This window comes from Dipodomys spectabilis, unplaced genomic scaffold (assembly GCF_019054845.1).
Source record: "Dipodomys spectabilis isolate Male_0828 unplaced genomic scaffold, ASM1905484v1 ptg000004l, whole genome shotgun sequence".
Lineage (NCBI taxonomy): Eukaryota > Metazoa > Chordata > Mammalia > Rodentia > Heteromyidae > Dipodomys > Dipodomys spectabilis.
This window is the reverse complement of record NW_024870681.1, coordinates 11445497-12598929: the sequence shown is the minus strand read 5'-3', so window position 1 is coordinate 12598929 and position 1153433 is coordinate 11445497. Positions and strand designations below refer to the sequence as shown.

General features: G+C 43.8%; 13 protein-coding genes, 1 long non-coding RNA gene, 5 other non-coding genes and 2 pseudogenes across 26 annotated transcripts; 7 read left to right on the top strand and 14 right to left on the bottom strand.

The window, feature by feature from the left end:
- Positions 1–7408: 7408 nt before the first annotated feature.
- On the top strand, positions 7409–59919 carry Myh13 (myosin heavy chain 13). Of its 2 annotated transcripts, XM_042691476.1 has the most exons (40): positions 7409–7612; positions 9882–10025; positions 10116–10272; positions 11361–11388; positions 11724–11835; positions 13667–13759; positions 14358–14421; positions 14511–14609; positions 14712–14815; positions 17791–17929; positions 19714–19832; positions 20498–20647; positions 20759–20929; positions 21908–22217; positions 23395–23400; positions 23981–24054; positions 24153–24240; positions 25524–25641; positions 26372–26495; positions 27410–27546; positions 28892–29147; positions 31184–31426; positions 31943–32119; positions 33211–33356; positions 33467–33557; positions 34621–35010; positions 36941–37067; positions 37158–37276; positions 39157–39353; positions 39952–40135; positions 40911–41076; positions 41714–41838; positions 42847–43155; positions 43252–43455; positions 47569–47694; positions 47994–48164; positions 57176–57280; positions 57409–57504; positions 59272–59406; positions 59820–59881. In XM_042691476.1, the coding sequence occupies exons 1-40, from the start codon at positions 7409–7411 to the stop codon at positions 59832–59834; spliced, it is 5823 nt and encodes a 1940-aa protein (XP_042547410.1). In that variant the 3' UTR covers positions 59835–59881. The 2 variants fall into 2 exon arrangements, with proteins under 2 accessions (XP_042547410.1, XP_042547400.1); XM_042691466.1 differs by lacking the exon at positions 23395–23400 and having other exon boundaries at positions 59820–59919.
- Positions 59920–121019: 61100 nt separating this feature from the next.
- LOC122119702 lies at positions 121020–145049 on the bottom strand. Its single transcript, XR_006149604.1, has 4 exons — positions 145040–145049; positions 134641–134650; positions 122212–122216; positions 121020–121103 (listed from the first exon to the last, which is right to left on the bottom strand). It is a non-coding gene; the product is annotated as an uncharacterized LOC122119702 (long non-coding RNA).
- Positions 124089–331779, top strand: Gas7 (growth arrest specific 7). 3 transcript variants are annotated; one of them, XM_042693708.1, is made up of 14 exons: positions 124089–124332; positions 251269–251389; positions 279358–279438; positions 289299–289384; positions 299517–299570; positions 307406–307495; positions 308466–308581; positions 310650–310724; positions 315822–315900; positions 322825–322953; positions 323332–323455; positions 326035–326114; positions 327503–327601; positions 328949–331779. In XM_042693708.1, the coding sequence occupies exons 1-14, from the start codon at positions 124150–124152 to the stop codon at positions 329060–329062; spliced, it is 1431 nt and encodes a 476-aa protein (XP_042549642.1). In that variant the 5' UTR covers positions 124089–124149; the 3' UTR covers positions 329063–331779. The 3 variants fall into 3 exon arrangements, with proteins under 3 accessions (XP_042549642.1, XP_042549650.1, XP_042549659.1); XM_042693716.1 differs by lacking the exon at positions 124089–124332 and adding an exon at positions 234424–234511; XM_042693725.1 differs by lacking the exons at positions 124089–124332; positions 289299–289384 and having other exon boundaries at positions 251279–251389.
- A 10194-nt stretch (positions 331780–341973) lies between these two features.
- Positions 341974–352467, top strand: Rcvrn (recoverin). Its single transcript, XM_042693990.1, has 3 exons — positions 341974–342429; positions 348331–348442; positions 352303–352467. The coding sequence occupies exons 1-3, from the start codon at positions 342049–342051 to the stop codon at positions 352416–352418; spliced, it is 609 nt and encodes a 202-aa protein (XP_042549924.1). The 5' UTR covers positions 341974–342048; the 3' UTR covers positions 352419–352467.
- Positions 352468–358569: 6102 nt separating this feature from the next.
- Positions 358570–414238, bottom strand: Glp2r (glucagon like peptide 2 receptor). Its single transcript, XM_042694568.1, has 13 exons — positions 414074–414238; positions 407095–407182; positions 406686–406790; positions 401635–401756; positions 396697–396803; positions 394334–394487; positions 391524–391683; positions 387569–387629; positions 386229–386298; positions 375187–375275; positions 368310–368448; positions 361116–361157; positions 358570–358896 (listed from the first exon to the last, which is right to left on the bottom strand). The coding sequence occupies exons 1-13, from the start codon at positions 414236–414238 to the stop codon at positions 358570–358572; spliced, it is 1629 nt and encodes a 542-aa protein (XP_042550502.1).
- Positions 414239–417210: 2972 nt separating this feature from the next.
- On the top strand, positions 417211–431055 carry Gsg1l2 (GSG1 like 2). The gene is made up of 5 exons (XM_042694557.1): positions 417211–417520; positions 427239–427286; positions 428621–428773; positions 429950–430061; positions 430797–431055. Exons 1-5 carry the CDS (start codon positions 417211–417213, stop codon positions 431053–431055), a joined length of 882 nt encoding a protein of 293 aa, XP_042550491.1.
- A 5212-nt stretch (positions 431056–436267) lies between these two features.
- Positions 436268–447305, top strand: Dhrs7c (dehydrogenase/reductase 7C). 2 transcript variants are annotated; one of them, XM_042693914.1, is made up of 6 exons: positions 436268–436427; positions 440658–440770; positions 441830–442040; positions 443955–444047; positions 445661–445816; positions 447050–447305. In XM_042693914.1, the coding sequence occupies exons 1-6, from the start codon at positions 436274–436276 to the stop codon at positions 447256–447258; spliced, it is 936 nt and encodes a 311-aa protein (XP_042549848.1). In that variant the 5' UTR covers positions 436268–436273; the 3' UTR covers positions 447259–447305. The 2 variants fall into 2 exon arrangements, with proteins under 2 accessions (XP_042549848.1, XP_042549853.1); XM_042693919.1 differs by having other exon boundaries at positions 436274–436427; positions 441827–442040.
- A 22460-nt stretch (positions 447306–469765) lies between these two features.
- Usp43 (ubiquitin specific peptidase 43) lies at positions 469766–518782 on the bottom strand. Of its 3 annotated transcripts, none has more exons than XM_042694167.1 (15): positions 518273–518782; positions 509343–509474; positions 504973–505076; positions 499932–500024; positions 498387–498522; positions 495112–495247; positions 492926–493061; positions 491060–491171; positions 487121–487224; positions 485812–485889; positions 484399–484525; positions 483915–484263; positions 480117–480275; positions 478565–478732; positions 469766–471265 (listed from the first exon to the last, which is right to left on the bottom strand). In XM_042694167.1, the coding sequence occupies exons 1-15, from the start codon at positions 518780–518782 to the stop codon at positions 470196–470198; spliced, it is 3414 nt and encodes a 1137-aa protein (XP_042550101.1). In that variant the 3' UTR covers positions 469766–470195. The 3 variants fall into 3 exon arrangements, with proteins under 3 accessions (XP_042550101.1, XP_042550110.1, XP_042550118.1); XM_042694176.1 differs by having other exon boundaries at positions 483930–484263; XM_042694184.1 differs by lacking the exon at positions 518273–518782 and adding an exon at positions 518097–518164.
- A 2737-nt stretch (positions 518783–521519) lies between these two features.
- On the bottom strand, positions 521520–559645 carry Cfap52 (cilia and flagella associated protein 52). The gene is made up of 14 exons (XM_042694545.1): positions 559576–559645; positions 549153–549352; positions 548428–548564; positions 546175–546303; positions 542975–543074; positions 541575–541691; positions 536964–537064; positions 532938–533108; positions 531664–531812; positions 529128–529273; positions 526432–526583; positions 523765–523867; positions 522236–522347; positions 521520–521695 (listed from the first exon to the last, which is right to left on the bottom strand). Exons 1-14 carry the CDS (start codon positions 559643–559645, stop codon positions 521520–521522), a joined length of 1863 nt encoding a protein of 620 aa, XP_042550479.1.
- An 840-nt stretch (positions 559646–560485) lies between these two features.
- Positions 560486–812509, top strand: Stx8 (syntaxin 8). Of its 2 annotated transcripts, XM_042692741.1 has the most exons (8): positions 560486–560582; positions 564745–564844; positions 571432–571526; positions 578842–578952; positions 603263–603387; positions 620190–620282; positions 707196–707297; positions 812327–812509. In XM_042692741.1, exons 1-8 carry the CDS (start codon positions 560566–560568, stop codon positions 812395–812397), a joined length of 714 nt encoding a protein of 237 aa, XP_042548675.1. In that variant the 5' UTR covers positions 560486–560565; the 3' UTR covers positions 812398–812509. The 2 variants fall into 2 exon arrangements, with proteins under 2 accessions (XP_042548675.1, XP_042548684.1); XM_042692750.1 differs by lacking the exon at positions 571432–571526 and having other exon boundaries at positions 560506–560582.
- On the bottom strand, positions 565901–566007 carry LOC122120475. Its single transcript, XR_006149703.1, has one exon. It is a non-coding gene; the product is annotated as a U6 spliceosomal RNA (small nuclear RNA).
- LOC122120676 lies at positions 699315–699420 on the top strand. The gene has a single exon (XR_006149766.1). It is a non-coding gene; the product is annotated as a small nucleolar RNA ACA64 (small nucleolar RNA).
- Positions 726959–727829, bottom strand: LOC122118799 (annotated as a pseudogene).
- Positions 812510–817436: 4927 nt separating the features above from the next.
- On the bottom strand, positions 817437–995348 carry Ntn1 (netrin 1). Its single transcript, XM_042694495.1, has 6 exons — positions 994280–995348; positions 882232–882420; positions 868329–868478; positions 864266–864319; positions 834319–834393; positions 817437–821271 (listed from the first exon to the last, which is right to left on the bottom strand). The coding sequence occupies exons 1-6, from the start codon at positions 995295–995297 to the stop codon at positions 820943–820945; spliced, it is 1815 nt and encodes a 604-aa protein (XP_042550429.1). The 5' UTR covers positions 995298–995348; the 3' UTR covers positions 817437–820942.
- Trnaa-ugc lies at positions 939754–939822 on the bottom strand. The gene has a single exon. It is a non-coding gene; the product is annotated as a tRNA-Ala (tRNA).
- Positions 995349–1042913: 47565 nt separating the features above from the next.
- LOC122120570 lies at positions 1042914–1043020 on the bottom strand. The gene has a single exon (XR_006149740.1). It is a non-coding gene; the product is annotated as a U6 spliceosomal RNA (small nuclear RNA).
- An 813-nt stretch (positions 1043021–1043833) lies between these two features.
- On the bottom strand, positions 1043834–1043939 carry LOC122120510. The gene has a single exon (XR_006149712.1). It is a non-coding gene; the product is annotated as a U6 spliceosomal RNA (small nuclear RNA).
- A 3934-nt stretch (positions 1043940–1047873) lies between these two features.
- On the bottom strand, positions 1047874–1076898 carry LOC122119383 (Golgi apparatus membrane protein TVP23 homolog B). Its single transcript, XM_042693455.1, has 7 exons — positions 1076706–1076898; positions 1067985–1068067; positions 1065324–1065468; positions 1058116–1058205; positions 1056280–1056411; positions 1050682–1050810; positions 1047874–1048032 (listed from the first exon to the last, which is right to left on the bottom strand). Exons 1-7 carry the CDS (start codon positions 1076715–1076717, stop codon positions 1048012–1048014), a joined length of 612 nt encoding a protein of 203 aa, XP_042549389.1. The 5' UTR covers positions 1076718–1076898; the 3' UTR covers positions 1047874–1048011.
- On the bottom strand, positions 1069004–1071558 carry LOC122120231 (annotated as a pseudogene).
- Positions 1076899–1080000: 3102 nt separating the features above from the next.
- On the bottom strand, positions 1080001–1121859 carry Fbxw10 (F-box and WD repeat domain containing 10). Its single transcript, XM_042694534.1, has 14 exons — positions 1121720–1121859; positions 1120090–1120607; positions 1118682–1118853; positions 1116369–1116565; positions 1116145–1116272; positions 1114159–1114281; positions 1111264–1111373; positions 1107773–1107973; positions 1105067–1105188; positions 1099559–1099707; positions 1097688–1097830; positions 1090441–1090599; positions 1088370–1088635; positions 1080001–1080815 (listed from the first exon to the last, which is right to left on the bottom strand). Exons 1-14 carry the CDS (start codon positions 1121857–1121859, stop codon positions 1080031–1080033), a joined length of 3213 nt encoding a protein of 1070 aa, XP_042550468.1. The 3' UTR covers positions 1080001–1080030.
- A 7532-nt stretch (positions 1121860–1129391) lies between these two features.
- Positions 1129392–1148430, bottom strand: Trim16 (tripartite motif containing 16). Its single transcript, XM_042692944.1, has 6 exons — positions 1147757–1148430; positions 1140681–1140776; positions 1137273–1137506; positions 1133888–1134053; positions 1133081–1133176; positions 1129392–1130069 (listed from the first exon to the last, which is right to left on the bottom strand). Exons 1-6 carry the CDS (start codon positions 1148252–1148254, stop codon positions 1129486–1129488), a joined length of 1674 nt encoding a protein of 557 aa, XP_042548878.1. The 5' UTR covers positions 1148255–1148430; the 3' UTR covers positions 1129392–1129485.
- Positions 1148431–1153433: the final 5003 nt, after the last annotated feature.

The window sequence follows — 1153433 nt, the reverse complement described above, 5'->3', positions numbered from 1 at the left end:
GTATCAAATATAATGTGGAACTTTAACATGCAAGCTCCAGGTCAATTATACTTAGTAGCTCAGGGTTCAGGTCTGATGCCTAAGAGTCAGTTTTCATATACTAGCTAACGTTGCTGACCTTTGGCAGACCTGTAATCCCCATATCCATGCAGCTATGACTTTGCTCACAAGCAATGCTGAAAGAGTAAGAGATTGTTCAAACTTATCCATGATGTAATAAGAAAACACTTTTCCTCAAAAAAATGTATTTATTAGAAGTAATTCTAAAACAGAGGGACCTGGACAAAATGACGTTAAGTGAGTAAGTAAGGGAATGAGTCAGCCTCAAAGAGACAGTGGACATATTTCCCCTCATATGTGGAGGTTTGATCTTAATCATAAGTATATATGTAAACATATACAGGATCGTATGCATATATGTGCAACCATCAACTAAAGTGTAGTATGTGCAGAGGAAGATTCCAATTAAGTAAATTCCTTTAACAATTAACAAGTAAATGTCATGAAGCTGGAATTTGTCATGTCTAAGGGAAGGGTGAGGAGGAAAGCAGTAGATGAATGAAGAGAGGGAAGGTAGGAGAATGCAGTCATAATATTCAATGTACATATGTGAAAATGGAGTTAAGAAAATTTGAGGAGGTGAATGGGGCTGGGAGAGTTGGAGAGAATTATGAAAGAAATGAAAATGATCAAAATGCATTATACGCTTAAACTGAGAAGTGGACAGGAAACCTTCCTGTTCCAATACTAAAGATAATTTTTAAAAATAATAAATTTAAAAGAGAGGTCATCCTAGGCGAATTTTAACCAAAGAAACCGAAATATCCTTGAGTTGTAACCGCACTGTTGCTGACACAATGGGATGGCTGAGAAATTCCTAGGAGAAGGAAGACAGTCACAGGCAATATTGGGAACACAAGGGAAAGGGGGAATGGAGGTGAGGTGGGTATGAGCAGCTATGTCAATTAGAAGGTCCTTAGTGACAGGAACAGGTAGTGTGGGTGCAGGTCGTGCCGATAAAAGAAAAGTGAGGCCAATTAAGGGAGATTCAGATGGTAGAATGCAGTAGTCACCATGCTTCCTGTGCCCAAGGAGTTAAGTAATCTCTACTCAGGTAAAGTTCTCCAGCCAAGAATGAATGGTTTGACCCTGGGGTTTCAACACCTAGCTGCCTAAGTATATGGAGAAGACTTGTGCCCTAGCAACCGCATGCACTAAGAGGATTGAGGGGCTTTGCTGCCCAGTGAAGGGTAGAGTGAGTCAGCAGAGTGACATGGCTGCCAGTGGGCGGTCACCACCTTGGCCATTACACCTAGGTCAACAGAGGTGAGGACACCCTCTAACAGGGGACAAGATGTGCTTTGGATATCATACTTAAAGAGATTAGCAGGAGCAGATTCAGGGGAGAGTGGCCAGGACAGTAAAGGTGATTCAGAAGAAGCAGATGAATATAGTACTGGTGCTATTTAGTGTGAAGAAAAGACATTAAGGAGGACACCGAACAGCCATCAGATGGATGAAGAGTTGTCCCCTAGGAAGAGCTGAGTTTGTCCTTTTGGAATCAAGAACTATGATGAGGACTGATCATCTGAAGGTTCCAGAGAGCTAGACTGTAAACTAAGCAAGAAGTGTCTTGAGTTTATCAAGCCTACTCCAACTGGAAGGGAATTGTGCATGGAGGCTTTCTACTAGACTGACCATTACCTGTGCAATTGCTGAGATAACTCAAGCATCACTTGGGTAATATGTTGAGGAGGCAGACATTGGGCTCTGTGTCATGGCTAAAACACATTAGGTGGAAGGAGAGAAAAAATCTCTACCTGAAAATTAATCATAACTTGAGTCCCAGATAGAAAAGTTTAAGGTTTTTTTTTATTGTTGTTGTTGTTGTTGTTGTTGGGTTTGGTTTTTGTTTTGGGTTGTTGGTGGTGGTGGTGGTGGTGGTGGTTTCTTTTTGGTTGTGGGGCTTGAACTCTGGGCCTGTGTGCTGTCCCTGAGCTCTTCAGCTCAAGAAGAGCACTCTAATACTTGAGCCACAGTGCCACTTCCAGTGTTCTTGTGGTAAATTGGACATAAGAGCCTCATAAACTTTCCTACTTGGGCTGGCTTTGAACTGTGATTCTCAGATCTCAGCCTCCTTAATAACCAGTATTATAGGCATGAGCCACCAGCATCCTGGTCAAAAAAAGTTCAGCTTTTAAGAAAGACTGAAAATAGGGCTGGATGTGTGGCTCAATTGGTATAGTACCTGTCTAATAATCAAGAGAGAAAGAAAGAAAAAGAGAAAGGAGGGAAAGATAGAAAAAGGGAGAAATAGAGAAAAAGAGAAAGAGAAAGGAAAGAAAAAAAAGAAAGAGAAAGAAAGAAAGAAAAAGGAGAGAAGGAAAGGAGATAAAAGAAAAATGCGAAGAAAGAAATACAACTAACCATCAAGTATTGTAGTCTTTCCCCAACTTTAGGCTTGATTCTTATGTTACCATTACAAATTTTACAATATCTAATTTAATACTAATTTAATTCAATTATTAAGTGAATTTATAGTACTAGTATTAAATTAGTACTATAAATTCACTTAATAATTGAATTTACATGGATTCTTTTTTCCTTTGGTTTTGTAACTTCCCCTTGTATTCTTGCTGTGAAAGTGTGGATGTCAATATCATCTGAGAAATTTATATAAGATGTTCAAAGTTTCAAGCTCCATCTCTGAAGAATATGATTGGATTTATAAGTACATTAAAGTTTACGAAATACTGCTGCTGAGCCAGGTACCGGTAGCTCATACCTGTAATTCCAGCTACTCAAGAGGCTGAGATCTGAGGTCATGGTTTGAAACCAGCCCAGGCAGGAAAGTCCATGAAACTCTTATCTCCAAATAAATCACCAAAATGCTGGAAGCAGAGGTGTGGCTCAAGTAGTAGAGCACTAACCTTGAGAATAAAAGCTCAAGGACAGCACCTAGGCCTTGAGTTCAAGCCTCAAGACTCACACCACACACACACACACACACACACACACACACACACACACACACACACACACACATACACATACACATACACACACACAATTACTGCAACTGAAGAGTCCAGATGGATTCTTATATAAATTAAAGTTTAAAGATTACTGCTTCATATCACTAGTAAAGACAAATGTAATATACTTCCTAAATCAGCCAGTTTTTCCTTGAGACCAAGTCTGTCTATGTAGCCCAGTCTGCCCTCACTCAACCATGCCCAGCTATCTTGTTTTATCAGTTTCAACAAAACATTACCTCTGAAATTGAGATACATATCTGTGAACTGAATATTCTAGTTCAAATTAGCTACGTTTTTCTTTGTTTATGGGATATGCAACTTGATGCCACCCTACATTTTAATAAAATGTTAGCAGACTTTAAAGTAAGTGTCTAGTTACTGAATTAAGAAATATTCACCTACAATCATTTTGTGCACAACTGGTGAGACTATACTGTGATCTTGGCTTTAAAAAAATGAAGTCATCGGTCATGGTGGCAGCTACCCATAATGCATATATAGGAGGATCTTGGACCAGTTTGGACCCAGGCATAAGCATAAAACCATATCTTCAAAATATCTAATTCAAAAAGGACCATGAGCATTGCTCAAGTGGCAGAGCACCTACTTAGTAAGTTCAAGGCTCTGAGTTCAACCCCTAGCACCAACAAAAAGAAAGAAAGAAGAAAGGAGAGAAAGGAAGAAAGAAGAAAGGGAAAAGGAAGGAGACAGACAGAGAAAGCAATGAAGAAAAAGGAAAGTAGCCTGAGAAAATTCAAATAGTATTTAAAATACGTAACCCGCAGGTACGATTCTGAGGCTCTTGTGAAAGAATCCAATTCCATGGGCTTAGAAGCAGATTCTGCTGCAGATGGATTTGATGTGTGCTATCTTCTGACATCATTTTTGAGTGTGGTGCACATCTCTAAGTCTAACTAAATAACAGAAGGCTGTTAACATGTATTCTGCCAAGATTCCAACATGCTATCATGTGGTCATTCTCAAACTGTGCCCCATGAACCCTTAAAGATAACTCAAAAGATACTTGAGATTAAAACAATTTTACAATAACACCCAGCTATTTGTCAATTTTACCATGAGAATGATCCAAAAACAAAAGTAGATATGGATAACTCCATTGGTGACTTACTACAAATCAAGTGATATTCCTTTTTTTTTTTTAATGCCTGTCCTGGGGGTGCTGTCCCTGAGCTTCCTTTGCTCAAGGTAAGCACCCTACCACTTGAGCCACAGTGATACTTCCAGCTTTTTCTGTTTATGTGGTACTGAGGAATCAAACCCAGGGCTTCATGCATGCTAGGCAAGCACTCTACCACTAACCACATTCTCAGCCAGGAGTTGTGATATTCTTGACTTCTATAGATTGGCACCAAGAATGACTTTTAAAATTTTAACAAAATTGCTAATTTGATTTAATCTCATGTTTTTCTGTGCTGGTTCTGGGGCTTGAACTCGGGGGGGGGGGGGGGTCGGGGCTGTTGCTGAGCTTTTTTGCTCAAGGTTGGCACTCTACCATCTGAGTCATGGCTCTAATTTCAGATCTCTGGTGGTTAACTGGAGATAAGGTTTCATAGACTTTCCTCCCCAGGCTGATTTAAAAGTATGATCCTTAAATCTCAGTACCTAGATTGTAGGCATAAGCCACCAGCACCTGGAAAATCTCAATTCTTAAATGTGCATCTTTTTGATAAAATTGAAAGAATACTGCAGTCTGGTGATCATTTCAGGGGAAAGCACATGTGCAGTTGTAAGAATTAAGAGCTGAAATGGCCACTTCATTAATAAAGTACCATTTTCACTCGGAAGATCAACTAACAAGCAGATAATGGTTATTCAAACTTGGATATTTGGCAGCAAATTCTCAAAAGGTAGAAAGTATGATTATCATTTTGAGGAAAAAAACTGACAATATACTTGTGAATGATACATTTGAGCCTTCAAGCAAGAACTGGAATATAAGAAAACATATATCCTATCACCATTCTCTTGGCAGAACCCTAGTACTTCATTTTTATCACTATCTTGGTGATGATACTCGTGGTTGTGAGTTTTTTATATTGTATAATAAAATATGTGCACAGCTGGAAGTTCAATGTAAGTCAGAGAGATAATACTTTCCAAATGGCCACTGTACAATACACATGTTTATTAAAGAAGATATATTTAAAATGCAACATGGAAGACAGTATTGATAACACATGTCTGTAACCCCAGTCCTTGAAAGACAGGGTCAGAAGGATTATAAATTGGAGGCCTGCCCAGGTTACATATTAAGATTTTGACTCCAAGAATTAAAAAATTAAAAATGCAATGGATTAAAGTGCAATGTCCAGGAAGTGGAGGTGGAGATCAAATGATAAACTGGCAGACTTGAGTGGAAAAAGCCAAGGGACAGTGCAGGTCATTGAGTTCAAATCTCAGTACTGGCACACAAAAAGGTACCATATCCAAGTTGTGGGCTTGGATATTGAGAAAGGTGGGCATCCTCTCTACCTGGAGAAGAACCCTGTGTTATTCCTAAAGGCAGGCAGGACAGCAGTGGGAATACCTCCGGCCATGGATTCCTGTGGCACAAACACACTTACACACACTGGTACTCTAATATGGGTCTACAATTCCTTTTTATTTTTTGGGGGGTCCGGTCATGGGGCCTGAACTCTGGGCCTGGGCGCTGTCCCTCAGCTCTTCAGCTCAAGGCTAGCACTCTACCACTTGAGCCATAGCACCGCTTCCGGCTTTCTTTTTGCTTATGTGGTGCTAGGGAATCGAACCTAGGGTCTCATGCATGCAAAGCAAGCACTCTACCACTGAGCCACCTTCCCAACCCTTGGGTCTATAATTCTTACACCTAAGGTTTTACCTTATCCAGAATCTGCCTTCTCCCTCTTCAGCTTAATTTTAGTGCATTTAGTTAATTGGGTTATAATTGTGGATCTATTTTCAGAGTTCATGTTGCAAATAGTCTTTGAGAATCTACCACTTGTCAAGTTTGTATACAGCATCAGAAAAAAAGCTACTATGTGAAAACATGATTAACATAATCTTTCCTTTTCCAAGTTACTTTACTATGTAAAGATCTGGGCTATTTTTATATTCACTTTCGCCAATAAAAATGTATGCCAATAGACTAAATACAGAAGCAGACATGAAAATCCACCTGTCTTTCTGTGAGGCAGACATTAGAAATTCACAAAAATGAAAAACAGTGTCATTCTTTCTCAGCAGTATTTGGAGAATATCACTTGTAAAGGAAAAATATATTGTTCATGCTAATCTGTAAGGAATTGGGTAGTAAATTTTTTAAGAATCAGTACCTTTTGCTCAATTTACATTTTACTAGATATGACTGACATAAACAAAAACTCCTTAGGTTCTTATAATTTACTTTAAAAAAATGTAAAGGGTGCACACCTATAATCCCAGCATTCAGGAAAGAGAAGCAGGAAGATGATCAGCTTGGGCCAACCTGGGGTACATAGCAAGACTCTGTTTCCAAAAAAAAAAAAAAAGAACATTAAGCAGTTAGGCAGGGTTCTGACATCACAGAGTTGGATAACTACTAGTGTAATAAAAACCACGTAAGCCATCACACTAGAGACTGACTGCCCTTAGGGAAATGGAAGGTAAAAATTAATTATTAGTGATTAATTCTTTCTACTCTGGCAGGTAGTGGAGCGATGGCTCAAGTGGTAGAGTACTATCCTTGAGTGGAAAAAGCCCGGGGATAGTGTCCAGGACCTGAGTTCAAACCCCAGAACTAGCACAAAATAATAATAATAATGATGATGATGATGATGATGATGATGATGATGATGATGATGATGATGATGATGATAAAAGTCTTGTTTCGTTACCAAATAAACGATGCCCACATCATTTACTTGTTGCTAGACTATCTGAAATTTCTATTAGGAATTACTGCCATTGTGATAAATATTTTCAGACTTATAGAAAATTTGGGAGTGGTGCTGAGGGCAGCAGGCTCAAACCAGATGTCCACTTGACAAGAAATGCTTCCTGCTGCTTCCTTTTCTCCATTCACGCTGGCTTCATCTAGTTGGTTCGAAATGGTATATGCCAAACTAATTGAGGAACCAAACTAAGACATTCTCCAAAATAATACCCAGCTTTCATGCTTTTTTCCCCTCTCTTAAAGTAAATCATTCCTTCTCATTTATCCGCATATGCCCACTCTGTGCTTTAGACTTCGTTATAGATACCTTGGTCTATAGGTTCATCTCAGGAATCTTTAAAACCAGGCCCGGTATTTGGATGGAAATCACAGGTGGGGTAGATGGTCCTGTAGAAGGAGCAGTCATCCACGCACAAACCCAGCAGTGTCCTCTTGCTCTTCCCAGCCTGTCGTCATCATGAGCACTGACGCAGAGATGGCCATTTTTGGAGAAGCAGCTCCCTACCTCCGGAAGCCAGAGAAGGAGAGAATCGAAGCTCAGAATCGTCCCTTCGATTCTAAGAAAGCCTGCTTCGCAGTGGATGATAAGGAGATGTACGTGAAAGGCATGATCCAGAGTAGGGAGAATGACAAAGTCACCGTCAAGACCCTGGATGACCGGGTAATGTTGAGCTCCGATGTCATTGATAAGGGGGTGGGGTTCCTTGGCTGCCTTGGGAGTAGAATATAAGAATCACATGCTGGTCCATAGGAATCTGAGGATCAAATAAACTTACATGTACTGTTCTGGGGAGAGAGGGTAGGGGAAAGCTGCTATTATGTATACCTTCAGTCTTGCCTTTCTCACTCCAGAATTTTGGCTCTGTGGGATTTCGTGGTGTTTGCCTTGGAGGAAAGGAGAAAGGCAGAACAGTTGGAACAGGGTGGATTATTTAAGGAGAAATTGCTGCTTATTGTAAGCTGGGGAAACCAAATGCAGTCTCTGAGCCACACTGGTCTTACAGAGGAAGCTCAGAAGGATGAGACTATCTCAGTGTGGATAATCAGCATCCTTCCATCAGATCTATTGGAGCGTGGTGGTCATTTTGCAAAATCTAAGCCAGTACTCTCAAGCACCTTACTTTCCCAAAAGTTGCCATCTTGCAGAGCATTGTGTATATGAAAGATCATCTCAGTTCACAAACTCATGCATAGGAGAAAAACCTGGCTTTTATGTATTTCTATTATTATGATGATTGAACTTGACCTTATTGCCAGCCCCTTTTCACTGGGCTAGGAAAAAAATGTCTTCTATCACTCTTGGAGTCTCACTGGCCCCCTCTTGAGAACAGTGTCACAACTTTGGAACTTTATACCGTATGACATTGAGGCTTCACTGCCTCCCTGGAGGATCTATTAAGAAATGTGTCAAGGGGCACTCAAATGGTGTAATTCCTTAGAGAGGTTAAGTCACCATCCAACAAAATAAACACTAGGAAATGGGCTCTCAAAAAGAGTAGGATCAAGAGGAGGGGGGTAGACAGATGAGGAGAGGAGGAGGAAGAGAAGAGTACAGTCATAAAACCCAATGCATATCCTACAAAACAAGATGATCAAGGGAAGGGATAAGGTGAAGAGAGAGGGAGAATAATGAGATGGTTGGCATTGAGCAAGATGCATTGTGTTCATAAACTGCTTTGTTCAATTTGTTCAGCTTCCTTTGTACAACTACTTAAAAACTTTTTTGGTGTTGATTTTGTGACTTGAACTCAGGGCCCGGGTGCTACCTCTGAGCTCTTTTGCTCAAGGCTAAGCTCTCTACCACCTGAGCTACAACTCCACTTCCAGCTTATCTGGTGCTTAATTAGAGATAAGAGTGTCACAAACGTTACTGCTCAGGCAGGCTCCAACTTCGATCCTCAGATCTCAGTCTCCTGAGTAGCTAGGATTACAGGTGTGACCTACCAATGCCTGGTTCATTAAAGATACTATTTTAATGAAAAAATGAGAAATAAGTGTCAACACTTAAAGATTGACTACTCTTGGCTACTCTGAAATCTAGAGCAGTGGGAGAGGAAGACCTCTCTTCCTGGAGAAATTTAGTCTATACCAGCAAGTTTTAATCCTTTTACATTTTTGGTAAAAACTTCAAAGCTTTTCTATGAACCTAGGTTTAGGGGAAGGAAAAACAAAGAAAACTGTACAGGCATATTCCCTTTTCTGTCTTCGTTTCTATATCTCCTAAACAAAGGAAGACGCTATTGCAGGCTAGAATGTGAGAAAAAGGTGTAAAAATTATAGTGGGGGGAGGGATTCAGTAATTGTCTCAAAATATTATCCTGTCATGAGGCAATTCCAAATGTTTTAACTATGAAAGCAAAGTTATAAAGAGTAATTGGAGCCTTGAAGAGACTGAGGAGAGAAACAGTGGGTTATACAAGGAAGGGGTGATTGAGCCGAGCTTTTATGTTGTCTAGACACAATTTCGATGAAGATATACTGGACAAAGGAATCCCCAACAGCAGGACTATTGAAGTGGAAATGCAGCAAACACATTGGGGCAGTTCATTCCTATTTCACAATGTGTTATCATCCCCATGTTCACAGCACATAGGGTAAACCAAGGCAATCTGCCTTGACATTGACTACCCTAAAACCCTTCTGGCCACCTGGAGGCCCAAGTGTTGTATACCTCTGCATACCTGTAGCCCTCTTCCAGTACACACAATGGCAGGCTGGCTCAGGGAGGGTCCCAGGCAAGAGCTGGTTTATACAGTTTTACAGAATCAGGTTCATCAAGGTCAGTTACCCTTGGATCATTGCTAGACATGGAAATGCTCCATTAAGTTACCATAACGACGAGATACTTGCCACAGTAGCTCACAACTTCATTCCCTCCAGTCAAGGGAGGTACACAGCACCCATCACCTACTTTTTCTCTCCATGCTTAGGTTCTCACTCTGAACAGTGACCAGGTATTCCCCATGAACCCTCCCAAGTTTGACAAGATCGAGGACATGGCCATGATGACTCACCTGCATGAGCCTGCTGTGCTGTACAACCTCAAAGAGCGCTATGCAGCCTGGATGATCTACGTGAGTGTGCTTTGATTTGCTCCTATTGCATTCATCTCTCTGAGTTAAAAACAAGATCCAAATATGGCATGTAGTCTGATTTCCCCACAGACCTACTCTGGCCTCTTCTGCGTCACCGTCAACCCCTACAAGTGGCTGCCGGTGTACAACCCCGAGGTGGTGGCTGCCTACAGAGGCAAAAAGCGTCAGGAGGCCCCGCCCCACATCTTCTCCATCTCTGACAACGCCTATCAGTTCATGCTGACGGGTGAGTGGTCTCTGATTCTTATTTGAAGTGAATAGGCTCTGGTCATCTAAATATTACAGTGATCAGCATGATATGAAAACGTACATTTGGAGATGAAAGAGTCAAAAGCACAATGTCTTTCATGACCAGTCAGGGTGTGTAGCAAGCCATTCAGGGTCATAGCTGGAGCCATACTAAACTTATAGCTATTTAAGAGGGATTGTGGCATGCCTTGCACCTGCTCCCTATGCACTCCCTGTGTAGGATATCTAGAAAAGGAACTGCATTAGTAACTACTGAGGAAAAGATGTCATTGAAGTTGGTTCTTGCTGGGGACTGTGAAGGTGAATCTGTTTGAGGCCTCTCACTAGGCTTTGGTGGTTTGCCTGCAATCTTTGGTGCTCCTTAGCTCTCTTCATTTCATATAATGTTCTGTCTTTCTGTCTGTCTTTAAATGCTCTTATATTATGAAGACTACGGGCATATCTAATCAGGGGATCATTCTGCTCCAGGGTGGCCTCCTTTGGACTAATTACATCTGCATCCTATTTCCATCTCATTTTCAAATAAGGTCATATCCTGAAATAGGAGGGGTTGGGACTTCAATATATAAAGTATAGAGAGATACAATTCAGTCCATACGTTCTATAAATGTAAAACAAGTATTACTTTCCAGAAGTAGAAAAGAAATTTATTGAAGAGCTATAGCTTGGTGATAGAGTACTTGCCTGGCATTTCAAGGTCCTGGTTTCACTCTTAGCATCATACTCTTTCCCCCCACAAATGCAATGATGCAAATTTTGCAAAATGATGGTCTCTCACCAGCTCTGAGTATGAGACTTGCTTTGTTTGTTTAGAAGAGAAGTGAGAACATGTTAGAAGGTAACTGAAGATCTACAACATGAATAACTTACCTTATTCACTTCCAAGGAGACCTGTGATACAGTTCCCCCATTTAGGAAATCTGCATGAATTCTCTCCAAGAAGATTAAACGTGCCCATATCTCACCCCTAATTTGTGCCAAAGTCAAAACCATGGTCTGTGATAGCTAACTTTTCCCCAGTGCCACCCTGTTTTTGTAATCCTGTCTGATTTGTTCTGTTTCTAGATCGAGACAACCAGTCCATCCTCATCACGTGAGTAATATTTACACCATGATGACTTACAAGCTAATACTGCTCCTTCACCTTTCCTTATACCATTTATATTTTGTCCTGGTTACTGGGGCTTGAATTCAGAGCTTCATCCATTTGTTTGCTTGCTCACGGTCAGTGCCCTACTACTTGGACCACTTCTCCAGCCTGGCTTTTTTCTGGTTAATTGAAGATGAAGTATCTCAGATCTTTTTTCTGCTTGGAATTGCTTGGAACCATGATCTTCCAGGTCTCTGCCTCCTGTGTAGCTAGGATTACAAGCATGAGACACCAGCACTCTGTGACCTTATCCATCCCATTTACTTATAAATCCACAGTGGAGAATCTGGTGCTGGGAAGACTGTGAACACCAAACGTGTCATCCAGTACTTTGCAACAATTGCAGTCACTGGGGACAAAAAGAAAGAGCAGCAGCCTGGAAAAATGCAGGTAAGCAGTGGTGTGCCCTCAGATTTGTCAGAATACATATACCCAAAATACTGGGTGAGCACCAAGAATTTGCAGGGTATATGCTCAGCAGAGATGGGTAAATGGGTCATACTTCTTGTCTTCCCTATATCCTTATATAGAACAACTGCTTGACTTAAAAAAAAAAAAAGTCCTGGATTTTTTCTCCACATCAGACAATTCTCTAATTCTCTGCAGATACCACTCAGGATCCTGCAATGCAACTGGATTCAATTGTAACACTAATTAGCTAGAGATAGCATGAGATCCAACAGCATAAGGACACAGTCACACATGATTACCCTCACTTCAGATGACAGTCGTGGGCCCCAATTTGTTCTATCTATCCTTCTGACTAAATTGAAAGTTCTTACAACCCCACCCACCCCCACCTCAGGCTCAACTATTTGCTAGAATAGTTCACAACATTTAGAGAAATGTGACTTATATTCACTGGATGTAAACTCAAGCACAGTCACAGAGAAGAAATATAGGATAATGTATGAGAGAAGGGTATAGAACTTCCATGCCTTTTCTGGGCATGCTACTTCCCAATATCTCCATGGTGCATCAGTCTGAAAGCTCTCCAAAACCCTTTGCTTACAGATTCTTATGGAGAGCTCATTTGGTTGGCATAACTGACTGAATCATTGGCCACTGACGATCAGCTCTGCCTTCAGCTTATCTCTCCTGACATCTCAAATTCTCTAATCACTTGATTGGCTCCCTCTGGCAACCAGCCACCAGCCCACCACCATTCTGCAGCCACCATTCACTTATTAGAATTAGGAAAGACACTTTTCACTTCAGAGCTCCTAAGAGGTTTAAAACATGTATGCTTGGAAACTGGATGAAAACCCAAATGCACATTTCTTACTCTATCACAAGAACTCAGTGGAACAAGTCAGGAGTTGGTCCTACGGATGTCCACTTGGGGACTAACTTTACTTCTATCAGCAGTAATTCAGGGATCCTCACCAATTCCACATCCTCCTCTGGAGAAGAAATGGTACCATCAGAGATTTCCACACTGTAGTACACATCAGAATCAGCCGAAGAGCTGTTAACAAGGAATTGTGGGATCCCACCCAAGAACTTCTAGTTGAATAGGAGTTGGGCAGGACTTCTTAGTCTGCATTTCTAACATATTCCTAGGAAAAGTTCATACTGCTGATCCAGGGACCAGACTTTGAGAACAGGTTTCAAACTGCTTTAAACCGTCCAGGCAAAGTAATCATGAGAGTCAGAACAAAAACCTTAATGTCTGTGGCAGACTTCTGGGCATTCATTCTCATGAAAATATTGCTACTTGACCATTTTTGCAAGCCTTGGTTTCTGCTGTGTGCTCTCTTGGGTTAATTATATTGCTAATGTTCTTCTGCCTTCTAAACACCAATGTCTATGATCTTAGGTGGATCATGACACATTGTAACCAAGAGGTTACAATTTTCTTGAACAGGATGTTCAAGAAAATCTATGGTATATAATGAAATGGGACCAGAAATGAAAGGCAGTATGCATGTCAAAATGATGGAGACAGAGAGTGTTCCAGTCTATATTTAACATGACTAGATGTTATTTTAGTGTTGTCCTACCTAATAAGAACTTCCCTAGGGGAGGAACTAAGACTCTTCCAGTATGGGGACTGTGTGTTCCTCTGTAAGTGTGCCCTGGCCACCAGGTGGTGCTGACCAGACACACTCCTGGACCCTGCTCAAAGCACCCACACTACCTTCTAGTTGCCAATAGTCTACATCAGAAGTAAGTCCAAAGTGTCCCCCTCCCCCCCCCCCCTCTCTTTGTTCATCCTTAGGGAACCTTGGAGGACCAAATAATTCAGGCCAACCCTCTATTGGAGGCCTTTGGAAATGCCAAGACTGTGAGGAATGACAACTCCTCCAGATTTGTAAGACCCAGATCAATTTCAGTTATTGTCTCCCCTGCAACCACACCAACCTCTGAATGCTAGCTTTAGAAAAAATTCCACAGAAACTCAAGTATGGTGGATCTCGTTCTACCCTCAAGAAATTCAGATCAGGGGCTGGGAAGGTGGCTCAAGAGGTAGAGCGCTAGCCTTGAGCTGAAGAGCTGAGGGACAGCGCCCAGGCCCAGAGTTCAGGCCCCACGACCGGACCCAAATAAATAAATAAATAAATAAATTCAGAGCAATCTGCTAAAATAGAATATCTTAATACACCTTGAAGAAAGTGTTGTCTTATTAATTACAGGAATAATACATGTGTATAGGAATATATGTATGTGTAGCTCTTCCGAGCTGTAGGAAAAAGACCAGGTCCTCTGGATAAAATTACCTGAGCATTGGGTAATCCAGCCTTTGAGGACTCTGAGTGCCAGGCAAATAGAAAGCAAGAAAGTGCTTCTGCTTCTGGCTTCACATCTCCCAGGATTATGCTCCTCACCTCTCAGTGGTAGCACTTATTAGAGGCCAGCAACGAATCATATAAATCAAATGTCTGTGGTGTTTTCCCACCTGCACTGGATAGGGGAAGTTCATCCGGATTCACTTTGGAGCCACAGGGAAGCTGGCATCAGCAGACATTGAAACCTGTGAGTCAAAATGCTCTACAAATAATCTTGGCAGTTAGTCAAAGGCATCTCTCAGCAATCTGAAATGACATGATGTGTTGTTACCTTAGATCTGCTGGAGAAATCCAGAGTGACATTTCAGCTATCCAGTGAGAGAAGCTATCACATTTTTTACCAAATCATGTCAAACAAGAAACCAGAACTAATTGGTAAGTTCCCAGGATGTGTTTGTTTAGCTTCCAAACAAGCAACCTTGGAACAATGACCCAAAGTAAGTCACATATGGATGTTAAAGGGATTGTCTCCTTCAGATCTGCTTCTGATTTCAACCAACCCCTTTGACTTCCCCTTCGTGAGCCAAGGAGAGGTCACTGTGGCCAGCATTGATGACAGCGAGGAACTGCTGGCAACAGACGTAAGTATATTTATTTGTTTGTAGAGAATTAAGATGTTTATTAAGCAAAAGGCATCTTTGAAAACTCAAGGGATAATAAGGATATAGAGCAAATGAGGGAGAGGGTGACAGTGTTCAAAAAGAAATATACTCAATCCTGACTTATGTAACTGTAACCCCTCTGTATATGACCTTTACAATATTTTTTTAATCAAAGGACACTAAATGATTAGACTCGAGATCTCAGAGAGACCAAGAACTCAGAGAATAGCTATAGGCTACTCCCAGGAACCTTTCAGCTCTATTCCAGGTCATTTTAGTTCTAATAAAATAGTCAATTTACGATATTTGTAATATAACATTTGTTGGAAGTTTTCAAGTTCCAAAACCATCTACAACTCAAAAAAAGTTAGAAAAAATACAAAAAAGTACAAAGTAAGAAAAGAAAATCTCACTCTGAAATGGCCACTCCATTTTTCCTCCTCTCTGTTATCTCAGTCCCTTTCCTCTTCAGTACTGTGGTTTGTATCTTTGGGGAGCATCTGCAAGGTTAATAATCATAACCCGTAATAACTAAATGTGTTTGGCACTGATATGGCACTGAGACAAGTGGCTCTATCTGCCTTATATCATTTAAGTCTTAAAAAATACTTTTGGCTAGTAGCACGGCTCACATGGTAGAGCACTTGCCTAGCAAGCACAAAGCCCTGAATTCAACCCTAGTACTGTCAAAAATGACTTTTGACATAGGTAGCACTATTACCCCATTTCAACAATGTGAAAACTGAGTCTTAGAAGAAGACACATAATTTTCCTGAAGACACAACATCCATAGAAGACTAAGTGTTCACATGCAATATGCGAACCTAGAACTAGAGTTCATTCCCTCCTCTGCTTGCTCCACCTTTACAGAAGTTCAAGAGCTATGGAAAGAGGTCTTACCCTTTATCCTAGGGACACGGCCCAAGTGCTTACCTTCTTAACCTTTATTTTGTGACATTTCCAGGTGGTGTTATTTGTTTTAGGAAAATAGAAAATTTTCATGACTAAAAAAAGAAAACTACAGTCTAGCTATTATATAGTTTTAACAAGGCTTCCTCAGTCATTACTAACTTATCAGAACCACAAAGGGTCAGCCTCCAGGCCCAGAGAAGGGACCTCTGAAGTGCAGTCACAGATTTCATGGCATCTGTAGGGAATTTGTTCTGGGATATCCTTTGGATACCAAAAATCACAGATGCTCAAGTATTTCACATACACTGACACTGTATTTTCATATAATTACACATTCTTCTATAGACTGCAAATCATCTCTAATACAATACCTAATACAATGGAAATACCATGTCAATAGCTGTGAGACTACATTGTTTTGACAATAATGACAGGATAAAAGCCTAAATAAGTTTAGCACAAATGCATTTTTTTACTCCTTTCTTTTAATTTATAGATGGTTGAACCCACAGATGAAGAATCTAGGGGTAGTGAATGCCAACTATAATTCTAAAAGTCACCAAGGTGTCTCCCATGCACCCCATAGCTCTCTTACTGCCAGGGGCTCCATTCCCCTCCCGCTCCTGGTATTTCTCCTTAATGTTCTGAGTTTATGACTTAGGAGGAAAAAACTTCTTGGGATTATATTTTCCATGAGGATCCTTAAGTAGTAATGCTTTCTTTGGTTCTTTTCACTTACTGAAAGATGATAAGATAGATAGATAGATAGATAGATAGATAGATAGATAGATAGATAGATAGATAGATAGACATTCCTTAAATAAGATATAGATTAAAAGGATGGCCATCATGGCCCCATAATCTCTTCTTTTCTGTTAGCTTCTGATATGGTCACTTTTTCATGTCATCCCAAGAGTGTCTCACTCTTTGATATCATCCTGCTGACCCACTTGGTCTACTGGTCCACCAGACATGTTTCAGCGCCTCTGGTAGACATTGGGTAGGCTCATGCTGCAACCCCTATTACATATTCTGTGTGTGTGTGTGTGTGTGTGTGTGTGTGTGTGTGTGTGTGTGTGTGTGTACCCCAGAGTAGGATTTTTCCAGTTGAAAGCTTTCTGATAGAAGATGGGTAAAGAGGCTATGACACTAAGCCAATAACTATTATAGGCTCTAACTCAGCAGTGATCCAGCCTAGCTCTCACCATTGCTTTATCTTAACTTTGAACTCTTGAAAAATCTACGTAACAAGTTTTTCATGTAAATCTGATAGCATAGAACCAGTGCATTACCAGGAAAATTTGGAGCCCCAGAAAAAAGGAGAGATCTGCAGAGTTTACCCCTTTCTCATGTGGAGAATGAAAGTATTATTTTTTGAAGGTCTCCACTTCCAGACCTAACATTCTTTAATGAATTTGCTTGTTTCTGAACAACATGGGAATTTCTAGATTACAATGACAAACACTCAGCTTTCAAACACTATTTCTCCATCACTCTTTATACATATTTGTTCTCTCAAGATCACACTGGTGGGGCTGGGAAGGTGGCTCAGTGGTAGAGTACTTGCCTTGCATGCATGAGGCCCTGGGTTCGATTCCTCAGCACCACATAAGCAGAAAGAAAAAACCGGAAGTGGCGCTGTGGCTCAAGTGGTAGAGCGCTAGCCTTGAGCTGAAGAGTTGAGGGACAGCGCCCAGGCCCAGGGTTCAGGCCCCACGACTGGGCCCCCCCCCCAAAAAAAAAAGATCACACTGGCTCTGAATAGCCTTACTCAAAAAACAACTTATATATAGGAAAAGGATTGTGCTGATTTCTTACCTGATGGAATAAAACAGGAAGTCACACTTTCTTCCCATAATGTTTGGACACCAAAGCAAGCATGTTTTTTAAATGGTTTTTGATCTTTAATTTACTGCCATCCACTTACTTGGGTAAACATTGTGTCATGTACTATATCAAAATGAGGTAAGAACTCTGCTAAGAGAAAGCTGCATACAGGCCCCTGACTCCTACTGAAACAACTGTCCTTGTTTTTCTCCCAGAATGCCATTGACATCTTGGGCTTCAGTTCAGAAGAGAAAGTTGGAATCTACAAGCTGACAGGCGCAGTGATGCATTATGGGAACATGAAGTTCAAGCAGAAGCAGCGAGAAGAGCAGGCAGAGCCAGACGGCACTGAAGGTAATCACCTCCAAGAAGAAGGCTGGTCTGACTCTCCACCAGTGTTCATGTAGGCCAAGCTAAATGACATTCAGCTTAAGACCTACTCTTCTAAAGTGGCATAAACTGCGTTTGAGTTGTCTGAGTCTCACTGAATGTGAACTAGGTAAATCAATTCACTGGGTCAAGAACTCTACCCTGGTGAATCTCCATTCACTCTCCCATCAAAGTTTGCCCCCTCTTTAAGGCAAACTCTGGTAGATGAACTCCTGTCTTGCACATCATCACTCATTGAAAAATACTGTCCTAATCATTTAAACCCAAAGACTGGTAAAGTAGGAGTCAGATTTTCTTCCTTCTTTCACTCCTACCCTGACATTTGTGAACTTGAACCTCATTCAAGAACTGGCAAAAAAAAAACCACAACTCTTCTCTCACCTGGTTGGTACTATGATCACCCCTCTCTGCCTTATTCCCAAGTAATCTGGTAATAGACCTGTAGGAGGGAGGAAGAATTAAGCAGTGTTACTCATTGGATTTATCATCTTTTATGAAACACCCTACAAATTCCTTGAGTAAACAGCTGACAACATGGGTCTCTAATACCTCTCTACCTTTTGATTATATCCCCACAGTGTGTTTTAAATTCCCGGGTAATTAAAAAGAACTGTAGCCATGGGTTACAAGTTGGGAAAATCTACATTCATTTTTTCTTGTACCATAGGTCTCGTGATTTGGTTAGCCATACCTGAGATCATCTTCTTCTTCAAATACCAAAAGCTTTTCATCCCATATATAAAAAGGTGGAGGTGCCAAGTTTAGTGGCATACTTTTACAAACCTAGCAACTCAGAACGCTAAGGCAGAAGGGATCATGAGTTCAAGGCTACACAGCAAGCCCTTGTCTCAAATAAGTAAATAAAATAAAATGGAGTCAAATTCGCATATAATCTATACACATCCTCTAGTATACTTTAAGTTGTCTCTAGGTCTCTTCTAATACCTAATGCGATGTAAATGCCATATAAATAATTGCTGTACTGTATTATTTAGACACTAAAAACAAGAAAAAGAAGTCTATATGCATTTAGTATAGATCTAATATTTTTCCATTCATAATTCGTAGAATCTACAGATTCTGTGAGAGGAAGCAATGGATAACCAGGGTTAACTGTACTCCATAAGCTATATGAAATTGCTGGCGTTCCTCTGCTTTTGACACCTCCAAACACTTGAAAGCAAGATATAGGCTTTATATTTTCTTTCAGTGATTAGCATAGAAGTTGGCATAAATTTGCATAAATTTGCCTGATATAGGTTATTAACTGTCCAATTGTGCCTCCTTTACTTATTTACCTTTGTAGGCATTATTAGATTTTAATATCATTACATAATTAATATCCTTTATGAAGCTGAAAAAGCAGTAAGTCAAGAGCAACCAAAAAGCTTGTCATGGGGGCTGGGAAGGTGGCTCAGTGGTAGAGCGCTTGCCTTGCATGCATGAGGCCCTGGGTTTGATTCCTCAGCACCACATAAGCAGAAAAAGCTGGAAGTGGCACTATGGCTCAAGTGGTCGAGCGCTAGCCTTGAGCTGAAGAGCTGAGGCATAGCACCCAGGCCCAGAGTTCAGGCCCCACAACCAAAAAAAAAAAAAAAAAAAAAGCTTGTCATGGGTAAAATACACCTCTAGAAAGGGGAAGTGGAAGTTTTTTGAGATCCACAGGCCTGGAGAAGTTCAATGGATGGGTAGTTTGCAGGAAAAGTCTAGGCCTGGTGCCTGTCACACCATCTCGCCTCTTTCTCCAGTGGCTGACAAGGCGGGATACCTGATGGGACTGAATTCTGCAGAAATGCTGAAAGGCTTGTGCTGCCCAAGGGTGAAGGTTGGAAATGAATACGTCACAAAAGGGCAAAATGTCCAGCAGGTAATAGAGATGCTCTGAATCCAGTTGGGTAAGGTTTTTTTTTTTTGTTTGTTTTGTTTTTTTTTGCCATCTGTTAACCATCTTTTCAATGTTCTTCCTTTCGTAGCACTCAGAAATACATGTGAAGCTGTGCCTTGGGATTCATGGGGAGCTTATTCTCAGGGGAAGCCAAAATATGCAAATTAAATAGTGCCCCCTAGGTGCCATGAGGGCCTTATCCTCTATTTCCTGTTGGACCTTAGCTAGATAAGCTTTCTTTACTTTTCCTGCACACAACCCCCTCAGACATTTCAAGTATATTTTTTGTATTTTTATTCTCCTCCTGCAATTCCAGTGTCTTGATTCTAGTTCCAGATTCTCAAGAGAGACACTTAATTACCCGATGTGGGTCAATGGTCTTCCAATTTTGATGAAGTGTACCCAGGGCTATGGAGTCCCATAGTATCATCATGGTTCTTAGGAAACTGTCTTCAGCAGTGGATTTGTTCTCACAGAAAGGAAAGGTCACAAGTTAGGAAAATTGTCCCAAGAAATGTTTACTATATAATGCTTCACCGTGTGAAACTGACAGCATTCAACAGCTAATCATCTACATGACATCAATTCCATGCGTTTCCATTGCATGTGCAATGCTTTGAGTATTAAATGGTTGCTCCCTCTTCAAGGTGACCAACTCAGTGGGTGCCCTGGCCAAGGCCGTCTACGAGAAGATGTTCCTGTGGATGGTCACTCGCATCAACCAGCAGCTGGACACCAAGCAACCCAGGCAGTACTTCATTGGGGTCTTGGATATTGCTGGCTTTGAGATCTTTGATGTGAGTTAGTTGAAGCAAGTGGTGGGCGTACTTTGTGTTTGCCTTGGCTAGATTTCCAGTGAACTTTTCTCCCAAACTTTCTCAAATGGCTTGGTATTTAAAATAACCCAGTTCAACAGTCTGGAGCAGCTGTGTATCAATTTCACCAACGAGAAACTGCAACAGTTTTTCAACCACCACATGTTCGTGCTGGAGCAGGAAGAGTACAAGAAGGAAGGCATCGACTGGGAGTTCATTGACTTTGGGATGGACCTGGCTGCCTGCATCGAGCTCATCGAGAAGGTAGGAAATTTCAGATGTTCTTGAGTTGGAACCCTCACCTTTTCCCTCTCCTCTGCTAGTCCATTGCTGTCCCTAATCTCCTTTCCCAAGGCTGTGAGGCTTCAGAGCACTGAATTGCCTCATACAGAGGGGAAGCATGTAGAAAGCACCCAGATGTCTGTTCTCACAGCTAAAGAGATCCATGGAAGGTCAAATTCTAAGGCTCGGCTATCCTTAATATGTGAGCAAGCTGGGCACTGGTGTTCATGCCTGTAATCCTAGCTACTCAAAAAGCTGAGATCTGAGGATTGCAGTTCAAAGCCAGCCCAGGCAGGAATGTCCAAGAGACTTTTCTCTCCAATTAACCAGCAAAAATCTGAAAGTGGAGCTGTGGCTTAAATAGTTGTGTGCTAGCCTTAAGCAGAAAAGCTTAACTCAGCACCCTGAGTTCAAGCCCTAGTACACACACACACATACACACACAGAATGTGTGCAGAAACTCAGCAAGAACCATGACATTTCTTATCTATTTAACTTTCCCAGTCCCAAAGAGGAGAGACTAGAGCTAGTGGGGTTCTTGGTAGGACATTATTATGAAAACAAGTGATAGCATTAATATTTTAGGCACTAATCAGTGTCTTCCCAAACTAGCAATAGAAAGTCCAGATGTTGCTTAACCTATGACTCAAATGAATTCACAGTTCTCTATGTAACTTCATGTTTGAAATATAGCTACAAGTGCTACATGTATGTGTGTATAGTGTGTATAAACTCCACCCATGTTCTTTTGTCCAACAAGTATTAAGCACATTCCCTTTATCCACCACTGTATAGGTGTTGCACCAAACACACTAGGAGCCTTGCCTTCACCATGCTCACATTCTAGTGCTCTTAGCACTATGGTGATGTCATCATAGAAAGTGTCATTGGCTTCTCTACCAGGGAGCCATTGTAAATGCACTGTGATTTGTGATACAGTCTCTGTTACCTGCCTTCCAGCCTATGGGCATCTTCTCCATCCTGGAAGAGGAGTGCATGTTTCCCAAGGCAACAGACACCTCCTTCAAGAACAAACTGTATGACCAGCACCTGGGCAAATCCAACAACTTCCAGAAGCCCAAGCCTGCCAAAGGCAAGGCTGAGGCCCACTTCTCACTGGTGCACTATGCGGGCACTGTGGACTACAACATTGCCGGCTGGCTGGACAAGAACAAGGACCCCCTGAATGAGACTGTGGTGGGGCTCTACCAGAAGTCTTCACTGAAGCTGCTTTCCTTCCTTTTCTCCAACTATGCTGGTGCAGAAACAGGTGAAATTCCATCCTTTCCCCTCCACTGTGGACAGTTCGATATAAGTACCCATATCCTAAAGCTACTCATTGAGCCAGCAATCAAACATGAGCTTCAGATTAAGCTTGATTTATTAGTCTGCCTTTCCTCTCCATTTTCCTTCCTTCTACTCTCATTTCTCCTCTTCCTTAAAAATTCTGTGGAGTAAATGACTCTCACTGGACAAAGAAGACAATACCCTATTGTTAGTTTTTTTTCAAAAGTTAAGATATAATTCATATACAATAAAAGGGATACTTTAAAATATTCAGTGGTGTTCGTCAGGCACTAGTGGCTCATACTTGTAATCCTAGCTCCGCAGGAGGATGAGATCTAGAATTTTTATTCAATCCCAAACCAAGAGGTAAAGTTTGTGAGACTCTTATTTCCAGTTAACCAGCAAATAACCGGGAGTGGAGTTGTGATTCAAATGGTAGAGCATTAGCCTGGAGCACAAAAAGCCAAGTAAGAGCACAAGGCCCTGAGTTCAGGCCCCAGGATCAGTATTCAAAAAAGAAAAAGAAATTCAATGATGTTTCCTAATACACAATAATAGGCAGTCAGCACCTTTATCTACGTAAAGAACTTTTGTAATATCCCTGTAATCAATGAGTAGGCTCTCCCCAGTCTTTGACAACTGCTACTCTACTCTCTGGCTCTGCTGAATTTCCCTAATCTAGAAATTCCATGAAAATTGAATGAAGTATTATGTGGGCCTCTGTGTTTGGATCTTTTCACTCACAATGATGGTTTCAAGGTCTGTCCTCATTGTAACATGTCTCAGTGCTTCATTCTATAGGCAAATAATATTAGATTGTATGACCAGACCAATATGGTCTCCTCGTTTAGCAGTTGATGGACACTCAGATTGTCTCTGCTTTCTGGCTAATGTGGAAAGGCTTTTGTGTCCATGTGGGTCTTGGTTGTCTATTCTCTTGACATGCACCTAGGAACGGAGCTGCTGTGTCAAGTGATAACTATGGTTAACTTTTGAGGAATAAAACTCTCTTTCCAAAGTAGTTGCGTGGCTAATGTCACTTTTTAAGTTTATTAGCATATGTAAACTTTAGATGATCACCAAAAAAAGAGATTAGAATGGTAGAGGTTCTGGTTTCTGTGGGTTGTTCATTTGGTGTGAGGTGGCATCTCACTATGTAGCTCAAGGTGGCCTGGAATTTCACGACGAAGCCCACGCTCTCTTTAAACTCTGTCTCCCTCCCTCAGCAGATGTGTACCACCATGAGGTGCCTTGTGTAATGCACACTAGTAACCTAACAGTCAGGAGGCTGGCTCAGGAGTATTGAGAGCTCAAGGCCAGCCTTGGCTACATGGTGAGGCGCTGCCTAATAATAATAATAATAATAAGCCAGAACCAAACAAAAATAATAGAAAAGAAATAAAGTCCTGAAAAAAATCTATAAGCATTAAGAAGGATGCTTCAGTCTTGCCAGTTAATCAGTTCACTTTCCTATCTGTCTCCTAGAGGAAAGTTCTGTCCTCATCTAAAAGCATTAGTTAGATTCCCAGCCAAATTCCACCTGACACTCCATTAACACAGTGTTCCCCGATGAGAGTATTTTAGAAGCATGTCACAAACAACCAGACAAACAATACTTCTGGTCCTAAAGTCTAAAAGCAATAAAAACTCGCCTTTCTTGGGGGCGAGGAAGAGGTGGTTCTGAGCCCTTACCATGGGTGCTGTAAGCGGCATTTGACCTTCAGTCACTTCTGTGTCCATCTCCAGGTGACTCCGGAGGAAGCAAGAAGGGCGGGAAGAAGAAGGGTTCCTCTTTCCAAACCGTGTCTGCTGTGTTCAGGGTTCGTGACTTGTCAGTTTCTACTTTTCAGTTGTTTGTTTGCCCTTGTGACATGGCATATGCTTAGACAAGGGTGTTTTGATTTGATTTGTGTCTCAGGAAAATTTAAACAAATTGATGACCAACCTAAGGAGCACACACCCTCACTTTGTACGATGCCTGATTCCCAATGAGACCAAAACTCCTGGTGAGTAGCAAGACAATCTTGCCATTATTTTGGACAGAAAAGGACACCCTGAAATGTATGTGAAATTCTGTGGGTGTATGGAAAGGAATAAGATCTCTATCATTTCTCAAACTAATCTACTAAATCTAGTTGCTCGATTCAGCAAATACAAATACCAGATGCATGTTAAATTACATCTTTAGGTAAAACAAAAAAAAAATTGCTCAGTAAGTATATCAATCAGGCAATGTTTGAAATATGTTCACTAAAACATATTTTTATTGTTTATTCTGAAATTACAATGCAATTGAATGTGTTATATTCTCTCTGACCCACTATGAGAATGATCTCATAGCCAAGATACAGAGTGTGTGTGTACATACAGAGACTTGTTCAATCTATAACTTTCCAGAGTGTCTTGAAGGAAGGAGGATCCAGATGACTTCGAAGGTTCTCTCTACAATATTCTGTGGGTTTCTAGTCCATTTTCTCCTTAGCCTTAACCAGATTTTCTTCAGGGAATTCCTATCCACTAGAACTCTGGCAAATGATGGAACTGTTATACATCTACCCTATTCTATATGGTAGCCACTGTTTTTATGAGATGTACCCAGGGAAGCAAAGAAATTGAATTTGTACTGTTGATGAATTCAAATGTAAGCAGCCTCCTGTGGGTCTAGTTGCTGTATTGGACAGTGCAAGCCAAAGCTCTGAACGTTGTATGGTTATATGATGATCTTCTCTCACATCAACCAGGGAAGCTCATGAGCACTCTCAACATTTTTACAAGGTTAAGACAAAAGCTAGCCTTACTTGCCCCTCTCCTCAGAAACACAGGGATCCCCAAAGAAGAAGACATCATATCACCACGGTACCTCCCCCTATTCCCTTACACAGAAGAGTCTCAGACCCAGACCCAGCTTTCCAGAATAGGATGAATGAATGACCTTCTTTTTCCACAAAAGGCACTAAAGTATTCCTATCCTTAAGCAGAAACAGGAAGCCATCTCAGGTTATCTAATGGGATAATGCCTACTGCCTATTCCCTCTGCCCTCTCTTGTAGCCTTGCTAGAACCCAGGGCCACCAGTAGGATAAAGATCCAAATGCTGGCTTTCATTCATTCTTATAGTTAAGTGCTATTGAGCCTCCCTAAGGAGGTTAGGATTCTTTCCTCTGTGGGATTTCATCTGGTACTAACTCTTTCCATTCAAATCCGGTTGTTTTGATGCATCAAGTCATCAAAGATAAAAAATAAAAAAGTTGGGTAAGCCAGAGACATAGATTCCTGGCATCTCCCCCCAGGTGTAATGGACCACTATTTGGTCATGCACCAGCTGCGCTGTAACGGGGTTCTCGAGGGCATCCGGATCTGCAGGAAGGGGTTCCCCAGTCGGATCCTCTACGCAGACTTCAAGCAACGGTGAGCTTCCTTCTCTTAACATCTCTCTCCTGTTGAGGACAGCCAAGGCTCACCTGGCCTGGGTGGTTGGTGGGCTCACCTATCTCCCAGGGTTTCTGTAGACTTCTTCATTTGCTGGAAGGATGACCCCATGTCCAAAGTGAGTGCTAAGCCAGCCCAATGTGGTTCCAAGGCCAGTGGCCAAGCCCTGTAGCCCAGCTATGAAGATGTGTCAGTTCTGATTTGATGGATGTGTAGGAATGGATAATTCTGGTACCAAACCATACCACTCACCTTCAAGCTGAGCGGCTAAAAAGAATGTCTCAGACAGTGTCCTATGTCCCCCATGGGAGCCAAGTTGAGATCTGCTGTCTTGGACTACCTCTCTCTTCTAAGATGCCATCTTGTGAGGAGTCTTTGTGGCCTTGACCTGGGTAGAAGGAGAGAGCGCCCTCTAGAGGCATAAATCACAGCTGACTTCAGGCTCTTCCAAGTCAGATAAGAGCCATTTCCTCTAATGGCAAAAGCCCATGTATGTATGCACTGGCTGGACTTTCTTCCTTCTTGCATCTCTCCTCTCTAGGCCTCCTTGCCTAGTTAGAACCCATCCTTGGATTGCATCCAGACCATCTGTACTGTGCAGAATTCTGCTTCCTCCTAAGGCTAGTGCAGGAGAAGTTTCTAGAAGGTGCTGATATCAGGACATTCTGGGAGATTGAATCCACTTAAGAAAGGTATCCCTTCTCCTCAGGTACCGGATCCTCAATGCCAGTGCCATCCCAGAAGGGCAGTTCATCGACAGCAAGAATGCTTCCGAGAAGCTGCTGAACTCCATCGACGTGGACCGAGAGCAGTTCCGCTTTGGCCACACCAAGGTGAGAAGTCTTGTCAGAGGAAGATGAGGGGCTCTGGAAGCTCAGATAAAGGGAGCTCTACAGCTGGGTGGAGAGGGATCTGGCTCTTTAAGTGGCTGAGAAGAAAGCAACGGGCAATTCAGAGTGTTCCAGAAGAGACATCCATAAAGAGGAAGGATTCTTTAGAGAAGAGAACAAAGTTTTGTTTTGGTTTTTTAAAAAGGGTCTCTAGGAACAGTGCAGGAAGAATAATCATAACCACCCAAACCAACCAGTTCCTGAGTGCATGTGAATGCCCTTGTCAAAAATAGCCTTCCAGATATATTTAACTGTCTTCTCACTGGTGACGTAGGGATGATGGTGGTAAGGATGGGCCCTACCTAACTGAGTTCCTGGGCGAGGCAGGTCCATAAATCAGGTAAGGACCAGTGAGTGCCAAAAGCCATGTCCCAATCCTGGCCAGACTCCCAAGAGTAAGGCAAAATAGGGTTTCCAGTCTAGAGTCCAGACAGAACTGTTTCCTTGGATGTCATGGGTGGAGAGAGGGGAGATGTTCTGCTGTTCAGAACTGCAAGGACAATGGGATTCAGGGTGGGACAGAGATAAAAGGAGTCATCTGTGACTTTCTCCTAACCTGGGCGTAATTGCTCTGTGGTTATCTTCAGGATTTGTCTTTGCCTTCTATGTGAGTCTGTAGGAACTCAACCACGTGGGTAGATGCGTCTAGAGCCTGCTTTACAACAGGCTGCCTTGCTGTCCAAGATGTGCAAGTGCAAAGAGAAGATCAGCTGGGAAGTGGATTCTGGGAGCTTGGTTGCTGCTGGTCCAATTCAGTGCTTGGAGACTTGACCTAGGATTGGGTAGAAAGAGGCTCCCGTGAGAGCCGATGGAGCACCCACTGGGGACCAAGCAGGATCCATTTCTCCTTCACGCAGGTGTTCTTCAAAGCTGGGCTCCTGGGACTTTTGGAGGAGATGAGGGACGAGAAGCTGGTGACCCTGATGACACGCACACAGGCCTTGTGCAGGGGTTACCTGATGCGGGTGGAGTTCAAGAAGATGATGGAGAGGAGGTGATACAGATTCTCACCACCACTCCCCCCCCACCCTCTTTACTGAGCTGCCCGTGGTCACTTCCTGCTTCTAGTCTGGGGATCCTATCATTCATTCTTCATTCATTCATTCATTCATTCCTCTAGTGTTTATTGAGCAGAAGTCCTGTGCTGGATAATCTGCTTGAAATTAGGGACACAGAAATAAGCCCTACCTTAAAGTGGCTCACAAAGCTCTCTTCACATTTGCATACATGGCAAATTTTAATAATTGCAATGATAAGGTTGCAGTCAAAGGCACAGAGGCCTGGGGCAAGCAAATCCTCAACCCAGATGGTTGAGTGGTGGCATGGAGGGGTCAGAAACCAAGAATAGCTTCCTGAAAGAAACTTTGCCTGATCTGTAACAGGATGATCTGAAGGTGAGGGTGATAATAAGATCACGGTTACTTGTGGTATGGGGTAAAATGTGGGCATTGGAAGACCCTATGCATCATCTTGAGGAACCCAGACTGTCTCTGGTGAATGGGGAGCCCTGGGGAGCATGTAAGAGACCAGTGATGGTCTCTCTGGCAGCTTGGGGGAAAGTTAACTTGAGGGGTGGAGAGGAAGAAGATTTCTAACAGAAATCCAAATGAGAGGTGACAAGAACCTAAATTAGAACAGGGATGAGACAGGACAGAGTAGCATAGAGGAATCTCAAAGACTCTGTGTGTATGTGTGCGTGCATGTAGGTATGTGTGTATGTGTGTGTGTGCACATGCACACCCATACTGGGACTTGAACTCATGGCCTTAGCTTTTTCACTCAAGGCTAATGCTCTGCCACTTGAGTCTCAGCTCCCCTTCTGGCCTTGTGCTGGTTATTTGGAGATTAGAGTCTCAGGGATTCTTCCATCCAGCTGGCCATGAACCATAATCCTCATATCCCAGGTTCCTGAGCAGCTGGGATTACAGGCGTAAACCACCAGTTCTTGGTGGAGAAGGAATAGCAACATTGACAACTAGTTATGTGTGGGGATTTCTAAGAAAGCAGAACTGGGGTCCCCCCCATTGGGGGTTAGGAATACCTCCAACCTTTAGCTTCACGAAGCCAATTGTGTTTGGTGAAACCAACACAAAATGGGGAGGGAGTTGAGGGAAGAAATCCCCAAGAAGGGGCTAGGTTAGGGAAAATTGAAGCTAGGTTTCAGATATCCCATAAATGTTGTAATGAGTTGTATAAATGTGGAACTCTGTGTAGTATTGGGAAGGGAGCAAGCAGTAACATAGGCTGGAAAGGAAGGTTCCAGTACCTATGGGGGTGGGATTGGGGGGATTAGCTAAACCTTCCGTGGTCTGTTAACCCAAATCCTAACGGGTGCACAGGGAGTCCATCTTCTGCATCCAGTACAACATCCGCTCTTTCATGAACGTCAAGCACTGGCCCTGGATGAACCTGTTCTTCAAGATCAAGCCCTTGCTGAAGAGTGCAGAGGCAGAGAAGGAGATGGCCACCATGAAGGAAGACTTCGAAAAGGCTAAGGAGGATCTGGCCAGATCTGAGGCTCGCCGGAAGGAGCTAGAAGAGAAAATGGTCTCTCTGCTACAGGAAAAGAATGATCTCCAGTTGCAGGTCCAGTCTGTAAGTACCTTTGTTCTGAAGATGCAAAGCATAAGACCCTGAAATGACCAAAAATGAGGAAGAGAGAGGACCCCCAACCCCCCACAAAGGTGTGTCTATTCAAGCAACAGTGGTGACACCATGTGGTTATACAGCATATTGCAGTATTACCCTCTTCATAGAAAGAGGGCTGGCTCTGGCTTCCCTGAAACTAAGTGGACCAAAATCAGATCTGCAGAGTAAACTTGTGTGGACTTTCATTTGTCCCTGTCTTCCCTAGCAGAGTTAAACATATTTTACTGTGGATATGAGAAATGTCTGTGTTTTATCCTAATCCATAGCTGTCACAAGTTCACCAAGTCTTTTTAAAAAAAAAGTTCTATCAACAAAAATAAATCATTCAAATTAAATAACCCAATCCAAAAACAGAGAAAGTAGTTCTTCCATGTGATGTTCAATACTATGATTATACTCAACAATGTTTCTGAAAATGTTTTTGTGTGTGCTGGTTCTGGGGCTTGAACTGAGCCTAGGCACTGTCCCTGAGCTTTTATGATCAAGACTAGTGTTCTACCACTTGAGCCATAGTGCCACTATTGGCTTTCTGGTGGCTAACTGAAGATAAGAGTCTTGTAGACTTCTCTTCCCAGGCTGGCTTTGAACTAGATCTTCAGATCTGAGCCTCCTGAGTAGTTAGGGTTACAGGTATGAACTACCAGCATCTGGCTTTTGAGTTTTTTTTCTTTTGTACACAAGGTTAGCACAACTTGAGCCACAGCTCCACTTTCAACTTTCTTGGTATTTATTGGAGATAAGCATCTCACAGACTTCCTACACAAGTGGGCTTTGAACCATGATCCTCAGACCTCAGTCTCCTGAGTTGCTAGAATTACAGGTGTGAGCCACCTGTAATTAATGTACTTCTTAATTAAAAGGAGAAACAAAACTACACCAGCAGGGCACAGCATTCTTCCACCCTCTCATTTCTTGGAGTTAAGGTATTTTTAATTTCCCCATCTACATAAACTTCTTCATATTTCCTTACCTTTTCGCTACATGCCCAAAACATTTTCTCTTCACTTCACTCTTTTCCAGACATAGTGGGCAAGGGGACAAATATGAAACCAGATTGCTGGGTGTGTGGTCCTCCATATAGGAGCTGTGTGCCCACAAGACAAGTCACTTCCCTCTGTGTCTTGGTTTTCTCATCTGTAAAGTGGGCAGAGCAATAGCACTCACTGATGTGGGTGTTGGGGAATCAAAGGGTTTAATGCATATTGATCTTTAGCACATGGCTTAGGTTTATAAAACTTTTACCCCGTCTCATCACAGCAATTTCCCAGCAAGGTATTGCCAGTTCTGAACATATTTTTAAAAGGGAAAGATGGTTTGATTTACTGAAAGAAAAGGATTTACTAGTTTTGGTCTTGCCCTAGAGATTCACTATAATTCTTCTGGCACTAATTCATTCACTTGTTCATTTGTTCATCTGTGTGTGTGTGTGTGTGTGTGTGTGTGTGTGTGTGTGTGTGTGTGTTGTCTGTCCTGGGGCTTGAACTCAGGGCCTTGCACTGTCATGGGGCTTTTTCACTCAAGGCTAGTACTCTACCACTTGAGCCACACTTCCACGTCTGGCTTTTTGCTGGTTAATTGGAGATAAGAATTTCACAGATTTTCTGCCCAGGCTGGCTTGAAACTGCAATCCTCAAATCTCAGCTACCTGCGTAGTTAGGATGACAGGAGTGAGTGTCCAGCACCAGACTTCTTGTGTGCTTATAATGTCTTGTTTTGAAGGTTGAGGCAGCTTTTTTCTGTTAAAAGTTATATAAGGTAGCCATGTTTTACAAATACAAGTCAGTTTAGCTTGACACAGAGTGAATGGCTTGTTTGTTAGCTGATGGTGGTACCAGAAAAATGATATAATCCAATAGGCAAATTCAGCAAAGGTGGAGGCTTAGATGCTGGGCTTTTATCCTTCTTGGGTTAGGTCCAGGCAATGGGCTTTTAGGGGTTTCTTAAGGAGCTGATCGAAATGTACAGCATCCTGGTTCTTGCAGGAAACAGAAAATCTGATGGACGCCGAGGAGCGATGTGAGGGGCTTATCAAGAGCAAGATCCAGCTGGAAGCAAAAGTCAAGGAGCTGAACGAGAGGCTGGAAGAGGAAGAAGAGATCAATTCTGAGCTGGTGGCCAAGAAGAGGAATTTGGAAGACAAGTGTTCCTCTCTCAAAAGAGATATTGATGACCTGGAGCTGACCCTGACCAAAGTGGAGAAGGAGAAGCACGCCACAGAAAACAAGGTGGGCAGTTGAGAATCCCACAGGCTACGTACCAAGGAAGATGGATGCAGGAGCCTCCTCAACCCAGCACCACCTAGAAGTTAGAGGCAGAAAGAAAGCAGAAGGGAAGGAGGGAGGGAGGTAAAGATAAAAAGGAGGAAGGAAAACTTTAGAGCCTACCAATTCCAAAGTAAAGATCTAATAGAGCAAGATAGAAATACTATTTTGAGCTGGGTAGCTCACACCTGTAATCCTAGCTACTCAGGAGGCTGAGATCTGAAGATCGTGGATCAAAGCCAGCCCAGACAGGAAAGTCTGTGAGACTCTTATCTCCAATAAACCACTAGAAAACCAGAAGTGGCGCTGTGGCTCAAGTGGTAGAGCACTAGCCTTGAGCTGAAGAGCTGAGGGACAAACCCCAAGCCCAGAGTTCAAGCCCCACAACCAACCAAAAAAAAAAAAAAGAAATATTATTTTGTTGTTGGAAGTTCCTGGCCTAAATGTTTCAATATAACATTGGTGCTGATGTTTTCCCAGGTAAAGAATCTTTCTGAAGAAATGACAGCCCTTGAGGAAAACATTTCCAAACTGACCAAGGAGAAGAAAGCCCTGCAGGAAGCCCATCAGCAGACCCTAGATGACCTGCAGGTTGAAGAAGACAAAGTCAATGGCCTAATCAAAATCAACGTCAAGCTCGAACAGCAAACAGATGATGTAAGGAGAGCTGAAGAGTTCCCATTCTGGAACCAGAGTCCAGAGTTCAGATCTCAGCCAATCCCCGATCCCAAATGTGGTGATAAGCAGGGTGACTGACTTTTAAAATCTCAGCTTCCACCTGAGAAAAAGGGATGCAAGCAGCTCTACCTGTAGGAGGGGGAGAGGGTTCCAAGGGAAACTCAACACACAGTGGGTGGCAGTTATGCACCCTAAAACAACAGGCACACAACACACCAATACACATTCACCACAGATCAATTGACATTTTCAGTAAAATATAGCATCATCATTATTATAATTAACATATGCCTGCAGGTTATTGGGATTCCCAAATCCCCTACTGTGTTCTAATACAGTGAAGATCTGGCTCCAGTTCAGTGGTAGAATGCTTGAGCAGCGTGTACAAGGCTCTGGGTTTGATGTCGGGTATTGCCAAAACAAAACAATATAATATAATGCAATACAAGAAGAAGAAGAATACTTCATCTGTGGCCATGTGTCTCCATCGTGGTACACTCTCATTCTTGGTGTAATATCTAGGTTTGAGGTAATCTGATTTTATGCGTTACTGTGGCTAGAATTTTTCTACGTCTCTAATCTTCCTGAGGCCAGAGTAGGTATGCTCCGTTCACACACTTTGCTTTCCCTGTGCTCACATGGACACACACTGACATGTGAACAACTCCTTGCCTAAATCTCCCCATGGTTTCTACTGTGAGAAGGAAAGAGTAATGGCAGGCAAGGTAGACCTCCTGGCAGTGCCCTTCCCACTGTGTATTCCTATCTGGGTAAAAGCACTAGTCTATGGGTGTTGACCTTCTACCACCAGGAATGTGACCTGGACAGGCCAACTAGGAATCAGCCAAAAGAGGCACCAGGAGGCACCCAAGGGATCCAGACTCTCCCCTCTCCAGGGGCTTTGCTAGAAGAGAGAAGAAGGCAAAGAAGGGAAGACTTGCTTCCTTCCAGGGATAACCTCTGACTATCTAGCCCTGAAGCCTTGGGCAGGTGTATGGCTCTAAGGGCTGAAGGGGGTCCAGCTTGCTTTCCCAATGAGTTCCCATGTCTTATTGCCCATGTCTTTCCAGCTGGAGGGAAGCTTGGAGCAGGAGAAAAAACTTCGGGCCGATCTGGAAAGGGTGAAGAGGAAGCTGGAAGGAGATTTGAAAATCTCCCAGGAATCCATAATGGACCTAGAAAATGACAAGCAGCAAGTGGAAGAGAAATTAAAGAAGTGGGTGTTGCGTTTTCTGCCTCTCCCTTTGAGCCCGGAAGCCATCTTGTTTGCACCTCAAAGGGTGATGGTTTGTGTCCTTTGATTTTTGGTGGTTAATCTCTTTTCAGGAAGGAGTTTGAAATCAGTCAATTGCAAACTAAAATCGATGATGAACAAGTTCAGAGTTTGCAGTTGCAGAAGAAGATTAAAGAATTACAGGCAAGTGCCAGCCCTGCCTAGTGAGGGACATCTGTGTGCCAGTATACTGCTTGCTCTTCTCCGGCTCTCTCTTGTCTGGTTTATGTGTTTGCATGTTTGTAGACAAAGTCCCCCTTCATAGCTCAGGCTGGCTTCAAACTCTTAATCTTCCTGACTCATCCTCCCAAGTCCTTGGATGACACTCATGATCCACCATACCCAACTCTCCCTTCGTTTCTTGAACATTTCTATTCCATCTATTGGAGCTAGAGAAAATGTCCTATCCTTTTCTCTATGCTTTTTGGTTTTTGGTTGGTTTTGTTGCTTGGCTTGGTTTTTGAGACAGGGTCTCACTGTGTTGCTCTGCCTGGATTTTGAACTCCTGGGCTCAAGAAAATCTTTCTGCCTCACCTTCCACAGTAGCTGGCATGATAGACAAGCATCATGCCTGGCTTTTCCCTCTCTTTAAAAAATAATACACTAACTTTATTGGTAACACATAAACATATCTCCTTGAAAAGAGACAAAATACTATCAGTAAGGCTAAATATTGTCAATAAGGGTGACTGACCACTATCCCTAAGCCTTATACCCTTCCAATCTTCTCAATTTCCCCTGTTTATGGATCCTTCCAGAACTTTTGCTATGTATTTACAAGAACATTTAAGACTCAAAGAAAGTACAGGTGATAGATGATTGATAGATAGATAGATAAATAGATAGATAGATAGATAGATAGGAAATTTTGTTCCTGTTTCTTTGTATTTTAGCATAAATATTACCATCTTAAACATATCATTGTACATTTTGTTCCTTTAATTTATCCACACATCTGCAGAGCTATGCCAGGGAGTTATGCATCAGAATGTAACTGCTTCATGGATTTCTAGAGCAAGTCCTCCATCCAGTTGACTTGACCATTCCCCCATGATGGACACAGATTATTTCCAACCTAAGAGTTTTCTCACTGATTCAATGTTATTCTTAACCTTGTGCCGCCTGCCTCCCAAGTCCTCATCACCTAGTCCCTCCACAAGTGGGCTGCTCTTTGCACGATGACCTCCCTGATCCATTGACCTTTCAGGCTCGCACAGAAGAGCTGGAGGAAGAAATTGAAGCAGAACACACGCTCCGAGCCAAGATTGAGAAGCAGCGCTCTGACCTGGCCAGGGAACTGGAGGAGATCAGCGATCGGCTGGAAGAAGCCAGTGGAGCCACTTCTGCCCAGATCGAGATGAACAAGAAGCGAGAGGCTGAGTTCCAGAAAATGCGCAGGGACCTGGAGGAGGCCACCCTGCAGCACGAAGCCACAACCGCCACCCTGAGGAAGAAGCATGCAGACAGTGTGGCCGAGCTTGGGGAGCAGATCGACAACCTGCAGAGGGTCAAGCAGAAGCTGGAGAAGGAGAAGAGTGAGCTGAAGATGGAGATCGACGACATGGCCAGCAACATTGAAACAGTCTCCAAGTCCAAGGTACAGACTCACCCTTTCTGTCCTTGGCCATGAGGAGCTCCTGAGCGTGTGGAACTTGATGCTTCTACACTCATTGCATGGTCTGCACTGAGCCCCTCCTCCCTCCCAAGTCCTCACATTCATCTTATCCATCTTGGGGAGATGCAGTAGCAAAAGACTTTAAGACTGGGTAAATTCCAAACAACAGTCCGGGAGGCTGGGAAATGCAGGATCTAGATTTTGTGTCTGCTGAGGGACCCAAACTATGCTTCCAAGATGGCAGCTTGATGCTATGTCTGCCCATAGCATCAGGGGTAGGGGGCTAGTGCCCATTTTCTGTACAGACTGTGACTCTCTGCAAAGGCTGAATCGTCAAGACCTAATCACCTCCCCAAACCCCCACTTCCCAGCATTTCACTGGGGATATCGTGTCATCGCAAGCATTTTGAGGTGACACACACGTTGAGACCCTTACCGTGCAAGTTCAGACAATGACATGCTGCCACTCTAGATTGCATTACAGAAAAGCTTCCAGTCTATCTGGAATATACCAGAGCGAATTCTATCCATGGATGATCTTCTTAGCCCACATTTCATTCCTGCGACAATTAACTCAGCCTCAAGAGACCAGATTCATCCTTTCCTGAGGTGGTGCCATCATGACTTAGTAGCCTCCCACTGAGGCGCCTACCACTGCTCAGCCCCACCATGGGGGATGGAGCAAGCTTCCTTGGGAGGTATATAAACCCTGGAAGTACAAACCACATCCAAACATAGAACTTTCGGACAGCACTGCAGCTGTCTCCCTCTGCCTCTCCTTCTCCCACTCTCTCCCTCTCTTTCCTTCTCCCTTTCTTTCTTCCTCTCTCTCTCCTATGTCTCAGAGTTGGTTGAGTTAGAAGAAATTCCAGCATCACTGACTGACCCAGTTAGGCCTCTAGCCAGCCCTCCTCACAGCCTCTCCACCTCCAACATTGCTTTCTGCTCTGTTTTCTTTTCTTGATTATTTTTAAAATATGATTGTATTGTTATTATAAAGGTATGGTACAGAGAGGTTACCCTTTTATAAGCCAGGTAACGAATACATTTCTTTTTCTATTTCTTTTTTTTTTTTGGTTGTGGGGCTTGAACTCTGGGCCTGGCCACTGTCCCTCAGCTCTTCAGCTAAAGGTTAGCGCTCTACCACTTGAGCCACCGCGCTACTTCCAGTTTTCTGAGTAGTTTAATGGAAATAAGAGTCTCATGAACTTTCCTGCCTGGGATGACTTTGAACTGTGATCCTCAGATCTCAGCCTCCTGAGTAGCTAGATTTACAGGTGTGAGCCATCGGTGCCTGGCTTACTAGGGTTCTTTTGAGTGGCATCTCCTCAGAGGTTTGTTTACAAATATTAAATACTTAACCAACCACAAGCTGTTGCTCTAAGCTATTCGTAATTAAGTAGCAATCACAAATCAAAATAAAACAAATCTGAAATGATTACAATTTTTTATTAAGTAGTTGCACTTCAATTCCAGAAGTCAACTTATGAGTCCAATGCATCTTGATCAATGTCGTTCTTGACCTTTCTTTCCCCATCTCATTCCTATCCTCAAGTTACGTATGGTTATAACTTTTATTCTTGTCGTTTGTGGGGCTTGAACTCAGGGCCTGGGAACTGTCCCTGAGCTCTTTTGCTCAAGGCTAGCGCTCTGCTTCTGGGTTTTAAGTGCTTAATTGGAGATAAGAGTCTCTCACAGACTTTTCTGCCCAGGCTGGCTTCAAACTGTGATCCTCAGATCTCAGCCTCTTGAGTAGCTAGGATTATAGACATGAGCCACTGGCACCCAGCTGGTTATGATTTTTTAAGCCAATCTAACAAGAAGCCACACTGTCAAACTGTCCAGTTCCATATTGTACTCCGGGAACCCATTTTTCCCATTCATGAAGACATTTTCTTTTTTTTCTTTTAAGAGTAATATAGAAAGAATGTGCCGGTCCGTGGAAGATCAGTTTAATGAAATCAAAGCTAAGGATGACCAACAGACCCAGATAATCCATGATTTGAACATGCAGAAGGCAAGACTCCAGACCCAAAATGGTAAGGATACGTGCCAGGGTCTAGGGTCCAGCCAGGCTGGTCTAGGAGGTTGGAGACCAGCAAGGCTGATGGACCATATCTTTTTGGTAGGGGAACTGAGCCACCAAGTAGAAGAGAAGGAGTCTCTGATCTCACAGCTAACTAAAGGCAAGCAGGCCCTCACCCAGCAACTGGAGGAGCTTAAGAGGCAACTAGAGGAAGAGACCAAGGTGAGGATGCCTCTTTGGGGAAATGGTAAGAGTTAGAGAGAATATGAGAGGCCAAATAATGCAATTGGACACATGGAGAAGTCTGGAGCTTCCTGTCTAGGCCTTGTAGAGCGGCACTGGATCTTCTTTCTCAGGACTAGGAATCCACCAGGGTGCCTTTCCTCTTGGTACCTCTGTCCCTACAGGATGGTCTGAGAAGTTTGCTCTTCAGCTCAGAGCCTCTCTTCCCCATCAAAGTACTAGACTGTCCATCTCAGTCAAGCCAACCAGCCCCACAACTTGGAATGCTTTCAACTCTTTCTTCTTTATCGAAATCAGATGTTTGTATCCAGAAAATATGTCGGCCCACTGTAGTAGCACCTAGTAGGCATAGCACCAGTAAACACCATAAAAGCTCAGGAAATGCCAAGAATATATATTCAATCATTGGAATAGTAATTTAGGGGCTCTTAAAACTGCATGAGTGGGGGGCTGGGAAGGTGGCTCAGTGGTAGAGTGCTTGCCTTCTATGCACGAGGCCCTGGTTTTGATTCCTCAGCACCACATAAGCAGAAAAAAGTTGGAAGTGTGCTGTGGCTCAAGTGGTAGAGCACTAGACTTGAGCCGAAGAGCCCAGAGTTCAGGTCCCATGACAGACAAAAAAAAAGGCATGAATGGAATTCTGTGGTTGCTGTACCCTGGCTATGAGTTACAGGACAATCTTCCAAGGGTATCCCAAGTTTCTTCTCTCTCTTTTGGAAAAAAAAATTAGGTTCATGTTCACTGTCCATCTTTCTCTTCTATAGTAAGGCATTTTGATAGAACTGGAATCAGGGAAAGTAGGTAAGAACCAGTGTTTGAACAAGTATTGAGGTGATCGCCTCTGTTTTGGTAGTACTGAGGCTTGAACTTGGGGCCTTGTGCTTGCTAGGCAGATGCCCTATCACTTGAGACATACCTCCAATGCTTTTTGCTTTAGCCATTTTTTCAGATAGGATCATGCATTTTCCTCCCCAGGCTGGCCATGGCCCACAACCCTCATACCTATATCTACTGTGTAACTGGATTACAGGCGTGTACTACTATTCCCAGCCTTACATATGTTTGTTTTTTCAAGGATGAAGATGTATACCTGACTACACTAGGGAAACAGAACTCTTTTCCTTGATGGTGGCATCAGAGGGTGCTTTGTGACCACTATTGCTAGAACTGAACTTTTACACTGTCCAGAGAGGAATGAAAGACAGGGGTGCTCTGGAGGGGTCCTCTCTTGCTTAGGAAGAGGAGGCTGAGCCCTGGAACAGCACAGCCCATCAGCAGGCCCTAGTGTGAGGACAGCTCATTCATGACACCAAAATATGCTCTATGTTTCTCATAGCCACAATCCTTTATCATTCCAGACCAAGAAGCAAGACAGTCAGTGCCTTTTTAATTCCATTTCCATACTTCTAATTATATTCGCGAAAGAAGTCTCCATTTGAACAACAGCTCTTTAGCATTATTTATTTACCTAACTATGACATCAACAGAGGATAGACCACAGGCCCAGAGTCACAGTGCGTAACCAACCAGACAGGGATTACGTTGCTTTATTCTCAGTGTGTTTACTTTTATGGCTACCTACTGTTTGGCTGTTAGCAAATGTTCATGGTATTCTCTCCAACATGGTGTCATGAATTGTGTTGTTTTTTTAATAAAGAGATTTAGATATATAATTTTAATATATTTCAATATATTCTAATGAAGGAGAGAACCTAAAAAATTTAAGTAGGTGATAAGCAAACATGGCCACATTTATACTTCAAGGGAATGCTTCAAGTGTAAACTTTAAAAAAAAAAATCACCTTAACTTGAAAAAGGGTCTCATCATTTTACGATTTGTCACCGCTGCAATTCTCCAGGCCAAGAACGCCCTGGCCCACGCCCTGCAGTCTTCCCGCCATGACTGTGATCTGCTTCGGGAGCAGTATGAGGAGGAGCAGGAAGGCAAAGCCGAGCTGCAGAGGGCGCTGTCCAAGGCCAACAGTGAGGTTGCCCAGTGGAGAACCAAATACGAGACGGACGCCATCCAGCGCACAGAGGAGCTGGAAGAGGCCAAGTATGATTCCAGGGTTACAACAAACATGGTGGCTTTATGACAGAAGCTAAGAGACAGGGAAGTGCTTGCTCCTGCCTGGCCAGAATCTCTCTTCCCTCCTTCTTAGTTCCTTAAGCATCCAGTGGCATCTTATCACCTCTTGGGGGGTCTCCCTGCCGTCCTCCTGTGAAACTACCTATCCTCCTGGCTCTCTTGAGGACTCCTTGGGGATCCCTTCCTAGCCACCAACCATTTTGGGATTAGTCAAGCAATACAGTCATGTCACTTAACCATGCATGGGGTATGCTCTGAGAAGCACATCTTTAGGAGATGTTGCCATTGTGGGAACGTTCTAGAGCGTATATGCACATACCTCAATCAATCTATGTGGCTTCTTCAAGTACTTTCCAGCACCACTGTAATTTTGTGGGCCCACCATGGGGTATGTTGCCTGTAACATGTTATTGGATAGCACATGGCTGTGCTAGGATCCTCTCCTCTCAACACACCAGGGCCTGCTGATTCCTTCCCAGACTGTTCCTTTCTATTTTACCCTAACAGTCATTTTCCGAAATAATCCCACTCTTGCCAAGACTCAAACAACATCTGGTTCTCTTAGGAAGAAACTGGCCCAGAGGCTCCAGGAGGCAGAAGAAAACACAGAGACGGCCAATTCTAAGTGCGCTTCCTTGGAGAAAACCAAGCAGAGGCTCCAGGGGGAAGTGGATGATTTGATGCTGGACTTGGAGCGGGCCCACACTGCCTGCGCCACTCTGGACAAGAAGCAGAGAAACTTCGACAAGGTCCTGTCTCTCCCCTCCCTCACCCCACCCCCCTGCATGGCTTCATGGAGGGGGTGGTCCAAGGGAGAGTCTCTCATGGCTGGGTGCATGAGAGGCCCTGCAGCTGCAGCCTCAACCTCCAGTTGGAAAGATCCTGAGTCTCTCTTTACTCTCATGACAGACCCTCCTCCAAAGGGAGTCTTCTTATTAGTCAAAGCTAATTCTAATTACATTGAGCATGGAATACAGGTCAAGTGTCTCTAATCCAGAAAAATAAATCCCAAGTCTGAATACTGGAGAGGCATGATGTATCAAGTGGAAAATTCCACACCCGACCTCATGCACCATGTGGCAAATCAAAACACAGGCATGCCAAAACTGTCCCGTGACATTACCTTCAGGCTAGGTGTAAAAGATGTATCTGAAACATGAGTGAGCCCATCTCCAAGTATTTTATGCCTACACAAAAGTTCAAAAATCTAACCAGGAGGAGGGCAGGGTGAGGGATCAAAGATCTGAAACATTTCTAGTCCCCAGTCATCTCAGATCAGAGATTCCCAACTTGTATCTTAAAGAACCTGGATGAACATTGTAAGGCCACCAGTTGGAAGCCAGCCTCTTTCTCTGGTCCATAAGAAGGAAAGAGCTACACTTTGGTATTGCTTCCAGCTCGTGTCTGAGTGGTCTCTATCCAGCCCCATCCCCCTCCCCCTCCCCATACCCCATCCCACTTTCCACCCCCCACCCCCCACCGCAGGGCTTTCTTCTTCTTACATGTCTCTTTATCATGTCTCAGGTCCTTGCAGAGTGGAAGCAAAAGCTGGATGAAAGTCAAGCTGAGCTGGAAGCTGCTCAGAAAGAATCCAGGTCTCTCAGTACTGAGATCTTCAAGATGAGGAATGCCTATGAAGAGGTGGTAGATCAGGTAGAGACGCTGAGGCGGGAGAACAAAAATCTGCAAGGTGAGCACTGTCAGCACCACCAGTGTGCAAAGTCTGTTTCTTTCTCTCCTCCTTCCAGCCCCTTCCCCAGTCAACCACGGCCTCCTCCCTCCCACTGCCTTTCAAAACCCTCACCCATCATGCCTTGGGTCTACCAGTTTGCTCCAAGGCCCAACTCCTCTTCATGTAAGGTGGCAGCTTAAGTCTCATTTTTGAGGAGCAGGAGTCTGCTCCTCTAACAACAGTTGTTAGAGAACAAGACCTTTCAGGGAGTCTGTCTCTAAATGTCTTTGCAATCTTGTGTTTGTCAATAAATTCCTTAGGCTGCAGAAAATTAGAAAACCAGACCAGACCTCTCTAAAGCCCCCATGCATTCTAGGTGATGATGATTCCATACATTTTTTTTTCTGGTTCCTCTCTGTGACCCTTTTGAGGTCTTAGGGTGATGGTGTTGTCTCTCTGTTACTACTTTCTCTGCATAGTTCAGGTGGAGTGACACAGCTGTGTCTGCTGACACCTCCAAGAAACCACTTCCCCACATTCTCCCCTATATAAATGTCATCAGTGAACCACCAGCCCCTACATCGCCTGGCAAATACCTCTGCTGTGAAACCAGAGCCAGTTGACAGAGATCCTAAATCAAACCCGTTCTTTGCAGAAGAGATTTCTGACTTAACGGAGCACATTGCAGAAACTGTCAAGAACCTTCAAGAAGTGGAAAAGACCAAGAAGCAAATGGAGCAGGAAAAGTCTGATCTCCAGGCTGCCTTAGAAGAAGTGGAGGCAAGTGTCATGTCTGGGATTCAGAATTTGGAAGCTGAAAGAGGGTGTGCTTGTCCATCCCTGTGGGGAGTTCCTTCCTGCCTGGAGGCAGACACTTCCCATCCTCCAAGGGGAAGATGATTACCTCTGGGGTCTGAAAAGGCTGTGCTCTGGTGTCCGCTCACACACATCGCCTCTTGAGAATACATGCATCCTCAGTAGCTTCCTCTCTGAAAGCAAAACAGCAATCACTTGAAATGGCTCCTGAAATCATCAATCCTGAAAATGGCTCCCTAGCCCTCGGTGGCTGTTGTAGCACAGAATCGCCTAGAACAGAGCACTTTGTGCTGTCAAGAATACTGCAGAAGCAAAATAGACCTAGTGTCATCCGTGGCCACGCAAGACCATTGGTTGAAACATGTCTCAGGAAATTTAAACTGGTGCAGAATAACAAGGGAACAGATGTTCTGTCAAAAACACTGCTGGGCGACACATCACATCCTCCACAAACTGTGGTGTGTGTGTTTGTGTGTGTGTGTGTGTGTGTGTGTGTGTGTGTACGTGCACAGGTACAGGGGCTTAAACTCAGGGCCTGCGCACTGTCTCTTCAGTGTTTTCTGCTCAAGGCTGGTACTCTGCCACTTGAGCCACACCTCTGTTTCTGGGTTTTTGGTGACTAATGGGAGATAAGAATCTCATAGACTTTCATGTGTGGGCTGGGGTCAAACTTTGATCCTCAGGTCTCAGCCTCCTGAGTAGCTAGAATTACAGGTGTGCGCCACCAGCATCCTGGATCCTAAACGTTTTGCCAATTCCCAATTCTGCTCTGTCTCCCTCAAGACGGATTCCTTGCTATTAACAGACACAATGTGTTGCAGTTTCATCACTGTTTGGGACTTTCGGGAACAGGTCAAATGCTCAAACCTCTGAGGATCATTCTCTCCATCTGTATGATGAGTTATTCTCATGCTATTTGTATTGGGATCGAAATATTCACAGTACTCCCAATAGCTCCTTTGCTCTAATCAGGGTTCCTTGGAACACGAGGAGAGCAAGATCCTGCGCATCCAGCTAGAGCTAAACCAGGTGAAGTCCGAGCTGGACCGCAAGGTCACTGAGAAGGATGAGGAAATCGAGCAGCTCAAAAGAAACAGCCAACGAGCCACAGAGGCCATGCAGAGCGTGTTGGATGCCGAGATCCGCAGCCGGAACGATGCCCTGCGGCTGAAGAAGAAGATGGAGGGCGATCTCAACGAGATGGAGATCCAGCTGGGCCATTCCAACCGCCAGGTGGCTGAGACCCAGAAACACCTGCGCGCCATCCAGGGCCAGCTCAAGGTGAGCCGCAGCCGCCTCCCGTGGAACCCAGGGTCCCCCAGCCCACCCAGCAGCTCTAGCTTCACTTCTGGTTTTCCCCCACCCCCGACCCGAAAGGATTCCCAGCTGCACCTGGATGATGCCCTAAGGAGCAATGAGGACCTCAAGGAGCAGCTGGCCATTGTGGAGCGCAGGAACGGCCTCCTCCAGGAGGAGCTGGAGGAGATGAAGGTGGCCCTGGAGCAGACAGAGCGGACGCGCAAGCTGTCAGAGCAGGAGCTGCTGGACGCCAGTGACAGAGTGCAGCTGCTACACTCCCAGGTGCGCACTCTCCTTTGGCTCTCATCTGCCTGAGGCAGGGAGAGCCCCCCGCTTCCCGTCTTCCTCCTGTCCAAGGAACACCCCCTTCCTCCATCCTTCCGCTCAGGTCCCACCCCAGGGGTAGGGAGAGCCTAGGTAGGGAGTTGGCAGGGAGTTTTCCATTCCTCCATTCTAGCAGTCAAGACCAGCCCCTTGCCAGGAAAACTCAGACTCTTGACTGATCCTTTTTTTTTTTAAGTTTCCAGTTATCCTAAAGAAGCAGATAAAAAAAAATCATATATGGGGGCTGGGAAGGTGGCTCAGTGGTAGAGCGCTTGCCTTGCATGCATGAGGCCCAGGGTTCGATTCCTCAGCACCACTAAGCAAAAAAGAAAAAAGCCGGAAGTGGCGCTGTGGCTCAAGTGGTAGAGCGCTAACCTTGAGTTCAGGCCCCTCAACAGTACCAAAAAAAATTTTTTAAAAAATCATATATGAAGCTGGGTGCTGGTAGCTGATGCCTATAATCCTAGCTACTCAAGAGGATGAGATATGAGGATCATAGTTCGAAACCAGACCTGGCAGGAAAGCCTGTGAGACTCTTATCTCCAAAAACTATCCAAAAAAATATCTGGGAGTGGAATTGTGGCTCAAGTGATAGAGCGCTAGCCTTGAGCAAAGAAAAAACTCAGAGATAGAGCCTGGACCATTCGTTCAAGGCCCAGAACTGCACACACACACACACACACACACACACACACACACACACACGTTGCGGGAGAATCAGGATGAGAAAAAATTAGTTGTAGCTTAAAGCACTGAAGGATGCTTCACAGAAGGTGTACATGTTAAGAATTCCTTATCCCAAATACTTACAAGTGGGAAGGAAGGATGGGAATACTTGGGACCAGACATGTTTCAGAGTTCAGGTTAGATTTTTGATTTAGGAATATTTACATATACAAAATGAGATCTATTAGGGATGAGATCCAAAGCCAAACATGAAATTCATTTGCTTTGTATAAATGTGATAGTCAGAACCTAAAATGAATGTTATATAATATTTGTACCTGAAGGGTTGTTTTTTTTTTTTGCTGTTGTTGTTTGGGATTTTGGTTTGGGGAATTTTTTAAATATATTTTTATTATCTTTAAGTTGTTTATTAGCTTTAAGGAGTCGCCATTCAACAAAACAGTTTATGGATACAATGTGTCTTGATCAGTTTTACCCCTTTTAACAATTTCACCTGTTCCATCCAACCCATGGGTCCCCTCGCTTTTCTTAATTTTGTAGGAAATGCATTTAATTTTGACTGCATCTCTCCTCCCCCTTCTTCTGTGATTTGCCTATCCCTCTCCCTTAACCCCATCCCATTCCTTTCAATTATCTGTTTCCTGGTGCATTTTGATTTTTTTTGAGACAGGGTCTTGCTATGTGGCTCAGGCTGGCCTTGAACCTGTGATCCTTCTGCCCCAGACTTCAGTGCTGAGAATTCAGGCATGCAACATTGTGCCCAGCTTTTTTTGTTGGTGGTGGTAGATTTTGTTCCCTTGTGGTGCTAGGGATCAACTCAAGGCCTTGAGCTACATCCCTAATTCTATGCTGGCATTGTCACTGAGAACAGCCACATGAGGTCAGGTGTGACCATTTCTACTTGTGGTTGAAGTTGATATACAGAAACTTAGAGATTTGAGAAGATTTTCAGATTTCAGGCATTCACACTAGGATGCTCAGCCTGGGCCATCTAAAATGAAATGTTAGAATCTTAGGATTTTCTTTCAAAATAATTATTTGTATTGCTTTTATGAAAGTTGGGTTTTATTTTTTATGTATTTGTTTTTTGGAAGTACTGGAGTTTGAACTCAGGGCCTTGTGCTTGCTTGAGCAGACACTCTACCAATACTAAGCCATGATGCTACACAACTTTTTTTTTGCACTGGCTGTTTTTGAGATAGTGCCTCACTTCCTTTCTTACATACCTAGACCACAATTCACCTAGATTTTGTTTCCTATCATAACTCATTGACAAGCATGAACCTGTCATTCCCAACTTTATTCATGAAGGTAAAGAGTCTCATGGGTTTCTCTGCCTAGGCTGACCCAGAAACTTGATCCTCACAATCTCAGCTTCCTGAGTAACTAGGGCTATGGGTGTGAGCCCTGAAACCAGCTAAAAGTTGCTTATTGAAGAAGAATTAGGGGGAGGAGGAGGAGGAGGAGGAAATAAGCAAAACCATATTGTTACTATTTAAGGGTCCCTCTTCTTAGATTGTTAGAATTAGACAAATATTGTATTTTTATTCACTTACATTATAGAGGGGGAGATTTTATTGTTGCATTTCCACATGTTTACAACACATTCTAATCAATCTCAACCCTTTTTCCTCCCTTCCCCTAATATTATATAAATATATATCAACCTTTTGATACACATATATCAACCTTTTACAAGTAAAATATATATGTTAGATATATATATATATGTATATATATATATATATATATATATATATATATATCAACCTTTTGCAAGCTACTAGTGTCATTTAACAGTATCTGGCGAACATATTTCTATCTCTTTAAATGATCTTCTATGATGTAATACTAATGGCCAAAAAGCAAAATGTCTAGTTATATATAAAGAGCTTTAATCAGGGCTTTGTGAGTGGATTAGATTGTTCCCAATAAAAAATTATATTACAGAAAGAGTCATAATAAATATCTTCACAAATATCTGATATGATTACTATTGTCTTACTATCTCTAGAAGCACTTTTCTAGATGTAAAATTTCAGGAAGAAACAGTGAAGATGTGTGTAATTATATTGTAATTACTATTTAACAAGGCCACCCCTATTTTTTCTCATTGGGAAACTATGTGAAGACTGGTTTATTACTGTCATTATTATTATCAAGTTTATTATTATCATTATTATTATTGTCAGCTTTATGTTGAATACACTTCATCGGGTTTTTTTTTATCATTGTTACTAAGGAATTGGATTCTCATCATTATTTTGTCCATTTGTATTTCTTTTTATATGCCTGTCCTGGGGCTTGAACTCAAGGCTTAGGTACTCTCCTTCAGCTTTTGTGCTTAAGGCTAGTTCTCTACCACTTTGAACCATAGTTCTGTTTCCAGATTTTTGGTGATTAATTAATTGTTTTCACAAACTCTCTTGCCTGGGCTGGCTTTGATGCTCCTCAGATCTCAGCCTCCTGAGTAGCTACGATTACAGACATGAGTCACCAGCAACCAGCCCGTTTGTATTTGTTTTCTGATGTGTTTAACCTACTTATACTTCTTACCTTTTTCTCATTGATTTGTCTTATTTATATGAAAGAGAATTTTCCCCATGATATACATTGCAAATGTTGTCCAGTTTGTCCTAGGTATAGTTTATTTTGATTGTTAAAATTATTTTTTGTGTTACGTAGTTATTTCTATCAGTCACTTCTGTGTTCCAATACTGTTTTGCTGAATAACCTAACTATACTCATATTTGAGATTTATCATTTGTTCAATTATTTATTTGTGATATTGAGATTTGAACTTGGGACCTTACACTTGCTGGGAAGGTGTTCTTCCACTTAATGCTTGCCTCCAGCCTCTTTCAGCTCTGGTTATTTTTGAGATAAGGGTCTTGCATTTTTACCTGAGCCTGCCTGAACCTCAATCTTTGTATTCACACTTCTCAAAGTAGTTGGTATACTAACTGTTGAGACAAGGTTTCACAAGCCTTCAAGTTTAGGCTGGCTGAGAACCTCCTGATTTCCACCTCTCATGTAACTGGAATGGCAGGTGCATACCACCACACCCAGCTGTTGGTTGAGATGGAGGCCTTGTGAACTTTTTTTTTTTTTCTGGGGTGGCCTCAAATCTGGATCCTCCATATCTCTGTCTCCCAAAGAGCTCGTATTTCAGGCATGAGTCACCAAATGCCTGGCTTCAATTTTTCTGCTTCAGGACTTGGTGTTCAGTCAAAAATGACACAGTGTCTCATAGGATCACCCCTGGGAGAAATAAGAAAAGGAACCTGATTATTATTTACCTAATTCCCCACTCCACTTGCTGTCTTCCTGTTGTTTGGATTGCCCAAATGGAACCTTCACCCCGATATCTAATTTTTCTTGTAGAATACAAGCTTGATAAATACCAAGAAAAAACTGGAGGCTGACTTGGCTCAGTGTCAGGCCGAGGTGGAGAACTCCATCCAGGAGTCCAGGAACGCAGAGGAGAAGGCCAAGAAGGCCATCACTGATGTAAGCGCCCTCTTCTCATTTTGCAGAGATGGTGACTGCAGATCAGAAACGGCTTTTGGACTAGGGCCCAGAAAGAGGGGGAACGATCCCTTGAGAGCTTACAGTGGCATCCTGGAGGGATGCCATGAGAGAAGGGAGTCATTGTAAAGCAAAGTGGGATGTGGTGGCTGACCCGCTGGGGGAGGTGGAGGCAGTGTGAGGCTCAGTATGGTGCACACAACCAACCTTACCCGCATCGTCCCTATGCCATGGGTGGGTGTGAACAGAGGCTCCACTGATTATCCTGTGACCCTAACTAGGCCGCCATGATGGCTGAAGAGCTGAAGAAGGAACAGGACACCAGCTCCCACCTGGAGCGGATGAAGAAGAACCTGGAACAGACGGTGAAGGACCTGCAGCACCGTCTGGATGAAGCTGAGCAGCTGGCTCTGAAGGGCGGCAAGAAGCAGATCCAGAAACTGGAGGCCAGGGTAGGATAGTGTGAGAAGGTTCTGGCCCTCCAAGTGCCCCCTCAGGCAGAGTCACCATCTAGAAATGTAGGGAGGGGTGGAGAGTGGCTGCTGATCAAGTCCCTGCAAAAGTAGCTTTAGATCACTTGCCAAAATCACTGGGGGCCAAATGCCCACCTATCTCTTTTCCACCTGTCACTACGCCCCGCCACCCACAAATCCATCTTGATATGCTAATACTTGGAGTGACTTTTTCTTAATATTTTATTTTATCGTTTTTAGTGTTTATTGAATGACTTTTTTATTGATGTGGTACTAAAAACTGGAACCCAGGGCCTCAAGCATGCTAGGCAAATACTCTACTGCTAAGCCACCATCCCAGTCCTTTAGTGACTTTTTTTAAAAAAACGTTTCTTTTTTTAAAATTTTATTTTATGGTAAAGATGCTGTACAGAGGTACAGTTCCATGAGTGAGGCAATGAGCACTTTACTTGTCAGTCATTGTTACCCCTTTCCTTTTGTTGTCCCACTATCTCCTCCCCCACCTCCCACACTCCTGCCCACTCCACCCCATCCCTACACCCGAGGTTGTAAAGTATGTTTCCTGTGGGTATCATTGTTGCAATGGGTCATCCTGTGTCCCTGTTTCAGCATTTTGTTATTCCCCTTCCCCTCCCCAGATTAGACAAATGTATGTACAAGATGCAGGGTACCAAAATCAAGTACAATGACAACAGGGGATATGCCATAGGGGGAAGAACATACAAAAGAAACAACCAAAAAAAGAAATCACATAGTACATTTAAAACAATAACAATAAAGGCAGACCTCTTGTGTCCATATCTCGGGGTTCATTTCACTTAGCATCATCTTATATGGACACATGTACATCGCTTTTGAGCTTTTCAGCTCTTCTGATAAGATTATTCTACACGTATACTAATTATTGCAAATAAGGGAAACCATGGGACCTAAATTTCTTTTGGACTGGCTTACTTCACTTAATATGATTTTTTTCCAAGTCTTTCCATTTCCTAACAAATGGGGCAGTGTCATTCTTTATGATGGAAGCATAGAATTCCATATATATATATATATATATATATATATATATATATATATATATAACACACATTTTCCTGATCCACTCATCTACTGCCCTCATCTTGGTTGGTTCCATATCTTAGCTATGGTGAATAATGCTGCGATAAATATAGTTGTGCTGGTAGCATAAGTATGGCCTTGTTTGTTTTCATTTGGTTAACTGCCCAAAAGTGGGATTCCTGGGTCATAGGGGAGCTCTATGTGGAGTCTTTTGAGGAACCTCCATATTGCTTTCCAAAGTGGTTGAACAAGTTTACATTCCCACCAACAATGCAGTAGGGGTCCCTCCTGTCCACATCCCCTCCAGCATCTGTTGTTAGATTTCTTGATTATAGCCATTCTGACTGGGATGATGTGAAATCTCAATGTTGTCTTGATTTGCATTTCCTTTATGGCCAGAGAAGTTGAGCATTTCTGCATGTGTCTCTTGGCCATTCTTATTTCCTCTTCAGAGAAATCTCTCTTTAAGTCTTTAGCCAATTTATTAATCAGGCAGTTATTTCTTTGAGGATTTGTTGTTGGGGGATTTAATTTTTTGAGTTCCAGATATATTTTAGATATGAGACCCTTGTCGGTTGTATGGCTAGTGAAGATCTCCCAATCCATGGGCTTTCTATTGATCTTGCTAGCTATGTCCTTTGCCATGCAGAAGCTCTGCAATTTCATGCAATCCCATTTGTCCAACCTTTCTTTGATTTGTTGTGTTTCTGGGTCTTTATTAAGAAAATTTTGGCCTGTGCCAAGGAACCCTAGATTTTCTCCTCTTCCTTCCTGTAGTGTTTTCAGGGTGTCTGCTTTGACTTCAAGGTCTTTGATCCATTTAGAGTTGATTCTGGTGCAGGGTGATAGATAAGGATATAGCTTTAGTTTTCTACAGGTGTTTAACCAACTTTGCCAGCACCACTTACTGAAGAGGTTGTCTTTCTTCTATACTATTTTTTGGCACCCTTATCAAAGATTAGGTGGCTATAGATCTGCAGGTTCAGTTCTGGGTCTTTGGTTCTACTCCATTGGTTTTCGGGTCTGTTCTTGTGCCAGTACCAAGCTGTTTTTATTGCTATGGTCTTAGAGTAGTTTGAAGTCTGGTAATGTTATTCCTCCATCACTATCCTTTCTGCTAAAGATTATTTTTGCTCTTTAGTGTCTTTTATTGTTCCATATGAATTTTTGGATTGCTTCTTCTATTTCATTGAAGAATGAGGTTGGAATATTGATAGATATTGCACTGAATTTATAGATAGCCTTTGGCAGTATTGCCATTTTCACAATGTTAATCCTCTCTATCCAGGAGCATGGGAGGTTTTTCCACTTGATTAGTTCTGCTTTAATTTCCTTTTCCAAGTTTTTAAAGTTTTCTTCACAGGAATCCTTCACCTCTTTAGTTAATTCCTAGGTTTTTTAAGTTTTGTGGGGCTATTACAAAAGGAGTTGCTTTCCTGATTTCAGGTGCACTCTTCTCATTGTTGGCATACAGGAAAGCCATTGATATTTGAGGGTTAATTTTATACCCTGCTACTTTGCCAAAGGTTCAAATCAGCTCAAGTAACTTGGGAGTGGAGTGCTTTAAGTACAAGATCATATCATCTGCAAAGAGGGAGAGTTTTACTTCATCTTTCCCTATTTGAATCCTCTTTATGTTTGCATCTTGTCTTATTGCTCTGGCTAGACATTCTAATACTATATTGAAGAGGAGTGGAAAGAGTGGACATTGTACCTCAGCTTTGTTTCCATTAAGTATAATGCTGGCTGTAGGTTTGTTATACAAGGCCTTCATTGTATTGAGAAATGTTCCCTAGATTCCTAGCTTCTCCAGATCTTTCATTATAAAGGGGTATTGGATCTTGTCAAATGCTTTTTCTGCATCTATTGAGATAATCGTGTGGTTCTTATCCTTGCTCTTGTTGATGTGATGTATTACATTAATTGATTTGTGCATACTGAACCAGCTTTGTATTCTTGAAATGAATCTGTTTGATCATGGCATATGATTTTTTTGATTAGTTGTTGAAGTCTACTGGCCAGATTTTTGTTGAGAAGTTTTGCATCAATGTTCATCAAAGAAATGGGTCTATAGTTCTCTTTCTTTGATGAGTCCCTGTCTGGTTTTTGGATGAGGGTTATGTTGGCTTCATAGAAGGAGTTTGGTAGTTAACTTTCACTTTCAATTTCATTGACTAGTTGGAGAAGTATGCTGTGAGTTCTGCTTTGAAGGCCTTGTAGAATTTAGCAGTGAGCTCATCTGATTCTGGGATTTTCTTGGATGGGAGGTCTCTTACTGCTGTTTCTATTTCAATGCTGTTAAGTTGGTTTAGCTCACCTGGTTTAGTTTGGGCATATCAATACTTGCTAGAAATTCTTCCATTTCATCCAGAGTCTCAGACTGGAATGAGAAATATTCCCTTATAATGTTCTGAATCTTGGTTGTTTCTGTGGTGATGTTTCCATTCTCATCTGAGTTTGTTCTCTTCTTCTTCTGGTAAGATTTGCTAAGGGTCTATCAATTTTGTTAATTTTTTTCAAAGAACCAACTCTTTCTTTTGCTGATTCCCTCTATGGTTTTTTTTTTTTTTTTTTTGAAGAACCAGCTCTTTGTTTTGTTGATTCTATGGGGGTTTTTGGATTCTAATTCATTTAATTCTGATTTAATTTTAATTATTTGTTTCTGTCTAATGGATTGGGGTTTGGCTTGTTGCTCTTTTTCAAGGAACTTCAGGTGTCTCGCTAAATTCTTGGTTTCAGATCTCTCCAATTTGTTGATGTAGGAACTCAGAGCTATAAACTTCCCTCTGAGTACTGCCTTTGCTATATCCCAGAGGAGCTGGTAATTTGTAAGTTCACTTTTGTTAAAGTGAACTTCCATGACCCACTGGTGGTTCAACAGAGTGTTGTTCAGCCTTCATGTGTTATAGGATTTTCTTTGGTGACTTTTGGAGTGGAATTCTAATTTTATTCCCTTGTGGTCTGAGAGAATGCAGGGAATAACTTCAGTGTTTCTGTATTTGGACAGATTTTCTGTGTGACCTAAAATGTGGTATATTTTGGAGAATGTTCCATGTGCTGATGGGTGAAATAGTCTATAGAGAGCTGTTAAGTCTAGTTGGTCTATGCACTTGCTTAGATCTGCTGATCTCTGTTGAGTTTTTGCCAACTTGATCGATCCAGCAGGGAAAGCAGTGTGTTAAAGTCACCAAAAATCAACATCTTTGGGTCTATGTGTGATTTTAGGGAAAGTAGTGTTTCTTGGGTAAATTTGGGTGCTCTCGTACTTGATGAATAGATATTTAGAACTGTTATATCCTCCTATAGGAGAGATCCTTTCATTAGTGTGTAGTGTCCTTCTTTATCTCTTCTCACTAATTTTAAATTGAAGTCTATTTTATCTGATATTAGTATTACTACTCCAGCCTGTTTGTGGGGGCCATTTGCTTGGTAGATTTTATTCCAGCCTTTCACTCCAAGAATATGTTTGTTTTTGTAGAAAAGGTACGTCTCTTGAAGACAACAGACAGAGAGATCCTGTTTTTTGATCCAACTAGAGATTCTATGTCATTTGATTGGAGATTTAAGTCCATTAATATTGAGAGTTAGGATTGAGAGGTGTTTGGTAATTCCTGTCATGTTACCTACCTTCTTAGAGGCTGTGTCTATATTAGGGGTTCTGTCTATGTTTATCTGATTCTTTGCTTGGGGGCTGTTTCTCTGCCTTCATCATGTTTTAGTTGGTTCTCTATGTGTAGGACATCTTTAAGTATCTTTTGTAGTGCTGGTTTGGTGGAGACATATTGTTTAAGGGTTTTTTTTGTTGATGTGGAAGGTTTTTATTTTTCCCTCATTTATGAAGGAGAGTTTAGCTGGGTACACAATTCTTGGTTGATAATTGTTTGTCTTTAGGATGTGGCATACTTCATTCCAGGCTCTTCTTGCTTTCACATCTCTGCGGAGAAATCTGTGATTCTCCTGACTGGTTTTCCTTTATAGATGATTGATCTTTTCTCCCTGCCAGCTTTAAGAATCCTTTCCTTGGTTTCTATTGATCCTGTATGGATTACAATGTGGTGATGGGATGTCCTGTTCTGTTCTGGTCTATTTGGGATTCCAAAAGATTCTTGTATCAAAATGGGCCTATCTTTTTGCATGTTTAGGAAGTTCTCTGTTAGGATTCTGTTAAATAAATGTCCTAAACCTTTGGCTTCTGTTTCTAGGCCCTCTTCAATACCCATTAGCCTTAAATTAGGCTTTCTGGTGGTATCTTCTCTATGCTGAATAGACCTATCATATTTTTGGATTTGTTTTGAATACTTGTCTGTTCTTTCTCTATAATATCTAGGCTGTCTTCTATCCCAGAGATACAGTCTTTTGCATGGTCTAGCCTACTCTCCAGACTTTCTACTTTGTTTTTTTTTTTACTTCCTTTCCTTCTAATTGCTCAGTTTTAATGGCTTCAATTTCTTTGTTGAATCTTTGCTTTAGATCTTGTATGGATTTCTTTTCCTCCTTAATTTGGTTTTCCATGTTCACTCTCAAATCCTTTAGTTAAGTGGCTATACTTTCACTGGACTCCCGTTCCTTTTGTTGGAATTCATTCAGCTTTCTGGTTGTGGATTCCATGAATTCATCTGTTAATCTTTTGTTTGCCTTATCATGCTCATGCATAGCCTTATGTAGACTTTCAATTTTTTCAATCAGCATGTTTACCAGTAGTGTTTGTAAAGCATTTTAAGAGGTGTTCTCTGGATTTTTTATTAACTGCTCTATTGCCTGTTTGTCCTGGGTGGGATTTGAAATTCCTTGACTTGCCATTTTTCTTGTTTTTCTGTCCTTGTTCTTCCCATTTGGGAATGAAAGCAAATCCAATTCCTCATTAAAACACAAGTACCAACCCAGAGCCCTGTAGTTGTACAGACTGGGAGTTTACAGTCAGCGATGGGTATTTTCACTCTGTCTCACCTTTTTGGGAGTGTGATTATATCCTATTACACACCAGAACACATGTCTAAGACTAGCACTTACCCAGAGCACTGTAATAACACAGACTTTTGGGTTTACAATCAACAATGGGAGTTTTCATAGTATCTTACTTTTGGGGGAGTGAGAGTATACCAATTACACATTAAATCACAATTCTAATACAAGCCCCCACCCAGAGCCCTGTAGTTACACAAGAATTGGAGGTTCACACTCAAAATGGGTATTTTCATTCTATTTCTCCTTTTTGGAATTGAAAATATTTCCACTTCACCACCAGAACACAATTTTATGGCAAGTCTGACCCAAAGCCCTTCAGTTGCACAGACTTTGGAGGTTCTCACCCAAAGATAGATGTTTTCCCTATATCTCTCCTTTTTGGGAGTTCAAAGTATATCTAGTCACTCACCAGATAAGCACCAACTCAGAGCCCTGTGATTGTGCAAACTTTGGAGGTACACAGTGCAAATAGGTAGTACACTCTATCTCTCCCCTATTGGATATGTAAGTAGGCCCAATACCAACACTGAGCACAGTTTTAAGACAAAATCCACACCTGGATTAAAAAATAAAGAAAAATTAAAAAAAATTATAATTAGGGAAAAAGGAAAGAGAAAAAAAGTATCTTCTATTTATTTGGGGGCTCTTATGTCTCCCCTAAGTCCACTTTCCAGTTCCTTGATGGCATCTTAAATTTGCTTTTAGTGATCGGTTTTCCCTGTTGCTTGGTTGGTTTCTCAAAGCATCTTGTTTGGGTGCACAGAAAAAAGTTCTGCTTCACAGGCTTGGGGACTTTTGACCTTCTTCCCAGACTAAAAAGCAGGATCTGCTTTTGTTTTTTTCTTTGAGCTGCTGGGAAGAGGTGTCTGGAGCTGCTGGGACTTAGCTTGTGCATGTCAGCGGTCTTTCCCAAAGTGGGGAGCTCCCTTTGGGTGACTATCCTGGATCCTCTCTTGTTTTTTTAAGCCTGTCCAGTTTTTATTTATTATTGTTAATGAATTGCTATGAGATTCCTGCAGCCGGCTAAGGTGCTGGTTTGGCTGAGGTATAGATGGAATTCCTTTGTTGCCTGCAGTGGGTCATGGCTGCCTGTCTGGGCTCACCAGGTAGTGAAGGTTGTTCTACCCTGGCCCTGTGAGGAGTTCACTCCTCCTGGACGGGGCAGCCTTCCCCTGGGCAGAGCCAACTCTCACAGGTCCAAATCCTTGCCCTGGACAGAAATGGTACCCCCTGCTGCTTTTGTGTTCCGAGTTCTCTGCTAGCTGTTATGGTGGAGTCTATGCCAGTATCAAATACGGCGTTCTTCTCTGGTGGCAGAGAGGGTAGGGCTGCCTTCCCTGAGCTGTTCTGTGAGTAGGAATGGGGATACTCACCATTTCCCTTGGCTTTTTGGCCCCTCCTGATCTGCACTGGTGGTCAGCAGGATGTGGAATTCCTGTCCACACTGGAGGTGGGTGAAGAGAAGTGTCCCTCAGTCTCTGGAGCATTTGTTCCAGCTTTGTCTGGCCAGTCTCACAGCAGCTGGTGGCAGCTGTGGCAGCCACTTGTGCTCAAATCTGTCTTCTGGTGCAAACTGACTGAGTGTTTCCTTGCTAGGCAGAATCTCTGTACTATTACAGTTCACTTGGTGTGATTTTCCCATAGTGAGTTATTCCTTGAACTGGGAAAATTGGTTTCTTGGAGAGAGCTCACATGTAACCCAGCTACATCTCCACCATCTTTCTCTGGTCCCTAAAGTGACTTTTAAATGTTGACTTTTTAAGGTTCACTTTCTGTGTTCCATGGATATTCCTGTCTACATACATAAGTGGTGAAAATACTATTTATCATCAAAACTAAATGTTTCCATGTGATTTGCTTCTAGAAGCAAGCTTTGTTTTGAAAAGCAAAGGCCCATCCTGCATAAAATTTTTCACTTCTCCATGGCTGCCCTTTTCAGATATCATCCCTCCTTATCTTTTCTGATCTCCACCTAAGGCCTGCCATTCTGATATATTTTCCCCTCCATCCTCAAAGAAAGGAAGAAGCTTGTGTTTTCTTCCTTCAAATCCAAATACCAGAAAAGATGGATTCCCCCAACACCAAAAGTCCTGCTTTTTTCCTTCATCTGGAAGCATACATATTTCCTATTTGTTCTGTTACTTTGCTAGTGGTTTCTTCATTTCCCTCTGATAGTTTATTTCAATCATGAGCATTTGGCATTTAGAGGAAGAGGAGGTGATTAGAATGTTTCTGTTGTCCTGCGGAGAGCAAAGACAAGAGTGGGTGGAAAGGGGGTGGAAGAGAAGAAGGAGGAGAGGAGAGGAATAATTTCCCAGCAGGAAAGTTCCCAGACATTTTTTAGTTTTAGTCACCAGGCTCAGGGTTCCTATAAATACAAAAAGAGTTTTGGGGTTTTTGGGGGGCAGGATTAAAAACAAGATCATAGACATGTGATTAACAAAAGAAACTGTAGGAAAGTTAGAACTTCTCCAAAAAGTAGTGCTTATTTTCCATTATTCCCAGTTTCTATGCCATTAAAAGGGGTTTAGACACATCTGTCCTCTGGATCCCCTACTGCTATCAAGGGTTCTTTGTTTCCTGGCTTGGCTGGGAGCCCTCTGCCGCCTTCTTCCTGGAAACATGTCATCCAGTCACACACACCCAGTTCTCTGAGCTCCACAACCTTTCCAGAGGTCAAGACAACAATCACAGGGGAAAGAGTGTTATAAGGCCTGCTAGGAGACAGTTTCCTGATCCATGAAGAAGGTGGGGCTCTTTTTAAGAACAGTGTTCAGAGTGAACCTATCCTAACTGTCCAAGGCCAGCATCACCCTCGCTGTAACCACTGGGACTCCCTGGGGAGAGGGGCAGGTGTCTCCCCACCATGGGTTGTGGCCATTGGGACCACAGTGGGTGACCATGATCATGAATGAAGGCTTGGAGATGTGACTTGACTTCTGTCTTCTCTCTGCTGTACTCAGGTGCGGGAGTTGGAGAATGAGCTGGATGCTGAACAGAAGAGAGGAGCTGAAGCTCTGAAGGGAGCCCACAAATATGAACGCAAAGTCAAGGAAATGACTTACCAGGTGCATGTCTCTCGACTGCAGTGAATGCATGGGCTCCAAATCTCATGGATAGCAGCCATGGACTAGTGGAGGGTGGGTAGGGCTGGGGGATTTGGAGGGTCCCCCTGACACAGAGGCTCTGTTCATAGGCTGAGGAGGACCGTAAGAATATCCTCCGGCTCCAGGATCTGGTGGACAAGTTGCAGGCCAAAGTGAAGTCTTATAAAAGGCAGGCAGAGGAAGCGGTGAGTATAACAGGTCGCCAGGACACTCTCACCCACCTGGGTATCCTAGGAGGCAGAGGTGGAAATGGGTATTGGGTGAGGACCAGCCAGGAAGCCTCATCCTTAATTTGCCTTTGTAGGTGTGAACACAAATACCTACCCTCAGTCCCTGCCTGCTCTCCTACCTCTGTGCCCTCTTATCTTGCCTCACATTCCCACACGCCTCCATCCCTTTTCAATCTGTCCACCTCAGTCTATCCTACCCCATCCTCACTCACTCTACCCACCCCAAAGCAGCTTAGACCACCCTATGGGCTTCGAACCACCCAAGCCTATCCACCAGGCTCCTGCCTGCTAGCTTGCACACCATCCCTCCACCTTCTGTTCGCTCTGGTCCCCATCACCTCCAGCCTCCAGAAGCCCTTCCTTCCCTCCTAACCCCCTCCCCTTGCCTCTTATCCCACCCCCGCTCATATCTGTGAAATCAACAAGAGAAAAAAGGAATAAGGTAAAGCCAGTGTCCTCCTCTTCCTTTTCACCTTTTAGGGTGGTTTACAAAGTGTCTTCTCTTGGGTCTCTAGGTCTGAGGGTTATGGATAGAGGAAAGCTGGGGTTGAGAGAAGGAGTGGCTTTTTCCTTTATTGAAAAGAAATTGTGCTGGGTGGGTTGGGACATGCCTAAAATCCCAGTACTCAGAAGCACTCAGAGGCAGAAGACTAGCCTAAGTTACATTCTCAAAAAGGAAGAAAGGAATAGAGGAAGGGAGGGAAGGATGGAGGGAAGGAGGGAGGGAAGGAAGGAAGGAAGGAAGGAAGGAAGGAAGGAAGGAAGGAAGGAAGGAAGGAAGGAAGGAAGGAAGGGAGGGAGGGAGGGAGGAAAGAGGGAGGGAGGAAGGGAGAGAGGGAGGGAGGGAGGGAGGGAGGGAGGGAGGGAGGGAGGGAGGGAGGGAGGGAAGGAGGGAGGGAGGGAGGGAGGAGGGGAAGGGAAAATTGAATTACATAAAGTTAAACTGGTTGCTTTAGTTCAAGAATTTCTCAATTAGCTCTCCAAGGTGGAAGAAGCATGCTAGAAAGTAGCACTTTCTGCACTCAGCTGGCCTTGGGAGAATCTCAGGACTAGTATTCTGAGCAACAAAAATTTAGGAGGCCCTGCCCCAGACAAATGACTAGCACTTGGCTCCTCCCAGTACTCTTGACTGCCCCTGCCCAAGAGTCTGGTCACTTCCATCCTAACCTCCAGCAAGCACATTTGAGCTGGTTAAGTGGAGGAAGGGACTATGCATGCTGGCTTAGTCCAGGATTGGCTGAGCAAGGGGATGAGGGAAGGCAGCAGGCCACCCAAGAATCATTAGATGCCCAGAATTCAAGCCCCATGACCGACAAAAAAAGGAAACATTAGATGAGCTTTAAATAGGCCCATACAGTGACCTGGTTCCACACAAGTAATGGGCAGAGGCATTGGACAAGGAGGACCTGAGCCATTCACTGGTGTTTGAGATGTCAGGTGCCTTGGGAGAGCTCTGGACTTGAATATCCTCCAAAGAGCTCTAGGAGTCATATGGAAGAGGGCTCCAGGGAGGGTGAGTGGTCCTTGGAGAGACAGCAGCACCTGCAAGGTGACCCCAGGCCATCTACATGAGCTCCCTGTCCTCACACTCCAGAGAACTCCACCTATCTTCCCTACTTGCTGGCAGAGAATCTAGAGTCCATATTTTCCTGGTCCTCCAACCCCCCAGAACTCTACTGAGAAGCTCCACAGCTTCATACCCCCCCCCCATATTCTACACAGGAAGAGCAAGCCAACACGCAGCTGTCCAGGTGCCGGAGGGTCCAGCATGAGCTGGAGGAGGCTGAGGAGAGGGCAGACATTGCTGAGTCCCAAGTCAACAAGCTGAGGGCCAAGAGCCGTGATGTGGGGGGCCAGGTAAGAGTGAATACCTTGGGGTGGCTTTCCCCCAGAGATCCAGGGGGGCCTAGGAACTACCCAGGAAGAGTTTGATCTCTTTATTCCTGCTACTGGATCACACACACACACACACACACACACACACACACACACACACACACAGAGATTCCCATGTCCCAGACTCTCACAAGAACAAGCAATGAGGTACAGGAGGAAAGGCATGTCATCCACACCGCTCAGGAAGCCCCTGCCTTTAAGAGGATCTGTTCTATTTTCAGTAGCTTTTCACAATCTGCGAAGAGAAACAAAGCCATTCCTTAATGTCACTTTCCTGAAGCTCCAAACTTTCCATCTGCTCCACTTCAACATAATCTTCAGCCTCCCATCAAGTTTGACTCATTTCCTGTGTACAATTTTTTTTCTCCCCACAGAAGATGGAAGAATGAGACTCTCCTGAGGCTGGTTGCTACCGGACACCACCAGGAGAATAGTGGGGAGATGTGTGAGAAATAAAGCCTCCTCCATACTCAGATTCCTGGCTCTGCTGTGTTTGTGATCATGATCTGCTCATGTTTCATAGACTTGCTTCTTAAATTCTTACTTGCAGGGTGGTAAATGTTTAGGAAGTAAGGCATGTGAAATGGGAGTCTCCATGCCCCAAGTAAAAGAGGTGAAATCCAACTCATGGCTGGGTAAATCACATTTCCATTAACACTGCAAAAATAATCACTGAGCTGAGATAGAGTTCAGTGGTAGAACTTTTACTGGGCTTGCGACAGGCTCTGGTTTTGAGCACAACAAATACAATAAAAAATAAAAATAGCTGGGTGCTGGTAGCTCACGCCTGTAATCTTAGCTACCCAAAGGAGGTTGAGGAGATCTGAGGATCATGGTTTGAAGTCAGCCAGGGCAGGAAAGTCTGTGAGATTCGTATCTCCAATTAACCACCAAAAAAGCCAACAGTTGCTCAAGGAGTAGAGCACTAGCCATAAGCCCAAAAGCTAAAGGACAGTATCTTGGCCCTGAGTTCAAGCACTGGCATAGAAGTTTAACTTAAAAAAATAAATAAAATAAATTCTGCTGTTTAAGGCAACAGGGATTTACAAACATCATGCTAAGTAAAATAAAACAGATGCAGAAGTAGACATTTTGTACGGTTTATTTGTGGGATCTAAAATAGGTCTCACAGAAGCAAGGATAAGAATGGTGGTTACCAGTGGCTAAGAGTTGAGGGAAATGGAGAGAAGTTGGCCAAGGGTATGGAGTTTCAGTTATGCAAGGTGAGTCATTGGAGACCTGATGTACAGCATGGTGGTTATGAGGCACTGTATACATGAAGCTTTGGAGCTCTGGGTTCAATTCCCAGTATAAACACACACTTACACCAATCAAGTGGTAGACCTTACGTATGTATATCACCTGTTTGTCAATAATACTTCAGTAAAAATGAAAAAAGGAGTACATGCTGGGAAGTTCAAAGAGGAAAGAAGGAAACTTTTGCATAGTGATACCCCATTTTCCATAACTTTTGCAAATTCAGTTCCCCATTTTCTCCCTAAAGTTAGAGAGAGGGACATTGAGATCCAGATAGATGAAGCGCTCTGACTTTAATTATGCAGGGCAGAGTAAATAGGCCTCCGACATCCCAGACTCCATGCATCCCTCTGGAGAGCTGTGTTACACAACTCTGTCATGCTCACACACAGTTTTTTTAAGAACATCTGAGCAATTAGTGGGTACACTCATGCTCACTCACCCTAGGCAGACAGAGGCTTTGGATCAATTAAATAGTGTGTGCATACCATCTTGATGAAACTGTTTTTAAAATTCATAGTTTCCACAACCTAGTAGTAAGAACTGGCTTACTACATGCCAGGCACTGGAATAAGACCACTAATGCCCTAACCACCTAACGTCCATCCTCATCAGCCCTCTTTCAGGTTTTCTAGATTCTCCTTTTCATCTTGTCACCAACCCACCCCCAAATGCCTTTGACCCCGTAAGTTGGTAGTTGAGGAGGATTAGAGCTGTAGTAGTAGCAGAAAACCATCCGGATATTACCTGCCTCTAACATGACCACCACTATCATCATCATCACCATTCTTTATCGCCATTACCATCATCATCAAGCCTATGATTTTCATTATCATCACCATCATTACCACCACCACCACCACCACCATCGTTATTATCACTGTTACCATAACCACCACCAGCATCAGCATCACCATCACGGCCATCACCATCTTCATCACCATCATGACCACATCCTCACCACCACCATCTTCATCATCCTCACCACCACCATCTTCATCATCATCATCACCACCATCAATAGTCTCATGATCCTTGTTGAAAGGCCATTAGAAATGACTGTTTTTTGTCTGAGAGAACTTAAGGAGAGACTTTGATGATGATACAGAGAAAATTCTGAATAAAATTGGTTTGCGATTTGTTTTTAATTTACCTTTTCAGTCTCATAGACAAGAAGGCCAAAAGGGAAAAGCCCACATTCTTGCTGTTTCCCAGCTCACAAACTCTAATCCACGCTCCTGCAAATTCCATGGTGCTCCCAATAAGAGCAATTATATTATTTTCTTTTTGAAAACATGGAACAATTTCAAACGATGCTATTTGTGCACTCGTTTTTCGCTTTACAATCCCAGCCTCCTGGAAGCCTGTCAATAGAGACCAGGAAGATACAATGCCTCCAGGTTCTGGAGTTCATGATCTGCCTGGTACTTCGTGGAGGAGATGAGCCTGCGGTGTTTCACCTCCCCGAACAATACAGAACCTCAGTGTTTGGCTGTTTCTCTGCCTGAGGATGCACTGTGGCTTTTTTTTGGGGGGGGGGGGTCCGGTTGTGGGGGCCTGAACTCTGGGCTTGGGCGCTGTCCCTCAGCTCTGCAGCTCAAGGCTAGTGCTCTACCACTTGAGCCAGAGCGCCACTTTTGGCTTTTTTCTTTTTGCTTATGTGGTGCTGGGGAATCGAACCCAGGGCCTCATGCATGCAAGGCAAGTGCTCTACCACTGAGCCACCTTCCCAGCCCCTGCACTGTGGCTTTAAGAGCCCTGAGTCCCCCTCTACCAGCATCCCCAACCTGCCCTTGCTTCCTCTCACTACCCAGGGACCAATCACTTTATGACTTAACCCTCCATTTCCTCACAGGTTAAATAAAGCATAGCAGATTACTTTATATGGGGTAGGGGGTGGAGCTGAGAAGTAAATGAGAAAATGAAGGAAGTTCCTTTGGTCTACAGCCTACCACAGGGCAATAATCTTTTATAATGGAGGGGAGGGTTGAGACATGGCCCCCAGGCTGGGTGAAAGACAAGACAGCAATCTAGCTGGACTTCAGTCTGGGGGTCTCTCAAGGGTTTGCTCTGTCATGAGGACCATACTAGGGGTCATAACAGGACCAATATGGGCTCACTCCTTCATGATACCCCCAAAGAACCAGATTATTCCCATTCCATCTCCTCAAATATTCTTCAATTCACATGGAGATCCTTAAGAAAAACTCACCCCTTAGTATCTCTTCACTTTTCCCAAGTAGTTCTTGGGTCCCCAGTCTCTGAATTAAAAGAGAAGAAAACATTCCTGAGTCCTTCCTTGTATCATATGTGGTGTAGTATCATACCCTGTAATATCATCACAGTATTGTATACTACATCATTAGCCTGATGATTAAATGAATCAATGAGTTTTTCATACCTTAATACCAGGTATGCTTTAATGAGGGTTAAGTATCTGAAGGTATTTCTTTTCTAAGGATTGGAGAAAAACAAAACAGAAGGAAATGAAAACAGAGTTCATGTCTTGAATTTTCTTCCCAAGACCTTGACCTTTGCCAAGGTTCAGCTGGCAGCTGGAAAGCAGATTTTTGAGCCCTGAGGCTGAGCTTGGTCCCTGAATCTCCTGTAACATTAAGCAAGAGGCTGCCAGACATCTACAGCTCACACCTGTAATCCTAGCTACTCAGGAGGCTGAGATCTGAGGATCAAGGTTCAAAGCCAGCTGGACCAAGGAAACGGGAAAGTCCACGAGACTTTTATCTCCAATTAGTCACCAAAAGCTAGAAGTAGAGCTGTAGCTTACGTGGTAAAAAAATAGCCTTGGGCAAAAGAAGTTCACGGACAGCCCTGAATTCAAGCCCAAGGACTTGCACCTAAATAAATAAATAAATAGGCAGTAGGGACCCTTCCTAGGATCTTTGACACTATGATACAGAGTAGTCTATATAAAAACAAAGTTTCTTGGGAACTGATCCCACACATCTATACTTTCCAGAAGGCCTTGAGCAAGCCAAGTAAATGCCACTGAATCTCAGCATGGGGTTGAACATCTTAATGAAACCTACCTCCATGCTGGGTGGCTAAAAAGCTGTTATGTGGTAGTGTGTCCAAATTGAAGGGACATAGTTGATGTTGTTTTACTAGCAATAATGACAATAATTTTGCTACTACATTATTATTAATTTTCATTCAGCAGTAAAATCTGGCCACCAAACCAGGACTTTAAGCTCTGTCTAGGGCTTTGGAGAGCAAAGTTTATAGCCCCCTGCAAAACAGAGCTTTGCTGCCACCTCCTGGCTGAGGAAAGACTTGCTCTTCATTATGCAAAGGACCCCGAAAATTGGATTCAAGTCTGGAATTAAGCATTCAGAGCCAGACATGCCCTTAGGAATCATGAGCATCTCATCAGGTTTTACAGATGAGAAAATTCAGATTAGCAATAGGCTCTGATAACCCCTCAAGACTCAATGTCACAGCCACATACCCCATGTATCTTGGCTCCCAAAGCAGAAATCTCCCTACCCCCAAATGATTATTCCTGTAAATTCTCAAATGGAAGGTCATCTGAAGGTGGAGCTTGGTGATGGCTCTGGCAACAGAACTGGGGCCATGGCCACAGATCTGTTCCACAGACCTCATTCTCCTCATCCAAGGACACTTGGCCAGGCTGGAAGAAAGTGTATGGGTCCCACAGGGGAAAACAGTACACCAATACCAACAGCTCCTGCTTCTAGCAAGCATGACCCACAATGTCCTGAAAGTCTCTAGAATGAAAGTGGCACATGGTACCCCAAAGCAAGCCTCCCCTGTCCCGTCCCTAGGCTCCAAATAGAGGAGCAAGTGTCCACTCTGCAGCAAGACACCAAAGCCAGCCCTGGGCCATTCCATCCCTAACATCCTTTCCACCTGCCTGCATCCTGCTCATTGTCACCAGGTTGACATCAAGGACTACCTGGCCCTCTAGCTTTGGGTGGTTCCAGCCAAGGGGGAGCTGGGATGGAACAGCAGAAGGAAAAAGGAGATTGAGCTCAGTGTTTATTCCCCTTTTTTTCCTCTCTGAGGTCAACGATCTCATTTCTGTCAGGTTCCAAGGTCCTCAGCCCTCTGACTCCAGGCCTCACTCTCTACTTAGGTCTTCAAGTGTAGGGATGCAAATGGAGGCCCAGGCTGTTAGGCTCTGCTGAATCCCTGTGGTTTCTCTATCCCAGTTCACACCTTAGGAGAAAGTCTCTTTCTCAAACACCCTTCACATTATATTCATAGGGAGGTGCTATCTTGGCTGGAAAGCTTGAGTGGTACAGCCCTTTCTGTGGAGAAACCAGTTGACCCTGCCAATAAATAACTGCCACCAAATAGCTACTAGCAAATTACAATGAGTTAGAAACTCCACTAGGATAGCTATTAAAGTCGTCAGCTCCAATCTAGCATAGTTTGTGTCTGTGTGTGTGTTATTCCATATGCCAAATGGTGGTAATGGTGTGTGTGTGTGTGTGTGTATGTGTGTGTGTGTGTGTGTGTTTGTGCTGGGACTGGGGTTTGAACTCAAGACCTAGGTACTGTCCTTTAACTTTTACTACTTGAACCACAGCTCCACTTCTGGCATTTTGGTGGTTAATTGGAGATAAGCATTTCATGGATTTTGTTGTTGTTGTTTTACAACAGAAACTGAGACTGAAACTGGGTTTTTAGATCCTGGGTCCAAAGTCCAGGAGTACCAATGTAAGTTCCAGTCTCTTGCCTCTATATGCCAAATAAAGAGAGGCAAGGTGAAGGGCAGAGAAAGAAAAAATATTACACTGCAGCTGTGGGAAGATAGCACTTCAGTACATGTTCAGCCATTGTTCACTGCCTTCTGGGGTTTAGACATTTGTCTTAGGTCAAACAGGGAGAATAAGGGTTGGGGAGAGGAAGGTGTGTATAGTTAACATAGTCCCAAGTCACAGATGTGTTCATTGGTATTCAGAAGTTGTATTAGATGGTGTGACAACCTGGGACAGCCTGTGGTTTCAGGACTGGTCAAATAGGGCTTTGTTAGATGAAGATGGACACCTGGCTCTTTCTGGATTCCAAGATGGCTGCACAGTGACTCCAGAAGACAATGGCTCAGGCCAAAGGACATAGGCACAAAACAGAGCAATCTAAGCCATCTAGCCTTTCCCCTGGTCCTAGTTTACTTGTGGACCCAAGTCAGGAGTCATTGTTCCTCAGCAAGAAAGCATTTTTTTTAAGTACTTCTTACAATTCCAGAAAAAAAGAAGAAAAAAAAGAAGCTCTGTAAGACTGAATCTCCTGAGCTCTTAACTGCCCCCTGTGGTCACACACCTTGCAGCCAATCATGGGGATGAGAAAATGCTCCACCACAGTTATGAGGTTCTAAGGTGGAGCCCAGGCCTCGCTCCTGTCTTCTCCCACTGGAGAAACCGCTGGACAATGAGACCCTGAAGACATCTCTCCCCCTTCCAAATGACATGGATACTAGGATGCATCTCATTTCCTCCCTAGCAAAACCCCCAAATTCCATGTCAAGTCTGTCACCACTGAGTAGAGGAGGAAGAGACACTCACAACCCCTGCTTCATAGCCCTGAACTTCCTGTCCTGGGAATCAGGAAATACAGCTCTGGGGTGTGGCCAGACAAAACATCTGGACTCAGATCTGGGCATGGCTGAGATCTGGACCCAGGGCCACGCATAGCAGGCTGGTGGCCGTACCAGGCTCCTTGTTCCTGTGAGAGAACATATAAAGATTTCATCTGCTCTGCAGTGAGTTCACTGAACATCTGCCACATGCCAGGAGCTGCTCTAGGTACCAGGAAACGGGTGAAATAAGGAACAAGAATTAGGAGAGCCTTCCTTTCAGTGCATCTCTTCCTGCCTCTCTCTCCCATCCCGAGGCAAACACACATCACTTTCCATTTGGGCCTTTATTTTGTTTTTTTTTTTTTTCATTGTGATCATTCATTTCCAAGTTTTATTCCACCGTAGGATTATCAGCTCCATGGAAAGCCAGCACTTCCTCATTATCTCATCTCTAGCATGGATGGCATAGTCCCCACATATAAATTGCCAGAAAAGAGACACATCCCTGGCAGCATTTTTATAATAATAAAATCATTAAAGTGCTTACTGAAGGAACTGCCTGGGTATAATATGGTAATAATTTCCATAGCAGGAGCGGCTAAAGTTAATTGGGTACATATAACAAGCTAACATGGAGCATCTTCATTCTCATTAGACCCCTACGCTGTCAGCTCCTCCTTTATTCTGCTTTTACAGATATGGCTCAAAGTTAAATGATTTGTCAATGACACACAGCTAGAAAGTGAAAAGATCTGAACATCTCAGCCACCATGCTACTTTTAGGGCTACTGAGAGGGTTACGTATAGCTGTAAAGGCAAAAACACCAATAACATTTGACTACACCAAGATGTACACAGGACCTACTAACAGGAATTAAATGAAAGAAGTCAAAGTTAATATATGCATACTGATGGGAGCCGGGTGAAAATGTATGGCTGTGTCAGAAAGGCCTACATTCGGGAAAATAGAATGGCGTCTCTAACCTATCAGTGTCTTCATTTCTCGGTGAAGTTGTATGTAAGCTTTTCCAGTTATCTACTGGTTAGTTTTTTGTCCTCCAGACTAGGTGGAGGATTCACTAATTTGATAGTGATGCAGAGATGCTAAGGAGGAGATGTTTGGTCCCTCGGGAAAGGCATCTTACAGAACTTGGAGAAACAGAGGTTTAGCTCAGGTTGGATTTGGGGAAATGACATTGGGTTTATGCTGGCCTGAGGGAGAAGGAGATGGGGGTATAGGGACAAGAGACTCAGAAAGACAGAAGAATAACAGTGTCATGATAGCTACTCCTATTTTGGTATTACTTCTAGCCAGTACTAGGACTTGAACTCAGGACCTGAGTGCTGTTCCTTAGCTTTTTCACTCAAGGCTGGTGATTTGCTATGAAACCACAGTTTCACTTCTGGCTTTTGATGGTTAACTTGACATAAGAGTCTTACAGACTTTACTTTCCAGGCTGGCTTCAAACCATGATCCTCAGATCTCAACCTCCTGAGTAGCTGGGATTACAAGTGTGAGCCACTGATGCTTGGCTTTCTATTTCACTGGTAAGAGGTCCATTCAAAATGTAAGCTAAGACAATGGATTTGAATGCACCAGCATAGAAAGAATTAGTGATATGGATTTAGATTTCACTGGCACTAACCTTTCAGAAACTACCAATGTTGTCCAGGCATAGTGATTCACACCTATAATCCCATTGCTTGAAGACTGTAAGTTTCAAGGCCTAGCCTGGGCTACTACAAGCAAGACCCTGTCTCATGACAAATAAACCAAAAAAAACTTGTTAATTTTAAATTTAGGTGTACTATCAATGGTGAATATCCATACTTATCTGAAAATCTATTAAATAGTCCTCCTTTCCTAACAGTATTTCTCCAAATAAGACAGGATTCTCCTCATACACTTGTGACAAATCAAGCAAAAGCAACACTCACTGCAATAGATTCAGTCCAGGAACACACATGAAAATCAACGATCTTCTATTAAGCCAGCTGTGGAATAGACGTACAGATATGTAACACACCAAGCTTCTCCTAGTCTTTTGTTGATTACATACTTTTTATCAAATATGTATCTATATATGTATATATATATATACACACATATGTGTATATAACTTGTTCATTATAATGGGTTAATTGTGGGACATTTTAAGGAAATTAAATATTTTTTAAAATTTCACAAGGTTTTGTTTGTGAATATCAATCAATTCTCCTAGGAGGGGTTCCATTTTAACATAGACACTTATGGATGTAATCCATGCTGGTTGGAGCCACCCCCTCCATCGATTTCTCTTCCCTTCCTCTTCTAAGACCAGTCTCAGCAAGTTTACTTGTTCCATTTTTTTACACACCTGTGCACGAAGTATTTTGACTATAGCCACCCTCTTTCTCCTCCTCTGTCTGCTCCCTCTCATAGTGCCCACAGTTGAGTGAAGGCATATTTCAACTCCTAATGTCTACAAATTGTTAATTGTATACATTGTATAAATTAATTGTTAATTGTTCGAGTAGGTTTTGCAATGGTGTCCCTCACCTGTATGTACCAATGTACCATGCCTTAGATTGATCATATATACATATACATGTATATTATATACATACATATACACATACGCATCAATCATATACATAAAAAAATATATATGCATATGATCCTCCATATATTTACATCTTAGGTCTGACTCAGTTTTATTTTCTAGTCCACCAACTATCAACTTTTAGAACTTCCTCCCCCGTAAACCAAAATTTCTTTTGTTTTTGTTTTTGTTTTTCGTGAGGCTTGAACTCTGGGCTTGGGAACTGTCCCTGCGCTCTTCAGCTCAAGGTGAGCACTCTACCGCTTGAGCCACAGCACTACTTCCTAAACCAAAATTTCTTAATGATCTCAGTAATTTTTTTAAGAGAGGAAAGGGATTCAGAAACCAAACATGTAAGCACCTCTCCCATAGAGCTTTAGCTGGACACTAGAGAAGCCCCCTGTGGCCAGAGCCTAGGAGAAAACAGCAGTCCCTCCTTCTATTCATCTTCTAGCCAGCATAGTCCACCCAAAGGAAGGCCAGCTCCCCAGACATCATGCAGGAAAAGGGAAAAGGAAAGTTTTTCTCACTTCCTTTCCTGTACCATGCCCTGAGCAGCCTCTCTAGGAGTACCCAGGGGACAGGGCACACTTTGCCCTCCTAAATGAACAGCTGTGGCGATTTCCCCAACACCCATAGTCCTGAGCATGTGGGGCCAGTTAGGGAGAAGAGAAGGGGAGGAAGGTCCCTGGAGCTAGCAACAAGGAGAACTGTAACACCCATATGTGGACATGGCTTCAATTAACAGCTTGGGTAAATGTGAATTTAGCTTCTGTTGGGACCTTGTGCTTTGTGGTTATAGTGAACCACATCTTCTTGTGCCCACCAAAGAGCAAGTAGATGGTGGAATAAAAAGAGAGCAAAAAATAAAACTGGGTGCTGGTGGCTCACACCTGTAATCAATCCTAGCTACTCAGGAGGCTGAGATCTGAGGATTGCGGTTCAAAGCCAACCCAGGCAGGAAAGTCTGTGAGACTCTTATCTCTAATAAACCACCAGAAAACTGTGGTTCAAGTGGTAGAGCACTTGCCTTGAGCTGAAGAGCTGAGGGACAGCACCCAGGCCCAGAGTTCAAGCCCCATGAACAACAAAAAGAAGAAAGAAAGAAAGAAAGAAAGAAAGAAAGAAAGAAAGAAAGGAAGGAAGGAAGGAAGGAAGGAAGGAAGGAAGGAAGGAAGGAAGGAAGGAAGGAAGGAAGGAAGGAAGGAAGGAAGGAAGGAAAGAAAGAGAGCAAAAATTAGTCATCTGCCACATGTAAGCAAGGAATGGTGCTTCCAGCCTTACAGAGCCTGAGAAGACAGGCCAAAACTGTGCTCTTGTTACTCTAAGTGGCTAGAATGAGCCATGCAAAAAAGATGGTTTTGAAACATTCAAGTCCAGATTGCTATGTTTCTTGGCTTTAAAGATTTATAAGTGAAACCATTAAGGGAGAAATAATTCCAAGTTCAACCAAACTTTTGTAGCAAAAACATAGCACAGATCCCAGCTCATTTAATGTCAAGGACAACCTCAACATCAAAGCAAAAATTATTGGTTGATGTTACTCATGAACATGGATGTGACACATTCTTAAAAAACAAACACATGGGAAAACTGAATCCAATGATATGCAAGAAAGGTAATAAGGTGGGTATGGTGGCACAGATCAGTGGCACTCAGGAGGCTGATGCAGGAGTCTGATGAGTTCAAGGCCATGAGGTCAGACCCTGTTTCAGCAATAATAATAATAAATAGTATATCATTAGGTTATTCCAAGACTAAGTTTCACTTAACATTACAAAGTCATGAGTGTTAATACATTTCATAAACAGATCAAAAAAGAAAATTCATATGATCATTGCAACACATGCAAAACAAAAACAAAACAGTTGGATAAAATTTACCAACTAACCCAGGCTTGGTGGCATATCTCTATAATCCCAGCACTTAGGAAAGAGTTTAAGGTGGGAGGGTAAAAACTTTGAGTCCAACCTGAGTGATTGGCAAGACTGTCTAAAACAAAACAAACAGTAACAAACAAATGAAAAATAAATCCCCCACAAACCAAGAATCTATAGAGGAAAGTCTTTCAAAACATCAGACATGAGCTAGGGATATTGCTCAACAACAACAAAATAAGCTGAATTTTAAATGGGCAAAAGATTTGGACAGACATTTCTCCAGAGACACAAGTGGCCAAGAAGTTTGTAACAGATGTTCAACATCATTAGGAGAATGAAAATCAAAATTGCAGGGAGACATGGCCTCTCATTCATCAGGAAAATAACAATGAACAATAAAGGAAAAGAATCACAACCAAGGGTTAGGCCCTAGGAAGGCAAGAGGTGTTGTTCAGAGGTAGAGTATTTTACTAGTATGTGTGAGGCCTTGGATTCAAGCACCACTGCCCAAACTAAAAATTAAAGGAAAAAGGAAGAGCGAAAAAAGAGGAGAAAGTAAATAAATGTCTCAAAGGATATCAGAGACAAGAAGCTTAGTGAACTGTCATTGGGACAAAAAGGTGGTATTATATTGTGTTGGTCATATTTCCCTTATTGGGACCAAATATCTGAGAGAAAACATTTAAAGGAGAAGTGTATTTGGCTCAAAGCATCAGGAATTGAAGTCTGGACCCATTTAGACAGGACAGCTTAGATCTGGGAGGGTGTGGTGGATGAGATTCCAAACCTCATAGTGAAGGAAGGAAAATAGAGAAGGGAGGCGGGGCAAGCCAAGCCTTCAATATTGTTCCTGGGATGAGAAAACAATATTAAGGTTTAAACTCAGGACGTCTTACTAACCCTGTTGGTGACTTTGTGGGGAGGAGTTGTTGTTGGATTTGGGTTTGGGGTCTCCCCTGTCTTCATACAGGTACAGTCCTGGAACTTGAACTCAAGGCCTGGGCACTATCCCTAAGCTTTTTTAGTCAAGGCTAGAGCTCTACCGGGTGATCCACAGCTTCACTTTCATGTTTGTTTGATTTGTATTCTGTTCTCTTTTGAGGGTCAGAAATGCCTTTATGAGGTCAAAGAATAGTGAAAACATTTTTCACATAAACAAACATTTGTGCACACAAACACACACACAGATACATGCAATTAGTGAGGGTAGAGAGATGAATGAGTGAATGAATGAATGAATGAGCCTTTAAGGCCAAAACAATAGCATTCTTTAGATGCCCCAGGCACCATTTGGAATCATCTAGTAGGAGAAGGCAAGGCCAAGGAAAACCAATGAGGATAAAGACACAGGCAATGAATGAGGACAAAGTCACAGGACAAAGCCACAGGCAACCTCTACAAGGGAATGAATTCCTAGCTGCCCAGGTCCAGGTGCCCAGGCTGTCATCCTGCAGCAGGGAAATCTACACACCCTGCACTCTCCTGCTCTGCAGATGTTTCTCCAGAGCTGGACTCACTGGGACAAATCAACTTAACACTAGCAGTTTCAGAATTTCAAGAGGCATTAGGAGCACTGAATAGTATAGCCAAAGGGGTTGGGGATGGGCACAGTTTCAGAGAAAGACTTCCTAGTGACTTACAATTCTTATCCAGTGCCAAGGATAGGCTGGGAAATCCTAAAATATGCCCTTTATTTTTTCCTCTTTACCATCCCAACCCTTCCCTAAACCCTAAGCATCTAACAAAAGCTGCCAAACTTCTCTTTTGAAGGGTTACACAAATCACACCCCCCCCCCATCCCTTCCTCCCCTGGGACTTAGGGAGAAACAGCAGCAATTGAAGGGAATGGGGGCCAGGGAGCCTCCCTTGACTGAGCAGGTTAGAAGGTAGCCTACTGTCATGAAGACAGGAGCTCAACTACTATGTCCATGTCTCCCCAGAGCTGGGGAGGGGATGTTAGCAGATGCCTGGGCTATGACTTCTCATTCCATCTACAACCCAAGTAGATGTTGCTGAGCCCATTTTGTAGATTGAGAAAACTGAGGTTAAAATTTGCCAAAGTCCCTTCAAGGAAAGAAAGCGAGCCTGGATTTTCCCCTGGGGTACTTCATCACATTGCCTAACAGAAGGGATGGCAAGGAGGAGAACAGACTTCCCAGTCTGGCGTTCTCTGGAGTATTATTTAAGGATCCCTGGTTGGAGCAGATAGGTTCAGAAATCCAGGGCTTTGTTTCCCATAGGCCTCTGGGGCAGTATCTGAGGACCACAGTCAACCCCTGCTTCTCATCCTATCTACAGTCCCAATGTGGGGAGACCACAGGAGGAACTTCATATCCAGCCCCTGATGCAGTGGGCTACAGCCACTCGAAGAAAGTTGTATAATGTGCAAAAGGCCCAAATGGCCTTCCTGGACTCCCCACCCCAGGCCCCTGCCCCATCATGGAGCTTCTGTGAGCCTCAGTAAATTCAAAGGATGGAATATGAGCACCAGTAATTAAGTCCAAATTTAGGGTAAGGCCTGGCCCTCCTCCTCTTTCTCCTTCAAGCACTCCACACCTCCTCCCCCTCCCCCACCCCAAGAGCTTCACACTTCAGGCTACAATGGCTTTCTTTCTTTCTTTCTCTGACCAGAACAAAGGCTTTTTAAGCCTTAGGCTGTACAATCATGGCCAGCTATTTCCAGGCATTTGGAAGGATCACTTTCATTACCAAAGGCTCCTCCTTCCTGCTGCCCAGACAATGGAGGGGAGGAGGGGAACTACAGGGCTGCTCTTTTCTCTCCTGCAGCTTGGACTTGTGCTCCTCAGACCCCCAGTGCCTTTTTCTGCTTTGCTCTCTGCTCTTTACTCCTTTCTTTCATGGGGAAGATTGATCTTGGCTCAGCAGGTTCTGTGAAGTTTCCTGGCACAAAGCTTTCATCCCCAGCCAGCCTCATCTTCAGCTGTTTTCATCAGAGTGCTCGGAAGGAGGGTCCTCCCCTTCTCCCACTCAGACCTGTATATCCATTGGGGCTCATCAAACCTGCCTAACCATGAGTTCCTACAATGAACTCATCTGTTATTTCTTTGGTGACTTTACCCTCTGTACAGTTTGTCCCCTCAAAGGAATTGGGTATTGGGCAATGTGCTAGGATCCAAATGGTAGGGCCTTTAAGAGAGGCTGATAAAATTTTATAAAGGGATTGATGTAGCCAGGAGTAGTATGCAGGCCTGAAATCCCAGCACTCCAGAGGCTGAGTTGGGAGGATTTTGATTTCTAGACCACTTTGGCTACATAGCAAAACCCACTCTCCCATGAATCAAAAAAGAAGGTGGCTAGGGATTAATATCTCTCTTGGAAGTATAAATTAGGTATCACTTGAAAGGGAGCCACGTGGGCTATTTGGGACTCTTCTCCCTCCCCACCCCCAAAAAATCTCTTTTCTGGACCAATTTCAAGGATCAGTAGAATTTTCTCTTTTTTTCAAAGATCTTAAGAGGAAGCAGAAAGAATTCTACAATCAAAGTAACATGAACAAATTGTAAACCTCGGCGTGGGTTTTGTTTTGTTTTGTTTTGCTAGTCCTGGGGCCCTGAACTCAGGGCCTGGGCATTGTTCTTGAGCTTCTGTTTTTGCCCTAGGCTAATGCTCTACCACGGTGTGCCACAGTGCCACTTCCAGCCTTTTCTGTTTATGTGGTACTGAAGAAGTGAACTCTGGGCCTCATGCATACTAGGCAAGCACTCTACCACTAAGGCACATTCCCACCCCTAACTGGTCAAAACTTTTGCCCTTTTAACTAACAATTGCTTCCAACCAAGTTTCGACTATTCATTCATTTCAAAAATATTTAATAAGCGCTTAGTCCGTTGTTCTGAGTTTGAGAAATAAAATCCATGCCCTTGTGATTTGATCCTAGGGAGAATTTTCAGTGGCTTCTGATATAGGTATGTGTGGAATGGTTTTTTTTTTTTTTTTTTTGGAGGGAGGGTGTTGTTGGGTTTTTTGTGTTTTTTTTTTTTTTTTGTCCTTGTGGGGCTTGGACTCAGGGCCTGTGTAATGTTCCTGAACTTTATTGCTCAAGGCACTCTACCACTTTGAATCACAGCTCCACTTCTGGCTTTTAGGTGGCTAATTGAGTCTCACCAACCAACTTACCTGCCTGGGCTGGCTTTGAACCATAATCCTCAGATCTCAACCTCCTGAGTAGGTAGGATTACAGGCATGAGCCTCCAATGCTGGCTCTGTTTTGACAGATGATATTATATTTGTAAAAAATAGATTGAATATATTAAAATTCAAGTTAAATCTAGGAATGCAGCTCAATGAGAGAGCACTTGCATAGCATGTGAAAAGTTCCAGGTTCTGTCCTTAGCACAGGAGGATAAAGTATCATCCCTCAAGCCAAGGGGTATTTAGGGTAGAAGAAATTAGGACAGCTCAGGAAGGAAAATGGTCAAATGAATCATTTCATTAACTCATTCCTTCTACTTCTGGCTTTCCATACCCTTTGTCCGGTCAAAGATCAGTCTCTAAGATCCGTGTTCTCACTTCTTTGTCCCTCAGCAAGACACTGGCAATTGGGAATATATTCAGCTGCAAGTATCAACGAACTCAACAACAAAGTTTTAAACGACAGGGATATGTGTTAGAAGGGGTCTCAGTATTTGTCTATTTTTTAATCTTTCTGCTCTTCCATTCCAGTGTATTGGCTTTTCTTCCATATGCATATATCAATACCATCCCAGGATGGATAGGTATCATAGCTAGACATTTCTTCTGTTTGCTAGGATGGGAGAAAGAATGGAAAGGGAGTGCCTCAACTTAGCTCATCTGACTTTTCCCAGAAGCCCCAAGTAGACTTCCTCTTCTCATTTGTTCCGATCAGGTCACATGACCATATCTAGAGCAAAGGAAGTTGGGATATTCTGTATTTAGATTTCCAGTTTTCACAATGGAAGCAGTAAGTGAAAGAAAGGGATTGGTGTTCTTCAGAAAGACTTTCAAACAGCAACCCCAAGCCATAAAGGCGATGCAAGCTATCTTAGACTGGGAAAGAAATTAACAACAACCAACGGAAGAAAGAAAGAAAGAAAGAAAGAGGAGAAGAAAGAAAGAAAGAAGAAGAAAGAAAGAAAGAAAGAAAGAAAGAAAGAAAGAAAGAAAGAAAGAAAGAAAGAAAGAAAGAAAGAAAGAAAGAAGAAAGAAAGAAAGAAAGAAGAGAGAGAGAGAGAGAAGAGAGAGAAAGAGGGAGAGAAAGAAAGAGAGAGAGAAAGAGAGAGAAAGGGAGAGAGAGAGGAAAGAAAGAAAGAAAGAAAGAAAGAAAGAAAGAAAGAAAGAAAGAAAGAAAGAAAGGAAGGAAGGAAGGAAGGAAGGAAGGAAGGAAGGAAGGAAGGAAGGAAGGAAGGAAGGAAGGAAGGAAGGAAGGAAGAAAGAAAGAAAGAGAGAGGCACATTTTAGCCTGAGTACAAAACTTGTGAACTGGGCCAAAACTAGGTCACAGTCAGTCTGGACAAACCCTAGGCTGGCTAGAAAGCTTCCTTGCTGGGTGGCTCAAGGCTGTGCCAGAAATTTAGTACCAAGAAAACCCAGGTTATCTTGTAGAATAAGACAGAAATGGAGGACACTGAGTAAATCATATGGCTTCCTCTGCTGTTAGGGATTAAATAAACAGAGGAAGACTAATCCCCATCTCAGCTGATCATTCAGGCATCAACCTTGGACACAGTTTTGTCAGGAATAAGAATGGGGCCCAGCAGTAAAGTTCATTTTCCCATCAAGTCTCTTTTTTTTTTTTCCCTAGCCAGCTGAATTGGATTGTCTCCTCACGTTACATAAACACTTTCTACCATCATTATTATGAGTCAAAGTGTCTCATTTATGCCAACTCATGGGGCTTTGGGTTCCCACACAAAGGAAGTTGGAAAGTGACAATCCAGTCAAAACATAAGTTTGGCATTGCATAGTAAAAAGGAAAAAGAAAACAAAAATCCAAACAAAGTTTTATGTGTCTCTGCACATGTGTCTGTGAGAAAACACACCCACACACAATGTCAAAAGGTCACACTGGCCTGATTATATCCTAAGCCCAGGCCTGTCCTTGTAGCTCTGACCACATTTCAGATGCTTTAATTTAACAAATGATTTCGGATTCCTACAATGCCTGCCTTTCATCCAGACAAGTTAAACCAAGTTCTTCTGTGAAGAGCATATAATTCAATATCCTGCTGCTGATGTTCATGAGAAAAGATCTTGGTAAAATGAGTCTAAGCCTCTGTAAACTGAGGATTTATCTATCTGTTGTTCTACCTACCCATCTGCTCATCTACCCACGACTGATCTTTCTATCTATATGGCTATGTACTCACCCTTCCATTCTTTGATCCATCCATCCATTCACTCATCCATCTCTTCCATTCATCCATCCATTCATCCATCCATCCATCCATACATACATACATACATACATACATACATACATACAACAATGATTCATTTTGTTGGGGCTTTCACTCTCTCTTCTTTCTTCTTCTTTGCCTAGTGGTAATATTCTTTTCTCCTGATAAGCCTTCACTTTTTACATGGAATGCTTTTTCCCTGCTGATCTTTAAAATCCAGTCAATTCTCTTCTGGAAGGTCTTCCTCTGTGAGAACCATGTTGTTTTCTGCCTTAATTCCTGTGTTTTATATTTCTGTTTTATGATATAATAACCTGCTCCCTTCCGCAATGCCTCACTGTTATTTTGCATTGCTCTTGTCCCTTGTGATTGAAATAGTTTTTATTTCTGATCTCTCCAATAGATTCTATGTTCACTTTTAAAGTCTGTAGGAAGCAAGATTTTTACTTTTTTGCCACTGCTTTCCACAGCTGCTGCCTTGCCTAATGGTATGCAAATCTAAAGCACTCGGCAAATACACATATGTTGATTGGATGCACAGTTTTCATCTGTGAAGTTGATAATGTTGTTAGAGAAATATTGTGGATATTAACTGACATGGCGTATCTAGTAAATATCTTCATAAACTGTAAACCCCTAAAGACGTTATTATTTATGATGCTTTATTTGCATGAAAATAAATAACAGGTGAATAGTCATTTACACCTACAATCTGAATAAACAAGGTATGTTGAATGCACATCTTAATAATTATGGACTCATTGGATCCTACACAAACCACTTGAGTTACAAAGGTAGATTGAACCTAATCTTGTCTTTAAGGATTAAAAGCTCCTGGTTCAGCAGAGGTAGAAGCAGAAGAGCCTGTGATTCATAGAAGTACATGAGCCTGCAGAAAAACATAACACAGACACAAAGTGCTCAAAGACTCTTAAGGGATTCTTTAATTCTGCCTGGTGAAATAAGGAACGAATTCACTGAAAGACTGTCACTTGAGCTGAACTTGAAAGGACTTAAAAGAAGTATAGTAGACACAGACAGAAAATGTGAATGTTCTATACAAGAAATGACATAGATGTGCTGGCTGTGCTTAGAGAATATGAAGCAGGATCATTCGGTGGTAATCTAAAGTACCTATAGAAAATAAGCAGAAGGCAGATACTGAGAACCAGGGCCTAGCCTAGGAGCCATGAGCTTATCAGGGGCTTTATAAACCATCCTGAGCCTTGAGACCTTGATTCCAATAACAATGCAAAATCACAGAGGAAGAAAATGATTAGATTTGTATTTCAGCTAAATGACTATCCGCAGCAGTGTTTTCCACTGCAAATAACAGAAAACTAATTAAAACTGACTTCAGCAGTGAGAGCATGTATTATTACCTCACAAAACTGGAAGGTTAAGGGGAGGCAAGCTGAGGCCATAGCTTAATCAGTCCCTCAAAAACTCCATGTTCCTTCTGTGTCTCCACTGTGCAAGCATTTGTCATTGGCTTTGATCCTACATGGTTACAAAATGGTGGTCTCAGAAGGGTGGAGATATGACTCAAGTAGCAAGCATGAGGCTCTGAGTTCAGTCCCCAGTGTTTTTAAGTGGTGGTCACGATAAAACATCCAAGAACAACCAAATTCTAAAACCATTCCCCCCAAGAACAGCTCTGCCCAGCCCTACCGTGTCTCCTTGGGTCACACCATCCTGTGACAAGACAGACACGTTTGTCAGGATTACAGTCAAGGACTCTGGGTCCTGAGAGACCAATGGAGAAGATACCGCTGACCTAAAGGAAGAAAACACAGACATGAAAGAAGACAGGATTTTCAAGATACATCTTGCATGTGAAAAGAAACTTGGCACCTCATGATATGTGAAGGAGAAGGCAGGAGTTGAGAATGTTCCAAGTTTCCAATCTTGGATGACAGAGTGACTAGTGTCCTCTTGCTAGAGATAGGTGTTTGAGTGGTCATTTGGCATGTCCCCTAACGCCTACCTGCCGAGGGCTGAAAGCATGACAAAGATGATTCATTTAACATCTCTCTTTCTCACAATCAGTGCAGAGATTTCTTTATTTGTAGAAAAAGGGATGTTTAATAATACCCCCAAACCACAGGTTCTTGTGGCCAGGGCTACACAGAGTGCCTTGCACAAAGGAAGGAATGCAGGGTTCTAGCCAGAGTTCAGTCACTTACTCACTAGATGATCTCCACCCTTTCACATCACCCCCACTAAGCCTCAGGTTATACCTCCTTCAAGTGGGAGAAATACTGATTCCTGAAATGTCTGAGATAATTGGATTCAAAAATATGCTAAGTGCTAACTAATATAGCACCTGGGTGTGGTTTTTGTGGACTATCCAGATGAGAGAGGCAAAAATCCTCCTCCAGAGAAGTAGAAAAGCCCACATAGTCTTCTCCACTCTCCAGAATCTGATGCATATACTGGCTGACACAGATGAGCAAGACATACGTGCTCCTAGACCCTCCCTGAATGAGGGTGAGGAGGGCAATTGGACAAAGAAAGGGAACAAGTAGTTTCAGGGATACAGTAATAGGCCATTTCAGAGATACAGTAATAGGCCATTTCAGAGACCAGAATTGCTATGATGACAATTACATGGTTAACACCACGCGGATCATGTCCAGGGTCCAGACCCAGGCCACAGGGTTAAGCACTGTACACTCTGGTCTCTAACTGTATTAGCATTGTCAACAAATAAACCCGTGCTGTGGCTTGATTTGTGTGTGTGTGTGTGTGTGTGTGTGTGTGTGTGTGCTGGGCCTGGGCATTGAGCTTTTTTTACTTGAAGTTGGTTCTCCATCACCTAAGACGCAGCTCTACTTCCAGCTTTTTGGTAGCTAATTGGACATAAGAGTCTCACAGACTAGCTTCAAAATGTAATCCTCAGATCTCAGCCTCCTAAGTAGCGAGGATCACAGGTGTGGGTCACCAGTGCCTAGCTTTTTATTGTTCTTTGATTGCAGAAGGAACATTTTGTTCCTGTTTAGTTGCTTCATCTGGTTATCTGATATTTCTCAGAAATCTCTGTACTACCTCAAAAGCCTTAAAATTGAGAAACAGTTTTCTTCTTTAATCAGCTTCAGCCATTTTATGTGCTTGTAGCTAAGCATCCTTACTACACAAGTACTTAGCCTAATGCTTTGCCACAGTGGGAATTTAATATTGGTTTTCTTTCCCAACTGGCTCCCCATTCTCAACTTCTTCCCTTCTCTGTTTTGTTCTAATGAAATGGTATTGTGATCATTTGGAAGAAAACCTTCTCATTTGCAAAGAAAACATGGAGTCACTTCCGTTCAGAGTCATTTGCTCAATCTGTCATACGGAAGGTCATTCCACACGCTAAGGAATGTGGAGAGAGAGAGAGACTGAGCAGCAGGGAATTTAAAACATTTTTAAACATTGAGGGCAAATATAGATCTGTTCACCCAACCCCAAGATATGATCATCAGGAGCCATCTGTGAATACGTAGAAACAGAATCTGGGGGACTGAGAAACAGAATGATTCATTCATGTGATAATGGTCTTTTGGATTGAGTGATGTGATGGAGCTAACTTGTAGAGTTAACTAACTACAGAAAGGATGAATAAAAGGATGCATGAGCCCCTGAAAGGTTTGCTTAATTCATATCTAATGGAATCTTACCAGGTAGTAAGGAGTGTGGGGAGTGGGAGGGGAAGGAGTTAGAGAGCTCATCTTCAGTATTCTTGCACGAACATGGCCACATTCTAGTATGGTTCAATAGTAACAGAGTGGGTTACTGAAGGAACACAGAACTCATTTAGTCCACAGGTTCCCTTGGACCCAACATAGGGACTTCACTCAGCAGCCTAAACACATAGTTAGCCATTAGCTTCTCAGTCTCTGCTTGAAGTCCTTCAGTGAAGAATCAAAGGACAAAGAGGCAACATGCTGACATTTCTTCCTTACCTGGGTGTTGTCCCTAGAAGATTTAGCTCAAGGCTAGCAATCTACCACTTGAGCTACAGTTCCACTTTCCAGCTTTTTGGTAGTTAATTAGAGATAAGACTCTCACAGAGTTTCTGGCCATGATTCTCAGATTTCAACCTCCTGAGTAGCTACTGGTACCCATCAATGTTCTTCCTTTTTATACATATCTCTTCCCTCCCCTCCCCTTCCCTTCTCTTCCCTTTCCATCCTTCCCTTCCCTTCCCTCCCCTCCCCTCCTCTTCCCTTCCCTCTGACTTTCTCTTCTTCTCCTCTCCTTCTCTTTCTCCTTCTACCCCATTATATGAAAATATTAGAGAGATCATCAGCAAAGTAGTCTGCTTTTCCTTGGCCATGCCATGTTCTTCAGATTCTTATTCCAGACTGGATATTCAGCGCTGTGACACCAAGACTTTTGAAGGACAGGTAGGACAAATTTTTCCTAATAGCAGGCAGTCCATTGAGATGTTCCTTTTATCCAAATCCTAGATGCTACTTCTCCTTCATCATATCCAGGTTTATCTTCACAAGCTACCCCAAATCTACCAACACCAACAGAAGCTGAGACCTCCTGAAAACTGCTATGTGGAAGTCAGCACAAATGATTTGCAGCCCCATCTGACATCCTGGGCACAACCTCACAAGAGACCCCAGAATCACCTCACTAAGATGCTTCTAGGCGCTAACATATTCACAGATAGCACATTTTAAGTTGTTTTAAGTTGCTAAATATTGAGGCATTTTTTAATGCAGCAACATGCAACTATTGGGCTTTTCCTATTGGATTATTTTTCTCTTTCTTATTAATTTATAGAATTTATTAAAATACTCCAAATACTAACATTTCTTAGCTATGAGAAACACAATTATCTTCCCCCAACTTGGCTTATCTTTTTTCTTTATTCATGGTACTCTTAGAAATAATACAAATTTAAAATTTAATGTAACCAAATCTACCAGCCCTTTTCCTTTCTAGTTGAGATTCTTTTAAAAATCTTTTAAAGACTCATTTACATTTTCCCTTAAATATTTTAAATTTTATCCTTATAAATTAAATTCTTTAATCAGTCTTGAAATAATTGAATTGATATAGCTAGAACTTCTCTTTTAGCATTCTTATGTATAACTTAATTTTAATATATAATTTGTTATGCATTTTTCAGTTTGAAGATTTATTATTGGTTCTGGCCAAGACAAGAACAAAACACTTACCAAGTGGGTTAGTAATGTTTTCTATTGATATAACAAAATACCTGAGAAACATAGTAAGAGAAGATTTCTTTGGGCTCATACCTTTAGTTTTCAGTTCATCATGGTGGAGGTATGGTAGATCAGGGAAGCTCACATCATGGTAGAAAAGGAGAGAGAGGGGTAGGAGAGAGAGAGAATGCTTGTGCTAGCAGGCTCTCTTCATTTTTCCCTTCTAATTCCAACCCAAGTCTATGGAATGGTGCTACCCCCATTCAGGGTGGATCCTCACCCCTGACTTAATCCTTTGCAGAAACATTCTCACAGACACTTAGAATTGTGCTTTGCTGATCTCCTGGGCACTTTTCAATTCAATCAAGTTGACAGCCAAGATTAACTACCACAAGTCCACCTTGCCAATTTGAAATCCAAAAATAGCTCCTTAAAAATCATCACACTCCAGTCCTGGTAACTGAAAAGCACCTCCATCTCATAATGCAAACCATCCAGACCACCTTTAAGAGCCCCCATTGTCTTCATAGGCTCATTATTACTAAGTCCAAGTTCAATCTCTCTTCTGACACCCAAGGCAAACTCTTAGCTGTGAGCCCTTGTAAAAATCAACATGAAAATTACATTCTTCATAGAACAGCACAGGGTAACCATTCCCATACCACCAAGGAGAAATGGGAGCAAAGAAAGGAGAGATGAGATCAAAGCAAGGCTGAAATCTAGCTGAGTCAGCATTAAGTTCTGTAGTGCCAAGTTTTACATCAATCCAAGGTCATGTAGTATTTTGATATAAGTTCCAACAGTCTTGGATAGCCCCGGCCCTACAACCTTGCTCATTGCACCTGACAAGGTCTCTCTTGGGCTGGCTTTGCTTACTGCCCACAGCTTTCATCAACAGACATTCCATGTTCCTGGCAGCTCTAATTTCTTAGGGACTCTGCTTCACCCTCCCAGCTTCACCCATCCTCTTAACAAGCTGCCTAGCATGCATGGCCTAGCGTCCCAGACCTTCCTTTGAAGTCTTCATGAAAGCTCCTCTGACCCTATAACTCTTCCATTTTTGTGTACCTGCAAAACCAGCATCATGTAGATGACAACAAAGTCTGCCACCAGCTGTCAGTAGAGGGGCCCCTTCAGGTCTCAGCTTTCATAGCCTCTCTGGGCCTGGTAAAATAAATCCTGAGAAAAGAACTTCCTAGGTAATGAACAAGGTGCCCTGGGAATGTGGGAGGGCTCTATTCTTGAGAGTCTTTTCAAGGAGTTTATATATTTTTTTTCCACCCTACAGTCTGTGATGAAGTCCAACCAGTCCTCATATGCCTTTAATTCAACAAAACCATGACTCTGGAAGAAGAGGAGAAATCCCTCCTTCACTGGATTCACACATGGATAGCTGGCAACTCACAGTGGGACTCAGCTAGAGGCTTAGATGAGCAGCTGTGAGCCCCTGGAGACAGAGTACTGTCATCCATCCTCTCCATTTCATATCAGGAGATTTTTTTTTGTCCTGTGTACAGGTGGACTGGCCCAGAAAGCTATGACAGGTGAGAAGGAAAAAGGTCTCTTGCTTGAGTATGGAGTAATTGAATCTCTGAAAACTTAACTGGGTCCAAACGGTCTGACACCTTGGAGAAAGAAACACTATCTCTGCCACCACCTCTGCCAGATTCAACATTGCAACCCAGTGCTACCCAGGACACCAGCCGAAGAAGATCAGCCAAAGGCCCAGTGACCAGGTGACACACAAAAACCCATGAGCTGGCAGAGAAACAAGAGGTCTTTCTCCTGTATGTTCTCTGAGAGGACTCTTGGAGCAGGCATGAGAGGCACCAAGGAGGAGAGGAATGGACAGCAAAGGGAAGAGCTGTAGATCTGATGCTTGAGCTTAGAGCAAGGGTCCTAAGCCAGATGGCCAGGGAGGATAAAAATATCTGAATGTTATGAAATGTTTACCCAAAATGAAATTCTTTTCAGCTGGAAGTGACTAGACAGAACTGATATTTATAAGATCGGGCTAACTTTAGGTTTTCCACTACTGAAGCCAAAAAGGGGCTTTTCCATAAAAAGGAAGTAAGTTACAAAAATAAAGAGAACTTCTTGTTGGCCCATGGTTAAGTGAGGACTGTTCAATCAAAGTGGCTAAATGAATAAGTAAGAAGACTTGACTATACTCTATCTCCTTTTGAATGTTGAAGGATCTGGGTCCCATTCCTCAAGACTTTTACAAGTACAAATACATTGTGTGTGTGTGTGTGTGTGTGTGTGTGTGTGTGTGTGTGTGTGTGTGTGTGTGTGTGTGTGTCAAAGCTTGAACTCGGGACTTTCAGTTCTTGCTTGACTTTCTTGCTCACATTGGTGCTCTACTATTTGAACCACGCTTTCAGTCCAGCATTTTTCTGGCTAATTGGATTTTAAGTCTCACAGACTACCCTTGAGCTATGATTCTCTAAATCTTAGCTTCCAAGTAGCCAAGGTTAAAGATGTGAGCCACTAGTGTCTAGAAGGTATTTTTCAATTGTCTAGGAAATCTTCTACTCTTTGCAAATATGAATCTTATCTGAGTCTAGACCAGCAGTGTCCTTGAGAAATTTCTGTGATATAAATAGTGAATGTCCATTGTATGTCATATATCCAAGTGATAGCCATTAGCCCTATGTGGCTACTGAGAGTCTGGATTTTAATGTGATTTAGTCATTAATTTGAAGGTTAATAGCTGCATGTGCTAGTGCTACCACATCAGATGATGTGATTCTAAATGGAGTCAAATATTTCTTTCTACCTGATTTTTTTCTTAAATCTGCTTTCTTGATTCTAGAGTGTGTCTTCTTCCTGTTCACTATTGCAAACTAAAATGTCAGCATTACTTTGGCTCTTGGTTTCTGGCTCTTCCCTGTCACTTACCAATGCTCTTAGAATCACATTTAGAATTATACCAGCCTTGGAAATTTTGAGTACAGATTGGATATATGATAATATTAGGGAAATTCTTAGATTTCATTCTGCATATTTGCAGACACAGCGATGCCAGGCTTACAACATGCGCTAGATAATAGAATGGGGAATAGATAGAGGAAACAGGTGAACAATTGTTGGACTTTCACAATGGGTTCAAGGGGCACTGAGACTACTCTCTTAATTTGTATATGGTTGTAAGCCATGGATCTTGAATGGCCTCCAAAGGCTCATGTGTTGAAGGAAGCTCCATCTCATGGCACGATTGGGAGATAGTACAACATTTAGGAGGTGTAGCCTAGTGAGAGGAAGTTAGGTCATTGGGAGAGTGCCCTTGAAGAAGATATTGAGACTCACTGTCCCTCTTCATCTTCCATCCCCACTCCTCTTTCACGACTGCCTTGAGATGAACAAGTTTCCCCCATCATGCACTTCTTCCACAGTATGCTAGTGTTACCACAAAAGGATAGTGCCTCAAGGCATGAACCAAAACCTCTGAATCCCTGAGCCTAAATAAACCTTTTTCCTTCTAGATGGGTTTACCCCAAGCATCTCATCAGATTGACAGAATACAGGTTCATGCAATACCTAAATGTTTTCATTTTTAAAAGCAGGAGCTGAAGCTGGGTGCCAGGATGCACATTTGTAATCCCAGATATTCAGGAGGCTGAGGCTGAGAACTGTGAATTCAAAGTCAGCCCAGATTTGCATAGTGAGACTTTGTCTCAAAATAAATGAATGGATGGCTGGCTGACTGGCTGGCTGGCTGGCTGGCTGGCTGGCTGGCTGGCTGGATGGATGGATGGATGGATGGATGGATGGATGGATGAACTACAAGTAAAAGTTCTTAACAAAACAGAAAATCTCTCACACTACAAAATTAAGTGGAAGAGAAAAGCAAGTTATATGCACTGTAACAAGGAATTTATGTACATGAGGGAAAATACAAGGTGCAATGTAGTTAGCTGTCCAGATGGCTGGGTTAAGTTCCTGGCTCTGACACTGCTGCACAATTTCAGGGAAATATTTTTAGCTTTGTTAAATCTCTGTCTTCTTATGTACAAAAGAGCCATGCTCTGTTGTTATACCTTTTAAGTCATTGTGGAAATTAAAGAGGATTATTTGTGAAATACCCAGGATACAACACCAACATAAGCCAAATCACTCATCTGTGCGGTATAGAATCGTGAGTGGGTACTCCTGAACCATGAGGTTATCTAAGTTTCTATAGGAAGAATTCTTTCCTTTTATGCTCTAGAAAGGAAATGAGAGACAGGGAAACAAAATAAAAAGAGAAAACTGGGGGAGAGCAAGAAAAGGGGTTTCCCAAAAGAAATGTACTCATTACCTGGCTTATGTGACAACAGCCCCTCTATACATCATCTTTACAATAAAACTAATTTTTTAATAAATAAATAAAAAGGCAGGAATCCTAGTGCTGGAAACACCCGTGCCTGTAATTCTAGCTACTCGGGAAGGTGAGATCTGAGAACTGCAGTTTGAAACCTGCCCAGGAGAAAAATCTGTGAGACTTATTTCCAATTAACTAACAAGCAAAAAGCCACGAAGTGATACATGTTCCCCACCTGTGTTCCCTCCTCCATTAGCTGGGGTAACTCACATGGTAGAGTGTCAGCCTTGAGAGAAAAAGCCCTGAGTTCAAGCCCCAGTAAACAAAAAAAGAAAGAAGGAATAGAATCAGGAAGGAAGAGAGAGAAGGAAGGAAAAGGTGGAAGGAAGGGAGGGGGAAGCAAGGTAAAAAGGAGGGATGGAAGGAAGGAGGGATGGAAGGAAGGAGGGATGGAAGGAAGGAGGGAGAGAGGGAGGAAGGGAAGTGAGGGAGAGAGAAGGGAAGGAAAGGAGGGAGGGAGGGAGGAAGGGAGGAAGGGAGGGAGGAAGAAAGGGAGGGAGGGAGGGATGGAAAGCGAGAGGAAGGGAGGGAAGGGAAGGAGGGAGGGAGAGAATGCTTCCTCTCTGACTATTTCTGTGTTTTGAGAAATTGTTAGCAAAGCAAACTAATAATTTATCTACTTAAAATGAGAGCTCCTACTACGTCTAAACAGCTGGAGTTCCCAAAGAAAATGTTTTGGGACTTTGGGGATTGGTGTCAGACAAGCATCCTCTGCACACTACCTCTGCCCCCAGAGTGGGTCTTGTCTCTGCAATTGGCCTACTTATTCCTGACCTCAAAGCTCTCCACGTTGAAGAACCTGATCTTTGCAATTTCCTCTTTCTGTTAAATTTATATCTTTGCAATAAAATATAGCCTTCCATTTTCCAGTTATAACTCTCCTTCCAAGTAGCAAGGATGTCTTTGAAATTCTAGTTTTCTTCCTCTAGTAACATGGACATCTTTCCTTACCCACCCCTCCATACCTTTGGGAGATCAGCACATAAGGCCATTATAAATCTAGTCCAGTTACTTCTTAGTTTTGCCTAAGAAGAACTGGACATTGTCTCTATCATCCTGTTTCTTCTCTATTCACAAAGAAGGCTTTGCATTTTACCCTCAACGATCAGTGAACATACTAATAATCAAGTAAAAAGTTCCTGAATGTGCTGTGATGCCACTGGAGAATGTCCTGCCCAACACTTTCTTCCATCGCTCTCCATCCTTTGCCAGCATATCCTAGGCTTTGGCCCAGGAGATGAAATCCTCTTCAACACCATCAACTCTGCCAGCTGCTCACTCCCAACGTCCTCCCTTTACTCTTCCAAAAGTCATAGCCATCACTAGATAAAAAGATGCAATACCATTTATGTTCCAAAATCCTTAGACATCCTTCTCAGAAACTTAGAACTTTCAGAGTCATAGTTTGGACTTTTTTTTTGACTACATCATTCAGCTGGGTCTGAATGAACAGAAATGGCAGTGGCTTTTGAGACTCAGTATAGAGACCCCACTGTGTCTTGGAGCCATATTTCAGAAACATGATACCCCTCTAAGACTGCTATGCCTGGTCCCAGGGAGGAATAAGCTTGCATGCTCAGGTTTTTGTTCCACCTGGCTGGGGCTGCTTTCTAGTACATGTGAAGATACTACTAGATGGATACCACTGCATATTCAGTGGTCATATCCTCTTGCCACATTTGCCCTCTTCCATGACCTTAAAACAAAGAAAACAATCAGAAAACTAGGCTAGAGATGTGATCAGAAGGGACTGCTGGTGACTTTACCTGTGATGTATTTTTAAGCTAGCTGGTGAGCATGTATTTGTGTATTACTTATTGACTAGCCTTCTGAACTATTCCATCCATTAACATTTTTTGCAGGTTGCAACTCAAACTCATAAACCCAAAAGCCAATCAGATTATTCACTCCATGGATGGGTTCTTTAAAACTCAATAAATAGCAGCCCAGCTCCTTAATGAATCTTCTGTGATACAGCCCAATTGTCTTTCTCCCCAAGTGTTACAGGGTAAATGTTTTGAATGCTCCAAAGTCCATGTGTCCAGAACTCCTCAGGAGGCTGAGATCTAGAGGATCATGATTTGAAGCAAGCCCAGGCAGAAAAGACTCAAGTTCCAAAATTACCAACAAAAGAAGCTGGTCTGGAGGTATGGTTCAAGTGGTAGCTCATCAACTGAGCAGGCAAGCTGAACAAGTTTGAAGCCCTGAATTTAAACCCTCATACTGGCAAAATAAAAATAAAATAAAATGTTTCAGTCAAGTACTGGTAGCTCACAATTGGTATTTGGAGGGTGTCAGTTCAAGACCATCTCTAGCAAAATGTCAGCAAGACTCCCATCTCAACCAAAAGTCTGGGCATTGAGACATTGAGACACAGTCAATCCAACTTATAAGGAAGGTATAAAAGAAGGATCTCAGTCCAGGCCAGCCTAAGCAAAAACGCAAGATCCTATCTGAAAAATCACTAAAGCACAATGCTGGGGATGTGACTTAAATGGTAGAGCACCTGCCTAGCAAGTGTGAAGCCCTGAGTTCAAACCCCAGTGTCACCAATAAAATAAAAATAGGTTTATTTTTGATGAATTAGTCCTAAGATAAGTGGTTCAGGAGAATAGGAAGTACTACTCCTCATGGTCACCACATTGGGCAGATTTTAGCCTACAGGAATGAAAAAGCAAAGCCAAAGCAGACACACAAGGATAGTTCAAGGTCCAGAGTAGGTCACACCATTTCACCAGCTCTACTGGTGAGAACTTAGTCACATGATTACAACTGCCAGGAATGCTGGGAAATATAGTCTTCCTCTGATCAGCCATGTGCCTGTTTATAGTTTTCTTACGCGGCAGGAAAGGATGAATGTCAATAAGCAATTGAAGCTCAGGGTTCCATTCTTCTGAATAGCCTCTGGTAGCCCTGACTCCTCTCTAGGTTAGATGTCCTTGTGCGCAGTTACCACTAGTGATATTATCTCAGGGTTTATGTTCTACCCCAGCTATATCCACACCTGCCCAGGTCCTATGAGCACTTGGGCATGGCTCTGTATCCTTAATGCTTGGTGTTTGCTGGGCATGAGATGCATGTTGAATATAAGTATGGAGGAATTTATGGCACCAAATGAAAATGCAGGGTCCAGGGGCTGGGAAGGTGGCTCAGTGGTAGAGTGCTTGCCTTGCATGCCTGAGGCCCTGGGTTCAATTCCTCAGCACCACATAAGCAAAAAGAAAAAAGCCGGAAGTGGCACTGTGGCTCAAGTGGTAGAGCTCTAGCCTTGAGCTGAAGAGCTGAGGGATAGCACCCAGGCCCAGAGTTAAGGCCCCACGACCTGACTCAAAAAAAAAAAAAAAAAAGAAAAAAGAAAATGCAGGGTCCTTTGTTCAAAAATGGGAAATTTAGTCAGAAGCCAATGACTTGTGCCTGTAATCCTAGCTATTCAGGAGGTGGAGATCTAGGGATTGTGGTTTGAAGATTGCCTGGACAGGAATGTTGAAAGGACTCTTATTTCCAATCAACCACCAAAAAAGCCATAAATGAAGGTATGACTCAAGTAGTAAAGTGCTACCTTAAGTGAAAAAAGCTAAGGGATGGTTTCCAGGCCCTGTGTTCAAGCCAGCCGTAGTACTGGTGAAGAGAGAGAGAGAGAGAGAGCATTTTAAAGTAATAGCAGGACATTATACCAAGCATGGAGTCAACCCAGGACCCTTTGCCCGTACATAGGTTGTTCACTAGTCCCAAGCATACAAGTAAATAAATGAGTCCAATTTAATACCAGGAATCACCTTCTAATAGGAAAAGCCACATATCTGTTGTGCATTCACATGCAAGAAGCAGAGCTAAATCAAATTATCCTTGTAAATATTGGGGAAGTAAATCTTTGCTGCCCCACAGGCTGAACTCAACAGAGGTCATCCCAAGGACAAGAACATTCTTCACTTCCCAGGGCCCTGTCATTTGCAAGGTAGGGTACAGCAATGCTGAGCTGCTGGCTTCTCAGCAGTCCAGATGTGTGACAGCTTACTTCCTACCAGGACTCCCTTTCAGCAAGTCATCGTGGTATTTTTCTTACAGTCTCAGAGACTCTCTGAGTTGGGAAGACCTTAAGAATCACTGCCAAGCACTCCTCCAGCATCTGCTCAGACACCTCCAGCAACAGGGAACTTCCTACCTCTCCAGGCAGCTCCTTCTGTCTTTGACAGCTCTGCGGATGGAACTCTTCTGGGAGCCAAAATCTACTTCCCCGTGACTTTCACCAGCTGGGGTGGAGCCACATAAGGAATTAACAAATCCACCTCCTGTGTCACGCCCATGTTTAGAGGACTCTGATGTCTCATCTGAAAGCCAACGCGGCCAACAAGCGCATAGGACTGGAACCCAACCACTGATACGTTTGGTTCAGGAAAGATTAAACTTCCGTTTGGGGGGATCAATTGGTAATGTTGAAAAAATCTGGAGATTCTATAAAGTGTAGAATTCAGGCTGCTAAATCATGGAAGCCCTGGACTAAGAAAATCTCACAATTCCATTTGCACAAAGGACACTAAAGGATAGATGTTGAGTGGGAGTCTTTCACTCTCCACCCAGCCTGCTGCTCTGGCAACTTCATATCCATACATTACTTAGGGTACGTCCACATACCCAGCTTCCCTATTGTATGAGTGGCCAATGCATTGTAAGCTCCAGTATTTATGTTGGCTTTGGGGTATCGTTACATAGAACAATTCCTATTTTATCTTTTCCTCTTCCTGTGTGGAATGCAGAAGTGTTGGTTAGTGCTCCAGCAATTGCACTATGACCACTGAAGATGGAAACCACATGTAGAAGTGGGAAAAGCAAACAGCAATATCCCAGGTCAATCATGATTCTAGATTTGCTGTATCTGCTGTATTTAGATTTGCTATGTGTAAATTAATCTGCTGTATCTAAGTCTGTATCTAGATTTGCTGATTTCATTCTGTCTGCCACTGAACTTCCTTTACTGGAAGTAAATAAGGAAAATGAAACAAATAGACAGGCTTTGATTAAGTCACTCTTGTTTCAGGCAATTGTTATCATTAACTAAACATAGTTCCTCTCTGTTAAATATTTCTCTGTGTGTGTGCGTGTGTGCGTGTGTGTGTGTGTGTGTGTGTGTGTGCGTGTGTGTGTGTGTGTGTGTGTATGTGTGTGTGTGTGTGCGCGCACGTGTGTGTGCACTAGTACTGGGGCTTGAACTCAGGGCCTTGTGCTCTAGATGGTATTTCTTGCTTTTGGCTGGTGCTTCATGCCTGAGCCAAGCCTCCAGTTTAGTTTTACATTTTGCTGGTTATTTGGAGATGGAGTCACAAAGGCTTTTCTGCCACAGCAGAGATACTCAGATCTCAGTCTCCTGAGTAGCTAGGATTATAGGTGTGAGAAACTAGACACCAGGTTTTGTTTTTGCCTCTCATTATAAGGAAGTTTCTACATCTATCAAAAGAGATTAATCACTACCCACAAAAGCATTAATTGGGATGCTTACCTCATATCACACATAGAAATTAATTCAAATTAAATCACAGTTTTATACTTTCAAAAGCATAAAACTCTTCAAAGAAAATGTAATAGTAGCCAGGCACCAGTGGCTCCTGCGTATAATTCTAGCTACTCAGGAGACCAAGATCTGAGGATTACAGTTCAAAGCCAAGCTGATCCGGAAAGTCCGTGAGACTCTTATCTCCAATTAACCATCAGAAAACTGGAAGTGGAGCTCAAAGTGGTAGACTGCTAACCTTGAGCAAAAAAGCTCAGGAACAGCACCCAGGTGGTGAATTCAAGCCTCATGACTGACAAAAAGAAAAGAAAATGTAGGAGTAAATCGTCATGATATTAGATTAGTAATGATTTTGTGGTTATGACACAAAAAGCATAATCTATTTTTTTTAAAGTAGATTGATCTTCATCTTTTGGGTTGAAGGCATGGTTCAAGTGGTAAAGCACCTGCCTAGCAAGCGTAAGATACTGAATTCAAACCCCTGTACCTATGAAACAAAAAATAAAAATAGTGATACTTCAAACATCACCACCAAAAAAAGAGAGTGTGAAAACTATTTCCAAACCTTACACTTGATAAGAAAATACATCCAGAATGAAGAAATATTCCAAAACTGGGCACTGGTGTGGCTCACACCTGTAATCCTAGCTACACAGGAGGCTGAGATCTGAGGATCAAGGACAGGAAAGTCTGTGAGACTCGAGGAGACTCATCTCTAGCCACCAAAGAGCAGGATGTGGAGGTGTGACTCAAGTGACAGAGTGCCAGCCATGAAAGAAAAAAACAAGTAAGAAGGTGAGGTCATGAGTTCAAGCCCAAGTACCTGCACAAGTAAAGTAAAGAAAGAAAAGAGGGGAAAGAGAGGAAAGGGAAAAAGAAAGGAAGAAAGGGAAGTAGGGAGGGAAGGAAGCAAGGAAGGTGGGAAGGAGGGAAGGAAGAAAGGATTTCAACAGAATGTTTAGAAATTCACATCTTGCGAAATGTGTGAAGGATTTAAAGACATTTCCCCAAGAAAATACTTACACAGTCCATAATAAACACAATACAGTATACTCCACATGATTAGCCATCAGGGGAAATGCAAAAGGAAAAGGGCAGCAAGAGGCTTCTTCCCCCACCCCGGCTAGGATGGCAGGAATCTCATTAACAAGTCCCTGCTGGCAAGGCTGTGGAAGGATTGGAACCCTGTGCTTTGCTGCTGGGAATGAAAAATGGAGCCGCCACTGTGGAAAAGGATCTGGCAGGTGCTCAAAAAGTTAAACATAGAATTACCATATGATCTGGCAATCCTACTTCTGGCTTGATATCCTCAAAGAATTAAAGGCAGGCACTCAGGTACTTTTCCACCAACATTCAGAGCAGCATTATTCACTCAAAAAGTGAAAACAACCTACCTGTCATTCGACAGAAGAATGGATAGACTGATCTATACCTAACAGGGCAGAGAATTCAGGGAAGAAGGCAAATGAAATTCTGCCCATGCTGCAACATGGTTATCTATGTCTTCAACATTATGCTAAGGGACACAGACACAAAAGAAACACACTGTATGGTTCTACTTCGATGAGGAACCTATAAGAGGTAAATAAAGAGAGAGAGAAAGGGCAGGGACTAAGAGGAGAGGGAAGGAAGGAGTCAATTGTTCAAAGGAGACAGAATTTCTCTGTTTGCTTTTTTATTTTAATTTTTTTTTGGACAACATCAGGATTTGAACTCAGAGTCTCATGCTTGCTCAGCTTGCTTACTCAGCTGATATTCTGTCACTTGCTTTCTAGTGGTTAATTAGAGATAAGGGTCTCACAGACTTTTCTGCCCAGGCTGTCTTAGAAGAGTGATCCTCAGATCTCAGGCTCCTGAATAGCTAGGATCACAAGCATGAGCTATGGGCTTTCAGCTCAGAGTTTCTATTTGGATGATGAAAGCTGTTGGAAATAGTACTGATGTTTAAAACAGCAATGCTGTTACAGTTAATGTCATTGAATTACATAATTAACATAGCTAAGGTGGAACATGTATGTTCTCTGTATGTTACTTTAGTAAAAAAAAAAAAAAAAAAGTTGGACACCCATGGCTCATGCCTGTAATCCTAGCTACTCAGGAGGCTGAGATCTAAGGATCAAGGTTCAAAGCCAGCTCTGGGCAGAAAAGTCTATGAGACTCTTAACTTCAATTAACTACCAAAAAGCTGAAAATGGAGCTGTGGCTCAAAGTGGTAGAGCACTGGTCTTGAGCATAAAAGGTCAGGGACAATGCCCAGGCCTTGGGTTCAAGTCCCAGGACTCGAAGGGAAAAAAAGGAAGAATGGGAGGAAAGAAAGAAAGAGAGAAAGAAAGAAAGAAGAAAGAAAGAAAGGAAGAAAGAAAGAAAGAGAGGAAGGAAGGAAGGAAGAAAAGAAAGAAGGAAGGAAGGAAAGAAAGAAAGAAGGAAGGAAAGAAAGAAAGAAAGGAAGGATGAAAGAAAGAAAGGAAGGAAGGATGAAAGAAAGAAAAAAGAAAGAGAGAAAGAAAGGAAGGAAGGAAGGAAGGATGAAAGAAAGGAAGGAAGGATGAAAGAAGGAAAGAACAAGGGAGGAGGGAGGGAGGAAGAAGGAAGGGAGGGAAAGAAAGAAGGAAGGAGAGAGAGAACATTGGTAGAAATGTAAAAACAAGCATCCTCTTTAAAGAACAATCTAGAACTTCCTCCAGTTGTAAGGCATGGAGTGAGTCACTCACAAGCATTCAATTCCACTCGTATAAATATTCAGAAAGGTTAAAATGTGCATCCACACACAAGTTTTTATATCAATATTCAATGTAGTATTATTCATAATGGTTCCAAAAATGGGAAAAATCCCAAATGCCCGTCAGAAAATGTGCTATACAGAACATTGAATATTCAACAATTAAAAAAGAAAGAAGGAGCCAGGTACCTGTGGCTCATGTCTGTAATCCTAGCTACTCAGGAAGCTGAGGTCTAGAGGGCTGAGTCTCCAAGCCAGCCAGGGCAGAAAAGCCCATGCCAGTTGTGAGAAAGCAAGTTAAGTGAGTATTAGGTCTTGAGTGCAAACTCCAATGAATAGGTAGGTTACCGGTTGGCAGGGACAGAGCTGGGAAGCAGAGTAATAAGGAATGACTATGAACAGGTATGGAGGGAAGACACGGTTCCATTTATTATCCTTTTACCTGAGCCTCCTCAGGAGTACACCATTATGCCCAGCAAGTATAAAGTTCCTTTGAAAGATGACAAAAAAAACATTCTAAATTTAGATTACAGTGATAATTACTTAAATCTCTAAGGTCAAAATCATCGAATTGTATAGTTTAAAGAGTCTTATGACACACTCATGACATGACAAGAAATCTGTTTTATTATAACCTTTGGAAAGGAAGCCTAGGACACCTGCTCCAACCTCAGTATTTGTGGTCATCTTCTTTTTATCCATACCCACATTTGCTCTTCCTTACCTCTATTTTATTTATTTATTTAGTCATTCAGTCGTGGGGCTTGAGCTCAGGGCCTGAGCTTTTCTGCTCAAGGCTAGCTCTCTACCACTTTGAGCCACAGCTCCACTTCCAGCTTTCTGGTGGCTCATTGGAAATAAGAGTCTCACACACTTTCCTGCCCAGGATGGCTTTGAACCAGGATCTTCAGAGCTCAGCCTCCTGAGTAGCTAGGATTACAGGCATAAGCCACTAGTGCCAGGCCTTACCTTTCTATTATTTTGAAGAAACTTCCAGATATCTTCTCACAGACAACACCAGCCAAGTCTACAATGTGCCTGGCTGGGTGCCTTGTTCCTGGCTGGCTCCACATTTGTTTCTCCGGCCTTCCTGGAGCTATTTCAAGGATATAATAATGACTGGAAGCAATTCCCTTCCTACCTAAGCTTCTCAACTTATGTAGCCACAGCTGGCATTGCCCTTTGGGCATGTTGGTCCACTGAGGGTGTTTTCATGGAGCCAAAATATGTGAGAAACAGGTCTCTCCAGGGTGACAGTGAAATGGAGGATGGGTCATTTGTTCCCAGGGGAAACTCAAATATTAGATAACTGGTGCCTGCTAATGAGATCAATCATATCAGTGTTTGATTTTTCTATGACCCCAGTTTCTGACTGTTTTCCCTCAGGAGAAACCTTTCTCCTTGCTGAAAGGTCATGGGTGAAAGCAGCATTTCCTCCTCCCTCCCCCCCCCCCCCCCAGGAGCTGCCTCACTCATTGCTGGCGATGGTCACTCATGTTGACTGGATTCTCCCTACCTTCTCCCTTTATCTTGAGTAAGTGATGTAGGCTCTAGCTCACCTTCCACAAAACTGCCCCTACCCCCTGCCCCGCCTGCTGCTTCCCTGATTGGTGTCTATTTGCTGTATCTCCACCACTGAAAGTCTGATATTTGTGACCCTTATGTTACCTGATTTCAGCCTGACCTCAAGATAGCTTTGAAAATGCTTCCCAAAGATCCTTGGGATCACACATGGCTTTACGTGTGTGCTCAGGCAATCCTCGTTCCAGAATAGCTCTTCTCTAAAAGTTGACTTCTACGTGGCTTACCCACAGCCTCTCCTGTTTCTCTTCCATTCCCTGTCTGTCTCTTTCTACAAGCAAGCTGTTCATGTGCCAGCTACCCCACAGAAGGTCTTTTATGGTAAGGGATGGAAGGCATCCTGCAGGCAACAGCCAGTGCGGGGGTGAGGTCTTTAATCTACCAACCTATGGGGCTCAGAATCCCACCAACACCCATGGCATGAGCTTGGAAGTGGATCATCCCTATATGGAGCTAGCCTGGAATGGAAGATCCTGAGCCTGAGAACCTGGTTAAACCTCAGCCTGATTCTCAGTCCCCAGAAATCATACTGTGCCCCTAAGTATAGGGGTGACTTATTATGTAGCAATAGGCCCCTGTCTCAGGGGTCTTCTTTGGTGGACCCTTAGTGCTTTAACCTTCCAGCTGGCCGTGCCACTACTACATCACCAGGGCCACCAGGCTGAAGGGGTTGCATCCATCAGTTTTTGCGTTACTATAACAATATGCCTGCAGCGACTAACGTTATAGAGAGAGGAGATTTATTCAATTCAGTTTTGGAGGTTTAAGTCCAAGTCTGAGTCCAAGCTGATCCCATTGCTTTGGCTGGAGTATGTGTAGGAGGGAGTGGTCCTATCTCAAGCTATGGAGCAGAGAGAGGGTAAGGCCCCTCCCACGAGTCTCCACTTCTTACAGATTCCCCAGCAGGGGATCACGCCTCCTTATGTGGACCTGTGGGGAAATTATCCATCTTGAAACCATAACAAGGAAAATGAAACATCCCCTAAGGGGACAATGGTAGCTCACTGGTGGACACTGGTGGCTCACCCTAGTAATCCTAATGACTCAGAAAGCTGAGATCTGCGCATCATGATTCAAAGCCAGCCTGCATACAAAATAATAATAATAACAATAATAATAATGACTGAGACTCTGATCTCCAATTAACCAGCAAAACACTGGAAGTGGAGGAATGGCTCAGGTGCTAGAGAACCAGTCTTGAGCAAAAAAGCTAAGGGGGGGGGGTCAACAAGCCCCAAGTTCATGCACCAATACTGGCACAAAACAATTTATTAATTAAAAAATACGCATCTTCCCAAATAATTTAATACACAAAGATTCATTAAAGCATTGTTGCTGTGGTGAATGCTGGTATCCTCCCCAAAATTCATTCAGCGAGTCCCCACGCTGAGGGCATGCGGTTAGGTGTGAAGCATCAGCGAGAGCTCTATCCCTGTAATCCCTTGTATATGGTTTGGTGCACAGATAAATGGCTTTTAGGGCCCTGTCATTCTCGCTTTTGCCCCTCGCACTCGATCTGTGAAGCAGGAGACACCACACAGGACACAGGGGCCTGCCCACAGGAGGTGCTGAATCTGATGGGGTCCTATCTTTGGACTTGCCAAGGTCCAGAGCTGTAACTGTGTATTCTTTCTAACTCACAGTCTGAGGTGCTTTATTACAGCAGCCAGAGCCAGCTAATACAATCACTGAGGACATTTGCATTTCTGAGATCAACAGAAATAGGCTTAGTCTTCGAGGAAACGATTCTCAACAAGAGGTAATTTCATCAGAGCACCAACCCGGATCTTGAGAAGGAAAGAGTCTTACCTTTTTGTTGTTTCGTATTTTTTTTTTTTTGCCAGCACTGGGTTTAAATTTAGAGCCTCACAATTGTTCTGCTTGCTTGCTCAGCTAGCATTTTACCAGTTGAGTCACACCTCTAGCTTGACTTTGTGCTGGTTATTTCAGAGATGGAGTTTGGTAGACTTTCTGCCTAGGCTGGCTTCAAACTGCCATCTGCCTTAGAAGCTAGGATTACAGGTGTGAGCCACTGGCACCCAGCTTTTTATTCATTTTGTATAGAAAGCACAGGAATGGTGGTATCTTCCTATGATCAAAGTCTTGAGGAGGCTAAGGAAGAAGGGTCAAAAGTAGCTACTGTAAGTCTTACTTTCTGTGACTTACAACCAAGACTATCTGAAATAATTTAATAAGCTAAGGGACTCTTACAACACATACCACACTGTGACTATGTTCTCATTTCTCAAGTAAAGAAAATGAAAACTTACATGGTCATATGTTAAATGAAATGAACCCCAAGATAGGACACAGAATTTTTTTCTTGCTTGCTATTGTTTCTAACATATTTATAATGTACCATGTGATTTTTTTTTTTTGTTTCTTTGTATGCTCCTCCCCCATTGTATAACCTCTGTTTTCACTGTATTTGATGTTGGTGCCCTGCATCATGTATATACATTTCTCTAATTTGGGGAGGGAAAGGGAAAAAACAAAATGCTTAAATAGGGATATAGGTTGATCCATTGTAACAATGAGATGTACAAGACACTATGTTGAAAACGAACTTTACAACTTTGATGGTGGGGTGAAAGGGATGGTCGGGGGAAAACACAGGAGGAGGCAACAATGATTGATAGGAAATGTACTCACTACCTTGCTTATGTAACTGTAACCCCTCTGTACAGTATTTTTACAATAAAATACATACAAAAAAAGAAATTCAAAAATAAAAGAAAACTGAAAAGTAGTGGCTGAGGTTTTGAAGACAGAGTATCCCATTTAATCCCATAACAATGCTAGGAAGTTGCTTTTCTCTCCATTTACAGATTTCTTTACAAATTTAGGAGATTAAATAATGCCCAAACCTCACATAACTAATACATGTACAATATTCTAATCTAAGTATGGGAGCCCAAGCCTGTAGTCCCAGCTACTCGGGAGAATGAAGAAGAAAGATTACTTACAGCCCATGGCTTGAAATAGGCTTGGGCAATTTAGAGAGATAAACAAACAAGTAAACAAGTAAGTAAACTAGTAAATGAAATACCCCTTTCCAATATCCTTCGGTGGTACTTGTCAATACCAAAATCCCTCTGGATATTTTGTTTCACAGCTGGTATGGAATAAATTTTTAAAAAATCAGTAACCCTAATTCAGGTCAAATCAACCTGACTGTAATTATGTTCATTGCTTCAGAAAGAGCATTTGCTGAGTGCTTGTTGCACTGAAGGACGTGGCTACAGCTGAATGGATTTCACAGTCCTTAGACCTGTGTGTCGATGTATATTTCTGTCTACAGGCTCTCACACAATTTATATTCCTCATCCACCCTCCAATGGGTAATTACCCAGCGTCTGTTCTCTGAAAATCTTTTATTATTTTTTATTCTCTCCCAGATGTGGAGTTGTGCTGCAATAATTTCGGGGTTTGGGGGAGAGGTCCAGCTGCTGGGTTTGGGAAATCTTGTTTCTTTTCAATCCTTTCAACTTGAATTTATGATGAGGCCCTTCTTCCAGCCCTGCCCTCTTTGCATGTGTTTGAATCTGTGATATCTTTGGTTTAATTATTCGGATGTGTCTCTTGCTAGAAAATTTATGTAATGACTGTTGCCCAGATTCGGGAGCCAGGATTAGGGATCTGTGATTTTTAAATCCTTGACTTGACCCTCTGCAGTATGTCCAGAGTAAAATGAGGGGAGACCAGATAGCTTGTTAATTTAAAGTTCTACTGGGGTTGAAAATTTAGAAAGTCAAGATGAGGCAAGCCGGACACCGATGGCTCACACCTGTAATCCTAGCTACTCAGCAGGCTGAAATCCGAGAATTGAAGTTTGAAGCCAGATCAGGCAGAAAAGCTTGTGAGACTCTTATCTCCAATAAACTACTCAGAAAAAAAAAAAACGTGGCAGGTGGCATGTCTGCTACCCTTGAGCACACCGAGGCTTGGGGACAACACCCAGGCCCTGAGTCAAAGGCCCATGGCTATGGGAAAAAAAGATGAGGGTAACAAGGATGGAGATGATTGGGAGGGGGAACAAGGGATGGATGAATTTATTTACATCCAAAGACTACAGCCACTGCCATAGTTCACTAGGTTAGCTTTACTCGTTTCTTGGATTGTGAACTAGATTCTAGGTTCTTTGAATTTTACAAGCTATGCTAAGTATTTCTTGCGATGTTACAAATCATCCCAAAATGTATTGACTTATGGGAATATCCATCATTTTATTGGCTTTCATTGTTTCTGTGGGTCAGATATTTGCAAGGGCCTCGGGTGAGCAGTTCTGGACAGTAGTCTCATGCAGTTGCAATCAGAGAATAGCTGCACGGGTGGGAGACGGCAGCCCTTCTTTCTTTAAGTGGCTTCAGGGTCTCTCCAGGTAAGAGAGTTTGGGCTTCCTCACAGCATGGCAGCCTCAAGGGATACAGGACTTCTTACCATCGCTGAAGGGAAAATTCCAGGGTCAAGTAACAACTGCATCGCTTGTTCTGACCAGTCTTTAATACTGATCAAACAGGGGCAAATATCATCTACTTTCAAAGGAAGGAAACATAAACTCTACCGTTTGATGTGTGGTGTGGCAAGGTGACATTATAACAAAAACTCCTGGAAGGGAGAGACCATAGTAGCCACATTGTGCCCTCATGATTCTCTTCCTGTCTCACTACTGATTACTCGCTGCTTACCTCTCCCATAACACCTGCCTCTGAGAAAATGCCACAGAAATGCTTGATGAAGTTCAATACAACAAACTATCTATGCTGTGTATTTAGTGAGCACATGCTAGGTATCCAATACCAGGTACTGGATCAGGCAGAGGGATCGCCTGATGGACAAGACTGCCTATACTCATGGATCCTACATGGGCTCAGGGATAAAATAGCAACTCTTAAATAATCAAAGAAATAGGTATGGATAAATTGTATGAAGGTGAAAACAAGGAGTTCTAGATGGTTTATCAGGGCAATGTCTTGATCCCACATGGAGTGGGCAGGGCTACAGAAGGGTTACCTGATCAGTCCACAGGGAAGGGAGATTGAGAGTTGTGGAACAGACAAAGGAACTAAGAGAAAGCCAGGAAGCCTGGACACAGGGGACAAGAGTGCCCAGAGCTGGCTGATGATAGACACAACCAGCTTGGAAAAATGGGTAAAATCTAGGTTCATGGGAATCTTGTAGGGGATTTGGGGAGCAGGTTGGTCCCTGGTAAGTACAAACTTGTTGTTGTTGTTTTTAAGATAAGGGGATTGAGAATACAGGTCAAGAACAATGATGGCACATGGGTCTCTCAGCAGCTGTGAGGTGACGTCAGGAAGGTCACTCAGGAATGCTGAGGGCTGCTGTCTGGTGACTTAGCACTGCTGGATTACAATGGCATTGTCCATTCTTCTTCCTTCTGATTCTCATACCAGAGCCTCCCATGGACACAGTCTCACTCAGCATCATGTGAGCAAGGGATCTGGGAAACCAAAGACCCAAAGCATGGCTTCCCCACATGCCTCGGACCATAGACCAGGATTCAAGTGAGCTCAAGGAGACTCCCAGGAGGAGAACTGAAGGAGACACTCACTCCAGCCCTACATTTTCACAACCATGAGAGGCAGTGTGTGCCTCATACTTACTCCAGTGTAAGATGGATTTGGAGCTACTTCCTGACTGGGAAGAGCTGCCACTACTGCAAAGGCCTCAGGGTCAAGGACAAGTCTCTAAAGAGAGCATGTCTAAGCAGGGCTAATGCACGGAGGGGAGAAGTACAGTGGTATCTCTTATCCACGGTTTGTTTTCTGCAGTCAAACCACAGCCTGAAAATATTAAATGGAAGATGTCATGTATTAACTATTAATGGAATAAGAAATAAACATTTCCAGGCCTGGTGCTGGTGGCTCATACCTATGATCTTAGCTACTCAGGAGGCTGAGATCTGAGGATCATGGTTCAAAGCCAGCCCAGGTAGAAAGGTCCATGAAACTCTTATCTCCAATAAACTACTCAAAGAAAATCAAAAGTAGATCTGTGGCTCAAGCAGTAGAGTGCTAGCTTTGAGCAAAAGAAGCTCAAGGACAGCACCCTGAATTCTAGCCCCAGGAAAGAAGAAAGAAAGAAAAAGAGAGAGAGAGGAGGAATGAATGAAAGATAAAGAGAGAGGAGAAGGGGGAGGGAGGAGAGTATGTATAATACAAGTAGAATTCCATTGTTTCCATGGTTTCAGGCATCTACTTGGGGGTCTTAGAAGGTATCCATCATGACTGAGAAGGACTGACTGTATTCTAAGGAAAAAACAGTATGTAGAGAATTCTAGAGACCTAGAACCTAGTTCACCAGTAGGATTAAATAAGAGAAGAAAACTGGACGATTCTGTCAGTCACACTGAGGTTCAGCATTTGCTTGAGTTTTGTTTGTGTATTTGTTGTTGTTTATGTTTTGTTTTGTTATGTTTTTGTGGTACTGTGGTTTGAACTTACAGCCTTGTGTTTGCTAGGCTGGCACTCTACCACTTGAATCATATCCCCAGCTCTGCCTGTTGTTTTTTCTTAATTTTCATACATTAATCATACAAAAGGATTTCATTGTGATATTTCTGTGCATACTTTAATCAAATCCATCCCCTCTGCTACTCTTCCCCCACCCCTTGTTTTGGTTTTCTGAATGTGAAGGGCATGGACTGGCATGCTGGACCACGGGGAATGACTCCTGAGACTTCAGAATCATGGGTGAGAGAAGTCGCCTTTCTGCAGTGAGGCTGAAAGAGACCCATCCGTTCTTGTCAAGGGAAATGTGGAAGGGGGAAGGGGGTACTTCACACTGAAGGGTGAGTGGTTGTCATACCAACCTCTTTTTTTTTTCATGAGGTTTGAACTCAGGGCCTGGGTGCTGTCCCTGAGCTCTTTTGCTCAAGGCCAGTGCTCTACCACTTTGAGCCACAGCACCACTTCTAGTTTTCTGGTGGTTAACTGGAGATGAAAGTCTCAAGGACTTTCCTGTCCAGGCCAGCTATGAACCCAGATCATCAGATCTCAGCCTCCTGAGTAGCTAGGATTACAGGTGTGAGCTACCAGTTCCCATTACCAACCTTTTTGAACCATCTCTACTAACACCACCCTGGTTCATATGCCTCTATCTCTCCCCTGAATTAGAAAAACAGCCTCCTGACAGATCCTCTGATTCTGCCCTTCGCCTCTGCCAGCTACACAGTAAATATGACCATGATCCTGGCTTCCTCCCAGGCTCTTCAGTGGCTTCCTATGCACTTGGTGTAAAAGCCACCATCTTTTGAGTGGCCTACAGGCCCTGTGTCACCTGGCTTCCCCATGGGATGTGCCTGCTTGGCCCAATTTCCAATGTATGATAATATATTCCGAGTGCCTATCTCCTGTCCCCTCTCTCAACCACTTTAGACCACAATAAGGGAAGGGCAGAATTTTTGCCAACTGCAGCTATGAAGGAGCCCAAGTCTAGCATTGCCAGAACTCCTGATTTCCAGGAGAAACCACATATCTGGATTTTTTTTTTTAATGTCAGATCTGATGTTTAAGTTTGGGAAAATAATATTTTTTAATTTAACATGGAGCTGGTCAAATAAATCAGAGGCCACAGATCTTTAATTTGTGGCCTCTGGCCTTGTGTAAAGAAGCAGAAACCAGGCTTACAGAACTTTTTGTGGAATGGGATGTGGGGATGAAGATAGCTCTCAGAGGGCCCCTTGTTTATAGGCTCCAGTGCAGCCACCAGGGGGAGCTCAAGGCATCCTCCCTCGGACCAATCTGTCACCTTCCATCCATATAGAGCCAGCTACCTAGAGGACAAAGAGGATGCACATCTGGGGTGACAGGCAAAGTGGTCCAAGACTTTTGGGCCCACATGACAAGATCTCTTCAAACTCCCCTTGGGATTTCTCGTGGGATGCTCCAGTATCCAATTGCTCAGGCTCCTCTAGCTGAATTCCTGCAGCTCAATCCTATGGTGTTCAGGTGTACATGAGCAGCCCGCCCTCATCTGCAAAGCCAAGGAAGAATGGGTTCCATGGGATGAAAGAAATACCCAAGGATTCCTTAGATTTCCAAGCTTGAACCCTGGCTGGATGGGGATAACTTTGGTGTGAACTACCAGAAAAGGACCAGCAGCTAGCCAACAGCAGGCTGACTTAGAACCCTAGGCCCACTGTGGTCTGTATGCCCAATGTAATGGAATCCCCAGTGGGTTAGTGTTAAGAGGTGGGTCTTTAGCTGGTGACAGGATTTTGGAGAGTTGTACTCTTATAAGGAGGGTGAAGGCCCTTTTCAAAGATGCTTATATGCAGAGTGCAAAGGTACATCCCTGTAATTCCAGCAATTGGGAGGCTGAGGCTGGAGGATGGCAAGTTCAAGAGCAGCTTGCACTATATTAAAAATAATGATAATATGGAAGTGGAGGTGTGGCTTGAGTGGTAGAGTCCCAGCTTTGAGCAGAAAAATCTAATCAGGGTTTGAGGCCTTGAGTTCAAGCCCTACAATTGGCACACATAAATAATAATAATAATAGTAATGATAGACATCAGGGACTCTCTGACCTCTTGTACCATGTGAAAACACACAGCAGTTACCATCTCAGAAGGAGTGAACCTCATCAGACACTGAGTCTACAGTCTACTGGTGTCTTGACTTTGGAACTCCTAGCCTCTAGAACTACCTGAATTGAAACATAAATTTCTGTTGTTTATAAATTATTCTATGGTGTTTACTTATAGGGGCCTAAACAGGTTAAACCCAAGGCCAAACATTCTTCTATCTGTAATTTTTTTTTCCTTTCCTTTTCTTTTTTTTGTTCTGGTCCTTGGGCTTGAACTCAAACCTGGATGATATCCTTGAGCATTTTTAGTCAAAGCTAACCCTCTACCACTTGAGCCACAACTCCACTTCTGGCTTTTTTTTGTAGTTAATCAAAGATAAGGGTCTCACAAACTTTCCTCCCTGGGCTGGCTTTTGACCTTGATCTTCAGATCTCAGCCTCTAGAGTAGCTAGCATCACAGGCATGAGCCACCAGCCCTTGGGCTAGTGCTAGGAAGTGATTCAAGTCCAGGGCCACCTGGTGCTACGGCCTATGTTCTGTGTGTCCATTGGCTCGGCCCTCAAGTGAATGCAGTAGTGAAGCAGAAAGGTCCAGAATCTAGCCCAGGGACAAGAACAGAACTTTAGGTCATTGAGTCCCATGACCTGTTTGTTGGACATAAGACCCTTCTTTATGGCATCTAACTCCTAACTGGACACATAAGAAAGCTCTTTGGAGTCAAGCAAGAAGAGCCTCCCTCCCCTGAGGTCTCTGAGTCTGATTGAATCCCTTGTCTCCCTAAGCTGGGGACCCAACTTCTCATGGCTGTGTCATTCTTCCCTCCTCCAAGACCGCTTCACAGAAAAGAGGTCCTCCTTACTCCTCTGACACCTTTTATTTAAAAGGACCCCATCTGGTGAAAATCTGTAAGCTGAGATTGAAATCAAGGAAGTAGGAACGGAAAGCAAAAGTGAAGTGGGAGAGAGGGGTGGGGAGAGGGGTCCTTTGTCAGGGACCAGAGCCCGCCAGCATCGCTTACCCTAGTGAGGCCCAGCAGAAAGCCTGGCAGGAAAGGTTAATGCACCCCACTTCGGAGTTGAATCAGCAGCTCTTCCAGGTTCCAGAGCTGCCAGCTTTTCCTGGCCTCTCCCCAGCAGCTGAAGTCTCTCTCTCTCAGCTCTCTGGATCCTGTTTGCTCATTGGCTTGGCAGAGAGAGAGAGAGCAAGAGGGAGGAGAGAGAGGGAGGGAGGGGAGAGAGGGAGGGAGGGGAGAGAGAGAGACGGAGGGAAGAAGGAAGGAAGGAAGGAAGGAAGGAAGCAACGAAGCAAGCAAGGAAGCAAGCAACAAAGCAAGCAAGGAAGCAAGCAAGCAAGGCAGGCAGGCAGGCAGGCATCATTTGCTGGTACCAGTTGGAGAGGGCAAGAAGAGGCCTGTGCAGCTGTGCAGAGGTAGTGGATATGAGGGTTGAGGATGGGGACAGAGCAAGAGCCTCTCCAAAGCCCATTGGGTACTAGGAACTGGTGATTCACGCCTGTAATCCTAGCTACTCAGGAGGCTGAGATCTGAGGACCTGGGTTTGAAGCCAGCTGGGACTAGAAATACTTTTTTCTTCTCCAATTAACCACCAAAAATCAGGAAGTGGAGCTGCGGCTCAACTGGTAGCATGCTAGCCTTGAGCAAAAATGCTCAGTGACAGCATAGCATCCAAGGCCTGAGTTCAAGCCCCAAGACCAGCACACACACACACACACACACACACACACACACACACAAATATGTTGATTGGGATCTGGGATGTGGTACTTCCTTCCCGCCCCCACTCACTGCATTTAAACTCTTGTACTCAACTTGCCAAATAACACAAGTTCGGTTGATAAACCTCCCTCCAGAAAGTCTTCCAAGAGAAAGCCTTCACTGTGAATGTACTAATCAGGTCCAGCGAGAAGTCTTTCAGGCACCTTTCCCTGAAATGCAAGAATCCTGTTTCTAATTTACTGATTATGTAACAGAAAAATGTCTTTGCTAATTTTCTAAGAAGAGCACATTAGCCTGCTTAGGGATCTCATGTTTCCTTGTGAAATCATGAATGATATCAGTTCCCTTTAATAAATGGAACCCAGAAGGAACATCTAGAATAATTGCTTTGTTTATTAACATGCAGTGATTAACATTTCAAAAGTAATTTAAATAAATACAGGGTGAATCTGAAATGGGGCCCCCAAGGTAGTGATTGGGATGGATTAAGCCTGCATTCATTTGAACTTGGGATTTAAATTCGTGTTTTCATTAAGGCAGTCCATGGTGGTAACATATGCCTGTAATCTCCATGCTTGAGCAGGGTGATTGGACCAACCTACACTATATAGCAAGACCTTGTCTCAAAATAATAGTGATGATAACAATTAATAGATGAAATGAGATGCTGCCTTTCTAAGGGGGCTGTTTATCATGGAAATATACAACCAAGAGTCCCAGTTCATGGTCAGGAAGTTCAAGATCCCCCCACAGGCATCAAGACAAAGACAAAGAAGCTCCCCAAGCCCTGTCCTTTTACCTGTGTGCCTCAAACTTCTCATGGCTCTCTGGAGATGGAGGCAGCAGCACAGGACACAATCCATGGAGATTCTTGGAGTACCAGTTCTGAAAGCAGAAGAGAGAATTGGTTTTTTTCCCCCCAATTTGTTTCTGAGGTTGCACTGTATTTTCCCAGACTATTCTTGAACTTCTATGCTCAAGCAATCCTCCTGTTTCAGATTCCCTAAAATGATGGGATTACCACGGTACCCAGCTGAAGTCTTATTTCTTTTTATGCTTTCCAAACATCCCAGGTAGCTCAGACAAGCTAAATAATGGCATCCCCCTACAAGATATCTACATCCTCAGTCCCATGATATGTTACCTTGATCATCAAAGATAGGGGAAAAAAGTCTTTGGACACGCAATTGAAGTAAAGATTTTGAGTCAGGAAGATTGTCTTGTCCAGAGGATCCTAAATGCCACCACATGTATCTAGGACAAGAAAAACTTCACCACACACAGAAGAGGAGGCAATGTGAATACAGAGGCACCGGCTGGAATGAGGGGCCACAAGCCAAAGAATGCCAAGAGTCTCCAGAGAAGCTGATAGAGGAAGACAATATATTCTTCCCTTGAGCCTTGGGACAAGCACACATCTGCCAACACCTCAACTTCAACTCTTAACTAGTCTAATGTAACCGATTTCCAACTTCTGTCCTGCAGGACAAAGGTATTTTGTTGAAAGGCATCAGGTTTATAGTTTGGTTTTTTGGTTTGCTGTTTTGGTTTTAGGTATGAGAGATTGAACTCAGGGCTTCGCATTTGCTGGAAATGCAGCACTTGAATCATGCTCCTAATTACTTTTCACTAATTTATTACAGTCACTACTAGAAACACGAACATTGATGCTGGCTATCATTTTTCTTTCGTGCTTCTGAGCTAACACAGTTATTACTTCCATCTCATCCTATCAACACAGCCTGTGAAGTCACAAGTTTGAAGTACATAAATTAACTATTTAAAGCCTGGTGCTGGAGGCTCATACCTGTAATCCTAGCTACTCCGAAGGCTGAGAGCTGAGAATTAGAATTCAAAGCCAGCCTGGACAGAAAGGTCCATGAAACTTTTATCTTCAGTTAACCACCAAAAAGATGGAAGTGGAACTGTGGCTCCAGTTTACTCAAGGCTTGAGCAAAAGAGCTAAGGGATAGCGCTCAGGCCCTGAGTTTAAGCCCCAGTACTGGAAAAAAAAATATTAATTTAACATCATTTTATTTACCTGTATAACTGTCTATTGAGACAGAGTCTCTTTGTGTAGCTCAGGCGAGCCTTGAATTTGTAACACAGCCTGACCTCCAACACAAGCTGCTTCTGCCTCAGTATCTAAAGTACAGGGATTACAGGTGTGCAATACTAGGCCCATTTTCAGTATTCTTCCACATGCCCCCCCCCACTAGATCATCAGTGGAAAGACCCTCCCACACGCATATACACACACTTTGTGAAACACTGACCCAACTTCATACAGCACAGAAAGAATCCATGTTGCAGCTGGGCTTTCAAATTTCGCTTTCAAATAATCAGAAAAAAGAAAGAATCAGCCCCTTTAAAAATAGAAGCCATCACTCCTGCAAAATTTCACAGAGCCCAGGGTTTTAAATGCAGAATTTAGCAAACTCTTCAATCATTCTTAGTTGAGTAACTACCATATAGATAAGGACTCTTAAAGAGGAAGGAAGGAGCCATAGAATGTGCTGGGAAGGAGGTAGATCTGGTGGCAGACTAAACACCCAGAACTATACACCCCCATGATTTTCTCTTATCTCAGAACAGAGAAATTCACAAGTAATGCAGGAGTAGTATGGGGGGAAATGCAGAGGTAGTGTGGAAATATTATGAATTAGTTAGAGCTCCCAGCAGAAGCATCTGCCAATCATTAAAAAGTTCCCCAGGTGCATACCTGTAATCCTAGCTACTCAGGAGGGCAAGTCCTGAGGATTGTGGTTCAAACCGGCCCAGGCAAGAAAGTCTTTGAGACTCTTATTTCCAACAAACCATCCAAAAGCTGGAACTAGAGCTGTAGTTCAAGTGGTAGAGTACCAGCCTTGAGTACAAAAGCACAGATACAGTGCCCAAGGCCTTGAGTTCAAGCCCCGGTCTGGCATGCGTGTGCACACACACGTAAGTTTCCCAGGACTCAAACAGGAAAACAGGGAGAAAGTAACTCTCATTCTAAGAGTTGAAGCTGCAGAAATTAGCCTGGATTAGGATTATCCTGTTTCCAGCAAGCCAGGCCAGTCTTGCTTAAGCCTATAAGTGGATATGGGTGGGGCAGGCACTATGATTCAAATACATCACCCAGAGTTTCATCTGTTGGAAAGGGGCCCCCAGTACAACAACATTGCCAAGTGGGAGGGAGGTGACTGGGTCAGGAGAGCATGAATCTTCTCTGCACAAACAGAGAAGATTCGTGTGTTCTTGCAGGAATGCCTTTGTTTATATGAGCACACTTGCTCTGTCTCATCTTGGGATGCTTGGCTGAGTTCTAGTGCAGCAGGTAGGATCCTTCCAGGTGTGAATGCCATGCCAGCCTCCAGACCCTGACCTATATATACCTCTTTACTTTATAAATTACCCAGTCTCAGGTAATCTGTGATAGCCACAGGAATACAACTAAGACAACTAGCTACTGACAGCCATCTTTCAAAAGGAGGCAGGCCTGGATTTGAATCAATATTGCTCTACTTCTTTCTTTCTTTTCTTGCCTTTTATTCTTTTTTTTTTTTTCATTTTTTTTGTGGGAGGTTTTGTTGTTGTTGTTGTCGTCGTCGTCGTCATTGTTGTCGTTGTTTTCAGTACTGGGGATGGAATCCAGGGGCCTGATGCTAGTTGGACAGGTGCTCTACTACTGAACTACCCAGACTCTGTTTTAAGTTAGGATCAAGATTTCGCTCTGTCACCCAGGCTTGTCTCCTCCCGCCTTGGCCTCCTGAGCGCTGGGATTACTTCAACCTCCCATTTACATGCACACTGTTTCATCACAAGGCCTTACTGCATGCTTCAAATAGCCTTGATACAAAGGTTAGGGAGCAGATTCCCATGTTTAGTTTACACATTACTTCTACTGTTGAGAAAAGTGATACAAAGGTTAGGGAGCAGATTCCCATGTTTAGTTTACACATTACTTCTACTGTTGAGAAAAGTCATTTGAGCACCAAATTCTGTTTATTTATTTATTTTTTTAGTTCTAAAAGACAGATAGCTTGAGTGAGCACCAGTGCGTCATACCTGTCATCTGAGCTACTCAGGACTCTGCGATCTGAGGGTCACAGAGGCTGAGCTATCAGGATCGGAGTTTAAAACCAGCCCAGGCAGGGAAGGTCGTGAGATTCTCACCTCCAATAAACTATTTAGAAAAGGCCAGAAGTGGTGCTGTGGCTCAAGCGGTAGAGTGCTAGCCTTGAACACAAAGAAGCTCAGGGACAGTGCCCAGGCCCTGAGTTCAAGTCCCAGGACTGGCAAAAAAATAAAAATAAATAAAAGAAAGAGAAAGAGAGGGAGAGAGAGAAAGAGAGGAGGAGGAGGAAGGAGGGAGAGAGAGAGAGAGAGAGAGAGAGAGGGAAAGAAAGAGAGAGGAACAAAGGAACAAAGGTTGGATTTTCTGTTACTTACAATTTGAAAGTCTGACAATCCAGAGCTGAGTCACTGACTGCCTCTTGGGGGCATGGCACGTGAGCCTCTTGTACTCAGGCACATGATGGAAAGTTGCTTGCCTACTTTGGCTGGGTCATGCCCTTGGCGCAGGGAATAACCTGTACAGCCATACTTGGGAGGCCTGAGACTGAGGAAGATTTTTTTTTCTCCTTGAAGTAGCTCACTTCACTGCACTGATGCCTTGCATGGGGCCATCTTGAACCATAGAGATATTATAGATATGTAACCAACACAGCCAGGTACAGGTGGCTGCCACCTGTAACCTTAGCTACTCAGGAGGCTGAGATCTGAGGATCACAATTCAGTCAGCTCCAGGCAGAAAAATCTGTGAGACCCTCATCTCCATTTAACCAGCAAAAAGCTGGAACTATGGCTCAAGTGGTAGGGCACCGAACGTAAGTGAAAAAGCCAAGGGCAAGTGAGAGAGGTCCTGAGTTCAAGCCCCAGTACTAGAAGAGGGAAAAAAAAAGGTGTCACGGCTAAAGCAGTGTCACAAAAACGCCAAAACAACAACCTTATGGAAAGTTCTCATGTGGAGAAGCAGAGAACAATAGCCCACAGCCCGGTGAGGGTGCCATCTTGAAAGCATATCCTCTAGCCTTGGTCAATACTCAGATTATAGGCATGAGCAGCCAGGGCCATAGTCAGGAACAAGTTGTAATCTCATGAGAAATCTCGTCAGAATTTTCCAGCTCAGCAAGTACATTTTCACGATTCGTCCTCCTGGCCACCATCTTCCCTTCCAGGCTCCTCCTTGATTTCCTTGGACTGCCTTTTTCCTCTTAGAATCATCCTTGGGCTGGACACAGTGGTGGAGACTGCAGTCCCAGCTACTTAGGAAACTGAGACAGGAGGGTAGCTCAGTTCGGAGCCTTTCTGGGCAACATAGTGAGAATATGTCTTGAAAGAAGGAAAAAGAAGAGGAGGAGGAGAGAGGAGGAGGAGGAAGAGGAGGGAAGGAGAGAGAGGAGAGGAAAGAAAGGGAAGGGAAGGGAAAGGAAGGGAAGGAAGGGAAGGGAAGGGAAGGGAAGGGAAGGGAAGGGAAGGGAAGGGAAGGGAAGGGAAGGGAAAGGAAAGGAAAGGAAGTGTATCTCAATGAACAGGAAATTCCATGTTCCTTGTGAGTCTGCTAACTGTCCCCTGATCTGTCCCATCTTCCTAAAGTATAGAGGGAATAAAGTTCCCACATCTCTTTCCCGTGGAGAGGTCTGGGCAGTCAGAAGAGCCCCATGAATTCTGATTTTTCTCAGGGCTTTGGTAGAAGGGGGCTGGGCAGCAGTATGCCACCATTGTCATGGCAACGTGCTTCCTGTTGGGTCTGGGCTGTACTCCCAGGGAACTGGTGCCCAAGTAGAGTGGGCATCTGAAGGCAGAGGAAGCAGAAAGGGCCTGAGACAGTGAACATAGCAGGTGTCCTGCTCTCTCCAGAGGCAGATGGCTAGGGGGAGCAAAACCAGCAAGCCCAGCAACTAGAAAAACGAGTACACTCCACTGAGTGCTGATCAAAGTCATCCACACAGACAAGACTCTCCTCTGTCTGCAATGCACATAGATAATTCCATTCGGTGGCCATAACATGATCAGCTCTGGCCTACAGGTGACTTCTCATTTCTGACAATAAAACTCAACAAACCCTTTCATTCACTATGCCACTGGTCACAAAACTTAGCTGGACATTGAGATCATTTGAAAAAAATCTTTCTTTTTTCGTTTTCTATTATTTTTGGCAGTGCTAGACTTTGAGTTCAGGACCAAGCTTACTAGGTGTGGACGCTACCACTTGAACCACATTCACAGCCCTTGTTGCTTTAGTGACATTTTGCATAAGGTCTCACATTTTGCCCAGGCTGTCTAGACTGATGGCAAGCCAGGTGCTAAAAGGTGTGCATCATCATGCCCAGGTTTTTATTGGTTGAGAGAGGGACATACAGACTTTTTTTCTCAGGTTGTCCTCAATCTCTATGCTTCTGGCTCCAGACTGTAATCTAGCTGTCTAGTGACTAGAAATCTGGTGATAAAGAAATAGTAACGAAGGGAAGCATAGGTCAAGCAGTAGAGACTTGAACTCCATTGAACTCCAGGAGGTGGGGGGGAGATGGGAGGGCCTGGATTCAATTCCCAGGACTAGAATGAGGGTAGGGAAGATGAGAAGAAATGATATCCCTGAATTTCTGCCTTCCAGGTGTTCTGAAATCTCCAGGAAATTGTCACCTGTGCTGTAGCCAAGTAATGGAAAACATCACTCTAGGCCCAAGGTTCTGAGCTAGATCTGTGCATGAGAATCATTTTGGGGGAACCAAAAGAAGAATACAAACATCCCCAGAACCTCCTCACTACAAACTCCCTTAAGTTGATCCCATGTATATATGGTTTTGTTTTTCTTTTTAGCAAATCCAGCCACAGCTAGCATTGCCAATTTAGACCAACATAGGCAAAGCTTTCTGCTGAGAATGATCTGAGGAATGGAGGAAGAACTGGAGGAATTGTAGGCTGACCTGGGTATTGTTTTAGCTCTAGTTGGATACAGGTTGCCTTGAAATTATGAAGTCACAGTTATTATCTGTTGACACAATAGTAACCTGGCATTGTTACTTTTGTATGTCTTGCTCTAATACCACCTCACTAGGAGACAGCTGTTCCCAGAGGCTTCCCTAAAAGGCTCACAGAAAACTGGGGTCAGCATTCAGGGTCCTAAGTCTCAGGGATATTAGGCAGCCAGAAGGAGCCTTCAGCCTGGGTAAGGGAGTGGTGGGGGAGGGGGACTCATGAGAGCTTAAGTATGGGATCTGCTAACTTACCTGGGGAAGAGCCACAGGGACAGAGTTCAAGCCTCAACACACACACACACACACACACACACACACACACACACACAATTGGAGCTCACTATTGCTAAGATCTATAAGGAGGAAGTAACTCTCTTCCCTGCTTCCCATTCATTCCTGGCTTCTCCTAGGCGACCAGTAATCAACCACTTAATTTAATTTCAACCAGGAAATGAGCTGTTCCCACATAAATGAATTTGCCCAATAATCAAAATTGTTGATTTTACTTACAAATACTTGAGATAATTTGGAGTCTTTTAAACCTCTATAGATGAAGATCCTTAAAAAAATGCTATACACTGAGTTGTCTTTGTGTGTGTGTGTGTGTGTGTGTGTGTGTGTGTGTGTGTGTGTGTGTGCTTGTACTGGGATTTAAACTTAATCACTGGGTGCTGTCCCTTAGGTTTTTTTTTGGGGGGGGGGCACAAGACTGGTCCTTTACTACTTGAGCCACAGCTCCACTTCTGGCTTTTTGGTGGTTAATTGGAGACAAGAGTCTCATTGACCTTGCTGCTGCCCAGACTGGATTGAATTAGGATTCTCAGATCTCAGCCTCCTGAGTAGCTAAGTTTACAGGCATGAGCCACCACCACCTAGTTTTTGTACACATTTCTTGCTTTGCTTATTTGAAATTTCTTTTGTTCAATTCTCTCTGAATTCTCGATTCCTAAAGTAGCTAGCTTATTGGCTTCTGGGAAAACAAGATTTCCTGTACTGTTTCTCCCTGCTTTGAATACCCAAGGAGGATACTATCAGGTCCTTTTTGGGCTCCAAGATGATTACAGCCTGGACAGATTGCAGGGCAATTTGCAAGAACATTCTTAGGAGGCCTTTTGTCCAGTCACTAGATCCATGTAGAGTATTCCTGCTTCTAGGGTACTGACCTTCAGGTGACCTTAGAGAAGGTTTAGGAAACCTTTGTCTGTGAGCCTGTTGGAAAAGCTAAGAAGTTACCTAAGCCTGAATTCTCCTTTCCTCACCCAGCCTCACAGGCTTCAGAAAGAGAAAACAGAAAAAGCCCATGAGACTATTATCTCTAATTAACCAGCAAAAAGACCAAAGTGGAGCTGTAGCTCAAATGGTAGAATGCCAGCTTTGACTGGAAAAAGCTTAAAAGACAATGTGCTGGGCCTGAGTTCCAGCCCCAGTATCAACACAAAGAAGGGAAGGGAAGGAGAGGAGGAGAGAAGAAAGGGAAGGGGAGGGGAGGGGAGAAGGAAAATACCCATGCTAACTGGCTACCTCCTCACAATGCCAAGTCTGGAAGTTTCTATCTAGCACTCTGACTTTTTCTATCCAGCCAATGTCTTTTCTCCTGGTCAGAGCCCAGCTCTCTGCATTAGGCTCCCTGGACTTTTGGTAGAGATGACTCTTGACCCCTGACATCCTCTTACATCCTTCCTATGACCTTGGGCTACAGATGTCACCACTCCCATTCTGTGGATGGGAAAATGGAGGCAGACACACCAGAGCCACTTGGCCTGACCATGTGATTAGTAAGCAAAAAAGTTGGGATTCAGAAGGGCCTCTTCATTTGAGTTTTCATTAATAAACGGAGAGCTAATTATAGTCATTGAAGAGACTGTTCCCTCTGTTGTGATGAATTTCGAATTTATTTTTAGCCTTCAAAGAATAGAGACTAGAGGGAGTTTGTACCAAGAAATGGGCTATTGCTATAAATCTTTCCTTGGCCAGCCCTTTCTTTCAGGCAAAAACCAAGACTCTCCACCACACCATGCATTTGTAAGTAGCTTTAATTTTACTTTTATTATTTTATTTTGTGGAAGCTCCAAACTCTCCAAGGATTGAGGTCCTAAGCCACATTTTTGTGTTTGTGCTGGTCCTGGGGCTTGAACTCAGGGCTTGGGCACTGTCCCTAAGCTTTTGTGCTCAAGTCTAGCTCTCCACCACTTGATCGACAGCTCCATTTCTGGCTTTTTAAATTGTTAACTGGAGATAAAAGTCTCCCAAACTTCCCAGCCCTAGCTAGCTTCGAACTGTGATTCTCAGATCTTAGCCTCCTAAATAGCTACAATTATAGGCGTGAGCCACCAGTGCCTGGCTTCCTGAACAACATTTAACAAATACAGAAAAAAATAATTTTTACACCTTGATGGGGGGGAGCTGTTTACAGATGAAGACATCACACTAAGCCATACTGCTGGGAAAAGAAATTAGTGTAAGGTATATTAAATAGGTAGGTTTCATTAGGTAGCTGGTGAAGAGACCATCACAAGCTATTCAGGCAGGAAAAGTAGCTGCCCCCCGCCCGCTGTGCATAGTGGAGAGGCATGGCCAAAAAGGGGAGACCCACCCCCAGGGCCAGGACTTATTAGGAGCTAGCTTCTCTGGAGGGGGGCAAAAGAAGCAGAAGGAGTGAAATAATCAAGGCAATCTCTCCCTCCCTCCCTCCCTCCCTCTCTCTCTCTATAATAGATAGATAGATAGATAGATAGATAGATAGATAGATAGATAGATAGATAGATAGATATCCCTCTCTCTCTCCAAGTATGTGCAGGAGGTGTCTAACTTGTGTCTCTAGGCAAAGGAGATTCCAGGTCTGGAAAGACAAGTGTTTATAAACTTCTGAGTTGAGCTTTCTAAGCTTTTCTTCAGATCTCCATTCTCTGGGGGCCAAATTTTCCAAGCTTTAGATATGTTAATAGAGACCATCAAGTTGGAGTTGGGTTTGGTACCGGAGACTTTTTTCTGTACACGGTTTCTGTTCAGCAGCAGCCTGTTGGATAGTCCCTTGTTCTTTCCTCCCCAAGGGTCATCTGAAAGACTTACCTGCTGTGCAATAATGGAACCAGAAGGCCTTAAGTCCACACACCCTGGGCAACTGCTGTGCAAAGACTTCAGTTTTATCCTTTGATCTTTTTGTTTAGGAGCAGAGGATGCAACTAATGACCTCCTGTATGCAGGCCACTGAGCTACTACCCCAGCTACAACCTTCTACTCGTGTTATATTTGGTCCTAGAACTTAAGATCCTCAGAAGCATCTCCTTTCTCTTTTCTCCAGACTTCCTTCACAAGTGACAACTTTAGCTTTCCCTCAAGGGAGCTGGGGTGGGACCAGCCTTTCTCCTGGCTTCAGGGTCTGGGAGGGAGGGAAGGTGGGAGAATGGAAAAGTTGGACTCTGATTTCTCTTCCATCTCCTCTTCAGCCTCCCTTCTCTCCCTGTGCCCTTTTCTTACTGCATATTCTCTGTCCCTCTTTTTCCCTTATTTTCCTTTCTTCATTTAATCAATGCTTTGTTAGGTTAAAATTGGTTTCAGAGCCGGGCACCGGTGGCTCATTCCTGTAATCCTAGCTACTTAGGAGGTTGAGATCTGAGGATCGTGGTTCAAAGCCAGCCCGGGCAGGAAAGTCCGTGAAACTCTTACCTCCAATGAACCACCAGAAAACCGGAAGTGGCACTGTAGCTCAAGTGGTAGAGCGCTAGCCTTGAGTTGAAGAGCTGAGGGACAGCGCTCAGGCCCAGAATTCAAGGCCCTCGACCGACAAAAAAAAAAAATTGGTTTCAGACAGCTGGGTGCTGGTGGCTCATGCCTGTAATCCTAGCTACTCAGGAGGCTGAGATCTGAGGATCCCTGTTCAAAACCAATCCAGGCAGGAAAAAGTCCATAAGACTTACCTCCAGTTAGCTAGCAAGAGGCCAAAAGTGGAGCTGTGGCTCGAGTGATAGAGTACCAGCCTTGAGCCAAAGAACCAACGAACAGTGCCTAACCCCTGAGTTCAAGTCCCAATACCAGAACACACACACACACACACACACACACACACACACACACACCATGTATAAAGGCTTACCTCCAGCCAGTGGCACCACTGGGAAGTAATGTAGTCTCTAGGAGGTAGAGCCCAGTAGGAAGAAGTTAGGTCTTCATCTGGGTGCCCTTGAAGAAAATAAGGAGGCCCTGAATTACTTTCTCCTCTCCTCTCCTCTCCTCTCTTCTCCTTTCCTCTCCCCTCCTCTCCACCCCTCCCCTCCTTTCCCCTCCCTCCCCCTCTCCCCTCCCCCCCTCTGCTTTCTAGCCACCATAAGTGAGGTGAGCAGCTCACTTTGGTACACACTTCTACCATGATGTGTTACCCAGCCATTGGCTCAAAAGCACTAGGGCTAGTGGAACACAGACTAAAAACAGTGAGCCACATGAAACTTTTCTACCATATAAATTGATTATCCCAGGTATCAATGCAAAGCTGACTGCCACATCTCTACACGACAACAGGGTCACATCCCAGTTGAATCTATTCCAGGGAGGGGGATTGAGGGGTCAACAGATGGGCCATAAGGATGCTGTGATCAGCATAGAGGATGCTGGGTTCAGGTCAAATTTCCAACAGGCTTGCAGCAGTACACGAGGGCCCAGATATATCACATCCTCACCAATGTCTGTGTTTTCTGTTTTCTCTTTCTGCAGAGAGAGAGAGAGAGAGAGAGAGAGAGAGAGAGAGAGAGAGAGAGAGAGAGAGAGAGTATACCAGTCCTGGAACTTGAATTCAGGGTCTTTTGTTGTTACTTGGCTTTTATACTCCAGGTAGATGCTCTACCACTAGAGCCACAGGTCCACTTCCAGCTTTTTGGTGGTTAACTGGAGTTATGAGTCTCACAGACTTTCCTTTCCCAGTCTTGCTTTGAACCATGATCCACAGATCTCAGCCCCCTGAGTAACTAAGATTGCTGTCATGAATTGCTGGTGCCTTGCTATTGGTACCTCCTATGAGTCTGATTTGCTTCTCTTTACTAATAAGGTTGAGCATCCATTCATGTGTTCCTGGCCATTTGAATACCACTTTATGAAATACCTGTTCAAGCCTTTCACCCATTTTTGTTTAGTTCTAAATTGGGCAACCTCTATGATTTAAGTGTGTGCCATACCCCCAGAGGTTTACATCCCAGAGATGTAATGGTGTTAAGAGCTGAAATAAGGCCTACAGAGAGGTCACAGGGGACATGGCATTCAGAAGGGAATAATGCTCATCTCTGGGCTAAATTGATTTCATCAAGAGTTGCTGCTATAACAAGTTTGATCTTCGTGGCACCCTCTCCAGCTTCCTCTCTCATCTTGAGACCTCTCCTACACACACCCTTTCCAATCTCTATGATGCATGAAGCACCATTGCTTTAAGCCAGTGAGATTGTAGCTGCCTGATTACAGGTAAAACCAGGAGCCAAAATAAATCTGTTTGTACTATAAAATGTCCAGCCTTGGGTACTTTGTTACAGCAACACCATCATCCATCCTTACCTTTTTCTGATTTTTTTTGGAGGGGAGTCCGGTTGTGGGGCCTGAACTCTGGGCCTGGGTGCTGTCCCTCAGCTCATCAGCTCAAGGCTAGCACTCTACCACTTGAGCCACAGCGCCACTTCCGGTTTTTCCTTTTTGCTTATGTGGTGCTGAGGAATCGAACCCAGGGCCTCATGTATGCAAGGCAAGTACTCTACCACTGAGCCACCTTCCCGGCCCCCCTTTTTCTGTTTTTATTTTAGTTTCATTTGTCTGTTTTTTTAGGTAAGGTCTCATTTTGTATTCCAAGCTGGATTCAAACCCAGGATTCTCTTGCCTCAGCCTCAGAGTGGCAAATGCCTCTCCTCCATCTTTTCATTGTTGATCTGTAAAAAAAAAAAAAAAATACAATTAACTACTAGATTAATTATAATTATTATAATGAATTGGTGTTATCTTTACTTGGCAGTACTGGGGTTCAAACTCGGAACCTTGCTATGCTGATGTGATGCTGTTGAGCCATCCTTCTAGCCCTGGTTTGTGTGTGTGTGTGTGTGTGTGTGTGTGTGTGTCTATGTGTGTTGTTGTTGTTGTTGTTGAAGACACTGGGATTTGAACTCAGTACCTTGAGCTTGCTTGGCAGGCATTCTACTATTTGAGCCATTTCACCAGCTCCAGCACTGTTTTTCATTGAGCATTTTTGGGATAAGGTCTTCCTTCCCACCTGGGCTATCCAGGTAGTAAACTATCCACATAGTTTAGCTTTTCAACATCATCTGCTCACAGGTATGCATCACTGAGTCTAGCTTCTCTTCCATAGAGATAGAATCTTCAGGACTTTTCTGCCTGAACTGGCCTGGCACTAAGGTCCTCCCAATTTCAGCCTCCCATTTAGTTTGAGATTATAGGCGTGAGCCACCAACATATGAAAGCATTTTATCTATATCCCTAGGCCTGGGGTGCTGTTCAGGTTTTAATATGTATTAAATAGCTCTTTAGGTTGTTAAATGAACCAGTGCATTGTGAGTGGGGAGAAATACAATTTGGTAAAGAAGGTCTGTATTTCTTTTTTTTTTTTTTGTAATAACTTTATTGAAGTATAATTTACACATAAAATATGTTTGTTTGAAGTCAGCAGTTCACCAAGTTGTGCAATCATTACCATAATCTAATTTTAGAACATTTTCACTACCCCAAAAAGAAACCTTGTGTTTGTTTGCTTACTTCTGTCCCCAGGCAACCACGGATATATTTACTGTTTCTACAGCTTTATCTTCTCTGGACATTTCAGATAAAAGGAATCAAATCACATGTGGCCTTTGGCATCTTTAGCCATAATGTATTTGAGATTCATCTATGTAGTGGCATCTGTCAGGAATTCATTCCTTTTCGTGGCTGACTATTCCATCTTCTAGGTATACCTCATCTTTCTATCCATTAACTAATGGACATTTGGGTGTATTGATTTTTATTTGTTTGTTTGTTTTTCTATTTTGAGATAGGGTCTCATCTGTATCTCACCCACCCAGGCTGGTCTTGAACAGTAATTCTCTTGCCTCCACATCCCAATTTCTGGGGTTAAAGGCATCTGCCACCATTTCCAGCAACTGATCGACATTTGGATTATGCCTACTTTTTAGCTACATCGACAGCACAACTATGAACACAAATATTTATATGGACTTTTTTATTTTTCTTAGGTAGATACATGAGAGAATTGCTAAGTGAATTTATGTTTAAAGTTCTTGTTTTCTTTTCTTTTTTTTTGCAGGAACACTATATTTATTGGGTCAATAATTCATTTTTTAGCAATACAAGTACAGAATATATCACAATGCTGGTTACAAACATTCTTTTCTGTTTTTTTGAGACAAGGTCTAGGTATATAGCAAGCTGGCTTGGAACTCATGACCCACCTGTACCTCATCCTGAATGATGAGATTATAGTTGTATACTATCTCACTCAGCTATATTTAAATTTCCACTTCAATTATTGCCCTGGAAATCTTAGTTCAAGAGGAAGTGTTAGAATCAAGTATGGTGGTGCACAACTGTTATCAGTTACCCAGGCAACTGAAGCAGGAGAATGACAAGTTCAAGGCCAGCCTGGGTTACACGGCTAAGATCATGTCTCAAAAAAACTACCAGGATCACTGAACTAGATAGATCATAATAATTCCTAATACTGAAGTATTTAATATACCAGACTTTGCTCTAAACAGTTTATATGTGTTTAATCATTTAATCTGCTTATGAACTATATAATGTAAATAATGCTATATCATTTTTATAGTACTGAAGAGTGAATTCAGGGTCTTGTGCTTGCTAGGTATCATCTTTTATACACGATAAGGAAAATAAGGTTCAGAGAGGTCAAGTAAATTTCCAAGGCCATCCAGCTTGAAGGTGGCAGAACTGGGGTTAGGGTATAAGCAATCCAGAGCTTACAGCCACTCACTAGAGTCAACTGTCCCAAGTCTCATCTTCAGTACTTAACTTCCATTTATATTTATACCAAGGGGAGATAAGGCCTGAAGGTGTTGTGGCTAGTCTGGTAGGGATGTAAGTTCCAACACTGCCACTGTAACAACCTCCTTTTCTTTCTTGTCTTCCCTCCTTCCCTCTCTTCTCTCCCTTCCTCCCCTCCCTCTCTCCCTCCCTCCCTCCTCCCTCCCTCCCTTCCTTCCTTCCTTCCTTCCTTCCTTCCTTCCTTCCTTCCTTCCTTCCTTCCTTCCTTCCTTCCTTCCTTCCTTCCTTCTTTCTTTCCTTCCTTCCCCAGTTCATTACCTGGGTCTCCTGGGAGTGTTTAGTCTGCCTGTAGTTGAGAAATTTCCAATCTTCCTGACATCACAGGTGGCTGGAAAGTAAGGCCTAAGAATTCTGCTTGGCAGCGTGGCTGCAGAGGGTCCACACGGAGCCCAGCCATGCCATCAGATTTGACATTTTATCCTTTTCAGAACTTAGTCTGATTAATTTTAGAGGCTGTTTGTATATCAGAGATCGTGGCTCTGTTCTCTGTTTCATGTTTTGTTTGGGGAATCAAAATTTAGGGTTTCAAAGACACAAAGCAAGTACTCTACCACTGAGCCACACTCCCAGTTCTGAAATGGTCTCATTTTGCATTGTGACAAGAGTCTCACTGTGGAATCCAACTGGCCTCCAACTTGAAGTCATTCTGCCTCAGTCTCCTAAGTGCTGGGATTACAGGTGTGCACCACCATACCTAACTGCATCTGTGTCTTGAGTGTGGCCCCCTCATACAGGGTCAGTTGTGAAATTTTCCACTGGGGCATCGGATGGACACTTAAAAGTTTGGATTTTGGAGCATTTCGGACTCCAAAGTTCCAGATTAGGAATGCTCAATTTTTACTCAGAGAGATTAAAGAATCTCATTAATTACAGGTTAGGGATCGTACTTTAATTTTTTTCTTCCAGAGAAAGCTAACAAAAGACCTTTTACTTCTGTGCTCTTGCTTGGCGATCAGCATTTTGTATGTGTTTGCAGGTCCTGGGGCCTGACTCAGGGTCTGGGCACTATTCTTGAACTGTTTCCCCTCAACGATAGCTAGCATTCCACCACTGAAGGCACAGCTCCACTTTCATGTGTTTGGTGGTTAATTGAAGATAAGAGTCTCACACACTTTCCTGACTTCAGATCTCAGACTCGGATGCAGCTAGCATTACAGGCAGGAGCCACCAGCACAGAGCTGAGATCAACTTTTTCAGAGTCTTATCTTTGTAGTACCTGGGCAGGGAGCATGGTGGCCTCCTACCGTTTGTTGACTGAATGAATGAGTGTATGCTCCACAGCCAGTCCATCTGGATTTTCAGGAGAGTTGAATCCAGAAGGGGCCTTCCTTTTGTAGATAAAAGGGGGGGGGGGGACGCGGGTAGTGGAGGGGGAGACAGGATTGCTTTCACCTTTCACCTTTCCTGTTTAGTCCCTTGGGCCTGACCCCAATTCTACCAACAACTCCAATCCATCTTCCCCTCCCCTCTTCTCTCCTCCCCTTCCTTTCCTACCCGGTCCCTCTGGTGTGACTGGCTTTGCCCTGGGCTTCCCTGCTCAGGCTCCAGACTTCCCACCTGTCATTCACCCATTGTTCAGTTTCCGGTGAGTCAAGTTCAGCCCCAGGTTCGCCTTTTAGGATGACAGCTGCACACATTCCCTCATTGACACCTAGGAGGCGACGCCCTCCCACCACCGGCCACCCGGGCCCACGCGACCGCCACCCAGGGGCTTTTCCACCCCCTGCACGGGCAGGGGGGGGGTAGGGGAGACTCTCCCCCGAGCAGCGCACCCCCCCCCCCGCGACCTCCCTGCACACGATCTGCACGACCCCCGTCCCCCATCCCTCTACCCGCTCCCAGCCCTTGGCAGGCGTGGCAGTCCCGACCCGCCCCCGGCCCGCCCCCAGTCGCCTAGGACCGGCCCCGGCCCGGCCCCCTCGCTTGCCGTCCGCGGAGCTCCGCCGGCCACAGGCGGATGCTCGGGGTCCCGCCTCCCCGGGGAGCGACGCCCGTCTACGCGCCAGGGCCGATCTCCGCGGCCGCCGCCCGCGCTCCGCGTCCCCGGGAAGTTGTCTCGGGAACCCGCGACCCCCCCCCCCCCCCCGCCAGGTCTCCTCCCCCTGGGCCCCGCCCCCCGCCGGCCCGGGGGCGTCGCCCGCCCGCGCTGCCCGGCCCGCGCGCGAGTCCCCCGCTCGGCGCCGGTCGCGCGTCCCCTCCCGCCGGCCCGGGGACCCCCTGCGAAGCTCCCCGGCGCGCGGCGCGCGCGCCCCGGAGCGCGGGAGCCCGGGGGGGAGCCGGGCGCCTGGGACCCCGCGGAGCCGCCGGCCCAGCCCGCGCGCGGGCTCGGCGGGCATGCAGGCTGCTCGGTGAGCCCCGGCACCGAGGCCATGTCCGGGGCGCGCTGCCGGACCCTGTACCCCTTCTCCGGGGAGCGGCACAGCCAGGGGCTGCGCTTCGCGGCCGGGGAGCTCATCACGCTGCTGCAGGTCCCGGACGGCGGCTGGTGGGAAGGCGAGAAGGAGGACGGGCTCCGCGGCTGGTTCCCCGCCAGCTACGTGCAGTTGCTGGAGGTAAAGGGGTGGAGGGGGGGCCGGGACGCGGGGTCGGGGGGGGGGTGGGTGGGCCGGGGCGGGGAGACCCGGGCTGAGGTCTCGCGCGCGCCCGCAGACCTGTTGCCCGTGCTGGAGATGCTGTCCCTCCCTGTCCCGGCCCTGGCCCCGGGGAGCGGCCGCTGCCCTGCGATCTTTCCGTTCAAGGGGGCGGCGAAGGCAACGGGAGCCCCCTCCCTCCCGATCCCCCTGGAAGATGTGGGGGACACCGGCCGCCCGAGTGCGCGCCTTCCCCGGCCCCCCGCGGCTGCACGGGGGGCGCGAGAACTTGTTGCCTGGAGTTGTGGAGCGAGCGGGCAGGAGCGCTGCGGGCAGTGACAGGAGTCGCCAAAGGCTTGCGTGAGTCTGGTTGTGTGGTCTTGGGGATCCAGGAGGTGCCACCCGCCCCCCCCCAAGTCCCCGCGGCTCCAATCGGAGCCTGGTGGCTGATGGTCGGTCGTGCTGTCCGGGGTCAGGCTGCCTGGCCGCCCCTGGCAGGGGTAGGGTGGGGGGCGCCCCACCTGCCGGTCATCCGCATCACCAGTGGCCATCCCTGGCTCCACCAGCAATGATCATGACCCAGAGATACAGGCAACCCGCGTCCAGCGCTGTCCCCCTACCCGGGGCTTCCAATCCCAGCCTGAAAGTTGCTCATTCTTGGGTCTCAGGCGGGGCCCCAAGGCTGCACAGGACCTGCTGAGCCAAGTCAGCTGGCTGTTTATTATCTGGGTGACAATTGCAAGGCCTCGATGTCCTCTAATCGCTGAGCTCATGGTCACAGGCTGAGTGAGATCCGAAGTTTCTAAAGTCCTTTGTCTGTGTGTAGGGGGTGGTGGTGGTTCTTCTACAGCTGACACCAGCATTGTTGCAAAGACTGCATTAAAACTTATTCCCGATTTTCTGTAAATATTCTTAAATATACCGCTGCAGCCTGACTAGATCATGGGAGATTGTGTTTATGTCTTCACCCAGACCTATTTCACAAAGAACAGTAGCAAATATTGAATGAACATTCTTCCCTGTGACTCTTGGTGGAAGAGGTAAAGGGGAGGAGAGGGAGTTGGGGGTGAGAAGATTTTGGAATACTTGCCTGAGAAGTGTCTTGTGACTATATACACGGATGCATATGTATGATATCTATGGATATATCTACAGATTCACTTGGTAATCTACAAATTATATACTTTCTATCTCTAGATATTTGATATCTGTGGATGAATTTCAAATAGTGAGTAGCCTTCTAGAAGTGGTGATGTTTCCCACATCTCCTTCCCAAGTGGATGGACAGACAGCTTGGGAGTAAAATCTAGGGGGTGCCTTGGAAAGGTGGAAATGAGCTTCTATGGGCTTTTAGCTGAGTCTCTTCTGGGAACTCTCAGTTCTGTTTTGAACAGCTGTAGCCGTAGGAGAAGCTCAGGAGTGTTCTTTGGCTTTTCTCAGTCCCTTTCCTCTGAGACAGGTGTAAAAGAAAGCAAGTAGCCTCCTTCTTACTGGAAGATTCTAGCTCCAAAGCCCCAGGAGAAACACATATTGAGAGTTCTGATGGCTTTGTTTCTCTAGGAAATCCTAAATGTGGAAATGGGGTTGTTGGATATCTGTAGGGTAAGAAGGGCTCCTGGCTGGACCCCAGCCAGCTGCTTTGAGGCCGAATGGGTGTTAGTAAAGTCAAAGTGGCGCTAGTTTGTCTTCTGTGTGTTTGTTTTTATTTTTGTTTTTGTTCTTAGAGAAAGGAAGGGAGGGTGTACCAGGCCCCAGGGACAAAACAGAACTAGGATCTTGGAGTCCTGGGTGTGCCAGTCACATTCCCCAGATCATATATACTCAGGAAGTCTCTGGTGCTTCAGGACCTTCAAGACTTGCCACACAGTGCCCATAAGTGCTATAGAAAGGCTCCTCCAATTGGTTGAGCATCTATTAGGCACCAGGTGTGGTGTGTACATCATTATCAGTTTTCTTGTCATCTCTGTGCAGGGTGATGCCACTCCTATTTTTATAGATGAGCAAATTGTTCCAGGAAAATCTCGTCCCAAGCAGAGGAACGTGGACCACAAGGCCCTGGCTACGCAGGGTGTGGAACCAGCTACTCCCAGAAAAGGGATGAGGCCTGTGTTAGTCAGTAGGAGAGAGGGGTTAAAGAGTTGGAAAAAGCAGAGCTCCCAAGAAAGCATCCAGTGGGTAGAGTGGCCAAACACATAAAATCCTGAGACTCAAAGTTCCCAACAGGGGCTCTTGAAGCCAGGAGAGCAGAGAAAAGGCCCATCAGGACTGGAGCATTAATAAAGCCAGGGTTTCTACTGGGGTAATAAGGACTCCTCCCCCCCGCCCCCCCCCCCCCCCGGCTTCCTGGGAAGCACAGCTCCCTGTATATCCTGGTAGATGCACCTGGAGAATGGCTCCTCCAACATGCACCCAGTTTATTTTTCACCCTTTGATGGAAAGAGGGGTGGCAGGGATGTTTATCTTGTGGAGCAGTGTGAGACACTGAGAACAGTATGAGAAAAATGGCCATGCCCAAGGATGCTGTTCAGATGAAAAAGGGGAAGAGAGAGATGTGACTTTGTCGGAAGCATGGGCTGTGGTGGAGAGTTAGAGATGACTCTGAAAGAAACTTCCAGTTCTACCCTTGTAGCCAGCCATGTCCTCCTTTCTTCCCCTTCTCCCATATTCCCCAGAGGAGCCCATCATGGTGGAAGTCCTGATTTTCAGGGAGCTCTCTTTAGTTAGGATGGTCAGAAATTGTAGCCCACACCTGGCTTCCCATGGACAGACTCCAGGAAAACCTCAGCTCAAGCAGAGAAATGTGCAGTACCCTGAGAGGCGTAAGGACTCTGGCCACAGGAGTCTGGGCTACTCAGGGTATGACACAGTCCTTCAAGGGAAACCAACTGTCTATCCCTCTGACAAAAAGCCTGAGATTAAACAGCTTATAAAGAAGAGAGGTGTATTTTGGCTCATTTGTTTCAGAGGCTCCAATCCATGCTCACTTGGCCTTGTTGCTTTAGGACCTATGATAAAGCTGATCAGGAAGACAATGTGTGGAACAAAACTTCACATCTCATAGTGGCCAGGAAACAGAAGGAACCAGAATTCCCATGTCCCCTTCAAGAGCCTTGCTCCCAATGATCTAACTTTCTCTCATACACCCCACCCTATCTCCTAAAAATTCTACCATCTCCCATTAGTATCTCGAGGCTGTCGACTGAACCTGTAGTGTAAGTCTTTAAAGAAACATAAGATCTAAACTATAACAAAGCCTAACAGACAAGCCCCACAGTTGACTATAAGGACATTAAGGCCCTTAGATAAAAGGAGCTAGAAGAAAATCTTTCTGGATGGTATCTTCAGCCTCAAAGAAGTAGGAAGAGTAGAGAACTCTCCTATCATCCTTTGAAAGACAGGTTAGAGGAGGAGTGAGCTAGTGAAAACCTGAGGCCAGACAGATATTCTGGCTCATGTTCTATCAGCTCTAACTAAGCCAGGCCCTAGATCATCTCCATAGGCACGGGGGCCCCCACATGGGAGAAGATTTCCACTAGCTTTCTGGGATACACAGCTCCTGGGATAGGTAGTTAGATGAGGGAGGTTGGATCTCTAGTCAGGGAAGACTTGGAGAGTCAGACATGTATGAAAAGCGGTTGAAGTACTGATCAGGCCTGCTGGCTGGAGGTCCTTAATGGCTTCAGGAATCCCATGTAGCCTACTTTTTGACTGGAGGGGAGAAACGAGGGACCTACCTAATGAATGCTGTAAGACATCTTCCAAAGCACCTGGAGAGCTTTGGGGAAAATCATTTTGGAAGGGGCAATAATATTGGAATACACACCCCCTTCCTCCCCCCCCCCCCTCAACAGACCTTTAACTGGACACAGTTTTAGAAGCCATGATATCTGGCTGCCATGTTGTGCTGGTGTCTTGGTACTCATCCATGTGGCTTCTCTCCTCGTGGTAGCTCCTCTTCCAGGGTCTTTCTATGGAGAACTTTCTCTTCAGTGAGGGAGTCAGAGTTCTAACAGTTGGTGGCTGGCTTCCAAGAACACAAAAGCATAAATAATAGGCATAGATAATCCAGGCCTTGTTAAAGCTTTAGCTCAGGCCTGGCTCATCAACTCTGCTATGTTCTGTTGGTGAGGTATGTCACGGGACCGGTGTGAAGCCAATGTAGAAAGAGGTGGACACAGGTATGGAAAGAGGTGGAAGCATGCTTCACAGTGGGTCATGGTGACTTTTTAGGGTCATTGTTGAATCTTTATGGATCTTTCTAGAAACTTAAAATCCATATACCATAACCTCCTATCCTCAAGAGGTTAGGGAGGATGCATATGGGTCAGATGATCTATTTAAGGGGAGGCAGCAGTACCAAGTGGGACTAATGAGAGAGGGAGCCTCTAGAAGAAGGGACAATGTCAGAGATTTGGTCTTTTGGCTTGGAGATGCTCTACTGCAATCCTTGGTGAGTTTCTCCTAACCCGACTCCACAAGTTTATTTCTAGACATTTATGATATATAATGCGGCTAGAATATGAAATCAGATCTGCCGGAACCCAAAGCCAGGCATGGTGGTATATGTATATGGCTATAATCCCAGTATTCAGGAGACTGAGTTTGAGGCCAGCTTGTTTTCTGTTTTCTTTTTCAAAGATTTGCTCGGCTATAAAGCAGAGCCTGGGTTTGCCCATTACTGGATTGTCTCAATGGTCCAGCATTTTGAAAATAGCATTTTTGGTTGGCATGAATCTCTGTCTGCCTGATACTTGCTTGCTAAGACATACAAATTGATGTTAATATAGGGCCATTTCCCCCATAGCATGAAAATAACAAAATTGTGTGTGACCTTGACCTTCATTCCAAGATTTTTCAGGTGGTCATTGTGACTCTGTTCACACAAAGGTGTCATTAGGGCTGGTGACAACCATGATCTGTAATTGGAACTGAAATTGTCATCTTCACAAAGTCAACCTACCCTAAGGTTTGAAAATCTTCCACTGGCCACTGCTTGGTCTGTATCTGTCTAGCAGAAGCCACCCCCCCATCTCTACATTGTGGTCTGGTCAAGTGTCCACTGTCTGGAACTTTAAAGCAGTGAGCAGGGCTTCTGGGATTCTGTGGGAAATCCTGTGGCATCTTCACAAAAGTTCCCTTAGCAACAAAGCCCCAGGAATCCCTGACATCTATTCATCACCATATGAAACCCTCACATCTATTTCCACCTAGAAACATGAACGAGATGCCGACCTTCTTGTATTCTTCTAAGCCTGGAAAAGCCCAGTTAGTGTCTGATGGCTTAGTGGATTCTACCTGTGAACACAAATCCGGTTCCCACTTGGCTGATGAAAGGAAATAAATGTTTGGCAAACCAAGAGGTCTTGTGTGTATGTAAGTTCTGACTATTACCAGGCCACCAGGAGACATTGCTCTAGCAGCTTGCTTCCTTATTACTCACAGTAGCAAGGCAACTTTTCTAACAGAATGTTAGACTGATCTTCCTGTGCTTAATTAAGAAATTAGTGGATTGTTTTCTCCTTGTAATAGAGACTTCTGGGGTAGTATTTATACCTCTGGAGGAGTAGAAATGGTACGTAACAGGTGTGTCTGGCTTTTGCTTTTGCAGATCAGAGCATAGGAAGGCGATATGGAGAAGGGTTAGCTGTAACAGTGTATAAATTATAAGTCTTTCTCTCTCTTTTTTTTCATACTGGGGATCAAACCCAGGACCTCAATAAAACTAAGATCACACTTATCACTGAGTCACACCCTCACATTAGACAGTGAGAAGATCCACTTCCTTCTATCACTTTTTTTATTTTTGTGTGTTGGTATTGGAACTTGAACTCAAGGCCTTGTGCTCTCAATGGGCTCAAGGCTGACACTTTACCACTTTAGCCAGACCTATATTTTCTACTCTTTTGCTGGTTCATTGGAAATAAGTCTCATGTACTTCTCTGCCCAGGCTGGCTTTGAACTGCAATCCTCAGATCATAGTTTCCTAAGTAGCTAGGATTACAAACGTGAGCTACTGGCAGCTGGCTCACATTTATTTTTGTGCTGGCACTGGGTTTGAACTCTAGGACCTTGTATTCTCACTCAGATTTTCCACTCAAGTCTGGCACTTTATTTATTTTTTTTTTGGGGGGGGGGGTCCGGTCGTGGGGCCTGAACTCTGGGCCTGGGCGCTGTCCCTCAGCTCTTCAGCTCAAGGTTAGTGCTCTACCACTGGAGCCATAGCACCACTTCCAGCTTTTTTCTTTTTGCTTATGTGGTGCTGAGGAATCGAACCCAGGGCCTCATGCATGCAAGGCAAGCGCTCTACCACTGAGCCACCTTCCCAGCCCAAGTCTGGCACTTTAACACTTGAGACATACCTCCACTTCCATATTTTTGTCTGTCAGTCGGAGATAAAAGTCTCATAGACATTCCTACCGAGGCTGGCTTCTGAGATCTGAGGGTCTCGGCCTCCTGAATCGCTAGGATTCCAGATGTGAGACACCAGTGCTCAGCATCCTTGATCATCTTTTACATGTCCTCTCTCTATCTCCAGGTAAAAATTTCTTCTGTTAATGTAACTTCCTGGTTCACTGTATCTCTACTTTTCTCCAGCTACAAATTGAAATCCAGATTGAACTTCCAGATACTCATATTCACACATCAAAACTAAGCTCATAATCTCAGAGCTCTCTTCAATCTCTGGTTCCTCCACCCTCCAAACCTTAGTGGATATCACCACCATCTGTCTGTCAAGTCCCCTGACACTTCCACTGTCTTCCCTCCTCCCCTGTTCACCAGGTTAGCAAGCATTGCCCCTGGTCACTTAGAAGCCTTTTGTTTTTCTTTCAGAGTTTTCACCTCTGTACTTGGGTTTGTAAACCTTTTCTGGAAAAGGACAGGAAACATTTTAGGCATTGCCAGTCAAGAGGGAAGCTTGAGCCAAAGCTGCCTGCCTGTGATCTGTAGTGTGCCAGAGACAGGGAGAAGTGGGAAGAGCACCCTAAGGGAGCTCTGCCACAGCAACTCGGTCTGCTGCTGGAGGTGAAGCCTCCATAGACAATCCACAGACCGTTGTGTGTACTTGTGTTCTGACAAAACTTTATTCGGGTCTTAAGTGTCCTCCAAAGGCCCACACATTAGAGAGTGGGCCCCCAGCATGGTGCTACCAGGAAGTAGTGGAACTTTTAAGAGGTGGAGCCTAGTGAGAGGTCTGTATACACTTGAAGGGGAGTATGGGACTTTGTTCACTCTCCTTTTCACTTTCCCATTCTGACGTGAGTGGTTTTGCTCTGCTACATATTCCCACATGAAGTGCAACAGGTCTGCCCCACCATGCACTGGGATTTTCAAAACCATGAACCAGAGCTTCTCTTCCCCTCCTCTCTCTCTCTCTCTCTCTCTCTCTCTCTCTTTCTCTCTCTCTCTGTCAGTTATGGTGCTTGAACTCAGGGCCTGGGCACTGTCCCTAAGCTTTTTCACACAAGGCTAGTACTCTACCACTTTGAGCCACAGCACTACTTCTTTTCTGGTGGCTCATTGGAGATAAGAGTCTTACAGACTTTCCTGCCCTGGCTTTGCATCACATCCCTCAGATCTCAGTCTCCTGAGTAGCTAGGATTATAGGCATTATAGGATTATAGGATTGAGACTCAGATGCCTGGAAGAGCTTTTCTCCTTACAAAAGAAATAATAGAAGCTGGGAAGGTGGCCCAGTGGTAGAGTGCTTGCCTTGCATGCTTGAGGCCCTGGGTTTGATTCCTCAGCACCACATAAGCAGAAAAAGCCGGAAGTGGTGCTGTGGCTCAAGTGGTAGAGCACTAGCCTTGAGCCGAAGAGCTGAGGGACAGCACCCAGTCCCAGAGCTCAGGCCCCACAACTGACAAAAAGAAAGAAAGAAAGAAAGAGAGAAAGAGAGAAAGAGAAAGAAAGAGAAAGAGGAAGAAAGAAAAAAAGAAAGAAAGAAAGAAAGAAAGAAAGAAAGAAAGAAAGAAAGAAAGAAAGGGATACAGGAGGCCTCACAAAGGTAGAGTACCTGCCTAAAATGTACGAAGCCCTGAGTTTCATCCCCAATGACTCTCAATATGAAAGGGTAGCATACTGGTATGGCACTTGCCTATCATGTTTGAGGCTCTGGGTTTGATCCAGTGCCAATAAACAAATAAATAAATATATTGTTTATTGGAATTTATATTTGAACTTGTTATCTTCCTTATATGCCATGGAGTTCTCTGATGTGTGTATATGTATGTGTGTGTGTGTGTGAGAGAGAGAGAGAGAGAGAGTAATGTGATTTGAATTCAAGGCCTGTGTGCTATCCTTTCGCTTTTATACTCAAGGCTGATGCTTTGCCATTTGAGCCACACTTTTACTTCCAGATTCTTGCTGGTTAATTGGAGATAAGAGTTCCATGTACTTTTCCTGCCTGGAATGAATTTGAACTATAATCCTTAGACGCCTGAGTAGCTAGGATTACAAGCGTGAGCCACCAGGGCCCAGCTTGTTATTTATTTATGTATTTATATCATGAAAGACAACAATAATACATTGGTATGTGAAAAGGCAAAGCAGTTAGGCAAAAACCTTATAATAGAAGACATACAAAGTCACTTACAAAAATCCATCTCACTAGTAATCAAACGATTGTAAATGAGGCAGACATGAGGTGCTGATTTCAAGCTCCAGTGACACCCAAGGTTGTTTTTTGTTGTTGTTAATTTTTTATGAAAAGATGTCTTTACTCAGATGTGGTGGTTCAAACCTATAGCCCTAGCTACTGGGGAGGTGGACATGAGGGGCAGTTCAAGGTCAGCTCAGTATAAAGTATTTCTTGAAACTCTATCTCAATTATTGTCTGGGCAGAGTGACATGCACCTTTTATCTCAGCTACAGTAGTAACCCAGTGGCTTAGAAAAAATGGCACACACCTGTCATCCCCAGAGATACACACAGAGAAATGTAAATAGGAGGAGCATAGTCCAGTCCAGCTCAGGGAAAAAGTGAGACCCTACCTCAAAAATAACCAGTGGAAAAAGGGGATGGAAACATGACTGAAGTGGTAGAGCACCTACCTAGTATTGAGAGGCCAAAATCTCTTAAAAAATAATATCAAAATCATTTTAGAAAGTGTGTATTTTGGAAGTGACACTATGGCTCAAAGTGGTAGAGCCCCAGACTTAAGTGAGTTCAAGCCCCACAACTGACAACAACAACAACACAACATAATGTACAAAATGTGTATTTCCAGGCAACAGGAAAATCATGCTATGGTATTTAAAAGCATGAACAACACACATAGCCTCACAGTTGCATATCTAGAAATTTCCATTTAGGAGGCCTCTGCTAGGCCTCCTCATGTCCCTTGAGGGTAGAGATTGGCTACATCCTAAATACCCACCTGGGGGAACTGGTTAAAATCAGGCTTTAGATTTGTGCTTAACACAAATCTAGGTGTGGGCACATGCGCGCACACACCATACAACACAACTAAATTGAAGCTGAATTTCAAAACTAAAAATGCTGCCAATGATGCTGCCGATTCTCAAGAAATTGGCATCGTTTAAACTTCTTATGGTGAAGATAAATAGTTGGTGTTTTGTTGTGAGTAAACTGCTTTTTAAGAACAGGACTATGTGTACAGCACATTCCCTAAGTACAGGTTGAAAGACTACACTGTGGTCCCGGGCCACTCTATTTGAAATATCCCAAGTTAACAACAGGTTTTTGTTATTTGGGGGTTGGGGTAGGACATAAAAAAATTTCAGTATTCCTCTGAAACCAAGTCTGGTGTGTCTGTGGTGTGACTGTCTGTCACCTTGTCGTAGAAAGGACTTAAGGCAGCTTACCAAAAAGCATATGGCACATTCAGATAACAGCATAAATGTGTGAAATTCGAGGAAGGAGAGAGGAGAAAACAAGGAAAAGGAAAAAGATGATGGAGTGAAATTTGAGTGATAGGTCTTGAGTTAGAAAGGGTCGATCAGATTCAAGAGAGGTCCTCCCTTCAAATAATGATAGGTTTGGTCACTTCCCAGGGAAGAGTAACAGCAATGTTCCAAACACAGTCAGTCACATTAGGGGCAGAGACCATCTATCAGTCAGGATGTGTTAAAACAAGCTGCCATAATAAAACAATCTCAGTGACTTAAAACAACATAGGTTTGCTTCTTGCTCATGCTGTGTCTGATGAGAGTTAGTTTGAGGCTACACAACCTCAGGACCCAGGGTTATAGAGTAACCACTCTTGGAATCTTACTGCAGAGTTGTGTTAAATTGCACATTGTTTTAAAAGCTTTTGCCTAAGGGTGGCACATTATTTGATCTACTATTTCATTGTCTAAAGCACAGGCATACTTCACTTCAAGACCATGGTGGGATGCAGTTCTTCATCTGCCTGGATGGAGAAAATGAGCAAGCTTGCATCTTGGTGTAGATTGCCCTGATAACTACTGTGCTCCTGGCCACTCAGGATTCAGTGCTTCCCAGTTGCGTTCAGAGTGGTGCTTCTCAGACAGGAACCAGTGCTTCTAGAAAAGAACTTCTCACAGGATCCTATGGGCTGTAGGTTCTGATTCAGTGACCCTGAGATAGAGCCAGAGGCTCTCTATGTCTGACAAGCTGTCAGGCTCTGTAGATGCTGCAAGGAATTAGACTACCATGTGGACCTCAGGAGATACCCTGAGCTCTGCAGATCCATAGTGATGCCTATTATTCTTTCAAGTAGGCTTTGGTGGGCTAAGAAAATGACTCTCCAAGATAGAACCAAGGTCTCTCTGACCCCTTTCTCCCCACCTTTCATCTCATCTGGTTTTCTTTCTGAAGCTCAGGAAAGGGTTTTCTCTGATGCTTTCCTATCTAGCTAAAAGGGCAGACTAGTTCACAGGAAGACAGACTGTCATTGATATCCAAGCTATTGTCTATTGGCCCATTTATGACCTCTCAAAATCTCTCTTCCTAGCAGAGCACTGGTGGCTCATGCCTGTAATCCTAGCTATCCAGGAGGCTGAGATATGAGAATTGTGGTTCAAAACCAACCTGGGCTGTTATTATTTTATCTCCAATTTACAAGGAGAAAGCCTAAAGCAGAACAGTGGCTCAACTGGTAGAGCACCAGCCTACACCTAAGGGAGAACACCCAGGCCCTGAGTTTAAGTACCCTCCCATCTTTCTTCCTTTAATACTATGAACAGCTACAACTTTTCTTGCTCCCTGGGAAGAAGCTATTAAAACTATAACCATCTGGTCTTTTTGAGTCTGACTCTCATGTACTTCTATGTCAATAATTGTGTATGTCTTTTTTCTGGATAAGCTACTCATTACAGCTTGCTTTATAGACTCAACAGACCTTCATGGAGCAGAAAGAAAGTTGCCGTTGCCCCTACAGCTCCTTCCTTCCACAGCTACCCAAGAGTGCATTGACATACTAGTAGATACTTGGTCTATACTGTTTAAACAAATATGGCTATTTCAGGATCTCAGATTCCCTGCGATGTTCTCTCTTTGTGTGTGTATGTATGCATGTGTGTGTGTTTAACATTTGAGCACTGACTGTATACCATGCTTGCTTTCCACAAGACAACAACACAGCCAAGTTCAAGTTTTCTTTGGAGGAGGCCTTGGAGGATGTTCCCTTTCAGGAGGACCCCTTTCAAGAGACCTCAAGTTCATACTAGTTCATATGAAAAAACTCCAAACATTTAACTCTTTCTCAGATACCATCCTTCCTCCTTCCTTCTCACTAGCTTGTCATTAATCCTGAACAAGAAAAATAATTAAGTTGTAAAAGTTCTTTAGAGATGTTATTTTAAAAAAGACCTGCAAAATGAATTCTTGTCTTTATTTAATTATGAGAGTAGATCCTTCTTTTAGCAATGGTTCAGGGAAGAGAGTCATTGAGCCATTTGTTTTTGATTTGTAATATAATTTAGGCATCGAAATATGAAACCTCAACTTTAAATTTAGTTCAAGTCTACTGTTCTCATTTAGCAAGTGTTTTATTGATAAATAGCTACCAGCATTTATTGTGCTTAGAGGGGGAAAAATACAACCATGTTGAGTAGTTGATAATCGAGGACACATTCAGCAAAATCTAAGCCAGTTCTTAGACTTGGATTGTATTAAGAAGAATCTGGGTCCTGGGGCACATCAGAGTGTACCTGTACAGATACTTGGCTACAATGTCAGTATTACTTCAACACTAATGTGGATGCAAATCCTGGTGTGGGAGGTATCTCCTGAGAAAATGCAGATTCTAGTTTTGTAGGGTTGGGTTGATGCCTGGGTCTGAGGGAAAAATACCTCCCTGTTCACGAGGTACTATTTAGGTCCAAGTACACAGCACAGCATACTTCAGTGACTACCTGGGAGGGGTCTCTGCCCTATACTAGTTCTGCCACAGGAACTAACTAGGTCTTCTAAGATTAGAGTGAAAGTTTACAGCTTAAAGACTCCTACAAAACAGCCACATTATTAATGCCACCAATACCTTGCCTGGTAACTATATTGTTCCCTTCCTTTTCCCCTTCTTTTGTGTGTGTGTGTGTTTATGTGTGTGTGTGTGTGTGTGTACACTAGGGCTTGAACTGTCCACTCACTTTTATGCTTAAGGCTGGCACTCTACCTTCTGAGCCACAGATCCCTTCCAGCTTTTTGGTGGTTAATTGGAGATAAGCGTCTCATGGACTTCTCTGCCCAGGATGGCTTTCAACTGCCATCCTCAATTCTCAGTCTCCTGAGTATCTAGGATTATAGGCATGAGCCACCTATACCCAATTTTCCATCTTCATTTTTTGTGGGGTTGAGGATTAAAACCAAGATCTTGACTATACTAGGCAGGTGCTCTACCACTTGAGCCATGCCCCTGACCCTACATTTTGTCTCATACAACACTGAGGACCTGCATTTCTAATTTACTCTTACGGGAGGCAGCTGTTGCTGATCTCTGGGCCACAACTGGGGTTGCAAGACATTTGGTACTTAAGGTTTTTTGTTTTCTTCTTTAAGTTTGTCAATGAGACATATTTGATCCTGGAATTAGATTGGATATTAAATTTTGCTTTTTTTTTTCTTCAAATGGATTATACAAGGCTATGCAAGTTCATGGAAAAGAACACGGATTTAGGAATTAGGCTTCTGAGTGTACTTAATCTTTGGACAGAAATACATAGGACCAGTGTCTGGGATTCGTTTGTCTACAGTGGTCCCTGAGCACAGAGTCAGGTGGGTCTCAGGAAGTCTGTACTGGGCTGGGGGCCAGGAGCCTGGCTATGGAAGTGGTCGAGCCAGTAGCAAGGTTTGCAGTCAGCATGGTGTGTGGTATGAGGTAGCAGATGCAGGGCCTTGACTCAGTAGGCAAAGCATAGAGGTAGAAGGAGCCTGGATGATCTGGTCTGGTACCCAGAGTTTTAGGAGGTCTGTGCTGTGGGATGTGGTTTACTTGTGTGGTTAAAATGGGGCTGCAATCCTGAGCCCTGTTGCTATGCATAATGTTGGCTGCTCAGCCCACCCTCAGTGGGCATCTGAATCCAACTCAGCTCCCACTGCCTGTGTGGCTCCAGGCAAATTGCAGTGTCTTCTAAATCATTTTTAGGGTTTCTGTGAGGGTCAGGAGAACATGGGGGAAGAGGAGTGTCCCTGACCTTGTTCATACCCTCTAATGGGAGTTTACATTCTCTTATGCGATAATTATGTGCCCAGTTGCATGCTGGGAGCTGCCTGTGGATTGGAGGCAGGTTTGGGTGGGGGGGGCTCTGCCACTGAAGGAAGAGAGAGGCTCTCTCAGGGCCCCTGTGTGGACATCCTGTGGTCATGGGTTTGAAGTCCAGGCCTTGACTTACCAGTTAGGCAATCTGCCACTTGATCCTTTCTTCCTTCCCCTTCCCTTCCCTTCCCTTCCCTTCCCTTCCCTTCCCTTCCCTTCTCTTCCCTTCCCTCCTCCTCCCCTCCCCTCCCTTCCCTTCCCTTCCCTTCCCCTCCCCTCCCCTCCCCTCCCTTTCCTTCCCTTCCCTTCCCTTCCCTTCCCCTTCCCTTCCCTTCACCTTCCCTTCCCTTCCCTTCCCTTCCCTTCCTCTCTGTCTCTGTCTGACTCTCTGACTCTCTGTCTCTCTGTCTCTGTCTCCATCTCTCTCACTCCCCCTCTCTCTTTTGTGTATATGCATGCATTGGTACTGAGGCTTGGATTCAGGGCCTGAATTCAATTCAGTCCACTTGAGCCACAGCTCCACTTTTTAGCAGTTAATTGGAGATAAGAGTCTCATGGACTTTTCTATCTGGCCTGTCTTTGAACCTTGGTCTCAGAACTCAGCCTCCTGTGTCACTAGGATTACAGACCTGAGCCAATGATGCCCAGCTCCATTGGTTATTTTTGAGGCAAGTACTCACTTCATGACCGGGTCAGTCTGGGATTTCATCCTCCTACTTGCACTTCCCTACGTTATTAGGGATGATAGATACGTACCCCTGCCTTAGCTATTGTGCTTCCTCTATAGCTGGGATAAGAGGCATGTGCCACCAAGCCTAGCCATTTGTTGAGATGGAGTCTCTCAGATTTTTATGCTGGGGCTAACCTCGAATTGAACTGAGATCCCCCAATCTCTCTCTGCCAAGTACTATGATTGTAAACCCATCATACCCAGGGAGACTGTTTCTAACAAGCTCCCAGGGGCTGCTACAGGTCTTGAGTTGCATAACTATAAAGTATATGTTTTGTGTGGAGAAGAGTCCCACTGACAATGGTCAAACCTTCTGGTCCTTGCTAGTTTATTGGAAACTATTGCCTCATGATTGGGCTTGGATAGTTAGACTTAATTGCTTCTTACCAGGGTTGATGGGTCCCTGGCTTCCTGGGCAGTCCTGGAAGAGACTCTTGTAATGAAGATAAAGATTTTATTGGGAGAGGTCAAGTTCAAGAGATCTGCTAACAGATATTCTCTCTCTCTCTCTCTCTCTCTCTCTCTCTCTCTCTCTCTTCTCTCTTCTCTCTATCTTTTTTGCCTGTTTCTGGAGCAAAGTCTAGGTAGAGAACCCCCTCTCCCCAATTACCTGGTGGTACTGGGGATGGACCCCAGGGCCTCCAGCATGAGACAACTTTTTGCATGCCTCTGTTCTGCCAACCTAGCCACATACCTGCTCATCCTGAAAACAATTTCTTAAAGCACTATGTGGGGAGGGAATAGATGGAATCTTGGGCAGTGTTTTAGGGCTCTAAGTTGAAGATGATATCGCCGAGCTGATGTCTCCCGTAGTTCCTAGATGGCACCCTTGGGTCTCTGTTCTAGCCTTAGCCTCTCTTCCACTGCCAGTTACTGCTGTGGTCCCTGTCCAGAGGTGTGCCTGGTTTATAAAGATTTCTAGATGTTTATTCTTTGTCATGATGCTGCAGTGATTTTTCTAGCCAGTACGATCACCAAACTCCCCTGTTGAAGACCTTCAGGTTTTTTTCATTGTCTTTCCATTAATGTTGAATGACCTGATCCAAGAAGTTTGGGGTCTAGAGGGGTTTGGGGTTTTGCATATATATGAGGAGATAAGAGTTTTTGTTGTTATTGTTTTGTTGGTGCTGTTACTGGAGCTTGAACTCAGGGCCTGGGCATTGTCCTTTACCTTTTTTCTGCTCAAGGATGGCACTTTACTACTTGAGTCATAGCTCTACTTCTAGCTTTTTTGGTGGTTAATTGGAGTTAAGAGTCTGTAATCCTAACTACTCAAGAGGCTGAGATATGAACATTGCAGTTCGAAGCCAGCTTGGGCAGGCAAGTGTATGAGACTCTTAGCCCCAATTAACCACTAGAAGTGGACCTATGGCTTAAGTGGTAGAGCACTAGATGAGCAAAAAAGAGATCAGGGACAGCATCCAGGACCTGAGTTCAAGCCCCAGGATACACACACACACACACACACACACACACACACACACACACACACACACACACAGAGTCTCCTGGACTTGCATGTTGGGTCTGTGATCCTTAGATCTTAGCCTTCTGAGTAGCCAGACAGAGCCACCATGCTCTGCTAATCACATATCTTGGAGAAGGGACCCAGATCTAACTGTGAATCTGAAGCTCATTTTATTTATTTTTTAAAATATTTATCTTTGTGTGTGTGTGTGTGTGTATGTGTGTGTGTGTGTGTGTTTTCGTTGGGTTTGAACACACAACTTCTTGTTCTCACTTAGTCCTCTCACCACACCTCCACTTCCTTTTTTTTTCTTTTGCTGGTTCTTGAGAGAGAAGAGTCTCTTGGATTTGCCTGCTGAGGGCTGGCTTGGCGTGGTGATCTCAGATCTTGGCCTCTTGAATGAAGGCTGTTTTAGGACCGTAGTTTCCCTGAACTTTGTCACATGAGGATGTCTTGTGCTTACTCAGAAAGTTTTCAATGTTTGGAGCATTTCAGATTTTGGATTTTCAGATTAGAAAGCTCAACCAATGAGGCCCTTTGGGCTCAGGCTGGCTGCTCCCGGCCTGTTGTTCCACAGCCTTATCAAAACCATGTGGGACATCCAGTTCTTGGCCAGGATCTTGGTGTCTCTTGACCCACATCCTGGCACGTGAGTATCTTGTTCCTGAAGCAGCTCCCTCCCTGCATGCTCTCTCATCCCTGCTTACCCCTTTACTTGTGTTTAAAAAAGAATATTCATGGATTGTGCAGCTGTTGCCATGACTAATTGCAGAACATTTTTCATTTTAATCACCTGCCCCCACCTAAGGCAACCTGTGTCCATCAGTGGTCTTCTCTCCATTCTTCCAACCAACCCCAGCCCCAGGCGGCTGCTCTGGAGATTTCACATGAGTAAATGCAATCATAAAATGTATGGCTTTTTGTATCTGGTTCTTTTCACTTAGCAGAAAGGTCTTGAGCCTTGCCCATGTGGTAGTATGGATAAGCACACATTAGCCCTTTATTCCTCTTTATGGCCAAATAATATTCCAATGTGTGGATGTACCATATTTATTTACTGACCAGTAGATAGAATTTGGGTTGTTTCTCCTTTTTAGGTCATGGTGAATATTGTTTCTATGCTAGTATTTTTTTCAGTGCCAGGGAATAAACTCAGAGCCTTCTTCATAGTAGGCAAGCATTACCACTGAGCTACATCACAGCCCTTATATGGCTTCTATCAATCTACTAAGTCCTGGGGCTCAAACCCAGGGTCAGGGTTTTTTGCTCAAGGCAGGTGAAGTCACAGCTCCACTTCTCACTTTTTGGGTAGTTAATTGGAGATAAGAGTCTCACAGACTTTCATGCCCAGCTGGCTTCAAACCTTGATCCTCAGATCTTAGCCTTCTGAGTAGCTAGGATTACGGACATGAGGCACTAGCACCCAGTTAGCGAGTTTCCTGGGGTCCAGGATTGGGTCTCTTATCTTTTGCTTATGGCCTAGCATAGAGACTTGGTGAGACAAAGAACTATCAGAGTCATTCACTTGGACTGTGGTGCCAGTGAATATGATTTTGTCTTTGCCATCATGATAATTATTTGGTTTCACATGCTGAAAATTAATAATGATGTTTGCAGGGGACACAGATAGAATCTGTTCCCATTTAGGCATCTTACACATGGACTATGTGTTACAAGACTGACTGGGGAACAGGATGCATGACCCACCACAAAACACCCCTGTGTAGGGCGAATAGCTTCAGATCCATAAAAGACAGTATGTTATAGTTTCCTACTGGAGAGAGAAACAGGCCTTAAGGCAATCAGTCTCCCTTGGGATGGGTTTGATTGCTGGGTTGTTCTCAGAATGGGAGCTGTCTTAGCTTTCTGTTGCAATGACAAAGCACCTGAAAACCCAGGTTAATAAAGAGAGAGGTTCACTTTGCCTCAGGATCTTTGACCCTGTCACTTTGATCCTGTGACAGATGTGCTCAAGTGAGCCAGGTGCCAGTGGCTCACACCTGTAATCCTAGCTACTCGGGAGGCTGAGATCAAGCTAGCCCAGGCAGAAAAGTCTTAACCACTCAAAAACCAGAGGTGGTGCTGCGGCTCAAAGTCGTAGAGTGTTGGCCTTGGGCAAAAGAGCTCAGGGACAGGGCCAAGATCCTATACTCAAGCCCCACAGTTGACAAAAAATGAAAAAAAAGAAAGAGAGAGGGGGGAGGGAGGGAGGGAGGGAGGGAGGAAGGAAGGAAGGAAAAAAGGAAGGAAGAAAGGAAAAAAGGAAGGAAGGAAGGAAGGAAGGCAGGCAGGCAGGCAGGCAGGCAGGCAGGCACGCAGGCAGGCAGGCAGGCAGGCAGGAAGGAAGGAAGGAAGGAAGAAAGGAAGGAAGGAAGGAAGGAAAAGAAGAGCACAGTGGATGAGCCAGGGCTGCTCACCTTATGGTGGTTGAAAAGCAAAGAGAGTAAGAAAAGCATCCGTTTTACAATATTCCTGTTAAGAGCAACCCCCACTCCCATGACCTAATTCCCTCCCACTAGGCCATGCCTCCTGAAAGTTGTACCACCTTCCCGTAGCACAGATTTGGATCAGAGCCTTCCACACAGAAGAGGCAGTGTAGGGAGATGGTGACAAGTGTGGGTGTTCAGTGTTTCCTCACTGGGCAGATGAGACTTTGATCATGTTGTGTACTTCACCTTGTGCCTCAGTGTCCAGATCTTTGAATGAAAATAATAGGTATTCAAGAGTGGTTGTTAGAGTTTTCTCCTTTAAGAGATCTGCTCTGCAGAAAGCCTGGTATTGTTATTTGACTGATAGCTGCCACCTCTCTTCTTTTCTCTTCTTTACTCTTCTCTTGTTTTCTCTCTCTCTTTCTCTCTCTCTCTTTCTTTCTAGTTCTAAAGATGTTCCACTTATTTCTTATTTCCATCTATCATTCAGAATAACATCTAACTATTTGCCTTTTCCTAGAAAAAGAAACCTGCTTTCTTGCGTTCCCTCTGAAACTCAGGGTCATCATTTTCGATGATGACCTTGTCTTTTCTCCTTCCTGGCCACTGTCACCTTAATTCACTTTCAATCTTAGTCATTCCCAGTCACTTCTGTCTCTTCTTGCATGGTCATTGAAGATATGTTTGCCCAGGAAAATCCTGGCCCCTTCTGTCAATCTTCAAGTTTGTCTAGGTGTGTTTGGACTATAAACTTAAACCACAGCTTCCTCTCTGCAGTCTCCTCTCATCCGGAGTCTCCTTGCCCAGGATAAAGATGACACTCTGATTAGAATCTTAACAGGCCAGTAATTAAGGAGAATCTTATCTTGGAGCAGGTGACAGATAAACCAGCTAGTAAACATAGATTTTTTTTTTTTTCTTTTTAGCAACTAAAGGCCCTAAGTATCTCCTTGCCCCTGGAAAGGTTGACACTTAGTAAAAGGGTAAGTTCCCTCTTATGCTCTCTCTCTGTCTCTCTCTCTTTCCTCCCTCTTTCTCTTTCTCTCTTCTCCTATTTCTGTCTTTCTCTCCATCTCTTTCTTATCTCTCTCTTAAGCAGGGTCTCTCTATGTAGTCCAAGCTAGCCTTGAATTGGCAACCTTCTCCTCGGGGCTCCCAGCTGCTGAGATTACAAGTGTGCACTGAATCAGTAGGCTTTCCTAAATGCTGTCTGTCACTGGGAATCCTAGACTCCAGGAGGTTGTCAAGATGGGACATAGGAAAGGGGATGCTGATTTCCTCTTTCAGCTTTTCAGCTGTGGTCTTTGAAGCTGTCTGTGCTCCAGTTCCCATCCGCTTTTATCAGCCCCATCCTCTGACCCTTCAGTGTGGCACTTGAAGAAGATGAGCTCTCTGCTTTTCTGTTTCCTTCAGTTTCCTCTGTTAATCAGGAAACAGAGACATTTCACTGGGTTGGTGGCACAGTCGAACTCACCCCGTGTCTGACTCTCTTCTTTGAAGGCAAGAGGCATAGCTGTCTTCCAAGTGTGGTTAAAAAATAGGGGGTGAAGACTGTATCTCCAAGGTCAGCTTGCCCCCTAGCCAGAGGACGGGTCTTGCTGATGTGTGTGAGCTGGGGTTGTGTCAGGCATGTGCAATGTCTGAGCCAGGCTCTGCACCTCTGTGGTCCTGTAGAACCTGTGATGGGCATGGCTTTATATTTTCAGATGACTTCCTGTGCCTCACCCAGGGTGAGGTTCACCCAGGGTCAAATGGCCTGTGAGGGAGCAAAGTGAGGCTCCTTTATGCATCTGTGTGGAGTCCTTTTTGGGCGTTCCCTGCAGGTGTAGGGAGCCTTGCCATTGTATTGGAGTGTGGCCAAGGCATTGCACTTTGCCTGTGACTGGACTCCTGGACTTAAAACACAGTGACATGGGAACAAGGAGCAGGAGTGAGAACAAGGAGAGGGGAACCAACACTGAAGCCCTCCCTCTCCCAGTCTTGGGGTTCATTTGTGAACCTTATTCCCCTTAATACACTTCTTCCAGGCTACCATGGCAAGGGTCCTGCATCACAAGCACCAAGACCTCTCAGGCTCTGTGGGACCCAGTTTGGAAATCCTGTACTAAGCATTGCCCGTCTGCATGACGGTAGCACGTGGGTTGCAGGCAGGACCACTGCGCAGTTCTGACTCACTTAGCAGGGGAGGCGGGGTACTCTGTTACTGTGGGTGGCTGGGGTGCTTTATCATTAGTCTTGGGGAAATGAATTCTCAGAGAAGCAGGCGAAGGTGTAAATTATGCTTCGCTGCAAATCGTGAAGACTCTGTGTGTGTGTGTGTGTGTGTGTGTGTGTGTGTGTGTGTGTGTGTGTGTGTGTGTGTGAACATACATATTCTTAGGTACAGCTACAAGTCTCTTGAAAATGAGGACTGATGGGAGATGCAAGCAAATTGGAAAGGGTTACTGTGCACCCAAGCAGCTGACATGACTGATAACCAGAGTCACCTATATGTGATTGGAGGGAGACAACAGCCATCTTTGTGTGTGTGTGTGTATGTGTGTGCGTGTGTGCGCGTGCATGCTATTACTGCGGCTTGGACACAGAGCCTGGACATTGCCCTTGAGCTTTTTTGATCAAGGCAGGCTCTCTATCACATGAGCCTCAGCTTCGCTGTTGGCTTTTTGGTAGTTAATTGGAGATGAGAATCTCACGGACCTTCCTTTCCTGCCTTGTCTGTCTTCGAACCCTGGTCCTCAGATCTCAGCCTACGAAGTAGCTAGGATCACAGGTTTGAACCCCCAGGCTACAACCACCATCTTAGGGGGCTAGAGGGAGCAATTCGAAGACCCCTGACATCCCCCTGAGAGTGAGCAGTTTCTCTACATAGCCAGGTGCCCCAGCTTGGACATGGACATCAACAGTGTCCTCCTCCAAACTTAGTTCCCCTAAAATGGCCACTGGTTGCCCCTGATCCACGTTTCTAAGGGCTCTTTGATTGGACTCCTTATGTGTCCCTGTGCAAGCACCCTCTGGTCTCACTGCCTCTCTGCTCTCCTCACTCTGCTCTCCTGAGGAGGGAGGGTGCCTGCACAGAGGCCCTTTCCCCTCTTCTGGCTCAAACACTATGGCCTGGATATGGCTCAGGGGCCTCCCCCAAAGCTTGATGTTGTTGGGAGCTTGGCACAGCAGAGGAAAGGCTTGCAGCCTCCAGGAAGTGAGTGGTCAGATAAACACACCGAGCACAGAAAGGAGCTCCTGGGGCAGTCCAGAGTGAGGGAAAACTCAAGGCTCATGAAAGGCTCTATCTCCTCTGGATCCATGTGTAGACATCTTCGCCTTCAGGACCCCAAGATGTAACTGTCTTAGAGACAAGACCCTGAGGGAGGTAAGTTACAAAACAGTCAACAGGGCAGGGCCCTAATCTAACATAGCTGGTGTCCTTAGAAGAAAGAGAAATTGGTGTTGGTGACTCACACCTGTACTTTTAGCTACTCAGGATGCAGGGGCCTGGAGGATGGTGATTCAAAACAGCTTGGGCAGAAAAGTCTATGAGACTCTGTCTCCAACTAAGTAGCAAAAATCTGGGCTGGAGGTGTGGCTCAAGTGGTAGAGCACTAGCTGTCAGAAAACAAGCCAATTGAAGATATGAACCCCAGAGTTCAAGCACTGTTACCACACACCACAAATAAATAAATACCCAGATTGGGAAGACTATATGAGACAGAGGCCTGTTATGAGCACACACCACACATAAATAGATAGATAAGCAAAAAATAAATAAAATCTAGATAGGGAAGACTATATGAGACAGAGGCAGGTTAAAGAAGGCCCTCCACACACTAGGGAGAGGCCTTAGAAGAAAGCAACCTTGGTGGTATCTTTGTTTGAGACCCTTGGCTTTTTCAACCATGGGACTTGAACTCAGGACCTGGGCACTATCCCTGAGCTTTTTGTCTCAAGGCTAGTGCTCTACCACTTTGAGCCACAGCACCACTTCTGGTTTTCTAGGGATTAATTGGAGATAAGTGTCTCATAGGCTTTCTTGCCTGGGCTGCCTTTGAACCAGGATCCTCAGATCTCAGCCTCCTAAGCAGCTATGGTGTGAGCCACCGATGCTCAGCTTTCTGCTCATTTATTTCCTCGCTAACATTTCCTATCTGACAAGCTTCATGTTCGTGTGTTTACTATGTTTGCTATGATGTTGTCATGAGCCTGTGCACTCTGCAAGGTCACGGCTGTGCGTCCGTCTGTTCTTTCGTGTGGTCCCCAGAATCCAACACAGGCGAGGGCCCTTAGAGTCCCTCACACACACTGTGGGTGAGTAATGTAGGAATCCAAGTCCTGGGGTCTGATTCCTTACTCTGAGCCTAAATTCAGACTTGGTAATTAAAGCAGGGTGTCATCCATCTAGTGCTGCTTGGCTCTAAACACTTGAGTTTGCTGAGAACTCCGAGTTTTTTGCAGACCAGGAAGTAACCAGATTTTTGGTTACTTGAAAAATTAGACTCCAAGGGAACAGACCCAAGGGAGACAGGGGAGAGCCGTGTGTGTGTGTGTGTGTGTGTGTGTGTGTGTGTGTGTGTGTGTGTGTGTGTGTGTGTGTTTGTGTGTGTGTGTGGTGGGGGTGGAATGGGGGGTGGAGGTGTGTGCTTTTCTGGGCACATGGCTGTGGTCTTGTGCATGCTGTTTTCCCAGCAGACGTAGAAGTTTCTGGAAGGCAAGGACAATGGTGGTCTTCATTCTCACTGTAAGCTTGTTCATGGTGCTTCTCAGACACACATCTGCACACGAATGGCATTTACATCTGCACATACATGTGAGCTTTTAAACAGCCTGGCCAAATGAATTACCGGTCAGATAAAGACACTTAGGGCTCAGAGGATAAGCAATTTGGTCAGGACACACAGCCAGCCAGAGATTCCATCGCTGCTCAGAACAAATATTGTCTGCTGTTTTCCTTCCCCAGAAGGGGAGGTCTGTTTTTTTTTTATGTCAGATAAGAACCATGTGGCACAGCTTATTTTGAGAGATAGGAAATTAATCCTTATGCTGTTGGACCTCATTCATATTAGAGGGTTTTTTTTTTTGACACTTGGAATTTTCTTGTGTGTGTGTGTGTGTGTGTGTGTGTGTGTGTGTGTGTGTGTGCGTGCACGCGTGCGCGTGCAAACGCGCTTTCACATGCTTGCTTTTCTTTTTCATTCAAGGCTGGCGATCTGCCACTTGAGCCACACTACCACTTCCAGCTTTTTGCTAGTTCATTGGAGATAGTCCCACGGGCTTTTCTGCCTGGGCTAGCTTCAAATCGTGATCCTCAGATCTCAGTCTCCTGAGCAGTTAGGATTATAGGCCACCAGTGGCCAGCAACACTTTAGAATTTTCCAGTCAGGAAGACATTCTATAAAAGTTGCAGTGGCCCTTTCTATTACTCCAGAAAGTGAGGTTCCTCTTTCCTCATCCAGCTTCAGAGGTGCTCTGAAAAAAAAAGCAGGTTTCCCGCTTCATTGGGGGTGTTCTTCATTTACTAGCAGGTCTGACTTAAAGAGCCATTGTCAGGGATTCTTGGTGAAGGCACCCAGCCAGGTGGGAAGGACTGCCCAGCTTGGGATGCAGTTCTGGGTTTCACCATTGGAGCTCTGTGTTGGCCCAAGTTACTGACAAGTCTGGCTCTAGTTGCATCTGGCCTAAGAGGAAGCCTGGGGAAAGCTTGCCTGGAGAAAATTCGGTCAAGATGTTGGCTTCTGACACCTCTGGTTTTCTTCCAAGCCAGAAGAGGAAAAGATTGTAATTTACAGGAGAAAGGAAGTGCTAGGGTTTTCTATGAATGGAGTGAGCTCCCAGCAGGGTAGATGCTTTGCAACTCAGGTGAAACCACGGAGCCAAGCCCTCCAGAGTTGAGGGGGAGGAGTTGCCCTGGGCTGGTGTCAGGTAGCTTGCTGGGCTTTGACACAGTTTCTGTGTGGTTGGGGTGCTCCTGAGCTCAGAGATGTCCCTCAAAGTGATGGCACTGCTGAGCCTAAGGTAGAAGGTAAAGTGCACTCTCACCTTGGAGCCTTTTGATGCATGGGCAAGATCACTTCAGCACTTAGGAGGCTGAAGTGGGAGGACCTCAAGTTCTAGGCCAGCCTGGGATACAGGATGAGAGATTATCTCTCCTTCCCCAAGAAATGGAGAGCAGGATGCAACAGCTCATTCATGGAGCCAGTGGAGCCAGTGCTGGGGAGCTCTGCGGTGTGCCAGGTACAACCTGGGAAGTTGGAGATCCACAGCAAACCTAGCTCACAGAAACCTTTGCAATAGACAGACAAGAAAACTAAGCAGACAAAGCCAGCCACCCGCGGCTCATGCCTGTAATCCTAGTTGCTCAGCAGGCTGAGATCTGAGGATCCCAGCCCAGGCAGGAAAGTCTGTGAGACTCTTATCTCCTCCACTTAACCACCAGAAAACTGGAAGTGACACTGTGGCTCTGTTGGTATTATCCCCACCTCTGGTCCTCAGCTCTACCCAGATCTGAGCGCCTCTCAGCCCTAGAGTTTCTGCCCTACAGCTGGCCACTCTCTCTCTCCGTCCAGCCCTACCTTGCACTCATTTACTTCGCTTCTGCCCTCACTTCCTCCCCCCAGACCTGCCTGCCACCTGGGTAGGCAGACACCATGTGTTCCCTCTCCTGGGGAGATATGGGCTCCTCTAATAATAATAATAATCTGACAATAATCTTACTCCTGTGCCTGCCTGCCTCTGTGTGGTCCCCTGGAATGGTCATGAAGGATTCTTACAGGCTTAAAGTGATAGAGCGAGAGCTTAAGCAAAAAAGCCCAAAGACAACATCCAGGTCTTGAGTTCAAGCCCCGTGACGGACGGAAAAAAAAAGAGCAGGTAATGTGATGAGTTAGACTGTTTATAAGTTTAAGTGGCTAGGTAGACATCTCTTGAGGAGAAAATATCTGATGAGAGCTCTAGAAGATATGAGGGAGCAAATGTGTCGATTTCATGCACTCCAGCCAGAAGTCAGCAAGAACAGCACATGCAAAGGCCCTGGGTCTGAGTGTTTCTGGAGAGGAATAAAGAGGTCAGTGGAGCTGGAGAAGAAGTGAATGTGGCATAAAGAGTATTGAAGATAGAGCGGAGTGGCGGCTGAGGGGTGAGAGATACCTAGGGCGCGAGTATCTTGGGGACCTTCATGAGTCCTGACATTTATAGTAAGTGCTAGAGGAACCGTTATAGGAACTTTTGTGCAGACCAGTGACATGGTTATTCTTATAAGGCTCACTCTGCTGTATTATTGAGAGTAAATACGAAGGGAGCAGAGGGGATGGAGAGCAAGGGACAGAAGAATGGAGATGAGTGAAGAGTTTTACTGTAATAGTACAAGAGTTGGGTGTGGTGGAACACGCTTGTAATCCCAGCTACTCGATAGGCAGAGGTAGGAGGATCACCATCCAGGGCCAGCCCTGACCAAAAGAAAACACAAGACACTATCTCAAAAAATACTAAAAAGTCTGGGCATTGGTGGCTTATGCCTATAATCCTAGCTACTCAGGAGGCTGAGATCTGAGAATCATGGTTCAAAGCCAGCCTGGGCAGGAGAGTCTGTGAGACCTTTATCTCCAGTAAAACCATCACAAAACTGGAAGTGGCACTGTGGCTCAAGTGGCAGAGCACTAGCCTTGAGCTAAAGAGTCAGGCCCAGTGTAAAAGCCCATGACTGGCAAAAAAAAAAAAAAACCTAAAAAGTACAATGATTTAAAAGGGGGAACATGGCTCAAGGGATGAAGCAGCTGACTAGCAAGGAGGTCCTGAGTTTAGACCCCAGCACTGCCCCCAAACACCCCAAAACAGAGCCAAACCAAAAAGAACAAGAAATAGGTAGCCTTGGCTTTGAGCAAGGTAGCAAATGTAGACGTGGTTGTCACAGGTGGGTTTTGAATATGTTCTGAAGGTAAGACCAGTGGATTTGGTGATGAGTTGGGTATATGATGATGGCTGTGGTGTTGCTGGCTTAAACCCCAAAGAACAGAGCTGCTACATCTTGAAAAGGGAAGATGGATGGAAGAAACAACTTTGGGAAATCAAGAGTTTGCTGAGGGGCAGGGCAAAGTTAAAGTATGTGATAGCAATAATAGTAATTAAATAGTTTGAGATGAGGAAGATGGTACATGCCTGTAATCCTAATACTCTAGAGAGGCTGAGATAGAAGGATTACCAGTTTGAGGTCAGCCTGGCCTATATGTGGAGCCCCTGTTTCAAGAAAGACAAGTATTTAGAGAGATGACTTACGCACACATGTGCATGTGTATATGTGTGTTTGCATGTGCATCGGTCATGGGGCTTGAACTCGGGGCCTGGGTGCTGTCCCTGAGCTCTTTTGCTCAAGGCTGGTACTCTACACTTTGATCCATAGTGCCACTTATCGTTTTCTGGTAGTTAACTGGAGATAAGAGTCTCATGGACTTTCTTGCCCCAGCTGAATTTGAACTGTGATCCTCGATCTCAGTCTCCTGAGTAGCTAAGATTACAGGCACCCAGCTTTAGAAAGATGATTCTTAAGTTCAAGGGAGAAATTGGAGTTAGAGCTAAATTCAATGTCACTGTGCAACTGGTCCTCAAGCTGCCATATTGGCTAAGATGGCGTAAGGATGAATGTGGACCAGAGAAAGGGACACAGAAGAGACCTAGGGGCCCCAGCCTGGAAGTACCTAAAGCAAAAACATGAAGTGGGGGCCAGAGGGTGAGGATCAAATCAACCAATTCCAATAGGACGATGCAGTGGTGTGCCAGTGGCTCACGCCTGTAATCCTCGCTACTAAGGAGGCTGAGATCCGAGAGTCATGTTCCAAGCCAGCCTGGGCAGGAAAGTCCCAATTAACCATCAAAAGCTGGGAGTGGAGTTGTGGCTCAAGTGGTTAGAGCACTAGCCTTGAGCACAAAAACTCCCAGACAGTACTGTGGGTTCAAGACCCAGTACTGGCACAAAAGAGAGGGCAGGGGAAGCAGCCAGTGGATGAGCGTGAAAACCCAGGAGATCACATAGGGCTTGGAGTTCAGGAGACACTGACTTCAGGGACCTCTGACGTGAAGAACACAAGCATGCTGCTGGGATTGGGCCACAGTGTCTCTTCTGTAGCCTCACAAACATACACCTTAGCATGGCCCAGGCCTGTGTATTTGGTGCTGGGAGCTGACCTTGGCCTCACGGACTGCCCTGCCCACAGTCTTAAAGGAAGCATGGACTGTCCAGAACGTTTCTTATTATGCTGAGTATAGACCAGCATTTCTTCTCATTATTAATTTTTAATCACACGAGTACTATATGAATTAGGCTGTGCATCTCAAGTATGGTGACAGAGCCCCCAAATAGGGAGGAAATTGGTTCTTGGTTGGCAAAACGTTGTAAGACTTACAATGGTTTATGGTCCTCCCCTGGAACAGCATATAAACAGATCTATAGCATGTCTGCAGTATTAAAATTTCATGGCAGTGGAGAAGCGATTGGGAAAGAAACTTCTCAAAGGGCTCCATTGAGAGGATGACATGAAAATAAGACTGAACCATTTGAAAGTGCCTTTAACTGCCTTGCCAGCCCGCTGTGAAAATGTACCCGGATGTTTCGTGGGTTTGATTCTTCTCTTAAATAAATCACAATGAAGCATTTCCCCTGCTTCTGGCACTGAGGCTTGAATTCAGGGTCTTGTACTCCCTTGGCTTTGCTGCTCATGTTCGTTGCTCTACCTCTTGAACCATGCCTCCTAGTCTGGCTTTGTGCTAGTTCATGAGAGTCTCTTGGATTTTTCTGGCCAGATTGCTTTGAACTCCGATCCTCTGGCTCTCACCCTCCTGAGTAGCTAGGATTGCAGGCATGAGCCACCGATGCCTAGTTAGCCAATGGTTCTCAACAGGCTGAGTCTTGACAAAAGGGAGACAGAGCTAGATACCAGTGGCTCACACCTGTAATCCTATTTTCTAAAGAGGCTGAGATCTGAAGATCAAGGTTCAAAGCCAGCCTGGGCAGACAAAAATGAGAGACTCTTGTCTCTACTTGACCAGCACAAAAAAATACTAGAAGTTAAAAGTATTTCTCAAATGGAAAAGTCACACACACACACACACACACACACACACACACACACACACACACACATCACAAAGTCACAAAGCAAACTGGGACCTTCTTTTCACTCAAAAAAAAAAAAATTAGGCTGAGGGAAATGTCCAGCCCGTGATGGGGGGAGGAAAGACCCCAGGACACCTGAGGGTACATTATTAAGTAACTTTGGGAAGTTGGGAAGTGATTGCACATTTATAAAATCTGCAGCCTCTCTTTAGGAGCGTGAGGGCTTAGTGAGTCTTCACAACCCCCCCCCCCCCCCCATGCTGCTATCTGTATGTTGTGTTTGTAACCAGGAAGAGCTGCTGCTGCTCCTGGGACCCTACTTCACAGCCCAGAGGTCCTGAGCCTGATCCAAACCACTGAGCTCAGAGCATCTCCAGAGAGACCCGGCATGTGTCTGGGGGAGCCCAGCCTCTTCCCAGGGAGACCCAGAGGAGGAATCTTCTGGAATGCTAGGAAGGCACTTTTCTGAGCTATGCTGGTGTGCACTGGCCTGGTGTTGGGCCTCCTCCTGCCTCCTTGGATGCTTGGGGCTGGGACAGGAGGGCTTGTGGGATTTCAGTAGACTGAGCCTGCAGAAAGGCCATACAGAAAACCTGGGGCCTTCTCTTCTCACACAGAAGACCTGTCTTCCGGTGCTTGGAGAAGGAGGCCAGGGGAAACCTAGTACTGTGGGTATTTGTAGCTTAGTTTCTTGTATTCTCTTGTCCTATCAAGAAAACCTCAACTTCTTTAGGTCCCCGGGAACCATAGACACACTAGAATCCCAGAAAATGAATGGTTTGGATGGATGGTTTGGGTTTGGTTGGAGCCAGGCCTGACCTGGATTTTTTGTCACATTCCTTGTAGTAGGAGTGGACATGGGACCCTTACACTTCAGCCAGCTAAGCTCCTCCCTCACCCCCTTGGGTCCTTCCACTGAACAATTTGGGAAAGAGCTCCTTCCCTCCTTCCCTCCCTTCCTCCCTCCCTCCCTCCTTCTCTCTCAGTTTGCTAAAACCAAGAAGACTATAAACTTGAAGCCCCCATGAGTCTATGTGCTAATACTTGTGGGGGGGGGGGGCAGGCTCTGAGAATGAAAGTAGCCAAAAGGAAGATGGTTGAGATACTATTGACTGAGTATCTGGATCCATCAGTACTTGAAAGCAATATACTCCTGGACTTTCGTTTTATCATCTAATACATGCTGTTGACCCCGTGTATGTGTGTGTGTGTGTGTGTGTGTGTGTGTGTGTGTGTCTTTGGGGGCATTATGTATATGTCTGAAATTACTTAGCGTAGGTGTTGGGGTCTTGCAACCTACTATGTCCATTTAAAACAACTGTATGGAGAAATTCCCCTATTCTGGCAAGCACTGTATATGAGCCTGTGATTTGGTAGGTGGAAGGGTAAATGTGGTCATCACAGAAATGCAGGAATTAAACGTCGTCATCTCTGAACACCAGTAACAGTTTCAGCTCCACCACACCTGGCTTGTTAGTTGAGATAGGGGTATTCTAATTTTTTGTCCTGTGTGGCTTGCCCAGGATTGATCCACTTGTTTCTCAAGACAGAGTCTCACTATCTAGCCCAGGCTGGCCTCTAACTCAAGATCTTCCTGGCCAGGCTCTCATGTGGTGGGTGAGGTTATGGTATGTCCTACCTTATGTGGCTCTTTGTTGTTCTGTTTAATTTTAGTCATTTGCCTAAGTGTGTAGACCTTTCAAATTATGTGCATATGTTTTATCTTTGTCTTTTTGGTTGAAGATGTTTTCCCCCCACATTTTATTATGAAAAATGGAATGGTGCAGGAAAATGGAAAACATGTATCATCTATCTCTGTCATTATTGTTTTATGACATGACTAGCCCCCTAACCACCATCTGATTTTATTTGAAGCGTATTGAAGAAGGTCGGGAAGAGCAGTAAATAGCCCTCACCAAAGATCTTCAGCACATGGACCCCAACTAAAGAATGACATTTACAGTTTAGATTTTCCCTTTTTCTTTTGAAGTACACTTTAGGTAGCTATTATCTGAAATGCCTGGGGTCAGAGTGTTTTGGGTTTCACATTTTTCTGGATTTTATGTTCACATAGACATAATGACCCATCTTAGGGATGGAACAAAAGTCTGAATCTAAAAAATTATTTATGTTTTGTGTGTGTGTGTATGTGTGTGTGTGTGTGTGTGTGTGTGTGTGTGCGCGCGCGCACGATAATACTAGGGCTTGAACTCCCTTAGCTTTCTAGCTCAAGGCTGGTACACTAATACTTGAGCCACAGCTCTACTTCCAGGTTTTTGGAGGTAAGAGTCTCATGGACTTTCCTGCCTGGGCTGGCTTTGAACAGGGATCCTCAGATCTCAGCCTCCTGATGGGTAGGATTACAGGTGTGAGCCACTGGTACTTGGCCATCATACTTCCTGATGAGCAATGCTGCTAAGCACCTTGCCATATCATTTTATCCATTGTATTTCCTCTCTCATGGATGGTAGAAGGGTGGGCTTTAACTTTTGTGGAGGAGGATGTGAGGGAAAGAATCAGTTGACTGGCAGGGGAAGGGGCGGGACTAAAAGTCCTCATCTAGAGACCCATTAGCCAAAGATGAATTTTTCCAGCTGCAAAGCTTCCCAGTGTTGGGAGCAAGGAAATTCTGATTGGTTAAAACTTATCCAAAAATTTGATGGAGCAGCAGATTTTCTAAGCATGGAACTTGAAGCCTTATCTTCTCATCATTTCTAGTTATATAACTTTTTTTTTTCCTGATGAGTGTCAGCCTGCAGGAGAACTCGCCATCATTAGCAGATCTTGAAAGAGATCTATCCAGCCACTGCCAGAGGAAGCGTGGCTCTGAGCTCCCCACGTGGCTGTCAGACATGACTTCACACTGGAAGCCGAAGGTGTTGGTACCAAGAAGAGTGTTCTCAGGGAAATTGACAGAAATGGATTCTTAAAATAAAATAAAATTTCCCCCTGTCAGCTCTGGGGTTGGCAGGCCTTGAATGTTGGGCCATTTCTACACATTCACAGACCCAAGGTTTTGGATTTTTTGTGAGTTCATAACCAGTAAAGATTCTCTCCTTCTCCCAGCAGCCCTGGATATACCAAGAAGGGCTAGGTTGGAAGGAAAAGTGTTCTTATTTAGTTTTGTGTGTGTGTGTGTGTGTGTGTGTGTTTACACTTAGGCTTGTACCCAGGATCCTATATTCTTGCTCTGTTCTTTTGGTCAAGGCTAGTGCTCTACCACTTGAGCCACTTGAGCCATACCACTACCTCTGGCTTTTTGCTGGTTAATTGGAGGTAAGAGTTTCACAGACTTTCCTTCTGGGACTGGCTTTGAATTATGATCCTCAGATCTCAGCCTCCTGAGTAGCTGAGATTACAGGTATGAGACATCAGCACCAGGCTAAAAGTCTTTCTTTTGAACCTTCAGAGATATCAGGGTATTGTAATTCCTTTCAATAATGAGTCACTTCTAAGCTGTCAGACTCAGCAGTGGGGTCAAAGCATTTACAGGAACTTTGGGGATGTCCTTTTCTCTGGGAGGTTTAGAAATCCTAGTAATTGAGGTTGTCTGAGGGCCTGCATTAAGCGAGTATGTGTATTTACTTCCCTGGAATGTGATTGAACACAGACACAAATATGCCACCCTCTGCCCCCACCCAAACCCGATGTGGCTTTGCCTGAAGGGGTGACAACACCTATCTGTTTATGCAGAGCCAGAAGCCAAGCACAAAGCCCATACATAATGAAGAGTGAATGGTGGGCTGTGTTTTAAAGCTAATTGGGTAGGCATGGATAAATATTTTTGTAGCTAGAAAGAAAGAAAGAGAAGGAAGGAAAAAGAAAAAGGAGAGAGAAAGAAGAAAGAAAGAAAGAAAAAAGAAAGAAAGGAAGGAAGGAAGGGAAGGAAGGAAAGAGAAAGAGGAGAAAGAAAGAAAGAAAGAAAGAAAGGAGGAAAGAAAGAAAGGAGGAAAGAAAGAAAGATGGAAAGAAAGAAAGAGAAGGAAGGAAAAAGAAAAAGGAGAGAGAAGAAAGAAAGGAAGGAAGGAAGGAAGGGAAGGAAGGAAAGAGAAAGAGGAGAAAGAAAGAAAGAAAGAAGGAAAGAAAGAGAGAAAGAGAAAGAGAGAAAGAACAGGAAGAAAGAAAAGAGAGAGAAAGAAAACAAAGAAGCAACCAGGTGACTAAGCATTTGAAGAGGACTTTTGGCTTCCTTCTTGCTTCCCATAAATCTTGACTTAATAGATAAGTCTCAATTCACTAGGCCCAAAGGAGCCCAGATTCTGAAATAGCATGCTCTAAATGCAGGCATTTTTATTGTGTTCACTGCAGGGAGATGGGCATACACTATCGTGTATTAACTCTTGTTGCTTTCTTGGCCTGTTTTGTACAAGGCAGTTAGTTTTGGAGCAGAGCCAGCCTATCTTGTGGAGGGAGGGTTTCCATGCTGCTCACCAGGCCTCACCCACAGAGGGTTCAACATGCTGGGTCTGGATTGAGGCCTGAGAACCAGCATTTCTGGCAAATTCCCAAGTGATGCTCGACTGTGCCAGCCTAGTCTTTGAACAGTGGACCTTATGGGCATTTACTCGTGATCTCTGGAGAGGATTTTGTTTTGTGAAGAAAAATGAGATCAGTCATCTCGTGGAGGATGTGGTCAGGACCTGCTGTCTTTGGGGTGTCTTCTAGGAAGTGGATTTGAAGGGCTGATGTGGGTACATCACACACACACACACATATTTCCAGTATTAGTGTTTTTATTTTTTTAAAGTTTCTTATTGTAAAAATACTGCACAGAGGGGTTACAGTTACATGAGCAAAGTAATGAGTACATTTCCTATCAAGCATTGTTGCCTCTTCCTTTGTTTTTCCCCTGTCATCCCTTCCCTCCCAGTGTTTGAATTTTTGAACTCGGGGTCTTACCTTTGCTCTGGTTGCTTTTTGCTTGCTCACAGATGGCATTCTACCTTTTGACCCATGCCTCCAGCCCAGCTTTTTGCTGGTTCATTTGGAGAGATAATGTCTAGGACTGGTCTGCCTCATCCAGCCTCAGAATTATATATATCTCAGCCTCCTAAGTAACTAGGATTATAGATGTAAGCCATCAATGCCCAGCTGAAAGCAGTTGTTTTGTTTTTTCATACATACATTCTTTTTTGGGTGTGGAGTGAAGTAGAGTGATGGAAAGCAAGACTCAGGACCTCGTGCATGCTGAGAGTGTTCTACCACGGAGCTGTTGTAAACGCTGCACTTCAGTTTGAGAGGTTTCTGGTGCCATCTTGTGTGTGTGTGTGTGTGTGTGTGTGTGTGTGTGTGTGTGTGTGTGTGTGTGTAGAGGCTGTTTTGGAATTTGTCCTCATGTCTATCTGAAATCCAAAGTGCTCCCAAATCCAAAGTATTTGGAGCTTTGATATAGTGCTACAGGTGGAAAATTTCATACCAGGAAGTTCCATACCCAATATTGTTAAAGTACTATACTATATTATATATATATATATATATATATATATATATATACATACACACATACATATATGCACACATGTATACATGTCAAAGACATGTGCAATGTATGGGAAACATAAATGATTTTGTTTGGACTTGGGGGTTTTATCCCCAAGATATCTCAATAGATATTTGTAAAGATTGAAAATCTGAAAACATTAATACTCCCAGTCCCTTCCAGGGTATTTTGAATAGAGAACACTCGGCCTGTAGTGGTTTTCCAGGTCTTGTCTTACCTCATACTGGGGATAGGCAGAGATTATCCCTTTTCTTTGGGGCTGATCTCACAACTGCTATCATTGTTCCACACTCTGTGTGTGTGTGTGTGTGTGTGTGTGTGTGTGTGTGTGTGAAAGAGAGAGAGGGGGAGAGAGAGAGAAAAAGAAAGAGAAAGAGACAGGCAGGCAGGCAGACAGACAGAGACACGGAGACACTGACAGATAAACAAAGAGAATGTCTGCCCATGTAGCTGGTCCAAGCTGGCCCCAAACTGGATCCATGGTTTCTTCACACAGGACTGTTCCCTGCATTATGTTTATTTCTGGGATGTTGATATTTCTTTTTTATTATTGTGAGCAAAATTTAATTTGTTTTTCAATTGGTTATGGATGATGTATGGTGTTAGAAGGATCTAATAAATAGTCACATTCCTATCTTTAATGGGAATTCCTCCGGAACTTCCTCATAACACTGGTCCTGGCTGTTAGTTTTAGATTAGCATTTATATTTTCTGTTTAGCATTTTAATATCCTTTCATGTCTCTTTCTTTCTTTTTTTCTTTTTTTTTTTTTGGTGTCTTCATGGAGGGGATGAGATTAGCCTGGTCTTTAAAGTCACAAGTGGATGTAGGATTTTATCAGATGGTGGCATGCTGACATCTCTCAAAATTGTGTGTGTGTATGTGTGTACTATTAATACAATTAACAACAGCAATACTTTTTTTTCTGGCGTAGCAGAAGGTTGAAATCAGAGGCAACTCAATGGAAAGCCTAGGACAGACTGTCTGAAAGCTTAGATTTATGATCTAATTCTGTTCTTTTTTTTTATTTTTCAGTACCACCAGGGTTTGAACTCAGAGTCTTGTGACTCAGAGTCTTGTGCTTGCTCAGCTGGCACTGTATCACTTGAACCACACCGCTAGCCTTGCTTTTATTACACATTTAATTAAATTGCTTCACATTTATTAAAAGAACTATGAAGAAAAGTATGAAACGAGGACAGTAGCATGATCTCAACTGTTTTGGCCTAGTAAACCAAGAATCCATTTATTCATAAGTTCCCTACATAATCCAAATGAATCAACACTTTCTTACCTATGTCAGCCAGGTAAGAAATGCTACCATGATACTAAAGGAGTGAGGCAGAGAATGAGATAGCTTGCTTTAAATGGGGAGCTCATAGAGCACCTGGGGTGGGGGGGAGGGCATTTGAGTAGAGAACTTAATGCAGAGAAGGGGCGTGAGTATGGAAGTCTGAGGAAGAATAATGCAGGCCTTAGGAATAGGAAGTTAGCTGGAGGTGTGGCTCAGGCGATAGAGCATTTGCCTAGCAAATCTGAGGCCGTGAGTTCAAACTCCAGTACTGCTAAAACAAAACACAAAAAGGAATAGGAAGTTAGTGCGAAGGCCCTGAGTCTGTGGTGCATTTCGGGTATGGGAGTTCGAGGAGAGTCAGTTATTGTAGGGTGTCTTGGGCCATCACAGGGACTCTGTTTTGTCTAGGTGTGAAGGAGAGCCTTTGTGTGTGGTGAAATGATCAAGGGTTACTCTGGCTGCCGAGTAAAGGGATGAGCTGAGGTAGCTAGACATGGGGGATGGTGGCTCAGTCTGGGGTGAGATCAATGAAGGTAATGAACAGGAATTTGGGGTCTCTTTTGCGGGTGGTGTTGACAGGGTTTGCTGTCTTCACTTGGCCTGTGAGAAGAAAACATGTCCCTGAACCCTGTTGTCCATAGCAAAGGAATCTGGCCTGCACTCCTTATTGAAACCGGAGTACCCCCCAGCAGTTCTTCAAACACCAGGCCTGGACTGAAGATATTGGATGCCCCCGGGACAGTTCTGTCCTGTGGCTGAGCCCAATTGACCTCCAGGGTGGGTTCATGGTGCGCCCCACACACCCAGCTTCCCCTGGATCACAGGAGAGTGGCTCAGGAGCAGGAGGAACAAGTTGGCGTCCTGCCACACAGTCATAATCGGCATTACTCAGAAGATACTAGCTATGGGTGACATTGTGATGAATTAATAAAAGCCAGAGACACCATTTGGGAGACATTTGCTTTCCTTCAAGTGTCTGATCCTCCTCAGACAGCCCTGTGTGCGGTTCTGGCTTGGACTTCCAGCGGCCCACTTGCTAATTTATGCTCTGGCTCTTCAAACTCACTCCCAACTCTGGACCGGGAAGAGCTCTCAGTCTCCCTAAATAGTATTGTCTCCAGTCTCCCCTGCTGATTTCTGCTGACTTGAGTGCCTCCTTTTGATCTTTTGCTGGGAATTTTCTTTCTTTTTCAGTGTTTAAGCACCCCGGCTGAACATCGAAAACAGTCCCTTGGCCGGTGGCTACTTTATGTCCCCCACCTCTGAGGCCCATGGGTGTCCTGTGAGCTCAGAAGTGGGGCGTCCTGTGAACTCAGAGGTAGTGTCTGAGCTGTGGGTTTGTGGAAATAATAAGCTCACTAAGCATGATGTGGTGTCAGTCATCTTTCAGTCACTGTGATAAAATACTGAGGATAAACAGCTTAAAGGAGGAAAGACTTGTTTTAGCTCCTGACATTAGAGGTTCCATGCTTAAGTATATGGAGAGGCAGAACATCACAGTAAGGCTGAGGCAGAGCAGAGCTGCTCACCTCAGGGTGGCCTGGAAGCAGAGAGAGGGCAAAGGCCAGGGACAAGGTATGTCCTTCAAGTGAGCTCACACTTCAGTGAGCTCCTTCTGACAATTAGGCCCTTCTTCCTAGTCTCTAACAGTTCCCAAGAATGCCAGCAAATTATGAACCTACCAAGGGATAAATCTACCCAGGAGGTCACAGCCCTGATGATCTAGCCATTTCCCAAAGCTGCTACTTGACAGTCATAGTTTTGGAAACCAAGCGTTTGACACATGAGTTTGGACCTTTCATACCTGACATGTAAGATATCTTTTAGTTTGTTCATTTTCTGCCAGTCTAGGTCTTGTCTCTGAGCTCTTTTGCTCAAGACCTAGAGCCCTACCACTTGAGCTCCAGCTCTACTTCTGGCTTTGTGTGTGTGTGTGTGTGTGTCTGTGTGTCTGTGTGCTAAATTGAAGATAAAGGTCTCAGAGACTTTCCTTCCTGGACTGGCTTTGAACCACAATCCTCAGCCTCCTAAGTAGCTAGGATTATAGGCATGAGCCACTGGTACCCTGTTTACCTTTTAGGTTTCTTAAGATATAATACACCATTACAGTCTGTCCATTTAGCCTGTCAATTCCAGTGGTTTTCTAGTACATACACGCAGCTGTGTAACCAACTGTGTGTTGTTGTATGATCAATTTTAAAATATGTTATCACTTCAAAAAGAAACAGCATCAGTGTGTTGGTACCTACCTGTAATCCTAGCACTCAGGAGGCCGGAAGATTAAGCGTTCCATGCTAGCTACAAAGTGAGACCACATCTTAAAAAGTGCAAGCCCCAAACAAACAAACAAAAGAAAACTGTACACATTAGCAACCACCCACCCTAGACTTCATTACCCACAAAGTCGATTTTTTGTCTCTATTAGCCTCTTCTAGACGATCTCACATAAATGGAGTGATCCAGATTGGGTTGTGGTTTCTGGCTTCTTTCATCTAGAATGTTTTTGAGGCTCACACATGTGGTGGCATGTATCAGAAGTCGTTTCTTCTTCCTCCTCCATTGGAATGGACACATTGTGTTGTATTTATCCCAGCCTCAGTTCAGGAGCACTTCTTGGGCTATGTCAATTTGTTGGCTCTTAGGAATGACTCTGCTAGGTAGATTTTCATACATTTCTTTTGTGTGGACATAGGCCTTCAATTTTGCAGGATGAATATCTAAGAGTTAAATGGCTATATCATTCAACTATATAGTCTAATTATACTTAACCTTTTCAGGAACTACCACAGTATTTTTTGTTTGTTTGTTTTTCTTCTTGTTCTGGGACTTGAACTCAGGGCCTAGACATTGTCTGGTAGCTTTCTCACTCAAGGCTAGGACTATGCCAATTGAGTCACACTTCCACTTCCATATTTCCTTCCTTCCTTCCTTCCTTCCTTCCTTCCTTCCTTCCTTCCTTCCTTCCTTCCTTCCTTCCTTCCTTCCTTCCTTCCTTCCTTCCTTCCTTCTTCCCTCCCTCCCTCCCCCCCTCCCTCTTTCTCTCTCCTGGTTAATTGGAGATAAGTCTCACAGATGTTCATGCCCAGGCTAGTTTTGAACCACACTCCTCAGGTGTCAGCTTCCTGAGTAACTAAGATTTTAGACATGAACCACAGCCACCGGCACCCAGTCTTCTGTGCTGTTTTTGGCTTTTGGGGTGTTTTTTTGGGGGGGGGGTTGTTTGTTTTTTGGTTGGTCCTGGGGCTTGAACTTGGGGCTTGGGTGCTATCCCTGAACTCTTCTCAAGGCTCAAGGCCTAGCACTCTACCCCTTTGAGCCACAGCACTATTTCCAGTTTTCTGGTGGTTAATTGGAGATAAGAGTCTCACAGACTTTCCTGCCTGGGCTGGCTTTGAACTGTGATCTTCAGAGCTCAGCCTCCTGCGTAGCTAGGATTACAAGCATGAGCCACTGGTGCCCAGCTCTGCTGTACTGTTTTATATTCCACCAAGAGTCTGTGAGAGTTCCAACTCTTCCACAAACTTGCCAATAATTGTTATTATCTGTGTGTGTGTGTGTGTGTGTGTATGTATGTGTATGTGTGTGTGGTATATTAGCAGTACTGGGATTTAAACTCAAGGCCTTATGCTTGCCATACAAGCATTCTACCACTGAGTCATGCCTCTTTTTTGTCAGTCCTGGAGCTTCAACTTAGGACCTGGGTGCTGTCCCTGAACTCTTCAGCTCAAGGCTAGCACTCTACCACTTGAGCCACAGCACCACTTCTGGCTTTTTCTATTTATGTGGTGCTGAGGAATTGAACCCAGGGCCTTATGCATTCGAGGCAAGCATTGTACCACTGAGCTACCTTCCCAGCTCACCTCTAGCCCTTTTATTGCAATGGTTATTTTGAGATAGGGTCTTGTTTTTTGTTTTCTTTTCCTTTTTTTTTTTGGTACTGGTCTTGGACTTGAACTTATAGCCTGGGGCACTGTCCCTGAGCTTTTGTACTCAACGCTAACACCCTACCACTTGAGCCACAGCTCTACTTCTAGTGTGTGTGTGTGTATGTGTGTGTGTGTGTGTGTGTGTGTGTGTGTTACAGTTACACTGGTCACAGTAGCTCACACCTGTAATCTCAGCTACTTGGAAGCCTAGACAAAAACGAGTTAGTAAGTCAGATGTCAGTCCCTCATGCCTGTAATCCTAGCTTCCCAGGAAGCTGAGATCTGAAGATTGCAGTTCAAAGCCAGCCCAGGCAGAAAAGTCTGTGAGACTCTTATCTCCTATTAACCACCAGAAAATGGGAAGTGGCACTGTGGCTCAAAGTGGTAGAGTGCTAGCCTTGAGTAAAAGAGCTTAGGAACAGTGCCCAGGCCCTGAGCTCAAGCCCCAAGACTAACCAAAAAAGAAAAAGTTTGCAATACCTCATCTTAACCATTGTTTCTCACAGTGATGTGAGTCAATTACCCTAACCGTGTCGGGGATGTAAATAGGAGAGTCACAGTCTAGACTTGTAAATAGGAGAATCACAGTCCAGACTTTGTTGAGTAGAAACATGAGACCCTCCACTCCAAATAACTAAAGCAAAAAGGGTTGGGGGCTTGGCTCTCCTGCCTAGCAAGTATGAGACTCTGAATTCAACTCCTAGTACCACAAACAAACAACAGGCAATGAACACAGTTGTGCATTACATATGAGCAATAAGACAGAGTTTCATATTCTGGCCCATTGAAGAACATGAGGGAGGGCAGAGATGGGCCCCAGCTCACTCTGGAATGCTACGAACTGTGGGTTGCAAATCAAAGTTGATTGTATCAAGTGTAGGAGCCCCAGGCCTGGGTCTATCTGTGGCCATGAGGAGCCCTGTGTCCCCTCACACGACATGGCTTGGGCCTGCCTTCCATTGACTCCTTGGAGCTTCTCAGCAGCCAGAGGTCAGCACAGGGACAGCCAGGCACAGGGAGTAGTCGTCTGTGGACTCTGCAAGTTGTTTCTTGGCCTTGATTTAGGAAGGGATTTAGGGAATTATTTCCTCTGAAACCTCCACCAGAGAATGGAATCCCGGAGCATTGTGGCCTCCACCTCCCACGGGTGGGTTGGGTGATAGAACCGACCGGAAGTGCTGGTATGGGCCGGGAGGATGCATAGGGCCTGCTGTGTGACTCAAGCCCTGGCCCAAGGCAGAGTGTAGGGCTTGGCTCCCAGACCTGGCTGCAGTCCTTGGAAAATGGGCCTTCATTCCCTTACTGGCTTTGCTTCTCCTTTGAGTCTGCCCAGCAGATCGCTGGAGAGCAGAGGATTAGCTAAGCCCCAGATGTTTAGACATAGCACTGACTCAGTGTTTGCCTGCTCTGCAGAAAGCTTATGTGGCCTCGAGAGGTGGTCTTGGAATTTGCTCAGATCTTTGTGAGGGTTCTGGTGTTTAATCAGCATCTCTAGGGAGAGGCAAAGCTCTCTTCCACCCACCCATCTTAGGCCTCATCCCATCTACATAGCCTGCTTGGAACTTGCCCTGGGCCAGGAGTTCAGGGCAATTGGAGGTTGAGGTCTCATCTGGGAGGGGACCTTGTGCTTCTCCGTTCCAACCCGACCCCTTGACATTGCAGAATTCTCTACCATGCCCATCACTTCCCTGGTTCTGGTTAATGTCTTTACAATCAAATTTCTTCAGGTATACTTGGGCCGTCTAGCCTGGGCTCTGGCCCGAGTGTGGCCCTGGATGGCTGCAATGATGAAATACTTCCTGGATTTGCTGGAGGGAACTGTAGATACAAGAATCTGGGGCAGAGACAGTCTTTTATGTGGCTGCGCCGGCCCCTGGAACCATAAAAGCTCTCAGCCCTGACATTGAGCCCAGCTTGTAGACATCACTTCCTAAGCAATTCTCAGTCCAAGTTCATACTACAGGCTGGTAGAAATGGGGAGGGGTGCACAAGCAATGGTCTCTGGAAGCCAGGGCACCCCTCAAACTGAGGAGGGACTGAAGGAGGCATTGCTGTCTATTTCCCATGACTCCCAAACCACTGCCTGGGTAACTCCACTGTTCAGAGCAATACTGACACCCACAATCCCAGGCAAACCCTCCTGAGTGGAGCTCACAGATACAGGAAGCCAGCAGGTGGCTAAGACCTAAAGGGCTGTGCCCAGTCAAACCCATCAGCCAATCACTGTAAACAATTCCAGGCTGGAAATTTCAAAATCTCCCTGCCTCTCCATGTTGCCAAGTTAAGTCAAATCAAAACTAAACCACAAACAACCTGGTGTGCTGGCAAACCCCACCTGCCTGCATTCAGATGACAAAGTCCTCAATGCCCAGGAAATCGAGTTCTAAACACAAAAATTGCTCACAGCAGAAAATCCAGTATGGAGGTCCTAGACTTCCAGTCACTTGGCTGTCTTTCCCTGCAACCATCCCAGACTCTCCAGGCCTGGAAAAACAGAGCCCAAGAAGTTATGGAAAGTCCAGCAGCTCAGGTGGCAGAGCTTGGATTTGAACCGAGAGCCAGATGATTATCTAGAATAAGAGTGTGTTGGTTCTGAGTGGCACTCTGGTGGCATAAGCTCTAACCCCCAAGAGAGGGCTGAGGCTTCCCTGGATTATGTGGGGGAGGAGGGAGAGAGAGAGAGAGAGAGAGAGAGAACATGCACATATGTGCATGTGTATTCTGTCTTCTTCTCCTCCCACCCATTCATTATTCAGGGGTTTCCACCCTGAGAACTCCAAGGAGTTCCAGGAAAAGGGAGCCAGTTGGAGCAAATACTTTCCCCTGTCTCCCTTGCAAGAAAGGCGCATTTAACTCTTGCCCTTCCTTGTGTTTCTGGCTCAGTCCTTGTTAATGTTGGTGGCTAGGAATCCAGAATAGTACTGCCAGCCCCTGCTGTAAATCTTTCGCTTATTTGGGGGGTAAGTGGGGGGGGGAGGCTCTGCCATAGCGACCCCATGACAGATCTGAACTGGCTGTAGATGAGCACTCAGAGGTCACCCTGTCTCTACTCTGTCCAGTTCCTGCTGGCTCTGTGCTAGACTGAGGGTGTGGGGTCGGGGGAGTGGAAGGGAAGTGTTAATAAATAGGGAAGGGTGGAGGGGTTTCTAGAAGATTTACTAGCTAAATATTTTCCGGATGTTTTCATAGTCCTGTAAGGCCAATCCAGGGGAAGGCTGAAGAGGTCTTAGTGGAATCTCTCAATGCCTTCCCTCCTCCTCCCCTCGCTCAGTGGAGCCCTTGGTGTTCTGGCTTTGCTCCCAAAGCCATGCTGACCTCCTCTCCCCGATGTCCCTTCACCTTTTATGCCTCAACTTTATCCTGCTGAGCCAGAAAGGGGATCTTCTTTGTCTCTCCTTTAATTGCATTATACACCCAATGTTATGAACTGTCATTTATAGATTTATTTTTTTGTGGTGCTGGGACTCGAACCCAGGATCTCATACAGGCTAGGCAAGTACTTTACCCAGTAGGCATACCCTATCCTTTTCCTACTTTTTGTTCTTGTTTCTGTTTTTGGTTTTAAAACCTGAATATTATTTTTTTTAAGGTGGTAAGTAGTGTTGGAACTCAGGGTCTTGAGCTTGATGGCAGGCACACTACTGCTGATCCACGCCTCCAGGCCTCCCCCCTTTTTTTGGGGGGGGGGTCCAGTCGTGGGGCCTGAACTCTGGGCCTGGGCGCTGTCCCTCAGCTCTTCAGCTCAAGGCTAGCACTCTACTACTTGAGCCACAGCTCCACTTCCGGCTTTTTTCTTTATGTGGTGCTGAGGAATTGAACCCAGGGCCTCAGGCATGCAAGGCAAGCGCTCTACCACTGAGCCACCTTCCCAGCCCCCCTCCCCCTTTTTTGTACTTATTTCGAAGCGAGGCTTTGCTTCCTCCTAGGCCATGTGACTAAGCTATGATCTCCCATTGCAGCTGAGATGACAGGAACACATCGCCACACCCAAATTCTTTCTGTCAAGATGGAATCTCATGGAAGTTTCTTCCCTGGCTGATCTGGAACTGTGATCCTCCTGATTTCAGCCTTGTATGAACCCAGATCCTCCCATTTCAGCTTTCCAAGTAGCTAGGATTATAGACATGAGCCAACAGTACTCAGCTAAACATAATATCCTTCAGTATATATTCTAAGTATGTATTCTTAAAGTATATTTCTGTTAGTAACTATATGCACTGAGGTTTTGGCTTTTGCTATTAATTCATATCTTGATGAGCTGTTATTGATTGTGTTTAGTGATACACACTGAGGTTCCTTGTGTGTGTGTGTGTGTGTGTGTGCGCGCACGTGCATGTGTGTGTGTGTGTGTGTGTGTGTGTGTGTGTGTGTGCACCAGTACTAGGGCTTGAACTCAGGGCTTGGGCACTGATCATTAGCTTTTCTACTCCAGGCAGATACTTTAACCACTTGAGCCACAACTCCACTTCCAGCTTTTTGGTGGTTAATTGAAGAAAAAAAAAATGTTTCAGGACTTTCTTGCCTGGCTAGGAACCATGATCCTCAGATCTCAGCCTACTGAATAGATAGCTAGGATTACAGGTGCGGGTCACCTTTCTTTTTGTGGCTGTTATTAAATTCATGGAGGGTAACCTTCTCTATTAAGTTGTCCTTTTGCTCTGAGGCTAGTTTCCTGTGATGTGGTGTGTATTTTAATCCACACTGCACTCATTTTGTAGGTTGGACCCCAAGTACTATGCAAGACAGGCCTTCGCAGGCCTTTAAAGTGCTTTCTTAGAGACCAGCCAGCGGGAGGCCCGTGTCTGCCAGCAGGAGGGACCTTGTACATGAGGTGCTTTAGAATTTGCTGAGGAACTGTGTCCTGCAGGCAGTGCTGTTCCCCCGGGGCCTACCCCTTCAGGTCTCTGTAGCTGTATGTAACTGTATGTGCAAGTTGCTGGCGCAGCCTTGCTGGCATATATGAGGAAGAGCTGTCTAGGCTGGGCTTTGCTGGGCTCTGGACTGGCCATTTCCCAGTCGGCCTTCAGCTTGGCCTTCCCTTATTCCAGGTTTGCATAAGGCCCCGCCACGAGGGGCCGGTTGGAGCTGGAAGCCGTGTGGGGAGCCCTCTTGGACACAGTGATGGCTCTGTTCCCTCCTCTGCCTTGCCAGGGGCCCCCATTCACGGGAAGGAGAGTCATACATTCCCCCCTTGAGATAAGAATAGAGCCCAACTGTGCCCCAGGACAGAGTCCAGCTTCTTCAGCCAGCCCTCCGAGGGCTGGCAAGGGCTCCCACATGGTACTGGCATGAGTAGGCCCTGGCTGCCTGCCCTGCCAGCCCCTTGTGCATTGTGTGGCCAGGACACTGGGTGTAGTGTGTATGCCTGCCCAGGCCCCCTTAGGAAACCCACCATGGCCAGGATCTGCCCAGGATGGAAAGGCTTATCCTTAGATCAGCCCTCCCCAGGGCTCTGCAGTGCCCCCTTCTCTTACCTGTGGGCCTTGAGCTCCAACCTTCCCAGGATTAGCCTGGGCGGTGTTTTCCTGGAAAGGTTGGAGGGAGCTCCTGCAAAGAGAGAGAGAGACAGACACTAGAGGAAGCTAGAAGCTGGGTGCTGAAGGTCACTCAGCAGCCTTTTTGTGCAACCCTGAGAGATGAGAAACAGGACCCCATGAGGGTCAGAGATGATGGGCATGATGAGCAGGGTTTGGGTTCCTCCACTCCTGGGCCTGCCTTTGTTGGAGGCCTGGATGGAATAGCGTAGAGGTTCAAGAAAAAGTCCTGAACAGATACTACAAGGAGGACAAGAGGCACTGAGCAGGCGCTGGGCTGAGTTTGGCTCCGAGGTAGAGCATCTGTGAGGCCCTGATTCAATCTCCAGCAAGAAGAAGAACAGCAACAACAAAAACCCAAATTTAAAAAAATAAGGCAAATTAAAAAAAAAAATCCACAGTGATCCCTGGCTTTTCATGGAGTCATCTTGATGATGCTTCCTTCCTTCCTTTTTTCCTTCCTTCCTTCTTTTCTCCCTTTTTTCCTCTTTTCTTTCCTTCCTTTACCTGTTTCTCTGTCTCTGTCTGTCTGTCTGTCTGTCTCTCTGTCTGTCTGTCTCTCTCTCTCTCTGTGTTACTAGGTCTTGAGATTGGGGCCTATTGAGCTATGCCCTAAACTGTTTTTGCTTTTAGTTACTTTTTCGATAGGATCTTGTGACTTTGCTTCTCAGAGCTGGTCTCAGGACATGATCTTCCTCCCTATGCCTCTGGTGTCCCTAGAATTATAGATGTGAACTTCTATATTCAGCTTGTTTATTGTGATGGGTGGGTCTCACTAGCTGCTGCTGCTGCTGCTGCTTTTTCTTCTCTTTCCTCCTCCTTCTCCTCCTCCTCCTCTTCTCCCTCCATCTCCTCCTCCTCCTCCATTCTCTTTTCTCCTTTCCTGTTTCCCCTTCCCCTTCTTCTTCTTCTTCTTCCTCCTCCTCCTCCTCCTCCTCCTCCTCCTCCTCCTCCTCCTCCTCCTCCTCCTCCTCCCAATGCTGCCCCCAACCATGATCTTCTCAGTCTCTGTGTATGAGTAGCTATGATTACAGATAAGCACCAGTATATGTGGCCTTGCGTCATCTTTAATGCACTCATTAGCTTTCAGATCCCAAGGCATGAAAACCAAACCAAAACGAAACAAAAATCCAAGCCGTGTTTCTCAAAGTGTGGTCCATGGATGGGCAAATACCAGCATTACCTGGGAACCTGCTGGATAGACTTCCACATTCTCAGGCCTGAACTCTGGAGAGGGGCTCAGCCATGTCTCTTACAAGCATGCTCCCTAGGGGCTTCTGTTACATAGCCCTAAGAAGGGGATCTAAAAACAGTTTACATACTTTCCCAAGTCCATTATGTGACAGATGACTCTAGTGGGTGCTGAGGACTCTGCAACTCACAGGCATGAAATAAGCAAATGCAAACATTTCATTGCTTTAAACAGGGTTTCTCCAAGCCAGCCTTTAAAAAGAAACGCTCTGCTGACTATCAGTGGCTCTCACTACCCTTGTTTATAATCTTAGCTGTTCAGGAGGCTGAGATATGAAGGGTCAAGATACAAAGTCAACCCTGGAAGAAGAGTCCAGTGGATTCTATCTCCAAGTAGCCAGCCAAAAAGCCAGTCTGGAGGTGTGGCTCAAATGGTAGGGCACCATCTATGGGTAAGAAAGCTGACTGAGAGGGCAAAGCCCTGAGATCAAGCCCCAGTATTGCAACAGGGAGTGGTCTAGTTAGTTAAGAAGAGGGGTTAAGTGGGGGTGCTGGTGGCTCATGCCTTTTAAATCCTATCTGCTCAGGAGGCGGAGATCTCAGGATTGCAATTTGAAATCAGGCCAGGCAGGAAAGTCCATGAGATTCTTAACTCTAATATACCACCAAAAAGTTGGAAGTGGAGCTGTGGCTTAAGTGGTAGAACAGTAGCCTTTGGCAAGACAGCTCAGGGATATCTCCCAGGCCCTGAGTTCAAACCTCAGGACCGGGGCATATGCACACACACACACACACACACACACACACACACACACACATACAGAGGTATTAAAACCAGTTAGATGCTGTTGAACAACCACCAGACAAGGTGTCAGGCCCTCCCTTGGGGAGCTCCCAGACAACCCAGTGAACTGAGCATCCACTTGCAGAGAAGCGAGCAGTTCTTACAAGCCCAGGTTATGGTGGCATTGAGAAAGGGGAAACTTCTCCTGACATTGACCACCAATGAAAGACATTGTATAGAGGATCCTTGCACTCCTTTTTCCAGCAAGTTCAATGCTTTCACAAATCTTATGAAGCAGGGTTGCTCATTCATAACTGTTCTAGAATTAGTGGCCTCCACCTCTGTCTTTCTGAATAAAATGTCAGCTTCATGAGAGTGGAGGGTCCAGTCCAGGCCTGTGGCAAGCATTCAGTCTATTTGATGAGGGAATAAGTGAATGAAAGATCTTGAAGTTTGTTCCAGAAGCAGTGGTCATATCTCTTTTTATGGAATTTCTGGAGCTTGAACTTGGGACCTCATGCTTGCTAGTCAGGTGTTATACCGCTTAAGCCAGGCATCTACTTCCAGCTTTTCGCTGGTTAATTGGAGATGAGTATCTCTCAGCTTTGTCTGCGTGGGATCACTTTGAATCTTGGACCTCCAGATCTCAGCCTCCTCTAGCTCCTGGCTCTGGCCCCTGTTTTACTTGGCTATTTTTGAATCGGGGGTATTTGGCTTTTTACCTTGGCCTGCCTAAGCTTCAGTCTTCCTGCTTGTGTTTCTTTGTGTCTCTGAGGATGACAGGTGTGTATCACTGCACCCAGCTATTGCCCTTCCCGTATAGCAGGGACAATAGGCCAGCACCACCACACCCAACCATTACTTGAGAAAGAGTCTTGTAAACTGCCCAAGCTGGCCTCACACCACCATTCTCCCCCCAATACCCATCTCCATCTCCTAGATTTCCACAATTACAGACATGTGACATCTCCCCTAGTCAAACCTTGAATCATTCAAAATCAGTACCCATGCCCCAGCCCACCTGAGCTCCTGATTCTCCTCACCCCATCTTATCCCCCGTCCAGCCCTCACCTTCTAACATTCTGTAGCCATGAGTTATTAGCACACCTTCCATCTCCCACTGGAACGCATCCTCCTTGGAGGCAGAGGGTCCCTTGTGCCCCCAAACTTGATATGTACTCCACAGATGTTTATCAAATGAATGAATGGGTGGGGGTGCCTGGGCAGTACTTAACTGGTGCGATTTGTCCCTAGGAATTCCCCTGAGCACATTGGCCTAACAAGTGCAGAGTGTTGGTGTGTGCCGCAAGAGAGAAAGACCCACCTCCCCACCCCCACCCCCCCTACAGCCTGGCTGCCTGCAGTGGGCCTGTGTTGAGCACATGGCTTACTTGGCCTTGAAGTAGGACCAAGGGGCTACCTTGTGATAGCTCAAAGACAACAGAGCTTTCTGGAATCTCTAGGCAAGGCAATGCAGGCTGCAAAGGCAGGCTAGAGAGGCTGACAGGTGTCCGCGGAGCTGTTTGTAGGCAAGAAGTTTGGAGCTTGTGGTTGGATTGCATTCCTGATCCTGCCCCACTCCCACACAGGGTTCCCACCCTGGGGACTGTGAAGAGTTGTGCAATGGATGGCAAAGGTGAGATCCCTGTTTATTCCCTCTCCAATGTCTTGCTGTGCAACCAGACTTACCTGCTTACTCAGAGGTGGTCAGGGCTAAGTCTATACCTGGGAGAGCAGGTAAATTGCAGACCCTCAGGGTACACAGCTGGCCTGGATCCTCAGTCATGCATCCAGCGGTGGAACTTGACACTTCCACCCCAGCCTGCCCCAAACTAGATGCCCTGGCTTCTCCAAAGGTCCTTCCTCCTTTTTCCTAACTCACCTTAGTCAATGACTAGTTTCTCCTTGCAGCTTGTGGAAGACCCATAGCTCTTCTTTTCCCTCCATAGAGCCCCTGTTGGCAAAACAGATTTTTTTTTAAAAAAACTTGCTTTTTGGAAGAACTGGGGATTGAACTCCAATGAAAAGCTGCCATTTCAGCCATACCCTCAGCCCTTTTGCTTTAAGTTCCTTTTTCAGATAAAGTCTCCAATTTTTGCTTAGGGCCACCCTCAACCGATCTTCCTACCTCAACTTCCAGAATAAATGGAACCATACCACCAGGATTTTTTTTTAATTTAAATATATTTATTTGTTTATTTTTTATTCTTTTGGCTGATCCTGGTACTTGAACTCTGGTTCTGGGCACTGTCCCTGAGTTCCTTTTTGTTAAGGTTCTACCACTTGAGCCATAGCACCACTTCCAGCTTTTTCTGTGATTAATTGGAGATGAAAGTCTCAAGGACTTTCCTGCCCAGGCTTGGCTTTTGCACCTCAATCCTCAGATCTCAGCCTCCTGAGAAGCTAGGATTACAGGCTGAGGACCAGGGACAATGGAAATCATCTTTACACTGCTCCCCAGTCTGTCCTTTCAAATGATTAATCTGATCTTGTCACCTTTCTGCTTCTGGTATGGTTTCCTATGTCACATCAGCAGAATAAAAGCTAAGGAAGTTCTTGCCATGGCCCACAGGGCGATGAGAAATTCTGCCTCTCTACAGAGCATATACAGCCTTTCCTTCCTAATTCCCTGAGCAGTGCAGCATAAAATGGTTTCCATAGCATTTACATAATCAAGAGATGATGAAAATATATGGAGTTGTGTGTACTTGTATACAAATACTGTGCTCGTGTGTGTGTATGTGTGTATGTGTGTGCGTGTGTGCTGGTACTAAAGGTTGAACTCAAGGGCCTTGTGCTCTCACTTGGCTTTCTTGCTCAAGGGTGGCACTATACTACTTGAGACACAATTCTACTTCTGGCTTCTGAGTGGTTCATTGGAGGTGGGTTCCTCAGGTTTGTCTGCCCAGGATGGCTTCAAACTGGGATCCCCAGATCACAGCCTCCTGATATAGGCATGAGCCACTGTCATCCAGCAATACTATGCCTTGTATGTACAGGACTTGGGCCTCTGTTGATGGTGCTGTCTGTGGGGTGCTGGTTCTAGTCCCCAAAATAAGCCAAGAAACAACTGTATTCCCCGAGTTCTGGATTGCCTGTGTTTCAGGAACTCACTGGTGGGGGTCTTGGAACACATCCCCTGGCATACTTAGGGATCAACTGCTTTGGTTTTGTTTTGTGTTTCCTTCAGGCTACCATGGCCCCAGGCCCAGTCACACGGTTGATCTCTAAACCCTAGAGAGCTGAGTGTCTTCACCACAGGTTGCAGGATGCTGATCGCTTTGCAGAGTCCAGGTTTCTGTTTCTCTTCCTAGCTGAGTTCCTAACTGAGGGGCTTGGGGGAGGCCTCTCCTTTCTCCTAGGCAGGAACAACATGCATGGCTTGCTGCTTCTAGCATGGACTTAGAAGTGGCATGGAAGGAGGAGGTTTGCGATCTGCGATGTGGAATGAACTGAGAGGAAGGAGTGAGGATCTGCCCAGGAATGGGGGTCAGGGTCAGAGGTAGATAGGTGGATCTTGTCAACAGCTAACCTTTGTGGAGAATGGGGGTGTTTGGAAAAAAGGAAGGGCAGAAGAAATAAGAAAAAGTGTCAGGGTTAGGTGAGGGGGGGTGTGGATGGGACTCTAGGGTAGGTATTTCAGGCTTGGGGACTCCAACAGAGCCCTTGACAAAATAGCCAAGGAGGAGCCAAGAAAGATGAGCTTTGGGGGGGGGGGGGCGGGGGGAGAGCACAGCTGTAAGGGTGTCCGGTTGGCTTCTTGCTATCTTCCTGGGCAGGTGAAGTTCAAAATCACTTCCTGAGTTAGAAGGAGGTAGCATTTTACTCCTTACCCTCTACCCTCTTATTGATTGCTGGTGAGGCAGCCTTGAGTATGAACCTACAGTTGTGTTTTTGAATCGCTCCTCTGGCACCACCCTCCAGCCCCACCAGGGCTCCCCTCCCTCCCTGCCTTCTTCCTCCCCTCACTCCTCGGTCCTTCCCTCTACTGGCTGGTTGACTCACTCCATTCTTGTGCAACAGCCCTGGCTCTTATTCTCCCAGAAGAAGAGCTGTTTTCCTCTGAGCCATAAACTCCCTTCCTGATTTATGTCTTTTCATTTGGGTTAATGCTTTCCACATTTAGGTCTGGGGATTAATGCAGGGTACATTACTACAGCCACCAATACCCCAGTGCCCTGCTGGGGCCTGGCACACAGACAGCAGCCAGACATAGAAATAGAGAGGAGTAGCTTAGAGTTTCTTACACACACACACACACACACACACACACACACACACACACACACACACACACACACACACACACACTGTGTGGTTTGTAGCTGTCTCAACCTCCTCCAGCCTCCCTGCCTCCCAGGCAGAGGCAATGAGGAGGGGAAAGCAGACCCCTCCCTTGCTTCCCATTAGAGAGACTCATGGTCATGTCAATTTCCAGTGAAGAGCACACTGCACACATAGCAGTAGTGTGAGGAGGTGGTTGACTGCCCGCTGAAGAAGCCACGTAAGGGGAAGTGATAGGCAGTTGTAGGGTGTGGAAAACTGCTATCTCTGCGGCTTTCAAAGCTGTCACATGACAGTGTGTGTGTGTGTGTGTGTGTGTGTGTGTGTGTGGTTTTTCTCTCTTGCTTTTTGGAACAATATTATTACCTTTGTTGCTATGGTGGTGATACGGGGGTGGCTAATTGGACACAGCCCTGATGCAGGCTGCAGTTTGGTGTCCATAGTGACTATCAGACAGCAGCCATGGGACTTGCTTTGATTTCCTTCCCTGGAGGGAGAAGCTGGCAGAGAATCCTTCCATGATGACTCTCTAGGCTTTGCCTTCAAAGGACCACTGGGGTGCAGTAGCACCCGAGTCAGAAGTAGATCCCTGAAGCTAGAATTTAGGAGGAACACGTTTCTTTGTCATTTCCAAGGCTGGATTATAGCCCAGATTTACCGGCAAGGTGTTGGGGAATGTGTAAGAGGCCCCAGATAACAAGGAAGGATATGTCCAGAGCAGCGAGAGGGATCCATGTGCCCATGGCATCCTGGGAGTACAGGGTAGTTGCTACCCTCATCAGAGGCAAGCTCACTTGGTAGTTGCTTCTACAGCATCCATGGAGAAGTCTCAAACTCCTGGTTCAACATGCATGCACCAGAGTATACAGTTGTTTCCCTACTCACAGTGGAGTCAGTCCTGATAAACTGAAAACAGTAAGGTAAAAATACGTTAAGTACATCTAGACCCAGGCTACAGCCTTACTCAGCAACAATGCACTGCAGAGGATCACTGGCTTCCCCTGAAATTTTAGGCTGAGCTCCAATAAAATGGAGACAATCAGACTGTATGTTGCCAGCAAAGGAAAAATGATCAAATTTTAAAATTCTCAAATAATAAGCTTGAAGCTGGCAACTCACAGCTGTAATCCTAGCTACTCAGGAGCCTGAGATCTGAGGATCACAGTTTAAAGCTAGCCCAGGCAGGAAAGTCTGTGAGACTCCTATCTCTAATCAGCCACCCAAAAGCTGGAAGTACAGCGGTGGCTCAAGTATTAGTAGAGCTATTCTTGAGCAAAAAAGCTAAGGGTTAGCTCATAGGCTCTGAGTTCAAGCCTCAGTACTGGCAAACACATACACAACTCCTAAATGTAACTTGTATTGATTGCATAGTTTCACACCATCATAAAGTAGAAAATAATTCTAATCAGATCAATATAAGTCAGGGATTTTTCTGTGTCTTTGTTAATTTCATATTGAAGAGGTAATTTGCTCAAGTGTGAAAAAGAATGTAGAGTGAGAATTTGGACTTCTTCCACCTTGGTCCTCTACCTCTCAGTTCCCTTCTCTAGAGGCAAATAGTTTCTCGTGGGAACTTCCTGAAGTAGTCCATGCATTTGGAAGTTTATGTATCCCCCTGTTTTTGTGCTGGTTCTGAAGCTTGAACTCAGGACATGGGCACTGTCTCTTAATTTTTTCACTCAAGGCTGGTGTTCTACTACTTGAACCATAGCTCTACTTTCGGTTTTCTGGTGCTTAATTGGAGATTAAAGTCTCATGGATTTTCCTGCCCAGTCTGGCTTCAGATCAAAGCTATCCTCAGATCTCAGCCTCCTGCATAGCTTGGATTACTTGGGTGAGCCATGGCTACCAAGCTGAATTTTTTTTTTCTTCAGATACAGCCCCCTTCTCCCCTACATCCCTTTTCTAGCAAACATTCCCACCAGCAGCATGCAAGGATGCCTATATTCCTACATTTTTAGATTTTAAAAACTTCTTATTTTGGAAAGTACTGAGTTTGAACTCAAGGCCTTATGCCTATTAGGCAGATGCTCTACCACTTGAGCCATTCTACCAGCCCAGGTTTTCAAAATGTCTACATTTTCATTCAGAAATTTTATCTCTGTTGAATTGGTCTTGGCTGATTTTTCTCCCATATCTCCCCCACATTATTGAGACTTCCTGGGGCCGTGAATGAGTAGTGCCCCATCCAGAGGACCAGGAGATGACCCTCCTTTCTACAGGTCCTTCTGAGGGCTTGGCCAAAGCTTTCTTCTGCTTGCTGGATGATTTGGCCCACTCTTGTCTCAGGGGACTCTTCCTCTCAGTATTTACATTTCCTACTTGTGGTAACACCACCAGACTCTATTTCCTACACGCAGAGGTCTTCTCAGTGTCTCCTTCTTCCTCTCTCTACTTCCCCCCTCCCCCACTTCATTCTTGTGAGTCCTGGCTGTCATAGTGACTATCCTGTGCCTTCAACTTTGCATTTCCAGAGATCTAATCTTTCAGTGAAAAGCCAAACTTGGGCTGATACCTCTGGACCACCATTAACTAGCTGTGCATCTTGGGACACCTGCTCAAGGGCAAATTCCTGGGTGGAACTAGGTGTGATGTCAGCATTTTTCTCCTCCTGAGTTTCAGTTTTTCTAGGCAGGGGGCTGGCAGTGAAGCTCCAGCCAAGAATGCTTGGAAAGGTGTCTTAAACCAGCCTAGGCCAATAGAACCTTCTGAGAGGATGGAAACATTTTACATTTGTGCCATAACCACATGCCTGGTGGCACTGAGGATTTAGCTCGAGTAACCAAGGAACTGAGCCAATAGTTTATTTGATCTAAATTAATGTATTCTAATAGCCATATGTGCCCAGTGGTTTCTCCGGCATACATCATGGCTCTGGAATAGACACTTTTAGGAGAGTAAGACAGTTAAGAACCTCAGAAATAGAGCATGGGGTTTCCCTAAATCGATGTCCAATGGTAGCTCTTTCTCCAAATGTCACAGATCTAAGATCTGTTTCATTTTAGAACTCATTCATTTCCCTTTCTTAGAAACATAGGACTAGGCCATCTAGCTCTTAGGATGATCCCAAATTCCAAGAGAAGTTTTGCTATCCACTGATATCCGCATAGCCAGCACCAAGGACACAAAGCAACTAGCCCCGCCCCGATGAAGCATCTAGCACTGGCTTTCACACCTAAGTTCAATACCAATACAAGTGTTGTATATGAAGTCATGATCTTCAAGGATCAGTTCCTCAGTACTGCTATAACAGATCATAAGCTTTGTGACTTAAAAACAGCACATCTCCAAACTATAATTCTAAAGATCTGAAGTCTGAAATGAGTCCTATGCGGTTCCGAATCAAGGTGTGAACTGGCCTGCACTGGCCTGGCTCCTTCTGGAGGCTCCGGAGACTCCATTCCTATCCTTTTCCAGCTTCTAGAGGCTCCTTACTTGGCTCATGACTCCTTCTACTTTCAACTTCTTGCTTTCCTCTTGGAAGGATCCTGTGATTACATTGAAAACCTACTCAGATAATCCAGAGTAACTCCCACCTTAGAATCCCAAACCTGAAACGCCCCATGAAAGTGTTTTTGGTCATAAGATGAGCTTAGCAGCTTCTGGTTGTTAAGATGGGAATATGTCTGGGCCTGTTTTTCAGCCTACTCCAGGGAGGATGCTTCCAATACTTGGGGAAAAAAGGAAGTTCCTGCAAGCAAAGGAAGTAAGGCACTTCGGGGTGTTCTGGGGGTGGTGGGCATGTGCAGAACTTGAAGAAATTTGAAGTCTCAAATTTTCTGGTTGTCAGGATCACCTAGAGAACATGGAAACCTCACCAAGGCTAAGCCTCACATCAGTGAGATTGGGCCTGTGTGTGCTTTGCTAGTTCTCCAGGTGATTAGTGATTCTCAGCAAGGTTGCTGAACTAGTGCTGTAAGATCCCAGAGGTTATTTGTGTGCCTGCTTGTGGGAGGTGAGCAAGTGTGAATGCCAGGCTGCAGACAGGAAGTGCTGGGAGGATCGGAGGAGGGGCTAGTGTCTGCTGATGAGCTGCCACCTGAGCCACACCTGGGAGGCTAGAGAAGGGGTGGCTTTCCCTGAGAAGAAGCAAGGTTAGTGCTCCAAGCAGAGGCAGAGGCCTTGGCAGCAGCAGCACTGAGGTAAGTGTTCCTGTCTGGGGACACGGAAGCCAATGGATATCAGGGCAAAAGTGAGTGACCTGCTAGTGTTGACAGAGAGAGAGGCATGATTCTACCTGCAGTACCTTCCACGTGCAGTGGATGAATGCCTGGACTGGATGGCGGCCAAGGCAATGGGGAAAATAAGTGATGGTTGTGAGAGACTGAAGAGGAAATACATGTGTGATGTGGGTCTAACAATCCTTTAGTATTTACTGAGCAGAATGTGTTGAGAAGTCTGTTCCGTGTGCTCAAGAAGAGAATGCTGGCATGCAGTAATGAGTAAGATGAGCAAGCTTCTTGATCTCATAAGCATGCTTGGGGTGGAGTGACATAGTAGAATTGGGTAATAAGCAGACAAACACAAATAAACAAGAAAAGTATTAGCCAATGGTAAGTGCTCCAAAGAGTTGCACAGGAGTACAACTCTTGGGATTAGGAGCCACTGGGTAATTTCTTTAGATCAAGGGCTTGCAAAAGGAGAAGGTGACACTTTGCTGGTATCTACATGCCAAGAAGGAGCTGGCTTGGGAAAAGATTGGGGTGAGGGTGGGAGTCAACTCTCCAGGTAGAGGCAATCGCAAGTACAAACGTGTGAGGCATGAGCCAACTTGCTAGAGCTAGATAGAGAAGCACTGTCCAGTAGAACTTTTGCAGGATGTAGAATGTTCTCTGTCTGCACTGTCTAGTAAGGTAGCCTCTGGCAACTTGTGACCACTGAGCATTTGTAGTGTGGCTAAGAAGACAGAGGAATTGAATTTTGTATTTTAGTTGAGCCTGAATGAATTAATTGTGACTTCAAATTGTGGAAGATGATCAGAGTCTATTGTATTGGACAACACAAAGCTAGTTGCAAGGCCAAGGTGGCTGGAGGGGGAAAAGTTAAAATGAGAAGAGGTAGATTCCTTGTTTTGGTTTGGTTTGGTTTTTTAATTAGAATAGCTGGATTTTTTCTCCTTAAGAGTAAGTCAAAGTCTTTGGATGGTTTTATTTACAAGGTTGTTACAATCTAATTTTCATTTTTTGTAGTACTGGAAATTGAACTCACAGCCTTGTATTTGCTAGGCAAAATGTTCTATTGCTTGAGCTCTCCCCTCTTTCTACCCCCCCCCAAAAAAGTTATTTTGCCTTTATTTCTATAGCTTTTGGCTTATTTTTTAGATAGGATCTTTCCCTAACTATGTCTGGCTACCCTCAAACCTCCTACTTCTAACTCTAGAGTATCTGGAATTACAGGTGTGCACTACCACAGCAGCCACTATGATGAATGTCTTATAAGTTCCCTTTGGCTTCCATGTTGAGGATGAGTTGTAGGTGATGAGAAGCAGAAGCAGGAGATCATTGTAAGATGATGTGAGGAGTGTTGGAGATGCCTTGGGAATGGGGTGGCAGCAATGGAGAGGAGAAATATAGGTGAATTCCAGATGAGTTTTAGAGACAGAAGTGATAAGAGGTAAGAGAGATTGGGGGTGGAGTTGGGAAGAGTAGATGCTCCTACACTTGGGGAGTAAAATCAAGAAAGGAGAAGTCCCTTCTGTGCCTATTAGAGAATTAAAAGAGGAAAATGTTTAAGGTAAAAAGAGTATTTATTTGAAAAATGTAAAAAAAAAAACATGAAAGGAAGTAGCAAAGCTCTCCATCTGGATGGGGGCTTAAAGAGGAGTCCAATAGAGTCTTCTCAGAGGGCTAGTTTATAGTATGAGGCTCTTCCCCTATCACCTTTCCTTGATTTTGCTCTGATTGCTTGATGGCTTGTGCCTGTACCATCCTGGCTCTTTTCATTGGTTGAGTTGGCACACGGGGCATGATGGGAAGAAGAAGCATTTGAGCAGGAAGCCAAGGAACTATGGGAACCAGAAGTGCTATGATGAGACACACGTTAATCCATCATATGTTAGGTCCACCATGTCTTATCTCTGTCTCCCCAACAGTTCCCCTTTCTTTCTCTCAATGGTTGGCAATAGCATTTATTAACACAGAGAGTAAAGCACAGGCTTTGTTGTTTGGGGAAGTGAAAAAAAGCAATTTCTCCTTTGAGTTTGTTAGATTCTTCAGTGTAAGGATGACAAGAATCCAGGAAGCCATGGACCTAGAAAGCTGAGAGAAGTAAGGGCTCATGATAGGAATGTAGAGTCATTAGGAAATAGAGAATTTGTAAAGCTCTTTGTCAGGGTCAGTTCACTGAAAAGAGTGGACAGATAGAAAAAGAGGAGAGATCCCAGGGATAATACAATCTATTTGACATGAGTCCAGGAGAAAGTTCTAGAAAGGGAACTATGACAGAAAATGAGATAGGAGATATGGAAGCCAAGAGAAGGAAGGCATGTTGAATGTTGACTGTTGCTGGCTGCTTGAGGCCTGTGGCTTACTCATGGGAAATGCCCGTGGATTTGGTGAGACTGTGGAAGGGCTGAGTGGAAGGTGTAAAGAGAATGAGGAAAGGAACAAAGTAGGAGTCTTAACTGTACTCATAACACATTGGGTGAACATTTTTGCTCTTTGGGAGCAAAGAGTAAGTCAAGGATGGGGCACTGAGGTTAAGGGCTATATTTGTCCCATGGCTATTTAAGGAAAGAGGTAACAGCAGGCCACCTTTGGTCGGAAGAGAACACTTCAGTCCCTGGGTTGGAAGGGAACAATGACAGTATGGGCACTGAAGTGGGTGGGATCTGGCTGGTGAGTTGAATAGTAGCCATTGTTGGATGGCCCTTATCTTTCTAAGTAGTGTGAGGCAAAGGCATCATGGAAGAAATAAACCATTTCTTTGAAAAAATGGTAAAGAAACCCACGGGGAAACTGTAATAGGGTTGTGTGCTTCTCAAGCAGTAATATGCTAATAAATCACTTGGGGATTTGTTAAAAATGCAGATTCTGTATTTGTAACAAAGGTGGCATTGATCCTTCTGGTTCTCAGACCATGGTTTGGATAGCAAGAATCCCTAGTACTTCTTTTACCCCCCACTTTAAGTAGCTAAGAGTCCCCAGCATGTTTTGTGTGTATGTGTTTCTGTCCTGGGTCTTGAACTCAGGGCCTAGGCACTGACCCTGAGCTTTTTATTATTTTATCACTTGAGCCACAGCCTCACCTTCAGGCTTTTGGAGTAGATAATTGGAGATAAGAGTCTCACAAACTTTCCTGCCCAGACTGGCTTCAAACCATGATCTTCAAATCTGAGCCTCCTGAGTAGATGGACTACAGGTCTAAGCCACCAGTGTCCAGCTCCTTGGCACTTCTTCAATGGGAGGCACAAAAGGCACAGGAAGATGCAAGGCTTTCTAATGTGATATCCAGGATATACCTCACTATCTATCCCCAGAACTTAAATTTAGGCCAGAGAAGCAAGTATGGAGTGTCCTTTGAGATCTGTGACCATCTATTTAAAGCAATTCTTCTCAATGTTACCTGGGAACTTCAAGCAAATCAGCAACAAAACAAAACAGGGACTGGGTGTTTTAATAATGATTGAGATTTTGAATGAATTTATGGAGGGTGAGTCCCAGGTACCCTACTTCTTAAAACCTCCTCTGGTGATTCTGATGCTACCTCAGGCATGAGAACCACTATTTAACATTCCAGGTCAAGAGCATGACCTTGCAAGTAGGTTGTTAAGATGGAGTAGAACTGGGCTGCCCCTAGAATGTGTGGGCTCTTGTCTATTTAAGCAATTTAGATCACCTGAAATTAACATGGCAGGGCCATTCTAATAGCTTAATATTACATAGTCCCATGAAGGAAATGCTATGTTAATTAGCAGGAAAAATGTTGCTCTTCTAGAACAAATATACACACACACACATATATATATAGGCCAGAGCTCTTTGAGACATCTGGTCTACCTTATGTAAAAAAATCCATAAGGGGAGGGGATAGCTTTGTGAATCCAAGGTCTCTCAGAAAAATTTAAAGAAGGTCCTCATGGAATAGAGCTCTTGGAGTCATGCCATCTGGTCAGGAGCAAATATAGATGAGCAAGCAGCTTAATAACTTATAGGATGAACTCTTATCTGATCAAAACCTTTGCAAGATGGAAAGTCTCAAAGAGTCAGCATGACTGTACACCTAGAATTGTGATAAATCCACTGGCTCTTGTTTTCATGGAGTAACAGCCCAAACAATAGCTTAGCAGCAACAACAGAAAGTATGAAACAAAAGGATTTATTAGCCTCCCCAAGGGAAAAGCCCAAAGATACATGGCTGTAGGCTTGACCCCTTCTAAAGGTACATTAGATGGTCTCACAGATGGGCCCAGCTCCGCCCTCCTGTCTGTTCCCCATCCCTGTGTTCCTGTCTCCTGGTGATCAGTCCTGTATAATTCTCTTCCCTTGTGAGCAGGACCTGGTTACTTTCTTCTAACTACAACAGTCATGTGGGGAGAGGAGGCAAAGAGGGAGAAAAATGAGGGAGGGGTTAACATGTTAGGCAAGAAATGTACTCACTACCTTACTTATGTAACTGTAACCCCTCTGTACATCACCTTGAGAATAAAATTAAAATTAAAAAAAGAAAGTGATGGGGTGTTACTTAGGAGAATGGATAACAAAATGGCTGTCACTTCTTCTTTGCCTTTTCAACCTCTTGCTTTCCTGCTGCCTGGTTCTGAGGGAAGTTACCTACCATGTTGTGAGCTATTCCAGAGAGATACTCCTCTATTAAGGAATTTAGACGTTGGCAACCAGGTAAAGAATCTCCTGACTCAAGGTCTGCAAGTAGCCAATGAATATACTTGGAAGTAGATTTTCCTCCAGCAGAGTGCTAGCTACCATCTTGATTGCAGTCCCTTAAGGAATTGAGTAGACTGGGTCTGGGAAAGCTGGGTCCAGATACCTGGTCCCCAGGAACTGAGAGGGAAATGATTGTTGTTTTTAAAGCACTAAATTTTAGGCTAATTTATATATATAAATAATAATAACTGAAACTAGTAAATAGAGGACAGAAAAGTAATGCCATCAAACGTCTATCTCTTGCCAGGTGCCAGTGGCTCATTCCTGTAATCCTAGCTACTCAGGAGGTTGAGATCTGAGGATCATGGTTCAAAGCCAGCTTAGGCAGAAAAGTCTGTGAGACTCTTATCTCCAATAAACCACCAGAAAGCCAGAAGTGGCGATGTGGCTCAAGTGGTAGAGAGCTTGCCTTGAGCAGAAAAGCTAGGGACAGTGCCCAGGCCCAGAGTTCAAGCCCCTCGACCCCACACACACATCTTATCTCTTGCTTTACTTTGTCTTGATGTCATTTTCTAGTTGTTAGACTAGAAACATTCTAATGAACTATATTTTTAAAAAGAAAAGAAGAGCTAGGCATCTGTGGCTCATACTTGTAATCCTACTTAGGAGGCTGAGATTTGGAGATCATAGTTTGAAGTCAGATGGGGCAGGAAAGTTCATAAAACTTTTATTACCAAATTAACCAGCAAAAAGCTGGAAGTGGAGCTGTGGTTCAAGTGGTAAAACACTTGCCTTGGAATAAAACAAGGGGGAATGCCCAGTCCCCGTGGTCAAGTCCCAGAACTGCCCCTCCAGCCACCCTCCCCCCTAAAAACAAAACAAATAACAATGATAACAACAACAAAAACCAGGGTAGTCACTCCCCAGATTTTAAACAGAGCCTGAGGGGGCAGTATTGGGATATAGCATAGGATCAGCCTCATCCTTATCTAGTAGAATGAGAAAGGAATAACAGTGGTACCACCCAAAGGTAACTGATGAGGTAGGGTAGTGATGGAAGACTTGATATTCATCTAGATGGCATGGGAGAGATCTGTTCCCGCTCTCAGACAGGGAGGGAAGCCGAATAGTTAGAGCCACAGAAGTAGAGGGACAAGTCTCAAAGTGTAAAAGCAGAAGCTCCATGGAGACTTTAAGAGTGAGGGCTATGGCAGGAAAATGTTGTTCAGTGTTTAATGGGACACAGAGAGCATAGGCCTATTTCTATGCAAAGATATAAAGTAAGAAGAAAGATGACAAGGAAACCAAAACAGGCAGATATAGAATGATTTTTTTTTGTGTATCTGGCAGCAAGCTTTTGCTTATCTGGCCAAATAGGGCACAAGTTGAAGGCTGGGCTAGAAATATCATGAAGTCAACCATAAAAAAAAGTCAAGTTCAAGTCTCTCTTAAACCTGAAAAACTCCAACTCTTCACCAAAAGTTTTTCATTTCCTTCTGAGCCTTTAGAACTTTTTAACAAGAGAGGGGGGAAATGGATGAGTTTCTATCTCTTCCTTTCTTGTTTCTCTTTCCATTCTTGGTCTCCTGTGTAGGCACTAAAGAATTCAACTAATAATAAGCTACAAGATTCAGTGGAAGGAAAAACAGCCCTAGCCTTTCTCTGGCCCCGCTATATGTTTTATAGATGGGATGGGGGGGAATGGAGGCTGATACCATGTAGGGCAAGTTTGGGAGGAAGGGCTCATAGATTTGGGGTATACTAGCTTGCTTGAGAGAGTAGACTTGGTGAGGGTACAAAAAGACCAGTTCATGGAGTGACACACCCAGGGTGACTAGCCTTGCAAAGTCACCAGAGATCCCACTTTCTTTCACAAGAATTGTTGCACAGAGATACATTTGTATTGTAGCTGGTTACACCCTGCCTAGTATGAGTCTCTTTCCTATTCTATTGAGTAATTTCATCTATTGTATTGTATTACTATTAGTAACACTACTACTACTACTAATAATAATAATTTGGAGTAGGTATAAGAATAATGAAGCTCAGTTAGCTAGTTTTTAGTATATGCAGTACAAGGGGTAAGAAGCAAAGCCACCTAAAGCAAGAGAGAGATAAATGTCTTTCTCATCAGGTAACAAAACCTCTCAGTGGCATGAAAGGCTTACAAAGTCCAGTCCTACTTGGACCACAGCCAGCTTCAGGCAAAGCTGTTGACTTCAGCATTTATGATGGAAGTCTGGCAGGGCACCATGGAACCTGTCCCAGAGCTCAGGAATGAAACCTAGCTCTTCAGGGGTCTGAGGAGCCAGTGCTGTTTGGTAAACAAGGGTGTGGCCATGGCAGGGGCTGGATGGGTGTGTCCCCACCTCCCTCTGCACTCTTTCATGACTCACAAACCCATGCATGCTCTGAGATAGATCATCAATTCCTGCCAGCTCCTTTCACAAGATGAGGAATCAAGGCTTAGAGCAGTCCTGGAACTCTCAGCTCTCCATGCTCACAGCCACACTGGGTGCCTAAGTTCACTGATTTTGATGATCTGTTCTCAGAAGCAGGTGTCGGGCACTGAGAATGCACATGGTTCCACAGCCCTGAGCTGATCCTCCTATTACACCTCTCACACTTATGAGAAGCTATACTCCCACCTTGTTCTCCTCCTCTGCCGTCCTGGTGGACCTGGTCCACCATTGGTAAATAAAGACTCATTTTTCAGATGGGTGCCTAGACCACCCCATCTCAACCCATCCCCATGACCTGTTAGGTTGTGTCTACATGGTAAACGCAGAGTAAATATCTAAGTAGAAGTCATTAAGGCAAGCCACTCCTACCTGTGGCGGCTTAAAAGTGTCTTTTAGTGACAGCCCAAGGAAGCCACTTCCTGCTTTACTGGCCAGGCCAGTGAAGTGTGGGGACCCTCCAGTGTTTCTTCCTCACCTCCTCTACCTGGCTGTAGGGCAGAAGTTGCCAGTGTGTCCCTGGTGTGTTTGCTGAGGTTCAGATGAAAGCACGGAGCCCCAGTGAGCTTTTATAGCTGTGCTGCCACAAGATGAGGCAACTTGGAAAGGGGACCACACAGCTCAGGAACCCTAGCTTCTACTTGTACCTGTGCCTGAGTGCCTCATCTGACTGGCACACCCAAGCATTCTGCTGGTCCTCCAGTTTGGAGGCAAGCTGTGTGCTGTGTCCTGGGTCTTCATCTTGGTGCTACTGATCCTTCTCAGTCTGGGAACATGACGGGCTATGCATAAGGTCTGCGCTTTATGAGACCCTGAGTGGCGAAGCAATATGAGGAGCGTCTGACTTTTGCTATGCCATCTGCCTCCCAAAAATTCAGTTCTGGAATACTGCCAAGCATGGTGACTCATAGCTGTAGTCCCAGCTACTTGAGACTGAGTCAGGTGAATCCCTTAAGCCTAGGGAGCTCACAGTCAGACTGGGAAACGTAGCTAGACCCTATCTCATATTAAAAAACAAAACAAAACCTTTAAGCCAGGCACTGGTGGAGCATGCCTATAATCCTAGCTACTTAAGGAGCTGAGATTGTCAATCAAGGTTCAAGCCAGTCCTAGTAGGAAAGTCCGTGAGACCCTTATATCCAGTTAACCAGCAAAAAGCCAGACGTAGAGGTATAACTCAAGTGGTAGAGGTATAACTGAAATAAAGATATAACTCAGCTTTGAGTAGAAAAGCTAAAGGAGATTATAAGGATCTGAGTTCAAGCTTCAATACTGGCACATGCAGGTGCATGCATGTGCACCCGCACACACATACACACACACATACAAATATTTATTTGTTCCCTCCTGGCTACAAATATAAGTAACCTCCTGGGAAAGCTGCAGAGATGATAGTGAGTGGCTGTATCCAGTCAATGTAGCCTGCATTCTGTATTGTTATTGTTATTGTTATTATTATTATTTTGTTGGTAGTGGGGCTTGAACACAGGGCCTATGTGCTGTCCCTGAGCTTTTTCTCTCAAGGCTAGTGCTCTGGAGACACAGCATCACTTTGGTTTTCTGGTGGTTAATTGGAGATGAGAGTCTCATGGACTTTCCTGCCTAGGCTGACTTTGAACCACAATCCTCAGATCTCAGCCTCTTGAGTAGTGAGTATTATAGGTGTGAGCCGCTAGTACCTGCTGGCTATAGCTTGTATTCTTGTTGGGAACTGCAAACAAGTAATTGGAGTAATCAAAATTGAGAATGTTATAGGGGCTTAGAGGTGGGAAGAAGGGGTTAGGGTTCACAGACGAGGAAGCACTGGCCCTAAAAGGAAGACTAGCATGCTCAGAGGCCAGAGAAGGAAGGCAACCCAGGCCCAGGGATAAGCAAGAGCCAAGGCAGAGTGTTGATGGGACATGTGGGAACCCAAGTCATCTACTGGGGCTGGAACCCTGGGCCTGGCTTTGGCAAGCCTATGCTCCACCACTGGGCAGCCTCAGCCCCTGTCTAGTTTTTGATTTAGAAAATGTTTGGCCTGGCTGAGTTATAGAGCTAGGTGAGAGAATGAGAGTTAGTTAGTTAATTAGTGCCTCTGATGGGATCCTTTCTATTGTACTACAAAATCAGCCCCGTGTGGCTGCAGAAAAGAAGGAAATGATTAAGCCTCCACCATAGGGACCATAAGTGACATAGCTATAGGCCCCATAGGGTCTACGGATGTAGCTGTCCCGCATCAGTGGCTCACATCTGTTATCCTAGCTACTCAGGAGATCTGAAGATCGCAGTTTGAAGCCAGACCAGGCAAGAAAGTCAGGAAGATTCTAATCTCTAATATTCAGTCTCTAAGGGACAGAGCCTAGACTGAGTTCAAGCCCCAGTACTGGCACAGGGAAAGAGAGAGAGAGAGAGAGAGAATAGGAAGAGGGAAGGTGGGAGGAGGGAGAGAGGGAGAGAGGGAATGAAGGAAGGAGGGAGAGAGGGAAGGAAGGAAGGAAGGGAAAGAGAGGGAAAGGGAGAAGGAGGGAGGGAGGGAGGGAGAGGAGGAGGGAGGGAGAGAGAGGGAGAAGAAAAAAGAAAGCGAGGGATGGTTTTTCCATAACGTTCCAGTAATCTTGGTTTATTCAGTCCCACTGAATTGGGTGGCCATTCAGAACCAGGCTCTGTAGACAGATGGAATTGGCTAAGGGGCTGGATGGTGAGCTATAGTCCTGGGTCTGGGGATTGGGTGGTGTTGTACACCCCAAGAACAGAGAGAAGGGGCTGGTGGCTAAGCAGGTGAAAATAACAGGTTGACCACTGGGAGGGCAGACTGTTGAAGCTCCTGCAAGGACTTGGACTTGCGTTGTGTTTTGTAGACTTTCTACAGTTTCTGTTGTGGGACAAGAAGGTAGGCACCTCTTGCAGGCTTGTTTAGGCTCTATGCAAGATAAACACAAATATACACATACATTTTGGGGGCTGGAGCATGTGACGTGTGTGTGTGTGTGTGTGTGTGTGTGTGTGTGTGTGTGTGTGTGTGTGTGTGTGTGTGTGTGTGTGTGTGTGTGTGTGTGTTGGCACTGGAGATTGACCTCAGGGCCTACGTATTCTCCTTCCACTTTTTCACTCAAGGTTGGTGTTCCACCACTTGAGCCACAGTTCTACTTCTGGCTTTTTTTGCTAGTTAATTGGAGGTGAAAGTTTCACACACTTTGCCCGGTCTGTCCTTGAACCTTGATCCTTGATCTCAGCCTCCTAAAGAGTTTAGGATTATATGTCTGAGCTATCACCACTTGATTTAATCTGTAATTCTTAGACTGAATGTGGCTTGTGAGAAAATGGGGTCCGTGTGCAGACTTTAAGGTGGTCTCAGGGAGCCACTGAGGGAGGGAATGAGGGACCAGAAAGAGAACTCAGAGTGGAGGGAAAGCAGAAGTGAAAGGGGAGCCTCTGTAACAGCCTCAGGATGGACAGGAAGAAGGTGAGGCTGAGCAGGAAGGGGAGGGAGGAAGCAAGGCAGAGAATTCCTCAATTCTGCAACTGAAGAGAACCAATGGAGGCTGGCATTGGGCAGAGGAGGAGCTAGGCCACACAGTCAGCTGTGTGACAAACACAGCTGTGGTTCTGTTTTCCAGAGTCATCCAAATGTCCATGCAACAGATGCATGGTATTAGATGTGACTCTTTCCTGTATAGACCTGACTTAATCTTCACAGCAGCATAATAGCAACAAAGTAGAAATGATCTGATCGTCCATGGGCAACAAACATAAGGAGTAAAGACACAAATGAGATCTTATTTGGTAAAGAAAATTTATGAAAAACTAAGGCACTAAAAGCTTATACAACCATTCTGATCATGTCTCACAGAGTATTTGGAGAAATATGCAAAATGCTATCTCTATATCTTATATCTACATATCTATCTACATATGTATGTAAATAGATATATGTAGCTATATATACATGTATCTATGTATCTATACAAATATATATCTCTATGTATGCAGATAGCTCTATATAGATATAGACATAGCTACTTCGGTATGGTTAAATTATTAGAAGGCCAACAAAAGGCAAAATTTAGAAGAGCTAAGAATATGTAAGGGAATGAAACCATAAAGACAAGCAAAGAAGTAATTTGTTAAGAAAGTCAGGATAGCATTTGATTTGAGGATGGAAAGGGGCTGGGTCAGGATGGGACACTTGGGAGGCTTCATGGTGTTTATAATGATAAGGTCCTCATTGGGGCAGTTTTAGGAGATGGGAGCTCATGTGAAATATCTGTCTCATGGGGGTGGAGCCCTACAGAATGGATTAAAGTCTTTCCCACATGATGGGGAGAGTTGTCATGGGAATGGGTTTCTATAAGGTGAGGCTACATCAAAGTCTTGTCCCAAGTTTTTCTTTAGCTTCCCACCATGAGTTGAAGCAGTTCAAGGCCTTTACTAGAACTTGGGACTTCCCAGCCTCCAGAACCATGAGCCCCAAACCCCCTCTGTTCTTTACAAAGTACCCAATCTCAGATATTCAGTGATAGGAACAGACACCAGACTTGAAGCCTAGTGGCTTTGGTAAAATCCATAATTGCCAATGGAGCCCCCTTTTTCTCCCAAATAGTTCTTCTACTTGTCCAGATGTTATGGAACTCACATTGATATGGTGGAAAGGGGCCTGGATTGGAACTCATAAGAACTGGGTTTTGAGGTCACTGCCAGATCATTCTAAGACACTAAGACCAGCCACTTTATATTCTGTCCCTCTATGTCCTCTTCCAAAAAGATTAAAAAGAAAACAAAAAACCCAGAGGACTTTAATGAGCTTTGGAATTGTACAATTCAGTGATTTATACCAATGCTGGATAAATCGCCAGCATTTGTGAAGATGCCTGAACATCTTAGTGGGAAAGTAAGTGGATATCTTTGTGTTTTTATAACAGCTGGGTTTTGTTGTTGTTGTTTTGCTTTTTTTTGTTGTTGTTTTTTTTTTTCCCTACTCTCATTAGGCTCTGGTCATTTGCAGGTAGAGATAAATAGCTAGCATTTGGAAGCAAACAGCTTTCATAAAAGTTAGCTCATCCTGAGGTTTTCTTAAAAAAAAATCAAGTGTAAAAAAATTAACTTATTGGTCTCATTTGGGGTCTTAGGAGCCTTCAGCCTGACATCTTTGATGATAGTACACTGTGTCTGCACAATTGTGAGGTGTGCTGCAGAAATCTGTTCTCCATCATTCTGGCTTGTGTTACTTTTGCCCAGAAGTCAGCAAACGCAAGGTCATCCCTGCAATTGCTCACTCTGTCATCATAACTGTGTGGCATTGTGGTGTGTGTTCTTTCTTGATTTTCCACGCTGTACACTGAAATGCATTTCTTCTTATTTTAAGCAAAAGTAATCACATGCATATGGCTACAACCAAAGACAAATCATAATAAAGGCTCAGAAAGCAAAGCAACACCCTCGCGGCCATCTCCTTTGTCTTGGAGCCATGCAGCTAAGGGTTTGATTTAATTCTCCTGGTAGTTTCATCTAGAATCTTGAACGAAATACTTGTATGATTGTATGATTGTTTCCAATTTATTGACCTTGTGTGTATGTATGTGTATGTGTGCTGGTACGAAGATGAACTCAGAGTCTGGGTTCTGTCCCTTAGCTCCTTTTCACTCAAGGCTGGTACTCTACCATTTGAGCCACAGCTCTGCTTTGGGCTTTTTGGTGGCTCATTGGAAGTAAGAGTCTCATAGACTTTCCTTCCAGGTCTGGCTTCAAACCTCAATCCTCAGATCTCAGCCTCCTCAATAACTAGGGTTACAAGGATGAACCACTGGCACTCAGCTGATTCATTAACTTTTAACAGTACCTGTTGAGGCCCTGTTATAACAGATGAGGAGTCAGGTACTTGTACTATGCCTCAAGTGTGCTAGTTCTTTGTTGTTGCTGCTCCTCTGCTGAGAAAGGGATTCAGGACCATTGAACTATATACTCAGCCCACTCCTCTTCTTATTTTCACTTCTTCTGTGACCTGTACCTTCGCTGATGGCAACTGGGGCATAGGATCGACAGCCAGAAGCTGACCCTAAAATGTACCCCCCCCCCGCCTTTCCTTCCTCTTCCCTGGCTTTCTTTCCTTCTCTCCTTTTTCTTTCAGTACTGGAGATTATACTGAAACATTTTTCTCTAGGATCTTGTGCCAGATCCTTCTATTTCTGCCTCCCTATTAGTTAGGAATATAAGTGTGTGCCACCACATCTGGCTCTAAGGAGTCCTTCTTTTTTTCTGTTTCTCATGATTTGGTTGGATTATTATTGTCAAAATGTTCATATTGACAAAAGCAAAATTCAACATAATCCTCAGTGAAATTCCAATGACATTCATAGAAATAGCAAAACGAATCCTCACATTCATACAGAAACACGAACTATCCCAAATATCCAAAACAATCCTGAAGAGTAAAACCCTGACTACAGACTAGACTACAGAGCCATGATCTAAAATCAGCATGGTCCTGGCACAAAAAAATAGACACATAAATCAATATTATAGGATGGAAAACCCATAAGTAAGCCCACAGATTCATGCAAGTTAACTTTTGACAATGATGCCCAAAAATACATTAGTTCTTTTCTTCTTTTCCCCATCTCACTTTTAATAGTTTGTGGATTTTATTGTTATTATATATATGTACATATATGTGCATATTATATATGTACATAGCTATATATATATGCGTAATGTATTTTAATCATAATCTCCCTAACAAGTCCTTCTTAAGGACTTACACTCAAAGCAAGGGTTAAAGCAATTGGCTTATGGCACTCTAATCTATAAAGACTATTTTCAATTACTGTGGGTTCTTTTCTTGGGCCCCTTAGGATCACTGTTTTTTGGTGTTAGGACAGGAATAATTGTGCTTCTCTGGAGCAAGTGGCTTAATTTATCCTGAGGATACTAAAGCTCAGGTGGCCAAGTACCTGCCTTTCTTTTTCACCTTACCCTCATGCTGAATTTGGAGTTCATCTTTTGTGTTGGCAGTTTGGACTGAAGAGATCCCCAGGCCTCATCTTATGCTTTTTGTTTTGTTTTGTTTTTCTGTTGTTATTTTCTCTTTCTCTAGGTTTTTCCTGTGGATGGTTAGAGTATCCATAGTCTAACCATTCTTGGTACCCATATCTTCTCCTACCCTAAGAGTCTGAGAGAGGCTGGGGTTCGGGGAGAATACAGCCCACCCTCTCAGGCCTTTCCTGCCTGCAAGTCAGACCTGTGCCCTGCACATCCCTTCTCTGGACTTTCCCTTCCCTTCTATGTAAGAAGCAACCTGTCCTGAAGTAGAGCAGTGTGGTAGCCTGCCCTGTGTAAGTGAGGGTGATTTATTTCTCTGTTAAAGACACTGTGAGACTGTGAGGTTTTGCCTTGAATCCCTTCAGAGTGCTGCACTGAGGCTTATAAAAGTTGCCTGGCAATTAGGGCCGCGTGGAGCCGCCCCTCCAGCCCAGGCCTGCACAAGTTTAATGAGAGTCAAAGAGGGGCCAATGGCACAGGATGGTGGAGTTTCTCTTTCCTGAAATGCTCATTCATTGCCTTAGCAGAGAGTTTCAGAGTGAGAATGTTAGAGCCAGTGATGGTCACATACAGCTAGACCTCGTTGGGACCTTGGGCCCACCCCTCACAAGACAGATATCCTGTCTATACCTACCGCTACAGTTGTGCTAGCTTTCTCATTATTTATTCCTGTATTTTAAAAAGCAGCATAGCCGGCCGCTGGTGGCTCATACCTGCAATGCCAGCTACTCAGGAAACTGAGATCTGAGGATCTCTGTTCAAAACCAGCCCAGGCAGGAAAAACTGTGTGATTCTTATCTCCAGTTAACCACCAGAAAACAGGAAATGGGGTAGTGTCTCAAAGTAGTAGAGCACTAGCCTTGAGCAAAAGAGCTCAGGCCCTGAGTTCAAGCCTTATGACCAACAAAAATAAATAAATAGAAAATAATAAAATAAGCAGCACAGACTCCTTTCTCCCTTTACAGGTTGGCTGCCCGTGAAAATCTGAACCTTTTTGAGCACTGACATGATGATAGCACAGAGAAAAAAATTACTCCATAAAACGTGAGATCACACACAGAATTATGGGGTATACTGTATAATAGGCCAATATGAAGCATAAATAGATTTCCTGTTTAGACTTGAATCTTGCCCCTAAGACATCTCCTTGTATGTATGCAATTTATTCCAAATCTGAAACATTCCAATTGGAAATGCATCTGGTCCCCACCATTTCAGATGAACAGAATCAACCTATGGATACTGAAACCGTATACAGTAGCCCAGTGCAGCTTTAAGGGGAAGTGGGTTTGCTCTGCTTGAAGTAAGGGTGGGGACCCTGAAGATACTTGGTGCCCTTCACTCTTGGCCACACTGCCTTCCTCCTCCTCCTTTCTCTCCTCTTTCCCAAAGCTCTACCTCCTAGAAGGATGGACTTCCTTTGCATTTCTTTATACAAGATTTTTAAAGACTTGAGGCTGGGAGGAGAGGAGTAGCCAGACTGGAGAAGAACCTTAGAAGAACCCTACCTCTGTGCTAAACATGTCAGCAATGTTAAATCTCCTGTGGTCTTGTTTGCATAGGATAGGGTCACTTGCTAGTTGCATTCTGAGACCTCAGGCTTGCAGAGCCAGTTCTTTATTATCAAGGCTTGCAGATTGTGAGGAAGTTGCTTAAAACTTTCTTCCCTTTCCTCCTTCCCTCCCCATTTCCTCCCTTTGAATATAGAGCTCTTCTGGTCTGGCCTGGTTCTGAACATGGACCAGGCGGGTAAGGAGAGACACCTTCTTGGTACTTGACTCCCCTTCTCTGGAGTTGTGGGGTTTCCCCTAACACCAAGCATGCCTTTTTCTTTTCTACGAAATTACTAGTGGAGTTACAGCTTTTCCCTTTGCATAAAGAAAAATAAATAGATAAAGTAATTCTCGTAAGCCCTGGGTTTTCAAGGCCCTTTGGTTTGTATCAGTGTCCAACAGAGGTCTTTCGTGAAACTTGGGAGGTGGTTAGGTTGGCCTGCTGGAACCCCAAAGCTCTTGATTCTCTTTCTTATAGGAGACACGGGGGATACTTTGATATCTGTTGTGTCTGGCTCTATCTGCACCCACCTCAACTCACTTCAGTGTCTTTGACCAGGATGCATACCTCGAGGTGAGGCAGTGCTTCTGGGATATCTTCTGCAGGACTCTGCACACCTTTCTGAAAACATGCATTCCTGAACCCAGTCGGGCTGATCGCAGCATGACCAGCCCAGACGTTTTCTTCCACGTGCCACCTTTATGGTTTCAGAAGAGCCTTCTTAGGCAGTTCTCTCTGATTTCAACAGCTTTACAATGCAAGTTCATTCCCTTTTTGTCCCATGTGCAATTCCCTCCCCTGCCCTTGGCCTTTACTCAAACTCTGCCACTAAGCCCTCTAATTATTTAGATCGCCCAGAACAAGCCCAAGTTTCTTATAATAGACCCATCATATGGACCATGCTTGGAGCTCGAAATGACCCGGATTTTCAATCAGTGCCAGGTATTGCTGTGTGGGAAGGAGCGAGGCAAACTCCAGCTCTCAGATCACAGGGACCCCACTCATCTCCCTAGATACTATCTTTAAATGCTGTAAGGAACATTCTCTGGTGATTAGCTAATGACTTTGGATGAGGCTAATGCAATGCCAAAAATGTGAGTCACTCCATTACAGGTGTGGACAACTGTGAGCATGCTCCGTTGTCATGGGAACACGAACAGCTATTCATCTCCCAACTAGGAAGAATTTACTTTCAGCCCTGTAGAATGAGGCTGTTTGTGTTCTCCCTAAGGCTTACCCCTCACCTCTGCCCTCTATCCAGCCAACCATTGGTCTTTTAGTGGATTGTCTTGGCCCAGAATGTTACGTATTTGACCCCCCCCCCCCGCCCCCCCGCCCCATGTAGCCAATAGGAATCAGTCGCGATTCTGCTGCCTAATTTGAAGTTTCAGCAACTGAATATTCCTTGAGGTAAGGCAATAATGTTGAGGTGATAAAACCTTGGCTTTACTTATTTATTATTTATGTTTTTGTGCCAGTATTGGGACTTGAACTCAGGAGATGGCTTTTTTGCTCACAGCTGACACTCTATCATTTGAGCCACTCTTCTACTTCTGGCATGTTGGTGATTAATTGGAGCAAAGCATCACACAGACTTTTCTGCCTAGGCTGGCTGCAAATTGTAATCCTCAGCCTCCTGAGTAACTAGGATTGCAGGTGTGAGCCGCTGACATTTGGCTAAGAGCTTGACTTTCTGAGTTAGATTTTCCTCAAATTGTGGCTCTGTCACATGTCAGCTCTGCAGCTTTGGGGAAGTATATTTCTTCTTTGGTTTCCATGTCCTTATGGATAAAGTGGGATAATCCCTACTTTATCAGGCAATTGGAAGGACTAAATGAAAGTGTGTCCAAGTGGTGTTATCACTCAGTAAAAGTGGAGACTCTCTTCATTCTGTCTTCCTATGGCATAGGGGCAACTGAGATGGAGAAGCCCAGGATCCTGAGCAATTATCAAGGTATCTGACCTGCCCAGACACCAGTGCCCTGGGTTGTGAGGCTGGTGTACCTTGGGCTGGTTAGATGAGGAATCATTGTAACTTTCTCTCACCATACAAACCTCAGAAACTGATTTTGGCTGACCCTCCAAAAGTAGAATTTCTTGCACAGGTTCTGAAGTTTTGCAGTATGGGTAGGAGGCTGGAGAAGAGATCCTCAAAGCAGCCAGCTGCCAGGTGCTAAGCTGTGTGAGGCTACAGCACCACCATAACACGAATGATCTTACCACAAAAATGGCACAACCAGGTTCATTGGTTCATAGGGACAGACTCTAGATATGTGTGTGTATATGTGTGTGTGTGTGTATTTCTCTTGCTCATTATTTAAAGTATCTTCACAAGGCATCCAGAGTATTTTTCTCACATCCCGTGAAAGATGAAGGAACCCCAGGGATCTCTTTAAGTTTGTCATGGGTAGGGGACCCCTAGAGTAAAGAAATAGAGAAAGTGGGCTGGGAAGGTAGCTCAGTGTTAGAGTGCTTGCCTCACATGCACTGGGTTCAATTCCTCAGCACCACATGAACAGAAGAAGCTGGAAGTGGCACTGTGGTGCAAGTGGTAGAGTGCTTGCCTTGAGCTGAAGAGCTGAGGGACAGCGACCAGGCCCAGAGTTCAAGCCCCACAACTGACAAAGAGAGAGAGAGAGAGAGAGAGAGAGAGAGAGAGAGAGAGAGAGAGAGAGGACGGGGAGGAAGGAGGGAAGGCCTGGGTGTCCATGGATCATGCCTGGAATCCTTGCTACTCAGGAGACTGAGATGTGAGGCTTGAGTTTCTTTTTCTTTTTCTTTTTTTGGGGGGGGAGTCTGGTGGTGGGACCTGAACTCTGGGCCTGGGCGCTGTCCCTCAGCTCTTCAGCTCAAGGCTAGCGCTCTACCACTTGAGCCACCTTCCCAGCCCAAGGATTGAGTTTCAAAACCAGAATAAGAAGGAAAGTCTGTGATAGTGTGATCTCCAATAACTACCAGAAATGTCAGAAGTGTATGGCTCAAGTGGTAGAATGTTAGTCTTGAGCACAAAAGCTCAGCGACAGCACTTAGGCCCTGAGTTCAAGACCTAAGACCAGTATTGGGGGGGGAAGATATGGAGGAAGGATACTTGGCAATGAATCAACAAATGTCTGTGGCAGCAATGTTAGACAGATTTATGGTTTTTTTTTTCTTCTGGAAGTGAGGCACTTGAATGAGATGCACTTAAAGGACTATTTATTTATTTATTTAATGCCAATACTAGGCTTTGAACTCAGGATGTTAAGCATTTTCTCAGCTTTTTCTGCTCACGTTGGTGCTCTACTACTTGAGCCACACTTCCAGCCTGGCTTTTTGCTGGTTAATTGGAGATAAGAGTCTCTTGGACTTTTCTGCCTAGGATGGCTTCAAACCTCAATGCTCACATCTCAGCCTCCTTAGTAGCTAGGATTACAGGAGTGAGCCAGCAGTGCCTGGAAAACACTTTGATTTCTAATAGACTAATAAATAGTTCCTCCTCTGAGAATAATAGGAATTGACATTATAAGTCACCTCAAGTTTTCATTTTCCCCTAAAACTTACTGCTCCCAATATAGGTATTTAATAACCAATATTTTTGAATCATATAATGTTTAATAATATATAGAAAATGACAGATTATAAATACATCATATTCTAAAAACCAACTTCAATGAGCTATAAGTTAAGCATAAAATAGAATCCATTTTGTATGTATAGGTGACTGAGATGGGCCTCATGGTAAACATTTGTAATCCCAGCACTTGGGAGGCTGAGCCAGGAGAATCATGAGATTGAAGCTGGCCTGTATTACATAACAAGACTCTGCCTCAAAAAATAAACAAACAATTTACAACATAGGTGAATGACAAACAAATCATAGTGGCTACCCTTCCATTCAGTCAATATACAGCCATCCTTTAATATGCATAGGGGATTGTCATGGAAGGACTGGAATATGTCCCCTAAGTGAAATTGTATAGTGTTTGCATATGCACATCCTCTCCATGTTTTAAACCATCCCTAGGTAACCATGAGCTTACGAATGTAAATACCCTGTAAATACTTTTAATGCATATAAATACCTAATTACTTTAGGGAAAGATGGCAAGAACAAAAAGGTCTACACTTTTCCCCTGAATATTTTTGGTCGGTGAATCTACAATGTGGAGTCACAAATATGGACAGCTGACTGTATAGACCTTTTTCCAGAAAGTTCTCTTTGGCCTTTTGAGTCATTCTCATTCCTCTGCTCCAACCCCTCTCCCTCTCCCTCTCCCTCCCCCCTCCCCCCCTCCCCCCCCCCCCCCCATCATCTCTGGTCTTGTTTCTATCCTACAGATTAGTTTTGCCTGTTCTTGAATTTCATAGAAATGGATCAGGCAGAATGTTCCCTAAAAGTGGCTTCTTTTATACGGGATAATGTCTAAGATTCATCCACATTCTTCTTTTGAATTTTCTTTTGAATGCTAAGTAGAATTCTATTAGCTGCATTTACTACAATTTGCTGATTCTGTTGTCAATTGACGGACATTTGGGTGGCTTCACTTTTTAGCTATTATGAATAAATCTGCTGTGGGCATTTGTATGTGAATCTTCAGGGTATGTTTTTATTTCCTTGGCATAAATACCTAGGAGTGAAATTACTGGGTCATATGGTAAATATAAGTTGGACTTTATGGAAAATGGAAAAAAAAAAACTATTTTTTTCCAAAGCAACTGCTTCAAGTTTCTCATCATCTATATGAACTTCAAGTTCTACCTTTTTGCCAACATTTTTTTGTGTGTGCACAGATACTGAGTCTTGAACTCAAAGCCTGGGCACTGTCCCTTTACTTTTCACTCAATGTTGGCACTCTACCAGTTGAACCACAGCTGGCTTTTTTGCTGGTTAAGTGCAAAGTCATCTCACATATTTCCTGCCCTGGCGAGCATCAAATCTAGATCTCAGATCCTCAGATATCAGCCTCCTGAGTAGCTAGGATTACAAGTGTGAACCCTGACATCCAGAAAAATAAACAAATAAGCAAATAAATATTTAATCCATCCTACTGAGTATGAAGTGATTCCTGTATTTTCCTAAAGGGTGGTATTGAGCATTTTTTCGTGTGCTTAGCACTAGCTCTGGACCTGACACGTATTAATATTGGGCAAATAGTCAGATATAATACATTACTTGGCATTAAAAACCCTTATGTGTTTCTCTCATTCTATTTGCTTTTCTCCTTCTCTTCCTGGGGGTACCCACTGTTGTGTGGCTGGTATGTATTTTCCATGAAAATGTTTTACATTTTTATTAGTTTGTATACATCCAGATTGGTACTAAGTAATGTCTTGCGTGTTTCCAAACTTCCATGCAATGTACCATGCTGTGTTTATTCTTTGCAATTTGCTTTTGGAGTTTTGCAAGTTGATACATTTTAACCTGATACATTGTCTTATAATATGAAGACTCCACATTTATCCCTACTCATAGGCGTTGCAATTATTTACACTATGCTTGTCTCCTGGGGTACTTATGTGAGTGTTTCCCTGGGGCTAAATATCTCCAAGGGGAATATCTTCATCTCAGTATGCACATCTGGATTAGGCTAAATAGGGCCAAGTTGTTTCAAAGAGGTTTTGCAAATATATCCTGCCACCCACTGAGTGTCAGAATTTCCATTTGTCATTGCCAAGCCCATCAGACTCCTGATTTTTGCCATCTGAGAATACATAGTCATGCACCTCAGATTTGAATTGTATTTGTATTTCTCTCATTGTTAATGAAGTTGTATATGTTTGCACATGTTTATTTACCATGCAACATCTCCTGTGTCTTTCTGGGTCTCCTTAAGCTCTTTGTTTCTTTCTTTTAACCCCTGTTTCCATTTTTTTACTAATGTCATGCAGAAGTTTTTGCTTGTAATCTAATCAAAGTTATTAGCCTATCACTTAATGGATTTTGTTTTTTCTGTTTTAAGAATCTTTTCTTATCTGGATGCCCACATGCAGAAAGAGACTGAAACTATCTCTAAGAGGAAAAAGTTTAAAAACTGAAAAGAATTTTTTTCTTGGTCTGTGGGCTTGGTTCAAGTAGTAAAGGATACTTAGAAAGCATGAGGCCTTGAGTTCAAATCCCTATACTGCCCCAAAACTCCTAATGGTGCTGGGTGCCAGTCTCACGCCTGTAATCCTAGCTACTCAGGCAGCTGAGATCTGAGGATCACAGTTCAAAGCCAGCCGAGGCAGGAAAGTCCGTGAGACTATTCTCTCCAATAAACCACCAGTAAACCAGAAGTGGCACTGTGGCTCAAGTGGTAGAGCACTAGCCTTGAGCTGAAGAGCTGAGGGACAGTGCCCAGGCCCAGAGTTCAAGCCCCAGTACTGACCAAAAAAAAGAATCCTAATACTCCTAAATATATATTTGTATACTCATAAACATAAATAAATATATATACATACACATATGTACATAAACACAGTATATTTATACATAAATATATGGAAAACCTTGAATGTGACAAATCTTTGATCTATATGTGATTTTCTTTTTTTATTTTTTATTGTTATTATAAAGCTGATATACACAGAGGTTACAGTTGGATAAGTCATAAAAAGAGTATATTTCTTTTTTTTCTGCTTATGTGGTGCTGAGGAATCAAACCCAGGGCCTCAAACATGAAAGGCAAGCGCTCTACCACCGAGCCACCTTCTCAGCCCCCAGTGCAACTCTTTTTTTGGGGAAGAGTACATTTCTTATTGGACAGTGTCACCGCTTTCCCTTGCTCTCTCTCAATTTTTGCCTCCCATCCCACCCATAAGTTGTGTAGTTCATTTTCAACATAATGTCCAGTGAGTGCCATTGCTGCTAACTTTGTTGCTCCATTTTGGTGCCTCCCCTTACAATCCAATAACATATAAAAGAACAAACAGAACAAAAAAGAAAGAAAAAAAACCAGCTAAAAAAATCTCGTTTTCATTTCCTGGAGTTTATTTCAATAAATGTGATTTTGTATGATCAGATGCACATAGGCATTGTGCTTTTCTTATGATTCCTTTTTAATTGTTTACTAGAATTAATAGAGGTCAGGACTATGGATTGAAACCCTTGGAGCTGTGAGCCATGGACATCTTTCCTTCTTTATATTGTCTCAGGTATTTGATTACAGTGACAAAAGTCTGACCAACACATACTGGAAAGGAAAGGCTCCTTGATCATATTGAGCCTCCAATCTACAAAGAACTTGTCACTGCCTTCTGCTTTCTTTCTTCTTTCCTTTCTTTCTTTCTTCCTTCCTTCCTTGCACTGGTGCTTGAACTGAAGACATCACACTCTTGCTCTGCTTTCTCACAGTTGATGCTCTACCACTTGAGCCATGCCTCCACTCCAGTGTTTCGCTGATTAATTGGTGATAAGAATCTCACATACTTGGGCTGGGAAGGTGGCTCAGTGGTAGAGCACTTGTCTTGCATGCATGAGGCCCTGGGTTCAGTTCCACAGCACCACATAAGCAAAAAGAAAAAAGCCGGAAGTGGTGCTGTGGCTCAAATGGTAGACTGTTAGCCTTGAGCTAAAGAGCTGAGGGACAGCGCCCAGGCCCAGAATTCAGGCCCCACAACTGAACTCCGCCCCCCCCCAAAAAAAACAACAACAACAAGAATCTCACATACTTTTCTGCCCTGGGCTGGCTTCAAACCTTAATCTTCAGATCTCAGTCTCCTTAATAACTAAGATTACAGGAGTGAGCCCCCAGTTTCCATTGAAACTGCCTCTTTCTTTAGGCTTTCTTTAATAAATCTCAAAAACAGTTTCATGGGCCTGGAGGCACAGCTCCAATGTAAAAGTCTTTGCCTGGCAAGTATGGGCTCTGAGTTCAAACACCATTGCCAAAGAAACCAAACCAAACCAAAACAAGTTGTGATTGTCTTGTAGCTACATTTATTCATCACTAGCATAATTTTGTTGCTTTTTGGATTGCTTATTTACATTCTTTTCTGTTGATATTAATGCTCATTTTTATCACAGTAAATAGAATTTTCAAAAGTCCAATCTCCCATCCCCCTCACAGACCACCACCAGTAATTCTGCAGCTTTAACACTATTTTCTAAATAATATATTAGTGCTGTTGGGTCTTATCACCATACGTACCGATTTTCTTAGTTGTCTATTAGAGTTCTCATTACAGAAGATTAGTCCTGGCTCACCTATTAGTGCTTTATTCCTCTCTCCCAACTTACCTCATTTAACTACTCCCAAATAGTGACATCATGATCTATAGTCACCGCAGAGTCCAGGGTTTATTATTCTGTATAAATTCTGAGTTTTGTCTGAGCATCTACATCTTTGATGGAACAAAGACAATTAAATAAAGTCAAAGTCAACTTTCTTTTACTTCATGTCTTTCCATCCCATGCACGAATTCTTCTCCTGGATTAATTTCTCCACATACTTATAAACTCATGAGGCAACCTATCACACACACACACACACACACACACACACAAACACACACACACACACACACACACACACACACACATATATCATAGTCTATTACTTTTGTTTTTCGCAGTACTAGGGATTGAATTCAGGGCTTGCAGGTGCTCTACCACCTGACCCACATTTCCAGCCCCCTTTTGCATTGATTATTTTCAAGGGTCTCACATTGTATCCAGTGCCAGTCTGGGCTGCGACCCTCCTATTGTGTTTCCCCTTGTCACTGGGGGTGACAGGCTCGAGCCACCACACCCAGCCTCCCCTACAGCTGGGCTAGCAGTCACTCACCACCATGCCCAGCCATTGGTTGTGATGGAATCTTTCCAATTGCTTTTTGCCTGGCCTGTCTTTAAACCTTGATCTCTGGACCTTTCCACATAGCTGGGATTGCGCATTTGAGCTCCCACACCTGGCCTGATCAGGTTTGCTTTTGACCATGAAGGAAGGAAGAGTCTAATCTGATCTACTCCACAGTCAGCATTTTGACATCTACCTTCATCACCAGTCAATTATTTGCCTTCGAGTTTAGGGAGGGGGGGGGGTGGCGGGGGGGGGGGGGGTAGGGGCTTACATCTTTCTCTTTCTTGGTTTTCTCTTTTTTCTCTTTTGTTGTGTTAGAGCTCATCCTCCAGCAGAGATTCCTGAAAAGAAAGTTGCTCTGAGCTTAATCTGCAGCACAAAAGTATTTGCCTAATTGCCTATTTTCCAGTATGACTTGACATTTGTCTTCCAGGTATCCTGAACTTGTTTGCCTCTGGAGTCAAACGAATGTCCTTGCCTGTGGGATGGGTGGAATCACTTGGCTGTCCTGCTTAGGATCTAGGAAATTTTTCTCTCACCTGTGTTTTAAACCTCCACCTCAGTTGCTTGTACCTGTGGCCTACCTGGGCCTTTCTGAAGTTCCACCTTATAGTTCAGCTCATCTCTTTCTTCAATCCCTTTAAAGGTACCTAGGTTTCACTTTTCCCCTCTGTGCTAAGTCATTACCATGTATTCATTTGTTTCCCATTGTTTAAAATTTTGTTGATATATCTCATTTGTTGTTGCCTCTTTCTTTCTTCATCGTGTTTTTCTCCTTGTAGCTTCTTCCCTAATTTGTTTACAGTCATATTTAATTGGAAAGCATAGAGATAGATAATCTGCTTTCACTCACTCAACCATTTTAACCAGAAGTATTTATTATATTTTCTGATTATTGCTGATGTGTTGGCTTTTTATTTCTTTATTTTTTGTTGTTGTTGGTCGTGGGGCTTGAACTCTGGGCCTGGGTGCTGTCCCTGAGCTCTTGAGCTCAAGACAAGTGCCTTGAGCCACAGTGCCACTTCCAGTTTTCTGGTGGTTTATTGGAGATAGGAGTCTCATGGACTTTCCAGCTGGGGCTGACTTTGAACTGTGATCCTCAGATCTCAGCTTCATAAGTAGCTAGGATTACAGATGTCAGCCACCTGCACCCAGGTATGTTGGCTTTTATAAATAGCTCTTGTGCTCTTTTTATTCATTCTGATAGCTTATGGAACTTCTTGGTGTTTAGAGTATGCAATCACCTGATATAAGGATGTCAGCAGTTTCTCTTCCCTTCTGACTTTATTTATTTATTCATTTATTTTGAAGCCATGGTCTCTCTATGTAGCTCAGGCTGTCCCTAAACTACCCTTGCCTCCTGAATGCTAAATACAAGACAATGCCACCCTGCTTGGCTCACACTTTGTAATCCTTACATTTTCTATTTTGTTTTGCTGTAGGATTTTCAGTTACAGTATTGAAGAAAGAGATGGTAACAATGAATAGAGTTGTCTTATTCCTGACTTATTTTTTAACAGAAAAGCTTCCTGTGTTTGCTATTAAATATGAAGTTTAATTTTTGATTATGATGATTCATCATGTTAAGAAAATTCCCTCCTAGTTCTGCTTCCCAAGGACTTTTAATCACATAGGGATGCAGACTTTTTATCAGTATTGATTCTGCATGTGGATTATTCTGTATCTTTCCTTGTGTTGAATTTGACTAGTGGGCTCTCTGATGTTTTAACATCTCTGCCTATCTAGGAGTTGCCAATGCTGATTTCAAATCCTTATACTTTCATGGAGTTAGGCAGGCCTTTAAATTCCTTTCTGCTTGTATTCTTGTTCTTTGAAGTTGCTACTAAAATACTATGAAAGAGATTGAATGTTTTTCCCCTTAATTTCTGGATGAGATTTCTCAGATCCTAAAGCTTTGAGAGAACTCAAGATAGTCAAATCCACATAGTCTTTACATTTCTTTACGGTAGACTTTTGGCTGCCAGATCAATGCCTTTGAAAGTCATAGATCTATGCAGGTTTTCCATTTCCTCTTAAGTCAATTTGAGCATTTTTTATTTTTCCGGAAAATTGTTATCAATGATAGGAGATGATATAACCAGGTAGTTCCAGAACATGGGGAGTAAAATAGCATTTTTAGTTCATTCATGTCACCAACATTCAGAAGGTTGGAGGGAAGAGATGGAAGATGAAGTCTGTTGGGATTTTGTATTATTCAGAAAGAGAAAAGAACTATTGATTAACAGGGTGCTTGAAGTCAGGTGCCCATATTCAAAATGTCAGCGTAACCACCTAAGTAGTACAAATGGGCTTTCTAAATGGCAAGATTGTGGGAGGAGATGGGCCATAAAGAAAAAGCAATCAATCCCACAGAAAGTAAGGCAGGAGGGAGCAGAGCATGCACAGAGAACAGCCTGCTAAAACATGTCCTGAAGATGGCCCTTGGGTAGGTTTCCTCCCAGGAAGCCCTGCAGGATCCTTTCTGCTCTTTCTGCCTGCACCGTTAACATGGCATACATCCTGCACCTTGTGCCACACAGCTCACTCACCATCTTTCCCTCTTACCAGAAAGCAACTCTTCCTGGGGCTGGCCTGGATCATTTATTTGCATGTTCTCAGTGCCTGACATATAAATGTCCAGCAAACGTTCAAGCCTGTGCTAGGACTCAAACTCAGGGCCTGGACTCTGTTCCTCAGCTTTAGTTGCCCAAGACTAGTGCTTTATTGCTTGAGTCACTAGTGCTTTATTGCTTGAGTCACACTTCCACTTCTCCACTTCCATTTTTTGCTGTGTAACTGGAGATAACAGTCTCACAGACTTTTCTGCCCAAGCTGGTTTTGAACAGTGATCCTCAGATCTCAGGCTCCTGAGTAGCTAGGATTACAGGTATGACTCACCAGAGCCCTGCCTAAATGTTTGAATAAACATTGATGAACAAGTAAGCAAAGCAACTCCCGACTGCCATAGGGAGACATCTTCAACTGAAATTGTCTTGGTTGATCAGGGGAGTGAGGATCAGAGGAAAGACGTGTGGCCTTGAATTCAGGTGTGGAGAGCTCATCTGTTCACCTGAAAGTCCCTTTTAGTCTCTCATCTATTATGCACTTGACTTGCAGTTCCCGGAGATTCCCTGTGCATTGAGGGAGACAGTTTGTATGCTTGAAATGAGTGCTTCTCCGGCATTTGTGTGCCCACAGTTCATCCTTGCTAGCATGTGGAGCCTGATGGGAGAAGTCTGGGGAGGGGGTCTGTATCCTGTGCATATGACAAACCCAGTGTTGGCCTCTCTATGCATTCATTATACAGCAAGGTGCAAGCTGGCGCCTATACCCAGACTCTGCCCCAGATGCTTGGAGACAATACGCCAGAGAATAAGCTCCAGTAATTGCTCAGCCCACCAGCCCTACATTGGCCAGAGAGATACCTCACCTTTCATCTCTTACTGTGCATCATGAAATAAGCTGGCTCCATTTTTGCCCCCCCGGGAACCCAGGATGGCATGAGTGCCTGTGGTACTTGCATTCTGACCACATGCTCATTTTCTGGTTTCTCAGGCTGAGCCACACACAGCCTGTCCAGACATGTCGCATCTTGGGAAGTCCTTGTCTCGACGATTCTCATGTCATTTGTCACTGTTCTCCAGCCCCACCATGCTTCATCTGTGCAATCAAAATCCTATTCCCTGTGTCATCGCAGCCAGCCTTTACCTTGGTGTCTCTCTGGTCCTTGAGCCGGGGGGAGGGGGGGGATTGAGGGGGGAGGGGGGCAAGGAGGGGCATCTCTTGGTTTTATATCAGATACAGGCCTGAGAAGAATGACACTTTCTTCTTTCTTTTTGACTTCTTTGCTTTTAGGAAAAAATGGCATAAAATCAATGGGAAATGCCCCCCCTAATTGTGATAAATCACTATTGCTCAATCCTGGAGCCAGTCACCCCCATAGGCTTCTGTTCTCCACTGAACCTTGCTCATCAACCTCACTCCTTCCATAGTCTCACCCCTCAAACCTTTGCCATGTCTCAGAAATGAGACTGGCAAGGGGTAATTCCCATTCTTCATCTTAATAATATCGACACCTGTGGTTGGGAAGGCTTGTGGATAGACAGGGTTCTTTTAAGTAATGATGGGACAGTGATTTCTGAGGCTATAGTTTGTGTCCAATGTTATAAGCAAAAAAGGCCAGAAGAATCTCTTTGTATGTGTCTCTGTCTCTGTCTCTGTCTCTGTCTTCCTCTCTCTCTCTTTCTTGCCCCTTCTATCTGGTGGGGGTTTGAACTCACACTTACTAGGTTGGCACTCTACCACTTGACTAATAATCTTCAGCCCAGAATTTTGCTGGTTAAGTGAAGATGAAGTCTTAAAGACTTTTTTTTGCCAGGGCTAGCCTCAAATCAAGATTCTGTGAACCTCATCCTCCTGAGTATCTAGGATTATAGGCATAAGCCACTAGCACCTGGCTTTGAAACTCTGACATGGCAGGAAAACCTGAAACTGGAATGTTATTTGGGGATGACCAGGCCCAGGCCTAGGACAGGAAAGTCTGTCCTGGCTCTTTCCACAGGAACTCTTGGCCTTTGTAAGTTTCAGCCATCCCAGGGTGACCAGAGTTGTAGCCTTGTGAGAAAGTTAGGGATAGGGTAGGGACATCAAGCCAATTTGTTCATTTATTCCAGCAGAGATGCCACGGAATGGACTGTGGATAAACAGGGGTCTCTGGCCAGGTTCTGTGTGCTGCCTTTGTGCTGTGCACCATGGCCCTTCCTAATAAAAGAGCTCAGATGAACAAGCTGTGGACTGTGTAAGTAATCTGGGCCAGGTAGGTAACAGTGCTGAATGAGGCAGGAGAGACTAAAATAGGGATGTCCAGTGTCAACACATGAGAATCACCATGTTGGATTTAAGAGCATCTGGTCTCTGTTTCTCCCCATGATCCATGCTTGCATATTCCTAGGCATGAGAGTTTCTCTCATTGCTAAGGAGATTCCCATGGACAGCCGAAGGTGTGCAAAACACAGCAGCAAAGAAGGGTAGAAAAAGTGGGACATTTTTCCCATACTCTCTGGAGCAACTTCAGTACGGGCATCCTAAGTATTCAAGAGATAGTTGAAATCATTATGGTGTGGGTTTTGGTGAGAGCATCCCTGCTTTTTATGTTCACCACTAAGTCAAATACTTTGCAAAGCAAAACAAGAAGACTAATTTAGGCCTGTGGTTTAGTTTTCAAGCTTTAGTGTACAGTATAAGCCCTTGTTAGGGGCTGGACTCCATGAGATTGGCTGTTCTCTGCAACATGTAAGTGCCAGGGTCAGTGCCCTCTCCGGCTCATCTCCTTTTTTCAGCCCCCATCTCAGAGCCAAGCTCTGTAAAAATAACATCTACTGAGCATAGGCCTGGCCAATCTGCATCATCCCACAGAAATCCTATGTAAGGCATATACTATATTTGGTCCCATTTCTCATATGTAGAAAGTCACTTTCCTGAGAGGATTTGAGGAGCCAGAATCCCAACCAAAGTCTCGTTGCCCCATGAGGTGGAGCTCTTTGTAAGGCCAGACCAATAGCCTGGAAAGCTGAGCAGAGCCTCTGAAAGCAGGAGGTAAAAATGTTGACCTAGGGCATGAGAAGAGGCTGGGACAGCAGATCCAGTCTAGTGGTGGGGGATGGCTGGACTCTTGGGGTTTGATGAGCCTCGAAGTTGGAGAACAAATGTGTGAGAATGGAGGAAGATAAGGCTGGAATGGGCCTGGGGATGGGTCAAGGACTGGGTCACACAGGAAGCCAGTAGTTCTTGTTTGGCCTCATGAACAGGATAGGGCAGGTTATACACTACCTGTGTATAATGTTCCCCAAAGTGTTATGCTGAGGTGGATGTAGATAGATGCTGTAGTTTGGACTGGAGTGTGCCTTAAAGGCTCATGGATTGAAGTCTTACCAGCCCAGGATACTACTGGGAGGTGATTGAACCTCTAGAGATAGGGCATGTTCTTGAAGAGAATAATGCCTCTTCCTGTTTCTCTGTTTGGCATCCTGTGCTCCATGAGACAAGCAATTCTTTCCAACACTGGCCCCTGCCATGATATTCTATGCGGTTAGAGGCCCAAAGGCAATGGAGCCAAGCAACTACAGCCTGAAACCTGAAACCATGAGCCAAAGTACACATTTCCTCCTTTTCAGTTGATTCTTTTAGGTGTTTTGTCACAGCAACAGAAAGCAATCGTAACAGTCCATGGGAAAGACTTCAGTGCCAATGAGTCATGCCGAGAGAGAAGGGTTTTCCTTTTGCATTCTCTCTGTGTGTTCATGATTATGATGGGAAGAAACTTCTGAGTCGCTGAGTGACAGAGAAAACCTCAGCAGGTAGCAGCAAGGATTGAATATCCTTGCCTGGTTTTCTTAGGTGGTTATTTCTGCAAGCTTCTGGTAAATGTTAGTAGTTTTCCATTTGGAGATGACTAGAACATTTTCTATTGAGCCATTGTGTGTCTGTGTATGTGTGTGTGTGTGTGTGTGTGTGTGTGTGTGTGTGTGTGTGAATAAGAAAAGTGAGTCAACTAAAACTATTGGTAAACAAGAGAAAAAGCTATGCTGAAAATTATGATAGTGGTCAGGAGTTATGGAATGAATGAATTAAAGTTCCTTGGATCTTGGGTCAAACACACAAGAGTTCAAAACCCACTACCCTTATGACGTTGTACAAGTGCTAGCACACTTTTATGCTGTGGTTGAGTCCATTGTAAAACACTGATATTAAATGAACTTCATAGGTGTCAACTGCTTGGCCCAGTGCCTCACACAGAGTCATTTGCAGTGGTTGTTATTACGTGATGTGCTTGTTGACACAGAATACAGAGCACAGAGAGAGGTCAGCATTCCTGGTTTAATGACAGGCACCAGCCAGCTATAGGACAGGAAGCTTTGTGAGGGACTAAGTGCTCTGTCAGCAGAGCATTTTAGGAGCTTGTCACTATGAGGGATTTGGTGTCAGGATTCTGCCATTGGAGGGACCAGAAAGCAACGAAGTTCCTATCCAATGAATACTGGACAGCCAAGATGCAGACAGAGTTCACATAGCAGGCTGGTCTCTGCTCTCCTCAGGAAACGCTACCCTATCATGGGTGTTCTGGACTTTGAATTTGGGAAGAATTTCCACTATTCCCTAAATGACATGGTGGCCCTTCCATAAAACTGTTGGTGTGTATAATATGGCTTATAATAAATACCTGCTTTTCCACTGAGAGTCCAGAATTTGGGTGGGGTCGATGCCTACATGACTGGCTCCCAGTAATAATTCGAGAGACTAGATCTCTTATGAACTTTCCTGGGAGATGATGTTTTATATGTGTGGTGGCAACCTATTGCTAGAGGAGTTAACCATACCCTGTGTGACTCCACTGAGAGAAGATGCTCCCAGAAAAGGACTCCTTCAACTGGACTTGGATCTTGCTCCAGGCTCTTCTTGTTGAAATACATCTTAACCAGGAGGACAGATATATGCTGGATCTTTCAAGTTCTTCTAGCCAGTCATCAAACCAAGGGATGGTCATGGAGACTCTCAGCATGGTTTGTTGAGAATTAGCAAAAGGTCTCTTAGAGTAGACAGAGGCAAGAGAACTGGTACAAATGCTCCTGGGAAGAGTCAGCCTATCAAGAGCCTATGGCAGGGTTTCTGGGGATGCTAATGTGATGTCCCTTTGCTTCTCACAGAGCAGCTTGAAAAGTCTGAGAGGAAGTGTTGGGAATTTTTATGCATGGCTCAGATCTCAAATATAGCCTGTGCTAAATCTCTGAAAGATAGAGAACAACTTCACTTTTTTTTTTGAAAAAATGACCAGGATGAACACCAATGATTGTTGTCACCAATAATTCTAGAGACACCACACCCTAGTTTCTTTATAGTGTGTAACTGACCACACCCAGGCGGTGGTTGGAGTCAAGATTAAGGAATGCTGATATGGACTTCCCCCCTGGGGGATCTGACTCAGGGGTGGAATCTTCTTTTCACTCAATGTCTATTCAAACTTCCAGGACATGGTTTGTGACCTCTGATCCTACCCACCCTGAGCCAGGGTCAGCAGGCCACAGGAGAGCCTGTGGGCTGTGTTTTCAAAGAACTGTCCTGTTGTGAGAGATTACAGACATTCCTCCTGGCTTAGGGCTGGATCTCATGGTCTGGTTGTTCTGTTAATATCCCCAGAGACATAGTCTGTAGTCTTGCTAGCCTTTGGTTTGGACTCCATACTCCAGCCACTGGGGAGGACCATGAAGCTCAGGGGAATGGGGGCCTATGGGTGGAATGACAGGAGCTGGAATGAAGCAGTAGGCAGAGGACGCTCAGCTGATATAAGCAGGATGCTTGAAGCCATCTAATTTCATTGGAACAGTGTGTGTGTGTGTGTGTGTGTGTGTGTGTGTGTGTGTGTGTGTGTGTGTACACACATGCACGCATTTAACCTTTAACACATATACACCCACACACACGCAGGCATATACCAATACTAGGGCTTGAACTCAGGGCCTGGGTGCTATCTCTTAGCTTTTTCTGCTCAAGTCCATTGCTCTACTACTTGAGTCACAGCTCTACTTCTGGCTCTTCAGTGGTTAATTAAAGATGACTCCCACAGACTTTTCTCTCCAGGCTGGCTTTGAACTATAGTGCTCAGATTTCAGCTTCCTGAGATCACAAACATGAGCCACTGATGCCCAGCTTTTATGGGAACATTTTGTAAAGGATGTTGGTAGAATAGGGACTTAGGAGAAGATGCTATGACTTGCCAGAAGTATAAGCAAATACAGGCCAATTTTATTGCACTTATTTGTTCTTATCAGCCTATATCAATTGCACATATTACTATATCACATTGCAGTATCTCTCTACATATATGTAGTGTCCTGTGATCAAATTCACCTCCTCTGTTGGAAGGCTCATTTTCAGTGCTTTATGTACATGGGCTCATTTAATTCAGGGCAAAGACTTTGATGATGGTATTACTATTGTCATGGGCATGGAAATAGGACTCTTCCAGATTGGAGAAGGATTCAGTGGCCTACCTAGAAGATCGTGAATTCAACCCAGGCATTCTGGCTCCCAAGCCCATCTCTAACACTACATGTTGAGCAATTGTAGCCTCCAGCCATCCCCTCCTACTCCCAAATCCAATGACCCTGAGTAGCCAATAAAGGCAGTTCCTGGCCATTGGGGAAATTTACATGACGGCATGTAAGTGACATTGCAGGCTGTATGTACTAAGACTTAAAAAAAATAGACTTTTGTAATATGTGGGTAACTATGGAGAATATAAATCTCTTATGTCAGTCACATTATCTTGGACAGTGCCTGAAGGGTTTATCTTGGGGCTGCGTGGTTGTGGGAAACCCATTTTCTATGCTCTGGGGAGTCACACTTTTCTGCCTTGCTTTCTGAGCCTGGTCTATAAACCAGTTACCACTTTCCCTAGAGCTGTTTCTGCCATGTTGTGTGTGTGTGTGTGTGTGTGTGTGTGTGTGTATCTGTGTGTCTGTGTGTCTGTCTTTCCTGACAGAGCACTTCTACAAGGTACCCACAACTTCTAGCTCTGGTCAGCGTTGAACATGTGTCAGTAGTTTGTCTCATCTCTGTGTCCAATTTGGTATGATTAGGCTGTGTCTGAGAATGGCTCCAGTAATTGATTTGGAAGAAGTCTTTGCAGATGTCATTATGTTAAGGAGGTTGAGCTTGTCTCGGATTGTCTCTTTAAGCCCTGAATACACTCACATGTGGTTCCTCAGAGAAGGAAGCTGCAGAAGATTGGAGCCATACCTCTCCCAGAAAGGATGGCCAAGGAGGCAGCAGTGGGAGCCATGGGGTCTCAGAACCAGGAATGCCAACAGCCACCCAGAGCTGGAAGTGGCAAATCTTGAACTCTCCTCAGGGCTCCAGAAAGGAGTGTGATCCTGCCAGTACTTTGATTTAAGCTCCTAATACCGATCTCAGACCTCTGGCCTCCAGAACTGTGAAAGAATACATTTCTGTTGTCTTAAGCCATCAATTATGGAGTCAATGGTAATTTGTTATAGCTGCTGAAGGAAAGGATTTAGAAATGAGGACTCTTTGAGAGAGGACCTTCCCAAGTATTGGCTGAAAACAGGGGCATTGTGGTCTTTTGGCTTTCAATGTTTCTGTTCACATAATAACTTGGCCTTACCAAGAAAATGTTAGTCAGGATTCTTCCTGTTAACATTTAAAATTACGTTCAATGGAAGAAAAAGATGTTTGTAGATTAGTGTAGCTTAAATAGTCACAGAAAGTTCAGCTTCTGGCATAGTTTGATGTAGTGGCTTAATCAGTGTCATGACTGATAAGTCTGATCTGTCTCTGTCTCTGACTCCTCTTCATCTCCACTCTTTTCTGTGTTGGCTCCATTCTTGGTGAGGTTTCCTGTGAGATGGACAGATAACCGCAGTCACCAGCAGATAACCAGTAGATGTGTATTCTACCCTTTTTTGTTTTGAAGTTTGAATAACTAAACTTTATTCTTTCCCAAACTGAAATCGAATACCTGCTTTTCCTAACAGTTCCAACCAGAGTGCAAGGATTCAGCCCAGATGACTAACTTGGGTGGTATACCTACCCTAAAACTAGTCACTATATCCAGGGGGAGGGATATGCTAGGTTTAGCCAGATTCCACTCCAAGAAACTTGAACAGGGGAGGGAAAAGTAGTTCCCAAAGGCAAATCTGGACTCTCTCATTGTCAGAAGTACAGGCTCTGCGGAGCTGGGGATGCAGTAGGCTGCTTCTGGCCTGGTAGTTGCAGAAGTTGATGAGATGCCTTGGGAGCCACAGTGGTTTCTAGGCTGCTGGATTACCTCAGATAAGTTTGCAAATGACAGCACAGGCCTAGAGGCTGTCCCTCTGGCCCAGCCTGTGGCAGAGGAATCCCCTCTCTCACACACTGGGGAGCCTAGGCGAGGAAGAGAATTGAAATGATGGAGCTCTGAAGCTTCAGCAGCAGCTGCCACCCCACCCTGCTGGGGCCTTCTATTTGAAAATCCCATTATCAGAGAATCTTTGAACTTCAGTTGGCATTTACACAACTAATGTTCCATCTGTCTGGGGAGCTCTGCATTGGGAAATGGGGACAGGAGAGGGGAAGAGAGCTCCTGCTACAATGGGCCTCTCTTCAGCAAGAGGTAGGGGTGATTGTAGGGGTGATTCACCGGGGGCATCCAGGCAACAAAAGAACCATTGTGGCTGAGTGGGAAAAAAGTACTTCTTCTGTATTTTTGTCCCCCACTTACAAGTAAGAGCCCTGAGCCTGGGAGTCCTGAAGGAGGCCTTTGACCAGGGGAGGGTAGTCAGCAATTGAGCCCTGATTCCATGGTGGTCAGGAAACTGTGCCCTTAGACAGGTGAGGGCACGGGTAACCGAGAGTTACAGAGACAGATGTAAGAGGTTCAGCCTTCAGTGGGTGAGTTGTAAGAAGCATTATCTTGGACAAGATCATCATCCTGATCTTGACTCCAAGACAGTGATGGGACCAAACCTAGGTTTCCTCCACTGAGAGGAGCCTGAAGCCATAGAATCTGGTGGTTTCTGGTTACCTGCCTCTTCCATGACATTTTGTATATAAGTATAAAATGAGACTGCCTGGAAATGTTTGGAGCCAGGCCCCATCTTCATCCCTCTGAGCAAGGCCCTGTGTCTTCTGTCTTGCAAAGCAAGCATTTGTTGGAGGGAAGGACCAGAACCCTGTGTCCCATCAGCACACATGCTGGCACAGGTGATCCTGAGCCCTGCTTGCCTTCTTAAAAATCTTGTGAGGGTTTCCTTGGAGCTATGGTTCCCACACTTTGGAGCGGATGATGGCTTTGGCAGAAATGCTGAATGCTTGCAACAGACAAGTTAAATATGTGCCTCACTGTGCCCTAGGAAAGACTGGGATTTCAGGGGCTTTTCTGGGGTGCAGCAAGAGGGGACAGCTACCTGTGTGTCTTGGCACACACATGCACATGTGCACATGCACACACATAGGCACACTAACCTCCAAGCTTCTGGGAATCATTTTATGGAGGTGGGAGGAAGCAAATACTTCTTTTATCTCCATGACAAGAAAGTGATGTTCACAGGCCCTGCCCTGATGTTGCTTCAGGGGAAATCCCATGAAACCAACACACAGTCACCTTCTGCTGCCCCTTCCTGATCAACTCTGACAAACTCATTTGTTGGCAGGGTTTGTCTTTGCTGGATGAGGGGAGGGGCAGCCATCCCTTTGTGTCGCCCTCTGGTGTCTGCAGCTGACCAGGGACTCTAATCTCCCTGCCCTTACCCAGCCACTGTTCCTTACCAGAAGCCTTCCCCCACCTACTCTACCCTCAGGGAAGAGGATATTCCCTGGTTACCCATAGGATTCTGGGGGACCAGAGGGCATTTGTGGAGGGAACTGAGACCTTCAAGGCAATTGAAAATTAATATCAGCTGTCAGGGGCTCAGTGAGACCAGGAGAGAGAAGAAAGGAAGAAAAGAAATAATGGAGAAATGGAGGAACAAGTCCAACTGGCCAGTTCAGAGATTCAGGAGACCAAAAAAGCAACCCACTAGCAAAAGCAGAAATAGCTATGCAACTTGCTTGTATTCATAGGTTTCAAGGATCTCTGTCCACTGCATTCATATGGCTCTGATGGGCTAAACTACGTGCATTTTATATATTTATAAAGATTTAGATTTTCTGTGCATCAGTAGAGAATCATTTGAAGCCATAACATGAGAATTTAGAGAATCAACTCCAAGACCCTTAAAAGAAAGCTAGCCATTCCTGCTTGATCATGGGTCAGAGCTCCTCATGACCTCTACCTGCCCCAAGGGGGAATGGTATGTGTTGTCAGACCTTGTGTGTTGTCAGACCTTGTGTGTTGTAGAATATTTAGCAGTATCCTAGATCTTCATTCACTAGATGACGATAGTCCCTAAAAGCTAGGCACTGCCATGCATGCCATGATATTCCCAACAGACACGTATACTGTTCATTTTGGGAATGTGTGTGTGTGTGTGTGTGTGTGTGTGTGTGTGTGTGTGTGTGTGTGTGTGTGTGTGTGTGTGTGTGTGACTATTAAGTATTAAGGGTGCAGATAGAATGAAGGCTGCAAATAAGCCAACGTTGAGCTGGGAAATTATTCTGAATCATTGAGCTATCCCCAAAAGAATCATCAGGGATATTAGAAGAGAGAGATAGAAGAGGGAGGAGAACCAGAGAGATGGTGGTGTGAAGAGGGCTTCACCTGGCTTTGCTGGCTTTGAAGATGGAGGCAATCTCAGGTCAGGAAATCTGGGCCACCTCTGGCATAGACTTGGGAACAGGCTCTTTGCTGAGACTCCAGGGGGAACATGGCCTTGTCAGTACCTGAACTCAGCCCAGGGAGACCCACTAAGTGAATGACAGAGCCGTAGGTCAGATGTGTGTTATCCAAAGCCACTGACTTAGCTCTTAGCAGCCCCCTGGCCTCTCCCACCCCCCATGAGGATAACTAGGAGATGTCTCTAAACAATGTCTCCCATGGGAGAGAAAACCTATAGCCTCAATTCAGAAATGCTGTCTCCACAGAGTACCATATTGTTTTCCTAAACACAGAGAAGGAGTTTTCTGTGTTTTGCAATGGGATTGAGAGAGGGGGTACCCCAGCTCCGCTTGCTCTAGGAGGCAGGAGCTCATGGCAGGAAAGAGGTGGGTGCTGCAGCTTCCCCTCCCCCAGCTCCCCCAGAGGCTCCTGGAGCTGTCACACTGTCATTAACAATGCTGTATTCCTGTCAGTGCTTGTGCATCTGTGGATAAAACCAGAAAAAGAAGCCAAACTGTCTTCAACTGCATCATAAAAGAGAATATAAAAAACTCAATAAAACACTAAAATGTCAGTCACAGCAAGATTGCTAGTCAAGACCTCAGCAAAGATGGTAGAGAGTAGGCTGTGTTCCCCCCAGCCTCACACACACACACACACACACACACACACACACACACACACACACTCACTCACCAGCAGTGTTTGTGGGAGTCATGGATAAAGAGGTAAGGCCAGGGAAACCCAGCCCATACTGGGGGCCACCAAGCCTGGGCTCTGTGCCAAACACACGGACCCTAGTTTCTTGGGCCCAACCCTGATGCTGTAATTTCTGTTTATTTTTGTTGAATATGAAATCCATATGGTTCTGATTTCTTCCTTGTAATCTGTCATCTCTGGGGCTTTGGAGCCAGCAACCAGGCAAGGCGTCTTTGAAATCACTGCTCTGGGGAAAGGTAGGAACTTGTGCCTTGGGAATTGAGAGAGGGAAACAGACTGGCCCAGGGGGTTCTGGTCCTAAGCCAGAAGACTAGGTAGGCTTGTACCAATAGGAGAGGCGTTTGCAGAGCACATGGTATATTTGCACAGCCAAGGGTCTTTTTCTGATCCTTGACTTAGGGCCCAGGAGTCCTTAGATCCAGGTGTGTCCATGATACCTGCTGCCTCATATCGAGCTCTGGTCTATGATTTTTCCCTGCAGGTCAGAAGCTTGCCATATCTGGGGCAAGCTAAAGTTGGAGGTAGGGAATACAGAAAAGGAAGAGGACAAAAAATCAGGAGAAAGATCTTTGTCAGTGACTTTTGTTGTTGTTGATGATGATGATGATGATGATGGTCATGAGGCTTCAACTCCAGGCTTGGGCACTGTCTCTGAGCTCTTTGATGAAGGCTAGTGCACTACCACTTTGAGCCACAATGCCACTTCAGGTTTCCTGGGGATTAATTTGAGATAAGAGTCCCGTGGACCTTCCTGCCCAGGCTGACTTCAAACTGTGATCCTCAGATCTCAGCCTCCTGAGTAGCTAGGGTTACAGGCATGAGCCATCAGTGCCTGGCTGCCCATGACTTTTGATATGACAGGGACACTGGCAAGACTGTTGCATGATGGGACAGCATTGCATTTGAGTCATTTACCAGGAAGATTTGGCCCTTACCCCCGAATTTACATTTCTAGAGGTCTGGGTAGGGTTCTCAAGCTCTGTACATTCAAGCAAATTCCCAGGTGATACTATTGCCCCAGTTCCATACCACTTGTAGAATACTGATCTGCAACAATAACAGAACCCATATAGTTAAAATTATATTAAGAACAAATAGTTCTCAGGACTTGGCTCTTTGGGGATGGGAGGACTCATTCTTTGAATAGGCAAATGATACTATAAGGGACCTCATCTCTGAATTGCCCACCCACAATGTGAATATAATATTGTTTTCACTTATCCTACAATAACATTGGCTTCTTTTAGCACAGAGCTCTATGAATATTTTTTATTTATTTATGTGATTGTTTATATTGTTACTGGGTATTAAACTCAGGCCTTGTATTTTCACTTGGTGTTTTGCTCAAGACTGGTGCTCCATTTCTAGCTTTTTTTCTGGTTCATTTGAGATCAGAGTCTATTGGGTTTTTTGCCCAGGCTGGCTTTGAACCACAATCCTGAGCTCTCAGCCCCCTGAATAGTTAAAATTAGAGTCATGAGTCATCAGCATCTGCTTGTTCTATAATTTTAACACATACATAGATTTGTATAGTTGCTCCCTGCTGCTAGGATGCAGAAGTCCCATCATTCCCCCAAACTTCCCTTATATTCTTTCTTTGCCTTCAAATCCTCCCCTACTCCATCTTCTGGTGCCTTCATCATTTCCAGTGGCATCTGCCCTTCTGAGACTGTCATAGAAGTGGAATTATACAGCATGGAACTTCTAAGGGCCAGTTTCTCATGGTCCTGTTAATAGTTGGTTCTTTTGAATTGGTAATTAGTATTCCTCTGTGTTAGTGTTCCATCTTCCTCATTCCTTATTGATCTTTTGGAATTTTTTTTTCCAGTTATTAGGCCTAAAACTGTGGTACTAGCCAGCTCTCCGTTACTATCACAGATACCCGAGTGACATAACCTATGAAAAAGATAAAAGGTTTGATTCACAGGTTTGAAGGTTTCAGTACAGTATTGCTTGTGAGCTGTGGTCTGACAGACAAGCGTGTATTGGTGGGGCAAGCTAACGTTGGAGCTCCCCTCAAAACTGGGGTACATAAAAAGAGGAGGAGGAAGGGGAAGCCTGAGGTTCTATTTTCACCTTCACAGGCTTCACCTTTAAAAGGTTCCTTCACTTCCTGGCAGTGTCATGAGCTGAGCAACAAGCCCCAACACTTGAGCTTTGGGGAGCATTTAAGATCCAGGCTTTAGGAGCTGCTCTGATGATTCATGGAAAAGATTTTATGTGGATATATCTTTTTACTTCACTTAGGTACATAAATCCTATTTCTCTTGGGATTGCTGTGTTGGGTGGTAGTACATATTTAATGGGATAGGAAATTGCCACCCGGCTCTCCAGAGCAGCAGAACCAATTCGCTTTTCCTCCCACAATGCCTGAGTTCCAGTTGCTCTGGATCCCTGTCAACACTTTTTTTTACATTGAAGTCATTCTAAATTGCATTTGATCTCAAAACATAGACAGGAGTTACAGAAAAGATTCATAATTGTCCCAGGTCCCAGCTTCTTAAGTGTGACTCCTTTTGGACTCGAATCCAGACTTGCTGTCTTGAAGGCTCTGAACATTCTTGCTGGTGGCAGTGCCGAAGGATAATGATAGAGAATTATTGCACCAGCTGGACTTTGGAGCCAGCAGCTTCTATATTGTCCTGTGTGAACTTCAGCAACACCAAGAAGAATGTAAGAAAAAAAGGTGGGGAAAAGAAGAAGAAGATGAAGAGTCTGGAATCATAGAGGAGGAAAGCACTAAGCACCTTCTTTTCACCTCACACCTATTTGTTTCACTTTGGATGCTCAGAGAGGTTGGAATGTCATTCAGCTAGCTGGTGGCCCTTGGACTACTTGGACTGCAGGCAATGACAGAAGACCATCTTTGTTTCCAGAAGCATTCTTAGCAATCACCCCAGGGCTACAGGCTACATCCATGTGGATGCTGAGGAGTAGAATTTTTCTATCTGGTCATCACATTCTCCCTCTCTTGGGCCCACTCCAGGTAGGAGCTGGCATTCATGAGGAGTATCTGCAGGAATGGTGACCACAGCTGGAATCAGAAGGAGTGACTTAATGGGAGGAGTTAGTTCATGAGGACCAAGTACTCCTCTGGAGGCCGTCCCACCCATCCTCAAGGGGGAAAGGGACCAGCTGTCCTGGAAGGCTGTAGACATGCTTTTCCAATTGCAGAATACTTCTCTTTCATTTTGAATATCATTTGTTTGGTTGCCATGACAACATCAAGTCTCTATTTTAATGCTAACCTGCGTGGTTGCAACTTTCTATATATAAATGCTGCTTTGCACAGTGAATTAGCCGATGGCATGGGGAAGCAATGGATGTAGGGATGGTGACAGAAAATGACCAGCATGTCAGATTTGCGTGAGGACAGACTGCAGGGCTGAGGTGAGTGGGAACCCAGGTCTGGCTGATTGTCTTCCATGTAGATGCTACAAGCGAACTGGAGCAGGATGAAATGAAGTAACTCCACTCCTATGGACAGAGGAGACTTCCTTGGCTTTGCCTTGAAGGGACTTAGATGATTCTTTTCTTTCCTTCCAGTGTCTCCCCTCTTCACGACAGCAGGGGATCAAGGTTGCATGGTGACCCAAGGCTTTGCAAGTAAGGAAAAAGGGTTGGAGGTGATGGCCTCAGGCTTGCCTCAGTTTCTTGGTTTGGATCTTCCTCTTCCTGATTTTGCTTTGTCTTGGTTTCCTAGGCTAGGCAGTCCCTGTAGCAACAAAATAGCTCTAAATAGCCAGGCACTATTATTTTAGCTACCCAGGAAGCTGAGATCTGAAGATCATGGTTTGAAGTCAGCCCAGACAGGAAAATCTGTGAGACTCTTACCTCCAATGAACCAGCAAAAAAATAAGTAGAGGTGCAGCTCAAGTGGTAGAGCCCCAGCCTTAAGCAAAAGAAGCTAAGGGACAGAGTTCAGGCCCGGGGTTTAAACCCCAGTACCAGCTCTCTCGCTCTCTATCTCTGTCTCTGTCTCTCTGTCTCTCTGTCTCTCTCTTTCTTTCTCTCTTTCTCTTTCTCTCTCTCTCTCTCTCTCTCTCTCTCTCTCTCTCTCACACACACACACACACACACACACATAGCCCTAAATAGTATAGTAGAGCTGTCAAAAGAAGCCTGGAATCCATAGGTACAGTTTCCCCAGGCTCTGCAGGCTCTCAAAAAAGGGAGAAGAGAGGAGAGGCTGCTGGCCAGACATCACAAAGCCAGTCACGGATAGCTCTTCTGTTTGTGTTTCTGCCCTGAATCAGGGCAGCCTGAGGCGTATGGATCAATGAAAGGATCTACAAATGAAGACACACTGGACATTCTTGTTTGGGCTCCAAGTTGGAGGAGATATAATGCACCCCAGATTATGTAACAGGGTCCAGAAGCCAGCTAGCCTCTTGGAAGGAGCATGGAAGAAAACTTGGGATTCATGCACATTCAGCCACTTTCCACATGGGTGACAATTTTGTCAACTTTTCTTGATTTCTCTGTGTTTGCACCGTGTGTACTCAGCACTGTGGTGACTCGATATCACAGCCAGTGTGAATCTGTGAAAGTCTGGGCTGGGCTGCAGCAGGGGGACAGATGTGTCTGAAGATTATGTGCTTTATGACTTACAAAGTGTTCCTATAGCTGGGGCAGGAACTGGCCAAGCCAGTGTTGACCCACACCAAGGTTGGCCAGGCCAGCCTTGGATTTGGTTTCTTGTTATGGTGCCAAAGCAGTGCAATTATGATGTCATCAGAATGCCACATTCAGGCATCTTGTCTTCCCCTGTAACATAAAACATTCAGCAAGCAATTGAAGTGTGTTGGATCCAAATACATGAGCCTTGTTCTTTTTAGCTGTTTCGTTTTGTTTGAGATGGAGATCTCACTGTGTCTACCAGCTCATCACAAACTCTTAGGTGCAGGTGGTCTTCCTGATGCTTTCAGAGCCTCATGTGTGTTCAGCAAGTGCTCTGATACTTACCCACACCCAGTCTCTGTGTGTCCTGTTCTTGCACAGAGAAAGTTTGTGATTATAAGGAGAACCTGTAACTGGGATGTGCTCTACAGAGTTGGGGAGACTCAGAATATCGGAAATGCAAATCTACATGGATGAGCCAAGGAAGGGTCTCCAAGGAATTGGAAGCAGTCCATGATAGGATCTCTGTCTCTGTCTTTGACTCTGCCTCTCTGTCTTTGTCTCTGTCTGTCTGTCTCTCTCTCTATCTCATCAGTCTTATATTGAATGTACTCCAGGACTCATGATCTCATGATCCCTCAACCCTAGCCAAGTCCCAGGATTATAGGCATGCACCACCACACTCATCTTTCAAAGGAGGGCATACTATAAAAGGAGGGCAAACTTTGGAGAAACAATGAGTGAATGGAGTCCTGAGCTACACGTAGTGCATGCTGTCAGTGTCCACCCGCAAGGAGAAACAGAATATCCCCATGCCCTGCATGTGGCAAAGGTCCAGCATGGTTACAGGACATGTTTGCCTTGTGTGTTTTGGGGCCATGAAGTAAAAATGTGCTTTTTAACCATGAGTCAGAGTTGCAATTTTAAAAAAAGAAACACGAAGGACATTTGGAAACTGCTGGCTTTGAGTGGTGCTTAAATGAGCTTGAACTCTTCCTCTGAAAAAGGCCACTCTACTGCTTCCTTTCCTTCTGACATCCCGGGCAGGGGAGGGGCCAGGGTTTGCATGGGGAAGTCCTCTTGCAGCTGTATTTGGAGAAGCTGCTATGGAGGCACAAATGGGAAAAAGCTGAGAAGCTGGAGGTCTGTGGGCAAGGAGAGGGAAAGGTTGTGGCAGTTGCTCCTCCTAAGGCCTGGGGTCTGTCAGAGGATGGACTGTGGCTCTATGGCAACTGCTGTGTTTCAAGAATACCTGTGTCCTGGCCCTTGAAGCACAGGGTTCAAGTGTTCATTCCTCTCAGATCCCAGGAGGAGGTCCAAAGTCCTGATCCTACCCTGTCGCAGTCCTCTGGCTTCCTGCTCTCATATTTTTTTCCCCTTGTGAATCTCCATTCTGTCCTGTCTCCTCCTCCACACCTTCTCATCTGCTGCTGGGGTATGTTTGCCAGAAGCCAAAAAAGACAAGCTTTCTTTCCAGAGTCCTCCCTGCCCAGAAACCTGGTGTTAGGTTAGCCTGGGGAGTGGGAATCTGGGGCAAGAAGGAGCTAGCTGCGTGTTTGCAGTCCGTGTTGCATTATCTGCATGTGCAGATACCTGGGCACAAGCACCCAGCTGCCTCCCCTAACCCCATGTGTTGGTAGTCAGAGGTCCTGGCCAAAAGGATAGATTTTACAAGGTGGTAAACTGGCTGATGCTTATCCTGAGGATGTGATAGTTGAGCCTTTAAAACTCTAATCCTTGCTACTCAGGAGGCTGAATTCTGAGGAACGATGTTCAAAGCCAGCCTGGGCAGAGAAGTCTATGAGACTCTTATCCCCACTTAACAAGCTAAAGGCTAGAAATTGAGGCATGAGTCAAGTGATAGAGTGCCAGCCTTGTGTGAAAAGCCAAGCAGAGCTTGAAGCCCTTAGTTCAAGCCCCAGTATTAGTTAATTAATTAATTAAAATAAAAATGACTGTATATATAGGTACACAATCAAAAGCTACATACTAGTAGCCAGTGGGCAGAACCAATGCAGAACTATGTGTAACATTACTAGGGGGGAGAGGGGCTCTTTGTTTTCTTTTTGGAGGGTTTTTGTTGTTGTTGTTGTTGTTGATTTTGCTCATGGTTTCATTTTTAAACTTTTAACTTGGTTGTCAACTTTTATTTTCTTTTTTGGTGAGACTAAAGTTTGAACTCAGGGCCCTACATTTGCTAGCCAAACACTCTACTACCTTGAGCCAGCCCCCTCCCCCGACCCTTGCTTTTGCTTTAGTTAATTTTCAAATAAGATCTTGTGTTTTTGCCTGGGGCCGGCTTCAGACTGCCACAATCTTCCTACTTATGCTTCACTGGGAACACGCCAGGCTCACTGGTATGGAGTCTTTAACTTTTTTGCCTGGGCTGGCTCAAACCACAGTCCTCCCAGTGTCTGAGTAGCCGGGATTACATCTGTGAGCCACCACACTGGGCTGATTGGCAACATCTTGAAATCGGCACATTTCACATTTTAAAAGGTGGATTTCTGTGGTATATATACACAATGGAATTCTATGCCTCCATCAGAAAGAATGACATTGCCCTATTTGTTAGGAAATGGAAAGATTTGGAAAAAATTATATTAAGTGAAGTAAGCCAGGCCCAAAGAAACATAGGTCCCATGGTTTCCCTTATTTGCAACAACTAGTATATGTCTGAGACAAGCAGAAACAGTCAGATAAGTTGATGTTAGGCAAAATGAACCCCAAGATAAAGACTCAAATGTTTTTTTCTTTCTTGTGATTGTTTCTAATATATTTATAAGATGATTTCTTTGTTGCTTTGTATGTCCCTCCCCCACAGTATAACCCCTGCTTTCACTGTATTTGATGTTGGTATAATTTGTGGAGGGGAAGGGAAAAAACAAATCGTTTAAATAGGAATACAGGTGGCCCCATTGCAGCAATGAGATGTACAAGTCGTTATGTCGAAAAATGAACTTTACAACTTTGGTGCGGGGATGGGGGACGGGGAGGGGATATGGGGAGGAAAGGGATGGGAAGGGGAAACAAAGGAGGAGGCAACAATACTTGATAAGAAATGTACTCATTATCTTGCCCATGTACTTGTAACCCCTCTGTACAGTATTTTCACAATAATAAAAAAAAGAATGGTGGATTTCTAGGTTCTCTTGCAAAAGAGAACTGAGAACAAATGAAAAGCTCTTGATACACTGAGACTGCCATGCCATCCTGAATGGCCACAAGGTGCTACTGAGTGGCAGATTTCCACTTTGTCACAATGTCCACCCATCTCTGCTGCATGAGCCACCAGCCCAGAGGCTAGTCTGGGAACAACTGCCATTATTATGTCATTTCAGATCTTTTTTTCCCCTTTATAGTAAAGGAAGGTAAAGGTAGTTCTCTTTGGTGCTAGCGAGTCAAATCCAGGCTTTCAGAGTTCAGCCTGGAAGGGAGGGACTCCTAGCCCCAATAAGCATGAGAGCTGAGCCTCTAGCTGCCCCTGCCTCTTGGTTGGTGGACCAGAAGGGGCTATTTGTTGGACCACCTAGTGTTGCCAGGCCCCCAAAACAAACTGCTCACAGCCACTTGATATGGCAATCTGTGGACTTCCTGCTAGAGTGTTGTTCCGTCCTTGGGTGCCTGTCAAAGCTCTTTGCTGTGGGGTTTTTCCTACCCACCCACTTAATAAGCCCCTTCTTCTTGGCACTGCTCTCCAGTTAATGAGGCTCCCAATAACAATGAGCTGTTACTGCTTATCTTTCAGGTCAGATTGGTAATGAGGGGTTTGGCTGGAAATGGCTTCCTCAGCAGCCTCCTCCTGGAGTGTGTGCCCTGGGAGGCAGGACCCCTAGATGCCACAGCTGAGCCCCAAGGCTCCATGGAGAAGTCCAGGGTGAGGAGAAATTACCGCTAGCCTGGGAGACAGAGCAGCAAGTTCAAACTGGCCTAATTATAAAATGAAATAAGAAGTACTCATCTCCAGGAGTTTGTAAGGGTCAAATAAGCTATTATAGATCAAGTTACTAACCCACGATTAAATAGGGAATTCTTCAGCAACTAAGGATGGCACCAAGATCACATCTGATGGTGCAGTGCAGGCACTAGGGACTGACTTCGATGGCATCTGATGGTAGAGAAAAGGGGGTGAATCTAGCCGTCTTTTTTTCTCCATTATCCAATCTGTTCCTTTCTCAGAAGCTTGAAGTCAGTGCAGGCAAGGGAGGGGGTGGGGGGGGACTTTATTCTTGGGTGTACATGGTCATGGCCAGAGGGGTCCAATGAAGACACTCACAGGTCCTTTGGGGGGGTAGGTTGTCAGGAGCTTGTGTGGTCTCTTTGCATCTCTTGGTCAAGAATGGTGTTGGTCTCCTAGTCCCCTTGGCTTTCAGCCCCCTAAGTCCAAGGATCGTGGTAGCCCCAGGAGGAATGGCAGCCTCAACCCCATGGGTCTTACTGGCATCTTTGAATGCTTTTCTGATTTCTAGTCTTACCATATGATTGTTCTACCTCTTGTTCCTACTGCCAGCCTGGTCCATGTTTGGGAGGGTTAGAGCCTTATTCTGGTAAGTTCCATGCAGGTGATCAGGAAGCCCCTGCAATGGTGAGTAAGTCTCCCTGAGTGGCTTCTGCTGATGGCAGAATGACATCCAGGAACTCAATGGACATCACAACGTGAATATCTACCACCTACTGGCATTCCTGTATTTCACTGAATCTTTACAAAAACCTGTGAGATCCATGTTGTATTTCTATGTTGCTGTCCAGTGAGGTGACTTGCCTATGGTCATGTGACTAGGAAACCACCATTCGAATCTGATTTGAAGTTCTGTGCCTGGCTGAAGGTGAACAGCCAGGTCTGGAGGCAAACAAAGTTATCTGTGGCCAGCTGGGTTTTATCTGTCTCCCTTGCCCTCTGCCCAGTGTAATCACACATATGCTTTGTGTTGGGCATCTCTGTTGTATAAACTTTAGAAGCTTATGGACGATTCCATGTCACCTTGTTTGAATGGAGCTTTGCATCTGAATCAGTATGTGTGTGGCTGGGGTTGAGGGAAGGCAGGGGAGACAGGCAGAAGAGGATTTGGCAAGAGGGAAAATCAGGTGGGTTTTGGACTTCACTGTGTTGCCAGATGTTTCCTCCCTGGGCCTCTTCCCTTCACACAGCTCACTGGCCACAAACAGCTGTGGGTGACTGGAGGTTGGGTAGAGGGGGCTGGATGGAGAGGACTACCTTTCCCAGAGCAGTGTGGAAGGAAGTCTTAAACGGGGCTTGCCTTGAGCTGCACCGTCTGAGCACATGCCCATTTTCTTAACCATGGCAGTGGTTCCACACTGGAAAGTCCACCCAACAGCACAGTACATCACATTCCTGAGTCGGGAGTCTGTGTACACTGAGCAAGGACTGACTGATGGATGCGTTCATGTCCTGACTTCCCCACCACCTCCTCCCTAAAGCTGATGTATCTCGCAGTGTCTGAAGGCCAAATGGGTGGTGTCTTCCACACATGCCCAAGAGAACCTTCCCGCTTCCCTCTTAGGTGAAATATTAACACAGTGTGCTGGATATGCCTTTCTCAGATTGCAGAGTTTTCACAGAGAAACTCCTACTATGCAGCTCAGATTGTTTTTTATCATTCAACAAATACATGTAAGTGTATTTGTACTGACCTTAATGGGCCTCATTACCCATTCCAGAGTCAGGCCATCATCCCATTAAATAGTCACTGGTTCCTCATCATTCCACAAATATTTATTGATCGCTCACAGAAACTCACAAAAGAATGAACTTGTCTCTCCAAGCTCGGCCTCCGTGGGATCGTTTCTTCGAATGTTCTAGAAAGTTCCTCCTTGTCTCCCTCACTTCCTTTGTCCTTCTTTCCCTTCCTCCCTCTTTTCTCTCTCTCCTTCTCCCCCTTCCTCTTCCTTCTCCTCTTTTTCCTCCTCTCTTCCCCCTTTTTTGCACACGATGAAACCCACAACTTCATTTGGCTGGTGCTATATCAATTGAACCATGCCCTCAGCCCAGAATTTTGCTAGTTACTTAGCGATGGAATTGATCTGAGTTTGCTGCCCCCGATGGCTTTGAACTGCAGTCCTCCAGGTGAAGCTAGGATTATAGGCATGAGTCACCAGTGCCTGACTTAACTGAGCAATGTTCATTTAATGCCTATCTCATGCATTTTCTTCTTTAGGTCATCCCTTTTTATGGTGGCTGAGTTTTTCCATCCTGACTTTCTGTTCCTCTTTCAAAGATTCCACAGCTTCTAGCATTCAGGCAGCTTCCTGAGGTTCTTCTGAATTACTTTCTGTGATGTGCTCTGCCACTCTTCCGGTGAGACTCAGGATGGTGTTTCCTCACTCCGATTCTGTTGTGCCTCAGCCCTTCATCTCATTCATAAACAAGGTGGGAACAGTGGATGGGGCATGTGCCAACGGATGGAACCTATGGACTCCTGCTCTCTTGATACCAATCACATGGGAGAAGGTTGACTGCCCTTAGCAGAGCATGTTAAGTTTGATGATGCATGAATCTGTATCCAGGTCCTAGTTTCAAATTGGCCACCCCTTTGCGCTGCCATTTTTTTTTCTTTTTTTTGGTTGTGAAGCTTGAACTCTAGGCGTGGGTGCTGTCCCTCAGCTCTTCAGCTCAAGGCTAGCTCTCTACCACTGGAGCCACAGCGCCACTTCCAGTTTTCTGGTGGTTTATTGGAGATAAGAGTCTCACTGACTCTCCTGCCTGGGCTGGCTTTAAACTGCCATCCTCAGATCTCAGTCTCCTCCGTAGCTAGGATTACAGGTGTGAGCCACCGGTGCCCAGCTGTACTGCCAGTTTTTAATGACCTGCTTCTCTGACATTCCAAAGCTATGGAGTGCATGGGAAATCACAATTTCTACTGTTGTCCAGGTTTGGCCTGTGGATCCTGTACCTTTCAGAATGGTAAACAACTCTTCCAAGTCTCTTACCTATCCATCCTTCCCCCCTACCATGTTTCCTGAGAATCATTGATCCTAAGTAGACCATGGGGAAGGAAGAACATCCCCCATATCACATCTGTGCAGAGAGAACTGACTGAACTGGACACTGATAGTGCATACCTGTAATCCTTGCTACTCAGGAGGTTGAGATCTGACAATCAAAGTTTGTAGCCAGCCCAAGCAAGAAATTCTAAGAGACTCTTAACTCCAATTAGCCACCCAAAATTGCAAGTATAGGTGTGGGTTAAGTGGTAGAGTTCCAGCCTTGGGTGATAAAACTTAGGGACAGTACCTAGGCCTTGAATTCAAACCCCAGTACCAAAAATAAAATAAAATAAAATAAAATAAAAATAAAGAAGATTGACTGCTCAGGGACAAGGTCAATGTAAATCCTGCCCCCAAAGATTAGAAGCAAGGAATGGTAAAGGCACTATGCTTCTTTAGCTGGTCTCTGTTCTATAAGGTCCTCTCTATTAGCTCCACTCAGGTTGTATGTCCCAAGACTGTCCTTTTCTTCTTGTGGGTAGCCAAGCAGCAAGTTCATAGCAAGTTGACAGAGGCAGCCCCCCTTGATGCCTGCCCCACGCTCAACCCCATGGGAATCTTTGTGCTTCTCTTCACTGTCTCGTTAACTGCCCTGTGGTGATCCAGACGCACATGCCAGGGACCATATTCCCGCCACCATGGTGATGTGGTCAGGAGATAATTCAAGTTTGGGTTTTCAGGGATTATATAAAGAACCCTCAAACACATTTTGTGGGTGTTCCATCGTGTTTTTATGCCCAGCCTGAGATAGTGTTTCTCAAAGTGTGCTCAAGTTTGCACGGAAGGATCTGCAAGATAATTTTAGATCACGTTGAGGAGACAGTTTTAAAGTTACATTTATTTTAGCGTGTAACAGGAGAAAAAAATCGAAACAACCAAATCACATCCAGATTTCATAGATATTATTACTTAAGGCCAGGCTAAATTTAAATCGGTTATAAGTCAGTTTAAAAAAAAAATACTCATGAATGAGGTAGGAACACATCCATAACTCAGTAGTAGAGTGCTTGATTAGCATGTTCAAGGCCCTGGGTTAAATCCTCAACACAGCTGGGAAGTTTGGGAAGCACTGTACTAGGAAATCCCTTGAATTGGGGCTTCAAGGAGGTATATGTCTGTGCTGGTACCAGGGCTTGAACTCAGGGTCTCATGCTCTTACTGCGTTTACTTGCATACGACTGGTACTCTTCCACTTGAACCACACCTCCATTAACTGGAGATTGAGTCTTACAGACTTTTCTACCTGAGTTAGTTTGTAATCTTGATCCTCCAGATGCTCCTGAGCAGCTAGAATTACAGATGTGAGCCACTGGTGCTCAGCGTAGGAGGCCTTTTAAAATCAGTACCATTTATGATATGTTCATCTTTTATTAGAAATATTTTCTGGCATGGCCACATAGAAACTTTGGAAGGGAGGAGTCCGTGGACTCTGCCAACGTTGATACAAGAACTTCCACTACAAGGAGCTGTCCACCCAGTATGGCCCTAGTTCTGCAGCCAACCATTCTGACTGCCCTGTTCACTTTCTTGCCTTCTTTTATCATGGCAGCTTAATATCTTCCTTTGTATCCACATATGCACTATTTCCTCATATACCTGTGATCCATTTGTATGTCCATCTCTAGTCCCACAAAGACTAGGGTTTCTCTTTCCAAGATAAACAGTGACACCCTCCACACCAGTTCATGCTTTTGTGGACATTAACTACTTATTTTTTGAAGTAATTTGTTTCTCATTTGGCTTCTGTGACCAATTTCTAGAACTTGTATGAAGTATTTCCCATGTGGCCCTTAAGTGCTGGGCACCAGCACTTAAATGAAAAGGCTAAGGGACAGTGTCCAGGCCCTGGGTTCAAGCCCCATTATTGGAAAACACATACACACACACACACACACACACACAACCACACACACACACACAACCACACAGGAGAGGAAATGATAAACTCAAGAAGCACCAGGAGAGAATTGATTTTCCAAAACTCAAGTTGAACTTTCTCCCCAATTTCCTTATGGACTTTGAAGCAATCTGGAGATTTTACTACCTCCTCTGAAAATGCCACTTGTTCCATGAGCCACAGGACCAGACTGATCTCTATGGACCACTGAATACTTTGAACTTGGATCCAAAGCCAGGAAACTCCACACATAGGCTCCAAACTGGGTCCCACCATTGATAGATCTCTGGGATCCTGGTTCTAGCATCTCTCATTCCCTCTGGAAACAACCTCTCTCCTCCTGCCCTTCATCTCATCAGTCAGCTTCCAAGCTGCATATGCCTCTTGTATCTTGTCCCTGGCATTCTGGTCAAGCCCTTCCTTCATATTCCTGCTGTGAGGAAGATTCTTTGTCTTCTGGGCAGCCACTTCCCTCCATCTTCCCAGACACCAGCAACCCCACCCACCTCTGGATTCTGAAAAACCCTTCTGTCTCCTGACTTCTCTCCTTTGGCACTGTTACACTCAACCCTGATTGCTCTCTTTATTCGGTTGTTTATGACTTGTCTTCCAAATTTCAGAAGTCAGAGCTTATTGTAATACTTGCCTACAACTTCCTCAGAATACAGGAAGTTAGTAACTGTGGGTTGGTTGTTCATAGAGTCAAAGGGCCACCTAGGGGTTGGGGGTGCTTGAGACCCTGTACCCTGAGACTGCCTGGGCTGGGATGGTGACTAATCCTCTCTTCATGACTATAAAGCACTTAGAATGAGTCACCATCATATCCAGATGTTCTTTCTTATTAATTATCATCATAAGATAATACGATTCAGCCTACAGGAGGACAAGGGCCTGAAGTAAATGTGGCCTATTTGGTGGGTGGTTTTCCACTCCGTGGAAACAAAGAATAATCACAAATGGATTGACTTTATCTGGCTCCATTAACCTCAGGAAAATTCTGATCCCTGGAAATGAGTTTCAGATTTCTGTGTTCACCAGTTCCCTAATGACTCTTATGGGGATAGGCAGCCTGTAGAAACTTACCTGTTTGCAGAGATCATTAGTGTATTTTCACAGCCAGCCCAGAATTATTAATAAAGCAAAACTTATATGACTCCTGGATTGAGATGCTAGGATGAATCAGAAAGTCCATTATGGTATATTTGTGAGTCTATCACACCATGAGAGATTAACATTGAGGTACCCTATCTAATGAATACAGTATTTCTCTAAATAGTATGCTTTGGTTAGTACAGGCCAGAATACATTGGCTTCCTGGTTTATTGGGGCTCAGAAAGGTCCTTGTGTCCTGAGAGGGGTTAGCACCAAACAACCGTAAAACTGTCACCTTTTTGTGATGATAAAACTAGAAAGTCTCAGATTATGACAGTTGCCCGGGTCATCTTAATTCCACAATGTTTTGCCCTGCCAGGCAATGTGTTTTGGCTGTTACCTTCTTTTGGTGGGGTCCTGCTCCCAAGAACAGAGAACACCTTGGTCCTATATTGCATTTCTCAGCCTCATCTGGCCTTAGAGGTGTGTGGATCCCCCACCCAGCCTCTATCTAGTTCTACATAAAGAATGCCTAGTTCCTAGGCAGACACTAGTGGCTCACACCTATAATTCTAGCTACTTGGGATCAATAGGATCAAAGCTAGAGGACAACTTAGAAAAGTTGAGAGGTCTCACGGCTGGAGGCAGTGGTATACATCCTGGCTTTATGGGAGGCAGGGGTTGGGAGTAAAGTTGGGCAGTTTCAGGCAAGTTTAGACAGAAGTGTCTGAGAATCCATCTCTGCAGAGGGAAACTAGACATGGTAGCCCGCATGTGTAATCCCAGCAATGATGGAAAGACTAAAATAGGCTCAGGCACATGTCTGGGTGGAAGTGATAACCTATTCTAAAATTGACTAGCAACCTCCCCCCCCCCAAAGCTTAGAGGTATGGCTCAAGTGGTCAAGCACCAAGCTAGTAAGCTTGAGGTCCTGAGTTCAAGCTCCAGTACCATGAAAGAATATAATAATTTTATGTAAAGAATCAGTTTCTAAAATCTCAGACAGCAAAAGTGGAAGTATGTATAACTTCGAGCGATGTCTCTAGCTGTTCCAGCTGCTTTCTAAACAGAAAGATCAATTCACCAAGGATCTACCTCTCTGCCTATACTGGTGGGTGGAGTCCCGCTCTTGGAGACCGATCCTGTTTTCACTTGTAACTAACATGGAACAAGCAACTCTGAGATACACAATGTTACTTACCCCTCTTTTGCCCACTGCCCATTCAAGGTTTGAGAATGGTGAGAGTAGACTGGAGGTCAAGGCCAGAGAGCTACTACATCTCATTCTTCTGTGGGGTACCAGATGGCCAGGCTTGGATGTGTTTCACACAATGTTTCTTTGAAGGAACATTCTCCATCTTTTATTTTTATGTCCATTTTCATCTGGCCTTGGGTTCACACAGCTGGGACCCAGGCTGACGCCAGAGCTGTGTCTTAGAATTGGAAAAAAAGTTGGCTGAAACTTTCTTCAAGCAGGGCTTACATAGGCCCAGGAAATCGTTCTTAAAATTCAGTGGACAAAGCCACTCTTGTACACAGGCCTGGCCGGGTGGGAAGCATCTGGTCAGTGATACAGGCTTGGCTATTGTATGCTATGACCTTAACCAATTTTTTTAAGCTGAGAAAGGGAAGAAAATGAGGGAATGGGATGGGGGGGGGGGCGAGGAATGAAGTCCTCCAGAAACTTTGCATCTGGAAAGTTCAGAATGAGTTGTTGATTTCCCAATAGGCACTGGAGCAGATTTGGAAGGAACTATGCAATGTAGTGGGTTCTTTATGAAAGAACCACAACAAGGAAAGCCACAGAACATCCTCCAGGGGTGTCCGGAGTGCTGGCCCTGGTCTGGCTGCTTGCCTCAGCCTCACTTCCAACAGAGCTGAGCAGAGCATACTCTCACGAGGAAGCTGCTAGGATCTCAGCCCTGAACCTGTGGTTTCAGATCAGCCCCGAGTCTGTCCAGGGCAGCAGCTCCCAGGGAGGACTAGCTGATCGCTGATGGTAAGAGTCGATTCTGCAATCAGGTGCTCAGTGTGTCTCTGCATGTTGCTAAAATGCCTTCCAGAGTTTAAGGAGGTTGTCCTGAAAAATCCTCTGATATTTGTGTTCTGCTTAAAGTTCTATTTAGTTAGCCTCAAGGATCTAGGGACCCTGTGTGTTTGGGGTTACCTTTCATACACCCAAGCATGAGTAGGGAGAAAAGTCTTGGTCTGTTATGTGAAGTATCAGGAGGGGATGGGTTAGAGTTGAGAAGAGGTGTTTGTGGAGGGAAGGGCTCCCTGGGGTTGGTATTCAAGGGCATATGCTGAAGAAACTGAGTGTGTGTATAGGGATGCTTATATGCATGTGCAGGTACATGTGTACATGCATGTTACTGAGGCTTGAACACAAGGCCTAGGTGTTGTACCTTAGTTGTTTCAATCGAGGCTGGTGCTTTAGTACTTGAGCCATACACTTCACTTTTCTCTTTGCTAGTTCATTGGAGATAAGAGTCTTACTTTCCTGCCCAGGCTGGCTTTGAACCAGGATCCTAAGATCTCAGCTTCCTGAGTGAGCCATTGGGCCTTGCTGGACTAATACTCTTAATACTCCTTTACTTAACCCTTTCCCCCTGAAATGAAACGTGGCTTCTAGCTTCTTCCCAATGCTTCATTTCTACCTGGGACACACGGCGGCCAGCGGGGTGGTGGGGAGGGCAGCTATAAAACTCTTTAGGAAGCCAAAGGGAAGTTATTGGTGGCCTCCGTTCCACAAAAGGCAGTTAGTGATCCACTCACTCAGGGTACTATGGGTCCCATCTCCGCTGATGCTTTCCAACTTGATGGTGGCGGGGGGGGGGGGGGGGGGGTGCCAGGAAAGGATGAAATTTAGAGGCAGTAAGCCTGGTATGGCCAATCTGTGTGCCTTTAGAAGCTACCTTCCCCTGCTCAAAAGTCCACTTGTATTTGAAGCTCCAGGGGCCCCGTGAGACGCAGATCTGGTGGTAGGACGGATCTGGGACTCTATTTTACTTGTAGGCTGGCAGAGCACACCCGTGCTAAAGGGTAGGGATCCATCCTTGGGGAATTATGCTGTAGGGAGCACAGAGTGGCCCATCAATTTTCAGCTACCCAGACTCTGACTGTAGAGTACAGGCAATGCTGGTGGGTCTGGCTTGGTGAACCATGGGTGGGTGGGGGTTGGGGAGATGGTTCTGGGCAATGAGAAATGAGCAAAGAAGATGAATGAGAAATGAGCAAAGAAGATGAACACACGAGCCCAAGCCAGCATGTTGGCAGCAATGGGGCATTGGAACGCAGGGGCCATTGGTGGGATGTGCCTAAGCTGATGTAGAGTGCGTGTTTGGGTACACTGGGAAGAGTGAGCCAGGTGTGCTAACTTCAAAGTAGGCAGACACAGAACAATTCCACTGGAATCTACCTGTGGTGCGGGCAGGTGAACTGTGACTTCAGAGTGCCATAGAGGATGGACACAGAAACAGAAGCCCAGGGTACCAGAGTAGAAATCCAGGGCGAAAGCAACTAGAACTTAGACCTCAAGTGGAAGGGGTGGAAAGGCCCCATGGGAGGAGAGGTGGAATCCCAGGTGTTTGGGACTTGGGAAGTGTTACTTCGAAATCATGTATGCATTGAATTGGACTTTCATCCTCCTGCAAAAACAAAAACAAAACCAACCAAACAACAACAAAACCAGTACATCCTTAGCTGACTGCCTATAATCCTAGCACTCAAGAGGCTGAAATCCAGAGGACTGAGGTTCGAGGCCAGCAAGCATAGAAGATCCTGTGCCTCCAGGTTATCAGGAAAAAAAAAGCGAGGCTGGTGGAGTGGCTCAATGTTTGAGGAGCAGCCCTGAGGAAGAAAGCTAAGCTAATCTTAAGGGCCTGAGTTCAGACCCCAGTACTACCCTTCTCCACAAATGGTATTTTCTTAGGACAGACACACTAACACTTAGAATCGTTTACATGTATTAACAATAAGGCAATGTAGACTGTTAAGTTCCACTTTTAAGAGATGAGGAAATTGAGGCCTTCTGCAGAGATGAAGCCGGTTGCTTAAGATCTCACAGCCAGATCACGGCAACTCTGGGCCTGGACCTTGGGTCCTGGCTTATACCCTCTGCTCTTTGCAAGCTGACATCATGAGATGCTAAGTCCCAGCCTCCGCTCTGTGGTCCTTGGCTGCCACCCCTTCGTGTGCCTCAAGGATTCAGTAGCAGGAGCTTGATGGATGACTCCTGCTCCTCTCAGAAGCTGCTGCCACCCCCATTGGGTTTCATCTCCCTCTGGGCTCATGGTTCAGAACCAATTAGGGGAGGCAGAAGTCTTTGATTGGAGTCACTGGGTCCACAGGCAGCTGGCACTACAGAGTAACTGAAGCGAGTCTGCAGGGTGAGACTAGCTACTTCTGCTTTTATTTGGTGCCCGCAGGCCTCAGCAGCTCTCAAAGAGTGACCACAGAGCTGGGCCAGCTGGATGGCAGCCACACATGGTGAGCAAAGGCACTCACCTCTCCCGCTACTGAGCTGCCACCTGCCACCCCCTCTCCCTGAGGAAGCCTGCTTTGTCCCCAGGGCCTCTGCAGGGAACCACTACAGCCTTCAACCCCCATGAATATTTTTTCTGATATGTAGTCCCTTCCTATGCCATGCCACCTTTTTCTCAGGCTATCATGCCTGACCAAGAATCTTCTAGATGGGTCTCAACCCAACCAAGATCTCCCTGGAAATGATGCTCAAAGATACCCTTTGAAAGTATCTTCTTGGCCAGGATAAATAATCACCAATGCTGTCCATCCAAGCTTGCATAGAGATTCTAGGGGTAATTTTGACATGATTAACCTTCAAGGTTAGAAGAAGTGCTAAACTCAAACCCAAATCCTTGTTTGAACAAAGTGGGACTTTTCAATATTTAGCTGGCTGATACAATGACCTGTGAGGGGAGGAAAGGAGAATTCCAGAGCTGTACAGATGTAGGATCATGGCCGCAGTCTTACATCCTGGTCTGGGCATATGGCTGATGGCTGATTTTTGCTTCTACCACCTTATTGATGCCTTTGATACCATTTTGAAACTTACTATGTTGTTGTTGTTGGTGGTGGTGGTGGTGGTGATGGTGGTGGTGGTGGTGATATGTGTGTGTTGGTACTATGCCTTGAATTTAGGGTCTGGGTTCTTTCCCTTAGTTTTTTTTTTTTTTTTTTGGTCCGGTTGTGGGCCTGAACTCTGGGCCTGGGCGCTGTCCCTCAGCTCTTCAGCTCAAGGCTAGCACTCTACCACTTGAGCCACAGTGCCACTTTCGGCTTTTTTTTTCCTGCTTATGTGGTGCTGAGGAATTGAACCCAGGGCCTCATGCATGCAAGGTAAGCGCTCTACCACTGAGGCACCTTCCCAGCCCCCTTAGCTTTTTTGATTAAGGCTGGCACCCTACCACTTGAACCATACCTCCACTTCTGGATTTTTGCCAGTTAACTGGAGATAAGAGTCTCATGGATTTTTCTGCCAAGGATAGTTTTGAACAACAGTCCTCAGATCTCGGCCTACTGAAGAGCTAGGATGACAGGCATGAGACACCAGAACCTGGCTCCTTTGTAAGCTTTTATTCATTGTTTTTCTTGCTAGACATCAAATCCAAGGCCTTGAGTGCATTAGGTAAGAGCTCTACACTGAGCCACATGCCCAGACCATAGATTGGGCTTTTCTTCTACCAAGTTCAAGCTGGATTTGGCTAAGGAAAAGAAAAGCTATCTAGACCAACAGATTGGAGACCTCTTCCTCTTTAGAGCCCATAAAGAATTTGGCGGAAATATGCAGTAAGGAATAATAATGTTTTATGGACATTTGTATTCCTTGCCAAGGTGTCTCTGTTGCCTCTTTTGTTTATGTGGCGGCTGCTTTTGCAAGCTGAGCTGGACATCTAAATGCTTTGAAATATCCCTGGTGGGGGTGTCAGGCTCCACTACAAAAGATGTCCCTTGGGTCCTAGAACCTCCCCCTTGCCCCCAGTTCCCTTCTCATACCAATGAGGAAACAGAGGCCCAGACTGACCATAGAAAGGGAACACAGCACCTCTTTGTGTTCGAGCCAGTGTCATTTTTGCTAATGTTTTTATCATCTGAAATTGGGGGGAAGCTATCAGGATGGCCCATGCTATTCTCTCACAGCCAGGGAACAGGTAGGAGCCATGAACCCACATTCCTCAGCACCCCCTGCTTCCCCCCCCCCCCACACCAGCAAGCAGGTAGTTGAAGAAAATGACTCTGTGAGCCAATGGTTGGAGCTATAGTGTAGATATGGTTTGAGTGTGTCCCTCCAAGATTCATATGCTAGAAACTTGGTCCTCAACTATGGACATGTGGCAAGGTGGAACCTTTAAGAAGTAAGAGCTTATAGTTGGGTCATGGGTCAGAAAGGCTTAAGGCTGGTCTCACTGAGTAAGTTGGGATGAAGAAGGGTTGTTATAATGCAGAGACATCCCACATGCTTGGTCCCTTCTGGATTATGTCAACCTCCTTCCTGCTTCTCCACCATGCGGTCATACTGGTGCTGTGCTCTCTGACCTCCAAAACTGTGAGCTAAACGAACTTGAGTATCCAGCCTCAGGTGTTTTGTTAGAGGAATTCATAACAGACTAATACAGCTGGTGAGAAGAACCCCTCAGATTCTCTTGCTTGGAAAGGCAGATGCTGGCCTAGGCTACCAGGAGCCAGCTGCCTCACCTTTTAATTGTGTTAGAACACCAGGACCAGGTGGATAATAGCAGGATGATGGGATTCTTCTGGGGTTTCAAAACCCAAGAGTCAAGATGGAGTCAAAGTCCTCCTTCTTGAGAGAAGTCCTCTGTTTTCAGGAGTTCCCTCTCTAAAACCCAAGTCAAAGGGCTTCAGATATCAGCTTCGAACCACTATACGAGGCTCCACGAGTGACTTTGGTATTCAGTTAGGAATTTGATTGTGCCAGTTAGTTATTAATGAAATTTTTTCAAATGATTCAGAGGAGAGGGTGTTTCTCTGATCCCTGTCATGCTGTGTCATGATGCTGGGAAGAGCCACCAGCAGAAAAGACCAGCTATCTCAGATCGGAGAAGTATGTGGTATCCAGGGTGTGATGACTGATCTCGACTATGAACTTGACTGGACCGAGAGACACCTAGGAGATGAAGAAAGCATACCTCCAGGTGTGTCTACGAAAGGTTTCTTGAGGGCCATGATATCAGGAATGCTTTCACTCATCGATGGATTCAAAACCTGACTAGATTATTGGAAGGTAGGAGAAGAGACTAGGTCACTCAGGACATGTCTTTGGGAGTTGTATCTTTCTGTGACCTTCTTGTTAACTGCTCCATTCTGCTTCTTGTCCACTATGAGGTGAGGAGTTCCTCTACTGTGTACATCTGTTGCTATGATGTTCTGCCCAAAGCACATAAGGCCCAATGACCATGGACTGAACTTTTGAAACCATGAGCCAAAATAAATCTTTCCTCCCTTAAGTTGTTCTGTCAGGTATTTTTGTCATAGTTAGGCAGAAGTACTACACAGGGTCTTCTACATTTTTTGCATTGGCCAATAATTGGCCTACAGTCAGCATTAATTAGCCTTTCTGTCTTGGTATCTGAGGAGCAATGACTGTAAACATCTTTTCCTGTAGGCTTGGAGAAGTGAGGGCTCATGTGTAAAGGAATGTGTGCAAAGATCATAGAGAACATATCTTTTTGCTTTCTTCTTCTCCTAGACTAGACCCTTGAAGGATATGAAATGACTTCTAACCTAGGAGGAGGCCACCCCACACACATCCATATAGTTCGCAGGATCATTTATAAATCTTTTCATTAATTCTCCCCTCCCCTCTCTTCCCTAGAGACCCCCCCATGTTTTCTAACTTAGCAAATTTCCCCGTGATGGTTGACTTCCTGCCTCCTTAATGCATGGACTCCATTGTAATTGTGTTCATCAAAATTCCTGGCTGACCAGATCACTCCATTCCTTTATAGGGTTAGAAAATAGAGACTATTGTTCTGTGTCCTCTTACTGCTGGGTCCTGAAAAACATACCCAGTGGTTTGATTGACCTTCAGAGAAGCACTGGGGGCTTGCTAGTAGATATTTAGCATAATGGGACCTTCGTGGAACCTACCAGGAACTAGATCAGTCTGGAAATGTCCATTGGCTGGCAGATTTGTGGGTATTGGGAGAAAACTCCCCCTAGTGGATACTAGTGACAGCCTTTGTAGGGTTTCCTCCCACTACTTCATCGTGGCATGTAGGGTGGTGGGGAGATGTGGCTGATGTAGTGAGGAAACACAGAGGGGAAACACAGTTGGCAACCCGGCCCAGCACCCCAACTTAGGCACAGTCTTAGATGTGGTAGGTTCAGGGGTCTGAGTTGTGTAAATGGCAGACTGAAGCCAGTGAAATATGAATTATGCCACCCCATCCATCTACCCCATAGTGAAGTCTTAAATATGCTCAAATATGGGCCGGGGGAGACCTGTACATTCATGATTTAGGGCTGTGTTGAGCTTTGGCCCTGAGAATCCTGTGAGGACTTCTACAGACGAACAGGTGGGAGATCTGTGAGTTCCACCACTTCCTGCTGGGCTTTCCTTCAGCTTGCAAAGGCTTTTGGCCCCAGCCCATCCACCTCAGAGGATTCCAGAGCTTGAATTCCCTCTCCACACCTATGGCCCACAGTGCCAATAAAAGATGGTAGAGGTGTCTCAAAATACCAGGGCCTGTGTTCTCCAAGGACCCTTCCCAGATATTGTGTTGTCTTAGCTTGGGAAGCTTGATCTAGACAGAAGCTGGACGCCTATGCCAAATCATCTCTAGATTATGTGGGCTACTAAACCCAATATAAACAACATCTCTATAAAGTTTGTTAAAGGGTCTGGAGCATCTAGGGACTTGGGTACCCATGAGACTCTGGAAGCAATTTCCTATAGGTACGTGGGGACGTGTACTTTTACTTTTACTAAGAAACATCATCCTCAAGTGGTATTTCTGAGCCCTTGTCTGTAAACAGATTTCTGTTACCCTCCTTGTTATGGTCGGCTTTGCGCCATGTGAGGGTCCATCTCCATGAGGTGACTTTTGAGATGTGGCCACACAGACATCAGAGACCAGCCTTGTTTTTATTCTGCATTTTCCATCTTCCCACATAAGTGACTAGAGAAGTTGAGCTTTATCCGTTTTGCTCTTTTAAAAGCTGCTTTGTCTGGAACATTGTAGGACTAACCATGCTACACAGGTGGAGAGGGCTTGTTCCTAAATCTTTCTTATACTTCTGGAGCTTGGTACTGGAGCTTGAAGTCAGGGCCTAGGCATTGTCCCTTAGCTTTTTGTGCACAGGGCTGGTGCTTTATCATTTGAGCCATAGCTCCACTTCCAGCTTTTAATTGGAGATAAGAGTCTCATCATTTTGCTGCCAAGGCTGGCTTTGAACCATGATCTTCAGATCTCAGCCTCCTGAGTAGCTAGGATTACAGGCATGAGCCATCAGTACCCAGCAACAATTCCTTTTTGATTAGAGCCTAAGTTCCTGCCAGTATCTATTTCTTGGCTTGCTATTCTGCCCTCTCCTCACTCCCTTTTATTCTTTGCATTCTGGGAAGGAAATTCTCCACTTTGTTTTACTCATGACTAATTCACTTTTCTTTCTGCAATACAAATTCTCCATTTTATTGCAACTAGTGTGCATTTCCCTTCTGTTATAACTCCTACAACTCCTTCAAATTTCCCTATAACGGTTACCATTTCCTACTCCTTGTTTATGTAATTTTGTTTTCCTCTTCCCACCAAGTTGCATTTTTGGTTTTCATTGGTTTGTTCTTTCCTGACATCACTGATGTTCTGTCTTTCCGTCTCTTTTAAGCTTGCTCAGTAGTTTCCTGTAGCATTTCTCCTGAAAAAGTGGACTAGAAGTTTCCATGTACTTTCTCTAGGTGTGGAAGCTCTCTGCCTCTCCCTTCACTCCTTGTCTGGTGCATTCAGTCAGATCCACACTGAGCTAAGTTGAGCACACATGTGGTTCTGGATGTCACACTTTGTGTAGCTGTTTTGTGAAATCTCTTTGCAGCCCAGGTCCTACTAAAATTTCTAATTCCTTCCGCTTACTATGGATAACAGGGCAGTGCCCCTGACATCTTTGTTTGTTTTTTTTTTCAATGATGCCAGTATGGGTCCTGAACTCAGGGCCTGAGCACTGTCCTTTTGGCTCAATGAGAGTGTTCTACCATTTGGGCCATGGCTTCACTCCAGGTTTTTTGGTGGTTAGGTGGAGATAAGAGTCTCAGAGACTCTTCTGCCTGGGCTGGCTTCAAACCAAGACCCTCAGATCTCAGTCTTCTGAGTAGCTAGTATTACAGGCATGAGCCACCAGGGTCTAATGGCCCTTAGAAATCACATAGTCTTTTTGTGTTGATATGATGAAATCAGCTCCTCCCCCTTCTCTTCTAGTCTCCCTTTATTGTCTTCATCCACTTTCCCTTCATCTACCTCCTGGCCAATTTTTGAATCTCCTGTCTTATGAAGACACCACCAAGGACCCAGCCTGTCTCCTAGGAAACTACTTGCAAAGACCACATTCCTCAGAATACATGGAGCCACTGCCTGGGCTTCTTACTTCTTCCCTAACCAGTTTCTGGGAATCCCAATCTCCGAGTACATAGGATGGTTCCAGAGCTATAGCAGGGGGAGGGAAGAGACACAGTACTTTCCCCTAGATGTCCAGCATTCTAGCAGACAGACTTAGAAGTCACTACATCACCGTGGGAGGTAGAGCGACCTTGAGCAGCTGTTCCCAGCTCTGTGTATGCATCGTCCACCCAAACAGGCAAAAAGGCAGGAACTGCAGGTCATTGGCCACTCTCCTTTCCATCTTGGTCTTGCTGATGCTCCTTTGTAGCTGCCATTGCAAACTGACCTCTGCTGGGCACAGAAGTGGCAGGAGAAGCTGCTCTGGCCATTGTGATGACCCAAAGCTAAATAGTAATGAACTAAATTTCCAAGGGACCAAGATCTCCCGGGAACATCCAGCCCATACCCTGGCTACTGATGGGTGTCCAGGTGGCTACGTGGTTGAGGAAGGGAGAACATGTTGGTGAGTTCTTTGTGGAGGAGCCTTCAAGCAGTGCCAATCACAGCACTGGGCTCATTAGCAGTCATTGTCATGGCAACGGGTCTGCCAGAAAGTGGCTCGTTAGGCTGACAACTTCAGAGGTGTTATATATAGATCTGGGTGTGGGGGGAGAGAGGGTGCGGAGCCCTGTGGATATGCCTTTCTTTAGAGCTCCTATTGCTGCTGGTTTTGAGGTGTGAGAAGACGCAGAACAGGGACCTTAAAACTCTCTGATCTGGCTGCTAAATCAAGGGTCTGCCGGCCACTCGGTTTACACCTGCATACTTGTATTTCCTCACTGCTTCTGAAGGTAAGAGACAGGTGTTCCCAGAAAGTGTCCCGCAGATGGAGTTCATCCGAGGATGAACTTGAACTTGAACTTGAAAAGTGGCGGAGGCTGTGGGGACTTGAGTGTAGGGGTTGGTACTGTCTGGATGCTGCAGATCCAACCTCAAATCTTTCTTAAAATAGTCTGCTTGAAGGGCTTGAGGTTAGGGGAAAGGATCCTTCTCTTTCAAAAGTAACTGGGGCTTCACGCTGTCTTTTTACAAATTGCGCTTATTAAAATTTTATTTTCCCTCCTGGTTTCCATTTCCGAGGTGATGTTTTTTTCCCTAGGTGGCTTCTACTCGTACAGTACAACCACAGCCAGTGAGGGGACTCTCCCAGGGGTGTGGGCAGAAAATTCAGGTCCCCAGACCCTTGCTTGATTGGGAGGGGGAGTAGAATTGGGACAGAAGAATATGCACTTTAACCCACATCCCAGGTAACTGTTAGAGGTATACCAAATGGATCACATTTCCAAAAATACTGCCGTTGGGGAATTTGGGTTTGGGGGGCTTTGTTTCAGAGATTTTTTTTTTGTTATTAGTTTTTCAGTGTGTTTTCATTTGGTTTGCTTTATTTAAATTGGGGTGTGTGTATGTGTGTGTGTGCGTGCGTGTGTGTGCACACACACACATGTGCCAATATTGGAGCTTGAACTACCAAGCCTGGGCCCTGTCCCTTCAAATCTTTGCTCAAAGCCAGCATTCTGCCACTGGAGCTATACCTCCATTTGTGGCTTTTTGATGGTTAATTGGAGATAAGAGTCCCACAGACTTTCCTACCTGAGCTGGCTTCAAACCATGATCCTCAGATCTCAGCCTCCTGAGTGGTGAGGATTACAGGCATAAGCCATCAGCACCCAGCCTGATTTGCTTTTTGTTGTTGTTTGTTTTGTGTTTTGCTTTTTTTGAGATAGGGTCCCGGGTTGGCCTTACATTCCCAAGTGATGGAATTCTGGGTTGAATACCCATACTCAGCTGGGTTATTGGTTTTTAATCTCTGGTGACTTCCCTTGCTAAGCCTACTTATTTTATTTGCAAAAGTGGACTGGATTGCTACATTAGAAGAAAATTTTTCAGTTGTGTTTTAAGCAAACAGACACAGCAGTCAGCCTACAGCTAGGGAACGTGACGGCCTGCGTGAGGGTGGTGATATTTTTGCACATCTTCCAAGAAGGCATATGCTCACTTGGAGACTGTTAGATGGGCAGGAGGTTTGGGCCTGAGCTGTCATCCTCCTTGGGTGGGAGCTGGAGGTCAGGTGTTCCAGGAAAATGCATGGAGCTAATTATGGTTAGCTGAGGAGTGCAGTGGGGGAATGAGATGGATTGATGGAAACTTGGTTTTGACTGAGTAAAATTCTCTAGAACAGGGAACTGAGTAAAATTCTCTAGAACAAGGCTGAGGCATAGCCCAAGTAGTACTGCTGGCTTAGCAAGCATGCTTAGCACATATCAAGTCCCAAGTTCCATCCTCAGTAGCATTTAGAAGTTCTCTAGAGTAAAAGCAATTTATTTTGGTCTGATTGGTTGATTAGGGAGAGAGGGAGGGTATTAGGGACTTCACATATGCGAAGCATGTGCTATACTATTGAGCTATCGCTTACCCTGAAACTTGCGTCTTAAAGCAGTTTGTTTGTTTTACCATTTGACTTGCTTACCATACTAGACAAGTTATTCAAGATTGTGACTCTAATACTCCTTGTTTTTTTTTGGGGGGGGTTGTTTGTTTTTTGTTTGTTTGTTTGTTTTTTGGGTCGGGTCGTGAGGCCTGAACTCTGGGCCTGGGCGCTGTCCCTCAGCTCTTCAGCTCAAGGCTAGCATTCTACCACTTGAGCCACAGCGCCACTTCCGGCTTTTTTTTCTTTTTTGCTTATGTGGTGCTGAGGAATCGAACCCAGGGCCAAATGCATGCAAGGCACGTGCTCTACCACTGAGCCACCTTCCCAGCCCCTCCTTGTTTTTATTTCTTGTTTTAAAATGGGAATAACTGCCATCTGTGAGGGAGGCTAGTTATAAAAGATTTGGTGATTGTGTGAAGCTCCTCACCCAGGCTCTGGTGTGCTATACACATGTGATCATTGGTCTGAGTTGTTACTGATGGGTAGAAATGATATCTGACTGTGATCTTGGAGAACCCTACTAGGGTAGAATTTTGAAGAGGTCTAGAAATCTCTCAATATTATATAGGAAATTGGGTCAAATACACAAACTTGGCTACTAGTGTTTATAGTGACATTATTCATAATGGTCCCAAAGTAAACATAACTCAAATGACAATCTGTGGGTAGATGATAAACAAACTAGAGTAGCTTCATAGTATTCTGAAAATCTTTTAAATGATGTGTTGGTACAACGTGCTATAACATGAATAACCTTTACACCCATTTGGGAGAGTAGGCAGAAGCTTGGTAGGTTTTGTCACATTCCTAGAGAATAGATTATCATGTGTAGTTGAGCAAGTTGTTTACTCAACAAATAAGGGTAGATGGAAAGGACTGAAAACCCATCCTGATGCTCTGGTCCATGGATAGCTCCCCCTGGAGGAACAGACAGGATTTAATAATTCCAACAAACACTCAGGCATTAGATTCTGAGCATGTGAGCTAAAGGAAACTACCTCCAGCTCCTGCCACTGTATTCTGCCATCTCTGGTCCTGTTCTTTTTCCCTAGCCCCATGGCCTGTTTCTTGCTCCCTTGCTTCCTTAGAGAAAGAGCTGATAGATTGGAAGAGAGAAGGACCAAAGGAGGGAAGAAAACTAATTAGAAAGAAAGTTGGAAGAGTAAGATGTTTTTATTGTAAAATACAGATAACATAAAGTTGAGTTTTCATGATTTATATACTCATAATATTACATAACCACAACAATGAATTTTTCTATCCCCAGAGGGAAACCCTGTACCCTTTATCCCTTGGCAAACCTTAGTGTATTTCTATCTCTGTGGCTTTGCTGTTCTGGATGTTTTCTAAACATACAATGATGCAACATGTGGCTTTTTTTGTCTGACATATTTTTACTTAGTATACCATGTTAATGGCTTATCTATATTATAGTATGAATTACTGTTGTATTTTTTCTTTTCCTTTCCTTTCCTTTTCTCTCTTTCCTTCCTTCTTTCTTTTCTTTCCTCCTTCCTTCCTTTTTTTCTCTCTCTCTTTCTTTCTCTTTCTTCCTTTTTCTCTCTCCCTTCCTTCCTTCCTTCTTTTCTTTTTGCCACTAGTAGAGTTTGAACTCAAGGCATTTTACTTTAGTTCCAGCTTTTTCACCCAAGATTTTCATGTATTTGTCTTCAGATTTCAGCCTTCTGAGTAGCTAAGTATTACAAGTATTAATCATTGGCACCTGGTTTTTCTATTTCTTTTAATTTCTGAATACAATCCATTGTATGTGTGTACCACATTTTATTTATCCATCCACCCATGGACTAGAATTTGGCTTACTTCTACTTGTTGACCTTATAAATAGTGTTACCATGAACCTGTTTCAAGTTTCCTGCTTAGATTTTATCTTAATGCTTGTTTACAGTTTATGAGGTGCTACCCATTTGTCTCCATAGCATTTGCTTCTTGATTTGTTTGAGATCAACTAGCAGAAGGAATCTCTTTCTAAGAGAGAAGAGGATGCCACGTGCCATTGGCTCACACTTGTAATCCTAACTACTCAGGAAGATTAGATCTGTGGATCACAGTTCAAAACACCCAGGCAGGAAAGTCTGTGAGACACTTACTACCAAAATGGTTCTAAAAGTAGAGTGCTAGCCTTGAGCAAAAAAGCCCAGGTCCTGAGTTCAAGTTCCAGGACCAGCACCATCTCCCCAAAAGATGGAGAGGGGGAGAGAGAGAGAGAGAGAGAGAGAGAGAGAGAGAGAGAGAGAGAGAAACTTTAGTTGCCACTGGAGATGGAGGCAGTCAGGTGGCAGGCAGGGAAGCAGACTCATCTGACATGGAGTCTGTCCTCACTAGTGACAGAATTAAGAAATAGGCCATGTTGTCCTGGTGTGCCTTCTTCTTCCCATTTTTTGGTGTATCTTAGCATTCCTGGGCCCTGTATTTCAAGTACCTCTATGAAAGGTCCTAAATTTTGTAGCTAAGGAAGACCAGTGAGAAGTTACTAAATCTTCCTTGATCAAAGTGTCTTCTTATGGGGGCTGGGAAGGTGGCTCAGTGGTAGAGTGCTTGCCTTGCATGCATGAGGCCTTGGGTTCGATTCCTCAGCACCACATAAGCAGAAAAAGCTTGGGGTGGGACTGAGGCTCAAGTGGTAGAGGGCTAGTCTACAGCTGAAGAGCTGAAGGACAGTGCCCAGGCCCAGAATTCAGGCACCACGACCGACAAAAGAAAGAAAAAACAAAACAAAGTGTCCTCTTATGGAAACTGGGGCTTGTTCTGAGCTCACAGGGTTATTTATTATCTAGCTATCTATATCTACTTGAATGTATTTATTCTTACAGGGTTATTTAGATAAAGGAGGCAGAGTGTTTCTAAAGAGATAGCACTATGCAATTGGGAAGAAAGTCAGGCCCCTCTTGGTTCCTTTGTAAGTGGGGCCCAGGGGTTTGAAGGTCCCTGTCCACTCCCAGCCCATAGAGGGGCACTCCTCACTGCCTGTCCTTCTCCACAGAACCTGTCAGTCAGCACTTCAGGGTGTTCACTTTCCCTGCAGGTGTTGCTTGGGTAGTCTTGGAAACAGAGAAGCAACAGTTGCTAGTGACATTTTCAGTGTGAAGAGGAGTTGGAGGGGAAGTGGAGGGAAGGGCTATGGGCTTGTCTGAGCCTCACCTCATAGGAAGCAGAGAGCCTGGGGAAGTCTGATCTCCCTCAGCCCCCACTCAGGGGGATCCCCATCCATGGAGCAGCCCTGGTGATGTGTGGCTCCTTCATGTAGTGCTGGGTGTGTTAGTAGTGATCTGCGCAGCATCTTCCCCATTTCCTATAACCAGGCTGCCTGAGTCTTCTTCCTGCCCCTCCTCCAGTCACGTGCTTGCCTTGTGGTTGAGTTAGCACTGTCTTTGAAGTGTTTTGACCTTGAGGTAGAAGGGCTGTTTTCACTGTACCTTTGGGTCCCCCTGTCTGAAATCCATTTCTGGCCATATGAGTGTTTTTGTTGTTGTTTGTTTGTTTGGTGAGGAAAGGGTGTGTATTAGAGCTTGAACTCAAGAACTTGCATTTGCTAGGCCAATGCTCTACCATCTGAGAGCCCCAAACTCAGCCCTGTTTTGCTTTACATTCCTCCCTCTCCACCACCAGTACCAGGGTTCAAACTTAGAGCTTCATATCCTCTTGACTTTCTTGCCCATGATTGGTGCTCTACCACTTGAGCCATACCCCCAGTCCTACTTTTTGCTGGCTAGCTTGAGATGGAGTTTTGAATATTTTTTGCAGGGCTCAGTTTGAATGGCAATTCTCCAGGTTTCAGCCTTCTGAGTAGCTAGAACGGCCAGTGTGAGCCATTAGCACCTGACTTCACTCCCTCAACTCTGTACTCAACATTAGCCTCTGTCTTGTTTGTATTCTGGTATCTTCCAGTCCAGGGGAAGCCTGGGCAGTGTGTATGCTTGTGTTTAATGGGATGTTTTCTGTGGATGAGAAGGCAGCCTGGCAAAATCCTGCAGTGCTTTTGGCCTGGCTTCTATGCACTTAGGTCACTTGCTTATTTCAAAAACCATCTTTTACCTGGGATCAAAAGCAGCGCTGCAGGTTGGCAGGTGCAGATGGAGAAGACAGAGACATCTGGGGCAAAGGGGAAAGCTTTGAACGCAGTTGTGAAAATTCACAATGAAACATGTACCACAGCTCCACAAAGGGCTAGCAGGAAGCTGTGTTTACTCCAAATCCCTGGAGCAGCTAGGATTTACTCCTTGCCTCCTGATAATAGGCAGGCCGCCGCATGAGACAGAGACACACATGGTGCTGCTTGCTTCCCAAAGCAAGACAGAGCAAGCCTCTACAGCTCCCATAAGCAGTGGTCACTAGTGACCCATAGTGACCCATCTCTCTGGTCATAGCTCCAGGATGCTGGGGAAACTGGTAACCTTTCATGTTTCTTACAGTCTTCCACTTTGCTGAGAAATTCCTGTCATTCTCCTGTGGCTGGAATTCTCACATGGATCAATTTAATTTCTTCAAAATGCGCAGCAATCATGTAGGCTAATTTGAAGCTTCTGTCCTTATTTTTAAATGTTCTGTAGCTAAGAACTTTTGGTTTCATGTTTACTGGAGAAATTTTAGGTGGAATAGATAAGTAGAAAGAAGAGACTTAAAAGCCACCCCTAATTCCCCCATCCAGGAATCCTAGATGCTGTTTTCATATAGGTCCGTTTTTATTTTATTTATTTATTTATTTTGTTGTACTGGTTCTGGCACTTGATCTCAGAACCTGGGTGCTGTACCTGAGCTTTTGTGCTCAAAGCTCGCCCTCTACCACTTGAGCTACAGCTCTACTTTTGGCTTTTGGGTGCGTCACTGGAAATAAAAGTTTCACAGCCTTTCCTGCCCAGGCTGGATTAGAACCATGATCCACAGGTCTCATCCTCCTGAGTAGCTAGGATTACAGGTGTGAGCCACTGGCGCCCAGTTTAACACAGATCAATTTTACATCTATTTTTCTGACTTGCAGATTTTTTTCTCTGATTTTTTTCTTAAGGATCATATTAAATAATGCATGGCTAAAAGATTCAACCTGTAAAAATAAAAAAATTTGCATATATCAGTGAGCCCATGTCTAATTTGATGCCGAATCCCTAGTTCTCTTTGCTAGAGTGGTTTGGACACTTGATGGATCCCGCACACCCTGCCCCTCACCCAGTTTTTCATGGACCCAAGGCCTGATTATGGATGTTTTGCATTTCTCTCTGCCTTGACTTGCATTAATTACTTCTGCTCGCTTTGCACAGCGGGCCTGGGGCTTCTGCTGCTGTACTCCATGGGCCTGTGGATTCTCCACCACAGATTTCCTAGAGGGGTATGTGGAGTGACAGGGGCCCCTGGCAAGCACAGTCCCCCACCCTGCCATGATTGATTTTCCAGAGTCCAGCAATGTGGAGGAAGCCTAGCTCTGTTCTCTGCCTACCATTTCTCTCTGTGCGCTAGGGAGCTGTTCCTTCTGTGAGGGGCTCATGCAGGAACAAGTGTTCCTCATAGTGCATGTTTGTGTCACCTCTGAGTCTAGGTCACCTTGACCCGCCCCCAGGGAGTCCATGAGCCATGTTATACCCTAGCATCAAACAATTACAGGGTGGCTTTATGAGTCTCTGACTTTCTGGTTTAAAATCAGTTGTAAAAATGCCCAATGTGTGTGACCTTTCCTTTCCTCTCCATCAGAAGCCTGGAATGGTACCCCCTCCACCGGGAGAGGAGAGCCAGACCGTCATCCTTCCACCTGGCTGGCAGAGCTACTTGTCTCCTCAGGGCCGACGTTACTATGTCAACACGGCCACCAATGGTGAGTCTCTCTGGAGGAGCAGCCTGCTCCGGTCTTCAGTGTCTGTCTCTCTGAAGGGATGCTTTTCTTCTCCTCCCTCCACTCCATGGCGTAGGGACATTTTCTTGAGGAATCTTTGCCCTGGAGCTTTGATGGAGTTCTGGTTGGGCCGCATGGCTATGTGGTAGGGATCAGACTTAGGTCTGTAGTGATAGGAGAGGATCAGGAGGAAGGCTGAGCACCAAGGTTCACACCATCCCTGGACCCTCAAGCACCCTGAGCATCTTTGTCAAACCAACTGCAAGGTCTGGGGGCTGTGTGTTCCAAAAGAGATTCTGAAAGGTTTTCTGAGGGGATCTCAGAACTGGCTTATCTTACACTACAGCACATTTTCTTGTGCTTTAATGATCTTTTAGCTCCCAGTGAGGGCTGAGCAGTACACAGTCTCCTTAATTTCACTGTGATACCTTTTTCTCTTTCCTGAAGCATCTCCCTGACTACGTTTCTCCGCATGCCCTAGAGGATATGATGGAGCTTCATGAGGATGAATGACATCAGCTAGCACAGTGTTGGCCTGTGTTTCAGAGCTGAGTAGGAATGCGGCTCCATGCCTCTAATTATTGTGGACTTCCTGGGTCTTTCTATTCACTCCCGGACGCCAGATAGGGGGTCCAGTAGGTACAGTATACCCCAAGGTGAGCAGGACACTGCTGAAGAGGTGGTCATGGGCAGGACAGTAAAGATTCCTGGAGAAGGAGCCACATGACTCTCCAAGGAGGACTTTAGACTTTATCACCAGAGGACCAAGAGAAGCAACACAAACCAAACATGATACTGTACCCGAACCCACTTGTTGGCTCAACCTTGGTGTCTCTCATTCCTCATCTATGTCTGTCTGACTTCCCGGCCACCTCTCACTCCTTGCAGGTTGGGATGTATGGGGGGTTATGGTGCCATTAATATGGCTTGTGATTTTGAGCCTGCCCTAGGAAAAGGGCTCTTGGTGACAAAGAAGCAGCTGCTGTTAGAGGAGACGCAAAGAAACTGACATCTGCCGCTCTGCGTGGCTGGTTACTCCACACCCCTGGCCATAGATCCACTGGGGTGTTCTGGTTAAAGAGGCAAGCACAGCTTCTAGGAAAGAGGAAGTAGACCTAATTCTAACCGTCCTTATCTCACGCTTCCTCAAAAGAAACAAATGCGGCTCTGCCCTGTTATCGGAGACTTGGCTTTTTTTTTTTTTTTCCAGAGGATCATGTGTGAACGCAGTTCCCCATCTGTACTGTGCAGAATTTGGATGCAGGATCCTGACATCATCAGCAACATGAATCTGTTCTTCTCCCCAAAATAGCTACTCTGTTGCAAAGAGGAAAGGGAGGGGAGGAGTTTTCTGAAATCAGCATTTTTGTCTACCTTTCTAAAAGAAAGAAAGAATTAAAGGAAAGAAAGAAGAAAGAAACAAGGAAAGAAATAGCCAGGCATCAGTGGATCACACCTGTAATTTGAGCTACTCAGAAAGCTGAGATCCACAGGATGGAGGCTCAAGGCCAGCCAAGGAGGAAAAAAAAAAACAATCAAAAAACATCCTGGAGGCTCCATCTCCAATATAACCAGAAAAAAGCAGGGCTGAAGGCATGGCACAAATGATAGACTAACAACTGAACAACCAAGCCCAAAGCCCAATCCCTGTACCATCCCCCTACCAAAAAAAAAAAGAAGAAGAAGGAAGGAAGGAAGGAAGGAAGGAAGGAAGGAAGGAAGGAAGGAAGGAAGGAAGGAAGGAAGGAAGGAAGGAAGGGAAGGAAGGAAGGAAGGGAAGGGAAGGGAAGGGAAGGGAAGGGAAGGGAAGGGAAGGGAAGGGAAGGGAAGAAGGGATAAATAATATACTATCAAGGTAAAAATTTAATGAGTGTAAATGGGATTCAAATCCCATTCCCAGAGCTGTTTATCATATACAACCTTCCAAATAGTTGTATTCCTTCACTTCTAAACATAGGTATACTTACTCTTTTACAGTGAAAACTCCTATCCATATTTTCCTTTAAATTACTTCAACAATACCTTGTACATTTCAGCCTTACCTACTCCTCTGGTTTTTGTTTTGTTTTGTTTTATTTTGTCTTGTGCCAGTTCTGGGGGATTGAACTCAAGGCCTGGGGGCTGACCCTGAGCTTAGTACTCTACCATTTGAGCCATATCTCTACCTCCAGCTTTTTCTGTGATTAATTGAAGATTAGAGTCTCATGGACTTTCCTGCCCAGGCTGGTTTCAAACCACAATCCTCAGAGTTTGCCCTCCTGAGAGGACTAGATTACTGGTGTGAGCCACCAGCACTTGGCTTTACCTATTCCTCTTAATAGCAATGGAATAGCGATAAACATACAACTATTCACTTAACCAGCAATCTGTTCATTAATGGATATTTAAGCCACATTTTGCACCAATGACATCTGATAGTTTTTTTCCTAGGGCTCTGCCTTTAGTATATACCTACCAAGTCAGAGCTTCCTTACAGGTTTTGAGATCCTATGATCCCAGAGATGCTCCACGTTTTACAGGCTTTTTTCTACAGGACCAGGAAGTACATGCTTTAGGCTTAGAAGATGTAGGGTCTCTGTCACCACTGCTCAGTGTCATTCTCATAGCCAGAGAGCTTCCACAGACTAACCAATGAGTGTCGCTATGTTCCAATAAAACTTTATCAATGAATGCTGAAATGTGAATGTTGAGGGGAAAGGGAGGTGGTACTGGGAATTGAACCCAGGGCTCCAGCTTGCTAGGTAGGTGTACTCTACCCCTCAAGTAATTTTTATGTGTTTTGAAGTGTCATTTCATTTTTTTGGTTGGTCATGGGGCTTGAACTCTGGGCCTGGGCATTGTCCCTGAGCTTTTCAGCTCAAGACAAGTGCTCTACCACTTGAGCCACAGTGCCACTTCTGGTTTTCTGGTGGTTAATTGGAGATAAGCGTCTCATGGACTTTCCGGCTTTGAACTGTGATCCTTAGATTTCAGCCTCCTGAGTAGATAGGATTACAGACATGAGCTACCTGTGCCCAGCTTCACTTGATTTTTTTTAAACTTTGTTTTCAACCATTATAAAATGCAAAAGATGTCAGGTAAGATGGGGCACACCTGTAATCCCAGCACTCAGGAGACTGAGACAGGAGGCTGAGAGACTTGGCTACTTGAGAGTCCCTGTCTCCAAGAAAAAAAAAGAAAAGAAAAAGAAGCAAAAGATAAATGTAGTCTACAAGTTCCTGGGTGGTGGGATTGGCCTACCTGCTCAGCTAGGTTAGTGTCAAATCCAGCAGAATTGGCCTTGCTTCCTTTTCCTCATGGCTTTGGTAATCCTGGCTCTTTGATCTCCATCCTAGATGTGTGCCAGTCTTGTCCACCATGTAGTTGTTCAATCCATTGTGTTTTCATTTGTTTGTTTAGTTGATTGAGCCGCCGTACACTCAATACTTACTTACTGAATCCCAAATTTATATCTGGCAGTGTCTGTACCTTCAAATTGTTTGTTTTCTTATAATGAAAGCAGATTTCATTCTTTCAAGGTAAACAGGGTAAGTTTATTAGAAAAGAAAGGAAATCTGTAGCAAAATTCTCCTTCTGGAGGGGCCCCAAGAGGAGTCCAGTGGAATCCTGGAGAATGATAGCCTTGTGGTAACAGGGCTCCTCCCCGTGGCTTTGCCCTGATTGCTTGATGGCTTATGGAAGCAGATTTTAAAGTTGTGTGTGTGTGGGGGGGGGGGGGGCTGCTGGGGGGGAGGTGCTGGAGCCCAGGAACTTCTTTTATTTTTGTAATACCAGGAGTTGAACTCAGGATCTCAGGCTTAGTAGGCAGGCATTCTAGGGCTGAGCCACAAGACACACTTCTGGTCCTCTTTTAAACTAGTCACTTTGGTGGTAAAAGCCTTGATTCATGCCTTGTACGCTTATTCCTAGACTGCAATCCACCTGTTTTAGGTTTCCTGTGTAGCTAGGAAGACAGGCAAGCACCATCCTACCCAATGTTTGGTTGCCAGTATGTCTCACAAATCCTTCTCCCCAGGCTGGCCTCCAACTGAGAGCCTCCTGATTTTAGCATTATCAAGTTGCTAGGATCACAAGCAGGGGCCCCTACCACCCAGCTAAAACCCAAGGTGGTATGCACACTGGGCAAGTACTCTACCTCTGAGCCACAACCCCAACCCAGAAATGGATTTGCATAAACACCTGTTTGATTACAGTCGCAAGAAGTCTATGAAGGACAAGTCTGGGGGTGTTTGAAGATGATGTCAGAGAGCTTGTGGAATCAGGAAAGCTTCCTGGAGGAAGGGGCCTTTCTGGAGTGATTGGGAAATGCATGGCTGACCATAGTCCCCACACAATCCTTGAACATTGTGTCTAGGATTTTGCTCTTTGGGTTTAGGGAAGGAGTAAACAGATGTCTTTCTCCTTCAGCATCTTCTCTGAGACCTATTTTGTTTGGCTACTGGTCTGTTTTTATGCTTTTGGAGTCTGATGATCTTTCTACCTGTTTCTTATATTTGCATTCATCTCATCTCCTGGCCTCTGAGCTTGGGCCTCACTGCTGGACCAGCTGCCTCCCCACCTTTCTGACTCAACTCTGGAGTATTTTGTGCCGGTTTCCTCTTTCCAGGCAACAGTTCATCACCGCGCCGTCCCACCCTACCTGGCCACCCATTGCCACAAACCACCACGGTCCACTCTCTCATCACCTTGGTCCTTCCTTCTGCCCAATGCAGATGCCCCTGGCATGGGCAGGAGGCAGATTCCAGACCCCTAGATAAGAATCCTCTTGGATGCTCCAGCCTCTTACATAAGAGGGCACAGCTTTGGCACAGAACCCACTCACATCCGCCCATATGTTTTCCATCATCTCTAGATGACTTAGAAACACCTAACGCAATGTCAGTACTGGGTAAATAGCTGTTATACTCTATTGTCTAGGGAATAATGACTAGGGAAAAAAGTCTGCTAGAGTTCACTTCCCCTGAACATTTTCAATCCTCTGAGGCTGGTAGAATCCGCCAGCACAGAAACCACAGATATAGGAGAACCTGTGTTCTTTCTTATTACCCCTCCCCCTGTAATCCCCAGTCTCTTCTCTCCCCAGAAGGGGCTTGGGCATAATGGGTGTTCTGCCCCCTTGGGTCACACCCTATACAATAGTCATGCAAAAGCCTCATTTCCATTTGGAAATTCCCTTGCTGGCTAATCAGCTTATGTTCACATCCATTTAGGATTTGTGGATGAGGGCTGTCACACTGCTTGCCACTGAGCCAGGCTGTAGGCACACAAACATCAAACCAAACACCATCTCCGCTCCCTGAGACCATAGTTCTAATTGGGGTAGGAAAAAAAAAAAACCAGAATAGATTCCTACAAGCATTGGGGGCATTGCAAGAAAATGTGGGGGCTTATTTGTTAGGAAATGGAAAGACTTGGAAAAAATTATATTAAGTGAAGTAAGCCAGGCCCAAAGAAACATAGGTCCCATGGTTTCCCTTATTTGTAATAACTAGTATATGTCTAGGACAAGCAGAAAAGGTCAAAAGCTACGTACGTATGACCATATAAGATAATGTTAAGCGAAATGAACCCCAAGATAGGGACACAAGTGTTTTTTTTTCTTTTTTGCTATTATTTTTTAACATATTTATAATGTACTATGTGTTTTTTTTGTTGTTGTTTCTTGTTTTTTTGTTCCTCCCCCATGGTATAACCCCTGCTTTCACTGTATTTGATTCCAGTGCCCTGCATCTTGTATATACATTTTTCTAATTTGGGAAGGGGAAGGGAAAAAACAAAATGCTTAAATAGGGATACAGGTTGACCCATTGTGTCAATGAGATGTAAAAGATACTATGTTGAAAACACAGGCACAGGATTGGGGGGTGGGGAAGAGGTGGGAAGGAAGGAATAGTAGGGGAAAAACAAAGGAGGGGGTAACAATGATTGATAGGAAATGTACTTATTACCTTACTCATGTAACTGTAACCCTTCTGTACCGTATCTTTACAACAAAAAATACATATTTAAGTTAAAAAAAATAAATAGCCAGGAAATAAAAAGAAAATGTGGGGGCTTCTTTTTTTTTTCTGTTGGTCCTGGGGCTTGAACTCTGGGCCTGGGCACTGTACCTCAGCTCTTCAGCTCAAGGCTAGAGTTCTGCACTTGAGCCACAGCACCACTTCCAGTTTTCTGATGGTTAATTGGAGATAAACGTCTCACGGACTTTCCAGTCTGGGCTGGCTTTCAGCCATGATCCTCAGATCTCAGCCTCCTGAGTAGCTAGGATTATAGGCATGAGTCATTAGTGCCTTTGTGGGGGCTTCTGAGTGGCTGAGTCACCTTTATCTGGGCATCATGCAAGTCCCTGAGGAGGACCGCTGGATACAGCATTCTAAGCCCAGGTGGTAGGCCAGGCAGAGGTTGTGGCAGCCTGAGAAAGACATGCTAACGCAGTTGGCACTGATCAGGAATACAGAGGTGAAGGAAAGTTAGAGGTCTGACCTGCAATGCCCTGGAGATATTAGGAGGAGCAGAGTCTTTATCCAGTAAGCCATGGGAAACAGTGGAAAGGTTCTACACCCCATCAGAGCACTGTGACACGGTGCTTGTGCAGCAGACTGAAGGATTTCAGAACAGTGAGCGTAGCATCCGACAACCTAAATGAGAAGAGAAATAATGAGGTCACACGCCAAGCTCAGCAGTGGCTGGAAAGGAGGAGGCAGAATCTGTCAGACAGGGGGTGGCAGGACAGGGGCAGGGAGAACTTAGATTTAACCTGATTTTTTTTTCTCTTTTTCCTTTCCTCTCTTCCTTCTCATCCTTCTTTCCTCCTTCCCTCCCTCCCCTCTCCCCCCTTTCCTTTCTTCTTTCCTTCTTTTCATTCTTTTAGTTCTATTTTTTTTTTTATTACTGAGGCTTGAAACTCAGAGTTTGGGGCTTACAAGACAAGTGCTCTACCACTTGAACCACATCTCCAGTCTGCTTTTTCTTCTTTTTTAGATCATTTTGTCTTGTTTTGAGACTGAGTTTTATTATATAGGCTGGGCTGTCCTGGAACTCATGATCTCCCTGCCTCAACCTCCTGGGTGCTCGTGTTCCAAGTGTGTACCACCACACCTGGCTCTTTTAGGGTTTTTTGTTTTGTGTTGTGTTGTGTTGTGTTTTGGTTGGTGTTCTTTGCTTATTTGTCTTCAAGTAAAGTTTTGCCCAGGCCAGCCTTGGACCATTATTGCCCAATCTCTGCTTCTAGGTTAACTGGAATTATAGATATGCACCACCATGCTCAACCATTCTCTTGGTTTTCCACCTTTCATGGTAACATCATGCAGTGAGAAAGGGTATACCAGAGAGGAATGGATTTGGAAGGAAGGTAGTGAGTCAAAAATAAAAAAAGAAAGGTAGTGAGTCCATGTTTTATTTGTGGTTCCTTGTGGGTATATTTCAATGTAGCCTAAGATGTCTAACATGTTTGGATAGCTGAATCTGTGCTTAAAGGGATCTAGGATAAAGATGGAAGCTCAGAGAGCTATGTGTGTACATAGCGCAGCACTTGGATTTCACCACTACTTAATTCCTTGGGCTGATCACCATTGTGCAGTGACCTAGCTGTACAACCACATGCATTTTTTTAGCAGAGAGCTGTGACTATCACCCAGGGAAAGTCTATAGGAGAGAAGGCTGAAGCAAAGTGTAAGGCAGGCGCCAAGGAAGGGACAGTCAGAGATAGGAGGAATCCATGGGCTGGGAATGCCATGAACAGCAATGGAAAATAGATTGCCCAGACAGAGACAATCTGAAGTCCAGGACAGGTTTATGGTAGGGTGATCATTGAAAACACCAAGAGAGCTCAGATTATTTAGAAAACAAGTGAGATGGCTCCTGGAAAGTTCCTGTGGCTGTGAATGCAGTATCATTGCTACTGTTTTCATGTAAACTCACCAAATCCCACAAGACACGGTTTGTGAAATTTTGGAAGTCCCCACCTCCCTCATTTCCTCATAGCTTGTGGCTTTCCAGGGCATTTCATCATGCAGAATGGCCCCCAGTGCAGTGCCAAGAAGCCCAAGGTAATAGGTGTCAGAAGCTTTCTATATAGGAACTCTCTGTGCTCCTCATTAAGTTGACTGTGTGGCTAAATTGGGACTGTGTTTAGTTCCTGGAAGGTGAGCTATTTCCCCCTACTTTGAGGTTGGGCCATCTGACTCCCAGAAGCCTGTCAAAAAGCCTAAGTCCACCCTTTCCAGACTAATGCTTTATCCAGATCCCAAGTTCAACAGAGCATGAGTGAGTCCCCAAGCTCAACAGAAGGAGGCTCTTGATGGAAAGGTAAGGGAGAATCTAACACTAGTTTTCTAATGCGGCTACTCCTTGGGAACTGAACTCCATGCTGTGAACCTATCTGTCTCTAATGTCAGCTCTTGATAACATGGCTATTTACAAAGTGGGTTCATCAGCTAAATCATTTTACTCTATAGTCATCTGGGGGATGGGGGGAGCCATCCAAATCTTCTAACGCAGAGGATGTCAGATTGGGGTCTATGGATTAAATGACACTCACAGACTGTTTTTTGTTGATAAAGTTTTATTGGAGCACAGCTATGCCCTTTTGTTTACGTACCATCTATAGCTGTTTTGCGCCAAGAAGACTTGAGTGGAGTCCTTGCTACTGAGAACATAGCCACAAAGCCAAAGATATTTACTGCCTGATCCTTTACAGAAAGAGTTTGATGATCTCTGGTGGAACAGACAGAACCCATTCATTTTATAGAAATGGAAACGGAGTGCTCTCTGTGGTAGAAGATTTATTCCAAGTCATTTATAAGCAAGCATTTAACTCCTAGTCATCTGTGAGCAAACTATGGCTAGACCACACCTGCTGGTATTTTTTTCTTCTTCCTTGGTATTCAGAAGGTCAGGCATGGGTAGCTGTGATTTAATTTGGAATAGGGGGACTGAGTTCACGGATTAGTAGCTAAAGAAATTCATTGGAAGTAATAATTAACTTGGAGGCATACCTTCCCGTGTAACTTCAGAGTCAACTAAAACTCAGGAGAATTTTTAATTTGATTTATGTTTTCCATGTTTTTATTAGTGCATATTAATTGTGCCATATGAGGGACTTAGTTGTAGTATGAAAATTGTTTCAAAGCTCTTTTTGACAAAGGATCTATCTCTATCTGTTCATACTTTATTAGGTCTGTGAATGAAACTTGGCGTGGACTACAGTAGGGTTTGAGCTTCAGGACTCATTTGCCGAATAGTTTCCTTGATTTTTTGTTTTAATCTTTCCTTAACTGAGTGGATTTCTCATTCCAGCTTTATTATCCCAAGAATGAATGTGACTTTCTGGGCAAGTTTTCCAGAAGAACACTTTAAAGCCATTCTTCCAGCTTTCCTTTGTTACAAATAATTGCTTGCTTTTCTAAATCCCCAAATAGAATGGCCTTGATAATTTCCTGGTAATAAAAGTTGCCCTGGAAAGCTTCTACACCCCAAAACAGCAGTCTGTTTTCTCTTGTCCATCTGTGTTGACCAAATGTGAAACTAAAAAGATGTTTGTATCTGGCACATTTGATTGAACAAATTAAGCTGTGTGTATCTGCGCATGCACACACGTGCACACACACGAACACACTTATGTGCCTTCCTTATTTTGGCTTTATTATTATTTTGTAATGGACGCTCAGTGGAAAGCTGCCAGAGTTGAAAACACTGTTAATCTGTTTCAGGGCAGGCTTTGTTTTTCTCTTCTGGGGCATCCATTTTACCTTGTAATGCTAAGGTAATACTTATTTACGTAGCACACCCCTCATGGATCACCAGTTTTTAAGTCCAACAGTACTTTCACACTGCCAATTATGTTGAAGATCCACAAAAGCCAAATGACAAAGGAGATAGATTTTATTGCTTACTTGCTTTATCTTAGGAAATTGTGTTATTTGGGGAAAAGAAAAGGATATTTTATTGGTAAACAATGTGAGCAAATCACACTTCCTTGGCTGTTAGCCAGAGCTACTAATTAGCTGCAAGTATTATAAATATGGAAGTGGAACAAAAAGAAATGTATGGACTAGGCTAATCATAGTAGCCCACATCTGTAGTAATCCCAGCTACACGGAAGACAGAGGTAGAAAGATCATGGTATTAAACCACTTTGGAAATCAGTATGGAGGTTCCTCAAAAGACTCCACATATGGGCTGGGAAGGTGGCTCAGTGGTAGCGCGCTTGCCTTGCATGCATGAAGTCCTGAGTTCAATTCCTCAGCACCACATAAACAAAAAGAAAAAAGCCGGAAGTGGTGCTGTGGCTCAAGTGGTAGAGCACTAGCCTTGAGCTGAAGAGCTGAGGGACAGTGCCCAGGCCCAGAGTTCAGGCCCCACGACCGGACCCCTCTCCCCCCACCCCGAAAAAAAAGACTCCACATAGAGCTCCTCTATGACCCAGCAATCCCATTTTTGGGCACTTACCCAAATGATCACAAACAAGGCTATACTAAAGCTACCAGCACAACTATGTTTATCCCAGCATTATTTACCATAGCTAAGATATAGAACCAACCCAGATGCCCCTCAGTAGATGACTGGATCAAGAAAATGTGATATATATATATATGCTATATATATATATATATATATATATATATATATATATATATATATTCTATGCCTCCATAAGAAAGAATGACACTGCCCCATTTGTTAGGAAATGGAAAGACTTGGAAAAAATTATATTAAGTGAAGTAAGCCAGGCCCAAAGAAACATAGGTCCCACTTATTTGCAATAACTAGTAAATGTCTAGGACAAGCAGAAAAGCTCAAAGGCAATGTATGTATGACCATATAAGCTAATGCCAAATGAAATGAACCCCAAGAAAGAGACACAACTGGTTTTATCTTTCTTGCTGGTTTTTTTTTTTTGGGGGGGGGGTCCGGTTGTGGGGCCTGAACTCGGCCTGGGCGAGTTCAGCTCTTCAAGCTCAAGGCTAGCACTCTACCACGAGCCACAGCACCACTTCCGGCTTTTTTCTTTTTGCTTATATGGTGCTGAGGAATTGAACCCAAGGCCTCATGCATGCAGGGCAAGTGCTCTACCACTGAGCCACCTTCCCAGCCCCTTGCTGTCGTTTTTAATGTATTTATTTATATTTTGTTTCTTTTGTATGTTCTTCCCCCACGGTATAACCCCTGTTTTCACTGTATTTCATTCCAGTGCCTTGCATCTTGTATATACATTTTTCTAATTTGGGGAGGGGAAGGGAAATAACAAAATGTTGAAATAAGGATATAGGTTGACCCATTGTAACTATGAGATATACAAGACACTATGTTGAAAATGAATTTTACAGCTTTGGGATGGGGGAGAGTTGGGGAGGTGGAGAGGGAAGGGATGGTAGGGGAAAAACAGAGAAGAAAGTAACAATGCTCAATAGGAAATGTACTCATTACCTTACTCATGTAACTGTTACCTCTCTGTACAGTATTTTTACAATAAAAAAATATATACAAAAAAAGAAAGATCATGGTCCAAGTTTGGCCCAAGCAGAAGTGCAAGGCCCTTTCTGAAAAAAATGGACTAAAAATAAAAAGGATTATTGGCATGGTTCAAGTAGTAGAGCACTTGCCTAGCAAGCAACATAAACCATAAGTTCAAAATCCAGTACTGCTCCTTCAAAAAAAATGAATGAATTATCATAGCAATTCTCTTCTTAGTTATATGCCCAAGAAAACCCAAAACAGTCCATCCATGTACTCCTGTACATGTATTTTGGGAGCAGCTTGGCTCATCACTGGCAGAAACTCTGCCAGGCCCCAGAGACTGATGAATGGGGGCAACAGAATGTGGTGGATATACAAAATGGCATCTAACCATTCAAAAGGATGAGGTACTGGGAGATATATCTACTGCATGGACTCAACCTTGACACTATCATGCTGCATCAAGATGGACACAAACGGCAACAGACTGCATAATTCTATTTATATGCAGTGTTTGAACAAGCAAATCCATAGAAACAGAATAGATTAGAAGTTGCCCAGGGCTGGAGGATGGGTGACTGCTAATGAGTACAGGGTTGAGGTGATAAAAAAAAAAAAAAGGTGTTATAATTAGATAGTGGTAAGGGTTACACAATTCTGAATATACTCAAACCCACTGTACTATGTGTTTTTACTGAACAAGTTTTGTACTATGTGAATTATATAGCAATCAAAGAATGACTAAGCCTAGGCATGTTCAAGGAGGGTGGATATACATGTGACATTCTTGGTGGCCCACTGGGAGCACCAGTTCCTTACACATCTTGGTTGGGGATTCCTTGGTTGTGGTTACCCAACTTTGGTGCACCACAGAAGCATCTAGGATATGAAAGTTGTTTTAAAAGAAATACCAGTACAGGGCTCAGTTGATAGAGCGCCTATCAATGAATGAGTTGGGTACCGACTTTCAGTTCCAGTCTTGAACCAAAAAAAAAAAAAAAGAAGGAGAAATGTCAATACAGAGGTCTATCACAGACCCACTGAATTGGAATCTTCTATTTAGAAAGAGTGAATATTTTTTATTTTTTATCTTTTTTTAAAATTATCTTTAATGGGGGGGGATAGGGAGGAGGGAAAGAGAAAAAATGAGGTAGGGTGTAACAAGTTAGATAAGAAATGTACTTACTAACTTACTTATGTAATTGTAACCCCTCTGTACATCACCTTAACAGTAAAATTAAAATTTAAAGAATTATCTTTAAGTGTTTGTACAGAGGAGTTTCAATTCACCATGAGTACAATGCAGCTTTGTCACCTCTTCAATCTTTCACCTCCAACCCCACCTATCTCCTCAACCAGTTACATTTTCATAGAGATATATTGAATATTATTGAATATTATTCTTCTCTATTTTCGTCTCCCCTCCCCATAACCTCCCCCTCCCACACTTCCTTTTGACCTTACCTGCGGTGACATCTCAAATTCCAGCTTCTAATTTCCACTTTGTTAAGACTGTTAGGTTAGTTATTCACAGGTGATTGGTTATATTTTTAAGAGTTTTCTAGCACTCACCACCTGGTTTTTTACTTACAAAAAGTCATAGTGACAACAAAATTGGTGGAAATATATGATTGTGTTAGCTTTCTGTCTGTCACGGGGTCAGAAACAATCAACTCATAAGGAGGCTAATTGTTTTGGTTCATGGTTCAAGAGATTTCAGCCTCTGGTCACTTGGAACTATTGCTTTGGGCCTGTGGCAGCATGATACATCATGGTGGGAGCATGTGATGAAGGGGGCTGTTCACGTCATTGTGACCAAGAAGTAAAAGAGAAGAATGGACTGAGCTCCCAATAGTCCCTTCAAAGACCTAACTTCTCCTACTAGGCCCCACCTCCCAAAAGTTCCTTGCCTCCTAACAGTTCTACAGTATGAGGACCAACCCTTCAACACATGGGTCTCTGGGAGCTGTTTCCATCCAAACTATACCAATAGCTGCAAATCAAATATTTACAATATTGGTTAAGGAGCAAATTTAAGTCCATTTTTCACTATCAGAAATAAATACAGTGAGAAAATACACTGTTCTTGAAACTGCTAAGCACAAATCATAGTTCCAGGGCTAAAGGTTACATATGTATAAACAATTGTAGTTAAAATAGAATCTCAAAGAAGAGTTACTTAAAGACAAATAATTCAGTTTGGGGTTTGTTTGCTTGTTGTTGTTTGTGTGTTTTTTGTACAAGGATTGCTCTCTACCACTTGAGCCATACTACGTCCAGCTTTTTTAGTGTGGTTAATTGGAGATAAGAGTCTCACAGACTTCCCTTTTCTAGCTGACTTCAAACTGTGATCCCCAGATCCCAGCCTCTTAAATAGCTAGGATTATTGACGTGAGCCACTAGCACACAATTAAATATTTTAATTTTATGGTAACAAGATTTAGAATGCATAGTAAACTGCCAAGAAAGATCTTGTGACTTTGTTGACTTGCTTCTTCTTTGGTTAGGAAGTGTATGCCAGCAAATAGTCATTGTTCCTTTGTGGTTCATCATACTACAGAGCCCAGTGGCCTAGTAAGGTCTGGTGGCATCTGATAGCATCCGTAGGAGATGGGAGAATCTCTTCTAGTCATCCCATTGACCAGCATTCGTATATGAAAGAGCAAGGGACGTTCAGGATGATGGTATAAATTGTGCACCCTTAAATTGTGTACTACATAATTGTGTACCCTGGAATTTACATGGCATGAACTCTTACCAATGTGCTGGTTTTATCTAACAATCTTATGAATGGGAGTATATCCCAAAGAAACGAAAGCAGAATAACAAAGGCACACCTGCATGCCCATGTTCTTCATTGAAGCATTATTCACAATGGCCCAGGTATGGGATTAACCATTTACTAGTGGATGAATGGATAAAGGTAATATAGTTAATAGGGACAGTGGAATACTCCTCTGCCATAAAGAAGAATAAAACGTCCTGCCATGGCAGCATCATAGATGAGACAGAAGGACATTGCATTATGTGGAAACAAACCAGACATAGAACAATAAGAACTGTGTGTTCTTACTCATGAGTGGGAGCTAAAGAAGTTGGTTTCATGGATATAGAGAGTAAAGGGGCTGAGGGAATACGGTGGATAGCATTGAAACAAGTAGGTAAGAGAGTATGATTTATAGTATTTTATTATGTTTTTTATAATAAACTAAAAATTTCTCTAAGGACAATTAAAATCGAAACAAACAAACTTCGAAATCAAGAAATGTGGCTTAAAGTATTTTTTCATTGCAGGTAGCTGGCTGTCTGGGATAGAAAATTAGAAACTTCATCATCAATTGTTACTTAAATTCTATTAACCACTTTGAAAAGAAAAAAGAGGAGTTGGGCGATTACCAGAATGAAAAAAAAAATGGTAGTTAAGAAGATAGATATGCAAATTACCCTGATTTTGTATTGCATTTTATGTCTGTGTTGAATTATCAAATTGTAATCTCAACATAAGCACAATTATTCTAGAAATTAAAATAATGTCCAGGTCTGTGAGACTGAACTCCCACCAAAATGGCATTATTGTGTGTCATGTAGCTGTGGTGAGGGACAGGAGAAATGATAGCTAGGCATGACCAGTACTTATGGAAAGACAGGCCAATTAGTAGATGTCATAGTCTTGGTTGTCTTGGGGCTACAATGTGCTTACAGATATCTTTTATTCTGTGTATGCAATTCTTAAGAATATTCAGTTAGTGATAGGCACTGATGGTTTACACCTGTAATCCTAGCTACTCAGGATGATCAGATCTGAGGATGATGGTTCAAAACCATTTCAGGCAGGAAAGTCCATGAGATTCTTATCTTTAATTAACCACCAAAAAGCTAGAAGTGGAGCTGTGGCTCAAATAGTAGAATACCAACCTTGAGTGAAAAGGCTAAGGGACAGGATCCAGGCCCTGAGTTTAAGTCCAAGGATTGGCACACACACACACACACACACACACACACACAATTCAGTTATATTCTGTTAGCAGCCAACATTGAACATTGAGGAGATTTTCCAGAAGCATTTGGATGCTTTTATGAGATACAATCCTAGCAACCTGCCTTCTTGCATGAACACACCTAGCTGGTGAGAGCTGAGAAGATCGTTACTCGTGTGATGATTTTCTGCCTCGTTGGGCTTTGAGCATGTTACCTGTGTCCAGTTCTGCTGGTGTTAAGAGTTTTGGCTCTGTGTTGAGGCACAGGGCATCATGATTCTGTGTCAAATATTATAAGGCAGAGGCGGAGTCTGACCCAAAGTTAGGATGATATTTTATTTTAAATGCCTTGGAAATGGGAGAGAAAGGGTGAATGAGCACAAGCAATTCGAATAAAGGATGCAGGGAGAAACAACACAGGAATCAACAGTCATGAAGAGGGACCTTCAGATTCATCCCACACTCTGGCTTTTTGCTGGCGTTTTTCTGTGTACCCGATGTGTAGTGCCAGAGTATCATTCTAAGCCTGGGGCTAGCTAACTACTCAGGAGGCTAGGATCTGAGCATCATGGTTTGAAGCCATGGAATAGAAATCTATGGGACTCTGATCTCCAATTTGCCAGCCAAATGCAGGAAGTAAGGGTGTGGCTCAACTAGTAGAGTCCCAGCCTTGGATGGAAAAAGTTAAGGGATAGCACCCAGGCCCTGAGTTCAGGCATTACTAGTGGCACAATAACAACCATAATAACCACCACCCACAATAATAATAATAAACAACTTCAGGCTTGTGTCAGACTGCTGGGACCCAAAAGACGTAGAGGAGCTTAGGCTATAGCAGGATACTAGAGTAATGAGGGTACAGTATTCTGGGCAGATAGAAGCTGTAAATATTTAGAAGATTCAATTAAAGAAAAAAATTATTATTTTTGTGCCGGTCTGGGGGCTTGAACCCAGGGCGTGAGCACTGTCCCTGAGTTTTTCTGTTCAAGGCTAGCACTATGCCACTAGAACTCCATTTCTGTTTTTTTTTTGGGGGGGTGGGGAGGTTGTAGTTAAGGAGGTAAGAGTCTCATGGACTTTCCTTCCCCAGGCTGGCTTCAAACTTCAATCTTCAGATCTCAGCTTCCTGAATAGCTAGGATTATGGGCATGAGCCACAGATGGAGAATTTATCTGTAAGCTCTATTTTGATAAGCAAGTGGGCAGGGACCATGTGAATTGATTATCAAGCAACAAGTATTTAATAAATGCCTCGTGGGTGCCCAGCTCTAATTATCCACTTGGATGGCTTTTTGCAGGGGTGGTGTGGGCGAATACAATGCAAATGGCCACATGTTTGGGAAGACTGTAGGCTTTCTGAAGTGGATAGAGGTGGTTCAGTGGGACTTTCCTGGTGCATTGGCTTTGACTTTCTTTCCTGCTGGAATACACCTCTGAAGGTCCCTTCTGTCTCAGAAACTTTGTTGCAACCCCAATGTTCTCATCCCCCACAACTGCTGGCAAGTGTACCTCCATATGTAAAAACTGGCAGGACTTTCCTGGGATGAGATGTGTATTGTTGGAGGCAGATCTTGGAGTGGGGTAAGAGGTTTTTTTGTTCTTTCAATCTGAGTTGGATTCCAAAGTAGGCAGGACTCTTCCAAGAGCTGTGGGAGTAAGAAAAGGGACAATGAAGTTAGTTATGAAAGATGCTTGTGTTTCCTTTGTACCCACTCCCTCTGGGAGCACTGTGCCCAGCCCAGAGGGACACTGAGACCCTCAGGGGCCTTATCATCCCTTGGACCTTGGACCGAAGCTCCTCCTTCCTTCTTGCCTGCTAGACTCCGTGCAGATCTGCACATACCTCCATTCCAGAGGCAGCTGCTCCTGTGACAATGGTGAGTGGTCTCTCCTAGAGATGGGGCATGGGTACATAGCCCATCTGTGGGGGTCTGGGCTTACCCCTCCCCCCCAACTGGTTATGATTTAAGTCTTATTGGCTAGGTTGTAGAGACCTTATGGAGGATCCTGGTGACAGAGGTAAAAACCTCAAGCAGCTTTGACTGCAACGTGAATAGTTGGGAACCTGTTTCCTTTCCATTTCTCTCAGAGAACCAGCTGGGTTGGGTTTCTTGTTGATCTGGGCCCTTGCAGACCAACTTGATAGGTTCAACATGCTCATTCATTTGTTATTGCTTAGCGGTTTATTTTTAGTCTTTCAGAGGTATTTTTTGGTTTGTTTGTACTGGGTTTCAATTCAAGGTCTAGGTACGATCCTATAGCTTTTTCACTCAAGGCTAGTGCCTTCCCTCTTGAGCTACAGCCCTTCTGGCGTGTGTGTGTGTGTGTGTGTGTGTGTGTGTGTGTGTGTGTGTGTGTGTGTGTGTGTGTGTGTGTGTGATTAATTGGGGAGAAGAATCTCACAGACTTTCCTTCCCTGGATGGCTTTGAACCATGATTCTCAGACCTCAGCCTCCTGAGTAGCTAGGATTACAGGCAAGAGCCACCAGCATCTGGTCTGCCTTTCGACTTTTATTATTCAAAAATGCTTTATTTTTTTAAATTTGGCTTTGATTCTGTGCTTGCCCTCCCCCAATACTTTTCACACTGATTCTCTGCTTGTTCCTGTCACGTGTGCGTGGAAGTAGCCTAGACCCTGCAGATGGGTTTTCCTTAGATGGCTGCTGGGCAGGCACATTTGGGTGTCACTGTAGTCCTCAGATCTCAGCCTCCTGAGTAGGTAGGATAACAGGCATGAGCCACCAACACTTGGCTGCAAGATGCTATTTCTAAAGGCTCAGGGCAGCCTGAGTTTGCTAGGGTCTACGTCTGAGGAAAGCCTTGCCAATATGTCAAGTGTTTCCAGACACCATCCCAGAAGAGGAAAGAGAGTTCCTGCAGCTTTCCTTGGTACCACCCGCTTGGAGGAAGTGGAGTGGATAGTGGACACGTTCAAGTAAGCTGTAATTTGTAGGGCATTTTGATGCGTGTACATCCTGTCCTAATACCTACAGGCAGGTGTAGCATCTGTGCAGAAGGACCCCAGGAGAGCCTAGAAACTCGACCGACAAGCAAATTCTTGCAGATAGTCTGTAACCAGAGGTCAGGCCTTGTGATGCCCTGTGTTTTCACCTGCCTTCCAGGTGACCCCAGGGTACAGGGCAGTTTATAAAGCACACTTTGGAGGCTACCTTCCAAGGTACCCCTCTGCTCTCAGCATGCTGGCGTTCTGTTGAACATGTGAGTGTTGGAGGCCTCTTCACAGAGAGGGTTTGAAATCTGCTCCAGCAATTTCCTAAGGAATGCTGTTTCATTCAAGTCTAAAATGCTACCTAATTTGTCCCCATTTTGCATGGTCTTCTTTGTGTCTGATTCCCTTCTCTGCTGTTCAAGGCTATCCCGAGAATAGCTTTTTAGGGAGAGAATTTCTTCACATATTTTACAGTGTTGGTTCAGAAGAAAGACATGTTCTTTGTGTTTTAGGGGTACTAGGAGTGAGGGGGGGGGTTTCTTTGTCTCTGGTGCTAAATGGCCTCCCTCTAGAATCCCAGTGGGTTTGCAAATACCCCTGTGGCTGTCCAGAAAGCTGGCTGTTTTGATTTCCCAAAGTAATTTTAGCTCTTTCTGGCAATTTCCCCTTTCCTGTGAAAAGCAACACTCTCATTGATTTTGAGCATTATTTATAAAATCACACCTTTTACTGGAAAGTCTTCTATATAAAGATTAGCAATGCAGAATGACGGCAGTGAATAAATGGCAACTTTCTCAGAAAACAAACGACAGAAAAGGGTGACGTATAGGTAGAAAAATACCACTATGGGGGAGGGGAAGCTTACAAGCAGTTGAGAGTCATGATAGCCCATCCCCCTCCTTCAGACTTGTTAAGAAGCCATGATTTAGCAGGGTCATGGGACAATGCTCCACATCCAATCAAATGCCTCCGGAAAGGATTGACCATTTACAGGGCAGGATAATTTCCTGGGTGTCCTTGAGCTTCCTTGGTCTTATTATAAAACTAGAAACTCGTGCATATTAGCTTTTGTTTGTTTATTTGTTTTTTGTTTTATGTTTTTGTAGGTATTGGAGTTTGAACTCAGAGCCTTGCATATCCAGGCAAGTGCTCTACCACTTGAGCCATGCATTATCTTTGGAATAGGGTCTTGTGGTTTTGCCCAGCCCTGGACCATCATCCTTTTATTTACCTTTCCTGGGTAACTGGGATTACAGAAATGAGTCACTTTGTCCAATCTAGCCTAGGGACAGCACCCAAATCCTGAGTTTAAGCCTCAGGACCAGCACACACACATGCAAAAAGGAGGCGGTCATTTAACCAAAAACCATGAGGATAGAAAGCTAGGTGCTAAGGTTTTATGTCTCGTCTCATGTCTGAGATCCTGGGATGTCTTATAACCCCACCTTTCTTTGGGATAGCTTAGATATCTCAACTTGTCTTTCACTCCTCATGAGGCATTTGCCCACCTGCTGTGAAGATAGTCACTTCTAGTCTCCCTCTGTAGGACTCCCAATTGTTCCAAATAGCAGTGGCCAAGTATCCTCATTCTTAGTTTGAGCATATTTTAGAGAAGGCTCTCCAGCCCAGGTAGAAAATAGATGTGAGTTGTTAATGGTATTTTATAATTCTGATTTTCTTTAACTTAATTTGTATAGAGAGATAGGTTTCTTCCCGTTGAAGTCATACATAACCAGGTCCTAGGCAGCGAGTAGTCATATTTCACTTAGCACTCTTATGAGTGACTCTCTATTCCCCCTTAAAAGTGTTCATCCAGATGGAATTAAATTTCAGGAAACGTATGACAAGTAGACCTACCATAATAGTTTTTGCATTTATCAGCTATTTCTGTCTTTCTCCATTGCCTCTGAGAAGGACCTTCTGACCCTGTGCTGAATTGGTCTGCTCCAGTCTATTTCTCACCTGTCTTTTTCCATTGATAGTTCTCTTTATTTCTATACCAGCCTCACATACATCCCTGGTGGTCTATATTCCTGGTGGTCTTGAAATCATATATTGTAAATGCCAAACCATGTAGATGTTATATGCTTTTTTCATATGCGCATGATTTTTATTTATAGTCAGAATAAAATTATATCCAAATAGGGTGTACTAAAAAAAAAAATGTAATCATTTGCTGGGCACTAGTGGCTCACATCTATAATCCTAGCTACTCAAGGGGCTGAGGTCTGAGGATCCAGGCTCAAAGCCAGCCTGAACAGGAAAGTTTGTAGATCTCTTATCTCTAATTAACCATCCAAAAGCCAGAACTAAAGGTGTGGCTCAAGTAGTAGTGTACCGCCAGCCTTAAGTGAAAATGCTAAAGGTCAGCATCTAGGCTCTGAATTCAAGCCCTAGTACACACACACACACACACACACACACACACACACACACACACACACACACACACACACAGAGTAGCCGTCATTTTACTTTAGTTTCATTTTTAAGGATCAACCAGCATCAGATGCCGCATGCTTGCAGTCATTTGCAGTGCATAAACAAGCACACACATTTTGCTTACACTCTTTCATAAAGGTGAGGACTTTTGCACGCTTAGCAGTAGGCTCTCGAGATTGTTTTCACACAAGCACTGCAGGCTTACCGTCCTAGCTTTCACAGCTGCCTGGAATACCATCCAGCAAACACGTCATACTCAGTGCTCCGTGGGCAGACTCAGGCTCTTTGTGGGAGATTTCTCCCTCTAACAAAACAAACAAACAAAAAGATTCAGTCCTCCCCCTAAAAATATCTCTATCCTTATCTCATTGCATACCTACAACTCTTGTTTGCTGAACATTGTGCGCCTAGCTATCTCCAAATTGCCTTTCAAAAAGAGGCATTCCCTCGGCTTTCCTAGTTCCTTGCTAACTAGTGGTTGTCATTCTTGAAAGATCTAATTTATCCCTTGAGTGATAAAATAGTACCTGTTAGCTTGTCTCTGTGATTTTCAGTGAGAATAACATGTTTTCTTGCTTACTGATCATTTTTATTTTTTTTTGGTAAACTCTCCATATGAGTTGTTTGCTGGGATCAAATCTATGACCATGAGCATGCTAGGCAAGTGTTCTGCCACACAGAGTTACATTCCCAGCCACTTTGCTCTTTTAAAATTAGGCAGCTACTGGGGCTGGGAAGGTGGCTCCGTGGTAGAGCGCTTGTCTTGCATGCATGAGGCCTTGGGTTCGATTCCTCAGCACCACATAAGCAAAAAGAAAAAAGCCGGAAGTGGCGCTCTGGCTCAAGTGGTAGAGCGCTAGCCTTGAGCTGAAGAGCTGAGGGACAGCGCCCAGGCCCAGAGTTCAGGCTCCACGACCGGACCCAAAAATAAATAAATAAATAAAATAAAATAAAATTAGGCAGCTACTGATTTATAATTTATATCATGGGGAAGGAATCTGGACTCTGTTTGCCCTCCCTGGCCCCTTCTTAGTCTTTCTATTGTTCTCATTATCTTTCCTTTCATCTGAACATGGGCTTTGGAGGGGGTAGGGAATGGTATTGAGGCTTTACTTCAAGACCTGCAGTTTAATCAGCTTGCTTGTTCAGGTGGCACTCTACCACTTAAGCCATGCTTCCAGTCCTGCTGTTTTTTTTCTGGTTAACTGGAGATGGAATATCTCAGACTTTTCTAGCTTCAAACCTCTAGCATCTAGATTGGATTACAGGCAGGAGCCACCAGGCTGCAAATGATTTTTTTTAAAATTCAGCCATTAGCCACTACCAAAGTGAGTTCTGATAGTTACATTAGGATGAGTCTTCTGCTTGGTGAATGGGAAGGGAGACAGAGACGCGGTCCTTGACAGTGTCAGCCCTCAGAATCCATCTGGTGAGAGGGAGGGATAGCCCAGGCAGGAAGAAATCCTACATTCTATCTGCTTCCTGTCCCTCCTGTGCTCACAAAGTCTGAATGACAGTGACAAGGAACACCCAAGCTAGACTATAAGGTCATTCCAACTGTCTGTCCCCAGGCACAGTGAGAATATCCCCCACTGCTTCTCACTTCCTTCCCACCATGGCTCCCTCCACTTCAAATACCTGGGAGTGAGATTGCCAAAAACTCACTTGCCTTGTTCTCTACCCAGGATTTCACCACCAGGGCCTTAAGACTGGCAGGGAGATCAGCCCAGCTAGATCTCAGCTTCTGAGCACTCCCTAGAGCCTTCTCCCTGGATCCTTTTCCTTCTCCATAGTGTTTGCAGACTCTTCTCTCCTCATCCTTGCCTGCTGTAGAGACTCCAAGGACTTGAGCATGCCAAGGCTTTGTGGCAATATAGTATGGCTTGCATAGCATGGCAGGGAACCCAAGTAGATGGCAAAGCCTTCTGTCAGCAGTAGCTTTTGGAGGAGACAGATGAAGTGAAGCTGTGGCTCCTAGATGATTGGGATGGAGACTGTCAGCATGTTGAGAGTGTTGAGCGTTCTTTAAATTACCCTCCATCACCACCATGTACCTCGCCTCATCCTAAGTCTGACTACACCCCTGGGGTTGTCAAGGCTCTCTTGATCGGTGATGAGTTCATGATGATTCATGATGGAGCATGTAAATGTTCCCACATCTGGCTCATCACTGACATTGCTTAAAAAGATTGGTGACTGCCGGGTTCCAAGCAAAACCTCTACTAAACCCAGATCTCCAGGTTCGAGGTGGGAAAACCTGTACTTCCTGCAAATGGCCCCAGACACTCTGGGGAGGAAGTGAAATAGTGTTTAGGGTTTAGATTCTGAGCATCCTGTGCTTTGGATTGGAAAGGCTTTGCTTTCTGGCACCTGCCTGTGGTTTTTCTCAGTCACATTGTACATAAAGTCTATAAGCTGAGGCATAGCATCCAAAAGCTTCCCTCTCGTGCATGGGACATGTCTGGGGAATGAGCGACATCGCAAAACAATTGCTAGAATTAAGTTTGCTAGTGACTAACAGCTGATCTAGTCGGCTGCTGCTGCTGCACACACACACACACACACACACACACACACACACACACACACACACACACACACACACACACACACATACACACACACCTGTCCGCTTAGTGATGGAACACTTTTTTCCTATATTGCAGACAACCTTCCTTAGCTCTCAGTCCCCAAGTGGGTCAGGTGAGTTCTCTCTAAATGCTTAGGGATTCCCAGAGTTTTGTGGAGGAATGCCACAAAATACCACAGGGCCATCCCAGGCCCTGCCTTTCTGGCCTGCTCTGCCAGTCAAAGGCTCCCTGTGGATCACAGGGTTATTTTAAGGATCTTGTAAGCTGTGGAGGATTTGGGGACCCACTGACAGTGAGGTTTCCTGGAGCACTAGGGAACCACCCCCCCCCCAACATACACACAACAGCTCAGCTTTACTATGGAAAACTTTCTAATTCCCCTTTGCTCCCAGCACCATCAGAGGCAGGGACAGGTGAGGGGATTGGGAAGCAGAGGAGAGGATGGAAGGGATAAAGAGGATTTTATCACACATTACTCTTCAGGATCTGTGAGACTCCCGCTGCATTAGAAAGTAGGAAAAGGGGCCAGACACTGGTGGCTCATGCCTCTAATCCTAGCTACTCAGAAGACTGAGATCTGAGGATTGTGGTTCAAAGCCAGTCCACGCAGGAAAGTCCCCGAGACTCTTGTCTCCAGTTAACCACCAGAAAACCAGAAGTGGAGCTGAGGCTCAGACTGGAGGAGTACTAGCTTTGAGCAGAAGAACTCATGGACAGAGCCCAGGCCCTGAGTTCAAGCCTCATGGCTGACCAAAGAAAAAGTGCTAAAAGATGTCTTTGCCCCCTAAGCTCCTCTCCATGGCACCACAGACCTGGAATATGGCGTAGTCACTCATAGAGCATCATAAGAAAACTGAAGTTTAGTGGCATGGTCATTTGGAGATGAGGGATGTGCTTTGGAGCCGAACTGGTGTTTATGAGATGCCAGCGCTACCTCACAGCTGATGAAGGATATCCTTGACACAACAGCAGAGCCAGATCCTTGTTACATTCCTTTCCTTTCCCAAGACTATTGGGTCCCTTCTCCCCGGAACTTACCTCTCCTTTAGTGCCCAGACAGGCTCATTGGTCAAGGGTCAGTGCCTGGTTGGGTGTGGCTGCCTGGTGACTCCTGGGAAGTAGAGTGATGTCAGCCCCTGCTTCCCTTTCCTTCCTCTCCCTTCCCATCTTCTCCCCTCCCCAGGATCCACTCCTGTCACAGCTTCCCACCTAAGACCTTGGATCCTCAGGGCTCAGAGTCTGTGCTGGTTAAAGCTCAGGACATGGACTTGTGGGGAACTCTAGGCTGTCTGGGATGGACAATCTGGGTCAGCAGTGGCTCAGTAGCCATTCCCTTGGTGAAGGGACATGGCTGATCCTACAGTTCTGGGCTGGCTCCTTTCCAGCAATGTGTGGGCAGATGTTGGAGAGAAGCATTGTTGTTTCCCACTCTGCTGCACAGGGGAAGTAAAAGGTAGAATCACAGATCGTGGCAGAAGCTGGTATAGGATGGTGGTCAGTATGAAACTTCCTAAGTAGGAGTGTCTTTTGCAGCACTATTTCTCCTGGGAGTCACAAAACAATTAAGGAAATCAGCTCTGTGACCACAACATGAGAAACACAAGTGGAGGAAGCTGCTTCCATGTGGGGTTTGGGAAGTATCCTAGCCTAAGCATCTCCTTTGCAGTCCTGACTTTTTGAAACCACATGGGATAATAAGCATTTGATGTTTTCCACTGCTTAGTTTGGGGTCGTCTGAGATGTCGCAATAGATGGATAAAAAATAGCTTTCAGGCCTTTACTCAAATGCTCTTTTCTCAGTGAGTCCTATTAAAATGTCAGCTTCTTTATAATATATTCTTTATCTCCCTTCCCTGCTTTATTCTCTTTGGCATGTACTAACATTGGAGTCGACTAGTTTCCATCTTTATTATGTGTTCCCTCGTCTAACTCCTCCCCACCCCCAATGCACATTCTAAAATGAGAAGAGAATCTAGAACTTTTCAACATTTATTTAAAAGTAGAATGGTGGAAGTGGTGCTGTGGTTCAAAGTGATAGAGTGCTAGCTTTGAGCGAAAAAGCTCAAGGATAGTGTATAGGCTCTGAGTTCAAGCCCCATAACTGTCCAAAATAAAAAAAAAAAAGTAGAAAGGCATAATGTCCACTAGAATTGAAGCTGAGGGAAAGGAGGGAATATTTAACTATTATCTTCTCTGCAGTACCCTACCTTCATGTCCAGAACAGCCCAAGATACACAGTGGGCCTTCAAATTCGTTGAATGAATAATAACATTACCTCTGAGGATAGTTCTCAGGTAGAGATTTTAAACAGCACTTTTCTTTTTGTTTCTTTTTTTTTCTATAGTTCAAGCACCCCCACATAGAGCCTGGTAGGACATGTCTAATCCACAAGTGGTAGCTTCTATTGTCACACAAAGACTCAGAAATGCCATTTCTCACAGTGGCCTCAGTTTCTTATCTTACAGTGGAAAAGATAACACATATTTATTTCTTAGTTTTTGTTCTATTTGTGTGTGTGTGTGTGTGTGTGTGTGTGTGTGTGTGTGTGTGTGTGTGTGTGTGTGTGTGTGTGTGTGTGTTGGTCCTGGAGATTGAACTCAGGGCCTGGGTGCTGAGCTTTTTTTGCTTCAGGCTGGAACTCTACCATGTGAACCATACCTTCGGTCCCAGCTTTTTTTTTTTTTTTTTTTGATGGTTAACTGGAGGTAAGAATCTCACAGACTTTCTTGCCTGGGCTAGCTTTGAAACCACAATCCTCAGATCTCAGCCTTCTGAGTAACTAAGGATTATAGGCCTGAGCCACCAGCCCTTGGCAATCATCATTATTTTAAAGACAGATTTCTGTGCTTTGAAACTCAGATTTACATAGCTTTCAGCTTCTCCATTGCCCTCTCTCTTCACAGGTTTTGCTCTAGGGACAGTCATTGTAAACCACAGACAGAGGCCTGGCTTGCTCCAGAATCCTCCCATCCTGGCCTGGCTTCTGTTTCCATCCTGACCCTTGGCTTTGGTAGTGAGGATAGCAAACTCACTGCATCCAGGCCCCATCATTTGTGCACATCTGGTTGCCCTGGTTTCAGTGGACAAGGACTGGAGGAAGTTATCACCATTAAGAAAGAATGCTGTGGGTCAGCTGGGTTTGGGGTGGGGGGGGGGGGGTGACCCAAGGCCATCTGTGTCCTTCTACCCTGAGCTCAGCCCACATGGAGTCCGGGTGGCCATCACTCCAGATGACCTTGGGCCCCAGGGATGGAAGCTTAGAAAATACAAAAGGGCCTTAGTTCAGGGCAACTCAGGCTCCAAGCTACCCCTTCAAGTCTCATCCTGGCTTGATCCAAGAGCCTAGTACATTGTAAGTAGATCAGAGAATCTTCCATGGGAAAAGGCCTGGAAATGGCCTTCTTTCTGTGGGTGGTATGGTCATCAGTGGGATGGGTCCTGCTGCTGGTGAGGTCACCTAGCCAGAGCCATAGATCTTGGCCTAGCCTGGCCTGGCCTGGCTCGGTTCCATCCCTGCTTCAGGTTTGATTTTGTGTCCTAGCCAAGCTTCAGAGATCAACTGGACTGAGCCTTTTGGGCCAGCTGGAAGGTGGGGTAGGGCATATAGCACTTACTGGGATTCTACCTTCTGGGGTCTAGAGGTGACCCAGGCTAGCTAGTACAGGGACGGAAGCCCCATGGATGATGATGTTCTGCCCACAGCAGTGTTGCTGTCACTCCAATTTTCTTCTTTTTCTTTTCCTGCACCGGGATGGGATAACTTTTGTTTTGTTTTGTCAGTGACATAGGGATCTCACCACCTGCCTCAGGCTGGTCTCAAACTCACAATCCTCCTGCCTCAGCCTCCCAAGTGCAAAAACAAAAGTATTGTTTTTAATTACTAGATAATTTATTTTATTACCAGATAATTCATGGCATTGAAGTGGGGAAAGTCAAGCTGGGGGACAAGAACAGAAGTATGGTACTGGATTTATCTCTTATGGGATGTTTAGCTGAGTTTGGAGGAGGGAGAGGGGGCCAGGCAGAGGAAGCAGTCATAGGTTGAACACTGGGAAAATCGAGGAAGGTTTCTGCATCTCACAACCCCAAGGGAGAAGAGCCTCTTTCTTTTTTTGACAGCTCTTAGACCAAGCCTCCTTCTTGTGTACTTTAGAACCTTCAGGTAGCGATGGGCATGTGGGAATAAATGCCAGTCGATGGCTGGGATCCTGGGACTAGACTTTGAAGTCCCAGGGACAGAAGCGGACAAGGGAGTGGGAGGGTGAGGTTGGGTCGGTACCAGCTCTGGGGATGTTTCAGAGGATCCCAGCCAGAAAGGCACCTTACTCAGCCCATGGAGAAGACTTCTACCCCCACCTGCAAAGAGAAGCTGGCTATCTTGGAGACTGGTCGGGGGCTAGATGTGGGCAGGAAGCCAGGGTCCTGTGCAGCCGAGGTAAGGGAGGAAGGTGGCTGCGTGTCCCATTGGTTGCTGGGACACTCGGGGTTTCACCCTGTGGAATTCTCACTGTGGTTTTTCTTTTTCTTTGACCAGAGACCACCTGGGAACGCCCCAGCACTTCTCCTGGGATTTCAGCCAGCCCTGGCCCTCACAGGAGCTCTCTGCCTCCAACAGGTACCGTGCACTCATCAACTTTGGATAGCAACTTTGAGTTCTATGCCTCTATCATGGGAAAGGCCTGAAAGCCAGCTTGGGGGTCCCATCAGCCAGAGCAGGAGGGCTCGGGCTGGATGAGGACCCTGAAGCTGTCTGCCTGGCAGCTTGGTGACACCCGGCGATGTGGCTGCAGCTCACGTGATGTCAGAATGAGATCCCATAGCCCAGGTCCTGCCCGATGTAGGGATGGAATGGCTCCATCCCTACACTGAGGATTAGAAGCTAAAAGGATATGGAGTTTTACAGGGCAAACAGAATGTTCTAGAATTCTTGTGGAGGCTGTGAGTTCTTTGTCTGCAGAGGTCAGCACATGAGGCCTTTGAAGTAGACCTTATTTGAGGTTTGTCTGCGATTCCTTAGAAGACAGCTAGTGCTGATGTGCCAGGAAGAAGGCTGTGGGACTTACCCTTTGGGAGATCTGCTGTGAATATATCATGGTGTAGGTCTTTTGAAATGTCACCTTCCCTGGGGAGTCTTCCCTGATATCTGCTTAAAACCCTCACTTGCTTGCTGTAGAGCCATGGAGCATGCTGCTTGACTTCATTCAAGGTTCTTCTCCCTGTGATTACTGATCTTCCTTACTCTACAGGGAGTTCCTTGAGGGTAGTAGTTGCGTTTTTCTTACTTAATGGACACTTGGGGGCCCACACAGAGCCTGGTTGTGTTGCTGAGTGTCACAAATGTCACAAGCACACTTGATGGGTCTCCCCTTTAGAAAGTGAACTTGGTGCTGAAGGGTAGCTGGGAATTTAACTGTGAACAAGTTAAGAGTGAGTGTGGTTATCCCACCTATAATTCCAGCCACTCTACTCAGCAGGCAGAAGTAGGAGGATCGTCATCGAAGATGAATGCAAAACCTTATCTTAAAAAACAAGGCATGAGGCGAGGGAGGCTGGGAAGGGGAAACAAAGGAGGAGGCTACAATGCTTGATAAGAAATGTACTCATTATCTTGCCCATGTAATTGTAACCCCTCTGTACAGTATTTTCACAATTAAAAAAAAAAACAAGGCATGATTCAAGCGACAGAGCTCTAGTCTTGTAAGCATGAGGCCCTGAATTCATTATTATTCAAGTATTCAATTCCCAGTGCTGCTGTCAAAATTTATCTGTATGTGTGTGTGTGTGTGTGTGTGTGTGTGTGTGTGTGTGTGTGTGTGTACATACATCCAGAGAGAGAGAGAACTCAGCAGAAAGTCTAGCAGGACAAGGGTAGAAACACCAGCAAGAGAGGGAAGCCACCATCCTCAGCCTCTGGAGAGGAAGGAAAGTATTCTTATAAAGTTCTCGGAACAAAAAGTAGTCTGAAGATCTGCACAGATAACCGCAGAACAAAAGTTGGTAAGAGACTCACCACGTGGTGCTCATTGTCAAAAAGCAACTCATACCAGTGCGTTGTGAGGGATGGGAAAGTTGCTGGGAACTGGAAATGACAGTGACACAGTTCCTTAGGAGGAATCAAATGAGGTAACACTGGTGGTAGTGGGGGGAGGGGGTCTTAATGAAAGTTCTTCCATGTTTTAACTTTTTTTAAAAAATGTATGACATATGTTTCTTTTTACTTGAATAAAATATTTTTTATAAAGGACTTCCCTATGCAAGAGGAAAATAAGTCCCATTTCCTGAGGAGATGGTGCAGCCTCAGACCAAGTCCCCGGAAATGTTCCCCTTCAGCCTTCCTAGCTACATGCTAGATGACCAGAGATAGTTCCAAGCACACAGCCTTTCCTTCTGCTGCGACTGCTCCTGAGGCTGTTTTAACAATAGAGTTGCCAGCATGAATGATACGAGGCGGGACCCTGCTTTCCGGTTCATTCCAGACCAGCCAGCCAGATAAAGGGGGCAAAGCTCAACTGTCTTTTCTGGCCAGATGCTTTGTTCTTTCTCATTGAAGCTAAATATCAAAACTAAAGGATAAAGTAGTAACCACACTCTCTGGAGGAGCACTCAGTCCCCTCTTCCCCCATCTAGCTCTACAAACAGTTTTCAGAAGGTGGAATTTTATTATGGAAAGAGAAATCGATGTGGCAGGAATACCAGGTTGCTTTAAAACTTGGCTCCTGTCCTCGGGCTTCAAGAGTTTGTGGACTGCTGTCCTGGGGACCCCTTGAGCACCTGGATCTTAGCCTGAACTATTGTGTTCCTGTTTCTGAGAAAGCCACAGAAATGGAGTGGCAGCCCCTTTTATTCCTAAATATGTCAGCAGTGTTTCTCCATAATGGGGACATAGCCACAGATAGACAGGTACCATTTCTGGGGAGCTGAACAGAGGAGAACACAAGAAATGGGTCACATCCTTGCATAGGAAGGAAAGTGGGGCTGGGTGACAGAGGGTAACTAAGATCAGGGAAGGCCTCGTAGAAGAAATGACATCTAGGTTCTTTTAAGGACAATTCCAAGATGGATGGGGGAATAGGAATGAGTTCTAGCCAGGGATCTGTTACCGCAAAGGCCCTGAGGCAGGAATAACATTAGAAGATGTAAACAGAAAGTGGACCTGTAGGTCTGGAGGATGAGGTTGGGACAAGCTGGAGAATGACAGGAGTTAAAAGACTGGAGTTAGTGCAGGCAGAGCCTGCCAAGCCAGGTAAGCCAGAGGCAAGTACTGCAGGGAATGGGTGGGGGCCAGGGAGGGGAAACAGGTGCTACTATATGATGCCAAGAGAGAAAAGATGAGGGAAGGGCAGAGCAGGTTCATTACATGGCATTGACAGCCAGAGAGAGACAACGCTTCATTCCATCCTGTCTGTCTTTAGGGTATGGACATGAACTATAGGTTTAAAAGGACAAGGAACTAGAGGCAAGAGGCAAAAGGTATGAAAAAACAGTCCCAAGACTGGTTAGGAGCAGCCTGGTTCTGGGGCAGTGGTTATGACAGCCAGGTCAGGATAAACAAGTCATTGATGCCTAGAAGGTAGTGAATCTTTTCTAGCTTCCAACGTGCTTGTGAAGTGATGACAGGAGCGAAGGGCTCAGCAGAGCAAAGGGCACAGATACAAAATGGAAGATGGGATGTTGAACTTTTATCCTGCCTTTATGTAATTCATGAGCCCATGTAAAGAGCCAGTATGTGTGTGTATGTGCATGTGCATGCTTGTGCTTGCGTGTATGCACACACACACACACATGCACATATGCACAGACACACACATACACACATATGCTGGTCCTGGGACTTGAACTCAGGGCCTAAGCAGTGCCCTATTACTGAGCCACAACTCCACTTCCAGCTTTTGGGTGGCTAATTGGCAGTAGGATTCTTGCTGACTTTCCTGTCTGGGCCAGCTTTGAATCATGATACTCAGGTATCAGCCTTCTGAGTAGCTTAGCTAAGATTACAGGTGTGAGCCACCTGCACCTTCAGTACCCCCCATCAATTTCTCCTGTTGACATTCTATTGATTTGTCAAAATTAACATTATCCTACTAATACAGTGTTTTTATTCTCATCTCATATTTTCCCATTAATGTCTTTTTGTTAAATCGATGATCCAATCCTGGAAGTGATATCACATTTAAGTTTTATTTAAATCTGATTTGTTTCTGTGTACTTAGCCACTTGTGGCTATTGGCTACTCTATCCTACAGAGCAGATGCAGGGAGGGGTTTTCTAATCCTCTAGGCTAAGAATTGGCATTGAACTTGTATTTGCATTTTCCCTCAGGATAGAGAAAACCTGTTATCTGCTGGAGGTTCCCTCGTAGGAGTTTAGGAAGGGTGTTTTGGGAAACTTGGCTTTGGATCTGGCTGTGTTCCACCTTAAGGATTGAGCCAGCCAGGCATCATCCTTAGGCTTTTGGGAACCCAAATTAAAGGGGAGAGACAACCAAAATCAGGGAGGTCCTGCCTGTCTGTAGGAGGATGAGGAACCAACCAGGAGTGCTGGAGCAGAGAGCTGTGTCTCCCCTACACGGAGGCTCATGGGGAAGAGGCTGTAAACTCATAGCTTCACCTTGTCCACCTCTTCTTCCCAGATCCTTAAAGCCCTGGATGGCTCACCACTCCCATCCAGGACCACAAGGGGGACTGCCCCTCCTTACATACTGAACTACTCACCAGGCCCAGAGTGGCTCCCACACCCCTAAAACAGACCTTCCTTGTTGACGTCAGGAGATGCCCTGGCACCCATTACTAGAAGGAGGCTTGAATGGTCCTTTTTGGCTTGGTGTTCCTTTTGTTTGTTTGTCTTTGTTTGTTTGAGACAGTCTTGCCAAGTAGCCCAGGCTGAACTCAAAGTTGAGATCCTACTGCTTCTGCCTTCTAAGAGCTAGAATTCCAAGCATTCCTTTAGGAACCCACACTCCTGGGGGCCGAGGCTCCAGAGACTTTACAGAAACTTGTTTAACATTTGGCACCCCTGGAAAAAGAGCCTCTGTTTCCAGCCATTCACAGCCATAGGTGAAAAATGTCTTAGACAGCCAAGGCAGACAGTGGGAACCAGTAGTCCAGATAGAAACTTCTGCACTGTGCCCACTGTACCATCAGCATGCTGAGCTCAGAACTGGCTCTGGCTTCCTTGACTTCAAGCCCTGTGTTTTTGCAGCCACAGCTGTCTTTCCCAAGGTAGGTTCTGGCAGTCTTTGCTTTCCTGGCCCCACACGGGTCTGTCTCTGTGCTCACATGGAATGATGCGCAGTGCAGTCTTAGGAGGCTCTGGCTCACCAGTGGACAGATTTCATAACCTACTGTAAATATACAAATGTGAGTGATAGGGGCATTGGCCCCCAAGCTCTCTGCATCACACAACCCTGGCCTTTCCTTCAATGCTTAATATTTCTAATAAATACTGCCTAACTAAGGTTCTCAATAACACAGCTGAGGAAATAATGTATTCTACCTCATTTAATATATGATAGATAGGAAGGGAGGGAAAAAGGAAAGAAGAGAAGGAAGGGAGGAAGGAAGGAAGGGAGAGAAGGGAAGGGAAGAGAAGATGGATGGCTAACTGTAAATGGATGGAAAAAGAAGGACGCATGAAGTGAATGGATGAATGGATGGATGGATGGATGGATGGATGAATAAAAGAATGGATAGATGGGTAGATAAGTGGGTGTTTGGGTATATGGCGTGTGGCTGTGTGGATGGTAGGAAGAATGTCTGGAATCAGGTTTTGAATGGCAGGTGGAAAGGTGATTTTAGATGGATAAATGGAAGAAAGGGTGGGTGAGTGGGTAATTGAACAGATAAGCAAGGAAGGATGATGAATAGGTTAGTAGATTGGTAAAAGAAAGGATAGATTTCAAGAACCATGGCTGAAAAGGTTTCAGGTTTCTTAACCTGAAAAAGAAAGAATCAGGCAAGGATTGGTTTTCCTGTATTGTTTGTATCCTCCAGGAAATAGGAATCTGGGAAGTGGGGTGCGGAGAATGGGGCTTTCTGTGACAGGGGCAGGGCTGTAAAGGGGAGGCAGAACTCTAGCAAGGAAGAATTCCACATGGCAGGTCTTTGGTGCTTGGTCTCAGCTAGCTTTTTTGTTCCTTCTCTCTACTTTTGTAGAGAGATATCTAGATATCTGTCCCCTCCTCTTCCTATACATCTCCCAATCCCTATCTGACTGTGCATACAGCAACGTGTGTGTGCCTGTGTTTACGTGGACTTACTAAACTTACTAGATAACATTTTGTTTCTCTCTTTTAAAGCTTAACCCCTTCCCCCACTGAGTTGAGCATTTGACTTTTTTCTTCTATTCCCAACTTGAATCGGATGTATGAGTGGTCCTTAAGCAACTTCACTTCCCGGCTTCCTAGAAGCCCCAGGCAACTCCACTCTGGGACTCGTTTACTTTGCAGCTGATGCGTGGTGAACCAGGCAGGAACCCAGAGCACAGGAAATGTCTGTTGCAAAGGCTCCTGGGCCAGGCTGCCAGGATCTCATGGGCCATCTCGGTCTCCATCTCCACTGCTAGGGTTTCTGAATGTGCCCGGGAGCCTGAGACAGTGTCAGAGGAGAGCTGCTGTGTAGGGAGAAATGGTTGAATGGAAAACTCGTCTTTCTTTCCCAGTAATTGTTTTGACATGAGTAGTAATTAGCCAACAGCTGACAGACCAGAACTGAAGAGAGAACAAGGGACTGGATTAGGGGCAGAATGCCCGTGCATGAGATGGGTCCTGGCTGCTCTTAGCACACTGGGCTGTGAGCCTAGTGGGGCTGGGGCAGAAGCAGAAAGTGGCCTACTGAGGGTGCGCTCTGAGGTCCTGAGAAGGGGAAGTAAGGGCCAGGAACACAGTTTTTGCCCTCCAGAGCAATCTTGCTTTTCAGCATCCCCAGAAAGAGAGACCATACCTGTTCAGGTAAAATCATGGCTGGCTTCATTTTTCATCATCAGACTGAATGGTGTGTTTTCTTTCCTTTTCTGTGGTGTCTTTATTTGATTTTTAGGCTGAGGGTCATGTTGACTCTGTGTATTGACTAGGAGACTTTCCATTTGTTTCTGGGCTTGGGGACAGTTGCTGCCTGGGTATTCCTTTCTTGAGAATTTGAACAGATTTACCCATCATGCCAATCTGGGGCCAGAGCCCTTGGGTGGGGAGGTAACTTTTCAGATTTTACTCTTTGATGGGCAATTCTTGTGCTCCTTGAAACCAATTTTTCATGATTTGATTGTCTTTGAAGGTTTGGCTTTCAATAGTACAGAATTTGGAGCAAAACATTAGTGAATTTAATGAAATAACCCTGCTGTATTTATTGCGCCAATGTATTTTTTCCTTGATTCTTAATTCTGACCATTTGTGGTCTCTCTTAAATTAGGCTGGCTCATCTCTTTTTCCTATTGTGGTTCCTATCCCTGCCCCCCCATTCACCATTAATTGCTTAATTAATTAATTAATTAATTTCTGTTGATATTGCTTTCTTCTGTTTTTATTTGGTTTGTTTCTAAGACCTTTTGCTAAAATCTTAGTTGAATCCATTTATTCCTGTTCTTCTGTGTTTAGTAAAAGGATAATTAAGACTATAGATTCTGCTCTCAGTATAATCAGGTTTTAACCTGTTTATACTGGTTAGTATTTCCTCTTATTGTTTTCTAGATACTGTCCAAAAATAGTCTTAGATCCTCCTTTAACCCTACATTATTTCTTAACTTTCCAAGTATTTGGGACCTGGAGATTGGGACCCTTGTATATATGTTTATTCTTTCATCATTAATCTCTACTTTTATCTGTTTCGGGTTAAATAATAGGACTGAAGTTATTTATGACTTTCCCATTTATTGAAACTTTATATGTAGCTGAAATTTGGCCAGTTTTTAATGGTTCCTGGTTTCTTGGCTAAAGATGTCATCTTTGTGTATATTTAACACATCTAGCTCAGTCAGCCCTTTAAAATGAATTATTCAACTGGGCACTGGTAGCTCATAACTCTAATTCTAGCTACTTAGGAGGCTGAGATCTGAGGATCATTGTTCAAAGCCAGCAAAGGCAGGAAATTCTAAGAGACTCTTATCTCCCATTAACCAGAAAGAGGAAAAAGAAAAAAAGCTAGAAATGGAGCTGTGGCATTAGCTTTGAACATTAACCTTAAGCACAAAAAGCCCAGGTCCTGAGTTTAAGCCCCAGTACTGGCACAAAAGTTAATTAATTGAATTATTATTCATATCTTGTTCATCCTCATGCTTGTCTATCAACCAGTTCTAGGCCAAAAACAAAGTACTGAGGTTTTGCATGATTGCCTTTAAACTTCCATTATATCTATTTTATCCATTTTAGTTACGTGTGACATTACATATATATAGTGGAATCATATAGTGGAATCACTAATGACGTCACAAAGCCATTCAAAAAGTTTTTGATTTTGGAGCATTTTGGATTTCAGACTTTTGAATGAGAGATGCTTAGTATGTAGTTGCTGTTGCTTAGATACTTCCTCCTTTGCTTCCTGCCATGGGGCAGAGCTTTCTCAAGAAGAATTGGGGCATAGACATCAATTTGTGTGTCTCCTTCTAGTCCTGTGCATGGGGTCATGCTCTGGAATTCCTCCATGCCTGCTCTCCCAACCTCCAGTGCACTAGCCTGAGGTCCATGGGGACTACATTTAGGGACAAAACAGCAGTCTCCTGTGCCTCCCCTTCCCATTTCTAGTGAAGTACCTTATAATACAGAGGCCCCTTTTACAATTGTCACCTGGTCAGATCGTCCCTGTAACAAAGAAAGTGTGAAAAGTAGGGAAGAATTACCCCCCACTTGACAGGTACAGAAGCTAAGGGGAAACATCTCCCTAACCTTGTGGAACCTTATACTGGACAAGAGCCAGGGAACAGCGATGGTGTACGCCCCGGGATAATGTCATGATATCAGAAGCATTCAGAGCTGGTCACTGGTGGCTCACACCTGTAATCCTAGCTAGAGCCCAGGCAGGAAAGACCATGGGACTTCTATCTTAAATGAACCAACAAAAAGCCAGAAATGAGCCGGGGATAGGTGGCTCATGCCTGAAATCCTAGCTACTCAGGAGGCCAGCCCAGGTAGAAAAGTCTGTGAGTCTCTCCAATGAACCACCAGAAAATAGGAAGTGGCACTGGAGCTTATGTGGTAGAGTGCATGCCTTGAGCCTTGAGCTGAGAGACAGAGCACAGGCCCAGAGTTCAAGCCCCACAACCAAAAAAAAAAAGCCAGAAGTGGAGGAGTGGCTCAAGTTGGAAAAGTACTACCCTTGAGGGAAAAAGCTAAAGTGGCAATGCCTAGGCCCTGAGTTCAAACCCTAGTAGCACAAAAGAAGAAGAAAAGGAAAGAAAAGAAGAAGGAGAAGAGTCCGAGGGGGGGGGGGCGGGGCTTGAAGCTTGAAGAGACCATAGTGGGAGAGTTTATTCTGCAGGGGGGGGGGGGCGGAAATGCTACAAATGAGGGTCTTCCCTGACCGTAGGAGAGCGAGTTTATCTGCACCTATTGGGGGCGTGAGTTCCCCAAATGGCACATGTTCCCTAGGGATTGGACTCCTTTTTTTTTCTTTTTTTAACTTTCAGGAAAACTAGGACTCAGGAATCTGTGTGTATGATCACCAGTTGTGAATTGACAGAACCAAGTTTTATGGTAACTAGTAAACCCAGTGCTCTTTACTGCTCCACATCAGGAGCATCAACTTTTGAGCACTCACATGATATTCAGAAAGCTTTGGATGTGGAATCTTTGGATTAAGGATACATAACCTGTGCCAAGTCTATGCTAATATTTCATAATATTTCATAATCCTAAGTCTCTGAAATCGGAAACCATTTTTTAATGAGCCAGGACTGTGGCTTGAACTCAGGACCTTGAGCTCTCACATAGCTTTTTCTTTTTCCTCAGAATTTATGCTCTACCATGTGAGCTATACCTCTACCTCCAGCTTTTTGGTGGTTTAATTGGAGATAAGAGTCTCATAGATTTGTCTGCCCAAGGCTGGCTTGGAACCACAATACTTAGATCTCAGCCTGGTGAGGACCTAGGATTGCAGACATGAACCACCAGCTCCTAGCTTTAGAATCGGAAACAATTTGGATCCCATGTATTTTGGAAAACGGATGCTCAGCCTGGTAGCTACATCACAGTGCTCTGAGTTTGAACAGCTGATTTGTTTACAAGGGCCACTGGACTCCAACAGCTTCTGCTTCTGCTAAACATTCCTGAGGAAAAAACTTAACCCTTCAAGAATTTACTCCTCCTGATACTAGACATTAGAGAGAAATACCACGGCTGCTATTGATCGTTCCTCAGAGAGAGATGATGGCAGACACATGAGACCTCTCCCCATAGCCAGGGAGGAGGTGGGAGAAGGGACTCCGGTGGCGGAAGTCGAGGAGGCCTCTCTGGGCCCACTCAGCATCTGAGCCATGTCTCTGTCCCCGCAGTGAATGGATACCACGCATCAGGGACCCCAGCGCACCCTCCAGAGACTGCCCACATGAGTCTCCGAAAACCCACCGGTGATTCCCAGGTAAGGGGTCCCATTAGGGGAGGCAGGGGTAGAGCAGCTGTTGTGTAGGCCCAGGAAGGGCTTGTTAAAAATGGGTACATCGGGAAGCCAGAGATTTCAACCCAGTTCTGCCCCTGAGTAGAAAACCATTGGCTGAGTTCTAATGGGTGAGCATCAAAGGACTGTAGTAAGTTGGTTTTTCTGGAAATCCAGGTTGGTTTGGAAAAGGAGATGGGCTGACAGGAGAATCCAGATTTCTACCACTCAGGGTGGGAGTGAGGTAGGCCTCTGTCCTTTTCTCTCCCCTTCTGGCCTACCCGTAGGTTTTCCCCTAAGCTTTCCCCAGAATGGTACTGTTTTTTAATGCCAGTCCTGGAGCTTGAACTCAGGGCCTGGATACAGTCCCTGAGCATATTTTCTGGAACTCAGAGCTTAGATACTGCCTCTAGAGCTAAACCACTTATGCCACAGCTCCATTCAGGCTTTTGGTGACAAATTAGTGATAAGAGTCTCACAGGCCTTCCTGCTTCAAACCACAATCCTCAGATCTTAGCCTCCTGAGTAGTTAGGATTACAGATGTAAGCCACTGACACCCAGGCCAGAATGGTCCTTGATTAAAACTTGGTTATCTCAGTGCTTAGCCTGCATAGGTATAGCTGTCAGACAGAACATCTGGGAAGATGTGCCGGCTCATTCTCCGTCCTGGGTGACATTTGTGCCAGGGTGCAGGGCGGGCTATCAAGGTCTCTCCTGGATTGTGCACAAGACCACAGAGGCACAGACCCGTTACATGATCAGACACGTTTCCACAATGGCGCAAGTCAGATTTCACCCCACACCATGATGCCATACCTCCTGGTTCTCCGATTATGTTCAGCACCTTCTAAGAAACTGAAGATTCATCTCATTTACTGTGCTCACAGATGATCAAAAAGACACTTCCCATCTTGGTGGTACTGAGGTTTGAACTCAGACTTGCCCTTGCTAAACAGACACTCTGCTACTTGGGCCGCACCTCTAGCCCTTTTTGCTTTAGTTAATTTTCAGATAAGGTTTCATATATTGCTAACCCAGACCCATCCTCTTACATAGATCTCAAAAACAGCAGGTATTCCAGGCATGTACCACTATACACAACCCAAGAAGAATTTCTTTTTTTTTGGTCGGTCATGGGACTTGAACTCTGGGCCTGGGCGCTGTCCCTCAGCTCTTCAGCTCAAGGTGAGCGCTCTACCACTTGAGCTATAGCGCCAATTCCCCAAGAAGAATTTCTTAATGAAACCACCAAACTCCACCACAGCCTTTTTTTGAAATCAAAATGCCAGCCTCCGGGGGTGATGATGCTAATGATAATAACTATGATAATTAATGATAACACTGATGATAAAATAATAGCTGTTTATGTAGTGGCTTTTGTGTCCCAGTCAGCAAAGACCCCTATGTTCTGTTAGTACCATCAATTAAAATGTGACATTCAACTTCAACACAAGCAAGAGTGTTGACTTGCACATGTTTACTCGGTTATTCTCTTAGGAGGCTGAGTATTGGTTGGACTCAGGTTCAGTTCAGTCAAGTCTGGCAGAGAATTTAGATATGAGTGTTAACAGAATGTATGCTGGGCCTCTTATTAAAGAGTCTAATCCAGGAGCAGAACACATGAGATGTTTGTTTCAAGACTACCAGGGACCAAACCTGAGTAATGAGGATCTAGGCTCGGTCAATAGTACACAGAGATGTGTCTGATCTCCTAGTCTCCTACTCATGTAACCCTTCCTAAGTCAGACCTGACTCAGTATGCTCCATTTTTGCCGAGTCCCAATGAACCTCTTTAAGCACAGCTTCTGTTGATCTATTAGAATGTCAGCTCACTGGTCATCTGACTTGAGGAGACATGTTTATGAAGACCTGAACCTCTTCTGCTAGGATTCAACCTCCACAAACCACACGGCTGCCCTGAGCATCGTGAGAAAGTGTTGGAAGCAAGCTGTCCATTCATTCTTCCTTCCCTGCCGAAGCATGACCCTGAACAGAGCCGTTACTGAACCACTTTTTTAAAAATGTTGACGGGTGTAACTAACTGGCCAAATAGTGTATCATGAGCCTTTGACATGGGAAGGTCTTTTTCAGCATCTGCTTTTGGACCATGTTCAGGGATGGTGAATGGTATTCAAGGCTGCTCATTCAAGCGTCATTTATAACTGTACATTGTTGTCCAACAACGGGGGATGGGACCGTGGCCATGATGTCCATCCAGACAGTGGCATTATGCAGCCATAAAAATGCATTTTTAAGCTTTTTTTTCTTCAGAGCTGAAGACTGAACTCAGAGCCTTGTACTTGCTAGGCAAATGCTCTTCCATTGAGCCAAATCCCCAACCCCTCCTCCCCCAAAGAAAGTCATTCTTTAGGAGAAAATTTAATAATTTGGTGAAATGCTCATAGTTTAATATTGAGCAAGAAAAAAAAAACAGAGACTATAGATAGCCTTATTTGGAAACAGGAGAACTCTGCTTATGCGTGAAGAAAAATGACTGGGAGAAAAATAAGCCAGAGTATGTATGGTGGTACTAGTAGCGGGGCTTGAACTCCAGGCCCAGTGTCTTGCCTTGGCTTTTTCGCTCTAAGGCTGGTGGTCTACCACTTGAGCCATAACTCCACTTCCAACTTGTTGGTCATTAATTGGAGATAAGAGTCTTACAGACATCTCCTAGCCCAGACTGGCTTCACATCATGACCCTCAGATCTCAGTCTTCTGAATAGCTAAGATTATAGGCGTGACCCACTGGTACACAGCATCATTCATGGAGGTACTATGTTTGCAATTACAGTTCTCCATCAGAGGACATTTTTGGGGTGTCTGTAGATATTGTGATCCTTACACCTAGGGAGTGCTTAACTGGAACATAGTGACTAGACACCAGGAATGTTGCTAAGTGTCTGGCAATAAACAGGACATCTCCCTGCAGCAGAGACTCACCCTGCCCGGAAAGATGAATCACATCGAGGTTGCAAAACCTTGGTCAAAGACCATGAGTAATTTTTATTTCCTTTATTTTTTCCTCCAGATTTTCTCAAATGAATGCATTTTGCTTTTACAGAAGACGGACAGAATTTTTTTAATTAAAATAAAAAAGCTGGAAGGGGTGTACTAGTACTGGGGATTTAGAGAAAGCCAGCTCTGGAGACTAGTTCTGGAGAGACATTGGCTGCCTACACAGTAGCTCACTTGGATAATATTCTTAAGAATTTTTTCTTTTAATAAAAGTAACTTTTTAAAGCAATATCAGGAGGTGAATATATACATGCTTATTGATTCCCAGAACTGTAAGGTAAAATTTTTAAATTTTATTTTGTCTGGTACTGAGTCTGTCTCGGTTGGAACTCAAGGCCTTACATTTGCTCAGATTGCTTGTTTGGCTGTTATGCTACCATGACAGCCATTCTTCCAACCTGGCTTTTTGCAGGTTGTTTTAGAGATGGAGTTAGAGAAGGCTTTTATGCCCAGGTTAACTTTGAACCTCAGTCTTCTCCTCTCAGCTTTCTGGATAGCTAAGATTGTAGGCATAATCTACCAGCCATGGCTCAGAATGTTATTCTTTTAGGCTGATTCCACTGGCTAGAGAAGCTGCTCCTTTTTTTCCCCCTTTCCTAATGGTTGTAGGGCTTGAACTCAGGGTCTGCTCACTGTCCCTGAGCCTCTTTGTGCTAATGGCTAGTGCTCTGCCATTTGAGCCACAGTGGCACTTCTGGTGTTTGAGTGGTTAATTGGAGATAAGAGTCTTATGGGGACCTTTCTGCCCAGGCTGGCTTCAAACTGTGATCCTCAGATCTCAAACTTCCTGAGTAACTAGGATTACAGACATGAGCTACTGGCACTGCCAAGCAAAGCTACTACTTTTTAACCAACCAACTTGGGGCTGTTTATCCAAAGAAGCCATAAAGGCCTAAACAGGAGTTAGGAAGGCTTGCTAATTGCATATACTATTGCCCACAAAGGATGCCTAAGGATGTGCAGTACTTTTCCACATACAGGATAATCTACTCACCAGCTCAGGGTGTCAATCATAGCTCATAATAATTACTTCTACTAATAATCAAAACATGAATGACCGAAGGAAAGACCAAGTGGGAAGTGGGAAGGAAATGACCACAGTGACCAAAGATCTGGTTTAAAAGTCTACCTGCTATCTGCCCCTTGAGCAGGCTTCTCAAGAATATTTCACTAGGAGGGGGACTTAATTATCGTGGACCAGGAATACCCCTACCACAATGTGTCATGGGTAGGATCAATGACTTGGGTGCCCAGCAGCTCCTAGGAGTCCCGGCCCCTCCTCCCATCCCTGGGAGACCTGGATAGATGGGCAAGGGTAGTGGAGGTCTGGCACCACCCAGTGGACATTTATCTGGTAGTGCAGCCCTCAGGCCGACTGCTGCCTCAGTACCAGACAAATGCAACACTTCTGATTGGTAAAAGGATAAGAGATCAAGCGCCAATAGTCATGCCAGCTTTTGCAGAAGCAGGTCCTAACAGGTGCCCTTCCTTCCTATCTGTGCCTAGATCCTTTTTTGATCTTTCTTCAGTGGTTCTCGTTCCCCCATGAACTTCCCCAGGAAGATACAGGAGAGAAGGATAGGGAACAGGACTCAGGGCTCAGAAACCTATGAGATCTATCAAAGAATGGAGTTCAAGATGGAGAAAGCGCTAGGTTGCTGGATCTCTGCCATTTGTGCTCCCTTAATTGAATAACACTTCCTTGCTAGGCACTTGGACCTAGAAAGACACAGCCCTTGCCTTGGTGGAGGTTTATAACAGATGTGGAAGAGACATTAAACACATGATCATAATTCTGTCAGAGAGGAGGGGTGCAGGGATTGTGTAATAAGTGCCAGCCTGGAGGTGGTGGTGGTGGTAGAAATGTCAGAAATTGCTTTAAAAAGTGAGGGAGAGGGGCAGTAGTTGGGGTAGAATAGCAGGAAGGTGAGAGATGTTTCAAAGAATCCACAAAGACCATAGCCATGTCTGTGGTTTGCATCATTCGCTGGTGACTGAGGGCAGAGAGAAGGCCAGGGGTTGGGGAAAGTCTGCGGTGGGCCTGTCATGAGGAGCTCAGGTTTTGTATGCACAGAACTAGGGAGCCATGGAAAGACTTTCTATAGGATCCCATCCTCTAAAGAATGCTTCCTGGGGGTAGAGAGAGGGGACAGGTTGCCCAGCTAGAATCAAGATACCAAACTGGGAGAGGATTTTAAAAATAGAGGAACAAGGTCGTGGGTCATGCCTGTAATCCTCAGCTACTCAAGAGGCTGAAATCTAAGAACTGTGGTTCAAAGCCTGCCCAAGCCAGAAAGTCCATGATACTCTTATTTCCAATTGACCAGCAAAAAGCTGGAAATGGAGGTATGACTCAATTGGTAAAGCAACAATCTTGAAGCCGGGCGCTGGTGGCTCACGCCTGTAATCCTAGCTACTCAGGAGGCTGAGATCTGAGGATCGTGGTTCAAAGCCAGCCCGGGCAGGAGAGACCGTGAGACTCCTATCTCCAATAAACCACCAGAAAACCGGAAGTGGCACTGTAGCTCAAGTGGTAGAGCGCTCGCCTTGAGCTGAAGAGCTGAGGGACAGTGCCTAGGTCCTGAGTTCAAGCCCCACGGCCGACCAAAAAAAAACAAAAACAAAAACAATCTTGAGAGCAAAAGCTAAGAGAAAGTCCACGTACCCTGAGTTTAAGCCCCAGTATGGGTACACCCACACCCATCCATACCCACCTCACACATGTACACACACACACAGATTAACTGTCACAAATATATCAAAGGAGAAACACCATTATCAAATATAAAATCAATAATATCACTATATGTGTGTATAGATCTATAACATATAGATATATAATATATACATATATATATCAATATTCAAATTCCTCAGTTTTCTCTGGGATATCTGCTGTTTCTCTCTGACCCTGCCCGTCTCAAAAAAAAAACTTTATGAGACATAACTTAGAATATTATGCAATCCATGTACAGTTTGGTGGGTTTTTAAAATGATGTTCATAGAGTTTTATAATCATCATCCCAGTGAATTTTAGAACATTTTTCTCTCTCAAAAGGGATCACCCCAAACCTCAGGCACCGGCTAGTCTATTCTCTGTCGGTGGATTTTCTTCTTCTAGACATTTCATGTTAGGAAATTGTGCCGTGTGTGGTCCTTTGTGACCAGCTGCTCCATTCACACTGTTTTTGATGTCTGGGTTAGCGCGTAGATCAATCCCTTATTCCTCTGGCTTGGAAATGTCCCATTGTAAATAGACGATTTTATGTGTGTGTTATCTCTTTAATCCTCTTCATCTAGGTACTTTCTGAAGTGTGCAGGTCAGTTGTCTTGTGGGATGAATGACCTACATTCTTGGTCTACTTGTCACGTAGGATTGCCTGGGTAGAGGCTGGGTGGTTTGGTGAGATCTCTGTATGGGTCTTTTGGAGGTGGTTCTTAACACATCTCCTGATCGTAAGAAAGTGTACACCAGTTTTGCATCCCACCAAAGGGCTAAATTTGAGCTCTTGGTCAGCATGGCTATTGCTGGATTTCTCTTTGCCGGGCTCTGATTTGTTGGTGCTCTTCAGGGTACCAGCGAGATACTATGAATCATTCCTCTTTCCTAACCGTTTTCCCTTCGATACTTCAAACATCGGTGGTGATTTTAGCCCAGATTCCTCTTGACATTGGAGCTTCCACATGGCAAATTTCTAATTCCTGGTACATTGTGTTGTTGTTGGCATCTCCTGAGATGAAATGTTCCCCCTTTAGATCTGTTCAGTCATGGTCCTTACTCATCCTGTTGCTCCGATTGTCCCAAATGTGACCTGCAGGAGCTCCTTTAAGAGCTGGCTTCTGCTTCCTTACAGTATATTGTCATCCCTTCTTGCATGTTTCCTTCCTTCCGGTGAAATAAGATGTCCTAGGTCTACAGTGGATTGGAATTAGTCATTTTCCAAGGAGCCAAGGCCTGAGTTCCTATTAGGAGGGAATAGTATTTGGGGAAGAAAAAATGTAGTTAGTAAATATCACTGTGATGAGCTGGAATGTCATTCTTTCTAAGTCCTTTCAGAGAAGCACTGTAGGGGTGTGTGTGCGTGGGGGGTGGTTGTACACATATGTGAAGCACATATACTTAGATGAAGTTGGATGATAGCACACAACTCAGCAGCAGCAAAGACAAGAAGAGCTTGCAATCACAATACACAGGTATCGGTGGCTCATGCCTGTAATCCTAACTACTCAGAAAGCTGAGTCCTGGAGGATTGAGGTTCAAGGCCCACCTTGGCAGAGAGGTCTCTGCTACTCTGTCTCTAGCTAACTAGCATAATGCTGCACTCGAGACATGGCTTGAGTGGTGTGAGCAAGCCAGCCAAGAAAGTTCAAGGCCTTGAGGTCAAACCTTTATACTGGCAAAAAAGAAAAACAAAAGATGAGAGGGAGGGAGGGAAGGAAGGAAATGAAAAGGGAAAAGCAAAATACACATGTACCAGGACAGAGATGAGGAGTGAGTGGAGGTATACTCAATGGATGATATGCATTCCTGTCCTGGCCCAGGAGGAAGTGTGACCTCCCCATCCACTCTCAATACACCATCCTGTACATGGCTTTCCTGAAGCAAACGCTCATAAGTGATGGAAGTATTTTTTTGTCCCCTTCTTGCAGATACCCCTGAGAAACAAGCTAGCACCCCAGATCTCAAACTTGGAGAAATGAGGAATGAAGTATGTAGACTTAGACTCCAGTATCCCATTCCTCAATTTCCTAGCCTATGACCTTGGGCCATTGTATCTTCTGTGAGCATCAGTTTCACAGTCTGCAAACTAGACAGGAGGCTATGAGCCTTACTGGGGCTGTAGGGATGAAGGGAGAGTAAATATGGCAAATGCTCAGCCTGTGCCCGCCCGCCACACAACAGCCTTCCATGGATGGGGGCTCTTGCTGTGTGTTTCCATTCTTGGTAGTCTTCCTCCTCGGCCTTGTCATCCAAACAACAGCTGTATGTAAACTGAAATACCACAGCAAGTGCTGACCATCACAGCCACGTCCCTTCCCCTACTGGGGTAGGCTCACCATGGCCTTGATAATGAAATGTTTGTCCATGGCAGGAGAGACTGCAAGCTACAGAGTCTACTCTTCTTCCTGCCATGTATGCACTTGACTAGTGTTTGTGCATGGGAAGCTCCGGGTGTCAAGGAAGAGAACTAATAGCCTGGGAGGGTACTAAAGGGGTCAGATGGGTGCCCTGCTACTTGAAACATATCCACGGAAACCACAGTGGGCCACAAGCCTGATGTCACCCCAAAGCCTGCTAGGGTGCCCAGAGGATTTGATACAAGCAGAGGCTCCTTGGTTTAACAAAAAGATACTAGGGGAGATTTTAATATTCAGGGACGGATGGCTCATACCTGTAATGCTTGCTACTCAGGAGGCTGAAAACTGAGGATTGAAGTTCAAAGCCAGTCTGGGCAGAAAAATGAGAGACTGCCATCTCTGGTTAACTAGCAAAAAAGCCAAAAGTGGAACTGAGGCTCAAGTGGTAGAGTACCAGCTTTGAGTGAAAAAGCTCAGGGACAGTGCCTAGGCCCTGAGTTCAAGCCCCAATACCAATATTTATAGATGGTGACAGTAAGACTTCAGCAAGTTAGCATCCTGGGTTTCAGAGCTCTCTATGTAGTTTGTCGTCTGTGACATTGACGGCCCTTCAGCTTTGTAAAGACATTCTTTTCCATGAGTTGATGTTTACCAGATGCAGGAAGACTGGAAGGGATTGACTCAAACTGTTTTGCTTCATTTTCTGGAGGGGTTGGGGGCTGTCCCCTCTGCTGCTATTCAACCTGCCTGGTGGTCCAGGCCTGTGTTGGCCTGGGGCAGGGGTGAGGGGCTGCTGGTCTCCTGAAGTTCATGGGGGAAGCCCCTTCCTACTTCTTCCGGTCTTTATAAAGTGACAGCTACTTGCTTACACTTCAGTGCAGTGACAGGTCCAAAACACATGCGACAGTTACCCCTGATGCTTTAGGGGTCCGTGTGTGGCTCAGGACCCGGGACCTCTGTTATTGACTCTTGAACAGAACTGCTAATTGACCAGTGTAGGTTGGAACCAAACCTTGTCTTTAAGATGTGGTCATTTCAGCTGGCTTATCCTTGCATTTCTCCACCTGTTCAACCTTAAGACTTTTAGCATCTGTGAACAAGTGGGCTTCAAGTTAGTTAGGATTCTGGCTTTCTGTAGCTCTCTCTTGTCTCTTTTTGTACTAGTACTGGGACTTGAACTCAGGGCCTTGGCACTGCCCCTTAGCTTTTTCACTCAAGGCTGGCACTCTACCCTTTGAGCCATATCTACACTTCTGGCTGTTTGCTGGTTCATTGGAGATAAGGCTCACAGACTTTCTAGCCTGGTCTGGCTTTGAACCAAGATCTTCAGATCTCAGCCTCCTGAGAAGCGAGGACTTACATGTATGAGCCACGGCCCTCTTCGGGGACCCTGATTCTCTTGCTACCAACAAAACAAGACAGGGGGGAAAACATCCGGAGATGTGGAGTCCGACGCTTGCTTTGGCTCCAGGGGCTGATAGAGCAGTGCCTTAAGCATGCTCTCTGTGATTTGATATTTTGGACTTGGAGGGTTCAGAATAAGATGGGCATGTGTTGAGTCCTCAGTGCCAGGAGGCAGTGACCTGCAGTCAGCCTTAACTCTTCAACTCCCCTGTGGATCCCGTAGCACAGGCAATGAGCCACAGAACTGTTCACCAGCAGAGGGCAGTGGAGGGGTTAACTCCCCAAATCATAGACCGAGAGAAGAGGAGGGAGAGACCTGGTTTGGAGCAATTCTCTGAGAGCACAAACCTTCCTCCACTCTGCCGAGCGAGGGAGCAGAGGGGGCTCAGGGATGCTCTTGCTTGTCCTGCTCCAGGATATGGTGACTTAGGAGTTGACAAGCGGAGGTCCCCGAACTCCTCGCCACATCCTCCCTACCCACCCACCCTGCCCTCAGTGCAGAGATTTTCACTAATCCCTCCCGACTTGGGGGAACCTGAATGGAGGGAGGGGGACATAAATACATGCATATCCAATATGGAGAACAGCTTCGATGATATTTCTCACCTCTCTCTCCAGAACCTGGGCTCCTCATCACCAGGCAAAAAGCACAGTAAGGAAAACACCATCACTGTAAGTACCTTACAGGGGATGCTCCCAAGGTTGGGTGGCAAATTGGGGCAAACTGGGGCTACGGCTGGACCGTTGCCATGGTAACATGGGCCACCAAGCAGAAAGGATGCCCAGCCTGGAAATGGGAAAGGTGCAAAGCTTAGATGTGACTGAAGTTCCCCAGCCCCTCCCTCTCCCTCTCCTTCTCCCTCCCGGTCTCTTTCTCATTTCACCTCCCTCCACATCCTCCTTGAAGAAATAACTGTGGGGAAGGGGGGCTGGCGGTGGAAGCCATTTTTGTCGGGCGGGCAGGGGAAGGCACATGTATCAGAGCGGGTTGAAGAAGGTGGACCGTGCTGTGCGCAAGTGAGGTGACGTGTAAATTACAACACGGCAGGGTTGCTTTTGTGCGGGGGAAACTTCTGGAAGCTGTCAAAGTTAAAAAGCAAGAGATGGCACCCTAAGAATAGAGTTCCTGGGAGTTCCCAGTGAGATGCAGTCAGCTCCTGCTTAGAGCCACCAGTCCACAAAGAAGCCAGCACACACACACACACACACACACACACACACACACCCGCTCCTCTCTCAGCCCTCTGCTAGACTCAGGGTGGGGGCTGGCCATCAATGCCCCCTCCTCTTAGAGGAAGGAACTGTCCATCACCCAACATTTAGACTTAAGAAGTAGAGTCCTGGGTTTGCTATGTCTGCCCAAGCATGGGAGAGTTGGACAGGGAATGTCCATGATTCTACAGTGGGGAAATATCCTGGACTCCATCTCCTACCATGCTGAGCCCTTCCAGCCACCTCCATGGACATTAAATCAGGAGCAGGTGCCTTTCCCTGGCTCATCCAAGCTGACTATCCCTCTGTGTGGGAACAAGAGACAAAGACTAACAACAGCCAGCACCGCTGGGTGCCTCTCTCTTCTACAAGCAGAGGTCCATGTGGCTCCCTTTGCCCCCTGGTGGGTCAGGTGTTACTAGGATCAATACAGTACCAGGGTTGCTTGTCTGGTTTCTGAGGCTAGAATGTGGCAGGGAACTGCTGAGCTGCTCAACCTTTGGGTCCAGTGCCTCCGCTTTGCCTGCCTCACTGTCCACATCTGTGAAATGGAGAGTGGGTGGGGGTAGCTCCTGTGAGGAGGGGATGGGTGAGGACCCAATGGCTCTGTGTGGGTAAAGCACTTAGAATAGAGCCTAGCACATAGGAAGTGCTGGATGCCTGCCAGAGTGATTCTCACCCTGTTTGCCGACCAAGAAACTGAGGCACAGAACAGTACTGTGCCAAGGTCACCCAACCAAGAAGCATCAGGATCAAAACCTAAGCTCTGGCTGGGTTTCAACGGCTTGTGCTTATAATCCTAACTACTCAAGAGACAGAGATCAAAAGGAATTCTGATTGAGGGCAGCCCAGACCAAAGTTCTTAAGACACCCCCCACTATGTCAACCAGTAGGTGGGCATGGTAGCATGTACCTATCACCCGTAGCTACAGCAAGAAACTTAAATAGGAGGATCTAGGTCCAGACTGGCCCGGGCAGGGGGGAGGGGGGGAGGAGGGGGGGGGGAGACCATGTTATCTTAAATGCCTGACACTAGTAGCTCACACCTGTAATTGTAGCTACTCAGGAGCTAAGATCTGAGGATAGAGGTTCTAAGCCAGCCTGGGCAGGAAAGTCCTTGAAACTCTTCAATTAATCACAGAAAAAGCTGGAAGTGGTGCTGTAGCTCAAGTGGTAGCATAAAAGGAGCACCTAGGCCAAGTTCAAGGTCCAGGACCCGCAAAAGAAAGAAAGAAAGGAAGGAAGGAAGGAAGGAAGGAAGGAAGGAAGGAAGGAAGGAAGGAAGGAAGGAAGAAAGAGAGAAAGAAAGAATGAATGAATGAAAGAAAGAAAGAGGGAGGGAGGGAGGGAAAGAAGGAAGGAAGGAAGGAAGGAAGGAAGGAAGGAAGGAAGGAAGGAAGGGAGAAAAAAGAAAAAGTAAAAAGTAACCGAGCAAAAGTGGATTGGAGGTATGGCTGAAGCCTTGAGTCCAAACACTAATACTGCAAGGAAAAGAAAAGTCCCCAACGAGAAGAATGGAAGAATGATATACTTATTAGCAATGTAGAAGAGAGACAAACAGGAAAAATGAAGTTTTCCTTGGAACAGCAAGTCTTGTTCTCACCTTGGTGCCTTTCCTGTTCCGTTTTCTGCTCCTCTTGAGATGTCTGCAACGTGAGGTTGATATTCCAAGACACTGGTTTTAAAACGTAGGTAGAACTGTGGTGATACTTGCCTGTAATCCCAGAGACAGAGGTAGGAGGATCAAGGTCCAAGGCTGGTCACAGGCAAAAGTGTAAGACTCTCTCTGAAAAACATCTAAAGCGGAAAGGGTAGGAGGCATTGCTCAAATCATAGAGTACTTATCTAGCAAGCACAAACTCCAGTACTGCCCAAATAAAAGATATCAAATCAAATCAAATGTAATAAAGAATACAGATTCCTGAAAGATAGCTACAATTCAGTCTTTCTGGGAATAGAATATAAAAATTTGCATTTTCACCAAATGCTTCTAGCAGTCTGAAAATAAACACTTGTGCCTTGGAAAATTGTTGCCAGGGAAACTGAGCAAAAAAGAGGGACCGGTTGTAGATCACAGAGCAAACCAGGAGCACTTGAACTCGAGTCTCCTTCCAGCTGCCAGGCCAGGATACCTGGCCTCCATGGCCCCGTACGTCTCCAGGCTAAAGATTTCTGTACCACTGCTCTTCCCTCTCCCCAGCCTCCCCCCACTTTCCTGTCACCTAAGCCCTGGTTCTGGATTCAGATCCTCCAGAGCTCAGGGTTTCCTCAGGAAGAGGGGGCAGCCTGTTCCCAAGAGACAGGAATACGAGCTTCCATCTCCCTGGGGAGATGAAGCATACAACTTCCGACTGTATCTGGTCCACGCGCACACGCGTCCAGACCTGAACAGCACGGGGCTGTGTCTACACTGAGGAGTGGGGAGAGGGCTCAGTTCTGAAGCTTTGTGGCCTGGAACTGGTTTGGGAGGGCAGACACATGGGTGTCCTGGCAGCAGGGGCAGCGTTGGCAGCTTTGGCTGGCTCTCTTCCCTGGCTGTCATTACCGGTGCTGAGCCAGGCTGGCAGATGGAGCTGGCTTGTTTGATTGAGAGTGACGGGTGCTAATGGCCACTCATTGCCCTCAGCATCTAGAAGACTCCAGGAAAGATGACAGTAAAGCTACATGCCCACACTCCCTCCTAGAAGGGGGAACTTGGGGATCCTTCAGATCCTCCGGCAGGGCACCCTGGGTCGAGCTGGGCACAGGATGAAATGAGACAGTTCTTTCTTCTGTCCCCACCCCCAACTTGCTAGCTTTTCCTCTCACCCACCCTCCTGAACCAGGAGGAAGATCCAGGACCACTGGGTTGTCAAACCAGGCTCCACATTGCAAGCAGGTAGCACAGACAAGTGGCAGAGGAGACTACCCCACCCCCACCCCTAAGCCCACTCTGGGCTGGGCTAGAACAGGAGCAGGGCACCCTATCTCCCCACATCAGCCCCTCTGGAGGGGTTCAGTAGCTCTAACACCATGGATGCGTACCTCACTGCCTGCATCCATCTATGCCCTTGGTACCCCAAAATGTAGGGGGAGTATCTCCTGTGGTCTTGGCTACTCCTGTATAGAATTGGCCTGATAGAGCATCCTCTGCATGCTGGGTACCCCAGAAGGGGCAGGGTACATGTCTCTCTGCATGATCCTGAGTCTCGGGAGCTCAGGGAAGAGAGGGCAGGAGTGGCCAGAACTCCTCTACCCCAACAGGCCCCTCTCTTGTTTTCCGCTGAACACTGAGCCCCCTGCCTTGGGGTTGAGGGCCTAGCTTTGCTGTTAGCCTGATCTGGATTTAAATACTCTACTTCTGTGATCTTTCCTCATATCAAATGAGGCTGAGATTTTCAGCCTATCCTAAGCGTGCATGCCAAGCTCAGGGCCATGGACCCTGAAGAAGTGCTCTCCAGGAACCCATCAGTGAGGTGCAGTTCTCCACATTCCCGCCAGGGGGCAGAGAGTTTCAATTCCAGGACATCCCTTTGGGCTATGTGCCAGCAAGAAATCCCCAAAACCAGAGTTGACCGAGGTGGTGACTGTCACCTGGGGGGGAGGGGGGGGGTAGGGGCTGTCTAGGCCATCTAATTCCCCTCCTGTCTAGCCAGCTCTCCTTAGGTAGGGCAGCAGGGCCACTCCAGGGACCCTATCCAGGGACTGGAAGTCCCTGAGACAGGGATCTCTTGGAAGGTCATGCAGGAGCTTAAGAGCAGAGCTCTGGGGCTCTATTGGACATTAAGCCTTCTTCAGGTGGTACCCTGTCCCCACTGCATGGTTCCTGGATCCCCAGAATCTCCTGGGAGCCCTGGCTCCATCCAGACCTCCTGAACCATCCAGAGTGCTTCACATACCCTCCAAGTGACTCCAAGGCCCATATCAGCCCAACTTCAGGACAGAGGACAGGCCAGGTGGGATTTAGGAGGGTCCCTGCTGTTTGCCTGGTGCCGTCTCTCCTGAAGTTAGAGGGGTCTATCTTCCAGGACATGCTAGGCTGGGCAGATGTATCCATTCTCTGAGGACAGGTCACCACCTCTCATGGTCAGGCTCTTCCTCTATGAGAAGATGTTTTACCCATGAAAGACCAAGGCCATGGAAATTCTGAGTGAGGGGAAAAAATGGCTGAAGAGAGGGAAGGGTAGAGCATGAGGCATCTTAGGAGGCCATAATAACCTGTTTCTGAGCAGTCAGCACTGCATTCTCAGATTCTGTGCCTGTGTTCAGCCATTGAACATTGGAATCATTTTCTTAAATTGTAGCTGTACTGAGCATGCACAGACTTCTTGTTATTCCCTAAGCAATATAACAGGTATGTGGATAGTGTCTACATTGTGTTAGGTATAAGAAGACTAGAAATGAGCCAGGTGCCAGATGCACATGCCTATAGTCCTAACTACTCAAGAGGCTGAGATCTAAGGATCCTGGTTTGAAGCCAGCTTGGACAGAAAACTCCCTGAGACTCTTATTCCAGTCAAACACCAAAAATCTAGAATGATGATATGGTTCAAATGGTAGAGAGTCATCCTTGAGTGAAAAACCTAAAGCCCAGGGCCTTAGTTCAAGCCCCCAGATACACACACACACACACACACACACACACACACACATTTAGAAATGGCTGTGTAGGTTCTATGCAAACAGGATCGTTTCATCTAAGGAAGTTGAACATCCAAGAAGTTTGCTATCTGCCGAGTCCTGGAACCCCTCCCTGCCTCACATTGAGGGATAAACTGTACTTTCGTTCTGCTATTTTTATGTTCCTTTTTTTTTTTTTGGAGGGAGAGAGGTTGAAATAGTGTCTCCTTTTGCTGGCCTGAACCTTGCTATGTAGTCCAAGCTTTTGAGCTCATGACCTTCTACCTCAGCTTCCCAAGAGCTTGGATTATAGGCACGCACCTCTATGCCCCGTCAGTCAATATACTTCAAGATCAAAGTTCTTGTAGCATTAAATTTGATTGCAGTTTCCATGAGCTTCCATGATGAGAGCCAAGTAAAGATGATCTGTGATCACCATTACTGGTTGTGACAGGAGTGGATGGAATAGGAAATAAGGGATATACGAAAGCCCAGAAAACATCCCTTGTTTCTATGATTGCCCCCAAGCAAGCCCTTTCCTGAGGCTACAGTGAGAAGCTCCCTCCCACAGGCCACTGCAGGCCGGGCTCCCTGGAATGGCGGAGTACCAGGAGGAGGCCACAGGAAGAAGCCATGCAGACTTTCAGCCAACCTTGAACCCTTAATCAGAGATCACATCCAAAGCCCTTTGGGCTTGATTCAGCAGACAGAGGAGTTTGCTGGGAGCTTTGTTGGTTTATTATTATTATTACCTTTACTATTCTGTGAAACCTTTAATTAATTACCAACACTGAAAATACTGAGAGAGTTTACATTAAAAACCCAGCTTTTAGCTGGTCTCAAGTGACTACAAGTGATTTAAGTGGGTGAGTGTACCCCTGGGGGGAAAAAATCTCTGCAGACCTCAGCTCTGCCCTCTCCCATCTGACATCTCCTTGGTTCAGCCAGTTTTCAGGCTGCAAGGAGAGGTTACAGGAACATCTGGGCTTTGAATCTACTTCCATGCTGCACCGACAGCCAGGAGCACCTCAAATAGGCTAGTGCAAAACATGACAAAGGCTACTTAGCACTCTCTTTTGGCAAGGGCCAGCCCCAAGTATGGGACTTCACTATGATTGTTAAGCTGTTGTAGTTCACATAATGTGGATCTTAATATGGATCGTGACATAACCTCTTGGCTGTGATCTTCATCCACCTCTGGATCATTCCTATCCCTGATTCTGTTGTTCATCATCTTGGGAACAAATCAGGCCATCAGCTTCCAGAAATATTCTATACAGAAAAAAAAATCAAATGGATGTGTATTTAGTCCTACTTTATGTATACAAATGAAACATACTCTAATAATTGTACTCAGTGCCTTTCTTCCCCCTCCCCCTTTCCCCACCTTCTTAACAGTTCATCCTGATATATCAATGGTTAAGAGATACATCTGTAAGCTGGGCACCAGTGGTTCCCGGTGGCCTGTAATCCTAGCTACTCAGGAGGCTGAGATCTGAGGATCACAGTTCAAAGCCAGCCCGGGCAGGAAAGGCCATGAAACTCTTATTTCCAATAAACCACCAGAAAACCAGAAGTGGTGCTGTAGCTCAAGTGGTAGAGCACTAGCCTTGAGCTGAAGAGCTGAGGGACAGCGCTCAGGCCCAGAGTTCAAGCCCCATGACCAACACACAAAAAATAAATGAATTTAAAAAAAGAAGTGCATCTGTAGCCTGATGAAGCAGCTCACACCTGTAGTTCTGGCAATTTTGGAGGCTCAGATCAGGGAGATCATGATTCAAAACAAGCCCAGGCAAAAAATTTCATGAGATCCCTATGTCAATGGGAAAAACTGGGTGTGGTGCATATGCCTGTCATCCCAGATATGAGGGAAGTATAAATTGGAGGATCATGGTCCAAGCCTGTCCATGCAAAAAGCAAGACCCTGCTTGAAAAATAGAACAAAATCAGCCAGAAGTGTGGCTCAAGGGGTAGGGCTCCTACCTAGCATGTAGACGTCTGTCTCATTTTTGTCTATCCATTCTCTTCACAGAAAGTGGGGTCCTGGTCCAGCCTTTGGCTGACATAATATTGCTGTAGCATAATATTTCTGTAGTGCGGACATGTACACATGTCCCTACACTTTGGAGCAACTATATCTCTAGTATAGGCTTTTAGAAGTGCAGCTGCTGAAAGCCAGGTATGGGGTACTCACAATTATAATCCTAGCTACTCAGGAGGCTGAGATCTGAGGATCAAGGTTCAAAGCCAGCCAGGGCAGGAAAGTCCATAAGACTCTTATCTCCAATTAACCACCAAAAAGCTGGAAATGGCTCTGTGATGCAAAGTAGTAGAGTACTGGCCTCGAGCACAAAAGCTCAGGGAAAGAGCCCAGACCCTAAGTTCAAGCAGCAAGACTGGCACACACACACACACACACACACACACACACAACACACACACACACACACACACACACACACACACACACACACATACAGTGCACTTGCTGAGTCAAGAATCCAGATGTTTGCAATTGTGACAGAGCCCCCTTCTAGGGGGTCAAGTGAGTTGTGAATGCCTATGGCCCCCAATTTGCAACGCTGGTCTTTAGAGCATATCTCACGAGGCTGGACACAAGCAAACCTCTCTTGTACTCTGTTTTTCATTTCTATTCCTCCAGGAAAAGTATTTCCTCTCTGCTGCTTGCCTTGCAGGTCAACTGTGTGACGTTCCCTCATCCAGACACCATGCCTGAACAGCAGCTGCTGAAGCCAACAGAGTGGAGCTATTGTGACTACTTTTGGGTAGGTGCTATGTCAGGTTCCCCCTCCTCAGGGTCCCGATGGTCAGAAGTGCACATCTGGGAGAGACTATGGTGGAGGGAGGTCTTTCTTGCTGACACCTGGAGGTAGAGTCCCCCTGTTCTGAATCATAGAGTGATAATGAAAAACTACAGAGCTGGGCATGGTAGTGCATGACTATAATTTCAGCTACTTAGGAGGGCAGACCGCAGGAGGATCATGGTTCAAAGTCATCCTGGACAAAGGAAAAAAAAAAGTTAGTGAAACCGCGAGCTTGGTGTTGTGTCGTATTTCTACAATCCCAGCAACCTAGGATACATTGGTAGGAGGCTTGTGGTCCAAGATCAAGCCCAGGTAAAAACAGAAGACCTTATGTGGAAAATAGGCAGAAGTGTGTCTTTCTTTTCTACCAATTGCTTCCACATTAGAAGACACCCAAAGATGCTTAGTGCCCCACCACCACTAGGGCCCACCCAAGTCCCTCCCACTGTGTAACTATTCATAGGGCATGGAGTGCAGACAGGGCTGGAGAGGGCAACAAGGGGACAGTGAGCAGGGCTGGCAATGCATATGACTTTGCAGGATCTGGGGGCTTAAGCTGTTTGCAATAGGGAGGAACAGAGCTTTGGGAGGAAATCCGAGGTGATGTGGTTTCACCTGGGCTGTGCAGGCTCATGGAGACTGGGAGAGGTACGCGCAGGTCTCACTCCGCCCTGTGCTATTGTAGCCGAGCACTTGAGGCTGCGCCATCTATGGAGAACAGAGGGTTTATCTGGCTTGTGGCTTCCGGAGCCCAGGACTAAGACCCAGTACATGGGAGCTGGAGCCCCAGGTGAGACCATGGAGTTAGGTGCTCTAGCCATCCTTTACCAGCTGGGAGCCGGGTGGCTGGTAAATCTGCATCCTCTGCACTCTGTTCTCCCAGCTCCAGACACTCCCGTGGCTGATCACTTCTGCTTCCATTTCCTTCTAGGCTGATAAGAAGGACCCCCAAGGCAATGGCACTGTGGCTGGATTTGAACTGCTGCTCCAGAAGCAACTGAAAGGGAAACAGATGCAGAAGGAGATGTCAGAGTTCATCCGGGAAAGGTGATGCCCAAGCCCTCTAAGGCCCCTCAGACCCCGCCTAGGCCTCTGACCATAAACCCCACAGGGGAATGTTACCTTGTAACTCAGCTTCATGTGAGTTGCTGGGGAGAGAAGTATCCCCATAACCTCATTCTGATCTTCACGGGTTTATCTAAAGACAGATGAGGAAAACACAAATCCAGCCTAGTGAAAACAAAGGGAGCTACAGAAGGAAGTCCTTTCTCCGTCCTCTTCCTTCTGTGTCACAAACTCACACACCTGCATGTGTGTTGCTCACAACTTGCCAAAAGCTAGTGTCCCAGGTATACTGGACATAGTTACAACTAGTTACAGCAAATGGCAACATCTTTTTCACAGATTTTTCGTGTGTGTGTGTGTGTGTGTGTGTGTGTGTGTGTGTGTGTGTGTGTGTGTGTGTGTGTAGGTCCTGGGGCTTGAACTCAGGGTTTGAGTTCACTTCACTTTTTCATTCAAGGCTAGTATTCTTTCACTTGAGCCATAGCTCCATTTCTGGCTTTTTTTTTTTTTTAGCAGTTAATTAGAGAGAAGACTCTCACGATTTTTCCTGCCTAGGCTGGCTTTGAACCGCAATCCTCAATCTCCTGAGTAGCTAGGCTTACAGATGTGAGCCACCAGCACCCGGCTCTGTGCTCTTACCAATGTTGGGTTAGCCAGTGCCTGGGAGCTGCTATTTTAGGACACTCAGGCCCTCTCAGAGGAAATGCAGATTCCTGGAACTTTTCTCAGCGCACCCTGGAGTCTCATGGGAAGGGCCTCCAAGCCCAGGATTGGTGAGCGTCTAGGAGTATATAAATTGTAGTGTAACTGACCAAGGATGCAGTCATGCTGCCTGGGCTCAGGGAGGGGCAGGAGATGGAAGAGATGCGGGCTGGCCACCCACGGGAGGCTGAGGAGGCAAATGGCACCAGCCCCTCCTGTGCCAGTGTGTGCAATCGCCATAGCGACATGGCAAGATCTGGCTTCCAGAGGTTTCAGTCACAGTATGAAGTTGCAGCTAGCAATCCTCATAAATCCTGGTGAGGGAAGGTGGAGAGGAAGCCACAGGGGTGAGAGAAGAATGGGAACTAAATGAGTATGAGACTTGGAAGGCTTGATAGAGTAGCCAGAGATGGAGGTTAGGACTGAGCAGGGTGAGCGGTAACAGATCATGAATGTCTGTGCCTAATTATGCCATTATCATTACACAAAATGGGCCCACTAGACTTGTTATCCATCCCCTCACCACACCCTCTCAAGGCCAGCTCCCTAAGCAGTCAGGAAGCCAGTATTGCTGCTCAGGGTCTCTGGGCTTTTCTGATCACCACCAGAAAGCACAGAGGGGCTGTGGGGGTCCCAGCTCTGTGTGCTGTGGGGGTCCCAGCTCTGTGGCTACCTCTGGTGGTCATCAACACAGCCCCTCTGCCCCCACCTGGGCCCAAAGGAGTACTTAGGTAGTACCTGATGCCTTTGACACCCCATACTTGGCACACACGTCCTGGAGGCTAGCCTTAAACTTGTGTCAAGTGCTCTCCTCTCCAGGGAAATAGAATGGAGCTGCATCTCTGGACCCTGTCTGGTTTCCATGGAAACACATGTGCCCTTGACAGTTCCTGGCAATTAGAGACATTGGGGGTTGGAGGCCCTGGAGAGATCCTCTGTTCTTGTTTCCAAGGGACCAATAGCCATCAGGGAGGGCCTGAACTTAGGTTTGGGGGCAAGAACAAAAGGGGGAACACACAGCTTGCCCCTGATGGCCCATCACAAGTTGCAGTCATTTGTGTACAGGTTCTCATGTGTTCAGCCATGGGCTACATGCAGTGTGAGCAGCATATTACATCTTCACAGTCCTAGGGACAAGAGAACTCTTGTTGTTCAGATGAAGAAATAAGTTCCACTGAGTCAATATGAAGCCCCACTGTGTGCTGGGCAGAGAGATGAGACCAGGCCCTCTCCAAACCCCACAGTCTAGTAGGTGTGTTATGTTCCCTTATACAGCTGACACATAGCAAGATGGCAGGTCCCGTCCATCTATCAGGGAGCTGACATGTTGGGTTTTCTCCCTTTGCAGGATAAAGATTGAAGAGGAATATGCAAAGAACTTGGCCAAACTCTCCCAGAACTCCCTGGCTGCACAGGAGGAAGGGTGAGTTGGGAGGAGAGCGAGGATACTTGGGAGGATCAGGGGATGTGGAGAAGGTGGATGGGGCTCCTCATTCACCCATCACTCCTCTTGGCTGGTGAGTCTCCCAACGCCTGGCTCAAGATGGCGTCCATGTGTGACTTAGTGACTTGTAGCTGGAGGGAACTCATGACATAAGATGCCTCTGTGGTTCAAAGTTGGAGACCCTTGTTCAAGACAGGTAGCCAGGGGTTGTGGCTCAGGGCTTGGACAGCCACAGTCCAGAAAAGCACCTTCTCCTTGTCAGCTCTCTAGGCATCCAGGCCTCCTACTAGGTGCTAGAAGCTTCCAGAACCCGCCCCCCCCCGCCCCACCCTGGCACTGTGCCCTGACTCTGGATATACACCCCTGTTCCTCTTTCTCAGAGAGCAGGCTGGGAAGAAACTAGGTCTGAGGGGATTGTCTGTGAATGTGTGTGTATGTTTGCACGCGCGCGTGTGCACGCACACATGTCCCCATGCACTGGTACTAGGGCTTGAACTCAGGGCCTGGGCACTGTCCCTTAGCTTTGTTGCTCAAAGCTTCCAACTCTACCACTTGAGTCGCAGCTCCACTTCTGCCTTTTGGTAGCTAATTAGAGATCAGAGTCTCATGGATTTTTGTTTTAGTCACGTAGTATATAATTTATATGAAAAATCCAGAGTAAGTAAAGCCATAGGGACAGGACGGTTACCAGAGCCCAGAGGAGAGGGACATGGGAAATAACTGGGTAAGGGTGTATATTTGTCTGATGAAGCTGCCATCACAAAATAACACTGACTTTTTGCACCATATGGAGACTATTCTAAACGCCATGGGAGGATGGTTTGTGTTAGATTAGTTCATTTTATGATATGTGATTTTTTTCATCTCTGCGTAAAGAAGTCATGGAGCATCTCAGGAAATTAGAGTTGAAAGTACCTTCATTTTGACCTCGGTCCTGTGCAAGTGTGTTTAATCCCCCTGCAAGACAGGGGAAGGGGCGGAAGGAACCCCCAAGAAGGAAGACAAATCATTGGGGAGTTGTGGTTGTCAGACAGCTGGGATGCTAAGGGAATCCGAATCTGCCTTCATAGCGCGGAACCCTTCTGAGGATGCAGATTTTGCCAGGCAAATATGGCTTTGATTAAGGCTTTGGCATGGGCTGACCATGGAGGGGCGCAGTGATTTTCACTCCCCACACGGGCAATGGGACTGCCCAGCAGGGCTGCTGCCTCTGCCGCACATATTCATGGCAGGAAAAGGCTTCCTGATCCCCCATGGTGGGGTGCACAGGCTTGGGATGGGGCAGGAAGGAGGCTCAGAGGGAAGTAGCCTTGCTGCCAGGGCCGGGAGGGGGGGGGGGCGGGGTCTTCCAGCTCGGCCCCGTTTCCTGTAGCACTGTGCCACTCTGCCGTCTTCCGGCTTCTACCTCCTGGGGCTGGGTTCCTGCCAAGGACACAGTGTCCTGCCAACACACACACATGCTCCTATCTGAGCAGCCGTACACCACAAGCCTGGCCAGTACCACCATGCCAGGTACATGCGCATGGGCAAACACAAGCTCACATCCAAATATCAAAGCCATTCACCTGTATGTAGGCATCAGCCCCATTCACCACTGCATTCATAGGAGCCCCCCAAACATATACACTTGTGTGTGCATGCATGCACACACACACACACACACACACACACACACACACACACGTGCTCTGCTAACAGATACATAGGCAGTATCCACAGGGACTTCTGCCATTCAATGTGCAGTGACACTGGTTTGCATTTATATACAATTCTGGACATGTAACTTAGACTATGTTAAAAACTTTCCAAAGTAGGCTGAGTGTCAGCGGCTCATGTCCATAACCCTAGCTACATAAGAGGCTGAAAATGGGAGGATCAAGCTTTAAGGCAAGCCAGGGCAGAGAAATCCTCGAGACTCCCAATTCAAGAAAAGGGGAGTTGGATATAGTGTCTCCTAACTTCTTTTGGGGGGTGGCGGGTGGGAAACAAAGCCATTTAGACATGCTCTGTCTGGATGTAGCATCTGTTATAAAAGAAATTAATGACAAAAAGAAACACATGTATCATCCCAACTGTGACAGGAAGCCTAAAATAGGTGGATAGCAGTCCAAACACCCACCTGGACAGAAATAACAAAAAATAAAGTCAGACTGCAAAGCTAAGGCGTAGAAGTTTGGTACAGTCTAGGGGATGCTGTGGGAGACACTGGCTGCAGTAGCCCCCGTGTCCAGGTTACATGTCACAGGACATGAGCATAATTCAGTTATTTATTGAGTTTTTCTCTCCTATGCACGCACAAAGGAAATGAGGGTTTGATCATTTCCGGGTGGCAGTTGTGATGGTTACCTGCATTTTGATTCAGTATACCTTAAACTGTATGTTAGCATAGAATTGTTCTGAGCAGATACTTAGGACAGAATACACACACACACACACACACACACACACACACACACACACACACACACACACACACACACACACACACACACACACACACACACACACACACACCTTTTCATCGTGCACCTTCCTTCCTAGAATGGCTTTGTGTTCTGTTGGCTTTTCCTTTAGAGCTAGGATCCACCCTGACATTTGTACATATGGCATGAGATAAAGGTGAAGATACCTTCCTGTCTTGTGCATATACAGCTGTCTCAGTATCATCAGTTTAAAAAGTCTGTGTGAACCTGGGCACCAGTGGCTCACACCTATAATCCTAGCTACCCTGAAGGCTGAGATATGAGGAACACGGTTCAAAGCCAGCCCAGGCAGAAAAATCCCTATGAGACTCTTACCTCCAATTAGCCACTCAAAAACTGGAAGTGGCACTATGGCTCAAAGTAGTGGAGTTCTAGCCTTGAGCAAAAGAGCTCAGGGACAGCACTCAGGCCCTGAGTTCAAGCTTTACAACTGTCAAAAAAAAATAAAAGCTGTCTGAGTACAGAGAACTTTCCTAGCTTGTATGAGGCTCTGGTCCTCATCTCCAGTGCTTATACACACACACACACACACACACACACACACACACACACACACACACACACACACACACACACACATTGGTCCTCTCATTGACATACCTGGTACACCATATCTGTGTGACTCAAGTTTTCCACTTTTGCATGTTGCTGTAACAGAATACCACAGGCTGGGTAATTTATAAAGAAAAGAGATTTCAGTTCCCGAAACTGAGGGGCTCTCTTGCTGTACCATAACATAGCCAAAGGCATCTCCTGGTAGGAAAGCAAGTATGATGCCCAGCCAGCATGCATCATGGGCTCTGTTATTATCTGCATTAATCTCATCCCAAAGGTCCCACCTCTTAACATTGCAAAGACAAATGTCAGCACTGAGCCCCAGTCTCCCCCACCTCCTGCACAGCTCCTCTTGCGGGCTCTCTCCAAGAGACCTTTCTTTCTTTCTTTCTTTCTTTCTTACTTTCTTTCTTTCTTTCTTTCTTTCTTTCTTTCTTTCTTTCTTTCTTTCTTTCTTTCTCTTTCTTTCTTTCCTTCTTTCTTTCTCTTTTTCTTTCTTCCTTCCTTCCTTCCTTCTCTCCCTCCCTCCCTCCCCCTCCTTCCCTCCCTCCCTCCCTCCCTCCCTTCCTTCCTTCCTTCCTTCCTTCCTTCCTTCCTTCCTTCCTTCCTTCCTTCCTTCCTTCCTTCCTTCCTTCCTTTCTCTTTCTTTTTTTTTTTTGTCTGTCATGGGGCTTGAACTCTGGGCTTGGGTGCTATCCCTCAGCTCTTCAGCTCTACTGCTTGAGCCATAACGCCACTTCCGGTTTTCCAATGGTTTATTGGAAATAAGGATCTCACAAACTTTCCTGCCCAGGCTGGCTTTAAACCTTGATCCTCAAATCTCAGCTTCCTGAGTAGCTAGGATTACAGGCGTGAGCCACTGGCGCCCAGCCTCCTGGAGACCTCTCTTTGCAACCCAGACTCAGATAAAAATCACTCAGCCATTATCCACAAACACTCACCTGGTCCAGAGTCAACACTAGACAGACAGACCTGGACTGCGATCAGAGGGACAATGGCTGTTTGGTGGGCTCTGTTCTTCACTGCTGGGTCTGGAAGCTCGATGCATCCCAGCGTGCTATCTTTTCATCAGCTTTTGCCACTCAAGTTTAATGAATTCCCCCAGGGCAGGGTGGCTTTTTTTTTTTATTATTAAATTAAGTCCCCTAAACTTTCAGCCTGGCTTTCTTTGGCTGGTTTGGAGAGGTCAGGAATAAGGGGAGAGGGAGAGAGTATTTCGAATGATCAGTGAGGCTAGAGTTCCAAATAATGAAGCTTGTAGGAGTGGGGTCCTCCCTTTGAAAGTCTAGAGGATTTCTGGAAGTTTCTTCCATCTGAACTTTCTCCTTGGAGTGGAGCCAGGATGTTGCTTAGAGAGAATGCTGTGTGCTGTGAGCTGAGCAGTTAGCAGAGTTAGAACTGCATCTGGAATCTCTGAGGGGAGAAGCCACGTTCTCAGGATGGTGATCTAGAACCTTCTCTGCATGCAGCTGTACCCGCATAGTCCCTATACCTGACTGCCTCTCCCTATACCTGTGCCTCTCTTGAGAGCCAAGCAGCAGAGGTCTGCCTGTAATCCTTGGGTTACCAGAATACCTGTGCACCTTCGGCGGGAAATGAGGGAGACGCATGCCAGGAAGGCATCCGTTGTAGTCATTAGCTGGGTATCGAGTGCCCGCTCTGCACCTCTGGCTTCAGCTGAGGATTTTATTAGAGCTGCACCCCACTGTCTTGTAGATATTTCCTAGCCACCTCTCTGGCTGTTGTTGTCTGCTCTCTGAGTTCCAAAGAGAAGGTGAGCCCATTTTGGCTTTGGGTATGGCCTGGTGGGTGTTTTGTGCCTGGCCTCTGCCTTATCCTGCCTGGTCCATAGTGATGAAGAGCACAGACTTCGTCAAGACATAAAGTTGAGCCCTTTGTCAAGGGGGATCGTGGCTCCAGACCCCTGGTGAATATAGCCTTTCTGAGCCCCCCACCCCCGACACACACACACACACAAACACACACACACACACACACACGCACACACACACACCTCACAGTCTTCTTCCTGTTGCAGCTCCCTGGGAGAGGCCTGGGCCCAAGTAAAGAAGAGCCTTGCAGATGAGGCTGAAGTTCACCTCAAGTTCTCTGCCAAGGTAAGCACATCCTGAGGGTTAGTTAGGCCTTGGGCTGGTCCTACACAAGGGCATGCTGACCCAGAGCTAGGAACTATTTGTTTGTAGTGTTAGCCATTTCTGGTAGTGCAAATTTTAAGCTACACACATTAAGTCATGCCCCTAGATCGTGTTTCCATTGTGCAGATCCACTGTATAGTAGTCCTAGGAAGGTGTAAGTACTAGGTATGCATTACTATGTGTTTCATATTATGTATCTAATTACAAGTTTTTGCTTCTATGTTTATTTTGTTTCTTTCAAGTCAGTACTAGGACTTGAACTCAGTGCCTGGACTCTGTCCCTTTACTTTTTCACTCAAAGCTAGTGCTCCGCCATTTGAGGCACAGCTCCACTTCCAGCTTTTGGGTAGTTGATTAGAAATAAGAGTCTCACAGACTCTGCTGTCCAGGCTGGCTTCAACCCAAAATCCTCAGATCTCAGCCTCCTGAGTGGCTAGGGTTACAGGCATAAGCCACCAACTCCCAGATAGTTACGAGTTCATGTAATTTAACAATGCTGTGTTTAGCATTCAGGTCTTGAGAGCCAGTGGAAGCAGCCCCAGGGCACCTTTGTGGCAAGGACAAATATACCAGTTTCTCAGGCAAACCCCTGCGTACTGGAACCCCACTCTGTCTTTACCAAACTTGCAAAAGAACAGATCAAGTGCTGGTGGTTTGGCTTTGTGGTAGGGCTACTGACTTGCAAGCCCTAGGCTCTGAGTTCAAACCCCAGTATTATGTATATAAAAAAGAGACAGAGAGAGAGAGAAAGAGAGATCGTGTTCTCTATGTTTTTGGAGTCTACTTCCACTAGTCTCTGCCCAAACATTTTTGTTTCCATTTCCTGGAGTTCATTTTGATAAATATTTTATATGGTCAAGTGCACATAGGGATGCTTCTTTATATTCCTCTCCTTAGAGTATCCTCCTTTTCTGACCAAACATTTCATTTTGTTAGGTTTGTTACAAATTTTGGAACAGGTAGGTGAACTCCTTCTATTTGATTTTTAAGACATTAGCACGCAGACTTTTCTGAGGACAGGGAGTGTATAGCTCCTTCTTACTCCATCTCAGTAAGTAAGGAAGCACCCAGCTCATAAGAGAGGAGTAATAAGTATTGCCAAGTCGGGCGTCGGTGGCTCACACCTGTAATTCTAGCTACTCAGGAGACTGAGATCTGAGGATCACCGTTCAAAGCTAGCCTGGGCAGGAAAGCCCATGAGACTCTCATCTCCAATAAATCACCAGAAAACCAGAAGTGGTGCTGTGGCTCAGAGAGCTTTGTGAGGAGTTGGGGTGGGAAGGAAGACCCACACCATCACCATTGCTTCGAAAGGATGCTACTTTTTGTGCCATGAGCTGACAGCCAGATGTGAAAATTGGGGGAGGGGGCTCCCCACTTCTTGCGTAGCTTCCAACAGGTTATTTCTATGCTGGGGATCATGAAACACTTTTCTAGTTCCCAGAGAAGCTGAGCTCTCACTATCTGAGCTCACAACAGTGCCCTTCTCCCCATCTCCACCATCGCTGGTAGACATAGCCAGCTAGAGACTGGGGGGATGAATGGGAGGCTGCTGCTGTGCGCAGTGGGGCCATAAGCCAGATCAGGAGCTTCGGGAAAGTTTGGTGGCATTTTCTTCCCATGGCCAGGACCTCTCATTTACCACCATGTAGACTTTAACACAGGTGGCAAGATGTTCTTTCATTGCTAGCTGCTAGTGGCTCACACCTGTGATCCTAGCTACTCAGGAGGCTGAGATCTGGAGATCAAGGTTTGAAGCCAGTCCAGGCAAACAAATCGGAGAGACACTCATCTCCAATTAACCAACAGATAACCAGAAATGAGCTGTGACTCAAGAGATAGAGGGCCAGCCTTGAACAAAAATAGGGTGAGTGCCTAGATCCTTTGTTAAAGTCCTGGGACCAGCACATGCTCATTCTTGGTCTGTCTGTCTGTCTTGTCTGTCTGTCCTGTCCTGTCTGTCTGTCCTGTCTGTCTGTCTGACTATGTCCTATCTGTCCTGTCTGTCTGTCTTGTCTGTCTGTCCTGTCTATCTGTCCTGTCTGTCTGTCCTGTCTGTCTGCCTGTCTGTCTGTCTGTCTGTCTCTCTCTCTCTCTCTCTCTCACACACACACACACACACACATACACACACACACACACACACACACACACACACACACACACACAAATGCTCTCAGGTGCACAGGACAGGACAGAATTCATATCTCTTGACTTTATCATCCACATTACAAGACAGCCGCTCCACTCCACAAATGAGAAGGGACAGAGAGGATGTCCCAGGCCCTCTCCCACAACCGAGTGGCCCCAGTCACAGAGCGGGTAACAGAAGGCCCAGCAAGTGCAGGACTTGACCCCTAGGCCTTTGCTTCCTACAGTGCCAGCTTTGCAACCGTGGTGGTTAAAACACAGGACCCTGGGGCTGGAGATGCAGCTTTCCCATTGGAGAGCACTGGCTTCCAACTCCCAGACCACACAAACAGAATTGTTAACACTTGGCTCTTGAGGGATGCTCTGCCCTTCTGGGAGTGGCCACAGTGGGGTACAGGCTGGTCCCCCAAATGGTCAGGCATTTAAACCAGTGTTCACAGAGCAGGGTAGAGTTCACATTCATCCACTCAGAGGCTTATGAAGAAGGATCTCCAAATACCCCAACAGACTTGGCCATGGGAACTTCTGCTGCTTCTAGTCTCATTGTCCCTACTGGCCATCTAGTGGCCTCTTGGCAAGAGGAAGGGAACTCCCAGGATGTGTGTGTGCGTGGATATGTGTTTGTGTGCGTGTGCATGTGCACATGTGCCCTGGATCATGAAGCTACATACACATCAAAGCTGTTTTCAGATCTGCCCCCAAAAGACATATTGAAATTCTGCTCTGCAAGTTTGCCGTCAGGGGTAAAAGCTCTTTAAGAAATGTAATTTCGTTACGGCAATCTTTATGGCTTTTCTACTCTACCCAACCAAGCTATTGCTGATCGCAACAAGTGGCTGAAGAGATGAGATTGCTTTATTCCTAAAGAGCTTTACCTTGCTCCAACGGAAGGAAGGAGGATTGGAAATTTTCCTGCTGCTGGCTGGAAATTTAATTATGCGATACAAGCCATGCATGCAGTCAGATTTGCAGGGACAGGGGAGGGAGGATGAAGAGTTTTAGCTCAGCGCTGTCTCTAACAAGCTTTGCAACCTAGGGCAAGTCACTTAGCAGCCGCCAGATTCCATTTCTTCAGGTGTGAAATGAGAATCTTGGACTAGACTGTCCCATGAAGCTCACGGAAAGTGGCCCTTGGCCACCCCCAGCACACGTCGATACCCTTGTCACGCCCATGCCTGCTCATACATATTCATGCACATAGGTGGCAGAAACGGATATTTCCTGACCCAGGACTTAATCCTCTGCCTGAAATGCTCTGTTATCTTCTGTCCAAGTCTGCTCTGCTCTTTTCTCCAAAGAACTGGTCTTGATCCATTAAAGTGACTTCCATGCTCTCAGTCATCACTCAGCGTTTTAACAATGCTGGATGTCAGAAATCCCACCTGCAATTCTGAATTTCTCCTGTTCTTCTCTCATGGTGTATGATTGCAAAGGAGTGGAAGACAAGAAGAGCTGAAGGTTGGAAAGGAATCAGGCTCTTCTGGTACTGGGCCAGGCTGCTCACAGAGTCACACTGTCAGAAGGGACTTCTGACTAAGTACCTAGAAAGCAAAAGCTCTTGCAAGCTAAGAATGGGTATTAAAAGCTACCAAGCCAGCTTGTTAAAGAAAAAGATTAGATATTCAAAAAGTACTTAAGACGCACTGGATACCATGGCTTACGCCTACAATCCTAGCTACTCAGGAAGCTGAGATTTAACATCAAGGATGCATGCCAGCTTGGGCAGACAAATTCATGAGATTATCACCAATGAACCAGCAAGATGTTGGGACAGGGTCATGTCTCAAGTGGAAGAGACAGCCTTGAGCAAAACAGTGGAAAGTAGGATCTCTTGAGTTTAAACCCCAGTATCAGCACACACATGTGCATGTGCATGTGCATGTGCATGCTCATGCACACACACACACACACACACACACACACACACATTTATGACTGAGCCTGAGAGTTCTCATCATTGCTTGTGCAGTCAAATCCCCTCCATCAGATGGCAGCATTGCTTCCTGAGCATTATTTGGAATTGGGGGAAAGCCTTTTGTTACATTCACTGGGTTCATGCCACAGAGCCTGAGCTGGGGCTTCATGCTGGGCATCCTTCCAAGTCACTGAAGGGCTCATGAAGGTCTGGCAGTCACTCATTTACCAGGTTTTCAAAGAGAGCTAGAGTTTCTGAGTCAACAGCCGATTTAGCCTCCTCGCCCCAGGAGTCGGGAGCTGGTTCCCATAGCAACTAAATTCCACCACTCCTACTCAGCAGATGCCTCCTCTGTCTCTGTACAGAGGTGTAGTAGTGCCATGTCTGGCTATAATTGAACACCAGGGACTGGCTAGGTGATAAGGAATAGAGGTTCACTTAGATCACAATGGCGGAATCTGAGAAAGTCCAAGATCAAAGACACCTGGCGTCTGCCAAGAGCTTTCCCATGGTGTCATACATGGCAGAAGGCAACACATGGCCAGACAAAGCCAGCATGTAGGTTCAGATCTCCTCAGGGTCCCCTCCTGGGTATCCCCAGCCCAGCAATCTCATGGAATCCTAATTGGGACACGGTCAAGAGGGTAGGAAAGGGTGCATGTGCGACATCTTACAAACACCACCAGGTGGGGATATTCTCCTATGGAAGGGACGTTCTAGAGGCTCAAAATGGACAAGAGACATTTATAACCCATAGCAGGAGGAGCTCCCCAGCTGGAGGGCCAGCAGGCCTCTAAGACCCAGCAGTCTAAGCAGGTTGTCCCTGTTAGTCACCCCCAAAGCAGTGGTCTTCCCACCCTGAGGATGGACTGCTTAGACATCCATCACTCTCTGCAAGGAATGAAGGAATCTTACCCTGCTGTAGACATGGTCAGACACTGTCCCCAGTTAGTGGGCAAGCCAGCTGTGGCCTCTGGCCCTGGGTTTAGCCTACAAGCACACAGTGCTAGCCATCTCCAGGGGCAGGGAGAGAAGGACCCTGGAGAGAAGAAGAGAGGAGGGGAGAGGAGGGGAGAGGAGAGGAGAGGAGAGAGGAGTCACAAAGCCTCAGCTGAAATGGCACCTACTTGAAGCGGTGGAGTGGTGCTAATCACAGGCACCTTTGGGATGGATGGAGGCTAGGATGGGGACCCCTAGGGAGGATGGCTAGTAAGATTATAGAAGGCCAAGACCCAGGGCAAGGGTCTGGGAAGCTGGGTTAGGGGATCTGGAAAGCTGAGTGGATAGGATTCCAGGCTGAGTGAGAGCAGAGAGCTATGGGTTTGGGGAGGCTGAGGAGTAAGCACGCAAGTGTTAGGCTGTCTCCTACCTCTGGCTTTGATCAGAGCAGCCTTTCATTGATCTAGTTTTTGTTTTTGGGTTTTGGATTTTTTTTTGTTTTAAAGAATATATTTTGTCATCTCCGATTGCAGAAGGTCACATCTGTATTCGTAGCTACTGGGGAGGCTGAGAATGAGAAGATTGTGGTTTGAGGCCAGCTCCGGCATCAGTAAATGGGAGACTCTATTTTTAAAAAATAATAATGAAGGTAAAAGGAGCTGAAGATTTGGCTCACATGATAAGAGTACCTTTCTGGAAGTACAAGGCCCCAAGGTCAATGTCATAGAAAAGCAATAACAATCAATGAAAAATAAAATAAATATCATCTCACAATAACAACACACCTCCCAAAAATGTCCTAAGAACATATTCTCAAAAAGAGGTGGAGTGGGATGAGAAAAGGCGAAGAGAAGGCAAACAGGTATCAGTGGCTCCCACCTGTAACCCTAGCTACTCAGGAAGCTGAGATCTGAGGATCACAATTCGAGGTCAGGGCAGAACAGTCAGTGAAACTCTTATCTCTAATAAACCAGTGAAAACCTGGAAGTAGAGGTGTGGCTCAAGTGGTAGAGTTCCAGTCTTAAGTGGAAAAAGCTAAAGGATTAGCTCCCGAGTGCTGAGTTCAAGCCCCTCTACCAGCAGAGCAAAAGCTGAAAAGCTCAGTGCCAACCAACTCTTCTCAAAGCAGGAGTCTCTTCCCCTATCCCTCAGAACACAATACAGTTCCTTGGGTGGGGACAGACAGTGTACCTGTGCCCGGTTCCAGCTCCTTGACTTGAGAAGACCTCCCAGGGGTACTGCTTAGGAATTTGCCCTCATGAGTTCCCAACAGGCCCCAAGCAAGCACCCTCTATAGATTCCTAGAGATTTGGAGCAGGTCCCTGTCATCGGCCCGGAGAAGACAGTAAGCAGGAATTATCCAGGCTGTCACCTAACACTAACCTAATTAAGCAGAGTCCTTTCAATCACTATTTGTTGAGCTGAAGGCAGTGGTGCCTGTAGTTCCTGTCCCCAGAAATTCCCGGTTTCGAAAGTACAAGAGAGAGACATGACCACGCAAAGCCACTCGAGAAGTAAGTGGTTAGTCATTAGCTCGATGTAGCCAATTACCAGTGCATGCGTGTCGTACACCATAAACGTATGCAAGAGAAATTGAAAAGAGATAGATTTTGGAGAGGCAGCTGTTGTAGACACTTAGAAGAGGAAACATTTAGGTGATGGGGGAAATTGGAACGTTCCAGACTCACCTGTGTTCTTCCAAAATATGAATGGTGGGCCTGGGACCCACGGTGACATGTGTACACTGAGGTTACATAGCTGCCCCTGTCCCAGACCTTCCTGCCCTGCCAGGGATGGAGGCGTCCCTCCCTCCTAGCTGCCCATCCTGCTGCCACGGCTGTGCCCAGGCCTGACTGCGGCCTTCCCACCCTCCTCCCCAGCTCCACAGCGAGGTGGAAAAGCCCCTGATGAACTTCCGGGAGAACTTCAAGAAAGACTTGAAAAGGTGCGACCACCACATCGCCGACCTCCGCAAACAGCTGGCCAGCCGCTACGCCTCCGTGGAGAAGGTGAGGGATGGGACCGAGTGGCTGGGTCACACACGGAGGCTTTGGGGGAAAGCCAGCTGTGGTTCTGGGTACTACCCAGAGACCTTTGTTCCCATATGGCGGGATAGTGGGGAGGTCAGAGAACTCTCTTCTATACAAGTGGTAGGTGGGGATCACTGCCCTGGGAGCCAGTGGGAACAAGGAGAGGACTGCAGGTGCACTGGGGATTCTGGTGAGCACATGAGGCATTTTTATGAAGGATGTGGTGCTGGTATCCATGGGGCTGCGATGTCTGGGATCTCACCTGCAGGGGGAGCCCTCCCCCCCCCCCGCCCCCCCCCCCCCCCCGCCCCCCCAACACACACACAGCAGGCTCTGTGACCTGTCACTGTACCACAGGCCCGGAAAGCCCTCACAGAGAGACAGAGAGACCTGGAAATGAAGACCCAGCAGCTGGAGATCAAGCTGAGCAACAAGACAGAAGAGGACATCAAGAAGGCGAGGAGGAAGTCCACACAGGCTGGTGAGGCCCCTGCTACCCCCGGGGAGTGGCGGGGGAGTGGGGTGGCTGGAAATGGGCCTTCAGAAAGCTGGCATCTCTTCTGTGCCAGTTTTTTCCCTTCATCTCCCTCCAGCACCTTGTCTTCTCTCCTGTCTGTGACCAGGGATCTTAAAGGACAAGATGTGGGGGGTAGAAGGGAAGTTGGCCAGGCTGTTCCCAGGCCCTGGTCAGGGCCTCCTGGCCTGGCCTTTCTGCTTTCCCACTCTAGTTCTCTATCCAAGAGTGGACACATCCCACCTGCACCAAGAGTGCAGGGTCCTGGCTCTGCTAAGATCACAGAAGTGCACCCCCAAAACACCTGAACTTGCCCATCTCTCCAAGCAGGGATAGGATGATTAATCAGCCTTCAGAATCACCCACATTCCCCGCAGTGTGTTGGTTTCTGCTGCCACCTAATGGATGAACTATGTAGTACACAAGGAGCAGGGAAAGGGCTGGTTAGAACTGATAAAGCAATTCAGTGTGTGTCTCTAAAAGAAGCCGGGTTTTATGACATGTAAAGACAACACATATCTCTGGGATTCAGATGTGTGTTATGGAATTAGTGTTTGGATGACATTCAGGTCCCTTTCATCTTAACTCCTAGTGAGAGTTATAATTAATTTTGTTATATAACAAAGCAGCCACGCTACAGACATTTTGAAATCAAATGGAACAGAAATAAGCCAACCAAAAAAATGTGGTATAAGCATAAGCATTTACTGCATAGATCTGACAGTTCACAATGATAAGTCACTGGGTCCAGAGAATTATTAAAATCCATAATATAGGTCTTGGGAATAAGAAGGGGATCAGAGAAAGAAGAGGTTTAAGTTAGTTTTATTTATTTTTAAAAAGCTACATGCTAGTGTCTATGCCTGTGATCCTAGCGACTCAGGAACCTGCAATCTGAGGATCAAAGTCAGCCTGGGTAGACAAATCCATGAGACTTTTATCTCCAATTATCCAGCATAAAGCTAGAAACAGAGCTGTGGTAGAACACACCATCCTTGAGTGGGGGAAAGAAAGCTAAGGGACACAGCCCAGGCCCTGAGTTCAAGCCCAAGGACCAGCACTAAAGTGAATAGTCTTATTGCAAAAACAATGCAGGTACATGGCAAACATTTTAAATATTTTAACACTCCCACAATAATACAAAGTATTATTTGCCAGAAATGCTTCCTAACGTTTTAATTTTTTATATTACTTAAGTTGTTCAGAATGGATCATTACATTGTCTTCTGAACTAATTTTTAATTAACATATCTGAGAAACAGCCCTACTTAATTTCCTCTAGATCTACTTACATATCCATTCATTTATATCACGCCTAATTTTTACTTAAAGTAACTACTTTATTTAATTGCACATGTAAAAGAGCTGAGGGAAGGGATAACCTTCCCCCTCTACTCCCCCCACACCCCTCCCCCCTTCCTCCCCCCCCCCCCACATGTAGCCCCACCCTGGGACTACCAAAGGGCAAGGTACAAACGAGACCTATCATAACTATAACTCTGTGTGTGTGTGTGACAAGATCTGAATTTAGAGAGAATTTAGATGGCTCAAACGGTTTTATTCAGTTCAGTGAGTATTTCCAAAGCACTTTCACAGAGGGTCCCCACCGGTAATATTTTTGAATATCTGTTCCACAAATGCTTAGCACTGCCTTCTTGACAATCATTGGGCATAGGCATAAAAAAATACTTTGAAGCCAGGCACTGGTGGCTCATGCCTGTAATCCAAGCTACTCAGGCAGCTGAGATCAGAGGATCACAGTTTGAAGAGAGCTCAGGCAGGAAAGTCTGTGAAACTTTTCTCTCCATTTAAGCACAAACATGTCAGAAATGGAGCTGTGGTTCAAGTGATGGAGCATTAGCCTTCAGCAAAATAGCTCAGCTCAGAGATAGCACCAAGGTCCTGAGTTCAAGCCCCATGACTGGCACAAAATAATAATAATAATAGTTTGTTTTTTAATCTGCATTTCTCTATGAGCAGAGTTGAGCATTTCAAAACAGATTTAGAAAAGTGTTTTCCTTTTGTTTTTCCCTCCCCATTTTTTTGTTGAGTGGTTGGTCTTGTTCTTACTGACTAATTGTCAAAGATTATGCTTGGGAGATGAACTGTTACCTGAATTATAACTATTTTACTAAAGTTATATTTTATCTTATAATTTGGTTCTTTTTTGCAGTACTGGGGTTTGAATTCAGGTCCTAAAGCTTGCTAGCCAAGAACTTTATCACTTGAAGAACTACTTCAAATAATTTTGTTCTTTGTTTTTAAAAAATGATGTTTTTGTTCTTTATTCATCTAGTTTTTGTTTCTATTTTTCTGTCTAGTGTTTTTCTCCATGTGTCTCCATTTGGGGGGGAAGCCTAATAGAAAGAATTTCTTTCCAAGATATTCTTCTCTCTAGTCACTTTTTTCCTACATTTTTTTGGGGGGATGCAGGTGAGGAGGATCATCCCTGAAGAGAGGAGAGAGTGTAGACGTGGGCACAGGTGTAGAAGACCAGCCCTGAGGAGAATGGGTGGAATGCAATGGCTGCCATTTTTTTTTTCCAGGAGACGACCTTATGAGATGTGTGGACCTCTACAACCAGGCTCAATCCAAGTGGTTTGAAGAGATGGTGACCACCACTTTGGTACGTGACCAGAGATATGGGAGCATGCCAGTACCCAGGCTGGCACACAGGGAGCCCTGAACAGCTGGCGGTGTGCATAGGGAATGGTATGGAGGTGACCGAAATCACTAGACCTGTTCCAGTTGTTGGAGTTAAGACCTCAGTCTGGGCCTGTTCATGCATTGAAACCCCTCATCTGTCACCCCTGCTATATGACTTCCTTGGGGTGTCCACTGGGGAGGGGTTAAGGTTATCCAGAACTTCCCTAAGTTGAACAGATAGAGACCCTTTTATGACAAACAGCCAAGCAGTAGAGTGACCTCACTCCTACCCCTACCACTGCCACAGACAGATCCTTAGCAAGGGGGAATGTAAGGAGGCCTCTCTGATCAAGACAGTAGGCCTCCCCAGTGCAATCCTGAATATTCTATAAGAAGCAGTGTCTCTTGATTGGCCAGGACCTGCCCGCAAAGGGTATTGAAGTGTGACTGATGAGAGAGGAGACAGTGTGCCAGTTGCTCACCTTCTCACGTCACCATCCACAGCCACACCTGTCCATCTAACACAGGCCCAAGTGGCTGCCTCCCTAAGGAGCCAGTCCACCAGGGAGATTAGAGGTCTCCCCAAGGTCAATGACCTGGTTCTCCTCCATATTAAGCTCCCAATTAAGCCCCCTGCTTTACTCCCCTTCCTGGTTAATCACCTGGGCTCTGACCTAGTTATGCACAGCATAACAGCCTAATCCCCTAAATTCATACCAAAGACATGGAACCACTTAGAAATGAAAGGACAAGCCTCTTCTCTTCCCTTCCACACTGGGCTGCTCCACTCCCAGCCTGCTCTGAGTTCCCTGCCAGGTTTCTGCTCCATCCCCTAGCACTAAAGATGGGCATGAAGCTCAAGGTCAAGGAGTCTGAGCCACCCAGAGGCTCCCACATGTCTTCCGTTGCTCTGCCCTATCAGGGCTGGGGTTGTGCAGATGTACGATCGTCATTAAGAACACGGCAGCCCCTGGTTTAAGGCCTGGCCTTCCCATAGTTGTTCATCACTTTGGGAAAATGTTATCATCCCCTGGCTAGGAGAACAGGGCTGATCCCAGAAGCTCCCTAGGGAAACCCTAATGAGGTCATTTGGGGGAATCTGTGTGAGGCTTTTCATCCTACATTTGGCAGATCTCTCACATTGAGAAAGTAGTGTCGGTCCCCATAATCTTCTTCACCCCAGAGAAGGATTTCTTCTCCATCAGATCCCAGAGCCTCAGATACAATTGAGGGCTAGCAGATAGGGTCTTGTATGGAAGGCACAGCATGGTCTGAGACCTGCACAGGATGGTCTGGGACCTGTATAAGGGTCAGGCCTTAAACTTAGGGCATATGTTTAGGAGTTTCTGGTCTTTCCTGTCCTGGCAGGAGCTGGAGCGGCTGGAGGTGGAGAGAGTGGAGATGATCCGGCAACATCTCTGCCAGTACACACAGCTGCGGCACGAGACGGACATGTTTAACCAAAGCGTGAGTGTTCCTCCACCCCGCCCCCCAGGCCCTGGCCGGCAGGAACCTCTGGAGACAAAGGGCTAAGGGGACACCCACCTGGGTCCAGGCCATGGCACCTTAGAAGGCTGCTACAAATGAACCTGGCCCAAAGTAGGCAGCAACCAGCTGTTGCTGCTTGCAGATGACCTGTTGGGATCTACTTGCCAGGACTGTCCACCCTGTGATCTATCCTAGGGTGGAACATAGATGTCCCTGTGTGAGCCATTGCAATAGTTAAAATAGCTAAAAATGTTATTGCCTGCCATGGTGAATTTCTCCTTTTTTTTTTCTTTTAAAAACTATTTTATTGTTATTATAAAGGTAATGTACAGAAGGGTTACAGTTACATATGTCAGGTAAAGAGTACATTTCTGGGGCTGGGAAGGTGGCTCAGTGGTAGAGCGCTTGCTTTGCAACGCATGAGGCCCTGGGTTCGATTCCTCAATACCATATAAGCAAAAAGAAAAAAGCCAGAAGTGGCACTGTGGCTCAAGTGGTAGAGCGCTAGCCTTGAGCTGAAAAGCTGAGGGACAGTGCCCAGGCCCATAGTTCAGGCCCCACAACGGGACCCAAAAAAAAAAAAAAGAGTAGATTTCTTTTTAGACAATGTCCCCCCTTACTTCTCTCCCAGTTTTTCCTTCCCATCTCCACCCACAAGTTGTATAGTTCATTTTCAATATCGTGTCTAGTGACCACTACTGCTGCCTTTGTTCACCCTTCTGTCCCTCCATTTCTGTGGAGAATTTCTTAAAGGAAGGAAAAAGCGAAGCAACCCTGAACAACTACAACTGATAAATGTATTCAAAGCACCTAAAGTCATTCTCTTGGCCGGTGTGAAGACACACCTAGAGGCAAAGGTCACAGCTGTGAGTCTTTTTTGCCAGTCTTGGGGTCTGAACTCAGGACTTGGGCACTGTCCCTGAACTTCTTTTGCTTAAGGCTAGCACTCTACCACATGAGCTACAGCTCCACTTCCAGCTTTTCCTGTTTTTATGTTGTACTGAGGAATCGAACCCAGGGCCTCATGCACACAAGGCAAGCACTCTACCACTGAGCCACCTTCCCAGCCCACAGGGGCACATCCTTTAAAGCTTTTTGCCCTCTCATCCAGGCCTCGGATTTGCAGAGTGGCAAGCAGAATGAGCACCTGTCCTAGGCTCCATCCAGTTCTTGTGGCCTTCAGATGGGCCTCCCATGGGGCCATGGAACCTTCTAGAAAGGCTGCTCAAATCAGTGCTTGAGCAAGAGCAGCATGGTTTGGGGAAGACATCCTTAGCTCAATTGCCACCACCTCTGACGGTGTCCCCTCTTCTCTGTCCCTTGCAGACAGTCGAGCCTGTGGACCAACTGCTTCGAAAAGTGGACCCAGCCAAAGACAGGGAGCTGTGGGTCAGAGAGCACAAAACGGGCAACATTCGCCCCGTGGACATGGAGATCTAGACCTGCCTGCGCAGCCCGGGGGATCCTGCCTGGGAGAGAGGCTGGTGGGGCCCATGGAGAAACGGTGGTGGCTCCTGCTGGGTGGAGCTGCCCCTTGTCTGTTCTCCAGGGTCCACTGAGGAGAAGGGAAAGAGCTGGTGATTCCAGAAAAGCAACCTGGCCCAATAGGGGTGTGGGGGAGGTGGCAGTATATTCCCAGGCCTTGAAGATGGACCCACAGCCCTGCCCTTGTTTCCAAGACTAAGCCTCCCCAACTCCTGCCCTGTGCTTGTCATTCTGAGAACAAACTAAGGCTGGAACTCTGTGGCCCCCAACTCAGCTCCACAGGGGTGGCTGTCCCATGCTGGTGCTCCTGGATGCCCAATACTCACCCTCCAACTGGCCCCTTTGTCTCTAGGGCTTTGAAAAACCAGAGAAGTCTTGATCCAGCCAATGTCAGGGTCAGAATCGTGGCTAGAAGGCACCATTTCACAGCTCACAGCTCACATCCAGATTTTTTTTTCAGCCCTCTCCTATTTTCCCATTGCATTCTGGGAGCCCACATCTGGCTTTTCTCGGGTCACGTTTCATCCCCAGGGGTCTTGGGAAGGAGACTTGGCTCCTGTCTTCCCAGATCAAGCCTGCCTGGAAAGGGCAGGATAGGACTACCTCATTCGGCACATCAGCCCAAAGTCAGAGCATGGGTTGAATCCTGGTTCCTAGCAGATCAGGCATCAGCCCCAAACCCCAATCCACCCATCAGCTCAGCCTGCTAGCCTGCTCAAGAAAGCCTCCTACCCCTGCCCTGGCCCACTACCCTGCCCAGGCCTCAGCCAGCTGGGTAGAGACATCCTGGCTTGCATCAGAGGCCAGCAGGCACAGAGGGGCTAGCGAGGATCTATCTGTAGCCATGTCCCCTGCACCCTGAGCTAGCCTGGTCACCGCCCTCCCAGAGATGTCATCAGGCTGGGACTGTCCCCTAAGGGATACAGGTCAGGACACATCATTGTGATTCCCCAGATGACAGGGTTTGGAATGGCTGTTCCTTGTATCAGACTGTCTTAGGACTGCTGCGGTAGGTCGTAAACCATCTCGGGAGTGTCCTGCCACCTGGCCTCCAGCTCCTCCAGCTCCTAGCTCTGTGCTGGGCCCTATGCCTCCTTTCCTCTGCTCATCTTCCCCGAAACGTCCTGAGTCCCATGTAACCAGACATGCTTCTAGCCCTGGGCCCAGCACCCCCTTCCCCTTCCGTCTTTCCCTCAAAGAGTCTAAAAGTATTAGCCGAGGGGCCAGGCAGATGTCCCACAGAGAGCAAAGGGGTGGGGAGGCAGATGCTGGCTGCATCCTAAAGCCCAGGGATCCATCTTTCTTCATCTTTCCCATTGATGACTATGAATTTTGCCCATCCATCCCCCAAGGGGGCAGAATGCTACCAGCACCAGTGTGCGATCTTTCTCTGTCTGACATGTTAATAATGAATGACTTAATGAATCTTGAATCTTTCTCCACCTTTTCTGTTGAATCAGAATTGCTCTCCCGGTGGTTCCTATTAGAAAGACACCTAACATACTAAAGCAAACTAAGCCTTGTCCCTGATTCTTATTGAGATATCCCCAACCACAGAGACCAGCATGAAGGAAGGGTTCATTAAAACCAAGGGTGGGAAGCTGCTTGGAAGATCTAGGCTGAGCTCAGACTACCAATATACTGATATACCAGCTACCAATTTTAGGATATTATTTGTTGGTTTCTTTATTTTACAAAGGGTGCTCGTGGTCATTGTAGTATGGCTTTGTGAGCTAATTTATGGATGCTTGCCAAATACTCAAAGCCAGTGTGGCTCTGTACTTAATAACACAGCTGTTTTGAGGGCAAAGTGGCAATTGTGATATTGTCTTCTCATTCCTGCTAGAGGGGTCCGGAGCCTTCTGAGCTGCCTTGCATCTTCTGCCTCAGCCTGAGCAGCCTGGGTCTAGACCAGCCCATTCTGAGAACATTCTCTCCTCCTCATCTTCTCCTCGGCTTCTTCACCTAGGCCTTTCTGTTTTACTTTCTTCATTCTCTGGTTCATTCATTGAGCATTCACTTAAGGTCAGGCAATGTGCTAAGAAGACAAGGTACGGCTGGATCATCTGCGAAGCCCACAAACTCTTGATCCATGGAGACTTTCCTTCTCCAAGGAAATCTTGGTAGTTACCTTCACACTCTCTGCAGAAAATTTAGGTGTTCAGGGGTTCTCTTGCGTTGATTCAACTGCATTCATTCATGGTGGGGGGGAGGGAAGGGCTTAGGCTATGAGAGGATCTGGCTTGGGTTTCTTCAGGATGGGTGAGCATGCGTTGTCCAGGTAGAAAAACAGATGAAGGCCTTCTGTGTGTGCCCGCCTGGGAGACCTGCTGCACTTAAGCTTTGTCTGTGGGAGCCTGGTTTTAAATCTCGAAGATGAAAGCATTCAAAGTGAGGTCATTGCCATGACAACTGCTAGGCAGAGCTACTTGTTACCTTTCATTTCCTCTAGTGCTTTTGAGTAAGACTAGCATGCACAGAACAGTGGACGGTATGCATCACTGTGCTAAGTGTGGGTCACACCACCCTTCCTACTTCCACTTGACCACCTCCTGACCTAGGTCTAGAATAGGAGGCTCTGCACTATTCATTGGGACTGATTAAACTGCCAAAGCGAACAGACTGTACAAATTCATCCCCGGGGATTTGTTTCTATTTCTCTTGTGGACAAACCAGTCGATGACTAGATTTAGTAGATGGGGAGCATAAAAAAAAAAATCTTGGCTGAGCCAAAGTCCCCTCTTGGAGACATAAGCCATTAAAATTCAAAAGATATCAAAGACCCTGGTTTGTGGAGGTGATTTTACTCCCAGCAGTGAGTGAGCTTTGACAGGGAGAGTTTAGACAGGACTCTGGAGAGCTGTTCGTGCTGTGCAGACAGGGAAAAGCACTTTATAGTTGTTACGTGGAGACAGATGAGCAGCCTGTTGGCTTGGCCATCGTATTCCCATAGTTCTACCCACCCCTGCAAAGTTCACTGCTACCTTCTTTCTCCAGGGTAACTAATATACAATTTGCCACAAGTATTCAGTCAGTGACTTTTGACAAACTTAAGTGGTCTTCTAACCACCACCAAAATCAATACAATATTTCTGTTGGTCCCCCCCAGATACCTTGATATCTAAATTGTGGTCGATTCCTTCCTCTTACCTTACTGGACCAGCAACCCTGCCAAGGTTCTGACTCTATAATGTTGCCTTTCCTAGAATGCCATATAAATAGTCACTCTGATATAACCTTTGAATCACTCATGATGTTGTGTGTGTGTGAGACAGTAATGTGTTCCCTTCTTTAGAGCTGAGTTGTATTCCATTGCATGGATGGACCATACTGCTTCCTTAGTTTAAAAATGAGTCCTTTGAAGATTGCTAAGAGCTCCATCTGATTTGCACAACTGCATCCAACCTACGGTTCTCAGGCTTCTGTGCCCACCAGTGCTCCTTGAGGGGCGAACTCGCCTTTTTGGGCTCATGCTCACTTTGGCCCATGAAGAAAGCACAGATTGGAGAGAAGTAACAGGCAGGGTCTCAGTTGTTCTCCATCAGAGCAGGAAAATCAACGCCTTCCTGGGTTCTCCATTCAGTCCCCACTGACTTGGAACTCATGGAGCGCTGCGGAGGTAGCAGGCGAGAGGGAGGAGCGTGGTGAAATGGGGGGGGGGGTCACAAACAGGCTGACCCATCCCTACATCTATTGATTCACCTGCCCACTGAGGGCATTGGTTCTAGATGATCCCTAGGGGACCCAAAGAGACATTCTGTCTTCTCCCTTCATTTCTCCTTTGTATTCTATACAGAGCAAATCCAGGTGGCATCTGCACAGCTGTGCAGTTACCCAAAAATCCTCCTAACCAGACACTTCTTCATGTAGACGCAAAGGGCGCCAGAGTTTCCTGAGTTAAAAATAAGGTAGTTCCTCCTAGAGCCTCTACTCCCCCCACACACACACAAATAAAAGTTGTTGTCTTTTAGGTCTATGTCCTAAGAGCCGAGGCAGGGATAAAAAGAGAGCCACCACGCACAGGTCTTGTGAGCACTCACGCTGCGCCTGGCTTGTGTCTGTTCTCCACGAAGTGATAGCAAGAGACAGAACCAAACCCAGCAAAGGCCAAGCCAGACTGTGGTATGACCCCCTCCCCCACCGTACCCATCCCTCCAACCTGGGTGTCGATCCTCATCACCTGCTCCATGCAAGAGCAGCAGGAAACCCACTCCGTGTTGCACAGGGAACTTGGATTCGAACCCAAGTGGACATCAGGGGCCCAGAAGTCAGAGTTCCTGGGATCATGGTGACAGCTAGGGCTGCTGCCTAAACTCTTACAGGGCTGAATTGAGCCTGGGAGCACTCTCCAAACTCCCCTCCTCCCCTCAGTTCTATTAGGGCTTGCCTGCAAGGAGAGACCAAAACCTGCTGCGCGAGGGGAAGCAGGAGGGGAAGCTGGGACTGAACTGCTGCTCCTGGGCTGGGAAATGCGTTGGGTTGGGGAAAGGGGACTGATAATGGCACTCACACTCTCTCTCTCTCTGAGTAAGGGTGGGACATTGGTCTTTTGTGTTTGAAGGCCAGTGTCTGGTGGGATGTGAAAGGTGGGACCCACACCCTGTCCATCTCCCCATTGCCCTGTCCCCTAGCCCCATCTCTATCCGGACCCTCTGTGCGCTGGCTTGTCCATTGCAGCCTCTTCCCTCTCTGAAAATTCTTCACCAGATGTTCTGGGGACCAGAGACAGACAAGGGACACTAGCCAGCCTGGGTGACAGAGGTCGGTTCCCAAATCTGCACCTCTCCCTTCCTGAGGCAGAAGATGGCCACACATCTCCCCCTTCGTAAGATGCAACAAGCACACCCATAAACCCTCTGGAAGTGGAATTTTTTTTTTCTAACAAAATAAACCCGCTTGTTTGGTTTCTTTTCTGTAACTTTTGCTAAATACTTTATACATTTTTTTTTTCTGGTCGTGTGCTCTAGCGGTGGGTGGTGTCTCCTTGGCAGTATTCCTCAGCCTGGTATGAATGTGTTTATTCCATGTTGTAGCTCCTCCCACCCTCGGACTGCCTCCACCACTAAATCAAACCCATGTAATATAATTTATAAGTAACACTGTTGAAACTCTGACTCCCTCCATGGGGGCTGCAGCCCCCTTCCTCTCTACCCCTCATAACAGCATTTGTGTGTATTAATGCGAAAGAATTAAATGTTTCAAGAGTTTAAATTTTGAAGGTATTTGCTATAGATAATTGTCCTATGTTATTATAAAGCATTTTCAGGAAGTTCAATGCTCTTTTTTCCTTATTTTTTTTTCTCTCATCTCTGTGTACACTTGAGATGCTTAGATTTAACCCATGTAAAACAAACTGTCCAGAGACACTGGGTCCCCCAGGGCTACCCTCCTTCCTAGAGGGCTGCACGCATGAACTTTGCACTCTTCCCTTCCTCACCCCCACCCCACCTCCACTGGGGGTTCCCAGATCTGGTATCTGCTTGGTAACCTAAGTGGAGGGGCAAAAGGCACCTAATCATTAATGCCCACTGCTAGCCCCAGGTCTGGTCCCTCTGGTGTCTTCCTGTCTCTTTAGGTCCCATCCCTCTGCCCCCTCCCTCCACCTTTGGGGCTACTGGTTATTGTATCTGTTCTTAGTCATCCATTTGTTTATTCAGTTAAAGATCATTGAGTGTCTACTGTATGCCACATACTGGGAGCATATCAGTGATCAGAACAGAGCCCTGCCACCATGCAGCTAGAATTCTAACAGGGAGAGAAGGCCAGAAAGCTGGCAACAGCCTTGTATTCTTGGTGCAGAAGATGCCAGACATGTAGAAAATGAGGAATAGGGAAGGGGAAAGAGGGGAATTGGAATAGCAACCAGGGTGATTGGAACGGCCCACAGGGTTGAGAACATGACATCTGCTTGGTAGAGACATTGTTCTCTAAAGGAAGAATGCTCCAGGCAGAAAGGGGAAAAAAAAGCCAGAGTAAATGTCTGAGGTCAATGTGGCTGGAGTGGAGGGAGTAAGAAGGACAGAGCAGGTTTGCTTGGGGAAATAGAGACAGGGTAGGGTGGGGCATCCCTCTAGGGGACACTGGTGTCCCTGGGCACAATGCAGCATGTGACATTCTTGTAGATAAGGGCAGAGGAAGGGAAAGCTCAAATGCTCTCAGCAGGAAGTGCTCTGGAGTACCATAGGAGAGGAGATGGGGTCAGGTCCTCTCCTGGGGGGAACAAGATAGTGTTTTGATGGGTGGGAAGTGGGTTTGGCAGAAAGACAAGTGAGATCTATGATCTCCTTCCCGGTAGCCCAAAGGCTCAGTGGCCATTTGTCACAATGAGATTGGACATGGGGAGGGGAGGAGAGCATCTTTCCCTTTTCTGTGTCTCCCACCATTCCTCTCTACTCTCTCGGTGCAGACTTCCCAAAGGCAATCTTGGAGAACCACCTGGTCCTTAGCCCAGCACAAGGAAGGTGGAGGGGTGGGCTTGAGTGTCTGAGCCCAGAACTGCCAACCCTTAGCTCCCACCTAAGGGATGGCATAACCAGTCTCTGGAAAGCATATGCTGTGTTCAGTGAAGGTAGGGTCAATGTGGGAGAGACACAAATGGCCTTCTTACCCACAGCCAGTGGTCTTTGCAAGAGGGGGGTAATACCAAGTGAGTTTATGGCCCCAGGGCAGACTTAACAAATCCATTCACCATCTATCATCTCCAACAACTTGTTTGGCTAAGAAGCCGAAGTTCTCCGTCTATCAGGAACATGTTTATTCAGGTTTTCAAACAAACCTCTAGGACATTCTCAGCATCAACACAGCTGCCTGCAAGTCCCCTTCCCAGGTCCCAGTCCACAGGGGGCCTCTGGGCACAGCAACCTAAAGAATGTGACTGCACCAAATCTGCTCTGGCGGCTTCCTCCTCAGCCTTGAAAAAAGACAGAAACACCTGGGGACTCTGGTAGACTTCCCCCAAGATCCAGGGCAGGTTTCTCCTTCCCCAGGACCTCCCCTCTGGCTGTGGCGGCCCCTGGCCCTCACCGATAGAAATGGAACCTCTGGCATCTTTGTTCCAGCCCCTGCTGAAGAAAGAGGCCGCACTGAAAGCTCAAAATGAACATGGGCAGGTCTAGGCTCTCCTCTACAAGGCTTTGCCTTGTAGCAACCTGGGACCCAGGGATGGAGCCTCAGTTTCCTCACCTGTGCTGTCAGCCTTGCATCCTGTGCAGACTTGATGGGCACAGACCAACGACAGTGGGAGAGCTTCTAGTCGCCTCCTCTCAGGTCTTAGAACAAAGGCACCAGGCCCTCTGGCCTCCCTCTCCTCCCACTGTCCCCCAAGGATGCATCAGGAAACATGGATGCTTTATAAGTCAGGGTGGGTGAGTTCGCTTTTCGAGTTTGGTGACTGTCCCATTTCTAGTTACTCTTGAAAATAAATGTCTGATGCAGGACCATGAAAGAAGAGAAAGTACTCCTATTAAGAAATAATACTCCAGGGGCTGGGAAGGTGGCTCAGTGGTAGAGCGCTCGCCTTGTATTCATGAGGCCCTGGGTTCGATTCCCCAGCACCACATAAGCAAAAAGAAAAAGCCGGAAGTGGCGCTGTGGCTCAAGTGGTAGAGCGCTAGCCTTGAGCTGAAGAGCTGAGGGACAGCTCCCAGGCCCAGAGTTCAGGTCCCACGACTGGACCCCCCCCCCCAAAAAAAAAAATAATACTCCCTCCCAAATTATAGAAAAAGTTTTGACTCTCTCTCCCCCCTCTGTCTCCCTCTGTGTCTGTCTGTCCCTGTCTCTTCCTGTCTCTCTGTCTCTGCCTCTCTTTCTCTGTCTCTCTGCTCTCTCTGTCTCTCCCTGTCTCTCTCTCTGTCTCTTTGTCTCTCTTTCTCTCTGTGTCTCTCTGTCTGTCTGTCTATCTGTTTCTCTCTCTCTCTCTCTCTCTCTCACACACACATACACCCCTAAACTATAAAGTTTCCTGAGAAACATCAGGTGGTATCTTTGGCAAGGTTGAGTCAGCACTCTGATGTGTGACCTTCTAGATCCTTCCTGAGCAATGCCAAGGTGAGTTCTATGGTTTGGATAAAAAGGTCCCTCAAAGCCCATGTGTTGAATGGCTAGTCCCTAGGCCATGGCACTACAGGTGGTGGCACCTTTAAGAGGTGAAGTCTAATGGCAGGAAGTTATGTCATTGGGGACATGCCCTTACAGGGGATATTGGGTCTGGCCCCTTCCTGTCTCTCAGTCTCTCTAGCTCTCCCTCTCTCCCTCTCTTTCCCTTGCTCCCCTCCCCCTTCCTAGCTGCCATGACATGAGAAGCATCCTCTATCACTCGCTCCTACCATGGTATGCTGCCTCACCACAGGCCCAAAAGCAATGGGGACAATCATCCACGGACTGCATCTTCCAAAGCTATGAGCCAAAACAAACCTTTCCTCTTTTCAAATTGATTTTTAGTTGGAATTTTGTCACAGTGACAAAAACCTGACTAACACAGTGGGCCTGCCAAGTGACTTTCTCTTGCTTTCCCCACCAGTATCCTTTTAGGAAACAGGATCCAAACCCCACTTCCCTGCCTGGAGACTTTGGGGTTTTGTTCTTCAAGATCCTCATCCCTAGCAAAGAGGAGATAGCATTCCCATCCTGGAGGGCAATGTTGAGTTCCTCCAGCTTATTGTTTATCTGTCCACTCACTGAGCAAACATGTACTATTGGGAACTGGCTCCCAGCATCCTGCCAAGAGACAAACCTGCAGGCCGAAGCTGAGCCACTGGTACACCGTGTTTGGCCCACCATTAATTAATTGCCAAAGTTTAAAAGTTTTAAGTCACATTTGAAAACTTGATTTCTATTGGGTAATTTTTTTTAAGTCTTACAACACTGCTCTGACCACATAAAGGAAAAACAAACTCAAATTCAGCTTCCCTTCTTCCTGTCCAATCAAAATACAGGGCACTTCCATGACCCCAAAAGGTACGGAGGCTTCTCCCCACCAGCAGCACAGACACCACTCTGAGGAAGAGGCCAGCAATGCTGTGATCCAATTCGGTTCTGATCCTGTCCATTTGGAGACAGCATCAGAACCCCTCTGCTAGACTGAGGGCTCAGCCCTCAAGACACTGCCAACTTCCAAAACAATCACATGCCCAGACCTCTGGAAGCTCTGACTGGGTGCAAACAGGGATTCCCACTTGAGGCTCATTTCCTCATTTACTATAAAGAATCTCTACCCCCACCCCCGCTTCTATCCTTTCCTTTTCCTTTTCCTTTTCCTTCCTTCCTTCCCTCCTTCCCTCCTTCCCTCCCTCTCCCCCCCCCCCCCTTTCTTTCTTGATTTCTCTTTTCTCTTGCCAGTATTGGGGCTTGAATTCATGGCCTGAGCTCTGCCCCTTAGCTTTTTTGCTCAATGCTGGAGTTCTTCCACTTGAGCCACGGTTCATCTAGGTTTTGGGGTTTTTTTTTAAGGTTGTTTTTTTTTTTTTTTGTGATTAATTGGAGATGAGACTCCCAGAGACTTAACTGCCCAGGCTAGTTTCAAACCACAATCTTCAGATCTCAGCCTCCTGTGTAGCTAGGATTTCAGGCATGAAGGGTATTTCAGGGGACACAAAGAAGCCACCTGATGAATTGATGCACAGAGGCTGGCCTGGAAGAACCCCATCATAGATCTCACAGTTTGTGAATTTGGGATATGCCGCCCTCTTGGCCTCCCTCACCTTCCTACATGCCTCCATGTGTCTACCTTTGGGGTTTACATGGAGATTGCATTTGCCTACCGGGTAGGGAAACCTAACAAGGCTGTTTCTTCTAGGCAGCATCACCCCCTATTCTGAAATGGGAGTCTCCATGCTTGTCTACAATAAAAAAAAGGTAGGTCAGAGAATCCCTTATGGTCAGCTCTAAGACAGAAAGGCAGACAAAGATTAAGATCTGTTTTTAGCTCCCATGACCTGCCTTGCTGATGAGCACATCTAGTTTCTAGACCCAACCTGAGGAAGAAAAAGGAACAGATAACAGGCGGGCAGGTCAGAGAGAGACTTGGATTTCTGAGACGTAAAGCACCCCAACATTGTTCTAGTCCCTTTGGGAAATAACAAGAGCTTTAAGAGTTCTGAGCCAGGAATCACAGACAAAACTTCCAAACTACTCATTACACCCTCACAAATAGCCACATCTATTGGCAGCCCTTTCTAGTGGACTCAGGTCTCATTCCCCATTGCCTTCCCAGGCCACCTGCTTCCCTCACTGGCCCCTCTTTGTAGGCAGTTTACTTTTTGGTCCTTTGTGACTGATGACTATTAACAATAGAATAATACAAATGCACATGACTTACAATGGGGTTACATCCTGACAAAACCCTGTAAGCTGAAGCTACTGGAACTCAAAATGTGTTTGGAGACTGGGCACTGGTGCTCATGCCTGTAGTTCTAGCACTAGGGAGGCTGAGATTGAGGAGGTCATGGTTACTAGCCAGCCCAGGCAGAAAATTCCTCAAGATTCTACCTCCAAGGAGGTAAGGGGACATGCTGGCCTGTGCCTGTGATCCCAGACATGAAAGGAAGCCTGAAATAGGTGGACTGTGGAGCAAGTAGATTTTCACTGGGGGCAGTGAAAATCGCTAGCCTAACAAATACGAGGCCCAGATTTCAAAACCTGCAAAGCCACCTTAAAAGTGCATTTAGAGGCTAGATATATTATCACATACTTGTACTCCCAAATACTTGGGAGGCAGGTACCAAATGGCAAGTACAGTGGTTTACATCTCTAATTCCAACTACATGGGCAGCATAAATACAAGGGTTTTAGTCAAAGTCTAGCCATAAGCAGAAGCTTAAAACCTTATCTGAGAGATATGGAAAACAAAAAGAGGAACTGAGGGGAGTGGATCAAGTGGTAGTATGCCCGTCTAGTAAGTATGAGGCACTGAGTTTAAATCCCAGTACCACCAAAGAAAAAGCTTCACTCAGTTCAGCTAACTTTCAGAGCATCCTAACATAACATCACCCACCCAAAACGTGCTCAGAACACACGTCAGCATACAGTTCAGATGGGCAAAGACCTCTGGCACAAACCTGTACTATGATAATGTGCTGCACAGTTCATGTGATTTATTGAATACAGTATTGACCATGAGAAGAAACAAATGGTCTTAGGGGCTGCCTTCCACCCCATCATCAGGTTCAAAAGCTGTTCATGAACCTTCATGAAGTCAGAGTCTGATGTTTACCATTCATTGTATGCCAGATTTAATTTTGTGTGTGTGTGTCTGTGTGTGTGTGTGTGTGTGTGTGTGTGTGTGTGTGTGTATACATTACTGGGGCTTAAACTCAGAGTTTTGTGTTGTCACTTGGCTTTTCTTCTCAAGGCTGGCACTCTACTATTTGAGCCACACCTTCACTTCCAGCTTTTTGCTGGTTAATCAGAGCTAATGGTCACACAGACTTTTCTGCCCTTGCTGACTTCAAACTACCTGAGATCTCAGCCTCCCAAGTAAATACAATTACAGGTGTGAACCACTGGTGCCTGGCAGGTTTGAACCATTCAAAGCGTATTACACTAGTAGACTTAGTGAATTGTGCCCATTCACTAAGCAAATATTGACTGAGGGCAACTGAGAAGTAACTGAACATGACCCCTTCCTTCTTGGAGCACAGTTTGGAATGTGGTGGTAGCAAGGCTGAGTGGGGAGTGGGGTTGTGCTGTTGTACATAGAGTCATCGGTCAGCACAGGCCTTGCTGAGAATGGGACATTTCAGCCAAGATGGGACTGAAGTAAGGGATTAGGAAAGTGTAAGGGCAGAGAGAGGTTAAGAAACCTGCCTTGCCTGGCACCCATGTCTCACTCCTGTAATCCTAGCTACTCAAAGGCTGAGGCCTGAGGATTGAGGTTCAAAACCAGCTCATGCAGAAAAGTCTGTAAGAATCCTATCTCCAATTAACCAGCAAAAAAACAGAAGTGAAATTGTGGCTCAGACAGTACAGTGCCATTCTTTTCTTCCTTTCTTCCTTCCTTCCTTCCTTCCTTCCTTTCCTTCCTTCCTTCCTTTCTTCCTTTCTTTCTTCTGTCAATCATAGGGCTGGAACTCAGGGCCTGAGCTTTTCTGCTCCAGGCTACCACTCTACCACTTTGAGCCACAGTTCCACTTCTAGTTTTCTGGTGGTTAGTTTGAGGTAAGAGTCTCACGAACTTTTCTGCTTGGTCTGACTTTGAACCAGGATCCTCAGATCTCTGCCTCCTAAGTAGCTAGGATTACAGGCATGAGACACCAGAGCTGGGCTAGGGTGCCATTATAAAGCTAAAGAAAAGTGCCCAGGTCTTGAGTTCAAGCCCCACTATGGGTACAAAAAGCAAAAAAGGGGAGGGGAGGGGAGGGAAGAGAGCTGAGGGAAGGAGAAGGGGAAGGGGAAAGGGAGGGAGAAGGGGAAGGAAAAGGGAAAGGAAGGGGAGGGGAGGGAAAGGGAGGGGAAGGGAGGGGAAAGGAAGGGAAGGGAAGGGAAGGGAAGGCAAGGCAAGGCCAGGCAAGGGAAAGGAAGGGAAAGTTCTCACTGCTAGGTAGTTGGCAAAGCTGAAATTGGCACCCAGCTGTCTGGGAGCCTAGCCTCCTAAGCCCTGCATTAAGAGGCTCCATTCCTGCTCACAGTGGAGCACACCCAGAGACCATAACTGTGCCTGGAGGGCTGGCCAGGAGTCCTGGGGAGGAGACCCTGGGTCTCCCTTTTCTCCTGCCTTTCTTTGCACAGGCCTTTCTTTGAAGCGATGGGCAGCTCCCCGCTCTTTATTTTAATCTCCTGAGGGTTCTGGGCGGAGGCCCCTCCCCATCCAGGGACGGGGAGGAACCAGCTGCAAATCCCTATAATCTGCTAAGGGACCCCACTGTCCATCCCAGGGCGGCTCAGTGCTGCAAGTGACCAGGGAGCCCACAGGTGCCTCTGCCCGCATTTGCCCACCCGCCTTCACCATGGGGAACAGCAAGAGCGGGGCCCTGTCCAAGGAGATCCTGGAGGAGCTTCAGCTCAACACCAAGTTCACGGAGGAGGAGCTGAGCGCCTGGTACCAGTCGTTCCTGAAGGAGTGCCCCAGCGGCCGCATCACGCGCCAGGAGTTCCAGAGCATCTATGCCAAGTTCTTCCCCGACGCCGACCCCAAGGCCTACGCCCAGCACGTGTTCCGCAGCTTCGATGCCAACAGCGATGGCACGCTGGACTTCAAGGAGTATGTCATCGCGCTGCACATGACCACGGCGGGCAAGCCCACGCAGAAGCTCGAGTGGGCCTTCTCCCTGTACGACGTGGATGGCAACGGAGCCATCAGCAAGAACGAAGTGCTGGAGATTGTCATGGTTGGTCTCTGCACCCCTCCCCCTGCGCCCCTCTCCACTCCTGCCTCGACCTCCCCCTCCCTGCATGGGACACCCTTCCGTGGAGAGCGTGGATGGGAGGGAGCCTGTGTGGGGAGGAGGGGCTGTGTAGGGATCAAGGGAGCAGAGGGGCCTTCCTGAGACCTTAAGGCTTCCTAAAGAACAACCTGAGTCTGGCTAGAAGGTTTTGAGTTTCTTTCTTCCCTCCCTTCTTTCCTTCTCCCCTTCACATTCCATCTTTCCTTTCCTTTCTCTCCTTTTTCCATCTTCTTCTCCTCCCCCACCCCTCCCCACGCTTCTTTTGGTACCAGTTCTAGAGCTTGAACTGAAGGCCTAGACACTGTTCTGAGCTTTTCTTTCTTTGTTTGTTTTTCTGAAAGCTTGGGCTCTAACACTTGAGTCACACCTCCATTTTCAGCTTTCTGGTGGTTACTTGGAGATAAGAGTCTCATAGAGTTTCCTGCTGAGGCTGATTTTGAACCATGATCCTCAGATCTCGTCCCACTGAGTAGCTAGGATTACCGTTGTGAACCACTGGCACCATTGCTTCCTTCTTTCTTCCTTCCTCTCTTCCTCCTTCCCTCACTCCACCCCTCCCTTCCTACTTTCTTCCACCTTCCCTCCTCTCCCCTCTCCTCCCTTTCCCTTCCTCCTTTTCTTTGTTCCTTTGCTTCCCGCTCCCCTCCCCCTCCTTTTTCTTTCCCTTCTCTGCTCTTCTCTCCTTTCCTCTTTTCATTAATATATCCTTCAAAACTTTCATCAGTCCACATTCAATTGAAACACATAGCATGTCTCAAACCTGAAACAGAAAGAGGTCCCAGCTGGTGGAGGGAGGAGAGGAATGTAGACTCTGGCCCTAACACAACCATCACTGCACCCTACATCTGGGCTCTTCGGGTCAGGGGCTCTAGATGAGGCTCTAGAACCATGCCGACACTGTGTCCTCAGCCTCCTCCCCGCTCCTTACCTGAGGCTTCCTAAGTCACATCATTTGTTCTGAATATTTTAGGTTATCTTTTTCTTGCCCTGGTCCTGGGGCTTGAATGAACTTAGGTCCTGGAGCTCTCACTTGGCTTTTCCAATCAAGGCTGGTGTTCTACCACTTGAGCCACATCTCCACATTCAGCTTTTTGGTGGTTAATTGTAGATAACAGTCTTTTGGATTTGTCTACCCCAGACTGGCTTTGAACTGCAATCCTCAGACCTCAGCCTCTTGAGTAGCTAGGATTACAGGTAGGAGCTGCCAGTGTCTGGCTTAGTTTATGTATCTTTAAAATAGTTTTTGGTCTAACATGTAAGGGATCCATGCAATGTAGAAAGAGTCAGGGAAAAAATAAAATCACCTTCAATTCCTACATCCACAGAAAAATACAATTACCACATCTTTCCAGTCTGGTGTCCATATATTTTTTAAACAACTCTGGGATTACATATTTGCATCATTTTCCCAGTCTTTTTTTTACTTAGTAACTCTCTCATCATGAGTATGAAATACCATTACACATTCTTCCAGGAACATTTTTGTTTTGTGTTTTGCAGTGGAGTGTCACTATGTAGCCAGGCTAGGCCCACATTCTAATCCTTTCGCTTCGGTGTCCTAAGTAGCTGAGATTGCAGGTGCGTGCCACCATGACTGGTTTAAAAATATTTTTAAGAGCTACTTAAAATTCTATCCTATGAGATTGAGCATGGTGGCTCATGCCTGTAATCCTAGCTACTCTAGAGACAGAGAGTGAGAAGATTGTCTAGGCAGTCAGGGTAAAAAGTTCACAGGAACTTGTCTCAACTAATCAAAGTTGGGTGTGGTGGTGCACACGTGCTCTACTGGCTAGGGAAGTGTAAATAGGAGAATCAGAGTCCAGGCTGGCCTGGACATAAATGGGCTGGATAGATTCCTTATTAGAAAAATAGAACTAAGAAAGAGCTGAAGGCATGGGTCAAATGATGAAATGCCTCTCTAATAAGCACAACGTCCTGAGTTCAAACCCAAGTACTGCCAAAAAAAAAACAATCATACTATGGAAATGTTATAAAGTTATTAAAACATTTCTAGACTTTTACACATTAAGCGTTTCACTTTTCTATTCTAGCATGTACAGTTTCCTGGTTTTGAGATCTCCTTACTGGTTTTAAGCCACATGCCACTTGTTTTATTCTTAAAATTCCATCCCTATTAGAAATGAATACTTTTCTTCCTATTTTATATACTGTTGTGTGAATTTGCAATCATGGTTTTATTAGTGGAATTCTTCCCCCCCCCTTATTAGGAGAAATCATAAATAAAATAGCCAAGCATGCAACTGGAGGTCATCCTGAGAGGTCAGCTTGGGTGCCTGCTAAGGGAAAATGAGTATCAACCTCTCAGTCTCAGTACAGATTGCAGAACAAGCTCCTTCCAATTGGTGGTGGGCTGTCTGGGTGGTAGGGCATGGGACCTAAATGGGTGCTGGGCCCTGCAGAGGCATAGGAGTTGGTGCTCTGCCAGGAGGAAGGGGAAGGAGAAAAGAGGGATGAGAGGAAAGGAAGAAAGAAGGGAGAAATGGGGACTAATGGTTGAGACTGTGCCAGGTAGCAACAAGTCCCTGCTGTTCACTAGATCACAAAGTACATGAAGCAGGGCCCTGGTGTGGCAGTCAGAAATAATGAGTTCTAGTCCTAGTTCTGACATTGCAATGTGGCTATGGAAAAAAAGTTTATATTTTCCCTGGGCTCAGGGTGAGGCTTTGTTGATTTCTGTGGCCTTTCCCAGGATCTTCGAGATCTGCCTGCCACATACACACACCCCCATTAGAAGTAAGATGGGACAGGCAGCCAGCCACACACAACATTAGACATCATGCCTGTTTATCCTGCTTGGCTTGTAGTGCAGGACTGACTGGAACTTGGGGAGCCAACTCTGGGGGAGGTGTGCTGCCAAGCCAGGCTGCTGCCTTGAACCACTGGCACTGACTTCTTGGTCAGCATTTCTCTCCTACCATCAGCGGTCTGAGAGGGCTCTCCTCAAAGCTATTGATCTTCTAGGACTCCAAGCTCATTTCCCAGGCATTACTGGTTCTACCTGATCTGTTCCCGGGTATCTCCAGGGAGGCAGAGGCACTGAACAGAAACAAGTAGCCTCCCAACAACCATGCCAGCACAGCAGCCAGCCTGCATCTTGAGCCTGCTCAGCACTGTGACCTTGGTCCTAGGCTTGGCTGGCCCTGGTGTTACTGATCCAATAAAATTCCAACCACATGGAACTGGAAGAGCACATCAAGGCCACCTCATCTCCTGCTTTGATGTCTCAGTTCTAGAGGCATTGTGGGTTTTTCCCTCCATCCACCTGGTTTCTTGATTAGAGAGAGGAGAGAGTGGTAGGAAGGAGTCCTAAGCCCGAAGCTCAGCTGGATCCCTCTATAGGATAAATGTGGGCATACTGTACCCTTGGAAGATCTCAGAAAAGTCTCATGGATCTCTCTCTCCCCTTCTCTAGCTCACCCAGTATTCTCTAGCAGCAAAACGGGCAGATGCCTCTGTAACATACAATATAGGTTCTAAGGGGGAAAACCTGCCTAGGTTAGAATCTGCTTGCCACTGGATAACTCTGGCCATGTCTCAGTGTAAAAATGCTTAGAAAAAAATTGTTCTGAACAAATATTAGCCATTATGAACTAAGTTTTCAGTCTTGCTGGGGAGCTAAGATTAAGTACTACCTGGGCCTAAAGAAGCCATTTGGTGCTCTAAAACCTGGGAACTGTAGGGTCTGTGGTACTATAACCTCAGGACTGCTGTGGTTATCATCACTGGCAGGTTTTCTTTTCTTTCTCCTCTTTTTAAATAAAGGAATTATAGCCAGGTATGGTGGCGCATGCCTATAATCTCAGCACGAGGAATCCTGAGGTTTTAGGAATGTCAGTTCAAGATCAGCCTCTTTGGATAGCATCTACATTATCAGAAAATCCCACCGGTACAGAAAAGTATTCAGTAAGAAGCCCTTTTCACTTTTCCTCACATTCCCTATCCCTTACAAGAACTTCAAAGATCACAGATGCCCCAGCCCTGGCCCAGGAGTTTTGGTTCAGTGGAAAGGTAGACCTGGATCTTTGTATTTGGACCATTACTTTAAAGGATGACTGCTCTTCCAGTGAGTATTTGAACACTAAAGAGGGAATCTGTGTTGGGGGTGATCAAAAACATCCTCAATATGTTTTTTTTTTTAATTTTATTTTATTTTATATGAGAACATACTGTACAGAGGGGTTACAATTACATGGGCAGGATAATGCATACATTTCTTACCAAGCATTGCAGCCTCCTCCTTTGTTTACCCTTCACCTCCCTTCCCAGCCTCCCCCCTCCCCCCCATCCAATCATACCCTTTCCCCCCCCCCCCCCCGACACCGACATTGTAAAGCTGGTTTTGACATGACATTTTGTACTTCTCATTGTTGCAACAGGTCCACCTGAATCCTTAAACGACTTGTTTGTCCCCATCTCCTCCACATGTTATACTAACATCAAACATAGTGAAAGTGGGGGTTACACTGTGGGGGAGGGACATACAAAGCAACAAAGAAATAATCTTATAAATGCGTTAGAAACACATGCATGAAAGAAACAAAAACATTGAAATACATATTAAAGGGTTCGTTTTCCTAATATCACATTATCTGACCTTTTCCGCTTGACTCATACCTATACTAGATATTGCAAATAAGGGAAACCATGGGACCTATGTTTCTTTGGGCCTGGCTTACTTCACTTAATATAATTTTTTCCAAGCCTTTCCATTTCCTAACAAATGGGGAAATGTCATTCTTTCTGATGGAGGCATAGACCTCAATATGTTTTTAGTGTTTATACTGATTTGCATTTCCACCAACGGTGTAACTGGGACACCTTTTGTTCCATACCCTCTCCCCCACACTTATCACATACGTGTGTGTGTGTGTGTGTGTGTGTGTGTGTGTGTCTGTCTGTCTGTCTGTCTGTCTGTCTGTCTGTCTTTGTGTCTGTGTTCCCAGGGATCAAGCCTGGGACCTTGCACATACTAACAAGTGTTATACTCCTGAATTCTACCCCCAACCCCATCCATCTTTTGTGTGTGTGTGTATGTGTTTTTTTTTTAATAACAACCTATTATTTTAGTGTTTTTGGTAAGGGCATACCTTATCGTAGTTGGCTTGTTTTTGTATTGCTAGTACTGGGGCTTGAACTCAAGGCCTGGGTACTCTCTCTTAGCATTTTCTGTTCAAGACTAATCCTCTATCATTTGAGCCACAGCTCTACTTATGATGGCTAATGGGCGATAATAGTCTCATGGACTTTACTGCGTAAGCTGGCTTTGGACCACAATCCTCAGATCTCAGCCTCCTGAGTAGCCAGGATTACAGCCGTGAGCCACTAATGTCCAGCTTCATTGTAGTTTTGATTCGTCATGTCAAGCAACTTTGCATATATTTGTGGGCCATTTAATATGTCTTCCTTGGAGAAATGACTATCCAGGTCCTTGGTCCATTTTTTAAAATGTGATCATTTGCTCATTTGCTGTTGCTTATATATTTTGGATATTAATTCCCTTCTCAGAGAGACAGTTTGCAAATATTTCCTCCCATTAGGTCCATTGCCTTTTCATTTTGCTTTTTTCTTTGCAAATCAAAACTTCCTATATGTAATATAACCCCACTTGTCACCTTGACTTCCGGGGTCATGGCCAAGTAAATAAAAATCATTGTCAAGACCAATGCCAGGAGGTTTTGCTCTTATGTTTTCTACTAGGGGTTGTATATCATTGTATCCTAGGTGTACAGGGATTTTTGTGTATGGTATAAGGGCCTGAACTAACCCAGAAATGTCATCTCCTTCCTCTCCTTTGAACAAATTCTCTCTCTTGTTCTGGTACAGGCTATTTTCAAAATGATCAACCCTGAGGATGTGAAACACCTTCCAGATGATGAAAATACCCCTGAAAAGCGGGCTGAGAAGATTTGGACGTTCTTTGGAAAGAAAGATGATGGTGAATTCCTTTTTTTTTTTTTTTTTTAAATTTTCAGCCTAGGGATCCCAGCAAGATTTCTTCTTCTGAATTACAGCACTCAGACAGCACTGGGGTCATTGCTCACGACCAGGGCTGTCTGTGGGGGCTGGGGGAGGGAGGAATGACCAGAAAACCTGCCGCCCTAGAGCCAACACAGTGGCCTCATACCCCATCACTGACAAAACTCATGGGCCACGTGGGGTTCCTTGTGGAAAAGAAAGGTCCTAAATTAGGAGTGCTTTTGATGGAAAACATCTTTTGTTTTCGTAAAAATGATCTACTTGTTTAAGGGAGAGTAAAATGTAAAATCAATAAATTCATTAGCTACTAGTGCCCACATGACAGGCTCAGAGAAAGTACAAACCACTTTCTCTTTAAATGAGAGTCTATTTTCTAGACACTCCAGGGAAGTTGTTTTCACACGTACTTTTCTTCATAACAAGATCGAGACTACAGCTCAGCTTAGCCATGCTTGAACATTCAGCCCTAATAACTGGAATCTCAATGTGTCTGGTTGAACTCTAGGGAGTTCGTTTGGATCCTCCAAGATGCTGCACAAGCATGAGATTTGATTTAAATCACATTGCTAGGGATTTGTTGGGAGGAAGGCCATACAAGGAAATGGGGAGGCATCTAAAGAAGACTGGGAAAACCATTAGACTAATATTCAGATCTACTCCCTGTTAAGGAGAAAAGAAAAAGAGGGAGGGTTAGGTAAGGGATGTCTAGATTGAGATAGGCCGTGATGGCTCACACCTGTAATCTTAGCTACTTAGAAGGCTGAAAATAGGAGGATCATGGTTCAAGGTCAGCCCCAGTACAAAATTTGTAAGAGTTCTCAATTCACAATTGGATGTGTAGTGATGTGCACCTGTCATCCTAGCTTTGTAGAGGGGAGAGATTGGGAGGATCACAATTTCAGGCTGGCTTCAGGTAGAAAAGTTCTTGAGACTGAATCTCAATGAAAGAAGCTGGATATGGCACCACAGGCCAGTCATCCTAGTTACTGCAGAAAGCCTAAAACAAGCAGATCATAGACCTCACCCATGTATGAGCAGGAAGCAAGATCCTATCACAATAATAACCAATACAAAAAGGGCTGGAGGAAGCCAGGTGCCAGTGGCTCACACTTGTAATCCTAGTTACTAGGGGGTCTGAGATCAGAGACTCAGGTTTCAAAGCCAGCCCAGGCAGGGAAATCCATGAGACTCTTATCTTCAATTAACCACAAAAGACTGGAAGTGGGGCTGTGGCTCCAGTAATAGAATGCTAACCTTGAGCATAAACTCTCAGGCACAAAGCCCAGGCCAGAGTTCAAGTCCCAAGTCCAGCAAGAAAAAAAATTAGAAGGCTGGAGGAAGGTAGAAGTTTAGTAGTTAGAGTTCCTGCCTAGAAAGCATGAGGCCCTGAGTCCAAACCCCAGTACCTCTAAAAAAGAAAAGAAAGAAGATGTTTAAACTGCAATGATGTTCTAGGACAGTGTTGGCAAAGCTGGGGGCTGGAGGGTGGAGGGGGAAGGGTACCCAGTGAACTTTCTCTGCTCTGCTCATTGGCTGGAAGCTACCCAGGAGAATTGTGGGCTTACGCTGAAAGTAGTGATGCATTCCAGAGCTCATCACATGAGGCTGGGTGAGCCTGTTGGTCCATGGAAAGATGTACTAGAGAACTTGGGGTCAGGCAGGGACCACAAGCTCATAGGCCAAGCAGCCAGAATGATGAAAATGAGAACCATGGAAGGTAATTGTTCTAAGTGATGGTGACTGGTAAATAGTCATATGGCTTCCAGCATTTTCTGTGTGGAAATACAGAGCCTGTTTGATACCATATCGTCTGATTTCCTTTTTGCTGGTTCTAGGGCTTGAACTCAGGGCCTGGGCTCTTTCCTTGAGCTTCTTTTGCTCTATGCTAGCACTCTACCACTTGAGCCACAGCTCCACTTCCTTCCTATCACTTTGCTTTTTTAAAGGGAAGACAGCACCCAAGTGATGGACAATCAGAAGTGTCTCATTTAATAAAGCACAGCATGGCCAGACACATCTGAGGAGCCAGCATGGCCCCCCTGGGGTACTATCTCACCAGTATTCAAGAAGAAAGCCCCCAAATAGGACAGCAAATCAAGACAGACAGAGGTGATGGGCTGTTCTGACCAAGTCAGGGAAAGTCACTGGAGAAGTTAGGGAAGCATAAGACTTAAGGTCCTCCCTCTTCCATGCCAGCCCTGTATTCACATAGCCCAACCTGCCCAGACCCCTCTCTGGGTGCCTGGTCCCAGCCCCAGATGTGCTTCTCCCTTGAGCAGCTTTTCCCCTTCATTTGCAGGAACCTAGGCTACTTAAGAAGCCCTCCTGTGGCACTTCCTCCTAGCTCTTCAAATTCTCTAGCCTCTCTCCTAATCTTTCTTTGGGCATGTCCAGGTGTTGGCTTCTCTGTCCTGTGGTTTGCTAGTCTGAAAGCTCACCCAGGCCAGGTCTCAGGAGGGGACAATTTGGAGGACCCACACATTGCTCTTGCCACTGATGCATGCATTCTTGTGTGGCCCATCTAGAGATGGTGGGAGGCCAGGGTGGCAGGCTATGAGGGTGGGGTGGGACTTTCTGGATCTAGGCAATACTGGTTGGGGAGTTGGAACTGTAAAATCCAAATTTCATTCCCCAGACTTGTGCAAGGAACTGTGCTGGACCCCAATTCCCAAAGGGATTAAGCATGTCCCAACAGATCAGAACACAGATCAATAGAAATCAAATTCAGAGCAGCAACACCTTGGTCAATACCTACTATGTGCAAGGCACTATATGAACCTACTACCATGAACAGACAGAAGTACTTATCTAGACCTCTCTCTCTCTCTTTCTTCTCTCTCTCTCTCCCTCTCTTTCTCCCTCTTTCCTTCCCTCTATTCCATCTTCCCTCCCTCCCTCCTTTGCTCTTCTCTTTCTCTTTTCTTTTCTATCCTACTCAGTGCTTTTTGCCTGCTAGGCAAGTGCTCTACCACTTGAGCCACACCTCCTGCTCTCATTTTAGACTTCTCTCTCTATAGTCTTGTCTTTCCCTACCATATGCAGAACTTCCTGGACACGACCTTTCTATCCTTCCACCCTCTGCTTTCTGCAATGGCCTCATCCCCTAAGCTCCCTAACATTTGGCACACAGAGGAATGGTCCAGAGACATTTGTACAGCTGCATGGAGCCACTTGTAAAACCCTGGGAAGCTGGGCCTGGCTAAGGAGCAGAGCTATCTCTCTTCTATCCCTAGGGGATAGAGCAGGGGACATGGGAGTAGGTGCACAGGAAGGAATCACAGAGGAGTTGTAAGCTGGGGCTCATTGGGGTTGCCTGCATGCAACAAGGCTTCTCTGCATCTGGTGACCCTTCACCTCTCCTTCTCTGCCCACCCCCACAGGGGGAGGGGATGGTCCCTGGCTCCCTACCAAAGACTCTAGGCCTGTTAACTGGGTTAGTTACTTTGCTTAGTCCCAGAACTCTAGGCTTGAGACTTGAGGTAATCTTAAAAGTATCCCAAGGGAAATACCTAGCAGTATGAATTGTTTAAATGTGAGATGACCAGTAAGGCAGTGGGTACCCCCCGGGACACAAAGCACAGGAGTAGAATCCACAGCAGGGGTATCTTAGAGATTTCCAAAGTTCCAGTCATTTGCCTTCTTGTTCTTGGCTTGGGAGGTAAGGGGGGATTGTCTGAGGGTCTTAGGGCTGAGTAATGGAGGTATTGGGGGAAGAAGCCATAAAGATGCTGGGTATTCAGTAGTTTTACAGTAGATACAGTTACATTTGGCATTGTGCCTCAATGTCATTCTCCACTGATGGTTTTCCCCTACACACAGATAAACTTACAGAAGAAGAATTCATTGAGGGGACCCTCGCCAATAAGGAAATCCTGCGACTCATCCAATTTGAGCCTCAGAAAGTGAAGGAAAGAATAAAGGAAAAGAAACCCTGATGCCAACTGCTCGGACCTCTCTACCCACCCCTCAACTCAAACACCTGCAAGCACATACACGTACTCACACATTTACCTGTATGTCCACAAACACCCAGGACCAAGGGAGAGGCTCCAAAGCCCAGAGCAGCTCCCTGCCAAGCCAAAGGTCTTGACCAGTTCACTGGTCTCTCTTCTCTGTCTTTAATGACCCTTCCCCCATCATCATCTGCCTACCCCTCCCTCCTCAAGGCCCTGTGATAATCCCAGGATTACATAGTAGGAGTCTTAAGTGTTGTCCCTCTCCCTGTAAGCTACTTGGTGGGTTGCTGAGTAAGCAGGTTCCAATAAATGCAACAGGAGCTAGGCACACAACTGGTTGGTCATTCATTTTCTTTTTCTTTTTTCTTTCTTTTTTGGGCATGTATGTGGCGGGGGGGAGGGGAGGTGAGATACTGGAGCTTGAATTCAGAATCTTGCACTCTTGCTTATTTTTTCCAGTCAAGATTGGTATTGTAAAGCTCAAGCCACACCTCTACTTGCAGCTTTTTAAAAAAAAAATAGAATTGATTTCTTTATTTATTTATTGCAGTACTGAGGTTTGAACCCAGGACTTTGTACTCACTAGGCAAGCACTCTACCACTTGAACTATACCACCAGCATTTTTTATTTTTTAAGACTCACTAGAAGTGATTCTTACAAAAAAGAAAAAACAATAAAGCAGAAGCACTTCGTAGCTTTTCGCTGGTTAATGGGGGATAAGAATCTCCCAGGGACTTTTCTCCCTGGAGTTGGTTTCAAACGATGGTCCTCAGGTCTCAGACTCCTGAGTAGCTAGAATAACATGTGTGAGTCTTGAGTGCCCAATTTTAGAAAGCAATATATTGCAATTGTATAATGCTAGCCATAGTGTCTGCTTCAGGTCTGACTTCATCCAAGAGCTCCTATGATTCCTTAAGGTTCACTTTTTATCTTTTGTTTTGCTTTTTAGTATTCTCCTCATTCATAAGCAAGTTCTCCCCAGGCTGGCAAGAAATTCACTTCGAGACCCAGGCTGATTTCTTCCTGGCTCCAAATTCAGCAGAAATGAAAAACAAACAAACAAACAAAACCCTCTTTTGTTTGGAGTCCCAGACCAAGCCCCAAGTTTACATCTTGACCTCTGTTAGATTTTATGCCCATCTGCGACCCAGTGTCTGATGCCTGGAAGATAGAAGGCCTTGATTGAACAAGAAGACTGCTATGCCTATCTCTAGAGCTGAACATTGAGTCAGGAGAGCTCAAAAATCATGGCAAAGGGCTGGGAAGGTGGCTCAGTGGTAGAGTGCTTGCCTTGCATGCATGAGGTCTTGGGTTCGATTCCTCAGTACCACATAAGCAGAAAAAGCCAGAAGTGGTGCTATGGTTAGAGTGGTAAAGTGCTAGCCTTGAGCTGAAGAGCTGTGGGACAGTGCCCAGGCCCAGAGTTCAGGCCCTACAACCGACAAAAAAAAATCATGGCAAGAAGAAAATGAATGGCTACCAAGAGGAAATCTAGGGTGCTATAAGCATGTAGATGCAGAATTGTAACACATCAAATAGATATCCACGTTAGTGACATAGGGAAGTTACTTCAAATTTCCACAGCCCTGCTTCCTTGTTCACATGTCAATTGAAAGGCAGAAACAAATGAATTTCCAACTAAGAACAATTCCAGACTGCACTGTCCCATGATGAGACCTGCTCACACAGGACCTTATGCAATGCCCCTATGGGTATCTCCAGGAGGTGCCTCCTACACTATCACCAGTAAGTCCCTTGGTGCCGGGTGCCATTGCTGCTCCCAGGCACAGTCACTCCTACCACAGACACAGCTACAGTGCTCCTGAGGTGCCCAAGCTGTGTATGGATCCATCTGCTAGGGAGATTTCTACACTAGAGTCTCTTATAATGACCCCAAGGTTAGTGACAGGTGCCATGGAAACAACTCTTCTAGATTTGTTCAAGTTCAGCCATCGGCCATGGAGCTAGTGGAGTGATAGATGCCATGTGGTCATCCACTCTGCCCCCAGTTCTGTCCCCTTGGTAGTCACACAAATTTAAATAGATTTGTGTGTCAGGCTTGTAAGACCCAGCAGGGGTGCCTGTCCCTTATCAAACTACACAATCACCCCAGCACTGGAGAGCTGTGAGTGAGCTGAGAATGTTCTTATGGAAGAATTTCTAAGTTCAGAATGCTACTAGGGAAAAGGCTCAGCTCATCGGGGCTTTAGCATAGTATTGTTCATATGGAAGATGTCACCTGACTCATGCAGGGTCGAGGTCAGCCACATGAAATAATCACTCAAGTGACTTTGACATCAAAAACACAGACAATAAAAGGGAGATGAGGGGAGAATTGATAAATTGGACTTTATCAAAACTTAAAACGTTTGTACATATTTATTGAGAGAGCAAAGAGGGTCTTTCACAGACCAAGAAAAAAATATTTTCAAAGTCTAAGATTTGAGCAGAAATTTTTCTAAAACAGACAAAAGTGACCAATAATTAAGCTCACAAAAGATGGTTAACATCAGCACTCATAAAAAAAAAAAAAATAAGGAAATAAAGGCAGCCAGGCACCCGTGGCTAATGCCTGTAACCCTAGCTACTCAGGAGGCTGAGATCTGAGGATCGCAGTTCAAGGCAACCTCGGGCAAGGAAATTCCGTGATACTCATCTCCAGTTAACCACCAGAAAACCAGAAGTGGTATTGTGGCTCAAGTGGTAGAATGCTGAAGAGCTCAGGGACAGTGGCCAGGCCCAGGCCCAGAGTTCAAGCCCCACATCTGACAAAAAAAAAAAAAAAAGGCAAGTCAAAATGACAAGGAAAACCAGGTCAAAAGTGATTCTTGCTTGTAACCAAGCTGCCAAGGAAGCTAAGCTCTGGGAGATCATAGTTCAAAGCAAGCCCAGGCAGAAAAGTCTGTGACACTCTATTTCCAATTAACCAGCAAAGTGCTAGACTGGAGATGTCACTCTAGGGATAGATCTCCAGCTGTAAGCAAAAAAGCTGAGCAAGAGCACAAGACCCTGAGTTTAAACTCCAGTACCACACACATGTGCATGTGTGTGTGCGCGCGCACACACACACAAACACACAAGGCTTGTTTCATTTAGCATAATATCCTTCAGGTTCAACCTCTCCTTGATCTTTTTATACTGTGAAATACTCTTTGATCCTGTGGGAAATTTGGTTTATTCATTCATCTACAGATGGACACCTGATAGAGGTGTCCATCTATATCTCTCTCTCTGTCTCTCTCTGTCTCTCTCTGTCTCTGTCTCTCTCTCTCTCTATATATATATATGTATATATATACATGAGTCCCTGCATTCAAATTTGAGTATATTCCATCAGAATATCTTCATATATCATACCTGGCCACTGGTCTTTTAAAAATTCCAGAGGGGGCTTGTCACCCCAGATTGAGAACACAAGGTTGATTCCTCAAGGCAAGCCAGGGGAATAATCTAGAAAATGAGACACTTGCTTTTCCTCTTTGACCTCTGACCTTTGCTTCAGGCCCCTCCCCCTCTACTTACTGTGGTACTTAAGAAACCACAGTACAGCCAGCTGAATGCCACAGCCCTTTCTCCCCATGTCACACGTGAGAAGCCAAATGTGAAAGAATGGACAACGTGCAAATTAACAAATAAAATTTTAATCATTAGCAGAGCAAAGAGCGAGCAGTGTGGATAGACTACCCCATCTGTGGGACAAAGTGTGGAGAATGTATTTGCAACTGCCTTACAGAAAATGTTCCCCCCATTAGTGCCAGCATCCAATGTTTCTAAGAGACCTCATAATCCTGTCTCATTCAACAAGTGTGTCTAGACACATACCCCAAACCAACCCTGGTTTAGGCATTTGCTAGGAAAATGAAATATCCCAGGCTCTTTTCTCTTTCTCTCTTCCTTCCTTCCTTTCTTTCTTTTTCTTTCTTCTTTCTTTCTCTCTCTTTCTTCTTTCTGTCTTTCTCTTTCTTTCTTTCTTTCTTTCTTCCTGTGTATGTGCTGTTACTGGGTCTTGAACTCAGGGCCTTTCATTCTTCCTTGGCTTTTTTACTAAAGGCTGGAGCCTTACCACTTGAGCCATACCTTTACTTCTGGTATTTTGGTGAATATTGGAAATAAAAGTCTCATGGACTCTCCTGTCCCATCTGGCTTCAAATTACAATCCAGAATCCTGTGTTGCTAGTATTACAAGCATGAGTCACCAGCACCTAACTGGTCCCAGTTCTCTAGTTGCAGACTGGTTAGCGAGCCAAGACATGAACACTTGCAGAAAGGGGGAAAGTAGAAGGATATATATTTTAGTGATTGAAGTCTGGATAACCTAGACACTAAAAAAAAAAAAAAAATCACTCCTTGCTTCATTATGCACTTGCCTTTCCGTACTCATCCTGCAAACCAGAGGCCAGAATGGTATAAAATCTGAGAGGGCACCAAAAGTCTGCAGAGTCAAGAGAAAGAAGACTTTAATGTAATCATTTAAAAATAAAAATGAGTGTTAAAACTAATGCACAAAATACCAGCATTTTGGGTCAAGGCAAAGTCATTTGCTACTAACTCATCCCAGCCCTGATGACAATAAAACTTTATTTTTATAAGTGGCCCGTGGACTGTAGTTTATGGGTTTGATTTTCAAAGACTTCATTGCAGCATGGTTAACTTTGTTCTATGAGCTTTTCAGAAGTGATTGACTTGTTCTGGTCCCACTGCAAAGAACCCGTAAAAAGAGAGTTGTCAGGTAAAAGACAGAATGCAGAACTGAATTCAATCTCAAAGTATATCCTGTGGGATATACTTATACAAAAAGATTCCCTATTTTTCTGAAATTCATATGTAATTGAGCACCATGTATTTATATTTGCTAAATCTGGCTGTCCCACTTAAGAATGGAAACATCACTCCCTCACCCACCCACCACACACATCTCCAAGATAAGACTTCCACAGCCTCATACCCCACCCACATACACATACACTTCACACACATGAACTTAGTGCAGTGTATACCTGGACTGTTGCTCCCTGCATCTTCCTGTAGCCTCCTCTATAGCTTCCGTCACAGAGCTGGTTCCCATGCACAGCTCAGAATTTCCCATGGGCAGGACTTATGGGAGTTACCTTGGCCTCTTGAGGCCACCTTCAGCATGTCCAGCTTCGGCCTACTGCTTTTCAGTACCCATCAGAGGTGTTAAGGAGTAGAATTATTATCAGTGGGGACTGGGGATACAAGGGTTATATACTTCCAGGGCAGGAGGTTTGGCCCTTAAAAGGCTAATAGAGGTTTATTCCCAGTGAGAGGTATGTAGAGCAAATCAGGCTGGTGGAAGCCAAGCTCAGAAAGGCAAATAGATCCAGAAAAAGGAGGAAGGGACCAGTGAGAAGGAGGAGAAGGTCCCTGCGAGCTGGGGCCAACTTTTTGAGAAAGATGGCATTATGACAGTTCAAAGTTCTGCTGACCATACAGAGGGAACTGAGATGGAGAGAGAGAGGCAAGACTTACAGGAGAGGAGGGGAAGAGGAGCAGGAAAGTTGGGTCTCCTGGGTGACCTCGTGATAATACTCTGTCTAGGAAGGGCAGGTAGGTCACAGATCTCCCTTAATCCTCCTGGGTGACTCTCTGATTCCCTGCCCAGTGTTCTCCAAGGGAGGGCTTGGCATCAGAATTCCTTGCTCGATAGACATTTCCAGTTCCTGGCCATCAACCCAAAAGAAGTGTCTTAGTATCCCAGAGCTGAGCTTAAGATTCGGCAGTTTTGAAACTTCCTAAGGGGTTCTTATACACCTTAAATCCAAACTCAGGAGGAACCTATATACCATGATGGGAGAAGGAGGACACATTGATGGACTGTAGTTAATAACAGGCCTTTCATCCTGATGGGACTCCATCCACTTGAATTTAGGGCCCCAGATAACTGGTGGTTATCTGGGAAAAGTGTCAATATGGTGTGTTGGCCAACGCAAGTCGAAGCTGTGAGCATCACATCCAGCCTCATTTTTCCAGAACTGGAAGATTTTGGTGACAGACATCATGTGGAAATGGGCCTGGTGAATGGGAAGAACCCATCCTCCCTTAGCGACTATCCATTGTTGCTTCTCAGGAGTTCCCAGGCTGGAGAGCCAGAGTGATGAGCTCCCTACTCTAGATCTCACTCTCTTCCAGAATCTCCTCCATAGTATTGGCCAGGGTGAAATCCCCCTCACTGCTTTCAGACAGACTGCTGCCGCGGGGCCAGGCTGCATGGTCCCTGTGAGGCCGGGGGCCCAGCTCCCCCAGGCCCTGTGCAGCCAGGCCGGAGCTATCGGATGAGGACTGCAGCTTCCTGAGGGTCTCTGCGCCATCTTCCTGGGATAGCTTCTTGGGATATTTCCGTAGGAACCGGAAGTTCTTCCCCAGGACCCAGGCTCTGCAGCCTGAGTGGCGGGCTAACCAGAAGCGGCCCCAGGACTTTCGCAGCTCGGCCTTCACCTACCAGGTGAGACAAAGACAGGGTTAATAACACCTTTATCTATGTGTCTATTCCAACAGCGTTTAACAAGAAGCTACTGCACGCTCGCCTAAGTGATAGGAGCAAAGAATAAGACGCAAAACTCACTTATTTGGCCTTATGAAGAGAGAGAATTGCCAAATTTGCCAGCAAGACAGATTCACTGGCTCAATAATGACAATTTTGTTGTCTTAACCCTCACATGGTAAGGTCACCTAAAGGAGCCTGATGTTAATCCATCAGTTCTCTATCCATCTTTTTTCCTGTCATTTTTTTTTCAGGAAAGTAACTTAAAGCTTTTAGTCATTTATTTCTATTTTCTTAGGTCTCCATAAAATCAAATCCATTGGAACGAAATCTCTACCCGGCCCTTTGGAACAAAATGTTGCCTGATTCTAGAATTGCAAATGAAACCAATATATTTAAACTTGTCACTGCAGTTTTTTTGTTTTGGTTTTTTTGGTACTGAGAATTGACATCAGGACTTTGTACTTGCTAGGCAGGTGTTCTAGCACCTAGTCATTTCTAATTGAGGTAGGGTCTTTCTTGTTGCCAAAGCTGGGATGGACTAGGCTGCAATCTTCCTACTTGTACTTCCCTGCTTTCTGAGAATCTCAGACAATTGCCACTATACCCAGGCATTGGATAAGATGCACTCTTTATGCCTGAGGCTGGCTTTGAACAATGATCCCCTGATCTCTACATCTTAAGTAGCCAGGAATACAACCTTGAGTCATCGTGCCTGACATATTTTTTTATCTTTTGATGGGGAATTAAAAACTTGAGATACGGTGTTCAGGAAAGGATAACATAGTTGCATTTGAGCTAAAATATCTGCCTTTGGGACAGGAAGCCACAGTACAAAGACAGAAGCAGCAGTGAACAAAAGGAAGGGATCTTTGTTGACAAGAAGCTTATGTCCCCATGGAAGGAGAGAGAAATAAACATTAAAATCTAGAATGGCCGAATGCTGGTAGTTCTCACCTATAATCCTAGCTACTCAGAAGTCTGAGGTCTGAGGATTGCGGTTCAAAGCCAACCTGGGCAGAAAAGTCCGTAAGACTCTTATCTCCAATTAACCACCAGAAAACTAGAAGTACCACTGTGACTCAAGGTGCTAGAGGGCTAGCAAAAAGAGCTCAGGGATAGCATCTTAGGCCCTGAGATCAACCCCCATGACCAAAAAACCAACAACAACCAAAAAACCTTAGAGGGAGGGGAGAATGAAAGAGGGCTGGAAACTGACTCCTAAACTACAAGAAAATGGTTATTATGACCTTTGCCCCTCTAGTGCTATTCTTTTCCCAGGTACTAGAGCTTGATATGGAAGGCTGTCTCCAGACCACTGCACTAGTGGGAAGTGGTAGAACTTTCTGGAGATGAAGCTTATAGGTAGAAAGTTAGATCACTCTTGGGATATTAGGACCCCAACCCTCCCTTCTCTCTGCCTTCTGCTCATGAGGCGAGCAGCTCATTCATTCCATAAAACACTGGCCATCATATACTGACCACAGACCCAAAGGCAACTGGATCATGCAGCAATGAATGAAAGCATGATCCAAGATAAACCTTTCCTTATTTTTAAGTTGATAATCTCAGATATTTGTTGCAGTATCAGAAAGCTGACCTATACATAGGGAAGCAGAGAGCTGATTGGAGCCATGCAATTATAGTAATAAAAAGTATTGCTGGGTACCAGTGGCTCATGCCTGTAATCCTAGCTACTCAGGAGACTAAGCGCTTCATCACAGCTCTAAGCCAGCCCAGGCAGGAAAGTCCACTGAGACTCTTATCTCCAATTAACCAGCAAAAAAGCCACAATGGAGTTGTAGTTCAAATGGTAGAACCCTAGACTTGAGCCAGAAAACTCAAGGATAGCACACCCAGGCTCTGAGTTCTAGCTCCAGGACTCGTTTGTATGCAGCTTTGCAAACTCCAAAATTCCCAATTGTTTCTTCCATCAAACTTTAATCTAGCATGTGTCCAGTGGCTCCAGAGCCGGGTTTGAGCTTCCTCACATCTATCCTGACTCCTTTTCTCATTTGCCTCATTTGCCCTAACCTCTCTTAATCTGGGTGCTCAGTAGACCTTTCAATATATGCTTGCCACTGCTGTACTATTACAAGCAGAAACCTCCAGAGACAGGGAAATTCCAGTCCTGAGCTCACCAGAAGCTGGGGTGGTGGCATGGAAAACTTACCTCTCCATTGGCAAAGCCATACTGCAAGGCCACAAGGAATCCCTGAAAGGAAAGGAAGCTGTAGCATGAACTTTGACTCAGAAGATGTTTGATAGTCACCAGCAGCCAAGCCCAAGGAACACCCCCAGAAGACACATGAAAAGCATTGCTTAAACTCCCCAGAGTTAGCCAAACTGGCTGTGTGAACATGGATTTCCATGGAATCACTTATTTTGATATCTGCCACCTTATCAGCCTAGGTGTTTTCCTACGTGGGCATGGGTTAATGATGATTAAGTATGTCAATCATTCAATGATGCAACAACTGGGTAAGGTCCTGGTCACATTTCTACTGTGCATGGTGGTCATTGGCTAATTTATTTTACCCAACTTGCCTTCTTTCCTTTTAGAAATTGACCCTCCCTTACTTCTAGGCTTATGGACTAGCACTCATTCATGTAATCTCATAGTTTGGGGTGGCCATGACCATAGTTGACTCAAATGGGCCCATGCTCCTCCTAAATAAGGCCAGAGTTCTCATCCCTGGGAAAGGAGAAAGAATATAGTTATAACCTCATAGAGAGAGAGAATATATATCATCTATAGTATATATAAAATGCATCTATAATAATATATTATATATAGTTACAAATATATATACACTATATTCTCAATATATTTTTCTGCATATATTCTACATATATATTCCATATATTGTTGTAACTATACATATACATTCTAGATATATATCTATATAGAGAACAGAGAGAGAATATATACATATTCTACATCTATAAAATATATAATAATATAGAAAATATAAAGAGAGAATATAGAGAGAGAAGGTATACGAATATGTGGAATATAGAGAAAATATATAAAATATATATATAGAATATACAGAATTCTATATATAGTTAAAAGAATATATATATATATATATTCTATTACAAACACCTTAAATCTTAGCCATATAGTGAGAGCCCACTTGAGCATGAAGCCCACATGGAAGACCGGAAGTAGCAAGAGATAGATTACTTATGGTGTTGATGGCTTAACTCCAGCTATACCTGTTCCTGAAGTTCTCATTTATTCAACAAAATAAGTACTTTCTTCCTTTGTGAAGATATTTCTTCTGAAAAGATAATTTCCCACCAGTGGTTTCCCATCACCCATAGCATAAACTCTCCTAAGAATGGAAGGTCTCAGGTGACTTAGGCCCTGGGTCTCTGTTGCTTACTTTGTCTTACGATGTTTGGCCAGTCATCATCACCCCCACCCCAGGGTGGTCGTGCTCTCCTTCAAGTAAGAGTTTATTACCATGTTCTTTTTGGAGTCAGGCTAGAGATATCCAGGCTGACCATTACATTGACCAAATGCTCAGAATTTGCCCACAAGTGTGGAATTCCCCTTCTCTCCCACACCTAAATATTACATGGGCCTAGGTTACGAACAGAGGTGTGATAGAACAGTCAATCATTTCTACTTAAGAAGCTTATCAGAGGTGCACAGCTGTCCTATGTGTCTGGGTGAAAGAAGAGTTGTTTGCTGGGTATCACTGGCTCACAAATGTAACCCTAGCTACTCAGGAGGCTGAGCTATGGAAGATCAAGGTTGAAAGCCAGACTGTATAGAAAAGTCTGTGAGACTCTTATCTCCAAAATAACCAGCAAAAATACTGGGCTAGAGACATGGCTCAAGTGGTAGAGCACCAGCACAGCAAGCAAGTCGAGTGAGTGTAAGGCCCAGAGTTTAAACCCTGGTAGTAGCAAAATAAAAAATAAAAATAAATAAATAAGCTGGGCACCAATGACTCACACCTGTAATCCTAGCTACTCAGGAGCTGAGATCTGAGAATCATGATTGGAAGCCAGTCAGGGCAAGGAAGTCCATGAGACTCTTATCTCCAATTAACTACCAAAAAGAAAAGCCAAATTGTGGCTCAAGTGGTAAGAGTACCAGTCTTGAGAGGGGAAAAAAAGGAGGGGCAGTGCCCAGGACCATTGAGTTCAAGCCTCAGGACTGGCACCAAAAAACAATAGATAGATAGATGATAGATAGATAGATAGATAGATAGATAGATAGATAGATAGATAGATAGATAGATAGATAGATAGACAGATAGATAGATAGACAGACAGACAGATAGATAGATAGACAGACAGACAGACAGACAGACAGACAGACAGACAGACAGACAGACAGACAGACAGACAGACAGATAGATAGATAGATAGATAGATAGATAGATAGAGAGCTAGCTTTCAACTTGCCAGAATTCTTCCAAACAGGGTTAGGTAAAATAGTAATCCACATGCCACATGTGTCTTCTTTTCTCCCTTGAGTTCCTGCCACAGTGTTTGGGAATATCTGGAGTGTGGCTCTCATTGGTTAAGCAAGTATGGAGGATGGGGTCCCACAGAAAACAGGGCTCTCCCCTCACACAGCACCATCATGTGACAGTTTCTCCAAAGCCCATTGGTAATGGGAGGCTAGCAAAGTTTACCTGGCAGTAGAGTAAGAGGCCCTCCAAAGTAGCAAGAAAAGGCAACTGTTAGGGCCAGTGTCTGCACTTACTGGTTCCTGTGGGGGCATCACTAAGGTATGGCCCACTCCATCTGCCCAAACACATACCTGAGGGGCCAGGGGAGGGTTAGAACATGCAGTGTGGGGGTACTGAGAAAGTGGAGGTCTTTGCTCACACAAGTTTTCTGGCTGTGTTCTGGTCGCTTCCTTTCCTCCCATTCTTTAACAACACTAAGTGCTAAGCAGAGCTCCAGCTGAGTGCAGGATTATGATCCGTTGTGGTGGCTGATCGCCATAGAGAGCCAGAACAACAGCTAGCATAAAAGTCTAGCTATCTGAATGAATGTGCTCGACTGAGCCTTCAGATATTTGAAGTTTCAGCCAAAACTTACATGTGCCAAAAGCAAACAAACAAACAAACTAGACTTTGCCAGGCACTAGTGGCTCATGCCTGAAATCCTAGCTACTCAGGAGGCTGAGCTCTGAAGATCAAGATTCAAAGGCAACCCAGGCAGGAAAGTCTATGAAACTCTTATCTCCAAAAAACTACCAAAAAGTCAGGGGTGGAGCTGTGACTCAAGTGACAGAGCACTAGCCTTAAGCAAAAAAAGTTCAGGGACAGTGCCCAGGTTCTGAGTTCAAGCACCAGGACAAGCATACACATACATACACACACACACACACACACACACACACACACACACACACACACACAAAGACTATGTAGATATGGTGGAACATATCTATAATTCCAGTCCTCAAAAAGCTGGGGCACAAGCTTAAAGCTACCCAGGTTATGTAATGAGACTCTATCTCAAAAAACAAAATTATTATTACGTTAAGCCATGAAGCTTTAGGGTGGTTTGTTAAGCAGCAATAGATAACCAAAACATTCTCTCATGTCCAGGACTCTGAGAAATGAGGTTTCTCTCTTAGAAATCCATAGGAATGGCTCCATAGGAATATCCAGCCCTAAACTTGCCTTGAATGTATAAGATCAGCTGATCAAGGATTCACACTACTTGATTGTGTGTGTGTGTGTGTGTGTGTGTGTGTGTGTGTGTGTGTGTGTGACTGTGAGAGTAGCCACTCAATAGTATAAATATAATAGCTGTAGGATTTTGCTTTTGCCCTTTTTTGTTTTGTTTTCTAATTTAGGATTAGCTTTTAAAGAAGATTAAGACTAAGCAACATAGAAAACTCAAATTACTAACTCTTAGCATTTGAAATTCTCCCGGATTCAAACAAATTCAGTCATGCTTTCATACTGGAAAAAAAAAAGTTACCAATAGGCTTTTTGTCTTAGCTCAAAACCACAAAGAATTCAGCTTCAACAGGAGAGGGGGAAAAACTACCAGACTCTATCTGATGGCATAGGCTTGAAGACTCCATAACTAGGTGTCTACTAGTTATGATTTTTCTTCAAGGCATCCAAGAGTCCCTATTGAGAGCAGGAAAAGAGCCTGGTTAGGCAATCAGGACAAAGGCCCTTTCCCATAGAAGTTCTGCATCCCTCACCTTGAGCAGTCTGTGTGTAGACTGCTAGCTACCATGGCCTAAGTAGTCACACATACAGGCCCCTGGGCATCACCATGACCCTGAGCTGTTGCACATGCATCCTGGGCATTAAGTCATGTCCCATTGGCCCTGGAAGATTTGCATATGAACAGCAGATTAATTAAATCCCAGAGATGTGCACCTGAATGCGCACCCAATGAGAGAGTCTAAAAGGCGCATGGTGAGCTTATACAGGCTGCTTAGGGCCTCTGACTGGGTCTGCAGATGGATGTGGCCCACACACTGTCCAATGATGTTAAGAGTTACGAGCTCTTTCCTAGAGACACTCTATCCAATGTACCCCAGGGGGTGCCCTCCCTTGAGACCCCTCTTGTGTAGTGGGAGCTCTGCTTATTTTTTTTTGTCAGTAAATCTTGGCCATTTTACTGGGTGTATGGACTCATTCTTTAAGACAAAGGACCTGATCCAGGTGCTACAGGTTTTTTTTTTATTATTATTATCACTATGTGGTGTGGTAGTCACAGACAGAAGCTCAACTTCTGCACCCAAGGCACCATCTCAGTTCAGCTTTGCCCTGTCACATGTGTAAGTTCTCTGAGCCTCGCTTCTTGCGTGTAGTTGTGATCATTTCTCCTCTAGAGGAGGAGAAAGACCCAAGAGACTGAAGGAATTCCATATTAACCCAAGTTCACTGTGCTGTTTTCATTCATTTTGATGGTACTCGGGTTACATTTCCTAATAATTTTCTTTGTATACATTCCAGGGATGACAACATGAATCTTAACTTGGCACAACCAATTTCATAGAAATATAAACTTAATTCTGGTAAGAAGATCTCCATGTATTCATTCTTCTCTTGTGCTATTATTGCCATATAAGTTAGAGCTTTATAGGTTATAAACCAAATAACACAGTTAATCATTGCTATTTTATCACACACCATAGCTCTAAAATCAGCTGAGAGAACAAAAAATAAAAACCAATATACTATCCAGGCACTGGTAGTGCACACCTATAATCCTGGCTACTCAGGAGGATGAGATCTGAGGATCATGGTTCAAAGCCAGATTGGACAGGAAGATCCAATGGCACTCTTATCTCCAATTAATTACCAAAAAGCCAGAAGTGGAACTATGGCTCAAGTGGTAGAGCACTAAAGCAAAAAAGCTCAGGAATAGCACCCAGACCCTGAGTTCCAGGACTGACACCAAAAAAAAAAAAAGGAATCAATATACCAGTTAGTCTTTCACATTTCTCTACATGTCTACATTTTACAGTGCTTATTTATTTCTTTGTGTGGATTTTGGTTATTCTATATTGTCATTTTCTTCCAGTCTGAAGGACTTCCTTTGAAACTTCATTTTTTAAGGGTACAACTACAAATTACGTGCATTCCCTTTATTATCCATGGTGACACATAAAGAAAGAAATATAACTATAATCACATCTTAAACAGCAATGTCTTCTGTCTTTTTCACCCTACATACCACATTAAGCCTTAAAATTAAGTTTTTAAGCTCTCTACTATAATGGATTTCTTATCACTGAAATGTATAGCCAGGGTTTAGTGGTAGTAGACAGAACAATGACTGCAGAGACAAACAAAGCACTCCAAGACGCCATCTATATTTAACCTGCTGGTCTCAGGATAAACCTTGTGTCTGTGTTGCTGATTCCTGTAGTGACACCTAACACAGTAGTGGCCTTTGATCCTGAGTCCAATAGAATCATTGATTTTACCTCTTGATCTAACAAGTGACATATAACAACTGTTTCCATCCACAGGAAGCCTCTAGAGCTCTTGAGTTCATTCTGGATGTTGACTTTATAAATTTTTTTTTTGCATTTCCAAATTCCTTTAGTGAAGATCAATTATGGTCAATCCCCTTTATCTTCCATGTTGCTTCCCAAGATTTTGGTTATCAGCCTGAGCTATCTGAAGCAACCACCCCACCCTTCCACCCCCAGCCAAAAAAAAAAAATTCTTGTTGAGCAGTGAGCACTATTTCAGAAGACAGCCTTTGCAACTTCTTGTGGGAGCATTTGCTAGCAAATTCTCCCTGCCTGTTTTATTTCAGAATGTATTTTACTTCTTTTTTAATTTTCTTTCTTTAAAAAAATTTTCTTGCTGGTATTGGAGCCTGAATTCAGGGGTTCCCACTTGCTCAGATTGTTCACAGCTGATGCTCTACCACCTGAACCACACTCCCAGCTCTGCTTTTTGCTGTTTAAATGGAAATGCAGTTTTTCCAACGTTTTTTGCCCAGCTGGCTAATGGTAACCTGTTGCATTAGTGATCTTTGTAAATGAGCCATACCTTTCTGTATTCCCCTCCCCCTCATTCTAGGCTGGGCCTCTGACCTACTTGGACACAGAATACAAGAGAAAGCATTAAGATCAAGCTGCAACATTTATTTTGAGGCTCTTGGGAGCCCTGAACTGCCATATGAGCAGTTTAGTCACCCTATGGAGAGAGCACAGGAGAGGACACATGGAAAGTCCGAGACCCTAAGCAATATACCTGACAGTAAGAACTGATGCCCTCGAAATTGGACCCAAATGAAATGAGCCCCAGTTTAGGCCCCTACATGTGTGGAAAGAAGCCCTGGAAGCCCTCAAACCAAGATTTAGTAACAGTTCATGGTTGTCTTAAGCTTCTAAGTCACAGATAGTTTAAGCAATGGATAATCAGAATAGTCAAATAACCTAACCACAGCTGGTCTCTTGTTCCTAGTTCCAGCCCCCACATCTGTCAGGTTCAAGACTCATATCTGGACTCCTCGGTCCTTATCCAGTTGTGTGTGTCTTGTATTCACATCCCTTGAAATACAAAGTTCTCTTTGTACAATGAATGCTCTGCAGAGAATCCAGCAAAAATAGGCCCTTAATAAATGGCTTCATGTTACTACTCAGGGTTGATGGAATCATGAGTCACCCCACCTATTACAGCCCAGGAATGAGAGCATTTTTCCTTTCTGACTCACCAAATCACACTGGCAAGATCAAAGCCATCTGCACGCCTTTCTAATGTCAAGGGTCCTCACCAATAAAGCCAGCTGATGCTAGAAATCTATTTTCAGCTATGGACCTTCTCAATCCCAAGCCTGTTTCCACCATGTGCATTTTGTTTCCTCCACAGCCACAGGGTGCCATGGTCAGAATCTTACTTACATGGAAGGAGCTCAATGTCAACTGAATGAAGAGTCGTATATGTTTTGAATGTCCTTCAACTTGGTCATCAGTAATGAAAGAGAAGAGGATCTCATGGACACCCAGTAAAGGAATGAGGACCAGCGTTGATTTTGCCAATCTGTAAATGATAAATGACAGCCATGAGGGCCACAGTGGTACTAGGCAACGCTTCCTACTCTTTGGTAAAGACATGCCCATCCTGATAAGCAGTTGATTTTCCACTTAGTCATAATCCTCAAATCTCAGTTTCCTGAGTAGCTAGAATTACAGGTATGAGACCCCCGTGTCCAGCAACATTCGAGTCTTATCACCAATGAATTCCTATACATAGTAGATGCTCAAGAGACATGAATTGGATAAATGAATGAATGAATCCTTCCATGTAGGTTATCATAAGCCTTCAGATATTAACATGTTGTAGATTTCCATGCAGTGCTTACCACCCTGAGATGCTCCATCCAACCCAGGTCTGACAAGCTCTCCATCCTCTGTTTAGCAGGTGCTTCTATTACTTTCCTGTTCAACAATTCCAACCTCATAGAAGGAAGAGAAAATGAATTGTCCCAGGCTACACAGACACTAAGTGACAAGTCTCAGCCTGGAAATGGAGTCTGTGGCTGGGCTTTGTCCTCAACCCTCAAGCCACCCCTTGGCCTTATGACAGCCAGGGCTGCAGGAAATGGAAAGTTGACTCTCCTCATAAAAGTCCTATGTGGAGATTGACTTTGTACACAATCTACACAAGAAGACAAACATTCTTTTGTACCACCCACGTGTAAAGTGCACAGCTGGAGCCCAAATGCTCCAAACTGGTGGATTACAAATGTGGCAATTAAAAGTCCTAATAGAGCTTTTATGTATTTATGTTTTGGTGCTGGTCCTGGGGTTTGAACTCAGAGCCTTGGTTCTCTGTCCCAGAGTATTTTTTTTTTGCTTGCTCCACCACTTGAGCTACAGCTCCACCTACAGCTTTTTTTTTCTAGTCCTGGGCTTCAACTCTGAGCCTCAGCACTGTCCCTGAACTTCTTTTGCTCAAGGCTAGCACTCTACCACTTGAGCCACAGAGCCAGTTCCTCCTTTTACTATTTATGTGGTACTGAGGAACCAAACCCAGGCCATCATGCATGCTAGGCAAGCACTCTACCATTAAGTCACAATCTCAGCCCTCACAGAGCTTTTAGATCGCACAGTGGGTCCTGTATATGGCTTCTGCCTTGGTGGGACTGCAGATCAAAATATGTGTCTGGTGAGGCAATAGTAGTTCACCTCTATAATCCTAGCCACTCAGGGACCTGAGATCTGAGGATTGTGGTTCCAAGCTATCCTGGGCAGAAAAGTCCATGAGACTCTTATCTTCAATTAAGCAGCAAAAGCCAGAAGTGGAGGTGCGATTCAAGTGGCAGAGCACAAGTCTTGAGTGACAAAGCTAAGGGAGAGCATCCTGGCTCTGTGTTCAAGCTGGTATACACACACACACACACACACACACACACACACACACACACACGCACGCACACACACACACACACACAATGTGTCTTTATTGAATGCTTACACACTGTTCTCTTGTCGTTAGCCTCTAGGTAATATGATATTGCAACTACTGTGATGGCATGTGCATTGCTTTAGGTTTCAGCTGGAGGGCATTGACAGTATATAACAGATGCATAGGCTATATGCAAATAGCATGTCTGGTGGGTCCTGGAGCCAAGGAACAACTCTATAAAGCTTTCTGGACTCCAGTATGAACTCTTAAATTCAAAGCTCTAGAATATGGATCCTGAGAATATGGATTCTTGGCTTTTTTTTTTCCAGAGCCAAGGGCCACACTCAGGGCCTTGCACTTGCCTGGCAAGTGCTCTTCCATTAAGCTAAATCCCCAACCCCAAATGTAGATGTTTAAAGAACTACTGATAAATAGCCAAGTGTGGGGAATGGCAGCTTTTCCCTACTGAGTCATTTTTTTTTTTTTATTTGAAAGTAGCTACATGAACAAAAGTGACTCATATTTAGGGCACAAGCAAAGCTACTGTCTTAACAGACTTTGTGGGGGGGAGAGGGGGAAGGAATTTAAATGTAAGGCATTTGTAAGCCAAGTCTCTTCTTAAAGGGCCAGACTAAGAAGATCCCCCAACCCTCCTGAAAAAGATGTAGAAACTCAGTCCATGCGGTCCTCAATGAATCAGGTACGTAATTACTCTATCCGAGGGAGCTTACAGAATCCTGTGTCTGTGAGACCCCTTGATACACAACCAGCATTGACAAAACAAACCCCCTTACCTTTGCACCCCAGAAGGAAGTAAAATTGGGGAGAGGAAAACAGGAGGCACTTTACAGGAGGGACTCTACCTGGCTACATGGGCTGCATATACCAAAGCCTTGATTGCCAGAAGAGCAATCAAGGGAGGTGGGCTGCAGGCCCTGGATAGATATCTGTCCTGAATCAGGCTGGATCTGCTCCCAACCCACACTCAGCTTCCACCCACCCACCCACGTGGAGTCACTTAGTTAGGTACCACTGACTAGCTCCAGAAAAATAAAATTTCAAAAAGTGTTCTTTCTCTTCTCTCTTTTCTTTTCTTTTCCTTTCCTTTCCTTTCTTTCTTCCTTTCCTTTCCTTCCTTCCTTCTTTCCTTCCTTCTCTCTAAAGTTTTGTATTTTGTTAAATTTCCAAGAATGCTTTTATTTATTAAGTTATTTAGTTAGTGTTGGCCAGTTCCAAGGTTTGTTCAACTAGCTTGTTTGGCTGATACTCTACCACTTGAGCCATGTTTCCAGTCCAGCACTTTGCTGTTGATTTGGAGATAGAATCTCATGGACTCTGCTGCCTAATCTACCATCAAACCATGATCCTCAGACCTCAGCCTCCTGAGTAGTTAGGATTATCATCATGAACCACCAGCAGCCAGTTTTCCAAAAGTACTTCTAAATCTGTTTAGCTTAAAGATTGCAAAATTATCATAATGGGTTGGACTTCACCTACAGACAACATTTGCTTAAGGCATATTGTGATGTCTGTTTTTGGAGAAACCTTTAAATAGTGAAGCTATTTCAAGCAAAGATGTCCAATTTTCAGCTTCTTTTGAGATCTGAGAAGATATAATGACATGGGGCTTGAAGTCTTGATTGGTGAGCATCAATACAGCCAGATGATGGTTGTGGCTGTAGAGAGAATCTACCCACTCTGAAGAATTTCCAGGCCCCACCTGGCTTATTCTCCTCATCCACTGGGATGCTTGCTTAGCCCTTGCAGTGTTCAAATCTGTGACTCTTGCTCAAGGATCTTTTTTATCCCTTATTTTTGGTGATACTGGGATTTGAACTCAGGGTCGTGTGCATTGTAGACAGGTCCTTTACCATTGAGCTACCTGCCCAGCCCTTTTTGATTTGAGTTGTTTTTCAGATAGGGTTTCAAATTTTTGCCTAAGGCCAACCTCAAACTATAAGCTTCTACATTATCTGGAATGGTAGGCACATGCCACCACATTTAGCTTATTGGTTTAAAGAAGTGTTTGGGCCATTTAGTCCCTTGAGCTCCTCTGGGTGGAAGCAAGAAGAGACTCATGATTCATATTATTCTAACTTCTTAGACAGAAGTACTATTTGTGTCACAGCTCAGATGGAAAGCCATAAATAGCCATGGCCATTTACTCTGATGAGCCGTGTATGCACATATTTTTCATCCATAAAGCATTTGTTTATTTAAATGGTACAGTTTGTTGTAGTCATTTAAGTATTCAACAAATATTTATTGTGAATCTGCTCTGTGTATGAGAGAGAGCAAAATGGGAGAGAAATTCTGCACTAGGGTCAAAGACAGTAGGATTGCAAGTTAGCAGTGGGTCTGGGTTCAAATCTTTTTGTGTCTGCTGGTCCTGGGGCCCGAACTCAGGGCCTGGGCACTATCCCTGACTGAGCTTTTGGGCTCAGGGCCAGCATTCTACCACTTGAGCCACAGCATCACTTCTAGCCTTTTGGCGATAACAATATCACAGACTTCGCTGCCCAAGCTGGCTTGGAACTTCAATCCTCAGATCTCAGCCTCCTCAGTACCTAGGATTATAGGCATGAGCCACAGTGCCCAGCTTGGGTTCAAATCTAAGCATCTCTAATTACAAGCAATATGACCTTGGGTAAATTATAGCATCTGCCTGATATGACAGGGTGAACATAAGGATTAAACCAAAAATTTAGGCTGCACTGTCAGAATAGTTTGTGACACATGACAAATGATCAATAAACCTTACTTTTCTTTTTTGTTAAACAGTACTGGGATTTGATTTCAGGGCCTTGTACTTGCTCAACAGATGCTTTACCCCCTTGAAACATGTTCCCAGTCTTTCTGCTTCTGTCACTTTTCAAATAGAGTCTTACTTTCCGTTGGGGCCAGTGTGGACCACAGTCCTCTTATTTATGCTTCCCATCATAGCTGAGATGACAGGAATATGCATTTTATTTGTTGAGATAGGAATTAGGATGGGGGTGGGGGAAGCTTATCAACTTTTTTTACCCAGGCTGGCCTCCAACTAGGATCCTCCCAATCTTAGATTCCCAAGTAATCCCTGTGTCCAGATTAGTTTTCATTGTTTTTATTTTTTTTAAAGAAGCCTTCCCTACTTTTAAATTACTGTTTCAATCAGCTTTCCATTGCCGTGACAAATTCCTGAGAGAAATAACCAAAAAGAAGAAAATGTTTCTTCGGTTCATGTTTTCAGAAGTTTCCATCCATGGGTGCCTGTCCATATTGCCTTGGGCCTGTGGCAAGACAGCACATCATGGTCTGGTGCATATGAAAAAGCAAAGCTGCTCACCTCCTGGCTGTCAGGAAGCAGAGAGAAAGAGAAAAAGACCACAGTCCCAAAATCCCTCTCAAGGACACACCCACAATGACCCAACTTCCTCTCACTAAGCTCAACCTCCTAAAGGGTCTACCATCTCCCAGTAGCACCACAGGCTAAGGACCAAGTCATCAACACAGGAGCCTCAGAGAGAGCACTTCAAATCCTAACCCTCACACTTTTTATAGCTCCAATTATTCTGATCAATTTTGCTTCTCTTTATAGAGTTGCCATTGTCTTGTTGCTGGTGGGAATTCAGAATATAATACTCCAAAACAAGATACCTTAAGGTTCCACCCTACACTTCCTAAGTAAAAACTGCAGTAGGCTCACAAGGCTGTGCTTTGGGCCAGTTATAAGAGGGTGCTTATAAGCTGTCAGGGTGGGAAAAGTTGAAGGCATTGCTGAGGGTCTGAACATGGAGGAGGCCCCAGGAGTAATCAAGATGGGGCACAAGGTACCAACAGTAAAGGTTAGTCTCTGAGACTCTCAGGACTCATCCATTCCCTGTGTCTGTCTCGAGTATATTTGTGTCTGTTCAGTTTCTGGGCACATCCTAGTTTTCCATCCCTGGGTTGCAAAGAGGACTGCTTTCCTTGCACAGACCTCGCAGCTCTGCTTGGCCTTGGAGCTCTACCCTCTGACAGTGATAAGAGAGTCTGAGTCTTGGGAAAAGGAGCAAACAGACTGCTTGGCCACTTGGAAGCCTGACCAGAGGCGCCAGGACAGACAGCAAGATTCCCTTGGGCCTGGGTGAGGCCAGTTCCCCAGGGCTATTAAGAATATCTACAAAATGTTTGGACCAAAATTCCAACTAGTATTCCAACAGTATTTATTTGCCCATTCCTCAATAGGGTATGTTTACCCTTCTAGGAGGGAGTCTTAAGGAGATGGGGTTTGGGGTCTGGATACTGTGGGCCATCCATATCTCCAACATCCCTGAATTGTCCTGAGACGCAGGAGATGATCTTCCATAACACAGTAGAAAACAGGCCAGGAGAGGACCTAACTACCTGCCCAAGGTTAGTGAGGGAATGTAGGCAGTAGCCAGCCCTCTTCCCTCCTGTTTATGTTCCATGTCAATGTCCAGTCTTTACAAATATAGCATGCAGACTCCACTAAGCATTGCATGGGGTCCACATGGTGTCTACCTGTTGTTCTCAAGCATTCCTTAGATGTTTGTCAGGTTAAAAGAAAAACCACCTTCCCAGAACCTAGGAACCCTTAGCAAGAGTGAGAAAAAAGCCTAGAGTTGCCTTCACTCACACATCCTCCTCTGGCCTCTGTAATAGGCTAAAATTCCCACCTCAGAGTTACTCTTTGGTTAAAACACTCCCTCCCCGGCAGTCCTGTTGAAATGCACCTGCTATATGGAAAATAAAAAGCAAGTAGGAGTTGAGTGCAGTGGCTCACACTTGTAGTTCCAGATATGTGAGGAGTATAATTAGGAGGTTCTTAGTCCAGGCCAGCCCAGGGAGGTAGGGAGAACAAGACTCTATTCACAAAAGTAATAAATCAGGGTGGGGTTGTGTTTCAAGTGTTAGAGTGCCTAACAAGTGCAAGGTTCTGAGTTCAAGCCTCATTGTTGTTGTTATCATTATTGTTGTTTATTATCATTATCATTATCACTAAAAAAGAGTAACTTCCAATAGAGGGAGGAATGTGTCTTTTATTCTGTTGCCTTAAATCCTTTCCCAAGGAAGGTGACACAAACTTCCCTTGGAAGGAAGCGTTCTTTTCCCCATAAACAAGTCCTTCTTCAGAACATTTTAAAGGTCTCCTTCCAGAGGACTGAGAGTATCCTTGATTCTCTGTCACTGGTCACTGTCATGGGGTCAGAAGGTCATCATTGGGCAAGTCCCACCTGCTTCATAAATTGTTTCCCCAGACTTCCTAGCCATAGGAGACAAGTTGCTAACATAACCTGTTCCCCCTCCCCAGGACATTAGGCAACACCACCAGGAGTCTAAATAATGTTGTACTCAATAACCACCAAGTTGTGATTTCAGGCCACTCACCTGTATTTATAGTCTCTGAAGCACATCTGATGAGCTTTAAGTTTGGAAATGAGAAGCCTGAGGATTTTTAGGAAGATGAAGAAATTGACCTTGGAAACAAAAAGTAGATCTGACTTAAGGAAGATGTCATGCAGCTGTAAATACCAAAGTCTACCCTGAGTTTGGCCATCTGTAAGCCAGGGGTAAGACAGCAGTTAGCTGGTTCCATAGTAAACACTGACTGCAATTCCACTGTCTCACAGCCCTCATAACTTCCTAAGAGTCTGAAATGAAGCCTAGAGCTACATTCAGTTTATGGTTCTGCCTCAGGAAGGCCCAAAAGACAGGTGGATATCATTATTGTGCTTGTCATCATCATCATCATCATCATCATCATCATTCAACATTTGTTCAGTACTTACCATGTTACTTAGAACTTCCCATACAATATTTACTTAATCTTCATAACTACCCCCTGTAAGTCCTCATGACAACCCCCACACACACAATTATTTTTAATCCTCATAACATAAGGAGGAATAATGGGCACAAGAATGAGTATAAAGCTCAGACTTAATAAATGCCCCTTTCTTTAACAAAACACCAATCTCCCTCTCTTCTGTATGGAAGTCCAGTTCTCTTGGAGGAGGTCCTTCAACCATAAGGGAGGCATATGTTTTCCATTCCCTACATTATTTCCCACAAGTGTCATGGAATGGGCAAATCTATCCCTTCATTTTTCAGCCTTGGTAGAAGTTATAAAATATATCTGCAAATTCCTTGACATTCCTCTCAGAAAGCAAAATCTAATCTTAATCCCCTGTCCTGAATGAGCATTACATTTCATTACTTGAATTTAATGAAAGGACTATCGTGGGAATGATATAGTTTCAAGGCCTATATTCTACAGGCACCCCCCTTCTCTCTTAGATTGCTCAGTCTGGGGGAAAGGCAACCACTATGTTGCAAGGATGCTCAAGCAGCTTGTGGAGCTCTGAACAGAACCAATGTTGGAGAATCAAGTCATCGTGCTGACAACCAGCACTACTTGCCAGCTATGTATGTGTGAGCCACTTTGGGTGCTGATCCCCCAGCTCCAGTCAAGCATCCAGATGGTAACAGCTCTGACTGACATCCTGACTTCTAAGAGATCATGGACATCTGGAAATGTTAGAAAGCCAAGACGTTGAGCATGGACTGACTCCATATGAGCTTATAGAATAAGAACAGGATTTGTGAGGAGACTGGGAAGGGGAGGGAAGGCCACGTGACACAAGCCCTTTTGCCATCAAAGGCAATGGAGAGTCAATTAATTTTCAACAGGAAAGTGACTGAATCAGCTTTGTACTCCTGCAGTTAAGAAAGATCATTTTAGTAACAATGTGGAAAGATTAGCCGAGAGCCTGTTTTCAGAGTTCCTGGGGAGGAGGATGGGGAGGTGAATTCAAGAAGCTAGCCTAGACTTTCAGTGATGGAGAACAGTGCGTGACTTGACATTATTGAAAAGTTTGCGTCACATAAGCTTTGTTACAAGTTGAATGTGATTTCAAAGATGGCCTCAAGTCTCATTAGTAGATCTCAGATATGTGGTAATGCCATTCACCAAGTTGGATGGCACATAGAAGAGTGTTGATAATGGGAGGGAGAAGGCAAGTCTAGTAGTTTTGAACACAAAAGATATCATAAGGCAGTTGGCAGTTGAACACTTATACCTGGATCTCAGCAGGACACAAAACCAATAGAATGATGAAGTTACCCAGTGGTATACCATAAGTTGGAGAGAGAGGGTTAAGATTAACCTTGTAAAAGAGAACAGTAAAGTGGCCACAACAAAGGAAATTCCAAAAGAGTACCTGGGAGCTGGGCATGGTGATACACACCTATAATCCCTGCATTTGGAAGGCTGAAACAAGAAGGTTTTGAGTGCAAGGTCAGCTCAGAACAGAATAGTGTGGTCCTGTCTCAAAAATGCAAAAATAACTGGAAGTGTGGTTCAAGAAGTAAAACACCCACCTAGCAAAGCACAAAGCCCTGAGCCCAATCCCCAGTGCCACCAGAAACTAAATAAATGTAGCATAAAGAATAGCTAGGTCATCTTAACTCAGGAACAAGACAAGGATGTCCACTCTCTTCACTTCTCTTCAAGCTAGTATTAGAATGCCTAGCTACAGCAATAAGACAAGATCCAAACATAAAGGGGATCCAAATAGGGAAAGAAGAAGTAAAACTCTCCCTCTTTACAGATGACATGATCTTGTATTTAAAGAATCCCACAGACTCCACTCCCAAATTACTCAAGCTTCAAAACTTTGGCAAAGTAGCAGGGTATAAAATTAACCCTCAGGGGCTGGGAAGGTGGCTCAGTGGTAGAGTGCTTGCCTTGCATGCATGAGGCCCTGGGTTCAATTCCTCAGCACCACATAAGCAGGAAAAAAAAAAAGCCGCTAGTGGCATGTGGCTCAAGTGGTAGAGTGCTAGCCTTGAGCTGAAGAGCTGAGGGACAGTGCACAGGCCCAGAGTTCAGGCCCCACGACCGGTTCAAAAAAAAAAAAATTAACCCTCAAAAATCAATGGCTTTTCTGTATGCCAACAATGAGAAAAGTGTGGCTGAAATTAGGAAAGCAAATCCATTTGTAATAGCCCCACAAAACATAAAATACCTAGGAATTAACTTAACCAAAGAAGTGAAAGACCTCTATGATGAACTTTAAAAACCTGAAAAAGGAAATCAAAACAGAACTTAGAAAGTGGCAAAAACTCCCATGCTCCTGGATTGGAAAGATCAACATCATGAAAATGGCAATACTTCCCAAGGCTATCTACAAATTCAATGCAATACCTATCAATATTCCAACCTCATTCTTCAAGGAAATAGAAGAGGCAATCCAAAAATTCATATGGAACAATAAAAGACCCCAAATAACAAAAATGATCCTCAACAGAAAGAACAATGCTGGAGGAATATCAATACCAAATTTCAAACTCTACTACAAAGCCATAGTAATCAAAACAGCTTGGTATTGGCATAAGAACAGACCTCAGGACCAATGGAATAGAATTGAAAACCCAGAAATGAACCTACAGACCTATAGCCATCTAATCTTCGATAAGGGAGCTAAAAAAATAGAATGGAAGAAAGACAGCCTCTTCAGTAAATGGAGCTGGCAAAATTGGTTAACTACTTGTAGAAAACTAAAGCTAGATCCTTATATATCACCCTGCACCAGAACCAACTCCAAATGGATCAAAGACCTCGGAGTCAAACCAGACACTGAAAACATTACAGGACGGAATAGGAGAAACCCTAGGTCTCCTTGGCACAGGCCCAAATTTTCTTAATAGAGACCCAGAAACAAAACAAATCAAAGAAAGGTTGGACAAATGGGATTGCATGAAATTGCAGAGCTTCTGCATTGCAAAGGACATAGCTAGCAAGATCAATAGAAAGCCCATGGATTGAGAGATCTTCACTAGCCATATAACAGACAAGGGTCTCATATCTAAAATATACCTGGACCTCAAAAAATTAAATCCCCCAACAACAAATCTCCAAAGAAACAACTGCCCAACAAATAAGTGGACTAAAGACTTAAAGAGAAACTTCTCTGAAGAGGAAAGAAGGATAGCCAATAGACACATGAAGAAATGTTCAACCTCTCTAGCCATAAAAGAAATGCAAATCAAAACAACATTGAGATACCACCTCACCCCAGTGAGAATGGCTATAATCAAGAACTCTAATAACAACAGATGCTGGAGGGGATGTGGACAGAAGGGAACCTTACTGCATTGTTGGTGGGAGTGTAAACTTGTTCAGCCACTTTGGAAAGTAGTAGGGAGGTTCCTCAAAAGACTCCACATAGAGCTCCCCTATGACCCAGCAATCTCACTTTTGGGCATTTACCCAAAGGTTCACAAACAAGACCACACTAAAGCTACCAGCACAATTATGTTTATTGCAGCATTATTTACAATAGCTAAGCCATGGAACCAACCCAGATGCCCCCTCAGTAGATGAATGGATCAAGAAAATGTGGTATATATACACAATGGAATTCTATGCCTCCATCAGAAAGAATTACATTTCCCCATTTGTTAGGAAATGGAAAGACTTGGAAAAAAATTATATTAAGTGAAGTAAGCCAGGCCCAAAGAAACATAGGTCCCATGGTTTCCCTTATTTGCAATAACTAGTATATGTCTGAGTCAAGCAGAAAAGGTCAGATAAGTTGATGTTAGGGAAACGAACCCTAAGATATGTATTCAAATGTCTTTTTCTTTCATTGATTGTTTCTAACACATTTATAAGATTATTTCTTTGTTGCTTTGTATGTCCCTCCCCCAAGGTATAACCCCTGCTTTCACTGTATTTGATGTTGTTATAATGTGTGGAGGAGAAGGGAATAAAACAAATCATTTAAATAGGGATACAGGTGGACCCATTGCAACAATGAGACGTACAAGTCGTATGTCGAAAATGAACTTTACAACTTTGGTGGGGGGGGAGGGAGGAGGGTTGGGGGGATGGGGGGAGGATGGGATGGGAAGGGGCAACAAAGGAGGAGGCTCTACAATGCTTGATAAGAAATGTACTCATTATCTTGCCCATGTAATTGTAACCCCTCTGTACAGTATTTTCACAATAAAAAAAAGAGAAAAAAAAAAAAAGAATAGCTAGGTCACTTGGAGTGAATCACTTTATGAGACACCCACCCCTCCCCCCAAGAATCTCATGAAGAGAAGAATTATAAGAAAGTTTAAAGGCTACATCAAATTAAAATAATGTAAGATAGCATTTAGCTATAAAGAGCTCCATAGAAGAAGCTTCAGTGTAGAAAAGGGAGCCCAGGTCAGACTTCAATGCTTTAGACATTTTGTGGGGTTTTTGGGGCCTTTGCTTGTTTGTTGTTTATTTGTTAATTTTTGTAGTACTGGGGTTGAAATCACAACCTCGTATTTATTTGCTAGACAAGCACTCTACTACTTGAGCTTTTTTTGCTTGGGCTATTTTTTCAAAGGGGTCTCACTTTTTAGAGTTAAGCAGCCTGGACTATGGTCCTCCTATGTATGCTCCCTGAGTAACTAGGGTGACAGATATGAAGAACTGCACTAAGTTATTTTATGGTTGGAAAAGGTTGTTGTAGACTTTTGCCTGGGCTGGTCTTTAACTGTATCCTTCTGATCTCAATCTCACAATTAGCTAATATTACCAGGTGTGTGACCCAGTCTACCTAGCTTGCTTTGTTTCTCAATGAAAGGTGAGGGGAGATGGTGTAAACCGTTCAGGAGGCTTGTCTATAAGAATAGAGATAATGCCACTTCATTTTTATTTGCCAGACTGGAAGAGGTCTTGGTGGCAGTTGCTTTTTAAGAATGCAAAGATTTAAGAATATCTCCATGGGAAGGGAAAAAGAGCTGGCAGAAAAGGGCAATCAGGTGATAATTAATAGAATACAGTCTGTACAGGTGTTGATAAAGTCTCTCCATCACAGTAATAGTGTCCCTACCTAGAAATAAAATCCTATAGTTACATATTGAAACACAGTCCATGAGATCCTAGTATGTACTTCATTAGCCTAGATGGGGAAAAAAATCAATGCTCTGTAATAAAAAGCTAGAGTTTTAGGCAAGTGGCTATTTATCTAAAATGTAAGCCAAGAAGAATGATGGAGTTTTCCAGCCAAAGAATATTTAGTAACAGAAAACTTAAATACAAACTAAATGTAAGCAAGTAATTTATCCCCTTTAATGGGATTTCTGTTTTCCATCATAAAGAGAAAAGGCTGTGAGAAGACTTAGTGATTTGTTATTCTTATAAAGTAAGCAGGGGAAAGGTGGCATACTTCACTAAATGCACTTAGATAGGAGCTGTCTCCCAAGAAATGAAGGAGGTGTGAATTCACTGTGTCTTCATGAGACCAGACAAGAGAAAATGAGCATCCACCATCCACCAATGAACTACAGGAGGGAGGGATGGAAGGAAGAAGGGAGAGCTTCCTAGGGCCTATTGTTCTGGGATGAAATATTAGCCCCTGTTGTCCTGGCACCTGGGACAATCCAGAATTTCAGCAAGACAAAAGTCAGCAATTCCATTTGGAAAATGTAGCTCCCTGCCCAGATGTTACACTTATTTGTGTACCCCAGCATCTGTATGCAGATCTGGTACTACAGGTCGCCAAAGTGATGGCTAGCATGGCAGGATCTGGGGTCGGGGGCAGGCTAGCTTCAGGTGGAACTATTCCATCTGTTTGCAAGCCTGGATCCTCTGGCCTGCTATATGGATAAAGGGGCCCACATACCTTCCCCAATAGCCCAGGTGAACTATGATGCTCCTCAGGAGGTAAGAAGTGACTGGGAAAGGTAGAAGGAAGCCTTTGGCTCTTGGTATTCACATTCATACACTTTTTTAAAAGAAGGAAAACTTCTGTAATCATCTGTTATCTGATTTTCTTTCACTGTGGAAAAGAGATGATAGGATGCAGCAAATGTGTGTGATGTCTGCTATACATCTTCAAGAGAATATGGGGGTGAGGATATGTCTGGGGAGCCCTGGACCAGCCTGACTTTCTGGTGGGACACAGGAACTGAAGAGGGATCAGGTCCATGAAAACAATATGCTTTTACCAACTTCTCAGTTTTGCTACATTGTTAGAAGGTCAGAGGAGACTCCATGAGAATAAATGATGGCTTTGACACTAGGACTTCATAAGGTCGACAGAGGGCTCATTCAATTCATTGACTCAAAACAACCATTCAAGTCAGGGACTGGGGGCTCATGACTAGCTAGTACTCCTAGCTACTCAGGAGGCTTAGAGCTGAGGATCAAGGTTTGAAAACAGCCCAAGCAGTTGGTGAGATTCATATCTCCAATTAGCCAGCAAAATGTCAGAAGTAGAGGTGTGGTCACATGGTTAGAACACTACCCTTGAGCAAAAAAAAACAAGGGAGAGCTCAAGGCCCTGAGTTCAAGCTCCAGTACTGGTACCATGAAGAAGTCATTCAACCAGAAGTCCAATCTGTTAACTGTGGATCAAAGACCTTGTATAGCTGAATCATTTAGTGAGGTCATCTTTGAAGGATTGGACTAATCAAGGCTTTATCAATTTTCTACAGGGATAAAAGAGACTAAGACATAAAAATGTACCCTGTCCAATATGACTTAATTTACATGTTCACTCAGAAGTGACAGTTAAGTAGTGAAAAAGTATACAAAGAAAGAGGTAGGGGACAGCTGGGCACCAGTGGCTCATGCCTGTAATCCTAGCTACTCAGGAGGCTGAGATCTGAGAATCACTGTTCAAAGCCAGCCTGGGCAGGAAAGTCCGTGAGACTCTTATCTCCAATAAACCATTGGAAAACCAGAAGTGGGGCTGTGGCTTAAGCGGTAGAGTACTCGCCTCGAGCTGAAGAGCGCCCAAGCCCAGAGTTCAAGCCTCATGACCAACCAAAAAAAAAAAAGAAAGAAAGAAAAAGAAAGAGGTAAGGGAAAAGGAAGAGTGGGAAAAGGGAGGAGGAAATAAAAAAAAAAGAGGTAGGAAATAATTCTCTGATTTCTTTGTCTAGCCAAAGACCCAAGGAATATGTAGAGTCTTCAGACTGACACACTACAGGAGTGTCAGAAACAGAGGAAACATTGTACCAACACAGCAACAGATAATAATAGTAGCAGCAGCAGCAGCAGCAGTAGTAGTAGTAGTAGTAGTAGTAGTAGTAATATGATGTCCATTTGTCAACTCAGATATTGATCAGATACTGATCAGCCTGCAAGCTCTAGGAGTCTAGTATTCTTGGAACTGGTTTTAGGGCTCCCAAAACAGCATGTCCTACCCCCACATGAAGAGGATAGAAGGTGCAAACACAGGAATCACGAGTCTGCACTCCATGCCTGGCTTGTGATATGCTCTTTAGCAGGGTAAGTTGACTTCTCTAGTCTTTTATTTCTTTATCTTTCAAGTCAAAGTTGGACTGGACCAATGTTTCTCTACTAGGGAATGGTTCTGCCCATTGGAGGTATGTTGCCTTATCTGACAACATATAATTATCACAAACCAAAAGAAGAGACTGTCCTGAACTCTAAAGCATGACAGAGATGGAGAGATAATCAAAAGCTTTTCTCTGTGGTCTACAAGGATATTCTACCAATTCATTCTACCCATTCCATAGGTTATGGGGGCTTGAACTCAGCTTCTAGGTGCTGTCCCTGAGCTCCTTTTACTCAAGGTAACACTCTGCTACTTTAAGCCACAGCTCTACTTCTAGTTTTCTGGTGGTTAATTGGAGAAAAGAATCTCACAAACTTTCCTGCTTGGTCTGGCTTTGAGATCCTCAGATCTCAGCCTCCTGTGTAGCTAGGGTTATAAGTATGAACCATCAGCATCCGGCTCATGGTTAAATATTCCCTTTGACCAAAGGGCAATTTGCCCAGTTAGGAAACATAAGTATCTGGGGACGGCATCCAAACCACAATAATTTTTTAAAACATTCAGATAAGCAACTGGAAACAACTAAGTCTAAGATGTATTGACACACTTAGCTTCTGTGAGATTGTGGAGTAAACATTGGAGATACAGTAGAACCTGAACTCATCACAAAGAGAGCTATTCGCTTCTCTTCTTTATTCTATCTGGCTACAAAGAATCTACCAGTGATCACAGATCTTCACCAAATTCAACCATATGCTTAGGCTGGCTGCCAGAATGAATAAAATATACATATGTCTTACAATGACAGGGTGGTTTGGGTTTGGGTTTTTTTCTGTTTTTGTTTTTTCTGGTGGTACTGAGGCTTGAAATTTAGGTCTGGACACCATTCCTTGGCTTTTACATTCAAAGCTGGCACTTGAGCCACAGCTCTACTTCTGCCTTTTTACTCTATTAATTGTATATAAGAGTCCCACAGACTTTCCTGCCCAGGATGGCTTTGAATTTTGATCCTCAGATCTCAGCCTCCTAAGAGGTATGAGCCACCAATGCTAGGCTTCAAACAGGTTGAAAACAACTATTTGGAGCAAAATTCTGTATATGGTCTGAGAAAATAATGAGGTGAATGAAGTACCTGTGTGTCCAGGAACAGCAGGTGATACCTGAACTTAGAGACTGTGCAATGGTTTCACCACTGGATCAGACTAAGAATTGGGATCCTGGGGGGAACCTGAACCAAAGAACTATTGCCAAAAAGTCTGCAGCACTTGGCCTGACAGTCTCAGGCCTGGGAGAATAGTGTTTGAATGGCAATGCAGTGTTATGGTTATAGGTGCCAATGTCACCCCGTCAGGCCCTGTAGGCTGAGATCCAGCACCTACCTACTGCTTCTGTGACTTTTAAGAAAGGAACTTCTCATTTTCCCAATCTTCTTGACAAAAGATAAACAGAATAGCACCTCTGCTTTATAAGGCTGGTTGGGAAGTTTAACTGAGCAGTGGTGAGGGTGCCTCAGAGCATCTCCTAGGTGGGTACTGAAATCTCAGAGAAGAGGATGTGGAGAAGGGAGTGGTAGGCCTCATAGCATCATTAATGAGATGTGAGTCACTGGGGGAGGAGGGGCTGGCTTCATTGGATCATTTGCTCCCAGTCTGATCCCTAGTAGGAAGATACCAGCTACAGGTATGCCATCTTCTAGACTTCAGGTGATATAGCCCTGGCAACTAAGGGGCTCTCTGATGCCTTGGTTTTCCTGCCATTTCTATGCACATTTCTCCTTCCAGGTCACCTAGATTTGAGCAGGCAATTTTACTGACAAATATGGACAGTTCTCTGTGAAAAATAGCTGCCTTTTTTTTTTTTTGCTGGTCCTGGGACTTAAAGTCAGGGTCTAGGTGCTGTCCCTGACCTTCTTCTGCTCAAGGCTAGCACTCTACCACTTAATCCACAGTGCCACGTCTTTGAGAGTCTCACAGACTTTCCTGCCTGGGCTAGCTTCAAGCTGCAATCCTCACATCTCAGCCTCCTAAGTAGCTAGGATTATAGGCATGAGTCACCAGCACCCAGCTTAAAACCAACGTTTTTTTTTTTCATAAAATCACACTATTCACATGGACATGGCAAAAATGGGTCATCCAGAAACCACTTGGAGGAGTCATGATAGCACCAAACACAGTGCCCAGCACCCAGCGGGCACTCAGAGAGGATGGCACTCCAAGAAGACTTTCTGCCTCCCTTGTAGAGCCTGCCAATCCTTCCCACTCTGGAAAATTCCCTATGCCTGTGCTCAAGCTTCTCTGATGGATTCATTCTCATACACTATCCTCTAAAATGCCTAAGACTCTAGAGCAGTCATCTCTTCCTATCCCAAATATTCTGAGCTACCATGAGTCAAAATCTTTTCCTCGGGCTGGGAAGGTGGCTCAGTGGTAGAACGCTTGCCTTGCATGCATGAGGCCCTGGGTTCGATTCCTCAGCACCACATAAGCAAAAAGAAAAAAGCCGGAGGTGGCGCTGTGGCTCAAGTGGTAGAGCACTAGCCTTGAGCTGAAGAGCTGAGGGACAGCGCCCAGGCCCAGAGTTCAGGCCCCACGACTAGACCCAAAAAATAAAAAATAAAATAAAAAATAAATAAAAGTTCCTATCTGAAAATATATTTAAAAAAAAAAATCTTTTCCTCCTCAGAGTAACATCATCTCCTGATTCTACTACTCAGGACAGCTCTGTTTTGATATCAATTGTATGATTTTCATCTCTAAATGTAGTTTCCTTGATGTCTTCCTCCTTTCTGCTAATGATATTAAGCTACAAGCTGATAGTTCTGTCGTTGTTGAGTCTTTGCCTAACCAAACCTTCCCATATCCCCAGCACCTTGTTCACATTGCAGCCATTTAGTCAGGGATCACAGAGCTGGGCATAGGTCCCTATATGGCTATGAAGACCCAGAGAGAATGAGGTTTACAGTATTACTCTGAATCTAGTCCCTAACTAGCTTCTGACTCCTCATTCAGTAACTGCTCATAGTTCAGCTCTGCCTCATGGAAGGAAAGGATATTGAATTAATTTGTGGGGTTAAGAGATACGGGAGGGAATGTTCCTCAAGCTGGTGAGTTCAGGGAAAAGAGGTGTCAGGATTGAGCTTACTGTGACACAAAGCAGCATGGGTCCACGGATGATCCACCAAATGTTCTTGTTCTTGTTTGCTGCCCAGCACCTAAGGGCAAAGAACAGATAGGAGACAAAGTTGAGACCAACTTGAAGGTCAAATTCTCATGCCCTGTGGAAAACCTGTGCTTGCTCTTGCTTGTCCTCCAGCCTTGCTTTCTACTAATCATTCTCCCAAGAGGTGAGATAGAGAGAAAAGGACTAAATCCTTTGTACTGGTACTGCTGACTATTCTTACCATGCAAGAGCTCTTCAGTATTAAGAGCTCAGTGCATGAGTCCCTCCACATTTTTCTCCATGTAATGTAAATCTTTAATTGTGGTATCTTATTGCTTCACTAGTTTACTTTTTGTTTGTATACCCATACTCGGGCTTGAATTTGGGGCCTAGGTGCTGGGTAGTGTCCCTTAGCTTTTTCTTTTTCTTTTCCTTTTCCTTCCCATTCTTTTCTTTTTGGTCTGAGATTGAGATTCAAACTCAGTACCTGACACTTTTACCCATTGGCTGGCACTGTACCAACTAAGCCATGCCTCCAACCCCTGACCCTTAACTTTTCGCTCAAGGCTGACACTCAATCATTTGAGCCACAGCACCACTTCCAGCTTCTCAGTGATACATTATATGTAAGAGTATCACATACTTTCCTGCCTCCACCTCTTTTTTCAGGACTTTTATTCTCTAAAAGTCAAAAGATAAGAACTAATTTGGAGCCAGGCATAGTGACACATGCTTATAATCCTAGCTACTCAGGAGGCCAAGACAAGAGAATCAAAAGTTGAGTCCAGACCAGGAAAAGTTAGTCTCTCTCTCAAAAACAGAATACAAACAAAAGGCCTGGAGGCATGACTTAGGAGTTAAGAGTGCCTACCGAGTATGTGTGGCCCTGAGTTCAACACCAGTAGCTTTAAAAAAGTTTTTTGTTCTTTTTGTTTTAATAAAATGTTCTCATAATATTTCACAAAACAGGTATGCCACAATTTGAGTAATGATTCTCACACTGATGGGAATTCAGGTTTGTTTTTGTTTTTGTTTTTGTTTTCTGTCATGTTGACAGTGTTCTAATAACTATCTCCATGCTTATGATGTCCTTACATACTCAGAATCACAGCTAAAACTTGCAGCATATTTATGGTTATCTGCATGTGTGACTGAATTAGTAAGTGACTACAAGATTTTTGATTACTTATCTACATTCCAAATCATAGTCTAGATGGACACAGTCGGAAAGTTGGTTGCTTTCTTTGGGAAAATGGTGTCATTCTTTAAGCATTTCTGGGAATTACTGGCTCATAAAGGGTAAATCCAGATGAATTACTTACCCTTTGTTCTCCAGGTATGCACGAGCAATCCCCCAGGGGACAACAAATAGCATAGGGAATACTGTGAAGAAACAAGCAAGTTTAGTTAAAGACTGGTTGGCCAATGAGAAGATCAAGAATGAAATCAGGAAAACTCCATTTGCAATAACTCAGAAAAATAAAATACATAGGAATTAACCAAAAATCTGAAGTACCTTTATGGTGAAAACTTTAAAAGGTAAAGAAGGAAATTAAAGAAGACTTAAGAACATGGAAAGAATCCCATGCTCCTGGATTGAAAGAATTCACATTGTGAAAAAGGTAACAGTGCCCAAAGCAATCTACAAATTCAATGCAATAACTATCAAAATCCCAACATCATTCTTCAATGAGTAAAAAAGTAACCCAAAAATTCATATGAAACAACGAAAGATCCTGAATAGCAAAAGAAATCCTTAGCAAGCAGAATAATGTTGGAGGAAAAACAATACCAAACTTCAAACTCTTCTACAAAGCCATAATAATGAAAACAGCTTGGTACTGGTATAAAAACGGGCCTGAAGATCAATGGAACTGCATAGAAGACCCAGAAATAAACCAACAGAACTTCAACTATTTAATATTCAATAAGGGAGACAAAAACTTAGGCTAGAAGAAAAACAACCTCTTCAACAAATGGTGCTGGCCAAACAGGAAATCCACATGCAGAAAACTGAAACTAGCTCCTTATATATCAACTTGCTCCAGCATCAATTCAGAATAGATCAAAGACCTCAATGCAAGATCTGAAACTATGAAACTATCACAAGAAGAATAGAGGAAACATTAGGGCTCTCGGCCACAGGTAAAAATTTTCTGAAGTATAGCAATCAAAGAAAGACTTGATAAATGGATCTGGATCAAACTAAAAAGTTTCTGCACAGCAAAGAACATAGCCAATAAGCCTATAGAATGGGAAATTGTTTCCAGTTTCACAACAGACAATGGCCTAATATCCAGCACATACAGAGAACTTTAAAATTAAATCCTCAAAAGAACAATAACCATATTAATCAATGGGCTAATAAGCTAGAGAGTCTTCTCAGAAGAAGTAAAAATGATCAATAGACGTGAAGAAATGCTCAACATTTATGGCCATAAAGGAAATGCAAATCAAAACAATATTGAGATTCCACCTCACTCCAGTTAGATTGGCTATTATCAAGAAAACAAATGAGCTGGGCTCTGGTGGCTCATGCCTGCATTCCTAGCTACTCAGGAGGCTGAGATCTGAGGATCATGGTATAAAGCCAGCCTGGGCAGAAAAGTCCATGAGACTCTTTATCTCCAATAAACCACTAGAACACTGGAAGTGGCACTATGGAGCACTCACCTTGAGCTGAAGAACACAGGGATAGTGCCAGTCCCAGAGTTCAAGCCCCACAACCGCAAAAAAAAAAAAAAAATTGATAACAGATATTGGTAAGGATGTGGCCAAACCAAACCAAACCTTAATAACACTGTTGGTGGGAATATAAACATGTTCAACCACTCTTGAAAACAATGTGGAGGTTTCTCAAAAAGTTAAACATAGAACTACCCTATGGTCAATCCAGCAATAGCTCTCTTGGGCATTTATCCAAAAGATTACAAACCAGGATACATTAGCTCCACCAGCACGATTTTTATTGCAGCACTATTCACCATAGCCAAAGTATGGAATCAGACCAAATGACCCTCAATGGACAAATGGATATATATTTATGTGTGTGTGTGTGTGTGTGTGTGTGTGTGTGTGTATACACAATGAAAAATTACCCATTAGAAAGAATATTATATCATTTGTAAAGAAATGGAAAAATTATGTTAAGTGAAGTAAGTCAGGCCCAGAAAAACAAAGTATGCATGTTTTCCCTTATATATGGAAGCTATATTTAGCATACAAACATATAAGTAAATACATTGCATGGTATACAAGTGTATAAAAATGTATTGACTAAAATAGTTTCAAGGGAGAACTCAAATAATGTATTTCCTTTAAAAGGCAAAAACAAAACACCATGCACAGAATATTCAACCGGGGTGGAGATGAGGTCAAGGGGAAAAAATGTGGAAAAATGAAGAGGAGAAGAGGAGGAAAATGCAGTCCAAAATGTAACGTATATCCTACAAAATTAAGAAGAGTTGAGGGGAGGGTTGGGGGGTGGAGGAATGGGTGAGAATGCTTTTATCAAGATGCATTTATCAAGATGCATTGCATTCATAAAGAGCCTTGTTAAATGGCACTATGGGCATTAGAAAAAGCTCCTGAATCACAGGTTGTTTCCTTGGTATCCTGAAGCATCCAGTTCTCCAGGGGTTTGTAGAGGTGGGGAATCCAGATTTAGAGGCTCTTGGTCAAATTTAACAACAAACAAACAAAACCTCATCTTCAATGCCTAATGTTACATACTGAATGTCTGGGTCCTCCTAAGATTTATATATTGAAAGCCTCCAAGTTTGATGAAGATGAGGGCTTTACAGAAAACCATGTTTAGATAAAGTCATGAGGGTAGGGTCCTCATGATGTCATTAGTGCCCCCAGATGGAGATTAGCGTGCGCCACTTACTCTCTTGCTCTCTTACTCTTCCAGTTCGATCCGGCTGGATCCAGTTCGATCCAGTTTGATCCGGCTCTAACAGATTCAAACCAGCTGGATCCGGTTTGATCCGGCTCTTTCCGGATCAATCCAGTTCGATCCGGTTCTAACCGGCTTGATCCGGTTCTAACCGGTTTGAACCGGCTTGATCCGGTTTGAGCCGGTTCTAACCGATTTGAGCCGGCTCTAAACGGTTTGAGCCGGTTCTAACCGGTTTGAGCCGGTTCTAACCGGTTTGAACAGGTTCTGACTGGTTTGATCCGGTTCAAACCGGTTTGCTCCGGTTCTAACAGGTTCTATCCGGTTCAAATGTTATATACTGATTATACTTTTATAATTATATATTATTATATAATATATATGACAAATATAATTATATGTTTTAAATTTTTGTTTGTATTACTTTTAAGTAATTGTACAAACTGGTTACCAATTAACAAAGCAGTTTATGCGTATAATATATCTTGATCAATGGGACCCTTTTCAATATTCTCACCCATACTTCCCCTACCCACTCTTTCCCTCAGTCTTCCCAATTTTGTAGGATATACGTTGGATTCTTGACTGCATGCTACTCCTATTTTCTTCTTCATTTGTCTATCCCTTTCCCCTTGACTTACCCCTACCTTTCAAGTATCCATTTTACTGGTATTTTATTTTGCTGAACGTTGACTTTGTCTTTCTAAGAAAATACACTATTTTCATTCTTATATATTTTATTTATTTAATTTGTATAATCTATTATATAATATATGTAAGTGAAAGATAGAAATACATTTCATTCTATAGTCATGCTTTTTATAGTATACAATATAACCTAATATAAAGTATTTTATATACTATATTATATACTATATTTTATAGCTCACTCACTCACCATGTGTCTTCACCATGTGAAGATACAGCCATCAGGACAGCAGATGTCTGTAAATGCTCACCAGGAAGACAGCCCTCACCAGAACCCAACCACACTATACCTTTCATTCAGAAACATGTTTCATTCAGAAACATGAGGAACCAATATCTGTAGTTTAAGCCACACAGGTATTTTGTGTTAACATTGTGAGGAAACCAGTACAGTTGGAAACAGGGGAGAATTGTCATCTGATTCTACCAAAGACCTTCCCACTTCTCAATGTATGCATTGGGTCCACATCACTTCTACACATGCATGTGTGTGTGTGTGTGTGTGTGTTCTATTCTCTTGCCTCCTCCCACTTCTCTCTTCTTCTCTCCTCAGCTCTACTCTGCCCTTCAGAGACACCTTTCGGTTTGATTTCTAACTAACTGAAGGTTCTGTTGGACTCTCATACTCTGATAGATCTCCAAGAGAGGAAGCTAGAGGTCATGTAACTCACCCCAACCCACCACCAGGTATCTGGGCCACATCCGCCTTTCCAGAAGCACCGTGGGCTCCAGTAGTGCATGGAGGTAAAGGCCTTCGACCAACAGCCATAGGTGGTTGGCACCTACAAAGTAGTGCAGAAGGACCTGGACAGAGCGACAGGAGGTAGATATCTACAGGAAGAAGAACATATGATGGTGAGTCCTGGTTGCTTCCTTGGACCCCAAGTAGGAAAACAGGGCTTCACCAAGCATATCCCCTGCCCCAGACTCCCCCTTTTCCTGTACCCTTGGTAACCACTTGAGAGAGGTTGGCAATAATATAAAATGTTAATGGAGGCCAATCACAGTGGCTCACACCTATAATCTCAAGTCTTTGAGAGAAGGATCAATTAGATGTCAACCATGAGCAATAAATCAGCAAGACATCATCACAACGAAAGAAAAAGAGGGACTAGGAAGGTGGCTCAGTGGTAGAGCGCTTGCCTTGCATGCCTGAGGCCCTGGGTTCAATTCCTCAGCACCACATAAGCAAAAAGAAAAAAGCCGGAAGTGGCTCTGTGGTTCAAGTGGTAGAGTGCTAGCCTGGAGCTGAAGAGCTGAGGGACAGTGCCCAGGCCCAGAGTTCAGGGCCCACAACCGGACCAAAAAAAAGGAAAGAAAGAAAGAAGAAAGAGTAGGAGGGAGGGAAGAAGGAAGAAAGGAAGGAAGGAAGAAAGTAAGGCAGGCAGGCAGGCAGACTAGACATGGTAGCAAACACTTCTCATCTCAAGTATCAATAGGATTGCAATTCAGGACAGATTTGACCAAAATAATTCATGATACTATTTGAAAAATAACTAAAGCAGAAGTGGCTGAGAGTGTGGTTTGAGTGGTAGAGTTCAAACTACAGTTCTACCAAAAATAAATTTGCCCCAATGGAAACACCAAAGGGTTTGTCTCCAATTTCAATTCACTAGGCTACAAACCAATATCTAAAACCTCTTCATATGCTTGGAAATTATGAAACATTTTTTATGTTTTTTCTTTCTTATTTATTTTTGACAGTACTACTTACTATTTGGGTACTCTACTATCTGAGCCATGTCTTCTGGCCTTTGGAAGCTCTGAGTAAACTTCCAAGGAACCCCATGGATCCAAGAAGCAATTATAACAGAAATTAGAAAGCTTTCTTGAACTGAATGTAAAGAAAATAATGAATTCTTATTATATGTAACTAATACTAGGACTAGTATGAATGGACTAGAATGAAACATTAAAAAAGAAAAATAGAAAAAATAAAAGAAAGAAAAATAGAAAAAAATAAAAGAAAGAAAAATAGGGGCTGGGAAGGTGGCTCAGTGTTAGATCGCTTGCCTTGCATGCCTGAAGCCCTGGGTTCGATTCCTCAGCATCACATAAGCAAAAAGAAAAAAGCTGGAAGTGGCACTATGGCTCAAGTGGTAGAGTGCTAGCCTTGAGCTGAAGAGATGAGGGACAGCGCCCAGGCCCAGAGTTCAGGCCCCATGACCTGACCCAAAAAAAGAAAAGAAAAATAGCTGAGAATTAATTATCTTAAAATCATATCAGAGAAGTTAGAAAAGGTGAGAGAAAATTAAATCCAAAGGAAATACATGGAAGGAAATAATAAAAATAAAAGCAAATCAATAAAAATCAGTGGAAAAGAGAGCATAAACAAAAGATTCTCAATTATTGAGAATCTTCTAGGAAGGATAATCCAAGAAAAAAAAAAAAAGAAAGAGAAATTACAATCAATATCAGGAATAAAAAGAGACACAATCACAGACACAACAGACCTTAAATCATTTGGAGAATAAGAGTAGGAACCAGTAGGAGGGAGGATGACTAAGCACATATGAAAATATAATAACAAAAACCATTAAGCCTAATAGAGTGGATTTGACCAAAGTACATATATTCATATATATGAATATATACCACAATAAAATCTTTTTCTATAATTAATAAATGCCAATAAAAAGGAAGAGATGAAAAGAGAGTATCTTAAACAGTATTATGTGAAAGAATTTGAAAAGTTAGATGAAATAGACAATTCCATAGAAAAACTCACTACCATGGATGTAAGATTCATGATTAAGTCATAACTTAAAACTTTCTAAGATAAAGAGCCATGAGTCCAAAAGGTTCACTGGTATAATATCCCAAAATTTTAAGGAATAAATAATATACATCTTAAATAAATTCTGTGGGGGGAGAAGGAGAGGAAGGGCCACATTCCAATTTAAGAGGTCAACACAAACTTGATACAAAAGCTTTTGTATCAAAGCTTTTGATGACAAAAGCTTTATGAGAAGAGAAAACTATAGGCCAGTTCTTCTCATAAATGCCAACAAACTAATGCTATACATAACTTGGTATTGGCAAATAGAATCCAACAATATAGGAGATAAATAATCTGTCAATGCTTAATTTGAACTGTTCCAGGAATGCAAGGTTGGTTTAACAGGTTACCACATTACTAGCAGGATAGGAAAAATTACTTTCACTGTTGTAGAAGAGCCTTGTTGCTTTAAAAATGTGTAATTGAAAAAAATTGACCTGGTCCAATTCTTTTGCTAATAAATGAAAAAAAAATCCCTTCCTGAGAACACACAACAGAAGTTGTGTGCTCATTTGCATGTGGATTCCTTACCTGGCCCCCTCTTGGGAGGTTGTTCTAAGTCATGGGCTGATTCTCTAACTGAAAACCTTGTACATCCCTTTATCTTTCTGTTCCCCTCCCCAGTCCCACCCACCTTCCCTCTTCTTCCCAGTTCTAACCCATCAGGTAGGAGCCCCTTTTTGCAATGGGGCAGAAGACTACCTCCGACAGGTAGGACATCCATCCATTCTCATTGTCAGGCCTCTTGGAGTAGGAGTTGTAGAAAACCACATCCTTCACCAGCACAGCCACAGCTCTCAGGATGAATGAAGCAAACAGGTTCATGTGGATGTAATTGCGTGTGCAGTGGAGTTTTCTGCATAAAGAGAAAAACAAATGCCTTGCCTCAGGAAAGTGTGGCTGGGACCAGAACTCTGCCTGTCCTGCCTATGGATCCATTACTGAATGAAAACATAGGTACTGTGGTAGGCGTAGGGGTGGGGGTTATTCAAAGCTAGATGACTTGATTATGTGCCTTACTTCTTAGTGCCTCATTTTCCTGACTATAAAGTGAGGGTAACAACAGCTACCATCTATGTAACACACTGACCAATCCACATGAACACAGACTGTGGGTGTCTTTACACTTTGCCACTACAAGAGAAGTAGGACCTCTTGTTACCCTGGTTTTATGCCTAACAGAATTAAAGCAGAAGGCTTAAGCAACTTATCCAAAGTATCATGGAGGTGAGAAGAGCTAAGATTCAGATCAGAAACTCTGAGACTAGAGTATGGCTCTAGGAAGCTCTGCTATGTCTAAGAATACATTTCATCTCAAAAGGTTGGGGAGACTTCACCTGTGAATTCTGTATGAAGTCCATGTAGTCAATGCCCAGAAAAATGTCAGATATTATTAGGTATCCCCGGAGCCTCCTGCTGACTCTGCTAAACAGGCTGACAAAACACTGAATCTTCAGTCCCTCTAGCTGAAAGATCCTTTTCACCACTGTGAAGCCCCTACCTCCACCAATTTGCTTTATAGCTAGTATTACACATTTAATTTAAAAAAAAAAATGACTGGCACTGGTGGGGGGAGAAGTCCTGGTATATTATTACATACGCATCCTCCCTGGATAGGCCAGGAATATTTGAGGGGAGGGACTGGGCCTTGCTTTTCCCAAAACTCCAGACAAAACATACACCCAGTTAACCATGCTCAGCTGACATTCCTTTCTGCAGGGCTGAGCAATTATTTTTCCTGGGCTTGGTTCTGAACTTGGGAAGATTATGTGGAGGGAGATGTCAGATATGGGCACAAGAGGTGGAAAGTTCCCACCCTTCAAAGATTGCTCTTGTAAGATGATATGTGGTCATGACTTTGTTCTTGGAGCTGAAGCAGGTCCTGAGATTGGGGAGTCAAATGAAATGAAACCTGGGGCTAGCAAGCCCATGTAGAGATTGATCTGGAACTCACACTCAGATTTCCAGAATTCCCATCCTTGTGTCTTTCCATGCGGACTGCTCATTCTGTATTATATTTATTTCTGTTCCTGAAATGACCCAGACTTAGAGGTAGCCTCAGACAGCTCCTTAGTGGATCCAGAAATATCTCATTTGGTTGACTCTTACAAATATGATGTAGCAGCTAGATACTGGCACATGCCTGTAATTCTAGCTGCCTAACAGACTGAGATAAGGAGGAACAGGGTTCAAGGCCAGTCTAGACAGAAAAGTCCATAGATTCCATCTCCATGCAATAATCAGCAGAAAATCAGGCTGGAGATATTGCTCAAGTGGTAGAGTGACAGCTGCACAAGCAAGCTGAGCAAGAGCATGAGGCCTTGAGTTTAAATCCCTAGTACCACCACCACCAAAAAAAATAAAAATGACTCAACAAAATGCACTAGACTTTTGGATTCATAATGAAAACCCTCAGATTCTAGCCTGTGTGATTGGGATCCTGGCTCCATTACACACCAGCTCTGTGATTATGGACAAGTTCCTTCATCTCTCTATATTCCAGTAAAATTACTTATAAAAATGGAAACAATACTAATATTAATCTCTAAGGGTCAGAATTCATCTTATTCAAATTAGGAAGAGAGTGAAATGAATTGAGGCATACAAAGCACTAGGAGGAAGTACTTCAGTACTCGATAGTTTCCCAGGAGTTCCAGACCACCTAGGAAAATGTTTCCATGTCTTCTGTGAGAATGACACCTCTGGTGGAGCAGTGGTGAGAGGGAGCTGTGGTGGAATTTGGTGTAATCAGGGCCTAGACACATAGGTATTTCATCTAAAAGAGGCAAAGGTGGTGTGAGTTCTAGACTCAAGTTCAAGCTCTACACTCATCAGCCTTTATAGACCAGCAACACCTCAACAACTCTCACTGGAACTTAGACTCTCCTCTCTTCTCCTTATTTGCAAACTGGGATGATGGATGCACTTCAGATTACATCAAGTAGCTTTCAGCTCTAATGGTCCATGCCTTCACCCAGCTCAGGTATATAGTGCTTTCCAGAGGTTGTCATTGAGCAAATTCTATGATCCATGTCTGATCACAGGTGTGCAAAATTTCTACTCACCGAAGGAACAAGAAGAGGGTGAGAGCCAGGAAGAGGGAGATAAGGGACACGGAGTATCCCACAGTGTACATCAGCTGCAAGGTGGACAGCAAGGCATAGTGATCTACCTGAACACAAATAGAGAGTAGATGTGACCACCAAGACATGGCCTGCAACCCAGCCCCATGCTCAGGGCCACCAGCCTTCTAAGCATAGATACATGCTCCCTATCCCCCAACCTGTTTTGATATCTTTCCTTCCCTACCCTTGTTAATAATCCAGCAGGGCAGCAGACTGACCTCTGGCACCTCTCAGAGGACAAGGACCCCAATGAATGAGAAGCCAGAAGTGAGACTCAGCCCATGATTGAACCCACTGCCCAACAATGAATCATATCAAGTACAGAAGGGTACCTTGGGATGGAAGACAGGCTCTTTGCTCCTAGGGTGCTGTCACTAGAGTCAACGAATCCTGTTCTCTAAGGCCCTGATGGCTCCCTCCTAAAACAACTTTATATAGATAACTTGTAGAAGAAGGCCCAATCGCCTGAATCTTGCTTATCAGAATGCCTGTGTTATTAAGTCTAACAGCAGAGTCCCACCTTCTCATTCAACCCATCTTACATATCAATGTTAAGATTATGCATTTTGCCAGGCACTGGTCGCTCATGCCTGTAATCCTAGCTACTCAGGAGACTGAAATATGAGGATTGTAGTGCAATGCTGGCCCAGGCAGGAAAGTTTGCTAGATTCTATCAGCACAAAAAAAACTGGACTGAAGTTGTTGCTCAAGTAGTAGAGTGCCAGCTGTGAGTGGAAAAAAAAACAAGGATCAAATGTAGGAGGCCCTAAGTTCAAGCCCTAGTATTAGCACACATGCAAAAAAAGTAAATATCACAACAAAATAATAAAATTGTGCCTTGAATAGATATGAACTGAAAAATACACAATGATCAAATTCTGTATTTAAGAATAGAAAGGATTCTTTATAAGGGCACTGAAAATCGCCTGAAGTAAGATAAAGTAGCATTTCCATACTGCTATGCATGATTCCATAGCAAGGCATCTAAACATACTCGTTTATGCTTATGCACGTGGACACACAACCTACAAAGTGCCACTCATCATGCACCAGGGCCTCAGCATGCTGATAGCTGGGAAAACATGACATCCTTCACTTGCCAAAACTCTGAAGAGCAAAGATTTACAAATAGTGAGCTTTTGGGGGCAAAATTTCTACTCACCATAAGAAGCACAGGTAAACATGGATAGAAGATTTTTTAAGTGTTTGAATTCTTGGAAATAAGAATATTTGCAGAGGGGAGAAGGCAATACTCTTGTCCCCACTACTTTTTTTCTTTTGGGTTGTTTTGAGACATAGTCTTGCTATATATTCTAGGGTGTCCTCAAACTCACAATCTTCCTTCTTGAGTTTACAAGTGCTGCCATTAGAGGTGTGAGCTACTACAGTCTTCACTGTTCTAGAGTGGAATCCTTACTTCCTGTCTCTGAAAAGTCTTATTCTGCTGTCTCTACTCACTGGCTCAGGGATGGTGCTGCAGCAGACCAAAGCCAAGTTCACATCTGCTGAACTCAGTTTTGCACACTGCCTAGATACAAGAATCGGCCAAGGATCTCTAAAGTGAGCATTGACACCCAGACCCCATTACTTACCAGTTGACTCCGAATTTGTGAAACCATCAATTCAGCATTTATTGACAACTGTATGTAACATAATTTTTAATATAATTTTATTGTTATTATTAAGATGTTATGCAAAGGGACTACCAATTTAGGTAGTGAGTGTGATTCTTTTTTGACCATGTCACCCCTTCCTTCACTTTTCTCCCAGTTATATTTTTTTACCCCTGTACTAAGTCAAGGGTTTGGGAGTAGTCTTTACTATGATTATAACCTTATAGTTATAGCTTCCAATAAAGGAGGGAAGATAAGAAATAGACACAATGTGCTTTATTTAAGGCATTAAGGGAGCATAACTTGTGTGATGAAAAAAAGCCAGGCAGATTCTTAAATGCCATCCCAACTACACGTGTCATTTTGATCCCTTTAAGAGGTATGACCTGTCACAGAATAAAGCTACATAGGGAACACAGAATTCCACCAATCAAACCTAAAGTCTAAAGCTTTAGAAACAATGGTCTGAGCATGGGAAAGGCCCTTCATCTCTGATAGGAAGAGAGTACATACCACCTACTAGGTAGTAAAGGAACTGAGTCACATCTGGGGTGAGGTGTTGCAGACCCTGAATGAAACAGAACCAAATGACTAGATAGTGAAATGTCTTGGACCTGGAAAAGATCAAACCCACCCCCCAAAGGACTGAAAAAAAAAAGACTGAAAAAAATCACCTTGTGAACCATGCCATGTCCTACTGTCATGTGAGACCAGCTGGACAATTACCGGTAAGCCAGTTGGAAAACACAAGTGCTATTAAAAACTTAACTATGGATAGGTGCCTGTGGCTCATACCTGTAACAATAGCTACTTAGGAAGCCAAGATCTGAAGATCATAGTTTGAAGCCAGCTGGGGCAGTTAAGTCCATGAGATTCTTACTTCCAATTAACCAGAAAAAAAGCTGGAAGTAGAGCTATGGCTCAAGTAGAGTGCCAGCCTTAAGTGAAAAAACTAAGAGACAGTACCCAGGCCCTGAATTCTAGTCACAGTACCACCACACACCCGTGCATGTGGACACACTCACACGCGTGCACACGCACACACACACACACACAAATTAAATACTTAACCTTGTAAATTTACAATAAAACCAACTATTTCAAAGATAAATAGCTTTCTAGCTACTTTTCTACATTCAGTACATAATTACTTTCACTGTTCTGTCTACCTGATAGAAACATATCTATTATTAGCTTCTGCACATCTCTCCTAGATCTGCATCCTGTAACATCACACTGGCAGCTTGGAACTGGCCTCGGTAGGAGCATTTACACCACAGGAATTAGAAAATGTTACAGATCAGATCATTTCTTTTTTTTTTTTTTCTTTTGTTGGTCATGGGTCTTAAACTCATGGCCTGGTGCTGACCCTGAGCTCTTTTGCTCAAGGCTAGTGTGCTACCACCTTGAGCCACAGCTCCAACTTCCAGTTTTCTGGTAGTTGATTAGAGACAAGAGTCCCAAGGCCTTTTTGGCCTGGGCAGGCTTTGAACCAAAATCTTCAGATCTCAGCCTCGTAAGTAGCTACGATTACAGGCATGAGCCATCAGTGCCTGGCCAGAGACTTTCTTTCTCCTGGGGTAGAAGGAAATGTCTGCTAACACACCCACACTACTGCTGGTGATAACCAGACATAACGACCTTTGGGTCTCATGGTAACCATGTCACCTGAGACAGAAACCCCTACTTTCTTGTGTCAATTTGCTACTGTTATTTTGTATAAAAGTTTCCATTTTTGTCTCAACCAGGCAAAGTTTAACCAAATCATTACATTTCTTCAGATATAGGATTGTGCCTTACCTTAGTATTTATTACAAAAATTTCAAACATTAGCAAGTTTAAAGGAATTTTATAAAGAACATCTGTAAGCACACTGCTCAGATTTTGCCATTAAACCTGGCGTCAACATAACCTTCTCTCCACCCCTCAAATAGAAGAGTGATAAATTACTTGCACTGTCTGACATTAATTAGAATATGGTACATCCAAGGCTGTAATCGATTGCTGTAGTAGTTACAATATGAATTATATCAACAGGCACTTGATTTTAGACTTTAAATTGAAAATAGGATTAACATATTTAAGAAAATGTATTCAGTAAGCTAGAATTATTTAAGAATTAAGAAAGATTTGCTTGTTTAGGGTACATGAAATATTTCAAGCAACTGCTATCTTATATGTACCCATCTCACTTAAAATGTTAAGAGGTATTTAAGTAACTAGTGTAGAAATGGCAACAAAAATTAATCAAACACGTCCTTGAAAGAAAAAAGGAAGGAAGGAAAGGAGAAAGCACGTGGAGTCAAATCTGAAGGGTAGATTTGTTTATTCATTGGGCATTCTCTGAGCTGCCACGGTGATTTGCTGAGCATTTACTTTGCTGGATCCTGGATCCTGGCAGTAGGGCAATAATTCTACTGACTACATGCTAAGAGCTTGCTGACTACATGCCAGAATTTCTCCTAAGAAATTTACATCTCTTGTCTCCCTGAATCCTCACAATGATTACACACAGTAAATAAGATCCCTGTGGGATGGGTGACAAAGCAAAGGCCCAGAGGGGCAAAGTAATACAGCCAGAAAGTGAATAGTCTAAATATATGGCCAGGCTGCCAGGCCCCAGACCTTGTGTTGTGTCAAACTGCAGTCCCTGGCTTCTAGTGGATCTACACTCTCTGAGATGATAGATAGATAGACAGACAGATAGATTCGATAGATAGATAGATAGGCAGGCAGACAGACAGTAGATAATTGATAGGTAGAAAAGAGATATGATAGACAGACCATCAGCAAGATAGATGGTAGGTAGGTAGCAGCCAAACACCTGAGAATTTCTGAGAGTAACAGGTATAATAAAGGCACTCCATCAAGGGGTATAATTAAAAGTAAGCCCAACATCAAGGATATGATTAAAAAAAAAAAAAAGTAAGCCCAAGGGCCACTCTGAATTAGATGGCCATGGAAGGGCTCTCTCTGAAGGAAACAGTTGAACTGAAACCCAAGTGTAGAGAATTTGTAGGAAGGATTCAGGCACAAAGGCCAGGACAATTCTGGAGGCATTCCTTGCGATGTTGTGCTTCACCTTCATAGTGGAAGGAGTTCTGTGACTGCCGTCAAGGTTTATGTGATTGTAGACCTCACCTGGCTGAGTATGTGGTGGATGAGCTGGGAGAGGGCTCTTTGTATGACCTACCTCCTACCCCATACCCTGCAGGAAGGTGGTTTGGGGCCTGAAATGCCTTATTGCCAAACCAAGAAGACTCACGTTTTTTTTGAAGCTGTGGTTCTCGGAGCATTCGGAGTCATCCTGCCAAATATCTGTGGAGTTCTCTAGTGTCTGCCAAGTTCCCTGCACCAAGCAGTGTCTGTAGGCCCTTCCTGAGCTCTCTGAAAGTAAACAAAGCTCTAGAGGAAAGGTCAGAACATACCGCCCATTCCCTAAGCACACTGGAAGGTCCTCACCCTGGTGGCAAAGCTGTGGAAAATCCCAGGGAAAAGGGATTCTTATTTCCCCCTTTGGGGGCTCATTAACATCCCTATTGTTTATTTAGAACAGAAAGAAAAATGCGGAAGCCTCCAGATTTTGTAACAAACCATGATCTGCTAATGTCTGATGTGTTTATCCGATGTCTCTGGAGTTAGAACAGCACCCGGGTGACTCAGAGATGCTCTAATCCACATCCCCTCCCCCACAAGGTACAGCCCAGCTGGGAGATGCTGACCTGGGCTCCTATGCCTACTCCATGGAGATTCTCCTCCTGATAACCAAGAAGTGGCACCCATGAAGAGGGAACAGTGGGCATAGGGCAGATAGAACCCAAATGAAGCCTAATGTGTCACCTATTCACAAACTGGTATTCTGAGACCAGCACTTCCACCCTACAGTCCTGATGACTTTTTTGTCAGGAATTTGGAAGACCTCTATGCTTTCAAGGAGGATTAAATAAAATAATATATGTACCAATGATGGGCAAGTCACTCTGCCCATATTGGGTAATGGTGTGACTTAGTCATGCTTACTCCAGAAAACCCTCTCAGAAGTTCCTCCACCTGGAGAATCAATAAGAACTGGAAAGTTGCTGTAACCTCCTCCTCTAGATCATGCATGTCATAGACAATGCATTGGTACACACGTAGTACATCCACCTGCCTAGCTAACACCTTTGCCAAAGTATTGATTTGACATCACAAGCAGTATGCTCCAAACACTCAAGCCATCCTTGCCTTCTATCTGTCTCACATGGCCCTCCCTAATCATCTCCACTTTCCAATATATCCAGATCTGACACCTAGCCTTCTGCTTTCTTCCTGATTGGAGCCATCATCTCTCCTCAGAAAGTCTTGCCTCACTTCTCTGGGTGGCCCAGCTGCCAGTGAGCTAAACAGAATATAAGTGTGTATCAAACTTCTACTCAAGGTTGGGAATGTGGCTTAGTGGTAGAGTGCTTGCCTAGCACTCATGAAGCCCTGGGTTCTATTCCTCAGTACCACATAAGCAGAAAAAGCCAGAAGAGGTGTTGTGGCTCAAGTGGTAGAGTGCTAACCTTGAGCAAAAGAAGCTCAGGGACAGTGTCCAGGCCCTGAGCTCAAGCCTCAGGATTGGCAAAACAAAAAACAAAAAAAAACTTCTGCTCAAAATCTCCCAAGACTTGTCTAAGGATAAATCAGAGTCTTTGCATGGCCTTCCACAAAATTTTGTAAGACTGGGTTCTCAGATCTCTCTGTCTCTTACTACCTATTGATCATTCTTGCTTCAGCCTTATCTCTCTACCTTTCTATTCTTGAAACAGCCCAGGCAGTTCCCGAAATAGTCCTTGGCAGTAAGGTGTATTCTTTTGTAAACATAGCTCCTTTATTGACTAATATTAACTAAAGCCTTCATCCTCTTTTTGTTGTTGTTGTTGTTGTTGGCCATGGGGCCTGAACTCTGAGCCTGGGCACTGTCCCTTAGCTCTTCAGCTCAAGGCTAGTACTCTACCACTTGAGCCACAGTGCTACTTCCAGCTTTTTCTGCTTATGTGGTGATCAGGAATCAAACCCAGGGCCTCATGCATGCAAGGCAAGCACTCTACCACTGAGCCACTTCCCAGCCCACCTTCATCATCGTTAAGTGATGGCTAAACATCACCTCATTACTGAGGCTACTAAATGTACAATACACTCACTCTTTGCACCCCCATCCCTCCAGCCATTCTCCCCATGCTATCTATCTAGAATACATCACATCAGTACTTACAAGTGGGGTTTATTGATTATCAATGACTTTCTTTCTGGAAGGAGAGGAAATTTATTCTGTTTGGGTTACTAATGTACACCAAACACTGAAATACCATGTCTGGTACACAATAGATGCTTAGTGAATGCCGATTAGATGAGTCAATGACAACAATGCCACTTGACATTTATGTTCTCCATGTCAGTCTCTATGCTCTAGGCTGAGCATGCTACCCTGAACAGGGCATGACTCAAAGTCTAACTGGGAGAGTACAAACAAAAAGTGGCATAAGTCGTTACCAATGCCACATGGGGACTTCACAGGTAAATGGGAGAAGCTGGAGAGTTTTACTTAAAAGATCGAAGATTTAAGTTGTGTTTTGGGGCAGAAATGTGCAGGCAGAACCTTGGGGGAGACATCTTAGACCGGAGAGTAAGCAAAGGCACAAAGTAATGGTAACTGGTCAGGTAAAAGGGCCTGGCAGTTGTTCATTTTGCTGGAGTGGAAGGAAAGGGGGAAATGGGAGAGGATGCTGACCAGGGAGCAGAGGCTCATGCATGCCATTTGACTGGCATTTTAGAAGGCCTTGTGGAGGGAGGCTGGAAAGGGCCAGATCGGGGGCTGAGGATAAGCAAGTCAGAGGGCGCTGGTGAGCCCTCAGTAAGGCAGGAGCAAAAGGAGATAGAAGGGAGACGAATTGGCAGACCCAGCTGCCAACCAGAGGAGGTAGGAATTTGAATGGAGCCACCTGGAATTTGAAGCCATCCCTGAATGGGAAGGGTTTATTTCTTCTTCCCTGTTCTCATTTTCTTCTCTTATCTCCCTATTTCTACTCCTTCTGGTGGGAGTCTTGACCACTTTACCTCCAAGATTATTCTTCATTTTTCCCTTCCCTCCAGTCTCTCAACTCTGCCCAAATCCAAACTCCTAGCAACTGATTCTTTTGGTCACCACAGTCATCTCTAGACTCACCTTCCTGATTCCTCAGTCCAACAGCCGCATGCAGTCAATGATGTCTTTCCTAACTACAGATCTCCTATGTCTTCTTATGTTTTAACCTCTTCCATGACTCTATGCACCTTCCTATACACAAAATCAGTGTGGCACAGCTTCCTTAACAGTCAGGCTCCAGGCTCACTGAACAACCATAGACTTCAATACAGCCTATATTTGCCATCTCATTCCCTTCTTATATCATGTTTATCCCTTTAATTGTATCTCAAAGTATCTGCTGCATCTCTTCACATTTGAAGTTGCTCTCCAAGCCCTCCCACTGTCTCCGTGGTCTCTTTTTACTTTTCTAAAGCTACGAGGATTCTAATGCTTGAATGCAAAAATAAATGTTTAGGGAAAAGAATCACTTCCCCAGTTTTGCAAATCATATTTCTATTAGTGTATGCCAGAAACTCCTAAGGTAGAATGGACATACGCTTTTAGATTCTGGGACTGATCTTGGACCCAGCTTCAGCTCTCATTTACAAAGCACCTGCAAGCCAGACACTGGTGGCTCCTGCCTGTAATCCTAGCAACTCAAGAGGTTAGATCTGAGGATCACGGTTCAAAGCCAACCCCGGGCAGAAAAGTCCATGAGACTCTTATCTCCAATTAACCACCAGAACTGGAAGTGGCGCTGTGGCTCAACTGGTAGCATGCATGCCTTGAACTGAGGAGCTCAGGGACAATGCCCATGCCCAGAGTTAAAGCCCTAGGACTGCTACAAAAAAAAAAAAAAAAAAAAAAAAAAAAAAAACACTTGCTAGCCAGTCATTGGTGGCTCACACCTGTAATCCTAGCTACTCAGGAGGCTGAGATCTGACGATCACAACAATTCAAAGCCAATCCCAGGCAGGAAAGTCTGTGAGACTCATCTCTAGTTAACTACCAGAAAACTGGGAATGGCTCAAAGTGACAGAGCACTAACCTTAAGCAAAAAAGCTTAGGAACAGTGCCCAGGCCTTGAGTTCAAGTACCACAACTGACAAAAAGAAGGGAAAAAAAGTACCTGCTAAGTGGCAAACTCTCATTGTTCCTCTCTCTCATTAATTCCTCAAAATTACCTTAAGAATTTGCTAGTATTCACATCACTGTTCAGACAAGGAAATTACAGATCAGAGGCTCCAAGAACTTAACCCAAGTGCTAAAATATAAAATAGAGGGACTGGACCTAACCTTGGAGCTTCTGACTTAAAGTTGAGTGTTCTTTCTACTTCACTGAACTGGCTCATGGGAAGCTTCCATAGGGCCTGTTGGCCTGAAACATTCAGATCCCTCTGTTCCAGAAAGTTCTCTAGTACCTTTTCTTCTGTCTTCTCCAAGACATCCCACATCTCCATATCTTCTGAGTTGAGACTAATTGGATTACATCATAGGACAATTCTATATATTATGTCACTAACTCCCAGAAACTCATCTTCATTGAATATATATATATATATATATATATATATATATATATATATATATATATATTCTCTCTCCTTCTATCTTCTTCATTCTCTCCCCTGGCAGAGTAAAATGATCAAGAGGTCATGTTTCTGGAGCAAGTGGTGGGGATGAAGAACATTATCCTGAGTTCCTATTATTCACTTCCTTTAAACAGGATCAAGGTAAGCTAAGTGATTAATTCTCTATGCAAACCCCATGGCGCTTCACAGCACCAGTTCAGTGACACTTCCTCCCAAAGCTGATGCAAGGGAAAATTTAAAGTCCTTGCCCTAACAAACCACAAGTTGCATGGCTGTGAGTGTCCCAGGCTCCCCCACCCCCTTTCTCTTCTCCATAACTGACTATTCTTAATCCTCACTGCCACCAACTTTCTGAGGTATCCAGATCTGGACTCTATCACTCTGTCTTCTACCAACCCAAGAGGTCTATGGTATAAATGGAACCACCCTAAGTAGAACTACAGGGAGATACAAGGAGAAAGAAGATGTCATACTGAAATCTGAGAAGATCTATGTGGGGGAAGAGGAGTTGGTGCTCTTCCCCCTAACTGCCTCCTCACTAGCCTCACCAAGAGGAGCTGGTCTTTCAAGAAATTTGAAAAAAAAATTACTTATTTCTTGTTGTCAGAAATTGGTAAAAAATAATATATTTATTACCTTTATTCCACCAAGGCAAGTAGGAAGGGCAGGGAACAGAGACATTTCCAGGAGAAGAGTGAGGCCAGCACACATATTGATCGAACGTTCCTTTACAAAATATACCTAAGAAGAGAAGAGAAGAGGGGATTGAATGGGCACCGGTGAGGGTTGTCTGATAGAAGCAGAACCCTCTGCCCTGCCCTTGAGAGTTGGTCTAGCTTTCATAAAGACTGCTACAGACCTCCCTCTTTTTAGAAGGTTCAAGGATGAGAAATTATTGGAAGAATTACAGAAATGTTGTGTTTAACCCCAAACATTTTGGCCTGCCGGATTCCCTGACCCATGGGAATTGTAAGGGTCAATCAATGATGATCACTGTGGTGAGCTACCAAGCTTGGGGCAACTGATAACCAAAGTATGTGCTTACCAGAAGTCTCTTTGAGTAAATCTTTCAGGCACTTCTCCTTGTATTGAGCCCACTTCCGTGTTGTCTCCTCTAGAAGAGATCCTGGAACCTGAGCAAACAAGAGCAGTTACCCCTCAAGTAGTACCAAACTCAGATTTGACCTTGTAGCTGCCCATCAGGCCTCCAAAACTTCCCAATGAAGTGCCCTGTGGCCTGCACCAAGACACAGAATTTCTCTACTAGCTTATGTCTGTCTTTCATTTTTTTTAATTGTGAAAATACTGTACAGAGGGGTTACAATTACATGGGCAAGATAATGAGTACGTTTCTTATCAAGCATTATAGCCTCTTCCTTTGTTTCCCCTTCCCATCCCTTCCCATCCTTATCTTTCAAAAGTACATATGAAATGTATAGTCATAACTTAATCAGAATGGCTCAAAATATAATTTTTGGTTCAAAATCTTTAAGGAAGGGTTACATTTCAAGAATTCTAAGCAAGATAGTCATTTCATCCAATACATTTATGCTAAACCTTCACACCCTCCCACAACTGGTTAACTACACCCTCAGACTATTTGGATCCCCAAAAGAATCATCACAAAGGACTCAATAATGTGCATGAGAAAGACCTGCATCATGCAGGACCTGTTTGTATAGAGCCAAACCCACCGAGCAGATAGATGCTGAGTTGCTGTACAGAGAGACCCTGAGATGCTTTTCTTTCTGACCTTTGTCTATCTCATTCCATGGATCTTGGGAACACAGTCCTTACATTTAAGCTGTGCAAGCCATGGAGCAAAAACCTTCTCTTTGTGAACTTGTACCATTTCTTTTGATTTGAAGATAGGCCTTTCTTTCTCTTATCCTGTCCAGTTGACTGGCAAGAAGGAGGTGAGTGGACACAAAGATGAGCATGTTTCTAATCCTAAAAAAGAATTTAGGCCAGGCCCCAGTGGCTCCGGCCTGTAATCTCGGCTACTTAGGAGGCTGAAATCTGAGGATCGAGGTTCAAAGCCAGCCCTGGCAGGAAAGACTGTGAAGCTCTTCTCTCCAATAAACCACCAGAAAAGCTGTAAGAGTTACTGTGGCTCAAGTGGTAGAGCACTAGCCTTGAGCTGAAGAGCTGAGGGACAGCGCTTAGGCCAAGAGTTCAAGCCCCATGACTGCCAAAAAAAAAAGATGAGATCTGAGTATCTGGTTTCAAAGCCAGTCTGGGAATGAAAGTCTTTGAGAATCTTATCTCCAATGAATTGCTCAGAAAAAAAAAAAAAAAAAAAATCCAGAAACCATGCTATGGCGTAAGTAGTACAGTGCTAGTCTTGCACAAGAAGAAGCTCTGGGACAGTGCCCATGCCCTGAATTCAAGCTCCAGGACTGGTTAAAAAAAATTAGGATCCAGTAATGTAAGGTAATATATAATCAGCTGGTAAAAATGTCCGGATGAGTTCTTCTCTCTGTGATTCTGCCCTTGACTTGGAAATTTTATCTTTTTTCACAAGACATAACAGACTCAGATGCTGTTTGGGACCAACCAGGTAGATAACCCCAAAGAAAGAAAGCAGATGGATGTCACAATAGGGAGAGGAGAAGCATATGTATATATGCTTTCTTTGAGCTGTGGAGTGCCTGCTTTTGCTCCCTGAGTAGTAAATCCAATCTCCCCTCCCCCGACATGCCATGATGGCAGATCTGTAGGTTCCTGGTTTGCACCTCCCCCAGAGAATGAAACAACCAGCTTTTTCCAGAAGAGCTTGTGTTTTGGGTCACTATTAACACAGAGGTTTCCAGATTTTTCTCAGTGCATGTGATCTTACAAGCTTAGTAATTTTCCAAAGTACTCCTAGACCAAAAGATATATTGAAAGGCCTTTATTAAGTAAATAGGTCCAAACAGTTCATAAATATTTATGTCTTAACAACTTAGTGCCTGTTGGGTATTGCACAACTTCACAAGCTTTAGAACTGGACTGAATATAGCCACCTTCATTTCCTGTTCCACACTGAGTTAGGTTCTGTTCAGTAGTTGCTTTTTATCACAACTAGTTTTTCAAAGATACCCTATCATCAAATGCAGGAGAATGATCTCACTTCATAGCTACCATTGCCTTGAGCATAGAGTCTAGTAAATGCCAAGAGGCACCACGGTACTCACTAAAAATTAAAAAATCTCAGAGTCCTCTGTGAGTTCGCAGTGGGGCCGTGGAGTACCTTGGCACACAGCTAGGGAACCATGAATTGGCCTTCAAGGAGTAACAATAACAATACAATAATTGGTATCTGTCCCTTTTCATTTGTCATGAGCTTTAAATCTCTACTAATACCCTTCTTTTGGCTATGGCCCAAGAAGTAATAAGTAAATTGATTAGCATATTATTTTTAAAAAGTAAATATTCCAATGGGACCATAACTGACTCATGCTATTTCTTTTAACAGATTTAGCAGGTAGTAACTAAATAGTAAGTTTCCAGAGTCCTCAAAGACCTCCAAGTCAGACCCTTCCTTGCATAAAATGTTATTTATGCCCTCAGGGGCCTCATTGGGCTCTGCCTAATGAAGAGATAAGAAAATCAGTCCTAATCAGTCATATTCTCCTAGCTCCCTTGCTCTTTCTATAACAAATGACCATGGTCAAAATCCCAGGTACATAGGAGGAGGATATAGAAGGATCGCAGTGTGAAACCAGCCCAGGCAAAAAAAGTTAACAAGACCTTAATCTCAAAGAATATAGTCAGGTACAGTGGCATATGGTTGTAACCCCAGCTACTCAGGGACCTGAGTATAGATAGGATGATCTGGGTCTGAGGCCAGCCCTGGGCAAAAGTGAGACCTATATTAAAAAAAAAAAACTAAAAGCAAAAAAGATTGGGGGCATGGGTCATGTGGTAGAACACTTGCCTAGCAAATGCAAGGTCTAGAGTTTAAATTCTAGTAATATTAGATTTAAAAAAAAAAAAACAGAAAAACAAGCTAAAGCTAAAAACTGCTGAATTTGGTCAGCCTAGGTAAGCTGGACAAAATCAGGCTGTCTTCTAGTACTTGTTCTAAAGGCATCAAAAACATAGGAAGGATATCCAAGTTCATCCACAGTCAAGCTCCCAATGAAACAAGGAAAGGAAATATATAGGTGGATTTTCTTCTAACTGGAAAGGTTCAGCTTGACCCTCCTTTGCTTGCCTAGCCGCCAGTACCCTCTGTGTTGAATATGTCTGAGAAGGGGATAACAAGAAGAGGGTAAAATTAAACCTTGCTGTTGATGTTCTTTAAATCTTTTCCTTTGTTTCAGAATGAATGTCTTTCACTGCAGATAAAACAGAAATTACAGGTTCCCCTAAATGGGAGACCAGAGGAATTTCGTCTCATCACTCAGTAATTTCTATCCAGACTCTTTTCTCTGCACACATATTTTACTTTCTTCCTTTCCATTTCTCATTGAGTCCTGCTCTTATGGCTTTTCATTTTTCACTTAGAAGATGTATCGTAACTATTTCCATTTCAAAAAAACATATCAAGTAAATAAAACACCCTCTGTTGACCACATATTATCCAATAAACAAATGTAATGTAGCTTTGTTTTAAAATACTCCAGTACTTGGGGCTGGGAAGGTGGCTCAGTGGTAGAGCACTTGCCTTGCATGCATGAGGCTCTGGATTCGATTCCTCAGCACTCCATAAGCAAAAAGAAAAAAACTGGAAGTGGTGCTGTGGCTCAAGTGGTAGAGCGTTAGCCTTGAGCTAAAGAGCTGAGGGGCAGCACCCAGGCCCAGAGTTCAGGCCCCACTACCAGATCAAAAATAAAATAAAATACTCCAGTACCAAATAGCAAAACTGTTTTCAGACGGTTTCAAAGATAAAGCATGTTTGATGATGATTCTCAGTTCACCATTTTATTTTCTTAGGAGAAACTCTGAGTTGGAATCTCTAGGTGACCATTTTTAAAGGGTTTTTTGATCATGTCTAAACTCCTTCCCCCTCCCCCACACACATTTTTTTACTTGAAACTCTGTCAACACTTCTGCCAATAATGTATAAAATCACTTCTCTAAGAGCCTTCAGGAGTTTATGATTTTGAGTTGGGTACTGGTGGCTCACATCTGTAATACTAGCTACTCAAGAGGTTGAGATCTGAGGATTGAGGTTCAAAGCCAGCCCAGGCAGAAAAGTCTTATTTCCAATTAACTAACAAAAATCCTGAAGTGCTGGTATGGCTCAAGTGGTAGAGTACCAGCTTTGACCAAAAAAGCCAAGTAAGAGCACAAGGCCCTGAGTTCAAGCCCCAATACCAGTACACACACACACACACACACACACACACACACACAAAGAGAGAGAGAGAGAGAGAGAGAGAGAGTTTATGACTTTTTTAATGCAAGGACTTAACTAAACAATGCAAATGAGTGAGAGGGTGTACACACTCTGCTTGTCTTTAGAAACCAAACTATCTCTGAGAATTTCTCATTAAGTGAATTTTATGAAGACTTCCTGCCTGCAAACATCTCACAGTCCCCTGTATTCCAGGCAGGGAAAATAGATCTGAGCAAACGTCTTCATGGATGTCCACACCAAGCTTTGGAATATAAACATCTGAAGGAAGAAGATGAGGTTGGAGATAGGGACCAAGGAGAAGGTCATTGGGATCCTAGCCACACATGGGAAGACAGCGTCACAAACAGGGTGGCAAGGGGGTAAGGGAACACACACACACACACACACACAGCACAGCACACACAGCACACTATTAATTATGGAAATACCAGTGCAAAGGAACGAAGGTGTAGCCTTGTCAGCATCGTAAGCCAGCCTGAGACACTGCAGATGCTGCTTTTATTATATATAAATAGTCATATGTCAGCAGCTCCCAAGAGTGCTAGACGTGACAGAACACAAGGCTTCCACCCGCTGGGTAGACACAATGGCTCCACTCACTCACAAGCTACGTGAGGAAAGGCAATCGTGCAGCTCATCTGTTGCTCACTTTCCCATCTATAAAATGGGTGCAACTAATAATGTTCTTCTCAGAGGCTGGTCGTGAGTATTAAGCAAGTGGATATGTCAAGAAGCATTTTGTAACAACACAAATGTCCAGCACGATAGCAGCGCTTGGTATGGGGTAGGCAGTGGATGTGTTTGCAGATAGAAAGAGATGACAATGAAGCAATTAGCTAGACACATCCATTGGGTTTACGGTAAAATATTCAGAAAATAGAAACACTGATGACAGTCCTCAGCCATGATCCCACAATACTAACAATGGAAGTCCTGGGGTGGATACAGACGAGAGCATCTCCTGGTCTGCCATCACGGCAAGAATTCCTCCAGACTAAGCGAGTCATGGTTGTGTATACCTACAGTACCGGATATGCAGGAGGTAGAATCGGGAGGATCGAAGTCTGAAGCTACTTGAGACAAAAGCACAAGACCCTATCTGAAAAAAGAACAAAGCGAAAAAGCTTGGGGTATGGCTCAAGTGGCTGTGTCTGCCTGACAAGCACAGGCCCTGAGTAGGGCACAAAGAAGGAATTCTTCCAGACCTCTGATGGGGCTCACTCTTAATGTCCATGAGGGCTCGAAGGCAGTGGAGAGAATCGTGATGCAGACAGTTAGTGGAGTTTCCTGCCTCCCTAGTCCCTGGTAAAGCCTCTATCTCTGGGGCCAAACAGGAACTGACCTTAGCCAAGAAGCAACTATTCCCTGGGAATAGTTCCTTTTCTCAACTGAGCAATACTGGGGTTCCTTCACATTATAGCCCCTTTAAAAATGGGACATTGGAAAGAAAAGAGACAAAGACCTGATTTCCTTGGATTAGAATAAAGCAAGCTGCCAGGCCCCAGTGGCTCACATCTGTAATCCTAGCTACTCAGGAAACTATGAGCTGAGAATCCCAGTTCAAAGCCAGCCCCAGTAGACAAAGCCAGAACTTAAGGTATGATTCAAGTGTAAAGTATCAGACTTGAGTAAAATGCTAAGACAGAGTGCCCAGGCCCTGAGTTCAAGACCCAGTACTAGCACAAAAGAAAAAAAAAGTAAGCTACTAGAAAGCCCAACTATAAGAGACACAATCTATTAACATATCCTGGAAACTGTCAACTTTCTGCCATTTATTGATGTAGGGGAAAAAATCATGATATAGGAAAAAAAATCCATGGACTCAGTTTCTCCATCTATAAATGGAGATAACAAGAGACCCTACCAAATGGAGCTTCGGAAAGCATGAAATCAGAAAGAATTTGTTTTATTACTAAATAACAACTATAATTTGAGCCTACAATACATTTATTGTTTTTAATTGTATATAAATGACTGGTAGAAAAATGTATAGAAGAAGAATAAGCCCCCAGATAAGGAATGAAGGTGATCTCTAGCTGATGGAATTGAAGTGATTTGTGGTTTATGCTTAAACTTTCTTAAATTTTATGCATCTTTTTTTTAACATTGAACATTCTAGATTTATATAATAAATTGAAAGGAGGAAAAAAGGGAGGAAAGGAAAGAAGGAAGGAAGGAAAGAAGGAAGGAAGGAAGGGAGGGAGGGAGAGGGAGGGAGGGAAGGAGGGAGGGAGGGAGGGAGGGAGGGAAAGGACAGAGGGAAGAATAGAGGAAGGCAAAGGAAAAGAAGAATAATGAATAGATAACTGCCCATTAAACATAAACAAGCCTGAGACAGGATAAAGGTGCCCAGATCCAGGCAGCAATTTTAAATGCTATGCAGAGTTCCCATAGACATGGGAAAATGCCTATAACATGATGTCAGGGCCAGCACAGAAAATACTTCATGCTTTATCATTTCAGCTGTGTAAACCAACAAACGTATAGAAAAGGATCTAAGGAAAACAGGCCAAAAATATCATTACCTCTGGATGCTAAAGTTGTAGCCAATCGTTATTTTCTTAATACTGGTTTCTAGTTCTCAAATTGCCCCTCCCAGGGACTTAAATGGCATTTGTAAATCAGATATGCACAACTAATCACATTAAAAATAGAAGAAAGGAAAAACTGCTCTTACTTGTTTGATGGAAACCAGCAGCAGCAGGGCAAGGAAGAGCCTCCCAGGGCCCCAGAACAATTGCTTTCCTTGAGAGAAGAGATGGCCAGTCCTCTGGGCATCCCTGATGCCCATGGTCAGAGCCTGCAGCCCAGGCTGGGTCCTCCCATGGCTTCTCCCAGGCATTTCCAAGCTTGGCTGGGACCTCATCCTCCTGGAGTCCTGTCACCAGTGTGGGCACATGCTTCTAGCAGTCCACGATGTACCACAGGCGGCCTCCTCCCGCATTCCTCCTCATCCAGAGAGCCAGAGAGCAAGTGTTTGCACAAGTCCTCTGCACCGTTTGAGTGTCTGAACACATCTAGAGTGACCTACCCAGTCTCCAACTTTCTCATCCCCCGCTGTCCCCTCCCAAAAGCAAGGAGATTTTTTTTTCCCAGATCTTCTCCACCACAGCTATGCTTCCTGGGATTTCCCCATAAGAAAAAGGCAGGCATTCAGTGGTTTCCACCCAAAATGTGGTTTGCTTTGTGCACAGGGCTCAGGTGAGACTCACTGGGGTTTGAACAGCTAGCTGGCAGAAGAGTTGGGCTGGAACCCATTCCCAGGCAATGTCTCTTTAAGGGTTGCTTTTTTTCTGCCCCCCTAAGGCCTTAAGCTCATCTAAGATGAGCTAGGTGGGGCTGGGAAGGTGGCTCAGTGGTAGAGCAATTGCCTTGCATGCGTGAGGCCCTGGGTTCAATTCCTCAGCACCACAGAAACAGAAAAAGCCAGAAGTAGAGCTGTGGCTCAAGTGGTAGAGCGCTAGCCTTGAGGTGAAGAGCTGAGGGACAGTGCCCAGGCCCAGAGTTCAGGCCCCACAACCGACCCACCCCACCAAAAAAACGATGAGCTAGGACCATCCACAGAGGCCTGGCCACCTGTGGACCCCAATGGTGCTGGCAGAACAGGAGTCTGTGTCACTCAGCCCTCCAGACAGATCTCCTGGCCCAGATCATGAAGCAAAATCCCAAATTAATGACTCAGGTTTGGGCTACACAGTAGCAAAACAAAGTATGGAGAAAAAAATGTTTAGCCTCCACTCCTCTTGAATATCTACTTGTTCTAAATACCACATCGTATTTAAAACAGAAACAATACTGCTCATCTACCTGGACGCTTTTCATGGAATTTTCACCCACATACAAGTGCCCTCTCCTCCTAGTCCACATTTGCAGTATCTTTTCATCCAATGTCCCATTTCATTTCCTCCCATGAACCTCCACCCTTCATTCTCCATTTGACAGCTGAGAAACATCCAGGTTCAGAGAAGAGAGGGTGCTGGTCCAAAGCCACACAGCCAGTGAAGGGTAGAACCAGAATAGACAGGTCTTCTGACCACTCACCTGACTACGGCTACTTGAGAAAATGTCTCTTTTCAGGGTAAGCTTCTGTCATTATAGGCTCCCTTCTGCTAGGCCCTCCCTCCCCCCATCTCTCCCTGGCCAGCTCCCAGCATCCTCTTACAACTTTTTCCAGCTTCCCAAACTGGAGACCCAAACTGGAAGAGTCATAAAAGATCAGGTAAGCAAGAGACAAGATCTACTTGTTTTTTTCCTTCTTCCCTCATTTTCTTTTTCTATTTTCTTTACTCCTTTCAGTCTTGTCTTCTTTCTTCTTCCTTTCCCTTCTATTTCCTTCCCTTTCTTTCCTTTTCATTCCCTTCCCCATCTTCCCTCTTGCCTCTTCCTTCCCTCCCTCCTTTCCCTTCTTCCTCTCTTCCTCCTTTCTTCCTTCCTTTTTTTTTTGTCGCCTTCGTTTTTCTCCTTTAAGTCAAATCATAGCTCATCTTGGCTCACTTTTCTGATGAGAGAAATTCTAAATGGTAGGGGGTGGGAGGAAAAGATGAACATTATTTAACAGAACCCTGTAAATCCCCACACAACAAGATTGTGAACCTCAGTAGTAAAATGCTCTGTCTGAGCCAAAAGCCACAGAATGGACTCGCACGGCGATGTGATCTCTGAAGTCGTGGTAGCCTCTTGTTTGGGACAGCAGATAGTGGCTGAAATGGTGGGAAGGGAGGAATGTCTCCAAGTGATGAGCTCCGGTCCAGGCTTTAAAGATGAGCCTCCAAGTTGTATGCTGAGAAAGAAAATACCTGCTTAGTAAGGCTATTCCATCTCATCTCTTTGGATGTTTTCTCAAACACTTTGTTCATTTCTGAAAGGACAAGGGTTGATTCTGAATATGACTTCCCTCCCCGTTGGACGAATGCCATCTAGCGACACAATATGGTAAAGCCTCTTAGTGAGCAGGCAATCAAAAGCACACACACACACACACACACACACACACACACACACACACACACACACACACACACACACACAGCATGTAAGGCTATTGGGAACACAAAACATAGATCTTTTCTTCAGATTTCACCAGCAGGAAAGCATAGACAAAGTGAGATTAACCCTGAGTCCTTGCTCAGGCAGGTGGCTCTCTGATTAAATCTGGGTTCCTCAGGAACTGTTTAGCATGTGATTAGAGCCTGAAGGAAACCCACTGTTTAAAAGGAAAGGAGAGGAATCGCCGATCAGAAAGAGTAAAAATGGGATGCATTTTATCAAAGTACAATATGCACATGTCTGGAAATACCACAATGAAATACTTTTGTTTAATTAATGTTTCTGTAAAAAAAAAATTAACTTAAAGACCTCCATATGTCAAATGCCATGCAGAGTCTTCCTCGTTCCATTCTTTCCTAACTTCAAGCTTATTAATTTCTTGTAGAGTGTTGTATTTTTCTAATTGGTTTTTTATTAGTTTTTTTTGCTATCCTCATAGCATTTGCTTTTTTCAGTTCCTGGGGCTGAACTGAAAAGTGCACCGGGCTGTACTCTTAAGGTTAAGATGGTAAACTCTCACGTTGCATGCATTTTACCACACTTTAATAATAAACCAACGTGCAGCACTGAAGGACCAATCATATTGAGCAGGCTATGTCTCAGCTCTGTGCCCCTTCAGGACATGACATGCAGGCACACACTCGAGCTTCCCCAGGGGAATGCAAGGCCAGCTGTCGGGACGCCAGATGGCAGGGCTGGGGAGTGGGCACCGTGATGCAGAGAGGAGGGGCTCCCAGCTCATCCTGCCGCTGTCTACCTCATTCAGCCATGGACAGGGCCAGGCAGCAGCAGGCACTGACCCTCCTCCCTGTCTGTCTGGCTCTCACCTTCTCCCTCACTGCTATGGGCAGCAGCCACTGGTGTGAGGGGACCCGGCGGACCACAAAGCCCCTGTGCCAGGACTCGCTGGGAGGGCCCAACTGCATTCACTTCAGCCGGGCCAGAGGCAGTGGTGGCAGGAGTGACAACGCAGACCAGGCTGTGCAGTACATTTGGGAGATGGGAGATGACAAGTTCATCCAGCGCCGGTTCCACGCGGGGCTCTGGCAGTCCTGTGAGGAAAGCCTCAACAGCACAGGTGAGCACAGCCCACAGGTGACCGGTGTGGGTGGTAGTCACAATGGTGGTGCTAGAGCCCAGTTGCCTGGGTTTGAAGCCCAGCTCTGCCATGGAATGTCTGTGTGTCCCTGAGTCCCTTTACCTCTGAGCCTCAGCTTTCTCCTCCAGAAAAACTGAGACCCAAAGCAGAGCTTTTCTCCTAGAGCTAGTGTGCAGGTAAAAGAACTAAGTCACATAACACACCAGGGGGCGGTGCCTGAAGAGTTATGTTTATTAAACATTAGCTTTTGCTATTATATTTTTTCCTGGACTTTTAAGTGATCTTGGGAAGGAAGGAAGGAAGGAAGGAAGGAAGGAAGGAAGGAAGGAAGGAAGGAAGGAAGGAAGGAAGGAAGGAAGGAAGGGAGGAAGAAAGGGAGGGAGGAAGGGAGAGAGGGAGGGGGAGGGAGGGAGGAAGGGAGAGAGAAATAAAAAAGAGAGAAAGAAAGAGAGGGAGGGAGGGAAGAAAAGGAATGAAAGAGAAAGAAGAGAGAGAAAGAGAGAAAGAAGAAAGAGAAAGAAAGAAGAAAAGAAAGAAAGAGAAAGAAAGAAAGAGAAAGAAGAAAAGAAAGAAAGAAAAAGAAAGAAAGAAAGGAAGGAAGAAAGGAAGAAGGAAGGAAGGAAGGAAGGAAGGAAGGAAGGAAGGAAGGAAGGAAGGAAGGAGGGAGGGAGGGAGGGAGGGAGGGAGGAAAGGAGACTTTTATATCACTGGGTCACTTACTACATCTATCATAAGCATGACCTCTATTTAATAATACTGTTAATACTTGAACTAACTCTACACAGTAAATATTATTTCCTCATCTCATAAACAGAGCAACTGAGGCACGGAGGTTTTAACTTTTGAAGCTGGTAAGCCCATTTCCTTTCCTACCATATTATTCTACCCCAGTTCATCAACAGTTTGAGGATAAGGATGTGAGGCAAGTGGTGAAGGAAGAGAAAAGAGAAAACAGAAGAGTTAGTGTTTGAATGCATCTTTCATAAAAGACTGTCCTCACATAACAAAGAAATGGAAAGAAAGGAATTTGACCCCTCAGTATTAGCCTGGATGTAATCTTACACACTTGTTGCATGCAAACCAAAAACCCATTGGGAGAGGAGTCTATTTCTTTCCACATCTCAAGCCTGTTATATATTTCTTGTGTAACTTTTTACTTTCCCTGAAGTTTTGTTTCTATGTGTGTAGAACTTGAACTCAGGGCTTGGGTGCTGTCACTGAGCTATTTTGCTTTAGTATTCTACCACTTGAGCCACAGCTCCACTTCTAGATTTTTGCTGGTTAACCTAATATAAGACTGTCTTTGAACCATGATCCTCAGATCTCAGACTCCTGAATAGCTAGGATTACAGGTGTGAACCACCAGCACCCACCTTCCCCAAAGTTTTTATTTGCCTTTTCTTTTTCCATCCCCATACCCTTTATTTATTGCCTTATTAGTGAGGCATAATTAAAATGTAACAAGAATAAGCCCTCAGAGACACTGCACACCCCTGTATGTAACTCCACCCCAAAGGGAGCCACCAAGAAGCAGTCTGGACTTATGTGTTCACTCATCCAGGTCAGTAGTAGTGAGATACAAATGGCACAGCAGTACCTAGAACTAGACTGTGGCAAGGAAGGGCTCCCAATTCTCCTTCTCAAGGAGTGCTGTCTTATCTTTAAATCCCCTTCCTACATTCATAGGAATATGTTGGAAATCCATGATGGTACATCTTCAAGTGTTCTCATGATATGGGGCTGAGAATGTGGCATAGTGGTCGGGTGCTTGCCTAGCATGCATGAAGCCCTGGAGCTCTGGGTTGGATTCCTCAGTATTACATAAACAGAAAAAGCTGGAAGTGGTTTAAGTGGTAGAGTGCTAGCCTTGAGAGAAAGAAGCTCTGGGACAGTGCCCAGGCCTTGAGTTCAAGCCCCAAGGACTGGCAAAATAATAATAATAAATAATTCTCAAGGTAATCCCAGATATTTGAAGACTATAAATACCACTCCTATAGGCAAATTGCTTGGGAATGTCTACTCTCTTTCCAAACTCCCATCTGATAAATACCTACTTTTATTTTCACAGCTGTATACAATGTCACACTAGAATCAGAATCATACAGGGAATTTGTAAATAAAAAAAATTCCAGATACATAGCCTGAGAAGTTGCAATTCAGTATTTGAGTGAAGTCTAGAAACTTGCATCCTTTTTTTGAAATTTTAACAAGGAAATGTTTACACATAAATAAGAAATCAGCTCATTTTGAAAAGAAAAATCAATAGTTCCTGTTCCTTCCTGGTCCATAACTTAGACCTATACTACAGGAGGCACTGCTTCTGATTTATTTGTTGTTTATTTTTCTGGTATTTGTTTCCATCTTTCCAAACAACATAATGATAATACATGGGCTGGGAAAGTGGCTCAGTGGTAGAGCGCTTGCCTTGCATGCATGAGGCCCTGGGTTCGATTCCTCAGCACCACATAAGCAGAAAGAAAAAAACCGGAAGTGGTGCTGTGGCTCAAGTGGTAGAGCACTAGCCTTGAGCTGAAGAGCTGAGGGACAGTGCCCAGGCCCAGAGTTCAGGCCCCACGACTGGACCCAAAAAAAAAAAAAAAAAAAACCATAATGATAATACAGTCTTAGTTTTAGACATTTAGGCTTTCTGATATAATAATGGGATTTAAGGGTCACATTATAACATCCCTACCGTCTGCCATTTTCTTACTAAAGTGATTTCATTGTTTTATTTAAAGTGATACATTTTATTCAAATCAATAAACAGGTTATCTTGACTGCATAAATAATTTTCATGATAGCACCAGAAAAGGTACTATGAATACATTTATCATGTTGTATAGCTGTTTATTTTTCCTGGAGTTTCTCATAGCCTTTTATTTTCCTATCCTTATAGTGTTTGCATTTTATTCTACTCAACTCTATTCTATCCTGTGGTATCAGTACTTCTAATATGCTTCCCCAATAATTATGAATGAAAGGAGTCTGTTCCAGCATACAGAAAGTCCATAAGGAAAGAAAAGAATTCAGCACAGCATGGAGCAAATGCACTAACAACCATTACCATGTCAGGCACCAGATTAGATGAATGGAAGGAGGCAATGGTAAGAGAACTACAGTGCTAGTAGCTCATGATCAGTAGGGGAGACCTAAGATAAAAGTAAAAGAAGAAGGAAGGCTCCTCTATGATGCTGTAATGGGAAGGAGTATCCTTAACAGCTCTAGGCATGGAAAGGCTTCATAAAGAGGTAGCCACTAGGCCAGGATTTTAATAAATGGATATCAAGCGTGAGACATGCCAAGCAGACCGAGCTGAATGGGCCCACATCTGGGCAGCACAGCTTAAGGCACCTGCACCAGAATATAAGCAGGGGAGGGAAGAGGCATTGTTATACACCAACAAAATGCACATGGCCCTAACATGTCATCCGAAGCAACTTCTCCTCCCCTGCAGTGTACGGTCAAAGTCTCTCCAGCATAAGAAACTGGACAGGACAATGCTCCCTGGAGAGAAGAATCTAGCTAGAAAAGAATTGACATTGCTGTAAATAATGTCAGGGGGGGTGGACCTCAGTAGAAGCCGAACTCAAGGAAAGATTTAGAAAATAAAATGGGGCTGTTTCCTTAGTGGCCAGGGAATGGGAAGAAAGTGCATGCTGGACACAGGGAAAGGATGGGACTGGACTTAAAGGAAGACTGGGAGAAGTTGACTGGCCAACTGCATATCCTGCAGTGTGGGTCTTCCATAGTCACAAAAATACTAGGCAGGGGCTGGGAAGGTGGCTCAGTGGTAGAGTGCTTGCCTTGCATGCATGAGGCCCTGGGTTCGGTTCCTCAGCACCACATAAGCAGAAAAAAAAGCCAGAAGTGGCGCTGTGGCTCAAATGGTAGAGCACTAGTAGCCTTGAGCTGAAGAGCTGAGGGATAGCGCCCAGACCCAGAGTTCAGGCCCATGACCGGACCCCCCCCAAAAAAAATACTAGGCAGGTAGAAGAGAGAAACTATCCCCAAGACTTCTGATAAAAATTGTAACCCTGTTTGTGTGTATTGGGAGAGGAGGTCTTTCTGAGTCTAAAAGAAAAAAATAGATCTGGGAGCATAGCTAAGAGACTATAAGGGTCTGTCAGGTAGTTCACTCTAGAGGAGCTTTTCACACACACACACACACACACACACACACACACACACACACACACCACCTTCACTTAGATCACAGCACCGAAGGCATGGTTGATGGGGACATGCTCTCAGAGGATTTTTCTCCCCAAGGAGAATTAGAGGTGATTTCTTGACCCCTTCCCGATTTGAGTGCAACTGTGTTCTTGATCCCAGGTTGGAAAAAGCTCTCAACGAGTGTCTCATATATTAAAATTACTCCACAGAGAGTTATTTCCAGAGGCTCCTTGTAAAAAGTAAATAAAAGAGTTGTGCTGTTTAGGGAATTCACAATGTTCATATTAAACATTTTAAAATCCTACAGTAGACTTGTTTAGTATGACATAACCCAGTGTCTCATTGACCATAGAAGAAATGCGTATATATATATATAACACATATATTATTGATACATATCCGTCCATATATGGAGACAATATATATACATATGTCTATACATATCCATAAATATCCATTTATATATAGATCCATTTATAGATATAGATAATATATAGATGTATATTACATAGAGAGAAATTGATTCATATTCTACAAGAGACTAGTGTTTGGTGGTGCACCTGGAAAAGGCTGGCCTAGAACAGAGCCATTTTATAGATGTAAAAACTGAGTTCTGGTACAAGTGTCTCATGGAAGATTGAATAGCTAAATACTAACAGACCTGGACACCAGCTCAAATTTCTGAACTCTTTGCTCTGACTTTTCCTGTTACCCTACAAGGCATAAAAACCTCATACCACTCTAAAATGTGTCCGTGGATAGTTCTGTGTCCATCAATCTTAAAATCATCTGCTCATAGCTGGGTGTCAGTGGCTCACGCCTGTAATCCTAGCTACTCAGGAGGCTGAGATGTGAGGATCACAATTCAAAGCCAGCCCAGGCAGAAAAGTCCGTAAGACTCTTATCGCCAATAAACCACCAATGCTCTCAAGTGGTAGAGCACTGGCCTTGAGCTGAAGAGCACAGGGACAGCACCCAAGCTCAGAGTTCAAGCCCCACGATGGACAAAAAAAAAAAATCATCTGCTCACATTTTATGTATTTTTTGGTATAATGTTATCAGGGTCTCTAAATAATATCATCACTTTAAGAAGGAAGAAGACAACTTCCTCAGAACATCTTTCTCCCCTCTAAAGAAATATATGTTTCAGGTTTTCACTAAAGCAGTAAATTTAAAAATAAATTCTTAAGCCAGGCACCAGTGGCTCATGCTTGTAATCCTAGCTATTAAGGAGGCTGAGATCAGAAGATCATGGTTGAAAGCCAGCCTGAGTAGGAAAGTCCCTAAGACTCTTCTTTTATAAATTATCAAAAATTTCAGGTGTAGAGCTGTGGCTCAAGTGGTAGAGTGCTAGAAGCAAAAGAAGCTCAGGGACAGAGCCCAGGCCCCAAGTTCAAACCCCAGGACCAGCAAATAATAATAATGATTATAATAATAATCTTAATAGCAAATAAATTAAGATATTACAGAATAAGTTTAAAGCTATATATTAGAAGTTACAAACTCTAGTGTCTTATAGGAAGACATAATAAAAGTAGATGAAGCAATAAGCCTAGACAATGACCTTGAACTTCCTGCGTAGGCTAAAGGGGAAAGCTACTCACTCTACTTAGCTATGTCACCTGCTTAGCTGAGTCTGATATGGTCAAGTTCAATGAGTTTTCAATAGAAGTAAGATATCTGAATTCTATTTTCTAACAACATTTTCCTTAGAATATGATATAAAGAGCCAGGTACCAGTGACTCATGCCTGTAATCTTAGCTACTCAAGAGATCTGAGATCTGAGGCTCACAGTTCAAAGCCACCATGGGCAAACAAATCTGACAGGCTCTTATCTTCAATTAGGCAGTAAAAAGCCAGAAATGGAGCTGTGGCTCAAGACAGCACTCAGGCCCTGAGTTCAAGCCCCAGGACTGGCACACACACAGAGGGTATTGTATGAGACCAAGAAAGGATGTTTATAGCAGAATATAGCCTGGGGTCCCTGCTGGGAAGGTCATCACACTGGTACCCACTATTCATAACTGTAAGGATTGTAGTCTGGAGAGGATAAGCCTGTGCCCAAACGAAGTCCAAGCCAGTGGCTTCCTGGTGTCCTGGTACCCAAGCTCTGCTGCCCCAAAGGCCTCACTGGGAAGTTCCCTTCTGGGTCAGTGACATCTTCCCACCAGCAGGTCCAACCAAGAAGCTTTATGTAGAGACCTATTTTGTGACACCTTCCGCACATAACACCTCCCATAGTTCTGCTCTGTCCACGCCTTTTTCCCTCCACATTTTGAAAAGAATTTTTGAAATAAAAATTTCTTCAGGAGCTGGGAATGTGGCTTAGTGGCAGAATGCTTTCCCAGCATGTGTGAAGCCCTGGGTTCAATTCCTCGGTACCACTTAAACAGAAAAAGTGGGAAGCGGTGCTATGGCTCAAGTGGTTGAGTGCTATCCTTAAGCAAATAAAATGCTCAGGGACAGTGCTCAGGCCCTGAGTTTAAACCCAGGACTGGCAAAAAGAAAGAAAGAAAGAGAGAGAGAGAGAGGAAGGAAGGAAGGAAGGAAGGAAGGAAGGAAGGAAGGAAGGAAGGAAGGAAGGAAGGAAGGAAGGAAGGAAGGAAGGAAAGAAGGAAGGAAGGAAAGGAGGAAGGGAGGGAGGGAGGGAGGGGAAGGAAGGATGATAGAAAGAAAGAAAAAGAAAGAAAGAAAGAAGGAAAGAAAGAAAGAAAGAAGGAAGGAAGGAAGGAAAAGAGAAAAGAAATAAAAATCCCTGGTCAAGGCAATGGCTTAAATGTTCTCTTCCTTGGGCAAATCCAGAATTCCAGAGGATGTGTTCGTTTTAAATTCTAGACTACTTTTCTAAAATTAAAAATGCCAGGAGAGAGGAGGCTGGGCATCCACATGAGGGAGGTGAGGAGGGACAAGCAAGTGGGGATGGCACCCAGGGCTTAGACACCATCTCCCAGGGCTGGCTTGATCGTCCCACTTGGCTGCCCAAGCATTGCCAAGCAATGTAACACCCGCCTTTCTGGCTTCATGGGATTTGTAAAGATTTTTCCTTCTAATCCCGCTGGCTTTATTCAAAAGGAGCATCATTTCTGAGGATTCATGTTAATCAAGGGCTCATTATGGTCTGACTCTCGGGATCCAAGCTAAATTCACCCTTCTAAGCTATTGTGGAGTCTCTTAACTCTGTTAACTCCAGTCTCTGTTAACTCCAGTCTCTCCATGCCCTGCCTCTGGCTCTGTTCCTAGCCTCTCATTTACTCTTGTTAGAAAAGCCTGCTCTCCTCAGAAACAAGAGAGACTTTTACTCCGTGCTATGTTTTGGATGCCATTTGAATATCTCCTAAAGGCTCCTATGCTAGAATCCTAGGCTCCAGTGTGGTAAAGCTGAGGCAGGAGGATCTCTAAGAAGAGAGACGCATTGAAGCATGACTTGGCCAATAGGGCAACCTCAGAAAGCATTGATGTCATCCTGGAACCATAGTTAGTTTCCAAGAGAGCAGGTTCCTGTGAGAAGAACTGACTCCTGAATCCCTTCTGCTTCCTGTGGCTACTTTCTCCAACCATGATACCATCTGCCACGTTGTAATGTTGCCACAGGCTCTCACCAGTTCCCAGAGGAAACTGGCACTATGCTCTTGAATCTCTAGAAACTATGAGCTACAGACATCTCTTTTCTTTATGTAGTATCCATCCTCGGGCACTTCATTATAGCCACGGAAAACATATTAATACACTCTTCCAAACATTAGGTAGAGAGCTAGCAGGTGGTGACGGAGACAGAGATAGGGAGTCTCTGGGAGGGAAAAAAAAATCTCATTTTCAGTTCCTGACTCTACTAAACCTATTTGAGCTTGCCTTCCAAACCTAGAAAAGAGAGGTTTTTATACTTACCTGTATCAATAATTAAACACAAAAAAATGTGTAAAGCCATTAATAAAATACTTCCATAACTTTCTTGGAGAATTGTTAAGATATTCATGTTGCAGATGAAGAAGACCAGGAAAGGCCCTGACTATAGTAGAAGTAGGCCCTTTGTTCCACATGCCCACTGTCCCTCACAGGCTGTGGTTAGGATCTGATGAGGTAAAAATGGAAAAAAAAAATTATGTTCTATCAGCCCCAAAAAGCCTGCCAGAGAGGAGGGTGTGAGTATTGGGGTTTCCCTGGTTCTATGGTCACCCCTATTAGAAGTGAGGGAACTAAGATGAACTTTTCCACCATAAACAAGAGATCTCAGCTACTCTGCCTGTGCCAGAGAATCAATAGAAAAACGTGCAGTTGCATTCATCTAAAGTTGATTCCATTTCAATGCTACAGGAACCATGCTGGCTGCAGGTGGACAAAGGGGCCCCTGATTCTGTTCCTTCTCTCTCCATCAAGCCATCTGAGTGCATAGTTATGTGAAGCACTTTCCTGATACATGTTTTATTCAAAAGGATCCCAGAGAGAAAGTCAACCAAATGTTATACTATAAATCCATTTTACGTTTCTCTTCTTCCCATGGCACAGCGGAGAAGCGATGCAGAAGTGGAATGAAATGAGGCCCAAGGCACTTTTGTGTGTATATGCGTCTGTGCATGTGTGTGTGTTGTGCATGTAGGTATGCTGGTACTGGGTTGAACTCAGGGCCTCACTCTCTGACTTGGCTTTTTCACTCAAGGCTGGCACTCTACCACTCGAGCCATACCTCCACTTCTAGATTTTTGCTGGCAATTGGAGATTAGAGTTCCCGATTTTTCTGCCTCGGCTAGCTTCAAACCTTGATTCTCAGCTCTCAGCTTCCTGAGTAGCTAACATTACAGGCATCAGCCACTGGAACCCAGCTGTAAGACTTACAACCTTTATGTTTGCACCATCAAAAGCATGTGTCTGCTCAGACCTGTGACCCTTGCCATGTGCTACGGATGAATGTTGGTGTCCTCCCAGTGGCCATGTGTCGAAGTCTTACAGTGCAGTTAGGTGGTAATTAAGGCCAAGAGGATGGGACCCTCATGAGTTAGATCTGTGGCTCTATATGAACAATCTAGAGAGCTACCTAGAAATACAGACATGGATGCAACCTGGAAGACAGCCTGTAACCATAGTCCACTCTGAAGTGAGCTCTGAAGCCAACCTCCAGAACCAAGGAGCAAATTCCTGCCCTGCCTGAAAAGCTATCCACTCTGTAATAATCTGTGACACTTTTCCTGAATGACAAAAATATGGTATCAGAGGGGGAAAGGAACTGGGCTGTCCCAAGGAGGCAGAGATGAACTCTGCTTGGGGGAGGTCCTGAGCAAGAGGGACCCACCCACCTCATTTCTGTCCCAGTTCACTGGATGTAGACAGTCACATGGACTGAGTGCCATAGACTGTGTGCATCACACTCCACAGAGAGGATTGGCCCCTGTCTATGAACACTGAAGGAGCCACCTCATTTCTCACTCAAAATGATTTATGGCTCAGCTATGGGCCTAGAAACACCATTTTGCCCCCCCCCCCAAGTGTCAAGTCTAACCCACTCATGGCTGCATTCTCTTTACTTTTTAGGTGAACAGTGCCGAAGTTTCTGGAGTCTAATCCCAGCTGAAGAACAAGGTAGATGACATATTCATGCTCTGTCCACTGATCATGTGGATGATTTTTTTATTATTTTATTGAAAGTGGGGAACAGATGAAATGATTGTATCTGACGTTCCCAGGAAGTCGACTCCAAAAGTCAGGATTGTAGGCTGCATCGTGTACCATCTAACTTTAGTGTGCTAGAAAACAAACTCTTCAAGGGCTCCAGGGAGCTTTGGTTGGCCATATCTGCCACTTCCCCTGGTGTAACTATGGGAATGGCCAATTTCAAGCTATTCATGTAAGGCAGAGTTTGGAAGACAGCAGCTCTGGAATTCCACTGCCTGTGGGTCATTTTCTTTCCTCTTTTACTCATGAAATGTATAGGTATGTTCTTCATGTCTAATCACCAGGTTAGAATGGAGTTCTTGTGAAGGCCTGAGACACGTGTGCCTCGTTCATTGCTAGGGCCCATCACAAAACTTGGTTTTTACAACTCTAAGCTTCCCTTTTCCATATCTTTAAACACTCTACCCCCACTCTACTCCATATTCATGAAGTTCCTCAAAGTAAAAGCAGGGTCCCAGTCAGAGAGGAGAGCAGTAGCTGACACAGGAACAAATAGGATCATAGCACCAGCAAGCCTCACACAAGGCTCTTCAACTCCCAGAATCTTCTGCCTTTGTATTTATGTTTGTGTGTCTTCTTTTAAAAGGCAGAGATGGTGTCTTCTGTTGGAATCCAATTGATATGTCAACTTTGGGTTGAAGACGCGGACATCTCTAACTAGCTCACTTCAGGGTTCTGCTTAGTTTTTAGCCCTGTCAACTATCAATTACAGGCCATCATCTTTATGATCATCTACATGAGGCCCTAAGAACCTCCTTCATTTACCAACTTTCCAAGTTTCAACAGAGGCATTTTGTAGGTTTGGTTCCAAGTCACTTTTTTTTTCCTTTTATGATTTGCAAGTCATTAAGGGATGGCTATGGCTTGAAGCCACAGACGTTGAAGAACGGTATGAATTCTTTAGACATGGGGACCAGAGGTTAAGATCATTGAGGGCACTGCCCTCAAAAGAGATTAATGTAGTGTTCATGTGGCCCAGAGTTAGTTCTTGTGAGAGTGTTGTTAAAATAAACAGCATGGTGCCATGACTCCATGCTCCATGATGTCATACAACCAAGGGTCATGCTGTTTGGAATTTCAGCATCCACCACTGTGAGCTCCTTAAACCATTTTTTGGTAAAGTACTTAGCAACCAGCATTTCCCTATAGTAAGAGAAAATGGAACTAAATCAAATGCTTGAATCTCCCAGAGCTTCTGAATTGAATATGCCCGGGATTTCTGTGTTCCCTTCCTTTTGTAGGTGTCTTGTGGCTCTCCATTGGGGCTGAGGTCCTGAATGTATTTCTGATGCTGACAAGTGCCATCCTCTTAGGGACAAAAGTGAGTTGTTGCAGCTCAGGATTCAACTGGCTCAAGGTGGATGCCTCGGTGGCCATTCTCATGGTGCTCGCAGGTACATTCCAGCAAGCAGATTCTCCACAGCCTGCCCTATAGGGACAAAGGCAAGGGCACAGGGAAGATGATCCCCTGGACACATCTGTGAAATATCCCCATTAGATGGATGCAATGTAATCTTGCCTGGGGAGACTAATGGAAAGAAAGGGGAAAGGCATAGATAATGAAATTTACCTGATGAGCTGGCTCTGAGGACAGAACTGGCCTTCCTTAGTGCAGTGGTCTATGCGGGAATCCTATAAGGTTCAGAGCTCTGCTATGTAATGGCTGTGGGACTCGAAGCAAGTTACTTACTTTCTCCAAGTTAGCTGTCAGAGTTAAGCTATGATGAAGGCTAACTAGGAATATACAGGGTTTGGTAAATAGTAGCTTTAAAAATTGATGTTCATGCTGGGGAACAGTGGCTTACATCTCTAATCCTAGCTGCCTAGGAGGCAGAGATCTGAGGATCACATTTCAAAGTCAGACTGGGCAAGAAAGTCCACAAAACTCTTATCCTCCTCAATTTATCACCAAAAAGCTGGAAGTGAATATGTAGCTCCAATGGTAGAGTGCCAGTCTTGAGTGGAAAAAAAAAAAACAACCAAGGGGCAGGGCCCAGGCTCTGAGTTCAAGCCCGCGTATGGGTATAAAAAAAGTTACTGTTCAAGTTTAGTGTCAATATTCCATAAAGAACTCCTTTATTAGTTCTACCTCCATGTTCTCTAAGCACCTTTAAAGCAACTTAATTTGCTCTCCTAAGGTTCTGTGAATGTCTTTCCTCCACAAAAAGACTCTGAGCACAGACTTCCTCTGGTTGAATATCAGTATATCTGCCCAGTTTGTACATCAAATTGGATGTCCTTAATAATTATAACACGACTTGTCCCAAGTTCTATCATTAGTGAATACAATCCAATTTCTGCATCCTTCTTAGTAAAGAATCAAACCATGAACCCTGAGACTCCTGTCAAGGTCCCAGCCTCCACAAAGTTCTTATAGTGATCTAGATGCCTCACAGTTCCAAGTGTGGGAAACAATATGTCGGGTGGAAAGTTTCTGAGTGTATACGTGGAGATGTGTTCCAGGACTGTGTGTGTACTGAAGGCCTGCTAGCTCCAAACCATATAAGGCAGAAAGCCTCATCCATTGTGCTGCATTCTTCTCTGTGGCTCACAGAGTTTTCCTTGTGCAGGGCTCCTGGGCATGGTGGCCCACATGATGTATACAACTATATTTCAAATCACTGTGAACCTTGGACCAGAAGACTGGAAGCCTCAGACATGGGACTATGGCTGGTCATATTGGTAAGTTGCTTCATCATGGCAACCACATCTACTCTTGTAATTTGGGATTCGTCTTGTAAGTTTCCTGTAGGCCCATCTCTTCATCCACGGTGAGAGTCCCTGCCTCAACACTTTGGGCAGATATTTAAAGAAGTTATGTTCATATGCTTGGCACATAGTAAAGTCCTCAACATTGTTGTAATCATAATGTGTGTGTGTGTGTGTGTGTGTGTGTGTATGTGTGTGTGTGTGTGTGTGTGTGTGTGTGTGTGTGCCTGTCCTAGGGCTTGAACTAAGGGCCTGGATGCTTTCTCTGAGCTTTTTTGCTCATAGCTAGTACACTACCACTTGAGCCACAGCTCCACTTCTAACTTTTTGGAAATGTATTAGAGATAAGAGTCTCACGGACTTTTCCTGCCCAGGCTGGCTCTGAACCATGATCCTTAGATCTCAGTCTCTTGAAAAGCTAAGATTATAGTCGTAAGCCACCAGCACCCAGTGTAATCATAATCTTAAACACAGATTGGAAGGAAGCTTTCTGAGCTAGAATATCTAATAAATACTTCCAAGAAGGGAGACCTGGGATCTGGTCTCTTACCCAGCAGACTAAACCACATTGATGGTCTGTGAAATCTGTGATACCAGATGCTGATCCTCATTGCTGACAGCACCACTCCCCTCACCATCCCCCACCAGAGGGGAGGAGGCCCTAGAATCCCAGCTGCAGGCCTTCCTCACTGTGCCTTTTCTTGGCAGTCTTGCCTGGAGTTCTTTTGCCATCTGCATGGCTGTGGCGGTCACAGCCACCAGTAGATACACTACAGCCCACCTGGAGTGTCGGGAGAAGCAGAGGGCAAAGCAGAGCAGTCGGCACCCTCAGCACAACAACCCAGGACCTGACAGTAAGAAGAATATCTGGCAAACAAAAACTGTTCCCAGCCCTGCTGGACCTGTCTTTGTGAAAGTAGCACGGCCCTTGCCACAAGATGTCCCAGGCAAGGTGTCTGCATGCTAGCTGGTATTCTGTAGCTGCCAGAACCATACATGCAGACAGACAAGCCAAGCACTTTGTACCCACATTGAACACCTTCTGGGGTGAGCTCCAGAAGCATGGGGCTATGCAAATGTAAACTACCAGATACTTTTGATTTCTGCCACTCTTTCTGTTAAAATGCCAATATCGTCCAATAAGATAACTTGTAAGATGATATCAACTATTGTCACTCTAGTATCAAGGAGCTTCATAGCTTTCTTTTGATTTGTTTGGTGGTGATACTGGGGTTTGAACTCAAGGTCTTCGATTGCTAGCCTGGCACTCTTCTGTTTGGGCCATGCCTCCAGCCTGGCTTTAGCTGATTAATTGGAGAAGGAGTCTATTAAATGTTTCTTCCTAAACTAGCCTCAACTTTGGTCCTCCAGATCTCAGTAATCTTAAGTAACTAGGATTACAGGTATGAAACTACACCACCTGGCTCTTGAGTTTTTTGATGGTAAGTCTAAAAAACGGTATCAAAGAAAGAGAGGGGTGGAAATACCAGGGGAAAGAGAAGATGAAGGAAATTTTTACAATTGGACCCAAAAGGCATTGTCTGTCAGATTTATTGATAGAAAAACTCAGACTGCTCTTCCTTGACACACAAATAGCTTTTGTAGCGAGCTATCTTATACTTTCTGTTGTTATTTTCTAGAAGACAGAAATTACCAGACTACTGGTAGCTCAGGTCTAGTTACTCAAGAGGAGAAGATCTGAGGAGCCAGGTTCAAAGCCAGTGCAGGCAGGAAAATCCATGAGTCTCTTTATCTCCAATCAACCATCAAAAAGCTGGAAGCAGCGGTGTGGCAGAGCACCAGCCTCAAGGGATAAAGCTAAGAGACAGCACCTAGGCCCTGAGTTCAAGCCCTAGTACTGGCACACACACACACACCACACACACACACATACACACAAGATATTTTTAAATATTTTTTTACTATTTAAAAATGTTTTTCTTTGAAATTTCATAACAACGAGATGTACAGGACACTATGTTGAAAAGGAACTTTACAACTGTTGGGGGCAGGGGTGGAGGGAGGAGGAGGAGGGGGTGGAGGGAAGTGGGGAGGAAAGGGATGGGAGGGGAAAAATAAAGAAGAGGGTAACAATACTCTATAGGAAATGGACTCATTACCTTGCTCGTGTAACTGTAACCCCTCTGTACAGTATCTTTACAATAAAAAATATAGATTAAAAAAATCAGAAGGATGGTCAAATGCTACAAATGAAAACACTGGAATCACAGCTCAGTAAAACAGACTGACTGGCCTTAGCTTAACTGAAGTCACTGGAGCTTTCACGTCTAAAAATAAACAATGCCAAGCATGCAAATCTTGTGTGGGGCAATGCAGGACTGTGAGTTTCCAAATGTGCTTGATTACCATATTGCATGAAACTCTTTTGGATTTTGGTCTAACTTGTTTGAGGCCACAAATTGTCAGCCACATAATTTAGGGGAATTTTGTTGTTGTTGTTGTTTTCGATTGTTGGTTTTGTTTTGCTTTGTTTTGTTTTTGCTACAGGCGCCTGCTTATAACCTGGGCTTTGTTGAAAAAGAAAATGAGTTGCCAAATTCTAATAATTTTATGCATGTCATAGTTCATGTTCATTTTTTTATGTATTTATGTATTTAGTAAACATATCATAGTTGTCTTTGGTGTTTCCATTTTTTTTTAAATTCTGAATCTATTTGTACTGAATCACCACAGTCAAAAAATAATGGAAAAAAATCCAACTAACTTCTTTGTGTTTGGGATTCTGTTGAGCTCATGCGTGTAATAAATGTCAGTTGCATGGAAATTTGTATTTTGCTCCATGGAGACTATTTAAAAAGATATAAAATGATTTCTGCTGCAATGTGTGCATCTCAAAGCATGTGTGTTCCCTGGGTCCTTTGCTCTCCTGGGAAGATGAGTTAGTACCCACAAGTCTCAGAGGCCCTTGTCTCTAAGCTGGTTCTCTTACACAGCCTGTCTCCTTGCATATTTGTGTAAAGAGATCCTTCCTGCCTGGTTGTGAGGATATTGAGTCAAATCTGTTAGAGAAAAGAAAATCCATTGCAAATGTTCCCAAAAAGACATGTACTTCTCTCAAAATACACACGTCTCACAAGACTGATGCTGAAAGCATCCAGGAAAAAAATGAATTTTCCGGAGCTGCATGAATGAAACTGGCATCACTGGACAGAGAAAGGAGCCAGGGACCAATGTGAACAGTAGGACAGGAGTGAAGGCCGATAGTCATAGAGGCTGAAGTCAGAATTGACTCCTGAGCCCCCAAGGCCCTTTTGTTTCTTTCAAAGTTTAAAGAGGCCAGTTGCGTTGAAATAAAGCACACAAAGAGAAAAGCATACAAATCACACGTGCACAGCACAGGAACGCAGCCGGTGAGCACCCCTGCAGATTGCTAAAGACAGAGACAGAGCCAAGGCGTTCCCTGCATATCACTTTGTTGGAAGATAGATCCTGCTGGAGATTTTAATGCTTTCAGTGTACCCAAATGATTTGTTTGATATCTGTTCACTCGTAGACTGGAACTTTCTCTATAGAAACTGTTCTTTATATTCCTGGCATCTAGAATGATGATTGGTGTCTGTGTGTGTGTGTGTGTGTGTGTGTGTGTGTGTGTGAAGTGCTGATGGCTCACACCTGTAATCTTAGCTACTTAGGAAAGCAGGCAAAGGTAAATCAGGCAGATAGCTCTGAGAGACTCTTACCTCTATCTAACCAGCAAAAAGTGAAAGTAGAGGTGTGGCTTATGTGATAGAATACCAGCCTTAAGAAGCTAAAGAAGAGCTGAGCCCTGAATTGGAGCACCAGTTCATCCACACACAGATACACATACGCACACACACACACACACACACACACACACACACACACACACACACACACACACCATTTTGCATGAAAATAAGGTATGGTTAAGAGAATTAACTCTGGAACCAGACAACTCACCTGTTACAGCTTGGTTATAAAATGGTCCCAAAGGCTCACTGACAGCTTAGGCCCTGATTGTGACCACGATATAACAGTACTAACTTCCTCAATGAACTAATGCAGTGAGGAATGGGCGATTAGAAGGTTGGAAGGTGAGAATGGGTCTGGTTGGAAAAAGTGGGTTACTAGAGGCATGCGTTTGAAAATATATCTCTTCCCTAGCCCTTTCCTGTGTTTGGCTCTCTGCTTCCTGGCTGTCAGGAGGGGAGCACTTTCCTCCACCATAACCCTTCCACCATGATGGTCTGCCTCATCACAGGCCAGAAACAGTAAGCTCAGACAATTGTAGACTACTCAAAATACATGTTTTTCAAATCTGAAATTTGGTTGCAGTGACCAAAAAAAATGTAAACCTAAGACACTGCATATATAAATCCCAGATCCAGTCTTAGCACCAGTGGTTCATGCCTGTAATCCTAGCTACTCAAGTGGCTGAGCTCTGAGGATCACAGTTCAAAGCCAGCCAGGGCAGAAAAGTCCCTATGAGACTCTTACCTCCGATTAACCATTCAAAAACCACAAGTGGTGCTGTGGCTCAAAATGGTAGAGCACTAACTTTGAGCACAAAGCGCTCAGAGACAGTGCCCAAGCCCTGAAGGCAAGCCCCACAACCAACAACAATCATCATCATCATCATCATCATTATCGAAACAAATCCCAGATTCTCTATTTTACGTGGCCATGCCACTTCATCTCTCTGTGACTTAGTTTGCTCTTGCAAAAGGAGAACAATAATCCTATTTCAAAGATGTGGAGACTAAATTCATTAGGAAGTGTGCAGATCTAGGAATAAGGTCTGGCATTTCATAGGCACAATGGAAGGATCAATTGCTATGATCTGCCAAGTTAATGACACTCTTATCTCCAATTAATCAGCAAATCATCAGAAGAGGAGGTATGGCTCAAGTGACAGAGTTCCAACCTTGGGTGAAAAAGCCAAGGGGGAGCACCAGCAGCAGCACGTGCATGCACACGCACACACACATGCGCGCACACACACACACACACACACACACACACACACATGCACATGTGTTCGTGCATGTGAGAAAAAAAGGGAAAAATTCTTAGCATTTTATATAATTTTATTATTATTATGAAGGGGCTGTAGACAGAAGGGTTACCATTTCATAAGTCAAGTCATGAGTACCTGTCAATGTCTCCCTTCCCTTCACTTTCATCCGGGTTTTCCCCTCTCATCCCTGCCCACATGTTATATAGTTCATTTTCCACATGTGTACATACTTCCTCCCTCTCCTTCTGCACCCACCCCCTTTTTCTCCTCTCAAATGATAAAGGCAAAAACAAACAAACAACAACAAAACAACCGTGCTTCTTAGCATTTTTCATCCCAAAAGGTAATGGTTATCTTCTTGGGTGTGAAGGTCTATGCCAGATTTATGCTGTGCACTCTTACTTTGTCCATCTGACAGTCCTGTAAGATGAGGCTGTTGCTCCCATTTTACAGTTAAGGACAAAGGTACAGGCTCCAGTAGATAAGCAACACTCTAAAAAAAATGCTTTTTCCTTGGCTGCATGTCAATGGTTCCTTCTGCAACAGTCTCCACTCTGCTTAATACCAGTATTTCTGGGCTTTTCACTCCCAATCAGAAGGGGATCTGCCTTCAAACTATCTGAAACAGGAAGTGAGGGCAAGGGTGGCTGTACTGAAAATCCCAGGGCCTGATCCCTAGTGCTCAGCCCCAAGCTACAGGGAAGCTCTGATAGCCCAACAGGCCAGGAGAGCTTTAAAAGTCCTGGCAAGACCTTGGAAATCAGATCCAGCCAGCATGTGTCCCTGAATATCAGAACAGGCACTATATTTACCCTGAAAAGCCTTTTAGTGCAAGTGAGAGCTATAAATAACCATTAGGGCCCAAGCAAGTAGACTTCACACATGGATCTCCTTCCAAGAAATGCAGATCCATTTTAATTAAATTTGTCATTAACCTGTGGGGCAGGCAGCCCCATCCCCAGCCCCCCAGACTCAAATTTGCTTTTGGAGACACCGTAAGTAACTTCTTACTTCTTATTCGATTGCAAGCTCACTTATCTGGGGAGCGGCCTGCAGGCTGCACAGAGCAGAGAGGTCCCTGAAGGATTCTGCAGCCCCAGGCTCCCCTCCCTCTACTCTGAGAGTCACATCTCCACAAAGCCGACCTTTTCCACCTTGTTGCCCCCCATCCAACCCCCAGAACAAGATGGGAATCATGGCTGTGCTGATGCTGCCTCTGCTACTGTTGGGGATCAGCGGTCTCCTCTTCATCTATCAGGAGGTGTCCAGGCTGTGGTCAAAGTCTGCCGTGCAGAACAAAGTAGTGGTCATCACAGATGCCATCTCAGGACTGGGCAAGGGTAAGCTGGCTCCACCCGTGAGTGTGTGTGTGTGTGTGTGTGTGTGTGTGTGTGTGTGTGTGTGTGTTGTGTGTGTGTGTGCCCATCTCTACCCAAGAAGCACCTGCCAGGTGGGGAGGGATCACTTTGGGGTTCTTCAGGGTATGTCTCTGTTTCTTTCCTTGAGGGGAAAGCTATGTCTTCCTTGAGGGATACCTGAGAGGACTGGAATGTTTTGGGAGTTGTAAACTCACAGTCTTAAGAGCTGAGAGTGGTGTATGCTGCGACTGGTTGTGCTTTCATGGAGTTTCCAGAAATGGCAAAAGGCAAGGAAAGTCCTTAGCTGCAGCTGCATGCTGGTGGCATACTCAATGGAAACCCAGACTTGGCTCTGGCACTTTTCTAGCTGGTGACTTCACTTCCCTGCTTTGCATTTCTCATCTGTAAAACAAAGATGCTAGACAACTTCTAGCTCGTGATGTATCTGTGAGCAATGAGTAAATTCAGAGCAGGTAGCACTTAACAGAGCACCTAGAAGTGCCCCCTCCCCAAGCATTAGCAATGATGTTGGTGATGATCACACTTAGGTACAGTGTGCCCACTTCAGTGGGCCACACACCCCACTACTCCCTACCGTAGCCTGGTTCTTCTACAGCTACCTCCAAGTCTTGTAGGCATTTATATTAGCATCTTCTGAGTTAGATCATCTCAAGGTCCTTCTGCTAGTGGCTTCTGGGATGAAGGGCCAATAAATGCCCTTTGGTTTTTCAAAATTCTTACTCTCCCATCCCAAACAATGCTAGTACAACCTTATCTGCTATTGAGTTGAGTTGCAATTTTCACTATTGTTTTTGTTATTTTTTTTTCAAATCCAGCAGAAAGTCCACACAGCCAAGCATCTATTAGTCATTCAACAAAATGACTATCTGGCCACTGTGTCATGAGCATTGTTCTTTCCAAAGAGTAATTCTGGAAGGCTGGGAGCATTCTACCCTGAGAAACACCTTCTCTGAGATTCCTCTCAAGCCTGCTGCTGCTTCTGTGGAACATCACAGTGAAAGTTAATCTACACGCTTGAGGATGGCTTATAGCTCAATGAGTGACCATCTTGGGTCAGTCATATGTTTACTTTTTAAAAGCATAAATCAGATAGATATGGCTCTCTGTATGTCCCCATAGTGGATCAGAGAAGCAATTCTTGAAGATCTCCTATCTCATTAGAAGGGAGTAGGGCCAAACCAGGGCACTATATTTACCAATCAGACCAGACAGCAGACAACAGCATTGCCCAGGAAAACTGAAAAGACATGTCCACATAAGGCCATTCTCAGTTAAAGGCTTAAGGAAAAGCAAAGTCTCCAGATAGAATGTGTGATCTAGAAACGGATCAGGCTATTGACACATGGACCCTAATGTGGCCTTTACTAGAGAGCTTCCTCTGCCACCTTAACTTCTATCTTATATCCCATGGCTCTTTGCACACGTGCACCCACACTAACATGCTTCTCACACTGTTCCCTCTCTGTGTTCCCTAGTTATTCCCATGGTGAAGCCAGTGTTCTGTGCAGCTGGTATCCCCAGCATCCAAATGCTCAGTCAACAGTGCTCAAACATGCTGATCTAGCCAGGCACTGGTAGCTCATAACTGCAATCTTAGCTTTCCAGGAGGCTGAGATCTGAGGATAACAATTCAAAGCCGATCTGATAGGAAAGTCCATGAGATGATTCTCTCCAACTGACCATCGAAAAGCCAGAAGTGGAACTCTTGCTCAAATGGTAGAATACTAGCCTTGAGGGCTGGGAACGTGGCTCAGTGCCTTGCATGCATGAGGCCCTGGGTTTGATTCCTCAGCACCACATAAGCAAAAAGAAAAAAGCCGGAAGTGGCACTGTGGCTCAAGTGGTAGAGCGCTAGCCTTGAGCTGAAGAGCTGAGGGACAGCACCCAGGCCCAGAGTTCAGGCCCCATGACCGGACCCAAAAAAAAAGAAAAAGAAAAGAATACTAGCTTTGACCACAAAAAGCTAAGGGATAGTGTCCAGGCCCTGTGTTCAAGCCCCAAAAACAATAAAGGGGGGAAAAAGTCTATCTAATAAGCAGTCTAATGATTTTATTAGTCTAAACATTTGACTGAGGAAGGCACTCATTTAGATAAGTATGTTCTTGTAATGTTTATCAATTATCAATTATCTTGTAATGTTTATCAATTTCCAGTTTGGTTCCAATATGGTCATAGGATTCACTACATAATTTCAATTCTGAATTTCTTGAGGGTTTTTAAATGGGCTAGATGTGTCAATCTTGGTATATGCCCCTTGCCAGCTTGATAAGAATTGCCTAGAGCTGCTGTTGGGGTAAGAAGGGTCTACATATATTATCTTTGTCCTGTTGTTTGAAGATACATCGCAACTCTCTTGTGTTGTCATTGGTGTGTATTACTACGTAGCTGCTCTCTCTACTGCTGTGTGATGTACATGTGGTTTGATAATCTGCTTCATATGTTAAATTTCATTCAGTTATGGTTACTGGTTGTATTAATCAGGACCCCAGGAGTCACGTCTCCAGCGCAAAACTCACATTGACAGAGAAACATGACTGAGTCTGTCATGACCACTACTTCTTACTACATCTCATTGGCCCACACTGGAAAGAGATACAAGGCAGAAAGATATATGCTCACACATTTAAAGGCAACTTTAGAAGCCGGGTGTATGTGAACTAAGGGCCTGCCCTCCATGTGTGGCTGATGACAGTGATTCCAGACTCCAACTTATCCTCTGTCAAGCCCAAGACCAGCAAAAAGTAAGAGCTCACACACACACACACACACACACACACACACACACACACACACACACACACACACACACACACACACACACACACACACAGAATCCAAAGCACTCCTGGGTACCACTGAACCAGAATCGCCCTACAAGTAAAATGACCCTGTTGGGGTTCACAATAGCAAGCTATGGAAATCAAACAAATGGATTACATCCACTCCTGACCTTGCCCCAATCCTTCACAATTCAGCCAAGTGGGATGCTGTGTCACCTTGTATTCATAGAGTCTTCAGCAAGAGTGACAACCCAGCCTTACTCAGAGAACAGCCACCAAATCTCAGCACTGCCTGTGACCACCCACCAATGCCCAGATCTTCTCCTTTAAATGTTGCTGAAATCAATTCTTGCCCTCTTGCAGTCCCTGCAGGTTCTCCTCTACCATTCTGTTACCTCTGATTTTGTTACCTTCTTCCTGATGCACATGCTATAAAATGGTCCCCCGGGTTAGCACAGTTCTGGATTGGGGTTCCTATTACTACCGAGTTGTCCTTGGGTTAGCCAAAGCTAGACTTTGTCTGGCACCACCTTCTTGTCTGACACCGGCTCCATGTCCTCACTCCCTGATGAGTTTTTTTCTGAAGGGAAATCCCTCAAGAACCCTGGACTCTTATACTTCTGGCTCTGATTTTGGCCCTATGGGACCTAAGGTAACATACACCGCCTCTTAAAATTATGAAAAGAATTGTAATTCATCTCTCGACAACTGACAATATGCAGAGATTTCTTTTAATAGTTCATGGAATGAACAAGCTGTCCACATATGTCACTGTTATTTTTAAACATCAAGATTAGTTCTCCAACCACACTCCAAAGAAGACTCTTTTGGAATTCTCTTTGGGGCCCCTCACTGGATGGACAGTCTCTCAATCCTTTCTTTCACTGTTTTCAAATAAACTTACTCTGTTTTCCTTTAAAAACAAATATTACTCCATAAGAATACTATATGTCTACCAACAATAACAGTCAGAAGGTCCTATATGGAGTAAATCAGGAATTAGCCCAGAGTTAAATTAATTAGACAGGAAATAGGTTCATGTTTTTAATAAGAAGAGCCCTGGCTGGGGGGACCTAACACAGAGAAAGTGCAGCAGGAAGAATGGTAGTCAGATAGCACAAACATGGTGGCTCTCCCAATCTTTAGATGGAGCTATGTTAGGATAGTGGTCTTAAAGACTCTAGATGAGCTGGGATAACTCAGTGGTAGAGTGCTTGCTCAGCTTGTGAAAGGCCTTGAGTTCAGTCTCGGGCACCTCTCCCCAAAAAGTATTTCTAGCCTTGGAAGAGGGTTGGAAGAACATCATGACACAACTATGAATTCTTTTGACTTTTTGAGTTCTTAAGAGAAGGGGCTCAACCACCATTGGCTTCATCCATCAAGTATACCTTGCTTTTCTTCTTTTCCACAGAATGCGCTCGAGTGTTCCATACAGGTGGGGCAAGACTGGTGCTGTGTGGGAAGAACTGGGAGAGGCTGGAAAGCCTCTATGATGCCTTGATCAGCGTGGCTGACCCCAGCAAGGTAATGCCTTCCCAGCAGGCCTTGGGAACTCATGGGTATCCTTAGCTTACATCCGTTATTCAGGAACAGTTCTTGGGCTGAGTGGAGGAAGTTTGGTATTACCTGAGGTGAATGTGGTGTGATTAGCCCACTGGCCTTGATCTAGGTCTATCCACCAGTCATCAGGGATTCATTTATTTTGACCATTCACCACACCAATAATTTGACACTGACCCTAGCCCTGATTTTGTGTAAGAATGCAGAAGATCAAGGATGTCTCATGGGACCCTAACCACCCAATGGGAGCCTGCTCAGCCAGGTACCCGTGGCTCAGGCCTGTAATCCTAGCTACTCAGGAGGCTGAGATCTGAGGATCATAATTCAAAGCCAGCCCAGGTAGGAAAGTCTGTAAGATTCTCATCTCCAATTAACCACCAGAAAATAGGAAGTGGTGCTGTGGATCTAAGTGGTAGAGTGCTAACCTTAAGCAAAAGTGCGCAGGGGCAGCACTCAGGCCCTGGGTTCAAGCCCCATGACCAACAAAAATAAAACATAGGGAACCTACTCTTCAAGGGCATAGCTCCGAACTACTGTTTATCAAACACTAGGAATGAACCACCTCATGGTATCACCAATTTTTCCAACTGTTCCTAACCCTAGACCCAATAGTCCTGATAGCAGCAAATGTCTAGAGCCAAACACAGCACCTAGCTCATAGATGCTGTTCCAATATGGATCTAATGTATGCTGAGAAGGATTTTCTTATGGCCCATCATCCAGTTTGGAAAGCAATTTCCAAAAAGGAGCTCAGAAATGCTCAAAGTACTGATGTCATCACTGGGACCAGAGCATGGCCTCCAAAGTGGACCATTATCAAGAGCAGTATTCATTTGGATTTATTGGTTTGGGAACCCTGGCCAGAATTACATGTTTACAACTTCCTTTAGTTTTGTCTCTTGATAGGAATCCCATGCACTTTGAATTTCTAGAGCAGTGAAAGACTGTTGGATTGAGAGCCCCTCAGGTTTATAAGGGGAAAGTGGTCCCACACAAGCCATGATTCTCTCATTGGTTCAGCAGACGTTCACCCCAAAGTTGGTCCTCCTGGATCTCTCAGACATCAGCTGTGTCCAAGATGTGGCAAAAGAAGTCCTGGATTGTTATGGCTGTGTGGACATCCTTATCAACAATGCCAGTGTGAAGATGAAGGGGCCTGCCCACAAGATTTCCCTGGAGTTGGACAAGAAGATCATGGACGCCAATTACTTTGGACCCATCACTCTGACCAAAGGTCTCGTGAGCTTCTCCATTTCCCCCTGGGTTTCTAGGCCACCACACACCAAGAAAGGACCTGTGACATAGCCAGATAGCCATGTCACTCAATCTATCAGAGGCTCCCAACTTCAGTAATAGGAGCCTTAAACACAATCACTGAGAATGCTGATAAAAAAGGGCTGTTGGAAATATGCTACCACTACGTTTGCAATCTCCCTGTCCATGACACTCTTCCCCCCAGCTCCGCTCTCTGATTCTTTGTGCTTCCATACCCATGTTCCTCTTCTCATTCAACCTGTCTGGAGATGTCTTTTTATCTTCGACCTATTTTTTTCTACATCAGTTTTATAGTTGGTTAATGTTCCTGTCCTCAGAAATAAAAAGGAAAACGGATTTATCATCAAACTACAAGAGGCCCAGTGTCTTTTTTTTGTGATAATGGGGCTTGAACTCAGGTCCTCATGCTCTTACTTGGCTGGCTCTCGATGGCTGGAGCCACAGCTCCACTTCTGGCTTTTTCCTGGTTAATTAGAGATAATATTTTCTGTCCAGGCTGGTTTCCAACTGTGATCCTTGGATCTCAGCTTCCTAAGGAACGAAGATTACAGGCACGAACCCCCAGTGCCTGGCCCAGTATTCTTTTCTTTAATATTTATTTATTATTATTGAGTAATTGTACCACATTCTTTCTTTATTCCCCCCTCCCATCCCTACTCTTCACCAGTGTTCTTTAAACATATGTGTGTGTGTTATTCTGTATTCTTTACTTCTCTGTTACACAGATGCTGTTTTTTGACTGTTTTTGTCCATTTGTTTGTGGTACTGGGGTTTGAACTCAGAGCTTCACGCTTGCTGGGGATGCATTCTTTCAATCCTTGCACTGAAACAGGAAAGGCAGACGATGTCTACCTTTAGAGGGGAAGTGGTGGCTTCTGCATGGACCTAACTGAGGGGCTTGGAAGACTTTGTGGGTATAGCCTTCTCACCTCAAAGCTCAAGGCTCCAAGCTGCAGCCTATGGAGTTACAGCTGGAGGTATCCATTGAACAGAATCTGATTAAGCAGAATTCCCAGGGACACATACACATGGCATTGGGTGCATGGCAGAGGCTGAGAAGGCCTGGTCTCCAGTCATAGGCTCACCAGCCAGCTCCATTTCAGGAGCCTCTGGAGATGGAGGATCAATGAGGGAAAAGAAGCCTTTAGAACAGAGAGATGACTTTCTAGACCTTCTAGAAAGTATACCAGAGAAAAGTTTCCCCCAAGTCCAACACTGATCAGATACCAAGTGGGCCAGCAAAGGTACCTCTGTCCATCAAGCCCCAACAGCAACTTCTCAGTGACAACAGCTCACAGAGCAAAAGCAGCAGAGTGGGAAAGGCCAGGCCAGGTTGCCCCGATGGGTGGGCCTCTCCCTGTTCAGGGACCTGAGTCTGGCCACAGCTCTGAGTGTCCATTTGCTCATCTCTACCAAGAAGGTGCTAAGTTTCATTGACCACTCTGGAAATTGAGTCTCTAAACAACCTTTGAGGTTTTTTCTTTTTTCATTTTTGGTTCTGTCCATATTCCACTTGTATTCTTAGTTTATAGCATTTCTTTCCCCTACATTTCATTTTAAATGAAATCCAAAGCAGGGTATGATGGTACTTGACCATAACCCTGGTTATTCAGAGGTAGAAACAGGAAGATCATTGTTTAAGGGCAGCCTAGAAAAATAAATAAATAGTGAGACCCTGTCTATTCAAAAGAGAAAAGACAAGAAAATGAAAAGATCCACACTAGGGAATGAATTGTGGAATTGTGTAACCGTGTGTGTGTGTGTGTGTGTGTGTGTGTGTGTGTGTGTGTGCACAGCAAAGAAATTGTAAAGAATGCTCTACCCGTCTACTTCCTCTCCAAGATTCCTTACAGTGATGCCTTATGTTTTCCAGTCCTACTTCCCAACATGATCTCCCGGAGGACAGGCCAGATCGTATTAGTAAACAACATCCAAGGGAAGTTTGGAGTCCCCTTCCGTACAGCTTGTAAGTTGCAAAGGCGAAGATGATGAATCTGTATGTTGTACACCTTAAGTGACAGAGGTATTGTCCGCGTATGACCAGGCACATAACTGTGGGGAGGGATGTCTCATCCCCATAGATGAGGGGGGGGAGGATGTCTCATCCCCATAGATGAGCTGAGCTGGCTCTCTGCTGGGTCTTATTCCTTCAGTTCCTTTTATTTTTCCTTTTTTTGGTGGTGGTAATGGTGGTGCTGGAATTTGAACTCAGGGCCTCTTGCTTGCTAGGCAGGCACTCTTACAACTGAGCCACATCTCCAGCCCTATTTTTCACTGCTTACTTTTAGGATAGGATATCACTTCCCACTTGAGCGTGTCCCTGAGCTGCCATGTGCCAGCTGTAGGCTTCTGATTGTTGCTGGAGTAACAGGCTCATGCACCACATCTGGATTCCCTTTTGTGGAGCTGGAGTCTCATAGACTTTTCTGCCCTGACAGGCCTGGTACCTCGATCCTCCCAGTCAGTCTCCCCTCTATCTTGGGATGACAGGTATGCACCACAGGTTCAGAAAGGGTCTCGCAAACTTTTCTACCTGGAACTAAGATCCTCCTATTCTCAGTCTTCCAAATAGCTAGAATTACAAGTGTGAACACCAGCAACCAGCAAAGTTCTTACATTTTGAGCACTTGGAGTATGCAAGTCCTCTCAGAAGATGCTGAGGTGTAAAATATAAGGTTTTTCTCCTCCTGAAGCTTAGTCAGTTAGAAGCCAGTCTGGGCAGAAAAAAAATCCATGAGATTCTTATCTCTAATTAGGCACCAAAGAGCTGGAAGTGGAGCTATGGCTCAAGTGGGAAAGTGCTTGCCTTGAGCACACAAGCTCAGGGACAGCACCCACACCCTGAGTGTAAAGCCCCAGGATTGGCACTAAATAAATAAACAATGCACAAAGGTGATAGAAGTGTGGCTCGGCTATAAAATGGCTGCCTTGAATGCACCTGACTCTAAATTCAAATCCCAGTACCACACCAAAAGAACAAACCAAAAAAAAAAAACAAAAACAAAACACATGATTAACCATAGTCATATAGCAGCCACGTTGCTAATCAGAGTTCAATTTTAACTCTGACTTTTGCTCTTTTTCTCTAAACAAGGGTTTTATTGTTGTTATTCTTGTTGTTGTTGTTGTCATCATTTTTGTTGTTTCAGTTTTGTGTGTGTGTGTGTATGTGTGTGTGTGTGTGTGTGTGTGTGTGTGTGTGTGTGTGTGTGTACTAGGGCTTGAACTCAGGGCCTAGGCACAGTCCTATAACTTTTGGCTCAAGGCTGGCACTCTACTGTTTGAGCCACACCTCCACTCCACTTCTAGTTTTTGCTAGTTCATTGAAGATAAGAATCTCACTAACTTTCCAGCCCTGGTAGCTTCAAGTTGTGATCCTCAGATCTCAGCCTCCTGAGTAGCGAGGATTACAGGTATGAGCCACCAGTGCCTGGGTCTGAGGTGGATTTGTGAGGCTCTTTTCAGCCCTGAGCTTTGAGGAACATCTAGGTCAGCTGTTGTGTTTCTAATGCATCTCTGGGGAAGCAGGGATGGCCCTTTCCCACACCAGCACCCACCTCTGGCTGATGTTTCTTCCAGATGCGGCCTCTAAGCACGCTGCCCTGGGCTTCTTTGACTGCCTTCGGGCTGAAGTAGAGGAATATGACGTGGTGGTTAGCACTGTGAGCCCAACTTTCATCCGGTCCTACCATGTGTATCCAGAGCAAGGACACTGGGAGCCCTCCATCTGGAAATGTGAGCTTTTCAGAGGGAAGCTGGGAGCTTGGGGGTGGGGGTTGGGAGGGGTCATTGTGTGGCTGGGCCCAAGGTGGGTGTTCCTGAAACATGAGTCTAGGGTGAGGTACACACCTTCAGACCTGAGACCTCTTGATAAAGAAGCTCAACCTCTAGACAACAGACCCAGGCCAAGCTGAACTTACACACTAAACCTGCCCTCTGGGCCTGTTCCTTATGAGAACCTGGCCTGTAAGCACCTGCCCTGTCCAAGGAGGGAGCCCTAGGTAGAAGTGGTGTCCAGCCAGAGAACAGCTGGAAGCTTGCCTCTGCCACACTTAAAATGGATGAACATAGATTCAATTCTTAAAATGAGTCTCTGAAGCTGAGTGTGGGTGGCTCACGCTTGTAACCCTAGCTAAGGGTTACAAGCTGAGATCTGAAGATCATAGTTCAAAGCCAGCCCAGGCAGAAAAGTTTGTGAGACTCATCTTCTCTCAAAAAAAAAAAAAAAAAAACTACCAAAAAAAATAGAACTAAAAGCCAGAAGATGAGTTCTGACTCAAATGGTAGAGCACTAGCCTTGAGCAAAAGCAGCTCAGCAGACAGTACCCAGGCCTTGAGTTCAAGCCCCGGAACTGGCACCCAAATAAGAATCTCTTAATAACTCTGTACCTCAGTTTCCCCTTTGGAAAATGAGGGCTAATAGAAATTCCTACCCTCATTGAGTTGTAAGAAAGATGAAGTTTCCAGCTCACCGGCCTACAAGGAATACTCTACAAATACATGATGTCATATTCTCGAACGTTCTACACATAGAAACACTTCATCTTTGCCAAAGGCTCCAGGTCTACCTTGAGGAAGGCTCCAAGCTGAGGACAATGATGTGGTTCCAACAGGCACTGAACAAACTCAATTCCATAACACTGCTGCTTGACAGGCCCATAATTCATTCTAAGCTCTGCCCCAGCCCTCCTACCTTCTCATCTGGTGGAGGTACTGAGGCGGGAGGTAGGAGCCAGGACCACTTCACAGCAGCAAAAGGGAAGTCTGCAGGATTGAAAGGTCACCCCACCCCACCTCCACCCACCCCTGGGGTAGTGGCAAGCAGATATCAGTGTGGCCTGGCAGCCTGGTCTGTGCGGGTGCACGCATTTCCCGTCCCTTTGGGTGGGCAGAGGGTTCACCCCAGGCTGCTCCTGGCCCAGGCCTCAGACACTCCCCGCCTCCTGACCCCCATCTTGGGGCTTTCAGTCTTTTCCAGGAAGCTGGGCTACGGCGTGCACCCAGTAGAGGTGGCCGAGGAGGTGATGCGCACGGTGCGGAGGAAGAAGCAAGAGGTGTTCATAGCCAACCCTGTCCCCAAGGTCGCGGTCTACATCCGCACCTTCTTCCCCGAGTTCTTTTTCGCCGTGGTGGCCTGTGGGGTGAAGGAGAAGCTCAACGTCCCCGAGGAGGGTTGACTGCGAGATGCCAGATGTGGCACCCCATGGGAATAAAGGCTGTTCCTGGCAAGTGCTGGCCCTGCCTGGCTTGGGACCCCTCTTCACCTAGAAGGAGCTCCCTGAAGGGTCGCACACCCTCCTCAGGAGAGAACTGTGGGCCCCCTGAGGATGTGCCACTAGCATCCCCGGGGGCAACTTCCAGAAGCTTCTCTGTTCTGTGAAGTGACAACTGAGCAGGGACACAGGAGCCAAAATGTGTCATACCCAGCCTTATGCACACAGTCTGTGACCACCAGCCACACAATGGCTCACCTGAGGCTCACCCCCAAAACCACATGCATCCTATTATACCATAGGAACCTGTTGGGTGGCTCACACCTGTCATCCTAGCTACTCACATAGCTGAGATCTGAGATGGCCGTTCCAAGCCAGCCCAGGCAAGAAAGTCCGTGACACTCTGATCTCCAGTTAAGCACCAAAAAGACAGAAGTGGGGATGTGGTTCCAATTAGAGAGCACAGCCTTAACAGAAAAAGCGAAGGGACAGTTTCCCAGGCCCTGAGTTCAAATCCCAGTATGGGATGGTGGGGGCATGACACCAGAGTGAGGGAGAGAAGGACAAGGCATCTGTCCACGTCAACCTCCAGCAACCAGATGAGACTCGGGAACCCTTTAGGACAGAATTGCCCCATGATACCTTCTGTTAGAATGTCATCTAATATGGTAGTCATCAAACACATGTGGGCTACCTAGCACTTGAGAAACTCCCAAGTTCTGGACAGTCTAATGTCCTGTGGCCCTTGGTCTCCCTCTGGATGCTCCTTATGACCTTCAGATGTCCCTGGCTCCCTATGTCCACTCAGAATGAGCTGTCACATACGCCTAGTAATGAAAAACACCAACTCATGCGTAGAAACCCAGAGTAAAACAACATCTTTATAGGAGAGTGGGGCCTAAGCTGGGTACTGGGTGCTGAGAGCAATGTATCATGTAGTGTTAGTAATGGCCACAAGATGTTGCTGTTGCTTCAGACATCACCATTGGAATCCCCCAAAGCAGCCATAGTCCCCTTGTGCATTCAGTCTCTGATGAAACTTCCTTTTCAAAGTCCCATTTGGCCCTTCTATCAGCCTCAACTCATTAGAAGGGCTGACAACCCATTTCACAGATGAGAAAACAGGATGTCGTGGAGTAGCAATTACTACTCTGAACAAAACAAGGAGAGCCCCAGATACACAAAAGGACTGCATGGTAGAAGGGCCAGGTAGTTGGTGATTGTCCCAGACCACAGCGTAGCCATCCAAACACACTACAGAGCTTGAAGCAGCCTTCATATTCCACACTGGGGAAACGCCTACTGAAACAGAAAAAAAGGAAGAAAAAAAGATCACATTCCCCAGTAATCACATTTAGCATCTTGGCCTTCACAGAAAGACCAGAGTCCTTACAGATGCTTGACAGGACAGGGCACTTTAACACCAATAGGAATAAGAGTTTATTTTGATCCGTATTTGAGTCACTATGGCCTGGGAGCACTGATTTAGCTTACTGTGGAAGACAGATTCCTTTGTGGAAGAGGTGACATAAATAAACACTTATAGTCACCGAACAAAATAAAGTGATAAAACAATGCACTTACGGAATCCATTGTTTGGACATGAGGAAGGCAGGTTACAACAGAACAGGGGAAGTTTTCTTGTGCAGGCTTCAGAAATTATAATCATCATATAGTTTTAGGGCTGGTGGGAGCTGCCAGCCTGCTAAGTTTAACAGTATATTCCAAAAAAAAAAAAATCTTACCTAATAGTCACAAAGATGATAAGTTCAGACATAGAGACTGGTCATAAATGGCTACTACAAGAACTAGAGCTAGCCTGAGATAATATTGGCTCTCAACTGGCAACATTCTGTCACTCCACAATCAGGAAGTTGTAGTGAGTCAGTCTGTAGGATCTTCAACACATCCGTGGCTTCTTTAGATAAACTCTCTTGTTTATGTGTGTGTGCCAGTACTGAGGCTTGAACTCGGGGCCTGGGGCCTGTCCCTGAGCATTTTTCACTCACAGCTAGCATTCACCCTTAAGCCATAGCTCCATTTCCAGCTTTTTGCTGTTTAATTAGAGATAAGAATCTCTTGACTTTTCTGCCTAGGCTGGCTTTGAACTATGATCCTCAGGTCTCAGCCTCTTGAGTAGCTAGGATTACAGGTGTGAGCCACCAGTGCCTAGTTTCTCTTTCAGACAACTTAGTTCACCTACCCAGTAACTGAGGATGCGACCTGATTTGGAATAGTCTTTGCACATGCTGTCATACTAAAATAGGGAGAGCTCCTTATCCAACATACCTAATGTCCTCACAAGAAGGCAACTATGTGAAGATAGATACACAGAGAGACTCACAGTTCATGTGGAGCTGAAGGCAGAAGCCAGCATTCTACTGCTGCAGGCCAAAGCACACCCATTGCCAGCCACAGCTAACTTGCTTCTGGTGAGCCATTATTCTTTCCTTCTTCTTTCCAAGGGGCCAGGATCTCCCACTAACAGCTTGAATTCACGCTTTCTGTTTCAAATCACACAAGATGTGACCATTTGTTATAGCAGCTCTCAAAAACCAATACAGTCCATTTGTTTCCAGCCTGGATCTTAACTGACCCAATTAATACCCAAAAGAAATCCGTGGGAGCCAGGCACTGGTGGCTCATGCCTGTAATCTTAGCTACTCAGGAGGCTGAGATCTGAGGATTGCAGTTCAAAGCCAGCCTGGGCAGGAAAGTCCATGATATTCTTATCTCCAATAAACCACCAGAAAACCAAAAGTGGCACTGTGGCTCAAATAGTAGAGTGCTTGCCTTGAGCTGAAGAGCTGAGGGACACACCCAAGCCCAGAGTTCAAGCCCCATGACCAACCAAAAAAAGAAAGGAAGGAAGGAAGGAAAGAAAAAAAGAAATCCATGGAATTCATTCAGGGGAAACTCAAGAACCAGAGGAAACAGATTCTTCCTTTACAGAGACATGAGTCCTTCCAAATGGCCTCACTCTGCGCAAAGAAACAACTAGCTCCATAAGCCATTGGGGAACTAAACAGCTTTCTAACTGGAGGGACTATTTAGTCCCAAGTGACTTGTGGGAAATTCATACACCAAAATGGAACACACACACATACACACATACACACACACATACACACATATACATGCACACACACACACACCGCCCACCCCAGGATAAAACTATTACCTTTCCAGGGTAAAATGATTACCTTTAGAATAAACTAAACAAGTCTGATCAGTGATAGGTGTCTGAGTGGAAGAGAGCAGGGTTCACAGGACAGCAGATAGACGGCCAGAAGGCGTGTCCTGGGGAAAAAAAAAAAAGATGGTCTAAACAGCATGGTGGGCCAGCCCTGTGCAGAAGAATGAATCCCAAGGTCTGGAATCCTCAGCTAAGATAGGCTATGTGAGCTCCTGGCCCTGCCCCATGTCCTTTCCTGGAAGTGGATGGTTTTCTCTGACTCGGGATTTCCCACAAGTGTGGAGATGCACCACTAGCCCACCCAGGTAGAAAAATGGGCCAACCTGGTTCTCCCCAATCTCCCCCCACTCATGGCCACTCCCTTCCCCATGACTGACCACTAGAAAGTTAAATGAATCAGTGATGACTTTGAGAGGTGAAAGCAACTGCTCACACATTTATTCACCCAACTGCCTGTAAAGTTTTATTTCATTACCTTCAGGGTCAGGTGGCCAAATGGTACCTCCAGGATTTTTTTATTGTTTACTTTATTGTTATTAGAAAGGTGATGTACAGAGGGGTCACAACTACATAAGTCAGGTACAGTGTTTCTCCCTAACCAGGCGAGAGTAAGGGAACAGAAGAACTCCAGGATTCATTTTTGGGCCATGTCTCAGCAACATATTTACCTGTGTGGGCTTCACCTTGAGCAGCTCTGCCCATGGTCATGAGGAGATGGATACTCATGGTTCCAGGTGTCCTCAATGCCTAGCAGCTGAGTAGAAAGAGATATCTCATTCGTGGATTGGCTTTTCTCTTAGCCTGACTCATTCTCCCTGCCTCTGGGGCTCTGATTTCCTGGGAGGGTCACCTTCCCCATAGCTGCCTCCCCCAGTCCTTGCCTCAGGCTCTGGCAAAGGAACTCAGGGTTCTTAGAGGGCACCTCTCCATTCCTCTCTTTTCTCCTTTTCTCACTCCTCCTGACATCTTGTCTGGTTCTCTGTGCGTGTCAGTCTCATTTTTCTCTTCTCCTGCAGGCTGTGTTTTTCTGTTTCCTTGGGATTTCTGGTCCCACCCAGCTCTGGCATACACACAGTCTTGATTTGCTGAGCTGTCAAATGCAACCTTAACTGTCTGGAATCTCACAGCTTGATTGTCTAGGGCAAGCTGGCTCTGACTCTTTAATGCCTCCCCTTCCAAATGGCTGAGAGAGCTCTGGCTTACCTTGACTCAGGGGTCCACTCCAGTTAGTCCTCTTCCAACTTATGTGACTGGATCTGGATCTCCAAGAGAGAAGCCAGGGGACAGCAGGCATTGACTCCCCCATCTTACTGACTCTTGGGTTTTAAAAGGCCAGCACAAGACAAGCACTGGTGACATACCTGTTACACTAGCTGCTCAGGAGGCTGAGATCTGAGGATCAAGGTTCAAAGCCAGCCCAAGCAGAAAAGTCAAGAGATTCTTATCTCTAAATAACCAGCAAAAGCCACAAGTGGAGGTATAGCTCAAGTGGTAGAGCTTCAGTCTTGAGGGAGAAAAAAAGCCAAGCAAAAGCCAAGCAAGAGCACGAGGTACAAAGAATACTGGTAAATAAAATAGTCCCTCAGTGGAATTCTTGAATTCTTGCAATTCTGACTACTAGCACCTAAATCTTTGTAATTTAGGGAATAAAAAGAGATTTCAATTTTGAGCTGACACTTAACCTCTCTTAGATTGTGGCCCATCAAACAACCCCACGGTCTTCCCAGTGGTTCCTGGAGGAGGAGCCATCATACTCTGAGGAGAGTGAACACAGCAGCTGCATGTGCATCTGGAAACAAGAATGTTGTCCTTTTATTCACTTATTTATAAGGTAAAAAAATCATAAGATAGACCATTAACATAAAAGTGCAAATCATGCATGCAAATAGTTTAAAGATAATGACAAAAATCTTAGTAACTCATTACCTTTGAGAAGGACCAGATCCCCAGCACATTGTAAGCCACCACACCTCTCTCCAAAGGTCATAAGCCTCCCTCCCAAGGTCACATCTCTACTTGTCACCATTCTGAATGCTGCTGATCCTTCCTTTGCTTTTTTTTTTGTAGTCTCATCACATATAGGTCTATGCCTAAATAGTACATTGATTCGGCTTGCTTATTTCTGAACTTTAAACACTTCAAATCTGTTCTCTTCTGCCTGTAAGTTTTCATTTAAGCCCATTGAGTCTAGAATCATCCACTTGTCCTTTCTTCTAGGAATGGCTATAATTTTCTACTTGACTAAATTACCTTTTGTCATGATTATAGTCTATTGTTCACATTTTGTTTCACTTCTGCAAAGTCTTTGACGGTGAGGCAAATTTGGGCATGAAATCCAATTCCCAAACAACCAGTGTCATGCTATAAAAGCACCCACAGCTCATTATGGGGAACAAAAGAGTACCCAGATATTTACCACCTGAGATTGACATATTTGATTCAGATGAACATAGCTCACTTCTGCCTCTCCTCTCTCACTTTCTCCTCTTTGTCTCTCTCTCTGTCTCTCTCTGTCTTTGTCTCTCTCTCTCTCCTCAGATTGGAGCTTAAACTCAGGTGTTTTCCCTTAGCTTTTTCACTCCAGGATGGTCTTCTACCACTTGAGCCACAGCTCCACTTCTGGTGTATTGGAGATAAAGAGTTTCAGGGATAGACTTTTTTATGTCCATGGGTATGTGTGTACCAGTCCTGAGTCATAGCTTTGTCCTTGAGCTTTTACCTCAAGGCTGGTACTCTAATACTTGACCCAAAGCTCCACTTTCAGCTTTTTGGTTTAATTGGAGATAAGGATCTCTCTGGCTTTTCTGCCTGGGCTGACTTTGAACCATCATCCTCAGATAGCAGCCTCCTGAGTAGCTAGGATTACAAATATAATCCCAGGCCCTGAGTTCAAGCCCCGCGACTGGTGCACTACACACACACACACACACACACACACACACACAAACGGGAAACAACAAGCAAAAAAAAGCTAAGGGATAGCACCCAGCCCTAAGTTCAAGCCTCAGTACCCATACTAAATAATTATATAAATAAATTTGAAAGGAATAGATGGAGGAGTTGGAGGTGAGGCTCAGTTGGTAGAGTGTGGCCTATGAGCAATGAGCCTATGAGCAACGCGTCAGGTACCAAGTTCGAGTCCCAGTGTTGCAACCAACAAAAAGTGGTGAGGGTAAGATGGAGGGAGAAGGGAAGCTATCCAGGTCCAACAACTATGACAGAGACATGAAGAGCAAGATTGTTACTCAAGACCTACCCACCTTGCCTCCTGGCACCAACTCTGGACCTGGATTCAAACCTGACAATGTATGTGTGAGCAATCATTTCTCCTCAATCCAGCAACAAACCATCTGTGCAGAGCAATGTTACATTCCCAAAAAAAGCCTGGAGTCTTTTGCTTTCTTTACAGATAACATGTGTGTTGGATAAATAGTCACTGAGTTATGTGGAAAAATTCCATTTCTTGACTCCCCTTCTGGAATTCCACACTTCTCTTTATCTCCAAGGGATTCTTTCCTGTGTAATTCTCCATAAACAAGTTGAAGCCAACTGCCCAGGGCAAGAATTTTATGTCACATCCATCTGGGTTATGGTACTCTGTGACTCCCCATAGTCATCTTATATTTCTTCAGTGTTTATCATTACTGTAAGTGGATTTGAAGATCATACCTGCCAAAGGCACAAATACGTGTGTGCCAAAAAATTATCACCTGGTGTGACAATTGCTATATTGGACATGTGGCTTCTTCCAAAGCAGGGCCACTACTGAGTTTACATCAAGATCCAAGGAGAGAAACATAAGAGAATAAACTTTAGGGGATGAGTAAATATGCTCACCAGGGAGCCAAATAATAAAATAACCAATTGCTCTGCTCCATGTTAAATGATTTCTGCTCTTGGATTCTATTCAGGTGTTGTGAAGAGAGATTCAGTCTTGTTGAAAAGTTGCCTCAAAGCCTAACCTGTTTTTAAGGAATGAGGATATGAAGAGTCAGGGAAAATAATTTGTTCTGTTGTACAGAGTTGATATGGTCAACAAAACTCACATTTGCCTGGGTGCCAGTGGCTCATACCTGTAATCCTTGCTGCTCAGGAGACTAAGACCTGAGAATTGTGGTTCAAAGCCAGACTGAGCAGGAAAGTCCATGAGATCCTTATCTCTTAATTAATTAACCATCAGAAAGCTAGAAGTGTAACTAACCCTTCTGTTTTTGGCATTTTCAAATTTAAAAATAAATAAATAAATTAGCTAGAAGTGAAGGTCCTGAGTTCAAGCCCCATGACTGCCAAAAAAAGTGAACTTGTTCATAAACATCTATAAAGTCCCTCTCTGCAAACCCCTAGACATATTTCTATACTGTGTATAGAAATTTTCAGATTGTGAGAACTACTAGAATTTGGCGAGTTTCACTGGTGTCATATTTGGACCCCCGGGTCAGTAAGGCCTTCAAAAACAAAGTAAACTAACAATTTATTTTGCTTCTGTTTCAATGGGGTCCCATCATCCATGCATTTAATGCATTGCATATAATATTTGAAAATCAATTATAGTAGACTGGCAAATACATAATAGAAGAATAAAACAGCATGTGGATTCAGATAAAGTCTGTGAGTTACTGGTATTATTGAAGAATAGGGCTAGGGCAAACAGGATGAATGAGGACGAATATGGTGAAATATTTACTTGCATTTTTTAAAATAGAGCACTAAAACTTGCTGAAATTTCACAATGAAACTTTTCCTTATACAAACTAATGCATGCTAATTCAAAAAGAAAGAATTAGCTGGGTACTGTGGCTCACACATCCTAGCCAAGGATTGGGAGACAGCAGTTTGAGGCCAACCCAGGCAAAAAGTTAGTAAGATCTGATCTCTATTTAAAAAGATATGCTAAGGGCTGGGAAGGTGGCTCAGTGGTAGAGCGCTTGCCTTGCAAGCCTGAGACCCTGGGTTCGATTCCTCAGCACCACATAAGCAAAAAGAAAAAAAAAAAAAAAAAGCTGGAAGTGGCGCTGTGGCTCAAGTGGTAGAGCGCTAGCCTTGAGCTGAAGAGCTGAGGGACAGCGCCCAGGCCCAGAGTTCAGGCCCCACGATTGGACCCAAAAAAAAAAAAAAAAAAAAAAAAGATATGCTAAGTCTGATGGCCTGGGTTTGCCATTACACTGACATGGGAAACAAAAATAAGATCACAGTCCACGCTAGCCTAAAGTCAAGACTTTACTTATTAAAGCTGAAGACAGAGGCTAAAGTGGTCGAGCATCTACTGAGCAAGTCCCAGGCCCTAAGTACAAACTTCGGCACTGTGGAAGAAAAAAGGAATGATAGAGGAGAGGAGAGGAAGAGAGAAACTAAGTGAGAATAGAATCCATCAAAGCATCTGTGGGATTATATAGCTACAGAAAATGGATGTCCTGCATTTTTGTGTGAGCCAATGGGCATCTGGGCCAATTCTGACAGACTTTCCAAGAGAATCTTCATATCAGATGCAATCCCATTGACAATCACTAAGGAAATAAAGCCCTTCTGGAATTCTATACACTTCTTTTCAATTGGGAGACCATTTGGAATATTCCATTGTAATAATAAAAAAACATAAGCAACAACACAATTTCTTACTGGAGAAGAAAAAGTAGAGACAGATAAATCTGTCAAGAACTTTCTTGAACCAAGGTTCACAACATCCATTGCCCTTGACTCTGCAGCTATTTTGGAGAAAATGAACAACTAAGTCCATCCTTCACATCGAATCTTCATTTCTAGCTCCATCTTTATACTTGGCACATCTGAATACAAGTATTTGCTGCACTCATTTTCCCTCACTGCTATACTAAGCTATACAGCTGAAGAGATAGAAACTTGACATTTAAGAAGCACTTAAGAATGAGTGTTGTTGTTTTAAGGCTGGCTGAAATCTAGGGATGTAAGACCTATCTGGTTCTCTCCTGAATAGTTGGAGAATGTGATATTGTCAAAGCTAAAACTACTGTAGCCAAACCAGAAAGCTATAGATTCTATGGTAACACATTCACTCAATCAAACGTATTTCCTGAGTGCGTACTATGCACTGGAGGCTCAGAGACCTCCTTTCACTGAACTTACAGTAATCACAGAAGCAAGTGATGAAGAGAAATACTATAGTGATGAATATATTCAGGGGTTCCACATCCACAGAGTCAGCCAACAATGGCTGGAGCAGATCTGTAACAGAAATTGTCCCCGATCAATACCATAGGACAACCACTTACAAAGCCTTTACACTGGATTAGGTATCACAAGGAATCTAGATATGACTCAAAATATATAGAATAATGTGTGAAAGTTATTTATAAATAACAAACTTATTTGTAAATATACGGACTTGAGCATCTGTATACTTGGGTATTCAGTGAAGATTCTGGAAACAACCCTGAACAATACTGAAGGACAACTGTGAGATTAAGCAAATAAACAAAATGAATGCAACTTTAGAGAAGGATCTCAGCAAGGACTTCACGAACATGGTGATAATTTGACCTTCCTGGATGATCAGAAAAAATGCTATGAAAGGAAGGGGTGATTCAAGCATAGAAAAAAAAGCCAGTGTGGTCAGAGCCAAAAGAAGGGAGATATGGTACACGGGGTTGTCCATCTGTCCTTACCAGTGGACGTTTGAGGCAAGGGAGATTCATGAGCCACCCATTTTCTGCATCTAAAAGCTTACTCTGAACATATGTACTGGGTATGTGGGGGTGGGGATGGTAATAAAAGCATAACAGTGGAGAAGATGAGAAGTAGGACAAAAGGCTACTAAAATGATCCAGGACCATTTGGTGATGTACACAGTAGGGCAAAAAAATCAGATCTGTGAGCTCTGACTGCATTTTAGTTCCCAATTGTGTCCTGCACTTGAAAGGATGCTCATTATGACTTTATGATTCTGTTATGCTCAGCATGTCACATTTTGATGGGACTTCCCACTGGAAAAAGGTATGTGGATCGGTTTTCCTAGCGGATTCTCATAGCATCTCTGGGAAGCAGAGAAGTCAAATATTAAATTCCAACCTAAAGAGTTACAAGTCACAAAATTAGAAAAGTAGCTCACTTAGAATATCCTAAAGCTATTCTAGGCTCCCTGTAGCCTAAAAATCGAATAAACTTATTTTTTCACAGAACTGTGAGAATTTAGCCCATGTTGATGAGGAACTTACAGCTCAAGATTAAAATCAAGTTAAGACAGGCATTTGTGGTTTATACCTGTAATCCAAGCAACTCAAGGGGCCCAGGTAGGAAAATCAGTGAGACTCTTAATCTCTAATTAATCCCCAAAAAAGCCAAAGGTGGAGCTGCAATTCAAGAGGTAGAATGTCAATCTTGAGTGAAAAGCTAAGGGACAGCGCACAAAATAATAATAATAATAAATTTTTACTTCAAGATATACGCAGTTAATGGTGAATGTACACATATGCAAATAAATGGAAATGTATAAAAGTCTATGGGCTTTCACCAAATGGGGGAGGTGAATACAGAGGACTTGTTTAGGATTAGAGAGAGGAATAGAGAAATTCGAAGATATGGAGAACATCAGGACTAGAAGAGAGTGTAGCACAATGTAATATGTTTTAGAGCTGGGAAGTTGAAGGTCCAAAGGGGGCAAAATGGCATGCTAAGATACATCTGTTGAGTGGATGAAAGGGGAGGTGGTTGGATTGAAAGCAGGCAGGTTGAAAGTCATCAGAGGCGTAGGAAACAGGGAAACTAGAGAAAACGTGTATCTAGCACTGAGTCAAGAGGAAGGAGAGCAAGACAGAGACATGGAAGACACTGGGAGTAACTGTCTCCATGCTGATACCCATGGCAGGCCAGTGCCACCTTTGTGTCCACCCTTGGTCATCACCCAACAGGACCAGAATCTTCTACCCTCTGCTCTCTACTAGTCCCTAGTCTCTGCTTCTAGATGCTTCATCAAAATGAAGCTATTTTTATCCTGACCCATATCAGCATATCCTGTCTCTCATTGTTTGTCTTTCTCTGCTGCTTAATAATTTTGGAAGTGTAGAAATGCACACTGGATATTTGAATTAGGGACTCACCATTGGTTGGCAAGTAAGATCTCAGGACCTTTGCTCAGTATTTGGCCATTAACAGACCAAAGATACCAGGACTTTATTCCACTCCAGTGCTCAGTACTTCTACATCCTTGTGAGAAACTTGGGAGTTTTAAGGTTTGGAGAAAGGAGACCTCCACATGGTTGTTCAGGCAAGAGAGAGTTTATCAGCAGAACTGAACCACCAGCCCATACAAGATGGAGAGGTACAGAGGGGGATCTTATGGAAAGGAGAAAGGTTATATAAGGAGAGGGCAGGAGGAGGTGTGGCCACAACAGATAAGGAAGTGACCTCAGAGCCTGATGGACCTCCAACTATCCCCAGGTGCACCAGTTACCTGGGTTATAGGTGCTGTTGCAGGGACCTCTAGAGAGGGCCACATGTGTGTGCATAGAGGAGAACAAAGGGAAGGGGCCAGTTTTCCCAGGTGGACCTAACATTCCAGCCTTTGATAATTATAAAGGGGTGCTGACTCTGGCTACTTTCTGCTGGCAAGGGACATCAACATTAGGGGTAGATGATAGAGATGTTGTCCGGTCCAGGAGAAGGCAGCAGTAAGAGGTCCTTGGTGGTGAACACATGTATAGGTCTTTGGATGAAATCTGAAAGAAGTCTAATGAGGCAGGGGCTGAACAGTTAGAAAAGAAAAACATTAGAGGGCTTACAAATGGTAGAAGGAAGGGCAGCCATCCATTCAGATTGGATTACTTGGCTAGTTCCTGTCTCGTGCATTCCAGGTAGTCCTGTAGTTGGTGGATCATATCCTTGACTACTTCTGACTGATTAACATCTGGTGACTAGGTAGAGAAGAGCATGATGGACTGGTTAAGAATAACTAGTCAGAAGCTGGGGCTGGATTGGCATGGGTAAGGGACCAGTGGGAGGACTTAATCATTGCTGTAACTGGATTATGGATGTCTGGACTATAGAGATGGGAGACCCAGGAAGGTGCCAAGGCAAACTATCTTGAGTCTAAGACACACTATACATAGAAATAGCAGGTAACAAAGGCAAGAAGGTAAGTTCCTGTCCAGTTAGAAGAAGGATTGGTATGAATATCCGATACGCATGTTTGTTTGTTTGTCGGTCATGGGGATTGAACTCTGAGTTTGGGCGCTGTCCCTGTGCAATTCAGCTCAAGGCGAGCGCTCTACCGCTTGAGCCACAGCGCCACTTCCGGTTTTCTAGTGGTTTATTGGAGATAAGAGTCTCACAGACTTTCCTGCCAGGCTGGTTTTGAACCGTGATCCTCAGATCTCAGCCTCCTGAGTAGCTAGGATTACAGGCGTGAGCCACCGATGTTATTGTAAAGATATTGTACAGAGGGGTTACAGTTACACAAGTAAGGTAATGAGTACATATTGATAGGCATGTTTATTAACTATTTTCTTTTGATCTCCCAGCTCTGGTTAGTTTTGAAAATGCAAGCAGAAAGTGACTCCATTTAGGGTCTGACACCATATCCTTAATTGCATAGTTTTTCCCAACTACTTCTGGATGGTCCCTTAACACTGTCCAGGTAGGTCTCTTTTCCTTGATGGGAGGATACCCTAGTAGCATTTTTGCTAGTTGCTGAGATGGCATGTCCCATTTGACTGATGGTATGTCCCACGTTGGAGGTAGTGTGACTGACAGATTAAATAAGAGTTTTTGCCATAGACCCTTTTATTTGCAATTGAAGCAACAAGGAGTTCAACAGAAATACTTTTTAAGTAGAGCTTACCTGAAACTTAAGAATGAAAGTTAAGTTTGACCAATAAATACTTGCAAGAGTTCTTTATCCCCCTGTGGATCTGACATTGCTGCAGAGGTTCAAATCTGTAATGATAAAACTCAATAGTGGTCATGATCAGACTTTTGAAATAGGAACTGATTAAACAACTTTAGAATATTAATTGATATTGAAACCATTGCCAGCTCTGTACCCAAGGCCTTTGGAAAGACATATTAGACACATTTGTTCACACCCAAATCTGTTGAGTTTTTTGTGGTTTGAGTTTAAAATTGCCCATTTTTCTTTTGGCCTGGGGAGCCAGTTAAGTCTTGATTGCCATAGAATTGCACAATGACCCTCCTTAAGGCAATTTACTGTTATTCTGCCACAGCCAGGATGCCCAAGCAGAGAAGAGGGCTATCCCCTAATTTTTGTTACAAGCAACATAGTTAATAGTTATGATTGAAGTCAAAAGAGCAAATATTTCAGGAACTATCAGTACCAAAAAATATTAATATTTAAGGCAAAAGCACTTGAGTTTAGTAGAAAAGACGTTTTCTCACACCATGCTGACAGATTTTATGCATTACAACATGTTTTGAACATGTTCACACACACACACACACACACACACACACACACTTGTGCACAAAAGTTTTAAGGTGCACGTAGGTTTTAAAAATAAAAGTCAGCTGTAAGTTTTCTGGAATTCCAATGGGAAGAGATACTTTTGCCCATAGCACTATAGAACCACTTGGCCAATGCTAGAAAAACAGGCAACAAAAACAAAAAAAACAAAAACACAAGACAAAACTCAAGATGCAAATACATTAGCTGACAGAATTTAACAGAATCTCTGTGCTTAAACACACATTGATTAGCCAGAACAGAAAACCTTTAAAACAATTTTGGTAAAGCTTGGTGTTAGAGTGGGGGGGGGTCACATGAAAACCCACCACGTGGTCAAGATGGTGAATTTCTGGACAAGTCACAATCGTAAGGAAAGTTGGCAGAGCTTTATTGTGTAGGTAAGCAAGCAGGCAAGCAGACAAACAGAAAGGAAGAGGCACACTCAAGGAGAGTGTGGGTACTCTCGAACAGAGAGAGACAGAGACAGAGAGACAGAGACAGAGAACGGGGGGGGGGGAGGGAGACAGAGAGATATTAAATGGCTATAAAACAAGGAGGTGGCTGGGAGGCTTATATCCATACCTATCCTGTGTCAACCACACAGGCCTGGCAGGCACAGGGGGTTAAGGTTGACAGAGGAAGACAGGGGAGAGAAGGACAAGCAAAGAAAGCAAAGAAAGCCTGAACATATAGAACCCATCACCATTTACCATTGCCTTGGCAGAAACTGTCCCAATAAAAATAAAGCATTTTGGCTTTATAGAGTCCTTTAGAGGAGTCTGGTGAAGACTTAGAAAAGCCAAAAGGTGTAGAGGATCACTCTGGCATGGCAAGAAAGGGGGAGGGGTGAGCAGAGGGACCCGTAGACAGGAGTCACACACTAGATGCAGACAGACAGAAGACAGGAGACTGCGTAGCGAATGTGTGGCCAGCGATGGTAAAGGCAAGAGATCGGGCGTGGGGCTCCTTTGGCAGTTTGTATCTATGGAGGAGGCTCAGTAGGACAACTGACACTCAGAAAGAGAGAGAGAGGTGGGGATCCAGCAACTCCTGACACTATGCCCTACTGGGTTTGAGCACCATCATGTAAGGTTTGGAGAAAGGAGACCTCCACATGGTTGTTCAAGCAGGAGGGAGTTTATTAGCAGAACCAAACCACCAGCCTGCACAAAATGGAGGTGTGCAGAATGCAGACTTATGGTAGGGAGAAAGATTATGTAGGGAGAGGGGAGAGAGGAGGTGTGGCCACAGTGGAGGGTGAGAGGAGGTATGGCTGCAGGGGAAGCAGAAGTGGCCTCTGAGTCTGGAGGACCTCCCACTGTGCCCAGGTGCTTAGACGGTAACAAATGCTCAAAGGGAGAACAAAGGGAAGGGGCCATTCCCCCCACCCTCTCTCCCCTCTCTCCCCCTCTCCCCTCCAGACCTAACAAGAGTCATTATATCTATCCCCCCAATTACTAAAACCACATTTACAAATAACCCATGAGTCAAAGAAGAAACCCAAAGGTTTTCTGACAGGAATGACAATGAAACTATAACCTAACAGAATTTATGGACCAACTCTGCAGCAGGCCATGGGGGACATTTAGAATAGTAAATGGCTATCATAGACAAGAAAAAGAACCTCCCAGCAATGACTTGGGAACACATGTTAATAAACTAGAGGAAGTGGTGCTGTGGCCCCAAGTGGTAGGGAGCCACCTTGAGCAGAAAAGCTCAGAGGCAGTGCCTGGGCCCTGAATTCAAGCCCAATGACTGGCAAAAGAGAGAGAGAAAGAAAGAAAGAGAGAGAGAAAGAGGGAGGAAGGGAAGGAGGGAGGAAGGGAAGGGAAGGAAGGAAGGGAGAGAGGGAGGAAGGAAGAAAGGAAGGAAGGAAGGAAGGAAGGAAGGAAGGAAGGAAGGAAGGAAGGAAAGAAGAGAAGGAAGAGAAAGAAAGGAAGAGAAGGAGTAAGGGTGGAAGGGAGGGAAAGAAAAGAGAGGAAAAGAAAAGAGGAAATTAAAGAAAGACTTCCTTATTTCTGAAAGGCCTCATTTTTGGTAGGCCTCATTTCCGGTAGGCCTTATTGCCAATATGCCTTACTTTCGGCATGGATCATTTCTGGAAGGCCTCACTTCCTGCAGGCCTCAGTCCCCACAGGTGAGGAAAATGCGGGTTCTCCACGAAGCAGGCAGCTAGCTGGCAAAGTCCTGAGCTGAGTCCCCCAGCTATGGCCGCTTGGGGCCGGCCATGGCTTCCTTGCTGGGTATTGCCCTGCTGATGCTCCTGGTGGTCCTGGCGAAGAGCTGTGGAGAGGACAACGCCCCCAGCAGGCCCCAGTGGCTGCTTGTTGTAGAGTCCTGCAGATGCGGAGCCTGTGGGGCGATGATGACTTGGACACGTCCCACAGCCACCCATGGCCTGGAGGTGGTCTCCATTCCTCAGCACTTCCAGCAGCCCTGGGGCATCGAGGTTCACGGACAACCATCTCAATGGGAGAGCCACTCAGAGATGAAGGTGGGCCACAATGGGACCGAGCACCAGCAACCCTCCGATGGCACCAGTGCCTACCAGAAGCACGCCAATCTATGCGGTGGTGTTGCCAACACTGGAGTCCCTCCTCTGGAAGATATTAGAGTTTTGAAACTGATACTGGAAATTCTTCTCTGGTGCCACACAGGTATTCGGGAGAATGAATGATGACTGCTATTTACTGAGAACCTTGCTGCTTTTGGCCTGGTTAAAATGTTGGCTGCATTTTCCACACACATGCTCACACAGGAAAAGCAGCAAGCACAGAATTTGCTTTCTTTGAAAAGTCCAAATTCCTATCCAAGGAATAAGCTCAATAAAATGCTGAAAATTCAGGTTGCTTAGTTTGTCAAGGGACTAAAACAATGATGGCTGTAACTTTAGTCATCTAAACCAAAAACAGAGCAAGCTTTCATGCTGTTGTAGATCAGATTAAAAAGCTGATAACTTTGTAATTTTACTCTATAGACATTCTAAACGAAGTTCAACATGTTATATTTTCAAGAATTACCAAAAATCAAGCCAGAAATGTAATGTTATTCGAACTTCCCCTGAGCATGGATTTAAAACCTATATACCCCAACAAAAGGTCTTTTATCCAAGCAGGATTTTCTGGCAGGCAAGTATTGCAAGTGTTTTGTTCCTGTGCTAATGACAGAGTTAAGACCTCCTTCACCCCACTATAGGACATTTGCCATTTTTATCAACTTGGGTTTCCTATTAATTAAAATTCCTTTCATTAAGTAATTTATAGTCCTTACAGAAGACCAAAAACACCGCCACAGATTAGAATATGCAATAGAAACTTTTCACACTCCTGGAGGGATAAAATATTTCAAATTAAGGTGTTTAAAGCTACTGAATTTTTGGAGAAAACCAAAATACTATGAGATAAAAAATCTGTTGAAAGATGCAAACCATTTCTCTACTTTTACTTATGCATTGTTAAAAGGTAAAAATAGCTTATAAATAAATCAACTTGCAGATTTTAAGTTCATGTTAATTTAAAAAACTTCTATGCTTGGGGCTGGGAGTGTGGCTCAGTGGTAGAGTGCTTGCCTAGCATGCATGAAACCCTGGGTTCGATTCCTCAGTACCACATACACAGAAAAGCTGGAAGTGGCGCTGTGGTTCTAGTGGTGGAGCACTAGCCTTGAGCAAAAAGAAGCTCATGGACAGTGCCCAGGCCCTGAGTTCAAGCCCTAGGACTGGCAAAAAAAAAAAACTGCTATGAAAATGAAAATGTTGAAAATAAATTGTCAGTATTTCACAGTATACATGCAACATTGGGGCCAAAGAAAGTATTTTACCCTCGTTGCTGTTTTTTCCTCTTCTGCCCACTTTCCTAGGTGTTAGAGGAAGGGAAAGACTAATTAACAATAGTCACAAATCCAGTCATGTGGGAGCAAGATTATTATTTAATATGTAGAGTAATTTGTCTTTTAATTTTTATTGTAAACGTGTGGAGAGTATTTCTTTATTTTTTGCCAGTCCTGGAGCTTGAACTCAGGGCCTGGACACTGACTTTGAGCCTCTCTGTGCTCAAGGCTAGTGTTCTACCACTTGAGCCACAGCACCACTTCTAGCTTTTTCTGCTTATATGGTACTGAGGAATCAAACCCAGGGCTTCATGCATGCTAGGCGAGCACTCTACCACTAAGCCACATGCTCAGCCCAGTAATTTTTATTAAATATTTTTATTTTTATAGAGGTGTACAGAGGGTTATAATTTTGTAAGCCAAGTAATGAGTGGTTTTTTTTTAAATTAAAAAAAAAAATTTTGTCAGTCATGGGGCTTGAACTCAGGGCCTGCACACTGTCCCTGAGCTTTTTCACCCAAGGCTACTGCTCTGCCACTTTGAGCCACAGCTCCACTTCCAGTTTTCCAGAAGAGTCTCATGGACTTTCCTGCCTGGGTTTGCTTTGAACTGCGATCCTCACATCTCCTCCTGAGTAGCTAGGATGTCACTTCTTCCTTTGCTCTTTCCCAGCTTTATCCTGATATCGCTACCCACAAGTGTATAGTTCATGTTTCAGCATAGTCTCTACCAAGTACCACTGCTGTATTTTGCTTCACCTTTGGCCTGGAGGGGAATTTTTATCTGTTAAATCTCAGAGCCTTGTACCTACCATCTATCACTGAGCCATTCTGCTAGACCTTTTTGCATTGCTCTTTTTGAGAAAGGGTCTTGTTTTATACTTGGGCTGGCCTGGACTTCAGTTCTCCTCTATTTGGGCTTCCCTGAATAGTTAGGATAACAAAAATTGCATCACCAGGGGCTGGGAAGGTGGCTTAGTGGTAGAGCACAGGCCTTGCATACATGAGGCCCTGGGTTCGATTCCTCAGCACCACATAAGCAAAAAGAAAAAAGCTGGAAGTGGTGCTGTGGCTCAAGTGGTAGAGCGCTAGCCTTGAGCTGAAGAGCTGAGGGACAGCGCCCAGGCCCCATGACCGGACCCCCCCAAAAAAAAATTGCATCACCATACCTAGCCATTAGTCAAGATGGAGTTTTTCCCCCCAAGCTGATCTCAAAATGCCATCTCCTAATCTCCACCTCCCAAGTACCTAAGATTACAGACTTGAGCCTCCATGCCCAATTTGTGGGATTTTCTTTTTACAGGACAATCAAACCATCCAAACTATTGTTTAGATGCTAAGGGAGGTAGTACATGCCTCTGATACCAGCACTCAGGAGACTGAATCAGGAGGATTAGTTTATGCTAACCTGGATTACATAATGCAGACCCTGAGTCAAAAAAAAAAAAATACATGTAGAGATGTGACTCAAGAGTTAGTGCACAAGCCTTGATTGGAAAGAGCTAAGGGACAGCACCTAAACCCTGAGTTCAAGCCCCAGTAACCTAGCAACATCTCTCCCCCATCCCACACACCTCCCCCCCAGAAAAAAAGAAAACACTTAGTGGCCATATTAAACAGGACTGCTGCTGCTGGATGGGGCTCCTGTTCAAAGGAGGATATCATTTGATGGAAACAGACGCAGCACCAAGTGGCAAAGCCTAGGGAACAGCAGTTAAATATCAGAGGTCAGTTACATGGAGCCCTGTAACCAAATCTGTCTGATACATGGTGCAGAGAACGCTGTCTTAGGTTTTTGTTCCAGATATCGTCAGGTAGCTATTCAGATGTCAATTACTTGGCATCACCAAAAATTCTCAGGAAGGGGAAGAGGACTCTGACTTGGATAAAGGGATCTTAACTTTTTTTATCCCGATCTGAGTTGATACACAAATCTAGAATCCCTAAAATGACAGGAAGGCTAGATATAAATGTCCCCATCCACCCACCACATCTGCCATAAACTCCTCTCCCAAACCTTACTAGGAAAACCTACTGTGTCATTTGTCTGAGCTGACACTGATTCTCAGGAATACAGACCCCTGAGTGGGCACTTTTGGTAACCAAGTGATAAACAGAATTTGAACACAAGTTTGCATCTTGGCTGACCCAGTGGAAATGGGATACTTTATGAGGATATTTCAATACTCTATGTTTAATTTGCCGGTCTCAGCAAATAGCAGATTGCTACATTGGTTTCCTTTAGCCAAGTCTCATGTGACCCATATACTTGTGGTACCTGAAATTTATATCTATTTATCTGAAATTACCTTAGTCTACTAGGTCTTTGTGTCTTTTCCAAGAACCTTGTAGGCAAGAGCTTGTCTATTTTATTTCCTATTACCCTGCCAGAGCCTGAAATAGTGTTTACTATCTAATGGATCCTCAGATGTTTGTAGAGTCAATTACAGTAGGGTCAGGCAAATGTCACTGTAGCAATCCTTTCCCAATAAATAGCCTGAATCAAAAGCAGAATTGCATCCCTGCAAGAATCAGAAATTAAAGCCACAGAGACTTGAAACCAACCTGCTGTGTATCCTAATTTATTCCTGTCACACTCAGTTCCCCAATTCGGTGTAAAAAGTTAATATTTGAAGAATATCAATGATCCAAACAAGAGGTGAATGCCAGGCACTGGTGATTCACATCTGTAATCCTAGCTACTCCAGGGGCTCAGATCTGACAATGACAGTTCAAAGCCAGCCTGGCCAAGAAAGTCCATGAGACTTATCTCCAATACCAAAAAGCTAGAAATAGAGCTGTGGCTCAAGTGGTATAGTACTAGCCTTGAGTAAAACTAAGGGACAATGCCTAGGCCCTCAGTTCAAGCCCCAGTACTGGTACATAAAATTACATTAAAGTAGACATATAACCAAAAGTAGTAAGTCTCCTTGCTAGAATAAATACAACTGTTGGCACCTGAGAACAAGCTATCAATATGACAAACACATTTTTTTTCTCTACTTTGATAAGAAAAAAAATCAGGAATCAAAATTTTTCTCCATTTTGATGTCAGAAGTAATCTGGCTTTAGCAATAGGTTCAGTGCTGTACCTATTTCTAAGGATTCAGGAAAACAACTCCAGAGCAAGGGTTCTCTGTGTTCAAATCCCAGCTCTGTTGTTTACTAGACGTTCGACCTTAGACAACTTCTCTGTGCTTCAGCGTCCTCACCTGTAGCAGAGATAACCATATTTATGCCAAAGGGTTGCTATAAATTAACTAATAATGTGAAGTGCTTAGAGCATCTCTTACACCAGCCGAGCTTTGTGTATTAAATACCAGTCAGCTGTCATTGTTAGCTTTTACGGGGGCAGCTTCAAGATGTAACCTAGCCTGTCCCTCAGCATGCCATACGGCTGGTGCAAGTGGCATACAGCTGGTAGGATGTAGCTCACATCTATCCCTTCAGCTATTCCCACACCAATCATCCTTCTCTAAGCCCTTCGACCATGTGGGCCCTTGGAGCTTCTGGTATCATCAGTATGGCTGACATCTAGCCCAAGACTTGGGAACCCTTCTTCACACAAGTGGACAGATAGAGTAAGGAGTGACTGACTGGTGGGTTATCATCACTAGATCATGGCCTCCCTCAAATAGCACACAGAGCTGTACACAGAGCTAGCTCCTATCTGACTCCAAGCTTCCAACCTTTCTCTAACCGGGTCTCAAAGGGACCATTTCTGTGACAGAAAAGCACCCATGTTCCTCTGCCACACTTCCTAAACTCACTCCCATCTATCACCTGCCCAGATGCCCGTAGCCTATAAGCATGCTTCGCAGGCTGGGACCACAGGCCTGATGCCTCCAATCTGGGCAGAAAGCTGGCCCGGCATTTCCCAGGCTGTTTTACAAACTGCACAAGCAGTACTTTCTGGGGGAAAGGCAGCCTCAAGAAAGAGGATATAAAGGAAAAGTGGGTATCCTTGGAGACCTGAGATAACACATAGACCTACCAAGGCCCAAATGTCCTTTGCCCTATCTATCTATCTATCTATCTATCTATCTATCTATCTATCTATCCATCCATTCATCCTGTCTTTGCCTCATCTATTTATCGATCTACCTATTAGTACTAGGGTTTGAATTCAGGGCCTTGTATCTGTTAGGTAGGTGCTCCACCACTCCAGCTAGGCTCCCAGTGCTTTTATCTTTGTTTATTTTTTAGGTGCAGTCTTAAACTTTTGTTCAGGCTAGGTTCCAACCTCATTCCTCCTACCTTCACCTCCCACAGGTGTGCATCACCATGCCCAGCCCATCATTGCCTCTTTCTGTTGCTCCAAAATTGGACAAAGTATGTGGTGATACCTGCAATCCCAGTATTCAGGAGGCTGAAGCAAAAGGATAGAGTTCAAGACCAGCCACTGTTGAGCCCCATGCCTAGGATCTAGCTTAGCATTTTCTTTTTTTTTTTTTTTGGGGGGGGGGGGGGCGTTCCGGTCATGGGGCCTGAACTCTGGGCCTGGGCGCTGTCCCTCAGCTCTTCTCTAGCTTAGCATTTTCTTAGTAAGAAATGATTGTACAAAGTGATGCAAGAAACACGTGGTATGAGACAGCTCAGACTCCCAGGTTCTCAGGCCTAAGACCTCTAGAGACAGAACACCGCCCAAGATGTCTATTTCATTAGATAACAGCAGTCATTTCAACAAACAGCACTTTTAAATTTCAGAAAGAATTCACATGATGACAGGAATGCACACTCTACTCAGTATGAAAGACGCAAGGTCATTTTGAATCATTCAGATATTTTTCAGGTTTCACCAACATAACTTTATTAAAATTGTACATAGATCTCATACTTCCATTTTTTTATTTAAAAAAAGGTCATTTTTCTGGTATCAAAATAGCTATCTTTTTAAAATAACTTGACAAACTTTAAAACAATTATTTTGTTATATATTAAATACTCTCCTAAAATATCAGCATTCCCTTCCATCTCTCCTAGACTCTCGCTTTATTGTTACTACCATTTCTTTCTTTCTCTTTTTCTTTTCTTGACATCTTTGATGCTTATGCCAGAAAAGCATCTCATGGAAAAAAATGTATAAGTCCACTATTAAATCTTTTTTGAGGAGGGAAAAAAAAGGAGAAGCCAGTAATAGTACTTGAAATGACATTGAAGACTCTTTTTTAATACTCAGGTTCTGGAATTAGTTAAGCAAAATATCAGTTCTTGAAATGGTTATACTGACCCGATATCATCCTCTAGTGGCCAGGATGTATCAAAGCACCCAACAAGACAGTAGGTTATTTGGACACAGGACTATTGGGACATTGGACGCTGGAAGTTCAGCTGCGGAGTTTTACTTTCAGGGCTCACAAGAAAACTTGTGAGAAAAGCCATGCTGAACTCAGGCTTCCCACAGCTGCCAAGTGCCCAGTTCCAGTTTCACATAGTTCCCAAATGTTTCTCAGAAGCTGGACTCTGGTAAGGTTTTCTTTCGACCTAAGGAAAGAGTGTGGTATTTCACCCTTTGCAAGGTACCATAAGAAGTCTGCTCTCCTGGAACACTCCTCTGGGGGGCGCCAGTAGCACTGGCTCTGGGGGGCCTGCCAGCTTTACGAGGGAGGTGGAGAGAGCTGGGTGCAGATCGGACGTCCCTCTCCAGGTGGCTGCCAGAGCCCCTGATCAGGCTCTCTCGTATCCTGAGAGCAGGAGATGAGCCTCGAGCCTGCCCATCCATAGCAGGGCTCAGCCTGCCACTTGCCAGGGACCCTGGGGGTACTGGTGGCAAGCCCTCAGCCCTGTCAACCTTCCTGTGCTCTTTCTTCCAAAACATGGACCTCAGAAGAGTGAGTGTCCCCTGAGGGAGCCTATCCCCTGAGGCCCTTTCCTCCGTAGCAGCCTTCATCTTGGGCAAGGTCCCTCGGCCACTGTCCTTAATATTTCTAGACAAAGCCACAGAGGGGGATGATGGGCTGCTCTGGCTTCCCACTGGGCCACTTCCCTTCCAGTTGGCACTCTTCTGGCCCTCCGCACGGGCTGGCTTCTCATTCCCCACCGAGGGCATCACACTGAGGGGCAGGTCAAACTTTTTGGGAAGCCGGATATCCTGGCTTACATTTTCCTTCAGCGTCCTGGCTGCGTTCAGACCATCTAAGGATCCAGGGGCCAGGTGGTGGTTTGGGTACCTTGAAGGACAAGGGAACCCCGCTGCTCCTCTCCCATTGGCTTGGCTGCTGTCATCGCCATTAGCAGAAAGGGTGACATCTGAGCCTGGCAATGTTGACTTCTCGTTCCCACCAGCAGCACTCATCAGCAGAGGCACAATGGACTGGCTGGTAGAGCGTGGTCTCCGTCGAGACTCCAAGTACTCTACCAACTCCACAGATGCACCAGGTCGTTTCTCCTTGGGCCCAAAGGACCAGCGGAGGGGCATGGTTTTGAAGGGCCCATGCTTGACTCGGGAAGAGGTGGGTGCCTTCATACTAATGCTTCGACCATGCAGGCCCCGAACCAGAGGTCTGGACTCCAGCCCACCTGAAAGAGACCACGAGCACCTAAATCACTCTCAAATCACTGCCAAGGGCAATGCCATCCACTTAGCAATGACACCCAAGAGGACACCAGTGGCTTCACCTACTTCTCCAGAGAAGAATGCATTTATACAGGGAAAGCCAGAGTCAAGGAAGGGACAGCTATCCTTTGATACTTACTGAGGGACTAGTTGCAGGAGCCCCTCAGATACAACTGCAGACATCCCCTGAGGTAAAACAGCTGAGTATCTACACCAAACCCAGGCACACCCTGCCACAGGCTTTCAGTCATCATGCCTACCTAGTACAATGTAAATGCTGTACAATGTGAGCGTTTGTCCTATTGTATCACACAGGGAATCACAAGAAATAGGATAGTCTGTACCTGTTTCGTACAGATGCATTTATTTACTTCCTGCTACGAGGATTTGAATTCAGGTCCTCAGATATAGTCAGCTTGCCTGCTTACAGCTGGAGCTCTATCACTTGTGCCATCCCAGCCATTTTGCTGGTTATTTTGGAGGTAGAGTCTCAGGGACCTTCTTCCCAAGTTATCACAACAGCCCAAATGGACTATGACACAGAGGAACTCTGAAAAGGAAAAAGTACCACTACCCCTAAAAAGACCACAGGAAGTACAGGAAAGGGAAGACCTGAGCAGGTGCACAGGTGCAAGCTTAGGTAGAGCAAGACCCCAGAGAACTCTGCTGGATGAAGCCATCTGCCTATCACTTTCTTGTCATTTCCCAAGAAAGGACCATGGGGTTAGAAAGATGCTCGAGACTCACCACAGGAAGAATCTAGAAGCAGCTCAGAGGTTTGCAAGGATTTGACCTTTCATGTTTTTCACAGATAACTTCAGATACTTTCTTTTTCCTTTACAGTGCTTCTTTAGATTTACCAAGAATAGACACAATTTTACCCAAAATACTTTGTTGTCGCAGTCTGCCTTGACCTTCCTTCTTGTTCCATCATTAAATTCTCCTGCCTCAGGAAAGGTGCAAGCTCTTCTGGAGTCAGAGAGACCTGTGAAGTTTTCTCTTCCCCTCTCCCACAGCCCTGGCAAGTGCAGAAAGGGCAGCTTTGTATTAGGAGGACAAAGCCCTTTTCATCATGGGAGAGCATGGCTAAAGCCCTGGCAGGGGGCTAGAGAACTTGGCCTCTGTCCTACATAGCTGGGTTTTGTTGTTTAGTTATTCCCAGTAAGTAAGGTTTGAACCCAAAGCCTTATAGTTGCTAGGCAGATGCTCTACCACTTGAACCAGGTCTCCAGTCCTTTTGGATTTTTAGTAGATCTTGCATATTTTTCCGGGCCAACCTAAATGGCAATTCTATTTATGCCTCCTGGAGGAGTGGAATGATAGGCATGTATCTCTGCATCCAGTATGTTTGTTAAAAGGGGGCTTGCTCACTTTTTGCCCAGGTGGACTCAAATTGCAATCTTCCTAATCACTGCCTCACAGGTAGCTTGGTCTCAGGCCAAGACCCACAGCAGCATCTACCACATTGCATAGGAAGCAGAAACCCAGAGAGCTGGGTTCTCTTCTTTCTCCTGGCTGTCCTGAAAAGCAACCTTTCTTCATTTTTCTTCCATTCTATTTACTGCTCTGTTGTAAGAAGATCTCCAAGGGAGAAGTAAGATGTAGATGGAATAGAGAGGAAAGGATGGAAGGGAATGAGTAAGCATATACACACTGTGAGGTAATTGCTCACCAGCTTCTCAACATCCCATATCTTATGCAAGGGGGATGCAAGTCCTAGAATCTCTCTCCTGGGAGACAGATTTGCTGGGATTCTGGGAGCAAGATGTCTTTCATTGTTAAAGACAATTATAGAACCTCTCCATTCTTACATTATTTTTCTTTTGTTTTTGTTTTTTGTTCCTTTTGTTGCTATTGGGGTTTGGTTTGGTTTGGTTTTGGGGTTGTGTGTGTGTGTGTGTGTGTGTGTGTGTGTGCCCGCGCGCGCATGCACGTGTACGTGCGCGCGCATGCACGTGTACGTGCGCATCAACTCTAGGGCTCGAACTCTTTCCCTGAGCTTCTTTTTGCTCAAGGCAAGCACTCTACCACTTGAGCCACAACACCACTTCTGGCTTTTTCTGTGTATGTGGTACTGAGGAATTGAACCCAGGGCTTCATGCATGCTAGGCACGCACTCTACCACTAAGCCACATTTCCATCCCCTGTGGTTTGTTCTTTTGTGTGTGTGTGTGTGTGTGTGTGTGTGTGTGTGCTAGTGCTAGTCCTGGAGCTTGAACTCAGGGTCTAGGCACTGTCCCTGAACATTTTTGCTCAAGGCTACCACTCTACCACTTGAGCTACAGCTCCATTTCTGGCTTTTCTGGTGGTTAATTGGAGATAATAAGAGTCTCGTGGATTTCCCTACCCAAGCAGGCTTTGAACCACTATTCTCAGATCTTACCCTCCTGAGTTGCTTGGATTACAGGTGTGAGGATTAAAGGTATGAACCACTGGCTGTATCCTGTGTTTTTTGCAATTTCCTTTGAGCCTGGTAATCATTTCTTTATGGAAGTCAGAGTGACATCCAGGTCCAACCAGACATCCAGATGTCTTCTCTTTTACCCTCTACTGACAAAAGTAAGGCAGAGCCACAAAGATGAACTGAGATCTGCCCACCTCCCCGTCTGAGCCAGCACCATGAGGCTGGGCAAGAGAAATTCTGGCTGTCACACTACCAACCTAGGAGCCAAACTCACGGTCCTTTCCAGAATCCTAAAAATATCTCCCCTTCGGAGAGGGTAGAGCAGAACCCTATGGGCAGAAATACATTTAAAGGGGTCCTGCAGTCAGACAGTAAGAAAAATAGGAAGAATGAAAACCAGACACTAAAGAAACAGCTCCTGGAGAAAACAAATGCCAACGTAACCAATTAACATGAATCTCCAAGAGACACATGTACTGAACACTGGATACTGAAAAGTGTGACTTCTAGGATTTAAAATTCAATAAATGACTCCAGATGTGGTGCTGTACTCCTGTAATTCCATCTACTTGGGAGCTGGAGATCAGAAGAATCACAGAGGGCAGCCCAGACAAAAACTTAGTGAGACCTCATCACAATCAACAGCCAGGCATAGTGCTTTACTTCTATGAAGGAGACCGTAGGTAGGAAATCTGAAGCCACCCCAAGCAAAAACTTGAGACTCTACCTTAAACATAACTATAGCAAAAGGAGCTCAGGACACTGTTCAAAGTGGTAGAGCCCCTGTCTAGCAAGCACAAGGTCCTGAGTTCAAACCCCAGTATGCCAAATAAAAGAATAAAGTTCAATAAAGAGTGGGAAGAGGGCTAGGAAGGTGGCTCAGTGGTAGAGCGCTTGCCTTGCATGCATGAGGCCCTGGGTTTGATTCCTCAGCACCACATAAGCAATAAAAAAAAAAAAAAAAGCCAGAAGTGTTGCTGTGGCTCAAGTGGTAGAGCGCTAGCCTTAAGCTGAAGAGCTGAGGGACAGCGCCCAGGCCCAGAGTTCAGGCCCCACGACTGGACCCAAAAAAAAAAAAAAAAGAGTAGACAGGGTAAATTTGATCAACGTACATTATATTTATTCCATGTATGTAAATACTGTAATGAAATCTCTTTGTGCAACCAATTTATGCTAATGTACTGTCTCAGGAGTCTGAGATCTGAGGATCAAGGTCCAAAGCCAGCCTGAGCAGAAAGTCCATAAGACTTTTATCTCCAACAAACAAAAAGCCAGAAACGGAGTAGCTGAGCACCAGCCTTGAGCAAAAAAAAGCCAAGCAAGGGCATGAGGCCCTGAATTCCCCAGTACCAGCACGAAAAACAAATAAATGAATTAAAGACTTTTAGGATCACTACTGAGACCCACATGAGTGAGATAAAGAAAGAACAATGAAAGATAAAATGCAAGAAATATCTCAAGTTAAAGCAAAATGATAAAGAAAGAGTAACTACAGAGAGAAGAAAGAAGACTGACAGAGCTAGCAGACCCAACGGGCAAATCACAGGAATCTGAAGAGCAGGAGAGGCAACAACAATTAGCCAAAATGAAAGAATATTTCTCCAGAGAAAGTCCTGAGTCCATAGAAGGAAAGGTATCCCCAGGGCCTGACGCACAAAATTATCCCAGGCAGAGCTGGTAGAATTTCTAGACTCCAAGGTCAGAAGAGAGAATCTCAAATGCTTCCAGCCAGAAAGAACAAGCAACACTCATGTGAAAAAGTTCAGCCTAGGCTTCTCACCTGCCACCCCGGGCCTGGGAGACCATGGGGAAACAGCTACAAACACTTCAAAGCCAAGGACTGTGACTCAAGGATTGTGCGGCCAGCCAGGCTGCTGACCACTCCATGCCCAGGTAACTCTGCAGAGATTTAATGAAGGCAGTGGGAGAAGAGGAGGCAGGGGGGATGAAGAGCAGAAAGCCAGGGTAGACCATGGGCTCCACCATCTGGGAGCTGTCCATCCAGTTCAAGGTCACCTCAAGTCAAATTGGAGTGTGCAGGCAGGAATTCCAACAGCAGTTTGCATCAGAGACTTCTAGACTGGCTCAGCAAAATCTGAGTTGAAGAAAATCAGGCAAAATCCTAAAATGCAAAATATTTTGAAGTGCTCCTTTGGGGAAAGGATAGGGAAAAGGTGTATTTCTCACTTAGTTGGGGGAAAGAAGAGAAGGCAATGTTAAAATAGAATACCCAACTGAAACCCCTTTGTATAACTACTTAAAATAAAAATTAAAAAAAAAAAAGTAGAACGCCTCCCAGGGCATTAGCTTCTTTCAGCAATGTACTAGCAGGAAATGTGGTAGATGATAAATGCTGAGAAAGGAAAGATTCACAAAGCAAAAGAGGCAAGTAAAAACAGAAAGAAGGGAGGGTCAAATTCTTATGCTGGAACAAAGTAGAATTTAATGTTAAAAACAGCCAGGCAATGATGGCTCAAGCCTGTAATCCTAGCTACTCAGGAGGCTGAGATCTGAGGATCATGGTTTGAAGCCAGCATGGGGCAGGAAAGGCTATGGGACTCTTCTCTCCAATAAACTACTCAGAGAAAAATGAGAAGTGGCACTGTGGCTCAAGTGGTAGAGCACTAGCCTGAGCAAAAAAGCTCAGGATCAGTACCCAGGCCCTGAGTTCAAGCTCTACAACTGACAAAACAAAATTAAAATAAAGTTTAAAAACAGAAAGCAAGATAAAAAGCAATATTATAATGATTAAAACACCATATATAAGATCAAAGCATGTATCAGCAAAACAGTTAACAATATATGACATAAACTATTAAAACTCAAAGAATAAAGGAATGCTTGCTTAAAAACACTGGTCTAGCCAGGTGCCAGTGGCTCACACCTATAATCCTACCTACTCAGAAGGCTGAGATCTGGAAGCCTGAGGTTCAAAGCCAGCCCAGGAAATAAAAAGTCCATGAGATTCCCGGGGGGGGGGGGGGGGGGGGAGATAAATAGGAGAAAAATGAGGGAAGGGGGTAACAAGTTCAACAAGAAATGTATTTACTACCTTATATATGTAACTCTAACCCCTCTGTACATCACCTTGACAATAAAGTTAAATGTTAAAAAGTGGGGCTGAAGGCATGGCTCATGTAGTTGAACGCCAGCCTATTAAGAATCCCTATCCCTTGAGTTCAAACCCAGACACACACACACACACACACACACACACACACACACACACAAATTCAAAGACTCACTTTCTTTAGTACTTATGATATAAAACATATCCTTCAAATAGATAACACATTATTTTTATGTCACTAGATCATTTATAAAATAATAATGATGGACTTGATCACAAAATGGAATAGCTTAGAGTTATGCTCAATCAAATTAGGTAGGGGAGGGGGAAAGAACAAAAAAAGTAGCCAAATAACCTTACTACTTGAAACTTGTAGATTCCAGGTAGATCAAAACAAGAAATGGTGAGAGTTGAAAAAGAGAAAAACAAAATATCTGCTGAGCATTAGAACCACAGAGGAAATCTGTCAACAGAGTACCTGTCCTGTCAGGCTGGAGATGCCCTTGTCCCAGGACATGGTCCTAGGAGAGAGATCCCTAACAATTTTTTTAAGATGGTTGTTTCCCTAATAACTGCAAAAGTAAGGTGTTCTTATATCTGCCCAATTCTGTAAGGTACAATCCCCTTGAAACCCAAATTCATTCATTTCCTTGCTATAGTGTCCCATGGTACTTGCCAAGACACATGCTGGGTACTTAGAGACAATGGTGACGTAAGTTTAAGTTAACAAGTAACTGATGAATCATATTCTGTAATCCAGCAATTCCATGCTAAGTATCCCCAACAGAAGTGCAGACATATGTACACCAAAAGATAGGAACAAAAATATTATAGCAGTACAGGCTGTATATCCCTTATACAAAATACTTGGGACCAGAAGTGTGCAGGGTTTTGTATGTGTTTCAGATTTTGGAATATTTGCATATTCATAATGAGATATCTTAAGGATGGGATCCAGGTTTAAATATAAAAGTATTCTGTTTCATATATACCTTATGCACATAGCCTGAAGATAATTTTACTTCTTTAAAAAAAAATAAATTTTGTGCCTAAGACAAAGTTTCATGGTGAGGATATTTTCCACATGTGGTACCATGGTGATATATTTCAGATTTTGGAGGTTTTTGGATTTTGGATTTCCAGATATATTTCAGATTTTTGAGGTTTTTGGATTTTTGATTTCCAGATTCAAGATGCTCTGGCAATAGCTCCAAATCTTATTACAACTGGATAAATACATAAAATGACCCCCCTTTTTTTTTACAATGGGGAATATTTTTTGTAGTGGAGGGAAATACTACGTTTTGAACTCAGGGCCTAAAACTTCTGAACAGATGCTTTATTGCTAAAAGTCATGATTCCAGCTCTGTTTTTCACTGTGTTTTGGCGTTCTGTTGTCATCATACATCCTCCCACATACTTGAAATCAGCTCTAGATTGCCATACTACCTAATACAGTGGAAATGTGATGTAAACAGTTGTTATACCAAATTGAATTGGAAATAATGATAACAAAAAAGTCTATGTGTTCAGCACTGGTACAATTTTTCCCCCCAGATATTTAATCTGTAGCTGGTTGACTTTACCAATGAACAACCCCAGGCTATGGATGGGAAAACAAGACAAGAGAAGGGAGACAGGTAAGGGCAGCTCATAGCAAAACCCTCTCAAAATGATTGACTCTAGCTAGACTCAAGCCTATGAAGTACCAAATTTTCAGAAAGCAGAGCAATAATGATTGTTATAGACAGATGATGAAATGAAAATCAGGAAACTGAACCAACATACCCTTGTCCTGGTTGCCAAGACTGTTTGTGAAGACAGGAGAGTCAGGCACCCGGGCCAGGGAAGGGCAGGGGGCAGAGCTCCAGGAGAGCAGGCTGCCCGCCGTGCTATTCCCATTGTTGCTGCTGAGCCTCATGAGCCAGTGGTCAGACAAGGAGGAGCTGGTGGAGCCTGCACAGGAAGCACAGAGAGGGAGAGGCTAGACCCAAACCATCCCCGCAAGGCTCTAGGGGGAGCATCTTACAACCAGACCCTCAAGCCCACCTTCGGTCCAGGACTCTAGCACTGAAGGAACCATGAAGAATGGCCACCCAGGTGATCAGCATGCAAATTCAGAGAGACATTGGGGCACCAAATTTTTCACACTCACTAATGAGTACAAAAATGCCTTCTACGAAATGGCTTGACACCAACTCTGGCTTCCTAACTAGTTTTTCCTATTTGTTTTTGCACAGTCAAAGGACTTTATCGTTTACCACAGAATCAGATTAACAGCATTGGGTCTTCAGTTCCCATATATCAACATACAAATGAGCTAGGTAGACTTAGAGGGGCATACCCAGAGATCAGTGCTTCAGCATAGCACACCTACTCTTATCTGGAGGAACAGGTCTTTATTGGGCTGGACAATAAGAAAACCAGCCTTTCTGTCACATACTAAGGATCTTATTGCTCTTTCAATATCTACATTTTAAAAATAGAAGGCAGACTTGAATTAGGTTTGATTTAGACATGCTGAGAAATCTTGGTTTCATCTGGCCATTTTCCCCCCCAGAAATAACTAGGAGAAAATCTGTTTTTGTTGTGTTTTGTTTCACCAGTACTAGGGTATGAACTCAAGGCCTGGGCACTGACTGTCCTTTAGCTTTATCTGCTCAAGGCTAGCTCTCTACCACTTGAGCCATAGCTCCACTCTGGGCTTTTGGGTGGTTAACTGGAGATAAGAATCTCACTGGCTTTTCTGCCTGGGCTGGTTTCAAACCATGATCCATAGCTCTTGAGTAGCTAGGATTACAGGTATAAGCCATCAGTACACAGCTGATTTTTTTTTTTTAATACTCTTTCATCCCAAAGACTAAAATGGCTGGTTTGCGGGTCACATAAAAGGGTTAGCTATGGCATTGTTTTAATCATCTAGATTTCCAAGCAAGTTTGAGGCTAATAAAGAAATGACTGGCATGCTTTTAAGTAACATTTTCTAGAAAGGTCTTGTAGCTTTTATAACAGCCCTTCCCTTTCAAACAGCAATCACTTGGGTATATGTGGCACACATTAATCAAATCTAGCACCATATGAGACTGGGAAAAGGGAACCCCACACTCCCAAACATCATCTGCCAAAGATACCCAAAAATGATTCTTCTCCCCTTTCTTGGTTTACAATATTATCCATCCCACAGCCTGATGGATGGGCTTCTAGTCTAAGGGGTCTAGGGTTTCTTTATAGCAGCATCCAGGACTTCTTCTTTTCCATCCCTGCCAACCTTCCTGGTCCTGGATGTTCAATTAAGCATCCTTCTCTTCCCCACCCATCCCCAAAAAGCAGGGGTGCCCACCTCTCATGGAGCTGCTGGCTGACCAGGGTGGGATGCTGTTCCGCTTCTGATAAAACAGGATGTATGCCCCTCTGGTGTTGACCTCATCTTCTCCAAGTGGTTCCACTGTGCTGTCATCGTAGCTGTACCACTGGCCATCCAGAGAGTTCCGGCAATAGGCTGCAAAGGGCCAAACCCCAAGTCTCAGTGATTCTAGCTCCCAAGGCAGAGCTGACTGAAAATTGGGCATGCTTCAAGTAGAATAAGGGAAAAAAAAGAAGTCCATCTGGGGCCAAAAATGAATTTGTAGACTCTGCAATGATTCATAAGTTATACTCACAATTCTTACTGCTACAGTAGGTTGGTTTAAGATGAATCTTCATACTGTAGCCTTTATTCAGCAAAATCTCCCATAAAAGTGAGCCACACATTATACATCCAGACAATGTCAACTTTCAACCCATTGCTTTCTAGATTTAAAATATCTCTGCCCAGGTATATAATAAAATATTAACTAGGCTGACCACCAGAGGCTTACACCTGTATTCCTACTTAAAAGGCCAAGATCTGAGGATCACTGTTTGAAGTCAGTACCGGCAGGAAACTCTTACCTCCAATTAATCACCAAAAGCCCAGACATGGAGTTGTGGCCCAAATGTTAGAGCACCAGCCTTGAGTTAAAAAAAAAAAAAAAAGCCCTGATTCAAGCCCCAATCTGGCACACACACGCGCGCATGTGCAAACACACACACAACACACACAACACACACACACACATACATATACACACACACACAAGAAGAGAAACTAGGATTTTGGGAATCCCTCTTTTCATCCTAAGAACTATACTCAAACATTGAAGGAAAGATAATGAACATGACTTGGGAGAGTCAAACAACGACAAAGTACTTTTCCTTGCCCCCCAGCTTTGGGAGCACTACCAAAACCCACTGATTTGGAAGTTAGTAAACTATTCTTATAATAAGCCAGATAAGCAAATACTTCAGGCTTTACAGATTACACTGGGCCACACACACTCTGTCACATGTCCTTCATGCTCCTTTTGTTTTTTTTCCTTATCACCTTTAGAGAACTATTTTAACCGTCAGTGATACACAGGCCCTAGACTGGGCCACAGTGTGCTGACCCTTGCACAAATCTGAGCCAGGCACCATGAGTCCATCTTTGCTCTTCTTCTCCCTTCCTACCATACCGCATCCAAAGGCGATTCTTAACTGATTCTCCTTCCAAAGCATGAATACTTTGCTAATACCAGGTCTCACTTGCAGCCCAGAAACATCTCCCAAGCTGGAAGGCCAGCTCCCATTCTTGACCCCTCCTGCTAGAGGGGTCATCCTCCCCCAGACTGAACATTTCAATCAGCATATTAAAATTATGCTTTTACTCCTCTACTTAAAAATCTTCAAATGGCTTCTGTAATGCTGTGAAATGCTTCCTAACCTCGGAATCAACAAAGCAAGGATTTCTTTCTCTATGCTAATGAGTTGAATAATGTCTGACAGTCCCTGCATAAGCTTAAGGCTAGAGGCCAATGACCAGAAAGACCAAGGTAGAACTCATAGGCTTGAACTTTCAGTCAATGGGACAAAAAATAAATAATACAAAAAAGCCAAAGTCCACAAATGGACCCAACACAAACATAGATATTCAGTATGGCAGATATCATCTTAAGGAAGGAACTAAGTGAACTTAGTGAGTGGTGGTTGGGACAAAGAGGTATCTTCTAGGGGAAAATGACCAGAACCCTATGAGAGGTAGAACACTGGCCTCACATGCAAACAGCCCTGAGTTTGATCCCCTGTATTGCACACACACACACACACACACACACACACACACACAAAGCTATCCCAATTCTGAGATTTCACCCTACCTATCAACGTGGACACGTAGGTAATGACACATGTAATGGGTTGAGAGTAATATCTGTAACAGCAAAAGAATGAACCAGCCGAATGTCCACCTGCAGGGCACTGACTTAATAAATTGATATAGCTGTCCAGTGCATTTATAGATGAAGATGGAGAAGCTTTTTATATATCTGTAAAGGCTTCCAAGATAGATTTTAGGGGGGAAAAAGAGAAAAATGCCAAATGTATCTAAAAAAGGCAATACCTTTATTGGAAATACATGAAATAAGTAATAGAATGGATAGGAAAATAACTCCTAATTGCTTGGTATTTACAGAAAGAATGGAACAGAGGAGAGGTAATTACAAGTGGTTGAATGCTGGGGGTGGTGGCAGGTGGGATCACCTTTGAGTATGGGATACAGGTGAGAGTTATTCATGAATGGAGGCCAGGGTATGGTCACCTTTGTGGTGGGGGGAGGGGGAGTCTTGGGGGTCACCCTTGAACATAGGAAGGATAAGTAAGGTACATACATGGGATAAACTTTTCACAATTTATCTTTTTTTAGGCTGTGTGAGTTCTGAAATGAGGGATTCAGCACATATTCAACATATTTAAGATGAAACAGAAGGCATTTGAGATTTCTAAAAACAGACATTTCTGAACTGTAACGACCAGGCTTCCAGTATGTAGAAAGAAAGAAAGCGTCAAAATGACAATGAGAGAGAAAGCAGCTGCTCAGATTTGGAGAGCCTAGCAAGCAGAGGCAGGAGTGGTACTCCAGGAGCCAAGGTGATGGAGTTCAAGTCCAAGTGTCAACTTGGAGGAGGTGGAGGAGGATAGGTATGGAAGGGAGCCATTCACCAGGATGTACCCCCAAGAGGCTCAGAACTGAATCAGTCAGGTACCACAAAAGGCCGGGCCAGGTGAGTCAAGAACCAAACCAGAGTGCTCTGACAAAGACCTAAGAGAAGGAAGGAGTGCTTCCCAGCCACAGTGAGACCCTGCAGTGACACAGTGACAAGATGAAATTGAGCCTATCTCCTAGAGAAAAGAAAGGCAATGCAAAGATGGGAAAGGTGATGAAAATGAGAGACTATCAGGAAGTTTCCTAGTGCTGCTGCTACTTAGAACAACACAAAGGTATTCTTGTAGAAGCCAGGAAGTAAAACAGAAAAACAAATCCAAGCAGGGCCTCACTGGTATAAAATCAAGATGTGATCAAGGCTGCATTCTGACCTTAAGATAAAGAGATGCCACTGGGCTGTTCTCAGAGTGTCTGTCTTCTCTGCTTTTCCAGTTTCCCAGGCTAAACACATTCCATGGTCCCCAGTTCAAGTACCAGTACAAGCATTAAAAAAAAAGGAAGAAAGGGAGGGAAGGAGGGAGAGAGGAAGGGAGGGAGAGAAGGGAAGAAGGGAGGAAGGGAGGAAGGGAGGAAGGGAGGGAGGAAGGAAGGAAGGAAGGAAGGAAGGAAGGAAGGAAGGAAGGAAGGAAGGAAGGAAGGAAGGAAGGAAGGAAGGAAGGAAAAGAAAAATCAAAACAGAAAAAAGCACCCCACAGGGAAAAAAACAGATACCAAATCTGATAAGTGAGATTCCAGGTATTGAATCACAGACTAGGATAAATATTACTCTGTTGGTTCTAATAATTGCCCTCCGACATCTGATACGTCTGAAAAATTTGGGCAGTATTTGACTTTATATTCTAACCTCTAACTTGCCTAAGCAGGACATCAGCTCTTCAGCTGGAGCCAGGGGTGAAGTCGATGTCCTTGTGCACACTCTCTAGGGAGCAGTCAGCCAGCAGAGAGCCAACAGGGCTCAGCATTCTGAGGATGGGGGGGTGCGGGGTGGGGACAGGGGGGTGAGGGGGCAGCAGAGGCTCAGGCCACAGCAGAGCCATGTGGCCATGGCGACCCCATGCAGAGAGGCAAGGCAAGGCTCACCTGTGTAATGCCCACCTTGCAGACTGCCGTGGTGGTTGCAGACGGCATACAGGTCGTACAAGAAGTCCAGCGGATAGGCAGTAGGGAGGTGGGTCGGCTGCTGCCAGGAGGGCCAGGGGCCAGGCACCGGCTTGGAGCTAGCGCTCTTCTGTGCCACATGCGGGGCCATGTCCAGGCCAGACAGTGGAAACTTCACCAGTGTGGAGAGCTTGTTCCTTTTCTCCCCCACCTGACAGAACCTTTTCAGGTGGATGATGAGGATGTCAGGCAGGGTCCACAAGCTCAGCTTCACCATGCCTTGCTGGAGGACCTTGCAGTGTGGACATTTCCAAGCGTCATCCTGGGCCAGCTGTAAAAGAAGCCCCAGGATCATGAGGCACGAGGCCTCCCTCACAGCCTTCAGTCAACTTACTAATGAGGCAGCCAGCCTCCACTACTACCGCTACCACCACCACCCACCAGGGAGAGGACCCCAGGACAGGACCTGCTCCTCCTTGGTGTAGGACTGAAAACATTCGTCCAGGGTACAGCTGGGCTGCTGGTGCGCCGCCTGCTGCCGCCACACACTGTCCGCATCCTGGACCCGCTCCTCCTGGAGGCTTCCGAATAGCCTGAACAGAGACAGGACACCGTGGCATTCAGGGGTTCCCCCTCCAAGAGGGGTCTCCTCTGTCTTCTCCTCACAGCAAACCTGGTGGAGGGCATTAAGCAGTGCAAAGCTGCACCTTCCCTATAGGAACCAATGTGGTTCCTGGAACTCTCCTATACGCTCTTTTTCTTTCTCTTTTTCTCTCTTCTGTTTCTCTTTTTCTTACTTTCTTCCTCCCTCCCTTCCTAACTTCTCTTTCTAAACCAGTAATGGGACTTGAACTCGAGTTTTTGTGCTCAAGACTGGCACTCTACTATCTGAACCACAGCTGCACTCTTAGCTTTACTAGTTATTTGGAAATAAGAGTCTCATGGACTTTCCTGCCCAGAATGGCTTCAAACCACCATCCTCAGATCGGTGCAGGCTTGAGCCTTGAGCACCAGCTCTGCTCACTTTCTGTTATGGGAATCACCTGTCTCCCTCTAGCAAGTCTGGAAGGACTAGGTGTTGGGGCTTATCCATGCTTTTCACTGCCCAGTATAAGGCCTGCATACTGATGAGAGACTAATAAATCGCTATTGGACCGAAATGTCTGTTGACAAATAAAGCTGGATATGGCCAGTGATATAAAGGGAGTCAAGAAGCATGATAAAAGGCTGGGAAGGTGGCTCAATGGTAGAGCGCTTGCCTCGCATGCATGAGGTCCTGGGTTCGATTCCTCAGCACCACATAAGCAAAAAAACAAAAGTCGGAAGTGGTGCTGTGGCACAAGTGGTAGAGCACTAGCCTTGAGCTGAAGACCTGAGGGACAGCGCCCAGGCCCAGAGTTCAGGCCCCACAACCGGACCCCCCCCCAAAAAAAAGGAGCATGATAAAGAGCTGGACTCAAGCCAGATGTCCTGGGTTCAAATCCCAGCTCTGCATATACGAGCTGTGTGACTTAAGCAACTGCTTACCCTCCTGTGTACCTCAGTCTCCACTGCAGAGAAGTATGGAGCAAATAGTATCTACCTTATGGTACCCACCCATAGGCTATAATGAATGGTAAAGGGCAAATAAAGTGCCCAGAGCATGAGCATCCCAGGGGGAGGGCTATGTAAGCAATGGATGCCCAGCCCCCCCGCCCCATCATCACAATTACCAGGAGCATCCTGGCTTTCTCCATCAGATGGTACTCATTAAGGTCTGCAGGGGGGATGGGTCAAGTATTTGCTCACACACTGCCTTCCAGTCATTCCAGAGAAACTGAGTCCAGGGAAGGTTTATAGGCCCAGGGAGGTCACCAGAAGGCAGATTCCATGAACTCACCTCTCCTTGATAGAACTATCCCACTCCACAGCCAGCTTGATGTGGGGGGGGCCACCTGGCTTCCTGATGTGCAAAGCCCTGAGGAGAAAAATAGGGGAGCCCATCAGAAAACACCGAGCCTCCTTTCCACAGCTTAGTGGGGCTCAGCAGTCGGCTTCCTACCTGTGATTGAGGTTCCAAAGTGAAATGCCCCAACCTAAGCAGAAAGTTAAGGCTTAGCACCACCAAACCTATCCATGTTTTCTCTTCTCTTCCTCAGTAAGAGGTGGCAGCTCTAAGGCTTTTTGGTGACTTCAAGAACACAGATGAACTGTCCCAATATAGTCCAACTACCTTCTCAGTGTCTCTAGCATCATTCTGCAGGAATATGTGGGTGTCACACCAACATCCAGTTCTGATAAAGCCCAAGGAGAGCCACTAACTTCCCCACTACCACTACAGTGCAGGAGCACCCACAAGCCACCTCACCGCCTAAAATACCACCTCCTTCCCCACCCTCCAATATATAGACATCTCCATGTGAGCCAACCTATGATTCTTCTCAACTGCTGGGGCTCAGCACCTTTCAGGAGAGATTGGCCAGCCTTAAACAGAAGGGGTGGGGCAGGGAGGAAAGGGAGGGCTGGATATTTCACGCTGAATCAATAGGGCAGATAGAAATAGTGACCAAGTCCACACCTAGAACTGGTCAGAATTTATAGCCTCAAATCCTGGCTGCTCAGGAGGCTGACATGTGAATATCACAGTTCAAAACCAGCCAGGGCAGAAAAGTCCGTGAGACTTGTATGAGAGAGGGAGAAAGGGGGAGGGAAGCTGGGGAGAGGCGGGGGGGGGGGGGGGGGGGGGGAACGTGCCAGGGGAAGCCAGGTGTGGCTGGGGTCCCTGCTGGTTACAGGCAAACACTGCCTCATCTCTCTGTAGATCAGAGAGAGCTAAGCCTTGAGCAGACTGCCATTCCCTCTTTCCTTCTCATTCCCTCCCAAAGAGGAGAAGTACATTTGTTGTGTGGTGGGAATGGGAGATACCGCCCCCCCCCAGACCCCCCCCATCCTTGGCCCATCCCGTCCTCGCTCTAGGCCATCCTTCAAAGCAGCTCAGCCCTGAAAATACTGGAAAGGTCGATTCTCAAGAGACACACAAGGGGACCTGTATCTAAGCCTCTTTCTTCAGGACTCTCAAATTCCCCATTTCTACTGTAAAGGAGGCCTGCAAGGTGGGAGCTGTAGGAGTTCCGCTTGGATAGGGGAAGCGTGGCGATTTAAATCTGGGGAGTCTAGGACAATGAACGTACATGCCTTCTCTTCCTTACCTGTCAACTGCCCAGTGGCAGAGGGGACAGCTGTCCTGTGGGGATAAGTAGCTGCAGGCCAGGGAAAGACCGACAACACGGATGGAGAACAGAGATCCCAGGTTCTGCCAAGGCAAAGCAGCCATCATGTGGTCATTGTGTGATCTAAATTAAACTCTTCAATTAAACTCTTTTGAATTTATCAAAAAGTACAATCACTTTTTCCATAACTGGATTTTGAATATTCTCTGAACAATTGTTTTTTTTAAATCATATCTTATAGTCTTCACTTCTTTTTTTGAGATTTATACTATTGTGTGTGTGTGTGTGTGTGTGTGTGTGTGTGTGTGTGTGTGTGTGCGCGCATGCGTGCACGTACATATGTGCACATATGTGTCTAACTACTCAGGAAGCTGAGATCTGAGATTCGAGGTTCAAAGCCAGACTAGACAGAAAAGTCTGTGAGACCCTTATCTTCAATTAACTACCAAAAAACAATCTAGAACTGGAGGTGTGACTTAAGTTGTAGAGCACCAACCATAAGGAAAATAAAAACAAAAATAAAAATAAAACAACCTAGCCCTGGATTTCCATAGTACCATGAAATAATAATAATAATAATAGATAAACAACTAATAAACAACGACTACTTATGTGTTAGTAATTCACTAATTAATTAGTATCTTCAGCCTGAACTTTTAGGGCTGAGGATATAGCTCAGGGGTAGAGTACTTGTCTAATGAAAGGTCTCGATTTGATCCCCAACACCACAAAAAAAGAAATCCTGCCAAATTCTTTGGGCAGAATAAGCGGATTCACCAGTCAGGTTCCTTAGGACTTTCCTGTAGTAATGTGAAGTAAAAGGAGCTGGTGCATCTACCAGGACCATAATCACACAGTGACCTATGTTTTCAACAAAGAACAAATTAATGGCTTTGACTCAAGGCTGACCACAGGAGCATGTACTTCTTAAGAACACCCTCAGAGAACACTTTCTCCTGTCCCCTCTATTTGACCCATGCTGTTTACATTGCACGACCATCTATCAACAAAGTTAACATCTTCATGAAGGCAGCTGATCCTGCCAGCATTGGCCACACACACACACATACATACACACACACACACACACACACACACACACATACATGAGTAGTGCATGCACTTGCACACACGCATACACATACACACAAACACATTTACCCTGAGACCACAAAAAAATCTCTGAAATGATATTTCTTCATTGTTCATGCAAATTAATCCCCTCTAGCTAATCAAGTTTTTTGTTAAGAAACATTTTTCTCTCCTTTATTCTTGGCTAAGCAAATTCATTTTAAGTACTTTCAATATACACTCATGATTCGTAATTTCTTTGGCTCCATGTTGAAAAATTTGAATATATTCTTTCTAAATGATTAGCAGGTTGAGCCAATATTTAATACAGTATTAAAAAGAACCCTGTGTTAACTAGGTGAGCTAGCCAGAGAGCCTCCTAACCACACAGAACACAGGGTTGACCAACAGAGCTATTGAAAAAGCATCACAAGGGGCTGGGAAGGTGGCTCAGTAGTAGAGCGCTTGCCTTGCATGCATGAGGCCCTGGGTTCGATTCCCCAACACCACATAAGCAAAAAGAAAAAAGCCGTAAGTGGCGCTGTGGCTCAAGTGGTAGAGCGCTAGCCTTCAGCTGAAGAGCTGAGGGACAGCACCCAGGCCCAGAGTTCAGGCCCCATGACTGGACCCAAAAAAAAAAAAGAAAAGAAAACAAAAAGCATCACGACCAAGCTCAAGATTTTCTGTAGTTGAATTCTGCTGGCCCTACCAAATGCTTGACTAGTTTCTAAAACTGAAATGAGAAACTCTATAGAAGCAAAAGTGCATGTATGTGACAGGCAAAGGACAAGGATAGTCCAGATGAATGCTCACACAAAAGTCACTTCATCCTCTTTCAACCATCAGTAGCCCACAGATCCTGACCTACTTGTAGACAAGTGGTTTCTAATTTGGGGCCTGGGTCAGATCTGTTCTATATTCCAATGAACAAAATCCTTTAGAGATAAAGTTGGTACAAATGCAAGCAAAGATCTTTAGCAGAGTGGTATTTGGTGTCAATCTTAAATCAATATGGATTTTTCTGAGCAGGAAAGAAATGTCAGTTATGAGGAAGTAGCACTGGAAAAACCCTGGCGAATCTCCCAAAGAAAAGGTTCTCATTAAGAGGATAGTGAGAGAGAAAAAAGATTCTGGTACTACTAACCTATCCCTAAAAAATTCAACACATTCTTTGCCAGGCAGCCAAAAGAAGAGTTTCTGATACTGTAGAAGCTCAAAAACAATGACTTGAAAGGTGTTATAAGAGGGGTGTGTGTGTGTGTGTGTGTGTGTGTGTGTGTGTGTGTGTGTGTGTGTGTGTGTGTGTGTGTGTTGGTATTAGGGCTTGAACTCAGGACCTGGGTGAGGGGTGTGTGTGTGTGTGTGTGTGTGTGTGTGTGTGTGTGTGTGTGTGTGTGTGTGTGTGTGTGTGTGTGTGTGTGTGTGTGTGTGTGTGTGTGTGTGTGTGTGTGTTGGTATTAGGGCTTGAACTCAGGACCTGGGTGCTGTCCCTTAGCTTTTTCACTCAAAGCTGGAACTCAACCACTTGAACTGCAGTTTTTTGGTGATTAATTGGAGATGAGTCTCATGGATTTTCCCATCCAAGCTGACTTTTAACTGAAATCCTCAAATCTCAGCTTCTTGAACAAGTATGACAGGTCTGATCCACAAGTGCTCTGCTAAATATATATGTGTGTGTATATATATGTATATATATACGTATATATACATATATATACATATATATACACATATATATTAATTTCATAAGAGAATAAGTAAATAAACAAGACAAAAAATGTTTTCCTTGAACTTTTAATCTCAAGTTCTAAAAAAAATAGTTTTTTTAATTTTAGATTTTTACATACAGACACAAACATCCACCTAAATTTTCTACACAAATTGTAAGTCAAGTCCTTTGAAATTTTCTGCCCAAATGTGTAAGTTACAATTAATTACAATAGGCTACTCTGGGGGAACCATGGAAAGCCATTAAAATAACAGGAGCCGGGCACCAGTCGCTCATACCTGTAATCTTAGCTACTCAGGAGGCTGAGATCTGAGGATCCCCTTCAAAACCAGCCTGGGCAGGAAAGTCCTTGAGACTCTTATCTTCAATTAACCATCAAAAAACTGGAAGTAGAGCTGTGGCTCAAGTGGTAAAGCATTAGCCTTGAACCCAAAAGCTCAGGGGTGGTGCCCAGACCCTGAGTTCAAGCCCTAAGACTGGCATGCATACACACACACAAACACACATACACACACACACACACAAACACACATACACACACACACACACACACATACACACACACACACACACACAGAGGAAAGAGTTGAGAATACTATACACACTGCTATTCCAACGGTATTTGTAACGATTCAACAAAAAATAAAGGCTTCATCCTTCTAGGTATTTGGTAAAACCATAAAGATTAAAAAGGAGCCAGGCACCAACCAGTAAGTCACATCTGTAATCCTAGCTACTCTGGAGGTTGAGAGCTGAGGATTGTGGTTCAAAGCCAACCCAGGCAGAAAAGCCCTATGAGACTGTTAACTTCAGCTAACCACTCAAAAACCGGAAGTGGCATGTGGCTCAAGTGGTACAACACTAGCCTTGAGCACAGAGAAGCTCAGGGACCGCCCATGCCCTGAGTTCAAGCCCCAAAATGGACCAAAACAACAACAACAAAAAAAGATTAAAAGGTCACTGGCCACAAAATAGTTACCTCTGTACACATATATCAACATGGTAAAATAACATGACCATTGCCCTCATGAAGGGCAAATTGTTCTCTCTCCCTAGATCACCTTCCCAACACCCGCAGGCACTCAGTCATACGCACACACACGCACACACACGCATACCTGTGCAGAACCCTCAGTCCTCATGAGACAGCAGACTTTACTGAGGATACACTGTTGGAGCTGAGCCCAGGAAATAGTTCTGTCCTCCCTTATCAAGAATGGTGGGCCAAACCTAAAGATTAAAAAGAAATGTAAAAACCCACAGTATTTCACAAATAAAACTTCATTCTGTTTTACTAGAATAATCCCTCTTTCTCCTTTTCCCTCACCCCAGAAGTTACTGGCTGTTCTTTGCAGTTTATTATTCCAGATTTTATTTTAGAAATTCCTTATCAATCTAAGCTCACTTTATTGAATTCTGCATCTTGATGGTGCTAGGGATGGACCCTAGGCCCTTGCATTTGCTGAGCATACACTGAACCAGCAGGCTATACCTCCAGCCCAGAATTCTATCCTTCTTTGTGTGTCTGTGTGTGTGGAGGTCAGAAGGAGTGTTCGGGGCCTCAAGCTCTCATTTAGTTTTTGTTTCTGTTTTTGCTCATGTCTGGCACTCTGAGCCATGCTTCCACTTCTAGCTTGTTGCTAGTTAATTAGAAATAACCGTCTCTCCCATTTGTCTGCCTGGGCTGACAAACTACACTCCTCAGATGTCAGTCTCCTGAGTAACTAGGATTATAGGCATGAGTCATCAGCACCTGGCAGAATTCTATCTTTTTAATACTTCATTCTTAAGTGTTATGTTATTTTCAGCTGACTAATAATAATTATATGTTACTTGTGAGATGTAATGGTTTAATATATTGTGGAATTATCAAATCAGGTTAATTAGCGTATCTATCTATCACTTCCAACACTTTTATCATTTCTTGGTAAACACCTTACTCAAGCTTGTCTTTCAAATTCAAGGGCCTGCCTTGCGACTGGGGGTGGGGAAGAGATTTTGCCAGTAAAAACTGGACTATATAAGAAAGCTGTCTTTTTTTTTTTTTTGGGTCCGGTCATGGGGCCTGAACTCTGGGCCTGGGCGCTGTCCCTCAGCTCTTCAACTCAAGGCTAGCGCTCTACCACCTGAGCCACAGCGCCACTTCCGGCTTTTTTTCTTTTTTTGCTTATGTGGTGTTAAGGAATCGAACCCAGGACCTCAGGCATGCAAGGCAAGCGATCTACCACTGAGCCACCTTCCCAGCCCCAGAAAGCTGTCTTTTGCAAAGTTGTACTGTCACTTTTCATTAATGCTTATCATTTTCTAGATTATAGGGTCTGTTTGTTGGTTTGCTTGTCGTCGGTACTGGAGTTCAGCTTCATGCTGTAAGTAACCTATCACCCCATGCCTCCAACCCATAGTTTATCAGAGTTTTGGGGGCATAATGTTGCACTACAAATAGTAAAACTGTTTTATCTAAAATAATCTATTTCATCTAAAAAAAATTAAATGGATTTGTTTTTTCCCCCCTCTTCCTCTTCTTTTTCCTTTCCTTTTCTCCTAAACAAATATCACTCTATAGCCCTGGCTGATCTTACCTTCATGATCCTTCTGCCTCCGCTTCCTGAGTAGCCTGAATTATAGGCATGTGCCACCGTTCCCTGCTTCTCTTTCTTTCTACAGCCAGTTTTCTTTGCCCTGAGCTGACTGCACTGCTAGCCTTTCTTTATTACATAAAATAATAATTGTGAAGACAATAATCATTGTTCCTACAATTAATGGGAAAGCTCTGATGTTTAATTAAAGATGATGGGAGCCATCTGCTGAAGGCAATTAGTTCTGAGCCTCTTGATCAAAAAGTACCTTTACTCTCCTCTCCTAGTTTAGTAGCCTTGGGAATAGATATGTACATGTACCACGTTAGAACTATTCTAGTCAGAATATCAAGTACAATTTCTACACATCCCAGACATCCCATGGAAACAAGATGAAGGTAAACATACCTGCTGGCCTGCTGCCCTGACCCTACCAGGTTACAGAAGAGGATGAGCACTTTGTTCTCACTGTGATGAGACAGAGATAATCGCTGACCCTCATGGGCCACCAAGCGGGGGGACACTGAGAGACCAGATGGATGAGCTGGAGGAGAGAGAATGACATTTGTATTCTTAAAGGAGTTCCTGTGCTGGGTCAGAGCCTTGGCTGTGCCTGCCCCCTTTCTCTCTGAGCATCTTTCACCTCCAGGAGAAGAGGACACCTAGGAAATGATAAGGGTTTCTGGCACTTGTGCCATCTGACACTCAATGATTACATACTTGGGACTGAATCTGCTATTATTTCAGCCATTTTAAAAGAAGGAACTGACGTGAATTAGCAGTTTCCAAATCAACCTGAAAAAGATACCAAAATGATTGTGGGTGCTTTTATGACTTGATTCAAGAGCCTTCTGAGTACCTAATGTCTCACAAAGCCAACACAAGAAACAATACAGAGAAGAAGAGTTTTTCTTTCCATTTCCAATCAGCTCTGAAATTCTGCCCTTCAGTTCAAGTGTGTCACTTGGTGATCAGTCTAAAACAAGGACTCATTTCACTAGCTTGTAATATAGTGAAGGCAGTCAAACTGGAAATTTGTTCCAGATTCCAACCCAGAGTCTCTCTGTAGCCTCAGGAACATCAAAAATCTAGTGCCACAGCCAGACACTTAGGTTGGCTTAAGAAATGGAGCCAAGGGCTAGGAAGGTGGCGTAGTGGTAGTGTGCTTGCCTAGCATGCATGAAGCCCTGGGTTTGATTCCTCAGTACCACATAAACAGAAAGAGCCAGAAGTGGCACTGTGGCTCAAGTGGTAGAGTGCTAGCCTTGAGCAAAAACAAGTTCAGAGACAGTGCCCAGGCTCTGAGTTCAAGCCCCAGGAGTCAAAATGTATGGTGTGAAATGAAAGATAGTTAGAAACTGAAGTGGGAAGTTGGTCAGCTTGCAGAGTGATAAACATTTGACTACCTTGTATTTCAAAATATTCACCAAAGAGAAAGACTCTTACAGATTTGTTCCTTATGGCCTTATTTATTGTAATCTGACATTGGAATCGACCCAGAGGTCCATTAACAGGTGAAAATGATGGTAAGTTACAACATACAAAAAAATGATCACAAAAAATAAAAATAAAAACTTAAAAAAAGAAAAGAAAATGATGCATCATATAATTTTTTTTAAAAAAGAATACAATTTTCATACATGCAAAAGCAACATGGATGAATCTTCAAATAATGATGCAATGGGTGAGTAGGAATATAAAAAGAAATATACATCATCTGATGCCATTTATATGAAATCTACAAAAGGCAAACAAGTTTATGGCAAAAACACATGATAAGTAAAAGGCAATAACTGGCAGTTAACTCATAAAGCTAAAAGGCCAGGAAGAGAGAGATTACAAAGGGGGAACAGTAACTTTGTAGGTGATGTATATATGCAGTATCATGACTACTGTGGTTTCATAGGTTTATACATGTTAAGACATACCTTATTCTTTAAGTTTATATAGTTCATATCAATTTTATCACAACAAGACACCAGAAAAAACAAAAACAAATGGAACACGTTAGCTAGTCAGGTTGATCCTGGTGGCTCACACCTGTAACCCTAGCTACTCAGGAAGCTGAGATCTGAGGTTTGAGGTTCAAAGCCAGCTGGGCAGACAAATTTGAGAGACTCCTATCTCCAATTAACCAACAAAAAGCTAGAAGTAGAGGTATGGCTCAAGTGGTACAGCACTAGTCTGGAGTGAAAAAGCTAAAGGACAGTACCCAAACAAACATAGATTGTGAACCACAGAATTCCTGAAGAAAAGATTACCCCAAAACTTCACCGGATAGTTCTCAAATGGTTTCTCTAGACCAACTGTTGGCAACACAAATTCACAGGCCCCATCTATTTACTGAACAGAACATCTAGGGGCAGAGCTGGGAAATCTGCTTTAACAAGTCTTCTGGATAATTCTAGCAATCACTAAGGTTTTGAGAATGATTCTTGAATAATTCTTACCTACCTGTACACCAAATGTCAGGGAAAAGAAGCCTTATTTTTCTGAATACAAAAACTAAATGATTTCTACCTTTTTACCTAGAGAACCTCCTCAATCCCAAATCTCCTAATACCTAAGTAGAATTATGCACATCACTATAGTACCTGAGAGTGTCCCAAGGCCAGGAGATGGAGGTGCTTGGAAAGCATACACATTATCTCCCTCTGCAATGCTATTCAGGTCCTCTTCATCAAAGAAAGACCGCTGGAATCCACTGGGATACAGTTCAACCAAAATCACCTAGAATAAGAAAGATCATTTAAAAAAAAAAGAAAGAAAGAAAGATCATTTCCCTCTTGAATTCTCTAAGAAAGCCTAACAGATAAGAAATCAAAAAGTGACTGGGAGCCTTAAAATTCCTTTTTACCTTTCCTTTCTTTAGGACTAAGTAGCTACGTATTTTAAGCAATAAAACATACTACCTGTTTTTCCCCTTCCCCTCCACAAATTTTACCGACATCAAATACAGTGAAAGCACAGGTTACACTGTGGGGGAGGGAGGGACATACAAAGCAACAAAGTAATTATCTTATAAATGCGTTAGAAACAATCGCATGAAAGAAAAAAAATCATTTGAATACATATCTTAGGGTTCATTTCCCTAACATCACCTTATCTGACCTTTTCTGCTTGACTCAGACATATACTAGATATTGCAAACAATAAAAAAATAATAAATAAATAAATAAAAATGTTCACCAAATTAAAAAAAAAAACATACTACCTGCAACAATAAGATTGTCCACAGACATCTCAACTGCAATAACAACAACAAAAAGTGAGAATCCTAAAGCTTTATATCCAGCTAAACTATCATGGAAGAAATTTGAAAAAGCCCTCCTCCAATAAGCAGAAAATATTTATCATGTTTTTTCATTGAGAAAATTTCTAAAATTGTGTTACTATCTCTAAATGGTGTTACTAACCTTTTTCATATTATGTCATACATTTAAAAAAAACATGGTGATGAAAAAAGGAAAACAGACAAACACTTTTTTAACTGTACTTTTTTTGTCTTTTCTTTTTTTGGTACAGGGGATCGAACCCAGGACGTTGCACTTGCTAGGCAAGCGCTTTGCCACTGAGCTACATCCCAGCCCACAGACAAACACTTTTATAGCACAGGAAAAAGGAGATCTTGGCTGCCTCAGACACAACTCAATATCTGAGTACACATAACTCATATAACTTATTCAAGGTACAAAAACTAGTAGGTTCTCTTATAAAAGACAGTTCAAGATTTCTAAAAATAACAATAAGAAGTCAAGTATAATGGCATATGCCTATAATGTTATTCAGGAGACAGGCAAGAAGATTGTGGATTCAAGATCAGCCTGGGCTATATAGAGCAAGACCCTATCTAAATTAAATTAAATTAATTAAATCATAAATAAGTGGATCAGAAAGAAAATTCAGGTTGTAAGAAGAAATAATGAATCAAAGGAAATGGTAAACATTGATAACTATAAGTATACGCTAACTATAAAACTAAAATACTATAACCATTTCTACAAGTAGGAGGAGAGGATATACAGTACAGAACAACAATAATTACTACCTACAATATTGAAATCAAAAAGGCATATAGGAGATCAGCATTGGTGCTCACCCCATAGTTCTAGCTACTCAGGAGTCTGAAGACTCAGTCAGAAAAGTTCTCAGGGTTCATTTCCAAAATAACCAGCAAAAGCAAAGAAACTGGACTAGATATGTTGCTCAAGTGGTAAAGTGCCAGCTGTGGGAGGAAGGAGTGAAGCCAAGTGAGATCACAAGGCCCTAAGTTCAAGCCTCCACTATTTAAGATCCTCATAAACACCATGAGAGAGGTCAAGGGGTTACTCGGATGGTGGTAGAAAGGAAACCACTGCCATGATGGAAAAGGCCGGTAACCATGGTTGTTCCAATGTATACATATATAAACCTCAACAAACTATAGTCTTAAGACATGTTTTCTTTGTTTTATGTCTATTATACCTTTACAAACACATTAAAAATATGTTTTATTTGCAATGATCCCATCATATGGTCAGAGTAGCACATGGTCCCATGTCAGAGAGCTAGAGAGTAACTAAGTCACAGTTAGAACTCCATTCAGAGCCTGTCTATCCTACTGGTCACCAACATGATCACCTTTCCCACCATGTCCTCAGCCACAGGGACTTCACCAAGACTCCTTAAAAAACCATAAGAGGGGCTGGGAAGGTGGCTCAGTGGTAGAGCACTTGCCTTGCATGCATGAGGCCCTGGGTTCGATTCCTTAGCACCATATAAGCAAAAAGAAAAAAGCCGGAAGTGGCACTGTGGCTCAAGTGGTAGAGTGCTAGCCTTGAGCTGAAGAGCTGAGGGACAGTGCCCAGGCCCAGAGTTCAGGCCCCATGACTGGACCCCAAAAAAAAAAAAAAAAAAAACCATAAGAAAGCTGAATGCTCATGGCTCATGCCTGTAATCCTAGCTACTCAAGGAGAAGATCTGAGGATCACAGTATGAAGCCAGTCCAGGCAGGAAAGTCTGTGAGACTCTTAGTTTTCATTAACCAGGAAAAAAGTGGAGCTGTGGTTCAAGTGGTAAAGTGCCAGCCTTGAGCAAAAAAGCTAAGCAAAAACACAAGAGCCTGAATTCAAGCTCCAGTACTGGCACACATACACAAGAAGAGAAAAGAAGAGAAGAGAAGAGAAGAGAGAAGAGAAGAGAAAAGAGAAGAGAAGAGAGACACAGGAAGGAAGGAAGAAAGGAAGGAAGGAAGGGAGGGAGGGAGGGAGGGAGGGAGGGAGGGAGGGAGGGAGGGAGGGAGGAGAGGGAGGACCCAGCCTTAAATGTCAAATGTCCTCATGTCACAGATCATCTGTCCCACAACATGCACTGGTCATGTACTTGATTGTACTGTTCCTTCAAGTTCCCTGATGGATCATCTCAGGAGCAAAAACACAGAACAGTACCCCCAGCTCTGAAATCAAACCACTGCATTCAAACTCTGCCTCTACCACTTCCTAGCTGTGACCTGGGCAAATCACTTAATTCCCTCAGGACTTTTTTTCTTATCACTAGCAAAATGAAAACTGCTATACCATCTACATTCCAGAGTCCTCGTCATTAAATCAGCTCTAAATGCAAGTGAAGCACAACAGAGGCAGGCTACTGTTGGAATTATTCTGATCATCATTACAGCCTTCTTAGAAGGTAAAGTGTCCTGTGGTGACCCTGAGTAATGCAGGGAGAAGTTCCAGGCCTTGTCACCACTGACACCAGGGACTATTAATCAAACAGAAGCCAGAGAATCAGGCTGGAATCACCTGGGAAGCACACACTAGCTTAAGCAGCCAGTCCAGTCAGCATTCTGCCACCCAGTAACCAACCAGTCACCCCCACACCATTATCATACCTCATCTGTAGAGATCCCTCCTTCCTCAGCCACCATCTTCCTCAGGGTGGCCACTGTGCCAAGGATGGGCACAGCCAAGCCAACCCGCAGGAAACGTGGGCTCTTAGAGGGGAAGACCAAAGTAACACTCAAGAACCTGGAAAACAGGAAAGAGTCACATCCTTAAAGGACTGATGCCCTTAGCATTAATGCTCAGCAACCCCACTGACAATGAAGTTGTCAGTTGTCAGTTGGCTTGGTCCCTGCACTTTAGGTAAACTGCCACTAGGTGGCAGTGGGAGAGCCAGAATTTCCTAACCTGCTTTTCCAGAGTTGAAAAGAATCACCACACGTTGGGAACCCAGGGTGAAATCTCAGCACCCAGAGGGCTGAGACTGGAGAGGCCTAAGTTCCCAGATACACACACACCTGCCTCTCTCTCTCTCTCTTTCTCACTCTCTCACACACACATCATGATGCATATCTCCCAAGACTAATTATTCAATACATAATATTAAGGAAAAAAAGCTTGACAATATTTTTTAAGTTTGAAAAAGCAAAACTGCTTTTATCACCAGTACAACACATCCTATTGGTGCATATATATATATGTAGCTATGCTGTTGTTTGAACTCAGGGCGACACACCTGCTAGGCAGGAGCGCAACCATTTGAGCCATGCCCCATCCCAATTTACTCCATTTTTTAAAATGAAACTTTCCTTTGCAACTCTTGTTTCTACTTCTCATCCTTGTCAAACCCAAGGCCCTCTCTTTGGGGAGGGTGGACCGTTATTTCTGTTATACAGTACACAACGATAATTGTACAGCTGAGATCTGAATTGCGGAGTCTGCCCTACAGTCTGCAATCTTAACAACTGTGCTTCAAGAATCAGGCCAAGTGGCATATCTGTAACCCCAGCTACTTGGGAGGCAGAGTTAAGGAGAATCATGGTTTGAGGCCAGCCAAAGTAAACAGGAAAAAAAAAAGGTGGAAATGGTGGTACACACCTGATTTCCCATTTACAGCAAGATGTAAAAATAGGGGAATCATGGTCCAGGTCAATCCAGGCAAAAAGCAATATCCTATCTAAAAGAAATAACCAGTGTATTAAAAGACTGGCTTAAGTGGTAGACCATGAGGGCCTGAGTTTAAACTCCTAGTACTGAAAAAGAAAAAAGGGAAGGGGGAGAGGGGAGAGGATGTTTATGGGGTTAATTCAGAGAAGGCTTTATGAGAATATTGTAGCTTCCACTACATCCTAAACACAGAGGATGTCAAAAGGGGAGTGTGGGAGAAATGGTACTAAAGGAAGCGGGGATACAATAAAGAAATACCTCCATGTCAAACCAGTGACACTACCCATTGCAAATGCACTAATGTTCCAAGCTTCTGACACTGACATTAGGCAATTCCTTGATGGCTACTAAGCTGAGCCTCCTGCTTCTTATATAACCCAGACCACCGATCTCCACAGAGCCTATCTCTCCATCTCTGCTCCTTCAATAAATCATTTTCCCATACTTTCGCAATGGAAAAGAACATTTCTCTAGTGACACTCATGTACCTTGTCTGGCGCAAGGGGATGGGAAGAGAAACACACAAGAAAGGATCGAAGGTGTTGCTCTGTTTCAGGCAGTGGGGACAAGTCAGGGAAGATCTGTGGAGACAAAGCAGAGATGTAATTACACAAAACCCCCTGGAAAGTGAAAGCTAAATATAGAAATACCCTTGTGTTTCCCTTCCCAACTCTACTCTTAGGTATACTCTGGTAAGAATTAAAAACAAGTGTTCAGCTGTAATCCAAGCCTCTCAGGATGCTGAGATCTGAGGATCATGTTTTGGTTTTTGTTTGTTTTTTTGTCAGTCGTGGGGCTTGAACTCTGGGCCTGGGCACTGTCCCTGCCCTCTTCAGCTCAAGGCAAGCCTCTACTGCTTGAACCACAGCGCCACTTCTGCTTTTCTAGTGGTTTTATTGGAGATAAGAGTCTCCAGGACTTTCCTTCCCCAGCTGGCTTTGAACCATGATCCTTAGATCTCAGCCTCCTGAGTAGCTAGGATTATAGGCGTAAGCCACCAGTGCCTGGCTTAAGGATCATGTACTTTTTTAAACTCCAGTTAATCACCAAAAAGCCAAAGTGAAGCTATGACTCAAGTGGTAGAGCACTAACCTTGAGCACAAAAGCTCAGGGAGAGTGCCCAGGCTCTGAGTTCAAGCTCTAGGACCAAATAAATAACAACTTTTTAAAAAAAGCAGGTGTTCAACTGATACTTATAGCAACCTGTTCACAAGACTGAAAAGGTAGAATAAATTCAAATGCCCATCAACAACTAGTATTGTTCCCATTTTATAAAAGAGAGGCCTGAAGCTCAGAGAAGTAATTTGTAGCCAGGGCTCTTAAGTGACAGAGTGAGGTATTTCCGGAGTCCCTGGTTACCATTCCTGTATCCTTCAGTACAAGTGCAGCACAGCCTTTTCCCGGGTAGATGTAAGTTCTATCTTAGTCTTTCTTTCCAACAGAACATTCCTTTGCTTTATCTGGGAGCTCTAAAAGTGCAGACTGTACGTTCCACGTGAGTGCTCTGATTATGTTTCCTTAATTACATATTCATCCAATATAAAAGGGATTTCTGAATACGATGTTACTGTTCCAAAAAATGTGTATTCACTTCCTCAGAGACAAGAGCCCAAGCTTGGTAACAGGCTCTTCCTGTAACCCAGGTGGCCTGACTAGGTTTGAGCAGCAGGAAAGAAGAGAAGGCATCAGGACCAGGGCTGAGTCCCTGCACCGGGGAGAAGACAGCCCGGCAGGCCTTCGGTATGTGAGAACACTGCTGTGTGTGTGGAGGCGCTGGAGCATCCCTTCCCATCTTCACGCACCTGAGCTGCTTCTCCACTTTCCACTAAGCAGACAAAACAAGAAACACCAGAAAGGGATGCTAAATCCCAACGGTCTGCTCCTGGCTACTAAACTCTGGGACACAAATTCTCCAAACGAATGTACTTCATCAGAATTCATCAGCGCCTGTAATGCTAGCTATTTGGGAGGCTGAGATATAAGGAACATGGTTCAAAGCCAGCCCAGGGAGGAAAGTCCAATTAACCACCAGAAAGCCACAAATGGATCTGTGGCTCAAAGTACTAGCCCTGAGCGAAAGAACTTAGGGATAGGGCTGGGAAGGTAGCTCAGCGGTAGAGTGCATGCCTTGCAAGCATAAGGCCCTGGGTTCGATTCCTCAGCACCACATAAACAGAAAAAGCCGGAAGTGGCAATGTGGCTCCAGTGGTAGAGCGCTAGCCTTGAGCTGGAGAGCTGAGGGACAGCGCCCAGACCCAGAGTTCAGGCCCCATGACTGGCAAAAAAAAAAAAAAAATTAGGGATAGCATCCAGGCCTTGAGTTCAAGCCCCATGACTGACCAGAAATTTTAAAAAAAGAAATCAATGGTGAACTTAGGCCTTGTGCCCACTAGGCAAGCAGCCTCCACTGAGTTCGACCTCCAGTCCCCAAGAGCTTTATGTTCAAAGTGCCCTCTGGTAGACTTACCCTAGGAACAATCACAGTGATGCTTTGGTAAAAGCAGCATATCAGGATGCAGCATTTGTGTTAGACCCCCACAAATATTTCCCCTCCACTACCTCACTGCCTACCTAGGCATAAAAATGGCTTTAAAGATACATTTTTGTCTTTGGAAAATTTCCAAATCTCCATTTCACATTTATGCAGACAAATGATAGAGAATTTTTTTTTGTTGACTTCTTCATTTTTTCTAGCCTATGAAGATTAAGCCAGATTGCTTTTTTTTTTTCTCATGAGTTGGTCCAAGGATATGACCTTTATGTTAACCCCTAACCAGAGTCAAGAAGCAAGAGATGTTTGGTCAAAGAAGAAGTAGGGGAACATAAAGAATGAGCTATGCTGGGCACTAGTGGCTCACACCTGTAATCCTAGCTACTCAGGAGGCTGAGATCTGAGGATCATAGTTCAAAGCCAGCCTAGGCAGGAAAGTCCCTGAGACTTTTATCTCCACTTAACTACCAGAAAACCAGAAGTGGTACTGTGGCTCAAAGTAGTAGAACACTAGCCTTGAGCAAAAGAACTCAGGGACAGAGGCCCGACCCATAATAATAACCAGCACAAAAGTGGCTGACAGAATAGCTCAATGGCAGAATGCCTGCTTAGCAAACATGCAGCCCTGAGTTCAAATCCCAGAAATAAGGGGGGGGGGGAAGAAAAAGAAAACCTAGTTTTTCTCCAAGTAAACTATCAAAACAACTTCTGTTTCTCAAAGATTGAAAAATGAAGATGAGTGTGACCAACAGATCCAAAAGAAGGTAGAGAGGCAACTTTGCTTTTGCATAAATCTCTGGCATGGAGAGGCCCTGGGCTTAGTCCTCAACACCCAGGGGAGTTGGGGCAAAGCTTAAAGGGAGACAGAGGAAGAAGTAGCTCAGAGCACAGGTGCTAAGCTACCATTACCCATCCATCCCCACTTCCATGAGGAAGGTTAATCTGATCCCTGGTGAGCCTCCTGTACGGAAATGGGGAAGAGGCAGCAGGGCCCACCACTCAAGGGCACCAGCTTAGAGCGGCCACCACCAAGGCTGAAGGAAACCTCAAACACCTGGGATCATAATGACACTTTCACTTTGCCGTGGACTTCCAGCTCAAAGCAGTATTTTTAGCCATCTCCAGTCCATTCTGAGCACGAACACCTCGCCTCTTTCTCAGCTTCCTGCAGGAGAGAAATCTCCCTCAAGGGCACAGCTCACCCTTCACACGTGATTAGGGGACCCCATCCCAAGTCAGGTACCTGCAATATGGACTTCAAAGCATCTCTAATTTTCCCTCCAAAGCCCTTCATCAATAACATTCTTTTTTGGAAGGGGTGGGAGAATCTAGTTTCAAATTCAAAGCCTTAAGTTTATGGGGCAGGGCCTCTACTGCCCCAACCCTGTTCTGCTTTAGTTAGTTTCCTAATGGAGGTGAGGAAGGCAGCTCAAACCAAGATCTTACTACTTAGGCCTTCTGCCGGGACCACAGACATGCACCACCACATTTGGCATATTGGTCAAGATGAAGTTTCCCAGACTGGCTGTGAGCCTCCCAGATCTCCACCTCTTAAGGAGCTGGGATTACAGGCACTTTCCACCACATGTGGTTAATCAATAATACTTTCATTAAAACCTTAGGGTCCGTGGGGCACTGGTGGCTCACGCCTGTATTCCTAGCTACTCAGGAGACTGAGACCTGAGGGTCACAGTTCAAAGCCTTCCCAGACAGAAAAGTCCCCCAAGACTTTTATGTCCAATTAACCACTCAAAAACCGGAAGTAGCGCTTTGGCCCAAAGTGGTAGAGTGCTAGCCTTGAGCAAAAGAGCCCAGGGACAGCGCCCAGGCCCTGAATTCAAGCCTCATGACTGACAAAACACACACACACACACAAACCCCGAGGTGCCCCCAAGGTTCTCATTTTTCTCAACTCTTCTACCTCATACCTCTACACCCATACCTCTTGCAACTCTTAGTGACTCTACCTCCAAATCACACTCCAAGTTTTCAGCCACCATCATCCCTACATCCTCACTACTTCCCTCCATCCCTCATAATAACCAGAGTCCTCTATATTGATGAACCACACCATACCCTGCTTTACCCTCTGTAATCCCCTTCCTGGGCCTTTTTCCCTGGAACTCCACCTTTAGCTTCTGGTTTGTACTGGTTCAATATATTCCCACCCACTGAGTCCTATTCACCCTCTAGAACCCATCCAAAAGCACACCTCCTCCAAGAAGCCCACAAAAGAAACTTTCTCTTCTTTTCCCTCTCATGGTTTCAAATACTTTCACTGAACACTAAACATTGTAGTTCTTGAAACTATTCTGCTTCGTGTGAGTACTTCTGCAGATGAACAATGACTCAGGAGACACATAGAAGGGCCATATTTCAAGACACAAAAAAATGATCAAGACCCTAGCTCAAAAGCAAGGTGGACAAGGTGGTGTATGTCTATAGTCCCAGCAACTTGAGAGAAAGAGGTAGGAAAATTACATTCCAAGGCTAGTGTAGAAGAGATAACTCAAAAAAAAAAAAGTGCCTAGCAAGCATGAGGCCCTGAGTTCAATCAATCCCTAGTATCAGAATGAAAGAAAAGAAGGCTAGAAGGTCTCATAAAACCATATTTTAATTTTAATTTTTGTATCCTCATACTATAGGAACTCAAACTCAGAATGACTAGTTCCACTGAGCTGCCTGGCCACACAGGACACATCTACCCAGCCCGAAAGTAGTCATTCTTTGTGAATTCTTTGTGAATGTGACCTCCACATTCTTGTTCTATAGGGATTGCCTTCCACCACTCCCCCTTCGTGGGGGGGAGGGGGGATAAGGAGGAGGGGAGAGAGGTAGAAGGCTCCAAAAACCAAGAAGAAACATTAAAAGTCATAGCCAATCAAAGTGGATGACTGGGCTTGTGATGGGAAAGAGGAGGGTGCTCATAGGCCTTGCTGCTTCATCATCAGAGGGTAAATGTTGGAGAGAGACAGAGAGAAGAACAGCAGCAAGCTGGTGGAATCCTTGGGCGCCACATTCCAGGCCTATCCCCTCACCTGTACTGGGCCTGGAAATGACTCTGCACAAAGCTGGGGCCTAGAGAAAGCTGGGCAGGTGGGGACAGGAGGCTCTCGGAGGCTCTGCGACCTTCAGGAGGTACCTGCAAAGGAAACAAGGACAAGAAGCAAATGAGACCCAGCCACATTACCTCTGGTCACTCAGCTGCCTCTCCGTGCACCCACAGCCTCCCCTTGCCAGTTTCTGTGGAGCCTTGTCCTTGAAATGCTTCCTTCCGCGACACCCTTTGTGCCAGAACCACCCTGAAAGAGTATGCCCATGCAAGGCACCAATGGCTCACTCCTCAGGAAGTAGAGATCTGAGGATTATGGTTCAAAGCCAGTCCAGGCAGGAAAATTCCCAAAACTATATTTCCAATGAATTGCCCAAAAGCTGGAAGTGGAGCTGTGGCTCAAGTGGTAGAACACTAGCTTTGAGCACAAAAGCTCAGGGATAGCGCCCAAGCCCTAAGTTCAAGCCCCTCCAGGACGGGCAAAAAACATAAATAAAAAATAGCATCCCTGCCACATGGAAGGTGTGTGCCTTCTGCCTAGCACATAGTAGGTGCTTCGTGCATGTTCATTTGCTGGTCTTTGCCCCAGCTCCATCTCTTTCTTTCTTCTGAAAAGTGGCATTTTCTGGAAAACAAACTGCCGAAAAGATTGCTTTATGTGTTGGTGTTTACAGGGGAGTAAAAATATACCTTTTGGTGGGATGAAAACATTCAAGGATCGTTAAAGTAATGGAAAAGAAAGTGGTCCTCGTGTTTTCTCTCCGGGTTACAAATAAATCTAGCTATATGGCTTTTCTCTGTCCTCAAAACAGAAATAACTTCAAAAAGAAAAATCTCTCAGAGTGACGCTGAGGGCAGTCGCTTTTCCTTCTCAGAAAGGGAAAAGAAAGTTTCATGCCAAGTGATCCAAAGAGCTCTGCTCTCTACCTGCAAATACACACCACCAGGGCTGGGAAGGTAGCTCAGTGGTAGAGTGTTTGCCTTGCATGCATGAGGCCCTGGGATCGATTCCTCAGCACCACATAAGCAGAAAAAAAAAAAGCCAGAAGTGGCGCTGTGGCTCAAGTGGTAGAGCGCTAGCTCTGAGCTGAAGAGCTGAGGGACAGCACCCAGGCCCAGAGTTCAGGCCCCACGACTGGCAAAAAAAAAAAGAAAAAAATGCATACCACTAGGCCTCCAGAACCAGTCCAATTTCCTGAGACCAAATTTCACCACAGGCTTCATCCCATGACAGAAAATGTTTCCTGGTTTTATAAGGTACAAGGAAGCGCTGAGTAAGCTCTTCTTTTGCCAACAGATAATTCCTGGAACAGCCTATGGGGTGCCCTATTTCTAACCCCTTGCCCCAACTATGGCACAGAAAGTAGCTGGTTTGGTGAGCAAGAAAATGAATCGGGCTGACTGGTTGCCAGGCCCAGTCAGGTTGGCCTTTGTCTGCCACATAAGAGTCTAGATTTTGTCCTGTATGCAATAAGAAACAACTGGAGGGCTGGGAATATAGTTTAGTGGTAGAGTGCTTGCCTAGCACACGTGAAGCATAGGTTCAATTCCTCAGTACCACATAAACAGAAAAAGCCAGGAGTGGTGCTGTGGCATAAAGTATTAGCCTTGAGCAAAAAAAAGTTCAGGTATACTGCCCAGGCCTTGAGTTCAAGCCCCAGGACTGGCAAAAAATAAAAAAAGAAGCAACTGGAGGGGTTGAAGGTTTAGCATAGCGGAAGAACTGAGTTCATTCTTCCGCACTGAAAAGAAGCTGACACTGGAGCAATGTAAGCAAGAGTGACATGATCTTACTTCCTTTGTGAAGACATCTCACTGCACTATGGAGAATATTATAGCTGTGTCAATTGGATGAAGCTCCATAGGACTGGAACTCAGTGATAGAGCATTCACCTAGACTATGTGTGAAGCACTGGGTTTGACTCTTTTCACTACAGAAAGGAAGAAAAAAAAGGAGGAAGACCTAGCTACTTGGAAGCCTGAGATGGAGAAGATCCTGCCCAGTCATGTAAGACAGGCTTATCTGTCAACCAATAACTAGAAATGGTGGTTTGAACTTGTCATTCTAGCCTCAGTGGGAAGCAAAAAATAGAAGGATCGAAGTCCAGGCCCTTACTGGACAGGAAGTAAGACTCTATCTCAAAAACGATCCATGTAAAGGAAGACTGGATATGTGGCTCAGCCATAGAGTAGTTACCTAACAAGTACAAGGCCCTGAGTTCGAACTTAGGCTTTGCTGGGAGGAGAAAATTCAGTAAATACTATGTATATATATATATGTATATATGTGTATTTATACATATGTATGGATATATATACATATATATATATATACACATGTATATAGTGTGAGACATTGTGGCACATACCTGTAATCCAAGCAAATGCAAAATGATGTGTTCAAGATTAGTCTGGGTTATATGGCAAGTTCCTAGGCTATAAAGCAAGTTCTCAGCCTGGCCTATGAGACTGTCTTTTAAAAAAATGTATGTATACATACACACACACACACACACACACACACACACACACACACACACACACATATATAATTCCAATGTTCAGAATGTGATCACTTAAATTTATAGAGGATACAGCATAAAAGGCATGCATTTATCTGCTTAAGATTACAGTCTTTGGGTAAGCAAATAATTCTAATGCTATAAAAGCGCCCTAGAGCAGGCGCCAGTGGCTCACACCTATAATCCTAGTTATTCAGCAGGTTCAAAGCCAGCCTGGGTAGGAAAATCTGTGAGACTCTTTTTTTTTTTTTTTGGGTCCGGTCATGGGGCCTGAACTCTGGGCCTGGGCTCTGTCCCTCAGCTCTTCAGCTCAAGGCTAGCGCTCTACCACTTGAGCCACAGCGCCACTTCCGGCTTTTTTCTTTTTGCTTATGTGGTGCTGAGGAATCGAACCCAGGGCCTCATACATGCAAGGCAAGCGCTCTACCACTGAGCCAACTTCCCAGCCCTCTGTGAGACTCTTATCTCCACTAAACCACCAGAAAAATCAGAAGTGGTGCTGTGGCTCAAAGCAGTAGAGCACTAGCCTTGAGCAAAAGAGCTCAGAGATAGCACCTAGGCCCTGAGTTCAAGCCCCATGACTGACCAAAACAAAAGCCCCCTTAGCCTCCAATCACCACCACTAAGACCTGTAACCCAGGTGGGCCCACTCAGAATATTTCATTCTCTCAGTCATGTTTCCAGGAACTAACACACAAACCAAGCTAGGATAATCAGGCTTTTCCCTGGGCCTTTTCTGGAAATTCAAGGCTCTAAAAATGAGATGAAAATTGCAGAAGGAACTTCTTGCTGCCATGTAGGCAGTCAGGGTGAGAATGTCACCAGAGACAAGTACTAAAGACACAGCGACATGATCAGAGTCGCTTCATCCAAACCTATCTGAAGCTGCTTCAACCACTGGCCTCAACAGATTATGAAAGCCAACTGATGTCTTTTCCTTCAGTTGGATCAGTTAAATTTCTGCCACTAACAACTAAAAAGGCCTGAATAAGATCAATAGAGAATTCACCTACAACCCACAACCCTCATCTGAAGATGATCCTTCCAGATTTAGTTAGGTTTAACCACCGTTTTTTTTGTTTTCATTACTTTATGTGCCAGTAAACACACACACACAAAAAGATACAACGTCCTTAGTTTTTTTTTTTTTACATCTTTAAGCAGGAGATAAAGTGATCACATTCAAGCGTAAGTCATTATTGGTCCTTATGTAGCAAAGTTGAAAAAGAACATAGCTAATATATGGATTAACTATGGTAGTGACAAAGACTAATGCTTTTCTCATTCTGAAGGTCAGGGATTGAATCAAAACCAGAAATGCTTGCCATTCCAGCTTATTTATAGCTTTTTCAATGTATTGTCCCAAAAGTCGTTAAAAAAAAAAAAAAAGGAAAAGGAAATACTAGTACACACATGCAAAAGACATCCTACATCTTGGAGAAAATAGTTTAGAATTGCCACTGGGGGAGGGGACACGATCACTAAGAAAGCAATGGTGGAGTTAGATCAGGACTATCTAAAAAGAATAAAAAATTGCCCCTCATGGCCTCAGATGGCCAGACTAATGCATGGAAGATACAAGGGGGAAAGCAAGAAAGAAGAGTTTTGAAATTATGAACCGAAACAAAACCCTTTTCACTATTTGGGGTTATGGAAGAGGAGAAATACAAGAAGAGGAAATGCCTCACCTAAAACAAACAAGAGCTAAAAGAAGGAAGCGGGGGAATAATAGCACTGTGCATCCAGTAGCAAGCAGATACAGGAATCCAGGAGTTCAGTAAATATCCAAAGAAGAAGAAACGCCATACAATGTGTTGCTTTGCCAGTGACCAACCTTCTCAGTCCCCAGACCACGAGACGAGCCTTCCAGGTCCTCATGGACACGATCCAGCAGCCAGAGCAGGAATTCCAGGGCGTCATGTTGGGAGTTGCCTTGGAACTGAGAGCCATACTTGGAAACAGCATTCTGTAAGGGAAGAAATGAACCCTGGGGTCACCTTGGCATGGAGACTCCCTAATGAATGTCCATATGCACTACACTACCCAGGGTCATCCATCATTCAGCAGCAGTCTGGGATGACACCCAGCTAGAAATGCTCTTTTTGACTGACTCTTGCCCCCCATCTGCTATAAAGTTTCTCTGAATAGAAGGCCCCTTTTTCAGAAATCAGTATTAGATTCTAGCCCTTGAAAGGCAAGGGATTATCTCTGTGGAATTTATTTGTATTGGGGGGGGAGGGGGGAAGGGCTGGAAGCATGCACTAGTAGTATGACTTGAATTCAGAGCCTGTGCACTGTCCTTGAGTATTTCCTGCTCAAGGCTAGCACTCTACCACTTGAAACACAGCTCAACTTCCAGCTTTTTGGTAGTTAATTGGAGATAAGAGTTCCATGGACTTTCCTGCAGTCTGACTTCGAACCATGATCCTCAGATTTCAGCTTTCTAAGTAGCCAGGATAATAGGCATGAGTGACCAACACCAGACCTCTGTTAAATATTTTGAATTTACTAACCATCTATCTTCCGTAAAGCTTGCGTTCTTTGATGGCTGGTATTGTGTGGCCATTGGCCCTCCCTCCAATACTCTATCCCCATGCTGGTATCTATCTACTCTCCCTATCTCCCTCTCTTGTTTCTTTCATTTCCATAGCATCCACTCTTTCTTCTTTGAGAGTGGATCATACTTGTAGCAAAGTTGACTTCCTAAAATACATATATAAGTGGCTCCATTCCAGTCATTTCACTTATGAAACTGTAAAAATACTACTGAGAAACAGTGACTCACATCTTTAATCCTAGGTATTCAGGAGGCTGAGATCTGAGGATCAAGGCTCAAAGCCAGCCCTGAGACTCTTATCTTCAATTAACCACCAAAATGAAACTGAACAAAAAGTAGAGCTGTAGTTCAAGGGGCAGAGTGCCCCCACCCCCTAGAGGAAAAAAAAAAAGTAAGGACCACACAAAGGTTCAAAAGTTACAATACAAACTTTGCTTTCTGTGGTTAGATAATGAAAAGGTTGAGCCAGTCCTTCATTCCCCCACCCCCACCCCTACCCCAGGCCCTACAAAAGTAAACAAAACAAGACTTCCCAGCTCCTTTTGTCTTGGCATTTGCTAAATTGTGCAACAACTTTGTCATTTTTCTGTGTCAATGCCTATTTCTGCTTTTGAAAGTTTATTCTAAAGGTTAGCATTGCAATACTATATAAGAGTCTCTCATCCCTTCTCTGGGGGCACCTTCCAAAAACGTAGGATTCTCAGCAGCTCCATGAGCACCTTTCTAGAGGCTTTATTTTTCCCCTGAGTATACAAGGTCCCTATGTCTGTATACACACAGACATGTGTTCACAGTCCATTATGGCCAAATGTCCACTGGTAGATGGCAGCATCAAGCCTCCACCCTTAGACTGCAGAGCCAGGCCTCCACTCCCAGATGGTGGAGCCAGCCAGGCTTCCAGCCTCATCCCAAGCAGGTCTGTTCTTTGCTCATACAAGGCCAGACACCAGGATAATTCACATCACTATCAATCCAATAAAACAGCCTGAATTTTAATCTTCCCTGGAAATAGGAAATTTTAGGATGAGTTGAAGCAAAATTTCAAATCTAATCAATTGAAATGCTGTTTCTGCATCTGTATGCCAATCATCTTTCTTGGGATTTCCACCCTAAACTTCTTTGCACTTTGACTCCCACATAGGAATTAAGGAAACACAGGAGTAAGCATGTAGCTCAATGGCAGAATTCTTGGCTTATGATATACAAGGTCCTGGGTTTCATCCCTAGCACTGCCCACTTTACCCCATCTCCAAGACACAGAACAAGCCAGGTGTTGCAGGCTCATGCCTGTAATCCCAACTATTCAGGAGGCTAAGATCGGAGGACTGACATAAGAAGCCAACCTGGGTAGAAAAGTCTACAAGACACTTATCTCCAATTAACCAACAAAAAGACAGCAGTGGAGTTGTGGCTCAAGTGGTAGAGTACTAGCCTTTAGCAGAAAGCATAAGGACAGATAAGCAAGACAACAAATAAGTACATAACAGGTTAAAAAAGCAAAGGGGCAGTGTTCATGCCTGGAATTCAAGCCTCAGTACTAACATAAAAAAGTTAAAAAAACAAAAGAGCATATCCAGTTAAGTTTCAATTTCAAATAAGCAATGATTGTTTTAAAAGAAGTATGCCCTCATGCAATTTTTGGAGCATATTTATTCTCAAAGCATATTCATTATTTATCTGCCTACAATGGTGTGTAGCTGGCCTTTCATCAAACAAATACAAACAAGGTATTATTCTTTTTTGTTCAATAAACTAACAATTTACTGAGATCTATTACACAGCACGGCTACTTTAATTAATAATAGTGTATTATACACTTGAAAATGGTAAAATTCAAAATCAACTGAGACCTGCATTTTAGCTGACAGTCCTACCAGCAAGCCACCCTCAAACCTATCTCCTAGTACTGACATTCTCGTCTGGATGAACAGCCAGTGTCCCTCTAACTTAGAAGCTCTAAAACCAGCCCTCTGTCTTAATGTATCTTTCCCAATCTCCCTCCCATCAGCAGCTGCCAAATCAGTTGTTAAGCAGACTGGATTCCAGCCCCCAAAAGGCCTCTGCTCCTCCTCTAGAGTTCATTCTAACTCTTACTGTTCTGTTCTAACTAAACCTGACCCAGAGAACCTGTACCTAAGGAGGAGCTTGCCCAGCGCATCTTTCTCTGAGGGCCCAGTGTGCATGGTAGAACAACCCAGCAGTTGCTCTGAATCCATCCTTACTCTCCAAATCATCTCCCAACAGTCCAAACTCCTCCATTCTGGCCCTAATCCACACCTTCTATCTGTTTGCTTACAGGTTTCGAAGCTTCAAATAAACATGCCACACCTTGATCTGGTCTGCCGGTTTCTGTGGTCTATACCTGCACCTCCCTCCTCCCCTGCCTGTGAAATCCAGTACCCTCCAGCTGATCATGATAATTCTCTAAGACTGGTTCTCTACTTGTTAGCCTGGCTACAAGACAAGACCTTGAAAATGTCCCTCCTGGTGGGGTGTTAGTGGCTCATGACTATAAACCTAGCTACTTAGGAGGCAGAGATCTGAGGATCATGGTTTGAAGCCAGCCAAGACAGGATAATCAGTGAGACTCTTATCTCTAATGAACCACCCAAAAACCAGAAGTCGATCTGTGGCTCAAAATGGTAGAACACTATATTAGAGGGGAGGTTGGGGGTTGGGGGAAGCTCAGGGACAGCACCCAAGTCCTGAGTTCAAGTCCCAGGACCAACCAAAAGAAAAGAAAAAGGCCCTCCTAGGACAATTGTTCTTCCTATATTCCTAACAGGAGGCTCAAGAGCAGAGGATTGCGGTTCAAAACCAGCTTAGACAGAAAAGTGTATGAGATCTTATCTCCCATTAACTACCAAAAAAACCAGAAATGGAGCTTTGGTTCAAGTGATAGAGCACTAGCATTGAGCAAAAAACTCAGGACCAGCTCCAATCTCTAAATTCAAGCATGCACACGTGCACATGTACACACATACACACACACACACACACACACACACACACACACACACACAAGGGTCATTCTATATAAAAACACTTTCTAGGCTAGGCTTATGGAAACTTATACACAAGCAAAAATACTTCGGCGTATCAAAATTATCAGGGGAAAATGGCATCTTATTAAATGCATTGATACAAGATGATCTTAAACATTGTAGTTTAAGGACAGGGGACATAGCTCAGATGCCTAGTAAGCACAAGTCCTGAGTTCAAATCTCATACCACCACATACAACTCTCAATTGACAAGATAACTCAAAAACTTTTCTTCCAGCCAGGTGCCCGAGGCTCATGCCTGTAATCCTACTTACTCAGGAGGCTGAAGTCTAAGGACTGTGGTTTATAACCAGCCCAGGCAGGAAAATCTGTGAGACTCTTTTTTTGTTGTTGTTGTTGGTCATAGGGCTTGAACTCTGGTTTTGGACGCTGTCCCTCAGCTCTTCAGCTCAAGGTGAGCGCTCTACCACTTGAGCTACAGTGCCACTTCCGGTTTTCTGGTGGTTTATTGGAGATAGGAGTCTCACGGTCTTTCCTGCCCAGGCTGGCTTTGAACCACGATCCTCAGATCTCAGCCTCCTGAGTAGCTAGGATTACAGGTGTGAGCCACCGGTGCTCAGCTTCTGTGAGACTCTTATCTCCAATTAATCCCCAGAAAATCAGATGTGACGACGTGGCTCAAAGTGGTAGAGATCTAGACTTGAGCAATAAAAACTTTTATTCCCTATGATAGGTGCTGGTGGCTAAATGCCTGTAATCCTAGCTACTCAGGAGGCTGAGCTCTGAGGATCAAGGGTCAAAGCTTGCTAAGGCAGGAAAGTCCTTGAGATACATCTCCAATTAACCACCAGAAAACCATAAGTAGGGCTGTAATAGAGTTCTAGCCTTGAGCAAAGGACCTCAGGAACAGTGCCTAGGCCCTGAGTTCAAGCACCACAACTGACAAAAAAAAATATTATTCCCTAGGCTGCCCCGAACCATGATCTACTCAACCTCAGCCTTCCATGCAGCTGGGATGACAAGTGTGAGCCATCAGTGTCCACCCAATATTTGGTATTTCTATCCTATAATATGACATGGTTCTATTTGTGCACATATGTTGTTTTTTCCTCTCTCAAATATTGATAATTTTAGCATATTTCATATTTCCAGATTTTATAAATGAATTTGTTTATATGTTTGTTTGTTCGTTTGGTTGGTTGGTTGGTTGATTTGCTTGTACCACCGAGACATGTCTTCCACCTAGTATTTTGCTGGTTGATTGAAGATGGAGTCTCTCAGACTTTTCTACCAAGGCTGACTTCAAACTTTGATCCTCCATGTCTCAGTCTCCTGTGTAGCATGGATTACAGGTATAAGCCACAAGCACCCATGAAACCTAACTTTTAATATGCTCTAAATGGTTGTTGCTTTTAACTTTCTACATTGTATCTAACCTCATGAATCACAGCAATAATTCTAAAATACAGATTCCTAGAACCATTTTGCATTTTTCCCTGTTCCATGTTTTTTGCTCCATTTTTTGTTTTGTTTTGAGCTACTAAAACACAAGACAAATGAAGAAGGAATCCTTGTTTTTTTAAAAAGCAATGCCTCTAGCACGTCACTGTAGATCTAAATTTGATTTTATGCACATAAGCTAAGATAAATTCCAGATGGCTGAAACCCTTAATATAACCATAGAAAACTATAGAAAGGACATAAAATAGAATATTTATCAAAAGATCTGACATAAATAAATCCAAAGCTTCCAGAACTGGGGAAAAGAAGATGATCTGGAGAAAATGTTTGTAGCAATTATGGCAAAGGCTGAGAAATGTAAGAGAAAAAAAATCAAAGGAATATTAAGACAAAAGCAGATCTACATTTGGGAGGCTGGGGCTGAAGGACCTTAAATTCAAGGTTACCCTGGCCTACACAGAGAAATGGGAAGGAAGGAAGGAAGGAAAAAAGGAAGGAGGGTGGGGGGAGAGAAAGAAGAGAAACAATAGATAAATAATAGAATGGACACACAAACATGAAGAGACAGTTCCAAGAGCAAACTAGACAAAAAGGAAAAAGGAAATCTTTCTCCTTGCTCCTAATCAAAGAAATCAAAAGAAAAAAAAGGTGTGATTTCTTTTTGTTCAATAAGTCACAGAAATCTATTACACAGCATGGTGACTATAATGAATAATGTATTATATATTTGGAAAATGAAAGGAAAATAGGCCTTAAGTGTTCTCATTACATACACAAAAAATGTTAAGTATGAAAGTTTGGTGGATGTTAACTAGCTTGAATTAATCATTTCACCATGGATACATATATCAAAACTCATGCTGTTCAGTGTAAATATACACTTTGGGGTGGGGCCTGGGGTTTGAATTCAGTGTCTCACACTTGCTAGTCTGCTAGGCAGGCCCTCTACTGCTGAGCCACAGCTGCTAACCCTGGTTTGTTGGGGTTTTTAAAGTGTACATGAGCTATACAAGAAGGAAATTCATTGTGACATTTCCACACATGTATGCAATGTATTTTAATCAACCCCCCTCCATCCCCAAGCCCTATTGCTGTTTACTATTTAAAAAAAAAAATAGGATGTGGCTTCCTGGCCTAGACCACAATGCAATTATTGTGAGTTTTCTGTTGTAGTTGAGACAGCAGGCTCCAGGCACCATGTCCAGCTTTCCTCCCTCGAATGGTGTCTCATGAATTTTTCTGCCAAGGCTCACCTGAACCCTGGACCAAACCTTCCATATAGTTTAAGATTACAGATGCATGCCACTGGACGCAGCTATGGGTTGGGAAGGGAGTTTCATGAACTTATCTGCCTAAACTGGCCTAGTAGCACAATCTTCAGATCTCAACCTCCCAAGTATCTAGGATTACAGACCTGAGCCACTGGTGTCCAGCTAATTCAACTTTTACTTATCAAGAATAAGTACTTCCATTAAAGTACTTGGTAGGCCTCTCAGCCCCACCCAACCTCTGTGATTGGCACTTTCCATTCCCAGGAGCTGGAGAGCACTTTCCCATCTTCCATGTCCTGAGTTGACACATTTTTCTTCAAAACCCAAACCCAATTGTTGGATGCCTCCCAGGAAAGCCAGCTTCGGCTCAATCAAAACCCATCCTCCTCCCATCAACTGTCAAAACACCTTGTATTTTTTCGTTTCTCTAGCGTGTCACAAGTTCTAGTCCTGTGCCTGTAACAATCATTTTCATGAGCATACTCCCTTCTCCCTGGACAAAGGTAGTTCTGAGATAGCCTCAGGATCTGGATTTGTAGTTGTCTCACACCCCACATTCCCAACAGTAGTCTCCAAGGTCTATAAGAATGTGTGGTATGGATGAATGTTTAAACACAGGTAAAATAGGATGATCTCAATCAGATCTCAATCCCTAACGCTTAAAGACCCAGAGTGAGGAATCTTCCTCCTAACCATTCAATCTTGTCAAAATCCCAGGAAACCCCAGATGCTATCTACTTCATTAACATATTAAAAACAACTCAATTACCCATCAATTCCCTAGGGCTAACCAAGGAGCTCCCAAACTAGGGATTTGACAGCTGGTTAGGAAATCCTGGTGAGTCACTCAATGACTGATTACTAATTTGAGGGTTTTTTCTTTTCTTTTCTTTTCTCTCAACTACTCAGCTCTCTCCAGGCTATAGTAACTGGGTGGGAGTGCATTTGGCAAGAAAACTCAGGAATTACCTTCCTCCCTCCTCTAATTCTCTGCAGGTGAAGAGGTCTAACCTAAAACAGGGACCAGGCACTGTCCTCCAGACTGCATATACAACTTATAGGCAACAACCCAATAATAAAAGACTGTCCAGTAAGTTCCCATTCTCCAGATGAACACAGTTGAGGCACAGCAAAATTTAGTAACTGGCTCAAAAATCACAAAGCCCTCAGAGGACCTTGCTCTTAACCACTACACTATACTGCCTCCCCTGCTTAAAAAGAGAACAGTGGCCAAGAGAGACCTTCAAGACACCCCACTAAATCACTGCTAGTCAGTGCTACCTCCCTGAGGAAGGGGGGGTGGGTGAAGAGGGTGTTTGGCATCCTTGCAGGTCACGTGACAAAGACTGCTTTCTCGGGCTGAAATTCAAGAGCAGTGATGCTTGTGGAATGAGCACTGACAGGTTCCCTTCCCCCACACACACCCCCACCCTCAACCCAGAACAATTCCACATAGATGGGGAGCCTCAACTCCAGGTCCAAAGCTGCGGTTTTTCAGCACGCCCTATGCATCAAGAACCAGGAATACTTTCATCCACCTAGGCCTCTGAAAGAACAAACACGAACACACACACACACAATCACTTTCACACATTATTTTAACCTGGGATAAAATAACATCCAATTCTTCCAAGTCTGGAGACTCTGTAGAGACCCCAGCACGGAGAAAGTGACCCAACCCATAACAAACTCAGTCCTTCGTTCCTACACTGTAGATTTAATGTGTATTCAACTAAATAAAGAACGTACCTCTAAAATAGCACACCCACTGCCCCTCCCACCCCCCTCACCCCCCACACACACACTCCACACAGTGCCTGGCCCACGGATTCTCACGCGGATTTAGAATCCAACCCAAGGCCGTACCCGATCTGACGACCCTCGCCAAGACTCCCAAGACCCAGCGACACCAGTGTTGTGTTTGGTGTTGTTTTTTTTTTTTTCTTTTTCCTTTCCACGCCTCCCGCACGCAGCTCCTTGGGGCCCTCTGTGGCCTTTGTACTTGCTGATCTCTCGGTCCGGATCGTTTTCTAGAACTAAGCCGGCCGCGTCCGAGTTCTCGGTCAGTTCTCCTCGCCAGCATCATTTCCTCCACGGGAGGCCTCGGTCTTCCAAGCCCCCAAGTGGAAAAGCTTGAACCCTGGCGTTCGAACCCAGCCTGCCTACAATACTTCCACGAATGTGGGTTGAACGCGCGCGCGCACACACACACACACACACACACACACACACACACACACACAGAGCCGAATACACTGAAGCCTGCCAGCTTTCTCCACCCCCGCTCCACATACCTGGGCGAAAGTAATTCGTGGGGAAAACATGCAAGTCGCGTACCGCGTCACCCCCAAAAGACAAAGGCGGCAACCCCAAGCAGAGCTGGGTTACATGGCACCTAACGCAACAAGGTCCCAAGGAAACCCTTTCCCAAGACTTCTTTTTAGGGCGATGTCTGCGGCGCGCTTCCTACCTTGAACTCGGCGGAAAGTTGGGGCGTGTACTCGCGGGTCCAGAGCGCGCGCACCAGCGCCGCCAGCTGCTCGGTGACCTCGGCGCGGCCCGGCGCCGCCCGGTAGCGTCCCAGCGCCAGGAACTCGGCCAGCAGGTCGGTGTTGCTGAGACACTGCACCACGGCGTTCATAAAACAGGTGTTGCCGTGGTTCTTCAAGCCCTGCGCGCCGGGCGGCCGCACCCCATTGCCCGCGGGGAGCTGGGATGGGGGTCCGAGCAGGCGCTCCGCTACGGGGCTCCCGGGGGCTGCTACAGCCGGACTTGGAGCGCAGGCAAAGCCCCCCTCGCCGTCGCCATCGCAGTGTCCGGATTGGGGTTGGGGTTGGGAACGGGGTGGCGAGTCCCGGGGCCGGGAGCGGCTGCCCAGCGCCAGCAGGAAGCGGCTGAACAGGCGGCGCAGGGAGCGGCGGCGGCGGGGCCGGGGCGCGGCTGGCCGCTCTCCTGCCGGGTCCCCAGGGCCCGGGTCCATGACTCCCCGCCCGATCGATTCCCGGAGCCTACCGGCCCAAGGCGCACTGGCAACCCCCAGGCCCTGATAGCTTCGGAAAGGCGCCCGGCGCCGGCTACCTGCGGACCAGGTGTGCGGGGCCAGGGCGGAGGTGGAGCCGAGGGCGGAGCCTCTCGTCCCGCCCCGCCCCGCGCGGGAATCCGGCCGCTGGGCCGGCCCCCCCCGGGGCAGTGCCGGCCACCCCAGGGCCCTCCGGATCCCTGCCCTGCCGCTCTGCGGGGAGGGGGGTTGGGGGACGAGGAGCTCCAGGAGTCAACGTGGTCCAGTTCCCCCACCCTTCCTTCCCTAAACCCGCAGACCTGCAGTTCACCTCTGCTCCCGTTCCCCGCCCATCTTTCCAATCTGGTAGGTAGACGGCCAATGGAAAATTCGGAAGCGCCCAGGAAATTGCAAAGCCTTTGGCTATCGCAAAATGTCTTGCAATTCGCAGCCAGGTGAAGACGGGGGTGGGGCGGGGGGGACAGAAAAGGAAGAGTCTCCCCAGGGTGTGGCGAAGGGATGGGGGTGGGGGGATGCTTTCGTGCAAGGCTGGGCCCTCTGCAGGCTCAGGTGTACGCGGTCGGGTGGCGCCACCTCTCTGCAGCCCGCTGCTCCTTGGGGGCCAGGGCGAGCACTAGCCACCCCGGGGCCTGAACCCGGAGCCGCCCGCCTGTCACCCTCAGAGGAAACACCCAGAGTGGTGGAGGATTTTGTTGGGTTTTTGTTTGTTTTTTCTTAACTAAGGAGTAGATTAGAGTCATGTTCCAAAACTTGTGAGACTGGATCATCATCGTTGTCTCGGAGAAATGGGCTCAGATTGATTCATGCCAGGTAAGGAGAGAAACCGGAACCTGACCCGGCTGGGGAGTCCCAGCATTGTGTTCCTGCCCTTTCCAGGCTCCGGGTATGCTCAGCAGGAAGTTTTCAGCCTCTCTGGCGCGCCCCCTACGTGGTGGCCTGTTCCCTAGTTAGCGCAAAATCCTCGCTGAGTTGTTGCCCAATGAGAATTGGTCTGGCCTTGCCCCGCCCTAGATTCCCTAGGTAACCCTGCTTGCTTTTATCTATAACTGTAAGGTTTATAATTAATCAGGGAAAGTCTTGCAAAATGAATTTCTCATCAGTTGCTAGCTCGAAGAAGGATGAGTGAGCAGCATGCAGAAGTCAGTATTATACCAACACACTGAAATAAATGTCTGTTATTGAGTAGATGGCCATCATTTATTTAAATATCCTCCTTGAGATTTCAAATCAGATTGCAGAAGTTATTTGATGCAAAAAGAAAAAAAATTCATTCTACGTGCTGGTGGCTCATGCCTGTAAGCCTAACTACCCACTGAGATCTGAGGATTTCAGTTCAAAGCCAGCCTGGGCAGGAAAGGCCCTGAGACTCCAAATAATCACCAAAAGGCTAGATGGGAAGCTGTGGCTCAAGTGGTAGACTTCCAGCCCTGAGCAACACACAACACACCACACACACACACACACACACACACACTAGTATTAAAGGATATGGATACGCTTCAAAGCTAGGCACTGGTGGCTCACACTTGTAAACTTAACTACTCAAGAGGTTGGGATCTGAGGACAATGGTTCAAAACCAGACTGGCAGGAAAATTATGAGACTCTTATCTCCAATTAACAACCAAAAAGCCAAAAGTAGAGCTGTGACTCAAGTGGTAGGGTGCCAGCCTTGAACAAAAAAGCTAGAGGACAAAGCCTAGACCCTAAGTTCAAGTCCCAGAACTATACACATGCACACACACACACACACAAAACAAGATAGATAGATAGATAGATACATACATACATACATACATACATAGATCGGAAAACTGTACTATGACCTAAAGTCTTAAGGTGTATCTGGAAAATGCCACCATTCATCCTTTCTGGGGGGGAAAAAAAGATGCCTAGTTGAATGATCCATTTCTTCACTTTTCTGGTATTAAGCACTGAAGAAACAGTTCAGGAACAGGTCTGATAAAATATCTCTGAAATTTTATCTTTAGGATGAAATTTCAAGCCCCCAACAGCATAGTGTCTTTAAGAAAACATTCAAGTTTACTTCTGCATTGGGAATTCTGCTCATGTGTTATCACATTATTTTACTCAATTCTCACAACAACAATTTTAAGCATGATATGTGCAGTCACTTGACAAAAGTAAAAAACTAAACCCGAGAGTTTTTAAAAAGACTACCCTAGATGATCTTGGTTCAAACTTGTCTTGCAGCTTGTTCAATGAAGATAATTTCAGCCAGGCACTCATGGCTCATATCTACCATCCTAGCCACTCAGGAAGATCTGGAGGATCACAGTTCAAAGTCAATCCAGACAGAAAAGTCCTCCAGTCTTCATTTCCGATTAACTAGCAAAAGGCCACTTCTATCTGGGAACAGAACATGAGGGATATGTGTAGGGTCTGCAGTGTCATTGAAGAGGTTGTACAGGAAGCGATAACTTGGAACTTACTTGTGTGTCTTTTAAAAAAAAATTACAGTCTGGCTGAAGTATTCCTGAACAAACTTCAACTTTTTAATATACAATTTAAGAATGAAATGTATTCTACAAAAGAAAGACATTTTAGGGATCAAGTATTTTGACTGGGGAATAAAACCTGAGATGTGACAAAGTCAAGACTCGGGCTGGAGTTATCCAAACTTGGTGGTGGGTGAGAGCATGTGCACGAGGGTGCAAGGCAGGGAGGTGGTCCCAGGCTTCAAGAAGCGAAAGGGAACTTCCACCGCAGAATGGCTCCGTCTGTGCTCACGCTGATGATGTACTGATTCCCTGGACTTATCCGTATGCGAGTGATGTTGCCACTGTGTCCTACTCCAACGTGTGTCACTTCACCCTCATTATAATCCCACACTTTGATCAGATGGTCATTTCCACCTAAAAAAAAAAAAAGGCAAACAACATTGCTTCAATAGAAGAGAAATAGCTCTGATTTCCAAGAACTCATTTTCAATACATTCTCCATGTGCCAAATTTTTGTAGGGTCTGCGGAGTTAAACTCAGGGCCTGGGCACTGTCCCTGAATTTTTGTGCTCACGGCTGATGTTTCTAACACTTTGAGCCACAGCTCCGCTTCCAGTTTTCTGGTGGATTAATTGGAGATAAGGGTCTGCTGGACTTTCCTGCCCAGGCTGGCTGGCTTTAAACCTTGATCCTCAGATCTCAGCCTCCTGAGATTTATAATCTGTATAATCTGAGAGCTGTAATCCTAGTGAGGATTAGGATTACAATGAGTCACCAGTGCCCAGCTGTGGGCTTTTTTTTTTTTTTAAATCCATGCTGACTGTTATATTCAAGGTGAATTGAACCAACTTGTCCTTCCTTGAGATACTTCTACTATTTCTTCAATTGCCTCCTGTCTGGAATTCCTCATTCTCTAAACTAAGTTTGGGTGTTTTTTCTTATCCCAGGACTAACCTGTGACAAAATGCAGTCCTTCCTGTGAGATGTCCATACCATTAATGGCCCCAGACAAGGAACCTTCCAACTCTCTGATTACTGACCCATCAAATATTTCCCAGTAAGCAATCTGGAATTCAAGAAAAAGAGGCATTAGGTGGGGCTCAGCTCAGTGGTATTGTCCACACACATGCTAACACAGATGATTTCACTTTATATAAAAGATAGCAAAAACTACTATACTCTGGGATGGTTTGGGCTGAAATTAGAAATAGGCTACAGCAGGGGTGGAGAAACCATTTTTAATATTTTTAGTATTGGCTTTTTTAATTTGCAGGCTATTTAAAGAGATGTTGATATGCTGATAAACCTGGATTTCCACAGAAAGCTTTTGATGAGACTAAGCAGATTGAGCCTGTAACAAAATATAAAATAAAGAAGTGTAAAATAAGCACTTTCTGTGCTTGAGGAGAGCAAAGCTGCAAGCCTGGTGGGAGGGAAAGCTTCTTGCTTCCAGATGGGGTTCTGGAAGGGGGAACGAGCATTCTGGAGAGTTCTGAAAACTTGATCCTACACAGCCACCTGCCCACTGTGACTGGACCTTCTTTTGTCCTTACTTCTCTCCTTTCCCAAAGCAAGAAAATACAGGATAAGACTTGAAGACAAATTTATACCATGGTCCCCTCCTAGAAGCGAAACTTTTATGTATTTATTTTTGTGCCAGTAATGGGGCTTGAATTCAGGGCCTTGTACTCTGGCTTGGCTTTTCTGTTCAAGGCTAGTGCTCTACCACTTGAGCCACACCTGGCCTTCTGGATTTTTGCTGATTAATTGGAGATGAAAGTCCCACAGTCTTTCCTGCCTAGGTTAGCTTTGAACCATGATCTTCTCATATCTCAACCCCCTGAGTAGCTAGGGCTACAGACATGAGCCATCCATGCCTCATTAGAAGGGAGACTTTTAAGTAAAATTATTTTAGTGAATTAGGAACACACAAAGGGAGATTTTAGTGATTATAGTTTATAATAATCTTTGAGCATCTGCCAGGGGGATTGGTTCCAGAACCTACTCCCAGGAATACCAAAACCTACACGTTCAAGGCTGTTATATAAGAACTTTTGCCTACCCTTCTATACATTTTAACCACACTTAATGCAACCAATAGAAATGTGATAGTGATTGTTGTGATGCTGTTTTATTTAGGGGATAATAATAAGGAAGGGGCTGGGAGGATGGCTCAGTGGTAGAGCGCTTGCCTTGCATGCATGAGGCCCTGGGTACAATTCCTCAGCATCACATAAGCAAAAAGAAAAAAGCCGGAAGTGGCGCTGTGGCTCAAGTGGTAGAGTGCTAGCCTTGAGCTGAAGAGCTGAGGGACAGTGCCCAGGCCCAGAGTTCAGGCCCCATGACCGGACCCTAATAATAATAATAATAATAATAAGGAAAAGTCTACATGTTCAGTCTAGATCCAATTTCCCCCCAAACATTTTCAGTCCTCCATAGTTGATTGAATTCGTAGACTTGGATAAGGAAGACCAATTACTCACCTTCCTGTCTGTCCCACTGGTGATAATCTGGAACTCCTCAGGGTGATAACACACACACTGGAATAGAGTATTGGCCAGAATCATCTGATTCCTCCTAAGACGCCTGAAAAGTGGATTCAATAACTGCAAAACTCTACTTGCTCTTCCCAAGAAAAATGTGTGTACTATTCCAATTATACATGGTACTAGCTTGGATTTGGGTTGGCCTGTCTATCTTCAAGTTTTCACAGCACCCAGAACATTAGCATATGGATATCTTTTTTTAAAAAAATCAGACTTAAAAAAAAAAAAAAGGGAGGCTGGGAAGGGATGGGAAGGGGAAACAAAGGAGGAGGCTACAATGCTTGATAAGAAATGTACTCATTATCTTGCCCATGTAATTGTAACCCCTCTGTACAGTATTTTCACAATAAAAAATAAATAAAAATTAAAAAAAATCAGACTTCTGGCACAGTGGGCACTGATGGCCCATACCTGTAATCCTAGCTGTAATCCTAGGGAGCTGAGATCTGAGATCATGGTTCTAAGCCAGCCCAGGCAGGAAAGTCCATCCAAAAAACCAGAAGTAGAGTTATGGCTCAAGTGTAGATCACTGTCCTTGAGTCAAATAGCTCAGGGACAACACTCAGGCCCTGATTTCAAGACCCTAGACCAGCAGACAAAGAAAGGAAGGAAGGAAGGAAGGAAGGAAGGGGAAAACAGACCTCTCAGTGCTCTGCCCTCTCTACCTATATATCCTCACACCTTATCTGTCAGAGGCAGTCAGAAAACAAGAGGGGTTGGGGGACCCTTTCTAAACATAAGAGTGCAAACTCAGTGTGAAACCTGGAGTTTGAAGAGACTGAACTCAGAGCCCACCTGCTACCTCCCTCATAAGGTGTTTTATTCTGGAGGCCACCATTTGTCCAAATGGAGCTGAGTGAATTTCACTTTTTTTTTTTAAATGGATGCTTTTGGAACCCACCTGTAGGGATTTGGATTCCATGGGTTTAAATGAGGCCCAAAGACTTGCATTTGAAACCAACTGTGCTGTGCTCAGGAGTTCTGAGAACCCCTGACTTAGATGCTGTACAAGTTGAATATCCCATATCCAAAATGCTTTGGACCTGAAATGTCTTGAGATTTTGAGTTTAGGCAATGTAGTGATCTTGCTTAGACTTTATAGGTAGAACATTTCTAATCTGAACTCTAAAATACTTCCAATCAGCCAGCTATAGTCCTAGCTATTCACAAGGCTGAGATCTGAGGATCCTGTTTCAAAACCAGCTTGAGCACAGAAATCTAGTAGACTCTTATTTCCAATTTACCAGCAAAAAGCTGGAATTGGAGGTATGGCTCAGTAGTAGAGCACCAGCCTTGAGGGGGAAAAAAGCCAAGCAATAGCATGAGACACTGGGGTAAGCCCCAGTGTCAGCACAATAAATACACACACACATACTCCAGAATCTGAAATGGTTGAGTGCTGATACGATGCTAAGAATGTTTACATTTTCAGAGCATTCAGATGTTGGATTTTTAGATTAAGAATGCTTATCCCATACCAAGAAAAATGTAAGTATCACTTTCTTCCATAGATTATGTATAGTGTTTAATGGATGGGTGGGAGGAGGAGTTGGGAACATAGGGATCTGATTCCAAAATAAAAACATACAGCAAAGGGGCTGGGAAGGTGGCTTAGTGGTAGAGTGCTTGCCTTGCATGTCTGAGGCCCTGGGTTCGATTCCTCAGCACCACATAAGCAAAAAGAAAAAAAAGCCAGAAGTGGCGCAGTGGCTCAAGTGGTAGAGTGCTAGCCTTGAGCTGAAGAGCTGAGGGACAGTGCTCAGACCCACAGTTCAGGCCCCATGACTGGACCCAAAAAAAAAAAAAAAAAACAGCAAAAAATGCTTCTAGCCAGGTGCTGGTGGCTTACGCCTGTAATCCTAGCTACTGGGGAGACTGAGATCTGAGGATCGAGCTCCAAAGCCAGCCTGGCAGGAAAGTCTGTGAGATTCTTATCTCCAATAGACTACTCAGAAAACCAGAAGTGGTGCTGAGGCTCCAGTGGTAGAGCGCTAGCCTTGAGCACCAAGTGGCTCAGGAACAGAGTCTAAGCCCTGAGTTCAAGCCCTGAGCACAGAGAGGCTCAGGATCAGAGTCCTAGCCCTGAGTTCAAGCCCCAGGACTGGCAAAAAAAAAAAAAGAAAAAGCTTCTAACCAAAAATCAGAAATCACCTTTGCAAATTTTCTGAATTATTCCTCCAGTGAAGTTGCCATGCTTTGGTCTACTTAGTTTGGAGTCAACTCACTCACTGTGGTGTAAGAGGTTTCTGGAAACATGGCCAATTGAGGGGAAGGGAGATCTATACCCCCAGAATCCCCCTGTCCCAAGCCTTCCAGGATTCTTGTGACTGAGGGGCAAGAAGGAACTGTCCACACTAACTTCCCCAGCTTCCTTTCCTTTACAACAGTTCCAGTTAAATTAATGCAAATCAAATAATGCAAGCTTTCCCCAGAAACTTCCCACTTCTCCCAGAGGCTCCACCCTTCCCATCTGTGTCAGTAAACCCCAGCTGCCAAGCAGACCCAGGACTTTATCACTGTTGCCTTACATAAGATGGAAGCCCACCCTCCTTGGGAGTTCAACCAGGTATCCTGTCCTCCTCCTTTGTCATCCCAGGTACCTACACAAGGTCCCAAATGATGCAAGTGCCATCAGTGCTGGCAGTGACACATTCCTCGTTGTTTTTCTTCACCCGGATGCAGGACACAGAGGACTTGTGCTCCTTCAAGGCCTCCTCTAGCTTCTGGGTGTGGCCACAAATCTGCCACACCCTCACCTGAAAGCCACAAACCACAAGCTTTAACACAAACTGGAGACTTCTGAAGGGACCAGAAAAGATCCAAGAGCAGATTCACACTTGCTGAGCATGGCTTGGTTTTCTTTTTTTTATTTTTTTTTAACTTCTCCATGCTTATCATAAGTGGGAATGGTACCCTGAAGGGCAGGGATATTCGTGGACAAGATGCTATCATCTATGGAGCTTGGGAAATGCCACGGATGATCTGGTACCTGCATCTGCTTTCAGCAGACACACACTATGAAAATCGATCATGCCAAGGCCTCTGCTAAATTAAGTGAAATAATCTGCCTTCTCATGTCTGCTGAGCACTGTTCTCAAATTTCTGGTGCCATCAGGAAACTTCTTGGGTACCCAGAGCCATATTTAAACTTTCACATCAGCTGTTCAGTTTTAAAAGCAATGGCTGTCAAGCCCAGGAAACCCAGTACCCATTCTCCATTGCAAATATTTTCTAATACCTGCTTATTCTCCTGACATGAAATTCATAGATGATACAACCACATACCAAATTCTAAAACAATCAATATGATGCTCTCATTATAAGTAAAAAGGAATGGATAAAGGGAAAACTGGTTATTGCAAGATGTCATTTAATGGATAAAGGCAGAGTTACAACCATGCCAGGAAACCTAGTAATGTGATCTGATGTATATACCATTTTTAAATGAATATATTAGACTTAAAAAATAAAAATAAGAAGAGCAAAAACTGTTCTGTGTGAGGCCTCCAGCCAGAGAGAAAATAGAGGTCTAGGAAATTAAAAACTAGAATTAAGATAAATCAGAAGAGGTTGGACATCTCTATACATGGTAGGAGGGAAATAAGGTTACATGAAGTCAGAAAAGCATTTGAATGGTCTACATTGTCAGAGTAAAGACAATGGCAGTTTAAGATTATCCCCCAAGAGCTAGGCCAGATTCATTTTTATGCTGTTTAAGTAATTATGACATGGGTAGAGTAATGACTGTTATTAAAGAGAACAAATTTCCTTTTTTTTTTTTGTCAGTCCTGGGGTTTGAACTCAGAGCCTAGGTACTGTCCCTGAGTTATTTTGTTCAAGACAAGTACTCTACCACTTGAGTCACAGCTCCACTTCTAGGTTTTTTGTGATTAATTTGAGATAAGAATATCACAGAGGCTTTCCTACCCAGGCTGACTTCAAACCCTGATCCTCAGATTTCAGCCTCCTTAGTAGTTAGGATTATAGGCGTAAGCCATCAGTACCTAGCCTCATTCTGGTCCTCTGATCCTCATGCCAGTAATTCCTGAGTAGCTGGTATTATAGGCATGTACCACCACACCTTTTTAGGTTAGGGTATTTAAAAGAGGGGCACTTGAATGTGGAAGTACCTGAGCGCTTTAGCCAGTACTACATTTCCTCAGTGCATTCCTCCAAGCAGATAGGTCTCTAGTACTTACAAAGCCCTGGAAGATTGTCTTTAAGAAGAGACCTACAATAGCCCAGAAGGGAAGAAAGGAGTAGATGACACGGAACTGTGACTATCACCAACAAGCCAAGAGCACAACTTCTGTAAAGATGATTTTCTGATCAGGCCCAGTGGCTCACACCTGAAATCCCAGCAACGTGAGAACTAGAGATCAGAAGCATTACAGTTCCAGGCCAGCTAGGGCAGAAAAGTTCATGACACTCCATCTCAACAGAAAAAGCTGGGTGTTAGGTATAGTGAAGCATGTCTGCCATCTCAATTATGGCAAGAAGTGTAAAAGAGCATCATGGTCTAGGCTGGCCCAGGCAAAAAAAGCAAGACCTTATCTCCAAAACAGCCAGAGCAAAAAGGACTGGAGGTATGGCTTCATGGTAGAGAGCCAGTCTAGCAAGTGCAATGTTCTGAGTTCAAACTCCAGTACTGTCATAAATAAATAAATAAAATATAAATAAGCAAACAAACAACAGGTTGGGCACTGGTGACTCACACCTATAATCCTAGCCATCAGGAGGCTGAGATCTGAGGACTGAGGTTTGAAGCTAGCCTTGGCAAGAAAGACTATGAACTCATATATCCAATTCGCTACTCAAAAAAAGCCAGAAATGGAGCTATAGCCCAAGTGGTAGAGCACTAACCTTGAGCAAAAAAGCTCAGGGACAGTGAGTTCAAGCTCCAGGATGTGCCTCCCCACCCCCAATAAAATAAATAAGCAAATAATGAATGTATTAAGATAAATAAGTATTGATGTATTTTTAAATGTGCACATATCTGCTTTAAAACATACAACAATGGAGGAAAAAAACAAACATGTCATAACTCTGGCAAAACACCAACTTGGATTCACAGGTTGTTTCCATACCTGGTGTTTTCAAGTCTGTATTTCAAGTGTCTTTCTGTGAACAAATGTATTTAGATGTATGTTTTTCAATTTGTAATAAACTTTAGGGTATCATCAAAAATCTTTAACCTGACCCTCCTTGACCATACTTGAGACTTAGTGTTCTATTCATTGATTGCTCTAAATGGAGCTTTTTTGTTTTGTTCTGAAGAAATGCATTTTTAAGAGCAGTACCTCGCCTTCCCCGCCACCACTGATGATTCTTTTACAGTCACTGGTGGTAGCAATGGCGGTCACTCCAATTCTATGAGCATTGCTAATGACATACATCAGTCGTCCGGACTCAGGGGCAAAGGCTCGAATTTTGCCATCGTCCCAAGCTGGCATGAAAGGAAGACAAAAGGCAAGCAAGGTTGGCATACTCACACTCACTCTCGGCAGACGGCCCATCCTCTAAATCATAAATGAGAATCCGGATTTGGAACCAGGTGACAACACTCCCACCCTCTTTCCCTGCTCCTCCAAACTGCTCCCGCCTGGAGCTACTCCCACAAGAAGGAAAGGTGAGCTTTGGTTGACTCTGTCTGCAGCTGTGTCTTATGTCAGGTAAGGGAGGATTTGGGGGGGGGAGAAAAGAGGGAGGCCAGTTCCCAGCTTCCCGTGAGCTATAGACCTATACATTCAACTAGTAACTTGATATCATATCTGGAATGTATCGTTTAACAATTCCAAGTAATTATTGGCTTTCCTCCTCTGCTACTACAGCTTTACGTTGGATGCTTCTTTCACCATTCTCAGCTTCTTGCCCATCTCAATAAATATTGTTACCATCTATCAATCTATTCCTCTACCTATCCATCCATCTATCTATCCATCCCATTTATCCATCCATCTATTCATCCCACTTATCTCATATCTACTCATCATTCATCTACCCACCCACTCATTCAGTCACTTATCCATCACCCATTCGTCCATCCATCTATCATCCATCCATCCATCTATTCATCCATCCATCCGGTTGCTTAAGTTCCTCAGAGTATCTCTATTCTACCCATCCAACCCAACTCAGCATCCAATCCATCAGAAAGTCACATCTGCCCTTACTGTAAAAATATCCAGAATCTATATACCTTTCTCTCTTTCCACTGGTACCATCCTATCCAAGCTTTAATAGTTTGATTAGTTATTTCCCACCTCAGGGCCTTAACACTTGCTGTTCCTTCTACCTGAAATGCTTCTCCCCCGGGTCTCCACATGGCTGGTGCTTTAGTGTTACCCCTTGGTAATTTTAAGTAGGATGCTCAAGGTAAATCCCATTTTAGCAAAGACTTGAGGTAGTGAGAAGAGGTGGGAAGAATCTGTGGGATAATCAGGGGGAGGAGCAGCAGGCAGACAGAACAGCTAGAGCAAAAGCTCCAAGGCCAGTGTGTTTGAGGAACTAGGAAGCTAGTGTGGTTGGAGAGAGTGAGCAGTAAGGGTAGATGTCCCAGGTGAGTAAGGGAAAGGGAGGGTGGGAGAAGGTCATGCAGGGTCTAGCAGGTTATTACCTGGACTTTATTAACAGAAGATAAAAGACTTTTGAGCCTGACTGGATTCCACATTTTAAAACAGATTTCTGGTCTCTTGGTTGTAAGTAGATGTGGAGAGAGAGGTGGGAAGGAAGCTACTGTGGTGTCTTAGGAGGAGATGGTGGTGGCTAAGACAAAAGAGGACAAGGTGACAAATAATGGAACCTTGACTAAACCTGGAACTGGGAATCCATCAGGACACATGGACATGAGTTTATGAGCCAAAGCAAAGGTCAAAATGTTGGCCATTTCTGACCTGAGGATTTGTCAGCCTAAGTGCAGTGCAAGCCCTGGTGACCACACTGGGTTGAAGACAGGAGAAAGCAGAGCCAAGGAAAGAAGGGATGAGGCAGGTTCTTAATGGTACCATGTCAATAAGCTGTCCCTAAAGGTTTGCTTGACCTTTCATTGATGTCAAAAGTAAACTTACTTTGGGACACCCAGGGGAAATTGATGTAGATTACATATAGATGATATTAAGAAACACTTTTTTTAGAAGTGAAATATTTAAAGGTAGACTATCATATCTATAATTTAGGCATAAGCCTAGCATAGGTGGCTCTTGCTCATAATCCTAGCTCTCAGAAGGCTAAGGCTTGGAGGATGAAGGTTCCAAGCCATCCCAGACAGAAAGGTCTGTGAGACTCTATCTCCACTGGACCAGAAAAATGCCAGACTGGAGACATGGCTACAGTGGTAGAGCACCAGCCAAGAGAGCAAGCAAGGTGAATCCAAGGCCAAGTTCAAACCTCAATACTGGTTAATAATAATAATACTTTGGCATAAATTGAGTTTTTTTAAATTTTTCCTTTTGGAGAATAACCTAGCTTGAGTAGCATATCTTTCTCCCATACAACAAAAATGGTCTGAATACAAGTATCCTTATGCTATTCATTAAGACCTCAAGTCCTTCTCAAAATTGAATTAGTAAATTTCCCTACTGAGAGAAACAGAAAAGTGACAGGTAGCAATTGGAGAGAAAGGAAATTGCTTACTTGGTCCTTTCTAGATCAGAAAAATCCCCCACCTGGAAGGGAATGATGAGGAGAGGAGAGGCTAGACAAACCCCAAAGCCAGTGGCCCTCAATAGGCTGACTCAGGTCATCCTTCTACAGGTCGAGACTGGTGGAGAGTGAGAAGGACAAAGGGTCAAAGCCACAGTAGGCGCCCAGTGCTAAATCCTGACCGGTAGCCCTTACCTGAAATGATGCTCTTGCCGTCTTTCATGAAATCAATGCCGTGGCAGGTCATGTTAGGCACAGTGATCCGAAGCAGCTCCCTGTTGGACATTGTGTGCCACACTCTAATGTCCCTCTTAGCACATGTGGCAAATAGCTCAGCGGTACCACTGCAAAGAAGCCATCGAGGGATAAGAGATGGTGCCACAAATGATATGTGGTGTTAGGCACGCCTTTGGCGCCCAAATGTGTCTCACAAGGATCTAGGGCTGGATGCCTTTTCTGTGATGATTCCCCAAATCTCAGAGATTTCTCATGCTAAGTGGCTTCCCATGCCCTCAAATCCCCCATGGGAAATCTTTTCTAGTGTTTTCCCTTTAGGAAAGGTTGGGACAAAGTTGCTTTAAACAAAAACAAGAAAGGCAGGGCACCCATGGCTCATGCTTGTAATCCTAGCCACTCAGGAGGCTAAAATCTGAGGATCTCAGTATCCAGTCAGCCCAGGCAGGAAAATCTATGAGATGCTTTTTTTCCAGTTAATTACCAAAATGCCAGAAGTGGAGCTGTGGCTCAAGTGGTTGAGTGCTATCCTTGAGCAAAAAAGCAAAGCTCAGGGACAGTGCTCAGGCCCTGAATTCAAGCTCCAGAACCAGCACAACATTTTTTTAGAAAGTAATTTTGAAGTCTGTTTCAACTGGTATAATAGTCACATTCCTTTTCAAAAAGCAGTTTATTGAGGTATGACTGACACAAGGTTACATAGTTGATGTATGTTACTGGATGAATTTGAAAGCAAGTATATGCTTGATAAATAACATCTCTTGAGATAAATATTTCCATGGAAATTTTACATTAAAGGAAGAAACCTTTTCCTAAAGCATAGAAGATCTTATTAAAATTTCAATCAAAGTGCCAGGCATTGGTACCTCACACCTGAAATCCTGCTACTCCAGCAGGTTGAGATCTGAGGATTAAAGTTTGGGGCCATCCCAGGTAGATAAGTCCACGAGACTCTCATCTCCAATTAACCAGCAAAAAGCTGGAAGTGAAGGTGTAGCTAGCTCAAGTGGTAGAGCATTAGCTTTGAGCATAAAAACTAAGCAAGAGTGCAAGGTCCTGAGTTCAAGCCCCACTACTAGTAAAGTTCATGTAACTAACGGTGAATACAATAGAAAGTCTGTTAAAATAATTCACTACATTAAAAAAATTAAGGAGAAAAAAAGATGTTAAAAACAGGAAAATTCCCTTGCATGCTGTATCAAATCCATACCATACAATATTCTGTTTCTACTTACAATGGAAAGACAATGTCCTGTACAGCTTCAAAGTGGCAAGTCGCAATGAGAGTCTCTTCGAACTCCGTAAAGCTGATGCGATAAATGTGCGATTCTTCTGTCCCTACAAAAAACTGGTGTCCTTCTCCTCGAAGTGTGATAGAAGTGACACCACCTTGTAACTGAATCTTCCTTTAAAGAGAAGCAAAAAGATAAAGTAAACTCACTCCATCAGCAGATATGTGCTGCCCATACCAAGCATTCAAGAGGGTACCAATCAGCTTTGAGATAGGCGACGAGCCTTCAAGGAAGTGGCATGCTTGGAAAGATGTGGCTTATTCATGATGCTTTCCAGCCATGGTCAGCATATGTTAAAAGGGTCATGGAGGATGTGATCCATCAGTGGGATATGTTCTAAACTGGGCTGGACAAGACAGGCAGGATTTAGTTAGAAGGGAATGGCCATGCAAGCTTATGGGTACAATGGCCTTATGTCAACTAAGCCCTTTATTAATTCCATTTCTGAAAAATAACCCTAAAATCAGGCGGAGGAACCTTTCTTTTGAAAATTTTTTTGTCCAACCCTGGGCAGTGTCCCTGAGCTCTTTTCCTCAAGGCTAGAGCTCTACCACTTTGAGCCACAGCGCCACTTCTGATTTTGTGGTGGTTAATTGAAGATAAAAGTCTGACAGACTTTCCTGCCCAGGCTGGCTTTGAACTACAATTCTCAGATCTCAGCCTCCTGAGTGGCTAGGATTACAGGCATGAGCCCCCAGTGCCTGGCTCTTTAATATCAAATGATGCTCACCTTATCTAAAAGAGGGAAGAGTTAGAAACAACTTAAATAACCAATGATAATGGAGCAATTAAATGATCTATGGGATGCAACTTCATAGGTAGAATATTTGCCTAGCCACTAAAGTGATATTCATGGAGTAGGTAGTTTATGTGTATATGTAGTGTATGCTTCTATGTAGTTTATGTATTGTGTAATATATGTATATATTATCATTACAACATAAATTAGCATGTAGTAATATTATGATGCATATGGTGTTTGAAGAAAGTAAAAAAAATCAGTATGTAGGCTGGGAAGGTGGCTCAGTGGTAGAGCACTTGCCTTGCATGCATGAGGCCCTGGGTTCAATTCCTCAGCACCACATAAGCAAAAAGAAAAAAGCCGGAAGTGACACTGTGGCTCAAGTGGTAGAGCACTAGCCTTGAGCTGAAGAGCTGAGGGACCGTGCCCAGGTCCAGAGTTCAGGCCCCACAAAAAAATCAGTATGTAAAATTTTGTACATTATTTTAAAAATTGAATAACTAGCAAAAAAAAAAAAGACAAAGAGAAATAACAAAATGTTGGGATCAGCACTAGAATGCTTGCCTAGAATGTGTGAAACTCTGGGTTCAGTCTCCAGCATTGGAAAGAAAAACCTTGATAGCAATTGTGTTTGTGAGAGCCTTTAGTGATTACTTTCTCATCTTGCAATTTCCGATTTCTCCTCCCCCTCCAACACTGTTTAAAAAGTACAAACTTTAATATATATATATACACACACACACACACACACACACACACACACACACACTAACATAGCCCTGGGATCCTTGTTGTCCATATCAGTAATCCTAGCTACTTGGGTGGTAGAGACAGGAGGACTACAAGTTGAAAGCCAAGTTAGTGAGACCCTATCTTTGAACAAAATACAAAAATACAAAAGAGCTGGGTATGGCTCAAGTGGTAGAGTGCTTACCTAGCATACATGAGACTTTGGGTTCAATCCCAGTAACCCACTGTCACAAACAATTCCATGGCTGGGGGCTGTCATGTAAGGAGCCAGTATAGAAAGTGCGGTGTCTTAGAAAGTCCAGTTTATTGGTGGGACTTGGTTGTTAGCTCTTTCACTAACTAGAGGTTAGTGAAACCCCATTTCCTGGGCTTAACCCCACTCTCTCACTTGGCTTGTTTATTCACTGCTAGTGCTTTACTACTTGAGCCAGGCCAGATTTTTGCTAGCTGTTCTGCAGATGGAGTCTTGTGGACATTAATGCTTGGGGCTGGCTTTGAACTAGGAGTCTCTGCATCTTAGCCCCCCGCAAGTTGTAAAGTTCGTTTTCAACATAGTGTCTTGTACATCTCATTGTTACAATGGGTCAACCTGTATCCCTATTTAAACATTTTGGTTTTTCCCTTCCCCTCCCCAAATTAGAAAAATGTATATACAAGATGCAGGGCACTGAAATCAAATACACTGAAAACAGGGGTTATACTGTGGGGGAGGAACATACAAAGAAAAAAAAATCACAGAGTACATTATAAATACATTAAAAACAATAGCAGGAAAGAAAAAAAAATATTTGTGTCCCTATCTTGGGGTTCATTTTGCTTAACATCATCTTACATGGTCATATGTACATTGCTTTTTGGCCTTTTCTGCTTGTCTCAGACATATACTAGTTGTTGCAAATAAGGGAAACCATGGGACCTATGTTTCTTTGGGCCTGGCTTACTTCACTTAATATCATTTTTTCCAAGTCTTTCCATTTTCTAACAAATGGGGCGATGCCATTCTTTCTCATGGAGGCATAAAATTCCATTGTGTGTGTGTGTGTGTGTGTGTGTGTGTGTGTGTGTGTGTATGTGTGTGTGTGTATACACCACATTTTCTTGATCCATTCATCTACTGAGGGGCATCTGGGTTGGTTCCATATCTCAGCTATGGTATATAATGCTGTGATAAACATAGTTGTGTTGGTAGCTTTAGTATGGTCTTGTTTGTGATCATTTGGGTAAATGCCCAAAAGTGGGATTGCTGGGTCATTGGGGAGCTCTATTTGGAGTCTTCTGAGGAACCTCCATACTGCTTTCCAAAGTGGTTGAACAAGTTTATATTCCCACCAACAATGCAGTAGGGTTCCCTTTTGGCCACATCCCCTCCAGCATCTGTTGTTATTAGAGTTCTTGATTATGGCCATTCTAACTGGGGTGAGATGGAATGTTAATGTTGTTTTGATTAGATTATCTGGTCTTATAGTGACATTTTTCATGCATGTATTACTCTCAAACCAGAATATTAGTTCTGGGAAGACAAAGACCATATCTTATTTTTTAATAGTATCTAGCACATTGGTTTGGATGGCAGTGTATAAAATTTTATTTATGGGGCTGAGAAGGTGGCTCAGTGGTAGAGCGCTTGCCTTGCGTGCATGAGGCCCTGGGTTCGATTCCTCAGCACATAAGCAAAAAGAAAAAAGCTGGAAGTGGCACTGTGGCTCAAGTGGTAGAGTGCTAGCATTGAGCTGAAGAGCTGAGGGACAGCACCCAGGCCCAGAGTTCAGGCCCCACAACTGGACTCAAAAAAAAATTTTTTTTATTTATGTTTATCTCAATTAAATGAGTCATGGAAACAATATAGCCTGGTATCTGGCACAAGAAATTAGCTGGTGAATATTGGCTATTTGTATTTAAAAGTGTTCACTATTTGCAAGTAATAGCTACTCACTGTGTAATCAATTTCATTGGATAATACCGTTTTTATTGTTATTATTAAGGGGTTGTACAAAGGGTTTACAATTCCATAAGTCAGGGTATGAGTACAATGCTTCTTGGACAATGTCACCCCTTCCTTTATTCTCCCTCATTTCCCCCCTCCTGTCCCTACCCACAACTTATATCATTCTTTTTTTTTTTTCTTCATAGTGAGAATATGCTAATTTTGGAAGTTTAAAATTTGAGAGTTGTGGGAGGTGATGAATTTGTAATGTATTTCCTTTGTTGTGTCTCCATATGTGGTGTAAAAATGTAAATATTTGTTAAATGGTGGTGCCTGTCTAGGTTATAGTGGATGACTTTGATTTGAGTCAACATAAACAATTTCACTGGCAAAGAAACCATTCTCTATTGTGATTGCAACTACTCATTTTAATAGCAAGGTGAACTTCTTTAACCAAATATGACTCTGCCAATACATTTTAGTTGGTGTCTTTAGGTGAATCTCCCTGTAGCGGGTCTTTTACTCTCCCAACCCTGTCCGGCCCAGAACTTACCTGATGGGTTTATAGCTGGGGCTTTTACAAAAGACCAGCAATCCAGCTCCGGAGCCGAGCAACAAACCACCCATCATCAGGCATCTGATAACGGTCACTCCCTATGCAGGGAAAACAGTACTATGAGAAAGGCCAAATGGTCTCATCATTAAGAATCAATGTAGTATTACATACCTGTAATTCCAGCTATACAGGAGTTATAAGTAGGAGCACTATAGCTTGAAACCAGCCGTAGGCATAAGTTAAGAACCTACTTTGAAAAAAAAAAAAAAGCAGAAAAGGCCTGCGGGCATGGCTGAAGTGGTAGAGCACGCTACCTAGTAAGTATAAGGCCCTGAATTCTAATCCCAGTATCACATACAAACACACATTCACACAAAAAGAATGAATACAATGCATGACACAGTGAACATGGCTGAGGCCATATGACTGTTACACATGATGGAGTTTATGAAGGTATTGGCTATGGTAGAACTTGGACATTGAATACTAACATGGGAGTGTATGTTATGAAGTAGCCTTCCTAGTCCTGCAAAAAGCAGATGTGCCTCATCATCCTTCTTCCTATCACCTGCAATATTTTGCTATTTTGTTGTAGTTGTTCTCAATTTTGCAGTACTGAGGTATGAGATCAGGGTCTTCTACATGCTAGCTCTTTTTGCTTTTTTAGACAAGGTCTTGCACTTTTTATTTTGTTGGCTCTTCTGCTCAAGGCTAGCGCTCTATCACTTGGATCCACAGCGCCACTTGTAGTTTTCTGGTGGTTAATTAGAGTCTCACTTTGGACTTTCTGCCTGAGCTGGCTTTGAACTTTGATCCTCAGATCTCAGCTCCCTGAGTAGCTAGGATTACAGGCATGAGCTGCTGGCACCTGGCTTGGGTCTTGCACTTTTTGCTTGGGCTGACCTTATTCTTTTACCTATACCTTCCCCACAGCTAAAATACAAGTATGTGGCACACACTCTCAGCTTGTCTGTTACATTGTTAACATTTTGCCCCATGGTCTTGAATCACAATCCTTTCAATCTCCATCTTTCAAGTACCTGGGATTAACAGATATGCGTTACTATACCCAACCACCTGTACATTTTGAATATGTTAAATATTAACACTTTCACATTCAGTGGAATTGAGTTAAAGTAGGAAGTATAAACGTAGCCTTAGCAATGCCAGTCTTTGAGTTATTCACAAAGTTTCTACCAAGATGCAATTCTTGTAAATGCAGATAGGCCAGATTTGCCATCTGAAGACATCACAGAAAGCTCCTTACTAACACTATTTCCTGAACTAAAGCAGTAGATACATCATCTTATCAGAAGTTAGAAACACATGGAAAATTCAAGCAATCTTCAAAGTTTAGGGATGTGTAATGACCTGCTTATATAGTGCCCACTCTAAACTTCTAATGCATGACAGCTAGAGTTTGAATGTGTCTCAAAGTCACCCAGTCCCCAATGCTACAGTACTGGGAGGTGACTAGGTCATGTACCCAGACATGCATCTGCCCTCCTGGAAGGAATAATGTCATCAAGGGAGGGGGTTGTTTTCAAGAGAGTGGAGTGTTACCAAGGCATAGGGCTTGTTGCAAAAAGTGAGCTTGGGAAGTGATGCTGTAGCTCAAAGTGGTAGAGTGCTAGCCTTAAGTGAAAAAGCTCAGGGATAGTGCCCAGGCCCTGAGTCCAAGTCCAATGATGGACACACACACACACACACACACACACACACACACACACACACACACACACACACACACACCACAAAACCACTTTTTCTGGCATGAGTAGCTTCTACCTGTAATCCTAGCTACTCAGGAGGCTGAGATCTGAGGATCACGGTTTGAAGTTAGTCCAGGCAGAAAACTCCCTGTGAGACTCTTATCTCCAATTAACCACTCAAAACCTAGAAGTGGCACTGTAGTTCAAAGTGGTAGAGTGCTAGCCTTTAGCAAAAAACTCAGGGAGTACCCTGTTTAAAAAAAATCCAGGGTATTAGCTTTGCTTATCTGACAAAGCTCAGGGGGGTATCATTATACAGATTTATGAACTTAGAGCCTTACATTTGGTAGGGCTCTACCACTGAGCTACTCCTCCAGCCCTTTTTGCAAGGTTATTTGTGTATGTGTGTGTGTCTGTGTGTCTGTGTGTGTCTGTGTGCTGGTAGCAGGAATTGAACTCAGTACTCTTACTCATTCTCATTCACCTTTCTTGCCCAAGGCTTGAATTCGTACCATTTGAATCACAACTCCAGTCTGGGGTTGTGCTAGTTAGTTAGAGATCGAGTTGCTCAGTTTTCCACCTGTACTGGCTTCAAACCCTAATCCTCTAGATTTCAGCCTCCCAAGTAGCTAGGATTCTAGGCATGAGCTACCAATGTCTAGGTGTACTGGTTATCTTTGAGCTACAGTTTGGATCCCCATTCCCTATCCCCTAGGCACACAGATGGACCACAAGCCTCCTATATAATGCTTCCTGATATGGCTGGGATGACAGATAAACACCTCCACACCATTGTGATGGAATCTCATGGACATTTTTTTTCCCCTGGGAATGCCTGTAACCACTATTCTCCAGACCTCATGAATAGCTAGAATTACAGGCTTGAACTGCCACACCCCGTTATTTATTCTTCTTTTATTTCTTTCATTAGAGTTTTGTAGTTTCTTCATACAGATCTTGTATTCAAGCTAAAAGCATGAATATTAAATAATCATATGATTAGGAAAATTCTGACATTTCCCCAAGAGCACAGTACTACATTTCAAAGTTTCTTGAGAATATCTGTTGAGGAGATAGAACCATCTGCTCTGTTATCCGAAGTGAAATAGACAGCAGCAGAGCCTAGCACAAACTTTCAAATTCAAAGTTTAGTAGAAACAGCTCTTGAGATGTTCTGGGGTGCTGGGAATAATAGCACTTATTATAAAACATCATTATTTGATGGTGAATATTTTATTTTGGTTTTAATTCAACATTATTAACTGGATTTTTTTTTCTTGGTCATGGGGCTTGAACTCTGGGCCTAGGTGCTATCCCTCAGCTCTTCAGCTCAAGACTAGTGCTCTACCACTTGAGCCATAGCACCACTCTTGATTTTCTGAGTGGTTTATTGGAGATAAAGAGTCTCATGGCCTTTCCTGCCTGGGCTGGTTTTGAATCATGATCCTCAGATCTCAGCCTCCTGAGTAGCTAGGATTATAGGCGTGAGCCACCATGCCCAGCTATTAACTGGATTTTTAACCAGAGTTGTTAGAAATTTTGCAAATATGAAGAATTGACTATTTTTAGGTCTCATTCATGACTTATCTGTTGAGGCTAAAACCCAAGATCTTATTATTACAGTACAAAAAAATGTATATCTCCAATTAACCACCAGAAAACCAGAAGTGGTGCTGTGGCTCAAGTGGTAGAGTGCTCACCTTGAGCTGAAGAGCTCAGGGACAGTGCCCAGGCCCAGAGTTCAATCCCCATGGCCACCACCACCAAAATGTATATGTATATGTATGATCTATAAGATAAAAGGGCGCCCCTCAACTGGGCTGAGACAAATGACAAATGACAAATAAGGATCCAAATCCTGAAGCAACAGCTCTTGTGCTTTGAAAAAGTAAAATTAGTTCAGGTGCTGAGTCCATATCTAAGGATACCCAGATACCCAGCAATGGTATTGCCTTAGAAGTAACCAGAGAAGCCAGCTTGAAGAACTATCCAGAACCCTTTGCAAATACAGATGTAGCTTTGGGAATATCACTAATTTGTGAGCATTTTTTTCTGTAGTGTGTGTGTGTGTGTGTGTGTGTGTGTGTGTGTGTGTGTGTGTCTGTGTCTGTGTCTGTGTCTGTGTCCTGGGGCTTAAACTCAGGGACTGGGTGCTATCCCTGAGCTTTTGTGCCCAAGGCTAGCACTGTACCACTTGAGCCTCAGCTCTACATGTCTGGCTCTTTTGGGGTGATTAATTGGAGATAAGAGGCTCACAGATTTTTCCTACCCAGGCTGTCTTCCAACTGTGTTCCTCAGATCTCAGTTCCTTGAGTAGCTAGGATTACAGGCCTGAGCCACTGACACCTCACTTCTATACTCTTTTTTGTTTTAATTTTTTTATGCCAGTTCTAAGGCAGCCTGGCACTTTTGCCCTACCTTTTTACTCAAGGCTGGTTCTCTATCACTTGAGCCACCATTTCATTTCCAGATTTTTGGTGGTTAATTAGAGTTAAGAGTCTCACAATTCATCTTCCTGGCCTGGCTTTTAAACCTCAAGCCTCAGATTCTTTTATTTTTTTGGGGTCCAGTCGTGGGGCCTGAACTCTGGGCCTGGGCGCTGTCCTTCAGCCCTTCAGCTCAAGGCTAGCGCTCTACCACTTGAGCCACAGTGCTACTTCTGGCTTTTTTCTTTTTGCTTATGTGGTGCTGAGGAATCGAACCCAGGGCCTCAAGCATGCAAGGCAAGCGCTCTACCACTGAGCCACCTTCCCAGCCCCTCAAGCCTCAGATTTTAACCTCCTGAATAGTTAAGATTACAGGCGTGAGCCACCAGCACTTGGCAACTCTACTTTTTCTGAATGAAAGTCTGTGCTACTGGTGGAGGGCAAAGGATATTGTGAGGGTCTCCACTCACCAAACTGTACTTGTCCTTCTTAGGCCCAGTGTCTGCCATCAATTTGGTCTTGGGATTCACTTTTAGAACATCTCCAGTTGTGGTACCAACGTAGAAAAAGCTGTCATCATCTGCCATCTGGGAATAGAGAAACAGAAACCTGGAAACATGATCAGAGAGAGGATAAGAGTCCTTTGAAACCCTGTGAGGACTAACAAGATGCTCATAGTGAGGTCCATCTTCCCAGACTCAAAGACAGTTAAGAACTGCTCTGGAGGGAGCAGTATCCTTGCCAAATATAAACCTGGAAGAAATATTAGTCTCCAGTTGACCTGTGCAATTCACTTGACATCTATTTTGGTCTGATAATAGCATGTACAATCTGCCTCGTGTCTACCCCTGAGACACTAGTGCTCCTAGGATGAAAGTGTACTCCTTCAAAGAGGCTATAGCCAGGCGCTGGTGGCTCATTCCCATAATCATGGTTCAAACCAACCCTGGCAGGAAATTCCATGACACTCTGATCTCCAACTAACCACCAAAAGGAAGTAGAGATGTGGTTCAAGTGATAGCCTTGAGCAAAAAGTTCAAGGACAGTGCCCAGGCCTTGAATTCAAGTCCCAGAACTGGTGTGCTCACACACACACACACACACACACACACACACACACACACACACAGCTATAATTTGCTTCACTTCATAAGTTTCCAACGTCTAATTCATAAAAAGACTATGAATTAAGCCAGGCACCAGTGGCTCACACCTGTAATCCTAGCTACTCAGGAGGCTGAGATCTGAGGATCACAGTTCAAAGACATCACGGGCAGGAAAGTCCAATTAACCACAAGAAAACCAGAGGTTGTGCTGTGGCTCAAGTTGAGCTCTCACCTGGAGCTGAAGAGCTCAGGGACAGTGCCCAGGCCCAGAGTTCAAGCCCCACAACTGACAAAAAAATAAAAAACAAAAAACAAACGCTGACTTAAATAAGAGGAATAGATCCATGGAGAATGAAGTCACAAGATATGAATCCACATTCAAAACATATGAACAATTTCTCTTTATGGGAGAAACATATTTAAACAATGAATTTTACTATCAGAACCTTATTTCCAGTACTGTAATCAACATTGGTGGCATAGAGATGTGTCACTGTGTCTGAATGCCACCTGTCTACATCACTTCCACTGGGTGAGGCAGGGTTTGGGTGTCTGGTGACAGCTCAGGTCCCTGTTGATACAGGACCTGAAACAGTTTCTCCTCCTCCCCTGAAGAAAGTCCCAGAAATGAAGTCCCTCCCATCTGAATCTTGTCATCCACATTTGTACACCCACACATGCATACACACACACACACACCCCTCCATCAGAACTGTTAACAGGAACTAATAGTTACTTCACATGATACTTAAAGGGACACTTACGGAAATACTCATAACTATTCTTTTCAACTGTCCTGTCTGGCACTCTGTAGGCCGGATTTTTCTATTTGGGAGATCCAGTTCCCACACTCGAATTGTTCCACTATAAAGAAAAATCATAATTAGGTGGATATTTATTTAATGATCACTTCACATCTGTTTTATATTTTTCTGTATTCTCTCCAAGGAGAAGCTAGAAGAAAAAGAACCAAATCTCTCTTTTTTTTAGGGTATTTTTATGGCCTACTCTCTACTTAGGATCTTCTATTAAGTCTGCATGACAGCTGTGAGACAGGTTTTTATGATCCTCATTCTCCAAATGAGATGAAGCAAACTAGGAATTCGCACTTAGCTATCTACCTTGAGGTTGTACTGTGTAGAATCAAGGAAACAAATACAGAGCAAACCAGAGTTCATTCTTGTTCTCCTCCTTTCTGGCAAGTAGATATATATACACACACCACACACACACACACACACACACACACACACACACACACACACACATATGTACTTGCCATACACACACACACACACACACATATATATGTACTTGTCAGAAAGGAGAACAAGAATGAACTCTGGTTTGTATATATATATATATATATACACACATATATATATATGTATGTATACATATGTATATATGTATATATAGATATTTGCCAGAAATACCATATATTTTTTTTTTGATAGTTGTTGACATTGTGAAAGAGCTAAGGTCCAGATGCTAAACATATACATTACCATATATACTTCTCTTTTGGTTTTAAGAATGCTTATTAATTTGCAATGTACTATTACATATATTATATATTATATATTATATATATGACACCTATGTTAACTGTAGTCATCACATCACACAATATATACAGTCTGAGTGTCCATCAGTAGATAAATAGATAAAGAAAATGTGGTATAGCTGCCAGCCAGTGGCTCAGGCCTGTAAGCCTACCTACTGGGAAATCTGAGAACCGAGAATCAACCTTGGTAGACAGCCCAGGCAGGAACATTCATGAGATTCTTAGCTCCAATTAACCACCAAAAAACCAGAAGTGGGGCTGTGGCTCAAGTGGTAGAGCTCCAACCTTCAGCAAAATACTAGAGGACAGCACCGAGGCTCTGAGTTCAAGCCTTAGTATCAGCACACACACACACACACACACACAAATGTGATAGATAGATATGGTACATATATATATATATATATATATATACATATATATATATATATATATATATATATATATATATATCTGCAAAGGAATACTCTTCAGCCTTAAGAAGAAAGTAAATCATGTCATTGGTGACAATATGGATGAACACGGAGGACTTAGGCTAAGTGAGACAAGCCTGTATGGAAATACAAACACTGAATGATCTCATTCTTGTGGAATCTAAAGGGCCATACTTACAGGAACAGAGTTCCTGGAGGCCGAGAAAGCGGAGAGTAAGGAAAGCTTGTTAGGAGGACAAAGATATTGAGTTATATGGAAAATTTTTAAAGGAAAATACCTTGTACAGAGAGACCTGTCTTAAAGGAAGGAAAAAGGAAGACAAAGCAGGTCAAAGTTAAATGAAGCACTTCACACAGGACTAAATGTCTGGTTGGTATTTAATAATTAGATGTTGAGTTAATCTGATTTAGTAGTTGTATAAAAATATCAAAATAGGGCTGGGAATGTGGCTTAGTGGTAGAGTGCTTGCCTAGCATGCATGAAGCCCTGGGTCGGATTCCTCAGTAATACATACACAGAAAAAGCTAGAAGTGGCACTGTGACTTAAGTGGTTAAGCAAAAGGAGCTCAGAGACAGTGCCCAGGCTCCGAGTTCAAGCCCAGGACTGGCCAAAAACAAAAAATCACAATAAACATCACCAGGATTTCTTGCCAGGTGCTGGTGGTTCATGCCTGTAATCCTAGCTACTTGGGAGGCTGAGATCTAAGGATCTCTGTTCCAAGCCAGCCCCAGAGAAAAGTTCATGAGACTCTTATCTCCAATTAACCAGCAAAAAGTAAAAGTGGAGGTATGGTAGAACACCAGTTTTAAGCAGAAATAGCCAAGCAAGAATGAGAGGCTCTAGATCCAAGCCCTAGAACCAACACCAAAAAAAAACCCAAAAAAACATGTACTTTGACCTTATATTTTCAAAGCTGTTATATTTGAACCTGTATGTGACATGAAACAAAGATGCTTTTATGCCTTTTGGCAGTAGTGGGGTTTGAACTCAGGACTTTGGGATTGCAAGACAAGTGCTCTACCACTGAGCCACCTTCCCAGCCCCAAGGACTTTGGGTTTGCTAGGAAAGTGCTCTACCACTTGAGCTGCACTAGGCATCCCAAGAATGTAGAACAAGGAGTTCAATCTGTAACTGACTGTAAACAATCAAGTGTGATAACTCATTACCTTTGACCAGCCGCTTTTATGTCTTTTATGTGTGTGTAACCTTTTCCTCAAATGCCAATCAGGGAGCTATCTAATTGACAGTTATTTATTTTGTTAGTTGGATATAGGCCTCTGTTCTGAGGTTCAGCTTGATCACCCTGAGCTGGTTGAAGCCGATCCTACTAGAAATGATGTCATATGGTTAATCATTTAAATATTTGAACTTCCTGGCACAGTTCATTTGCAAAATAGCATTTCATGACATCTAAAGTCAAGAGCAGGTAGTGAGAAATTCCAAGGAGTCAGTGAATCTGCGCAAACTATACAAATTCCTTGAAAAGCCCAAACTAGAAATCACACGTTTTCAGTAACAAAAAAAAGAACCTGAGTTCAGTGAATCTACAGAAACTTTGCAGTAGGAACCATAGCATTTTCCAAGAACCTTAGTGAAAAATGCCTAAACATTTGTTTGTTGACAGCCCTGGGGCTTGAACTCAGGGCCTAGGCACTGTTCCTGAGCTTCCTTTTGCTCAAGGCTAGCACTCAACCAATTGAGCCACAGCGCCACTTCAGATTTTTCTGTTTATGTGGTACTGAGGAATTGAACCCAGGGCTTCATGCATGCTAGGCAAGCACTCTTCCACTAAACCACATTCCCAGTCCCCTAAACATTTGAATGACTACAAACATTCTGAAAATTATGATGTAAAGTATTGGTCCAGGACTACAGGCATGTGTCCCCAAACTGGTATGACCGTGTTTTCTGGGCAAACAGCTAGATTATCTGTGATTTCTGACTGATGATTGTGACGTACTTTCCAGCAGTAACAAACATTTCATCCCGGCACCTGGAGAAGACCATGGTGGTGGCATTCCCAACATTGAGGCCAGCTGCTGGACTGCCGCAGATGGCATCTTTCTTGGCTATGCTCCACACCACCACACTGTCAAGACAAGAAGAAAAACAAATGGAACAAAACAAAACAAAAAATGCAGGCTTTCAAAATAATCAACAAGGACATCAGTGACTCCAGAAAAGAAAAACAACAAACAATGAAACAAAATAAGTTACCAACAAGGGAACAAAAATTACACTGGTTAGCTGGATGCTAGTGGCTCATAGCTGTAATCCTAGCTACTCAGAAGGCTGAGATCTGAGGATCATGGTTCAAAGCTAGCCCCGGCAGGAAAGTTCATGAGACTCTTATCTCCAATAAACTATCAGAAACTGGAAGTGGCACTATGGCAGAGTGGTAGACTGTTTGCCTTCAGGTGAAGAGCCCAGGGACAGTGCCCAGGCCCAGAGTCAAGCTCTACGACTGAACAACAACAACAAAAAAATTACACTGGTGCTCCCCCAACATCCATCTTTTCAAGTACAATGGTACTGGAAGTAAAATGTTTTAAAAGCTTCCAAGGAAAACAAGAGGCTAAACATCAATGAACTTGTCAGTCAAGTTGGATGCTAAAATAAAGACATCTACAATATGTAAACATGGAAGTTTAACATCCATTCATCTCTTGTAAGAGTTTTCCTTGGTGATGTGTTGCAGGGAGGGGAGATTGTAATAGAGGGACAAAAAATCCAGCCTAGAGGCCTGGCTGGATAAGAGGCAGAGTGCCAGTTAAGTGAGCAAGCTAAGCCAGCATGAGACCCAGAGTTCAAGCCCTAGTATTAACAAAAATTAATGGCAATAATTTTAAAATGCTACACAAACCTCATACACTATTTTTCTTCAATAGACTGTGTCTTTAACATCTATATTAGAAATATGTACTGAACTGCAGTGTTGCATTTTTTCCCCCGAATAGAGTGCTTTTATTATTTGTTTATTCATTTTGAGATATGGTCTCACTAGTTCACAATCCATGCTCCTAATTGCTGAGAGTACAACAGTGCACCATCATAGAACTGTCATTTTGGGGGTTTTGTTTTGTTTTGTTTTTGGCAGGGAGGAGATGTGGGTACTGGATCTTGAATTCAGGGCCTCTCACTCTTACTCTGCTTTTTCTTTCTCTCTCTCTTTTTTTTTTTGGTCGGTCGTGGGGTTTGAACTCTAGTTGTGGGTGCTGTCCCTGAGCTCTTCAGCTCAAGGTGAGTGCTCCACCACTTGAGCCATGGTGCCACGTCTGGTTTTCTGGTGGTTTATTAGAGAGAAGAGTCTCACGGACTTTCCTGCCTGGGCTGGCTTTGAACAGTGATCCTCAGATTTCAGCCTTCTAAGTAGCTAGGATTATAGGTGTGACCCACCAACTCCCAGCTGACTGTGCTTTTTCATTCAAAGCTAGTAGTACTCTACTACATGACCCATGCCTCTAGTCTAGCTGTTCTTTGCTAGTTATTTGGAGATAAAGGTCATGTGGACTTTTCTGAGCACACTGGCTTTGAACTGTCATTTTCAGAAATCAGCCTCTCTCCTGAGCAGCTAGGTATGAACTAATAGCAACCAGCTTCTATAATGCTTTCAATATACTTTTCTTTCAATTCATTAGTTTTTGTTCTTAGCTTACCAAATTTGACTGAGTCCCTCAAGGTCAACATTCATGTCTTGACAAGGCAAGTGTAAAAATGTGGAATTACACTGCCAAGGTTTATCACCAAGCTCTGTCACCAGCTGGTGAATTTAGCTCCTCAATCACCTTTAGATATCAACATCTTCCTCCTGAAGGAGAAGCTGTGTGGCTTAAAGGACATGACATGTGATCATGCTCAGTTCAATTGCTGTCCCATAGCAAGTGCTCTAGAAATGCTAGAAAATGACCACCATTGGCTTCATCATCCTTTCTTTTAGAACAACAGTTCTTGAATTTAGCTATAGGTTAGAATTACCTGGGAAGCTTTTATAAGTCCAAGAGTCCAAGCCAATCAAATCAGACACTGAAGGTGGCTCCAGGCATCAATAGTAGCTTAGAAGATTGCCAGGCTGACACTCACTTTTTTTGTGGTACTTTTCTCATAGGCATTTCATGAACTGCACACTCAAATACAGCCACGCCAAAAGAGGGCATTAGAGGGACCAGGATACCTGACACTTCTGGAAATACGCTAAACAGATTTAATTTCTTACCTTCCATCATCTGGGCCTCCAAGTGATACCAAGTACAGCTCATTAGGTGAAAAGGCAAGAGCTTCAATTTTGCCCTTGTGAAGGGACAGCCGAGCTATCAGTTCATTCTTCTTATAATCCCACAGGATAATATCTGCCTGGGAACGAGAATCTACTGTCAGATGAGGTGCTGCTGTTTACACCTAGAATCCTAACTATTCAGGAGGCTGGGATCTAAGGATCACTGTTCCAACCCAGTCTAGAAAGGAAAGTCCATGAGACTCTTATCTCTTAACCAGCAAAAAAGCCAGAAATGGAGCTGTGGCTCAAGTACAACACTAAACTTGAGTAAAAATGCTAAGAGACAGCACCTAGACCCTGAGTTCAAGTCTCAGGTGTGCACACGCGTGCACACACACAAACATGGTCAGATGACTGATAAGCTTTCATATAAGCAGAATAATAGCTCCAAAAATAGTGGCTCTCCTATGTACTACAAACATGACAAACAGCAACAAAGACAGTCTTTTATTCTTAGATATTATCAGTCCCAAGCTTCAGTGTAGTATAAAACACAGCAGATTCCTCACCAGCAGCCAATAGAAGTAGAAATGACTTAGAAATCAAAGGGTGAGGAGGAAGGGTAAAACACAATAGCCTCCAAGCTAAGATCCTGGGGTGCCACTGGTCTTCTGGGAAAGCATCTAAAAAGAAACTTAACAATGAACTATGTTCACTCCATTTACCTTGAAGCCCATGAAAGTGACTTGGCCTGAAGCAATGTAATTTCCACTCTTGGAGATGGTCATACAAGAAACATTGTTGCCATGGCCATGGAGGAACTTCTGCTCATTAGTATTTATGGCCTGGATGAGGACAGTGCAGCCCAAGGGGTAAATCAGATGCTCCTGGTCTGGATGGCATTTGAGACCTGCTGGAACATGTCCTAAAAGAGAGATTTAAAAAAGAAAAAAATTATAAACCATGCTCTGGTAACTCACAGCCTGGACTCCTAGCTACTCAGGTGGCCAAGATCTGAAGATCACAGCCCAAAGCCACCCTGGGGCAGGAAAGTCCATAAGATTCTTTTTTTTTTTTTTTTTTGGGTCCGGTTGTGGGGCTTGAACTCTGGGCCTGGGCACTGTCCCTCAGCTCTTCAGCTCAAGGCTAGCGCTCTACCACTTGAGCCACAGAGCCACTTCCGGCTTTTTTCTTTTTGCTTATGTGGTGCTGAGGAATTGAACCCAGGGCCTCGGGCATGCAAGGCAAGCACTCTACCACTGAGCCACCTTCCCAGCCCATCCATAAGATTCTTATTCCCCAGAAAAGCCAGAAGTGGAGTTGTGGCTCAAGGGGTACGAGTGTCAGCCTTAAGCAAATAAAAGCTAAGGCCCTAAATTCAAGCCCCAGTTCAGGTTACACACATACATATACAACACCAACCATTATAATCAGGTACAGAAATGGCTGGTAATTTTTTAATCAGAGTGCAAAAGACAATACCTGCAATACACTTTGGTTCAATTAAAATAAGTACAGGGCAACGGGTAATCTTAATTTTTATTTCCTATACATCACTTGTCCATCTTGGCTGTGTATCAATCCCAAGGGATCCTGGTCAAGTCCAGATTCTGGTCTGAGGTCTGGGGTAGTGTTCAGATTCTGTGCTTCCCGCAAGCTCCGAGGGATGCTGATGCTGGTTCTGGAGGCCCGATTTAGACAAGATTATTCTAAGGGCTAATTTTCCTAATCCTCAAAAGTGTGAGAGCTCTAGCACAGGCAGCTTGTTTGGGAGAGAAAACAGGCAGAAGGGGAGATAGAGCCCATCAGCAGCTCAGTGGTCATCCTGTGAACATAAAATCTGGCTTCTGGGGGCTGGGAAGGTGGCTCAGTGGTAGAGCACTTGCCTTGCATGCATGAGGCCCTGGGTTCAATTCCCCAGCACCACATAAGCAAAAAAAAAAAAAAAGCCGGAAGTGGCGCTGTGGCCCAAATGGTAGAGTGCTAGACTTGAGCTGAAGAGCTGAGGGATAGCGTCCAAGCCCAGAGTTCAGGCCCCATGACTGGACCAAATTAAAAAAAAAAAAATCTGGCTTCTGTTACTTAGCACAATCTCCTCCAAGCTCACTCTTCTTTTTGTTGTTGTTGTTGCTTTGTTTTGCTTTTAATTATTATTATTAATATAATATAATATATTATAATTATAAGCTAATTAATATTATTATTAATTATTAATATTAATTATTATTACAGGGGCTTGTACTCAGGGCTTCCAGCTCTCCTTTGGCTTTTTCTTCTCAAGGCTAATGCTCTACCACTTGAGCCACATCCCCATTTCAGGTTTTTTTGTTTGCTTGTTTGCTTTGGTTTGCTGGTTAATTGGATATAAGAGCCTCATAGCCTTTCTACCATGGTAGGCTTCGAACCAGGATTCTTAGATCCCAGCCTTCTGAGTAGCTACCCTTCTGTTTTTAAGGCTAAACATTATTACTTGTGTGTGCGTGTGTGTGTGTGTGTGTGTGTGTGTGTGTGTGTGTGTGTGTGTGTGTGTGAAAGAGAGAGAGAGTTTAGTTTTATAAATCCATTTCTTTGTTCTTGGAATACTTAGGCTGTTTCTGTTTGTGAATGACATTGCAATGAACATGAAAGTGTAATCAGTTTCTCTTCAAGGTGCTGCTTTCATTTCCTTTGGATCTATATGCAGATACGGGGTTTCTTGATCATATGGGAGTTGTATTTTAATTTTTAAAATTATTTTCTGTAATGCTTTCTATAATGGCTAAAACAACTCATTCCCACCAACAGCAGGGATTCTGATCACATCACATTTCCACATTCTCATCAACAACTTGCTATCTTTTGTATGGTGATAGCCATTCTAACAGATGGTAGGTGATAGCTCATTGTGGTTTTGATTTGCATTTCGCTAATGATCAGTGATGTTGTGCACTTTTTAAAAAGCATATATACCTGTTAGCCATTTGTATGTCTCTTTTAGAAATACCTTTTCAGGGTCTTTAGCTGCTACTATTTCTATTTTCCTCCTGCTCCTGCTCCTGCTCCTCCTCCCCTCCTCCTCTTCCTCCTCCTCCTCCTCCTCCTCCTCCTCCTCCTCCTCCTCCTCCTCCTCCTCCTCCTCCTCCTCCTCCTCTCCTTCCTTTGCCAGTCTTGAGGCTTGAATTCCGGCCTGGGTACTGTCCTTGAAGTTTTTACTCTAGGTTGATGCTCTACCACTTTAGCCATAGTACCACATTCAGTTTTTATTCTGGTTAGTCATAGGGCTTGAACTCAGGGCTTAGGTCTGTCCCTGAGCTCTTTTTTTTTAATCAGTTGTGAGTCTGGGTGCTATCCCTCAGCTCTTCAGCTCAAGGCAAATGCTCTTGCACTTGAGCCACAGCACCACTTCTGGTTTTCTGGTGGTTAATTGAAGATAAGGGACTCACTTATCCTCACTTTCCTGCCTGGACTGGCTTTGAACCATGATCCTCAGATCTCAGCCTCCTGAGTAGCTAGAATTACAAGTGTGAGCCACCAGTGCCCAGCTCCCTGAGCTCTTTTGCTCATTCTACCACTTTGAGCCATAGCATCACTTCTGGTTTTCTCGTGGTTACTTGGCGATAAGAGTCTCATGGACTTAACTGCTCTAGCTGGCTTTGAACCACAATCCTCAGATCTCAGCTTCTTGAGTAGCTAGGATTACAGGCTTGAGCCACTGGCACCTGTCCACATTCAGCTTTTTTGGTAGTTAATTGGAGATAAGAGTCTTGTGAACTTTCCTTCCCAGGCTGGCTTCAAACCATGATTATCAGATTTGAGCCTCCTAAATAGTTAAAGGCTAAAGGTTAGCTATAAAGCTAGCCTGGCATCCTTAGCCTGTTTTTTAAATGACCCTTTAGAAGATGAGAAATGAGTCAGGCACAAGAAGACAATACTGCACAATCTCCCTCCTGTGGGAACTAAAAAAAAAATCCTACATTCATAGAAGCAGAGTAGAATGGTGATCGTCAGGGTTTGCAGGTGGGGAGAATCAGAGATGATGGTGAACGGATTACAAAGTTAGGTATCCAAGATGCTAAGTCTTGGACACCTACTGTACAGATACAGCTACAATTAATTATATTTGCATTATTCACTTGCTAAGAGAATTGATCTTTGGCATTCCTATCATATATACAAAATCAATAACTTCACAAGGTGGGCATGTTCATTATTTTGATGGTGGGAATAATTTCACACCGTACACATATATCAAAATATGAAGTTGTATATTTTATATACTTTTTTGGGGGGGTGGTCATGGGGCTTGAACTCTGGGCCTGGGAGCTGCCACTGAGCTCTTCAGATCAAGGAGAGTGCTCTACCACTTGAGTCACAGCACCACTTCTGGTTTTCTGGTAGTTAATTGGAGATTAGAGTCCCATGAACTTTCCTGCCCAGGCTAGCTTTGAATGGTAATCCTCAAATGTCAGCCTCCTGAGTAGCTGATTATAGGTGTGAGCTACTGGTGCCCAGCTTTATACACTTTCTGTGGTTCAAGGCTTTTGAATTCACGGCCTTATGCTTAACTAGACAGGAGCAAAACTCCACTTGAGCCACACCTCCTGCCCCTTTTTAGCCTTAGTTATTTTTGGATAGGGTCTATCCTGGAGCTAGCATTGGACCACAATCCTCCTACCTGAGTCTTCCATGTAGTAGAAATTATAGGTATGCTACAACCCTTAGCTTGTTGATTTAGGAGTTTCAACTCTTTGCCTGGATTGATCTTTTTTTTTTTAATATATTTTTATTGTGAAAATATTGTACAGAGGGGTTACAATTATGTGGGTAAGATAATGAGCACATTTCTTATCTACATTGTAGCCTCCTGCTTTTCCCCTTCCCGTCCCTTCGTATCTTCTCCTCCCCCCTCCCCCCCCCCCCCCCCCCCCCCCCCGTCTTCCCCCACCAAAATTGTAAAGTTCGTTTTTCGACGTAACGACTTGTACATCTCATTGTTGCAATGGGTCCTCCTGTATCCCTGCTTTTACAATTTGTTTTTTCCCTTCCCCTCCACATATACCAACATCATATATAGTGAAAGCAAGGGTTGTACCATGGGGGAGGGACATACAAGGCAACAAAGATATAATCTTTTAAATATGTTAGAAACAATTGCATGAAAGATCTCTCTCTCTCTCTCTCTCTCTCTCTCTCTTTTTTTGTTAGTCGTGGGGCTTGAGCTCTAGGCCTGGGAGCTGTCCCTGAACAATTCAGCTCAAGGCTCATGCTCTACCACATGAGCCATCGTGTCACTTCCAGTTTTCTGATGCTTTTTTTTTTAAATTGTGAGTAAGTGATTACATAATTTCCCAAATTTCACAGTATTGTGGAGTAATGATGCTCATTTAAAGCCATAAGCTCATTCTAACTTTCCTGGAGCAAATTGTCTATCACGGTCTATAACATATATCGGTGTACACATATGCACCATACATGTGACCAGCAGCATGGGGATATTTAGTAGTGGTTCGACCAGATGAGTGGAAGTTCTTTGTTTCTTAAGTCCTGTTAATTTTGTCATAGCACCTAACATTTTGGATTTAACATCCACTTATCAGGGAGACCATGTACCTTTTGACTCTTTGCTCTTGGCTTACCTCGCTCAACCTGATTTTTTCTAGCTCCATCCATTTCCCTGCAAATGCCATTATTTTGTCATTTCTAATGGCTGCATAATATTCCAATGTGTATAGATACCACAATTTTTGGATCCATTCATCTGTGGTGGGGCATCTGGGTTGTTTCCATATCCTAGCTATTGTGAACAGTGCTGCAATAAACACGGAGGTGCATGTGTCCTTGTATATTGGTTCCTGTTGTTCAGGGTAGATGCCTAGATGGATTGATCTTAAACCACAATTCTCCTAATTTCTGCCTCCTTTGTATCTAGGATTACAGTTATGTGTCACCATACCTGGATTCTACAATCTTTTACTAGTCAAGTCTATGTCAATAAGACTTGAAACACATTTTTCTTTGGTAATCTTGGGTTCTGAGCCAACACTCCAGACCTTCATCACACTGGGTATTTTGAGATAGGATCTTCACTCTCTGCCCAGGCCCATGCCTGGATTACTACTATCCTCCTAGCTGGGACAGCAGACATGCACCACTGCATTCTTCTTCCATTGACATAGAGCTTCACAAATTTTCATTGCCTGGGCTGGCCTGGAACTCTAGTCCTCCTGAGCTCAGCCTCCTGCATACTTGGGATGATAGACTCATACCAACATGTCCAGCTATTGGTTGAGAGAGGGTCTTGTGAACTTTTTTTGCCTGGGTTGGTTTGGGCTATGATCTTCCTGATTTGAGCCTCCTGAGAGCTAGGATTATAGGCGTGAGACACTGTGCTCATTTTGGATGGGAATTTTTAATTGTTTCAGTTTTAAGTGACCACTAGGTGACCTGGAAGAGCTTAGAAGCATTCACAGTGGGATCTCTTTCCTTGTGTCCATCCTCCAAATTTGTGCCAAGAATCACCCCTATGGCAAAACTTTGTGATATGTTTGAACATGAAATCACTATTAACTATTATCTATAGTTAATATCATCTTAGATTAGAAAAATTGTGGTTACTCCTCATGTTTAATCTGCAATATAAACTTTAAAGCCAGATTGACTCCTTTAAGCAGTCATGATTGTATTTTTAGTGACATGGTGTTAATCATACAATATAATTTCAGGAGCAATAACTTCATAATAATATATTATGCCTCCATTCTGAAAATAAGGAATGCTTGTCAATGAAGTCCTCTTTTATGACCCCCCCCCCCCATAGCAGTATATCCAACTTTTCTTCATGAAATTCTTACACATTTCTTATTATATTATAACTGGGTATTTTAAATGTGTGTTGCTATTTCCTTCTCTATGTCACAGTACAGCATGACATTTTGATACATATATGCAACATATAGTGATCAGATTAGTGTAACATTAGACATGTATCATTTCTTTCTACATTCAAAAGCCTGACATAGTGACTGATACCTGTAATCCTAGCTACTTAGGAGGTAGATCTCAGAAGAATCACAGTTAGAGGCCAGTCCACCACCTGAATGGAAACATCTGGGTGTAGTAGCTTGTACCTGTTATCTCAACTATGGTGGGAAGCATAAATAGGAAGATAGTAGTCCAAGTTGCCCCAAGGAAAAAGGGAGAGACTGTTTCAAAAATAACCAAAGCAGAAAAGGTCTGGGGACATAGTTCAAGTAGCAGAGTGCTTACCTAGCAAGCACAATGCCCTGAGTTCAAACTCCAGTACAAGTGAAATAAAATTCAGCGTTGTTGTCAACCATCTCTAGTCCCCTATACTGCAGAGCATTAAAAGTTACTCCTCCTATTTTGGCGCATTCCTGTATCTGTTAATCACTCCCCATTCTTTTCTTCTCCATACCCTTCAAGAGGGTGTGGAGAAGAAAGATCAAAAGTTGATCCCAAAAAATTTACTTTTCTCTTCCACATATTAGAACACATGCCTTTGTTGCATGGGTGTGCGTGTGCCTGTTTGTGTATTTCACTTCACATTATGTCCACCAGTACTCTGGTACTTAACTGAATTTTTATTTTGCCAGCCCTGGGGCTTGAACTCAGGGCCTGGGCACTGTCCCTGAGCTTCTTTTACTCAAGACTAGCACTTCAACACTTGAACCATAGTGCCACTTCTGGCTTTTTCTGTTTATGTGGCATTGAGGAATCGAACCCAGGGTTCATGCATGCTAGACAAACATTCTACCACTAAGCCATGCTTCCAGCCATTAAGTGACTTTTTCTTCCATATTTTACTTCCTCTGGAAATGTCTTGGACATTTCCATATCTAAACACATTCTTTTGTTCATATAGCTGAACGCAGTTATTGAAGAAATGCTTCCTTTCATTGAAATTGTGGGCATTCCTTTTTTATGAAGTAACTTCTTACAAGAATAAAGTATATTGCTTTTAGAAAATCCTACTCTTACTAAATATATATTTTCTTAGTTGCAAGACCCTTATAAAAATTCATATGGTTATCCATATGGAAAAAATAAAATTAGGTCTCTATTTCACATCACACACAAAGAATGTTCCAAGTGTTTAAAAGGCCTAAATGTGAAAAAAAAAACCCTCAAGACTTAACTATTTACACAGATATAGGAAATGACTTTTTTTTCACAACCATGTACAAAACCTCTATTAAATTTTAATAAAAAGCCAGCTGCTTGTAATCTTACCTACTCAAGAGGATGAGACCTCAGGATTGAAGTTTGAAGCCAGCAAAGCCAGGAAAGTCCATAAGACTCTTATCTCCAATTAACAACAACAACAACAATAAAGCCAGAAGTGGAGCTGTGGCTTATGTGGTAGAGAACAAGCCTTCAGCTAAGGGACAGTGCCCAGGCCCTGAGTTCAAGACCTACTACTGGCACACAACACACACACACACACACACACACACACACACACACACACACACAAACACAAATTAAAATTTAATTACAGAAGACAAAGTGAAAAGAAAAACAACCCAGAAAAAGCTATCTGTAATAGCCATAACACAAAAGAGTACCATTTAGCCAGGCACTGGTGGCTTATGCCTGGAATCCTAGCTACTCAGGAGTCTGAGATCTGAGGATCAAGTTTGGAAGCCACCTTGAACAGGAAAGTCCATGAGACTCTTATTTCCTATTAATCACAGAAAAAAGCCAGAAGTAGTGCTATAGCTCTAGTAGAGTGCTAGCTTTGAGCAAAAGGAGCTTAGGGACAGTGCCCAGGACCAGAATTCAAGGCCCAGGACTGGGAAAAAAAAAGAGTACACTTAATATACAAAGACCTTCCACAGAGCAATTTAAAAAACCAACAAAAAGCCGGGTGCTAGTGGTTCATGCCTGTAATCCTAGCTACTCAGGAGGCTGAGATCTGAGGATCGAGGTTCAAAGCCAGCCCAGGCAGGAAAGGCCATGAAACTCTTATCTCCAACAAACCACCAGAAAACCAGAAGTGGCACTGTGGCTCAAGTGGTAGAGTGCTAGCCTTGAGCTGAAGAGCTGAGGGATGGCACTCAGGCCCAGAGTTCAAGCCCCACAACCGACAACAAACAAACAAACAAAAAAACCAACAACATGAACTTACTAACAGGAAAAAAATGGGCAAAGGAATAGAAATGGGCAATTTATGATGAAGAAAATTGGAAACCCAGTTAACACATGATGTTCTTGACAAGTAATGAGTGAGATACATGTTTTGTTTTTCCTAGAATCTCATCCCCATCATAATGGCTAAAATTAGACATTTGTGATAATATTGAATGAAGGAACTGCTTGCTGGGAGAGTGAATAGCTTTGGAAGACAGTGTTCTATACTAATGATAGCTTGAATATGTAAGTACATACTGTATGTTTCATATACACAGAAGTGCCTGGGTTCCCTGGGAGCCACTAGCCCACTCCAAGTTCTATAACCTGCCCAATGTATACGTCAGCATGCAGGTGTACATGTCTTCAGAGTTATAGTCTTTGTATTTAATAGTTAGAATTGTTAATTACAAAAAAGAAAAGTCAACTCTGGTAGACAAAAGGAAAAAGAAAAAGAAAAAGAAAGAAAAGAAAAAAGAAAGAAAGAAAGAGGAAGGAAGGAAGAAAAGAAAAAATAAGAAGAATGAAGGAGGAAGAGGAGAGGAGAAGAGAAAGATGAAGAAGAAAACAAGTTATGTCATGGAAGGAATACAGGTAGCTCATAGAAGTTCAGAAAAGCATATTTGAAATGTGGGTGGGCTTAATAAACTGAACTAAGAAACTTTTTTTCTTCGTCTTTGTCTTGCTTTTTTTCTCTCTTCTTTCTTTCTCTTTCTCCCTTTCTTTCTCTTTTTTCCTCTCTTCCTTCCCTCCCTCCCTCCTTCCTTCCTTCTTTCCTTTCTTCCTTCCTACCTTCTCTCTCTCTCTCTCTCTTCTTTCTCTCTCCTCTCCTTTTCTCTTTTCCTCTCTTTTCTTTTTTCTTTCTTTTGCCAGTCCTGGGGCTTGACCTGTGAACTCTGGGCCTGGGATCTCACCTTTTTTTTTTTTTTTGGGGGGTCCAGTCCTGGGGCCTGAACTCTGGGCCTGGGCGCTGTCCCTCAGCTCTTCAGCTCAAGGCTAGCGCTCTATCACTTGAGCCACAGCACCACTTCCGGCTTTTTTTTTCTGCTTATGTGGTGCTGAGGAATCGAACCCAGGGCCTCATGCATGCAAGACAAGTGCTCTACCACTGAGCCACCTTCCTAGCCCCATCTCACCCTTTTTGCTCAAGGCTAGCACTCTACCACTTGAGCTGTGATTAATTGGAGATAGGAGTCTCACGGACTTTCTTACCCCCACTGGCTTCCATGATCCCCAGATCTCAACCTCCTGAGTAGCTAGGTGTGAGCCACCAGCTTAAGGATCTCTTCTTGTTTGGCTGGCAAGGCAGCATTTGATTTCCAGGGTTCTGTGCACCTCTGCACCCCTCCCTGCACAGAGAAGTTCTGAGCGAGACCCTCTACCTGAGCGTATTAGGTTCCATTTTTCCCAAACTGGGACCACAGAACTGGCTCTTAACCGGTGTTGTGTACTCAAACAGAAGGGTATTCAGACAGGCAGTAAATATCCATTGATCTCCATGTGTTCTCACTGTTGCTCAGTCTCTCCCTCTCCGCCCCCTCACACTTTATAGACAAACCATACCCAGTTTGACATTGTATTTTACACTTACGTTTAAGCATCCTTTCCTGTTGTTCCACTTAGATCTATCTCGTTTTTCTTTAGGATTATATAGTTCTTAATTGTACAAAAGACTAATAAAAATTTATGGAGGGAAATTTTGCCCAGGGTGGCCAACACAGACAGCATCTGGGGATTACCCAGGCTGAGGAACTCCAGGGCAGTGTGAGGCTCAGAGCTAAGGAGGGTTGTCTAAGGGAGAAGGGTCACAGCCACTCTTGCTCATTGGAACGGAAGACTCTACAAGACCCCAAGGCAGGGAGGCTTCTGCTGCCTCAGGGTTCGCCCCTGCTCAAGGCTCTGCCTCCGTCCCGCAGTGACTTTCAGGGACCATCCGGTTGTGTATCACTGGTCCCAGTAGGTACAACCGGTCCATGGGAGTCCTAAATCACCCCGCCCTTTGGGCACGTGAGGTCTCACCATTGAATCCGATCACAGCATCAAGTTCCAGCTCAGCGAAATCGGTCTCAGGGGAAGTTTGATTATCCATTTTGGTGAGACTCAAGTCTTTCTCTTTCAGGCAGCCAGGGCAGCGTCTCCGGGTCGTTATGGCAACTGGCGCTCGCGCATGCGTGCCAGGTTCTCGCCTGCCAAGGCAGGTGCTGTGTTTTTCTTTCTTTCTCTCGCTCTGTCTTTCCCTTTTTCTTTCTCTTTTCTCTTTCTTCTTTTCTCCTTTCCCTTCTCTGTTTCAAAGTGTGTGTGTCTCCTTGATTTCTATTATTCTATAAGCATGTTTGAGGGGTCGGACATTATATGCACAGAACATGTTTGCCTCTCCTCAGTGTAAATTCTGGCGTTTTAAACTATATAATTAAGCAACTAATGAGATTTTAAAAAATAAAACAAAGAGATTGCTTCTGTTGGGTAGACATCTGTATGAAATAGTATATACTGGAATTGATTGAAGACGAATAAAACAATTTAAAAAGTTTTTCTTAGCTTTATTGAGATATAACTTACATCTTGTTAAATTCATTTAAAGTTTCCGTAAGTTTATACTATGTGCAACTATCGCCACGGTCCAGCGTTGTTTTAGGAAGCAGAGTAAAATATAAGAAGCTGAAATAGAGAAGTTTTGAAGCGTGCCCAGCAAAGAGGTTTTGGAGCTTAGATCCTGTTCAACCATTTTGCTTTCCACGAGCCCAGCAAATTCGTGTCTTGGAAATGGATTGTTTCAACCTACTGTACTCTAGAGGAGAGCTCTTTTTGATTATTTTATGATTTGTCGGTTCCCCGGCCCTAATGCACAGGTCACGGTACACATACCAATGCCAGACTCACACATACCAATGCCGGACTCAGGCTTGCGCAGAGGCGCGAACGGCGGGGATTGAGCCCCGCGGGCCGCCGTAGTCAGCTGCTGCGAGCAGGAAGTGTCCGGGCAGCGGGCGGGCGGACGGAGGCTGCAGGATGGCCCCGGACCCCTGGTGAGCTGCGGGCGAGGGCGGCGGCGTGCTGAGGGCCGAACGCGGGAGGGTCTGACGGTCTAGGACGGGCAGCGGTAGAAGCGCTGAGCGTCTGGAGGCGTGGAGAGGGGCGGAGGGACCTTCTGGGGGCGGAGGACCCCGCCGCGTCCGGCCGCCCTGACTGGAAGCGGAGCGCCGCCGGGCGTGTGTGCCTCGGGGGTCGGGGCCGGGGGGCGTTTCCCCGACCCCCTCGACGTGTGGGGCCGGCGGGAACGGGCCGCTGGGGACTCCGGCCGAGCTCGAGGTGAACGGCTCAGGGTCCGTAGCCGGACGTCGATGCCGTGGGCCTGTGAGCACGCTTGGAGACCCCGGGAGGGGAGATGAGGGGACTTGGCCGCCAGCGGGTTTCACCCTGTCCCGCGTCGGGTCTGTCTCGCGAAGATCGCCGCCTCTGCGGGGAGCAAACAACAGCCGCTCCTGAGGGTACTTGGATTCAGGTTCCCGACCCTCCAAGGAACACACTGCCCGACCTAACAGACTTGACTCCCTTGTGTAATCGTCGAGAACCGTGTCCTCTCTCCAGAAAGTTCTCCTTGGAGTTTCTGCCTTAGGTGGTTGTGGTGGTGGTTGTTTTTCCTAATGCAGTTTATCATTGTTTAAAGTTGCAGACAACCCGGGTGTGAGGAAGAGTGGATCTTCAGAGCCAAGTGAAGAGTTACTCTGGGATCTAAGCAATCTGTAGCTCGAACTTCGTGCTCCTCCTTCCACCCCTGGTTTTGGCATTTGTGTACACTGTGATAGATGAGTCAATCTTTTGAGTATCAGCGGAGAAGAAAAATCAGGAGCATTTTTATTATTTGTAAATAACTGTGTATGTGTGCCCTAGGGTTTAAGCTCAGGGCCTAGGCACTGCCTCTGAGCTTTTTTTTTTTTTTTCTCAAGGCTAGTGCTCTGCCATTTGATCTATAGCTCCACTCCAGGATTACAGGTGTGAGCCACTGACACCTGGCTGGTATGATGATTTTTTTTTTTTGTCGGTCGTGGGGCCTGAACTCTGGGCCTGGGCACTGTCCCTCAGCTCTTCAGCTCAAGGCTTGCGCCCTACCACTTGAGCCACAGCACCGCTTCTGGCTTTTTTCTGCTTATCTAATGCTGAGGAATTGATCCTAGGGCCTCGTGCATGTGAGGCAAGCACTTTACCACTGAGCCAACTTCCCAGCCCTATGATGATTTTTTTTTTTTAAGGCCTTTGATAGTTTGTTTCGTTGCTATCCACTTCCTGGAAGCTAACTCCCTCAATTTACCCATAAAGTAGAACATAAAGCTCTTTTCCACCGCTAACATTGAAAAAGCACCTTTTTCTGTTACTCTCAATTGTTGGACTAAGTGCTTTCTATGTGACAGTTAAAAAGCAACATAGTGGGTTAGGAAGGTGGAATTTTTACTGTCAAAATGGTTGCTTAAGCACTGCTATCTTACAAGAAGCTATTTTAGTTAAGCCACATTGTGTTAGAATAATTTTTCAAGGTGCTGAAGGTGTGGCTCAGGTGATAGAGCACCAGTTGAATACGAATTGTTTTTCTGACAAATTTTGGCCATGTGTCCCAGTTTTAGTTGATTGCTCATATAAACTCTTAACCCCTTTCAAGCCAGCCAATTACACAAGATTGTGAATCTAAGTTCTGACCATAGCCAACCATGCAAGAGTGTGAATCTAAGTTCTGGCCAATCAGAACAAAGAGCAGCAATTCATTAGGGATAAAACCTGGATGAAATGCCCACCAAGCTTTCTTGCTTACTTGGTTTCCTGTTAGTATCATGCCTTTTGAGTTGATACTTCCATGAGACATTGCCACAAAAAGGAATGTAGACTGAGACTTAAAGAGCATAAGAAACAGTTTCTTATAGCTTTGACTTTTTGCTGCTGAAAATGAGATTGATGATGCCTCCTTGCTTTGGATCCTAACATTTACAAATGGAGTGGAGCAGTTGCTGCTCTTTCAATGCAATTGGTAAGCCTACTGATTAATAGAAGTAGCAGCTGTGTACCCATCTGTGAACTTGGCTCTTGGATAAAGTTAGCTTTGTTTGGGGAGTACCTTTATTTGTTGATGTTATGATATTTCCAGAAAATAATGTGCTAAACCTCAATAGTTTTATATTCTGGTTGGACTTAAAAAATATGTTGGTAGCATTTTTTTCTTTTTTGTTTATTGGCTGTACTAGAGTTTGAACTCAAAACCTCATGTTAGGTATGTGCTCTATCACTTGAGCCACACTGCCAGTGGTCTGTTTAATTTTTTAAATCATAGGTGAAAGATCTATGAAGTAGAATACTAAAATGAGCCTTTTATACTCATCACCCAGTTTCTGTAATTATTGAAATTCTGCCCTTATTTTGCCTCTTGCCTTCCACCCCACTTTTCCAGGTACATTTTTCTTATGAGTAAATATTACACATATATTAACTGTGCATTCAATGTTTTTCTAGGAGAACAAAGCCCCAGCACATGTTCTGGAAACTTGTCTCTTTTCTAGTTCCTCTGTCTGTGCATGTGAGGCATCACCATTGTCTTAATCACTTGGGTCTAAAAATGAATCAATTGCTTTTTCTTTACCCCTTATTCCAAATTATTTCTTAATTTCTATTGTTTTTTGGAATATTACATCTCTGGCATTTCTTTTTTGCTATTTCTACTTTTTAGGCCAGGACTTTTAGTTTAATACCTCGCAGATGGTAAGTATTGGTGAGTGTGTGTGGAATTAAGTAGCCTGAGAAAAATCTGTTGGCTGTCTGCTTCTACTCTGTTGATTTCTCCCATTGCTATTTATATTTGTTTTTCCTAAAACCAGTACTTTAGACACTTGTATATTAGATACCTTGATAACATTGCCTGTAATCTCAAGGCAGTGATTCCCAAATTTTGTTATAGATTGCAGGTAGCATAAACCCTGACCAGGTTAAACCTCTTATTAATTTACTTTGTGTACTTGGGGCTGGCCAGAGAGTTGTGTGTGTGTATATGTGTATGTGTATGTGAGAATGACCTGGGGCTTGAACTTAGGGCTTGGGTGTTATCCCTGAGCTTTTCTGTTCAAGGCTAACACTCTACCACTTTAGTCACAGCTCCACTTCTGGCTTTTTTTGTATGTGTGTGGGGAAGCCTTTTTAGACCTGTTAGTTGAAGATAAGAAATCTTCCTACCCAGGCTGGCTTCAAACTATAATCCTCATATCACAGCCTTCTGAGTAGCTAGGATTACACTCACTGGTGCCCAGTGAGCCAGTTTTTTGTCTTTTGTTTTAGATCTAAAATGAGAAATGGATTGGGGCAAGACAGGAGTTTGTCCCAGCCGTGTGACCTTCAATATTTCACATGACCTCTTCAAGGTCTTTCTGTGTTGCAAGTGTCCTCTTCAGCAAACAACAAAAACCCCAACAAACAGATGGATCTCAAATTCTCCCATAAGTCTTAACTTCCTGAGACTGTTGTTACAGGCTTTGTGGAAAGAGTAACTTCTACTTACCTCTCCTGTATGAGCTGCCCTCTCCTACCAGGGTTTCTTGTTAGGACAGTGGGCCACACAGGTTGTTCTCCTTTCTTCTTGTTCTCCAGTATTTTCTGAGCCTTCTGCTGTAACCTGGTGCTCAGTCCAAGATTGGCCCCCTCTGGCCCACTTCCTCTAAGTTCTTTGGTCAATGTTAATTTTTGCCATCTCTTAACCCCAGAAATCCTTAACTTAGGCACAGACTTTGCAGAATCTTGTTTGTGCATATTTGGATAGTGCTTAATAAAGTTCTGGCCTCTGGGGATGGGGGGTGGTTCTGAGGGTTTTGCAAAGGAACAAGTGCTTTGTCAGGCATAGGTGGTTTAGAACCCAAGCTGTGGGGCAACCGATTTGGTTTCTTAGGCAAGTGCTGCCTAAGTGTGCCAGGTTTGCTTGTGTCTAAATAGAGTTGGTAGTGATGTCCAACTTAAGGCATTGTCATGTGGATTAAGTGACTTGTCAGAAATTATGTTTTCTGAATTGTGCCTGTCACACAGGAATGTGTAGTGTGATTATGCTTCTCTTTATTTTTCTCCCTGCCTTTTTGAACTTGTCACTAGAATTAAAAACTTGGGCCATTCAGAAATTCTTTTAAAGAATCTCAAACATTTTCTCTCTGCATGACTCTGGTGCAGGTTCTCCACATATGATGCCACTTGTCAAATCGCCCAAGAAATTGCTGAGAAAATTCAACAACGAAATCAGTATGAAAGAAGAGGTGAAAAGGTTCCCAAGGTAATAGTGCTTACAATGATTGATGACAACTTCAAGGTGGGGAAACCTGAGCAATGTACCAAAATCTTTGCCGTTTATTTTGAAACATTGCAGATATTTGATGTTGTTTTATCCCCTGTTGCTAAATTACAATGTCTCCCAAGGTAGGGGTATCCTTATTCACTAGATGTTTATAAAGCTACAGTCCAACAAGGCTTTCTGTGTGGGTGTGTGTTGGGGGGGAGAACCTGGGGGGATTAGGGGGCTTGAACTCAGGGCCTAGGTGCTGTCCTTTAGCTTTTTTTTCTCAACTAACCTGAGTTCAAGCCCCAGTACTGCCCCTCAAAAACCCAGAATTCCAAGGAGGATTTGAATTGATATATAGTATATTTACACATTTAAGTTGGGGGAAATGCGAACGCTTTCATAATGGCAAATTTCTTTTTATTGCTTCAGCCATATTTATTGCATAGTTAGGTGCCAGGAATCATGGTGTTTTTGTTTTTGTTTTTTTTTGGCCAGTACTGGGGCTTGAACTCAGATCCTGGGCACTGTCCCTTAGCTTCTTTTGCTCAAGGATAGCACTCTACTACTACTTGAGCCACAGCGCTACTTTTGGCTTTTTCTGTTTATTTGGTATTAAGGAATTGAACCCAGGACTTCATGCATGTTAAGCAAGCACTCTACCATTAAACCACATTCCCAACTCAGGCACCATGTTTTTATTTTTTTATTTTTTTTGTCGTGAGGCTTGAACTCTGGGCTTGGGTGCTGTCCCTCCGTTCTTCAGCTCAAGGTGAGAGCTCTACTGTTTGAGCCACAGTGCCACTTCCAGTTTTCTAGTGGTTTATTGGAGATAAGAGTCTCATGGACTTTCCTTCCTGGTCTGGCTTTGAACTGTGATCCTCAGATCTCAGCCTCCTGAGTAGCTAGAATTATAGGTGTGAGCCACCGGTACCCGGCTGGCACCATTTTTTTTTTTGTCGTCATGGGGCTTGAACTCTGGGCTTGGGCACTGTCCCTGCGCTCTTCAGCTCAAGGCAAGTGCCCTACCGCTTGAGCCATAGCGCCACTTCCAAAAATATGGAACGCTTCACGAATTTGCGTGTCATCCTTGCGCAGGGGCCATGCTAATCTTCTCTGTATCGTTCCAATTTTAGTATATGCGTTGCCGAAGCAAACACTGGCACCATGTTTTTTAAAAAAGTTTTATTAATAAACTTTAGCTGGATTCCAGTGGCTCTTGCCTATAATCCTAACTACTCGCGAGGCTGAGATCTGACTGTTAAAGTTTGAAGTCATCTTTGACAGGAAAGTCCAAGAGACTCTTATCTCCATTTAACAAAATACCAGAAGTGGAGGTGTGGCTCGAATGGTAGAACAGTAGCCTTGAGCTAAAAAAAGCTAAGGCCTGAGTTAAAGCCTTATTACTGTCATGCATACAACAATCTTAAAAATAATTTTAAAAATTCCTTTGAGGGCAGGGCATGTGATGCTGTATTCTCAACTGTGCAGGAGATATAGGTATGAGTATAGTCTATAGCCTGCCTGGACAAAAGTGCAACACTCTGTCAAAAAAATAACCTGCGAAACAGGCTGGAGGTATGGCTCAAGTGGTGGAGCACTTGCTGAGGCACTAAGTTCAAAACCCCAGTCCCACACACACAAAAAATTCAAACTCTTAAGGGATGTTCTTGATATCTTTTTGTTTTGTGATTGGTCACTGTACTAAATTCTTTTTTTTTTTTTTTTGGTCCAGTCGTGGGTCTGAACTCTGGGCCTGGATGCTGTCCCTCAGCTCTTCAGCTCAAGGCTAGCGCTCTACCACTTGAGCCACAGCGCCACTTCTGGCTTTTTTCTTTTTGCTTATGTGGTGCTGAGGAATTGAACACAGGGCCTCAAGCATGCAAGGCAAGCGCTCTACCACTGAGCCACCTTCCCAGCCCCTGTACTAAATTCTTTTACTCAAGTATTTTTTAAAATTAGATACACAAGAAAACAGTCTTCACAACCATTTTCATTTAGAACTTGATTGGAATTGAAGCAAAATTGTGGCAGATTGCCTAACTTGTAGAAATGGGATAAGCAGTGAAAAAAGATTCAAGAAAAGTATCCTCTAAAATTGAGTAAGGAAGATAAAAGTTTGGAGTGCAAGTTCTTTTTTTTTTTTTGGGTCCAGTCATGGGGCCTGAACTCTGGGCCTGGGCACTGTCCCTCAGCTCTCCAGCTCAAGGCTAGCGCTCTACCACTTGAGCCACAGTGCCACTTCCGGCTTTTCTCTTTTTGCTTATGTGGTGCGGAGGAATGGAGCCCAGGGCCTCATGCATGCAAGGCAAGCGCTCTGCCGCTGAGCCACTTTCCCAGCCCTGGAGCTCAAGTTCTGCTACCCAATTTTAACTTTTCTATTGTAATCTATAACCCAGAAGTGAATAAAAACCAGGAACCTTTTGTAATACAGATGACTAAGATTCTAGTTTCAGGATTTTGATCAGTAGGTATGGATGAGATTCAGAAACCTAATTTTTTTTTTTTTGCTGGTACTAGGGCTTGAACTCAGGGACTGGGTACTGTCCATACCTTCACTTTTTTTTTTTTGAACTTTGTTATTTTATGTATGGAGGGATTACAATTAACATGAGTCAGGTAACGAACACATGTGTCTTTTCTTCCCTCACTCTCTCCCTGTCCCTTCTTCCTGTCTCCATCCAGCAGTTGTATAGTTTACTTTTATCAGTGCCAAGTAAGCTCCACTGCTGCACTTTTTCACTGTTTTTCCCTTGAGTTCTGTACCCTTGAGTTCAAGTATTCTTCCAGCTGATTTTAATAACTTTCCCAAGTAAATTATTTTCAATCTGCAAATAATGGTTCTTCCCTTTCTAGTCCTTACATATTTCTATAATTTGTCTTATTCTGTTGGCTAGAAGGTCTTCTCCGTAGTTAAATGATATTTTACTTTAGGCAGTACTCTATTCTTAGTTTTCCTTTTTTTGTTGATCGTGAGGATTGAACTCTGGGCCTGGGCATTGTCCCTTAGCAATTAAGCTCAAGGCTCTACCATTTGAGCCACAGTGCCACTTCCTCTTAGTTTTTGTTTTTTTATTTTATTTTTAATTTTCTCTTTACTATATTAATCATGTTTATTTTTAATCAACATGATGGGATATATTTTTAGGCTTTCTTATTATTTTTTTTTTACTAAAAATAAGTGCTATTTGCTGATTAGAGACTGTCCTTTTTATGTAATAACTACATTTGTTTTGCTAAGGTTTTAGACATTTTAAACATTTAATTATTTAAAAAAATGTTTTACATTTTTGTTCCTTAAGTGGGATTGATGTGGGGATCCCTTCTATTTTTTGGTTATCTTGGCTAGTATGAACAGGGTTATATTATCTTAAAACATGAGTGAGGTTTTTTATCTGCACTCCAGAAGCTTCTAATTGTGATAATGGAATTTTTTTATTATTATAGGGGAATTTTCTCTTCCTTCCTTCCTTCCTTCCTTCCTTCCTTCCTTCCTTCCTTCCTTCCTTCCTTCCTTCCTTCCTTCCTTCCTTCCTTCCTTATCTGTCTGTCTGTCTATCTATCTATCTATCTATCTGTCAATCTGTCATAGGGTTTGAGCTCAAGGCCTGGGTGCTGTCTCTGAGCTCTTTGCTCAAGGCTAGCACTCTTATTACACAGTGTCACTTTTGAGTGGTTTATTGGAGATAAGAATCTTATGGACTTTCCTGCCTGGGCTGGTTTTGAACTGTAATCCTTAGATCTCAGCCTCCTAAATAGCTAGGATTACAGGCATAAGACACTGGCACCTGGCTGGTAATTTTCTTATATTAAGAAATAAAATATTGCTGGGTACTGGGTGACTCACGCCTGTAATCCTAGTTACTCAGTAGGCTGAGATCTGAGGATCACAGTTCAAAACCAGCCCAGGCAGGAAGTCTGTGAGACTCTTACCCCAGTTAACTATGAGAAAACCGGAAGTGGTGTTATGACTCAAGTGGTAGAATGTTCACTTTGAGCTGAAGAGCTGAGAAACAGCACCCAGGCCCAGAGTTCAAGCCCCACAACAGACCAAAAAAAAAAAAGAAAGAAAGAAAAATATTAATAGCATTAACTAAAAACAATCCTTTTCATTTGTTTACTTTTTGGATTTTTTTCTTTCTCATCAGGTGACATTTCATTTAATGATTGAATTTGATTTTTTTGTAGTTCTTGACTCAAGGCCTTTGCACTATGTGAGGCAGGTGCTTTACCACTTCAACCACACCATTAGCCCTTTTGTCCTTTTGGTTTCTTTATTTTTCTTCTTTTTTTTTGTTCCATCATGGGACTTGAACTCTGGCTCTGAGTGCTGTCCCTTAGCTCTTCAGCTCAAGGCTAGTGCTCTACCACTTGAGCCACAGTGCCACTTCCGGTTTTCTGGTGGTTTATTGGAGATAAGAGTCTCATGAACTTTCCTGCCTGGGCTGGCTTTGAACCGTGATCCTTAGCTCTCAGCCTCCTGAGTAGCTAGTATTATAGGTGTGAGCCACCAGTGCCTGGCTGTGGCTGCTGCTCGCGCCTTGCTTCCTTCCTTCCTTCCTTCCTTCCTTCCTTCCTTCCTTCCTTCCTTCCTTCCCTCCCTCCCTCCCTCCCTCCCTCCCTCCCTCCCTTCCTTCCTTCCTTCCTTCCTTCCTTCCTTCTTTCCTTCTTCCTCCTCCTTCCTTCCTTCTTCTTCTGCTTCTGCTTCTTGTTCTTTTTGTTCTAGTCCTGGGGCTTGAACTTGAGGCCTGGACACTGTTCCTGAGCTGGTACTCTGCTCCTTGAGCCACAGCACCCCTGTGGCTTTTTGGTGGTTAATTGGAGATAAGAATCTCATGCACTTCCCTGCCTCAGGCTGGTTTCAAACTGTGATCCTCAGATCTCAGCCTCTTGAGTAGGTAGGATTACAGGTGTGAGATACCAGTGCCAGGCTACTTTCATTATTTTTTTTTAATACATTTTTGATAGTGCTCAGGTTGGACCTCGATCCACCCCATGTAGTGGAGTAACGAGCATGTACCATCATACCCAGCTTTTACTGGTAGGGTCTTGAGAACTTTTTGCCCAGGCTGGCCTCAGACTGTGCCACCCTCCTGATCTCTGCCTCCCTAGAAACAATGATTATAAGTGACAATGATTATAAGTGTGAGTTACCATTCCCAGGTTTGATCTTTTTTTTTTTCTTTGCTAACAAATTGATATTGAAGTCATTAGTCTTATATAGGCTGTTCATAGGTCTGATATATATGTAGGTTGTAGTTTTTTTTTTTTTTTAAATTTATGAGCTTTCACTAGATTGCATAGGCCTACCTCTTAATTCCTGAGATCAGGTGATCTTCCTGCTTCAGCATCCCAGGTAGACTAGCTGTAAAAGCTGCAGCCCCTGGCTTGTTGTGCTTTTATGTTCACTTAGTTTGCTGTTTACCTGCTTTCCTTGATGATTTTCCCATAAACTCTGTGGGTGATTCTCCATTGGCTTCTAAAAATACTAGAACACAGTCTTTTTCTGGCTACTGACATCTTAGACAGGTGCTTAATATGTGTGATCTCCTACAGGAGAGGCACCTGCTTCCACCTACATTACATAATAGTTCCTGTTAACATGTCATCACATGGATTGTTCTACCTTTTTACTAGATCTCTGATTTCTTCCTTGTTGGAATGTTTTCATATATGTATGTTATATATATATATGTATGTATGTATGTATTTAAATTTTTTGAACCGATACTGGGGCTTGAAATCAGGGCCTGGGCATTATCCTGGCACTCTACCACTTGAGCCACATTTTCACTTCTGGTGTTTTGGTGGTTAATTGGAGATGAGTCTCACAGACTTTTCTGCCTGGGATGGCTTTGAACAGCAATCCTCAGATCTCAGCCTCCTGAGTGATTGGAATTATAGGTGTGAATTACCAGTGTCCAGCAAAATGTTTTCATTTGGGGAAGTTCTATTCTTCCTATTTCCATATTCTAGAGAGGCTCTCTCCCCACTCTCTTCCATGCTTTAATTCAGCACTTCAGAGTCACAAATGAAAATTGAGAATGATTGGAAAAAATTCATCCAGTCCCAGAAAGAGTTATGTGTGGTTACCATTCCTCTTGGATAAAAAGAATGCATTGCTCTAAAATGTTCAAATGGGTTATAAATATAGCAGTGTGTTCGGAGACCGGGCAAGATGGTAATGGGACTCGACACCCTGTCATTTGAAGCATGGTCGAGGGAACAGTGAGGGGTGCTGCCGTTTAATAAAATGGGAACACAGTTCCCTGTGTGGCTCCAGGGTACATAAATAGCATCAGTGAGTAGAAGCACAGGGCAGAGAATTGAACCAGGCATAAAGGCAAACCAACAGTCTGCAGTTAGTGTCCCTATTCAGGTATAGACCAACTGCTGGTACAAGTGTGTGGTGGTGATTGGGTCAGGAGGTGCTGAGCCTAGTCTGTATTGGTCGTGGGAAGGCTTAGTGCTCTTCCAGCCCTTCCTTGATCGTGCCATAGTCTGTAAGGCCTCTTCAGTGGTTTAATGTGGTAGAAGCTCCACATCTGGGCTCCAATACTTAGGATGTGTTTTTCTTTTTGCAGCTTACAGTGACAATCAGAACTTTGTTGCAGAATCTGAAGGAAAAGATCGCCCTTTTGAAGGACTTATTGCTAAGAGCTGTGTCAACACATCAGATGTATCCATGTAAACATTTCCACCTCTTTTCTGGAGTGGGAGGAAAAACAATCTTATTTTAAGAAAGGAAGGAATCTGGGCCACCCAGGTTTTTCCACAGCTTGAGGAAGTCCTGTCCTCCACACCCGGGCCTATAATCTTGATCTGTCTTTTGAGTGTCTGTTACATGTTTTACAGTGAATGTGCCTACCAGGCAAGGCCTCTGTTGAGAATTAACTTGTGAGTGTGACCTTTTTAGGGCAGGAAGCTAGGGCTTTCAGGATTGTAGTTACCAGTACACACTGCTCTGTCTGTCCACAGCCTTGAGGATTATTAGTCACTGCTCTGGCCTCAAAGCTGCCATCACAGTCTTGACTCAGGTCTGCTTCTGCATCTGGACCTTCCCTCCCCCCCTCACCGCCCCCCCTCGCCCAAATCCTTAATGTTATCAACCCACTGCTTTCCAAAAAGGTCAGAACCAGTAGAAACTAGCTCTGCTATGATTACTGAAATATGACTTGATTGCCCTATTACCCCAGCTCAAATACTGCCCTTGGTTTGGGAGTTTGAGGGATAGAGAGTGGGCAGGACTTCCTTAAAGCACGTTGAGCCATTGTTTAATCTCTTGACAGTTGACAAGTATTAAAATGTTTTGTTTTTAGATATTTCTAATCTGATCAATGTGACCTATAACTGCATCCTTTAAAGTCAGTTTATATTGGTTTGAAAGCCAATCTTAGTCTTTATGTTTATTTTTCAAAGTTGTCAGTAGTTCATGCCAAACACTCATTGAGTAGCAGAGGAAGTGGTTCTGTATGACTCAGCTTTATATATGGGAATATGGAGTAATGTAGGAATAGTCTTTTAGGTAGAGCAACTGAAGGTGTTTTTTTTTTAAAAAAATATTTTCTCCCATGTGCAACTCTTCTATATCCTTCTATATCCTAGCTTAGATTAGTTGTATTATTTTTCATTTAGTCCATTCAGGTCTCTAATAAAAAGTTTAATTTTAGTAAATAACTGGGGTCTATGTTTCAGCACAATTGGAATACCTAATAATAGTTTGTAACTGTATTCTCCCTCTCATATGTAGAGTATCGGTTATGTCTCATTAACTTATTATGTAATGAGCTTTTACATAGCTTCATACATAGACCATAGATGGTGTCTGATTGATGAGGCCATTTCCTGTACTTTCAGTACCAAGGCTGGGAAGTGTGCCCAAGGGAAGGTGACAAGGTGTGTGCTCATGTTAGTTATGTAAAGCACCTACATTACAAAGCAACCAAGTATTGTTTCATGGCATAATGTTCTGGTATAATTACTGTATTTGTTAACTTCCATTAAAGCAATTTTATTTTATTTTACTTATTTATATGCTAAATCTAATAAGAGAAAATTTTAAATTTGGAACTGTTGGCTGGAGGTATGGCTTAGTGATAGAATACTTGCTTTGCAAATGTGACATCTGGAGTTCAAACTTCAGTATCACCAAAACTTTTTTCCTACTAATTCTGCTAGTTATTAATGAGCTCATTAGGCATGCCACAGTAACAATTGACTGTGTTCTCCTAAGTTCTTAGAATCTAATTATTTGCTGAAATCTAGACTTGGTTTGCAGTGATCTCAATTACCTCCCACTAAGCATTCAAAACACTGAACAAAGCTAAATAACACATTAAAAATATATTTAGGGACCTAAATGTGGATCATCCATAATTTCCTAGAAAAATCAAGAGCTTTAACTAGAATAAAACAGTTTCTTTTTTAAAAAATTAAAAAATCCTGTTTTCAAATTATTCAGAATCTACTGTAACAGCCTCCAGTATTGCAGAGGTGTTATTCAGACAACCTACCACATGGGGGTGCTCCTAGACTTCTGTTTTTTAGGGAGGCCATTTTTCTTTCCATGGAATGAAAAAAGGGAGATCACTTCTATATTGTGACAACCATGTGTTGTTGTCTAAGCCCAAGGCCTTAGGCATGCGAAGCATGCACTCTACCCCTCATCTGCACCCTTTCTATCTCCAGCTGAGACAGCTTTTTTTGTAATTCTTCTCCATCTTCTTCTGACTTCCTGCTGCTTCCCAAACACGTTAAATAACTGTCAGCCTTCTTACAGTTTTAAGCTACATCAGATAGTAACTTGTCACTTTTAGTCACCTTGTTTTACTGGTTTTCTTTAGTGATTGTTTCTTTCTACATAAAAGGTAATAAAGCTGGTCAAACTTTATACTTCAAGTAAGCTAGTGATGCAGTTATAGAATCCAACATTCCAGCACAGAAGTTTCCACACCACAGAAAGCAATATTTGAAAGCTTTATTAACTTACCCAGGACTCCACAGCTAGGAAGTGGAAGATCCAAATTCAAATCCAAGCCTTTCTGGCTCCATGTCTATTTAAACTGAATTGTATTTCAGTAAAAATAATAGTTACCTGACACCTGACATTGTTTTTGAGTAGCATTCTCTATTAATTGGCATGTTGCTATAGTGCCAAGACAAAGCCTGTTCATAATGTAAATCCTTAGGAGCCTTCTTAATTATCAGAAAGATTAAAGAGTATTCACTATGGTCTACTAGGCATATTTTATGATGTAATGCTTAGAAAACATTTCAGCCATTGTCAGTAGAGTGTCTTTTTAATCCTTTTCTTGGGGAGTAATGTTGGGTGACTTTTTTTTAATTTTTGGGTTGGTTATGAGTCCTGAACTCTGGGCCCTGAGCACTGTCCCTCAGCTCAAGGCTGGCACTCTACCACTTCAGCCACAGTGCCGTTTTTGGCTTTTTCTGCTTATGCGGTTCTGAGGCATCAAACCCAGGGCCTCATGCATGCAAGGCGTGCACTACTACTGAGCCACCTTTCCAGCCCATTGGGTGACTTTTTAAAGTGACTTATTTCAATACCACATTTCCTTAGTGTGCTGGGAGTTGAGAATTTATGGTACCTTGCTTAATAAATTTATGCCTTTCTGCATTTATGGAGTTTTCTGAGGGATAGTAGGATTTGCCAGAAAGATAAGTCCTATGAAGAAGAACCTAAATGATTAAATTCATGGAATTCAGCAGGAGATATTTATGCTCTTTCCTGAACAAGTAGTTTTCTCTGGCAAGAGTGAACGTGAAACTAAAATGAAAGTTCTGTGCTTTTGAATCCATGAGTTTGCAATTAATAAGCCAGAGTCCTAAAGCCACAAAGTTTGAAATTGCTGGAAAATGTTGGCTTAGTTTCACAGAGTTTCTTTGACACAGAAATTATAATTGCCTCACCAGCTGAAAGAAGATGTGTCTATTGGAGGCTGCATGTGAAATTTCAGGTAGTACTAAAAATATTCCTAGAATTGGCTTCATACAGAGCTTGTCTTTTTGTTAGCTTTTCTAAGGCAGTTCCTTTACCTTTTTTGAAAGTATAAAAATAATTTCTTTACAAAGGTATTCAATATCAAAAGGTATTTTTGGTGCCTTGGTAGAAGGCCTGGGGGGTGGGGGGAACTTGAGTAGGTATGCTGGTGCATGCCTCTAAATCCCAGCTATTCAGAAGGCAAATTGGGAAGATGACAGAGGCTACCTGAGGTAAAAGGTTAGATTCCACCCTCCCCCAACCTAGTTCCCCAACAGCTTATCAGAAAGACTGTGGTCTAGTCTGATCCATGTAAAAATGTGAGTCCTACAAACTAAAAAAGGCTGAGTCGTGTCTCAAATGACAAGTACAAAATTACAGAGCTCTGAGTTCAAGGCCCAGGACTGCCAAAAAGAAAAAAAAAGAAAAGTTAACTTTTCCTCAACACACTATTTTGGGAGGAAATTTTAGGAAGATAACTAGTGATAATCACAATTAATGTGAATGACTAGTTGTAGAGAGGCTGAGTAGATTCTAGAAATCTCTCTGGTAGCTTCAGTGAAGGTAACATGATTCTCCCACACTGTGCCTTACCATGAAAGTTGTCACCAGTGTCCAGGAACATTACAGAAATAAAGGGAAGGCAGTATTTATGTCTTTAGAGATTTCCTGATTTACAGTCTAGCACATAGGTCTTTTCCAGGCTTTGGTATACATTTTTTTTTAATCCATCATAAAAAGTAGGTAGTTTTGTTCTTTGGGGTTTTTTGTTTGTTGGTTTGTTTTGCAGGGAGGAAGGCAGTATGAGACTTGAGCTTGACCTTCTAGCTAGGCAGGCAATCTACCACTTAAGCCACGGCTTCACTTCCATCTTGTTGCTATTTAATTGTCACTTCCATCTTGTTGCTATTTAATTGGAGATAAGAGTCTTACTGTAATCGAACCAAGATCCCTAGATCTCAGCCTCTGAGTAGAGTTATAAGCATGAGCCACCATCACCTGGCTGTTCTTTTTTTTTTTTTTTTTTTTGGGTCTGGTCGTGGGGCCTGAACTCTGGGCCTGGGCACTGTCCCTCAGCTCTTCAGCTCAAGGCTAGCACTCTACCACTTGAACCACAGCGCCACTTCCAGCTTTTTTCTTTTTGCTTATGTGGTGCTGAGGAATCGAACCCAGGGCCTCAGGCATGCAAGGCAAGCGCTCTACCACTGAGCCACCTTCCCAGCCTATGGCTGTTCTTTATTGTATCACTATTGTAGGAATTGCTATCACCATTGAGAACTCATTGTAGTCCTCCCATGAAGGAACTTAAAATCAAGTAAGGTGTTTCTATTAAGCATACAAGTAATGGGATTAAGAAGGTATTTGTAAGCCAGACACCCGAGGCTCATGCCTGTAATCCAAACTATTCAAGCTGAGATCTGAGGATCTCAATTCAAAGCTAGCCTGGGCAGAAAAGTCGGTGAGACTTTTATCTCCAGTTAACTACCAGAAAACCAGAGATGGTGCTGTGGCTCAAGTGGTAGAGTGTTAACCTTGAGTGAAAGAGCTCAGGGGCAAGCACTGAGTTCAAGCCCCATGACAGGCAAAAACAAAAGGTACTTACAAAATGTGATGGGCACTTGGAGGAAGATGTGGACTTTGCCTAGTACATAGTAGACATTTAATGGAGTTTGCTGATACTGGAAGCTCTGTGCTGTAGTATGGACAGGCCTTCTCCAGAACAGTTCATTCACAAAATAAGACAATCTCAATTCTTAACCTTACTAAGGATGGAACTCAGAGCTGAGATGGATCTGCATTTGCCGTTTTTCAAAGAATCTAAAAGTTATTTCTGACTCCACTCTTTCTGCATTTTTGTTGGCACAAAGAATCCCAGTAGTTTAAAGTGCTGACAAGGTTACAGTGGAAAAGGTGGATCCAATCAGCCCAGTATTAGGATTGGGAAATAGGAAATCAGGATCTCGTGTCATATACTACTTGACATTTCCATGAATTGGCTAGGATTACATGTTAAGGTAGCTTACCCAAATGACAACATACTATACCAGTTACAAATTTTCCTTATTTGTCTATTCTCTGGCCTTTGATTATTTGCTTGGTGTGGGGGAGGAGATGCCTAGCACCAGCCATTTACCTTACTACCACCAGGTACATCTTGTCCACATTCTACTCTGCCCAGCTATCACAGATGCACAAATCCACGCAGTGGTGGACATCATTATCTGGATGCTACAAAGTATTTCACTGCATAGACACACTAGTTCCTTATTGATGACATTTGGGATGTTTCCAGAGTCTGGCCATTGTCAGCATTGCTATGGCAAACATCTTTGCTTCAAAGGCCTATATGGATGTGAGTGTGGCTGCAGGAGAGATACCTGGTGAAGCAATATGCTTGTTAGAGCTCTTAGCTACATCAAGGGTAGCTTGGCAGCTTGGTACACCTGTCTGCATCTTCAGCATTTATGTGGGAGAGGGCTGGCATTCACCTCAAGTGCCTTCTCCCATTTGTAATGGGATAGGTGAATGTGGTGTGACTACTTGTCTTTTCATTGATTAAAACACTCTGTGCTCTGTTAGATCCTTTGCCTTCTTTTTATTTGCCATTCTTAATTTGCTAAATCAACCCTCTTGTGGCTACCTTGCTGTTGTAAGTAGGACTAGGTACTTGTGGCCATGGCTACTTGGAATCACCAGCCTTTCAGAGCTAAGAAAAGTTCATTTGATTAAGAAAAAAAACTAGATGGAATTTGAGTTGAATGGCTTATTTTTGTGCTTTTTGGGTCTGGTTTAAATATCCTTTCAAAAGAGTTCCTAGCTTTCTCTACTCTTTACCTTATATCAGGTTTTCTTTAACATTTCCTTGACTTTATCCTTTTAAATGCATATACCCCATATTCAGTCTAGAAGAACTTGTATAGTTTGCTTCAAGAAAGCATGTCTATAAAACTGGGTTTCAGGTTGAGAGGGTGAGGTGGTGCTCAGTGTGGGAGCACACGGCCTTGAGCTCAGTCTCCTGCACCGAAAGACAACCATGAACCTTTGAATTAAGTTCTAATTTATATGTTGTTAACCATTTATGAGTTGTTTTGGAAAAGGTGTAGCACGTGATTTGATGTCACATATAAAGAAACAGCCCCCAAGTGGTGAAGGGAGTGGTAAAGAAAGTGGGACTCCTAGTCTAGCACACTTATTAGATTATTACATTAAATGATCACTGCTTGACCATTTTCCTTAAAGCTAATGAACCAGCTGGGCGCTGGTGGCTCACACCTATAATACTAGCTACTCAGGAGGCTGAGATCTGAGGATCATGATTCAAAGCCAGCCCAGGCAGGAAAGTCCACGAGACTTTTTATCTCCAATAAACCACTCAGAAAACCGGAAGTGGTGCTGTGGCTCTAGTGGTAGAGCACTCGCCTTGAGCTGAAGAGCCGAGGACAGTGCCTAGGCCCAGAGTTCAAGCCCCACGACTGGAAAAAAAAAAACACCAAAAGCCAATGATAACTATTTTTACAGAAGATGTTGCATAAAGTAGCACTTTTGCAAATTATATTCATATCTGTAAATGGGTATTCACAGGAAGAAAACAGACAATTTAGAAAGCCTCATGCATGCCAGGCAAGCCAAGTCCTGGGCCCTATCTTAGGGTAGTTGTGGGTAAGGAAGTAACTCTTGAATACTAACTCCTGTAACTCAAGGAACCCCTGGTCCAGACTGCCCCATTAACTGGGAAGAAAATAATCCCTACTGTATTTCTCAGTGTAGTAACTTATGATCTATATCATTGATTATACCTGCCTTTGCAATGGCAGGTCATTTATCTGGAATATCAAGTTGAAGGTCAGGGCAGAAAAAGCTAGAGTATAGTTCTGTTCCAGATAGTGGTGACTAGAGAATCTATAAGAGCTGCAAGTGGCTAATGAGTAAACTTAATCATACACTAGGTAAAATGAGGTAATTCATACGCTATTAGACCTTAACTAAATGTTTGCAGCACACAGCTGGAAGGGGATCGAAGACAGAACCTCCTGGATGACCTTGTAACTCGAGAGAGACTACTTCTGGCTTCCTTTAAGAATGAGGGTGCAGAGCCAGATCTAATCAGGTATGATGTTTCCATTTACAGACATTGCTTGGTGGGTAAAGGTTTATGGGAAGTTAGTACAGCTGTTTCCTGAGAACAGCTCTTTATAAAAATCCCTACTATTTCTTCACAGTGTTTCATGATAGTCTCTGGTGTGCCATCTTGGGTGTGGCATACTTAGGTAAAACACCAGATCAGAAAATTTCTTTTCCATTTTGTTTTTGTTGAGATTTCTTTTCTTTTTTTTGGCTGGTTGTGGAGCTTGAACTCTGGGCCTGGACGCTGTCCCCCAGCTCTTCAGCTCAGGGCTAGCACCCTACCACTTGAGCCACAGACCACTTCCGGCTTTTTCTACTTATGTGGTGCTGGGGAATCGAACCCAGGGTCTCATGCATGCAAGGCAAGCATTCTACCACTGAGCCACCTTCCTAGCCCTTTGGGTGAGATTTAGCTGCCTTATAAAATCATTATGTGTGCAAAAAAAAAAATTAAATTAAATAAAAAAAAAGAAATGTACTCATTATCTTGCCCATGTAATTGTAACTACTCTGTACAGTATTTTCACAATTAAAAAAAAACTCAAACCAACAGTAAAACTACCTCAAAAAAAATCATTATGTGTGTAGGAAGATGGGTTTTGCTTTTTAGGTGGTACATTAAAAATGTGGTAAGACACAGAAATGGAGGGACAAAGGATGAACAAAGGCAGCAGTAATACTCACTAGACATTATGTTGAAAATGAAATATACAACTTAGGGGTGGAAATGGGAGGGAAAAACTGGTAGAGAGTGAGGGAAAGGGTGATAATGTCCAAATGGAAATGTACTCATTACCTGACATATGTAACTGTAACCTCTATGTACATCTCCTTTATAATAACAATAAAAAATGTGCTAAGAATGTGAGCCTGGGGTCACAGAGGCAGAGAAATCTGCACTTGGATCCTGCCTGTGTTTTGTTAGTGATTTGCACTCCACAGAGCTTACAGCTGCTCTGAACCCAGCCCTGTATGAAAACCTAAACACCTAAAGAGGTTTGACTTTCCAGGGTTGAGGTTAGTGAACCATAAGCTATACCATCTTTAAAATCTAGAGAGCCAGGGGCCAGTGGTTCATGCCTGTAATCGTAGCTACTCAGGAGACTGCAATCTGAGGATCATGGTTTGAAGCCAGCCTTGGGAAGGAAAGTTTGTGAGACTCTTAATCCCCAGTTAACCTCCTAAAAGCTGGAAGTGGAGCTGTGGTTCAAATGGTAGAGTGATAACCTTGAGCAAAATGCTCAAGGACAGTGCTTAGGCCCTGAATTCAAAGCCCAGGACTGGTGCATGCTCTCTCTCTGTTTCTCTGTCTGTCTCTGTGTCTCTGTCTCTCTCTCTGTGTCTCTCTCTGTCTCTGTCGCTGTTTCTCTCCATTGCACGCACACACGTGCACACACACAAATTGGCTTCTAGAACTTTCTTCATTGTGAGGACCATGGACCAGGACATGGGTTTAGGAGGGAAAACAGCCTCTGTCCCCCTCTCCACTAGGGATGGTGCATGCATGGTGGAGAAGCAGCTTGTTTCTACTCAGTTCCCAGGTAGGAATAATGTGGCCCTACAAGGATGGTGGTGGGTTTTAAGCCAGCCATTCACTATCAGACTCCATCTCAGATTGTTCTGTCTGGATGAGGATGGGCTAGAGTGGGGGTCCTAGATGGTTCTCACAAATAACCAGCATTCCAGACTACTGTCTAAGGACCAGCTAAAGAGAACAATTTCTTTTCTATGGGTTCCAGTCTTCCCAGAAGGGGACAGGGTTTTCAAAAAGAAATTACAGTCAGTCATTGGTGGCTCACACCTGCAATTCTAGCTATTCAGGAGGCTGAGATTAAAGCCAGCCTAGGCAGGAAAGTTTGTGAGATTTTTTTTTTTTTAATCTCCAATTAAACACAAAAAAGTGGAAGTGGAGCTATGGCCAAAGTGGCAGAGTACTAATCTTGAGTACAAATCTCAGGGACAGCACCCAGGCCTTGAGTTCAAGCCCCAGGACTGGCATATACACACAAAATGACACTATACAAGAAGCTGTGAAATAAGTTTTTAAGTCATCTTCTCACAGAAATGAGATCTGAGGCATATGAGAGAGGAATTTTGCATGGGTGGACACATTTATTATGGCTCCTCGTCACTCTGCCAGTGTTGAGTTCCATGGATACAGGGCTGAAGTAAGTGTATAACTGTTGGTAAAATAGAGCACCCAGGATTCTGGAAGGTGCTTCAAATCTTGGGTGGCAGCTGTTTGCTGTCTTTTTTTCTGTAAGCCAGGCACTATGCTAAGGTTTTCCTGTGCATTTCCTCAGGAGCTCTTTTACAGAAGAGAAACTGAGGCACAGAGGAATCAGTTCTAAAGCTAATCAATCTCATCCAAATTTGGATTTAACCATCAAAGCATAGAAAGAGCTGTATCAGGCATGGCACAGTTAGCCTCTTAGTCCCCCAGTCATCTGGGCTTTAGTTCAACATCCTTGTCCTGAAACTGGCCTGTATGTTCTGCTGTTTTTTTTTGTGTGTGTTGTTGTTGTTTTTGTTTTATTGGTGGGCCATGGGGCTTGAACTCTGGGCCTGGGAGCTGTCCTTGCACTCTTTAGCTCAAGGCGAGTGCTCTACCACTTGAGCCACAGCACCACTTCCAGTTTTCTGGTGGTTAATTGGAGATGAGTTTCATGGACTTTCCTGCCAAGGCTGGCTTTAAACTGCTATCCTCAGATCTCAGCCTCCTGACTAGCTATGATTACAGGCATGAGCTATTGGCGCTAAGCTTCTGTCCAGTTTTCATTGTTGTTCAGACCCAACAAGGAATCACTAAGTGAAGGGCTTTGTAAACACCAGCACCATTACAAGTTGCTACCACTGCAGAGTAGCTTGGGGCTCCTGTTGCATCCTTGCTCCCCAGACTCTGGGTCCTACCTACCATACCCCTTGATGTTTTAGGGGGCCTTGTCCTCATGCACTGTCTTGTTCCATGTTCTGCTTTTGTGTTCTCTCCTTCCAAATTTCATTCTGTCATGTTTGGTCAGAACCTGGCTTGTTGCCTTTTGTCTTCTTAGCGGACTAACTCATGTTAAGTCTAGTGATGGAAGCAAGTCTGGCAGTGACTTGTCTTCTGGCCATATTTTAATCATAGCTTCTTTGCATCCTAGAATTTCTGCCATTCAAGACACTTCTCCAGTTCTTTTTGCTCTTATTTTATTTACTTATTTTCGTGGCTCTGGGGACAGAACTCAGGGCTGTGCACTCGCAAAACAGGCAACACTCTACCACTTGTTTGCTCTTATTTTTATTTTTTTGCTGGTGCGAGGGCTTGAACTCGGGGCCTGGGTGCTACTCCTTAGCCCTTTTTGCTCAAACCTAGTGCTCTACTTTAGGCACAAACTTCACTTCTGGCTTTTTGGTGGTTAGTTGGAGATAAGTCTTTTTTTTTTTTTTTTTTTTTGTCGGTCATGGGGCTTGAACTCTGGGCCTGAGCGCTGTCCCTCAGCTCTTCAGCTCAAGGCGAACGCTCTACCACTTGAGCCACAGCGCCACTTCCGGTTTTCTAGTGGTTTATTGGAGATAGGAGTCTCACGGTCTTTCCTGCCTGGGCTGGCTTTGAACCGAGATTCTCAGATCTCAGCCTCCTGAATAGCTAAGATTACAGGTGTGAGCCACCGGCGCCCCCGGCGAGATAAGTCTTATGGACTTTACCTCTTGAGCTGGTTTTGAATTGAGATCCTCCTATCTCAGCCTCCTGAGCAAATAGGATTACAGGTGCAAATCACTGGCACTCGGCTGCTCTTGATATTTTTAAGATTAGCCCTTGCTTTTTACCTGGGACAGTCTGGACTGTTAATCTCCTACGCTTCCCACTATGTCTGGGTCACAGACACGTACTATCATCCAATTTTTTTCTGCTGAGATCAGACTTCATGAATTTTCTGCCCAGGATAGCCTGGAACCATGATCCTCCTGATCTCAACTTCCTGAGTAGTGGGGATCGCAGGTGTGATCCACTATGCTTCTGTGTGTGTGTGTGTGTGTAGGGTTGGGGGTGCTTTTTTTTTCTTTTCTGAAGGCTGGTCACTCTATTACTTGAGCCATACCTCTGCTTCTAGTTTATTGCTGGCTAATGGACTTCCTAGCTGGCTTCAAACTGCCATCCTCAGGTCTCAGGCTCTTGACGAGCTAGGAATACAAGGCATTAACCACAGGTTCCTGGCTCTATTTCTGTAATTCTTTTTTTTTTTTCTTTTTTCTTTTTTTTGCTTATGTGGTGCTGAGGAATCGAACCCAGGGCCTCATGCATGCAAGGCAAGCGCTCTACCACTGAGCCACCTTCCCAGCCCCTATTTCTGTAATTCTTCATGTCAGGTCAGTTAGGTTACCTTGTCACTTTGGAGTGTGTGTGTATGTGTGATGGTAGATACATGTCTTTCCTTTAGGCCATGGCAACAAAAACATGTCGGGCAGAAAGCCTTGTGAGAACTTTATAGTGTTCCAAGCCCTCTTTGGCACATGTCCTTAGTGCTAGATTGTCACACAATGCATTCATTCACTGTTAGAGGACTGGGGTTAATCAATATTTCAGGGCCCCATAGCTACTAACAGCAATATCTCCTGATCAAGACTTGCTTGGAACTCTGTGAACCTATTGTACCCCCTACTCAGTGTTTTTCCTGTTTATTTTGTGTAACCCCCTCTTCCTTTCCATCCCTCTCATTTCTGGGAGTCCTGTTACCAGATTCTCTTCCTATTTTTTTCCCCTTCTAGTATGGCCTTATTAGGAGAGAAGAGTATTGTCAAGCGTCAGTTTGGATTAGCATTTCCTTTAAACAGACATTAACGTGCCAGTCACAGGACTGAATGTGCAGCCACCGTGTGAGGAGCCCTTGTTTTTTTTATTTTTTTTTTTAACCTCACAGGATTACTGATCATTATTCTAGAGCAGTAGCCTTGCTCTAAGTAGGCAATGGTTGACTAATTTCGGGTATTTGGGAACTTGTTAAAAAAGTCTCCATGCAACAGTGTCTCTTAGAAGAAGATAAGCCCTCACTTAGAAAGCCCTGACACAGCCTCTAACTTAAAAGCCCACAGTCTTTTATAGCCAAGAGCATGGCTCAGTCTTACAATTAATCAAATCTTTGTCTTCAAAGAGAAAGTTAAGTCACTGCACACTCTACTGCCCTGTGACCAACTCACAGATTGCGATGACCTGGGCTGTGGTGGGTGGCTAATTGGCTCAGCTTTAATCTTCACACCGACAACTACGTAAAGGCTTATAGGGAATAGGAAATTACTTAGGATGTGAATTATTTAGCATGGGTATACTGACCAGAAGACCAACTGCTAAAATAAAAAGAGATAAAGAAATGCTCACATTTTCTTAAAGTACAAATTTTTAATTTTAACTAGATCCTTTCCCGTTGAGCTGCTGGAAAAAAGTATAGTATAGCTAGTCTATTTTATATCAGTACTAATGGGTAGCCCAGATAGACAAAAGAAAAAATTTAACTAAATCCTACATTAAAAAATCTCTTCTGCCTTGTTTTATGCCACTGAATGTTTTTATTATAGCACAAGGTTTGTGAGAAGGGGGAATTGTACCTGCTGGTATTAATTTCCTGCAGAAGCACTGATTTATATTTCGTGTAACCCAGGACCAACACTTAGCACATGTGAGCCAGTAGGTAAGCTACAAGTATTTTCCTTTAGCTTTTCTGATATGGACAAAAGGACCAACATCAGTTAAGTTTTGTTTTTTCCTCTTTAAGTAAAACACAAAGATATCCCAGAACCAGTGTCTCACACAGGTAATACTAGCTACTTGGGGCTGAGATTTTAGGATTGCATCTTGAAGCAGCCCATGCAGGAGTCCATGAGACTCTTATCTCCAATTAATCACCCAAAACCTGGAAGTGGAGCTGCGGTAGAAGAAGTGGAGCTCTAGTAGTAGAGAGCAAAAAAGCTCAGGGACTATGCTCAGGCCCTGAGTTCAAGCTCCAGTATCTATATATTGTGTATGGGTACACATGCACACGTGCTTATGTGTGTTTATAATAACAAGACATCATTCAAGTAAAATTCAGCAGAAAAGTAGGTTGTGCTTTGAGACAGTATCCACGGGGAGCTGATAGTGAAACACCACACAGTTTAATACTGAATCTTTCTTTTTTTGTTTTTTTTGCTGGTCCTGGAGATTGAATTCAGAGCCTGGGTGCTGTCCCTTTTTTTTTTTTCTCAAGGCTAACACTCTACCACGGAAGCCGCAGCACCACTTCTAGGTTTTTCTGAGTATTTTATTGGAGATAAGAATCTCACAGACCTTCTGGCCTAGGCTGGCTTTGAACTGTGAACCTCAGATCTCAGCCTCCTGACTAGGATTTCAGGCATGAGCCACCAGCGCCTGGCTTGAATACTTGTTTTAAGAAATGTGTGTGTGTGTGTGTGTTTTTTAAGTTATTAGGGAGTTGTACAAAGGTGTTATAATTCCATAAATCAGGTAATAAGCACGATGCTTCTTGAACAATGTCACCTCTTCCTTTGTTTTCTTCTATTTTTCTTCTCCTGTCTCTGCCCTCAAGTTACATAGTTAATTTTTTTACTGAATTTTGTCTCTTGATCAAGATTTAAAGTACCTTGATGACAAAGACCAAAGCCTACACAATACCTTATGAGTTTTTTTAAATGAATGCACATTTTTCAATTTTTTTCAGTCTTGCAATAGCAACTTGGGTATATAACAGGAAGGTTTGCCTTACTTGGGATATGATAGGTTGTGCTTCTATAATGACCATCCCTGGGAATGCCAGGTGTTTGAAGCATGAAAGCTTTCTTGCTTGAATGGTAACTCTGAGTCCTAGAAGATCTCCATCTAAGGGATGTTGTGTCATGACATAAAACCTCTGTGTTTCCCATGGATGGAGCAGAGATGGAGAGAATGCACACATTCCTAGATGCTTTGGCCCATAAGTTTTTTTACATTCAACATCTTGGCCATAACCAACAACCTTATTGGCTGTTAGTCAACAAGGATTAGAATTAGAAGTTAATAGAGGTATCACAATGCAAGACTTCAGATATTACTACAAAGCCAAATAGCATTGCACTGGCACAAAACTAGTAAAATTAAGGACCCAGGAAGAGGCCCAAATAAATGCAGCCATTTGATTCTTGAGAAAGGTGCCAAAAACACACCCTGGAGAAAATATGACCTCTTCAACAAAGAATGCTGGGAAAACTGAATTTCTATCTGCAGAAGACTGAAATTAGCTTCTGTCTCTTACCTATAAAAAAATCAATTCTGAGTAGATTGAAGACCTTATTGTAAGACTTGAAACTTTGAAATTTACTAGAGGAAAAGTCAGGAGAAATACTGCAAGATCTAGGCGATGACTTTCTGAATAGGGCTATTATAGCCCAAGAAACAATAGCAACAGTTGACAAGTGGGGTTGCATCAAATTGCCTCTGCACAGCAAAGCAAGCAAGTAACAGATCAAGACAGCCTGCCAATAGGAGGAAATAAAGGATATACAAAGAACTCAGAAAACCAACAAAACAGTCCTATCCATCAGTGGTCAAAGGAAAGCCAAAGAGACATTTCAATGGAAAGTACAATGGCCAATAAACACATGAAAAAATGCTCAACATCTTTATCAGGAAAATTTAAATCTAAACTACATTGAGATTCCATCTTACCCCATTCAAAGTGGCTGTTGTCAAGAATATATATATATATATATATATATATATATATATATATATATATATATATATATTGGCGAGGATGTGAGGAGAGGAAACCTTGTATATTGCTGGTAGGAATGTAAAATCCAGCCAGTATGGAAATTAATTTGGAGGTTCCTCCAAAAGCTAAAAGTAGAACTATGTGATGGTCTAGCTGTACTACTCCTGAGTATGTACCCAAAGGAATACAGCAACAAGTAAAAGAGATACCTGTGTACTGTGTTTATTGTAACACCATTCACAGTAGACAAATTAGTCTGCTTCAGCACCTATCAGTTGATGAATAGATTTAAAAAAATGTGGTATATATACACAGTGGAGTATTCAGCCATAAAGAATAAAATCATGTTTATAGGAAAGTGGAGCTGAGCATCATTATGTTAAGCAAAATAAGTGAGACTCAGAAAAAATGTCATATATTTTCTTTCATAGAATCTAGGGGTAAAAGATAATGAAAGTAGAAGGAGGATCTCCAGGGAAGAGGAGAGAGGTCAGGGGGAGGGGAAGGAGGATAAACGTGGGCAATGTGAGCAAATTGAATCATATTGTGTATACATACATGTTACAGTGAAAGCTATTTTGTCCAACTGATAAACACTAATAAGTTATTGCAGACACAGGAAGTGAATGGAGAGAAGTGACTGTGTTGGGATTTATCATAATGACCAGTTTTTTTTTTTTTTTTTTTGGTACTGAGATTTGAACTCAGGGACTTAGTTGTCTAGTAAGCACTCTTACCTCTTGAGCCATGCCTCCAGACCTTTTTTGCTTTAGGTTATGTTTTAGATAGGGTATTGTGCTTTTTGCTTATAGCTGGGATTAGGCATATACCATCACACCCTGTTTGTTTGCTGAAGTTGGTGTTGCCCCAACTCTTTGCCCTGGCTTACCTGAAGCCACACTCCTCCCAGCTTTTACAGCTGTGAGCTACTTTGCCCATCTATAATGCTCATTTTTTGAGTTCTACCAGGTAAAGGGAACTTAAAAACCACAATACCGTGAAATTAGTACAAATGGTTATATAGGTTCACTGTATGGATTTAGAAGGGAAGGCTGTTGCCACAGCAGTTGGAAGAAGACTAAGTTCTGGTGTGGCTAAAGATGGTGCTTATTCTTTTTGCTCACTCTAGCTGTAGTTTGTCTAGTGGCTGCCTGGATTTATTAGCTCATTAGTGTGCTATCATAACAGTTAGGTGTGGCCCTTAGCCACACCTAACTGATAACATTGCCCAAATGGCCTAAAGAAATCCTGTGCAATAAGTTTCAGGTCAGAGAGGTGAGAGAGTTTTTAAATTCATCAGCCTATGGTGTTACTCAGGATCCAAGTTCTGCTGCCTCTTCATTTTCCTCAGAGTGCTGGCTTTTCTTTTCCACCTAAATCCTTGCATGGTGTCAGAATAGCTTCAGAAGCTTCTTGCCACAGTCCTGACATAACAAGAGATGGAGATATTTTGCATAAGAAACATGTGGATGAGAAATCTTAAAACCTTAAATCTTAAAACAGGATTCCCCTTCAACAAAGTATGATTAGTTTAATAATTTAATTTTAATTATTAATCATAATTTTGGGGCACATCCCTTCAGGGCTCTTAAGAAAATACCTACATGGCTTAAAACAATAAAAAAAAAAAGAAATTATACCTTAGGACAACTTTGGCGTGTGGGGGGGGGGGGGAGTGGGGAGATGGGAAGGGATGGGAAGGGGAAACAAAGGAGGAGGCAACAATGCTTGATAAGAAATGTACTCATTATTTTGCCCATGTAATTATAACCCTTCTGTATAGTATTTTCACAATAAAAGAAAAAGAAAAAAAATACCTACAAAAAAGATTGTTGTCTTCCTTCCATCATCCTTCAGTGGTAGCATACTGTCCACACCATCCCATCTTGTTCTCTGTACCTGATCAAATGTCTTGAAGGTTTTTGTTTCATCAGGTTGTAAGGATTTTGATTGGCAGCTGTAGAATGCTTTATTGTGTGCCTATACTTTAAATCATTTAGCCTCCTGTGATTGGATGTGTGTTGTCCTCATTTTTCCATTATAAGATGCGTAGCATGAGCAGCCTGACCTGGAAGGGATTTTGCATAATGATAGTTTGTCTCTAAGTCTTTCACAAGAGGGTGATGGATGGGTCTGTAGATGTGTTCCTTGGTCATTTTGATAGCAATTGGCATATTGCCACCAGAGGGCACCAGAGAGTTTTTGACTGTGCCAGAGATATATGTGATTCTCCTCTGGTTATTATACTTGTTTATGCTATTCTAAAGTGACATTGTTTCATTATGTCTATATCTTTGTGTGTGTGTGTGTGTGTGTGTGTATATGGGTACTGGGGCTTGAACTTGGACCTGGGCACTGTCTCTGAGTTTTTCACTCAGGGCTGGTGCTATACTACTTTAGCCACAGCTCTACTCCCATCTTTTTTGTGGTTTATTGGAGGTAAGAGTCTCATAGACTTTCCTGCATGGACTGGCTTTGAACCTTGATCCTCATATCTCAGTCTCCTGAGTAGCTAGGATTGTAGGTGTGACACACTGCTCATTGTGGTTATATCTTATTTGTTTTATGTAATTACTACACATAATTATAGTGAATGAAGACTACAAGGAATTTTTCCTGCATTTTTCCTCTACTGCTTTTGTTTATAATCACCTGTTAGATCATTTGGAATTTAATTGGTGAAAAGTACAAATCAGCGGCTCCCCTGCTTTTGTTACTGGGTAGGTAATCTCTTCATTTCAGATTTTAGATGTTGACTTTGTTATAGAAGACATGTCAATGACCATTTTTGGACTTTGTGGTGTGTTCTGCTCATGAGCATATTCACCTTCTTCTAAATGTCTAAACTTCCAGTTTCAATATAGGCTAGAGCTGGTCTCCTACCTATCATAAACCAACTTTTTGTGTGTGTGCTGGTCCTGGGGCTTGAACTCAGGTTCTGGGTGTTGTCCTTCAGCTTTTTTTAAAATTTACAGTCTAGTGCTCTGCCCCTTGAGCCTCAGCTCTTATTTCTGGCTTTTGAGTGGTTAATCAGAGATAAGAGTCACATGGACTTAACAGCCTGGGCTGGGTTGGAACTGCAATACTTGGATCTCAGCCTCCTGAGTAGCTAGGTTTACAGAGCTGTGAGCTACTGGCACTCAGCTCATTAAACTTTTTTTAAAAAGAATTTTGCGTTTTGTTTATTTTTGCATAAACTGTAATAAGGTAAGGGGGAAACAAAAGGACTGGAGAAGTGGCTCATTAATAGAGCACCCAGTACTCTTGGCTTTCTTGCTTACAGCTAGTGCCCCACTACTTGAGCCATACCTACAGCTTGGTATTTTATTCGTTAAATAGAGATAAGAGTCTCACAGACTTTTTTGTCTAGACTAGCTGCAAGTAGCTATCCTCTAGATCTCAGCCTCCTGAGTAGTTAGGATTACAAATGTGAGTTACGAGCACACAGCTTTCCAGTTTGACTTTTAAGAAGCTGAGATAGCTGTGCCTACCACTTGTCTTAATGAAGAGGTGGCAGAGAAGTACTTGTAAAGCAGAACCCAATTTAAACAATGTGTACAGTTTAACTGACTTGGTTTCTTCTGCAGATATCCTCTTATGTATTTTATATTCTTCTAAATTTCTTGCTTCTATTTAAAAAAGTAATAGCTTTTCACTTTGTCTCTACCTAATAGAGAAATGTAACAGGCTGATGTGGTGCATTGACTGGTAGTGTGACAAGAGGGAGTGTTTGGGATAGTATTTGGCTGACCTGAAAAATGTTTCATACAAACCCTGTGCTGTAGCTCATGTCTATAATCCTGGCTATTTGAGAGGCAGTAGTTTGAGACCAGCCAGCCCTTCTCCACCCTCCCCCCACCAAAAAAAAAGAGTTTCTGAGATTTCATTTCAACCAGTTAAGAAAAACCTGGGCCTGTTGGTACATACTTGTCATCCCAGCTAAACAAGGAGCATAAATAGGAAGATCGTGGTCTAGGCCACTGGTCAAAAAGTGAGACAAGATTTTAAAATGTCTGTGGGTATGGCTCAAGTGCTAGAGCATCTGTGCAGTAAGCTCAAGGCCCTGTGGTACACTAGTATCACAAAACAAAAGCAAAATCTATCACATATATTGTCTTTGCAGAATTTTTTTCTCCTTTTATATCAACAGTGTCCTGATACTCATCATATGGCCTGTATACAGTGAACATAGTTGGTGTTTTGTTTGTTTTGTGCTTTTTGGCGGCACTAGGGATTGAATCCAGTGTCTTGCACATGCTAGGCAAGTGTTCTATCCTTGAGCTGCATATCTGGCCAGTAACTATGTCATATGACAAAGTACCCCTGCCCCTTGGGAGCCAACAACTAACTTTTTTTTTTTTTTTTTGCCAGTCTTGGGGCTTGAACTCAGGGCCTGGCCACTGTCCCTGAGTTTGTTTTGCTCAAGGCTAGCATTCTGCCACTTGAGCCACAGCCCCACTTCTGGCATTTTCTGTGGTACTAAGGAATCGAACTTAGGGCTTCATGCATGCTAGGCAAGCACTCTACCACTAAGCTACATACCTAGCCCAGCTAACGCTTTTTGTTTTGCTACATACTGGATAGTAGATGACATTAGGCTAAGACTATTCTGCCCACTGAAAGCCAGCCCCAAATACAGCATACAGAGGAAAGGTAGCAAAAAATGGCACCTACACTCTTCTGAGTTAGGATTAGATAAACATGGCTGAACCCTCCATCTCTCCACCTCTGCTTGCCTCCTAACACACAAAGTTTTTTTGACTCTCACTACTCTTTTGACTCTTACATTGCTTTTGTTTTCTCCTCTCCTCTCCTCCAATTCTGGGACTTAAACCCAGGCCACATGCTAGATAAGCACTCTGCACTGAGCCACGTTCCCAGCACTGTGACTCTTCTTGGTGGAAGAAAAGTTTGATGTTGTTAGGCCAAAAGGGTGACACTTTGGATATGCCAGTGGTTTATGGGAACTCAGATTGTTTTTGAAGAGTATTTTTAAATATATGATATGTAAAATTTTATATATTCTATAATATAAATTTTAGAGTAGTATATGTGGTAAAAAAAAAAATAAACCCTACAAGTGAGTAATGAATGCATAGTGAGGCTCTCTGCTGTTCTTGTATGCAAATTTTCCATTTCTTCCTTGTGGTACTTTTTATAGTTTGTGCGTTCTTCCAGAGAGATTCTAGACATATACAAAGACACATTCAATCTTTTGCTCACCTTTTTTATTTTTTGACTTGAATTGTAGTGAACTTCTATGCACTTCTTACTGTATAAACCCATTTTTTTTTTTTTGGGTCCAGTCGTGGGGACTGAACTCTGGGCCTGGGCGCTGTCCCTCAGCTCTTCAGCTCAAGGCTAGCGCTCTACCGCTTGAGCCACAGCACCACTTCCGGCTTTTTTTTTTCTTTTTTGCTTATGTGGTGCTGAGGAATTGAACCCAGGGCCTTAGGCATGCAAGGCAAGTGCTCTACCACTGAGCCACCTTCCCAGCCCTACAAACCCATTTTTGTTTAACTATAAAATATTATGAAGATTAAGTAGAATGTTTAAAGTAGTTATTTTAAATATCTTAGAACTGCCTCAGAACTTTGTAAAGAGACTGTCTCAAGTTTTAGGCTATGTTTGCACTTAGAGATTGGTTATCACTTGAAGATGTCTCTATAGTCTTTTTTTTTCCTTTTAAAAAAAAATTTTTTTTTTTGTCGGTTGTGGGGCCTGAACTCTAGGCCTGGGCGCTATCCCTTAACTCTTCAGCTCAAGGCTAGCATTCTACCAGTTGAGCCACTTCTGGCTTTTTCTGCTTATGTGGTGCTGAGAAATTGAACCCAGGGCCTCATGCATGCAAGGCAAGCACTCTACCACTGAGCCACCTCCCAGCCCTCTGTAGTCATTTATTCTACTTGATTCCTTTTCTCCATGGACTAAAAGAGTTTATTATAGGCTGAGTTTTAACTAGAGACAATAAAGAGAGATTACTTATGTGGATTATTGATAGGGCAAGTGAAAGCAAAGACTTAGAGCTCTGCACAGCTATTAGTTGTTGAAAATCCATGTTATTGATCAAGTGAACAGAGGTATCCAACTATTACCATGGGAAATGTGAGAGAGCAGTCTGTAAATGATGGGAAGTTATAATCTGAAGGTTTCTTTACTTGAAAAGGGCTGTATGCATGGTGCATGCATGTGTGCTGGTAGTGGACCTTGAACTCAGGCTCTGGATACTGTCTATGACCTTTTTCACTCAAGGCTGATGTCTTACCACTTGAGCCACAGCTCTACTTCTAGCTTGTTGGTGGTTAATTGGAGATAAGAGTCTTAGGGACTTTCCTGTCCAGGCTGCCTTTGAACTGTGATCCTCAGATCTTAGCCTCTTGAGTAGCTATGATTACAGGTATTAGCCACTGGCACATGCTCTGAAATGCATCTGTCTTTTCAGTAAGTGGCATTAAGTCAACTAGATGTCCATAAGCAAAACAAAGAATCCTGACCTCTGCTGTTTCCTACAGAAGGTCAGACAGGCGAGCATTTAGAGCATAGGAATTTGGAAATGTGTGCACATTTCCTTATTTATTACATATGTGCACATATATGCCTTTATATATATGCATTTATATGTCTTAATGTCTGGCTATAGACACGTAACTATACTTCTGTACAAGTACAGTTACACATATGCTATATGCACACATTTTAAGAGCTATGTTGGAACACTCCACAAGGTGGAGATGTAAGTCAATAATAGAAGATACTAGATTTAGAAAAATTGGACTCTTTCTTCAAAGCAAGGATAGAACATTGGAACTGCTTGTGCTTCTTAACTCTACGAAAGGTTTATATTAACTTCTCATTCTCTTCCCTTTTCTGATTCTCCCGCAACTGCGAATCCATTTGCTGTGTTTGTATGTCCTCCTATGATAATAGTTCTATAGATTTTGTCCTATCCTCAGTTTCTGTAATATAAATGCACCATCATTTTCTTTCAGCCTCTGTCCATTTGATAGATGGTTGACTTGTTCTGTGTTTTACAGTTACATACAATGCTGAGGTCAATATCCATATAGAGTGTGGCCTCCGTTTATATAGGACAGAGACCTCAGGGAGCTTCCCAGGACAACAGGCTCAGGTGTTCAGGGTTTGGCAGGAGCCACTGAGCCTGTTTCTCTGCCTTCCTGGAGCTGTATCTGTCCCAATACTTAACAACTGCGAGTATTGCAAAGCTTGGTGGGTTTGGTTAATCATTATGGGTAAAAATGGTACCCATTTTGAATTTTAATCCTAACTCATATAGTTTTGTTTAATAAAGATATTCCCTGCCATTGCATGCATTAATTTTAAATTTCAAAAGTCATTTGGAGAGCTAGGAAGGTGGCTCAGCAGTAGAGTGCTTGCCTCACATGCATGAGGCCCTGGGTTCAAGTCCTTAACACCACATAAACAGAAAAAGCTGGAAGTGGCGCTGTTGCTCAAATGGTAGAGTGCTAGCCTTGAGCTGATGAGCTGAGGGACAGCAAGCACCCAGGCCTAGAGTTCAAGCCCCATGACTGATCAAAAAAAAAAAAAAAGTCACTTGGAAATTACAAAAGGTATGTTTGTGTGTGTGTGTGGGGGGTGGGTATGTGTGGGTGTGTGTGTGGGGGTGGTGGGGGGGCGGTTCACCCCATTACTAATAGATAAGGAAAAAAATAAATTAATTACACATACTATATTTAGGTCATTATGTTGGTTATTTTAATAATCTGTGTAATACTTTCCAACTTGTGTTTTTTTATACATCAAAACAATGCATTGAAATTTTCTTATTTTTTGAACGGGAAGGGGGTATATTTAGCTCTCTTATCTGTCCACCAAGTACTTCATGTGTATTGTTTGATTTTCATAACTGAAACCAAGATGAAAGTTATCATTGTATACAAGTTGAATTAATGGCAGAGTGAGAACTGGAATTGTAGTCTACTTGTCCTTTGCCCGGCTTTCTCTCTCCACCCTATTTCTTCTGATTTTGATTTCCTACTGCAATTCCCCTTTAGGGTCCCTCATTTGTCCATTTCTCCCAGGCTTTGAGTACTTGCCCTTTTTCCTGTCTATCAAACCTGTGGGCAGTGTTAGCCTTCATGAGGCATCTAAGTAGTACTAACTGTTTCACTTGGTGGAAGGAACTAAGGACTTAGTATTAGGCCTCCTGGGTTTGGGTTTTGATTCCATTTCAGGAAGACAATCATAACTCTTTAAAATAACATGAAGTTGAGTGAGATGAGTGTATGTGAAGGCTTTTTGTGAACTGGTAAGTGCTCTGAAAGAGCACTGTCAGTGATCTCAGCAGAAGGGAAGACAGATTGTATGCCATTTGGAGCAGTCTTTCCATCTTGTGCAAAACAATGAGGATGATACAGGCCAAAAGCCATCAAAGAGATTAGAAAATGGAGAAAATAGTATGTGAGGAAGAAGCTGAGGAGACTGGAATGAATGGTACATGAACAGCCCTGGTAGAGTGAGTAGAACTTATGCACTGCATATCTCTTCCTCCTACTCATAAACATTCTTAAGTCCTACTTATTTTAGTGTACCAGCTTCCCCATCAGTCTGCACAATGATATCCAGCTGGTTGCATGAATGTCATCTCAGAGAGTTTATAGTTTCTTATAGATTCTTGGGCTCCATCTCCAGAGAGATAAATAAGGTGCCGTGGTTAAAAGTACGTGTTGGAGCTGGGTGCCAGTGGCTCACAGCTTTGATCCTAGCTACTCAGTAAGGCTAAAATCTGAGGATTGAGATTCAAAGCCAGCCTAGGCAGGAAAGTCCATGAGACTTATCTCAAATTAACCTCCACAAAGCAGAAGTGGAGCCATGGCTCAAGTGGCAGAGCACTAGCTTTGTAAAAAGCTAAGGGATAGTGCCTAGACCCTGAGTTCAAGCCTTAGTACACCTCCCCTCCCAAAGTGTGAATGTCCATCTCAAGAGAATACATTGTTAGGCATGAATTAGGTGAGTTGATATAATAAAAGCAAGTAATTGAGGAGATAATGGTGGATATCTAAGCAGCCTTTGGCTTTGGGCTTCTCAAAGGAATATACATTATTCATAAGCAGCCTTAGTCTTTTAATGCCAAATTGAGATTCCTGTCCATCAGTATCCAAACACAATTTTTTCTACTATTGATGCACTGCCTGCCAGCCAGGAGTTTTGTGTCACTACACTTGTGTCTTTGTCCCTAGAGTAGTGAGTATACAATTGATTGAATATTTTTATAACGATAACATTTATCATTATCAAATGAATCAAAATAGAAAAAAAATATGCTGAAGAAAAATCAGCATCGTAGCATCGAGACAAAATTGAAAGTCATTATACCTAAATGCAAATTGTTCATCTCAATTGGACACTCATTATATGTCATTTAGTGTGTTTCGGGGAGAAGAACAAAGTGAAGAAGAGCAGAGCTGTTATTGAGAATGGTGTTCAGAGGGCCTGTATCTTGGAAGAGAAGCTTCATCACATCACGCTAACTGAACATAGTGTAGACTTTTACATACTGTATTTCTAAGCATGTTTGCAACCATGTATCGTGCAATAATTAAGTATTGAACTGCTTGCTGTAAACATTGGCCATGTGTTGCTGGAGTTGAGCTTTGACTACTAACCAGCAGATGGCTCTCCACCTCCATGGGGCTGACAGCAGTCAACTGTACTCACACTTGGAATTCTTAGAGATTTTGTATATCACTCCTGGCTCCTTTGCTACTTTTAAGATACAAATGATAAGCAAACGCTTCAGGTAAATGCTTCACATGCTTTTGTTTTTGCTTTTAGAGTGGCTGGATGACTCTCCTCAGAATACTACTCTAGGATTTCTGAAGTTTAAGTTGGAGGACAAACTAATGACCTCAATGGCCTTTCCTGCCCTGCATATCTATTCTTTAAAATATTTTGAGACTTTCATCAATATAAGCAATTTTTATTAATATTAAGAAGATGAATAGGATGCAAAAAAGGATGGAATACTGGACTAAAAAATACCTGTGTAAATCAACTACTGGTATCCAAACATCCACATGATTTGTGGATCATGGAGCAGTGCTGTTCTGGACTGTTATTAGTCACTGTGCTGAAGTTTGAAAAGTAATGAGAAATTTACCTTAAGTCGTGTTAACTGCCAACTAAACTAATTTGGACATCTTTATCCTTTATATCCAGTCTATTCACCAGAACTTGTGTAATTTCCTTTGTGTGTGTGTGTGTGTGAGAGAGAGAGAGAGAGAGAGAGAGAAAGAGAGAATATGCATGCATGCGTGTGTGCATGCCTATACTGGGGCTTGAACTCAGGGCCTAGAGTTCTTAGCTGGTGTTTTCACTCTAGGATAGCACTCTATTACTTAAGTTAGAACTCCACTTCTAGCTTTTTGATGGTTAATTGGAGATAAGAGTCTTATGGACTTTTCTGCCTGGGCTGGCTTCAAACCATGATCCTCACATCCCAGCCTCCTAAATAGCTATGATTACAGGCATGAGCCACTGGCACCCAGCAGAATTTACCTTTTTATTTTTTTGGGTCCGGTCATGGGGCCTGAACTCTGGGCCTGGGCGCTGTCCCTCAGCTCTTCAGCTCAAGGCTAGCACTCTACCACTTGAGCCACAGTGCCACTTCCGGCTTTTTTCTTTTTGCTTATGTGGTGCTGAGGAATCGAACCCAGGGCCTCATGCATGCAAGGCAAGCACTCTACCACTGAGCCACCTTCCCAGCCCAGAATTTACCTTTTTAATCAGTATGTTAATTGTCCCTTTCTCTCTCTCTGCCCTGTTGTCATTTCCATTCTTCATTTAGACCTCCATTATGGTCCACTAAAATTACTGCAACAGCATTTTTGCTGTTTTTTTGGCCTCTTCTCAGTGTAAGGAGGTCTGCATTTTGTTGCCAGACTGTCTCTGTCTTTAAAGAATTGATGTGAATCTATTTCTGATTGAAACTTGAGCATCTATGCATCTGTTGAAACTACACAAAAAGTTCTGAAAGAAGAAATACCCTTTCTTCCCAGAGTAGCATTTTCACACTCTGGACTGTTCTAATATGACTCAGTTTACTGGCTCCCTAGAATGAACTTTGCTAGTCCTTTCTATAAACTAACCTGTGCTTGGTGAATATTCAAACACTGACATTTTTTTTCCCCCAGACAAAACTACATTTTATATAGTTACTTTTATAAAGCTCCTTCTTGGAATTCACTGCCTTTTCAGTTTCCCATTCAGTTGATAAAAATGTTCTCCCTGTGAACCAGCTCCAACTACATTTATCAGCAGAGAGATAGACTATCTGTGCCCCCAATATTATTACAATCTAATAATGCACACTATTTTCTTTGGGGGATGAAAATGAAATTATTTTATGCCCTTACAAGAGACTATTTTGGTTTAAAAAATTTATGTCAGATAAATAGTATTTAATAATATGTCATTTATTTGATAAGCTCCATTAGGTTAAGTTCCATCTTGAAACATGGATAAAAATGACCAGTTAGGGGCTGAGAAGGTGGCTCAGTGGTAGAGCGCTTGCCTTGCATGCCTGAGGCCCTTGGTTCGATTCCCAGCACCACATAAGCAAAAAGAAAAAAGCCGGAAGTGGCGCTGTGGCTCAAGTGGTAGAGCACTAGTCTTGAGCTGAAGAGCTGAGGGACAGTGCCCAGGCCCAGAGTTCAGGCCCCACGACCGGACCCCCCCCAAAAAAAGGACCAGTTATTTTAAATAAAAGTATGAGCTGGGTATGGTGGGGCAGACCTGTAGTCCCAGCCAAAGGAATCTGAGGCAATATGATTGTTTAAGCCAAGGAGTTTGAAGCTAGCTTGGTAATGTCAGCAATTTTTTTCTCAAAGGAGAGAGGTAGGCTGGTACTATAATCCTGTCTACTTAGGAGGCTGAAATCTGAGGCTTGAGGTTCAAAGCCAGCCTGGGCAGGAATGTCTCTGAGACTCTTATCACCAATAACCCACCAAAAAGCTGGAAGTGGAGCTGTGGCTCAAGTGGTAGAGTGCAGAGATTGAGTTCAAGCCCCAGTACCATCATAAAAATGAATAAAAAGAAGTGGGGTCATAGTCCAGTAATACATCGCTAGTCTAGGCTGTTCAAGGACCTGTGTTTCATACCCAGCAAAGAAATAATGTAAGTATTCTAAACTCAGAGGCATAATAATGAGCATTTCTTGTATTTAACATTGTCGTTCCAGAAGTGAGGATGAACTAGAAGTTCACATACTAACACAATTCCCTTTCAATAATTCTCTCCATCTACATGAGCAATATCAGCCTTTGCTGCTGAAGTGTTGAAGGCAGGTAGCAGTTAAGGTTTTTGTTTTTTTTTCTAAGCTCACAAGATAAAAATGTTAAATGCTTCACTTATTTTGGCTTTCTCTAGCTTGAAACCCTTAGTGGGTTTTCCCAGTTTTGTTTCATAAACATTTATAGACAGTGCTTTTCCAGCATATTTCCAGTCTGTTTTTTGTTTTGTTTTTTTGTCTTCTTTTTTCTGGTGCTGGAGATATAAACCTGGCTGTCATATGGCCTCCTTCCTCACAGAGCTCATCATTTAGGAAGGGAGACAGATGCGTAAATAACTAACTACAATCCTGCTTGATAAATGCCACGTTGGAGGCTGTGAACAAGGTGCCCTGGGAGCAGCAGTGAGTGATTGATTCTTGGGAAGGGGGATGGGGTGGGGATCAGGAAGGACTAAGAAGCACAAGTGACATTTAAGTTGAGCCTTAGGGGATGAATAGAATTTTGCCAGATGGACAAAGGGGTGGGGGTGGAGACACTCCAGACTCATACAAAAACATGAGAGTGTGAAATTTTGTGCCTTTGTCTGAGTTGTGGTGAACGGTGTGTGTGGCTAAAGGAGAAGCAGGATGTGGGGAGGTGACATCAGAAAGGTCACTGGGACCATCTTATAAGGCTTACACTTGAGTTGTGGATTCTGGGGGGCGGGGGGAGGGAGGGACGGTCCACAGAGGTTTTAAACTAAGGAAATGATCATGACAAGATCTTTGTTTTAGATAACTCTAGCAGCAGTGTGTAAGATGATTGGGATGAGGGTGACTGAAAGAAAGGAAACCAATCTAGAAGGCCATAGGCATGGTCTCCATGCACACAAAATGATAAAGGTCTGAACCAGTGCTGTACCAAGGGAATAATAATGAGGATAGAGACTGGGGAAACATCTCTGAGGAGGGCCTTAGTCATTCATGGGGTATGGGAGAGAGGGGCAGAGGGGGGAAAATAGATTTGGATGACTTGCTAAGAGCCAAAATAGAGTGTATAGGAGAAGAAAAGATTGTGGGGTATGGAAGTAACATATTTGATTTTGGATTGTTGAGTTTGGGTTGAATTCTAGTTGGAGATAGAATGCAAAGGGAGTATCATGAGTGGACTTAAGCTGCATAGTCTTTAACACAGTAATTTTCAACCAGGATAAGACATAGGTTTTCTATGTGGGACTTCTTTCGAAGTATTTGTATATCGTCTCCCTAACCCAATGGCTGATATAGTTCTTCTAGGGTAGGTCCATATGATTTGAACAGAAAGTAGCAATAGGCATTACCCCAAATGTTTAACATAAATCTAATGAAAAGAAAATCAAGTGCTCTGTATATAGGAATGCCTGTGATCTTACATCTTAAGATGCCCTTCCTAGTAAAATCCATTGCTGGATTTTGGATAGCAAAATAGAAACACCAAAGCAGACATGTGGAAGACAAGGAAGACAATTCAGTTTTTGGAATTAAATAACCTGGAAAGTCATCCCTGTATATCTGCATGAGTGTTTCGTTTTGTTTTGGGTCCTGGGGCTTGAACTCTGGGCCTGGGCACTGTCCCTCAGCTCTTGAGCTCAAGGTGAGCACTCTACCACTTGAGATTCAGTACCACTTCTGGTTTTCTGGTGGTTTATTGTAGATGAGAGTCTCACAGACTTTCCTGCTTGGGCTGGCTTTGAACCGTGATCCTCCAATCTCAGCCTCCTGAGAGGCTAGGATTATAGGTGTGAGCCACCGGCACTTGGCTTGAAGATGAATGTTTTATATTGAATTATGCACAGGCATTTAAAATATACAGTTATAATCCTGATTGGTCGTTTTTGAGATTTCTGAAAATTCACATTTGTTGTTTCCCCCTTTCACTATTTGAGAGAGAGAGAGAGAGAGAGAGAGAGAGAGTGTGTGTGTGTGTGTGTGTGTGTGTGTGTGTGTGTGTGTGTGTGTGTGTGTGTGTGTGTGTGTCTAGGATTCTGCACACAGCCTTAATCATGCAAAGCATGGACTCTACCACTGAGCTATACCTCTAGCCTTTAATACTAAAATTTCAAAGTATGCTGTAGGTCTCATAAGAGCTGACAGTGAACTATTCCAACACTAACTTCAGAGAATCAATGTCAACCACTTGCAGTATGTTTATTTGAATGGATAATCAAAGCTGGTTACCAGTGCACTTTAGAGGTGACTTTTGGTATCTTGAACCTGTACTTTGGCAGTGAACCTTATTCAGAGTGCCATGTAGATCCTGTTACAACAAAAGCTGGCACTGGAAAAATTGTTGTAAAGAGTATATTTTGATTGCAGATTTCTTCCTTTGCGTCTTTTGTTGTTGTTGTTGCTTTCTTCCTAACTTCAAAGCTAGATGATGTTGAGTGGTTATTATATGCAGTAAGTTTGAGACCTTGACATCTTGAATTGTTAGGATGAGTCATGTAAAAGACACCTGTCTTTGAGCGAGTATAAGAAAAGCATACTTCTATTTGGCATGTTAATCAGCATATTTGAATAAGAGACAAGATCTGTGCTAAATATCTTAGTACAAAAAATAAAAGAATTTCTTTTAATTTGGTCTGGGTTTGTTCTTTGATACATATTATATCCTTCTATCAGTTGATACATATATGCTATCAGTTTTAAAGCGCTAAAAAGATGAAATCAATGCCACTTTTAGGGTGTGCTTATTTATTAATTTCAGGAAATGGTTATGTGGCTCAAAGTGGTAGAGCATTAGCCTTGAATGAAAGAGCTCAGGGACAGTGCCCAGGCTCTGAGTTCAAGCCCCACGACCAACAAAAATATAAAACAAAAAATAATTTTCAGAGCCTCTTAATGTATATAGTACGATAGTGGGTGATAATTTATTGAATATTATTTGTCAACATCATATCAAGGACTTTACATGTGTGTGCACATTATCCCCTTGCCCCCTTCTCTGCCCCCTCATCCCAGAATGAGGATAGTGCCTACAGTGAGAATTTGCTTTATTTTGTTGACAATTTATTTTTCTTTACTCCTACCATAATAAATTCTGTGTAAGTTTTGGATAAGTGAATTCTATTACTCAACCCACCCAGGAATCCCCTGTGCCCTGTCTGTGCCACTATGCACTGTGCTAGAAGCTTCTCACTTCCTATGGGGAACAAGGTGCAGGCCAATAAAGATGATTTTTAGTTCCTGCCTTCTAAGTGCACACAAGACCTATGTATAAGCCTAAACGACAGGGGAGCAGTTATTTCTAGACAATCCACAAGATGCTATCAGGGCTAGAAGACTGATAAATAATGGAAAAATGAGTGTATACATGTAAATCCCTTGGGCTAGGCTTGCACATAGCAACTGCTTTATATGCTTTTACTAGTTTGCTGTCACTGATACTCCTATGACATCATCATTATCATTCTTCTGAATCTGATGAGAGCTGTAATGAGAATATTCATTTCCGTGCTGAAGTGGTCAGAGACAGTTTCCTGAGCATGATGATCCCAACAGCTTGCAAAGATTGTGTACTGGTGGGACTCAGGATAAAAAGAAGCCTATGTAAGGCGGGGCAGAGTCGGAAACTGTGTGCACTGTTCTTTGGACAGTGAAATGGCCTGTCTGGTGCAAAAAGGCCTGTGGGTAACTGCAGGTAATAAACCATAGGATCAATAATGCATATGGAGTTTGGTCATGTTATGATTGCTGCACAATATTCAGAGAATTGAATTTGAAACTCTGATTGTATTTCTATCTGTGTGCAGAGCAAGCAAGTATTCTTTAATACTGAGTTATACAGTTGTTTTTGTGCTCTAATCTGTAATTACAACATTGGTAACTGATGGAGAAATAACATTTGGGGTTGGGATGTATCTCAGTGGCAAAGAAATGGCCTGGGTTTGATCCCCAGTACCAAAAAAGAAAAGGCAAAAAAAAAAATTGTACCTTTGATGTCACATAGCTGATAAGACACACTGTTGCAATGCAAAGGCCACTTCCAATTGACCTTGTGTTTTCAAAATATAAAACAATTACCAACCTCTTCTGCAAATATTGGGTCAAATTGTCTCCCATATCTTTTAAACAGTTGTTCTCTGGGGGCCAAGTCTGTGCCTTATTCATCCTCCTGTCTCTTGACAAGCACTGAACAAGTTCCTGGCATAAACGAATGATGCAATGAATTGTGCAATTTTCAAAGCATGTAATATTGGCCACTTCTGCATTTATATACATAATTTGTTATTGGGCTGTATTCTTTTGAGATAAGTAATGAATGCACTTAATATTTCTTGTAGGTCCAGCCTGATGAGTGAAGAGGCTAAGCGAGGAACACCCAATCCTTGGCTCTTTGAGGAGCCAGAGGAAACCAGAGGCTTGGGCTTTGATGAAATTCGACAACAGCAGCAGAAAATTATCCAAGGTATTTGAAATCTGAAGGAGCATGGGCCTAGAAACTGCTAGATTTTGATTGTAGTCTTGACTATTCCTTCTCTCATGGAAAACTAGGGTGAAAGTTATTGGTCTTTTAAAACTCTTGACATATTTGTGCCTCAGAATACCTGGAGAATAGACAGTGTTGCCCCCTCCTTTAGTATTGCTTAGTAGAGATTTTCTCCTGGGTGATTGCAGAGAACAGATCTGACTTTAAGTCTAGGTAAGGATGATACATTTGTCCTTTGTTTTTTCCAACAAACAAGATTCCATCTTCTATGAAATAGTAAGTTAGTGTGACTTTTACTTTCGAGTTCATTTTGTCCCTTAACTTTAAACCTAATTACTTTTGAACTTTCTTTTTGTTGTTGTTGTTTGTTGTGGGGCTTGACCTCAGGTCCTGGGTGCTGTCGCTTAGAGCTTTTTGCTCAAGGTTAGTGCTCTACCACTTTAAGCCACAGCTCCACTTCTGGTTTTTGAATGGCTAAATGGAGTTAGGAGTCTTACTGCCTAGGCTGGCTTTGAACTGCGATCCTCAGATTTCAGCCTCCTTAGTAGCTAGGATTATAGGCTGAGCCACTGGCACCTGGCTGAACTTACTGTTTTGTTGTTGTTGTTTTTTAATTTCAGAGGTAATACATGCTTACTGTACAAAGGTTAGGCAATATAGAGACAGATAAGATGAAAAAGCTTCCTTTATTGCTTCTCCAATATCAAAACTATAAATGATCATTATGTGTTTCCTTAGACTTCTTGTATAGATGTATAAACATATATTCAGTATGAACACAAATGCATTTATGTAAGTGGGACTATGAGGTATCTCACTATCAGTCTACATATGTATCATTCCATGGGCTTTTCATTTAATATGTGCATTTTAATATTAATAGCATTTTTTCATGTCAATGTTTATGTTATTCTTTGATTCTTTCTCAAAGCAGCGTCATTGGGGCATAGTCAGTACCATAACTAGCACATGTTTCAAATGTATGATCTGATTAGCTTTGACATATCTATGCACTGGTGAAAGCATCAAAAAATCAAAGTAAGGAACATAATCATTACTCCCAGAAGTCTTCATGTCTCTTTGTAATTCTTCCTATTGTCTTTGTCCTATCTCTAGACAACTGTTGATCTGCTTTCCATCACTATAAGTTAGATTCTTATTTTCTGTAATTTTACATAAGTAGAATTATACAGTATTTACTATTGGCAGGAGTGGGGGAGGAAGGAGATCTGGCTTCTCTCTCCAATATAATTTTTAAACATATCTGTGTTATTGTAGGTATCAGGATTTCCTTCTCTCATCTTGTGGAATAGTCTTCCATTTCTTGAATTTACTACAGTCTTTGTATCCATTCACTTTATAGATATTTGGGTTTTCAGTTTGAGTTATTATAGAAGAAGTTGCTATATCCATTTGTTAAATATATGTATGGGCATAAACTTTTCCTTTGATTTATACCTACAAAGTAGAGTGGCTAATTCATGTAGCAGATTCTTTTTTTGTACTGGGAATTGAACCTAGGACCTGGTGAATACTAGATGAGTATTTTCTGCTGAGCTATTTTCCTGAGACCTTAAGTTGTTTTTTTGTTTTCCTTCTGGTACTGGGGCTTGAACTCAGCTTCTGACTTGGTTGTCTTGCTTGCTCAGCTGCCTCTACTACTTAAGCCATACCTCCAACCCAGCTTTTTACTGGTTAGAGGGGAAGAGGGCTCTCTCACACTTTTCTTTTCTGATTCTCTAGATCTTAGTCTCCCGAGTGGTTAAATTTCCAGGGCCTGACTCTCCTGAAGTGTTTTTATTAAAATGTTTTCAAATTATAATTAGTAAATTAAAATGTATGTATTTCTGGTATATAACATGGTATTTGTATACCATGCGAGATGGTTAAGTCAAAGTAGTATATACATTAGCTCATATATTGTGGTGAGAAAGTTTAAAATCTATTCTCAATTTTCAGTTGTATTAGACACTGCAGTGTATAATAGAGCTCCTAAACATCTTTCTACCTAACTGAAATTTTGAATCTTTGACTAACATCTGGTAACCATATCCTATGCTCAGCTTCTGTGAGTTTGAGGATTTTAGATTCCACATATTAGTGAGATCATGCAGTCTTTGTCTTCCTGTGTCTGGCTTATTTCACATCATGTAATGTCCGCCAAGTCCTCCATGTTGTTGCAAATGACAGAATTGCTCTCTTTTATGATTGAATAGTATTCCATTGTGTATACATAGCATATACATTCATCCATTAGTGGACGTTTATAAGTATTTTCTCTTGGCTGTTAGAAGTAATGTTTTAATGAACATGGGAGTACAGATGTCTCTTTATCATATTATCTCAGTCTCTTTGGAGAAACACTTAGTAGTGGGTCTGCTAGGTCATATATTAGGGGTGTGTGTGTGTGTGTGTGTGTGTGTGTTTGTTTGTCCATGAATGTGTGCATGTGCAAGTGATGCTAATATTGGGACCTTGAAGTCTTGGCCTCTTGATTTCACTCAGCTTTTTCACTCAAGGCCTGTACTCTACTGCTTGAGCCACACTTGCACTTCTGGCTTTTATCTGGATAAGTGGAGATAAGAATCTCATAGATATGTCTACTGGCTTTGAATCACAATCAGTGCCTGGCTCTTTATTTTTTTTAGATTTGAATTTTATTTTAAAGGTAATGTATAGAGGGGTTACAGTTACATAAGTAAGGTAATAAGTGCATTTCTTTTTGAACAGTGTTATCCTTTTCTCATTATCTCACATATTTTTTTTTTTATTTTTGAAGAACTTTCATACTCATCTCCATTATAACTGTGTTAATTTACATTGCCATCATCAGTGTGTAAGAGTTTCCTGTCTTTTGGCCAATATTTGTAACCTTCTGTTGTTTTTTGTTGTTGTTATTGTTTACTTTTGTTAAATCATTTTCATTGGAATGAGGTGATAGGATATTTTGTGGTTGTTTTAATTTGTTCTTCTTGGAAAATTAGTGATTTTGAATACTTTTCATATACTTGGCCACTTGTCTTCTTTGAAGAAGTATCAATTTAGATATCTGACCATTTATAATTACTGTTATTTGGCATTTTGCTGTTGCATAGTTTGAAGTGTCTAACTTTTAAAGAATCTGCCAAGTAGTTTGAAAAAGTGACTTCCATTTATACCCCTCCCAGAGCATCTTAGGGTTCTAACAGGTTTTTTCATTTTTACCCATCTTACTAAGAGTTACAATACATTTCTCTGTGGTTCTGCCATGTATTTTTCTCCTGGATAGTGAATATTTGCATGCACTTGCATTTTTACATCTGTGTGTTGTCTTTGGTGAAATGTCTTTTCTTCAAACCATTTACTTTTTTGTTAAATTGAGTTTTTTTATTTAACTTAGAAGAATTTTTTATGTAATCTTTTCTATGTCAGGCATATATTTTATAAACATTTTCTCTCAATCTCCTTTCTCTTTTTCATCTCTTAACAATGTCACTCACAGAGAAGTTCCTAACTTGGAAGTCGAGTTAATCAGTTTTTTTTTTAGCACCATTAAAAAAGTAACTTGTACTGTTACTATTGAATGTCTCTGCCTTTGTTAGGAAAAAAAGTCAGCCATATTTGTATGGTCCTATTTCTGTACTCTTTATTCTTTTCTCTTAGTCTATTTGTTTATCTTTACTTCCATGTTACACACACTGTCTTGATTATTGAGTCTTTCTGACAGATCTTTAAGTCACATAATATAAATCACCCAACTTTGTTCTTTTTCACAATTTTTTGGGGGGTATTTCTAGGTCTTTTTACACTTCCATATGAATTTTAGAATCTGTTTTCAATTTTTACAAAAAGAAAGTGTCCTGGAATTTTGATTGAGATCATATTGAATCTTTAGAAGAATCTGGAGATAATTGATGTCTTAACTGAGTCTCCTAATCCATGAATATGGATTTATTAGTTCTAAATAAATCTATTTAGTTCAGTTTTTCATTTTTTGGTTGGTCATGGGCTTGAACTCAGGGTTAGGTGCTGTCCCTAAGCGATTTTTTGCTGAAGGCTAGCACTTTACCACTTGAGCTACGATGCCATTTCTAGCTTTTTCCGTGATTAATTAGAGATAAAAGTCTCATGGAGGGGCTGGGAAGGTGGCTCAGTGGTAGAGCGCTTGCCTTGCATGCATGAGGCCCTGGGTTCGATTCCTCAGCACCACATAAGCAAAAAGAAAAAAGCTGGAAGTGGCGCTGGGGTTCAAGTGGTAGAATGCTAGCCTTGAGCTGAAGAGTTGAGGGACAGCGCCCAGGCCCAGAGTTCAGGCCCCATGACCGGACCCCCAAAAAAAAAAAAAGTCTCATGGACTTTCCTGCCTGGGCTAGTTTTAAACCACAATCCTTAGATCTCAGCCTTCTGAGTAGCTAGGATTGTAGGCGTGAGCCACTAGCGCCTGGCTTAGTTCAATTTTTCTCAGTAGTACTTTTTAGTTTTCACAGTACACATATTAGATTTTTAAAAATTTATTATTTCTTTTTGTTGGCCACAGGACTTGAACTCAGGGCCTGGGTACTGTCCCTGGCCTCTTTTTGCTCAAAGCTAGTACTCTACCACTTTGAGGCACAGCACCACTTCTGGTCCTCTGTTGGTTAATTGGAGGTAAGAGTCTCACAGACTTTCTTGCCTGGGCTGGCTTTGAACCATCATCTTTAGAGCTCAGCTTCCTGAGTAGCTAGGAGTACTGGCATGATCCACCAGCACCTAGCATATTAGATATTTTTATCAGCTTTATTCCTAAGTATTTCATATTTTATTATAAACTTTTAAAAACTTCCATTATTAAAATTTTTAGTATTTAAATGTTTACTGTTTATAATATATGAATGTATACACACACATACTCTCTTGATTTTTTTTTTTTTTTTTTGGGTCCGGTCGTGGGCCTGAACTTTGGGCCTGGGCGCTGTCCCTCAGCTCTTCAGCTCAAGGCTAGCGCTCTACCACTTGAGCCCCAGCGCCACTTCCGGCTTTTTTCTTTTTGCTTATGTGGTGCTGAGGAATCGAACCCAGGGCCTCATGCATGCAAGGCAAGCGCTCTACCACTGAGCCACCTTCCCAGCCCACTCTCTTGATTTTTGTATGTAATTTATGGATTGTATGACCTTGCAACATTTATTGACTCTAGTTGCTTATTTGTAGGGTTTTCTTCATAAATGGTCATGTTGTCTGCAAATAGTTTTGCTTCTTCATTTCTATCTGAATGCCTTATTTATTTTTCTTCTTACATTTGCTGCAACCTTTAGCACAATGTTGCATGAGAATGGTGAGAACAGACATTCCTGTTTCTAATATTAGTAAGGTAAACATTTATTTGAATATCAGTTAATCTGTTTATTTCATCAGTACTAGATGTGTTTGAATTTCTAGAAATACTATTGAGAATTGTTGTTGGATGCTGTTGTTACTTGGGTTTTATTTCTAAAATAGACCAAAGAGGTTTTTATTTTAGAGCAGAGATCAGCAAACCCTGACCTGTGGGCCAAATCTGGCCTACTATCTTGTTTTTGTATGATGTACAAGTTAAAAATGGCTTTCAACTTTCTTAATGTGAAACATGATCAAAAGAAAAATATTTTGTGTGTAAAAATTATATGAAACTTAGTTAAGGCTCATTAGTAGTTTTATGGGAACACAGTCATGCTCCTTCATTTACACATTATCCATAGATGCTTTCCTATTTACAATAACAGAGTCCAGTGGTAGTTTTAGGGACCATGTGAACCACATAGTCTAAAATGCTTCCTATATGATACCCTTTACAGAAAATGTTTACTGATGCCAGTCTAGAGGTAATTTACTGCACTAGTGAGCCAAAACCATTCTAAGTATTCTTCATGATGCTTCATAAATAATGAGGTAACCTTATTGTTGGGAATAGGAACTGTGTCTGACCCTGATTGAGATCAGAGGATCCTTTCCTTGGCTCTGTGAAGTGGTTCTTTCCTCAGCCGTGGTTCCTTTCCTCATTTATGGGAACCCCAACAGCATTTGGCTGAAAACTGTGTAGAAGCACAGCAGGTCTGCAGACTTTTTTGTACAGCTCTTCTCTTGAGTACTGTTCCCATATATTCAAGTTACCTTGACTTATTTTATATTCTTCTGGTGCTGGGTATGGTGGTACATACCTATAATTCCAACATTTGATAGGTGGAGAAGGAGGATCATAAGTTTAAGGCCAGGCTGGGCTACACAACAGGACCCTGTCTGAGAAAAACAAAAACAAGAGTCTGCCAGGCTCCATCTGGGCTGGGAGCTCTCTTAAGCCAGCAATCTGGAGCAGTCTTAGAGCTCATCTCATTTGTTTTCCCCTCTCAGGGATCACTGCCCTTCATTTCCTGACGTATGTTTCTTGAAACTGTTGTTTTGAATATTTTGTCTTCTCCCCCATCCTCTGCCTAGTTGTTTTAGGCCAAAGGGAAATCTGGTCCCTGTCAATCTATCTTGGCCAGAAGCAGAAGTCTAATTTGATTTTGCACTCCCTTTTCACAATGAAATTATCTAGTAAATGAAACACTGACTCTGTGCCTTTAGTTTTATATGCCTCACCTATTACTGTATTTGAAGGGAAGTAAGAAAATAAAAAGCAACACAGCTTTATACATAGTGCGATGTCTGGAGAGTCTCACCCTTTGAATGACTTCTGTGTCTTTAGAGGTAGAGGGTGAGGAAGGGAAAAGTACAGTAGTTACTTCTCATGTTTTGAAATGCTGTATCCTTTGTTGCTTTTCTATCAAGCTGTTTTCCAATGATAAACACAAATGTGGAAGTCATCTTTACACAAAACCCTTATTAGCCTTTTCTTTGCCACTGGAATCTTAGGATGTGCTGAGGTTACTTTGGTTCTGCTTCAGTGCCATGTCTTCCAGTAGATAAAGAACTTGGAAAGGTCACTTCTGACTATTTTGTCCATAGACTCTGTTTACCTTTCTATATACTCGTGGACCCTTAGAAACACTTTGGAAATCATCCAGAAAATAATTTAGACTTAAGGGTGTGGATGCCTCCCTTGCCTAACCCGGAAACTAGATCCTATTACAACCAGCTAGCCAGGTAGTTTGAGGCATAAATGGACATTAGGCCAAATATGGCCATGATAATGATGCCACCAAAGGATGGGAACTGTGTTGAGTGTAGATTCTTGTCCCAGAGTTAGACAGCTGGCCTCAGTTGTGAAGTATTATTCCATTTTTAATCAGGAGATAGCTGGATAGAGCTTCTAAATCAACACAATCTAGTTAGTATTTTAAAGGTATTGTGCAGGAATTTTTACATTGGTTCTAGATTTCTGTGTTCTTAGGTTTCTAAATACTTCCCTGTGAAATAGGAGTGGGGAAGATGGCAAGCCAGACTTCCAGTTTATATGGGAATCCCAATAGTTGATCTTTAGACCATTGTAATCACAACTTCACTGACAACATTCTTTAAAGATATCCTTCTTGTAGCTTTCATATAAACTAGGAAGATTCCTAAAATCTTAAGGAAGTGGCACTGTGGCTTAAATGGTAGAGTACTCGCCTTGAGCTGAAGAGCTCAGGGACAGTGTCCAGGCGCAGAGTTCAAGCCCAATGGCCAACCCCCTTCCCCACTCAAAAAAAGGTTCTAAAATCTTAAAATAAGATTAAAAAATAACTGCTCTTGGCTGGATGCCAGTGGCTCATGCCTGTAATCCTAGTTACTCAGTAGGCTGAGATCTGAGGATCATGTTTCAAAGCCAGTCAGGGCAGGAAGGTCTATGAGACTCTTACCTCCATTAACCACCAGAAAACAGGAAGCAGAGCTATTGTTCAAAGTGGTAGAGCCACAAAGTGGTAGAGCCTTGAGCAAAAAGCTCAGGAATAGTGAGCAGACCCATAATTCAAACCCCATGACCAACAGCAACAACAACAAAAATCTGCTCTTGCTGGGTGCTGGTGGCTCATAACTTTAATGCCAGCTATTCAGGAGGCTGCCATCTGAGGATGACAGTTTGAAGCCAGCCCAGGCAGGAAAGTCCATGAGACTTTTATTTCCAATTAACCACTCAAAAAGCCAGAAGTGGAGTGGTGGTTTAAGTGCCAGACTGCTAGCTTTGAGCAAAAAAAACAAAAAACAAAACAAAACTCAGGGACAACATCCAGGTCCTGAGTGTAAGCCCTAGAACAGCACAAACAAACAAATCCTACATCTACTCTTAGCCAGACATAGTGGCTTAAACCTATAATTCTAGCTACCTTGGAGGAAGATACCAGGGGTAACTCAATCAAGACCAGCCGGGTATAAAAGGTCATGAGACTTCATTTTTTTTTTTTTGTTGGTTGAGGGGCTTGAACTCATTGCCTGGGCACTGTCTTTGAGCTTCTTTTACTCAAGATGAGCACTCTACTACTTTGATCCACAGCTTCACTTATGTTTTTTGGATGGTTAGTTGGAGATAAGAGTCTCATTAACTTTCCTTCATAGGCTGGCTTCAAACAGTGATCCTCCAGTCTCAGCCTCCTGAGTAGCTAGGATTACGTGTGTGAGTCACCATCGCCCAGCTGGCATGATGTCATATGCCTGCCATTCTAGGCTGACAGTGGCTGGGTGTGGTGACCAGCCTCTGTCATTCTAGAGAAGCATGAATATAAGAGGATCAAAATTCAGGCCTGGCTGGACATAAAGTGAGTCCTCTATCCCCAAAATAACTAATACCAAAAGGGGCTGGTAGAATGGATCATGTGGAAGGTAGAGCACCTTTCTAAGCAAGTGTGAGGTCCTGAATTCAAACCCCAGTATCATCCCCCAAAATAATCTCTTCTCCCCCCACCAAAAAAAAAAACCCATCTACCTTTCGAACTTGATCTAATAGTCTTCATAACCATGATTAATTTCTTCAGCTAGACACAACTGGTTCCTCATTCTTCTCTCTTTCCTTTACCCTGGGAGAGCTCCTTCTATGTGTTAAGTGTAAGAAATCCTAATTGCTTCTCCCTGGGTTCTGGACCACTCAACAGCAACTGCCTTTTCTACTACCTAGACAGCATTGACCGGAACCTTTTGACCTAACAGTGACTGTATTTTCTTCAGTACGTGTGGAAGGCCTTCTGGGGGTCATGAATTGATTTTTAATAGCAAGTGCTACATATGTACATCCTTGGATAAACATGGAGGGGTCTGTACCACCCACTGGCAAATACTAGGGAAGAAGACACATCCTTAGCCCTCAGGGAACTGTGGTTGTAGCTCTTATGACTGTCCCTCCATTTTATTTACACATTACAATATTGATACCTTTTTGCTATGAAAAACTTCAACAGTGAGAGACAGAATAAAGTGATGACTCCATTTCCCTCCCTCATTCTGCTTCTACAGTTAGCATCCATAGCCAGCCTGCTTTCCTCTCAGTGTCTACCCACCTGCCTATCCCCTGGATTATTTTTGGAATGAGTTCCAGGCATTGTCATTTCATTGATCAATATTTCAGAACAGATCTCTAAATCATATTTGTAAAAGGTAGGGATGGTTTTTTTTTGTTTTGTTTTGTTTTCTTTAAGATGTTTATGGCCTGGTGCGGGTGGCTCACACCTGCAATCCTTGCTACTAAGGAAGCTGAGATCTGTGGATCCTGGTTCAGTCTGAAGTCAGCTCAGGCAGATAAATCCCAGAGACTCATTTCTCCAGTTAACCAGAAAGCCAGAGTGGAGGTGTGGAAGAACACCAACCTTAAACAAAAAAGCTAAGGGACAGATTGAGGCCCAGAGTTCAGCCCCAGAGCGTGTGCATGTGCACACACACGTGTGCACATATGTGCACGCGCGCACACACACACACACACACACACACTACAAAAAGAAATAATAAATGGTCATGATCGATGATCGTCCCTACCAGATTAACAATTCATATACAAATATCCAGTCGGTATTCAAATTTCCCTAGTTACTCTTTGTTTATTTTTAGACTGAATAAAGTGTATGTATTACAATGAATTGGTACATTAAGAAACTTCTTAACAATATATGAGATTTTTTTCAAACTTTTTTTTTCTCTGCAGTTTCTTTGTTGAAGAAAGTGAATCATATATCCTATAGTTTCCCATTGTTTAGCTTTTGCAATTTGTAGCCCGTGTTGTTCAGAGTATTCTTCTCTCCTAAATTGTTTTTTTATGTTTTTTTTTCGGTCCAGTTGAAGGGCCTGAACTCTGGGCCTGGGCGCTGTCCCTCAGGTCTTCAGCTCAAGGCTAGCACTCTACCACTTGAGCCACAGTGCCACTTCTGGCTTTTTTTCTTTTTGCTTATGTGGTGCTGAGGAATTGAACCCAGGGCCTCATGCATGCAAGGCAAGCACTCTACCACTGAGCCACCTTCCCAGCCCTCTCCTAAATTGTTCTATGAATTGGTAGTTAGATTTTATGGCTTGATCAGAATCAGATCTGTTATCTTTGGCAAAAAATATATTCATGTGATCCTCTGTTTTATCTGCAGTTATCAGATTGTCTTACACAGTTCCATATTTACTTAGATGATGGTTTTCCTGAATATATAAAGATAAGAAGTATCTACATACCTGATTGTTCCAAAGGGATCTTAAAAAAAAAGTTATATTAGCTGGGCACTGGTGGCTCATGCCTGTAATCCCAGCTACTAAGGGAGCTGAGATCTGAGGATTGCAATTCGAAGCCAACCCAGGCAGAAAAGTCCATGAGACTATTATCTCCAATAAACCACTTAGAAAAGGCCAAAAGTGGCACTGTGGCTCAAGTGATAGAGTACTAACCTTGAGCAAAAAAAGCTTTGGAACAGTGCCCAGGCCCTGAGTTCAAGCCCCAGGATAAGCAAAAAGAAAAAAAGATTATATTAGTTTTAAAATTAGCATATACAATGGGAGAATCATATTAGTTTACAGCTTGAAACACTTATTGTGTACTTTTTTTTTTTGGTCAGAAGTTCAGCCCAGGTCTCTCAGGGTTTAGATCAAGCTGTCAGCTTTCCTTTCTGAAAGACCTGTTGAGAACCCATTCTATTGCCTCTTCCATTTTCTAAGACAAACCACATCCCTTGGCTTATGGCCCCTTCTCCATCTTCAAAGCCAGCAACTGCATCTCTCTGACCCTTCCTTAATATCTGCCTCTAACCACAGCTGGAAAGGGTCTCAGCTTTTTAGCACTCAGAAGATTGTTGGCTCTACCTAGATAATATAGACTAATCTCTCATCTGAAATTCCTTAATTTTAATCAAATCTGCAAAGTAACTTTGGCTATGACTACATATTCACAGGTTCCAGGGATTGGGACATGGACATCTTTTGGTAAGGGGTTAGGAGCTTGTGTATGTACATGTGTATGTGGATGCACATACTATGCTTCCTATAACAGTGATCTTCCATGTTTTAAAATTCTCACCACTGTAAACGTTTGATAGGTGTGAAACTTGGATGTAGTATGTTGCAATTGCCCTGTTGTGATATTATAATGCCTTGGGCTATGTGATAGTCGGGCAGATAATAGAAATGAGCTATCATTATGATGCAGTAGTTTTGCTGGTAATGATAGACTGTATGGGTCTTGGTTGCTTTTATTTTTTTCAGGTAGCAAACAGCATTCTATTTTGATAATTATCTTTTTTTTGGGTCCTGGGCTTGAACTCAGGGCCTGGGCAGTGTTTGAGCTTGTTGCTCAAAGCTAGTGCTCTATCACTTTGAGCCATAGCTCCACTTCCTTGATAATTATCTTTAAGTCACCAAACCACCTCTCCTTGAAAACAATGCTTATTGCCTGTCTATAGTGTCTTGATTATCAGAATCTTCTGTGTCTTTGATTTGTAGGATGAAAACTTATTGCAACAAGAGGTGCTAATGTCTTAAAGAAATTAGAATGGAACAGAATCTTTCGTCCTCTTTCTTTTGTGCAGGAGAGACATGACCTTTACATAGTTAAGTCAGACAGTAATTTAGAGAGAAAAGTACATTGTATTTTTTAATGCCTTTTTTTTTTTTTTTTTTTTGGTTGGTTGTGGGGCCTGAACTCTGGGCCTGGGTGCTGTCCCTCAGCTCTTCAGCTCAAGTCTAGCGCTCTACCACTTGAGCTACAGCGCCACTTCCAGCTTTTTCTGCTTATGTGGTGCTAAGGAATGGAACCCAGGGCCTCATGCATGCAAGGCAAGCACTCTACCACTGAGCCACCTTCCCAGCCCCTATTTTTTAATTCTTAATCTAGGTCCCTACTAGATACAACAGCTTCAGTCCTTTCAGCAGCTCTTTTCCTAAGTAAAACCCCTAGAGAAAGCTGCTTTCCTCTTGAACTTGTTTTACTTTTGAATTCACACTGTCACCCACAGTGCCATGTACAGATTATTCTCTAGTGCTTTTAGGACTTTCCTGTAGCATTGGACATCCTTAGCAGTGCTCAGTTGAAGATAGATTTGTCTTGGAGGCCATCCAGGAGGTTGTTAGTAAAGACCAAAAGGGTCTCATTATAAAGTGATTTTGCCATAAAATGGTCTCTTGGAATGATCCCTAGAGACAGCAGGTCATTTATAGTTCTAAAAAGTACATAGTGTCAAAAAATGTCACTAAGGGGTTCTTACCTCACACCTTTACGTTAAATAAATTCCAGATGAATCAAGGAGCTAACTATAAAGGTTTAATACCATAAAAAGACTGGGGGGCTGGGGGTAAGGGACTGGGGATGTGGCTTAGTGGTAGAGAGCTTGCCTAGCATGCGTGAACCTGTGGGTTTGATTCCTCAGTACCACATAAACAGAAAAGGCCAGAAGTGGTTCTGTGGCTCAAGTAATAGAGCTCTAGCCTTGAGCACAGAGAGGCTCAGGGACAGTGCCCAGGCCCTGAGTTCAAGCCCCAGGACTGGCAAAAACAAAAACCACTGGGGGGGGGGGATGTGGTGGTGGTGGATATATACATAGTAAGGAATCAAACCCAAAGCCTTGGGTATGTTGATTCCCTAGCTGGTCCTTGGGTTTGAACTCAGGGCCTGAGCACTGTCCTTACTACTGAACCGTAACTCCACTTCTGGACTCCACTGAATGGTTTTTATTAGAGATAAAAGTCTCACAGACTTTCCTGCTGAGGCTGGTTTCGAACTGCCTTCCTCAGATCTCAGCCTCCTGAGTAGCTAGGACTATAGGCATGAGCCACTGGCATGAGCCACCAGCCCTTTTATTGTATATTATGTGTTTTTGTGGTTTATGATGTTGTGGATATTCCTTTATATGGAATTTAAAAATCCATAAAAAAGCCATCACTGGTACCTATAATACTAGCTACTCAGGAGGCTGAGATCTGAAGATCTGGGTTCAAAGCCAATATAGACAGGAGAGTCTATTCTTCCAAAAAACACCACACACAGACACACACACACACACACATACACACCACACACACGCACCACACACACACACCACACACATACACACCATATACACCATACACACACACACACACACACACACACACACACACACACACACACACACACACACGCCACACCCAGCATACATACCCCCTCCCCACCCACCCAGAAATGGACCTGTAGCTCAAATAATAAAGCCTTAAGTGAAAAAGCTAAGAGACAATGCCCAGGCCCCAGTACTGGCACACAAGTGTGAGTATACAAAACATGGACGTAAATGATGGTGCAGGTGGGATTATGCTTCCCATATTGCTTGGGTAAAGAGGGTCAGTATAGTCAGTCTTAAAGTACTCTTCCCAGTGAGGCCAAGGGAAAGAATCTTACACAGAGCTCACTAGGCCTGCCTACTGTGTGTGTGTTTGTGCATGAATACCTTGATTTCACTTTTTCTTTAAATTTTCAAGAATGAGAAAGGGGAGAGGGGAAGAACAGAGGGAGGGAGAGAGAGAGCAAGTGTGTGTGTGTGTGTGTGTGTGTGTGTGTGTGTGTGTGAGAGAGAGAGAGAGAGAGAGAAAGAATGAGAGAGAGAGAATGGGGGAGAGAGAGAGAGAGAGAGAGAGAGAGAGAGAGAGAGAGAGAGAGAGAGAGAGAGAGAGAGAGAACAAGGAGGAGGATGGAAACTTTTAAAGCCAAAACCCTGGCAAAGGAAAACATATTTAAAAGTCTTACCTTGCATTTTTTTTTTTTTTTTTGGGTCTGGTCATGGGACCTGAACTCTGGGCCTGGGCACTGTCCCTCAGCTCTTCAGCTCAAGGCTAGCACTCTACCACTTGAGCCACAGCGCCACTTCCGGCTTTTTTCTTTTTGCTTATGTGGTGCTGAGGAATCGAATCCAGGGCCTCATGCATGCAAGGCAAGCGCTCTACCACTGAGCCACCTTCCCAGCCCCACCTTGCATATTTTCTTGTATAGATTTTTAGAATTGCTAAAAGGGGAGCAGTCAGATCTTGAGAAACATTTTGATGAGTAAATTTTCCTCTTTTTTATACCTAGCACTTGGAGTTTGTAGTTCTTCACAATTTAGTTAGACTTAGGTGTCATTGTTCTTTTTAATATTGACAAATCTGATAGGTCAAAGTCTCATCATTTTATTTTTGTATTTTTTTAAAAAATCAGTGGTGTCAGAGCTTTTATGTATTTTTTTTTTTATTGTAAAGATACTATACAGAGGGTTACAGTTACATGAGCAAGGTAATGAGTACACTTCCTATTGAGCATTGTTACCCCCTCCGTTGTTTTCCCCTACCATCCCTTCCCTCCCTACCTTCCCTGAGGTTCTTTTTTTTAATTGTGGTTAAGTGATTACATAATTTCCCGAATTTCACAGTATTGTGGAATAATGATGCTCATTTAAAGTCACAAGTTCATTCTAACTTTCCTGGAGCAAATTGTCTATCACAGTCTATAACATATAATGGTGTATATGTGTACACCATTATACATGTGATCAGCAGCATGGGGATATTTAGTAGTGGTTCCACCAGATGAGTGGGAGTTCTTTGTTTCTTAAGTCCTGTTAATTTTGTCGTATCACCTAACATTTTGGATTTAGCATCCACTTATCAGGGAGACCATGTACCATTTGTCTCTTTGCTCTTAGCTTATCTCGCTCAACATGATTCCTTTTAGCTCCATCCATTTCCCTGCAAATGCCATTATTTTGTCATTTCTAATGGCTGCATTATATTCCATTGTGTATAGATACCACAATTTTTGGATCCATTCGTCTGTGGTGGGGCATCTGGGTTGTTTCCATATCCTAGCTATTGTGAACAGTGCTGCAATAAACATGGAGGTGCACGTGTCCTTGTATATTGGTTCCTGTTGTTCAGGGTAGATGCCTAGAAGTGGTATGACTGGGTTGTAAGGAAGGTCAATCTTTAGCTTTCTAAGGACCCTCCAGACTGCTTTCCAAAGTGGTTGTATAAGTGTACATTCCCACCAGCAGTGTAATAGGGTTCCTCTTTCTCCACATCCCCTCCAGCATTTGTTGTTGGCCGATTTGTGGATGTGGGACATTCTGACTGGGGTAAGATGGTATCTCAGGGTTGTCTTTATTTGCATTTCCTTCACCACCAGGGATGATGAACATTTCCTCATGTGTTTCTTTGCCATTTTTATTTCTTCATTTGAGAAGTCCCTCTTTAGTTCCCTTGCCCATTTAGTAATTGGTTTGTTAGGTTTGGGAGGGATTAGTTTCTTAAGTTCCCTGTATATACAGGATGCTAACCCCTTGTCTGATATATTGCTGGTAAATATTTTTTCCCAATTAGTTGGTTGTCTTTCTAGCTTGGTTGCGATAGATTTAGCTGTGCAGAAGCTTTTTATTTTAAGGTAGTCCCATTTGTCGAGTCTCTCTCCAATTTGTTGTGACCCTGGGACTCTGTTCAGGAAGTTCCTTCCTGTGCCTATTAGTTCAAGTGTCTCTCCTACTCTGTCCTGCAGTAGTTTCAGAGATTCAGGTTTAATGTTAAGGTCTTTAATCCATTTTGAGTTGATGTTGGTGCATGGTGATAGGCTGGGGTCCACTTTTAGTTTTCTGCATGTGGCTGCCCAGTTTTCCCAGCACCAGTGGTTGAAGAGGCTGTGTTTCTTCCATTGTATGTATTTGGCTCCTTTGTATTTGTTTTTTTTTTTTTTAAATTCCTTCATTTCCTGTCTATGACCGTTATTTGTTAAAAAAATTGGAACTTTGTCTTACTATTATTCACTTACAAAAGTTAAGAAAACTTAAAAGATTACATAGCCAAATCTTACTTTTTTATTTAAAAATTTAATTGTTGGGGGAGAATGATGGGAAGGATAACAATGAGCAAGATACATTGTGTTCGTAAATTGATATGTTCAATTGAAACTCCTTTGTGTACTTAAATATAATAAAAATAAAAAAGTTGTGAAGCTAATAAATTATGAAGTTGGAGGGCTGGGAAGGTGGCTTAGTGGTAGAGCGCTTGCCTTGCATGCCTGAGGCCCTGGGTTCGATTCCTCAGCACCACATAAGCAAAAAGCCGGAAGTGGAGCTGTAGCTCAAGTGGTAGAGCACTAGCCTTGAGCTGAAGAGCTGAGGGACAGTGCACAGGCCCAGAGTTCAGGCCCCATGACCAGACCCCCCCCCCCAAAAAAGGAGTTGAACATTTAAGAAATATTGATTAAAAGAACACTAATAAAATAGATCATGGTGTTCTGTATGCAAAAATAAAGTAAAAATTTAATCTGGAAATTACGTCATACTCATATAAGGTGTGAGGTCATATATTTGATTTTGTTTGTCCACTAATGTTAATTATTCTATCCCGTGTCACATAGTGGGTATATGTAGGGTCTGTGTATTGACTTTAAATTGTTTGTGTTTTTTTTTTCTTTTTTCTAGAACAGGATGCAGGCCTTGATGCCCTTTCCTCTATCATAAGTCGTCAAAAGCAAATGGGGCAGGAAATTGGAAATGAATTGGATGAACAAAATGGTAAGAGCAAGTTCTGAGATTAATCACATTTATCATTTGGTAATCGAACATTTGTTGAATAGTTTTCATGTTGTATAACAGGTAAAGTAGCTTAGTGTCAGTTGGTTGTTGTGGCATAATGCAATTAAAGGTGATTTGTAACCCTCTCAAATTATAGTTACAAAATACTGTGTAAAAATCTGATAAAAATATCTCGTTCTCAGCAACTATCCTTTAAAAATGCTTTGTTCATCCATCTGTCCCAAGAACGTATTTTTTTTTTTTTAATGTGATGGTGATGTGAAATTGCTCAGTACTTGGTATCCTTTGATGTGAAGCTTGAGCATGTGGACCTTGTATCCTCTATATATCCAGTGGAGTTTGCTCTTTATCACAAGTATGAGTCTGCAGGGACAAAAAGCGTTTGGAGATGCTTGTTCAGACTTCATGTGACAGGTCTGGCTTGAGGAAAACTAACTTGTAAACTATAATGGTTTGGATTGCAAGAGATGTTGCTTTCAGGTATGAAGGCCACCAGGAAGACTTTTGTGGTCAAACTGGGTACTATGAGAAGGAGTGAGTATGGGGTAGTAGGACTGAGGAAGAAAGGAAAGGGACAAGGAACTGGTGGTGCTTTCACAGTTACAGATGCAGGGAAATTGAGAAGGCTCACTGATTTGTTAGTGAAGACTGTAAGGCCAGATTAGATGTGTCCAATCAAAGAAGCCACTGAGTGGTCCAGATGGAAGTGCTAAGTTAAAGAGAGGGTACTAGAGATCAGTGAGAGAAAAGGGCAAAGAGGTAAAGAGATAGAAGAAGCTTCAGCACACAATGATATATGAAAGCTTAGGGTAGGTGAGTTGCGGTGAAGTTGCATATACCAAAGCCCCTGCTATGTGCAAATCACTTTCATGGGCTTAAACTTAGGGACGGGGCATTGGCCTTAGCTATTTTTGTTCAAGACTAGCATTCTACAACTTGAGTCGCAGTTCCATTTCTGGCTTTTTGCTGGTCAATTGGAGATAAAGTCTAACAAACTTTCCTGCTTTGGCTGGCTTCAAACCACAATCGTCAGATATTGAGTAGCTAGGATTACAGGTATGAGCCTTCAGTGCCTGGCTCTATTATCCTCATTTATTAGAGACAAAACTCAGAGCAGCTGAGAAACCTTCTAATGTCACATCATTTGTTAGAGACAAGGCTGAAATTCATACTCAAGTCTTTAACATGACTGCTTTCTCTGTTTCACCAGCTTTCTGTCCAGCAAAGCTGAAGTAGAGAGAGAAAAGTGTAAGTACAAGGTTCTGAGATTTTAGCTTTTGTGGGAGTACCACAATGACATGGGCTTCAGGGAAAGTCAGCAGCATGAGCAAGCAATGAAATCCTGATAAGCAGATGAAGGCATCCTCTGCAGGGAGGGCTGTACTTTGCCAAAATCACACAACAGGCACTTCTTTTCTTGGTCCCTAGGAAGAATGAGTTCATTTGTTCCCATGGTAGTCTTCCTTTTGTCTATCATAAATAAACAAATTCCATCTGTTGATCATCTATCACTCATAAGAAGATTTCTAAGCAAGTGGAGAAACTGTCTTTATAATCCTAACAGTGGTTTTCGATAGTTTCAGCAGAGAAGACAGTTTACTCCTTTTTCCAATGGGGCTCCTGTGAACAGGCCAGTTTATATACTTGAATATAATTCAGCTATTAGTTCTTGCCTTGAAAGACAGTATTATAAGAAAAAAGACTTTATAAAAAATGTGGGGCCAGGCATGATAGAACGCATACATAATCCAAGCTACTCAGGAAGGCAGAGGTCAGAGGCGTTGGGTCCAGCACAGGACCCTATTGAAAAACAAAAGGACTAGAAGCATGGCTCACATGTTATAGAGGAATGCCTAGCAAGGCTCTGAGTATAATCTTCAGTACCATAAAAAATTTTGCTTCTCTGGCATCTAAATATTCTTTTTTTTTTTTTTTTTTAGGTAGTGGGGCTTGAACTCAGGGTTTGGGTGCTGTCCCTGCACTCTTCAGCTCAAGGCGAGCACTCTACCTCTTGAGCCACAGTGCCACTTCCGGTTTTCTAGTAGTTTATTGGAGATAAGAGTCTCACAGACTTTCCTGCCTGGGCTGGCTCTGAACTGCAATCCTCAGATTTTAGCCTTCTGAGTAGCTAGGATTACAGGCACCCGACTAAATATTCTTTTTTTAAAAAAAACTAACTATATAAATAGATTTATTGAATAACTTCTTCAAAGAAAGCAGTACTAATGGCTGCTTCAACTGCGACTTGTAAATATTCTTTATCACAGTGAAATGTAGTTGGTTCAGTGTGTCACATTAGAAAACTCTGGCCCTGGGCTGGGAAGGTGGCTCAGTGGTAGAGTGCTTGCCTTGCATGCATGAGGCCCTGGGTTCGATTCCTTAGCACCACATAAGCAGAAAAAAGCCAGAAGTGGTGCTGTGGCTCAAGTGGTAGAGCACTAGCCTTGAGCTGAAGAGCTGAGGGACAGCGCCCGGGCCCAGAGTTCAGGCCCCATGACTGGCAAAAAAAAAAAAAGAAAAAAGAAAACTCCGGCCCTAAACTGGTGAACAAACTTATCCTGTGATGTATATATAGTCCACAGTGTCTATGGGTAGAAGGCTAAGGACTGAAGATAATTTAGTGGGAGACTTGCTGCCTTCCCAGGTGAAAGGAAATCACTGTTACCATTTCTTAGCCTAAGCAGTCATTAGTTTAGTGGTTATCAAACTTTGCCACTTGTTAGAACTACTGGGAGCAGGTGTTTGGAAGTTTGAAAACTTTCATAGCTCAGGCTCTTTGCATGTTAGGTTTCTATCACTGCTGTAGCATTAACTAACTACACTAAGACTAATATTTCCACAATGCAGTGATTTAAAACAACACAGACTTGTATCTTACAGTTCTATTTGACATTGGACTCTGGAGTGAAAACCCAAGATGTTGACAAAACCACATTGCCCTTCTGGAGACTGTAGCAAGCAAATTCATTTCCTTGTCTTTTGTAGTTTCCAGAGGCCACCCACATTCATTGACTCATGACCCTGTCCTCTGTCTTCAAAGCCAACAATAGTAGGTTGAGTCCTTCTTAAATTGTATCACTTCTGCTAATGCTGCCCCTCTCTTCCACTTTTAAGAACCTTGTGATTGCATTAACCCACCTAAATAATCCAGGATACGCTTATTTTAAGGTCAACTGACTAGCATCCTTAATTCTGTCTTCAACCTTGATGCCCTTTTCCTGTGTAATCTCATACTCACAGGTTCCAGAGACATGACATCTTTGGGAAGTCATAATTCTGACTATCACAGAACCTTCAGGGGTGGGTTTTAAACATCAATATTTTGTGTGAATGTGTATTTGGGTGTGGGACGGTACTGGGACTTGAGTTTAGGGTCAAGGGTCTGTCCTTTAGCTTTTTTTGTTCTTCCACTCAAGCCACACTCCACTTCTGGCTTTCTGATGGTTAATTGTAGAAAACATTTTCATGGTCTTTTCTGCCAGGTCTGCCTTTGACTATGATCCTCAGACCTCAGCTTCCTGAGTGGCTGGGATTACAGGCATGAGCCACTAGAGCCTGGCAAACATAAATATTTTTAAGCTTCCCTGGTTGATTTCCATGTGTAATAAGTTGGAGCACATGTGCAGGACATTGTATGGTTATAAGTGCTTACTTGGAGCCTCATCCCAGCTGGAGTCCTTGCTCTTCTCACACACGTTCCTCCTGCTCTCTGCATCTTCCTCCATGTCTTCCCAGTTCTTGTCTCTGTTGTGGACCAGATGGATCCATGTGCACATAGACAAACATGAGGTATTTTTCCATTAACTGCCAACATAAGCTGGTTTTCTCTGTGGTGGCCTCCCAGGGAGAGAGCAGTTAAACTCGTGGTTTTTCTAATGTGCACATTTTCTCCCTGGAGATAAGGCAGACTCAGCCATTTTCTCTCATAGGAACTGAGACTCTCAGAGGATAAAAATTACATCCCTGCTGGGACTACAATCAGCCTGTCTTCCTTCTGCTAAAGTGAACAAAGGCTGTTTTAACTACATGTGGTAAGGATAGAATCACAGCCCCATCTGGATTATTATTGTGATCTAACTGTGTCATAAGAAGTCAGGGGCACTGGAAAAGGATACTGCTTGTGTTGTAAATGTCTCCATATGACTTACTGAGCTACTGAATTATTCTTTTGGTTTTCATTAAATGAGAGAAACAATAGGTTGAGAGAATAATGGCCAACCAGACCATTTTGGAATCAAGTATCAAAACCGTACTAATGAAATTCATTGTACTTAGAACTTAACCACAAAACCGAAAGGTTGAATTATCTTCAATTTAGGAATTCACTTTCCAGTCATCTCATAGAGATTTAAAGAGGGCCTGGCTAACACTGGTCATTATCCTGTTCATATGTCTTGGGTTAAAACCAAGATGTTAGCAGTGACCAAGCCTGAGGAGGAAAAGGATTGTCAGTGAGGATGGCTAGGCACAAGCAGTGCAACAAGTCTCCCAGAGGCAGTTACAAAACTGAGTCATGATCCTGATTTACTGAAAAATTCTTAGTAATTCACACACAAAAAATAAGTTAGCTAGGCACCAGTGGTTCACACCTGTAATCCTAGCTACTTAGAAGGCTGAGATCTGAGGATTGAAGCTGGCCAGGGAGGAGAAGTCTGTGAGATACCTATCTCCAGTTAACCAACAAAGAGCTAGAAGTGGAGTTGTGGTTACAGTAATAGAGGGCTAGCCTTGAGCAAAGAATGCTCAGGGATAGTGTCTAGTGTCTAGGCCCTAACTTTAAGTCCTAGGACTTGAAGCACCAAAAAAAAAAAAAAAAATGGTAATGGAGTTAACTTGATTTGACCAAAGCAGATGTCAAGACTGAATTTTAGCATTGGCCAGGCCTTAATCTCAGCACTCCACAGAACCATAGAGTCACATTTGTAATGAACTAAGTGATACCAACAACAGATCTCTGCCTCTATAAGTGGGGTTCATCATTCTTTCTGATGTGAGCACTTTCTTGCTTTCTAATAAGATGTTAAAACTCACCCTTTTCAGGCTCAAGAGATCCTCCTCATATCATTCTTATAAGGAGCTGGGACTATAGATAAGTGTCATGGTGCCAGGCTACTATTATGTTTCTTGATTTTTTTAATAGGTGACCTTTTTCACCTCAAACATTTTAGGATTTTTTATTATTTATTTATTTATTTATTTTGGGTCCGGACGTAGGGCCTGAACTCTGGGCCTGGGTGCTGTCCCTCAGCTCTTCAGCTCAAGGCTAGCGCTCTACCACTTGAGTCACAGCGCCACTTCCGGCTTTTTTTCTTTTTGCTTATGTGATGCTGAGGAATCGAACCCAGGGCCTCAGGCATGCAAGGCAAGCGCTCTACCACTGAGCCACCTTCCCAGCCCCATATTAGGATTTTTTAAAATGTATATATGTATGTTTTTGGTACTGGTGCTTGAACTCAGGACCTCATGCTTGGATTGTTTGTTTGGCTGGAGTTCTACCATTCACGCCATGCCTTCAGCCCTGCTTTTTTGTTGATTATTTTGGGGACTGAATTTCATGGGCTTTTATATCTAGACTAGTTTGGGACCTTGATTCTGGATCTCAGCTTCTTGAGTAACTAGAATTATAGGCATGAACTACTGGCATCCAGATCCAGCAAGATCTTGTGTTTATTACTGATGTCTTGAAACTCTATCAGCATGTCTCAGTGTAGATATATTTTCACTCATTATGTTGAGTGCTTGAAGTCTCTTATAATCCATTAAGTTCCATTGTGGAAAATTCTCTTGTAATTTCCTTCATGTTATTTTTCTCTTTCTACAACACTTACTGGTCAGATTGAGACTCCTTGAATCAATCCTCTTAAGTTTCTTCAAAGTCTTTCCTTTTTTCTTTCCAAGTTGTAACTTTACTTATTATTTTCTGATTTTAATGGGAAAAATATAGCAGATACCTTCCCACCCCTCTTTCTCTTACCACTGAGCTATAGTTAGACATAACACACAATATAGATCAGGCTGTGTGTTCTCCTATTACATCATTTGTACAATTACTCTTTCAGCCATGGTAAGTCACCAAATTCTGTCAGCTGAGCATCCGAGAGATCACTAGAATTTGTCCACTTCTGTCCATTTGCACCACCCTATTCTAGGTCACTTCCACCTTTTGCTGAATTACTGCAGTAGCCTGATAGCTTGTTTAAATCTTACTTCCCTCTCAGCCTCCCTTCACTGTGTCATGAGTAATCTTTTTAGAATATAGGTCTGGTCATATTAAAGTATCAGTTTTTTTTTCTAGTACTGGAGTTTAAACTCGGGACCTCATGATTCCTAGACTGGTGCTATACCACTTGATTCACACCCTTACCCCCTTTTTTGGTGTGGGTCCTGGAGCTTGAACTGGCCAGGGTGCTGTTCCTAAGTTTTTTTGCTCAAGTCAGGGCTAGCACTCTGGAGCTCTACCACTTGAGCCACAGCTTCATTTCCAACTTTTTGGTGCTGAATTAGAGATAAGAGTCTCATGGACTTTTTTGCCCCAGCTGGCTTTGAACTGCAATCTTAGATCTCAGCCTCCTAAATAGCTAGGATTACAGGTGTGAGCCACTGGCACCCAGCTCCTCAGCCCTTTTTTGCTTTTATTATTTGGGGGAATAAAATCTCATTTATGCCTGGGCTAGCCTGGACTGTTATTCTCTTATTAATGCTTCTCATATAGCTGGGATAATAGATATTTACCACCACACAGATTGTTTTGTAGAGACATGCGGGGTGTGTGTATGTGTGTGTGTGTGTGTGTGTGTAAGTTTTTGTCTTGGCTATCCTTGAATTATGATCTTTCTGATCTCTCCCTCCTGAATAGCTTGGATTACACACATGAACACCTTATCAATTTTGAGTGGCCCCTTATTGACTCCCTGAGAAAGTCCAAAATTATTCACCAATTGACATTACACTTTTTTTTTTTTTTGAGGGGAGGTCCGGTCATGGGGCCTGAACTCTGGGCCTGGGCGCTGTCCCTCAGCTCTTCAGCTCAAGGCTAATGCTCTACCACTTGAGCCACAATGCCACTTCCAGCTTTTTTCTTTTTGCTTATGTGGTGCTGAGGAATCGAACCCAGGGCCTCAGGCATGCAAGGCAAGCGCTCTACCACTGAGCCACCTTCCCAGCCCCGACATTACACTTCTTATTGTAAGAATTACACATCCATGTTGACCACTCAAGTTCCTCTGGTGTCCCAGTGTGATGAGCCTAACCCTTGGTACTTGTTTTTCAGTAACTGGCACCCCCACCTTTCTTCTCCTTACCACTCTCTGCCCAACACACTCATGCCTTGATGCCATTGACTCCTTCTTACAGTTTCAGATCAGGTTGGGATATGGTTTTCTCTCAGGACTCCTACCCTCCTCCATATTCCCCCTGGAACTCAGTATTTTCCTAGTTATGGAAAATATATTCAATAGCTGTTTCTTCTCCATATTCTCCATTACACTGGAAGCTCCTCGAGGAGCAGATATTTCTGTTCTTTGTTATATTCTCAGGCCTTAGCTCACATGCAAGTAGTGACTGTCAGTAGTTGTTAAATTAATGACTACAAATAAGGCTTCAGAAACTGATATTTAACATGCTTTACCAGAAATCAGTATCTAAGTGTAATAGAAATAAAATGTTTTTTACTTATTTGTTGAATTGAATTAGAAAACTTTAGTTAGACATAGAGACAAGGCTACTTCCCATGAGACACCTATTTGGCTCCACTATAGTAGCAGGCAGGTATATTATGTCTTACCAAAAGAGGTTGGTAGTAATTCCTTTAATTTTGCCTAAAGAACTTCAGATTCCTACTCTGCCTGTGCCCAATGTGCTGGATGATCAAAATTTTGCTCTCCAGGTTTTCCTAACAGGGAAAGATAGTATAAGGCATAATGAGCCAGGGAGTCTTGGTACACTCTGCCTCGGGCCTGGGTGGGAAATAATGATGTGGAGAGGGAGAGGATCTGATGTGCGTACCCTAAGAAGTTTAGGCAGTGGGGAGCTTAGGCAGGGTGAGGTACAGAGGTCAATGTCTCTGCCCTCCCTGACGAGACCAAATCTGTAGAATTTTCTGTGGAAACAGCACTAAGCCCTTGGATGAGTGCTGTGGGTATTTGCTGTTAGGTAGAGTTAAGTGTTCTGAGCACAGGACCTAGGGATCACATTGTCTCCTCCCTTCTACAGAATGATGAACTGCAGGATGAGATCTGAAAGCATTGACACCTGTGTTCAGAATGCCTGAGTCCTTCAGTTACCTACCATCACCACTGAGAAGCTCAATGTTATTTTCTCTGCTACTATGTGATACATTTGTGAGATTTCTCTAGGCTTGTATCCTTACTGCTTTTGCTGGCACAAACTGGGGACTGGGAAACTTCCTGGCCCAGACTACAAAGTACTGTGCAGCTAGCACTGGCTTCCAGTATACACACTAGAAAAGTTAAAGTGAAAACCACATATTAAAACTATAGGTAACTGCCAGGTGCCGATGGCTCATACCTGTAATCTTAGCTACACAGGGGGCTGAGATCTGAGGATCATGGTTTAAAGCTTGCCTGGGCAGAAAAGTCCATGAGACTCTTATCTCCAATTAACCATCAGAAAACCAGAAGTGATGCTGTGGCTCAAGTGGTAAAGTGCTAGCCTTGAGCTGAAGAGCTCAGGGACAGCATCCAGGCCCAGAGTTCAAGCCCTATGAAAAAAAGTAACCAAAATTAAAAAACCTACAGGTAACTGACCCTGGATTTACCCCACTCATAACCTATATATAGCATCAATACATACATAAATACTCTAGGAACTAATAGGGGAATAAAGAAAACTAGTATTCCTGTATATAAGTTGTGCTGGGGATCAGGTTTGGTGTCCTGAACATATGGTCAAAGGTTTAAATACTGAGCTACTCCCCAGTCCAGTTGTGAAAAACTATATACTTTGCTACTACACAATTGTATCTGACTATTGAGAACACTTCAATAGAAAGTCTACAGTTTATTAAAACTTTCAACCAGGCTGAGAATGTGGCTTAGTGGTAGAGTGCTTGCCTAGCATGCATAAAGCCCTGGGTTCGATTCCTTGGTACCACATAAACATGAAAAGCTGGAAGTAGCAATGTGGCTTAAGTGGTAGAGTGCTAGCCTTGAGCAAAAGAAGCTCAGGGACAGTACCCAGGCCCTGAGTTCAAGCCTCAAGATTGGCAAAACAAAACCAAACAAATGCAACAATAACAACAAAAATTTCAACCAATCACTGTCCAGATGCATAAGTCCCAATGCAAAAAACAAATATGAAAAAAGATATATAAATCCTATAAAAGTCAGTAGCCTCACAGTAATAGGTAGAAAGGATAGTGACGTGAGGGCAATCACAAAGAACTCAAGAATGACTGTAAGAATGAGCAATAAAATTAAACAAGACATGTAAATATTTGAGTTCAAAGAGCACAAATGAATAGCTGAAATAAGGAAGACAAGGATATGAAATAATTCAGTCAACAGTAACTGTAAAAAATTGAATTGTAATTCTGAAAATGAAGAGTTCTGTAAGTCAAAAACTCAGTTTAAAGACCTTAAGTATTGGATCAAGTTGAATATAGAATGTCAGAGCTTGAAGACAAAGCAGATGACTAGAACATTCAGAAAAAATAACAAATATAAAGGTATGGGCTGAATATGCACGAACTTTAGACACCACTAAAAGACTAAACCTAAAAATCATGAACATAGAAGAAAGAGAGTTCCCATATTATAGTTAAAATAGTATAAAATATAGTATAAACTATTCTAAATTGGATGAGACAAAACAAGAAAATTTATAAAAGTTTCTTTGATGAATAACAAACCAATATACTTGATGAACTCAAATGTAAAAATTCTTCTCAATTCTTTTTATGTGACTTACATTTATTCATTTATATATATATTGAACCATCCTTGCATTCAAGGGATGAAAACATCTTGAAGATGAAATGTGATCTTTTGTTTGTTTTTGTGCTTGACCTGGGGCTTGACCTCAAGGTCTGGGCATTGTTCATGAGCTTCTTTTGCTCAAGGCTAGCACTGTACCACTTGAGCTACCGTTCTACTTGCAGCTTTTTTGATAGTTTATTTGAGATAAGAGTCTCACAAACTTGCCTGCCGTACTGGCTTTGAACCATGATCCTCAAATCTCAGCCTCCTAAGTGCTAGGATTACAGACATGAGTTATTGGCACCTGGCTGAACTGTGATCTTTTTAATTTGTGGTTACATTCTGTTTGCAAGAATTTTATTGTGAATTTATCCATTAGTGTTTGTCAGAGATTGATCTAAAATTTTGCTGTGGATGTGGTTTTGGAACGAGAATGATACTTTTTCATATAATGAATTTAGTAGAATTCCTCCCCTTTTTATTTCTTTTTTTCTTTTTCTTTTTGTCGGTCTTGGGTCTTGAACTCTGGGCTTGGGCACTATCCCTCAGCTCTTCAGCTCAAGACGCGCACTCTACCTTTGAGCTACAGCACCACTTCCGGTTTTCTCGTGGTTTATTGGTGATAAGAGTCTCACAACTTTCCTGCCCAGGCTGGCTTTGAACCGTGATCCTCAGATCTCAGCCTCCTGAGTAGCTAGGATTACAGGCATGAGCCACCGGCACCTGGCTTCCCCTTTTTGTTTCATGGAAGAGTATGAAGAATTTGATGCTCATTCTTCTTTGAATGTCTGGTAGAATTTGGACCTGAATCTGACCCTGGGCTTTTCTTTGGAAACTTTTCATTATTGCTTCAGTGTCAGTGTTGGTTATGAATCTATTTGAGTGGTTTATATCTAATTTTAGTAAGTCATCTGTATCTAAGCTTTTATTTCTTCTAGATTTTATAGTGTTAGGTTTTCCCTCATGTCTTTGGATTTCACTGGCATTTATTGTGATACTGTCTTTTTCATTAATAATTTCATTAATTAGAATCTATTCTCTATAGAGGGATTAGATTGGGGCTTATCAGTCTAATTTTTTCAAAAAATATTTTGTTTCATTTATTCTTTGTATAGCTCTGTTAGTCTGCATTTCATTGATTTCTTCCCTAATCTCAGTTGATTTCATGTTTGACTTGTTTTCATTTTTCTAGAAGTTTGTACAGAGGAGTTATACCATTGAAGTCCTCCCTTGAGTATGCTATCCTTTAATCAATTTGTTTGTGTGTATATGCATATAACCCTGTATATTTTATCAGGTATATTTATATTTTAGACCTAACTTCTAAGTATGAGAGAAAACATTCACTGTCTGTCTCTCTGAACCTGTCTTATTGCACTTAGCATAGTTTTTTCCTCCCTAGGTCTATCTATTCTTTGGCAAATGGCATAATATTCCTTTGGATAGATAAGTACAATTTCACTTATGTATGTACCATATTTTCTTGATACACTCATCTGTTGAAGGGCAATCTGGGCTGTTTCTATAACTTGACTATTGTGAATAGTACAACAATGAGCATGGGTATGCAAGTGTCTTTACTTTATCCTGATTTGTAATATTCTGAGTAGATGCCCAAGAGTGGTATCACTGGATAATGCTATGTTTAGTTTTTTGAGGAATCTTAAAACTACCTTCCAGAGTGATTGCACTAGTTTTCATTCCCACCAACAGTGTAATAAGATTCCTTCACACACACACATCCCCACCATCCCTGCGCTCCTCCCCCACCCCCGCATCCCAGCCAGCATTTGTTATTGTTTGAATTCTTGATTCTTATTGGGGTGAAATAGAATCTCAATGTTGTTTTGATTTTCAGAATATTTGGCCCCTTGTTGAATGTATAAAAGGTAAAGATTTTCTCCCATTCTATAGGCTGTCTTTTTAGCTTAGTAACTGGCCTTTGCAGAAACTTTTTAGTTTGATGCAATCCTATTTGTCAATTAGGAAGAGAAAAATATTTCAATAATTAATATCAAAGGATTAATATCCAGAATATTTGAAAAGCTCAAAAATTAAACAGAAAAAGACAATCCAATTAGTAAATGGGCACAGGAATTGAACAGTTCTTAGAAATAGTATAAATGGCCAATAAATACATGAAGAATGTTCAACATCCTTAGCCAAAAGGAAATGCAAATCAAATGACACTGAAATTCTATCGAATCTGCAGTCAGAATAGCAATCCAGAAGAATGCTGGTGAGGGTGAAGAAGAGGAACCCTTATATATTGTTAGAGGAAATGTAAATTAGTGCAGCCAATATGGAAACCACTATTGATATTATTCAGAAAGCCAAAATATAACTACAATATGATTTTAGTATATCAGCATTGGGTGTATATATCCAAAGGAGTGTAAGATATCAGACACTCATTTACTTCAGCACTATTCACAATAGCCAACCTATGGAGTTAGCTTAGGTGCCAAGAATCAATGAATAAAGGAAGTAAAGTGTATATACATAATAGTATACTATTTAGCAGAAAAGGAGAGTGAAATTTTGTCATTTTCAGGAAAACAAATGGAACTAGAGATATGTTAAGTGACAAAAGTCAGGCTCAGAAAGACAAATACTGCATGGTTTTCCTCAGGTGAAGAAGGAGCGAGGCAAATAAAAACTACTTTTCTTGCATGGATGAGGAACTTTATTTTCTGGAAAGGGCCCTTTGAAGTTTTTTGTTTTCTGTTTTTTCTTTCTGGTACCAGGCCTTGAACTGGGCTCTGCACTTGCTTGGCTGGCTTGCTCAGCTGGCCTATACCACTTGAGCCACACCTTCAGCTGGCTTTTTGCTGGCTATTTTGGAAAGGAGTCTTGGACTGTTCTGCCCAGACAGGTTTCAGAGTTCAATCCTCTAGCTCTCAGCCTCCTGAGTATCTAGAATTACAGACATGAGCCACTGGCACCCAGCCTATTTGGATATTTATAACATCTTTATGGGCTATACAGGCAGATAATCACTGGCAGCTGATGAAAAGCATTATATGTTTGTCTCATCTTGTACCAAATGATTTCAAGGGCCTTATGTGGTCTGCAGGCTGCACGTTCCCTGACCCTGTGAGTTTAAAGGAACTGTGAGCTGATTTGAGGTATATGGAGTTGCTGTTTCTTCTTGGCAGATAGGATGTAAACTCTAGAATCCATCCACTGTTCAGAGCTTAGACTATCCCACTCCTGTTCACTGAATTTGGGATATTGGCAGACATCACTGTTAGGTGAGGAAAACAGTTTTCTGTGAACCTGTTTATCTGATTCCAGCTTTCCTTTAGTGAGATTTCATTCAAAGATCTTTCACTACTTTGGGATTGTGGTGTGACTTCCCAAGTCTGGGCTTCATTCATATATAAATTTGCTAGTTTCTTGGTCTCTGAGAATCTTGGGTTGACAATGAAGTTACTCTGCTTCACCCCTGCTGTCTTGTCTTTTAGAAGAACTTCCACTCAATGATCTCTGACCTATGTCATCTGCTCCTGCTTCTAAGACCCTCTTGGAAGGCATCCTAAGTTCTCTTGATGTACAGAGTCAGCAGCTACAGTGTTAGCTCACACTTCTGTCTGCATGAGGATATGTGTTTGACTGTTTTACTATATTAATCTTTCTCTAGTAAAAAAACCTTTGCCTAGTAAGAAAAGACCTTATTACATCTAGTAAGGTCTTTTTTTTCTAAATCAAAGTGACATTTTTTGCTTTCTTTCTTTCTTTTTTTTTTGGGTCTGGTCGTGGGGCCTGAACTCTGGGCCTGGGCTCTGTCCCTCAGCTCTTCAGCTCAAGGCTAGCGTTCTACCACTTGAGCCACAGCGCCACTTCTGGCTTTTTTCTTTTTGCTTATGTGGTGCTGAGGAATCAAACCCAGGGCCTCTGGCATGCAAGGCATGCGCTCTACCACTGAGCCACCTTCCCAGCCCCACATTTTTTGCTTTCTTATCACATTCTCCAAGCAGTTTATTTGTGAAGCAGCTACTGAACACTTGTCATGTGCTAAGGACTGGGCCAGAGTCCGCATTTATAGCCACGATAAAGGTGAAACCCCTGCCCTCATAGGACTTTAATCCTCCTTAGGGAGGTGGTTTGGGACACAGATATTGCTCAGATACACAGCTGGTGGTTGGAGGTATATTGCTATCCATAAGTTTGGTTGAAGGAAGAAGAGACTAAAAACATTTGAGTGATATGAATATCACAGTAGTGGTATTTCCTTATTGAGAGCCAAATTGTCTCTGATGCTTATTAGCTTATTTGAGCAACTTGTTTCTATATCCTTTCTTTTCTGCAGAGTAAGAATTTATAAAAAGGCGTTTCATAGTGTTAGAAACATGAACAGATTAGTCTATGTGATACTCACCTGTAAGCACTCTGTAGTAGTTCTCTATCGCTCGCTATATTCACAACATTAAAATGGCAGAGTTAATTGGTGAGCATTCATACTCTTTGTAAAAACAACTATCAAAACACAAAATTAAAACAAATTTCATTTAAAAATATAAGTCAGCTTTAATTCTAAAAAGCACTTCTAACTAAACTAGGTTGAAAAAACTGGGGTCATACTGTGGTCAAGCCATAGTTGTGGGCAGAACACTAGGAATATAGTACAGAGCTTACTTGGCTTGCCTTATGTGAATCAGTTGGCCACCTAGGAATGAGTAACACTCAGATGCTGTTGCGGATACTTGTTATATAAAGTATTCTCCTAAGTTTCATTTGGTATACAAATACAATATTGATATAACCTGTTGGACCCAATAAAGGAGCCTAGTCCAAATGACAACCTACAAAATTTTATTTAACACATAGAAATGTTAGAATAAAAGATTTCTTAAAATGTTTTAGAATTCTTTGTGGAGCTTAGAAGCAACACCAGAGTAGGAGAGAGGTTTGAGTTCTGGGAACTTGTGAGCAACTAAAAGTGGGCTTTCTAGATAAAGCTAGACACTAAAAAATGGTAGTTCTATTGAAAATGTATTTCCTCCTTACTCACCCAATGGGATACTCAGGCAACCCATCATAGGCCACAGTTTTTTGTTTTTTGTTTTTTTTACAGTTTTGAAACCATGTTAAGCAAAGCCAGTAAGGCTTTAAAGTTCATTATTGTCTTATTTCACAGAAATGTGTTTCTAAAACCTTTCCACTTTTTGAATGCTATTAGAGCCTTAAAATGTTTCCTTCTGGAATTATTTCTCTTTCTTTTGGTAAAGTTTAGTTTGCTCATCTTAGGCATTCTCTTTCACTTTGTTATGGACTGAATTATGTCTCCCTGCCCTGCCTCCTCACAAAAAAATCTTATTTTAGTGTTCTAACTCTTCTGCACCCCACACCCCCTCAGTACTTGAGATACGTCTAGATTTGGGAAGTTGTTCTTTAAAGAGAAAATTTAAAAGAGGTCTTTAGGGCAGACTCTGATCCATTATGATTACTGTCCTTTAGAAGAAAACACTTAGAGCTCAGGCACAATGAGAAACAAGTAGGGAAGACAAGAAGAGACAACCCAAGGAAAGAGGCCTCTAAAGAAACCAATTTCTCTAAAATTACGGGAAAATAAATAACTGTTGAGGCTATTCCATCTGTAACATTTATAATGGCAACCTTGCAAACAGTACACATCCGTGGGCTGATTCCTAGACTCTTCATGTTGGTGAATGAAGGGCTGTGTTGATTAGTAGAGGTAGCTGTCATTGGCAGGTGCTCCGTGTATTTGGAGCAGCTTTATATAACCAAGAAGCTTCTGCCTTGACTGGAAGGATTCACCATGTGTTCTATATGTGGACAGGGTATACAATTGGTAGATTTCTTTATAGTGTGTGTGGTTAGGTAGAACAAAACCCAAGCAGAGTAAGGATCTTTTGCTGTGACTTTCCCCAAAATTAATAAGAGAAGAACTTTATCTGGGCATGACATGACTTCAATGTTTCATCTCTTTTCACACTTGCATGTATCCTGAAACCTCTTTTTTTTTTTTTGTAGATCATGGGACTTGAACTCAGGGCTTGGGTTCTGTCCCTGAGAATTTTTGCTCAAGAGTAGCATTCTGCCACTGAGTCACAGCTCCATTTCTGGCTTTCTGATTGTTAATTGTAGACAAGAGTCTCACAGACTCTTGATAGCTTTGAACTGCAATCCACAGATCTCAGCCTCCTGAATAGTTAAGATTACAGGTGTGAGCTACAAGTGCCCTGCTCTGAAATCTCTTTGATTCATTTCCTATTCTGGATACCAACATGAGGGGCAATCCCTGAGTAGACTCCTTTTTGGAGTGTTGCACAAGGGCTCCAGTTAGAGGCAAAGACTGACGACTGTAGCATACATAGGGTGTTGTTTTTAGGTGTAGGGCAGATGGACCCAGCTGTTCCATAGACAACTCTGCCCAAGGCCCTAAATCCTGCTTTACAGCCACTTCTTTGTTAACCATTCTTTGGCTGCCAATAGTCATTGACTTGAAGCTTCTCTTCTTTCTAGGGCTCTATGAGAAAGAAAGAGCTCCCTCTATTTGTGTGCATTTCAACTTGCACCTCACCCCCTGAAGTTTTACTTATTCATACAGTTCCAAGTCTCTTCTTTAAGCAACTGAATCTTCAAAATGGTAGTGCTCCTGGCCAGGTGCTGGTGGTTTACACCTGTAATCTTAGCTACTCAGGAGGCTAAGATCTGAGGATCATGGTTCAAAGCCAGCCCAGGCAGGAAAGTCCATCAGACTCTTATTGCCAATTAACCACCAGAAAACCGGAAGTGGTGCTGTGGCTCAAGTGGTAGAGTGGTCACCTTGAGCTGAAGAGCTCAGGGACAGTGCCCAGGCCCAGAGTTCAGGCCCCATGACAAAAAAAAAAAAATGCTCCTGTGTTTTCAATGCCACCATGGACCCATGCATAAAAAAATACCTAGGTCATTGTGTTCTTGGGAAGGAAAGAGGACACTACATAGGCTTTGTCTACTGTCATGAATGTAGTCTCTCTTTTACACTTTTTTCTAAGGTTGCAGGAGCCATTGAAGTTATTTTTACTTTAGCAGATGGTGTTTTGGAGCTCTGGTAGAATAAGTGTTTAATATGGTCTGTGAAAGTTGTTTTCTAGGACTCTATGAGTTGAGTGGTACATCTGATTTGCTCATAAATGAATGTCTCTGAATTTAATACAGTTTGAGATTCAGAAGACGGTATTTTCCTTGTGCTCATGGCATAAAATACCTGGAAAGCGTACCATCAAGGTTTGTTTTCTTTTGTTTGTTTTTTATCAGAATATTGGCTAATCATCTGTAGGAAAGGACAAGTTTATACTCACGAGGATGGATTGAAGAGCAAGAAAGAGTTTATCATTTCAACAGTTGTGTGACACCAGCAATTTCTAACCAGTTGTTAGTATCAGGCTCCACAGGGTTAAGGAATTCACTCACATGAATACAGGAAAGTAGTGTAGGATTTATTATGATACAATTTGAGTACGGTTTTGTTACAGTGTTAAACCTTGAGAACAGCCAAATGGAAGCAGGGTGTGGTGGTATGAGATGGGTGTGCCAGAGCCTCCATACATTTCCAGGTGTACCATCACAGCACATCAATTGCTTACTGACACGTAAGTTCCTCAAGCCTCAGTATTTAAAGAGTTTTTGTGGGGACTTCATTACATAGGCATGATCAATTACATCACTTGCCACTTCATTGAGTTCAATCTCCTGCCCTCCCTGAAAGGTGGTTAGCCCTTCCCTGAGGGAAGGCTAACCCTTCCCTCAGAATTATCTAGGGGTTATCTCTGTAGTGTGTAAGTCCAAAATGACTTACTACAGATAACAGAAGTCACTTCTATCACTCAGGAAATAGCAAGAATTTTTAAAGCTCTTGCTAGGAATCAGGGTTTTATTTCTTTATTATATCTTTTTCTTATACCACAGTAGGGAACCCAGAGCCTATGAATCTATTGATGATACAAGAAAGATTCTGAGACACATGTATTAGTGCTCATCACACAGCTTTGTCACAAGCTCTAGGTCTGATGATGAGTCATGTTTGGCCTACTTTGAGTCACAAGAACTTCTTTTGCATCTTCTGGACTAGTGCTTCCTTTACCACTTTTCTCTGGACCCATATGTTAGACTTGACCTGGGCCTTGGTCTTGGAGGCTAAGAGAGGAAAGTGGAAAAGCTGCAGGAGCACTTGTAAAGGAAAAGGACAATTGTGCCCAGATTCTGGGACAGCTGGGTTTTACTACAGTTCCTATTTGATCTTCCAGACCCATCCAACTGTAACATCTGAATTGGAGAATGCACTTCAACATAGTAAGTCAAAAGAGAGGCCAAAGAGAAATCTCAGGAGCAGCCAGAGTGAGCACAGATACACTGGATGTTTTCTCCTACTCAATGCTTTTGCAGGAACAAGAGGCTTGGAATTCTCCTTGTAGGTTTGTGACCAGGGTCTACCAGGCCATCCCCCACATCTGATAATTTATGAGAATTCAGGATTCAGCGTCTGCTCACTCCTCACTAAAATGTACTTGTAATCTCCAAATCAGAACTCTTGGTGCTTTTGCAATTATTCACGGGCATGTATAAGGTGATGGAAAACTTGAGTCATTTTGTAAGTTTGTTCCCAGCTGAGGTCGAACAGGGCAAGGCTCTGTTTCTGTTTCCGTTCTCCCACAGAAGTGTGCAGAGGATGGAGAGTCTGGCCCTCAGGCCACTTGTCTGGGTTTGAGTCCTAACTCTGGCTTCTCTTAGTGCCCCAGCTTTAAGCAAGTCACTAAACACTACAGAATTTTTTTTCTTTTGAAATGTAAAGAGAATATCAGGATTATTTGCTTTTAGTTTAAGATTATATTCTATACTAAGATTATAATTTATATCAGATACGTATATATAGATGTTCTTATTTTCTTTAAGATCAGTAGTTCAGTATCCACTAATTATGTTTGCAAAGACTTGATAGAAGCACAAATAATAAGAAACAATTCTTGTATTCATTGTTAAGGTTTAACAAGGCAAAAGGATACAGAACAGAATCCGCAAAGGGCCTCCTTAGTGAATGAAATCTAGGAGAAACAAGACACAGTCATGCAGGAGGAGCTGAATTCCACTTAGAATAAGTTGTACCAGTAAATATGAAATACTGCCAACCATGGAGTCTCAGTAGAGACTCAGCTCAAGACTTGGATTGCCTTAGTCATGTTGGTGGGTCCTCTTTCCCTGGCCAGTTCCCAAATTCCGGGGACTCCCAGAAGAAAAGCAGGTGTCTAGCACAAACCTAATGTTTATGCAGTCCAAGCACAGTGAACTACTCTTATCAGTTAATGGTGGAATACTCCCTACATTCAAGTTCCCAAATATCATCAAGGACAAACCTTACAAGGAAGCTTTCTACAAAGAACATGTGAGGCTACTGTATAAATTCTCTTCTGCAAAGAGGTCTACAGCTAATATGAGTCTTTCTGGGGGATAGTATTAGTGTTTTAAGTTAGGGCTTCATTCTTACTAGACAGGCTTTTTACCACTTAAACCACACATCCAGCCCTATTTTTTTTTAACTGGTCAATTTTAGGATAGAATCTTTTTCTTTTTTCTTTCTTTTCCTTTTTTTTTTGTTTTTGCTTTAGCTGGATCAGACTACAATCCTATTTACACTTTTTACTGTAGCCAGTGTCACAGATATGCAACACCACATCAAACTTTTTCTGTTGAAATGGAGTCTCGCAACAGATCCTCTTAATATCAGCCTCCTGATTATCCCTATGGCTGGTACATGCCACCATGACTAGGAATTGGTTGAGACAGGATCTTTCAAAATTTTCTGTCAAGGATGGCCTCCAGTTGCAATTCTCTTGAATAGTTTAGGATTTCAGTTATGAACAACTGGCACCCTGGCCAACCTTGTTTCTTGAAACAGTCTCTCAGGTTGGCCTTCAACTTGTCATCTTCATGCCTTAGCCTTCCAAGTGCTGGGGTTACATGTGTGCACCATACACCCATCCCAAATATGACTAGTTGTATTTACTGTGTCGGAATATCCATAAATGAGAGAGCTTGATTCCTGAGGAAAGTAAAACTATGCTCTTCACAAGGAAAGGATTACAAAAAGGTAGAAACTACTGAAGACAAATTTTAGCCCTTCACAGTACCATCTAGAATATATGAAACATTTCTATTATTGAAACTGATGACCTGACCTTTGGTTGAGATTGGCTGCTCTGTACGGTTCTCAGAGAATGTGCTGCTTCTAAAAGGAGAAGTTGTTTAGCATATGGGGTGATGAAAACAGCTGAAGAACTTGGTAATAAAAACCAAAGCAGCAGGAAGGAAGTGGTCTGATTAGAACCAAGTGCTTATGCTTGGGAAGACAGTGTAAGAAAAGAAGTTGCTGAGTAATTGACTTAGCTCCTTAAAGGAGCCTGGGCTGGGAGGTAATGTGGCCTTGATAGTTTGGGGAAGGTGTGATATTCTCTTCCATCTGGACAGTTCTGCCAATATAGTGGAATCTTAGAGAAAATATTTGAATGCAGTGATAAGGACTTTGTTTGGAAACTGGATTGCATCAAAGGTGAATAGTTCTGTTAACCAATTTGTTCAGTTTGAAATACATAAACACAAAATTTTAAAGTGTTTACTATATATTAAAGAGACGACAACTAGTCATTTAGAGCTCGTATATAACTAGCTGATATGCTTTATGATAAGTGTATGTATCTATGAATAAATGATCTCAAAGAGCTTCTATGTCCTAGGGATCATTTGGATGAATAATAGGTGAATAGGGTATGGGCCTCACTTCTGCTTCTGGACCTACCTCTGACTCAATTAGGGTTCATGCTGTGAAACTCATCGCAAGCATGGCCACCTCTGGGGTGGAAGTAAAGGACAATATTCATTTTATCATTTTGGTTTATCTGACGAAAAAACCTTTGGTAGCCATTTTTTATTTTGGTTTGTTCTAAAACTACTTTCTCTGATACTTTTGTTTTTGTCATGGATGAAGCATGTAAGAAGACCTAATTCTGCTTATGGGAGATATTTAGGGTGAGCCCAGTGGGAGTTTGGTCTTGATGGAATAGATTGAAAAGTAAATGAAGGAGGTAATTATATATCTTGTCTTCAGACACGTATGTGCAAGTGATAGACTGGTACCACAGAACTGTAGCTGGACTTCAGCTTTTCATATGACGAATGAAGGAGAAAGACGTGACATTTTTCAGGGTGTTTGTGTACGCACGCGTGCGTGCATGCACACATGCATGTATGTGCATGCATGTACATGTATGTACATGTGTGATAGACTGACAGATGTGGACTTCAACTGAGATTTGAATGGAATGTATCTGATCATCTAGGCATTTCTGATCCATTAAAGTAGGTGAGATTTCTACACTCTCAGTAGGGGAAATGGAAGGCTGACTTGGTATTTCAGCGGGGCTCACTCAGTTCAGTGAGAAGAACAGAGCAGACCAACCCAGCCCACTCCTGGGTTGAGTTTTAAAGCCCACTGGAGTGCAGGTTGTTTAAAGGAGGAGAGCAGCCATGAAGCCAAACAGGAACTGTCATGGGAACAAGAGGCAGACAGGTTCTCTAGCACCTAATTCATACTCTGAAAGTAAAAAGTGCATCTCTTTCTTCCCTTGTAAACAACGTATGGGATGTGCCCTTCCTTATCTTTCTGCCCTTACACAAGGATGAAAACCTACCAGGTACAGGACAATGCCATGATATCTCCAAAATAATCTGGCTGATCTTTATCTTCCACGAGACCAAGCTTCTTAAAACATGAGATGGCCATGCTCCTGACTAGTGGAAAATTACTAGCTCTGGAAAGTTCCAAAACCCTGATAAAGAGGCAGTTCCTTCCTCTCACTGGGTCAGACTAATCTCTCTCTGTCAATGCTTCTACTTCCTTACTCCCCTTTTTCTCCTCCCTTGAGAAAAAGCTTCTATTAAGGCTTTTGCCTGAAAGTTCTCTCTATATTTCAGTTTTTACTTCTATTATTGTTGGGACAGAAATTTCTTGGTGTCCTGAACCACCGAGGTAATGATGGAAGCTTTTATTCAGCCATCTCGCCAATATGCACTATTTACTTTGAAAATTGCCTTTTTTTCTCTTACCTAACAGGCATAAGAGGCAGGTTGGATTCTCCATGGAGCTGAGTGGAGGAGTTGGATGTTCAGGGTGTTTGTAAGGGAATACCTGCAGGCTCAGCCCCTGGGAAGGAGACCAGGCAGCAGCATGGGAGGGAGAGGCTGAGCTTGAAGACAGTCTCCACCAACTCCATGGAGAGCTCATTGTCCTCTGTTGAATTCACAGGCTAGGCCATTATAGCCCCACTTTGATCTCTTATTGCATATGTAATGCCTAGGAAAGGACACGTGTTTTGGACAAGGTAGCTCTGCCCTTGAGATCAGCCTTTTAAGGGCTGGGAGTTGAAGATTCTCTATCAACATTACTCCAGTAATGGAGTAATGGTACCAGAAAGCATTCCTGGAAACCAGGCATGGGTGGCACATCTGTGCCCACGACATGTGGGATATTTTTCTGTTCAAATGTTTTAAATATTTAATTGTCTAGTAAGAAGTAAGAAATCAGCTAGGTATTGTGGTATATACCTGCAATCCCAACACCTGGGAAATAGAGGCAGGAGGGTTGTTTGAGGCCATACTAAGCTATATAGAATGACTCTGTCTCAAAAATAAAAGGATTGGGATAAAGCTCAGTGGTAGAGTACTTGCCTAACTTGCCCCTAGTGTTATGTTTCCAAATCTTTGAAATAAAACCAGTATATTATTTCTACCCTATTTCAAATCATAGCTTTATTATGCAAAAATTACGGAACTTTTTGTGTTTCCCCTTAGGGTTAAGTGTGTAATATTATGAGAACCATATATTTCAGGGCCTTTTATATTTAAAAATTGTTTCTTAGTTACAGTTCTTCTCAGCTCAATTGAAATCAATCTGTGAGCCAAACAATTTTCTTCAGTAACATGAAATAAGAATAAAAAACCCAGTAGAAGCCCAGTAGAAATCACTATTGTTATATTTTATATACTAACCAAAGCTTTAGCATCTCATACCTGAAATTTTAAAAAGGAAAATCAGGGTGAGGAATAGTGGCTCATACCTGTAATCTCAGCTACCCAGATGTAGAGATCAGGAGAATCTAGGTTCAAGGGCAGCCCTAGGTGAAAGGTTAATGAAGCCTTCATCTCTACTACTAAACTGGGAATGGTGGTACATACTTGTCTTTCCAGCTTTTCAGGATATGTAAACAGAAGGGTCACAGCTCAGGCTGGCCTTGGCAGTAATGAAAGATTTTATTTGAAAAATAACACAAAATGCTAGGGCAATAGCTCAACTAAGAGTAACTGATTAGCAAGTATATGCCCCTGAGTTCAAACTCCCATACCACCAAAACAAATAGAAATAGCAATAAGAATAAGAAAAAGAAGGAAAGGAGAAAAAGGAGGAGATCAGTGAGACAATAGTTGTGACATAGGAGATGGAACCCAGGCCTTGTGCATGCTAACCAGGTAGCTTTACCATTGAACTCCCCATCTTCAGGCCCCAGACTTTGTAGGGCTTATTTTTAAATTCATTTTTCATTATTAACTTTTGAGGAGAATGATGAAATGGATAGATTTTTAGTTAGAGACTGGTATACTTGTCCACAGAAAATACAGAACCCAGCTCCCTCAGTTAGTTGAAAATAAAATGGTTTCCCTTAGGGACTTGCAGACTTCTGGAGCTAGGCCCTATACACACACACAGACACAGACACACACACAAACACACACACATGCCATAGTGAGCAAGAGTAAGGACAGGTAAATCACACACACACACGCACACACGCACACACACACGCCATAGTGAGCAAGAGTAAGGACAGGTAAATCACCTAACTTCTATCTGTTTTTAGTTTTTCATTTATAAAGTGGGGGAGGTAATAGTATCTATCACAGTAGGGGTTTAATGAGATGGTGTTTAGCACAATCTCTAGCATATCATAAGTACTCATGTACCACAGATAGTGGTATTCTGATGCCTCCTGCTTTGTGGGTGGTCAGTGACTGTTTAGTTGAAATTCTACTGGTTTTCATTGAACCACAGGGCTTCTCTACTATTCTGCTTGACCCCGAGTGTATAGGTTTTGAATATCACTGTGCTTTTGAGGATGAAATTACTCAGAAAATTGTGATTTCTTCCTTGAATTTCGTTATTTATGATGAGTCTAAGCTTAAAAATGTCTCTCCAGTGCTTATTTCCAGTGCTTGCTTTGTGTTGACATTTTATACTTGTCTCAGGAAACAAAATGATTTTCATCTTGGAAATAAAATTTGAGGTTTCCTTATCTGAAATGTTTGTGTCCAGAAGTGTTTTATAGATCTAGGAATATTGGCATATACATAATAAGCTGTTATAGGGATGGGACCCAAATGTAAATACCATTAACATACTAAATGTACATCTTACACATCTAGCTTAAAGGTTATTTTTAGTGTACCTGTGTTTGACTGTAACCTGTCATATGAGGTCAGGTATGGAATTTTCTACTTGTGACATGTTTGCATTCAGAAAGTTTTGCATTTTTGGCCCATTTCAGAATTAGGAGTTTAAGATAGGGAATGCTTGACCCCGTACTTATCTCCCTAAGAAACTAACCCAGCCCACTGTTTAGAATTAGGTGCCTTATATTTTCAAAGACTATTCTACACAGCCAAAATATTTAAATGTTTGAAAAATTTATGTTTGAACATTTCTTTCTTTTATTTTGGGTGGAGGTGGTACTACAGCTTGGACTCAGGGGTTGGGCACTGTCCCTTAGCTTTTTCTGTTCAACGTTAGTACTCTACCACTTGAGTCATTCCTCTCCTTCTGGCTTTTTGGTGGCTAATTGGACCATGATCCTCAAAGCTCAGCCTTTTGAGTAGCTAGTATTGCAGGCATGTACCACCAGTGCCCAGCCTGAGTGTTTATTTGTTCTAATTTTTAACCTTTTTTATGATTATCAGGGCACAAGAAAGGGGGAAAGAATTGTCAAATGTATAGTGATAAAGTACAAAGTTGTGGAATCATAGAGAACCACTTTCCATTTCCTGGTGGTTGGCAAACTTGTACTTGTCTCTGTTGGAGACCCTGACACCTTCCTTATAGACTATAAGAATTCCATTAAATGTATTTATAGAGGTGCAGGGCTCAGATCAGCGACCACCCCAGGTCCAATGCTATGGCCCTCCCTTATGAGCAGCCATCGCTGCTGCTGTTGTTGGAGGGATCTGATACCGCACAGCACTGCTAGATTTCTCATACTTAGTGATGACAGGCATGCTCCTTGAAGTAATGTTTGAACTTGCCTTTTTTTTTTTTTTAAAGTTCAATCTCTCCAGGTGATCCTGCACACCTGTGATATGGCTGAACTCAGGGTATAAATTTCCCCAGTACACAAAATTTCCTTTTCACCACGCACAATTCATTCCTGATATTAGTCACTGAACTTGGAACCTTCTGGTTTTGATTGGCTAGTCAGGGTTCACTGAGGCAAATTCTTTCCTGAGATTGCTCCATATGTTCAGGAAAGGGAGTGTTTGTGAACTGCACAGGCAGTAATGTGGACTTGAGGCCAGGAGACAGCAGCGGGTTGCTGTGTACAGCTACTCCCAATGGGCAGCTGGGCAGGATGATTAATATTTTAGCATCTTTGTTCTTTCTGTTTAGTTATAACACCAGAGCTGTGTAAATCACTTTGGAAATAACATGTTTGACATTCCTCTGGTTTAGAAAAAAACTCAAAGTCAAAATCCTCTGCTTTTTACTGAGGAAGTTGTTTGTTTTTTTGTGTTTTTTTTTTTTTTTTTTGTGAGAAACTGGGAAAAAGTGGATGAGTTACTTAGAGAAGAGCTTTGTGGTGGTGAATACATACAAACTTAAAACTCCAAGACATGTCCTGAAGTGTGTGTGAAAGAGGATGAGATTGAGCCAGGCACCAGTGGCTCATCATGCCTGTGATCTCATTGAGTCAGGAGGCTGAGATCTAAGGATTGAGGTTTGAAGCCAGAGTAGGCAGAAAAGTCCATGAGACTTTTCAACTTATGAGCAAAAAGCAGGAAGTGGAGGTATGGCTCAAGTGGTGGAATGCCAGCCTTGAGTGAAAAACCTAAGGGACATCATTGGGACATCAAGCCCTGGTATCGGCACAAGAAAAAAACAAAAACAAACCTAAAGCACTCAAAGGTTTATCCCAAAGTGTGTATGTGAGAGGATGAGATTGTCACCAAAGGGCACTTTCTGCTCTGTGGCTGGTCCCTACATCTAGTTCCTGCACTCGTTTTAAACATTTATTATGTACCTACTTCTGACACTATCCATATAAGATCTGCTCTTCAGATTTTTCATTTCCTTCAACCCTCAGGGAATCTCTGTGCTGATTTAAGTCTCAAATTGTCAATTATTTGTTCATCCTATTGTCTGTGAAGCGTGAAGATAAGTTTGAGACTTTAAGGACTGTACCTTACCTAACAGGAGATTTATAATATGGATGTAAGCATTTGTCTTGAATTGTAGCTGTATTCTGATATAATTTCATGTCATAATTGAAAGAATGTAGTTGCGCATTATAGATTGAATTCCTCAACACACTTTTTTATTTATAAGAACACATGAGCTCTAGGTGCTAGTGGATCATGCCTGTAATCCTAGCTTTGCAGGAGGCTGAGATCTGAAAAACAAGATTTGAAGCCAGCCTGGTCAGGAAAGTCCATGAGACTATCATCTCCAATTAACCAGCAAAATTCCAGAAGTGGAATTGTGGCTCAAGTAGTAGAACACCCACCCTGAGGAAAAAATGCTAAAGGATAATGCACAGGTCCTGAGTTCAAACCTTAGTACTAGCACAAAACAAAAAAGAATACCTGAGAAAATCTTTTTTTTAGGTAGCTATGCTTTGATAATTATCTCTTGCAGTTTGCTGATTTTTAAGAACTAGATTTAAGAAATAGAACACATATGGTAACTGTCTCAAAGAGAATGCTTTAATCCTGGGATAAATAAAATGACTTTGAATTGGCTAGGGAGACTTGTTTTGGAAGAAGGAACTTAATACTAACAAAAGGAGTCTGTATGAAATAGATTGTCATAACACCTTCTATTATCAGTCAGCCTATAGTAGGAACACAAGTATGTGACTGCATATCAGATGCCTGCTCTATTCCAAAGACTCTTCTTCCTGCTTTAAAGGAAGGATTGATATTTAATCCTCACAGCAGCCTGTGAGTGGCAATGCAGTTCTCATTTTACAGATGCAAAAACTGAGACATGGAAAACAGAATACTTTTCCACAATCACACGGCCGATAGCATGGCATAGTATACTAGATTTCAGGTTTTACCCTAGTTGGGACAGAAATGTTCTGGAATGGAGACTCTTTCTCTCTAACTAGAAGGCTAGATCACTACCTTTAGGGCCAAGGCCAAGTGACTATTTCTTCTTTGGGTTTAAATGGCCCCATATTCTGGGAAGTATGACTGGGTCCTTGCTGGTGTCTTTCTCTGGCTAGTTCTCTAACTCTTCAGCTAATCTTGTCTAGAGAAGTCCAGGAAGTACCCCCAACTAATCCTCACTCCTCAGATTCAGAATCTGGAAACAAAATTTCTCCCAAACAATTGTTACAGTATGTTTTATCACCACATGTGCCTTTTTTCCTGATGAGAATTTTTGAAAGAGAGAAGAACTTGGATTAAAATGAGGTTTTGTGCTTAGCTCAGATGCAGATTATCTATGCCTTGGTATGTTAATCTGCATCCTGTCACTATAACATAATACTGGAGATAATAATCTTATAAATTGGATTTATTTTGTCTCTTAGTTGTAGAGGTTTCAGCCCATGATTGATTGGCTGTGGCAGGACAGTACATCCTGATGTGAGCATATGACAGCAAAATCACTCACATCACAAACTAGGGAGCAATGAGCCAGAGACAGAGTAAGGGAAAAAGAAAAGAATCATCTCCTTCAAAGGCCTACCTCTATTGTAGGCTCCTAGTAGGCTCTATTTTCTAAAGACTCCACCTCCTTAGTGCCATCTTGGGGAGCAAGCCCCTTTAATGTATGAAACTTGGGAGAATCTTTTTCAAACCACAGCACTTGGTTAGCTTTAAACTTACTAAGTTGCCACATTAGTTTGTCTTCATTAGTTTACCCTAAGTGCTCCTCCTTCTGCTTCTTTCTCAGTAACAAGTTTCCTAATTGCAAGCCTAATTCCTAGGTTCTTGCTGGGTGACTGAGTAAGACACCTGTCTGTGCCTCTCCCCTATTAGAACCTGCCCCCCGATCATCTGTAAATTCACTCTTTTTCCTTGCATTTGAGCCTAGAGAGCTTGGGTGCCATTTAAGCTTATCGAAAACATTCACTTACTGGGAAAGCAAGGCTATGTATTTTTTTTACTTGTCTTGGCTTCTGTACCTAGCCCCCAATGGAGGCTGCTCTAGACTCTAGGAGTGGTGATAACATCTAGGTCTAGGAGGGGATATGCCCGTGGAAAATGTTCTGGGTGATTGTGGTGCACACACCCACTGAAAATCACCTTTCCCCATTCTGACCAGAAATTTTGCCTTGCTTTCATTCCCTCAGTGGACCCTACAGGATGTGTAGGTTTTTATACATCTGCTTTTGGTTTGTGTTGGGTCATTGTTTAGGTCTGTCAAGAAAACTGTGTTTGTGGTAAAAAATATACAATTGAATGTGTAAATCATTCTCATTATGGCTGGAAAGATTATTTAAAAAATAATTATTACACATTGAGATCAGTGCTGTAATCAAGGTAGAACTGCTGTGGCAAGGCTACAAACAAGCCAGGTATGGTGGCCTAAACCTGCCATCCCAGCTACCCCAGTAGGTGGAGGCAGGAGGATCTTGAATTTGAGGCTAGGCTGGACAAAGGTAGGGATACTGTCTCAAAAACAAAACACAAAATTATTGAAGGCTGCCTGACGGGGTAGATTGCTTACCTAGAATGCACGAAGTCCTGTGTTCAATCCTTAGCACTGAAAAGGAAAGAAGGAAAAGAAAAATTGCAAATATTTTTTTCTTAAAAGCAAAAATGGGAAATGTTTTTCCTTTCTAGGCTGTTGACTCACAGAATAAAATTTAAAAAAAAAATACAGTTGGTGGTCAACATAAAGATTTTTATGGTGGTAAATTAATCGTCACATAATCTTGACCTTATGAAGGAAGTACTGTTATTTATCCCCATACAACACTTGGAGAAGGAAGGCTAAGGCAGATTAAGTCAATTACTTATATAGTTATGTTAAGACAATAGTTTATAGTTACTGTTAATTCAGTAGTTAAGTCAATTACATATATAATTATATAGTCATGTGTATAAAAATCTGAACTTGAAACCAGATCCTTTCAGAGACAAAGTATGTTCGTTTAACTACCATATATACTTACTGTCTCTCCACCTACTAAAAATAACTTATTGCAAAAGTAGCAAATCTTATGGTACTTAAAAAAATATAATTATGTTCCTGTCCATTTCTCCCAACCATGAGTAGCAATAATATTCAAGAATTATTGGTGAGGGGCTGGAAAGGTGGCTCAGTGGTAGAGCGCTTGCCTTGCATGCATGAGGCCCTGGGTTCGATTCCCCAGCACCACATAAGCAAAAAGAAAAAAAAGCCGGAAGTGGTGCTGTGTCTCAAGTGGTAGAGAGCTAGTCTTGAGCTGAAGAGCTGTGGGACAGCACCCAGGCCCAGAGTTCAGACCCCACGACCAGACCCAAAAAAAAAAAAAGAAAAAGAATTATTGGTGAATATTGTGATTGTAGCAAGAAGGAAAAATTAAAGCTCACAAGCTTAATAAGCAATTCCAATGTATAAAAGCCTTTTTAGCTGGGCAGTTGGCACTCACACCTAACCACTCAGAAGGCTGAGATTTGAGGATTGAGGTTTGAAGCCAACCCAGACAGGAAAGTCCATGAGACTCCATTTACCCAGTAAAAAGTCAAAAGTGGAGTTGTGGAAGGGGAGAATTGCCAGCCTTGAACAAAAAAGTAAGGGACAACACCAGGCTCAGTTCAAGCCCTAGTACCAGCACACACATACACAAATACAAATAAATAAGCAATTCCCACATAAAAGCTTAAAAAAAAATAACCCCAAAGCCCTTCTACTCCTGAGTGTCATCTATCTCATACTATGATTCAGCAGGCACCATAGTATAGTTGTCAGTTCTCCCTTTTGTTCTGTTGTTGATGTTCAACTCCGAACACACCATCTCCACTCTCCTTTGTGATGTGGAAGTAGGACTCTTCAAGCCACACTTCTGCCTTGTCTACTTTATTAAGCTTAGCTAATGGGATGCTGCAAAGTTAAACGAAGGAGCAGTACATCCTTCCCCTTGCTTTCTGAGGGTTTCCTGCCTGCATTTCACTGCACAGCAGTGCTACTCCACAGTGAGGCAGCTGAGTTTAGTTCTCAGTCTTCTCAGCACTTGCAGAATTGGCCCTTCCAGCACCCTACAGAGACATTCCAGCCAGGCAGCACCTCCTCTTTAGAAGGTTACAGGGAACTCTCTTAATAATCCTAATCCTCTCTTTGTTACCTGTTCTGTTCCCATCATATCCGAGTTCTGTTTTTATGTTCCTTGTTTTGTTACTCAGTTAATGACTTCATGTGTGGTTAACAATTCCCTATATTCTCTTTGATAAAATAACTGGTATGATGCCTACAGATTGGACTGATTGATAAAAAATATACTGTTCACATGGGTTTAGCGTCATCTTCATGGTACCATATGTCTCTGTTTTCATCTGGGAGAACACACTGTCCTCAAAGACATGTTTGTTCTGCATTGGGATGCTGACATTTTTTAAAAAGTTTTTTTTCACATTTATTTTCTGTACATTCCTTTGCCTGTAAACACATTACATTTGATTTCCATGCCTTACAATTCGTTTCACTAATATGGACTGTCTAACGTCTTTCATTAACTCAGTTTTCATTCTTTTTCAAGTTAAACACATTCATTTGTCAATGAAACTTAGTTAACAAGATTTTGGATTAAAATTAAATAATATAAATGCATATTTTATCACATACCTAAGTAATATTGCAACTTGGACGTGAAAGAGCCCACTAGACTGAGAGATAGAGCATTACTTAGAATGAGAATGCTGACCTTTTGACAACCTTGGAGAACAAGAGCATGGCAACAACCTCAACCTTAGAATTTGTAGTATGTTTTCTAAGAAACTATGATGTTAGCTTCCTAAAATTGTGATTCCTTCTGACAGTATTGCCATGGTATTGAAGAGGTCTGCTTTTAAGAGAAAACAATGGATTCCAGTTCAACCTCTCTTGTTCTTAATAGTTTGCATGTCTCCATCTCCATATATAGTTATGTAGTCATCCTTCACTATCCCTGAGGCATGGGTTCCAGGATCCCCACAGTCCAAAGTCTGCAGATGCTCAAGCCCCTTTATATAAAATAATGAAGTTATTCACATGTAACCCCTGTATATTTATCTCTAGATTATTTATAGTACCAAATACATGAAAGCTATGATAATAGTTATTTCTGTCATTTACAGAAGTAACAAGAAAGAAGAGGTCTGTAATATTCTTTTCCAGTCATTCTCAAAGTGGGGTTAGTTGAATCTGTGGGTACAGAACCTACAGCTGTATGGGATCAATGTAATATATATACAACGTCTCTAAGTAGAATGCACAGTGAAATTCAAACTGAAGCCCAGAGCTAGTGTTTTACACTTATAATCCTAGCTGCGCAGGAGATTGAGATCTAAGAGTCACAGTTCAAAGCCAACCTGGGCTGGAAAGTCTGTGAGACTATTATCTCCGGGTAACCACCAAAAAGCCAGAAGTTGAGCTGTGGCTCAAATGGCAGAGTGCTAGCTTTGAACAAAAAAAAAACCCTAAGGGATAGTGACTTGAATTTAAACCCCAGTACCAGCATGAAAAAAAAAATCAAACTGAGCTTTAGTATTCTTAGTAAAATTGAGTTAATTTCTTCCTCACAGGGTTGATGTGAGATAAATGAAATTAAATGTAAAGCATCTAGCATGTAGCGTGGTTTTAGACCATTAGTAATAAGGATACTGTAAATAGTGACTATTTTCCCTTTGTGACATTTGCTAGATGAGAGCACACAGGATAGCTAACTCTAACATCTATCTTTGATTATTAATCTACATCAAGTATAATGACGCTATTCTGCTTGTTAAAAATTGGATTAATAGGGCAGTAATATGTTGTATGTAATTGGATTCCAAGCAATTAGATAGCAGGGAAATTTTCTCAAAGGCCTCTGGCAAACGGTTCTTTCCTTCTAAGAAAGCAGTGCAAGAAAACTGTGGCTTGCCTTTCTCTGTTCTCTTTGGAAGGTATGTGGTAGAGACCTTGAAATTATTCTTATGACTACAAGAGGAATCAGTCTGAATACAGAGCCCTTACTGAGGCTGGAGGTCACAGGGATTGTGCTAGATGGAATTATGTGCCCTAAGGTGTCTATATCATTACCCCTGTAACCAGTAGATGTGTTACTTCACATGACAAATGGGAAGTCACGTGCAGATGTGACTTTAAGGGACTGGAGATGGGGAGATTATTTGGTGTTTTTCTGTAGGCCTATTGTAATCACAAGGGTCCTTAAATGAGATCTGTGAAAAGTCACAGGAGTCATTGTGGGAGTAATACTGTGTGTAAGAAACACATCCAGTCATTGCTGGTTTGAAGATGAAGGGGATACAAGCCATAGCATGCTGGCTCTAGAAGCTGGCACAGCTAAGGAAACGGATTGTCTCTAAAGCCCTCAGAAAGAAATGGGCTCCTCTTGATTTTCACCCAGAAAGACCCACAATCAGACTTGATGTCCAGAACTAGAATATGGTAAATCTCTATTGTTATAGGCCACGAAATCTGGGTGATGGTAGCAACAGAGGACAAAACTAATGGAGAAATGAACTAGGAACTTGGTGTTTTTGCTCACCCCCTGAGCCAGTCACTTCTCTCCCTATCCCTGTGTTTCTTACCATCCTAGACAAATTTCTCTGTTGTTTAATCCCCTTTAAATCAGATCTTCAGCTGTCTACAGCTAATGTTGTTTTGAGCATGATCTATATGTGTTTAGCCAAGCACTGTACATAGGTAGACCATAAGTATTTATTGAATAGTGAATAAAATACTCAGGAAAAAACTGTAGAATCCCTACCTAAGGAAATAGGGCTGTTTTCTGATTTAGACTAAGTGTAATAAGTTAGAGCTTTTTTTTCTCTCAAATAAAAGACACAAAAGATGTTTGGAAGGATGGATAAATTACTTGAATACTGAGATGACTGGAACTTCAGCAGGTGCACTTTCAAATTGCCAAATTCATTTCCTATTGTGACCTCCAGGCATCCAAATTCTCTTTTCCGAAATAACATTTCAGCAGACCCTATGAACATGCCAAGAAGTGATTATTTTTACAAATCCAGATGATTTCCTAATTTAGGACTGTACAGGCAGAGGTAGAAATAAAGGGAAACATAGCCTGTTTTTCCATCTCCACAGAGTAGGAACAGCCTCGTACTGGCTTTAAACAAATGTTGCTGACAACTGTGAACATGGTTATCATCAGACAGCTGTTCAGTGGCCTTTGTGAACTCAGCTGGAGGCTCAACCCAGTTTCAGATCAGAGAGGCCAAAGATCAAATGCTATTTCAGTTGGTTTCCAAGGCTTTTCTCCACCTCTTCTGAGTTTCAAATTAATTTTTGTAGTGTTTCCAAAAACCATTGTGAGATTCAAAACCACCATTTGCACTTGATCAGTCTGCCACTTGCCCCAGGTACCCTTGGTTATTAGCCTTACCTCCTTCTTCTTCTCCCCTTCACCACTAAACTATTTTTCTGAAGTGAAGATCATGTCTATAGAGAACTAGAAATTCTCTTATTTGGTGTGCAGCTGCTGCCTAAATAGTGAGGTCTTCCCTGATGTTTGTATGTTTCCGTGTTTAGCCTGATCATGCTTGCTAGGATCTGTGTTGGTGTTCATCTCAGTTGTATTGTTCAGGTAGAGGGGAGAGGTTAACTGGAAATAGTAAAATGTGTCCCCAATACCAGATTGGAGAGGTATGAGTTAGTTGATTTGTTTTTTTTTCATGGGAGAAATAGTTAAACTTAGTGGTTGCAGTAATAAGTTATGAAGTTTTGTAAATAATTTTGAGAGTTTTGGATGGAGGACTGTGTATACAGTTAGCCCTCTTGTGAATGCTATTGTAAATACTGTTAATCTACAATGATTGTATTGCTAGGGTTTTTGTATTCTTTTCCCAGTTTTGAATTCCTCCTTCTTCTCCCTCACTTCCTGATGCCATAGTCAAAATCTTATTCATTTTTATTTTATTTTATTTTTATTTTTTGGTCCGGTTGTGGGGTCTGAACTCTGGGCCTGGGCTCTGTCTCTCAGCTCTTCAGCTCAAGGCTAGCGCTCTACCACTTGAGCCACAGCACCACTTCTGGCTTTTTTTTTCCTGCTTATGTGGTGCTGAGGAATGGAACCCAGGGCCTCATGCATGCAAGGCAAGCGCTCTACCACTAAGCCAACTTCCCAGCCCCTCATTTTTATTTTTTTAATTGCTGTTTTAGTTTGGTTTTGTTGGTATTGGTGCTTGCACTCAGGACCTGGGTACTGTCCCTTTGTTTTAACGTCAAGGATAGCTCTCTTATCACTTGAGCCACAGCTCCACTTCCAGCTTTTGAGTGATTAATTAGAGATTAATCTCAAGGATTTTCTTGCCCAGGCTGGCTTTGAACCTTGATCCTCGGTTCTCAGAATGTGGGCTCCTGGGTAGTTAGGATTACAGGTATGTGTCATTGGTGCTGAGCTTTTCACACTGAATTTTATTATTTTGGGGGGGGAGGTCACACTAATTTTTAATGAAAGTTGAGCCTAGAGATGAGAAGAAACTAAAAGAGGACTATTTTCTAAGAGATCTTAATAAAATTTTTACTATTCAGACACAGGGACTTTGCTTTTGAAGGGTAACAAATAATATTAATGAACTGGGTGCCAGTGGCTCATGCCTGTAATCCTACTTACTCAAGAGGGTAAAATCAGAGGATTGCAGTTCAAAGCCAGCGTGGGCAGGAAAGTCTGTGAGACTCTTATCTCCAGTTAACCAACAGAAAACAGGAAAGTAATGCTGTGGCTCGAGGTAGAGCACTTGCCTTGAGCTGAACTGCTCAGGGACAGCACCCAAGCCCAGAGTTCAGACCCCACAACAGCCCCCCCCCCAAAAAAAAAGTATTGAGACTAATTAATGGCCTAGAGACATTAATAAAGGCTAAAATTTGTTTAATGACAATATCAAATGCCAACAAGAATGAGGGGCAACTGAAACTCTCATATACTGCTGATGGGAATGTGAGTGATCCAGCCTTTGTCGGCTTCTTAGAAGCTATACATATGCTTACTATATAAACTGGCAATCCTACTCCTAGTTGTTTGCCCAAGAGAAATGAAAACATCTGTTTATACAAACACCCAAACAGAAATTTATGCAGCTGATGTGGTGGAAATTGTTCAAACTGGAAACAACTCCCTGTCTCTTCAACTGGTAAATGGAGAAACAGATTGTGGCATGACCACAATGGAACATTCCTCAGTAATAAGGAGCAAACTACTGAACCATGCAGCAACATGGATGACCCTCCAATGCATTTTGCTTAGAGAAAGCACCAGATACCAAGAAACCAACTATGTTGGGCTCCTGCATATAAGAGAGAAGACCTAAAAGATGTACAATGTTCAGTTATACAAGGAAAGTTCTCAGTTAACAATCTTCAACTGTTAATGGCCTCAAGGTCAAAGTCCAGTTAGCTTTGAATACAGTCCTCATAATTCAGCCTCCTGAGTAGCTTAAGATTACTGATGTGAGCCACTGGCACCTGGCTGTGCCATTGTGTTTAAAGAACATACAAGATTAAGTTCATAAAGCTCACAATATTTTGGTTAGCTAGTTAACATATAATCTTCATTGTGTTTCTGTATAAACAAATATTGTTTAATGTAGAATGTTGATTCATTAACACTGAATAGCTTGAAAGAAATTTATCTAATATGTATTTTCTCTATAAGAGAAAACATCACCACCTTTTTGTGCTTAGCCACACCAGCACTTCAGTATTATACCTGAAAGGTATAACAAGCAAAACCACTGACAAAAAGCACAAAACTGTGGGAAATGTGACAATAAGCAGAAGGATCAAGGACACTTGTTTACAGTATGAGAACTGGAAAAAGAAGTCAGAGCATTATCTTGTGTCACCTCAGTTGGGAACATACAGGTTAGTAACTTAGATTCTGCACAGCTCCATAATAGTTCTGAGGGTGTATCTGGTATTAGTTTGTTTCTTGGAACGGCTGTGTGGGAAACATACCTCCAACCCGCTTTTGATTACTTTTGAGGTAGGGTCGTGCTTTATGCCCAGGCTGGCCTTGACTGCTATCCTTGTACCCATGCTTCCCCATGCTGGCTGAGGATGCCATGCATATGCCAGTGCAAAACTACTGTTCGGCTATTGGTTGAGATGGAGTCTCTAGAACTTCTTTTTGCCTGGACTGGTCTCAAACCTTGGCCCAGCAGCTAGAATAATAGACTCTGGTATTGTTTTGAGGCTACAAATTTTAGCAAGCAGGCAAATTCATAAAGTTGGAATCTGCAAATAAGGAAGGACTGTATTTTTGTATTTCAGAAAGTGCTTAAATTTAGTTTAAATGACTAGTAGTGATTTGATACCAGTGTCAAACATACATAATTCTAATAAATTGATGAGAAAATTAATTTGCCAAACCAAGACCATTTGCTGTGAGGGTTACTTTAAAAATATTCTATAACCTTCCTAAAATTCCTTAGGTTAGTGCACGTATATGTTTTTACCTTCATATTGGAAGATCTTGTTTAGCATTTAAAATATATTAATAAGCACACACTCCAAACATACACTCTGAACTCTGAATTTTGTCCTAGTAATAGCTACAGGGTGCGTGTTTAAATTCAGAGACAGATTAATGCACTTACCAAACCTCTATTGCCTAAAAGTAATTGTACATTTTCTAGATTGACTGCCAATATAATATAGGCCCCAAAGAAATCAACCCTCTTTACCGAGACAGAACAATAAATTGGTTTTCCTGGATACGGTGGGTAAAGAATCCAAGTTCTTGACCTTGAATATTTCACTGGTAGTGTTCTGTGCAGTGGGGAACAATCAGGATGACATTTGCTGAAATGTCTGAGATTTATAACATAATAGCTTGAGCATATGTGCCAAAAAATAAAAAATCTTAAGCCCTATCAAATCTAGATTAATTACCTATTAAAATGCTAGTGAATAATATGGCATAAGAGGTGGGATAAGCCATCTCTCTTCATACATTGTTACAAAACAAACTACATGGCTGCAACATGAAACATCATGTATATTCTATCTCACTCTCAGTGGGAAAGGGAAAGAAAGTGCTAGTCAGTCATTCTTCATGTGGATTTTGGCATTTCATTAGGAAGTGCTATCACTGAAGTGCTTTTCACTGAAAAGCACATGCAACTCTCTGGAAACTCCAAAGTTCCTGGCTTTGTACTCCTGCCAAAAACCTGTTGCTTCTCTCCATCATTAACTACTACATATTTATTCCTTTCTATCTTAGTGGACAGCAACCCACACAGCCCTCCTGTGAAAAGGAAAACAGTAGTTTGCTTCCTTCTCCTCCTCACTGGCCTTGAAGAAATTAATCCCAGGGGCTAAATTTCTTCTTGCTATTCAGGTTTCATTTACATTAATAGTTTCAACTGTTGACCAGGTGGCAACAGCAGAAATGGCACAATTATTATTGCAGCCCTTCATTAAAATTGTTTTTGAACATTGTGGGAAGATTGCTCATGAAATTTTATCATTAAACCTTTTAGACTAGAAAAATAAGCCATGGTGTTGTTAAGTGGGCTTCCAATGAATAGTCAGCAAATATTTAGTGAGGATCTATTATGGGCCAAACCTTCTTCTAGGCTTAGTGTCCATAACCCCATGCCACAATTCTGTTTTTCTATGCTAAATGTCTTTGATTAAAATGTCCTAATTACAACATAATGGAAAAGAAGTATGAAAAACAACCATTGAAATAACTTAAGCATCAAGGTTTAAAAAGAAAGTAATGGTTTTGGACAGATGTTTTGTTAAAAAAAATTAAATAAATGGTTTTGAAACTTTAATAGCTCAAATTTATACAACATAAAACACCTCACCATGCCAATCAGTTTTTCAGTTTTGTACCTTACACACTAGTTTTCTTAAACTAAATAGATCTTGTTTGTTTGCATGGTGTTTCCAAAGTGCCTTCATTTTGTGAGTCATCACCCTGCTCTGCATTCTAAAAGAAACCCAGCAACATGTTCTTCTAAGACTCTGGCCTATCTAGCTACAAGCAATGTAACAAGCTGGACCTCTTCATTTGTTCTTACAAAACAAACTCTGTAGTGGTGACATGAAATATCATGTCTCTTCTTTCTCACTCACAGTGGGAAAAGGAAAAAAAAACTGCTCCTTGGTCATTTGCTTTGTGGATTTTGGCATTCATTGGAAAGTGCCAATAGGTATTCATTTTTAATGTTGTTTTGGAAAGCTGTAAGCAGCCTTCTAAGTCACAAAGCAAAGTCATTCCCTAATGGTTCTCCAAATGCAGGTCAGAAAGGTGGGAAGCCTTATTTTTTTAGGCAAGGAGTGTGTGAATAATACACTTGCAACCTGCTTAGCTCCCCTAAGGTCTCCTCTTTAGCCAGCTTCTCCATTCAAAGAACTGCACATCAATCTGTCACTGATGGTCAGCAGTGCAGCAAAGAGCCAATGTTATTGTGAACCTACAGTGGAATTACTTGCTTCCCAGCTGGTGATCAATCTGTGTTAGACAGCAACATGTTTGCCTCTACAAATGAGCTGGACCCCTCTGCCACATATCTCTGCCAACTTTTGAAAGAAAGAGTCTGTTTCAATTCTTTTGGAGGGTTAAAACAAAAGATCTGTCTCCTTTTATACAACCAGCTATTGAACAATCCATGCAGAGATTCACAACCAGTACCCTAAGGAAATTATTTTTGAGCCGTCAGGAAGTTACACTAAAAAAGAAGATATATGTCATATATATAAATGCATACATCCATACAAGGTAAATAGCTTTCGTTTTCCCTCAGTAAAGATGATGTGCTCATGATCCTAGTTGCACCATGTCTGAGACTTCTCACTTAACTATTTAAAAATCCTGGGGTTTGGGATTAATTGACTTTTCCAAGCTCAAGATAGAGCCAGCATGGTAATGATGCTATGAAAAAAGTACTGCAGACTTGAGGTTCCTCTCATAGCCAGTTACATGACCAATTATGGGTCTGTGCAGTAAGTGACTACACTGAACCAGCGCTAACCACACATGATAAGGTTTGCCATTTGTGAACTTCTTAGGGAGACCTTTCTTAAGGTTCACTGTGCCATAATCCAGAAGCTCCAGCCTAGCAGTCAGACTTTGATTTGGTCGAGCTTAAGAAGAATGTGTGAAAAACAATGTGAATGAAAAGCAGAGTGAGTACTGGTGTGGAAAGCCGAAGTGTGACGAAGCTCTCTTTGTGTCAGATTAGCTGTGATGCAGTGCTGGGGGTACATTCAGGGTAGATATGGATGACTGATAGCACAAATGAGAGGATTGCTCATAGGCAAAAGCAAAGGGAGAAACTTTGAAGAAGGTCTAACAAAAGATATAGATTTGGTAGAGATACAGTGACAAGAACTATTGGTCTTTCTTGTCCATGATCATGTTAACCCTCCGGATAAATGGATTCTGTTTAGTTGTTATTTAGTAGAGAAGTATAAAGGAGAAATGGAAGTTTCTGCATCTTAGGCAAGGTGGGGCTTTTCATTTCTCCTAGAGAATAGAGATCTCCAGACCCAAGAGGAAGCCAATAGAAAGAATATGCATGAGGTTGAAAGATGGAAATCCTGAAAAGAGAGGCACATTCATTTGGCCTCAAGCTGGGCCACTCCCCTTTATCCACGGAAGGGATTTCTGGATTACTAAGCTTAATGTACCTTCCCAAATCATACCATATGAAACTGTGGTAGACTGTACCATGTTGTTGAATTTAAAGTACTTTCAGGATAGGGACTCTGTGTGATCTACTTTTGTGTGCCCAGTTACACATAGTAGGCTGCAGTACATGCTTGATAGATGACTGACTCAGTAGTTTTTTATGACAGCATCACACATGCATAGCCCCAATTCACAAGAATCATGATGTTGCCCTCTTGGGTTGGCTGTATGAGACTGATAGTCCCCAAGCCTACCACTATTACTAATAATCTTCTCAAATACCTGAGCAATTCTTCACAGCCTCCTTTAGTTTTTTAACCTTTGAAATTAACTAAGTAATTCAGTCTCAATCCAGCAAGTCTCCAGAGTTCATCAGCTTTTGACTATAAATTAATTCCCATTAACATTATGCCCAAAGAGGCCCTATTGATGTTAATGTGCACATCTTCCAGACTCCCTTTTTAAAATGTTTTACTGGTTGTCAAGAGGATATCTCATATCCACAGAGATCTGAGTTGCTAATAATCCATCACTGGTGCTCTGCTACCCTGTGAATATAATGCTTGCCTCTCAATGTCATGTGCCACTGTGACTGACCCTTTTTTGCTCCAAGAAAACAGCTTACCTTTACATAAGTAAGTAATGACTTGAAAATGATGTGGATGGTGGATGGGTGGGGATTGGGATAAAATGCAGGGAAGTTAATGAGAACATTGTCTGAATAAGTTCAGTCATGAGATGATGCTGGCCTAGATTGGAGTGAGAAGATATGAAGAAAAGTGGACAGATATGAAAAGAGGTAAAATTGGTAGGAATAAGTGGCTAATTGCATTCTGACCTGTGCAGCAGCATAGGTGATAATGTCATTCACTAATTCAGGACACCAGGAAAAGGATCTAATACAAGAAGATATAATAAGAAGACATTTAGTTCAGAGATGTCTGAAATCCTCTCAGTCTAGTGTGCTGCTTTGGAGGCCAGAGTTCAAGGGAGAGCTACACCTGGAAATTTAGACCTGAGAGAACATGTGTGGTAATCACAGTCACAGGACTAAACAGAGAAGAAGAACTCTAGGGGAGAGCATTGAGGGACCTTATCTATAGGCACGATAATGCCAACTAACATCCAGAGAAGTATGAGGAAAATTACAATTGTGTGATTAACAATGTCAAAGTGATACTTTGACTAAATGTTTAAGGATCTCATTTTAATCTACTTTATTCACCCCATTTTAACATTTATCCTTCCATAAGCAGCATTGGATTATCATTTAAGAGTATCATTACGGGGGGCTGGGAAGTTGGCTCAGTGGTAGAGCACTTGCCTTGCATGCCTGAGGCCCTGGGTTCGATTCCTCAGCACCACATAAGCAAAAAGAAAAAAGCCGGAAGTGGTGCTTTGGCTCAAGTGGTAGAGTGCTAGCCTTGAGCTGAAGAGCTGAGGGACAGTGCCCAGGCTCAGAGTTCAGGCCCCACAACCGGACCCCCCCCCCCCAACAAAAGTATCATTATGCCTCCCTTTTGGCTGGAAGTGGAAATGTTGAGCCCCAGCATAGATGTGGGAAAAAGTAGGGGAGAAGGGTTGAGACACAAGAGTGAAATCAACCCTAAGTACTGAAGACTGAGAGGAGGCTAGTCATAGCAGAGGGAAGGAATGGGTGATAGTGTTGGGAAGACCCATCTAGGCTAATATTTTAATTATTAGGAAACTGCCAGAGATTGTTTAGAATGTCATTTACTATGAATTTGGCAGTGATGGGAAATATCACAGATGCCAGTGACTACTTGGAGATAACTGTAGTAAGTTTCAGGTGAAGCATAATAGGATGATGGCAGTAATAATGGAAAGATACCTTTGAATGATTCTAAAGGAAGAATTGGCAAACTTTGTGAGATCTGTGGGGAAGTCTGAGAGGAAACAAGGAGTAAGAAATGATTTTCAACCTTGGAGCCCATATGTTGAGATAAAAATAATGGTACCAATGACAAATCTTCAAATTTAGAATTAGAAAAATACCTTTAGACTGGGTGCTGGTGGCTCATACCTGTAAGTTAAACTACTCATGCCAATAATCCTAGCTACTGAGATCTAGAAATCATGGTTTGGAGACAGCCTGGGCAGACAAGTCAAACAGATTCTAAACTCTTAACCAGCAAAAAGCTAGAAGTGGAGATATATCATAAGTGGTAGAGCACTTGCTGTGAACCAAAAGATGAGGGTAGGTAGCTTTGAATTCAAGTCCCAGTACTAAGTGAAGTAAGCCAGGCCCAAAGAAACATAGGTTCCATGATTTCCCTTATTTGCAATAACTAGTATATGGTCTAGGACAAGCTGAAAAGGTCAAAAGCTATGTACATATGACTATATAAGATGATGCTAAGTGAAATGAACCCCAAGTTAGGGACACAAGAGGTTTTTATCTTTCTTGCTGTTGTTTTTAATGTATTTGTAATGTATTATGTAACTTTTTTTGTTTCTTTTGTGTGTTCTTCCCCCATGGTATAACCCTTGTTATCACTGTATTTGATTCTGGTGCCCTGCATCTTGTTTATACATTTTTCTAATTTGGGGAGGGGAAGGGAAATAGCAATGCTGAAATAAGGATACAGGTTGATCCATTGTAACAATGAGATGTACAAGACACTGTTATAAATGAACTTTACAACTTTGGGGATGGGGGAAGGAAGAGTTGGGGAGGTGGGAAGGGAAGGGATGGTAGGGTAAAAACAAAGGAGGAGGTAACAATGCTCTGTAGGAAATGTACTCATTACCTTACTCATGTAACTAACCCCTCTGTACAGTATCTTTATAATAAATATATGAAAGTATTTTTAGTTATATGATTCAGTGTTTCCTGGATATGCTTTGAAGGGTAACTATTTGGAAGCCATTAAGTTGTAAGAGTAATTACCTCCTCTTTCTTTCTGCCCTGCCGTGTTTGTTTATTTTCCATGTATATGTTGGAGCATGTGGGTGAGTGTAAAAAGAAACAAAATGATAGTGTAGGAGTGCATTCCACACTTCCTCTTCACCCCCCCCCCCCATACCCAGGAAGGGTGATGATTTGTATTTTCTCAGTGAAATTTGTATAGATAGTTATAACAGTAATGACAATAACTATCAACTACTGCAGTATAGAGAAGACATGATTATGAAGGATAGAGGTTCATTTTACAAAATGACATCAACTTTTTTGAGGGGGTGGTACTGGGATTTGAATTCTGGGCCTGTGCTTGCTAGGCAGAAACTATACTGCTAATTTACACCTCTAGTTCTTTTATGCACTGTTTTGTTTTTTTTTTTAATATATTACTTCCTGCTTAGGCATTTGCTTGGATTGTGATCTACCTATTTTAGGCTTCCCATTATAACTGGAATGACAGGTGCATGCCACCACACTCAGCTTTTTTTCTGTTGAGATGGAGTCTCATCTACTTTATTGCCAGGGCTGGTCTGGAATTTTGATCCTCCTGATCCCAGCCTCCCTTGGAGCTCAGATGACAGGCATGTCCGATGTAGGTATTGGTTGAGAATGGGTTTCACATATACGCCTAGGCTAGCTTCAAACTGTGATCCTCCTGATCTCAACTTCCTGAGTAGCTAGGATTACAGGTGATAAGCTGACATCAACTTTTTAATTGCTCATAAGTACAGTGAGCCTGTGGAATCCGTAGGTATATGGTTCCAAGGAGACCTATAATGAGGAAATCTAAGACTGCTCAGGATATATAGAGTTTAAACACAACTGACAATAACTCAGGACTTACTGAGGGCTTTTGCATCAATTGAGCTGTGTAATATGCATGTGGGATTTTTTTTTGCCACACTTTGTCCAAACCACATGTAATAAATCTGTGAAGCAGGTGGGCTTACTATATATATCATTCAGTTGTGTTGTATACTACTACACTAATATAAGTAAAGAAACACTGTTTTAGAATCCTGAGAACAATGGTCTTACCTACTCAGTACCACTAAAAAAATCATCCGTGTCATCCATCGTGTGTGTGTGTGTGTGTGTGTGTGTGTGTGTGTGTGTGTGTGTGTGTTGCAGGGAACTAAACCCAGGGCCTCACACTTACTCAGTATGCACTGAGTTGTATACTTCCAGTCACATTCATTTTATCTGATTCAGTTGTATATGCCACTAAAGAGCCAGAGTATGTTATCTAAAGCTGGGGAACAGGTCTAGGTGGAATAGGCAAATAATGTCATGCTTAGTACTATAGAACAGAGCTGGAGTCAGCAAACTACAACTTGTTACCTATTTGTATACAACCTGGGAGCTGATAATTTTTAATAGATCAAAAAACTTGAAAGAAAAATATTATTTTGTAACATGAAAATTATGTGAAATTCAAACTTTGGTGTCCAGAAAGCGTATTTTCTTAAAGCACAACCACGCTTGTTTGACTCCATATTCTCCATGGTTGCTTTTGTTTGCAACAGCAGGATTGATGGCTGCAACAGAAACATGTGGCCTGCAAAGCCTAAAATATTTACCATCTGGCCCCTTGCAGAAAATGTTTAACAACCCTTGGTGGAAAGCTATGTCACCCCAACTTTCATGTGTTTATGAATTTTCTGGGTATCTCACTAAAATACAGATTCTGACTCAGGTTGGACTTGAAAATCTCAATTTCTTAGGAGCTTCCGGATGATACCAAAGCTGCTGATTCCAGGATCTCATCTGTTTTGCAAGAGTATTTAAAAGGGGAAAAGAGAAAGAACAAGCTGAGGCATAGCTCAGTGGTAGAGCACATGTTAGTGTGTGCATGGCCCTTTGTAAAAGAGAGATTATCAAATGTTTTCAAGCAGCTCTACATTATTATATAGTACACATTATTATGCACTACATTGTTGTTCTATTATTCCAAAGGCTAGAATAAGGCCCATGGGTGGATTTCAGCTTTACCTTAGAAAGAACTCTGTAATGATTTAAGATAATTGTAGAAGCATTGGGATGGTTGCAAGCAGAAGCTAAGCTAAAAAGCATTCAAAAGGAGGTTTCTAAATTAGAAAAGTGGTTGGACTGGTAGACTAGTGTCTTCTTTGGGGCAGGGATGGGGAAATTGAAACAGGATCTCATTTCATAGTCCAGGCTGGCCTCAGACCCATAATCTCCCTGACTCGACCTCCTGAGTGTTAGGATTACATGAGTGAGTCACCACACCTGGTCATCTTAGTTTCTTTGGTTGATAATGGGAAGGCAAGGAGAGTAAGACAGACAAAAAGAGCAGCACTGAATGGCACAGGAAAAGGAGGCCTCACTTAACAGCCATGGTATTAATTGAATTAATCTCTCTGAAGTGGCCTGATAGCTGCTTTACCTTTGTAAAAGAAATAAAACTACCAAGGTCAACATTACATAAAATCATAGAGTAAATGTTGAGCTGTGAATTTTGTAATTTAGTTTGTGCTTGATCTCCCTGGTGGGTACTGTAAAAGCTACACTTGTCAGTCTTACACAATTTCACTTGCTCAATTATGAACTAGTTAAAAGCGAATCCCTGCTGTTCTTCTTTTCCCCTTGGGTTCATTTCTTCCACATCCTTTCCCCGAAATCTGTTTTATCAGCCTTATGAATAGATGTACATTTGTACTCAGATCTACCAGCTGCAAGTCATTGTGAGTCCTGATGAGTGAATCTTCTTGTTAATGGCTCCTTTAAGAAGTGCTTGGTGGAGGAGAGGGAAAGAACCCAGCTATTTTGAGAACATTTATAAATGTTGGAGGCTGTAGCCATATTAGACAGATGTGTGAGTAGGGAGGATTTAAGCAACCTGATATTTAGCTATTGATGAATTTCCAAACCATAAAACTTGATAAGTTAATAGTTCAGCTATCAAAATCTGGTGAGGGCCTATGGTAGTGGGCTCATTGTATTTTTCTACTTTGAATGCTTTTCATTTGAGCTTGTCATGGGCCTTTAAAGACATGATTTATGCTTCCTAATCCCCCTAGGAAGTTAAGTATTTTCATATTTATTGGAAGGAAGAGCATTGTGTGATTGCTTGACTGTCCTAAAATCAGTTTGGCTGGAAAAGAACAGGAGAATTCTGACCTCAGCTCTGTATCCAAACCAGAAGTCAGCACTTGAAAAATGTGAGTCAGATATCTTGCCCAGAGGGTTTGTTTCTCCACCAACCTGATAGAAGAACAGATGGAGGGAGGCAGCAGACACAATGCTGCTTTTTCTTCATAAATTGCTTGGGTTTCTCATCCCAGAACTCAGCCATGCTCATCAGCCAAATAATTTTCAGCTCCTTCGGACTTTTGAGACAGTTCTTCAGCCTCCTCCCTATTACGTTGGTCACTACCATAATGGTTATCCTGACTGGAAGTCTGAGCAGTTCAAAGAACATAGGTTCTATCCCAGGCAAGTTAATGATCTTATGCTTGGTGTGTGTGTGTGTGTGTGTGTGTGTGTGTGTGTGTGTGTGTGTGTGTGTGTGTGTGTGTGTGTGTGTGTGTGTGTGTGTGTGTGTGTGTGTGTGTGTGTGTGTGTGTGTGTGTGTGTGTGTGTGTGTGTGTGTGTGTGTGTGTGTGTGTTGATATTTTTCAAAACCAGAATCATTTAAATGTATGTGTGCATATGAGGGGGGAGAGGGGGCGAAGGCCAGTACTGGGGCTTGAACTCAGTGCCTGGGTGCTGTCCCTGACCTTTTTTGCTTAAGGCTAGAGCTCTACCACTTGAGTCATACTAGCTTTTTGGTGGCGAATTGGAGATAGGGCATAAGAGTCTCATGGACGTTCTGCCAGGGTTGGCTTCAAATCCAGATCCTCCTGAGTAGCTAGGATTACAAGTGCAAGCCACCAGTGCCCAGCACTATATAACCCAGCTAGAATCATTTTAGATACCCAGAGACCCTTGTCTACCTTTCCCAGTCCACCTGCCCTCTTTTTGCTCACTTTTTGTGCAGTCTTTGGGTTTATTGTGATTACTTATCTCTTAAGTCAGAGATGGGGAACACACTTTAAGACAAATATTTTTGGGTAAACAATAATCCATTGCAGAGGCTGGAAGTGTAGCTCAGTGGTAGAACACTTACCTAGCATATGTGAGCACCTGTGATGGATCCTACCCCTGAAAACAGCAGCAATAACCACCACAACAACAACAACTAATAACTATTCCTTATCTCCAAATACTTAAAAGAGGGAATTTTTTAATGTACTAACCAGTAAGAAATGAAAAAAGTTTGAGGTGATGAGTATGTTACTTACTCTGAACTGGTCATTGCAGAAGTCAGAGCATCACACTGCACCTCATAAATGTGTACAAATAGTGGTTATTAATTTAAAAAAGTTGAATGACAATCTACAAAACTATTGTAGGTTTATTTGAGTTGTTCAACTCACTTAAGGATGGTTTATACCACACACCAAAATCAAAGAGTCTAATGGACTTTCCTGCCTAGGCAGCTTTGAACCGTGATCCTCAGATTTCAGCCTCCTGAGTAGCTAGGATTATAGGCGTGAGCCATCTGTGCCTGGCTTCATTTATAATTTTGACACAGGGTCTCACTCTGAAGTCCAGGTTTTCTTGGAACTCATTGTGTGTCGATCTCAACCTCCTGAGTGCTGGGATTTTAAGCATATACCATCACACTCAGCTTATTATTTTTTAATCAACAAAGGCTATATGAATTTATGATATACAATGCATTTTTGTGTTTGTGCTAGTACTAGGGCTTGAACTCAGGGCCTGGGTGCTGTCCCTCAGCTCTTCAGCTCAAGGCTAGCACTCTACCACTTGAACCACTATGCCATTTCTGGTTTTCTGAGTGATTACTTGGAGATAAGAGTTTCACGGACTTTCCTGCCCGGGCTGGATTTAAACCATGATCCTCAGATCTCAGCCTCTTGAGTAGCTGGAATTGCAGGTGTGAGCCACCGGTGCCCAGCTCCCTTAGCATTTTTGCTCAAGGCTGTTGCTCTACCACTTGAGCCACAGCTCCACTTCCAGCTTTTTGGTAGTTAATTGGCTGTGAGTCTCACCTATTTTTCCCTGCCATGGCTGGCTTCAAACTATAATCTTCAGCTAGGCGCTGGAAGCTTATGCTTGAAATCCTACCTTTAGGAAGCTGAGATCTGAGGAGTGCAGTTTGAAGCCAGCCCAGGCAGGAAAGTCTGTGAGACTCTTATTCTCTACTAAACTACCAAAAAAGCCAGCAGTGGAGTTGTGGCTTAAGTGGTAGAACCTTGACCAAAAAGAAGCTCAGGGACAGTATCCAGGCTCTGAGTTCAAGTCCCAGAACTGGCACCAAAAAACAAAACCAAACCAACAACCAAAACCTATAATCCTCAAATCTCAGCCTCCTTAGTAGCTAAGTACATGCATGAGCCACCAGCACATGGTGATATCCAACACATTTTGAAATATGTACCCATTGTATAATGGTTAAATTGAGTTAATTAACATATGCATTACTTTACATACATAAACCTTTACATACATAAACATGAAATCATGTTGCATGATTTCCAGCTCAGTAAATCCCTTGATTGTTTTCTTATTATCTGAAGGATGAAGTTAAAATCCCTTAGGCCGTATCTAAACTCCTTTAAATCCAACCCTAATTCTCTTCAATTGCATGTAAGCTTCTTCTATTTCAATTCCGACTATGTCTTTCACTTGGCTATTACTCTTCTAGGTGCGCTTTAAGCAGAGGAATAAAGTCTTTTCTTTGGGGAAATCGGGATAGTCATTCAATTTAAGTTGAGGTCTCTCCCATCTCTCCTTGCTGTCACTCCTGCTGCAATGTTGACCTGAGACTTTTGCTGCTCTCTTTGGAGTCCTTGTGCCCAGCAATTTTTCTAGCCACTAGCCTTCCAGTGCTCCTGTCTATCTCTCCTTCTCCTGACAGAAGTAGCTTCTGGAAAATGAATCTAATTCTGTTTTATGCTAAAACTCTGGAGTGTTTTTTTTTTTTTTTTGTCACATCCAAGGTAAAATATCCACTCTCAGAAGCTGGTATCCTGTGGCTAGTCTCAGGCCCTAGGCGGCCTCGTCTGTGGTGTGGCCACAAGTCACACTTACTACCGCAAGATATTGCACAATTCTTTACTCTTTTTATTGACTGTCAACTCTATTTAGGACATTCTTCCCCACTTTTCTTCTCTAAAAGATGAGGCCATAGTGCAGTTGCCATCTTCTTCCCGAAGCTTTTCCATACTTTTATAGGAAAAGTTGACCTCTTTCTTTCTTGGGGAACCCTACAATGCATCATACAGCTGCTGAAGTATTATTCACTATTTTGTATCACCCCCTTTTAATACCTATAATCCTAGGAAGTACTTTCATGTTCTTCAGGAGAAGGGACTAATTTTTAAATTTATCTTTAAAATAGTTACACTTTAAAGGGTTTCAATTCAGCATGTCAGTTTATGAGCACAGAAGAGACTTAATTATTTAATCATTCTTTTTTTCCCACATACAAAAATTTGTGGTCTATGTGTGCACGTGCATGTGCGTGTATGCTCTGGTATAAGGACACTGGTATAAGGACTTGAACTCAGTACTTTGTGTTGTCACTTGGCTTTCTTGTTCACAGTTGGCATTGTACCACTTGAGCCAGCCTTCAGCCTGGCTTTTTTTTTTTTCCTGGTTCATTGGAGGTAGAATATTGAGGACTTTTCTTGCTCAAGTTGACTTTGATCTGTGAGCTGGGATCTTCCAGATCACAGCCTTTGAATAGCTAGGGTTATATGTGTGAGCCACTGGTACCCAGGTAAGCAACCTAAGTCCCTGGACCCAGGGACTTTTTTTTTTCTTACAGTTATCCCTCTACTACTTGAGTCACACCTCAAGTGTGACTTTTTGGTGATTAATTGGAGATAAGAATCTCATGGACTTCCTGCCCAAGCTGGCTTCGAACCACAGTCCTCAGACCTCAGCCTTCTGAGTAGCTAGGATTACAGGCATGAGCCACTGGCACCCAGCAGGGCTATGATTCTTTTTTTTTTTTTTTTTGGGGGTCCGGTCGTGGGGCCTGAACTCTGAGCCTGGGTGCTGTCCCTCAGCTCTTCAGCTCAAGGCTAGCGCTCTACCATTTGAGTCACAGCGCCACTTCCGGCTTTTTTCTTTTAATTGTGTGGTGCTGAGGAATCGAACCCAGGGCCTCAGGCATGCAAGGCAAGCACTCTACCACTGAGCCACCTTCCCAGCCCCTTAGCTATGATTCTTAATGCATACAATTGGACACATTTGGAGATAATTAGATAGCTGTGAACATATCATAGTTTATTAAGAAGAAATTAACTTGAGTCATCTTTTTTTTCTTCAGTAGAGGCAACAAACAATTTTGATTGAGTGAAATAATTAATATTTACTCAATGGCATTAAGAGCAGAAGATGTTGAGAAAAGCTTAGTGAAAGAGATCTGTTACTTCATCCACTAATTGAGCATCTGTACAGTGCAAATGCTCACAATAAGTTGTGAATGATCATCTTCATTTTGTATTTCTTTTTTTTCTTTTCTATTCTTTTTGCCACTTTGTATTTCGAACTCATTTCAGACCATAAATAAAGAAGGCATGATTTGAACCCAAATTGGTCTGAAGTCCACACTTATACCCCTCCATCATGTTAAAAGGCTAGTGTCAAAGAATGTATGATTAGCATGTATTGCACAGATAGTGCTTTGATGACTGTGAAACACATGGAAATCCACAAAGAGGTTGTGTACAAGACCAGGATGAATTTCACAACTGGTTTCTCTGACTTCATATCTCTGTGGCCTTAATATTGTTTGATTCACAAATGAAAACTGTTGATCTGCAGTGAACTGACTCAACTTTCTTCTCCTCAGTCTCAAGGGTATTCCATTGAGGAAGATGTTTGAAACCACACCTGAGCTATAAACAATTTATTCCGAAGGTAACAGTGTTAGAATTGCAGTATGTAAACCTTTAGCTAATAAAAATCAAAGTAGCCTAATTTGGAAAGCACACAGAAGGTTAGAGGGAAAGCTTGTAAATGTTTTCAAAGACTCTGTACTTAATTCTATCACCAGCTAGCAAAATAAATAGTCCAGCTGCTAGCTCTGAAACAGACACGTGTTGGAAATGAAATGTTAATAGTTTAAATGCATTGCTCATTAGAAATCAAAAGGAACGTGAAGTGCACTTTCTAGTTTATGAGAAACAAGGTGAAAGTTCCCCAAACACATTTGTGGTTAACTGCATTTAAAATTGCTTCCTCATCCCTTCTTTTAGTAGCTAATACTTGGTATGGGCTGTGTGTGTGTGTGTGTGCATGTATGTTGTGCGTGTATGTGTGTAACTGTAGCTGTGTGGGGAATTCACTTTCTTACTGTTTAGATGTGAGTTTGAAAATGCAGAGTGCCGATTAGGAGATGCTAAATTCCACTTTTCCATGTGTGTAAGCTGTTTGCCGCAGACTGCAAGCAGCTTGCCAGACTTTTCTTTTCCTGAAGAATGGGAGGTTACTTTCAATCATGTGTTGAGATTGACCTGAGATGTTTAGCCATCACATCTGCTAGCAAGCACTGGCCTTGTGTGAGGAAGTTACACTGGAATTAATTAACTAGGTTTGGTACTTTGAAATGTTTCTTCCACATCTTGTTTTGCCGTAATAAAACTTACAAAATGAATTGGACCTTTTTTATTTTTCTTTGGGAACTTAAAAAAAAGTAGATGTTGCGGAGCAATGTTTTCTTGCTTTGAGGGAATGTAAAATAGAGTTAGAATTTATTTCTTCAAATATTTTTAATTTAAAATTATGATGATAAAGACTGGGTACCAGTGACACACAACTATAATCCTAGTGCTCATGAAACTGAGTTCTGAGGATTGAGGTTTAAACCCAGCCCAGGTGGAAAAGGTGGTGAGACTCATCTCGAATTAACCACCAAAACCTCAGACGTGGAGCTGTGGCTCAAGTGGTGGAGCAGTAGTCTTGGTTGTAAAAGTTAAGGGGCAGTGACCAGGCTTTAAGTTCAAGTCCCAACATCAGCATACACACAAAAATTATGATATAAAGTTGCATATCTTTCATCCATTACAGCAGAACCATTTAAAACCATTTGCCTTTAGTTGGAGGTAAGGAAAGTGAGTAGAGAGGGGTATGCTATATGCTGATGTAATCACTACAGAACATTTTCTGAAGCAAAATGTTATCCTGGAACAGTCCAGCTGCAGAAAGGAGAAGCAAAGGAAGTCTCCGGAACTAACTTGTGTAGACATAGTCTCCACCAGTATTCAGAGAAAGTACAGTACTTATGCCCCAACACTGTGATGCAAGTTGCAGGACTTTTGGCATCTAGTCAACTTTATAATTTTCCTAGTTAATGAATTTGGAAGGAAGCTATCTTCTATGACTATCACAGTATCAGCTTCATGATTATTTTCTCTCCTCCTTAAAGTCTAATAGGTAATGAAATGATCACCAACTTCATTAAAACAAAATCTACTGAGTTCAAGTGTCCATCAACCGAATGTGTATTGTATATATGCAATGAAATATTCAGCTATTGAAAGGAAGGTAGATCCCATATATATATTACAGTATGTTGCAATATCAACCCTGAAGATATGCTAAGAGATATACCAGTAACAAAAGAACAAATACTATGAGATTCTGCTCGTATGGAATTATCTAGAAGATCAAATTTATAGAGAAAGTAGATTAGAGAATACTGAAGGCTAAGAGTCAGAATGTGTGTGTTAGGGGGATTATGGTATAAGTGGCTAGTGTTTCTGTCTGAAGGGATGAAAATATTTCAGAAATAGTGATTAATTGTTAACACAATGTTGTAAATTTAATTAACGTCACTGAATTTTTCCGTAAAACTGTTTAAAATGACAACTTTGGTTTATATTTTTGCCACAATTAAAAGAATTGATGTATAATACATCAAAGCCACTTAATTATACATTTTAAATAGGAAAGCTTACAGCGTGTTGGATTATATCTCAATAAAGCTCTAACTAAAGTATAGTTGAATGTTCTGGGTAATTAAAGATTGCTAGGTTTGTGCTGAAAGTCACCAAGTCAAAAATACCCTTCTAGCTGGGTGCTAGTAGCTCATTTATGTAATCCTAACTTCTCAGAGACTGAGAGCCAGAGGATTATAATTTGAAACCAGCCTAGGCAAGAAAGTTCACTAGACTCCATTTCCAAAATAGCCAACAAAAAGCTGGCTCAAACAGTAGATCATGAGGCTCTGAGTTCAACTCCAGTACTGCCAGAAAGAAAAAGTACTCTTTCAAGGAAACTTAAGACTGAGCTTGAGCCAGGCTAGGTGGCTCCTACCTGTAATCCAAACTACTCAGGAGGGAGGAATGGGCCAGAGTAGACAAATTCACAAGACCTCATCTCAACCAATAAAAGCTGGATGTTGTAGCATGCCATCCCAGGTATGTGGGAAACATAAATAGGTTTGTGGTCTCAGTCCTGGACCGGACATCACTATGAGAACCTGTCTGAAAAATAACAAAGACAAAAAGGATTGGATCAAGTGGTAGAACACTTGCCTAGCAAGCACAAGGCCTTGAGTTCAATCCCCAGTGTTGCGAGAACAGCCACCCCCCCCCCAAAAGGAATATGAACTTGAAAAACTTATTTTGTGCTTCACTGAGTTGTGCATTCTTTATGAAATCTTCAGATTATGACCCAGAGCTCCTGGGTGTGACTTGCTGTCTACCAGTAGTCCCTGGCCACTCAGTGGCTATCAAGTGTTTGGAATATGGCTGGTGAATTGAGATGTGCTCTATTTACAAAATAATAGTAGACTTCGAAGGCTTTGTACACAAGCCTACAAAAGAGTAATAATTTCCATACTGATGGGTTGGATGACAGTGGTAGAGCATATGGTTAGTCTGCACAAGGCTTGGGTTCATTCTCAGCACCAAAAAATTATGCTTGCATGTGTTGTAAGGAAACTCAGTTGTGAGAAACAGAGAAGCCACCACTTAAAAGGCCATATTATGAGTCTTTACTGAAGAGCTGGAGGACTATTAGTAGATTCATGTCTCAGAGATCAGCAGCCCAGAATGCAGCTAGCACAAGCTTATATATAGGTCAAAACCACACCAAGTGTGTGGAATCAAACCCAAAGGTGTTATACATGAGCAAAACAAACCAGATGAGGACACCTAAACTTAATAGAAAAGCAAACATGCAGGGAAACAATCAGGGGAAATCAGTTATCTAGGGGAAGCATAGACCCAGTCTCCTTCTTCACATGTTGAAATGATAATACTTTAAATATGTCTTTGGTCAAATGAAATACGTGTGTGTGTGTGTGTGTGTGTGTGTGTGTGTGTGTGTGTGTGTGTGTGTGTGTGTGTATACACTTTTAAACATGGCTGCTAAAATATTTAAAATTCCTTTTATTACCTTCTATTGGAGGGGACTCACTAGGAGTCAGGTTCACCAAGATTAACTAGTGTTCAGAGAGATTAAGAATCATTTCTGATAACTAAATAGATAATAAAGAATTTCATAGAGCATTTCCTGGGTTGATAATGGATACTGAAAGCATTTCCTCTCTAAGAATGGCTACCCATCTTGTTGAACTTAGGAAAGACAGGCTTAGCAAAGAGCCTTCTCTAGCAAGGAGGAAGCACCAAGGAGGCACCAAGCCTCTGGTCTTGGGAGGACAGTTTCATCTGCCACTGAGCTTTGTTCCACAATACAAATTAGCTCATCTGCAAAGCAAGGGGATGATGTCTCCTGGAGGCTGGATTGGTTTAGAGGCAGTTTCCTCTTTGGCAAGAGAGCAGGAATAGCAGTAGAGATTTTAGACTTGAGCAAGAGAAAAGAGAACCCTCTCAGGCAGCAGATGCCCTTGCAGCTTGATCTGTAGATAATTAAAAATGAATGCTGTATCCAGGGCTCCTACCCCAGAGTGGGGCCCCCAGCTGTTGTAGGACTTGGGGTTCCTGGCAGGGGACCCACTCTGTTTCCACCTTCACACTAGCCCCCTGTCTGAGAACTCAACTGGGTCTATGATGAGCCAGTGTTGCCAGTCTGTTGTCCCTTGCATGTTTCCTGTTCTTTGTGTCAGCCACAGCAAAGTTGCTTCCCTGGAATGGCGAAGTAATTTCTCTGGGTATTAATTATCCTCTGGTTAGTCCTCTAGTTACAGAGTTACATGGAGTTTGAGCAGTTCACCCCAATAGTATTTTCCACCAGAAACCCTGTTACTTTGTAGAGTGTAATTTTGCAGGATGTCAGTTTTTGTTTTTTCAGGTACTTGTGTATTACATTAGAGCAGCAATGCTACTTGAATTTTGTCCAGCACTTTTAGTAAATAAGTCTCAGGCTACCGAAGATGACAACCTGCCACATTGGGAAGATGTGTTTCCAGCATGGCACAATAGACTTAGGCTCAGACTGGTGTGTGTAGTTATTCATTATGGCCAGATTGTTATTCTTAAAATGTGTTATAAACTGTTCACTAAAGGCTCACATCTGTATCCTAGCTCACATCTGTAATCCCAGCCACTCAATAGGCTGAGATTTGAGAATTGAGGTTTTAAACCAGCCTGAGCAGGAAAGTCTGTCAGACTTTGAGCTCCAATTAACCACCAAAAAGCAGGAAGTGGAGCTGTGGCTCAAGTGGTTGAGCACTCGTCTTGAGTGAAAAAGTACACAAAACATAGTGTAATGAGCCTTGGAAAGTGCATGTAGTCAGCTCTTCATATACATGGGCTCCATTTCTGTGAACTCAGCCACTTTGGACTGAAATGTAGTTAGGCTGAAAGTTTGAATCTGTGCTGAACATGAGCAGACTACTTTGTTAGTACTTCCTAAACAGTGTAGCGTAACATCTATTTACATAGCATTTATATTGTAGTAGGGGTTATGGATAATCTGCAGATGATTTAAAATATATAGGAGGCTCTGCATTGGCTCTGCATTGGTTATATACACTGAAGTCTTGCGAATTTCACTCAGTTTTTTTGCTCAGACTAGTGCTGTACCACTTGAGCCATGCCTCCTCTACTGGCTTTTTGCTGGTTAGTTGGACAAATCTCACAAATTTGTCTGTCTCAGCTGGCTCCAAACCTCAATCCTCAGACCTCAACCTCCTAAGTAGGATTACAGGTGTGAGCCACCGGTGTCCAGCACTATTGCATTTTTTTTTTTATAAGGGACTTGAGTATCCATCTTTGGGTTTTGGTGTTTATGGGGGTCCTGGAAGCAGTTTTTTATTGTTTCTGTGAGAAGATGTTTTTGGCATTCTTGAATTCTAAACAACTTAACAAATCCATGTTTACAATCCATTCTCTTTGGAAATTGGTGAATGCCTGTAAACCCCTAATTATCTCATTTCTACCATCCCTTAGTAAAGAGGAAATAGGAACTTTGGAAAGTTAGAAGTAATTGAAAAAACCATATAAAATCAAAAGTAATTAGAAGTAAAACTGATGAACAATCTAATAGTAATTTACATGAGATTATTTTATTTTCTCTGTTAAAATTTGCAGATGCTGAGAGAATGTTTTAATGCCCCAGTCCCCCCCCCCCCCCCTTGCCAGGGGATTAATTTTAGCCTCTCTAGGACTTGAGCTACACCCTTGCCCTTTTGCTTGTTCTTTTTCACATAGGTTCTCACACTAATTTTGTGTGGGCCATCCTCAAAATGTTCTCCTTCCAACTCCACATCTCTAGTAGCTGGAACCACAGGTGTGTGCCACCACTCTTGGCTCATTCTGCTTTTATATTGATGTAGAAGGAAATACCCAGAATATTGAAATTCAGGGTTTTCAGACTTCTTAAGCACTGTATCAAACTAACAAAACAGATTGTGTTAGTTCTCATGAACACCCTGGGTGCCTTTCAGTGACTGGCTGATGTTGCTTAAGGAGGAATCAGTTGTTCTAGAGTAAGGATGTGACCTTAAGACCATGTTTCATCTGTGTGTGTATGCATCTATATACATGTATACGTGCATAAGAGAATTGGGGGAGAAAGTAAGATCCACTCATCTACAGAAGTTCAGTCCTTTAGGTCTATGTATTGAACATTTTTTGTTGGTAGTGGTGGTACTGACTGAGCAAAACTCCATAAGCACAGCAAATCTGAGATCAGAAGGACATTGGCCAGCTCAGAGGGATTCCATGCTTATAATGCTTATGTGGCTGCATAGTTTTCCTGCCGATTATTACTTAAGTATTACTTTAAGATAACATCTTAGTAAATTGATTTAGTGGATTGTGAGGAAAGATTTTCTTTGGGGGTCGGTCATGGGGCTTGAACTCTGGGCCTGGGTGCTGTCCCTCAGCTCTTCAGCTCAAGGCGAGCACTCTACCACTTGAGCCACAGTGCCACTTTGTTTTTTTCTGGTGGTTTATTGGAGACAAGAGTTTCATGGATTTTTCCTGCCTGGGCTGGCTTTGAACCACGATTCTCAGATCTCAACCTTTTGAGTAGCCAGGATTACAGGCATAAGCCACCAGCACCCGGTGGAAAGATTTTTTTTTTTTTTAGTACTGGTGTTTTGATCTCAAGACTTCATGTTTGCTAGGCTGATACTGCTAAACCGTGCTTCCAGTACTGTTTTCATGGGCTATTATTAGGATACGGTTTTGCTTCCTGCTCTGGCATGCAATCCAATACACTTTCCTTTAGGCTTCTGGTTATTTCTAGAATTGCAGGAATGCATCACTATCTCCATGCTTCCCTACAAGACAGAGTCTTGTAGACTTTTCCACCTGTGCTGGCTTTAAATTTAAGTTCTCTGCTTCTCAGCCTCACAAGTACCTTGGTGTGAGCCACTGGCATTCCAAGAACAAAGATTTTTAAATGGTTTGCTTTTCACTGTGAAAAACCTTTGAAGAGTAATGCTTAAAGTTCACATGGTATTTGGTTACCTGAATAGCTAATATTTATTATTTTTTTGAGTTTGTGTTTTATTTCTTTTTTTTTTATTGTGAAAATACTGTATAGGGGGGTTACAATTACATGAGCAAGGTATTGAGTACATTTCTTATCAAGCATTGTTGCCTCCTCCTTTGTTTCCCTTTACCATTACCATCCCTTCCCATCTCTCCCTCCGTCTTCCCCTAGTTATTGCAAATAAGGGAAACCATGGGACCTATGTTTCTTTGAGCCTGGCTTACTTCACTTAATAGAATTTTTTCCAAGTCTTTCCATTTCCTAACAACTGGGGCAATGTCATTCTTTCTGATAGAAGCATAGAATTCCATTGCATATATATACACACACACACACACACACACACACACCGCATTTTCCTGATCCATTCATCTACTGAAGGGTATCTGGGTTGGTTCCATGTCTTAGCTATGGTAAATAATGCTGCAATAAACATAGTTGTGCTGGTAGCTTTAGTATGGTCTTGTTTGTGATCATTCGGGTAAATGCCCAAAAGTGGGATTGCTAGGACATAGGGGAGCTGTATGTGGAGTCTTTTGAGGAACCTCTATACTACTTTCCAAAGTGGCTGAACAAGTTTACACTCCCACCAACAATCCCCTTCAGCATCTGTTGTTATTAGAGTTCTAACTGGGGTGAGGTGGTATCTCAATGTTGTTTTGATTTGCATTTCTTTTATGGCTAGAGAGGTTGAGCATTTCTTCATGTGTCTATTGGCCATTCTTCTTTCCTCTTCAGAGAAGTTTATCTTTAAGTCTTTAGCCCATTTATTTATTGGGCAGTTGTTTCTTTGAGGATTTGTTGTTGGGGGATTTAAGTTTTTGAGTTCCAGGTATATTTTAGATATGAGACCCTTGTCCGTTGTATGGCTAGTGAAGATCTTCTCCCAATCCGTGGGCTTTCTTTTGATCTTGCTAGCTATGTCCTTTGCCATACAGAAGCACTCCAATTTCATGCAATCCCATTTGTCCAACCTTTCTTTGATTTGTTGTGTTTCTGGGTATCTTAAGAAAATTTCAGCCTGTGCCAAGGAGACCTAGGGTTTCTCCTATTCTGTCTTGTGCTAATAGTTATTATTAAGTACAGTTACTAAGTGGGGTACCCCCACTTCATTTTGGGTGCACATCTTTAATGACCCTCAGAGGAACCATGTGACTTATACAGATGTTAATAGTGTACAGAATTTTTGAATGGAGTGAGTATATGAGACCATTGAAAAGAATGAACCTTTTCAAGATTTTATAAAGGGTTGAATGATGACTCTAAGAGATATCTTTTTTCTTCACAATGTTGGGTGATATAGTATAGTGTTTCAGAGAGTCAGCTCATTAGAAAGAACACATTGACAAGAGGCCAGACTTGCTCATTATTTAATACATAGGACTTGAAAAATATCCTTTTTCCTACAGAGAAACTATGGCCTTCATCCCACCCTATTAGAACCTGTGGTCATTCATCTGTATTAATGCAGCTGCTTCTTCATTCATGCATCCTTTCCTGTGTGCTCCCAATTGGACTTGATCTCTTCATCCTTTACACTCTGGGGTATTCTGAACCCCTTTGTGATATACAGTATCCTTGCTTTGGATGATTTGTAGTTATTTCCGAATTTCCTTTTCTCAACTAAATCTCAGACTCCTTAAGAGAAGGGGACTGGCATGTCTTTACACCCTTGGATGATAAACAATGTGCTTTGTATAAAGCAACAGAAAAAAAAAAGGCGTTTGCAACTTTGAAGAAACTGTATCACCCAGGCCCAGCAACCTGTGTAGAATGCATCTACTATAACTAATAGGCCAGGGTTGGCCCAGAAGGAGGAGCCAAGAATCTGGAAACCAAGCCAGGCACTGGTGGCTCACACCTGTAATCCTAGCTACTCAAGAGACTTGGATTTGAGAATAACAATTTGCCAGCCCAGGCAGGAAAGTCAATGAGACTCTTATCTCTAATTAACCACCAAAAAGCTGGAAGTAGAACTGTAACTCAAGTGGTACAGTGCCAGGCTTGAGTGGAAAAACTAAGGGGCAGCACCTAGTGTAAGCCCTGGTATTCACAACACTAGCCCCAGGCAGAGACCCTGGGAGGTAGGGAGACACCAGTCTTGATGCCTGTACATCATGGGTTCATCATTAGTCTTGCTATGGACAGGAAGTTGCAATGACAAGTTATAGGGACTCAGGTAGCAGCACAGAGGGTTGAGAAAACAGGAAGGGCCCCATATTGCAGGAATACAGAACAAAGCAGAGACTTAAACCTCAGGACACAAGGGTATTGGGGAAGGGGGTACAAAAGATGTGTGAGGGCCAAGGCAGATTGAAAATGTCTTGCTCCTGAGATACTTTACTGTTATTTTTCTCATCTAAGCTCAGGTCTGGTGCCCAACCCAGCTTTAAAGCATAGCAGGCTGCTTAGCCCAGGAGCCCCGAGTGTCGCTAGAGTTCAAGAGGGGGAAAAATCCAGACTTGGAACAATTTGTTCACAACCTGTGGGAGGTGGCAGTTTTATGAGGTCAAATACATCTGGAAAATGTTTAGGGGCCATCAGGATGCATAGATAAACCCTACAAACCAGCCTGTCATGGCTGACTTGACTGTCATTGCCATACCACGTCCTGTGGCAGAAGATTTGCAGTGTCCTGTGTCTGACAGATGTGCTATGCTTTTCAATAATAATCAGCGGAAAACTAGGACTGAAACCTGGACTGGCATAGACTGCATCTTCAAAGAACATCTGGTGTAGCATCTAGCTTTCTGGCAGAGAAAACTTTAACCTGTGGTAGGAAACTTCTTTCTTTGGAAGGTTCTTTGGAGGATCACTGACCGTAAGGATAAAAATTTTTAAAATGTAAAAAGTGGTAGCACATAAACATTCATAACTCATGGGAGGATTTAACATTAAATGTTTTCTCTTTAATTTCCTTGGTAAAAGAATTTGAATGCCCATCCTACTATTTCTACAAACAAATTTACTAAGAAGAAAACTAAATTGAACTATACCCCAGAGGCTTACAACTATAATCTTAGCTATTTAGGAAGCTGAGCTCTAGAGGATCATGGTTCAAGGCCAACAGGTCAGAAAAGTTTGCTAGACACTACCTCCAAAGTAATCAGCAAAAAGTGGGGCTAGAAGCAGGGTTCAGGTGGTACAGTACTATTCCAGAAAACACAGGACCCTGAGTTCATACCTCAGTAGTGCCAATACAAAAAAAGACGACCATCCTGATTTGATCATTATGCACTGTATATGTGCATGGAATTATACCACACTCCGTAAATTGGAACAATTAAAATAAATAATAAAAATTATTAAAACAAAGGCTGCTGGGCCCCACTTCCAAAGTGTGTGACTCAGGAAGTCTGTGGTGAGGCCTGAGATTTTGTTTCTTATGTTTTAGGTGATTCAAATGCTGCTGCTATGTGGATCACACTTTAGAAGCATTACTTTAGGGTAACATTACCTGTTTTTTGTGGGGGGGAGAGTCATACAACCTAATCCCACACTGAATTATACTTAGATAAGAGTATCAAAAATTAACCAGGACATTGGTGGCCTATCTTTGCAATCCTAGCTACCAAGGAGGCTAAGACCTGGAGGATTACAGTTTGAGGCTAGCTCAGGCAGCAAAGTTTGCAAGATCCCATCTCAGTAGCTGGACATCAGGGCATACACATGTCATCCTAGCTATACGAGAAGCATAAATAGGATGGTTGAAATCCAGGCCAACCCAAGCATAAATTAAGACGGATCTCAAAAATAACAAGAGCAATCTGATGCCAGTGGCTCACACTTACACTATATCTAGCTATTCAGGTGGCTGAGATCTGAGGACCGTAGTTTTAAACCAGTCAAGGCAGGAAAGTCCATGAGATTCTTCTCTCCAGTAGATCACCAAAGTGCTGGAAGTGGAGCTGTGGCTCAAGTGTAGAATGCTAACCTTCAGCACAAAAGCTCAGGGACAGCATCCAGGCTCTGAGTTCAAACTCCAGGACTGACACCAAAAAGAGAGGGGACGGGGGGAGACTGAGAGACAGAGACAGAAAGAAAGTACTCAAAAAGATCTGGAGGCATTACTTAGGTAGCATGTCTGCTTAGCAATTTCATGGACCCTGAGATGAATCTCCAGTACCACCAAAGAAAAGGAATCATATTGTGTCTTATAAATATGTACAAATATATCTCAGCCAAAAGGTGTGAACAACTATTTTTTTTAATTTATACAGTCCAGGATGTCCAGAATGAAAAGTAAAAATGTCTTGAGATTCTAGGAGTAAATATATGCTTATTTATGGTGTTTTTTTTGTTTTTAATAAAAAGAGTATAGTTATTAGAAAGAATGGTATGTCATTACAGGGAAACGAATGGGCCTAGAAAAAAAATACATTAAGTGAAATAAGTCAGGCTCAGAGAGACAAATAGCACATGTTTTCTCTCATATGTGGAAGCTAGATGTAAAGAACAAACATGTATGATAATACAGAGTTCTACACATATACATAGAAAGTGATTAAAGGATGGTATACTTAGGGGAAGAGTCCAAACATGTAACTAATGAATGATCAAAATGAATACCAGGAAGTGGAAACATATTGGGTAGGGCACTAAGGGGCAAGACCATGAATGGAGGGAAAAAGGGTGAGCAAATGGAGTGATCCTATTCAATGTACATTATATAAAAATTGAACTTTGAGGCTGGGAAGGTGGCTCAGTGGTAGAGCGCTTGCCTTGCATGCATGAGGCCCTAGGTTTGATACCTCAGCACCACATAAGCAAAAAAAGCCAGAAGTGGTGCTGTGGCTCAAGTGGTAGAGCACTAGTCTTGACCTGAAGAGCTGAGGGACAGCGCCCAGTCCCAGAGTTCAAGCCCCATGACCGACAAAAAGAAAATTGAACTTTGTTGCTTGAGGGAGTTGGAGGGAGAAATAAGTAGGAAGAATGATGGAAGAGGTGACATCAATCAAGATGCATTGTACTCATAACCTGAATTAGAGTATTGTAATCTCTTTGTACAACTCAATAATTTTTTAAAAGGAAAGGAGTATAGATTGTATACGTTTTGTATCCCTTTGCTTTTTTTTTAACCTAGTCAGCCCCTTCTGTGTGAATCACATGGTTTGCATAGTATGTGCTTACCATAGTTTAATCAATCTACAATAATAGACATTTTATTTCTAGCACTTTTCTGTCCCAGACATGACTGTTAATATAATCTGTTCTTAAAACACTATTTCTGAAGATAGGGGTATGGTGTAATCCATGGGTTGGCAAAGTTTTTGGGTTTTTTGTTATTGTTTGTTTTTGTTTGTTTGTTTGTTTGGTTGTTGCAAAGAGCCAGATAGTAAACCTGTGTTGTGCCTATTCACCATTGCAGTTGTAGTACAAAGTAGCCATACTTGTACTAACAGAATGTAGTCTCTCCATACATGGAAATTATTCAGCTATCCAAAGGAAAGAATATTGATATATTCTACAAAATAAATGAACATAATGAGAAAGTAATAATAAATGAGAGAAACCAGACACAAAAGGTAACATATAATTTTATTGCATGAAATATCGGGAATAGGTTTAATCACAGACTAGAAGTGCAACTGCTTAATGAATGATATATGAGTTGCTTTTGGAGGTAAGGAAAAGGAAACTAGATAGAGGTGGTGATTGTTCAGCATTGTAAATGCTGATTTGATGTTACATGAATTTTACCTCAGTAAAAGAAAAGGGAATCCATTCACATTGCGTAAAATAGTTGTAGTCAATTTGTAAACAGTTGATCACAGCTGGATTCCAATACATCCTCTGTAAACTTTATTTATAGTAAGAGAAGGCAGGCTACAGTTGGCCCCTAGACAGTAGTTTACCAATATCTTGTATCATCTGAAAAATAAGATCAATAGTAATAATGAAGGTTGGGTCATGCAGAGATAAGGATTGAGGAGAGGTGAGGGCTTGAGGGAGGGAAATAGCTAGGGGACTACTTTGGCAGTCCAGTCATGTCTTACATGAGAGCAACAGTACCATTTCAGAGTTGGCTTCCACTCTGCTTTAATGCAAATAATTTTCAAATTTTCTTGTGATAATTACAGGTAGCTTTTGTTTATTTGAAGCTAACTTGAGATTTTTAGAAAAGTTGCAAAAATGCAAAAATCTCCTATCTCTTCATTTCCTTTAGTATTTACCTCTTAACCACTGCATTCCTTGGAGTAGGTATTTGTGTGCTTTTTAATGTTTCTCCACCCCGGGTTGACTGAACACTTGTTGCTGTTAGGACTTTAATATTTTCTTGAATAATGACAGATACTTAACTTTTGACACCTGGGAGATATATATATATATATATATTTGCTCACATTCTGTTATAGATAACCTTCACCACTCTCTATGCCATGGCCCCCAACTATCTTCCTTTCTTCATTTTCTATTCTTTTTCTCTACCCACTCCCACCCTCCACCCCCACCAGGTCCTTCCATTTGTTAGGCAAGCATTCTGCCACTGAACTGTGCATTCCCAACCTTGTCCAATATTTTTAGATCATATATGACATTAATTAAAATATGAATTATGGCCAGGGCACAGCTCAGTGATCAAATGTACACTTCACACACACCAAGGCCCTGAATTTAATCCTCAGCACCAAAAAAAAAAAGCAAATACAAAATTATGGTCAGACTTCTGAATATTCTTCTAATTGATTTTATAAGACTTCATATACTGCTGTTCTATTGCTTCTAAGAAGAGACATTAAAAGAAGTTGGGGTTAAGATATAAATACAGCATGTTAATAGAAGTGTTAGTATTTTCTTTTCACTCCAGTGAATCATATACATTCTGTTTTGTAGATTCTTGGTATAAATTATCATCTTGGTTTAAATTTCTCCTTCCTTTCCCAGCAGAAATGAACCTAGTAAGGAAATGATAGAGCCATGTGTATTATTTTAACATCCTGGACTCTACTGTAGGAATTTTCTGATGTGCAATGCAGAAACAGCTGAATTGCTTCTGAGAATCTTACCAACCAAGTTAACTTGAAAAATTGGTGATTAACAAGGTAAAACTATTTCTCTTAAGGCAGAACTATGGATGAGGTTTTTCTTGGGGTTAAAAGAACATTAGTTATGGGGCTGGGAAGATGGCTCAGTGGTAGAGTGCTTGCCTTGCATGCATGAGGGCTCTGGGTTTCATTCCTCAGCACCACATAAATAGAAAAAGCCAGAAGTGGCATTGTGGCTCAAGTGGTAGAGCACTAGCCTTGAACTGAAGAGTTGAGGGACAGCACCCAGGCCCAGAGTTCAAATCCCATAACCGACACGCACACATATACACACACACACACACACACACACACACACACACACACACACACACACACACACACACACACACACACACACACACACACACACACACACACACACACACACACACACACACACACACACACACACACACACACACACACACACACACACACACACACACACACAACATTAGTCATATAACCAGGGATTTCACTGTCTTTATACTAGAACGAATGTCTTTTTCAGATCTAATCCCAGTATGAAAAATAAGGCTCTTTACAAGGTACTTGGGAAAATTCTAAGTAGCTCCCAAGTGGAGAGGTCTTTGTTCTAGAGGAAGAGGCCCAACTTCAAGGGTTAATCGGAGGGACATTGGAACCATCAGTCACTGTAGTGTAAGTCAGAGAGAAAAGTTCACATCTGGGTGTTACTACTGACCACCAAGCCCTTTCTTGTGGTGCTTTCTAAAGTGATAGATTATTAGGCATCCCTGGAGTGTAAACCTCAGGATAGATTTATTGGAGCAAAATGCTCTTTGTCCATAGGATAAAGTTATATATTTATTTGCTTTGAAACTCAGGCAACAGGACTTTGTAAGGAGTGTTATCAGAGCAAACATCTTGACAAATAATACTTGCCAAGGGTCCATATGGGTACCTAATACACTCCCTGGCATATGGTCAGTGTTCATTAATTAGTAAGTGAGTGAATTTGTATTATTACAGGGATGATTAGTCCAGTACTACACTACCAAGTTGAGCAAACACTGTGTTAGTTACACAGCATTTGCTTTATGTAACTATTACACTGTATCTATAAATCTGTTGCTTTTTCTCTTTGCTTGTTGCATTCCATGATTTTTTAAAAATGTTTTGAAACATTTTAGGGGAAACTAATGAAGTAAATTCTATACATGGTGCTTGTTGCCTTTAGAGGCCTAAGACTTATAATGCTTAAATTTCCTTTGTCAACTTGAAACATAAACAGAGGGTCTACTTGTCAACACATGGAATTTAGTAATTAATTTATATTTGGAAAACCTGTTCCAATTTCGACAATTTTAGGGAACAAGGTTTCCAAGTGTATCTTGCTAGCAGCCAAGAACAGCTGCATTGCACATAGTTTTTTCAGATGGTCTCTCTGTGACATCTGTGAAAATAGACAACCTCAGTAACTGAGTGTGCCTGAGTGCATGGCATGCCATGGAATCTCCACTTAACAGAGTGGCCTGCTGCTTTGTATAAAAATTCTTACTTGATTTAAATTGTGTTTCTGTGAGATAATAAACAGTTAAGGGCAAAAACTTACAATGTGAGCAAAGAAGGTATGGTACATTATGTAATTTTTTTAATTTATAGGCTTAAATTCAAGAATAAAAAGATTATTCCTTGTTAATGGGTTGAATTTGGAGTGGGTGTTCCAAATCAAAAGTAAACAATGATTTCCCTGGCAGTTAATTGTATGATGACCATTATCAGTCACAAATGGATGGGAAATTCAGACTCTGTGGCATTCACATAAGCATGAAATGGAATTGAAGGTATTTGGGTAGGGTAGAGTGGGGGAGGGGGACACCTGCACACTCACCACTTTTGTCTGTTCTCTTGCCAAAGTGGGGTTTGGTTCTTCCTACTTGAATTGCATTTCTCCTTCCAACCTTAGTCCTTTCATAGGAAGACAAGATCGGGCTTTTTAAAAGTCATCTTATTAATTAGAGGCGACTGTGGCACAGTTTTTAAGTTTATAGATCTTCGAATGATTAACTGTGTGGCAAAGAGAGCGCTTTTACTCTTGTAAAGCCTGTTTTGTTTTTACTAATAAAAGCATTCACAAGGGAGGAGCCACTGACCTGGCTCCCCCTGCTCCCTGTGCTTCCAATTAGGGGTCTATTATCTCATTCCAGATAATTGGAAAAGGATATTCAAAATACGACTTCATGTAAATATGCTCTTGCCTGCATTATATTACTAGGAGTTCCACACACATCTGGAGGGAAGGCAGTCCCAGGGACATTGAAGCACGCTGTTTGGGTTGGCACAGTGACATTAGAATATATGCCAATTTGTAATGGCTTTTGGAAACAGGCAATTTTAAACTCTCCCTGAACTATTCCCCCGAGAAATTATTCAATTAAGTACAACTAAAATTAATGTTTAGCATTTTTTTCTTTAAATAAAATAGGCAGCTATAAAGAGAAGCCTGTAATTTATGCTTGTGTTCCTATTTTACTCAAAAAGCAAGCTCCTATTAAGTAATCTGGGTGTCCTGGAATTATTTTGTAGAAGATACATAGTTGCCAGATTCTCCTTAACACTTTCATAATGTACAAAGGACTCTGTTACTGTCTAGGAAGCTTTAGTCAATCATCTGGGGGCTTCCTTCTTATACCTAAAGGGTGCAATGAAAGAAGGCAAAGGCCAGAGGACTCCTGTGTCTCTATCTCCAAAGATAATGCTTTTCAAACCACAATGGGCAGAGGTATCACCTGGGGATCTTATTAAAATGAAGAATTTGATTTATTAGACTGGAGGTGGAGCCTGGGATTCTGCATGTCTAACAAGTTTCCAGGGGCTGTGCTGCTGGCTGAGGACCACACTTGGAGCAGAGAGGTTCTAAAAGCTGAATGGGGATAAGAATGAGAATAGGGATGACACCTGGAGTAAACCTTGATTTTTAGTTTGTGGCTTGGTCCTGACTATATTTGTGTAGTTATAACTTCTTTCCATTCTAGTATCTGTCTTTTCTTGGAAACTCCAGTTCTTTTGAATCTTCATTGGGCCCACAGTACAGTGATTTCTAGAAGAGGGTGCATTTCCAATTGTTCATAGGATCTTTTGATAGATGCTTTTCTGGAATTCAGATACACTGTCTACCTCATTTACCCATCTTTCTGTAGCCAGATGATGACATTGTATGTCATGATATTCTTTAGTCTATGTTCCTGGACATAGACTCCTTGGTGAGTGGGAGGATGCACGAGTAAGTGTGGCTTTGTGGTTTCTATTCCATGTTTGGCTGCCCAGCTTGTAGATCCAAGACTTTGATGGTCAGTTTGTTCAAGGGTGGTTTGACTGGGACATGGTTAAAATCCATACTTGGTGTAATCTCTTGAAAGATTGATTCATAACCCAGGTAGTTCTTTGTCGACAGAATGCAGAACGTTCATCTACAAGAAACTATGTTTACTGACTGGCATGTATTAGACACTAACTTACAGCTAACTAATGCTAGGAAGATGAAGATTAAAGACATGCCACTTACCCTTTTCTTTTCTTTTTTTTTTTTTTTTGGTCCAGTCGTGAGCCTGAACTCTGGGCCTGGGTGCTGTCCCTCAGCTCTTCAGCTCAAGGCTAGCGCTCTACCACTTGAGCCACAGCACCACTTCCGGCTTTTTTCTTTTTGCTTATGTGGTGCTGAGGAATCGAACTCAAGGCCTCAGGCATGCAAGGCAAGCGCTCTACCACTGAGCCACCTTCCCAGCCCCCTCCTTACCCTTTTCTAATAGTCACAAATGGAGTCCAGGGCTGGGATATAGCTCAGTAGAGTGATCTATATTTCTGTCAATTGCCAGCCTTGGAGGGGCAGGAGGAGATACAGTTGAGAGTGTTCTTTCCTCAGTTCTGTATAGTATTTGCTAGAAATTTCTTGATTTTAAACAATATGCATTAGTTTTACCTTCAAGCTTTCTCTCTTTTGGTCTATCAATTTTTTTTTTTCCAATCCTGGGGCACTGTCCTTGAGCTTTTTTTTTTTTTAATGGTTGTGGGGCTTGAACTGTGGGCCTGGGTGCTATCCTTCAGCTTTTCAGCTCAAGGTGAGCACTCTACCACTTGAGCCACAGTGCCACTTCCGGTTTTATGGTGGTTTATTGGAGATAAGTTTCACAGACTTTCCCGCCCAGGCTGGCTTTGAACCAAAATCCTCAGCTCTCAGCCTCCTGAGTGCTAGGATTGCAGGCATGAGCCACAGTGCCACTTCTGGCTTTTTCTGTTTATGTGGTACTGGGGAATCAAACCCAGGGTTCATGCATGCTAGGCAAGCACTCTACCACTAAGCCATATTCTCAGCCCTACCCAATTTTTGTTTCATTTTTGCTTTTCCAATTGCAATAAAATAATGTAGCCCCAATCACATCATTTGCTAAAACATTCAGTAGTTATTCATTACCTATGCGGTACATCTAAGACCCTCATGATTGTTTTTTTTTTTTTGGGTCCAGTCATGGGGCCTGAACTCTGGGCCTGGGCACTGTCCCTCAGCTCTTCAGCTCAAGACTAGTGCTCTACCACTTGAGCCACAGCGCCACTTCTGGCTTTTTTCTTTTTGCTTATGTGGTGCTGAGGAATCGAACCCAGGGCCTCTGGCATGCAAGGCTCTACCACTGAGCCACCTTCCCAGCCCCCCTCATGATTGTTGTCATAGTGACCCATAGAGTTATTTGTTTCATTTATTTGGTGTTCTTCTTTTGGACTTCATCATTGTTATCAAATAATACCTTTGCATAGTTTAGAAATCAGAAGTTAGTAGCTTAGGCTAAGCGTAAGTTCACCCCATCAGTCCTTCTTATGGTTTATATGTTAGTGTCTAATATAATGTTTATTGTTCAAAATAATGTGCTGCTGTTTCTTCATGTTTCCCATCTTAGACATTGTTGATTTCTTCCTGAGGAAGATTATTTAATTTAACTTACAGTAAATACCTAACAAACACACTTCCTTCTCCCCTATCCCACACACATTTGCCACTACATCAATGTTCATGGTATCATGACTATGGAAGTGTAAGTTATGTCTGAGCCACAGTGTATACTGTGGTTTTTTTCATCATTCCATCCTTTGCCTCTAATTGCTTATGACTTTTTAATTTGCTTGGCTGTCTTTGTTGACAGAGTCCTTCATCTAACTGGTCCAGTCTAGACTCAGTCTCCTGTTGGGATGGTTCTGAGCAATACTTTTTATATGTTTTCCCTTTCCTGTGGGCCTCAATTGTTGTTCTTCCATTCTCATTTTTGGTGGGCTATATTTGCTAGGAGCTTCTAAATAAAGGAAACATGGAAAGTAAACACTACAAGATTTTCTATGTCTGAAAATCACTGTTCTCTCCCTTCATGTTTAATCAAAAGTGACTGCATTCTAGGCTAGAAGGTGTTTGCCTGTTTTGTCAGAATTACAAGTTTATTGCATTATTATATTTCAGTGTAGTTTTAGGGAAGCCTGCCATTTGGATCTTAATTGTATGTGAGATATTTTTTCCCTTTATCTGAAAGGTTGAAAAATCTTTTCTTATCATTAGTGCTCTGAAATTTCATCATGACACAATGTGACTTTTCTTCTTGTTTTATTTTCATTCATTTCTCTGAACAGTTCATACTCCCTTTTAGTCTAGGAACTTACGTCCTTAAATTCTGGGAACTGGTTTGGATTACTTTACAGTTAATTTCCTCCACATGATTTTTGTCTTTTTTGCTCTGTAGCTCCACTTGCTATTTGGGACCTCTGAAAAAAATAAATTGATAACTAGTATAGAAGAATATGATGTGAAAAAAAAGAATATGATGTGATATAAGATATACATACTGGGACCTTTTCAGTTCTGTTTTTAATTAATAGAGTATCCCTACTCTTTTTTTTTTTCCAGCACCATATTCCATGTAGTACTTTGCATTGCTTAGAGAAAAATTCAGGGATCAGTATTGGAACAAAATGGATTATTGTGTGAGTTGTGGTGTTGTATATGTGTGTATATGGGTCAGCTGTTGCTCTGGGAGACCAGGTGTAAATACTTAGTTCAGAAAAATGCTGGCATAGATTTCTTCCTTTACACTCCTGTTTAAAATAGAAAAGCACACCTGAAAATACGTCTGAAGAATGCTGACTAGGTGGGGAATAGGAAGGAGAGGCAACTTTTCTACAAAGGAGAAATGTTTTTCCAAGATACTTCCTTCTTTAATGTTTTCACTCTCTGTGTAGGGAGTATGTGCTAGGGATCAAACCAAAGGTCTTGTTCCTGCTAAGCACATGCTCTGCCACTGAGTTATACTCCAGCCCAAGTTATTTTTTTATAAAATTGAGTACATGGTTAACTTCAGCTTTCTGACTGACAGATGTCATGCTGCTAAATCCCTCAGTACTGAAATATTGCCCAACTACTTGAGCTTTCTTGATAGCTGTAAGAATGGGAAATACAGGGACACCAAGGTGATGTTCCTATGGAATGAGAAAAATGCAGACACTGTTTAGTCTGAAGTTAGACATAGACCTGAAATTTGAGACCTGAGCAGCATGGGCTCCTGAGTGAGCATTTGCATTGAAATCCAGAGACCCTATCTTCTCCCTCTCTACCACATGTTAGTGTGCATAGCATGGACAGGAACACAGTCTGTGTGGGCCTGTTTGACATCTGTGAAATACTATTTCCCTTCTACTTTTTGGCATTAATAGGAGGACTAGATGAGGTAACGTGTAGTTAAAATGCTTTAAAACTAAGTATCATGTGTTTTTTAAAAAAATTCTTAAACGAAATCAAATAAAAACAGGAAGTATGAACTCTAACTTAAAACAAATAGTTTTATGAATTCCATAAAAAGCTAGACTGGTTGAGATTTAAAAAGAACTCAGAATTTGGCTCCCATTTTCTGCTATTCATTTCCTTAATTGTTCAATTCTAGTACACACATGTGTATAACCCACACTCCTATGGTAGAATTGGTATTCATATTCAGTCCTGCCTGTTTTAGTCTTAGAGAGGGCACCTCTTTCCAAAGATACTTAGGTCAGCACCTTTTCTCCTCAACCTCTTCTAGTGATGCATCTCATACATTGTAAGACAGATGTTCTTTTCACAGTCTGCATTGCTTCCTGAACCTACACAATATCCTTTGTAATTTTTTTTTTTTACAAAAAATGCATTAAGGTTCACTTTGAAGTAGAATGTTCTGACATTTGACAAATGCAAAATGTCATCTATCTACTATGACAGTATCATACAGAGTATTTTTACTGCCCTAAAAATTCCTGCACGTCACCTCTTCATCTCTCTTCTCCTCCCAAACTCCTGGCAACCATGGATTGTTTTACTCTCTTTGTAACTTTGTCTTTTCCAGGATGTCATATAATTGGAATCATACAGTGTACTGTAGGCTTTTTATGTATGCAGGTTGCTAAGAAACACATGTTGGTTATCTGTAAATCATTTCAGTCAGAGCTTGAGCACATTATCATCAGGATTCCAATCTTCTCAAATATAATAGGAGAGGTTCCTCCCCTTTTTTTCTGTTCTTTTTTCTATTATTACTATATTTAGTAAAGGCTCTGATATGCTTACATTTTTAAGTAAACTTTTTATTGAAGTGCTAGCCAAACTGGTCTTTCTTACTGTACTTGTCTTAGGGCTTTTTAATGCCTAAATAAGATAATATATGCAAGCCATCTAGCACTGTGTCTTTGAACTAGGCTAATGGTATCTCCTCTGAGTATTTTTTAAATATTTAAAAATTTTTTGTGCTTCCATGTTGATCTTTAAAAATAATATTCTGGATCTTCTGAAGATGATTATGTTGTGTCTTGCTCTACAATTCCAGCTCAGATTTGCATTTGTCTGTATAATTGTCTTGGATCCCTGTAGTTCTTGGCTGATGAGAGAAGGTACATTAATATGTAATAATTTTCTTCCAAGCAAAGGACAAAGATTGTCACTAGGCAGCGTATGAAGGATGACCCCAGAGCTGAAATGAAGAACAGCAGGGCAACTTTAAAGGATCTATTGAAAGGATAACAGATATGGGTTGGATACTTACCTGTGATAATACGTGTATCCATATGTAACCATTATATCTAAATTATTTTGTATTTTGTGGGGGTTTTTTTCACATGGCGCTTGAACTCAGGGCCTGCTTACTATCCCTAAGTGTTTTTGCTGACAGCTAGCACACACCCTTTGAGCTATAGCTCCACTTCTGGCTATTTGTTGTTTAACTGGAGATAACAATCTCATGGATTTCCCTTCTTGCCCCGACTTTGAACCACAATTCTAAGAGCCCATCCTCCTGCGTAACTAGGATTACAGGTGTGGGACACTGGTGCCCATGTAATCTTTTAAGCATTTTGTACTCATACTCTGTGAACATTAAATTATTGTTAAATATTTATTTTTTAACTGATTGATTTCCATGTTAGGGTCAGGGCCTATCACTGAACTACTATGTAGTTTTTACTTTTAATATGAATATTTTAGCACTATATTAAACATAGAGTCACATATTTGCATCTACTTTATATTTAATTAAATAATTTAAATATAAAACACCAACACTGAGGGTTGTGAAAGAGTATGTTTTAGCTTTAACTGAACACATCTCATAATGGGGAAGCTGTGGCTTAGAGCATGGCAAGTTTTCAGTAAATATTAGTAGTTGTTGTTATGGTTTTAAATACTGTGAGCTTTTAGTAATGCACTAGTCTGGTCTGGCCCTCTTCCCTTCCCCATATTTTGGCATGCATTCATTGCTGCAAGTCAGGCAAATTTCTGTTTCCCTTCCCTTTCCTCCTACACTCAAAGCAGCTCTTAGCTGTAGATATGTGACATATCCGCATTGTCTTTTTTGTAGTATGGTCCCTGTCCTCTTGGGGTTTTATTTCATTTAATTTTACCTCCTTGTTTGTTTCCCTTCAGTGAGATCATTATCTCCATTCATATTTCTCTTTGTTTATTATATATTTTTAATTAATACATATCATACTTGAGCCTGTGCATATGTGTTTGTCATTCTAAGAATTTTTACACATATATAAATTCTGTCAGCATTACCACAAACATAATATAGAACAATTTCTCCTGATACTGTTCCTAAGTCCTAAGTCCTGGAAGCCAAGGATGACCTGTGCTCCATCTCTATGAAGTTTTGACTTTTGGTGAGCGTCCTGTAATCATTTGGTGCATGTCCTATATGTCATTCATTCAAACATCTTTTAGTATTTCATTTTAATTTTTCTATGTATATTTTACTATGTGTCTTTGCAGAGATTGTTTTTATTATTATTAGAAATGACAATGTATATTTTATGTATACATAAAACATTACAGTCTACTTGGTATTTAACCTCTTCAAATGAGGTGCAGAACCTTACTAGCTTATGCCCCCTTCACATTTGTAGAGGTCTTACCTGTTACACTTAGGTGCATTAAAAAACCAGTTGTAAGTTTTGCTTTCAGTTGTCAAACATATAATAAAGAAGTCAATTGAAAAGTATAATTATCCAGGTATTCATCATTTTTTTATTTTGTCATTTCTGATGTTTTATTTCCTATTGATACAGATTCTTTTCTGTCTGAAAAATTTCTTCAGTGTTTGTTATGGCATCGATCTGTTTACAATATATTTTTTTTAGCATATTCTCATTCCGAAAAATATTTAGCTACTTATAGCTTCAGTATTAATTGCTCTTTCAGCATTTCAAAATGCTTTTATACTTTCTCCTGGGTTCTGATTTCTATTAAGAAGCCCACAGTCTTTGAGACCTTTGTCCTCTATGTAAATAATATGTCCTTTTCTTTGGTTATTTTCAATATTTTTTTCATCTTTAGTGTTTACAGTTGGGTTATGATATGATGGATTTCTTTGTGCTTATTTTGTTGGGAGTTTTCTGAGCTCCAATATGCAAGTTAATATTGTTAGCCTAATGTAGGAAATATTCATCTAATCTTCAAGGGTTTTTACTGACTTACACTTTTTCTCTCCCTTATGGGGCTTTAATACATAAATGTTTGACCTTTCCTCTTGTCTCATAGGACTTTGAGGCTCTATTCATTTTTATTTTCCTTGTCCCTTTTCTCTGTTTGTATTGGAGATGTATATATGGATATAGCTATTCATAAAAGAATGTGTATTTTGTATGGTTACTTGAACTATACATGCTGGTTTATACTTGCCTGTGTGTGTTGCCTTTCACAACAAAAATTTAAGATTTTAGCATTAATTTTCACAATAGTATTATATTTAGATTGATGTTTAATGAGTTTATTGCTTACTGTGATTTGTAGTTTGTATTATTACACAGTGATTCAACCATTCCTTATTTCCTTTTTTTCTATTCATTTCTTCTTAGTCATTTGAAAATGCTTCTGTTTTTTTTCCCCCCTCTGTCGGTTGTGAGGCCTGAACTCTGGGCCAGGGCACTGTCCCTGGGCTCTTCAGCTCAAGGTTAGTGCTCTACCACTTGAGCCACAGCGCCACTGCCAGCTTTTTCCGTTACGTGGTGCTGAAGAATGGAACCCAGGGCCTCATGCATGCAAGGCAAGCACTCTACCACTGAACCACCTTCACAGCCCCTTGAAAATGCTTCTTTAGTGCTTTTTTTTTTTTTTTTTTTGGTCAGTTATGGGGCTTGAACTCTGGGCCTGGGTACTGTCTCTCAGCTCTTCAGCTCAAGGTGAGCGAGCGTTCTACCACTTGAACCACAGTGCCACTTCTGGTTTCCTGATGGTTTATTGGAAATAAGAGGCTCACTTACTTTCCTGCTGGGGCTGGCTTTGAACCTGGATCCTCAGATCTTAGCCTCCTGAGTAGCTAAGATTACAGGCATGAGTCACCAGTGCCTGGCTGCTTCTTTAGTTCTTTAATTCATAAACAATTCTTGAATGGCATACACATATACCATGGGGTGATACTGTAATAGTATTTTCTCTGATATATTTTTATGACATGTATGTGTATGTCAGAAAAATATGGTATAAAGTATGTCATCAAATACATATATATACTTGATATATACATATATATAGAAAGATGTAGAATTGTTTGTGTATCTATATACACATGTGAACATCTAACAGTTTTGGCATGTTGTTATTTTCTATTATTCTCTAGCTTTGAATATTTACCTGTGCTTTATGAAAATGGGAAGCCAGCAGCGAATTATAATCTCATTGCAGCCTGGGACAAAGGCTTTTAGCCATTTCTCCCTCTTAAACTCAGTGTGTTGCAGGTGTTATTTACTCACCTTGGTCTTTCTGCCACTTGCTTTATATTGTAACAGTTTGGAGCTCTAATGGCTGACAAAAAGTGTACAAGTCATATTGCTCTATCTGACATAAAACAATATAGGAAGGTGATTTTGCTAGATTTTTTTAAACTATGCATATTGATGGCAGCTCCAGGTGATTTCAAGTACATGAAGTTAAAGGTGGGCAGGTAGTTAGGGAGATGAGCAAGGCTTTGATGCTATGAAGGACATCACAATCTCACTGTGTTGGAAATGTCTTGGGATATTGGGGTATTGCAAAGGAATAAGGACATGAATTCAAAAGGAACTCTGCAAGGCAAGATTTTACTTCTGGAGAAGGGCAGGCTGACAGAAAGCTAAGTAAACAAGTGTGCTGGGAGGGCAGTTCACCTAGATTTTATGCCTAGCATAATATTGCTCTTAATTGACCTAAACTTAGGTTTACAAACTGGTTCAATTGGCTACAGGATATTGCTTAATTATAATATAACAGGAAAATTGGGTGCTGGTGGCTCATGCTTGTAATCCTAGCTACTCAGGAGGCTGAGATCTGAGTATTGAGGTTCAAAGCCGGCCCAGGCAGGAAAGTCTGTGAGACTCTTCTCTCCAATTAACCACCAGAAAACTGGAAGTGGTGCTGTGGGTCAAGTGGTGGAGTACCCACCTTGAGATAAAGAGCTGAGAGACAGTGCCCAGGCCTGGAGCTCAAACCCTACAACTTACAAAATAAATATATACATACATACATACATAAGTAAGGAAGGAAGGAAAAAGTTCATCCAAGCAATCAATCTAAACCAGAATACCTGGCTAAAACTTGTCAGAAAAACAATTCTTACTCTCTGGCCATGCTTCCAGCCCCTAGAAAAGCAGTTATTATAGCAGAATGTGTGTGGCTGAAATAAAATAGCTTCTTATAAGATGGCAGCTACCCTTAAAATGGCAGTGCTTATTATGGTCAAGCAACTACTTTGTGTATGTGCGTGCATGTGGGGGTAAGGGGATGCGCATGTGTGCACCAATCCTAGGGCTTGAACTCATTCAGGTGCTGTCCCTGAGGTTTTTTGTTGTTGTTTCGTTTTTTTGCTAGTACTAATATTACTTGAGCCATAGCTCCACTTCCAGCTTTTCAGTGGTTAAAGATAGGAAGGAGACTCATAGACTTTGCTGCCCATCCTGGCTTAAACCTCAATCCTCATTACCAGCTTGAGCCACTAGTAGCTGGCTCAAGCAACTACTTCAGCAGAGATATTCTAAGTCCTATAACTGCATCATGGAAAGAGCCAACCAAAAAACGACTGGATGTTAGCATGAGAGGACTTGGCCAGTGTTTGTCCACCATGGTCTCAGGGGCCACACACAAGGATGTGAATGACTATCACCTTCTGATAGCTCTTAAGCAGTCTATGGTATTATTTAATTCTCTACTTCTATGACCTCATTCCCTGAATCAATGAGTCTTTGCAAATTATGTCTTTCTCTTACCTGTGAATATCCACCATATCCTGGCTAGATTTCTTATTTCCAGATGAGTTCACTGCATTGCTCAGGCTGAGTATCTGGAACTACAGCTTCTGGCTCAGTGGCGTTAGGTTCTTGAATCCTTAGCTCAGTCTTTGGCTTCATACTTTCATTCTGGTTTGGGGGTAGTTTTTTTTGTTTGTTTTGTTTTTTCCTCTGGTATTTACTATTTCTCTGTTTGATGCCCCGTTAGTTTTCCTCCTTGGTGAACTTCTCTTGCCTACCATTTGAATGCTTACAGAATTGTTTCTTTATTCTGAAAAGCAAGACCTTTCATGATAACTCTTTACATTAATGTTGTGTAAAACTTGGGGTTTCTGTTCTTAAGAAGACTCAAATGTCTTACCACCTCAAAAGAAAAAAAAAATTGTTATTTACTTGATACTGTTTCTCTTCTGTTCCTGGATCATTCATGACTCATCATTTTCCCTTTCGTATTTTGTTTTCTCTAAACCTTTTTCCTATGTTTCTGGGACTTGCTTATTTCCAAATCTCTTTCCTAGGTTGCCACCTTCATGGTATGTTTGTTTTATTCAATGTAGTCATAACTGTTCCTCCTTGTGGTCCTATTATCGCTGCACAGATGCACTTTCCCCTTGAATGTTATTTTTTGTTTTGCTTTCAAAAAGAAACCACACAGTTTTTCAAGGCTTCTCCTTTCCTTCAAGGAATTCTGTTTCCCAGGACCAGAGGGGATAGGCAGAAAAAATGTTCTTTTGTACCTTGGGTGTTTCTTTATTTCATGCTTTTATTAATTATATCTGTTGTCTTAATTTTATTAATTTTTATTAATTACATCTGTTCATGTCTTCCCATTTGAGAAGATTGGAAAGGTTCTATCTCAGGCTAGGTCTCTGTTGCACCTATCAGGCCTGCTGAGATGCCTTAGTTTGTGGTTGAGAGGAAGTAGAAAAGGAGCCTAAGCTTTCTTCCTTGTTTGGCTCTCCTGGCTATGTTTAAGTTGTGAGCAGGTATGGAGAGAGGGGACTTCCTCCTATGTAAGGAGTATTTCTCATGGGCTCCAAACTGTAGTGATCCCAAGCTCTCCCTGGGGTGGAGTTCCAGCGGAACTACCTGGCCATAGGTGATTTATTACTATCCCTTTACTAAGACACAAGATGATTTTTCTTCTGTCCCTGTTTTGACATCTCTCAATTTTAGAGGTCGCCCTTTTCCTTCCCTATTTTGAGTCTCCACTGATGATTTCAATTATAGATTTGTTGTAGGAAATATAGGAAGTTAAATTTGTTCAAGAAAAAATTCTTTATACCAGTGTTCATTGAAAATCACCCCCAGCTTCAGCCATGGAGATTCGGTCTAGGGCCTTATACTCACTGCCCACTGCTGGTGTTGAACCATGAAACCCAGGCCCCAACAGGCATGGGAAAAAAAAATTCTTTGTTCATTTTAAAAATATATGTCTTCAAACATTATGAGCAATATTAGAGAAAGAATAATCCCTAATGACTTTATAAACTTGAGAATAGTATGGATCCCAAAAGGCACCAAATTCATCTGAAAATAGGTAGTACCTGCTTTACCTTTATGTTTAATTTATTGAGGCTGTACTTGAGAGTGAAAAAAGATTATGAAGTATAATTGAAGTTAGATATTTATTCATATAATTCTTATAGCTCTTTTTTATTTTCTGTGCTAGTACTGGGGCTTGAACTCAGGCCTGAGCATTGTCCCTTAGCTTTTCACTCAGAGCTGGCACTCTTTTTTTTTTTTTTTTTTTTGCCTTCTTTTGTTCCTTTTTGTTGTTGGTGGTGGTGGTGGTCATGGGGCCTGAACTCTGGGCCTGGGTGTTGTCCCTCAGATCTTCAGCTCAAGGCTAGCGCTCTACCACTTGAGCCACAGCACCACTTCCAGATTTTTCTGCTTATGTGGTACTGAGGAATCGAACTCAGGGCCTGATGCATGCAAGGCAAGCGCTCTACCACTGAGCCACCTTCCCAGCCCAGAGCTGGCACTCTTAACCACTTTAACAAAGCTCCACTTCTGAGTTTGTTGTTTAATTGGAGATAAGATTCTCCTGAACATCCCTGCCCTTGCTGGCTTTGAACCAAAGAACCTTACATCTGAGCCTTCTGAGAAGCTTACAGGCATGAATACCTTCTTACTCCTTTTGATTGTGGATTTTGTGTTATCTTTACATTGTCTGTTTTTCCATTTCTTTATCTTTACCATGATATCCTATGCTAGAATAGCATTTGAGGTCTCAAATCAACACATGATAGAAATGAAAGTTACTTCTTAGACCCAAATGTAAATACCAGGAAGCCAGATATCAGTTTCCTTTTGGAGGCTCAACTGTCAGGTATTTGAAAGGATCAGCTGGTTGTTTTTGAAACTTATACTCTGAAACCTGCATTTAATTTTCTCTTAATAGATTGTGGTTAGGGGAATTCCCACCTTGGTAGCTGTGGTCTGTAGGATGGGAATTCCCCTAGGGTCCTTGGCTTGGGAATTCTTCTGAGCTCATTGTAACTGACAAGTAGAATAAATTCTAGCCATCCAACCAGCAGTGGCAGTATAATCCTTAAAAAAAAAATAATTTGGCAGTCTGTTTTAAAGTCCATAAAGCAGTTATAACCACACTTCATTAACTTAAAAAATTATAGAAAAGAATAAAAATGATAATAGAGGAAAGAATTCATTTAGAAATAAAGTACCCTATGTATTCAACAATGGGCTATTAGCTAATGGATGATTGTTTAATGGAATGAATATTTGTTAACCTTTAGAAATTATAATTATAGGGGTATAGTTTTATAAAAGTTGCATGAAAGAATACAGATCATACTGTGTTGCAGGAGGTTTAATATTGGAGTTATATGAAAGAATATATGTTGATGCAGTTCTTAGAATTGTCTTAGTTCATTTGGCTACTGCTATAACAGAACTAGGGTCTGAGTAATTTATAAAGGAAATGCTTTTTTTGTGGTTTTGAAGAGTGGAATGTCCAAGACCTGGTAAAGGCCTTTTTTGCTGTGTCATAACATGGCAGAGTGTATCACATGATAATATAGAGCACATGTGCAAACTTCCTTTTATAAAGTCACTGATCTCATAAGGGGCCCCACTCTTATGACATCATTTAACCTTAACCACTCCCAAGGTCCCACCTCCAACTACTATCAATGTATGTGTTTGGGAATTAAGTTTCAAACACATGAACTCCTAGGGGACACATTCAAACAATAACATTCTGTTCTCCAAATTAATGTCTTTTATCACATGCAAAATAAATTCATCCTATCCCAATAGCCCCTAAATTTTAGCATCAAGCTAAACTTCCAGAGTCTTACCTGAGTAGAGGGAGATGCAGCAGGCACAGTTCATCAAAAGGCAGAGTCTTTGCAGTTGTAAGCCTATTACATATTAAACACGTTCTTCTACTCCAAAATACAATGGTGAGACAGGCAGAGGATAGACATTCATATTCCAGAAGGGAGCAGTAGTCAAGGAGAGAGGGTTTACTGACCTCAAATAAATTGAAACAGAGAAAATAACATTACATCTTAAATCTGGACAACAGTTTCTTTGATTCCAAATACCATATCCTGATCCCTCTAGGGTAGAAGCTTCATCTTCTTGGCCTGTGTGCCTCTAACCCCATGGCTTTGTTGGGCTCAAACCAGGCAGCAGGCCTTCTAGGTTGGTATTGCACATTGTACAGCACCCCCAGTTTGAGGTCTCAAGGAAGGTCTTACCTTCATAGGCATAGCTCCAATTCTGAGGCTCTCTAGTGCTGAGTATCAGTTAGTCTGCAACATCTTTTAAAGTCTTGGTGGAGGTAGCATGCCCCATAGGTTTTGCAGCCCTGCAGACTCCTTGTGGACATTGCCAGGGCTTACTGCTTGTAAATACAAGAGTGATGGGACGGCTTGTAAATTCTAGAGTGATGGGACCAGTTATATCTCAGTGTGCTTGAGCCATGGCTGAGGTGGTAGATGCACAGTGTAGGAATGCAAGGAGGCTGGGTAGCAACCACGCACCTGCACATCCTAACCTCTAGGCCAGTGAGCAGCTCAAAGATTTTTGAAACTGCTGTTCTCCCATCTTGATGACTAGCATGTGGCTCCCTTCAAAGCCTATGAATCTCAACCCTCTTCTCCCCAATACATTTTCTTATTCTTTGGGTGACCAGGTTGAAATTTTTCCAAATAGTTTTGCTTTGCTTTTAATTATAATCTTAAATCCTGTCTTTATTATCTTGTCTTACTCTATGTGGTGGAAACTAAGCCATGCAGCAGCCTGAATGCATGGATACTTAGCTATGTCTTCAGCCAGATAATCCTAGGCCCTCTTTCTTTAGCCCTGCATACCATAAGACCTCAGGCAGGATGAAATACCATCTGTCTATGTTGCAGCTTAACAAGGATGGTCTTGACTTCACTCTGTAGCACAGCCTTTCTCAGTGCTATCTGACATCTAAAAATGGCCTTGAGTGTCTCCAGCTCAACCAATCACAACCATATGAATAATCACTGAGAAAACTCACTCTACAGCTCTTTTCTTCTGCTCTCTCCCTCAGAGTTGCTCTCCATGTTATATTTACAGTTTAGACTCTTTCTAGAGTCTTCTCTGTCCTAGTTCTTCCCATTGCTCACTTTCAGAGCTCCTCCCACATTTACAGGTATTTATAAACTGTTACTAAACAATTTTTAACTTAAAATTCAGTGTTGTTTGAAAAACATGACCACTTGTGTACATCTGTGATCCTAAGCTGCTCAGGGGACTGAGATCTAAAGATTGTGGTTTTAAGCCAGCCCAAGCAGAAAACTTCACTAAACTCCATTTCCAAAAGACCAGCAAAAAACTAATTGAGGTGTGGCACAAATAGTAGTGACAGCCAAGCAAGCCAAACATATATGAGGCCCCCGAGTTCAAACCTTAGTACCAGAAAAGAAAAAACCTATCATGAAATCTTGAGTGCAGCAGTTATGTGATAACATTGTACACATTAACTATACAAAGCATGACAGTGCAGAATGTCTTGTTAGAGCATGAACCATGAGAAATACTTTGTGGTTTGGATTTTTTTTTGGCGGTGGGGGGGGGGGGAAATGGGGGAGGGATGGTGGAGGTGGTATTTGTGGGGTTTTATTGTTGTTTTGGATTGTTTGTTTTAGATTTATTTTTCCCCCAGAGACAGGTTCTCTCAACATAGACCTTGAACTCATAATCCTCCTATCTTAGCTTTCAGGTGCTGAGATTTTAGGCATGTGCCACAAGTATATTTATGCTTATAAACTGAACATTCTAGCCAGGTATTGGTGGCTCATGCTTGTAATCCTGGCCACTCAGGTGGTTGAGATCTGAGGATCACAGTTCAAAGCCAGCCCAGGCTGGAAAGATTTTTATCTCCAATGAGCCATCAGAAAACCAGAAGTGGACCTGTGATTCAAAGTGGTAGAGCACTAGCCTTGAGCACAAAAGCTCAAGAACAATGTTCAGGCCCTGAGTTCAAGCCCCGTGACCAACAACAAAACAAAACAAACATTCTCTGTTGACTACATAAAAACTGAAACAATATCCAAGTCCTCTCATCACCTTGTAGGAAGAACACTGTGCCCAAAGCATCAGAATTTCACAGTGCCTTTGTAAGTCTTGGGGCTATCCTTAAATGAAGAGAGAGCAATGTGGCAGGAGAACATGAAAAGACAGACCACTGCTATTTTATTGGTCTGGAAATAACTAAGGTCAAAGTTGAAAGCAGACAAATTTTCAGTTCTGTATAAAAATCTTTGTGATAATTAGAGTCACCCTGTAGCTCAGCAGTGGAACTGATTTTCTCCCCAGACTTCCATGTTAGCAGTCATTGGAGTATTAAGGGAAAGATTAGCTGTCCCCTGCTGAGGATTTCACAAAAGGGCTACAAAGCCCTGGTGTGACTTCTTACATACAGGTCTAAAATTTTGTTATTCTAAAGTATTTCTTCCTTCCTCCTTTTTTATTTATTAGAAAATCTTAAAACATCATAATAACGTAAACTAATTTTTTTCTGATTTACATTTGCAATTTGGCATAATCCAAAACAAAATGCACAGATGTATAGTATTCAGTTCTACATGCTTTTGACAGCCATATACATTTGCACAACCATTTAGAGAATTTCTACCTCCCTGGTGAGTTCCCAGTTGTCCATTTCTAGTCACTCCTTACCACCCCAGAGGTAACCACTGTTGATTTCATCTTGTAAGCAAGATCTGTCCTTATATTTCATGTCAGTGACATCATTAAGTATGTTGATTTTCTTATCCACCCATCTTCCTGAGATTCATGCAATTACATTCATATTATAAATAGCTTGGTTTTTGTTTTGTTTTACATTTTTATATGCTGTATATATATGTATTTGTATATTGTATGTATATGTATTTGTATATGTGTGTGTATATATATTGAAGTCAGGGTCTGGGCACTGTACTTGATTTCTGCACAGAGTTAGCACTCTATCACTTTGAGCCACAGCACCACTTTCAGTTTTCTGGTGGTTAATTGGAGATAAGAGTCTCACAAACTTTTCCCTTCTGGCTGGCTTTGAATTGCAATACTCAGACCTCAGCCTCCTGAGTAACTAGAATTACAAGTGTGAGCCATAGCACCCGACTATTTATTTATTTTTGTTCTGGTACTGGGCTTGAACTCAGGGTTTGGGTGCTGTCTCTTGAATGCTGCTCAAGGCTGGGGCTCTACCACGTGAACCACAGCTCCACTTCTGGCCTTTTGGTTGCTAATTGGGGATAAGAGTCACAGACTTTCCTGCTCTGGCTGGCTTCAAACTGCAGTCCTCAGATCTCTCCTGAGTAGCTAGGATTATAGGCATGAATCACCAGCAACCAGCTTGTTTTATTTTTAATTTTTTGGTAACGGTGAGGATCCAACCTATGGCGTGGAGCATGTTAGGCAAATGCTCTGCACTTAAGCTACCTTCCAGTTCAGTAACTCTTCTTTCAGCCTCCTACAAGAAGGTTTGTAGGTAAGGTTGCAAGAGACTGGAAGAATGTCATGCTACTCTTGCAGGGGTGGGGAACATCCAGCCTCTATTTTATCAGTTGCCCATAACCCCTCAGCCTGTGTTGATAATTTTGTATGGCCCGTGAGATGAGATTATAAATATCCAAGTGGCTGGTCCTTGTTTCCTCTACTGTGCCTTTCACATACTATTCTCACTGTTAGACTGCCCTTTTTTCCTACCTTGCAACACATAGCCTTTTAAACTCAACCCAGAGATCATTCTGGAGAATTTTTTTGGCTTCCTCATTTGCTTTACTTAATACTGAAAGAAAAATGGTAACTGTCATTGGATAATGCATTTCTAAAGCAGTCACTAGAAATAGGAGAGGGAGAATAGAGAATCAAAACTTAAGAAATAATGTATGCTCAATGTAAGAAATTTAAACAATCTAGAAAAATATAAGGAAGAACACAATCACAGAGGATCCTACCACCTAGGAATAATCATTAACATTAGATTACCACCATCTGCATAAATCCCTCTGGGTATGTAAATGTAAAAGGATAGATAGAAATAATTTCACATAATTAGGATCATAATATATATGCCATTCTAAATGTTGCCATTTAAAATAAATTTAAATGTGCTTAATTTCACTTTTAATGCATTAGCATAAAAAAGATGAACTTTACAGAAAGGATCATTACAAGAAGCAGTAATTACTAAAAGATAAGAATTACTGAAAGTTCATACACAGAAAAGATATAAACCATTGACGTTTTGGTGATACCAAAAACTATTAAGTTTCCATATGTTTAAATTTTCAGCAGCTTGCTATGACCTGCGGTACAAAATGAAGAAATTGTGTTTTCAACTTTTTCCATTCTTCCTTTCCCCACTGCTCCCTAATTTCAATTATGTTGTTACATGTTGTTTGGGACATTTTTACATATTTCTGTTATCCATATATTTGCTTATTCTCAGGTCAGTATTTAGACGGATTCAGTTCTAGCCATCAACTCTTATGTTACAGTCTGTAGATTCTTCATTAAGGTTTGTTTTTTGTGGTACTGGGGTTTGAAATCAGGACCTTGCATTTGCTTTGCAGAAGCTCTACCACCTGAACCACACCTTTTTTTTTTCTTTATGCCAGTCTGGGGCTTGAACTTGCAAAGCTTGAGAGCTGTCCCTGAGCTGTTTTGCTCAAGTTAGCATTCTACTGCTTGAGCCTCAGCTCCACTTTCAGCTTTTTGGTACTTAATTGGACATAATTCTCACAAACTTTCTAGCCTGGCCTGGCTTTGAACCTTGATCCTCAGTTCTCAGCCTCCTCAGCCTTCTGAGAATTACAGACATGATCTGCACCCTTTTACTTTAATTTTCTACTAGGGTCTCACTTTTTGCTTGAAAAAAACAAACAAACCAATATTCTGACTGTAGAACCGCAATCCTATTCATGCTTCCCTCATACCTCCAAATGACAGATGTGCACCATTATATTTGGCTTTTTTTGTTAAAATGAGGCCTTGAGCTCATGTGATTCTTCTAGTCTCAGCCTCTGGAATGGCCAAGATATAACAGGTATGAGCCACCAGATTTTTTAATTTTCATTCAGCTCTTTGTTGGCTAGTTTTATCATTGGGTAATGTTCTCAAGAAGGGCTGAGATGATTCCTAAAGTCTTCTGTGCTGTGTCACCTGTATAATTGAGAGAGAACTTGGATGGGCACAAACTTGTGGGCCCATGACTTATTTTCCCCAAACTTGCTTTTCTTTCTGTTGCCTAAAATGGTGTTCTGCCAGTTTTATTACCTTACTCTTTTTTTTTTTTTTTTTTTTCAATTTGGTGCTAGTACTGGGGCTTGAACTCAGGGTCTCTTGCTTGGCTTTTGTGCTCAAGGCTGGAGCTCTACCACTTGAACCACAGCTCTATTTTTGGCCTTTGGCTTTTAACCTCCATCCTCAGATCTCAGTTTCCTGAATAACTTGGATTTCAGGCAGGAGCCACTAGCCCAAGCTTGTTTTTGCCTTTTTAAGTCAATTTCGCTTCTTAAAGCAAGTATCTGGGTTCTATACCTTTTCATTGGCTGCACTTGGGAGACCATTACTACCCAGAATTACCACAGCTGTGGGGATGTGATGCTGGATATTGGGGAGTGTTAATCCTGCATCTCTGTTCTTCCTTCTAGAGATTATTGATGACCTTGCCAATCTTGTGGAGAACACAGATGAGAAACTTCGCACTGAAACCAGACGTGTGAACCTGGTGGAGAGAAAGTCAACATCCTGTGGTAAGAGATCTTGCTTTCAATTTACTCAGCTGTGAGATTCCCATGTTTGTCTATTTTCTTTGGGATTCAGTGGCTCTTCTAATACAGGCAGTATCACTTAGTAAAGTATTGAAATTGCTAAAAGATTTTTTTTTCTTTTTTAAATGACATGAATTGTTCAGGGTTCAGAGGGAATATCATTCATTGTTTTAATTTAAAATCAGAAAGTTTGTTAAGTATATAGAGATAAATGGTTTGGAAGTTGGGCAGCATCAGGGAGTTTAGTGGCCATTGATATCTTGTGAATTTGTTCAAGGTGAGCTTGTCTGTTTTTGTGCCTTTTCTAGCCAGAATCTTTATTAGTACAACTGCGATAGAGCAGGTTAGAATTGCTGAGCTTTGGAAGTCTGACAAAGCTAAAATGCTATGTTTTGTCACGTTATCCATCAAGTCACTTACAGCATCTATGTGAAGTAGGGGTTTGTGTATCAAGAGAAGGATCACTGGGAGTACCTGCAATACTGTTTCTTGGTCCCTGGGATAGGGGGTTCTCATTGAAGCAGTCTAGGAGGAGTGCAAAAGTGCTCCTTATTTTTTAAGAATGCCTGGAAGCTCCATGCATCCACCTGTTCTTCTGAAGTCATCCTGATTCTAGTTTTATGAGGTTTCAGTTTATATGGCCTGTGTATAAAGGTGAGTGGTGACACAGAGTGGTGACGCTGAGAGTAGCCACCATGATTACTTACTGCTTCAGCTCATAAAGGTGCACTAACCTTATAAAGTTAGTATGTTTATTAACAATAGAGGAACAATAGTAGTTAGAAGTATAGTTATCTGAGCTTTGACTCATAGCCTTCTCAATATGAAAAGCATAATGAATGCCCCTGAGGGATCCAGCTATAGAAAGATCCCCTAGATGTGCAGCTGGAGAAGTGTTACTGTCCTCACCTTTATTTTCTAATGGAGAATCTATAACCAGCTGAAAGAGAGTAAGGCCCATGTGTCTTCTGGACCCCACAGGAAGTAGAGCCCTCCGGGGGATTTCAATTCCATTGTCACCACTGGTCCTGCTGCCCCCTTGCATAGCAGTTCTTGCCAACCCAGCCTGTGATTCTGCTCCTCTAGATGCCTGCTTTCTGCTCTCTTTCAAAGACAAATCCCTCCTGGGTTTGCTTTACTGATCTCCTGTGATTTTTGTCCACATGGACTTTGTCCTTCTTACGCCATCCAGAAGATTTAAGGTTGCAAGATAGGGGTTTACTTTCATCTCCACCCCATATTAAATTTGATTTTATATAAACTTCATCGTGAAAGAGCAGACAGCTTAGCTGTCAGAATTCAACCACATAGAATAAGTATACAGAGCTGGCCATCTTCCTGGTTTACCATAATCACATGCTGACAGAGATGCTGACTATAGCATGAAGGCTGTGGACTCTGGTACCTGAACGCACACCATGTGCTGGCTCCCCCTCCGTCTTCTTTCCCATCCTAGACTTCCTCCTCTTACTACTTCTTTACTATGGAATCTTCCATTCTCCCATGTGCTTTACTCCAGCAGCCTACCTATCTTCCATACTAAGCATGCTAACCTTTGGAGAAGAATTTTTTGCATTTGTATTTCTAAAGGAAATTTTGCTATTACATACACATCTATTGTTATATACTTTTTTTTTGCATGCTGTTGAGGGTTCAGCAGGTGGGCTTTAAAGCCCTGAGGAGGCTGGGCTTATATTTAATAGGAAGCCTGTGGCCAGAAGGCATATGGTGGAATTTACTGAGGCTTAGCGGGCCATAGCAAAATTAATCTGACCTGTTATTAAAATCATTTTATAATTATGGCACATATATAATAAAAATTTACCAGTTTTTTATACCTTTTTAGGTGCTACAGCTTTTGAACTCAGGGGCCTCTTACTCTTATTTATTCTTTTTCAATCAAGGCTGGCACTCTACCTCTTGAGCAATACCTCCACTTCTGGCTTTTGGCTGGTTAATTGGTGATAAGAGTGTACAAACTTTCCTGCCCTGATGGCTTCTAACTGTGAGCCTCAGATCTCAGCCTCCTGAGTAGCTACAATTACTGGTGTGAGCTACCAATGCTTGGCTTCCAGTTGAACTGCTTTTAAATTATAAGTACATTTTCATTGTGTAGGTATCACCAGAACTTTTTTTTTTTCTCTTTTTTTAGTACTGGGAGTGGAACTCAGAGCCTGGCCCATTCTAGACAAGAGTTCTACACTGCATTCTTCCCTAACCCTCCAGAACTTTAGCACCCCTAACTGAAAGTTGCTTTTCAAATAATAACTACCCATTTCTCCCTTCCCCAGCCCTGTAATTACTTTTCTACCTTCCATCTCTACAGTTTGCTCTAGGTACTTATATAGCTGAAGTCATAAAATATTCCTTTGCATTTGGCTTTTACCATGTATCAGAATGTCTTCTTGTTATAAAGGAATTCATTATAATTATCCATGTTCTAGCATATATTTACATACATTATAAAACCAATTCAGTCCTTTGAGGGAGCAGGCAGTATTAGGGCTTGAAATCAGGCCTTCACACTTAAGCCACATGCCAATCCTCTTTTGCTTCAGTTATTTTTCAAAAAGGGTTTCATGTTTTGCCCAGTGCGAGTGACCGTGATCCTTCAACCTTTGCCTTCTATACAGCAAGGACAACAGATGTGAACTACCAGGCTAGGCTTGTTGAATAAGATGGGATCTTGATAACATTTGCTCCAACTGGCCTCAGACCATAATCTTCCTTATGTCCATCTCCCAAGTAGATGGGATTACAGGCATTCACCACCATTAGTTCTGTTTTTTTTTGTTTTTTTGTTTTTGTTTTTATTTTTTGCCCGTCGTGGGGCCTGTGGGCCTGGGTGCTGTCCCTCAGCTCTTCAGCTCAAGGCTAGCACTCTACCACTTGAGCCACAGCACCACTGCCGGCTTTTTTTCCTGCTTATGTGGTGCTGCAGAATCGAATCCAGGGCCTCATGCATGCAAGGCAAGCACTCTACCACTGAGCCACCTTCTCAGCCCTGTGGTTGTTTTTTTTTTTTTTAATTTAAAAAATGTAAGTTACAAGCTTGAGAGCATTTTGATAGAAGAGGACTACAAAAAGGACCATGAGAAATTTTAAAAAGACCAAATAGAACTTCTAGAAATTAAAAGTAAGTGAAACTTGAATGGACATTTTTGGTACCAGCAAAAGAGACTCAACCAGAGGACAAATCTGGGCAGGGGAATAAAAACCACCAATTAACCATATTCCCTTTTCATAAATATTAGCATTTAGAAGATGTAGTATTAGCTGGTCACTCATTGATGGCTCACGCCTGTAATCCTAGCTAGCCAGGAGACTGAGATCTGAGGATCACGGTTCAAAACCAGCGTGGACAGGAAAGTCCATGAGACTATTATCTCCAATTAACCACCAGAAAACCAGAAGTGGTGCTGTGGCTCAAGTGATAGAGCACTCACTTTGAACTGAAGAGCTAAGGGACAGCGTCTAGGCCCAGAGTTCAAGTTCCATAATGGACAAAAAAAATAAAAAGATACAATCTTAATAGGAACGGCATTGGAGTGGCCAGAGATTAAGAACCTCAAGACCAAGCAAAGAGTTCATCACCTGCTTTTCTCAAATGCAAGGCCAGACTGATGATTTTAAGTGGAAGTGTGTACTTGCACATGCAGCTGCTGGAATCAAATAGCTCATTCAAGTGTAACTGATAGCAGCTAACATGGTGAGCACTCATTACTGTGTAACCTAGAGGACTTGAGCAAGGTGTGGCAGGGCTGTGGCTCATCATCTTTTACTCAAAGGGTGTAAAACTAGGCTGTGAACCATGAAATGACCTTTTGTTTCTGCCCTGTGCGTATTTTCCATGATGTTCTGACGCATCAGTCATAGACGCTTGAGCTGCAAGGGGATTTCTAGTTATAAACACAGCAAGACCTGCCAGGGGCCACACAGGAGAAGGGTCCAATGATGAATTCGTTTGTTCAGTTGTTAACAAAGGATCCAAGCACCTCTTTGTGGACCTTTCATTCCAGAGCCCAGGCTTTTAAGATTTTTACTGCGATCTTTGTGTGGTCTTTTCCTCCCTTTTCTTCTCTCGGCCATACCCCTATGATAGCACCAAGCAGAAAGCAATATTGTTTGTTGTTGTTGTTGTTTTTTAGATTCTAAAGGCATATTAGACGGATAGGTTCACTTAGTTCTTCAGTGTATTTTCAGATCTGTTTCTTGTATTAAGGACATTTACATAAAACTAGCATCTTTGTAATTGCAGTTTAAATATTCAGTGTGCCTGATCCTCATTAGAATTCAAACTAGAGCCTTGTCTGGGTCTGACTAGAAAGCCAATTGTGAAAGCCCAGACTAAGAATTGTGAATGACTCTGGTGGAGGGACAGTACTGCTTCTCAGCATATTGACTATTATGTAATGTTGTCTAAGCACATCTCGTGTGATATTTAGCAGTGCTCTGTTTCAGTGACGTGGTTGGGAAGGAGCCCAGCTGGTCCTGCACAGACAGGCTCCTGGGAACATTGCATCTGCCCCCATCTCTCCTGGATCTAGGAGAGCTGCCTGCTCTCTGAAAGTTTGTTTCCTTCTCTATAGAATGAGAATAACCATTATCAATGGAGTATCCTGAATCAGAGATCTATGAATAGGAAAAGACCCAAAATCTGAAAAACTTTTGGTCTCAAGCATTTAGGTTAAGGGATTTTTAACCTGGACTAGCACACATTTGTGATTCTGTAGACCCACTAAGAAGAAGTTAGGGAGCCTTGTGATTGGTACTAGTGAAGCCTCAGTAAATACCTTGCAGGTTCTGCTAGTCACCCAGCAGCATTAGAGGGGCCTTAAGGAGAATAATACTCCCTTGACTTGCTGAAATAGGGACATTTTAGAACCATGGAGTTAGCATCCTCATTTGGTTAAAAATGGAGTTGTGGGAGGATTTCTTTTTTCTGTATTTTAAAATTCTAGTGCCAGTACTAAGGCTTGAACTCAGGACTTGGGTGCTATCCTGAGCTTTTTTGCTCAAAGCTGGTGCTCTACCCCTGAGCCAAAGCTCAAGTCAGAGTTATGAGCCTTACAAACTTTTCTGCCCAAACTAGCTTTAAATCAGGGATTCCTTAGAATCTCAGTCTCCTGAGTAGCTAAGATTACAGGTGTGACCACCCCATTTGTTAAGAAATGGAAAGACTTGGAAAAAATTATAATAAGTGAAGTAAGCCAGGCCCAAAGAAACATAGGTCCTATGATTTCCCTTATCTACAATAACTAGTATATGTATAGAACAAGCCAAAAAGGTCAAAAGCTATGTACATATGGCCATGTAAGATGATGTTAAGCGAAATGAACCCAAGGTAGGGACACAAGTGGTTTTATCTTTTTTGCTGTTGTTTTTAATGTATTTATAATGTGCTATGTGATTTTTTTTGTTTCTTTTGTATGTTCTCCCCTCATGGTATAACCCTGTTTTCAGTGTATTTGATTCCGGTGCCCTGCATCTTGTATATACATTTTTCTGATTTGGAGAGGGGAAGGGAAATAACAAAATGCTGAAATAAGGGTATAGGTTGACCCATTATAACAATGAGACGTATAAGACATTATGTTGAAAACGAACTTTACAACTTTTTTTTGGTAGGGGAGGGAGAAGTTGGGAAGGTGGGGAGGAAAGGGATGGTAGGGGAAAAACAAAAGAGGGGGTAACAATGCTTGATAGGAAATGCACTCATTACCTTACTCCTGTAACTGTAACCCCTCTATATGGTATCATTTTTTTTGCGGGGGGGGGGGGGTCCGGTCGTGGCGCCTGAACCCTGGGCCTGGGCGCTGTCCCTCAGCTCTTCAGCTCAAGGCTAGCGCTCTACCACTTGAGCCACAGCGCCACTTCCAGCTTTTTTCTTTTTGCTTATGTGGTGCTGAGGAATCGAACCCAGGGTCTCATGCATGCAAGGCAAGCGCTCTACCACTGAACCACCTTCCCAGTCCCAATCTTTTTTTCTAATAAATATTTTTATTGTAAAGATACCATATAGAGGGCTGGGAAGATATGACAGGAAGAGATGACAGGAAGACTGAAATGAGGCTGATTGTAGCTCGTGTATGTGTGTGTGTGTGTGTGTGTGTGTGTGTGTATGTGTGTGTGCGCGTGTGCCTCATTATATACATATATATAATATATAATATATATAATATATATTATATATGGTTGGGAAACAAAATCCTGTCCTAAAAATAACCAGTGAAGTATGACAGCCTAGTAAGTGCAAAGCCCTGAGTTCAAACCTCCTATTTAAAAAGCTATCACAAAGCCAGATGTGATTTTCACACCTATAATCCCAGCTACTCAGGAGAAGATCTGGGGATTATGGTTCAAGGCATTCCAGGCAAAATGTTAGGAAGGCCTCATCTCAGTCAATAGCCAGATATGCTACTATGTGCCTGTGAACAAGGAGACTATAAATAGGAAGATTCCCATCTGAGGGTGGCCTGGGAAGTGTAAGATCATACCTGAACAATAAGGAAGGACTGGCCATTGTGGTTCAAGTGGTAGAGTACCTGAAAGGTCCCAACTTTAAACCGCAGTAACACACATGCTCATGCACAAAGAAAAACTACTATTACAAATATAAGCAACTCATTTGGATCAAGAAATAATTTTGCAGGTTGTTTTTTTTCTCCCTACTGTTTACCAGGAATATGTTTTCTTGGCTTTTTGCTTTCCTTTTTCTTCCTTCGTCATTGCTTATTGAGGTAATTACTTGACCTTTGTTTCTTTACTAGCCTGGGTGTCTGTCTCTGTACCCTTGTGCCAACAGTTTCAGTGTAGAAGCACCCACTCTGTCACACCAGTGAATATCTGCCTTCAAAGCTACCTTCTATGCCAACATATTGGCTGGGCACCACCTGTGTGCCAGCCAGTGGACTATATGATCTGCAGCTGAAAGATAGAACTTAGTTGTAAGGAGAGACACAGAACCCTGCTGGACAGACAACACACCCATATATGAAACTTATTTTAGAAAGATAGCAAGGAGGAGGAAATAGCATTCAGGTAGTGGAAAATACAGATTTGAAGAAGATCCTGATACCACCAAGTTTCTCAAACAAGTAGAACTGACTGGCTGGGATAAAAGACTCTTGTCTAAAAGGTATAGAAAGTGTAGCTAAAGCATGATGGCTTATGCCTGTAATCCAGACTGCTCAAAAGGCAAGAGATCTGGAGTATATTAGTTTGAAGAAAAAGTTAGCAAGACCCTTTGGCAACAAAAATGCTGGGTGTGGTGGTGCATGTCTATGATCTTACACAAAATGCAGGATGCCAATCCACACCAGCATAAAACGATACTGAAACATAGGTAAAGCAAAAAAAGACTAGAGCATGGCTCAGGTGAGAGACCCTGAGTTCAAACCCCAATACCACCTCCACCATCCCCCCAAAAAAGAAAATACAGCTAGATTGGGCTGGACCAGACCAGTAAGAATCTGTGTTTATACAGGTTTGCATTTTCTCTTTCATTTTTTTTTTCCTCTTCCATTCTGGATTGAGAGTAACATTTAAGCTACTGTCCTTTGCCCTTTTTCTTAACTAGCTTTCTCAGGCTTTTTCATTGCCATTTTTTGATGGCTTCAAGTGCAACTAGTAGTTTTCCCAGACCCAGTCTTCCCCTAAACAACAGCTAGCCTCTCTACTCCAGAGAACCCACTCATTGCCTTGTGCTCCTCATACTCCTTACTCTAGTCTTCCTCTCTAAACTAGCTTCCTATTTTTTCTGGTCTCCAGACTTCTTTCATCTCCCAGGTGCATCAAAGATCAGAGGAAACATTCAAGAACTGACACTTGAATTTTGGTCAGTGGCAGACTAGAGTGCCAACAGAAGATTGTTACCATCAGGATGCTAAGGCCAGAAACACTGGAGCATCTGCTTGATTATTCTTTATGAAATCTAGATTCTTTTTTTTTTTTGAGTCCGGTCATGGGGCCTGAACTCTGGGCCTGGGCGCTGTCCCTCAGATCTTCAGCTCAAGGCTAGCACTCTACCACTTGAGCCACAATGCCACTTCCGGCTTTTTTCTTTTTGCTTATGTGGTGCTGAGGAATCGAACCCAGGGCCTCAGGCATGCAAGGCAAGCGCTCTACCACTGAGCAACCTTCCCAGCCCATGAAATCTAGATTCTTTTTTTTTTTTTTGTCGAGGGGCCTGAACTCTTGGCCTGGGCGCTGTCCCTCAGCTCTTCAGCTCAAGGCTAGCGCTCTACCACTTGAGCCACAGCACCACTGCCGGTTTTTTTCTTTTTGCTTATGTGGTGCTGAGGAATCAAACCCAGGGCCCCATGCATGCAAGGCAAGCACTCTACCACTGAGCCACCTTCCCAGCCCCGAAATCTAGATTCTTAAGTGAAATCTCTCAATATTTCAGTTTTGACAGTAAATTCACATTTTAAAAACAAATACCATGTGGGTCAAGTTAAACATGTCACAATATACTACTTTGGGATTTTTTTTCTCACATCTATCTAGTCAGCCCCTGGGCCTGTTGGTTAATTCTAAACTTACCTCCCTCTTAATTCCTTTCTGTCCTCCTCATTCTGTTTTTGGTTCTTCCTCACATTATAGAGCTGTTAAAAATAATGACTAAATGCTAGCTACTGGGGAGGCAGAGATCCAAAGCATTATGGTTTGAGGCCAGCCCCAGGCAAAAGGTTTGCAAGACTCCCATCTCATTCATCAGCTGGGTGTCATGGTATGTGACTGTCAGCTCAGCTACAAGGGAAATGTAAATAGGAGGAGACCCTCTGTCCAAGCTGGCCTGAACAAAAAATAAGACCCTCTTTGAAAAACAACTAAAAGCAAAAGGAGATGGGGGTAGAGTGCCTGCCTAGTAAACACAAGACCCTGATTTCAAACACCACAGCTGCCAAAAAAAAAAAAAAAAAAAGTAATGAAACCTCTTAGTACAGAAAATTATCTATGATTATAACTTTTATCATATTTATATGAATTGAGGCCCATATGTTGGGCTTTAGTACATTAATGTGCCAAACATCTACTCAACCATTGATTTAACAACAGCAGCAGCAAACAAATCAAATGAGTCCCTCATCTAAAGAGTTTTTTGTTGTTGTTGTTGTTGTTGGTCATGGGGCCTGACCTCTGGGCCTGGGCACTGTCCCTCAGCTCTTCAGCTCAAGACTGGCACTCTACCACTTGAGCCACAGCACTACTTCTGGCTTTTTCTGCTTATGTGGTACTAAGGAATGGAACCGAGGGCCTCATGCATGCAAGGCAAGCATTCTACTACTGAGCCACCTTCCCAGCCCAAGAGTTTTTAAATACATGCTTTTTTCAACTGATTTAAAGCTGTTTATCCACAGGCATATCTGGAATATTTTAGAGGGGAAAAAAAGACTCTTCTCTGTCATGGAGATAATATAGTAAATAGTGAAGCTATATAGTATGAAACAATCAGGAAAGCTCCTTCTTGAATCCAAGAAAATACTGTATTGTTCCAGTGTGTTACACCCTGTAGATATTGTTCAATATTCATTTCAGGAGCTGAAATATCCAATTCACATGTTTTTCCCTCCCTTGGCCCATAAACACAGTACCTTGTGGTTGCTCATAAAGTTTATGTAATGCACATTAATTTCTTGTGTTCAGAATCTCTCCTCAGTATCTGATCACAACACTGGTGTCTGCCTCAATTTGAGTTCTGACAGTGGAAAAGCCGGTTTTTCTGCTAATAGCATTTATTTGGGAGTGGGAATAGGAGCAGAAAGTTCAAATGGTGGTACTTCAGCTTAATCCAGGCAAAATGAAGCCTTTGATAGGAGTACAGAATTGGAAAAGCTTTCCTTAATAGAAGGTGATTGATAGAGGCTGACAGCCTCAGAGCTGTCATCAGGACCACCTCCCAACCCTCCACGCTTCAAAAACTCTGCCAGGAGCCACTGATTTTTGCTATCATTGTGGGGTCAGGAATGATCATAAAACATAATCATTTTTTACATTATTATTTTTGCTTAGTGTGGTTTGGAACAATCAGTGATTTCAAAGGGCAGTTTCTGTTCTTATTGAGTAATGATTATACTTATGATTGATGATGTTACTGGTGTATGTGCTTGTGTGCATTTTCTGGTGATGTCGGCTGTCAATTCATTCATCTACTTTCACCTGCTCTATAGGAGTAGCACACACTGGCTGGGTTGAGAAGAACTGTCAGTATACCTGGGAACAGAGTATGTTTTATATACTCTATATGCTTTTCAAATTTTATGTGTGTATATGCTCAGAAGAAAGAGCCACCTATTATCTGCTTAATGTATTTTGCTAAAACATTGCCTAACCTTTAGGAGCTCATTACACTCAGGACTCCTCATTCCCATATTGATTTTCCTTTGTATTTGTAAATTGAAATGGAATGAAGAATTGAATTCTTGTGAGGGCTGAAATTAGTGGGGAAGAGGTATGTGTTACTGGCATGTGCTAAGAGAATGAGATAACAGGTTTATTTTAATATTAGCGGTGTTCCCCACCATGGCTTAAGAGAAACAATAGCATTGTTAAATAAAGTTAAACAGACACAAACAGAATTACAGGGAGAATAAACACAAACAAAAATTAAAATTCCTCTTATTTTTAAAAATTATAATATGTGACTCGATTAATCTTTGGCTCTGTAGGAAAGGGGTCTGTTTGATGCTCTGCCCATGAGTAAATCTTCATTCTTACTTCTCCCCCATGCCCTTGAGGAAGTAGCTCAATGACAAAGCAATGCCTTCTGCTTACACAAACAGCCCTTTTGATTGATTTTTGGACAGAATGAAGTAGATTCCTACTTCAAACTGTACAACATTTGAATGAAATAGGGATTGCCTTAAGTAAGGGACTTTGTGCTGTTAGAAAATACACAAGGGCCAAGCACCAATGGCTCACACATGTAATCCTAGCTGCTAGGAAGGCTAAGATCTGAGGTTCATTGTTTGAAACCAGCCTGGGCAGGAAAGTCCATGAGACTCTTACCTCCAATTAACCACCAAAAAGCCAGAAGCAGAGCTGTGGCTCCAGTGACAGTGTTAGCCATGAGTGAAAAAGCTCTGGGACAGCACCTAGGCCCTGAATTCAAGCCCCAGAACTGGTGCCAAAATACAGAAGAAAATAAATTGGGGCTGGCAGTGTTGCACATGCCCAACACTGCAACAAATTAAAAAAAAATAGATAATTTCTGCCTTAGAAATGCAGTCTTATAAGCCCTAGCATTAGCTTTTAAATAATTTGATTCCAGATGTTGTTGCATAAATGAAGATTTTTATCAGCTCTAGGGATTCATTAATTGGTTCCAACAGAACTTGGCATTTATTACCAATGACTTGGTATTTATCTTTTGGCTCACCTTCTCTTTCTATTTCAGATTCAGGCAATAGTGACAATTTTCAGTCAGTGAACCGTGTTAAATTCCCCTGAATAATTGGTTTGGAGTTCATTTTAAATCACTGTTGGTTTTCTCTGCCTATGAGTATGGAGACTAAGGTCAATTTCTCTGGATTAGCAGCAAATCAATCTTTGTATTGGACTTGAGTCTGTGTGTGTCTCCCACTGTATCCTGCTCTGCTATTCTGCTGCTGACTGTTAGGTGCTGATATTATCTGATTGGCTATGACTCAGTTGTCCCTGAGAACCACCTCCAAATGTTCCTCAGCTACACAAATAGCCTGTGTCTCTCTTTTAGTTCCTTTTTTTTTTTTTTATTGTGAAAATACCATAGAGAGGGGTTACAATTACATGGGCAAGGTAATGAGTGCATTTCTTATCAAGCATTGTTGCTTCCTCTTTGTTTCCCCTTTTACCATCCCTTCCCATCTCCCCCCCCCATCACCCCCCCCCATGCCAAAGTTGTAAAGTTCATTTTCAACAGAACATCTTATACATTTCATTGTTGCAATGGGTCCACCTGTATCCCTATTTAAACAATTTGTTTTTTCCCTTCCCCTCCACAAATTATACCAACATCAAATACAGTGAAAACAGGGGTTATACCATGGGGGAGGGACATACAAAGCAACAAAGAAATATCTTATAAATATGTTAGAAATAATAGCAAGAAAGAAAAAACATTTGACTCCTTACCTTTTAGTTCTTAAAGTGGTAATTCTGTTCAGAGGGACTTTGGGATCTCGGAATCTTGTGTTTAAAAATAATAGAGATATTTCTTGCAGTTATGCTATTTAAGATCTTTTATTATTTGTTGACATTTTATCTGGTTTAACTTATTGCCTACCAGGACAACTGAAAACAAGTGTGGTGATAATGGTAGCAGAACAGTGTGAATGAATGAATTGAAGACACTGGGCTATTCACTTGAAGATGGAGGAAATGGTGACTTGCATGTCATGTGTACTTAATACAGTGAAGGTTTCAGTTTAAAAAATGAATAAATTATTTGTGCTTTAGGGCTGGGAAGGTGGCTCAATGGTAGAGCGCTTGCCTTGCATGCCTGAGGCCCTGAGTTCGATTCCTCAGCACCATATAAGCAAAAAGAAAAAAGCTGGAGGTGACGCTGTGGCTCAAGTGGTAGAGCGCTAGCCTTGAGCTGAAGAGCTGAGGGTCAGAGCCCAGGCCCAGAGTTCAGGCCCCATGACCAGACCCCCCCCCCAAAAAAAAAATTATTTGTGCTTTCATTCCCTGAAATTATGACAAAGTTGGTATAACAGTCTTCAAATTCCCTGGCATCTTCAAACTCATGTGCCATATTGCTGCCTATAACCGTTTTTCTGTGTGATAAAATTGAATCTTAATTGTATCTGCATAAATTTGTCTATGACAAAGAAACTAGAACTAAAATGGTTTTAAAACCCTAGAATTCATTTTAAAAATAATTGTAAATGAATTAAGCATTATAATTCTTTCTCTTATTTGCCAGTTCTAGTATTGGTAAAGCATAGTTAACTGGTGCAGATACATAAAGACATCCAAAATACTGCAATTTATTTTTGAAACAGAGGGAAGTTTTACATGTGGAATGTTCCATTCAGAGTGACTTTTTAGTCCTGTTATCAGTCCTTTTGATGTTATACTTTTTATATAATTTCAAGAATATGTATTCATTTTAGTATATTGTGCACATTATTGATTATTTAGAGGTGGCTTTGAGCCCATTTTGCTACTAATTTCCATTATTTGTAGAAAATCAAGCCTTAAAGAGCAAGACACCAGGTACCAATTACTCTCACCTATATAATCCTTGCTACTCAGGAGACTAAGGTCTGAGGATCAAGTTTTGAAGCCAGCCCAGGCAGGAAAGTCCATGAGATTCTTTATCTCCAAAAAACAAAAGTGGAGGTATGGCACAAGTGATAGAGTGCTAGCTTTGAGCAAAAATTATGTCAGTGCCCAAATTCTGAGTTCAAGCCCCAGTACCAATACAATTTTTTTTTTGAGTTCAAGCCCAAGTACCAATACAAATTTTTTTTTAAAGTTAGGGGACGTGATTTTTTATTTAAAAGAAGCAGCGGCAACAGGCATATCTTATTGTGACACTGAGTCTATTATTTGATAATCTCTGTTTCTTAGGTCAAATTTCTTTTTTTTTTTAAACAGAAGGAAAGGCTTTATTACTTTTAAAGCTGCATTTTTAAAGGAAATAAAAGAAAAAAAATTATATTGAAGTATAAATGGCTTTTTATGAGTAGCAGTTTTTTTTCTTTGAATGTTTGAATTCCTAAATGCATATTCTTTTTTTTAAAGTTTTTATTGTAAAGATGCTATACAAAGCAGTTACAGTTACATGAGTAAGGTAATGAGTACATTTCTTGTCGACCATTGTTACTCCCCTCCTTTGTTTTTCTCCTACTATCCCTTCCCTCCCCAACCTCCCACACTCCTCCCACCCACAAAGTTGTAAAATTCATTTCCAACATAGTGTCTTATGAGTCGCATTGTTGCAGTGGGTCATTCTGTTCTTAGGTTAAATTTCTAGTTCTTCCAAATCTCATTATTCTTTGTAATCCAGATTTACATCTTTTTTTGTATGTGCCTATTTCTGATTCTGCATACTTACTTTTAAAAATGTGATTTGGAGCTGCATCCTGTGGTTTTTCCTTTTACATTATTTCTTAAGTCTTGTCTTTTATTTTTGGTGGCAAGTGATGACTACAATCAGTTTAATGGTTATAATGGGCTTAAATTTAAATATTCCCTCCTATTACAAAAGTGCCTTTATGACTGTGATGTGAATAAATTCTGGCCTTTAGGCAGATTTTTTCAGGAAAAAAAAAAGCCCTCTTAGGCTGTAAGTACTAAATGAACATATTTCTAGTACTTTGCAAAATGGAGACTATGATTGTGATAGAATTGTGTATCTAAAGGAAGGGGAGACATTGTAACAATGAGATGTGCAAGACACTATGTTGAAAACCAACTTTACAACTTGGTGTGGGGGGAGGAGTTGGGGAAGTGGGGAGGAAAGGGATGGTAGGGGAAAAACAAAGGAGGAGGTAACAATGCTTGATAGGAAATACACTCATTACGTTACTCATATAACTGTAACTCCTCTGTACGATATTTTTACAGTAAAAAATATATATGGGAAAAAAGGAAGGGGAGAAGGAGAAGCAGATGGAGGTATCCTTTCCTGTGACCACTTCCTTTGATCCTTGTCTAGTTGAGCAGTCCTTGCCTTTAACAACTTAGCAGAATTAGCTATTTAAATGTATACATGAGATCTCTGTAAAGGGGGAAATAAAATTATTGATTATACCAGTATCATTACCTAAAAAGAACCTTCTTCCAAGACAACATGCAAATTGTGTTTGTCTACAATGTTTATTTCCAATAAGCCCAATACAGCATCTTTGACATTGAACTATCAGAGAACTGTTCAGTTCGTAGGCAACAAAAGAAAATGAGTCCTTTAACAATTTGTGTGTGCATGAGTGTGTGTGTGTGTGTGTATGTATATATACACTCGTGCCGACACTGTACTGGGGCTTGAACTTGGGAGCTTGGGCACTGTCCCTGAGACTTTTCACTCAAAAGTTGTTACTCTACCACATGAGCTACAGATAGCAGTCTGAGTAGCTAGGATTACAGGTGTGACCCACCAGCACCCAGTGCAACTTACTTTTGAAAAATACCTTTTTTATCCTGTTATGGCTATTTCCATTGTGCTTTTGTTTTGCTTTTCAATAGAAGTTTTGAGACAGGGCTTTTGTTATGTAGCACTGGGCTGGCCTTGAAATTGCAATCATCCTGCATTAGGGCTTCCAAATGCCGGTATTATGGTATATACATACCAGTACCACCTGGCTTTCACTACACATCTTAGTGTGTAGAAAACACAGAGTTAACATCTGAGTTAGGTGGCACAGCTGCTGCTTTGTAAACGTGAAGACAGAACCAGCCTTCTGCCATCTTACTTTCTGTATTCAAGAAAATCCTCCCCACTCCCCTCTATCCTGGAGTTTGAACTTAGGGCCTGGGTGCTGTCCTTAAGGTGTTTTTTCCCCCCCAAAGGCTAATGCCTTTAGGCACTTAGGCACAGCTCCAGTTCTAGCTTTTGGGGTAGTTTATTGGAGATAGAGGTGACATATGCCCTACTTCCCTCCTGGGATTGCTGCTCAGCCAGAGCTGCACTGGAGCTGCCACTGCCACAGCTGGGCACACAGTGGGACTGGAGACACTTGCTGAGACACTGCCTGAAAGATGTAAAGAAGCACGAAGGACAACTTCACCCTCTTCTTGCTTTCTGCACTCCTGCCAGTGCCTTCTGTTGGCAGAACCCAGCAGCAAGACAGATGGCAAGGGAGCCTGGGAAAAGTACTTGCAGATCCCAATCTCCATCAGGACAGGCCAGAATAGAGAAATACAGGTGTGAAGTCTGAAGACCACTTACTGGCACATAAGAACCTTACATGAGGCCCATTGGGATGGTCTGTGTATTTTTCACTGAAAAACTCACCTGGGGTATTTCCCACTCTTTGATACTAGGATATATTTAACGATTATATGTTCTTTAAACTGATGCTGGTAAAATATTTCTGTTTGTGTTAGTAGGAGAAAGTAAGTACATTAAAGCTACTAGGAACTAAGGAGATGCAAGTAGTGAATGGGAAAAGTAAGAATAATCTTTATGGCATTAGGTTTGAATTGGAAGTGTTGTACACTCCTGATTAAAATAAATAAATGTCCTACTTTTAACCACTGAGGGAGCCTACTAGCAATGACATTCCAATTGTGGGGTGCATGAGGAAGACTCAGATCTTGGTTTCTAGTAGATACTATTAATCACAGAAAGAAGCCAAGACATCTTACAGAGAAGTTGCTTCTGTGTAAGGGACCAAGGAAGTATCTGGCAAGCCTAGAACATTATCAGAAGGCATGTACAAGCAGTAGTGAGAGTATAGCAAAACATCCCAGGAGCTGGCTCAAGTGGAAGACCATTAGTCAGATTTGGGGCAAATGGAACAAGAAAATAATGATAATGATTTTAAATATAAGTTTTTAAAATGTATCCATGAGTTTGAATATCCATAGTGCGGGGGAAAAACACCCAAGTGAGAATAAGGATGAAGAGAGACCCCCCCCTCCTTACACTCTAAGAAATGTAGAAGAATGATATTAGAAAATTACCTTTTGCCAGACATAGTGGCATGTGCCCATAGCCCTGGCTACTAGGTAGGGTGAGGCAGGAGTATCACTTGAGCCTGGGAGTTGAGGAAGAGAAAACTAAGGAAAGTTTTCAGGAAGCAGGCTATTCAGAGTCTCAAAGTTCATCCCACAGATTATTTCTAATTACAAAGGAGGAAAGATGCATGTTTATTATGATCTTTAACATTACCAATAATGTGAGAACTGGCATTATAAGGCTCCAAGTTCAATACAATGGGAATTTACACAATATCATATCCATCTTAGTACCTGTACTAGAAATGTTAACCCTAATCAAGAAATAGTTCATCTTGAAGGACAGTCTATTAAGACAAGGAAAGTGTCAGTGTTGTAGAAGGAAAGATGATGGAAGGTCAGTTGTAGATTAAGAAAAACATGTCTGCAGAACACATTTGTCATAGCTACTAAATCACATTTTGTGATTTTGGATTATGGCAGGTTTATTTTGTTTTTGTTGTTGTTGTTGATTGGTTTTTGTCTTTGTGATGGTACTGGCATTTGAACTCAGTGTCTAGGTGGTATTCCTTAGCCCTTAGTTTTTTCCACTCAAGTCTAGCCCTTTACCGCTTGAGCCATAGCTCTAATTCCAGCTTTTTGGTGGTTAATTGGAGATAAGAGTCTTGTGGAGCTTTTCTGCCTAGGCTGGCTTTGAACTGTAATCCTCATTCTCAGCCTACTGAGTAGCTAGGACTACAGGCATGCGTCACCAGCCTCTGGCTAGCCTTGTTCTTAAAAGATGCATGGCCAAATTTTTAGAAATGAAGTATCAAAGTTTCAACACCACATATGCACACACATGTTTGGAGAAAACATATATTCATTATTTCTATAAATATAACTAAGTACATTCATTATTTATCAGTTAACATTGGATTATATAGGAGTGTATAGATATTCTTTGTACTGTCTGTACGTTTGGATTCGTTCAGAATAGAGTTGACAAGGAAAAGGGAATAGACTGTACGGTTTCCTGTGTGTCAGTATTGTATAGATTTTTTTTTATTGTGAAAATACTGTACAGAGGGACCTATGTTTCTTTGAGCCTGGCTTACTCCACTTAATATAATTTTTTCGAAGTCTTTCCATTTCCTAACAAATGGGGCAATGTCATTCTTTCTGATGGAGGCATAGAATATCATTGTATATATATATATATATATATATATATATATATACCACATTTTCTTGATCCATTAATCTACTGAGGGGCATCTGGGTTGGTAAATATCCTGGGTTGGTAAATAATCCTTCAATAAACATAGTTGTGCTGGTAGCTTTAGTATGGTCTTTGTGATCATTTGGGTAAATGCCCAAAAGTGGGATTGCTGGGTCATAGAGGAGCTCTATGTAGAGTCTTTTGCGGAACCTCCATACTACTTTTAATGTGTTGCCTAAGAAAAAAAAAGGTTACCTGCTGACATTTCTAGGTGTACCACTAATAAATGCTTTTATATTTAATCTTGAACCATAGGAAGATCTTTAGAGATGAGTATATTTTAGTGTGAGTGAGACTAGGTAAACAGGATAAATGGTACACATACACTATCATCAGGCCTCAGGTACTAGGAAAGCCTCATGACTAGTTTCATCACAGGTTTTTCTCTGAAGACTTTGGCTCTCAAGAACATAAGAGGACAAACCAAAGCCTGCACCATACCTAACTTGTATAAGTGTTCCCAGCTGGGATTCATGGTAAACTTGAGTCCTTACAATTTAGATTCCATCCTGAACCTTGTCACATTGTGGGAAATGGTTTAAATGTTTTTCTCACTAGAGCAAGCTTCCTGACCGCGGAGACTATATTTTGGGACTCTTATATCCAGAAAATAGCAAAATAACTGGGTTTGAATTGGATTTATTTGAAAGGCAATGAAAACAATATGGAGGAGAATTTTCTGAGTTTTCAAACTTTTATAAAAACATTTGTCGGTCCAGAAAGATAACGGAATAGAACAGAAAGTATATTATGACTGATATAGCAGGGTTATACTGTATTGTGTTCCTTTATTGGATACTTAAATGTCTAGAACCATTAAAAGAAACAATATTGGTCACATAGGATAAATTTCTGGGGTTGGAGGCATGGCTCAATTGGTAGAGCACTAGCCAGTTAGTGAAAGTGGAGGAAGGTAATTAGTTTATGTCCCAGTCTCTGACTTGGGGGCGGGGAGGGGGGGGGTGAAAAAAGAATAGGGTAAATTCCTTTGTTTATTTTTAATTTTTAAAATTAGCTTTTATTAAGATGGTAGGATTTCATTGCGACAACGTAGATTCATTCAGTCTACTTTGTACAAGTTTACCCTCTTCATTTTATTCCCATATCTTCTTTTCCATATGGTGTCTGGTGGGTTTCATTATGCTGTCTTCATATGTATATATCAACATTTTTTCCATCCTCTCTATCCTCCAGTTTCATTTCCTTTCCCCTTCTCCACAAATTCCTTCATTTTAGTAGCTTTAGCCCTATGGAACCCAGCCACCATTATTCGTTTTGCAAGAGGTTACATGTATGCTACATACTGGAATATTACTCAGCCATTAAAAATAAATGAAGTATTGACACATGACACAATATGAATGAACCTTGAAACATTGTGCTAGGTGAAAGAAGCCACATACACTCTGTGGTTTCCGTGTAAATAAAATCTCCAGAATATGCACATTCATAGAGACAGAAAATGGGTTGGTAATGACCAACAGATAAGACACGGGGAAGATTGAGGAAAGACTGCTTAATGGATATAAAGTTTTCTATTGGGGTGATGAAAAGGTTCTAGAATAAATAGTAGGCTTGCAACACTGTGAATGTACTTAATGCCCAATGAATTTACACTTTAAAACTGTTAAAACAGTAACTTTTGTTTGTGTATTTTTTTGTGGATGTAAAGCATTTAATTTAAAAATGTTGACACTACAATATGTAAAATAGCTATTATAAATGCACATAGTGTATTCTATAGCTGCCAGGTTTACTTTTTTTTCTTTTTCGTAAGGAAACTGTAAGTTACACTGTGTTTAAGACTTGTATCTTCACCCTTGAAAAAGCCTACATTCTAGCACAGTGATGTATGGTCAGACTTAACAGCCCCAATTGTTAAACACTTGGATCAAGTCATAACCAGTTTTATTGCAAAAGGAGCCGTACACATTTATCAATTCTAGTACCTTAATAGCTACCCGACAAGTCCTTAACATACAGAAACATGCATCATGAGAAGCAAGAAGTATCACCCATCCCTTCTGCATATTAGCAACTTGTCACTCCTGAGCCCAGTGCGCACCACTGAGATCTGTGAACAGTCACTTTCCCATTCATCCTGAGTGAAAGATGGAATGACTTAAGTACAAATGCAACATATTATAAACAATTTCTTACCAAAAAAAGTCACATATTAAACCAAAGTATTTTACAGAATTTACTACAAAACGCCATAAAAACTGCCTTCACTTAAGCTCTCTCTCCCCGTGTCCCGCGAGCCAGCTGGATGTCTTTGGGCATGTTGGTGACTCTCTTGGCGTGGATGGCACACAGATATTGGTATCTTCAAACAAACCCACCAGGTACACTTCACTAGCCTCCTGAAGCGCACTGATGGCCGCACTGTGAAACCTCAGGCCTGTTTTAAAATCCTGGGCAATCTCTCTCACCAACCTCTGGAAAGGCAGCTTTCGGATGAGAAGCTCAGTGGATTTCTGATAACGACGAATCTCTCCAAGAGCCACAGTGCCAGGCCTGTAGCGATGGGGCTTCTTCACCCCGCCGGTAGAGGGCGCGCTTTCCTGGCAGCCCTGGTGGCCAGCTGCTTGTGGGGGGGCCTTCCCATCAGTGGATTTACGAGCAGTCTGCTTGGTTCAGGCCATTTTCTCTCACCCAAAGCCGACGTTTCAGGCCGTTTTTCGGACCACCGCTCCGCCGCTGTTGCCCAGTGAAGAGCTCCAGTTGGCGATCTGAGGGACGATACTACCCCAATGAACGACCAAACCGCTCTGCGCTGTTGTTTGTGTATTTTTTTTTTTTTTACCACAATTAATAATCAACAGCAAGCCAGTGCTTGTGGCTAAGATCTGAGGTTCCCTTTCAAAGCCAGCCCAGATAGGAAAGTTAGAAAAACTCTTATCTCCAATTAACCAACAAAAAGCTAGAAGTGGGGCTGTGGCTCAAGCGATAGCCTGCTAGTTTTGAGGCAAAAAGCTCAGGGACAGCGCTTAGGCCCTGAGTTCAAGGAGTAGCATGTGTGTGCACACACAGAGCAAGCCCTGTGTGTAAAAAACAGAACAAAAAACAAACAAAAATTAAAAACCACGGGCCTAGGCCAGTGAGACCAATGTGGTAGCTCACACCTGTAATTAGGTTGATCAATGTTAAAGGCCATCCAGGGCAAAAAGACAGTGAGACCTCATCTTAACTGTGATCTTAGCTAGGTAGGAGGCATAAGTATGAGGGTTATCATCTCAGGCTGGTCCAGGCAAAAACATGAGATCAGATGTGAAAAATAACTACTGCAAAAAAGGGCTTGAGGTGTGACCCTAAGTCATAGAGCACCTGCCTAGTAAGTGGAGGGCATCAAGTTTAACTTGGGAAATGAAAGATTCTAGACATCATTGTTTTATAAAAAAACAAAGACTCATTTTCACAGAGTATAGTTAGTTACTCCAAGGCTCTGTATCAAGCAGATTTCCGGGTTTAAAAAATCAAAACCACTTGGGATATTGACTGGTTACTAAAGTGAAAGAAAGGGGTAGGTTGTGTGTCTCAGCCATAGAGCATGCCCTTAGCATGCATGTGGCCCTTAGTTCAATCCCTAGCACAATAAAGACATAAAGTAGTTGGGATAGGTTGAAGATACATTGACTTTTTTAAGCTACTGACAAGGAGGGCCATTTCTGAATATGTCCCTCTGTGCCACTGCCATAATCCAGGCACGGGCAAAGCACTAGATCTGGCTGACTAGAGCATTCCTCTGGTGTTCCTGTAAGTAATCAACAAGCTAGAAGCTCCAGGAGGTCTGCTCACTTCCTAGACTACTGCTTTCTGAGTTTGTTTTCTTTTCTTTTTTTCCTATATTTGGGTGCATGTGAAATCAACCGTCAGATTTTCATAGGCTAGAAAGTCCCTCATTGGGTTTTCAATAAAGTTTTTGAGTTTGTCAAGTTTGTCAAGTGACCATATGCAGCCAGAGTCCGTGGTTTGTGGTCTTTGCTTGCTAAACTTTTTCTTTCTGTGGTATCTCATGAAAGTTCTTAATTTTCCATGATACACCAGAGTGGTGAAGGTTGAGGTTAAATGGAATGGACAGGCAGACTGCTGTATGCTGTAGGTTCCTATGGTAATACGTGGTTGAGTTAAGGACAGAGATGAGAACAGGGTAAATAAATAAATAAAAAAAAATCAGGTGGGTACTGGTAGCTCACACCTCTAATCCTAGCTATTCAGGAGACTGAAATCTTAGGGTAGTGGTTTGAAGCCAGCCCAGGAAGGAAAGCCTGTGAGACTCTTATCTACAACTAATCAGAAGAAATACAGAAGTGGAGACATGGCTCAAATTTTAAGCACCAGGCTTGAGTGAAATTGCTAAGGGAGAATGCCCAGACCCTGAGTCCAAGCCCCACTACTGACACAAAAAGGAAAGAGAGAAAAAGGAAGATCCCCATGTTCTTGTTTGCAATCTGCTTTCCTATGCATGCTTTTCTTAGCCTTAATATAAAGGAACCAACCATGACTTATTTGTAGAATACTTCCCTGAGTGGGGCTTGCACTCTGGGCTTGGGCACTGTCCTTGCGCTCTTCAGCTCAAGGTGAGCGCTCTACACTTGAGCCATAGTGCCACTTCTGGCTTTCTAGTAGTTCATTGGAGATAAAGAGTCTCACGGACTTTCCTGCCCCCGCTGGCTTTGAACCGAGATCCTCAGATCTCAGCCTCCTGAGTAGCTAGGATTACAGGCATGAGCTACTGGCGCCCAGCTAATTTTCTTTTTTTTTCTTCTTGTCATGGCCCTGGGGCTTCAACTCATTGCCAGAGCTCTGTCTCTGAGAATCTTTTGTTTAAGGCTAGCTCTGTACCACTTGAACTACAGCTCTACTTCTCGCCTTTTGTGTGTGTGTGGTTCAGGGGAAATAAGAGTCTCACAGACTTTACTGCTTAGGCTGGTTTTGAACCACTATCTTCAAATCCTGAGTAGCTAGAATTACAGATATGTCTGAGTCACCAGCACCCAGCTTCCTGAGTCAGTTTTCAATGTGAAAAAAAAAATATGTTTGGATCAGGTGGCTAGCGATGAAGCAAGAAACTAGAAAAGTTCTATACCTCAAAATAATTTCTGCAAAGTGTTGGTGAAGATGTGGAGAAAGGGAATCATTTACATACTGTTGATGGAAATGTTCATTAGAATAGTCTCAAAAAACCAAAACAGCCAGGCTCTCTCCTCTCTGACAAAAACAGAAATATCACCTACCAGCTATCTCACTTCTGGGTGTAGGTCCATGGAATTAAACCACTGAGTTGAAACAATCCTGTCACACCTATGTTCACTACAGCACTGTTCAAAATAGCCACAATATGGAATCGGCTTCAGTGCCCATCATGGATGAATGGGATAAAGTGAATGTCATATACACACATAATTTGAATACCCTGCAATCTTAAAAAAATGAAGACAATGCTGATACGACAACATTCATGAACCTACAGCTTGTCATAGGTGAAATAAGTCAGGTGTAGAAAGACAAATATTTCATTATCTCACTTAGATATGAAATGTAAGAAAAGTTAAACTTTCAAGGGCTGGGATGTACTTCAAGCAGAAGAACGCTTGCCCAGGAAATATGAGGTGTTCAGTCCAATCCCCAGTGCTAAAAAAAAAAGTAATTTTAAAGTTAGATTTACATCAGTAGAGAGTAAAATGATGGTAAGATATTGGTCAATATATAATGTTCACCAAAAGGTTCAAGCAGAAAAGAGTTTATTAGAAAGAGAGCAAACTGTTAACCTGCACACGATGGAAGGTGTATAGGGGGCACAAAGGATGCAGGGGAAGGGAAAAGGCTGCAAGGGACAGAACTAATGATGGAGATTGGCTATATAGGGAGAGGGCAGGGAGGGGGTGTGACCAAAGCAAAGGGTGGGAGGGTGTTACCACAGCAATGACCTCAGAGCCTTGGGCTGTGTGTGTGTGTGGGGGGGGGGAACCTCCCACTGCCCCCAGGTGCGCCATTATGTTGGCTACACCAGGTGCTGAGCAGGGACTTCTAGGGAAGTGACCACATGTGCACAAAGGGAGAACAAGGGAAGGGGTAATTTTTCCCAGGCAGACCTAACATATACAAAGGTTGTTTCAGGCAGAGGAGTAAGATTTCAAGATCTGAAGAAGGGTGACAATGGTTCTCATATTTTGTGTATTTCAGAGTTGCAAACAGAGTAAATATTTGGAAATAAGTATTATTAACTGTAGTCACTGTTTTGCAATAGAAAACCAGAACTTATTCGTCCTCTGTAACTGCCAACTTTGTACCCTTTGACAAAAGTCTTCCCTTTCCCTGTCCCATCCTTCAACTTTTTTTTATTTTTTTAATTTATTTTTAATTTTTATTTATTTTATTGTGAAAATACTGTACAAAGGGGTTACAATTACATGGGCAAGATAATGAGTACATTTCTTATCAAGCATTGTAGCCTCCTCCTTTGTTTCCCTTTTCCATCTTTTCCCATCCTCCCCCGCGCCCCCCACCCAATCATCCCCGCCCTCAACTTTTTTTTTAATATCAAGATTTTTACAGTATTTTCACAATTAAAAAAAAGATTTAAAAAAAAGTTTTTTTGTGGTGTTTTTTTTTTTTTTTGAGATGTGGGTCTTACTCTGTAGCCCAGGCCAGTCTCATGCACTTGAAGTCCACCTGCATTAGCCTCCCAGTGCTGTGATTACAGGTGTGTACCATTATGCCTAGCTCTCATATTAAGATTAAGATGATTAAGATAATTTTCACACAAGAGCTCAAGCCAGGAGTGGAAGCATGGTTGGAGATATATCTGGAATATGAGGGCAAGGAGCAGAAAGAGGGATCTGAGTGTGTTGTGTAGCAGGAGCAGTCCAGGAACAGTCTGCTAGGAGGCTTAGGATCTGCCCTCACCTCCCCCAACCACTGCTCTGACAACTATCACCCCTGATCTGATGGCAAAATTTATAGCAAACTTCTGAAAACTAGAAAGGACACAAAAAGGTAGTGTGTGAGAATCTGTTGTGAAATAATAAGCCAAGGCCTCCTTATGGCTCAGGGTTATTTTGGCATCTTTGACTTTGAGATTCTTTACATTAGAACTTTTGATAAGCATGAATGTGTCTCAAAGTATAGAGTTGGTGTTTTGAGATTTTAGTTTGTTTTTTGGTGTTCTGACATTTTGGTACAATCAGGTCTAATGATCAGTTTGACTATTTAAATCAATAATCACTTTATCATAATTCTATCCTGGCTATTTGGAAAGAAGAACCATTTTGTTAGTTTGCCAGGTTTTACTGTCCCTAGGTAAATTGAACCCCATCCGTTATTCTAAAGTTTCCATAAAAACTTGTTAGTCGGGCACCGGTGACTCACACCTGTAATCCTAGCTACTCAGGAGACTGAGAGCTGAGGATCACGGTTCAAAGCCAGCCTGGGCAGGAAAGTCCGTGAGACTCTTATCTCCAATAAACCACTAGAAAACCAGAAGTGGTGCTGTAGCTCAAGCAGTAGAGTGCTTGCCTTGATCTGAAGAGCTGAGGGATGGCGCCCAAGCCTAGAGTTCAAGCCCCATGACCGAGAAAAACAAAACAAAACAAAAAACTTGGAGTTGTTAGGAGTGTGCAAGGTAACAGCATCATTGAGTTTCTGAGGCTATATATTGGACAGTCCCATTGCCTACCATTTTTGTTGTTTTTCCATCTGATGATCAAACCCAGGGCCTTGTACATGTTAGATAAGCACTTTGCCATTGAGCCACATGTATAGCCCTTCTACAATTTCTTGAACAGAAACAGAAGTAATTCTGGGCTTTATGATCCATAATGTCTTCTGGCATCTGCTCTTCTTTCTCAGAAATCTTCATCCCCCGCTCTCCAGCTGTCCTTGCCATTCAGTTCATCCCCACAATTGTCTGCACATCTGTCTCTTGATCATCCTGTCTCTTCTTGGCATTTATCATTTGCTGCCCCTCACTACCATAAACACACACACTACATATACTTGAAAGCAAAACCCAAAGCTAGTCCCACCCTAATATTTGTGTTGGGCGCCACCATTCTCCCTGTGACTGAACTTCTTTCACAGTTAAGCTCTTCCCCCAAGTGACCTGGATTCCTCATGCCATAGCCTTTCTTACGTACTCAGATCCCTTTTTATATTGTCACCATTTTCATATGCACTCAACTGCAGTGATTATACCTTTCTTTTTCTCTTATTTTGCCCTTCAGATTTGCTCTTAAACACAGATCTTATTTTGACAAGCTGTTGGCAGTAAACTGTCCAGGTCTCTATCACATCTATCCCATTGTCAAATCTTTCACCTTGTTCCTGTACCCCCATGAGAACCTTCCACTTATGCCAAACTAGTTCCAGTCCTCCAAGCTTGTCCACTTGCACTCTCAGAACTTGTTCACATTAGTGGCGTACCCACAGACATCTCCCTTCAACTTCATTGGAATGTTGTGTCACTGTTTTCCTTCTGTGCCAACCATGTACTTTTTTTTTTTTTGGTCATGGGGCCTGAACTCTAGGCCTGGGCGCTGTCCCTCAGCTCTTCAGCTCAAAGCTAGCGCTCTACCACTTGAGTCACAGCGCCACTTCCAGCTTTTTCTGCTTATGTGGTGCTGAGGAATCGAACCCAGGGCCTCATGCATGTGAGACAATCACTCTACCACTGAGCCACCTTCCAGCCCCGTACTTTTACTCTTTAATTTATCAAAGACTTGTGACTATAAGGATCTTTAGTCCATACCTCCTCTGCATTCATTGGGGCAAGTAGAGAAACAAGCCAAACAAATGGAAGCATCCAAAATAAGAGCCCATTTCACCAGGATCAGCCCAGGCGACTTACCAGGTGTCAGTATGGGCCCAATAATACAAGGAGAGATAGCAACCTCAAGTTCCATGTGAAATTGCTTCATTTTTAAGTTTTCACATAATACCTTAAAGGTAATGACTATCAGAGAAACCTACTCCCATAAGATTACAATGTAAAAGTCATTTCATCTTCAGCAGCATAGATATGAAATGTAAACACAGTAAGTAGACTAATAGAGCATAGAGTAGAAATTCTACCTTTCAGGATGTCAAGGTGAATTTTTCAGACAACTAAAAATCAAATACTCATCCTCTTTAGGATTTAGACAATAGGAAAAAAAGTATGCTGATGTTTATTACTCTTTCCTCTCACAGACAAATTTAAGAATAAATGTGTTAATTTTTATATCTAGTTGCCTTTAATATCTTTTATATTATGTTCTTTATTATTTGTTTGGTATTTTATAGGCCTTTAATATCTTTCATTTTCATTTTATGAAAATGCTCAATGAAACAAAATTCTAAATGGAATTTTACCAGCCTGAAATTGAACAGTAAGTCTTTAGCATGGGTATTAAGTCTTGAGTCTGTGGATTGGGCTTTTGCTAATTGGATGAATGGGAGAAGGTCATAGGAGAAACTGAAGCAGCTGCCCCTTTGATAGGCTGAAAACATACACACAGGAGGAAAAGGGGGGTGGGGGGGGGGAACAGGAGAAACTGGCCTAGGCAGGTGTGCAGTGCATTCCCACACAGGTGCAGATTCCAAATGAATGATTATTTATTACATTTGGGCTTCGGTGACATGGTCATCTTTCATCCACTCATCATATTTCTGAGTCCCTTCTATGGAGCTGCGCTGAGGTCTAGCTTCAGAGTTCTACCGTCAGATTGCTTAAAGTGCACTGTGAGGGAGAAAGAACCATTGAGCCACAGGGATGCCTGTAGAATGTGATCTGTGTATCTTGATTCCTAAATGACCAATTTCAAATACCAGATAATAGTCGTAAGAGAGCAAGACTTTTTTGGAGCTTTCAAAGCTCCAAAAAAATCCTTCCATCAACACTGTGGGAAATTTTTATTCCAGTCTAGTCTGTCCTATATTTGTTGTGAGAAAAGCCAGGCATGTCCTGTCGCTTAAAGAAGAAGCGGCTTTTCTGAGTATCCACCAATCAACTGAGTCAAAGTCCAGAATCATCATACCCCTTTTTCTGTGTATAATGTCCTATTATTCTTGGTTGGGTTGTTTTTGCAAATACCTTGACTAGTTATTTGATCGTAGATCAACGGAGAAGAATTAACAGTACTTTATTCAACTCTCTGTATAAGGTTGTATAATGTAGATCCTGGGATTCAATTATGAAATGACTCCAGTCTTAGAAGGCTAGTCTTGTTCATGATTCTCTGGCTTTAGTACTCACCTGGAATGATTTTTAAAATGCAAACCTCCAGGCCCTACACACGGAGAAACCAATTCAGAAGATCTTAGGCTTTTGCGGTATGATTTGATTTTAACAAGTACTCCCAGATGATCCTGAAATAGGTGTGCTTGGAAACTCTTCTTTAAAAAGTTGGGTTCTAGTTTTAAGAGAGAAAAGACAGTAGATAAACTATAACTGTAGAATAGGGCTAAGTGCCAAAGGGTTGCAGAAGTTTAAGATCTAGAGAGCTCAACTCTAGCCACTGTGACTGGAAGGCACAAGAAGTTAGTGCAGAAAGTGCAGAAAGCTATGTATAGGATCATGGTAATTTTAAATGAGAAAGGAATTTCAGGCTAAAGGAGTGGAATGAATTGAAGCACTGAGGCAGGGAAAGACAGTGTGTCTTGAGGGGCCTAGATCACATCATTTCCAAGTTTTAGTGGTTCTCCAGAGCCCTAAAGATGAAGTCCAGGCTCCTTAGTAGTTTGAGCAGTTTCCCTAGCTAAACAGGATCCACTAGTCTCAGATAGAATCTATTTTTTTCCTCCCTTAGATCCCCCTTCCTTGGTCACACTGAGTCCTTGGCCCTAATATACATGGTCTTTCTTCTCCTTCCCCTGGGGATACTATGGTATAACCTTAGGGTACCAATCAACTCTCCTTTCCTAAATTTTGGAGACTTGGCACATATCCTTAACCTCTACCCAGAACACCCACTCTTCTCTCTAGTTCTCATTTCCCTGTGCTAATATTTTTGCCCTCAGATTTCTACTTTAGATTCATGGCTTTTAGCATAGCATACGCAGTCTTCTGAGGATCTTGTGGGAATGCAGACACAGGTTGGTTCAGTGAATCTGGGAAAATGACTAAGATTCTGAATTTCCAAGTCATTCCCAGGTGTCACAGAGTGGATGCTGCTGCTTCATCAATAACCACTGATTGGAGAGATTCTACACTTCCCTATTTGGGCAGTACATCAGAATCACCCAGAGAGCTAAACAAATACTGATGTCTTTATAATACTGATTTAGTTGCTCCAGAATATAGTAAATTGAGATTTCAGAGTTTTTTCCCAGGGAGTTATCATGTTCAAATTTAATCACTGCACCAGGAATTCTCCTCTGACCTCTAAGTCTGCTTTATTATAGACACCTACACGTTGTTCACCCTATCACACACTGACTTGTAAATGCCTTTGTCCCTCACTAGACTCTCTGCTACCCGAGTAGAGAATGTGTCTCGTTTGCTCCTGAATTCATTCATGAAGAGTTTATGGGGCAGGTGTTGTATACGAGTTGCTGAAGATACAAAACAAACTGGACCTGGCTCAGAGAATGTATTTACACAGTGACTGATATGGTGTAGACCCTTACTTAATCAAATAAGTAAAGCAAGAGACTCGGCAAGGAAAAATGGGGTGAAAAAGATGGTAACAAGTGAGAGCAGAAGTCACTGTCACCAATACACTGGAATGCTCAAAGGACTCTACGCCTGGATCTAGATCAAAACTAGGAGTGGTAGGTCAGTCAACCATAGATTGTCAGATTAATTTATCTACAATATGGGGTTGGAGATATGGCTTAGCAGTAGAGGGGGAAAGTTCAAGTCGTTGAACAACCAAAAAAGATGTTTTTAATGTAAGGACTTTTTAAAAACATTTTTGGAAGGAAGACCAACCACAGAAGGGGAAAATGTGTAGCATATGTATATATGTACAGAAGGAATTAGCTGGAAACTGCAGGAGAATTTAATTCTAAAGAAGTAATTAGACAGGGCTAAGGTATCACTTACCTCCAAAATGTAAAATGCCCTGGAAAGAGTCCATGTGCAGAGTTCTGCCTTATATATTCTCTTTTATAGAGGCTTTCTCACTATCACACACTACTTTAACCCCATCCCCCAAGGAACTTAGAGTTCTTTAACTAAACTCTCATCAATGGTAGTTACAGGTTTTTAGGAACTGTAACCCTTACATTTAGGGAAAGGTAACCGTACCTGCATTATGGCACTGATTTGAAAAATAAAGAGAAAGGAGCTTGAAAGATATGTCAGTAAATAAATAATAAAAAGAGAAAAAAAACCATAGATGATAAACCAATTTTTTAAAAAATCAGTCACACAAAGTAAAACAGCTGAAATGAGAGAAGAGAGTAAGTGGTTCCCAGGATTTTGAAGAAGTGTACCTAGCCCCCTTCTGCAGTCCCAGTGGCTTAGAATAAATTGTCCCCCTCCTCAGAAATACTGAGGAATCTACTTTCTTCTACACAGAGCTTTCTTCTACAGAGAGCTTTGCATTTTGAGAAACAGCCTGTGCTCTTTTTATACTTCAAGATTCTTTCTTAAATGGATATATTTTTTTTCTATATACTCTTCAAGATAATTTCCCACATACTTTAGAAATCTATTTCCAATCCTTTAAGGTATTGACTACAAATTTTTCTGATATATAAAGCTATCAATTCATTTATATTGTTTCCTGAGTGGTTAGGACTCCCCAATTTCACTTTATATTAAAGTTACATGTTGAAGCAGACATTTTTCATTTCTCTCCCCACTTTCTAGTTACAGGCCTTAGAAACAAAATGATACTCTCAGGAAAAAAAAACCTTAAAAAACAAATATCCCACTCCAGCCCCAGATATATTCATCACACTGTAAGTACCCAATTAAAAGTTTAAAGCAATACTAATTCATGGCAAAATGTTTTAGTGCCTATAGGTATAATTGTGTTTGACAGCTGTCTCTGGCATTCCTGTTGGCCATGCTCCCTAGCAGAAAAAGGGTTTCACCCTGGCTCACATTCAACCTTAGCTTTTCCGCAAGGTGCTGAAGCCTCCTAGGAACAAGTTCATAAGTCACTTTAGAAGAGGTTTGAAATACTAATTCACAACTGTTGACAGGTATGAATACCCATCAGCTTGGAATGTCTCACCTATTCAAAGTAATTGAGCATCCTTGAATATAATCTCTTAAAACTAGAAATGTGAAACCTGGTTGCTTCAAGCCAATAAAGAGAAAATGAGATTCCCACAACAATTTAGTCTCAAGATGTAAACACATAGTCACTCCACCCCACCCCATCCTCCACATAGCTGTAGCGTTAGGCTTGTATACCCATGTGTGTATGTTTTTGTATGTGTGTATATATTAGAGACCCCTTGAGTGCCTAAAATGCAACTGTCATTTGTAGATTTTTTTTTTTCAAGATTCTTGAGGCACATATCTGGCTCATTTACTAACAACTTTCTACAGAACTTATCAAAGGCCTTTTTCCAATTATAAAATTGTTTACACATAGAGAATGATAAAAATAAAAATCTACCCTTTATAAATAATGGTTATTAGCACTTTGGGACCATCCTTCTAGTCATTTTTCTGTGCACATATATACTATATCTACATGAATTCTCTTGTTTTTTTTTTTTTTTTTAACATTTTGTAATCTATCATATATGCTGTGGGGTTTGATTTTCCCAGTTTCTGGAGTCTAAAACTTTGTCTTTATGTATTTTCTAGCAAAGTGACTTACAACTCTTGAAACTTTTTGCAAGTATATATGTATCATATCTATCTACATAGCCTCTTACTTGAAGCAAGAATAAACTTTCCTAAATTTTATTACGAGGTAGATTTTAATTTGAAAGTTAGGAACTCTAAGAAACTGGAATTCATAAGCTTATTTCATACAGTCCCCACTGTAGGAAGTACAGTCTTCCATACCATAGACTGTATGCCAATGGTTATAGAAAACATTTGAGAAACAAATTGTCTCTGTTTTGAACATATACAGACTTTTTCCCTTGTCATCATTCCCTAAACAATGCAGTGTAACAACATGTAGCATAGAAATGTAGCATTCATTACTATGATTTTAGGAATTATAAGTAATCTAGATAGGATTTAAAATTGTAGAAGGCTGAGAGTATAGTTCAGGCCCTGGGTCAGATCTCCAGCAAAACAAAAGATAAAGTATATGGAAGGAGGTGCATAGGTTATATGCAAACCTTTAAAGATGTGTTGCACTTTTCCAAAGGATAGCCAAAAAAAAATCAACTCCTTGACCAAGTATGCTTTGGATTCTCAGTGCTATACTGGATAAGGGAGGATACAACAGTGGTCATTACCCTCATGGGACTTATGTCACAGTTAGGGTGAATGGATAGAAAGACAGTAAACATACACAAGTAAAATCAGTACTAGTTGGGATACAGTCTACATAGTCAGAAAGCCCTCTGAATCTCCACACTCTACAACAAAACCAGTTCCATGTTACTGACTTTATTACATTGGTAAGATTATCATCATCAAAGAGTGGTTTGAATAACATAAGAATATTTAAGCAGTTATAATAGGTACCATTCACTCAAATTCATTTTTGTAAAATAGTCTCTGGTACTTGTAAACTTGGGGTAAGTGAAATGTTATGGAAGATTCAGATCTCTAAAAAAAGAAAGCTGCTGTTTTCCTACTGCTTCCTATTGTGAGCTGTCTTCCCTTCCTGGTGGATGGTGTTGGCCAAGTTAACCAAAGCTATTGATTTGATGATTTGTAAACTCTCATCTCATTGTTCATTGGTGCTTTGAGTGAGGGAGAAAGGATGAGATCTCTGCTTCTGAGTCATCCCCCCTGACTCCAACTCAGCCTTCTACTTTACCCAGTTCCCATTATGGAACAGAAAAGGCTGCTTAAGGCCTGGTTTATTTACCTAATAAACTGGCTCTTGTATTGCCTGGGAAATGCTAGAATTTTTTAGCCAAGAAATCCTAGTAACAAGCAAACAGAGGTCCAGCAGTCAGGTCTGAAGAAACAACAAAATGAAGGTCAGCTAATATCGCCATTCTTCCCCTTCCTGGTGGTCATGACAGCACTGGGGTTTATTTGAAGATCCCAGACGGCGAATCATTGCTTGCATTGTTAGCTGCCCAAGTATTTTAGACTGTGCCAACAGTTTCAGATATTAATGTATTCTAGAGATCAGTGAATGAAGAATTCCTCTGCACTTTTTTTTTCCTTTTTGAATTTTTTTCCCCTTTCCATACACTTTGTTTGCAGTCTCTTTGTCTGCTGGACGTTGCTGGGCATTTCTAATGAGAAAGCAAAGAATTGTAGAAGGAAAAAGGCAAAGGGGGGAGGAGGAGGGAGAGAGCAGTGGAGAAAAACAGGGCAGGGCGTGTTTAGCACTTTAACAGTAAGGTGACATTTTTACAAGCTAGTCAGGTGCACAGGACTCATTGGGGAAAACAGCCTTGGCAAGGCAAATTCAGAGCAGAAAGCCCATTTGGGGCAATGTCGAACTCATTGATTAGCTGCCTGCAACAAAAACGCACTTTTATTTCTGAACATCATTTTCCCGGCAGGACACCCAGTCTGGGTGCTGCTTTGGTATTCATTCGGGCTTCATAATTGTAGTCACCTCCCAACCCACCCTGGGCAGCTGCTAAAAAGGGGGAAAAATTAAAGCAATTCATACTCCTGGTGACTTACTGCTGCAGAATAATTGGTTTCTGTTTGCTAAGAACATTATCACAGCAAAGCCCAGAAAAACAGAAAGGCCTGTCTGAAAGAGGCTTTCTGGAGTGAGGGAGGAAAGGCTGGCTGCAGGGGGAGGGTGAGAAGGGATGTGAAAAATCACATTTCTGAGAAGTCAATTCGATAATAACGAATTTTTTAAATATTCTGTACTAGGATTTGTCCTTATGTCACACACACACACACACACACACACACACACATACACACACACACACACACACACACACACACACACACACACACAGAGATGCTGGTTTTTAAGCATATCCTTTTATACCTTGTGGAAATGTTAATGAGACTAAACCAGTTAAAGAGCTCTTTAGACAGCGCATTGCTTTGGGGAAGGCCGGAATGAAATGCAGACCCTCTGAGGGCTTCTCTGACACACAAGAAGTCCCTTTGTTTCCTGTTTTATAAACCAGAGGCATGTCTAAAATTGCAGGGAAAGTGAGAGGGGGCTGAAGAGTTGGTGCAGGAAGAGGGGGGTGGCTTTCTATATTTAAAAAGAGGGAAAATTTGTTCCCTAGTTATTCGTGCCTGGATTTGATAGGCAGTCTAGGGTGTTTTTGAAGTTCTTGAAGGAAAGGTTCTCTGAAGATGTAAGCGGGATCTGTCTTTCACTTAGACTTAATTAAGAAACTTGCTGGCTTTGTCTGTAGGGGGCCCATTACGTGCAAGCTGCAGCCCCCTCTGAATAGGAGCTCAGGCTGGAAAGTGTATACAAGCCAGGCTGCCTTTGTGTCGTGTTGCCAAACTGGAGGCAGGAGCAAGTGCAAGCCGGGCTCTGCCAGAGGCCAGCCCTTGTTGTTCATACATGTGAACCCACCTCCCAAACAGTGTTCCAGTAAGTGCATGGCCATTCCCCAAGGGACCTAGAACTAATGAAGATAGTAAACAGCAAAGGGGGTGGGACAGGAATGAGTTGGTCTTGTTCTCCTGAGTTCTGTTCTTAAATCCTACTGATGAACATGGGGCTAGCACTGAGGTAGGTACCCAGTGTTCCCAGCTAGCACATTGTATGTAAGCCAGGGATGGCTAGAGCCTGCTCCAGGCACAGCCTTGCCCCCATCTGTATCCCATCCAGCCCAAGCCCCAATGTTGCTTGGTCACTGTTCTTGTAACCCTGAGAATAATTTCCCCCTGGTGGGCTACTGTGGCCTACCCTATTTAGAACAAAGTTGCTGAATGCTGGAGAATAAAGAACAGTTGGAAGGCTGTGAGCAGTGGTTAATCAGCTAATTCGCATTTCAAAAGGCACTAATAAGAGGTGATAAATTCAAATAAAAGCCCTGGGTATGAGTACTTTACTCACTCTGGGTAAGCCAGCTGGATGCTCCCTTCTCTTTCTCCCTGGCCATCTCTGCTATTCCCTTTGAAGCCCTTGGGACCTCCCAGGGTATCCACACCTCTGCCCTCTGCCTCCCTCTGAGTAGAGTTGACAATTTCTCACCTTCCTCTTGGCTGTAACCAGCTGCAGGCACCCCTCTGAGCCTGCTGTTCACTGTAAGCTCATCAAGGCCCTTATTTACCTGGACTCTCTCTGAGCCCCCTTGTTCCCCTCCACCTCACTGGCCTTACAGAATCCCACTCCTACCTGCACTAAATAACACCACTGCATTGTTTCATCACCTCCTCTCTTCCTATGTGTAATATCTTAGCAGTCCTTAGTCAACTCTGTCCGGTTGACATTTTCTTGACTAGGACAGGATGCTATGTGACATTAAGTGCCCCGCCTTGTGGGTTGCAGTTAGAGGCCAGCTTTGTGGCTGTCTTGGTGGTCTAATGGCCCTGAATCTCCTGCTCACATGGGCCTACTGGGTGGGCTGCCTCTTGGGCTTTCCAGTGAATTCCTCATAATTAGGTCTTCTGCGCAGGACAGAAGCTAATGACCCCATCCTGGGTCCTAAATCACTTATTACTCTGTGACTGGAAGTCACCCAACCAGCCAGCGACAAATAGAGGTGTGATGCCAAAGATAAGTGATTTTATTTCTGCAAGTTCAGTTCGGATACTGGAAAATGAGCTTGTCTGAACCTTTTTTTACCTCCTTCCTCAACCATCGGCAAAAATCATAGATTACCATTGTTACTTAGAACACTCCTGTAGAAAGAAGAGGCAGTAATTCCCTGCAAGATTCTTGATCCAGATACCAAAGGCATCATGTTCAGCACCTCAGATGGTGGTTCAGAGACTCAGCCACCATCTTAATTAAATACTCTGAAGGAGTGACATTTCATATTCTGGCCATGAGTGATGTGGAATTTTCTCAAACTTCAGCTTTGACAATTTGATGACAGTTAGGGATATCCTTACAAGCCCTAAGATGGCCACTGACCCTGAATGGTTTAACTGGGGAGTGGTCTACATCAAAGTTTGTCACCTATGATTAAGGATATCTGCTTAGCATATCCTCTGATTATTAGGAGGATTTTTATTTGAATATCATTCAGATCCTGAATTATTCTGGAAGGATTCCTGTTTTCAGAGTATGGACTAGGTGACCTCCAAGCCTTTTCTATGTTGGAATATACAAGTTTTGTGCCAGCACCTGGGGCCCAGGGCTTAGAAAGCTCTGTCTTAGGACACAGGGCCCATTTGCTGTGAGTCAGCTGAGGGATTACTGGGGTAATAACTCCACAACAGAGAGTAATTCTATGCCAGAAAAGGCTCTTAGCTATAAGCAATACAAACCATCTCTGACCACTTAAATGCAAAAAAGGAATTTATTGAAAGGATATTGACTAATGTGAAAAATAAATCACTGAGAAGTCTGAATGTTTGAGCTAGAAAATGGGAAGGTATTGAAGCTGTCTAGAACTGTAACCACAACCCTACAACAGAGGATCTCATTGCTATAACTGCTCCCCACCATCACTAACTGTTAGGTTTTTAAAAAGAGGTAGCTGAGTAAGAACACACCAGCACACATGTATTCAGGTAAGGGGTAGGTTTATTCAGTAGACCTGCTGGACCAGGCAAGGTTGGCACTCCACGTGGCTGGGAAAGGCCTGGGAATGAGAGAGAGAGCTGGGAAAGGGAGGGGAATGAGAGAGAAAAGAGCTAGAAAAGAACAGAGCGAGAGCAGAGAGGAACAGAGAGAGCAGAGAGCTAGAAACGAACAGAGAGAGCGCCTGGGCCCACGCTAGGCCTTATCTAGGGTATGGGCAGGGAAAGGTGTGGCCACATCAAATTCAGATGTGACCTCAGCGGATGCAGATGTGACCTCTTCCAGGTGTCCCAGTTGCCTAGGTAACGCAGGTACTGGGTGGAGACTTTGCTGCGAGGAGGGTGGAGTCTGCTAGCCATCCAGGAGCGGACCTTACGCTAACTACTGTGTTGGACATCACAGGCCATCAGTGGGAAGGCAGACTACCAGTGATGTCCCTAGAGAGTTAGTTGATCCTAATGCCAGAATTCACCAAAATGAACCCTCTTCTTTGCATCACACTCTCTAGAGCCATAGCTCCTGACTGGCTGTGCACTAGCTGGTAGGGAGGCAGGGGATGCTAACAGTTGGCCTTTTGGACCCTGCCTCCTACCCAGACTTAGATAGCAAAGTGTGCCTCAAATGTAAAAAATGGGTTTGGACACTAGGCAACTACAAACTGGGGAAGTGCCTGCTACAAATTTTTAGCTTCACTCTGAGTTATTTGCCATCTCTTTCTAGCTAGACATCTCCTAGGCTCCAGGACCAGCTACACAAATTGCAAGACCCGTTTCAAAGTGAAAATGTGCGTCTTTTTGCTCATAAATTATTAGCACTATCAAGATAGTCATCCTAAAGCCAATTCTAGCTTTAGGTCTTTATTGTTGCACAATGGCTTTGGGCCTTTATACACCCCTACAGGTTGGTATTAGAGTTATTTAATTGTATTTCCTACTCATGACTTAAGTTGTAGTTATAACTGCCCCTTGCCACAGTTACATCAACTGAGCCCAAATAATAGTGAAGCTATGTTTCCAACCCTGCTCTTCTGACTTCATTACCCTCTCCTTACGCATGTCACACTATATTCCAGGTGGCCACAGGGTGTGATGTCCTGTGGACTGTGAGAAATATCCAAAAGAAAGGAAAGTAGCTATCAACTAGTAGCTAACCCACAGCCACATTCTAATTCCTCAATTAAACAATACACAGGATTGGACACTGGTAACTCATGCCTGTAATCCTAGCTACTCAGGAGGATGACATCTGAGGATCAAGGTTCGGAGCCAGCCTGGGCAGAAAGTCTGTTAAGACTCTTCAATTAACCACCAGAAGGCCAGAAGTGGAGCTGGTTCAAGTGGTAGAGCAGTAGCCTTGAACAAAAAAAGCTAAGGGACAGTACCAGTCCCCTCCCCAACTCCCCCAAGTTCAGGCTACAGGACTAGCCAAACAAAAAACAAAATAAAATTTAAAAAAATCCTAGACTTTCTTTCACATAACTGTGTGTACTTCCAGTTAACCTTGGACAAGTCATTGGCTTAACTAAACAGTGTTGCTTGACCACAATATAGGACCCACGCCTCTCAGCCCAACTAAGTCATATTCCCCCAACAAACACCATTTTATTCTTGAAATCAGCACTTTTATCTCCTGGGTCCATGTCCTTACCATTCTACCATTTCCCTTCATTATACCTGCTTGCCCTTTTGTTGTATACCTAGCCTGTAGTATCCACTAGATCCTAATACCTATCCATTCCATCAGCAGAACACATAGTTCTGGCTTCCTCTCTCAACCATCAGAGTCCAATGCCTCCTGGAGGAACATGGTCTCTTCCTCCTTTACCTGTACTCTTCCCCTTCCCCCAGTGCTATACATATAGTTAGTTCTCTTCAATTGAGAGCCTATGACAGTGCCTTACCCAGTTATTCTTATTGTCTTTGAAAGCCTGTCTCTGTGTGCTACTGTCCACCATTTCTTTTTCTTTTTTTAAAAAATAAAATTTTATTGTGAAAATACTGTACAGAATGGTTACAATTATATCTGTCCATTTCTTACCTTCCTTCCCTTGATTGTATTCATTATGAGAGTAGGCATATTTTTAGAATATTTATACCAGCCACTGGTGGTTTTAATTCTAACTATTCAGGAACTTGAAATCTGAGGATCAAGGTTTAAAGCCATCCCAGGCAGACAAATCCAAGAGACTCTTATCTCCAATTAACCAAAATGTGGATGTGGCTCAGATGGTAGAGTTGCCAGCCATGAGTGGAAAACCTAAGTAAGAGCAAGAGACCCTGGGTTCAAGGCCCACTATGGCACCAAAAAAAGGAACATATTTTTAAAATACAGGTTTATTTGATGTATTTTTAATTTAAAAATAATAGTCCTTGAACAAAGGATAGTCCTCTTTAAAAAGCAGTCATGAGTTTAATTGTTTTATGGCTATATAATGTTTGATTTTTTTCCCCCTTTTAAGGTATCTTTTCCTTTTTCCTATTTTAAACCCAGAGAAGGAGAAATTTCCAAGGTTATTAGTTCATTAGTTGTTAGAAGGAATAATTGATCTGTCAACTCAAAAGATTTATATGGATTTTGTTCATTGAATTCATGAAGCAGTAACATATGGTTAAGTTCTGCCTCAAAAGAAAATATTTCAAATGGAGCTTCATAAAAATTAGCAACTCTTTAGTTATGAAAGGTCTATCTAATTTTTAAATTCTTTCTAATCTTAATGCAGTATTTTGTACCAGCACCTGTAATCAGCTATGAATTTCTACCTCCAAGAAAATGAATAAAAAATATTATTATGAAGTTTTCGGTTTTCTCAGTTAGTTTTTTGTTTTCTTCATCTTCTTTTTCTCCTGAAAGGAACAGAACACAACTAACATTTCTTCATTCTTCAATCTCCCAAATGAGGTTTATTGCTTTTTTTTTTTTTTTTAAGCAAATGCACCCAAATTGGGTTTGGTTCACAAAGGAAAGACTGACTGCAGAGCTAACAGACCCATCATTAGCCATCCCTGCCCTCTCAAATGGCCTGTCCATTGCTTTGCTCACAATATAGGACTAAGGCCGTAAACAAGGGATCCAAGAGAACTCTGGACAAGAAGCATACAATGGAGTGGGATAAATTTCTTTAGCATAAATAGCAGTCTCCAAGGGTGACTGGTATGAATGGATCCCTGCTGTGAGGGTCTCTGTGCCCACAGAGGATATGTGTGGCTTTAAGAGCTCTGGTCCCACCCCCTGGGCTGTGGAAGTGCTCAGTCTCCCCTGCTGGGCTTGGTCCTCAGGCCCCCTGTGGGCCTCCTCTTTCCTTTCAAGCTGTGAGTCCTAAGGAACTCGGTGACAGCTCCTCTTTCATTCTGCTGTGCAAATCCTTGAGCTGTTCCTAGTCTTTTCAAAAGGAAAATATAAGACATTTTACTTATTCTGTCCTGTGGGGACCATGGCAGTCTGGTTAAGACCCATGGTTATTCCAACAGTAAGCCTGAAGGAGATCTTCCTCTTTGTAATGACTCAGTGTAGATGGTCTTGGAGATGACCATAACAGACAGTTTAAACTTCACACATCCTTTCCATCATCTATTCCCAGGCATCAAGTACCCTGTAGGATGTATTAGGATACTCTTCCACTTAGGACCTGTTTACTGCTGGCCTGCAGCTGGATAACCTAAGGACAGAAATCATACTGGCATTGGAAAGAATATGTCAAAAGTAATGTCAAAGGTTAATCTGTTCAGTCATGAGTCAAAAAGTTAGGCTCTAAGATAAAAATGTACTTTCTAAGGCTTCTTTTACAAGAATTAAACAGTACATGTACACAGTTTAAAAGGAAAAACAAACAAACAATTAACCATTCTTCTACCCCATTCCTTTTTCTGTTCTGTTCTGATTCCCATAGTCAACCCACTTTGGTTTATATTTGGTTTTCCTTTCTCTGGTGAGTACTTCCATGTAACTAAGTAATATATAATCACATTGGCTCCAGAACACCCTATAGATACGCAAATCTACAGGTGCTCAAGTCCCTTGTATAAAATAGCATAACCTACACTTATCTCCTATATACTTCAGATGATTCTCAAATTACTTATTATACCTAAGACGGTATAAGTACGATGCAAATAGTTGAAAATAATGTATTGTTTAGAGGATGCTGACAAGAAAAAGTCTGTACTTGACCAGTGTATATGTAATTATTTTTCTGCATATCCAAGCAGAAAAGGTCCTATGATGTTTTTGCACATTATTTTTATTTCTCAACTGTTTTTTTTTTAATGCCAGTACTGAGGCTTGAATTTAGGGTTTGGGCACTGTCCCTTAGCTTTTTTGCTCAAGGCTAGTGTTCTAACACTTGAGCCACAGCTCCATTTCTGGCTTCTTGATGGTTAATTGGAGATAAGGGTCTCATAGACTTTCCTGCCGAGCTGAATTTGAACTGTAATCCTTAGATGTCAGCCTCCTGAATAGGTAGGTACTGATCAGACATATAGATTTTCACTCATACTTTATACATACTGCTTCTCCTCTTTCTGTTACCATTGCTTTTATTCCTCTGTGTAACAACTATCATTGGTTTCATATACTGAAACTCTTTCTCCTGTGCCATTAATTGTTGGCAGCATGTTTTTTTGTCTTTCCCCTCTTCTTTCATCTCCCTGCCTTATACAAATATTTAAATAATGTTTGTATTAACATTTTAACCACAGTTAAATTTCTGTATTATAATTTTTACTTTTTGCTTTGGTGCCAGTACTGGGGCTTAACCTCCTGACTTTGTGCTCTCTGTAGGCCTTTTCTGCTTATAGCTGGTGCCTTACAACTTGAGCCATACCTTTAGTTCTAGCTTTTTGCTGAACTAAGTAGGATCTTGGTCAGTTTATCTACTCAGCTGGCTTCAAACTTTGATTCTTAGATCTCAGCCTCCTGAGTAGGTAAGATTATAGGTATGCATCATCTGTGCCTAGCTTTATATTGTTGATTCCAGAATTGCAAGCCAATTTAAACCAATTTCATGTTGTGCCTATGTGAATATTTTACACTAAAAAGCCAAGAAATGATTGTGATTGTATTTTCCTGTGTGTAATTCCTAAGTCATAATCTTAATGGCAATCAAAGGAGATCCTTCACATCTATTTTCCAGTGCCATTAGCTTAAAATTTTAACACAGGCCAGGCACTGGTAGCTCATGCCTGCAATCCTAGCTTTCAAGAAGAGACTGAGATCTGAGGATTATGCTTTGAAGCCAGACCAGACAGAAATATAGTAGTGGTTCAAGTGGTAGAACATCAGTCTTGAGTAGAAAAAGCTAAGGAACAGCACTTAGGGCCCAAGTTCCAGTACTACCATACATACACACAAAATATATGACACATTTTAATTCTCTTAAAAAAAATTTCCCTAAGATATGTTGTGGTTATACTTGCGAATTATTTTTCTTTTTTCTTGTTGAAAGAACAAAAAAAGTATGTGGCTTTTTTCCATTACTCTTGATGCCTTCCAAATTTCAACTCTTGTCTCTTGGAAGCTACTCTATTCTTCTAGAATCTCTCTGACTTCTTGTTCTAGTTTGCTTACTCTTAAGATTCTACCAACTTACACTAAAAAATATACTGCCATTTATATTTCCTAGAGTTTCCAATTGCCTTTATTTTGTTTGGAAACTTTTCTGAATTCTTTTTTCCTAGAGACATACATCTTGAAGTATTTAGGCTTCCTGTTCCAATGTGGATGGGATCATGACTTTAAATAATCTTTTTTGCTGAGCCAGGTGGAATGCTCCTATTAAATTTTTATCTTGTATAACTTTGATTTTCCACATACTAATGATTTGTTCTTTTATTTAGTTTCATGTACTTGTAGAATTTCCACATGGGAAAATTCATCAGCTAACATTTTAAAATACTCTGTTTCTTGTCTACATTCGCTAATTTTTCTAGAGTTCCCTTCTAGAACCTTCAGCTTAGAATCTGAAATGCAGCCCCCACCTCAGGCTTTTAGAGCTGTTATCCTGCAAGTATTTCTATTTGCTATTACCCTATGGCTCATTCTGTTTCTCTGATCTCATGTCTTTTTTTCTTTTCTGCCTCCCCTTATGTAACTTTCTGGAAAAGGGGCTTAAGAGTAATACACTTTATGAGTTCATTTGTGAAAAAGTTTCTTCTATCTTTATGAGTGATGGTTTGACTAGATGTAAAACACTCTCTCTCTCTCTCTCTCTCTCTCTCTCAATCTCAATCTCTCTCTCAATCTCTGTCAGTCATGGGTCATGAACTCAGGTCAAGGCCTGCACACTGTCCCTAAACATTTTTGCTCAAGACTAGCACTCTGACACTTTGAGCCACAGTTCTGCTTCCAGTTTTCTAGTGATCAATTAGGAAATAAGAGTTTTATAGACTTTTCCATGGAGGCTGGCTTCAAACTGTCATCCTCAGGTTTCATCCTCCTGAGTAGCTATGATAACAGGTGTTAGCTACCAGTGCTGGGCTTTAGATATAATATGCAGTGTTGTCTAATAATATACAGTGTTGCTGATCTGAGAAGTCTGATGCCAAGCTAATGTGTTTCTGACTTGGTTTATATATTATTATTATTACCGTGTTTGTTTTTCTCTAAAAGCTTTTAAGATCTTCTATAGTTATTGCAAAATGTCAGCATGTCTGAGTTTGTTTCTTAGTTTCTAAGAGCATTTCTTTTTTACTTACTTCATTTTATGTTTTTGGTGCCTGTGACTGGACCCAGAACCTCACACATGCAAAAGTATGCACTCTGCCAACCTATTTGTTGCATTGTAGGGTGCAATATTTTTTCCACATCTCTTTAAGAATACTAACTACAGGGTTTTTTTGTTGTTGTTTTGTTTTGGTAATGTTGTGTACTATTTTTAAGTTTTCTTCTGTTAGAATTATTTCTACCTGAATCATGGCTTAAGTGGTAGCCTAGCAAGTATGAGACTCTGAGTTCAAACCCCAGACATTTGGTTAAATCAAGCATAGAATTATTTATGTATTCTCTAAATCAGTTTGTGTAGTTTGTGTTAGGTCTGCCTGGGAGAACAGCCCCTCCCGGCTTCCTCTTCACCTGCCTGAAACCAGTAATCATGTGACTGTCGATCACCTGTGAATCAGCAAAGAACCCCAGACTCTGAGGTCACTTCCTCATCCTCTGAGGTCATTTCCCGAACGGCCTCAGTCACATCTCCCTCAGACTGTGAGAGGTTACCTGGGCTCTGAGATCACTTCCACATCTGCTTGGTCATACCTCCCACTTTTCCCTATATAATCCCACTCACCCACAGTCTCCTCCCACATTTTTTTCCTTCCCTTCTCTCTCTGTATGTCTCCATCTCTTGCAGGCTGGCAGTTTGCTCTTCCCCTAATAAACTTTTTTCTGCATGAACCACATGGTCGTTTCCTTTTGGTGATCTTTACAGTTTGTTCTTCATGTGTCATCCTATAGGTTCTGCTTAACTGCTGGATGCATCTTGCAGTGAGTTTATGTCTAAGACTATGGAAGTAGAAAGGTTGGTAGGTTGTACCATATTAATGAGCTGATGTGGCAGGCCTTATGTCCCCCTTGCTTGGTACCTCCCATTCCTACTAGAGGACTCAGCTCTAGGATAATACCCACCTATACTAGCAGTTCTAGTGCACAAAAAGTTTGCCCAGTTTCTTCAGAGAAAGCGCTGTCCAGCAATTTGTGGAGGGGGAAAAAACATAATGATCTTCAGCAAATTCTGGTTCTAGAGCCAGGTACCAGTAATCATGCTTGTAATCACTTGGAGGCTGAGATCTGAGGATCACAGTTCAAAGCTAGCCCAGGCAAGAAAGTCAGTAAGATTCTCATCTCCATTTAACCTCCAAAATGCCAGAAGTGTGGCTCAGTGGTAGAGCAATTAGCCTTGAGTAAAAAAGCTTAGGGACAGCACCTAGGCCCTGAGTTCAAGCCCCAGGACTGACTCCTTAAAAAACAAAACAAAACAAAAAAACCCTCTCCTACCCCTTTCTGGCTTTTTTTTTTGTCGGTCATGGGGCTTGAACTCTGGGCCTGGCACTGTTCCTCAGCTCTTCAGCTCAAGGCTAGCACTGTATCACTTGAGCCACAATTCCACTTCCAATTTTCTGTTGGTTTATTGGAGATAAGAGTTTCACGGACTTTCCTGCCTGGGCTGGCTTTGAATTGCAATCCTCACATCTCAGCCTCCCGAGCAGCTAGGATTACAGGTGTGAGCCACCAGCAACCGGCTCTTTCTGACTTTTCAACCAGATTGCTTTCTCCTTCAGTTCTCCCTCCTATTCCTGGATGCTCTAGGTTATAGCTTCCTCCTCAGTTTTAGTAGTCATAGTCCTAACCCACTGATTTACAGAGCTCTTTCCTTCACTCATGATTCCTCATCAGGTTTCTTCATTGTTACAGAACTACAGCCCTTTAATACCTCTTCCTTTTCTCTTAATTCACATCTTTGCCATTAGGTAAATCTGATATATCAGTTGTTCCTATTCCTCTTGTATGAATAGATCATCTTATAGTCATTCTTGTAGGAATTTAGATATTATTCACTCAAATATATCCACAGAAATCTTACACCATATCCTTAGAGTTTGAGATTGAAAAATAAGCCAATTAACTGTTTTCTCCTCCTGTATTCTTACCACTCTTAATAATTCACTTCTAACACCAGATGTGTAAGATATTCTTATGAATCAGTTCTCTGTTAGAGACCCTGATGGTGTCCCGCAATTTCACTCATTTCTGATGCCATCCATCAGAGTTAGTGTCAGATCCCTGAGGTTAAAGGCTCAGTTCCATAAGACTGCCCTACTTTGGACACTGCTATGGCTTGAATATTTGTATTTGTCTGTGCTCTCTCTGGGCATGCCATTCTCTCAATACTCCCATGAGTTCAGCAACCACAACTTAAACTCTCCACAACTTGTCCTTTGAGTTTTTATGGAGCCATTATTATGTAGGCATGATTGGTTAAATAATTGAACATTGTTGATCAGCCTTTAACTCCTCTCCCCACCCAAGGTCAGGCTGAAAGTCTGAACCCCCTAATCAAGATGTTTGGTTTTCCTGGTAAACATTTTCCATCTGGAGACTATTCAAAAGTACCTAGTTATCACTGTTCTAATAACTATATAAGGGATTGGAGGTATGGCTCAGTTGGCAGGGTATTAGCCATTGAGCTACTGAGTTCAAGTCCTGGTCTTGGACCTAAAAAAAAAATGTAATAAGCATACAAATAGATGTCACTTTGAATGTTCCAAGAGCTTTAGGATCCACTGCCAGGAAACTTAAGGGTGTGTGTGTGTGTGTGTGTGTGTGTGTGTGTGTGTGTGTGTGTGTGTGTGTGTGTGTGTGTGTGTGTGTGTGTGTGTGTGTGTGTGTGTGTGTGTGTGTGTGTGTGTGTGTGTGTGTGTGTGTGTGTGTGTGTGTGTGTGTGTGTGTGTGTGTCACACATAATAACACAAAGTTCACAGTCTATCCTCATATCCTAGATAATATCTGGACTTCAATTGCAAACATTGAGTGTGTTTTAAAATAAGCACTACAAAGTATATGCAGATAAAAAGAGAATGTTATGGGGAGCCTGTCATGAGTACAGCAAGGCTCAGAATTATGAGCATATTTTAGAGGTTTGTATTTGGGTTAAAGAAACCTCAAATTGGCAATGCTTTTCTTCAGAAACATTAGAAATTGTTAAGTGATCCATCGGAGAGTGTATATAACAATTCACTCATCATTCCTCAAAGATTTTACAGTGCAATGTATTGTACTAGTTGCCAGGAAGAACACAGAAGTCACTCATATATAAGATCTGCCTGAAGAAGCTTAGTTCAGTAAGTGAGATCAGTTCATTCAAGTATATAAATATCTCCAAAAAGGGGCTGGGAAGGTGGCTCAGTGGTAGAGCGCTTGCCTTAATGCATGAGACCCTGGGTTCGATTCCTCAGCACCACATAAGCAAAAAGAAAAAAGCCGGAAGTGGTGCTGTGGCTCAAGTGGTAGAGCGCTAGCCTTGAGCTGAAGAGCTGAGGGACAGCGCCCAGGCCCAGAGTTCAGGCCCCATGACCGGACCCCAATAAATAAATAAATAAATAAATATCTCCAAAAGGGCTGGGAAGGTGGCTCAGTGGTAGAGCGCTTGCCTTGCTTGCATGAGGTCCTGGGTTCGATTCCTCAGCACCACATAAGCAGAAAAAACTGGAAGTGGCACTATGGCCCAAGTGGTAGAGGGCTAGCCTTGAGCTGAACAGCTGAGGGACAGCACCCAGGCCCAAAGTTCAGGCCCCATGACCAACAAAAAGAAAATCTCCAAAATACAAGACAAAGTCAGAATAGTAATGTAAGACAAGCATAGGTAAAATGTTATGGGAATTTAAGGTAAAGGAAGAGATTACTTTATTACAAATATGTGTATAGAGTAAGAGCAATCAAAACACACACACACACAAAAAGACTCATCAAAAGCAAGTACAAGTGTAGACAAGGAAGGGAGTTGCTTGGAGGAGTCCAGGTGACAAACCTATTCATCCTGACTGGAAACAGAATCTTTCAGATACTCACATTATGTCGTGTTGAACTGACTTTCCTAGGAAAAGGATTCTTGTCCTGACTTAATTGGAATACTCATTTCCTCTCTCAGTATCTTGCTCAGCAGAAGTAGTCCTTACTTTCTCAGAACCAGAAGAATGCTACCTCCTTCACATTTCACAGCACCCTAATCTCCTGTTCAGAGTAGTCTTGTAACACCAACATTGTTTTCCTGTCCTTTGTCCCTAAACCTTGCTCACTGCTATCCCTGGCAAATGGCTTTGATTGGCTCCTTTCCTTTCACCCCATCTGCCTTCTGGTTTTCCTTCCTCAACTGTGAAGCTTGGGAAGTTGAAAGAAAGGTCCTGACTCACTGCCAAAGATGACTGTTTTTTGTCTAGCAGAACAGGGAGGTTGAAGTTATCAGTGTGGAGTTGTGAGCTGTGCACAGGGGCTTAGATCTTCGGGGAGGTGGGGCAGGAGGAATGGGCTAGGGAACTGGTGATTGGGAGGCCTTGGCTTTCTGTGGGCAGCTGAACAAAGTCTCTAACATCTAGTCCTATTGTCGTATGTAACCTGGGAAGACAGCTATAGTACTGGAGTCTGTTTGGAACTGTCCTGGTTCAGTCTTGATTTGTGTCCCCAGAAAATTTACTTTTCTAATTATCCTGAAGATTTTATAAACTTCAAATATCGTACTTAAAAAAATCTCCTCTTGATAAGCTAGCCAGAGTGGGTGTTGTTCATAGTTAAATACCTTCACTAATCTACTCTGACATCCACTCTTTCTACTCACCCAGCTTGTTTACTTCCCATATGAACCCCAGCACAATGAGTATTCATTCCAACTCCACAACAGTACTCAACTTCTTCATCCTTTTGGTCTACCTGTGCAGTTATTGCCTCTTCGAGTATCACTTACAATATCCTGTGTTACTCCCTATATTTAGTAGTAAGAATAACATTAGCCAACAGCTATAAGACATTTGATGTGTCAGGCAAGTCTGCACTCTAATGTATTCACCAAATCCGTATAACAATCCAATAATGTCCATGTTGTAGAGATGAAGAAATTGAGGCCTATAAAGGTTAGGTGATTTGCCTAAAGCAAATCACAGTATTTGTGTTTTTAATAACTGTACTATTTGTATCCTCTCATTCTATTTTCATCAAAGTTCAGTCATGCCAAGATATCTGAATCATTACATGGAGATTGAAAATATTTTCCCTATTTGCCCATAAATAATTATCTCATGGTTACTGTCACACACTACAGTTTCTCAAAGTACTATTCCATTAATTTAGCCACAAAGTTTTTAAAATGAAAATTGTTTTTCCTATATTATTCTGATGTGAATCTTAATTCTATTACAAAATATAGTGTGATATCATTACAGATAAATGTTCCAGACAGCTATTAAATAGCTAGGCTGATGGAATTTCTCTGTTACCCCACTGATTCTTGACTTTCCAAATAGCATTTCTGTTCCATCCTTCCAGAAGGTCACACTCATAAAGAATACCAACTTAGGATACTGATACCAGATCACTTTGGACCAGCACCAAACCACAAAAACTCATCATATCACACATTCTTTTCCCCAACAGGCCACATGCCTACTCACATACAAAATCAGCTCCAAGAATTTTGATAAGTTACAACCTTTACTAAAGGCTTCATATTGAGACAGAGGAACAAATTACATTGTATCCTGCCCCCAAAGCAAATCTTCCCCAAAATGATAAATTAAAAAGATACAAATTTTAAAGAAAAGATAAAATTAAGAAGAATCAGTACTGGCCAGACATGGTGATGCATGCCAGTAATCCTACCACTAGAGAAGCTTGAGTTTGAGGCCAGACTGGAACTACATAGCAAAATTCTGTCTCAAATTGAGAGTGAATGAATGGAGTCACTACTTTTTCATTCCCCCAATTCAACCTCTTTGGTCATCACCCTCCACGCCACATTGGCTCAGGTCGTCCTTAGTCCAGTTGCTCTCAAACAAGTGGAGGAAGCCTAAGTTCCTAAATCACTGAACAGCCTTTGTATAGACGAGCAGCAGCAGAATTTCACTTTTAAATAAGCTCAGCATTACTGTGAGTTGGAGATTCCTTGAGTATTGTCAAGGATGCTAGTGAGTCACTGCTGTAGTTGGGAATGCCGGAGGCTGCTGTGGGACTCCTCCTTGTTCTGGTACCCTCTATCCTTCATACTGTCCTTTTACCACAAAGTTCTCTTACTTAGATAATGGCTGAGTTTGTTAGGAAGTTGGGAGATGGTTGTTTGTTTTTTACTTCTTTCCAGAAAATTAGGTTCATTTTCTGTCTCTAGCTCATGGCTACATTAATTTAAGTCACTTCGCTGGCTGTTTTCTCTCTAAAAAAACAGCCAGCGAAGTGACTTAATGTAGGCTGTTCAGGCTGTTCATCAAATTGACTACCAAGTCAACTTGACTATTGACTAATATTTGCTATGAAGAAGTATTTCTTGCAAAGAAGATCTATTTTTGTCACAAGAGGTTTGAATGTGGTATTAATCAACATGAACTTGTTTTTTGCTGATAGAAAGGATGAATGAAGGAAGTCGATGAGACCATACTCACCTAGTTAGATGTTATTTATTGGCTTTAGTGTTGATACCTTCCTGTTTTTAGTGATTTTTAAAAATCTTACAAGTCTGATGACTCTCTTTTCTTTAGTTTGCCTCATATGATGACTCTCACTCACCAAAACTGAAGAACTCAGTAAAGTTAAATGAAAATTCAGGGGGATGGGAGTATTTATTGCTTCTAAGAAGGTTCTTCATTGTAGATTTTCCAAGGTTCAGTAATGAATGTGTGTATTATCAGGGGCCAGGGATTTAGAGGGATGAATTTCCCAGGGTTTAATCATTTCATAAGGCCTCTGAGTGTGACTTTTTCCCCAATAATCTACTTATCTCAGTAATTTGCCCCTCCTACCGCATTGCAAGGAAAATGAGTCTCCCAGGTTGTTTGCATGATAAGTAGCTGGGAATTGTGTGAGCCTTCAAGAAGCAGCCCTGAGTTAATTGTAGCAGCCTGAGCTAATGGTTTCCCATGTGAGTTGGCAGGTTAAGTGAAGAAGGGAGCTTGAAAACTCCCTTTATCACAAGTACCATGCATTTGAAAAGCTGAAAATTTAAAAATATCTGCTTCATGGACGATGTCTCCCCTTGCAGTATAAATAAGTGAGAAAAAAAAAATCTCTTGATTAGAACTCACAGTTTAACAAATAGCTGGGATGTTGGCTTCTTGGCAGAGTTTAGGGCATTGCTATTTCTGTATTTCCAATACAGTTTGCTGACCCTGTTTCCCCCCCCCACCCCACACACAACACCCATCACACCTTCTTTTGTTGTTGTTAAGTCAGAATTCAAAGAATAGGCTTCTCTTTGCAAACACACAACCAGAATAGTCACTTCCTGAGGGAGAAGACTTCCTGAACTTGTCTGATCATATTTTTTAGATTCCACTTACACATCTACCCCTGGAATTTTTTAAAGTATAACTTTATGGTTATTAAGGTATTATACAGATGAGTTCCTGTTTAATACATCAGTAATGAATAATTTTTTTATTGTGAAAATACAGAGGGGTTACAATTACATGGGCAAGATAGTGAGTACATTTCTTATAAAGCATTGTTGCCTCCTCCTTTGTTTCCTCATACCATCCCTTCCCCACTCCACCCTCCCACCCCTACACCTCCTTATCACCACCTCCTTCCATTCCCCCCATCCCCCACCCCGCCAAAGTTGTAAAGTTTGTTTTTCGACATAATGTCTTATACATCTCATTGTTGTAATGGGTCTACCTGTAACCCTATTTAAACGATTTGTTTTTTCCCTTCCCTTCCACAAATTATATCAACATCAAATACAGTGAAAGCAGGGCTTATGCCATGAGGGAGATGAATAAATTTCTTTTGGGCAATATTAACCCTTCCTTTATCCCTGGAGTTTTTAATATGACAATGATGTCAACCAGCAAGCGCAAAGTGGTCTTCTTACCTTCTTTTCTTGCTTTCCTCCCTTTCTATATTCTTTCCTTTTTCCCTCCCTACCTCCTTCCTTTCATCCCCCTCCCCCTCCTCTCTTTCTGGTATTGGGGATTAAACCCAAGACTCTGCATATGGTAGACAAGCAGTGTACCATTAAAATACACCCCAGCCCTAAATTTTCTGTTTAAGAAAAAAAAATAGTTTTCCTGGAGGAAAGCTGTTCTGCACTGTATTGTTGAAAGGACAGAGAGAGATACACCTGTGACCTTAAAGTGGAAATGAAGGTATAGAAGTGACATGTGAATTGACGAATATATATTTGTTTGTACAACTACAACCACCACAAGTACTAAATATTTCCACCTCCCTAGGTATCTCCTTTATGTATCCTTATCTCCTCCTCCTCCACCTAAATCCCTGGCCCAGCCCATAAAAGAATTGCTCATTTAAGCCAGGCACAGCATCTGTAATACTGATTACTCAGGAGGCTGAGATCTGAGGATTGTAGTTCAAAGCCAGCCCAGATGGGAAAGCTCATGAAACTCTTATATCAAATTAACTACACCCCCCACCCCAAAAAAAGAAAAACCAGAATTGGAGCTGTGGCTCCAGTAGAAAGAAAAAAAAATTCAGGGATAGCACTCAGGTACTGAGTTCAAGCCCCAAGACTACTCCTTCTATCCTCCCAAAAAGAGCCACTAATTTGTAGTCCCCATCCTACCCCCAGTGTTAGGGATGAAACCTAAGTTTCCAGTGCTAAATTTCCAGTTTTGGTTTTGCTTTTCCTACCAGTTTGTCTTGCTTCTGTCCTATGTCTATACTTTACTCACTTGGTCCAGATTTGATTATGGATTCATCGTGGCCACATTTCAGGAAGGGGAAAAGAGCACTAAGCATACAATTCTGATGTTCTCAGGCCTGGAAGTAGCCACATCACATCTGCACTTTACCATCACTAAAAAGTTTATCGACATGGCCTCCTGGCTGAGAAATTATATTTCTTCTATTCCTACAGAAGAAAATGGATCCTAATGGATCCTAGCTGCTATGAACATTCCACAGCATCTTTTGACTACACTGAGAATACACTGTCTGTTCAATCACTGTATCCAACTCAAAGGCTGGCAGTCCCTCATGCTGGAGCATCATCTCCAACAGGCCCCAGGATGTTTCCCTGTGGCCTAGTGACTTCTGAACACAGCTCTTTGAATCTCCACCTCTAGTCTCCCCAGAAGTTTAGTCTATTTCAAAACCTAAGGTGCTTCTGTTCAGTGTACCAGAAGCTACAGCCAAGTCCAGTTTGGGAAGCTAATTTGAACACATTGTCTGACTTCTACCCAGACTCATACTGACTCTTCTATTTTGAATGTCACCTGAGGATAGCCCCTCAATCTTGGGGCTTGAACTCCAGAGCCTGGGCACTGTCCCTGTGCTTCTTTTACTCAAGACTAGCACTTTACACTTTGAGCCATAGCTCCACTTCCAGTTTTCTGGTTGTTAAAGATGAGTCTCACAGGCTTTCCTACCCAAACTGGCTTTGAACCAAGACCTCAGATCTCAGCCTCCTGAGTAGCTAGATTATAGGCATGAGCCACCAGCACCTGGCATGTTATCTTTGATTAAATAACAGTTAATATTTGTTAGTTGTCCAGGTGTTTAAGAACAAATGATTCTAAAAAGTATTACAAAAAAGCCGGGCACGGTGGCTCATACCTATAATTCTACCTAACTCCAAAAGCGGAGATCTGAGGATCATGGTTCGAAGCTAGCTTGGGTAGAAAAGTCCCCATGAGACTCTTATCTCTAATTAACCACTCAAAAACTGGAAATGATGCTGTAGCTCAAGTGGTACAGCATTGAGCATAAGAGACTAGGGACAGTACCCAGACCCTGAGTTCAAGTCCCACAACTGACCAAAAAAAAGTACAGAAAGTAAAAAATATTAAATCCCTGTTAGAAATGTCACTTGAAAAAAAAGGACAATAGTACACATGTAATTGGCAGAACCTATCATACAAGGTTAACATTTAACAATTAACAAAAATCTGTTTTTCATGGCATGATTGGTGTAACTACCATTATTTAAGAACTACATGAAAATTAACCCTACTGAAATTTTTTTTTTTGGGTCCGGTCGTGGGGTCTGAACTCTGGGCCTGAGCGCTGTCCCTCAGCTCTTCAGCTCAAGGCTAGTGCTCTACCACTTGAGCCACAGCACCACTTCCGACTTTTTTTTTGTTTGTTTGTTTATTTTTTCCTCCTTTGTTTACCCTTCACATCCCTTCCCAGCCTCCCCCCTCCCCCCCAATCCCAATCCTTCTCCTCCCCCCCCCCCCCCCCCCCCCCGCCACCCCCCCTCCCCCCCGCCCCCGGGCACCAACGTTGTAAAGCTCGTTTTGGACATGACAACTTGTACTTCTCATTGTTGCAACAGGTCCACCTGTATCCTTAAACAACTGGTTTTTCCCCATCTCCTCCACAAGTTATACTGACATCAAATATAGTGAAAGCAGGGGTTATACTGTGGGGGAGGGACATACAAAGCAACAAAGAGATAATCTTATAAATGTGTTAGAAACACATGCATGAAAGAAAAAAACATTAAAATACACATCTAAGGGTTCATTTTCCTGACATCACATTATCTGACCTTTTCCGCTTGACTCATACATATACTAGATATTACAAATAAGGGAAACCATGGGACCTACGTTTCTTTGGGCCTGGCTTACTTCACTTAATATAATTTTTTCCAAGTTTTTCCATTTCCTAACAAATGGGGCAATGTCATTCTTTCTGATGGAGGCATAGAATTCCATTGTGTATATATACCACATTTTCTTGATCCATTCATCTACTGAGGGGCATCTGGGTTGGTTCCATATCTTAGCTATGGTAAATAATGCTGCAATAAACATAGTTGTGCTGGTAGCTTTAGTGTGGTCTTGTTTGTAAACATTAGGGTAAATGTCCAAAAGTGGGATTGCTGGGTCATAGGGGAGCTCTATGTGAAGTCTTTTGAGGAACCTCCATACTGCTTTCCAAAGTGGTTGAACAAGTTTACATTCCCACCAACAATGAAGTAAGGTTCCTTTCTGTCCACATCCCCTCCAGCATCTGTTGTTGTTAGAGTTCTTGATTTTTGCCATTCTAACTGGAGTGAGGTGATATCTCAATGTTGTTTTGATTTGCATTTCTTTTATGGCTAGGGATGTTGAACATTTCTTCATGTGTCTATTGGCCATCCTTCTTCTTCAGAGAAGTTTCTCTTTAAGTCTTTCGCCCACTTATTTATTGGGCAGTTGTTTCTTTGAGGATTTGTTGTTGGGGGGTTTAATTTTTTGAGTTCCAAGTATATTTAGATATGAGACCCTTGTCCGTTGTATGGCTAGTAAAGATCTTCTCCCAATCCGTGGGCTTTCTATTGATCTTGCTAGCTATGTCATTTGCCCTGCAGAAGCTCTGCAACTTTATGCAATCCCATTTGTCCAACCTTTCTTTGATTTGTTGTGTTTCCGGGTCTCTATTCAGAAAATTTCGGCCTGAGCCAAGGAGACCTAGGGTTTCTCCTATTCCATCCTGTAATGTTTTCAGAGTGTCTGCTTTGAGTTCAAGGTCTTTGATCCATTTGGAGTTGATTCTGGTGCAGGGTGATATATAAGGATCTAGCTTAAGTTTTCTACATGTAGTTAACCAATTTTGCCAGCACCATTTACTGAAGAGGTTGTCTTTCTTCCATTCTATTGTTTTAGCTCCCTTATCGAAGATTAGATGGCTATAGGTCTGTAGGTTCATTTCTGGGTTTTCAATTCTATTCCATTGGTCCTGAGGTCTGTTCTTATGCCAATACCAAGCTGTTTTGATTACTATGGCTTTATAGTGGAGTTTGAAGTTTGGTATTGATATTCCTCCAGCAGTGTTCTTTCCATTCAGGAGCGTTTTTGCTATTCGGGGTCTTTTATTGTTCCATATGAATTTTTGGATTGCCTCTTCTATTTCCTTGAAGAATGAGGTTGGAATTTGGATAGGTATTGCATTGAATTTGTAGATAGCCTTGGGAAGTATTGCCATTTTCACGATGTTAATCTTTCCAATCCAGGAGCAGGGGAGGTTTTGCCATTTTTTAAGTTCTGTGTTGATTTCCTTTTTCAAGATTTTAAAGTTTTCATCATATAGGTCCTTCACTTCTTTAGTTAAGTTAATTCCTAGGTATTTTATTTTTTGTGGGGCTATTACAAATGGAGTTGCTTTCCTAATTTCAGCCACACTTTTCTCATTGTTGGCATACAGAAAAGCCATTGATTTTTGGGGATTAATTTTATAACCTGCTACTTTGCCAAAGTTTTGAATCAGCTTGAGTAATTTGGGAGTGGAGTCTCTGGGATTCTTTAAATACAAGATCATGTCATCTGCAAAGAGGGAGAGTTTTATTTCTTCTTTCCCTATTTGGATCCCCTTTATGTCTGCATCTTGTCTTATTGCTGTAGCTAGGCATTCTAATACTAGATTGAAGAGAAGTGGAGAGAGTGGGCATCCTTGTCTTGTTCCTGAGTTAAGAGGAAATGGCTTTAGTTTTTCACCATTGAGTATAATGCTGGCTGTAGGTTTGTCGTATACAGCCTTTATTGTATTGAGGAATGTTCCATGGATTCCTAATTTTTCCAAAACCTTCATCATAAAGGGGTGTTGGATCTTGTCGAATGCTTTTTCTGCATCTATTGAGATAACCATGTGGTTCTTATTCTTGCTCCTGTTGATGTGATGAATAATATTAATTGATTTGCGTATATTGAACCAGCTTTGCATCCCTGAAATGAATCCTGTTTGATCGTGGTGTATGATTTTTTGGATGAATTGTTGAAGTCGATTGGCCAAAATTTTGTTGAGAAGTTTTGCATCAATGTTCATCAAAGAAATGGGTCTATAGTTCTCTTTCTTTGATGAGTCCCTGCCTGGTTTTGGGATGAGGGTTATGATGGCTTCATAGAATGTGTTCGGTAGTGAGCTTTCTCTTTCAATTTCATTGAAGAGTTGGAGGAGTATTGGTGTGAGCTCTGCTTTGAAGGCCTTGTAAAATTCCGCTGTAAAACCATCTGGTCCTGGACTTTTCTTAGCTGGGAGGTCTCTTATTGCTGTTTCTATTTCAATGCTTGATATGGGCCTGTTAAGCTGGTTTAACTCATCTTGGTTTAGTTTTGGCATGTCAATATTTGCTAGGAAGAGGTCCATTTCTGTCAAGTTCTCAAACTTATTAGCATAAAGTTTTGAGAAGTATTCCCTGATAATGTTCTGAATCTTGGTTGTTTCCTTGGTGATGTTTCCATTCTCATCTCTGAGTTTATTAATTTGGGTGTGTTCTCTTCTTTTTCTGATAAGATTTGCTAAGGGTCTGTCAATTTTGTTAAGTTTTTCGAAGAACCAACTCTTTGTTTTGTTGATTCTTTCTATAGTTTTTTTGGATTCTGATTCATTTAATTCTGATTTAATTTTGATTATTTCTTTCTGTCTACTGGATTGGGGTTTATCTTGCTGCTCTTTTTCAAGGAGGTTTAGATGTGTCATTAAATTGCTAGTTTCAGATCTCTCCAATTTGTTGATGTAGGAGCTCAGAGCTATAAACTTGCCTCTGAGTACTGCCTTTGCTGTGTCCCAGAGGAGCTGGTAATTTGTGTGTTCATTTTTGTTGAATAGCATGAACATTTGAATTTCCTTTCTAATCTCTTCCATGACCCACTCTTGATTCAGCAGTGTGTTGTTCAGCCTCCATGTGATACCGGACTTTCTTTGGTGGCTTTTGGTGTTGAGTTCTAATTTTATTCCCTTGTGGTCAGAGAGAATGCAAGGTATAACTTCAATGTTTCTGAATTTAGACAAGTTTGCTTTGTGGCCTAAAATGTGGTCTATTTTAGAAAACGTTCCATGTGCTGCTGAGAAAAACGTGTATTCTGATGCTGCTGGGTGAAATGTTCGGTAGATGTCTGTTAAGTCTAGTTGATCTATGCAGCTGTTTAGATCTGCGGTTTCTCTGTTGAGTTTTTGCCGAGTTGATCTATCTAGTGGGGAGACTGGTATGTTAAAATCCCCAACAATTAATGTCTTTGGATCTATATGGGATTTGAGGGAAAGTAGTGTTTCTTTGATAAATTTGGGTGCTCCATTGTTTGGCGAATAGATATTTAGAATTGTAATATCCTCCTGAAGGAGAGATCCTTTAATTAGTATGTAGCGACCTTCTTTATCTCTTCTCACGAATTTTAATTTGAAGTCTATTTTATCTGATATTAAGATTGCAACTCCCGCCTGTTTATGGGGGCCATTTGCTTGGTAGATTTTGTTCCAGCCTTTAACATTGAAAATGTGTTTGTTTTTACGGGCAAGATGTGACTCCTGCAGGCAGCAGATAGAAGGGTCTTGTTTTTTAATCCAACTAGACAGTCTATGTCGCTTAATTGGAGAGTTCAGTCCGTTAACGTTAAGAGATAGGACTGAGAGGTATTTGGGAGTTCCTGCCATGTTATCCACCTTCTTGGGGGCTGCGAAAACTGGGTTCTTCCTATGGTTCTTGGATTCTCAGTTTGGGTGCAGTTCCTTGGCCTTTGTTGTGGTCTTGTTGGTTTTCTATGTGTAGGACATCTTTAAGAATCTTTTGTAGGGCTGGTTTGGTGGAGATGTATTGTTTCAATTTTTCTTAGCTATGGAAGGTTTTTATTTGGCCTTCAGTTATGAAGGAGAGTTTAGCTGGGTACAGTATTCTTGGTTGATAGTTGTTTGTTTTTAGGGCATGGCATACATCATTCCAGGCTCTTCTTGCTTTGATTGTCTCTGCTGAGAAATCTGAGGTGATTCTAATTGGTTTCCCTTTATAGGTGATTAACCTTTTCTCCTTGACAGCTTTAAGGATCTTTTCCTTGGTTTGAGTTGATCCTGTGTGGATTATAATGTGACGGTGGGATGTCCTATTCTGGTCTGGTCTATTTGGGGTTCTAAAAGCTTCTTGTATCTGAATAGGCCTATCTTTTTGTATGTTTGGGAAGTTCTCTGCTAGGATCCTGTTAAACAAATTTCCTAGACCATTAACTTCTGTTTCTAGGTGCTCCTCTACACCCATTATCCTTAGATTAGGCCTTCTGATGGTGTCTTCCAGGTGTTGGATAGATCTATCATACTTCTTGGACTTGTCTTGGATGGTTGTATGTTCTTTCTCTATAATATCTAGGCTGTCTTCAATCCCTGAGATTCGATCTTCTGCATGGTCTAACCTGCTGTCAAGACTCTCTACTTTGTTTTTTATCTCTTTTCCTTCTAATTGGTCAGCTTTGATGGCTTCAAGTTCTTTGTTGAAGCTCTGTTTTAGGTCTTGTATGAATTTCTTTACTTCCTTAATTTGGTGTTCAGTGTTTGTTCTCAAATCACTTAATTGATTGGTTATGGTTTCTTTGGACTCCCATTCCTTCTGTTGGGTTCCATTCAGCATTCTCTTTGTGGTCTCCCTGACTTCCTTCAGCTCTTTGTTAATGGATTCCGTGAATGCCTTTAGTGATCTTTGTGTGTTCTCTACCTGGTCTCTCAATTCCTGAATTACTCTTTGATTAGCTTCCTCCCGTTTGTGGGATTCCTGCAGTTCTCTTTCCTCCCGTTTGTGGGATTCCTGCAGTTCTCTTTGAGTGTTCTCAGCCTGCTCACGCCATTCCTCCCTTTCTCTTTGAGTATTCTCAAGTTGTTCACGCAAATCCTGTATCAGTTTTTGAGTAGCTTCCTCACGCTTATGATATTCCTGTATAAACTTCTGGGATGCCTCCTCTCTCTCCCTATCACGCTCATACAGAGTCCTTTGTAAGTTGTCAAACTTCTCATTTATCATGTTTGCCACCAGTGTTTGTAGAGCTATTTGGGAACTCTCTTCTGGATTGTTCATTATCTGATCTGACCCCTGATTATCAAGATTGGGAATTGAGATACCCGGATTTGCCATTTTTCTTGTGTTTTTTCGGCTTACTCTGCCCATTTGAGATGAAAATAGCACCAGTTTTGTGCTAGAACACTATCTTAAGGCAACCATCAACCAACGTTTGCATTTATACAGTCAATAGTCTACAGATACAATCTAGTTCAACAGATACATCTATTCAACATCAAACAACTATATGTTAATGGGCTTTGAACCACAGAGAAGAATTTGGAAAACCAGAAATTTTTAGGGTTAGGGAGAGATGTGGGTAAAAATTAGGAATAGATTGGTGTGGGGAGGCACAGGGAGAGTTAACTATGTCCTAATCTCAATGCAGGAAATAGGTTGGGTAGGATGCAAGTAGAAAGGGAGAGAAAAAGAAGAAAGGGAAAGGGAAATGAAAAGAGACCAGAAAAAAAAATTAGAAACGTAAAAATTAATATAGTTATGGAGATTGAAAGACCATCTATTTAGAGAGGAATGTGAATATAATGAGAAAACAGGAGGGAGATAGAGGAGATGTGAAAAACTTAAAAAACGCTTAAAATATTATATAGGTATAAAGAGGTAGTACTGCTATTAAGGAATTTAAGTCTCAGAGGTTTCGGATTGAGTAATAAATTTGTGGATTAAGTGTGTACACAATGGGGGATAGGGTCTACTAGTTAACTATGGGTTTATCTGAGGATGTGCAGGACAAGAGTTAAGTCACATACAGAAGAACAAAAGAAAGGAAAAGGTGAAAAGGATAAGAAAGGGAGAAAAAAAAAGATCAGAAGTTCAGTAGAGCTAGACAAAAAACAAAAAGATAATTAAGAAAGAAAGAAAAAGAGAGAGAAGACAAGAAAAGAAAGGAAAACGTACATTCACGTATTCCTAAAATAAAAATTATAAGAGGGAAAAAAAAGTTACTGGAAAACAATTATTTTTCAAAAAAGGCAAAAATTAAAGATTAATAAAAGTTTTAGAAAAGGAAAAAAAAAATTTATATATATAAGGTACCAAAAAAAAAAAAAAAAAAAGAAAAAAGAAAAGAAGGAAAAAAAGTTCTTTGATTTTTTTTTTTATTTTTTTGGGAGGGGTGGGAAGAATCCTGTATCTCCCTTTTGTCTGTAACCAGCCTCTTGTTGGAGTCTCTGGTCAGCTTGAGGTCCTGTGGCTTGATTGGTTTCTTAAGTCAGTTTGTTCGAACTGGCAGAAAAATGCTCTGCTTTACCCAAGATTTTGAGATCCCCCTCCCAGGTTAGTTTAATGGGAGGGTGATCTGCTTTGAGAATCACAAAAGAGGGGTGATGAGGCTAGGTTCTGGTAGAGTTGAGGCCTTTCAACAAACAGTAGCTTTTCCCTGGGGCTATTTTGTGAAAAATTCACAGAGCCCACCCTGGAGCCATTCTCAGGGTTTCTGTTTTTCAATTGATTGTGGTGGCTGCTAGAGGGAGGGGCAGCCTCTGGCTCTGGTTACCCAGTGAGGAAAGCCACTCCAATGGCTGGTGCCTGAGCTGGGTGACTTTTCCCTGGATGGAGCTGAGTCTGGCAGGTCACTTCGCCGTTAAGTTCTTGTGACCTGTTAAATGACTCGTTTTATTCCAAGGCCTGAGTTGGAGCTAGCAGCTCCTCCGAGCTTTGTCGGTATCCAAGATGGAGATCACCGGTGCTGGGGGTGGGGGGGAGGTGTGGCCTTCCCTCCTCTGCTCCCTGAGAAGGAGTGAGGACGTCGGGCTTCTACTCACGCCGAGTCTTGGATCCTGGGTCGTCTCTGGTCTACAAAGTGCAGGATGAAGATGTCCGCTCCTTGTCGGTTCTTGCTGGTGTTGAGTAGAATCCTCTCGCCAGCTGCGTCTGGCTCCTTCGTCCCGGACTCTCTGTGTGAGGCTCAGGTATGGCCGCGGCTGTGGTCGCCGCCGCGGCTGCTGGCAGGCGCTCAGATGTGTCTCCTTGTCTTGGCTTCCCCTCTCTTGTCTAACTCTCTGTCCTGTGATGGCTCACTTGGTGTGATTCTCTGGCTTAGGACTGTTCACTGGAACTCTAAAACTGCTTTCTATGCGAGAGCTTGTTCAGATTCCAGCTTCTCCTCCGCCATCTTCCCGGAACTCCCGACTTTTTTTTTTTTTGCTTATGTGGTGCTGAGGAATCGAACCCAGGGCCTCATGCATGCAAGGCAAGCGCTCTACCACTGAGCCACCTTCCCAGCCCCCCTACTGAAATTTTACAAATATATTTGAATTTACTTATGAATCCAACATCGTTCTAAATGAAAGAAATGGCTTAATACCCAATTTGACTTTAAAAGACATCCCTTAGGTTCATACACAATGGCTTGAACAAAATTTACAAAATTACATCATCTTAATGCCCTTAGTTTCTTTATGTTGTTGTTAGTATTCTACCATTTGAGCAATAGCTCTACTTTGTGCTGTTTACTGGTTAACTGGAGATAAGAGTGTCACAGACCTTCCAGCTCTATCTGGCTTTGAACCAAAACTCTTAGCTCTCAGCCTCCTGAGTAGTTAGGATCACCAGTGAACTACCAGTGCCTGGTTCATCACCTGCTCTTTATGGCTGCAGCAGGAGTTGGTTTTCCCAAGCCCAGGAAGCCCAAGTTTTCTAGGCCTTTTCTGTTCCCTTTCATCTCTACTCAATAGACCAATTCTTACATGAGTTCATCTCTTTCTTGTAGGTTCATGTTTTATCTATAAACATTTCTTTCTTTCTTCTTTCTTTCTTCTTCCTTTCCCTTTCCCTTTCCCTTTCCTTTTTCCTTCCTTCCTTCCTTCCTTCCTTCCTTCCTTCCTTCCTTTCTGTCTTGCCTTGCCTTGCCTTGTTTTGTCTTGTCTTTTTTTTTTTTTTTTTTTTTGATATTTGGTTGTTTGGATGGACAGGGTCTTGCTATGCAGCCCAGATGGGCTTTCAACTCATCTTCCTGCCTTAGCCTTCCAAGTTCTGGAATTACAGGCATGCACTAGAATGCCATGTTAAGCATTTATTTCTTTTAAAAAAAATTACTATGTATGCCTTATCACTAAATATAATTACAATACTGTTGGGGTTCATCTTGCAGTATTGGGGTTCAAGCCCAGGGTCTCACTTACTAGGCAAACACTCTACATTTAAGCTACATCCTCACTATCTATTACAGTTATTTTGATACTAAACAGTTTGTTAAGCAATCTCCTAATTTTCAGGACCAAGTTGAGTGGCTATGAATAAACTCCTTACATCAGGCCTATAAACTCAAACATCCAAATAGATGTCATCAAGCACAAAACCAGGCTGGCCAGCACTATGGATGAGGGAGGAAAGAGGTATAAGATCTCAGCAAGGAAGTATAAATTCTGTGTGGAACTCATGAGGCCCAAGAGCACAAAGTACTCATCACACTTTTGGTGCTTGGGAATTACTTTTAGCAGATGAGCTATTACAACAGGAAGAATACAATTGTTGTCATCTTTAATTTTAAAAAGACTATAATCTGTGGCTTGTAGAGGTAGATGGCCATTTAAGCACAGTTTCAATTCAAATCATACAAAGAATATAAATGTAGATAAGCCAGAAAAAAGTAAATATAGATAACTTAAAGATCCCATGTAAGAGTTGAGATGAAAATAACTTAAGTAATAGAGGACCAAAAGGGAAAAAAAAAGAAAGAATCCTGTGCATTAGAAACATGATCAGTATATAAAAACTGACTATTTAAAAAGGCTATTTAGGCAAGGCCCCAGTGTCTCATTCCTGTAACCCTAGCTACTCAAGAGACTGAGATCTGAGGATCCCAGCTCAAAGCCATCCCCTGAAGACCCTTACCTCTAACCATTCCAGAAAACAGGAATGGTGCTGTGGCTCAAAGTGGTAGAGCACTAGCCTTGAGCAAAAAAAGCTCAGTAACAGAGCCCAAGCCCTGAGTTCAAGCCCTAAACTGACCAAAAAAAAAAAGGCTATTTAAGCCAGGCATGGTAGTATATGCCTGTAATCCCAGCTATTCAGGAGGCATAGGTAGGAGGATTATAGCTCAAGACCAGCCTCCCACAGATAGTTGCAATCTGTCAAAAATAACTAAAACTACATGGTATTGGACACTGTGTTGAAAGTGAACTATACAATTTGTGGGTGGAGACAGGAGGGAAGTACTAGAAGACAGGGAGGAAAGGAATGACACTGTACAAAAGGAAATTATTCATTACCTGACTTATGTAACTGCAATCCCTCTGTACATCACCTATATAATAACAATAAAGTAATTTTTTAAAAAAATACACATGGCAGAGAGGAATGGCTCCAGTGGTAGAGTGCACAGATGATGAGTTAAAATAAGGCCAAGGCTGTGGTTAGAATGCTTCCCTAGTGTGTGACGTTCACTACCAGCACTGCAAAAATAAAATAAGGGAATACAATTTATAGGCTTATAACAGTTAATAGCTCAGTGAAGATGATATTCTAGAAAACTATAAATTTCCAAAATAGTTTTTAAAAATTCCAAATAGTATTAAAATATGGCATAATAACAGAAATAGAGTGCACAAAGAATTATCTCTCCCCAAATGCTGTGGTGCTAGGCAGTTTTATAGGCAAATTCCTTCACACTTTCCAGGAAAAATAATCTCGATGTTATATAAACTATTCTGAATACAGAAAAGAAGGAAAGGCTTCCTGTTTCACTTTATGAAGTTAGAATAACTGATATCAAAATTGAACAAGAATAACATATGAACAAATCTATAGGCCAATCTCATTTATGAGTATAATTATCCAAAAGAGAAAACTCTTAAACACAAGCAAATTGAATCCAGTTTTCTATTAAAAGAATAAAGCCCTGTGCCCAAGCCAAATTAATCTCAAGAATGCAAAGAGAGGTTAGTATTTGGAAATGTATTAGCATAATTCATTTCATTAATAAGTGGAAAAAAGCCCTCTGACCACCTTAATAGATATGCAGAAGGGGTCTTTAATAGAACTCTGTCTGCTCCTAGGCCCTTTTTAACAAGGCAGCTCTACAGAGACTAGAAATTAAAGGGCATTCATTATCATGCTAAATAATAATTATCAAAACTAAATGGTCCTATTTTACTTAATGATGAAAAATTAGAAGATGAGATCAGGGACAAAGTAAGAATGTTCCCTTTCCCCAGTAATACATATCATTAATTTGAAAAACCTATCCTCTGTAGTATGCAGAAAGTTAAATAATAAAGAGAACCCCAAATTATCATAATTGCAGATATTTACAATTGCCTACCTGGAAATTTCAAGAGAAATAAGTGAAACACTGAAAAGAAAACCAAGTCCTTTGCTACCTATAAAATAAATGTATAAAAGCTATTTTCTTATACAGTACCCTTAACCATTTAGGAAATGTCACAGGTCATATTAATAACTACAGAAGGTCAAGGAATAGGATCTGTCATGGAGACTATGAAACTTTCCTAAGATTCAAACTTAACCCAAACTAGCTGCAGAAAAATTGAGAGCGATTGTCATCAAAGGTACAGAATATTGTATCAGAAGGATGTACTTGATAGAATGAACCATATATAATAAGAATAAGAAAATTCCACCCAATGAAAAGGAACCACTTTAGTTTGTATATTTTATCTCAGTATGATGATTTTATCATTTATCTTAGGTTTAAATATGGTTCCTTTCTTACCTTCAGTAGCAACTAACTTTTAAAAGCCTTTCTTTTGAGTAATTTTTATATAACCCAATGAAGTTCCTAAGTTAGGTATACAGAGGCCTAATATCTGAACTCTTTCTTTTTTTTTGGTCCAGTCGTGGGGCCTGAACTCTGGGCTTGGGCACTGTCCCTCAGCTCTTCAGCTCAAGGCTAGCACTCTACCACTTGAGCCACAACACCACTTCCGGCTTTTTTTTTCTGCTTATGTGGTGCTGAGGAATCGAACCCAGGGCCTCAAGCATGCAAGGCAAGCCACCTTCCCAGAACTCTTTCATTATTCAAATTACTTAAGTTGCTCACTGAACACAAACCTGAGGTTTCCATAAACATAAAAGACATGGTCTCTTGTCCTTCATTACTTACTATGCTTAGCTTTCCCCAAAGATGGCATTAGACATTGTAAGTTTGTCATCCTTGCACTAAAATTGGGGTATATGTTTTCCAAACTGAAAAAAAGCAGAGATTGGGGTTGCTGGTCCCTCATTCCTGTAATCCTACTCAGGAGGCTAAGATTCAAGAATTATGGTTTAGGGCTGGGAAGATGGCTCAGTGGTAGAGTGCTTGCCTTGCATGTATGAGGCCCTGGGTTCGATTCCTCAGCACCACATAAGCAGAAAAAGCCAGATGTGGTGCTGTGGCTCAAGTGGTAGAGCGCTAGCCTTGAGCTGAAGAGCTGAGGGACAGCGCCCAGGCCCAGAGTTCAGGCACCACTACCTACAATAAAAAAGAATTATGGTTCAAAGACAGCCCAGGCAGAAAAGTCCATGAGTCTCTTATCTCCAATTAATCAGCAAGAAGCTGGAAGTAAGAACATGAGGCCCTGAGTCATGTGCCAGTACTGGCACTAAACAAAACAAAAAGCCAAACACACACACACACACACACACACACACACACACACACACACACACACACACACACACACACACACACACACACACACACACACACACACACACACACACACACACACACACACACACACACACACACACACACACACACACACACACACACACACACACACACACAGAGTTAATGAAGAACTTGAGCTAACTTTAGCACATTATTGGGGGGTAGTGATAGATTGCATGGATTTTGAATGTAAAGATATTTGTGAAGGACATTAAGAACTTAAAAGTTGGGGGTTCAAGTGGTAGAATACTTGATTAGCATGTAGAAGGCCTTGGGTTTCATCCTAGTGCAATACCAACAACCAAAAAAGTCATGCCTGGGCCAGGCACTGGTGGCTCATACCTATAATCCTAGCTACGCAGGAGGCTGAGATCTGAGGATCACGGTTCAAAGCCAACCCAGCCAGGAAAGTCTGTGAGAGTCTTCAATAAACCACCAGAAAACCAGAAGTGGGGCTGTGGCTCAAGTGGTAGAACGCTAGCCTTGAGCTGAAGAGCTGAGGGACAGCGCCCAATCCAGAGTTAAAGCCCTAAGACAAAAAAAAAAAAAAGTCATGCCTGTAATCTTAGCTACTCCAGGGGCTGGGAGTAGAGGTTTGAAGGTTTGAAGCTAGCCTGTGAGCCTCTTATCTCCAGTTAATCACTAAAAAGCCAGAAGTGGAACTGTGGCCTAAGTAGTAGAGGGCTAGCCTTAAGCGACAAAAGTTCAGGGACAGTGCCCAAGCCCCTAAGTTCAAGCCCTAGTCCTGGCACAAAAAAAGATAGGGAAGAAATGTTTTAAGAAGTATTTGCAGGCTGGGAAGGTGGCTCAGTGGTAGAGCGCTTGTCTTGCATGCATGAGGCCCTGGGTTCGATTCCTCAGCACCACATAAGCAAAAAGGAAAAAAATGGAAGTGGTGCTGTGGCTCAAGTGGTAGAGTGCTAGCTTGAGCTGAAGAGCTGAGGGACAGCGCCCAGGCCCAGAGATCAGGCCCCACGACCAGATCCCCCCCCCCCCCCCGAAAAAAAGAAGTATTTGCATGAGAGAAAAATACTACTCTGAAAAATTGGTATTTGTGATTTTGTTTTGTGTTCACAAATGGCCCTATCTTGGGAAAGTAAACATGTTTCTGCAAAGGAATGAGAATGTGTAATGCATGATACTGCCTTTGTAAATATGTATGGTGTCTAATTAGTTTGGATCAGGAAATAATTGGAAATTTTTCAACTGTGTGAATTTGTAAAAATAGGTGCACTGTTTATTTTGTGTGATTTATGTTCATGTCTAGGTTTAAAGATCTTAACTAAAGAACCACTTATAGTTCTCTCCATTGTATTATTGGAAAAGTTAAGTGGTTGTAACAAACCCAAACTGAATGTAGAAGAATTTACATTGCATTCAGAGTGTCAGACTGTTATGGAGGTATCACTTGCTCCATTACCTAAGAGCTTGTTTGATCAGCCTTAAATGAATGAAGACAGACATAAGCATCTCCAAATCATCTGAACTTCCTAGACACTGGGTATCAGTGTCTCATACCTGTAATTCTAGCTTCTGAGGAGGCTAAGATCTGAGGAACAAGGTTCTAAGTCAGTGGAACAGGAAAGTTAGTGAGATGCTTGCCTCAAATTAACCACCAAAAAGCCAAAAGTAGAGCTGTGGCGCAAGTCGTAGAGTACCCAACTTAGGCAAAAAAAGCTGAGAGACAAAAGCACCTAGAACCTGAGTTCAAGCCCCAGTGTGTACACACACACACACACACACACACACACACACACACACACACACACGAAATTCAGTACCTTAATTTGCTTTGCAGATAAGAGTAAAGTCCGCATTCTGTGTAGCACATGTTCAGAATTAATCATGTGACCACATTTGTACCAGCTGGAATTGGGCCTACATACATATGGAAAATTGTGATGAGATAAGGATCGGAGAAAATGTCATGGTGCCTGTGTTATACGCATGCTGGAGAAGGCTGGTCTTGGTTACCTGGGCCATCAGAAAACTAAGAACATATGTGAAGACATGATAGCCCTCAGACTATGGCCCCTCCCTACTTAAGGCAAAGAAAATAACCTGGAAGGAATAGAGAGGGAAAGGAAATGAGGGAGCACATGCAAAACTCTCCCAAGTGAAAAACCAGGTGGTTAGGTAGGTGCATCTGGTTGATTGGTCACAGACTGTAAATCCTCTCCAGCACCTTTCCTTCCAGCCACAACTGCCCTTCCTACTTAGAGGGCGCTGGGTCTTTTCAGGAGTGTACAAGGAGTGTCTGTAGGGCAAGATGACAGTGCCTTTTGATCTTCAAAGTGGAACAGAAATATGTGTGCTTACAGAGTTACTTGGAAGTGTGAAAGCTGAGTCAAGAAGGAAGAGGCTAGGGGCTGGGAAGGTGGCTCAGTGGTAGAGTGCTTGCCTTGCATGCCTGAGGCCCTGGGTTCGATTCCTCAGCACCACATAAGCATAAAGAAAAAAAAAAAAAAGCTGGAAGTGGCGCTGTGGCTCAAGTGGTAGAGCACTAGCCTTGAACTGAAGAGCCGAGGGACAGCGCCCAGGCCCAGAGTTCAGGCCCCACGACTGGACCCAAAAAAAAAAAAAAAGAAGGAAGAGGCTAGAAAGAAGAAACTGAAAAAGCACGGAGTAAAACCTGGACTCTTTTTTTGTTGTTGTTTTTTGTTTTGGTTGGTTTGTTTGTTTGGGGGGGGTTGTTTTTGTTTTTGTTTTTGCTAAGTGCCAGGATCTCTTGTGTCAGGTTCCAAGACTGGCCTTTTGCAAGAGTACAGAAGTGAGAAGGTTCCACATTTTTTTTTTTTTTGTCGGTCATGGGGCTTGAACTATGGGCCTGGGCGCTGTCCCTCAGCTCTTCAGCTTAAGGCGAGTGCTCTACCACTTGAGCTACAGTGCCACTTCCGGTTTTCTGGTGGTTTATTGGAGATAGGAGTCTCACGGTCTCTCCTGCCCGGGCTGGCTTTGAACCGTGATCCTCACATCTCAGCCTCCTGAGTAGCTAGGATTACAGGCGTGAGCCACCAGCGCTCGGCTGGTTCCACATATTTTAACTAACAGTCCTACACTTAACACCCACTCTTCCTTCAGCCGTTAGACACCTTTAGCTGCCTTTGCTTCTTGGAGTCCATCCTGCTCAGATACCAAAGATGGGAAGTGTTTTCCCAGTCAGTATATCTACATTCTAAATAGTGACAGAAGGCAGTAACTCAGCAGTAATCCACCCACAGTGGATTACAAGTTATCCTTGCTTTAGAGGACCACTGTTCTGTCTGGCTTTGTAAGGTTCATGGAGGTAGCTTTCCTTCATAGGAGTGCTGCTTGATATCCATTGGGGTTCCAGTCACGCATTTACAAAGTTTTTCTGATTGCATCCCAGCTAGCAAGCATTTTTTTTCTTTTGGAAGGTATTGGGGTTTGAACTCAGGACCTGACACTTGCTAGGCAGGCACTCTAACACCTGAGCCACATCCCCCAGCCCCTTTCTCTCAGTGGAATCATGGAAGGAAGTATCAAGTAAGAAGTGATAGTAAACGAGAAAATCCACAATAGAAGAGGTGATTTTGTTAGCTGAGGGTCTTATGGTTGCGGTTTACTATATTAGTCTGTTTGAATTGCCATAACAAAATATGGGATTGGATGGCTTTAAAACAACAGAAATTTGGAACTGCATTGCAGTGATAGAGGGTGTCCTTAGAATTCACAAGGTCCTGGGTTCAGCTCCCAGCATGTAAAACAAGCAAACAACAGAAATGTATTCTTTCACAGTTTTGGAGAATAGAATCCAAAATCAAATTGTCAGTAAGGTTAGGTCTGGTAAAGGCTCCCTTCCTGAACTGTGCCTTTTTACTCTATCTTCTGTCTTCCTATCAAATTTTGTGTGTGTGTGGGGGGGGGGGGTTGCGCACACACACATATGCATGCATGCATGCATGTATATGCCAAGAAAACTCCCTGTTTTGTGTCTCTTCCTTTCCCTCACCCGTTCCCCCTTTCTCCCTCCCCCTTGTGTGTGTGTGTGTGTGTGTGTGTGTGTGTGTGTGCGTGCGTGCGCACACGCATGTGCATGTGTGCTTGTGCTGATACTAGGGCCTGAACTCAAGGCCTGAGTGCTATCCCTTAGCGTTTTCATGCAGGTGGCACTCTACCACTTGAGTCACAGCTCCACTTCTTACTTTCTGGTATTAATCGGAGTAAAGAGCCTCATAGACTTGCCTGGCTGGCTGGCTTCAAACCATGACCTTCAGATTTCAGCCACCTGAGTAGGTAGGATTGCAGGCATGAGCCACCACCTGCAGGCTATTCCATCTCTTCTTACAAGAACACCAGTCTGGTTAGATTAGTGCTTCACTCTTATGATTTCATTTAATCCTCATTCCCTTCCTAAAGGCCCTCTCTCCAGATTTAGTCCCATAGAGGGCTAAGGGCTATGAATTTTGGAATTTATATTTCAGTCTAAAACACCAACACCTGAGACCGCCTAGTCTCCTGATACTTATCACTGAGCTTTCTTTTTTTTTTTTTGCCAGTCCTTGGACTTGAACTCAGGGCCTGTGCACTGTCCCTTTGTGCTTGTCCTCAAGGCTAATGATACCACTTGATCCCTAGCTCCATTTCTGACTTTTTGCTGGTTCATCTCTAAGAATCTCGATTTGTCTGCCCAGGTTGCCTTTTAACCAGATCCTCTCAGATCTTAACCTCTTGAATAGGTAGGGTTATAGATGTGGGTTATACACCAATACTTGGCATGTAGGAAGTGTTCAACATTAGCTATATTTTTCTTCATCCACCCACTAGACACAGAAACATATGGCCTCCATCTCCCAGAGGTTATTTAGTATGTCAACCTAATGCCATAATATTAGTGAATTGAATTTAAATTTGCTTAACCAATCAGTACTCTTGATGAAATTTACCATACATTTATATTATATTCCTCTTTCTGTCAGTTACTTGAATCTATCTTACAAATAGCCTCCAAGGAGTCCGCTTACTGGTCAGGTGTAAGACTGCTAAGGAGTCCATACCCAAGGCAGGAAGGGAGCTGCTTTTTCATTGAAGGTAGGAAGAGGAGACTTCTTCCTAGGCCTCAGAATAAAGCATGTTGGAGATTAACCATTAAAATTAGCTAGGGAAATAAATGAGAGCTTTCTTGTATTTTGACTGCTAGAAATATGTTTTTGTGAAGTCTGTTTTGTGTTATAAAAGAGACAAGTTTAATAAACTATTTTTATTCCTAGTTGTAGCTTGGAAAAAGCATTCTAAATCCATTGAACCAGGAACCCAGTTGGTTCTGTGTGCCTGTTATTCTCTCTCCCACCACGTGGTGGTGATACCCTTAAGCTTCAGGGGTGGGCCTCCATAGTCAGCCAAAGCCCCACTGATTTGGCACCATGGGTGGGACTGAGTCACTGACTTTGTTGTCTTTAAAGGATTCATGCATTCAGTATCTGTTTATTTGTCTGATGTTCTTCTTTGACCATATAAAGGATTTTCCTGTTCGATAGGGACAACATCCTTTTATGTATAGACTAATTCTGTACTTGCTGGATTCACGGTGCCTCTGCCCACAACTCTTAAGGCTCTGGGTTAGCTGGCAATACCACATGCTCAGGAATACATAGTGCATGTGAAAAGCAAGCCCAATCCCTGTAGTTCAACTAAGACAAGGTTGGAAGGATTCAAAAAATAAAAAATAAAAAACTTTCCTTAGATACAGCAGCAAAGTATTACACACATGAATGAATAGGTAAGTTTATTAAGTTTAGCCTATAGAACAAGACTTAAGCAAGCAATAGAGATTGTCTAGTAAGGTTTGAAGACCAAGTGGAGATTGATTAGCAAGTCAAGTGTCTATATCTCAGTTTCTTTTTTCTCTTTCTTTCTTTCTTTCTGTCTTTCTTTCTTTCTTTCTTTCTTTCTTTCTTTCTTTCTTTCTTTCTTTCTTTCTTTCTTTCCTTCTTTCTTTCTTTCTTTCTTTCTTTCTTTCTTTCTTTCTCTTTCTTTCCATCCTCTTTCTTTCCGTCTTTCTTTCTTTCTCTTTCTTTCCGTCTTTCTTTCTTTCTTTTTGTCGGTCATGGGTCTTGAATTCTGGGCTTGGGCGCTGTCTTTGTGCTCTTCAGCTCAAGGCGAGCGCTCTACCGCTTGAGCCACAGCGCCACTTCTGGTTTTCTAGTGGTTTCTTGGAGATAAGAGTCTCACAGACTTTCCTACCTGAGCTGGCTTTGAACTGTGATTCTCAGATCTCTGCCTCCTGAGTAGCTGGGATTACAGGCGTGAGCCACCAATGCCCAGCTATCTCAGTTTCTTAAGAATTCTGTGGAGCAAATTGCAACAGATAGCCAATCTTTATCCCAAGATAGATTTGACTTATAATTTATATTTATAGTTTATTCCGAAGAGAGGGTCATACAGGAAATTACAATATAAGACGTATATGTAAAATCTCATAGCTGTTTAAAAAAATAGAAAATGTTTACATGTACAAGAGAACATAAATAGAATTATTAAACCCTAAATTAATCCCAAATTAAATTTACTTCAAAAAATAGAAACCTGGAAAACCAACATGAAAAGGGAATATAGCATATCACCCAGTGATAAGATCCAATATAAAAAGGAAAGAAATGTAGTTTTTTCAAGAAAGTCAAGCTTTCTTCTGGTACTGCATATTCATTATAGTGATTAAAGCATATGATTCTGTAATGACTTTAAAGAATACACACAAACCATTCCCATTTGATAGATAGCAGTGTTTGTTTGAGTTGGTTCTACTTCTAGATCTGATGACTTCCCCATTTCTTCACAGAATTTCTTCCCATCTTCACCAAATAAGTTCCATTCTATTCCTTCTTGAATCTAATCTCAGGTAAACTTAGGACCTGCCCCCCCCCCCCTCCACCTCCCCGCAGGTGACTCCTAAGCAGAGGACATTGCCAGCAATAAAACTCTCAGGGAACACAGTTGTAGTGAACTAGCAACCTAACTTTATGTGCAAGCAAGTTGTAACCTAACTAAGTGTGCTTTTGTAACTATGCAACTGAGGCTGAATATTACTTGGATTATACCCAAATAAGGCAAAAGCCAATATGCACAAACCAAGTAATTCCTATTGTCATTTCTTGTCTTTCTGGTAATAAACATAGCTTACCACATTGCAAAAGAGCATCCAGGCCAGTCCAGATTGCTGTTTATAGGAACTTTTCCTCGCTCACTCAAACATTAATAAAATTGAACTGGTCAATTTTTCTTTTCAAAGATTTGGTGACTTTTCCTCCTAGATATAGTAACAAGATGTAATTTGAAAATTTCCTCTCTTTGGGAAGAAAATGAATGTAGTTTTGTTTGTTTTTGAGAGAATGGAATTATAGTATTATGTTAGATTATTGAGATTGGGGAGGAGGTATGTGTATACATGTGTGCTTGCTGGGCCCAAGGTGAAGCTGTAACAACGTGTTTCTCTTCTCTCTAATATACCTCCTCCTTCGTTCTAGCACTTCTTCCCAGTATCATCTTTAGACCTCTGTCTTCTGTCTTCTCTTGGAGCCTTTTTGTGTGTGTGTGTGTGGCTAGTCGTAGGGCTTGAATTTAGGGCTAGGGCCCTGCCCCTGAGATTTTTTGATTAAGGCTACTGTTGTACTACTTGAGCCACAGCTCTACTTCCAGCTTTTTGGTTGTTAGTTAGAGCTTAAGAGTCTCTCTGGCCCGGCGCCAATGACTCACACCTGTAATCCACTACTCGGGAGGCTGAGATCTGAGGATCATGGTTCAAAGCCAGCCCAGGCAGGAAAGTCCATGAAACTCTTACCTCCAATGAACCACCAGAAAACTGGAAATGGCACTGTGGCTCAAATGGTAGAGTGCTCGCCTTTGGTGTTGAAAAGCTGAGGGACAGCGCCCAGACCCAAAGTTCAAGACCCATGACCAACAACAACAAAAAAAGAATCTCTCTGATTTGTCTCCCTGGGCTGACTTCAAACTGTAATTATCAGGTCTCACCCTCCTGAGTATCTAGAGTTACAGGCATGAGTTACAGGTACCCTAGCCTCTATTGGATTTCTTTATTGCTTCTGTCTTTTCTTTTTTTTTCCTTTGGTGCTGGTATTGGGCTTGAACTCAGGGCCTCAGTGTTGTCCTTTGGCTTTTTTGCTGTACCATTTGAACCACAGCCCACTTCTGGCTTTTTTGTGTATGTGTGTGCCACTCCTGGGGCTTGAACTCAGGGCCTGTTGCTGTTCCTGAGCTTTTTTGCTGAAGGCTAGCACTTTACCACTTGAGCCATAGTTCCACTTTCAGATTTTTGGTAGTTAATTGGAGATAGAGGTCTCACAAACTTTTCTTCCTGGGTTGACTTCGAACTGAAGCCTTCAGATCTTAGCTTCTGGATTACAGGCATGAGCCACTGGTGCCTGGTACATTCTGATTTTTTAATGTTACTTGGTTCTGGTTTCAAGAATGAAGCTCTAGAAGTACAAATGAAAGTTCCATGGGTGTGGGTAGAGTTGTTGAGTTAGGAATTTTACAGAAGGATTTTAAAGACAGTATTCATTAATGGGGATCCTCTAGTCTTTTCTTTGGTTAGTCTTTTCTCTTTGGTTAGTCCAAATACTGAGAGGAGCCTTGTGGTCTCTGCCTGGTGAATGTAAGTTCAGCTTTAATGTCAGGGAGCCCAGCAGGCAAAACAGGCAGGAAACTCACTGCTCTATATGACAGTTTATTAATTCTGTGTGAACCTCTCATTCTGGTTTCCCTCTGGTTTGAGCCTCTGTGGTCCAGAACTGCTCTCTGAGGAATATTGGGCAGAGGTAGGTTGCCAGTTGTGAAGGATACTGGAAGGGAGTCTGCAGTAGAACGCTGGTCCTCATGTATTTCTTAATCTGTCCCCTAGGTTTTAGCCACACCATGCCCTTGCCTCCTATCCCTGAGCCTTCTGGGAGACCTAGAACACAAATTGTTTCTGCTTTGGATTACCACTATTAGTTGTTTAGACCTGGTGACCTTCTGCAAGTCACTTCCCACTTACATGTTTGCTTTGCAACATTTTACTGCTCTATCTGGTTGAATGTCATTTTCTCTCCTGTTCTTTTGATTTGTAGACTTCTACCATAATTGCATCCTGCATTTAGAGCTGAGAAAGGGACAGAGATAGCAAAATCTGCACATAGCACTCAGCTCCTAACCATACCCCCTGTTTTGTAGGTACTTTCATTGCTTTGCTACAGATACAGAAGACCCTGACAGGTAAAGGCTCTTTCTCCAGGTCATTCACTAACTAGTGACAGAGCTGAAGTTTGAACCCAGGCCCACTTCTCAAGTCTACTCTCTCCTTGCCACACCGCACTCTTTCTGTTTCTCTGGGATTTGCTGAGATTCCTTCTTGCCATACCAAGCAATATTAATTAGGAATACATACCACACACAGACCCACGGGACCAGGGAGTTTAGTTAACAGCTTTTCTTTTTCCTTGCTTTTGTTCCCTGGAGCAATTATTTCTTGATTTCATTTAAAGACTCTCCCTCTGCAGCTGCCATGGGCAGCTTTCGAGTTGTCTGAACATCGAAGAGGAGATCCAAAGCCATGAGCTTACAAGCTATCAAACTTGAAAGATGCATTGGGGTGAACTTCTACTGCCAAGCCTCCCCACTAAACCTTTTTAAAGTCCTCTTTCCAGAATGCAAAAGAACCACTTGTACTACACATGCATAAAATTGTCAGGTCTGGCATAGTCAAGACAGTATTTTTTTTTGTAACTTCCCACCCAGCAGAGCAGACAGCCAAAGCCAAAATAGCCTTCCAAAGCCAAAATAACTGTGTTGTACACCAATAGTTACATGTCAAAGATCAGTGTATGTGTGTGGGCCGAAACATGTGCATTTCTTCTCTTTTGGAGAAGAATCTTGTACTAATGGTTAAATCACTTTGTGCTCATGCTGTATGTGTCAGTTGCAAATCTGAGCCATGTGGGCAGGGGATTGAAATGAGGACAGCTAAACTGCTGAGGTGCTTTTGGAGTTCAAATATTTGAGTGAAATTTACACTGAGTTCCTAGGGAAGCATTCAAGTGTAAATTTTCATCCCATTTATGACCTAGACCTACTTTTTTTCTTTAAGCCTATCCAGTCTGATATTTCCCTTGGCATTTCCAAAAAGGTCCCTATAGTCATTGGCAAGTGCAAAGTGCCATAACGTGGAAGTTCCAGAAGTCAGCTAGAGTTTTTTAGAAATGTTTAGTCACTTTGGAAGGGAAAATGTGAAGGTATTGTTTGTCTTTAAAGTATTTGTTTTCCTAAGCCCAAGTGCTTAGCAACTAAATATGAAGACAGGTTTATTTCAGCAGAATTTGTAGTAAACAATGTGTTCATTTAAAACCAGGGATGGATGGTAAGTAAAATAGTTTTATTTGCGATTTTCAGGCATGATATAACTATATCATAACCATTCCAAAAGATCTGCCTCAAATACATCTTCATAAATATCTGTATATGAGTGTTTATGTATGGATGTGCACATGCATGCCAGTCTTGGGGCTTGAACTCAGGGACTGGGCTCTTTCCCTTAGCTTTTTCACTTAAAGCTGGTCCTCTACTACTTGGGCCATAGTTCCACTTCCAGCTTTTTGCTGAGTAGTTGGAGATGAAAGTCTCAGCGATTTGTCTGCCAAGAATACAGGCATGAAACACCAGCTCCAGACTCACATGGGCATCTTGTCAATGGTGCTTTGAGCTTGACAAAGACTCTGGAGGCAGGCCCTAGAGCAATGTATCCAAGACAGCAAGCAGTCCAGGGCCATAGGTGCACAGAAATGTCCCTCCTTTTAAAATTTTTTAAATTTTATTTTATTTTCGTGTTAGTACTTTGGCTTAAACTTGGCTTCTTGCTCTCACTTGGCTTTTTTGCTCAAGGCTAGCACTCTACCACCTGAACCACATCTCCACTTTCCAGCTTTTTGCTGGTTAATTGGAGATAAGTCTCCTAGATCTTTCTGTTCAGTCTGGCTTCAAAATAGGATTCTCAGAACTCAGTTTCCTGAGTAGCTAGAATTAGAGGTATGATCCACCAATATTCACCATCCCTCTTTCCTTAAAGCAGTGCTCTGGACCACTCAGTTTCTTTCTCTTGTTTTTCTATATTTTATATTAGATATTTATGGAATAGATTTTGGTGGTTTACCCACACCAAACACAATGTTTCTGTCAACCAGATGCTACTGAGATATCTATTAACAATGTAAATTTCTAAGCTTATTGAACCTGATTCTCTGGGTCTTGGGGTCGAGGGACCTACTTTTCTCTCCAAGCACCACCCTCAGCTTGTGATTTAGTGTGTATGCCATATTATCCAGATATATATTTTCCAAATTTTCTTGATAGTAAGAAGAACAGCAAATCAGAGTCACTAGATTTAGGTACAGGAAGCTGGAAGAATGGGAGTTGGGATCCCAGAAAACTTAGGATCCTAAGGCCAAGGTTGCCCTGCTGGAAACCATCATAGGAAATAAACCAGTCCTCACCTTGACTTTGAACGACTTTACACCTGTTAATTAAAACATAAAACTAAGGAAGAGAATGAGAAGGACCTAGGGTCTTTGGGTCCCCTGACCAAGGCAAATCAAAAACTCATTGGATGTTAATTTTACCCATTTATGACCTTTCTAAGAACTTTAAAGATTTCTACCTCTGTTAAGTTGAAATTTACAGATAGTCACTCATTCTGTTCTATAGATTAAAAGGTCTAGAGGCAATTACTACACTCAACTTCTTTTCACTGTATCAGAGCATTTTTAAAGGGCTGGGGATATAGCACTTGCCTAGTACGAGTGAAGCCTTGGGTTTGATCTGTTACACTGAAAAAAGAAAGTTGGTTTTTTTCTCTTTTGCCCTGAGTTTTTAAAAGCAAGAGTAGCTTTATATGCTTTTTAAGAAAAAAATTATTTAAACAACTGTCATTTTTTAATTCTTTTGAAGTTTCCCACTTAATCTATATGTAAACTATGAGCTGCTCAGGTCCAAAAAATATGTATTGTTTATCCATGTATCCCCAGGGTACAGGTCAGTGCCTGGCATGTTAAATAAATGTTATATACATTGAGAGGAAAATATTTTGTATCTGGGTTGGTTTTCTTTAGCTAAAACTGTTAAACTTTTTTTGTTCTTTCTCTCTTTCAATCTTTCTCTTTCTTGCTTGCTTTCTTGCTTGCTTTCTTGCTTTCTTTCTTTTTCTCCTTTTTGTGCCTGGCCTGGGGCTTGAACTCAGGGCTTAGCTTTTTTTTTTTTTTTGCCAGTCCTGGGGCTTGAACTCAGGGCCTGGGCATTGTCTCTGAGCTTCTTTTGCTCAAAACTAGCACTGTACCACTTGAGCCACAGCAGTGCCACTTCTGGCTTTTTCTATTTATGTGGTACTGAGGAATCAAACCCAGAGCTTCATGCATGCTAGGCTATTACTCTACCACTAAACCACATTCCCAGCCCAGGACTTAGCTTTTTTTTTTTTTTTTTTTTATCAAGGCTAGCACTCTACCACTATGTCACAGCTCCACTTCTGACTTTTTGGTACTTTTTGGAGATGACTCTCATAGACTTTCCTGACTGAGCTGGCTTTAAACAGCAATCCTCAGATCGCAGCTATCTAAGTAGCTAGGATTATTCACATGAGCCACTGGCACCTGGCTTCTTAATCTTTGTTTGTTTGTTTGTTGTTTTTAGTGAGCTTTTCAACAGCTGGCTGAGTATTGGTTTATTAATTTGAAGATTTATGAAGGGCAAAATGTAGATTTTAAAAAAACAAAACATAAAACTGAGAGACAAACCATACATACCTGAAAAGAACTATCCAGATCCCCTATATCCTGCTAAGGAAATTTCATTGCATAAATGGGTTACTATTAGTTGATGGAAAAATTAAGTTAACTGGAATCCCCAGTTCACTGATCGTGCCAGTTAACTGAGGTATTAGTGTCCTGTTTAAACTCTCAGAGCTATTAAATTAAATGGTCATGACATGAGACCTCAGAAAAGTCTTATTGTTGTCTAGGAAGATTGTGTACAGGTGTTGCTAGCCTGCTTTAGAATAAAAAAGGCTTCAGTATTCTCAAAAATCATTTCCTCTCCTGAGGAAATGCAGCATGGGAAAAATAGCCTTTTCTAGTACTGTAATTTCTGGCTTTCAGCTTCAAAAGAAAATCCTCAATATTATTCAGGTTATAATTTCTATCAGACTTCTAAGAAGACTATAATAAATTTGTGCTTGGTTAATAATTCCAAAATTAGAAGGAAAAACTATAACCCATCGAGACCCAAGATGCTGGAAACAGTTGGTTAAAGAATGTTTTTAATTTTAAAAGGTAGGTACAGTTTAAACTTATGAAAAGAATATCTTTCCATTCATAGCCATGCGAGGATTTCCATGTTGTCCCAGTGAGTGATCTCCTGAGTTTATATGTTAATCTAGTGTCATGAAAATGCTGAAAATTCTGCCTCAAACATAGAAGATTAAGTACTTATAGAAAGTGAAAAAAAATTCATTTAAGAAAACTGTGTGTGTGGGTGCTAGAGATGAAACCCAAGGAATGCATCCTAGACATTAACTCTACCCGCTGAGTTTTCCTCTTATCCCAAGAAAAGTAATTGCTAATCATCCCACAAATTTTGTTGGAATAAGCTTGATAGGCAAAAGGTTCTGAATTACTATGAGCATATTGTGAATGTCATACAATATTTCTCAGATACTATTTTAGTTGGGGTTTTACTCATTTCGATTCTGTAACTGTGAGTGAATTTTCCCTCTGGAAGATTCCTGTCAGGCTTCCTGGACTCTCATCCCCCTATGACAAGCACCCTTCCTCTATGGCATCCACCCAACCCATGATTGTGTCTTAGATCGTTATTTGCTGGAGGATGGAAATGTGTGGTTCTTCAGTTTGGGTTAAGAGGGGGAAAAAAAATGTCTTCATGAAGCTACTCTCTCATGTATTCAGGTTTGCATATTTATTTCTTGCCTTGACATTTCTTAGAATTTTTAAGTTGGGTGTTCTGTTACCAGATGAAAAGTGAATTTCTGTCTTGACAGTATAGATTGGCCAGAAGAATGTCTAACAGAGAGAAGGGCTCTTTGGTTGAACAATTTGTTTATGCTATGATGTATATTCAAGTGTAAGCTCTAAGTTATAGCTACAAATGAAGAAAAGAGCTACCTAGCAACACTATTAGTCAGCTTTCTATCATTGTGACAAGATACCTGAGAAAATCAGCTTAAAGGAGGAAGAACTTATTTTGGCTCACAAATGCAGACTTTTTACTCATAGTCGTAGACTTCATTGTTTTAGGACATGTGTCAAAGGCAGACCATCGTGGCAGGCAGTGTGTGGTACAGCCAAGCTGCTTGCCTCGTGGCAGCCAAACAAGAGGGGGAAAGGCTAGGCTCCCAACATCCCCCTTTAAGTGCAATGACTTAATCCCCAGTGACTTAATGTCCTTCTATCAGGTCCCATCTCCTAGAGGTTCCACCACTACTGCCTCCAAATGAAACAGAAATGGTAAGAAAATATCATATACAAAAAAGAAAATGTATATGTGAGAGCCCCAGGGAGAGAGAAAATAGAAGACTGGCATTAGACTTATCTGTTGACAAGAGTGGAAAGAAGACTTCAAGAAGGGTCTGTCTGGGAGACTACCAACTTTCTGTGCTAGACCCCTATCTGGGCTCTTTTAACACGTTTGTGGACCCTATGTGCTTCATATCCAAGATGCTCACCATAGATGTAACTCTATACCTAACTCCCACCAAGATACCAAAGTTTCTACCAATGGCTTACTATCCAAAAACAAGTTCTCTATAATCCCAGTAGAAGAAAAGCAAATATTGTGCTATTAAACCTTGCTTGCAATAATACCAAGGTTTCCAGATCTAGACTTGTGATCTTTTCTAGCTTTCCTTTTTTCTGTTTTGATGAGCAAGACCACCAACCACTCAGTGCCTCAAGCCAAATCCCAAGATATCACTTCTGATTCTGCTCAGCTCCACATCCTGGGTGGTTTCATGTGTGTTCATAAAGTGAACATGCCAGTTCTCATGTCTGTTGGAGTCTGTACACTTATCTTCCCCACTCCCAGCCTTCCCTCAGCTCCCTTCATCCTGTGCATCACTCCTGTTGTGTCCTAACTCATTTATCTGGCTCTGCTTCTACTCTTTCCATCTCTTCCCACATTAATGCTTCAGGGAGCTTTGGAAAATTCAGACCTGCTTCTGTCAGACCGTCTCCATCATTGTCCCTGCTAAAACTTTTCAGACTCTCCATTGCCCAGATTTATTCTGACAATGTTCAGAGCCTCTGTGGTCTATTCTTCTTATCTCAGGCCCACACATGTAGACACAGCTCTGCATCCTCCTCTTCAGAAAGCAGAATCTATTCTAAGAGCTTCTAACAGGGGAATGCAAATACTTGTTTGCCCTTGGCTAGAGAACTTTCTTCCTATATCAGGAAAGATTGTCCTCTTTGACAGTGCAGATTCAGAAGGGATGAATGTAGAGCAGTGAAGGAAGAAGTGGACACCTGCCTCATTAGCCAGAGCAGCCCAGTCACCCTGGCAGTGAAGGTGACATATCACCAAATTGCCCATACAGCCCAATTCAGCTCTCTGGGCCTTGGTTTTCTTATTTGCAGTATGGGATAGTTTTATTCCCATTCATTGACTCACAAGTTCCTGAAAGATCCTGTCACCATTTTCATTGTAATTTGATCTTTTTTTTTTTTTTTTTTTTACTTTTTTGGGGGGATGGGGAGGGTCAGTAATGGGGCTTGAACTCAGCGCCTGGATGCTGTCCCTGAGCTTTTTTGCTCAAGGCTAGCTCTCTATCACTTTGAGCCATAGCACCACTTCCAGTTTTCTGGTGGTTAATTGGAGATAGAAGTTTCATGGACTTTCCTGCCCAGGGCTGGCTTTGAACCACAATCCTCAGATTTCCACCTTTGAGTAGCTAGGATTACAGGCCACTGGCACTGGCTTGTCTTACTTGTATGTGCTTATATTTTATCCTCAATTTATTCCGAAGCTATAAATTTTTCTTTTGTTCTGGAATATCTTTTCTTCCTTGTAACCACCTCTTTGGGGCTAAAAAGGACTTGTTCCTTTCCAGTGAGGGTCATCTTGATGTCACAGGGGAGCCCAGGTATGAGATAACCCAACCATGAGTTCTGTAAGTGTGGTGGCAGCTTTTGGGGCACATTGTTTACCTAGATATGTTCAATGCTCAGAGAATCTATACCCAGACCCTTACACCCAGCATCACTATTTGTGCTTGTAACCATGATCAACAAAAAGATTTTCTTTGGACTTCTGATACTGTGTCCAGCCCCACGCTTTGATGTGGGCACACCTACTAACTTTCCCATAGTAACACCTGAATGGTACAGATTGCTTCTTTAATGTGACATCTTTTAGATACTCAGTTTCTTCTCAACTATACTTAGATGGCCTGGGTGGTTTCATGGGTGTTCATAAAGTGAACATGAAGATTTGAACCTCTTGATTTGTAGGATTTGTAGGATTTTCTGGGCCAAGTGAATAGCAAACCATTTTCATGGAGTCTCTTATAGGAGTAGCTAAATGATTCTGCAAGAAAAACGGTGTGAAATATCCAGTGTCTTTTTCTAGTTTACCTTTCCTTTATGGCTCTCAATAAAGTTGTGGAATATCCAGGGCTGAGGGTATGGCCTAGTGGTAGAGTGACTGCCTAGCAAGTGCAAGGCCTTGAGTTCAAAGCCCACTGCCACCAAAACAACAGAAAAATTGTAAAACTTTCAAAATTTCAATGCTATCCATTTGTATTACTTCCTTTGTTGTCTGTTCTAGTTAATGGCAGACTTGTTCATTGTGTTTTCTACTATTAAAAGGGAGCTTATTAAAAGGGAGTTGGAAATTGTCAATGTATTCGTATTTTTATTTGCTTACATTATTCTGGAGAGGATCTCATTTTTACATTGCCATATGTTTATAGTGTATTCCAGTGAACTTCTCCCCCTCTAACACTTTCCCTGCCTCTCTTCCCCTTTCCACAAAACCATTTCAACAGCCTTCATTGTTCTACTGTTACAGTTGTAAATCATAGATTTCAGCAATATTCACCTTCCTTCATTAGCTCAGCCAACCCCCTCCTGCCAGTTACCTATCAGTGTATTTTCAACCTCTCTACTTTAGTTCATATAGTTTTCTGCTGACCATATTTTGTTATTCCAGGTCAAGCCTTCTTGTTATCACAAATGTTGTTTCTTCCAGCTCTTAAAACAGAAACTGAGGAAAGATGTGATTCACAGGAAGAGGGTTGATTTAGATAGTACAAGGGATACCTGTTGATACTGGGTTTAGTCTGTAGTCAGGAATGGAGCCATGAACCAGTGGCTCACACCTGTAATCTCTTTTTGTGTGTGTATTTTTTAAATTGTAAAAATACTGTACAGAGAGGTAACAGTTACATAAGTAAGGTAACGAGTACATTTCCTATCGAGTGTTGTTACCTCCTCCTCTGTTTTTCCCCTACCATCCCTTCTCTTCCCACCTCTCCAAAACCTCCCCCCGCCCCCCGAAGTTGTAAAGTTCGTTTTCAACGTAGTGTACACCTGGAATCTTAACTACTCAGGAGGCTGAGATCCGAGGATCATAGTTCAAAGGCAGCCTGGGCAGGAAGTCCCTGAGACTCTTACTTCCAATTACCCAGCAAAAAGCCAGAAGTGGAGCTGTGGTTCAAGTGGTACCGTACTAGCTCTGAATTTAAAAAGTTCAAGGACAGTGCACAGGTCCCAGTTCAAGTATTGTGTAGCACTGGATTCCTGCCTGTGAAGACATAGTTGTGTTATTGGTATTTGTTGTAGTCCATATTCTACTTGTGTAACTAAAAATGCAGGCTCTGAGTAGTCTTATAAAGAGTAAAGATTTATCCAGCTCACTGTTCTGCGAACTGGGAAGTCCCCAGTGAAGGGCTGCACATGGTGAGGGGTATCTTGCTGGTAGGGACTCACCCTAGTCCTGAAGCAGAGCAGGGCATCACGTGGCAGAAGCACAGCTAAGAGACAAAGCCAAACTAGCTTTTCTAACAGACTCACTCTCCAGAGAATCTGTTCTTAAGGACAAAGTCCTCACAAGCTAATCACCTCTCAGAGGCCCTCCTACATAATAATGGGGATTAAATTTCAACATTAGTTTGGGTGGGAACATGCTATCCATAGCAGTGTTGGTAGGCCTATTTGTATATGATGTTAAGTTTATCAGAGTAAAATAAGCCTGAATTCAAATTCTAGGCTAAACAATGAAGAGAGAATGTAAACTTTAGAAAAGTTAATACCTCTCACCTTCAGGTTCAATGGTAAAAATAACAGCAGTGATGGTGAGAATGCTAGAGGATTTGAGATGATGCTTGATACACAGTCCTCATTTTATAAGTGAGGCCTAGATGGGTTAAATAGCTTGTTCAGAACCATACAAATGAGAAATGGAGGAAGCCAGCATTTGAACAGGGCAGATTACAACCATGGACCATTCCTAACTGTCTGAAAAAGAAGTTGATAACATGCAAATAGATAATGGTGGGAAAAATGAGCTCATCTGAACAGAAAGAGGGCACTAAAAGTGGTGTCAGAGGGTAGTGATGGTCTCCTGCCAGCTGTCTATGTAGAGGCAATGAGGAAACGAGGAGGATAAATAATACTGTCTAGAGGATGTGCCTAAGAGGAAGAGGTTCTTACAGATGGAGTGAGATTGGAAATATACCAAAAGGTCTGGCTGGGTGAACCACCCAACAAACTAGAGCTTAGAGGATGGTGTATCATCAGAAGCAAAAGAAGGGAAAGTTGTAGTAGTAATTTCCTCAGAATCTACATCAGAGCTGGGCACTGGTGGCTCATGCCTGTAATCCTAGCTATCAGGAGGCTGAGATCTGAGGATTACAGTTCAAAGTCAGCCTCAGCAGGAAAGTCCATGAGATTCTTATCTCCAGTGAACCACCGGAAAGCAGAAGAGATGTGTAACTCAAAGTGGTAGGGCACTCGCCTTGAGCAGAAAAATTCAGAGACAGTGCCCAGGAGTTCAAGCCCCATAACTGATAAAAACAAACAACAACAGCAACCAAACAACAATATCAGATTGTGTATTGACAAAAAATGTGGGTTGTGATTTGCTTATTCTAATCTTCAATCAATATCATTTAACAAGAATGAAAAAGTAGTAGTACCTCATCTCTAGAAAACTGCCAAAAGGGACAAAATAAAACTGAAAATATTAGGGTTTTCACCAACAGAGCCACAAAATCAAGTTCTAGCCATATGGACATAACACCCTCCCACTCTATGGCGAGGCTGAGCAGTTGAGATTTCCATTCTAAACTTCAGAATGGGTGGGAAATCACCAAAGCAAGAGGGCTTCAAGCCAATCACGCAATTAGCCAATGGCCTGTGCTGGCCACCGTACTCATAAACTGTGAAATCCTCAATGAGCTCTAGGGCCAGATCCTTTCCTTGTGAGGAGAAAGGCAGACTACATAAACCTGCTCTCTGGAAGGCTGAGAAACAAGTTCTACTTCCCATCCCCAACAGAAACAGAATTTTCCACAGATCCCTAGCTGTGTGTGGCCTGGTTTGGTCCCCACTAGCAGTGGGGGGGTGGAGGGGGTATCCATAGAGGGTGGTGACTGGAGCTGGGACTTAGGGACCAAGTTTCCTCAACATGCTGCGTGTGCTGCTCACCCCCACGTTACTAAAGTCTGTAGAGGAGTCATTAATTAGCAAAGGCCACAGCTCCAGGAGTGGAAGGGGCTTCTGACCCTTCCTGAGAAGATGCTCTTTGGGACCCAGAAAGGAGAATTGGGCTCCAATTGCTTTTATTCCAGGCGCTCAGAGTGCTTCCCACGTATCTCATTTATCGTCATGACACCCCTGAGAGGTAAATTTGTTTGAAATTTATACAAAGTTATGATTATGCCTATAGATTCGAGTTCCCAGCTCCATGTCATTCTAAACCTCCAAGCTCATCCCCATCTCAATTTTCCTAACATAAGGAAACCCTTTGGGGAATGAAATGTCTCAGGCTTTAGCCTCGCCAAAGGGTGATTTTCCCCCTTTTCCTCTTTTGTTGTTGTTAAGTTTGATTTATTACTTTGCATTCTAGCCAAGCTCGATGGATGCTCAGAATATTATAAATAATGTGGATTGAAAAGATTGTGTTGAAATGTTTATTGCATTCTTAGAAAGAGAACATGGAATGGTGTGGCGAGTGTGGCAGTGGGGAAGGAGGGGTGTGAGCAAAGCTTGCTCCTAGGGTATTTTAGTGTGTCAATAAAAGACAGTGCTCAGAAGGGAAAGAACTTATATTGCAATCCTGCCATCAAGAATGCAGAAGTGTTCCAGTGGATGTAAAGAATAGACTTCAAGAATGTAAAGACCATACGGAACTAATCACTAGACATTCCCTCTCCAATTTCCTCATCCACACAGCTTGAGGAGAAGCTGCGTGTACCTGAAAATTAACTCTCCAGTTGCTAGCTATAGGTGTCCTCTGGGGTAGCAGACAGCTATGACTAGTCCCATGTACATGAGGACTTAGTATATACTTTAGTATATACTAAGTATATACTTTAGAATCTAGAGTCTTTGTTCTTTGAGTACTCTAGAAATGCACATGTTGTTCAAGATAGGATCCTGATATGGAGACATAATGATCACATGGTCTATTCGCATGCAGCCATCACATCTGAAGCTGAAAAGCATCCCAGCTTCTTCCTGCAAGGTAGTCTTTAGCTCCATCCTTCTTCCCTCTCTTAGGCCTAGGGAGAAGAGGCAGGTCTTGGTCAGCAAGCATAATAGGTAGAAAAGTCTGACAATCTGGTAGATATCACTCCTTGAATCTCCCCTTGTTTTAAGCAGAATCAGTCCTTTGGTTCCACTCTAGATGTTGTTCTGGGCCCTGCAGACTTTGGAGCAAACTAGCATTATCAAGAGGAAAAGAGGCCAAGGGATATTGGCTTAGGAATGAGGGGTGAATTGTGACTTTGTGTTCAGGACACACCCCAAGCTGCCCTTCTTGTCATGGGGTGAGTCATCAGCAGTAATAGTCATTGAGTCCCACCTTGCCCCAGGACAATGGCCGTCCTGCAAGCTAGGGACCCCTACTAGCTACCTTTTAGTGCTACCTTCTATTGCCATTTTTCCTATCAGTTAACAGATATGTTGTTCTATTACTTTTTTGTTATTGTTGTTGTTGGTCGTGGGGCTTGAACTCTGGGCCTGGGCCTGGGTGCTGTCCCTCAGCTCTTCAGCTCAAGGCGAGTACTCTACCACTTGAGCTACAGCACCACTTCCAGTTTTCTGGTGGTTTATTGGAGATAGGAGTCTCACAGTCTCTCCTGCCCGGGCTGGCTTTGAACCGCTATCCTCAGATCTCAGCCTCCTGAGTAGCTAGGATTACAGGCGTGAGTCACCAGCGCCCGGCTCTATTACTTTTTAATCTAACCTCCAAGCCAATTTTTTTGTTGTTGTTGGTTTTTTTTTCGGTCATGGGGCTTGAACTCTGGCCCTGGGTGCTGTCTCTGTTTATTGTTTTTTTTTCGGTCATGGGGCTTGAACTCTGGGCCTGGGTGCTGTCTCTCACCTCTTCAGCTCAAAGCCGCCTAGCACTGTACCATTTGAGCCACAGCTCCACTTCTGGTTTTCTGGTGGTTTATTGGAGATAAGAGTCTCACAGACTTTCCTTTTTCTCTTTCTTCCTTTCTTCCTTTCTTCCTTTCTTCCTTTCTTCCTTTCTTCCTTTCTTCCTTTCTTCCTTTCTTTCTTTTCGTCTGTCATGGGGCCTGAACTGTGGGCCTGGGCACTGTCCCTTAGCTCTTCAGCTCAAGACGAGCGCTCTACCACTTGAGCCACAGTGCTTTTTCTGCATATGTGGTGCTGAGGAATAGAACCCAGGACTTCATGCATGCAAGGCAAGCACTCTACCACTAAGCCACCTTCCCAGTCCTCACAGACCTTCCTACCTGGGCTGGCTTTGAACTGTGATCCTCAGATCTCAACCTCCTGAGTAGCTAGGATTATAAGCATGAGCCACCAGTGCCCACCTGCCCATGGTTCTTTTTTTTGTATATATTTTTTTAATTGTAAAGATACTGTACAGAGGGGTTACAGTTACATGAGTAAGGTGATGAGTACATTTCCTATCGAGAATTGTTACCCCCTCCTTTGTTTTTCCTCTACCATTCCTTCCCTCCTCACCCTCCTGACTATTCCCCCCTCCCCTCACAAGTTGGAAAGTTCATTTTCAACATAGTGTCTTGTACATCTCATTGTTACAGTGGGTCAAGCAGTATCCTTATTTAAGCATTTTTGTTATTGCCTTCCCCTCCCCAAATTAGAAAACCATATATACAAGATGGCAGGGCGCTGAAAACAGGGGTTATACCATGGGAGAAGAACATATGAAAAAAAAATCACATAGTACATTATAAATACATTAAAAAACAATAGCAAGAAAGATAAAACTACTTGTGTCCCTATCTTAGGGTTCATTTTGCTTAGCATCATCTTATATGGTCATATGTATATAGCTCTTAACCTTTTCTGCTTGTCCTAGACATATTCTAGTTATTGCAAATAAGGGAAACCATGGAACCTATGTTTCTTTGGGCCTGCCAGTGGTTCTTAAACCTCACACAGAAGAATCTTTTTAAAACATCGGTCCCTAGATAGGACCCTTGACACTTCATTTCTCTCAAGCTCTCAGGTAATGGATAGGTGTGGTCCCCAGCACACCGCAAGCAACAGTGCTCTCAGCATCAGTTTTTCTCTTCTTAGGGAATCTGCTGTAACTTCTTTCTCAAGAATGTGTTCAAACTAGGCATTAATGGCTATAATCTTAGCCACTCAGGAGGCTGAGATTTGAGGATGCTGATTTAAAGCCAGTGTAGGCAAAAAAAAAAAAAAAAAAAGTCTGTGAGATTCCAGCTTCAAAAAGGTGGAAGTGAAGCTGTGGCTGAAGTGGTAGAGCACCAGCCATGAGCAAAAAAGCTCAGGCCCTGAGTGCAAGCTCCAGTTCTAACACACACACACAAAAGTGTTCAAACAGAGGATGATAAAGAGTTGTAGGGACTAAATGAAATGTCAACAAGGATCATTCAGTTTAATACAGAAAAGGACTGAATGTTTCTGCGTCCAAATTATCTCCGAAAGAAAGCCCAAATTGTGTTTCTTGGAATTTAATGCTCATTACACTAGTATAAATTGATTTTGAGTTTGGCAATACTTATCTAGTTAAATCCTTTTATAGTTCTTTAACACTAGCATTTAATAATTATGTGGTTTGTTCATTGTTTATGTACTACCATTCACTATTTGTTCATTTGCTTAGTCATCATGTTTATTGAACTTGTATTATGTGCCAAGTAATGTTGTACCACTATATTACCTCCTTCTTAACACCTTCTGAGTAAAAGTCATTTAAAAACCCATGCTACTGATTCCTAAAATCCTAGGCAGTATTTAATTCTAAACTATAAACTAGTCATTCAGCTGAAACCACAATTATATATTGGATATGTGCAGTGACAAACTACAATCTTCATTCAATGATGATCAAACATACAATGGTAGGTCCAAAAGATGATGTCACCTAGTGATGTGGTGACCCGTCCTAGTCTATGCAGATATACTCCATGATGTTTGTACAACAAAACTGCCAAATGACAGAACATAGCCCTGTCATTAAGTAATGTGACTTATCATATGACCTGTCATTGGTAGACACAGGTTGTTATGTACAGAGACACAGACTCAGAAACAACCTGGCCTATTCTTTCAAATAATTTACAGACTCTCTGGGATGATAATTCACAAACCCAACTAATAGTTACTTTGAACAAGTACGACAATCAATTCTGTAATGTGTGGGTTTGGTATGCATAGGAAAGACATTTCTAACACACTTGTGGGCACTGAGAACAATGTCCCTGCGAAGGGAGTGGTTTTGAGCTGAGGGCTAAAGCCAGTGTTGTGAACTGGGAGTGGGGAAGCTGGCAGAGGCTCTGGAGCAGTGTGAACATTCTTTGCCAAGACCAAGGTGTGGGTGAATGTAACATGTTGAGAGTGGGAGGCCAAGGTGGGAAAACTGGATCATTTCATTGGGAATGTGTCATAACTCACCTTTTATATTTTGCTTTGAAATGGCTTCTGAAATATCTGACAGATCATGTTTAACGTAAGCCAGCAAATATTTCGAAGCCAAATCTGACATCCGGAGTAATCTTTCTACTTTTTCCCAGAAGAGTGGATAAGCAGGAACCGATGACATCATTTTAATACTATCCTCAAACACACCTTTTATTATTGGCACTAACAGCATACATTCATTCAGAAGGCAAATACTTTGTGTTGTTCCTGTGATACATGACAGGCAAGTCCCTGGTGTTGGCTTGATAGGCTAATGTGGAGCCCTTGACATTGACTGGGAGTCATCATTTTGCCTCTTGCTGTGGTTGTAGTATAGCCCCTTACACCTTGAACAACAGTATTTACTTTTTTATTTTTCTACTTTCGGAGATTGAACCTAGGATCTCACATATGCTAAGCACATGCACTACCAGGCACTTCATCCCAGACCCACAGATTGAACATATAAGAGGGAGAAAAAGGAGAAAGGCTTCTTTCTGCGTTGGTTGCCTTATCCTCAGAAGTGATGGAACCATACTCCTGGCTGCTTCCTGCTGGATGCATCTGTCAGTGGTGAATCCTTGGGTCTCAGACTCTTAGGTTCATCTGTGCCAATAGTATCTTTGCTCATGGTTTTAGGGTAACCATGGTCTAGAATTTAGGGTCTGATATTTTTCATGTTGTTTCCAGTGGACTCAGAAGTTGAATGGTGAAATCTGCTCATAACACCCATAGATCTGTATTTCAGGCCTATGAAGGGGGTTGGAGGGCTCCCATTAGAATAAGTTTTCACCTGGGATTAACAACCATTTGCTCTTATGTTGATACAGAAGCCTCCCTTTGTGAAGATCATGTTTCATGGATGACATAATGTTCATGGAAGGATATTTGAGGGATGATAAAATGTTTGAGTGTAGTAGTAAATGGAATGCCAGCTTTGGGGCTTCCCTCATGACAAAGGGACATATATGCTCTTTCAGTCTGGTGACAAGGTATACATTCATACTATGCGCTCTCTGGATATTATATAAGCTTTGTAGCCTCATTGCCTCATTGCTCCTGTGAATTCCTGGATTGGCTGACTCTAAGCCCAGCTGCTGCCTTGAATAAAAGGACCTTCTGCCATGATCTAGCATAAAATTGCTTCACAGTCTTCTTTTTTTTTTTTTTTCTCCTTGCCAGTCTTGGTGTGGCCCACAGGCTCACAACTCAAATGCTTCTCATCTTGCTGTTCATGAAAAGTTAGCAGTTGACCAATATGCCTGGTGGTTGCCATCCTTCCCTGCCACTAAACACCTTGCTGCAGAGGTAGCATTAAGTTTCTGTCCCAGTGGCCTAGGGAGTAGAGTATTTGGGGCACAATGGGTAGTGCCTTCCCAAGGGGAGACTTAACAAATGTGAATTACACTGGATCAGTGTGTTCTTAATTTTGGTATATTTTTTACATAAAGAAACAAGTTGTTGGAGATATTTGTGTGAACATAAATTTGAAAATCTCTTTTCATGCTAGAATATTGCAAGTATAAGAGAAGGTTGTCCAAGGAAAGTCAAGTAGTCATATTGGTCTTGCTGAGAATGGTCAGTCCCACAGGCAGGGGACTGCCTAGGTTCTCCTCAGAGGTTCCTGTTCTGCTAGTCATGTGGTACTATGAAGAGGGTATGACCCAAACTGAAGACTTAAGCTAGTCACAGATAAGGAGGATCAGCATGTCTTCTATCCAAGGATTCATGATTGTTAATGCCACTTCTATAGCCAGAGCAGTTACAAAAGTACCACATGCCAGGTCATGTGCTCAGCACTCAACGTTTTTATCTTGCTTCATCTCCATGACAACAGAGCCAAGGGTTATTATTTTCCCAATTTTGGGCTTAGAGTCTTGGGTCCTTTACCCAAATGACAGATCTGAATGCAAATCTGAATGCAAGCAGTCTGACTTCTCAGCCCATGATACAACTTTAGTTATGGATTACACAGCTTTACCAGAGAGAGAAACCCTGCATTCATACACACTTTCATACATCAACGTCCTCTTGTCATTTACTGCACGTGTGGGAAGTGACACACATGTTGGAAGTTTGTGGACACAAGAGCTTAGAAAAGCTGCATGGTAACCACTTGAAAGCAGAGATGACCTTTTGAACACAGAAGAGTCTTTTTTTTGCCTCAATGATGGGGAAAGACTTCACAGCCACACCAAATAATTATGACTTATGTTCTGGCTATTTGGGAAAAGACTCCTAAAGTGAAAGGCCCATTTCTGGCTGCTCTCTAACAAGCTCTTATTTTTCTTTTCTCCCACAGTCCCTAACAGTCATCTTTCTTCTGCCCTTACTGCTGTGGCCCTTGGTATATATTGTCTATGTCACCTTAGGGGCCAAAGGAACGTTGAGATTAGGTGGGGGCAGATATGGCCTGCAGGATGACAGCACCCCAGAAGTGGGACTGGCAATCCCACTTTTATTAGAAATGCATTTACCCGAATTCTTCTGAACAGGGCGACATCCTGTATCTTGTTTCATCTTAACTTCTACCACCACAACCTGGCATCCTCTCGATTTCAGCATCCAGCTGCTGGCCAGCACTTCGCAGCTCTTAGCCAGCACTGTGATGAAGTAAAACAGCCCCTGAGAAAGGCAGCAACCATCCGTTTAAGAAATGCACTTTTCATTTGGGCATGGAACGTCAAAACAGGCCTTTTGATGAATAAGAGCCATCACAGAGACAACACAAAAACATTGCTTCTTGCTTCATCTGAGACCCTAGGTCCCCCACTGACCAAGCAGGTACCAGTTCACTGCCCAAATATCCTTGGCCTGGAAAGTTCTGGAACCCATTGACAAATTCTTCATCTCTAACTCTCTCCTTTTTCTGTGTTCCATAATAAGTCCCCTGTCTGCTTCCAGTTGTCATTACCTCACCCTTCATTCCAACAAACTTGTGTAATGTGTTATTTCTAAGCTTACATATTATTAACATTTAAAGATGGCAGTTTCCTAATGCCATGTAGGAAGGTTCCCTAATCTTACCCGCAGTGCGTTTCCAAAGTCCACTGAAGGATGGTTGGTTTCTGGAATATATTAGCACACTCTCCCCTGCAGGCTCCTCAAACCTGAGAGAAAGGGGGTGCAAACCATTGAGCCTAGGATCCATCCCAAGAAGAGATGTTGTATTTTTTCTTCATGGCACTTAACATCTTCTGGTACATTACATCATTTACTTATTTTTGTGTGTGTTTTGCCTCTCCTACCCCCATCATTGTGTTGGGTTTTCAATCAATGCCCATTAATTCAAAAGCTACCCTTAAGATGCAGGATGCATAGGATATTAATAGTTTTGCTTTCCTGAACTTTTGTAAGAATCTTGTAACTCATTTGTTGCTTAAGCGTTTATTGACCAGCTCAATGTATAATGTATATCATGTGTGCAAAGTGTATATAAAGTGTATAGTACCAGTAATGGTGATGGACATGGCTTCTGTTAGAAGTATGATGGTAGCAGAAATCTTGTGCATGTGCCATAAACTTGCGTGAACCAGGCACCCCATGGGCCCTCTACATGGCTGCCTTGGGGAAAGGGCTTCTTAACAGGAAAATTCCAAACAACCAGTTTGCCCCCCACCATGGTTTTGTTTGCACAGGGTAAGCTCTTCTGTCCCAATATTTGTTCCAGGTACCTCTTACCCTACAACTTGAGTTCATTTTTATACTTCTGGGACCACATCTCCAGCATTAAGCTAATAATACTTACAGATAAGCTATGTGGGTACAAAAGAGAAGAGTTCGATAGCTGGGAATGCCTTGTAACAGTGATGACTATTTCTGTCAGGACCTAGACAAGTTCAGAACCAGTTCAGGGCCACATACACAAGTGCACTGGGCCTTTGGAACTGGCCTTTCAAACTGAATTGGGAATATGAACTCATTCTCATGTTACTCTCACATTTCCTCAAATAATGAGACAGTTATTCTTGCTGATGATCTCTCTACTAAAAGAGCTTGATTACAAAGAAGGGAGATGACTTTGGTTCTTTTAGGTTTAAAACAGCAACAACAACATGATCCATGTTGGGTTACTTGCAAGGATCTATGGGATGATTGAGGCAATGAACTCTTCAGAAAGGACAGGACTGAGATGGGACCTTTGGAGCTGCTTGTGGCCATCGTGGCTTGACTACAACCTTACTGTGACTGAATCCCAACTGTGCTTGGTTCAAAATCCAGAACTGACTGGCCTCCCTGGGCACCATTACTTCAGCTGTATATAGGCAGGGTCAGGTGAACAACCATGACTGCCAAGCCACAACTATCGTGTGTTGTTCTGAGGTATAAAGCTCAGTGACTCTGTTCAGACCTACCACCTAGTAGCCTTTGGCATATTAGATGGTTTGCTTTTCACAAGTCAGACTCATAAGCATTTGATAGGTTGACAAAGCTGCTTAGAACTTTGGCAGCAGTGCCCTTGTGTCACCTGGCCAGGTGTTCCTAATTGGTGCCAGGTGAGGTAGCTCAGTCCAAGCAGGACAAATGGAGAGGTTTGCAGTGGTGAATCCATAGTCTGCCTGGAGCCATCCTGAAATCTTTTGACACACAGTCGAGAGGGAATTGTCAAAACAAGATATCCATAGCAGAGTTCCTGACTGGCTTTTCCAAGACACTTGAATTCCTGCCAGACTCCAGACAGATTCACATTCCCAGGGGTGAGAGACAGAGCAGGGGTGGGGGGGAGGGGGGTGTTTCTTAGCAAATATTGATGCACCAGAGAATTGGCATTAAATTATTGGCTTGACAACCCATGCTGTGCTGCTTTTGATTGCTGATATGAAGGATCATCTATTTACAATTGGATTCTGCTGTTGAATTGTGGTGATTGCTGAGCCCAACTTATTTTGGGGATGGGAAATGAATAACATGTTAAGAACCCAGATGGGGCCTAGGAACTACTCAGCACTTTCTGTGTAGGAAGCAACCATAAGGGCTAAATTTTTACTTACTGCTTGTAAGGAAGGTTATCTGCAGGGTTTTGTTTTTGTTTACAGGGTGAGTAGACCTGGGACTGATTTTATGCCTCTCTCTTGGGACTAGCAGACTCATAAAGAGTCAAATATGTGTCTTTGCCCTTTGGGCCTGACACACAGTAGGCATTCAGTAAATGTTTGTTGAGTCAGGTTCTAATGTGGATACATATGACTCTGTGTGTGTGTGTGTGTGTGTACGTGTGCGTGCGCACGTACGTGCATGCACACACGCCTGCGTAGTACCAGAACTGGACTTAATTTTCATTTGGCTTTTTTTGCCCAAAACTGATTTTCTGCAACTTGAGCCACACCTCCACTTCTGGCTTTTTGCCAGATAAGAGTCTCATGGCCTTTTCTGCCTGGGCTGGCTTTGAACCACCATCCTCAGATTCAACCTCTTGAGTAGCTAGGATTACATCACCATACCTTTGCTCTGATTCAGCATCAGAACAGTTTGACCAAATCTGACCTCTTATTATGACATGATTTTCTCTATCTGATGAGGTAAATGCCCACAGGAGTCTGTGTGGACCAATTGTGCACCTGATCATGGCCCAAGGACTGTGACTGCTATTCCATAGACACCAGTGCCCGGCTGGGTGCCTGTGCCTCAGATCCCAAGCCAGACTCTGGAGCCTGCCTTACACTAGGCGGCTGTCCAGCTCCTCTGCCCTGGCTCTTTCTTGCAGTCTTAATTCCTTTTAATTTCCTGTTTCTAGGCTAGTCCTTTTTTCCCTCATCCCAACCCCCACTCCTTTCAGGTCACTTCCCCTGATTCCTGCTTCTTGCTCAGAGTGTTTTTGCTCCCTCTGGCCCCCAGATGTCTCCCTCTGCAACACTCTTTCCCCATAACTATGGCCTTCTCCTGTTACCTATTGCCACAGAACTTGCTTTACCTCTTGTCAGTATTGGGATGGGGCCAGGAAGATTGCTTCTCTCTAGGTGGGACTGGGCCATCAAGGAGAGGGCAAAGTGGCTGTACCCTCCCAAGTCAACTTAGCACAAACCTACAACAGTTCCCCTAGTCACACTGGCCTGGCCATTCCTAAGAAGCAAAGACCACCATTCTTGCCTCCAGAATGAAGATTGCAGCCACCAGTTAGTCAGCTCCAGCCATATGCCAGGCGCTGAGTTCTGTCAAAACCACATTCAGTTCCCCACAGCCTTGGAAATGCATGCATTGTCCTGCATGGCCCAGAGGCAGCTGCGGGCAGAGGTATTGGGTAACTTGGCCACAGAGACTGGAGCGGGGCCAGACTGGGCTCTGTGGGCCTTCTTCCCACTGCTCTGTGCTCTTGGGCCATGATCTAATCTGAAATCACAGACTATTGATGACATTCAGTTGCTGTGACAGAACTGAGATAAAAGAAGATCTATTTAATTCCAGTGTTGCTATTCTCAGTTGGAACCCAAACACAGGCAGATCCTGTTTGGTGGCTGACTTTCTTGTCTTTCAGTGTGACTTTGAGGAATCTTACAACATGTAACTTGTGCATCTCAGTCTATGATTTGCCAACTTCATCCTGCAGGACTCTGAGACCTGCTCAGCTTGACACTATCTCCCTAAGAATATGCCCTTCTGCCAGCTCTTTTAATCACATGTGGGCTCTGATTCCCAATTTTCTTAACTTCGGGTGAGGCACATTGCCATCCTACAGCCTATTCCTCTCATGGTGAGAGTAATGGGATCAGGGATCTGTAAACTTTGCAAGCATGTACACTTAACACTCTGCAGTACTCACCTGCCACTTCTCTTTTCCCTACCCTGCTGCTAATCTTCTTAGCGTTGTCATTACTGCCCTGGTCCCCTCATGCCCCAGCACAGCTGAACATGAGCTCACATTGGGTTCTCCTTTTAGTTCGCCTTAACCTTCTGCTCCAGCCTCTGACCCCCATCCTCAGCTGTGCCCCTGCTCTGACCTCTACTTCCTCAAAGGCTTTTACGTGTCGGCTCTTCACAGCTCCCCTCACCTGGTGTCCACTTGGCTGGGCTCCACTTGCCTTTCGCCTCCAGCCAGACTCACCCAGCACAGCTGCCCTTCCTGTAGCTAATAACCAAGGCGGATGCTGCCAGATATTCCGCTCTGAACTTCCAACCTTTCCTGGACGCCCGTCGTCACCACTGGGCCTGGCTAGAATTGGCCTCTGTTTCTACACCAAATGCCACCCAGGTGTTCCTCGGTGTTTGCTCCTGTTCCTTCTCATTTGGATTGAATGACACATTATTTGTGTGGTTGCTCTGAGAGACTAGTGTTCTTGCAGGATGTTCATGTGTGTCCACTGTGCACAAGGCACTGAGCCTGGGCAGTGGCTAGCCAGGAGTCATCAATACTGTCAGCATGGCTACCACTATCAAGAGCCAAATGACAACTAGAAGTTGTCATTGCTTTGTATTCTTGAGTCCTCACAAGAAACGTATAAAGTTGGAGTTTCTTGATCTCATTTTATAAACTCAAGAGAGGCACCAGTATCTCACACCTGTAAATCCTAGTCTGTAATTCACACCTGTAATCTTAGGAATCTGAGATCTGGGATCAAGGTTTGAAACCAGCCTGGACAGAAAAGTCTGTAAGAGACTAATCTCCAAATAACCAGCAAAAATTCAGAAGTAGAGGTGTGGTTCAGTGGACCTCAAACCTTGAGCAGAAAAAGTAAGAGTACAAGGCCCTGAGTTCAAGTCCCAGTTCTGACACAGGCACAGATATACACATGAAACTTTCTCAAATATCCCATAGCTAGGAAGTGGCAGATTTGAAGTTCCTTGTCCCTGAGTATAAACTCTCTGTCCCTCCTCCACATCAGATAGCACAATCCCTGTTTTTGGAGATCCTGTGTTTTAAGGACAGAACCACTAATAACATAAGAATTTAAAGATGAAAGATGACTGTTTGCCAGTCATAGCCTTGTTGTGGGAGCTTCTTGGTGTCCAGAGGTGGCAAGAAGTGTAGGGCTGAGCACTCTTTATGGAGGGTGGGGAATCTAAGTTGAGCATGGAACCAGGGCCCTTGAGCTCCCTGAAAATAGGATAAATATGTTCACAGAGAAAGCAGGAGGAAAGTGGAGTAGATAGAGGGTCAGACCCTAGAGCTGCAGGGAAAGGCCGATCCAGAAAACAGAGAGGAATGCTTGCAAGGATGGTTTGGATGCCAGGCCCAGAAAAACGTAAGAAATCCAGGGAAGACTTTTGTTTTTCAGGTTATGGTTTTGGGATGGAAGGGAGGTTTGAACTCAAGGCTTCACAATTGCTATACAAGCACTCTACCTCTTGAACCCACTGTTAGCCCTTTTTAAAAACTCTAGCCATTTTTGACATAGGGTCCTGCATTTTGCCCAGGCCATCCTGGACCACAGTCCTCTTAGTTTATACTTTCCACTATTTTATACTTTGCACTATAGCCGAGATGACAGGCATCCACCACCATGCCCAGCTCTTTTGTCTGTTTAGATGAGATCTTGTGAGTTTAGATGAGATCTTGTGAAATCTTTCGCTCAGTCTGTCCCATCCATTTCAACCTCCTATATATAGCTGGGGTAGCAGGCATGCATCATTAGTTTAGCTAATGGTTGAGGTAATGCCTTATGAATCTTTTGCCTTGCTAGCTTTGACCCACAATTCTGATCTCTGCCTCCCAAGTAGCTATGATTAGGAGCATAAGCCACTAGCACCTGGCTAGTTTGTCTGGTATATTAATGAATACATTATAAGAGGGAAGTTAACGGAATGGGAAATAAAGCAGATTCGAGAAGGGTGAGGCCAGAGGCAGGTAGGTGCCCGTTTTCCTGTGGTTGCTGTTTTGTTGTTTTGTTTTTTTTTCCAGCCTGGTGAGTGGCAGAAGGAAGTGGGAGGCAGGCAACAGGTGTTTCATGCCACAGGCTGCTGACCAGAGCAGGCCAGACAACTCCAGATCAGGCAGCTCTGCTCTCCCCAGTTCAGTCCAGAAATCAGAAAGCAAATACCTCACCTTCTCATGTCTACTCTTTTCTTAGCTTATTTACCCAGTTAGAGGATTAAAGGGGACATTTACATGAACTTTTGAAAACAAATATTCCAGTTTTGTCTCTACTCCTGCTCCTTTCCCACCTTGGCTCAGGAATCTGCTGCAAAACATCCCTGTTTGATCAGTGAGAACCAACTGGTTAATACTTAAGCAAATGTCACCTACAGAAGGCACTGAAGGGAATATCTACCAGTACTGAGCCATGTAAAAGAGTGCTGCTCCTAAAAGGCCATTGGCTTCCTGGGGGCTGTTTGTGGTTCTCACTCTTCCAAGTGACAGATGAAGCGGACAAAGCAGTGCTGCCTCTTAGTTCAAACAGCCAGCAACAACCATAGTCCTAAAGGCTTTCCTTGGAACCCAATCATATAAAAAGACTTGCAGCCAGTGGCTCACACCTGTAATCCTAGCTACCCATAAGGCTGGGATCTGAGGGTCATGGTTTGAAGTGAGCCTGGTCAGGAAAGTCTGTGAGACTTATCTCCAATTAACCACAAAAAAAAAAAAAACAAAAAAACCAGAAGTAGGGCTGTGGCTCAAGTGGTAGAGTGCTAGCCTTGAGTAAAAATGCTCAGGGAGAAAACCCAAGCCCAGAGTTTAAGCCCTAGGACAAACACAAAACACACTCTTCCAGGTAAAGGTACTCTTCATCTCACCCCTCCCCTTTTTTCCTCTCCCCATGCTCACCTCCCACATGCCTTACAGCTACTAGTAGAAGTGGCCAGGAGATCTGCCCTTATACTCCAAGAAAAGCTGCTTCACATTTCCTGTTTCCTCCCTTAGCCATGCCAGTAAGTACCAGGAGCTGTGCTATGCTGCACTGTGACCAAGGTACTGGCCACATAGGCTGTCACTTGCCGGTTTCCAGTGCTTCACTGGGAGAAAAAAAACAAAGTATGGCCCATTAATCCCCATGAACAATCCAGAAAACACACTCCTGTTCCTGAGAAGCCTGGTCAGTGTCCCTTCCCAGTTTGAAAAATAGTTTGTTTTCTTACGTTGCCTCTTAATTGCCATGAGCTGGACTTGTAAATATTGTACGTGGCTGAGTAATCCTCATCTGGTAAACTGACCAAGGGAAATGGACGTTGCTGGGTTTTGTTTTGTTTTTCCACTTTGGTAACCCTGGCATCCCGCATCTGTCCCTGAAAGGGACTCTTGATCCTGAGAGGGAACATCTGCCCTGCCAGGTGCTGGCGGTGCCAGGGCAGGAGCTGAGTGAAGACCAGAGCAAACGCAACTCTGAAGTCCAGAGCCTCCTCCAGGTGTGTTCCATGCTGGGGTCGGGGCAGAGAACACTCATTGTTTAGGAGTTGGCAGCTTCCCAGAAGTTCAACTCTCTTTTTCGTTCCCAAATGTCAAACATTTCCTTGGCTGAAGGATGGACGATGAGATCCCCCTGAGGCCTGCTCGCTGGGCAGTTCTATCTCTCACCTCTGACGCAGCCCAGCTTGGCTTCTTCCCAGAACCACTGAGCAGGATGGGCTTTACTCAGCCTGGAAGCTGGAAGCCCTTTCCCAGGTCTGAAAGTTTGGAGCCCTGTCTGTGTCTGTCTCAAGGAAATATCAAGCCTCCATGATTGTATTACAGTGCTGATTGTATTACAGCACGCTGATCTTTCAGTGACATTTAGAGAAATAAGCAGGGGTGTACTTCCGAATTTAGCCCACTGGAGACGGAGGGAGTGAGGGCACAGGTGCAACCAGACAGGCCAGGGATTTGACCCTTGAAGAGCTAAATGAAGGTCTGTCATGGTCAGCATAGCCTTCTGTCCATTTCCCACCATAAAAAGTGGAAAGGGAGGAGAGAAAAGAAGCCCCATCCCAGGTTTTCAGCCCCTGGGATTTGGGGCCTTTCTGCCTTCTAAACCTCAGGCTCTTCTGGGCCACAGGACCCCCAGCCAGACTCAGTGGTACAGGCCTACATTCCCATGCTGGCTTTCCAGAACCCTGCTTCCTCATGTAGAAAATAGAACTGAGCATGGCCAGCAGGCTTAGCCTTCTCTACTTTAGAAAGACCCTGCTTTACTCTTTTGTGTCTGCTCTGTGCTAGGCACTGGTATGTGGTAGGAAATGAGAAGACAGTCCTTATGTAAGATTCTCACGTGGCAGAAATGGGGCACCCACTCAGAGATGGAAACACAGGCTACTTGGGAGACAGGGATGAAATGAGCCCAGTTAGCAGGAGTTTACCAGGACAATCTTCAAGGAAGCCACACTCATACTGAGGTTTGGGGGACTAACTAGACCCAAACAAGAGACCTCCAGGAAGAAAGGGAGGCATGTGTAGAAGCAAGGGGGTGGGCAGGAGCACAGAGTGTTGGCTAGAGTGCAGAGGGAGCCATTGGAGCCCTGGGTGCCCGCCTCCCCCCCTTGTGAGGCACTTGCTGTTGGTTTTTGTCTTTGTGATTAGTTCTTGATTTCTTTCATCACTTTTTCTGCTTTTCCCATCATCATCCTCATTGTAAACTGAGCATGGCTTCAAGCTGGGCCATCCCAGCTTTGTTCAAGGGCTTACATGGCACTCGGAGCAAGGCAGCCTAGAGTGCTTACCACTGTGAGCCTGAGCCACAGCAGCCGGGTGTCTTCCAAACTGTCTCTACTCATCTGTAGATTCCCCAAGCAGCCAGCTCCTCCCCTTCCCATAGGTGAACCTAGGCCCTAGAATACCAGGAATAACACCTCCACGTACCACATAAACCTTCCCCTCCTCTCAACCAAGCACACATAGCAGAATGACCAAGAAGTAGTAGGACTCCTGCTTTGGAGAGCTGGCCACCCTAAAGGTGTTTCTAGAGACAGAAATGGATGAAATGACTTGCTACTCTGGTTCTGGTAAGAAGTTGGCCTAAGACAGAGATGGTACTAAGATGCTGGTACACACCCCTTCTCATTGCAACAGTCTTAAGTGCTAGCTAAAATATTATAGCTACACTCCAAAATAGATCATAGAGAAGTTTACAAGAAGGAAGAAAATCCTTTGCTGGACAAAGTGGTGCACATCCGTAATCCCAGCTACTTGAGAGGTAAGAGAATTGCATGTTCAGTCCAGGCCTTGAAAGATCCTGGCCTAAAGTTAAAAACATAGGCTTGGGAGTGTAGCTCAAGTGATAGAGAAAACTTGCTTAACAAGCAAGAGGCCCTGAGTTCAATCCCCACTGCCACCCCTGAACACCCCATCCCCCCAAATAAAAGGAGCTCCTTAGATGAAGTAAGTGGAGATAGGAGCCAACTGGTGCCACAGCTGAGTCGTCGTCTGTCTCTGTGCTGCACAGCAGGGCCCCGTTTTATCTACAAAATGTTTTAGGCTTTGCAGACCACACACAGCACGTCACAGCATCTTTCACTTTCTTGACAACTCTTCAAACACATAAAAGTTAGTCTTGGCTCATCGACTACAAAAAAAGAGACTACAGTTAGAACTGGTCCATGGACCACAGGCTGCAGGTCTATAGTATAGAGGCTTAGGCTGTATCTTGTGAAGACAGAACCAGAGGAGGGGCAGAGACCCTGAAAGGGTCCTTGGGAAGAGGGATTTGGGAAAGATGGGGTCCTCTGGATATGGAAATGTACAGGTAGCTGCACACCTGTAATGTTAGCATTCTAGGCAAGAGGATGGTAAGTTTGAAGCCAGCCTGAACTATATAGCAAGACCCTGCTCTTCCACACTCCTCACTCTAGAAAAAGAATCGTGTTTAAACAACTCTTTCACCTCAGGCAAATGACAAGGAGCTTACCATGTGTTTCAATTCCTTTTCAGTGTTTGAAATCATCAGTAAGCTATGCTCACGAGTTGGTTTTAAATTTTCCATTACCCAGGATCTATTGAACCCTTAAACTGAGTTCAGAAAGTCTGTGAACTTGGCTGGAAAGGCACCTTGCATTCTTATTTTCAATATTGTCTTATTGTGATTGAGCATTTTCTTCAAGTACAAGTAGTCAACAAACCACAGTATTTTCATTAATAGGATTTGTGATCACTTTGTCACCAAGAGAGATCCAGTCTTTCTAGAAAAATATATGTTATTGACTGCCAAAGTATGTATGTGTGTGTGTGTGTATATATATATACACATATGTGTATATATATACATATATATACACACACACTGTGTGTATACACATTTTGATAAGCATGTCTTACTATTAGTAGGAATATTAAATCCTATTTCTAAATAATGATTGGACTAAAGAAGAAATCACTGTGGAGTATATTTAAATATTTAGAACTTAGACACTAATGGAAATTATTCCATTTCAAAACTTGAGGCTTATAGACATAATAGTTAAATGGCAGATGGAAAATGAATGACTTAATTTCAGCGTAAGAAATTGGAGAAAGAATAACAATACTAATCCAAAGAAAGTCTATTAATAGGAGTAATGACCATAAAAGCAGAAAATGAAGAAGTGAGAGAGTATCAAAGACAAATGATGTTCTCAGAAGGGATTAATAAAAAGAAACACAGGTGTGGTCAACTAGATGGCCATGCAAGAGAATGCCTAGGTAAGTAGTATTACAAGTGGAAAGAAGCCAGGAATCAGTGGCTCACGCCTATAATCCCTGCTACTCAGGAGGCTGAGATCTGAGCATCTTGATTCAAAGGCAGCCCAGGCAGAAAAGTCTGTGAGACTCTTAGCTCTAACCACCAAAATCTGGACATGGTGCTGTGGCCCCAAGTTGTAGAGCACCAGCTTTGAGTGGAAAGTTAAGCAAGAGTGCAAGGCTCTGAGTTCAAGCCCCAGTACTGGCACCTGCGTGTGCATGCGCGCGCGCGCGCGCACACACACACACACACACAATAAGTGGAAAGAAGAACCTCAGTTGAATTTATGAAACTGTATTGAGCATTTCTAGGCCCATAATTTCAAGTATCAGAAAAAAAATGACAATTTCCAAGAAACATAGTTGTATAAACTCAATGCAAGAAAAGAAGGCACAACCTCCTGAGAACTCCCTGGGTGTAGCCAGAGCATTTATTCAACAAGTCTGCCTTCAGTCCAGTCACCATTGCAGGGTGCCAGTAACCCCACTGTTGCTGCCTATTCTCTCCCCCCACCCCCGCCCCCCAGTGCAACTTTGTGATGTAGTGGAAATAGTCTCTGTATCACGGCCGAGATACAGATTACTGAGCACTTGAAGTAGGGTTGAGGGCAGCTGAGGAGGTGAAATGTTCACTTTATCATCTTCATGGATTTCTGCGTAATAACGGGGTGTGGCGAGTTGCTAGAGTGCAGCTGGAGCTGTTGGGATCAGGGATGTGCAGCCAACACCTCCTGTGAACAGTAAGGGCTTCCACTTACTCTCTGAAGCAGCTCCCAGTCTTGCCCCTGCCTTCCCCGTGTCCCAGGTGTCTGGCCCTCCCTGTTCCCCTACTTTTCCTCATTTGCTCTCACTTGCCTCAGTAGGCCTGAGAGTCTTTGGTGAGCAAGCTTTCCCTGCTCCTTGCTTTGGAGCCGCTCACCCTGGCTGTCAGGCTACACTGCGGTTGCCTCAGGCACGTGGGTGGGGCAAGTCTCTGTGGTTCCTGCTGGGCCAGTGCACATGGAGTCTGCCCTCCCTGGTTGAAGGACCTCGCTCCCCCAAGTCCATGTCCTCAGCATTCTGTGAGAAGCCGGGAGTCATGAGTGTAGACTCAATGGCCTCAGGTGGTGGGGTGAGGCTGGCAGGCAGAGCGAGACTTGAGGGCCCTTCATAGTCTCTAACCCAAAATGCTAGAAAATACTAATCCAGAAGGGGCTAGCCCCTCTGGAGGGGGATCTGATTCAAGAAGATGAAGTAAAGCTCCGTGGATGGAGGAGACAATGAAGTCTAGAGTTGTAGTTTTGAAAACTCTAAGCCCTTTGTGTTGTCAATGCAGAATCCAAGTGGGCAGCAGAGGTAGCCGTCCTCAGTAACTTCCGCCATCCTTGGGGTCCCGGTGACCTGCCAAGGATGGAGCCATGGGTCAATATACCTCCACCTCCTCCAGAGTGAGGAGGCTGCTCCTTCTCTCCTCCAAGGCTTCTCACCTGGCCCCCAGGTCTCTGGCACAGTCAGCAAGGTGGTGAGGGCTACCTGCTGCATCCTGCAGCCTGCGGGCCACCTGTGCCCACCACCCTCTCTGCCCATCCTCCACACACTGTACAACACTTTTCTGGTCTGAATCATTAAGAGGTATGTTTGGTTTCTCTCTTTCAGGGATGATAATGGTGATTTTATTGCTGCTTGTGGCTATTGTGGTTGTTGCAGTCTGGCCAACCAACCGATAGCAATAAAGGGACCACCCGCTGTGACACCTGCCAGTGACGGAAGAAAGCCCGCACCCTTTTGGTACACAACACCTGCTCTCAATAAATTCCTCCAAAGCACCCGGACTCTGGACGTGCCTTGCTTCAGGAGGGCCCACAAAGCTGAGCAGCTCTGCGGGCTGCCTAAGCATTGGTCCCGTGCAGCCCTCTGCTTTCTACCTTGGTCATGTGGTCTAGCTAAATGCCCCTCAAGTGGTCTCTGCCACCCTCACAGTCTGCTGGTTGTCCTCTCAGCAGTGTCTGGTCTGCTTGTGAAAGTCACGTGACTTGTGTGTCCAGGACATCCAGGTGAATGAGATGAGGGCCATGTGGGAGAGGTGGTCCCCTGGACATGTCTGAGTGTGTCCACCTGTCACTTTGCCCTGCCCAAGGCCCCCCACTGGTGCTGTATGCTCTTGCTCGCAAGTAGTTCTTGGCTCCACTTTGGGCTCTGCCTCCAGACCTGGAAACACAATCTTCATTGCCTCAGTCAATGCCTAGTCAACCTCCTTCTCTAGATTGAAGCATCCTTCTAAAAGCAGCTAGAATTCAGTCTTGTGCTCAAGTAGGGACTAGGAGAGCCATCAGGTAGTAAAGCCCCTGTTTAGGGGTCAGATAAAGGTGGGGTTATAAAGTGAGGGGAGCACTGTATCTTCTGGGGTTGACAGTCATGTGTGCATGCATGTCTGCAGCATCTGTGGTCTTGTGTGTGTGTGTCTCAGGCCAGGCTGATGGAGGGCGTGTGAAGGATACCAGGCCATTAGGATGGTGGGTTTGAGTTAGAAAGGCACACAGGGCCAGGTATCATGCCCTCTCTCCTTTCTGTATGGAAAGCAAGGCGAGCTGCTGGCCTACTTCTGCCCTTCCCATCAAGAGGAGAAGCAATTAGGATTAATGACAGCAGTCGCCAGAGCACTTGGTCTCACTGAGGAGAGAGCAAGCCTGTGGGAGGCAACTGCCAGAAGAGGAGTCCTGGGCATTTCCTGAACAGAACACAACCTGGGGCTCCCACTACGCAAATGCACCAGGAAGAGAGCCAAGGTGCAGCCTGGCCTTCTGTTATTTCCTGGGACCTCGGTGCTCTGGAAAGGCCTGGGACCCGTGAGTCCAGACACTTGCTTGGCTCTGACCCCATCTCTGCACTTCAGAACCCAGGCCAGTAGATGTCCACTGAGAACACTGGCAGAGAAAAGGGGACTCTGGAAGCTCACAGGCCAGCAATAAAACATTCAGCCCAGAAACTAGCCACGGCCCCTGCTCACAATTCATTGATCAGAACTAGTTACCTGGTCCTGCTTCACAGAGGAATGGAAAGTTCTGGAAGCTGAAATACAGTGAACAGCAAGGACAACTTCAGTACTTGCCAGCGGTGTGACCACAGGCAACTTATCTTGCCGTGTGTGCTCCCCATCTAGAAACAGGTGCACAGATCCTCTACCCACCTTGGAGTGTGATATGAGGACTGGGGAGACGCACCTGCAAATGCACCCCTTGCTTCAGTGACAACCCCCCCCCAAGCCTGAGAGCAAGGTCCGAGCACTTGCTTTTACCAAGTGCAACAGGACAACTTGTGAAGGTATGAGAGTGAGCCAGATGAAGCCAGAAGCTCCCTTGTTGCCCACAAATCTCATGAACACGCTGAGCCCCCAAAGCAGAGTTAACAGACTTACAGGGGCTGTGTCCGGAATGGAATGAGCGGGTGAGGAGTATGACAGCCACAGAGATGAGCCGTACTGTCAGGAAGCCAAGTGTGCCTGGCAGGAGAGGAAGAGCGGGGCCTGCTTGAAGGAGTCGGGGGGGGGGGGGGTTGCGAGGGAGGTGCGCTGTGCTGGCCAGGCTGGGACTATTTGGAGGTAACGTGCACTGGGACACGTTTCTGAGGATGAAGTGGTTACTAATGGATCACCCAAGGGAAGAGCAAGAATCCACAGAGCCACCTCTTCTTGTCTTGTGTGAAACCCCAAATCTGTACAAACAGTGTCTCCTTGGATTTCCCCCCCCCCCCACTCCGGGGCTCTGGGGGAGAAGCAGCATTGACGGTCTGTTTGACTTTCTCACCTCCTCTTGACTGGCTCAGCACGGAGCCCCAGCAACTCGTGGGGCATCTTTGAACCAGAGCCACAGAGCCTGGATCAAGCTCACTGAAAGGCCTTTTCAGGAAAACACTGAGCCCATGTCTGTGCACAGCAGCTTCTGTTCTTTGGGCAGAATGGGCTCAGGGCCCAGCCTTATGTTGTTAGCTGTGTAACCCTGGACAAGTTACTTCCCTTCTCTGGACCCACAGGCAGGGAGTGGAGAAGAAAAGCTGCCTGCAAGATCAGAATACAAACACCTCCATCCATCCAGGCTCAGGACAACACAGGCCGGTCGCTGAGGCGAGGGACCTGTCAGGCAGGAGGCCCTGGCCCTGGCCTTTTAGTCATCTTCAAGGGTGGGTTTCTCAATCCCTCTCCTGGGAGACTGCCATACAACACCTTGAAACCACCTTACAGTTGTATGGCATTTCCCAGCATGATTTGCGAAGCCTGGTTTCCCCCTATCATGTCAGGCCCCCAGGCCCAGCAACCTGTAGCAAGCACTCTGCAAATTGCTGGTTAAGTCAGCCCTGATGGACAGAAAGCGAGCAAGGCAGAGCTGCAGCCCTCATCTCAAGTGCTTTCTCAATGAAAATAAACCTTATTAAAATAACAGCATAAGAATTGTTTAACTTAACTGAGTATTATAAGCATTTTCAGTCTGGATACCATATAAAGAAATCCAGATATCCAGGTACAGCCAGTACTTTGGTTCCATTTAGACTTCATAATAATGTACATAACTGTCATTAGCCCTAGGACCACCTGCTCTTTTCAAGACTGGTAGAACCTGAGCCTGGAAGCAGCCTTTGTGGCTTTGATACTTAAAATCCTGCATGTGTCTTTTCTCTGCTGCCTGCAGCCAGCCTGCTGGCTTTGTTCTTGCTACTTGAGCTCAGATCCTTGGAACTTGCCTTCCTTGGGCCTGGTGTAGAATTGCTGATTGCCCCCTTGGCTTCAAGACCTATAGCTGTGTCTTCTTCCCTCTTTGTGGGAACTGCCTTTGCTCCTTCCCACCTTATTTCCTACCTTCCACTTCAGACTTATTCAGGCAGCTTTTTGCATAAAAGTCAACTCTTATCTAGTTATTTCTAACCTAGTCCTGCTGAAGTTGGGATTCCACTTAACTTGGGGTAAGCCCAAGCTCCTCTTTCCCCTAACTGTGCCACAGATTTCACAGGCTTCCTCCCCACTGCGTGCCAACAACAAAAGGCATTGACCTCCTTCCAGAAATGACTTGCTGTCCTGCTGAGTCTCCAGTTGATAAAGCCATGAGTTAATCCGTCCATGTACAGTATTTCTTCTTTTCACGCCCCACTTTTCTTGGCGCGTTTCTCCTATGTCTTTATTTAGTCTTAAAAAGAGCACGGAAAAAGATGTCTGACGTTCAAGGAAGTTTGAGGCGGAGGAGTATGTCTGCCACAAGTGGGCATCCCCATGCCAGGCAGCGTCCCTGGGAGATGCAGGGGGATCCCTGCAGACTCTAGGCTTTAGAGTGGACTAATGGCTTCTTCAGCTTTCTGATGCCTCACCATTCAGTCTCCAAAATGGGTCAGTGCTTCACAGCAACCCACCCTCCTTCTTGTATTCTCTGAGTTGGATGGATATCAACACCTAGTCACCCCAGCCAGAGTGGAAGGCTCTGGAAGGTGGCTTGCTGTTCACAGTCCTGTTCTAATGTTTACCTGACCAGCAGTGTCTTCTGCAGGCCTTGGGCAGGGGCTGCAGCTACCAACAGAAGGCCTGGTTGTGACTGTGTCACAGCTCAGGCTCAGACAACTTTATGGAGAGACCAAAGGAAGCCACATCATTATGAAAATCCTACCGGACCCTTGGGCTAAAATGACCAAAGCTGAGAAACTTCCAAGATACAATAATTTTCAATGGGTCTAAAATCCCTCCAAGAACTCTGGCAATGGGCAGTGCCTGAGGCTACAGACAGTTTCTGTTTGCTCCCTGTCCAGCCTTGCCCTCTGAGACCTGCCTCATCTGCTGTCAGGTGGTGTTGTTCAGCAGATTGTTCCTGAGATGGATTGGGACCATGACAGGCAACTCATGTACCTACCTGGCCTGGTTTAAAAGCCCTAGCTATGAGAGTAGCTCCTGGTCATCAAAGCCAGACTTGTGAAGAGGCTGGACCAGAGAAGTATCCTGAGAAGCTGAGCATGTCCATCCAGGCTGCCACACAGCAAAGGAAGCCTGCTGCACCTTCAAAAAAAAGAGGGCCTGGAATCTGCATTGCTCAAGGGACCAGACCAAGCCCATGGCCAAGCCTCGGAACCCACAGTGTAAAATGATGATCCCTGATGCTGATGGTTTCCCCTCTGCATGGCAACACAACAGGCTCCTAATGGCTGATCGTTTATTTAATAAAGAAATCACAGCCATTTGGAGGTGTTATGGCCTCTACAATCCAGTGAGTTCATGGCTGCATGGGGCTGGCACTGGCCCAATCCCTGCCCTAAGTGAAGCGTTGAGCTATGGCTTGGGAAGCATGTCTTTCATAAGATTCCCTGAGTTTTACTAATCCTGCTGCACTTTCTTATCTCTACTTGGCTTTGAATAGAAGAAACCGGTGATGAAAAAAGGTTCTGAAGGTAAAGGGAAGGTTAAAGGTTGCTTTGTTGGGTACACGTAGGGAGGAGGGGAGGGAACTCCCCTGTCCCCCAAGTTCCTCCTGTGTGAGAGTTTCTGGGTGTGATTTCAGGACTGAAAAACAGACTGTCCTATTTGACAGCCTTTTAGCTCGAAACAGCATTTGGAACCAGCAAAGTCCCCACGAGCAAGGCTGCTCTTTTCCTATTTTTTGTAGGTAGTAAGGACAGTGTTCTGTCTGACTGGGGAGTTCTAGGGCAAGAAGCCATATTCCTGAAGTTGCCACCCTTCTCTTACCTCCCCAACATGCCCACCACCCATAGCTCAGGCCACCAAGAATGGGAGACAGAACAGTATACAAGAGTTTATTGAATGATATCTGAATTTAGTTCTAGTGTGTGGGGCCCACATTACAAGTCCCTTCTGGGTCCATTACAACTCTAACCAAAAAAGAAAAAGGAAAAAAAAAATCTTAAAAAAAATCCACAACTTTTTCCATGTCATTAAATATATTCATATATAATAACCATAATATATTAGTATGCATTGGAAAGGAACACTGACCCAAACAATATGTCATGGTCACAACTAAACATTTACACTTCTGAGTGAACAGAAGTCTGCAACACAGGGAGTCTGGGAGGCGGGAAGTGCATTTGGGAGTGAGGAAGGGAATGGCCAATGACACAAGGTGGCGCTGGCTTGGTTTCTGGCAGGGGCAAGGCCCCACAAAGACAATTTTAATATCCCTGGGGGTATGGCATGGTGGTGGCCCACAGGAATGTCTGTCCATGAGCCATGGCTCATCAGCGAGCCTTGTCTGTCGGCTCTAGGATGGAGGTGGGGGGGAGGGGTTCGTCTCTTCTAGATCTCAATCTCTTTCCAATCTGGAGCAACTCCAGGAGTGGACTGTTTCCGGTTCCCATGTGTGACTCCTGAGGCAGAGTTCCAGGAGGTCACCCAGGGCCTCAGGCAGTGTGCGCCTCCAGTCTGAGGTTGCTGCCTCCTGTCTATCATCTCTTTAAGGACGGACGCTGTGGACAGAGGCCACAGCCTACAAGCACACCTAGGAGGCACCCCATTTCCTCCCCCTTCCCTTATCCCACCTTTGCAGGACTGTGCATCAGTGAAGCAGGCACTCAGCTGGCAGGGGCACCAGACCACCCAGCTGGGAAGAAAAAGAACAGCTGGAGCGTCTGGATGAAACACAAAGACTAACCTGGTATGGTTTTCTTCAAACACCTACATATCACAACTCTGGTTAATATACTCTTCAAAAGCAAATCCTACTTCTGTTTTATATCCCTTCCTAACTGTACAAATCAGAGGCCTTCCACTGGCATCTCCCTCTCCTCCCTGGCGTGGGGGCAGGTGGGAGAGAGTTGGTCCCCACCTCAGGAGGGTCAGGTGGGGGAGGGGTGGGAGCAGAGGGTGGGGGGCTGGTTTCAGTCTGGGCCCACAAGAGGCACTGTGGTGAGCTCTGTAGTCCGGTCAGTGGCCCCATCCCTGACCTAGCTTCTCAGGCCCCAACATAGGTTCCAAGGGCTAGGCTGAGTGGGTGGCCTTGGCCCTGAGGGCCGGTGGTGGCTGAGGTGGAAGCTGAAGCGATTTTCAGGACACCTTGATGCTTGCTAGGCCCATGGCTCTCTGACAGATCTCTGAGAACACCAATGCAAGCTCCATGCAACACTGGTGAGACTTGGAGGGAGGGCAGTCAAGGTGTGTGGGGGGTGGGGGGGTCAGCAGCATAGCTTTTCTGGGCAGCTTAGAAGCTATGCAGACAAAAACAGGACCCTCGTCCTATGGTGCCTTTTGCTACAATCAAAACATGCTGATGGAGTATCAGAGCCTGGAGTATCTGAGCCTGGAGAGCGGCCCTTACTCTCCAGCCTTGGGCTTGGACCGAGGCTGGGTCCCTTGCCAGGGCAGTTGCCTCTAAGGAGTCTCTGCCAGAAGCCCTCCAACCTTCCTCCCCACACTTGGGCCCGCCAAACCACCTTTCTAGGACCTCTTCAGAGGAGCTGAGCCCTGCCCTCCTGGCTGCTTTGTGGTAAGTCTCTGTTCCCTGCCTTACCCACCACCCTCACTGCCTCCTCTAGGTGTCACCCCCAACCCCACCAGGCTCAGAGCAAGGTCCTGAAGAGGCAATAGCCTTGCCAGTGTCTCAGTGGCCATTGCAATGGCACCCCTCCCCTACAGCCTGCTGCAGGAAGTGTCCGGGGTGGGCTGCAGAGCCAGAGTGGTCAGAAAAACCCGCTCCAGGGTCTGAGTCCCAGTTCTGCCACATGTCTTGACGGGACTTTGCACAACACGTTCATTTCCTTGCTGGCAAAAATCAGTTAAGCCCTGTCATGAGGACAGGCTGGGAGCGTGTGGGTAAAGTGCCTAGCACAGAGCAGGTGCTCAGTGAATGGCAGTGGTGACATAAGCAGAAGTGAGGGAAAGAGAAGGAAGCCAATTCCCAAGGCCCAGGCTTCCTCCTTGGAATGCCCTATGCCCCTGTGGGTGGGGAAAACAAAACCAACTTCCTGATGGGAAGCCAGAGGCTACAAAGGCAGTGCAGAGCTCAAGGAGGTGGGGAGTCAGGACAGATCCTGTGCCGCCACCAGACGAGGTGGCCTGGGGTTTTTTTTGCCTGTGGGAGTCTCTGGGAGACTGGCACAACAAAAGATAACCCAAAAGTAGTGGGCAGTGTGTGCTGTTGAGCTAGACCCAGGCCTGAGTGGCTGCAGCAGCCTTCCCACGCATGTCCCTTCCCTGGCATCACCAGTGGGGACAGCAATGGGCAGTGGTCATGGCTTCCTTGGCCCCGCCTGCTGTGAGCGCACTCCTTCCCTCCCTGGACTTCTCTGAGCCAGCAAGCCCCTTCCCCCAAGCCCGGACTAAGCGCCTGCCTTTGCGGCCAGCATTCCATGCCCATTCAGGCCCATTCCAGCTGTTGACGCTTCTGAGGGGCCTTGTGGGAGCTGATGTCATTACACAAATAGTGTCACTGCCCTAAACCCAGCCAGTGCCTCCGCCCCCTCCCCTGGAAAATGTCATAAAAGGGGCTGGTTCCAAGTTTCCACAAAGGAAACGCTCTGGGAGGTTTTGCCTTTGCAACGCCTCCTCCTCCCCATGGCAGCTCCAGCAGGAGGCAGTGACCACCCGGCGGGCTTCTCAGGGGTGTCCTGGAGCCCACTGCCCTCCAGGTGGGCCAGCCCCAACTGGTACAGGGCCGGGTGGGGGCCTCCTCTCCTCCAGATGGTGAAGCCCCACCTCACCCACCCAGAAGGACCGGCCCAGCAGGTGGTCATGGAGACCAGGGTCCACATGACAAATGCTAGCTGGAGGGCCGCTTCCCACAATACCATCCAGCCCCTTCAGCTAGGACCCCGGTTGTCAGTGGGTGTCCAGTGGGAATTCCTAGACAGAAGGGTCAGGGAGAAAGGAGTTTGTCTTTTGTGTCTAGGGTGTGGGTGGTTTGGTTGGGCTTGGTCAGTGCCCCTGCCCAGGCTGCAGACCTGAAAATTCACAGTTCTCATATCCTTTCTCCAAAACCATCAATGGCTTGCATGAACAGCCCCCAGCCCCTCCACGGCGACCCCACCTAGCCTTAGGGAAGCGCATTTGTGCTCTGGAAGGAGCGCCGTGAGGTAGGTACGTCTCGTCCTCATGTCTGCGGGCGCCCTGCCCTGGGTGAATGCATCTCCCACCAGGGCACACAGGGTGGGGCAGGGGCAGGGCCTATGAGGGACCCTGCCCCCTGGCCAGCTGTGCCCTGCCCCCTGTCCCCACCTGGGAAAGCCCTAGCAGGCCAAGTCCAAGAACCCCATGCTTGGGGCCTGGCCCTGGTGCCCGGCGCTGCAGCCTCCGCACTAGGCCTTCTTGCACTTGCCCTTCTTCTCGCGCTGCTGGAACTTGCGCAGCCGCCGTGCCCACGTATCCCGCCACTGGATCACCAGGCTGCTCTTGTCTGCCACGATGCCACTCTGGTCGGGTGAGTCCTCGGCATTGCCCAGCAGCAGGTACTTCTTGAGGGGCTTGATCTTAGGGCATTTGCAAGCAATGTCTCGGGAGCGTATCCACAGACTCTGGTCTCCACGGCGGATGCGGCTTGTGCCCTGCTTGTACACAGAGATGATGTTCACTGTGAACTTCCACCAGTCCCCTGCCTTGTCCGCCTTCAGGATATGGATCTGGACGGCTGTAAAGAAACACAGGCAGGTGTGTGGGCCACCGGCTCCCAAGTGCAGCCAAGGATCAGGTGGGCCCCCCTGCTCCTTCCTAAGAACCTAGGTCAAATGAAACACCAAGAGCTGGGAAGTGACTGCAGAGGGTACCAGCGGGCCATGAATAAGCAATACCAAAGCAGATACCACCCTGTGCCACGGCCTCACTTTCAGGAAACCTGGCCTGGTGCCTTTGCGGACAAGTCTGCTCCCCTCTTGGGGAAAAACCTACAGGGAACTAAACCCAGACCACTTGAGGCAAGGTCCATCTGCCCATGGCAGGTGGCCTCAGCAACAGGAGTGCCAGGCACTTCACAAGCTGGAGGAGACTTCATGTGGCCATACCTCCAAAGGTCCCAATCATTTCAGCCCAAGCCTCATGACACCCCACTGACACAGGCCAGTCTCACCTGGCTTTAGTGCCCTGCTGCAAAGGTAAGTTGCCTGCCTGGTAGCCAGAGCGCCTTTCCTAGAGGTCTAAGTCTTGCCCACCAACTCATATCCCTGCAAGGCTGCTTCCTTCCCTGAGCCTCTTTCCCCAGTCCCTGCCAGCCTTTCCCTTGGTGCAAGGGTCCTCCAGCTGCCGTGTGCATCCAGAACCCCAGGGGGCTTCTGAAAACACATGCTGGGGATGCCCCCAGAGAGTCTGACTCAATAGAACTGGGTAAGGCTTAGAATCCCCATTTTTTACTCTTTCAGCCTCAGTTAATGTCCAAATGTATGGTAACAATGTTACTCCCACAGGACAGTAACAGATAGTTCAAAAATGAGTGGGCTTGGCTCAAACAAGTTTGTGCAACACCAGGATAAAAGGTTTCCTTGGTGCAAGACTTTAAACCAGGAATAGTGTGCCTGTGTGTTGGTTTCTAGACCCTAACTGTAGAACCCTTCAGTTGATGAATCCCAGATTCCACTCTTTGGGGGGCTGGGGAGGACGGGACACATGATTTCTCCCCAGTCCAGCAGCAGCCTGGAAAAAAGCCTCAGTTCCACCTGAAGGAGCTAGCCATCTCCCTCATCCCTGTCATCTTTCCCATGAGCCCAGCCTTGTTCCAAGCTGGAACAACCTTGGCCACTGGAGTCACCCTGAAGAAAGACAACAGCTTAAAAGAAAACGGCTCTGTGGCTCCAGCAGCCTGTCACTAAGGCACATCCTCAGGGAAGGCCCAGTGGACATCAGAACCCTTGGCAACTCCAGCCAAGGCCTCTGGGGACCACTCTTTAACAGCTCCACTCCCAGGACCTCTGTGCTCCTACACTGGCCCAAGGTGATGGGAGAGGTGGGCGAGGCAGGACAGCTGGCTGTGTGGAAGGATCCTCCTGGAGGGGCGAGAAGTAGATTTTCCCCACATTTTCATTTCAGCTGTTCCTGGGCATCATGAACTTTGCACTCCAGTCTGAGGGCTCCAAAGAATGGCTGCCATGGCAACCGTTTCCATGTTTTTGTCACCAAGGGACTCAACACTCAGTGTGAACTCTAAGGGGTGGGGGAGTCCTCCAATGCAGAGAAGTGGCCGGGCCATGTGTATCTGACTGTGCAGATGGAGGTCACCGTGGCAACTGAGTGCCCCTTAACTAAGCAATGGGGGAGCCACTATAGGCATGCCTGAGAGCCCTGGTCTCTCCCCAGGACTAAGCTGTACACTGAATGAGCTTCCCTGGGCAGACGGATGTTTTCCCTGTGCAGCACCTCAGGGCCAGCCAGGGACACACACCCAGCCAGGGACACACACCCAGCCACGAACATGTGTGGAGGCACCTCTCTGATCTTGGCAGGTGCAGCGTTGAGGGCTGAATTATGGACATATCCTCTATTCATATGCTATGCCCTGTATGTTAGAGTACACAGGTACCCCAAATGCGCTGCTGAGGGCAAGTCCTAATCCAACTCAATTTACGAGATTAGGACACAGTGGCCATCCACAAACCACAGAAGTGACTCTGTCACCTTGATCCCTCGTCTCCAGAATTGGGAGAGAAAAAAAAAAATGTTACCTGGGGCTGGGAAGGTGGCTCAGTGGTAGAGCGCTTGTCTTGCATGCATGAGGCCCTGGGTTCGATTTCTCAGCACCACATAAGCAGGGGAAAAAGAAGCCGGAAATGGCGCTGTGGCTTAAGTGGTAGAGTGCTAGCCTTGAGCTGAAGAGCTGAGGGACAGCACCCAGGCCCAGAGTTCAGCCCACGACTGGACCCACCCCCCCCAAAAAAAAAAATTATTACCTGGCCACTGTAATAAAAGTAAATTTCAAAGACTGGCAGTCTTGGGTCTTAGCCCAAGTACAGGAAGGAGAGCAGGCCTGACTCCCAACTTCACTGAGAGGAGGCCACAGCAGAGAGAGGTGGCTGGCCAGGGTTGAGCCTTTGCCTGCACATCTCAGCTGGACCCTCCTACTCTGCACCCTCCCTGATCTCTTCCCTCAGTGAATATCCCACAGTATTCTGGGGGTGAGGGGAGAGCCTCAGTCTGGAGCACTCAGCCCTGAAGGGTTTCCTCCCCCTAATACTGCAGCCCTCCACAATCCAGAACAAAGCACCTAGCCCTTGTCATCCTCCCATCCCCTGCAAATCCCAGCTCCTCCCAGGGTAGAAGCTGCCTCAGCCACAGCGTAAGACGGACGCAGGGCCAGGGGAGGGTGGTGGCAGAATTCATGTGATTATGCTGGAAGAATTCCACATTTCCGCTGCCCTTGGCAACGCCTCTGCGCATTACACAGCCCACCAAGTATGAGCTGCACACGCAGCACACGGGCCAAGTCCCCTCAGCACGCATACAGCTGAAAATATTCAAAATACACATTGCAACAGTGACCTCAAACAGACCCACGCCGCATGCCCCAACAGCCATGTGGCACATCACCAGGATGCTGCCACCTCCGAAGGATCAAGTCTCCATCTAAAGCCAGGCACTGGTGGCTCACGCCTGTAATCGTAGCTACTCAGGAGGCTGAGATCTGAGGATCGTGGTTCAAAGCCAGCCTGGGCAGGAAACTCCGTGAGACTCTTATCTCCAATAAACCACTAGAAAACCAGAAGTGGTGCTGTGGCTCTAGCGGTAGAACGCTCACCTTGATCTGAAGAGGCACAGACAGCACCCAAGCCCAGAGTTCAAGCTCCATGACAAAAAAAAAAAAAAAAAAAGTCTCCATCTAACACAGAGCCTGGGGTGCCACCAACCTAGCCATCAGGTGTGCATGTGAGTGACGTTGCCAGCCTGGTGATGGGCTAGTAGGCAATAGGCAACTGGGCCCATCCTAGGACCATGCCCCCAAAGATAGACTTCTTTTGTTGTGCTCTAGTCCTCAGGCTGGCATCCCTCCCAGATTCCAATGCTAGAATGGAATACCCACTGCAAGAGCATTAGGAGGCGGGGTCTTTAGGAAGTGACTAAGTAATGAGTGCTCTCAGGAGCAGGATTAGCACCCTTATGAAAGAGGCCCACGTGAGCCCTGGCCCCTTCTACCACACCACGGCAACAAGGTGACAGAGTAAGCAGAGGGAGCCCTCACCAACACCGAATCTGTCTGCCTTGATCTTGTACTCCGTCTCCAAAACTGCAAGCAATGTATTTCTGTAGTCCTAAGTTACCCAGTCTAATGCACTTTGTTATAGCAGCCTTCCGGAATAGACTTAAGACTCACCCACACAATGACAGCCCAGGACAGTCAGACATCTTCCTTCCTCCCATGCCTTAACCGTGAGCCTCCCCATTGGGAGAGGAAGATGAGCTGACCCAGAGCACGGGAGATGGAAGGCATGCCAAGAGGGTCCCAGCCATGAGCCTGAGTGGCCCCCGTCTGGAGACAGGAGAGTTGGTGACACGGGCCCTAGCACCAGTGACAAGTGACACGCCCCACCAAAGGAGGCATAGGCCTGGCCACTGCTGCCAGTGGCTGGTGTGCACCGCCTCAAGGCACTATACCACACGTAGGAGCGAAGGAAGAGGGGGCCAGGGAGAATGCACCTGAAGAATGCCACTGTCCCAGGCCTGCCAGTCTCCCAACCTTGGAATCCAGGAACTGTCTTAACCATTTCCTAACCACAGAATCCAGTGCCCTACAAGTAGGTGCGGTATCAGTAGCCCCTCTAAACAATTTTAGGGTTCAAAGGAAAGACTTTCATGCTAGAACAGTTCCTGGCCACCAGGACTGTCATCACTGGCCCCGACTCCAGCCTGCGGAAGGAAGGCCCAATCGACTCCATCCCTGGGCTGAGGCTTAGCTGTGGCTCCAGGGACCAGACTTGGCAAGGACCACCTGTGCTTGTTTTGGCCAACCAAGACCTGGGAGGCAAGGCACAGGTCAGCTGGATGTCTGCGGCCACTTTCTTCTTGGGTACAAAAGGCAGAATGCAACCTGCTGCCAGTGGCATTCCTGGCTACATGGTGAGTGGCAGCCTGTCCCTAGAGAGCAAGCATCTAGCCGCCTTCCCAAACCCAGCATCATTAGAGACACCCAGAAGAGTGCAAGTCCCAGGCCACATCATGTGCTTGGGGCCTGTACAGAGGGACCTGCATTCCACAACTGTCTTGTCCTCTGCCCAGAGCCCCAGCTCACTCAAAACCTTCCTCCCTCCCTCCCTCTCCCAGCACCAGCCCTGACCCAGGCCTGTGAGCTCTTGCCTTCTGAGAATCTAGAAGCTCAGGGCTGACTGAAACACATGGGTTTTGGGGGACTGCTCACTCAGATCAAGGCTCCTTTGCTATGGAAGCTGGGCTGGGTTCTAAGATACCTTATTCATAGCCTGCTGGGAGCTGGCAGGTGGAGGTAAAGACAGCACTGGACAAGCCACCTGCTAGATAGGCACAAGGGGCTGGCTGGCTATTCTCCACTCTCCATCAAGACCTGAGCATGCAAGACATTTCTGTAGGGAGGCTTCCTGCCTCTTGGAGGTCTTTGAGATTTATGAGCTGCTCAGGGTGGCCCCCAAGGGCCTCCCAACCACTGCCCCTCCCAAGGAGGCTTGGGTGGTCGCCTCCTGTTCGCCCCTCTTCACCCAGCCATACCTTCCTGTTGGGTCAGTCCAGCAAGGGGAGGCTTGTCACCTATCTGCCTCAGGGACAGCAGCCAGGAGATGGGGGAGGACACTAACCCCACAGAAACCATTAAAACTACGGAGCCCCGTAAATCTAGCATAGGGAGCGTGCCGTGAACTGCAGCTGCTTTCATAAAATGTAGTTCAGCCCACATGCTTTCCCGGCCAGAGCCCAGCCCTGTTTCCAGGGCTGCTAAGCTGCCCACAGAAACATGGAGTCCCTGCTGGGGAGTGCACAGAGACGGCAGCATGCCTGAGCCTGGCTGACACAGCAGCCCTACCTCTATTCATCTTTGAGGTGGAGGCTCATTGTGGCCACATCCAGCAAACCACCACAGCCTGAGGAATCCAGGGTCACCACATCCCCCAAGACCTTGCCTCGGGTCTTAGCTTCAAACTGCCAAGTAAGATGGGGACACCTAAGTTAGAACTAGCTGCTGATCTTCCCTGCTCAACCCAAAGTACCAGTATACAGTCATCTCAGCTACACGATTGCTGCTTCAATTTCCCCTGCCATATCTTGGTGCTTAAACTTTACTTGGGAGGGGAGATAGGCTAAATGCCTGAGACTATCTGGTTGTTGGGAGGGCTCCCTGGAGGAAGAGACAGCAGAGAACCAGAGTTGGGGGAAACAACTGTCTCCTAAGAGATGGGCTTGGCTTACTTAGCATGGGCTACTCACTGTGCTAAGCTTTGTGTCACTGATCAAATACCTAAGAAAACCCAAAGAAAAAAGCTGTGAGTACCACAGCTTCATAGGTCTTAGGCCATAGTCAGCTGGCTCCACCCCTTGGCACCTCAAGTAAGGCCAAATATCATGGTGGAGAGAGCATGGTAGAACAAAGCTGCTCATTTCATGGCAGCCAGGGAGCAGAGAGAGAAAGAGAATAAGGAGCCAAGAACAAAATAGAGTTCCCAAAGGCCCAGCTCTAAGGATCCATTCACTTCAACTAAGTCCCAATCCTAAATTTAACCACCTCCAATAGTCCATCAAATAACCCATCCATGATTGGTCAGGCTCACAGCAAGAACAGGACAGGGCACTTGCCACCACACTGTGCAAGAGATTCATGGTAGAGAGGAGAACTGGACCCTGCCTGGCCCCAGCTGGAGCTCCCATACAACAGAGAGCTGTTGACCAGGGAGGGAGCTAGGGACCACTACCCTCTCCCTGTGAGGAAGAACTGAAATAATGTGGTCGCCTCCTCATCTGTTCATTCCTCAACCCTTGCTTTAGGAACTGGGTCCTCTCCACATAGACATCAGAGGTAGATGAGGCTCCCTGCCCTGCAGCACCTTCAACAACCTCATGAGCTGCCCCAGCTACCACACTTGCCTCCTCCATTGACCACAAAGGGCAGTGGTGAGGATGGCCCTACTGGATGTCCATTGGGAACCTTCCCAGGGGATGGTGAGCAATGAGCTCTCCAGGCCAATGGTCCCAAGAGCATTGGGACCTTGGCCTCCCTGCCTGGTCTTCACCACCCAAGAATCTCCCTGCCCCAGCAGGACAACAGATTCACCCACTCCATGAACCCCCTCAAACAGGGGTTCCATTAGATACCCATTTTCTGAGTCTACCCCCAGTGAGCTGTGGGAGAGCAGCATGCCAGGACACACCTCCCCACAGCTCAGCAGCGGGCACACATGCAGTTCTGTCCCATGTGGCACGTATCCATGTCCCCAATACATGCAAGATGGCTCTGAACACTTGTCAGCCCCCACCACTTTCAGTGCCCGAGGCCCTGGTTATGGATCCAAGCAGCACTGAGCTGTCCATGGGACACCCCGCAGTGGCTGGGGGTCCCTGCACCCTCCACCCCCAACAGGATCAACAAAGGTGACAGGCATGTGAACACTGACTGCGTGCTGGGGTCCTTAGTACCAGGGGCACTAATCCCCAGGATAGTCCACCTAGTCGCCCTCACTGGGGAAAGAACCATCTCTCTCCCACACACACATACACCCGCCCCAGCAGCATAGGGAGAAACGCTGTGATGGCTCCGTGTCTCCACCATCCAGTAGCTGGTCACAGGCTTCCTGACCAGGCTCTACCCTGCAGTCATCAGATACGGTACCCAAGTGAGCAGGGAACAGACAGGCCTGGCCTGGCTCAGACCTCCAGCCCAACTGTGCACCAGATTTAGCAGGAGACTTCCCCACGCCAATGAAAACTAGGAAGAGACTGCATTGCCCTGATGGCTTCTGTGATCTGTCTGTCTGGGCCCTACCTCCCTGGTCCCTTCAAGCCTCCTTCCTAAAAGCAAGAGGCTCAGAGGAGAGAGAGAAAATAATATGAGGGAAGACAAGGGGTGGCAGAGGAAGGTTGAGGGCTGACCAGATCCAGGACAAGCCTCTCAAGAGCTGGACTCTGCTCTCTGGACTGGCTGGGGGAACCAGGCTCTGGGCTCCCATCTTTGGGTATAGGAAAGCGCAGAACTGGGAAACACTGCAGTGCCCCCACCCTCAACAACACGGCATCCGCCTGGCCTTCAACTGGGGCGGGGGGCATTCCTGTGGGCACAAGGGCATTTCTGTCCAGATGACACTGGGGCCAACAGACCCTCCTTGCCCAACCTGATGGTCACCCACATTCCACAACCTCAGGCTGACTCATGCAGACCCAGCTCCACATCTGGTCTCCACATGGGGCTGGCACTCTTCGGGGGGCAGGAGGGAGGTCACATCTGGCTGGGGAAATTGGAGGCTCCCCAGGGGGCTGCTGACCCCACAGAGGGTCAGCAAGCCTCTGAAACACCAAGCCACGTGCTGCTGGCCGCTGTGCATCTTGTTCTCTGAATGGGAGATGGTGCTCAGGGGACACGGCTCTCCCAGCTATCACTACAGACTGTCTCCTAGCCCTGACAGGGCACAGCCCCCAAGGCAACACCTCTAACATCAGTGCCCACAGCCAAGCCCCTAAAGTCCCCTCCATAGTTAGCAATGTGATAACTCATGATGTGGTGATAACTGTCCAGCTCTCTGCACTCAGAAGGGCCGAGCCTGTCTGCAATCACTACTCACCCCAAGGTCAGTGAAAGGAAAGGCAGGGGTGCTTATGAGGGCAGAGGCCATCATGTGCCCAGAGGCCCCATGTCTCGGGCCAGCTGTGAGATGCCTTTCCCAGCCTAAGCCAACAGCCTAGAGCCGAGCTAGGACTGCTGCCCAACTAGCTGCCACACCCTCTGCAACATGCCCACCTCTGCAAGCACCTTCATGGATCTAGAACCTTCTTCTACCTGGCCACGCTCATCAGTGAATAGTCAATCCTACCTCTGTCACCACCACCACCTCTCACAGCCCTGTCACTACCCACTGCTGCTGCTCCATCTGAGGTGTACCTCCAAACCTTCCTCATGGCTCACAAAGATGCCTCTCCTCTCAATCTTACTAGGATCTGAAAGTCAGATCCTGAACCTTCTAACAGCCACAGTGGCCAATCCATCCTCCCCAAGGCTCAACTTCCTGGCCTAAGGGAGAAGAAAAGCCTCCAGCCCTGAAACTGATCAGAGAGCACCCAGCCTTAACATCTCCTGAGGAGCAAGCAGCCACAAGAAGATGACTATCAGGCTGGTCCAAGGCTGGCAGGGGAGGACACAGTTGCTGGCCAGCAAGTCCTCTATTGAACCTTGTCTTTGGAGACACCAGAGGACAGAGGGAACAAAATCCCCAGGGAAGCACACTAGCACATTCCTACATACATAGGGGCACCCGAGACCCAGCCACTCCTCACGATGTCACTTCCCCCTTGAATTCCATCCCCTGAAATCCTGCTTGTGGGAATCCAGAAAGAACAGATCCTCTTGTGGAAAAGCATGCTGATTTTTCCATCCCATGGTGCCAAAATGTCTTTCAACAAAAGGGGTGACGAATATGCATTTCTGGGAAGGATACATTCTTCCCAGAGCTGGCAGAGGAAGATGGCCTCACCTTTCAGAATGGGTGCTGCCCTCTCCTGTTTGAGTCCCAGAGAGGAAGCAAAGGGGCAGCAGTACCCAGGCCTAGATATGGCCACCAGGCACATGGGGGCCACTCTCAGTGGGGCCACATGTGACTGAGGATGCCAGTCTACCCTGGCTCTTGCTCTAGCCTGCCAGGCTGCCCCTTACACCTGGCATCCCACACTCACCTCCAATCCCGTGCACTTATGTCCAGCTTCTGTGCATGGAAACTCCTTTCTCTGAGATCCTTGCGTTCTGACTCCCTCTTCCCAGAAGCCTTCCATCCTGACCCCTCCAAAGGATGGGCCATGCCCTGTTGTAGACCCACTTAGGCTGGGCCAGAACTGCTGGAGGTATGCATGTGTTGTATATTGCATTACAGGTTATGTGTAGTGTGTGTGGTGCCTGTGAGCAGCAGCCCTGCAAGATGGGGGAGGCTGTACGTACATGAGGTGGGTTGGGGCCATAAGGAGTCAAGGAAGAAAACGGAAAGGAAGCCCCTTGCCGCTGAGCCTGGAAGGAACACACTACCTGCCTCCAGGCAACCATGCCACAGGGCAGATGACCCCAGCCAGATCTGCACTGCGGTGTCTAAACCAACAGGCTGCAGGCATGTGTACTCATGGGCACATTCACTAGCACACATGCTGGGAGTACCCCCACAAAGCACAGGCCCCTCCAAGCTGAGGTTTTCCCGAGAAGTTGGCCTGAGCTGCTGAGACTCTTGAAAAGAGAATAAATCCTATCTTCTGTGGTCCATGGTTTCACGCTTGGCTTGCCTTGGCTCTTTGTCAAGAGTTTGCAAGGTGAGTTCGATTCCCCTAGAGGGCAACAGAGGACTGATGTGGCCCAGGAGACAGAGGGGAGGAAGGGACAGATGACAGCTGAGGGCTCCCTCAGCTTGGAAATGGTGTTAGGCATGTCAGGAGCCATGTGCAGGGTCTCACAAGGGTGTCATGTTGCCTTGATTGCACCTCATCTGACTGGTGTAGAAACGGAGGCTCTAAGTGGTGAAGGTCTCTGTCCAAGGTCAGACGGTGAGTTAGAAGAGACTGAATGGAAGGGCCCATTGCAACTCCTGTCTCTCAGGCCCTCCCCCACCTCCAGCTGGTCCCAGGCTCACTAGCAAACATATCAGAAGAGAGCAGGCCAGCCACAGCCCAGGGCTGTCCCACAAGCCTCCCTGGCTTTCCATCCATGAACCACCACCCTCCATCAGAGGTGTCCTCCAACATCCCTGGGTCAAGCCTCTCCTACCAGAGGAGCTCTTTACTCAGCAGGGGTGAGGTTCTAATTAGCAGCTCCTGGAACATCCAAGTGCCCTGGATGTGAAGAAATGTGTTTCCTAATTGGCCCCCTGCCGGGGTGTCAGAGAGCAAGCAGGGATTACGTAGTCTCTGAACCCAGCTCCCTTCCAAGGCCTGGCCTGGCAACCTCACCTGCTCCGATTCCCCAGGTCAGCTTGTCCTCCTGTCTCTCTCTCTCTCCCAGGGCCGGCCCAGGTCTTCCCTACGTGTGAGATATTCACCATCTACACATACTGCAGCCTGGGGTGCAGGGACTCAACCCAGGATGCACGGACGTCTCCACAGGCCCAGCGGCAGGCAGAGATCTCACTCTCAGACCTACAGCCAGAGTAGCAAAGGCAGCTGGACCGCCCTCCATGCACCCACCCTGTATCATGCTCTCTGAGGCCCTACCTGGCCCTTCTGATGTGTCCCCAGAAGCCTGTGAGATCCCCCTCACTTCAGACACTAACCTGGATTGAAGAGACTCCTCCACTATTAAATGCATTTTCCAGGGACAGTCATGGAACAAGACTACACACCCTCTCCCTGCTGTGATCTGAGTGAGATCTGGTCCCTAATGTGGCAGTGTTGAGAAGTGCTGGGGCCTTGAAAAGAAGGAACTCAGGGCTGAACGTAGCTCCTGCAAGTATAGGTCAGTTATCTCCAGAGCAGGTTATCCCACTTCCTTTCTGCTTTCTGCCCTAGATAGGCTAAGGCACAAGACCCTCACCAGAAGCTGAGCCCATGCCAGCACCGTGGTCTTGGACTTCCCCAACCATGAGCCAAAATCAACATCTTTTCATTGTAGTGTATCCCGTCTCACATATTTTGTTAAAGAGACTGAGAACACAGCGATACGGAGTCCCTCTAGGGTACTGGAGGGGACAGTGCCAGGCGGTGAAGAAGGCACTAGCCGGCTGATGCCACATCAGCTTCCAAAGAGTGACTCCTGTCCCCGCTGTAGCTGGCTCTCAAGCCTTACCCCTCAGCAGGTGTGTGGACATGGGGACCACACTCTTGGGTAGCAAGGATGGGGCAGCCATCATAATTGGAAAGATGAGTGTCCCTCACCTCTCAGGGCCTTTGGGCAAATGGGGTCCCAGGCTAAGTGACACTCATGGAAAGCCCAGGAAAGGCTGCTTGGGGGGTACAGGGTGAGCCGCCACCTCACCAGCCTGGCCAGTCCCCAGCTATGACCTAAGGGAACTGAACCCAAAGTATCTGGCACCTGCTTCTCTGATAAACCATAAGGAAGTTGGGGGGGGGGGGGCAGTCAAGGGAGCACAAGCAACCCAGAGGCCACATACCACCCATCCCTCCCACAACAGCAGCACTCCCTACTGCCAGGCTGCTCACAGCAGGGCAGGACTCAAGGCAGCCTGGGGCTCCTGTCTTAAGGCCCTCCCTCCTGAGGGTCAGCCTGCAAGAGGGGGTGAGAAAGCCAGGAGAGCGCTGAGAAGGGAGAGGTCCCCCTGGAATATCAGAGGTGGGAGAGACTTTTGTCTCTCATTGAAGAAAACAGCCAAAAGCAAGCACCATCAGACTGTGTCCAACTGAAGCAGATAGAAATGGGATCTGATAGAATAAGTTGTTGCAATTAAAGAACACAAAGACGCCTAACAGCTACTTGACCACCTCTTCCTTCTTTCTCCTACCACCTTCCTTCCTCCTCCCTGTCCACTCACCCTGGCCTCACAGGGGAAGGTGTGAAGTCCTGGGCAAGCCACAGGAGGCTAGGATGTGGAGGAGCCTTCCATATTCTAGGTCCCCGCAGAGGCTGGAAGGACACAGCTCCTGGACCCCCTCCCTGGGGATGTCACCCTGCCTGAGCTACAGCAGGCACGATTATCTTTAAAGACAATAAATGTGCTGTGGAAATTCAGAAGCTTCTGAGCTGCTCTGGAATACCCGCACTTTAAAGGAGTGTCTATGAATTTTCTGTGGCTGTGGACCCTGGGGAGGTCTTGGGCAGAGATCTGAAGTCTGGCAATTTCTGAACTGACACATCAAACATCTCAGGTGCTCTTTCTTGCTCCTGGGGGTGAGGCAGCCCACAGGAAGGCTGTATTGGTGGGTCTTGCCTTGGCTTCATTGTGGGGTGTGTATATATGGATGTGTGTCCATACATAAACACATATACACACAGTAAGAGGAGAATGCTCTAGAAGTTCTTACACATTCTTTTGGATTCCTTTGGGGATCATTCATGATGCTAAAAAGTCTGGGACCTCCTCAAAAAAAAAAAAATTCAAGTGTGGCTCAATCAGCTGGTCTAGCCAGGATCCCCATAAGGCTGGGGTCCCTCGGAAGGATTCCTGGACCCCTCAGGATGAGGAAGGCATGCAGACTCCCAGTCCTACTGCAGTCCAGGGGCTATTCTAAATACACCAGAGCTCCTACTCCCTTTCTGGTGCTTGAAGGATCTCACAGAGAGCGCTGGAGAGAGCGTATCATTAGCCCGTGGCCACAAAGCCCATCAGAGGGAGTGTGGGGGCCAGAGCCCAGCCTGGGAATCCCAGCCTCAGTGGTCCCTGCTGGCCTGGATATCTCTCTGCAGGGCTAGGGAAGGAGGCGACCAGGGCTCCTGCGGCCTCTCTCATCTCCTGTCCCTGAACTAACGTGGAAGAGATGAAGAATTTCCAGGCATGAGATCCGTCCATCCACAGGACCACCACGGCCAACACTCACCCAGCCACCTGCATCCCAACCTGGGCTCTTTGCAGGCCCCTTGCCCTCCCCCCAGAGGCTCTCACTCACTCACCATAGTCCTTCTTGCAGTACTTTTTCATGTTGATCTTCAGCTTCCCTTTGGAGGCCTTGCAGTAGGAATCGCAGTCTGCAGGAGGGGGGAAACACAGACAAAAACTAATTAGGCTGGCAATGAATAGGCTGGCTGGCCGAGGGGGAGGCCACCTCCCTAAATACCTAGAGGCCTGTGATACCCATGGGCCTTCTAAAGAGGCCCTTGGGACAAAGGGCCCCCACCCGGCCTCCCCCTCCTCCCGCCTGACGAATCCTTCAGCCGTCTTGGCCTCCGTGAGAGCCCCCATATCGTGCCACCCAGGGCTTCTGAGCACCACACAAATTCCTCCTGTTCTTAAGACACAACTGCAGCCTGATTAAAGCCGATAGAGGCCTCATTGTCACCCTGCGCTCCGGGTCTGTGTCAGGAGCTGGTTTTCATGGCGCAGAGCCTCTGGCTGGGGTCAGGCCCTGACAAAAGAGGTCACAGAGGAAATTAGTAGCCCGTGAAGCATTAGAAAGCCCCTTTGGTGTCCACTCCACTGGAGTGTTCAAATAAAATGCCCCACGAAGAAAAGTTCAGTTCTAATGGGCCCTACTGCTGGGAGGCAGGGCTGGGGCCTGCGCCCACCGGGTATCACTGAAGGGGCGTCCAGGACCCTGAGCAAGAGGCAGGCAAGATATACAGCACATCGATGCGTACCAGCCATGGGCTCTGTCTGTCTCTCCTAGGAGTGGCCTTGTCAAACCCCCAAAAACTGATCCTAGGGGGAGCCCAGCACAACTTTACCCTCTCCCTGCTGGTGACTTCTGCTTTCTGGACAAGGCAGGGCAACCGCTTAATAGATCTGTATGTGACACCCACAGACAGACATGAGGCCCGGCCCAGGAGAGAGGCCAAGAGACTGCCCATACCTGCCCTGCCCAGCCACAGACATGCTGGGCCTCGTTCAGTTCTCACTGCCTTTCTCTGATGGATCAATGTTATTCCCATTCTACAGACATGAGACTGATCTAAGCCACAGGCCAAAGTCAAGGTCAAAGAAAGAAGTGATTTGTGCATGGAGACAGGGCAAAGCCAGAGCAGGAAGGCCCCTCAGTGCCACCTGCTCCCAGCTTTGTGGCAAAGACTACAGGGACAATTCAGAGGCTAGCAGGAGGCAACTACCTCCTTGGAAGCCCTAAGATATATTGCCGTGCCTAGGAGGCCCCCTAGGCCAGCCCCTGGAACCCTAAGTCAGGAACCAGTTTCAGGAAATGAGAAAGAAACAGCCCTGCACGCTGTTGCTATGCTGTGCTTCAAGCCCTTGGAGCCTCCTCAGGCCGGCCTAGCCCAAGGACATGAGAGGCCACAGTATCAACTCTCCTGCCAGTTCCACAGCCAGTCCAAGTCTGGAGTCCCTGGGGTACCCAGAGAGAGACTTTCACTCCACTGTGACCAGGCCTGAGAAGTCAAGACAGGAGGAGGAAGCAGCCCAAACACACCAGGCAACAGCTCAGTCCCTGCCATGACCATCATCCTTCCTACTTTGGAACAGCCATGCTGGGCTGCTCCTGTGTCAGGCTGGGGATAGATGATGCTCATCGCAAAGCCATGGAGGCTGAACCCAGGGTGTGCCCAAGTCCCTGCTCTGTCTACTTAGGGAGGCGAATGGGATTGCAAATGAGGCCAAGAGGTGTCACTGCAGACACAGCCTGAGGCCCACTCAGTGCCTTTGTGCTATGTTTTGGGAAAGTCTAAGGGAGTGATTTCATACTGAATCTGGAGGAAATCACTGATGTCTGCCTCTTGTGCACAGACCCAGCAAGACACACCCCAGTGACCGCTGGAGTAGAGAGGGTGTCACTGAGTGTATCAGCTCTGCCAAGCCTCGTGGGCTTTGCAGAAGGGGTTGCAGTGCTGAGCTTCAAAATGAAGAAACCAGAGCTCAGGAAGGTTCGGGGGGGGGGGGGGGGGGGGGCTCTCATCCTGAAGGGCAGAGGACAGGCAGGTAAGTCCTGGGACAGTCTACTCTTAGACCTTCAACACCACTGTCCTCAGCTGGCGAAGTTCTTCTCTTAAATGCCACGTGTCCACCTGTGACAGCCACTGACCTAATGACATCACACTCCAAGTGCCTGCTTGCTAAGGCAGTCTTTGTCAGGTACCTTAAAACTGGCACCCAACCATATTGGTGGCACCTGACAGGAAGAAGGCTTTGATGCCCTTCTGGTGTATGGAGAGCCCTGCGCATCACTTTTCCACATAGGTGTCATTCACAGCTGAGAGCCTATGGCTTGAAGACACAGGCTCATGGTCTTCACGAGAGGCCGTCTCCTGGCAGAGCCCAGTGGACTCGCCCAGAATCACCACTTCAAACAACACTGAAACCTAGGGCCAAGCCCCAAGAGGATCTTGGCTTAGCCATCAGACACCTGAACTCGGCACCTGTAATCCTAGCTACTCCCAAGGCCAAGACCTGGAGGATCAGGGTTTGAAAGTACCCCGTGAAGAAAAGTCCAAAAGACTCTTGTCTCCAAAATAAATGGCAAAAAAAAAAGGGGCTGGAGAAAAACTGGAGGTATGAATCAAGTGGCAAAGTGCCAGCTGAGTGAAAGAACTCAGAACCAGTACGCGCACATACTTGTGCATACCATACGCAGAAAGCAAGGGCTGGAGACGTGGCTCAAATGGTATAAGAAGCAGGCCAAGTGACTGTGAAGCTTTGCGTTCAAATCCCAGTACCACCAAAGAAAGGAGAGGGAGGGAGGGAAAGGAAGAGAAAATAGGAAGGGGGGAGAGAAGGAGGGAAGGAAGGAGAAAGGAAGAGATGGGGAAGGAGGGAGAGAGGAGGGAAGGTGGCAGGGAGGGAGGGAGCAGACACGCGGGTAGGAGACGGTCTCTATACCCATCTGTGACACAGCACCCATCTTGGTAGAGAAAAGGCTCAGACAAGTGGTTATAAACCCAGAAAATGACCAAAGTCTCTGCATTTGCAGTTGTATTTGCTTTTTTAAAAACCTTCCATGTCAGTAAGCTTGTTGCAAAATGTCCTCGACTCCCTTTGGAAGGGCTGATTCTAATTAAATCGTGCACTAGGAAAACAGCCCACGCATGTTAGAATTCTGTGCAAAAGACAGGTAAGCAGGCCTGGAAGGAGAGGCAGAAGTGTCTTCCTTTGGGGAAAGTGAAAAACCTTCAGAGCATGGACACTGAACGCTATTTGGCTGCCTGTGGACTCTTCCTTTGGTTCATTTCCCAGATCACTGAGGTCACTGGACACATGGTCCCTAGTAAGAAAAAGGTCCCTGTATTTTCTCCCCTTTCTGAAGACATACAAAGCTACAGACTGCTTCAAGATGGACAAATCATAGCTTTAAAATACAGCTGACTCCTGCAACATGCCATCTACTTGGCCACCTCTGTGGGCCTCTCCTTGTTATGTTCCAACATAGCTATGAAGACAATGAAAAAAAATGAAAATTCACACAAATGCCAAGAACAAAACTGATAGATAACCCAATGCCGGAATTGTGGAGCAATCTCTATTAATTAGAGGCAGATGGTGGTGGAAGCCGCAAAATCTATTTGGGTTTTACCTCAAGACGTCTCTCTGATGAGCAGGAATATTCTGGGGGGAGGCGGGGAACACAGGAGGATGGCAGAAGACAATCCCCAGAAAACAAATAGGCAGGAAGCATGGGCAGGGGCAATGAGGACATCCCCTCCTCCTGGAAAGGTAGGGACTGGAAACAGTGCTGCCCTGCCTACCTGAACTTGCAGTTCTAAATGAGTGAGGCAGAGGCAGAAAGTCAGGCAAGCTGACGTGAATGCAAGTAAAGCCTGGTAGGAATGGGGCACTGGGGCTATGGCTCTCTACTATGAATCTGAGACAGGGATCAAGTGACATGCCTGTACAGAGTTTTGCAGAGGGCCAAACGCTCTCTGTCACCACTAGTCAACTATCGCTCAAACACTACATGTGTCTTCAACAGTATGTCACCAAATGCTCATGGCAAGCTAAAATACCTCTTTAAAAAAAAAAATACACACCACAGTCATTGGGTGGGACTGGCTCACACCTTTAATTCTAGTACTCAAGAGTACTGAGATCTAAGATTCAAGGTTCATAGGCAGCCCAGGCAGATAAATTGGAGAGACTCTTACCTCCAATTAACCAGCAAAAAAGCTGGTAGTGGAGGTGTGGCTCAAATGGTACAGCACCAGCCTTAAGCAAAAACAAAAAAAGATAAGTTAGAGCATGTGGCGCTGAATTCAAGTCCTAGTACTGGCACAAAAGGAAGAAGAATGAGAGGAAAAGAGGGAAAGGGGGAGGGAGGGAGGAGGGAAGGAGGGAGGGAGGGAAGGGAGGGAGGGAAGGAGAAGGAAAAGGAAGGGAGGGAGGAAAAGGGAGGGAAGGAGAAAGGGAGGGGAGGGAAGGAGAGAGAGAGAGAGAGAGAGAGGGAGGGAGGAAGGAAGGAAGGAAGGAAGGAAGGAAGGAAGGAAGGAAGGAAGGAAGGAAGGAAGGAAGGAAGGAAGGAAGGAAGGAGGAAGGAAGAAAGAAGGAAGGAAGGAAGGAAGGGCCTCTGTGAAGTAGGATAAGAGACAAAGCTAGACTGAAGAAGCCATATATAAGAGGAAAAAAAAGAGTTGAAAAAGCAAAAACTAAACCAAGCTTCTAAAAACCCAGCAGCACAGTTAAAACCCATGTTGGAAGCAGTGGAGAAAGATAATATTAAAGCAAGTGATTCAAGGGCATGCAGAACATGTTAGAAAGGCTCATACTAAGTTTACCCAAAAGGGGTAAAGACATGAGAAGCAGGAAAAAGGTATGGAGTGAAGATACAGAGGCAAATGGACATAGGATTGGGTGAGAACAGCAATCCAGGCCAAACAGAATAGAAACAAGATCAAAGACAGGATTCCTGATTTAAAGTCAGACTTACACGTGCTGAAGGAGAGGCCTTGCTAAATCCTGTTATATCAGAGAAAAGAAATCAACACCCAGAGGAGTCTTCACAAAACACAGGATATAGCAGCATAAGGGAAATAAACAGCTACAAATATAGCAACAAACTGAGCATACAGCAGTGTGTCCAAGAGCTCTGTGGTAAACTTATGACTCAAGAATTTTATACCATAAAAGTAAAAGGGGGGGGGGGGGAGACACAGAAATGGAGGGACAAAGAGTGAACAAATGCAGACGAGGAACTCACTAGACACTATATTGAAAATGAACTATAGGGGCTGGGAAGGTGGCTCAGTGGTAGAGTGCTTGCTTCGCATGCATGAGTCTTTGGGTTCGACTCCTCAGCACCACATAAGCAGAAAAAGCTGGAAGTGATGCTGTGGCTCAAATGGTAGGGCTCTCACCTTGAGGTGTAGAGCTGAGGGACAGTGCCCAGGCCCAGAGTTCAGCTTCCATGACCGACAAAATAAAAAGTAATAAAATAAAAAAAAGAAAAAGAAAATGAACTGTCGAACTTGTGGTGTGGATGTGAGAGAAAAACTGGGAGCAAGTGAAGGAGAGACATTGTCCAAAAAGAAATGTACTCATTACCTGACTTATGAAACTGTGACCCCTCTGCACATCACCTTTATAATAACAATGAAAAAAATAATTTTATACCTATCTAGAGTGTCTCATATATACCACAATGAACAAAAGACATTCTCAACTCCTTTGAATATTAAGAAAATTATTCCAAGCTGGGCACCCGTGGCTCAAGTTTATAATTCCTAGCTGCTCAGGAGGCTGAGATCTGAGGATTAAGTTTCAAAGCCAGGCAGGGCAGGAAAGTCTGTGAGACTCTTATCTCCAATGAATCACTAGAAAGCCAGAAGTGGCGCTGTGGCTTAAAGTAGTAGAGTGTGAGCCTTAAGCTCAAGAGGTCAGGGACAGTGCCCAGGCCCAGAGTTCAAGCCTCACAACCAACAAAAAAAAAGAGAGAGAGAGAAAGAAAAGTATTCCAATCATGTATCTCCCCAGAAATAAGTACTTCAGAATGTTTCTCAAATGAAATGAGAATAGAAATAATAATATAAGAGGAGAAAGTCCTGGTATATGCACACTGGCAATGATCCTGCAGCCAGTGAATCTAGGAGCTCTAAACTGGCTTTCAAAACTAAATACATACGTTAAAATAATTTTTTAAGATGCTTGAAAAGGAACCTCAGTCTATCAGACTATAAAAAAATTAAAAATTTAGGTTGACTAACAAATACTAAGAAGTGGAATGAGGTGGAGAATCAAACTCTTGTCTTAAATAAAAAGCAAATGATCCTATTTCATGCTGAGCTGACAAGAGTTATAGATCAAGGACTGCTTTTGAAAAGCCACAAAACACTATAGATCATAAGAAACAAAATAGAGCTAAAAATATGCCAATGTGCCAGAAAAAAATGGAAAACACACAAAGCATTTATGATAAATTAAGATCACAGAATAATAAATATCTAAAGATAAAGCAATAAAAGTGAATGGATTCAACTGAAAAACTGGCTTTCCCATATTGAAGTATGAAATTAGGTGCTGGTGGCTTACTTCCATAATCCTAGCAATTCAAGAGGCTGAGTTCTGAGACTCTCAGTTCAGAACCAACCTGGCAGACAAATCTGAGAGATTCTTACCTCTAGTAAAAAGTCAGAACGGGAGGTGTGGCTTAAGTGCTAGAGGCACTAGCCATAAGTGAAAAAGCTGGGGAATAAGTCCTGAGTTCAAGCCCAGGACTGGCGCCAAAATTAACTACATAAGTTATTACCGAAGAGGAATATAACTAAAGTGATTTTTAAGGCAACTTATACTATATCAAAGACATAACAGGAAATGAAAGCTTTTTTTTTTAATGAAGTAGAAATGCTTCTGTCAGAAAAAGTAGGTTTCAAGGCAAAGGTGTGTGAAATGGACAAAGCAGATCGCCTCATAATTTTTTTAGAAAAAGTACTGTTTGATGGATGTAGGATAACATCATACTGAACAGACTCAGCAACAAGACTGACGGAAACACGCAGAGCAGCGGACACACATACACAGCGAAAGAATGCCACATTTATTCCAAGAAGCTGAAATTGCACCAGCCACATTTCCTGACCACAGTGTAATAAATATTACTTGGTATTAAAGGAGAATGAAAATAAGCAAAGTGTACTGAGTACTAAAAGTCAGAAAATGAACAACAAAAAAAAAAAACAAAGAAAGAGGAAGGAAGACTAACAGGAGAAACAAATTAATAAAGTAAAGTAGAATACAGGAGAGAGAAAAAAAAAAAACCCAAACTCAAAAATTTATGAATATATCCAGGGCCTAATTCTTTGAAAAGCTCCCAAACTTAAAAAATCAAAAAAAATAAAAACACCAGACAAAACACTGTCATGTCTAATTACGAACAAGAGAGAAAAAAACAGAACATTAGGAAGTAATAATCTAAAGAACATTTGGGGAATTATAAGGCTATTGTATACAACTTCAGGGTAAAAAAAAAAATCTGAAAGAAATGTATTATTTTTAGGAAAATACCAAGTGGCATAGACAGTCTTAAGAAATATCTGGCTGGAATGGACCTCAGAGATGAGCCACATGAGCATTTAAAGGGCTCGGGGTCTCTAACTGGCTCATTCTTCAGAAACACGAAAACAATGCAAGTTATTAAGGGGAACCACATGAAAGTTCCTGAGGCTGACAGTTTTGCAGCAAGGGGGGGGGGGGGGAGGAGGGGGGAGGGGGGGGAGGGGGAGGGGGGGGAAGCAGCTTCATACCATTCCACCTTAAAAGTTGCTGCAGTTTACTCACAAGACCCTATAGGCCCACTGATTAGATTAGCCTCATTGACAGGACCCCACCCTAATGTCAGGACTCTCCTCAATTGGCCCAACAAGCCCAGCACCTCTACTCTCTCTATGGGGACCCTTCAAGAGCTCTGGTTGAGAGCCCAGGTAAACACTGCAGCTCTGCAGGGGCCCCTGCTTCAGGCCTTCAAGCCTGCCCTCCTCCCTCAGCAGGGATGGGCTTGCCAAGACTGGACACGGGCGCTGCCTGGCTCCCCACTTGGACGTGCTCTGTCCCAAGGAGGACCGCTGAGACCTGGAGGCAGCCATCTGCCTGGCCACAGCAGGCCCATCCTGGCTGGCTGGCATCCTGGCCCCTCCTGGGAGCCGCCTGCCCTCCCTTTTATCCCTCCCACCTGCTCCCCTGACCCACCCACAACCAAGAGCCAAGAGGTGGCCTCCAGGCCCAATCCCAGCGGCCGTACCAAGCCTGCCTCCTCCCGCGCCTTAGGTAGCTGGCCCTCTGCGCTGCCTCCTGAGCCCAGGTGCCAAAACCCTGCTGGGTCGGCCTGCTCGGCCGGCTCCGGGCTCATCTCTGAGCATATGGCAGGCAGAGCCCGGTGGCCTATGGTGCAGGCCAGGGGCACGGCATCTGGCACCTCCCTGAGGAGTGGGGTGGGGAGCTGGCAAAGGTCTCGCTCTCCCAGCCCTGGCAGCTTGTTTGCCACACCTCTGCTTCTGGGATGTTGGATTTGGAAAACAAACCCCCAAAACAAACCCCCAAATAAGAGTGAGCTTCAGACCCCCATGCCTGGTGTTGGGGGTGTCATGGAGAGACAGATCTTGAGGGGAGAGCACCAGGGCTAGGAGAGATCTCAAGAAGACCATTCTGCCCACCAGCGGTGACCAAAGGCAGCTGAAGCCAGTACGCACAGAAAGCAAGCTTTGCCTCTCCCAGCCAGTGTGCCGCGGGATCACAGGCCAAAGGTGATTCGTGCCCAACCCTAGGTAAGGGCAGAGCCCACTCTCCTCTCCCCCGTGAGCACTTCTGACCAAGGGTACTGCCTCTTGTCTGGGGGAGGTAGGCTGCAGGCAGGTTTTAGTGTCCACGTATCACTCCACACCTATGCTGTTCTTACCCAATCAATCCATCACCCCAAAGCCCCCCTCCAGCCTCAACTGCAAAAGGTCCATTTCACTTCAGGCTCCTCAAAGCAGAGGGTAGCACAGGAGAAAGATCTAAACAGCGGGGAAAGGAGAGGGTGCCAAGCACGAAGGTCATCCTGTGCAAAGGTTCTGAGGCAGGTAATGGTCTGGCATGGCTCACCAGGCCACCCTGCACAGAGTAAATGATGAGAGAAGTTGCAAGAGCTGATCTGCCATGCTTGCTGAGGTACGGGGTTAACCTAACCTGTTAAGCACTGGGAGACACCTCTGGCCCACTCAATGGGCCACTCACAACTTCAGCCACCAACCTTGGCCTCCGGAGCCTTTCCCCCTTTTTACTTAGAATCTGTCCCTGGTCACCTTTCCCTGGCAGACCAGCAATTTCCAAGTTCTTAGCCTTTGCCTCCCAGTCTAGAATTTTCTGTCAGCCTCTCATCCCAATCAAGTCAGAGCTTAGTATCCCAGCACCTGATAGGATTTGTCGCCACTGACAGCGATGAACGACACAAAATCTTAGGTCCCACAGGGGCCAAGAACATGGCCAAGACCACCTGGCCAAACAAACCTACAAACAGGTTTCACGACAGTGTCGGCTCCCTTTCTGACCTTGGCAGACATGCCTGGCCGCAGGGCCGGGCAGCTGTGATACCTGACAATGCCAAGGACGGAAGCTGGGCTGGAAAGGGGGAGGGGCAGCAGGAAAAGTATGCAGATACCGTCTCCATGGGGACGCAGGCCCACATCTGCCAAGAGAACCCCGGGCTGCGGACCTTACCTGCAGTGACCAGTGAGCCACCCCTGGGGTGTGGAGTGCTCGCTGGACAAACTGCCTCCACCTGGCTCCCAAGTCATTACCCACCCTCCCTGTGGGAATGCTGACCCTCAGACATGCAGGAACTTCTGGAAAGCAGGAAGGACCCAACAGGACAGGGAGCGCTTGAGATGCTGGTTGCCGTGAGTAACACGGCCCTGTGTCCTTCGGCATGTTGCTCCATGTCTCTGAATCTCAGACTCCTCACTGGTTAAATGTCAGTTAACTCTGTCATCTTTATCTCCATAAGATAAAGCCTGACAGATTGTAAGCCCTGAAATGACATCAGCTATCAATATTAGTACTCGGAATTAGGAGCCATGAGAGAAAACCAAATTCACAGGCACTCTATCACTTAAGCCATACCTCCAGGCCTTTTGCCTTAGACTTGGAGGGACAGTACCTTATATTTATGCCCAGCATGGCCCTTCCCCCATAGCCAGGATGACAAGTGTGCCCCAGCTTTTAGGTTCAGATGGGATCCTGTAACTCTTTGCCTAGGCTTGCCTCAAACCATAATCCTCCTGATCTCAATCCTTGAGTAGCTAGGATTACAGGTACGAGCTACTAACGTCAGACCTATATCCAATCAGACCTATATCCAATCATTCTAACCTGAAGGTGTTTCTTGCTCTTGTATGCCACCTTTGCATTCACTGAATAGCAACTGACCACTGGCTTTGCCAACCGTTTTGAGAGGATGCAGTTCCTTGGGACACCTGATATACTTCCCAGTTAAATAGTCCTCAACTTTTTTGTCTGTCATCCCATTCCCTCCACAAAGTCAGGGCAGCACTGTGCCCCCACCCACCCACCCACGACCAGGGCACATCACAGGTCCTCCATAGATCCTTGTTGAATGAGCTGAATAAAAACATGCCCAAACCGGGCAGTGCCATATCTCATGTCTGTAATCCTAGCTATTCTGGAGTAGGGCAGGAAAGTCCATGAGATGCTTATCTCCAATTAACTAACCACCAGAAAACCTGAACTGGTGCTGTGGCTCAAAGTGATGAGTGCTTAGCTCAGGGACAGTGGCTAGGCCCTGAGTTCAAGTCCCACGACTGACCAAAACAACCACCACCACCACCACCACCAGACCCAGCTGCTACCACCATGTGGACAGCAAAGCGACGCTCAGCCCCAGTGATTCCTGCATCCCCACTCCCAGGGCAGAAATCATCAAATCTCTATGAGGGAGCCCCAGGAAGCAGCAGCCAGGCTGGCTCAAGAATAGAACAGGTAAAGAAAGGCAGGACTCAAGATTCCTGGTGAAAGGCAGGAAAAGCAAAGCTTGGAGAGCAGGGGTCCTCATCTGGGAAGACTGCGGGCTGATAGAGCTTCCTCTCCCAGAGGCAGGGAGAATTCTGGTGTTTCTTCTGGACTTTAATTACACAAATCCTAAATCCACCTAGTTGCAGCCTTTTAAATACTAGGCCTCAAGACTGTCAGATTCTAAGGGCAGTCATCACAGGTAAAGCCAGGAGGTCCTGCACCCCAAGAAGCCCCTGAGGGTGAGTGTCCCCCTCCCAGGTCATCACACCAGAAACCCATCTTGCTCCAGTCCTGCCCAGCACACTTGGAACGCCCTTAGGGGCAAAGGGATTCGGGGTGGGCAAAAGAGCCAGGCTTTGTAGTCTCCCGTGGCTGGCAACCTCCTCCCCACAGAGCCAGGCCCTGTGGCCTCTCTGGGGATGGGGTGGCTGGGCAGAGAAGGGGGGTTGCACTGACCACATGAGGTCAGAACAGCCCCTCTTCTCCTCTTGGAACAAGAGGGTGCAAATGAGTCCTCAGCGTGGTCTTTCTTCTTGCTGAACAAGATGGATTGGAAAACAAATTGGCTCAAATAAAGCATGTAATTAGATTAAAGTCTCTTGCCCAGTGTCTTTGGGAGTGCACAGAGTCCTCCTGACTGGAGGCAGGAGACCTCAGCGGGCTGAAGTGCTCCTGGACATCCAGAATTTGGGGCAGAGTTCAGGGTCAGTGCTCAGTGGTGGTCAGGTGGCCCGTGGCTTCGAAGACATAGGCTGGGTGGCCCTGTGCTAGAACGAAGGACAGCGGATGTTAGAAAGTGTGCGTCCGGGGCTGACAGCCCCAGACACAGAACATTCCAGACCCCAGTTTTCTCATGCAGTGCTCTGAGCCATCCGAATGCTTCTGGCCTCACATACTCCAGGTCAGCTGGGGCGGTAAGGAAAGGGCTTGCTAGGGTTGCCCAGGTGTAGTTTATGCCCACCCGGGTATTCCTCCACGGGATGGACACAGCTGCCCTCCGAGACTGAGGCAGCTTCTACAGGCAGAGAGCAGGGTTAAGGTCTGGCATGGATTGCAGGGTAGAGTCTGGGTGACCATCACGGCAGTCATGTAGCTGGCACCGGCTGGGGAGACCAGGCCAGGGAGCAGGTAAATACAGGCTGAGAGAAAAGAAGAGGCAATGTTTTCATATTACCTATGTACCTCCTCCTATATAGTTTAAGTCATTACGTATAATACCTAACACAGATGTTATGTGAGCAGTCGTCATACTTTACTACTGGGGGAATAAGGACAAGAACTAAGTCTGCACATGTTCAGACAGATAAAGTTGTTCTCAAGCCTTTTCATGTGAGGAGAGTGGAATCCTTCCAAGGATATGGAAGCTGATGCTGCTTATGCACAGATTGGCAGGAGGAAGGAACAGCCAGCAAGAGAATGCAAAGACAGCAGAGGAGACACAACTGTGGAAGGAGACAGAGCAAACGAGGGCCACTGTGGACAGGACGAGACCTCAGATGGCTGAGTCAGACTTGAGATGCTGCTACCGGACTACGCAACTCCACGAGAGGATGAATCATCCCAAAAGGTGAGTTCTGCTCCGTGTGCATTGCTCACAAAGGCATGAAGGTGGCTGAGATGTCTCGTGAGGATTTCCCATCCAGAAGGCTTTCCAATGTCCTGACATCTGAATGAATCATACCACAGGTATCTGGAAGCTATATTTCCAGGAAACCAGCTCTGATCCAACAGTATCACAGCCATGGCTGGCACTGAGGTCTCCCCAAACACTGCCAAACATTGCTACTTTCTCACTACGTCCTTGAGGGGATCCTTAAGTCTCCCTTACCCAAAAAATGCCTGGAATCGGAAGAGACTTTTTACTATTTTGAACAGTTTGCATAAATATAATGACGTATTTGGGGAACAGATACAAATCTAAAGATGCAATTCATTTGTGTTGCCTATACTCCTAGCACCCAAAGCCGGGCAATGGATATGCTATGTTTAGTAGCCGTTGACTCTGATCTGAGGCATGGAATCATCTGCTTGAGGCATTGTTAGTGCTCAGAATGTTGTGGGTTTCAGAGCATTTCAGATTGGTGACTTTAAGGGCAACCAATCTATCTGAGGTTTGCTTTAGGGAAGTAAAGAACTCCCAGTGGACTTGAGGTAACCACAGAGGCAGGTCATCCTCTGGACGGTACTGGCATTCTTCATGTACCAAGCAGGGACACACTCCCAAAGAGCCCACTGTGGAGTGTGGAGCAGAGTCCTAAGCTTACCCTGGCATCCTGCCTGCCCTGACCTCCTCAGGGGACAGTGTTAGACTTTACCGAGATGCCATATTCAGATCTTCCTCTACAGTCTTCTGTTGCTGAAGCATTTCTGTTTCCTCCCACCCAGGACACTGCTGTTCTCAACTGCTGTTCTACCAGCATCACTGTGTCCCTGACTCCCAACTCTCCAAAGGGGACTGAATGAGGAATGTGCACCTCAGGGGTACAGGCCTGACTGTGGACCCCACCGATCCCCACAGCCTACACCTGACCTGCTAGCAAGCTCCCCCATGGGCCTCCCAGAGAGGCTTCTAGAACAATTCTGGTGGACAAAGGGCTAAACAGCCTTCCCCTACAAGCAAAGCCCTATGTGTGCAGATACTATTTAGCTCTATTCCTGGTACCTGCAAACACCAGCTCCTGTTTAGAAGCTGGAGGAGAACAGCTTAGGCCTCTTGAGACGAGGCCCACATGGGTGCCAGCTGGGCTCGTGTTTCTCTTCCTCTGGCAGTCAGACTTTCTGGAAGTCCTGAGGCCCAAACCACCTACCCACCTTACTTCCTACTGCTACTGTTTGGCTCACCAAAACTTTGAACTACAGAACAAGTTCAAAAATATTTTTTAAAGATTTTTTATTTTTTATTATTATTATTATTTTGTTGGTCACTGGGCATGAACTCTGGGCCTGGGCGCTGTCCCTCAGCTCTTCAGCTCAAGGCTAGCGCTCTACCACTTGAGCCATTGCGCCTCTTCTGGCTTTTTCTGCTTATGTGGTGCTGAGGAATTGAACCCAGGGCCTCATACATGCAAGGCAAGCGCTCTACCACTGAGCCTTCCCAGCTCCTCAAAAATATTTTTATGAAGAGTCAAAATTCAAAACTCTCACCCCACAGTTGGGCATGACAATGCATATCTGTAATCCCTGTTACTCTGGGAAGTAGAGGTAGGATGATTAGATCCCAAGGCCAGAGAAAAGTCAGCATGAGAACATATCTGAAAAATAAACCAAAAGCAAAAGGACTCAAGTGGTAGGGCACATGTCTAGCAAACCCAAGGCCCTTAGTGAAAAACCCAGTACTGCAAAAACAAACAAAAAAGGCCCTCTCACCTCAGAGACAAGCTCTATAAATCCTAGAGAGAGGACAGAGAGAAATTTCTTCCAGCTGAAGATGAAGTACCTAGGTGGATGAAGGATGCTCACTGGGGGGAGGTAAGGAGGGTACCAATCCTAGGAAGAAATGATGTACAGAAGAGACCTGCATCTGAACCAGAGAAACATCTGCCTGCCACCTCTTAACATTTTTTCTTGATGCGAATTCTGCCTCAGAAGATGAATCCTCTGGAATTTTTGCTTGAACACCCCAAATTTCCAGCTATGCCACACTGGTTCTAAGTATAGGCAGCTCTCCATAACTGAGGGCTTCTATATTCCCCCCCAAAATTCAACAAACCATGGGTCAAAAATATTTGGGGGGGGGGGGAATGGGTAAGAATACTGAAAGGGGTGACACTGATCAAGATGCACTGTATTCATAAACTGTTTTATAAAACGGCAACTCTTGTACAACTATTAAGGATAATTTTTAAAAATTGAGGAAAAAATACATATCTACTGAACAGGAACAGACTTACTAAAAAAATACAGAGGTATACACAGCAATTACATCATTTCAGGCACTGCAAGGGATCTAAAGATGGTTTAAAGTCTACAGGATGGAGGGGATAGGCTCTGTGAAAATGCGGTACCTTTTTATATAAGGGACTAGAGCATCTGTGGATTTGGGGATCCTGAGGACTCCTGGACCCATGCCCCTGGGACTATATAGAACCCCCTATATGTTCTTCCTATCTACCATCTGTGCCACTGGGAAAACAGCAGCCGGGCTGGAGAGCAGCAAACCACCTTAGATTGGAGGCTTTGTTCATTAGGCAGCAAAAGACCTAGCCAGCTCTTAATGATATTTGCCACTAGCAGGGCCACAGAAGATGGCGCAGTACCTGTAATACAGGTGGACTTGGCTCACATTCAAAACAAGAATCCTCCACAGTGTTTGCCGGTCTTTCTCACCTGCATCTCTTAAAGGCAAAAACACCGTAACCCCAGAACCTAGCACTGGCCATCAGGGTACATGCACGAGCCCACAGCAAAATGAATGCATGGACATTTAAACGCACAAAACTCCCAGAATTGGTAAGAAGATAGGAAATATGGAAGGTCACTACCAAGCCTGGCTGAACGAGAAATTCCCCATTTTCAGCCCGCAGCCAAGACGAAGCCCAGAGAAGGATTAATAGAGCACAGAATCCGTATTTCATAAGCCCTTCCAAATTGCAGAAAAGGCTGCACCTGCCTCCACCCGTCTGGGGCTACTAATCCTCTGTAACAACTCTGTGGCCCCCATTCTAACTCACACTCGGTGGGCAGGGTTATCCCGTGTATTCGCCTTTAATAAGCTGAAACCATTCGGGCGCTGAATTCACTGCTGTCTGCTCCCACCGGGCCTGCCCCATGGGGTCTTCTTGTCAGCTCTCCCAGTGAACAGGGGATTTTGTGTTCAGCAGGGAAAACAAAGCTGTCCCAACAGGGATCCAGTTGGCTCTCCGTGTGCTTCTCCAGCGAGAGCCAACATGGACACACACTAGAACTACTGTCAGCACTGGAGGGGGAATTCAGATGAGCTAAGCCGGGGCTCCCTGGCAAGGCTGTGAGAGGGGAATGCTTGTGGCCCTTCAGCATCCTCCTGCTTGATTGGCTGGTTGGCTGACTGGCTAGTTCAGCTGGTTAAGCTAATGCGTTGGAACCCAGTGGCGTCCTTGCTTAAGTTTGCCTGTACCCCACACCTAGGCGCTGTTGGGTAAGAAGCATACTCCTGCCCAAGGCTGAGCTAAATTGCTTTCCACATAGAGAAAGGCCTCAATACTCACCCTTGCCTTTTGGTGCCAATCCCTACAGTGCCACAGTGCCACATGGCCCCCAAAGTTGGTACCGTAATCCAGGAAAATCGATGGGGAATATTGTGTGTGGCTACCAACCACTATGCAATTTTGCTCCTGGAGCCAACAGACTACATTACCCAGCACCCCTTGAAGCAGTGAGGTGTGATCACATGATCAAGTTCTGGCCAATAAAACAAGAGTACAATATTCAACACTTTCAGGCTCAGCCCATAAGTCTCTCCAGAGTTTCCTAGGGGATGATTTTGAGGCTCCAGAGGTTGGTACAGCCCCTGATGGAAGGACCCTAACCTTGGACTCCCTGCTGAGAGTCAATCAACCAGGAACAGCTGTGGATGAGGGCAGCTGTATAAGCAAGTACTAACTAGACTGTTAGGAATGTTTATTAGAGCATATAGCCTGCCTGACTGATACAGGATCATAAGAAGTAGAGAACCTGAATTAGGACAGCAGCAGTGGTAGTGTATGTGATAGAGAGAAGACAGCTCAGTATGTCTGGATGATGAGCTGGACACTGGAGGGAGGACATGGGGCCAAGAGAGTAACCCAAAAGCCTTTCTGTGGTAGCGAGCTGTTGGAGAGTAGATAAAACACAAACTCACAGAGCTCTCCTGGTACTAAGAAAATTTCCTACATCACTTTTAGTTGTCTCTCAGTATTGTATACTGGTTCCAGAACCCCTACAGATACCAAAATTCAAGGACGTTTCAGTCCTTTATATAAAATGTCATAGTATTCGCATGTAACTTACATATGTTCTCCTTTTAATCATCTCTAAATTACTCTAGTACCTAATACAAAGTAAACAGTTGCGATACTGTATTCTTTAGGGAAAAACAGCCTGCAAAAAGTCTATCCAGGTTCAGCACACACACAATATTTTTGCATAATTTTCATCCAAGGATGGCTGAATCCACATACTTGAATACTTGGAATCCCTGAATACAGACAGAGGCCAACAGCAGCAGGTCTGGTGTGTGTCCTGCCCTTCACTGACCCAGTACACACAACCTCCACACTACACTATTGCAGACGTTGGCTGCCTTCTCTGACACTTGCCTGTGGCTTCACTTGATTATGTATGTCAATCTCCACCAGACAGTCCATAGCCAATGGTTAATTAACTATATGAGAACAGAATGGGTCAGTCCTTTTGCCTTTAAGTACAACAGCTTCTCTGGCATAACTGTCAAGCCCATTCTAGGATTTGGCAAAGCTATCTGCTTTCCCAAGCACCCTCCCCTACACTTTCCTGTCTCCCTCACTCCCTTAACTGATGCCCCTGGGCATACTCCCTTGGTAAAGTAACTCCCATATGAATCTCTGTCTCAGGCCCCCAGAGGTTTTAGGGAACCCAATCCAAGTCACCAGGGCCCTTGATCATCACGATGCATGTCTGTCTAGCATTCTGCTGCTTCATTCACCTACAGCAATCAACTGGACACAAACAGGAGGAAGGTCAGATGGAGAGTCCAGAATCAGGACACCACCTTCTTCTAGGCTTCTGAGAGGCTGTGAAGATTTTTAGGTGCATAGGTGGAAATTCAACAGTGGGACTGAAGGAATGGCCCCCTGGGCCAGAGGGATGTTTGACCAGGGATCTGGGAGGTATCTTACTCACTCTGGTCAGAGAAAGAAAAGATAGCAATAGGTTGATGCCTAGCCGGGTCTAGAATTTCAGGAAAATCTTGAAGCAGTTTTCTCTTGAGCCTATTGCTCCAAACCTTCCATGAAATTGGGAACTGAACTTAGGGTCTGGGCACTGTCCCTCAGCATTTTGCTCAAGGCTGGTGTGCTACCACGAGAGAGAGAGAGAGAGAGAGAGAGAGAGAGAGAGAGAGAGAGAGAGCGAGAGAGAGAGAGAGAGAGAGAGAAGAGAGAGAGAGAGAGAGAGAGAGAGAGAGAGAGAGAGAGAGAGAGAGAGAGAGAGAGAGAGAGAGAGAGAGAGAGAGAGAGAGAGAGAGAGAGAGAGAGAGAGAGACAGAGAGAGAGAGAGACAGAGAGAGAGAGAGAGAGAGAGAGAGAGAGAGAGAGAGAGAGAGAGAGAGAGAGAGGAGTGTGTGTGTGTGTGTTTAACTGGAGATAAGAGTCCTATGGACTTTCCTGCCTGGGCTGACTGAAAACTGGGATTCTCTGATCTTAGCCTCTTGAGTAGCTAGGATTACAGGCATGAGCCATCAGCACCAGGCTTAGCAGGAGGAACCTTTTCAGGCTCCCATATCAGATTTTTCTCCACCTTTTCCTGCTTCAACAGATGGCTTGCTTGAGGCACAACGGTCAAGGGAAAGCCTCAGCTCTGCCATCAACCCTCTGTAGGATCCAGGGCAGGTCGCTGTCCCCCTCTGGCCTCAGTCCGCCCACCCATCAAACGCAGGAGCCAGGTTGGATGAGCCCTCTCTGGTAGGAACATGAGAATTCCACTCTTAGGATGCCCTTGGCCAGTACCATGCTGAAAGCTAGTTAACAGCTGGCTCTTTGGGGAGAAAAAAAATCTTGATAGGTACTCTTTGCCAGTTTCCAATGTGTGAATGATCCCACGGTGGCAAATTTCAAAGTACCAGCATGATACTCAAATGCCTGCGTCAGAAAAGGATGAGCACAGCTGGTTCTGCAGAGTTTCATGAGCAGGTACCTGCCAGCCCCTGTCACCGGCTCTCAGGTAACTAAGGGTCTCAGCATTTCTGATCTCTGCAAACACAAGATTCTTTTTGTTTCTATTGTTATTCTAAAGGTGATGTACAGAGGGGTTATAGGAACATAAGCCACATAATGAGTACTTTCTTAAAAATTTTTTGGTCATGGGGCTTGAACTCTGGGCCTGGCGCTGTCCCTCTGCTCTTCAGCTCAAGGTGAGCACTCTACCACTTGAGCCACAGTGCCGGTTCCGGTTTCTGAGTGGTTTATTGGAGTTAAGAGTCTCATGGACTATCATGCCCAGGCTGGCTTTGAACCACGATCCTCAGATCTCAGCCTCCTGAGTAGCTAGGCTTACAGGCTGGCTTTGAACCACGATCCTCAGATCTCAGCCTCCTGAGTAGCTAGGCTTACAGGCCTGAGCCACCGGTGCCCGGCTGAGTACTTTTGTTTTTTAGACAATGGCACCCCTTCCCTTGTTCTTTTCCTCTTTGAGGTGCTGGGATTTGAACTCAGATCCTCACTCTTGGTAGGCAAATGCTCTTGAGCCACATTCCCAGTCCACACAAGACTTTCCCTTTCCCTGGATCCCACAATGAAATCTACCTTTTTTTTTTAAGAGTCTTAGTATGTTGCCCAGACTAGCCTCAAACTCAACAATCCTCCTGCCTCAACTGCCAGGATTACAGGCATGCACACTACCCCCTGACTATACTTTACCAACAAAAGCACATATAATGATAAGATACTGGCATCTCTAGAGAAGGAAACAGAGGTATTCACCACTGTCCTCCAGATGCCAATCTCCTGCTTTACCTAACACCTGAGCTCTGCCCTCCACCGCAAACACAGCTCCATGATCTGCTTCATCGTATCGCTAAACCCAGCACACGAAAGAAGCAGGAGACTTGTTTCATGTGGCCATACCCAGGGCTTTAGGAGTGGAAGAGAGAGAGCATCTGTGAGCACTGTTCTGCTCAGCAGTTGGTGCAAGGAGGGCTGGAACAATCTAAGCATCATTAGCCAAGGAGGAGGCAGCTGGCAGGCTCCTGTCCTCCAAAGTTTAAAGGTCTGTGAGCACCCCAGAGAGGTTCCCTGACTACAGTTCCCAGGCCTTTCTATCAGAGCAACAACCTCCTTGAATGAAGTCTTCTTCGGTCCCCTCTACACAGCCCAGAAGGAGCCCTGCAGGCCAGTCTGAGCAGCGTTCCAGTGAACATAAGGCTGGTTCTGCCCACTACATCCTGCCCAACTACCACCCACAAAATACAGAAAGAAGGAGGGTAGCTTCTGGGTGACCCACAGTTGGCCTCCAACGAGGCCCCAGAACCTTCAACTGAGACCACTGTAGATACTGCGACCTTGTCTCAGGGTTGGAAGGGACTTTATTCACCCCAGTTCCTGAGCAAGCTGGAGAGCATCAGAAGAACAGGAGGAACTGGACATAAGGGCCTCAAGTCAGAACGCATGGTCCCTCCCAGCAAGCCCTGTCCAGGGCTCTACAGGAATTCTAAGGGCTCAAAACATAAGTCTGCACAATGCCCAAGGGTGGAGCCTCCTCCCTGCCTCGGCCTAGCTCTGCAGGCTGCACCCCATCAGCCTCTGCCAGCAAGGTCCTGTGACAGCTGTATGACATGGTGTGCAGGGCTTAGTCTCCTGTCCTCTCTCCCCAGCATCTGTCACTCATCTCATCAATCATTCCCCTGGACTCTTCAGTAGGAAGAGCGCCCAAGAAGGGCTAAATATTCCACCCCACTTGCTCCTCTGGCCTCCCAGCTCATCCTTTTGTCTTGCTCTGGGCTTGGGGCAGCTCCACCTGCAAAGACCCCAAGACAGCACAACAATGGGGTCCTGAATCCTGCCACACAAACAGCTCCCTTTGTGTTCCTTGGGGGTGACAAGCCCCTGGCAGCAGGGGTAGAGGGTCCCCTGTCCTGTTCACCCCAGCCTGACCTCTGCCCCTATCCTTTGTGCAGGCCAGAAAGGGTGGAGAGAAGTGGGAGGGAGAAAAAGAGGTGGCCAGAAAAAGGAAGAAAAACAAGAAAGGTAGTGGAGTGGGTTGTAGAGAAGACAAAAAATGCCAACAGGGAGACAGAAGACACATAGAAAAGCAGAATCAGAGAGAGAATCTGGGGAGAGACATCCCAAAGAAATATCTCTTCTCCCAAAGGAAAAGAGATACATTCAGGATGCCCAGAAGCTGTTGAATCCATATTAAATTGTTGTTTGGGATACAAATGGTCACATATGTTGACAATGCCATAAAGTTCAACCGAATACAGATGGCATCAGCTGGATTTCAAGTTAGAAAAGAGGGAGCTGGTCCCACTGACTGGAAGAGGCCCGTGTCCCATTGTTCCACCTCTGGATTCCTTAGCTAGAGGAGAGTGGTGAGCTGAGCTGATGATATAGGTTTAGCTCAGTGGTTCTCAGTCAGGGGCTGCTCTGCCTCTAGGGGGCATTGATTATCACCACTAGCCAGAGGACAGGTACTGACTGGTACCTGACAGCCTCACTACCAAGAATGCTTCAGTTCAGACGCCAACAGGGCCAAGGTTGAGAAATGCTGGTTTAAATCTTGGTATCAGGGGATGTAACTCAGTGGTATGGTACTTGTTCAGCATGCAGGAGGCCCTGGGTTCCATGGGGGGGAGAGGAGGAGCTGGGATTAAAATCCTAAAATAATTGTTTGGTATTTCTCAGCTTCTACATCCTCTACACCCACCAAGGAGACCTGAGCCAGTCCTGATCTTTTTCCCTCCCTCTCTCTGCCTGGAGGAAGCTCAGAGCTCACACACCTACAAAGCCATGGGTTTCTGGGTTCTGGCTGGCTTACAGCACCATCTCCTCTTAATGGGCATGTGAGAGTTTTGTGCCAGTAGCTCATATCTGTAATCCTAGCTACTCAGGAGGCTAGGATTTGAGGATCAAGGTTCAAGGGCAGGAAATTCCATGAAACTCTCCTCTCCAACTAACAAGCAAAAACCTGGAAACGGAACTGTGGCTCATGCTAGAGTGCTAGCCTTGGGAGAAAAAGCTAAGGGACAACACCTAGGCCCTGAGTTCAAGCTCTAATACCGACACCAAAACAAAAAATATTATTTAGTAGTTTATTTACAGGTTTGAAAATAGAACATTGAAACCTGCTGAATTTGTTTTAGGAAAGGGGAAGTAAGGAAGAGAACGTGATGGAGAAGATAGGCTGAAATACATTGTACGCGTGTGTAGAAAAGTCACAATAAAACCCTCTCCATATAAGGAATGCATGCTAATAGAATAAAAAAGAACTGTTTTTCACAGCTCTGTTCTTGCTATTTCTGTGAGATTTCGCATAAAAGAGTTTAACAATAAGTTGAATCATACACTAATTCAGAACATGCTAATTTACAGTCAAACTCAAAATGTGAGATCACTTTCACTTTAAGATGAGCTAAATTTTACCATGGGAAAAGGGACAGGCCAAGGAACAGTTAAACGAAACTGTACTGGAAGACACATGACCTTCTACGTCCTCAGCTACACCCAAAGCCATGTGATGTGGAGAGCAAGCCACAGGGTCCATCCATAAACGCTGCAGAGGGAACACTTGCCCAGAGAACACATGGGTCTCATCCAGTGTTAAGAATGCCAGAGGTTCACAGCCTTGGCCCTGTAAGTTTTGGGATGGATAACTTTGTTGTTGGGGCTACCCCATGAAGTATAGGATGTCTGACAGCATCCCTGGCTTCCACTCACTAGATGCCTGTGGCACACTTGCCCTAGTCATGACAATTGAAAACGTCTCCAGACAGTGCCAGATGTCCCCTGAGGGACAGAATACCCCCTGGTTGAGACACTGAAATATATAGACATAATGAAACAATTGAATAGAAATGTTCTCTGTAAGATAGTCTTTGCACCAATCCAAGTTTACTCTCCATGTGTGATCTGTTAGGAACTCTATGTTGATGACTTGGTGATACACTGTATCTTTCCACTTATAGATTCTGCAATACAATTATGTAGCTACACCATTATCAACTCTAATAATAAAAACATATAGGCTCCTTCCCTTGGGAATTATTATAAACAGTGCTGTAATGAACATCTTTGCAGCCAAGTCCTGATACATCCTATTTCCTTAAACTTAATTCCTAGAAATGAACCAATGGAACCGCAGATACTTCTGGATATTTATTTTCCATTTATAAAAGGCACCAAGCATGTCTCTCAATACCAGAGTAGGTAAGTGACTGTATCCTCAACCTTTTTCAACACTGGAAGTCCCTTTTTTATTTTCTAAATACTGTCAAATTCAGTAGGTTTTTAGGATAGTATCTTGTTGATGTTGCTTTATGATTAATAGTAGATATATTTCTTCATAAACTCATTGCATTTGTATAAATTCTGTGAATTTCTAGTTTACTTTCTCAAAACTCTAACCTTCTATTAAAATCTTTCTTTCATTTTCTGTTTATATCTACAAAATATTTCCCTCTGTTATTTCTGGTTTTCAGACCAAATCTGGAAAGCTTTCTTCTCCTTTTGATTACATATATATGTAATAATATTGATTTGATATCAATATGTTATCATATATTTTGATATTTACATATGCTACTGTAGAACTTTAAAGATTCTTTGGGTATCTATAAACCTTTAATCCATTAATGATACACAGCCCAAAGAAGAAATCTTAACTTTGTTATTTTTATTTTTTAATTTATTTTTACTTATTTATTTATTTTGCCTGTCCTGGGGCTTGACTCTGGACCTGGGTGCTGGCCCTGGGCTCTTTTTGCTCAAGACTTGTACTTTACCACTTGAGCCACAGTGCCACTTCTGGCTTTTTTCTGTGATTTATTGGAGATAAGAGTCTCACAGACTTTCCAGCCCAGCCTCAGATCTCAGCCTCCTCAGTAGGAAGGATTACAGGTGTGAGTCACCAGCACCTGGCTCTAATTATGTTATTTTTAAATAGCTAGTTTTTACGGCCCCATTCGTTGATTGCTTTCCCATTCTCCTCTCTGACAAAATAGTAAAATCCTCTTTCTGGGTTTCCTGCTCAACTTTGATGATCTCTGTCTTCCCATGACAGTCCAACATTCATTTCAATACCCTATTTACAGTATTTTAAAATATCTGCTATGGCTAATCACCCTTCTTTAGTCATCATTTAAAAAATTCTTGGCTATTCTTTCAGACTCCTGTCCTACTAGCCTGTGATTTTGACCAGGGATTTTGCTAGATTGTTTCTGAGAGAATTGATATTTTAACAAAAAAATATTGGGTTATTCCCTTCTAGAATATGACAAGGGTTTCTGTTTTCTCTGCTCTTTAGTGTCCCTTAGAAAAATCTTGTCCTTTTCACATACATTATATATGATAAATACACATATATATTACATATGCATGTTCATATGTATTATATATATTAACATATTTATTTCTGTATTTGACATTTTTATTACCACCCTAATTATAATTATCTTCCATTAATATTAAAATACCTTCACTGAGCAACTGCTACAGGCCAGACACCTCCTTCCAGGCCTACAGACACCGGGCTATCCATGCTCAACCTGTTATTGCCTACACTGTGCATGTGGTTTTATTGTTTGTTTGTTGAGCACTTAAAAACAGGTTACTACTTAATCAAAGGCTCTATGTGGGTCACTTCATTGAACCCCCAAAATAACACTGCGAGGTGGGCCTATTTTTTTTTTTTTTTTGTCGGTCGTGGGCCTTGAACTCTGGGCCTGGGCACTGTCCCTCAGCTCTTCAGCTCAAGGCGAGCGCTCTACCACTTGAGCTACAGCGCCACTTCCGGTTTTCTGGTGGTTTATTGGAGATAGGAGTCTCAGGGTCTCTCCTGCCCGGGCTGGCTTTGAACCGCGATCCTCAGATCTCAGCCTCCTAAGTAGCTAGGATTACAGGCATGAGCCACCAGCGCCCGGCTAAGGTGGGCCTATTATTGTCTGTTTCCACAGAGGAAGAAATCAGTAGAGTTCAAGTAAAACTCATTCCCAGTGTTAGCACCTCTTCCTCTCTTCCTTTGGGCCACGACACCTCATGGATACTTCAAGTCTTTTTCCAGTCTTTACAGGTCTATGCTCCCATTTCTCACCAACCTACTCCCTATCTTTAGAAACTGAAGCTGGACCTGAGAACAAATCTCCCTTACCCAAGTGGCAAGTCTCTATGGTCCCATTTTCTTTTGGATGTGTTAAGAAGCCAAAAGAAAGACAATACTAAGGTCTCTCCCTTCCCCAAAACACACCTCCTGGCACTGGGTGAGCTCTTCCTTGAGGTCTGGTGCCTGGCCTCCCAGTCCTCTCTCTAGGCTCTTCCAAAGGGCTCTTGATACCTGTGGAAACCACCCCTCAGGCTGGGGCTGCTGGAAGTCAAATAGGGAGACCACAAGGTGACAGGGCTGGGGGAAAGTGCCCAGGACCCCTCTTGGGAGCCCAGGAGGCAGCTGGTGCAACTTTTGCTCCAAGGCATCTGTGTTCTTCAAGTTGGAGAGGCCAACAAAAAAGCTATTACATCTAACCAGCCAGGGGTTTTCCCTAGTTCTTTATCTACTGTGCTCTGAATGCCAATCTGCTCATCTCTTCCCAACTCAACCCTCCGTGACCCCTCATAGATCATAGAGTAGCCAGCCATGGGTAGAATGTTGACACCAAAGAAGGTGGTCCTGGCTATGAATCAGCCCATGGGGTATCCTCAAGAGGAACTGTAGGTAATATATTCTGTCAGAGGCAGAAGTGGTTACAGTAAGCAAGCAACTAAGCAGGAAGAAACCCTAGTAAAATATAGCTCCTGCCTCAGAGATCCAGTGTGGGGAGCCCTGGGTCCCATCCCTTCATTCTTCAAATAGGAACGGCTGTCATACTGACCTAGTCTTCACCAGTACAAGATCAACCCCAGTCTCTGGGCCCCAAGCCCAAGCTCTTCCCACTGAGCCAAGTGACCTCCACAAAAGCAAGCCATCTGCAAGTTCAGAATTGCTCCAGGAGGCTGGCTCATACTTGTAACCCTAGCTACTAAGGAGGATGAAACCTTAGGAACCTGTTTCTGAGCCCACCCCAGCAGAAAAGCCCATGAGACTCTTACCTCCAATTAACCATCAAAAAGACAGAAATGGAGCTGTGGCTCAAGTGGTAGAGCACCAGCCCTGAGGGAAAAAGCCAAGTGATAGCAAGAGGCAATGGAATTCCAGCCCCAATACCATTAACTTTTTTTTTTTTTTTTTAAGAATTGTTCTGAAGTTGACAGAGGTACAGGGGAAAGCAGATGTCCCTTTCACAGCCATGGGTGCAGAGGGCTCTATAATCAGTGAGACCTGTAAGGGCGCCTTGGGTACCACATCCTTTTTGAGTGTATATGGGGGAAGTGTCTTATTTGCCCTTCCTGGTTTTCTTTGCCACAGACTTCCCATGGCACTGTGCTCCTGGCCATCTTGCCCTTAAAAGCTCACCAGCTAGTTCAGGGAAGCAGGTAAAGAACACTCTCTGAGTGAGCTGGCCCTTCAAGAAGACGAGTTCAGAGTGAGGCTGTACCCATCAGCTTTCAGAACACATTCCTGGCTTATTAATTCTTTCTCTCTTCTGTGACACAAAAGTAAATAAGCTTTCTCAGGCAGCCTCATTCAGGGGCTTCTGCCACTTAAACACTGCAGAGAGCTAACAGGTTTGGAGGTATCCAGAACCCAGGCCCCACGCTTTCCAGGGAGGTGGGGGAGGCCTCCTGGCCTCTAGCCCAAAACATCTCAGCCCCTGAGAAAGGCTGGCAGGCCTGTCTGTGATGGGAAGCCCCATGGCCCAGCTCAGAGCCAAGGGGTGGCTGGTGCTTTCCAGAGGCCACCGGGACAGGTCAGCAAGAGTCTGGCCAAAGCTTCAAGTCTCTCCAAGCTCTAAACCAGCTCGCTCAGCCCGTCTGTGAGGAAAGTAATTGCTAAGAATGTTTATTTACTGCTTGTTCCAGTTTAAATCATATTCGCCAAGGTTTGGAATAAAGAAAGGAAATAAACAGTCCCCAAATGAGTTAGAATAGTTAATTAACCACCGAAGACTGCTAAACTACAAGGAATACATTTCCAAAGAGGATGCTACAGGTGTTTAGAATTGGGGAAGTCCTCAGCCTGGGGGTATGGCTCAGTGTGAGAACTCATACATATGGCCCTGAGATCAATCCCTAGCATCAAAGATTTTTTTTTTGTAAAGGTGATCTTTGGCCTGGTAAAGTGTAAACCTCCAGTGCTTTATACCAGCTTCTTTTTTTTAATTGTGAAAATACTGTACAGAGGGGTTACAATTACATGGGCAAGATAATGAGTACATTTCTTATCAAGCATTGTAGCCTCCTCCTTTGTTTCCCCTTCCCATCCCTTCCCATCCTCCCCCCCCAACCCAATCCTCCTCCCCTCTCCCCACCATATACCAGCTTCTTATAGCTTGTGTAAATATCTTCTCAAGAGGTTTGGGTTCGTTTTGTTTTGTTTCGTTTGGGGTTTTGTGTGTATGTGTGTGTTTGTGTATGTATGTGTTATTTACCCTCCCCCTTCTCATTTTCCCATGTCTTATGTGGAAGGGAAAAAGGCCAAAAAACTGTTACAAGAAACTCAAAGTCAAGATGCAAAGTTTAGAAAAATAGGAAGGACCAGAGACTGAGAGATCAAGATCTGGATCGTCCTTGGGAGAGTTGTATACTGAGTCCCAGCACAAGTCCTCACAAGGGCATAGTCCAAGAGTCCATACAGGTGAGTTCCATATACATTACTGTCTCTCACAACTGACCAAATGATCACCAACTCACTGTGGTATTGTCTAGATTTACAACTACTCTCCCCTAAATTCTGTGATTGCTTGGCACCAGAGAGTTAACCCAGGGCCACACACATACTAAGCATGTGTCTACCACTGAGCTGCATCCAGAGTCCCTCCTTGATGTTTCTATTAAAGAAAACAAAAAAAACCATGTTAAAAAGAAAGAAAGAAACAGTCCACTTCTGTCCTCAGTGAGCAATAGAATTTTTTTTAATTTTTGCTTTTTTGATAGAGAGTCTCCCTACATCAGAATGATTATATTATATATTATATTACACAGGCCGACGTTGAACTTCAAGTAATCCTCCTGCCTCAGCTTCATGAGTAGCTAGCTAATGAGAACAACTTTTTAATTTAAAAAGTCAACTGCTGCCTGGCGCTGGTAGCTCACACCTGTAATCCTAGCTACACAGGAGGCTGAGATCTAAGGATCGTTGTTCAAAGTCAGCCCGGGCAGGAAAGTCCATGAGACTCTTACTCCAATTAACCACCAGAAAACCAGAAGTGGCACTGTGGCTCAAGTAGTCAAGCATTAGCCTCGAGCTGAAGAGCTCAGGGACAGCGCTCAGGCCCAGAGTTCAAGCCCCATGACAGACAAAAAAAAAATCAACTGCTATCTTAGAGCTAAATCCCTTTGGGACACTGCTGTCAACAGGGCTGGACCAGAGTGAACTCCCTTTCCCAGAAACCGGGCCTGCAACCCTTCTTGAGCCATTTCTCCTGCAAGTGGCACACCCAATGATACCTCAAGTCTCAGCAAACAACTAAACACCTGATTAGCTATAGCTGACCCCATAGTGCCCTTTGGTATACCCCGAAGTAGTCTGTTCTTAGTTACTTGCTACACAAGCCTAAAGTCTGAATCCATTTTCTCTCCAGCTTGCAGGGCACTGACAATTTTCCCCCAAAGCCAGTCTTCATTCTAAACTATTCAGGAGGCCACATGGGTTTGGTCTGCAATGCCCTCACAGCTCTATCTAGAGAGGGGACAGTTTTCTGAGGCAGCATGAGTGGCTATCCTGGGACCACACTGTCAGCCTGCTCCTTAATCCTGCTCTTACTCCAAGTACTCATACACAGAAGTCTCAGTGACCCCAGGTTACCGGGTGCAGGCCTAAACTGCTCTCAGAAGAAGACACCATTTTGCAGAGCTCTGTGTCCTCTATGTACCTAGATGCCTTGAACCAGGAACCCTGCGGATCTCACAGCATTTTTCAATGCTATCATAAAATACAAACTGTGTATCTTATTAAAAATAAAATGCAGAGAGTGGTTCCACTTCACTTTCTACTACACCGTGAGAGAAAATCATACATTAAGAGGAAACTACGCTTTATGAATTCCGATCTTTCCCTGGGCGATCCCCTCTTGGGATGAGGGGAGCCGCGGCAAGCACAGTTCTGTCAGGCCACAACCTCACCCTCTCCAGGGGAAACACACTTATACAGTGAGCTAGGTGGCAAGCAAGGACGGTCAGCAGGCTAAGTTGGCTTCATGTGCTCAACTTACATTTCCAACTTATAGTGGGTTTATCACTGCATGACCAAATACCATTAACACCTTTCAAAAAAAAAAAAACAAACTACTCAGGAGCTGAGATCTGAGGATCACAGTTGGAAGTGAGCTCAGGCAGGTAAGTCTATGAGATTCTTATCTCCAATTAATCATCAGAATACTAGAAGTGGCGCTGTGGCTTAAAGTGGTAGAGCACTAGTCTTGAGCAAAAGAGCTCAGGGACAAGACCCATACCCTGAGTTCAAGCCCATTGACCCCCCTCCCCCAACAATAACGCAATGTGAAGGCAGCTGTGGTTACTACTGGTGACCATGTCACAAGCGGTGCTGATGGCTAATATGGGCAGCCCACCTCTGTCATGGAGGGAAAGAGCATGAAGACAGGATTGTCTCCCCACCTCATCTCATGGGAACTTTGAGCCTCCCTTAGCCCCAGCACCCAGCCTCAGCAAGTCCAGGAAGGAGAGATGCAGCTAGACAGTTCTGCAGCTTCTCAACCTCCATAGGAAAAAGTAAGAGGAGATCCCTTCTTAGAGTCCTGGCCTTTAAAGGCTTGGTCTTTGGCACTAAATGTCTATTATTTTATCTTTAGAAGGGGAGTCCAAGAAAGTACTCTGTGGTTCTATACCCTTCAGTACAGCTTAGGGAGTGAAGCTGCTAGCCACAACCAGTAGAGCCCAGATAGAGGTCAAGAAAGAGTCTGCACTCCCTCATCCCTCTTCTCCCTCCCTGCCTTCCCCCCACCCCCCACCACCACAGAGCCAAGGTGTTAACTGAGAAGACAAGAAGACAGCAGCTTACCTTCGGGTTCCTCCATGCTGCTGGCTGCAGTAGTTGGTGGAGCTACAGGGATCTCTGAGGTTCAGGAGAGGGAAGAGGGAGAAGAAAACAAAGAAGACATTATTTTTGAGTTTGGAAAAACAATGAGCTCAGCAGAGACTCCTCCCACCCGTTCCTGAGAGGGAAAAGTGAGAGAGGAAAAGAAAGCCAGCAGCATATTCTCCTTGCTCTCCAGTCCCTTCATCTATTGGCCAGGGATATCACAGATCCCTAGTATGGATGGAGGGGAATAGGGAGAAACAGGGAGAGCTGTCATGTGGCTCCCTCTCGGGCCTACTATCTTCACGTAATCAACTCAGCACTGGGCTCATCCAGGGACAGGGGAGAGGGGACTGCCCAGGCTCTCTGCTTGTCCTGATGTGGCTACCTGGGCTCTGCCCACCTGTAACCTCAATACATGGGGATGGGAGAGGCTCTTGCAGCAGAATGGCTTGCCAGGTGCTGGGAACCTGCCTGTAAGGCAGAGATGAGTATGTGGTCCTGACCATGGTTCCAGGGACTCCCATCTCACAAGCTAAGACTTTTTTTTGTCGGTCATGGGCCTTGAACTCTGGGCCTGGGCGCTGTCCCTCAGTTCTTCAGCTCAAGGCTAGCGCTCTATCACTTGAGCCACAGCGCCACTTCTGGCTTTTTCTGCTTATGTGATACTGAGGAGTCAAACCCAGGGCCTCATGCATGCAAGACAAGCACTCTACCACTGAGCCATCTTCCCAGCCCCAAGCTAAGGCTTTTTCACAGCAGGTAGACTAGCATGAGACTGTAAAGTAACAGGGCCTCTAAAAGCTTTCTTTTTTTTTTCCTGCCTAGAATAGTGAATCATTCCTGCTACTTCCTAGACTTGACTGTGCTATCAGAAACCATCCAAATTCAGACTTCCTCTTTCTATATAAGGTCAAACCATGGAGCGAAAAGTCCTTACAAGCCTGGTACCAGTGGCTCACATCTCTAATCTTAGCTACTCAGGAGGCTGAGATCTGAGGAGAGCAGTTTGAAGCTAGCCTAGGCAGAAAAATTCACAGGGCTATCTCTAGCCATTCAAAAAGCTATACTGGAGGTATGATTCAAGTGGCAGAACACCAGTCATGAGTGAAAAAGCCAACCAAGAGTTTGAGGCCCAGAGTTCAAGCCCCAGTACTGGCATGCATGCAATCACACACACACACAGTCCCTCCAGAGAAGAGATTCACTTCCTCTGACTTCCCTGGCAAGTAACCTTGACTCCCACTAACTGCAGACCTCCAAATCTAGCTTGGCTAGGACCTGAACGAGGCCTGGAAGATTGGGGCAGGCTGGGGGCAGGCCAATGAATCCCATGGAGGAGGAAGTTCGTACCTTTGGAGACAAGGGGTAGAGGATACAGTACCCAATTTTGCCCTCAGGTGCTTTCATTAGCAACAGCAACCCACAGAAGCTCATTAGAAAGCCGGATGTTATACCAAGTCCTTCCTTAGTTTTCAAAGGGCACATCATGTCAGAAACTTTCTGGAGGCAGAATCTGAATGGGCTGGTCTAATCCTTCAAGTCCATGAATGGGGCCTGGGGCAATGGCCACAGTCACATTAGCCACCCATCCTCAGCATTTAAACAGGCCTGACGCTGGGACACACACAGAGGAACTGTGGCTGGTGAAACAGGGCTTAACACCTTGGCACTATGGTACCAGTGGCCAAGTGCTAGGAACATCCCAGGATGAAACCTCGGGTCTTCAGACTGTTGGGTGGGAATCAGCATACAAGACAAGGGAAGAGGTCCGCTCTCCCAGGGCTCAGTCTCTGAATCAGCAATGTTAGCCCCTGATGATCTTTCAACCTCTATAACTCTATAACTCATAACTCTATTTAAGAGACATCTAAGGCTAGAGCCGGGAGAAGGGGTGCAACTCAGCAGTTGAGCACTCGCCGAGTATGTATGACACCTTGGTTTCCAGATTTCCTCCTGGCTTTTTAAAAACATTCATTTGATAGCTTTGTAGTGGATAGAATGATTTTTTGCAGGTTGTAAGACTGACAATCCAATGTTTGTTCCCTCCCTTCCTTCAGATATGCTAGAGATGAACCAAAGATGCAGAATGCTAGGCACACACTCTACCACAGAGCCACAGCCTAGTCCTGACCACCACCTTTCCACCTGCTCTACCCTGGATGGGCACTGAAGTCCAGCTCCTCAGGCTCAGACTCTGTTATTAACCAGTAATGGACCCATGCAGATAGCTGACTGGGACCAGGATGGAGTCTATCAACTTAGAAACTGATTAGAATTGCAGCTGGAAGGGATGCAGCCAATTTGTTCCAAAATTGACAGCCACACCTACTGGGAGGTGTGGACTGTCTAAAGCCCCCTATCTGCTGGGGGAGGGGAGGAATGACAACAAGGTCAGTGGGAAATATTCAAGGACTCTGGACCGGTGGATGGTGTGAGGGGTCTGTGGCCACCATGCCAGTGGTCCCCTAGTGCTAGCAACAAGATTCTCAGGTTGTTCCAAATCTCTAACAACTAACCATAGTTGCTGAACCCAGAGTTACAGGACACAGAGCATGGCTAAAGGGTGGGCTGATTTCTCCCCAAAAGGGCAGGAAGTAAATCTTTCAGGCTCTGTGGGGCTCACAAACTCTGCTGCAGCTCTTCAGTTCTGCTCAGGGCACAGAATCGGCCACAGACTGAGAATCAGTCAATGAGGAGGTAAGGCTGTATTCCACTAAAAACTTTACTACGGACACTGAGCTTTGAATTTCATGTGACTTTTTTCGAGGGGGAAGTGGGCCCTGGGGTTTGAAATCAGGGCCTGGGCTTTAGCTTTTTCTGCTGCTCAAGGTTAGCACTCTACTATTTGAGCCACAGCTCCACTTCTGGCTTTTCGGTGGTAAACTGGTGGTAAGTCTCCCAGACTTTCCTGCCTGAACTGGCTTTGATCCACAATCCTTGGATCTCAGCCTTGTGAGTATCTAGGATAACAGGCATGAGCCACTGGTGCCCAGCCTCACATGACTTTGTTGTTGCTTTTTTGGTCGGTCGTGGGGCTTGAACTCCGGGCTTGGGTGCTATCCCTGCGCTCTTCAGCTCAAGGCAAGCACTCTACCACTTGAGCCATAGCACTTCTGGTTTTCTAATCGTTTATTGAAGAGTCTCACGGACTTTTCTGCCCAGGCTGGCTTTGAACCATGATCCTCAGATCTCAGCCTCCTGAGTAGCTAGGATTACAGGCGTGAGCCACTGGCGCCCAGCTCACATGACTTTTTATGCATCATAAAATATTATTTTCTCTTTGATTTTTGTTTCAACCATTAAAAAAAGGTACAAACCACTGAGCTACATAAAAGAAGGCAAGAGCCAGTCCCATGGGCCAGTTTGCCAACTTTGTTCCTTGGATTCTGCCCTATTGGCTGGGATTTGCTCCATCTCCTGCCCTCCTTTTCTTGGCTTTGTCAGCCCTACTCAAGGAATCATCAAGACTGAGGATGGGCAAGGCTGAGCCAGCTCCCATTTAGGCCTGGCTCCCTAGCTAGGGCTAATTCTCTGCTCTCAACACCAACCTGACTTTATTATATGCCAAATATCAGCCTCTAAGTGACCCCTGCCATCCTGCTTACCCTCTTTCCATGTTCTAGCAACTCAGGAATGAATAACTGGTCTACCACCAACCTGGGACATTTCCCAAGACTGCTATTATCCTTCATAGGACCATAGGTGCCACGTACAGAGCCCTGGCAAGTTTCTCTGAAGGGTCCTGGGGAAACGCTGGGTTGCCACATCAACCCACCCCAGTTCTAGGATCAATGTAGATTTTTGAGAAGGGCCCATGCTGAGGAAAGGGGTTTTCTCCCCATCCAGAAGCCAGAGACTCTTATCTGCCAGTACTATGGGCCATAGATAGGCTGGCTCTGCCAAGTACTCAACTATTTCTATAGGAACCAGCCTTGGGGTCTCCCCAGGGCCTCACTGAACACCAAGTGTTGAGTGCAGAGGTGCCAGCCAGCCCACAAGCTCCTCCCATCCAAGCAGAACTAAGCAAGAGGAATGCACGTACTGATGCAGGGGGCGATGGGAGAACGGCTCTGCTGGTAGCCCTTGGCACAGCGGTTGCAGGTGATGCCGGTCACGCCGTCCTTGCAGGGACACTGGCCAGTGGTTTGGTTGCAAGTCTTACCAGCAGCACCCACGGGATGGCAATCACAGGCTGTGGAGAACAGAAAAACAGGAGGGTCAAGGAAATGGGGATGAGTCCCTTCCCACTCAGTGGTGTCCCATGGACTCCATCACAGGAGAAGAAAAGAGATGAGGGAGCAGAAATTGGGAGAGGGGGAGTCTGGCCAAGTCCACACATGGTTCAGACGCTCCAAGACTGGCTACCTGTCTACCTGGAAATGAGGAAGGAAAACCAAATGGATCTTCTTTAAAGGGCTTCTTCGGCAGTGATGGAGAGATGCTGGAAGCCTTCCAAGCCCAGGAGGAAGGCTTGCATTCAGGAGTGCTTGAGAGTTAGAGCTTATGCTCAGTATGTGCAAGGCCCTGAGTTTGAGCCCCAGCACAGAAATTTTTTAAAAAAGAGAGAGAGAGATAAATCTGTTTTCAGGAAAGCAGAGCCTAGAGGTCATATATTAGTAGTGGTGGCAGAGTGATAGAAAATTTGGAGGTGTACCTTCCTTTAACAAGGAAGTATACATGTTTCCCCTCTCCTCAGCCCCAGATTTCTCTGTTGACCTCTTGGGGGTGATGCACAGCCTGGAGCCTGAGGAAGCCCAGGGGTCTGCAGGTCATATGGAGACACAGGGAGGAGGCCCTCCCTACATGTTTGGCAACCAGGGATCCATGGCTCAGGCTTCTGCGTCATAAACCCATAGAAGGTGCCTAGCAATGTACAAAGAACAGACAGGTATGGGAACCTGCAGGGACTTCACAGGAAGGGAGACAGCCAAGCAGAGAGGTGAAGCCAGATATCTAGGTTTTAGGCTACTGCACAGACAAGATATGACATCCTCCTCCTGATAAGAATGAGAGCTGGGTGCCCCCCGCCCATGATGCTACATCCTGTGTAGCTGTGCCCAAAGGGCCCATTTCCAGCAATGAAGCAATCAGGACTTGGGGGTACATTTCCACTAGAACCATGAGGCTTTGGGCAAGAATAGCTACTCTGGAAGGTAGGGGATATCAGTGGGCTCATCGTGTTTAGAGAGGGCTGGAGATAATGTTCTGCTTATCTCCTTGTCCTGAGAAAACCCAGAGAAGGTACAGCAAGGCATCCTGCAGATGCTTCTATTCATGCTACAAGTTGCTTTGTGTTTCTGCCCTCAAAGGGCAGAAAAATATCCAGGAAACTAAGTGAGAACAGAGATCCTAAAAGAGCTAAAGCAGAGCTTCCTAGCGAGCAACTTCCGCACAACAGTCTAAGTCTGATAGGAAAATGCAGCCTCTCCTAACAGCCTCAGCTAGAGTCCAGAGACGAGATTTAGAGTGAGGAGGAAGGGAAAAAAGAAGCAAAAAAAAAAAAAAAAAAGTGGTCAATTGTTCATCACAGTTAGCCTGGACATGCAGAGCTTTCTGGAAGCACTGGAGTGAGAGCTCAGCCTTGGATGACCATCAGGATGCAGAGGAGGGACCTGGAGGGTCACCTCCCTGCTGGCTCTCATGCTGCAGGATCCGAGGGAGGAGATGGGACTTGCCCCTCAGAGAGAAATGCCTTTTGTGAGGACATTGTCTTCTTCTAGCTAGCCTAAATTCAAGTTCACCCCCAAGGGTTGGTTGTTTTTGAAGCTAGTGATAAGACTGAGCATCAGTGGCCAATGGGAACATACTGAGGGTGACAATGAGGATGTGATAACTGGTGAGGTCCTTTGACTTTTCTCAGTGGTTTACCAAGCCCATTCCCCTGATGGGAATGGTGACTACATTGGACACGCCTCTCATTTGGCCACATGAATGAGAATGAAGGCCCAGGATCCCACAGTCCAGCTCCCAAGGTGGATGGGAACTGTAGGAGCTCCTGTCAGCTGACCTCCCTTGGCCTGCTCTGCCAGTCTGCTGGTAATGTGAAAGTTCATGCCAAGGCCTTCTCCCCTGGATGCTAATGGAACACAGCTATGTACCACTAACTTTTGGGTCTTTGAACTTGGCTGGAGGAAGGTCATAAAAGGTTGCTCCGTCACAAAAGGTTCTGAGCCAAGTTACACCCAGGTACCACCTTCAGCCCAGGTCACTGTTATCTTGGCAGGAGCTACCCCAGCACAAGCTCTGGGTAGAAGCAGGAGGACCATACATTATTCTCATCTGGCCCTGCAGAACTAGTGACCTCAACTGCCTGGACTGGCACACTGCTGGGAGGGGCCAGGTGCCAACTGAGGTCTGCTGGAGCCAAGGGCCATCAGCATGGTAGGCAGCCTCACGTCTGCTGAGAACAGCAGGCTCTTCCTCAGGGTCCATCCCCTTTAATTAGAGAAGTGAACTGATGGCTTTGCTTGCTACTGGCTTTGCAAATCTCTCTCCCAGGATTCTACAAAGAATCCAACCCATGCATCTCGTCTGACTGAGGCACAACAGGCTTTCACACCAGCAAATCAGTGTTCTAGCAAGAGGCCCCATTGTGTTCCAAATGCCATTCAGGCACCACACCACAGGATGGGGTGGTCATCATCAGGTTGCATTCTGTCTGCTGCAGAGCACACCCACCCAGCCTCCTGCAGATGCTCTCAACACATCTGTATCTCAGGCACATTCACCTCCTCTGGTTCCTACAACCGCTCTGTCAAACTTGTGTGGTTGTACTGAGGGCAAGACCATAGATGGGAGAGTAAGTCACAGGACAAATGGGATCATGCAGAGATAGGTAGGCCCTGGAGCACTGTGGAGATGCCCAGGCCCCTTCTGTGGTTTTTGTTCTTCAAGAGGTATGCTCTGATCTGTTGCGACCAATATGATATGGATTCTCCGTTACTTGCAGCCAAATTCAACTTTGACAGAGACCTGTATCACACTCTTCTTCCCCGTCCCCCCAGTCCTGGGGCTTGAACTCAGTGCCTGAGCACTTGTCTCTAAGCTTCTTTTGTTCAGGGCTAGTGCTCTACCAATTGAGCCACAGCTCCACTTCTGACTTTGTCTGAGTAGTTTATTGGAGGTAAAGAATCTCACAGACTTTCCTGGCCAGGCTAGCTTTGAACCGTAATCTTTGAACCCGTAATCTTTAGATCTCAGTCCCCCGAGTAGCTAGGATTACAGTTATAAGCCACTGGCACATGACTTCATGCTCATTTTTTTCTCTGGTTTTTTTTTTTTTTTTCATTTATGTGGTTCTGGGGAATCAAACCCAGGGTCTCATGCATTCTAGGCTAGCACTCTACCACTAAGTTCTACCACATTCCTAGCCCTCACGCTTATTCTTAATGGGGCCAAATGGGCCCAAAGACTGATCACTGGAAATCAAAAATGGGGACTAGGGATGATCTAAATTGCACCCCTTGTGAGAAAGGTGAATTCAGGATGTGGGGAGAGAACTGATATATGGCGAAACACCCATGGCAAGTTCCTCTACCAATGAGAAAAAGAGAATCTGGCTATCACAGGCCGAGACTCTGAGCCTATGAGAACCTCAGGGCCCGGCCTTTGGAAGAGAGGTAGATGGTGCTGTTGTGGTCCTGCAAAAACAGACACACACATGCACACATTTAGTTACACAGAAACAAGCACACATCTCCCCTCCCTTACACACACATGCACACACACACACAAAACATATAGCAGGAAACATACAGCAGGATGGAGTGAGCCAAGGAAGAGAGATGAGCAGAAGTCCTTTCCTTTGTGGGGGGCTCTGGTGAGGGGGATGAACACAGCCTCCCTAATTCTTTTGAGAACACAGCCTGGGTCAGAACATCCTCTACCGCAGGAAGTCCGCTTGGTGACCCCCATTTCCCTGGAAACCAGCCACTTTTTTTTTTTTAGGGGGAAGTCAATCCCTTCCCTGTCAGGTCACCGGTTCATCTGCACCAAGCAGGCAGCACCTGGTCATGGGAAACAAGCTACTCGAAGTTTTTCCACGAAGAGAAAGGTGAGCCGAGAAGGAAGCCCAGGGCCCTGAGAATGCAGCGGGATCAGATTTCCCACAAACACCACAGGCTACAGAACCTCTGGGTTGAAGCAGAGAACCTAGGCTGTCCTTGCTTGCTCTAGGTCATCGGATAGGGACAGAGAGCTCAGAGAACTCGAATGGGTTTGGATGGGCAACAGGAGACCAGGCCTGGCTTCCCCCTGCCGATGACCCTGGGTTAGTGTTTTCCTCTCTAGACCACAGGTAGCTCTTGGTAAGGAGAGAGGTCACCTGAGGCTTTGTCTCCACATGCAACCAAAAGAACCAGAGTGGCAGCCTGTGCCCTTGGACTTTCACCCTCTAACTGCTCTGCATCGATGCCCTGGGCTGGGTAGGGGCTCATGTTTCAGGGCATGTCACTCTCTGTATACACCTCTCAATGCCCCTCCTCCCTGCACTAACACCTGCCTGTACTGTGCCAGAACGTTCTTGCTGAGACTGGCTTTCAGTGAAAACAAGGCTATCCAGGGACTTCAGAAAGCCCTGGCACAGCTGGCCTGGAAGAAGCTGGTTCTGTTCCCTGGTTTCCCATGCATGAAGCAGTGATTTGAATGCCTTCTTGCTCTGGTCCCCAAGGGCCCCCCAAACTCTTATCGGGTGGGCACGCAGGCCATTGACCCTCACACTGGGCTTTCTGTAATTCATATTGGGGTCTTTATCAGGAAGTCTGGCTACGTCTAAGCAAGCAATCCAGGGTACAAACTTGGGGAGGAGAGGGAAGCAGGCTTGTGACCAACCCCCCTGGAAATGGGAAACAGAATAACAAGGCACTGACCCTCAATTCAGACATCAGCCCTGCTAGCCACCAGGCCTCCAGCCAGTCTTGAAAGACAGATTCTGTCTGAACTCATGTTAGAAACCAAATCACATGTCCCTCCCCCTGGAATGCTAACCTTCATACCTAGGAATGAGACAAGACTTAGATGTAGGGTTTTTACAGATGTGATTCGGGCAAACAGATCGTTACAGTGGGCCCTAATCCTATGACTGGTGTCCTTGTAGGAAGAGGGGATTAGGAGACAGCTACCCAGGGAAGACCATGTGTGGACACAGGAAGAAGATGGCCCTTATAAGGCCATAGAGAGAGACCTGGAACAGACCCTTTCTTCTTAGAGTCAGAATATGTCAACCTAGCTGGGCCCTTAGCCTTGGACTTCTGGGAGAGAATGAATCTCCCATGACTAAGTCACCAGGTTGACTATGGTACCCAAACAAGACCTTTCTGTAGTGGTGTTCCCCAGAGTCCAGAGTAGACTGTCCTGCCATTTAGCCCATCAGCCTAGGGTCCTCTCCTACCCCAGCTCCCTTGTTTATTTATCCATCAATGTGTATCTGGATAATTTCCATTTGGAGGCAGTCATGAATAATGCTGTTATAAACATTGTTACAGGTGGTTATATGACCATAAGTTTTCATCGCTCTTGGATAAATACTGGTGAGTGGGATTACTAGGCATGTTTCACATTGTGAGAGCCTGCTGAGCAGTTTTCCAGTGATGCTGTACCATTTGGAATTCCCAGGAGCAGGCAACAATTCCCATTATTTCTTATCCTTGCTAAGTGCTTGGAATTGTTCATAGGTTTTACTTATTTATCTAAGCAACTGTCTATTCAAATATTTTGCCCACTTTTAGTCTGGCTATTTTTTTTTTGAAGACTTCTTTATATATCCTTGGATTCCATCTATTGTTGGATATGGGATGTGCAAGTAATTTTCTCCCTACTAATGGCTTATCTTACAGAAGGGATTTATTTTTTTTACTTCTTTTTTTAATGTTTTTTATTGTAAAAATACTGTACAGAGGGGTTACAGTTACATCAGTAGGGTAATGAGTAAATCTCCTATCAAGCATTGTTACCTCCTCTCAGAAGGAACTTTTTAAAGACAGCCAGTCAGGTGATGGTGCCTATAATCCTAGCCATGTGGGAGACTGAGATTCAGATCACCAACACAGGCAAAAAAAAAGTCTGTGAAAGACTCATCCTAATGGAAGAAGCTGGGCATGATGGCAAATAGGTGGATTGCAATTCAGGAGCAGGTGGGGATGGGCGGCAGCGGGGGGGGGGGGGGGGGGGGGGGAGGAGGAGATGGTGAGGGGACAGCACAAAAAGGGCTGGAGGTCTGGCTCAGAGGTTGAGCACCAGCCTAGCAAGCACAAAGCTGCAATTTCAAACCTCTGTACCAATATCACCAAAAAATTTTTTTTGGTCAGTCATGGTCCTGGGCACTGTCCCTCAGCTCTTCAGCTCAAGGCTAGCACTCTACCACTTGAGCCACAGCACCACTTCCAGCTTTTTCTGTTTATGTGGTGCTGAGGAATCAAACCCATGTGAGGCAAACACTCTACCACTAAGCCACCTTCCCAGCCCTCACCAAATTTTTTTTAAAAAAATTAAAAAGGAAGCCAGGCACTGGTGGCTCATACCTATAATCCTAGCTAACCATGAGGCTGAGATCTGAGGATAACGGTTCAAAGCCAGCCCGGGCAGGAAAGCCCGTGAGACTCTTATCTCCAATAAACCACTGAGAAAACCAGAAGTGGCACTGTGACTCAAGTGGTAGAGCGCTAGCCTTGAGCTGAAGAACTGAGGGACAGCGCCCAGGCCCAGAATTCAAGCCCCGTGACTGATCAAAAAAAAAAAAAAATTAAAAAGAAATCCAGACATATCCCTCACATTACCCTTGTCCTTTATGTTTTCCAGTGCTCTTAGAAAAAGACCCACCTCCTGCCTAGATACCAATAAGTTGACCTATACAGTTCCATCACCACTCCCAACCAAGGGCCCACCAAGCCCTTGGCTATTTCCAGACTTTAGAACTGATTGGAATGCTCTTCCCTAGCTATCTTGTGGCTGCTTTTTCCTCACCCCTTGGGTCTAACCTCAAATATTCTGCCCTTAGCCAGGTACCAGTTACTGGCTCATATCTGTCATCTTAGCTACTCAGGCAGCTGAGATGTGAGAATCACAGTTCCAAGCCAAGCTGGGTAGGACTACTATCTCCAATTCACCACCAAAAACACCAGAAGTAGAACTGTGACTCAAGTGGTAGAATGTCTGCCTTGATATGACAGTGCTCAGGCACGGAGATTTTGTACCAGTACCCAAAAAGAAAAAAGAAAAAAAAACCCTCACCATTTTGTCCTTAAACACCCCTTCCCAGTCATGTAGTTCATCAGCTTTCTTCCCAGTGACTCTCCTTCCACTCTGTTTATTTCCTCCATGTAACTCACCATATTCTTTTTTATCAATTGTGGGGCTTGAACTCAGGACCTGGGCACCGTCCCTGAGCATCTTGGTGCTCAAGGCTAGCCCTCTACTACTTGACCCACAGTGCCACTTCTGGTTTTTGAGTGGTTAATTGGAGATGAATCCCACGGGGACATTTCTGCCCCGGCTGGTTTCGAACCTCAGTCCTCAGATCTCAGCCTCCTAAGTATCTAGGATTATAGGTGTGAGCCACTGGGGCCAGGCTTAACTCACAACATAATCATCTTTGTTATTCTTAACCTCACACCAGAAAGCAAGCACTAAAGACTAAATCTGTCTCCATCACCCCGACCACTCTAGTGCCTGACACACTGCAGATCCTCCATAAACACTTGCAGAATCAATGAGCAAACAATCTCATGATCAGTGTGAACATCACTCAGGGCTTCTCCCATCCTTTCTGCAGGGGAAGGCCATCTGTCTGCCCTGCACATCTGGAGTAAAGAATGACGAGGAGAGCAGGAATGATAATCCCCTCACATCCTCAGTCAGTGGCGACCTCAAGATGCAGGGCTCCCCACTCTGAAATTCTCCATGCTAACAAGGGAGCTAGGATAGCTGAAATCCAGATAATCCCTGATTTCACTTCAGCTGTCTGTGTCAACCTCCTCAAAACTGGGCTTTCCTCTCCTTGCCAGCACTTGCTAACAAGGCACAAAAGAATAAATGCTTCAAGTTGCACGCGGCTCCTTTCCCATCAAGGTGCAGACAGCAGCAAGTGTGGGGGAGGGAAGCCCCGTGATCCCAAACTGGGTTATGTGACCCGCTGTGGTCTAGTTAACTGGAGTCTTCCTGCACCTGTTCTATAGCAGAGGAGAAAAGCCCAGGTCTTCAGACTGGTTCCCAGAGGGTGACTGTGTGTGTACATGTGTGTGCAGCGTGTGCCTATGTTAGCACACACAGGCTTGGGGTGAAAGTATGGAATGAGGGGAAGCCTGAGGACAGAGAAGGCTAGCCAGGATCCTGGTCAGCTGTAAGCCCCAACATCATTGGGGAGCCTTCCGAGACCATCTGGTCTTTCTGAGTGTGACTTTCAGAACCAGGTTTAAAAGGGCACAGCCGTCCCTGTTGTCTGTGACGAGCCCCGACAGCAGCTGCTGGACATATTGCTGTGGTTCAACTCATTTGTGATTTCTGTTCCAAGAGCACGCAAATTCTTTATGGAGAGTGTGCAAGCGGCATTAGGATAAACCCCAGGGCCCTGCCCACTTCTGTGGGAATTAGCTACAAATTCCATGCCAGGCCTGAGTCCTTTGAGCAAAAGTGGCTGGTTCTCTCCGAAGTTTCCCTTCAGTTCTCACTGCTCACGGAAAGAACTAAAGCAAGCAGTGAGCCAAAAGAGGCGTCTCCATTTGTGTGTGCTGACGTTCATGCAGGCCCGGTTTTCTGGCATCTCTCTTTTCCTTGACTTGTACAAATATAACAGCTAACATGTACAGAGTGCTTGCCATGTGGCAAGCCACAGTACCTCATTTAACATGCTCTGTAACCCTAGGAATGGGACTGTTATGCCTGTTTCCAGAAAAAGAAAACTCAGGTTTTAAAAGGTATCTTGTCCAGAGGTAGAATTTGAACTCTGGTCTAAGTAACTCTGAATTCCACATTTTTTCAAGCCGTTCACATCAAGCTTATGTGCTGAGGTCCACTTCATGCTCTCCTCACAGCAAAAATCCAAAGGAAAGACTCCTTTTCCCCAAGTCATATGTCTTTAACATGACAACCATACCCAGAAGCTCCATGAACTGAAGGAATGCAAAGATTAGGAGTCTTTTGTGCTCAAGTCCTGCAGATTGCTGGGAATGTCCACACGAGATCAGAGCATGAGAAGAGATCTGAGAGATGAGGACAATCATAACCAAGGAAGTGGAACCGCAGAATGGCCAGGGATGAGCCACAGGGCTAAGCTAGGAAGACACTGTGTTAGCCCAGTGCATTGCATGGGCCAAATCACAGAACTGAGATGGTCTTCATTTGTAAAGATTTTTTTGTAAAACAAAACTGCCTTCGTTTGATTTTTCTGGCTTCACCAGCAATTCCAAGTCACCAGATCGTAAATATGGCTACGTGCTGTTTTCAGGGACCCAGGATATTCTAACTCTGTAAGAACAACGTGTGTCCTGTAAAATGTCAAAGTCAGGAGGGACTCAGCAACCAATAACCTGAATTCTACAATGAGAAGACAGAGAGGCCTGAGGAAGGCCTGTGATTGGCCCAATGCCGTAGAGACTCTGAACATGAGCCATATCTATAGATAAAGACTGTCCCATCGCTCAGGGAACACAGTAAAGATGCACCAAAATAAAAGCAAAGTGGAAGTTCCACACAGTAGCTCTGAAAGACAGAGGGGGCTACGGGAGTGCTGACTTCCCACACCAAATCTTAGCAGAGCTACCTCAGAAAATAAAGAATGGATGGGGAGTTGTAGGAATGGCCTGCAAAGACAGTGGGGACAGACCTAGGCTCTGCCCTGCTAATGATTGCATCTTCTTAGGGCTCAGGCACCTTCTTAGTAGCCTTCATTCAGCCACATTCACTGCAGACTTGAAGGGGGCAGGGCAATGAGTGAGCAAAACAGGCTGCTCAGTGAGATGGAACGCAGCCCTTTGTACGGGGATGCTAGATGCGGTGGGTAATTTCTTAATTCTCATCGTAATGCGGTTCACGGGAGACTCTTGGAATGTCTTTATCCATCACAGATGGTTTGGGAAGATGATAAATTAATATTGTTATCAATGGTGACATGGCTGAAATGGTTAAATAGCAACGTCTTCTTTGCAGGCTCTAAAAAGAAAGAGCCTCCAAAGTCCATAAAGAAGACAAATGGTAAACAAAACCTCCAATCTTTTGACAGATTCCAGGACGAGCATCATTCACAAACCATTCTGTGGAGAAAGGGGAGAAATTCATCTCATCTGACTTTGTATAGGACAAGAGCCCACACCATAATGAGGCCATCCTAGTGCTGTGAAATTGCACTGAATAGCTGGAGAGTGCAGCGGCTGTTCCCTGGGCATGTTTATTACAGGCCTTTGTATGCACCAACCCTGCCGGCTCCAGTTTGCTTATAAACTAGGGGAGGGGAGAAAGAACCCAACAAATTTGTTGCTATGAAACTTCCCAAATGGGGAGGCTGCATAATAACATTTGGAATCAAATGCCCTTAACTCCAAGCTGTTCTTGTCTGGGTCCACCCCTGCTCTACATTGAACAAGGTCCTGAGTCAGCCAATCACCAGAGTGTATGGGTGGCCTGGGGCCCCTCCCAGGACCTGAGAAGTCAAGGAATAAAGAGAGCCCTAGGACCATTCCCAAGCTAACTTAGGCATCCAAGAGCCAGTGGTCCCAATTCCTCTATGAAAATTGTCTGAAACAATGCGTAACAGTGCAGCCTTCACCTGAAGGTCATTGAGGGGGTTTCCTGAGATCAATCTCAGGAACTGGGGCTAGGGCCAAAGTTATATATATAAGATTGAAAGCCCCTGAGAACAAACTGTCAAAGCTCCGTTGGCACAATGATGGAGCCAACAAGCTTCCATGAAAGAAAGCATTGACTAAACCGTATAGCTCCCCAAGATAAGACAAAAAGTTTCTGTGGTCATGGTGGTGGTGACCAGGAGACTCCTGTGTGAAGATCTCAGGGGTATACATTCCCCTAACCAGCCTCTGAACATCTCCTAAAACTGCTTCCCACCAAGATCTTAGAGTCTATTTTGGTAAGAAGTGTGTCCCTTAAAGTGCCCACCTCAACTAAACAAGTGACATTAGTTAAGGGAAGAGCAAAGGGGAAAGATTTGGAAGCTTCAAGCGGTATCTTTCTTCACCAATCAGATGGCTGGACCTTTCATATGGGGGGGAGGGTGTGCGTGCGTGCATGCGTGCGTGCATGCGTGCGTGCGCGTGCGCGTGCGCGTGCGCGTGCGCGTGCGTGTGTGTGTGTGTGTGTCCTCAGGGTCTAGGTGCTATCCTTGACCTTTTGTGCTTAAGGTTACCACTCTACCACGTGAGCCACAGCTCCACTTCCAGTTTTGGTAGTCAACTGAAGATAAGAGTCTCAGGGACATTTCCTGCCCAAGTTGCCTCTGAACCACAATCCTCTGATCTCAGCCTCCCGAGTAGCTAGGATTATTGTACAGGTATGAGACACCAGTTAGATTTTGGTTCCTTACTAGAACAGATCTTTTCTCACCAATCGTGAAGCAGGCTATGTTTTCCCTCACCAATCAGGAAACAGTATCATTAAAACATTGGTCTTTCCCTATGAATCAGGTGGCAGGTTCCTTGAAACAGTCTTCTCTAATTAAAAGACAGGATAATCCCATCCTTTCCTGCAATAACAATTTCCAAGCAGGTCATGATTGTGCCTCCTTGGGCAGAATCCATCTTTAGATTTTTCTCTCCCCTAAGTTCTTTTCTCAGGATTCCTACCAAGGCTGGGGACAGCTGCTGCTCAGGACTGGTCCTAGCATTTGATATCATAGAAGAGGAATGCCCTCTCATCTGCCCAAATCGGTCCCCTCTAGAAATGAACAAAGGAGGCCGAGCAATTCTCTTCCAATAGCAGGAAGTGGTAGGGCAGGAAATAACCAGTGTCCTTCCATGTACAGCCCAGATCTTCTTACCCACAGGCAGAGGACTGCCCACCTGAGTGACTGCTGTGGATTCAAACTTCTTGGCCAAATCCCCAAGAAATGTATGTGTAAGCCAGCTGTTTACAAGACCCCTGGCCTCCATTTCTTCTGTAAAAGAAGAACAACAAACACTTTGGGCAGCAAGCAAAGGAGTTGGACACCTTCCAACTATGTTCTCTGAAAACCCAAAGGAGTCCCTCTGGTCTTACCCTGCTTAAATGTTCCTGACAACCCAGATCTTTCTCGGGTCCCTTTGCTTGGGCCACCTTCCCATTCTTAAGTCTCCTAGGGGATTCCTCACCTAGAACAGTTGACTTTCAAATAAAAAAACGCTTCCAAATTAGGAAACCTTTATGCTCAAATTTTTCTTGCCAACCACCAGAGGCAATGATAAGGAAGAAGAATCAGATTACTCCTAGGGACCCCCTAACCTGGTGAAGTTTTTGATGGCTGTTGTTTGTTGTTGATTTTTGGAAGTGTTCTGCACAAGCCCAGCCAGCCAGGCCCCCATGCTCAGGGTTGAAGCTCTGTTGTCACTCTTTTGAAATCCTTCCTCGTTTCTGGACAAAGAACTCCATATTTTCATTTTGTACTGGGCCCAGAAATTGATGTCGTCAGTCAGGCACTTAAGTGCCCAACATCTGGTAGATTTCCTGTTATGAAGACGATCCTTCTGCTTCATTCAAAAGCTGAGCAGTGGGGCCCAATGGAGTGGCTATAATCCCAGCTACTTGGGAGGCAGAGATTGGGGAACATCACAGGGCACTTCAGGCAAAAAATTAGTGAAGACTCTATCTCCAAAAAAAAAAAAAAAAGCCAGTCATGGTGGTTCATATCCACAACCCCCCAGCTACAACAAAGTAGAAGGATTAGAATATAAGAGTAGCCCTAAGCAAAAGCTGAAGACCCCATCTGAAAAACATCTGAAGCAACACACCCACACACCCACCCCCCCCCCCCCCACACACACAGAGGCTGAGCAGTGGCTGGAAAGGTAGATTTCTTTACTTGGACCTAGTTCTGCCATAACTTGAGAAACCCATATTAGGACCCCATATATGCTGAGATCCCCTGTAGGAGCACTCCAAGGTAAACATCTTGAGTAGCCATACATAAGCAAGCCCTGGTCTATCTATGGGCCCCAACCTTTGAAGGAGGAAAGCCCTGGATCCTGGAGTTCCCAAAAGCAAATGTGGGGAAGAGGCCCCATTTTTCACCTACCACCATCGCTCAAGTCCCTAGTAGTTCATCAGCTCCTCTGAGTCATTTGACCATTGCTTCATTTTTGTTGGTGGGAGAAAAACAAACAGCAAGAAAAGTTAAAACATTAGTCTTTGCTTCAGTGAACAAAAATAGAGTCTCTGGTCTCCTTTTCTTTCTTTTTTTCCGTTTTTTTTTTTTTTTTTGTCCTGAAAAGCAAAGCTATTTGCAGATGGATTAAATGTTCCTTCTGAGACTCTGATCCTGAAACTGACAACCTCATTCTGACTCTGTGTGTGTGTGTGTGTGAGAGAGAGAGAGAGAGAGAGAAAGAGAGAGAGAGAGAGAGATGGGGGTGGGGATGGGGTGCACACATCCAAAGAAGTATGTCTACGTGGGGTTTGGGAAAAGAGGGTCCTTTGTCCCGATGGTAAGCCTGGTGAGCATGACTGGAGTCCCTGTGGTATGCAGCACACCTGTGCAGAGAAGCCAAGGAGGGGGAGCAGAATGGGAGGTGTTGTGGGCCGGGCCTGCACCCTCACAGGAGATCACACCTTCTCCTTTCTTCTCCTTTGAGCCATGTCTCCATCGCCCCTTTGTTTTGGCTTACACCTCCACATACCAAGGAGGCTGTGCGTGTGCATACTTGCGCATGTTCAAAGACCTCGGTCTGTGCTGCTCTGTATAGGAACTAGGAAAAAAGCAGAAAAAGAGAGGAGAGGAAAGCCTAGGGTCCCCCGTGTCCCTAACAACCTACCTTTGCAGGCCTTCCGGTGAGTAATGGGCTTGCCCATGTCCCGGTAGAAGCCCTCCTTGCAGTAGTGGCAGTGGCGGCCAGCAGTGTTGTGACGGCAGTTGAGGCAGACACCCCCGCTCTTGCGCCCCGATAGCTTATACAGCTCCATGTTGAAGCGGCAGCGCCGGGCATGCAGGTTACAGTTGCAGGCTGCAGGGAAGACAGGGCAGGGAGACCATCAGCACAGGGTACAGGGAGGGCAGGCACTCTGGGGGCCAAGACATTTTGTCCCACTCACCCCAGGAGTTTTTTTTCTTGGCTCCCCTGTTTGTACTCATAAACACTGATTGATATCTTCACGGTGCCATGGCTGGAGGTCCCCAAATTCTTGTATAACAGTCCTAACCCTCCCACCATTCCCATCATTAGTCAGAAAGGTCTTTAATGAGGTGACATAGTTAAAATGGATCCTAAGGTTGGGTCTGCCTTCAAGGCATCTGTCTGCACAGGAGAAAATGTGGGCACAGGGAGGCTCCGTGACAGTGTACACATACAGGGAAGACCTGCTGAGAGGCGGTCATGCATGAGCAAGGACAGAGGCCACAGGAGAAGCTAGCCCTGTTGACGCCGTGATCTTGAACTTCTAATTGAAATAAACAATTACTACCATCACACTCTCGTCCCCCCCACCCCCATCATACACACACTGGGGCAACCTCATGGCTACTTCCAAGGCCTTTGCTTCCACCCTTACACACTCTAGTTTCCTGGAGTCACATATACCAACCTGCACCTTCCTTGCTCCCTTTCTCATGCCACTGCCCCTTCTCCTTCCCATTACCAACCTGGATGCCTTCCTTTCTCCTGAAGGTCTACAGTCCTGGTGTCTGGACCAACAACTTTGTTCCCTCTGGCTTTTCTTCCCGCCAGGCCCACTTCCCGATGCGTGTGGCTTTCCTAGCTCACCATGACACTCTCAGGGGGCTTTCTTGTGCCCCTCTCCAACTCTGTGCTCCCAACCCACTAATCCCTATTTCCAGCTGCAAGTTTGTAGCCTCCTCTTGGCTCCAGAGAGAGGTGCCCTCTCCACCATTAAGCCTCCAATCAACCACCCAACACCGTCATCCCCTGTATCTGCCAGTTCCCTATCCTCAGATTCAATCAACCATGGATCTACAATATTCAGAAAAGAAAAAACAAAACAAAATGTAATCTACTGCAATGCTTTTTTTGGGGGGGTGGGGTGGGGGATCAGTTGTGGGGCTTGAACTCAGGGCCTAGGCACCATCCCTGAGCTTTTTTTGCTCAAGGCTAGAGCTCTACCACTTTGAGTCATAGTGCCATTTTTTTTTTTTTTGGAGATAAGGGTTTCACAGACTTTCCTGCCGCAGGTGGCTTCAAACCATTACAGGCATGAGCCACCAGTGCCCAGCTCTGAAATACTTTTTCCCCCTGCTTATTATTCCCTAAATAATATAAAACTATTAACACAGCACTTGCCTTAGGCATTATAAGGAACCTAGAATGTAGTTTTCTTGCAAATACTATGCTGTTTTATGGAGGAACTTGAGCATCCATGGATTTGGGAATTTATAGGAATCCTGGAACCAATTCTTTCTAGATAGAGCCAACTGTAAGCAGAGTTGAATTTCTAAGGACCAATCTGAATGACCATGGAGATAAAGCTGAAATTATCCGGCATGGCCTTGGGACTCTAAGGAAGATCCACCTGGTCCAACCTCAGCTCTGTTTTCCCATCATTCCCTCCTGCTACAGTTGTTCCAAACTCTGGGAAGTTTCAAGAGCCTGCCAAGCTTGTGGCTCCCACTTGCCCCATCCATTGCCTACATGTGCTGGTCAGTCCTTCCACAGACATCCTTTCTCCATCCTGCTGCATCCTTCCCATGCTCCCAGTATCTTAGTTTCAGGGTCCTTTCTAGGTCTACTTCCCCCATCCCCTGGATGACTGAATGACCCCACACAGCTCTCTCTACTTCTTCTATGATCTCCTGCCAACCTGCCCTCTTTGGGCTTCCACCTCCATGATAACCCCAGTTTAGATCTCATTACCTATGCTCACACTCAGATGCACCCTGCCTCCCTCTTTTTAAGCAATCTTACAAAACATAGGTTCCATTGTAAAATTTTCATCCATGCTTATTACATACCTTGATTATATTTCACTGCTTATTCTACACTTATGCTGTTTGTGTGTTCGAAACTGCATTTCATGGAATCTCAAAATAAATGTCACGTACTTGAAAAACAGATGCAGAAAGAGAAAAGGCATACTCCTCTTTCCACCAGCCAGTGTGTACTCAGGGCTTTTCCTTGCAGCCTTCCTTAGCCTGTGTTCAGCACTGGCATGATTTCTTTCCTAAAAACATGGATTACACCTATCTACCTTCAGTTTTGTAGGCTTTTATTTTTCAGAATTTTTGTGTTCAATATCATTTGCCATATATATGGTAAATATAGATTATGTATCATATAATATATATGCAAAATAAATATTTAAAAATATTTTTTAAAATATTTTTTAAAAAGCTTGGATGTTTTGCTCAAGGCTGGCATTCTACCACTGAACGACACTCAATTCCAAGTTTTCACTGGTTAGAGAGAAGAGTGAGTCTCTCAGCTCTGTCTGCCTTAGAATTATAATCTTCAGATCTTAGCCTCCTGAGTTGGTAGGATTACAGGCACTAAACCACCAGTGCCTAGCTGGTCACAATTACTTTTAAACCTGGTACTGTATGGTGTGAGTGTAATTCAAGCTCCAAGGTGCTCGCAATCTGAGGTAGGTGCATTCAACAGTAGTCTACTCCCCCAGTGATGGATCACCCAGGAAGTTCCTAGTTTGTCACAGTTAGAAGCAACAAGATAATTGTGACCACCACAGACTTAATGGTAATCCTTTCAGACACACCTTTGAACACACAACATACCCTAGTCTGATTTACAAAAGTAAAGTCCATTTCTCAAGGCAAAATTCTGATTTTGATTTACTGTACGTGTTTTTGTTTGGTGATGCAAATCGCCAAGTTGCCAAGTAGCCCAGAGAAAGGCTGACTTGGCTTCCCCTCCCACCAGCAGGAAGTGACAGCTCTTAATTCACCCCACCCTTGAAAAGAATAACAATACACATTTGGTATCAGCATTCTTTTTCTTTTTTCAAAAAAATCTTTGCCAATTTGTCTGGCTGAAAAAAAAAAAAAAACAGGCACATGATTTTAATTTGCATGTCTTTGATTACTCAGGAGACTGGGCATTTCTCCACGTGTCTATTTCTATTTCTGTGCATTGCCTGTTCATGCCATTTGCCCAGTATTTTTTTTTTTTTCATATAAGGTAGGATTTTGTCTGTTTTCTAGCATTTGTCTCTGATTGGCTAGAAAAAATATTTGCCTTTCCTACCACAAAGTGTTACAAATATTTGTACTAGTTTCTTATATGCTATTTTTATGCATGATTTTTAAAAATTTAAATCATTTTTTTCTTTTTGATGCGGTGTGTGTGTGTGTGTGTGTGTGTGTGTGTGTGTGTGTGTGTGTGTGTGTGTGTGTGTGTGTGTGTGTGTGTGTAAGAAGGTTTAAATTCAGGCCCTCTGCTCTGCCTTTTGCTCAAGGCTGGTACTCTACAACTTGAGCCACACCTCCATTTCCTGGGGCGGGGTTGGCAATTAACTAGAGATAACATGGACTTTCATGCCTGGGTTGACTTCAAACTGGGATCCTCATATATCAGCCTCCTGAGTAGCTAGGAACACAAGCATGAGCCACTAGCGGCTGACATTATGTTTCTTTCTATGTTCTTTCTAGAGTCAAACCCAAATCTCTCATTAGTACTCACTGACAAGTAAAAATGCAGGAGGGCTTTAGAGGAGAGGCTATGACAGCTCACACCCTGAAGTCTGGAAGCCAGATTAGATCAGAAGATAACCTCAACTCCTAAGAGCCTTACTAAGTGTCCTCAGCAAGTATCTCCAAGTACTGAACTTAGCCAGGCACAAAGAAAAGCAGCTACAGCCCCATCCTGCCCTCTGCATAACGCCTGTTGCCCTTAACTACATCCTCAATGTCTCTTTGGACTCGCTCAGCCAAACAAGGAGTACAGAGGAACTGCTCAAGAGACATAAAGTGACCAGCCAGCCCAGGACCAAGGAGCTGGTAAGTGAAGGACACATCACTGTAAGTAATAGATGGGTCCCTGAACCAAGATCTAATCCACAAGCACAGAACGCTCAGGCCCTGGCACACCTGTCTAAGGCTAAGACTCTGGAAGGATCAGTGGAGTCTTATTTCTTCCAAGCTTCCTTTGTATCAGGAAACGTTTCCTAGTAGCATCTTTCAGTCCTTGGAGACAGATGCTTATCCAGTGTCCTATATAAAGGAAGATTCAGCCCTAATGAAACCCCCAGCTGGCCTCTGGGCCCCTCCTGGGAGAGAGGCCCCTCTCTTCCCCACCCAAAGGGGAAGCTGGGGCTGGAATGTCTTTTCCATACACACCTCATGCCAACAAAAGGTTCTCCCCAAACAAGTGGTCACACAAAAGAAAACTCAGAGGCCAACATCAAAAAGCAGGGCTCTCCTCCCTCCCCCAACTTCTCAGAGCTGTCAGGGGACATCAAGTGACAATTGCCCATGATCAGACTTCTGCAAAGTATTTTACAGCTTGTTTTCTTTTCTCTTTGTTTTATTTTCTTTACACAAATGGAAAAATGCATCAGAGAAAGCAGCTCACATCTGGATCCCCTTGCTCCAAGGCAAGGTGTCACCCAATTCCTGGCGGATCCCCAGCCCCTGCCTCATAGAGACACCTTAATCCTTCATGCTTTCCTGTTTATCTCTTGCTTCTCTCAAAGGCAAAAATATTGGGTATTAGTTTCATTATCAGATTTCAAGGCGGGAAGAAAAGGGCAGCTTTGTGAGAACAGAGGTCAGTGAGGAGGGAGGGGGTGGAAGGCCCAGGCGTTCCTGAGGGACTAGCATGGCCAGAACAGGAGCCCTGCCCTACCACTGAGGTTCTGCATCTTTCCCAGGAGCCACAGCTTCCCAGAGACCCCAAGCTCTGTGCCAGCTGCAGCTATCATTGGGGGATCACCGAGGGTACACCTCATGTGGCTGATTTCAGAACCCAGCATAAGGCAAGACAGAAACTTGGCGGGGATTGGAGACCAAGAGCCAGCTCTTATCCGTCTCCCCCACCCCATCAAAAGTCCTGTAAGTTCTATTGTAACACATGCAACTTCACAGTTGCCAACATTTCTTAAGCACTATCAATCTCTCCCACAAATCTGGACTTGCCCAAACAACCCCAGATAAGTCCAGTTCAAGACACACTTACAGTACTCTGCTATAAGCCAGTCCCTGTCTAGGCCATGTAGGAAACAGAAATGGTTGGCAGTTTCAAGTGTCCAAGGGCTCCCACCCTAACAGAAAGAAGGGACACACAAATGCTTTCATCAACTGTTGGTTGATGAACTGTTGGTTCAGTGAGGATAGGGACAGTCTATGTTCATATATCCACCAAGACTATAGTAGGCCTGGATATACTTTTCATATATAAAAGATAGAGAACATATAAAAGAGATACTATGAGAGAGACAAAGAGAGGACATTTGAGAGAGGATGGATGGATGGATGGATGGATGGATGGATGGATGGATGGATGGATGGATGGACCAAGTGGATTGTCAGGGTAGTGAGATAATTGGTAAGTGGATAGAGAGATGGACCAAGTGGATGGATGGGATAAGCAGATGAATGAATGGATTGGTTGGATTGGTTGGAGGATGAATGCATAGTACAAACAGATTCAGTGGGTGGGTGGGTGGATGGATGGATGGATGGATGGATGGATGGATGGATGGATGGATGGATGGGTGGGTGGGATGAGCAGATGAATGGATGAACAGAAAAGCAGTAGAGTAGGAAGACAGATATGTGGATAGATAGGACAGAGGATTTACTGACATGGTTTAGTCTTTACTGTTGCTTTGAACTATTCTGAATTCATCTTGATGCTTTTAACTTACCGTTTTGCTTCATCTTATGCTTTGAACGTCTGTCCATTCAAACAGACTGAAGTCTTTTAGGGACAGAAACACACGATAAGCACCATGGACCCTTCCCAGAGTCTAAATAGAACCCTGTACATAGAGACTGAATTTGTATCCATTGGTTTGTTAATAAGCTAACCCCCAGTCTTATTCCAGGCCCAGAAAGACTGTGACAGACATTGCTAAGCCACATCCCTGACATGGATTTTTATAGATTCTGGCCCGAATTCCCCAAACTAATTCCAAGTGGCCCAGTGGCTCTGTCAGTGAAGGGCCACCTAGCTGTGGGCCGTTCCAGAGACTCTGGCCCTTACTAGGACCCCTCCTCTTCCCTCCTAGCTTATAAGATCAGAGTCTTCTCTCCCAAGGCAGTCCTTTTGAGAAAGCTGTCCCATGTCCTTTATATAGTTTCACATATAAGTGTGTGTAGCTGAACTGACCAAAAATAACTGACCTATAGCAGCACCATATGCAGGCTGCCCTGGGCTGTCTGTGTACAGGGATAAGCATTCTTCTTAGGTATGTCCTTAGTAGGGGCAGACCACAGGGGCAGGCTGAGAAAGACAGACATTTGCTGCTTTCTTCAATGATTTTAGGGGCTGCTGTCTACAGACCAGGAGACATGTGAGTTTAGAGAACCCAACAACAAGCAAGACAAAGTCCAGCCTTAAGGTGTATGGTTTTGTGTGTGTATGTGTTTGTTTCTGTTTTGTACTGGGGCTTTAACTCAGGGCCTTGTGCTTCCACTTGAGTTTTTCACTCAGGGTTGGTGCACTACTACTTGAGCCATGCCTCTACTTCCTGCTGGTTAAGATAAGAAGAGTCTCATGGGCTCTTCCTGCCCAAGCTGGCTTTAAACCATCATTCTCAGATCTCAGCTTCTTGCGCAGCTAGGATTATAGGTAGGAGCCATTTGCACCAGGCTCAAGGTTCTTTGGATCTCAGAGGAGAGAGGAATTCATGAAAAATCTGCAGCCTCTGGCTGTGATCATTGCTGTCAGGAATGACAGGAAAGCCACCTTGCTGGGCCCTTCTGAGGTAAGAAGAAGAAGAGAGGGCCCAAGAAATAAGTCAAAGCACAGCTAAGGTGATCTGCCAGCACTGTTCCATCTGAACCATCATGAGGGTTACTTGGGAAGCCATTTCAATAGATCCTTAACAAGATCTTAGGCAATGTTACCACTGTTAGCTGGCATAACCATGTAACCAAAAGGAAAAGAAATCAGAATGGAATCCACCATGTGGAAACATAGCCCTGCCAGAAGGTAAAGGGGAGAGTTTACAGCAGGGAGTCTGTGAGGGGGTAGCACACAGAGGTCTGGTTTCATATGAGACTTCTCCTTAAACAATTGGTTCAGAGTCATAAAAATATTTGAGAGCTATTTTTAAGAGTTTGAGGTCACTCGTAATTCCTTTTCTTTATGGCTTTGCTACTCTACTTGGTACTCGATTTATTTTAAAATGTGCCTCTTGGTTATAAATTTTAACTATTCCATCCGCCACCGCCGCGCCGCCCCCCTCCACCCCCGGAATAAGTATCTTCTGGGCCCAGTTTTTTTGGTATCTCCCAAAATGGCCCGGCTAGCAACCAAAGCTCCTACACACCTGGCTGCTGTTGGCAACTGAGAATCACTCTAAGCTGGACTCTCAGAAACTTTTCTGGATAAGTGGCTGAGGCAAGATGGTCCTAAGCATTTGAAGGACCTGAAACATTTTTGTGTATCTCCAGATAATCTAGGCCTAAGAGAAAGGATCATGAATGTAGAAAAATGTATAAAACAATCAAAGCCCAGACTTTAAGTCTCACTTTTTTCTTGGCAAATCTGGTGGCAGGTGGATTTACCTGTGCAACAAATATTTCCTGAGCACCTGCTTATTTTCCAGGACCTATGGTAAGAACTGAGGTTACAGGAGTGAGCAGAACAGAGCATTTGGAAATGCCAGGGGTAGTTAATACCGAAGTCACTGTTGCCTCCATCCAAGACTTAGCACTACTAACGCAAGGAAGGCTTAAAGCAGCAGGGGCTAGCTAGAGTGAGCCAAAGAGATTGGACAACCACTAAGAAGGGCATGAAACAGGAGGACTCAAGTTCCAGACAAAGCTCTAGGGTTTGTAATCATTTGGTGCTAACTTGCATTTTTTGAGAGGGAGGAGAGGGAAGGGTGCCAGTATGGGTCTTGAACTCAGAGCCCCACACACTTGCCTAGCTTTTTTAATTAAGGTTGATGCTCTTCCACAGGAGCTACACCTCCCCTGCTGGTTTCCTGATGGTTAGTTAATTGGAGATAAGAGCCCCACAGAAATTCCTGCCTGGACTGGTTTCAAACCACAATCCTCAGATCTCAGTCTCCTGATTAGCTAGGATTACAGGTGTGAGCCACCAGCGCCCCAGCCTCACTTCAACTTTAATGGAAAGTAAAAATACCAGGAAAAGTTCCTGAGACAAGTTCTCCCAAACGAACTAGACAACTTGCTTATCTGAACACGAAGAATCAACAGGCAGCAGCAAGTCTGTCCACAATGGGCAGAAGAGAGAATGAAACTCTCAAGGAACCCAACCAACAGGAGAGGAAAGATGTTGTCACTGTGAGACAGCATTCATTTCTTCATTCAGCAAACGTTAATGGAGCCCTCTGGAGGTGCCAGACTCTAAGTGGGAAGCAGCCCTGAGGGGTTCATACAGCAACAGGATTTTTACTCTCTTAACAGACTGCAGCCCCTCTTCCTTCTTTCCAGCTGTTTTCAATCCAAGTAACTCCAAAGCCCATCCCAAAGCCCCAAGACATTTCAAGGGATGCCCACCCCAGAACTTCTGACCCCAGAGGTCATACAGGGACATGAGAATGTGCTTGTCTAACAAGATCCCATGTTGTTTGGATTCTGCCCATCTAAGGGCCACATTTTGATAGAAAGGAAAAGGAGGCTTGAAGCCCTAGGACCTAGGAACTCACCACAGACACACAGACACAGAATATCACTAGAAAAAGAGCTGGACCCAATAAGGAAGGCTTGGGCTCTCTTATCCCAGATCTCTTGTTCCCCAGGTGGTGTGATCCTGGAAAGTCCATTTGACCCCTCTGTACCTCCATATTCTCATCAGAAAAAAAACAAAAAAACACATCTGGATCTGACCACTTGTGCGCTTTTTCTTCATCCTAAATGTCTACAACTGCACAATACTAAAAGCTCATGAAAAGGCAAGGGGCAGAGCTGAAGATAAATTAGCACAACTGCCGTGGAGAGGGTTCCTGGGAGTTCAGGAGAAGAGTGCTCTAGGTGGTGATGAGGACCATTGTGAAGAGCCCCAGCACAAGGGGCAGGGGATGTGGCTATGGAAGAGCACTGAGACACCACCATTATTCCCAGCCTTCCCAGGCAGGCAGGTGTACCACAACGCAAAGAAGGTGGAGGTAACAGGTCTTTCCAGGTAACAGCCTGGGAAAGGGGCATGGTCAACAGAGCTGGTGACAGCCTGGTCCTTCTGGAGACAGGTTCTGGTGGGATATTCTCCAGGGTCCTAAGCAGAGAAAAGCATCTTGATAGAGAACAAGCCAAATGGTCCCCGCATCTCTGAAGTTTCATGTTTCTCAAGTTTGCTCCCTGTGGTCAACTGTAGTCAGAAATTAAGGTCCCAGCTAAGCAATCCAGGAGCTCCAAAGCACAGGATCCGTCCTTCTGACTTATCAGAAGATCAACAGTAGCCTAACCATCAGACTAACAGCCTGGGCCATTGACCTAACTTGATCATACTTTATCACAAGGAGAACAGTTGCAGAGAGAGACCATATTCACATCACTTGTACTAGTGTATCCTATTATTCTTTATTTTATTGTTAGCTACTATAAATCTTTCACTGAGCCTTATCAACTGAATTCAATTGTAGGTATATCCATAGAGGGAAAAATAGCAGCCATACGGGTCAGCACTGTCTGCAGTTTAGGTTTCAACTGGGGGTCTTGGAATGCATCCCCTGCAGATGTGGGGAAAAACTCTAGTCTGCTTTGAGGTGGTCCCTCCTTGCTCGGCCCTGGAGCACCTGACACCAAGGTTTTTCACTGAAACCCTGTACCCACTTGGTAAGTCCATCCTCTAGGGAGACAGAGGCTTACAAGCTCCGATAATGAAAACAAAATCTCACTGGGGGCTATCTCTTTCTTACTTAGGGTGCCATCCATCAGGGGAGGAGCAAGGACATTTTTCTTTTAATTAAAAAAATTAAAAAGGAAAGGAAAACAAAGTGAGAAATGCTTTGGAACCCAGTCTCCCAAGCGAATGGGTCAGAAAGGCTGGCCTGGCAAAGACAGGCTTTAGATAGTTTCTGATAAACTCCCTGGAGATAAGTGGCCAGTGTTTGTTGAGGGCTTAGGGAGCTTTAGCCAAGTCTGATCACAAAGCCACCCTCTGTCAACAGTCCTACAGGTCACTAATAGGGCTGAACAAACATTGCAGTAACAAGTTCTTCACACCTGTGGGGCTCTGGAAAGGCCGGGCCCTTTTGTCAAGACCCACAGACAAAGAGCTGAGGGGGGGAGTGTGGGCCCCCACCTAGCCAGGCCTCTTGAGCATCTGGAGAAAGGCCTAGAGTGGGGGGGGGGGGGGTAAGGGCAGGGGAAGATAAGCCTAAAGTTTGTTGAGCCGTCTCCTAACAGCAGAAATGTGGGCCTCAGTCAGCAGGGACATCCACTGTTGAACAGGGGTCCCTTTGAATGGGCGGGGGAAAGGGCTACAAGCCAAACTGTGGTATGGGGTTCAGAGGGTCCAGAAACCACAGCTGAGACCCTGTAGCTCTGGCTCCCTCCAGGAGGGGCATATCCACTCTTTGCTCTGCTGACTGTAACAGGGCCATCTCCCAAATCTACTTGACCTCCCAGTCACTTTTTCCACTGACTTTTTCTCAGTAAACATCTTAGCCTTTTCTTTCCCCTGCCCTTTTTTGGCTGCTATGCCTCCCCTGAAGGCTTTGACACGATCCCCGCCCCCCTTCTCCCCCCCCAGGCCTTCTAACAGCTCCCAGGCCGCCATGCCTTAGCCGTGCAGGACAGCTCAGGGTTTGTACTGCACAAATACACTCCTCGGCCCCGCCTGCCCCGAAGGCAGTAAGGCCCCTCTCTGTGAAGGAAATGCCGAAGAGGCTTTGGTAAGCCCTGAGCAGTCATCAATTTTTTTGCAGCCTTCCTCAGATCCTCCCTCCGCTTCCCTCTCCAGAGCCTAGCCCCAGGCAGCGGGTAAAGGGTAGGACTCCTTGTGCTGGATCACCTCCCTCAGGGATATCAGGCCTAGTCTGCCCGGTGCTCTCAACCATAGGCCTTCCTTAACTTCAAGTAAGTCCTTCTTCAAACATTCCTCTCACCTTATCATTGTCCTGTTTTGGAGCCTTCCCTGGCTTCCCACTCACTGCCTCAAGATGCAAACTCCCTTCACCTCAAGGGGGAAAACAATTCAAAATAGAGGTGGAAAGATTCCGGGTCTGGCTTCTTGTAACAGGAACATTTTCACTCCCATGCAAGGCAGGGATCCAGCCATCAAATGGGGAAGGGGATCTTGTTTCTGGAAGGTAAATAAATGCAAGAGCTAAGAGCTCCCAAGGTTTCCTAGTTTGCCCTCCTCTTGTAGAAAAGATATGGGAAACATGCCCCCCCCCCCCATCCCCAGCCAGAAACTTTGCCAAGGGCTTGGCAATAGTTAGTGACAATTAATTCTTCTAAAAACTTCAGACCTCCAGCCCAAAGAGAGGGTGACATGGTCCGAGCAGAAAGCTTGATCACCCCCAACCCCTGCCTACTAGAATTCCTTCCAGAGGTGGAGATCTTTCAAAGTGAAAGAAAGAGGCGAAGCACACACACCCCTACTTCCTCTCTCCCTTTCTCTCCTCTCATTCCCCAACCCTGGCCTTTGCCATGAATCCTCTGTCTGTGACGTGACTGCCCAGCCAGATGCCTTCTTGCGGCACAGGGGCTTCATTCCATTCGCTTTCCCCAGAGGTGGTGCACATGCTCCCTGTGCTTTCTTCGATGAACCTGTGAGGACTGAGCTGCCAGAGGAGCCAGCCAAGCCTGGCTCCCCACTCCCTGGAGTCATTGCCCATCTGTAAGGGGTCCCATCACCCAGGCTGCCACATATGGGGCTTCTGCAGTGAGGGAGAAGGGGTGTTGTGGGCCTAATGACTTGCAGTTATTTGGTTCTGGGACACGAGGCCACTCCCTGCTCTCACTCACCACTATCCCCAAAGGCTGCACCCCTCTCTGCCTGACACTTTGTCTAATTCAACTATGGCCAGCTTTGGCTTGAGTTAGCTCCAGAGCACAGGCTACCGCACTCCAAGGATCCCATATTGAATGTGGCCCCATATGCCCCTTTGATGGATGTTTGGTTCATGGAGGTATATAGGTTGAAAACTCAGGTCCTGGTCAGCCTGTCTGGATTTAACAACCCTTCTCATTTTCCTAATTTCACAAATCAAAATACAGGACATCTAGTTAAAAATGAACTGTGACAAATTATTGTCATCAAAGTATGCCCAGGGGCTTGCTTGAATGGTAGTCCTGTATCTCTAACAATCCCACTCCTCCTCAAGATGTGTTCATGTCACATGAGTTATTGATTTTTTTTTCCCTGCCAAATGAGAAATGCTGTGTCCTAGAAATGTGTGGTGAGGGGGTGGGGGAAGGCATTGCTGTGTGACATCACTGAGCACAAAGTCACCTCTATCTGCCACACCCATACTCCTAAGAGGCTCCTTATTTCCTAGAATCCCTACCACCCCCCCCACACACACACAGCTCAAGCAAAGACCCTCAATTTCATATGCAAAGATCTTTACATGAGTCTAGAGGGCAAGGAGGAAGAAGGAAAGTATGGTCCGAGCAGCCTAAAACTTTTATAAAAAGGCTATTAGCATCAAGGCATGCTTTGTGGTGGAACTGATCAAAATCTGACCCTGTATTCTAAATACTGTTATTTTAATTAAACCAATAGGTGCGATTTATTTAGAGATCAGAAAAGGGTTTATGAGATAATACAACTTAAGACTTTAATTAAAAATGATGTCATGGAAGAATGTAGGTGACCTTCCAGGAACTGAGGGAATGACAGGGGACAGCAGATTCCTGCTTACCTAAGGAGCTGGGATGGGCCTCCCCTGGGAGAGTGATCTTGGCCATCTCTAAAGGCATTCAAGTAGAAAGATGTAGGTAGAAGGTACATTAGACTGTGGGTTGGAGGAGGACGTAGACCCCGACAAGCCCTTTCAACACAGCCTTTAGGGAGATATCCTCTGGCCCTGGAGCCAGGAAATCCTTGCAGGTCTGACACTAGGACTGGTCCTGTGAACATTGTTTTGTTTTCTGGTAGTACTAGGGACAGAACCAGAGTCTACCACACGCTGGGCAAGCATCTTACCACCTAGCTGTATCCCCAGCTCTCCCATGAACATTCTCATGCAGGAGTTAGTGGCAAGGCAGTCTGCAAAAAGTCCTTGAGATAGGAACTGTTCACACAGGGAGGAGAACAGAAAACATGGGAGATTTATTTGTAGAAAATGTATACAGATAGCCCTGTGGGAATGATGTCCTGAGTTATCAGAACATGGCCCATGGACAGAGAGATGATGATTACACATGTGACTTGTTTCCTGAGCAGACTTGTGTAGCAGTACAGGGAGACAGCAAGGGTTCAGCTATAACACCAGCCATTCATTCAGTTTCAAAGTCTTCAGGACCAAGAATGTTCTCCAGAAAGGCACCGATACAACTGTCTACAACTGACATCTCAGATGTCAGAGTGGTGCCATGAAGAATAGTATTCCTAGATTTAGGGATGGTAGGTGATTCACAGCAAAATCCCCATAAGGATCAACCCTACGGGGAAGCCTACGTCAAGTCAGCACCTCCTCATCTTCCTGTTTTGAGTCCTGCAGCATGGCCAAATGCCTAGCTCTCTGGCCTCGAGAGACATCCTGTGTTCCAACTCTGGCTCAGCCCCTAGATCCTCTAAGGACCCATAAGTCCTTCAGACTTGCTAACCAGTGAAAGGTTATGGAAACTAGGAAGTCTCTTTTGCTGTTAGTTTCAAGCATTCATTTTAAGGTGTCAATTAGAATGGTTATCCCTTCCTTGAGGCCTTACCCCAAATGAAGATGGAAATCTCTGCTAGAATTCTGATGTAACTAGGAGTAAGTAGCTCCTGAGACATCTAAGAAAGAAACAGGGGGGGAAAAGAACAAATGCTAAGTCACAGCCTAAAGGATGAGGTGGGCAACAGCTAGATGAGAACTGAAAGCTGTACTCAAAGACATGGCAGTTATCACAGGAAAACATCACATGCCCAGAGAGATGTCATTTACTCTTCACAGCCTCTCTTGGAGGCCAGATTCTAAAGTTGCCATCCAGTACCTAAGGCCACTTCTCCCACCCTGTATCCCCCTTCATAAACCCATGTGCCATGCCCTGAAGGCATGCCAAGATCAATAAGAGATGCACATCAAAGGGTATCAATGCCCTGAGATCTCCCAAGCCTGGGATTGCTGAGTCAAAGAAATTATATTTCAGAACAAAATCTCCTTCCAGTTCACTGGAGGCTATAGTAGAAAGCTAGTATTAAAACATGTGCTCTTCTAAACAACCCCCACTTTCTATGGTTACAGTCATCCCTTGATTTTCAGGGATGGGTTCTAGGACACACATACACCCCCCCCCCCCACACACACACCAGGGATGCTCAACTCCCTTATATAAAATGTGAATTACAACCAGGCACTGATGGCTCCCGCCTATAAGCCTAGGTATTCAGGAGGCAGAAATCTGAGGATTATAGTTCAAAGTCAGCACAACAGGAAAGTCTGTGAGACTCATATTTCCAATTAACTACTCCCAAAAAGCCATAAGTAGAGCTATGGCTCAAGTGGTAGAGTGCCTGAGCACAAAAGCTCAGGGATATCGCTCAGGCCCCTAGTTCAAGCCCCAGGGCGGGAAAAGAAGTGAAGTACAGCCAGACACCAGTGGCTCACACCTGTAATTTTAGCTACTCAGGAGGCTGAAACCTGAGGATTGTGGTTTGGAATCAGCCCAGGCAGGAAAGTCTATGAGACTCTTATCTCTAATTAGCTACCCAACAAGCCAGAGGTGGAGTTGTGGCTTAAGAGGCAGAGAGCTAACCTTGAGCACAGAAGCTCAGGGACATCACCCAGGCCCTGAGTTCAAGCCCAGGACTGGCATACATTAAAAAAAAGAAGTACATACACAGAATCAATGTGAACAATCTCGCATACATTAAATCATCTCTAGATGGCTTTAAATACCTAGTGCAACATAAATGTATTGTTTAGGGGATTATAACAAGAAATATACTCACTCTATATGAAAACTTTTAAAATATTTTCTATCTGAGGTTGGTTGAGTCTTTGGATATGAACTCACAGAGATACTTATCTCTAACTAGCAAAAATCAGAAAGTGGAGGTGTGGCTTAGGCAGTAGAGCACCAGCCTTAAGAGAAAAATCTAAGAGCTGAAAGTTTTTTCTCTCACAAGCCAAGTCCCTGAATTAGCCGATTAACTGTTAGCTTTTCCTCTCAAGAGCTAAGGCTCGAGTTCAAGCCTCAGTACAAGAACATTCTCAATATCTCTCTCTCTCTCTCTCACACACACACACACACACACAAAATAGATAAATAGATATATATATTTATAAATATATTTTATATAGGCTTATATATCTATATCTATATAAATAAATATATGTATTTATCCTATCCATCCAACATGCCTACAAGCATCAAATGAGGAAAGTCCTATTACTCATACTTTACAGATAAGGATGTTGAAACCTAGGCAAAGCTTACAAGACTCACAAGGGGAACAGGGACTGGAGCCCTGCTCCACTCCAGCTCACAATCCTGGGAACTTTCCTCTCCCCCAGGGGTGAACAGTGAGGTGGAGTCCACCCTACTAGACCTCAACCAAGTAACTCTGTGGGGGTTTGTAACCAGAATGAAACTATTTAAGGCACCAGCTGGACCAGGCTGGTGGGATTGCTTCATGACAATAGTTCCCCTCAGGTAGTCTCTGGAACTGTTTTTTTCTGACCCTAAAGCAAGGGAGGAGTTTGAAAACGAGCCTGGCTCCTTGTACTCGTTGGGGGGAAGGGGTGTGTAGAGGGGGCACACATGTGCACGCCCTACATACATTTCTTGGTCCTGGCACTTCTGGCTGCCTGGGATGTCACTAATTCCCCAGGCGTCCTCTGTAATTCCACAGTAATGTGGCTTTAATTGTCCCCAAAGCAGGCCATTCTTCCTTTATTGTGCAGTAAATTTTCCTCCAGAGTTTGGATTTCATGTGCCTGCCACAGCTAGGGAGCTGGCCAGCCTCTGGGGGAAGCAACACCCTCACCAGCGGCCAGCCACGGCCAGCCCAGCCCCAACTTCTCTTCTTGGCCCTCCTTGGCCTGAAGTTCCAAATGGCTGGCCCGGGTACAGACACAGACATCAGGACCCCTAGGGAAGGGCACATTGAGGAGGCAGGGACATTGGTCTGTGGTTCTGTCTGGAAAAGAAATTAACTTGACAAATGCAAACAAGCTGTGACAGCAGGATTCATTAGGCTAAAGTTAGGAACCGCTCTCCTCCGTGTGCTAGTTTGTCACCAGCAAATGCCACTGAGGCCAGGAATCAGGTTCAGTGCAGGGAGGCGGGGGGGGGGGGGGGGGGGGGGGTTCTAGACCTGTTCTTATTTTCACCTGTGGAGCTGGGCCAGTCACCTGATCCCCTGCTCCAACTCAATGGTCCATGAGTGAGGAGTAATTACAGGCACTGTTATCAGATGAGATAAGGCTCTTGGCCTCAGCTTCATCTCAATGGGGAGGTGGAAAGGGCAAGTCTGTAGCCATATGCATGAGCTTACATACCATCTGTCACAGGCTGGCACTGTACACTTGACCTTGGCTGTGTCTGTTAACCTCTTGTGCCTCTGCTTTCTTATCTAGGAATATGGACAGTAATGGCACCCACCTGCCAACAGCAGCTGACGCAGGAGAAGAACCACTGACGTTGCTATTACCACAGCAAACAACAGTTCCAGGAGTCCCCGGGAGATCTGCTGGATGCCAGAAACACTGGCTCAGAGATGTTCTCCGTGCTTCACTGCATGCTTCAGAGAAGAGTGCATTCAGGACACACAAGGGAGATAGACAAACAGGGGCATTCGGAGCGGCCTCTGCAGCCTCAGTCTTCAACTATCTCTGAGCTATCTCTCTAAGGTGCTCCAAGTTTAGGGTAGGGTGATTCCTGCATTGTCCAGACAGGGTCAGTGCCCATTCCCTCAAACTAAAGGGCCTGTTGTTGTCATAACCTCTTCTTTCCAGAACCCAAACAAGTCCAGCACACAGTTCTAGAGCGCCACTAAAGGAAGACCCTCTCTAAGCATCCCAAAGGAGAGCTCCTTCATTGGCCAGTCTGCCCGTGGTTTACACAGAATTCCAATACTCCAAAAGGAGAGAGCTGTGATTTGACAGTGAGGAGGAGGAGGACAGAACAGGCAAGCCAAGAACAGAAAGCAGAGTGAGGTGGCAGAGGAAAGACATGTTGGGGGATGCCACAGTGTTCCTCTGTTGCAGGAAAGTGAAACAACTGGTGTTTACAGAGTGGTCAAGGCTGATGGAATTGTCAGAGATGACAACATGTGCTCCTCACTTTCTGGCCCAGGAAAATGCACTCCCATAACCCCCAGCAGAACTGTTCCTGAATCCTGAATCCAAGTCCCCAATTCCCAGACCACCTCGGTGTGTCTCTGTTCCTGACACTACCATCATTCTGGATCACACCAGCAACCACTTCAAGAAACAAGTCAAGCTGGGCTCCAGTAGCTCACACCTGTAATCCTAGGTACTCAGGAGGCTGAGACCTGAGGATCACAGTTCAAAGGCTGCCCAGGCAAAAAAGTTGATGAGACTCCTATCTCCAATGAAGCACTCAGAAAACCAAAGTGGCCTTGTGGCTCAAGTGGTAGAGCACTCACCTTGAGCTGAAGAGCTAAGGAATAGTGCCAAAGTTCAAGCAAAAGAACGAAAGGAAGGAAGGAAGGAAGGAAGGAAGGAAGGAAGGAAGGAAGGAAGGAAGGAAGGAAGGAAGGAAGGAAGGAAGGAAGGAAGGAAGGAAGGAAGGAAGGAAGGAAGGAAGGAAGGAAGGAAAAGAAAGAAGAGAGAGAGAAAGGAAGGAAGGAAGGAGGAGGGAGGGAGGGAGGGAAAGAGGGAGAGAGGGAAAGAGGGAAGGAGAGAAGGGAAAGAAAGGAGAGAAAGGAAGGAAGGGAGGAAGGAAAGGAGGGAGGGAGGAAGGGAGGGAGGGAGGGAGGGAGGAAGGAAGGAAGGAAGGAAGGAAGGAAGGAAGGAAGGAAGGAAGGAAGGAAGGAAAGAAAGAAAGAAAGAAAGAAAAAAAGAAAGAAAGAAAGAGAAGAGAGAAAGAAAGAAAGAAGGAAAGAGAGAAAGAGAGGGGGAGGGGAGAGGGGAGGGGAGAGAGGAGGAGATTGAGAGAGAGAGAGAGAGAAAGAGAGAGAGGGAGAAGGAGAGGGAGAGGGAGAAGGAGAGGGAGAGGGAGAAGGAGAAGGAGAAGGAGAAGGAGAAAGCAGAAGCATCTCCAATCAGACAAGACTCAAAACTTGGCATTTTCCAAGAGGCTGGCAGCTCTCACTTCTTTTTTTTTTGTCTCATCGTGGGGCCTGAACTCTGAGCCTGGGCACTTTCCCTCAGCTCTTCAGCTCAAGGCTAGCGCTCTACCACTTGAGCCACAGCGCCACTTCCGGCTTTTTTCTTTTTTTGCTTATGTGGTGCTGAGGAATCGAACCCAGGGCCTCGAGCATGCAAGGCAAGCACTCTACCACTGAGCCACCTTCCCAGCCCCGTCCACTTCTTGCTTTTTGCTGATTAATTGGAGATAAGGGACTAATATAGACATTGTTGCCTGTGTTGGCTTTGAACCTCAACCTTCAGATCTCAGCCTCTTGAGTGCCTGGGATTACAAGTGTGAGGTACCAGTGCCCAAAACATTCATGGGTTCTTTATCCACAGATTCAACAGCCTGAGAATGTAAGCATTCAGAAAAATGAGCTGGGTATGCTAGCCTTGAGCAAAAATGCTAAGGGACAATGCCCAGGCCCTGAATTCAAGGCCCAGTACTGATGGGAGGGAGAGAAAGAGGGAGAAAGAAGAGAGAGAAAAGGTTTTGTCTGTTACATACCTTTTTTTTTCCTGGTCAATATTTCTTAAACAATACAGCATGGTAACTATTAACGTAGCATTTACATTATATTAGGTAGTATAAGTAATCCAGAGGAGATTTAAAGTATCCAGGAAGATATGAATAGGGGACTTGAACACACAAGGATTTTGGTATCTATGTGGTGGTGGGGATGGGTATCCTGGAACCAATCTCCTGGGATACCTGTTTTCCACCCATGGTGCTGACTCCTTCTGAGGCTCCACCTTCTTCTATTCCCTATAACTGAAGTTAGACTTCATCAAGGAGAAGTACATACAGATTCCTCTCCTCTCACCCTCTAGCTTATGTGGTCATATAAATATGTACATATATATATATATATGAATGATTGTAAAAATACTGTACAGAGGGATTATAGTTACATGAGTAGGTTAATAGTTACATTTCCTATCAAGCATTGTTACCTCCTTTTTTTCTGCCACCATCCCCTCCCAACTCCTCCCTCCTTGCCCCCCCCAACACTGTAAAGTTTGTTTTCAACATATTATCCTGTACATCTCATCATCACAATGGGTCAACCTGCATCCTCATTTAAGCATTCCACTATATCCCTTCCCCTCCCCAAATTACAAAACTGTATATACAAGATGCAGAACACCAGAGCCAAATACAGTGAAAACAGAGGTTATACCGTGGGGGAAGAACATACAAAAGAAACAAAAGAATCACATAGTTCATTATAAGTACATTAAAAACAATAGCAAGAAAGAAAAAACCACTTATGTCCCTGTCTTGGGGTACATTTTGCTTAACATCATCTCATATGGTCATGTGTACATAGCCTTTGACCTTCTCTGCTTGTCCTAGACATGTACTAGTCATTGCAAACAAGGGAAACCATGGGACCTATGTTTCTTTGGGCCTGGCTTACTTCACTTAATGTAAGTTTTTCCAAGTCTTTGCATTTCCTAACAAATGGTGTAATGTCAATCTTTCTGATGGAGGCATAGAATTCCATATATATATCACATTTTCTTGATCCTTTCATCTACTGAGGGGCATTGGAGTTAGTTCCATATCTTAGCTATGGTGAATAATGCTGCGATAAACATGGGTGTGCTGGTAGCTTTGGTATGACCTTGTTTGTTATCATTTGGGTAAATGTCCAAAAGTGGGATTGCTGGGTCAAAGGGGAGCTCTATGAGGAGTCTTCTGAGGAACCTCCATACTGCTTTCCAAAGTGGTTGAACAAGTTTACACTCCCACCAACAATGCAGTAGAGTTTCCCTTTTGGCCACATCCCCTCCAGTATCTGTTGTTACTAGATTTCTTGATTATAGCCATTCTAACTGGGGTAAAGTGGAAATCTCAACATTGTCTTGATTTGCATTTCTTTTTTTTTTTTTTTTGGGAGGGGGGGGTCCGGTCGTGGGCCTGAACTCTGGGCCTGGGCACTGTCCCTCAGCTCTTCAGCTCAAGGCTAGTGCTCTACCACTTGAGCCACAGCGCCACTTCCGGCTCTTTTTCCCAGCCCCTTGCATTTCTTTTATGACTAGAGATGTTGAGCATTTCTTCATGTGTCTATTGGCCATTCTTATTTCTTCAGAGAAGTTTCTCTTTAAGTCTTTAGCCCACTTATTATTCAGGCAGTTGTTTCTTTGAGAATTTGTTATTGAGGGATTTAGTTTTTTGAGTTCTAAGTATATTTTAGATATGAGACCCTTGGTTTTCTTAACCAATTCAATTATTATCTTCCTTGGGAGAGATGATTCCTAAGTTTGTATCTCTGGCTCAGAAATATTTGAGCTTATGACATGCTTATCTAACTGCCTGTCTTATGTCTCAGATCACTCATAGGCATTTCCAAGTTTGCATGGCCCAAGATCAAAGTCATGATATTCCCTCAGCAGTCCAGTGGTCTTCTAGGAAAGAATGTTTTCATTGCCCCATCTATGTGACCTGGAAATCCAAGAGTCACCTTTACCACCTCCTGCTCTTTAACCCCATTAACTGATTCCCAAATCTTTCCCAGATCTAAGTTTTTCTCTAGTCTAAGACATCATCATCTTTGACTAGCACAAGGTTACAAATTCAGGTTTTCAAACCTTCTGAGGTGGTTACCAGTTCTTATGAGGGACCACCTTTCCCCTCTGTGTGGTACAAAAGTCAAAACAGTGGTTCAACTGCTTGCTCCTTGCTCTGCTTAGCAGATTTATTTCCCAAAGGCCTTTCCATAACACATACAGTCCCTTAGGGCCAAGCTTCACGTAGCCCTCTCGATTTCCTACCTGGGGAGGAGCTCTGGTGCTCTGGTTCCGATAGTCAGTCACCAAAAAGAAAACTCAAGGTCAGAGAGTTTGTCCTATATTCTCACTTGCAAATCTGGGCCAGGTATTTAATTACCTCTATGAACTCTGCTCCCACTTGGGGGACTGCAATACAGGTGTGTACAGTGATGTATTTTAATTACAGACTTGTATTTTGCTTTTTTAAACAATTCATCTTGTATAGGGCATCCATTCTCCCACACATCCCAAATGGGGCTGCAGAGGCTGAGCTGAAGGTGATAACACCCTTGCTCCATAGCTCAGGCTGGGCACTGCAGTCTAACAATGAACTCGCCAGGTCCCACACCACCTGCCAGTGTTACAGCAGCCCACAGCTTTCCTAAGCCAGTGCCTAGCTGGAGTTAAGTACACTAGCTTCAACTTTCCAGTGTGGCCAGCACCTATCAAACTGCAGGTAACAACCCATTAGTCGGTCATGAGGTCAGTTTAGTGCAATGTGTACAATATTAAAAAGACAGAAGCAAATGGAAAGTATCAGGGTGAACTGTAAGGAATGGACCAATGTAGACGGACAGATAACGGGTGAATGGATAGATGAACTGGGTTACGATTGATATGGTAAGGATATTTTTACCTTTGGTCACAGTTTCATTTAAATGCCACTGCATGTAATTACCGTTGGTCCTAGAGGACAAGAGCAAGATCCATGATTCACTTCTTTCCTCTATCACTGGACACAGAAGCATGCTGGGCCTATATGGAGCTCCCAGACACCCCTATCAGACAAGAGTGACAAGAGTTTCTGTGGACAGGGAGGGAGTCACTGGAAAACCGAAGCCCTGAGGGGTGGCTTGGACCCTCTGTCTTGAAACTAAACTGGTTGGGACCCTGCACTCTCCTCCTGGAGCTTGCCAAGCGAAGTCTTCACAGCATCCCTCATGACTCTGAAGCTATGGCTCAGTGAGGAAGGGCTCCTCGGCATACAAGGATAAACGATGTGTGTATGTGGGGGGGGAGGGGGTTGTTGGGTATAGCCTAAAGTGGAAGATGAGGCTGCCTGCTGGGGTCTCTCCCTGTTCACATCCTGCCCGATTTCTGCCCAGAGAAAGTGAGGAAGGCCCACTCCTTCCTCCTGCAAGTATTTCACTGCCCTCGTTGAAGGCCCTTTGATTGATCACTAGCCTGCCCTGCCCCAGGACCCCAAAGGACATATCCAGAGTCCTTGGATTGGCATTAGAGGTGCCATTAGAGCCTCCCCAATCTCCTGGCCCACCTCTGCTGAAAACTGGACTCCAGCCTCATCCACCTAGTAACTCTCTGACTGAACCCCTACGCCAAGGTGTTCACAAAGGTTCCAGCTCAGCCTTCCCTACTTACCATGTTAGAAACAGGCATGTTTGAACAACACACCCTGGATATGCCTGCTCATAGCCAAAGGCCCAGCCAACCAGGTCCTATCCAACAAGCCCAAGGGTACACCTTGTGGGAAATGCCTCTCTGAAGGAGCCCTGAATAACTTCTAAGATTCTCTACAGATCCCACAGGTCCCAAGACCCCTCACCCCAAGCTCTGACAGCCCATCCACTAGCCTGGTTACCAACACAGATGCATTGTCCTACCTCCTCAAGTCTCCCCTGCTGTGCTCTGTCTGCCCCACCCCTGCCCAACCACAGCACCCACACACACGGTTGTCAGTAAGCAGGGCCTTTGTCCAATGAAGAAGTGCAGATGGATTGACTGACAGGCAGGAGATACCAGAGCCCCAGGTGGGAGAAAGGGTCCGTCTGACCTCTCTCTCTTACTCACACAGGGGGCCCTTGGTGACAACACGCTGAGAGAAACAGGCTGAGGTCAGGGAGCAGCAGCATCTGGGATACAGACATGAATCCCCACTGGACAGTGACTGGCTCCTGGAAGCAGCCAGAGCTACTGTAGGGACAGAGCCTGAAAAAGTTGCAGACACAGGCTCAAGTGAGTCTAGACTCCCACCACTGGTCTCTGCTGCCTTATTAAGAGGCCTATTTGAGCTTCCTGGGCCCAGGGCAGAATCTTGCCCTTAAAATTTATGCAAATGAAATAATGAGCAATTTGGGGAAAGGAATGAAATGCTGAGTGGAGATCCAAACCACCCTAGACACCGCCTGGAGGGGGTTTCAAGTTGAGCAATCGTTTAAAAGACGATTTAAAGTCATTCACTAAACACACACACACACACACACACACACAGAGTGACTACACACTGACAAGTCCTGCAGCTTCAGGTCTATCCAGGCATGGTGGGGAGCAAAGAGATGAGGCTAGGGAGGGGACACAGCTTAAGTCTGGTTGTTTATTGTGCTCCATGAGTGACCAGTGTGACTTCAGTGGAGTCCCCTGGATTCACAGCAGACAACCCCTGGCCTGATACCCAGAAACATCCATCTCATTCCCCAAACTAGACATGAGGAAAGCCTCAAGTCCAGCCAGGAAGGTGGGAAATGCCCATCAATTCACACTGGTAGAGTCATGCTCACTGAGAGAGGGCACTGTATGCATTTTATTAATTCAAATCTTCACTGAGTTCCAACTCTATGCTAGTACCATTATAGGTGCTGGGGACACAGCCAGAAACTAATAATCACTTGGTAAACATTCACTGCTCCCTGGCTTCATATAACTATCCTGGAAGGGCAGGTGGGGACACAAAAATGAGCAAGGATACTGCCACTGACTTGTATGAGTTTACAGTCTTGCAGAAGGGAGAAATGAACAGAAAAAATTCTAATCCCAGCTGGGCACTGGTGGCTCCTGCCTATAATTCTAGCTACTCAGGAGGCTGAGATCTGCAGTTCAAAGCCAGCCCAGACAGAAAAGTCCCCATGAGACTTTTTTTTTTTTTTTTTGGTCAATCATGGGGCTTGAACTCTGGGCCTGGGCACTGTCCCTCAGCTCTTCAGCTCAAGGCTAGCGCGCTACAGTGCTACTTCCGGTTTTCTGGCAGTTAATTGAAGAGTCTCATGGACTTTTCTGCTTGGGGCTGGCCTTGAACCAATAGCCTCGGATCTCAGCCTCCTGAGTAGCTAGGATTACAGGCGTGAGCCACCAGCACCCAGGCCCACGAGACTCTTACCTCCAATTAACCACTCAAAAACCAGAAGTGTCAGTATGGCTCAAGTGGCCTTGAGCACAAAGAGGCTCAGGGACAGAGCCCAATGCCCTGAGTTCAAGCCCTACGACCAACAAAAAAAAAAAAAAAAAATTCAAGTTCTGGGCAGGTCAGAATCCATTCCTCACAGGACCTGCATAAAAGACAACATTCAGGTATCATTTGATTGCGCTTTGAACAACAGCTGGGAGCTGGGAACTGAAGATATGAAGAAAATCATGAAATTCCAGGCAGAGAAACTAGCACAGGAAAAATGTTGAACATGGGGAAATCTGACCATCAGCCAGACCCTGAAGCAGAGAAAGTTCCTGAGTGGAGTCAGCTGCTTATTCTTTTTTTTTTTATTTCTTACCCTCTTCACACATTGCTTTTGAACACTAAAGAGATCAGAGCTGACTGTCAGAGCTTGCTTCTCTGGGCCACAGTTAGGGGCAGGGCAGGGCAGGGCAGGGCAAGGCAGGGCAGCTCTGAGTAAAAAAGAAGAGGTGAATAAGACACCCAAGGAGATGAGGAGTCCAACTGTAGAAGAGCCTTAAGTTCCCTGAGGAATATACAGAGGGGACAAAACTTGGGCCTGAACTTTACTTCTGTCCTTTCCCTGGCTCCACAGTGTGTGTTTCCAGTTAGCAAGACCAGGAAGACTCAGGGTGCTATATTCCCAGTGCATGTCCCTAGCACCTCTGACCACCCCAACCCTGAGCCAAACCTTCTGGGCTCTTAAGATGCTGGTGGCCCCATAAGCATGATGTCCCCCCCAACTCCTGACCGTCTCCTGTCTCTCTTCTCTAGTTTCATGCCCTGCAGTACAGGAGGGGAGAAAGGAGTTGGGGAGAGGTGAGGGGAATGGAGGAGGGAGGGAGGGAGGAAAGGATCATCATTTTCTAAAGCTGGAGAGTGGTACTTGGGCATCCATTACATCCATAGCCTCTTCTTAACAATGGAATCATCCTTGATTCTTAACAATTTCAGAATAAACTCAGGTTCCAGTTGACTTGGTTTTGTGAAAATTGGTATGTGTTAAGAGGGATTTGGTCTTGCTAACCCCAGCCGCTGGTCTAATGCTGGGAGATATCCTGCCTACTCCTTTTCAAGGAGAGCAGTCCCTTCTCTAAGGCCATGACTCAGTTTCCTCTCAGTGGGAACTGACTCTAGAAGGATTCTAGAACAGAGGTTGAGCCAGAATATCAGAAAGACATGAAGAAGTGGACTTTAGAAAGCCAGGCGCCAGGGGCTCACTCCTATAATCCTAGCTATTCAGGAGGCTGAGATCTGAGGATCATGGTTTGAAGCCAGCCTAGGCAGGAAAGTCCGTGCAACTCTCATCTCCAATAAGCTAACTCAGAAAAGGCCAGAAGTAGTGCTGTGGCTCAAGTGGTAGAGCACTAGCCTTGAGCAGAAGCTCAGGGACAGTGCCCAGGCCCGGAGTTTAAGCCCCAGGATTGGTAAAAAAAAAAAAAAAAAAAAAAAAAAAGTGGACGTAGAACTTCCAGAAGGAAGCAAATGGGACAGGAATTACAGGTGAGTGTATGGAAGTGCACTGCCCTCTACGTATGGCTCAGTCTACAAGTGTAAAGAGATGTTCAGGGAGTTAATGGTGGACCCAGGGCTGAACCTCTGATCTCCTACAAGCCAGTCCAATGCCTTATAAACTTGGAAGCAAAATGAGAGTATGGAGTGGACATTGTTGTAGGGAAGCCATGGTCTCAGGCAGTGAGCATTTATAATCTGTTCAGGCATCTGGCCAGAAACCTTGGCATTTAAAATACTCCAGGAATTAGGCTGGGCCACACTGTGACCCTCAAGCAGAGCTTTGCATTATCAGTGTTGACAAGTCATTCATTGCCTTCCTGGTTTACTAAACACCCAGGGCAGACTCATGCCAAACATGGTCTATTGAGCAGACACAGAGATAGATGGCCACTGTGCTTAAAAAAATTATATTCTAACAAAAGAGGAAGGCTAGAAAATAAATCCCAGAGAGAAGAGACAGACGTAGGGTATGTGATGAGAATGGTTCAAAGTAAGTGTAGACTGCACAGGAATTTCCCTGGAGGTCAAGCTTGATTAAACTCAGGGTGGGGCACTGTCTCTTAGCTTTCTAGCTCAGGGCTGGTGCTCTAGAATTTGAGCCACAGCTCTACTTCCAGCTTTCTGCTGGTTAAATGGAAATATGAGTCTCATGGACTTTTCTGAACTTCGATCATCAGCTCTCAGTCTCTTAAGTACTAGTATCACAGGTGTAAGCACCAGTACCTGGCTTAATCACACATTCTGTTAGCTGGCAGTGGCTCTGTAATAACCAGAGATGCATGAGTATCAACCCTTGCAAAAAGGGCAGTGGTGGCCTCAAATCCCGGAGATAATACACTCCAAATGTCAAGGAGGTGATAGTGTGGAAAACAGAGGCATGGAGACTACTCAGAGTGGGAGATCTGGGGCAAATGTGTAGTACTTAGGAAGGGGGGACTCTCATTTTCTTTATATTTTCTTCTGAAAGATGCACAAACCATAGCCTCTACAGAACCTTAAGGCAGAATGAAACTCAATTCCTTGCTTAGAATGCTGGAGCCAGAGAGGATGTTCTCTCCTGGAGAAGAAAAGCAATCAGGAGAATGAAAACCACGAAGCTAAAGCACTCAAACCAGAAGCCAGGCCTGCGACTCACAATTCAGCACTCTTTCCAGGGCACTAGGTGGCTGGATATCTCCTCCAACTGTGGACCTAGTTCTCAGGGGCCTTTAGATAAAGTGCCTGTTAATGAGGCCGGAGGAAGCCCTTAGCCTTCTTGGCCACTCACCTGGATGAGGGGCCTTACAAGCAGTGATCTATCTTGGGGACCCACTATAAGCCCACCCCTTGCTGGTATGATGTTTCTCTTTCCTCATGCCTGCAAAGACAAAATGGAGGTGTTAATCTCGGCTCTCTCTTTTGGCTAGACTAATGAATGCCAGTACCATATCCAGGAGGGAGAGAACTGGGGGATCACAAAGCCACTGCCCGACTCTGCGAGTGGGAAAGGAAACAGGCCCTGCCCCAGTTAGACACGACAGTGCAGGGATAGATCTGGAGACCCTTTGGTTCAATCACCAGTCCTCTTTTTTTTCTGTTCCACAGTACTTAGGATGAACAGCAAATAGCCTTTTTGCTTAACTCTAGGGACCACTTTCTTCTGTCCCTCCCTAAACATCGGGAAATCCTAAATTCTGGTTTTTTTGTCACCCTCTGCAACTGAGTTAGGTGAACTTCAGCCAGGCAGCCCTGAATGGGTGAGGGAGGGAATGGGTAAGAGCTCTCCCTGGTGGGACACCAACGGAACCAGGCATGAAAAGGACTCTGGGGTTGTCCTCCTCCTGAGATCTGAATCAAGAGTAAACAAGCAGGTGCAGCCTGAGGTTTCAAGGGAGAAAATGAGTTTCAGTGGAGAAAATGTCTCAGTGTTCTGAGGCACGGAGAGGGGATATGGAAGAAGGTGAGAAGTGCTATCTCTATTTTGCACCTGGCACAAGATGTTCATGAAGGAACTTCAGGGACTGGGCTGAGAACTTCAGCTGGGACTCAGCTGAAGAGAGCTGCAAGGCTACGGTCACCCTATCTTCTGGCCCCCTATCCTCCAGCAGGCTGCCATAGCTCCGTCACACTATTGCTCACCTCTAACCTCCTTTCCACTTCACTAGTGAGCCACTGAAGCAGCAGAGGCCAGGCAGCCCTGGAAGAACTTGAGCTTTCTCTTCCTGAATCCTACAACTAATTCTATTCATACCACTTACATCTGCACACTTGTAAAATAACTGTGGCACACATTTTATCAAACATGCTAAAAACAGATCCTAGGCTGAGCTGAAGGGAGCCTGGAACTGGCCTCCTCTGGCCCTGAGTACTCACAGGGTTCTTAAGACCAGAGTGTCCTGCAGATGCGAAGGGCACTCAGGGCTCCCAGCAGAAGAGTCTACCCTCTGCCTCAACCTGCACCATGCACCTCCATGCCACTAAAAAGGGACAAAACAGTCACACCCTCACCTAGTGCTCTCCAACAGATGACATCAAGCCCCAGGCTCACAAATACACTTGAGAAGGACCCGTGGCCACTGGTCTCTTTCCTTTTGCTTCCAAAAGCAACCCACCAAGTAACAATCCCTCCCATACAGATTGCCAAATGTGTCTGCCCATTTTCCCCATTAGCCACCCCAGCCCCTGTCATCCTTCACCTGGAAACTCTCACAGCCTTCCAGGCTCTACCCCAGCCTACAGAAAAATGAGGGAGAACTTACCAGAGCACAGCTACCATCCTATCTCTCTTCAATCCACACAGATCCTCTTAGCTGCTCTTCTACATGTGCCCTAAAATCTTAAAGTTCTATCTTGCCTCCTACAGCCCCTACCAACTGCATTGACCCCTTCCCCCTCAGGCCTCCCTCCCCACCTTCTCCATGCATGGCCATCCTCTCCAGGGCTTCTTCCAGGAAGGACATGGCATAGGGTAGCGTGACACAGACTTTCTTCCCTGAGGTGGAAAGGAGTCCCTCCCTCAAACAACTTTTCAGTCTTCTGAAGGCCTGGTCAGCCAACAATTTCCATCTCTGTCCCCAAGTGACCTCTGTCTCTCTGTCTCTCTCCTCTCTCTCTCTCCCCTCTCTCGCCTCTCCCTCCCTCCCTCCCTCCCTCCCTCTCTCTCTCTCTCTCTCTCTCTCTCTCTCTCTCTCTCTCTCTCTCTCTCTCTCGGACCTATATGCCTGGTGTGTCCCTGCCTGTGCTTGCCTCTGTAGCTCCCACCTGTTCCCCTACAGCCCTCCTACCAGTTCTCAGAGCAGAGCTCCAAACTGTTCTCCCTTCAGGAACTATCCAACAGCAACTGTCCCATTGAGTTGGAAACAGGCCAGGCAAGAGCTCTAGGGTCCACTCTGAGTATTAGGTCCCTTCCTATGCTCAACTTTCCACAGTCCCTCCCAATCTTCTCCATTTCCCTAACAAACCAAACTACATTGCTGAGATCCTGGATGCTATTCAATTCAAAATGTTTTATCATTCTGTAATTTTTTTGGAAGCATAGTTCTTCTCTCCACCTCATGCATCACCCTCCCATCCATCCTGACTCTGCTTTGCAGCCAAGCTGCTTAGAGAAGACTCCTGACTCTGGAACCCGTCAGCCACATGATCCTGGCAAGTTCTTTAGACTCCCTGAGCTCCATGTTTCTCTCCCATAAAATGGGAGGTTCTGGTGGCTCACGCCTGCAATCCTAACTACTCAGGAGGCTGAGATATAAGGATCACAGCTTGAAGTGATCTGTGAGATTCTTTTTCTCCAATTAACTAACGAAAGTCAGAAGTGGGGGTATGGCTCAAGTAGTGTGGGGGGCAGGGGGAAGAAGCCTTGGGCAAAAGAGCTAAGCAAGAAAGCAAGGACTTCAAGCTCCAGTACTGGCAAAGAAGAAAGAAAGAAAGAAAGAAGAAAGAAAGAAAGGAAGGAAGGAAGGAAGGAAGGAAGGAAGGAAGGAAGGAAGGAAGGAAGGAAGGAAGGAAGGAAGGAAGGAAGGAAGGAAGGAAGGAAGGAAGGAAAGAAAGAAAAAGAAAGAAAGAGAAAAATATAGACATCACACTTAAAGGTTTCGTGCAGATTAAATCAGATAACACAGCACTATAGATGATAATAATCCACATCTGTATCAATGCTCAGCAGATAAGTACCAAACATCCACTCTGTGAAACATTGTGTGATAAAGTAGGCAAGAAAGATAAAAGGTTCACATGAGGCTACCACCTGCTATACGAATAAGAGACGCAAACACAACAAAAACATAACAGACAATATAAATTTTGCACACATACTCACACCTCACACCAACCCCATGAGGCCTCATCTCACATAGGTAAGGAGACCTAGGCACACAAAATTGAAGTCATATGAGGGAGGAGGTGACACTGTTCAAAAAGAAATGTACTCAAGGGCTGGGAAGGTGGCTCAGTGGTAGAGCACTTGCCTTGCATGCATGAGGCCCTGGGTTCGATTCCTCAGCACCATATAAGCAAAAAGACAAAAAAAAGCTGTGGTGCTGTGGCTCAAGTGGTAGAGCACTAGCCTTGAGCTGAAGAGCTGAGGGACAGCGCCCAGGCCCAGAGTTCAGGCTCCACGACTAGACCAAAAAAAAAAAAAAGAAAGAAAGAAATGTACTCAATACCTGACATATGTCACTGCAACCCCTTTGTACATCACCTTTACAATAAAAAAAAAGAAAGAAAGAAAAAGAAAAGTCCAAGCATCATCCTAGGAGCAGCCAGGGACAGGCCTGAATGCAATGCAGTCAGGTCCTGGAGGCTGGGAGCTCAGCCACTTGGGTTCTACAAGAGGAGGCAAACAGGGCTCCTTTACTGCCTTCCTGGTTTCCTTTAGGGCAGGAAGTAGGTAGGTGCTTAGCAAGTCAACCTGGCTGCTGAGGGCAGCCTAGGCAGGATCTCCAGCTCCTCGCCCAGCTGCTGCCCGGTCATCCTGGGCACTCCTCATCTCCGTCACTATCACGCTCGTCAGCATGTCGGAAAAGAAAGCACAGCTGAGTGTGGTCTGAGTGCGGCCCAAGCCCAAATTCGGCTCTGCACAAGGTGTGGCCACAGATCTCTTGGAAATCTGGGCAGACCACCCAGCAGGCTTCCCACCCACAAACTGGCTCGGAGGGCAGGAAGTGGAATCCAGGGAGGAGCTGGAGGAAGGAAGACGCACGCAGGATGTGTCTGTCCACTTGACTGTCATGGCAACAGCCAAGGGATGCAGTAAGGAAGGGTGATTCTCGGTCCTATTAGCTGTGTGTCCTGTGCTCAGATCCACCCTGCAGTCCTCAACTTAGGAAGGAACAAACACCCAGTGATGGAAGAAAAACGTCTCGAAGTCAGAACATGACTCAGCACAGTGGGGCTGCTGAATTTTTTTCAGAAAAATTGATAGAAGATGTGATCCTAGAACAGAAAGACCCGGCTGCCCCAGACCTGCCCTTTCCTGGGTGGCAGGCACTGTGCAAGGCTCAGAGTCAGGGGATAAGCCACACACTGCTCAACAGGCACAGTCCAAATGGTAGTCACTGTAATCAGTACTCTTAAAGATGAGGGGATAGATACCTATGGCCCATGCTTGTAAGTCTACACTCAGGAGGCTGAGATCTGAGGATTGGAGTTTGAAGCCAGAGCAGGAAAGACCATCAGATGCTTATTTCCAGTTAACCAGCAAAAAGCCATAAGTGGAGCTGTGGCTCAAGTGGTAGAACACCAGTCTGTGAAAAAGCCTAGCAAAAGTGTGAGGCTGAATTCAGGCCCCAATACTAGCACACACAGAGAACACAAAAGGTCTGAGAAGATAATTTACAGATAACTTGTCACCAGGAATGATGGGGACCCCAAGTGTTTCAAAAGATATGCCGTATCATTTTAACAATCTTTCACTTTAACCATTAAAAAAAGTCTCCTAAAGTTTGAAAATGTACCATGAAATCACAGGAATAAAGTCAGTGTGATAAGATTTTAAGAAAAAAACCTAATCAAATACAAAATCCAAAATAAGACATATTTGTGTCATAACATGGCACAAAGCATTACACACAATAAAAATTTGTTACATGCACAAAATGACTCAAACTACTGTATAAATTTACTTTCATGCTGTATATATGTTGTATTGGAAATATAAATGAGTATCTCATATGTATATGCAAATAATCCAAATGTAAGAAAATATAAAATTGGAAACATTGCTGGTCTCCAAACATTTTGCATAAAGGACTCTCGACCTGCATATGAGTATAACCATTATAAATTTTGACTGTCAAAAAGTACTGGAATTTTTATTTATTGGTGCCAGTACTGGGGCTTGAACTCAGGGCCTAGGCACTCAGCTTTTTCACTCAAGGCTGCTCTACTAGAGCGATACCACCACTTTCAGCTTTTTAGTTACTTCATTGGAGATAAGAGCCTCATGGACTTTTCTGCCCAGGCTGGCTTCAAACTGCTATACTCAGCTCTCAATCTCCTGACTTACTAGAATAGCTAGAATTACAGGCATGAGCCACTGACACCAGCATAGTACAGCACACATACACTCACACACACACACACACACACACACACACACACATTTTATTGAGATTAGGTGATTACATAAATTTCATATACTTCACAGTATCGTACATCATACATTTTTAAAATAGAAAATCGAACAATGAAAGCTGTTGAAAATCTTTTGGGGGCTGGGAAGGTGGCTCAGTAGTAGAGTGCTTGCCTTGCATGCATGAGGCCCTGGGTTCGATTCCTCAGTACCACATAAGCAAAAAGAAAAAAGCCAGAAGTGGCACTGTGGCTCAAGTGGTAGAATGCTACCTTGAGCTGAAGAGTTGAGGGACTGCGTCCAGGCCCAGAGTTCATGCCCCACAACCAGATCCCCCCCAAAAAAGAAAGAAAGAAAGAAAGAAAATCTTTTGGGAATATGGGAGTATGATAGTGGACAGTATGCAAATACAACAATGGAACTCCCTTTGTACAGCTAATGTGTGTGATTTTTCTTTTAAAAAGTCAGTGTAACAGCATGAGAGAAAAAGCTACAAGACAAGGTTACTATCTTTAGTTTGTAAGTTCATTAAGAAAATAGATGGACTTTTACTAGAAAAATATATTAATGCCTTCATAGGTTACTCATAAAAACTTAAAAAAATGTCAAGCTTTTCTCGTTAATTAAATAATTAAGCACTACTTTTTGTCTTCCAATTTGGGAAACATTTTTTAGAGTAACTAATATCCAACACAGCTAAGGAAACAGGGAACTAAGCTGTCCAAATTCTTGTCATTTGCAAGGATATGCCATGCACCAAAATTCTTAGACACATGCTTCCCTCCTCTTTGACTCAGCAATCCTACATCCAGGAATCTGTCCCAAGAGAACCAAGAATGGCACAATTATCAAGTTAGAATGCTGTTCCATACAGCAAAGCCTCCAGTGGGAAAAATCTGAAAGAACCAAGTATCCAAATTTAAATGGCTGGTTAACTATGACAAGAGTACTGCCATAAAATGCAATGCTAACAACATAGAGTGAAAATATACTGGGTACATAAACATATAGAGAAAGAGGCATATGTGTATGCATGTCTGTCTGTTCTCTATTGGTCCTACAGATTGAACTCAGGGACTGAGTGCTCTCCCCTCATTTTGTTGCTTGCTCCAGGCTGGTGCTCTACCATTTGAGCCATACCTACATTTCTAGCTTTTTTTTTTTTTTGTCAGGTGTGAGGCCTGAACTCTGGGCCTGGGCGCTGTCCCTCAGCTCTTCAGCTCAAGGCTAGCACTCTACCACTTGAGCTACAGCGCCACTTCTGGCTTTTTCTGCTTATGTGGTGCTGAGGAATCAAACCCAGGGTCTTATGCATGCAAGGCAAGCACTCTATCACTGAGCCAACTTCCCAGCCCCCATTTCTAGCTTTTTTTTTTTTTTTTTTTTGCCAGTCATGGACCTGGACTCTGGGCCTAGGCGCTGTCTCTCAGCTCTTCAGCTCAAGGCAAGCACTCTACCACTTGAGCCACAGCGCCACTTCTGGCTTTTTCTGTTTATGTGGTGCTGAGGAATCGAACCCAGGGCCTCATGCATGCAAGGCAAGCATTCTACCACTGAGCCACCTTCCCAGCCCATTTCTAGCTTTTTTGATGGTTAACTGGAGGTGAATTTCATGGACTTTCCTGCCCTGGCTGGTTTTGAACAATGATCCTCAGATTTCAGCCTCCTGAGTAACTAGGATCACAGATGTGAGGCACCAGTGCCCCAGATAAAAAAGGTCTTTTAAGACAACAGAAAGGTTGTTACCACAGTCAGTTGCAGTGGCTAAACTGTTACTTTCATTTTTTTTCTTTTGTCCCAATCTTTTGTCTTCTTTAGCTTTCTACATGGAACAAGCATTGTCTCTGCAACATGAGAAATACAACAATACAGTTTGATCAGAAACAGAGGCATCATGCTGGGGGGCTAGGGTTAGGCCCTGCCAACCCGCCCATGCCTTGGTTTCTGTCCGATGTTCCCATTTTACCTGTTCAGAGGTATTACTAGGAAATAAAAGTCTTTGTCTAACACACAAGCCAATAATCTAATTCCTGATTTGCTAATTATGAACCAAATTGAGGAATACTTCAGGGTTTGGGGCAGTGATACTCTAAAAAAATAAGCCCTCTTTCCTTGACTTACGTAACTGTAACCCCTCTGTACATCACCTTTTAATAACAATTTTAAAAAATTTAAATGCTATAAAGCAAGCAAAAATTACCCAAACAAAAATAAAAATTTTTTACACTTCCCATAAAAAAATAAAATAAAAAATAAATCCTGAAACAAACTCTCTAGAACCCCAAGCACATCCAGACAGAGAAAAAGAATAACCCCTTTGCACAGACTGGATCTTATTCCAGCTTCCCTGTATCAAGGCACTGACAAATTGGAGGACACCAGGGCAAGTGAATGAGACAATGAGAGGTTTCAGGAAGTAGGTGTGAGATTGGCAAGGGGCTGTTTTGTGGAAGTGGAAGAGCAACTGCTCTGTACTGCCCAGGGAGCCCTGATACCAGGGGAAAAATGAGTTACTAACCAGAGCTATCAGTTGAGACCTTGGGTTTGAGGCCTTGGCATGGCTGACCGGCCGAGCAGCTGGGGCACTCTGCAGACCACATTCCTTTAGGGTGCATGCAGGGACTGGGGGGGGGGGAGGTGGAGGTAGGGGGCTACATCTAGCCACAGAAGACAGGCAGCAGAGCCTCGGGATGAGAGTGCCGTGAGTAAGCACACATTATCACCATGCCCAAATAATAACCCCAGGTATTCATGGAACTGCAGAGAGGTCCCAGAGGGAAAATGAGAGCAGGTTGAGCAGGAGAAAACCACACAGGAGACACGCCTGGAGCTGACACAGACCGACAGAGAAGATGGGGAAGAAAATCAAAACTAGGGTGAGGTACAGTTGCCAGATCTACTGCAGAAAGAAATATGAACTCCTCCTGAACACATGGTGGGCACACAACAGCAGCAAGGAGGGAAGTATCCAGGGAGACGCTTAGTTCTGAGGAAGCAGTCAAAATCCCTGGGCAGTAGTTCACAACTGTAATCCCACTTACTCAGGAGTCTGAGATCTGAAGATCAAGGGTAGAGGTCAGTCTGGGTATCTTCAATTAAAAACCAACCAAGACCCAGAAGTGGAGGTGTTGCTCAAGAGCCTTGATTTAAAAATAAAATATTAAGGGACATTAAGGCTATGAGTTCAAGTTCCACTACCAGCCCTCATATGCACACACACACACACACACACACACACACACACACACACACACGAGTCAAATCATAGGGCACTAGAATTTAAATATAACTGGCCTAGGGAAAGAGGAAGGTGGTGCAAAGGGGAAAAATGGGAGCTGTGTCCCTACTGGGATGGTTTCATGAACCAGCCAGCTCTGGGGAGCTGAGCATCTCAGCCTTCAGGAGGATTTCAGTTATGACATCTGCTCTCCACCAGACATGTCCGTCTGGACTACTGCTTCTTTCTTTTTCCCTGAGCCACATGTCCCCATGTTGAAGGGAGGGCACAATTCTCCATTCTGGTCCCTTCACTTGGGATAATTACCCTGTGGTGGCCCTCCAGGTCCCTGGTAGCTTCTGTCTCGAAGTTCAGCAGGTCTCCAAGGAGAGCAAAAAGATGCACAGAAAGTACATCAGGGATCAAGTCAGACCTGAGCACAGTTGCCACTGGAGATGTAATTGACTTGAAAAGCCTGAATATTTTTAAGTAAAGAGCAAATGAAAAGGGAAACTCAAACCCAGCCCAACCACCACCTAAACAGGTAGTGCCATAAGCACATTGAACTACAGCATGGAAGATACCACAGGGTGAGGGCCCAAAAGGATACTGCTGAGCAGGACTCCAGGGTCTTGATGAGGGGGCACCCAGCAGCACTGCATACCTTGTCCAAAACTCTTCCCACAAGCTTTTTGGGATGCATGCAAGCAACCAGAACCCAAATCCAGCCCATGTGCAGAAAAATGACAATTCAGCCAAGAACCAGCCACATACACCATAGCGTGCTGTAAGATTTCAACAGAACTGAAATATTCATATTGCTTAGTGACATCACAGCGTTTCACTGCCAGATCATCAGAGAGTAGCACATAGTTCATGGGTTTGTAGAGAGGTTGGGATCAACAGAATGTTCTGCCAGTCATATAAAAGTAGAACACACACAATGATGTACAATGAATGCACAATATGTGATGGTAAGCGGCTACATTACTGGCTTCGGAATTTACTATATTTACTATCACTCTTGTTGCCATTTTACACTGTACTCCTACTTTTCAGAAAGGTTATTGTAAAACAAGTATGTGGTGTGATCTGGGCAGCAGCTTCCTTCATCTCTTGTTTACTATGTCTCTTGGTTACATCAAGAGCCCACGTCAAGTGTTGACCTGTGCTGTCCCCCCCACTGTAAGTATACACAGTATGTTCACACAGTGAAACTACCCAACATAGTACTTCCCTGTCATTAAGCAATGTCTGGCTGTACTGAGCAGCACTGAAGTTGACACCACAGGTTGCCAAGCATGGGCAGCAGGTGCTTTATTTTTATTGTTGAATAATATTCCACTGTGGAGATATACCACTTTTTGTTTATTGATCCCTCAATAGTTAAGGTACCTAGGGCCTGTTTCCATTTGGGGGTTGTGATGAATAATGCTGCTATGAATACTTGTGTGCAAGTTTTCATGTGGCCATATGTTTTTACTTCTCTCGGGTATGTGCCCTAGATTGTATGTTCACTCTATGTATATGGCTAGATTGCTTTCCAAAGTGGATGCTAGAGGACTCATTTCTCTACATCCTCACCAGTACTTATTACAGGTGTGTGTGGTAGGGGGGCGGGGGTCCTGAGGCTTAAACTCAGGGCCTGGGTGCTGTCCCTGAGCTGCTTTTTTGGCTGTTGTTTTTTTATTTTTGCCCAGACCTGGTGCTCTACCACTTGAGCCACATCTCCACTTCTGGCTTTTTTAGTGGTTAATTAGGGATAAGAGTCTCATGGACTTTCCTGCCTTAGCTCGCTTCAGACTCCAATCCTCAGATCTCAGCCTTCTGTAGGTAGGATTAAAGAAACGGGTGATTTATTCTTGCCATTTTAACCAAGTGTGAAGCAGTCTCCCTACTGTGGATTTCTAATGTGCATTTCCCAAATGGCTAATGATGCTGAACACTTTATGCATGCAAGCATCCATTTGTACATTTTTTAGGGGGAGAAATATCTAAACAAATCTTCCACCCACTTCCAATTCACAATCCCCAAATGGAAGCACTCCAAACTTTCCTTCACTAAAGAATGAACAAACAAAATGTGGTATGTCCTCCCCCAACAAAAGAATATTACTCAGTGATAAAAATGAAGATGTATGTTAAACCTGGATGAATCTGAAAAACATGACACTAAGGCAGGCAGGCAAAGTTTACACTAATATAGGGTTCCATTTATATGAACTGTCAAAATCGACACATTCAGAGAGACAGAAAGTAGGTTATGGGTTTCCAGGAGTTGGGAAGGGGGCATGTGGGAAAAAAAATAGGGCGTGTCAGCTGGCAGGATATGGGAGCCTATTTGGGGGTGAGGCAAACTGATTGTGGTGATAGTTGCTGACTCTAAATACACTAAAAATAATATATCACTGAATTATTTTAAGTGAGAGGTGCATACAGCATGTCACTTATTACCTCAAAAAAGCTTATTAAAAAATAACAAATATAAGCCTTTTATCTCTTTGAGGTAGGTACTGACATGTTCCTCCTTTTAAGGTACAACCGAGGCACAGAAGGACTCGGTAACTGGCCTAAGGTCACATACCTAGCAGCCCTATGCCTGTCCCTCTCAGCTCAACTGGTAGAGCGACATACATGGGGACAGACCTCATCCCTCTTACCGCTTTCCCACGTGGGCAAGATGGTTCCTTTTCCTCTACTGTGGACTCCAAAGACTTGGAGGTGGGCAGGGGAGGTTCAGGAAAGTAGAGGCTCTAAGAGGTAACATTTGGTTGGGCCAGTGGCTCTGTCTGACAACATTCATCCTCAGGGTCACCAACCAGCCTGCCACCTTCCACTTCAATACCCCATGCTTGTCCGGTCTGACCATGCACAACATTCTCTGCCATCTTCCCACCAGCCAGCGGCCCCTTCCACCAGGCCCCTTCCTCCTTTGCCTGGCTCCTGATGACAATCTGCTTTATGTCCTCTTGGCCTCCCTGCCTGTCTCTCAGGCTTTCTCTCTATTCACCCACTGTTTCCTTAGACGCTGCATTTTTTCCTATAACATCATGTCTGATCCAGACGTTCCTAAAAGCACCCTTTCACACTGTGTCCCTCAGCAGCGCCCCTCCTCCGTTCAGCCGGCCCTCCCAGCTCCTCGGTCACCCCCTCATTCACAATGCTCATTTTCATATCAAAAGCCATCCTGGGTACCTTGGCCACAAAACCTTCTCCAGAAAGCACACAACAGAGCTATAATCTAAGATGAAGAGGATGTACCCGACACTTCAAAATAGTTAAAACCCGCAAAGGTACTAGATCATAGTAGAATATGCTCCCAACTTCTGCTTCTTGGCATCTTTCCTGGGGAGGAGAGGTAATTTTTCCACCAGCTCTGGGAAAGGTCAATCAGTACCCAAACAGCAAGAACCAGACTCAGGGCTGAGAGGCCACTGGAAGCTAATCTGGGGGTCTCCCAGAGTGACAATGAAAATGTGATGGGTGCCAAAGGCATGCAGTCTTCCAAGAAAAGCCTGGGTTTCAAACCATCTCTAGAGAGATGTGAGAAGAGAAGGAGAGGAAGAACTCCAAAGGAAGCCCCTACCATCATAGCTGTCCTCTCAAACAGCTAGAAGAGCATTCAGAAGCCACCTGACTTGTTTTTCCACCCAGCTTGTTTTGCCCAGGGATGAGAAGGCCTCTGTTAAGGCCACGCCACGCTGCCTGTCCCCTCTTCCCCAGCAGTGCCTGCCCCATCTGCCCACCTCAGGAGTGCTGCAGAGGCACTTGCCCCTGTGGACAGGGTCTGAATGATTCCTAGTCTCTTCCATAACAGCAGACCTGGGGCCAGCACCAAGGAGCCATGGGCTTGGTTAACCAAACAAGATGATGAGACCCACAGGCGGCTTTCTGAGCCTTTCAGAAGCTGCTACAATTTTCTCTGGGAGAAACAAACGCAGAGATTGAAGGAAAGGGCCACCCAGCCTGCCCCTGGGGCCTCCACCCCTTTAGCTCGTGTTTGTTTTGTTTATGAGAGGAAAATTCTCCGACTGTGCATGGAGATGGGGACATGAAGTCTCCTCCTCCAAGTCCTGGAAGACAGGGTGCATTCTGCTCTGATAGCCTTGCAAGATCCCCAATAGAGCCTGCCAAAAGCAGCACACACCCCATGAGGGGGCTATGGCTACAGGAAATGTCAAGAGCCCTGTGTTGCTGGTCCTGGGTGAAGGGAGGAGTCAGGACACCAACCTCGGTTCCTGCTTGCCCTCTGCTTTCCTTCTGAAGCAGCTTACATTGGTCTGAAGCTAGCTTTCAAACAAACACTGGCACACAAAAGGCGGTGTGTTCCCAGACAGCTCAGGTCCTTCTCTAGGGTTCAGCCAGGATCTGTCCAGCGCCAGGAATTCACGTGGACCCTTTTAGCCAGGAACATGGCAAAATCTGTGGAGAATACCTCAGGACTACCTCCATTCCCAACTCACCTGCCCCACAATCCTAGAAGTCTTTCTGAAAAGCAATAACATGCTCAGTCAGTCTCAAGATGCTTTCTTGAGCCCAAGTGCATTCGTTCTTCATTCTTTAGGGGAACTCTGCCAGGCCTATCCTGTAGGGGTACATGGGGAGGGAGCAATCAACACATGATTCATGCACCAGAGGCTGCAGGCTCCCATCACACCCCAGGCCTGTGCTCAAGCTACAGACTTTACATCCACCACTAATCCATGTAAGAAAAACGTCAGCATAAGACTCCCTTGGTGTCCTCAGGTGGTATTAAGTCTAAAGAGACTGCTAAAACTGCAAACGATGGGAGAGGAGGCAGAACCATATCCTGGTGGTTTATGTTGGTATTGTCTTTTATTACGTTTATTACATTTATTACTTTTTTTTTGGTATTAGCACCAATTAGTTGTATAAGAGGATTTCATTTTGACATGTCCATACATACATGAAAGGATCGATCAAAGGAGCTGCCACATCCATGTCAGGGGACCACGCAGAGGCAGGCAGGCACAGGAGAAAGATTATTACAAGATTTATTAGGGGAGCCATATTTCCCCCAGAGAGAGAGCATATGGCAGCCTCCACAATCTAGGTGACAGCAGGGTCTGGGGGTAGGAAGTGAGGTAGATGGGAGTTCAGGGGGGTCTGGGTGGAGAGATGGAGGGGCAGCAGGTCTGGGTGGAGCTGAGGACCAAAGGTGGGCATAATGCTTACAATACATACAAACAATATACCTTGGCCAGACTCTCCTCCCTTTCCCTCTCTTCCCAAACCACTCTCAACAAGCTTCACTGTTCCATTTTTGAAAACACATGTATATATTTGGACCCTATTCAACCTTCTTCAGCCTATTAGCCCTCCCAACTCCACTTTTTTTTTTCTAAAATTCAAGTAACACTACCACAATAGGTATTTTATACATAAAAAGTGACTTTTTTTTTCAACACTGAGGATTGACCCCAGGGCCTTGCACGTGCTAGGTAAACACACTATTGACAGGAGTGAGGAGAAAAGCAGGCAAGCTAGAAGTACAACCCGTCACAACTTACAGATGGCAAGTTTTGATAAACCAAAACCTGCCTAACAATGGAATGGGGTCTGGGGGCTACAAAAACAAACAAACAAACAAAAAAACAAGGAAGACATCTGTTAAGGGCAAAGAATGAGGAAATAAGGACTTGGCACTAAATCATTGATGCTCCAACCTTATAGAGCACAGAAAGCTGTCTTCAAGAACCCCAATTATCCCCTTTTAACCCAAGGCCAGTCTCTGTACCATGGAAGACAATGAGAGATGGCTGAGACAGGCTGAAGCACTCTCTTCCTCTGCCATTTTGTAGTAAACTTTCCTATCACCATTACTATGCTCACATCTTGCTTAAAGTTTTCTCTTGCCAGATGCAAAGACCTGAGATCAACTTAGCTGCCCTAAATTTTTGGTAACACTATCCCTGAGCCCTTAAAGTAACTTTTAGCCTACCCCTAAACACCTTCATAGAGTCATGCACTACCTTTTCTAAGTAATTTCCTTTTACACAGAAAGTATATCAGACTAATCATATTGTTTTAAGCCTTGCTTTTCTCCTTTACTCCTTTTAAGTCAATAAATAAACCATATCATCTGAATAGCTGAATCATACATATTTCATTTCACAGCTAATATTATAGTTTACTTTCCCATTGTTGGACATTTTTTATAGCTATAAATAATGCTTCATGGAATATTCTTGAACAAAACCCACCCTTGCTGTGCACTCTATGGATCTCTCCTCTATCTCTCTCTCCTTCCTGTGTCTGTGTATATGTGTATACTAAGGCTAGAACTCCAGGTCCTTTCACTGTTGTTTAGCTTTTCAGCTCAAGGCTAGCACTCTACCACTTGAGCCACAGCTCCACTTGCAGCTTTTTAGTGGTTGATTGGAAATAAGAGTCTCATGAACTTCTCTGGCCAGGCTGGCTTCAAATTGTGACTCTTAGACCTCTGTCTCCCGAGTAGCTAGGATGACAGGCATGAACCACTGGCACCTATCCTGCATCTATGGATTCTATGCTTAGCTTGTAGTTTTACAGTGCTCATTCTCCATAATCCATGTTGATTCCCACATTTCTCTGCTGCCTCTTAGTTTCAGATAATCCTCTTCTAAGCAAGGTCTACTTTGGTTACACCAAGTGTCCTCTTTCAACGTGAGCCTGTCAATCTGGACATTGTCTTCCAGATCCTGCTACATAATCATTTTCAGAACTGGGTTCTTTAAGATTTAGCTGATTTTTATTACTATAAACTGCTGCTGTGACACTCAGTTACTGAATATGTAACCACTGCTTTTAGAGGAAATTCAAGGGTTTCCTTCAAGCCTTGACTTACAACATTCTTTCAAGTAAATTGATACAGAACCTTGCTTTATGTATATGGCTCAGGCCTGTAATCCTTGCTATTCAGGGATCTAAGAGCAGAGGAAAGGTTCAAAGCCAGCCCAGGCAGAAAAGTCTGTGACTCTTTTATCTCCAATAAACTAGCCAAAGAGTAAAGATGTGGCTCAATGACAGAGTGCCTTAAATGAAAAATCTAAATAAGCAAGAGCTCAAGGCTCTAAGTTTAAGCCCCAGTGCTGGCACCAAAAAGACATTTTGCTTACAATATATATTTGACTGAGTCAAATATATATTTGACTGAGTCAAAATATATATTTGACCAGTGACACTATAATCCATACTTAAAGCTTATTTAACGTGGACTTTTTCTGAAAGGCATGTCATAGATTTCCTGCACTTAGAGACACTAGACAGCATTAAACAGCATTATGTTCGGATGACATTTAAATATAATAAACCACCTACCAAAAAGAAAAGTACCACAATGGGAAAAACACAGCAACAAGTAGGCTGTGAAAAGGACAACTAAAGAGCTGAGACTTGTTCATATTCTGACTTTCCAAACACTGAAACAAGAGTTTACTTCTTTCACTTCTGGTGGGAGATGCCAATCCTGAGGCTTGACCTCTGGTTGTGTCCCTAAGTTTCTTTTACTCTACCAGCTTTTTTGGTAGTTTTAGTGGAGATAAGAGTTTCACAAACTTTCCTGCTGAGGCTGGCTTCAAATTGTGACCCTCAGATCTCAGCCTGCAGAGTAGCTAGGATTATAAGGTATGAGCCACCAGCACCCAGCTTTTCTCTCTCCCCCCCCTTCTCACTTCCTTACTCTCTCTCCTTCTTCCCCTTCTTTCATTCCTTCCTTTTTCTTTTTTTTCCCCTTAAAGCCAGCTAGGTCTGGTAATTTGCTGCCATGGCTCATGGAGAGTGATGTAAGAGACAGGGAAGAAGTAATTCAGATCTGTTATCTCTCGGGACAGCAGACTTGCAGGAATTTCAGGTTTCTTCATTGGCGCAGGCCTTCAGGTTCTGAGTCAGATTGTGTCTGACAAGAAAGCAATCTTTTGCCCTCCTTCAAGAATTCCATGAAGCAAAATCACATCAGAGAATACAAAGACCCTCAGGGAAAAAGACAGACATATTGAGAGGAAACAATAGCATCACATATAACAAAGGATTGGTAGCCAGAATATACAAAGAACTCCAACAAACAAATAAGAACAGACAATCCAAAAGAAGAAACATACACACACATACAATAATAGCTCTGCATATGTATATAACAGAAAAAGAAAGCTAAATAAGCCAATAAACATATGAAAAGATGCTTAACCTCTTTAATACTCAGTCATATGCAAATTAAGCAAACAATACAAATGCAAATTTAAACAACATACCCATCAGACTGGCAAAAATACACAAGTCTGACAAAATACTCAGTGTTATCTAGAACTAGGGAAAGCCTAAGGAGATTGGTATGATCATCTTGAATAGCTATTGACAGTATTAAGGAAAGCTGGAAATGACCAAATAACCCAAATTTCTTGGCTTCTACCCCTGAGAAATCACACAAATGACATCAAAAGCAGGGTCACATTGCTTATTATAGCAATGTTTGAAACAAGAAAACCTTGTGGAACAGCCATAGATAGGAAATTGACCAATTATATCTTATATTCTACCACACAGACCTTAAAATGAAGTAAAACTCTATATGTGGGGCATGGCTCTCACTCAAAAATTACAGCTCATACCTCAGGTGACTGAGATAATAAAACAGGGACATTGGATCTAGCTGGCACCATCTTAGCCACATGGTAGAGGATAGGCTATTGGGTTTAACTGGTACCATCTTGTCTTCATGGTGGAGGAAGGGAAGTCCCACCTCCTCAGGGATGGGCATGCCTGAATTCCAAGAGGCAGGTCTGGAGAGCTAGATGATGGGTTACTGGACCTGTCCCATGCTTTGAACTTGGAAGACTCTCCAGTTTCCTGTGACCTGCCCCCTGCCCGTAACTCTATTTAGACACAGACCAGATCAGGCACCATGATCCCAATGCTTCGTGTGCTGTGTCTCCTGTGTCGCATGGCTCTTCTCCAGTCACAATGGCCTCTCACTTCAGCTCTCCACTGGAGTTGATCTGGTTTGTTGGTATTGTTTTTCTTCTCTTTCTTTCCTCTCCTGCTCTCATGGCTCAGTTTTCTAACAAGATTAAGTGTATTAAGGGGGCTGCAGGTCTTAGTGACAGGAGTCCACCTGCGGACGCCAGCCTTCTAATAAAGACTCCCAATTTGAGCTCTCAAAACATGTCTTCTCTGTTTCCTAAAATTAAGTTACCTTATAACATTATGGGGACCGATTCGAAGCCAGCTGGGGCAGGAAAGTCAGTGAGAGAGTCTTACCACCAATAGACCATAAGAAAGTCAAAAGGGAAGCTATGGCTTAAATACTAGGGCACTAGCTTTGAGCAAAAAAGTTCAGGGACACCTACGTCCTGAATTCAAGCCTTGGGGCAGCACTACAACAAAAACAAATAACAACAAACAAAAACAGCAAACTGCAGATTGATACATCTGGTAAGGTAGCATTTATTTAGATGAACCTATTTTACATTTATGAACTTACTTTATATTTAGATGAACATTTTATATTGTGCATGAATATATGTATTAATAAAAATGAGAAAAGATAAATGGACTACATTCTCTATCTCTGGGAGAACACTAAACAAAACTGAATAGGAGAATGAGAAATAGTTCAACAATATTCTTAAAAAAAAAAAAAGTCAAAAAGAAAAGAAGTGGAAGAAAAATAAAGGTAAGACTATCACGTAAAAGAGAATACCATCACGTCCTAGACAGCACACAAAAAATTATTGAGGATGCTGAAGGCAAAATGACTCCCTTGGGAAGGCTTCCTGGAGAAGGTGGTACTGGGGCCTTGAAGGATGAATGGCAGGATTTGGAGATGTATTTGGAATGTCTCCTGTACCACCCTAGAGCTGCTTTATTGGACAAATGGTAATATAAAAAGTAAATGAGTTGAACATTCCATCTCAAAACAAAAGACCATGGTAGTAGTGGCTACGGATTATCTGATTTACACCCATGAAATAAATAAACTTCCTTCCATCTAGGTTTGATTGGGGGAAGAGGGGCCCTGCCAATTAGATTCAGTGGGAAGAAAGCCAGAGTATGAGGGTTCTGAAGCTGGCATTCGTGGTCCCACACTACCTGTAATGTTGTGGCTGTTTGCAGTCCTTGAGTGGCTTGTTCTGGGGTTTGGAAAGTTGGCTCCTGAAAAGTTTCATCTCATGCTTTACTTCAGCCTTCCCAGCAAGTCTGAGAGTTCTCTAAACTCTTTAATGCAACCTCTTCTGCTTGAATTAGTGGATTCTATCATTTGTAGCTAAGAAACCTGACCTACATAAGTTCACTGCATGCTTGCTTTAGTGCAAGCCTACAATCTTTGGTCACATTTTTTTCTTGTGAGCCTACAGCCCCTCGGCTAAGATTCCTTACCACTGGGCTCAAACCACATTTGATGAATGTATGAGTTTCAAGCATTTATGACAGAAAGCAGAAAGAAAATCTAGGGAATTTTATCCAAAATGATGGTATTAGGCCAGGATTTGGTAAACATTGTAAGGGACAAATTAGTAAATGTTTTCAGCTTTGTGGGCCATACAGGTTTTTACCACAATGACTCAACACTGCCACTGTAGGGTGAAAACAACCTGGATAGTAATGTGAACAAATGGCTATGTACCAATACTACCAATCCAGGTGGTGACCTGGATTCTGCTCATGGACCAGAATTTGCCACCTACTGCCCACCATAGGCCAGAAATGTAATAAACCAGCTGCTAATCTGACCCCAAGATGAGGCAAAGTTTAAAGCTATGTTCACATGGGTTTTCACTCCCAAAACTTTCTACTTTTAAAAGGCATACTCTGAAACTAGGCACAGTGGCTCAAGCCTATAATCATAGCTCCTTGAGAGTCTGAGATCAGAAGATGGGAGATTCAAGACCAACGTAGGCAAAAAGAAGTTCAGACAACTTCATTTCAACCAATTGTTGGACACAGTGGCATGAACCTGTCATTCTAAGCACAATGTCAGTGGTGCACACTTGTCACCCCCAGTGACAGGTGACAGCAAGTAGGAGGGTCCTAGCCCAGACTAGCCTTGGCATAAAGACTCTATCTTGAAAAGAATCAAGGCAAAATGGAGCTCTAAGAATGGCTCCAGTGGGAAAATGCCTGCCTAGCAAGAAGAAGGTTCTGAGTTCAATTCCCACCAAAACAACAACAAAAAGTACTGTCTGGAAACAGTATAACTAAAGAGTGAAGTACCCATCTTTCAGCAGTACCAATAAATCATATTTTATCTGCACATCTAAGATTCTTTTCCCTCAACTAGCTAAGAGACAGAATTTCCACTTCAGTCTTTAATTAAAATGCATATGGAAACAAACTGAGGTAGACTCTAGTGTTTGTCTTACAAAATGCCTTGAAACACTTATAACATATGGTAACAATAGCTAAACAAATCTAGTACTTAAAGGATAACGTCTGCCTTGGAATCACAGAATTTAAAGAGTCTCTCAAATACCAACTGTACTGGAGTGTCATCCAACATACCACGAATAGTGTGTGTGGAGTCAGTGGACCTCCTTTCAAAAGCCTTTCAAGGTCAGTGGCCTCCCATACTCTCTGAGCTTCTGTTTCCTCAGCTTAAAATGTGAATAGCCCTATGATATATGATCCCCATAAGCACTCAAAAGCAGATCAGTGCTGAGATGAAGATGATGATGACGACAACAAAGATGACAACAGTGGTAATGACAACACAACAAAATCTCTTAGAATGCCGGTTGCCAAATCAGCAAACCAGAAACAAATCCAGAGCACCTGGTCTCTTAGCATCCTGTGCCAACTCTGAGGTAGGTCTACAACCTCACAATTCTACTATGATAATGGCTCATGAAAAACATCTGCCCTCCAGACATAAAATGTCCAAGAATTCACCCAGACAAAAAAATCCTCAGTACCAAGATTCACCTGAACCTACAGAGATAGAAGACGGTCTACCTCGGCAGGAACTACTGTCTGACCACAGACATATTGCTATCCCATCTACAAATCAGGAGTTGGGGTCTCAAACACCAATCACTCAGAGAATCTTGTTCAAGTGAAGATTCTGGTAGGTCAGACTGGGTGGGGCCCAAGAATTTGAAATCAAAGGTTCCTAAGGGATGCTGGCCCTGCTAATCCAGGGACTTTGGGAATCATTGGTGGAGATAATCTCTGGGTTCCTCACCCCCTCTTCCCCTCCCTTGACCTTTGATCAGAACTGCTCACCAGTTAGTTACAAGTTACCTCTTTCTTTCTCTTCAACCACCTCTGGGCCTCCTTTTCTACCTCACCTTTAGTTTTTGAGAATGGGAGATTTCCCTCAGTTCTGCAAAAACTGTTTTCTATTAGCTGTATGGGGCGAGAGCAAAAGGAGAGTAAGAGAGAGTGAAAGCAACAGATGGGGGGGGAATTGTGTGTGTGTGTGTGTGTGTGTGTGTTGTGTGTGTGTGTGTCTGACAGCGAAGGAGAGAGAGGGAGAGAGTGGGAGGGTGAGCACGCAGGTCCCAAGGAACCAAACTCTTTTTAGGAGCAAATCCCAGCTCTCAGCAGGGAGCTATCACCCCATCCCACTCTCCCACAGAAACCATGGATAATATCACAAGCACCAAAGAACTCCCACACCTGGAAAGATTTATAACAAAACCATATCAATGGGAAAGACTATTCTGGGTTAATGCCTCCTACGATATCCACCTGCTAGCTGGGAGCTATTTTTTTTTCTCAGCCCCCAAATGTTCCTAAGCCTCCTAGGATCATTATTCATATTCCCCCTGCGCATGCACCCACGTGTACATACACAAACATACACACTCCATGTTCAGAAGACTGAAAGAGAGGCCACTGGCCACCTGAAGAAGCAGTCAGAGGTGTCCAGATTTCCCCAGGTCAGGAAAGCCACCGCAGATGGAGCTGACACATTGGGCTGGGCCTGGAAGGTGAGTTCCAGATGTTGTGGGCATCCTTTGAATTCTCCCAGGTCCTCTGAACCTCCCAGGTGCTTGAGAGAAGCTCTAGTAGGAATGTCCCTCATAGACAGAGGTGAACTGCCAGCCTTCCTGTTCTGTTGTGGATGCTCAAACAAAACACCTGATCCCATCTAGTTAGCCTAGCTCCTGTTCCCATGGGGAGGCCCAGCCACAGTATACCTCACTCCTCCCCATTCAGAGGCCCTGGCTGCCACCCAAGACCTGGCCTGACCTCAGAATGTCCTGTAAATGTTGAGGGATTTGACTGTGAAATGTCTTGTGGGCAGGGAGCCCCTGGCTGCCATCTCAGGATCGTGGTCCCAACTCTCTGTGCAGAAATCTTGCCCTTCCATGAGCCAAATCACCTTTGTATCTCCAGGTCCTGGTAGAAACGCTATGTGAGCATAGAACTCAGGCCGAGCAGGGTGTCAGGTTGTTAAGACATCCAGCCCTAGAGTGCCTGCCAGAGAGAAATCGCATTCCAGATGGCATCGGGTCCTTGCTGAGGTTTCCAGGACTGTCTACCCCCAGGACTCTCCAGTAGCACTTTCTATCAGAACCTGAAGCACAGCCATGCTGCCTCCAAGTCCTGCCTGAGTGTGTGTGTTATTTGCCACCATGTATTTTTATCAAGATAAAAACATGTCACAAAATTTGCCATCTCAACCACTGCTATGTGCAGCAGTGACAATAAGTAATTCACCATATATCCCCACAAATTCCTTGCTCTTCCTCCAGTAGAACTCTGTACGCATGAAACATTAATTTCCCACTTCCCTACCCCAGTATCAGACAACCACCTTCATCTATAAGACCTCATGCAAGTAGAATCATGCATTTTTCTACCACTGCCCCTGTGGAACCCAGGGCTATTGGTCACGTCTTTGGTCCTATGTGTCCTTTTTTTTTCCTTTGGACTGACTTATTTCACTTAGCCAAATACCTTCTTATTTCATTCATGCTGTAGCATTTTTAAGAATTTCCTTCCTCCCTAAGAAAGGACCATGTCCACACCACATGTTTTTTTATCCATTCATCTATCCATGAGCACAGGTTATTATTGTGAATACGGCCAATATGAGCATAGGGGTACACTAATTAATGTCTGCTCAAGTGCCTTCATTTCATTTTGGCACAGTCTTTCTACATAGACAAGGAAGACCTAGAACTTGCTATGTAGCCCAGGCTAGATCCCAAACTCTCAATCCTCCTACCTCAGCTTTCAAGTGCTGAGATTATAATCATTTACCACCACACCTGACTCAAGTCCCTGCTTTAGAGTCTTTGTTTTTGTGCAGTACTGGGGCTTGAATGCATGGCCTGGGTGCTGTCCCTCACCTTTTTCTCCCAAGAGTGATGTTCTACTGCTTGAGTTACAACTCCACTTGTGGCTTTTTTCTTAGTAAAGAGTCTTGTTGGACTTTCCTACCCAGGCTGGCTTCAAACCTTGATCTTCAGATCTTAGCCTCCTAAGTAACTAGAATTACAGGTGTGAGCCACTAGTACCTGGCTGCTTTGGATTCTTTTGGGTTAGTAACTTTTCAATGTTTTATTGACATATCAAATTTGTTATAAAATTTCTCATAAAGTATATCACTTGTGGACTTTTCACAAACTAAACACATCCACGTAAATCAGCATCCAGATAGAGAAAGAATCGAAACCGTGGGCTGGAGATGAAGCAGAGCTCAGGGGTTCATTCAGTGTTCACCTGGCACATGTTAGGTAGGCCCTGGGTTTAATCACCAGCAACGCACATGCACACATGCACACATACACACAGAACTTTATGTTCACTGAATGTCACCTTACCCATAGCCACTGTCCTCTGCCCAACCAGCAAAATCAAAATCCTGACTTGCACAGCAAACACAAACTTAGCTGCTTTTAAACTTTACATCAAAAGGTTCAGCCAGTTACTGCATATATTTAAGTTGCTCACTCACTCCTATAAGACTTTACTCTGTTTGATACACTACCACTTACTTTTCTATTCTCTTGCTGATGAACATGTATGCAGAGTACAATTTGAAGCTATTACATGCAGTGTTACTATGAACACTCCAACCAGTGCTTCTTGGAAACGTATTCACACATTACTGATGGGCATACACCTAGGAGAGGAACTTCTGGCTCATTAATAGATACTGGCAAGCTGTTTTTCCAAAATAGAGTTGTGCGGTTTATACTTCTGCCAGCAAAATATTTCACCCACACTCATTATCTTCCATTTCTTTCTCATCTAGACATTCTGGTAGTGCCTTGTGGCTTTAATTTGCATTTTCTAGATGACTAATGAAGTTGAACACCTGGTCATGTTTATTATTTCCTCCTATGTTTTAGGTACAGGTCACAAAATCCCAGCAAGAAGGCAAAGCAAAGGTCTCAATGTGTTCCACAGCTGGATCTCACCAAGCCAGCCAGCCAGCCAGCCAGCCAGGGTTCAGGATGGAACTCTGCCTTGTGCTGTGTTATGTAAAACAAAGCAACTGTCCACTCACCTAGCCAGGACACTATCAGATGCCCTGGGCTGGCTTTTACTCCTCAGTTATTGTGTTTGCTCACAGCAGTGTCCCAAGAAATTGGCCTTTTGCTAATAGTGTCAAATGTCACTGGGTTGGGAAGGGCTGATACAAAAAGCCAACATAATGTCATAAATACAAGTGTGCAGTTCTTGAGAACAACAAGTCCCTTTTTGAGACACACACAACTTGGAGAATTCTGCAGTTAGTTAAGGAAGTAATAAAGCCATGTCTAGTCTTGCTTCAGAAGCTCTTCAATCAACTCTCACAACTAGACTCTATTTTGGGCCCACCCAAATTCAATTTTATTCTATACAGCAAATTGTATGGAGACCCTATAGTGTGGCACACGTTGAGACAATGATGCTAGAGTCCCAGACATGGAAGATAGTTCCAGCTCTCAGATGGCTGTTATGGCCCTCATGAATATAACGATAAAACAGAATGCGATAAACATCTTAATTAAGAACATAGTGAACTTCATGGAGAGGAAACATCTGGTTATAGAGAACCAAGGAAGCTTCACGGAGGAGGAGGAAATTGAGATGGAGTCTAAACTCTGGCTAGGAGATCAGAGCAGTCAGAAACAGCTAGGGAAGGCCCTCCAGAAGGAAGAGCCTGAACTAAAAGGAATTGGCTGGAAAACTCCCAAAGCCAAACCCACAAAGATACTAAGTGATAACAAAAAATCAACCTATGGATTACCAAAAAATTAAAAAATTAGATTTTAAAATATCCACAAAGAGATGAGTATGAGTGCCAGTGTTTCACACTTGTAATTCTAGCTCTCTCAGGAGCCTGAGAGCCAGAGAGTTACAATTTGAAGGCAAACTAGGCAGAAAAAGTCCAAAAGACTCCATCTTCAATTAGCTAGCAAAATGCTGTATTAGAAGCATGGCTCAAGTGGTTGTGTGCCAACTGTGCGCAAGCCAAGTAAGTACTGTAGAAGGCCTTGCGTTCAAAGCCCAGTACTAAATTTTTTTATATTTAAGCCACAAATGTAATTAAAAGGCAAACACCACACTAGAAAATAATTATACACAGTACCAGAATTACCATGACTCAACTTATAATTTACAATTTTTCAACTTTATGCTGGTGTGAAAGTGATATGCATCAGTAGAAACTGCACTTTGAATTTTAAATTTGGATCTTTTCCCAGCCTAGCAATGATATACGTGAAATAATAAGCATAATTCCATTTCATTTCAGAATTCATGTACAAAGAATAGAAAAAATATCAAAAGAATGCATGCCAAAATGTCATCAATATTTTCTCTAGATGGAAAGATTTCAGGTTTTTTATTCCTTGTGTTTCTCTGTATTTTCTTAAATTTCTAAAATTAACACACATCACTTTTGGAATCAGAAAGAAAATGAATACTGAAGCATAGAGGGGGAAAGCTTTCTTGCCAAAGGGAAATGAGAGATAAAAAGTGCTCATTTCTCAAAACTACAACCAATGATTTACATTGGGTAGGGGAAGGGGGAGGTCGAATATTGCTGGGAATCGAACCCAAAGCCTTGTGCACACTAGGCAAGTGCTCTACCACTAAGCCAATGACTTACACTCTGGTTCATGGCATGTGCTGCCGAGGCTGAGAATGCTCAGCATCCTCCCAAGGACTGCTCCAGCCCAGTTCTCTGAAAACAGCTTCTACTTGTGCCTGGTACTGCAGCAACCTCAAACATAAGGTTCCTGCCTAAGGCTGTGGCATCTTTAGTCTCAGAATATACCACAAGAACTTGCTATCCTGCAGGACCCATTGCACAGGTTCTTAAGCCATGCACCTGCTCCCTTCTCATCTCCCATGGCCTTGCCTGGCTACACAGGTGCCTCCCACAACCTGTAACTAGGTACCCTTCACCACCAATCAAGATGCTAATAGACAGCATAATAAGCAACAACTGAGACAGATGTAGATACAGGTCCCAGGAGCAGATGGCCTGAACCTTGTCTCCAGGAACAGCAGTGCAAAGGACCATTTATCCACAATCTTGAGAACCTATTTATCCTTATTCTACATTTGGTTTTGAAAAGTTCATCTATTTTCCTTTCTTCAGGGTCTAAGAGCATGTAGATTAGGAGTAGAACATTAGAAAATCAGAATGAAAACTCCTATTTATATAGATGTTCACGTGTGACAGCTTTAGTTACAGATGAAAAATCCTGGGTACAGGGAAGAATATTCAAATAAATTATGTTTCATGTTCTCAATAGCACAGGGAGGAGGCTCTATGTAGAAAATGTGTGAAGAGTGGGCTTCAGAGTTACAGCATTCCCATCTCTCTGGCATAGGCAATCTAACATCTCATGAAGGATACAAAATGTCGCCCTTCCCAGGATGAATGAGCATCTGGCATGAGAAGGAGACTCACATGTTACAGCAGCATTTGGATTTCTGGCTTTTGCATTTTCACTTCCGTTAGTGTTTGAAATGTTTTCCATGTCTGTGAATTATGGCTTCAATTAACACAATGGTTAAGAAAAGAAGAAGAAGTGAGAGAAGGATAAGTTTTGGAAGCAGAAATAATTGATAACAGCTTGGAAACAAGAGAAGAGATACAAGGAGCTTCAGCAAGTCAGTAACGCAAATGAGACAGGAGGAGGGTAGGAGAAAAGCAGAATTTGGGACCCAAGAGGCAAATAGATATATAATACCTATTGTTTCCTGACCACATGACTGTACTACACAATTAAGTTATGCACTAATGATGCTGCCAAAACATCAAAATAAGATTAGTTTGCATTTGACACCCTTTGAAAACAATTTTAGTAGCATAAACTAACTGTACAAAGGGGTGTCATTTATGATATTTTTGACATTTATGTAATGTACTTTGATCCAATTCATCCCATCTGTATTGTTCTTTCTTAGATCCTTCCTTTCTTCCTCCCCTCCATTTTAACAGTTTTTGGTGGGTTTCATTGTGCTATTTTAACACACACACACACACACACACACACACACACACACACATACACACACACACACACACACACACACACACACACACACTTCTTTTGCTGTGCATCAGTGGCCCAGGCCTCTAATCCTAGCTACTCAGGAGACTAAGATCTGAGGATCATAGTTCAAGACCAGCCTGGGCAGGAAAAGTCCGTGAAACTCTTATTTCTAATTAATTACCCAAAAGTTAGAAATGGCCCTATAGCTCAAAATGGTAGAGCACTAGCCTTAAGCATCAAAGCTCAGGGACAGTGCCAAGGCCCTGAGTTCAAGCCTCAGTACCAGCACAAATGTTTAAAAAAAGAAAAGTACTTCTTTCCTATTCACCTCCCCCATCACCCTCTGCACTGAACTTTCTATGCAGAAAAATTTGAAATACTACAGACATCCCCATTAAAGTCAGAATTAAGACAAGGATACCTAGTATCATCCCTACTACTTAAAATTGGTGTGGCCATAGCAACAGGTCAGGAAAAGACAATAAATGCAGAAACACTAAAAAGGAATAGTTATTATTATTGTCAACCCATGAAACCCAGAAAGACTATAGAGCCGGGCGCCAGTGGCTCACGCCTGTAAGCCTAGCTACTCAGGAGGCTGAGATCTGAGGATCGCGGTTCAAAGCCAGCCCGGGCAGGAAAGTCTGTGAAACTCTTATCTCCAATAAACCACCAGAAAACCAGAAGTGGCGCTGTAGTTCAAGTGGTAGAGCGTTCGCCTTGAGCCGAAGAGCTGAGGGACAACGCCCAAGCCCAGAGTTCAAGCCCCACGACCGACCAAAAAAAAAAAAAAAGAAAGATTATAGAGCTTCAGTTCAGTAAGCAGATCAGTGATTATGTAAATACACAAAGAGCAATTTCCTTCTAATATAGGAAATATACTAGAAAACGATAGCATTCCCCACGATAAGCAAACAATTCCAAATGCCCACAGAGCCACCTGAGAAGTATGGGGGGATCTAGATGAGAAAACTATGTATATACTAAAGCTCCAGATGAAAATATTCAGTATTAAGTATGCCAGCTCCTTCAACATTCTTCTATAAGCTTAATGCATTTTTTCAATCAGAATCATAGAGGAATTATTTTTTAAGTTAGCTAAATTGTTCTAAAGTTCATTTGGAAACAGAATGCAAGAGACCAGCCAAGAAATTTTGTAACCACGGGATTCGTGCCCTAAAATAATTAAAATATTAAAACAGCATGGTACTGGCAAAAGAACAAAGATCTGTATCATTGGACAGAAAGAACTCCAGAAATAGATCGAAGAATATATTTAAATGAACATAGGCAAAGTGGAGCATTTTGAACCAATAGTGAGGGCAGGTAAGTTTGGAATCTCCACCTTTGACTGAATTCAGATCATTTCATAAATGAATCCAAGATATATGTAAAAATTAAGTATGAAAGTGCTATAAGAAATTAAAATGTAGATGAAGACCTACAACATCAAAGAGAGGTTAAGTATGCTAGGAATAACATTATAGCCGAAGTTTTTAAAAAAACCCACTTAGAAATTACTATACAAAAATAAAATGTTAGCCAAGCATCGGTGGCTCACATCTGTAATCCTGGCTACTCAGGAGGCTGAGAATTGAGGATCCTGGTTCGAAGCCAGCTCAGGCAGGAAAGATAGTGGGACTTTTGTCTCCAATTAGTCACAGAAAAGGCTGGAAATGGCACTATGGCTCAAGTGGTAAAGTGTTAGCCTTAAAGGAAAGGAGCTCAAGGACAGCACAGAGTTCAAGCCCCACAATGGGCATATAAATAAATAAATATTTTCTCCCAGGGGGCAATACTGAGGCTTGAATTCAGAGCCTTGTACTTGTTCAGCTGGCTTGCTTAGCTGGTGCTCTACCCCTTGAGCCATGCCTCACACTCAACTTTTTGCTAGTTATTTTGGAAATGGAGTGCTGTAGACTGTTCTGCCTGAACTGGCCTTGAACTCCAATCCTCTCAAGCATCCTTCATAGCTAGGATTACAGGCATGAGCTTTTTTTTTAATTTAATAAGAATAAATTAACTGAATAAAAGGGTTTTACTGTGATATTTGCAACTTGTCAAATGGATTTTTATATCAAAGAGTATAAGAAGCAAAATGCAGAGGCTAAGGGAATTAAAATTTCTAGATTTCTTGATAGAGACAAAGAATACTCATAAATGAACAAAATACTTCAGGTGAAGGCATACACAGAGATAATGAATTACAAATTCCCAAAAGAAGAAATGCAAAACATTGACACTGAAAAAACACTCACATCTGTCATCCTAGCTACTCAGAAGGCTGAGATTTGAGGATCAAAGTTCGAAGCCAACTCAGGCAGTGAAGTCTGTAAGACTCTCATCTCCACTAAACTAGCAAAAAACTGGCAGTGGTTCTGTGGCTCAAATGGTAGAGCACTAGCTTAGAGCAAGAAGAAGGTTAAGGACAGAGTCCAGGCCCTGAGCTCAAGACCCATGATCAGCATGAAAAGACAGAGAGAGGAGAGGGGGAAGGGAAGGGAGAAGAAGAGTAAGGGAGAGAGGGAGGAAAGGAGAGAGGGAAGGAGGGAGAGAGGGAAGGAGGGAGAGAGGGAAGGAGGGAGAGACGGAGGGAGAGAGGGAAGGAGGGAAAAGGAGGGAGGGGAGAAGGAAGGGGAGAGAGAGAGAGAAAGACAAACATTCACAGAAATGGATACTTGTAAAACCAATTAACTATTTCTTACTCAAGTTGGCAAACGATTTAGGGGCCTGGATCAAGTAACAGAGCATAAGGCCCTGACTGCAATCCCTGGTAGTACTTTTTAAAAAAAAAGATTAATAATGATAATAACACAGTATCTATCAAAATGTAAACATGATATATCCAAGAAGTTTCTCCCTCACATAAAGGGAAAAGGGTAATTTTCCTTTTATTTTAACTTGCCCATATCGTCTAAGTGTTTTCAACAAGTATCATGTCAAACAGAAAATACTTTTTTCTTTTTCTTTTTTTTTTTTTGGGTCCGGTCGTGGGGCCTGAACTCTGGGCCTGGGCGCTGTCCCTCAGCTCTTTTAGCTCAAGGCTAGTGCTCTACCACTTGAGCCACAGCGTCACTTCCAGCTTTTTTCTTTTTGCTTATGTGGTGCTGGGGAATCGAACCCAGGGCCTCATGCATGCAAGGCAAGCGCTCTACCACTGAGCCACTTCCCCAACCCCCAAACAGAAAATACTTTTAAAATAGTTATTTGTAAAAGAAAGCTTATAAAAGAAAGCCAGGCGCCAGTGGCTCATGCCTATAATCCTAGCTACTCAGGAGGCTGAGATCTGAGGATCAAGGTTCAAAGTCAGCCCAGCAGGAAAGTCTGTGAGACTTTTTTTTATTGTGAAAATACTGTATAGAGGGGTTACAATTACATGGGCAAGATAATGAGTACATTTCTTATCAAGCATTATAGCCTCCTCCTTTGTTTCCCCTTCCCATCCCTTCCCATTCTCCTCCCCCTCCCCCGCTCCCCCATCGAATCCTCCCTCCCCCCACCAAAGTTGTAAAGTTCGTTTTTCAACATAACGACTTGTACATCTCATTGTTGGAATGGGTCCAACTGTATCCCTGTTTTAACAATTTGTTTTTTCCCTTCCCCTCCACAAATTATACCAACATCATATACAGTGAAAGCAGGGGTTATACTGTGGGGGAGGGACATAGAAAGCAACAAAGAAATAATCTTATAAATATGTTAGAAACAATCGCATGAAAGTAAAAAAGTTTGAATACATATCTTAGGGTTCATTTCCCTAACATCAACTTATCTGACCTTTTCTGCTTGATTCAGACATATACTAGTTATTGCAAATAAGGGAAACCATGGGACCTATGTTTCTTTGGGCCTGGCTTACTTCACTTAATATATAATGGATCAAAGAGATAGAGCATTAGCCTTCAGCTGAAGAGCTGAGGGACAGCTCCCAGGCCCAGAGCTCAAGTTCAAGTATCTCTACATTCATAGCAACATGATTCACAATAGCCAATGTCCACAGAATCAATGAATGGATAAACAAAATAGGGTACATCCATACAGCAGAGTATTATTCAGCTTTAAAAAAGAAAATTCTGTCATGCTCCCACATGGCATTCTGCTAAGTGACATTCATATAGGCGGAGACTAGAGGCTGGAGTGATGGCGAGCTATTTAATGGGTAGAGTTTCCATCTGGGATGATGAAAAGCCTGGGGGTGTCTGCACAACAATGTGAGTGTACTTAACACTATCCAACTATACATCAAAACAAGTATAAGATGGTGAACTTTATGAGTATTTTACCACGATTAAAAAGAACCATCATTTTTAAAGCTTGACACATACGTAGTTCAGTTGCACAGAGTTTGGGAAGTCACTTGTGAGGAACAGCTCATTCTCTGATGATGCCTAAACGAGGTGTGACTGTAGAAAAGTAAGACACAACCAACACCCCAGAGACCTTCCATTTGGCACGGAGACTCCTCCTCCGCCTGGCATCCAGTACCCTTCTCAGGCTGGCTCTTTTACAACCTATCTCCCTTTGGTCAGCTTCACAAGCTCCAGCCTTCTGCGGCCAGGCTGAGGCAGAGGGCTCCCACTGGAGAGATAGAAAGGAATAAAAGGGGCTACTCACTTCCCAGCTACTCTTCTCCCAACATGCCACAGCCCTGGGGTGTGCAAGCCCTCCAAAAGTATGGCTGAGCCTCCTCAAGGCCCCCAGCTCCCCTGCCCCGTTCTCTTGGCTCCCATTCTAGAGCAGCATTTGACTTTCTAATTCTCCCCTCCTTGCAACAAAAAGCACAATGTTCCCTGGGCACTTGGCCTGGTGTCTGTACCCAAGCAGAGCCAGAGCCAGTGAGGGCGGCAGCAGGAAGCCAGCACACCAAGGTCCCCTGCCCAGCTGCCTCTGGTACGATGAACCTCTACCAACCAGGATCAGATTTCCCCCTTTTGCAAGCAAAACATCAGTGCTATTAAATGACTTTTTTGCTCAGAGTCCCAGAGGGTCACATGCACCTGTGTACATGTGTGTGCATGTGCATGTAGGTGTGTGCATGCACTAGTACTGGAGCTTGAACTCAGGGCCTGAGTGCTGTCCCTGAGCTTTTCCCCTCAAGGCTGGCACTCTACCACTTGAGCCTTACTTCTACTTCCAACTCTGCTCCCTAACTGAAAATTGAAAATAAGAGTTTCACAGACTTTCCTGCCTGAACTAGCTTCGAACTTCAATCCTCAGATCTTAGCCTCCTGAGTAGCTACAGTTTTAGGTGTGAGCCACCTGTGCCTGACCCAGAGGGAGTCTTTAATTGCTTTGTGAGGTGAGACAAATTAAGTTGGATGGGACTGGTTCTTTTTCCAAAAGATGCTCCATCCTAGAAGGTGAAAGGAGACAGGTGTTCATACCATCTCTGCCAACACAGCTCTGACCATCCCCCATTCAGTCTGGAGAGGACAGACAGCACATGGGCTTTGGGACTTGCAGAAGGGAGTGGTGTCTGATCTGCTCAATAACTACACCACTGTAGCCAGATAATTATCAGTGCTATAGAAAAAGTTTGCTTGGCCACTCAATTAAGTCCTCCCCAGAAGCTGCAGGAAGCTAGGAGGAGCAGGTTGTAAAAGAGAGATGAAACCTCCTCCTAGACAGACAGATCCCAGGCAAGTGGCTGCTGCTGGGAACACAAAGCCTGTCTCCAGTGCTGTGGGAAGATGGAAGGTCCCTGAGCAGCTGAGTGCCCTCCATAGTCAAAGTGCCCTCCACAGATCTGAGAAACACACACAGTTCTTACATTTGAAACCAAGAGGAATGGTGCACTGTAATCCCAACTACACAGGAGGCAGAAACCAAAGATTGTAGGCCAGAAAAAGTTCTTGAGGCCCTCATCTCAAACAATAAGAGGCTGAACAGGTTAGCATGTACATGTCATCTCAGCTACACAAGCAGTATAAGAGGACCATGGTCTAGGCTAGCTGATTTGGGCAAAAATTCAAGACCCTATATATGAAAAATAACTAAAGTCAAAAAGGCTATGGGCATGGCTTGGGTGGTAAAGCACTTGCCTAGCAAGCACAAGTCCCTGAGGGTTAGAACTCCAGTACCATAAAAAACCACTTCCATTCAGCCCAGCAGCAAGAAACTCACCAGGGCCAGGGAATCAGGGACATCTAAGAATGCCTTGTAGCAAAACCTTCTGAGTAATAATCACCAAGAAAACATGATCATGCAGGATATTGCTCTCAGGACTTGATCAAGGTACAGAGGGTAAAAACTGGAAAGAAGCTAAAATACATGTGGTTAAATAAGAAAGGTGGGTAGAGCCAAAGGTGGGCTCCATATGCCTGGTCTCTCATCTCCCACTGCAGGGTGAGTCCACCCCCTGGGCTAGAGGAAGACACCAGAGCAGTCAACGCTACACTGATGGCAGCCACCCAAGGTCCACACATGGGGCCGGGAGAAATTAATCAGTAAAGCCAACCATTTCAATGGTTCAGACACATCATGCTATGCAGGGTGAACAGGTGTGAGGATTCTGTGATCGCTAGCCATAAGGAACTCTGGGTGAGCGGGTTTCTCTGTGCTTAGAAGCATTCAAGCTCTTGACACTGGAAGGAAAGGAACAGATTTGCAACCCTGAGGTCCTCCACTCGTGCCTCCAGCCAGCTCAGAAATGGTTCCCACCAAGCTGCCAGCCCAGCCTGAAAATCCAAAGCCTGCAAAGAAGATAACTGAAGCAGAAAAATCTTCCATCTGCAACATCTGAATGTGTTCCAGGCTTCCGGGTCTGCCCTAGGGTCACAGTCTCAGAACCCATTTACTCTTCTGTCTGGGGGAGTTTTGGGGGTTGTGGGGCTTCACACAGCCACAGCTGGAAGGGACCTCAGGGGACATAGAAATCAACGACAAAAAGGGAGGGTGAGACCTGGAGAATGAAAGAGATGGCCAATGGTATCCAGTTACCTGGTGCTGACCCCAACTCATAAGAGGCCCCTCAAAACCATTAAGAGCAAGATGATGGAAATTTTCAAATGAGAAAAGAAGGCCCAACTGGGTACCAGTGGCTCAGGCCTGTAATCCTAGCTACTCAGGGAGCTCAGATCTGAGGATCACAGTTCAAAGCCAGCCCAGAGAACTGTGAGACTCTTATCTCTAATAAACTACTCAAAAAAGCTGGCAGTAGCACTGTGGCTCAAGTGCTAAAGTGCTCTCCTTGAGAAAAAAAGCTCAGGGACAGTGCTCAAGCTCCGAGTTCAAGCCCCAGGACTGGCAAAAAAAAAAAAGGCAGCCCCCTTGAAGCCTTCCCAAATTCCTAATACTCAGGTATTTTGTTATAGCAACAGAAAGCTGACTGACAACACTATTCTAGGAAGCTATTGGGCAAAGCTCAGGTCCAGAATCCCAAAGGAAGGGGCAGCTGTCTTGAGCAAAATGGTATGAATTCAGCCTCCCCTGTTTGATTTTTAACCTTTGGGTGTTTGTGGAAATAGATACGTGGAGGGAGCTCTAAAGATGAGTCCACATGTGTGTGGTGAGAGGGTAGTCTTACTCTCAGTCTCAGAATTCCGTATGGAAGAGGGAGATAATGCTTCAGACCCCTCTTCTGCTGCTGCTTTCACCCCATCCTCAGTTCTACTGTCCGCTAAGCAACCAGGCTGCCCTTTGTACAGCACAAACATCTTGATAACCTGTTGTTATCAAGATGAATCCAAATGCTTGACAAAGCAACCAGGCTTGCAGGACCAGCCCCTCATCTCTCAACCCTCACTCCAGCCACACAGGATCTCTTTGGGACCGGACCCCACTTCCCCCTGAGTTGTCATCTGAGCCCCTGTGCCCTCCACGTCCCTCTCTCAGGAATGCTTCCTCAATCCCCTTCTTGATCTCGTCAGCCTGGCCAACTCCTACCTCTCCTACGATAGTAGGGAAGGCTCTGGAGAAGACAGCTTCTTGAATTCTGGATGTGACACTGAGAAACTCACTGTGATTTTAGCCAGGTTGCCTAACCTTTATAAGCCTCAATTTCCTCACTTCTAAAACAAGAGTAACAACTTAAGAATTAAAGAAGACAACTCAAGCAAAGAGCTCTGCACGGTGCCAGGCATATGAAAGGTGCTCAATGGATGCTGGATTGGTAATGATGGGGATAGAAAGATTACAGTAATAGCAATGATAATGTGATAATGGCAAATGACATGGTGCCAGTGATGAAGATTATGACAATTAAGGATAAAAACTGCAATAACAATGATGTTGATAGTGATGTCACTTCCTATAGGAAGCCTACCCTGATTCTGCCCCAGGACTAGCTCAGATTCTCTTCCTCCAGTTCCTGCTGTGGCAGGATGAGTATCTCCCCATAATGTAATTGCTAGTATGCCTCACCTCTACAGTGATTCGTTTGAGGACAGGATCCCTGTGGTGGTCTCCACTCTATTCCCATCACTTAGCACATGTATGGGCACCAGTAGCTCATGCCTGCAATCCTAGCTACTCAATGAGAGCTGAGGATCCTGGGTTAAAGCCAGTCAGGGCAAAAAGCCCCTTTGAAACTCTATCTACAACCAATCATGAGCAAGAAAGCCATCAAGAACACAAGGACTGGCAACAAAAAGTACTAGCAACAAAAAAAAAAAAAAGAAAAAAAATCATGCATCATTTAACAATAGAGGGATTGTTTGAAAATGCATCATTTGCCAGTTCATCATCATGTGACATCAGATGAAAGATGGCCTACCTACCCTAAGATGGCTTTTCATTGAACAAGATGTTGTTATGCTGTCCTAGCTGAATGATTGTAATGTGCATTTATGACATAACCACCAATCTTTCTACATTACCACTTGCTATTACTAAAAAAATAATCACTCTTGGCCACGTGCTGGGAACTCTCCCTACTCTCCAGCCAATGCAAGAGAGAAATAAAGACTGGGAAGACTGTGGTTCAAGTTCAGCCCAGACAAAAAAGTTGGCAAGCTCTCTATCTCAACAGAAAAAGTTGGGTATCATGGTGCATATCTGTCATCCCAGCTGCAAGAGAACTATAGTCCAGACTGGCCAGAACAAAAAGTGAGGCCCTATCTCAAAAATAACCAGAGCAGGGGCTGGGAATGTGGCTCAATGGTAGAATGCTTGCCTAGCATGCATGAAGCCCTGGTTCAATTCCTCAGTACCAAATAAACAGAAAAAGCCAAAAATGGTGTTGTGGCTCAAGTGATTTTAGAGTACGAGCCTTGAGCAAAAGAAGCTCAGGGACAGTGGCCAGGCCCTGAGTTCAAGCCCCAGGACTGGCCAAAAAAAAAAAAAGAAAAAAAAGAACAAAAAGGGTTGAGGTGTGTAGTTCAAGTGGTAGAGCATGTGTCTAGCAAGTACAAAGCCTTGAGTTTAAACATCACTCTCATAAGACTTGTTTTTCCAACTCTGGCTACTAAAAAAGCCAGAGGTGGGACTCTGGCTCAAATGGTAGAATGCTAGCCTTGAGCAAAAGAATCTCAGGGACAGCACCCAGGCCCTGAGTTCAAGCCCAAGACCAGTAGCAAAAAAAAAAAAAAAGTGATTTGTACAGGGTGCAGGTGGTTCATACATATAATCCTAGCTACACAGGAAGGAGGTTGAGATCTGAGAAACCAGCCCAAGCAGAAGAAAACCTATGAAACAAGTTACAGAAGGTCCAGGGGTCTCCTTAGAGTCAGTCTGGCAGGACACGGGAGCCAATGATCTCAGGTACCATTCCTTAGAAGGTAATCTGTAATCTCCCAGGACACACCATTCCAGCCACTCCCCCTCCCTCAAGCCCCTCCCCACAAGGGCCACCCTGTGACAGCATCTTGTGAAAACAACACTCTGGTGGCTGTTTCTACATAGAAATGATGATAGGGTTTAGGTTTCCCTCCCACAAAATGACTAGACAAAACAGCTTTTTTAAAAGTCATTTTGTGCCCTTGTGAAAATACTCTCTTGCTGTTCTCAGCATGTTTATCTCATGCAATATACATGTTCCCAAAAAGCTAACAATTCTTTATTTGTACATCTTATCCATTTTGAAGTGTATTTGGTGAGCATTCTGTTTAAAGGAACACTAACATTAAAGAAGGACACCACTCTTGCTGTAGATGCTTTTTAAACCTGGATTTCATAGTCCTTCCTAGGATCAGAATGTGTGTGAGTGCACACATCTGTGTGTGCCAGTACTAGAGCTTGAATTCAGAACCTGTATGCTGTGCCTTAGCTTTTTCAATCAATGCCAGCAGTCTACCACTTAAGCCATATCTCCACTTTCAGCTTTTTGCTAGCTAACTGGAAATAAGTCTTACAGACTTTTCTGCCCAGCCTGGCTTCAAACTGCAATCTTCAGTAGCTAGAATTACAGGCATGAGCCACCAGTGTCTGGCTCCAAACCAGAAGGGTTCAGGAAGACCTGCAGTTGCTTCATATGCCTCTCAAAGGAGAGAGCCTAAAAAAAAAAATGTCATATTCCAAACACAACTGCCTCTCCTCTAAGAAAGTAAAAGTTCCCATCTCTGTAACAAGTAACAGAAAACTCAAAATACCTTTAGAAAACTCTATGGTTTTGAGTAGTAACTGGATATTACCAAGGTAGAGCTAGTTTTATATAGAATGTCATCTTCTGAAAATGTCATCTTCTGAAATTAGTATACTAGGTCTAACTTGTGCCATCTTAGCCACGTAGTGGATGATAGAGAATTGGGTTTAACTGGCGCCATCTTGTCTTCATGGTGGAGGCAGGAAAGTTCCACCATCAGGTGATTAATAGGTGTGCCTGAATTCATAGAGGCAGGGGTAGGGACTTAGACTGTGCCTGAACTCTGGAGACTCTCAAGGTTCCTGTGACCCTGCCCCCTTACCCTGACACTATTTGGGCCTGGACAAGTTCAGGCGTGGGGGGATGCCATACCTCATGTCTTGAGTCTCCTGACTCTCTTCTGGTCACCATGGTGTTCCACTTTAGCTCTCCACTGGAGTTGATCTGGTTTGTTGGTATTATTTTTCTGCTCTTTCTTTCCTCTCCTGCTCTCATGGCTCAGCTTCCTAACAGTGTTAAGTATATTTGAGAGGCTGTAGGTCTTTGGGATACAAGTCCACCTGCAGTCACCAGCTTTCTAATAAAGACTCCCAACTTGACCTTTCAGAATGTCATTTCTCTGTTTCTTGTGACTAAGTTCCCATACACCATTTCCATCTGTCATCTAAGCCTTCAAAATATCAGTATTATCCCAGAAGCTGAGCACCAGTACTCATACCCGTAATCCTAGCTACTCTGGAGATTCAAGACCTGAGGATCAGGGCTGAAAGCCAGACCAGGTAGAAAAGATGGTAAGACATTTGTTTCCAATTCACCACCAAAAAGCCAGAGATGGAGTTGTTTCAAATGTTAGAGCACTAACCTTGAATACAAAAGCTCTAGGACAGCACCCAGGCCGAGTTCAAGCTCAAGACTGGTAGTTTAAAAAATTATTCTAGAGTTGTGGTGGCAAAATGAATGCTGTAGTTCAAAGCTGCATCCCAATACACAAGGAGAGAAGGCTCCCAGACTTTCCCATTGCACCCCACAAAAGCTTTCAACCAATATCTTCTCCTACCTCATTAGACTAAACTGAGTCACACATCCATTCCTGAACCTGGTCCTGTAGTTAATAGGTTAAGTCATCACATGGAAGACTGATTATATAGATCTTGTACAATCTCCCCAAAGCCAATAGCAGAAAATGGAGGGGTTCCAGTGGAATGGGTTCTGGGGAGATATGTGATATGTGTTTAAAAAAAAAACTGCTTTTTTTTTTTTCCTGAGAAACACTGCCTCCTTACTTGGACTTACAAATTAACTGGAGTGGAATAAAGTCTAGGCATCTCTGACTCCTCCACTTTATATCTGTGTCCTTTGTCCAGATATATTCTCTTCTGGAGTCATTTTGCAGCCATCTTGGATTCCAGAAAGGATCAGAACACCTGCCAGGCCTCAATGACTCCTATTGTAACAAGTCTCCACCTGACCAACCTTGAGACAATGGGCTGTCAGACCACCAGACACCACCTCTGAACACACCTGTCACTTGAGACTCTCTTAACTATGTATAGCTTTTGCCTCCTAACCCCCAGTTCCCTATTTAAGTATTTAGCTCGTCTGTACCCCAAAGATGGCTGAAGATGTACCAAAGTGCTGTCTTCCCCTAGCATACCTTTTGCCACGTAATAAAGAGGTGAGTGACTAGAGCTGATTATATGAAGCTCCTGGAATTTGGGCTTGGGGGGGTCTAAAAACTCTCATTTTCATCAGTGCCCCCTACTGAAATAAGGATACTAGGTCTAACTGTTGCTATCTTGGAAACATGGTGGATGATATAGTGGATGTTAGGGAATTTCCAAAAACTCTTGGAGGTAGAATCCCACCCCCAGGTAATGGGTATGCCTAAATTCATAAATGCAGGGACAGGGACTTGGATAATAGGTTACTGGACCTACCATACCTACACCATGAACTCAGAAGACTCTCTATTCAACATGCTCACAGACACCACAGGTCCTTTACCATGACACTTGCATGCTCAATAAGAGACCACAGCCAGTGTCTACCACAGGGACTCAGATGCTCTTCTCTACCAGCAGCCTGTTTAAAACAATGTAAACAAGTCCCGCAACAGTTGCTCGCACTTAAAATCCTAGCTGTTCAGGAGGTTGAGATCTGAGAATCATGATTCAAAACCAGCCTGGCTAGGAAAGTGAGTGAGACTCTTATCTCCAAGTAACCAGCAAAAAGCTGAAAGTGGAACTGTGGCTCAAGTGGCAGAGCATCAATCTTGAGTAAAAAAGCTAAGGGACAGCACCCAGACCCTGAGTTCAAGCCCTGTACCAGCACATACACACAAACGAACAAACACACATATCTTGTGAAAAGTGCTACCATTCCCGTAAAACTCAACAAAAGCCAATCCCTACAGTCATCAAAGAACCCCTGACAAATGAGGTATGGAGGATTTATCTGGAAAAGCCTAGGGAGAAAACTATAAAAACAAACACATATGATTCTCAACTCAGATAACTTCACAAATCTCTCTGATGAAACAAACTATAGAGACTGAAGACCATGTATTGTGGGCAAAACAGACAACACAGAACCTGGCCACCAGACCCAAACTCAAAGGAAAAGGTTGGCCTTGCATCAAAAGCTTGGCAAAGAATTGCACATTTCCAGGTCTGAAGTTAAAATTGAATATTTAAATATTTATCTGACTTATTTGATTATCCAGCCAACTATGCCTTCAACTATGGAACATTAAAGAGCTTCCCCTAAGGTTAGCCCAACCCCTACAAAACCTAGCTTCCTGCCATTCATAAGTTTACCGGTCTGTCATCAATCATCCCCTGAAAGGAGTAAAAATGCTGAGAAAGGCAGGTCTGAGACTAGAACTCCCTATGCCAGCAGGTTAGTTTCCTTGTTGACATGTTCTCTGGTTTCAATGTGTCCTCAAAAGTTCATGTGTTGGAAGCTTAATCCCCAAAGTCATACATTACAGGTATTTCAAGGTGAAGCCCTTTGAAAGGTAATTAGGATCAGATGAGGTCATGAAAGTGGGGACCCTACGAGTAATTAGTGGCTTCCTAAGAAAGAGAGACCCAAGCTAGCACACTTGCTCGATCTGGCCATGGGACACCCTCCTCACCAAACAACAAGAACATGCAGGCAGCAAGCTCCTAGACTTCCCAGGTTCCCAAACTATGGACTAATAAACCCCTATTCTCTTTATTTTTCTTGGTCCTAGGTATTTTGTCATAGCCACAGAAAATATGTAATGCAAAGTGGTACAGCAAGTGTGAACCTGTTATAAGGTCTTCATAGGAACATCACAAGGAGATCAACAAACAAGATCGGATGATTTGGTTGAAAAGTCAAAGACCAAGGTAGGTCTCCAGGGTAGATCTCATAGTATGAAGGCCACAGTGGACATACGTCTGGTTAATAACATGAGATTTCAAAGACTGAGTCACGAGTCTTTAAAAATACTCAATCGTGTAAGAAAGACAAGAACAGAGTTGGCTGATTGGAACCATTTGCCTCTCAAGATGAATGGAGTCTCTGAAAGTAGAAACAGAGAGGGCATCACAGAGAACAGGTCTCAACCTTCTCTCTGGAGGAAGAGACAGACAAGGCCTGAGCAGAGACACACAGCCATGAAGCCATGGGAAGATAGAATTTGACCCATGCGGGTCAAATGCCGAAGAGGCGAAATGTGAAACAGTGCACTGTCAAGGTACTAAAAAGTTCCAATAATGTGATATGAGGTTAGGAGGGACCACTGCCTAAGGAGAGGAGACATGTGAGGAGTCATCTAGAGCTAGAAGGAGCCCTAGGGAAAGGGAAAGGATTTCATGAAAAAAATAAATATATACCACTTACTTACCAAAGCCACTGATAGAGTAAAGGACAGAGGAAGAAGGTAAGCTCCCAGGCCTGTCTCACAGTGTGAAACACTTTTTGAAGGAGACTAAAATAAAGCCCAAACCTCCCAAGCAGGGTAGAAATGATGTACAACAACTCAACCAGGGGCGCCTGCCATCCTCTAATAGGGTTCCACTGCCACAAGACAGGGCTGGTAGACACCCTCCCACCATGTATCTCAAAATAAATAAATAAATAAATAGTGAAGTTCACAATAAGTCAAGCATGGAAAGCGGACCTGCCCCTGGCATCTAGGCAAACTATGTGACTTTCACAAAACAGCTAGAGGCAGCTACAACAGGAGCTGCCCCATAACAGATGCTTCATAAAGATTCACGGATAGGCATTTTGTAGACTTCTCCAAGCCACCGTTTCCTCACCTGTAAAGGATAGGAATCTGGCTCAGGCTCCTTAAGGTCTTTCCTGGACCAGGATGATTTTTACCTCAGACACTTCAGCCTCTGCTCTACATGCTCAGACCTGGCCTCAGGGCAAGAGCAGAAAGTAGCCATTCCCCAGGTTTTAGGGACCAAAGAAATGATGACCATGTTATAGAATGGATGTTGTACTGGGTCCATCTCCGCTTAGCTCAGCTCCTGCTCCTTGTATGTGACTCAAAACAACACCTCTCTGAAGGTCTCAAATGGTTTATCTTCCTTCCCAAGAGTCTCCTCCTCTACCTTTTATTCTAATGATAGCTATTCCTAGTGATAAGCGCTGTGTGTTCACCTTCAGTGCTGGTGGCCTTGTTAGGATCAATGAGCAGGCCTTACTCTGCTTTCCCAACAACAAAGGAACACGTGGATATGAAATGTTCTTGCTTGTTAAAAATTCCATCACAGCTGGAGATGCCTACATTTGTCATCCCAGCTACTGGGGGGGGGGGGGGGGTTAGGGGGGAGAGTTGAGATGGAAGAGGATCAAGGTTCAAGGACAGCTGAGGCAAAATAGCTCATGAGACCCTGTCTCAACAGAATAAGCTGGCTGTGGTGGTTCACACTTGTCTTCCCAGCTACATGGGAACTATGAATGGAAGGATTTCAGTCTAGGCCTGTCAGGACAAAAAGAAAAAAAATCAAAACCCAATTTCAAAAATAACCAGAGCAAAAAGGACTAGAGGCATGTCTCAAGCAGTAGAGCATCTAACCACCAAAGCCCTGAGTTCAAACTGCAGTACCTCTCAAACAAAAAAATCCACCACCTCGACATACCATGTGCAAGCCTGGTTAATGTGTAGCACAGAGGCTCACCAACAGGCAGTGAGGCACAATGGTTAGGAGCATGGAAAGCTTCATGGGGTGAGCTGTGGCCCATGTAGCCGTCACAATGACAGACACAGCTGAGGGTGACAATCTTCACTTCCCAGGAGAGAGAACATAACTTGCTCAAAGCACTGAATGAATAGTGGTTATAGCCCAGAAACCAAGTCTTTTGACTGCTGGCCCACTTAGCTCCACCTAAACCATCCTGTTGTCTCTCAGTAAACTTCTCACCCCAGATTTATCTGAATTCCTGTTCCCACCGAGTACACTCCTCAAACAATACACAGCCTCAATCTCTTTCTGGCCAGAATCTACACCATCGCTTCCATTTCTTTCTTTTTTTTTTTTTCCATTCTTTTTCATAATTTTTTTTTTAATTTTTCCATTTCCAACTAGAGAGTTAGGACTGGCTGGCTGTGTTTTGGTTACATTGTATCTCCAACTGCTATCAGTTCTTTCCTCTTTTTCCTTTGTGAATTCCAAGATGCCTCCAAACAGGAAAGAATATGAGGACATAGCAAGCTGACTTTCACCCAAGAGTCTGGACCACTACCTGCAATATAACAAAGCAGAATGTGTTTCCAGGGGGAAAAAAAGGAAGCAGGCACGTAGCCAAAGCTTCAACAGAAGAACACAACACTCTTCTCCAACTGCCATGTACATAACGTGCATGAAAAACTCAGACCCACACTTGTGTCACCATAGAGGAAGCAAAGTACTCCAGGTCAATCACCAAGACTCAGGAAAATGATGACAGATCTATGCTGATTTCCTTGGAATATGTTAGGGGAGTCGCCATGATGATGTAGAGCCAGGACATAGGACACAAGTTTTCACTTAGGGACACCCTAACCCTGTGTGGTGACAGGTAACTAAGTGGGATGCAAAAATATATACGTGTGTGTGTGTGTGTGTGTGTGTGTGTGTGTGTGTGTGTGTGTGTGTGTGTGTGTGTGTGTGTGTGTATCTTGATCACCGTTAATAGCACAAAATGTAGGTTCTGTGTATTTACGTTGAACTCCTAATTGTCAGACATGCGGAAGGCTGGGAAGCAGTGAGTGAGCTAGTCTAAAATAAGGTAATAATAGGAAACCTAAAAGGAGGCAAGGCACATTCAAGCATCCCCCATCCCCATGTTGAAGAAATTGCCGATTACAGGGGGAAGGAGACAGAAGATTCTGAAGGTACTACTGTACACTGTGCTACGGGACCTCTCTGATATGAAAGATGGATTATATGCCTTCCATGGGGTTAGGCTCTCCAAAAAGCTCCCATGAGCAGAGCCAACCAAGGACCTACTGAGTGTTCTGCTTTAGGTTCTGGGCAGAGCTGTCTCTGTTTGCAAACTACTGCCCAGCTGTAAGATATTTTCCTCTTTAAGGAAACATGTTTTCTCCCTCACTCCTGTCCTACCTCTTTCCTGCCAAGCTAGACCTGGCACAAGGCAGCCTCCAGGTGGCAGAAGGCAGAACAGGGCTATGTGTGGCTCTTGCTTGGAGTCACAGGACAGAGGTCTCTGATGTTCTCAAGGCTTCCTCCTCCCAAGGGGACCACAGAAGATGATGATTAACTATGGGATGCCCATAGTTCCTCTCCTTTCCTTCCTGTCTTCATAACACCAACCAGACAGACAGGACTCATAGAGCTTGTTGTAGAAATGGAGACATTTATGGAAGGGGCAGGTAACTTGACCAAGACTGTACCCTCTATAAGTGATGGAGCTAAGATTGAGCTCAGATGATAAGACTCCAGAGTCCATGCACTGCCTCTCCAGAAGCCCTGCAATACCCAAATCAACTAAGCCTGACTACAGCACAGTAAGGTTGACTTTTTTAACAAGCCACGTCCAGATCCACATGTTTCCCTTGGAGGCCAGGAAGGCAGGGTGAAGATGGCTCAGAGATTCTAACAGTGCCATCACTGCCCAAAGCATTTCCGAGACTTGTTTGGGGGAGCTGCCTTCAGGGACTTCTGAATATTCCAGATGGTGGCAGCGCCTCATTCCCTGGACATGAAGAGTACTTTCACATCCAGCCCCAACCCTTGGGTGTCAAATCTGGTGAACAGGCTCAGGGATCAGGCTTGGGTGATGTTGTTTTTGGATAAGACTGAACCATGGCTATAAAGTAACAAGTCCAGCTTTCCCCCTGGGGACTGGTAAAATGGCTCTCCAGGCTAGTGGAAGAAGTGTTTCGTTTTCCCAAGGTGGCTACTAATGCGGACAGGACACTCCTCTGAATCTATACACTTGGGTCTGTTTGGCAAAAAAAAAAAAAAAAAAAGTCGGCTTCATCCTTTATAGTCACACCTCCGAAGCCAACAAGTCATTAACTTGGAGTTGTTTTTCCAACGGCGGATATGAATTTCCATTGATGTGCACACTTGCTCACCCGCTCCGTGGCTCTGCCTCACAAGGAATGACACACATTTTCGCAAAGGCTGGCCAGGTGAGGAGTTCAGCCCAAGGCCAAATGCAGAGAGATGCTCAGTGACCCCAGATGAGAATGAGTCAGAGCACTGAGCTCTGGCCACAACCCATACCTAACCCCTCAGAAGTTCTTGCTGAACTTCTTGTGAAAATCCACCCCAATGTCAAGTCCCTTTGCCACACTGGTTCAATTTCTATGCTATACTCAGAGATCACCACCTCTCTCAGTGGTGTCCTCAACTGCCTAACTTGTGTCCACTGGCTCTTGGTACCAGCAGACTAATCAACCCTTAGAGTATTTGACTCATGGGCCCATGAGATATTTACCATCCCTAGAGAGCTCAGGGTGCTGGGACAGCAGCAATAAAAATTATGCATCTTTCTATGCATCTTTCACCAAACACTGGTGGCTCACCCCTATACTCCTAAGTAGGCTGAATCCTAAAAACCAAGGTTCAAAGCCAGCCCAGGTAGGAAAGCTCATGAGACTCTAATGTCCACTTAACTAGCAAAAAGCTGGAATTGAAGCTGTAGTTCAAGTGGTAGACCACCACCCTTGAACAAAAGAGCTATGGTATAACTCCCAGGACCTCCTGTTTCCCTTGCAAAACCATTTGAGGGGAAAAAAAGGTGGAAACAGTCCAGGAAAACATCCCAAGAGAAGATGCTATTCCCACTATACCAAAAACTCTCTCAGGCACAGGTTGCTCCTGTTGATGACCAAACCACCCATGTTTACAGTCAGCACTTTCCAAGCCAGGCACTTCCCCAAGCCCGATCACATTGCTGTGTGTCTCCACAGGCACAACTTGGATCAACAGGTGCAAATCCCAGAATCCTTCTCCAAGAAATGGACTCATGAGAGAGTACACCCTCAGCTTAGGGACACAGGATCTACTCATGAAGTCCGGGAAAATCTGACACAAGGAAACACATCAATTACACATGACCCCTACCTACCACTGAAATTAGTCCCTTGCTAAGGAAAGCTATTCTGGTAGGAAAGCTGTCCTCAAATCTATACCCTAACTCCATGAACTCCAGGGCAGGAGGTGATAGAGAGAACTCCCTCTGAGACTTTGCTTAGAGAGTTTGATTTCTTCCCTGTGACTCATTTCCAGGTTCCTATATCTGAACCACTTTGCACCCGCCTTCACCTCCAGTTATGAATCTTACCTCCCACCCCCAGCTCCCTGCACTTAGAAGACAGGTGTCTGGGGCTTGGGTGGGGAAATCGAGGCCTTCCCAGCCACGGTTGGCAAACCCTGCCCCCAGTGCATGGCTGCCACAGCTCACCAGCCTCTACCGTGCAGAGCTGCCAGCCTGCTTTCAATATCCGCTCGTCCCTCGCTGGCCTACCAACCAGACAGTCCCCTCCCTAGCCCCATTCTCTTTGAAGAAAAGCGATTTAATTTCATGAGACTTTAGGGTAATCATGTTGTGATCTTCAACATTAACCAGAACCAACTCCCTGCTACAGGAGGGTGGGGAAGGAAAGGGGAAGGAAAAAGTAAACAGTCCCATTTGGGATTGCCAGAAGAAAAAAAAAGAAAGAGAGGAAAAAGAAAATCACAGCAGCTGCTTTGCTGGTTCCTCCGATGAAGACGAGCCTCTGCCAGAGACAGGGCCTCTGTGCCAAGGTTTCTGGAAACAAGGAAGTTGGGCTTGGCAGGACCTTCATTTGTACAGGTTAATCAGCTCCACTCTGAGAGAGAGAGATACTGGTTTTTGCTCTTCAGCCTACCTCTCTGCTCTCTTATTCCCAACCCATCCCTACCTCCCATTCACAGCCTATCATGTTTTACCCCTTCCTTAAGGTATCTGGCCATCCCCCTTGCCAGCCTCCTCTGGCCATCCCCAGCCCCTCCTCTGTGAGGCTGGGAAGCAGAGCTGCTTTGAAGATCAGGTCAAGTTGTCTCCGGATTTTCCTGACTAGCCCTGCCTCCACACCACCCCTTCCCTACCTCTCAGAGCTTTGGGGAAAAGAAGATTTAACTCTGTAAGAAGATCAGGTATGAGAAGGCAAAAATAAGTCAGAGAGTGGTCAGGAGACATAAAAGAATTCAGGAACAAAAACCCAGAACTGTACATCTAAGAGTAAGCTAGAACTGCAGAGTAATTCTCACGGACAATGGTCCTCTTGGCAGACAGTCCAAGGGTGTGGTACACACTTGAAAACACAGCAAATAACCCAGGCTCCAGGGCCACCAGGGTGGGGGCTGATGGGAAGCTGGAAAGCTAGGGACTTCATTGTACCCCAAGAAACAACATGTCACATGAGAAAGATTCTCCCCTTGGGGCTTCCATCCCAGAAACATCTCCTTTGTACCTTGGTGGTAAAAAGGGCAGGCCTCTGTTTCCAGCCCCATTTCCCCCTTATCTGTCTCTTAGTCTCTCTGTTCAGACCTCCTGAAGGTCTGTGAGGATGCTGATATCACAACATGTGCTGCAGCCTGTAGCATGTAGGTGCAGAGAGACCCTGGTATCCCTTTGGATGTCAAGCTGAGAATTAAAGCATCTTAGGAATTCTGGCAGGAAACAAACCCTAGGCATGACCTTGGAGACGTGTACAGCTTTAGTCCCTTTCTAGGGTACAGGGAAAGCAATAATATCTCAGCCACTTCATTGTACTGTTCCCGACTCCCTCACTGCCTCCCTCCAAAGTTACAAGCTGGCAAGCTATGGCTGGGCTCTCCCACTGCTCAGTCAGGCAGGTGAGCACATTTGCTATCTGAAGCTATATCCCCTTACCCCAGGGTCCAGTGTGAGCCAAAAGTCTTAGGCCTTTATATGACGTGACAGTCTAGGCCTTAGAAAATAAAACTTGTTTTAACACACTTTTTTTCTCTTTGCAATCATGTTTTGATGGAGTTTTTTTTTTTTAACTTGGTATTTTACATTTTTAATTTGAGATAAAGGTCAAAGTGTTGAGTGGAGGGATTACCGTGTCTGATTACGGAGAATGTGAAGAAATCTCATTGTATTAGAAAAGTGATCAAAACAGGCTTAGAGCAAGCCTTGATTCATGTCAGGGAGCTTAATATGGTGATTCCAGATGCTGCTTTTGGCTGCCTAAAATTTTTTTAAAGAAATTCACTTTGTCCCAGGGTATTATGATTACAGTTGGCCGGTGTCACGCTGCAAATAGATCTGTGTCACCAGAGATCTGGAGCAAGCCTCCCTCACACAGCGATGGAGGTAAAGGAGCAAGCAGGAGCTAGGCTCTGCAGTGCCACAGCCCTCATGGTATGAGGTTACTCTCTCAATACAAGAAGTTCTCAAAATGAGATCTGTGGGGAGAGAAGTGGAGAGAGCTGGAATCACAAAAAGGCTCTAGTTGGGAGCCACAGATGGGGAAAGTTCAAAACACAGTATCTAGCCGGTTCACACCTGTAATCCTACTACTCAGGAGGCTGAGATCTGTGTGGTTTTAAGCCAGCCTGGGCAGGAAAGTCCGTGAGAATTCTCCCCTCCCTCCCTGCCCCCACCCCGGGTCGTGGAGCTTGAACTTTGGGCCTGGGCGCTGTCCCTCAGCTCTTCAGCTCAAGGTTAGTGCTCTACCACTTGAGCCACAGCACCATTTCCAGTTTTCTGAATGGTTTGTTGGAGATAAGAGTCTCATGGACTTTCCTACCTGGGCTGGCTTTGAACTGTGATCCTCAGATCTCAGCCTCCTTAGTAGCTAGGATTACAGGTGTGAGCTACCACGCCCAGTGTCTGTGAGACTCTTACCTCCAAACTACTCAGAAAAGGCCAGAACTGGCTCTGTAGTGGTACAACACTAGCTTTGTGCAAAAGGAGCTCAGGTACAGCACCCAGGCCCAGAGTTCAAGCCCCAGGACCAGCAAAACAAAGCAAAACAAAAAAACAAAAACCACAAAACCACAGTATCTCTGGAAGCCTTAGTCTTAGGAAGAACAAACTGGAATCCAGTCCCCACAAAATGATGGCTTTGCATCATGAAGCCTCTCTTTCTTTTTTCTCTCTCCCTCACTTCTTCTCTCCCTTTCTCTTTTCCTCTCCCTCTCTCCTGCCTTTGTCGGTGATACTCAAGTCTGAACTCAGGGCCTCATACTTGCTCAAGTATGTGCCCAGCTGGCACATGACCATGCCTCCATCAGCTTCTTTGTTGGTTATTTTAGAGATGGAGTCTTGAGGACTCCATTTTCTACCTAGGCTGATCTCAAATAACAATCCTTTACATCACAATCATATGCACAGCTAATCACAGGAGTGAGCCACTAGTAAGATACAGAAACTGCGGATGTGACTCAATGGCACAGCACTCATCTAGCATGCATGAGAGCCTGGGTTTTATCTCCTGCACCACCACAAAAAATAAAGAAAAAAAACTACCATGTGCTGGCGGCTTGCACCTATATTCCTAGCTACTCAGGTAGTTTAGATCTGAGGATCATAGCCAAAGCTAGTCCAGGCAGGAAAGTCTATGAGATTCTTATCTCTAATTAACCACCAAAAAGCCAGAAGTGGAGCTATGGCTCAATTGGTAGAGTGTCAGCCCAGGAACAGCACTCAGGTCCTGAGTCCAAGATGGATACACACACACACACACACACACACACACACACACACACACACACAAAAAAAAATCTTCATTGGTGGCAGCTCAGTTACAGTGGGAACCAGAAGGCATGAGACAAAGATTCTCATTTCCTCTTCCCACCATGCAGGACTTTTCCAAAGTTTTGGGGGACTAGGCTCACCTTACTCTATTGTCTACTTCCTGAGTCCCGGTGATTTCTCTAAATAGTAAAACAAATTGAGACATTTAGAAAAAAGCAAAAACAATTCCCTTTCTAGAAGAGGAGACAAACACAGATGAAATCTGAGTCATCCTAACCAGTGGCTAAAGCAAAATTCACCAGAAGGCTCATGGCTAACATTCAGCCAATACTTGCCGTGAGCCATGTACTTGAATTATTTCACTTAACACCAAGCACAGGAAGGGACATAATATGATGATGACAGTGATAATTACCTCCATTAAACAGAAGAAGAATGGGGGAGGGAAGGAATAGTGGGACAACAACAAAGAAGGGAAGGAGTAACAATGATCAGTAAGTAATGCACTCATTGCCTTACTCATATAACTCCTCTGTACAACATCTTAACAATAAAATAAACATTGAAAAGAAATAACAAAACAGAAGAAGAAACTGCATAAAGGAGTAGCTGAGATACTTGCCCAGGGTTAAGACGTGGTAGAACTAGGATATGAACCCTGACAATGTGGCACAGGCCACATTTACCCACTAGTCTATGGCATCTAAGAAGGGTGCTGGATGCTAAGTATCTCTGGTTGGGAAAGCCCTGGGCCTGCTTCTTTCCCAAACGCTGCCTTCTTATATCTGAGCTACCTACAAAACTCTTCCTGGGAGAATGATTCACAGGTGGCTCATTTGGCTTGTGACAGGACACAAGGTCTTGTTCCACTCACCACAGGAAAGCCAACATGACACATGTGGAGGCCACAAATAAGTTATCAAGAACTTCAAACATTTTGAACATGGGGCCTACCTGACCAATCTTTTCTTTGGGAGTAACCAATGGGAGCATCAGCAACTTCATGTTCTTACTTCAAGGTACTCTTGCCTTTTGGCCTGATGCTATCCCTGTATCCCAGTGGGGGTGGGGAGGACATGAAGCTGGGTCCCTGAGAAGCAGACCAGGCAAGGGCCTTCACGGGAGTTAAGGGAGGAGGATGCTGAGAAGTCTCAGACGCCTCTTGAAAAGGAAATGACCTCGCTGGTTCCATTATTTTCTTTTTTAACACAGAGAAAGTGATTAATCCATAGTCAAACCAAAATAGCTTCTACACAGAGGGTGCTGAGGGTTTCCTAATTACGAAATAGGAAAGAAAAAAAAAAAAAACAGTGTTCATTCTTCAGCTCTGGAATAACAAAAAGCCAATAAAGTGGAAATTAAACTGGTCATTAAAGAAGACCAAAAAGAAATGTCCTGAAAACTTAATTTCCACTCACTTTTTTTTTTTAATTCCCATAACTATAAACTAGTTGAAGAGACCTTTCAAATGTTTTAATAGGAAAATTCCTGGGAGGGGAAGTGAGATCTTGGTGTCTAACAGGCTCCAAGTCAACAGTTGAGAAAAGTGTTTTAGCAGGACTCTGGCCCCACGGGATTGTGAAATGCTCCCCAGGGCGCCTGGGGTAGAGAATCCACACACACACAGACACACACACACACAGACACACACACACACAGACACACACACACACAGACACACACACACACACAGACACACACACACAGACACACAGAGACACAGAGACACACACACACACACACACACACACACACACACACACACACACACACACACACACACACACACACAGAGGAGGGAAGTTGGGCTGGGAAGCCAGAGGACTGTGTTCATGAAGAGAAAATTAGCTTCCAATTTGGAAATGTAGACTGCTGATTACTGTAGTCACAGAGGACTGAAGGATGGGCAGAATCCAACGCACAGCCAGGAAGAAGGTGAAGGATCAGTGTGCCCTAGTGCCATGTGCTCTAGAAATCAGGTATTCCCCTACAGGATCTTAGATTCCCCTCTAGGTATGTAACGGTGACCCGCTATTCCTTCCCAAGTATCTACATAGACAAGGCACACAAAAACTGCACAGAATCAGACCTTCTATTCACACTGGGGATTCTATCCCTAATCTCACTGGCTCCTTTTGTAGCCTGACCATGCATACATTCATCCAGGCCATAAACACTTCAATGAGCTGGTCATTGTAGGAGGCCCTGGGCTTGTGGAATGGACCTAAGCTTTGCGCAGCCAGGAGTAACTGTGTGGACTCTGCACCTGAGCAATGAGCAGCAACTTGGCACTTGTCCCCAACCCTGAAGCTCTGCCCTCATCTCACCAGGGGAAGGGCAAGTGATGAACCCAAAAAAGGTGTTTATGCAGCACTTAAAGGGCCAGGAGAGGCGGCTGCTGAGGTTAGGGAGATAGGAATAAGATCAAAAGGGTCTTGAATCCCAAGTAAAACACTTGGATGTCATTCCTCAGTCAGAATAAAGGTGGCTCTGGTGGCAAAGGTGCCTGACAGTTTGTGGATAGTTGCAGCTCATGTATTTAAGTAAAATGTACTTCACTCCACCAACAAATGTATTTAGCAAAATGAAAACTGTTATCCTTATAGTAACAGAACCCAACTTCCAACAAATTCAGGACCTTGATCTCAATACGCATCCCCTTCCCCTAGTCAAGGCGTAATCAGTAACCTTTCATTATTACTTGCACATACCCTCTGACAGTGACATTGTCAATACTATTCCCATGGGCTCAATTCTACCATTCTATACATCTGCTGCTGGAGTTTCCATTTGATCCCTAAGAAAACAACCAATGCAAACCTATGTCATTAATACTATAGCAATTTACCTAATTAGACAATAATATACATTTCCCAGTCTATCTACTTTTAATGACTTTTGATGATCACATTAATCTGTCCTTCTCCATTACTCTACACACACACACACATTTGTTGCTGCTGCTGTTTATATATATGTATATATATGCATATAAGTGAATTGTAATCTCAGAGAAAAGAGGATATTCTAGCAAAAGCTAGAGAACAGCATGATAAATAAGGAGCCAATTCTATTAGTTAAGAAAATCCATGTAAATTTCTTGGAACTAGAGAATAAACAGCAAATTGATTTAAAAAAAATTTCTACTTGCCTCCCTTACACGTGAGCAAATCCATAGATACATCTGAGAAAGGACCTAGGACACTGTCACACTTAAAAGCCATCCATCCTAAGCAAACTGTGCCTCCTTTCTCTTGTTGGACCCAGGACTGATCCAAAGCAACTAGCTCACAGCAACCTCAGACCTGGCATCTGCCTTCACACTTGCTGCCTAGTATCAGAAGACAGACATCTGGTAAGTGAATGGACACGTAAGATAATTTCCCAAAAGGAAATCAACAGATAGGGGTATGTGGGGTCAAGGAATACCTGTTTAGTATGGCATTTGGGCCTTCCCAAAAACTGATGTTCAAGTGAAAGCCAAGTAAAGGAAGAAAACAGAAGGGCAGGCCAAAGCACAGTTAATGGGAGGAAGAGCAGGGATCAGCTCAGCTAGGGGCTGTAGCACAAACAGAATGGGAGGACAGATATCAAACTAGGGTCAGATCAGTGGTTCAACAGAACTCTTCAGGCAAAGGGTGCTGCTTTTGAATAAGATCATAATGCTACCATGTGAAAATGGACCAAAGTAAAATGGCAGAGGAATCAAGACGGAAGAGGTACAGCCTCCAACACCATGCAAGTGGACAGAAATAGTAGCAGTCAGAGACCATACTGGTCAGACTCAAGGATGGACTAAAGGGGAGAGAGGTATGAAAGGAAGATGAATGAAGAATAACTCTCCTAGGAATGGCCTGAACAGCTTTGAGGCACCAGCCACTAGACAGCAGAATGGAGCTAAGACTGGGGACTGATCTAAAGCCTAGATGGGACAGGTAAAATTAAGAGGCTTTGTGTGGCTTTATGTAAAGAGAAGAGAATCGATGAGCTGGCTCTGATAGAACACATAGAATGGAGACACAGTACAGGAAAACCCTGGGGTGAGCACCAACATGAGAGGGTCAGAAGAGGAGTAACGAGGAAAAGGTTGTGAAGAGGGCAGCTGGACAAAATGGGTGGATGCACACATACAAGGGTCAAACCAAGTAAACAGACTATTTACTCGGTACACTCATTTGGTCCCCATTGATTGGTTTCTACATATCCCAGACCAACAACATAATCCTCTTTTCCAGTCTTCCAAGAACTGCCCAGTAGACCCTGAAGAGCAATACTGAAAGGAGAGAACTACATGACTAAGATGTTCTATGTTTTTTTCATTAATGACTGAATTAACAATGAATCATGGAAAGTGATCAAGGTGGAGTTTATTTGGCTATAACAACTGTTCCTTCCTTTCTCATCAAGGTAAGCATTATCCTTGGCTATAAGACAGTCATCACCCTTCTCTCCACCTATACTACTAATCTATCTCTTTCAGAGCTTGGTGTGAATTAAAAACTAAATCATGCCTTAAACCCTGGAACTCAGAAAAACATCGCTTTTGTTTGTTGAACTATAAAAGCTTTAAAAGTAATTAAGGAAGCCAGGATCCAGTAGCTTATGCCTATAATCCTAGCTACTCATGGGGCTGAGATCTAAGAATCATTGTTTGAAGCCCAGGCAGAAAAGTCCATGAGACTATTATCTCCTCTGAACAGTCAAAAGCTGAAAGTGAAGCTGTGGCTCAAGTGGCAGAGCTTTAAGCACAAGAGGTCAGGGTCAGTATCCAGGCGCTGAGTTCAAACCCTAGGACTGGAAAAAAGGGAAAAAAAGGTAGATAATAATAGTACTTATAAAAGAGGGGCGGGGAAGGTGGCTCAGTGGTGGAGTCCTTGCCTTGCATGCCTGAGACCCTTGGTTTTGACTCCTCAGCACCACACAAGCAGAAAAAGCCAGAAGTGGCATTGTGGCTCAAGTGGTAGAGCACTAGCCTCAGGGACAGCACCCAAGCCCAAAGTTCAGGCCCCACAACAAGAAAAAAAAAAGACTATCAAAGACGTTTTTTGTTTTTGTTGGTCATGGGGCTTGAACTCTGGGCCTGGGCACTGTCCCTGGGCTTTTCAGCTCAAGGCGAGCACTCTACCACTTGAGCCACAGCCCCACTTCTGGTTTTCTGGTGGTTAATTGAATATAAGAGTCTCAAGGACTTTCTTGCCTGGGCTGGCTTTGAACTGTGATCCTCAGATCTCAGCCTCCTGAGTAGCTAGGATTACAGGCATGAGCCACCTGTACCGGGCACAAAGACAGTTTCTAAAAAAACAGGCTCCAGTGGCTCACACCAGCTACTTTGAAGGCTCAGGCTCAAGAACGGTGGATCAAAGCCAGCCTGGACAGAAAAATCCATGAGACCCCATTTCCAATTGTCAGGCAAAAAGCTGGGCTGAAGGCATGGCTCAAGGGGTAGAGCACTAGTTAAATCCAAACAAGCTGAGTGAGAATGAGACCCTGAGTTCAAGCCCTAGTCCAAAAAAGAAAAAATGAAGGGGAAAAAAGGCCTTCTAATATCATCCCTAAGGCAGGATTTCTCAGTTAATAAGTTAATAGGAAAAGCCATTCAAGAAGATGGGGTTTTATAGATTTGGGATAGTAAATAATAATATAAAAAATTCTAAAAACATTTGCCATAAACCTGTGTACTTATTCCTGTGAGGACAAGCCGATGAATACTGTTAGATTTCTACTACAAGCTGACATTGTCACACCTATAGACACACTGGGTGTCAGATCGCCCCATCACATGACACATGACAGGTAATCCTGGAACATAATTTATGTGCTATTTCTCTGAGCTCTCTCTTGAAAAGCTGGTGACTTCTTGGGTAGCTGCAATTTACCTTTCACACTTGGTAATAATCAAGGTGCCTGATGGCCCTGAATAACATTCCTGGCTGTCAGAGCACTTCAAGGCTGCGAATTAGCATTTCAAAACCTTTTCAAGCCCAGGGGAGGGGGCTTTTCCCCTCAGCTAAAGGTTCTGCTGGCTGCACACAGCCAGTGTGAAAAGCACACCTGGAGAAGCCATCTTGCTGTACCAGGACATTGCATAGGGGTCACAAACAACGTGTCAAAAGCCTGAGAAACATCCCAGCTCAATACTCATACAGTGGGAAGAGCCTAGTTTCACATATTTCATTCAGTGTCCCTACACTCAATCCAGCATCCTGGGGATCCTAGCACATTGGCTTCCCACAGAAACAACTGTCTTCTAGATTGTGTCTCCAGGCAGGAAGGGACATGAGGGTCATGACCTCCACTCTGGAGAGAGACAATTCCATTATCAGAAAGTCTGGGGTCATCAAACACAGCATTGATCTTAAAGATTCTTCCTTAGCAGGGTGAGCATCTGGGACGAAAAAAACTGAGATATGAGACTGATTGAGGAAATGCAGAAGATGGGAGGGGTTACTGCTCCCCCACCCATGTCCTGTGGCCATCATGTATACTGTTTACTTGGGTTGTCCCCAAATAGCCATGGCCACCTATGGGTTCTCAAAGCATGATTTCCAGACCAGGAGCTTTGGCCCGATCAAGAAGCCTGCTGACCAACTTGCTCACAGCACTTCTGCTCTGGCCACACTGGAAGCCCAGTGCTGGCTGGTTATTTCCTGGAAAGGCCAGTTCTACCCTTCTCCTTTGGGCCATTACTGATTCCACTGGAATCGTTGCCTAGACTCAGATCCTCATATCCTCATCATGACCTTCTACTGCCATTTCTGTCTTCTTTCTGTAAGGAAAGGTCCTGGGACTGAGGCCCCCCCCACCTCTCCCACCAGGCCTTCTCTGCCTCCCCAGAAACTGTAGGCACTGCTGGTTGACCAGTTCTACTACTTTGTGGTGGGCTTTCTGTACCACAAAGCAAATATGTAAGGGGAATAACCTTGCCATAGGGTCATTTTTCTCAATTTTTTGCTTAAGTTACACTTTTTCCCTAAATCTTTGTTGCATGCTCCTTACTATTCTTTTTTTCTGTTTTAAGTGCTGGTATGGAGGCTTGAATTCAGGGTCTCACACTCTGGCTTGACTTTTTTGCTCAATATCAGTGCTCTACTACTTGTACCACACTTCCACTTCTAGCGTTTTGCTAGTGAGTTTGAGATAAGTTTCCCTTTTCTGCGTAGTGGCCTTTGAACTTCAATCCTCAGATCTGATTTCTAAGTCGATAAGATCATAGGTGTGAGTCAATGGTGCCTGGCTCTTTTTTCTTTTTCTTTTTCACCAGCCCTGAACTCTTTTGCTCAAAGCTAGCACTCTACCACTTGAACCACAGCTCCATTTCTGGGTTTTTTTGATAATTTATTGGAAATCAGATTCTCATGGGATTTCCTGCCTGGGCTGGCTTCAAACCACAATCCTCCAATCTCAGCCTCCTAAGTAGCTAGGATTATAGGTGAGAGCTACCAGCACCAGCACCCAGCTTGTTTGATCTTTTTTATACCCTAGTCTCATCATGATGGCTACTGCTGCATATCCCATGTGCATACACTTGCGCCCACACCCAGTGGACACTATAGGCAGCCTCCTCTGTCATGCCATCCTGGCTACTTGGACCTAGTGCTCATACACTATATCACAAAACCCCGGAAAGTCGGCCTGCCCTGGGATATTCTCATCTGCATGAGACTAACAAAGCACCTAAGTTAGTGGCATCTAGTATATTTCACAATGTTGTAAAGCAATCACTTCTGTCCAAAATGGATTCTTTACCCTCAAAAATACCACTCACCTATTACACTGTCACTCCTAATTTCCCTCTTCTTCCAGCCCCCAGCAGCCTGCTTTGCCCATTGCAGACATTTCACATGAATATAAGCACATAAAATTTGACCTTCCATGTGTGGCTTCTTTCGCTTAGCTCTTTGTGGCTCATCAATGCTGTGGCACGTATCGAACATCATTTCTTTGTATGGCTGAGTGATATTTCATCTGTGGATATACGGCCACTCATTCACTGACAGACATTTGGAGTATTACCACCTTTTAGCAACTGTGAATGGAGGTACTGTAGACATTCTTGGATAAATATTTGTTTTGCATACCAGATTTCAACTCCTTGGGGTATAAACACAGGAGAGGAAATGCTGGGTCATATGACGATTCAATTTAGTCTTTTGACCACCTGCATAAGTTCCTCATTTGTACCTGCACCGTTTTCCTCTGGGTTATTTGTGGACAAAAACCTGAAATAACAGACACTTTCAGTCACAGAACAGCCAAGCTCCAGCATTGTGCCTCCCACGTAGAAGGTGACCACTGCACTAAGTGATAATATAGAAGGCATACTGTGTGCCAAACAGATCTAAGGGCCTTAATTGAATTGGTCTAGTTAATGTTCATAGAGCTCTGACACAGGTACCCTGATCATCTCCATTACTCAGATAAGGAAACTGAGATGCACAAGAACTAAAGAACTTACTGAGAAGTTAGTTTCATTCAGTCTGACCCCTAAACCACAGTCTGGCTCTTGAACCACTGTAGCACCAGCCTCTCTCATGTTTGTTTTTCCTCAGCTCCTTAAAGACAAACACTAGGTGGGGTGATACTTACACACATTCTGCAAAATAAAGCAACCAAATTCAATGAAAGAACTCATGATATAGAACCTCTAGCTTTCCTAGCCTCTGTTACTATTTTTCATGCTTTTTCTTAAGCTACCCTGTTTCTTGCGTGCCAGCTACCTCCTGTATACTCCGGTCCTCACAAATCCAATAAACAGATAACTGATCATTGGATTTTAACACTTAATCCTCTTTTTTTTCTTTTGGCCAGTCCTTTTGAACTCAGGGCCTGGGCACTGTCCCTCAGCTTCTCTTGCTCAAGGCTAGCACGCTATCACTTGAGCCACAGTACCACTTCCAGCTTTTTCTGTTTATGTGGTACTGAGGAATCAAACCCAAGGTTTCATGCATACTAGGCAAGCACTGTACCACTAAGCCACATTTCTAGCCCATGTAATCCTAACTCTTAAGACTGGCTATCTGGGACCATTTAAAGCCAGAACATAGATCCCAGTGTGCTTCCATACATTGCCTTAGATACAATCAAGTTTCACACAGATGATGAGAATCACTAAGAAAAAGCTGGATAATAACTGAACACTGAAGGTTCATGCATGTGATCATGGCTACTCAGGAGGCCAAGATCCAAAGGATCGCAGTATGAAGCCAGCCTGGGCAAAAAAGACTGAAACTCCATCTCTAGAGTAACAAGCCAATTGCCAGACTGGAGGTGTGGCTCAAGTAGTAGAATGCCAAGTGTGAGCAACAAAGCCAAGACAGAGTACTTGAGTTCATCAAATGATGGCAAGTACTAATGTGTGTATGCACACACGCACACACACACATTTTTTTTAAAGCTGGATTATGTCTGAGTGCTCTGTAGAAGAAAGGAGATTAAGTATATCCTGCATCATAAAGGCTGTTTGGGTGTTCCGTGACTGGTTGCTGATTAAATGGGTACATGGATGTCAGTGAATGAAATGAGCAAAATGAGAGAATGAAGGAGCGAATAAAGAAGTGAATGGGGGCTGGGAAGGTGGCTCAGTGGTAGAGCGCTTGCCTTGCATACCTGAGGCCCTGGGTTCCATTCCTCAGCACCACTTAAGCAGAAAAAGCTGGAAGTGGCTCAAGTGGTGGAGCGCTAGCCTTGAGCTGAAGAGCTGAGGGACAGCCCCCAGGCCCAGAGTTCAGACCCTACCACTGACCAAAAAAAAAGTGAATGGATGAGTAAACAATTAATCAATAAATCATGAATAAAGGTGGTAAAAATGAGCCAGCCACCTATAGCTCCCACTATTACTACTATTACTACTACTAGCTACTCAGAATGCTGAGATAGGAGGACTGAGGTTCAAAGTCAGCCTAGGCAACAAAAAGTTCATGAGATTCTTATCCCCAACTAGCCACAAGAAGCTGGAAGTAGAGCTATGGCTCAAGTGGTAGAGCACTAGCCTTAAGCAGAAAAGAGCACAGGGGTTAGTGCCCAGACCCAGAGTTCAAGACCCAGTACTGGTACACAGAGGAGAGAAAGGAGGGGAGGGGGGAGAGGGAAAGAGGGGTAGAGAAAAGCAGAGAGGGAAGGAGAAGGAGGGAGAAAGAAAGGGGGAGAGGAGGGAGGAGAGAGAGGAGAGAGGGAGAGAGAGAGGGGGAGAGGGAGAAGAGGGAGGGGGAAGAAGGAGAGAAGAGAGGGAGAGACAGGGAGAGAGAGGGAGAGACAGGGAGAGAGGGAAGAGAGGGAGAGACAGGGAGAGAGAGGGGGGAGAGGGAGGAGAGGGAGAAGGAGGGAGAGGGAGGAGGAAAGGGAGAGGGAGGGAAGGAGAGCAGAAGCATCTCCAATCAGACAAGACCCAGCAGCAGCAGACCTCATCCAGAGGAGATGAACTACACCAGACTCCAGTCCAGGCTCAGCGAGCCATTTAACCCAAGCCAGACTCTGCCAAGACGGCATGTGTGCCCTTCTCTTCTTTTTCACAACAGATATAACTTTCACACTGTCCATTTTAACCACCATTGTCTGACCCTCCCCTAAGGAAACTTCCAAACTGCAATTCCTTTCGCCTCTCATTTTGCCCCTTTGTTGGAACAGAAATGCTCCACTTAGCATTCCTAAAGAGCCATTAGCATCCCAAAGCCCATGTTTGCTGCCCGGCTGGAGGCTTGTGTTCCTGCTGGACGGCTGAGTTCAGCAGAGCTGCACAAGCTGAAGGCAACCCCTGGATGCCCAGGCCACTTGGCAGAACCTCCCTCCCCTCTAGCCAACTCCAGCCCAGCGCCCCTCATTCCAGACATCTAGCATATATTCTCCTTCTCCAAATCTTGATCTACAAAATTTCTCTCCCTCCTCTCTTCCTCTCTTCCTTTTGGTAATGCTACATGCGAGAAAATTTTCATTCCAATGAAAGACTCCCCTTGGACAAGGCAAACTGAATATCCCCTTTACCGAACAAATCAGGAATCAATCCCTTCCTCACACCCCCATCTCTGTTCAAAGAGACATCAGACGGTATCTGGGTAGCAAACCTGGGTAGGTGGCTGGCCACACTGCCAGCTCTTGTGTCACCAAGCTTTGGACAGGCCTGTCAGCCCCACAAAGTAATATCCAGCTCCTCATGTATCTACTCTTCATGGCTAATTGTATAATAACCATCTTGTTGCTGGAATTAGCCTGCAAGTGAGAAAAAAAATTATGGAGGAAATGCTGACACTCTCATGCGAGGTTTTCTCTGGGAGAGGGAATTCTATTCGTTGTCCACTCTTTATTCCCAACAGGCTACACTGTCCTTTTTACAACAACCTCGCATTTCCTACACATGGCCTAAAAATATCATCTGATAAACTCAAGACATAAGTGGCTCATACTTCTAACTAGCCACTCAGGAGGCTAAGATTCACACTCAGGTTAAAAGGTTGGGAATGTGGCTTAGTGGTAGAGTGCTTGCCTAGTATGCATGAAACTCTGGGTTCGATTCCTCAGTACTACATACACTGAAAAGGCCAGAAGTGGCACTGTGGCTCAAGTGGTAGAGGGCTAGCCTTGAGCAAGAGAAGCTCAGAGACAGTGCCCAGGCCCTGAATTCAAGCCCCTGGCCTGGCAAAAAAAAAAAAAAGCTAAGCAGGGCCATCAAATCTACGATTTATCGGGCTGGGAAGGTGGCTCAGTGATAAGAGTGCTTGCCTTGCATGCTCGAGGCCCTGGGTTCCATTCCTCAGCACAAAAGAAAAAAAAGCCGGAAGTGGCGCTGTGGCTCAAGTGGTAGAGCACTAGTCTTGAGCTGAAGAGCTGAGGGACAGTGCCCAAGCCCAACAGTTCGGGCCCCACGAACTGACCCAAAAAAAAAAAAAAAATCTACGATTTATGAGCCAAAAGTTAGAGTAGAGGTGTGGCTCAAATGGTATAACAGCACCTAGACATGAGTCGAAAAGCTGAGAGAGAACTGGAGGTCAAGTATCAGAACAAACACTCCATCATCACCAATAATAATAACAAAAATAGCAATAATAATGATAATCAGATATAAGGTACCCAATGGGGATCCCTGGGAAGCAAATGTAAGAGCACTGAGTTCCTAGAAGAGGCAGCTCAGCCCTCAAGAGTTTGTCCTTGAGTAAAGACAAAAAGAACCTTGAGCATCCCAAAGTCCTTGTGATGCCCTGTGGATACAGTGCTTCAAGTGGGTTTAGAACTGTCGATGCCAGCCTGGCAGAAGGCTTTACTGCAAGGGAAGCCACCTTTCGTGAGCTTCTATTTTTTTTTTTTAACCATGAACCCACAAGCTCTATAAGCCACTTTCTGGTCTCCTTATACCTGGTTATTTCATTGATTAACAGATTTCCTTCCTTTCTGTTGCTCTTCAAATAGCCTACACCTGAGAAAGACACTAAAGTTTCTCTCTCTATTACATATCTGAGTGACATATTTACCCATTGTCTATGAACAAGCACTTGCAGCATGTGGGCATCCCTCGAGTTCCTAAGAACACAGCAGACACAGTTGTCTCTGATGGTATCCAAGTCTACTGGGCTGAAACTGGTACTCAGGACAGAGTACTTCAGAAGCTCTATAGCTAATGTCCACAGGACTTTTGCTGCCAAACTTATTTGTGTACCAGAGAGGTAAGGGGATGTGGTAATCTTCCACTGGTTAATTTGTAATATTGTAACCATTAGCCAGGCTTTTGCAAATAGCTCTCCCAAACCCTACTGACTCATATAGCAGCAGCAGCAGGAAGGGCTAATTCCTTTTCTTGTCCTGGGCAATGGAAGAAATGCAGAGAACCTGGAACAAGACCTTAGAAGAAGGGTCAACAAACTTTTCTGTCATAAGCTGGATAATAACCAAATTGGGGCTTTGGAGACCACATAGAGTCTGTCTCAAGTACTCAGCTCTGGTCTTGAAATGAACCTTAACTGTAGACAAGACACAAACAAATGGGTGTGGCTGTGACCAATTAAAAGTTATTTGCAAAAACAGGCAACAGGTAGAGAATTTGTTCCCTGGGGCTATACTTCATCAACTACATTCTTGAACAGTGCAACACTAAGGAAGAATGAACCTCAGGCCTAGTTCTTCATTAATTTAATGAGTTAAATTAATCATCTATTTGAGGAATAATAGCAAAGTCAGTTAGGTCATAACTATTCTAAAAGCAGCTACCAGTGGGGCTTTGGTGGCTAATACCTATAATCTTAACTACACAAGACCCAGAGATCTGAGGAGTGCCATTTGAAGCCAACCCCAGGCAAAAAAAGTCTGAGACTTTTATCTCCCCAAGTGGAGCTGTGGCTCCAATGACAGAGAACCAGTCCTGTGTGAAAAAGCCAAATGAGAGCATGAGGTCCTGAGTTTCAGCCCTAGTTCTGGCATATACATACATACACATATGCAGCTACTGAAAGGCCTACTATGTGCACCAGCTGTGATGGGGACAGAAAGACAGTAAGAATGTAATCCCTTGCCCAGTGCGCTCAAGCCAGAGATTAGACAGGATTTTGTTTTGAGTCTTGTCTCTGAGCACAATGTCTTATGCTTCTACCAGCAGCACTGAACTGTATGTGAACACACTAGTTCCTTCAGCCTTACTTCCTTCCTTACTGACATTGTTCACTGTCATACACATACACACATACAAGCAGCTATGTACATACACAAGTGCATTGTCCTAGATTGATAGCTGACAAATAGATGCATACATATATCTACTACCAATAGATATATGCCACCTTTTTGTGCACATATGTCTTCCTAGGATGGGCAATGAGAGGTGGGTCTGACTAGTGGTAGGGAACAAATTTAAACTCAGTCATGCCAATACTCCATGACTAGGCTCTTAACTAGCTCATCCTCTTCCAAATGCATCAGATGGGTAATCTATAAGACAGAACAAGGAGGGGCCCGTGAGAAAACATGGACTGAAAAAAAAAAATCCACTATTTTATTTGAAAACCACTACCACTGGGCACTGGTGGCTCACGCCTCTAATCCTAGCTACTCAAATGGCTGAGATCTGGGGATTATAGTTCAAAGCTAACAGGGGCAGAAAAGTCCCTGAGAGACTCTTTTCTTCAATTAACCACTCAAAAACTAGAGCTGTGGCTAAAAGTGCTAGAGTGCTAGCCTCAAGCAAAAGAGCTCAGGAATAGCACCCAGGCCCCAAGTTCAAGCCCTACAACAACAACAACAACAAAACAAACAAAAAAAAAACACTACCTATTTTTTATTTGAAAATAATTGCCCAGCATCAGTGGTTGTAATCCTAACTACTCAGCAGTGGAGCTCTGAGAATTGAGATTTGAAACCAGTGCAGGCAGATAAATCTGAGAATTTCTAACTAGCAAAAAGCCAGAGTGCAGAGTGGAGTACTGTAGCTTAAGTGGTAGAGAAACAGCCTTGAACCAGAAAACCAAGGAAGAACACAAGGCCTTGAGTTCAAGCCCCAGTACCAGCATAAAAAGGAAGGGGGTGAGGAAGGGAGATATTTGGAAATGTCAAAAGTACAAAGTTAGCTGTCAGTTAGACAAGACAAATTATGGAGATTGAATACAGAATATAGACTATGATTAGCAATAATATATTGAGGGCTGAGGAGGTAGCTCAGTGGTAGAGCTACTGCCTAGCATTTGTGAGGCCCTGGGTTCAATCTCCAGTACTCCCCAAAATAGTAACAAGGTAATAATAATATATTATATATATTTGAAAATTGCTATGAGAGCCAGGCTGTAGGAGTTCATATCTGAATTCCTAGCTACTCAGGACGGTGAGATCTGAGGATCATGGTTCAAAGACAGTCTGGGTATCAATGTCCATAAGACTCTTATCTCTAATTAACCACCAGAAAACTGAAAATGACACTGTGGTAGAGCACTAGCCTTGAGCAAAAAAAAACTCAGGGACAATCCCCAGGCCCTGAGTTCAAACTCCACAAGCAACCAAAATAAAAAAGGAAAATTGCTATGAATATAAATACTAAATGTTTTTACTAGATGAGTTAATAAAGATATGATTTACCTTGATCATTTCCCAATGTATTTGTGCATCAAAATATCCTGTAGAATATCTTAAATATAGACAATTTTTATTTGTCAATATGTCAGTAGAGCTGGGCACCAGTGGTTCACACCTGTAATCCTGATTACTCAGGAGGCTGATATCTGAGGATTGAGGTTCAAATCCAGCCCAGGTAGAAAAATCCATGAGATTCTTATCTCCAATTAACCAGCAGAAAATCCATAAGTGGAGCTGTAACTCTTGCCTTGAGCAAGAAATCTTAGGGACAACACCCAGGCCCTGAGTTCAAGCTCCAGCACTGACTGACTGACTGACTAGACACACACACACACACACACACACATACACACACACACACAGTCAGTTAAAATACAGTCGTTCCTCAGTATTCATGAGGAATTACCTCCAGGCTTCCCTGTGGGTACTAGATACTCAGGGCCCTTACATAAACCAACATAACACTGCATAGAATCTCCACACACGTCCATACAGATTGTCTGTAGATGACTCGTAATACTAAATACAATATAAATACTGTATAAATAGTTGTTACACTGCATTGTTTAGTAACAAGTCTGTTCATGTTCAGTATGTTGCTTGCCAACAGTTTCAAGTTGCAGTTGGTCAATGTTTGGATTTAGAGCTCACAAATAAAGAGGGCAAACTGTATGTTTGGCAAAACATCACATTCCATGTGACAAATATATGTAATTGTATTTGTCAGCTATAGCTCAATAAAGCCAAGGAAATAAAATCAGTTTTAAAAAAAACACCCCATGGGGGCACAAGAATAGAGGAAGGGTGAGCAAATGTAGCCATGATAGCCAAGGTACATTATGTAAAACTTGAACCATGTAACTTGAGGGTAGGGACAGGAGAGGGGAATGGAGGAGAAGGAATGAAGGGGTGATACTGACCAAGAAGCACTGGACTCACAGCCTGACTTGGGAATTATAACCTCTTTGTACAACTACTTAATAACAATAAAAAAAATGCAAAAGAAGAAGAAAACCATTCCAGTATATACACTATAGACTGCAAAGTGGGGGAAAGGCAAGGACTGAAGACAGGTGCAAAGACCACCACTGCTGGGCCTACTGCCCAGTCTCAGCAGTCAGCAGAATACTCGCAGGGGATGCTGGCTCTGATCTACTTCTGATAAATAAATGGGACCTAAGTCTGCCACAGAGCAGGCAGGAGGAAAGCTCCAATTTAGGTTACTGGCATTTCTGCAGTGGGGGCAGAACTCCTCGGATGGCCTGGCCTGTCTGTGAGGTTGAAGAGTTGGATTTCTGAACTCAAATACCAAGCCAGGCCTGGCATTAGCCAGGTTGAGCCTTCCTTTGTGTGGGAAACCCTTTTTTTGTATGAAGCTAGTGTGACTTTAAGCAGCCTGCCAAACAGAGCCTGTGAGAAAGCTCCTAGGCCAAGCTGCTTTTCTGAGGCCCACAGCACTGTCTACCCTTGCCAGAACTGCTTCCCCACCTCAACCTCTGTCAAAATCCCCTTCCTGTAATGCACCTTTTCTCAGCTATCGGGCCAGAGTACTGGGCTGGCTCCTTGCTGGATTGAAACAATTTATGCTCTTATTCAGAGGACAGAGGGAGGACCCAGAACTGAAGCATACAAGGAAATCTGAGTTCCTGGATGGTTAGGAAGGTCTGGCTTTTTTTTTTTTTTCCTGAGCACTGGATAACATAGGCACTACATCTAACATTCTACATCCACCTCTTCATTTACATACCCCTCCCCGCATAGGGACCCACGACCCAAGCATGATTATCCAATGTGACCCTAGGACACTGACATGACTTACCTGCATGTGACCCTAGAAAATAGGTATGATTACCCACCACTTCCTGTTTTCTGGTGGTTAATTGGAGATAAGAGTCTCACAGACTAGCTTTGAAGCACGATCCTCAGATCTCAGCCTCCTGAATAGCTAGGATTACAGGCATGAGCCACCAGCACCCTGCTGGTCAGCACTGACTTTTTAACATACTTTCAATTTGAAATAATTTGAGACTCAAAACATGTTGCAAAATGCTACAAAATACAGTTGTGTACATTTCAACTAGTCTCCCCAAATGTTATCTTACCCTATAATGATCAAAACCAGGAAACTGAAATTGACACAATACTATGATCTAATCTGCAAACCTTACTCCAATCTCACCAACTGTCCCCCTTCAGGTCCTCTTCTGGTCCCACAAAGCTAATGGAGATTACTCGTATACATAGCATGCAGGGCTCACAATCTGAAACAGCCTTTCAGTCTTTAGTAACTTAATATTTTATGTTGTTTTTTGTTGTTGCTACCAGTTCTGGGACTTGAACTCAGGGCCTGGGTGCTGTCCCTTAGCTTTTTTCCACTCAAGGCTGGCACATTACCACTTGAGCCACAGTTCCATTTCCAATCATTTGATGGTTAGTTGGAGATAAGAATCTCACAGATTTTCCTGTTCAGACTGGCTTCCAATCACAATCCTTAGATCTCAGCCTCTTGAGTAGCTAGAAATATAAGCATGAGCCACCAGTCCCCAGCAGTTCTAAGACTTATTTATACATTCTTTATATATTTTACCCTATCAGATACAACTTGCAAATATTTTCTCCCATTCTGTGGGCTGTCTTTCTTGACATTGTCCTTAAAATAATAAATTTAACATTTTGATTAAGTCCAACTTACTTATTTTTTAAAATTTCTCTCTACATGGGATTTTTATGCAAATTCTCTAGTAACTGTTCTATGAGAAATATTTCTAAAAGTTTAATAAAGATAATACAGAGGTGACATTTTCAAAATGTGTGACCATAAAATAATGCTACCTCATTTTTATTTATTTGAGAAGGGCTGAAGTCAGGTACTGGTAGCTCACGCCTGTAATCCTAGCTACTCAGGAGGTTAAGATCTGAGGGTCCTGGTTAGAAGCCAGCCCAGGCAGGAAGCCCATAATTAATTACAGAATTAATCAGACAAAAAGCCAGAAGTGGAGCTGTGACTCAAGTAGTAGAGCACTAGCCTTGACCAAAAGGACCCCAGGGACAGCACCCAGTCCCTGAGTCAAGCCTCCAGGACCAGCAAAAAAATAAGAGAAAGAAGGGCTGCAAGTTGGACCAGGATCTGTGCATGCTAGGCATATGCTCTAGCAAATCATCCCCAGCCCTCTTTCCCAGTCTGCAAGTTTTGGCCCATCATGGGGCTTGAATTCAGAGCCTAGAAGCTGTCCCTAAGCTTTTCTGCTCAAAGCTGGCACTCTACCACTTTGACCAACAACTCTACTTCTAATTTTCAGGTAGACAGAGATTAAGAGTCTCACGGACTTTCCTATCTAGGCTGGCTTCAAACCACCATTCTCAGATCTCAACCATCTGAGTAGCTAGGATTACAGGCATAAGCCACCAACTCCCTGCACAATGTCTCTTTTTCATTCCTAATGTTGTTGATTTCTTCCTCCTCTTTGTTCCTGATACTTATTTTTCTTGATCTTTCCAAATAACCCTGTTTTGGCTTTGGTAGACCCCCTCTGCTGAATATTTGTTTTCTTGTTCACTGACTTATGCTCTTATTTTTTAATCTCTTCCTTTTCTTTCCTCCTTCCTCTGTTTTATTTCTGGCTTAGCCTGTTAAATTTTTTTCTAATTTCTTAAATTAGACTCTTAGCTCATTAATTTAGGGTTCTCTCATACTTCTGGTATTCTATGATACACTCCTCTCTTTAACATCGCATCCTTCCATGAACTCAGCCCTGCTTGGCAAGGTGGGACATAGGCAGGCACGGAGCTGGGTAGTCTGCAACCTTCCATAGGAAGCTCTTCCTGAGAGCTGACAGCCAAACCAAGCCATTTGGGGTCAGACTGAGTTGAAGGAGTGGCACCCAATGAGAGTGAGTTCTTGTGGCTTTGCCATCTTGTCCTTGCAAACTGCCTTCTATTTTTCAGCAAATACCCACTTGCCAGGCCAAAAGGCAATGAGGCAAAATGCTCTAGTACAGACAAGAATGAGCCAAAGCCATCAGGCCAGCTCCAGCTAATAGCTCAGAACACTCCAGCTTCAAGCTAGGAATCATCTTGTCCTGTCCCCTGCTTCCGACCCTAAGTCCTAGGAGCACTTAGCAGTGATCCCCAAAACCATCATAAAAGACTCTGAGTGATGACAAAAGGGGCTGAGAGAGCATGTGTCCAGCTCTCCCCCCTTTGTACCAAGGAAGAGACTAAGGGCCAGTTCATCCATTCTACTTCACGACAATGAACTTTTCTGTGTTGCCAGTAGAGAATACTCAGCTTTGGGCTGGGGGTAGAACTCGGGGATATTCCCAAGGCCGTGGGTTAAATCCCAGCACTAAACAACAAACCAAACCTCAGCTTCCTGCATAATGCATTCTACATTCTGCTTTGAACTCTACGCTCTGAATACTATATTGTGATCTTGTTTTTGCTGTGTTCATCCGCCTGATGTGTTTTTGTACAGCTAAATGTTTAAAAGGTATTTGTCCCTTAATTGGTCAAAGTTTAAGTTATATGTTAAAGTTATATGTTAAAAATTACATGTTAAAGTCTTCCACGTTATGAAGAGCGGGTCCCAGGGACTCCCATCTGTAATCCTAGCTACTCAGGAGGCTGAGATCTGACAACTACAGTTCAAACCCAGCCCAGGCAGTAAATTCCATGAGACTCTATTCTCCAACTAACTACTAAAAAGCCAGAAGTGGATCTGTGGCTCAAGTGGTAGAGAACTAGCCTTGAGTGAAAAAGGTAAGGGACAGCACCCAAACCGAGTTCAAGTTCCAGTGCTGGCATGCATGCACACATGCACGTGCACACACATACACACACACAAAATAAAATGTTTTAAAATATATATTTAAATGGTAGTGCATCCAAAGTACTTAAGCACAAGGCCTAACATAAAACCAATGTTTAATAAATATGATCAGGTATTATAATTATCACTTTCAAAAATGTCAAGAAAGCAAACAAACCTAGGCAAAAAATTAGAAATGTTTACTATTAGAAATTGGAAAAATGATATAGTCACATATGGACATTCTTAACATATTTCTAGTAGCTTCTATACATAACTCTATTTTAAAAATGAAAATCTAGGTGAAGATTATTTTCTTGGAAAATAAATTACCAGGGCTGGGAAGGTGGCTCAGTGGTAGAGCGCTTGCCTTGCATGCCTGAGGCCCTGGGTTCGATTCCTCAGCACCACATAAGCAAAAGGAAAAAAGCCGGAAGTGGTGCTGTGGCTCAAGTGGTAGAGCACTAGCCTTGAGCTGAAGAGCTGAGGGACAACGCCCAGGCCCAGAGTACAGGCCCCACGACTGGACCCCCCCCCCAAAAAAAAAAATTACCAGATTTGACTCAAAAAAGCAGTTGAAAAATTCCTGAATAAACATATAAGCATGGAATAAATTGAAATGGTTATCAAGTGACTACTTCCAAAACTGGAAGGGCCCAGATGAACCAATTTTGCAAACAAGGGTCAACTATTTCCTCATGTTAAACCTTTCCAGAGCACAAGGAAAGAAGGAAGCTCCTCGCTTCTTTTATAAAGCTAGAACAGACTTGAAACAAATTTAAAGAGAAAAAAGTTAGCCACTGGCTCATGCCCCTAATCTTAGCTACTCAGGAGGCTGAGATCTGAGGATACTAGTTAAAAGCCAACCAGGACAGGAAAAATCTGTGAGACTCTTACCTCTAACCATCTAAAAGCCTCAAGTAAAAAAGCTAAGGGACAGCACCCAGGCCCTGAGTTCAAGCCCTAGTACCAGCCCCCCCCCCCCCCAAAAAAAAAGGAAAACAACAAAAAGTCAAAATGGTGGTTACATTGGGGGGAGCTGATTGTCAGAAGAGGCCTAAGAAGCCTTCTGGAATTATTTTATGTTTTCATTTTAATACTAGATACTCATATGAGTCCACTTTATTTGAAGAAAAGAAATCATTCAACTGAATGAAGAGAAGACAGGCTAACAGAGAAGGCAGAGAAGGAGCAAGTTTCATGTCATCTCTACCCTCCAAGCGAAGGAATGGCAAGGGAAAGGGAAGAAATTAGCCAGCATCTTGGAGGGCAGCTCCCCTGATTAGGGTCTGGGCTGCCTTTTAAGAAAATGCACTAGAAAGGGAAAGGAAAAAAGTACATGGAGTTTCAGAGCTGCTTCTGGATAATCAGAGAAGAGTGTGGCACACGTACTAGGTTAGGAAAGTGCTCAGGAAGGAGGCGCTTTGAAAGGGAATGCAGAGTGACAGACATCTTGCAGAGCAGAGAAGCATTTGTGCCTTGTCCCCTTTGGTTCAAAGGCAACAGTCCTTGACAAGGTGTTTGCAGAACTACAAGGAGAGGTCAGGAGCCCCATAGCCTATGTTTAATCCCAGCTCCACCACTTGTGAGCTGGATGACGCCAGACATAGTCTCTAACCGCAGTTAGAGAAAGGGTGTGAAAATGTGGATCTGTACACCTGATTTCTACCAAATGTCTAATAATAATTGTTACAGCAAACCAACACATATATATACACTAGAGCCCAGCAATTCTACTTTCTGATATATCCCTGGCAGAAATTCATCCACATATGCATCAAAAGATGTGGACCCTGCTAGACGCCAGTGGCTCACACTTGTAATCCCAGCTACTCAGAGGCTAAGATTTTAGGACTATGGTTCAAAGCCAGTTGAAGCAGAAAAGTCCCCAGAAGACTCTACAATTAACCACTCAAAAAAAAAAAAAAAAACAAAAAGAAGTGGAGCTGTGGCTCAAAGCACTAGAGCATTAGCCTTGGGCAAAAAGCACTCAGGGACAAAGCTCAGGCCCTGAGTTCAAGCCCCACTACCAACAACAACAAGTGGACCACAGGCATTGGTAGCTCACACCAGTAGTCCTAGCTACTTGAGAAGCTGAGATTGGGAGGATCTTACTTTAAAGTCTATCTAGGCAGAAAAGTTGCAGGGACCTCTTCTCAAGGAAGGCATGGTGGAATCACCTGTTACCCGTGTTTATGACAGCGTAACAGGCAGATAGTGTCCACGAAAAGAAAACAAGACCTTATGTCAAAAATAACCAACAAAAATAAGGGATAGGCCAGACACTGGTGGCTCACACTTGTAATCCTCTCAGGAGGCTGAAGTCTGAGCAGGAAAATCCATGGGATTCTTATCTCCAAGTAACCACTAGAAAACTGGAAGTGGAGCTGTGGCTCAAAGTAGTAGAGTGCTACCCTTGAGCAAAAGAGCTCAGGGACAAAGTCCAGGCCCTGAGTTCAAGCCCTAAGACAAAAAAAGGGTGGGCTAGAGGCATGGCTCAGATAAGAGCACCTTGCCAAGCAAGTGTGAAGACCTGAGTTCAACCCCAATAGCACCAAAAAAGAAAAAAAAAAAAGATGTAGGCAAGCCAAGCGTGGTGACATATACCTATAATCCCAACATTCAAGGAAGTTGAGGCAGAGGATCATGAGTTCAAGGCCAACATAGGCTATAGACAAGTTTAACTCTATGTAGCAAGAACTTCTCTCTCTAAAAAAAAAAAGGTATGGATCACAGCTGTACAATTTCTAGCAGCCAAACCTCCCCCCAAAGAAACCAGTGTGTACTGCCCTAGGTAGCATGGAGTAATACACTATAATACAGTTGTATCATAAAACTCTAGACAGCAAAGAGAACTAAACTATTAGTGAAGAAGGTAGTTATCAAAAAGAGCTAAAATGCAACTCATTTATACAGAGTTCAAAAATAATCAAAACCAGTGAGTGTTGGGCAGGGTATGTGGTAACTAAAGAAAGTTCAGGACAGCTTCCAAGGGTCTACCATGTTCTTAATATGGATTCTAGTTACTCAGGTTTGAACTCACTGAAATAGGTCATTAATCTGAATGTCCAGAAGTTGTGTCGAACTGGGCACTGATGGCTTACACCCATAATCCTAGCTACGCTGGAGGCCTAGTTCTGAGGATCATGGTTCAAAGCTAGCTTGGGCAGGACAGACCATGACATTTTTATCTCCAATTAACCACCAGAAAACAGGAAGTGGCACTGTAGCTCAAATTGGTAGAGTGCTAGCTTTGAGAAAAGAGCTTAGGGACAGTGCCCAGACCCTGAGATCAAGCCCCACAACCAAAAAAACAAAAGTTGTGTGGTCTTCTATACATACTAGCTATGCTATATTTGTTTACATAAAGGAGTAACCTATAAGGGAATTGAATCATGAATAAGGATAGAGCTCACCTCACAGGACTGTTAGGAGGATTAAATCAGGTGACATTTACACAGCATCTAGATCAAATCATATCATGGTAATGTGTGCCCTAGGTATAGGATCAGGACCTGTCTCTGGGTCTCCTTTTTTTTTTTTTTGTTGGTCATGGGGCCTGAACTCTGGGCCTGGGCACTGTCCCTCAGCTCTTCAGCTCAAGGCTAGTGCCTTACCACTTGAGCCACAGCACCACTTCCAGCTTTTTCTGCTTATGTGGTGCTGAGGAATTGAATCCAGAGCCTCATGTATAAAGCAAGCACTCTACCACTGAGCCACCTTCCCAGCCCCTGGGTCTCCTTTCTTTACTCCTTCCCTGGGCCTCTTTTCAAGTTACATGAAGAGGTCTTGAGCTGAAATCCTAGGCCAGGGCTTGGAAGGCATTAGAAGCTTAAGCAACTTACCCAAGCTCACACTCCAAATGGTGGAGCTAGGATCTATTCCCAAACACCTGAAGTCAGAAATGGTCTCTCATCAGAACTTCTAATACAAGCTAATTACTATTTTGGACACAATATCTGAAATGTTGTGTTTTGCAGATTTAGAACTGAGTACTACCAATACATCAGGAAAAATAGAACTTGCTTTTTGCTTATGTGTAGCTCATTTTCTATAGACATCTTTGATTTTAAAAAACAAAATTAGCTGGGTGCTGCTGACTCAAACCTTTAATCACAGAAGACTAAGATCTGAGAATCAGGTTCAAAGCCAACCTGGGGAGACAAATCTGAGATTCTTATCTCCAATTAATCAGCAAAAAAAATCTGTAAGCAGAAATGTGGCTCAGGTGGTAAAAGCCAAAGAGAGAGTGGCCATTACTGAGTTCAAACCCCAGTACTGGCACACACACATGCACACACACACAACTTAACTCTCTAACCTTGGTTCAAACAAGAAACAGGTAAGAAATACAGAGGAATGCTCAGCCCTGCTCTTCACTAGCTTTTCTGGGTAACATGGTAACCAATCTGTCCAAAAACCGTGGTTTCCTAAGGATTGATTTCTGTGGCCTGGAGAGAAGAGCGATTTCCTTCCTCGTGGCAGCTCAGAAGTCAACCACTTTCTCACCATGAATTCTCTCCAGGTCTGAGCCATGCAGTGAGACAGGGCTGGGTCTGGGAAGAAAGAGTTGGCTGGGATCAGCCTTCCCACCTCTGAGGTCTGGCTTCAGAGAGAGGAAAACAAGTTGGCCCACAAGGCTGAGAGTAGGGGCTGGTATCCAACAGCCCTGCACGGGGGCCGCCCAAGCCCAACGTACTTTCATGTCCCAGATGCCAAATTCTGTATCTGTAAACACAATGTGTTTCCTTTCTCATGCTGGGTTTGGAACTGTTACTGTTCGGTGCTTTCTTTACAGGCCCGAATGTAAGCAGAGCACTGAGGGCTGTGGCTTCTGAAGAGTCCTTGTCCTTTGATTCCACATACACAGAGATGTGTGTGGAATCGAGGAACAACGTTCAGGTGAAGACATTCATGAAGTTATCAGGGCCTGACACAGGCTGGGACAGCAGTAAGTGTCCGATTCAAATCCAAGGCAGTGTGGGAGCACCTGCCTGGGAACCTTGGAGCTGATGTTCTGGGAAAACCACATTTTCCAGGGAACCATGCTTTCTTAAATTCTTGGCATGGTGGAAAGAAAAAACACAACAGAACAAATGCAGGAGGGAAATGTGACAGAGACCGAACTCCAAGACTTCAGCCAAATCTGAAAGCTGCTCCCTCAGCCCACAAACTTCATGACCTGTGCCCTGGACAGTGGGCAAAATCCCTCATTCTGGGCCAGTCTGAGTTTATGTGTGGCACAGTATAAATGGCAAGTATTCATTCCCCCTTTCATGTTCAGTCTCGAGATTCACCTGAAGAAAGAGCTTCCACTTTTAAACATCTGGATATCCATAGACCCAACAGAGCAGTGAATGCTCCAGGAATATCCACTTACAAGGTACTTCTTTGTCTGCAGGCTGAGGGGCCAGGAACAAGAGAAGGTATGCAAAGAACAAAAAGGGGTAATTCTGCCTAAGGAGTAATAGCTGCCTAAGGAATTACATTGGAAAGGATTCCAGTACCATAAGATCATTTCTGGACATAGGAAGAAAGTGTGCTGTGGTTAATTAGCAATGTCTACCCTGGGCCTAGAATGAGGAAGTAGAAACACATTTGCTAGATACAGTAGTATTCCCCTTATCCAAGGTTTTGCTTTCTGAGGTTTCAGTCACCCATAGGCAATTGCAGCCCAAAAATATTGCATGGAAATACACAATTCTTAGTTTTAAACTAGGTGCCATTCACAGAATATCATAATGAAACCTCAAAGTGTCCTGCTTCATCCTGCCTAGGAAGGGCATGAATCATGCCCTTCAGAATATCCATGCTGCATAAGCTTACCTGCCTGTCAGCCACCCTTAGCCATGTATTAATTAGGTCAATATCACAGTACTTGTACTCAAGTAACCCTTATTCACTCTGGGTGGCAGTAACTTATACCTATAATCCTAGCTACTCAGAAGGTTGAGATCTGAGAATCAAGGTTCAAAACCAGTCCAAGCAGAAAAGTCCAGGAAGGTCTTATCTCCAATTGACCACCAAAAAGCCAGAAGTGGAGTTGTGGCACCAACCTTTAGCAAAAAACTAATGGATAGTACCCAGGCTCTGAGTTCAAGCCCTAGTACTGGCACAAAAGAAAAAAGGGGCGGGGCTGGGAAGGTGGCTCAGTGGTAGAGCGCTTGCCTTGCATGCCTGAGGCCCTGGGTTCAATTCCTCAGCATCACATAAGCAGAAAAAGCTGGAAGTGGTGCTGTGGCTCAATAGTAGAGTGCTAGCCTTGAGCTGAAGAGCTGAGGGACAGCGCCCAGGCCCAGAGTTCAGGCCCCACGACCAGAAAAAAAATAAAAATAAATAAAAGAAAATAAAAAAGAAAAAATGGGGTGGGAGGGACTCTCAAATATAAGAGAGGTGATGTTGAGATTTATTTTTTCTTTTTTTGGGGGGAGGGGAGATCCGGTCATGGGGCCTGAACTCTGGGCCTGGGCACTGTCCCTCAGCTCTTCAGCTCAAGGCTAGCGCTCTACCACTTGAGCCACAGTGCCACTTCTGGCTTTTTTCTTTTTGCTTATGTGGTGCTGAGGAATCAAACCCAGGGCCTCAGGCATGCAAGGCAAGTGCTCTATCACTGAGCCACCTTCCCAGCCCCGTGATGTTGAGATTTAGAAAGAGCAAAAGTGGAGGTGTGACTCAAGTAATCAAGCTAGCTCTGAGCAGAAAAGGCTGAGTAAGGGCATGAAGCCTGAGTTGAAGCTCTAGTACTGGCACATGCATGCACATACATGCACTTACACACGCACACACACGCAACTATAAAATGCTTCCTTGAAATGAAAAACGTGCACGCCAAAACCCACAGTATAATATTTTGACACTTTTATTATGGTATATTGTTATAATTACCCCATTATATTTGTATGGGGTTTTTTGTTTTGGGTTTTGTTTTTGTTTTTTTTGCTGGTCATGGGGCCTGAACTCTGGGTCTGGGCACTGTCCCTCAGCATTTCAGCTCAAGGCTAGTGATCTACCACTTGAGCCACAACGCCACTTCAGGCTTTTTCTGTTTATGTGGTGCTGAGGAATCAAACCCAGGGCCTCATGCATGCAAAGCAAGCATTCTCCAACTGAGCCACCTTCCCAGGCCCCCATTATATTTTTAATTGTTAAGTTCCTTTTTGTTTTCATTTTTTTGTAGTTCCAGGTTTGAACCCATGGCCTCATGTTTGCTCGGCTTGCTTCCTTGTTTGGGTGGCATTCTGCCATTTAAGCCATGCCTCTATCCTAGCCATGCCTCTAGCCTACCTTTTCACTGGATATTTTGGGGATGAAGTCCTATAGATTGTTCTGCCCAGACTAGCTTCAAACCCTAATCCTCAAATCTCAGCCTCTTGGGTAACTATGATTACAGGTGTGAATCACTGGCACCTGGTTTGTTGGTTTCTCACAATACCTAATTTATAAATTGATATTTATGGTAGATGTGTTTTGGATTTAAAAAAAAAAATACAGTGTAGCCAGGAACCGGTAGCTAATACCTGTAATCCTAGCTAGTTAGAAGGCTGGGATCTGAGGATCATGGTTCAAAGCCAGTCTGTGTAGGGAGGTCTGTGAAGACTCTTATCTCCAATTAACCACCAGAAAATCAGAAGTGGAGCTGTGGCTCAAAGTGGTACAGCTACACTAGCCTTAAGTGAAAAAGCTCAGGGACAGCACCTAGGCCCTGAGCTAAAGCCCCACAACAGGCAAAAAAAAAAAAAAAATCACAACGTATATATAGAATTTGGTACTATCGAGATTCAGACATACACTAGGGATCCTGGAATGGATTCCCTGCATATAAGAGGAAAATGACTGCACTCACGGCAGCCACTCCAAGCAGGAACGGAGGAAATCAGAAGCCTATCACTGGTGACAGACCCAGCAGGAAGTGTCCATCACTCTAAGATTTCACACATACGGAATTTAGCATAACACACAGGCCCTGAAGGAACTAAAGGACCCAGCTCATTTTCCTTATTTAGGACTCAGTTATTCAAAAGCTGTTCCTTTAAGAAAATCCCTGTGGTCCTACAGATTGTCTAACTTATGTGTGGAACCTCTGGAATGTGTGAAAATTGGACATAACAACCAATAACTTCTCTTATCTATAAGCAAAATAAGAACCCAAGGGAAAAATTTAGAAAATCCGGTGACAGTATCAGCCAAGAGGAGGCATGGATAGGCCCCCACACTAAAACATGACCATATGAACAAGGAGCTGAGACCTCCCTGAGACAGACTTCCAAGGGCCTTCTTCAAGTCAGGCGCCAGCTATGTTAGGGTATGTTGTGTTACTCGCTGCCTTGAAAGGTTCTCACCCAACAAATGGAGTGACTTAGAAAAGCCACTCTTTTACATATCCTGAAAGTCTCCTCTACTCTGTATCTCTCCTCAGTTGTTACATGCATAAGTGTGCTGCAACATGAATTCAACTTCAACCTAACTGTAGCTAGTGTATGAATCCCAGCAGCAGACAGCCCCCAGGGATCTTTGGAATGATTCAGACTTAGGCCAAGGCAGAGCACACTGTGGCATTTCTTGGCAGTCCTCCTGAACCTCCGATACACCTGTCCCTTCAGATGCCATCTCCTCTTGAACTATTGAGTGCCAACAGCTGCCTCTGGAAGAAATATTCATCATGAAGGAATTATGGGGAAAGGGCTTAAACGTTGGGAGAAAAAGGCTCAGCCAAGATATTCCACATCTCATCAATTCCACAGCGATAGCCCCTACTCTATCAATAGGAGGTAGAATCAGCACAAAGTAACACAGGCACACTTCCTGAGCCCACATCCAGGCAGGGTCCAATATTACTGCAGATTAGAACTTTTGGTTTTGGACATAGGGGTTGGAAGGATTTGCATAAAGCACCTAACTCTTTAAAGGAAAATTAAAATGTAGGTCTGAGCTTACAATGGAGATGCACCCTTTAGAGTACAGATTCAGGGATGCAACACTGAGCTCAGGACACTCCACCAGACAAACTTCATGGCAGCAGACAGCCCTGAGGCTCACTTACTCAAGCACTATTCAGAACCACTGCCCCTCAGAGTCACACAATGAGCCATGGCTTTTGTGTGATCAGTCTTTAAAACAAATGTTGCTGATACCCCTGGCTCTTTCCAATCTGCCCTGCAGATATGTCCACACTTTCTCCTGTGTGCACACAAACTGCCTTTTGGTGGCAGAAACATCTGTTTTTGAAAGGCTTCTGTTCCTTGTAGCAATCTGATTAATTGAACAAAAGCACACAGAAAGCACCCGTACAATGCCCAGTGCTCAGTAGGGGGTTTGTGGTCTGTCTTTAAAATGTAACCTGACACCCACCTGTGACTGACATTCTCAACTCTGCAAACTGTGGTCACCCAGACCAACACACCACACCTTCTGAGGCTGTGGAGACCACAAGGGCTTCCAGACCGCAGGCAGAATGCTGCACACCACTCTGCACGCATTAGGTTTACATCCTGAGCATTTCAAAAGCCCTCCGAGACCTCCCATCTCCCTCTAATGAAAGGCACTGCACAAACCCAAGGTATGATTATCACTTCTGAAAGGAAGGGAGAAAAAAAAATACTGGCTCACAAATATCTCTTCTTGTTCATCCACAGATAAGGCGCTTTTATAATGCAGTTCCCTAGAGAGCCATTTATTTTGGTGAAGCTAGTGTGCATAGCAGACATTGTAGAAGCCATCAAGATAACACAAGTAACAACCCAATGGACTTTTGAAGTGTAAACATAAAAGTCTATTAAGAATACAATGTTGGTTTAATCCCAAGACAAAAAATTTACTTAATGAAAAGCACAACTCATCTCAAGGAGGAAATATCGATACCAGCTGTGAGCAGAAAATGAAGGGATTCCTTCCAGGGAACATCTGAATTGCAACCCGGTGCCTTTCCAATATTTACTCTGGACATAAAGTCTCAAATATTTTTCCGAGGATCTCATTTTTTCTCCAGGAGGAGGAGAAAGAGGAGGTCAGAGAGGAGTCTGGGCAGGACTAAAGGACAGCTTGCTTGGCAGAACCTGCGACGTACAGACCAACCATCCCAGAAGGCTTGCCTTGACAAACTAGCCTCCCTTCTCTTGGGAGGGGCCAGTCTCCTTGCCTGGAGGTTTCTGGTCACTCGTGTGCTAATGAGGACCCCAGCAGACAATCTCACTCTGCCTGCCAGCAGAGATTCATGACATCCTGTTCTGAAACAAGGTGCACCTAAAGCAATGCTATGCCTAGAGCCCAACATCCTCCCTGTAACAATAACACTTGTAAGCCATTTCTTGGATTTTTTTTCCCCAATATATTCTGGCAAAAACAGCAGGACAGTGAGCACTAGGGTGAGAAAAGAGAGCCTTTTAAAAGAAGATTTTCTGATTACCAGCACTGTTTCACTACTTTCAAGAACTACCACTGGCCCTGAAATCAAGACTTGATGATCTGGGCACATCGTAGCACATACCTATAATCCCCAACTACTCTGAACACTGTGTAAGGAGATGAATGCAAGTTAAGTCCAGCCTCGGGGAATTTAAAAAACCTTGACTCAATATAAAATGTTATAGTCTAGAGAGGTAACTCGGTGTTAAGAGTGCTTTCAGAGTATGCATGACTCCCTGGGTTCCTCCCCCAGGACTGAAACAAGAAAAGACTAACTCATCATGGCATCTGCTGATGTTGGGAACCCACCCACCATACTGAAGCTCACTTCACTTACAGGTACCTGCCGGCTCCCACCAGCACCCTGGCCAACAGAGATAAAGGAAAGCATGAATGTAACATAATAATCATCTGATAAACACAATGCAGCATACTTTAGAAACCACCTCCAATCCCAGCAGAATGTGATAGGTTGTCCCAGCTTGTCTCCTGTACCTGGATGAATAACATTCATTCATTCATTCAATCATCCACACCTCATTCCTCCATCCATTCTACAGAGAGTCAGCAGAGCAGCTGCAACAAAATGAAGCGTGAATATGAGGGTAGACTCCCAGCTTCACTACGTACTAGCTATGACTTTGGGTAAACCATGTAATGTCGCTAGACCATGGTCTCATCTCTAAAAGAAGAGCAATAATAGTGTCTCTTATTAGCATACTCACAATGATTAAATAACTAAATTAATGTAAGTGCTTGGCAAAGAATAAGCCCTCAAGGGTTAATCAGCATAATGACAGTAATTATAATAATTACTGTGACTATTAAAAACATACCCTCATCCACCGCTTTGTGCCAGGCTCTGGACTAGGCAGCAAATAATTTTAGCCTTTTGATTTTGCAAGGTTCTTCAGTGGGGCATTGAATTTCTCAGGGCTACACCTCTAATATAACTTTCCTCACTTGCCAGGCATGGGTGCGAGGCCAAGCACCTGAGTATTTAGACAGACCCCTCCCACCCTCCTCAAAGCCATGTTTAAACAATTATGAGCATTATGTTGCAGGTACCCATGACCATAGGAGGCCAGCTCAGCACGGTGCTCATCTTGCAGAGGCGTCTTTTGTATGCGTTTTGGGTTACAGCTGGGCAATGCAACGCCATAGAGTCGCAAAACGAGTTTTCATAAGCTCAACCTGTCACAAACCAGGCAAGGGCTCATGCTGACATCCCCACAGTAAGATGAAACAGCATGCTTCGTCAGGCACTAAATACTACCACAACTCCAACGTCAGAGGGACACTGATTAAAACTGATGTCAATAATTTCTGAAACACAATATGGTCTTCAGATGCTCTTTTTGAAAAAAAGAAAAAAAGACAGAAAGAAAAAAGGGGTGGGAGGGCCCAGCAACCCAGGTGGTTTAAAACTGTTCATGCATTTTTCTCTTGAATGTACACCCCTCACACACACACACACACACACACACCATGCATGGGTGCTCCTTAACACAGTGAATGTAAATGCACATGTGTATGAAAGCATGTGAACACTGCTGATACATATGGGCGGAAGAAAGTATTTAGTTATTCCACTGAGAACTGTCGAGGCTGTAATGTTATACATAGTTCTGTCTTTCAGATTGTTTCAAGGGTTCCTTTTTGGGGGGGATTCCCCCAGAAGAAATAAAAAATTGTATTTAAAATAAAGCTGAGCTTTACAATGGCTCACATTTATTCTGTAGAAAAGGAGTAAAATGAAAACTAGACCGATGAAAGCAAGTAAGATGCTCATGGTCTTAGTAATACTTCAGACCTGTGGAGAAGAATTATTTCCAGCCAAATAACATCAACGTATTTAACATTTTTGGAGATGGGGGAGAGGAGGCAGGTAAGGAGTAAGCCTAGGGAAGTCATTGAAGTCTTTTATAAATTATGTCTGATTATTTTTTAAAGGCAAAAATCAGAATGTCACTATGACAATGCCTCATTTTTATCAAGACTGATTTTTGGGATTTTTTTTTTTTTTTAAGGAAAAAGAAAAACCCACAGTACTCAGCCTGGGTGGTAAATGGTCAGGGCAGCTTGACTTTATTGTGTCAATGGTGCAAAATTCACAAGATGGGATTATGTTTGGTGGAAAAATCTTGAGTTGCTGATAGACAAAGGTAGTGTCTGAAGGATTTATTAATGCTTTTTCCTTGCTCAGTGCCCTCCAGTATCTCAGAACACTGGTCAAACACTAATTCATTCACATATCTTCACTACCGAGCCTTTTCATAAAAAGCCTGACCTTTCATTGTAAATCATTCCTAAATGTTCCTTGCTGGCTTTCTCTTTTACAGAATCATGGAGAAAAAAAAAATCACTAAGACTTCAATTAAGACTTTATGGGAACTTCAATCTGATGTTCCCAGCTATATCTACAAGGTACCCGAACATCTATTCAAAAAGGAAACTATAAATAACTTTAACCGAGTTGAATTGGCTTTGCTTTTATGAAATGACTGAATAATTGGCAAGATTTAAAGATACTTAAGCTGAAAATTAAAATAACTTCAGTAAAAAAAAAAAAAACAGAAAAAATATTGTTAGCCGATCATTTGTCATGTAGACTATGTACTTATTAGGCTTAATTAACTTTTTGAACAAAAACTGCTGCTAATTACATTAGTTAATATGTTGATTGCTCAATTGGGCCAAAAAAAGCGCCAATCCAAATAGTACTTTGGTGGAAAGACAAAAATCCTAAACTACAGAGATTATTTTAAGTGTATTGCCATTATTACAAGACATGGAGGCTACATCTTCACATCCCAAGTGATAGAGAGGCGGGTGGGCGGTGAATCAGAACAATACCAACTCTAGAAGAAATCTTCAAACCAGTAACATTTTACCACATATCACCCCCTCCCCTTCAAAGTATTCACTCCCATTTGTCCAATTAGGTCCCGCTGGAGAGCATACAAAGTCATCTTTGCTATGCATATACAAACTAAAACTGATACCAAACCCCTGGGAAGCCCTTCAAATGTCAATAAAGGGTTTTTACGCACAAAAGGAAGCAAAGAAAAGAGGAAAGGGAGAGAAGAGATGGGAAAAACCAACAATTCTTGGCGAGTTGAGGAGATCAAAGGAAATTTATTCTCCAAGACCACTAAGTCCGGGTGTAACTTTTCCTTGTAGAATGCCGAAACATCTACTCACACGGGAGACTAGCTCTGTCTTTTGAAAAAGGATGTACAATTATGTCTGCAGAAGCCAGGCATGAGTGTGAAAATGGAGGCCCAGTCATGCAACCCGAGGAGCAAGCATGTGCAGACTAGGGCGCCAGCCTGGGCCTCTGTGCCGACTGACCCTCCAAGACATGTTTTCCATTCGCTTGCTCAAAAGTCTCGATCCACAGTCGTGAGGCACAAACTATTCGACAACAACATGACACAATTAATCAGAACCAGACCTCAAAACGTGTGTTTGTGGGGACCAGCAAACTTTGCAATGTGCTTCAGAGGGTGAAGCAATTGAAGATACTCACATTGGCTGTTTGGCGTTGGGGGGAGGGGAAAGAAAAAAGTCTACATGTCCACAAAAGATGCATGCCAAATGGTGCATTTACTGTCTACATGGTTTATTACAATCACTGTGGGATTTCAAATTTTACATATCATACTGAAAAGGAGGGTATGTCTCATTCGTCTGCACCAACTAACTTGTACAACTCAGAAGCAGAAATACTTTTTTTTTGTCTCCTTTCTGACCCAGGCATATTCACTGGTGCCTGGTTTTGTCACATTTCTCTTTCAGGAACTGAAAACTCTATTAAAATCTAGACACTGGGGCCTTAGTTAATTCAAGACTGTTCAATTTCATAAAACCCTGAAGCTACTATTTTTAAAAATCCGGTATACTTCTTTAGACCAGGACTGAATTAGTTTAATATCGTTACTGCATCTTTCTTTCTAATCTGTAGATAGTAATTAATTGAAATCACACCACTCTCCTTTTGTTAACATAAACACGCTGCTCACAAAAAGGAGGAAACATCATTTTTAACCATAAAAAGGCAAATGGAGAGTGAAGGAGTTATTCTTCGGGTACCAAGGTGGCTCCATATTGCAGACTTCTCCTTGGCCTTCTCTCAAGGAATTAGTATTGGAGGCGCTGGAGGTTCCCTGGGACAGGCCCACAGTCCCCAACCTGGATCCCCAACCGGGCGCCCAGCTGCAGCCCTATGAAGAGGAGGGGGCGGCGGGGGGTGGGGGGGCGGAGGTGAATCCCCAGGACTAGCCAAACTGAGAGAAGGCAATGAATCTGTTTCCGTTTGGATCCGGGATTAAAGAAACCTGTTGCCAAATTATCCCTGAACCACCACCCTCACCCCACCCACCCCCCCTCCACAGCATTTCTCCAGCTGCAACCCGGCTTCTTAGAGGGCACTCGGGGGACGGGGGAGGGCCGGGGGGCGCACACCCGGGCGTGCATATTTCCTTCCACGCGAGCGAGTGACCCCCCTCCCAACCCTTCCGAGTCCCCGGACCCGCATTCCCGAACGCCTCTCAGGGTTCTCTCCCAGGCTTCTAGCGACGGCCACCGGCAATCCTCAGCTGCACCCGCGGCGGCCAGGCCGGAGCCTCCCGCGTCCCCACCCTCCGCCCGCGGCGCCGCGGCGCCCCACTCACCCACGCACTCGTTGGCCTCGCGCGCCGTGGCGCGCTGCCAGGGTCGGTCGTAGTGGAAGGGTTTGCAGCGGTCGCACTCCGGGCCGGCGGTGTTGTGCCTGCAGTCGCACACCAGGCTGTCGTCCCGGTCGCGCACGCAGCGCGCCGCGTGGCCGTTGCACTTGCAGCGTCCGCCCACCTGCAGGTCGGACACCGCGTAGAAGTACGAGTCGCGCGCCAGCTCCGAGTCGTCCTCATTCTCGTCGCCGAACGTGTGCAGGCGGCTGAAGGCCACGCGGATGTCGGTGGCCGTGACCCAGTCTTGCAGCACCGGCGAGTTGTCGAAGTCGTGCGCCGAGGGCCGCCCGTCCAGCGTGCTGAAGGCGATCAGGCCGCCCGACAGCGGGCGCATGTCGGTGTGCGAGTCGGTGCACACGGCCTCCTGCTCGTTCTGCTTGGTGATGGGCGCGCGGTGCGGCCGGTTGTACATCTTGCGGCACTGCGTGGAGTAGAACTGGAAGGGCACCCACGTGCGCCCGTAGTCCATGGACTTGTAAATGGCCATGGACTCGGGCCGTGGCGAGCAGAACTGCAGGCTCACGTAGGTCACCTCAAACTTCTTGCCGAGCGACAGCGTGAGCGTGACGTTGTGCGGGAACTGCAGGTAGTTCTCCGACTGCCAGCACGTCAGGTTGTGCGGGTTGTTGAGATCGGTGAGGAAGGCGGGCGGGTGCGCCTTCTTGGGGTCCGAGGCGTTGCAGAGGTGGCACGAGCGCAGCCGCTCCTCGCCACGCTCGCTCACCACGCAGTAGCGCGCCGGGGGCCGACCGCAGGTGCTGGACACGCGCACGTCCTTGCCGAAGGCCGCATTGACAAAGTCCGGGATGCAGCGGCGCGGGTGGCCGTTCTCATCCGAACAGGGGTCGGGCTGCGCCGCCTGACCGGCGAACATGCTGAGCCCGGGCCCGCCGCGCACCGCGCCCACCAGGCACGCCACGGCCGCCAGCGCCGCCAGCGCCTCCCACACGGCGCGCATCATGCCGCGTCCAGCTTGCCCGGGCCCCGCCGCCGCGCCGCGCCGAGGAGTCCGGTCCGCTCGCCGCACCAGGCGCCTGCGGGAGAGAAGGGGAAGCCGCGCTCAGCCAGCCCGCCCCGCGCCCTCCAGCCTGGGGCAGGGCGATGTGCGGCGCTGGGGGGGGGGGGGGGGGGAGGCCGCAGGCGAACGCCAGGCTTCCCGGGCACCCCACTCCGCGGCCGAACACCCGCCTCGCTCTCCCCACAAGTCCCGGGGACAGGCAGTCCTGGGGTGCCTCGAAGCCTGCACCGCCCGCTCCCCTTCTTCCCCGCCGGCTCGCCGGGGTGGGGGGACAGCGGGCGAACGCTCGGCTTCCCTGCCGCCTCCGCCTCCAGGCCGCCCTCTCCCCTTGGTTGTCCTCGGCCAACCTGCTCGCACCCCAGATCTAGGGCGCAGGAAAATTGGGGTCCCCTAACCCCACTCCCTTTCCTCCCCATAATCTCTCCCAGCTGTTCCCCCACCGGGGACTCCGCGTTCGGGACTTTACCTCTAGCGAGGGTTAAAAATTAAAGTTTGCTTGGCCCGGCTCGGCTCCCCGGGAGCCCGCGCGCAGGACGCCCGAGAAGCTCTCGAAGGCTGCGAGCGGCGCGTCCTGCCTCAGCGCGGGCTTGCCAGCTCCATGCCCGGCGCGGCCGCCGCTGCCGCTGCCCCAGCCCCGGCCGCCGCCGCCGCCGCCTCCTCTCTCGCGCTCGAGTGACGACGCGGCCGTCCGGCTCCCGCCGCGGTCGGAGTGCTGCCCTGCCCGCGCCCGGGGCGCACACACACACACTCACGGCTCGCTGGCGCGCACTCACACACACACACACACACACACACACGCACGCACGCACGCCCCCAAGGCTCTGCCGCCGCCGCCGCCGCCACTCGCGCTGGGAATGGGGGGCGGAGGGGAGCGCGGGGGCGGGGCCGCCGGGCGGGGCGCCGGCCAATAACGTGGGCGAGCAGCCGCCTGCTTGCGAGCAAAGTTTTCACCCCGGGAAAAAGAAGAAAGTTAAAGGGAACCGGCCCGGGAGGCGAAGAGAGCACGAGCGCGGGCGGAGAGCGACCCGGGAGCCCGAGAAAGAGCGGAGACAAAGAGAAAGCAAGGAGAAAACGCCCGAGGAAACCCCGGAGAGGGGGCAGGGCCCGCGCGCACCCCGTGGTGGGGAAGGGAACCCGGCCCGGGGTCGTCCCGCCTGGCCAGGGCCCCCCCACCCCCACTCCGCACTGCCCGGCGACCCCCCACGCCCAGAAGAGCGCGCAGGAGGGGGAGGGGATGCTTCCCCCCCCCCATCCCCTAGTCCCAGCTAAACACATCTGTGTTTTGTTTTCTTTGCCGCACCGAGGTCGCCTTTCCCTCCAAGCCTCCAACGTCCGGGTGGCACCCGCACGCACAGGGCCATGCCCTTACGGGCACGCATCCCTCCCGCTTGTGAGGAAGGGAAGGCCGCTGGCATCTCTGCCTGCTCCGTCCCTGCTTGAATAGTCCGTTATCAACTGTGTGCAGGGCCCGTCTGTCAGGAACACCGGACACCAGGGCCAATGCCACTCGCAGACTGGTCTGCCAGCCTCCGACGTGCAAACAGCTCAGTCCTCCCTAGGTCTCCTACTGCAGGTTTGTTGGTGCTTGCTCCCTTGTGCGCGCTGCAGATCTCCAGGCATCTCACTGGACCCTCCCCAAACACTTTTTCAAAGAAATACTTGACTCCATTTCACAGATGAGGATACTGAGATCTCATGAGCTTGAGGAAACTTACCCATTATCTCCCAGCTGATATGCACCAAATCCAGGCATAGAAACCTGGGCTCCTAGCCTAGTGCAGTAGCAGATAGTCTCAGGGACTCATTAGTCTGAAGCAGGAAGGATCACTTGAACCCAGAAGTTCGAGGCTAGCTTAAGGCAATACGTTGAGAAACCCCCTCAAAAGGAAGAGTCAGGCAATAGTGTCTCAAGCCTGTACTCCTAGCTACTCAAGAGGTTTAGAGCTGAGACCTAAGTTCAAAGCCACCCTGAGCAAGAAAGTAAGATTCCTATCTACAATTAACTACCCCCAAAAAAGCTGGAAGTGGAGCTGTGACTCAGTGGTAGAGCGCTAGCCTTGAGGACAAAAGCTCAAGGATGGTACCCAGGCCCTAAGTTCAAGCCCCAGGACTGACACAGGAGAAGTAGGTCTCCTTCCCCTGCATCACATTTCTCCAATGGCTAACCCTACCACCACCCCCATCATGTGGTCTCATAGAGCATCCTCAGCAGCACTCAAGTTCCTCCTGAACTCATTCTTGGTCACCTTAACAAAGACTTGGGACTGGGACAGTATTCTTTGGCCATCCTGCTTACAGCAGCCATACAAGTTTAGGGGGGAAATCTACTGAGTTGTGTTTGGAACTCAGTTTCAATTGGTTTGTCACTTGAAATGTGCAGTCCAGTAACAGACCAGGGTCCGTAACAGAACTAGTCCTGGTGCTGGCCCCTGGGGTTGCCTTGTGCCCCATGCACTAGTCCCCATAAAGGGCTCATTTTGGTCTTAATGGCATTTTCATAAGCCCTGAGAACTTAACAAATAAATGCCTTAAGGCTGGTCTGGCCCAGCCCAGCCTTCAAGGAAGAAGGCCTTCCCCAGCATTCCCTAAGAGCCAGAGCAGGCCACCCAAGCCAGCTCTTCCAGGGAGGAGAGCTCACCACAGCCCAAGGAAATAAATCCATCTCATTGTAGGACAGCCTGGATTCTCAGCCTCTCCCCGGGGAGCACTTCAGCTTTGCCTGCCTGTGCGGGTTACCACTTCTTGCTCTGTTTGTTTATGCCTTGCCTTGTGGCAGAAAGGCTTTCAGGTGACTTACAAGGGTACTTAAAATATGGCAAAATAACATAAATTAAAAGTGAAGTGAAAGGAAATAAATGTTTAACCATTGTGGACTGCAAGATCCCAATTGTATACTGAAAGGCGGCAGAGCACTTAGGAGGTCACATTTTGGAGACAGAGGGCTTGGATTCAAATGCTGCCTAGGTCGTGTGACATGCCAAGGCCTTTGTATCTTTTTATGCTTTGGCTTCCTCATCTGTAAGACAGGGGTAAGTCAGAGGGTTGTGAGAACCTAGGAAGTAGACATTACATTACAGTGTATAATACATACATAGGGTATACTTAAATATACTTTCACATATATGCCTGTACAAATATACAGAAAGCCAGGCACACAAGGGATATACACGTATGCATTACCAGTATTAAATTCTTGGAACAATACAGAAAGTTTTGATTATTTAAAGAATATTTCAGTTACATAGACATTCACGGCATATAAAATGAAAACAGAAAATTCAAAACACACACATAGTATAATGTCATTTTTACTTTTTAAGAAGTATGCTGTGACAGCAAGGGAAGGGGTCACATTGTCCAAAAAGAAATGTACTCTTTACCTCATTTATCTAATTGCAATCCCATCACCGTTTTTTGTTTTTTTTTAATCGGTCATGGGGCTTGAACTCTGGGCCTGGGCGCTGTCCCTCAGCTCTTCAGCTCAAAGCTAGCACTCTACTACTTGAGCCACAATGCCACTTCTGGTTTTCTGAATAGTTTATTGGAAATAGTTTCACAAACTTTCCCATCCTGGCTGGCTTTGAACCGCAGTCCTCAAATCTCAGCCTCCTGAGTAGCTAGGATTACAGGTGTGAGCCACCAGCACCTGGCTCCCCTTTATAATAACAACAAAAAATGTTAAGTATTCTATGCAGAAGTTAGATCCAAAATATACTGGGACATGATTAATTATACAGGACTCACAGCAAGGCATGCACACACAGTGAGACCAAAGGAAGATATTCTTAGGAGAAGAACAAAAAGGCACAATGCCTATGTGCATCTGATCATATAAAACAACATTTACCAAAATGAACTCCAGAAAATGAAAATAAGAGGTTTTTTTCTTTTGTTGCTATTTTTGTTTTCTTTTCTGTCTTGTTTGTTCATTTATCTGTCTTTGGGAGGGTAAGAAGACACAGAAATGCAGAGACAAGGGGTGCACAAATGCAGCAGTGGTACTCACTAGACAGTGTACTGAAAATAAACTACATGACTGGTGGATGGGGAGAGCAGAGAAAAACTGGAAGACGTAAAGGGAAGGCGTGATGTTGTCCAAAAAGAAACGTACTCTTTACCTGACTTACGTAACTGTAACCCCTCTGTAAATCACCTTTACAATAGCAATAAAATATACATATAAAAATATCATTATTAAGACTAGTTATCTCAGAAGAAGATTACTGGTGATTTTTACTTATCTTTGCTTGTATAGTCTCAATTTTGTACAGGAAAGTAAGAAAGCAAGCTAAGAAAAAAAGCAAGGGGAAGACAAAAGTGGAGAATGGAATGACGCTAAAATGCACCCCGCAATGGCCTATTCAACTCCTGTGTGTGGGCTAACAATTTGTCCCTAAGCTTTCCTGCAGCCCAAATGAAAAGGAGACTATGTTCCATACACAGTTTCCAGTGCCCATAAGATTAAAAACCAACCTGTTTCTCAAGAGAATTACAACTATTCTGGGTACTAAATTCAGACAGGAATATCTCCTGGCCGGGGAGGTGGGGGTGGGGGGAGACACAAAAGAGAACACAGTGTGAGGGAATGAGCAAATATCCCAGCCAACATCTCCATTAATAGTGACAACAGTGAGCCCCATGAGCAGTTTCTGTGACCAGCCCTCAATGTAATATTCAGATGGCATTGCACCAAAACACAAGTCAGGAAAAGACATCCTGACCAGGAGGGATCTGAAAGAGACAAATTGGGGTGCTCAGTTTGCTGCCTACTCCATTAAGCACATTGTGGAGAATCTACCAGATTCCACAACCACCTTCCTCCTTGCTTCATTGTTTCTACAGTGTCTGATGGACCTTGCATGGTAGCACTCTGCTCAGACTGTGGCTCTCCATTGCTAGCTGAGCTTATGCCAATGATCTTCAGCAGAGAATAGAGGGAGACCTTCTACTGTTATTGTGCTCATTTAGGTATAACCTCAACTTGTTTAGTAATTCTTGTTGCACAGGACTGCTTCACTGTCAGGAAGTCTAGAATCTTCTAGAATATCTACCTCCATTTAAAACCAGCCTGTTGCCAGGCACCGCTGGATCACTCCTGTAATCATAGCTACTCAGAAGACTGAGATCTGAGGATCATGATTCAAAGCCAGCCCAGGCAAGAAAGTCCAATGAGACTCACATCTCCAATTAACCATCCCAAAGCAGGAAGTGAAGCTGTAGCTCATGTGGTGCCAGCCTTGAGCAAAAATGCTTAGTGACAGTACCCAGGCCCTGAGTTCAAGCCCCAGTACCAGCACACACATACACACACTCTCATATACCACCTATCACTTTTACAGTTAGTCCAATTCCAATCCTGAACAGTAACTTAAATCAGGCCTTTGCCCCTACAGACTTGTGAGATTGATTTTTTTTAATGCTACATGTTCCTAGTTCTTTTACTGATTTCTCATAACGACATGGGTTTCTGACCACTCTGCAGCCTCTCCAAATCCTTCTAATTTGTCAGTGTCCCTTCCTAAAGCAGACTGACTTTTGATGAGACAAATGAAAAAAACAGATGTCCAAGTGTTGTGAGAGCTTCTCAACGTGGGGGTTATAAATACATACCCGCCAAGGCCTGTCAGGCTCTGAGCCGCAGGACCCACGGTACAGACTGGAGTTCAAAACACCAGGTGGCTCTTGAGTCTGAAAGGAACTCCCCAGGTGTTTGCAAGGAACACATTTGGAAAGAGATCCACCTAGGAGACCCAGGGCAGAAACTGCAGAATGTGTAGATTTGGAGAAAATTAAGAGTAACCAGAGGAGGAGGAGGAGAAGAACATGGAGACTCAGGTGTTTTTAGAAACCAATGGGCAAGAGAGTTTTCCAGGAAAGAAAGGAGGTGAGCCACGTCCCACGCCTTAAAGGTCAAGATAAGATTTAAATTGAGTCTTTGGATTAAACCACAAGGAAGTCACAGGTGACCTTGACAGGGAGCTTCAGGAGTGATGGGGACACAAGCCAGATGGCCTCAAGTTGTGGAGTGCAGAGGGAGGTGAGAAAGTGGAGATAAGCAAGTGCAGGCAACTTCCAGAAAGTGTGAAGACAAGTAGTAGGGAAGAGAGAGAGGACCTAGCAGGAAGGTGACTTGGGACCCAAGAAGGGGTTTTCCATTGTTCCTTATAAGATAAGGTTATTTGACCATTCCTAAATGTCAATAAGAAGGTGTCAGAAGAGGAAAGAGGAGGAGGACAGATAAAACTACCATTATAAACTTGGCAGTCAGGTGGTCTGAAAGTCTCTGTGGTCTCAAGGAAATCGGAAGTCACACCACCTGCTGAGGATGAGGGAGGGGCTGGAGGTTTGTGGACAGGCGAAGCTGGACACCCTGCTTTCTGAAAACACAATGTCCTGGGAAGAACTAAAGGCCTTTCTGAAATTAGTAACTAGATATCTATAGGAAAGAGTAGCAAGCCAGGTGTTGGCTCACGCCTGACATCCTAGCTACTGGGGGGCTAAGATTCAAGGGTGCAAGGTTCAAAGCCAGCACAAGGCAGCAAAGTGCATAAGAATCTATCTCCAATTAAGTAGAAGCATGGTTCACATGGTAGAGTGCTACCCTTGAGTACAAAAGCTCAGGGACAGCACCCAGGCCCTGAGTTAAAGCAGCCCACAGTCATGGGACATACACATACATACACAACAGCCCATGTAGGCCTAGACAAAGAGACAGAGTGGTTATTCTAGAATTAAGGATGTTTTCCAGGCTTTGGGACAAAAGGTACAGGAGGGAAGAAACAAGACAACGAAAAAGCAGTGAGGACAGGTCAGTTGTGTCAGAGGAAATGGAAAAGCCAGGAGGTTGTAGTTACCCTGGGTAACACAATCTCCATGAGCCCATGCAGCTACTTCCATCGCAGTTTGAACTGATTCAGATCAGTAACCTTTAACTCCAGGTCCCGTACTCCTGCTGGCTTCAAAACATGATCCTCAGATCTCAGCCTCATGAGTAGCTAGGATTACAGGCATGAACCTCTCTGGTACCCAGCTCCAGCCTGGATTGTTTTGCTGGTTATTTTGGAGATGGAGAAATCTTGTTGTCCTTGTTGGCTTTGAGCCATACTCTTCCAAGTTTTAGTCTCCAGCTTTCTTTTTTTTTGCTGGTTGTGGGGCCTGAACTCTGGGCCTGGGCGCTGTTCCTCAGCTCTTCAGCTCAAGGCTAGTGCTCTACCACTTGAGCCACAGCACCACTTCCGGCTTTTTCTGCTTATGTGGTGCTGAGGAATCAAACCCAGGGCCTCATGCATGCAAGGCAAGCACTCTACAACTAAGCCACCTTCCCGGCCCCCCAGCTTCCTTTTTAAATAGACCGTGTGGACTGGGAAGGTGGCTCAGTGGTAGAGTACTTGCCTAGCATGCATAAGGCCCTGGGTTCGATTCCTCAACACCACATAAGCAGAAAAAGCCGGAAGTGGTGCTGTGGCTCAAGTGGTAGAGTGCTAGCCTTGAGCTGAAGAGCTGAGAGAAAGTGCCCAGGCCAAGAGTTCAGGCCCCAAGACCAACATAAATTAAATAAAATAAATAAAGAGTAGAGCATGTATATTATGCTGTTATGCATAGCCCTCTTCTAAATACCTTAATAATCACTGACTTAGCATCTTCATAACAAGCTTCAGAGGAAAGCAAGACAAAGAAAAGCAATCTGCCATCGGTCACATTGCTTGCAGGGGGTTAGGGGAAAGCAGGTGTTTGAAATAAAACCATCTGATATCAGTTTGAAACTCTTGGTCAGCACCTGATTCTCAGGTCTACCAGTGTGAGCTGTGGCCTAGAGCCACTGTACTACTTAGCACCTCTAGCACAGCTTAGAGGACAGACGATGGCCAGATGACTCACGTCCCAGGATGGGAAATTGTACCCAGAGCTGACCTGGGACACTGGCCTCTCCAGAAGGGTCAGTTGTGTCTGAGTTGACCACATTCTCACTTCAGAAATGGAAATTAGTTCACTCTTAATGACCCTTGATTCCTAGCCACAGCTTGCTTGCATGACTTAGAGCAAGTGGTAATTACCCACCTGAACATGCTTTAGCATGACGGACTGGAGGTAATGGCACCCACCTGATCAGCTTGTTGTGGAGATTTAAAAAGATGTAGCTGGGAGGAAAGCAGCTGGCACAGAACCAATGCTCAATGTACAACTTTTTATTCTGTTGCTTTTGCAATGCTGGGGCTCAAGCCTAGGGACTCTCATAGGCTAGGCAAGTGTTTTACCCTAACCTACAGGTATGTTGTTGTTGTTGGTAGTATGTATGTGTGGCTTGAACTCAGGACCTCATGGTCTTGCTTGGCTTTTTCAGGAATGGCTATCTTCCACTTGAGCCACACCTCCACGTCCAGTTTTGTGATGGACATTGGCCATAGAGGAGTGTCATAGAACTTTTCAACCTGGGCTGGCTTCAAACTGTAATCCTTCTCCGCCTCCTTAGTAGCTAGGTTAAGAGGTGTGAACTAGGATCCTCAGATCTGCCTCCCAGAGGCATCCTTTCATTTTCCATGCTTCTAGAACCCAGCTCACCTGTTTGACCTCAGATAGGATGGCTCAAGGGATCCCAGGTCCCTGGACAGAATGTCAAGAGATGCGACTGCTCTGGAAAAAGCTAGAGACCATGGGGACAGACCTACATAGTGCATAGCATGTGTCCAGAGACTTGCTCCTTCTCCTCAGCATTATTTACCTACATCTTCAGGTCAGGCCTCCCCCTTACATACACTGTGGTTAAACCCTCCAAGTTGGGCAAGGAAGTCCAGATAAACCCAAATCCCCTAAAGACTTTCCTCTCCCAGGGTTCTTTGAAGGGGTGAAAATACCTGTACATAGGGAACACCAGCAGATGTCATTTATTTTCCTTAGGAAAACAAAACAAAACAAAAAAAAACCTTGTGACAAGACCTCACCCCAAATGCTATTAAAGAAAATGGGTCACAGTTGGGGGAGGCTTTGTCATCGATGGAAGATCCGCCCTGAGGAAGGAAACAAACGGTGCCAATAAAGGAGGGAGCTGAAGGTATAGTGGGGGGGGCCTCAAAGCCCACAACTAAGGCTCAGTTCCTTCAACATTTACTCAGGCTAAGGTGAGGGGTGCCCTTCCTTGAGATCTCCAGGTCTAGAGATGGCCCTAGAGTGAAGGCAGAGGAAGGGATTCAGGATCTCAAAGGTAGTCTGATGGACAGGAATCAAATGGGTTTGTTGAGAAGTGTATTCGGGCAGAAATAATTTGGAATACTCATAGAATAAAAGATTATTGGTTAAGGCCAGGCACCGGTGGCTCATGACTGTAATCCTAGCTACTCAGAAGAGGCTGAGATCTGAGGATTGTGGTTCAAAGCCAGCCCGGGCAAGAAAGTCCGTGCGACTCTTATCTCCAATTAACCACCAGAAAACTGAAGTGGCACTGTGGCTCAAAGTGGTAGAATGCTCACCTTGAACAAAAGAGCTCAGGGATAGCACCCAGGCCCTGAGTTCAAGCCCCACAACCGACAAAAAAAAAAAAGATTATTGAGTGGACAAATATACTTTCAGGACACAATACTATTACTAATACTAGTACAAGCTCTGTAAGAATATTTCTTTTGGCATTTGGAGCAAGAATGGTCTTCCCCAGGAATAAATAGTCCTGCCACTACAGGTCAGTATCCCTGACCCCTGTCCTCTAAATGCCATTAGGTTACCCTATACATACACTCATGTGCGCGTGCGCACACACACACACACACACACACACACACACACACACACACACACACACACACTTTAGCTCGTCATATTATGGATTCTCTTTAGACATTCCTATTCTGAACTTGGAAGTTTAGTCCAACGGGCACCAAATGAAAGAAAGAAATCTAAACCCATTCTGCACATTCTCAGGAGGAGAACTGGAAATCAAACAGGAGGCATTTAGGGTCTGCTGGGACATAATCCTCCCATATCAGAACACTTGTGGAGGTGGAAAGGAGAGAACTGTCCACTCTTGTGGGCAGCTGATGAAGGAACAGAAAATGCAGCGGACTTTTTGGAAGTAGGGGTGGAACTCAGGGTCTTACTCTTGCTTAGCTTACTTGCAGAGCTTTTGTTGTTAACTGGAGATGGAGTTGTAGGCATTTTTTCCTCCAAGCTGGCATCAAACTATGATTGTATGGATCACAGCCTCCTAAGGAGCTAGGATGACAGGAGTGAGCTATCCAGAGGATAGCTGTCCCCTACTGGGACAGTAGGTTTTCAACTTGGAGAAATGATCCTGAGGAGGCTACAGTAGAGTAGAATGAATGAAGTGAGGACAGGAGCTGTGGAGATGCGGTTTGGGCAGGCCGTGCTTCAGGCAGAGGGAACTGACCCAGAGCTTGGCTTGTATAAGGGACGGGAAAGAGACCAGCTTGGAGAGAGTTTGGCAAGTCAGATGAGGAGCAATAGAGGTGAAGTCAGACATAAGTAGGAGCTATGGCACGCAAGACCTAGCAAACCTGATTGAGAATCCATCCTGGAAATCTCCAAAGCCTGCTTGCTTTCCCCAAAGCTCTTCATATCATTTTGTCTCTAATCCACTAGCTACTTCTTAATTTTGATGCTAGTCCTGGGCTTGAACTCAGAGCCTGGGCTCTGTCCCTGAGCTCTTTTGCTCAAGGTTAACACTCTACCACTTAAGCCACAGTTCCACTTCCAGCTTTTGGGGTAGTTAATTGGAAATAAGAGTCTCATGGATCTTCCTCCCTGGCTTCCAACCACAATACTCAGATCTCAGTCTCCTAAGCAGCGAGGATTACCGGCATGAGCCATCAGCTTCTGGGCAGCTTTCACTAATTACTCCCCAGTATTTAACAAGCTGCTTGCACACAACAAGAGTGCATAACAAATTAAAGACCACAGGATGAAGATAATTAGAGCTATGATATGGCTGAAAATGGACATCTCCCAAAGACACCCACTACTTGTCATTCCTGATACCAATGAATGTATATTAGGAGGGGGGAGGGTAAAGTGTATGCTGGTGAGATTAAGGATCTTGAGCTGCAAAACTCAGACTGGATGATGTTGATGGACCCTAAATACAATCAGAGGTATGCCTACAGGATGGAAGCAGGGAGAGGTCAGATCAGACAGAAGAGTTTGTGAAGCCACACAAAAACAAAAGCACAGATTGGAGCATGAAGCCATAAAGCAAGGAACCCCTTGGGAGACGCAGGGGATAGATTGTCCCTTGTAACCTCTGGTAGAAGCATGACTCTTGATTTCAAACTTGCTGGAAGACCAGAACCTGGTCTAGAAGTAAATGAACAGGAGGGAACACTAGCCGCCATATCAGGGACTCCAGTCCACAGGGATCCAAGGGATCCTACTCCCTAGAGTGTAGAAACTGAGGCTAGGAATCTTCTGTATTCCCAGGGGTCCAGGGAACTCCAGATGAAGGACCCTTAAGGGAATTGGTGACTGCTGGGTTGGTGCCACACAGAGAAATAACAGCTGGCAGGAGGATTATCACTGTGTCAGCCCAGCAGAGTTAGAAAAGCAGGGAAGCCTTTAAAGTGTGCCCTGTTCAGTGTGCCTCTATGTTACAAATGAGGAAACTGAGGCCTGAAAGGCTGAGCAAACTGTCCCAAAGCGGATGCTCCCCGAGCTGTCACCGAGTGAGAATATTTGGCCTTCACTAGAGGACACCTGCCACGTTCAAGTATGCTAACGTCAGTGGAAAACAATTCATGATTTTAATGGGAAAAAAATGTTCCTAATGAAAAATGACTGTATAAAATATTTCTATGAGTAGAAGAGTAAGCTTCCCTTAACCGCAATTAGGACAGCTTACTTTCCCAAAATGTCAGTAAAATGAGGTATGACTGGTTGACACGTCACCCAGGGAGAAAACTTAAGAGACTTAATTCCAAAGAGATCGGAAAGGGTGAGTCCAGGCATGGACCAATGGCTTTACACAGATTGGGTAAGTGCAAGGATTACTCGATCATAATCACTGCTCAAATAAACCTGCATTCAGGGGGCAGGAGGAGACCTCTCTGTTGCCCAGGGAAGCTGACATCAGGCAGAAAGGCCACCATGCCAGTCCCCAGAATGATGGAGACGCCACACAAGCTGGATGGCCATAACCCTGCTCACTGCCCTGGAAGTCACTTCCTACCTGGGCTCAGCACCTGGTTTATGGGGTCTCCCAGACAGCTCCTTGGGTGGCCAGCAGGACCACTTCGGCAGTGTGCCAGTCATGTGTGGTTCCCCTCCATTAGCATCTCTGCCATGGCAGGCACGTCACTTCACTACTCTGAGCATTGACTTCATCTCCTGCAAAATGTGGACAGTAATATTCCTTCCCTCTTCTTTCCTTCCTTCCCTCTTTGTTTCTGAGTTAAGGAGTAAACACTCATCTGCAAAAGGCCCTGAAGTGCCTAAACCATTTTTATGAAGTTATATAGAACCGGCTGACCCAGAGTTGCTGCCATCAACCGATGATTCGGGCCTCTGGAGAGAATGACAAATTGCTCCGGACAGCTGGAAATCATACACAGCCTTGTAGAAACATTGAGCTCTGGTATTAATGCCAAGAATACAGTATTAATAAGTCATTAATAATTAATGAGTCTGGATAGTAAGTAAATATCAATAAATGTTACACCCCTAAAGAGTGACATCTCAGTCACAGTCATCATCATCAGGACTATCATGGCAGCTAACACGTTTTGAACACTATGTTCACAGCCCAAGTCTGTTCTAGGACCTTGAAGTGTAGGGTCTTAAGCTGGGGACTTGGGACAATGGCAGTAATCATGGTGGTAGAGAGGGTAACCATGAAACTGAGTCACTCTACTTTTTTTTGGGGGGGGGGGCCTGAACTCTGGGCTTGGGCGCTGTCCCTCAGCTCTTCAGCTCAAGGCTAGCGCTCTACCACTTGAGCCACAGCGCCACTTCTGGCTTTTTTCTCTTTGCTTTATGTGGTGCTGAGGAATCGAACCTAGGGCCTCAGGCATGCAAGGCAAGCGCTCTACCACTGAGCCACCTTCCCAGCCCTCTACTATTTTGAGAGGAGGGGGAGGGGACGGTTCCAAGAATGGCTGCAGTTATCTTTTGCTCTTGTTGTATCCCCAGCACCTAATCTAGATCTTTGCACGTAGTAGATATTCAGAAAAAGAGAAGTCAGTCTAAATGCAAGGAATATGCACTCCCTGATCTCTAGGGGCATATTTGGGCTTGAGTTTAGTGAGTTCAATTTAGCTCTTCCTCCATGAACCATTTCCCACCAATTCTTCACCCTATAGAGAAGATTCCCATTGTGAGTCATGTTGGCCTTGCCCTAGAACTTGGGTAATCCTTGGCATCATCAGAATCTCATAGTCTGTGCTGTGCAGACACATATCCACGTCTGTTGGTCCCAGAACGGGAACCAGGCCTTTTCAACAGGAGCCAAGACCTCTCTGCATTCATATTGTCACCCGGAATGCCCAGGGCTCAGGAGACTACTGCCTCCTGCATGGGCCCCCTCAGCTGAGATCTGATTTTCTCATCATCTGGATAGTCTCAGCAACTCACAGAAAAGGGATGAACCAAGCTGACCTTTCTGGAGGTTTGTTTAAAGCAGAACAATGTTTGTCTTGTCCAAACACTATGAATTACTCCAGAGGATCCTGTCCAGTTTTACAATCCACAGCTACAAATGGCTTACATAAATAGGGACTCCCCTGCCCCCCCTCTGTACCTTATGGCATCTCTCCCCCCACATACTTTCTTCCATTCTTTTAGGCTATCCCTCTCCTTCCTCTCATCCCTCCCAGCCCACCTTCTTTCCTCTCAGCCCCACTGTGGCTAAAAGAGGCAGGTGCTGGTTATTCTGGACCACAGCTTGCACCTGGGTTATTGCTGGCATAGATTTCCCTGGCAGACAGCTTTGCCATGCTAAGGGGGCCTCTGGGTACAGTTGTACTGTGGGGGAAGGGTACGACACAGTGTTAGGTCCAGCTGTGAAAGCATATTGGTAAGAGGAGGCCCCTAGGTTTGGGGGTTCGGTGCATCATCCCTCGGCCCACTGAAACCATTCCTCATCTGGCTGGGTGGTCAGCTGCAGTCCTTTTGCTGCAGTCTCATTGGGCTGCACATTCTCGGAGATCCCAGTCTATCCCCTAAAAGTAGACCCCAGCCACTGGGCCACCAGTCTGGGGAGCTAACAGAAAAGATGGTTTTGTGGAGCAAAACGAGCTATGGATAACAAGGCAAGGCTCTTGGGTCTGGGAGAAAGGAGCCTACTGGGGAAAGAGGCTTTTGGACTGCATTTCCCCCAAATATGGTCTCTGTACCAGGTGTGTCAACATGTTTTGGGAAACTTGTTTAAAATGCAGTCTTTTGGCTGGGCCCTTCTCTAGGAATGTGTGATGCTCAAAAGTATGAGAATTATTACTCTGTCGTGGAATCTGCTTTAGCTAAAGTCCTTACAATCTGGACAACAGCTCTAGAATCTCAGCACAGTAGCCAGTACAATGGCTCTAGAATTCTCAGCGCCAGGACCTGTTACAATGGCTCTAGAATCTCAGCTTTACCACCTGAACAATGGCCCCAGAGTGTCAGCATCACTGTCTGTACAATGGTTCTCAAATCTCAGCCTGTACAAAGAATGGCTCTAGAATCCCAGCCTCGCCACCTGTAGAGTGGCTCCAGAATCTCTGTACAGTGTCTCTAGAATTTCAGCCTTACCACCTAAACCATGTCCACAGAATCTCAGCATGTCCTCCTACACAATGGCCCCTGAATCACACCATGGCCAGCTATGCAATGGTTACAGAATCCTCAGCATCACCATCTGCACAATCAATAGCTCTAGAATCTTTGAAAGCAGCTTGAGAGAGGAGCTGGATACCAGAATCCTGATGCATACTGAAGAGAAAATGTGGGGTCACTAACACTCCAAAGAGAGGTGTTGGTGAACACTTGAGATGCCTGGGGAGTGTGGCTGCAGGACTGGCAGTTGGAGGTGTGAATACAGTGTGGGTTCCTTCTACTAAGGGCCAAATGTGATCTCATTTTATCCTTGTTTTGCAAATAAGGAAACTGAAGGGAGAGTGACTTCCACTCACCAGTTAGATGGAGCTAAAGGATTCCATCTCCCAGACACACCCTGGAACACCCTTGTGGACCTTTGGAGAAACTCCCCCTTCCTCCCTGAGCTTAATTGGCCATTCCAGTCTCTGAAGGAGCTGACCTCCAGGACCACACCTCTTTTTCTTCCTCCAACCAGTGTTGCACCTGACCTAGGCAACCCAAGGCCAAATCTGCTGGGCCAATGTGGACACACAGCTTTAATCACGAGGGGAATCCAATCTGGGGCATTAACTCTGGATGGAGCCCAACCAGCCCAGGTGCACTCCGAGGTTCCCTAGATCCAGGTTGAGGATGTTTGTGCAAGGTGCACATTTTACTGCTGTGAATGGAACTCACGATCTCATTCTACCAGATTTTGGGGGGGGAGGGGGGGCGAGGTGTCACCAGGGAAAAGCCCCTGTGGAAAAGTCCCCATAGAAAGTTTGAGTTACAACAACCAGAGAGAATCGTCCAAGGATAAAGCCACGGCCACCTGTTTGCCCAGATCACCTCCCAGGCCTCTGAGGGTGAAGAAGCTCATAGCCCAAGAGCTGGTCGGTGTTGCACTTAGCGGGGGCCTTATTTTGACAATCCACGCTGAGTGTCGGGTTCCATTTACCATCTGGGGCACCCAGATCTAGCTGTGGGACTTGGGGCACGCACCCCCCAGCGTCCCGGCCTGCTCTGGGCAGCGGCTCCGCCTCTCCTGCTAAACCGCGAAGTTTGGGGACGGGTGGTGCCCGCCGGAGCCGCAGCGCCAACATGCGCTCCATACGTTCTACCTATCCAGCACTGATTGCCTAATCAATCTCTTTGTCCCTGGTGGTCTTCACCCGAGCTTCCGGTTCCTCGGTTCTCCGGGGCCCCGCCTGGGTCTCGCTCACGCCCGACCTTCCCGTCGAAGGCTGAGCTGAGGAGTGCGCGGTTCCCCGGCGCGGGGCGGAGGCCGCCGGTCGGCAGCGCGGGCCCCGGGCAGTATGGAAATGGCCCCGGGGCCGGCGGGCGCAGCGGCGATTGAGTCTGGGAGTGACAGCCCCTTTGAGCGCTCGGCGAATGGCATTTTCTGTCTGTGAAAGCCTTTCTTCCCACCTCTGTTCAGATTAGCCCGGGGGATGAATGCGCCCATTATCCAGCCCGCTGACCATTCTGAAACGCCAAATTAATTACTAAGCACTGAATCGGGCGCCGGGGCCCGGGCACCGGGAGGTGTGAACGAAGCGACCGGCGGGCGAGGGCGAAGGAGAGGGGCGCGGCGCGGAGAGGGCCGGGCGGGGTGGCCCTGGGCGCGGCGGAGCCAGGGGCCGGGGCTCGGCTCGCCACCGGGCGCGACCTGCTGGTGAGATACCGGCGGGCCAAGCCGCCTGCACGGGACCGGGGGCGGGCAGCGAGGCTGGGAGCCAGGGTCGCGGCCGAGAGCGGGCTGGAGCTCGCTGGGACCGCGGCCAGAGCGCGCCAAGAGCGCGGGGCTCGGGATCGGAGCTCGGACGTGCGCCTGGCGCCGCGCGCACCCCGTGCACCGCCGTCCCCCCACTCCAGACGGCCCCGGTCGGCTGCCACCCCCCCCCCCCCCCGCCACCGCACGCGCATAGGCTTCGCGCCGCCCTAGCTGGCCCTTTCCAGGCCTCCCCCAAAACTTGGGCGCCGCCCTCTGACCGCAGCCCTCAGTTTCCCAAACACGGGGTACCCACGAGTTGCCTTCACCTAGAAGCGACTCGGCTTCCTCGGTGCCACTTACCTACCAGGGGACCCCGGGGTGCAGAGGGAAGCGAGCTCCCCGCGGCTCCCGCTGGATGGCGACGGGCGCAGAAGAGCGCGCGCCCTGACGACTCTTCCCCAAGACTCCGCCAGGTGGTGTCTCGCCAGCCAGGCCTCGGGGCTCCTCACCCCGCCACCACCCCAGGCTCCCTGCCGGCGAGGCCAGGGCCCCGACCACGCGCGCGCTCCCACCCTGCGTCCCGGCACACCGGCTTCAATGCCACGGAGAGAAAACAAACAAGCAAAACCCGAAAGCAGCTACCAGCCCCCCTCTCCTCCCCCAGGAGAACAGGATGGAGATAATTTGTAAAGCACCAATAGGTGAGAAGGAGCCACCCATCCATCCCGTTCGCTCTAGCTTTGGTTGGTCTGGGAGTTGGAGGAGTCTGGCCTTTGGCCAGCGGATAGGAATGGAACGCAAGGTTGAGAAGTCTCCTCGAAATACTTGTGATTAGCACACCACCACCACAGCACGAGCAGCCTTGAGTCCACGCTCACAGGCCTAAGCTCCCTGGAGGCAAGATGACCAGCTGACACCCTCCAGCAATCACCATTAAAATGACTGAAGAGACACAATAAAGAGAGCTGTCACCACTTAACACCAGGAAATGGGTTATTCACACTCCGGAACAGGAGTTTAAGAGGACCCAAGGGAAGATGGAAGCAACTACACGTACCGAGGCCTAAGCAGCCTGGTCCTGTGCCTTGTCTAAGCTCTGAGTACTGTCTAGATCAAGTCACCCACCTAAAGGGCACCCGAGAAGCCTGGAGCAGGGCTCCAGGCTGCTCTAGGGCACAGGTTTGCTGGATTACATGGAAGCCCAGCCGCAGGCCATTACTAGCATTTTTGTACCCCAGGTCTCCTCTTTCAAGATTTTTTTCTCTGTCTTGCTTTTTTTTGTCAGTTATGGGGCTTGAATTCAGGGCTTGCGCACTGTCCCTGAGCTTTTGTGCTCAAGATTATTGCTCTACTACTTTGAGCCACAGCTCCACATCCAGTTTTCTGGTGGTTAAAGTGGAGATAAGCCTGTGCTGGCTTTGAACAGTGATCCTCAGATTTCAGCCTTCTGAGTAGTTAGAATTACCAGTGTGAGTCACCTGTGCTCAGCAAGAATTATTTCTTGACATTGTGTCTCGAACTGCATTATTAGTTGCTATTTTCTGTCTGCATTGTTTGTTGCCTCTGTGTGTGTGTGTGTGTGTGTGTGTGTGTGTGTGTGTGTGTGTGTGTGCTGGTACAGAGAGCTTGAACTCAGGGCTTCTGGCACTTTACCATCTTAGCTATAGCTTCACCTCCAGCTTTTTTTCCCTGGTTAATTTGAAATTAGAATCTCTCAGATTTGTCTGCCCAAACTAGCTTCAGACCTTGATCCTCATAGCTCAGCCTCCTGAGTAGGTAAGATTAAAGGCATGAGCCACAGTCACTTGGCTATAGCCTCATTCTTCTTTGCTTGTTTTGGTGCTGGAGCTTGAATCAAAGGCTCTGGCTACGTTTCCCAAGCTGGCCTTAAACTTGAGATATTCCTACTCCAGTCTCCTGAGATTACAGACCTCGTTGATCATGCCTTCACTCCACCCCCACCCCCCGTCACAAAAATGCCCATATACTATACCAATTCCTTTTATATTGAAATATCTCGAGTAGAAAAATTCGTAGATCAGTGGTTTTCTTAGGCTGGGACAGAGAGTGGGGTAGGAGGAGATGGGAGCAAAAAGAATTGCTAATGGGTATTAAGTTTGTATTTCATTTGTGTGGTACTAGCCACACCTCTAGTTCACCTTTTTTGTACATTAATTGGAAATAGAATCTCTCAAATTATTCTGCCTCAGCTGGCTTTAAACCATGATCCTTGAATCTCAGCCTGAGTGACTAAGATTACAGGAGTGAGCCACAAACCTGGCAGGGATGAAGTGGGCATAAGGTTTACTTGAGAGTGGAAATTGTGAATATACTAATACATCAATACTAATATGCAGTTTTTAAAAAATGTTGATGCTAGCTGGGCACCAGTGGCTCATGCCTGTAATCCTAGCTACTAAGGAGGCTGAGATCTGAGGATTATGGTTCAAAGCCAGCCCAGGCAGGAAAGTCCATGAAATTCTTATCTCCAATAAACCACCAGAAAACTAGAAGTGGTGCTGTGGCTCAAGAGGTAGAGTGCTTGCCTTGAGCTGAAGAGCTGAGGGACATCAACCAGGCCCTAAGTCCAAGCCCCATAACACTCCCCCCGACACACACACACACACACACACACACACACACACACACACACACACACTAGTTCCAGTTAGCATTCAAAAAGCAGTGTATTTAGCCAGGTACCAGTGGTTCATACCTATAATCCTAGCTACTCAGGAGGTTGAGTTCTGGGTGGTCACAGATTAAAGCCAATCTAGTCAGAAAAGTCCATAAGATTCCATCTCTAAAATAACTAGCAAAAATTCAGCTGGCTGGCAGCATGGCTCAAGTAGTAAAATACCTAGCCAAGTAAGTAAGCAACCTGAGCAAGTGTGAGGGCCTGAGGTCAAACCCCAGTCCTGACAAAACAAAACAAAACAAAACCTTAGTTACATTTAATACATATCAGGTCCTGGGATAATATTGGCTACAAATAAATGAACAAGGAAATGTGGGGATTGCTGTTATGAATCTCATAGCATTATTGGGGGATTTTATCAGGCCAATAATCCATGATTTGCCAAAAGAAGGAAAAGGAAGGAAAGAAGGAATGGAGGGAGGGAGGGAGGGAGGGGGGAAGGGAAAGAAAGGAAGGAAGGAAGGAAAGAATGGAAGGAAGGAAGAAGGAAGGAAGGAAGGAAAGAAGGAAGGAAAGAAGGAAGGAAGGCCCACCCTCAACTTTAAGACAAAAGAAATCCAGGATTCACAAAATGGGAAACTTTTGTGTATGTGTGTGTGATGGTACTTGGGTTTGAACACAGCCTGGTGCTTGCTGGAAGAGCTCTACCACTAAGCCATGCCCCTAGTCCATTTTTGGCAGTGGATATTTTTGGGATAAGGGCTTGCTTCCTGCCCAGGTACATACCTAGACTGTGATGTGCCTCTTTTAGGCTTCACTTTGTAGCTGGACAGCAGATGCATGCCACCACTCTCATTTCTTCCACTGAAACAGTATTGTGGGATTTTCTGCCTATGGTTTATCTGAAACAGTGATCCTCCTGATCTCAGCCTACCAAGTAGCTGGGATTGCAGGCATGAGCCACCAGCAGTAGTCGAACATGTCTTAATACCTAGGTACTAACTTTCTGCTTTTTCTCTCTACCTCCTTAAATCAAATGGCTGGAGGGACTCAGTACAGTTTTCCTGTTAGACTAGAGTCTCTTAAAACAGCAATTATTTGTAAGTCCATGAACTATAAGAACAGCAGTTGTAGAGCCTGCTACCAGATTTCAACTCCCAGCCCTGCCTCTCACTAGTTACTTGAATCTAATCATGCAATTTAGTTCCCTGGTGTCTCAGTCTCCTCATGTACAAACTGAGAATAACAGTGCCTGTGTCATATATATCTTATGGGTATTAAATGAATTACTATATGCAAAGTGGTGGCATGTTGTAGTTTATACTCACCTCACTGCCAAGGAAGATTCATTTACTGGCTCACACATCTGCCAATTCTTCATGAACACCAGGGGGCGCTGATGCACCACTTTTAGCAACAAAAATGGCCTCAGGGGTTCTGGCACTGCAAACATGGGGCTTTGATAATAACCTTGGGCATGGTTTGCTGGTGCTGTGGTTGTGGCTGCATGTGTGGGTTAATACAGCAATGCCACTCCTAAGGGGACAGATTTCTCTAACCAGTGCTGCTCACCGGAAAAACTTTTCTTCAGCCTAGAAATATCAGTGTATGTCTACAAATCCAGAGAGCAGCCTGGGAAAACATCAGTGGCATGCCAGCTTATCTACTTGTCACCCAACAAGATACTGAAGCCGTATTGGAATTTTCCCATAGCATCATCCACCAGTCTATAGCAAACATTTTGTAACCCAGAATGGAACTTACAGATGATACAGCATTCTTACACCCATTGCACCTTCCTCCATACCAACATAATGCCTCACTAGTAATATAAAGACACAAAATGCACTCTCATATGTATATGCTTGGGCACAATGCATAAGAAGACATGTAAGTAGACACATGCTTGTCCCTACTTGGGGATGCCCATAATAGCAAAAAAGCTCTGCTTATAGGTATGCTGCACTGGTGATAAACACCTTGAGTGACATTGCTCAGGGCAACCAGATTTTCCAGTGTGGCCAACACTTGCTGGTCAAGTTTCCTTACTGGAAATGTTCAGTGTGGTAACGCTGAAAACGAAAGCTTTTTATTTGAGCTGATATTGGAGGCTTGAGCTCAGGGCCTGATCACTATCCCTGAGCTTTTCTATATTCAAGGCTAACACTCTGCCACTTGAGCCACAACTCCACTTCTGTCATTTTTGGAGATTAATTGGAGATTAGACTTCCCTGCCTGGTTGGCTCTGAACTGTGATCCTCAAATCTTATCCTCCTGAGTAGTTAGGATTATAGGTGTGAACCACCCACACCCAGTTCCCTTAGCTTTTTTTGCACAAGGCGATCACTCTACCACTTGAGCCACATAGCTCCACTTCTGGCTTTTTGCTAGTTAATTCAAGATAAGAGCCTCACAGATTTTTCTGTCCAGGATTGACTTTAAACTGAGATCCTCAGATCTGAACCTCCTGAGTAGCTAGGATCACAGGTGGAAGCCACCGGCACCCAGCCAAAATGAAAGCTTCAGGTTCATAGACAAAATAACAGTTGGACTGTGGTTTCAATGATTTTCATCTACATGGCTGTCCAATGTGACTTTCAAAGTTGTGTAGGAAGAGGGACAATGCTTTGCCATAGATAAGCATGACTGTCCCCTACAAGTATGAGCAGATGCCTGGCACTTCTGGCTCCTGACTACTAAACAGTAGTGGTGACCCCCAGTCACCGTGGCAGCCCAAACCACTTCCCTACAAATTTCCAACTGAACAATAGCATCTCCATTGAGCGCCACTAGTGCAGGGTCACATGCCCCTGGGCATTTCTAGCTAAGTTGGCACTGACTCCACTTGGAAAAGGCATTTGATTTTTTTTTTTCTGGCCTACATCAATACACTTGTCTGAGACTAGTGGAGACTCAAAGAGGGTTCCAGAAACATGGGCCTTTTCTTCCTAATATCAACTCTATGTCCTGAAAGGGGAGACCCGAGGGACACCAGACTCACCTGTCAATCTCAAGCACTATCCAGTTGTCTTCTTGGAGGTGGTTCCCCCCCACCCCCCTGCCGTGAAAGCCAGCTGGGAAAGAAATCAGCATAGACATAAACCTGACTTTAGCCACAAGGGCTAGGAACTCTGACCAACCTCTGGCCTAGCAGAATTCCCAGTGGTCTATTTGCCTAGCATGTCCATCTCATGCTCTCCCTGCTTTGCCTTCCCAGGGAGGGGGCTAGTGAGACCACAGCTTCTGTGGGGGTGAACACTTGACATGCTGGCATGCACAAGATGGTTCACTGGGCTCCATTAATTATGTCCACCTCCACCTGCACTGGGGCCTTTTCCGGGCTGTACATCTGGCCCTGCCTTTCTGATGCAGTTAGGGCACTTCCCTACTCCCCTCTGTGTGAGGCTTGTTTGTCTGGAAAGGCAGGTATGACACGGCCCCATCCCCTCACTGGTATTCCTGGAATTTAACTATTTTAGCAAACCCAGACTGAAGTCTCTCCAGAGCTGGGCAGCTGCAACAAGGATCTTGCACGTTCTGTCACTGCTGCCAGTTGATGTCTCTAGGCTAGCTGGTCATCCCAGCAAAGATTGTGATATCTCCAGAATTTTCTCCAAGACTCTCTAATGGACAATGGGCAGCTGAAGGGCCCAGAGCTTATCTTACAACAAAAAGAGGGCATGCGTCCATGTACCTGCAGACATAAGCTTATGTGTATGGGGGAGGAGGGGGAGTGGGGGGAAGGGCTACTTGGGCCTGAACTCCAGGCCTGGGCACTACTCCTTAGCTTTTTCAATCAAGGCTCCACGTCTAGATTTTTTTGGTGATTAACTGGAAATAAGAGTTTAGTGAACTTTCCTGCCCAGGGTGGCTTGGAAACATGCCCATCAGATCTCAGCCTCCTGAATAGCTAGAATGACAGTATATGCCACTGGCATAAAGAGCTTCACAAGCACAGTGCTTTTTAATGCCCACTGTGCCAAGAAATGGGGAAGCAAGCACAGAGAGGTTAAGCAATTCTGCCAGAGTCCCACAGCTACAAAGCAGCAAAACCAGCATTTAGATCCCAGAAGTCTGACTCCAGAGACTATCCTCAATCCCCAAGGCACAGTCTGCTATGAAGATAGTAACTCAGTGTGATATCAGTAGACATGTTGGGCACCTGGAAGGAGGCTGCAAGCCACATTCCCGCAGGGCCTGCCAGGCTTGATCCCAGAGATGGTCAACAGAAAGATATATAACTACCACCACAGGTAGCCGTGACTTTTGTCCTATTCAAGATACAGGCAATTCTAACGAGAAGCCTCACACCTGGAGGCTGGTCACCTTCCTTGGGTAAAGAGATGCCCCCAGTGAGTCACAGAGGGCTCAGCACACAGGACCTGAGCGGTCAACCCAGACCCACAGCCTGTGGTGTTTATGTGGAGTCTTATTGGCTAGATTGACTTAAAAGGCAGAACTGTCATTACAGCCAAGAGTGGTACCTCCGCTGTCACCTAGGGCTGGGCTGGGGCCCTGAAACAGCCACTCTTCTTTCTAAAATACCAGCGCCCCCTAGTGGCAGTAGGCTTCCATTAACGCTGTGGGGTTCTTCAAAGTCCTGATGCGTATTTTCCTTCACCTCCAACAGAAGTTTTAGCATTTCCTCCAATAAGAAGGTAAGCAAAGCCGGTTGCCTGTGGCTCAGGCCTATAATCCCACCTACTCATGAGGCTGAGATCTGAGGATCACAGTTCAAAGTTAGCCTGGGCAGGAAAGTCCATGAGACTCTTATCTCCAATAAAGCACCACAAAGCTGGAAGTGGAGCTGTGGCTCAAGTGGTAGAGCACTCACCTTGAGCTGAAGAGCTGAGGGACAGCACCAGGCCCAGAGTTCAAGCCCCATGACCGACAAAAAAAAAAAAAAAAGGAGAAGGTAAGCCAACAGATGACACCAATGATGATGTATCAACAAACACTACCTGTGGTGTTTGTCACCAGTGATTTTATAAGTCATCTTACACAGCAATACAATGTTTGGGGGAAACTCAAAATATCACTTATCTCTATCACCAGTCAGAAATTATGCTGGCTATTGGATCTGCCCCTAGATCATATTTATTACTGGTTCCAATTTGATTTTACTGATGTTAAAGCTATAACATCATAAAGAAAAACAGAAAGTTGGTTTCCTTTTTCCTTCCTCAGTTCAGAATCTTTGTGTGTGTGTGTGTGTGTGTCCGGTCGTGGGGCCTGAACTCTGGGCCTGGGCACTGTCCCTCAGCTCTTCAGGTCAAGGCTAGCGCTCTACCACTTGAGCCACAGCGCCACTTCTGGCTTTTTTTCTTTTTTGCTTATGTGGTGCTGAGGAATTGAACCCAGGGCCTCAGGCATGCAAGGCAAGCGCTCTACCACTGAGCCACCTTCCCAGCCCATCAGTTCAGAATCTTAAATGAGATTTTTTTTTTTCCTCATTTAAGATTCTGAAATGAGCTGGGTGCTAGTGACTCACATCTGTAATCCTAGCTACTCAGTAGGCTGAGATCTGAGGATTGGGGTTCAAAGCCAGCCCCAGCAAGGAAAGTCCGTGAGACTCTTACCTCCAGTGAACCACTCAGAAAACTGGAAGTGGCACTGTGGCCCAAGTGGTAGATTACTTGCCTTGAGCTAAAGAGCTGAGGGACAGCGTCGAGGCCCAGAGTTCAAGACCCACAATGGAAAAAAAAAAAAAAAGATTCTGAAATGGGAGCTAGGGGCTGGTGGCTCACACCTGTAATCCTAGCTAGTCAGAAGGCTGAGATTTGAGGATCATGGTTCAAAGCCAGCCCCAGTGGGAAAGTCTGTGACACTCATGTCCAATTAACTACCAGAAAACCAGAAGTGGCATTGTGGCTCAAAGCAGTAGAGTGTTAGCACTGAGTAAAAAGAGCTCAGGGACAGTGAGTGCTCAGGTCCAAAATTCAAGCCCCATAAGCAACAACAACAACAAAAAAGGATTCTGAAATGAGGTTCACAAACTTTATTCAGCTGCCAAAGGGTCCATGACATAGAAATCACTAAGAATCTAAAAAAAGGAGAAAATAAGCTAGGTACTAGTGGCTCATGACTGTAAACCTAGCTACTCAGGAGGCTGAGCTCTAAGAATTGTGTTTCAAAGTCAGTTTGGGCAGAGAAGTCAGTGGGACTCCTGTCTCGGATTAACTAGCAAAAAGCTGGAAATGGAGTTGTGGCTCAAGTAGTAGATCACTAGCCTTGAGCAAAAAAGCCAAGCCCATGGGGTTGGGAAGGTGGCTCAGTGGTGGAGCACTTGCCTTGCATGCATGAGGCCCTGGGTTCGATTCCTCAGCACCAAATAAGCAAAAAGAAAAAGCCAGAAGTGGCGTTGTGGCTCAAGTGGTAGAGCACTACCCTTGAGCTGAAGAGCTGAGGGACAGCGCCCAGGGCCAGAGTTCAGGCTCCATGACCAGACCCCCCCCCCAAAAAAAAAAGCCAGGCCTTTGCCCTTCAAGTTTCAATATTGCTACACACCCACACAAATAAATAAATAACATAAAAATTTAAACAGAAAAATCTATTAGCATTAAGAACTGAGATCAGTATGTAAGCATCAATTGTATCTCTATACACTAACACATTGGAAGTTTAAATTCAAAAATATACCTTTGCAGGGCACTGGTGGCTCACACTTGTAATTCTAGCTACTCAGGAGGCTGAGATCTGTGGATCACAATTTAAAGCCAGCCTGGCAGATAAACCAGAGAAACTCTTTATCTCCAATTAACCACTAAAAATAGAGCTATGGCTCAACTGGAAGAACACTAACCTTGAGCAAAAATGCTCAGGGACAGTGCCCAGGCCCTGAGTTCAAGCCCAGGACTGGCACATGTGCAAACGCACATACACACACATACATGCACATGCACACATATACACATGCACACACACAAAACAAACACAAAAACACCAATACCTTTTATGATGTTACTGAAATATCTAGCAAGAAATCCAGTAAAAGGGCTGGGAAGTTAGTGGTAGAGTGCTTGTGTTGCATGCATGAGGCCCCAGTTTGATTTCTCAGCACCACATAAGCAGAAAAAGCTGGAAGTGGCGCTATGGCTCAAGTGGTAGAGTGCTAGCCTTGAGCTGAAGAGCTGAGGGACAGCGCCCAGGCCCAGAGTTCAGGCCCCACGACTGACCAAAAAAAAAAAAAATCCAGGAAAAATATTAAAACCTGTATAATGAGAGAAATTCAATTGCTAAATAGATGTACTATATTCATAAGTCTTAAAACTCAGTGCTTAGGAGATAATAGTTCTGCCCAAATTCATCTATTTATTCAATGCAATCCAAATTCTGGTAGAAATTGACAAAAATAGTCTAAACTTGATAGGAAAATGCAAAGGACATAAAATAGCCAAACAACTTTTAATAATAAGAGCAAAGTTGGAAGGTTATATTGCCTGATTTCAAGACTTACTATAGTAATCTAGACAGAATAGTATTGACATGAAGATTTACAAATAGATCAGTGAAACAGAACAAGAGTAAAGAAATAACCTACACACATATGATAAATTGATTTTTGAAAATGAGATACTTGTGCTGGATCAATGATATTTTCATAATATTTATATGAAAATAAACAACAGCAACAAATGGAACTTGAATGTGTCACAAAGATAAACTCAAGTAGATTTTAAAGTCCTTGTCTAGTAAATCCAATTTTATCAATTGCCTTCTCGGTATCCAGTCAGATAATTACAGTACAATGTTTCCCTTTTCACCGTCAATATGATGAATAATCCCATGAAACTTTCTATCATCAAATCACCCTTGAGAGCTGGGAATGTGGCCTAGTGGTTAGAGTGCTTGCCTAGCATGCATGAAGCCCTGGGTTTGATTCCTCAGTATCACATAAACTGAAAAAGCCAGAAGTGGTGCTGTGGCTCAAGTGGTAGAGTGCTAGCCTTGAGCAAAAGAAGCTTGGGGACAGTGGCCAGGCCCTGAGTTCAAGCCCCAGGACTGGCAAAAAAAAAAAAAAATCATCCTTTTACTACCGAGATAAACCCAAGTGCTCATCATGTATCATTTTGTATTTCCTAATGGCTTTGCATGTAAGTTCACAAATTTCCCTTTCCCCTGCATCTAGTTTAGCTAACAAAATAATGGTGTCCTCAGAAAGTGACCAAGGGACTTACTTATTCTGTGGTTGTTTGAAAACATTTGTACATGTTAGAATGATCTGTTCTATACAAGTTTGGTAGAACTCATCTTGAAAATGGTCCAGACCTGTGATTTTCTTTGTAAAAATATTTAAAGTTAGGCAGGGTGCCGGTGGCTCATGCCCATAATCCTAGCTACTCAGGAGGCTAAGATTTGAGAATCACGGTTCAAAGCCAGCAGGGGCAAGAAAGACCGTGAGACTCTTATCTCCAATAAACCACCAGAAAACAGGAAGTGGCGCTGTGGCTCAAGTGGTAGAGCGCTCGCCTTGAGCTGAAGAGCTGAGGGACAGCGCCCAGGCCCAGAGTTCAAGCCCCACAACTGACCAAAAAATAAATAAATAAACAAAAAATTAAAAATTAAAGTTTTCTCCTTCAAGGGCTGGATGTGGTGACACATGCCTGCCTTAGTGTAGGCCCAAGTCTTCATCTGTCTACTTTTAAACTTCCCTGCATCTTGGATCACAGGCTTCCCTCCCCTTCTCCCATGGAGATGAAATCTCATGGACTTCCCTGCCCAGGCTGGCCTGGATGGGGCTCTTCCCAATCTCATCCTCCCACATAGCTTGGCATAACAGCTACACACCACTGTGCCGGGTTATGGGTTGAGAAGAAGGTCTCATGAACTTTTCTGTCCTGGCTGGCCTTAAACTGTGATCCTCCAGATCCTAGTCTCCGAGTAGCTAGGGTTTACAGTTATGAGCCACCAGGGCCAGGTCTCAATATCTATTTTTAAATATTAATGTTGCTTATAAGTTTCCACTGATTACAATAAGTAAAACTAGTGATTAATATTCTTGTGCATTCAAGATCAATTTAATCAGCAGAGTGTGGGGAGAGCACAGCTGTAATTCCAGCTAGTGGGGAGGTAGTGATTGGGAGGATTTTGGTTCAAGGGTAGCCTGGGTAAAAAAGTTAGCAAGCTTTCTTTCTCCATTAATAAGTGAGGCATGGTGTTACATAGGAATCTCAGCTATATGGGAGACATAGGGAGGAGGACCATGGTCTGGGACCAGTCCTGGGCAGGATCAAACTGCAGCAAAAAGGGCTGGTGTTCTACCACTTAGCCATACCTCTACTTCCTGCTTTTTGCTGGTTAATTAGAGATAAGAGTCTCATGGTTTGTCTGCCAGGGCTGGCTCTGAACTTTGGTTCTCAGCCTTCTGAGTAGTTAGGATGATATAGGCATGAGCCACCAGCTTTCCGTCATCATTTCTGGTTGTGGTGGACCTCTCTCGTTTTAGTTTGTCACCAATTGATCTTACATCAACCAGAAATTTTTGTGTGTGCCCAAGACTGAGACAGAAAGACAGTTATTTTTCTTCCCTCATGGTTAAACTGTCGTCTTCGATTATTTATTGAGCAATGGGTGCTGTTAGTTATCCTATCTTTACTGTGACAAAAACACTTGACATGAACAACTTAGAGGAGCAGAGATTTATTACGCTTGCAGTTTCAGATGCTCAGTCCATGATCACTGGGCCCCGTGTGCTTGGGCACAACATCTTAGAGGTGGGAGGGTTAGGGAGGAGGCTGTTGACCCCATGGTGGACAGGAAGCAGAGGGAAGAAATACAGGAAGGGGCAGGACAAGATATATCCCCAATGATACGTCCCCAATGACCTACTTCCTCCATCTAGGCCATGCTTCATACCAGTCACCACTTCACAGAAGTATGTTATGAATCCATTCATTAGGTCACAGACATCTGTAAAGGTTGGAGAAAGGATCCTCCACATGGTTCAGGCAGAAGAGAGTTTATCTGGGAGAGCCAAACTTCTGGCCTACATCAGATGTGATGGAGGTGTGCAGAGAGAGAACTTATGTTGGGGAGAGAGAGTATATAGGGAAGGGGGAGGGGGAGGGATGGCTGTAGGAGTGACTTGGAGCTGGGCAACCTCTCAGTGTCTGAAGGAGTGTAACTGGGCGGATGAGGAAGTGACCTCAGAAGATAAGGAAGTGACTTCAGAGCCTGGAGTCCTTTGCTGACTCACAGTCAGGTGATTGACAGGTGATTGACAGGTTTCAGGCAGGTGATTTCTGATAAGGCTATGTGCTGTACTTCATGAAGAAGCGGGGCGGGGGTATGGCTGTTCTCCTGGGCAGACTTAATAATGTCCCCTCTACTAATCTAAATGTTTGTGAATCCAAACAACTTGGCAAGATTGACCTATCTTCTTTGTTTTTGACCAGTCCTGTGGCTTGAACTCAAGTCCTGGGCACTGTCCCTGAGCTTCTTTTGCTTAAGGCTAGCACTCTACCACTTGAGCTACAGCTCTATTTCAGGCTTTTTCTGAGTAGCTGATTAGAGATAAGAGTCTCACAGACTTTCCTGCCCAGGCTGGCTTCCAACTGCAATCCTGGGATCTCAGCCTCCTGAGTAACTAGAATTACAGGAGTAAGCCACAGGCAACCTACTGACCTATCTTCTTTAACATGTATAAAATTCATTCAGATACTTGTGTTTATTTGTGACAGATTAGTCTCCCTGATCTCTTATACTTTTGACATCCATAGTGTGTCATTACCTCATCATCTGGATTATTCTTTCTGGTAAGAATAAAAATTGAAATTTTTTTTTCCTAGTCCTGGGGCTTGAACTCAGAGCCCGGGCACTGTCCCTGAGCTTCTTTTGCTCAAGGCTAGCACTCTACCACTTGAGCCACAGCACTACTTCCAGCTTTTTTTGTTTATGTTATACTGAGGAATGGAACCCAAAGCACTCTACTGAGCCACATTCCCAGCCCTATGTTTTCCAATTTGGTTTAAATTTTAAACTTGTTTTTGACCTTTCAGAGTCCGTTGGAGGTTTTTTCCCCCCTTTTTTCCTTTTCTGCTTACTTTTTAGATAGGGTCTTTTGATTTTCCCCAGGGCCAACCTTGAACCTCATCTCTATACCTCTAATGCAGCTGGAATTACAGGTATGCACTACCAGGTTCAGCCTTCCCTTGACTTTTTTTTCTCCAGACTCTTGTTGCTGGGGCAAATAAAATCATTTTCTATTTGGTCATTACTGGTATGTAGAATTGTGCATATTTATATTGTATAAAACTACTGAATTCTAAACATTTCTTAGTTCATTAGTTATGATATTTTTACTATGATTTTTTACTATTTGGGTGTATATGTATCAGCACTGAGGTTTGAACTCAAGGCCTGGGCACTGTCACTTAGCTTCTTTGTTTAAGGCTGGCACTCTGCGACTTGAGCTGTACTTCTACTTCCATTTATTTGCTGGTTAATTGGAGATAAGAGTCTCATAAGCCAGGCGCTAGTGGCTCATGCCTGTAATCCTAGCTACACAGGAGGCTGAGATCTGAGGATCACAATTCAAAGCCAGCCTGGACATGAACATCCATGAGACTCTCATCTCCAATTAGCCACCAGAAAAGTGGAAGTGGTGCCGTGGCTCAAAATGGTAGAGGGCTAGCTTTGAGTGAAAAAGCTCAGGGATACCACCCAGGCCCTGATTTCAGGCCCCATGACTGACAAAAAAAAAGAAAAAAGAAAGAAAGAAAAGAAAAAGAATCTTACAGACTTTCCTCTGAGACTAGCTTCAAACTGTGATTCTCAAATCTCAGCCTCCTAAGTAGATAGGATTACAAGCATGAGCCATTGGCACCTACCAATATATTATTTGTACATAATGACAAGCTTGACCTTTCCTCTTCAATATATACCTCTTATTATCTTTCTTTGAATTTCAGAAGTATTGAAATAGTTCACAGAAGTAAGAAGTAAGGACTATTGTTTTGCTACTCATTTTCACAACACTTGTGTTATTAAGGGCTAGATCTGTTCTTTATTCCGGGTCATCACTAGGTATCGTATTGTATGTTAGATTGGGGATAAATATCATTTATCATGTCAACAAAGCCACTTGCGTTCCTAGTCACTAAGAGGACTCAAGAGGAAGCTTTTCAGGTAATGGCACTAAGTTTTCTCCTGTGTCCCATTCATGTGATAAACAACATTCATAAACATTTACACTGGTTCCTCCTTTTAAAAACTAATTAACTCCCCTCCAGTGGGAACAAATGAGCTCAGATGAACAGAAACACCTCAGGTTTCACTGTATCCTGTAAAACACACTGAAAGCCAGCGGGTCATGTCCAGTTTGCTGGACAGGGATTATAAAATGCTGTTTTGAACGAGCTGCTGGAGATTCTGGATAGGAATACCAGTTTCCAGCGTCTCATTTAAAATCCTAAGACTTAGCCACAGCAGTCATGTTTCTACCAAGCCCCGGTGGCTGAGGCTGGCCCAGGGGCCCTTTTTGTGGTATCCTCAGTTACCTCATTAGCATGCTCTCCATATGCTACTGTCTCCATTCACTTTTGTTCTCCAGACCTCAGGGTCAAGGGTCAGTTGACAGTTTTTGTACTTGTCAATTGCTTTTCTTATAATGGAATCAGGTAAAGGTGAAATTATTTCTGTCATCCCATCGCTAGAAAATTAAGAGGCCAAAAAGGTCGTATACTCCGGGCCAAGTAGAAGACAGGCGTGTTGTAAATTTCTTGGTGGACGTGAAGATTAGTCCCTTAGGTTGAAAAAGTCAGATGCAAGATCTACTAGAAATGAAATCATAGGATGAATGTGGAAAAGCTGCATGAGCAAAGGTTATCTCAGGAGACATCAGAATGTGAATACTGCTGTTATAAAATTTCTTTTCTTCCTTCCTTCCTTCCTTCCTTCCTTCCTTCCTTTCTTCCTTCCTTCCTTCTTTCTTTCTTTCTTTCTTTCTTTCTTTCTTTCTTTCTTTCTTTCTTTCTTTCTTTCTTTCTTTCTTTCTTTCTTTCTTTCTTTCTTTCTTTCTTGTCTGGGGCTTGAACTCAAGGTCTAGGCACTGTCCATCAGCTTCTTTTGCTCAAGGCCAGCAGTCTACCACTTGAGCCACCACTTCCACTTTTTCTGTGTATGTGGTACTGAGGACTCAAACCCAGGGCTTCATGCATGCAAGGCAAGCACTCTACCATGAAGCCACCTTCCCAGCCCTCCCTGTATATTTATAAGGCAACATTCCATCAACAATTCTGCCCAAGAGGGTGTTCCTGTTTAGCCAGTGGAGACATTTGAGTTTCTGATCTCTGCCCCAGGCCATCTTATTTCCTTCATATTCATCTGGGGTATTTCTGGGGGTGCCTAGGGCAGTCTTAGGGCAGTGATTGTGCTGGAGCTCATGCTCCCTAAGTGCTTAAGGTGCAAGGCTTTGTGATGTCAAAGCAACACTTTTCCCATCTATAAGCGACTAGTTCTTCTCAGCCATCTCAGGCCATTGCTGTGCTGTTGTGCCCAGCTCTCAGCAACCCTATTAGAAGCATCTTTTTGCTTCTCTCAGAAGCTCTGACCTAGACAGAATGTCACAGTTTCAATGCAAGTAACACCAGGCTTGGGGGCCATGGGAGGCAGGTGGGCCCTACCTTCATCCACTTCTCCCACATGGGCAATCTAAATTGAAAATGGCAATCCATTGGTCCAACTCTAAGTCTCTTCTTTGTTGACATTCTGGAACTTCCACCTGATGCCAGTCCTCCTCTCTTATGCCAGGGCCTACTCCAAAAGCCTTTCCTCACAAGCCCTGACTTTTAACTGGATCAACACATTAAGTTGTTGTTTGTGAACAATGATACACATACAGTCCACTTGAGACATCCCTGGGACAAACTTCACCAGTCACAGCAAGGAACTAATGTAATTAAAGGCTGGATACAATGTACACCAGGGCTGGGAAGGTGGCTTAGTGGTAGAGTGCTTGCCTTGCATGCCTGAAGCCCTGGATTTGATTCCTCAGTACCACAGAAACAGAAAAAGGAGCAAGTGATGCTGTGGCTCAGTGGTAGAGTGCTAGTCTTGAGCAAAAGCTCAGGGACAGTGCCCAGGCCCTCAGTTCAAGCCCTAGGACTGGCAAACACACATACACACACACACATCAAAATCACAATACAATGTATACCGGTTCTTTGTTGTGGTGGTTTTGTTTTGTTTTTGCAGTCCTGGGAGCTTGAACTCCAGGCTGGGCGCAGTCTCCTGTCCCTGAGCTCTTTTGCTCAAGGCTAGCACTCTACCAGTTAAGCTCAGCTTTAGGTGTTGTAATGATTAATTAAAGATAAGATTCTCAAAGGTTATACCGTGGGGGAAGACATACAAAAGAAACAAGAATCACATAATACATTATAAGTACATTAAAAACAATAACCAGAAAGAAAAAAAACACACTTCTGTCCCTGTCTTGAAGCTCATTTCTCTTAACATCATCTTATATGGTCATATGTACATAGCTTTAACCACTGTTTTCACTGTATTTGATTCCAGTGTCCTGCATCTTGTATATACATTTTTATAATTTGGGGAAGGGAAGGGATATAGCAAAATGCTTAAATAAGGATACAGGTTGACCCATTGTAACAGTGAGATGTACAAGACACTATGTTGAAAATGAACTTTACAATTTCAGGGTGGGGGAGGGAGGAGTTGGGGAGGTTGGGAGAGAAGGGATGGTAGGGGAAAAACGAAGGAGGAGGTAATGCTTTATAGGAAATGTATTTATTACCCTACTCATGTAACTGTAACCCCTCTGTACAGTATTTTTACAATAAAAAAAAATATGGAAAAGAAAAAAAAGATAAGAATTTCAGACTAGGGTCTGGGAAGGTGGCTCAGTGGAAAAGCGTTTGCCTTTCATGCATGAGGCTCTGGGTTCAATTCCTCAGCACCACATAAGCAGAAAAAGCTGGAAGTGGCGCTGTGGCTCAAGTGGTAGAGCGCTAGCCTTGAGCTGAAGAGCTGAGGGGCAGCGCCCAGGACCAGAGGTCAGGCCCCATGATCAACCAAAAAAAAAAAAAAAAAGCATTTCAGACTTTCCTGCCTGGGCTAGCTTTGAACCACAATCCTCTGATCTCAGCCCCCTTCCTACCTGGGGACCATGGAATCCAGCTTCAAGGACAGTTGATCCTGGCGCTGTAGAGCACAGGTGTGACTGAAGCCAGACGGAAGGTCTGGAGGAACAGAGCTCAAAGTGTGAATTGGCTGGAGATTTCTAGAAGGTTCCTGCAGAAGGGCGGGCAGAGATCAAGATCTCAGTCGTTGGCATAGTGGGAGTGCAGGCCTTCTAAGGGTTAAAAGCACCCAAAGAAAATAGAACTGACTGGTGGAAGTGGGGTACTGGGTAGCAAGGAGAGAAAGAAGAGGCTCCTCCAAGCTCCCTCTTTCTCCCCCTTTCCCAAACCACCACTGGAAACATCCCCCACCTCCCAGGCTGACCCCAGCTTTACTCCTAGGGGCCTGGTGCTCAAGAGTGGGGATCCCCCGGGTCACCTCCATGGAGCGATTCTTCTAGGTGGTGTGTGTGGGGGGGGTGCCAAGCCGAGGATGCTATTGCTACTAGGCAAGATTGCACAAGCACCTGCACGTGATTGACAGCCTGGCCACCAGGTGAGGGAGAGGCAGACTCAGCTCCTAGCCCCGCTCTCTGCGCTGGCCCCGCCTACCACAGCGCCCCTTTACCTGCTCAGAAAAGGATCCTGGTTCAAAGCTAACCTCGGGCATAACAGCCCCAAACTCTTTGCAGTTAACTAGCAAAAAGCCTGCAGACATAGATCAAGTGGTAGAACTTCTGCCTTCAACAAGAAAGCAGAGCAAGTGTGAGGCCTTGAATTCAATCCCAAGTACCAGGGGGAAAAATATTAAAAATAAAAAAGATGAAAACTATCCTAGGGCAGGATTTCTCAGTAAAAACATGAAAAGTCATTGCAGAAGATGGGCTTTCAGATTTTACATCGGCAGGTCATACATTCTAAAATCATTTCCTAAGGACAAGCTGATGAATGCTGTTAGATTTCTACTACAGGCTGACATTGTCACACCTATAGACACACTGGGTGTCAGATCGCCCCATCACATGACACATGACAGGTAATCCTGGAACATAATTTATGTGCTATTTCTCTGAGCTCTCTCTTGAAAAGCTGGTGACTTCTTGGGTAGCTGCAATTTACCTTTCACACTTGGTAATAATCAAGGTGCCTGATGGCCCTGAATAACATTCCTGGCTGTCAGAGCACTTCAAGGCTGCGAATTAGCATTTCAAAACCTTTTCAAGCCCAGGGGAGGGGGCTTTTCCCCTCAGCTAAAGGTTCTGCTGGCTGCACACAAGTCAGTGTGAAAAGCACACCTGGAGAAGCCATCTTGCTGTACCAGGACATTGCACAGGGGTCACAAACGTGTCAAAAGCCCGAGAAACATCCCAGCTCAATACTCATACAGTGGGAAGAGCCTAGATTCACATATTTCATTCAGTGTCCCTACACTCAATCCAGCATCCTGGGGATCCTAGCACATTGGCTTCCCACAGAAACAACTGTCTTCTAGATTGTGTCTCCAGCCAGGAAGGGACATGAGGGTCATGACCTCCACTCTGGAGTTGGGACAATTCCATTATCAGAAAGTCTGGGGTCATCAAACACAGCATTGATCTTAAAGATTCTTCCTTAGCAGGGTGAGCATCTGGGACGAAAAAAACTGAGATATGAGACTGATTGAGGAAATGCAGAAGATGGGAGGGGTTACTGCTCCTCCACCCATGTCCTGTGGCCATCATGTATACTGTGTACTTGGGTTCTTCCTAGATAGCCATGGCCACCTATGGTTCTCAAAGCATGATTTCCAGACCAGGAGCTTTGGCCTGATCAAGAAGCCTGCCCACCAACTTGCTCACAGCACTTCTGCTCTACCCCTGGCCACACTGGAAGCCAGTGCTAGCCACACTGCTGGCTGGTTATATCCTGGAAAGGCCAGTTCCACCCTTCTCCTTTGGGTCATCACTGATTCCACTGGAATCGTTGCCTCGACTCAAATCCTCATGTCTTCACCATCTCCTTCTACTGCCATTTCTGTCTTCTCCTTGAAAGGAAAGGTCTTAGGACTGAGGCCTCCCCTGCCTTCCCTACCAGGCCTTCTCTGCCTCCCCAGGAACGGGGGTGGTGGGCTGGGATTGAGAATGGCTCCCAACACCATATCTGAGTCATTGCAAATGTCATAGTGTTATAATTAATGAACCCTCTACCTCACATACACACACAGACACATCTTTATTTCAAAGCTGAGCATGCACATACTGAATACGAAAGCCATGGATGACAGCTGTATCACCCTACACAAGTGGCAGAGATGGGAAGGGCAAAGTGGATCTACCAGCCATCCTGTATACCTGAACTCATTTTTTGCAACTGGCCTTACCACAACCTGGCAATACTTGGGTCTGCTCTGGCTTGATTAAGGGGAGTTAATGGCAGACACAAATGTTCACACTAATGGATCTCCTTTCCTGTTGCCTAACAAAGGGCCCAGGAAGATAGCTGGCAGTATCTGATTCTCCCAAACTGATAGTTTCATATCTCTTCAGAGGATTATTTATACTTTTAATAAAAGCCTCACACCCCTTTCCTCCCCCTGCAATTGTTTCTCTATTGGGCGATTTACTGTTTACTACCTAGTTCCTTTTTTGGTCACTAGATGGTGCTCTAACGGCAGATACGGTACTCAAAAGATTCATGGTCTCTGGACAGCAGCTCCCCTCCAAGAGCAGAGAGCACTCCTGACACTGAAAACCTATCCATGGAGCCCTCCCAAACAGACCCAGGCCACAGGATCTGTATGCAACCAACCAGTCACTTGTAAACCCGAGGATGACTGGATGAAATGATTGCAGCCATGACCTTCCACTGTCTGGTACTTAATAGTAAACCCAGTGAGGTCCAATTTAGATTGTATCAGTTGTCGCAGGACCTTTGGGGAGGCCAGGGTAGAGTGAGCAGATGACACGCCCCCAATCCAGGGGACACACATGGTGCACTTCAGCCCACCTTCAATAACACCTCCAGCCATAGAAGCTAATCTTAACTTTTGCCTGATTTTCCACAGAAAGAATCCTGAGGCTAAAAACATTGGAAACCTAAATGGGGCAACACCTTACAAAAGGGGGCTCAGCTGAGAGGGTGGAGTGCACTGCAAGCTGAAGTCTTACTGTCTCCTCTCCAGCTTTCTTCATCTTTGTACTGGCCATCACCAAGTCCCCTTTCTTCCTCCTTCAAAGGACCATTCACTCGCTCCCGATGCCACCAACCCAGGCCAGAGTGCCCTCCTCCTGCACTCTGCCATTGCCTTCCAACTGGCTCTGGTCTTCCATCCCCCCCAGAGGCCCGCCACCCTTTGCACACAATGTTCACCTTGCTCTCTGCAGATGTCAACCGTCTTTCCCTTCACTCCCAGCAATACGGTTGCCTCTGACAGTGTTTGACAACTGCTTTTACTATTGTCTTGTGCAGGTTCTGGGCTCCTGCTTCACCACATCTCACATGCCAGTGTTACTGGTGGGTGCCCTCAGAGGTGAAGGTCCCAGGTTCTTGGCAACTCCAGGAAAGAACTGAATGATGATACACACAAAAGTGGCAAAACATACACGTGAAGAGAAACAGCAAGCCCCAGCATTCTCCACCAAGCTTCAGTTTTGTTAGGATTTGGAGTAAGGGAGAAGAGTTCCTGGTAATATGAGTGGGTTGGTAGGAGGGAGGAGGGATCATAATTGGGCAGAGTTTTTGAAGGGATCTAAGCATGTACACAGTTGCCATCCCATAGTTTTAAGTATATGTATGAGTTACAACCATTTGCATGAAGCCTTACAAAGAAGTTTGTTGAGGGGCTGGGAAGGTGGCTCAGTGGTAGTGTGTTTGCCTTGCATGCATGAAGCCCTGGGTTTGATTCCTCAGCACCATATAAGCAGAAAAAGCTGGAAGTGGCACTGTGGCTCACGTGGTAGAGCGCTAGCCTGGAGCTGAAGAGCTGAGGGACAGCACCCAGGCCCAGAGTTCAAGCCCCATATTGGCCCCCCAAAAAAGAAGTGTGTTGCACAAAGATCAGGTGAAGGATGCAAGAAGTTCCACTGCACAGGTGCCTCTGCTTGGTTAGAACTGGCCTAAAGTTTCTCTGCCCCTATGGAGAAGTCCTAACTTTAAACTAACTACTGCTTAGCCCTAAGGAGTGGCCTTGGGAGATGCTAGGGAGGAGATAAAACTCTCAGTGTCTCCTAGGGTGTCAGGTCCTTAGGAAAGGGTGTCAGTTTCAACATTCTTTCCCCATAGCTAACCTGCTTCTGTAGGAACCCTATTTCTGAACTCTGAGCAGAGCCTACATAAGCTGGACCAAGTGCACAATTGTTGCACTCCAGGACCACAGGAGTGTTCCCACTGAACTGGGCTAATAGCCTCTCTCATTCTGGACAGGTCCCCTCACCATAGAAGCCTCTCTCCAGTCTGGAGTCATCTACAGCACTTGAACATTCCATCTAAGGCTGGCCAGGCTCCGTGTCAGAACTACTAGCCTTAGGTCAGATCCTTTTGTGTGCGTGTATGTGCTGCTATTAAGGCTTGAACTCAGGGCCTTGAACCCTCACTTGGCTTCTTCAGCTCAATCCTGGTACTCTACCACTTGAGCCACACCCCCACTTCCAGTTTCTTGCTGGTTAATTGGAAATAAGCATCACAGACTTTTCTGCTCAGTCTGGCCTCCATCTGAGAGCCTCAGATCTCATTCTCTTGAGTAGAATTGTAGACATGAGTAGGATTGTAGACACAAGTCACTTGTTCACAGCAAGAGGTGCCACATCCTGTTTCTCTCTGTGTTATATTGCTGTACTAAATAGACATTGCTGGCTTTTTACCTTGTGAGTTACTTCTGTTCATCATGGAATTTAAGAGCCTTGAATCCAGTAGGTGAGAAATTGAGTGGTGACACCCCTCTTTGGGGGTCAATAACTGATTATTGGCTAAATGGGTGCACTGATGAGTTAGTAAAAGAGAGAATGAATGAGTTGCGAATGAATGCAGAAAAAATAGCAGAAGCATCTCCGATCAGACAAGACCCAGCAGCAGCAGACCTCATCCAGAGGAGATGAACTACACCAGACTCCAGTCCAGGCTCAGCGAGCCATTTAACCCAAGCCAGACTCTGCCAAGACGGCATGTGTGCCCTTCTCTTCTTTTTCACAACAGATATAACTTTCACACTGTCCATTTTAACCACCATTGTCTGACCCTCCCCTAAGGAAACTTCCAAACTGCAATTCCTTTCGCCTCTCATTTTGCCCCTTTGTTGGAACAGAAATGCTCCACTTAGCATTCCTAAAGAGCCATTAGCATCCCAAAGCCCATGTTTGCTGCCCGGCTGGAGGCTTGTGTTCCTGCTGGACGGCTGAGTTCAGCAGAGCTGCATGGATGCCCAGGCCACTTGGCAGAATCTCCCTCCCCTCTAGCCAACTCCAGCCCATTCTGGATATCTGGTATTTTCCTCCTACTCCTAAAAAAAAAATTGTGCCATACTGGGGCTTGAACTCAGGACTTGACCTCTTCCTTGAAGTTTTCCAATCAAGGCTGGTGCTGGCACTTTACCACTTGAGTCATACCTCTAGTTTCAGCTTTTCTGCTGGGTGAAGTTACAAATCTCACAAGACTTTTCTGCCTCAGCTGGCTTTAACTCATGATGCTCAGATCTCAGCCTCCTCAGTAATGAGGATTAAGGGATGAGCTATTGTGAAGCCTGAACAAAATATAACAATTTTAGGGGCTGGGAAGGTGGCTCAGTGGTAGAGCACTCGCCATGCATACCTGAGGTCCTGGGTTCGATTCCTCAACGCCACATAAGCAAAAAGAAAAAAGCTGGAAGTGGCGCTGTGGCTCAAGTGGTAGAGCACTAGCCTTGAGCTGAAGAGCTGAGGGACAGAGCCCAGGCCCAGAGTTCAGGCCCCATGACTGGACCCAAAAATAAAAAACAAAATATAGCAATTTTAGGTTTGGATTCCATTTTGCCGGGAAAATGTGTCAGCAACTCCCCTTGATCTCCTTGAGCCCCAATTCCATGAACAACCCCCTTTACGGTAAATTCTACTAACTACAGCTAATCAGCAGATAACAGGGAAAACCCAAAGTTCCAGATATTCCTGCAAGTGAAAGACCACTCCATCGCGGCTCAGACCATCTGCTTTAGCCAATCATTTTGAAGAGTATCAACTCCATGAACCAGCCAATCCCCAGTACCTGGTCAGTTCCTGCCACTGGTTTTGCTAATCATTTTTTAGAATTATTTTATGATTTTCCCCATGGTGTGATATGATTTGCTAAGTGTTGCAATGATGCATAGAAGTCCCTAAAAACCCTATAAAAACCCTGCTAGAGGAAGGGGTCAGGGCTCTCAACTCTGACCTGCTGTGTCGGTGATGGTTGTGAGTCCAGGCTCGAGCTTGTAATAAATGACCCTGGTGTGCTTACATAGGAATCGGCTCTTTGGTGGTCTCTGGGGATCCTTACCTGGGCACAAGACTACCAGTACTGAGCTCACCCCCACCCCTACCCCAGTCTTACAAAGTTTCTCTCTCCTCTTTTTTTTTTTTTTGTTCTGTCATGGGGTTTGAACTCAGGACCTGGCCTCTGGCCCTGAGCTCTTTTGCGAAAGGTTAGTGCTTCACCGCTTTGAGCCACAGCTCCACTTCCAGTTTTCTGGTGGTTAATTGGACTTCTCTGCCCAAGGTGGCTTTAAACTGCAATCCTCAGATCACAGCCTCCTGAGTAGCTAGGATTATGGGTGTGAGCCACCACTGTAAAGCTTCTGCCTTTCAACCGTATCCCACTTGAGGGAATTTGTGGGGGAAGCTAGGGATTGACTTTAGAGCCTGGGTGCTGACCACGAACTTTTGTGCTCACAGCTAGTATTCTACGACTTGATTTAGTGCTCTACTTCCAGCTTTTTGCTAGTTAATTGGAGATAAGAGTATCAGGGACCAGGCACTGGTGGCTCATATCTGTAATCCTAGCTACTCAGGAGGCTGAGATCTGAGGATCTCAGTTCAAAGCCAGCCCGGGCAGAAAAGCTGGTGAGACTCTTTATCTCTAATAAACCACCAGAAAACCAAAATGGTGCTGTGTTTCAAGTGGTAGAGCACTCACTTTGAGTTGAAGAGCTCAGGCCCAGAGTTCAAGCCCCACAACTGACAAAAAAAAAAAAAGGGACTTTCCTGTCCAGGCTTGTTTCAAACTGTAATCTTCAAATCTCAGCCTCCTGAGTAGCTACGATTACAGGCATGAGCTAATGATACCGGGCTGAGGGGATTTTTGAATGCAAATTTTAGGGCTACCTAACACTCACAAAAATGTTCATGGAAGCATTATTCATAATAGTCAAAAATGGAAATAACCCAAATGCCTGCCACTTGGTGGATGGATAAGCAAGATGTATTATTTCTATATAGTGGACTTATTTTCAGCCACAAAAGCGAATGGAATGCTGACATGAGAGGTGCAGGAATGCATCCTGAAAGCATCTTGTGAAATATTTAGGGCCTTACGTAAGTAAGCTCTGTCACTTATACAGTCTGTGAGAAAATGACAAGGATCTCAGTGAATGGACATGGATGGAGCTCCAGGGCAAACTGGAGCAAAGCTTTTCTGAATGGTGTCAGCATGGGGATTTTCTAAAACAAGTACATTTCTGAGAGCAACCAGGGGTGTTTGTAGCATTTTTATTTTATAGTAGAGTCAAAACAAGCACTGGACCTACCTGCTTGTTGGTGTTGTTAATGACTGTTCTATGCTCTTCGTGTAAGTTTGGTATTGAAATATACTAAATCACTTAAATTAAAAAAAAAAAAAAGGAAGAGAGGATGAAGACATGAGCCAGCCAAAGGAGCTTATAATGGTCACAACTGAAATACTTCCAAACAATGTAAAAATGCTTTTTCATCACTTAAACAGTATCCACTGTTTAATTACTGATGCAAAGAAACCTAAGAATATTGTCGTATGAAAGGAAAAGACAGAGAAAGATCAGCTTTCTCTTATAGGAGAATTACAATAACAAATGTAGATTTTAAAAAAGAGAATTACAGACTGAAGTGTTACAGTGCATGTCCAGTAAGTGCAAGGCCCTGAGTTCAAATTCCATTACTATCCAAAGAACAAAACAATGCTGGGAGCCAGTGGCTCATGCCTGTAATCCTAGCTACTCAGAAGGCTGAGATCTGAGGATCACAGTTCAAAGCCAGCCTGGGTAGTAACGTATGTGAAATTCTTATCTCCAATTAACTACCAGAAAACCAGAAGTAGCACTGTGGCTCAAGTGGTAGAACACTAGCCTTGAGCTGAAGAGCTCAGGGACAGTGCCCAGGCCTAGAGTTCAAGACCCACAACAGGAAAAAAAAAAAAAAGAACAAAATAATAATGTAGAGTATCTGCCTGGCAGGTACAAGGCATTAAGTTCAATTTCTTTTTATTTTGGTCGGTCATGGGGCTTGAACTCTGGGTCTGGGCGCTGTCCCTCAGCTCTTCAGCTCAAGGCAAGTGCTCTACCACTTGAGCCACAGTGCCACTTCCGGTTTTCTAGTGGTTTATTGGAGATAAGAGTCTCACGGACTGTCCTGCCTGGGCTGGCTTTGAACTGCCATCCTCAGATCTCAGCCTCCTAAGTAGCTAGGATTACAGGCGTGAGCCACTGGTGCCTGGCTGAGTTTGGTTTCAATACCACCAAAAGTAAAAAGTATCCAGGTGTTGTGGCTCATGCCTGCAATCCCAGCTTCTTTGAAGGCAGAGATCAGATGATGGCAGTCTGAGGCTAGCCACAGGCAAAAAATAACTATCTAAAAATAACTAAGCAGAAAAGGACCAACCCCAGTACTATCTATTGTCTGTCTGGTAAACCCTGAGTTCAAACTCAGTACTACCCCCATAAATGAAGTTAATTAGTTAAATAAAAAAATAAATAGCTGGGCACCCATGGTTCACATGTGAAATCCTAGCTACCAAACTAGCTGAGGTCTGAGGGTCATAGTTCAAGGCCAGCAGAAAGGAATGTTTATGAGATTCTTTCCAATTAACCACCAAAAAAGCCAGGAGTGGAGCTTTGGCTCAAGTAGTGGGGCACACGCCTTGAGCAAAACAGCTCAGGGACAGTGCCCAGGCCTTGAGTCCAAGCCCCAAAAATGGCACCAAGAAAAAAAACCCCAAACAACAATAACAACAACAACAAAAACCCAAACCAAAAAACAGAAAAAAAAAGAACAGAAAAGAAATATCTTGGTATAAATTATGTATGTATATAAATATATCAATATTCCATTTCTCAAGGTTCTTCTTTTGTGTGTGTGTGTCAGTTCTAGAGTTTGAACTTAGGGATTGGGAGTTGTCTTTTTGCTTTTCATACAAGGTTGGTGCTCTATCACTTGAGTCACAGCTCCACCTCTGGCTTTTTATGGTCAATTGGAGATAAGAGTCTCCAGGAATGCCAAGTGCTGGTGGCTCACGCCTGTAATCCTAGCTACTCAGGAGGCTGAGATCTGAGGATCACAGTTCAAAGCCAGCCTGAGCAGGAAAAGTCCATGAGACTCTTATCTCCAATCAACCACCAGAAAACAGGAAGTGGCGCTGTGGTTCAAGTGGTGGAGCGCTTGTCTTGAGCTGAAGAGCTGAGGGACAGTGCCCAGGCCCAGAGTTCAAACCCCATGACTCACCCCCCAAAAAAGTCTCATGATCTTTTCTGCCTGTGCTGGCTTCAATTGTCAGGTCCCACTGTTGCCAAGCTATTTAAGCTGAGTCTGGCATCCACGTTAACTGAAACAACTATTATTGTACTGTTTGAGTAACAGTGACTGATTCTACCCCCCCCCCCCCCCATTTCTCTTTTTCTAGTCTTAGTACTGTTAATTACTAACTACAGGGTCTTGCTCTGGGGGAAAAAATCTTGAGAACTTAATTTATGTTTCTCTTATTGTGAATAAATTGTTTCTTTCAAGTATTTAAAATAGCTTGTAGTTCATTTGATTTGTCTTTGATTTGCCTTTCATCCATTTCTACCGGGTTTTGCTAAACAGCTTCCCTGGAGGGGCCCAGGCTTGAAAGCAACACCTGCCAGTACTGCATAAATGACTCCTGAGTATTTGAAAATGACACCAATTCTAGGTATTCTCACACAGAAATAAGCATCTATTCAAATGCAGACCTGGCAAGTTCATCAACGGAAGGAAAAGGGCTCCTCTTGACCCCGATGTGACTCGGGTCAGGCAACCTTCTTGACCCTGACCTTCTGATCTGGACTCAGACACAATACCCTAGTGCCACAAGGTCTCCAGAGAAGAGTGACTTTTGATCCTTTAAGGTTCTCATACCTGCATTTTTGCCACTCCTTTGCAACTGTTGGGTTTTTGTTGTTGTTTGTTTTGTATACATTTGGCATTCATCAGAGAGCATGCAGGCTAGCCAGGTGCAGAGCAGGCCGAGCCTGCAGGTTGTGGGATGTAAGTAGAGTTGACAGGTCCGGTCAGTCATCTCCCTCCACCCCAGATCCTTGCAGTGTCTCCACAAATCCCCAGGGGATGCTGACTCTCAGCCCTGCCCAGTGGGGCTGGCTGTGCAGTGTAGGGAGGACTGGCAGGAGTCTGGGAGAGCCTGTGTTCCCGGGGCTACCTCCACCCCCACAAGGGATCAAGAGAAGCGACTCAGCTCACAGCTAGGACATGACTTTGTAGTACAAAATCATGGACTCAGCTTGCTTATCTCTTCTGGTTATAAATCTCACACTCATGTCTGAAAAGTTGAAGTGAAAAATTGAAAAGTGTAAAAAAAAAAACTACAGGAAAATGGATACCTGGAGATGATGTTGAGTAAATAAACCAAGCTCAGAAAGGTAAATACCACACGCCTTTCCTCCTATGTGGAATCTAGACCAAAAAAAAAAAAAGACAAAGGAGATAGCAGGATTGTGATAAAAGTATATTTTATATGTATGAAAATAGCATAAAGAACCTTATTAAAAACTGCTTCAAAGTGAGGGAGGGCAATGAGAGAGAGGGATAAAGAAAGGGTAATAGGATCAAAACCTTTCTTTAAGGGTTGGGTCTCTGTGCATTATTTTTGTGCCATTACTAGAGCTTAAACTCAGGACCTCACCTCTTGTCCACAGCTGGTAATCTACTACTTGTACCTGGCTTTTGCTAGTTAATTAGAGATTTGGGTTTTTAGTACTTCTCTGCCCTGGCTGGCTTCAAAATCTCTTTCAGGTCTCAGCCTCCCAAGTAGCTAGAATTACAGGCATGAGCCACTGGCTCCTGTTTACATTATACTTTTTGGAAAAAATAAACTATTAACTGTTCTATTAATTACATGCAGTGCATTCTTATTCTATGATAAAATGGTTGCTTTGCTTTATCTTCAAAAGAAGGAAAGGCCAGTGTGTGGCTCACACTTGTAATCCTAGCTACTCAGGAGGCGGAGATCTGAGGATCATAGTTAGAGGCCAGCCAGGAAAGTCTATGGGACTCTTAGTTCCAATTAGCCACCAGAAACCTGGCAGTGGAGCTATGGCTTGAAGAGGACAGTGCTCAGGCCCTGAGTTCCAACCCCAATGACTAACAGAAAATGAAAAATGAACAATTATTATTTTTTCTTGGTCATTGGGCTTGAACTCAGGACCTAAGCACTGTTCCTGAGCTCTTTTGCTCAAGGCTAGTGCTCTACCATTTTAAGCCACAGTGCAATTTTCTGGTGGTTAATTGCCGGTAAGAATCTCATGGACTTTTCTGCCCAGACTGGCTCTGTGATCCTCAGATTTCAGCCTCCTGAGTAGCTAAGATTAAAAGTATGGGCCACTGGTACCTGGCTGGTGCCTCTCCATGTAATCAGCTTAGCCTGCTTTATTAGTGATAAAGATTTTTTAAAAAGCAGGCAAAATCAGGCTCTGATGGCCTGTATTCCTAGCTACTGAGGAGGCTGAGATCTAAGGATTCCAGTTCAAAGCCAGCCTGGGCAGGGAAGTCTGAGACTTTTATCTCCACTAAACTATGCTCCCAAAAGGCCAAAAATGGAGCGGTGGCTCAAGTGGTAGAGTGCTAGCCTTCAGCAAAAAAAAAATCAGAGATAATACCCAGACCAAGTTCAAGCTCCAGGACCAGCACAATCAATCAGTTAGTAAGACAGGTGGTGGCAGCAGTGGTAATAGCAGTTCCAACAGTGACAGCAGCAATATCACAAGAGGCCAATAAAGTTTCAGAGAGTGGGCAAAAATGATGGGAAGTGGTGGTACAGACAAGGAATGACAGAAGAAAAGGGAGGAGACATGGCTGAAGTATATATAAGGCTGTAAAAAAGCTAAGAACAACTGTAGGACTTGGTCACTAAGAGCAAGCTGCCAAGTCTCAAGGGTTGAAGATTCTGAAATCCCAGCCCTTGAGCTGTACACTTATTATAAGGCTAAGGGTCCTAGGACCCAAGGCCATTTAAGAGCTGTAAGACTCTAAGACTTTGCTGTTGCCTGCTTGTTTCTACCTGTTGCCAACACTCATTGCTTTCAAAAGTAAAAGATCACAAAAACTGCCAAAAGCCCAAGATTATTAGCACTGGCATTTCTTCTCACCAAGCCACAATTCCTGTCCAGGTACAGCAAAAGGACATAGTGCTATACAGTTGGGGAAAACTAATGTGTGGGGCTTAGGGCAGTGTAAGCCTAAGATAGCTGCTCAAATTTGAATCCTGAACCCATCTTATACTAAATATAATCTGACCATGGGCCAATTCCTATATTCCCTAAGACGTCATTTCCTCAACTGTAAAATGGAAATAACATCCCCTTCGTAAGATTATTGCAAGGAATCACGGAGGTTGTATTTTTGTTTTTGAGCTGTTAGGGTCACTTCAAAGCAAGGCCTCGAGCTCTCACTTGGCTTTTCTGCCGAAGGGTGCTGTACCACTTGAGTCCCACTTCTACTTCTAGCTACCTGGTTAATTGGAGACTGAGTCTCACAGACTTTCCTGGGCTGGCTTTGAACCTGGAACCTCAGATAAGCCCCCAGAGTAGCTAGGATTACAGGTGTGAACCACTAGTACTCTGTTGGTTAGTGTCTTTTCCATGCCTGTCCCCAGGGCATGCCCCAACCCTGTGCCTTATGACATCTTGCTTCTTGGCAATTACAGCTCAGCTGAAATTCTCTAAGTACACTGTACACTTTTTCAACAGACAACTATGGGCTGTAATGTTTTCAACTCGGCTCTACAGAGATATTCCCCCCCCCCTTTTTTTTTTGGTGCCAGTACTGGGTTTTAAACTAAGGGTTTGGGTCCTTAGCTTTTTTTGTTCAAGGCTAATATTCTACTTTGTAGGCCACTTCCAGTTTGGTGGTTAATTGGAGATAGGAGTGCATCAGCATTTTTTTCAAATTATGGAACACTTCACAAATTCGTGTGTCATCCTTGCGCATCTTCTCTGCCAACTTTCTCTGCATCATTCCAAGTTTAGTTTATGTGCTGCTGAAGCAAGCACAGTACTAATTTCAATTAACTATACAACCGAAGATACAGGCTTACTCCTAAGCCACTATTTGCATGCTAGATGTTGTGCATCTAGCCACATCATCACTTCTCATGTAAACCCAGTAGTAGTGGTGTCATTTACATCAGACACTGGTATACTGCCATCTGGTGGACTAGGGGCAAGCTATAGAAAGAACATAATCGAGAGTTTGCAGTCAATACCTTAGAAGAAATGTTAAAAAATATGAACTCTAATACATACAGCATTGGTTGAATTCAATAACTATCTGAAAAACATAAGGGACAGAATGTGTTTCAACTATAAAATAGATTAGAAATGACACTATAGTAGGTTACTAGCTCATAATCTCCACTCAGCTTCCCAATTTCTAACATGAAAAGCATTTCAAGAGGTCTCACTGAAAAACAAACAAGGAAACCCCTTGAGGCTATGGGGAGAAGCAAAAGAGATAATGCATAAAAGAACCATTTTTCAGGCTTTAAAGGACCACAGCACCTACACCATGGTGGAACTATGCCTTCAGACACACATATACACATACACTCACATTCACCTATTTATTCAGATGGGAGTCTAAGAACAGACACAAAGGTGGCAGTAGAATGTGATTTCGCTTTTGTTTTACCTGAATCATCCAGTCAACTCACCTGTATCCAAGACAGTCCCAGGGAAAGCAAAAACAAGCAAGCAACTTTTTGTTGGTGGTGGGGCTTGAACTCAGCGCTGTCCCTGAACTATTTTGCCAAGGCTGGCAGTCTACCACAGCTCCACTTCTCATTTTCTGATGGTTAACTGGCTTTTCAAATTATGGAACACTTCAAAATTTGTGTGTCATCCTTGCGCAGGGGCCATGCTGATCTTCTCTGTATCATTCCAATTTTAGTTTATGTGCTGCTGGAGCGAGCACAGTACTGACTTCAATTAATTATACAACAGAAGATATAGGCTTACTTTTTGCATGCTAGCACATTTGCATGCTTTCTTGCCCAGAATGGCTTTTAACCATGATCCTCAGATCTCAGCCTCCTGAGTAGCTAGGATTACAGGTGTGAGCCACTAAAGCCCAGCACAACTCTGTGTGTGTGTGCGTGTGCGTGTGCGTGTGCGCGCGCTCGCACACACTGGTTTTAGGGCTTCAACTCAGGAATTAGGTCCTGTCCCTGAGCTTTTGCGCTCAAGGCTAGAGCTCTACCATTTGAGCTCCACAGAGCTCCACTTCTATCTAGACTTTTGGTAGTTAACTGGAGATAAGGGTTTCACGGACTTTCCTGCCCAGGCTGGCTTCAAACTCTGATCCTCACATCTCAGTCTTCCAAGTAGCTAGGAGTATAAGGTCACAGGAGCACATGGGAGAAACCACACAGAAGAGTCACAATACAGATGTTCAAACTATCTTGAGTCTGAGGCTCAAGATGACACCCCAAATCTGTAACTGAAGACACTGCAGGTGTTTCTTGCCCCAGCTGTAGGATGAAGTCCGGCCTTCAAAACTTTCTAGCTGAGCCCCAGACACTATTTGGCAGAGAAAAGCTGTCTCAACTGTTCTCCAAATTCCTTCCCCACAGAATTTTTTTTTTTTTAGTTTAATTTTATTTTATTTGTGTTCCCCACAGAATTTGAGTGTAACAAAATGACTGTTATGTACACTAAGATTTGAGATCAATTTTTATGCAACAACAGCACCTGAAACAGTGGGACTTACTAGTATCTAGAGTATTCAGTTAATACTATGTGGAGAGGTCAGAAAGTAAGTATATCCATCTCAAATACTGTACCAATGAAAACAATTACAGGTGATGCTCAAAGTTCATTGCATTAATAAGAATTTAATAAGGCCAGGTATACTGGTGCATGCCTATAATCCTAGCTATTTGGGAGGAGGCAGAGATCAGGAGGATTATGTAAACTTATTTGCCTGGGAAGATTATATCTGCCCAGGCAAATGAGTTTATGAGACCTCATTTTTGTTGTTGTTGGTCATGGGGCTTGAATTCAGGGCTTGGGTGCTATCCCTGAGCTTTGTGGTCAAGGAGTGTGCTCTACCACTTTGAGCCACAGGCCCAGGAGGTAAGAGTCTCATGAACTTTTCCTGTCTGGGCTGGCTTCGAACCACAATCCTCAGATCTCAGCCTCCTGGGTAGCTAGGATTATAGGCATGAGCCACCAGTGCCCAGCTGTTATGAGACCTCTTCTTAAGCAATAAAAATTGGGCCAAGTGGCAAGTGCCTATTATCCCAACTATGTAGGAATTGTAAATAGGTGGATGGAGGTCCAGGCTGTGCTGAACATGAACATCCTAAAAACTAAAGCAAAAAGGGCTAGGACATGGCTCAAGCAGGAGAGAGCCTGCCTAGAAATTTAAAACACTTTTTTGAGTTCAAATGCCATACCACCAACAATCAAAAAAAGAAAGGAAGTTAAGACAAGCCATTCAAGACTGCTATACCAGCAAATTTAAACAATCTCTACTTAATTTCTCTACCATTCATATAAGGAGGTTCCCACTCCATAGTCCAAGTGGTTGCTCCAGCTTTACTTAGTGGGTCTATATTTCTGCCAGAGAAGGAAAAGAGGAGAAGGGATAGGGATGTCTCCCTCTCTCCTTCCTAGAAATGTATCCACTGAGTCATGGCCACACTAAGACACAGTGATGAACTCTAGGAAGTTATCTTTCTCAGTTGCCAGGTTCCCAGCTAGTAGTTAGAAAACATACAGGAGACATGAACATTGGGTGTACCTGATAGATCCTGCCATTGCCAGTCCAAAATTAAATTCCTATTAGGCTTAGGATTGCAGGTTCAAATAACAGAGCTACCTCAAGAACTATGACTGTATTCATGTTACAGTCCCTAAAGATGTAAAGTGTAGGTGTGATCTTTCAGATTAAATAAGAAATTGTCTTCAGGCTGCAGATCTTTGTAATTGGCCATCTGTAGTCCGCTAGTGCTTAAAGACCAAAATTTGACCTCTCTCTCTCTCTCCAAAAAAAAAAAAGAAAAAAGAAAAAAAAAGAAACTGTCTTCAGTGCAGTACCAACTTTCCCCACCAGATGGAATGCCACCTGAAAATAAACAAAATGGAAAACAAGCACTTAAACAAATTAATGATTCTTTTAAAAAAAAGTAAAAACAAGCTGGGGGCCGATGACTCATGCCTGTAATCCTAGCTACTCAGGAGGCTGAGATCTGAGGATTACCGTTCAAAGCCAGCCAGGGCAGGAAAGTCCACAAAACTCTTTATCTCCAATAACCCACCAGAAAACAGGAAATGGCACTGTGGCTCAAATGGTAGAGCGCTGGCCTTGAGCTGAAGAGCTCAGGGACAGCACCCAGGCCCAGAGTTCAAGCCCCGCAACCAAAAAAAAAAAAAGTTAAAAACATTTAAACACAATTATTTCTAAAAATAGTAAGTATATCCTATTACAGACTACAGATATTTCTGCAATCTTAATTCCCCTGGGCAGGTAGTAGTCTGAAGGTTGTTTTCATCATCTATTCATGAGGATTATTGAGATGACACACATTGAATGCTCTGGAAACAGTGGCATTTTATACAAATATAAAGTTATTTACCTTTCAACCTACAACTCTAATAAAGACAATTAAACAAATATGACTCTAAAAGTATTTTAACAATACAATCAGGACATAATCTGTTAGTTAAAAGGCTTCAAGAAAGTTTACAATCCCTACAACAGAATTTATAGATGCCTATAATTTGCAGATTGATTTAGTTACACTATTGCTTTAAGAAATACCATTAATACAAACGTATGATTTATAATATCCCCATTATAACAAGAAAAGATTACTATTAAAATAAAATGTCTTTTAGGTATTTATTATCCCAAGTATTTAAGTGACTCTTTTCTTATGATATCAAAACATTACCGGGACCGGGAAGATGGCTCATGGGAAGGTGGCTTAGTGGTAGAGTGCTTGCCTTACAGGCATGAGGCCCTGGGTTTGATTCCTCAGCACCACATAAGCAGAAAAAGCTGGAAGTGGCCCTGTGGCTCAAGTCATAGAGAGCTAGCCTTGAGCTGAAGAGCTGAGGGATAGTGCTCAAGCCCAGAGTTCAGGCTCCACGGCTGACCAAAAAAACAAAAGAAAACAAAACAAAAAAAAACTACCCTTCAGTGGTAAAAGAAGAGCCTTCATTAGCTTAAAGACCAATAGAGAGCTTCCAGGCAGCTCAAAGTAAAACCTAGCTAGCTCCTGCAAAATAAATGGAACAGCAGCAATCTCTGAGTATCCCTATACATAGTTATGAGGATTCCACTTCTGTTTATTGGGCCTTCAGTAAATTCCTTTTTACAAAATTAAAGTGAAAACTCACTTTTAGCTGAATGTGGAGGTGTGGTGGGAGGTACCTATGATCCCAGGACTTGGGAAGCTGGGACAGAAGGATCATGAGTTTGAGTCCAGCTTGCATTGTACAGTAGACCCATCACAAAGACAAAACAAAAACCTTAAAAAAAATAAATTAACACTACTAGCCCCATTTGGTTTCTACCTGTTTGCATGTCTCAGATAAGACATTTTATCATTAAATATATATTAAAAATTAACAACTTTTTAACTCACAAAGTGCTCATTCTTAGCATGAATAATCTACAAGAATACTATGTAAATACAGAGCTTTGAGACAGACTAACATTTCCTATGTTTTATACATCAAAATGCAAAGATCTGTTACATATATAAATGTAAGATATAGCTATTACAAGATAATGCATATATACACCACAGAAAATTCTGACAAGGTTTCTAATAACACCATACTTCCTAACCCAACTCAGTAGAAAGAAAATAGAAACTTATTATGGAGACAATATTTCATTTTTAAATAAAGTTCTCAAGTGGAAAAACAAACCCATCATTCCACTTTGCAATGATGATTGAGCTCTAAACCATTCAGAGTCTACTATTTCTTCGGTTCTTCCTCAACACAACAGATCACATAAACTTTTTCTCTATTCAGGAAGTCTGATCAATATTCTGCAACAAAGGGAAAAAGTCATTAATATTCACAGTTAATTTTAATTCATATACCCACATACTTCCAAGTACGCAACCTAGGAAACTATTTCATTTTTGTAAGCAGAGCCAGCTACTATATTACCTCACACTTGACAGCCCAATCATGTTAAAACTGGACACACCTGAGAAGTGAAACCTTGGATCTCGTCATCAGATATCTAGCTTGTCCCATTGCAAGAACCATGACTTGGAATCATGTAAGACACTAGGCTCTATCTATGTTAGGCCAGGCTCCAAGCTCAGTTTCTGTGTCCCTCTTAACTTCAGCATGATGGACAACCTAAAGAAAAATGCCTAATAAGCACATACATGCCAATTATCATAAAGTGTACCACAGCAAAAGTATACTAGAGCCATGCAAAAATTCTTCAGTGAGAATGACAAGTGAGTCCTTATAAGAATACATGTTTTCTCTATCACTTCTACAGAGAATCCCTATAGTGTAATAGCGAAAACAATGAAATTCTAGTGCATGGGCTAGGTAGTGAGTGCTTATGGGCAAAAAGGCTGAAGAAACCATAAAATAAAAAGCCAGGCACTGGTGGCTCACACTGTAATCTTAGCTACTTAGGAGGCTGAGATCTGAGGTTCATGGTTCCAAGCCCACCTGGGTGGTAGAGCACTAGCCTTGAGTACAAGAGGCTCAGGGACAGTGCCCAAGCCCAGAGTTTAAGCAGGGGGATGAGGGGGGGTTTCAACCAGTAGTTTCAAAGTTGACAAGTAATTTCAGTTATATTGTTTGTAAAGGTTAAAGCAGAGTCTTCTTTATCTACTTATCAGCTTTGTATTCTTTGTGAAGGAGATTAAATAAATCACTTAGTCTTCTCAGGGCTTTAGTTATCTAGTATATAATTCTGGAACCAAAAACTTGTAATACCCCACTCCAACATCTACTGAAGAACAAATTTCAGTGGTAGAACTGAGCAATCTTGTGCTCTCTGGGTGATTCTGAGCCATGTTAAGAGTTTGAAAACTAGCATCCTATATAATACAACTTATCCAACCTAACACACTCAACAGTGGTGAGATATTACCCTTAAAAACCTAATCAAGCCAAGTGTAGTGGCTTAGCACTCAAGAGGCTCAGGCAGAAGGATCACAAGCTCAGTCTGCCTGACCTATTTAGTGTGACTTGTTTTAAGCCACTTCCCCTTCCCCAACTCTGTTCTTCCCAACAGATTTAATCAATAACTGTTTATCTATCCTATCCCACAATTCTGATTTCAACCCTCATATTGGAAAACTGCAGCAAAACCTTCATGTTGTGAGAGGAAAACATCAGGGTATTTAAGAACAATCCTTTTCCTAGACATCTACCCAGAACATCACTAGCCAGGATATCATAAAGACACTTGTACATTCACGTTCATTGCTGCACTATTCACAATTGTCAAGTTATAGAAACAGCCCGGCCTTACAATAGGTAGTGGATCAAAAAAATGTGATACCTATACACAATGGAATTTACACAGCTATTAGAAAGAATAATATGTCATTTACAGGGAAATGAATAGACCTAGAACAAATTATGTTAACTGAAATAAGCCAAGCTCATAGAGACAAATGGCACGTTTTCTCTCATATGCAGAAGCTATATTTAAAATACATGATAAATTTTACAGAACTCTAGGCATTCACAAATAGTGAATAGCTGTTTTTTTTTTCTCTTCTTTTTGTCTTGTTTATATGTGTTTGGGAGGGTAAGGAGGGCACAGAAATGGAGGGACACAAGGTAAACAAATGCAACAGTGGTACTATATTGAAAATGTAACTATACAACTTGTGGGAGAAGATAGGAGGAAAAACTAGGAGAGAGCCAGGGAAGGGGTGACACTTTCCAAAAAGAAATGTACTCATTACCTGACTCATGTAACTCTAACCCCTCTGTACATCACTTTATAATAACAATAATTTTTTTAAAAGCAATCCTTTTTATCATGCTTCAACATATTCATACTATGAACTCTAAAGACATGCAATGCCAGGTGCTGGTGGTTCACATCTTATTATCATACCTTCTCAGGAATCTGACTGAGATCTGAGGATCACAGTTCAAAGCCCGCTCAGGTAGGAAAGTCTGTGAGATTCTTATCTCCAATTAACCACCCAAAGCTGTTAGTAAACTGTGGCTCAAGTGGTAGAGCACTAGCTTTGAGCAAAAAAGCTCAGGGATAGTACCCAAGCCCTAGTTTAAAATCTAAGACTGGCACCCCTTCCCTCCCCCCCAAAAGAGACCAGTAAAACTCTTTATCATCACTCTTAAATAATGTCGGCAATTTTCATTTAAAAAAGCTTAAAAGATAAACCTTATGGGGTAGTTAAGAGGGGGCACAGAAATGGAGGAACACAGAGTAACCTTATGCAGCAGTGTTACATAATGAAACTGTATAACTTGTGGGTGGGGATAGTAGGGAAAAACAGAGAGAGCGAGGGAAGGGGTGACACTGTCCAAAAAGAAATGTACTCTTTACTTATGTAATTGTAACACTTTTATACATCACCTCTATAATAATAAGAATAAAACCTCTTAAGCAGTTCAAAAAACTGAACGCTAAGAGAATCAGACAACATTGTATTAGTAATCAGTCACATCCAGAAAACACTTACTTGTCTTAAAAATTGCTTTCCAAGATACGAGGTAGCCATGCTAGTTAAGTTCTTCCTGCTGCCCACTTTACACCTGATGTAACCGTACAAGTTGGCACCTTGTAGTACCACACCCATAATAACCACAGCCTGGGAGAGGAGAAAAATAATCAGTGATTACTGCTCTAAAACTGACTTTTCTCTAAGTTCTACATGAACATAGCAGATGAATGTAAAAAAATTAAAAAAAGAAGGGAAAGGAAGCTGTGCCGAGGCAGGGGTTGTGCCAATGAGACTCCACAATTTGCCCAAGCAACCTAATGTATGTTCAGCACTAATCATTCACCCAAGGATTTACTGAACACAATTGCTATATTTGCCTGGGGACATGGTATAGAATGACCTGGGTGCTTTCCATGGGCCCATAAATAAAAAACATGAGGAAAGCAAGTGAGACTTTAAAGGCTCACATGTTAATTATTCCTTTAAGAATTATAAAAGAGCAGTCAAAAGATCAAATTGAATAAACAGAGCAGGCGGAAGTGAATCTGTTCCACACAAATGTATAAGTAACAACTGCCTTCAGGGAAAGCAAACAACAGGGTGGCAGCAACCACCATGAGAAAGCAGGGACTGTACTTCTGCACAGCTCCTCCTCAGCCCTCCTCCCCTTCCTTCTTCTTTCTCCTCCTTCCTTCTTCTGCAGTCTTGGGGCTTGAACTCAGGGCCTAAGCTTGTTTTTTTCAAAGCTAGCACTCTACCACTTGAGACACAGCGCTACTTCCAGCTTTTTCTGTTAATGTGGTACTGAAGAATAGAACCCAGGGCTTCATGTATACTAGGAAAGCACTCTAACACTAAAGCCATATTTCCAGCCTCTGCACAGCTTTTTATTCCTGGTGGCCACAAGGACCCCACAGGTTACCCTACTAAGATTACTGAGGACTTAAAATAAGAAACTCAAACTCACTCTTTTTATATCCCTTTTCTTTCACAACATCCATATAGCACCTATTTGGAGCATAGGATTAAATGGTTGTTTCAGTATATTCATGAGTTGCACATGTCACCACAATCAACTTTGAAACATCTTCATCACCCTAAAAGAGACTCTCCCTATACTTGTTCTGAAAATCCTGGCTACTCAGGAGGCTGAGATCTACGATTGCAGGTCAAAGTCAGCCTTGATAGAAAAGTTTATGAGACTCTTATATCCAGTTATCTACCAAAAAGCCAGAAGTAAGAGCTGTGGCCCAAGTGGTAGTGTTAACTTTGAGCAAAAAAGCTTAGGGACAGCACCCAGGCCCTGAGTTTAAGTCCCAGAATCAGTGTATATGTGCATGTGCATGTATGTGTACACCCACACCTTCACAGAATTCAAAGAACATGGGGGTAAACTGACAATAGGAGATGAAAACAGAGCTTGAAAAGCTAAGGAAACGCAGACTCATATCTAACCCAGACTGTGCTGTCTCTGGTACCCACTTAACCATTTCCTGGCATCATCATCTATAACCTGCCTCTAAACTTTTTTTTACTGCTTGTCTATTCTTCCTAGAACATATCCCTTTATTGGAACAGTTATCTTGTTTGTTTGGCCCTTAACTGTATCTCCAGTTCCCATAACAACTATGATGATGAACAGAAAAAGATTGAAGATTAAAGCAATTAAAAAACAGTGGATAAGAAACAATACATATATGACTGGGTGTGGCTCACACTATAATCCTAGCTACTCAGGAGGATGAGATCTGAGGATCACGATTCAAAGCCAGACAGGGTAGAAAAGTCTGTGAGACTCTTGTCTCCAATAAACTACTCAGAAAAAGCTGGAAGTGGTACTGTGGCTCAAGTGGTAGAGTGCTGCAAGCCTTGAGCACAAAGAAGCTCAGGGACAGCACCCAGGCCCTGAGTTCTAGCCCTAGGACTGGGGTGGGGGCGGGGAGGGGGAGAAAGAATACATATATGTTCCAACCTAAGGATAAATGGTAGAGAATTAGAAGAGCGGGGGAAAAAATAGAAGTAAATCCAACAATTTAACAGCAGCTATTAATACTGACATGATTAGATATCTTAAAACTTCAAAAGAATAAAATCCCTCAGAGAGAAAAACAATTCAACAATTCACATGGAGACTAGGTAAGTCCAGCTTCAGATTTCTCTGTATATTCAATATAAAAAATGATAGACGTCCATTATGATGGCATATGCCTATCATCCCAGATCCTAGTACTTGGGAAGTAGAGACAGGAGAATGGAGAATGTAGTCCAAGCCAGCCTAAGGTACACACTGAGTCAAGGCCAGTCTAAACTATGTAGTGATATCCTGTCATAAAACAAAAACAAAAAAGTTAATGACTAGGAATGTAGCTCAGTGGTAAGGTATAAGGCCCTGGATTTGTTAGCATCCCTAGCAAGACACACACACACACTCTATTTTTTTCTCTCTCTCTCCCTCTCTCTTCATTTGCAAAATCAATAGGTTCATGTTCACATATACACACACACACACACAATCTACCTAAGTCATCATTTGCAAAATCAATAGGTTCATGTTCTCTCTCTCTCTCTCTCTCTCACACACACACACATACACACACACACAATCTACCTAAGTCATCATTTGCAAAATCAATAGGTTCAATGTTCTTTTTGTGTTAGTGCTGGAGCTTGAACTCAGGGCCTGACACTTGAGCTTTTTTTGCTCAAGGCTAGCACTTTATTTTTTTTTTTTTTTGGTCCAGTCGTGGGGCCTGAACTCTGGGCCTGGGTGCTGTCCCTCAGCTCTTCAGCTCAAGGCTAGCACTCTACCACTTGAGCCACACCACTACTTCTGGCTTTTTACTTTTTGCTTATGTGGTGCTGAGGAATCGAACCCAGGGCCTCATGCATGCAAGGCAAGCACTCTACCACTGAGCCATCTTCCCAGCCCCTTAGCTAACACTTTATAACTTGAGCTTTTTTGGCAGTTAATTAAAAATGAGAGTCTCAGTGTTTCCTGCCTGGGCTGGCTTTGAACTATGACTCTCAGGTCTCAGCTCCTGAGTAGCTAGGATTATAGGCATGAGCCACTGGTGTGCACAACTGAGAAATCTTTTTTTCAATTAATTAATTAATCAATCAATTAATTATTTTTTTATATCTTTCTTTTGGATAGGTAATAGGGGTTGAACTCTGGGCTGTCCCTGAGCTCTTCAGCTCAAGGCAAGAGCTCTACCACTTGGCCACAGGGCCACTTCCAGTTTTCTGGTGGTTAATTAGAGATAAGAGTCTCATGGACTATCCTGCCTGGGCTGGCTTTAAACTGTGATCCTCCTCAGATCTCGGCCTCCAGAATAGCTAGGATTATAGGCATGAGTCACTGGCTCCCAGCTGTTTTTTATATCTTTATTGTAAAGGTGATAAACAGGGGAGTTACAGTTATATAAGTAAGATAATGAGTACATTTCTTGTCAAACACTGTTACCCCCTCCCTCTTTTTCTCTTGATTACCTCTCCCTACTCTCCCTTCCTCCCAGAAATATCATTTTTAAAGGAAATTATAAATCTTGACAAACAAAAGAAACACTGGAACAAACACAAAAAAAGAAAAAGAAACAACACAGGATTGCTTATTTTTATCTTTTTCTAGATACTCTACAAGTCAATAAAAAAAGATCTAAGTATATTATTCAATGACATAAAGAAAATGACTAGAAAAACAGCACCCAGGCCCAGAGTTCAGGCCCCACGACTGGACCCCCCCCCCAAAAAAAAATCTAGAAGTAAGAGAAATCATATAGTACTAATTTCCCCATCCCTCTTTTTTTCTTTTTTTTTTTTGGTCCAGTCGTGGGGTCTGAACTCTGGGCCTGGGCACTGTCCCTCAGCTCTTCAGCTCAAGGCCAGTGCTCCACCACCCAGCGCCACTTCCAGCTTTTTTCTTTTTGCTTATGTAGTGCTGAGGAATCGAACCCAGGGCCTCACACATGCAAGGCAAGCGCTCTACCACTGAGCCACCTTCCCAGCCCTTCCCCATCTTTCATAGCAGGAAATTCATAAATATTGAATAAATTTCCTTTTTTTTTTTGTTTTTGTTTTGGGTCCGGTTGTGGTGCCTGAACTCTGGGGCTGGGCACTGTCCCTCAGCTCTTCAGCTCAAGGCTAGCGCTCTACCACTTGAGCCACAGCGCCACTTCCGGCCTTTTTTTTCCTGCTTATGTGGTGCTGAGGAATCAAACCCAGGGCCTCATGTATGCCAGGCAAGCACTCTACCACTGAGCCACCTTCCCAGCCCTGAATAAATTTCCTAATTCATGAAAGAAGGCTGTGACATAAGCATATAAATAAAGACAACTTCTGGGTGCCAGTGACTCATACCTTTAATACTAGCTACTCAGGAGGCAGAGATCTGAGGATCATGTTTCTAAGCCAGCTTGGGTAGAAAAGTCCATGATTCATAACTCTAGCCACCAAACAAGCCAGACATTGGAGCTGTGGCTAAACTAGTAGAGTGCTAGCTTTGAGAGGGAAAAAAAAAAGCTCAGGGATAGTGACTAGACTGAATTGAAGCCCTACGATCAACACATGCACACAAAAAACAATCACTACTAAAGTAACTCAGAACAAAAGCATTTTCAAAATCCTAAAAAGAAAATATTATTGTGTGGGCACTAAGAAAGGTGAGCCTATAAAGCAAAACATGAATAGAAAATACTTAAAAAAAAAAAAGCATAATAAAGATCACAACAGCTTACCTGTTACAAGAATAAGTACTCATAGTTTGGAACAAGTAGATGATAGCAGCAAATATTTTCCGTTTCACACTCTTTTCTAGGTCTTTCTAATCCTCCCCTGACCTCCTAATAGGTAGAGTCTAATTTACATTTCCTTGAATGTGAGTGGGTAGCATTCATAATGCAGTAAGGTTTTAGGCTAGGTTGTATAAAGTGATTTAGCTTGCAAGCTAGACCACCCCAAATAGGCTGCTGACCCTCCATGTAAGCAACCCAACTGGCAAGAGGCCACCTACTGTGAGGAAGCCCAGACTAAGCCACAGGGAGAGGACATCAGATAGCTTGTAACCCCCCCTCCCCCCCCCAGTCAGTCCTACCACTGTCAGACTGAAATTACTCAAGATCCTAAACCAGAAACTCCAACAGAGGCCTGCCCAAGCTCACTACCATAGAAACTGCCATTATGCTTTTGGCTCTTCTATTTTTATTTGGTTAAATTAGTCATATAGATGGAGATTTCATTGTTACACTTCTACATGTTTACAATATGGTCCAATCAATCTTACCCCCCCCCCCCCCTTTATCACTCTCCTTTTATTCCCTCCCTAAAACAATTAGAGGTGATCCATTATGTTGCACTAAATAACAAGTCATCAACCAATGTTTTCAGAAAATATCACTCCATAATAGGCACTAATAGCATTAATACTAGTGAAATGGGATCTTTCATAAGATCTTCTCTCTAGTAACTACAAAAAAGGAAAGGTGAGAAACACAACTTGGGAAACCTAAGATGAAGCTGCCAGTTCAAAACAGGTCCCTAATCATAAGGACACAAATGACTACTAATTGTGATTACCCAGCAGACTTCCAATAGGTTATAAAGTTCAACATGGTTACTCACCAACCACTTAACTCTGAAGGAGAAAAGAGCACTAAAGGCAAATATCACCCACAGCACTGGACAGGCAATAAGTCCTAACCAAAAGATTCTTGATTCAGCTTCTGAAACAGTTTTATTATCTTGAGGAGTTGCCTACAAAAAGAAATCAATTCAATCATGACTGTTGGGAAACTTATTAGTAAAAGGTTAGTATTCTTTTCTTTTTTCTTTTTTTGGCAGTCCTGTGGTTTGAACTCAGGGTCTGGGCCCTGTCCCTGAGCCTCCTTGTACTCAAGGCTAACACTCTACCATCTGAACCACAATGCCACTTCAGCTTTTTCTGAGTAGTTCATCAGAGTCTCATGGATTTTTCTGCTCCATCTGGCTTCAAACCCTGGTCCTCAGATCTCAGCCTCCTAAGCAGCTAAGATTACAGGCATGAACCACAGATACCCAGCTGGATTTATGATTCTTAATTAAAAAAAGAAACAAATTCAAAGATTAACACAGACAATCCAAGTCTCAAGTTAGAATGAAAAAAAAATCAACTAGTAAGTTTATTTAGTAAGTTTCAGTATATTTTATTTCAGCTCAAGAATTCTGCATTTTCAGTGCAGAATGGATACTTTAGCATGACCCCAACCAGGAACAACTGGTCTCTTATAGGCTTCTACTTAATTCTTGTACTTGTATAATTCATTCATAAAGAAGCTACTCATGATACCTTTTTGGATAAGAATCAAGGAAACCACGATCACAAGTCATCCTGGACTCTTACCATGTCAAATAAGTCCAGAGAACATAAATAAGGAGGGAAGAGGGAAAATCAGGGGACTTTGGAACAAGATGTCTTAGCAAAACTCAAGAAATTCCCAGGTAGATTGTATATTTAAGGAACACAGGCTCACTGAGCATAGAACTGTTTTCTGAGGCCCAAGCAGAAGGCAAGCAGCTTAATTAGGTACTTTCTCCTAGATTCTAATCTATTTCCCAAATTGATTTTCACTGGGAAATGGAATGCTCACCATAAAGAATCAAGATAAATCAAACAGGACTCTTGAAAACATAGGCTTAAAGAAAAAGGCTGATAGGGCTGGGAAGGTAGCTCAGTGGTAGAGTGCTTGCCTTGCATGCATGAGGCCCTGGGTTCGATTCCTCAGTACCACATAAGCAGAAAAAGCTGGAAGTGGTGCTCTGGCTCAAGCGGTAGAGCACTAGCCTTGAGCTGAAGAGCTGAGGGACAATGCCCAGGCTCAGAGTTCAGGCACCATGACTGGCAAAAAAAAAAAAAAGAAAAAAGAAAAAGGCTGACGGACTGGACTTGTGGCTCAAATGGTAGAGGATTAGCCATGAAGTCGCTTGAGTGAGTACATGAGGCCTTGAGTTCAAGCCCTGATGCCAGCACAAAAGAGTAAGGCTGAACACTTAGGTATTTCTATCCAACTGGAATTCTTTTTTCTTCCCACATGTGGAGCAAAGATAGAAGAAACTTACAGTATTTTCAGCTGGACAGAAAAGGATCTATGGTGATACACTAAAACTGGGGGCCAACAGAAATCCATTTTTAATCAACAACCCAATAGACAGTTTAGCATGCTGTCCTCTCAGAGGATTCTCTCTTTTTCTCTCTCTCTCTCTCTCTCTCTCACACACACACACACACACACACTTTTCAGTCTGAACTAGTCAGAAAATTGTATTAAGTTTTGGAAGGTCATCTGGTTTAATACATAGCAAGTGATTTTAAAATATGGCATAATGCTTTTAATCTTGAATACTTCATCCTTAAATATTTGAATGTAATCTACATATAATTCATCAGCTGACAGTGTTAAAAAAAGAAAGAAGGCAGTCTACCTCTCTGGACTCAAACACCCAGTGGCTTTTTCCATCCTCATCAATATGATTCCACCAACGGAGGCCGACCATTAGTCTACCTGTAACATTCTGGAAAACATAAACATGCATTTTTTTTTGTTGTTGTTTTGATGGCATCCTGGGGCTTAAACTCGGGGCCTAGGTGCTATCTCTGAGCTTTTTTTACTCAAGGATAGAGTGCTACCACTTAAGTCACGGTTTCACTTCTGGCTTTTCATAGTTTTATTGGAGATAAGAGTCTTACAGACTTTCCTGCCTGGGCTGGCTTCAAAATACTGATCCTCAGATCTCAGCCTCAGGAGCAGCTAGGATTATAGGCATGAGCCACTGGTGTCCAGCTAATACATATTTTTAAAGATCATATTTTAGTGTTCCATTTTCTTCAGTTTTACCTTCATAATCGGCAGCTAACAAAGACCACTCCATTAGCAAAAAAAAGACTCAACAAAATGGCTTTGACATGATCAGCAGGGTAGGGTTTAGAAAGTAAGCAACAAGTCTTCCATAAACTTTACTCTCTCTCTCTTCCCTCATAAATACTTGTTCTTTCTTCAACTACACAGTTTTTTTTTTCTCCTAGGATCCTTTCTCTTTGGTCATTGTGACCTACCTTTTCTCATATATGCTGACAATAGCTAAATATATTAAATATATTTTACAGCTGTACACCCCTACAAATACCAATAGGCACCGGACTTCATGCAATCTCTCAAATGTATCAAGTTCTTTTTGCTTGTTAGTGTAATAAATCAGTGTGAAAAATTTTCTAATGGTTTTAAAATCTATTATCAATATTTAGTGTGCATCTACAAACTCACAGTTAAAAAATGATGACCAATAGACAAATTCAAGTGTGTGGAAAAGAAAGATCAACAATGCATAAATGTACCAATTAGGAAAAGTGTAGTCGGCAGAAAGTATGGAATTCTTGATCAGTACAACAGTGACATAACCCTATATCTACACTGGGTATCAGAATGACTTCCTTAGGAATATTTGGAATGAAACTAAAGGATATGTGGGAATTAATAATACAGGGAATGTTTAATTATGGTGTCTGCTAACAGACTCAGGAGTACAGAAGTTCTTGGATTGAGAATGTTTATTTTCATTAACCTCACTAATGTTTGTAACATACATTTAATTTTAAGTGAAGATAACAAGGCATGAATGTAAGGTAATAAAATAGAATTAATGAAATTAAAATAGCTGGGCACTGATGGCTCATGCCTGTAATCCTAGCTAACCAGGAGACTGAGATCTGAGGATCATGGTTCAAATCCAGCCCAAACAGGAAAGTTTGTGAGTCTCTGATCTCCAATTAATTACCAGAAAAAAACAGAAATGAAGCTGTGGCTCAAAGTGGTAGAGCACTCGCCTTGAGCAAAAGAGCTTAGGGATAGCCCCACAACTAATTAATTAAAATTAATAAAACCTGTGATCTTGTCCCATACACAAAATCAGGCCACTTTTCAATTTATACACTTGTTATAGATAATGCCAAAGTAGTGTTTATGCTTTCACCCCTCTGAAAGTAGTTATAGACTTGTTGCTAGATCTTCTAGCTAAAGTTAAAAAACAGTAACTACAGACTCTGTGAAAGAAACACTTTTCAAAGAGCACTATTTTGGGATGGAAGATAACATGTTTGAGGTACCTTCAAGATAGCCATAAACAGGGGCTGGGAATGTGGTTTAGCGGTAGAGTGCTTGCCTAGCCTACATGAAACCCTGGGTTTGATTCCTCAGTACCACATAAACAGTAAAAGCTGGAAGTGGTGCTGTGGCTCAAGTGGCAGAGTGCTAGGCTTGAGCACAGAGAGGCTCAAGGACAATGCCCAACCCCTGAGTTCAAGCTCCAGGACCGGCGCAAAAAAAAAAAAAAGATAGCCACAAACAAACAAACAAAAAATCAGAGAGAATACACACACACACCCTATCAAGCTGGGCACCAGTGGCTTATGCTGGTAATCCTAGCTACTTGGGAGGCTAAAATCTAATCATAAATGCTGAACATCAGCCTGAGCAGATAAATCCAAGATACTCCAATTAACCAGCAAGAAGCTGGAAGTAGAGGTATGACTCAATTGGTAGAGTGCCAGCTTTAAGCAAAAAAGCCAAGCAAGAGCTCAAAACCCTGAGTTCAGGCCTGAACACAAAATTAAAAAAAAAAATATATGAACATGTATATTTCAAGCAGAAAGATAAGGAAGCTTAAACCTGATAGAAAACTAGAGCTGAAGATCACCATAGCTTATAGACCAGCAACTGAAACCAGAAGTATGGCACACTTAGAAAAGAAATACCAAAAGAGAAGAGGAGATCAGAAACCATTCACACTGTAGAGATAGGTTAAGTAAAAAAAGAAGAGCTGGCATAGAAAACAGCCAGTGTCTACATGGTAGCATTTTCAAAGAAAGACCTTAGAATATTTCCAAGTTTCTTCATGTTCCCATTTTCCAATCTTTCCATTGTTCCTTTATTAGCTTATTTTTCTTGATTCCCCCTCCCCTCCAGTTCTGAGGTTTGAACTCTGGGCCTCAGCACCTTTTGCTCAAGACTAGTACTCTACCACTTGAGCCATAGCACCACTTCTGGCTTTTTCTGTGATTTAACTGGAAAGTCTTACAGACTTTCCTGCCAAGGCTGACTTTGAACCGTGATCCTCAGATCTCAGCCTCCTGAGTAGCTAGGATTACAGGTGTGAGCCACTAGCGCCTGGTTTTTAAAATTTATTTTCATTTTAAAAAGTTGTTATTATAAAGGTGATGTACAATGGGCTTACTGCGCCATTTGTCGGGTAATAAGTACATTTCTTTTTGGGCAATATCATTCATTTCTTTGCTCTCTTACAGTTATTCCTTCCTGTCCCCACCCACAAGTTGTACAGTCCATCTTCAACATGTCTACTAAGTACCACTGCTGCATTTTGTTTTTAAAACTTATTAAACGTTCACCCATTATTTCCATAAAAGTCTGCATTGGTTTTTCTCTAAATTTAGTTTTAGGTGCATTTTAATAACTTATGGAGGACCACTGTAAATTGTAAATAATCTGTAGTTTTTGTTTCCTTTTTTTTTTTTGTATTGGGGCTTGAACTTAGAACCTGGTATTATCTGAGATTTTTTGCTCAAGTCTAGTGCTCTACCACTGAACCACAGCTCTACTTCCATTTTTTTTGTGTTGATTAATTGGAGGTAAGGGTCTCATGGACTTTTCCTGCCCAGGCTAACTTTAAACTGCAATCTTGCCCAAGCAGGTAAGTCCATGAGTCTCTTATCTCAAAGTAATCACTAAAAAGCAGGAAATAGAAGTGTGGCTCAAGTGACAGAGCACTAACCTTGAGGGAAAAAATGCCCAGGGCCAGTGCCCAGATGCCGAGTTCCAGGACAGGCACCAAGTAAGTAAAAATTTTTTTTGAAACTATTTTTCTCTTCTTCACTTATTCATTAATATTATAATAACAGTTTACATAAAGACTGCTTTTTAAAAATTTCAACTGAGATTAGAACACATCCGTTTTTTACTCGTTTCAGAACTCTGTCTACCTTCTTTTTCAAGTTCTTTTAATAACCCTTCAAAATTTTTTTGATTTTGGTTGGTCTTGGGGCTTGAACTCTGGGCCTGGGCGCTGTCCCTCAGTCTTCAGCTCAAGGCCAATGCTCTACCACTTAAGCCACACACCACTTCCAGTTTTCTGGTGGTTTATAGAGAGAAGAGTCTCATAGACTTTCCTGCCAGGGCTGGCTTTGAACCATGATCCTCAGATCTCAGCCTCCTGAGTAGCCAGGATTACAGGCATGAGCCACGCCATGAGCCACCTTCCCAGCCCAACTCTCTATTTTTAAGTGCTTGATTTTGCTTCCTATTTCGTTTGGATATCCACAAGCAATTCTATCAAGAATCAATACATGGATTTTTTTGAAGCCAAAGTTTAAAAATATCAGTCCAGGCGCCAGTGGTTCACACCTGTAATCCTAGCTACTCAGGAGGCTAAGATCTAATAATCGTGCTTCAAAGCCAGCCCAGGCAGTAAAGTCCGTGAGACACTTAACTCCAATTAACCACCAGAAAACCAGAAGTGGTGCTATGGCTCAAGTAGTAGAGCTCTCACCTCGAGCTGAAGAGCTGAGGGACAGCACCCAGGCCAAGTTCAAGCTCCATGACTGACTGGGGAGGGCTGGGAAGTTGGCTTAGTGGTAGAGTGCTTGCCTCGTGTGTATGAGGCCCTGGGTTCGATTCCTCAGCACCACATATGCTGAAAAAGCCAGAAGTGGCACTGTGGCTCAAGTGGTAGAGCACTAACCTTGAGCTGAAGAGCTGAGGGACAACTCCCAGGCCCAGAGTTGTCAATCTTAGCAGAAAATATACCATTTGGTTATGTCTTTTAAACCTCCTCTGCATACTGGGTATTGGTAGCTCATGCCTGTAATACTAGCTATACTCGGGAGGGTGAGAGTTGAGAATCATGGTTCAAAACCACCCCAAGCTATAAAGTCTGTGAAATGCTCATCTCTAACTAGCAAAAAATGGAATGGAAGTGTGGCTCAAGAGGTAGAGAACTAATCTTAAGCAAAAAAGCTAAGAGAGAACATAAGGCCTAAGTTCAAGCCTTAGTACCACCACAAAATAAACAAATAAATAGATAATTTAATTAAATCTCTACTCCAAAAGGATTTAATTACAGGATGAGCATTTCTAATCTAAAAACGTGTTATCTGAATTTCTCTGTTTAACTACTTTCAGCTGTTTGAATATTCCAAATGTCACACTTCCAAATTAGAAATGGTCAATAAGTAAAGTCTATGCAGATATTCCAAAATCCAAACAACTCTAAAATAAAAGTTAAAGAAGAGTCTTTAAAAAAAAAAATCTCTTCAATCTGTCTTAGCAGTATTATGTGGCTTTGCAGAAACTGGCTGCCACCAAGCTGAGTGCCTCTGCTATGTATAAGATCAAAAAATGGTTGGGGACCAGGTGCTGGGGCTTACACCTGTAAACTTAGCTATTGAGGAGACAAAAGTCTGAGAATCTGAGGTTGGAAGCCAGCCCAGACAGGAAAGTCTGTGAGACCTTGATCTCCAATTTCAAATGGCAATATGCCAGCCTTGAATAAAAAAGCTAAGGAGCAGAACACTTAGACTTGAGTTCAAACACCAGTACTGGCATAAAAATAAACAAATAACAAGAAAATCAACCAATCAATAAGCAAAATGTTTAGACAGCTAGCTGAGTTTCATAGACTTGTAACAACTACTGGTCTCGGGGCTGGGAAGGTGGCTCAGTGGTAGAGTGCTTGCCTTGCATGCCTGAGGCCCTGGGTTCAATTCCTCAGCACCACATAAGCATAAAGAAAAAAGCCGGAAGTGGCCTGTGGCTCAAGTGGTAGAGTGCTAGCCTTGAGCTGAAGAGCTGAAGGACAGTGGCCAGGCCCAGAGTTCAGGCCCTGTGACCGGACCCAAAACAAAAACAAAAACAATTACTGGTCTCCTAAAATTCTAGTTTGTCTTTTATGTTTTTTTTCCTTTTTTTCTTCTCATGAATTTACTATAAAAAATTTCAAACACACAAAAAAGTAAAAATTTACAATGAATACTCAATTATCTACCAATTAGAGTCTACACATATACTTTATTATATATTCATCTATCTGTCCATGTATCTAACCATCTTTGCCTGGGAATTTGAGATCCCCTCCCTCTTCTTATATCCTTTCTAACTCCCTACAGCAGTTTCTCACCTTAGTATGACTGACTAGCCACATAATTCTTTTTTTCTGCCAGTCCTGAGACTTGAACTCCGAGATTGAACACTGTCTCTGAGCCTATTTGTGCTCAAGGCTATTGCTCTACCATGTGAGCCACAAAGCCTCTTCCAGCTTTTTTGAGTAGTTTATTGGAGATAAGAGTCTCATGGGGACTTTTCTGCCTGGACTGGCTTTGAACTACGATCCTCAGATCTCAGCCTCCTAAGTAGCTAGGATTATAGGTGTAAGACATGGGTGCCCAGGTAGTAATTCTTTATTGTGGGGGCTTATGTGTATATTAAGATGTTGAACAGCATATATGGCCTGTACAAACTAGATGAAGTCCCCTGCTCTCAGTTGTGACCATCAAAAAAATATTTTTATTTATTTTTTGCATGTGGGTCCTAGAGCTTTTCTGATCAAGGCTAGCACTCTATCACTTGAGCCCTAGCTCCACTTTCAGCTTTCTGGTGGATAAGAGGAGAGAAGAGTCTCACAGACTTTCCTGCCCTGGGTGGCTTTGTACCACAATCCTCAAATCTCAGCCTTCTGAGCAGCAAGGATTACAGATGTAAGCCACTGGTACCCAGCCCAAAATGTTTGTTTTGTTGGTTGTGGGACTTGAACTCTGGGCGTGCGCGCTGTCCCTCAGCTTTTCATCTCAAGGTTAGCACTCTATCATTTGAGCCACAGTGCCACTTCCAGTTTTCTGGTGGTTTATTGGAGATAAGAGTTTCATGGACTTTCCTGCCAGGGCTGGCTTTGAACCCTGATCCTCAGATCTCAGCCTCCTGAGTAACTAGAATTATAGATGTGGGCCAGCAAGGCCTGACGCAGCTCAAAATGTTTTATACATTGACAAGAACCTCCTGGAGTAGAGGCAATATTGCCCAGCTGATAAAGATTGCCCTAGAGTACCAATACGTACTTTGTAGATGAACAGTTCTTAAGTGTTTGTGAACATTGAAGCTTCACATATATATTATGCACAATACACCTGAAAAATGACCCTTTGATGGCCAGTGATAAATAAATGATCCAGTGATATGTAGATAATGTGGCTGATAGTAACATTTTGTAGCTTGACAAAAAGCACTGACAACAGGTGGGAGGGTGGATAAAAATGTTAAAAGGGATGACACTTATCAAGAGCCACTGTATTCATAAACTGATCTGTTGAATGGCAACTCCTTTGTACAACTACTTAAAGAAAATAAAATATAAAAAATAAAAATATATAAGAAAAAAAATTTTTTTAAAAGTAGATAACTCACTAGTATAACAATCTACATATGACATATGTACTTTAACACAGAGAAATCCTGAAGAAACAAAGACAACTTTATAGCAATTTGAAATACTGATCTCATATTTTTTAATTGCTTGCACATTACTTGAACTCACAGTAAATATAATTTTTAAGTAATAAACATTGAACCTACCTTCACAGCCCAAAAGTCACATGACAACAACAAGATAATTGTCACCATACAGGCAATAAAGCTGCTGCTGAGGAATTCACAGAGAAGATAGACTACAATTGCACTGACTCGAAAGAACAAATGGAAAAAGGATGCTACTGGATGTCTAAAAACAAAAACACAATAAAAGAAATATAGTTACATTTTACAAATACTAGTAGAGGCAGATGAAAAATGTTTTAGTCATGGTACAACTGTGAAGAGTTTTGTCAAAATACAAGATGTGGAGGGAAAAATTGCCTACTTCACTTTTTCTTAAGTCCCTACTATTTAAGAAGAGCCTGTTGTCACAGAAAGTACACTATGAAAACATACATCTCACTGAATATAAACTTTCACAAAACATCTAATAAGAAACTTTACCTAGCTTTATCAATTATGCCAAAAGAATTTCAAGGCCCTTAGGAATCACTTCAGGAAGAGAGGAAAGTTGGGTGAATCTAGTCACTGTATTCAATGCAGATATGTGAAAATGGGTAACTTGGCAGTATGTGTAGAGTTGGGAAAGATGGTGGCCACATAGACCAAGATACACTGCACTCATAAACTGATTTGTTGAATTGCATCTCCTTTGTACAAGTACTTAAAGATGTCCCTCCAGTTCAGGCTTTTTGCTGGTCAACTAGAAATAAGCCAGATTTGTCAGCCTAGGCTGGCTTCAAACGACCATCCTGATTTTGGCCTCCCAAGTGCTATGATTATAGGTATGAGCCATCAGCACCCAGTCAATTCTTTTTGTTTTTGTTCTTTCTGACTTGAGACTAGATCTCAGTAGTAGCCCAAGTTGGCTTTGAGCTCATGATTTTGATAGCCACCTGAATGCTGGGATTATAGGCTTCATGCTCACTAGGCAATCATTCTACCACCTAAGCCATACCCCTACCATTTTGCTTTAATTACTTTTGAGATAAGCTCTTTTTTTTGGGGGGGGGGGTCCAGTCGTGGGGCCTGAGCACTGTCCCTCAGCTCTTCAGCTCAAGGCTAGCACTCTACCACTTGAGCCACAGTGCCACTTTCCGCTTTTTTCTTATGTGGTGCTGAGGAATCGAACCCAGGGCCTCAGGCATGCAAGGCAAGCACTCTACCACTGAGCCACCTTCCCAGCCCCTCTTTTGTTTGTTTTTTATTGTTGAAGCCAACTTGGGTGGGCCACAATACTCAGCTTACAGGGTTAAGATAGGGTCTTACTAGCGTTTTTGCTTCAGCTGTTCTCAAGCTGAAATCCTACAAACTTCTATCTTCTGAGCAGCTGAGGTTACAGCTGTTAGCCACTGTTCTTTAAGCTTGGTTTTACCAGTCCTATTACATTTTGATTTAAATACTATACAATTCACCTGCTAAGTACAATTTAATGTATATATATATATATATATATTTATGCAGCCATCATTACATTCAATTTTACAACTTTTATTACTCCAAAAAGACACTCTGCTTATATCAATTATTTTTTATTTGCCCCCAATCCCTTGCTCTTAGCAATTAATACTTTTTGTCTCTAGTCCTAAACTACTTTCAATCTCTTTTATAAAACCAAAATATTTGGTTTTTGGTGGATGGTACCTTTTGCTTAAAATAATGTTTCAAAGTTCAAGTAGAATTTTATTGTACAAAGGGAATTTCTTTAGCGAGAAATAAATTTATAATAGTAATATCCTTGTATTGTAATTTCATGCCATTTATACAAGACAATTCTGAGCTAGTCACCAGTGGCTTACTCCTGTAATCCTAGCTACTCAGAAGGCTGAGATCTGTGATTATGGTTTAAAGCCAGCAGAGTCAGGAAAGTCCACAAGACTCTTATCTCCAATTAACTGTCAAAAAGCCCTAAGTGGAGCAGTAGCTCAAATGGTAGAGTGCTAGCAATGAGCAAAAAAAGATAAGGAACAGCACCCAGGCTCTGGGATCAGCCCATATACTCACACATATAAAATTCTAAAATTTGCATAATAAATTAGATGTAATGCATATATAAATTACAAAAAATAGCACAATTTTAGAAAATAGCTGGCAAGGAATTTAAATTTAAAACACCTGTGTTCAAATAGTTGGATTTGCTAATTTGAAAACAATATTGAATAACATTCTACATGTCAAGAAAATCAAAATTATTCCCAAGAAAATCAGAAGTTAGCTTTGCCACATACTAAATTAGAAAAGTAATACATAATTCACTACTTTACCTTAAAACCTGTTATGGTTAAACTATGAAGTGTCCCCACAGGTTCATGTATTAAACTGAGGTCCCCAGCTGGTGACACTATTAGGAGGAGCTGCAAACTTCCAGAAGTGGGGACTAGCTGGAGAAAGCTGGTCCCTGCAGGTATGTCTTTCAGGATGTACCTTGCCCTGGCCTTCTTCTTTATTTCTGTTTCCTGGCTGCCATGAGGTAAGAGAAGCTTTCCTCTTCTACACCCTCCCATCTGTATCACTTCAGGTCCCCAAACACAAAAGCCAATTGACCCTGAACTGAAACTTCTGACATGATAAACCAAAATAATTTTTCTGCCCTTTAAGTTGCTTTCTCAGTGATGAAAAGTCTAACATCAATCCCATCAACTGGCACCAACACAGACAAAACAGTCTGAATACTAACATAACTCATATAACTTATCACCATACCTGACTTTAGATTTTTTTGGTCTATTAGCTGTCTCCTCTTCTGCGTCAAACAGTGAAACATCTTCAGTGTCATCATTACTGTCCTATAGGAAAATTAAATGTCCATGAAGCAAAAAACCCATGGTATTTAAATGCCTATCATGGGCTGGGTATGTGGCTTAGTGGTAGAATACTTGCCTACCATGCTTGAAGCCCTAAGATCAATTCCTTATTCAGTACCACATAAACAGAAAAAGCTGAAGTGGTGCTATGGCTCAAGTGATAGAGTGCTAGCCTTGGGCAAAAGCAGCTCAGGGACAGTGCCCGGGCCCTGAGTTCAAGCCCCAGAACTGGCAAAAAAAAAAAAAAAAAAGCCTATTATATGCAAAGCTGTACTTATCAAAACGGAATATGAAATTACAGCATGGTCATATCCATCAGGACCTTACATCCTAAGAAAAAGGCACTTGTAAATCCTCACCCCCACACTAATCATCTGCAAATACCCCAAGGTAATCCAAGAATCAATTGTCTCTCCTCTCCCCGGCCCCCAGACAGCTAAGCCCTTGAGAGAACATTGGTACAGATCTCCTACACATTGACATCTATTCTCTATTGCTTTCTCCCAAATCACAGAGAAAGCTAAAGCTACTGGAGATAAACTCAATTGTTTTTGGCTCCTTCTCAAAACTATGTTACATCCTTGTTTCCATGACTTCTCACAATGCTTTTTCTTTTTGTTCAAGCAAAACCAAAAAGAATTCTCCTTACCTTTTTTCCTTGCCGATCCTGAGGCTTGAACTCAGGACCTATATACTAATCTCGTAAGTGTTTTGCTCAAGGGTAGTGTTCTACCACTTGAGCCATAACTCCACGTCAGGCTTTTTGGTGGTTAACTAGAGTTAAGAGTCTTATGAACTTTCTTGCCCCAGCTAGCTTCCAACAATGATCCTTAGATCTCAGCCTCCTGAGTAGCTAGGATTACAGGCATGAGCCACTAGTGCCTAGCTTCAGAATTCCTTATCATAGTACCTCAGGGGCTTGTTCTTTTTATTTTTTCTCACAGCATCTTTGATCTGGTCTTTACTCAACTGAGCTGTCCCATACTATGACCTTTATATAATTAAACTGATTGTAACAGTTTATGCAACAGGCTTCTTTTCTTCTATGGTAGCTTGCTTTCAGCCGGTTTCTTGGTAGCAGCTGTCTTTTTTCCTAAAGGCTGCTCTGCTTTTTTTTAAATGTTTTTTTTATTGTAAAAATACTGTACAGAGGGGTTACAGTTACATGAGCAAGGTAATGAGTACATTTCCTATCAAGCATTGTTGCCTCCTCCTTTGTTTTCCCCCTCCCATCCCTCCCCTCCCTACATTGTAAAGTTCGTTTTTCAAAATAGTGTCTTGTACATCTCATGTTACAATGGGTCAATCTGTATCCCTATTTAAACATTTTGTTTTTTCCCTTCCCAACATCAAATACAGTGAAAGCAGGGGTTATACTGTGGTGGAGGAACATACAAAGCAACAAAAAAAATTACATGGTACATTATAAATACATTAGAAACAATAGCAAGAAAGAAGAAATCCACTTGTGTCCCTATCTTGGGGTTCATTCCGCTTAAAATCATCTTATCTGGTCATACGTACATAGCTTTTGACCTTTTCTGCTTGTCCCAGACATATACTAGTCATTGCAAATAAGGGAAACCATGGGACCTATGTTTCTTTGGGCCTGGCTTACTTCACTTAATTTTTTCCAAGTCTTTCCATTTCCTAACAAATGGGGTGATGTCATCTGCTCTGCTTTTTAACATCAGCAGCCTTTAGAGCGTTGCCTTGACTTGAAGAGCTGAGGGACAACGCCCAGGCCCAGAGTTCAAGCCCCACGACCGACCAAAAAAAAAAAAAAACATCAGCAGCCTTCTTTCGTTTCTTACTCACAGTGGGCTTCTTCTCTCCAGCCTTCTTTTCTGCAGCTGCCTTCTCATCTAATGGCACTCATCTAATTTGGCTGTCAATGTTGCTGCTTTCTTCACTTGGATTTGGTGATTTCTTGCCTGGCAAAGAATGGTGTTTTGTTGCATGGTCTTTAGTATGGGTTTAGTTTCAACATGATTCTCAAGGTGCGATTAATCTTCCTGCGTGGTGCTCTAAGAGCTCTTTGGATCTCCAGGCTTTTCAAAATTCTGTCTGTATTCATCATCTTGAGCATAGGAAGGTTATAGTTACTCTCGAGGGAAGCATCTTTATGCCCAGTGCCATACAATTCATCCGACTTCTGGAAAGCACTTTCAGTCCAAATGCAGAATCGTACCACATGACCACCAGAGCAAGTTTTCAAATGTTCAGCTTGAAGGGGTAACAATGATGGACAAGTAATGTATTCATTGCTTTACTCATGTAACTGTAACCCTTTTGTGCAACATCTTTACAATAAAAATAAAAGGAAAAAAAAGTTCAGTTTGCTGACATTAAACAAAGTAACTCCAGGGATGTTTCTGAAGGTCTTGATGATTCCATTGTCTTCATTATAGATGATACAGGGGCCTTTGTGCTAGATATGCTAGCAGTTTCTCATTTTGCCCTTGCCAGCTATCATTCACTGAGAGGAACAGACCTTCTTGATGTCAGTTCTTAAGAAACAAAACAGCCTCCGTGGTCTTCTTGTAACTCTCTTGTATCTTTTTTTTAAAAAAATTACATTTTCTTGACCTTTCTACTGGATCTTCTAATAAACATATATAAAAGTTTTCAAAGCCGGGCGCCAGTGGCTCACGCCTGTAATCCTAGCTACTCAGGAAGCTGAGATCTGAGGATTGAGGTTCAAAGCCAGCCCGGGCAAGAAAATCCAATAAACCACTAGAAAACCGGAAGTGGTACTGTGGCTCAAGTGGTAGAGCGCTCACCTTGAGCTGAAGAGCCCAGGGACAGCGCCCAAACCCAGAGTTCAAACCCCACGACCGACCAAAATAAAAAAGTTTTCAAGCTGGGCTCCCGTGGCTCATGCCTGTAATCCTAGCTACTCAGTTTAAATTTTAGTTACTGGCTTAAAGCCAGCTGGGGCATGAAAAATTTGTGAGACTCTTATCTCCACTAAAACTGCCAAAAAAGTCAGAAGTGGAGTTGTAGCACAAGTGGTAGAGCACAGCCATGAATACAAAAGCTCAGGGACAGGACCCAGACTGAATTCAAGCCCCAGGACCAGAAAAAAAAAAAAAAAAAAAAATCGAGTGTATCTCATTGCTCAAGAGACTTAAAAACCCTGTGTCACCACCCCAATTCCTATCTTGCCATAGTATTCCATCCTCTAGGCTTCTAACGGTTGGCTCAAAATAACCCATTATAATTCCCTTCATCTCAACCACAGCTACCCTGATCGCTGTGCTCTACCTAGTTGCCACTTACCAGCCTCCTTGCCTTTTACCAGCCTCCCCATTCTACTCCAGCCTTTCCTGCACATTACCTACCGTAATAGTCCCACTATGGAAATGGTACCATGTCACTCCCTTGCTCAAAAATTATAGTAGTGCTCCTGCACATACAGGATCATACAGAGCACATTTCACATGTTCTGATTCCCTACTTACCTCTAACATTCCCTCCAGGTGAGCACTGCAGCAGTGTTGTTACTAATGGTCTCTCTTACCTTCCTGCCTTTTGTATTTTCTCTTCAGCTGGCTATTCCCTTCCAGGCTCCCTACCTAGCTTAATGTTTCAACTTAAATATTAAAACAGCTGAGATTTTCCCTAAAATGCCTTTGTTCTCAAAGAACTCAGACAAATCTCCATTTCCATTATTGTAGGACTGCCTGCACTATAAGAAGTGATTAGCAAAACACCCAGTCAAGTGGCACAGAATTTGTTGAAGTGAGAGAATAAACAAAGGAGGCCATTTCCTGGAATACAATACATAGTGAGCCAGGAGAAACTTAGGTGTACATGGAAACACAGGGCAGGAAGAGAATCACTTTCCATGAGAGGGTTCCAGAAAAGCTTCCTCTAAGTTTATCAGCCAGGCTTCTCTGACACACTACATTGGCCTCCTACTTACCCCAGTCCCTTACTAGGTATATTTTCAAAAGCATAGGTGGGGAATATACAAAGTACACCTAAGAACAGCCAAGCTGTCCACAAAATAAGGTCAGTGGTTCCCAACTTTTAACTACTGAAATGCTTAAAAAACAAAACAATAAAAAATCAAGTTTGAATGTAAGTGCTCTCAATCAGAAATTTGGATTTATTAGTAATTTATTATTTTAACTCAAACCCCAGACCTCACACACACTAGGCAAGTAATATATCACTGATTTATAGCCCCAGCTGGATGTTTAAAGCTTCCCAGATGATCAAAGCATGCAAAGTTGAGATCCACTGTATGATCCTATGTAATAAAAACTGTCCTTGACCCGAGTGGTCCAATTCTTCATCCAGCACATAGTATTTTCCTACTTAAAACTCACAGCATTCTAAAAAACAGGTTCCTTATGAGGAACTATCATGATCTGGCCCTAGTCAGCCTCCAGCAGCTTATCTAAAGCTACAACCCACTTACCTACCAGTATAGAGTGAATGGCTCCTCTTATTTTTGCCAAAAACACAGCCACCCTTCAATCTGAGAATATGTTAATTTATGGGACAAAAAAAAAAGGCTTTGCGGAAGTAATTAAGGGTCTTCAGATGGAAAGATTTTGAAGGGCCCAGTGATATTATCACACTGGTAGCCCATGGGCTCAATGATATACATGAGGCCCTGGGTTTGATTCCTCAGCACCACATACATAGAAAAAGTTGGAAGTGGCATTGTAGCTCAAGTGGTAGAGTGCTAGCCTTGAACTGAAGAACTGAGGGACAGTGCCCAAGCCCAGAGTTCAGGTCCCATGACCAACAATAAAATAAATAAAAAATAAAAAAATAAGGCTATTACACTGGTGTTATTATTAGTTCCTTAAACTTGTCAAATTTGTGCCGTAATGAATCCTTTTATGCTCATGGTTCAGTCCACCAATACCATTTTTCCTTCTTCCTTTGCTCATTGGAAAACTAAATTCCTCTTCTCATAGGCCCAGTAAATATTGAGTGCTACTAAGTTCTAGGCACTAGCATAAGAAGCACAGATGAAAAACTTTTTTGGGTGTTGGTCCTAGGCTTGACCTCAGGACCTAGGTGGTGCCTCTGAGCTTTTGTGCTCAAGGTTAGTGCTCTATCACTTAAGGCACAGCTCCACTTCCAGTTTTTTTTGTTTTTTGTTTTGCCAGTCGTGGGCTTGAATTCAGGGACTGGGCACTGTCCCGGAGCCTCTCTGTGCTCAAGGCTAGCGCTCTACCACTTGAGCCACATTCCCAGCCCCTCTACTTCCAGCTTTTTCGTGTTTAATTGGAGATTAAAAGTCTCATGGACTTTCCTACTTGAGTTGGTTTCAAACCTCAATCCTCAGATATCAGCCTTCAAAGTAACTAGGATTACAGGCATGAGCTACCAGCACCTATTGAAAACCAAGTTTTAAAAATACAAATATTTTTATGAAGCTTACAGGCACAAAAGCTTTTGGACATAGTCAAAAGTTTGGTTTGAGTATATGAAGATGCTTGCAGAAGAAGTCTAACAAGGGTGAATAAATGCAGCAACGGTATTCACTAAACACTATATTGAAAATTAATATACAATTTGTGGGTGGGGATGGGAGGGAAAAACTGGGAGAAGCAAGGAAAGGGGTAAGACTAAAATGAAATGACTTATGTAAATGTAACCCCTCTGTATGCTACCTGTATAATAATAATTAAAATTTTTAATTAAAAAGAACTCAAAAAAATCAAGAAAATTCTGGCTACTATATTAAGAATCCAGATGGGGGGGAGGGACTTGGAAGGTGGCTCAGTGGTAGAGTGCTCGCCTCACATGCATGAGGCCCTGGGTTCAATTCCTCAGCACCAAGCAGAAAGTGGTGGAGCCCTAGCTTTGAGCTAAAGAGCTGAGGGACAGCTCCCAGGCCCAGAGTTCAGGCCCCACAACTTGAAAAAAAAAAAGAAAGAAAAATAGAAAAAAAAGAAAAAAGAATCTAGATGGGCTAGGAAGGTGGTTCAATGGTAGAGGGCTTGCCTCCTATGTATGAGGCCCTGGGTTTGATTCCTCAGCATCATATAAATAGAAAAAGCCGGAAGTGGCACTGTGGCTCAAGTGGTAGAACACCAGCCTTAAGCTGAAGAGCTGAAGGACAGTGCCCAGACCCAGAGTTCAAACCCCATGACCAACAACAAAAAAGAAGAAAGAAGAAAGAAGAAAGAAGAAGAAGAAGAAGAAGAAGAAGAAGAAGAAGAAGAAGAGGAAGAGGAAGAGTAAGAGGAAGAGGAAGAAGAAGAAGAGAATCTAGAAGGTAAAGAGGACAGGGAGGAGAAACAAAGGCACCAAGCTAGGAGACTACTCTGATACAAAGGGTTGGTCCAGGGTAAATGCAGTAGAAATGATGAAAGTAGAGATTTTGCATCTTTTATAGTAGATCTGACAAGATTAAATGGGGAGGTAAGAAAGTCAAAAGATTCCAAAGTTTTTATCCCAAGTAGGTAACAAGATAAAGATGGCAAAGACAGACTCTGGGCACTCCAACATTTAGATTAGAAAGGTGAGAAGGAGTAAACAATGGGAACTAGAGGATGATCTGGGGAGTGGAGGGTAACAGAACAGAATGGTATCCTAGAAGCCTATGAAGTGTTTCCCAGAGAAGGAGCCCATTGTGTCAAATATGGCTCATGTAAGATGCAAACTGAAAAGAGATTTGTATTTTTAGCAAGTTACCAGTGGCCTCAATAAAAGGAGTTTCAGAGAAGCAAGGAGAGAGGGAGAAATGTTGACCAGAACTGATGAGAGAAGACTCAAGACCAAGTATGGGCAAGTCTTTAAAAAGAAACAAAAAAATAGATGGTGACTGCTAAAAGGGCATGAGGCAGTTTTTTTTTCTTTTTTTTTTTAAATTTATTTTTATTGTGAAAATACTGTACAGAGGGGCAAGGTAATGAGTACATTTCTTATCATGCATTGTAGCCTCCTCCTTTGTGTCTGTCCCCTTCCCATCACAGTTTTTTTTTTCAAGACAGAAAATTAAAGTATGTTTACATGCTGATATAAACAAGAGTTTCAAAAGGAAAATGGCTCAATGCTTTCCTGTAGGCAAGGAATGGAAGCTAACATAGGAGGGGGTGACAAGAATGGAGCACATTAAGTCCAATTATAATTAAAGAATATATGGGAGCAAAAATACAGACAGGCTGGCAGGTGGCATGGAAATTCCTTTCTGATGGCCTCCACTTGGCTGACAGAGGCAAGGGAAGAAAATGTTGCAGGTTTGACAAGTTTTAATATACTAGTGGCCTAACAAGGTGTATGGGGACTATAGAAATGAAGTTTGTGATCACAAACTTAGAAAGTAGCAACCATGACAACGTTGTGTGTTCCTCCAGCCCCATTCAGCCCAGGTGAACATTCAGAGATGAATTTAAACCACCAGTGGGTTTTCTCTATTCAGATCACCTCCTTACGGTGGTCTTTTCTGAGGCTATATCCTAATCACTCCAATATTAGGTATTGTTAATTCACCTATCAGATTCTTTTAGTTATATAACTCACCTGTGTCCTCCCCATTCCCTTTGCACCTGCTCAGGTGTTCTTCCCCCAACTGCCCAATGGAAGGCAAGAAACGTGTCTGTACTCTCCAGCCCTACTCCTGAACCTAAAACAGTGGCTTAATCATACTACTGTGTTTGCGAAATAACATTTAATTATGGAAATCCGTATGGAGATTCATCAAATCCGTAAAAAAAGTGATGTAGGGGAAAGATATTTATGGTAATATAAGCAAAATTACACTATCAAGGGTAAATGTCTTTTACAAAGGAAGAAAGCCTGCGCATATATATATATATATATATATATATATATATATATATATATATATATATATATATATATATATATGGGTAGGTCCTGGGGCTTGAATATATATAGAGAATATATATATTGAATATATATATTGCCTGTGCAATATATATATGGGTAGGTCCTGGGGCTTGAACTCGGGGCCTGGCAGCGCTGTCCCTGGGCTTTTCGCTCAGGGCTAGCATGCTACCATTGGGCCACGAGAGAGAGAGAGGAGAGAGAGAGGGAGAGGGGAGAGAGAGAGAGAGAGAGAGAGAGAGAGAGAGAGAGAGAGAGAGGAAAAAAAAAATCTCTCGGGCTTTCCTGCCCACCCTGGCTTCGAACCATGATCCTCAGATCTCAGCCTCCTGAGTAGCTAGGCTTACAGGCGTGAGCCACCAGCGCCCGGCTCCCGTAATTCGTGACAACGACCCTCCAGTGTTAAGTCTGGGGACAGAAACTCGAACGCAAGGCTCCGGCAACGTTTCTAACCCTGAGGGCCACGCCTTCCAAGCCAGGGCCGCAGGCTCTCCACCCCGACCCGACCCGACCCGCGCCAAGGGCTGGGGAGAGGGGGACCCCGACCGCACACCCGAGCTTTTCTGCAGTGCGGCACGGGTCCGGCCGGCCCTAGCTCCCGAGCTTCCACCGCTCGGGGCCACCGGAGTCATCCTGCTACCTGAGCCCTTGGAGCCCGCCCGTCCCGCCACGCCCGCTAGTCCACCCCACTCCGCCTCGAGCTCAGGCGGCGAGCGGGGACTCGGTCCTCGCCCCACGACCCTATCAGGCCGGTCCCCTCAGCGCCGCTGCCCACTCCCGACGCCCAAGTGCCCCTCACCTGCGACAACATGGCGGCCCGGCGCCAGCCTCACTTCCGGGAGCCACGTCAGCGCAGCAGCCGCCGAGTCCGGTGTGCAACTGACGCAGCCTCGTCACCACTGGTCGGGAAGGGTCTACCTACAAGCTCCAGCCCGGCCCCGCTTCCTCGCTACACTTCCGCTCCGAGCAGCGCAGCGGCAGGAACAACTCCACAGAGCTAGAAGAGCAGCCGCGAGGTGGTTCCGGGGCGAGGCAAATAGTGCGCGGCGCCTTCCGGGGGCGTGCTGTTCAGCGGGGCGGGGCGAGGGCGGGGCGAGGGCGGGGCGAGGGCGGGGCGAGGGCGGGGCGAGGGCGGGGTGAGGGCGGGGCGAGGGCGGGGCGAGGGCGGGGCGAGGGCGGGGCGAGGGCGGGGCGAGGGCGGGGCGAGGCGGAGGAGCGCAGAATCTATAGGAAAAGAACTCTGTTCCCAGAGAAGGCATGAATCCGCTAGGATAGGAGCAACCTCTAGCATGGTCGTTCTGAGTGCGAGAGATGGGGCTTGAGTCCATTCTTTTCCTTTTGTTTTCTTTTGCCAGTCCTGGGGCTTGAACTCAGGGCCTGGGCACTGTCCCTGAGCTTCTTTTGCTTAAGGCTAGCCCTCTACCACTTGAGTCACAGCGCCACTTCTGGTTTTTTCTGTTTCTGTGGTACTGAGGAATTGAACTCAGGGCTTCACACATGCTAGGCAAGCACTCTACCACTAGGTCACATTCCCAGCCCACCATCATTTAACTTTTTATATTTTATAATGACATGTATCTCTGTACAGTATTACGTTTTGCGCTTTACTTTTATTATTTTTTGGCTGAGACTGGGACTCAAACTCCGCACCTGACGTTTTCGCTCATTAGCTGGCCCTCTACCATTTGAACCACGCCTCTAACCGCTAGATTTTTTTTTTGGTCCGGTTGTGGGGCCTGAACTCTGGGCCTGGGCGCTGTCCCTCAGCTCTATCAGCTCAAGGCTAGCGCTCTACCGCTTGAGCCACAGCACCACTTCCGGCTTTTTTCTTTGTGCTTATGTGATGCTGAGGAATTGAACCCAGGTTCTTCAGGCGTGCAAGGCAAGCGCTCTACCACTGAGCCACCTTCCCAGCCCCCTAGATTTTATTTTTGTCAGTCGTGGGGCTTGAACTCTGGACCTGAGCTCTGTCCCTGAGCTCTTCAGCTCAAGCCAAGCACTCTACCACTTGAGCCACAGTACCACTTCTGGTTTTCTAGTGCCTTATTGGAGATAGGAGTTTCATGGACTTTCCTGCCCAGGCTGGCTTTGAACCATGATCTTCAGATCTCAGCCTCCTGAGTAGCTAGGATTATAGGCGGTGAGCCACCAGCCCCCGGCTAGATTTAATTTCTTAATCAGGTAACTTAAAGAGATAGATGGAATTGGAGAGATCAAGAGAATGATGGGAGGGGTGATATTGATCAAGATGCATTGTTCTTATAAATTGATACATTGAAATGAAACCCTTCCATACAACTAAAGATAATTTAAAAAATAAGTACTGATGAACCCCCTCAAAAATTCACATTTCTTTAATGTGCTCTTGGGATGGGGTAGAAAGTTAATACAAATAAGGCAAGAGCATTCCAGCATAAACAATGGAGATCATTCTTTTGGGAGGGAAATAACCTGACACTCCAGGAAACTAAAGAATAAAAATTGATACTGGCTAATACAGCGTTACGGTGTCTGGGTTTCAGCCCTGTCTTTTTTTTTTTTTTAACCAATTATATTCACCATGATATACTCCTCGATTCCAAAGTGAGGATAATGATGCTATTTTTTGCAAGATATTTACTAAATGGGAGTTGTCTTTATTGCTGTAAAACCCAGTTGCTAATGGTATGATCATGCCTGAACCTCAAATTCAGGGACTTCAATCTTTGGAATTGTGATAATAGCAATATTCTATCTGTTCAACCTAAGTCTGACTGCTGTTAGAGTGAAATAATTTGTATTCTCACATTTCCTTAACTGGAGGACTCTTTTAATTAAAACACAGATTTTATAGCACTATTTCAGATAGTGAAGAAACAAGCACACAACTACCCAAAAGAAAGAAAGCCTGGTAAGGCAATTGCATGTTTGTGCTTGAAAATAGACAGCTGAACTATTTTTTGGTGTCCTACTCAGTGTTGCAGGGTTTTATAGAGTTGTGGGAATTTTAAAAAACCTTTTATATGCATTAAATTTGTATTCATTACCATCCTTTAAATTTTTAGAGCACTTGATTAAAAAAAAAAAAAAAGGCCTGAATTTCAGACTTTTGGCTTTTTCAGTAATAGAGTTTAAAAATAGCCCAGACTGGCCTCAGGCTCACCATGTAATCCAGGTTGGCCTTCAACTTTCAATTCTCTTATCCCCTTACTTTAGCCTCTCAAGTGGAGTGCAGGATCAAAAATGTGCACTGCCATGCCAGGGTCTGGCCTATGTATGTGTTTCCACTCAGTGCCTGGCCACTATCCCTTACCTTTTTGCTCAAGGCTGGTGCTCTGCCACTTGAGCCATAGCTCTGGCTTTTTGCTGGTCATTGGAGTTAAGAGTTTCATAAGCTTTCCTGTTCAGCTGTCTTCAAACTTCAGTCCTCAGATCTCAGCCTCCTTGGTAGGTAGGATTATAGGTATGGGCCACCAGCACCTGTAGTTAGCTTTTTTTCTGGGTTAACTGAGCCTCTGAGTAGGAGATATGACTTTAGTATGTGGCTTGAGCTCTCCAATCTGCCACAGTCCCTGTGGTTGGCTACTTTCTAATAAGTTACCTGCCGGGTCCCTAACACTGCTCTTCAAGAATTTAAGTAAACTTTTGTACACTAGATATTAGTGGCCTTCTTTGTAGAGAGGATGAATATACTTTATTCTCTTCCAAAGGAGTTAGTTTTGACAAGGCAAAGCTCACAAAATGCAATAGGTCAACCTGTTGAGGCCTTCCTACTTTTAGAACATTACCCAAACCATAGACTTCTATGCAAAAATAACAGGAAATACCAATGGATTACCTTGCTGGTATTGATGAAAGGCAACATCTAATTTCCAATAATCACCTTCTCACTCCCTCATCAATGAAATGGGACTTACCTGAATGAGACCTATGAGGATACAGGTGCCAATTTCTTCCTGTCTCCTTCTGTTTTCTTCCTTTAGTAATTTTTTTTTAGGTTCATGGGAAAATGATTAGGAATTTCTATGTTAATAACCAAGGAACTGTCAAAGAGAGAGAGAGAGAGAGAGAGAAAGAGAGAGAGAGAGAGAGACCAAACACTAACACATTTTTTTTGTAAGACATGGTAATTTCCCAAGGCTAGTTTAGATAAATACGTTTTCTCCAAGTTCAGGGGCTGCTATTTTCCCTTGCTTCATGAAGTCATCAATAGGTAGACCTTTAGTCTTCAAGATCCATGCAGCTTTGCTCTTTTTTCCTGGATCTACAACTTTAGTCGACTGACTGTCCTTAAACGCCTTTATCTTGGCTTCCTCATACTCTTTCTCTTCTTTCACAGTCATCAGCATGAATTCCGTGTTTGTGCGAAGAGGATCTAGGTTTGTGTAGAAGCGAGGCCGTTCTTTCTTGAGAGGCAGGGTGCTAGTACTTATTTGTGGAACTAGTATTCGGTTGGGTTTAATGACCTGCATGCTGGTCAGAGGGCCTATACTACGGACTGCCCCTTCGATTGAACTGGTAAATGGTTCTTTACTCAAGCTGCCATAGAACCTGGAGATAATCATGGGCTGGGGTATGGTAGACTGAACACTGGGACTGTGCAAAGAGTTTTTCAAGTTGGGCTGCAGTTTCTGGATTTTAAGGGGTATATTGGTTTGTTTCACATCTAGAAAAGGATTGCTTGACTTCAACTTATCAACTGCATGTTGAATTGATTTTCCTTTGAAATTTAGGACCTTCCTTGGATATGAAATTGAAGATTGCAAGTCATCAATGGTTTGGATTTGGGGCCTGTGAGGATAAGCAAATTCCTCAGAATTGTGGGCTTTTTGCAGAGCATTGACAGTCAAGAGGAACCGGTCAGGTGTCATCGGGATTTTCCATGACTTTTTCTTTGACTGATTGATCAGGTCAATGGAAGTTTTCATATCTGTATTTTCAGACAGAAAAGAAAAAAGGAAATCAGCATTCTGTAAAATATATTAAGTAATTAGTCATGAAAACTGAAGCATTCTAATTGCCTCTCATCTTGAGGTCTTGGTGCTGAACGGACATGGATCAGCAGGGCAAAAATCCCTGAAGATGTTAGACATGAGCAGAAGAATGATCGAACAAAGTAAGTTCTTAACAAATATGCTAGCACTTATGAAAAGACTAGCCTCTAGATGTGCTTTTTTTTTTTTTGTCAGTCCTGGGTCTTGAACTCAGGGCCTGGGCACTGTCCCTGAGCTCCTTTGTTCAAAGCTAGTGCTCTACCACTTTGAGCCACAGCTCTACTTCTGGTGTTTAGGTGGTTAATTGGAGATAAGATTCTCATGGACTTTCCTGCCCAGGCTGGCTTTGAATGGTCATCCTCAGATCACAGCCTCCTTAGTAGCTATGATTACAGGTGTGAACCACCAGTACCCAGCTTAGATGCACATAATTTTGAAAAAAAATATAAATAGTTCCAGTGTCCTACATCTTTCTGAAACTTCCCATGGAAATGACTTTCACATTTCATTTATGATTCACACAAAACAGACCTTTTTGGTTTTTGTTTTTTGTTTTTTGTCAGTTGTGGGCCTGAACTCTGGGTCTGGGCGCTGTTCCTCAGCTCTTCAGCTCAAGGCTAGCACTCTACCACTTGAGCCACAGTGCCACTTCTGGCTTTTTATTTTCTGCTTATGAACCCAGGACCTTATGCATGCAAGGCAAGCACTCTACCACTGAGCCACCTCCCCAGCCCACAAAACAGACCTTATAGAGTTATAATAACATGTCTAATTTCTAAAAGTAATTATATCACAAAGTTTAAATCCCATTGGCTCATTGATTTCTTACATGTTTCAAAACTCAGACCTGCCTTCAATGAGTATGTTACACCTAGATAGTGCAGAACATAGCAACATGACTAAAGTAAGTTTTTAAAGATGAATTCCCACAATGTTTTGAGCAATAGCACTGGGTCCAAAATCAACTAGCCAAAACAAGAATTCTTTTAGTATATCACTTTATGGTCAAGGCTTCCATAATATCTAAGACCATTAAGTTAACAAGGATATCGTCACAGGTAAGCAAATCTATATTATCTCTGTCTCTTAAGGCTCTCAATCCCTACAATAGCTCACAGAAACTCTGAAAACATTTTTTTTTCATTTCCAAATAGAGTTAAAAAAAGTAAAAGTCATTTGCCTAAGTTGAACCCCAAGCTATGCCAGCAAATATAATGTAGCAGTGAATTATGCATATAAACTCCTTTGGCTAAATGGGTTTTATCCCAAGGTGGACAGATTAGGTGGAATGAAACTTCAAAGCACCCTCCCCTGACATTTTATTTTTAATTAAACAATCATATATATATATATATATATACATACATGCATATATACATATATGCATATATACATATATATGAGTAAAGTAAGATGACAACAAATTCTTATCCTCTGGTGTGGCCCAAGTGGAAGAGCTCTTGCCTAGAAAATGTGAGGCCCTAGGGAGCTGGGAATGTGGCTTAGTGGTAGAGTGCTTGCCTAGCATTCATGAAGCCTTGGGTTTGATTCCTCAGTACCACATAAACAGAAAAAGCCAGAAGTGCCACTGTGGCTCAAGTAGTAGAATGCTCAAGCAAAAGAAGCTCAAGGATAGTGCTCAGGCCCTGAGTTCAAGTCCTAGGCCTGGCAAAAAGAGAAAAAAAAGGTGAGGTCCTGAGTTCAATCCCTAGTACCTCCTTTCCAAATCCCCTCTGCTTCCAAACCTGAAAAACACAGAACTCCTTTTATGAAAAAGGAATTTTGCTGAGTTATTTGGTAATTAATTTGTCTTTTTTCACAGGCTAATAAATCTTATATCTCTTTCCAAGTCAATACAGAAATAGATATTAATCATCCAATTGTTAGCTGTCTTGTAATATTCCATATCCACTGATAAGCATTTATTCTTTTTTGTTGTTGTCAGTTGTGGGGGTTTAACTCTAGGCTTGGACACTGTCCATCAGCTCTTTAGCTCAAGGCTAGCGCTCTACCACTTGAGCCACAGCGCCATGTCCGGCTTTTTCTGCTTATATGGTGCTGAGGAATTGAACCCAGGGCCTCATGCATGCAAGGCAAGCACTCTCTACCACTGAACCATCTTCCTAGCCCGATAAACATTTATTTTGTTGATGATCAACCCTAAATAAATGTATCTTTACTTGATATCATTTTTACTGTTATTTTTAGATGATTATATTAATGATAGCCAGTGTTGGCATGGATATGGGGGGGAGCATTCTCATGCATTGTTAGTAGGAGCGTAAATTAATAACTACACTTTAAAGAATCACAGCAATATCTTTCTAGTTCGTGTGTATGTGTGCGCACGCCAGTCCTGGGAGTTGAGCTCAGGCCTGGATGCTTTCCCTGAGGTTTTTTTTGCCCAAAGCTAGAGTTCTACCACTTGAGCCATAGCTCCACTTTCAATTTTTTTGTAGTTAATTGGAGATAAGAGTCTCAGAGGCTTTCTTGCCCAGGTTGGCTTCAAACCACAATCCTCAGATCTCAGACTCCTGAGTAGCTAGGGTTGCAGGTTTGAGCCACTGGTGCCTGGCTTTCATTTTTGGTATGTGTGCTGGTCCTAGGGCTTGAACTCAGGGCCTGGGCACTGTCCCTATGATTTTGTGCTCAAGGCAAGTGTCTATCACTTGAGTCAAAGCTTTTTTTTGGTAGTTAATTGGAGATAAGAATCTCATGAACTTTTCTGCCTGGGCTGGCTTTGAGCCATAATATTTAGATCACTACCTACTGAGTAGCCAGTAATACAGTTGTGAACCACAGGCAAACAGCTCATTGGTACTTCAAATAAAATCCCCATTGCCTTCACCCTTTCCCTTATAACAACCACTACAAATCGTTTCTCCTTCCTCATGAAGTCCCCTGTAATGAGTCTGACCCCCTTGTCTCTCTTCTGCTGTGTCATTTACTCAGACTGATGATACAAAGTGGCACCAGAAGTGAGAAGACAGGATGACAGGGAATAGAGGCAGGCTATGAGCCAGAAGCTAGAAAGGAAAGTTTTGCTGCGTGATCTCAAGCTTGTATAGGGACAAGAAACCAGTTTCTGTTAGGATAAACAGATGGAAACAAGTTACTCTTAGAATCAGGCATTGTATACATTCTAAAAGAAAAGGTATTAGTGTTGAGAACCAAGATTAAAGGTGTGAGAGGATGAAAAGGAAGAAATTAGATTTTGTTATTAATTTAGAATAAAGCATCACCAAGAATACTATCTTCATCCTTGCATTCTGCTCCCAAATTCTCTTGCACAATATCCTTGACACCTGTTTTCTTGCCATCTTTAAGAGATGATTTGTCTTTTCCTTGGCTTTCAGTTGACACTGTTGACACAGCTAAATTAGGATAGAACAAACAATAGTCAGTATATAATTCAGTTATGTCTGAACAATGGGGTAACCACTAATACAATCAGTAATACTCAGGGTTCTTAACAACTGATACTTTTACCCCAAATATCACTGTATCACTACTGTCACATGAAATTAAGTAGTAACCTGAAGTCTATGCTCTGGGTCACATCCTGACTCACCTCTCACACACTTTTCCTACTGATTATTATGTCTTAAACATCCTCCAAAACTCTTGGTTCCTCAAGTAACAGCTGACTACTTATAGTGTGATATGCTTGCAGATCATCTATTAGTGTTTTCTATAGATCTGTGGATCCAATTTCATGCAGTATATAGGGCAGGTCAAAGGAGAAACTCTTGGTAATGTAAGCCACATATAATTCAGTTGTGTGTGTGTGTGTGTGTGTGTGAGAGAGAGAGAGAGAGAGAGAGAGAGAGATTCAGAGAGACAGACAAAAGACAGAGAGACACAGTGTGTGTGTTCTTTTTTTTTATTGTGACAATACTGTACAGGGCTGGGAAGGTGGCTCAGTGGTAGAGCGCTTGCCTTGCATGCATGAGGCCCTGGGTTCAATTCCTCTGGCACCAGATCAGCAAAAAAGGAAAAAAAAAAAGGAAGTGGCGCTGTAGCTCAAGTGGTAGAGCACTAGCCTTGAGCTGAAGAGCTGAAGGACAATGCCCAGGCCCAGAATTGAGGCCCCATGACCGGACCAAAAAAAAAAGAAAGAAAGAAAATACAGTACAGAGGGGTTACAATTACATGGGCAAGATAATAAGTACATTTCTTATCAAGCATTGTAGCCTCGTGCTTTGTTTCCCCTTCCCATCCTTCCCATCCTTCCCTCAACTCCCCCCCCAATCCTCCTCCCCCTCCTCCACCAAAGTTGTAAAGTTCGTTTTCGATATAACGACTTGTACATCTCATTGTTGCAATGGGTCCACCTGTATCCCTATTTAAACTATTTGTTTTTTCCCTTCCCCTCCACAAATTATACCATCAAATACAGTGAAAGCAGGGGTTATACCTTGAGGGAGGGACATACAAAGCAACAAAGAGATAATCTTATAAATGTGTTAGAAACAATCGCATGAAAGAAAAAAAAAACATTTGAATACATATCTTAGGGTTCATTTCCCTAACATCAACTTATCTGACCTTTTCTGCTTGACTCAGATATATACTAGTTATTGCAAATAAGGGAAACCATGGGACCTACGTTTCTTTGGGCCTGGCTTACTTCACTTAATATAATTTTTTCCAAGTCTTTCCATTTCCTAACAAATGGGGCAATGTCATTCTTTCTGATGGAGGCATAGAATTCCATTGTGTATATATACCACATTTTCTTGATCCATTCATCTACTGAGGGGCATCTGGGTTGGTTCCATATCTTAACTATGGTAAATAATGCTGCAATGAACATAGTTGTGCTGGTAGCTTTAGTGTGGTCTTGTTTGTGAACATTTGGGTAAATGCCCAAAAGTGGGATTGCTAGGTCATAGGGGAGCTATGAGCAACCTCCATACTGCTTTCCAAAGTGGTTGAACAAGTTTACATTCCCACCAACAATGCAGTAAGGTTCCCTTCTGTCCATATCCCCTCCAGATTCTGTTGTTATTAGAGTTCTTGATTATAGCCATTATAACTGGGGTGAGGTGGTATCTCAATGTTGTTTTGATTTGCATTTCTTTTATGGCTAGGGAGGTTGACCATTTCTTCATGTGTCTATTGGTGATCCTTCTTTCCTCTTCAGAGAAGTTTCTCTTTAAGTCTTTAGCCCACTTATTTATTGGGCAGTTGTTTCTTTGAAGATTTGTTGTTGGGGGATTTAATTTTTTGAGTTCCAGGTATATTTTAGATATGAGACCCTTGTCCGTTGTATGGCTAGTGAAGATTTTCTCCCAATCCATGGGCTGTCTATTGATCTTGCTAGCTATGTCCTTTGCCATGCAGAAGCTCTGCAATTTCATGCAATCCCATTTGTCCAGCCTTTCTTTTTTTCTTTTTTTTTTTTTTGGGGTCCGGTTGTGGGGCCTGAACTCTGGGCCTGGGTGCTGTCCCTCAGCTCTTCAGCTCTAGGCTAGTGCTCTACCACTTGAGCCACAGCGCCACTTCCGGCTTTTTTTCTTTTTTGCTTATGTGGCGCTGAGGAATCGAACCCAGGGCCTCAGGCATGCAAGGCAAGTGCTCTACCACTGAGCCAACTTCCCAGCCCCTTGTCCAGCCTTTCTTTGATTTGTTGTGTTTCTGGGTCTCTATTAAGAAAATTTCGGCCTGTGACAGTGTGTGTGTTCTGAGGCTTACTACTTGAGCCAGAGCTCCACTTTTGGCTTTTTAGTGGTTAACTGAAGTTTAGTGTATGGACTTTCCTGTCCTATCTGACTTTGAACTGCAATCCTCAGATCTCAGCTTCCTAAGTTGTTAGAATTATAGGCATGAGCCACCAGTAGCCTTGTTAATTCATTCTTTAGATGCCATAAATGGAATAAATCATGTGGTCAAGACCTTAGCCCTCACCTTCCCTATGCATTCACATACATACACACCTGTTTTATAACTGGTATCTTCCAGGTACATACATTATGTTTCAGAGATACAAAGAGAAAACATTCTCTAATACATTCTTAGAGCATGTTTTAACCTACAGTTTTCTGGTTTTTCCTTTTGTGGTATTAAGATGTGAACTCAAGGCTTTATGCTTGCTAGGCAAGTAGTCTACTATTGAGCCACACCTCCAATCTTATATTTTCACCTACTTCTTTTCTTTATCTTGAGGAAAAACTCTATGTATCTATATATAGAGAGAGTTGAATTTTGGATACAGTATTGGTTGCTTAGGATTTTAAAAATTATCTTCAAGAAGTAATATAAAGGAGGGCTGGGAAGGTGGCTCAGTGGTAGAGCGCTTGCCTTGCATGCCTGAGGCCCTGGGTTTGATTCCTCAGCACCACATAAGCAAAAAGAAAAAAGCTGGAAGTGGAGCTGTGGCTCAAGTGGTAGAGCGCTAGCCTTGAGCCGAAGAGCTGAGGGACAGAGCCCAGGCCCAGAGTTCAAGCCCCAAGACTGGACCCCAAAAAAAAAAAAAAACAACTCTTATCTCATTTGAAAGAAATAAAGTTTATTTAAAAAAAAAAAAGAAGTAATATAAAGGAGTTGCCATCCAAATGAAGCAGTTTATGGTTGCTTTTTTGTTTTGTTATTGTTTTAATGGTAAGCATTAAGGCTATTCTTATCTAACATATAAAGATTTGAATAAACTTGAAAATCTAAGGTGTGAAAATCAGATTTCCTTTAGCTACAAATTAATGGGAATGACGTCTGCTTTCCTAAAAGATTAAGATTTATAGTGCATGTTCACAATAGCTAGGATATGGAAACAACCCCGATGCCCCACCATAGATGAATGGATCCAAAAATTGTGGTATCTATACACAATGGAATATTATGCAGCCATTAGAAATGACAAAATAATGGCATTTGCAGGGAAATGGATGGAGCTAGAAGAAATCATGTTGAGCGAGGTAAGCCAAGAGCAAAGAGACAAACGGTACATGGTCTCCCTGATAAGTGGATGTTAAATCCAAAATGTTAGGTGATACGACAAAATTAACAAGACTTAAGAAACAAAGAACTTCCACTCATCTGGTTGAACCACTACTAAATATCCCCATGCTGCTGATCACATGTATGGTGTATATGTGTACACCATTATATGTTATAGACCGTAACAGACAATTTGCTCCAGGAAAGTTAGAATGAGCTTGTGACTTTAAATGAGCATCATTATTCCACAATACTGTGAAATTTGGGAAATTATGTAATCACTTAATCACAATTTAAAAAAAAAAGAACCTTGGGGAAGGTAGGGAGGGAAGGGATAGTAGGGGGAAAACAATGGAGGGGGTAACAATGCTCAATAGGAAGTGTACTCATTACCTCACTCATGTAACTGTAACCCTCTGTATAGTATCTTTACAATAAAAAATTTAAAGAAAAGATTTATAGTGCAAAGAAACCCTCAGTCAATCTATACAACAAAGAAACCAATCTAGCACCACCTTTCTAGTGATAGATTAGCTATCACTAATCTCCTTTACCTGATGCTGACTTGGATAGCTTCTCCGTAACACGGGACTTAGAAGTCTTTTTTGACTGTAACTCCTGGATCTCTGTGTGTTTACTAGGTCCAGAGTCTTTTAGGTTATGAAGACGAATGTTAGACTTGGAAACAATATCAAGGTTGATTTCTTCCTTTTCTTCCTCTTTCTCCTTCTTCTTCAGTTTAGTTCTTTCCTGGGAGTACTGCCACTTCACATTCTCAAAGTGGAACATGAGGATATTGCTCACTGTGTTTACCACCATCCTAGAACCAAAACAAGTTGCCCATGAAAGAGAAAGGCACATGGAGCCCTCCAAAATGTAAATTGCAAAGAGATAGACACACAGAGAGAGAGAGACAGTGAGAGAGAGAGAGAGAAAGAGAGAGAGAAATTGAAATATTATAGCTTAGTTACTTTCCGTTCCAAAGGCTGAAGTTTGAAGACCTGAATATATACCCCAGTAAAGTTTGTATTTAGGTTGGAAATTCTGGAATAAAACTCAAGGAATCGAATCCAATAAAGAGATCTCTTTCAGACTTATTTGTACTTTAGTATAAAGGAAATCATCTCAGGTGGGAGTATAATCCAAATTGAGAGGCAGAGGCTGAAGCAGTAGGATTGTGAGTTCAAGGTTAGCCTGGAGGTATATACTGACACTTTGTCTCAAAAAAAATTTTTTTTGCCAGTCCTGGGGCTTGAAGTCAGGGCCTAGGCACTGTCCCTGAACTTCTTTTGTTAAGGCTAGCACTCTACCACTTGAGCCACAGTGCCATTTCCAGCTTTTTCTGCTAACGTGGTAGGAATCGAACCCAGGGCCTCATGCATGCAAGGCAAGCACTCTACAACTGAGCCACCTTTCTAGCTCTCAGTTGTGCGTTGTCAGTTGTCAGTTGTCAGTTGTGAGGCTTGAACTCTAGGCCTGGGCACTGTTCCTGAGCTCTTCAGCTCAAGGCTAACGCTCTACCACTTGAGCCACAGTGCCACTTCTGGCCTTTTCTGTTTATATGGTGCTAAGGAATTGAATCCAGAGTCTCATGCATGAGAGGCAAGCACTCGACCACTGAGCCAGCTCCCCCACCCGTTTTTTGTTTTTTTTTTTTTTTTTTTAAGACAAATCATCTCTCTGGATGAAAAAGGGTGAGAACCAAGTGTTTTTGTTTGGGTATTGGGGTTAGAACCGGGGACCTCAGACATGTAGGCATGCAATATACCACAACCCTTTGTAGGATTATCACTTCTTAAATGAAAAGCAATCATTTGCTGAGCCTTATTGCCAGCATCTTGTTTTCCTTTAAGATGAACTTATAATGAACTTCCATTAAAGGTTAGGCAATATGGTTCAGAGACATTAAATGATGACTCAGGTGAGCCTGGAGAAGAGTTTGTAATTCTGTTTGGTTATTTTCTATACTGTCATGCTAAACCTATTCTTTTTTCTCTCTTTTTGTGCCTCACTGTCCCTGAACTTTTTTGCTCAAGGCTAGCACTCTACCACAGCTCCAAATCTGGCTATTTCAAGATTTTCCTGGGAGAAATCCTGGACACTCTCATCTCCAATTTGAACTGCTATTCTCATAACTCAGCCTCCTGAATAGATAGTATGACAAGTGTAAGCCATTGGTATCCTGGCTTGTAAAAGCTATCCTTATAAAACAAACACAGAAGCATATACAAATTCAGCCATCGTACTGGTGCACTTACTTGCTCAGCTCACCCTCACTAGACTCCCTGCTACTGTGACACAACTAGAAATTACATCAGAGACAGTTGATGGCACTCAGAGCTATTTGACATGTGATCAAAGAGTATTCAGAGGCTGCCTCTGAGCAGAACTATGGTCTTTAAAGAAGAACTATATTATACACTCATTGATTGAACACCCAGAAAGAATTCAGAATAAAAAATGAACTCCAGTAAGTTCTGTGCAAAGCACAATAGTCTCCCAAATGACAAAATCAAAAGGAAACATTGATACCTTGCTTCAGCTGATGATTCTAGACTAGTGTCCCAGAAGAGAAAAAAATCACCCAGAATTGATCATGGCTTTGACCTTTGCACTACCACTCACCTGTTGCCATGATAAAAGAAGGACAGCACAGGATCACCTCTGGCTTCGACTTTTATCAGTTTCAGACAGTTTCCATTGAGAAAATTGTAAATGCGTATCTTGCCATCTGCACAGGCGCTGATAACCCGGAGATAGAGAAGGGACACTTGCAGTACCTCCCTGGCAGGGAACAACACATTTAGGCAGTACCTACCTCTGGTAAGCTGCTTAGGTTTGCTTGTACTTTGAGTATTTTTTTATGTGGCTGGGAGACAGTGGCCACAGAACTGGTGTTTCTCACATTCTACAAACTAGATATAAACCATTAACATTCAGACAGACCTTTTCTTGTTCTGTAGTTACCGCATTTCTGCAAACTTAGTCATAGGGACACAGATGACAAAGCAAAAAAGGCTGCTGTCATTGTTTGAAGGCAAATTTGATGCCTAACTATTTACTTACACAAAAAGTCATATGAAGAATCATTCAATGTTGTTTTTGTTTTGTGCTGGTACTAGGGCTTGAACTTGGGGCCTAGACTCTGTTTCTTAGCTTTTTTGCTCAAGCCTGGCACTCTACCACTTCAGCTACAGTTCCACTTCTGTCTTTTTCTGAGTAGTTTATTGGAGGTAAGAGTCTCAGACTTTTTTTTTTTTGGTTGGTTGTGGGGCTTGAACTCTGGGCTTGGACGCTGTCCCTGCGCTCTTCAGCTCAAGGTATACGCTCACCACTTGAGCCACAATGCCACTTCTAGTTTTCCAGTGGTTTATTGGAGATAAGAGTCTCATGGACTTTCCTGCTGGCTTTGAACCGCGATCCTCAGACCTCAGCCTCTAAGCAGCTAGGATTACAGGTGTGAGCCACCAGCGCCTGTCTCAGACTTTTCTGCCCAGGCTGGCTTTGAACCTCTATCCTCAGATCTCACCCTTCTGAGTAGCTAGGATTACAGATAAGAACCACTGGTGCCTGTCTCATTCAGTGTTTTGATTCCTTCTGAATAGGATTCCTAGAAGAAGAAATTAAAAAAGAAAACAGTAGGGAAAAGGATTATATAAAACAAAAATCTTAAACTGGGTAGTATCATTTTGGACTTAAATTAGTGGCTTTAATTCTTTCAGCAAATAAATATTAATAAGAAAAATTGTACCCCAGATTAGATTTATGGGTGTCCCCTTGAGATGCTCAGTAGGAAAGGGAGAGACTAGGAGAAGACTTAGAAAGATGTCTTCAATAAAATTCTTATGACAGCTGGATGCAATTTGGGACCCAGATGTATGGCTTATTCAATCCTGACAAGCCTAATAACTATTTCTGGAGATGAACCCAGGACCTCAAATATGCTAAGCAATGCTCTACTACTAAGCTCCCCTAGCTTTCAGCAATATTATTACTTGTTAGCAGGCTTCAATATAACTTTACTGAGAAGGTGATTGTTTCTGTTTACAGAGTATGATCATTGGTACAGAGTGTTCAACAAAGAATGGCATCTGACTCAAACCACTGGCTTTAGTGCTAGTCAAATTTCAGAGGCAGATAAGGATTTGGCAAGGCCTTGGCCACTAACAAGAGAGAAAAATCAAAGACTGCAAAAGACAGAATTTGCAGTCTTTGATTTTTCTCTCTTGTTAGTGGCCAAGGCCTTGCCAAATCCATATATATACAGCAAGAAGCACAATGTGGCTTGAATCCTCCTTATGTAGTGGATGGATGGATGGATAAATACTTAGGTAGATAGATAGGTAGGTAGATAGATAAGATAGATAGGATTGATAGAAGTTCTGGCTTTTTCTTTTTGTTGGCAGGATGGTTAATTTGAGATAAGAATTTCATGAATGGGCTGGGAAGGTGGCTCAGTGGTAGAGCACTCACCTTGCATGCTTGAGGCCCTGGGTTGGATTCCTCAGCACCACATAAGCAGAAAAAAAGAAGCTGGAGGTGGTGCTGTGCTCAAGTGGTAGAGTTCTAGCCTTGAGCTAAAGAGCTGAGGGACAGAGTTCAGGCCCAGAGTTCAGGCCCCACGACCGGACCCAAAAAAAAAAAAGAATTTTATGGACTTCTGCCCAGGCTGGTTTTGAGCCATGATCCTCAGATCTCAGCCTCCTGAATAGTGAGGATTACAGGGGTGAGCTACCAATTCCCAGCAGTTGGTACCTTTCCTAAGGACAGCTTATTCTTCCTATGAGTAGTCATGTACTAGGAGAGAGACACCCTGGGAAGGAAGGGTTCAACACTTTGTGTGTCTCTTTCATCTTTGTTGAGCTGGGCCTATATTTTGCATAGGATCTTGTGACATTTGGTCATTTAATTTCTATCATTGAAAAGACTACTGATGAAAAGAACAGGCTTTGGCGTCAGAAAATCTTGGATTGAGCCAGGCATGGTAGCTCATGTCTATAATCTCATCTAGCAGGAGGCATTATTGGAACAATCAAGGTTTAAGTCCAGCTTAGGAAAAACATAGCAAGAATCCATCTCAACCAATAGCTGGATGTGGTGGTACATACTGTCATCCCAGTTACCCAGGGAAGAATTAATAGGAATGTTGGGCTCTGGTGGCTTATATGTGCAATCCTACTCAGAAGGGTGAGATATGACAATTAAAGTTCAAAGCCAGTACAAGCAGAAAGTCCATGAGACCTTTTTTTAAATTGGTTGTGGGGCTTGAACTCTGGGCCTGGGCACTGTCCCTCAGCTCTTTAGCTCAAGGCGAACACTGTACCACTTGAGCCATAGTGCCATTTCCTGTTTTCTGGAAGTTAATTGGAGATAAGAGTCTTACAAACTTTCCTGCCCAGGCTGGGTTTGAACTGTGATCCTCAGATCTCAGCATCCTGAGTAGCTAGGATTATAGGTGTGAGCCACTGATGCCCAGCATCTATGAGACTTTTATCTCTAACAAACCAGCAAAAAGCCAGAAGTAGAGGTCTGGCTCAGGTACAATGTCAGCCTTGAGCAAAAAATGCCAAGTGAGAGCTGGAGACCTTGAATTCAAGCCCTAGTATACACACACACACACACACACACACACACACACACACACACACACAGAATTAATAGAAAGATTATGATTTGGGGTAGCCAGAGCAAAATGCTAGGCTCTATCCCTAACATAACTAAAGCAAAACTTAAACGGCTCTGGTGGTAGAACCTGTCTAGCTAGTTTGAGCCCCTGAGTTCAATTCCTAGGACCATGAAGAGGAAGAAAACCAGATCTTGAAAGATGACTCTGTTATTTACAGTTAAACCTCTCAGTTTTCTCTTTCTATGAAAAGGAACAGTGACTTCTGCCTTACAAGATTGCTCACAGGATTAAAGTAAGGAACATGTTTTATAAGCAGCTCAGTACCTGACACAATAGTGTTGGAATAAACTGGTCTCCTTTCAGGTTTTATCTATCCTAGAAATAAGTTGACTCCTTCTTTGCCTTTTGTTTATCAAAGATACCTCAGAGGATGATGTTAGTGAAAATGTTGGAGTAAAGAACTACAAAATTCTACCATCAACAGCCATAAAAACGGACAAAAACTGCCAGAATAAACTTCTTCAGAATTCTAGAAAATAACTGAAGGCTTGCAACAAGTCAAGGAGCATTTAGACAGGCAAAATGGTCTTGGTGTCAGTGAAAACAGTATGTATAGGCCAATTGCCAGTGGTTCACACTTGTAATCCCAGCTACTCTGGAAGCTGAGATCTAAGGATCCCAGTTCAAAGCCAGCCTTGGCAGAAAAGCCCATAAGACTTTTATCTTCAGTTAACCACCAAAAATCTAGAAGTAGAGCTGTGGCTCAAGTGGGAGAGGGCCAGCTTTGAGCAGAAAAGCTTTTGAGCATTTTAAAAAAATAGCACTCAAGCCCTGAGTTCAAGCCCCAATACCAACACACACACACACACACACACACACACACACACACACACACACACACACAACCAGTATGCTTTGTGTGGCCTGTTAACTGACTGAATCCCGTATACCACTTCCAAGTTCAATGATACTGTGAAAATAAAACCCACATTCCTAGCCCCAGACAGAGCAGAACAGATCCATTCACAATGAGTTATTTGTTCTGTCTGGTGGCTTCTTGGAAGACTGGCTCAAAAGGTTTGTCTTTGTTTTGCCTAAGAATTGAAACAGTGTTCAAGCTGCTACCTGAAGGGCATGTGTTAAATATTTAACAGGCAAAGTTTCAGTCCCTGTTACCTAAGGCAATAGAAATCTACCTGGGCAAATACACCCAACAGAAATCTTTGGAGGAAATGCTGGGGAATGAAATGCACATAAATGCTATGAAAATCTCAGATATATTTCTAAGAATCTAGACAGCCAACATATATCCAAGGACGTGAACATGTTTAGGAAAGATCTGAGGAAGCCATAAACTGTCACCCCTGCCTAAACTTGATGTTCTGAGCAGGTAGGAAGGGAGGGCTAAAGCAGGTGAAAGGAATCAGAAAGATAATTAGTGAATATTTTCAGACAAAGATAAAGAAAAAAATAACATATTGAAATATACTGACTGACTCCTGTGAGCCCAGCACTCAGGAAGAGGTGGCAGGAGGATCTTGAATTCAAGACCAGCCTGCGCTACATCACAAGATCCTGTATCAAAGACAAACAAACACACACACAGAATACGGTTGCACTAGTACTTGGGCAATTTTATAGACTCCAATCAACAACTTCTTACCTTAAGAAACTAGAAAAGAAGCTGGGCGCTGGTGGCTCACGCCTGTAATCCTAGCTGCTAAGGAGGCTGAGATCTGAGGATCATGGTTCAAAGCCAGCCCAGGCAGGAAAGTCTGTGAGACTCTGATCTCCAATAAACCACTAGAAAACCGGAAGTGGCGCTGTGGCTCTAGAGGCAGAGTGCTAGCCTTGAGCTGAAGAGCTGAGGGACAGCGCCCAGGCCCAGAGTTCAAGCCCCACGACTGACCAAAAAAAAAAAAAAGAAACTAGAAAAGATAGATCTATGGGGCTGAGAATGTGGCTTAGTGGTAAGAGTGCTTGCCTAGAATGCATGAAGCCCTGGGTCTGATTCTTTAATACCACATAAACAGAAAAAGCTGGAAGGGATGCTGGGGCTCAAGTGGTAGAGTGCTAGCTTTGATTGAGCAAGAGAAACTCAAGGACAGTGCCCAGGCTCTGACCTCAAGCCCCAAAAATGGCAAAAGAAAAAAAAAAGGAAAGAAAAGATATATCCAAGCCCAAATCAAGAAGATGTTAAGAAATAATACAGATTATAGCAAAATAAACAAAATAGAGAGTATATAAAATCAATGAAACGAAATGTTGATTCTTGGCCAGGCACCACTAGCCCACACCTGTAATCCTAACATACTCAGGAAGCTGAGATCTGAAGATTGCAGTTCAAAGCCAGCCTGGGCAGGAAGTCCATGAGACTCTTATCTCCAATAAACCACTCAGAAAACTGGAGGTGGCATTGTGGCTCAAGTGGTAGAGCACTAGCTTTGAGCTGAAATGCTGAGTGACAGTGCCCAGGCCCAGAGTTCAAGCCCTACAACTAACAACAACAACAAAAATGTTGATTCTTTGAAAAGACCAACTAATCTTTAACTACACAATTGAGAAATCTTTATTTAAACTGACCAAGAAAATAAGAGAGACAAGTCTGGCTCTGGTAGCTCACGCCTATAATTCTAGCTAATCAAGAGGCTGAGATCTGAGGATCATGGTTCAAAGGCAGCCAGACTAGGAAGAAAAGTCTGTGAAACTCTTATCTCCAATTAACAACCAGAAAAATCTGAAGTGATGCTGTAGCTCAAAGTGGTAGACTGCTAGCATTGAGCAAAATAGCTCAGGGCAGCTGGGAGCTGGTGGCTCATGCTTGTAATCCTAGCTATAGCTACTCAGGAGTCTTTGATCTGAGGATAGCAGTTCAAAGCCAGCCTGGTCAGGAAAGACCGTAAGACTTTTTTTTTTGGTCATGGGTCTTGAGCTCTGGCCTGGGCGCTGTCCCTCAACTCTTCAGCTCAAGGCTAGTGCTCTACCACTTGAGCCACAGCTCATGCCTGTAATACCAGCTACTCAGGCACTGAGATCTTAAGGATGACAGTTTGAGGGTAACCTGGGTAGAAAAATCCCTTAGACTCCATCTCTAATATAACCAACAGAAAGCTAAGTTAGAGTCATAGCTTAAGTGGGAGAGTGTCAGCTAATCAAGCAAACCAAACAAATAGGAAGCCCTGAGTTCCAACACCAATACTATAGTAAGAAAAAAAGTTCCTATGAAGACATCTAAAGCTGTAATATATTAAAAAACTGTCCTCTGGTACATTCTCCTGGGAAATCCACATATTCTTGTCATCAATGAATGTACATTTAGCTTCCTGGAACTTTTATTTTGTCGGTGGTGGGGCTGAACTCTGGGCCTGGGCTCTGTCCCTCAGCTCTTCAGCTCAAGGCTAGCACCCTACCACTTGAGCCACAGCACCAATTCTGTTTATGTGGTGCTGAGGAATCGATCCTAGGGCCTCATGCATGCGAAGCAAGCACTTTACCACTAAGCCACCTTCCTAGCCCTCCTGGAACTTTTTATAATGCACTCAGGGTAAGACATATTATTCATATAATCTAAGAATAGCATAGAGCAGAGCCTATGAAATGGTGTCCATGACAGATTCATAACATCCTTTCTAAACAAACCAGACTATGACCTCTGAATATTTCTTAATTGGTTCCAGGCAGCTACCACCACTAAATTTAAACTGGATTGAAAAATGAAATCCATTTGCTCTGCTGAAATAGAATCTAGTCCTCAGACTTGTAAGTATGACCTTTTCAAAAAAACCTCTGTTAGCCAGGCACTGGTGTCTGATTCCTGTAATCCTAGCTATCCAAGAGTGAGATCTGAGAATAGCAGGTCAAAGCCAGCCTAAGCAGGAAAGTCAGTGAGACTATTATCCCAAGCAGGAAGATTATGAGTTCTAGATTAGCTCTAGATTAGCCTGAGCGACATTAGCAAGACCTTGTCTCAATGCTCCCCCCCACCCCCAGGTCTTTTTTTTAATAACTTCTCCATATTATTTCTTAAAAGTATCAAATGAGGGTAAGAGAGAAAATGGCTGGAAGAGTGGGAGAGGAAAAGAGGGTCAAGTGGAAGAGGAGGAAAGCAGAAATATATGAAATGAGCAGAGAGGACCAGAGAGCAGCCAGAAGCCACAGGGATTATTCTGCTGAAGACTTCAGTCTAAGGCACACTGGGAAAGATAGGGAATGTCACTTTGCCGGTCCCCGCTTCCCTGGCACTTACTTTGGATGCTTGAAGGCCATCAGACACCTCTCGTACTTCCCCACCATGCTCCAGCCCATGACCAGGCCATCAGCACCTCCCGAGACAAGATGCCACTCGTCAAAGAACAGGCACCTCACAATTCCCTCATGCCCCATGAGAGTCTAGGAGAAAAGAGGACACTGTTTTCACACCCTCTTTAACTTGGATTTTAACTCCTCCAAGTTCAGGCCCTTTGTTCAATGAATCCCAAAGCCACCCTACCCATCAGGACTGCTACTTGCTTGGCATGTTCCTGAGCTGATTATTTCTGCTCAAAGAAGGCCAGAGGAGTCAGTCCCTGCCTCCTCTCTGCAGAGCTCTCTCCCCAGCTCAGGAGGAATAGGACCAGGAAGGGGCTGGGGCAGAAATCCCTCTCTTCTGTTCTCAAGGGGTGAAGTATGATAAGGTGTCCCACCCTGGGCTCCTCCTTGCCCGGGCCTAGTGAGTTCAGGGGATATTACTGTTCCTGCAGTTGAGGTTCAACCACAATGATAAAAACCCACAAGCCAAGCCAACCACTTTTTACTGTGATCCTACATTCCTAGCCCACTAAGATCAAGGGTTCGAATCCAGTAAAAGCAAGGTAATAAATGTCTGCAGTTGTCTGGTGTGTCTTACGGAATTCCTGTGTTGAAAATTTAATCTCATAAGTCATATGCTAATGGTGTCTGGAGTTAGGTAGGGCCTTGGGGAGATGGCTGTAAGTGAAGCTCTGTCCCCACAAGTGAATTAATCCATTCATGGATTATCACAGCAGTGGGTGGCTTTGTTACTAAAAAAAAAGCAGGGCTGTCTCATGTGTTGTTGTTTTTTTCTATCTCCCCATCTGGTGTTTTCCTCCATGACATGACCTAGCAGGAATCCCTTAAGCAGGTGCCAGTGCTGTGGTCTTGGTCTTCTATGACCCAAATAAACCTCTAATCTTTATAAATTACCCAAGCTCAAGTATGTTGTTAATGCAAAAGGAAATTATCTATGGCTGGGAATGTGGCTCAGTGGTGGAGTGCTTGGTTCGCATGCATGAGGCCCTGGATTAGATTCCTCAACAGCACATGCACAGAAAAAGCTAGAAATGGCACTTTGGCTCAAGTGGCAGAGTGCTAGCCTTGAGCAAAAGCAGCTCAGGGACAGTGCCCAGGCCCTGAGTTTAAGCCCCAGGACTGTCAAAAAAGAAAGAAAATGATCTAAAGTAATTTCCAATCACTAAAGCAACCAATGTTCTTTCTTCATTAGAGGGTAGTGAGGAAACGATCCAATCATCCAATGTTTTCTCCTTATCAAAAGAGTAAAGGATGTTGGGCACCTAGCTACTCAGGAGTCTAAGATTTGAAGATCATGGTTCATAGTTGGTCTGGGCAGGAAAGTCCCATGAGACTTTTGTATCAAACCAGAAAACCAGAAGTAGTGCTGTGGCTCAAAGTTGTAGAGCACTAGGCTTGAGTGAAAAAGGTCAGGGACAGTGCCCAGACTCTTGAGTTCAAACCCCACAACTGGCCAAAAAGAAAAAAAATGTAAAGGGAAAGAAGACGATGACAATGAAGAAAGCTGTTCATCTTCTCCTTGCCTGAAGCTAGGGTCAAGGTAGAATATTCTGGAAAAAGCCCTGTGATTCATATAGGGTGCTGAGTTATAATGTAGCCTCCTCTACTTATTCCATGCCAATATGGTCATGATGGAGGGGGGACTTGTACTACCAACTGAGAATAACCCCCTGGGAAAGCTTTGTTGTTGGCTTTTGTTAGTGGCTGTAACTCAGTTGCTTCAAGTTGGTCTGGGGAGCTCCAGGGAGAAGGACAGATGATCCATCTCTTCTCATCAGTCACAACCAGCGCTCCCAGCCTTCTGCTCACCTTTACCAGCTGGGTGTTAGCAATGTGCCACACTTTGATGAGCCCTTTCTCACAGGTGCTTATAATGTAGGTTTCACTTATCTTGATGGCTGAGATGGGGTCTTTGTGTTTAAATGTCTTCAGGCACTTCCCAGAATCTAATTCCCACTCTGAATGGAAGAGGGAGAGAGGGAAGGCAAGGAGGAAAGGGATAAGGGAGGGTTAGAGTGGTATTTTCCTATCACAAAAGCAAAGACTAAGCCAGGTGCGGTGGCTCTCGCCTATAATCCTAGCTACTCGGGAAGCTGAGATCTGAGGATAGCAGTTCAAAGCCAGACCAGGCAAGAAGGTCCGTGAGACTCTTATCTCCAATAAACCACCAGAAAACTGAAAGTGGCCCTGTGGCTCAAGTGGTAGAGTGCTAGCCATGAGCTGAAGAGCTGAGGGACAGCACTCAGCCCCAGAGTTCAAGTCCCATGACTAACAAAAAAAAAAAAAAGAATAGACTTATTAGACATCAACCATTTATCAATTAGGTCCCAGGACTAAGTTACAGAGTCAGAGCCAAGGTCGTCTGTAATGCTAGCTCCAAGGACCCAGGGAGTTCTGTGTGAGCCTGCAGAGATGGTCTTTGGGGTCTGGGCTCATCTAGACTTTGCTTTTTGTTGTTGAGCTCTTCAGCTCAAGGCTAGCACTCTACCACTTGAGCCACAGTGCCACTTCCAGCTTTTTCTGTTTATGTGGGGCTGAGGGATTGAACACAGGGCCTCATGTATGCAAGGCAAGCACTCTACCCCTGAGACACCTTCCCAGCCCAATAAGCCTACTCTTTAAGCCTAAATGGAATTCATGGGGGATGTCTAGTGTTATTTCTTCCTTATCCATACCTAAGATCGCCAAAAGATACAAAAGTGGTTTACCTTCACTGGGGTTTGAATTTGTTATGCAGGTATTCTGCCACTTGAACCATACCTTCAAACCCTCACCTGGGACATTTTCACCCCAGCTGTTGCATTTCCTAAAGCAATCAGGGAGAAGGATAAGAAATTCAAGGGTAGGATTTCCTCAGCAAATCTGATCATTTCCTATTTTTCCCCCATCTGCCTCTGACATACTGTAGCTTCCCAGGTCCCTGGCTTCTCTTCTCTTTTCAATCTTCCTTCCTGCTTTTCTGAGGGAACCCATACACATGAGTTCCACATGTTTACATTTTTTTAACGGTTGTTGAGACAGGATCTCATTATGTAGCCCATATTAGCCTTGAATGTATGATCTTCCAGCTTCAGCTTCTAGAGTGCAGAGACTATAGGTGTAGACTCCCAGGCTCAGATCACATCCTCCAATACAACCAAGCATAGATTTAAAAAAATATTGGGGGAAACAGGACAGTATCAGGCTGAAGATGTGGCTCAAGTGAAAGAGTACTTGTCTAGCACTCATGAGGCCTTGAGTTCAAATCCTAATACCACACACACGCGTATGTATATGTATATGTATATAGTATAGTGTAGAACCTATTCAAAAAGTATTTGCATTATATTCAGCATTGTAAGTAATTTAGAGATGTTTAAATTACAGGAGAAAAGTGTGAATGTGGGTACACAAATACTATGCCATTTTATAGAAGGGCTCTGAGTATTTATGGAGTCCTGAACATAGAGGGATGACTGTGTTTATATACTAACTGCCAAATGCATGTATCTGGAGCCCTGGATGGGGATATTCACACCTGCATTGGCTTCCAGGATACTCTTCCCTGTGTGTTCTCAGAACTTCATGCTCCTTGTGTGAGTTTTCTATGGATACGAGGACAAATTACCACAGGCATAGCAACTGAAAACAACACAAATATACCATCTTACAGAAGTCTGATATGATGCCAAAGGGCTAAAATCAAGGTGTCAGTAGGAATTTGCTCTTTTATGAGGGTGGAGGTTAATTTCTTTGCCCTTCCATGTGCCTTTCTGGAAGGCCCATATTCCCTGGCTCGTTGCCCCTTCCTTTACTTTCACACACAGTCAGCAATGTTGTGTATCTCTGAACATTCTTCCATAGCTACATTTCACTTTGTTCACACCAAGAATGGTTCTCTGAGGACCAAGTAAACACACAGGGCTCACCACAATAATAATACAGGGTAATCTCCTCATTTTAGCATTTTAGATTTAATCATGTCTGCAAAGCTTCTTTTTTTTTTTTTTAAATGACAACCATTGTGCTTCCCTGTAGCTTAGGGTGTCAGGGGCACACTACCACATTCAACTATTGCTTGTGAAGGAATCTGAACTTTTATGTCCTGGCTAGCCTTAAAAAATAATCCCCAAATCTCCACCTTTCAAGTAGCTAGTATTAGAGACCTGAGTCACTAAACCTCTTTTCAAAGCTCTTTTTGCCATGGAAATTATGTTAGTCTATTTTGCTTTACACTAACAATGTATCTGAAGAAGTCTAATTTATGAAAGTTTGGATGCCGGCATTGGCTCAGCTCTGGTCTCTTGCTGTGTCACATGACCTTTACATGTCATGTGTGGCAGGCACACTGCCAAACCAGGAAGTCAGAAAAAGACTGGGGTCTAGAGGCAATGCTCCAACTGGCCTAAGGACTTCCCACCAGGAGCTGGGAAGGTGGCTCAGTGGTAGAGCACTTGCCTTGCATGCCTGAGGCCCTAGGTTCAATTCCTCAGCACCACATAAGCAAAAAGAAAAATGCCAGAAGTGGCACTGTGGTTCAAGTGGTAGAGCGCTAGCCTTGAGCTGAAGAGCTGAGGGACAGCACCCAGGCCCAGAGTTCAGGCCCCAACGACCAGACCCCCCCCCCCCAAAAAAAAGACTTCCCACCAGAGCCCACTTTTTTTCTTTTTAAAATTTTTAGGTGTGAGACCAGTACTTGAACTTGGTACCTAATGCTTTGACTCATTGACTAGCACTCTACCAACCAAGCCATGCCACTTACCCTTAGGGGTTGGTTACTTCTTTTCTTTTTTCTTTCTTTCAGCACTCACTTCTTAAAGATTCTATCATGTCCTACATTACACTGGAGATCAAATTCCAGCACATGAAAATATCACTCAATTTTAGCACAAAGTAATTTCAAGGATTAGGATGTAAACACTTTTGCTTGGCCTTTCTTCTGCATACCATACTTAACATGTCTAAAACTGAACCTGTGACCTCTTCCCCATCCATTTTCCTATTCTGCTCTTCCCTTGTAGTCTTAGTATTTCTTTTTTTTGGGGGGGGGGGGTCCGGTTGTGGGGCCTGAACTCTGGGCCTGGGTGCTGTCCCTCAGCTCTTCAGCTCAAGGCTAGCGCTCTACCACTTGAGCCACAACGCCACTTCCGACTTTTTTCTTTTGCTTATGTGGTGCTAAGGAATCGAACCCAGGGCCTCACGCATGCAAGGCAAGCGCTCTACCACTGAGCCACCTAGTCTTAGTACTTCAACTTATGGCATTTCCATGTATCTGTGACCTGAGTGGATTTTTTAAATGGCCTATCACATGCTCTTTATCTCAGTTTTTGTTCCAAGTTGGTGGTTAAGTCTTGTTGATTTTTCCATCTCCTACCTGGACCTCTGAATATAAATCATGTTTGCCTGTTTCTTCACACTTGCTTGTTTTCAGATATCCTTTTTGTAAATCATTTTTTTTGTTGTTGTTGTTGGTCATGGGGCTTGAACTCTAGGCCTTCCCTCAGCTCTTCAGCTCAAGGCGAGCACTCTACCACTTGAGCCACAGCGCCACTTCCAGTTTTCTGAATGGTTTGTTGGAGATAAGAGTCTCATGGCCTTTCCTGCCCAGGCTAGCTTTGAACCACAATCCTCAGGTCTCAGCCTCCTGAGTAGCTAGGATTACAAGCATGAGCCACTGGTGCCTGGCTGTAAATCAATTTTTATTAGCATATGTTAGTTATACAAGGGGGTTTCACTTGTGACATTCTCATACATGCATACAATGTATATTGATCAACCTCTTCACAACCCCTTCTTCACTCTCTCCCTTCTTAAAACAATTTCAACAGGTTTCACTGTTCTATTTTCATACATGCAAGTAAAGCACATCAGCCATATTCATCTTCATTAACCTTCTTCATTAGCCCTCCCACTCCCACTTTACCCACCCTGTATCTGAGCCTGTTTTCTTTTCCTGTCCTTCTTTCCTTCCTTCCTTCCTTCCTTCCTTTCTCTTTCTTTCTTTCTCTCTTTCTTTCTCTCTATCTCTCTTTCTTTCTTTCTCTCTTTCTCTTTTTCTTTCTTTCTTCCTTCCTTGCTTCCTTCCTTGCTTCCTTCCTTCCTTTCTTCCTTCCTTCCTCTCTCCCTTCCTTTCTTTCTTTTTGCCTGAGGTTTTGAACTCAGAGCCTGGGTACTGTCCTTGAGCTTCTTTTGCTCGAAGATAGCACTCTACCACTTGAGCCACAGCACCATTTACAGTTTTTTCTGTTTATGTAGTACCAAGGAATGGAATCCAGGGCTTTATGCATGCTAAGCAAGCACTCTACCACTAAGCCACATTCCCAGTTTCTGGCATTCATTTCTTTAGTATGCATTAAAGTATGCCAAGGGTTTTTGCCTTGATATTTCAGACATGCACATATATTTCTCAGAATAAATCTCTCTATTGCTTTCTCATTTCCCTTCCCTCTCAATCCTGATCAACAGTTTCCATTAAGGTTCTTTGTGCTATCTTCATAGGTAGTCATAATGTATTTCAAAATTTGTTATGCTCAATTTTTCTCTTTTTGTCTTCCCTTCCCCTCAGCCCGCTAAGCAGTCACATAGCTAGCATCATGTTCTGTGTGTTTATATATATGAGAGAGTTGCCTGTCATAAAATTGATACTCTAAAACAACTGTTTTCATCCACATAATTACTATACCCTCATCATACGGTTATATGTTTTCTACCATTAAAACTCCAAGAGCCTTTGAGGAAATAAGATTTCATATTTAAAGAACCATATAATTTTTTCCTCAACAGCCCTTAGCACAAAGTCTAGTATGTAGATCTTCAATGGAATGAGTAGATTGATAGATCTATAGATGGATGAAAAAAATAAAGCAATAAATTACTACACAAGGAAATGAGCAAAATTCAAGCCAAGAGTGATGGCATACATGTGTAATCTTAGCTCTCAGGAGATTGTATGCAGGAGGATCATAAATTTGAAGCCAGCATACTAAGTTTGAGGCTAGCCTCAACTAAGTCTGAGGCTAGCTTGGGTTATGTAGGAAAACCTTATGTACAGAGAAAGAGAGAGACAGAGAGAGAGACAGAGAGGAGAAAAAAGAGAATGAAGGAGAGAGAAAGGAAGGAAGATAAGAAGGAAAAAAGAAAGAAGGAAAGAAGAAAAGAGAAGAGATGGAATGAGGGAGAGAGGAAGGAAGGAAAAAAAGAAGGAAGGAAGGAAGGAGGGAGGAAGAGGAGGGAGGGAGGGAGGGAAGGAGAGAAAAGGAGAGAAAAAGGGATGGAGAAAGGGTTTTGATAACTCACAGTTTTGGAGACATTTTTTAGAAAATTTAAAGCAGTTCTCACCTTTCACTTGGCCATCTTTTGCTCCAGATGCAAGCTTGTTCTTATAGACATCCATGCAAGTGATTGTCCCCTGGTGGCCATAGAAGATTTTTATGCAACTCCCAGTTTTCAGATCCCAGTATCTGCAGGAATTTTTTTTTTAATATTGAGAATTTTCTGAAAGCCCAAAGGATCCTTTAGATCAATAGTTGCTTAAAAGGTAGCCAAGTTCCCTGTTGCAGCACTATTTGTCTAATTTCTGTGTCAACTCCATGTCCACATTGGTAATGATAGTAGTAGTAGTAGTAGTAGCACTACTACTACTACTAGTAACATTATAGTTTTTTCTGTGAATAATTAAATGCACAAATAGTGGTTGTCAATCAGAGATGATGTCTATTCTCAGGGGAAATTTGGAAGTAGGTAAAGAGATTCTTGGTGGTTACAAGCAGGGAGAGAAAAGCTAGTCTAGAATGCTATTAAACAACAGCTAAAGAACAGAACAATCCCCCAAATGCTGCCAAAACCAAAACCAACCAACCAACCAAAAACATCCTCATGCACGTGGCTACCAAATGACTCAGGAAAGAACAAGCATCCCTGGAAAGAATTATAAACTAGAAATGATGTAAATGTCCAAAAGCAGAAGAATGAGTGAGCTATGACATATTCATCTAATAAATTACTGTATCTCTGGAAAATAAATTAATGACTGTTACTATGTGATAGGGAGGTATGTCAACAACAGGGTTCAGTGGAAAAATTAGGTACTGATAACTTCTTTTTCTTGTGCTGATATTGAGGTTTGAACTTAGAACTTGGGTACTGTCCTTTAGCTTTGTTGCTCAAGGCTAGCACTCTACTTCTTGATACACAGCTTCACTTCTGGATTTTTGGTAGTTAAGAGTCTCATGGACAGGGCTGGGAAGGTGGCTCAGTGGTAAAGCGCTTGCCTTGCATGTTCAAGGCCCTGGGTTCGGTTCCTCAGCACCACATAAGCAAAAAGAAAAAAGCCAGAAGTGGCTCTGTGGCTCAAGTGGTAGAGCACTAGCCTTGAGCTGAAGAGCTGAGGGACAGTGCCCAGGCCCAGAGTTCAGGCCCCACGACCGGACCAAAAAAAAAAAAAGAGTCTCATGGACATTCACACCCAGACTATTTGAACCATGATCCTTAGATCTCAACCTCCTGAGTAGCTAGGATTACCGATTTGTGCCACCAGTACCCAGCTCTTTTATATTTCTTTATAGTTTTTTCAAAATCTATGAGCTACTTTTGCCTTTTTCTGAATTTAACATAAATGAAATAATATTTTATTTTATTTATTTGTTTTTGTCAGTTGAACTCTGGGCATGGGCGCTGTCCCTCGGTTCTTCAGCTCAAGGCTAATGCTCTACCACTTGAGCCAAGCACTACTTCCAGTTTTCTGGAGGTTAATTAGAGATAAGAATCTCACAGACTTTCCTGCCTGGGCTGACTTTGAACTTTGATCCTCAGATCTCAGCTTCCTGAGTAAAGCTAGGATTACAGGCGTGGGTCACTGGTACCCAGCTGGAATCATATTTTAAGAAGTTATCAGGCCAGGAATCAGTGGCTCAATATGCCTTTTCGTGTGTGTGTTTTTGTTTTTGTTTTTGTTTTTTTGGTTGTGGGGCTTGAACTCTGGGCCTGGCGCCATCTTTCAGCTCTTCAGCTCAAGGCTAATGTTCTGCTACTTGAGCCCAGCACCACTTCTGGTTTTCTGGTGGTTAACTGGAGATAAGTCTCATTGACTTTCCTGCCCAAGCTGGCTTTGAACCATGATCCTGAGACCTCAGCCTCCTTAGCAGATAGAACGTGAGTCACAAGTGCCTGGCTCAGTCTGAGATCTGAGGATCATAGTTCAAAATCAGCCTGGACAGGAAATTCCATGAGACTCTTCTCTCCAATTGACTACCAAAAAGCTGGAAGTGGAGCTGTGGTTTCAAGTGGTAGAGTGTTAGCCTTGAGTAAAAAAATTCAGGGGCAGAGCCCGGGCCCTGAGGTCAAGCCTCAGTACTCACACTAAAAAAAAAAAAAAAAAAAAAAGCCAAGAGAATAAGAGTATGAAATTTAGGGCAATTTTACAAGGTGTTGGAAGTAAGAAAGAAGCAATGAGGGAAAGAAACTGGGGATTAGGGTGAAGGAATGTTACATGTATTGGTCTGAGCAAAGGGAAGATGGGTGTTTATTATATTGTATATAAGGTATAAATGTATTCTGATTAGCATACCATTTTGTTCTACGCTATATTATGTTTCATACCCATAAAAATTACTTTATACTGGAGCAGGGGAAGAGGAGGAGGCAGAAGAGGGAGGAAGTAGAAGGGGGAGGAGGAGGAAGAGGAGGAGGAAGAGGAAGAAGGAAGAGGAGGAAAAGAGGAAGATGGAGAGAAGAGGGGAAGGGAGAAAATGGAAAGGGAGTGGGGAGACAGGAGGGGAGAGGGGGGAGGGGGAGAAAAAAGAAGAAGAAAAGAGAGGGAGGGAAGGAAAGGGAGGAGGAGGAAGAAAAGGGGGAAGAGGGGAGAGGAAAGGGGAGGGACAGGGGGAGAAGAAAGAAAAGGGAAAAGAAACCATTATACATATTCTAGAAGTAATGTTTAGGAGAACTTTTCGACAAATACAAAATGGAGGAAGTAGACACACTTCTTCCTTGAACTGATTTTTGGCCCCAGGTGGGAAGACAATCCTGACTCCTTGGACTGCTCACCTGATACTTAGGTCATAACTCCCACTTAGGAGAAACATTTCCTTTTCAGCGAGGAAGATGGTCCGGACGCTCCCAGCATGGCCTCGGAACTCGGTGCGCAGCTCCTTGACTTGTAAGATATCAATAAGGTACAACTTCCGATTTGATGCCACAGCTATCAGATTTCCCCCCGAATAGTGGATGATTCTGTTTCGGTCCCACCTGAGTTTGGAGGGTCGGGGAGAGGTGGAGAGCACAAGTAAAAAGAGTTGCCAGAACTTAACCTAGCACCTGACTTTTCCTGCAGTAATGAAATAATGGAAAATTCTATTCTTTTCCATGAGTGAGACTGCAGAAAAGAAAACCAACTATTAACTGGTCACACACCATGACAAAAGTCCATTTCAGGTAGATTAAAAATCTAAAAAATGGGCTGGGAAGGTGGCTCAGTGGTAGAGTGCTTGCCTTGCATGCCTGAGGCCCTGGGTTCAATTCCTCAGCACCACATAAGAAAAAGAAAAAAGCGGGAAGTGGCACTGTGGCTCAAGTGGTAGAGCGCTAGCCTTGAGCTGAAGAGCTGAGGGACAGCGCCCAGGCCCGGAGTTCAGGCCCCACAACCGGACCCCCCCCCCAAAAAAAAATCTAAAAAATATATAGGTAAATAAAGTAATTTTAAAATGGGCAAATAAAAATAACACAAAGTATTGCTGGGTGCCAGTGTCTTAACGCCTATAATCTTAGCTACTCAGGAGGCTGAGATATTAGGATCATGATTCAAAGCCATCCCAGGCAGGAAAGTCCATAAGACTCTTATCTACAATAAACCACCAGGAAACTGAAAGTGGCACTGTGGCTTAAGTGGTAGAGCACTAGCCTTGAGCTGAAGAGCTGAGGGACAATGCCCAAGCCCAGAGTTGAAGGCACACAACCAACAAAATAATAATAGTAATAATAATAATAATAATAGAAAGTATAAAGAGGGGCTGGGAAGGTGGCTCAGTAGTAGAGCGCTTGCCTTGCATTCCTGAGGCCTGGGTTTGATTTCTTAGCACTACATAAGCAAAAAGAAAAAAACCGGAAGTGGTGCTGTGGCTCAAGTGGTAGAGTGCTAGCCTTGAGCTGAAGAGCTGAGGGACAGTGCCCAGGCCCAGAGTTCAGGCCCCATGACCGGACCCCCCCCCAAAAAAAAAAGAAGAGAAAAAGAAAGTATAAAGAAAACAATGTTTTACTAATATATAATTTTTTATTTTTTAACTTTTTTGCTGGTCGTGGGGCTTGAACTCTGGGCCTGGGCGCTGTCCCTGAGCTCTTCAGTTCGAGGCTAGTATTCTACACTTGAGACACAGTGCCACTTCTGGTTTTCTGGTGGTTCATTGAGATAAAAGTGTCACGGACTTTCCTTCCAGGGCTGGCTTTGAACTGCGATCCTCAGATCTCAGCCTCCTGAGTAGCTAGGATTGCAGGCCACCAGCACCTGGCTTATGCTAACCTTTGAGGGTAGAATATATGGCACAGAGAATATTTGGCCACAGAAATCTTTATTCATGTAAAACCCCAGAGGAACCTAGATATAAAGCCTTTTACTTTTTCTTCCTTTCTTTTCTTTTTTGCTTAACCAAGATCCAAGTTGCCTTCTTTAGGTTCAAAGGTCTGGGCTAGTGGGTTTTTTTTTTTTTTTTTGGGTCCGGTCGTGGGCCTGAACTCCGGGCCTGGGCACTATCCCTCAGCTCTTCAGCTCAAGACTAGCTCTCTACCACTTGAGCCACAATGCCACTTCCGGCTTTTTTTTTTCTGCTTATGTGGTGCTGAGGAATCGAACCCAGGGCCTCATGCATGCAAGGCAAGTGCTCTACCACTGAGCCACCTTCCCAGCCCTGGGCTAGTGGGTTTTATGGGAAATACAAAGATTAATAAAATATGGACCTTGCTCACAATAAGCTTGTAGTCCAATAAAACCATGTGAGTTGACTTAATTTTCCAATCATAAGATTATATATAATCCTATGCAAATAGGTAAAATATGAGCAGGAAAACCAAACGATTTATTGTCTGAATTGAGACTTTTTGTTGTTGTTGGTGGTGATCTTGGGGATTGAACTCAGGACATGGGCATTGTCCCCAAGCTTTTTCACTTAAAGCTAGCATTCTACCAGTTCCAGTTTTCTGATGGTTAATTGGCGATAAGAGTCTCACAGACTTTCCTGCCTGTGCTGGCTTCAAACTGCAGTCTTCAGATTTCAGCCACCTAACTAGCTGGAATTATAGGCATGAACCACCAGTGCCCAGCTAAATTGAGACATTTTTATTGTAAAGGGGGATACTACTACTAAATACATTATGACCACAGAGGAAAGTGGAATTGTTCCAGGAAGCAGAATGTACAGTCATTCCAAACATAAGGAGAAATGCTTGCTATTTTGTTCTCATCCCATGTGTTATGTCTAGAATTTAACTATTCATCATCTAAAGAGCAGTTACCACCCTCTAACCCGTAAGCCTTCCCCATAGCAACTGGTCCATTACCAAAACTAAATAATCTTGTGAATAAACAATGAAAGTCAGGTAGACACTAGTGCCTTATGCCTGTAATCCTGTCTTCTCAGAAGGCTGAGATCTGGAGGATTTGAAACCAGCCTAAGACAGAAAAGTCTGATAAACTTCCTCTCCAAAATAACCAGCAAAAAGTCAAGCTGGAGGCATGGCTCAAGTGGTAGAGCCAGGCAAGCAAGTTAATTAAGCATAAGGCCCAGTACTAAACAAAAAAGCCAATTATTACAGACAGTTTTGCTAGATTGGGTAATTAAGATGCATGGTCAAACCCCATTTCTGCTTAAAATATGAGAGTTCTAGAGGGTAGACTTCAATGTTAAGGGTGTTTAACTCTAGCTGACAGAGTTATAGAAGATCGTTGCTTTTCTCTACATATTTTCTAGCATTTGTACTCTTCTCCCCCCATAAGCATATATTAGTTTTCAAACTAGAATAAAAAAACAAAAATGTTTCAAAAAAAGAAAGATTTTGGGCATGATTACATGTGTAAAAAGTTCTTAGTCCAGCGGCTGGGAAGTTGGCTCAGTGGTAGAGCGCTTGCCTTGCATGCCTGAGGCCCTGGGTTCCATTCCTCAGCACCACATAAGCAAAAAGAAAAAAAGCGGAAGTGGCGCTGTGGCTCAAGTGGTAGGGCACTAGCCTTGAGCTGAAGAGCTGAGGGACAGTGCTCAGGCCCAGAGTTCAGGCCCCACAACCGGACCAAAAAAAAAAAAGTTCTTAGTCCAAAAATGTATAAGGGGCAGAGGTATCCTCTTCTAGCTGTAGGGGATGATACTAAATTAAACCCCTGCTGTCCAATCAGGACCCTGTCCTAGTTCCCAGAAGGATCTTGAGGACAAGGGAGGGATGCCTTCCCAAGTCAGTGGCAGGGGGGGCTGGGAGGAATGTCAGGAGAACCCTAAATTGCCAGTGAGTGTGACTCAAGAGTTCTTGATGCCCTAGCTTCTGAGCCTGGTACCCACGTGTCAGAGATAATGCGGATATTGTAGGTGCCACAGAAAACATTTCTCTCCTCCATCTGGATCATCTGCGTTTCCTGGTTCTGGTAGGCAGTCCACAGGCTGTAGTCACTCTAATGAGAGAATACATGAAGTCAAGTGTGGCTTCAACTTTACCCAGGGTACCATATACCCCTATTAGGCTCCCCTGGCATGGGCACAAGCATGGTGGTTTTGTGTGTGTGTGTGTGTGTGTGTGGCAGGGGAGGGTTCTTCCTTTTAAGGCGTTGGCTGCTGCTTTGTAGTGATAGGGAATAACTCAGGAATAGGCACCAAAGTAACCTGTTCATGGTTAGCTCAATCAGAAGTCCTACTTCATCTTTTACCTCTGCATTTTCTGCACCTTCTGGTTCTATAAACCTTCAAGGGTGGATTTCAAATGATGCCCAGAACACTTTTCTGAAAATGACTTCACAAAGGGTATGTTCACAACATAAAACCACAGGTACCCCATGCCCAGACCCATGACCGAAATCAGGTTTCATGTTTGTATACCATAGAACATAGACCTGATAGCACAAAGCCCACTGATGAGAACTTGAGCCATCAATGAGATTACTGATGCACTGGGTACACTTGCATTTCCAAGTTTTCACAAACCTATAACCTTCACTTGTCCTGAAAGCTGTCTCGAAAAGGACATTACCTACCCACAAAATATTCCTATCATTTTACAAAGGACTTATCAGAGGCTTAGGGAAGGCAAGGAAACATCATCAAGTCTCTTTGCTGCCCAGTCTTTCCTCCCTCCCTCCATCCCTCCCTCTGTCCCTACTTCCCTTCCCTCCCTCCCTCCAGCTCTTCCTACTTCCTCCTCCCTTCCCTCCCTCATTTCTATCCCTTCCCCCTCCCACCCTCCTTTCTTCTCTTCCTTCCTTTGTCCATCACAGTTTGTGAGCAGCTATGGCCATGCCAGACATGATAAATTCTGATCTAGATGGCTGAACTATACTTCCCAGTTTCATTCTTCCCAGCTGTACTCGACCCTTAAAGAGCCAGAAATAGCAAATCCCATCAAATGGCAGGAAAGAAAAGCCAGCATGAGTTTCTTGAGGCCCTTATCTTGTTTGCATCAGAGTCCTGGGAACATTTCTTCTAAAGTTTCCTTCTCAACTGTAGCCTTCTCCTCCATGCCTTTGACTTGTCCTCAGATGCCCTTGTTCCTCTACTCACACTTCTTAACACTTTTTTTTTGGTGGTGGTGGGGTGGGGTGGGGTAGAGGTTAAGACAGATCTCCCTGAATAGCTGAGGTTGGCCTCTAGCTCATGATCTTCCTGCTTCAGCTGCTCAAGTGCTGACATGAAGACACGTGTCACCACACATCATTTCTTCTTCATCTTTAACCAAGTTGAGGTGTCTCCAAGAAGAATCTGCTAACCCACCTCCTCTCAAGGGTACGAGTGGCTTTCCATATCCCAGTTTGAGTTAAATGAGGCTTTCCTAGGTTCTCCTGACACAAAGGATCCTGGGAATTCTTTGTCCCTGGCTCAGCTCCCAAGTTTTAGAGATAAAGCCATAGGGGTGAAATCATTGTGAGGGAAAAGACTCTGTTGTGTCACTAACCAACTGTAAGGTCTTGGGCAGGCTTTATACCACTTGGAGAGGAGTGATACCTATTTACTTACAGTGGAAATCAAATCAAGAGTGTACAAAACTCTACACTAATTTTATAATAAAAACCTTTAAAAAAAAAAAAAAAAAAGAATGTACAAAAGACTGCCAGCACTGAGCCTGACACACTAGGAGCAATCAGTAGGAGGTACCATGGTGAGTAGCACCCTACCCACCTCTACCCACCTCCATCTTTTCCTAAAAGACCCGGAACTGCTTAATCTTGCTATTTCCAATGTTCTGCTTCAGTACCCATCCATGTCTCTCATTTTCTGTAAGTTATACATTCCTAGAAGGCCAAGTCTTGAGATTATTTTGTTGGGTAGTTATAAATTCTATCACACAGGGAGGTATGATATTAGTTTTGACAGATTTGTAAAGAATGTGTTTCTGGTCAGCTTGTATCTCTGCTATTTAACTGGCTGAGAGACTCAGTTTCTTTATATATAAAATGGGTGTAGCAACTGGACCCTCTGGACAGGCTGCAAGTTCTTCAGTACTTCATACTCCACTTTCTTTTACTGATCACTGCCAACCAATCTCTTATCTGCGTGATCTGCTCAGCTTCCAAAGATATAAGAGCTAAGTGACCTTGCTCAGATTCTAAGTGTTACCACATATCTTTCTTATGGGATACTAAAATTAAACCATCCCTCATTAAGTTTCCTTTGGTGACCAACCAAGAGAATACATGCCAAAGTAAAAGGATCTTCAGCAGAGAGGAGGGTGTGGGAATCTAATGGTCTTAGGAATCATTGTCATGCTGGGACAATTAGGGCATAATGTTCCAAGAGTGTACTCATTACTCTTCTTTATTACAGCCTAAGCATTGCTGGGAAGATCTACACTTAATTCATTTTTCTCTTCCATCCAATAAGCAGAATGGACTACTCTCATTTCTGAGCAGCAAACTCAAGAAACCTCAAGATGAGTGGAGCTGGGTTGAGGAGAATTCCAGCTATGGTTGACATCATTCCTGGCCTCTGAATTCTCCACTAGGTATCGAATTGGTGCCTTGCACATAGAATCTTAAGAAGACAACCCAATTAATCTGCTCATCCAGCAGATGGAGACATCAAGTTTAATGGAGGGGAAGTAGATTGCATGATACAGAGCTCTCCCTAAGGGACTGGTATCTCCCATGAGCCTGTGTCCTGACTTGTGGGCTGAGTCTGGGTGTCAGCCTGAAATGACCAATAAGAACACAACACTCCCTGCTACTCATCCCAGATGCCATGGAGACCCACCTTTGTTCTCAGTTTCCACTTTGGAGTTTTCGCACGCATGCGTTTCCCATCATCTGTCATTTTAGGAACAGGGATAAGAAGCTTGTTGGCATAATTAGGATCTATTCCCTTTGTGTAGGATCCCTGGTTGGAAGAAAGAGACAGTGACTATTATGCTGGGACCGCTGCCTTCTCATATAAGCGTAGAGTGCAGCACTATTCACAATAGCCAAGGCCTAAAAGCAGCCTACTGTCTACTTACAGAAGCATGGATAAAGAAAATGTAGTATATGTACAAATGGAATACACTTAGCCATAAAGAGAAGGAGGTCCTGTCGTGCAATGATGTGGAGGATATGGAGTAAAATAAACCAATGCAGAAAAACTACCTCATCTCATTCATGTGGAATCTTTTGTTTTTGTTTTTATTGTTGTTGTTGGTGGTGGTGGACATGGGGCTTGAACTCTAGACCTGGACCTGTCCCTCAGCTCTTCAGCTCAAGGTTAGTGTTCTACCACTTGAGCCACAGCGCCACTTCGTTTTCTGGCGGTTAATTGGAGATAAGAGTTTCATGAGCTTTCTTGCCTGGGCTGGCTTCAAACTGAGATCTTCACATCTCAGCCTTCTGAGTAGCTAGGATATCAGACATGAGTGCCTGGCAACCTGCTGAAATGATTTGTCTTTATTCCTGTACTCTAGGAAGGAAAACTCATTCTTGGCACAATCTGAAAAGATGGGTAAGCTCTGCCCTGGTAAGTTTTTACCAACAATGTGTGCAGAAAAAGCAAGGAAGACAATAGTAAATTTTGGAAAAAGATTACCATGAAATGGACAGCAGTTTCTAGATGGTGGCCTGCCTTCTTCTCATTCTTTGTGATCTACCTTTGCTGAGGGAAGAAAAATCCAAGCTTCCAAGATTACTCAGTTCAGGGTTAGGCTTCAGGCAAAGTGTAAAAATGCCAGAGAAAGCCAGGTATCAGTGGCTCAAGCCTTTAATCCTAGCTACTTAGGAGGCTACTCAGGAGGATCACAGTTCAAAGCCAGCCCAGGCAAGGAAAGTCTGTGAGACTCTTATCTCTAATTAACCACCAGAAAACTGGAAGTGGTGCTGTGGCTCAAGAGGCAAAGCACTCACCTAGAGCTGAAGAGCTGAGGGACAGCGTCCAGGTCCAGAGTTCAAGCCCTATGACTGACAAAAAAAAAAAGCCAGAGAATATTGCATGTTAACCTAAATATAGGCATACTAGCATTATAAACTTCTGGGTAACATGAAGCTGATTCAGAAACTTACTTATAGCTCGTGTGTGTGTGTGTGTGTGTGTGTGTGTGTGTGTGTGTGTGTGTGTGTGTGTGTACATGTGTGCAATGAAGTTTGAATTCAGGCCTCATGCTCTTGCTTTGCTTCTTTTTTTTTTTTGCTCAAAGCTAGCCCCTACCACTCCATTTTGAGCTTTTTGCTGATCAATCAGAGATGATAGTCTCATGGATGAGATTTTACTCCCATTTCCTGCACAGAGAACGTGTTTTCTGTCTCTGTCTCTGTCTTGTTCTCTCTCTCTCTCTTAAACTCTTTGCCATCAACAAAAAAACTTTAGTAAGTCTCATGAATTTGTCTGCCTTAGGCTGGCTTCTAACCTCAATCCTCAGATCTCAGCCTCCTGAGTATCTAGAATTACAGGTATGAATGCATTCATAGTTTTCAGATTGTATGAGCTCTAACAGAACTCCTTATTGGAAAAGAGAGAATTCTCTGCTACTAAAGATTTTGTTTTGTTTGGGTTTTTGAATTTCTGGTGATGGAACTCAGGGCTATATACATGCTGGGCAAGTGGCTGTGAGGGTTTGAATGGGGTTTTCCTTTTCCTCTCTGTTCTAAAGAGACTTCTATTCCTTATCCCTGCTAGGTACACAGACAATGGGAGGACAGATGGTGAGCAATGAGAGTGCAGGCCACAAAGAGGAAATGAAGCTGGTCTTCAAACATATCCCTTCCAGATCAGAAGTACCTGCAATATGGTAATCTGGTTTTGAATGAAGGTGTGCATGGACAACTCCATCTTGACTTGCTGGGCCAGGGAGGCCCAGTGCTGGCTCACAGAGATACATTTGTTCAGGCTGTTTTTATCCAGCAGTCCTGGTAGAGGGGTAGAGGGAGAAAGATGGACCCAGAAACCTCAGAACAAGGCCAAGATGAGAGGTCTCTGAGAAGTCCCTAATCTACCCAGCATACTTAGAATGTACTTGGAGAGGTGGATGGGCAGTAGACGGATGAAGTCCCGGTATTTACTGCACCCAGAAGACAGGCGTCTGACAGCCTTCATGTCTACCAGCAGACTGCAAGGATCATCCTCTAGTTTAAGCATGCATGATTTTTTAGGCAGCAGCTTATTCGTCTCAGAAATACAATGGAATAAGTTCTTGTGTTGTCTACCTAGAGGAAAGCCAGAGATGGTTGCGTGGTTGAGTTCTCTGCAGAAATCCCAGGATCAGAACAAATCCTCAGCAAAACTCAGTCCTCAGAAACAACGCTTCTTGAGTTTATCATTAGGTAAATTACCCCCACTGATTTTTTTCAATTCTCCCACATGAAAATAGAATCTCCTGAATCAAATCCACAAGTACTTTTTAGCCTTCTCAGATAAAGATGTCTATAGTAGCCAAGTCTGAAATGGCATCATGTCTGGAATTTCCTTGAAAATACTCAAACAAGAAAAAAATTAAATAATTTCAAAAAGGGAAGATGGGTAAGATTGGTAGGAATCCGGATGTGGCTCAGTGGTAGAGCACTTCCCTAGCAAGTATGAGGTCCTGAGTTCAACCCCTCACACAATAATAAAAACAATAACAATAATAATGGCATTATTATTTTTCGGTGCTGGCAACTCATGCCTATAATCCTAGCTATTTAGGAGGCTAAAATCTGCAAATTGCTTTGTAAAGCCAGCCCAAGCAGGAAAGTTGGTAAGACTTTTATTTCCAATTGATTACCAAAAAGCTGGAAGTGAAGCTGTGCCTCAAGTGGTAGAATGCTAGTCATGAGTGAGAAAGCTGAGGGACAGTGAAAAAGAAGAAGAGGAAGAAGGAGGAGGAGGAGGAGGAGGAGGAGGAATGACAAGACACTGATTATTGTTAAAGCTGAATGATGGTTCTATACGAAGTTATTATACTGTTTTATCCACTTTAAAAATTTGAAAATTTCCATGTAGAAAGCATTTTAGGCTATGCACCAGTTCCTCATACCTGTAACCTTAGGTACTTAAGAAACTGAGATAGGGAATATCAAAGTTTGAGGCCAGCCTGGCTAGAAAAGTTCTTGAAGACCTCCTCTGACTTGAAAGCTGTTCAAGTGGCACATGCCTGTTATCTTAGGTACAATGGAAAGCCTAAAACAAGCATATGACAGCCCAGGCATGTGCCCAGGAAGGAAGTGTGACTTTCTCAAAAACAACCACTGCAAAAAAAAAAAAAAAAAGCTTGGAGCTGTGACTTAGATGTAGAGCACTTGCTAGCAAGTGTGAGGCCCTAACTTCAAACCCCAGTACACATAAAAACAAAATCAACAAAACCAAACAAAAAACAGTATTTTAGAATCTACATTTTGTGTTTCCTATGGTTATTTCATGAACACTCACATACCATATTTTTGTCAATCATAAACCACATGTTTGATGGTAAGCATACCACATAGCCTAGGTTTGTAGGCATTTTCCTGTCATTAAGTAAGTCATGAGTGTATGTCTTGCCTTAGAAAAAATTGAAGGAAAGCCTTGAGAGACCATGTTCCCTACTCCTTAATTTCCTCTTGAAGACTAAATCAAATGTCCCAAGTGAGGTAGACCCTAGAGGTAGCCACCATTCTGGAGCTTAATGGATTAAGGCCTGGAGCCGATATAAAAGGGAGCTCTTGAAAGTTTCCTTTCTAATCTCTAGACCAGGTGTATTGTGGAGGCACTATGGTAGAAAGGCAAAAACATGACCAATTTTTTTAATCCTGCCTTTCTCCTTACCACCTGTGAGAGTTAAATGAGAAAAAGAAGAAGAAAAGAATATCAAAGAACCCAACAATTGTAGATGCCAAATGAATGGTAGTCTCCAAAATCATATACCCCCCCCCCCAGATTCTATTGCTTTTTCAGTCCCCCTAACTCTACGGAGACTTCCCAATTTCATATATACTAAGACTTTCAGATTTACAAGGGTTATGCACACTCCCCCACACAGAAAACAAGAAGAAGAAGAAGAAGAAGGAGAAGGAGAAGGAGAAGGAGAAGGAGAAGGAGAAGGAGAAGGAGAAGGAGAAGAAGAAGAAGACGATACCCTATAATCTATTGTAAATTCAAAAGAAATCCTAAGGCAAATTATTATATGTTTTCTGATATAGCATGTGGTTTGGTTCCAACAAGCCCATCATAAAATTAAAAAAAAACTGTAAGTTGAACCATTTAAGTCAGGCACTGTCCACTGAAGTCTGTGTGTGTGTGTGTGTGTGTGTGTGTCTAATAGTTGATTTACCAGTTACTATTCCCAGATCTCCAAGCATGACTTACCAGTTACTTTTCCCACATCTCCAAGCGTGTCTTTTTTTGCTGAAGTTCTACGCAAGGGGAATGACATAGATCTGGGTTTAGTTGCCCAATACACATGTGGAAACTCAGATATGGTGGTGTAACCTTTCTTAGGGAAAAACACCATATCAATGGAGTCTGGATGGAGCACTGGAAAACAAAAACCAAGACAAGGTGGCTTTTCTAGCAAGTGTGTGGAGGAAAATGAGGTCAAGAGAGAAATGGTTTAATTATTCCTTATTTCTTTTTTTTTTTTTTTGCCAGTCCTAGGCTTGAACTCTAGGTCTGGGCGCTGTCCCTCAGCTCTTCAGCTCAAGGCAAGCACGCTACCACTTGAGCCACAGCGCCACTTCTGGCTTTTTCTGCTTATGTGGTGCTGAGGAATCGAACCCAGGGCCTCATGCATGCAAGGCAAGCACTCTGCCACTGAGCCACCTTCCCAGCCCCCTTATTTCTTTTAAATATAGTTGCCTTTTGTATCTGAAGGGTCTATCTCCTTAGGCTCAAGCAATCACACACTGACAATATAAAGAAAAAATTCATCTGTGCATTTTCATCATTTTTCTAAACACTACAGTTTAGCAACTATGACATTTGTAGTGGATTTGGCATTGTAAGTGATCTAGAGATGATTTAAAGCATATGAGGGGATTGGACAGTCTAAGCAAATACTATATCATTTTATATAAGGTACTTGAGTAGCCATGGATTTTGGTATCCAAATGGAGCCCTAAAAATAATTCCTCACAACTATACATACAAAATTGATTTGGCAAAACTATACATACAAAATAAATTTGGGAAGTTGTATCTGTTTTTATTTGGGGACTTTGAGTTACTATGGAAAAATCTCAGAAAACTTCAACTGGTTAAACTTTGCCAGGCAATCCAAGATGCAAAATCCATTAGAGTTCTATATGAAAGGAGAAAAATCATGAATGGGAGCTACGAGAAGAATTGCTTCTCTGAAGTTCTCTCTGAGTTTCCTTTAAAGATATGAATTAAACCAGGCACTGTTGGCTCACATCTGTAGTTGTTACTCGGGAGGCTAAGGTTCAAGGATTGTGGTCTAAAAGCAGCTCGGGCAGGAAAGTTAATGAGACTCTTATCTCCAATTAACTACCAAAAGGTAGGAAGTGAGGCTGTGGCTCAAGTGGCAGAGCACCAGACTTGAGCAATAAAGCTAAAGTACAACCCCCAGGCTTTGAGTTCAAGCCCCAAAGCAGCAAAACAAATACATAAATTAGTAGTAATTTTTTTTAAAGGACCTAGTCTTACACTCTGAACACTTTCCAGTCATCTAAACTGGTATCCACCTGCAGTCCTGAATTCTTGCTTTCTTACCTTTGGGGGCATTCTGATCTCACTCTCTATGGACTTGTTTACCTGAGACCTTGTTCCACTCTCTCAGAAACAGGACTCTGATCACACTCGCAGCAGTGAGCAGCAGTTTTTCATTGCACATCTGCAGCAGGAAGACAGTAAAATTTGCCTTGGTCCAGTAGGTGCTGTCGCAAAACCAGTACAAGATCTCCTTCATCTTCTCCTCTGCGGTTTTCTCCAACAACTGGTTCAAGGAGGACTTCACAGACTTCTCCTTCTTCCTCTCCAGCCTGCTGAGGGAGATCCGGGATCTATTATAGATAAAATCCTTTCCCTGAGTGGTCTGCAGGATATTTTGGAAATAGTGTAGTAAGTATAAGCTATTTAACTGAAGTAGAATGCTAACTAGAAACCTCCTCTGTGTCATGTCGCTGACCCTTTGGAACCACTCTTTAGTAGAAAAGATCTTCCATGCTAAGATACACGTTTCACACTTCTGGCACAGAGGGATCGAATCATTTCCCTTTTGACAACGAAAATAAGGGGTTTGCTTAAGATTCGGTTCCATGTTTTCCAGGAGCCTGAGATAATCAGTTCATTTTATCCTTGCCAGTTAGCAACACCACCAAACACCAAAGTGACAGGAGAAGTGGAGAAATGTCCTAATCAAGCCTTTCTATTATAAATAAATGAGGGAAAGAAAAAAAAAAGCCACGGCAATGGGCAGAAAACTTATCTGTCCTAGAAACTGCCAGTAGAAGTCTGGCTTTCTGTACAGAACTCCTTGGAAACGTAACTTTACCGTAAATCTTCTAAACTTAGCACTGTGTAATTGGAGGCAGTTGCTGTATATGCTGAAAGAGTGGTTCATCTCATTTCTAGAAGAATGTTTTTTAGTCAAATCTAAGTAAAAAAATCATGGAGACTGGTGTTGAGCTTCAGTTGCTTATCAATAACTTGAATATTCAAGAATATAAACAGATATAAGTTCATTATATTTATATTTGTTCAGTTATATGGTAGATATCCCAAAAGTCCTGAATATGTTTATATTGTCTTGTCATCAAAGTAAAATCACAAATTTTTATTATAAATTTAGGCTGGTTAACTGATTCAGAATGATAATCAGAAATCTCTGCTGATCTTTAAAATTAAGTCTGCATGTTATTTTAGCTCCTAGCCATTGGGATATTGCTTAAAGCCCTTCTGTTGATTGTACTGGAACATATCTGATATATGCTTATGCTTGTACATACACACACATATATATGATATACGTAACAAAAGCTATTTTATACATATGCACATTTTAACATGGACATATTCCACTCATATTCTAATTCTCCTCTTCTAACTTTATAAACTCCTTCACAAACAACACATTGGAAATTTTAATCATTAAAATAATGCCCCTGGAGCCTGGCGCTGGTGGCTCACGCCTGTAATCCTAGCTACTCAGGAGGCTAAGATCTGAGGATCATGGTTCAAAGCCAGCCCGGGCAGATAAGTCCGGGCTGGACTTATCTTATCTTCAATTAACCACTCAAAACCCAGAAGTGGCCCTGTGGCTCAAGTGGTAGAGTGCTCCCCTTGAGCACAAAGAGGCTCAGGGACAGCTCCCAAGGCCCTGAGTTCAGGCTCCACAACCAGAAAAAAAAAAAAAAAAGCAATGATTGTAATAACCCGTGAGGACCCAATAATCAGCAGGGCCCCAATAGTCAGCGTGGCTCCTGGCTCCATGGTCTGGGCCTGCTGCAGGGTGCGGGACATCAAAAGGCCAGCCTCCAGCTCTACAAACCAGGCCACAGCGGCTGACGTCACTGCCCCAGGCATGCAGCCGAAGGGGGCGGGGAACGCCGCTGAAAGGGGCGGGGAATGCCACTGAAAGGGGCGGGGCATACTACTGGAGGCGGTGGGGTGTCGAGCCCCACAGGGCCAGCTGCCTATTGGGGAGGAACATGATTGGCAGTTTGAAACCATTAGGAGGGGAGCCTATCTGGGTGTATACAGCTTTGGAGGTCTGAGGTTGGGAGGTTTGCAGACCAACTAATTTGGTGGTTTTTCAGACCAACTAATAAGGGTCGGGGCTGCCTATTGGAGGCTTAGAGGTTTGGTGGTTGAGGCTGCTCTTGGTTCTGGGTATCTAGCCCAGGACAAGGTAGTCTCAGGACCCCCTTTCTGGTGTAAATAGTGTAAATAAACTTCTTTTGCTCACCTTTCACTGTGCCTCGATGGATTGTCTTGCTCTCCGGAGGTCATAAGTATGATAACAAGACAATGTAATAAAAACATATCAATTTGGTTTTTCTCTCAAAAAAAATCTTCTTGTTCTACATTCACCCTTCTTCCTATGATGCTATCAATAGTTCAGACTCAGTTTGACCTGGAATGACTGACATCTTGGAAAGTAAAACTATAGACCTAAAGAACTACTATATTGTTAGTGAGATTGTTATTTTGAGCAAGCAATCCTAGTCCACTACAATATGTAGGTAATATGCATTCTATATTGAAATGGATGTAAAATATGTATGGGTATGGGTAGTTTTTAAAACAAAAAATGACACAAAAATGTAAGTCTAACCTGTTTTTTGTTTTTTTTTGGGGGGGGGTCTGGTTGTAGGGCCTGAACTCTGGGCCTGGGCGCTGTCCCTCAGCTCTTCAGCTCAAGGCTAGCCCTCTACCACTTGAGCCACAGCACCACTTCTGGCTTTTTTCTTATGTGGTGCTGAGGAATCGAACCCAGGGCCTCATGCATGCAAGGCAAGCGCTCTACCACTGAGCCACCTTCCCAGCCCAGTCTAACCTGTTTTATGAGAGTTTTACTCTTTGGCTCTGGTTTATGATACATTCGGAAGTTATTTAAGGCTACCAATGACTACCAGTCTGCAGTTTGACCAAGACTATACATACTTCTTGCCCCTACTTCAATTCTTCTATTTAGAGTTTGTCAGACACCAGTGGCTCATACCTGTAATCCTAGCTGCTTAGGAGGCTGGGTCTAAGGATTACAGTTTGAAGTCATTCTGTGCAGAAATGTCCTCCAGCTTATCTCCAATTAGCAGCAAAAAAGCTGAATTAGAGCTGTGCTTTAAGTCGCAGAGTACAAGCTGTAGGCAAGCAAACTGAACAAGAATTTGAGGTCCGGAGTTAAAGCACCATTAGGGAGGGAAAGAGGGAGGAAATGAGGAAGAAAGGAAGGATGTCAGGGTCATGCCAGACCCTGAAGGGCTAAAATATTCACTTTCCTTCTTCTGTGGCCATGTGTTATTAAATGGATCTCCTCTCTCAGCCCTCTGTATCTTTATTGGCATGTTGGGATGGGTGATAGGAACCAAACCTGTTAGGACTCCTGAAGCCAAAGCTTTTGCTCTGAAATGTCTGCTGCAATACAGGTCAAGAGTATCCCTAAACCTTCCAAAATCTAAAACATTTTGAGCATTCACATTACATCACAAGTGGAAAATTTACATCATAAAACTTTATTTCATGCACAAAATTATTTAAAATATAGTATGTAATCACTTTCAGAGTATGTGTTTAAGTGAAATCTGTGTTTGGACTTGGGCCTGTCCATAAGAAACCTCATTGTGTATGTTCAAAGATTCCAAAATGTAAATATTTGAAATCTGACACACTTCTAGTTAGGAATAAGGGTCCCTCAACCTATAAGACACTTGTTGGCAAAGGTAAACAAAGAGAAGCTGTTATTCACGAGGAGACAGTGAGTTTCCAAGTCACTTATTTGTGATTTTATTTATTTTTTTTTGTTGCACATGGGGCTTGAACTCTGGGCTTGGGTGCTGTCCCTGCACTCTTCAGCTCAAGGCAATTGCTCTACCACTTGAGCCACAGTGCCCCTTCCAGTTTTCTAGTGGTTTATTGAAGGTAAGAGTCTCACGGACTTTCCTGCTTGGGCTGGCTTTGAACTATGATCCTCAGATCTCAGCCTCCTGAGTAGTTCAGATTACAGGTGTGAGCCACCGTTGCCCGGCTTGTCGGTGATTTTAAAGGAGCAGGTGGTGAAACAAAGGTATTTAAAGTCAACTTAAAGGAAAACGGAATACCAAAGGAGTAATAATTTACTTAAAAAAGAAAAAAAAAAGTTCCTTTGGCTCATTTAGAGACTCCAGTCTAAGATCAGGCAGACTCACTGCTTTGGCCTCTGGTGGGGGGGCACCAGATAACAATGGTATGAAGGACCAGACAGAGCAAACTGCCCACTTCATGAGCCAGGAAGCAGAGAAAAGAAGGAAGGGGCTGGGAATGTGGCTTAGTGGTAGAATGCTTGCCTAGCATGCATGAAGCCCTCAGTACCACAGAAACTGAAAAAGCCGGAAGTGGCACTGTGGCTCAAGTGGTAGAGTGCTAGCCTTGAGCAAAAGAAATTCAGGGACAGTGCCCAGAACCTCAGTTCAAGCCCCAGGACTAGTGTGGTAGTGGGGAGAAAGAGGGGGGAGGAAGGAGGGACTGATGCCTGATAACCCCCTTGTAGGGCACCCCCCCACCCACACAATGACCTAGGGATCTCCCACCAGGCCCCACCTCTTAAAGGTTCTACCACATCCCAACAGGTCCATCCTGGGGGCCAAGCTTGCAATATATGGAACCTGGGGAGGGGGCATTCATTCAAATAAAATTGAGAATAATATTCTCAAGAAGGTAGGACATTCTCAAGGAGGTAGGGTACAGCTAGGTGGCAAGCAGTACAGGAAAACTTAATGCCAACTGTACAGAAGTTGAGAGGTCCATTATAAAAGTTGTAAGGCTGCCCAGTTTAATCTCTCAACAATGCTTTCCCTTGTCTTTTCCACCCTGGGTTGAGGCAGTGACAAGGCCTTCACCAGATGTAAACTCCCTTGACCTTGGACTTCCCAGCCTCCAAAAATGTAAAAATAAATAGAGTTTATTTGTTTATTTATGAATAAAATAACTTTACCTTCTTTATAACTTACCCAGTCACTGGTAGTCTGTTATAGCAATACAAAATTGACTAAGATAAAGGGATAAGGGCTCCATGGCTGAGCCAATATTGGTATCTGGTCATTTCATTGTGATTCACTGGATAATGTAGGACTCAATGACATTCCTGGAAGAGAATTCACTTGGATTTCCAAAAGTTGGGACAAAAATAAATTAGTAGTTAAAAGTACATTCTGACCGGTTTAGTCATGGAATAAAAATAATTTGTCACCAAAGCAAGCTCCTGATGAATTCAGGTTCATTTCTATTTTTTTATTTTAGGCAAATCTACACAATGGAAGAGAACATAAGAGCCAGAGGGAAATGCCAGGAGGCCTATAAAATAGGCCTTTGTTCTCTCTTTTTGCTTTTTCTTTCCTTATTTTTGTTTTTAGTTTTGAAACAAAGAAAAAGAAAAATGATATACATGTCCATCATTTGAGACAATGACAGAAAAAAAACAAATAGGCCCAACTCTTTTTTGTTTTATTCCCTACTCCCTCACTTAGGCCCAACTCTTTATTTTGCCCTTGAACTATTTTATCAAAAAGGACTTATAACCTGAAAACAGACAAAAAAATAATTAAAAGGCAAATTAAGTTCAAACTAGGTAAGGAGACATCTAAATAGTTGTTCTTACATGAGCTACAGTATTCTGTCCTAGCCAAATTGTACCTTTGGGCACTGACGCACTTTATCTTCATGATTATGTATCAAGTAGAAATCTTTGAGAAATCAGAAAATTGTAGAGAATGAGAACAGACAAAATTGCCTTGATTTTTCACACACATACACACACACACACACACACACACACACACACACACACACACACATACCCCACAAACACAGAAACAGTTTCTAGAAACAATAGACCAGTAAATTTGGCATTAATCCATATAGAATTCTTTCTAAGTTGTCCATCAAATATTCCGTGAGATTAAGAAAATGGCAAGCACTAATAATCCCACAGATTCAGTTAAAAACAAAGCAGGATTTCGAACGAGCCAGAAGAATCTTAAATGTTCTCACTCCTAAGAAATAAATTATCCTCATTTGATCATTATGTATTGCATATATGTCTTAAAATATCACATTGGCCCCCATTACTGTGTATAATTATAATATATCAATTAAAGATAAAAATTTCTTGGGGGGGGGGGGCTGGGAAGGTGGCTTAGTGGTAGAGTGCTTGCCTTGCATGCTCGAGGCCCTGGGTTCAATTCCTCAGCACCATATAAGCAAAAAGAAAAAAGCCGGAAGTGGTGCTGTGGCTCAAGTGGTAGAGCGCTAGCCTTGAGCTGAAGAGCTGAGGGACAGCGCCCAGGCCCAGAGTTCAGGCCCCACGACCGGACCCAAAAAAAAAAAAAAAAATTTCTGGGGGGGAGCAGGAGAGGGATGAGTGAGAATGTTAAAGGGGTGACATTGATCAAGATATATTTGATTTATAAACTGCTTTGTTAAATGGCAACTCCTTTCTACAACTACTTGAAGATAATAAAAAATAATAAAAACGGATCAAATGTATGGAATAGCTCTTTGAAAAATCTGAAAGTTGAAACAGAAGAGCCAAGAAAGCATGGTATATTGTTAAATATACCATACTTTCTGAAAAAATAATTAAACATTTGTAAAAACAAGAAGAAAAAATCAAGACAAGCCAAATGAATACCATTTTCTGTTTTAAGAATATTAACAGATTAAAGAAATTCAGACAGATCATGCAATTGTTTCTAACACATTTATAAGATTATTTCTTTGTCGCTTTGTATGTCCCTCCCCCACAGTATAACCCCTGCTTTCACTGTATTTGATGTCGGTATAATTTGTGGAGGGGAAGGGGAAAAACAAATCATTTAAATAGGGACACAGGTGGACCCATTGCAACAATGAGATGTCCAAGTCGTTATGTCGAAAACAAACTTTACAACTTTGGTGGGGGGGGGGGGGAGGATTGGGGGGGGGGGGGAGGATGAGAAGGGATGGGAAGGGGAAACAAAGGAGGAGGCTACAATGCTTGATAAGAAATGTTTATCTTGCCCATGTAATTGTAACCTCTCTGTACAGTATTTTCACAATAAAAAAAATCATTGGGACAAAAAAAAAAAGAAATTCAGACAGAGCATATATTGAGTTTTGCCATGTAGAAAGTCCCTCATTATGATCAGTGGAGAAAGGAAGAAAAGGTCAACTACCCCATTGTATATCATTCTATCAATGAATAACTTGTATAATTAAACCTAAAAGATATTGACTGAGTGTTGCAAGACTGGATTTGGCCCTACCCTAATCAATGTACACATAACCAAGGTTCAGACTTAAGAAGAAAAGACTGTGGATTTGGCAGGTAACATTAGGCTGGGAAGGAAAGCTAACATACTGGAAGCAGAATCATGAGTCTTAAATATCTCAGTACATAACAGCAATGTGAGGAAATTAAAGTAAAAACACTGAAATTCTATACTGCATAAATCCTTAGGCATAAATGCAGGACAGAGTCTCTAGAAACAAGTCAAATAATGTAAAGAGAACACACTGTTGAGATAGATAATCAAGCTGGTTGAACAGGAAGACATTTGTCTTGACACAGATCAAAGCAAAAGACCTGAAAATAATACTTCCAGTAAATCCCAGAAAAGATCTCAGGATATGTCCTCTGAAACTTTGTTTATTTATTTTTGCTAATACTGGAATTTAAACTTTGGCCCCCTCCCCCAAAGTTTGGGCTTCCCCCTCAACTTTCCTTGCTCTACCACTTGAGATGTAGTCTCAATGACTTTTCTACTTGGGTTGGGTTTGAACCACAGATCTTCCAGATTTCAGACTCCTGAGTATCTAGGGATACAGGCACAAACCACTGGTGCTAGGCCAGAAACATACTCTTTAATTGCTATTTTTTGAGGTGCTAGGGATCAAACCCAAGGCCTTCAGCATGCTAAGTAAGAGTTATACCTATTAATCCTCAGCCCCTTGGAAACACATTTAAAGGTGGCTCAGTGGGATAGTGCTTGCCTTGCATGCATGAGGCCCTGGGTTTGATTCCTCAGCACCATATAAGCAGAAAACACAGGAAGTGGTGCTGTGGCTTAAGTGGTAGAGCACTAGCCTTGAGCTGAAGAACTGAGGGACAGCACCCAGGCAAAGAGTTCAGGCCCCACGACTGATAAAAAAAAAAAAAAGATAGTTTGTCATTTATCTAAAGGCTTGATTGAGTGCTTGTTATTAAACTTAAGGAGGTTATCTGTCAAAAGGAGAACAAAATAATTGAAGGGAAAGGAAAAGGTACTATGAATCAAGGCAATGGGAACCGTAAAGCAAAGTCAGAAAATTTAGCTTTGAAAACAGGAACAGCTCTTAACAGAGTGTGAGAGCTATCCACAAATACTTGAGATCACTCCTTTGAATGATAAATCAGATAAGTTTACAAAGTGCAGGTGACTTTAGAAAGAAATACTTCTCATTTTCTCTTCTAAGAGGTCAAAGAGGCTAAGACTTAGACTCCATTAATGCATTTGTGATAATCTTAGTAAAACTAGAAAGAGCTTTGTGAAGTGGTGAACTCTTGGTGAGTCCATGGTTGAATGGGTAAACCAGGCATAGTACACGTAAACTCTTAAGAGGTAGGTTTAGGACATTGTTTCTCTAAAATGTAGTCCATCATGTGGTTTAATCCTATATACAAAATATTCATGATATAATGAAAACAATATATCATAGTGGTCAAAAGTTTAATAACAGCCCACCCAGATTTGAATCTCAGCTTTTCCCCAAGTTAAGGATAAGTTAACTAACTACCTTGACTTCCCTGGACCACAATCTCTCTATTTGCATAATGTGTACAATATAAGCATTACCACAATGGTTCTGGTGTAAGGAATTAATGCCACAGGAAGGACTTAGTGTTTCCCATAGAAATGTACAGTAAAGCTTGCAACTTATTGTATTCCTCTGCAAACTTTTTAGGGTTATGAAGAGTCCTGTTACTAATTCTGGGCCAAGTATAGGATTCACATGAGCAGACAGCAGACTATGTATGATTAGAAGATTATGGGGGAGACTGATGCCTTGGAATTAATCACTTCAAATATAAATAAAGCAGTGCTGCCTGCAGCAAAAGAGAACATCAGGCGAGCCTTTACCTCATTCACAGACATTTGCTGTTGTTGATTGTGGGACTTGAACTCTAGGTCTGGGTACTGTCCCTGAGCTCTTCAACTCAAGGTTAGTGCTCTACTACTTGGGCCACAGCACCACCTCTGATTTTCTGGTGGATTATTGGAGCTAAAAGTCTCATAGACTTTCCTGCCTGGGTAGGGTCAAATCTCAGCCTCCAGAGTAGCTAGGATTACAGGCATGAGCCATGGGTGCCTGGTGACTCATATAATTTTTAAAGCCAACTACAAATTACAAACATTTCTGTCTTCAAAACAGCCTTAAAATGAAAGCTGCTGCTTCATCATTGTGGTTAGCAAAGACTTGCAATATGGATCCTGGGATCTAGGGAGCAGCCTCCACTGCAGAGCTTGCTGGCTTTTCAGGTTCTTCTCCCAGATCCACAATCCGGATAGCATTTTCTTTTTTGGAAAGCCAGAAGGCAGCATAGACTGGCTCTGAAAACTTGCAGTCAAACTTGTGAACCAGAGTCATAGCATCATACTCTATGCCATAGAAGGAAAGGATCCCTCCTGGGAAGTCAACGTAGATTCCGAGCCTCCGGAAAGGGCCGGCTTTGAGCGGGGTCTCTGTGTCACTGTGCCAGGCTGTGAACTCCTTCCCATTCCAATAGAGGCTCCAGGAGAAGTTGTTTCCAGAAATGCAACCGTTGCGTTCTTCCCCTTTCCGGTCAATGCCTTTGCAGGTCAGGCCAACGTAGGTGCCTGCCCCAGAGATCTCCACCTCAAAATAGTACCTGTGTAGGTACAGACTTTGTTGAGACAGCACCTGCCGCCAATACACAAACCTGCTGGGGTGGTCTGGGTAAGGATGTTCCCAAGGTGAGGTGTTGGTGACCTTCCGGTTGTCCTCCTGTAGCCGGAGATACCTGTGTGCTGTGTCAGGGTCAAATGTGATGTCACATGCATCTAGAGAAACATAGAATGCAGGGAGAGTAGTTCAGGAACTGACAGCTGATTCACATAGAACACTTTAAACCTAGCTGGCTTCCTAGGATGGTGGCAGGAAACATCCATCTCCCCATTCTCAGCTTTCCCAGCCCTTCCCCTAGCAAAAGACATGAGTGAAGGCCAGACAATAGGGAGAATGCAAATCGTTCCCTGTCTTCCCTTTCTGAAGCCCAAATTAATTGATAGTTATTGCATTGCCTGTGAGCTGAATAAAAAACTAAATTAAATTATTTACTGTATTCATTCACTCATTCATGAACAGGTCTGCACAAAAAGCCAGACAAAAGGGCTGGGAAGGTGGCAGTGGTAGAGTGCTTGCCTTGCATTCATGAGGCCCTGGGCTCGATTCTTCAGCACCACATAAGCAGAAAAAGCCAGAAGTGGAGCTGTGGCTCAAGTGATGAGCGCTAGCCTTGAGCTGAAGAGCTGAGGGACAGTGCCCAGGCCCAGAGTTCAGGCCCCACAACTGACAAAAAAAAAAAAAAAAGCCAGACACAATTATATCCATGGTTGACAGATGTTTGGGAATATAGGTACTCATCTCCAACATTTGATCCATTCATTCATTTCAAAATGTTCAGCCAATATTTAGCATTAACATTTAGCATTAGCATAAACATTCCCCCAACCTATATTCTTCTACCAATCTCAGAATAATACTACTTTTGTTCACATAGTTGTTTAAGCTCAAAATAATTTTTTACCTTTCGTTTGCCTTCATTATTGTCCCTACCAGCCCTTCCTACACACAGACAGTAGAAAGTTCTGTAGTTCTCCTATAGTTCCACTTCTCTCCAGCCTCTTAATTCAACCTCCATAATCAGGTCTTTCTTACTAGAAGCAATGGACTAGATGCAATGGATTAGGTGCAATGCCTTACTAGTTGCCTATAATAATAATACTTCCAAAGGTATTATTTTGAATATTACATTATTCATGATAATATTCAAAGAAGAAAGTTAATATGTATAAAATACTTGTAATGCAAAAGAAGTTGATATAAAAATGCATGTAATGTTAAAAGAAGACAAATTAGCCAGGTGCTGGTAGCTCATGCCTGTAATCCTTGCCATTCAGGAGGCTGAGATCTGAGGATAGTCGTTCAAAGTCAGCCCGGGCAGGAAAGTCCATGAGCCTCTCATCTCTAATAAACCACCAGAAAACCAGAAGTAGTGCTGTGGCTCAAGTAGTAGAGACTAGCCTTGAGCTGAAGAGTTCAGGGACAGCACCCAGGCCCAGAGTTCAAGCCCCACGACTGACAAAAAAAAAATTACAGTAAGATATGTCTAATTTTTATTTTAACGTTCAGAATAAAGGGCGCATAACTTCTTATATTATGTCTGTCTATAAAATATAAATGTGCTTCTGTGAGGTAGCAAGAATAAATAAAGGAAACTGTGTGGAGCCCAAGAGGTGTTGAGAAGTAGAAAAAAAGGAGATAGTAATTGGCATCATGGCCCCTAGTAAGATCCAAAGAAACCCAGGTGCTGATGGTTCACACCTATAATCCTAGCTACTCAGGAGACTGAGATCTGAGCATCACAGTTCAAAGCCAGCCTAGGCAAAAAAAGTTCATGAGACTCTTAACTCCAATTAAGCATCAAAAAGCTAAAACTGAAATTGTAGTTCATTTGGTAAAGTACCAACCTTGAGGGGGAAAAAAGCTAAGCGAGAGCTCAAGGCCCAGCATTCAAGGCTGAGTACTCACCAAAATTAAAAAAAAAAGTTAACAGCTCAGTCCAATACCACATAATAACAGTACCAGGGAATCTGGTCAAGTAAGATTTATAAATGAAACATTTGGGGCTGGGAATGTGGCTTAGTGGCAGAGTGCTTACCTAGCATGCTTGAAGCCCTGGGTTCGATTCTTCAGTACCACATATACAGAAAAAGCTAGATGTGGCACTGTGGCTCAAGTGATAGAGCACTAGCCTGAAGCACAGAGAAGCTCAAGGACAGAGGCCAGGCCCTGGGTTCAAACCCCAGGTCTGACAAAAAAAAAAAGAAGAAACACTTGGTGACTCTCTAAAGTGCCAAGGTCATGAAGGACAAAGAAAGATTGATACAATGACCCAGACTGAAGAGTTCTAAGGAGAGACTGGGAAGGTAGCTCAGTGGTAGAGTGCTTACCTTGCATGCATGAGGCCCTGGGTTCGATTCCTCAGCACCACATAAGCAAAAAGAAAAAAGCCGGAAGTGGTGCTGTGGTTCAACTGGTAGAGTGCTAGCCTTGAGCTGAAGAGCTGAGGGACAGCGCCCAGGCCCAGAGTTCAGGCCCCACAACCAAACCCAAAAAAAGAAAAGAGTTCTAAGGAGACATGGAAACACCTAGGTTCCTAGACTGAACATAGGACAGAAGAAAGGGTAATGGAAGAATAATTGATGAGATCTGAATAAATTCTCCTTTTTTTTTTTTTTTTTTTTTTGGTTGGTCATGGGGCTTGAACTCTGGGCCTGGGCGCTGTCCCTCAGTTCTTTAGCTCAAGGTGAGCACTATATTACTTGAGCTACAGCGCCACTTCCGGTTTTCTAGTGGTTTATTGGAGATAGCAGTCTCACGGTCTTTCCTGCCCGGGCTGGTTTGAACCATGATCCTCAGATCTCAGGCTCCTGAGTAGCTAGGATTACAGGTGTGAGCGATAGGCGGGTGCCCGGCTTGCCTGTTTGTTAACAGTACTACAACTACACCAATTTCTTGACTTTGATTGATTGTATTATAGTTATGTACAGTGTTAGTATTTGGAGAAGCTGAGTGGAAAGTGTAAAGGAATTCTTTGTCCTTCTTTTGCAATGTTTTGATAAGTTGTAAACTATTTCAGAAAAATCTTTTAATTACAATTTTAAAGTAAATCATTTAGGGATAGACAAGAGGTGGAAACAACCTGAATCTTTTACAAGACAAGTTGGTTGTTGCTTCAGCAAAGCCCTACATTGATATCAACTACCAGGGGAAGGAATTCACAACTTACATTCGAGAAACTGTTCTCTGGTTCTAGGTTCAGGTTTTGAGGTCCGATATTTGCGCTGAACAATGGCAGACACTTGAGTTCTGATGTCATACTCTTCTAGAAAACAAAGAACTGTGAATGCACGTCTATCCAGGTTGTCAGGAAAACTGAAAAAAAAAATAGGTCACCTTTCCATGGGCTTCTAGGAAAAATAAATGTTGACCTCTAAAAATCTGGATCATATTCAATGGGCCAAGCAAAAGCTGAAAAAGATCCCAGACTGAAGTTGAGTACTGGTGGCTCACATCTGTAACCCAGTTACTCAGGAGGCTGAGATCTGAGGATCTCAGTTCAAAACCAGCCCAGGCAGGGAAGTCCCTGAGACTCTTATCTCCAATTAATCACTGTAAAGCCAGAAGTGGAGCTGTGGCTCAAGTGGAAGAGTATTATCCTTGAGCCCAAAAGCTCAAGGAGAATCACATGCCCTGAGTACAAGCCACAGGATGGGTGGACACACACACACACACACACACACATCCCAGACTAACTTGAATTTCACTTAGAATACAGGTACCAGCAACCTGAGAAACTAATCAAAGAATGGCCAGAAAATTGCTTGAAGCATGTATTTACTTCTCTAGGTCTCAATTATGAAATAAAATCAAGATAAGAGTCTATGGGTCCATTTTTGATACAGCTGAGCTGAAAGATGGCTTTGACACTTAGATTTCTCCTGATCTGCATCCCTTTCCTGGTTCTCCCTTGCTTTCTCTATCAATCATTCTGGACAAACATTGACCAGAGCTCATGGCCCAGAAAGTGCCTCACCTTCCTTGGCAAACTCCTGTAGCTTTTCCTTATAGTTCTCCAGCAACTGGATTATGTCTGTTGTGGAGTCTGTGATGACTTTGCGGATACCTGAGAGCTTATCCTTTAGCCCAATGTAAACACTAGGGAAAGCAGTATCTTCAGCATTCTTAAACTTGGAGTATTCCTGAAGGAAAGAAAATAGGAGGACTTGCTTTGGGTTCCATTATTCTTACATTGGGATGCTCTCCTCATTATGTTTAAGGGGTGATAGGCATGTGTGCTTCACAAAGAAAATAGATGTATAAGTTCCTACTTATGCTCTAACAAGATAAAAAGCTTCTATGCTTTTGGGCCCTAAAATAGAAATGAGTCTTTCCAAAATTAAGTGGGAAATTAGGCTTTTAATTATCAAAACTTTCCAGACCCCTGATGTTCATGCCTGTAATCTTAATTACTCAGGAGGCTGAGATCTGGGGATGGCAGTTTAAAGCCAGCCTAAGCAAGAAAGCTTATAAGATTCTCATCTCCAATTAACGACCCCCAAAACCAGAAGTGGGAAGCCAGGAACTGGTGCCTCATGTCTATAATCCTAGCTAAACCAGAAGTGGCACTGTGGCTGAAGTAGTAGAGCACTAACCTTGAGCACAAAGAGGCTCAGGGATAGCACCCAGGTCTGAGTTCAAGCTCCAAAACCAACAAAAACAAAAGAAAAGAAAAAAAAACCCAAACCAGAAGTGATAGGTGGCTCAAGTGATAGGTCATGAATACAAAAGCTTAAGGACAGTGCCCAGGCCCTGAATTCAAGCTTCAGGATCAGCATAAAAACATTAATAAACTGGTCACCAGTGGCTCACGCCTGTAATCGTAGCTACTCAGGAGGTTGAGATCTGAGGATTGCGGTTCAAAGCCAGCCCAGGCAGGAAAATTCATGAAACTCTTATCTCCAATAAACCATCAGAAAACCAGAAGTGGCACTGTGGCTCAAGTGGTAGAGCACTCGCCTTGAGCTGGAATGCTGAGGGACAGCGTCCAGGCCCAGAGTTCAAGCCCCACAACTGACAAAAATAAAGTAAAATAAAAATAGGGGCTGGGAAGGTAGCTCAGTGGTAGAGTGCTTGCCTTGCATGCAGGAAGCCCTGGGTTCGATTCCTCAGTACCACATAAGCAGAAAAAGCCAAAAGTGGCACTGTGGCTCAGTGGTAGAGTGCTAGCCTTGAGCTGAAGAGCTGAAGGATAGTGCCCAGGCCCAGAGTTCAGGTCCCACAACTGACAAATATAAACCATGTATATATGTGTGTGTGTGTGTGTGTGTGTGTGTGTGTGTGTGTGTGTGTACACACACACACATATACACATATAGCTATATATGACACTTTATATATATATGTATACATACCTTTTGATATACATATATATATATATACATATATGTGTATATATCAAGGTATTAGCTGTCCCCAATACGTAGCCCAATATATAGCTCAAACTGGGAGCTTAAAAATAAGGACATATACCTCCAGTTCTTTTTTTTTTTTTTTTAACCAGGGCTGAGAACCGAACCCAGGGCCTTGGGCACGCCAGGCGGGCGCCCTTCCGCTGGGCTAAACCCCCAGCCCCAGCTCCAGTTCTTTTTATCCTTCCATAAATTTTGTTTTATTTTCATAGTTGCAAATATTTATTTTCTGCAGTTATTCAGCTTCCTTGATCTTCCCCACCTCCAGCTTTTCATAACCTAGACACAAGTCATGGTAATGAATGAGACATAGGTTCCTACACTCTAAATATCCCAAACAAGTCTCTCAGACAAGGATTCAGCCTTCTCCAAACCATCCTAGGCTACATTATGAGATTCTACCTCAAAAAAGTACAAATAAACAAGAAATAAATAAATACTATTATTTTGACTGGCTTACAATGTAGGAGAAAATGTTATCTTGTTAAAATTCACATCTAAGTTACACTGAAATACATACTTTTTCTTTATTTGTATGTATGTACTAGTAGTGGGGCTTGAACTCACTCCCACTGCTCATCCAATAAATGAAAAATTTGAGACTGAGAGATGTTAAGTCACTTGCTAAAAGCTGTACCAAGCTATTTAGTGACAGATCCAGGATGGAGAAATTCACTCAGCCTCTAGTTCTTTCCCTGCAAAATTACATGTTCAGGGCTGGGAATGTGGCTTAATGGTAGAGTGCTTGTCTAACATGCATGAAGCCTTGGGTTTGATTCCTCATACCACATAAACAGAAAAAGCCACAAGTGGTGCTGTGGCTCAAGTCGTAGAGTGCTAGCTTTGAGCAAAAGAAGCTCAGGGAAAGTACAGTGCCCAGGCCCTGAGTTCAAGCCCCAGGACTAGCAAAAAGAAAAAAGACAGCAGGAAAGACAGGAAGAAAGAAGGAAAGAAAGAAGGAAAGGAAGAAAGAAAGAAAGAAAGAAAGAAAGAAAGAAAGAAAGAAAGAAAGAAAGAAAGAAAGAAAGAAAGAAAGAAAGAAAGAAAGAAAGAAAGAAAGAAAGGAAGGAAGGAAGGAAGGAAGGAAGGCTGGGAAGGTGGCTCAGTGGTAGAGTGCTTGCCTAGCATGCATGAGGCCCTGGGTTCGATTCCCCAGCACCACATAAGCAAAAAGAAAAAAAGCCTGAAGTGGTGCTGTGGCTCAAGTGGTAGAGTGCTAGCCTTGAGCTGAAGAGCTAAGGGACAGCGCCCAGGCCCAGAGTTCAGGCCCCACAACCAGACCCAAAAAAAAAAAAAAGAAAAGAAAGAAAGAAAGAGAAAAAGAGAGAGAGAGAGAGAGAGAGAGAGAGAGAGAGAGAGAGAGAGAGAGAGAGAGAGGGATTAAATGTTTCTTAGATCTGGTTCCAATGTTTATCCCTTGATGCAATTAAAAGTTCCATTCCCAGCCAGGAGCAGTGGCTCATGCCTGTAATCCTAGCTACTCAGGAGGCTGAGATCTAAGGATCATGGTTCAAAGCCAGCCAGGGCAAGGAAAGTCCATGAGACTCTTCCAATATACTGCCAGAAAACAAGAAGTGGTGCTGTGGCTCAAATGGTAGAGTGCTTGCCTTGAGCTGAAGAGCTCAGGGACAGTGCTCAGGCTCAGAGTTCAAGTCCCACGACCGGGAAAAAAAAATTCCATTCCCTCTACTGCTCCTTTTGTTTTCCCTCTACCTAAAACATTCTGCACTTTGAACCTGACTCACCATCTAGCCATCCAGCCCCTTTCCAACTCTGAGCAGTTCTCCCTACCCCTCCCATACTCTGCTGCATCAGCACTCACTTCTCTCTGTTCCCACAGCTTCCTGACGGCCCCACTCATCAGTGCACTCACAGGTGCATCTCAGCCCCATGGAGCAAAGGTGCTCCATGGTGCTGCTGCACCGATGTCCCCATCCCCCAGTTCTTTACCTCCAGGAAGAGAACAGTATTGCTGATGGCTGCCAACCTGGCCAGCTCCTGCTTGCTTTTCTCCATTTCTGCACTCCTGTACTCCAGATGGGTTTTAATGCTGTTAGCCTGGTTCAGGGCAGCATGCTCCTTCTCCTCCAAGAAGAGCATGACATCGGCCTGAGCTTTCCTCACGGCAGCAAGGAGTTCTCCAAACTGCTCTTCAGCAACCACTTTGACCTCTGATACAGACACCTGGTGAGGGTGGAGTGGGAGAAAGACAGTGTGAAATTTGAAATGAGAAAGACAAAATGTGAAATGTGAACTTGAGAAACCTATAAATTAGGGAGAAATGTTATATTGTAAAAGACAGTTTTGATTCTTAGGGTATGGCATATCGTCCTCCCTAAAATCAAGCTGAGGCTGTCATGCTCATAAACCTCCAGACTATGAGCCAAACAAACTTCTTTTCCCTTTTAACTACTCAGCTCAGGCACTTTGTTAACATAGTAGAAGATGGATTAATACAAACACCCTTCTACACTGCCTTGAAGTAAGGCCTGAGATGGAGATCCTACACAGCTGCCTACAGCACAGCAGCTCAGCAGGCATAACCTGGACCAATCCCTGGGGATATTGGCACACTCTAGAACAAGCACAGGAGGAGTGTGTAGTTTAGCTTAGTTTTCAGTCCATGGGCTGAGCCCTGTGGGAGATTCATAAGAACATTGGAGCCTTGTCCATTACATTGATACTCTGTCAGTAGCAGAGAAGAGCAAGACTTAGTGCCTTATTCACTATGAGCAGCTGGTAAAGGCACATACTTTAAATGCATAGGCCTCTGTTGAACAGGTAACCAAGCACACACACACACACACACACACACACACAACCTACACACCAACTGTAGTAAAATTTCAGAGCTGTTCACAAGATGTTGCCTCCTTGTTATTGTAAATACTTTAAATTCTCAGACAATTAATCATAACTGGATTTAGACTTAAGTGTTGAAATTGCACTTTTATTTTGTAAATATGAAAAAAAAATAGATGGAGAAAGCCAGGTGCTGGTGGTTCACACCTGTAATTCTAGCTACTCAGGAGGCCGGGATCTAAGGACTGCATTTCAAAGCCAGCCTGGGTAGTAAAGTCTCTGAGAAATTATCTCCAATTAAGCACCAAAAAGCTGGAAATGGAGCTGTGGCTCAAGTGACAGAATGCCAGCCTTAAGGAAAAAAAGTAAGGAATAGTTCTTAGGCCTTGAGTTCAAGCCCCAGTACTAGCACAAAACAAACAGAAAACAGAGAGAGTGAGGGAAGGGGTGACATTGTCCAAAAAGAAATCTACCCTTTGCCTGACTATGTAACTGTAACCCCTCTGCACAGCATCTTTATAATAATAAAAATATTTTTTAAATATGGAGAAAATAAGGATTAAGAAATGATGTACTAGAAAGGTAAGTTTTGCTTATTACCCTTAGAAGGTGTGGGGTATAGTTGTCTTATCCAATGGATAAGACATTTCCTGGCTTACTTACTCATCTTTCCTGCTCCATCAGATACCAGATGTTCTGGCTGTATGAATCATCAAAGTAAATGGGGCTCCTAGCCCTCATTATCACCTTCAGAATCAGGAAGTGAAGGTATGGTTTAAGTGAAAGACTGACAGCCTTGAGCAAAAAAGCCAAGCAAGAACACAAGTCCTGGGGCTGGGAAGGTGGCTCAGTGGTAGAGCGCTTGCCTTGCATGCCTGAGGCCCTGGGTTTGATTCCTCAGCACCACATAAGCAAAAAGAAAAAAGCCGGAAGTGGTGCTGTGGCTCAAGTGGTAGAGCACTAGCCTTGAGCTGAAGAGCTGAGGGACAGCGCCCAGGCCCAGAGTACAGGCCTCACAACCGGACCCCCCCCCAAAAAAAAAAAGAACACAAGTCCTTGAATTCAAGCCCTGTTACCAGAACAAAATAAGATAAAATAAAAAGCAGATGCAGGACAAGACATGGGAACCAACATAAGGGTATTATGGAAAAGAAAATGCCCATAATTATAATAGGAAGGTTTTTTTCAAGAAGCAGGATTCTGTGAGGCTAAGAGGAATGAATATAAAGACAAAATTAATGATTTATATCCCTCTCCCATTCCCACTAAGGTAATCCTGAAGAAGGATGGTGGAAGGGAGGTTCAAATAATGGGCATATATTGACTCCTGTTTCGGCCTTTCCTTCCTGAAACTTCCATTGGGAAATATTTACATCTAAAATGGGATGGGTGAAGAATATTATTTAGTACTTAAATGATGACAAGTAAACTGTGCAGAGAGGAGGTGCCACAAACAAATCAAACTAGCCAACAGTTAATAGCCTAAACATTTGAAGATAGTTTCAACCATCAGCAGCTAGTTCGCTGTAAACATTCAAGAGGTGTAAATTAAATTAAATGGATGGATGGGTAGTAGGTGAATAACTGGTGATGGACATGGATAAGTAAATTAGTGGGAAGGTAGGTGGATTTACAGATATAAAGATGGATAAATGGGTAGATGGAGAGATAGAAGGATACAATAATTCACTCTCAGGATACTACTAGCAGGGTGTAGATGGTTCACACCTGTAATCCTAATTACTCAGGAGGCTGAGATCTGAGGATCATGGGTCAAAGCCAACTTGGGCAGTAAAGTCCATGAGACTCTTATCTCTAATTAACTACCAGAAAACCTGAAGTGGCACTGTGGCTCAAGTGGTAGAATGCTAGCTTTGAGCAAAAGAGCTCAAGGAAAGGCTCCAAGTTCAAGCCCATGGTCAACCAAAAAAAAAAAAAAAAAAAAAAGATGATACTACTAACTCACTGCCATAGGTAGGTGTTCAGCACTCTTCTGACTAGTAGTTATTAGCTCGACATCAGTGAAAGGTATTTATGGAACTACTTATGTCGACTCAGAGTCCATTTGGAAAGTGGCCATAAACCAGAGAGCCCAGGCCTAAACAACATGGCACACCATTGGCCTCATCAAGTACTACCCACTGGTCCTATAGCTCTCAACTCTTAATCCCAGTGTCCAGGACACAGGACTGGTGAGATGCACATGCAGAATGCCCTCCCTTGATGGAAGAAGCCAGAATCATGTGTAATTTGTGGAGCTCTGATTAAGCACCTTGCTTTCACACACACACACTCATACTCATGTACTTTTCTCCTTCTAGTCAAGTATGCATATGTAAAAACAAGAATGCTGTTATGCCAGGACTAGTCTTGGTTCCACTCTATATTGTAAATAGTAAATTACTTGCCTGTTTAAAAATGTAAACCACATTCACAATAAATCCTGACTGAGATAAGACTAGTGTGGCCAGCTATACCTGTAATTATCACTTGCTGATCCTGTGGTGGCATTCAGGTATGCTAGAGTCTGACAAGTGATTCACATAGCAGTCTTACCAAAACGGACTTATGGTTGGCTTGGAGCCTGGCGATGGCATTTTCATTCAACTTGAGTTTCTGCTCCAAGTTTATCTGGGTACACCGAAGGTCAGCCTTAGAAGTAGGAAGGAGAGCGTTAAGGAAGGAAGAGCCTAGTACACACAGAAAGTCTCCCAAGGGCAATGGTGCTTTTCATCCTTGAAGTCCTATCTTTCTTCCCTGAAAGTTTGACCTTTGAAGCTGATCTCAGAAAGCCAAGGATTAGATTTGTGCCAGCCCTTTCCTGGGACTGAACTCAAGATGAATTGGCTAAAAGTCCTGAGCATCTACCCTGTGCTGGTCATTATTTCAAGAATTAATAAGGAATATCCTTAAAACCCATATTAGGCAAAAATTATTACTTACATTTTGTAGATGCTACAATTGAGCCAATTATCCAAGGTTGAGTGTTCACCAATGGGAGTGAGCCTAGACATTGTGACCTCAAATTATCTAACATTAAATATGGGCTTATAGCAAGTGACATAGCCAGATGGGAAACTCAGCTTTTTAACTTAGCAGTTGAGGCTTTGATCAAATTTATGTATAAGAAAACCAAATTATTTTCCCACACTTAAAAGCACATAAAAATCCTGCAAAACAGTCCCAATTCTCAGAAGTTTCCTTGCCTCTGATACTTCTATCTCTTAAGAATTAGCTGCCCACTGAAGTCTATCATTTTTTAAAATAGTTAACTGGAAATAAGTGATTCTCAGATTACTAAGTAGCTAGGATTTCAGACATGAGCTAGCAGCATTCAGTCAAATATATATATTTCTTATTGTTTTACAACTTAATGTCTCAAAACATCCATTTCTTCACCTGTAAGATAACAATAAGGTGCTTGCTTCCTAAGATTATGAGATAATGAATTAAATAAGATATTGTATGATATTAAGAATTTTGTGTAGTACCAGGCACATTGTAGGTATACAATAAACATCAATATTTTATCCTCAGTGTCGTAGCCATCCTCCTCCTCTTCTTCCTCCTCTTCCTCATCCTTCCTGCTACTATGGTTGCTTTCCATTCATGCTTTGTGTCTGCTACTGCAGGCAGGCAGAGCTAGCCCTCCTCACTTCACCCCCATCTATTTCTTGTCCCTATCCTGGAAGGCAAGTAGTCAAGGCAAGTCCCTGCCTGAGAATCTTGGGTTTGGTTGCCTTGACCCCAGTCTCCTGGGACTCATTCAACACCTTCTGCCAAGAAATCTGTCACCTCAGAAAACCTCAGCCTTTGCAAACTTCAAAGGTCCTGTCACTCTCCTACTTGCACAAGGGCATGAGATAGAAAAAGAAAAAAAAAACAAGGAAGGAAGGAAGGAAGAAAAGAGAAAAAAAATAATAAATAGCTTTTAATAGCTTCTGTCTGTATTTCAAACCATGATAGCTTCTGTCTATATTTCAAACCATGACTCACCACGCATTAATAGATCTCAAGTCATAAATTAAGTGTTTGACCATTCTTCCATAAAGCTTGGTGGAATTCTAACCACCCTCCCCAGCTACCCTACCCCTCACCCTCACCCTATCCTACCCCTGGTGACGGAAGCAGCTGCAGACTTCTCTGCTGAATGAGGTTAACCTTTGTTTGAGGTCTAGGTCACTGATATAGAGCTGACGTAGCCCCAGTGACTTCTCACTTCTAACACCTGGGAACAGATGCTAGAGAGTGGGGAGTAGGAAAAGTGAGTAGAAGGAGAAAGTGAGAGGGCTTCTGGCCTATTTGCAGGAAACCCTGGAATGTTATACAATGGCCCATTCCAGGAGAGAGGGAGGAAACATGAATTACTAATTTGAAAGTGTTAGAAGGCACAACAGAACACACCCTACAACCTAACTCATGCAGTGACTTAAGAATGTGTTAAGGCAATTACCCCCAACCAAACCCTAGAAGACACCCAGAGTATCCAGGAAAGGGCTTCTCTCCTCTGTCTGAAGAGTACCATAAAAGGAGAGAAGAATTTCTAAGCACCAAATAGAGGCTTCTTCAGAGTGAGTCATCCCAAGGGAAGGCACTCCCAATTACCACCGAAGGTGTGGCTGCTTTGAAGACTTGTATCTCCAGTTATTCTTGTTCCTAGAAAATGAAGGGTTGCCTTAGACTCTAGCTTTGGGGTTTCCCAAGATATGAGCTATACATCCATCTCAGGCCAGGGTAGGTCTGCCTGAGAGCAGGACAGTAATACCTGGGACACAGCCTTCAAGCAAAGAAAAGAGAAGCCTTCCCTCATTCTGCAAGGTAATGACACACTTTACACAAGGCATAATATGTGAGGTCTTAAGACCCATTGCTTGCTGCATGATACTGTCAAATCATTTAGCTTCCCTTCTGGTGCAAGGCTACATGTCTCTATATTGACAGAATTGTTTCCATCTTCTGCATCTACAGGGGAAAGGGGGCTGAGAATGGTGAGAGATACAAATAGGAACAGCAGAGGGAGTAAGAAGAAAGAACAAATCAAGAGTGAATATACCCCAATATTCTCAGAACTTGGAAAACTAAGGCAAGAAGATAGCAGGTTCAAGACCAGCCTGTGCTATTTAATGAGATCCTGTCTCAACTTTTTTAAAGAGGAGGAGAAAGGGGAAAGGGTAAAAGTGAGGGAAGGAAGAAGACAGTGAGGAGGAAGAAGAAAGAAGAAAATTCCAGATAGTATCTAACACATAAAGTTCACCCTTTGGAGACTTAACTGTTGGCATCATCTAAACTGCGACTCCATTCTTTAGTCTATAGGTGAAAACCTATTCACTGAATGCTGGTCCAAGAATGCTGGTGTGTCAAATAAGACACACTCTTAGCTTTATATGTTTCATAATACTGAATCAAAGATACTCCTTAGAATTTCTGGAAGAAACTCTTGTCCTCAGTAGCTCCATACCAATCCTATTGGTTACTAGTAGACTGAGTGCTGTTAGTTAACAGCTCCCCAGGCAAGCACCAAGATTTTTGGCTCTCTGATAGTTAGCTCTTGCTCTACATAGATCATATTCAGTCAGCATCCAGTACTGACCTTTCTAGAACTAATACTAAAGTTGGAGGTCATGCCTGACCCTAGTGGTCTTCAAATACCTAAGACAAGCCTCAACTCAGGTCTTCCCTCCTCCTAGAGTATTGCCCTGCTCTTGCTTCCATAGCTAATCCCCTTCTTTATAGATATGCTGCAGTGTATTATGCCAGCCCTTTAGCTTTCTTTTTTTTTTGGTCGTGGGGCTTGAACTCTGGGATTGGGCACCCCTTTAGCATTCTATAGAACTATGGTATGTACTTCAGTTTCCTGATTGTAATGAAATCCTAGAGGGTAGACAGTAGAGCCTAACACTCTCACTAAATAATGTAAAAGAACCATGGAATGAGAGAAGTCAGCAGCCAGCAGGCAAAACCAAAAACTCTTAAGACCAAAGAGATCTCAGGAAGCTGAGCCATCATGCAGGGAAGTACTGAGTCCCCATTAGAAATTGCTAGATCTGAAAGTTCAATGGGAGAGGGTAAATAATCAAAGAACACTTACTGTCAACACCACTGGCAAAGCTGGTGGGAAGCCATGGAAGCTTCGGGAAGGGCTTGCTAGGTTAGCTGAGAAACATCACTGTGGGAACCCTAGGCAGGATCTAGCTGCTTTGCACCTTCCCAGCTGCCCCCACAATTTGTAACTTCTGGTACCCAACATGCCTGCCTATTAGTCCTTAACAAGCTCCAAAGAAACCTTTAGCAAGTAACTGCAGAGGCTGGGTCTACCTGAAAAGAACACTGGGTATATGTAATAACCACTTCAAAACAATCCCTTTCAGAACCTCATCTAGGCATTACATCTTTTGGACTTGCCTCTTAGGCTCCTTGCAAGAATGTTTTGGCTCCAAAGATTTGGTGGATCCACTTTAGTATAGTAGCCCTTAGATTAAGCTTGCTCTCTGAGCTTTAAACAGGGATACAGAATTACATAGGAGAGGGGTCTTCAGTGTGGGGCTGTGGCATCATACTTGTATCATGATTATTTTTCAGTATAAAACCTGCTCTAGAGCCTCTTACCCAGCAATCCTATTCTAAGATGTCTGCATTTGGGATTTTGCACATGACTGACACAGTCCCTCCTGCACAAATTACTATCTCTCTAAGTGGCTGAGGTGCTTTAGGTTCCCACACTTAAATTTTATATTGCATCTGGGTTGGTATAGGCAGACACATCTCTAAGGAAACAGAAATTATAGGTAATGTTAGCTCCTGACAAGAGGAGAGAGACGGGAGGGATCCAGGATGGGTACAGGCCTTCTCTTCCCATTTCATTGCTTGGTAGAGATAACTTTTTTTTTCAGTATTAGGGTTTGAACTCAGGACTTCACACTTTCTAGGAAGGAGCTATACCACTTGAACCACATCACTAGGCTGGAGATGATTAAGTTTTTCTTTTTTGTCAACTGGGGGCTTGAGCTCAGGGTCTGGACGCTGTCCCTTAGCCACTTTGTGCTCAAGGCTAGTATTCTACCACTTGAGCCACAGTACCACTTCTGGTTTTTGAGTGGTTAATTGGAGATATGCATCTCATAGGGGCTTCGAACCATGATCTTCAGATCTCAGCCTCTTAAGTAGCTAGAATTAGGTGGCATGAGCCACCAGCACCTGGCTTTTTTTTTTTTTTTTTTTTACATGCACTGCTTTTCCAGTTTAAAAAAAAAAAACCTAACAGTAAAATAAAATTCAGGTATTATCGCCAAAGGGAATAGCATTATATGTCACTTTAATATCTCTAGTATGTGCATGTAAGATTTTTGGTACAATTTTTTTTTTAAATTAAGGTTAAAGTTTTGTGATTTTGGGGTCCTTTCTTCACATCTCCGGTGAGATAGCTTTCCAGAAGCTTCCGTGCCTCACTCAAGCCTCACTCAACTATATACAACGGAACAAGTGTGGTGAGATAGTAAGTCTTCACCCTGTAGTTGAAGATTGAATGAGAAGACCCAAAACAATTACTTTGAAAACAGCAATGTACAACAAGGTTTATGTTCCTCTGTGTGTCATTGTTTCCTTTGTTGATCTACCTACTTTCTGGACAGGACATCCTGACACCGAAAGCACTGGAAACAGTTGACAAGTAGTGGCTTTCTGGGCCAGAAACAGTGACACACTGTCATCTAGAATGCAAAGCTTTCCAAAGTCCCACAGTAGTTATAATGTATGTCTAGAGATAGGCACAGACAAGATGCCTAGGCAACATACTCCTTTTCCCAAAACCTCTTTGGGGGCTGGGGAAGTGGTTCAAATGGTTGAGTGCAAATTTTTTTTTTTAATTTTAAAAAATAAAAACAGGGCTAGAAATGTGGCTTGGTGGTTGAATGCTTGCCTCGCATGCATGAAGCCCTGGGTTTGATTCCTCAGTACCAAAATACACAGAAAAGGTTGGAAGTGGCTCTGTGGCTCAAGTGGTAGAATGGCCTTGAGCCAAAGAAGCTCAGGGACACTGCCCAGACCCTCAGTTCAAGCCCCAAGACTGGCACACACACACACACACACACACACACACACACACACACACACACACACAAAGGTTGAATGCTTATCTTGTAGTTGTTAGATACTGAATTCAATCCCCAGTGCTGAAAAATGAAAGAAAAAAAGAAAGAAGAAAGAGTTCTTTCTTTTAGTGCTCAGAAGCATTTGCCATCCATATATAATGCAAATAGGGAACTATCCTGAGTGTGAATATAAGAAATGTGGGCCAGGCACCAGAGACTCACTGTAATACTAGCTGCTCAGGCGGCTGAGATCTGAGGATCAAGGTTTGAAGCCAACTCTACCAGGTAAGTCCTTGAGTCTCTTATTTCCAATTAATCACAGAAAAAGCTAGAAATGGCACTGTGGTTCAAGTGGTAGAGCACTCATCTTGAGCATAAAAGGAGCTTAGGACAGAGCCCAGGCTCAGAATTTGACCCCAGAACTGGAAAAAAAGAAAAAGCAAAGAAAAGAAAAAGAAGAAAAGAAAAAAGAATTGTGGGACAAAAGTCAAGTCTACTTTCTATTAGAAAACAAAGTGCTTTTGTAAAGTCACAGAAGGAGAAACAAAGTATACGAAATTGCTAAGTCAATTCTCAAGGACTCTAGATGTTCAGCTTTAGAGAAAAACAAAACAGAAATAGAAACAGAAAACTATGTGTTCGAGAATAGGTGTCCTATCTAATGGAAATAAAATTTGAGCAAGATGCTTCAGTCTCTCCTGTTATCTCTAGCTGCAGAAGAATTTTTACTTTCCGTAAATTAAGCTATCCTTGACATCATACCCGGATATAAGTGTCAAATTCTGTTATCTTAGCCCTTTTTAAGTTCTTGGATTTCACATTGGGCACCTAGTTTTTTGTTTTGTTTTGTTTTTGTTGGTGGTGGTGGGGCTTGAATCCTGGGCCTAGGCACTGTCCCTCAGCTCTTCAGCTCAAGGATAGGGCTGTACCACTTTAAGCCACAGCTCCACTTCCAGCTTTTTCTGCTTATGTGGTACTGAGGAATCGAACCCAGGGCCTCATGCATGCAAACCAAGCACTCTAGCACCGAGCTACCTTCCTAGCCCGCACCTAGGTTTTTGTTTTGTTTTGTTGCAAAATTTTTACTGGCCTCTTGTTTAGGATAAAGCAAAAAAAGAGAAATTAGGGCATTTTACTCTTTCCCTTGGATTTCTGTCAAAGTCTGCATTTCATTAATAATGGATATGCTTTGTAGATTCCACCAGAGGGAAACATCACTCCCCACTCCCAATTCCCCCCACTTCTACACCCTACTCCCAAGCACACATTACCAAAACTACATGGGAAATACTAGGAAACTCAAAAGCACAGAAACAGTGACTTCACAGTAACAAATATGGGAATAGAATAACTTCAATTTATGAAGCCAAAGGCACTAAGTATTTATACTGAACTAACTGAACTAACTAACTAGGCTAAATTCCTTTTCTGTGCATTCAGAACACAAAAGCGATGTCTGTAGTCAGACACTGTAGTGTGACAGACACTCCCTGGGGATATCATCTCCTATCACCCTCCCTAGATGGTCAGATCCCAAGTACTTACTTCCTTGTTCCTGCGGGCAGCCTCCAAGGAGACTGAAGTGTGGCTCTTGTGCTCATACTGGCCACATTCCTGACAGATACACTGCTGGTCAGTGCAGCAGAAGGCAACCAATGGGTTGTGGTGGGCAGGGCAGGTACGCAGGTCTTGGTCCTTTGCTGGTTCAGTCAGCTGGTGGCTGTGCAGTTTGCTGTTCTCTTGGTGCGGCCGCAGATGTTCCTCACAGTAATTCACCATGCAAGTTAGACAGGACTTCACTGCCCTCACTCTGCTGGCGCCCAGACAGAAGTCACACAGGATCTCCTCCTCCCCTTCACCATTGGAAGCTCCCGGCTGTGCCTCGTCATTGTTCTGTCCCTCAGTCTTCTCTACTGGCCTCCCTAGGTAGCCCACATCCTCTTCTATGGAGCTGGCTGACCCAGAATCTGAACTGACAGGATCCATAGGGTAAGTGGTGATGGTGGGCAGTGGCCCTGAAGCCATCAGATCCAACTCTGCCATCTGGAAGGCTCTGCTGCCTAAGTCTTGCTTCCTCTGCCCCTTGGCCCAGGATCTGTGCAGTCCCAGTCAGATCGGAAAGCCACGCCTAAATGATTGCAGCTGCCCCAGGATTTTAACTGTTTCCTCCCTCCTAAGGAAGCTCAGTTACTCTTGGCAGCTCTCCGGATTGGCCAGCATCCAGCTGCAGTGTTTCAGCCTCAAGACTGTGGCTCAGTAGTCTTCTCTCAAACTCAGGCTCCTCCTTTTGTTCTCAGGTCCAGCCCTGAAACTTCTATTCTTATATGAATCATTTATCCCCAATAGGCTCTGCAGGAAACCATGTGTGTTTATGATGGCTTTAAAAAGGACTGCAGATTCCAGAGTTCTGCTGTAAGCCTACATAGCTTTGTGTGTTCTCATAAGCTTAACTTTTCACCCACATGTTTTAAAGGGATCTGCAAGGTAAGGACTTCAGCAATGGGGCAGCAGATCCACCCTTCTGTCTCATAGAAATGAAAATGAGGCAGCTAGTGAAACTAAAATAAAGCCGGAATAAGACCCCCAGTTTGTGCTGTGCTAGTTTAGCTCAAAGGTAGGGATTTTCTTTGGTTGTTGTTAGTTGTGGGGCTTAAACTCAGGGCCTGGGTCCTATCCCTGAGCTCTTTTGCTCAAGGATAGCTAATACTCTACCACTTTGAGCCACAGCTCCACTCTGGTTTTCTGGTGGTTAATTGCAGTCTCAAGGACTTTCTTAAATGGGTTGAATTTGAACCAAAATCCTTAGATCTCAGCCTCCTGAGTAGCTAGGATTACAAGTATGAGCCACCAGTGCCAGGCAGTAAGGACATTTTTATAGCATAGTGAGACCTTGGGTTCCATCCATTCATCCACACCACAACAAAACCACTGATTTTGGAGGTCACATAGTAGTTATAGCAGTTACTGGTTACCTCCTCCCCCAAGTATGTAACTATTTTTGGAAATAGGGTCTTCAAACAAGTAACTAAGCGCTGATATAGAAAACACCTCTTATAGATCAGCATGATAATGGATATATATGTAACTTCTCAGATCTGAAGGCCATTTTTATGGAAACTGACTGTCAGGTGACCTCTGGATGCCAGAGGCCAAAACTCTAGCCTCAGATCATGCTAATGCTTCCATGTTTGTTTATTTATTTGTCAGTCATGGGGCTTGAACCCTGGGCCTGAGCACTGTCCTCAGCTCTTCAGCTCAAAGCAAGCTCTCTACCACTTGAGCTACAGTGCCACTTGTGGTTTTCTGGTGGTTTATTGGAGGTAAGAGTTTCACTTTCCTGCTCGGGCTGGCTTTGAACCACAACCCTCAGATCTCAGCCTCCTGAGTAGCTAGGGTTACAGGTGTGAGCCACTGGCACTCGGCAATCCTTATGTTCTAAACACACATACAATGAAGAACCACAAATGCTGATTCCTCATGCTGAGGCCCCTGACTACCTTCAATCATCTTTTCACATGTTTCATAGCACTTTGCTTCTCTCTCTCTCTCTCTCTCTCTCTCTCTCTCTCTCTCTCTCTGGAGGATGTGTGCGTGCGTGTGTGTGTGTGTGTGTGTGTGTGTGTGTGTGTGTGTGTGTTGAACCCAGGACCTAGGCCCCGTTCCTTAGCTTTTTTGCCCAAGGATAGTGTTCTACCACTTAAGCCACATCATTTCCACCCTTTTGCTCATTAATTGGAGATGTCTTTTTTTTGGGGGGGGTGGGTCTGGTCGTGGGGCCTGAACTCTGGGCCTGGGCGCTATCCCTCAGCTCTTCAGCTCAAGGCTAGCACTCTACCACTTGAGCCACAGCGCCACTTCTGGCTTTTTTCTTTTTGCTTATGTGGTGCTGGGGAATCGAACCCAGGGCCTCAGGCATGCAAGGCAAACGCTCTACCACTGAGCCACCTTCCCAGCCCCAATTGGAGATATCTTACAGACTTTCCTTCCCAGGCTGGTTTCAAACCAGGATCCTAAGGAGCTAAGATTACAGGTGTTAGCCCCCTGTACCACCTCCACCTTGCTTCTTTATCACATACAATTACCTCTACATCCTATCCTTGGGAAGGTGGATTTGAGACTTAGCTCTCCCACCACCTTTGTGCTCAGCTGCCTTGTATTAAGTTGCCTTTCACAAAATGTATTCAATGCGTGCTATATTGTGAGTAAGCAAAACAGGCCTGGTTCAGCAGCTTGAAGAATGTGTTTTTCTGATCCTGACCTTTCCATGTCACTTTGCACATTCCAGAAGCCACATATGTACAGGAGGGATCAGGTGGGTCTGGAAGACCCTGTCTTTTCCACAGGCATTTCTGTTCAGCCTTTCCAGGCCACATATACTACCTAAGACTCCCAAAGAGGGAGGACTGATGAGGACTGCCCTGTTGCCCACATAGTAAGATGGGCACTGGTGGCTCACACTACAATCCTACCTACTCAGGAGGCTGAGATCTGAGGATCACTTTGAAGCTAGCCTAGGCAGGAAAGTGTTTGAGATTCTTATCTCCAATTAATCACAGAAAAAGCCAGAAGTGGAGTTGTAGCTCAAGTGGTAGAGCTAGCCTTGAACAAAAAGGAGCTCAGGGACAGCATGCAAGCTGAGTTCAAGCCACAGGACTGGCAAACAGACAAACCAACAAACCACCACCACCACCAACAAAACAATAATCCTATATAGGGTATGCTCATTTGTTCGGCTACTATAATGAAGTACAACACACTATTTGGTTCTTGTTAGAATAAAGAAAAAGAAGAAAAGGGTAGCATTCAATGTAGCTAGCAGAAATAGGGCAAGCATTAAAGGCAGGACCTCTTTGTAGAGAGAAACTTCAGGTTAATTATTAAAGGAAATTCTCAGAAGTAGAGACTCAAAGAAAATTAGAGAGTCAGACAAGCTAAGTGAGGTAAATGACAATGAAACTAAGAGCTGGGAAACCTGGAAGGTGGTTTGATTTTAGGTGTGGTAAGTAAGAAGCTTGGAATGTGTTTTGGTAAATGTCAGCTAAAACCTTATTGGGAATGAAATGAAGGGGGAACCTGGAATGTGGTTTTTGCTTCAATGACTTATTGCTTTGCTTTTTTTGAGACTGTAATTGCCATTTTATTGACTCCTAGTTCTGCTCTGAAAACTTGCTTGCTATCATGTACACTGCCACCTGCTCACCTGTGTGTAGCTTTTTTTTTTTTGCCGGTCATGGGGCCTGAACTCTGGGTCTGGGCGCTGTCCCTCAGCTCTTCAGCTCAAGGCAAGCACTCTACCACTGGAGCCACAGCACCACTTCCGGCTTTTTCTGTTTATGTGGTGCTGAGGAATCGAACCCAGGGCCTCATGCTTGCAAGGCATGCACTCTACTGCACTCTACCTTCCCAGCCCCCTGTGTGTAACTTTAAAACCCAGCTTCAAGAGAGCTTGGCTGTTGTTCTTCACTGTCCTGATGTAGTGGGGAACAGTCACCAGAGCTAATAAAGATCCTTTGCCTGATTGACTGTTAGTGACTCCTTTCGCTGATGGTAGATCCAAGTCCCATTGGCCCCAGGAAGGTGAGATACTTCAGTTCTGACAACAGAAATGGATTTCCTCACAGTTGAGATTGAAAGTATGAGATCAGTATCTTCGTTTGTCAATGGTCTCCCTATTCAGGTGTCCCAAGTGCCTCTTCATACATAACTTCAGTGAGACTAGATTAGGATCTACCCTAATAACCTCATTTTACCTTTGACTTGCTTAAAGACCCTATCTCCCAAACCAGTCACATTCTGAGGAACAAGGGGTACCAGTAGTATATTTGGAGACATTTGTACCTAAATATATGGACATAATTTACCCATAACACATGGCCAGAGAATAAGACGGGAATCTCAAGTTTCTTAGAAGAAAAAGAGCTATCCTAGGCATGCTTATGGTATACTCAACATTTGTCTCACCGGTAGAAAGAAACCCAGGGTTAGTGCAAGGCACCAGGCTTCCAACTTCTATAATTTGGGGAGGTGCTAAGATTTCCCCCAGGATTTGTTCAGGTCCACATTTGGACTAATGAGATAAAGAGAGACAGGATAGAGAGGATAGAGAGGGAACAACTGGGTCTAGCTAGCATCATAGATTGGGAGTTGGAATGATTCTAATCTGTTATACTCTCTGAGGCTCTGCAGCCCTGCCTGGGATGAATTCTGCAGGACTGGGATTACATTACATAAACCCAAGAATATCTTTTGTTGCTGAGTAGGACATGTCAAAAATCTAAGAAATCCAGGGGTTTCTTAGAATCAGAAAGCATGAACAATAAAAATTCATCCAAGATGCAGCCTTTTTTTTTTTCAATAACACATTTAAGACTCTTTTAAGCAATGTAAAGTTCTTAGCATCCTGTTGTGACTACCCCTTCCACAGCTGAAGACCCTCTTGAAAAGGCTTCCTTGTATTGAATTTCACGGGTTCTATCCAACAGGCAAAGGAACTGGCTCACTGAGTCCAAACTACCTTTTCTCTGCCCTCTTGCAAAATTTAGTGCCCCAATATTCATGATGCTTGTACTAGTCTGTTTTCTGTTGCTAATACAAATATCTGAGGCCAGGTACTGAATAAAAGGGATTTGGGGGGGCTGGGAAGTTGGCTCAGTGGTAGAGCGCTTGCCTTGCATGCCTGAGGCCCTGGGTTGGATTCCTCAGCACCACATAAGCAAAAAGAAAAAAAGCTGGAAGTGGCGCTGTGGCTCAAGTGGTAGAGCACTAGCCTTGAGCTGAAGAGCTGAGGGACAGCGCTCAGGCCCAGAGTTCAGGCCCCACAACCGGACCCAAAAAAAAAAAAAAAGGGATTTGGCTCCCAGTTTGGGAGGTGCTAAGACCAAGATTAGGCAATCTGTTGGCCTCTGGTGGGATCCTCCTTTGCTGCAACAAAAACATGACGGAGCTGGGCACCCATGGCTCATGCCTGTAATCCTATCTACTAAGGAGGCTCAGAAGATCATGGTTCAAAGCCAGCCTAGGCAATAAAGTCTGTGAGACTCATCTCCAATTAACCACACACACACACACACACACACACACACACACACACACACACACAGCGCCAGCAGTGAAGCTGTAGCTCAAGTGGTAAAGCATCAGCCTTGAGCAAAAAAAGCTCAGGGACAACACCTAGGCCCTAAGTTCAAGCCCCAAGACCAGTGCAAAACAACAATAAAACAAA

Bases quoted from the DNA above. Each gene is read 5' to 3' on its own strand.
- Myh13 (XM_042691476.1), top strand. From the start codon at position 7,409: ATGAGCACTGACGCAGAGATGGCCATTTTTGGAGAAGCAGCTCCCTAC. The intron at 29,148-31,183 runs GTAAGTACCTTT...TGGTTCTTGCAG, and splicing joins TCCAGTTGCAGGTCCAGTCT to GAAACAGAAAATCTGATGGA. The intron at 41,077-41,713 runs GTGAGCACTGTC...CGTTCTTTGCAG, and splicing joins GGAGAACAAAAATCTGCAAG to AAGAGATTTCTGACTTAACG.
- Gas7 (XM_042693708.1), top strand. From the start codon at position 124,150: ATGTCCGGGGCGCGCTGCCGGACCCTGTACCCCTTCTCCGGGGAGCGG. The intron at 251,390-279,357 runs GTGAGTCTCTCT...TTCTTTGACCAG, and splicing joins TGTCAACACGGCCACCAATG to AGACCACCTGGGAACGCCCC. The intron at 322,954-323,331 runs GTGAGGGATGGG...ACTGTACCACAG, and splicing joins GCTACGCCTCCGTGGAGAAG to GCCCGGAAAGCCCTCACAGA.
- Rcvrn (XM_042693990.1), top strand. From the start codon at position 342,049: ATGGGGAACAGCAAGAGCGGGGCCCTGTCCAAGGAGATCCTGGAGGAG. The intron at 342,430-348,330 runs GTTGGTCTCTGC...GTTCTGGTACAG, and splicing joins AAGTGCTGGAGATTGTCATG to GCTATTTTCAAAATGATCAA. The intron at 348,443-352,302 runs GTGAATTCCTTT...CCCTACACACAG, and splicing joins CTTTGGAAAGAAAGATGATG to ATAAACTTACAGAAGAAGAA.
- Glp2r (XM_042694568.1), bottom strand. From the start codon at position 414,238: ATGCCTGGGAGAAGCCATGGGAGGACCCAGCCTGGGCTGCAGGCTCTG. The intron at 407,183-414,073 runs GTAAGAGCAGTT...TTGTTTGCTCAG, and splicing joins TGCTGGTTTCCATCAAACAA to GTTCCAGGATCTCTTCTAGA. The intron at 358,897-361,115 runs GTAAGTTTTCCA...CTCACCTGGTAG, and splicing joins ATGGCTTTGCCAATGGAGAG to GTGAAGGCCGAGCTGCGAAA.
- Gsg1l2 (XM_042694557.1), top strand. From the start codon at position 417,211: ATGGACAGGGCCAGGCAGCAGCAGGCACTGACCCTCCTCCCTGTCTGT. The intron at 417,521-427,238 runs GTGAGCACAGCC...TTTACTTTTTAG, and splicing joins GGAAAGCCTCAACAGCACAG to GTGAACAGTGCCGAAGTTTC. The intron at 427,287-428,620 runs GTAGATGACATA...TTCCTTTTGTAG, and splicing joins AATCCCAGCTGAAGAACAAG to GTGTCTTGTGGCTCTCCATT.
- Dhrs7c (XM_042693919.1), top strand. From the start codon at position 436,274: ATGGGAATCATGGCTGTGCTGATGCTGCCTCTGCTACTGTTGGGGATC. The intron at 442,041-443,954 runs GTCTCGTGAGCT...TATGTTTTCCAG, and splicing joins ACCCATCACTCTGACCAAAG to TCCTACTTCCCAACATGATC. The intron at 444,048-445,660 runs GTAAGTTGCAAA...TGTTTCTTCCAG, and splicing joins AGTCCCCTTCCGTACAGCTT to ATGCGGCCTCTAAGCACGCT.
- Usp43 (XM_042694167.1), bottom strand. From the start codon at position 518,782: ATGGACCCGGGCCCTGGGGACCCGGCAGGAGAGCGGCCAGCCGCGCCC. The intron at 493,062-495,111 runs GTACTATAGTGA...TCTCTCCTCCAG, and splicing joins TGGCCTTGGGACACTCTCAG to CTCATCCATCTGGTCTCTCA. The intron at 491,172-492,925 runs GTATGTTTACCT...TTTAATCTTTAG, and splicing joins TCAGGGCAGCAGGCCAGCAG to GTTTGGCCCACCATTCTTGA.
- Cfap52 (XM_042694545.1), bottom strand. From the start codon at position 559,645: ATGGATAATCAAACTTCCCCTGAGACCGATTTCGCTGAGCTGGAACTT. The intron at 543,075-546,174 runs GTACGTCACAAT...TTTTCTTTATAG, and splicing joins ATGTTTGTTACTGCTGGAAA to TGGAACAATTCGAGTGTGGG. The intron at 526,584-529,127 runs GTACTGCTCTTA...TGTGGCTTTCAG, and splicing joins GTGGTGGCGGGGAAGGCGAG to GTGAGGGTGTGGCAGATTTG.
- Stx8 (XM_042692741.1), top strand. The intron at 578,953-603,262 runs GTATGATGTTTC...TATTTCTTGTAG, and splicing joins GCAGAGCCAGATCTAATCAG to GTCCAGCCTGATGAGTGAAG. The intron at 603,388-620,189 runs GTATTTGAAATC...TCTTTTTTCTAG, and splicing joins GCAGCAGAAAATTATCCAAG to AACAGGATGCAGGCCTTGAT.
- Ntn1 (XM_042694495.1), bottom strand. From the start codon at position 995,297: ATGATGCGCGCCGTGTGGGAGGCGCTGGCGGCGCTGGCGGCCGTGGCG. The intron at 868,479-882,231 runs GTAGGTTGTTAG...TGTTCTCCACAG, and splicing joins TCACCGGAAGGCCTGCAAAG to CCTGTGATTGCCATCCCGTG. The intron at 821,272-834,318 runs GTGAGTGAGTGA...GTTTCTTTACAG, and splicing joins GTACTGCAAGAAGGACTATG to CCGTCCAGATCCATATCCTG.
- LOC122119383 (XM_042693455.1), bottom strand. The intron at 1,065,469-1,067,984 runs GTATGGTGATAA...TTTTGTTTTTAG, and splicing joins CCAAAAAAATCTAAAGTCAG to ACATCCAGTAGCATCCTTTT. The intron at 1,056,412-1,058,115 runs GTAGACTGCCTT...TTCTTTTTGTAG, and splicing joins GGGTGTTTGAGTCCAGAGAG to GCAACTCCTCAAGATAATAA.
- Fbxw10 (XM_042694534.1), bottom strand. From the start codon at position 1,121,859: ATGCCTGGGGCAGTGACGTCAGCCGCTGTGGCCTGGTTTGTAGAGCTG. The intron at 1,114,282-1,116,144 runs GTACTTCTGATC...TCTTCCAACCAG, and splicing joins ACCAGATTACCATATTGCAG to GGATCCTACACAAAGGGAAT. The intron at 1,099,708-1,105,066 runs GTGAGAACTGCT...TCTTCCATTCAG, and splicing joins AAAAGATGGCCAAGTGAAAG to AGTGGGAATTAGATTCTGGG.
- Trim16 (XM_042692944.1), bottom strand. From the start codon at position 1,148,254: ATGGCAGAGTTGGATCTGATGGCTTCAGGGCCACTGCCCACCATCACC. The intron at 1,140,777-1,147,756 runs GTAAGTACTTGG...CCTACTTCTAAG, and splicing joins CTGCCCGCAGGAACAAGGAA to GCTGACCTTCGGTGTACCCA. The intron at 1,130,070-1,133,080 runs GTAAGTTGTGAA...ATGTTTCTCTAG, and splicing joins CAGAGAACAGTTTCTCGAAT to ATGCATGTGACATCACATTT.